We start from the raw sequence: 1153433 nt of genomic DNA on the forward strand, positions 1-1153433 counted from the left end.
GTGATGTAAGAGGTGTGCTAATGTGAATGCCCATTGTAAGCATAGCTTGATGACATCACATGCATGTTGCATTGCTTGGGTCCACTTTAGTGGTTGTTTGCCCTATTTGTTTTTTCCTGTGAGGGCATCAGTGAATGCTACTAATAGTGCTGCTGTTGAGGTAAATGAGGACTTTAGTAATTCACTGCCCCTAAAAATTTCCTCAGTTCCTGGTAATTTGAAAAGTTCTGTATGTTCCTGCATGCGGCTGACACCTGCCTAATTTACTAGACAGCCTAGGAAAACAACTTCAGGTTGTTTGAACCAGGCATTTTCTTATTTATTACCATGCCATGGTGTTCATCCAGGAAAGCCAAGAAAACTGGGATGTAATTCTAGATAAGAAAGCCAAAATGGAAACTGGAGTAATAACTTGTCAATAAAATACTGCCAGGTTTTTGCAGCATCTTTCAATTGTGAAGGTGTTTGTGGGCTAATTTTATTTTCATACAAAACTTTGGGTAGTCGTTGTTCCACTGGTTTAGCAAAACACTTTAGCATTTTAGCTGCCTCAAATCCACTGGCAATGTGCAGTGCACTTATGATGTCACTGATCAAATACACGTGCGTGGAGATGCTGCTCAGTAATGTGGAAAATATTGATGTGCCATTTGTAATTCTGCAGCTCTGTAGCCTCACTTTGGCAACTGGAAGCCATATGGCATAAACAAAACTCATAGAGTCAGAATGGTGTGATGACAGCCATTTTGGCAATTTCTTCACTTGCCACAGGAATCTGCAAATATGCTTTCTTGCAGTCTATTAAGCTGAAAATGGTGGGACATGCCAACATGTTGGAAAATTCTTGGGTATTCAGCATTGGATACCTGTCAGGTACTGTCCTTGCATTCAGAGCCTGATAGTCTCCACAAAGTCTGTCCTTTTTTGATACTAAATGTATAGGTGAAGCTCCTGAACTGTCGAATGACTGAATTATTTCCACACTGTGGCTCATCTACCACAGTTTTTGCTGCACACAATTTATCTGGTGCTAGGTGCCATGCTTTAATATGCACCAGTGGCCAACGTGTGGTGTGTGTAGAATGCACAGCACCATATCTGACTCCTCGCTGTAGACTCTGTCGGCATAGCAATTGTTTGATATACGTGTCATATGATGAGGGCACTTGCACACTTTGAATACTGCACTGAGTGACTTAACCATTATATGAGGTCTGTAGCTGTCATGCTCAGTATGGTACTTTTTTTATGCGACAACTGAAGTGGCTGCAGTGATGTATGATGTTGCTGCTGATGCTGAAGTGTGTGCTGCTGTTGCTATTCACAATGTAGTTTTGTGAGCTCTGCTTTCATCTTGTTTAATTCTTCTTCTGCTACCTGTACAAAAGTTTTTAGCACTGAATGCTCCTCTGATAGTTTAATTCTTTCACGCCTGACTGCTTCATAGCTCATGATCACATCCAAAAGTACATAGTTCTGTTTGCCTGTGGGAGGAGACTGGTTCAACATGTCTGCTATTATGAACTGCCACGTGCACTTTGTCACCAGTCCAAGATCTGCCATTAATGTGACAGTTCCTAACTGTTGCACCCATATGTCATTAGTTGCTTTCAGGTGTGTGTGTGTGAAGATCGTGCTGTCAATGATGGTGCTCTGCCTGGGATGACACTGGCTGCTGATCCTACATCCACCAAGAACTGCTTCTTTGACATGCAATGAATGACACGGAGTCAGGTGTCTGGTGTAGCAATAGCCCAACTGGTTTGGCATTTAATCTCGTTGTGTAGGTTCTTGATTTCATTGGGTAGTCCAGTGTGCCTATCATGGGCCACCAGTGGAATTCTACAACATTCAAGGAGCATGTACGGAACCAGCAAAGATGAGGCCATGTCCCCTCATCAGCTGTCACACTGCTGTTATTTACAGTAGGAGGGAGGTTGCGTGTGTCTGTGAGTTGGTGTCCTGCAGTCAGTCATTGTCGGTGGTGCTCATGCTGCTTTAGTGCCCTGTGTCAAAGCGCAGTCATGACTGTCGCAGCAGGGTGGCTGGTTAGAAATCCATGACTCGTGCTTGAAATTTCTTAGTGTTCTCTCTACTGGATTGCGAAAAGTTTGTTTGTGAAATTTAGCTTAATATCTATGATGTCCATATGACCACAAGGTCAGGTTGGAAAAGTGAAAGTTTGGGGATTGGTTCATATCTGAACTGACCTGCCCAGTTATTACATCACTGTTGCATGGGCACAAGTCCAGGCTAACAAAAGCTCATGAAGTGTCACAGTATGGTAGGAGTCACAGTTCACATTTTGTGCCCAACCTGTTGCTCTCCATAATTAACAGCAAATGGCTTAGCATATCCAGTGTCCGGTAATGCATACAAGTGAATGTCATAAGAAACCATGTACACTGCATGAATAAAGCCTTGTTGCTCTTATGTAGCGTGCTGCCAAAGCACTTGCAGAAAAGTGCCAGAGTTGGAGGCACTCATGTAAAGCAGTGAAGCTCACATAATACTAGATACAGAAAGCTGGTTGAAACCTGAAACTGGTAACAGTGAGATTTTTGGGGAAAATTTAACTGTATATCAAGTGAATAGGAAAATGGAGGTGGTGTGTTTGTTGCAGTAGTCAAGAAACTCAAACGTACTGAGATGGAAACTGAAGCTGCATGTGAGATTGTTTGGGCAAGATTCAGTATCAGGGATGGGTATAAAGTAATAATTGGATCCTTCTGTTGCCCACCAGACACATCTCCTGGCGTAGCCAAAAACTTTAGAGAAAACCTCAGTCATTTGTACATAAGTTCACCAATCGTACTGTAATCATAGGTGGAGACTTAAAATCATCCAACAATCAGTTGGGAAAATTACAGTTTTGTTATGGTGGGCATGATGAGACATCATCTGAAACTTTACTAAATGGCTTCTCTGAAAACTACTTAGAACAGTTAATTAGGAACCCCATTCATGATGAAAATGTATTGGATATAATGGCAGCAAATAGACCTGACCTCTTTGAGGATGTCTATATTGAAACTGGTATCAGTGACCATGACATGGCTATGGCAACAAGGACAACTAAAAGAAGCAGAAAGATATGAATGTTTAGTAAACTGTATAAAACTAGCAGAATGTTGTCAAATTATCTTTCACAAAACCCAAAGAAATTCTGGTCATATGTAAAGGCTGTTAGTAGCACTAAAATTAGCATCCAGTTTAATGGCCTCATTTGTTATGCACAACTGGATGATTGTTAATTGTAATAAATGTTCATGGAGTAAGAAATATTGGTCGGGTCTAGTGGTAGTTTTAAAGAAAAAGTACTCATCTTGGTTTTTGAGGGTCTCCTTCCAATAACTGAGCACAACAGAAAAACTTTACATCCCTCCTTCCTTCTTTCCCACCAGAAAACACACGACACCCCACCATTAACATTGTTCCAAAGTACATCACTAAAGATATAGTCATACTAAAATTGAAACATAGAACATGAAATCAAAAATAATTTTCAGAAAATGAAATTCACTCAACAGCGCAATAGAACAATTACAATAATATATATTCACATAAACAAAAATTTTTTTTGTAGTATAGTAATTTTATGAAATTTGTTTTTTATATCACAGTGATTAATTGTGTTAGCTCGACATATACTATGATACAGTTGGAGTTTAAAACATTTCAAATAAGACAAAAAAGGATAATATCATAAATTTGAGAATATACATGGTCTAGACAGCTTGTTGCATGTTACACCAGTCTCTAGTGAATGAGACAGGAACTGAAATTGATGGTAGTGAAGAAAAAGCTGAAATGCTTAACTCTGTTTCCAAATGTTCCTTTACAAAGGAAAACTCAGGAGAATCGACCAATTTAATCTCTACACCACCGAAAAGATGAATGAAATAAGTATACGTGTCAGTGGTGTTGAGAAACAGCTGAAGTCTTTCAAACTGAACAAAGCTCCAGGTCACAATGCAATCCCTGTCGGACTCTATACTGAATTTTCAGCTGAGTTAGCCCCTCTCTAACTATAATCTATCATAGATTGCTTGAATAAAACACTGCCTACTTCTTGGAAAAAGGCGCCCGTGTACAAGAAGAGTATAGAAGTGATCCACAGAACTACCCTCAGATATCCTTGACTGATTTGTTATAGAATCTTAGAACATATTCTGAGCTCAAATATAATGAGGTATCTTGAACAGAATGACCTCTCCAATGCCAACCAACATGGATTTCAAAAACATCAATCATGTGAAATCCAGCTTCCACTTTTCTCACAGAACATACTGAAAGCCTTGGATCAAGGCAACCAGGTAGATGCAGTTTTTTCTTGATTCCCAAAAAGGATTTGACTCAGTACCACAGCTACGCTTACTGTCAAAATAGTGATTATGTGGGGTATTCAGTGAAATTTGTGACTTAATTGTGGACGTTTTGATAGGGAGGACACATAATGTTATCTTGGATGGAGAGTCATCATTAGATGTAGAAGTAACTTCGTGTGTGCCCCAGGCAAATGTGTTGGTACCCTTGCAGTTCATGTTGTATATTTATGACATTGCAGACAATACTAATAGTAAAATCAGGCTTTTTGCAGATGATCCATCCATCAACAATGAATTACTACTTGAAAGAAGCTGCATAAATATTCAGTCAGATCTTGATAAAGTTTCAACATGGTGCAGAAATTGGTAACTTGCTCTAAATGTTAAGAAATGTAAAATTTTGCTCTTCAAAAAACAAAAAAAATGTAATATCCTATGACTATAATATCAATAAGTCACTGTTGCAATCAGCCAACTCATACAAATACCTGGGTGTAACACTTTTTAGGGATATGAACTGGAATAATCACATAGGTTCAGTCGTGGGTAAAGCAGATGGTAGACTTCGGTTTCTTGGTAACTGGGGAAGTGCAATCAGTCTACAAAGGAGATTGCTTACAAATCACTCATGTGACTGGTTCTAGAATATTGCTTAAGTGTGTGGGACCTGTACCATATGGGGCTAACAGGGAATATTGAACATATACAGAGGAGGACAGCATGAATGCAAAGGTTTGTTTAACCCATGGGAGAGTGTCATAGAGATACTTAGGGAACTGAACTGAAAGACTCTTGAAGATAGACATAAACTATCCCATGTAAGTCTTTTAATAAAGTTCCAAGAATTGGCTCTAAAGGATTACTCTAGGCATGCACTACAATCCCCTATGTATTGCTTTCATAGGGATTGTGAGGATAAGATTATAATAATTACTGCATGCACAGATGCATTCAGACAATCATTCTTCCCAAGCTCCAGAGATGAATGGAACATAAAGAAACCCTAATAACTGGTACAATGGGACATAACCTCTGCCATGCACCTCATAATGGTTTGCAGAGTGTAGATGTAGATGTAGATGTAGATTTTATGGCATAAAATCACTGAGTAACTCTTGTTGTTGTTGGTATTGTTCCCATCCACCAACATCATTGACATTGTTGGTCACATGCCACGTCGGATTTGTACTTTCACTTTTTAGTCTTAGATCTGAGTCCATGAAAATGTTTTGCAGATTGCACTGAAGATCGCTATTTTACATGATTTGTACAATGTTCTGTTGTCCTTGTGGTTGCAGCATTTAGGGCATAGGGAAGTATTGTTGTATGCACTTCATAGAAGTAAAAATTAACAAATTTTTTTGTATTCCAGGATCACCATTGCAGTTAGTGCCACAGGAAAGTTAATAGAATTATGTGAACACATAATGATGGTTGACAAAAGATTCAAAAAAATGGCTCTGAGCACTATGTGACTTAACTTCTGAGGTCATCAGTCACCTAGAACTTAGAACTAATTAAATGTAACTAACTTAAGGACATCACACACATCCATGCCCGAGGCAAGATTCGAACCTGCAACCATAGTGGTCGCTCAGTTCCAGACTGTAGCGCCTAGAACCGCACGGCCACTCCGGCCGGTGACAAAAGATTTGTTTTATCTTATAACACTGCACCAGCTAAAAGCACATTTTTACAATTCAACAGTAAGAGCTACCCTGCTGGAAGCAAAGAATGTCTGTGTTAAACCACCTCAGGTGGATGCCAGAGAGGGTAAATTTGTCACAGCATGTACATTTGTAATGTTTTGACTGCTCTGCAGTCTGCAGTCCCCACATGACAAGTTTTCTTGTTTAGCTCCATCAGGACTTCTTTTTCAAGGTTTGCTTTTTGTGTGGGGAATGGGGAATTCTTTACAAAATCCAAACAGAGGGGCAGTTAACAAGTCTTGCTCAGTTACTATGTTAGTATTTTACAATAGTCCCCTTTCTCAAATACTTTTGAAATGACTGGAAGGAGTGAAATAGGTCTGTAATTACACATTGTCAGGAAATATGCCCTGAATTGTCAACTGATTAGAAAGATAGCTTAAGGGTCATCATATCAAGACAAAACAATATTTTAAAATTCTGCTAGAAATGCCATCATAGTCAACAGACTTACTATTTGTTAAGTGATATTATCATTTGCAATCTCCTTAGGTGTTGTATTTTTGGAACTAGTATCTGCATAAATAAATCCAACACATCTGAATTTGGTTACTTATTAGCAGGTTCAGTGTTTTCTGCCACTGTTAAATTTAGCAGCCAATGATTTGAAAGTGGAAAATTTCAGGCAGAGCTATTTTCTGGGTAATTACTTTCATTTTCTTTACTGTTTTTGCCTCATTCTTGGAGCGTTTGATGTGTTCTATATCTTGGGAATTGTGCATAAGAGTCCTTTTTTTTATAACAGACTAAAGGATTTTTTAATAGTAATGGTAATGGAGTTTGAACTCTTGACTATATCTTGTCCCCTGAATTAGATAGAGGTTTCTCTTCCTGGCACACAATACTTTAACCTTGTGAGTTATCCATCCCTCATCCTGTTTGTTTTAGACTGAAAATGCTGTAGTTAAAATTTCCAACTTTAATGCCTTACAAATTTCTTTCTAAACAATGTGATCAAGTGATTTTTCATCATCGTCTGCCACAATACTTTTCTTCTATGATCTGTACCTAATAGTCAATATTGTTTATTTTTGACATTTGACCACCATGGTCATATAAACCATTAATTATTGGTTTCACAGCTAAATCACAGGAGGCTGTTGTGTCTAAAAACAATCAGTGGCTCTTACACTATGTCCTTCAGCCTTCATATAGAATTTTGCTGTTTCAAATGATCTAAAGCTGGATGTTAACAATTCCAGATGTTCTTGATCTGTACAATATGAAAAAAGCAGACATTACAACTTCCAGAAACAATTATTCTTCATTTAATTCTGCGTAACTTTATGAAAACTGAAACTTCCTGGCAGATTAAAACTGTGTGCCCGACCGAGACTCAAACTCGGGACCTTTGCCTTTCGCGGGCAAGTGCTCTACCAACCGAGCTACCGAAGCACGACTCACGCCCGGTACTCACAGCTTTACTTCTGCCAGTACCTCGTCTCCTACCTTCCTTCGGTAGCTCAGTTGGTGAGCACTTGCCCGCGAAAGGCAAAGGTCCCGAGTTCGAGTCTCGGTCGGGCACACAGTTTCAATCTGCCAGGAAGTTTCATATCAGCGCACACTCTGCTGCAGAGTGAAAATCTCATTTATGAAAACTGTCCCTGGCTTCTCATGAAACTTAAGATACTTTCTGCTGGTGGCCTATAAAATGTCAGCACTGAAAACTTATGTTTCCTGATCCAAAATTGTGACACAGCATTCATAACACTGCTCAACATGATACTCATCATCCTGAAGGGCCTGCTACTTAACCCTGTTTTTGCGTGTGTTCCATTACTCTTTCCTCTTAATGGTAACAGAATACTGTCTATAATGCAACTAAACTGAAAAATATTTATTCCACATGTTGTGTAATGTTTACAACTCATTAGCTTGCAAAGTATTTTCACGAGCCTGAGGATTCTTGCACTCATGTACCAATGCATATGTCTTGAATAGTATCTGTGGTTAATAACAACTCTCAACTACAACACAAAGACTAATTTCCTAATGTTCAGAATAGAGTTTTATAATCTGTTGCAAATGCTAGCAGATATTAGGTATGGAACTAAAACCCCTGAAATATTTAAAAAAAGTAAAAAAAATATGTTAGCCATTCCTCCTTCAATTTAAGTGATTCTTTGTATTCTGGGCTGTAAATTCCACACAGTTATAATGTTTGTATTAATTAGACCTTTACTTTGTCAGTATATAGATAGCTGATAAGTAGCCTCTGTGAAGTAAATATTTTATTTTAACTATTACATAAAAACAGCAGCTAAAAACAATAAAAGAAAGAGCAGTGGCTTTTTCTGAAGTTGCTGTTTTCTCCAATTACACATAAATAAAGTAATATGCAAGTGTCTCCCTGATATTCAGTGTGAGTAGATTTACTGTACTTGTAATTTGTTGGTAGTATAATTTACAGACACAACGTACAGTTGCTGCTTCTGCATGTTAATGTGTAACTTGACTTGTTCCACATCCATGAAGGCTGTCCTTCATGATGAGATTGACAGAACATGACAGATGGGTGAGTGAGAAAGTGATCCCCGTATGATGTTCTCACATGCACACTACATCTGCTGATATTCTATACCTGCCCCTTCATATTCTTGTATGACTATTAGAAGTTCTTTCTTAGTGCTGATGAGGCTTCTGATGTTTTGATGGAAGATACTAAATGAATGTTCTTCAGTATCTGTGGCCTTGTCCAAACAGTAGTATTTGCTATTGCTAGTAGTTGTTTCAAATGCAACTAAATTTATTCTGCAGTTCTATCTTTCTGGTGAATTCCTCTTAAAAAAAGGTCTTGGGGAGACATTAGAAATCATTGGAATATGATGGATACTGTTTTAGGGAGACTGGAAATCTGTGTTAATTAACAAGTAGCCTGATTTTTCAATTTTTGATGTGGTTGAGTGAAGGCAATGAGTCAGTCACACGTGTGTGTGAAGCCCCTCTCTTTTCAACTATTTTTGGAGCTCTGAATTAATGTGCATCACAAACTACTTTCTTTAGGGCTTAGCTTAATACTTAAAGATAAACATGATCTTCAAACACATGCCTAATGTAATTCTCAATGAAATAAATGAGTCTGCAGTCCAAGCTTTACGCTGCACCCAATGCTATTTTCACACGATCTTCTTTTACAAGACCCTTCCTCAATGAGCCTAAATCACTATTCACATCAATGAGGCCTGCACTTAGCTTAAAGATACTTGTTAACTGGTGATCATTACCCAAACAGTTCTGTGCCAGTTGAGCTTCCCCTTGTGTGACTACTATCCAGCAATAAGACCTTTAGATCTTCTTTATACTTTCCTCTCTGGCCTCAGCTTGCACATTATGCCCTTACAGGCAGACTGCTTCTGAACTTAGTGGGTTGTATATGCTTTTGTCAATAGTACCCAAATTAATGAAGCTATTGGAGGTATCTAGACTACAGATATCAGACTTGTAGCATTTCCTGGATCCTTAAATTGACTTGGAAACTTGCCTGTAATCCAGTCTTTTGGCATAGCCATAACATAAGTACTGCAAACTGGAGCTCATAACTGTGCTAATTCTTCTTGTGCTGCAGTCAAATTAGATCAAAGTTTCAAGATTAACTGCTCTTTTTGTAACACCATGTACCAATAGTAGCAACCACAACATCTTCAGAAATGGTCACTATCATTTCTTCCATTAATTGTTTTACAAATGAAAATAAAATTGATATTCCTTACACTGGTTTCCACTCCTCATGATTCTCTGTCTAAAAACATTTGCTGGAACATTGACCTACAATGATTTTAAGTACTAAGTTTTTCAATTAAAGACATTTTACCTGATATGCAGTAATTTGTAAGTTCTTTTAATTTAAACTTTTCTTTTTCATATAAAATCTTAATAATAAACTGAGCTTCCTTCAAATTCCCAGGGTCTGTCTGTTATTTGTTTTTTCATTTCTGAGATGTTCTTGTTCTGGTGGAGGTGCTCGTCTCGTGGCAGCAGCTCAATTTCAGTGATGGTGGCCATGAGTGGGTGCGATTGGTAGTACAGCGGGTGGAGTGAGTGATGCAAGGCAGTCGGGTGGAGCGGCTCTGACCGGATGGAAGTGGCAGCAGCAGTTAGTGTGTGACCACCAGAACACACAGGAGATGGCACCATCGATTTTCAGAATGAGAGGTCCATTGGTGTTTGCATCCAGTTGAAGGGGGTCATTTCCTGCCCTGGTCATTATTCTGCTACTTAGTGATCTTCTGGTGGACTGACTGTAGTGTTGTAACCTGGACACCTAGTGGACACCTAGTTGATCCTAGTTGCAAGCTCTGACTTATCGCTTAGCTGTTTTCTTACCTGAATTCCTGAAAGAATGAGCCTGAATAGTGTTGCCTTGCTGGCAGTTGTATTATATTAATCCAATTAATGTGAAGGCCTACCCAGTGTTATATTCTGGATTCTTCCAACATCTTTAGGCCAATGGGTGTGTATCATTAATTCATCCTGTGAAAGGTGCAAGTTTGTGCCCCCTCCGAGTTGACCTTAGCTGGGCAGCTGTTAGCTTTAATCTTTCTGTCTGTCAGCCACCTCTTGTGTTGTTCTGGGTCTCTGTAACATCTCTCTGGTGTTTTGGTTTGGCACAGCAGTGTGGACTTGCAGGCCTTGGTTTCTGCCTGTTGCATTTCGAGTCCCTGTTAGCTCAGCATTTCCATTCTGACTGTGGCTTTACGTAGGCACTATGTTATTTCACACTGGACTTACATTTCTCTCCTGTGTATTTATTGAAACTACTTCTCAACAATTAGTATGGAACCAGGAGTTAACACACACCTTAGTGTGTTCTGGTGTTCTAGTTTTGCCAGGACGAGGGCCACATCTTGTAGATGATGATGCCAGTCTGATGAGGTAGAAGGACACCTGGACCTGTGATGACCAAGGGACAGTGGCTCAGCAGATGGCTCACTGAATCAAGAGTTATATACAGCAATTATACGTAACTGAAATCTTGCCTTGAAGGTGTACCTTGGGAACAGATTTTCAAATGTTTTTCTTCTCTTTTCTTGAATCACTTTAAGAGTTCTCTTGTTGTTCCTTAACTGAAAGAAATTGTAAGATTTTATTAAGTATGGTGGAATCATGTAGAATTTAGTATTTTAAAGCAACCATACATAATATGTAGCTTGCCTTGAAAGTATGTTGGCAGTCTCTCTTAAACGGTTGTTTTCTTGAATAGTTAAAACCTTTTATTAAAAGAAAAAATTGTTGCTTTTAACTGTCAGAAATGTGCAAATTTTGATGGTTAACATTTTTCTTGAGAAATGGGTAATTTTGTACCTTTCTCAAGGGCTTGAGTTCAGCTGTAGGTTATGCTATGTGTTTTTATTTGAATTATATTTCTTAAAGCACTGCTAATTTTTTAGTTGAAGAATCTTGGTTCTTGTTTAAATTACATGTGAAAACTAAAGGGTGAAAGATGTTTCCCTGAACCTTTCCTAGCCACTCCATATTCCCTTGACCTTCTTTCTAAAACTATTATTATGTTTTGTTTAGCCAACTGGGGGATTTTTTTTTTTTGGGGGGGGGGGCATGTTTCACCTTGACTGTTTATTTAGTGATGTAATAGTTAAGGTAAATTATTGCTCCTTATACATTTGTGATTTTCAGGCCACAGTTCACCATGGAGGTGCAGTGTTACCCAGGGCTCAACTTAGTAAAGAAACAGCAGATCACATACAAAGCTAATATTCACTCTCAAGTTGGTGAGGAAAGCATTGCTGATCTTATTGCACAAATGAGGGCGGTGTTGGATAAGCCCCTTGTCATCATCACAGAAACTGTTGGTGAGATATGTGATGCGCTGCCACATTATACTGCTGTGGAGGCCAGTTTAGGGCAGAACATTGTGATTTTGTTAATGGCACTCCTCCCACTCATAATCAACTTCCTCACCTTCACGCACAACTATTGCATTGGGGAAATCAGGTTAGTGATCTTGACCATCTTAAGCCTGATGCTGAACAAGTGAAAGTTATTCAACAACTGCAGGGCCATTTTGATAAATTCCAGGAAATCATATATGAAAGGTAGTATCTGTTCCCGAAAGAACAGATACCATTGATGACCATGCAGCTTCTCTAGAATGAAATGATAATTACATCAACACCCTAGCTGCAAACAGGCATTGATATACATCATTGGGGACATGTTGAAAATATGTGCCCCGACCAGGACTCAAACCCAGGATCTCCTGCTTACATGGCAGATGCTCTATCCATTTGAGCCACCGAGAGCACAGAAGATAGTGCGCCTGCAGGGACTTATCCCTTGCACTCTCCCCATGAGACCCACATTTCAAACATGTCCACACCACTACATTCGTAGTGTGCCTAATAGATGTTTGCCCATCACACTCATAACTCGTGGCAGATTAATCTACCAAGTCCCGTACGAGTTGGGGCATAGCATGTGCATTCGCAGAAGAAGGTCAACGGCCAGGTAGCCATATTTTAACTATATGTGAAAGGTAGTATCTGTTCCCAAAAGAACAGATACCACTGATAACCATGCAGCTTCTACAGAATGAAATGATAATTAAATCGATTCCTGGTTGGGGCACACATTTTCAACATGTCCCCAATGATGTATATCAATGCCTGTTTGCAGCTACAGTGTCGATTTAATTATCGTTTCATTCTAGAGAAGCTGCACGGTCATCAATTGTATCTGTTCTTTTGGGAACAGACACTATCTTTCATATATAGTTAACTTGTACGGAACTTGGCAGATTAATGTGCCACGAGTAATGAGTGTGATGGGCAAACATCTATTAGGTGCACTACGAATGTAGTTGTGTGGACATGTTGGGAATGTGGGGCTCATGGAGAGCATGCAAGGGATAAGTCCTTGCAGGCACACTATCCTCTGTGCCCTCGGTGGCTCAAATGGATATAGTCTCTGCCATGTAAGCAGGAGATCCCGGGTTCTAGTCCCGGTCAGGGCACACATTTTCAGCAAGTCCCCAATGATGTATATCAATGCCTGTTTGCAGCTAGGGTATCAATTTTATTATCATTCCAGGAAATAAGTTTGCTTTAGAGACTGTAGCAAGTTCAAGTGGGGTCAAGGTTTCTATACTCAAACTGGTTTGAATAATCCTGGTCAGGTGCTAACTTCGCCTCAGTGTTTTGCTATGAGTAATTTTAGCAAACTAGCACATTCTATCAGAATTTTATTGAGGGAAATTGTATAAGTTTTCCATTGAGTCCATGAGCAGGGAAAGGTGGTTTTATGGCTTTCTGTTAAATTTGAGCACCATGCTGACTCATTGAATTTGCCTCATGATCAGGTTCTCCAGTTATTGTATGCATTAACTAGTGGGACATTGAGTCAAATATTTGCTGATATTTTGGCGAGGGAAAGGTGTTGAAGGAGTTACGTCACTGGGTGATCAGTTTCAAACTGTCACCAAATATGAACAGTGAGTTGTGGTGTAAGCATTACTGACGGGCGTAATCAAGTAATAAGACACTGAGTAAATATATTGAGCATATCCAAAGCACAGTTTCGGCCTTAGAATTGCAAGTTCCTGAGGGTCAAATTGTCGATAACATATTGGAAGGGAGGATCGATCTCGCATCACCTTTGCTAGTAAAACTTCCACCTTTGATCAACCTGCTTTGGTTTCCAACATTGAGGGGCTTAGTTACGCTGAAAATCAGCAGGTCTTTTAGCTGTTTGGGAGCTAATGGCTATTTGGTACACCCTGAATTTGACAGTGCCCTGCAGCAATGATCCGAAGACTGTTTTTGTTGCCAACAGGTGAGTCATATTGTGTGTCAATGTCCAGTTCCAAAAAGGGGAGATAGATAGCTGATAGCATTAGAAGTCGGGAAAGGAGTTCATGCCTTCCTTTCCTAGGTTTTGTCATTGAATTGGGTGTGTAGTGTATGAGCCTTTACCCTTTATATGTGTTCAGTTGAATCATGAGCCAGTCTGCACCCTTCTCGATTCTGGAGTATCAGTCTTAATGTAAGTTTGCTCCTTTACTAACTTCTTCTCAGGAGCATTGATTTGTCAGTGACCATTAGCTGCTTTCAGTCGATGAGTTTGTGGTTAGATTGAGTATTGCAAAGTTTTCCTGGCCACTTAAGTTGTTAGTGGTTAAGAATTTGTCTGTTAACTTGATCCCAGACTGTGATTTTATATACTGTGTGGGATTAATGTTGGATGGTCAACAATGCACTATTTCTTTTAAATTTTATCTTGGGGAATGAATCAATTTATGCTCGTGTAATATCTCATTGTCAGTGTGTTCTTTTTTGCCTGCTACTGGGTGTTATGAACTGAGTCATTTGAGCCACAGTGAAGGGATTAATTTTCACAAGTGCTCAATAAGTTTCCGGAAGTCCTCACCAACAGGCTTGGCACGACTAACAAAAAAATCAGGTTGACTGATGATGTTCAGATCACCAATTGCTCTACAGCTTATCCAACCCCCCACCCAAGACAAAGAGCCTGCATGCCTTGATGATGGTATGTTGCATGAAGGGGTCATAAGACCTTCTACCTCCCCCTACATGTCACCTATGTTCTTGGTTCCTAACGGTAGTAACAGGGAGTTCCGACAAGTAGTTCATTACAGGTTGGTGAATGGAAAGGTATCTTGGAGTCTGTGCCTTTACCTGATTTTCGTCATTGTTTCACATGGTTCTCTGGAGTAAAGTATTTCAACATCTTGGATCTGAACCGAGCCTATTGGCAAATTCCACTGTCAGATGATTCCAAGCACATTACCACATTCTGTACTGATTGGGATCTCTTCGAATTTAACAGAGTTCCATTTGGTTTGTCGACAGAAGTGGCTGTTTTATCTAGGTTACTGGATCAGGTGCTCGGCGACTTACAATTTACGTATGTATACAACTATTGGGACAATGTTGTTATCCATATTCCCACCTTTGAGGAATATTTGTAGCATTTGGTAGCAGTGTTAGAGAGGTTTAGGGAGGCAGGATTGACTGTGAACCCTTCTAAGGTCACCTAAGCACACCAACAGATTTCCGTTCTAGGCCATTTAATCCTTGTTGAGGTGGTTAGGATAGATAAGGAGCATATGAAAGATCTCCAAAACTTACCCCCTTATGTAAATAAAAAGGGGATTACCAGATTCATCGGATGGCCAACTATTTCCGCAAATATGTGCCTAACTTCAGACAAAATGGCTGCCCCCTCTTAATGAATTATCAAGAAAAGAAGTTAATTTCCACTGAGAACAAAATCACCAGGCATCCTTTGAAGTTGTTAAGCATGCTCTTAGTATCCCCTCTGTCTTGACTATACCAAACTTCGAGTTGGCCTTTTGTGGCCCAAACTGATGCCTCTACTAGTGGGGTAGTGGCAGTCCTCCTCCAAGAGCAGGAAGGAGGATGTACACCAGTGGCCTATGCATCTAGAAGGTTACCTTGGCAGAGCTTAAGTATTCTGTCTACAAATGAGAGGTTCTAGTGGTGCTTTTTACTTTAGAAAAGTTTATGTTTTACCTTGAGCACTGTGAATTCTTGCTTGAAACTCATAATCAAGCCCTCAGTTGAGTGTTGTCGCACCCACATTAGATGGGTCGTATAGCCAGCTGGGCCGTCCGAACTTCAGCTTTCCAATCCAAGGTGAGGCATGTCTGTGGCACTAACAATCAGGTGGCCAATGCCTTGAGTCAGATGTTTGAGGTTGGAGTTCAGCAATCAGAGAAGTATTCCGGTCTGAAGGATTGTGTAGGCGGGATACTACCTGAAGTCTCAGAACTTTTTGGGGATCTCAAAGACAGGACAGTGAACCAGAATTAAGGCCATTAAGAATAAGGTGGATGGAGGGCAACAAGGTGCCCACAAAACTATTCTAATATGAGGCACGATGTGTCTTTTCTTCCTTACACAAGGATGTTTGGCAGACGGTAGGTAAGTGAGTGTGAAGTCTGCGAAAGAGCAAAACCTAATCCTAGCCCCAGTAAACGTCTTCTGCAATCCACTAGGGAAACTTATCCCATGGATAAGTAGTACATTGATTATATTGATCCTTTGCCATGTACTGGCAATGGTAACCAGTATGTGTTTGTGGCAACGGTTGCCTTCTCACACTCCTGTTGCTTAATCCCTAATCACGGGGTTATGGCCCTTACTACTATTTGACATCTCTTGGGGATAATTTCCACTTTTGGACAACTGAGGTGTTTGGTCAGCAATAATGCCCCAGCTTTTAAATATATGGACTTTAAAAGATTTTGTTACAAGCAGGCTCTCCACCACATTGCAACTACCCCCTATTATCCTCAACCATCTTTTATGGAATGTGTTAACTGCAACTTGAAAGGGGCTCTTATGGCCTTCCATAGTAATTGCAGACCAAATGGGACCTCTCCATTGGGTGACTTAATTTTGCCTTTAATACGGCACAAAATATGGCACTGAAGGCTGCCCCTGATTCTCTTGTGTTGGGCTATCAAGTTAACTCACCTCTGGCCAACTTGTGGCCAGTTAATGTTTTGCTCCCTGAGCATAGAGCCACTAAGGTAATGCAGCAGAATTGGAGGAAGGTGCGCCAAAATATTCAGCAGGCCCATCAGAGGTTGGCCGATCATTATACTAAGGGGTGTAGAGCATCTAGGGACAACGCAGTTGATTGAGTTTTTGTATACAACCCCAATGTTAACCAGAGAGGGGGAAGGGTTGTTATAGTAAGCTAGTACTCCAGTTTCTGGGTCCCTTTGAGATTGTCCAAGTATTGGTTCTGGTCAACTTGCTTGTATGCAATCCTGAATCGGGTAAGCTGTCCAGGGTTTATGTCTCTCAGGTTAAGGAGGACTAGTCTCCTCTCTCAACACTCAACACATCAAAAAGGGGACAGCATTTCTGTGGGTTTGGTGGTGGAGGTTAACCCGTGCAGCTTGCTTCCTTCAAATTCCTGGGGTCCATCCGTCCTATGTTTGTTCATTTCTGAGATGTTCTTGTTCTGGCGGAGGCTCTCGCCTTGCAGCAGCAGTTTGGTTTCAGTGACAGTGGTCGTTGGAGTGATCGTTGCAGGGCAGTCGAATGGAGAGGCACCGGCCAGATGGAAGTGGCAGCAGCAGTTAGGATGCAACTGCCAGAACAGACAGGAGATGGCCCCGTTGTTTTTCAGAATGAGTGATCTGCTGGGCTGGCTGTAGTGCTGTGAGCCTAAATACGAACTTTGATCCTAGTTATGAACTCTGATTTATGGCTTAGCTGTTTGCTTAGGTGAATTCTGAAAGAATGAGCATGGATAGTGTTGCCTTGCTGGTGGTTGTGTTATATTTACCCAGTTAATCTGAAGCCCTACCCAGTGCTCTATTTGCGATTCTTCCAACATCTTTGAGGTAATGGCTATGTATCATTAACTCAGCCCATGAATTGAGCAAATTGCTGCCTGCTCTGAGCTGACCTAAGTTGGGCAGCTGTTTGATTTAACATTTGCACCTGAAGGCCATCTCTTGACTTGTTCTGGGTATCCGTAACATCTCTCTGTGGAGTTATGGGCCTTGGTTTCTGCCCATTGCATTTTGAATCCCTGGTAGCTCAGCATTTCCATTTTGACTGTGATGTTATAAAGGCACTGTGTTATTTCATACCAGACTTACATTTCTCTCCCTTGAGTGTTTACTGAAACTACGTCTCGACTAGTGGAATGGAACTGACCATTAACACATGCCTTAGTGTGTTTTAGTTTTGCCATCTGGTCTGATGAGGTGAAAGGACACCCAGATCTGCGATAACCAAGATACAGCGGCTCACTGAATCAAGAGTTACATAAAGCAACCATACACCATTGAAACCTTGCCTTGAAGGTGAGCCTTGTGTGGGGGGCGGGGAGGGGGGGGGAGGTCTCAAATGTTTCTCTCTCTTTTCTCAAATCATTGATACTTTAAGAGTTTTCTTGTTGTTTCTTAAATGAAAGAAATTGCAAGATTTTATTAAGTATTGTGGAATCATGTAGAATTTAGTAATTTAAAGCAGTGTGCGATTTGCAGGGGGGGATGGTGGGGATTCCCCCCCCCCCCTCCCCCTCTGCATCAGACCATCCCCTCCTCTGGTTTAAGTTTATGCATCCCAACCTGGGATGTTTATTTCCCATGCACTGGAGTAAAACTATAATGTAAATTTGTGGAGCCAAACACTGAAAGTTTTTAATAAGTCTTACTATTAACACTATTAATATGTTTCAGTTTTCTATCATCAGAATAAGTACAACCTTTCACAAATGTTCCTCTACTTTTTGAATTCCCCTCGTATATCTGTACCCGTATGTAGATGATTTTGTAAATAAGCTTTACCTATAATGTACTTTTAAAGATGTAACAAGGGATGGCTTTTCTGATAGTGCATACGCGTCAATAGTGAGTTTCGGCATTCACATCTATTTATAAATAGCTGTTTAACCATGCGTAATGCCACGGTCCAAGCTAGTAACATATATAATTCTACTAACCCCCTAAGACATCCCCCCCCCCCCCCCCCCACTGGTAGAAGCACAAATCGCACCCTGATTTAAAAAAATCACACATAATTCAGAGCTTGCCTTAAAAGTATGTTGGTTGTGTCCTTTAAATGGTTGTTTTCTTAAATGGTCAAAATATTTTAACCTGACAGAAAAGTGTAAATTTTGATGGTTAACATTTTTCTTAAGATTTGGTTAACTGAGAACCTTCCTCAAACTCTTGAGTTGGGCTGTGGGTTATGCTACGTGTTTTTATTTACATTAAATTTCTTAAAACACTGGGAATTTTTTTAATTGAAAAATCTTGGGTCTTGTTTAAATAAAGTGTGTATACAAAAGGGTAAAAGATGTTTTCTCTGAACCTTGCCTAGCCATTCCATGTTCCCTTAGGCTTGTTTCTAAAACTGGTGTTACGTTTTGTTTGACCATGTCATAAACAAGGATTAACTGCACTCTAGAAACATAGGACCTGATAAATTTTTGTGTAGAAAGAGACATGAATAATAGTGATCCTTTGGTGCTGTAGTTACTTTTCATTTCCATGCTTGTTAAGAAAAACTGGAAAGAAATTCCATCTTAGGCAAGGCATTGTTTGGTCAGATGTGTTTTATGCAAACGTGTTTCAGCACTTTCTGTGCTATCTTCATCTTTTGTGATGAGGAAAATAAATAAAAACCACTGAAGACATACAGAAAGTGCTAAAACATATTTTGGTAAAATAAATCTAATCAAACTGCATCTTGCATAAGGCACAATGAATTACTCGGAGATCAATGAAATAAGTGTTTATTATACTATATTAGTTACCATAATTATGTAAATATAAACTGCATGAATTCAGTAAATTGTGGTATGTTAGCATAAACACAATCCACCTCAGATTTTATATAGAACCAAGGAACAAGGCAAAGGAGAGTCAAAGATCAGTCATTTGTCGAGTGTAGAAGAAGAAATACAGTATGTAATGCATGTGTTGTGTCTTCAAGAGTTAATAGTATTTGCCACTTAGTGAACTGTAATTTTTATGGCTTGTGATGTTTCCAGGAAGAACTCTGTAAAAACCACATAGCTGCAGATTAATATTTTTGTGTTAACTATAATTGTTTCAGTGTGTTAAGTTTTGGACAATCATCCAGCTATGTGCATTTCACAATTAATAAATGTTAGCTGTCAATAAAAGGCAAAGTTCCTTGAACTGTGACTTTATTATTCATGAAATCCTTTGTCATGAACAGTACATATGAAAAATATTCATATGCCCAGACCCTTAAATAAGAAATAGTTTTAGACGTTTACAACTGTTTGAGTGGTGACATCGTTGTCTTGGGATGTTCAGTCCCCTGCTGGGAACAATTTTTGCATCACTGAATGAAAACAGCTTCCTAAAATCATTTCATATATGATAACACCTAATTTTATATTAGATGTAATCAAAGACTTCAATCAACCACCACAATATTAGCATCACGACTAATGCACAATTGACACCTTACTTCACTGAACACTGCCTCATGTCTTCTCCTTATTTAAACTCTCTATCCAGTGTTAGGAAATAGGATGACAGTTTTTGTATCAGACCAAATTACTAGCTTCCATTCATCAGTCATCCAGAGCTATGCAGACCACTGAACCTCTCCTCTGTACTCCACTCTACATGAAGTTTGGTGACACCTATTTTATACCAAATGTTTTGTTCATTATCTGTTTTCCTTATAATGAGTTCTCAGTACATGAATTGAAATCAGATTTCACTTTCATGGCAGTGGTCTTCTTACAAGAAATAACAATCTTCTTTACTGCATCTCTGACTATCATTGAATTTAGCTGTTCCTCCACAACTGAGTTTTGTTCACACAGTTCTCTCATGTACTCTGCTTGCTGTCACTGCATTGGCTGCAGCAACTTTAGGCATCCTAAGTACATTTCCAGCTGTTATCCTAGACAAGCCAAACATAATGATATTCACAGTTTCCCCTTGCTGAAAGCATATCAGGTCCAACATGACAGCAGTTCAACACCACATGAGAATAATATGAGCAGTTAAAGAGATCACAATGAATGTTTCAATCTGCAATGGAGGGGATGCTATTGGAAAACTTCCGGAGTGATATATAGATTGTGCTGGACTGAGATTCAAATTCAGATAATCATCTTTTGCACACAATGTTCTTACTTAAGAAGCTGCCTAGGAATGAGCCAACACTCACCTTCATTTTTGCCAGTACTTCCCTCCTACTCTCCAAATTTCACAGAAACTCTCCTGCATACCTTGTTGGAGAAGCAACCCTGGAAGAAAAGATATTGTGGAAGAAAGGCTGTTCTGCATCCTAGGGTGCTGTTTTCAGAATGAATATTTCACTTTCAAGTAGCATATGAGTTGTGAAACTTCCTGACAGATTAAAACTGTTTGCCAGAATGAGACCTCCATGTGGAGCCTTGTCTGAACAGTGGAGTCAGGTTGTGAGTCGTGCTTAGATAACTCAGTAGGTACGAGCATTGTTTATGAAATAAAAGGGTCCAGATTTGAGACACAGTCCAGCACAAGGGTTTAGTTTGTAAAGATATTACACTTCCAAGTTGTTATAACATGAGGAAGCTCACAAGGAAATGTCTCTCTGATGTTGTTAGCACAGAAGTGTGTTGTTTACACACATAATTCATATTATTTTGTCACAGCCCTCTGATGTTACAGTTGTTTACAGGTCTAGGTTCATATACGGCAGCAAATTCTCTGTCATCTGTTACAACAAAATACATTTAATCCAATCAAAGTAGTGGAATGAACTTGGTAGTGTGTAAATCTTAAGAATAACATGACACAGAGGGACAAAAGACTTTTATTATAACTATATAAATAATTTACATATATACAAATGTGGCAGGTCACATAAAACTGCTCAGTTTGGAACTTTCAGTGATGCTTAATTTAATGGCAACAGTCATAATTGCACTTCTTGTACTGTCAAAAGCATGTCACAAAGAGTATTGCTTGCTGCTCTTATTTATGAAACTATTCTAGTTCCCTCAAAGCAACTGAAAGAGGCTCAATATCTATTTTTTCTATGGACCCATCTGCTGACTGCTTATCATCCACACACAAAAAGTTTTTGTTTCTTGAGCTTTTGAAAACTGATGTTGAAAAAAAAAAAAAAAAGCACACACACACACACACACACACACACACACACACACACATCACTAGGGTGTGTACAGTCCTGGTGTAGAAAGAATGGAGGATTAGATACAAAGTAAAAGGTGTGGAAATCACCTGGGACTTCTACAACACTGTAGTACAACTGAAGAAGCCACTTGTCTTGCCTTGCTTCTCTGGGCATCTTCTTCAGGGAAAATGTACCTTACTGTAAAAATTTTGAAGAATTCTAAAAGATAATTTCAGTTGCTTGAAATGAAATACAAAATATCTCCACATTCCCTTGTCATCGTGTCTGTCCTGTATAATTGTAGAAGTAAAAGTGCATAGTGTTAAGAGATATTATGGAACCTTAGCAAGCAGCTGTTTAATGGTAGCGAAACGTCATCAGTGTACTCATGCATTAATACTAGACAAACTTGATCACTCGAAAGATACTAACGCCAGAACATTTTTTTCTGGCTCATATTCTGTGGACATACAATGCAATTTCAAATGTCCTCTGTGTAGACTGATGATCTAATCAAGGAGGACAGCCAAACAATATTTACTGAAGCATGACATTTTCTTAGATTGTTTTCCATGTAAACTGTTAAAGATATGTGTGATAAAAGCAGATATTAACAATAATAACAAAAAATTCATTTTCATGTGTAGGTTGCATTATAAAGCAAGTTCTCAACATGACTTTGAACATTAAGGAAGAGTGATAAAATCAGAATGGTGTTTTAGTTATACTTTAACGATACATCCATACTCAAGTAAACAGCATTGTAGGAAAAAATCCCACCTCTCCCTGCGGTAAAACTCAGGGTCTCAAGGGTCTCAATGAAAAGGAGCTATATACATGCATAATACATTAACCTTATTACCAACTCCAACACCCAATCCATTTTCATTCACCCTTGCCTTTCGCCCTCCTCACCAGTGATCTGAGCAACCTGATGATTATCTTCCTGCTCACCACCACCACCAACCAACTCATCTTTCCTCCAGGAGGAACAAACTTGTGATTCTGAATGATTGAGGGAGGGGGGGGGGGGGGGAGCTGTCATTTATTTTTGGGGTTTTTACTGGCTATTGTGGGAGGTGTGCTTGCTGAAGCAAAGCACTTACAAGCATATTTTTATATTTATACACTTAATTAGAAATACATCAGGAAGATGAATTATTATTATTATTATTGTTGTTGTTATTGTTGTTGAATAAAACATTCAATAATCATAAAGCATTACTTGAAAAATTGAACTGTTTCTCTGAATGCATAAACAAGAGAAAATATACAATAATCTAGCCAACTGCACATTTCCACACACTAGGTGTACAAAATAATTTTGCTTGGAGCAAGTAAATATAAGTGTAAAATTTGGTATGCATAAAATTAGTTTACATTGAATAATTTTTTTGTTCCTTGACATATCACTTTGGAATTCATATTTACACAACAATTATTTATTTTTGCTAATAATCTAACACATCTGTAATGATAGAACTCCCCCTTTTAACAGTATCCAAATTTCAAGGATGTTGTGTAGAGGTCCCTACAAGAGGGTACTGAGCTCTTGTTAGGATAAGATGAGGTCTGCCTCCTTGCTTGAATCTCTGTAGGTTCTCTCTCTTAGCCGAAGGTTCTAGAGATGCAGGGCATTCATCTTTCACCAATTCCATTAACTGCTTGACACAGCATTTGAGCAAATATCACATTTCCACTATTTTATGTGATTTAAGTTAAAGCAATAACAAACACATAAGAAGCAAACCTAATGTCTAACAAAAGAAATGCGACATGATAGCAAGAACTACCAGGGAGTAATAGTAAAGAATAAGGCTCAACTGAAATACTATAAGGCAATGCCAATGTTTACACAGTTATCTAGACTACACTCTTGGACACCAAGATAAAAAAACTGATGAGAATGGGATGGCAGGGAGGAAGGGGGGGGGGGGGGGAGACAAAGTAGAAGAAGTTCCTTAGTTTAAGAAGAAGTTGCAATGAAACAAATAAAATTGATAATAAAAACTGCAACAGACAAAATCAAATGGGAATACGTGTTGCAAATTCCAGAGACAACAGCCACATAGTGCATTCTTCATTACCATTCTTCTGTAAGATCTGTGGGGAGAAAAACAAGGATGTAATGTAACTGCCATACTTAGGCTGTTCCAACTTAAGGCTGGCAAATCAGAAGTATCGGCAGAAGTAGTAATAGTAACAGTAGTAGAAGTAGTAGTAGACGAACAAGAAAAACAAGTAGTAAGAGAAGAGAAAGTGTCTAGCATAGAAAACTGAGAAAGAACCTTTGTTTCAGTCTGTATGCTTCTGCCTATTTTGGAGTGTTGGTGGTGATCGCAAAATCATCTCTCTTTTGTTGAGTGGACATATAGAGAGTAATGTAAAAGAAAGTCAACAAGAAATGAATAAGAATGAAAAATGCTGATAAAATATAACCAAAAATTACTAACATAGGACTTTGTTCATCACAAATACAGTAGAAAAATAGAGTTCTGGGCCACTTTTCTGAACACTATCCATTTTTCCTACACCTCACCTGTCCTTTTCCTTCAGTCTCCTTTGTTTCCCTCCATCAGCTCTGCCAGAAGAATGACCCATTGGCTCAGAAAGCTTGCAAACTCTAATACCTTCGTAAGTGTTCTGCTGCCACTGCCTGGTGAGTAGATTTTTTTTATCTATGTAATTACATTTTCAAAAACTGTTTCATTGATATATTAGTCCTAGTAATATGATACTGAATATAAATCATATAACATTCTATTGAAATTGTCATGTGGTGAAATTTCATTGAGGACTACGGTAAATGAACCAAAATGTGTAAACACAGTCAAGAATGTAAGCTCATTTTAAACATTTAGAAAAATGTAAAATGTGAATTTCATAAACAATTGTCATTTGTAAGAATTCATATTGATAATACTTAGGTACCACAGAGTTGCACATTGCCTCTTATACCCTACAATGCACAGTATACAATCAGTTGTAATGTAAATGCCGTGTGGCTAGGGTCTCCTGTCGGGCAGACCATTCGCCTGGTGCGAATCTTTCGAGTTGACGCCACGTCGGCGACTTGCATGTTAATGTGGATGAAATAATGATAAGGACAAGACAACACCCAGTCCCTGAGTTGAGAAAATCTCCAACCCAGCCAGGAATTGAACCTGGGCCATTAGGTATGACATTCCGTCGTGCTGAGCACTCAGCTAATAGGGGCGGACAGTTGTAATGATAAACACATATGTTGATGATTTCTGCCTCTAGCAGTTGATAACAGGGTTTTTAATTACCCTTACAAATTTGAATACTAAACAGGAACTACTAAAAATTAACATTTCTAAGGGGATAAAAACAACTGTTTGATTCTCAAGACAGCCTTCAGTGTATATTGCATCCTGTTTCAGTTGCCATGTGACATCTCACTGGACTGTCCCAAGTCAACAGGCAATAAATAGTGAAGACCGCCTTCAGAAACCAACAGTTTCCTTGTCCTGAAGTGGACAGTTGTAAACTGGTTACAATGTTTGGCTAACGTCCAAATGAGTTTTATTCAGACTGGGCTTAGCTACAGAAGACTTTGCATTTAGGATACTGACATAGTAAATCATTCAAAGTGCAACAAGACAGGCAATGATAAAGGAAATAAACCTGCTTTCTTTTTGGTATCGCAGGGTAGCAAAAAAAAGTCTTACACTGATCCCAAGGTAACAGAAAACAAAGTGTCTTACACTGCTGTCATTCCTCACTGATGATGTCAGTTTCTGCTAAGCCTGTATTATATAACAAATAAACCAATGTACAATCGGCTAGGGTTTATCCAGACACTATCCCTGGTGTGCAAATTGTTGAGTAAGTACACATTTTCCAGAGGATCTATCAGCCAATTGGCATGCTAGGTATGGTATTAAGCTGTAGACTAGTCACTCATTACACTTCTTATAGCTGGGATTCCCCACAGTCATAAAAAATTTTTTGAAGGACATCATCTTTACGCCAGTTACTGTTATAAGTTTTTATTACACTATTGCAATTTTGGCCTTAGGCCATTATCAAGTGACATTATGGCTTTAAGCCATAATATCACTTGATAATGGCCTAAGGCCGAAATTGCAATAGTGCAATAAAAACTTATAACAGTCACTCATTCTTCACCATGTAATACATACTTCATAATTATGTAACTCTATGATAAAGCACTTTCATTTAGGAAGTGCAAATCATTCACTTTCATGGCTGAACCCACCATTTATCGCTTAAATAATAATGCACTTGTTTTGTAAATACTACTGACCTCATCAAGATTACACTTCACAAAGGAAAAAATAAGTGTGTTCAGAAGAGAAAAAAAGCACTGTACAGGGACATGAAATGGAAATTACAACTAACATCAGATTTGATCACTTAATGTCTTCCTCTATCATATAATGCAGATTGTGAACAATGGACTTCCTTTCTTCCCTCAAATCGCATCTACACACACTTTTCTACCTGCCAAAATGGGAGGCATGGAATGAGCCAACGATCTATCTTAGTGTAGACAAGACATCTGAGAGTACTTGGATAATTTTCGAGACATGTGTAGCATGAAACTTTATCTCTAAACAGAAATATTCATTGAGGTCAAAATTCCTCTTAGACTAAGCTGTGTCTTAAAATGAAACTCAAATCTAGATCTTTTGATTTTGCAGCTAATTTTCAATTCCTAATATGTCTCATGGATAAACTATAAGCTTCAACTGGTAGTAGCTTCAAATTCAACAGAAGCCTTCCTCCACATTTTGTGAAGTAGCAGAAAAGATACGAAATGGAGATTTTTATATCCTAATGCTTGTCTACAAAATCAGACTTTCACTCTTTGGTAGGAGGTGCACTAAATGAATGTTGCTCGCACATTGAAATTGTTTACTCAATTTGCCCAACTCCTATTCTCCAGTTGTATTATTAATGGTTTAAAGCCCCAAAATTGACCAATAATTGGTAACCAAATGCACATTTGTCAATAAATACAGCCCAGTTAGATTATGAATATATTTTTCACAAAATTATTGGCTATGTAACCAAAGATGCAAAAACTTATTCTAAACTACATACTTTCTTCCATGAATACCATTCCGTCAATGTATGCAGGAGAGCATCTCAAGTGTTTGATAAAATATTAGAAGGGTACTGATGGTTCAAACCTGAGTCAGATAATGATGAAGCAATCCTCATCAAAGGAAAATATCTGGGTTTCATATGTCTTGGACACAGCTCAAATATTTCTCAAGGGATCAAAAATACGTTAACAGAAAGGGCTATTTTGTAAAATTTTCAAGATACTGATAATAGAAAACAAAAGGACACATACTTGTTATAACTCAACAAGAACTGACACACAGTATGCAGGCCTAACCAAGCAAATCTCAATAGTTCAGAAATTAAAACAGTAATCTCTTTTGTAAATGTAAGAGACTATACCATACTGTTAGCCAGTATTTCTTTTTAACTACTTGTTTCTGCTCTGTTCCCTATCAGTATGTTTTTAGTCACCTGATTTCCATCTTAAAAAAGGAAAAAAACTGAAAAGCTTATTTTTTCAATCATCAGTTTTAAACAACATATCAGTTTATTGGTTTGTACTTTTTGGGTGCTTTCTGGCGACAATATCAGCTGGTTAAAAATGTGTGGAAATCCTGGAATTGGACAGCAGACAGCAGCATGACAGCACCAAGAATGTACCGCACATAGAACTGAACCAACCAACATGGAGCGAGCAATGTATCAAGTAGTTCTACTGACCAAAATCTAGTAAAAATTGTTGCACATGTTTGGAAATAAGAGCATTAAAAATGCTATAGTACAAATGACAGTACAAGTTTCTGTGTATTATATCTTTCATTCCAACACCAACACAAAATTGCTCTCACACATTATGTGCACTTACAACAATTCAAAAACAAAAATATTTCAGTCACGCAACCTCTCATTCAACTTACACTTTACACACTTTCTGTCCATTCAGTACATATGTAAATTGCATAAATTATATATATATGGAACAGTTAATAATGTTTTAGGTGGACATCACTCATGAATAATCTAAAATCTTTTACTGTAGAACAATTGGTTCCACTTTTGAAATAATGGAATTCATGACTTGGAATTGTTTTCCTGCTTACTATTATGCAAATGATACACAGTTCAAAAACAGTTAAGAACGTATGGTCTGCAATAAAAAAATGATATCTTGTAGTATTTGGTCACTCATTTTTTCCCGACAAACTGTAGCAGGATCCTGTCCTTAACTTCTAAAAGGGGCAGTCTAAAAGATTCCATTTCTTATTAAATTTAAAAACACACACACCTTATTACAACAGTTATGCTGTCCTTTACATTACATCCTAAAGTTCATCTTCAAACAAACAGAAAATTCATATTTGGAATCCAGTTACATAAACATTCACTCCTCACATTTCAGTTGAAGTCAACTGCATTACATTCAATGCTGTGCAATGTTTTTCTTCACAGGTGAATTTATAGGATACCAAAAGATAATATAAATGTCACTTTGTACTTTTTACGTTAAAAAGTACCTCTAAGTACCCACAGCATGATATGAGTTCAATGCTTCATTCAGTTTGTATTATGTTGAAAGTGTCACAGTACAGGTGGCCAACACATTTCACAATTAAGTACTTTGATCTTCAAGTTTGTGGCAGCAGGTACAGTTTTGCTATTCTTAATCATTTAATATCTGTTTTTTATAACTAATTGCATTTAAGTCAAATACAAAATTTTGAAGATGTTCACAAAAGCAGCCAAACAATAAGTGCAATTTAAAAAAAAGTAGGAATATGAAAACAATGCCAACAGCATTTTGTGGAACTTCACAATGTTAAATTACAGCAGGCATATAACGGTCATGCAAATACTCAAAGACAGCAATATACTTCAAATTCAAGAATTTACTGTTGCAATCAAAGAAATTAACTTTTTCCACTTTTACACAAAAAGAGAGAAAGAAAGAGAGAGAGAGAGAGAGAGAGAGAGAGAGAGAGAGAGAGAGAGAAACAGACAACAACAGCTCTTGAGCTAAAATTTTTAAAATGCTTAGTTGGCTTTAGAAACTTTTCACAGCCATGTTTGCTCTTACAAAATTATCTATGACAATAATATTTTACTTGACTACTACCACTATCCTATCAAATTCATGTGACTCAAAATGTATGTGTCGCCCTCATCTCTTCCTATCACATCTTTTGTTATATTTAACAATAAATACATTTTTTGTATGCTTCCAAGGAAGAAAATGTTCTGGTAGAACTTATTATTTGCAAAATTAAGCTGCCTGTCAGTATTTAAGTAGTATTTATGAAGTTGCAGTGATGAAATAATTTTTAGGACATCTCACAACTATTACTGAATCTTTCTGGTGCATTGTACTGAAAGATGTTGCACACTATATAATTTTGTGCACAGAAAGAAAACAAAAATAACAAAATTCACAAAAAGCTCACATAAATCTTGCTTAACATTGCTACTTAATACTCCAATCCAGCGAATGCATGTGAAATATGTAAACATGCCAGAAATCCAGAGCAAATTCTAATATTCATTCTAAAATAATATCAAGGGAAACTGCAGTTTACAATATGAAACTGATGGACTGTCCAATTGATTTAAAGACATTAAAAATTCTTTGTCACAGTAAATCAAATGCTAGTTCACTACTTTGTTTTGGGAAGAATTTATGTGGCAAACACCAAGACAACTGTAAAATCCATTTTAAAAAATATACACTCAACACAAACCAATTAAAAAAGTTTTTTGAAGAATAATTTCCACAAGTAACAATAATAATTTGTAACAACTTTTACTGCCCTCCTACCGATATACTACTTGGCCCCTGAAGTTGTATTATATCACAACATTACGGAAAAAACCCAAGCACTAACATCAGTGACAGAAGAGTCCTTCACACTCATATGTAACTGCAGTTAGCTGCATATACAAAATTCATACATGATGGTACTGCCATTTCTAGAAGTGAGAGGGGAAAAAGGAGGTCACAACATGAACAGCAAACACAAAACAAAATTATTCACTTCAGTAAATAGAGTCACTGAAAAATGAACATATGTCAAAATGCACCCAGATTTAAACAGTATGACCAAACTTCACTGACAGAAAATCACTAAATACAAATTACAAAAACTATGTCTGTCATAAAATGAATACTAAGGAGTGCAAGAGGCATAAAACATGTATTGAGGCAGAAGAGGCAGAAAACATGTATAGAAACTTCAAAAATAACAGGTAGGCTAAGATCAAAATGAAGGAATGAGATAAATTAAATATGGGAACTAAATTCACTACCACAATAGGGCAGAAAAAAATGATACACTGTTTTGACAGCTGAAAGTGCAGCCACTATTCTCATTACAACAGGACTTGGAAATATTTGTTGAATATACCAGAATCACCAGAAAACTATGTCAGACATTTCCTACTTGCCACACAGCTGTAAATTACAGAGATATGCATCATTCACATTAACTTCCTGCAGTTTTAAAGGACATAAAAGCCTGATCATCAGCAGCAAAATAAAAAATTAGAAGGATGAATCACTGAGTATACGGAACAGAGTATATTGGTGTAGTTCACCATCTCATACACAGTCTCTAGCATTTAAAGTTAAAGACAAACATAAATATTGTAATTACAGATTTTTCTCCAGGTCCACTGACTGCTCAACCTGTCATGGAAATGTCATGTGTCTACAAAGAAAAGTAATAATTTGTTATAGTACTGGTAGATTAACATAAGGGCCATCAAGAATTAAATATTCCTTAAGTCAGTTGGGGAGAGGTAACATTTATGAGTAAAATAGAAAGTAAGGAATACTTTGTCAGACAATGAATAATTTCATTACTTATACTCCAAAATACTCGGTATCAGAACAAAGTGGTAAACTGTCTAGACCTGTAACGTATTTTTTTTTATAAATTGTATTAACTCCCCCCTCCCACCCCTTTCTCAGCATTGTTTTATGGAATATATTGTTTTAAATAATTTCAATTTAATGCTGCTCTCCGTGACACTTCTTAGACAAGGTATATAAATTCGCATGTTTATTTCTAGATGCCATGCATTACATTTCAAAGCAAAATACCAAGCACAACTGTTTCTGGCATGACGTTTATCAAGCAAAATGTATGTAGCCAGTGGCAACACAAAGAGTGACTTACTTTTAAACTGCAAACTGTTATGCAACGAGACTGTTGCTATGAACACAAAACGCCAAATTACTCAAGCAAAAAAGTTCATTTCCTACTCCCATGAGCACACTTACTCACCTGGTGAGCTGATTCTAATACAAAGTAATATGCAATGAATAGAGGTAATGTCACAATATATGTAGGTGACAATACATAAATACTAATTTTAGTCAGCAAAGAAAATGTGCAAACACTGCAAACAAATTACGTAAAGCCAAAGCACATACACAGCAAATAACACAGACAGGAACACAATAATATGGGGTTTCATGACTCCTTAAGGAACACACTCCCACATTCCACTTAAAGATTCTTTGAATGCTGTAGGTGAAAAGGGAAGGTAAAAGGAAAATGTCAGTAACTGGATAAAATGTCAAAATATTGACTAAACCTTCTCATCTCATCATAGCTTCTCCCCACGTAATTTATAAAGACTTTCAGAACTCAGTGTAAGTTACCAAGAAAGATATTCAGAGATATTACTTAGAACTTTTTATAAATTATTATTAAATATTTAAAAGGGATCATAGCATATGTCCACCAGTGGATGTAATGGATTGGTTTTCATGCAGAACGATGTGTGATAAAATGTTACATAAACAGCATCTGCTAAATTCTGAATATATAGGATTACATATAATGGTAACAGTTTCTACAACATTCATAATCTCTGCAAAAAATTACATTACTCACTTTATATTTACCAAAGCCATCGTGCCTTTCCAAAAGATGGAAGTAGAATGGAAAGAGTAATGATAATACTTTATAATTTAGTTGTTACATGCTTTATACCGACAGAAGATGTCAAAAATCTATCACATCTCATCACCCCAACTCCCTTATTTTGCCTTAATTCACAAAAAAATATAGTGCTCACCATTTGCAATACTGCATAAAATCAGAAGATGCAACCATAACACCACCACCCAATACTTTATGAAGTTGACATACACAAAAGTAAATAATAATATCTACTTCTGTGTGATTGTGTATCCATTCATCAACAACAATTGACACAAGATCTTTTTTATGCCACAGCAACTGAAACACTGACCCAAATTTAAAGGAAATAATCATTATCATGATTACACAAATAGCACATAGGAGAAAGTAGCCACAATAAAAAAGCATCAAAATTTCTTTTTCTTAATTTGTGACATACAGTAGTGCAGGAGGCCTGCAACCATGATGTTAATTGAGTGCACTTGTATACTACTTCTAAATAGGTCACTAGAAATAAAAAGGGCACTTGCTGCCCAAAAAACATACTGATGCATTTTGAGTGCAGTCCATCTTCAGAATGTCTGCTAAACAAAATACAAAATAATCAGCACAAGCACAGCATACAAAAGTCGTTACGAATAACAATACTGAAGGTTTCACAAAACTAAAGTAATCATTCCAAACAAACTGCCTCCACACAAAGTACGGTGTCACACGCATATGTCCTCACCATCAGTGCTTAACTGATGAGGATCACTGTTACAAAATATGCCACCAGATGGCATGGTTTTAAGGCTACAATGGTGTTACTAGCATACACAGACATAAATGAGCAACACGATAACAAAATATTGGAAACTTTAACAAGCATTGAAAGAACCAAAATTCATAAATCACAAAATCATCTTAACTACTCGATCAAATATATACCCATCCCAAGTAAGTAATGGGATAAAGGGAGGTCTTTGCTCAAACTGTGGAGGTTTTGAATAATGTTATGATGGATATAAGTCGTATGTCAAATGCTGGTGATATGGGACCTAAGTGTATGAAATTATAATTTTTTTTTTTTTTTAAAGAACCATGGAAAGCATCTTTAGCACATTGACTGGCACAAGCCCACCGGTGGTGCAGCAGAGTTGCCAGTAGTGCCCACCAGTGGCCACATGACATTCAATGTGTTAAAGCAATCTGCAGGAATATTGATGAAGGAGTGGTGCAATACTGCTAGGGAAAACTTCTGGGAAGAAATCCAGCTGTCACCTCCAAACTACATAGCTGTTTTATAAACTAAGTGAAAATAGAATTTAAACAAAAAATTGATGAACTTATAATTGAAGAAACTAAAACTAAAACATTTCTACAACTTTGGATGCTGGAGGAAGGAGTCTCTGCATAAAGGAAAAGTTGAATGGCAGCCATGCAGTAATTGCTTTAGTGACATAACTTATGATGACTGTTAGATACAATCAGCTGAAACATGAACTAGAGACTCTCAGACAGAAGGAAGAAACAGAGTCACAAAAATGAAGATAAAAGTGGAAGACATATGGAAGCAAAGGGCAACCACATCAGACAAAGTTTCAGGCTTCACTGACAATTCTTCCAGCCGGAGCATCAGATATACTAATAGAAAACATAATTTCTGACTTGTGTCACCATATTTATAACTGGCTTCCTGTGTATACCTGTCTGCATCCCAATAACATCATGTTTAATGATTCTCATAATCATCCCATAGTTCAGTTTCTATCAAGAATTTAACAGTGGTTAATAATTGTGTGCTTTATTTTTCTTATATATCTATTTTATTTTGTGTTGTAAACTGATAGTTTCAGTCTTATTTCTCTAAAATTTTCATATATTATTTTGTTATCAAATTGTTTGTTTATCTCTGCGGATGCAATTAACATCACTGAACCCATACACCCACAATACCTGATGGCATGTTTTGTAATAGCAATACTCCATCATTACTGATGGTGAGGATGTATGCCTGCGATTCCAAATTTTGTATGAAGGCAACTTGTTTGGTATGATTACTTTATTTTGAATTTTTTTAAAAACCTTAGCTATCATTACTGTTAATGACTTTTGTACATTATGCTTGTGCTTATGACTTTATATTTTATTTGGCAGACATTCTCAAAATGTGCTGTACCCAAAACGTGTCACTATAGTTTTCTGAACAGCAAGTGACCTATTCACTTCAAGTGATGCATTTAGCAGTGGTACAGAAATGCTCTTAATTCTTGTTCTTAAACTTGGGCACTAGCTATTTTAATGCAAAGAAGGGAGTGAGATGGTAACTGGTCTTCTCCTTAGAAACACTACCAGCATTTGTGCAATCTGGGTTTTGTGTCAAGAGCATTGATACATAATTAATTCTGCTCCTAAATTTCTTTTGTAGGACTTCCGAAAAAAAAATTCCGCCATAATATTTCACAACTCCTCTTGAAGTGACAATTTAAAACTGCCAGAGCCTTGAAAAGCCAACAATTAAGTAGGAAATGAAACTGTTTTACGTGTTGTCATTTAACCTGCACCTAAACAAAAAACAGGATTAGTAATGCCATACTTATCAGGACTGTAGACTATAGGTATACATCTTCAATCAATCTCAAAGATGAAATGAAAAGAAAGGAGTAACTGGGTTCATCAGGTATTTTTTAAGACTGGCACTGATCGCACAATCCAATATTTAGCAAAACAATGTAGCAATCGAAGTACTAATATAAGGAGAAATACTATTCAGAAGACACCAAAACACAATATTTAGACAATAACTGCTTCAATAAAATTATTCCTCCATACCTACCTTGTTTCAGATAAAGGTGTACTTGAAAAGGTCACTCAAAGAGTCACACAGTTTAATGTATTTATACTGTTTCATGGATAGCAATTAAAAGAGAGAGAAGGCTTTCATAGGTTAGATGTGGGAAGCATGTCAAGACATTCAGTTTTCCTCATAGTGGGCTTTAGTGTTACACCAGTAGTAATAGTGATGCACTGTTTACTTCAGCACTATTTATGCCACCTTCCTATTTTAGTTTCCCCAAGGTTCAAAAACTGTTAATACTCGAATACAGAGTGCGCTGACAAATACTGGAAAGTGGAAAAGTGAGTAGTTCTTGAACTGAAGTTAAATTTATTTTCAGAAATTGTTAATATTTATAAGATATGAGCTTCTATTAGAGTATTGGTCTGAAACAAGTAGCTACTTCAAATTTCCATGAATATCTATTTTAGACCTACTCACCTGATGATCAGAAATTAGAAGCCTAGTGCAAGTGGCTAATTATAAAAGATCAAAGTAAATTAGATGTGAATACAAGAAATGCCTGACAGACTTTCTGCAACTCCAGCTCACTTAACAGCTGAAGGTTAATCAGGGACAAATGTTTGTAAAACGTAACACATACTTTTGAGTCCAAATCTGGACTACAGTACATTTTGAAGTATGACAAATGTTCATCATATACCTTTACATTTAATCCAAAGGTTATCATAATGAACCAGTAATAGAATAAGGCATTTATACGCGTCCCAGTGAAACTATACCAACGTTAATGAAATTAAAGAAACATGTTGAAGTAAAGGAAGAGTATGCTAATGTAATAAGATCAGTTGACACACAAATTTCATCAGATTCAGGGGGATTATTTGTTGAGTGACATGTATATGTCATTAAGAAAGAAAGAACGAATTACTTGGAAGACTCTGTAGAGTCACGGACTTGCCAGTCAAATTACTTCTAATTGTTCCTTAAATGTCTGTTTTGTTTTTGCTTTTTTTGTTTTGTTTTTCAAATTAAGAAGATTCTTGTTACAGTGCAGCTACTTCATAAAATAGTATTTAAAAATTGTAGGCTGCTTCTCAAAATTAAACAAAAAGATATCGAGATCAACTGCATTACTGGTTATGGACTTCGGAAGCAACCGACCATTTTTACCTACATAAATGAGACATCAAAATCAAGTTGTATAAAACGCTATGTGTATAAAATAAGAAATAACACTGTGCTACTTGTATCATTAAGTTGCTGTCTTTATATTTTTTTGCTATCAAAAATTGTACTTCAAAGGCTGTTCTTCTTGTAATGTTGCAGAGTTATCTGCAAGTGGTTGAAGATTTTATAAATACACATTTATAGCACTTCACAAAACAGTCAAGTTTCATTCCATGAATACATTTTTGTACAACACACAAAAATATTAAATTAGGAACTGCAATTATTCCTGAAGTGTCCAATACATAGGTAAACAATATGTATTATTCCAGACAAAAGAAAGTTTCATACTTCATGTGTACAATACAATAAGACAGACAGCTTTGTAAGCATTCTTCTGGCAGAAACCAATGTAGAAGTACTTGCCTCCAAAATATTCAGTGAAGGTAATATCTAATGTCTTACGTTTGTAATTTAAAATACATCAAAAAACATAGAAATTAGATAAGACTATTGTTTCCATTGAATGCACAGCATACATCAAAAAGACATCAAGTATTTCTCTTTCACTTTTTCAGTTTAGAGCACCAGGAAGGAAACAACAACCAACAATGAACAAAAAGAAAAAATTAAAATTGGTTACTGCTGGAACAACAATATCACAGCAGCTGATGCCTCATCCTCAATAATTTTATTTTGGGAAACGGAAATGTATGAACTGTCTGAATCATCCAAGACAGGATAAAACAAATATTTTTTAAAATTCAGTGATTACAAGCAGCTCAGCAGTCACACTATAACAACATTGCCACTCTCTTATTTGTTACACAAAATAATTGTGATAAGATCAGACACACTAATGTAGTTTTGACTTCCCATTTACAAACAGTTAAGGCTGCTACAACTACCATCATCAAACCAATGCTTGGGAACACTTTTCTGTATCACTGAATGTGTATACAGTAATGTGCTGTACCGTGCACTGACAACATGTGGGAAGTAAAACTCACGTTACATAGAAATGAGATGCTACTGAAAAATATCCAACAAATAAGTTTCCTAAATGCTTTTAAATTATGTTTCCAACAGACTGTATAATACTGAAACTGTTGTTAAAAGTATTTTCCATATGCAGCATGGCATTCCACTGACTGCAGCTCCTCAGAAACAAAAGATTGTTAGAACAAACAGCTCAAAATTAAATATACAATTTGAAGCTTAGAAACAATTCTTTGTTACCAGTACAATGATCAACTTCAAAAGGATATAATGATTTTGTAAAAGTGAGGTGCACTAACAGATGATAAAATCCATTCAATGTAGAGATGCAAAACTTTACTTCTTCACAAATATGCTGGTCAAATAATGAATAGATAATCAAAAAGATAAAAAAAATATTTTCAGGAAGAAATATCACAAATTCTTTATGCATCTTGCGGATAATAATGGAGAGAACAAAAGCAGTAATTTAAACTAGTGCTGACTGTGAAAGCAATGCAAGATGTGACTGTAACGAAACTAAATTTATGGATTTCAAAAGAGTTTCATCTTACTTTATTCACACACCTTGGCTTTTAGCACAAAACTGAAATATTTGTAACTATCTTTACATTTCATAAAATATTGAGCAAGCACTAATTTAAACTACATAAATAATGTACAATAATTTAAAATAAATTACAATTTTATGTAACAGGTATGAGAAAGCCTACTCTGTTGAGTATTCGTCCTGTGTAATTAAAACACAATTCATTTATAAATGAATAGCATGAAGAGCTTTTTTTTTTTTTTTTTTTTTTTACTGAATAAGACAACTACAGCTATGTTATTTATTACATATGAAAATCTGAATATCTAAAATCAATGATTTTCAGATTATTCCAATGGTGTTGGAGATCGTGTTCAGAAAACCCTTATCCAATAATGAACACTACCAGAACTGAACACCAACATACCTCTTTCCTTGGAGGAGTCTATTTGCATTGCACAATTTCTCCAAACTAATCTATAATAAAGTAGTGTCAATATTACAATTTCTACATAGTCATGCACAGACTATGAACACCTTGAAATAGAAATTTATCTGAATACTTTATTTTTATGTCCACATTAAAATTTATTTTAAATAATGTGTTGGCCACCTGTCAGAAAGAAACGACACTTCAACAAGAATGCCACACACAGCTTTAGGAGTGCCTCAGTGTCACACGAACACTCTTACTTCGGCCTCGCCTTGCCTCACCTCACCTCACAGTGCGCACTATCACTGACTCACAGCTGGAGATTTCTTGTCCGAGTCCTGGCTGGACGGCGTGTTGCCCTGAGGTGGGACACCGGGTCCCCTATCGGCCACAGGTCCGCCCACTCCAGGCCCACCTACTGGCCCTCCTCCCCCCCACGAATTAGGGCCCCCCGTCATAGGCGAGTCCGAGAAGCCGTGGTTGTCGTGGTCCAGGGAATTGGCCGCATCATACTGTGTGTTCTCCAACCGTGTTATGAGCCTCTCGTCCTCATCCCCGAACTCGCCACCCATCAGTGATGGTTCGCCAACAACCATTACGTCCTGAAATGAAATACAAAAGCATCTCAGTTGAGAGAAAAGGTGGTAACTGCAGAACAAAGTCATTCACATACTCTGTGTTTGTGACAGGCAACCACTTATCTTTCTTATGCACAACAATTTTTCCATGAACAAGATTCAGGTATAAGCAGAGTTCAACACTAGCAAAGGTGGAATGAGATCCAGACTATGGTACATACACAATACATTACATGCAAAAATGTGTGACACACCCTCGTATCATTCTCGACTCTAGCCTTACTATTAACAAAACCTACTTCATCAGGAAAAAAAGCCACTTGTGAGATGCCCAACATCGCAGTGTATATGTATGTTTGCACAGTAACCACTACGTTGGCACTTAAAACAAACAGCTACAAGATGGATTGTGTATGGTGGCAAAATACAGTATCTGGTCCCACAATATGACACCCACTATCTTGTGATGTGATTCAGTATGGATAATGTTTGGATCATTGCCCCAACTTCAGCACCTCGGGCCTTTGTTAGTCAAAACCAGTCATTCGCCTGGCATGAATCTATGTTACTTCATCTGATACTGCCTAAAACATTTTCATCCACCAACTCCCTCCTCCACTAGATCCTGCCATTACCTTCCCATTCTATTATGGTTAGTTAAAAGTTTCCATTTTTGCCTCTTTTGCTACAGTTTGATGCTTTCTGCCCTATTTGCTTCTACTTTCTTTTTTTCTGTCACTGATCCACTCTATCTCATTTATATTTATAGTCCTATATTATATACCTTTCTTTCAGCTTCTTCATTTTAGTATAATTTATTTAGTTATTGTTACAAGCTAGATTAATTTTATTCAGAGAAATTGTTGTCACTGGCTTCCTTAAATGATAAAAATTTGAATGGGGCACTTCTTTATCTGATATTGAGTGAAGCAGACATATTTATAATCACAGAGAATATTTTGCAAACAATAATCATAAACAAACATTTCTAAAACGAAAATAACTATAAAAACTGCAGAGTCCAAAAAAGTCATCTCGGCTAAATTATTCACTAATCATTCATATCCTTCTGTGTTCATAAGAGAGGGGTAGCAATCACCTAGTATTAGCCACACAACATATTTTTAGAAGAAAGTGAAGTTCCAATAAAAGTATGTTATAGCTTTTAGGCTCATAACAAGTCAGTACAGGACAAATTACATAATAATGGAGGTACTCAGGAAACTTGAGTGGGAGTCTTTGGGGGAAAGCCAATGTTGTTCTTATGAAACCTTGTTGGTTAAACTTATAGAACTGGCATTTGATGAACAACTGAAAAATTCTGCTGCATCCATCTCATTTAGAAATCACAAGAATAAGATGAGAGAGATTAGAACATACATGAAGAGACAGTCTGCTGTTTTTTTACAGAAGTTTGAAATATGGCACGTACTTCAATGCGCGATGCTTTTAAAAATTTCCACAACAAAATTCGGTCTCAAAATCTGGCAGAAATTCCAAAGAGATTCTGGTCATACATAAAGCACACCAGTGCCAAGACGCAATCAATACCTTCACTGCGCAATAACAACGGTGAAGTCACAGATGACAGTGCCACAAAAGCAGAGTTATTAAAAATGGTTTTCCGAAACTCCTCCACCAAAGGAGACGAAGTAAATATTCCTGAATTCCAGTCAAGAACAACTGCCAAGATGAGAAACATAGAAGTATATATCATCAGAGTAGCAAAGCAGCTTAAATCGCTTAATAAAGGCAAGCCCTCCGGTCCTGATTGTATACCAGTCAGGTTCCTCTCAGCGTATGCTGATAAAATAGCTCCATATTTAGCAATTATATACAATCATTCGCTCACAGAAAGATCCATACCTAAAGACTGGAAAATTGCTCAAGTCACACCAATACCCAAAAAGGGAGGTAGGAGTAATACGCTGAATTACAGGCCTATATCACTAACTTCGATTTGAAGTAGGGTTTTGCAACATAAACTGTATTTGAACATTATGAAGTACCTCGAAGAAAACGATTTATTGACACATAATCAGCACGGTTTCAGAAAATATTGTTCTTGTGAAACACGACTAGCTCTTTAAACTCATGAAGTAATAAGTGCTATCGACAGGGGATTTCAAACCGATTCCATATTTTTAAATTTCCAGAAGGCTTTCGACATCGCTCCTCAAACGCGACTTCCAACCAAACTGCATGCCTACAGAGTATCGCCTCAGTTGTGAGACTGGATTCGTGATTTCCTGTCAGAAAGGTCACAGTTCGTAGTAATAGACAGAAAGTCATCGAGTAAAACAGAAGTAATATCCAGCGATCCCCAAGAAAGTGCTTTAGGCCCTCTTTTGTTCCTGATCTACACTCCTGGAAATTGAAATAAGAACACCGTGAATTCATTGTCCCGGGAAGGGGAAACTTTATTGACACATTCCTGGGGTCAGATACATCACATGATCACACTGACAGAACCACAGGCACATAGACACAGGCAACAGAGCATGCACAATGTCGGCACTAGTACAGTGTATATCCACCTTTCGCAGCAATGCAGGCTGCTATTCTCCCATGGAGACGATCGTAGAGATGCTGGATGTAGTCCTGTGGAACGGCTTGCCATGCCATTTCCACCTGGCGCCTCAGTTGGACCAGCGTTCGTGCTGGACGTGCAGACCGCGTGAGACGACGCTTCATCCAGTCCCAAACATGCTCAATGGGGGACAGATCCGGAGATCTTGCTGGCCAGGGTAGTTGACTTACACCTTCTAGAGCACGTTGGGTGGCACGGGATACATGCGGACGTGCATTGTCCTGTTGGAACAGCAAGTTCCCTTGCCGGTCTAGGAATGGTAGAACGATGGGTTCGATGACGGTTTGGATGTACCGTGCACTATTCAGTGTCCCCTCGACGATCACCAGTGGTGTACGGCCAGTGTAGGAGATCGCTCCCCACACCATGATGCCGGGTGTTGGCCCTGTGTGCCTCGGTCGTATGCAGTCCTGATTGTGGCGCTCACCTGCACGGCGCCAAACACGCATACGACCATCATTGGCACCAAGGCAGAAGCGACTCTCATCGCTGAACACGACACGTCTCCATTCGTCCCTCCATTCACGCCTGTCGCGACACCACTGGAGGCGGGCTGCACGATGTTGGGGCGTGAGCGGAAGACGGCCTAACGGTGTGCGCGACCGTAGCCCAGCTTCATGGAAACGGTTGCGAATGGTCCTCGCCGATACCCCAGGAGCAACAGTGTCCCTAATTTGCTGGGAAGTGGTGGTGCGGTCCCCTACGGCACTGCGTAGGATCCTACGGTCTTGGCGTGCATCCGTGCGTCGCTGCGGTCCGGTCCCAGGTCGACGGGCATGTGCACCTTCCGCCGACCACTGGCGACAACATCGATGTACTGTGGAGACCTCACGCCCCACGCGTTGAGCAATTCGGCGGTACGTCCACCCGGCCTCCCGCATACCCACTATACGCCCTCGCTCAAAGTCCGCCAACTGCACATACGGTTCACGTCCACGCTGTCGCGGCATGCTACCAGTGTTAAAGACTGCGATGGAGCTCCGTATGCCACGCCAAACTGGCTGACACTGACGGCGGCGGTGCACAAATGCTGCGCAGCTAGCGCCATTCGACGGCCAACACCGCGGTTCCTGGTGTGTCCGCTGTGCCGTGCGTGTGATCATTGCTTGTACAGCCCTCTCGCAGTGTCCGGAGCAAGTATGGTGGGTCTGACACACCGGTGTCAATGTGTTCTTTTTTCCATTTCCAGGAGTGTATGTTAAAGACAAAGGAGACAATCTGAGTAGCTGTCTTAGATTGTTTGCAGATGATGCTGTCATTTACCGTCCTGTAAACTCATCAGATGATCAAAACTACTTGCAAAACGATTTACGTAAGATATCTGTATGGTGCGAAAAGTGGCAATTGACCCTGAATAAGGAAAAGTGTGAAGTTATTCACATGAGTACTAAAAGAAATCAGCTAACATTCGATTACGTGATAAGTCACACAAATTTGAAGGCTGTAAATTCAAATAAATACTTAGGAATTACAATTACAAATAACCTCAATTGTAACAATCACATAGATAATATTGTGGGTAGAGCAAACCAAAGACTGTGATTCATTGGCAGAACACTTTTAAGGTGCAACAGGTCTACTAAAGAGATTGCTTACACCATGCTTGTCCGCCCTATTCTGGAGTATTGCTGTGCAGTGTGGGATCTGCATCAGGTGGGACTGACAGATGACACACAAGCAGACATTTGTCTGTGTATGTGTCTGTGTATGTGCAGATGGATATGTGTGTGTGTGTGCGCGAGTGTATACCTGTCCTTTTCCCCCTAAGATAAGTCTTTCCGCTCCCGGGATTGGAATGACTCCTTACCCTCTCCCTTAAAACCCACATCCTTTCGTCTTTCCCTCTCCTTCCCTCTTTCCTGATGAAGCAACTGTTGGTTGCGAAAACTTGAATTTTATGTGTATGTTTGTGTTTGTTTGTGTATCTATCAACTTGCCAGCACTTTCGTTTGGTAAGTCACATCATCTTTGTTTTTAGATATATTATGTAAATAAGTTATACAGAACTGCAACCAGTCACTTTTTTGAATAATTACATTTTATTCCATGAATCGGTTTTCGAACCTTTTCAGGTTCATCTTCAGATGGTTTCAGGAAGTTACATCATTACTACTAGCATAATGCCGGGTGCTGGCCTGTGACAGCATTATGCTAGCAGTAATGATGTAACTTCCTGAAACCATCTGAAGATGGACCTGAAAAGGTTCGAAAGCCGGTTCATGGAATAAAACATAATTATTCAAAAACGTGACTGGTTGCAGCTCTGTATAACTTATTTACATTCAATATACAGTCACAGTTCTAAAATTTCCGTAATGGATAAGCATAAAATCTTATGATTCATTATATGTTAATTCACATTTGTATTTGTTAACAAATATGGAATTGAAATAAAAACATAAATGTTATTCATAGTGACATCCAAACCATCAACGTTACAATTATGAGACTTATTTTATGTAATGAGGTACCAGAAATTATGGTGATTAGTTATAAATGTTTCTACTTAACAATGCTCACAAATATTTATCTGCAATGGGGTTTTTTATCCTTTTTTGGGGGGGGATGGGGGGGGGATGGGGGGGGGGGGCACATCATACTGCTTTAAGAAACTGATGCCTGAGCATTAACCTTCAAATCCTATATGTATGAAGGAAATTGAAGAGGGCAGAGGAGTCCTTAAGATCCCCTTTAAGCTAGTTTATGTCTCTCTCTTGTTCCCATATAATCCCACCATTCTACCTGCATGCAGACTTCACAGTTCCCCTGTTCTATATCTACATACATACTCCGCAATCCACCATACGGTGCGTGGCAGAGGGTACCTCGTACCACAACTAGCTTCTTCTATCCCTGTTCCACTCCCAAACAGAACAGGGGAAAAATGATTGCCTATATGCCTCTGTATGAGCCCTAATCTCTCTTATCTTATCTTTGTGGTCTTTCTGCGAAATATAAGTTGGCGGCAGTAAAATTGTACTGCAGTCAGCCTCAAATGCTGGTTCTCTAAATTTCCTCAGTAGCGATTCACAAAAAGAACGCCTCCTTTCCTCTAGAGACTCCCACCCGAGTTCCTGAAGCATTTCCGTAACACTCGTGTGATGATCAAACCTACCAGTAACAAATCTAGCAGCCCGCCTCTGAATTGCTTCTATGTCCTCCCTCAATCCGACCTGATAGGGATCCCAAACGCTCGAGCACTACTCAAGAATAGGTCGTATTAGTGTTTTATAAGCGGTGTCCTTTACAGATGAACCACATCTTCCCAAAATTCTACCAATGAACCGAAGACGACTATCTGCCTTCCCCACAACTGCCATTAAGGGTACCACTTCATACCGCACTGCAATGTTACACCCAAATATTTAATCAACGTGAGTGTGTCAAGTGCTACACTACTAATGGAGTATTCAAACATTACGGGATTCTTTTTCCTATTCATCTGCATTAATTTACATTTTTCTATATTTAGAGTTAGCTGCCATTCTTTACACCAATCACAAATCCTGTCCAAGTTATCTTGTATCCTCCTACAGTCACTCAACGATGACACCTTCCCTTACACCACAGCATCATCAGCAAACAGCCGCACATTGCTATCCATCCTATCCAAAAGATCATTTATGTAGATAGAAAACAACAGCGGGCCTACCACACTTCCCTGGAGCACTCCAGATGATACCCTCACCTCCAATGAACACTCACCATCAACGACAACGTACTGGGTTCTATTACTTAAGGAGTTTTCGAGCCACTCACATATTTGGGAACCAATCTCATATGCTCGTACCTTAGTTAGGAGTCTGCAGTGGGGCACCGAGTCAAACGCTTTCCGGAAGTCAAGGAATATGGCATCCGTCTGATACCCTTCATCCATGGTTCACAAGATATCACGTGAAAAAAGGGCGAGTTGCATTTCGCAGGAGAGATGCTTTCTAAAGCCGTGCTGATGCATGGTCAGCAACTTCTCTGTCTCAAGGAAATTCATTACATTCGAACCCGAGAATATGTTCAAGAATCCTGCAACAAACCGTTGTTAAGGATACTGGTCTGTAATTTTGAGGTTCCGTCCTTCTACCCTTCTTATATACAGGCGTCACCTGCACTTTTTTCCAGTCGCTCGGGACTTTACGTTGGGCAAGAGATTCGTGATAAATGCAAGCTAAGTAAGGAGTCAATGCAGTAGAGTACTCTCTTAAAACCGAATTGGAATCCCATCAGGACCTGGCAATTTATTTATTTTCAACCCATTCAGCTGCTTCACAACCCCAAGGATGTCTATCACTATGCCCCCCATATGGGAATCTGTACGAGACTCAAACGGCGGTATGTTTGTACGATCCTCCTGCGTGAAAGATTTCTCAAATGCTAAATTTAAAATTTCAGCCTTCGTTTTGATGTCTTCCGTTGCCAGGCCAGACTCATCAGTGAGTGACTGGATGGAAGCCTTCAACCTGCTTACCGATTTTACGTAAGACCAGAATTCCCTTGGGTTTTCAGCAAAATCTTTTGCTAAGGTATGCTTGTTCCATCCAAGCTCACCCACATTCTCCTTTCTGACCTCCTTCCCTTACCTTGAGTCCTTCATTTTCTGCTTTTAAGCCCACTACCATCTCCCTATCTTCATACGAAGAAGCCACATCTGCACTACCTCTTTTAGCAACCCTGTTCCGTTCTGAGTACCCACATTGGCCCAGATCACCAACTCTCTGTGTTGTTCAACGCATTTTTTAATAATGTCTGTTACTGCTGTTGGAAGGACATTTTCATGGTGCTCTTGCATTGAATAGGCAAAACTTCTACACACACACACACACACACACACAAGTGAAAACAGTAAGTATGAAACAAGTGAAAACAATAAGTATGAAAATTTACAATGTCCATGGGAATATGTGTGGCTTGGCTTACTAACAATCTTTAGTACAATGCATCATTGCGAAAGAAAAAAACATAATGCCGAGTTAAAAATTCAAGATTAAACAAGCATCCATGACCAATCTGAGGAAACTATCACAGGAAAACAAACCAGTCACTTTATGAAAGAGCGTTAGCAAATTGTTCAAGCAGTAATTACTGAAAGGAGTTTTATGAAGGGATAATAATCGTATTCTTATTTCAATTGTCATGTTAATTTTTGGTTTGCTAAAGTGAATAAACTCACATTTCAAGATCAAACCTATGCAACAAAATACAGATAGTTTCAAAAAGAATGTACACATTAAAGAGTATTATGTTGTCAAAACTATCAAACACTGCCCCACAGCTGAGTTATTGGATGAATGAATAAACTGCCAAGTTTATATTCATTGACCGTAGAAGACAGTTGTCTTGATTGTTGTCACATGTTGCAAAATGGCTACTACTCAGCACAAATCATTCTGTGTTCTCGAGTTTTCTCGGGTTGACATACTTGTGGTACCAAACCGATCCTCCAAATGGATGGAACATTCACACATGGTATCAATAGTTTATAGGATGTGAATGTAAAGGAAAGAACCCTTGCCACCCATGTTTCCAACAAAAATATCGCACAAATTCAAATGGCAAGTTCTACAAAATCAATTTGGTGCATTTTAAGATGTCAGTTAGTTATAAAGTTGTAAAACTTATAGCTTTTACACACTCTACATCATAACAACAAACATATGGCCGTCAAGCTTCAGAATGCTACTGACGGTAATAAAAATTTTGCACAATGCATAATTTTCAGTGATCAAGCACCTTCCCACATTAGTGAGAAGTAAACAAACATAGTGTACAGATTTGGGGCCAACAGAACCCACGTGCACACACTCAACATGTACAAGGTTCACCCAAAGTCAATGTGGTTTGCCCAGTACCGCATTCACCTGTTTGCAGCCCGTTCTCCTTTAATGGAAACATGGTTACCACTCACCAGTGTCTTAGTATGTTACAAAATTGGTTGTTAGCAAGGCTGAATGAGGACAATTTCATTTTTCAACAAGATGGGGCACCCCCTCACTGTAGGTACCAATTGCGTGAATATCTGAACGATACTCTACCTAGCAGCTGGATTGGTTGTCAGACAGGCAGTGACTTAGCACTTCTCAGCTGGCCTCCAAGTTCACTAGATTTAATGCCCTCTGACTTCTTCTTGTGGCACTTCACTAAGAACAATGTTGATGCACCAATACTACCACAAAATCTAAAAAAGCTGAAGAACTGGATCCATACTGCCATAACATCAGTGATAATGGACATTCTTGCCCAAGTATGGGACGAATTCGAGTATCAATGTTATATTGATCAAGTCACTGTTGGAGGACATATTAACATCAGTAATCTAACTTTAGGGATCTGTAAATATGAGTCCCAAGTTTCACAGTTGTATGTCTTACAATTTATTAAATATATGCATTCAAAAAATGTATATTCCTTTTGAAACACCCTGTAATATATCATTTTCACATCATCCTAATCTTTTGCTTTTCTAGAATGCTCACCTGTGATGCTAAAGAGAAATTTGGTCCAGGCGAGCGTTTCTTGTTGGGCGCAGGAGGAGCATTGTTGGCAGCACCTCCAGATTGGGAACCTTTCCGTTTCCGCCTCTTGTTTGCTGGTCGTTGTGACTCTGCGTGCAAGGAAAAAGTTAATAAGTATTCAAATTTGAAAATACATATGATAATCATGTATTATATTTTACTTGACAATATGAATGAGGAATGCAATCAGACAGTTCTCATGTAATGGCTGAAGCTGGGTTAAACACTGAAAAAACAGATTAACTCAGAACCATGTTCCGTCAAAAATAACAAGAAACTAGTTGGTTGTTGAATATGAACTGAAATTTAAATCAAACGTATTACGAGATTCTCCATTTGTGAACTAAAGGTTGACACAGTTCAGATCAGATTGTTTTGAGGGAAGACTATTTGTAGTTGGTGCTCTATGCACGGTTGCAGTTCAATGGCTGAAAGACTTCTTTTACTGCTGTGCTTTGATATACTGGAAAAGATAAGGTTGCAGTTTAACATAATATTGACAGAGAGCTAGTTAGAGATGGAGCTGGACAAACAGCAATGCAATTTCCTCTGCCACTCACTCATTACCTTAGATAATCTACAGACATCACAGGAAAGTTGTTTAGATAACCTCTCTCACTCTCTCTCTCTCTCTCTCTCTCTCTCTCTCTCTCTCTCTCTCTCTCTTTTTTAACAGGGGTCACAGATCAGACAAGGAAACAACATTTTTCTTCAGTTCTGTAAAGCCAACTAAACCATTTGAGCACAATGTGACTTAATCTTTCGGGAAACATATCATATCTAAAGCATAAACTCTAGGATTATACATCCATGGAGACAGCAGAGTGAAAATATCACAAAATGAAAGAGAAGGTGGAAAGCTTGAGAGGAACGCAGATTGCATAAAGAAGGCGAGAAATAAAGTAGGGCTGAAATTTACCACTGAACTTTTCTGAGAAGTTTTAACTGTTAAGGGATGTATTGTTAGACCACTGATATCTGGCATTCATAGGTTAGTGGACCATCAACTGAGTTACCTGCCTCAAGAATCGAGATCTGACCTACAAGTGCCTCTATACCCATTTCTCAAAACTCCAGTGAGGCTATCATCCTGAATACATAGAACTAGCACACCTGTGAGCAGGAATATGGCAGTTTTTTACTTTGTAAGTGTGTGCAAGGAAACAAAATGCTCTGGCAAACATAAAATATCTTGCCGGAGTTTGAAAACCCCAATTTCAGTCTTTTGTAAGTGGTGGTGTAACAAATGACAACAATGATGGAAATTCCTGGAGGGTGCAACATGTTAAATAAAGAAAGGCAATAATTCACCTGGTGCAGACTGAAGTGTGGAACACAGAAACACGTAACAGAAAACAGCTTTCCCACTAGCTTTCAAGTAACAGCTATCTTTCTAGCCCAAGTACAAACATTCACACTCACAAACATTCACACACACAACTACGCAGACACCCAAATCCACACGACTTGAATCTTGCCATGCCTAAAGGAATGTCCGTTTGGGTATCTGTGTGGTTGTGTGCGTGAATGAGTGTACTAGGGCTAGAAAAGGAGCTAATGCTAGTGTGAATAGCATAATTACAAATATACAACATTGTGAAATAACAGCCTTAGCACCACTATTGAAAATCAATGAACTGTGCAGATGACAAGTGTGTAAACTAAGTGCAGTGCTGACACATTGATTGGTAATCACTATTTCTTCATGATGCTTCTTACTTGTAGCTACTTAGAAATATCACAGTGACAGCAGTATATGCTAATGAGCACAGGCCAAGGAAAAGATTACTGATAGTTCCAGACTGCTGTTCCCTCCTTCCTCACAAGCAGCTTCTAATCAAATTGCATGCCTAAGGAGTAGTGTCTCTGTTCAACAACTGGATTCATGAATTCCTGCCAGGAATGTCATAGCTCATAGTAACTGGCAAAAAGTCGCTGATTAAAAAAGAAGTGATGTCTGGCATTCCCCAAGGAAGTGTTATAGATCCTCTGATGTTCCTAATCTGTATAAAGGATTTAGGAGACAATCTGAGCATCCCTCTTAGATGGTTTGCAGATGATACTGTCATTTACCATACAGTAAGGTTATCAACAGATTGCAACCAATTGCAAAATGATTTAGCCAAAATATCTGTATGGTGCAAAAAGTGGCAATTGACTCTAAATAAGGAAAAGTGTGAGGTCAAACACATGAGTACTAAAAGGAACCGGTTACATTTCAGTTATGTTTTCAGAAATTACCACAACCAGTAACCTTTCTAAATAGATGTTTTTCAGTAAACCATGGCCAGTTTTGAGCTGCCTAGTAGCTCATCATCAAATGGTGCATATACACATTCAGTGCTTTTTTTATATAGCTTTGTGATGCTTGTTCTGTATCTGTGGCAAGTTAGAAAACAACAGCAAATAAGCACGACAGTGGCACAGTTTCATGAAATATTTACAATATAAGTTCTACTTAAATCCTGCCACAGGCTTATCCTACCCCATCAGAGGCCAGGCCACCTGTGAAAGCAGCCATATTACATACCAGTTATATATATATTCTTTTTTTGTGCATTACAGGAAATATAAATGCCAAATTAACTTAAACTAATACAAACTGAACTACAAATTAATATGTGCAATTTACAAGGTGTATGGCACTAGATATTCTGATGATATTTCTATTACATCTAAGAGTACTGGTGTTGAGATTATTTTTAACATATAGTTTCTTGCTCGATATATTGGCTGAACCAGGCATACGACATCTGAGATGAGCACGTTAGTGGTTAATTTAAAATTAATAAGGAATGTGATCATTTGGTAGGGAGTGTTAAGAGGGGTGAGGGGAATGAGAAGGAAGACGGAAAGAGACTGTTAGAGCGAAAGTGAGATGGGGGTGGGACGAAGAGTGAGAGTGAGAGAGAGAGAGAGAGAGAGAGAGAGAAAGCAGAGAGATAAAATTAAAAGGGGGGTGGAGGGTGGGGGGACGGGGGGGGGGGGGATTGAGAGTAAGCGAACGAGTATGTGTTTCTTGTTTCTGTGTGTGTGTGTGTGTGTGTGTGTGTGTGTGTGTGTGCGTGCGTGCGTGCGTGCGTGCATGCATGTGTGTTTTCTGAATGACAGTTTAGTTCTTCAGGTTTACAGAATCATTAAAATTCTGAAAGAAGGGTTATTTGCTAATTCTGTCTGTTCATTTAAAATAGTCTGGGGTGATTTATGTTTGTGGGTGAAAACCTCTAATTGTTCAAAAAGGTCCATCTTCATTCCCTTGTCTAAAGTGTGTAGGATATGGAGGTTGCTTTTTATGGAGTATTTATTTTCTGCAAGATGGGAGGCAAACGTGGATCTCTTTAAATTGTTTAGGTGGAGTGCATCAGTGTGCTCTTTGTATCGTGTTTCAAAGCTTCTTCCTATTTGCCCTATGTAGCAGCAGAAGCAGCTATCACATAGTAATTTATTTGTGCCAGATTTGCAAAACGATGTGTATTATGGACTATCTTGTTTTGTATTTGTTGTTCATGTGAAAACTTATTTTAACATTATGTGGGTTGAACAGCTTGGCGAGTTTGTACAAGATGTTACCGAGAGAAGGCATACAGATATATTTGGTTTCTTCTGCTTTGATTTGGCATATATATTGTAAGTAAGATATAACCTTCATCAATGTGACTCTTAATCAACAATTTCTTTGTTTCAACACGAAATCTTTGAGCCTACAGTTTAATCACAACATATAAAATGTGAAAATCGGTGTCTGTGGCAAAGTTTGTTAATTGTAGTGTGTGAAAGAAATTCAAAAACGTGAATAATATTTTCCAAAGTGCTGGAAATAATATATATACATATAAACAAAGAAGATGTGACTTACCAAACGAAAGTGCTGGCAAGTTGATAGACACACACAAACAAACACAAACATACACACAAAATTCAAGCTTTCGCAACCAACGGTTGCCACATATTTAAGGGTGATCCTCATTACCAACAAACACTGTCTGCCTGTGTCCATTCATGCGAATGGACAGTTCGTTGGTGGTCATTCCCACATAGAATGCATCACAGTGTAGGCAGGTCAGTTGGTAAATCACGTGGGTGCTTTCACACGTGGCTCTGCCTTTGATCGTGTACACCTTCTGGGTTACAGGACTGGAGTAGGTGGTGGTGGGAGGGTGCATGGGACAGGTTTTACACCGGGAGCAGTTACAAGGATAGGAGCCAGAGGGTAGGGAAGGTGGTTAGGGGATTTCATAGGGATGAACTAACAGGTTACGAAGGTTAGGTGGATAGCGGAAAGACACTCTTGGTGGAGTGGGGAGGATTTCATGAAGAATGGATCTCATTTCAGGGCAGGATTTGAGGAAGTCGTATCCCTGCTGGAGAGCCACATTCAGAGTCTGGTCCAGTCCCGGAATGTATCCTGTCACAAGTGGGGCACTTTTGTGGTTCTTCTGTGGGAGATTCTGGGTTTGAGGGGATGAGGAAGTGGCTCTGGTTATTTGCTTCTGTACCAGGTCGGGAGGGTAGTTGCGGGATGCAAAAGCTGTTGTCAGGTTGTTGGTGTAATGGTTCAGGGATTCCGGACTGGAGCAGATTCATTTGCCACGAAGACCTAGGCTGTAGGGAAGGAACCATTTGATGTGGAATGGGTGGCAGCTGTCATAAAGGAGGTACTGTTGCTTGTTGGTGGGTTTGATGTGGACAAACGTGTGAAGCTGGCCATTGGATAGATGGAGGTCAACGTCAAGGAAAGTGGCGTGGGATTTGGAGTAGGACCAGGTGAATCTGATGGAACCAAAGGAGTTGAGGTTGGAGAGGAAATTCTCGAGTTCTTCTTCACTGTGAGTCCAGATCATGAAGATGTCATCAATAAATCTGTACCAAACTTTGGGTTGGCAGGCCTGGGTAACCAAGAAGGCTTCCTCTAAGCGACCCATGAATAGGTTGGCGTACGAGGGGGGCCATCCTGGTACCCATGGCTGTTCCCTTTAATTGCTGGTATGTCTGGCCTTCAAAAGTGAAGAAGTTTGTCTGGCCTTCAAAAGTGAAGAAGTTGTGGGTCAGGATGAAGGTGGCTAAGGTAATGAGGAAAGAGGTTTTAGGTAGGGTGGCAGGTGATCGGCATGAAAGGAAATGCTCCATCGCAGCGAGGCCCTGGACGTGCGGAATATTTGTGTATAAGGAAGTGGCATCAATGGTTACAATGATGGTTTCCGGGGGTAACAGATTGGGTAAGGATTCCAGGCGTTCGAGAAAGTGGTTGGTGTCTTTGATGAAGGATGGGAGACTGCATGTAATAGGTTGAAGGTGTTGATCTACGTAGGCAGAGATACGTTCTGTGGGGGCTTGGTAACCAGCTACAATGGGGCGGCCGGGATGATTGGGTTTGTGAATTTTAGGAAGAAGGTAGAAGGTAGGGGTGCGGGGTGTCGGTGTGGTCAGGAGGTTGATGGAGTCAGGTGAAAGGTTTTGCAGGGGGCCTAAGGTTCTGGGGATTCCTTGAAGCTCCGCCTGGACATCGGGAATGGGATTACCTTGGCAAACTTTGTATGTGGTGTTGTCTGAAAGCTGACGCAGTCCCTCAGCCACATACTCCTGACGATCAAGTACCACGGTCGTGGAACCCTTGTCCGCCGGAAGAATGACGATGGATCGGTCAGCCTTCAGATCACAAAGATATGGTAAGAGAGATTAGGGCTCGTACAGAGGCATATAGGCAGTCATTTTTCCCTCGTTCTGTTTGGGAGTGGAACAGGGAGAGAAGACGCTAGTTGGGGTACGAGGTACCCTCCGCCACGCACCGTATGGTGGATTGCGGAGTATGGATGTAGATGTAGATGTAAGTGTGAATTGCACAGTAATCATGTAGATACAGACTGCCAATTGAGTTGCTTTATTATAAGTACCTACCTCCTATTGTGTCACCCTACATGGTTCATTTTTCAACTCCATAATGATGGGTTAACATGAGTACAAATTTTATGTGGGCAAGGTAAATGTATCTTTATAACAAAATGTGGAAGTTGAGCAGAGACTGGTATGAAAAATTAACAGAATCTAAAACCACCAAAGAAAGGTGCCACTTTCCCACAAAAGTAGAGAAATGACTGAAAGCCACAAAAATTTCGAAATACATTTTTAAAAAAAGACTTGGGACATAAAATGCAACAAACACACATATGGACAACAATCAACAACAGCTGGAGTGCAACAGATGAGTCTGGACTGTTTGACCTGCTCTTTATTGTCTTTTAGATCTACACTACCTTCTTCCTCAGATCTGGAAAATGAACTGTTGATTCAGAGTGCACAGTATCATTTTTTTTCTACTCTTTACATTATTTATGTAACTAATGAGGCGGTATTGAATAGGATTGGGGAGAAGAGAAATTTGTGGCACAACTTGACTAGAAGAAGGGATCGGTTGGTACGACATGTTTTGAGGCATCAAGGGATCACAAATTTAGCATTGGAGGGCAGCGTTGAGGATAAAAATCGTAGAGGGAGACCAAGGGATGAATACACTAAGCAGATTCAGAAGTATGTAGGTTGCAGTAGGTACTGGGAGATGAAGAAGCTTGCACAGGATAGAGTAGCATGGAGAGCTGCATCAAACCAGTCTCAGGACTGAAGACCACAACAACAACATACATTATTTCCTAAAGAGAGCTTTGAAGTTAATTTAATGAAGTATTTATATCTTTAAATTTTCTAATTCTTAATACAAGTTAATATAGTAACTACATACTGTCTATTGCAAATCAATTAAAAAGAAAAGAAACAAACGAGAATTTCAGCAGGCGAATGTTGTTATCAGATTTGTATCTTCACACAAATAAAACTCTGTGTGTGTGTGTGTGTGTGTGTGTGTGTGTGTGTGTGTGTTAGTTCACAGTCCAGAAACCTGAGTGGTTGATTATAACACAACAAACTTTCATTTAGCTTTATGAGACTTGTTTACTTTTATGCACGACATTGCTCATGAGAAAGATAGATTACATAACAGGTACAGATGAAAATCACAAGGAAAAACTTACTGTTGGCGAAAGTAAGTAATGACAACTAATATCAGATTTTACACACATAGAGCACCCACTTGAAGAGAAAAATGTGAAATAATCACAAAAAACTTCATGCTTACATGTGTCAAGTTCATACAGCACCCTTTGAAAAAGTCACAGAGTACATTGTGAGAGCACAGGCAAGCACTGGAAGTAGGAAATATGAAATATAAAATAATTTTCATTTTTCCCCTGTCTTCATAATGGACCATCAACATATCAAGAAATGAAGTACCAATACTTCACTCTACATAATTTGTATCACAAGAATTATGGAAAGGATGACACGTTCAGTTGCAGACAGGAAAAAAAAAAGATGATGGTACACAAGCCAGCATACCTCACCCACACGCAGAATGTGCCTGCTTGTGTGAATGTGTTTGTGCTTTCTTTTCTGAAGAAGGCTTTGGCCTACAGCTTAGTGTGTAACAGACTTCTTGTTGTGCCTGTCTGCAACTCAGCATGAGTAGCAATCTATCCTTCTCATATTCCAGACTGTACTTTCCATTGTTTAATCTGTATCAGAGGTTTATATTACACACGACTTAAAATAAGTGCCTTGTGACATCCATTGACCAGAAACCACTGTGTTGTTAACTGCACAACACAGCTGATGTTGCACACCCTCAGAGAAACCAGCCAAGATGAATCTACCTCTCTTACCCGGCGGGGCAACCATCCTCTGCCACTTCTGGAAGAGTGTGGTCTTGAGACAGTCTCGCGGACTGAGCGCATAAGCTTTGTGTCGCGACATCAGCTCCTGCATGGGCTCCAAGATCACACATAGCTGTAACACATACAAATTACTGTGTAAATGTGCCTATGGGGCTTTAATCCTTGCACAATTCTATCATTATGTGTTATGATACATAAAATACATTACACAGTTGATATCTAACAAAAAAAAAATGAAGTTCATCATAACAACTGGCCAAGGAACACATTTTGGGCATATTTTGACATTTCCAGAATTAACTTACTTTTGCTTGCTGAGCAAAACAAATCAGAAATGAAGCAGTGTGGCAAAATTCTCTTACAAATTAATTATTTTTCACGCAGTGTTAAACTAATATGAAAATAAGAAAAAGATGCACACAGAGACAGTCTATCCAAAATCTTTTCAACATCTAAGGTTTCAGAAAACTAAACTCAGAACAGTACTACAACTACACAGTTATTATCTTTCCACTCTTGGTTCTTGTTTTCCTTCTTATCCTTCATCTTCTAGAACTTTTAGTAAATGAATTGCAAAACTGCAAGGCAATGTTACCTTCGCTAAATTTTTTGAATTAAATTCACTCTTCGCAAACCTCAGAAACATGCCCTGTGCTTTGTCCACCTAGTCTTTTCTTCTTTTGAATGAGAATGGTGCATTATATTTGGATATTTCCAAGATACCTGCAAGTCTCATCTGGCAACATTACTTCAACAGATACATTATCTCCAAGAATGTAAAGCATCTGTTGTTCACTTTAACGATGCTAAGGGATTATTATTATTATTATTACTACTGTTAAGTAGAGCAAAGATTAATCCACGATAATCAAATTGCTTTATTTATGAAGCAGCAGTGGAACAAATACAATAGGTTATCAGTGTGCCAATGATTACAATCAGACTTGCAAATCAGTATAGATCACCGCAATGTATTTTCATTCTGAATCAAATCGCTGTCATTCTGGAGAATAATATGAAGAGGTTACAAATCTTAAGTAGTTACAGTTACACAGAGACAGAAAACCATTTAAATCCATGCAACCAATAGTATTTATATATTTACCCTGAGGTAGTTGAGCGTTGAATTTGTGATGCCCTGCCGTGTGATGTTCTTCGATAGCTGGTCCAGCATTCCCGGGTCCTGCTGGGAGTGCATTCCAACTACAGTTCGAGGCACCAGTTCACGATGTGTCCGCACAGCGAAATGCCACGACTTGATGCGCATCAAGTCATCAAACGTGAACTCCAGGATGAGTCTGCCTTCCGTGCACACCTGTACAGCAACCGGTGCCTACTCAACAATAAATTACCTGCCATCAATGGAATGCTCCACATCATACTGGCAGCAGAAAGCCTTCAACCAACGTGATTCAACCTGGTACAATTATAGAATTCACCTAGATGTAGTGAATGGCTAGTGGCGAATAGCCAATATGCCCGAAAATCAACTGTCAGGTGAATTCTACAAACAATAACCATGAAAGCCTGCATGATTTAATATGGTGCAGTTTATTTGAATTTAAAAATCCTGATGTACTGTTAATAGTTGTTATGCCCTTGTCTGTAATAAAATACTGTGTGAACTTTAAGACTATCTACAGATATTAGCTCACAGTTTGTTGCAAATGCAGATGTCACATCAAAAAGGTATGTTTCAAGTAAAAAAAAAGTCTGAAGTGCATAACTGAATGCAGATGCTGTTCATTATGGACTGTCTGTTACTGTGACTACAACTGTCTGGTGGCCAACAAAAAAAGCTTAATACTCAGAAACTAAATGAATTGGACAGAATCTTAGTTACAACACTCACCTATTACTCAGTGTTTAGCACACATTATGCCAATGTACTTCTACAACATGAAAAATTGAAATCTACTCCATTTATTTCCTAGCAATATTTATGGGGAGGTGGGAGGGAGGTGTGATGCAGTAAGGCCTTCAGGTTTCTATTACAGTGTCTACATTATCTAGCATGTAGCATCAACTGAAGAGACTAATCATCTGTCTTTACCATTATAACACTATCATCATTATCACTAATTCTACAACATAATTTGTTCATTTATCTTCCATTCTATGCCTTCACACCATATCCATCTGGTTAGAAATTATGTCTTACAGTATATCAGAGCACATGTGCATGCTTTCTGTTTTCTCTTTACTGATTACCTGCCATGAAATCTGTAAAACTAAGTGGTCACTGGCAGTAAAAACATTCTGGCGACAAGCAGTTTTCAGCTGGAGACCTTGCAGCACAGAAACTTGCTACACTGCTGTCCAATAACTGGGAGTTCACAATTCTACAGGTGGTAACTCATCCTTCAATGATTCCCCCCCCCCCCTTACCTACTAAGCCTCTGCCACATCTTCCAATATCCCCCCCCACTGCCCCATACCCTTCACATCTTATGGCTCTTTTTCCCTTGTTTATTTTCATATTTTGGCATGTCTTTTTTCTATTTCTTCTTTTTTAAAATCAATATTCTGCTCTTTTGAATGCATGTAATGAGCCCCTGATTCATTGACTATTTTTTCTCCAATGCCACCTCATGCCCTTCGTATCATGAAAATTATGTCAGTATTGCCTGGTACATTTCAACGAACAATTGTTAAATGCTTCATTTTCCCAAGTTAATTAAGAAAAAAGATTGTGAAACTTGACAAATTATGTGAAAAGACTGGCAGTAATTATGGAATTTTTGACCCATCACAGCATTTTCATTAACACCGATGTAGAGATTGTAGAGTGATGAACTGATACTAAAAGATTATTTTGCAAGTGCAAATAAGGAAGAGCTTCATGATGAGATTACAATTCTTTTGGTGACTGTAGATATGGTGCTGCAATACATAGGGCATGTAGGAGTAGAAATTAAGTGTTAACAAATATTTTTGACACTTCTTAAACCTTCGAGCTCAAAGCTGAAACTTTTAATGGTATACGCAATCAACAAGCAATAATCATCATCGTCGTCTTTTAACCATACCCATATGCCTGAGTGTGAACAGTTCCTTCCGTCTTTGCTTGTCTAGGGCTCTTACACGGTGCTTGTCTCGGGAGACTAATAAAGGCTACGGGTACGAGACCTTACAGAAATGCCTCTGCAGCATTAAGGCTTAGCAACCCAACAGGAGGGTAATTGCATCTGCTTTTGAAAGTAAAAAGACCCTCACAAATCTTAAATGCTATCAACAAATAATTTCATTAAAATATCACAGACTATCTGTTATTACCTAAACCTGAATAACATTTCCATATTTAAAAACAGTTTTCAAAAATTTTCTCATATCATATGCTGTTACACTTGAGTTTCAGCAAATGATTCTCTCTAATATTACAGAAAAAAACAACATAAAATCTTTATTAGCCAGGCATCAAAATCAGTATATATGTATGACATATCTAATAACGTACCTTTGTGAACATTGGTTTCCCATGGTGCGTCACCATAGTGCACTGATCGCAGTCCAGAGTAATACTTGTATTGTGGAAGGACTCCTTAGGATGTTTCAAATTATAATACAGCTCTGTCACACCACCTTCAAAGATACTCCGAAAGTATCTCGGTATAAGTGTCCTACCTATAGCTGAAACACAAAGTTTACTTTCAGTTAGCTATAAGTAACTCATAGGCACCCATGAAAAAAACCTTCAACTCACAGTGTTTAATCTTACTGGCAATGAATAAATACAATGACATCAATAACAACATCTATCAACTTCTTCCTGCATATGCAGTATTTTTCATAGTCATGAAATGATATATGAGAACACAAACAAGTTCTATGTGCTAGTATATTTTTGTACTTTTTTTGACATCCCACAAATCCTACTGTAGATATACTTACTGTATCTCTTGGGCCCATCCTCTAAACAAAATGTTAGTGTGAGCGTGGCATCGTCTTCAAAGAACTCAGTGGCAAAGGCATCCCACCAGAGATTATCACTCTCCTGTTGAGAAGAAGAAAAGACACGACATTAACACCCGTAACTTACATCAAACAATGCAAATGTGGCAGTACTGTGCGCACTCCTATATCAGTTACATAATAACTACAAATCTACATTTAAGTGTGCCAGCCACAAAGGAAATTATTAGAATGGCCTCGGAGGAAGCAAGATACAAGCCAGGAAAGTTTCAGGAATGTTAATATTTCATATAAAAAATACATTAGCATTTTACACCTTTGTAAAGATTTCTTATGCATTCTTCAGTCTAGTTCTTTTCCAGTCAACAAACGAAAATTTTACTAACATAAAATTTCCACGGGACTGAACATCCAACCACATTTAGCACAGTTACCTCTCGAAGGAACCGTTCTTATATTTGTCAGGAATGGTACAAGTGAAAGTAATGCCACTGAGCTTATAACTGGTGTTTTGCACTCCACTGGCGCATCATCTATCACACTGTGGTAAAAACAGTATTTTTTACGTCCATGTGAACAGTAATTACATGATCTTTCTGTCTTTTGTTGAAGGAAGAAGATTACAATTGTAAGAGTCAGGTAACAAAGAAACCTCAACAGGAAAATCAGAGTCATCACACTGCAACTGGTATATGTAAAATTTCTGTTGCACTGCATCACACTTATGACGTGTAAATGACGATACATATTATCCTACTGGTACTTGACAAACCTCCCGGCAGCAGGTTTACATGAAATTGTAGTAACTTCATAATTATATTTTTACATAAAATTAAACAACAGGAAATACGCAGTATCTGTTGACAGCACTCTTGGGAATAACAGTATCTTAAATAATATCCACAAATAGGTAAAAATCAATATACTCTTCATGTTGACAGGATGTTAAATCTTAACTTTTCTTCATTTCAAAAATTTTGCATGCTGGTTCTTACATACACAATGTAACAGCAAGGACAGATTAATAATTTCATAGGTCCCAATTAATTCTGCAATGAAGCCATTGTTTCCAATTGAAGAACTTGTGTGTATATACTCAAAAATATTCAAACCAACTAAATAACAAGTTAAGAACTGGAAGTACCTTTAACACTGTGCAGTCAGTCGGTGTCAGATGTATTTTTGTATGTACAAAAGGCAAAGGATGAGACAGTTATGTAGTTTGCATCCTGTGTCACTTAGGATCTATTGAAGAAATATTAACGTATCACTTCTTGTGTAAAATTATTATAACACTATGTGAAAGCCTTGCTTGGTTCCAACTTCTATGTAGAAACTAATAGTCTTTAGTCAAACTAAGATCTTTTGTCAATTGGTGATCCCTCAGTTTGTTAGTTGTCAAGTCCGGTGCTACGTATCGCCAGCTCCCTAACAACAAAATTCACCCTGCTGGAAGGGAGAACCTTATAAAGATGAGCACTTTCAGCCAGCAGTAAAAACCACAGGAAACCAGGTGCACAGAGCGCACATGAAGCTGGCACATAACGAATGCAGACCCCGGTTCTGAGATGACCCCATCTGCACTATGTTGAGGCTCTTGGCTTGCACTACACTCATACTGGAGTACTTATGTTAGCAAGACAGATTTATCTCCCTGCATCTTATGAGACACTGTGGAAGATGGTTGAGCATTACCTCTACTGCAAAACTCCAGTCAGTGTCACCAACTGTCTTGTGGCACTGTGTAGCTCACAGGCATCACTGTGGATGAATGCTGTGCAGTCTGCCAGAATGATCTGGTCACAGGTCAGAAGGGGTGTCACTGTGTTACAGCATGCATATGTAGGTAACTCTAATATATGCCGAAGTATTGCCTGGCACAGTCTTCAGTCAGCATTGTCACCTCAGCCTCTGTGGCCACTGGGCACTGTTATTTATAATATATCACATTCTCTTCTGTGATAAAACTATGGTTTACACTTAAAGAACAGCAGTCTCTGTCACCTGAGAAAACAAAAACCCTATCACCTCTACCTCACGTTCTTCGAACAACAGCTGCAGAACGTTGCCTTTGTGTTGACAATCAGGCACAGTCTTACATCAACAGCATGGGGATCTTTGCTCCTTCATACAAACAAAATAATGGTGCCATGCACCAAAACAGGTCACGAATTTCAATGTTTTGGAAATACAGTCCCCCCCCCTCCCAACCTTTTCCCGAGAGTTGATCACCTTCTCTATTTTGCAACTCTGATAACTCACTTGTTTTACTTGACAGAGTAGTGAATGAAAGGTATATAGGCAACTCTTCAGTCCTGTCATGGAATAACTTCACCAATGTGTGTCACGTCGCATCAAGAACATAGTTATAGCAAAGTGACTCTACCGTTAACTTAATTTTTCGTGCAGCTTGCTCGAATCTATGAGACAGGATACTCCCAGCATTTCATGACAAACAAGAGTAATTCTTGTCTCAGAACAAAATGCCAAGGTATCAGTTCCAAACATTCATGACAGCTAGTTCTGAAAATGGAACTTGAAAACACTCTTCCTCAAACTTGGGTAATAATTGTGACGAAGTAATTCTGCATGCAGCGAACTCTGTAGTTATTTCCAGAAACATTTGATGGAGTTATGGTCGTGGCTTAAGAGTAGGCTATCCCACCATTTCCATCCTATTTCCTTGCAAAGCTTGGAGAAGTACTTTCAACCAGCCTGAGTCAAAAGTCAATAGAGACATTTTCTTGAAATGTAGGCAAATCACTTCAGTTCCCTGTTACTGTGTTTTCTGGTACTGGTCATATAGTATGACCAACACTGGGCAATGAACTGGGTAGTACCACAAAGTCCCGACGATGATCCACAGCACAGAAATATGGTGAGTTTATTGCATCTCTGAAGTGTTCTTCCAATCATTGCTTTACAGAATGTGTATGAAAGCTAGGTTTGCTGTCTCCCTGCAAGTGCATTCCCACTTCAGGTGGAGTGGGACACTGTCATAGCGCAAATGCAAAGTTACGGTCACAACGAAGATGTATCGTGCGTTCCCTTATGAAGTAGTCCTAACTGCATCATACACAATAACCACTCCCATTGGATCACTTTGTGTGCAGTTAACACAATACACACTTGTCCACAAAGTACAGTATAAGTCATGGTGGGAAGTACTGCATTTGATGTCCAGTTGGAATAGAGAGGACGATCTTCTGCTGCTGACTGTAACTAATATTTCGCTAAGGATGTGCTTTATCTTCTGTATCACTCACTCTTTCGTTATAGTGCAAACTGGCACAATGCATTTTCTCACCACGTTACTACCTCCAAGCGTGTATGAAGCATTTTGTGGGTTAAAACGATTTTCCACTTTCAACAACTTACAATATTTTTAAATGAATATTTCTTTATGTCATCATTCATCACACTAACAGCTGATTTTTTCCCATCATAAAGTTATTCCTAAAGTATCCAAATAACATGCAATAACATTGGTGTACTGGTGATTAAAGAAACGTGCACAAAGTCAACAACACTGTGCCTAAATCAATTAATGCGTTTAAGAGAATGATAAAGTGGTCATCTGTTGATGGCCTAAGAAGCTCAAAACTGGTTCTAAGGTAAATACACAATAGTTGAAGAACATCAAGAAAGTGTTCCTTTTTTCATTATCACTGTTGTTGTTGTCTTCAATCCGAAGACTGGTTTAACAGCAGACCACCTTGCACAAATCTTCTCGCACAAGAGCATTCCGACTGCAGCCTCCATCCATCTGACCCTGCCTGCTGTATTCAAGCACTTTTCGCCCACGAGAAAGTTTATACTCACGCATCCCTTTACCGCCAACTTTCATATTCATTGTGTGACCTTCCCACTTTATTCCTCACCATTCTCCAGCAGAGCCTGAGCCTGAATTCGATCAAACCATGGTCGACAGGGTTACTATCTTTTTTTTTGTGAACTTTGACTTTTCAGTTAAAACGTCATTTTCAGCTTCGTGGGATGCACTAAAATATGCACTGAGTTGATGAACTCAGACGTCCTCTTGCCTGGAGTAGCATAGAAACTCTACATGGCATGGACTCAACAAGTCGCTGGATGTCCCCTATAGACAAAGTGAGCCACGCTGCCTCTACAGCCGTCCAGTCCATAATTGCGGCAGTGTTGCCGGTGCAGGATGTTGTGCATCAACTGACCTCTCAATTATGACCCACAAATGTTCGATGGGATTCATGTCGGGCGATACGGTGGACAAATCATTCGCGCGAAATGTAAAAAATATTCTTGAAAAAAATCGTGGACAATTGTAGCCTGGCGACCTGGCGCATTGTCATCCATAACATTAAGTCCGTGAATGACTGCAAATGATCTCCAAATACCCGAACATAACAACTTCCAGTCAATGGTCGGTTTGGTTGGACCAGAGGACCCTGTCTATTCCATCTAGACACAGCCCACACAATTAGAGCCACCACCAGCTTGCATAGTATCTTCATGACTAGCTTCCATAGCTTCGTGGAGTCGCGCTACACTCGAACCCTACCATCAGACTCATCTGACCAGGCTAAGGTTTTCCAGTCGTCTAGGGTCCAACCAATATGGCCACGCACCCAAGAGTGGCGCTATAGCCGATGTCGTGCAGTTAGCAAAGGCACTCGCGTCGGTCGTTTGTTACCACAGCCCATTAACGCCAAATTTCGCCGCATTGTCTTAACGGATACATTCCTCGTATGTCCACACTGACTTCTACGGTTATTTCACGCAGTGCTTCTAGTCTGTTAGCACTGACAATCTACGCAAACGCCGCTGCTCTCGGTCGTTAAGGGAAGGCCGTCTGCCACTGCGTTGTATATGGTGAGAGGTAATACCTGAAATGTGCCATTCTCCGCACACTTTTGACGCTGTGGGTCTCAGAATGATAAAATCCCTAACGATTTCCGAAATGGAATGTCCCATATATCTAACTCCAACAACCATTCCACGTTCGAAAGTCTGATAAATCCCGTCGTGCGACATGACTCTTCTGAGTACACATGACACTTCCGCCAGTGCACCACCCTTTTACGCCTTGTGTACAGGACACTACCGTAATTGTATACGTTCATATCGCTATCCCATGACTCGTCACCTCACTGAACACGGCACTCAGTACAGTGAGCATTATAACAGTGTAAACCTTTGTTGTTATATTATTCATTATTAAACTTTGTATTGAATTTCAAATTTACCTTCTTTTTCAGCAACGGCACTTGATAAATTTCGCTGTCTGACGATGAATACATGTGTAAGACTGCTTCTGGCTGTCCCTACAAGGCCAATAATATTGAGCAGTATTATTAACGTTCTCCATGGACTGCTCCATAATATTATGCAATAAGCGGAATGTTCGACAGTAAACGTGCTGCCGCCGTAATAATTGCTCTACGCTATTGCAAGCAGAAAGAAAGGCCGATGAAAAACTGGTTCAAGGAAACATGTTAGGAGATTTGAGCTTCAACAAAAAAAACTATCACAACTTTTTATGGGTTGGTAGTCCAACATTTGGTACATTACTGGAAACAGTTCTCCCCTGACGGTGGCGTCCTCATAAACAGGTACTTGCACCCCCCCCCCCCTCCTCCTCCTCCGCCACGGATAAATTTCTGCAGAAACCCATATGCCGGTCAGCAAAAAGCAAAATAATACAATGAGAGACGCACCAAGTCAGCGCTTATCTATTGGCTATATCTTGCTACTGGCAATTCTTTCAAAGACTCTAAATTTATAAGCACAGTTTCACCTTACAGTGTTTGGGTCACAGCTGTCGAAATGTGTCATGCAATAATACGTGCACTAAAGGATTATGTTCGGTTAAATAGTGTATACATAAGGATAAATATTTATGTATACTTATGTTTGTAACTTTTCATTCATCATTTTTTTTTTAATCTTCCTCCGTGACCATTTCCTATATTTTCACCGGCCGCTGTGGCCGAGCAGTTCTAGGCGCTTCAGTCTGGAACCGCGCGACTGCTACGGTCGCAGGTTCGAATCCTGCCTCGGGAAAGGATGTGAATGATGTCCTTAGGTTAGTTAGGTTTAAGTAGTTCTAAGTTCTAGGGGACTGATGACCTCAGATGTTAAGTCCCATAGTGCTCAGAGCCATTTGAACCATTTTGAACCTATATTTTCCGAGCAACAAATCATAGGATTCATTATTCTTAACACTTCTGCTTTTGTACTCATCTACCCTAACATCCCACAGTGCTGGCAATGATCTATTTGTTTTGAACTAATGTTTCGGTAATTTCCAAGAAGCGATGCATGTAGAGGTCGCGACTCTCAAATGTGCAAGTATGGATATCGTTTTCTGCGTTGACAACGGAGCGTCGTATTAACGCTGTTTACGTGTTTATAGCAACGAGTGAAACCGATATAGTATCAAGTTCGAATAGTCTCACGTGGCAAAAGTTAATTCCGCGACTGCGTAGCGCAGACAATTGTTTACAGTTTTGTTGGGAGTATGGGTTGATGGCAAACCAAGATCTGAGGAGCTGCGTCGACTGTCAATGGGGTTCGACTCTCTAAGAAGACCGCCGATGTGGAGTTCCCTTTTCAGTTGCACCGTACAAAATGCAAGAAAAGAACTTCCATCAAGGAAAACACATGGTTTCGTAGTTCCAAATGAACCATCGAGAGGAGTGTCGTTAAAGTGTCGTGCTGGGTAAAAGAATATACGTTGCAAACCACTGGGTCAGAAACTGGAGTCAGTTTGCAACTATTACGTTTTTCTCGTGAGGTATGCTACGATATTGTCACGAATGGCACGGTCCCTATCGGTAAGAAAACTTAGTGACCCTTACAAAACACTTGATTTTTCCGGGCACGAAAGTTATAAATTACGGCTGGAAGCCTTAGAAAACTATGAAAAAAGAAGGCATAGATCAAGAATTTACGAATCATTCCACTGAATACCTCGCTTGCGACAATTCAATGGTCCAAATCAAGAATAGTGAGCGGTTGAGGAACTCTCTGAAATGCTCAGTTAAGAGAGACGGCCAACCGGGAGACAAGACGAACTATATATCCTCCAGTACCTAAACTTTCACGATTTACGGATGTTTGGCAAAACTGTTCCTTGTGACACTCTGCCGAAGTTTCTGAGAGGCATATCAAGAGCGCATCCTGGCCATGGAAGTGAAAGAGGACTGCACCCAGCTGCCTATACCACCCACGAAATTATCCACGCTGAAAATGTGGCTGACGAGTAAAATAAGTTCCTTTCGTAAATAACTTTGTTACAAAACGCTCGTCATTTGTAGTTGCTCATGTCAACGCTGTAAACAGTATTCAGATTTGCCGCCTCTAGAGTCGCACGTTCGATATATAATACTCGGATGCAGACCGCTCCTTCGATATGCAACGCTTCCTGAAATTAACAATTTTCCACACAACTACCGCAGTATAATGAGTACAGCTACGATATTCTCTGGTGTGAAAGTTGTTACCGTTTGACAGCTTGAGCGATATTAGCGCTCCGGGCGGTGAGAAAACAGCCACATGCGTCGTATGAATAATAGTTGGTTGGTTTTGGGGAAGGAGACCAGACAGCGTGGTCATCGGTCTCATCGGATTAGGGAAGGATGGGGAAGGAAGTCGGCCGTGCCCTTTTAGAGGAACCATCCCGGCATTTGCCTGGAGTGATTTAGGGAAATCACGGAAAACCTAAATCAGGATGGCCGGACGCGGGATTGAACCGTCGTCCTCCCGAATTATGAATAATGTTTGTTTTTAATTAGTCTCTATTTAATTAAGGGACTAGATGCTATTTTTGCCTTGCACGCGTTAGTAAATTACTAAGAGCCATGAATTATTGTGTAATACATGTAAAAACAACCGATCACACTGATTCAGTGACATAAGCTACAACTCATTCACGAAGAAATACTTTCGAATATGCCCGCCCGGCTAGCCACGCGGTATAACGTGCTGCTTCCCGAGAGGGAAGGCGATCGGATCTGCGGCAAAAATCCGCCAGGAGGCCCACTGGGGGCCGAACTGCACAATAACCCTGGGATCGGTGTTGGGCGGCGAAGAAGCCTCTCCGTTGTTTCTAGGTTCCCTGTTCAATATACACTTTCGAATATGACTTATTGGCGGCTTATTCCACTGAAAGTAAGAGATTATAAACACATTTCATGCACGAGAAGCATATATTTCTGTTGTTTATGTGTTGTCACCAGAGTCACTTTCCTTGACACACATTTGTTTTTTTATAGAGTTAAATTATTCGCCCTTTCTTACACTTTCTAATACAAGAATGTTTCTTTGAATGTAATTACTTTTGCTTCAAAATCGAACGTGTTGAAGGTTCTTGCCGGGTGTCTCTCAGATACATCAACAATTGTGGAACTGGTTTCCGCTGTGTTGGAAAAGTTTTATTGCTTTCGGCGATTTATTATCATCTCTGTGTGGCTCATTACGTTAAAAAAGAATACATTTGTCTATGTTAAAATTCAATAGCAACTATGACTAAAACGCAGCCTTAACTCACCTTAACATTGGTGTGTAGCCTTGGAATACCGTTGTCAAGATCTCCCTTTCGGAGCCGATCTCCCTCGTCTATTAGCCACGGTCACTAATTAATCTTAGGCTTTTTTTTTAAAAAAAAATCACTAGCTAAGTCGGAAGCCAGTAAGAAGTGTTACACAGACCAGCATTAACGAGTTCTGGAAGTGTACTGCTGTGCTATCGATGGTAAAGGTTCTCGATGATGCAAGAACGTTTTAACGTTCGTTTAACGTGAGGTAAAGCAGAACTCGGAATGGATCGTTATGAGGAATGAAACTAGCTCGTGTCCTTTTGAAAAGAACCATGCCGCTGCTCGCCTTAACAGCTGTAGGCAAACCACGGAAAACTTAAATCTGGATGGCTGGTTGGGGCATTAAGCCTCTCTGTTCCCGAACGAGAGCCCGTTGCCTTAACCAATGCACTGCTTCGCTCAGCAAATTGACATTATACTCCATGCAACAGATAGCATAGGAGGCTACCACTGCCGGCTTGCCAGTCGTACACTTTCATCCATGCCAGTTATCTGATAAGTCTGGTAAAAAAGCAAGGAGACGTGTTTGTTTCGTAAAAACCTCACCTTACTTCTCGAAATAGTGTTTTCCGAGAGGTAAACACTTAGTCCAGTGATCCTCCAGCACTTTCATCCACTCAGAAAAATACCTTCTGTCAAACTCTGCAAAATATTCGTTGACTGCAACTATAACTCTCAATGTCGCAAACTGTGATTCGCCAACAAATACTGGTGTCCTGCCTATGCGGCTCCTTCGTACACAAAAAAATGTTGACGAGCGAGAATGATAATCACCATCACTTGATCTGTACTCCGCCTGGCTACATAGCAGCGACCTTCTGCAACATTCGTCGCGCGTCACGAAATCTTCTGTCAACAGTTACGACAAGAGCGGCACGAATCAACACTCAGCTACCTGTTTCATCAAGTTCGTACTGTGTTGTGAAGACTGTGACTGCTGATTAAAATGAAAAATATACGTCAGGTTACCTCCCATTAGGAAAGTGGGTGCATTCCGCAACAGTGATATGATATATAAATTATAGAGCGCAGCAATCAGTCGTTTGCAGGTTTTATTTGGCATATCCAGATTTCGGCTAGTGCCTCTTCTAAGCAGAAGTGAACACTAGCTGATTATTGAACTGCTTTTAGTAGTGCTATTTATTCTTGTAGTAAGAGCTAGCAAATTTTTCGATCGTTTGTGTTGAGTGAGTTTACTTTGTAGTGTAGTTCAGTTTAGTGGTACTCTAGCTTACTTCTGAGTAGACTAGGGTTTATTAACTTACTCTAAGTTTGATACATGAATGTTAGTGCATATCTTTATGTGAGGTGACATTCTCGGGTAGCTTCCTGTCCGGAAGCGCCACGTCACTTGACGCCATTTAAATCTCGTGTTAGTACACAGCGTATAGTTCAGATCAGTGCTTCGGAGTTAGCGTATTTACACTCCTGGAAATTGAAATAAGAACACCGTGAATTCATTGTCCCAGGAAGGGGAAACTTTATTGACACATTCCTGGGGTCAGATACATCACATGATCACACTGACAGAACCACAGGCACATAGACACAGGCAACAGAGCATGCACAATGTCGGCACTAGTACAGTGTATATGCACCTTTCGCAGCAATGCAGGCTGCTATTCTCCCATGGAGACGATCGTAGAGATGTTGGATGTAGTCCTGTGGAACGGCTTGCCATGCCATTCCCACCTGGCGCCTCAGTTGGACCAGCGTTCGTGCTGGACGTGCAGACCGCGTGAGACGACGCTTCATCCAGTCCCAAACATGCTCAATGGGGGACAGATCCGGAGATCTTGCTGGCCAGGGTAGTTGACTTACACCTTCTAGAGCACGTTGGGTGGCACGGGATACATGCGGACGTGCATTGTCCTGTTGGAACAGCAAGTTCCCTTGCCGGTCTAGGAATGGTAGAACGATGGGTTCGATGACGGTTTGGATGTACCGTGCACTATTCAGTGTCCCCTCGACGATCACCAGTGGTGTACGGCCAGTGTAGGAGATCGCTCCCCACACCATGATACCGGGTGTTGGCCCTGTGTGCCTCGGTCGTATGCAGTCCTGATTGTGGCGCTCACCTGCACGGCGCCAAAGACGCATACGACCATCATTGGCACCAAGGCAGAAGCGACTCTCATCGCTGAAGACGACACGTCTCCATTCGTCCCTCCATTCACGCCTGTCGCGACACCACTGGAGGCGGGCTGCACGATGTCGGGGCGTGAGCGGAAGACGGCCTAACGGTGTGCGGGACCGTAGCCCAGCTTCATGGAGACGGTTGCGAATGGTCCTCGCCGATACCCCAGGAGCAACAGTGTCCCTAATTTGCTGGGAAGTGGCGGTGCGGTCCCCTACGGCACTGCGTAGGATCCTACGGTCTTGGCGTGCATCCGTGCGTCGCTGCGGTCCGGTCCCAGGTCGACGGGCACGTGCACCTTCCGCCGACCACTGGCGACAACATCGATGTACTGTGGAGACCTCGCGCCCCACGTGTTGAGCAATTCGGCGGTACGTCCACCCGGCCTCCCGCATGCCCACTATACGCCCTCGCTCAAAGTCCGTCAACTGCACATACGGTTCACGTCCACGCTGTCGCGGCATGCTACCAGTGTTAAAGACTGCGATGGAGCTCCGTATGCCACGGCAAACTGGCTGACACTGACGGCGGCGGTGCACAAATGCTGCGCAGCTAGCGCCATTCGACGGCCAACACCGCGGTTCCTGGTGTGTCCGCTGTGCCGTGCGTGTGATCATTGCTTGTACAGCCCTCTCGCAGTGTCCGGAGCAAGTATGGTGGGTCTGACACACCGGTGTCAATGTGTTCTTTTTTCCATTTCCAGGAGTGTATTTCCTGCACTAAATTTGGTGTTAACAGAGCGTCTAGTAACTAGCAACTGTTGACACATCCAGTGTCCGTAGGGAAATTTATTTCTGATTTAAGGGCTTGCGGATCTTCCCATCTTAGGCTATAGCGAAAATACTAAAGAGCAGATTTGAGTGGTTGTTTGTTATTCTGTAATCTTACGTACATTGCTGCCTCAGTAGCGCCACACCTAGGTTATTTTCTCTTTTGCGGAGGTCTATACCTACTTTCTCACTTACTCCTAACAGCTTTGATTGTATTTCTGAGACCTTATTCAGTCTTTTTATACAGTTCGACATAGCTTGGGACTGCGCTTGTTCTGAGCGGACAAGGAGAATTGGTTGCAGTGTATAAACTGCTGGAAGCTGCGTTGGCAACAGCTGGCAGGCTTCTGACTACTGCTCAAAGCTGCGTCGACATCGGGGCGCTGGTACCGAGATCTGTGACGCCTTTGGTGCCACTGGGATCCCCTGGTTACCTGGTCGTCGCTTCGTCTTCAAATACGCAACATCTGGCTGGTCCGTCTCCAATCAAGAGTGAATGACAGATAGTGGTGGGTTCAAAATGGTTCAGATGGCTCTGAGCACTGTGGGACTTAACATCTGAGGTCATTAGTCCCCTAGAACTTAGAACTACTTAAACCTAACCAACCTAAGGCCATTACACACATCCATGCCCGAAGCAGGATTCGAACCTGCGACCGTAGCGGTCGCGCGGAGATAGTGGTGGGTTCGCGCATCAATGAAAAGAAAGCGGAAGAGGGAATGGGCGACATGCCCGGCGTCTTTCGCCCTAGCAACAGGTACAAAGTGTTTATAGCACTGAGCCAGTGCGGAACGCCTCTTCTGTTGAGCCAGCGGTCGATTTTCCTGCCCAGTCCTGACAAGTGCAGAGGACGGTATGCTAGTCACTGGGAGCTCCAACGATAGTCGGGTAACGGAGCTCCTCCTGGGAACAGCAGACAGGGCAGGAAACAACACCAATGTACACTCGGCATCTTTGCCGGGGAGGGGGATGAGGAGGGGGTCTTGTCCGAAACGTCGAGGCTGTCCATATCGAGCGCACTTGGTACAACAGGATGCAAATAGTGGCACATGTCGGAACGAACGAAGCCTCCAGCTTGGGTTCTGTGCCCATCCTCAGTTCCTAACGACGGATGGCTGATCTGGTGACGGCAACTACCATCGCACGCAGGGTCACTATTTGTAGGGTCGATCACCGTCTTCTGGTTTGGAGCAGAGTGGAAGTTCTAAACGAGAGGCTCTGACGATTCTGCGACGGTGTCGAATAGGCAGGAAGCAGTAACTATGGTAGTGGAGTACGAGTGGCACACACACGGTTTTTTTTAAGGTTAGAAGAGCCCCCAGCCCACTCTGGATCAGAGACTAATAGCCTGCCAAAATCGAAGATACATCAGCCACAAAGTTCTCCTCGCAGATAAGACACAGAAAAGATTAATATTATACTAGTAAACGGCAGGAGCATCCAAGGAAACGTCCCAGAATTAGTATCGCTTATTGAAAGTTATAATGCCCAGATAGTATTAGGAACAGAAAGTTAGTTGAAACCCCAAGTGAACAGCAATGAAATCCTAAGTTCAGATTGGAATATTTATCGTAGGGATAGGCTAGTTGCCAATGGTGGTGGCGTATTTATTGCAGTATAGAATTCGACAGCAGAGTGGAGCAGAGTGTACATCGGTACAACAACCGAGTTAGAAAACTGCTGCGGAAACAAAGGGAACTTCACAGCAAACATAAACACAGCCAAAGCCTTGCAGACAAGCAAAAATTACGTGAAGCGAAATTTATTGTGAGGAGGGCTATGCGAGAGGCGTTCAATGAATTCGAAAGTAAAGTTCTATGTACTGACTTGGCAGAAAATCCTATGAAATTTTGGTCTTATGTCAAAGCGGTAGGTAGATCAAAACAAAGAGTCCAGACAGTCTGTGACCAAAACGGTACTGAAACAGAGGACGACAGACTAAAGGCCGAAATACTAACTGTCTTTTTCCAAAGCTGTTTCACAGAGAAAGACTGCACTGTAGTTCCTTCTCTATATTGTCACACAGATAACAAAATGGTAGATGTCGAAATAAACGACAGAGGGATAGAGAAACAATTAAAATCGCTCAAAAGAGGAAAGGCCGCTGGACCTGATGGGATACCAGTTCGATTTTACACAGAGTACGCGAAGGAACTTGCCCCCCTTCTTGCAGCGGTATACCGTAGGTCTCTAGAAAAGCGTAGCGTTCCAAAGGATTGGAAAAGGGCACAAGTCATCCCAGTTTTCAAGAAGGGACGTCGAACAGATGTGTAGAACTATAGACCTACATCTCTAACGTCTATCAGTTGTAGAATTTTGGAACACGTATTATGTTCGAGTATAATGACTTTTCTGGAGACTAGAAATCTACTCTGTAGGAATCAGCATGGGTTTCGAAAAAGACGATCGTGTGAAACCCAGCTCGCGCTATTCGTCCACGAGACTCAGAGGGTCATAGACACGGGTTCCCAGGTAGATGCCGTGTTTCTTGACCTCCGCAAGGCGTTCGATACAGTTCCCCACAGTCGTTTAATGAACAAAGTAAGAGCATATGGACTATCAGACCAATTGTGTGATTGGATTGAAGTGTTCCTAGATAACAGGACGCAGCATGTCATTCTCAATGGAGAGAAGTCTTCCGAAGTAAGAGTGATTTCAGGTGTGCCGCAGGGGAGTGTCGTAGGACCGTTGCTATTCACAATATACATAAATGACCTTGTGGATGACATCGGAAGTTCACTGAGGCTTTTTTCGAATGATGCTGTGGTACATCGAGAGGTTGTAACAATGTAAAATTGCACTGAAATGCAGGAGGATCTGCAGCGAATTGACGCATGGTGCATGGAATGACAATTGAATCTCGATGTAGACAAGTGTAATGTGCTGCGAATACATAGGAAGAAAGATCCCTTATCATTTAGCTACAATATAGCAGGTCAGCAACTGGAAGCAGTTAATTCCATAAATTATCTGAGAGTACGCATTAGGAGTGATTTAAAATGGAATGATCATATAAAGTTGATCGCTGGTAAAGCAGATACCAGACTGAGATTCATTGGAAGAATCCTAAGGAAATGCAGTCCGAAAATAAAGGAAGTAGGTTACAGTACGCTTGTTCGCCCACTGCTTGAATACTGCTCAGCAGTGGGGGATCCGTACCAGAGAGGGTTGATAGAAGAGATAGAGAAGATCCAACGGAGAGCAGCGCGCTTCGTTACAGGATCATTTGGTAATCGCGAAAGCGTTAAGGAGATGACAGATAAACTCCAGTGGAAGACTCTGCAGGAGAGACGCTCAGTAGCTCGGTACTGGCTTTTGTTGAAGTTTCGAGAACATACCTTCACCGAGGAGTCAAGCAGTATATTGCTCCCTCCTACGTACATCTCGCGAAGAGACCATGAGGATAAAATGAGAGAGATTAGAGCCCACACAGAGGCATACCGACAATCCTTCTTTCCACGAACAATACGAGACTGGAATAGAAGGGAGAACCGATAGAGGTACTGAAGGTCAGGTGGCTTGCGGAGTATGGATGTATATGTAGATGTAGATGTAGAGACAATGTCTCGCGAGGTCATCGCGGAATCCGAAGGGAAGTTAATCCGGGTGAAGTTAAGCATCAAAGGTAGATCAAATAATGGTAATCGGGTGCTTTTATGGACCAATTGAGTCAGGAGCTGTGGTAGTGGAGAGCTTCAACGAGAACTTGCAGAATATCATTAATAACTTTTCTGATTATGCCGTTGTAATAGGGCGTGAATTCAACTTGCCCGGCATGGACTGGGAAAGTCATACTATCAAAAACAACCTCGGGAAGGTAAAGTCTTGGACCTCCGAGCGACAAACAGACCTGAACGTATCGAATCAGTTAACGTAGAGGAAAGTATCAGTGATCATAATGCTGTGATAGCAGCTATGACTAACGGTATTACATGTAATGTTAAGAAAGAAGGGAAATATTTTTGCTTAGCAAATCTGACAGGATAGAAATTACCGAGTACGTGAGTAGTCAACATCAAATATTCAGTACTGGAGACGAAGATGTGAAGCACAGTTTAAAAAAAATTCAAAACCAGTTTCAATATGCCTTGGACAAGTATGTTCCGGGCAAGGTCTTTAAGGGACGGGAAAGACCCACCGTAGTCTAATAGCCGTGTTAGAAAACTGCTATGTAAACAACTAGAGATTCATCACGGATTCGTGAGAAGACAAACAAAAGCTAAACGAAGCGCAAAAGCGGGTAAGGAGAGCACTGAGAGAAGCGTTCAATGACTTCGAAAGCAAAATTTTGTAAACCGATCTGACAAAAAACCCTAAGAGATTCTAGTATTACGTAAAATCATTGAGCGTTTCGAAATCATCGACTCAGTTACACAGTGATCATACAGGCACCGAAACGGAAGATAACAGAGAGAAGGCCGAAAGACTGAATTCGGTCTTTCGAGATTGTTTCACCACGGAAGATTGTAACGTCGAAATGAGAGATGCTGAGATAACCGATTACGGAATAGGAAGCAACTAAGTCGCTTAATAGTGGGATGGCACCAGGAAAGATAATGCCAAAGAACTTGTTCCCCTTATAGCGGAAGTTTATCGTAGGTCGCTGAACCAACGAAGGGTACTTAACGACTGGAGAAAAGCGCAAGTTTTTCCTCTTTTCAAGAAGGGTCGTAGGACAGATGCACATAATATCGTTGACGTCAATTTGTTGTAGAATAACAGAACATGTTTCATGTTCAAGAATTATGACGTCTTCGACAGCTAAACTCTACTCTGCAAAAATCAACATGATTCCGCACACAGAGATCTTGCGAACTCGGCTCGCTCTGTACCTCCGTGAGATCCACAGCGCTGTAGACGACGGCGATCAGGTTGGTGCCGTGTTCGTTGCCTTCAGGAATCATCTCACACCGTGCTGCACTACCATTTTGCGAAAAAAAAAACCAATAGGAGCTTTGCTAGTATCGGGCCAGATTTGCGACTGGATTCAAGTTTTCCTTGCAGACAAAACTCAACTCGTCGCTCTTAAGGGAACAAAATCGACAGATGTAAATGCAAGTACCACAGAACCCTAATGAAGCGTGGTAGGACCGTTGCTGTTTACACTGTATGTAGATTATCTAGTAGATGGCGTCGGAAGCTCTTTAAGGCTGTTCGCAGATGCGGCGGTTGTCTATAAGAAAGTAGCAACGCCAGAGGATAGTATCGATTTGCAGAATGACCTGCTGAGAATTGATGAATGGTGCAGGCTCCCGCAGTTGACCCTGGACGTAAATAAATATAACATATTGCGCATACATAGGAAAAGAAATCCACTGCCGGTACCGTACAACTGTACTGTCGGTGACAAATTGCTGGAAACATTATCTATCGCGAAACATCTAAGAATAACAATCCAGAGCGACCTTAAATGATATGGTTCAAAGCAGCCAGCTCACACGTCCAGGTCAATGGAAGGACGGTAGGACCAGTACCCGTTAAGAGGTCTCTACGACAGGGTTGTCCCCCTGACACTAACGATTTAATATAATCCATTATGGAGTCGAGGTAGCAGTTGTCGTTATACTGGTTATCACTGTTAGCATTCAACCGCGATTCTTATATATCTTCTTGTATAAGAATCGTGGTTGAATAATAACAGTGATAACTAGGGTTGTCCCCTTTCTACCTACCTTTATGCAATCGCACTCGAGCCACTCCTAGGGGGGCATAACCACCGCCTATCTGGCATCACGCTGCGGGACGTGACCTTTCGCTATAGGACATACGCTGAAGACCTGCTACTGCTGGTTCGTTCCAATGACGAAGTTCAAAGCGTACTAACCTGGACCGAGCGATACGGACAGGCCGCAGGCAGTTTTCTGAACATCAACAAGTCGGAGGCGTTGGATATTGGGCGTGGTCTCGGGCCGGAAGCCCTCGCTCCCCTACCACCAGTTTCTGATCTGCGATATTTGGGAATCACGTTCAAGAAAGACGTAAGTAAAACAGCTACCGACGGTTATTACAGATCATACGTGCAATGGTGCGACGGAACCTGCTCCGCGACTTGAATCAGCTCCAACGTGTTGAATACCTGAACCTCTACGTGGCATCAAAACTCAACCACGTGGCACAGGTCCTCCCACTACCGCTGCAGATAGGTCGCCGGCTTCAGGCGGCCTTCAGTTACTACGTTTCCGCAGGTCATATATTTAAAGTACGATACGACAATCTTACCCTCCCAGTGCACAAAGGGGGGCTGGGATTGGTCAACGTCAGGGCGAGGGCAGCTGCCCTTTACATGAGCAACATGAGGAAACGATGGAAAAGTCAACATACCTCTCTCACGGGTCGTTTACTACAGGTTCTGATGCCAGTCTCTAACGCCCCGCCGGTGTCGGTTGCGCACGTCGCACCACAGCTCTCCCATGTGTCGACCTTCATTCTTGATTACAGCTATGTCAGCTCGAACCTCTCCGCCACACGTCCACCAAAGTCGAAAGATTTTTATACCAACCTTCTGCGGGCTGTTTCCCATAACGTGGTGGAAAACAAGTACCCTACGGTTCACTGGCCAAGAGTGTGGAAAACGATACACCATAACTTTCTGTCATCCACGGTGCGTTCGAAGTGGTATCAGATCGCCGACAAAAAATATGCCACACGACAGCGACTTCACACTATTGGACTGGCAGACTCACCTAATTGCCCAGATTGTCACCTCTTGGATACCGACAAATATCGTTTTACTTGCGCATCATCGTCCGGAGTTTGGCGACTAACACAGAAGATATTGGCTTGTTACCTGCGGGTCACACCTGATATGATTGACCCTCAGACCCTACTCTGTCCGGATGAAACTTACTTTCCGGCCGCAAAATATCATGCGCTTACATGGTTCAAAGGACTTACCGTCGCCTATATCTTTAGCGACGGAGAGAAAGAGCAACTTGATTACTGGTGGTTCCTACAAAATGCCCACAATGCCCTCCAACGCACACCGAAATACCGTACGCTCTTCGCAAATTATTTACGCAGTGTTTTCGTTAAACCCCCACTCAGCTGGGGAGTGCCAAGCTGCGGTTAATGTTCTGTGCCGCATCACACTAACGGCTGACCGTTCTGCCTTGTCAGCCACGAGCGAAGGAAGAGACAGGCTGCTGCAAGGATGCTGTTTTCCTTGAGGCACTAGCGAAGCAGAATGCCTCCGTTGCCGATGCCCTTCAAAGGCGCTGTTGGAGATATCAGATAACGATGGCGAAGCACCAAGTGGAACTAGTTACATTTATTGAAGAACCTTTTAGTTGGAATTGCATCAGTGATTTACATTTTATTTTTTTGATTACTCTTTTATGCCACCTTTGTTGTTGTAACACTTACTTGTAACACTTAGTTACTAGAATTCTCATTTGTACACGTTTCCTAAATGTAATCATGTAAAAAAAATACAAAAAGGTAAAAAAGGATGTATAGAGAGAAAAAAGCGCTAATGCGCTTTAAAAAAAAGGTGGTCAGCGCGACGCCCTGTCAATCCTCAGGGCCCGGGTTCGATTACCGGCTGGGTCGTTAAAAAAAAAAAAGCCTCCGAGCACTATGGGAGTTAACATCTGAGGTCATCAGTCCCCTAGAACTTAGAACTACTTAAACCTAACTAACCTAAGGACATCACACACACCCATGCCCGAGGAGCCGGCCGCGGTGGCATTGCGGTTCTAGGCGCTGCAGTCCGGAACCGCGGGACTGCTACAGCCGCAGGTTCGAATCCTGTCTCGGGCATGGATGTGTGTGTTGTCCTTAGGTTAGTTAGTTTTAAGTAGTTCTAAGTTCTAGGGGACTAATGACCTCAGCAGTTAAGTCCCATAGTGCTCAGAGCCATTTGAACCTTGCACATCTCGCGAAATGACCACGACTAGAAAATTCCAGAAATTAGAGCTAATACAGGCGCTTACGACTATCACTCTTTCCACGCGCCATTCGCGAGTGGAACAGGGAAGAGACGATCAGTTCGTGATATCACAAATACCCTTCGCCACACACCGTCAGGTGGCTTACGCAGTATTGATATAGATGTAGAAAGTGGATTGAGATGAGAATTAAGATCGCCATGCCTGTAATTTGCTAAACAGACGACGATGCAATGAAGACGACGAAGAAAAGTAAGGAATGAGACAAAAGAAGCCAGGGGAAGATGTACTAATGAAATCATCCTCGTCACTAAACGAGAAATATAAGAATTTTGAAAGACAATAATAGTCAAAATTTGTGTGATGAATGAACAAACATAGCTTCTGATGACCAACAGACATGACAGAAACAATGAGTAGATCAAATCGCTGCTGGCCGTTGTGGTCGAGCGGTTCTAGGCGCTACAGTCTGGAACCGCGCGACCGCTACGGTCGCAGGTTCGAATCCTGTCTAGGGCATGGATGTGTGTGGTGTCCTTAGGTTAGTTAGGTTTAAGTAGTTCTAAGTTCTAGGGGACTGATGACCTCAGAAGTTAAGTCCCATAGTGCTCAGAGCCATTTGAACCATCAAATCGCAGGACGACAGGAAGCGAGTTACGATACGAGATAATAACTTCCACGGCACTAGAGGGAGTTGCTGAGGGTACATATTGTAAGAGAGGACTGAGACTGGAATGTACACGATACGCTATTGACGACGTTCGGTGCAAGTGCTACTGTGTTACGAATATGTCGGCATAGGGCGAGCAGCATTAGACCCGACAGAAGGCTGATGACTCAAAATTACTTTTGGCATCCTCGAGGACGTTTTGCCGACCGAATGACATGTATCAATCGCAGGCACTACACTCAGCCGAACTAATCTCGCAATTTTCCTGGGTTTTGAATGTAGGAAACGGCAGTGTATGTGAGCGCCCTGCAGGATTTGCACATACTGTCATACAGGAGCCTCTCAGGGCGTCGCCGAAATTGGACTTTCCAGCATCAAATGTGGCCAAATGTAGGGAGCCGAGACTGTCCCTACGGCCTATGAAGGTCTATCACGGCATGATGGCTATTGTCCATCATTATGTCGAGCCTGCGTCGTTAACATATCATCAGACACTCCAAATTTGAGGTCGGGAAAGGTATTGACAAGAGAAGGGGACGGGTGACGGGACAACAGAACTAATCGATAGACTGAAACAGAACCCAGAGGCGTTGCCGGGGTGGCGGACCGTGGGACGGGAAGGGAAGACCAGGGGGCGGAGGCGGAAGCGGACGGGAAGGAAGGAGGGCCGAATAACGGAACCGGCAGAGAGAGAGAGAGAGAGAGAGAGAGGCGAGCGAAGAGCAGGGCGAGAGGACGCCGCGCCGCGCCGCGCAAGGAAGAGGATGCGAGGCGCAGCAGCCGAGAGGCGGGCGCGCGCCGCGTGCAAAGGGTGTATCGATTACACCTGGCTTACCTCTTTATTCCAAAATGGAAATATACCGCGTATTACACGCGCACTTACCAACCCACACGCCGTCACTTTGGCGCGAGTAATATCTTGCCCGCTCGTTGCGGCTTCAGGAAGCTGAGTTGGGATTCGACTCGCAGAGATCCTCACGACGACACAGTTCAGACTCGAACTCTACAACGAGCGCAGTGGTGAGACACTGAACTTGTATCCGAAAAGACTGCGGTTCTGATCTCCATCCAGATTTAGGTTTCTTGAGGCTTCACTAAACAACTTCGGGCCAATGCTCAACTGGTTCCCTTCACAAAGACACGGTCTTATCCCTTTGTCCATTTTTCCTCAATCCGAAATTGAGTGGTATCTATAATGACCTGTCGAGTAGTGAACTACTCCACGGAAGTGTTGCACGACCGTTTGCTGTTCGTCGTATATGACAATGGTCTACTACATAACGCTGGAGACTCCGTGAGGCTACTCGCGGACGAAGTTGTTGTCTATAATAAGTTTGTGACGCCAGAAGACTGCGGCGAAATGCAGGAAGACGATTGGTGCAGGTATTGCCAATTGATTCTGAACGTAAATAGTTGAAAAGATCCACTTCTGTTCGGTTAAGATGTTGGCGATAAATAAGTGCGCACTAACAAACGTAAAATATCTCTGAGTAACCATATGGAGCGACTTAAAGTGGAATGAACACACAAAACTGTAGTATCTTTGCCACAGATACTACTACAACGCCGCGCCAACGCAAGGTTGGCAGCCCGTCGTCTGCACTCTAGCGGGCTGTGCAGCTCGACGGAACTGGAGTGTGCCTCGTTCACTTCATAGCTAGATTTCAACCTAGGCAGACGCACTTTCATAATCGGCCCTCAGCCAGTTCTGTAATGTTTGCATTGATTCTCTGAGGAGGGCCCATCAGGCTTAGTCCCTGAGAATATGTTGTATTAGCTCGTGGTATGCCATGTTTCGAGCTGCAGTCCTACCAACTACTGAAGATAAGTAATTTTCATTGTATTACGTGTTTCTTGAATAATATTATTGCAACCTGGACTCCTTCAGCTCGTATCAACTCGGCCTCCTACTTATTTTCATTTAGTAACGAGCTGAAAACACCCACGCCTTTTGTGCCTCTAAACAGTGAGGCACAATAAAAACAGTACTAAGAAAGCAGAGGCCATGTTCAGATTTATTGGGAGAATTTTACGGAAATGTAATCAACCAAGAAAAATATGGCTTACAAAACACTTGTTCGACCGATTCTTGAGTTTTGTTGATCAGCCTGAGAGCCCATTCAATGAACAGCGAATAGCCGTTCCCACATACAAATGTAGACAGCGGCAACGCAGTATATAGACACGCTATACTTTTTATTTATTTATTTCGAGACAAAAACACGGTGGCACGCAAAAACTTCCTGATTCGGCGACATGCATAAATCGCAATATCCAGTATTATGCAAGAAGCAGTAATGAGATTTTCACTCTGCAGCGGAGTGTGCGCTGATATGAAACTTCCTGGCAGATTAAAACTGTGTGCCCGACCGAGACTCGAACTCGGGACCTTTGCCTTTCGCGGGCAAGTGCTCTACCATCTGAGCTACCGAAGCACGACTCACGCCCGGTACTCACAGCTTTACTTCTGCCAGGTTCGCAGAAGAGCTTCTGTAAAGTTTGGAAGGTAGGAGACGAGATACTGGCAGAAGTAAAGCTGTGAGTACCGGGCGTGAGTCGTGCTTCGGTAGCTCAGATGGTAGAGCACTTGCCCGCGAAAGGCAAAGGTCCCGAGTTCGAGTCTCGGTCGGGCACACAGTTTTAATCTGCCAGGAAGATTCAAGAAGCAGTAAGACTAACTGAGAGAGCTCAATCGTTTTAATAACGAAAACAAGATGCTATGGTTCTAATGGTAAAAAAAAAAAACATTAATATACTACTTGATATGTGGACATCGCCTGACCTTTTCAATATGCATTTCCAGAAACTGTGTGTACGAGACAAGAGTTTTCTGTTTCAATGAGACCTCTCTTGTCACTCATCGTCTGTACTCGAAGCCGTATTATAACATGCAATATCTTCATTCTATCCACAAATAAAAATCTCGGCAATCGAGTCGACGGGGCGGTCTCCTGTCGTCGCGTTGCTTCGCTTGACAGGTACGACGTGAAGTCTTTAAACTGGCCGTGGCCGTGAAGGTCGGCTGCAGGATGAGCGACACGCGCGACTCCAGAAACGTGACTGCGAGTGGATCGCGGGAGTCTGAAATGCGGGGCACTCCATCTTTTAAAGTCGCGCCAGCACCGGGTATGCCACGTGCCCCTGTTTGATGCTGCGTCATGAGGTCCCAGATTCGGAAAAAACCGGAGCTCCTGGAGTACAGCAACAACATGATAACGAAAGGTATCGCAGTCGAGCATCGCAGATAAACAGGTAACGCTTAAGGAAATAATACGGCAATAAGTCACAGCTGCAAAATACTAACGCGAATTCTTTACAGACGAATGGAAAAACTGGTAGAAGCGGACCTCGGAAATGGTTCAAATGGCTCTGAGCACTATGGGACTCAACTGCTGTGGTCATCAGTCCCCTAGAAATTAGAACTACTTAAACCTAACTAACCTAAGGACATCACACACATCCATGCCCGAGGCAGGATTCGAACCTGCGACCGTAGCAGTCGCATGGTTCCGGACTGCGTGCCTAGAACCGCGAGACCACCGCGGCCGGCTGCGGACCTCGGGGAAGATCAGTTTGGATTCCGTAGAAATGTTGGAACACGTGAGGCAATACTAACCTTACGACTTATCTTAGAAGAAACATTAAGAAAAGGCAAACCTACGTTTCTAGCATTTGTAGACTTAGAGAAAGCTTTTGACAACGTTAACTGGAATACTCTCAAATTCTGAAGGTGGCAGGGGTAAAATACAGGGAGCGAAAGGCTATTTACAATTTGTACAGAAACCAGATGGCAGTTATAAGAGTGGAGGGGCATGAAAGGGAAGCAGTGGTTGGGAAAGGAGTGAGACAGCGTTGTAGCCTCTCCACGATGTTATTCAATCTGTATATTGAGCAAGCAGTAAAGGAAACAAAAGAAAAATTCGGAGTAGGTATTAAAATTCATGGAGAAGAAGTAAAAACTTTGAGGTTCGCCGATGACATTGTAATTCTGTCAGAGACAGCAAAGGACTTGGAAGAGCAGTTGAACGGAATGGACAGTGTCTTGAGAGGAGGATATAAGATGAACATCAACAAAAGCAAAACGAGGATAATGGAATGTAGTCAAATTAAATCGGGTGATGCTGAGGGGATTAGATTAGGAAATGAGACACTCAAAGTAGTAAAGGAGTTTTGCTATTTAGGGAGTAAAATAACTGATGATGGTCGAAGTAGAGAGGATATAAAATGTAGACTGGCAATGGCAAGGAAATCGTTTCTGAAGAAGCGAAATTTGTTAACATCGAGTATAGATTTAAGTGTCAGGAAGTCGTTTCTGAAAGTATTTGTATGGAGTGTTGCCATGTATGGAAGTGAAACATGGACGATAAATAGTTTGGACAAGAAGAGAATAGAAGCTTTCGAAATGTGGTGCTACAGAAGAATGCTGAAGATAAGGTGGGGAGATCACGTAACTAGTGAGGAGGTATTGAATAGGATTGGGGAGAAGAGAAGTTTGTGGCACAACTTGACTAGAAGAACGGATCGGTTGGTAGGACATGTTTTGAGGCATCAAGGGATCACAAATTTAGCATTGGAGGGCAGCGTGGAGGGTAAAAATCGTAGAGGGAGACCAAGAGATCAATACACTAAGCAGATTCAGAATGATGTAGGTTGCAGTAGGTACTGGGAGATGAAGAAGCTTGCACAGGATAGAGTAGAATGGAGAGCTGCATCAAACCAGTCTCAGGACTGAAGACCACAACAACAACAACAACAACAACAACATCCTTTGTCAATATGGTACCATCCAGTCAGGCAGGTGGTGGAGGCATTCTCGCACGGAAGATATGAATAGGTCATTATAACATCGTCTCTCACCGGCTAACGATGTCCAATAATGTGCATCCGTTTCATCTCCTAAGGCACAGTGCAGGTGAATCTTTACCTTCATCAAGACAACGCATCATCCTACTGCTTCCGATCTGATTGGTCTGACGCACGTCTTCCAATATGCCGGAAAGGCCATCCAGGCCACCCGTCCTCAGTCCTGTTGACCACATACGGAACGCCATCATTCGCCTTGAATGCAGCTCTGAGAAATGGGAGCTCCGATTAAGCGGACACTTCTCACTATGGCTTGTGAACGTTTCCAGCGTCTCGTGCACGATGCGACGCTGAAGTCATGAGGGCAAAACAATTGTCGCGGACTTGGGTTTTAGCTCCCTCAGAATAAGGAATGAGGCACTTAACCACGTACTTATCTCGTGAGCAGTTACCCGCGGCCGTCAGTTAACCTAAGGGAGGGAAGTCGTGTGAGCCATTTGTCTGCAAATCGTGAAAAGTTTGTTCTCAAAAATGGTTCAAATGGCTATGAGCACTATGGGACTTAACATCTGAGGTCATCAGTTCCCTAGAACTTAGAATTACTTAAAGCTAACTAACCTAAGGACATCACACACATCCATGCCCGAGACAGGATTCGAACCTGCGACCGTGGCTGTCGCGCGGTTCCAGACTGAAGCGCCTAGAATCGCTCGGCCACACCGGCCGGCAACTTTGTTCTCCTTGTAGTCATATTTTAACTATTTAATTATCTTATATTCTGACGCGAAGACTGCGACCAACACAGCGTCAAAGACCAGCTAAAAACCGCACCCAAGTTCATCGGTGTAACAGATCAACGATTGTTAATCCGCCGCTTGGATTCGATCCGGGTCTTGCTGATCTCCCTGTCTCGCAAACTAGCACCCTGCGTGTAAAGCAATACGAGCAGGTCAGAGGTGACATTACCGAAGTTAATACACTGACAGCCAGTGCGCAGAAAACAGCAGCAGGACACAATCAAAGACAGAGTGAGAAACAATGTCTACACACGTCCAGCATCACACAGGCAAATAACCTTTCAAGGAATCATCATCTTATACGCCTCCAGTAATTTGAATTGACGAAATAAATCCTTAACAACCATTGCTGAGGTAGTATTCTAGCCATGAAACTTCGGAATGAAAGTTGACAGGAGGCACATATTCCGTAAATTGCATAAGGAAGCAGAATAAGATCAGTGAATTTGCCTCCATAACAACTGCAAAAGCATCCCTGAGCAAGGACTAGAAATACGGAGAAAGCAACTCATAATGCCATACGAGGAGATGAGAGATGGGGCACTGAAGATAATTTGGTAATTTGTGGTAAGGACTATGGGACCAAATTGCTGATGTCATCGGACCCTAGGGTTACACACTACTTAATCTAACTTGAACTAACTTACGCCAAGGACAACACACACACCTATGCCCGAGGGAGGACTCGAACCTCCGACGGGGGTAGCCACACGAACAATGACGAGGCACCTTAGACCGCGTGGCTACCCCAGCGTGGCACTGAAGACCAGTGTATAACTATGTGATACACAGGTCAAAACTTCAGAATTACCTCTTCCGCAACGAAGAGCACTGCTATTGCGGAACTAAAAACAAGTCTTTGTTACAGTCTTCGGTCAGAAAACTTGGTTGCAGCACCACTCCACGCTAGTCTACCCTGTATAACCCTCAAGTTAAACATAAACGTTCGCGTGCTATACATTGTACAAAGGACGCCGCGAATATTGGAGAAATAATTTGAACATTTTAAAAGACAACAAAGACTCAAAGCTAAGAACTCTTTGTCAACAAAATGATTTTTATCACTCGCTTCTGAAAAGACGAAATGTAGTACGCTGTTGGTGACTTGATATGAGACTCATTTTCGTCCGCGCGTGAACGGTCTACATGCAAATATTTCAATACTGACAAGGGAACCTCCCCATCGCACCCCACTCAGATTTAGTTATAAATTGACACAGTGGATAGGCCTTGAAAAACTGAACACAGATCAATCGAGAAAACATGAAGAAGTTGTGTGGAACTATGAAAAAATAAGCAAAATATACAAACTGAGTAGTCCATGTGCAAGATAGGCAACATAAAGGAGAATGTTAGCCGATGAGCGCCATGGTCTCGTGGTTAGAGTGAGCAACTGCGGAACGAAAGGTCCTTGGTTCGAGTCCTCCCTCGAGTGAAAATTTTACTTTCTTTCTTTTCGCAAAGTTACGATCTGTCCGTTCATTCATTGACGTCTCTGTTCACTGTAATAAGTTTAGTGTCTGTGTTTTGCGACCGCACCGCAAAACCGTGCGATTAGTAGACGAAAGGACGTGCCTCTCCAATAGGAACCGAAACCATTTGATCGCAACGTCATAGGTCAACCGATTCCTCCACAGGAAAACACGTCTGATATATTCTATACGACACTGGTGACGGCATGTGCGTCACATGACAGGAATATGTTGTCGACCCACCTAACTTGCACACTTGGCGAATGGGTAAAAAGATTCTTCTACCTTGCCCGATTTAGGTTTTCTTGTGGATGTGATAATCACTCCAAAAAAAGTGATGAAAACATAAGAGTTTGTCACATAAACTGCATCAAATGAATGCAACAGTTTCAGAGTCGCACAGTTTTCACTGTGCTCTGTCAAAACATATGTTTTTTACGTTTTCAAATGTTTCCGTTCGTAGACCGTCAAATTCTGTATATATCCAAGCAAATCTGAACATGTCCTGGAATTTTGGAGAGCGGAGTTGATTATGTGTGAGTGGCTGAACTTTGATAATTATCTGAAAATAAAAAATTAAAATTTTCACCCGAGAGAAGATTTGAACCAAGGACCTGTCGTTTCACAGCTGCTCACGCTAACCACGGGACCACGGCGCTCGTAAGCCAACACTCTCCTTGATGTTGCCTACCTTACGCATGGACTACTCAGTTTGTATATTTTGCTTATTTTTTTCATAGTTCCACACAACTTCTTCCTGTTTTCTCGATTGATCTCTGTTCAGTTTTTCAAGGCCTATCCCTGTGCCAACTTATAACTAAATCTGAGGGGGGGTGCGATGGGGAGGTTCCCTTGTAAGCGTAAAGAAAGCCTTCCGAACTTCTTAAGCGCCCGTGCCGCGTTCCCAGTGTAACTGTCTGTTATGGTACAACCGAATTTGGTGTGCCTAGTCCAAACTTTATCATATAAGTATACGTGGCGGCCGATCGAACTGTTACGTCTCACACAACAACGCCCACCCAGACCGCATCAAAGTGAAAAATTCAAATGGCTCTGAGCACTATGGGAATTAACATCTGAGGTCATCAGTCCCCTAGAACTTAGAACTACTTAAACCTAACTAACCTAAGGACATCACGCACATCCATGCCCGAGGCAGGATTCGAACCTTCGACTGAAGCGTCTAGAACCGCTCAGCCACAGCCGCCGGTTATGAAAGTGAAGACGATGTCTCTATACAGTGAGAAGGTGCTACGACGCACACAGTTTAACTTAATTCTCGATACGGGGACAATTGTCTGCATCTATACATAGCGACATCACACCCGATCACCTCTTCTAACTTCTTGTTTGTGAACACGGAAGACGCTAGTACTATGTGCGTCGTCCTGAAGTTAATATACAGTTAAAGAAAGTAATACGGGAAGGTGACGACATCATTCCGCCCGCTTTTACCTGTAAAGCTCCAGGAAATTTCCGTGAAATACTCGATCAGTTTGACGTCAGCAGTGGTCACCACAAGAGCGAGTCGTTATTTAAAATGACAGAGTACAGCGTTATTTAAAATGAGGGAGTGCCGTGTTTCACGACTAACATCGATCGGTCCACGAAGTCTGACGTCGCATGTCTGAATCTTTTAAAATGCGTTCGGAACCCTCTCCGTTCGTCATCTAGTACACAAGACACACTCATGGAAAGCACCTATCTAGATCTGCAATTATTAAAGATTGCGTGACAAGTACAATTTTAAGCTTCCACCACACTGCGTCTTGTGTTTAATGGTCGCCAGCGGTCGCAAATTTAATAAAGGCAGTCGGAAAATACTTTAGCTTCGGGGGAGGGGGTTGTCTAGAACTCATGCACAAGTTAACACGGGAATGTTACGTGCTTAGTGCGAATCACACGCCGCTGTGCGATTTTAAAAAGAGATTGACTATTATTCGTTTCAATTCAATGGACAATAGTAAGCGCATGGTCTACATTCAATGAATAAGAACCATCAAAATGCGTAAATAGAGCCATTGTTTATTTGACAATTATTTGAAGCCTAAGTGTCTCAGTTCGCATCCGCACGCGCCACTACTGTTACGATTCCATTTTCATTACAGTCATTGTCTTTCTGGAATGTTCCCCATGACAACCACGAAAATTGTGACAATTACTCCTTGTCATTTTAACCTCGAACGATACTTCCTTAGCAACCCCTCATACCCATTTTTCCTCTGTATTCGAAGATAATATTCTTCTCTTTATCACGTTTCCCTACTTACTTATCCTGTACGTTTGTCTCACAATTTACATTCATTAATATTCTAAGTAAAACCGTTGTTTAAAATACTGACAATCTCCACCACACTCCAGGGACCCTCACAATACATGCAAACGCACATGCCCTCGAATCAAAAGCTTAGTCCTGAATAACGACCAATCCTCAGGGGGTGGACAAAAATATTGAAACAGCAAAAACACGACACATTCTCATACCTAATACGGTGTAGGAAAACATTTGGCACTCATAACATCTACCATTCGTCTCGGAATCGATAAACACAGGTGCAGTATGGTTTTCAAGATAAACTTTGACCACTGTTCTTGCAAAATAGTGGCAAGTTGAAGTAACGGTGACGCACTTGGACAGTGATCCTGCACCCTTCTGTCAGGAGCAGAACATAAAGGCTCAATGATACTATCTGGAGACTGTGGTGGCAATGGGACGCGACAGTTCATCCTTGCGCTCTCGCTACCAGTGCTGGACGATGCGAGCTGTGTGGACAGCGGCTCTATCGTCTTGGAACACATCATCACCACCGTTCCATGGGACGGATCTGATCAGACAAAATGGCCACATAATCCTTTTCAGTGATTCGATCTTGATCTCGCAGCTAAACCATATGTTCACAGAATACCACGATATGGCTCACGAAAGTATCACTCAACCCCCGCCCTATTTCACATTTGGCGAGAAGTTGGAAACGGTGTGAAGCAAGACCCATCCGAACAAATGATTATCTTCCAATGTTCCACAGTCCATATTCTATGCCTTCGGTACCACGTGTTCCTATTACGGGCATTTGCAGTAACGATGGGTGGTTTTGAATTCCAGCTCGCCCTGAAATTCCCCCCTTATGGAGCTCCCTTCGTGTTTTTTTGGTGCGCACAATGGACACATGCTTTCGTCCGCGTTGTGACTTAGCGGATTCTTTTTTTCCGCGTTCCTTGTATGCAATGCAATGGTTCAAATGGCTCTGAACACTATGCGACTTAACTTCTGAGGTCATCAGTCGCCTAGAACTTAGAACTAATTAAACCTAACTAACCTAAGGACATCACACACATCCATGCCCGAGGCAGGATTCGAACCTGCGACCGTAGCTGTCGCTCGGTTCCAGACTGTAGCGCCTAGAACCGCACGGCCACTCAGGCCGGCTTGTATGCAATGCAAATCTTCTATACTGTACCTCCTGAAACACCAAAATCTTCGGCTACCTTGGTTACGGTATCATCCACCGCAGAAGCTACAACAATTTGCCCATGTTCAGATTCACTTAGCTCCGACACAACTACACAGATCACTGCTCCGACCACGGCCGACACTTGCAACGTATTGATGACACTACACAGTAGCCATTCGTGGTCAAATACAACAGCGCATCCTTTAGGTTCGGTTTCCATATTTTTGGCCAGCCTCTGTATGTCTGTCTGACAAAGAGTTTGGCGCCGGCAGATACGGTACGTTTAGACGTTCCACCCCAAAGCCGAACTAGACAGTCCTCAAGAAACAAAGAGTGAGTGCTAAGTGCGCAACTGGGAAATTACGAAATCATGCGGCTGTTATCGCGCGCGTTGTATAACTGATAGATGACGGAAACTCTTGCAACTAAAGCACGCGTACTTTCCCACGGCAGTTGTGTTGCTCACTGAGGACATGGCAACGTGGCTGCTACAGTTCACGGTCAAAATTAATCACTTATCAGGCACCGTAAACAGCACCCCTCGTTTGTTACCACACGGCGGGAGGATTAACTGTCTCAGAGGCTTATGTTGTTAGGATTGTGGCTTGAGAGAAAAGAAATTTATGGAACAACTCGAATAAAAGAATTCCTTGGTTGATAGGATACATCGCGAGACATCATCAAAGAACAGTCAGTCTAGTACTGTAGTGAGGTTTGTTTGTGTGTGTGTGTGTGTAAAAGAGAGAGAGAGAAGGGGGGGGGGGGGGGAGACAAATTGTAGGAGGAGACCAAAACATAACTACCGCTGCAGCTGTATGGAGGTTGCAATTTATGCGGAGGTGAAAAGGCCTTTTTTTACAATACAGACCAGCAGGGAGAGCTCTATCAAACCAGCCCATAACACCAAGACCACCACCACCACCACCACCACCACCACCACCACCACCACCAACAACAACAACAACACTGACCATTAAGAACTGTGTTGTTATCACTGAACCTCAACTGATCGTGACCTATCCTTAAACTTGACGCAAGGTCCCTATACCTGCAACAGTAATAAGGAGAATTAACTGACCGGCTGCGCCAACATATTAATGATCGAGGCGACGGGGAGATGTACATGCAAAGACACGCAAACATCGCAGCTTTCTCGTGAACTTCCCACCGGGAACTACAGCTGATCTGCTCGAAGAGGCCTGGATAAGTATTTGTACTACCACAACGAGGTGAAATCCTCGCCAGAAGGGGTGTCGATACACTCGTACATAAGCAATATGACAGCAGGATGACAGCTAGCGGCCACGCGGTGGCTTCCTTGTACATGTACGAGAGCTGAGTAGACGCACATCCGACAGCGAGCGGTTTGGAAACAGGTACATTTCTTGGAGAAAGGGTGACTTGCTTCACCCTGAAACATGAGCTGTCATTTGTTGAGATGGGAAAAACGTTGCCGTTGAAAACGATGCGGACTGTGGCGACACTCCGACAGACGGTAAACATGGCGTAGTGGCATTCTGCTACGCTGTTCACATTAGTCGTGGTGTTCCACAAAGGAATAAAGATACCCAACAGGATTCACTGGTTATCAGGCCTCTCTAACACGACCAGCGTTTCCACAGATACAGCTAATCAAAAAACCTATTTCACTACCATACTTTAAAATTACTGGTTATAACATTCATACGTTACTCAGCGAGTCGTCAACAGACAGATCGCTTCTCAAGGAACATATCCACGTATGTTGCTCACAAGTTTGCTTCACTGGTGGAGGCCCGTCACCAATTATCATATTACCCCGATACCTGAATGGTCAGCGTGACCGACTGTCGTCCTGAATAATTATGTTAGTACTGGGATGTCATTTAAGATCAGATATGACACGTTAACCCTACGGTTCCGGAACGGTGGCCTCAACTTCACAAACGTGCGAAACAAAGCTTTGGCGCTTTACACGCGAGCGACGATACGAAATCGGCAACAACGAAAGCATACTATAACATCATCTCTGATAGAAGTACTTGTTCCGCCTTCGTACGAACCCCCGATAGCGGTGGGCAACATTTCGCCTTCTCTTGCACAAATTGCCTCATTTCTTGTTGATTATATATATGTTCGTCTCAAAGCACCTTCGACGAGAATACCCACGACTCGGGAGATCTATCGGTGATGACGGATCACCATGGCCGCAACATAATGGAATTCAAATACCCAACGAGAACTTGGAAGCACATTTGGTGTTACTGTCAACAGCAGCGAGATCGATGTGGTATATTCTTATAAACCGTAGACTTGTGACCAGGAGTCGATTACATACAATTCATATGGTCGATTCTACTCTTTGCACGAACTGTGGACTGTTAGCAACGGAAGAACATGACTTAGTGTGTGGCGCAGCGAGGGACGTCTGGATGCTGACGCGTCAAATACTGGCCTTCCTTCGGCGCACTTACTACACAGAAATCACATCGGATGTACTTTTTCTACCGGACAAGACTTTTTTCCCAAACAAAAGACGTATGCGGTCAATTGGATCGCTGGACATGCGACGAAATATTTGTTTTCGTACAATGCTAAGTCCGTGATGGATTATTGGATGTATTTACAAAAACAACACGAGCTCATACGGAGTCATACGAAATACAGGACTTGCTTTTGCAGTTTTTTAGGAAGTGTTTTTCACAACCCGCCCGCCAGCTGGGGTGTCCCAGAAATGAGAAGACTCCTGCAGCAGAACGACTAGAGACAGTACTGCACGGTTCAAATATATTGGCATATTGCGCTCTGAGAAGACAACTGGCCCCCACCTGTTGGCGCCACTTATGAATGGATTATGTTAACGTGATAAAAAAAGGACGATGGTAAACACCGAAACCGCCTCAGATAATGGTTCTTCGAATGGTCGACGCAGAAGAAATGCATGCCGCCCACAATGACAGATATGGTGAAGATTATATGACTGGATGCCAGATTCATAATGCGACACCGCTTGCTACAGAGACTGTCATGCAGATGATGACTTCGTTTTCACTCCCGCCCGTGATTAGGATTGTCATTTACTTTATTCATGTAAAAAAATTAAAAAATTGGTCAGCGTGACGGACTGCCGCCCTAAGGGACTCGGGTTCGATTCCCGGCTGGGTCGGGGATTTTCTCCCCTCAGGGACTGGGTGTTGCGTTGTCTTCATCATCATTTCATCCCCACCCGGTGCGCAGGTCGGCCACTGTGGCGTCGAATGTAATGAGACCTGCACCAAGGCGGCCGCACCTGCCCCGTAAGGGGCCAAACGCTCATTTCCACTTTTCCATATTACATTACTTTTAAGAAGTACCATGCACCAGTAGCCTACTACGACCTAGGTGTTAGGATAAATATTAATGTCTATGCTATTTCGTACAGTAGGATCAAAACTAAATGACACTAAATGCATATTATTAATATTGTCAAGACATACGAGAAGCAAAAGCGTTACGTTAATTCTCTCCTTAATCGGTAAGAGGGAAACTTTTCCATAGGGAAGACGCCAAGATAAAGATGTGTTTTGACTGATCAAAGATTGGCAGTTTACGTAAATGCTACAAATCGCAATAATTCACAGAATATTTAAATTAAACATATAGTATTTTGTTCCAAAACGTTCAGAACTAATGCATGTATGTACAAGCACAATAATTTTCTAAATATCATGAGTTTTTCAAAAGGTATTGATTTTTTTGAGCCTGGTGAATAACGGCAGTGATGAATGGAGGCCCACAGAAGGGGTAACGGGTATAAATTCTGAGACGTAAATGTAAGGGGGCAGGGGAAGGAGGGAGGGGTCACACGTGCACGAGATGCGTTTGTGCGGGGCACCTGTGGCGGTTTGGGCGACAGTTTAGCCGCGTTGTTAAGTAATTTATCGTGATGAGTGTTAAATTCACGGCTCGGACGGAAAAAGATCACAACACCAAAAAATTTTAGAGCAGAGTAACGAAATTTCGGGAATACATTTATCTCGGTAACACAACACAGGGACGGTTAATGGTGGTTGTGGATACTTTACGAACTGAACTCCTTCAGCGAAAAGATATTCTATGCGGAGAAACGGTAACGTAAATAATTAGTGAGCCAAGGCAAAGGAAGTGGGTCGAAACACTGGAAAAAATGGATACTACCCACACTTGTAAGGCGGCCTGGAACTTAGACAAAGAACTTAATTATGATTTTAGGATGGTCAAACAATTCCCTACAGTTACAACCAATCATATTGCCCTTTCTAACTCTCACTACATGGAAAATCCAACACGAAATGTCTGAAAATAAAAATTACCAGAAGCTAGAGCCAAGGATCAAACATATTCGAAACACCATTTACTACACAATGACTTAATCATGGACTGAACTCAATAAAAATGGGAAAGCAGCTAGAGTCGATGATACATACGCGGAACTCGGCTCTAGTACCGAATAATGTATTCTATAACACTTTAACTACTGTCTAAAAACGTGCAAGACCCAAAAGATGTGAAGGCAATCAAAGATTGGATAGTAAATACCGCATATCAAAAGGTCATTCCCAACAGGCTGAAATCAGACCCGGAAAATCGTGCACCAGTTAAATCTGTCCCATATAGAAAACACACGGGAATTTATAAACATCCCCCTTCTGACATGTAATGGAACAGCAGCTACTATGTTATGTGCAGTGGTGATAATACCTTCAGCTATACGTATTAGCTTTTATTTATTTACGAGAGTTTACATCTGTACGATTCATCGTCTTCAGGCCCTCTATAGCGAACGACGATCTCGCTTTCAATGGGAGAACACCATTATACTTTTACCAAAGCACCAGCATCATTAAAGTCTTTCGTCTGTGGTGTATCAGGCTGAACCACTTCAGACTAACAATTAAGTTGATATGGTATAGTCGTATACATCACAAGCGAATGAAGCAGATGAGTCTGGGTACAGAAGTATAACGAATGAAAACGTGATCACCATACGTTATAGAGGTGGCTGAAGTTGGTGCATCGTACCACCGAAACCGGTTATTCAGAAATATAAACTGATTCATGCAGCCCGAAGTATTATCACTATCGCCCGCCGGGTTAACCGTGCGGTCTAACGCACTGCTTTCCGGGCGGGAATGCGTGCCGGTCACCGGCACGCATCTGCCCGGCGGATAAGTGTCGAGGTCCGGTGTGCCGGCCAGTCTGTGGATGGTTCGGTGATTGCTGCGCAAACCCTTTCTCAACGTACGCCTACACCACAATTATTCTACGACGCAAACGTTGGGGTTACACTCGTCTGGTGCGAGACGTTCCCGGGAGGGTCCACTGGGGGCAGAACCGCACAATAACCCTGGGTTCGGTGTGGGGCGCCAGTGGGGTGGGTGGACTGCTGTAGCCTGTTGTGGGGTTGTGAACCACTGAGGGCTACAGCGGGGACGAAGCCTCTCCATCGTTTCTAGGTCCACAGTTCCATACAATACAATACAATACAATACAATTATCATTATCGCAGATAACATAAAAGAATGGTTCGAAAACAAATAACAGGTTTAGCTCTGGTGTACTTACGTTATGCATATGACACTGTCAACCATACAATGCTCATGGAAAAATTACTGAATGTGTATCAGAAAAACAGACAGTTTTATGTAACAGTGGACGATAGGCAAATTCAGTGGCATCCACAAAAGAACGGTTTGGCCCAGGATAATGTCCTGGCCACTCTTTTATTTAACCTACACATAAATGATCAGTAAACACTTGACCATACTGTGGCTATTACCGTATAAGGGGCCGGCCGTGGTGGCCGAGCGGTTCTAGGCGCTGCAGTCCGGAACCGCGCTGCTGCTACGGTCGCGGGTTCGAATCCTACCTCGGGCATGGATGTGTGTGACGTCCTTAGGTTAGTTAGGTTCAAGTAGTTCTAAGATCTAGGGGACTGATGACCTCAGCAGTTAAGTGCCATAGTGCTCAGAGCCATTTGAACCATTTGAACCATAATGACTTTTCTGGAGACTAGAAATCTAATCTGTAGGAATCAGCATGGGTTTTGAAAAAGACGATAGTGTGAAACCCAGCTCGCGCTATTCGTCCACGAGACTAGAGGGTCATAGACACGGGTTCCCAGGTAGATGCCGTGTTTCTTGACTTCCGCAAGGCGTTCGATAAAGTTCCCCACAGTCGTTTCATGAACAAAGTAATCGCCAAAGCGTGCGCGAGTAATGAGTGAATGGCCAAATGTTTATAAGGTACATTACATATGTAGAATTGTGGACAGTTGGGAATGTGAGTCTCACGGGAAGCGTGCAAGGGATAAGTCCCTGCAGTCGCGCTATACATCTGTGTCCTCGGTGGCTGAGATGGATAGAGCGTCTGCCATGTAAGCAGGAGATCCCGGGTTCGAGTCCCGGTCGGGGCACACATTTTCAGCTGTCCACATCGAGGTATATCAACAACACCTGTCGGCAGCTGAGGGTTACAGTTAGTCATCATTTATTGCGCTTGATATGTCCATTGTCGGGTAACGGGCGAGTTGTGGCGTCCTGAAAATACCGGGTGATCAAAAAGTCAGTATAAATTTGAAAACTTAATAAACCACGGAATAATGTAGATGGAGGGATAAAAATTGACACACATGCTTGGAATGACATGGGGTTTTATTAGAACAAAACAAAAAGTTCACAAAATGTCCGACAGATGCGCGTCGTTCGGTGATGATCGTGTGCTCAGCCGCCACTTTCGTCATGCTTGGCCTCCCAGGCTCCCAGACCTCAGTCCGTGCGATTATTGGCTTTGGGGTTACCTGAAGTCGCAAGTGTATCGTGATCGACCGACATCTCTAGGGATGCTGAAAGACAACATCCGACGCCAATGCCTCACCACAACTCCGGACATGCTTTACAGTGCTGTTCACAACATTATTCCTCGACTACAGCTATTGTTGAGGAATGATGGTGGACATATTGAGCATTTCCTGTAAAGAACATCATATTGCTTTGTGTTACTTTGTTATGCTAATTATTGCTACTCTGATCAGATGAATCGCAATCTGTCGGACATCGTTTGGACTTTTGTATATTTTTGGTTCTAATAAAACCCCATGTCATTCCAAGCATGTGTGTCAATTTGTACCTCTATATCTACATTATTCCGTGATTTATTCAGTTTTCAAATTTACACTGACTTTGTGATCACCCGGTATTCTATGTTCGGAGTTGGCGTGGTCGCGCTAGGGCCTCTCGGCGGGCCGCGGGTCGTCGGCGGTCACGTGTTGCCGAACGCTATACACCCGGCGTCCAGGTACCGCGTGGCTGGGAATTCCAGGGTGACGCTGTGTCGACGAAGGAGACACGCCGGGAGTGCCAAAGATGGCGGACTTCGTGAAACCTTAATGGCAGACATTTCACAGTTCGTATAGAAATTAATAGGAGCCAGGTGAATCATGATACCTCAAAAAGAAACATGTATATTACTATTATTTGCACGACGATTCTGATGGTGTAGTCAGATTTTCAATATCTTTAGTAGTTTAAAGTTTAGTATCTGACTGTAAATTATACAAGTAACACCCAGCAACGAATTTCCAAAATCTAAATGGCTCATCCGATTTTGTCAATCGATATGTCTCTAGAAAGCTATTAATGTAAACCTAAATTAGTATAAATTACAGGCATGTGACTTGAACAGTACATGAGTTATTGGACCAAAGTGGCCGATTACTATCGATCGCGTCAGGCCATAAGTATTCCACTTACACGAAAAAACGGTAGCAGCATGCTTATAAATATATTTATTCGTCTAAGTCTTTATATCTGATATATACTATATAAAATATAAAAATACATATATAAAATGTAGACTGGCAATGGCAAGGAAATCGTTTCTGAAGAAGAGAAATTTGTTAACATCGAGTATTGATTTAAGTGTTAGGAAGTCGTTTCTGAAAGTATTTGCATGGAGTGTAGCCATGTATGGAAGTGAAACGTGGACGATAAATAGTTTAGACAAGAAGAGAATAGAAGCTTTCGAAATGTGGTGCTACAGAAGAATGCTGAAGATTAGATGGGTAGATCACATAACTAATGAGGAAGTATAGAATAGAATTGGGGAGAAGAGGAGTTTGTGGCACAACTTGACTAGAAGAACGGATCGGTTGGTACGACATGTTCTGAGGCATCAAGGGATCACCAATTTAGTACTGTAGGGCAGCGTGGAGAGTAAAAATCGTAGAGGCAGACCAAGAGATGAATACACTAAGCAGATTCAGAAGGATGTGGGCTGCAGTAGGTACTGGGAGATGAAGAAGCTTGCACAGGGTAGAGTAGCATGGAGAGCTGCATCAAACCAGTCTCAGGACTGAAGACCACAGCAACAACAAAATATACTATTCATGAAGAAATTGGTCAAATATTTACTGTGTCTTAGAAAGCACAGGGACATTAGGATACTGGCCTACTTTCGCTTGCTATTCCTTTGATATATATTTACTTTATTTGTTTATGTATTTAATAAAGTGTGTTAGAGCGTGTTTATGGTCCAGCTGTGGGAATATTTATTTAATTTCAAGTTATTGGAATGTAAGTCCAGTAATTCGTATCTGTTTCAAAATGTTTGTAAGTGTGCGTTGGCTTGGAGACAAGACGGGAGCGCTATCGCCAGTCAAAGCGCTCGTTACTAAGGGAGGCGACTACCGAAGTGAATGGAGGGGGAGTTGTGAACAGTACGGGACAGGAGGGCACGGAGAGGTGCTGGACGCGACGGTGGGACGGACGCAGGGTCGCGAGAGAGATTTGGACAGTGTGGAGCGGTTTGCGCGAGGTCGCGGCAGATAAAAAAAAATGGTTCAAATGTCTCTAAGCACTATGGGAATTAACTTCTGAGGTCATCAGTCCCCTAGAAGGTAGAACTACTTAAACCTAACTAACCTAAGGACATCACACACATCCATGCCCGAGGCAGGATTCGAACCTGCGACCGTAGCGGTCGCGCGGTTCCAGACTGTAGCGCCTAGAACCGCTCGGCCACGTCGGCCGGCCGCGGCAGATAGAAATACTTAGGAGTGCCGACTTGTGCACTTGTGAGATTTCCGTGGCTTCTACAGTGAAGACGTAGTGTGCGTTTACAAGTGAATATCTCGCAAGCCATGTTGTTGCTCATAGCTACTTAAGTGCAGTAGGAATCTATTGTTTCCCCGTTATTCAACTTATATTTTATTTAATTGCTGGACCATCGACACCAATAAGTGTTTTGCAGAAATATACTGCATTCTCAAAAGTACTTGTACTATCGTAGTCATCATTTAAAGTCGTTAAGATAGTACCTGCAGATTTTACTCAACTGCATTATTTTATTTAACTGCATTATGAACTACTATGTTGCATTAAAAATTCGCAATTGCCGAGTGATAGGAACATTCGACCATTCGATTCATATGTATAGTCATATTGTATACTGTAGACTCAGCAGTATTCGGCTTGTAATGCAGCAACTACGTATCCCAGCCCCTAGACAACGAAATCAGCCAAGACTTTTAATACTTCAACTTTGAGTCCGAGGGTACGTAGTTGAGGGCCACCACATTCACCTCAATTTCATTTTTTAATTTGAAAGCCCGCACCATTCTGCACATTTCACGATAATCAACAAGCAAGCAAAATTATGTTCCGGTGGGTATATGCGTGACCTTCCTATAACGCGCATAGTTACACGCCAGCTATCAGCTGATTAACAAAAACGAAAATTTTAAATTTTGTTAGGTATTCCCTTTCTGCATCTTGCAGTTTATTTATTTTTTTAACTAATCCTTATTTGGTTTCCTAAAAAATTTCATTGTCAGCCAAGGTGTACGTGAAAATGTGTCCTCTTTCTGTCTTTCCTATATCTCAGCCCTCCGTTTTCGTTACTAACTCAATTTGTGAGTGCAACAGAGGTTTAAACGAGCCCTAGAAGTTCAGCAAACTTTCTCAAACATCGCAAAGAGATACGACCAACCGAAAGAAAATAGTAAAAAGTTGCTGAAGTAAGAGTATGTGTCAGTTTTCCGTGTCACTGCATACACAGGTGTAACTGGGTTACTGAATGCTTTCTCAGCATATATCGACTATCCACAAGGACGAGAAGAAAACCGTCTTGTACCAGATGCTCGCTTTCGCGGAACCTCAACCTCTGGGTGTATGCGTGTATCGCTTATGCGTGTGTGAACGTGTGTTGAGACACAGTGGAGATACAGTGGAGATACATCGTCCAGTCACGTTAATGGGACCACCGCCTATATTCGATGACAACGTGTAATAACCACTCATTCATGGTATGTGGCAGCACTAGCAGAGCAAGGTATATAAAGCGTGTCCGGCGGAGGGGGACGACGACAACACACGCCCAACAGCCAACGGTGCAGTCCCTATGCGGGGGAAACAGAGCGAGCCACGAGCCCGCATCTCGTGGTCGTGCGGTAGCGTTCTCGCTTCCCACGCTCGGGTTCCCGGGTTCGATTCCCGGCGGGGTCAGGGATTTTCTCTGCCTCGTGATGGCTGGGTGTTGTGTGATGTCCTTAGGTTAGTTAGGTTTAAGTAGTTCTAAGTTCTAGCGGACTGATGACCATAGATGTTAAGTCCCATAGTGCTCAGAGCGACAGAGCGAGCCACGTGACGTAGAAAATGGCATGATCATTAGTTTTCGGGGCACCAGCAGCCCCTGTTGCATTCCACAATGGTGGTTTTCGACAGACACGCTGCCCCGTACACATTCTTCATTCTCCGATGGATGTCTATAGGTGCTTGTCCGTCGCCAAGCCAAGGAATGAGCAACAGTACACTGGTCCTCTTTCAATGTATTTGGTAGCACCTCGCCATAGTTCACGATTCCACATTTACCGCACGCACTTCGAAAAACACACGCGCCTCTTACATTCTTTTTGTGGCTAATGCTTCTAAATGACACCAATCTGGTCTCCAAAAAAGACTTATCGTTTTTCAAAGGCAGCGCTCTGTAATAGGTCATGCGCAAGAAACGGTTTGTTGCGCCCTTATGAGCGCGCATTAACCTTCGGATGAAGTTGGTCCTTTGATAGCTTAAGTTGTAATTTCTCTGAACTGTTCGAGAGAACAGTATTGACAATACAGTTGTTCGTAATATTGTGCATCGAAAATAAAATGGCCGGGAAACGCAACCACGGTGCTCTCACACCGCGAAGAATCTTTTTCGTTTTTATTTTATTTTTTAAAATTATTTCATGGTCGGTTTCCGACTATGCAATGCCGTGCATTTGGTAACTGCGCTAGATAGGGCGATATCAGATTCTGTTACTACAGAATGAAGAGTGCAATATTGGATAAGCAGACAACGACCAATCGCGGCGGACAATGGGCAGCAATGTCCACTATTTCTGAAATGCTCTGTTTCTAAAGTCAGTTTCTCGTTTGGGGAAACACGTATTTCACTGAGCGGCTTGACGAAAGGAGTCGAAGCCTTTGGAATTTGGAGATATCGTTTTGGGAGAAAGGCTGTGCAATGTTAAAATAACGCCTCGTTTTTAGCATTTGGGAACATTTTCTTCAGGGTCTCAATGCAATAACCGCAAAGTATCTCACCTCTCTGAAATCCTCCTGGATAGGTCGTCTTCCTGATTAAACTCTTTGCAAAATTATACAAACATTCGTTCCATTTACGATGTACCCAGTCAGTCCTAATTGTCTACCATGTACATCAACATTCCTCAAGCCAGCTGACGGTGTGCGGAGGAAGGTACTTTTCGTACCACTAACTGATCCTCCCCCCCCCCCCTTTCCCTGTTCCGTTCGTGAATGATGCTTGGGAAAAATGACTGTCGGTAAGCCCCTTCATTAGCTCTAATTTCTCGAATCTTCTCGTTGCGGTCGTTTCGCGTGACGTATGCAGGAGAAAGTAATATGTTGTCCTAGCTTTCCCAGAAAGTACTCAAATGATTCAAATGGCTCTAAGCACTATGGGACTTGACACCTGAGGTCATCAGTCCCCTAGACTTATAACTACTGAAACCTAACTAACCTAAGGGCATCACACACATCCATGCCCGAGGCAGGATTCGAACCTGCGACCGAAGCAGCAGCGCTATTCCGGACCGAAGCGCCTAGAACCGCTTGGCCATAACGGCCGGCAGGAAGTACTCTCTCGAAATTTCAACAGCAAATCTTCCTGTGATGCAAAGCGTCTGCCGCTGGAGTTTGGTGAGTATCTGGGTAACGGTTTCGCTTTGACTGAACGATCTAGTGAAGAAACGGCGCCGCTCTTCATTGGATCTTCTCTATCTCTTCTATCAGTCCTATCTCTTAAGAGTCCCGGTTTGGTGAACGACACTCAAGAATACGGTCGAACATGCGCCTTGTAAGCCACTTCTTGTGTGGATGAAGCTTTCCCCTAACATTCTTCCTATATATGTCGGTCCCGTATCTACTTTTCGTATTAATTGTTTTATGGGGTCATTCCAGTTAAGGTCGCTAAAGATAAATACTCCTAGATATCTTACAGTAGTTACACTTTTCCAGCAATTTTCATCTATTGTGCAGTTGTAAGCCAGTAGATTTCTTTTCCCATGCATGCGCACGATTTTACATTAATTTACGTTCAGGACTAACTGTCTGTCCCTGAATAAAACGTTCTCGGTTTTCAGGCCGCGTCAATTCCAATAAAATCCTCGAGCTTTCGATGACCATGTCTGTCCCTGACCCAACATCAGTCATTCTGGAAATCGTTACTGTCTTCTGGCGTTGCGACCTTCTTACAGACGATTCCATCATCTGCGAACAGCATGAAAGTGCTTCTCACGCTCTCTACTACATTATTTACATACACAGTAAACAGTAACAGTACTATCACACTTATGTGGGGTTCTCCCGATATTACCTTTACTTCTCTCGATTTTGTGGCGTTAAGAGCGACGTACTGAGAGCTGAGTTTCGCAAGATGCCTGTTTGTCAAACGCACGGTGATTTTTCTAGACGAGATTTTCGTGCTTCAAAAACGCCATGATATATGAGAACAAAACATTTTAAATAATTCTACAACAGATCGACGTCAAGATATTGGCCTATAATTATGTGCATATGCCCTACGACCCTGAGCTTTTGTCCAGTCGCTTGGAGACTAGTACAGGGCTATTACAAATGATTGAAGCGATTTCATAAATTCACTGTAGCTCCATTCATTGGCATATGGTCACGACACACTACAGATATGTAGAAAAACTCACAAAGTTTTGTTCGGCTGAAGCCGCACTTCAGGTTTCTGTTGTCAGAGCGCTCGAGAGCGCAGTGAGGCAAAATGGCGACAGGAGCCGAGAAAGCGTATGTCGTGCTTGAAATGCACTCACATCAGTCAGTCATAACAGTGCAACGACACTTCAGGCCGAAGTTCAACAAAGATCCACCAACTGCTAACTCCATTCGGCGATGGTATGCGCAGTTTAAAGCTTCTGGATGCCTCTGTAAGGGGAAATCAACGGGTCGGCCTGCAGTGAGCGAAGAAACGGTTGAACGCGTGCGGGCAAGTTTCACGCGTAGCCCGCGGAAGTCGACGAATAAAGCAAGCAGGGAGCTAAACGTACCACAGCCGACGGTTTGGAAAATCTTACGGAAAAGGCTAAAGCAGAAGCCTTACCGTTTACAATTGCTACAAGCCCTGACACCCGATGACAAAGTCAAACTCTTTGAATTTTCGGCGCGGTTGCAACAGCTCATGGAAGAGGATGCGTTCAGTGCGAAACTTGTTTTCAGTGATGAAGCAACATTTTTTTCTTAACGGTGAAGTGAATAGACACAATGTGCGAATCTGGGCGGTAGAGAATCCTCACGCATTCGTGCAGCAAATTCGCAATTCACCAAAAGTTAACGTGTTTTGTGCAATCTCACGGTTTAAAGTTTACGGCCCCTTTTTCTTCTGCGAAAAAAACGTTACAGGACACGTGTATCTGGACATGCTCGAAAATTGGCTCATGCCACAACTGGAGACCGACAGCGCCGACTTCATCTTTCAACAGGATGGTGCTCCACCGCACTTCCATCATGATGTTCGGCATTTCTTAAACAGGAGATTGGAAAACCGATGGATCGGTCGTGGTGGAGATCATGATCAGCAATTCATGTCATGGCCTCCACGCTCTCCCGACTTAACCCCATGCGATTTCTTTCTGTGGGGTTATGTGAAAGATTCAGTGTTTAAACCTCCTGTACCAAGAAACGTGCCAGAACTGCGAGCTCGCATCAACGATGCTTTCGAACTCATTGATGGGGACATGCTGCGCCGAGTGTGGGAGGAACTTGATTATCGGCTTGATGTCGGCCGAATCACTAAAGGGGCACATATCGAACATTTGTGAATGCCTAAAAAAACTTTGAGTTTTTGTATGTGTGTGCAAAGCATTGTGAAAATATCTCAAATAATAAAGTTATTGTAGAGCTGTGAAATCGCATCAATTATTTGTAATAACCCTGTATAATAAAAAATAGAGGAAAGTTAAGATGCTAGTTTCAACGCTTACGGTGTTCCACATAGTCTCTCCCCCCTGGAGTACAACGCACAGAACGTCCCTCTTAGACATGCTATTCAACTTGCGCAGCACATTCGTACCTTCTTCGGGCTTGATGAAACATCAGACACCCGTTCTGCATTTTGCCGTTTTGTTATAGGTTCGTACTGATAGCACCAAGTCAAGTCACCCGTGACCATTTTTTTTTTTTTTCCAGAAAAGAATTGTTCGGGATTTTCATTTCAAGCACGTTGCGGCAGGCGTTCACGAGGCGTTTGTTTTGAAATCAAGATGTGCGGAAAAAAGTTTTCACACACTTTTCTCTTCTTCTTCAAAACGTTTTGGAGAGCGCGTTAAACACTTGATTCAGCGATTTTGCTGAACTGCGATTTGTGGCACAACAACGTTGATACACTACGGCCGCACGCACACTATTTAATACTGCCTGCTCCCACCTGACTGGCCGAATGCACACCTGTTATTTACAGTCGTTAACTCAAGCTGCCACCGTTGTTCCTGCGCTGACGTCGCTCATACGCCAGGAATAAAATCAGTCTCGGAACTTTTTGGACAGAATACATACGTATATGATAAATCTGTGTCTCTGTAAGGGTGTTGGCAGACTACGCATTTTTACACAGGGATGTGATCAGTAACTACAATATCATCATATCTTTTAAGTATCTACGTGCAGCGATTTTTTAAGCTAAAACGACTAGCTGTGGGGAAGGTATACCTTATAGAGCTAGATTTATTCGAAGAATTCTAATGAGGTCTAATTCACGAACGAAGTACACCACTTACAGGACCCTCGTACGACTAATTCCTAGAGTTTTGTTCGTCATTCTGGGACCAACCTGGAGTAACGAAATAGACTGAAAAAATTGAAAGAAGGCTACAAAATTAGAAACTGGTTTGTTACGGAAATGCTCGACAAAATGCAGTGGGGCGACCTGATATGAGAGGCGACGTGCGTCGCGGGAAGCCTTAGTGTATTCCTAATATTCTGGGAGTTCACATTCCAAAATGGTTGAAGATACGTGCTACCTCCGTGATGGCAACGATGCTACAATTAGAGGAATTTGGGCCCATACAGAATACCGGCAGCCTATTTCTTTAAAATGGTTCAAATGGCTCTGAGCACTATGGGACTTAACATCTGAGGTCATCAGTCCCCTAGAACTTAGAACTACTTAAACCTAACTAACCTAAGGACATCACACACATCCATGCCTGAGGCAGGATTCGAACCTGCGACCGTAGCGGTCGCGCGGTTCCAGACTAAAGCGCCTAGAACCGCTCGGCCACACTGGCCGGCTCTATTTCTTCGGCTTCCATTCTTGAACGGCATCATTTCCATATAACGCCTTACAGCAAAGGTGTAAGGCTGCTAATTGGTACACAACTTAAGTTAAACAATACAAAATTCCTTATTATTCCTCGACTTAGACAGCCGCCTATGAATGAAGTTTTTATTCACCATACGAGGTTAATTAACTGGTAATTGCCCTGTAACCGAATCTTTCTAATACATCAACGAAGCCTGAAAAGGAAGCGTGGCTCATACCTATTACTTCAGAAGTATTTCTTTCACTGACAAAACAATAACACTGTTCGACAAGGGTTCTATTTCTGATATTAAAGTGTGCGCTTCTAAACCAGTTTACCATGGAACATTCAAATATGTAGACAAATTATTGTTGTCAGGGATATATAACACCTATTTGTCTGGTTTTTCTATTGGTGTTTGTGAATGTGATCTGAGAGCGTTTCTTGTTGTTCATGCTATGTTTAATTCTTGTCTCTTTGTATATTTGCTATTCTCTGCGTCGATTTGTGTCTGTAGAGCATACCATTTCTTTTTGTTTGTCATGTCATTAGTGTTTCTGTTCTTTCCCTTATTTTGTCTATGAGACGTATTGTTTTTAATTCTTAGTTTGTAATACTCAGTTTTTTCTGCTGAGTACGACTTTATTCAGTTTGTATATCATGTGTTAGTGAGCTGCTAGTTTCTGGGTTTGTGCGTGGTTTGATGTGACATGTATAATACAGTTTGTTGGTGTTGGCTTTCCGTAAAAGTCAGATTTGCCCTTATTGCTGTCTCTCTTTATTGTTATACCCAAGAAGTGTATTTGATTTTGTGCTTCTTTTTCTATGTGATTGGATATTTTTATGTGTACTGTTAATGTTCTGCACGAAGTTTATTTATTTTCTCTGTTGGTTCACCTATCACACAAAGGTCCACAAATCTGTACCAGTAAACAATTCTGTGTCCTTCTGTGTGATTATTGTATCAAAAATTTAATTTTTGGTGTGGTTGATGAGTATCGTGAGATCCCATACGAAGGCGGTAATACACATCAACACAACTACACACATAATAAACACACAAACATTAAACTACATACACACATAATACACATACAAAATACCAACGAAGAACACACAGCGACAGTTGGCAACACTGTATACAGTAAGCGCACAGAACCAACTACACAGTGAAAGTTGAGTGTTCAACTGAAATGTCTTCGAAAACGCCGAAAGGCGGACATCCTGCTGTACGCAGGTCAACTAAGTACAACTGCAGGACGACACATATGGAATAATCAGATCACAAAATCGTAAGCAGAACTGAATAGTACTTTAATCTTACGAAACTAGCGCTGCAGAGAATTGTTCCTTCTATTGAAAATAAAATAACAACACAAACCTGCAACTACCTGTAATCTTTATGCAGGGCGATTCAAAAGTAACTGTACACACATAGTGGGTGCAAAGTATTCATCAAAATAAGAGTAAAATGTCAAATAAGTTTTGCCTGAAATTGCTTATTTCTGAGTTACAATGCGTATCGTTTGTGACAGGCATTACATCACGGGCCAGTACAGGCTTTTGGTCTCTCGCGTTCGCCTGCGTATCGAATGATGTTGCTTTGTGCATCCCTCTACACTACTCAGTTGATTCTGGCAAGAAATGTATGTTTACTTGACTTCGGTGTGGTCCGTTATACTTTATGGCGTTGTTGTAGTGTAGAAGCACCAGATGTACCAACGTACGTTCATTCTGTCGGTAGTTACAGACTGCAGTCGTTGTGTACGGACGATGGCGTGCTCAACCGGTAAATACGCGGATATATACCTATACGGCGCAGTAGAAGGCAATGCACGAGCAGCAAGACGACGATATATGGAAATGTTTCCAAACAGAAAAGTACCAAACCATGTAGATGTAGATGTAAATATCCTCGGGTTAGTGAAGCAACTTAAATCACTTAATAAAAGCAAGTCTTCTGGTCCAGACTGTATACCAATTAGGTTTCATTCGGAATATGCTGATGCATTAGCTCCATACTTAACAATCATATACAACCGTTCGCTCGACGAAAGATCCGTACCCAAAGACTGCAAAGTTGCACAGGTAACACCAAGAAAAGTAGTAGAAGTAATCCACTAAATTACAGGCCCATATCGTTAACGTCGATATGCAGCAGAATTTTGGAACATATATTGTGTTCGAACATTATGAATTACCTCGAAGAAAACGGTCTATTGACACACAGCCAACATGGGTTTAGAAAACATCGTTCCTGTGAAACACAACTAGCTCTTTATTCACATGAAGTGTTGAGTGCTATTGACAAGGGAATTCAGATCTATTCCGTATTTCTGGATTTCCGGAAGGCTTTTGACACTGTACCACACAAGCGGCTCGTAGTGAAGTAGCGTGCTTACGGAATATCGTCTCAGTTATGTGACTGGATTTGTGATTTCCTGTCAGAGAGATCACAGTTCGTAGTAATTGACGGAAAGTCATCGAGTAAAATAGAAGTGATTTCTGGCCTTCCCCAAGGGAGTGTTATAGGCCCTTTGCTGTTCCTTACCAATATAAACGATTTGGGAGACAATCTGAGAAGCCGTCTTAGGTTGTTTGCAGATGACACTGTCGTTTATCGACTAATAAAGCCACCAGAAGATCAATCTGAATGGTGCGAAAAGTGGCAGTTGACCATAAATAACGAAAAGTCTGACTGTCATCCACATGAGTGCTAAAAGGAACTCAAACTTCGGTTACACGATAAATCAGTCTAATCTAAAAGCCGTAAATTCAACTAAATACCTAGGTATTACAATTACGAACAACTTAAATTGGAAGTAACACATAGAAAATGTTGTGGGGAAGGCTAACCAAAGACTGCGTTTTATTGGCAGGACACTTAGAAAATGTAACAGACCTACTAAGGAGACTGCCTACACTACGCTTGTCCGTCCTCTTTTAGAATACTGCTGCGCGGTGTGGGATCCTTACCAGATAGGACTGACTGAGTACATCGAAAAAGTTCAAAGAAGGTCAGCACTTTTGTATTATCGCGAAATATGGGACAGAGTGACACAGAAATGATACAGGATTTGGGCTGGACATCATTAAAAGAAAGGCGTTTTTCGTTGCGACGGAATCTTCTCACGAAGTTCCAATCACCAATTTTCTCCTCCGAATTCGAAAATACTTTGTTGACACCGACCTACATAAGGAGGAACGATCACCACGAGAAAATATCGGAAATCAGTGCTCGTACGAAAAGATATAGGTGTTCATGCTTTCCGCGCTATACGAGATTGGAATAATAGAGAATTGTGAAGGTGGTTCGATGAACCCTCTGCCAGGCACTTAAAAGTGATTTGCACAGTATCCATGTAGATGTAGATTTAGATCAGACTTCCACATCTGTGGGCAGACGTTTAAGAGAATATGACATTCCTGGTGCGTCACGGTTAGGTCGGCCTCAACTGGATGGTGTGGGTGTTGAGAACTTCCTGGAAATGGTAAATGAGGATTCGACTGTAAGTACCACCGTAGGGGTTCCTTAATCAAGTCTACGGCTCATACTTCAGAGACAGCAGTTCCACACACTTCGCTGGCAGATGGTACAGGGGCTGACACCTGTACACCACCCTAGATGTCAGTGGTTACTCGGGCGCCATGCTGCTGATGCATCTCCGCCGCTGGGAGATACCATGGAAATCCCATTGCCAGTCCCAAATCTGGATAAAGGAGGAGGGTTGCGCGTGGGGCAAACAACCCTATCCCGGAAAAAAAAGAGGTCGTTACGGAACCAAAGGACAAAGGAAGCCGGACGGATCTAACGGATAAAAGGCCTTGGCAACGGAAACGGCGTATGAATTGGTATTTAGCGACATGGAATGTGAGAACATTGAACAAGACTGGAGGACTATAGAATCTCAAAAAAGGAAATAAAGAAATATAATGTGATGGTGGCGGCAATACAAGAGGTGAAATAGAAGGGAAGGGGAATATTAGCATCTGAGAAACACACATTGTTCTACAGGTGTGGGGGCAGAGGATACGGAGACACGGATTTTTCTGTTCGAGAATGCTCGTAATGCTGCCATATTGAGTTTTAAGCCTGCTGGCGAAAGAATCTGTGCATTACGAATGAAAGCCGTCTTCTTCAACATATCCTTCATGTGTACGCATGCTCCAACAGAAGATGGAAAAAGATATATTGTATGAGCAACTGGAACAGGAAATAGCAAGAATGGTAAAACATGATGCTAACGTCGTTATGGAGGACTTCAATGCTAAGGTAGGAAGAGAAATTGCATACAGGAAAGCATCTGGCAAGGAAGAGTCTGCATGAATTTTCTAATGATAATGGTCGACTAACTTATTTTGCCACGGGCAATAACATGAGCATTAAAAGCACATGGATGCAAAGGAAAGACATTATGAAAGTTACATAGTGCTCCCCAGACGGGATCACGAAAAATCAGATTGATCACTTACTCACAGATAGATGACATGCTTCAGATATGTTAGAAGCCAATTACAGACAGACCAAGAAAACTACTCTACCAAGGTTTGATAATGCCAAGTTAAGAAATGATGAAAACACAGTACAATAGTATAAAATTATTTTGACAAACAGACTTCATTAAGCCAAAGATCGTGCAGGAGAGGGTACTGAAGAAAGATGGGAAACGGTATAAGGTATAATATAGGAGACAGCTAAAACTGTACTGGGTAGAAAGAAGCAATCGAGAACGTAGGTCTCATTTGATGGAGATTGTCGGATGAAGATAGAAGTAAGGAAAGTGCCAAGAAAAAGAATGTTGCACAGGAGAACAGAAGAAGAATTACTATAAAAGAATACCTGAAGAGAAAGGAAGTAGATAAGGAATGTAGGATGAAAAAGAGAGAATTTAAAAAAACGGTGGACTGATGAATCAGAAGAGAGAAAGATTGCTCAGGAAACAAGGAAATTCTATATGAGCGTGAAATATATAAAGAAAGGATTTCAACACACAGCAGTTTTCTGTAAAGATAAGGAGAGAAATCTGATTGGAGGAAAGGATCAGATTTTAGACAATAGGGGTGGAGTATTTTAGTGATCTATTGAATACACAATCGGAAAACTAAGGTGAAGTTGATGCTCCTATGGTAGAGGTGGAGGAAGTAAACAGAGAAGAGTGCCCCTATCCGTCGAGGAACCTACACCGGAAGAAGTTAAAACTACTATCAAGGCTTTTAAAGACAATAAAGCTGCGGGAGAAGACAATAGTACAACAGAAATGATAAAACATGGCGGAGAAAAACTAATAAGTGGTTTGCATGAGATTATAGTGGAAAATTGCAATACAGCAATACTCTACCCTATACATAAGAAACATGACAAAGCCGATTGTGCGAATTATAGAGGAATTGCACTAATCTATATAGTATATAAAGTATTAGGAAAAAATCATGACTGGGCAACTCAGAACATATGTAAAAGAGTATCTAGGAGACTACCAATGTGCTTTCAGGACTAACAGATTCACTACTGATCCTTGAAAAATGTTATGAGTATAACATCAACGTCAACCTGCTGTTCATTGATATCAAACAAGCTTATGATAGCATCAAAAGGGATCAACTCTGGAGGGCAACGCAAGAGGCAGGAGTACCCAACAAACTGATAAGACTGGTTCAAATGACTTTGAGAAGAACAGTATGCAAAGTAAAGGTTGAGGGCGCTTTATCAAAGGCATTTTAAGTTAACCAAGGATTCCGACAGGGTGATGTGCTCTCCACTACTCTGTTTAATGTCGCCTTGGAGAGAGTAAAGCGAAAGACACAAAGTGACAACCCTGGGGAACACTGTTTAATAGTAACGCAGGATCTTGCACATACAGATGATATTGATATGTTATCCAGGAGGAAAATGGAGCTGGAAGAAAAGCTCGAAACATTAGAAAGATGTGGAGCGGAGATGGGGTTGACAACTAATCAGTCAAAGAGCAAGTAAATGTTAATATCTAGGATAAGGTATAGTGAAGAAGAAAAGCATGACTTTGAATGGGAAAGAATATGAGCGCTGTGAGAGCTTTGAATATCTTGGGTCACTGGTAACTGAGAATAATGATATGAGTGAAGAAATACATACAAGGATTACAGCTGGTAACCGGACTTACTTTGCACTGATTAACGTATTTAAAGCAAGAAGCCTTAGTAAGAATGTGAAGCTGACTGTGAACGTACAGTAGTGAGACTTAGACAGACGTAAAATGGTGAGGAGTTGTTGCAGAGAAGGGAAAGGAGCACACTTAGCAAAATCTTAGGGCCAGTAAATGATAGAGGGTTTTGGCAAATCAGAAATAATAAGGAGATCAGAGAGTTGTATAACAAACCAGTTAGCGTGGCAGAAATAAAAGACTAATAGATACCCTTAGAAAGAATATATGAATATAAAGTTGGTATCTGTTCTTTCGGATATGCATCTCTCGAAGAATGAAATAACAATGAAATCCAGACCTTTAGCTGCTTACAGACGTTGATAAATATCAACGGGGACAGTTGTAAATGTATGCCCTGACCGGGAGTCGAACCCGGGATGTCCTGCTTACATGGCAGACGCTCTATCCGTCTCGGCCACCGAGATCACAGAGGATAGTGCGACTGCAGGGACTTATCTATGGCACGCTCCCCGTAAGACCCCAAATTCCTAACTTACTGTCCACACACTACATTTGTAGTGCCCCTGCCCCACTATACTTATTACTCGCGGCAGTCAATCTACCGATTCCCGTAAGAGTTCGGGCAATGTGAGTGCATCCGCAGTGAAAAAGATCATCGGCCGGTAAGCCTTATCTGTATGAAGATGGTATCTGTTCTTTCGGATTAGTGTCTAGGTCCGGTGTGCCGGCCAGCCTGTGGATGATTTTTAAGGGGACTTTCCATCTGCCTCGGCGAATGCGGGCTGGTTCCCCTTATTCCGCCTCAGCTACATTATGTCGGCGATTGCTGCGCGAACACTTGTCTCCACGTACGCGTACACCACAGTTACTCTACCACGCCAACATTGGGGTTAAACTCGTCTCGTTAGAGACGTTCCCGGGAATCCACTGGGGGCCGAACCGCACAGTAACCCTGGGTTCGGTGTGGGGCGGCGGTGGGGTGGGTGGACTGCTGTAGCCTGTTGTGGGGTTGTGTACTTCTGAGGGCTACGGCGGGGACGAAGCCTCTCCGTCGTTTCTAGGTCCACAGTTCAATACATACATACATTACTTTGACGCACACATTACACCTACGAAATGTACCCTGTATAACGCGCAGTCTACCACTCAACCCTGATTCTTTAAAAAAATCGAACTCCCACGTACGGAACAGCTTCAAACGTCTGGGTTACGTTTTATTATTTAACGTATGGCTAATACAGACATATCATGAAATTACATATACATATGTACATATTGACACACAAGAAACTTAAGTTTGTCTTTACAACTGAATATCCAGTCCTTCAATCCAGCGCACTGCATCTGAAGTTGCTAGCAGGAAGTCCTCTTTGGCGCCGTGATAGGCTCGAATCCTGCATTCACTGACAATGTGGTGAACAGTCTGGTATGGAGCCCCGCAGTCACAAGCTGGATCAGGCAGCTTCTTCCACTTAAAGACAGCATCCCTGCATCGCCCATGGCTGGTACGGATTCTGTTGAGAGTAGACCACATCTTGCGTGGTAAGTCGAATCCACTTGGAAGTTTAGCACCTGAGAAGATGTTAAGCAGGTGCACATCTGTCACTGCTTCCCACCGACCTTTCCATTCTTCAAGAGGTTTGAAATTCTTAGCAACCATGTCAGCAGCATCGCACAGAGTTAGATGACGTGATTTCAGTCTCTTGCGATTTAAAAGTGGCAGGTCGCTATGCACGGGTAGGTTACAATTCCTGGAGATCTTGTGGAATTCTCTCATAAGAGCAGTACATCTGCGTAGATCAGGAGGCATTATACCGGTTAACAGTGGAAGCCAATAAACTGGAGTAGATCTGATTGCGCCAGATATTATGAGCATTGTCGTATTCAGCTGGGTATCAACAAGCCTTGTATGATGACTATTCATCCAAACAGGTGCACAATACTCAGCACTTGAGTATACCAAGCCCAGAGCTGAAGTTCGCAGGGTGGTTGCTGAAGATCCCCAGGTAGTTCCGCATAGCTTATGGAGGATGTTGTTTCGAGTCCTCAGCTTTTGAGCTAAGTTAAGAAGGTGTTGTTTAAAGCATAGTGTACGATCCAGGATGACACCAAGATATTTTGGGTTCCAGTTGTGACGAAGAATTCTGCCTCTGAAACTTACCTCCAGTTTTACGTTCGCCAACTGGTTATTTAGATGGAAGCAACAGACTTCTGTTTTACTCACACTGGGTTGCAGTCTCCAGATTTTGAAGTAATTGTCTAATGCAGACAGGACATTGGCTAAAATCTCTTCTGTTGTCTTCATTTCCTGGTGTTAGGTCATCGGCATAGCAGTATTTTCTGGACGAAGTGTCAGGTAGATCAGATAGATATAGGTTGAACAGTAAGGGTGAGAGAACTGATCCTTGAGGCAATCCGATGTTCAGCTTCCTCTCCTTACTTATGTTGCTTCCAGTGATTACCTGGAACTTCCGATCACTTAGCATGCTGTTAATCAGTCGAGCCATTGTTCTGCAGGGTACGATGCGGAGAAATTTGTAGATAAGGCCTTCCCTCCACACAGTGTCGAAGGCGGCAGTTAGATCAACAAATGCAACAGATGTTTTCTGCTTCATTTGGTATCCTGACTCTATGAAGGATGTGAGAGACAATACTTGGTCGCAGCAGCTACGCCCTGGTCTGAAGCCTGCCTGATCAACTGGAACGTTCTCTAAGATAGCGCTACTTATTCTGTTATATATTAGCCTTTCAAAAAGCTTGTAGCAGCAGCTGAGTAGGGAAATGGGGCGATAGTTTTCTACCCTGTTGCTGGGTTTGCCAGGTTTCAGAACAGATATTATCTTCACCTTTTTAAACTCAGATGGAAGTTGACCAGTCAGCAGGATGTCAGTGAAGAATTCTGCCAGCCATTTCTTAGCTTTTCCTCCCATATGGATCAGGAATTCTGGGTGGATACCATCGAATCCAGGTGCCTTAAGAGGTTTGAGGTCCTTCAGTCCAGAGTCAATGTCCGAAACTGTGAAGGGATGGGTATACTCAGATGAGGGAGATGCCTTCTTTTTAAGGTCACGAAGCTGTCGTCTGATATGTCTTGTATGTTTCTTGTCAGGAGGTACTCTTGATGTGGTAACGATGTGGGAAGCAATTTGGTCTGGTGTTACTTCGGAATTTTTTCTGCATGCTGGTGCACTTCCTCCCAGTTTTCTCAGAAGACTCCATGCTTTCCTGCTCGAGTGGGTAAAGTCCATAGTTTTGACTGTTTCTGCCCATTTCTGCCTCCGAGACATGTCCAAGCTGGACAATAGTTCCGTAGCTATCTCTGGGCCACCACTTTGCTGGAAGTATTGGTACAGTGTTTCACTTTCCTCATTCCATCCTGGAACATATTCTTTTCGGTATCCTCTTGGCATACACTTTTTAGCTGTTGCTGTTACTGCACCAATGAAGCGTTGATAGTTATTATGTGATGGAGGTATCCATCGAATGGTCTTATCCAGTTCCGTTGAAAACATCATCCAGTCGGCTTTCTGGAAATTCCATCGAGCATGCGGAGTTGATCGTATGACAGGAACAGTGCAGCCAATTTGTATTATTACAGGTCTGTGTTGGCTGTGAGAAAAGGCATCTATCACTTTCCTTGTGGTGTTGATGGGAAAGCCAGTTTCGTTGCAGCTAACAAAGCATAAGTCAGGATTTGAATCCTTGTCCCAAGCAGCTGACCTGAAAGTGCCTTGATCTTTGGCATCAAACACTAGATGAAGATTATTCTCTTCGATCCATTCTGCAAGCATGCTCCCATTTTCATCAGTTTGAGGGTACTTCCAAAGTTCATGGTGACTATTGAAGTCTCCTATGTAAATTGCAGGATGTTCTGCTGTGTGTAGGACAAAATCGGGCCATGTTGTTTTGGGTGGTTTGTAAACATTTGTAATAGTAATGCCGTGCAATTGTATGACAACTGTATGTATATCTGCTCCACACTTACAGAAATCAGCGAAGCTTCGTTTATGTAGTTACGGACATACGTAGCAATTCCATACACCTCGTGGTAAGTTACACCAAATGCAGAATATCCAGGAATTCGACCTCGGCTTCGGAATATTTCTTCGCTGGAAACACGAGTTTCTTCAATGGCGACGACATCGATATTGTTGTCCAGCAAAAATTTTGACAGGTAGTCACACTTTGCCCTGCTAATGCTTTCGATATTCAGTTGAAGGAGTCTGATAGTTGGTCCAATGTTTCTTGTTAATGGGTTACGTTACAAAGAGGTAACGCGTTAAATATCTGACATTAAGCATATTAGCGCGAAAAGAGTTTGGGAAAGGTTTGGAATTACGCTTCAAGTTTGTTGTGTGTCGCTAAGTGTTCTCATTATGAAACATCGGACGAATTAGTGCGGATAATTTGTGCCGTCATATCACTTGAACTTTGTGTCGAACAGTGATATAATTCCATAGTACATTCCGTATTAAATTCTACCTGCAAAGTGCGTAGCGAATATTGTTAGTGGTAAAGAAGTAATAAATTATTGATACAGCCAAGCGACGTGTTCTCAGCAAAGCCTACCTTCACTACACAGTAGTCTTGAAAGAACTGTGACAGAAGTCCGAACAACAGGAGACTGACGTGCTAGAACATGCATTGATACTATGGAATGGTGCATTGATAATGGCTAGGCACTAGCCGAAATCTAGATTTTCCGAATAAAACCTGCAAGAAAAGGAAGACAGATTGCTGAGGTCTATCATCTGAAAGTCATTTCACAGTCGTTGAGTGCACCCACGTTCCTAATGGAAGGTAACCTAATAAATTATGAAGTCTGTGGTTCAAGTTTTACTGCGCGCTGTTTTAAGCAGGAGCTAGTTTTTCACGCGTCTACACGTCTATGACGTGTTATCTCCTGAACTATGTATCGTACAATGATATACACTCCCGGAAATGGAAAAAAGAACACATTGACACCGGTGTGTCAGACCCACCATACTTGCTCCGGACACTGCGAGAGGGCTGTACAAGCAATGATCACACGCACGGCACAGCGGACACACCAGGAACCGCGGTGTTGGCCGTCGAATGGCGCTAGCTGCGCAGCATTTGTGCACCGCCGCCGTCAGTGTCAGCCAGTTTGCCGTGGCATACGGAGCTCCATCGCAGTCTGTAACACTGGTAGCATGCCGCGACAGCGTGGACGTGAACCGTATGTGCAGTTGACGGACTTTGAGCGAGGGCGTATAGTGGGCATGCGGGAGGCCGGGTGGACGTACCGCCGAATTGCTCAACACGTGGGGCGTGAGGTCTCCACAGTACACCGATGTTGTCGCCAGTGGTCGGCGGAAGGTGCACGTGCCCGTCGACCTGGGACCGGACCGCAGCGACGCACGGATGCACGCCAAGACCGTAGGATCCTACGCAGTGCCGTAGGGGACCGCACCGCCACTTCCCAGCAAATTAGGGACACTGTTGCTCCTGGGGTATCGGCGAGGACCATTCGCAACCGTCTCCATGAAGCTGGGCTACGGTCCCGCACACCGTTAGGCCGTCTTCCGCTCACGCCCCAACATCGTGCAGCCCGCCTCCAGTGGTGTCGCGACAGGCGTGAATGGAGGGACGAATGGAGACGTGTCGTCTTCAGCGATGAGAGTCGCTTCTGCCTTGGTGCCAATGATGGTCGTATGCGTGTTTGGCGCCGTGCAGGTGAGCGCCACAATCAGGACTGCATACGACCGAGGCACACAGGGCCAACACCCGGCATCATGGTGTGGGGAGCGATCTCCTACACTGGCCGTACACCACTGGTGATCGTCGAGGGGACACTGAATAGTGCACGGTACATCCAAACCGTCATCGAACCCATCGTTCTACCATTCCTAGACCGGCAAGGGAACTTGCTGTTCCAACAGGACAATGCACGTCCGTATGTATCCCGTGCCACCCAACGTGCTCTAGAAGGTGTAAGTCAACTACCCTGGCCAGCAAGATCTCCGGATCTGTCCCCCATTGAGCATGTTTGGGACTGGATCAAGCGTCGTCTCACGCGGTCTGCACGTCCAGCACGAACGCTGGTCCAACTGAGGCTCCAGGTGGAAATGGCATGGCAAGCCGTTCCACAGGACTACATCCAGCATCTCTACGATCGTCTCCATGGGAGAATAGCAGCCTGCATTGCTGCGAAAGGTGGATATACACTGTACTAGTGCCGACATTGTGCATGCTCTGTTGCCTGTGTCTATGTGCCTGTGGTTCTGTCAGTGTGATCATGTGATGTATCTGACCCCAGGAATGTGTCAATAAAGTTTCCCCTTCCTGGGACAATGAATTCACGGTGTTCTTATTTCAATTTCCAGGAGTGTAATTTTGTAGGTACGTTCAGTGGTATATGTGGATACTGTATGCGAAACTGTGTTGCATATAGAGTCGGCAGTTAAGAAGTAATGAATTAAAACGTAATGTCTGATGCTGGAGTTTTACTGCATAAAAACGAAAATGTAGTAAGCGATAAACTTTTTTTCCTGCATCATTTTGTGGGAGTGTCAGCAAGACGGCTGGTACCGGCGGAGGTTAGAGTCCTCCCTCAGGCATGGGTGTGTGTGTTTGTCGTTAGGATAATTTAGGTTAAGTAGTGTGTAAGCTTAGGGACTGATGACCTTAGCAGTTAAGTCCCATACGATTTCACACACATTTGAACTTTCTTTTTTTGTCAGCAAGAAAAAGTTTCGTAAAGGTTTGAAATTGTGTTTAAAGATTGTTGGAAGTTGCTCAGCACTTTGATAGTCAAATAATACTGGACGAGTCAAGTGCGGATATTTGGGCGCCGTTAGTTATGCTGCCTCAAGTCAATCACACAGTTTCTAGCTGTAATACTTGTATTACTGCGTTAAACTTTTAACATAAGAGTGTATCTCTTAATGAGAACCCTATGACAGTACATTAAATTTCTACAGTCGGTCAGTAATTACGCGAAATATTGAAAATCAAGTTTTTGTTGCTCCTGGAAGTCGTTGGATAGGCAAACTACAACTGGTGCCGGGTTCCGGGTTAGTCGCTTAGTAATACCGTAAAGATATGCACGAAACAAATAGACTTTCATTTAGTTGCATATATGGACCACATATCTAAGGAACGAATTAAGTACATTGTTAGAATTACGGAAGTGAACATAGTCTGTGACAGAATTCAGTGTCGTACAGCGTCACTACAGGAGATGAAGTGGGAAACGTCCTGACAGACTTGGTTTTGCCAGCGGCACAGTTCATGTGGCTGTTGCAGTCTGAGGTGATTGTGGTTTCTGGACAATGGGGCCCAACGCTACCGCAGGCGTGTCGTTTAAATTCGCCGGCAGGCGCCTAATCCCCGTGGCAGACAGGTCCCGCGCGAGATGCAGTGCTCCATCGTCCGTCCACACTGTGGAGGTAGCTGTGATGTCACTTATGCCACGATGCCCGATTTTTCCTTAGCCACAGGGCGTGTTACTACGTACGAATCTCTGCTACCAACTGGCTACTGAGGCAGCAGCAAGAACACCTGCTTAGGAACGGTGTATGATGCAGGTTCAAAAATGGCTCTGAGCACTATGGGACTCAACATCTTACGTCATAAGTCCCCTAGAACTTAGAACTACCTAAACCTAACTAACCTAAGGACATCACACACACCCATGCCCGAGGCAGGATTCGAACCTCCGACCGTAGCGGTCCCGCGGTTCCGGACTGCAGCGCCAGAACCGCACGGCCACTATGATGCAGGGACTGTCAGCTGACCCTGAGCGTAAATACATGTAACATACTGCGCGTAAATACACAAAGAGATACATTGCTGTTGGATTACACTACTCGTGATCAATCACTAGAAACAGAACAACCGTAAAATATCTAGCAGCAGCCATCAAATGCGACATAAAGAGCTATTATCACGCAAAACTGTACGAAAAGCAGACCCGGCTTCGATTCCCGGCGGGGTCAGGGATTTTCTCTGCGTCGTGATGACTGGGTGTTGTGTGGTGTCCTTAGGTTAGTTAGGTTTAAGTAGTTCTAAGTTCTAGGGGACTGATGACCATAGCTGTTAAGTCCCATAGTGGTCAGAGCCATTTTGCAAAGCAGACGTGAGGTTGAGATTCAGTGGAAGAACCTTAACGAAATTTAATTCATTCACCGAAGAAGTGGCTTACGAAACACTTGTTACGTCGATTTTTTTATTATTCTTCATCAGTCTGGAACCTTTACGAAGCAGGATTAACAGAAGAGGTAGGGAAGATCCAACGAAGAGCGGTATCTTTTATTAAGGAGGTTCTTTGGAGAGCGCGTGTGTGCTCAAAAAACTACCGTGGTAGTCGCTACAAGAGTTTCGTTGTGATCACGAACAGACTGCTGAAACTCCGAGAGCAGACACCCGAAGATGGCTTTCTTCCACACACGTTCCGCGGAATGATCACGACGAGAATATTAGAGAATTTGGTGCTCGTACGGAAGCTTAAAGCTGTCGTTCGTCCCACGCAACACGAGAATGAGACGGGGAAGGAGGAAACTAATAGTGGTAGCTGTTGTACCCAACGTCACATAGCGTAAGATGTAGATTAGAGATGAGACTTAAAGTTCTTTGACAGTATACCGTGCGCTGGTTGGTTTCCTTCTCTAGCAATTTGCATTTCGCGCCGTTGCGGTTATGCCACAGTTCCTCCGTGTTCTACGGAGTGTCGGTTGTGCCTAGATGATTAGCGTGGAGCAGTGCAAGCTAAGCCGGGAGCTCAGTTCTCGACTGCCGCTGTTTATGGCCGCAGCGTTGCATAGGGGCACCGCACCGACGAGGCACAGTTGTGTTGGCCGAGACCACGCCTATCGATAGCAGGTGTCCGTTGGCGTTAAGCTCTGGAAAAGTGTTGAAATACGTCTGTGGTGGTTTAGTTCTGCACTACTGGCCATTAAAATTGCTACATCACGAAGATGACGTGCTATAGACGCGAAATTTAACCGACGGGAAGAAGATGCTGTGATATGCAAATGATTAGCCTTTCAGAGCATTCACCAAGGCTGGCGCCGGTGGCGACACCTACAACGTGCTGACACGAGGAAAGTTTCCAACCGATTTCTCATACACAAACAGCAGTTGACCGGCGTTGCCTCGTGAAACGTTGTTGTGATGCCTCGTGTAAGGAGGAGAAATGCGTAACATCACTGTTTCCGATTTTGATAAAGGTCGGATTGTAGACTATCGCGATTGCGGTTTATCGTATCGCGACACTGCTGCTCGCATTGGTCGAGATCCAATGCCTGTTAGCAGAATATGGAATCGCTGAGTTCAGGAGGGTAATACGGAACGCCATGCTGGATCCCAACGGTCTCGTATCACTAGCAATCGAGATGACAGGCATCTTATCCGCATGGCTGTAACGGATCGTGCAGCCACGTCTCGATCCCTGAGTCAACAGATGGTGTCGTTGCAAGACAATAACGATCTGCACGAACAGTTCGACGACGTCTGCAGCAGCATGGACTATCAGCTCTGAGATCATGGCTGCGGTTACCCTTGACGCTGCATCACAGACAGGAGCGCTTGCGATGGTGAACTCAACGACGAGTTCGGGTGCACCAGTGGCAAAACGTCATTCTTTCGGATGAATCCAGTTCCTCTTTACAGCATGATGATGGTCGCATGCGTGTTTGGCGACATCGCGGTGAACGCACATTGGAAGCGTGTATTCGTCATCGCCATACTGGAGTATCACCCGGCGTGATGGTATGGTGTGCCATTAGTTACACGTCTCGGTCACCTCTTGTTCGCATTGACGGCACTTTGAACAGTGGACGTTACATTTCAGATGTGTTACGACCCGTGGCTCTACCCTTCATTCGATCCCTGCGAAACCCTACATTTCAGGAGGATAATGCACCACCGCATGTTGCAGGTCCTGTACGGGCCATTCTGGACACAGAAAATGTTCGACTGCTGCCCTGGCCAGCACATTCTCCAGATCTCTCACCAACTGAAAACGTCTGGTCAATGGTGGCTGAGCAACTGGCTCGTCACAATGCACCAGTCACTACTCTTGATGAACTGTGGTATCATGTTGAAGCTGCATGGGCAGCTATATCTGTACACGACATCCAAGCTCTATTTGACTCAATGCCCAGGCGTATCGAGGCCGTTATTACGGCCAGAGGTGGTTGTTCCGGGTACTGATTTCTCAGGATCTATGCAGCCAAATTCCGTGAAAATGTAATCACATGTCAGTTCTAGTACAATATATTTGTCCAATGAATACCCGTTTATCATCTGCATTTCTTCTTGGTGTAGCAATTTTAATGGCCAGTAGTGTACTTTGCTGTTCATCGTTTTGGTTATTAGTTGGATTCCGTCAGGATACTGGACAGAGTAATTCGTAGCCAAGATTTGTGGTTAGGCTCGGCTGATCGTTTCTGTTGTAACGTTTCTTTTTTACCTTAAGACGACAACGCCCATAGACCGCGCCGCCGATAAGAAGCTATGTGGTGTTGCCACGGTGGTTGACTACGAGATCTGGCTAAGACAGTTACGTCGGTTCATTAGCTTCTTGCTGGTGTTTTCTATCGTGTTAACGTGCCGGCCACGACTGTGGATTGTTAGCGTTATTCTACAACTGTGTGCGACGTGTTGATATCATTGTTTCATGCTCCGGCCGCTGTCAGTCATTTGCAACGTTCAAATGGCTCTAAGCACTATGGGACTTAACATCTGAGGTCACTAGTCCCCTAGAACTTAGAACTACTTAAACCTAACTAACCTAAGGACATCACACACATCTATGCCAGAGGCAGAATTCGAACCTGCGACCGTAGCGGTCGCGCGGTTCCAGACCGAAGCGCCTAGAACCGCTCGACCACAACTGCCGGCTACCAGTCATTCCACCAGGAAGGAGGTTCACGGCTCATGTTGTCTGTAGTTCAACAATGCCCAGACGGATCGATCGCGTCCGCATTGTTACTTTGTGCCACGAATGGCTCTCAACAAGGGAAGTGTCCAAGCGTCTCGGAGTGAACCAAAGCGATGTCGTTCGGACATAAAGAGATGTAGAGAGACAGGAACTGTCGATGACATGCCTCGCTCAGGCCGCCCACTGTAGTGGATGACCGCTACCTACGGATTATGGCTCGGAGGAACCCTGACAGCATCGTCACCATATTGGAGAATGCTTTTCGTGCAGCCACAGGACGTCTTGTTACGACTCAAACTGTGCGCAATGGGCTCTATGATGAGCAAATTCACTCCCGACGTCCAAGGCGAGGTCCATCTTTGCAACCACGACACCATGCAGCGCGGTACAGATGGGCCCAACAACATGCCGAATGGACCGCTCAGGTTTGGCATCACGTTCTCTTCACCGATGAGTGTCGCATATGCCTTCAACCAGACAATAGTCGGGGACGTGTTTGGCGGAAACCTGGTTAGGCTGAACGCTTTAGACACACTGTCCAGCGAGTGCAGCAAGGTGGAGGCTCTCCCTGCTGTTTTGGGGTGGCATTATATGGGGCAGACGTACGCCGCTGATTGTCATGGAAGACGCCGTAACGGCTGTACCATACGCGAATGCCATCCTCCGACGGACAGTGCAACCATATCGGCAGCATATTGGCGAGGCATTCGTCTTCATGGACGACAATTCGCGCCCCCATCGTGTACATCTTGTGAATGACTTCCTTCAGGATAACGACTTCGCTCGACGAGAGTGGACAGCATGTTCTCCAGACATGAACCCTACCGAACATGCCTGGGATAGATTGAAAAGGGCTGTTTATGAACGACGTGACCCACTAACCACTCTGAGGGATTTACGCCGAATCGCCGTTGAGGAGTGGGAACTTGTAGATGGTATGCTGCGACGAATACAGGCATGCATCAGTGCAAGAGGACGTGCTACTGCATATTAGAGGTACTGGTGTGTACAGCGATCTGGACCATCAGCTCTGAAAGTCTCGCTGTATGTTGGGGCAAGATGCAACGTGTGGTTTTCATGAGCAATAAAAAGAGCGGAAATGATGTTTACGTTGATCTCTATTCCATTTTTCTTTATAGGTTCCAGAACACTCGGAACCGAGGTGATGGAAAACTTTTTTTGATGTGTGTACAATGTCTTTACCTTCAAATACGGATACATGTCCGAATGAACAGACACTGCTGACTATTCACAGCTGTATTAAATATTACGAAAATGATTCGCAAATTTCGGATTCACTTTGACGCCAACTGTACTATTTATTTGTGTCACATGAAAATTTGTGCCGGACTGGGGCGCGAACACGGATTTTCCACTTATCGTCAGCGGTCGCGATACGCAGGAAATCCGGGTTCGAGTCCCGGACCGGCGCCGATTTCATGTGACACTAATAAACAGTATAGTTGTCATGAAACTGAATTCTCTATTTGCAAAAAAATTTTTTGAATCGTAGTTACAACAATCCATTTAGATTAACAGAAAATATGTAATCCATTTAAAATTGATTATCGAACATTTAAATATTTTTTTGAATAACAGGTACTTCGGCAATGAAAACAACGCATCCAGATAAATTGAGAACAAGTAACTAAGGTACGCTGCCATAGTTACGCCGTCTTTGGCGATCCCCGTACAAGTACGCGTTCACCTCTGGCAGAAAACAATTTACTATGCCAGAATAGTTTGAAAGCAAATTTCTTTAAGATGTAAACGACACCAAAGCCAAAAAAATCAAAAGAAACATTTCAGGTACACTCACTGTTTTCTGTAACTTCTGGTACATGGACCTGTATGCATAACAATGTCAGCTTTTTGAGTTTCATACATCATTGGCAGTCTCCTGAAGTTGGAACACGTAGTTTTTGCTGTGAAGCCTTTTCTACGTTCTCTCACTGGAGTAAATATGCAATGGAGTGTAATACTATCACAGACAACGGGGATATAGACCGAAGCAAAATACTATTTACTCACTCACGACACCAACACTAATACAGGGTGCGATTCAAAACGAGTTAGCCAGTGGCGGAGCGGTTCTAGGCGCTTCAGTCTGGAACCGCGCGACCGCTACGGTCGCAGGTTCGAATCCTGCCTCGGGCACGGATGTGTGTGATGTCCTTAGGTTAGTTAGGTTTAAGTAGTTCTAAGTTCTAGGGGACTGATGACCTCACATGTTACATCCCATAGTGCTCAGAGCCATTTGAACCAAAACGAGTTAAATTTACCGGAGCATAAGGTGGTGCAAAGTATCAGCACGAGATGGAATTCCACCTTTTGTGTGGGTTATATGGCTGATCACCATACCCGTAGCAATTTGAAGTCTCGTCAGTGGTGTTTTATGGAGGAATACGTTATGTCCTTGGAGCCCTTTGAAGAAATAACAAAAATAAGTTTTGGTCTCTCCTGCGCGTACATGTTGTGGCACTGTATAAATATGTAAATAAGGATGATATAGCACAATAACTTACAATACAGGAGAACCATATTGAAAGCTAAATTATAAAGACGTTTCAGCTCCTTAAATGAAGATCCAAATTAGTCGATTGCAACCCTTCTAGATCCAAGATTCAAGACATATTATTAGGGGGCTGTTGATGCTAAAAGAGATCGATACAAGATCCTATTGGAATTTTTCGAAAATTCTTCCACCAGTAGCAGTTCATCTCCAAGTATAAAACACAAGAGTGGATCAACTGCGACTCGTAAAACTCAAGACACGTTTTGGAACTGCTTTTAGCGAGAGGGTGCGTGAAAATAACAACAGTGTGACGGTGAAGAAACAAATGCAATTTGAATCGAGACTATTATTTTAAGACAGTTCGAAATGTCGCGACGCTTATATTTGGTGGTACGGGAATTTGACGCAGTACACGATGCGACAAAGTTTGCCATAATTCGTCTTTTAGCGCCTTGTATGGCCTTGTTTACCAAGACAAGCGAAATCGGTAATTACCTCTTATGTTATGCTATGTTAAATGGCTCTGAGCACTATGGGACTCAACATCTTAGGTCATAAGTCCCCTAGAACTTAGAACTACTTAAACCTAACTAACCTAAGGACATCACACACACCCATGCCCGAGGCAGGATTCGAACCTGCGACCGTAGCAGTCCCGCGGTTCCGGACTGCAGCGCCAGAACCGCTAGACCACCGCGGCCGGCTGCTATGTTAACCGGGCACCTAGAAACGACGAAGAGACTCCGTCCCCGCTCCAGCCGCAGTGGTCCGCAACCCCACGACGACTATCGCAGTCCACTTCACCCTCCGCCGCCCCACACCGAACCCAGGGTAATTTTGCGGTTCGGCCCCCGGTGGACCCCCCACGGAACGTCTCACACCAGACGAGTGTAACCCCTATGTTTCCGTGGTAGAGTAACTGTGGTGTACGCGTACGTGGAGACAAGTGTTCGCGCAGCAATCGCCGACATAATGTAGCTGAGGCGGAATAAGGGGAACCAGCCCGCATTCGCCGAGGCAGATGGAAAACCGCCTAAAAACCATCCACAGGCTGGCCGGCATACCGGACCTCGACACAAATCCGCGGGGCGAGGACCAGGCGCTCCTTCCCATCCGGAAAGCCGTGCGTTATACCGCACGGCCAACCGGGAAGGCTATTACCTGTTAATACAGAGAAATTACTGCTCGTTCACCACAATTTGTCCTTAGTTCAGTACAAGTACTAATTAATTTTTTGTTCGAATGAATAATAAATGGTGTTCAAAAATCGCCCATACAAGTGTTACGCAAGCTTCTATTTTCGTGAATAACTTACACTTCCTGAACATTCTCCCAATGAATCTCAGCCTGGTTTCCGACTTCCCGGCAACTAATTTTATGTACTAATTATACTTAAGGTCGCTAGGGAGGATTATTGCTACCCATTTTATTGTTGATACTGTTTATCGATCGCCAATAGGGCAGTAGGGTAATCGAAAGGCAGTAAACCTCCTCGCGTGAACTCCCAAGTATCTGTACCAAGCTTCGATACTACGCAGGTGTTTCTGCATTTCGCTAGTCTTCTGGTCTACAATCTTTCAAGAGCATCTTATGCGAATAGCCTTACTGGGCTTCCGATTTGTCCACTAGATCGTTTACATATACTGTGAAAGTAAAGGTCATATAAGACTAGTGCTCTACTTCGGAAGTTACATCTGGAGTCTGTGTCCCGTTAAAGGGCTCCGGAAAGGCTCAAAATCACGAAAAGTTCAATTTTTACTTTTTTGCGTTTTCTGAATCTGCAAACTATTACCTTTTAATAGATATATAATTTATTCAATTCCGAAGACTACAACTATTTTTAAATTTTTTTTTGAAATGTGTTCTACATGGGCGTGACCCACTGTGGCGCTGTTAAACTGCTGTCAAATGGTGTTATTATTAACGTCCGTGTTCACGAGGTACGTTTTAGTGATGTGACATAAAGTATGTGTTGTGGCTAACCTGTGATGGTTCAATATATATCGCTGGTGTGATTGTCGATTGTTTCATGTTTATTTACTCTGTCGTTATGTCGAAAATATTCGTAATTAATTCTGTTTCTTGAGTCTCTGTTTTGTTGAAGTATAATAATGAGTAAAAGTAAAGTTATTAGAAATCCTCTGAAGGCTTTTAAGAAAAGGAGAAATGTTGGAAAGCCAAAGGTATGTGTTATTACTGTAAACAATAAAGACGATGAAAATCCCCAACATAGCTTGTGTCCCAAAGAAGAAGACAGTTGGTGTATATATAACAAAGGATTGCTAACTGGTGAAGTGTACACTCATAAGGATAGTCTGCCTCATGCAATAATGGAGGTGATAAAACCTATTTTCAGAGACTTAGCAGCACCTGAACTGTTGAAAAAGTGTATTCACGGAAAAACTCAAAACCCCAATGAAAGTGTAAATAGTGTTATATGGTCGAGAATCCCCAAGACTGTATTTGTTGGAATAGAAACACTTCACATTGGTGTGTATGATGCTGTTGCGACTTTCAATGATGGCAACATTGTAAGGTGCAAGGTATTTAGAAATATGGGAATGAAGATAGGTTCTAACATGGTACGAGCGATGCTTGCTTTAGACAAGGAACGCCTTCGGGCTGCAGACAGGGCTGTAAAGAGTCTAGAAATACAAGCAAGAGTAAACAGGAGGAGGAACAAGAGGAAGCTGGAGGAGGAGTTTGCAGAGGATGAAGATAATCCATCCTATGGACCTGGAATGCACTAAAAAGTTAATCCAATCTTTGTCGCCCGATTCCCAAAACTTTTATTTTCTCATACTAATTACATGTTTTCTAAGGATCTTCCAAACACATTTGTTTCAAACTTTCAGTAAATGTTACACAGTACCTTCTGCATAATTTAACACAGCCTTTTTCCAAAATACTGTATATTTTTGAATATATAAATAAAAAATTGCAAAAAAATGTTGTGAATTTTCATTACAATTGAAAAAAAATCATCTTTAATAACTGAACTAAAATTTTGTAAAATCCCTGTGTTAAGTTGTAGCCCATATTCCAATAAATAATCTGTAAAAAGTTCAACTTCCTACCTCAAATACTTTGTGAGGAAAGATGTAATTTATAAGCGTTATTTTAACATTGCAAGTATAGGGCGTTCCGGAGCCCCTTAAGGACGGCGTGTTGAGTTCTATGCGTGACCAATCTGGTCAAGCAACAACATAGGAATGACGCACCACGAAGGAATTATCCGAATGGGACGGAAATCGGTATACGTGATGTGGATGCGCAGACAAACAAATCAGTATAACTTCAGAAAAAATGGATAATTTATTCACGAAAAAGCGCTCTACAAATTGGGCGAGTCAGCAGCGGGATGGTCCAGCTCTGGTCGCTATGGAAGCAGACATGCGGCTTGTCACTGACTGATAATTGTTGGATGTCCTCTGAGGGATACGGTGCAAACTTTCGACCCACTGGCGCGTTAGATCATCATCGTCCCGAGCCGGTTGGAGGGCCCTGCCCGCAGTGCTACAAATGTTCTCAACTGGGGATAAATCCGGCGACCCTGGTGGCCAACGTAGCGTTCGGCACACACGAAGACGAGCAGCACGCAGAAACTCTCGCAGCGTGCGGGCGGGCATTACCTTGCAGAAATGTACGCCGAGGGTGGCTCGCCACGAACGGCAACAAACTGGGCGTACAATAACGTCGACGTTGCGCTGTGCTGTAAGACTGCCGCGGGTGACAACCAAAGAGGTGCTGGTATGAAATAAAATGACGCCGTAGTCCATTACCCCTGGTTGTCGATCTGTGTGGCAGTCAGGCTGGTATCCCACCACTGTCCGGGGCGTCTCCAGACACCTCTTCCGCCTTCTGTCTCCATGACTGGATTAGAACTGTCTCCAGGTAACCCGCCAGTGTCTGGACACGCCCCAGGCCGCAGTGGGATACCAACCTGATCGTCGTTCGCCACACAGCCCGACGAAATGGAGCAATGGCTTGAAATTTTTAATCTTTACCGAAATGAGTTTGATCGTCAGCCGGCCGGGGTGGCCGAGCGGTTCTAGGCGCTACAGTCTGGAACCGCGCGACGGCTACGGTCGCAGGTTCGAATTCTGCCTCTGGCATACATGTGTGTGATGTCCTTATGTTAGTTAGGTTTAAGTAGTTCTAAGTTCTAGTGGACTGATGACGTCAGATGTTGAGTCCCATAGTACTCAGATCCATTTGAACAATTTTTTTGATCGTCATTTTTATTCAGTTAACTGGTCTACGTGTATTTTTTTATTTATATACCCTCGTTACGTCATTTTAATCAGCGTATTAACTGTTCCAGTTGTTCTCATTTTTTCTTCCTATCGTTCATTTTGCACTTGGAATCTTTGTGCATGTGTTATTTATTGATTCCGATTTAGTTTCTTCCGTTTTATCACCTTATATTTTCGTCCATGTTCTTGCATGCACTCTTTTTATTCCTAGTTCTGATGAAATTGCTTTTTACTTATACTCCTTTATTTCGTTGAGATCTTCATCTGCGTTATTTTGTGCATAGTGTAATAAGAATATTAAATGTTTCTATGACGATTGCCACCCAAAAATCTGTACATCTTGTATCGAAAAATACATTTGTGACACCACTGCACAGTCCATATCAACAGATTATTTCGTCTTTTGTTTTTAAGCGATAAACAGGCATTTTCCAGTGCTTTTATATTGCTATAGATAAATAAAAATAATGTAATTCACTCGGACATTAAGATTCCAAATGGAAAGAGAATCATAGGAAGAAGAAATGGGAACAACTGGAGCAGTCAACACGCTGATGAATATGACATAAGAAGGAATGTTGCTGTTGTTGTGGTCTTCAGTCCTGAGACTGGTTTGATGCAGCTCTCCGTGCTACTCTATCCTGTGCAAGCTTCTTCATCTCCCAGTACCTACTGCAACCTACATCCTTCTGAATCTGCTTAGTGTATTCACCTCTTGGTCTCCATCGACGATTTTTACCCTCCACGCTGCCCTCCAGTACTAAATTGGTTGATCCCTCGATGCCTTAGAACATGTCCTACCAACCGATTCCTTCTTCTAGTCAATTTATGCACAAACTCCTCTTCTCCCCAATTCTGTTCAATACCTCCTTATTAGTTATATGATCCACCCATCTAATCTTCAGCATTCTTCTGTAGCACCACATTTCGAAAGCTTCCATTCTCTTCTTGTCCAAACTATTTATCGTCCATGTTTCATTTCCATACAAGGCTACACTCCATACAAATACTTTCCGAAACGACTTCCTGACACTTAAATCTATACTAGATGTTAACAAATTTCTCTTCTTCAGAAACGATTTCCTTGCCATTGCCAGTCTACATTTTATATCCTCTCTAATTCGACCATCATCAGTTATTTTGCTCCCCAAATAGCAAAACTCCTTTACTACTTTAAGTGTCTCATTTCCTAATCTAATTCCCTCAGCATCATCCGACTTAATTCGACTACATTCCATTATCGTCGTTTTGCTTTTGTTGATGTTCATCTTATATCTTCCTTTCAAGACACTGTCCATTCCATTCAACTGCTCTTCCAAGTCCTTTGCTGTCTCTGACAGAATTACAATGTCATCGGCGAACCTCAAAGTTTTTATTTCTTCTCCATGGATTTTAATACCTACTCCGAATTTTTCTTTTGTTTCCTTTACTGCTTGCTCAATGTACAGAATGAATAATATCGGGGAGAGGCTACAACCCTGTCTCACTCCCTTCCCAATCACTGCTTCCCTTTCATGGCCCTCGACTCTTATAACTGCCATCTGGTTTCTGTACAAATTGTAAATATAATTTTTAAAAATTTCATTTGAACCAGTTACTCGAATAAATACAATCAAAGGCATTGCGATAAAAATTTTTAAAATAGTTGACAAGATTCAAATCCGCATCCTTTAGAGTGCGCGGACTGCACGATAACCGATACGCACCGGGAAAAATTACAATGTTTTAAAGTTGCAGAGCATCAGGCGAAATTCCAAATTTTTTTTTCGTCAATGACTCGCAATAGAGGGTCCACCAAATTGAATGGCTGTAGGGTGTGATACCTTGGACCGTAACCTACGTCACCGTATATATGGTTTCAAAAAAATGGTTCAAATGGCTCTGAGCACTATGGGACTCAACTGCTGTGGTCATCAGTCCCCTAGAACTTAGAACTACTTAAACCTAACTAACCTAAGGACATCACACACAGCCATGCCCGAGGCAGGATTCGAACCTGCGACCGTAGCAGTCGCACGGTTCCGGACTGCGCGCCTAGAACCGCGAGGCCACCGCGGCCGGCTATATGGTTTCAAAAAGTCGACCCCACCGCCGGGAACATCTCCTTGTTAAGAGTGTATTTTGTTCACTAAATGTGTGTGATGAGGCGTGTGACGAGGGCCTCCCCTCGGGTAGACCGTTTGTTGGGTGCAAGTCTTTCGATTTGACGCCACTTCGGCGACTTGCGCGTCGATGGGAATGAAATAATGATGATTAGGACAACGCAACACCCAATCCCTGAGCGAAGAAAATCTCCGACCCAGCCGGGAATCGAACCAATTGACAGCCTGTCGCGCTGACCACTCAGCTACCGGGGGCTACTAAATGGCAGTGCGGAACTGCATCGCATGTTTAACCTGTCGGAAGTTCGTCTAAGTCCCATAGTGCTCAGAGCCAGCCATTTGAAGTTCGTCAACTAAACGTATACTCTTTCCGGTGAAGGTTACTGCTTCCGAGAGTGGTTCGAGCGCCGCCACGTAGAAAGCACGGTGTGGGTGCGTGCTGCGGACCTGGTTCTGGCGTGGCTTTCTGGCAGCGCAGGCCGCGCATCTGGCAGGCGCTGCGCCCGCGGCCGCGCACAGCTCGCGGAGGGGGCAGACCGTGTCGCCTGGACTCGAGTCGCCTGCGCCGTCTCCAGCCACACTAGAATCCTCATATAATAGGCTGAATCGTCCGCCACGTTTTCCCAAACTCCGGCGATTCGGCAGTCTTTACCTACGGGGTGGTTAACCTATTCACGCAGCTTTTTGCAATATCTCTTATAACATATTTGATATTGCTGTTTATACAGAGTGAAAAGTATTTAAACCGACAAACTCTGGGAGGTTGTAGGGGACATCAAGACAAATATTTTTCCCTAATGTCATTTTTTCCTATGAGGATTATCTAAACCGGTGGAGGTCGTATTACGCTCTTCAGTTGTTAGAGGGCGTATTATGCTCTTCAGTTGTAGGCAACTGCTGTCCACCAGTGTAGTAGTGCATTGTCTCTGTTTACTAATGTAGCGATACACCTGGAGTGAGTACACTGATATGGTTGGTGCGTACTACGTAGCGCACCACAACGGACGAGCTGCACGGCGGGTTTATCAACAACAATACCCTCTTAGGCGTATCCCGCATCATACGACCTTTGCTGCTGTGTACCAAAGTCTGCGTGAGACCGGGTCATTTTGCAGATTACCTGGAAAGGGACACCGTCGCACGGTAAGAACGCTGCAATTTGAGGAAGCTGTCTTGCAGCATATGGAGTGGGATCCTTGAATCAGCACTTGTCCAATTGCACGTAACATGGGGACGAATCAGATGAATGTCAGAACAGTCCTTCGAGAAAAATTTCCCGTCCATTTCACTTACAGCGTGTCCACAACGTGGACCTGGAACCAGTTGATTATCCACCCAGAGCACAGTTTTCGCAGAGGTACCTGGAACAGTGTGAAATGCATCCTATATTTCCATCCTCTGTGTTGTTTACCGATGAAGCAACGTTCGGGCGTGATGGACTCTTCAACATGCGCAATTCGCATGTTTGGAGTGAGGATAACCCATATGCCATAGTTACTAGTGCTCATCAAGTGCGGTTTTTCGTTAATGTGTGGGTCAGTGTTGTTGGGGACTGTTTAATTGGGCCGTATCTACTACCTAGGCCATTAAATGGCAGGCACTATTACAATTTTCTCGCCAGAGCATTACGAGAATTGCGGGAAGACGTCCCGCTCACTACAAGAAAACGCATGTGGTTCCAACATGACGGGGCGCCGGCACATTTCAGTCGTCGTAAGCGTCGATTCCTGGACCGACGGTTCCCAGAAACGTGGATTGGCAGAGGTGGTCTGTACCATGGCCTGTTCGATCCCCAGACATGTCCCCTCTGGACTTTTTGTATGGGGACAGATGCGCAACCTTGTTTACGCAACTCCTGTTGCATCAGAAGAGGATCTGGTTGCCTGGATAGTAGCAGCAGCAGGAACATTTCAGGGTACTCCTGGGGTTTTTGCCCGTGTCAGGCATAACATGATCCGATGGTGTAACCTTTGTTTACGTGTCAATGGAGGCATTTTTGAAAATCTACTGTAATTGAAATTGGGTTGTGTTAATGTGTTGTCTCTTGGACATAAAAAAAATGGAAAAGTGTTTGTTGGTTTCATTAATTTGCGGCCAAAGATATCTTCCTCTACCGATTTAAATACTCCTCATAGGGAAAAATGACATTAAGGAAAAATATTTGTTTTGATGTCCCCTACAACCTCCCAGAGTTTGTCGGTTTAAATATTTTTCACCCTGTAGATATATTTAGAATCCCTTTTCATATACACTGCAGCGCCAAAGAAACGGCTACAGGCATGCGTATTCAAATACACTCCTGGAAATTGAAATAAGAACACCGTGAATTCATTGTCCCAGGAAGGGGAAACTTTATTGACACATTCCTGGGGTCAGATACATCACATGATCACACTGACAGAACCACAGGCACATAGACACAGGCAACAGAGCATGCACAATGTCGGCACTAGTACAGTGTATATCCGCCTTTCGCAGCAATGCAGGCTGCTATTCTCCCATGGAGACGATCGTAGAGATGCTGGATGTAGTGCTGTGGAACGGCTTGCCATGCCATTTCCACCTGGCGCCTCAGTTGGACCAGCGTTCGTGCTGGACGTGCAGACCGCGTGAGACGACGCTTCAACCAGTCCCAAACATGCTCAATGGGGGACAGATCCGGAGATCTTGCTGGCCAGGGTAGTTGACTTACACCTTCTAGAGCACGTTGGGTGGCACGGGATACATGCGGACGTGCATTGTCCTGTTGGAACAGCAAGTTCCCTTGCCGGTCTAGGAATGGTAGAACGATGGGTTCGATGACGGTTTGGATGTACCGTGCACTATTCAGTGTCCCCTCGACGATCACCAGTGGTGTACGGCCAGTGTAGGAGATCGCTCCCCACACCATGATGCCGGGTGTTGGCCCTGTGTGCCTCGGTCGTATGCAGTCCTGATTGTGGCGCTCACCTGCACGGCGCCAAACACGCATACGACCATCATTGGCACCAAGGCAGAAGCGACTCTCATCGCTGAAGACGACACGTCTCCATTCGTCCCTCCATTCACGCCTGTCGCGACACCACTGGAAGCGGGCTGCACGATGTTGGGGCGTGAGCGGAAGACGGCCTAACGGTGTGCGGGACCGTAGCCCAGCTTCATGGAGACGGTTGCGAATGGTCCTCGCCGATACCCCAGGAGCAACAGTGTCCCTAATTTGCTGGTAAGTGGCGGTGCGGTCCCCTACGGCACTGCGTAGGATCCTACGGTCTTGGCGTGCATCCGTGCGTCGCTGCGGTCCGGTCCCAGGTCGACGGGCACGTGCACCTTCCGCCGACCACTGGCGACAACATCGATGTACTGTGGAGACCTCACGCCCCACGTGTTGAGCAATTCGGCGGTACGTCCACCCGGCCTCCCGCATGCCCACTATACGCCCTCGCTCAAAGTCCGTCAACTGCACATACGGTTCACGTCCACGCTGTCGCGGCATGCTACCAGTGTTAAAGACTACGATGGAGCTCCGTATGCCACGGCAAACTGGCTGACACTGACGGCGGCGGTGCACAAATGCTGCGCAGCTAGCGCCATTCGACGGCCAACACCGCGGTTCCTGGTGTGTCCGCTGTGCCGTGCGTGTGATCATTGCTTGTACAGCCCTCTCGCAGTGTCAGGAGCAAGTATGGTGTGTCTGACACACCGGTGTCAATGTGTTCTTTTTTCCATTTCCAGGAGTGTATGTCTATATAAGACAGGTGTCTGGCGCAGTTGTTAGATCGTTTACTGTTGCTACAATGCCGGGTTATTCGGATTTAAGTGAGTTTGAACGAGGTGTTATTGTCGGTGCACGTGCTATGGGACATAGCATCTCCGAGGTAGCAACGAAGTAGGAATTTTCCCGTACGCCCATTTCACGAGAGGACCGTGAATATCAGGAATCCGGTAGAACATCAAACCTCCGACATCGCTGAAGCCGGAAAAAGATCCTGCAAGAACGGGACCAACGACGACTGAAGAGAATTGTTCAACGTGACACAAGTGCAACCCTTCCGCAAATTTCTGCAGATTTCAAGGGCCATCAACAGGTGTCAGCGCGCGAACCATTCAACGAAACATCATCGATAAGTGCTGTCGCAGCCCTCTCTTATGGCTCAAATGGCTCTGAGCTCTATGGAACTTAACATCTGAGGTCATCAGCCGCCTTGAACTTAAAACTACACTCCTGGAAATGGAAAAAAGAACACATTGACACCGGTGTGTCAGACACACCATACTTGCTCCGGACACTGCGAGAGGGCTGTACAAGCAATGATCACACGCACGGCACAGCGGACACACCAGGAACCGCGGTGTTGGCCGTCGAATGGCGTTAGCTGCGCAGCATTTGTGCACCGCCGCCGTCATTGTCAGCCAGTTTGCCGTGGCATACGGAGCTCCATCGTAGTCTTTAACACTGGTAGCATGCCGCGACAGCGTGGACGTGAACCGTATGTGCAGTTGACGGACTTTGAGCGAGGGCGTATAGTGGGCATGCGGGAGGCCGGGTGGACGTACCGCCGAATTGCTCAACACGTGGGGCGTGAGGTCTCCACAGTACATCGATGTTGTCGCCAGTGGTCGGCGGAAGGTGCACGTGCCCGTCGACCTGGGACCGGACCGCAGCGACGCACGGATGCACGCCAAGACCGTAGGATCCTACGCAGTGCCGTAGGGGACCGCACCGCCACTTACCAGCAAATTAGGGACACTGTTGCTCCTGGGGTATCGGCGAGGACCATTCGCAACCGTCTCCATGAAGCTGGGCTACGGTCCCGCACACCGTTAGGCCGTCTTCCGCTCACGCCCCAACATCGTGCAGCCCGCCTCCAGTGGTGTCGCGACAGGCGTGAATGGAGGGACGAATGGAGACGTGTCGTCTTCAGCGATGAGAGTCGCTTCTGCCTTGGTGCCAATGATTGTCGTATGCGTTTTTGGCGCCGTGCAGGTGAGCGCCACAATCAGGACTGCATACGACCGAGGCACACAGGGCCAACACCCGGCATCATGGTGTGGGGAGCGATCTCCTACACTGGCCGTACACCACTGGTGATCGTCGAGGGGACACTGAATAGTGCACGGTACATCCAAACCGTCATCGAACCCATCGTTCTACCATTCCTAGACCGGCAAGGGAACTTGCTGTTCCAACAGGACAATGCACGTCCGCATGTATCCCGTGCCACCCAACGTGCTCTAGAAGGTGTAAGTCAACTACCCTGGCCAGCAAGATCTCCGGATCTGTCCCCCATTGAGCATGTTTGGGACTGGATGAAGCGTCGTCTCACGCGGTCTGCACGTCCAGCACGAACGCTGGTCCAACTGAGGCGCCAGGTGGAAATGGCATGGCAAGCCGTTCCACAGGACTTCATCCAGCATCTCTACGATCGTCTCCATGGGAGAATAGCAGCCTGCATTGCTGCGAAAGGTGGATATACACTGTACTAGTGCCGACATTGTGCATGCTCTGTTGCCTGTGTCTATGTGCCTGTGGTTCTGTCAGTGTGATCATGTGATGTATCTGACCCCAGGAATGTGTCAATAAAGTTTCCCCTTCCTGGGACAATGAATTCACGGTGTTCTTATTTCAATTTCCAGGAGTGTACTTAAACCTAACCAACCTAAGGATTCTAACCTGCGACCGTAGCGGTCGAGCGGTTACAGACTGGCCGACCGTGTTAGCCGAGCGGTTCTAGGCGCTTCATTCCGGAATCGCACGGCTGCTACGGTCGCAGGTTCGAATCCTGCCTCGGGCTTGGATGTGTGTTATGTCCTTAGTTAGGTTTAAGTAGTGCTAAGTTCTAGGGGACCGATGACCTCAGATATGAAGCCCCATAGTGCTCAGAGCCATTTGAACCATTTTTGTTCCAGACTGAAGCGCCTAGAACAGCTCGGCCACTGGGCCGGCGGCCCTCTCGTATACCCTTGATGACTACACGACACAAAGCTTTAAGCCTCGCCCCGGTTCGTCAACACCGACACTGGACTATTGACGACTGCAAACATGTTGTCTGGTCGGACGAGTTTCGTTTCAAACTGTATCGAGCGGCTGGACGTGTACGGGTATGGAGAAAACCTCGTGAATCCATGCACCCTGCATGTCAGCAAGAGACTGTTCATGCTGATGGAGGCTCTGTAATGGTGTCGGGGGTGTGCAGTTGGAATGATGTGGGACCCCTGATACGTCTAGATACGAGTCTGACAGGTGGCACGTACGTAAGCGTCCTGTCTGATCACCTGCATCCACTCATATTCATTGTGAATTCCGACGGACTTGGGCAATTCCAGCAGGACAATGCAACACTCCACTCGTCCAGAATTGCTACAGAGTGGCTCCAGGTTCACTCTTCTGAGTTTAAACACTTCTGCTGGCCACTGAACTCTCCAGACATGAATATTATTGAGCATATCTCGGAAGCCTTGCAACGTGCTGTTCAGAAGAGATCTCCACCCCGTCGTACTCTCACGGATTTATGGTCAGCCCTACAGGGTTCATGGCGTCAATTTCCTCCAGCACTACTTCATATACGAGGCCTGTTCAGAAAGTAAGCCCCGATTGATTGCCAAATTGAAACCACAGTGAACATCAGAAATGTTTTACTTGTAACAATTAGCTACACCTTTCAGCTACTTCTCTACGTAGTCGCCGTTCTGACTTAGACTTTTGTCATAGCGTTGTACCAACTTTTCAATAGCCTCATCATAGAAGGCAGCCGCCAGTGCTTTCCGCCAATTCTCCACGCTGGCCTACACCTCGTTGTCTGTGTCAAAATGTTGTCTTCAAAGACAGCGGTTCATGTGACCAGAGATGAAACTCAGGGGGAGACAATTGCGGACTGTATTGTGGGTAATCTCACATTTACATTTGAAAACGATGCAGGAGCATCTTCACTGCCCCTGCAGAATGCGGCTGAGAATTGTCTTGAAGAAGAAACAGCACGACAGTTATGTAATGTTAGCTGCATAGCTTCAGGCGAAATTTCTCACCAGGCCCTCGTACTTGGCGGCAGACACTATTTTCTAGACATCTTTACGCACTCACTGCGAGCTCAGAAATGAGAAGAGCGACGTGATGCTAACTGGGGTTATACTAGAGACACTACCCAACACATCTGTGCAAAGCTTTATCGGATTTTCATAGTCGTTTCCATTTCGCGACCGATCGGAGCTTACTTTCTGAACGCCCCTAGTATTAGTGGAGTCCATGCCACGTCGTGTTGCGGCACTTATGCATCCTCGCGGCATCCCTAGAAGATATTAGGCAGGTGTGTCAGTTTCTTTGGCTCTTCATTGTAATAGAAAAACTGAAATGTAATATTAGATGGCCATAGAAACTTACGAGGTAATTCGTATGTAATGAGTTAAGGACTCGGCACCAATGTCTTCAAAGACAGGTATTAGGCACTAACCTGTCTGTCTCTATCTGTCTGCAATTCTAAAAGTGGTGTTTTTGTAATCATCAGTAAGTACTTTAAGGATTTGGCATTTTTATTGTGCAGAGGAAGGAAACGAACAGTTTAATGTTACAGTGAACCGAATTTTTATTAACGGTTTCATCTATCACTTAACCAGTATTCGTTTTGTATAATTCATGATAGGTTTATTGCTTGTTGAGTTGTTGTAAAAACTTTTATTCTTTGAAGGTTCTGTTACTTGTGCAGGTTCCCTCACAATGACCAATTCGCTAAGACAATAGCTCAATTATGATTCCTCCTACCGTACCTATACAAGAAATGGGGCCAAGTATTATTCAGTTTGTGTATGTATGTATATGATGTACAAATACATTACAAATATCCCTCTCCACTTCGCCCACAGCGAAAATATCTCGAGAATCGAAAAAAAAAAAATTGAGACGAACTGTTTCAGTACAGTTTTCGACTGGGGGAAAAACGCAATTGTATGCAACTGGTTTCATGTTTATAACTACTTGTATTAACGTATATTTACAGTACACAATTCAGTGCCAATTCCTGCTTCCTAGTTGTGTCTCCGGCATTCTGTGGCCTATCTTTTTCTTCGTTCGGGGTCACTCGGAAACCTAAACACGCGAAAACCATTTTTGCAATATTTAGAGCAGTTCAAAGCTGAGTGGCCACCCGTATTTAGGACGAATTCTTCAATACATTTAACTAGAAATTTACACTTGCATCGTGACTCGCATGTAAACAAGTATGAATATCCTACACCTTAGGGGAAACAAGGCGGACAGTTCAGCTCAGGTTATAGGAGTCTTTAACTACACGCTTCTGTCATTTACTGCGCCTCAATGCGTGTTCAGAAATGTAATTTCCAGACAACATTCGAAGCACTTCCTCGCCAAACAAAAAACGACCACATGCAATTTCGTTCGGTACACATTTTCGGCAGAAAATGGACAAAGAAGAAAGGCAATTTGTCAACAGTGTAATCAAATGCGCGGAAAGTGCCTTTATTCAATATAGGTGTTCTACCCCCTGCCAAATTAATGCAAATAGGTAGACCCTTGCGATAGAATACAAGGGTTAGAAAATGTTTGTTACTTCTTTTATTTCATAACTTTGATCTGTCCACTGTTTCTTAAACGACACATACCGTACAACTACAGTTTTTTAACAATGAACATAACAATTACTCAGTTATTGGTAACGTAGGCCACAAACGTTCGTGAATAGTAATAACCATTTAAAAATAAATTAGCTGTCACAGGACAGAAACAAGTACAAAACTCATCAATGTGGCGACGTTAAACATACGAGTACATTCTGCATTAAGTAACAGCGGCCAGCTGTAACATTTTGAATACACTCTCAGTGACAGAATGTCTTTCATGAAACTTACGCAGTCCTCAGATAAGTTGCTGAAAAGCGACCACCCCGCATCTCAAAACAGTTAGCAATACGCTGGATCATATTTTTCTGAACTCTTCGGAGCATAGCTGCATCCACAGCTACAAGAACGACGTGGAAGTGCGCAACCAGTTCTTCCTGATCCATCGGCAAGGTACAACACAAAAAATGGTTCAAATGGCTCTGAGCACTATGGGACTCAACTGCTGTGGTCATAAGTCCCCTAGAACGTAGAACTACTTAAACCTAACTAACCTAAGGACAGCACACAACACCCAGCCATCACGAGGCAGAGAAAATCCCTGACCCCGCCGGGAATCGAACCCGGGAACCCGGGCGTGGGAAGCGAGAACGCTACCGCACGACCACGAGATGCGGGCGGTACAACACACGCATCAAAGTCCAGTAGTTACCTGTGAAGCGGGTTGGCAGACCTCTGGTGACGTAATGTCCTAAAGGAATCTAACGAACATAAAACATGAGAGTTGGCACTAATCGACTACGTTATGGAACGAGTCTACACAGAGAACGGAATTCGAACAAACTTGATCAAATAGTGTGAAACAATACAGACGATGTCGCTACGCGGCTTGCATGGCTGCAGGGGAACTATCTAGGATAAATGATCCAGTAACAGACCAAGACGGAGAGGACTGAAGTAGCCTGCTTTTGATTTTTGGGCGAGGGCTACAACTAAAGAAAAGAGAAGCAATGTTGACAATGGGGCGGAAGGCATGGAGGGGTGTAGTACATGGAACAGAGTAAACATTTAAAGATAAAACGCATGTTTAAATGTGGAATAATGTAAACGACTGTACTCTCATTTGTATGTTAGCGTTAAATAATTGCACATGTTTTACATAACACCTACTGTAATCGTTGTATACGATTAAAACGCCAGATTAAACGTCACGCAATCTACAATTAGAACACAACCACACAACTGGGTACGGTATCGAACGCCCCGACTCGAGTATTTCGAACTCTCCCAGTTGCACTAATTAGACAGCACAGCTCTACAGTAGTAAGATACTTCTCGTACATGTTACTACAGCGCTTCCAAATTGCCTTTCTTTGACATTCATTTTCTGTCGAATACTGCAATGTCAACATGCAAGGAAGCGCACTGTGACGTCTTAGTGCGCGGACTTTGGTTCACCCTGTACTTAAATGACCAGCAGGATTAAGTCTGTAGCCCTATGAGGCTATTCACGGAAGACGAAGTTTTAGCTTTAGAAACTTGTATACGATATGCGGAGAGACTTGCAGATGATCAATGAATGGTACAAAGATTGGAAAAAGATCCTAAACATAGACAAACATATCGTAAGACACGCAAATACACGAAAATATCCGATATCGTTTTAAAACACGACCGGCAATCAATGACTAGAATCTATCACTACATTCACATACAACGTAAAAGTTTCTACCCGAACTGATTTAAGGTGAAACAACCACATAATGTTAGCCAAGGCGAAGGTAGATGTCAGATTTATTGGTAGAGTCCCCAACAAAATTAATTCACGCACGAAAGAGATCGCTTACAAAACAAATTTTCGGACAATTCCGGAGTATTGTTCGGTGGTCTGGGAACCTTATCAATTTAGATTAGCGGAAGAAACAGAAAAATTCTAAGAAGGGTTAACGTCGCGTCATAGACTTGTTAGGTAGCGTTAGCGTTCTACAGCGTCTCTCAACGAACTACAGCAGGAGACGCCACAAGGGAGAGTATGTCCATCAACCAGCGCCTTACTTACAAAATTACGGGAGCCATTTCAAAAGTAGATAAGAAATGCATTACTCCCTCCGACATGTACCAACCGTAATGATCACTACGCGTCGGCTAGAGAAATTCGGGCTCATGCAGAAGTATATTTCTCCCCAATATACCATCCGCGAATGGATTTGAAACGGGGAGACGATAATCCTGTGCAGTATAGTACACTACGTAGGTACTCTCTGCCAAGCACCATACTACGGCTTGCGGATTACAGATGGTGATGTACTTGTATAAGCCAACATATGCTTATCTGTTATCGATTTTTGGTGCTGAAAAACATTTGTTGCTGACAGTCAAGTCTTTCATTTATTTTCATAAACTTCTGCATGCCATTATTAAAAAATTTCAGTACTTTCAACATTGCAGCCCAGTCAGCAATCGTGATACTCTAATACGTAAGAAACTATCAGCCTCGATAGGGCCTCAATACCGCAATCGAGGTTGATAGTTTCTTACATGTTATTAGAAAATATTTCCCATTCTCAACAGCATTTGTATGATTTACTGCCGTTTTCAGTTTCTGAGCAAAAATTGATGCAACGCCGGACAGATCAATTTGTGGTCTGTTACCTGTCTACTGGGTCACAGATATCCTATCGTCATATCGAGACACCAAGACCGCTCAACATCACAGAGGTAGTATGGTAGGCCTTTTTTAAGAAAATTATTCTGGAACAAAAGACCTGTTTAGCAACTATGAATAGACCAAACTACTTTAAAGTTCTCTAAACAGTTTACAACAACTGAGTGCAGTGATTTTACTGTAACATGTGAAATACGTCTCAAGAATAATGGTCGGCACAATCATTCGCGTGAGTTAACGTAAACATCTTGGAAAACCAACGGGAACCTTTTGTAATAATCGCTTGTTCCCAACAAGAGATGAATGGTTATTCACTACCAACTAGTTCTGCTTTGTAAACAAACATGTCACTGTTTGCAAAAATTATATTGATAAATAAAACTGTTTTCCTGTTGATTAAGTTCTTTATATAAAGAAGTACAACGCATTATTTGTGATCTGTCTGGAGACACTGAAAGAAAGGCAATGAGTAATGCTTTTCTTTCCATGAAACATAAGACAGGAACCAAACTGTGCGAATATTGTAGATGGAAAAAGTCTGAGCCACGATAATCGTCACAGATGCTTTCAAAAGATAACAATGCTATTATTACAGTTGCTTTCCATTATTTCTAGTACCAATTTTGAAAGCTAGTCTTTTAATGAATATGTCACCTTCAGCAAACAGAGGAAATTAACTGTACTTCCCTATTCTTGTTTGTAAATGTTCTGGAATAATGGGTCAATCCTACACGCACATCCCTGGTACACTACCTGATCAAAAATATCCGGACAACCTAATGTAATGGAAAATTGACCACTACATGTCACGAGAGGAAGAGCCGCCCTTATAAAAGGAGCGGGGAGTATTGTGTAGTCAGTAGAGAAGCGAAACAGGTAGGAGAGCTCACATCCGAACTTCTAGATGTCAGACATTCAGATCGGTAACAAACGTTGTATGTCGATAGAGTATCAACCAAAACATCTATTTAGTTCGTGCTATGTACTGTCGTCCAGTAGAACATGCGTAAACGGTAATTAAAATTAACACCAGAACGACGGAGGACAGAAAAAGGGTATCTGTGAAGGTTTGATTTGTAGATATCGCGTGGTTGAGTTGGACCGGCACGGTAGCTCACCGTGTTCAGTCACAGGATTAGCTGCCGTCTATAATAATAATAATAATAATAATAAAAACTGAACGAATGGATCAACTATGTCACGAGACGTCCACCCCAAGCAACGGCAAGGAACAAAATGAGATATATTGTTCTGGAAGCCACAATGGATCAAGACAAGCATGAATCAATTTTTGGAGACAATGTCCACTTCTACATGCAGTTCTGATTTCACCCGGTGTGACAGCATCTACCAGGAGGACAATGCAACGTGCCACACAGCTCGCAGAGTGCCTGAGTCGTTCGCAGAGCAAGAGGATGAGTGCAATGTACTCGCCTGGTCTCCAAACTCCCCGGGTTTATAGAAAAGTATTTTTATTTGCCATCAGCAGAATAAATTTATTCGTGAGCGATATGACCGAAACCGGTCAACAATAAATTTAATGCATACAGCTGACAGCAAATAAAAATGCTTTTCCTTAAATATCTCAGAGGTATAGCTAGTTACCTAGACAAATTTTTAATACCAGAATTTAAACCTAATAGATAATTTGTGGGACCAGCTCGAGCGGGTTGCTCGCGGCACTGGTCCTCAACCAAGCGGCGCTAACCATGGCACTGCAGTCGGCATGGCTGCACAGGCCTGCCGGTACCTTCCGGAACATCTCTTCCTGCACGTCTAGCAGCGGTCTTCGCTGTAAAATGTGGTTAATCACGCTTTTTGCAGATGGTCACGTTAATGTGACTACAGTTTTCTTGGTACGGATGTCATCAATACTTGGCACAATGCTTCTTATATTTAGCTCTCAATAACTTTTCAGAAACACTAATCCACTGGCTGACTTGCTCTTTTATTCAGATGTGTGCCAAGTTTTGTAAAGTGCTTTCTTTCAAGGTGACTTACACTGAAAAAGCATCTGGAAAGGACTATTGCACGACATGCAGTTTACAAACGTAAAATGCTCGTAATTTACCTCAGTATCAATACGCGTCGGAATTTTTGTGCTACAGTGCTTTCATACCCATTCATTTGCATCTGTGACAGTTCACTTCCGCCACGTCACCGAGCCATCTGAACACTGTCCGAACGCCTCTGGCGTGCCCTGCACGTGCCAATGGATAAGCGTACACCGTGCTACTGAGGGGGCGCTCCGAGCACGATCTTCTCTGTCGAGCGATCGGCCAGAAAACATCGTCTGTCATGACACAGGTGGCCCATGGGTTGAGCGTGGGTCATGTCTCGACCTGCCGATTAGCTGCACTTACCAACAAGATCTGCCGCCTGCATATTACCTTGGGTCGGTGTAAACTCAGTTTTGCTTACGTGAAAATGAGCTCATATGGATTGTACTTTTGGCTCTCTGGCGACTTTGGTATGGGAGTCCTATAAACTTCGCTGCTGACAAGCTTGAAGGTGATTGTGTTCTTTAATTGTACAAATGTTTTCTTTCATTACTCATATTATGACAGTTGCATATTAACTTACATTGCCATTTGATGACAGTGGTTGAGATTTTTTTCGAAGCCCGTCTGTTATAAATGGAAGCCATCCTTATTCCTAATGTATTACATTTTGGGTGACCTTAGTTTGATTATACTGTACTTCTTAAAATCTCTGCTGATAATTGTTTGAGAAAGATTTTTTTTTTTTGGGGGGGGGGGGGAAGGAGGAGGAGGGAGGGGGGAGGAAGGATCTAACTGTTTTTGAAATAATAACGCACCTTATGTACATGGGACCATGGCTCTGATATTTTCTATAGATTTTAATTGTGGCATTGGCAACTGGCTAGTGCGAGAATTCAATCAGATAGGTTTCCGTATAACTAATTCTCTTCTGTTCTTCCTTTTAATGTCCGTATTTTGAGGTCACTATAAGAAGTATTTTGTATTGTATGGTTAAATGTGAGGGGAGGGAGGGGGGGATTGCGCGTCTCTTGATTTTGATTTGTCAGTTAAAACTTTTCTGATTAATAAAAATGACTCCTGAATATTGTTGCACGCCTCTCAGTCCAGCACCACCACTCCTATCTACCACCACATTACCAGAATTTTCAATAGATGCTACACGTGTTCCAATTCTAAATGTTGAAACAGTTTATGAAAATTTAGCTGCTGATGTTTTGCGATACCAGTACTGATATCAATGAACATCTTGAAGTTGAACAGAACTGAAACCCCCTCCCCCACCTCCCCCCGAAAAACGAATTATCTAAGCCCCTGATAGGGATCGTCGAGCAGTGCGGAAGGGCTGGTTCTAAAAGATCGCATGAAATCAGCGGAACAAATCACTCAAAGTGCTATCTCCGGTCAGCTAGCAGAACAACCGTGCGCAGGGAGTTAAAACGAATGAGGCGCAACAGTCGAACGGCTCCTAGTACTCCAATATTTCTGCAGTCGGTGCTAAGCGACGCTTGAGGTGGTGCAAGCATCGACGCCACCGGACAGTCTGCTACTGGAAACGGGTGATCTGGATCGATCAGTCACGCCACACCCTGTGGCAGTCCGGTGGAAGGGCTCGAGTTTGACCAATTCTCGGAAAACAGTACCTGCAGCCATGTGTAATGCCAACAGTAACACACGAAGGAAGTGGTGTTACGGTATGGGCTGTTTTTCGTGGTTAGGGTGTGGTCCCCTTATTGCGCTTAAAAAAGTTATATGAGGGAAGAAATTATTAAACTTTGTGAACTGCGTGCCGTAGAGTAACAGTCTGGAGACGGTTAATGCATATGTCAGCATGACAACACACTCTTCCAGAAAGCAGAATCTGTGAGGCAATAGTATGTGCGTAGTAACATTACTGAAATGAACTGGTCTGCCTGGAGGCCAGATCTGAAACCAACGGAGCATCTTTGGGATGAGTTAGAACGTATACACGCTCCAGGTCACTAGGTCCACAATATTCTCTGGTTTCAAGTTCTGAGGAACAATGGACTGTCATTCCTCCACACGCATTCAGACACATCATTGAAATTGTCCCCACCAGAGCCCAAGCCGTCATAAAGGCGAAGACTGGATACATACCACATTAACGTCCACTAATACTTGTCTAGATATTTTTGATAAAATAGTGTATTAATTGAGAAACATTGTGCAACCTCTTTTAGGCGGCTAAGCACGCAACAATACGTTTTATCGCTTCTTAACTGCACCGTTAACTCCGACCGTCTTCGACGGCCGCTGTGGCCGAACGGTTCTAGGCGCTTCAGTTCGGAGCCGCGCTGCTACTACGGTCGCAGGTTCGAATCCTGCCTCGGGTATGCATGTGTGTAATGTCCTCAGGTTAGTTAGTTTTTTAAGTAGTTCTAAGTGTAGGGGACTGATGACCTTAGATGTTAAGTGCCATAGTGCTCAGAGCCATTTGAACTGACCGTCTTCGAAAAGAACGGGATCGCTCGTAAGTAATACAAACAATAAATTCCACGGGAAAGAGCAAATTACACAGCCACATAAATATTTGACCTCTTCTGAAGCAAGGAATGATCTGACAGGCTACTGGAGCTAAACTGAATTAATTGCTGATTTACAACAGTTCTGTGTGTGTGTGTGTGTGTGTGTGTGTGTGTGTGTGTGTGTGTGTGTGTGTGTGTGTGTTTTAAACGTAATCTTCGAATATGTTTCTTTTAAGCGTAAAATATACGCAGAAAACCTGTATCTATAAGGTCATTAAGTAATTAAGCGAACAACAATAATACGTTTCAATTTCCAACGTTTTATGTATTTATATGATGAACCCTCATATGCGGCCTTGGCCTTTACCCGACAAGATTAAAGCCTTCATGCCCTCTCCTACACCTAACCAGGAGTCCTTCGAGAGAGTGTTTACACTTAACATTGCAATTTCCATATTACAAGACTTGGACGTACAACAACAACAACAATCATAATAATAATAATAATAACAAATGTTACAGTAATGAGTACAGGTATTATGGTAATTTCAGTCTTATTAAGTTTTGCTGTCTGCCCTAGTAGCTGAGTGTTCAGCTCGACGGAATGTCATGCTAAGGGGCCCGGTTCGATTCCCGGCTGGGTCGGAGATTTTCTCCGCTCAGGGACTGGGTATTGTGTTATCATCTCATCTCCATCGACACGCAAGTCGCCGAAGTGGCATCAACTCAAAAGACTTGCGCCAGGCGAATGGTCTACCCGTCGGGAGGCCCTAGCCACACGACATTTCATCAAATGCGGAAGCTCTTCCTGTGACTGCAAAGCAACAGAATATTGCTTTGAATTCGTTTGCAGGTCGCAAGTACTGAACATCTAAAGTCTAGTGAAACTTTGTGTCCGGCTGGAGCCCGATTTTCAGCTTTTCGCGAGTAGTCTCCATAACCACTATGCTACCTGATTTCGCTTCCAGGCTTGACTGAGATTTTCATTTTCAGTTATTTTTCCTTCAATTACTTCTGAACATCACGAAGAGAGATTCTCCTACAGCTTGCGTGGCAAACAACAGGGGCATCGCACATTCAGAATTTCTGACTTGTTACCGGTGGTATCATTTCATGTTATTGCATCTTCGCTGTTTTCTACTCAACGATCCATTCATTTCATTTCAGTGAATCTGAAACACTTCACAACATGTACTCACACAACTAATTCCTGTTCTGTTTTCATATTTCGCCGCGGAAGTAAGTACATAAAATACATAGCGGTATCTCAGCGTGAGAACGAGCTGGTCACACAGACTTCTTCCCGAACACTACTTCCCATTATTCTGAGGCCTCGGAATTAGAGAATCCCAGCGGATGGGTCAACAGTGCAATGTTAAAAATGTTCTTAGTACTGGCTCCACTTACAAAGACGCCTAATGGCATGGCGATGCGTCATAAGAAACTAATTCTTAGAGGAAACTTGTCCAAAATACTTTTTTTGGTGTGCAAACAGTGCCAAGGTCAGTCAGGCCCTGGAGGAAAAAATGGTGAATATTCTGAAAGCTCGAGTTTCAGACAGGGCACGACTTGAGCATCGAGAAATTTTTTTATAAATTGATGCAGCTGCGAGAATCTCATGTCATGTCAGCCGTTTCATTAGTCTATATGAGACGTCCTGTTTACAACAATAAAGCAACAAATAAGGTGTAGGTAGAACTTCAGTGGCACACCTTTACTAATTATACGTTTATAGACAACATTGCACCAATACAGCGGATGCCCACACACGAACGCCTGGGCAGTCACGCACTTGGCGCAGCGTAAAAAAGCCTTTGTGTACTCACCTCTGTCCTCTGCTGAAGCCTCTTGTTAAGCTCGTAAATACGATAGTCAGGCTGGCCGAAGTACGGCGTATGACGCCTGGGAACAGGAAGAGATCTACCAAATAAGTTGAAAAACACGGAATTAACACAGAGGACGGCACAGGACAACATATATGGCGCTTGCACCAGGGTGCGATCCGTCCATCACCACGGTACGTAGTTCTCATGTCAATCACCATCGAGCAAAGATAAGAGCCAGAGGACAGTACGACTCTGTTTATATCTCGAAAAATAACTCCAGAGTGGCGACGTCAGCTACGCACACTGGTGCAAGGCGACATACAAACATATAAATAATATCATAATTTATAAATGTTCAAACTATATTACTCCTTCAGTCGTAAATTATTTGACATACAGATTACATTTATGATTCTCTGCATCCATCATATACTGCACTACTTTCCTATTGCTGTAGCTAAACAGTTGACTCATACTAAATTTCTGAATGCCTCATGCCAACACGTCAAGTATAAGGTGACTGAATTTCTAAGTTCGCATTGCCCTAAGAAAATTATTTGCCTCTGAGGACCTATTCGAGAAACAAGTCTTAATAACTTTAATTATCGATCATTTCCCATTTAGTCTATTGATGATTTTACTGTTTCACTGAACAATAATAAGTCCATCAACAGCACTGTATTAGTACCAGTTTCCCTCTCTCAAAAAGAGGGAGAAAGGGGGGCGGGAGCAGGCATTCACATTAAAAAAGCAAATAGCAAAACCACAAGCAGAAGCGTTCTTTAGAAAACATGCGAACTATAGAGACAACTCAAAAGCAAATACTGCATGTAAAAACGAAGACCAGTATATGATGAGAGCGACAGAGAAAGCATACATGCATCACACAGATAATTATAAACAATATTACACTGAAGGCTTCAATTATTTTCATAAAAAGATAACAAAATATTACGTTAACGTACAACAAACACAACTAAACGTTTCTATACTTACAAAACCCAAAATTTCGTTATGAATTAAGTACTGATGAAGATTCGCAACGATGTTTTGTCATTCGATCACGGTGTAAGAAAAGTAAGATGTACTTCTAATTGCAGAGGTTCTTGCCGGATATCTATTTCGTTTAATTCATATGTATGCGAATATCTACTTATGACGGTCAGTATTCCGAATAATTGTGCAGAACATACGAGGATTTTTTTTTCATTTTTGATAAGTTTAGCATCACATCCACGCGAGACTCCAGCGTTTTACTCGATACAGTTATCCAAAAATTGAGTCTACACGAAAACCTTCAACATCTCAATAATTCTACGCTCAACTATGCTCTGTTTCTGTGGAAAAGTGTTTGTATACAAACTACGAGTCAGAAACACTTCGGAAACAAAAACAAACCAACCTACTCAGTTACTCAACAATATGGCACAAACTTGGGTCGCCCCAATTGGGGCTGTCGGTGATGTCACTTGCAATATCTTTGAAATTACGTCATCCGTTTCTAGCAAAGTGACAATACTGCATTTCTTTTCTACATCTTCATTAGCATCAAATTTATACAGAAATTACGGATTCATTTGGTAATGACACATCCCGCCACCTAGTGAAAAGATCATTTACTATACTCATATTTTTTTAGTCACAGTAAACTGAATCATAACTATGAAGACAAAACAAATTTGCTGTATGAAACCACTGCTTCAAACCAAACATTGCAGCTTGCTTCACCCCATACATTCATAACAATAATGCGTTTGACAGAGCAGGCTGAATGTCAGACACAGCCTAATTATAATTCCTGGATTTTTTTTTTTATTCAGTAGCTGACAATCGGTGACGTCTCCAAGTCCAAAGTAAACTTTTCGCTACGAGCTCTTTAACTGCACATGTTCAGCTGTGATTATAACAAGACTTAAGGCGAGTTAACATCGTGATTTAACAGTCGGGTCTGTTTTGTCAGCACTTAAATTTGGCACCACTGACTTAACACTACGTTTCAGGATCACGCACTTTTTCACGTGGCAAGCTCTTTGATGTAAGGAGCCTAACTGTATCCAAGGAGCATACAACGCCAGGAGGAACGGAGTAGACAAACTTTATGCATCCATGCATCAGACATTATACAGAATCCCATTACATTGTCTGTGCTGTCTTTTGATAGTCCCCCGTTTTAGTCACCGTGTCCCAATGATGTAGTCATCAGCACGAAATGTTTGCACACTCGAGAAATAAAATAGTGTCACAGTTGTACACCTCGGCGCCGATGTGAAACTACATTGTCCAGTCACATTAATGTGAGCACCTCTAAAAAATCTGAGTAGCCACCTTCTGCAGCGCGGACTGCTGTGGGGGGGGGGGGGGGGGGGGGGTGCAGGAAGGCAGTCAGTGAGGTTGTGGAAGGTACCGACAGGTCTGTGGAGCCGTGCCGACTCCAGGGCCGTGGCTGGAGCTGCGCTAGGTTTCGCGGTTGAGTATCCGAACTGCATGAACGGATGGACATGGTCCCCAAGGACAGACGCATACTTGTGTTGATCCACTGTGTCTTCCAGAATGATGAGATCACCCAGGGAATATCAAGCAAAAAGTCATCAGCCCATGAAGGGTGTTCTCAGCCCATAAAGGGTCCCTCCTTGTTTGTTTTCAGACGGTTCACGTCGTACACGCCAACGGCCATCTGTCCAATGGAGCACAAAACACGATTCATCTGAAAAGGCCACCTGTCTCCATTCAGTGCATGTCCAGTTGCGACATGGGCGTGCGAATTCCAGCCTATGCCACCGATGAACACCAGTCAGCAAGGGTGCGTGGACCAGGAGCCAGCTGCAGAAACCCATGTGTAGCAACGTTTGCTGAACGGTCGTTGTGGAGGCACTGTTGGTAGCCCCTTGGTCTATTTAGATGGTCATCTGCTCAACAGTTGCGCATCTGCTCGCCGTATGCATCTCAGCAGCCGTCGCTCACCCCTCCTCTGTGGCCCGTGGTACCCCACAGTCGGACTGGCGTCGGTTATGGATAGCGCCGTTTTGCCATGCACAGTATACTTCAACCGCGGCGGCATGCGAACAGTTTACAAACTTAGTGGTTTCAATGTTTCCACCCTCGGCTCGAAAGCCAATGATAATGCCCTTTTGGACGTCACATAAATCGCCCACCTTCCGCGTAACATGGACTGCTCGGTTATCTGAGCCTCCTCGACATGGTTCAGATCTCCTCCACTGGTAGTAATGCCACCTACCGTCTGACAGTGGTTATTGTACGCTGACGTCGAACACAGGGGGTGGTGACGTTAATGTCACTGGACCGTGTATTTTTTTTTCTCTTGTGGTTAGGGTAATCTGCAGGCTACTGCGACAGAGCGCTTAAATTTCAACGGGGTATCAACGCTCATACCTCGATCAAGGAAGGGAGATTACTATGTCTGTTTGAAAGGCCATCTTCCGCAGCAATAGTTATAATAACTGATGGAAAACTAAGATTTAACACCACGTCAAAGTCGATTCTATTAGAGACGGATTTCTAACTTAGATAGATAATGGTATGCAAGAAAATAATGGGACAAAGATATGGCTCCGGCTTATACAAACCATGGAGAACTCGAATCTGGATATGGTAATGGAGTTTTGAATTATCGTTCCTTCTGGAAACAAGTTTAGTATTAGCCATTACCAATATGTCGCATATTTTATGTCACGTTAACAATAAAAAACAACTTTCTGACAAACTACCAACCAACTAGAGAATGTGTACGCTACAATTAGAAGAATCGTGTAGTTCGTGCACAATGGAACTCTTCAAATCACTTTGTTCGAGAGGCACAGACCGATATCAATAAGACGCATGATTAGATGGGAAATAATTTCTGTGATCTTCACGTCCGCCTGATCTCAGTATTTTAGAGGATCATCTAAAAGAACGTTATAATGGCAACGAATATTCGTAATGTACAGAAGGCTTCACGGACGCATCACGCAAACCCGTGAAAGACAGAGAGGCCATTTAGCGGACCATAAAATGGTGCAACAGTCCACGATTAAACACGAACATACATGTAGCTAGGTGCATGTTGCTAATTTTTTTATGAAATTGTATGTGTTGATGGTATTATTCATAACTTGTTACGAGATAATATTTGGAGATAGGTAATGCCCCATACAATAATATGCTTACATTATGTAGTCAGAAACTAACACTTTCGGACATTTTTACATAAATTTTTCCTCGTTTTGAGAAGATAATCAGCTCCCATTGGTAGACGAAGCACTTCTGATACGCTTTACGTCAAAAGCACAGTGTCTCCGTGAATTACATTAACTTCCAGACAAAAGCAACGTGACTAATAATTAAAACTTCAATTGATAATATTTTTCGAATTGTGTAAATGATATAGAAATAAAATTATGTAAATGATGTAGAAATAACACAGTGCATCAATTACCTGAAACTGAATCACGACTTTAAATAAGCAAAAACCATGAACATGGTTTGATATCAAGAGTAATTAGTTATCAGGCCACAGTACTACTACAAAGTGTTTTACTATTTCGTGAAGAATTTTGATCTGGAAATTGAACAAGCGGTATAAACCCGTCTACTGCAAAATACGATGTCCCAGCTTACCCGCATCCAAACTGCTTCTTACGGTAAATACTTAGACACACTCCTCGCGCACCTTGTACGGCGACAACAGGTTTAAATATAACCGGTTACAATCCTCTCGTTGAAAAAAAAAATTCGTCGCCAGCAAGGGAAGCGTAACGTTCCTAATTCCACCTATGACTGGCTAGATAGTATTTTCATACGGGAGGATAAAGGAAAACGCATACCACATCCAACAGCAATATGGCTAGTAAAACTCTGCGCTTTTCAAACCCAGTTGAGAACAGTTTTGCTTCAAGCACACTCCGCCACGTCATACATATATTTAGGAATAACAGTTTCTAGCCGGCCGGAGTGGCCGATCGTTTCTAGGCACTACAGTCTGGAACCGCGCGACCGCTACGGTCGCAGGTTCGAATCCTGCCTCGGGCATGGATCTGTGTGATGTCCTTAGGTTAGTTAGGTTTAAGTAGTTCTAAGTTCTAGGGGACTGATGACCTCAGCAGTTGAGTCCCATAGTGCTCAGAGCCATTTGAACCATTTGAACAGTTTCTACAGTTACGAATTGAAACGATAATATAAGCAAAGTTTTGTGTAATCAAATGGCAGGAACTTACAGGATACAGGGGAATTGTGTTTTATGTAAAAGGTAGACTGCTTACAAAACACTTGTAGGGGACATATTTTAATACTGTTTACGTACGAAGGACCATACTAAGTCGGACTAAAGGGAGATAGAATGTATACAAAATAAAGGTGGTGCGAATGGTCAAAGGCTTGTTTGACTGAAGAGAAAATATAACAGAAATGTTGAAGGATATCAAGTGCCTAACACTGGCTGTACATTTCGCGAGATCCATCTTAGAGAACTTTAAGAGTCCTCTTTCATTATTCACCTTCCTATGCATCTGTCCCACAGAGATCGTCCGATAAAATTGGCCAGAAACAGTTGCGATTTCATATAGGGCAATTTCACATTCGTAACCAATTAACGAGTCAATTTCGACGCCACGTCGTGTAAGCCTACCTCAAAATCATTTTAATGTTGAGGGTACCGTACTTGGGGACGAGGTTGACACGATATATTGTTATTAATCTGAAACGATGTGATGACTGGACATCACCTATATGAAATCGCAACTGTGACCGAAACAAATAGTCAGCTACAGCTGCATCAATGCACAGGTATTATGAAACTTCCTGGCAGATTAAAACTGTGTGCCCGACCGAGACTCGAACTGAGGACCTTTGCCTTTCGCGGGCAAGTGCTCTACCATCTGAGCTACCGAAGCACGACTCACGCCCGGTACTCACAGCTTTACTTCTGCCAGTATCTCGTCTCCTACCTTCCAAACTTTACAGAAGCTCTTCTGCGAACCATGCAGAACTAGCACTCCTGAAAGAAAGGATATAGCGGAGACATGGCTTAGCCACAGACTGGGGGATGTTTCCAGAATGAGATTTTCACTCTGCAGCGGAGTGTGCGCTGATATGAAACTTCCTGGCAGATTAAAACTGTGTGCCCGACCGAGACTCGAACTCGGGACCTTTGCCTTTCGCGGGCAAGTGCTCTACCATCTGAGCTACCGAAGCACGACTTTCAGGAGTGCTAGTTCTGCAAGGTTCGCAGGAGAGCTTCTGTAAAGTTTGGAAGGTAGGAGACGAGATACTGGCAGAAGTAAAGCTGTGAGTACCGGGCGTGAGTCGTGCGTCGGTAGCTCATTTGGTAGAGCACTTGCCCGCGAAAGGCAAAGGTCCCGAGTTCGAGTCTCGGTCGGGCACACAGTTTTAATCTGCCAGGAAGTTTCATATCAGCGCACACTCCGCTGCAGAGTGAAAATCTCATTCTGGCACAGGTATTATGTTTGGCTATATAATAAAATCAGACAAATAACAACTGCCTGGCTATCACTTTCTTCCTTGTACTATGCGTGAGTGCATACGTGGCAAACTCTAATTCAATAAAAAGTGCCTTCCACCACGCACTTACTAGTTAACTCTAATTCAATAAAAAGTGCCTTCCACGACGCACTTACTAGTTATACACAAACGTTAGATGTGAAATACAGGCTTATAACAGGCCTAAAAGTGCATTACAGTTAATAGGATACATTTGCTAGGTTGAGATCGCTATTTAAAGACGCCTAATGAGGAAGATCGACAACGTGCGATATGTTATCGAAGTCCCAGGATACTTCCTGCGGAGTGTGCTACAGAAACAATCTTATGCTCCTTCGCAGTGTGCCGCCACAGCTGTTAATACTTTAACGTAAATGTGAAACAGCGCTTCAGCTGGTGTTAAGGAATGCTTTAATTTCCGCTAAGTGTTACGTTCATTGAACGGTTTCAGGTGACCTAATGTAACAGAGACATACATTAGTAAAAGCTGCTCTCGTAATAAGATAAGAACGTTTAAGAAATTCTTACATTAAAATATTCACAGGTGTAAGCGTCTAGCACCTCGCCGAGTGTTTTGTTACACATGGCAAGAACTTCTGCAGCATGTGATTTTATGCCACGCATATGTTTGTATCGGCTGATTTCAAATCAAATGGCTCTGAGCACTATGGGACTTAACATCTGAGGTCATCAGTTCCTTGACGTAGAACTACTTAAACCTAACTAACCTAGGGACATGACACACATCCATGCCCGAGGCAGGATTCGAACCTGCGACCGTAGCGGTCGCGCGGCTTCAGACTGAAGCGCCTAGAAACGCTCGGCCACAACGGCCGGCTCGGCTGATTTGTTTTCATATATTCTGGCATGTATAACGTAGTCCCTTTCAAGCTTGCCAGTAACTTGCTGCAACAACTCTACTTAGTTACCTTTAGTATGAAACATTTCGATGTTTCTTAATGCTAACGACGCTGTCTTTATTACATTCATTAATTCATTTGTGAATTATCTCCTTACATACTGTTCATAATTTCAGCAGTATCAAGCAGATTAGAAGAGCTGGCATATCGATAGGCTGCATTTGACAGTGAGACATGAGACAAGTAATAGGCATTTATACTGTTTGTTTTCTTGCTGAATAACACAGCTCAGTCTTCTGCTACGTACACGTCACTTGGCGGTGGACCTACGATGTGTAACTTCCTTGCAGATTAAAACTGTGTGCCGGACCGAGACTCGAACTCGGGACCTTTGCCTTTCACGGGCAAGTGCTCTACCAACTCAGCTACCAAAGTACGACTCACGCCCCGTCCTCACAGCTCTGCTTCCGCCAGGACCTCGTCTCCTACTTTCCAAACTTCACAGAAGCTCTCCCAGGCTGTGGCTAGGCCATGTCTCCGCAATATCCTTTCTTCCAGGAGTGCTAGTTCTGCAAGGTTCGCACGAGAGCTTCTGTGAAGTTTGGAAAGTAGGAGACGAAGTACTGGCAGAAGTAAAGCTGTGAGGAGGGGGCGTGAGTCGTGTTTGGGTAGCTCAGTTGCTAGAGCACTTGCCCGCGAAAGGCAAAGGTCCCGAGTTCGAATGTCGGTCCGACACACAGTTTTAATCTGCCAGGAAGTTTCATACAAGCGCACACTCCGCTGCAGAGTGGAAATCTCATTCTGGCTACGATGTGTAGTTTTAGCTCACCTCGGCTTTGCTCTGCATCATTAGATTACAATGGCATTTGTACCCGTACGTATGAGGCTTGGCGGCAAACCGTATGCTTCTAAAATTATTGTTACCGTGTGCGCCAAAGCACTAGGCAAAGTCCTTGACAACTGAGTGTCGTTACGTAAGGTTTTGTTTAATGTTCTTATGTTATAGCGATAGCTGCTTACGTACGTCTTCGTTGAGCTACAACGCTGTTCATTCCAAAGTGTTCAGCGAAAGTAACTGGCAAGGGAAATTAAAATTTGTTGACAGCAGCTGAGGTGGTGTTTTACAGATACGTTAAAGTAACGTGCTACAGAAATGAACTTCCGCTCAGCCGAACAGCGTGGCCAGCACGCGCCACCTGCATCGATGGTGACAGTGAAAGCGCCCGGCCGAGCGGTGTCAGTGGAGCGCCGGCCGGCGATAATTCGGGCTGTGCTTACGCACGCCGGGCGCGTATCTGCGAGTGGCGGCTCGGGGCCACGCCGGAGCGGAGAGGCGCACCTGGCCGGCAGTCTGCAGGAGCCTCGCCTCGGCCGCAAGTTCAAGGCCGCTAGTCAACAACCCGGACGCAGGCGCAGCCGCCAGGGCGCACCGCTCCCAGCTGGACACGTACATAAAAAACCAGTGGAGTTCTCCGCACCACGACGTAAATGAAATTACAGCTATCATCAGCTGAACACCACAGTGCTTTGCTAAGCACGGTCCTATTGGAGGCGCTACACCGTAGCCTTCGCCACACTGCGCCACATATGGCTCTGAGCACTATGGGACTTAACATCTATGGTCATCAGTCCCCTAGAACTTGTTGTTGTTGTTGTGGTCTTCAGTCCTGAGACTGGTTTGATGCAGCTCTCCATGCTACTCTATCCTGTGCAAGCTTCTTCATCTCCCAGTACCTACTGCAACCTACATCCTTCTGAATCTGCTTAGTGTATTCATCTCTTGGTCTCCCTCTACGATTTTTACCCTCCACGCTGCCCTCCAATGCTAAATTTGTGATCCCTTGATGCCTCAAAACATGTCCTATCAACCGATCCCTTCTTCTAGTCAAGTTATGCCACAAACTTCTCTTCTCCCCAATCCTATTCGATACCTCCTCATTAGTTACGTGATCTACCCACCTTATCTTCAGCATTCTTCTGTAGCACCACACTTCGAAAGCTTCTATTCTCTTCTTGTCCAAACTGGTCATCGTCCATGTTTCACTTCCATACATGGCTACACTCCATACAAATACTTTCAGAAACGACTTCCAGAACTACTTAAACCTAACTAACCTAAGGACATCACACAACACCCAGTCATCATGAGGCAGAGAAAATCCCTGACCCCGCCGGGAATCGAACCCGGGAACCCGAGCGTGGGAAGCGACACCGCTACCGCACGACCACGAGCTGCGGACTACCTGGTTTCCACGAGTGTGTTTGTCGATGATAAACTGCTTAGAATGGAATGGCAAGAGGGTTGCTTCAATATGGCGAGATAAACCACATTTACACGCTCAAACGATATACCCGGTAATCGGTAGCTGAAGCTTTTAACACGATCTACAGCATTACAGCACGCATAACGCTATGACTTCTTAAGTAATAGAACCCAGTACGTTGTCCTCGACGGTGAGTGTTCATCGGAGGTGAGGGTATCATCTGGAGTGTCCCAGGGAAGTGTGATAGGTCCGCTATTGTTTTCTATCTACATAAATGATCTTTTGTATTGGGTCGATAGCAATGTGCAGCTGTTTGCTGATGATGCTGTGGTGTACGGGAAGGTGACGTCGTTGAGTGACTGTAGGAGGATACAAGATGACTTGGACAGGATTTGTGATTGGTGTAAAGAATGGCAACTAACTCTAAATATAGATAAATGTAAATTAATGCAGATGAATAGGAAAAAGAATCCCGTAATGTTTGAATACTCCATTAGTAATGTAGCGCTTGACACAGTCACGTCGATTAAATATTTGGGCGTAACATTGCAGAGCGATATGAAGTGGGACAAGCATGTAATGGCAGTTGTGGGGAAAGCGGATAGTCGTCTTCGGTTCATTGGTAGAATTTTGGGAAAATGTGGTTCATCTGTAAAGGAGACCGCTTATAAAACACTAATACGACCTATTCTTGAGTACTGCTCGAGCGTTTGGGATCCCTATCAGGTCGGATTGAGGGAGGACATAGAAGCAATTCGGAGGCTGGCCCCTAGATTTGTTACAGGTAGGTTTGATCATCACGCGAGTGTTACGGGAATGCTTCGGGAACTAGGGTGAGAGTCTCTAGAGGAAAGGAGGCGTTCTTTTCGTGAATCGCTACTGAGGAAATTTAGAGAACCAGCATTTGAGGCTGACTGCAGTACAATTTTACTGCCGCCAACTTACATTTCGCGCAAAGACCACAAAGATAAGATAAGAGAGATTAGGGCTCGTACACAGGCATATAGGCAGTCATTTTTCCCTCGTTCTGTTTGGGAGTGGAACAAGGAGAGAAGATGCTAGTTGTGGTAGGAGGTACCCTCCGCCACGCACCGTATGGTGGATTGCGGAGTATGTAGATGTAGATGTATTTGACAAAAGACCAAGGCAACTTTCCTAATACATTATTTCACAACAGATTTAAGAAAACGCAATTTCTGTACGGCTGTGTATTACACGTGGGAGCAAGTGAAACAGTTTGCCGTGAGGAAGAGTCCGTGTCCGATTAGCTGCAGGCTAGCTGAATAATTGCTCGCACAATTCGATTATAAGGTAACAACGAGGAGAGCACAGAAAAAAAGTTTTATTTGTTTTGTTTCAGAGAGAGAAAGACGATTTAAGTTTTTCCTGCTTGGATGTTCTTCGTTGAAGGCAGTAGTCCCCTAGACTTGAAAATCTCCGTATAATGTATGGTCTATGTACCACTGTGGCTCTATCAACTTCTTGTTGCAGTGAAGTGCTCCCGAGTAGCTAAAAATCTTGACGAAATTCTGTGTTACGTGCATGCATCGCCAAAATCAATACAAGCAACGGAAATATATGAGTAAAAAATTTAACAAAATTCGTTGTTATATCAGTAACAAATTTAACAAAAATCTAAGAAACTGCGAAAGGAGATCTGATAAACCATTATTCTGCAACGTAGCTTTAATTTTCTACGTGCTGCAGTGTGTTCTGTAGCAAACAAGAAAAGATGTTAGCAATCTGTAGGTTACTAGTATTTCAGTATGACGAATGTTTGGCAAATTTATTACTCATATTGTTCTCCTGTTACAATTATAAAAATTATACACTGCAACACCAAAATCTTTTATAACAATATATATCGCGAAATATTATCATTTCCGACTGATCAAGAATGCTCAATAACCGATAGAACAAGCGTCATATAAGCCACTTCTTGTGTGGATGAATTGCACTAACTTAAGATTATTCCTAAGAATGTCCGTCTAGCATCTCGTTTTCCTACTATTTGTTTTATATGGACATTTCACGTAAGATCGCGCTGGATAGTTACTCCTAGATAGTTTACATTAGATACTGTTTCGAGCATTTTGTTATCAATAGTGTAGTTGTACAAGAGTGGGTTTCTTTTCCTATGCACATGCAAAATTTTACATTTATTTACTTTCGGGGCATCTACCAGAGCCTGCACCATTCATCACCCCTCTGCATGTCAGCCTGCAAGTCGATACTGTCTTCTGGAATTGCTACTTTCAGATAGTCAACCATATCACCTGCGAACAGCCTTGAAGAGCTTCCGACGCACTGTACTAGATCATTTACATACACGGTAAACAGCAATGATCCTATCACACTTCCTAAGGTACTCCGGAAATTACATCTTTTGTGCTGGACATCTTCATCCTCAGCATTGTGTATTTGATGCAGATTACTAAGATATCTGCAATTTGTACACTGTAAATCCTACCAAGCAAAAATATTTTCCTACTTTTCTTAACATTCCTTCTAAAACCCGTGGGGCCGGCCGCGGTGGTCTCGCGGTTCTAGGCGCGCAGTCCGGAACCGTGCGACTGCTACGGTCACAGGTTCGAATCCTGCCTCGGGCATGGCTGTGTGTGATGTCCTTAGGTTAGTTAGGTTTAAGTAGTTCTAAGTTCTAGGGGACTGATGACCACAGCAGTTGAGTCCCATAGTGTTCAGGGCCATTTGAACCATTTTTTGAAAACCCGTGGTCGTAATTGGTATCTACCATTGTCCAATGTTTCAAACTGCATTTGTTAGAAACACTAGCCTCTTCCAGTCATTTTCACTTATGTTTTTACAGATAACAATGGAAGAACCTTGCATTGTTCACAATTATGTAAGTCATAGCAGTTAATATCACCGAAACACCTGACCTTAAAGGTTAACCTACAAGGAAACCTAATTAGCAAATTAGCGCCAGAGGCACGTCTTACTACACGAGTATTTAGCGAGAAAAACATACGATACGTCCATAGAGAAAAAATATACCACAATAAAGCACGCGCACCACTAGCAGGAGAAACCAAAAGACTGGTAAAAGCATGGCGTCCTAAGCTCTCAACCAATTATTGACGATATCAATATTGGCAACACACTGTCTATACGGTGTCGACGAGAACTCTACCGACAAACTTTCACGTATGGCCCAAAATAAATGCCCAGAACACATGGGTTCTAAAACGCGTACCTTAAGAAATATGAGCACTTGTTCGGAAGAAGGGATGTTTTTTACAGTAGCTAAGATGTAAAAGTGCTCATAACGCATAAAACCTAAGCCTATGTTTATTGGACTTCTTTGTTTTCGACCTTGCCGTCATCTCAGAAAGCTTGTCGGTGGAGTTCTGGTTCACCCTCTTACAGCACGCTGTCACTCACGGATAGTATCAATGCTCCGCGAGAGCACGGGACACCAGTCATCGTTCTATTCTCCCTAAAGATTAGTATTGACAGACTGTAAAGGAAAAGTCATAGTATCATTGTACGAGGGCAGTTCAATAAGTAATGCAACACATTTTTTTCTGAAACAGGGGTTGTTTTATTCAGCATTGAAATACACCAGGTTATTCCCCAATCTTTTAGCTACACAACACTATTTTTCAACGTAATCTCCATTCAATCTTACGGCCTTACGCCACCTTGAAATGAGGGCCTGTATGCCTGCACGGTACCATTCCACTGGTCGATGTCGGAGCCAACGTCGTACTGCATCAATAACTTCTTCATCATCCGCGTAGTGCCTCCCACGGATTGCGTCCTTCATTGGGCCAAACATATGGAAATCCGACGGTGCGAGATCGGGGCTGTAGGGTGCATGAGGAAGAACAGTCCACTGAAGTTTTGTGAGCTCCTCTCGGGTGCGAAGACTTGTGTGAGGGCTTGCGTTGTCATGAAGGAGAAGTTCGTTCAGATTTTTCTGCCTACGAACATGCTGAAGTCGTTTCTTCAATTTCTGAAGAGTAGCACAATACACTTCAGAGTTGATCGTTTGACCACGGGGAAGGACATCGAACAGAATAACCCCTTCAGCGTCCCAGAAGACTGTAACCATGACTTTACCGGCTGAGGGTATGGCTTTAAACTTTTTCTTGGTAGGGGAGTGGGTGTGGCGCCACTCCATTGATTGCCGTTTTGTTTCAGGTTCGAAGTGATGAACCCATGTTTCATCGCCTGTAACAATCTTTGACAAGAAATTGTCACCCTCAGCCACATGACGAGCAAGCAATTCCGCACAGATGGTTCTCCTTTGCTCTTTATGGTGTTCGGTTAGACAACGAGGGACCCAGCGGGAACAAACCTTTGAATATCCCAACTGGTGAACAATTGTGACAGCACTACCAACAGAGATGTCAAGTTGAGCACTGAGTTGTTTGATGGCGATCCGTCGATCATCTCGAACGAGTATGTTCGCACGCTCCGCCATTGCAGGAGTCACAGCTGTGCACGGCCGGCCCGCACGCGGGAGATCAGTCAGTCTTGCTTGACCTTGCGGCGATGATGACACACGCTTTGCCCAACGACTCACCGTGCTTTTGTCCACTGCCAGATCACCGTAGACATTCTGCAAGCGCCTATGAATATCTGAGATGCCCTGGTTTTCCGCCAAAAGAAACTCGATCACTGCCCGTTGTTTGCAACGCACATCCGTTACAGACGCCATTTTAACAGCTCCGTACAGCGCTGTCACCTGTTGGAAGTCAATGAAACTATACGAGACGAAGCGGGAATGTTTGAAAATATTCCACAAGAAATTTCCGGTTTTTTAACCAAAATTGGCCGAGAAAAAAAATGTGTTGCATTACTTATTGAACTGTCCTCGTAGCACACACTATACACCAGCAAGTCGTATTATTATGTCAGTCCAATAAATGTGAGCCGAAAACCGCAAATCTCTGAATGTAATGTGGCGTACACTGACGAGAATGATGTACAGTGCGTCTCAAACATTTTGTGTTCGATTTATATAGACATCAGGGTATCCTCAGTTAGGTTGTAATGGTCCGCAAATAATATAATTTTTCATTCATTTGAACAATACTACTGAACTTTGCCTGCATTCTTCCAACAAATCTAAATCTTCCTTTCGCCTTCTCTAACAATGATTTTACGTTATCGTCCCACTTGATAGCTTCTAATAACGCGACATGGGAGTGTAGTTCAGAGTATTAAACGTTTCATTAGTTTCTAGCATTACGAACTACGCCGAGGATAAGAAACGTAACAGCGCAGATATAGTGTGTGTGTGGTCTCTCAGACTGGTTGAAGGTGAGCAGGCGAGTCGGCCTCGCTTCGCATCGCATCACATCTAGCGGCGCTGGCGGCAGCCATGCGGCAATTTGCACCGTCTGCTGAGCGTTACGCTCCGACTGCACACCACCGATGTCTGCGCCTCCGTCTGGCGCACGTGGCTGTCGCGCTCATATAGGGCACACACAAAATAAAGAGTACGGCGATACAATCGCCTCATTTACGGAGCTAGTTCCACTCTTACCCACTGCACAGCTACAACACTTAAAAAACATTACGATCTGCTAGTACCTCTGTGCTACTACTTAAGGCGCCGGAATCGACAGGAAATATGCTAAATCTACATTTGCCAGGGCATTCCCGTATCCGACAGTTCTTTTATGTACTCGGAGAACAACAGCTATCGTATCACACTTCTTTGAGGCACAAGTGACAAAAGTAGTGCTGCATGGTGTGGCGTTACCTGTCGCTGGACGTCAAACATTAATAACACTCTGAGCCCCCATAAATTAAATAACGCCACGAATTCCATGTGAAACGGATTTCATCGATTACAACGATGAATAATGGTAGCTGAAGACCATTCCAGGAGAATTCACAACAATAAAACGTCGGCCATGTATTTTCAAAGTTCTCAACTTAATTTTAACAGACAATCTTAAAAATACACAAACTGAAACTCACACGATTTACCGCAGTGACATCTCACTATGAACCGCCTTCGGCGCCTTTCAAAAAGGTACATATAGTCATGCCTCTCCTTATCATATTAGGGAATGTGAGGTCGTGAAGACAAAGTATATATACAGGGTGTTTCAAAAATGACCGGTATATTTGAAACGGCAATAAAAACTAAACGAGCAGCGATAGAAATACACCGTTTGTTGCAATATGCTTGGGACAACAGTACATTTTCAGGGAGACAAACTTTCGAAATTACAGTAGTTACAATTTTCAAACAACAGATGGCGCTGCAAGTGATGTGAAAGATATAGAAGACAACGCAGTCTGTGGGTGCGCCATTCTGTACGTCGTCTTTCTGCTGTACGCGTGTGCTGTTCACAACGTGCAAGTGTGCTGTAGACAACATGGTTTATTCCTTAGAACAGAGGATTTTTCTGGTGTTGGAATTCCACCGCCTAGAACACAGTGTTGTTGCAACAAGACGAAGTTTTCAACGGAGGTTTAATGTAACCAAAGGACCGAAAAGCGATACAATAAAGGATCTGTTTGAAAAATTTCAACGGACTGGGAACGTGACGGATGAACGTGCTGGAAAGGTAGGGCGACCGCGTACGGCAACCACAGAGGGCAACGCGCAGCTAGTGCAGCAGGTGATCCAACAGCGGCCTCGGGTTTCCGTTCGCCGTGTTGCAGCTGCGGTCCAAATGACGCCAACGTCCACGTATCGTCTCATGCGCCAGAGTTTACACCTCTATCCATACAAAAGTCACACGCGGCAACCCCTCAGCGCCGCTACCACTGCTGCACGAGAGACATTCGCTAACGATATAGTGCACAGGATTGATGACGGCGATATGCATGTGGGCAGCATTTGGTTTACTGACGAAGCTTATTTTTACCTGGACGGCTTCGTCAATAAACAGAACTGGCGCATATGGGGAACCGAAAAGCCCCATGTTGCAGTCCCATCGTCCCTGCATCCTCAAACAGTACTGGTCTGGGCCGCCATTTCTTCCAAAGGAATCATTGGCCCATTTTTCAGATCCGAAACGATTACTGCATCACGCTATCTGGACATTCTTCGTGAATTTGTGGCGGTACAAACTGCCTTAGACGACACTGCGAACACCTCGTGGTTTATGCAAGATGGTGCCCGGCCACATCGCACGGCCGACGTCTTTAATTTCCTGAATGAATATTTCGATGATCGTGTGATTGATTTGGGCTATCCGAAACATACAGGAGGCGGTGTGGATTGGCCTCCCTATTCGCCAGACATGAACCCCTGTGACTTCTTTCTGTGGGGACACTTGAAAGACCAGGTGTACCGCCAGAATCCAGAAACAATTGAACAGCAGAAGCAGTACATCTCATCTGCATGTGAAGCCATTCCGCCAGACACGTTGTCAAAGGTTTCGGGTAATTTCATTCAGAGACTACGCCATATTATTGCTACGCATGGTGGATATGTGGAAAATATCGTACTATAGAGTTTCCCAGAACGCAGCGCCATCTGTTGTTGAAAATTGTAACTACTGTAATTTCGAAAGTTTGTCTGGCTGAAAATGTTCTGTTGTCCCAAGCATATTGCAACAAACGGTGTATTTCTATCGCTGCTCGTTTAGTTTTTATTGCCGTTTCAAATATACCGGTCATTTTCGAAAAACCCCGTACATGTACTTCATGGTAGAAGTAAGATGCCTGGTGACAAGATATATTTTAATTTATAATACACAGTGGTTACAATGGAACTTTCGCTACTTCAGCCAGTGTAGCCTGAAAACTACGTTCTGTATGGATACCCACAACTTCATAGGAATGAAGTTCAGTCTGTGCGCTGCATGATTTTGGCTGTTAGTTGTGTTCGTTTCATGACTCGCCGTTGAACGCCAGTACCGGTACAGCGAAGCAGTGTTAAAGCACAGGCATCACTGTTCAGACAGGCGACATGGCTCTAGAAAAGGTGAGCATGGCTTCACTCGTGAAGCTGTTGCTCTTCGCGGGTATCGATGCATTAAAGGAATTTGGAGAGGTCCTCTTTCCGCACCCGAGTTGAAGAACATGATTCGGAAGATCGAATTAACTGGCGATTTGGGAAGTGGTCCTTGGAGAGGCGGACGGCCAATTACGCCACAAATTGTTGAAGTAGTCATGACTAAGAATACTGGACGCGACGTGCGACCTTTAAGCAATGCACGGGCTGTATCACGACAGCTGAACATTCCACGGTCCACCGTTCAAAACGTGCTGCGAGCACTTGTCAAATGGTCTCACTGGTGTGACTTCAGACTGTCGTGGATGCAGATGGTCGTCACGCTGAGCAACGTTTGTAACCTGGAACGTGAACATGGTACGTAGTAAACAAATGATACCCTCCCATGTGGAATGTGTGCCCTACAATGGTTTATTCGTTATTTCTCTTCCGCAAGTCCTTACAAATGTTTCCGCAAAGTTTAGTTGTCCTACGATCACTTGTTTTTATGGCGGCCTTCTTATGCGTTAACACTAAAAACACTGGCACTTGCAAATTAAATCAGCTGGAAAGTATACAACAATATATGATTCATCTAGCCCACACACAAATTGTTCTGTCATCTTAGAGAGATAAAATAACTATAATTCTTACGAAATTTAAAATGGCTAAAATGCTGCGTAAAATGTTTCATCTTAAAGCATTCGTTGTGCTGGTCCCAAAACTGGTCTTGCATTCGCGTGACAGCGATAATTCCCAAGTTATGGATACCAAAATATTGAGATTAACATGTTAAATATTTTGTTAATATTAATTCGTTTGATATGTCTGAGATCCAGCTGTACGTGTAAAGCATTATCTTTTGTCCTCTAACATTAGCTGAATGACCTATACATTTGAAAACATCCTTTATTTTGATTTTGACATTGTACAGGGGATTCCTTTGTCCATACGTGATACAGTTTTGTAATTAACCATAAAAGTAGGTCCCCATGAAACAATTATCACGGTGTTTAGTTGTTGTAGATCCTCAGTTTACGTTGTAAAATGCTGTGATAGGGATTTGTGTGGTTTCAAGATTCGAAACATGGTTTTCTCACAAGGACGTAAAAATTTATTTCGGAAGCTTTGTATGGTAGCTGTGGAATCAGCAAGCAGTCTGAAATGTCGTGTTGACGCTAGAAACGTATCATGTGCATAAAAAAAATATAATTTACTTAATGCCAAGTTAGGTTAGAATCAAAGATTCTGTTGCACGATATTGCGATCAATTTTGCTCCTATAATCGATAATAGATTACGTAAATTGTATCTCAGTGGCTGATGTTCACCAGAGACACAGGTACCGCCAGGAGTTCTGCAGAAAAGTGTGACTGGATTGGTTCTGTCCCCCATGTACGTAAACGATCTTTCAGATATACTAGATAGCAAACTGAGACATTTCGGAGATGACGCTGTTGTGTACCAGGAAATGTCCTCGCTTAGAGACTGATGGGGGCAATCAGAATGACTTATCTATATTGGCAGAAGTGTATGTTAATGGCGATATTCCTGTAATGTTTGAATACAGTATTAATTATATGCTACGTGAATCAGATACGCCGATTAAGTAATTTTGCGAAAGGACATGAAACGGAAAAAGCACTTGTAGGGAAAGCGAACGCCCGACTGCAGCTTATTGGGAGAATTGTGGCAGAGTGTAGTGCACTTATAAAGAAGGCGGCGAACAGAACGGTTATGCGGTGCATTCTTGAGTACTGCTACAGCGTTTGGGATCCCCATAAGGTCGGTTTAAAGTAAGACAACGAAGCAGTTCAGAGGCATGTTACTAGCCGTTTTGACAGTAAGTGACTAATAACAGAAAAGTTCTGTGACGACGGATGGGAACTCTTGGAGAGAAAAATGTGAATTTTTCGCTAAATTCTGTTGAGGAACTAAAGAGAACCAGTATTCGTAGCAAACGACACAACAAATTCAATGTCCACTTTCATTTCGCGTAAGGACAAAACAAAGGAGGCCAGGCTCGCTTGGAGGCTTACAAGTAACAATTTTTCCTCGCTTCGAGAGGAAGAAAAGTGATTTTGGTAATATCACAAAGGAAGTTCGACAACGGATTCCACAGTAGCGGGTGGAATATGTACGGCCGGTGGACAAAAAAATAATTACCCTACTAAGAGACATAACGCCAATACCGTGTAAGACTATCCATGTACTTTTGAAAATTTCCTCAGGCCAGCGACTCCAGAAGTTTCTTCGGGTAACTCAAGGTGCGCACTGACGTTTAAATACAGCACAGCTACCAAACTGCGGGGATACTAAGTGGTATGTTTCACGCACCGTTGCAAATAGTCCCAGACATTTCCTATGCGACTACGATCGGATGCCGTGGGCCAGACAAGGTGCGATAAGGTGCCCAAGTGTTTGCGTAAAAAAAAACTGTTCAAAGATGTGTGAGTTCTTAAGGGACCAAACTGCAGAGGTCATTGGTCCCTAGGCTTACACACTACGTAAACTAACTTAAACTAACCTATGCTAAGAACAACACACAAACCCAAGCCCGAAGGAGGACCGCGCAGTCAGTGACATGTGTTTGCGTCAAACGAGGAACGTTTACATGCAGCCGTACGAACAAGTTTGTCGTCATCTTGGAAGACGAAATATCCACATCATCCTCACCATAAAGATGTAGATCACTGGACAACACAGGGTCACCCAGAATGTCGAAATAAATATCATTTCCCTTCGTCAAATTAGCTCCGAAACTGGTTGAGATAGATCTCCGTTCACTGACAGCAGCAGTTCCCGCCAGGTGTGAAACCGATTGTCATCGAAATGACACGACACTCGCGTCCGGTGTCTGTCCGCCAGTATCTTTTTAGACCACTGTCCTTACCCAGTGTTCGGTTGCTGAGAGTATTACAGCACACCTTGCAGGCACATTGGACAGCCCGCGTTGATACATCAACATACTGGACAACTTCATTCACGGCGTGCCATTCCAGTCACGTCTACACATAGACCCACCTTACTGCGCTGAGTGGCGCAGATACACGACTTACGTCAGCAGCAGTCACATCACGACCTAGTATCAATATTATACCATTTACAGCGCTCCAAGCCGTCCAGTGCGATTTCGGTTGAAAAAAATACAGAATTTGTTGTGAGACATCATGGAATATTCACGATTCAGCACCTACAGCTTCATGAAGTTCTAATACGTGGCGGCGCTATATGTAGCCTTCAAAATAGCATCTGTATCAGAGGTGCGTTCCAAGCAGACAGCTGTCACTGAGTTTCTTTTGGCGGAAAACCAGAGCATCACAGATAATCGTAGGCCTTCCAGAATGTCTACGGAGACCTGGCAGCCAACAAAAGCACGGTGAGTTGTTGAGCGACGCGCCTCTGTTCACTGGTCTATTCTTCCTCATCCACCATACAGTCCGGATCTCGCACCTTCCGACTTCCATCCGTTTGGCCAAATGAAGGATGCACTCCGCAGGAAACAGTACGTGGATGATGGGGAGGTTATTGCCGCAGCAAGACGTCGGCCCCGAGGTCGACCAGTAGAGTGGTACAACGCGGACATACAGATCCTCTCAGTAAGGTGGCGTAAGGCTGAAAAAATAGGGTTTAGCACCCAAAAGAGTGGGGAATAATACGGTGTATTGGAATCCCAAATAATAACAACCTGCTTTTAGCAAAAAAGTGTTGCATTACTCATTGAACGCCATTCGTAGCTACGGAAACTCGACAGTTTCCGACGGCTGTAGCATCCACGGCACGGCGAACTGCGCGTATCGTGGGGTGGGAACGTTATTGAATGGAGAGCCGTGCGGCGGCTGATCAGTTTAGAGGGCCGGCTAGTGGACAGCTGCAGCAGTCGGCAAACAAAAAGCGCTCGTGGCCGCGCTGTGTGTGGCGCTAATCTTATCAGCCGCCGCGGCTCTTCCCAGAAGGCGAGGCTCCAGCAATACGAGCGACCGACGCCCCAGCACTAAGCCTCTCAAGCGGGAGTCGAGACAACGGCAGACCATCTCCGTCCCTACTCCATATTCCGCAGACAGCGACTTCCGAATTACGCTTGCACTATAATTGCCAAGAGGTGTTGCGTAATTCCATACAACTAAACAATTTCTTTTGTTATCGTAGCTGTTGTTGGCCAGAGAAAGCAAATGTGTCGATACTTGAGTAAACGAGAGTATTATGGACTTCGCTACTAAAATTTAATATACAAGAACGAATATCTGTTTGTTCGTCTTCTATGCGCTTCTACAACGATCAGGCACAACATTGTGACCACCTACCTAACCGCCGGTATGCCCATCTTTGGCACGGATAACAGTGGCGACGCGTAGTGGCATGGAAGCAGTGAGGCCTTGGTAGGTCGCTGGAAGAAGCTGGAACCACATCTGCACACACAAGTCACCTAATTCCCGTTAAGTCCGGCCATGGAAGGGATGAGCTCTGACGCCACGTTCAATCACATCCCAGATGTGTTCGATTGGGTTCAGATCTGGCGAATTCGGAGGAACGGGGGGAGGGGGCGGGGGGGGGGGGGGGGAACTCGCCACTGTGTTCCTCGAACCATTCCATCACACTCCTGGCCTTGTGACAAGGCGCATTATCTTGCTGAAAAATGCCACTGCCATCACGATTGTCATGAAGGGGTTTACATGGTCTGCAACCAGTAAAATTACCGTACTATTACGAACGATAGTTACCATTATAAAGAAGCAATAATTTTGGCTATGAGGTCTCATTCTAAAAACATACCTTCACAACTGTGCATCACAGTTACATTTTATTCTGAAAATTATAAGCCAGTAAAAATTATACTTTCTTCATCTCCAAAATGAAATTTCGGGCACATTGCAAAATTAAAATGGTTAATTAGATTTCACAATATTTACGAGGCGCTGGTATATTTTGTGACAAATAATCTGGTATTCAGATGTAACGGAACTAAATACCTCCTAGCAGACAGAACTCAGCACGTCGTCCTTTATGTAAAGGCAAAGTTAGAAGCGATACTAGCATCTGGCGTACCTCAAGCTAGTACGATAGGGCCGCTGCTCATCTCAATTATATAAAGGACCTGGCGAATAAAATCTGTAGCTCATGCGGTTATTCACAAGACGACGCTGTGGGGTGCAGCGAGATAACATTGTTAGACGCATTCGGAAGGACGACGGTTCAATCCCGCGTCCGGCCATCCTGATTTAGGTTTTCCGTGATTTCCCTAAATCACTCCAGGCAAATGCCGGGATGGTTCCTCTGAAAGGGCACGGCCGACATCCTTCCCCATCCTTCCCTAATCCGATGAGACCGATGACCACGCTGTCTGGTCTCCTTCCCCAAACCAACCAACCAACATTGTTAGAAAATTGATACAAGATGCAGAGAAACTTGCATATTATCAGCGTTGTAGCAGAGGTCGCTAACGCACGCCTGTGCGGTAAACGTCTAGTCGGAGGACAGCTGGTTGGAATCCTGGTCGTGGATCAAATTTTCACTGTCAGTATTTGGCCGGCAATGGGGGGTTCCTGATCACCAATCTCTTGCACCAGTGTCACGAATTAAATACGAAACCTCTCCTTAGTATCTCTTCAACTGAAGGCAATGTGACACCATTGATGGTCATCCGTCCGTCAGATGGGGACATTAAGGTCAGCGACCCCCTAAGTTCTCCCGCCGGCGGAAGTGACCAGCGAGGGCGTTGTGGCGCTGTTTTCCGGTCTACACAGTCCGTCGTCTGCTGCTAAAGATGGAGGCGAGATAGGAGCAGGCTATGAGCTCGTGCCAGGTTTCACGCTTTGACTTCCCGTCATCCCTCACAATACAAACCCGAGACCACACTGTGCAGGCACTCATCAGAACCTGCCACAGTCACAGATACACACTTGACATTTGATAATAAGGTCGGAGGAAGGCAACGGCAGTCCACATCCACTAGGGCCTCGCCTAGAATGGAGATGCAGAATTCCTGCCTCTGACCCCTTATCCTTATTTCCTGAATATGGGACTACTTTTTGACACGAAAAGATCCGAAAGTACTTCACTACACGATCGTTGGTCACTCATAGCACGATCTGTCCAAAGTGAGTTACAGAGGAACAAAAATGTGTTCAAATGTGTGTGAAATCTTATGGGACTTACCTGCTAAGGTCATCAGTCCCTAAGCTTACACACTACTTAACCAAAATTATCCTAAGGACAAACACACACACCCATGCTCGAGGGAGGGCTCGAACCTCCGCTGGGACCAACCGCACAGTCCACGACCGCAGCGCCTCAGACCGCTCAGGTAATCCCGCGCGGCTACAGAGGAACGATCACATACATACATACATACATACATACATACATCTAGTCATGGATCATGCAGATGGTATACCAAGATCTATACGAAGACTACTGAGGAAGTATATAACTCATGCACAAAAGAAGTCGCTTACATGCCTCTCGTTCGACTAATTCTTGAATATTGTTCATCCGTATGGGACCCGTAGCATGTTAATCAATGGAAGACATACGAAACTTGAAAGAACTGCTCTACCATTCAAGACGGATGAAAATATCGCGGTATGTTCAAAAAACTGCGGCGAGACACGGAACAAAAAAGGCGATGTGCACAAAAATAAGTCGAGAAACACATTACGACCTCCACCATACATAGCGCACAGTGACCAACGACGCTAAAAATAGAGAAATACGGACGGCAGCACACCTGGCTTCTCGAGTACCATCCGTAGAGGACAGGAAGGGGGAAAACATTGTGTATTCCCGTACAGATGTACGTGTAGAGTTACGTTCCTTTCTAATCTATTCTTGTTTTGTCTGTCGCTAGTATCTTGCCGAAGACGTCTAATTTGCCAGCCTTATTAAGCACAACGGACAGCACTACACGACGCACCTTAGTATGGCGACTGGAGTGAGGGAAGCGGCCGGCGATAGGTGGTGTTGGTGGGGCCTAGCCGTGGCCAGTAAACAGACGCCTACTGTTAGGCCGGGGACCCTCGGCGTTAACATAAAACTAAGAATAGAGACGCAAGCGCAGCGCGGCGTGGCGTGGCGCGGCGCCCGGCGCACATCCGACCCAGCCCTGGACATCCTGCCGTCCACAGGCGCGACAGCCGCCGCCATCCAGACAGGGCCGCTCTTCCTGGCTCTGCTGCCAGCAAGCTGAGGGGGCGCTAAGACTCACGACGTAATGCAGTAGCAAACCTTATTCCATTTGAAGAAACGGAAAACTTACAATCAATTCTAAATTAAAAAGGATTCTGAATTTGGTAGATTTCTATCAAGCTAGCTCAACAAGACCAAAAAACGTGATTACGAGACACTAATACATAGTTTCAAGAGACACCTTTTGAATCGACAGAAGCTATTCTTACTATAGTTGTCAGAAAAATCGTACAACGATATCAAATGCGTTATGTGCATACACCAGGCGTCTCGAGACGATAATTACACCACAGGCCGTTAAAATTGCTACACCAAGAAGATGACGTGCTACAGACGCGAAATTTAACCGAGAAAAAGAAGATTCTGTGATATGCAAATGATTAGCTTTTCAGAGCATTCACACAAGGTTGCAGCCGGTGGCGACACCTACAACGTGCTGACATAGGAAAGTTTCCAACCGATTTCTCATACACAAACAGCAGTTGACCGGCGTCGCCTAGTGAAACGTTGTTGTGATGCCTCGTGTAAGGAGGAGAAATGCGTACCATCACGTTTTCGACTTTGATAAAGATCGGATTGTAGTCTATCGCGATTGCGGTTTATCGTATCGCGACATTGCTGCTCGCGTTGGTCGAGATGCAATGACTGTTAGCAGAATATGGAATCCGTGGCCTCAGGAGGGTAATATGGAACGCCGTGCTAAATGCCAACGGCCTCGTATCACTAGCAGTCGAGATGACAGGCATCTTACCCGCATGGCTGTAACGGTTCGTGCAGCCACGTCTCGATCCCTGACTCAACAGATGGGGACGTTTGCAAGACAACAACTATCTGCACGAACAGTTCGACTACGTTTGCAGCAGCATGGACTATCAGCTCGGAGACCGTGGCTGCGGTTACCCTTGACACTGCATCACAGACAGGAGCGCCTGCGATGGTGGCCTCAACGACGAACCTGGGTGCACGAATGGCAAAACGTCATTTTTTCGGATGAATCCAGGTTCTGTTTACAGCATCATGACGGTCGCATCCGTGTTTGGCGACATCGCGGTGAACGCACATTGGAAGCGCGTATTCGTCATTGCCATACAGGAGTATCACCAGGCGTGATGGTATGGTGTGCCATTGGTTACACGTCTCTGTCACCTGTTGTTCGCACTGACGGGACTTTGAACAGTGGACGTTACATTTCAGACGTGTTACGACCCGTGACTCTACCCTTCATTCGATCCCTGCGAAACCCTACATTTCAGCAGGATAATGCACCACCGCATGTTGCAGGTCCTGTACGGGCCTTTCTGGATACAGAAAATGTTCGACTGCTGCCCTGGCCAGCACATTCTCCAGATCTCTCACCAATCGAAAATGTCTGGTCAATGGTGGCCGAGCAACTGGCTCGTCACAATACGCCAGTCACTACTCTTGATGAACTGTGGTATCGTGTTGAAGGTGCATGGGCAGCTGTACATGTACACGCCATCCAAGCTCTGTTTGACTCAATGCCCAGCCGTATCAAGGCCGTTATTACGGCCAGAGGTGGTTGTTCTGGGTACTGATTTCTCAGGCTCTAAGCACCCAAATTGCGTGAAAATGTAATCACATGTCAGCTCTAGTATAATATATTTGTCCAATGAATACCCGTTAATCATTTGCATTTCTTTTTGGGGTAGCAATTTTAATGGCCAGTGGTGTAAGTGTAAGCCAGATGAAAATTGTGAGCCTCCAGATGCGATGGCTATTAACTGATACCGCTAAAACGTATCCTGTTGTTGTGTTGATTATGGGAAACGGCGACCAGTATCTTTATTGAGACTTACTTGCTTTTAATTTCAATACACGAGCAACCACCGTCGATTAACTGTACCGGCGTTTCTTATAGTGACTTATTTCTCAGTTCGTACAAGTTTCACGGCTTGTTCAAAGGACGCGTATGCACCTAAACTCGAATAGCCGTTGGAATAGCGTTCCTCCCGCATGCAAGTCCAGTCCACTAACCACTGTGTCACTTCGCTTGCCGACAGAGTGATTTGCAGGTGGATCACACAATAGACGAGGAGAATTTGATACATCCACCGACACACGCCAACACTGTATCGGTAGTTGCTGTGTTACCTTATATTCAGGGTCTCCCACAAAAGGCGAAGGTCACTATATCTACACTCCTGGAAATGGAAAAAAGAACACATTGACACCGGTGTGTCAGACCCACCATACTTGCTCCGGACACTGCGAGAGGGCTGTACAAGCAATGATCACACGCACGGCACAGCGGATACACCAGGAACCGCGGTGTTGGCCGTCGAATGGCGCTAGCTGCGCAGCATTTGTGCACCGCCGCCGTCAGTGTCAGCCAGTTTGCCGTGGCATACGGAGCTCCATCGCAGTCTTTAACACTGGTAGCATGCCGCGACAGCGTGGACGTGAACCGTATGTGCAGTTGACGGACTTTGAGCGAGGGCGTATAGTGGGCATGCGGGAGGCCGGGTGGACATACCGCCGAATTGCTCAACACGTGGGGCGTGAGGTCTCCACAGTACATCGATGTTGTCGCCAGTGGTCGGCGGAAGGTGCACGTGCCCGTCGACCTGGGACCGGACCGCAGCGTCGCACGGATGCACGCCAAGACCGTAGGATCCTACGCAGTGCCGTAGGGGACCGCACCGCCACTTCCCAGCAAATTAGGGACACTGTTGCTCCTGGGGTATCGGCGAGGACTATTCGCAACCGTCTCCATGAAGCTGGGCTACGGTCCCGCACACCGTTAGGCCGTCTTCTGCTCACGCCCCAACATCGTGCAGCCCGCCTCCAGTGGTGTCGCGACAGGCGTGAATGGAGGGACGAATGGAGACGTGTCGTCTTCAGCGATGAGAGTCGCTTCTGCCTCGGTGCCAATGATGGTCGTATGCGTGTTTGGCGCCGTGCAGGTGAGCGCCACAATCAGGACTGCATACGACCGAGGCACACAGGGCCAACACCCGGCATCATGGTGTGGGGAGCGATCTCCTACACTGGCCGTACACCACTGGTGATCGTCGAGGGGACACTGAATAGTGCACGGTACATCCAAACCGTCATCGAACCCATCGTTCTACAATTCCTAGACGGGCAAGGGAACTTGCTGTTCCAACAGGACAATTCACGTCCGCATGTATCCCGTGCCACCCAACGTGCTCTACAAGGTGTAAGTCAACTACCCTGGCCAGCAAGATCTCCGGATCTGTCCCCCATTGAGCATGTTTGGGACTGGATGAAGCGTCGTCTCACGCGGTCTGCACGTCCAGCACGAACGCTGGTCCAACTGAGGCGCCAGGTGGAAATGGCATGGCAAGCCGTTCCACAGGACTACATCCAGCATCTCTACGATCGTCTCCATGGGAGAATAGCAGCCTGCATTGCTGCGAAAGGTGGATATACACTGTACTAGTGCCGACATTGTGCATGCTCTGTTGCCTGTGTCTATGTGCCTGTGGTTCTGTCAGTGTGATCATGTGATGTATCTGACCCCAGGAATGTGTCAATAAAGTTTCCCCTTCCTAGGACAATGAATTCACGGTGTTCTTATTTCAATTTCCAGGAGTGTATAAGGATCGACACATCGAAACAAGATTTGAAACATTGAATAAAATGTTCTGGGGTTTCCAACCGCGTCAATTGCCTAAAACTACACGAGCTTTCGGCCAAGCACTCCTTGGCCATTGTCAAGTGATCACTTGACAATGGCCAAGGAGTGCTTGGTCGAAAGCTCGTGTAGTGTTAGGCAATTGACGCGGTTGGAAACCCGAGAACATTTTATTCAATGTTATCGCCGCGAGACTCTGCATTGATACAAGATTTGAAACAAAAGTACAATTAATGTACATAATACAAGTAGCTTCGGTCATTTTACAGAACTTTGTCAACATTTTAACGCTCTTCGAGAGCCTTCGTATCAAAGCTAGTGGATTGCTTTGTTACAGTTCGTATTTAAGATAGTCCCAAAAAAGAGAGAAAAAAACTAAATTGGAAGGACAAGATTGATTGTACCTTACATAATACGTGCCGTTTCTTTATATTCATACGGTTAAACCTGTAAAACAGTGCTTGGTCTTCATACATAGCACACTTCCAATCTCTGCGACAGTTTTGGCATATGCGATCAAGACCGTCGTGAAACTAACATCGTTCCATTACGAACGATTTAGACGCTTCAAAATTTATCACCTGCCGAAGTGACAGGTACTAACTGCAAGCGAAAATACCGATAAAGCATACTCTCGATAAGTCTATTTTCAGCAGGTTGAACAGTTAATAAAATATTAAAGGTGTCCGTACTAACAATAGATATTATGTTTAAGAAACATGTCTTGTGATAAACATACCCAGTCGTCATTCCTCATAAATTGAGAGACAAATGACGTGAAGATCGGGCACGTGACTTGAGAATATTCTGAATGTATTAAAGCAAATGATAATATCAGATCAGGAGCACCAGCACATTGATCGCTGAACACCGCAGTATCTATAAGGCAGTACTGTCGTGGACTATGGTAAGGTAGTGCAGGAAGACTTGGAAAAAATTTCCACGCGGCGTAATGAATGAAAGGTCTCTTTAAATGAGTGCACGATATTGACCATAAGAAAGAGAAAGAATCTCTAATGAAAGCGGTACGAGATAGCACAAACACGTTAAACAAATAGAGGGAAAGGAGAACATAGGAATCGATTTGCTGGAAGGGATCTGGAAGAATGCAGTGTCAGTCTGGAACCGCTCGACCGCTACGGTCGCAGGTTCGAATCCTGCCACGGGCATGGATGTGTGTGATGTCCTTAGGTTAGTTAGGTTTAAGTAGTTCTAAGTTCTAGGGGACCGATGACCTCAGATGTTAAGTCCCATAGTGCTCAGAGCCATTTGAACCATTTTTGAAGAATGCAGTGCATCTGTAAAAGAAATGCCAGTGCGCCGTAGTGTTGAATACTGCTCCAACGTCCGGCGCCCTTATCATGAAGGCACGGCAACAAAATCGAATGCAAAGAAGGAAACAGCAACCAATACTATTAATACAGCTATTTATTAAAAAAAAAAGCGCCACTACTGGTTTCGAACCGCCAGGTTCATCTTCAGACGGCTGTTCACGCTTAGATTCCATTTGTTGTTGTTTACATTAGCTGTCTGCTAGTTTTTCCGCTTTGTGTTTCTTGGGGAGGTGGTGTCCTACAGCAGCAAAACGATGACAGAAATGGTCTATGTAACTGAAACTGTACCTTCTAACGAATGAAAACAATGAGAACAAATCTGTGAGACAACTTTTTTAGTTTACTTACGCCGAAATTCCCGCGTCATCATGTTGCGTGCACGCAATACTAAAAAAATACGTAAAGCACTTCCTATGCATAAATGTGCGCATAGTGAACGTCATCACACACCAGATTGTTTTTGCCACATTGGAGGACTCTATATAAAATGGTGATATTAGAGATTAAACAAAGCCAAAGAATTTCTCTCTCACGGATGTTTCGGTATGTACAATGACGTGACAGCTACGGAAACTTTAAAGACATTTCTGAAAGAGAGGCGACGTCGTTCTTGCAAACCTGTTGGCTAAATTTAGAGAACAGACAGTGCAACAATGCTGTTGCCTCCGTTGTACCTACATCGCTCGGTGGGAACCAGCTACGCACATCTCTGCTAGCCACTGTAAAGTGCTTGCCAGGAAATATTTTGTACCACAACTATTCTTTTTTTCCCCTCTACGCCTCTCAGTAGCCCTAATCCCCCTTATATTTGTCCTTACGTGAGCCCAACTTTGGAGTTGGAGTAATGTTTCCAATCGAACGAGTGAGATCGCGAAGCGTTTCCGTAACCAATCCTACTGATCCGTAACAAATCTAGCAGCATTTCTCGATGGCTTCAACCTGCTGTAGACACCAGCATACACTCGTGCAGTGCTCGAGATCGATCTGTGTACGGTCTCCTTTATAAGTGCGCTAAATTTACCCAGAACTCTACAAATAAACCGATGTCGGCCATTCACTTTCCACATCTCGCCTTACCTGCTCAGTCCATTTTAATTTAGTTTCGCAATGTTACGACTAGATTGTTATTTGACTTGACTCATCAAGAATAAAAAAAATTGCTCCAAGCACTATGGGACTTAACATCTGAGGTCATGCCGAGACTTAGAACTACTTAAACCTAACTAACCTACGGACATCACACACATCCATGCCCGAGGCAGGATTCGAACCTGCGACCGTAGCAGCAACGCGGTTCCAGACTGAAGCGCCTAGAACTGCTCGGTCACAACGGCCGGCGCATCAAGCATTGTACCACAAATTTTTGGAATATTACATAACATTTCCCCTATCAGTAATGCGTACGTCAACGAGCCTCGTACACTGATTGCAGACGATGTACACCCATTCATGACGATCGTGTTTCCCGACGGCAGTGGTTTTGTTTAAAAAGATCATGCGCCATGTCACGAGGTCAGGAGTGTGCTGGAGTGGTTCGAGGAACACAGTCGCGAGTTCCAATTGATGTGCTGACTCCCCAACTCGTGAGATCTGAACCCGATCGAACATACGGGAATTGATTGAACATGGCGTCAATAAGGTGACTTGTGTGTTGCAGTTGTGGTGTCTGCTCCCTTCAGCGATCTAGCAAGGCCTCATTGCTTCCATGCCAGGAGCGTTGCCGCTGTTATCCGTGCCAAAGGTGGACGTGTCGGCTATTAGTTAGGTGCTCACAATGTTGTGGCTGATCAGTGCATGTCTAATGAATGAGACTGGATGTACCGGGTGATCAAAAAGTCAGTATAAATTTGAAAACTGAATAAATCACGGAATAGTGTAGATAGAGAGGTACAAATCGACACACATGCTTGGAATGACATGGGGTTTTATTAGAACCTAAAAAATACAAACGTTCGAAAAATGTCCGACAGATGGCGCTTCATCTGATCAGAATAGCAACAATTGGAAAAACGAAGTAAGACAAAGCAAGGATGATGTTCTTTACAGGAAATGCTCAATATGTCCACCATCATTCCTCAACAATAGCTGTAGTGGAGAAATAATGTTGTGAACAGCACTGTAAAGCATGTCCGGAGTTATGGTGAGACATTGGCGTCGGATGTTGTCTTTCAGCATCCCTAGAGATGTCGATCGATCACGATACACTTGCGACTTCCGGTAACCCCAAAGCCAATAATCGCACGGACTGAGGTCTCGGGAAGTGGGAGGCCAAGCATGATGAAAGTGGCGGCTGAGCACACGATCATCACCAAACGACGTGCGCAAGAGACCTTTCACGCGTCTAGCAATATGGGGTGGAGAGGCATACTGCATAGTCATCGTACGATCCAGCAGGTGTTTATCAGCCAAGCTGGGGATGATGCGATTCTGTAACATATCGGCGTACCTCTCATCCGTCGCCGGACGTTGTGGCCGAGCGGTTCTAGTCGCTTCAGTGTGGAATCGCGCGACCGCTACGGTCGCAGGTTCGAATCCTGCCTCGGGCATGGATGTGTGAGATGTCCGTTAGTTAGGTTTAAGTAGTTCTAAGTTCTAGGGGACTGATGACCTCAGATGTTGAGTCGCATAGTGCTCAGAGCCATTTGAACCATCTCACCCGTCACGGTAGCAGTTTTGCTATCCAGCGCCATCTGTCGGAAATTTTGTGACCTTTATTTTCTTCTTTTTCTTTTTTTTTCTTTTTTGGCCTAATAAAACCCCATGTCATTCCAAGCATGTGCCAATTTTTACCTCTCTATCTATATTATTCCGTGGTTTATTAATTTTTCAAAATTATACTGACCTTTTGACCACCTGGTACCTTTTAGATTGTAACATACCATGTATAGGAGGCTCGCTGAGTGGATAGTGTGCAACGGGCACAATAAAAAAAGTATTAGACCCAATCATACGTTTGAGAAACTATTCCGTACACACGGACCTTTGTTAATTCCACAGTGTGGTACGGTGCATAACGCTTTCCCGAAATGTGCCCGTTGGCCTACATCCGTGGTTCGCAAGAAGTCGTGTGAGATAGGAGGGAGCAGTGTGTTTGGCGCGCACTCCCTGACGCCCATTATGCAGGGGGCTGTAGACGACTTCGCGCAACCGGCGCCCGGCTGTCAGACTGCGACCGCGGCGTGCAAATCGCGCCCGCCGGCCAGCGGTGAGCGGCGCGCATCGATTCCGCGAGACGCCGCGCACTGCAGGCAGGGAGAGAGAGAGAGAGAGAGAGAGAGAGCACCGTGCATTATTTGGGCGCCACGGCGCTGACCTAGGTCGCGCGACGCCCCGCCACGCGCCTGCGGTTTGCAGTCGTCTGCAAGCGCTCTGCCCGGCTCTGTGCGCGTTCTTAATGGAGTGTGTTGCGTCTGGCGCGGAGCGCGGCTGCCGCTCGTGATATAAATAACGATAGCGCGGATGAAGCTTACAACCTTATGAGGGTCTTCACTGATGCCGTTGTGGGCAGAAAGTGAAACCATCAGAAACTACACTACTGGCCATTAAAATTGCTACACCACGAAGATGACGTGCTACAGACGCGAAATTTAACCGACAGGAAGAAGATGCTGTGATATGCAAATCATTAGATTTTCAGTGCATTCATACAAGGTTGGCGCCGGTAGCGACACCTACAACGAGCTGACATGAGGAAAGTTTCCAACCGATTTCTCATACACAAACAGCAGTTGACCGCCGTTGCCTGGTGAAACGTTGTTGTGATGCGTCGTGTAAGGAGGAGAAATGCGTACCATCACGTTTCCGAATTTGATAAAGGTCGGATTGTAGCCTATCGCGATTGCGGTTTATCGTATCGCGACATTACTGCTCGCATTGGTCGAGATCCAATGACTGTTAGCAGAATATGGAATCGGTGGGTTCAGGAGGGTAATACGGAATGCCGTGCTGGATCCCAAAGGCCTTGTATCACTAGCAGTCGAGATGACAGGCATCTTATCCGCATGGCTGTAGCGGATCGTGCAGCCACGTCTCGATCCCTGAGTCAACAGATAGGGACGTTTACAAGACAACAACCATCTGCACGAACAGTTCGACTACGTTTGCAGCAGCACGGACTATCAGCTCGGAGACCGTGGCTGCGATTACCCTTGACGCTGCATCACAGACAGGAGCGCCTGCGATGGTGTACTCAACGACGAACCTGGGTGCACGAATGGCAAAACGTCATTTCTTCGGATGAATCTAGGTTCTGTTTACAGCATTACAATGGTCGCATCCGTGTTTGGCGACATCGCGATGAACGCACATTGGAAGCGTGCATTCGTCATCGCCATACTGGCGCATCACCCGGCGTGATGGTATGGAGTGCCATTGGTTACACGTCTCGGTCACCTCTTGTTCGCATTGACGGCACTTTCAACAGTGGACGTTACATTTCAGATGTGTTACGACCCGTGGCTCTACCCTTCATTCGATCCCTGCAAAACTCTACATTTCAGCAGGATAATGCACCACCGCATATAGCAGGTCCTGTAAGAGCCTTTCTGGATACAGAAAATGTTCGACTGCTGCCTTGGTGAGCACATTCTCCAGATCTCTCACCAACTGAAAACGTCTGGTCAATGATGGCCGAGCAACTGGCTCGTCACAATACGCCAGTCACTACTCTTGATGAACTGTGGCATCGTGTAGAAGTTGCATGGGCAGCTGTACCTGTACACGCCATCCGAGCTCTTTTTGACTCAATGCCCTGGCGTATCAAGGCCGTTATTACGGCCAGAGGTGGTTGTTCTGGGTACTGATGTCTCAGGATCTATGCACCCAAATTGCGTGAAAATGTAATCAAATGTCAGTTCTAGTATAATATATTTGTCCAATGAAGACCCGTTTATCATCTGCATTTCCTCTTGCTGTAGCAATTGTAATGGCCAGGAGTGTAATAACGAATTGTGGAGATACTGTCATTGTGTTTTTGGACACTGAAAAAGCCTTTGATCGTCCCCCTCGAAACAAGATCTGCGAATGCCTCGAAACTCTCAAGCTGCCAAAGTATTTAGCTGGAAAAGTAAAAATGTGTCCAAAAAAGGTGTGTAACGAGGAAGTGCCCTCTCTCGCTTCAAGTCTGTAATAGTAATGGACAAGATTACAAAACCCATCACGGAAATTGACACTGAAACCAGTGCCTCAGTATTCAGCGTCGTGTTCTGCTACGGAGAGAATTATAAAATCACGTGCAGAAAAGCTGACTTAATTGAACAATATATTTAAAAATTGTACACCGAGACGGAAGAAGTGACATCAGCAACGATGAATCAAGCTCGAACTTATATTTGGAGCAATTAAACTAGAATCAGTTTCCCATTTCAAATGTCGCAGAAGCACATAACAAAACAAAACAAAAAAAAGACCATGAACCACACATACGTTGTGCCATTTCTCGCTTATGGCTAAGACACATGTATACATTTGAGTAGATGGGTGGGAATTCGTGGCAGCCGCAGAGGGCGTAGTGGTAAAACAAAGGCGAAAGTTTGAAAATTGTTGCCGGACCGGGACTCGAACCTCGACTTAGCGCTTCTCATGACCGGCTGCCTTAACCTCTGCGGTCATCCGGACACAGACCCAGACTGACTCAAGTTTCCAACTTACCGCACGCTGCAGTGCAGCGTCCCACCTCCATCAACCCCCTACGCCCAAATTATTGACTCCCGATGATATCAGGGCATCCACAATGAAACAGACGTCAAGGAGCCGTCGCACTCTTACAGAAATGTATACATCTCCGTGGTGTCTGTGCTGTCGGACAGAACAGACACAACTCAAATGTTAAGTCAAACGCTCATGAGAAGCGGTAAATCCGGGTTCGAGTCCCCGGCCGGCACAAATTTTCAACTTTCGCCATTCTCTTACCACTAAGACTTGTGCGGCTGAACGTTAGGAATTCCTACCCATCCCTTCCCCATCTTTTCCCATTCTTTATTTCATACAAGACATAAGTACCTCGTGAAAAAAAAAAAGAGTACAGCAGAATTCAGGCGACAGAAATGAAATTCCTAACAAGGGAACATCCCCATCGCACCCCCCTCAGATTTAGTTATAAGTTGGCACAGTGGATAGGCCTTGAAAAACTGAACACAGATCAATCGAGAAAACAGGAAGAAGTTGTGTGGAACTATGAAAAAATAAGGAAAATATACAAACTGGGTCGTCCATGCGTAAGATAGGCAATATTAAGGGCAATGTGAGACGAGGAGCGCCGTGGTCACGTGGTTAGCGTGAACAGCTGAAGAACGAGAGGTCTTTAGTTCAAATCTGCCCTCGACTGAAAATTTTGCTTCCTTTATTTTCGCAAAGTTATGATCTGTCCGTTCGTTCATTGACGTCTCTGTTCACTGTAATAAGTTTAGTGTCTGTGTTTTGCGACCGCACCACAAAACCGTGCGATTAGTTGACGAAAGGACGTGGCTCTCCAATGGGAACCGAAAACATTTGATCGCAAGGTCATAGTTCAACCGATTCCTCCACAGGAAAACACGTCTGATATATTCTATACGAGACTGGTGACAGCATGTGCGTCACATGACAGGAATATGTTGTCGACCCACCTAACTAGTACACTTGGGGAATGGGTAAAAAGATTCTTCTACCTTGCCCGATTTACGTTTTCTTGTGGATGTAATAATCACTCCAAAAAAAGTGATGAAAACATAAGAGTTTGTCACATAAACTGAAAATAGAAAGTTAATATTTTCGGTCGAGGGAAGATTTGAACTAAAGACCTCTCGTTCCGCAGCTGTTCACGCTAACCACTGGACCAAGGCGCTCCTGGTCACACACTGCCCTTAATATTGCCTATATTACACATGGACGACCCAGTTTGTATATTTTGCTTATTTTTTCATAGTTCCACACAACTTCTTCCTGTTTTCTCGATCGATCTGTGTTCAGTTTTTCAAGGCCTATCCACTGTGCCAACTTATAACTAAATCTGAGGGGGGTGCGATGGGGATGTTCCCTTGTAAGAACTAAGACCCAAACTATGATTCATAAATATGAACCAAACTAAAATAAAACACAAGACTAAAAATGAGCTGAACAGAACAGAAATGTAACTGGCATCAAAGAGTCTATTACTACTGTACCAAAGATACGCAGACTACATTGGTATGGGCACATTATCGGAATGGACGAGAAAGGACCAGCTACAAAATTTTGAAATAAATATCCAAGACAAAAGACCACGCGGTAGACCCAGGAAACGCTGAATGGATACACTGAAATCGGATGTGGTGACGAGAGGATTCCAGTGGAAAGATGTACAAGAACAAAAGAGCTATGAGGACAGGAGGAGATGGCGTGTGCTTTTGCGCCACATCCGCGAAACTGGTGTTGCGGAGTGATGAAGACTCGAGATGATACGGCTTCTTGTACAGATGAACATTAATAAATGTATTGAGCCTTAATAGAGAAAACGATGGTCGTTTGACTATGTGACCAGTGGTCACTGAAATTCGTTGCAATGTTTAACTGTCTACTATTTCCGTGTGGAGTGATTTAAGGTGGAATGACCACATAAATCTAGGCATGGGGAAGCAAGATCCATTCTCATACTGGAAGAATCCTGAGAGAACGTAGCTCATGCAGGAATGAGGTCGTTTACATAATTCTTATACAGCCAATTCCTCAATACAGTAAGTGCGACTGGCACTCCGTATCAAGTCTGATAAATGAAAGAGGGAGAAAAGGTTCAAAACAAGGGCTGCACGATTAGTCTGGAGCTTGTGCAATCAGCGTGATTGCGTCAGAGGACTGCTAAACGAAATGCAATCGGAGAGGATACAAAAAAGATTCTGCGCATCGGGGAGAGCCTTGAAAAAATACTGAAAGCCCACTTCCGCAATAACTCAAGGAGTAGAGTGCTTCCTCCAACACATATTTCCTAAAGTGACCACGATGATTAAATTGTGGAAAATCCGGTTCAAACAATGTTCGTTCTCGCTTACGATCCACGAATGGAACAACAAAAGGGGCGATGATACTCGTCACCCATACACACACCGAACGCTGGCTTGTCGAGTACAGATGCGGAGTTGGTTGCAAATCAGTAATGCAGACCTCCGGGTTTCGACTTCCGTTTCCTTATATGGTTAACTTTCTCACCTCGACACTTAAAACGAAATTCACAACGCTCGGTGTGCGTGTTAAACTGCAGGATCCCTACACCTAGCTGCCTGAGTTCATTCACTCGTAATCAGTCGGTATCCAATTACAGCCTCGCTGATGAATAACATTTGTTACGTGTAACGAAGTTCTGTGGACGCTGCGCAAACGGCAGAACAAATTAATGCTGTTGATTATTCATGGTGACGCTCACGTAACAAAACGATACCGACGCTCACTGGTTTATACTGACGGATTACAGGTAGAACGTCTCGCAGAGTTATTTGTTCTTCAGTGATTGCGACTGATTGGCACGATCGCCAGCTGCTATGATTGTGATGCTCTGTTGCCTGGCTGGACAACGGTTCCGGACATGGGCTTCCATCCGCCGTCTATTATTCCCCTGCAACCCTCTAAAATCTCCAGTGTTTTTCTGTATACAGGAGAAAAATAAACTACAGATGGAAACCAGGGTCCGAAACCGCCGTCCACCAAAACAACAAAGCATGGCATTCATGAGAGACAAGGTCTGTCTACGCAGCAGCTAGCTCCATCTTCTCCACTGACGCGAGTGGCAATCAGTTGCGACCACTCAATAACAAACAACGTTTTGCGACACGTTCCGCCTACACTCCGTTGGCGTACAACGTTACGTTTGCTGCCGAAAGGATGGCCTAGCGGCGTTCTGTACCGCCGTCGAATGACTTCCGGACAGAGATTCCTATCCTCAATTTTTTCCTCACAACACCCTCTACGACCACTCTAAGTTTGTCGGTACAGTTTTGTGACGCCCTATATAGTGTGTGTGTGTGTGTGTGTGTGTGTGTGTGTGTGTGTGTGTGCGTGCGTGGGTGTGTGTGCGTGCGTGGGTGTGTGTGCGTGCGTGGGTGTGTGGGAAATGGGGGAGGGGGACGAGCAGCATCATTGTTGCATAAGCGGAATGCTTGGAAACTGAAAGCACCAGTAAGTCTCTTCAGTCTTTGGCGTAAGTGCCGGAGACGATATACACCTGACGTCGGTCCTAATTTTTATTTTATGTGTAAGGCACAGCACTTCACATTTCTTTCTCAATTACCGGGTGTGTAATCTTCATCTTGGACAAACATCATCCCAGCTTGCTGACTGATCAGCAAACGTTGTCTCCTTCCGTGTAATTTTCTCAAATGCATTCGTAAACCGCATCCATTCAGGGTGAGTCAAAATGGACTTTAAAACTTCGGAATGATATAGAACTTTATTAAGATAACTTACAGAATTTGCATATGTGAAATTTGGTAGCAAACAGCCTCAAGTTTCACATAAAAGTGTCACGTGCCATTTTGGTTCGATACGACTACCATTTGTGATGCGGCAAACATCCTTCCGGCAATCAATTTCTTCACACGCGCGTTGCAGTAAATCGGGCGTAATTTTTGCAACGGCAGCGTGGATTTCATTTTTCAGATCGGCTAAACTGTTCGACAGGGGAGGAACATACACCTGGTCTTTAGTGAAACCACGGAGGAAGAAATCCAGTGGTGTCAAGTCTGTGGAGCGAGGTCGCCATGCGACTGGCCATTCACGGCCAATCCACCGACCTGGGAAGTGATTATTGAGGAAACCTCGAACTTCCGCGAGGAAATGAGGTGGTGCACCGTCTTGCTGGTAGTAAACAATCCCAACTCGGTACTTGTCATCTATCTATGGAATTAAAAAGCTTTCAAGCATATCCAGAATACACAATACCAGTGATAGTTTTTTTCCAGGAAGAAGAAAGGGCCGTACACTTTCAGTTAGCTGAGGCCACAAAACACGTTAACTTTGGGGCTGTCACAAAGGTATTCCAGAGTTGCATGCGGACTTTCGCTGGCCCATGCGGAATTTCGCTGGCCCGTATTCTGCAGTTGTGGGCATTCACCATGCCACTCAAATGAACGCATCGCTGAAGATTACTGCGTCCAGAAACGTCTCGCCGTTCTGCACAGAATTCTCCAAGAGAAACCTTATCTGCGGCGGCCGTAGTGGCCAAGCGGTTCTAGGCGCTACAGTCTGGAAAAGCGCGACAACTACGGTCGCAGGTTTGAATCCTGAATCTGGCATGGATGTGCGTGATGTCCTTAGGTTAGTTAGGTTTAAGTAGTTCTAAGTTCTAGGGGACTGATGACCTCAGATGTTAAGTCCCATAGTGCTCAGAGCCATTTGAACAAAACCTTATCTGCAAAACTATCGTGCTGTACCATTGTGAATCTGTGTAGTTTCAATTGTACAGGCCTACGAAGCACGAGCCAGACCGTTTTCTGCGGAATGCCAGTCTCGCGAGACGCAATTTCGTGGACTGCAGGCGTTAGACGTAGTCATCAACAAGCGGGCGACATAGTGATTTGTCAACACGTCTGAATAAGGTTCTTGCGCCAAGAGTAAATTGTAAGCCTGCTTGGAGGTTCTTCAGCTTATTCGGTGCGAAATTTACGCACAACAGTTGTTGCAGTGTTCATGAAACAAAAACACACTACTGGCTCGCTCCGCGCCAGTGAAAGCAGCCATTTGAACCGTGCACAACGCTGGCGCTCCTGAGGTACTGATGCAATACGAGAATCAAAGTCGAGGCTGTCTGCTACAAAATGACACATTTGCCTATTCTGTAAGTTATCTCAATAAATTTCTAGATCGTTCCAAAGTTGTACAGTCCTTTTTGACTTACCCCGTATGGTTGTTATTGCCGGTGGCTACTAATACTGTCATCCCACGTCAAGTTCGCAGTAAGCGCAGGATTTTCTGCTGAGGAGGAGCGTTGTGGCGAGAATACACACAGCCTCACCAGCACAAATGAGAAACTTCTCGAATAAATATACGACGACACTGACACGTGGCGGCGTGCGAGGAGGGGCGTACATTCGAGTAAGCCACACGCCGTTCATTTGTTTCATGTGTTGCTGGTTCTCACGCCCAAGGAAGAAAACCGCATAGATTCATCAACACAACAAGACTTAATAAGCAAATCAGACTCAACGCTAATTTCCTCTCTTTACACGTTATTTTATCCCACTTCAGCACCATTCATTTATTTTCTTCGACAAACAGTTCGAACCGCAGGGGAGAAAGACTGCGTCCTGTGGGCAGTCTTCGTCAAATGTTATGGAAGGATATCTCCGCTACTGGCCATTAAAATTGCTACACCACGAAGATGACGTACTACAAACGCGAAATTTAACCGACAGGAAGAAGATGCTGTGATATGCAAATGATTAGCTTTTCATAGCATTCAGACAAGTTTGGCCCGGTGGCGACACCTACAACGTGCTGACACGAGGAAAGTTTCCAACCGATTTCTCATACACAAACAGCAGTTGACCGGCGTTGCCTGGTGAAACGTTGTTGTGATGCCTCGTGTAAAGAGGAGAAATGCGTACCATCACGTTTCCGACTTTGATAAAGGTCGAATAGTAGCCTATCGCCATTGCGGTTTATCGTATCGCGATATTGCTGCTCGCGTTGGTCCACATCCAATGACTGTTACCAGAATATGGAATCGGTGGGTTCAGGAGGGTAATACGGAACGCCGCGCTGGATCCCAATGGCCTCTTATCACTAGCAATCGAGGTGACAGGCACCGTATCCGCATGGCTGTAACGGATCGTGCAGCCACGTCTCGATCCCTGAGTCAACAGATGCGGACGTTTGCAAGACAACAACCATCTGCACGAGCAGTTCGACGACGTTTGCAGCAGCACGGACTATCAGCTCGGAGACCATGGCTGTGGTTACCCTTGACGCTGCATCACAGACAGGAGCGCCTGCGATGGTGTACTCAACGACGAACCTGGGTGCACAAATGGCAAAACGTCATTTTTTCGGATGAATCCAAGTTCTGTGTACAGCATCATGATGGTCACATCCGTGTTTGGCGACATCGCGGTGAACGCACATTGGAAGCGTGTATTCGTCATCGCCATACTGGCGTATCACCCGGCGTGACGGTATGGGGCGCCATTGGTTACACGTCTCGTTCACCTCTTGTTCGCATTGACGGCACTTTGAACAGTGGACGTTACATTTGCGACCGCATGTTGCAGGTCCTGTACGGGCCTTTCTGGATACAGGAAATGTTCGACTGCTGCCCTGGCCAGCACATTCTCCAGATCTCTCACCAATCGAAAATGTCTGGTCAATGGTGGCCGTGCAACTGGTTCGTCACAATACGCCAGTCACTACTCTTGATGAACTGTGGTATCGTGTTGAAGCTGCATGGGCAGCTGTACCTGTACACGCCATCCGAGCTCTTTTTGACTCAATGCCCAGGCGTATCAAGGCCGTTATTACGGCCAGAGGTGGTTGTTCTGGGTACTGATGTCTCAGGATCTATGCACCCAAATTGCGTGAAAATGTAATCACATGTCAGTTCTAGTATAATATATTTGTCCAATGAATACCCGTTTATCACCTGCATTTCTTCTTGGTGTAGCAATTTTAATGGCCAGTAGTGTAGTTACGGGACACAGACATATAGCGATCGTGTGCGTTCATCGTGTACAGAATAGGAGGAAGGCGGCAGTACGGCAGACGGCTTGGGAGGCCGCAGCAGGAAGCGTGCCTGGCTGGACAGCCGGCGTCTGCGTCACGCGTGCTGGACACGGCGGGCCCCAGATAACGGAGGCGAGCCACGCGGCTCACTGCAAGGTGGAAGCGGGCACCGTCCAATCACGGCTGCTTCCAGCACTGTTCCGATTTGCGACTGGCAGAGGACAGTGTTGGAGTCTTTCATTCAGACGTCGTTTACTTTTTTCGAACTGTGCACGTGTCACAACACATAGACAAAACGAACATTCAGCGAATGGACACGTAAAATTCCGCTTTAAAAAAGATTTGCCTTGTAACGGAAAACAAACCGACGTTTTCCGTTCACGCTGGGCATCGTACGAAAAACGCGATGAGCAATAATTGTTTCGGTTGACTCTAGTGCACACTGCAAAAACGAAATTGCAAAGATGTACCGAAACACCCCGTATATATTAGGAGAAAATTTCTGAGAATGTACGTTTGTGTGTTTGGAGCACAGGATTGGACGGCATTGATTCATGGACTGTGTAAACACCGGAAAAGAATAAAATCGAAGTATTTCAAATTTTGTGCTACAGAACTGTACTGACAATTGGATAGACTGATAAGATAAGGCATAAGGAAGTTGTGCGAAGAATCGACGAAAAAAAGAACATACGGAAACCATTGACAAGAAAAAGTGACAAGATTATACGACATGTATTAAGACGTCGGGAAATAATGGTGCTGGAGGGAGCAGTAGAGGGTAAAAACTGTAGGGATAGACAGTGATTGGAATACATCCGATAAATAACTGAGCACATATCAGTCACAAGACCGACGACTAAATAAAAAATTCGTATATACTGATCAGGCAGAACATTTTGACCACCGAACTATTATCGATATACTCGTAAACCAGTCCAGGAGATTGTAGCGTGATCTGGCGAGGAACTGCTAGTCAGACTCAGGAACGGTGCGTGTAATAACAAAGAGAGTGCTGTGCATGTGTAATATGTGGAACCCGCGCGATCTATCTGAGTTCGACCGCGGGCAGATTGTGATGGCCCGAAGGTTCGTTACGGACATTTCGGGAACTGCGAGACTTGCCGATGTTCGGAGAGAGCTGTAATGAGTGTGTTCAACACGTGGCGAAATCAGGTGAAACCACGTCCACAAGTCAGGGTTGGGAGGCCATCCCTTTTTACAAATGTCGGACGTCGTAGCTTCGACAGACTGGGAAAAGAAGACAGGAGACGAATTGTGGTGGAACTAACATCAAACTCTGATGGTGTTGAGACAGCAACCAGCCACAAATTTATTTTCAGTTCCTTTATTCAGAGCGTACCGTTACCGGTTTCGAATCATTGCTATTCATCTTCAGACTCTTTTCATGGATTCATTGCAATGTGTGGTGCGTTTTTACAGATTAATTGTCCTAAAATATAAATAATACATAATTATAAGCACGTCACACAGATGGTTGTGTTACAGATTTTCATTGGATGTGAGTTACGTGAAATATCGGTTCCGATTGTTTGTTTTTATAACATTCGTCCAACGGATGTGAATACAGGGCGTTTCAAAAAGAAAGAGCAGATTTCAAACATTTATTTCTCAAAAACTACAAATGATAGAAACACAATTCCAACGGTCCTTCACTCAATATGAGTACCAAATGTTACACAACAAATATCAAAACTGTACCTCAATATGAGCACCATTTGTTACACGACAAATATCAAACCGGTATCTCATTTCTTGCCACACACGACGCAACTGGTCTTTAGTTACCGAATTCACGGCCGCAACAATTCGATGTCGTACCTCTTGAAGAGTAGCGGGCATAGGTGGGACATAAACACAGTCCTTTATGTACCCCCACAAATAAAAATCGCAGGGTGTAAGGTCTGGTGACCTGGGAGGCCACAGACGATGACATTGATCTTGTGCTCCTGCTCTTCCAATCCACCGTCCTGGAATGGTGTTATTTAGGTACCGTCGTACAGGTTCAGAGAAGTGTGGTGGGGCGCCATCTTGCATGAAGATGAAGTGATTTGAATCTTCCTGAAGTTGAGGAAATAGCCAGTTTTCTAACATGTCCAGGTAAATGGTTCCTGTGATAGTTTTCTCCATGAAAAAGAAAGGTCCATAAACTTTGTTTACCGAAATTGTACAAAAGACGTTAACCTTTGGTGAGTCTCTTTCATGTTGAATAACGTCCCTCGGAGTTTCACTCGCCCAAATTCGTACGTTATGCCGATTAACTTTACCAGAAATGTGAAACGTTGATTCATCTGAAAAAATTAATCGTTCGGCAAAATTGTCCTCTTCCATGTCCTGTAGAATTGCAGTTGAAAATTCGAACCTTTTGTTGTGGTCGTCAGGACGCAATGCTTGCAATAACTGCAGTTTGTACGGCTTCATGTGCAGACGGTTACTCAGAACGCGCCATACCGTTGTTTTAGACATGTTTAGTTCGTGACTTGCCCGTGCCGTGGATTTTCTAGGGCTCCTTTCGTAAGCTGCACGGACACGCTCGACATTTTCATCCGATGTGCGTGGACGACCCGTGCTTTTTCGCTTGCAGATGCAACCATCTTCTACGAATCTGTGATGCCACTCATAAATTTGCTTATGACGAGGCGGCTGTTTGTTGAATTGACGGCGGAATGCACGTTGCACACCAACAATGGACTCTAACTTTGCAAATTGCAGCACACAAAATGATCGTTCCTGTGGTGTCGTCGCCATTTTCCTACAAACAAACGCCAGCGCCACTGCGGATTTGCATGGAACTTCTGCGCGGACCATTGAAAAACTTTGAACCTTTCTCTGACAAGAAACGTTTGAATTGTGTTTCTATCATTTGTAGTTTTTGAGAAATAAATGTTTGAAATCTGCTCTTTCTTTTTGAAACGCCCTGTATATTCCCACTGCATCCTTATTGTTGCACACGTAAATTTTTCTCACTGAACACTTTAGATTTGTCACAGAATAGATTTCTAATACGCGCCACATGTTTTGATACATACAAAGTGCTTACAAACATATGACTGTCAAAGATGCTATCATATTATGAAGATGTACCAAGTTTCGAAAAAGATCTTATATTCACTTATGCAACTGAAACCCCTTTTACACTAGTACAGAGAGACATTGGTTTTGTGAGTTTTAGAGCGAATACTGTTATATTAATTATAAAAAAAAATGGTTCAAAATGGCTCTGAGCACTATGGGACTTAACTGCTGAGGCCATCAGTCCCCTAGATCTTAGAACTACTTAAACCTAATTAACCTAAGGACATCACACACATCCATGCCCGAGGCAGGATTCAAACCTGCGACCGTAGCGGTTCCAGATTGTAGCGCCTAGAACCGCTCGGCCACTCCGTCCGGCACGTTAATTATGAAGCTTTTTCTTTTTTTCTTTTTTAGTACTGTATAGGTAAGACAGTACATTATTTATTTACCCTTTGAATAAAGGAACTGAAAATAAATTTGTGGCTGGTTGCTGTCTCAACACAACGAACATTTGTCTCAAATAACAGCCACGGTCTGCAACCATGTCATCATATGACAAAATTGCAATAAGATCAAACTTTAAGCTGGACAGGGTACGAGTGCACAGAACACTCGTAACGATGGGCCTCCGTAGCCGACGACCCACGCATGCGTCAATGTTAACACTACGAGATCGGTACTACGAGTGAAATAGGCACGTGACCATCAGCACTGGACATTGGCGCAGTGTGAATCCCGAGACCTTCTTTGTGACGCCGATGCGACGGCGCGAATCCGCCGTCTTCCAGGGGAACAGCTTCTTGGCACCTGTATTGCGGGACGAAAACAAGCTGGCGGCGGCTCCATTATGCTCCGGAAAACATTCTCGTGGGCATCCATGAGTCCAGTGGAGCTGCTGAAGGCACCACGACGGCCAAGGAGTATCTTTCGCTGGCTGCAGACCACGTACACCCCTTCATGACGACCATGTTCCCGACAGCAGTGGCTATTTTCAACACGATCATGCGCATGTCACAAGCCCCCCCGCCGCAGTTTACGGGAATTAGGTGACTCGTGTGTGCAGCGACCTAGTAAAGCCTCACTGTAATTCGTTCCAAAGGTGGACGTACCGGCTGTTAAGTAGGTGCTTACAATGTTCTGCCTGATCAGTGTACCGAGTGAGTCAGGAGCAAAGGTGCAGGCTTTTACGCAGTGGTGGACATTCTGAACAAACAGCATCATATGGACATATGCCCTATTTCGATGCTTTCCATGACAGAACACATTTAATGTGTACTGTTATTTATTTCCTGTACGATTCAAACATTTTCAATGTTTACAACGCACACAGTAATGCAGAGGAAGTGAAAAAGAGCAATTTGATACAGGACACTTTTAATACACTCCTGGAAATTGAAATAAGAACACCGTGAATTCATTGTCCCAGGAAGGGGAAACTTTATTGACACATTCCTGGGGTCAGATACATCACATGATCACACTGACAGAACCACAGGCACATAGACACAGGCAACAGAGCATGCACAATGTCGGCACTAGTACAGTGTATATCCACCTTTCGCAGCAATGCAGGCTGCTATTCTCCCATGGAGACGATCGTAGAGATGCTGGATGTAGTCCTGTGGAACGGCTTGCCATGCCATTTCCACCTGGCGCCTCCGTTGGACCAGCGTTCGTGCCGGACGTGCAGACCGCGTGAGACGACGCTTCATCCAGTCCCAAACATGCTCAATGGGGGACAGATCCGGAGATCTTGCTGGCCAGGGTAGTTGACTTACACCTTCTAGAGCACGTTGGGTGGCACGGGATACATGCGGACGTGCATTGTCCTGTTGGAACAGCAAGTTCCCTTGCCGGTCTAGGAATGGTAGAACGATGGGTTCGATGACGGTTTGGATGTACCGTGCACTATTCAGTGTCCCCTCGACGATCACCAGTGGTGTACGGCCAGTGTAGGAGATCGCTCCCCACACCATGATGCCGGGTGTTGGCCCTGTGTGCCTCGGTCGTATGCAGTCCTGATTGTGGCGCTCACCTTCACGGCGCCAAACACGCATACGACCATCACTGGCACCAAGGCAGAAGCGACTCTCATCGCTGAAGACGACACGTCTCCATTCGCCTGTCGCGACACCACTGGAGGCGGGCTGCACGATGTTGGGGCGTGAGCGGAAGACGGCCTAACGGTGTGCGGGACCGTAGCCCAGCTTCATGGAGACGGTTGCGAATGGTCCTCGCCGATACCCCAGGAGCAACAGTGTCCCTAATTTGCTGGGAAGTGGCGGTGCGGTCCCCTACGGCACTGCGTAGGATCCTACGGTCTTGGCGTGCATCCGTGCGTCGCTGCGGTCCGGTCCCAGGTCGACGGGCACGTGCACCTTCCGCCGACCACTGGCGACAACATCGATGTACTGTGGAGACCTCACGCCCCACGTGTTGAGCAATTCGGGGGTACGTCCACCCGGCCTCCCGCATGCCCACTATACGCCCTCGCTCAAAGTCCGTCAACTGCACATACGGTTCACGTCCACGCTGTCGCGGCATGCTACCAGTGTTAAAGACTGCGATGGAGCTCCGTATGCCACGGCAAACTGGCTGACACTGACGGCGGCGGTGCACAAATGCTGCGCAGCTAGCGCCATTCGACGGCCAACACCGCGGTTCCTGGTGTGTCGGCTGTGCCGTGCGTGTGATCATTGCTTGTACAGCCCTCTCGCAGTGTCCGGAGCAAGTATGGTGGGTCTGACACACCGGTGTCAATGTGTTCTTTTTTCCATTTCCAGGAGTGTATATCAAGTTGCGAAACTACCTCAAATTGGCCTACAAAAACAACCCAAGTCACAGCGCATGCGCGTCGAGCGAGATTTTCAATATTCTCGCGCTATATTCGAGCAAACTATCAGTCCTAGAGAAAAAATGAATAGGACGTTTTTTTGGAGGAAATTTAATGTTTAATTTTGTACTGTGATACGTTTACGATGGAGGGTGCGGTTTTATGAGCTGTTCGCGAAAAATGTACAAACATTATATTACATTTGTTCGATGTCGGAAACCATTCAAATAGGGCATACGTCCATATGACTCACTCTGTTTTCACTAGTCGACAATGTTTAACTGTATGAAGTACCTTGCCGCGCAGGATTAGCCGAGCGGTCTTAGGTGCTGCGGTCAAGGACTGTACGGCTCGTCCCGGTGGAGGTTCGAGTCCTCCCTCGGGCATGGGTGTGTGTGTGTGTGTGTGTGTGTGTGTGTGTGTGTTTGTCCTTAGGATACTTAAGGTTAAGTAGTGTGTAAGCTTAGGGACCGATGACCTTCGCAGTTAAGTCCCGTAAGATTTCACACAAAAAAAAATTGGTTCAAATGGCTCTGAGCACTATGGGACTCAACTGCTGAGGTCATTAGTCCCCTAGAACTTAGAACTAGTTAAACCTAACTAACCTAAGGACATCACAAACATCCATGCCCGAGGCAGGATTCGAACCTGCGACCGTAGCGGTCTTGCGGTTCCAGACTGCAGCGCCTTTAACCGCACGGCCACTTCGGCCGGCTAAGATTTCACACACATTTGAACATTTTTTATGAAGTACCTTCCAGGAGTCAACAATCTCTACAGTGCATCATGTCTTAAGGACAGATTCTAAGGGTTCGATTCTTCATACATGGGGTTGGGTGGACACCCCGTACTGTGACAGTGCTGACGTTCCACAAACAATGAAGCATATAGCAGTGTACTGCCCCCTCCGTGGCTTCCCTGGAAATCGAGTGGATTCGAACCTGGTTACTTCTTAAGTGGTCGATTGGATCAATGGCTTAGCTATAAAGATCTAAACTGTATTTTAATGTGTGTGTGATACTGTAATTTATGTGTTATTGTGATTGTTATGTATCATACGCTAAATAAATAAAATACAGGGTAGGTATTTTCTAAATTGTTTCACTTCCTTATTTTACCACTAAGAAAGCTGTAATGACGATTGTAGAATTGGTTTATTCAAAGAAACGATTCCTCAGCGCAACCACGAGAGGACAAAGGTAGTGTCTGTGAACAAAGGTAGGCACTCGACATTCGTGCATCTAGTACAGGCAGGCTGTTGCAGTGAAGTCAGCAGTTAACGTGTGGAATCGTGGGCGTCCCTCCGCGCGTCCGCGATAGCCAGAAACGAACGACAACGACGAGCAGCGGCGCGGAGGAGAGCGAGCGAACGGACTGCAGCGCGCCGTGCCGTGCGGTGCGCTGCCGCGCTCTGACGTGACCTTATTTTGAGCGGCAGTCGGCGGGGGCGGAGGGCGCAGCGTGAGCGCTCTGGCGCAGCGAACAGCGGGAGCAAGGCGGACGGCGATAAACGGGGCGAAAGGGGGCGGCCGAGAGCGGCTCCAGCCCCGCTGCCCGGCACACGCACGGCGCGGGGGCGGCTCCTGTTTTAGCTTAGCGGGGTGGCGGCGTGGGCGGCGGCGGCGGCAGCGGCGGTCGTTTAATAAAGGCGCCGCGACGCCGGTGACGACCGCCGTCTCTGGTCCGGTCCGGCCGCCCGCGTTACGCTGCGCGGCGCGACGAGACACGGATCCACACGCAAGGTCGCAGCATCCAGCTGGAAGCTACCGGCGGCATACATGCATGTAGCACGTACAGCTACGACCTGGTAGATGAGGTACAGGAACGAACAAAACACGAAACATACACTGCCTGAACAGTACACCGAGGCCAATCACACCAAATATTACACCCCCTCACGATACTAGACAAATAGGATGAGCACAGGTGGGTGTTAAGTCATTGTGAACACACAGTTCCATTCCCAAATGAGATCCCCCAGGCTGTGGCTAAGCCATGTCTCCGCAATATCCTTTTATTTCAGGAGTGCTCGTTCTGCGAGGTTCGCAGGACAGCTTCTGTAAAGCTTGGAAGGTAGGAGACGAGGTACTGGCAGAAGTAAAGCTGTGAGGACGGGGCGTGAGTCGTGCTTGGGTAGCTCAGTTGGTAGAGCACTTGCGCGCGAAAGGCAAAGATACCGAGTTCGAGTCTCGGTCCGGCACACAGTTTTAATCTGCCAGGAAGTTTCACACGGTTCCATTAGTTATATTTTATTGCAATCAATTTCTACTGTAATATTATCTACATCGTATCTGCTTATCGCATGGCTTTTTGGTTTCTGATACTTTGTAGCTGATGTTCTAGTCCACCTCTGCTAAAGTCTCTATACTGTGACGCTTAATGATTGTTACGAGTATGCGCCGGAATCGCAGAGAGGCCATGCAAATTTATGTTTTAAGTGATTTTCCTAAACCGCTTGACGCAAATGGTGGGAAGGTCCTTCTGAAAAGTACAGGGCCGAATTCAGTCCCCATCCTTCCTCAATCCGAACAGGCGACCCGTCTGTAATAACCTCCTTCTCATCAAATCTTCTTTTGCTCCTTCCTTTTTTCCTCCCTTCCTTTTTACAAAAGGCTTATCCCTCCTATCTCCTCCTTCCTTAAGACATTACGGTATATTGATAATTTTTACTTATGGACCGTCTGAAAGCAACTGAATAAAACACTATTTTAGTTCCATACGCGTTTCGCCTTTATTTTTTGCAAGGCATCATCAGTGGCAGGTAGTGTGGACAATTTTTTACATATTAAGCTCCTGTTGCATTTTTGGTGTTGTTCTTCTTCTTATGAATGCCAATTTGCGGTTTTTTCCCCACATTCCACAGAATTATGAACTGAACGCTTGTTTCAATCCGTATGGCACTAAAATTGTGTTTTATTCAGTTCCTGTCAGACGGTCCATAAGTAAAAATTATCAATACACCGTAATATTACACGCAACTGAGGAAGACAGGACTACAAAAGTTGAAGATGTTCCTTAAGGCAGTTGGGATCTTAGCAACCCCTAACTTTTACCATTCCTTACAAGTCCTACAACGATATGCAATCCTCCTACGTCTACCAGTTGATTGTACTTCTCCCTCAAATCAAATTTCTCGAACACGTCCGCAAACCGTACGAATCCAATAAACTTGATAAACAGAACTGTGTTGTCCCTACAATCCTCTCCATGCCCTGTCTGCCGCCCGCTGGTACCTACATGCACTACCCCTTTCTTCTCCCTCCCTGCCACCACTAGTCATACCTATCTCCAAAGAAACTTCAGCGGGCTCCCTCTTTCCTAACACAGAACTTACTGCCAAATTTACTCATCTTCTTAGATTAAGGCTGCAATGGCCTTTCACTTTCCTGACTACTATAATCTACCTTCGCTCTTCACTTACCGTGTCAATAGCTGCTAGACAAAGCGATCCATCCGTATTTAGCACCACACACACTATTTTCATCTGTGCTTTTATACGAGGGCAGTTCAATAAGTAATGCAACACATTTTTTTTTTCTGAAACAGGGGTTGTTTTATTCAGCATTGAAATACACCAGGTTATTCCCCAATCTTTTAGCTACACAACACTATTTTTCAACGTAATCTCCATTCAATGCTACGGCCTTACACCACCTTGAAATGAGGGCCTGTATGCCTGCACGGTACCATTCCACTGGTCGATGTCGGAGCCAACGTCGTACTGCATCAATAACTTCTTCATCATCCGCGTAGTGCGTCCCACGGATTGCGTCCTTCATCGGGCCAAACATATGGAAATCCGACGGTGCGAGATCGGGGCTGTAGGGTGCATGAGGAAGAATAGTCCACTGAAGTTTTGTGAGCTCCTCTCGGGTGCGAAGACTGTGAGGTCTTGCGTTGTCATGAAGAAGGAGAAGTTCGTTCTGATTTTTGTGCCTACGAACACGCTGAAGTCGTTTCTTCAATTTCTGAAGAGTAGCACAATACACTTCAGAGTTGATCGTTTGACCATGGGGAAGGACATCGAACAGAATAACCCCTTCAGCGTCCCAGAAGACTGTAACCATGACTTTACCGGCTGAGGGTATGGCTTTAAACTTTTTCTTGGTAGGGTAGAGGGTGTGGCGCCACTCCATTGATTGCCGTTTTGTTTCAGGTTCGAAGTGATGAACCCACGTTTCATCGCCTGTAACAATCTTTGACAAGAAATTGTCACCCTCAGCCACATGACGAGCAAGCAATTCCGCACAGATGGTTCTCCTTTGCTCTTTATGGTGTTCGGTTAGACAACGAGGGACCCAGCGGGAACAAACCTTTGAATATCCCAACTGGCGAACAATTGTGACAGCACTACCAACAGAGATGTCAAGTTGAGCACTGAGTTGTTTGATGGTGATCCGTCGATCATCTCGAACGAGTGTCTTCGCACGCTCCGCCATTGCAGGAGTCACAGCTGTGCACGGCCGGCCCGCACGCGGGAGATCAGACAGTCTTGCTTCACCTTGCGGCGATGATGACACACGCTTTGCCCAACGACTCACCGTGCTTTTGTCCACTGCGAGATCACCGTAGACATTCTGCAAGCGCCTATGAATATCTGAGATGCCCTGGTTTTCCGCCAAAAGAAACTCGATCACTGCCCGTTGTTTGCAACGCACATCCGTTACAGACGCCATTTTAACAGCTCCGTACAGCGCTGCCACCTGTCGGAAGTCAATGAAACTATACGAGACGAAGCGGGAATGTTTGAAAATATTCCACAAGAAATTTCCGGTTTTTTCAACCAAAATTGGCCGAGAAAAAAAAATGTGTTGCATTACTTATTGAACTGCCCTCGTAATAATACGTTCAAGATGAATCGCATCTTATGAAACTTTCACCAGCTGCGACATAGTCGCCAATACAAACAGTGATCCAGGTACTGCCAATTTTTTTTTTTTTTTTTAATTCCAGGCTTTGATCACAATATAAAGTCTTTCGACGATAACCGTTTTCAGTCAGTAATGACCATCTTCAGATCTGTTCTACACCATTACGGCTTTATCACATTATCACATTACTGACTGAAACTGGTCATCGTCGAAGCACTTTATATTGTGATCAGAGACTGGAATAAAAAAACCATTATGTTACTTTAATACCATCATTTTACCTATTTTTATTGTAAAAAATTGTGCACCTATTTTCTTAAGTATCATTTAGACGAAGACCAATAATATCGCTGCACATGAAGTATGTGCCTGGATCTGACATCAACATCAATATGAATAGGGACTTCCGTATGGTACGATTCTGCACAAAATATGGCAATATATTCAGTGCCGATGATTACTTTCTTCTTGAAATTGATGATGGCAGTCTGCGAAACGCGAATTCGAAAAAAAGTCCTACCTAGACAAGTGGTTCTCATCCTAGGGGGGTAAAATATAATTTTATGAGAGATAAAAATAAGACGATTCAATTGTGTTTCGATCACGAGACTAAATTTTTAAAAGATTGTTACTATTATCACTATTTTGTAAGACAAATTGATTGCATAAGTCACCAATAATCAGATTTTTTCAACGGCTCTGAGCACTATGGGACTCAACATCTTAGGTCATAAGTCCCCTAGAACCTAGAACTACTTAAACCTAACTAACCTAAGGACATCACACACACACATGCCCGAGGCAGGATTCGAACCTGCGACCGTAGCAGCCCTTTTTTCAACGCATTGTGTTCGAAGTTACTGCGCATGAAACGTATGTGCGAACAGCTTCCCCAAATAGTCCGCCCACTTTACACAGTGCACTACATCCATCTATAATAGTGAAAGATGAGACGTACATATCTCATATGCTTAAACATCTCATTAAAATGCTTTCTTCGAGGTGTAGGTAGTTTCCTCAATACAGTAGAAACTGCTTCATTATTCACTCTGCAACAATAAACGAACTAATTAAGAGCGGAATAGAACAGTAACGATGTGTTTCTTACTTTAGGGCCTACACAATACTATTATTATTATTATTGTTATTATTATTGGTAGTGGTCATTTATTTCAGTTTAGAAGTAAGGAGTCCAACAGTCAAGTGATTTACACGTAGCAGGCCGCTAGGGAGATGAGTGGTGCAGGAAAAGCATGTTTTGTAACAAGTGTCTTTTAGCCTTCTTTTCTGAGGAGTTGTAGGTAGCACTCGCGATGCACTGAAAATTACTTCAAATTTCTATAAACAAAAAAATTTTTAGAGCCAAGGACTACCACTTGTCTCATTGACTCATTATGTCATGGTTTAATAAAACACCTGGTGACTTCTCATATCACTGAGAGGCGAAGGCCAGGTTAAAACGCAGACTGAAAACCGCACGGTCCGACTGGGTTTCGATCCCGCGATCTCGAGATTTCGAGTCATGCGCTTTATTGCTAGACCTCCAGACCCGACTAGTTATTCCAGAAATGAAAGTCTTCAAAGAAAATTATTTTTCATTCTAAAGCTCAGTTTGGCGATAACACTGATGGTTGTGGGAGAGGATGGGGTGATATCTAATATCTGACTCTAGTCCAGGGGTTATGGTTTCCGAATGGCCAGGAATCACTGATCACGACCAGTGGGTTCCCAAGCTTTACCTCTGACAGACACTTCGATAATCCTTATGCTCTGATGGAAAACCTTTTCTTTTATTTTGAAAGTTAGTAAAATTTCAAAATATGAAAACATTTCAATTTAATTAAAAGTAATTAGTATATCGAAAATATCTAAAAAAAAGTCGGCATGTTATTAATAGTTTATTCACACGAGTGCTCCGCGGGACACAGTTTGGGAAAGTGTAATCTAGACAGATCACTGATCTTTTTTTCTAGACTTTCTACCTTACGTAATCATATAGAGTGTACTTAGACCTTAGTGAAAGGACACGAGTAGCGGGTTCTCGGTGGCTGGCAGCCACGGAGGAGAGAGCGATCGATGTGGTCGCTGGCGACCGCCCAGTGGAGAACACGTGCGCCGAAACCTCGTGCGCTAGCCACGTGCCCGTCTGCCTATCCGGGGTTTCCCGTGTAGCTCACAGTCGTTCGCTCGCTTCAATAGCTGTGCGCTCCGCTCAGAGAACTGGTGAGCCTAAATGAGACGTCGTGACAAAATGAGTAGTTACGCAATATACGACGAGTTACGCACTTTTTGGCGAAACAAAACATGGTACCTCGAGCTCAAAGAGATGGCGACGTCAGATGCGAAATTAGCATTTTCATATCTACACTTGCGTTCCGCAAATCACAATCATTTCCCATCGCCCTTTTTCAGTCAGTCAGCGGATGGTTCGCGGAAAAGTAGACTCTCGATAGCCCATGCATGACACCGAATTTCTGATTTCGATGTTACAATCGTCAAGTGAGATACAGCTAGAAGGAGACAGTGTTGTTCTTTACTCAGTTTGGTACGTAGGCTTTCGAAAAGTTGTGACCGATATGCAAATGCTTTGACACCTCCGACTGCAGTGCGTTGTACATCTCTGCGACACGCCACAATGATTCAACGAAATATTGCCAAATCATACAGCTCTTGTGGAAATTAATATTTTACCGGCGAATTAAATGTTCGAAGAGATTTCGGGATTGCAGCCTGTCGTCGTAAACTTCACTCCAAGATATTTCGACTGGACATCTGCCAGCCACCTTCAGCTGACCCATCGAAGACTGACGGAGACGCTCTCCGCTCCGCCATATAAAGCACTTTTGAGAGTATCGCCGCGCGTGCGTCAGAGTTACGGTGACAACGCCCGGCAGCAGCTCCCTCGCTGGTGGAACTGCAGGGATCCGCTGTCTTCGGTGTTGCCGCTCTCCGCAGCCATCGGAGTACTCTGAAGTCTTCGTCTGGAGCAAATCTCGGACATGATGGGTTTCCACGCATTATCCAGTTGGTCACGTCCCATTAGATTTTCCGCGATGCGTATTTCAACGGATTCTTTTATAATGGAGTCCCAAAGAGTACATTGAAAGTTCGTTGGAGATACGATGTTCCGCAATTCCAGACTTGCTGGGTTGGAGAAGGCGACTGCAACGTTAATGTTCCGTGCAATGTTCTTCCACTGCGGGTGTTGTTTGTCCTGTATGGGTCACATCACACTGACATTGTATTTTCTTAATTCCCGCCTTCCTCAATAGCAAATTATTCTTCACCGATCCCGGTAAGTCCGAAATCTTAGATGGTGGGCGGAAAATTGTAAGAATTCTCGCTATTTTGAACGAAATATTTCCAACAAAGTGAACAAAAGGTAGGGACTTTGCTGGCGCGTTCTCGTCTTTATCCACTTCCCGGTTCTTGGTCTTAGCTGAGAATGCCCTGTTTTTCAGGTGAATGTGATTCGCAGTTTGGCCCCTCCCCCAAATTAACCAACCAACCAACTAACTTAACACAAGGCTTCCGGTCTAGTTTTTTGTAGCACTCAAGTTGCTTTCAGAGTAGGATGATACTATAGCTCCATACTTAATGTACAACAGCTCGTTCGTGGGAAAATCCGTAACCTAAGATTGGAAAGTTCCACAAGTCACGCCAATACGCAGGAAAGGAAATCGAAGTAACCCATTGAATTACACACCCATATCACTAACGTCGATTTGCAATAGGATTTTGGGACAGACACTGTGCTCGACTGCAGTCATGGACTGTGCGGCTGGTCCCGGCGGAGGTTCGAGTCCTCCCTCGGGCATGGCTGTGTGTGTTTGTCCTTAGGATAATTTAGGTTTAGTAGTGTGTAAGCTTAGGGACTGATGACCTTAGCAGTTAAGGCCCATAAGATTTCACACACATTTGAACATTTTTTGAACTGTGCTCGAGCGTAATGAATCACCTCGAAGAAAACAATTCATTGACAAATACCAACACGGCTACAGAAAACATCGTTCTCGTGAAACACAACTAGCTCTTCATTCTCACGAAGTAATAAGTGCTGTCGACAAGGTCGTGAAACTGGTTCCATATTTTTAGATTTCCAGAAGGTTTTTGACACCGTTTTTCACAAGCGACTTTTAATTAAATTGCGTGCCTATGGAATATCGTCACAGATGTGTGACTGGATTCGTGATTATTGTCAGACAAGTCTCAGCAGAGACTGAGAACCATTTACTATGATAAAGAGGAGCATTTGAGACAATGCACAATAATTCTTACTGCTTCTACTCAGTATGAATTTATGAGAATCACAACCCGATGCCCAAACCATCACACGGAAGCATTATCGAATGACTTAGGGTGAATGATATATACATGTGTGTGTGTGTGTGTGTGTGTGTGTGTGTTTATTTGAGAAAGATCTAAGGATATGCGCCTGTTTATTTGAGAAAGATCTAAGGATATGCGCGTTGTCTGTATCTCTGTTTGACTGTGTAAGTTAGTAATGATCAGCGACTTACATGACTTGGTTCAAATGGCTCTGAGCACTATGGGACTTAACAGCGGAGGTCATCAGTCCGACTTACATGACACTGTTCATGTATACCTCTACGATCTCTGCACTGTTTTTGCTTTTATTTTGTATTCCTGTGTGATATCTGATGATACAAACGTATGTATACAAGAACTTGCAATGTGCTTTTTGCTGATACATCTTGCAGTTTTGACGTGTCTTTTATGACAACAGAAAGACGATGCATTTAGGACACAACGCGTAAAACGAAAAATGCCGATTCACAGCCGATAACTGAAGGCAAAATTGAAGGAACAAAAGAAACTGGAAGAAATACGACGTATTTGCTACTAAACATTTTGCAGTGGACGGGACTATAATATACTGATACATGGCATAAAAAAACAACGAAGCAAACATCGATTTGTGGATAAGCATTAGAATAAACGTTGAATGCTGTACGGCAGAAGTGCTCGAAACGTGCATGTAGGTCCCCGTAGCATAGGTGTGCATTCTTGGGCGAGCTTTAGCGCCCGAAATTGGATTGTCAGCAGAGCTTAAACGCCGCGAAGAGCAGAGTAAGTAGCGAGACGAGGATGTAACAGGTGCGGCAATAACCACTCTGCGGCGGCGTCCACGCACCGGGATGCTTTGTAATCGCGCCTAATTGACGGGAATAAAGAATTGAAGCCCGCGGGGTTCAATTTCAAATAAACGGCCCGTTTAGGCGGGCACAAAGCGGCGTCGGCCCTCATTGTGACGAGCGCTTAATCACTTCCAACTGCTTCGCTCGCCGCTTCTTTCTCTTTTTTTCCGCCGCACGCCTACCTGTTGATCAAAGAACGCAGCTAACACAAACAGAATGCCTGGAAACAGCGCAGCACGCATTCCCGCGGACCGCGCTAAACGACCGCCTGCGTCATGGTGTAGTGGCGCCAGTCACTCGCGGAGGCGACCAGGCCCAAAGGACCCACCCGCAGCCACACATCGAAGCGTAACACTTTTCTCAAATTCTGGAACCACTGACTGTGGGCTAAGTCACAACTGGCCCGTACAGAAGGATTTGAAAGGAGGCAGTAGTTCAGAAAATAATGTAACAATGTTGTAGCCTATGCAACGTGTAATTCAACCCGTACATTGAACAAGCAGTAAAGGAAACTAAGGGGAATGTTCGAATGGTTCGAATGGCTCTGAGCACTATGGGACTTAACATCTATGGTCATCAGTCCCCTAGAACTTAGAACTACTTAAACCTAACTAACCTAAGGACATCACACAACACCCAGTCATCACGAGGCAGAGAAAATCCCTGACCCCGCCGGGAATCGAACCCGGGAACCCGGGCGTGGGAAGCGAGAACGCTACCGCACGACCACGAGCTGCGGAATGTTCGAAAGTGAATTAAATTTCAGGTAGAATAAGTAAAAAAATTGGCTGTTTTCCGATGTCATCATAATTCTATCGGTTATTTCAAAGATCTTGGACGACCAGTTGAACGGAATGGACTGTGTATCGGAAAAAAAAGTTATAACATCAATAAAGATAAAACATGTTATGACGAAGAAATTAAATTAGGAAATGAGACGGTAATAGTAGCTGACGAAATTTGCCATTTTCACAGAAAAATAAACGATGGCAGAAGTTTTAAATTAAAAGGAAGGTCAGCGTTGGCCGTAATACTGATGTTTTATTGATAGCAGAATCGATTTTCCATCACATAGTGATCATCTTCAGTGCTGTGGTGTACAAATTAAACTCAGACACTGGTATCAAGTTATCAATAACCAAAACACAATGATCGCTTCTCAGTTTTGGTTATTGATAACTTGATACCAGTGTACAAGTTAAACTCAGACACTGGTATCAAGTTATCAATAACCAAAACTGAGAAGCGATCGTTGTGTTTTGGTTACTGATAACTTGATACCAGTGTACAAGTTAAACTCAGACACTGGTATCAAGTTATCAATAACCAAAACGGAGAAGCGATCGTTGTGTTTTGGTTACTGATAACTTGATACCAGTGTACAAGTTAAACTCAGACACTGGTATCAAGTTATCAATAACCAAAACTGAGAAGCGATCATTGTGTTTTGGTTACTGATAACTTGATACCAGTGTCTGAGTTTAACTTGTACACCACAGCACTGAAGATGATCACTATGTGATCGAAAATCGATTCTGCTGTCAATAAAACATCAATATTACGGCCAACGCTGACCTTCCTTTTAATGTAACATATATGATCGTTGTGCGCATAGCACTTCATGGAGTCGCCAGACAAGTAAAGGGAATGTTAGATGTAGACTGGCAATAGATAAAAGAAGCTTTCGTGTAAAAGGGAATCACGGAAGTCTTCTGTGAAAGTAGTGTAGCCTTATATGGACGTGAAACGAGTACGATAAGCAGTACAGACAAGAGCGAAACATGCTTTTTAAATGCTACGCGTGGGTGGGTGTGTTTTTGGAACTTATGGGCGCTCAACGGGCTCATCAGCGCCCTTACACTTACCAAAAGAAACGAAATAAATGTTACCTGAAAAAGTCGAAGATTTCACGTAGAGGTCGGATAATTAATGAAGAGGATCGTCTTCAGTGAGGGTACCGCAGCAATATATTTACCTGAATGAATGTGACACTTTTATCCACTCAGGTTGTTAATATAATTATACTTTTCTTTCGTTTCACCACTAGTTTCGTCTTTTCAAGTCACTGTCTAGTAATTAACCCAGAAAAGCTGCCACATGAATGGCAGCATCTTTACATTTTGTGTTTCCGTTCGTTTTGGTTTACAAAAATGTAACAGCAGATTGCCAACAAAACATATGTATGGCCTGTATTGGAATACTAACGAAGTGGCGTGGTGGTTACCACAATGGACTCGAATTACAGAGGACAGCAATTCAACTTCCTGTCCAGGAATCACTATTTACGTTTTCCTCGCTTTTCCTAAATCACTTAAGCCAAATGTCTGGATGCTGTCTCTAATGAGAACGTTAAACCCTAACTTACTTCCGCTATTTTGTATAATGGAATACTGCTGAGGTGTAGATTGATCAGCTAGAACGTTCTGACCACGGACCTACTATGAATACAAGTCCGTCCAGGCGACAGGTGTGCTATCCCCTTGCACGCACTCACCTCGCTGTTGAGCTCACGGGTCATGCGTCGGTGGGAGGATGAGTGGCTGGAAGTGACTGACAATAAGCTCCGTATAGTCAAGCCCACAACGCGTGTGTGGTGTACGTCCTTTGAGCCCCATCGACGGGACGAGGTTCTCCTCACTCGGCTTCGAATAGGCCACAGCCATACGACGCACGGCTTCCTGCTCCGGCGAGAGGACCCTCCAATTTGTGGTGCTTGCGGCGTCCAGGTCACTGTGCGCCACGTTTTATTGGATTGCGTTTTATTTTCTGACCAGCGGGTCGCGGCTGACTTGCCAGCGGGCCTGCCATCTCTTTTAGGCAACACTCGGACGTTTGTGGTTAAAGTTTTAAAGTTCTGTGCCCTGTCAAATGTTTTTACAAAGATTTTAGGGAGAGGATTTTAATTTGCTCACTGTGTGACAAGCTCGCCCATATTTTATGTAAGTGGCCAGCCAATAACAATTTCCTGTGACATTCTTGTTGCTATGTTTCCCCTTTCCTTAGGTTTTACTTTCTTATGTAGCATTTTCCTTCTTTTCCTGCTTTCTTTGAGTGTATGCTTTAGTTTTCTTAGGTCTGTCCACATTCGTTCCTTTTAATGTGTGTCAGAGCGCTGATGACCTCGATGTTGAGCGCCCATAAGCCCCAACACACCACCACCACCACAGCAGCGTCCCATGGCGAGGAATGACTGCTAGTCAGACAAACTCACGGTGAATGTAGTATCAGAGAGCGTGCCGCCCGTGTGTAGAACGAGAAAGGAGCGCGATCTGACCTAGGGCAGACTGTGATGGTCCGGAGGCTCGGCACGAGCATTTAGGAAACTGCAAGACTTGCCGAGTGTTCGACAGGAGCTGTGGTGAGTGTCTTCATCGCGTGGCGAAACCAAGGTGAAACCACGTCCACACGTCGTGGGACTGGACAGCCACCCCTCATTACAGATGTCGGACGTTATAGGCTGAGCAGACTGGGAAAACAGAACAGGCGGCGAATTGTTGCGGCACTAACATCAAAAATTTATGCTGGGCAAAATACAGGTGTGTCTGAACAAGCAGTGCACAGAACAGTCCTAACGATGGGGTTCCGCTGACGACGACACATGCATATACCAATGTTAACACCACGACATCGGCAACTACGACTTAAACGGGCACGTGACCATCGGCACTGGATGCTGGCGCCGCGTCTGAGCGTTGCACGGTCTGGTGAATCCCGATACTTTCTTCATTATGCCGATGGGAGGGTGCGAATCTGTCGTCTTCCTGGGGAACAGCTCTTTGACACGTATACCGCGGGACGGAGACAAGCTGGCGGCTGCTCCATTATGCTCTGGGGAACATTTACGTGGGCATCCGTTGGTCCAGTGGAGGTAGTGCAAGGCACCATGACGGCCAAGGAGTATCCTACAGCGGTTGCAGACCACGTGCACCCCTTCCTGACTATCATGTTTCCCGACAGCAGCGCCATTTTTCAGCAAGAACATCCGCCATGTCACAAGGCCAGGGGTGTGGTGGAGTGGTTCGAGGAACACAGTGGCGGGTTCCAATTGATGTGCTGGCCCCCCAACTCGACAGATCTGAACCCCATCGAACACATCTGGGGTGTGAGTGAACGTGGCGTCCTCTCCCCGGAATTCACGGGAATTAGGTGACTCGCGCGCGTGCAGATGTGGTACCAGTTTCCTCCAGCGACCTACGAAGGCCTCACTGCTTCCATATCACGACCGAGGCCTCATTGCTTCGATGCCACGACGCGTGACCGCTGTTACCCGTGCCAAAGGTGGACATACTCACTATTAGGTAGGTGGTCATAATGTTCTGGCTGATCAGCGTATGTGACCGACAGCAGATCCAGGTGGCAAAGGCGAGCATACGCAGTGGAGGGCGGCGAGATGCCCGCAGCGAGAGTACCACAAACATAACGTAAATTTCGGATGGCAAACACTTGAAGAAAGACACCTAATATCCAGTGAGACCTATTTACAAAATGCCCCTCACCGCTTTCCGCGAGGGAACCTGCCTATATTTTGTCCCCTAAATATCTTTCCCCGGGAGCAGTATTTTCTCGTCTTGCTTTCTCCGTCGATAGGCGTATTTCTAGTCCCACCAACAAAGAGCTACAAGCAAAGATCCCTCCCGTTCCTTCTTATACGGTGTTACTTCTATGGCGTTGGCCTCTCAGTGAAAAATGTTTGCTCGAATATAGGTACAAAAGATTATTGAAGATCATTCAGTGCGAAATCCCTGGAATAATTATACTTAACATTCCAACTTCTAACAAGTGTGCTCATTTACAGTAGTCAACATCAGCAACGTAGAGGGCAAAACAAATCAGCATTCTGTTATGAAATGATAAACAAGGTATCAAAAATAACTATTTCTGTCTGTGAAACTCTGACATTTCCTCTTCCGAGTTTGGGAAGAATTTCATCGTATAAGAGAATTCCGCTAACACACAACTGCGGCTACCGTGGTTTTCTATGAAAATGGCGGTTCTCTAGAGCTTCTTCAGATAATACCGCTGATTTCCGCCATACTCTCCGGCGACACCGGGCACAGAGAAACAGCGCCTGCACTCCTCACACAGATGCTGCTTTATAAAACTCGGCATCAAAATTTTATTTCATTCAATTATTCAACTTACGAAGGTAAACAAAATTCAGTTTGTTTAACAAACCAAACACCGAATAACGTCTGAGGTGTCAAATCCAATGCAATCATAAATGGCCGTACCTTATGTCGCTGTTTTCTCATTAAACGGTCATCGTGTTTTTCTCGGAATTATTAAGCGAGGAGTTACAAAGTAGAACGTCAGTTAAATACAACTGTCGTCATTTTCATCATCATCATATTTATCATTATCAGCCAACTGACATCGACTGTTAGACAAGTATCTCTTTCACATTACGGTCTTACAGTCTCCAGTTACAGGCACGTATTTCGACCAACACTGTTATGTGTCGGACTTCATGCAAGAGCAGAAGTGTTTTCTGCACCTGCCTCCGCACCTGATAATGCTAACTTTCGCTTGTTCCACTCCTGGCTGCGAAAACGCTTTCATCCCCAGCAGTTCGCCGGCAAGAGGACGTGAGGTAGCAGTGTGCTGTTCGTTACCAGTAGACTCTGTGCCAACGTCCTGGACATACAGTAACTGCAAGCGATCCTACCGCGTTTCATGGAGTGAAGACATTGTTATGTGACCCGCGCCTCACACGCACACACACGCAGTACTACTACTACTACTACTACTACTACTGCTTCTACTTCGAAAAGAAATCTGACGCGTTCTGGTTTTTCCATATACAGCCATACACACCAATATAAATAACATTAACAAGCACTCGATATAGTACAGCTCAGGATGCCCATGATTTGAGTGACACGAATGGCACCATAGAAACAACAGAAAGGGTGTCCAGAGAGACAGATATATATATATATATATATGAGATATGAGCTCACGGTTGGCACAGACGCGCAGCGCGCACGCTGGAACTTCCTCGGCTGGCAGGTTCGGCCAGGCAACTTCCCGTTGGCGGCGTCCACAGCTCGGCTGCCGCCAAGTAGGCCGCGCCGCACATGCCGACGCCCGTGGCATTGCCCTCTGGCGCAGCCACCTCCCATTTTACTTTGAATAGGAAAAGATTCAGCAACAGCCACGCATAGCGATGGATGCGGTTCCCACGTTACCACATATCTCCTTGGTGGGTATGGAACTTGCCATGTTTCTTCAAGCCTTTTCTAACGTTATAAGGAGGTTTTCGTATTTGAAAAAGTGCTGTTAATACCGTACACAATTAATCTGGTGGATAACACCTGCAGCCCTATGAGGCAATTCGTAGACGATGCAGTTGTGAAGTGACGTCGTTAGAATCTTGTAGATGACTTTCCATCAAGATAACCGCGCGGGATTAGCCAAGCGGTCTGGGCGCTGCAGTCATGGACTGTGCGGCTGGTCCCGGCGGAGGTTCGAGCCGTCCCTCGGGCACGGGTGTGGGTGTGTTTGTCCTTAGGATAATTTAGGTTAAGTAGTGTGTACGTTTAGGGACTGATGACGTTACCAGTTGAGTCCCATAAGATTTCACAGACATTTGAACATTTTTCCATCAAGATAAATAATGCGCGTAAACATACGAAAGCGTCCAACTTCGTTTGACTACGCAATCGGCGATCAGTCACAGAGATCAATCACAACCTTCTAGTTTCTTTTCGATGATATTTAAGGTGAACGGTCACATAAATGCCGTAGAGAAGACGCAAGACTCAGATTTATTGGAAAAATCCTACGCAATTGGAATTCACGCGTAATAATTCTTCTTCGACCAGTTTGTTCCTCGGTCTCCGACTCTTGCTACGTTGGATTAACAGAAAGAGAGAAATGCAAAACATTCAAAGATAGCCTTGTCAGCTAACAATCACAGCGGAACAGAAGTCGTGCATCACAGAGAGCCTTGCTCACAAAATTCAGAGCGCCTGCGTCCCAAACGACTCAGGAAACGTACTACTTAACGCGCAGTTTGAACGACTCTTAACGTAGACAGATCGGTTCATACCAAGTGACGCCGACTTTCTTCCTGCGCACCACAGAATGGAACAGAAGAGGAAAAAATTACTGCTACTGTATATACCCTATGCCGCACATCCACTCTGCCGCACACTGTATGGTTACTTGCCGAGTATAGATGTAGACACTTGGACAACTACGGATTAACAGATAATTTCCTTTTGTCGAGTCAGTTCCCTCTCTCCCGCACCCCACTCTGGTTTGCAGAGAATGGATGTAGATTACACTTCTTATCGTTCACCAAGCCTTGCTGGCAACGCTTCAATTACTCGTACAAAATGCGGAGTATACAAGCGGTTCTGAAATGAGCACAATTTTTATCAGACATGAGCAACCTCGAGTTGTCTTCCGCGATCATTTCATAACGAGCGGAAAATCTCTGACGCGTTTTATGCGCGAGTTAAACCGCAAATAAGACGAAGGATATCGATGAAAGCAGACTGCGATCCTTCCCTTTAGTTGCTACTCAGGCCATAACATACAGAGCAAACTTCAGGCCTCTATTATTACTGTAATAATTATCTTGACTTTCATACAACACTTCCGTGCGTTTGAACACTCTGAAAACTACGCCAGTGAATGTTTCACTTTTAGAACTACCGTATGTAAATGCACGTAGCTTGCGACTCAGAAACAACAATTATATATACCTAAATCTAAATCTGTACTAAGACAGCCACTGTATGTTGCGTCGCGGGAGGTGTAATTTTCCCCTTTTCCCATTCCATTTGCGGATGATACGAGGGAATGTGGGTATCTTTGTACACCAACCTAGGTTTAAAATCTTTGCATCGAAATCTTTACATATGGATTAGCGACGGCAAGAGTGAAGCGACACAGCAAAAACCTGAGACATGCTTGTGAGACATCTAGAAGCACGCACCGTAAAATTACAGTAGCTTATTAGCAATCCAGTCGGTAATGCAATTATTAGGAGACTAGTGTTTCTTTCAACTACATTGTTGATTTTACTTATATGTGACACTCACTCAGTATCAATCAATTTTAATGTACCAAATATATTGGCAAAGATGACGAAGTACTGTCGTACCGAACTGTCACAAACAATGTGTAAGACATGCGGGATTCTGCATATATTTTAAGTGCTGATTTTTCACGTAAGATTTTCCAGAGATTACGACTAACAAAACATGCTAGTGGCCACCTGCAGAAGTGCTTCGCGAAAGCAGCCGCAAGGCTCAACTCGGTGTAGCGTCCCGGCGAGTTACAGCTTCCTGTTTGTCGACCACGCTAACGAATAGTTCTAAGCCTGATGCTACTGAACTATGTACATATCACATAGCTGCTTGTAACAAGTAAGGCACGAAGCAGGAAAGTACACCATGTCGCCGGCACCGAGAGCAAATGCCAAACGCAACGCAGTTATGAGTCTTTGTAAGATCCACATAGAACCCTCAGAAACTTGTCTCAAAAGTGTGCCGATCAAAAGAGAGCACTATAGTTCAGTTTGATGCTGTGCATGTTATTGTTAATGTTAGTAAAAAGACAGAACAGGAGACTCCGAAAGGTAAAGGAATAATTAATGAACAGAAAATGCCTATGGTAATGGTTCTCCAGTTGGACAGGGAAGGGGTGTACAGCAGATACGTCTATACCGCAAACGGGATGAGATGAACATCCACGGCGCCTATTAGTTCATTGTTATTCAGGAAAGGGGTTGCCAGTTTCGTATTTGCGCGAACAGAGGCCATGGAACAACCAGCGACGGCGACAACGACAGACAAACTGGGTTAGTATGCGGTAGCCGAACGAGTCGGCTTGCTTACATCTCCAGTCTCCCTGCCGTCCCGGGGGAGGTTCTGATCGAGCCACAGCGCTTAGCGAAGTGGTTGTTACGCTGTAACACCTCTATTGCCACTGCGTAGCTTTTCCTGTCTTTGTTAAGTCAAAAGTTTATAGTTCATGGCTTTACGTTTACACTGTCCTTATTCGTCAACCTTGTTCATTGAAACTATGTGTACTGCCACAGATGAATGGTGATGTTTCTTACATAGGCTATGCTTCAAGAGCGAAAAATTCGGTCACATCGCGGTCTTACTCAAAACTTCACTCTCCAAGAAAGTCTCTGTAGAGTGTGGAATAACAGGACATGTGGTAGCAGACAGAGACCCTGACACGTGCTAGTTAGAGCTTTGTCCGTTTCGGGCGAAGGTGCGGGTTCGAATCCCAACCCCATACAGTTGTGATTGGTCACAAAGGTCATCACTATCGACACTCAGTGCGAGACTCGAAATTCCTCTTTTGTTACTTGGTACACGTTACCTGCGCCGTGGTTGTTTCTTATTCATCTTCTATAAAAGGTTCGATAAGAAACTACGAGATGCAGGCGCTGGCCTAGAACGACGTGGCAACACAAAGTATCACAAAATTGACCTGCCAACTACTCTCCTATTTTCGACGAGCAGTACGTAGCTATAGTGTTTTACGATGTCCATTGCGGGAATATTCAGTTACCAATCTCCGCCACCTGACGTTTGCAGGGCAATGTCAAAAATGGTTCAAATGGCTCTGAGCACTATGGGACTCAACTGCTGTGGTCATAAGTCCCCTAGAACTTAGAACTACTTAAACCTAACTAACCTAAGGACATCACACACAAATCCATGCCCCAGGCAGGATTCGAACCTGCGACCGTAGTGGTAGTTCGGTTCCAGACTGTAGCGCCCAGAACCGCACGGCCACTCCGACCGGCTCGTAGTATACCGTCAGCAGCTCCAGTCCTCGTATAAATTTCAACTACAAATATTTCTACCCGTTCTGGTACAGATTAACGTCCTCTCTACGACGAATAGTTTACAGTTGCCATGCCGACTCGAATTTAGAGAGAGTTAATGAACTGGTGTTGGCGTTTGCGCAAACCATCGAAAATCATATGAGAAGCTCCGAAGTAGGTGGTGCAATGATGAAGACAACAGACTACCATTCATGAAGAGCAGAACCAAACTCCTCGACCGCTCACCCAGATTCAGAGTGTCTATGGCTTTCCTAAATCCCGTAAGGTCGAGATGGTTACATCGTAAAGGACGCGGCTGCGGACAGCCCCATTCTGACCACTCCGAGCCTGAGCTACGTCTCTGATCTCGTCCGATGGAAAGCTAACCTCTACAAACTTTTGTTACTACACGAGCGTAGCTGGACCGATAATATACGCCGCGAGTCCAACAGTATCTTTGTTGTGTCCATCTGACCAGAGCGTCGAAAGGAAGCGCGTTCTCTTGTTTACTGGCACTGAGTAGTGGCGTAGCTATGACAAGTTGCGAATGTGGGCAGTGCTACTGGACCAAACGCAGGTGGCGGACATGTATGGTAAGGAAACACATTGGCTTTTATATTTTGTAAAGGTGAAGTATTTGATGGAGCATCCTCTTGTTGCCAAGAATGACCAAATAAACGGGCGTGGGACTGGACAACAGACAACAACGGCCAGGTAGAAATGCTTGTATATTCAGCAGCTAGCAAGTGAGTACTGCGGTACATGCATATTTGAAGATCCGGCCCCTTTTGATGCCCATGTTAAGCACAAAAGCACAGAGGAGGATAATTTCGAAAATTGGTTCAGATATTTGTCCTTACGACACACGATCTGCCGACCCTTTACACCATACATAAATAGCATCATCTTGATCCACTTTACGACGAGTACGATTCCTCTCATTGCAGTAGAAACAGGAAGTACCAATATCTTGAAACATCCTGGCAGATTGAAACTGTGTGCAAAGGTCCCGAGTTCGAGGCTAGGTCAGGCGCACAGTTTTAATCTGCCACGAAGTTTCATATCAGCGCACACTTCGCTGCAGAGTGAAAATCTCACTATAGTAGCAACATCTTTATTAAAAACCTCACCAACTATAAAAGTACGTTTGTTGAACCTTTCAACCTAACCCTGTTACAACTTGTTAGCCACCAACAATCGATGTGCTCTTATCCAGAGCCGTGCCACTGTTCATGTGGAGGATACCTATCACATTTACTCGCTGTTTAAGATATTCTTTGACATTTACCGTCGTTTAGGTTCTATACCTTTCAAAATTCTTGTGAAGATTTCAGTTTTCGAAATACCGCATGTATAATCAAGGTAGTAATCATCGCATCTGTTCTAATCTAATGTTATTAACTCTAGGATGCCTAAGGCGGGGGAGGGGGGGGGGGTTCGTTGAACCCACAATTTTTTATGTCCCCTGCTTTTGCCCAAGTAACTTTCATACTACATATACCCTTTCAGTTATTATTTGTTGGCTATTCCGTGAAACGTTAATGTCAGTATATTTATAGAAAATTTCTGCTTTGAAAGAAAAAATAAATATTACGGGTCCAACAACCCCCCCCCTCCCCCCTTAGGCTTCCGTGCTATAGAAAATTTCCCTTAGTAGCATTTCGTATTTCTCATTTCCACAACAATGCAAGTTAGTTTCTTGTTGGTTGGTATTCTTGATATTCACAACAATCAGTTTACTTTCAGAGGAAGTGATTGTTGATGTCAGTCAGGTGTTATTTATCTTGTAAACTTGCAGTGAGTTTACGGTATATTGATAATTTTTACTTATATACAGTAATATTACACGCAACTGAGAAAGACAGGACTACAAAAGTTGAAGATGTCAATTGCAGTGAGTTAGTGCAGTTCCCAACACGTAGGCCTTCAGTAACTTCGGTGTCCTACACAGCAAAAATGAAAGCAAGTAAGAACTTACTGATGTTGTCAGCAATGCACCAAGATAAAGGCACTGTTGGAAAAGAGAAGAATAAAACCGAGATAAATGCATATTATAATTCCACTAAAGGTTGAATTGATGCCATTGATCAAATGGCGCATATGTACACTTACAAGAGGGGAACAAAGAGATGGCTTCTGTCTGTATTTTACTCTCTCATCAAAGATGGAATGAAGAGAAAAACAACAAACGGAAACTTTATCTTCTGCAGGCTGGGTTGGAACTAGTGAAATTGCAGGTAGAAGAAAGAAGTGCCAATGCAAGAGGGTTAGCTAACCAAATTGTTCAATCAATGGAGACTAGTCTACAAAAGAAAATCAAAGAAGTGACAACAGAAGCACGTCAGCCTCCTGCAGGGAAAGGTCGGTGCCATGTTTGTGTAAGAAAAGCTAAAACAAAGAAGCAGAAGTACAACAATCTAAGTAAACCAAAACAGTATTGTGGACAGTGTCATAAACATGTGTGTAACACACAATCAGAAAAAATTGTGAAGTGTGTCTCTTGCCTTGAAGTTGAGGACTCAGAGCAGTCTATTGTATATGAACACATCCGTATTTTGTATTGTAATATGTCAATTTTTATTCACTCAATCCAATATTTATAACAATTAACAACATTTATAAAGCGATGCCTTAGTTAAAATACATAAACCATTTTGAAAGTTGTAATTTTTTGTCAGTAAACTTATTTAATATCTGTGGGCTCGCCGAAGCCCCCCCCCCCTCCCCTTAGGCATCAAAAAATGGTTCAAATGGCTCTGAGCACTTTGGGACTCAACTGCTGTGGTCATTAGTCCCCTAGAACTTAGAACTACTTAAACCCAACTAACCTAAGGACATCACACACATCCATGCCCGAGGCAGGATTCGAACCTGCGACCGTAGCAGTCGCACGGTTCCGGACTGCGCGCCTAGAACCGCGAGACCACCGCGGCCGGCCCTTAGGCATCCAAGTTAGAAAAAAAGGCTTGGGTGTCCTAGTGTTAATGTCTCGCTTTATGTGGTTTGAATCTAGGGATAGTAAAAATTTAGCGCCCCACTGATGTCAAGGCCACTAGAGACGGAGTGCAATTGGACAATGATGGGGAAGAAATTCGTTCGAGACATTTTTATTCGTCTTAAATGATTTAGAGGGAAACCACAGAAGACAGATCCCCTGCCTTAAACACGAGTACACTGGTTAAGGCAGGGCTCGAGCGCGCTGGGTTTCTACTGTGCGGCGTCCCGTGCATTGAGTACTGCAGCTACGCACGGCATAGGCCGCCCGCGGAAGTTGGTAGCGTCGGCCGAAGTGGCCGAGCGGTTCTAGGCGCTGCAGTCTGGAACCGCGCGACCGCTACGGTCGCAGGTTCGAATCCTGCCTCGGGCATGGATGTGCGTGATGTCCTTAGGTTAGTTAGGTTTAAGTAGTTCTAAATTCTAGGGGCCTGATGACCTCAGAAGTTAAGTTCCATAGTGCTCAAAGCCATTTTTTGAAGTTCGTAGCCAGTCGAGAACGTCTACCAGACCCAAGGAGTCCCGTCTGCTACCGTCCTAGACAATTTCCTACTTCCGACGTGAGACCGTGGGCACGGAGTTGGTGAGAGCGTGGGCCCCATGTTGGACGCTTCAGCCGACAGACACCTCGCAGCATTTCCGCTGGCTGGGGAAGCCGGCACGGTGTCGGGGGATCGATGCGGCTGCAGTCCCGCGAGCGCTAATCAATGCTCGAGGCCCGCCTTACTGGATCACAGTTTGTTCCACGGCAAGCACAAGCAGCGGCCTCGCCCCCGATTAATTCTACAACGCGCCCACTTTATGAGGAGTCCCGGCGAAATGACTTGTGGTGGTAGCTGAATCGATTAATACGCTGGCTGGCACTGAATGTTTTCCAGTCGCTAACGTGCGCAAAACATGTTAAAAAAATAACATCGTTTCAAACACAATGTCACTCAACGTCTCAGCGAACGTTAACTCCACGTTTCGCTTCTACCACTGCAGTCGCAGACGCACCAATCATAATGTTGTCTGCGGACTAATGTTAGCAGTGACCCGAAAGTTATGAGTATCGATCGATGTTGATTTCTGCCGCTGCATCTACAGCGCCGGATGCCTTCTGAGAGTGCGCGTACAGTAAGTTAGGTTGTGGCCAGACACAGGTCGTGCGTGTCGCCTTATTCGGGGAGTTTGCCCTTTCGCTTCTCACACAGCGAGGCAGTGTCGTGGTGGTGGTGATAATTTCCTAAAGGACCCAACTGCTGAGGTCATCGGTCCCCAGACTTAGAAACTGCTTAACCTAACTTAAAATCACTTACGCTAAGGACAACACACACACCCATGTCCGAGGGAGGACTAGAACCTCCGACGGGAGAAGCCGTGCGAACCGTGGCAAGGCGCTGAAGACCACGCGGCCATGTCGGGCGGTAGGCTGTGTCGTGATGAGGCCGATGTATTCGAGTTTAGGACAGGCAATCAGACGTCCGTTCTGTCTTTTTGATTATTCTGTCATTTCCCTAAAATACTGTAAGTGAATACCAGAATGACTCCTCCAACGATGCCACAGGTCACTTCCTAATCATTGTCCAACCAAAAAAAAAAAAAAAAAAAAAAAAAAATGGTTCAAATGGCTCTGAGCACTATGGGACTTAACATCTGAGGTCATCAGTCCCCTAGAACTTAGAACTACTTAAACCTAACTAACCTAAGGGCATCACACACATCCATGCCCGAGGCAGGATTCGAACCTGCGACCGTAGCGGTCCCAGACTGAAGCGCCTAGAACCGCATGGCTACTGCGGCCGGCTCCAACTAAAAGCCCCGATATGTCTCTAATGATGTCAACATCAGTGGGACGAAAATTCTTAAAATACCTGCTTCAGCGCAACATAATGTGAGATATTGGTAACAACAGATTAAAAATGATACATTAATGACGACCTTCGGTTATACATCAATAAAGAAGTTTCGATAACTGAAGTCTGGAGAGGTTTAGGTTGAATTTCCATATGATGTGTGGAAGGTAAAGCAGTCTAAATGGAGGTTAACGTAGAAAAAGCCTTAAAGAGGAGAATAATCCGACAGTCCTCGCTCACATTACCAAATAAAATCTCTGCCGGCCGGAGTGGCCGTGCGGTTCTAGGCGCTACAGTCTGGAGCCGAGCGACCGCTACGGTCGCAGGTTCGAATCCTGCCTCGGGCACGAATGTGTCTGACGTCCTTACGTTAGTTAGGTTTAATTAGTTCTAAGTTCTAGGCGACTGATGACCTCAGAAGTTAAGTCGCATAGTGCTCAGAGCCATTTGAACCAATAACATCTCTAGATAAAAAAAAGGAAGGAATGTTTGTGTTTTACGTTCAGTCGAGGATGAGAACATTAGAATCTGTATAAACCTGGCTCAGCTATCAAGGGACGATGACTGCCGGCTCGCAAAAAGGACGCAGGAGGGTAACACCCGGCGGCCGGGCTGCATCTCTCATACCCAGCGAAGAGGCAGGCTTCGCAGAGCGGTAGCGTGCTTTTATCACGGTCCAAAGCACCGATGTTAGCAACGACATGTCTCCGATCCATTAAGATACTCGTAACCTGGACGTCTGCAAGGAAGTATCCAAATGGTCGGCGCGCCGTGGAAAGCAATTACGAGTACGGCTCTGTCATCGCGAGAGAAGCGGCTGCTTGAGCAGCGTGGCGACCTTCATTCGGGGGCAGAGCAGAGCAGAGTGTGGGGAAGCCGAATTCCAGCGGGAGGAAGGGGTGGGGTGGGGTGGGGTGGGGTGAGGTGGGGTGGGGTAGGGTAGGGTAGGGTGGGGTGAAGTGGAGAGGGGTGGGGTAGGGTGGAGTGGGGTGGGAGGGGGGAAGGAGGGAAGAGTGGGGGGAGCAATCGATTGCGAGCGGGCGCGATTCCCCGCGGGGCCGGCGTTTATTTATGCGTGCCGCCACGCACTCGCCGAATCTAAGGCTGGCTGGCTCCCTCTTCTACCGCTGAGGAAGCTCACCAATCTATTCTAAATACCCTACATAGTACGCTCATATCTCGACGAGACTAGATTTCCAAATACAAACACTCCCCAACAAGTTTCCTGTGTATTTCAGGCAAACGGCAGAGCTGGAGGAGAATCTGCAAAAAGTTGCAGCAATAAAATCAGCAACATCTTAAGGAAGGCTGGAATTTAATTCCACGTTAAAATCAAAGCTAGTAAATCTAGAGGGTTACATGAGTTATTTACTTATTTTTCTGGTTCCTTATGAGTCAAATAAAAAGACAGCGAAATTAAAAATATACAATATGCATCTCCACTGATGTTTGTGAAGATTTCGACACTAAAAACTAAAAAAACACATTCTTATATGATCTCCAAAAATTGGATGTATGAAGCCCGCCCCCCCAACCCGTCACCAACGCCTTTAAACCCAAAAGACAGTCTGGATACGTGTTTGAGGAATTAAACGAGTAAACGAAAGTACTGCTTGCTGCAAACCTATCAGGAAAGGCCGCCCACTAGCCGTATCCCAAACATGTAGGATGGGCGGCGTGTCAGCCCTGCGGACTGGTTTGATGTAGATCACTTCTATTTCCTCTTATGTGCTACTCTCGAGATCTGAGCATCACGTGCATCGAACGGCCCAAGCCCTTACTTATTTGTCGTATATACTCTACACTCTGTCTTCTCAACAGTTTCACCATGTAAGACTCCCTCTAGTGCCTTAACATAATCATTATCCTGTTCCGTCTTCTAATTACCGATTGCAATTTGCAGAGTATCTTGTATTAGCAGTAAACTTAATTTTCAACATCCTTGTGTAACACCGCTTTTCTAGGGCTTCGAGTCCCGTCTTACCGCTTTCCGTGACTCAATTCCAAAGAGTGTTTGGAAACTTCTTTCTTAGTTAATACCTAAGTTTGATACTAGTAGACTTCTTTTCGCTATACCTACGAAAGAGAGAACATGCGATTTAGTGGGAAAAGAGGAACTGAACAGTATTGAGTATATCATATACTAAAGTAAGTGAATATACAGGCTGTATCATAATCAAGGGCGTAAACGCATACAACAGAAACTACGCGATACTAGAACCGAAAGAGTCTAGTAAACATGGGCCCCAAAGTGCATACCTTGTGAAATATGAGCACTTTTTTATTACAAGAGATGTGTTTCACAGTAGCTACGACGAACAAGTGCTCATAGCTCTTAGGACATGCACTTTACAACCCATGTTTACTACACACTTTTGCTTCTAGTATCACGTACTTTCAACTTGATACGTTTACACCATTAATGATGATACACCGTGTATGCTCGGATAGCACTGTTTGAATTCCTGGATTCTTGAACAGTACCCTACACGGAATGATACCGCGAATAGACCCGATACTCCTTTCCTACAATAAGAATATCATCTGATATCGCCTTTACTCCAGAATGTGATGCCATACGCGTGTCAAGGGCAGTAGATATACACAAAATGTGTCTTGAGCTGTCGGCTGCGGTGGCCGAGCGGTTCTAGGTGCTTCAGTCCGGAACCACACGGCTGCTACGGTCGCAGGTTCGAGTCCTACCTCGGGCATGGATGTGTGTGATGTCCTTAGGTTAGTTAGGTTTAAGTAGTTCTAAGTCTAAGGGACTGATGACCTCAGATGTTAAGTCCCATAGTGATTAGAGCCATTTGAACCATTTTTGTCTTGAGCAGAATTCAGTTTCTGCATAAAATCCTGAGCGTCAAAGGTTTAAAAAATTTTAAAAAACATATATTCTGCCTAGAAATTTAAAACGTTCAAAATCACTGATTATGAATAAGTCCTGCCACTGTTGAAGAAAACATCGAGTGAGATGGAGCAGTACTAAGACAATGGACGAACTCGCATTTCGGAAGATTGGGGCATCATTAGCCGTGGAAGTTAGTTTTTTGTGGTAAATCTAAATTTCTCGCATCAAATTACCGGACTGTCCCTTTGAAAACAATACGGTCGTTTTCATTTTCTATCGTTCACAATTCGAGTTTGTGCTCCACCTGTAATAATCGTCAACGGAACGCTAAACCCTCATCCTCCTTTTTTTCTTTTTGTTGAGACCATACTGGTATTCGCAAGAGTCAATTAGGGAAAATAAGGGCGACGTAATTTAGATAGCCATACGGAGTTTTGAAACGGCCTTTCTACACTATGAGTCCCGTGTCTGAAGTGCGTCGACAACTCACTTGGAAAGAAGTATAAAACGCTGCAGAACATGAATTTAGAGTCCGACTGCAAATAGACGCGCACGCACGAATAACTTGAGCAGTCCATCAAGACTATGGGCAACCACTTGCGGTATATGTCTGTCAGTATTCATGTACTATCTTACTGTCTTCGTAATCTGTGGGTTTTTCACTTCGTCTACCCTTGTTAGGAGGAAAGATAGAACGACATCCGATGTATACAGGGTGATTTAGTTGCTCCTACCGCTGTCACTTTATGCAGCGTGATATTTTCATTTTCTCTCGCTCGCTATGCGCAAATTATAGCTCCCACAGAAAAAATGAGAGGGGGCGTTTTGTAGGAAATTTAATGTAGTTCAATTTATAACTGGCATACGTTTTCGATGGAGGCCACGGTTTTCGAGATATTCAAGAAAAAACGTAAAAAAGTACCCTTCAAATGGACCTCAACCCCCACAAATCCCTCACGAGTCACGATTTACAGTATGTTGTTTGCGACACTCCCTCCTATCACTGCACAAAAATTTCACACTATACGAACTAATCCCGACATTCGACCTTTTCTGATCTCTACTGAATGGGCTGTTACCCCACCAGCATAGCCGCCTACCACTTTCATGACGGTAACGAACGAAAAACGACTTTTCTAAACGTTATGCTAAAAGTAATTACTTTGACAATTCGATCCAAACTTAAACCACAGCAGTTTCGTAGTCAGAAAGCCTTACGAATACAATGGCGTAATTGTTTATTTTACGTTGTTAAAATTCACGGAATTGTTAGGCAAAATTTACATAAACGTCGGTATTACACTCTTTAAGTTCTCGACTAAGCCGGTGGCGAGAAAAGCCTGTCAACAAAGATAAAAAAAAGATCTAATGTGCAACATAATTTGTGCAGTCGCATATATTTGTACAGTGCTAAGAGACAGTGCCATGAACGTACTAGAAATCTGACAGTTGGGGGCTGAATGTGGGGGTGGGGATGCGTTTGAAGGTGACTTTTGAACATTTTTGTTGAGTATCTCGACAACAGCGGCCTCTAGCGCAAACGTATCCGAGTACAAAATTTAACTAAAATCGATATCCTATAACGTCCCGCTTATTTTTTTTTCTGCAGGGTCAATAGTTTGCACGTAGCGAGCGAGAGACTATGAAAATACTGCGGTTGCTTTACGAAGGCCAGCTGTAACATCGCAGATTGCATAAAACGACAATGGTAGGGGCAGTTGCATCATCTTGTATATAACCAGCAAGAAATAAACCAAAGGCTGTATTTTCATCTTCAATTTATTCCAGAGGCAACCAGTCTCGGAATTCCATTATGCTGTAATCAGGACCTGTGCCCTAACATAGCGGCTGAGCTTATATAGCCAGACGAAATATCATGCAAAAACTAAACAGTATCCGCACCAGCGTATGTAACACTGCTAAACAGTGTGAGCGCTCAGATTGTGTTTGAATGTATAGCCGTGTTAAATACGATGGTGTGGATACCGGTTGGCTTTTGCATATTTTGTCTGGCAATATAAGCTCAGCCATTACGTTATGATCCAAGACCCGATGATGGCATAATGGAATTAGAAACCAGTTGCCTCTGAAATAAATAACATATGCTGTTGGTTTACTTATTGCTGGTAATGTTTGCATTTTGGTGGAGGGTCCAGGAAGGAATAATCAATAGCAAACATGATGCGAGCTCACATCGAATAGTAACACGAGAAGCTTTCATCGACGACATCCCGACTGCGGTAACAAAATGACTCACTTGCTACACTACTGGGCCATTAAAATTGCTACACCAAGAAGAAATGCAGATGATAAACGGGTATTCATTGGACAAATTATACTAGAACTGACAAGTGATCACATTTTCACGCAATTTGGATGCCTAGATCCTAAGAAATCCGTAGCCAGAACAACCACCTCTGGCCGTAATAAGGGCCTTGATACGCCTGGGCATTGAGTCAAACAGAGCTTGGATGGCGTGTACAGGTACAGCTGCCCATGCAGATTCAACACGATACCACAGTTCATCAAGAGTAGTGACTGGCGTATTGTGACGAGCCAGTTGCTCGGCCACCATTGACCAGACGTTTTCAGTTGGTGAGAAATCTGGAGAATGTGCTGGCCAGGACAGCAGTCGAGCACTTTCTGTATCCAGAAAAGCCCGTACAGGACCTGCACCATGTGGTCGTGCATTATCCTGCTGAAATGTAGGGTTTGCAGGGATTGAATGAAGGGTAGAGCCACGGGTCGTAACATATCTGAAATGTAACATGCACTGTTCAAAGTGCGGTCAATGCGAACAAGAGGTGACCGAGACGTGTAACTAATGGCACCCTATACGATCGCGCCGTGTGATACGACAGTATGGCGATGACGAATACACGCTTCCAATGTGCGTTCGCCGCGATGTCGCCAAACACGGATGCGACCATCATGATGCTGTAAGCAGAACCTGGATTCATTCGAAAAAGTGACGTTTTGCCATTCGTGCACCCAGGTTCGTCGTTGAGTGTTGCAAACGTCCCCATCTGTTGACTCAGGGACCGAGACGTGGCTGCACGATCCGTTACAGCCATGTGGATAAGATGCCTGTCATCTCGACTACTAGTGATACGAGGCCGTTGGGATCCAGCACGGCATTCCGTATTTCCCTCCTGAACCCACCGATTCCATATTCTGCTATTGGATCTCGACCAACGCGAGCAGCAATGTCGCGATAGGCTACAATGCGACCTTTATCAAAGTCGGAAACGTGATGGTATGCATTTCTCGTCCTTACACGAGGCATCACAACAACGTTTCACCAGACAACGCCGGTCAACTGCTGTTTGTGTATGAGAAATCGGATGGAAACTCTCCTCATGTCAGCACGTTGTAGGTGTCAACACCGACGCCAACCTTGTGTGAATGCTCTGAAAAGCTAATCATTTGCATATCACAGCATCTTCTTCCTGTCGGTTAAATTTCGCGTCTGTAGCACGTCATCGTCGTGGTGTAGCAATTTTAATGGCCAGTAGTGTAATTGTCGCTCATTACCGCATCGTCTGTGGGAGTGGCGACAGCCAAGCCGCTGGTGTGCAAGCCTGCAATGCAGGCGACACCTGCCGGCAGCCGGACGGGTCCGCCGCTGCAGCGCCAAACACAGAGGGCCACAAGAAGTGGAAGGCGCACGCGCGGCCGCGGCCTTTTTGCCGCCGACATCGGGATGCGGGGCACGGGCCGGTCGACACCCCGTTCTTTCTGCTCACGCTGCTCCGTAGGTGACAGCTTGCTCTGCGCCTTCATTTCTGCGTTGCAGAATGAATACCAACAAAGCCGAGGCGCAGCTGCGTGTATTGGGGGACTGTACACGTCTAATGAATTGATTGTTGAGTGGTATTTAGTCCCAACTTTACACGCTTTGCCAGTCTCTTCCTGACTACTGCAACTTACATCCATCTGCACGTATCTACTGTAGTGAAGTCTTAGTCTCCCACTGCTATTTTGATATCGCCTGCCCCCCCCCCCCCCCCCAGACACATATACACAATCACATGGTCGTGGATTAAAACTGAGGTCCAGGAAGTGATCTGTTAATTACCGCAGTTCTTTTGGTCTCTAGACTACACTTTTCGATCAGCAGTGACGATCTTCAGACCAATTTTTATAATATGTCTTATTAACCCATAGTGGCATCGTCACCAAATATACACAAAATTAGCTGAGCGCCGTCGCCCACAATTTGTGTACGTTTTGTGCCGGTGCCACTGCAGCTTTATTATTTTACGACACGTTATAGAAACAGGCCTGAAACCGGTAGGCTAAGGACCAAAAGTTTTGTCATCACTGACGGAAATAAAAAGAATTATTCTCTGTATAATTGTGCTATTCTGTGACCTCTCAGGATGTGTCGTTACAGCCCATCCCTTCTTTTAGTCATTTTCTGCCACAAATTCCTTTTTTTCCTCAATGGGATCCAGTATGTGTTCTGGATAAAATAACTCTGTGTATTCTGTGTATTGCTGCGGTCCTCTTCAGGGTCGTTCACTAAAGTAGACTGGTCAATGTCTACCTTTGTATACTGTCATCTGGTGGCTACCGATGTCACATATCTGAGATGTCATTGGACAATTTGAATAGACTGTTATGGAGAAGTGACTGTACGGTACGCTATAGCCTGACTACCCTGGTCGCTGATTGGAAGGCAACTCTAGTAGATGATTGTTAGCTGTGTGTTGCCTGTGTCACTCAGGTACGTTCAAATGGCTCTGAGCACTATGGGACTTAACTGCTGAGGTCATCAGTCCCCTAGATCTTAGAACTACTTAAACCTAACTAACCTAAGGACATCACACACATCCATGCCCGACGCAGGATTCGAACCTCCGACCGTAGCGTCTCAGGTAACTGATTGGTACGCAATAGTAAAACTCTCGTTGGTCATTCGAAGACCATAGCAAATTAGCAGCTTGTATCCAACAACATCTTTTAACTGTCAAATGGCAGGTATGTCAGTCTATGATCACAAAAAGTTATCGTCGGAGAATGTCGATTTCGGTCCGTAACGATCATCTTCAGACTTGATTAAAGCAGACGAAGTCTTCTATTATCAGAATATGATCAGTGGCAGACGTATTTATGATCTTCATTGTTTTTTGATGAGTAAATGCGTACAACCTCATGTCCCACACAACACGCACTGCGTTCACAGTTCCACAGTGAAATGGATATTCTCGTAAATGGATTTGAAGCGTTGGAAAAATTGTTTCCTTTGCCTTGGAGAGAGACGAAAATTATCCTCCTCGTATTTTCAAGAAAATTGTTGTTCTCAACACAACACAATCTAATATATTCTCCTCGAAGTCTACCATACACATATCATGAAATAGGTGCAAAAGGAAGCGGACTTAGAATATATCTGGAATGTATTCAGTCGATACACCAATGTAGATTAACTACAACGGAAATCATATCAGTTCATAAACACAGTCGTAAACCTGAAACGTGACAAAAGAATTTTCGTCAGCTTTAATTGATCAACACGCAATTTAAAAGCTGCAATTTCGACTACGACAATTGCATTTACGAATTAAATAAAGGAAGGAGAATTAGGGTTTAACGTTAATTCGACGGTGAATGACAGGACAGCTACTAAAATTCGTGGTAAGCGGCAGTCTGGAGTCTATGTCCCGTACCACAGAATGCAAGGAAGAAACGGTGTTTCAGAAACATAGTAATATGATAATTACGTACATGTGAATTCCATCTTCCTAGAATTCCGAAAGGTTCGACATCGTTACCACATTGCCAACTACTAAACAAACATACGATCATATGGAGCTTATTCACAACTGAACGTCTGGCACGACGAATATTTGACCGACAGAACCAAGAACGTTATATTGAATGGCGGATGATTGAGAGAAACGCAACTAACGTTGTGCCCAAGAAGGCGCAGTAGGATCTACATAAACTATCTATCAGATAGGATAAGCAGCATTGTAACATTTTTCCCTTACGATGTTCTCTACCGGAAACTGTCGTCGTTTGATCAAAAGCAAATGCAGAAAGACCTGGGAAAAAATTCCACATGGTGTAACGAATAGCAGCTCTCTTTAAACGTGGATATACGTAAGAATATCTATAAACGAGGAAAAGAATCCAATAGTAACTGATTACCGGAAGAGTAGTCAACTCTTCACGACAAATCGTGTAAGTAAAAAATGGTTCAAATGGCTCTGAGCACTATGGGACTTAACATCCGTGGTCATCAGTCCCCTAGAACTTAGAACTACTTAAACCTAAATAAACTAAGGACACCACACACATCCGTGCGCGAGGCAGGATTCGAACCTGCGACCGTAGCGGTCACGCGGTTCCAAACTGAAGCGCCTACAACCGCACGGCCACACCGGCCGGCACGTGTAAGTATTTAGGTGCAATACTGAGAAGCGATATGAATCTAAAATTAGTATGAAGAGAGGCGTATGGAAGACTTAAAATTTATGGAGGGCTTCTGGAAAAATGCGATGCATCTGCACAAGACGCTAATGCGACTTCTAGAGTATACGTCCAGTGATGCAGCCCTTACTGGAAAAATGCGATGCATCTGTACAAGACGCTAATGCGACTTCTAGAGTATACGTCCAGTGATGCAGCCCTTACCAAACAGATGTGATAACAAAGGTTGAGCGAATTAAAAGATCTGTTTGGCCTATATGAAAGTACAACAGGAATGCTCGAGGAGCTTAATGGGTATTCGTGGCAGAAAGGCAATGATGATGATGCTGGTGATGATGTTTCGTTTGGGGGGCGCTCAACTGCACCGTCGTCAGCGACCGTAAAAAGTCCCAATTTTTACACAGTCCAATCTAGCCACAGTCGCAAATGATGATGATGAAATGATGAGGAGAGCACGAACACCCACAGTCCCCGAGCAGAGAAAATCCCCAACCCGACCGGGAATCGAACCCGGGATCCCGAGGTAGCAACGCTAGCCACATTTCTACTTTTTTTTTCCTTTTACATTTTTGTTCGTTGGTGATCGTAGTGTTTGGTCGTTGCGGACGTCACATGACATCCGTTCAAGTTCGTTGTTGGTCCTTTCACTCAGTTTTTTTTTATTGCAGAGACCAACCAGCTCTCTGACCGAACACGCTGAGCTACCGTGCCGCCAGCCACTAGAGGACCTGCATGCGAAGAGGACTGTGCAATGATCGTGGTACTGCAACCATTTATCTCACGTAGTGGTCTTAAAAATAAGATGAGGGCAACATAGACGGTCATTACCACTTCAATATAGGAATGGAATAGGAAAAGAAATTGATAATACTGGTACGAATTATCCTCCACCATGCACTGGAGTATATTTGGGACGGTGGAGTGGTAAAAAGCCTACGAAGTTCGTCGGATGTAGGTGGACGGGTTGAAGAAGGAACACTCGGAAGCTGGACAAGTACGGAATGGCGCCGAGGAGGGCTGCGGAGCGGCGACCTACTTCGTATTTCTGGTGTCATTATTTCAACAATCGCAATTAAACGGGGGCGCGGGCGCGGCTGGTGTTGACAATGGCGGCAGATCTCCGCCGCGCCGCGCCACGCCGGCGGCCAAGTTGGCCAGTTAGGAAGTTTGCGCGCGGCGTGGCGTAGCACGGCGCAACTTGCGGGCAACTTGGTGCCGCCTCCCAACCCGGCCACCGGCGCACGCACATACAGCGGCGATAGAGATGCAGACGAGCCCATGCACACTTACAGGCACGCCGAATCGGAGACACGCGTCCCACAGCCGGCTCGCGTCCAAAGTAAAGTCACGGTCCCCGTGGTGACCGACGGAACTACAGATTCTGATCTCTAACCCTTGATTGCCAATTACAAACATCCTCAGCACAAGGCTTATATCGTACAATAAACAAAAAAAAAAAAAAAAATAAGAATATGAAAGGTTATATATTATCTGAGCTGAAAGATTTCACGAGTTTGACCCGCCGGTTAACACGCTGCTCTCTGGATTCGGACACGCACGCTGACCCCGGATCGAATCCACCCGTCGGGTTGGCGAAGAGCGACAATGTGCCGGCCAGCCTGAGTTTGGTTTCCCGCATTCGGCTAGGTGAATACCGGGCTGGCACCCATGTCCCTCCTCAGTTACACAATTTAAAAACGTTTACAAAACGTTCGCACGCTTTCCCACATATAATACTATACGCAGACAGTTGGGGCACACATATTTCTTCCCATGGGGTAAAGAGGTGGCGTCAGGAATGGCACCCGGTCACCCCTTAAATTAACCATACCAAATACGTTCGTAACCATGCCTACCCTGCGCAGATGTCGGACAAAGGAAAAGAAAAAGAAGAAGACAGATTTCACAGGTTTAACATCGCTAGCCCATATGCTCTTCAATACTCTGTTGCAAGTAATTTGACGATCACAGTTTTTCAGATGTGTGACAACATACAACTCACCTGGCCATTTGTAAAGTAACTATCCTTTACTTTGTACTTGATAATAACCAAGAAGGCCATAGCCGGTTGTGCGTCAGTGAAATGAAGCACATGGTGTTTTCCTAAAATGTCTTTCACTAAATTCATTAGTCTTAAGTCTAGTCGCTAGCGAAGCCATTAATTTTTTTCCGTTTACGCTTCCCCACCAATTTCGGTTACACCAACCTACTTGCAAACGTAGCACCGTACCCCTCAGTTCGCTATGCCTGCTTGGCAGAGACTCCAGACACTGGAACAATACAAAACAACTGGTCGCACTAACCCCTCGTACGCGATATCCAAGTGGACAGCACTTTCCCAGAACCCTGCCAACATACCTAAGTCTTCCACTCGCCTTCACTTATACTGATTTTATGTGATGGTCCCATTTCGTATCCCCGCAAATGCTCAACACAATGTGCCGCTCACTTCTAATCGTTGTTAGCGGGTTTTCTCTTTCTCTCTCTTTGTTATAGTTGTTAAATTACGCCGGCCGGAGTGGCCGAGCGGTTAAAGGCGCTACAGTGTGGAACCGCACGACCGCTACGGTCGCAGGTTCGAATCCTGCCTCGGGCATGGATGTGAGTGATGTCCTTAGGTTAGTTAGGTTTAAGTAGTTCTAAGTTCTAGGGGACTTATGACCACAGCAGTTGAGTACCATAGTGCTCAGAGCCATTTGAACCATTTGTTAAATTACATTTATCCACGTATAAACAGAGCTACCATTCAATATACCATGTCGAAATTTTTTTAGAGTTTCTCTGTATTTTCTTCGGGTAGTGCGACAACGATACTTTTCTGTAGACAACAGCATCGCCAGCGAAAATTATGATAGCGGTCCTCATCATATATGGTAAATGCTTTATATATTTTGGAGAAACCGAGCAAATGAAAGATGCGAATGAACGTTCTCGAGATTATTGCATCTTACACTATTGTAGCCACGGACCATCAATTAGAAACACGATTCTACAGCATTTGTTTAGAATGATCGCATTATTCCCGTGAATTTGTACAGAAGTCAGTTTGTATGTAATACTCGCATCATTTGATATTGTTGGTAACATATACTCAACAGTAAGTTTTATTAAGAAATTCATCGATGGCTTACAAGGATTTCGCCACAAATAAATACTTTAGGATCCTCTTGAACTCAACTTTATTAAAAGTTAAACATTTTATGGTTGCTGACAACCAAGTGACTAAATCGTCAAGTATCCACTCGCAATGAAGACGAAAATGTGCATACAATGAGCATCCGTTGAAGATAAGGATGAATATATTATCTGCAATTTCTGCGATGTATGAGGAATACAAATGAATACCAACTTTGAAAACATCGCAGCTTTTGTTAAATAGAGCTGAACCGAAACGCTAGCGAAGAAACAGTGAGAAGAATTACCGTATCTACGAGAATTGCTTTCGAAGGTGCCAGAATAAGCGATTCGGTATGTGTGCGAACGATACGGTACATTTTATTTTAAAGGTTCGTCTTTATCACACCAACTTTTAAACCTCAGTATTATCGGTTCCGGGTCCTGCCACCTTCAGATATGTTAAAAAAAATAAACAACAACAACAGTTGTGTAACCAATTAAATTGAATTAGTTGAAGCTAAATCTATAACAGGCCTGGCAATACATAATAAAAACAAAAGTATTTGCATGATTAACAGCCATGCATACCAGCCACATACCATAATATATTCTGGTCTAGGTTTCAAAGTCAAATTATACATTAAGTACATAGTAAGTGCTGGTGATGATCTTAATGTGTCTGGTATTTATTATACGAGTAAGTGAGGTCAGCAGAGGACACTATAGCTAGGCTATATGAGAAACCAGTATCGCAAATTTAACAGTTAAAATGCACTATGCGTAGTCACTAATTAAAATGTCTTCACACGGCAAAATGGGCGTCTGACAATAAAACACGTACTGACATACAATGCGTGGAATTTGATCCATAATTAAAATCCACATAAAAGGTGCAGATAGTAATAATGGGAAGCTCTTAACCTGGCAAAGTAAAACACACAATTGTGTAAAAGTCAGTATAAAAAGTTTAAAAATAAAATCAAACCACGTCTATAAATCGAAACCTTCCAGCATGATATAACAACTAAACCATAACCGTAAGTGTAAGGTAACAAATGAAACAGCAACTATTAATCAGAAAGTCAACAGTCGTCAATACATCCGGAGTGGGATCTGATTGCCGCCGCCTCGTGTCTTCTCTGTATGAAGTAGTTGTTGTTTTCCTGTGGCAGAACTTGTGGGAGAAGGCCCAGGCTCCACGCCGGCGCACTCCAAGCTGCTGCGGCGCTCGGCGCTCCTCACACAAGTAGGTCACATCAGTAGAAGCATTCAGGTTAAACTCATTCTGTTCATTCAGCGGTAATTCCGGTTGCCGTTTTCTGTGTACATAAATCTCCATTTCCTCGAGCAGGTTCAGAAACTGCCCCTTTCGATCCTATGCAACTGTTTCGTATTATCCTGTACTTTTCCTGCTGCATGTTTATCTTTATCCAAATGTGTACTGAAAGCGCTCTTATTTTGGCCATACGTATGTCTCTAAAATTACTCTCAAAATTCCTTCGCGTCTGACAGACATAAAACTTGTCTCAGTCTTGGCAGCTGATCTTATAGTCACGAGATTCTAAATTTTTGTTGCTGTTGTTAGCAACTTTGAGGCGTAGCCTAGCACCACTTGTACCTTTCGTTTGTAACGCAATCTTCACTTTTGTTTTTTTTTTAAAGCTTTTGCAACTCTGTCGGAAAACGCACCATTGCATGACATAGCAACAAACTTCTTGCTCGCTGGATCTATTGTCTCCTTGTGTCACATGGCTGCTTCTCTAATGACATTTAATTCTTCCACTTCGTCGTTAACTATTTGAGGGAATGGAGATTTGCGTACACAGAAAACGGCAATCGGAATTAAAGCCGAATGAACAGAATCAGCTTGACCTGAATGCTTATTTTGATGTATTCAGAAACCTAGCGCCGAGCGCCGCAGCAGCTTGGAGTGCGGTCGTGTGCGCCGCACACCAGCGGCGTGCAGACTGGGCCTGCTCCCGCACGTTCTGCCACAGGAAAACAACAACAACTTCATAGGGAGAAGACACGAGGCGGCGACATTGAGATCCCACTCCGGATGTATTAACGACTGATGAGTTTTTAATTAGCAGTCACTGTTTCATTTATTATCCTACACTTAAGGTTATGGTTTAATTGTTTTGTCATGCTGGAACGTTTCGATTTATAGACGTGATTTTATTTTTAAACTTTTTATACCGGCTTTTACACAACAGCATGTTTTACTTTGTAAGGTTAAGAGCTTCCCATTATTACTATTTGCACCTTTTAAGTGTATTTTAATTATGGATCAAATTCCACGCATTTTATGTCAGTACATGTTTTATTGTCAGACGCCCATTTTGCCATGTGAAGTCATTTTAATTACTGGGTACGCATAGTGCATTAGTGCCCTCTGATGGTCTGTTATTTACATAAATACGGGACGCATCCAGGTCATCACCAGCACTTACCATATACCTACATGTATAATTTGATGTTGATACCCAGATCAGAATAGTTTATGGTATGTACAGCTGGTATGCATGGGTGTTAATCATGTAAATACTTTTTATTTTTCATATGTATCGCCAGGCTTGTTATAGATTTAGCTTCAACTAATTGAACTTAATTGGTTACACAACTCTCTTTGTTTGAAACAGATGTGAAGGTGGCCGTACCCGGAGCCTATAATACTTAAGTCTGAAAGTTTGTGTGATCAAGACGGGCATTCAGAATAAAGTGCCACAGTATGATCACGGACTCTTTCAGACTTTACGTCTTCAATCGATACCATATATTATAGTTGCAAAAAAAGGCAGGTACGTTCAATTTTTACGAAAGAATGTTCATATTAACGCGGGTAGTGGTTTATTCAGATGAAAGTTGGATTCGTACGTATAACACTGTGAATTAATGCACTCAACGCTTGAGAGCAGGGCTGTCAAACGACAAACGAAAGAGCTACTTATAAGGGAAACTCCCCAACGCCCCCCCCCCCCCCCCACACACACAGATTTAGTGGTAGGATGGCTAGTGGAACTCACATACCAGTCGTACAAATTAGGTGTATCCATAAGAGATTCGTATCATATGACACATGTACTGGCGCTAATGCCGTGTATCACAACAGACGTTGTTTCCCGGTGGAGGACGGTTGACTTCTCGCCTTCTCAATCAAACGTTTGCGGTTCCCCTTCGAAAGGCACTTCCTCCCGGCTGCTAATAGAGTAGTTTTGCAGAATCAACTGTCATAATAGACTACTGCCCATTAAAAATGCTAGCCGCGCGGGATTAGCCGAGCGGTCTTAGGTGCTGCAGTCATAGACTGTGCGGCTGGTCCCGGCAGAGGTTCGAGTCCTCCCTCGGGCATGGGTGTGTGTTTGACCTTAGGATAATTTAGGTTAACTAGTGTGTAAGTTTAGGGACTGATGACCTTAGCAGTTAAGTCCCGTAAGATTAAAAAAAAAAAAGAAATTAAATTGCTACACCAAGACGAAATGCAGATGATAAACGGGTATTCATTGGACAAATATATTATACCAGAACTGACATGTGATTACACTTTCACGCAATTTGGGTGCATATATACTGAGAAATCAGTACCCAGAACAACCATCTCTGGCCATAATAAGGGCCTTGATACGCCTGGGCATTGAGTCAAACAGAGTTTGGATGGCTTGTACGGGTACAGTTACCCATGCAGCTTCAACACGATACCACAGTTCATCAAGAGTAGTGACTGGCGTATTGTGACGAGCCAGTTGCTCGCCCACCATTCACCAGACGTTTTCAATTGGTGAGAGATCTGGAGAATGTGCTGGCCAGGGCAGCAGTCGAACATTTTCTGTATCCAGAAAGGCCCGTACAGGACCTGCAACATGCGGTCGAGCATTATCCTGCTGAAATGTAGGTTTTCGCAGGCATCGAATGAAGGATAGAGCCACGGGTCGTAACTCATCTGAAATGTAACGTCCACTGTTCAAAGTGCCGTCAATGCGAACAAGAGGTGACCGAGACGTGTAAACAATGGCAACCCATACCGTCACGCCGGGTGATACGCCAGTATGGCGATGACGAATACACGCTTCCAATGTGCGTTCACCGCGATGTCGCCAAACACGGATGCGACCATCATGATGCTGTAAACAGAACCGGGATTCATCCGAAAAAATGGCGTTTTGCCATTCGTGCACCCAGGTTCGTCGTGGAGTACACCATCGCAGGCGCTCCTGTCTGTGATGCAGCGTCAAGGGTAGCCGCAGCCATTGTCTCAGAGCTGATAGTCCATGCTGCTGCAAACGTCGTCGAACTGTTCGTGCAGATGGTTGTTGTCTTGCAAACGTCCCCATCTGTTGAGTCAGGGATCGAGACGTGGCTGCAAGATCCGTTACAGCCATGCGGGTAAGATGCCTGTCATCTCGACTGCTAGTGATACGAGGCCGTTGGGATCAAGCACGGTGTTCCGTATCGCCTTCCTGAACCCACCGATTCCATATTCTGCTAACAGTCATTGGATCTCGACCAACGTGAGCAGCAATGTCGCGATACGTTAAACCGTAATCGCGATAGGCTACAATCCGACCTTTATCAAAGTCGGAAACGTTATGGTACGCATTTCTCCTCCTTACACGAGGCATCGCAACGACGTTTCACCAGGCAACGCCGGTCAACTGCTGTTTGTGTATGAGAAATCAGTTGGAAACTTTCCTCGTGTCAGCACGTTGTAGGTGTCGCCACCGGCGCCAACCTTGTGTGAATGCTCTGAAAAGCTAATCATTTGCATATCACAGCATCTTCTTCCTGTCTTAAGTTAAATTTCGCGTCTGTAGCACGTCATCTTCGTGGTGTAGCAATTTTAATGGCCAGTAGTGTAGGTCCCTACCTTACAAGTCGCTGTTGCAAAGGTCGTTACATCACCACACAGACAAATTCGAATAAACCGAACAGCGAAAAAAAAAAGTGAGTTTTGCACAATGCTCGCCCGCTTGGCAGTCCAGCAGCATACCAGTTAACCAAGACCCCATTTTCCTTCCCGCCTGCTGTACATTGTACTTCTTATTCTTGGACTGTTCATCTGAGGGGGGTGCGATGGGAAGTTCTCATCAGTGGTTTAACTGTTGTGCTCTGCGGGTCAACGGCGAGTAGACGCGTAGGGTGCGACAGCGCCGATCTTCTGATTGGTTTGGCTGGTAACAGAGCCCGAATTATTGGACAACTAACGCACTGCGGTTACGACCGATACAGACGTTCTCGATGACGGGATGAGCTAGTGCGCTGCTGAGATCCCCGTCTGCTCGGGCTGTTGTGCAGCGGCGCGACGCCGGACAACAGGTGGCGTGGCAGCGGCAGGGGCAGCGCGATGCGCGGCGTGGGCCGGCGCGTCACTTAAACCTGTTCCCGCCGCCAGCGATGCCCGGCCTTACGTAAGCCGACGCCAACACTAGCTACTCGCTACCGCCGTGGAAACACTTTGCAGCCTATGGCCACAAGGGACGTTACGTGGACGAGACCCGAAGCTACTCGCTGTTGTGCCGACAAATGTCACAGCGGTTTCTAAGATTCTCCCAAGCGTATGACCACGAATGTCACCGAATTAAGGTTGTTTTACAATAGACGTCAATACATTCCACAATGCAATTCAAATGGCGCCATCCACACGGACCGCGAGCCGAACGGAACGAAACGTCAATGTCGAGGATTCTCGGCAACCAAGTTTTCATGTTAGCGTCGGCGGAGAGAGTGGGGCGTTTTCTGCCACGGGACATTAACCTATCGTCGCCGCTCTCAATCATGTTACAGCAGTTGATTCTGCGCTTTTATGTCTTATTAATCTTTATTTCATTGTCTGCTTTGTTTTCGTTACAATCTACGAAGTTCCCTCGATGACTTCGATATTTGTCCTCTAAATGTTCTTCCACAAAAAAAATAAACATATCAAAGTCAAAAATCCCTATACTAAGCGTAATTAAGAATGTAACACTGAGAAAGTGAGCCCTATTGAAGGGGACAATCGGAACGTTTTGAAGTTGTTTCCGTGATGACTGGGTGTTGTGTGATGTCCTTAGGTTAGTTAGGTTTAAGTAGTTATAAGTTCTAGGGGACTGATGACCATAGATGTTAAGTCCCACAGTGCTCAGAGCCATTTGAACCACTTGAAGTTGTTTCGTACTAAGAAAACTATTAAAATACATTGGACAACTCAAAAAGTCTCTTTTTATTGCCTTTTAAATGTCCGTTGATGACAGTATGTCTAATATGAAGGGCTTATTTCAATAGTGGTACAAGTCCATTTTTGTTCACAACGAGATACAGAGTCGTAAAGTTACATGAGCGCTGAAAAATCTGCAGTTGAGATACCAGAACTATTCAAGCATATGGCTTCTTGCTTGAGATGACCCTTTCTTTCTGTTTGTTTGGCTAATTAATTTCAGAAGCATTATAGACAGAAAAGTGGAGGTAATGGACTTGTACCACTATTGAAATAAGTCCTTCATATACATGTCGGTCTTTTATTTGAACGGCATTTCTGCTATTATTTTACTTCTCAGTAATGTTGAAACTTTATCATAGAACATTTGACAAGAATATACCTACTGAATTTTGCTCTGTACATTAAAAAGCTCAGTTGGTGCTCGTTTCTTAATTGCGATTCTATATTCCAATTTCATTGGAAGACGGACGGTCCTTACTTTCACCGTTCAGTACGTGAGCGGCGTGACGTTATTTTGACATTCCGTCCAGTGTCAACACACATGCATTTGGCGTTGAAGTTACCGTCAGTTCCGTTCCGCTGACGTTCAGTATGAATCGTCTTTCGACGCGTTCCTACTAGGATGTTGCATACGCTTTTGGTGAGACGGCCACAAAGCTGCAAGCCTCCTTTTCATTAGGTACTTGGAGTGGTGGGGAGCCACACTGATTTACATGTTTGCTACACCTCATGGAAAATGGTTCGAACACCAGCCAATGAGCATTCCTTTGCGACTAGGTTGCGAACTGTAATGCTATAAGTTTCATTCCATAGGTACAGTCCGAGATGGAATATTTACATACGCCACAGGTTGCTTACATTTTTTCACACGTGTTTACCCAAGAAATTTTTCCACCTGCAAATGGCCCTACATGTTAAACTGCAGTCTCTGCGACTGTCAATCAAGGTGACAGCTGGAAAAAGTTACACGACAGCAGAACATGTTTAAGAGTAAAAATAAATTAACAGTTTAGACAAGAATTTAATACCGCATTCATTGCTAAAGTGTTCTACAGGACACGGTCCCACTGGAAGTGACCATTGTTGGCTTTTCGCAAATCTTGAGAGTTACGGGGAACCCCTAACTTTATGTCGCATCCGAAATATGGTGAGACACAAATTTTTTACGCTCATGAAAGGTAACAGACCATTAAGAGCCAAAGCAAAATCCCAGGTTTCACCATAAATTAAAAGCCGGTAATTACCCTTAACACCTCGCACAATCAACCTAGCTATATAAACACAGACGTACTGTGCCGATCGGCGCGATGGGGCGATGAAATCTGGGACAGTAATTAACTACTTGTTACGAAAACTTTCTGGTAGTTGTACGAGAGAAACTTACGCTCGTGTCGTACGCGAAGCTCACAGTTGATTAGGCTGCTTTTTTCCCCTCTCTCACGCTTCTCCACCGCCGAAATATACACACAACACTGGCAAAGATGCTTTGAAGTTCAAAAGCTGAAAAAGCAACACTACGAAGGAACAACGGAGATGACTGGCTCGTGAAAAATTAGTAAACATTTCTTAGGGTACCGCACACAGAACAACGAATCACAGCAACTGGAAATGATGGAGCGCAAATGCAGATAAGTACCACAAGTGATTCCGTTTTACAGCTAAAAGCGGATAAGTTAGATTCACTTCTAGCAACATCCTGCTCGGCCTTAAATTCATTCAAGAGCACTTCCCTTCCTTGCTTTCCATTTCCTTGCAAAACAAATTAGCGAGCATAAGTTTCCTCGATAGCCGAACTCGTTGCTCTTTCGGAAAGAGACACCAATTAGATTTTCCGCTTTGCAAGTAAGGCGTAAGACCAGACGGTTGAATTCACAACTGCAAACTGAACTCAATCGCCCAATTATAACCGTACACAACGGCTTGTAGCTAGCAAGTTTTAGAACACCATTTGCGTGCTTCCGAATTCTCAGCCTTTTCGGTAACGCAAAATACCGTTATCGTTGCCGAATGATGTGGGCATTTAAATACTTTGCTGCCAATAATCGTAAACATTGTGTGTCTGAGACGCGTGCCAGACCATTTTTATCGAACGAGCTAACCAAGCCCCACTATAGATCTGTCTCACAGCCCCAGTCGTGCCGGTACCTTTCTCCTGCTTAGCGAACTTCACAAAAGTTCCCCTGCATACCTCGTCGGATCAGCACTCCTGTAGTCACGGTTTCGGGTTCGAGTTCCGGTCCGGCATACAATTTTAAGTTGTCACTTGGTTCCAAAACAGCAAACCAAAGCTAAATAAACCGGAAAATTAGAATTTATGTCTTGCGATATGGGGGGGGGGGGGGGGTCATAGGGAAATTCTTAGTAGTTGTTTTACAGGAAAAGTCTCATAATAAGCGCCTTTCTTATAACATGGTTAGATCAACATATTCTATAAGATACGATTTTGCCTTGTGTATGATTTTTGCCTTCTATTGCTCACAATTTCCATTTATGCATTTCTTTCCTAAAATCATCAAACGCTGAAATCTTGGTCTAAAGATAGCGAATAGCGTAACTTGAACGCAAAATAATCTGTATACTCACAGGATTTTGATTCATCTTGATCTAAGAACTGAACAACAAATTCTTACATTTATGACTGAAATACAACAAAAGTACAAAATCTTGCGCTTCTTAACAACTGTTACTCACATATTTTCTGTTTTCGAAAGTAAAACTTGAAAGGAATAATTTGACGCGAAGATATCCTAAAAAAAAAGAAGTATTTTCATTTCACATCCATTCCGGAGATTAAACATTTTTTAAAGCTGACTGATTCCCTACCAGTACGTGACTGAAACTTCCTGGCAGATTAAAACTGTGTGCCGGACCGAGACTCGAACTCGGGACCTTTGCCTTTCGCGGGCAAGTGCTCTCTTGGTAGAGCACTTGCCCGCGAAAGGGAAAGGTCCCGAGTTCGAGTCTCGGTATGGCACACAGTTTTAATCTGCCAGGAAGTTTCATATCAGCGCACACTCCGCTGTAGAGTGAAAATTTCATTCTAGTACGTGACTGTTACATTTCAGCGTTAGAGGATCACTGGCACGGCACTTAATGAAGGCAATGGACTACCTGAAGAGCAACGAATCCTTGTTCACGGCATATTTGTCGCTAATTATTACCACAGTGTTTATCAGTATCTTCAAAACAGAAATGACTTGAGCATGGAAAGAACTTTAACGTTCGATAAACCTCGTTCATCGGGCAACTGGAGCTGCTAGTTTTGACTTGAGCAAAATCATTATGCTACGGTTTGCAATCTTTGTACTTACAAGGGAACCTCCCCATCGCACCCCCCTCAGATTTAGATATATGTTGGCACAGTGGATAGGCCTTGATAAACTGAACACAGATCAATTGAGAAAACAGGAAGAAGTTGTGTGGAACTGTGAAAAAATAAGCAAAATATACAAACTGAGTAGTCCACGGGTCGTATAAGCAACCTCATGGACAAAGTGAGCTCAGGAGCGTCGTGGTCCCGTGGTAGCGTGAGCAGCTGCTGAACGAGAGGTCCTTGATTCAAGTCTTCCCTCGAGTGAAAATTTTATTTTCTTTATTTTTGCATAGTTATTATCTGTCCGTTCGTTCATTGACATCTCTGTTCACTGTAACAAGTTTAGTGTCTGTGTTTTGCGACCGCATCGCAAAACCGTGCGATTAGTAGACGAAAGGACGTGCCTGTCCAATGGGAACCGAAAACATTTGATCATAGGTCAATCGAATCCTCCACAGGAAAACACATCTGATATATTCTATACGACACTGGTGACGGCATGTGCGTCACATGACAGGAATATGTTGTCGACCCACCTAACATGTACACTTGGCGAAGGGGTAAAAAGATTCTTCTACCTTGCCCGATTTAGATATTCTTGTGGATGTGATAATCACTCCCAAAAAAGTGATGAAAACATAAGAGTTTGTCACATAAACTGAAAATAAAAAATTAGACTTTTCACTCGATGGAAGATTTGAACCAAGGAGCTTTCGTTCGGCAGCTGCTCACGTTACCACGAGACCACGGCGCTCCTACGTTCACAGTGTCCTTGACGTTGCCTATCTTCCCACGAACTACTCAGTTTGTATATTTTGCTTATTTTTTCATAGTTCCACACAACTTCTTCCTGTTTTCTCGACTGATCTGTGTTCAGTTTTTAAAGGCCTATCCACTGTACCAACTTATAACTAAATCTGAGGGGGGTGCGATGGGGAGGTTCCCTTGTTAGTAATGATAACGCATGACGTACAGACACAAGGTTTCTGCTGAAGAGTATTGTAAACACAGTGAGCGTTTTCTTACGTACAGTTCCTTGTAAAGTACGTGTTAGAAATGCTTCCCTGTCGGACAGAAGGGCCTCACGACAGAGTGGCACCGCAGATACGGCAGAGGCCTCTACAGTGCGCCGAGCCGGACAGACTCCAGCCGGTCACGGGCAGAGTCGCCTCCTGCTCCGCCAAACCTGTTCCCTCACACACGCCGTACATGCGCAAAAAGAGCACGGCGGCAGCAGGAATTTTTCTTTCCCTCCTTTATTTCGCAAAGAGAAGAAAAGGCCGCCACACTGAGATACAGGTATTAATGAGCCTCCTGTCCCCGCTGTCTGGGCAGACGCCACAAACTCCGCCAGCACTCCGTTGCCGATTTTTCACCGCTAAACTCGTTATTCCAACAATAAAAGAATAGGAACATTATTTTGTCTTAAGCATTTATGGTAAGAAAGATACCAGACGCTTTTCGCTTTTATTGATGAAGTATTACCATTGGTGGTTCTGTAATAATATTGCATTTGTAATACGTTTCTTGAATTTGATTCAGATAGATTAACAACAGTTTTTGCTTATGAATATGCTGTACAATTTATTTAAGGCTTTTACTGCCCCGTCCTACATATTATGAACTCACCGCGATTTTCCCTCATTGCTAGCAGAGATTGCAGTAGAAAAAGTTCGTGTTCTCTCTCAACATCCGTGTTTTTCCAGCTTTAGGAAACTGCTTTTCCTCTTGCTCCATTTGCTTTCTCTGCACTTCACTTTAAAAAATCGCACTAGTTTCCTTAAGAGAAGTTTTACTGTGTTTCGCTTATTTTGCACTCAGCAAAATCAATGTGTATTCATGTGTCATTCGCGTCTGTTTTGAAAACTGCTATTTACACGGACAATTTTTGCTGAATACTTACACAAAAACACAACCACAAAATTGCTACAAGAGCACAGACACGGAAACTATAACGATACGTTAGAAGAAACATCTTCTCAAGTTATACAATTAAACAACCCATACACAAAGCCACACAAGACAACGAACAGCTCATAAATGGTACGATCAACCTGGAAACCAATGGCCCCACAATCCCATAAGTAGGCTACTATAAGAAGCGGATAACTTGAAAGCCGCCTCGCCGGCCTTTGTGGGGGTAAACTAACGCGCCTTTGGTTACAACAAATCTTTCTTTGAATTATTTCACCAATATAATGTCTCGTTTAAGTTTATGGGCAAACGGCTAGTCACTGTTTACCTGTTTCTTTCTTTTTTTCTTTTTTTTTACGTACTACAAGAAATTTGCCATAACTTAGTGACAACTAAATGCAGCTTATTACGCTAGTATGAGCGCGAATTGTAGCATTTTGTTGGTTGAGGCTCCAAATTTTTGAAGTCAAATGAAATTAGTATTTAGCGTCTCGTGATTTTTCCATTATCTGCTACACTTCATTATTATCGTTTCGGGCCATATGCAGGTGAACCCTGATACCTGGCTGTGTGGTATTCACCAACATCTGACATATTATACGTCGCTAGAAAATGGAAGTTTGAAACCCTCACGGCCAGTAGTACTGTCAAAAATAGCAGATGCCTTCAAAAGAAGGATGTAAAGTCAGTCGTGAATTCCTTCTGAAATTGTCATTGCTATTACTGAAAGTCTTAATACAAAACAGGTAAACATGTTACCGTACCTATGAATGATATTATTGGTTCCTTTTTCCGAATTTATTCCTGCGATTAAACACAGTGCAACTCTTCGCCAGTTTTCTTTATGTACACTGGAATATGTACAGAGTGCAGTTAGGACTAACAAATTCTGTACAAAGAGGGTGTCCCAAAAAAACACCGACAAACTTTAGGGACATGTTCCTTACGCCAAAACAAGGCAGAGATGTCTAGAAAACATGGGCTTCAAAATGCATTCCTTAAGAGTGATGAACATTTGATCATCTTCGATACAACGAAACTCATCTGTTCTACTGCGTGGACATTGTTTTCCATGTTTCGGGAGGAGGTAGTATGGACGAATGCAAGAAAGAAAAAAAAAATTCCCAGTAAACATGGGGTCTAAAATGTATTCTTTAAGATCTTTGAGCACTTGACCATCTTCGCTAGTGTGAACACATCTGTTCTACAGAAAAAGTGCTCATACCCCCTAAGGTACGCGTTTTAGAGCCCATGTTTACTGGACATTTTTTTCTTGTTTTGGTCCATAATACCTCCTTCCAAAACATGGAAAGCAAAGAGTTTGAATTAGGAGAGATGTACCGGTATTTCATAGTATCGAAGATGAACGAATTGCTATCCATTTTAGGGCGCATGTTTACTACACAATTTTTTCTTATTTTAGTGTAAGGCTCGTCGGTATTTTTTCGGGACACGCTGTATATCAACAATAGTTATATAACTCGATCTGTGTCCTTACACGCCACAATACGCTTCAACATACAAGACACTTACCGCCTCAACGGCGCCCCGCCAAGTGTTCTAAATAACCGCGCATGCAGCGCCCTACGGAAATCTAGTTATTTTTACAATTAATAGAACACACAGTATAACATCAAATATGGACATATGTTCCCAAGTATTCCCTCTCACATCTCACCACCCCTGACACGGTTCCCGCTGTACAATTACCCTACAACCATTACTCCGCCCCTTCCAAAATAACAACAAACATAAAGAACAACAATCTCCACCAATGACGTGCCCCCCCCCCCCCCCCCGTCCAATTTTCGAGTTATCCCCGTGTTTATATAGTTAATGGAAAAAAGGACAAAGAGCGTAACATTTTTCTAATACCTTTCCTGTTGGGGTTTCTCGCGATTATTCCCGGATAACCACCGCATATACAAATATTTCTGTTTATGGACTGACACTTGACTGCAATTATAGTATAATAAATGAACTGACAGTGCCCTTCTATATTACAGAAAATTAGGTTTGCAGTTTTAAATTCTTCAGAGATATAGGAGTACATTTCCTTTATTGCAAAATTAAGCAAAAATGGTTCAAATGGCTCTGAGCACTATGGGACTCAACATCTTAGGTCATAAGTCCCCTAGAACTTAGAACTACTTAAACCTAACTAACCTAAGGACATCACACACACCCATGCCCGAGGCAGGATTCGAACCTGCGACCGTAGCAGTCCCGCGGTTCCGGACTGCAGCGCCAGAACCGCTAGACCACCGCGGCCGGCGCAAAATTAAGCAAATTTGACATGTTATCATGATTAATACATAACACTTTGCCAAAAAAGAAACTTCTAAGTAGCCACATCTCTTCACTAAGGACTCCAGAGATTTGTGAAATAAGTGTGACGATGGAGATACGGACACGCATTCACACGCCAAACGAAGCTGTGGTCAACTTGGTGCAAATGGCTCTGAGCACTATGGGACTTAACATCTGAGGTCATCAGTCCCCTAGACCTTAGAACTACTTAAACTTAACTAACCTAAGGACATCACACACATCCATGCCCGAGGCAGGATTCGAACCTGCGACCGTAGCGGTCGCGCAGTTCCAGACTGAAACGCCTAGAACCGCTCGACCACACCGGCCGGCTGTGGTCAACTTCTGAGAGCTAATGATTTATTTCCACATAATACATTACATTAATAATAGCTTGTACAGGTGCGTCAGCTTCGCTAAGACATGAAGCACGGTATCACCACACCACGACGACAAGCACAGTGGTAAGGTGCACAAATAATCCGTGACGTGTAGAAACCGGGCAGGAACAGGACGGCGACGGATATGCAACTTCGGCTCGTCATTTAATCGGAGATAGTGAACAGTATAGGAAATCAGGGTTGTAAGTGGCACTTAATCTGTATTCCTTTGCCGCGCGAGAGAAAAAGGAAGGAAGGAAGATTGGGTTTAACGTTCCGTCATTAGAGACGGAGCACAAGCTCGGATTGTTTCACGGATGGGAAAGGGAGTCGGCCGTGCCCTTTCCCGGCACCGCGCGATATGTTACGCACACGGTTAACCTCAGGAAGTTAACGTTTGCCACCAGTCCCGGCGTGAAGTGGACAGGCGCACCCTACACCTCGCCAGACAGCCCACTTTCGGTGTACGCGCCTTGCTAATTTACAGTCACCTAATTGAGTTAGCTCTGCCAAACAGCGTGCCATCTCCTTTAAGGCGGAATTAACATATTCTTAATTAAAGCAGTTAGGGAAGAGATTGCCGGTTCCCAGAAGCTATTACCTAACGATCCCGAATTAACTCGCGAATAGCGGCTAATTTTAAAGCTTTCGCTCTCCTCTTTTTAATTGAGCGCTGCTCGCGCCGATCGCCACTGCCCCAGCCGCGATGCAATCAATCAGGGGCTGCGCGCGCGCCACGCCACGCGATGCGATGCGATGCGATGCGACGCGACGGGGGAACAAGCCCCGACAAACAGCGCCGGCACTCAATAATTACCCGCCGTCCGCGCTGCCACAAAAAATTGAAATCCAATGATTCACTTCCGCTGGCACTATTGATACCCAACAAAGAACGAACAGGCAAATCAGAAATTACATGCACTGCAATTCCGACCGGCTCTTTGAACTTTGGTTGGTGCCCACGTGGACCAACTTGTCGGCTATGCCGTCCGACTACACCGTAAGAAGAGAAACACTGTCGGTATACGTCAGTCCCTGTTCACCAAAGCGTTAAATTCAATACTATGCCAACAAGAAAAATAACAAGAAAAGGCTCAACGTTATTTTCTGCTGAGCAGTTTCGCAAACAGAAATTAACTTTGTATAAGACACTAAGCAAATTGGAACAACTATTTCCCGACAAATATCACCATTATCCGAACATAATAAAAAAGAACTTAGAGAATCGTCGTGAACTTATTAAAGATCTCCGCATATAAGTGACTGTCCATTTCACGCGTGGAACTATCTGTCAGGCGATTTTGACGTATTATGTATTGCTTAACCTTTACCTTTAAGCAGTAAAGGAAACAAAAGAAAAATTCGGAGTAGGTATTAAAATCCATGGAGAAGAAATAAAAACTTTGAGGTTCGCCGATGACATTGTAATTCTGTCAGAGACAGCAAAGGACTTGGAAGAGCAGTTGAACGGAATGGATGGTGTCTTGAAGGGAGGATATAAGATGAACATCAACAAAAGCAAAACGAGGATAATGGAATGCAGTCGAATTACATCGGGTGATGTTGAGGGTATTAGATTAGGAAATGAGACACTTAAAGTAGTAAAGTAGTTTTGCTATTTAGGGAGTAAAATAACTGATGATGGTCGAAGTAGAGAGGATATAAAATGTAGACTGGCAATGGCAAGGAAATCGTTTCTGAAGAAGAGAAATTTGTTAACATCGAGCATAGATTTAAGTGTCAGGAAGTCATTTCTGAAAGTATTTGTATGGAGTGTAGCCATGTATGGAAGTGAAACATGGACGGTTAATAGTTTGGACAGGAAGAGAATAGAAGCTTTCGAAATGTGGTGCTACAGAAGAATGCTGAAGATTAGATGGGTAGATCACATAACTAATGAGGAAGTATTGAATAGGATTGGGGAGAAGAGAAGTTTGTGGCACAACTTGACCAGAAGAAGGGATCGGTTGGTAGGACATGTTCTGAGGCATCAAGGGATCACCAATTTAGTATTGGAGGGCAGCGTGGAGGGTAAAAATCGTAGGGGGAGACCAAGAGATGAATACACTAAGCAGATTCAGAAGGATGTAGGTTGCAGTAGGTACTGGGAGATGAAGAAGCTCGCACAGGATAGAGTAGCATGGAGAGCTGCATCAAACCAGTCTCGGGACTGAAGACTACAACAACAACAACAACCTTTACCTTTTCGAAACTATAGTATAACCAGTATGTCACGTCACAATATTAGTTCATTCATAATTAATTCAGAACAAATTAGTCTATATGAACTTTTTTTGCTGTTTTGCTCCTTCAATAACCTGAAAGAACTGTATTAGTATCCTGCTGACGCGGTGTATTGCCAAGATCATTTTATCAATTGCAAGCCTCTGCACGCATTTAAATTCTTTTTAATCGCTATACATGAGGCTTGCCGTGTGGTATGTACATCAAAAGCCAATAGATAAATAAAAATAAACTTAACAGTCATTGCATTATGAAAACCTCACCAACGAATAAAATATGCGATAAGAAAGTGTGCGACAAACTATCGCAAAACTGCTTAAAAGGCAGGCTAGTGACCATAGCCCACAAATTTGGATAAAATTTAGCACATATGCACTTAACTCTAAAAATAATGTATCTCGGTTCCTACTTCAGTTGTTAGGTAGCCTCTTCGTGATTTGTTTGAGAATAATAACATAGCAGTTGTCGCTCGAGTCCCGCTGACTACAGCCAGATGGCGAATTGCTCCAGCGGGCAAATGGTGAAAACATCGTGCACCGGGTTTAAGAGAACGGCTTCGGGTTCTCATTCCCATTTTTCACGAAACTTTTTTGCTGTGCAAAATATTTTTAACAAAAATCAGCATCTCAATATTGTAGCTATGTCTCATGTGTTATTGGAATTTTTGTGACAGCAGAGCATCTCATTGGCCGGGCTCTACCGGTCCTCACTAGCGGAGGCTTGGCGCGTGTCACAGCTCAAAACCGAAAACTGGGTTCTCAATAGCGTTTTCCAAGCACGGTACTGCGCAAGAACTATCAAATTTGGTCAATGTTATTTACCTGTGACACCTGGTACAGAAGGGCCTCAACTTGGCACAGTTTCTAAAATTTCACGCGAACGTTTCTGGAGCGCATTTCGTATAAGCTTAAATTGGATTAATTTTAGGGAATGACGCTATTTAAGTTTATTGTCATACCAAATTTTTGGCTTATTAAAGTAACTATCAAATAATCTGTAACCGCTAATAAAATTCAAATGTGTATTTCTTTAATATTCACAATTTCTTGCACATCAAATGAAGGAAATTACGTATAACATTGAATTACTGATTATTTTGCAAAAAACAAATCGTTAAAACTGGATGGCGAACTTTAATCTAAATGCGCTTGAAAATGACAACGCAGAGTGAAGTGCAGATGTGCGGTGCTCAAAGTGTGAATCAGACAGCTGATGGATATTAACCAGTTAAGGAACCTGTGGGTGTTCTCAAATGTAAAACTTTTCCGTCGCGTAATTGTTCCATGAAATTTTGAGCGAAATGACGGATGTCAGTAACTTACACAGCGGCTTTCTCGCCTCTTACAAGCCAGCAAAACTTCGCTATCGCAGAACACTGTCTTTCCACAGGGCATTCGATGAAATACAACCAAACAAAACTTGTTGCTCATACGGCAACATTTTGAAACACTGTTAATAGTGAATCGGTGGCAATAGGACTGTCTGAGGCCCTTATCGATTGGTACGGCGATTTCTAGTTAGGTAACGCATGGAATCCTCTCATAGATAAAAATTTCGTACTCTGCGTTACTTGCATCATTCTGCCATTTTGCCACATGTAGGAGATCGATCTAATATCGAAGATCGAGCTTCCACCACGGAGGGCGCTCACAACTTCCGGTAAACGCTTGCGTACACTGGGTGCCGAGGGTCTTAAACAACACGGGAGAGCTCAGTGTACTTTCGCCACACTAAGCCTGAAGATAGAAGACTCGTGGCTGCAAGTTGTTGACACCAGGCAGTTCGCGTGTCTGTTCATTTCAGTGGTGACAAGACTGTCCCGAAGTTTTATTCAGCACAAAATTAGTTAACAGAGCTTTTTAGTGCTGTAAAAGTGCTCCTTAAAGATATATATTTTATCGTGCATTAATACGAAACTAAAACATTAAATGAAGAGAGCGAATATATTAATTTCATGAGAAATAGTCTATACTCCGATCAGATTGCTTTGTGCTCGGCGTTTCAGTGAGTCGAGTGGTAGCTGTCAGGCATCAGCCAATCACATCTATTTCTCGCGCTGCACGTGCTCGCCGTGTTGCCTGATCTGAGGGCGTAAGCCTTGCATGTCAGGTGACGCGGTCGTCCGTGGGTTGGGGGGTTTGGGGGGGGGGGGGTTTGGCAGCATACCAGCACAGGCCGCAAGGGGCGGGAGGGAAGGGAAAACAGAGCCCAATACACTGAGACTTTTTCGTTGCGCCACAATAAAAATATTTTATGCAAACAAGACAGCAGAATATATGCTGCTGAAGTTAGTCTTTGTAAACGTTTTAGCTTCTGCACAAAGATACTGAAAAAAAAGGCAGATTCACGATCTTAATCACCCGATAATATACAAACTATTTGGTTAAAAACTTCGATTCTTTCTCATCTTATCACATCATCGTATCATACCTAGACCGGTCATAGTTTGTTTCAGCTAAAGGCATACACAATTGCAATCTGTGAATCGTTCTGTAGCTCTTGTTGATATTAAAGAGCCATCAAAAACTTGAGCAAATCATGGTCTTATGGAGAACGCCTCGTAAGTTCAACTGTCCATGATAAGGCACCTACAATAACTTCTGGAAATCAAGACAATATCGACTGGCTATAACAAAAAACATTCTCACACCAGACGATGATATAAAGAGTGAATTACCGTATCTCGGGGCGCACGATGAACCACCTTTACCTCTATGTGTTGTAGATGAACTGGCACAAGAAAGAGGAAAAAATCCTCAGATGGGCACCATATCACTCATATTGTCTCAAGTTGCGGCGTAAGTGGCAAGGAACAACACAAAATGTGCGCTGGCAGAAGTGGAAGATTGACAAAATGTTGGCTGGTTGGTCGATTCGGGAGAGGGAATCAAACAGCGAGGTCATCAGTCCCATCGGATTAGGAACGATGGGGAAGGAAATCGGGGTGCCCTTTCACAGGAACCATCCCAGCATTTACGTGAAGCGGTTTGGAGAAATCACGGAAAACCTAAATCAGGATGACCGGACGCGGATTTAAACCGTCGTCCCCCTAAAGCGAGTCCAGTGTGCTAACCACTGCGCTTCCTCACTCGGTAACAAAATGATATCAGACACAAAAAGGAAGTAATACTGAAAGCACTGCAGGATAAATGTCTAGTGGAAAGTAGCATTTTTTTAAAATTTTGTCAGAAGTTATAATGACTAGACAGGTGATATTCAAAGTGACTCAGATACAATTGGCGTACACCCGTTCGTGGCATAGCGTGTTACCAAAAATTCAGTTTGTGTTCACTCCTTACAAATTTCTCCGCTTATTTAGATTATTTATTAGGTTGCGGCATGTCTGTGGCTCAATCCTAGTCGTACTGTACTGCTGTTATTCGCCAATAATGTGTGATTACAGTACCTTACGCACGGCCATACATACAGCAGCAGCGGCTGCCATCATTACCCTCCAACTACCTACAAAGACATTAAAAAATGGTTCAAATGGCTCTGAACACTGTGGAACTTAACATCTGAGGTCATCAGTCCCCTAGAACTTAGAACTACTTAAACCTAACTAACCTAAGGGCATCACACACATCCATGCCAGAGGCAGGATTCGAACCTGCAACCGCAGCGGTCCCGCGGTTCCAGGTTCTAGCGCCTAGAACCGCTCGGTCACATCGGCCGGCGCAGCGCTAATCGCTAGTCCCTAATAGGCTGACAATGAAGAGAAGCACCAGCTACGTTGCCCGTGGAGAGTGGAGTTTCCAAGCAAGCGATTTTCGTCTCCGGAATAACATTAAGTGACGCGGCTTCGAAAACAGTATCGCTGTACAAAAACGACACCCAAATCCTAGCCGGCCGGAGTGGTCGTGCGGTTCTAGGCGCTGCAGTCTGGAGCCGAGCGATCGCTACGGTCGCAGGTTCGAATCCTGCCTCGGGCATGGATGTGTGTGATGTCCTTAGGTTAGTTAGGTTTAATTAGTTCTAAGTTCTAGGGGACTGATGACCACAGAAGTTAAGTCGCACAGTGCTCAGAGCCAGCCCAAATCCTATTATGAGCCAACTGCTTGAAGGAAGGTTTTAGAATTAGGGCATATCTGAGACGAGACTCCCTGCTCCAAATCTGTCTGTAAGTGGCAACTTCGGCGCACGTTGCTGCGATTTAAGTGTTTTCAATAGGCAGAGCGTAGAATGGGAACAAAATTGGCGCGAGCGCAATGACCCGGTGGTGAGGTAAGGAGGGGAGAGGATAGCGAAGCGCTGGACACGTGGGTGGCGGCGTGGAACTAGCCGGCGGCGGCTATCGGCGTGGGAGAAGAAGGGAAGAGGGCACGGGCCGCTGTGGGACAAAGAACATTCCTGGGCACCGCGGCCCAGCTGCGGCACTGGCCGGACAAGGCTCGCTCTGTCACACACCCACACCTCCACACGGCGTGGCGCGGGACCACAGTCCACCTCACCTACTATACCAACTCCGTGACTGTTCTTCTTCTTCTTCTTCTTCTTCTTCTGCTTCAAGTACCCTGTCCTCCAAGAACACTGGCAAACAGTAGCATAATTCGTTGTGTGTCCAAGACTTTTGTCAACAGCGATTCTGTGCTCAATCCGAACCACTGGCTATGTTCCTTAGCCAGAGTCATCTTCTACGTCCTGCATCACGTCCGCCATCACACTTCCGTCGCAGTATAACAAGCAGCAGGTTGTATTTGTTGTTGACATTACATGGCAAAAGTATTCGTGTTTTCTTGTCTTGATAGTACCGGTACTGAAAACTTCTAAATCTTTCTTCATACGCCGCAGTACTGCTACATTTGCGACTATGATTGACTTCGACACCCTCGAATTTCAAATGCCTGCAATTTCTTAACGAAAACAACCGTAAGGGCCCATGATTCAACACGATAGAGTAGGATAATGAACGCGTAGCATCGAAGTAATCGAGTAGCCTACATCTACATACATACTCCGCAATCCACCATACGGTGCGTAGCGGAGGGTACCTCGTACCACAACTAGCATCTTCTCTCCCTGTTCCACTCCCAAACAAAACGAGGGAAAAATGACTGCCTATATGCCTCTGTACGAGCCCTAATCTCTCTTATCTTTGTGGTCTTTGCGCGAAATGTAAGTTGGCGGCAGTAAAATTGTACTGCAGTCAGTCTCAAATGCTGGTTCTCTAAATTTCCTCAGTAGCGATTCACGAAAAGAACGCGTCCTTTCCTCTAGAGACTCCCACCCGAGTTCCTGAAGCATTTCCGTAACACTCGCGCGATGATCAAACCTACCAGTAACAAATCTAGCAGCCCGCCTCTGAATTGCGTCTATGTCCTCCCTCAATCCGACCTGATAGGGATCCCAAACGCTCGAGCAGTACTCAAGAATAGGTCGTATTAGGGTTTTATAAGCGGTCTCCTTTACAGATGAACGGCATCCTCCCAAAATTCTACCAATGAACCGAAGACGACTATCCGCCTTCCCCACAACTGCCATTACATGCTTGTCCCACTTCATATCGCTCTGCAATGTTACGCCCAAATATTTAATCGACGTGACTGTGTCATGTGCTACACTACTAATGGAGTATTCAAACATTACGGGATTCTTTTTCCTATTCATCTGCATTAATTTACATTCATCTATATTTAGAGTTAGCTGTCATTCTTTACACCAATCACAAATCCTGTCCAAGTCATCCTGTATCCTCCTACAGTCACTCAACGACGACACCTTTCCGTACACCACAGCATCATCAGCAAACACCCGCACATTGCTATCCACCCTATCCAAAAGATCATTTATGTAGATAGAAAACAACAGCGGACCTACCACACTTCCCTGGGGCACTCCAGACAATACTCTCGCCTTCGATGAACACTCACCATCGAGGACAACGTACTGGGTTCTATTACTTAAGAAGTCTTCGAGCCACTCACATACTTGGGAGCCAATCCCACATGCTCGTACCTTAGTTAGGAGTCTGCAGTGGGTTGGCTCGGAACACTATGGGACTTAACATCTGAGGTCATCAGTCCCCTAGAACTTAGAACTACTTAAACCTAACTAACCTAAGGACACCACACACATCCATGCCCGAGGCAGGATTCGAACCTGCTACAGCAGTGGTCGCGCGGTTCCAGACTGTAGCGCCTAGAACCGCTCGGCCACTCCGACCGGCAGTCTGCAGTGGGGCACCGAGTCAAACGCTTTCCGGAAGTCAAAGAATATGGCATCCCTCCGATACCCTTCATCCATGGTTCACAAGATATCATGTGAAAAATGGGAGAGTTGCCTCATTTTCTGGAAATAACTTCTGGGATGTTCAATTTTGCAGCGAATATCTTGAGACAAGTCCCAGTTATCGTTGATTTGACACCCCAAATATTTATGTGATGGAACCCATTCGATCCCATCATTACCGACTACAAGCGTGCTCTGAATTTTATCTCGGTTTCTGTTGACAACCATTCATTTTGTCTTTTTGATATTTAAGGTAACCCCGTGGCACCGCTCTCGTTTAGAGGTTCTTGCAGATCTTCCACCCTGGTAGCAAGTAAGAAAGTGATATCAGAATGTCTGATGTTATTGATAATAACTCCATTAACCACCACTCCTTGTTACTTTCCACGAAGAGCATCTCGAAAAATATTTTTAGAACAGGCGTTAAAAAGGAATGGTGACAGAACGCAGAACTGGCGAACACCTTTCGTAATCGATATTTTTGCTGACAGCTCACAGTATACCCAGACACACCGACTTTGATTGCAGTACAGATTTCCAATCAATTGCATGACAGTTCATCTGATACATGCGTTAATTTGTCACGCTGAGTTGGGTCACAAGCTATTTCATAACTTCACAAACTATTCTACAGGTGGCGCAACCACAGCTAAAATAATATAGGATTGATGGAACTGAAATTCATAATCGATGAAACAAAGAAACAATAACGTAAACATAACGACATCCTGCGAAGTAGGTGAACTACTTGTAATTTCAAAAGCAGTCGCCATAGCTGTTGACACGTCTATCCCACTGCCTTCATGACTGTAGCCGGGCGTCCACCTCTCCGACGGCCACGAATGCCTTTCTTCAGGGCTCCAAAAATATGGAAATCGCAAGGGGAGGGATCGGGACTGTATGGGGGACTTGTACAACTTCCCAGCAGCAACCCTTGTAACATAATGCGCAACAGAATTATGCCATCCTCCAGTATTGCAGGCCGTTTTCACCTTATGGTGTGATTCAAATTCGGCGACGTGTCCATGTAGCGGTGTGCGTCAACTGTGGCGTCGTGTTCCACACAAGCAATCAGCAGCTGCCCTTGAACTCAAAGAAAAAGGTCATCGTGACATTGCCGGAACAGCTGCGCCTTTTCTCGAACTACGCTGCACAAGTTTCGCTAGGAAGCCCTCACACATCCTCCATACAGTCCCCATTCGATTTCCATGTTGTTGGAGCCCTGAAGAAAGACACTGGTGACCGTCGGTTTGCTTCGGATGTCTGTGTACAATCCATGCTCCGTTGGCAACCGCAAACATTTTTCCATGAAGGTACTGACTGTCTTGTCTCACATGTAGATGATGTGTTAACAGTTATGGCGATTACTTCTGAACTAATAAATGGATTACTTATTTTTCCATTTGTCTCGTTTTCATTTGATTGCGCATTATACTTAATTGGCGTCTACGCTTCCGTTACGACAACAGTACAAAATCTCTCTCCCCAGGACTGACTACTCCACACGTGTTTCAGAGCTTACAGTGCAACATAAAGACGTCATACGAGACTGTTCACTGTCTGATTAGACCATCCTTTGTCGTGTCAACCGGGACACAGAGAATATTACGACAGCGTAATCAATCCCACGAGCAATTGAAATTATAGGCTATTATACTGAAATAGAATTCAGAATGATTCAGCTGCGCTTACCTATCTCGTTCTGCGCGACCCGTAATTTTACACATAGCCTTCAAAAACCACTGGCGTGGTTTTCATATACTCTCGCTCGCTACGCTCAAACTATTTGTCCTGCAGAAAAAATGTGTAGGATCTTTTTTGTAGGAAATTGCATGTAATCGTATTTTGTGTTGGGAAATGTTTCGCTAGAGACCGTAGTTTTTGGAATTATTCAAGAAAAATGTACAAAAGTTACCTCGAAATGCACCCCTGCCCCACACCCAACGTCCACCAGTCAGGTTGTTCAAGGCACTCCTTCCTACCACTCTACAAAAGTTTGCTACTGCGCAAACTATTTCCTACATGCAACTGCTTATGGTCTCAATTGACCGACTAGCCTTATTACGTCACAGGCTCAGTCGAGCACTTACAAACTGTAAAACTGGTGTTTGTGTAAATGTTACTAAACAGTTTCCTGAATTTTAACAGCCTAAAAATCACAATGACATAATTGTATTCGTCAGACACTCGGTCTACGAAACTACTGTTGGTTAAGTTTGGATCGGATTGTCAACGTAATTACTTTGAGCGTAATGTTTAGAAAAGTCAGTTTTCTTTCATTAATCTCACGGGCACGTTTAAATGAATATAATGTTCACGAAATAGCCGACTATGGTGGCGGCGTAACAGCCCCATCAATAGAGACAAAAAAAGAAGTCCGAATATCGGAAAAATTCGTCTAGTCGGCAATTTTCGTACATTGGTAGGAGGGAGCAGGAGTGCCACGAACAATATATTAGAAATTTTGACTGGTGAGGGACGAGTATGGCAGTGTAGGTGCATTGGAAGATCGCTTCTGTACGTTTTTCTTGAGTAACTCCAAAATCGTGGCCTCCAGCAAAAACGTAACCCAGTACAAAATTTAACTACATTAAATTTTCTACAAAAAGGTTCCGCCCATTTTTTCTGTAGCACTAATAGTTTGTGCGTAGCGAGCGAGATAATATGAAAATCTCGCGCCATGGTGTTTGAAGTCACGCTATAACGCTGGGGGTTGCATAAAACGACATCGGTAGGGGCAGATGAATCATGTGTATACGAGAAATCTTCAACGAAACGCGTACTACACGTAAACGATATATAAGTCTGAAATTCACATTTCTCTTGTGTAGTTAAGAAGTGAGTGGCATGTTCTAATAGCAAAGATATGAGCTTTACGGTTCAGAAATACGAAACAACTTACCCAGACTAGCGCAGGAACAACATTCTAGCACAGGTTAAGGGTCTTCTACACACACAATTTACAAGTAAAACATTCAGCAGCAGAAACCACAACGAAATCACGGGCAAGTGGCACTGAGAGGAATACCTGGTACAGCACGTACTTACTACTTGTCGCATGCAGCCATAACAGTGAACATATCATTTCTTGCGTATCACAATAACTGCTACAGATCGCTTGATGTTACTATGCTATAAATATATAACGTCGCAGGAGTCACCGGCCCAAAATTGATAATGAAAAAAAAAAAAAAAAAAAAAAAAAAAAACAAATATTTCAGCTTCTTCACACTGATGGTCGACCTCTTTTCCCTGCGTAACATCGAACGGACCAAACGTTCCATTCGGCGCACACTTTGTACGCGTCAAGGCTACAGGAGAAAAGTAACAAAAATAGCGCCGCTGCAAAACTGACTTAAGCAGTTCTCCTTGCAGCGTCTCGTTAAGATGTGGAAGTGGAAATATAAAATCACCGCGAGTGAGTCGGTATACAGCGCGCGTCTGAGGCCGGGCGAGCAGTTATTAACGACCGCCTGTGAAAGGCATCAGCAATGGAAGTAGAAACGCAATTCGTTTTACCGTTTGCTAGCCTAAGGTAAGTTCGAACGATTGACAAGAAAGACACATAAGCGCTGCGCATGTTGTGATTGGTACGAAAATTTTCGGAAGGAGATTTCGGAAGCAGTGGATTTGTCAACGACCATATGCTCTCATATTCTCACAGACAGCGTCGTACTCAGTGCTGTCTTTCATATTAAGAGCATGGCATTAACCGAATAGAGTCTTTAATTTCACAAAAAGTAATAACTTTTTAAGTCTTTATGTAACTGAGTACCACATTGCTGCCGGCCGGAGTGGCCGAGCGGTTCTAGGCGCTACAGTCTGGAACCGCGCGACCGCTACGGTCGCACGTTCGAATCCTGCCTCGGGCATGGAAGTGCGTGATGTCCTTAGGTTAGTTAGGTTTAAGTAGTTCTAAGTTCTAGGGCACTGATGAACTCAGAAGTTAAGTCCCATAGTGCTCAGAGCCAATGAACCATTTGAACCATATTGCTCGGACGAAGGCAGTCAGTTTCAGTCAATTAATATAAAATGTCACGTCGATCTGCTGCACGCGTCAGTCAACACTCCCTGAAACTTATCTCGGCCGTCAATGCAACGTCGAATCCTAATGAAAGCGCTGCTGCTTTCTTCACGGCTGTGCTTCGTGGTGACCACACAATGCCGCGGGCGTACGCTAGGACAGAAGCGTCTACAGTGTGAAGGTACAAGGGCCAACGATGAAGAAAATAGTATGTCGGTCACAAGTTACGTTTGTTTAGCGTTTAGCTGACATCGAGTGCTAATGAAGGGTAGGAAATTGGTGGCTGGCTTAGCATAGGAGCAGTCCAGGCATTCTTAAGGGGGAGCGTCGGAAACGCAGAAACGGGTGACCGCACGGGCATCTGAAACTAGTTCCTGCCGTACGGGAAAAAAAAAAGAAACAGGAAGTGACACAACACACAATTGTTTAGAACAGTCTCCTTCGAGAACAACGAGTACAAATAAGTTTTTTTCTGCGATTGCAGGCTTTCTCGGCGTATTTCAGCTATGAAATCTTCAAGGGTTATCAGCCGAGTGGCGTCGTCTTCTTGTCGCAACGTTTCAATGGATTGCGTATCCATAATCTTCAGGCGAAGTCTTTTCTCTTTTTTATCACTGACAAAATGTGAGGCAAAAACACACTGTTTACGCGAGTGAAAATCGTGTCTTCTTAAACTCGAATTTTTTATGGCTACCGTCGGGCTTCCAGGCAAGTCGAGCGCGAGGTCCATCACCGCGGCCAGGAAGCAAGCAGACTCCAGTTTGGTGTTCCTGCGCTAGAAGCAGTCAGCCGTGACCTTTAGCGAGTAACTGTTTCGCACCGGGGCAGAGAAACATCGCGGAATCTAGACTGCGCTGGCTCCCACGCGTCCTGGCGCTACCACAGCTGAGCAAGGACGGTGAGCGTTCAGGTATCGTAAGAAACAGCCCGCGAGACGGCACAGGCCGGACAAGCTGCCACGTAAAGACACTGTGCTATGGGTGCAGTAAACAGCAGCTTGCTGCAAACAGCGCTGTGGCGGGAGGTGACGCGCGCGTCAGCTACGATGTGATGGAGACGACCACCGGCGTGCCCTGAGGGACGAGTCCCTTCACTAGAACGTGTTGCTTGTCCAATAATGAGACAGCGCGCAGAACATTTGCACCAGTTAATTTAGTGAACAGGGCTGACGGCTTGTTAATCCCGAATGGGCCTCTCTCTTGCAGGCCACAGGATACTGTGACAGGCAAAGTTTTGCGCGTACGTTGAAAGGTGGCTACACTGAGCCACAGCGCCAGAGATCGCGCTAGAGGGTATTGTTCCGCCGCCTCCACTGGCAGTGATTATTGAGATGTCGTAGTGGGCAGTGCTTGGGGAGAGCTCGTGGTAGTCAGTGCTTGTTAAGAACTCGTAGCAGAGAGTGTTTGTTGAGATGTGCTAGTAGGGAGTGCTTGCTGAGATGTGATACTGAAAAGTTCTTGTTGAGATGTGGTAATAGCGAGTCGGTGTGGAGATATATTGTAATGATTAGAGTGATTTTGGTCAATATATGAAGGTAACGAAACTTGATTTATTTTTCATTGTTTAATGTCGTAAGTAATGCTTCATTACAGGTTCAGTCAACAAAGCATCTGGCTTGTGTTCTTGGATTAGAGTGTAATTCTGGTTCTCTTGAGTAATTATGGTATTTTTATTTTCTTTAATTAATTCAGTATAAATGATATTTAAAATTTCTTGTGTTATTGAAGAAGAACCGTGCCAGATGCGTACGTTGAATCACACTTCCACACACAGAACAGTTATACTTGTGCTTTGGTTTCGTAGGTTTTATAGTTGCTGGGGACTTAATTAATTAATTGTGTTAATGAAAATTTCCATTTCATTCTTTGTTGTTGTTCTAAGCAGTCAGATAGCGTAACAATACTAGTCAGGGCCAACCGTTTACGAGACTTCGTAATCGGACAAACAGCTACTGAAGCAAAAAAATTAAAATTATTTGCATTTCATAATAATTAAGCCCCCCATGCAACGTTTCATTCTTAAAAAAAGAGTGCATGCATTATTTCTCACAGGTTACTCCATGTGTCAAAAAATCGTGGAAACACTGTTCACGCAGGCAGAAGAAAGATTAGGATTTTAACGTACCGTCGTCGACGAGGTCATTAGGAAACGACTGAACGAGAGTACATATAGGTCGCGTCAGGTTAGTATGCTTGGCAATCGTACATGAATTTAGGGTCTGTCCGCCTACTGCTCATTTTACACGTCAAGTTAACTATCCTGATGGGGTTCAAATCTTTGATTAGCAGGCCCAGGCACAATTGGACGGTGTTATTAAGGGAACGATCTATATTTCAGAAAAAAGCCACGATTTCTCCAAGAAGATCTTTATTAATCTTAAAAAGGGAGAAGTTGACGCCGATTCGTAACTCGCAACAAGAAAAAGTGTCTGGCTGTACTCGGGATGGAGCCAGTGTCACAGAGTCACAAAGACTGTTCCTTATGATACTAAGTTACTATCGGGCGAGGAGGCACTGTGGTTACCACACTGGACTCGCATTTGGGAGGATGACGGTTCAAATCCCCGTACGGCTATCCAGTTTTAGGTTTTCCTTGACATCCCTAAGTCGCTCCAGAGAAATGCAGCGATTGTTCCTTTGGAAAGGGTATCGGCGATTTCCTTCAAATGGTTCAAATGGCTCTGAGCATTATCGGACGTAACATCTATGGTCATCAGTCCCCTAGAACTTAGAACTACTCAAACCTAACTAACCTAAGGACATCACACAACACCCAGTCATCACGAGGCAGACGGCGATTTCCTTCCCCACCCTTTCGTTATCCGATCTTGCGCTCCGTATCTCAAGAGCGCGCTATCGACGGGACGTCGAGCTCTCGTGTTCTTTCCTTTCTACTAAGTTACTAAGCTATACAATATTAATATAGCTTTCTATAAATGTGTCTAATACGAAAATCCCGATTACCGACGGACTGTGTATTCTTCAATCTATTCCCGTTGGGAAAAAGGAAATACTTAAAAAAAAAGTTATGAATATACTTTTGTCAAAAAATGGTTCAAATGGCTCTGAGCACTATGGGACTCAACTGCTGAGGTCATTAGTCCCCTAGAACTTAGAACTAGTTAAACCTAACTAACCTAAGGACATCACAAACATCCATGCCCGAGGCAGGATTCGAACCTGCGGCCGTAGCGGTCCTGCGGTTCCAGACTGCAGCGCCTTTAACCGCACGGCCACTTCGGCCGGCTATACTTTTGTCGCTGACTTTCGAGTAGACTTATGGGGTCGTATCCCCAGTCCAAGAAGACCACTTGTTTCAACGAATCACCATATTCAAATGGTACTGCGAGTGCAGCAGCAGAATTAGAACACTGCAGCAGCATTCTCTGCAGTAACCCAAATAGGAGATCAACATGAGCGGCAGAGATCATTTAGAATAAGGACCCATTCGACAATTTCTAAATGGCAAATTGACGAAATAGCAAACTGAAGTAACCAGCTCTCCCCCAAGAAAGCATTGTGTAGTACTGCCTAAAGATGCCTGTGCTAGCCTGAGAAACCTTTCCCAACGACCACTTCTTCTTCTGAAACGTCTCTCGATATGCTCTGTCCGACAGATACAGCAAAGGTGGCAACACGAATCTGAGCTGGTAGATGCGAAGCGTCTGCGGAAAGGGCAGTTTGACTTGTCCAGACGGATAAACTTGCCACTGCACAAGAAATGGCAGGCTGCAGCCAATATTCCACAATTGCCAGCGGTAGCTTCCGCAGAGAGCGGCATTTCGACGCGGCCGGTGTTAATATTAGCCGACCTCGGCAGTTCTCACGCAAGGTCGGCCCTGGCGACTCCGCGGCGACTGCACCCGCCACTTGCTCAGCTGACCTCGCGTCCCGAGCGCGGTTCTTGCGAGCCGACAGCAACAAATGTGGCCAAACCGACAGTCACCAGCGTGAAAGCGCGTATTTTCGGCGCGTCTACCCTGCGAAGACCACAAATGCGACGGACAGCGCTCTCTTGCGGAAGCAAGCTTGATGCCTGACGTCCAGACGAGTAAGATTTCATTGGGAAGAATATAAGCTCATCCCAGACAAGAAAATTTAAAGAAATCGGTCGTGGTTACTTTAAATTAACCATCCCGGCATTCGCTTTGACCGAGCTCAAAAAATCTGGATGGCCATACAGGATCTGACACGCGCTCCACGTGAATGAAAGTGTTGTGTTGCGCTAACCGGTCACAGTCCGCGCTTCGTGTTTTCTATTTCGGAAGTACACGTTGCAGTACAGCAAAAAACATAAATCACGACAATCCCTTGTGATTTCTTTTGCAGTCTTTTGGGTTCTACAGCCACTGTCCAGGTAAAATGCAAATGTATTGGTGATATTTGCGCGACTGCATGGACCTAGCTTAACGTCAGTTTTACGAATGGTGGGGATACGGATGGGGAAGAGGGGAGAACATCTACATACATACTCCGCAAACCACAGTACGGCGCGTAGCGGAGGGTACGTTGTCCTCTTCCATTCGCAAACAGATGGAGGGGAAAACGACTATCTATATGCTCTGTATGAGCGCTAAATTCTCTTAGCTTATGTTCGTGCTCCGTACGCAAAATATACTTGGCAGCAGTAGGATCGTTCTGCACTCGACTCCAAAAGCCGGTTCTTTATTTTATCAAGAGCGTTCATCGAAAAGAACGTCTCCTTCCCTCGCAGGGATTCCCATTTGAATTCCCGAAGCATCTCCGTAATACTTGCGCGTGGACTGAACATACCGGTGAGCAACCCAGCACCCCGCATCTGAACTGATTTCATGTTTCCCTCTTTAGACCGAGCAGTACTCAAGAATGGGTCGCACTAGCGTTCTACATGCGGTCTCCTTTACAGATGAACCACACTCTCCTAAAATTCTCCCAGTAAACCGAAGTCGACAATTTGTCTTCCCGTCTACAGCCCTGATACGGTATTTCTATGTCATATTGTTTTCTACTTCACATCAGTTAAAAAAATAGCTCTAAACTACGTTCAGATATATGGGAACAATTACTGTGTTAACATTTTTAACAGTTTCTGTTATCGGCTGATAACACGAGAAAAAAAAAAACACCAAGAAGTGAAGGTACAACATTACTGGAAACTTTAAGCGCTGGAATTATCAAATTATCAGTTGCAAGGAGAACAGCGGCGAACGGTGTAGTAGTCTTGAGATTTCACAACTAACAGCTTTGGCTGCTTGAAAAAAAAAATCACATTTCAGCACCAGCAGAGCTACTGATAAATAAATCTTTATTATCCACCTGATTCGATCATCTTGAGGCATTATAAAATACGGGGTGACCAAAAAGTCAGTATAAATTTGAAAACTTGATAAACCACGGAACAATGTACATAGCTCCGTCTTTAGGCCACAAGTGGCCCTTCCGGGACCGTCCGGCCGCCGTGTCATCTTCCAAGGAGGATGCGGATAAGGAGGGGCGTGTGGTCAGCACACCGCACTCCCGACCGTTAGGACGGTATTCTTTGACCGAAGCCGCTACTAATCGGTCGAGTAGCTCCTCAATTGGCATCACGAGGCTGAGTGCACCCCGAAAAATGGCAACAGCACGTGGCGGCGGGATGGTGACCCATCCAAGCGCCGGCCACGCCCGACAGCGCTTAACTTCGGTGATCTCACGGGAACCGGTGTAGCCACTGCGGCAAGGCCGTTGCCTGAACAATGTACATAGAGAGGTAAAAATTGACACACATGCCTGGAATGACATGGGGTTTTATTAGAACCAAAAAAACACCCCATATTGCTAGACGCGTGAAAGATCTCTTGCGCGCGTCGTTTGGTGATGATCGTGTGCTCAGCCGCCACTTTCGTCATGCTTGGCCTCCCAGGTCCACAGACCTCAGTCCGTGCGATTATTGGCTTTGGGCTTACTTGAAGTCGCAAGTGTATCGTGATCGACCGACATCTCTAGGGATGCTGAAAGACAACATCCGACGCCAATGCCTCACCATAACTCCGGACATGCTTTACAGTGCTGTTCACAACATTATTCCTCGACTACAGCTATTGTTGAGGAATGATGGTGGACATATTGAGCATTTCCTGCAAAGAACATCATCTTTGCTTTGTCTTACTTTGTTATGCTAATTATTGCTATTCTGATCAGATGAAGCGCCATCTGTCGGACATTTTTTGAAATTTTGTATATTTTTGGTTCTAATAAAACTCCATGTCATTCCAAGCATGTGTGTCAATTTCTACCTCTCTATCTACATTATTCCGTGATTTATTCAGTTTTCAAATTTATACCGACTTTTTGATCACCCGGCAGTTTACAAGAACCGTTGTGACAGTGGTGTCATCAGAGCGTGGAAAGAGCACTCCACACAGAAGGATTAAACCTGATCATGACTGTGTTAAGAAGATGAATTACCTGTTACAGTACATTTTCTGTTGACTATATAAGCATATTATGACTAACGGCACTGAAGCAGAATCGTTTTTATTTTATTTAATGCCACAGTAAGAATGTTACCATAAAGGCTGTTGTGAGCAATTTTATAATACTTGAAGATGCGCAGACGATCGAAACCGGTAGTTCATAAATACTTATTTATCAGCAATCCTTTACGTTTCTGAACCGCAGTTATTTTTTTCTTTCAAAGACTTACACGGGCTGCACAAGATATACTGGCTATGGGTGCACTTGCTACTGTCGCATTCGGGAGGACGACGGTTCAATCCCGTCTCCAGCCATCCTGATTTAGGTTTTCCGTGATTTCCCTAAATCGTTTCAGGCAAATGCCGGGATGGTTCCGTTGAAAGGGCACGGCCGATTTCCTTCCCAATCCTTCCCTAACCCGAGCTTGCGCTCCGTCTCTAATGACCTCGTTGTCGACGGGACGTTAAACACTAACAACCACCACCACTTGCTACTGGTCAGTGACCATAACGTGTTCTGGCTTCCTTCAAACAAATGCTGTTTTGAATCGCGAGTACGCGCACCGGGCAGGATTCGTGTTCTTTTTCCCCTGCCCCTGCCCCTGGGTACTCCCTTGCACACAAGCCACGGAGTGGACCAGCTGTCAGCTTCCCGACCACGCGTCATCAGACTGGTTCCTCTGGCCGTAGGTAATTTACATATTATTACGACACAGTGACTAGGGGGAATGAAGAGGCGCCGCTTGCAGGAACCGCCACTATACGAGTAGGGCGAACTTCCCGCGTGCTGGTCGTGACGTGTCGGGACCACGCCGCGTCCCAGAGGCCACGCCGTCCGTGTTTATTGATCGCCCTCTTGTTACGTAATAGCTCTCATTAGCATCAAATTCGCGTGCCTGCTCGCTTTTCCAGCTACACTCTCAATATTTAGCGCTCTGACAGCCCCGTAATTTCTTGTTTCAGGAACGACTTCTACCTGTTTTTATTTATGTGCCGTTACTGGCCTCCTGACTGTATTACTCGTAATAACCACGTATATGCCCCGTATCTGACGCACGTCACACCACGTCTTCTCTCAATACATGTTCCGGAGGAGACACGAATAAAGCAACCGCGGCTTTAGCGAACTCGTTTTGAGTATTATATTCCGGATGAGTTGTAGGTTTCTCGTGAGTTACGTATCTACACCAATGGTCGCTATGGTACGGTGTGTGGCAGACGGTACACGGTGTTCCAGTAACAAATCTTTCCTAACTTGCACACAATAAGATTCAAAATGCCTCTGAGCACTTTGGGACTTAACATCTGAGGTCATCAGTCCCCTAGAGTTGGAACTAATTAAACGTAACTAACCTAAGGACATCACACACGTCCATGCCCGAGGCAGGATTCGAACCTGCGACCGTAGCGGTAGCGCGGTTCCAGACTGTAGCGCCTAGAACCGCTCGGCCACCAACGGCCGGTCGCACACGGTAAGAACGACGTTCTGTAAGCGTCTGTATGGACTCTATTATTCTATTTAGATTAAAGTTCAGTCTTGATCACGTTATGTCTGTTTTAATGAGTAACCGGTTTCGGTTTTTTCTATAAAACCATCATCAGACCCATTGGCTCCTTTGGGTTGGTAGGTGGAGCTCTCCTTGCTGCTGTGCAGTCAACTGATCATTCCCTGTAATTTTGACATATTGGTTCTTACGCGGCAAATATCAATATGTAAGAAGAAGTGCTGTGTTCCTAGTCACACCTCTTCAAAAATAAAGGAGAGTTATTTTAGCGATGCTCGATTGCTCTGCTTCAGCTTGCTGTCCGCGTTTGTAGCACTCCAGTTCTAACAGTCTTGTTATCAGCTTTTCTTCGCAACATAATCGGTCTACGATGACAACGCTATTTGATGATGATCGGAAACGGGGGAGTGGAAACCTTCAGCAGAACCATCACATATCCCTTCACAAACCTCGTTCAGCTAAACCGGTGTTCCGTACTGAGGAATGCGCTGTCTGCGAGAATGCGCGACCCGCCCCTGCTTTGCACGGGTAGCACTGAGCATCTATGGCTGCACGATTTGTCTGGCGTAGTGATAATGAATTGTCCACACAAACCTTCCTTGTGAAATACTCTATTTGTTAGTGGAGACCGTATCAAATGGTTTAAATGGCTCTGAGCACTATGCGACTTGAGGTCATCAGTCACCTAGAACTTAGAACTACTTAAACCTAAGGACATCAAATACATCCATGCCCGAGGCAGGATTCGAACCTGCGACCGTAGCGGTCGCGCGGTTCCAGACTGTAGCGCCTAGAACCGCTCGGCCACTCAGGCCGGCGAGACCGTATCAAAATAATTACACTAGTTCCCGAAATTAGCCTGAAGACAGCAAAACGCTGCAGGGGCTTGATTTTATGTAGTAATAATAATCAAAACGCGAGACTTCGAGTTATTTACACGCCCTCGCAGCCGCGCACTCTAAATGATGATGAGTTCGCGTTGGCTGGTGCAGGAGTAGTCCGCCACCAGCATCGTTTATTTGGTGAAGGGCTTACAGTCCTTAATAAGTGTAAAACAATGTGTTAGGGGATAGGAATGTGTGGTACTGTTCTTGTCACTCCGATCGTCGGATACGGACGTTAAATCCTTTCGTTCCATACTCACCCACAACAACACAATGACAACACAAGCTCTCACTAGATTGTGTTGCATCCATGACGCTGGATAATGGAGACTTACGCTGCAAACTGTTTCGTACTGATCTTCCACTCAACTATGTTTGTTATTTACTTTATTTCAATGAACCGGATAATCTTAATTTTTCAGCATTAGAGGACGCTGTGGTTGTTGTTGTTGTTGTTGTGGTCTTCAGTCCTGAGACTGGTTTGACGCAGCTCTCCATGCTACTCTATCCTGTGCAAGCTTCTTCATCTCCCAGTACCTACTGCAACCTACATCCTTCTGAATCTGCTTAGTGTATTGATCTCTTGGTCTCCCTCTACGATTTTTACCCTCCACGATGCCCTCCAATGCTAAATTTGTGATCCCTTGATGCCTCAAAACATGTCCTACCAACCGATCCCTTCTTCTAGTCAAGTTGTGCCACAAACTTCTCTTCTCCCCAATCCGATTCAATACCTCCTCATTAGTTACGTGATCTACTCACCTTATCTTCAGCATTCTTCTGTAGCACCACATTTCGAAAGCTTCTATTCTCTTCTTGTCCAAACTGGTTATCGTCCATGTTTCACTTCCATACATGGCTACACTCCATACAAATACTTTCAGAAATGACTTCCTGACACTTAAATCTATACTCGATGTTAACAAATTTCTCTTCTTCAGAAACGATTTCCTTGCCATTGCCAGTCTACATTTTATATCCTCTCTACTTCGACCATCATCAATTAATTTGCTCCCCAAATAGCAAAACTCCTTGACTACTTTAAGCGTCTCATTTCCTAATCTAATACCCTCAGCATCACCCGACTTAATTCGACTACATTCCATTATCCTTGTTTTGCTTTTGTTGATGTTCATCTTATATCCTCCTTTCAAGACACTGTCCATTCCGTTCAACTGCTCTTCCAAGTCCTTTGCTGTCTCTGACAGAATTACAATGTCATCGCCGAACCTCAAAGTTTTTACTTCTTCTCCATGAATTTTAATACCTACTCCGAATTTTTCTTTTGTTTCCTGCTGTGGTAGGCAGCAAAATATACCTGTGAGTGTATTTCATTTCGGTAAGTGCCTAAGACGAAGCCGTGAACGCCTTGATTCGATTGCAAATCACTAGTACTGTTCCCAGATTACAGCTGCACACCTCACACAGTATCATCCACGAGATAAAGATAAACAATTGCAAACCAACTTCGTTGGCCGGCCGAAGTGGCCGTGCGGTTCTAGGCACTGCAGTCTAGAACCGCGAGACCGGCTACGGTCGCAGGTTCGAATCCTGCCTCGGGCATGGATGTGTGTGATGTCCTTAGTTCTAAGTTCTAGGGGACTAATGACCTCAGAAGTTGAGTCCCATAGTGCTCAGAGCCATTTTTGAGACACCAGAGTGAGCCACTCTTCAGTCCATCTGTGTTTTCTCCAAGCCACAACAACAGAGAGTGCTAAGTTCGGTCGAGCGAGATATGCATTCGCAGGCGACGGAATGGTATAAACAATGGAAGGCGGCTGTCTCCGTTTACTTCCGCACTGCGAATACCGTCACCAACGCGGAACGGGCCGCTATCAGCCTTCCTCCAGAGGTTAGTCGACCAAGCAGCGCGTTGGCGGCTCGTGGTGGCGCTGTTGCTGTCTTGGTGGCGGATATCCGCTTCATTATTGCGGCGACTGCCCGCATCCGGCGCCGCGTACGTCCTCTGAGGTCACAGTATTTCGCACAGCCCGGAACTGGCTGGTCTGCAGCGTACCATCAGGAATAAACTACCTGACTACCACTGTCGGGACGCAACCTGAGAGTAGTAACTGTAGAAAGGCGCGGAACGTACCCGCACTAACAGCGACTGACAGCAGAACGCGCCGTTCCTCAGGACTTTTAAGATGATGTTACCAGTTATAACATGTCAGCGCGGAAGCTTTCAGCTCCCTGCAAATACATGCTGGTTAAAATTTGCCTACAGCTAACTGAAAATGTAATGTAAAGTCCAGAACAACGATGTCATAATGTCAATATCTGTCCGCTAAAGGCGTTCAAAACGGAAGAAGAGTTTTGAGAAGACAGAATCATCCATCGCCGTTTCATTTCCATAGCAGAGCTACGACTACAGGCCTGACGTAACGACAGTAAATATTCTTCAGCACCGTACACGGCCGAAGTGGGATCCCGCTGCCCCATGGTGCTTTTGGACGATACTTTCTCGTAATATGGAATAGCGCATGATGTTTCAGTGGAAGGCCACTGCCTAACGAGCAGCATTCGGCGGTGTGATAGAATGTAGGGTACCTTCCGTCAGCTCAATCATTAAATCATTGTACCTTGTCGTTTCTTTAAGTTGCCGGTCGACAGTAACGCAGCAGATACCCCTACATCCCTGTTGTTCTTCCCACTTTCTCTCTCAGTCTTGTTGCTAAACCGACTCGAAAATGACTGTCCAAGGCCAGTCAACTTGATATGTCTGCAGAGATTCAGTCATAACCACTACTGGGTATACTGACGAATGACTACCTCTTGGCCCCAAGAGTTCGTCTTCCATACGGGCATTCAAATCACCATCTTTATACTTTAGAACGCCCCGACATTATTTTCTTATGAGCACAATTTTTTATTGAGCGATTTCAGTAGCTTTCTGTTTAGCTTAGAAGTGATGAAATCATATACAATGATCCGTCATAACACTACAGTCGTTGTGTAGAAATCAGGAGCAACTGCAAGTGTAATGAGAAATTCGTTCAAACATTGTAAAATTTTGCTTACATAAAATGAATAGCAGACTGAATTTAATTATTAATTATGGAAAGTGCGTCTAATGACTACCTAATTAAATAATATCCGATTCCGAAAGCCTCATCTAACTGTTTTTCTCATCTGAATTTACCGTCCAGAAATTAATCACAACGTTAGTCCATAAATGAGTAGACAGAGTATGAACCAGACTGTTCTCAGATCAGAGTCCGCTTATGGACGTCGGAAGCCCCACATTCTTCTAGAGCCCCTCCTATCATGAGTCACAGAAGCCGCACTCCGTGCACTTGCGAGTACAGCCTCTCCATTGTGTATCCTAAATTGGAAACTCACAGAAAGTTGTAGCGACAGTTTTCCAAGAAATTGTTACTGTAGCTGTAGCATCTTAGTAAAACACTCAATTTACAAGCATTTTCTAACAGAACTACACGGCCAACAAGTTTCAGTTCTGCGCACGGACTACGCAAACACAAAACGCACATAAGATGATCTGCCCATGTGTGAAGCCTTTTTCCATACACATCATAATGTCTTTACGATCATACCTCTCCCGTATTACTCTCAAACTCGGTTCTTTATCATTGTCCTATGTTGTACATCGTCTTCAGTGTGAAGCATTCAGTAAATCTCAAAAACGGAAACTGTGTCACGAAAAGTGTTCAGATCCTGTTTCACTTATTGTTTGAGAGGAATCAAGACGTGAATATGACAGAACAACAAATATTCCTATTATTTGACGAGACAATATAGCACAAAATGGTCAGTACGAACAGGGACAGATAGTGGATCATGCGGTCTGAACACAATTTTTATCGCGGCAAGTATAGAGTAGCTACAAAGCCCAGATCCTATCTATGACACAACGTCAATATATGACAGAACACAAAGACAAATTTCGTCACCATTAAGTTTTGTGTGAGAACTCTGACACCTCAGCTTTCAAGTGAACAACCTTTTGACTGTCTGAACAGTAGAAATATTTCAACGGTAACATTATAGTCAGAGGGAGGGTAAAAAGTACGAAACAGTATTTGAGATGATACACCGTCGACCATCGTCTTTGGCACTAAGGGTCAAATTAGGATTAGTTCTCTGATCCTCCTCCTACACTGTACTATGCTACATGCATATAAGAAATATCAATATAGCGTGGATGTAAATTGTGGTGACAACTAAATAATAATACCAAAAAGGATACTTTACTCACTAGAAGAGTTCGATTGTCAAACATTCAGCTGTAAAACCAACCGTCATTCCCTTCACCTGATCGATATGCCCTTGGGTATTATGTTTGTTAGGGTCTATCAGAATTTTAGTTGTGCTGACTTCTTTGTAGTCAAGAGGCAGATAACATTTGTCTTAGGCTTTAAACGAAATAATTCCTCAGCGCTGAAGACGAGTTTTTCATGTGCTGAACTCACTGTCTAATGGTCCGCAGCTCGTGGTCTTGCGGTAGCGTTCACGCTTCCCGCACACGGGGTCACGGGTTCGATTTCCGGCGGGGTCAGGGATATTCTCTGCCTCGAGATGACTGGGTGTTGTGTGTCTTTCATCATCATTGACTCGCAAGTCGCCGAAGTGGCGTCAGCTAAAAAGGACTTGCAATTTTGGCGGCCGAACACCCCGCATGGGGTCTCCCGGCCAACAATGCTGGACGATCATTTCATTTCACTGTCTAATGCTTTCGCCGCTACACGAGTTTCCGTGGAGGAAAATATTGAGCTGTTCAAGACGGCACACAATTGTTTTTCCGTCTATGGTTCTATTTTATTACTTTTCCTGTTATTATAATTCCATTTTGTAATTTGCTTTCTGGTTTACGCATGCAGTTGGTTAGAATAATTTTACTTGACTTCAGTAAATTAAGAGGTAGGGGCTCTAAAACTGACTATAAAACAGGCAACTCGCAGCCAGTTCCAGTCTCATTGACATAAGAGTACGTACTTTTGAAATGTTAATACGTTTCCTCGGGGCCGTAAGAGTATGTACCGCAACTTCTATTTCAAATTAACGTCCAGTTGCCGGCCGCGGTGGTCTCGCGGTTCTAGGCGCTCAGTCCGGAACCGCGTGACTGCGACGGTCGCAGGTTCGAATCCTGCCTCGGGCCTGGATGTGTGTGATGTCCTTAGGTTAGTTAGGTTTAAGTAGTTCTAAGTTCTAGGGGACTGATGACCACAGATGTTAAGTCCCATAGTGCTCAGAGCCATTTGAACCATTTTTAACGTCCAGTTGAAATTTGCAAGTACAGAAGTGAATCGATAACGTTTCTATAATGATGTAGAAGTTCAGTTGAGGACTGCAAGGATTGCTGTCGTGGGAATCTTAACATTTCTAAGGAGTGAAAATTTTGTATCACGTTTCTCGGTGGCTCAGCAGGTAGTTGTCTGATTACACATCTAGACTATCAGGGATTCTATGCCCAGAGATCAGAGTTCACATTTAACTGGGAGTTAGACTGTCAAATGTTGGATAAATCAGTTCAGTGTCGGAGGAGGGCACTGGCGTATTACCTGGAACAGGATCGGGCCCATAGCCTTCAGAGCAACCTCAGGACTACTTTTCTTCTTCTTTACGGTTTTTCCAACTTTATCATTTCAGTGCAAAACAGACTAGCGAAACAATGTGATACTGTTTCCGCCACATGTTACATTATTATTATTATTATTATTATTATTATTATTAATTAAGGTATGTCTTTCTTAGCTGCTACATTTTCTACATTGGAGTGTAAATCTTAAGTGTGAAAGTCTAAGGTGTTCACGCACATATCACAGCCCTATCATAACGAAGAAACGGACGAGAAAGCCCTACCACTGGTAGTGTTTCAACTGAACAAACAGAACGTATATCGTGATGAAAAAGGCATTTCAGTTGTAGCACAACGATATTAGTATTAATGAACAATTTATACGGCTGCTACTAGTACCATGTAGACACAAACGAAAAATGTCACCGATATTATTCTGGAAGTAGCGGTACTCCGAAGACGTGAGACGATTTAAGAGACAAGGTTTCTCACAACTCCCATTACAGGCTTCTAGAGATTGTAAAGGGACCTTAGTAGATAAAGTTTTCATAACGAACTAATGTCCAGAAACGTACCGTTTTAATGTAAAGATCGGATCACATTCAAAACTCCCGTAGCACGGCACGCACAATGCGGAGACAATAGGCAAGTGCCCATGGCATGGGCAGTGTTTCGATTAGTCGTTGAGCTCGATTCTACGCGACAAATGGCGTCCCTTCAAAGTTGAGAGTGCGGCGCGTCCGTGGAACACCATAGTGAATCCTCCTAGTTGCAAACGTGACAGCTTCTCGTAGCCGTTGTTGTAGTCGGATAAATGGCACTTGATGTCGTTATCACAACAGCGACTGACTGCGGCGTCCTCTATTAACAAGGGAACCTCCCCATCGCACCCCCCTCAGATTTAGTTATAAGTTGGCACAGTGGATAGGCCTTGAAAAACTGAACACAGATCAATCGAGAAAACAGTAAGAAGTTGTGTGGAACTATGAAAAAAATGGCAAAATATACAAACTGAGTAGTCCATGCGCAAGATACGCAACATCAAGGATAGTGTGAGCTCAGGAGCGCCGTGGTCCCGTAGGTAGAACTAGAAGTCCTTGGTTCAAGTCTTCCCTCGAGTGAAAAGCTTACTTCCTTTATTTTCGCAAAGCTATGATCTGTCCGTTCGTTCATTGACGTCTCTGTTCACTGTAATAAGTTTATTGTCTGTGTTTTGCGACCCATGCCGCAAAACCGTGCGATTAGTAGACGAAAGGCCGTGCCTCTCCAATGGGAACCGGAAAAATTTGATCGCAAGGTCATACGTCAACCGATTCCTCCATAGAAAAACACATCTGATATATTCTATACGACACTGGTGACGGCATGTGCGCTGTAGTCGACTGACGTCGCGTGTTTCGATGTTTGTTTAGGTGTAGCGTCCCCATACTACGGCGCAGTTACCTCGCATCGGACGGACGGACTGACAGATAACAATTGTCTGAAAATAAAAAATTAAACTTTTCACTCAAAGGAAGACTTGAACCAAGGACCTCTCGTTCTGCAGCTGCTCACGCTACCCACGGGACCACGGCGCTCCTGAGCTCACGCTATCCTTGATGTTGCCTATCTTGCGCATCGACTACTCAGTTTGTATATTTTGCTATTTTTTTTTCATAGTTCCACACAACTTCTTCCTGTTTTCTCGATTGATCTGTGTTCAGTTTTTCAAGGCCTATCCACTGTGCCAACTTATAACTAAATCTGAGGGGAGTGCGATGGGGAGGGTCCCTTGTAAGTTTGTTCGCGTATTGTGAAGCGGGAGATAAGAGAGTGATACGGTCTTCTAATTTATTTTATACCCAAACGGTACACATCTGTAAATGACTTTCTTATAAAAAGTTCGTCCGCCCTTGAATCCTGCAATAGGAAGTGTGAAACATCCTTTATTTACGTCTCTTTGAACCTCATCAAGTCAGTCACCGGTACCGTGCGGCATTGGCGATGTTTTTCGAATGGCACGCCCTGTTGCAGGTAGGAAAGCACACCGGACATGGTGCCGCATTCTTGGCGCTCGCATTCCTCTCAGCGCCCTGACGTTGCCCCGAGCCGCAGGGAGGTGCAGTTATCCGGGGCCCGGCAGCGCTGCGAGCAGCAAACAGAGCGCGGACGATGCGGCCGCAGACGCAGCGCGGGTGATCGCCCTCCGCGGACGCTCTCTTCCGGGAGCGCCGCTGCTTGCGCCACTGTCTACATTTACATACATACTCCCCACGCCACCTCGTGGTGTAGGGCTCAGCATCCCACGTGCAACTACAAGTCCTTTCTTATTCGTAAATGGAGCGATGGAAAAACGATTACATGACTCTGTACGAGCGCAAGAGTTCTCTCGTCTTGTCCTCGCGGTCGCGAAATGTACGTCGGCGGCAGTCGAGTCGTTCTGCAGTCAACTGCAAATGCTTCTTCTCTAAACTTTCTCAACAATGTTCGCGAAACGAACGTCGCCTTCGCTCCGTGAATTCTCATTTGAGTTCAGGATGCATCTCTGTAGCACTTATGCGTTGTTCGAAACTACGGGTAACAAATCTAGCAGCACACCTCTGAATTGCTTCGATGTGTTCCTTTATTCTGACTCGGTGGCGATCCCAAACACTCGAGCGGAACTCAAAAATGGGTCGCAAACGCGTTTTCTACGCGGCCTCCTTCGCAGATGAGCTGCACTTTCCTAGAATTCTCCCTACAAACCAGAGTCGAACATTAGCCTTCCCTACTACCGATATTACGTCCTCGATCCATTTCATACCGATCTGAAACGTTACGCTTAGATATTTAATCGAAGTGACTGTGCCAAGCACCAGTCCGTTAATACGGTGTTCAAACATTACAGGATTGTTCTTCCTACTCCTCTGCATTAACTAACATTTTTCTACATTTAGAGCAAGCTGTCGTTCATCACATAACTATAAACATTGACCTCCCACAGTCACTTAACGACGACACTTTCCAGTGCACTACAGCGTCATCAGCTAACAGTTGCAGGTTGCTGTTCACGCTATCCGTCAGGATATTCAAGTATACAGGGAAGAGGAGCAGTCCTATCATACTTCCTTGGGGTTCTCCTGACGATGAGCATTCGCCGTCGAGAATAAAGTATTGGTTTCTACCACATACGAAGTCGCAGAGCCACTCTGGGAATCTATTCCGTATGTTCTAACCTCCTTTAACAGACTGCAGGGGGGGGGGGGGCACCAATGTCAAACCGTTTCCAGAGATCTAGCAATATGGACTATGCCTGTGCCCTTTCGCTATGGTTCGCAGCGTATCGTGCGATAAAGGGGAAAGCTAAATTTCGCACGCACGATGCTTTCTTAAGCTGTGCTGACGTATGGACGGAAGCTTGTCTCAAGGAAATTTATGATATTCGAACTTAGCATATGTTCAAGAATACTGCTGCATACCGATGTCAAGAATACAAGTCTGTAATTTTGCGGGTACAGTGATTTATCCCACGATTTATTGCAGTACACCAGGCGCTTCAATCTACTCACCCAGCTTATTACACACCCTCGCTTTTGTCAGCGTCTAGTATGAGTGTCGATTTATGTGATCTGCCAGGCTCGCTGAACGATAGGGACCGATGCACATGGTTCATTGCTGCCTAACTACTGAAAAATGCTACGCTTTCATACATTCTGAGTTGCGCGGCATTTCCTACAAAAAAGTATCCGGAGAATCCACGGAATTTTTACTTTTCCAGTAGTTAACTTGCTCATGCCGAGTAATAAGGGCACTCTATACTAACGATGATCGAAACTTAGCCTTTGGAGGACAAATACACCTACATCTATACTGTTCAAATATCTTTTAACGTGTGGCGAAGAGTACTTCCAGTACTACTATCATTTCGCTCCTTTCCTGTTTTGTTTGCGAATGTTGCGCATGAAGAACGACTGTCGGTATCCGTCTATTTGAGCTGAAATTTCTCTGATCTTCTCATCGTGGTCAATGCACAAGATATAAGCGGGAGAAAGTAATAGGTTGCCTGGCTGTTTCTCGAACGTACAGTCTCGGAAATGTGAAAGCAAACTTCTACGTGAAGCACAATGCCCCTTTTTGTATCATGAGAATCTCCGAGAGACGAAGCATCCCCTTCCCCGACAGATCTCCTCCATCTCTTCCTTCCTGGGGAAAGGTTCCTAAAAATACTAACAACACTAAAAAATCTGTCGAACTAGGTTACATACAGTAAGCTACCGTGTTTATCAATGAATTGTATTTTCCAAGGATTTCACCAGTTGTGAGTCTGGCGCCAGCATTTTCTAAGAAATGGCTCTGAGAACTATGGGACTTAACATCTGAGGTCATCAGTCCCCTAGAACTTAGAACTAGTTAAACCTAACTAACTGCCAGAGGCAGGATTCGAACCTGCGACCGCAGCGGTCCCGCGGTTCCAGACTGTAGCGCCTAGAACCGCTCGGCCACACCGGCCGGCGAGCAGCATTTTCTACATCTAGTTTTATTTGGTCGATCGAGTTTAGGTCATTTCGGATTTATGCGCCTCTAGATAATGGACGATTGTTATTGTTTCTGGTGACTCTTCGTCAATCGCTTAATACAATAATTATGGGTCTTTACGCTTATTTATGAGCAAAATATTACAGCTGTTCATGCTGAAAGTCTCCCGTCAATCACTGCGAGTCTTTCTGCAATTCGCGGCTATCAAAAATGGCTCTGAGCACTATGCGACTTAACTTCTGAGGTCATCAGTCGCCTAGAACTTAGAACTAATTAAACCTAACTAACCTAAGGACATCACAAACATCCATGCCCGAGGCAGGATACTAACCTGCGACCGTAACGCTTGCTCGGTTCCAGACTATAGCGCCTAGAACCGCACGGCCACTCCGGCCGGCTCGCCGGGATCTTCTGGCGTTGCAGCGTTCCTACGTACAACACCATGAACGGCTAACAACTTCACAGAAAAAAAATGGTTCAAATGGCTCTGAGCACTATGGGACTCAACTTCTGAGGTCATTAGTCCCCTAGGACTTAGAACTAGTTAAACCTAACCAACCTAAGGACATCACAAACATCCATGCCCGAGGCAGGATTCGAACCTGCGACCGTAGCGGTCTTGCGGTTCCAGACTGCAGCGCCTTTAACCGCACGGCCACTTCGGCCGGCCAACTTCACAGAACTTCAAATTTGCCTACCAGATCATTTAATAGTCATCGTATGATACTCCTATGCGGAACGTCTTAAATTACTTCTTCATTTGACGATATCAAAAATGTTCAAAAATGTGTGAATTCCTAATGGACCAAACTGCTGAGGGCAAACGTCCCTAGACTTACACACTATACCCATGTCCGAGGGAGGACTCGAACCTCCAGCGGGAGGGGCCGCGCAATCCGTGACATAGCGCCTCTAACCACGCGGACACACGGCGCGGCCGACGACATCGCCCCTCTATCAACGACAGGAGCAAATCCTGGATCCAGTCACAAAACTGGGTATATTTTACGAACCTCTTCCTGTGTTCGCTATGCGCCCGTGCGAAATTGTGTCGACTGCCTGCCGGAACTTACAGAAGACTGCACCGACCTGGTCGTCGCTATCTCCTGCCATGTGGATCTCAGGGGCAAAAGCAGACTGAACAGACTTTCAAAGGGGCGCTGTTCACCGAATCCACGTTGCTTCCTACAACCGACTGAAATTGGCGAACACGTGGAGAGCGCGGTACCTGCAAGGTGACATTCGGCAGGCGAGCGAGACGGGAGCGCGGCGTGCAGGCCACGTGGGGGTCGCGGCAGGATACACAAGCTGGGCTGCGCGTGCGCCGTGAAGCGCGAGGCGGCGGTAAGGGGAGGGGGGAGACGCGGTTCTGCGCCGCGGGCCGCAACCAACGGAGGAGATGGGCTCGTACTGTCCAGCGGCTGATCAAAGCTGTGAACTGATAAGGCCACGTAGCTGACCCTTTGCCACAGAAACACGAATGTACCGGCGACCGTTCACTCGTTGTCTGGCTTACACTAACTGCGTTCGCGCTAGAAAGATAGGGTGGGATGAGACACACAACCGATCTTACAATTAATACAGATGTCACTACAACACGTGAACTGGCAAAGAAGGAGCATGAAGTTGTCCATGACCCGTTAAGGTGAACCATACCAGCATTCGTCTCTAGTCATTCAGGGAAAGGCGGAATGCCAAATCTGGATGGCTAACATACGATTTGAACTCTTTTTCACCCACAACACGAAGTGAGCGTCTTAAACGTTAGTCGTTTTACTTGGGCAAGGGTACTAGAAGGAAAGAAGGGATGTCGATTACAGTTTAATGTCTCATCGACGACGTCATTAAAGACGGAGCACAGGCTCGACGTGAGGAAGGATTGGGAAGGAAATTTTCCTTGTCCTATCCTAGGGAACCCTCCCAGCATTTGTCTTAGGTGATTTACTGAAATGATGGACCACCAAAATATGGATTTTCGGACGAGAATTCCAAGCGCCATTCTTCCGAACACGAGTTAACTGTCTTAAACACTGAGTCATCTCGCTCAGCCGGCCTCTGTGACCGAGCTGTTCTAGGTGCTTCAGTGTGGAACAACGCTGCTGCTACGGTCGCAGGTTCGAATCCTGCCTCAGGTATAGATGTCTGTGATGTCCTTAGGTTAGTTAGGTTTAAGTTCTAAGTTTAGGGGACTGATGAGCTCAGATAATGTCCAATCTTGCTCAAAGCCATTTGACCGATTTTTGAAACATCTCGCTCACTACAGGTCTTATAGAGTGAGCGAAAGCGCGGATGCAACAGTAGGAGGGTGGCAATTGGTGCTGGTCTTCTCACGGACCATTCCGACATCCCTAAGAAGTTTTCAATGGCAGGACGTATGACATCTAAATCGCATCATAAATCGATCAGTCTTATTACCTCACGCTCGGACTATGTCATACTTCTCTTTCTGTGTAACACGACCACTTCAGAATGCACACAGAGGCCGAAATCTGCTGATTCTGATACACTGATAAACACAGACTATTTAAGGAAAAACGTCATTTAATAAATCGATCACAATTTGCCGTGTTTCAGGCTGCTTACTGACCAATTTTAGCACGACACGTTTTAATAGCAGCTTGCCTGTTCTTGGAGCACGTCGATGCTTCACACATTTCGATTATGTTGCTGAATCTTTAACTTTTCGCGCCCATCGGAGAGGTGCACAACTGCAGGAAAGGTGTTTGTTTATAATCGCTCTCAAAGTACTAAAATTCGAGATGATGACTACTATCAGCGACATAGTACGTAATTACGCTTAAATCATTGATTCTCAGAAGTCGATATGCATACTACTGAATATCAACAATATTTCATTATATTCTTGATAAATTCAGGAGGAACTCCTGATGGTGAGTGTTCATCAGAGGTGAGCGTATCATCTGGAGTGCCTCACGGAAGTGTGGTAGGTCCGCTGTTGTTTTCTATCTACATAAATGATCTTTTGGATAGGGTGTATAGCAATGTGCGGCTGTTTGCTGATGATGCCGTGGTGTACGGGAAGGTGTCGTTGGTGAGTGACAGTAGGAGGATACAAGATGACTTGGACAGGATTTGTGATTGGTTTTAAAGAATGACAGCTAACTCTAAATATAGATAAATGTAAATTAATGCAGATGAATAGGAAAAAGAATCCCGTAATATTTGAATACTCCATTAGTAGTGTAGCGCTTGACAAATTCATGTCGATTAATTATTTGGGCGTAACATTGCAGAGCGATATGAAGTGGGACAAGCATGTAATGGCAGTTGTGGGGAAGGCGGATAGTCGTCTTCGGTTCATTGGTAGAATTTTGGGAAGATGTGGTTCATCTGTAAAGGAGACCGCTTATAAAACACTAATACGACCTATTCCTGAGTACTGCTCGAGCGTTTGGGATCCCTATCAGGTCGGATTGAGGGAGGACATAGAAGCAATTCAGAGGCGGGCTGCTAGATTTGTTACTGGTAGGTTTGATCATCACGCGAGTGTTACGGAAATGCTTCAGGAACTCGGGTGGGAGTCTCTAGAGGAAAGGAGGCGTTCTTTTCGTGAATCGCTACTGAGGAAATTTAGAGAACCAGCATTTGAGACTGACTGCAGTACAATTATACTGCCGCCAACTTACATTTTGCGGAAAGACCACAAAGACAAGGTAAGAGAGATTAGGGCTCGTACACAGGCATATAGGCATTCATTTTTCCCTCGTTCTGTTTGGGAGTGGAACAGGGAGAGAAGATGCTAGTTGTGGTACGAGGTGCCCTCCGCCGCGCACCGTACGGTGGATTGCGGAGTATGTATGTAGATGTAGATGAACTCAAAAGGGTTGGATGCACCTGTTGTCCGGTTATTTTATGGACGCCCTGGAAAATGGATTATAGAAACGTGGTAGCACGATCCCTAGTCGTTTATTCTCGCGATGCTACGTTGACGGTGGTTGCCGCGCGCCGGCAGCCATGCGGCAGAGTCCGGGCCCTGCCACCTAGGCTGCGGAGTGGCTGGAAATGCGGCGGGCAGACACAAAGGGACGCCGCTGACCGCCCCGAGCGTGGGCGGGGTGGAGAGCGCGCGCATCGATCGACCCGCCGGCTCTGGCCGGGGTTCGAACCGAGTCCCACTTTGTCAGACTGTTCCACGCCGCGCACAGCGAGCTGTCTGTCCATAGCGTTAGCGACGGCGCATCTGCGTCGTGCAAATCTCCGTTCCGAGATTTCGCCGTTCGCACGGAGGTGACCAGGTTCACGGCGAGGCTGCTCACTACAATAGTAGCCAATATTCACAACATTATTGTCACGGAAAGCCACATAGTCACCGAATATAGAGGACGTTTTCAAAAGTAAAACTGTCGATTGTTCGCTTGTCGTTTATTTTGCTAGCAGCGGCGAACGTCTTCAGTGTGGTGTATCACACAGCTTACTGCGCGGTACTAAAGAGAAGAGACGTGAGACCACCTTCTATACCGTAACGCACAGACGCGTTAGCTTTCGACACTGGGAGGTGAAGCAGGGTTATCAACGTGGCACACAGTGGGCGGACTCCCTTCAAAACGTGGACATAGTAGAAAAATGGATATAAAATCCAACTTGTTGTATTTAGATTTTTCAGACAGTTGATTAGGAATACGATGTCGGAATTACAAAATTCAAAATAGCGGATACGATTTAGCGTATCAAAAATTACAAATTTAGCAAAAAATGGTTCAAATGGCTCTGAGCACTATGGGACTTAACTTCTTAGGTCATCAGTCCCCTAGAACTTAGAACTACTTAAACGTAACTAACCTAAGGACATCACACACATCCATGCCCGAGGCAGGATTCGAACCTGCGACCGTAGCAGTCGCGTGGTTCCGGATTGCGCGCCTAGAACCGCGAGACCACAGCGGCCGGCCGCGCGGTTTCAGACTGGAGCGCCTAGAACCGCATGGCCACTCCGGCCAGCTATAAATTTAGCAGATTCGAGTAAAACTTCGGGTATAGTGTACTGTGAGGTCGCTGATAACGAATCAAAGTCGAATATCCGTACTGAAATGATTTATTTGGTACTCTAATCGATAGAAATCAGTCAATTTCTTCGCTTCTGTCGTTATTGTTGCTTGCAGAAGGATCGCTGTCATGTTGTTCACTGAGAGATGGCTCTAGAAGCGTATCTTTTACCTCACGTAGCATCAGTTTACCTTCTTCGGTTCTCGTTCTATGGGCTCTCGACACGGACCGATTCGAAGATGACAGAATCCGATGGAATGCGACGTGCATCGTTATCTCAAAGCAATATTTGCTGTAAAATGTTCTCGGTAACGGCGGGTCTCATTATACCAAGCTCCGAGCGTCCTGCGCATCTTCAGATACCCGACCAATCGGCAACGGGGCAGCTCCGACTATCGGATGTCCGTGCATCAAAAATATTTGGACTGATGTCGGCATCGGGCATTATCTTAGACTACTGAGAGTCCGGCGAAGTTGGCGCCTGACTATTGAGGAATACACGTTTTTTTCTAGAGTTTTTGTTAGATATGTTTTAGTCTAGGATTCTCTACATAAAATTTGAATACTTTTGTAGTATTCCACGAAAAGAAATATTCGGGGAAATTTTAATTTTGAAGAAAAAAAGAAAACATTATTTGCCAGTTAGCGACAAATATTGTGGTCACAATTCCAAGTAGCTCCCCAAGAATTCTACAGGAAACACCAATGACATTTTTTGCGCAGACAATAGTTTACGAGATGAGCGCAATAATGAGGGACGCATTTTTACCGTGCGGTAGTTGTTGTTGTTGTTGTGGTTGCACCTACGGTACGGCCATCTGTATCGCTGAGGCACGCAAGCCTCCCCACCAACGGCAAGGTCCATGGTTCATGGGGGGGGGGGGGGGGGGTGTACCGTGCGGTATTGCCGCAAATTGTAAACATGAAAGGCGTCAAAATATGCGCTCGCAAATACATTTGAACTCGTTAACTGTATTATTAAGGTAATAGGAGAGCCATGTTTCACTTCCATACATGGCTACACTCCATACAAATACTTTCAGAAACGACTTCCTGACACTTAAATCTATACTCGATGTTAACAAATTTCTCTTCTTCAGAAACGTTTTTCCTTGCCATTGCCAGTCTACATTTTATATCCTCTCTACTTCGACCATCGTCAATTATTTTGCTCCCCAAATAGCAAAATTCATTTACTACTTTAAGTGTCTCATTTCCTAATCTAGTTCCCTCAGCATCACCCGACTTAATTCGACTACATTCCATTATCCTCGTTTTGCTTTTGTTGATTTTCGTCTTATACCCTCCTTTCTAGACATTATCCATTCCATTCAACTGCTCTTCCAAGTCCTTTGCTGTCTCTGACAGAATTACAACGTCATCGGCGAACCTCAAAGTTTTTATTTCTTCTTCATGGATTTTAATACCTACTCCGAACTTTTCTTTTGTTTCCTTTACTGCTTGCTCAATATACAGATTGAATAGCATCGGGGAGAGGCTACAACCCTGTCACACTCCCTTCCCAACCACTGCTTCCCTTTCATGTCCCTCGACTCTTATAACTGCCATCTGGTTTCTGTACAAATTGCAAATAGCCTTTCGCTCCCTGTATTTTACCCCTGCCACCTTCAAAATTTGTACATACATATCATTTGTACATACACATCATTACCGATTTTCGTTCCATTCAGATACTTTCTACGTGATCCGTCCTCTTTTTGTCTTAGACTGAAGGCTCCATAAGTTTGATGAGTATTTAAATGCGGGTGGTACATGCCACCGCTTTCGCAGACAAGCTACAGTTTCCCAGTATGCTAGCGACGGACTGTAACCTGATATTTGGTTTACTTACAGCCGTGGCCAGTCACGACATTGTGCACAAACCAGGCAGGGTTTCGGGTGGTATCGCTGACGCCGTACCCACTCCCGGGCAGGTGGGCGGCTCGGCCGCGGTAGAGCGGAGCCACGACTACTGGTAGCTAGGGCTGGCTGGTAGCTAGGGATGGCTGGTAGCTAGGGCTGGCTGGTAGCTAGGGCTGGCTGGTAGCTAGGTCTGGCTGGTAGCTAGGGCTGGCTGGTAGCTAGGGCTGGCTGGTAGTTAGGGCTGGCTGGTAGCTAGGGCTGGCTGGTAGCTAGGGCTGGCTGCTAGCTAGGGCTGGCTGGTAGCTAGCGCTGGCTGGTAGCTAGGGCTGGCTGGTAGCAAGGGCTGGCTAGTAGCTAGCGCTGGCTGGTAGCTAGGGCTGGCTGGTAGCTAGGGCTGGCTGGCTGGCGGCGCCGCTCCGGTCGATCCGCGGCTCGGCACCGTTCCAAGCCGCGGCGCTCCCAGACGCCGCCCGCAAACCGACGCCTCGCCTCGCCTCGCCTCGCCTGCTCTAACAACGCGCGTCCCTCTTACGCACCACTGCGTCGGCCCCACCACTGCCCACCTACACGGCAATATTGCCAGCTTGCGGAACCGCCTCGCTGCGAGTGTCCTGGAGTAATCTTCACTCACGGTAACAGGACTCGCCAGTCGATGAAAAATATCACTGCAGGTGGGAGCGTCATCACATAATCTGATTTGTCTCACTGTCTCGGATCGACTTAACATATTTTATCACAATTTACAGCCTTCGCGCTCTCCATTGTTTCGTTTCTTCATTTTTATGCTCTTTCCGATTAATGCAATTTTGTCATATGATGACATGATGGAGACCGTGGCTGTTGTTTGAAGACAAATTTTGATGGTGTTAGGACGGCAACCAGCCACAAATTTACTTTCAGTTCCTTTATTCAAAGGGTACCGTTACCGGTTTCGAATCGTTGTGATTCATCCTCAGACGGTTTACACGCTTTCTTTACGACATGTGGTGTGTTTTTTACAGATTAATTGTCCTAAAATATAAATAATACATAATTATAAACACGCCACACACAGATTGTTGCGTTACAGATTTTCGTTGCATGTGACTTACGTGAAAACTCGGTATGGAGTGTTTGTTTTCATAACATTCGTCCAACAGATGTAAATACATTCCCACTGCATTCTTATTGTTGCAAACGTAAATTTTTCTCACTGAACACTTTAGATTTGTCACTGAGAAGATTTCTACCACGCAACCACATTTTTTTGATACATACAAAGAGCTTACAAACATATGAGTATCACAGATGCTATGATATACCCTAACATTTGACGATGATGTCCTATGCTTGGAAAGGATCATATATTCATTTACGCAACCGTAATGCCTTTTACACTAGTACAGAGACATTGAATTTTTGAGTTGATATTGTTAAATTTTATATATATATATATATATATATATATATATATATATATATATATATATATATATATATATATATATATATAAATCAGCGTTGTGGGTAAAATCTTCTCAGGTATTGTTGAAAGGAAAGTGCGAGTATTAGTTGAGGACCAATTGGATGAAAATCAGTGTGGGTTTAGGCCTCTTAGAGGGTGGCAGGACCAGATCTTTAGCTTACGGCAAATAATGGAGAAGTGTTATGAGTGAAACAGGGAACTGTATCTATGCTTTATAGATCTAGAAAAGGCATATGACCGGGTTCCTAGGAGGAAGTTATTGTCTGTTCTACGAGATTATGGAATAGGAGGCAAAGTTTTGCAAGCAATTAAAGGTCTTTACATGGATAGTCAGGCAGCAGTTAAGAGTTGACGGTAAATTGAGTTCATGGTTCAGAGTAGTTTCAGGGGTAAGACAAGGCTGCAACCTGTCTCCACTGTTGTTCATATTATTTATGGATCATATGTTGAAAACAATAGACTGGCTGGGTGAGATTAAGATATGTGAACACAAAATAAGCAGTTTTGCATATGCGGATGACTTAGTTGTGATGGCAGATTCGATTGAAAGTTTGCAGAGTACTATTTCAGAGCTAGATCAGAAATGTAAGGACTATGGCATGAAGATTAGCATCTCCAAAACGAAAGTAATGTCAGTGGGAAAGAGATATAAACGGATTGAGTGCCAAATAGGAGGAACAAAGTTAGAACAGGTGGACGGTTTCAAATACTTAGGATGCATATTCTCACAGGATGGCAACATAGTGAAAGAACTGGAAGCGAGGTGTAGCAAAGCTAATGCAGTGAGCGCTCAGCTACGATCTACTCTCTTCTGCAAGAAGGAAGTCAGTACCAAGACTAAGTTATCTGTGCACCGTTTAATCTTTCGACCAACTTTGTTGTATGGGAGCGAAAGCTGGGTGGATTCAGGTTACCTTATCAATAAGGTTGAGGTTACGGATATGAAAATAGCAAGGATGATTGCAGGTACTAGTAGATGGGAACAATGGCAGGAGGGTGTCCACAATGAAGAAATCAAAGAAAAACTGGGAATGAACTCTATAGATGTAGCAGTCAGGGCGAACAGGCTTAGATGGTGGGGTCATGTTACACGCATGGGAGAAGCAAGGTTACCCAAGAGACTCATGGGTTCAGCAGTATAGGGTAGGAGGAGTCGGGGCAGACCAAGGAGAAGGTACCTGGATTCGGTTAAGAATGATTTTGAAGTAATAGGTTTAACATCAGAGGAGGCACCAATGTTAGCACTGAATAGGGGATCACGGAGGAATTTTATAAGGGGGCTATGCTCCAGACTGAACGCTGAAAGGCATAATCAGTCTTAAATGATGATTATATATATAGTACTGTACAGGTAAAATAGTATATTATTTAATTACATTTAGCACCATGAGAATTATAGTAAAACATAAATTTGCAACTTGATCTGCAGATAGGTGTACTAATATTATTTGCTTTGGAGGTTGGAAATTAATTTTTGGAAATTTCTCAGGAAAGGGGTGTTAGCTAACTCTGTTTGTTCGTTAAGGATATAGTCTGGGATGCTGTTTTTGTGTGTGTGTATTTCTAATTCTTGTAATATATTCATAGTGGCTCCTTTTCCTGCTCGATGCAAAATTTTTAAGCTGTCCTCAATGTTTCCCACTGAATGGTTTTCTTTTTACTTTCATGTAGCCTATTTCTACGCAGCTGTCCGGAGTACGTTTTGTTCACGACGTACTGCTGGTCATGATAATGGTAGCACTCTCCTCGTTTTCTTCCGCGGCAGTTAAATTTTAATATTTCTGTCAGGTACGAAGATTCCACAATTTTGCAACGCCTATATGTGACGTAAGTTTCTTGCAAGCTTTAACAGAGTTATAACTCTTGACATCACAAACTTCAACAAGTGTAACAACTTGTTACTGCTCGGTTTTCTTACACCATACAGAAAGTATTCTCGTATTCTTTTCGTATCCATAGTTACAATCTCTTTTGGGAAAATCAGGACCATTTGGGCCACGGTATACCGTTCAACTTATTGACGACAGGTTGTACTTTTACTTCATATTAATTTTGCATTACTAGTCTGTTTCGACCAACAGCCACTTTCAAATTCTAATGCTGATCGATCGTGTTATCACACTTATGCACAAGGAAATTCGTTATCTGTGTGGGAAGAAGTTTCCGTTCCCACACAATACTAGTTATTTTTAACACCCGTAAATCGCTAGTTCAAAAAATCAAATGTGTGTGAAATCTTATGGGACTTAACTGCTAAGGTCATCAGTCCCTAAGCTTACACACTACTTAACCTAAATTATCCTAAGGACAAACACAGATACCCATGCCCGAGGGAGGACTCGAACCTCCGCCGGGACCAGCCGCACAGTCCTTGACTGCAGCGCCCCAAACCGTTCGGCTAATCCCGCGCGGCCCAACGCTAGTTAAGGCTTCAGTGTTGTCTAGTAGCACCTTATTTATTGGCTCTCCATGCGTCTTCACCCGTGGGCCTGAACAACTAGCCTGCTGGAAAGCAAATCACGACTGCACATCTGCATTTGAAAGTATCCTGCACATCTGCATCTGAAAGTATCCACAGGCCGAAAGCGGCTAGTAAAGCAAAATATATATTGAGGAGCTACATTAACCTGTACTAATAGAATAAGCAGCGCATACGGTGGACATAATGGTTCTGACTTTGAGAAAACTCTGCAGGAAACGGTAAATCCCAGCTCCATTGGAAGACTTGGAATCTTTGACAGGCGGATCTACCGAAAAATGCTTCTGACATCGTGAACCCGAATGGACAAGAATGACTTTATGTCTTCAACTGATAAGAACTGAAGTTTCGGACAAACAGAATCAGGGCCGTGAAATTTCATCTTTAACTGAATGAAAAAATCGCGTACTTCGTGCTGTGCTTCGTTTAAATTACAAGTAGGCAAACAGCTTAGCAACAACAAGAACCAGCGGTGTCTCTGCCAGTGGTGTCCCTCCGACATATTCAATTTCCCCCACACTGGCCTTTGGTGCGGAAACCTGTAGGTTTTCCTATAACCCTTAAACATTCTTCATATTCAATAAATTATTTGTAAGTTTCAAATTTCCAGTAAATATAATTTATATTTTATAGCTGGTTTCAATAGCAAGAGAAAAAGCCGCGTATCTCTGTTTTCATATCCTATTATTCTATTACTTTGTTACAAAATACTAACATTTTTTATTTAACGCCCTCCGTTTCATTTATGTATTTCAATTTTCTTCTTAACTCATTATTACTGGTTTCATTTTTTATTGCTGAAAATAATAAAATGTAAAACAGTTTTTAAAATATTAGGCCTTAAATATGCAATACATGAAATCGAAAAAAATGTCCGTTCCTTCTCACAAAGTGCCAGGCTGCAGCTAATACTGAGGGCAATAAACGGTGTCGTACGCAACAGAAGATAATACAAAAGCGTTACATCGCCGACCGAATCACTGTTCTTGTACATCTACGTCCACATGGTTACTCTGCAATTCACACTTAAGTGCCTGGCAGAGGGTTCATCGAACCATTTTCATACTACTTCTCTACCATTCCACTCTTGAATGGCGCGTGGGAAAAGGAACACCTAAATCTTTCCGTTCGAGTTCTAATTTCTCTTATTTTATTATAATGATCATTTCTCCCTACGTAGGTGGGTGTCAATAAAATATTTTCGCATTCGGAAGAGAAAGTTGGTGATTGAAATTTCGTAAACTCGTAGATCTCTCCGCAAAGGAAACCGCCTTTGTTTCAGTGACTGCCACCCCAAATCGCGTGCGATTTATCGTATACCCAAAATTTATCGAATTTCTTTTAGTGCCCATGTGAATGACCTCGCACTTTTCTTTGTTTAGTGCCAATTGTTACTTTTCGCACCATACAGAAATTCTCTCTAGATCATTCTGTAATTGGAATTGATCGTTTGATGATTTTACTAGCGTCACCTGCAAACAATCTAAGGGGACAGCTCAGATTATCACCTAGATCATTTATATAAATCAGGAACAGCAGAGGGCCTATGACACTACCTTTCGGAAAGCCAGATATCACTTGTGTTCTACTCAATGATTTATCGTCTATCACTACGAACTGTGACCTCTCAGAAAGGAAATCACTAAAGCACGCTATTTGATAAATAGTCGCTTGTGAGGAACGGTATCAAAAGCCTTCTGGAAATCTAGGAATATGGAATCGATCCGAGATCCCTTATGGACAGCACTCATTACTTCATGGGAATGAAAAGCTAGCTGTGTTGCACAAGAACGATATTTTCTGAATCCGTGTTGATTATGTATTAATAAGACATTTTCTTCAAGATGATTCATAATGTTCGAGTACAGTATATGCTCCAAAATCCTACTGCAAATTAAGGTCAGTGATATGGGTCTGTAATTCAATGGGTTACTCCTATTTCCATTCTTGAATATTGGTGTGACCTGTGCTATTTTCAAGTCTTTAGGAACAGACCTTTCTTCAAGGGAGCGGTTGTATATGATTGCTAAGAAAGGCGCTATTGTGTCTGCATACTCTGAAAGGAACCTGATTGGTATACCATCTGGACCGGTGATTTGAGTTTTTTGGCAACACCTAAGATATCTACTTTTATGTCACTCGTGCTAACAGCTGTTGTTTCGAATTCTGCAATATTTACTTCGTCTTCTTTCGTGAAGGAATTATGAAAAACTGCATTTAGTAACTCCGCTTTAGTGGCACCAAGGATCGCCAATGTTCGGGATGGACTTTTCATGGCACACGAAGAAAAATGTTGCCCAGGCTTCAGATTACCACATAACATATATTTTAATATGATGCTTTGCGCAAACCTTGCAATTGTGTAAGACAGCGAGACTTCGCTACAAAGATCCATCGATAGACTGAAAAAAAAAAAATTCCAAAGAATATTAAAACATCCATGACAGAAACAAAACTGATTGCTTTCAAAAGCAAAAAACTACTGAGAACTAAGGTCACGATAGGAAACAAAAGCACTGAACAAGTTGGTCCAGTTGCCTTGGAAATATTATAAGGTACCAGAATGAACTCGACATTGACAACAAACTGCAGAAACATCAAACGATATGCGAAAAAATCAACAGAACACAGAGAAATGAGGTGCGAAATGACACAAAAATCAAGTTTTATACGTAAATGTCCACCCCCATACCGTTATCTGCGAGTGAAATTTTGACAACTATTAAAAACCAAGAAAGTAGAATCCAAACGGCAGATACGAAATTTGAAGGAAGAGTTAAGGGTTGTCCAAGATTAGATAGACGTAGAAACGAAGACATAAGAACAGAGCTTAGGATATATGCTATAAACAAGATGATCAAGTCTAATCGACAAGGGTGGCTCCAACATCTCCAAAGAATACCAGATTCAAGACTACCAAAACAAACCTTCGGGTACAAGATTCGTAAGAAGACCAAGAAAAAGATGGCTGGATACTTTAAAACGGAACAGGTCTATGATCTAGACCGTGATAGAAGAAGAAGAAGAAGAAGAATAAGAACTACAAATAGTAGTTAGTATTGGATCAGAGCATCCGCTCAACAGCCGGCCGCGGTGGTCTCGCGGTTCTAGGCGCTCAGTCCGGAACCGCGCGACTGCTACGATCGCAGGTTCGAATCCTGCCTCGGGCATGGATGTGTGTGATGTCATTAGGTTGGTTAGGTTTAAGTAGTTCTAAGTTCTAGGGGACTGATGACCACAGATGTTAAGTCCCATAGTGCTCCGAGCCATTTGAACCATCCGCTCAACACTCATCTCTAGAATGATTTTAATCAGTAGTCCTCTACAGTCACTCCACACTCAACACTGATTGCTAGCTGGCAGTACTTAACAATCGACCACAAAATATTCTTGTACGCAGATTGTCAGTTAGACTTCGTAGACATTTCCTCCGGCAGAAGGTATCGTTAGGACTAACAACATTACCAAGTCTGATGGTCTAGATTTTTTTCAGGCACATTTTTTTTTCAGATGATGTTGTTGTTGTTGTGGTCCTCAGTCCTGAGACTGGTTTGATGCAGCTCTCCATGCTACTCTATCCTGCTTCATGATCTCCCAGTACTTACTGCAACCTACATCATTCTCCTCCACGCTGCCCTCCAATGCTAAATTTGTGATCTCCTGATGCCTCAGAACATGTCCTACCAACCGATCCCTTCTTCTAGTCAAGTTGTGCCACAAACTCCTCTTCTCCCCAATTGTATTCAATTCCTCCTCATTAGTTATGTGATCTACCCATCTAGTCTTCAACATTCTTCTGCAACACCACATTTCGAAAGCTTCTATTCTCTTCTTGTCTAAACTATTTATCGTCCATGTTTCACTTCCATACATGGCTACACTCCATACAAATACTTTCAGAAACGACTTCCTGACACTTAAATCTATATTCGATGTTAACAAATTTCTCTTTTTCAGAAACGCTTTCCTTGCCATTGCCAGTCTACTGTTTATATCCTCTCTACTTCGACCATCATCAGTTATTTTGCTCCCCAAATAGCAAAACTCCTTTACTACTTTAAGTGTCTCATTTCCTAATATAATTCCCTGAGCATCACCCGACTTAATTCGACTACATTCCATTATCCTCGTTTTGCTTTTGTTGATGTTCATCTTATACCCTCCTTTCGAGACACTATCCATTCCATTCAACTGCTCTTCCAAGTCCTTCGCTGTCTCTTGACAGAATTACAATGTCATCGGCGAACCTCAAAGTTTTTATTTCTTCTTCATGGATATTAATACCTACTCCGAATTTTTCTTTTGCTTCCTTTACTGCTTGCTCAATATACAGATTGAATAATTTCAGATGATACTCAAAACTTAATAACTATTCCCCGCAGATAACAAGGCCTGCACCCTTATGGTTTTCGTGCGCTCTCGATCGCGCCTTGCGCAGGTTTCCTTACGAATGCCGGCCGCTAGGACGCGCGCGCGCGTGTGTGTGTGGATGCGGCCAGGTGATGGCGAAGCCGCGCGAGCTGCGTGGCCGTGCGTGGTGCGTGCGGCCGCGGCAGCGCCGGTTTATTTATACGGGAAAGCCGGCCGGCGGAGGGCGGGGGCGGGCCACTTATACGTATTCATAAATGCAAATGGCGGCGCCGGGGTGCATATTTCAGGGGCGGGGGGTGAGGGCGGCGAGGCAGTAATAGCGGCGGCTGGGCTGCCGGCGCAATACCCGGGCTGCAGGCTGGTCCGCGACGCCGCCGCGCGGGCCGCGCAACCCGGATTTAAATAACTTACACGCACGCCGCTTCCTGCCAAATTAGTGTCTTCCGTCGCGACAACACCCTCCGAATCGTACCGCATCCGGAAAAACTGACGCGAGAGTGTCCGCATGTCAAGTCTTGTCGAAGGGTAACTTTGCGCGTCTCTTAGTCACAAGCAGAAACTGGACGACAACTAGACTTTACAGCTACGAATATTTGTCTGGTTCCTGTACTGTCTGCAACGTGGGTCAGTCGACGGTTGCAAGACACAGACGTGTGGGATTCCATCCCCAGCGCATCTTGGGATTTTGTTTTTGTCACATACTTTCCATCAGCACCGAAAATTATTTGTGCACTTGAAAATGCTGGTTCCCCAGTAACAGCCACGTATGTCAGTGCGAAGGTCGGAGAAAGGCAACGGCCTACCAGCATCAATAGGACCACGCCTATTGAAGCACTGTGACATCCAAACCAAACCACGGGTTCCGGACACTTTTACCTTACACTAATTATCGTAACAATGGGCTGATACCGAAGGCATCATTTAACCCTTTATGCATTCACGTTTAAACGTTCGAACTTTCACCGAAAAACTATTACATCTTTAATATATACAGCTATATGACTAACGTTCACTTAGAGTTCTGCCCAAATCCCTTGTTGTACCTTCGAGTAACACATGTCTCTGGGTTACCGCTGTCTTTCTCGTCCTCATAAATCAATATGTACTTCACAACGACTCTCGTAATTTATAGTTATATGATGTTTAGAGCAGTGCCACTGAGAACAACAGCCGGAGACTACAGACTACTGGCAAATACTTAAGTAAATAAGCAATACGAGCAACTGGCGAGACTCGTTCACAGACAGCCAACATATGGTTCAAATGGCTCTGAGCACTATGGGACTTAACATCTATGGTCATCAGTCCCCTAGAACTTAGAACTACTTAAACCTAACTAACCTAAGGACACCACACAACACCCAGTCATCACGAGGCAGAGAAAAATCCCTGACCCCGCCGGGAATCGAACCCGGGAACCCGGGCGTGGGAAGCGAGAACGCTACCGCACGACCACGAGCTGCGGACACAGCCAACAGACCTTGACCGAGAATAATATAAGTAGATTGCAAAAGTTTTTATTCTGTATTTTGTTCAGGCAGCCGCCCTTTTTGTTTTATTTAATGTGTCTATTACTGTAAATAATATTAAGTAACGACAGCTAAAATACAACAACTATTCGAATCGAGATCGTTTACAAGGGGGAAAGCAAAATCTCAGATGGACAAAGATGAAGCGAAACTGGCATATTCACGGGAACCACGTCGTCATTTTCCTGAAGTGATACGACGATATCCTCAAGTACCCTAAGTCGGGAAGGCCGAACCGTTACTTTAATCCCACACTGACCAAATGCGGGAACAATGCCACAAACACTGTGTCACCTAGCTGTGTTTAAATAACATTAAAGCTGTAAATGAATTCAAAGCAGCGAACCACTTGCAACAAAATGTAATGTACACAATGACGTTCGCTGTTTTTTTTACTTCACGGCAAAACGCACCGGAAATTGCCCGTCGAACGGAACATCCAACTGCTACCACATACGGAAGCCGGACGCCTCCACCGAGGATTCTGCGACTTACTGCCGCCACCACGGCCAACTTTTCGGCCGTGCGTCCCTCTTTCAATACTTCACGGGCACACTGCATCCATCTCGCACAGACCTCCCTTCCAAGAGGCACAAATCAACCGAATGGAAGCGGCTGCCTTACCTGCTCGCAACCAGTCGCAGTTTGTGGTGTGTCGTCGCAGGAGCCCTTCTCTCACAATGTGTAACATCAGAAGGGCCGCCATCCTTGAGCACCAACGTCTCGACCAGCTTGTGCACAACACGCCAGGCGTGTAACATTGCACGCCGTGGTGCAACGCTCGCTTGCTACCGGGCAGCAGGTTCTGCGCTCTCTAACACACTACTTTTAATTAGGTCATTGTTTTGACAACTGGCGAACCCGGCAATGTTTCACAACTGCTAAATATGTATGGGAATTGGATATACTTCCTAATCTTGGGTATCCCTGAGAACTGTGTCAGGACACGAATTTCGGTTTCTCGCAGCGACGTCGAGCACTTTGAAGGCGAAAAAGTAAAGAAGCGATCCATACGGAGACTGTTTTGAACACCACAGTGCTGTACTAGGCATGGTGCTGTTGTAGGTGGTATGCTGTTGTCTTCTATCTATCTTTGGGGACCTACAGCTCAACGTGGGTTCCGAACCATGGCGCAACTCTGCATTTTTAATATAAGTAAACATTGCCAAAGGTGTAAGAAGATATAAATGGCAGATAAAAATCTTATCATTGGCCAGGGATCGAACCCGAGACCTTTCTGGTACTTTAGCACCAAGCCACGAAGCCACATTCTCAAGGTGTGGAAATCGAGATTACAGTAAATCTTATAATATATGAATGAAAATGTCTCCTTATTTTTCGTTTTTAGTTTTCATTGCTTTTTTAAAATTTTCTGTAGACATTTACAAAACTTCAGAATATAAAGTTTTCGCTTTTTGGATACTGAGTTGTAGAGTATGAATTCGTTTTCTGAACCAACGCACAGTGAAGGAGCAACATGGTAAACACACATTGATCGTAATCAGTTCCATCGTATTTGAATGTCCGATCTAAAGCCTTCTTTATTCTTACTGCAAGCGAAACCTTGATACGCTTAAAATGATCGGATAAACCTGTTGCCGTCATTGGTATACGGGCTAAGAGAGAGAGAGACACCTCTAGCTGCTTGTTGTGGAGACTGTAGCTTTGATAATATTATTACGCGTTGTTTTAATTTACAAATGGGTACTGTTACGAAGCTTCGGGTGAGTAGTAGTAGTAGTAGTAGTAGTAGTAGTAGTAGTAGTAGTAGTAGTAGTCTAATTATAAGCTAATAAGCCATCGGCTTATGAAGATTTTCTGTTAAAACCGACTGCGAGGATGAAAACAAAATAGAACTTTGTTGTGAAAATTAAGTTTTGTTTAAAATTATATGCACAGAGAAACAATATAATCATATGGGAGAAACACTCTAGATAGAGATTTAAATGCTCTGCTATCGTAGCGACTGAAAAAAGGAAAAGGAAACACCACTTTTTCACATCACAGCAAAGCGTGACTTTTTCTTTCTCGCGTTCAGTTTTGACAATAAACCTTTACACTGTTGTTTATAAAAGTTTATGTTTTTTCGAGAATCGATTACAAATCTGAAATAAATCGATCACGAACTTTTCGACATTTTGGCTAGTAATATTGTTACCCCTCTGCTTATTAGTGTACATGACGGTTTTGGTTTGTTTCATATAGCTTAGTTTTTCGTTCCCTGCTCTCCTCGAATGCAAACCCACACACGACCGCTGATACGCTAACGGCACAAAACTTTTTCTGGGCACTGCAGTTATATCGACAAGAAACAGAGCAGCGAGACGAACAACACGTCGAGCACGGATCGATTCGGCGCGTGGCTGATTCGATTCCGCCGGCCGGCCGCTGGCTCCTGCAGCGGGGGCGGCGGCGGCGGCCAGTTAAACAATTGAGGCGTGTCGCGCCGTAATAGGCTCATCAAGCATTGATGAAATAATGGAGCCTTATTATGCCGTCTTCGGCGGAATTAGATTCGTCGATGAAGACGTCGCAGGGCAGCTTAGTGGCCACGAGCTACGCATCCGAACCTTGCTTTTGTCGACTATCCGGACAGAGTACATGCGTAGGATCAGAAGAGGTTGTCGCGAAAATATGAAATATATATTTCAGATAGAATTCTTCCACACTCTTGACAGCCGGAAACATTCTCGCGCAGTCGGAAACAGTACTGCTCTTCTGAATATCTGTCATTTTATATAATAATTAAGATCACCCAGAGATAGAGACAATCAACAGACTACCAACAGTTAACAAGGTACAAGATCTGGGTCTGAAAGTATGATGATGATGATGATGATGTTTGGTTTGTGGGGCGCTCAACTGCGCGGTCATCAGCGCCCGTAGAAAATCCCAATTTCATCGCAGTCCAATTTTTTTAAGACTCCAATCTAGCCGCAGTTACGAATGATGATGATGAAATGATGAGGACAACACAAACACCCAGTCCCCGGGCGGAGAAAATCCCTAACCCGGCCGGGAATCGAACCCGGAACCCCATGATCCAGAGGCAGCAACGCTAGCCACACTTCCACGAGCTGCGGACTGAAATTATCGTAATTTGTGAAACGGCAATATGATCCTGGTAAAGAGGAGGGGGTACTTAACTGGCTGAAACCACACTTCGATCACCTTGACTTTGGGTCTTACGGACGAATACATGAGTGCAAGATGGTTTCCTCCTCAGGTCTGCACAAAACGCAAGGACTAGTCCGGGATTTGAACACGGGACTTCCTGCACACTGAACAGGAATCAGGAATCATAACCCCTAGACCAACGAGCTCGCTGCCAACGGCAAGGCAACAAATTCCAACGCACTCCACCTTTCAAAAACGCAAATTTCACTTACATCAGCAACAAACGCGCTTTCCGCAGGCAGTACTGACCACAGACGGGACGTGTAACGACACGGAAATATTGCAGGCAAACGTCGATGTGAGAATGCGCAGTGGCGTGCGACCGGCGACCTGTCGAGGCTACTGGTATCTCCAAGTAGAGTTACCGCTAAGGGGCGAGGATATTCAATTGGCTGAAACCACCCTTAGATCACCTTGCCTTCCCGACGGATACACATTTTCTCTCCTCAGAGCCGTGTTTGTTCTGAGGAGAACTCACACGGCGTAATACTGAAGAAGGAATCGGTCGTGATATTCTGCATTAAACCATTTAGGGGCAGAAAAGCCACCTAATTCCTAAGAAGATGTGCGCATGGCATTTTCGGCCGGAAGGCCCCTTCTGGAGAGTTTGGACGCCTGTTGCAAATCTCTTCATTTAAAACCATTTCGGCGACTTGCACGTCGATGACGATGGTAACAAAGACTACATACACAGAGCGGAGAAAATTCCCGGCCCGCCCGTGATCGAGAGTCAGCAAACGCTTAAAACATGACTACGAGCTAAGTAAATCGTGAATCACTATAGTTGGAGGTACACTTCTCCCTAATTCACGTCACGTCCAGTGCCTAACCCACTGCGCCCTCTCGTTCAATGTGAACTATGATGGGGTTAGCACATGCAGATCGGTTGCGAACAAGAAATTACAAGGAATTACTCATCTGAATGCCAACATTAAGACACATACTGGTAGCACGAAAAATCAGATCGATCAATGTGACTCAGTGGCTCGTTACTGGTCTCAAAATCAGATCCACATTCGGACTACTAGACTGAGGTTTTTCAGTAAACGAACGCTATGATGATCGCTCCAACAAGGTCACAGAGAGTTAGTTCCGGCCGGCCGCGGTGGCCGAGCGGTTCTAGGCGCTTCAGTCCGGAACCGCGCGACTGCTACGGTCGCAAGTTCGAATCCTGCCTCGGGCATGGATGTGTGTGATGTCCTTAGGTTAGTTAGGTTTAAGTAGTTCTAAGTTCTAGGGGACTGATGACCTCAGAAGTTAAGTCCCATAGTGCTCAGAGCCATTTGAACCAACCAAAAGTGCCAAAGTCAGATTAATATGACGACCCCGTGAAGATACGGGATAAGGCCAAGAGAAAAAATAAGAAGAATGGTGCTGTTGAGGGAAAGAAATAGAGCTGACTGTAGTCTCGTAGTTAACTTCAAACTGGTAACGTCTTGATTATTTACGCTTATCGTAGCACATCGAGATTGCTTAACCGGATATTGTTATTTACTGGATGAATAATCTGACTACAAAAGGCCTGCCTAAAGTGCTCGGCCGTCAGTCTCAGATCTTTCTTGACGATGGCCTGACTACTCCCGACCACTTAATGACGACGATCCAACTTCAGTCCCGAAAATTTGTCGAATACTCGTTATCTCGTCACACACGAGCTCGTCAGTCACGTCTCTGAAAAGATGATCATCTTTTTGCCAGAGCATTCAATGCTGGCAGTCGGGACACGGGAGAACTAGAATATTTTCTGCACTTTTAGTTGAGGGTATGACCACAGTGTTGTTGGGGCGACGATTGATTCAGACGGGGCACAGAAAATATACGGGGCGTTACAAAAAGGTACGGCCAAACTTTCAGGAAACACTCCTCACACACAAAGAAAGAAAAGATGTTATGTGGACATGTGTCCGGAAACGCTTAATTTCCATATTAGAGCTCATTGTAGTTTCGTCGGTATGTACTGTACTTCCTCGATTCACAATCAACATGAGTGGGCTGACGAGAATCCGCACGCAATTGTGCAATCACGTCATCAACACAGATTTTCTGTGAACGTTTGCGCAGGCATTGTTGGTGATGTCTCGATTGGGCCCCATGTTCTTTTACCTACGCTCAATGGAGCACGTTATCATGATTTCATACGGCATACTCTACCTGTGCTGCTAGAACATCTGCCTTTACAAGTACGACACAACATGTGGTTCATGCACGATGGAGCTACTACACATTTCAGTCGAAGTGTTGATACGCTTCTCAACAACAGATTCGGTGACCGATGGATTGGTAGAGGCGGACCAATTCCATGTCCTCCACGCTCTCCTGACCTCAACCCTCTTGACTTTCATTTATGGGGGCATTTGAAAGCTCTTGTCTACGCATCCCCGGTACCAAATGTAGAGACTCTTCGTGCTCGTATTGTGGACGGCTGTGATACAATACGCCATTCTCCAGGGCTGCATCAGCGCATCAGGGATTCCATGCGACGGAGGGTGGATGCATGTATCCTCGCTAACGGAGGACATTTTGAACATTTCCTGTAACAAAGTGGTTGAAGTCACGCTGGTACGTTCTGTTGCTGTGTGTCTCCATTACACGATTAATGTGATCTGAAGAGAAGTAATAAAATGAGCTCTAACATGGAAAGTAAGCGTTTCCGGACACATGTCCACATAACATCTTTTCTTTCATTGTGTGTGAGGAATGTTTCCTGAAAGTTTGGCCGTACCTTTTTGTAACACCCTGTGTAGCAGGACGGTCAGAGAGGGACGTGAGACCGGCTCTTCCCAGCTTGCTAACAGGTGCGTCGTGTTGCTCACTAACGGGGACTGCAGATGAACTGCTAGGGCGAGCCGTTGCTCTCGATACGGTTTTCTAGCGCTCCCTGTTCGCTGGCAGCTGCTACCTGTTTGCCGCGGCGTCTTCCAGCGTAACTAGGAGAGCACGGTGCCTGTACTTCTTGCGTGGGACGATCCTGACGTCGGGCAGACAGTCGTTGATGCTGCGACCGCCTACGCAGTGCTGCTGCACCGGCAGCGCATGAAGAGGCGCGTGGGAGGGAGGGAGGGAGGGGGGCCGTGGGAAAGCGGCCTCGCGCCGCCCTGGCCACGCTAGCAGCCGCTGCTGCCGAGACACGCACTTCCCGTGTAGTACACGTTACACTACTGATCTTGTACCCAGACGACGGTGACACCCAGTCGGAGGACACGATGCGCGAGTTTGAGTGGCAAACGTTCAAGCAAAGGCGTTTCTCGTTGCGGCACGATCTATTCGCGAAATTTCAGTCGCCAACTTCCTCCCCCGGATGGACGCCATGCAATAACAACAACGGGCTTCCTCAACAGGAAATGGAGAGGAACGCAGTAAACTGGCTAAAAGGTCACACTGTCTATTAAGGTTTGCAAATGAAGAAAAGAGTGAACAGGACTTTTGGGCGTACCTCGCCACAGAGCACCTCATATTACAACGGATGAGGAGCTCTAAAGAATTTGTCAAATCTTTACTCCATGTCTCAAGGAAAAGTATTAATTAATAAAATGTTAAAGACAAAGATCATTTATATTAAATAGTAATTATTTAAGTTATACCCAGTAGTAAATAGAACTGTGTAATCTTGGGTATTAATAAACCGCTTCTCGAATCCTGCCTCGGGCATGGATGTGTGTGATGTCCTTAGGTTAGTTAGGTTTAAGTAGTTCTAAGTTCTAGGGGACTGATGACCACAGTAGTTAAGTCCCATAGTGCTCAGAGCCATTTGAACCAATAAACCGCTTCAGCTGTACAGTATTTAGTTCTTTATTTTTAGATCAATACCGTTTTCATGGCACTAGGAGCCACATCTTCAGGTGGACATATAACTAAAGCATTATAGCTGAGTTCTGAACTTCGTACCCAACGTTCGTCGTCCGTCAAAGCCAAACACTGCTAAAACGCTTAGCTTTAATGTTTTAGTCATATGATCACCTGAAGCTGTGGCTCCTTGAGCCATGAAATAGGTAGTGTTCTATAAACAGAGGACTAAAGACAGCTGAAGCAGTTTATTAACACCCAAGATGTTTACTAACAGCTGTAGTTATCCTATCTAGCGTTGCTGCCTCTGGATCACGGGGACGGGTTCGATTCCCGGCCGGGTTGCGGATTTTCTCTGAACGGGGTCTGGGTGTTTGTGTTGTCCTCATCATTTCATCATCATCATTCGTGACAGTGGCTCGATTGGACTGTGGAAAAAAAAAATTGGACTATGAAAAAAATGGGACTGTGTACGAGCGCTGATGACCGCGCAGTTGTGCGCCCCACAAACCAATCATCATCATCATCTACAAGGTACTCTGCAAAAATTGTGTTAAAAAAGGCGAAAATATTTTGTTGGCTCCCACCTACAGAGAGAGAAATGATCATCGCTATAAAATAACAGAAATCACAGTTCGCACGGAAACATGTAAGTGCTCGTTTTTCCTGGCGCTATTCGAGAGTGGAACGGAAGAGAAAGAGTCTGATGGTGTTTCAAAGAACTTTCTCCCAGGCTTAATTGTGAAATGCAGAGTAATCATGTAGATGTAGAGGTTGTGTACTTTAGCCTTCCTTCGATCGGTGAATTCACCTGATTATGTACTTTTATGACGACCTACAGTTTAACGAGAAACTAGAACACAGTGCTACGCGGCTTTCTCTTCGCGCAAAAGTGCAAGAAACAATAAACCCTGCAACCGGTTATGAATCGAATCCGAACCTTTGGATGTGCAGTCAGATACTAACAAGGGAACCTCCGCATCGCACCCCCCTCAGATTTAGTTATAAGTTGGTACAGTGGATAGGCCTTGAAAAACCGAACACAGATCAATCGAGAAAACAGGAAGAAGTTATGTGGAACTATAAAAAAATAAGCAAAATATACAAACTGAGTAGTCCACGCGAAGATAGGCAACGTCATGGACATTACGAGATAAGGGGCACCGTGGTCCCGTGGTTAGCGTGAGCAGCTGCGGAACTAGAGGTCCTTGGTTCAAGTCGTCCTTCGAGCAAAAAGTTTAATTTTTTTATTTTCAGACAATTATCAAAGTTCAAGCACTCACACAATCAACTCCGCTCTCCAAAATCCCAGGACATGTTCAGATTTGCTTGGACATATGCAGGATTTCACGGTCTACACACGGAAAAATTTGAAAACGTAAGAAACATATGTTTTGACAGAGCACAGGGAAAAGTGTGCGAGTGTGAAACTTTTGGATTCATTTGTTGCAGTTTATGTGACAAACTCTTATGTTTTCATCACTTTTTTGGGAGTAATTATCACATCCACAAGAGAACCTAAATCGGGCAACGTAGAAGAATCTTTTTACCCATTCTCCAAGTGTACAAGTTAGGTGGGTCGACAACATATTCCTGTCATGTGACGCACATGCCGTCACCAGTGTCGTATAGAATATATCAGACGTGTTTTCCTGTGGAGGAATCGGTTGACCTATGACCTTGCGATCAAAAGTTTTCGGTTCCCATTGGAGAGGCACGTCCTTTCGTCTACTAATCGCACGGTTTTGCGGTGCGGCCGCAAAACACAGACACTAAACTTATTACAGTGAACAGAGACGTCAATGAACGAATGGATAGATCATAACTTTGCTAAAATAAAGAAAAATTTTTCGCGTGAGGGGAGACTTGAACCAATGACCTCTCGTTCCGCAGCTGCTCACGCTAACCACGGGACCACGGCGCCCCTTATCTCGTAATGTCCATGACGTTGCCTATCTTCGCGTGGACTACTCAGTTTGTATATTTTGCTTATTTTTTTATAGTTCCACATAACTTCTTCCTGTTTTCTCGATTGATCTGTGTTCGGTTTTTCAAGGCCTATCCACTGTACCAACTTATAACTAAATCTGAGGGGGGTACGATGGGGCCGTTCCCTTGTAAGCCACTGAGTAACATCGTAATATACAGTACAACGACCTTAATGCCATTCCTCACTGAAGACTATGCAGCAAAAGTCCCTGTAATCCTCATAGCACACGCTGTGTTCGGCATTTCGATATTAGGCGATGTAAATGAAGAGAGACACAAAATATCAACGGAGGGAATTGAGGATGTCCGAAGTTGGAGTTGTCAAACATTTGGGTATTGCTCCATGTCATAATAATGTAGAAACACTACAGGTGAACTAAACGTGACAGGCTTAGAAATAGGCGAACACGGACCGGCGATTGCTACAGCATAACATTGGAACTAACCATATTTTTGTTCGAAGGCATATTAAACGCATGTGAGTGCGGAAACATTACCGGCAATGACATTCTTCTCACACGATGGAAGCGGTTTGGTTCTGGCCCTTTTTGTAGAAGCGTGCTTCTGCTCACTAAGCAATAACCACTGCGTCGCACTTCGCCCCTCTCCCCCATCCCAGTTAGCCACACTCTAGGAATATCTTGTCGATGCCCTGAAACATCTTTCGTAGAACAGTGGCTCAGAAAAAAGTGACTGGTCGTGCTCAAGTGTATCAGAACATTGAACGAGCGGCAATGTTTCTCCCGACACCTTTGGCCACAAATTGTGGAGCTCACTTTTGTTCACTTATGGCACTTCCACCTCACTCGATATACTACAATTTGTAAACAGGTGCACGGTTCATTTGATAAACTCATTCTTATCGAGCACAACACTGTAAAGCCAATAAGAGCATTAGATCAAGCAATTCCGTAAAATTAAAAAACTATGAAAAACAGACGGTCGTTTAATACTTCTGTCGGTTGACTTGCGGTCCTCTTCGCGGAGAAGCAGTGATTCTGTAGTCGCGAAGAGTATTGCAACTAGCAGGTTGAAACGTCACCTTTGGTTATGCATGCTATATAGAATAACGCGCCCTCATACCCAAGACGATTTGATGCATGTTGATACTAGACCGCGAAAACCAATGGATTTACTTCACCGTGACTTCGTTCAGCGAATCGCTGCAGCGGAAACGTAACGTTACTGTAAAATTTCCGATTTGCTACTTCCCTATAGGATATTTTTGAAGAGAGGAGAAGAAGAAGAAATATTTCTTGATGTGCAAATAATCCATAGGACACCATTTCTACGACCTGTGTGTTAGCAAAAACTGTGATGTCAATCATTACACAAATAATTAATCATTCAGAAAATATGACTGTCATTAAATTGTTGTCTGTCCTCATAATATTGCTTACGTATAACAGAGTCACGTATACATGAACAGGTACAGTATTTAGCACGAAACGAAGATTGTACACGTCTTTCATTCTGAAAGTACGATGTTTGCACGTAACGTCATCATCAGCAGCCAGGCTAAGCACCCTCTCACACACTATTTGGCCTAGTAAATACTGGCAGAGCTTCAATGGAGCTGGCAGTTACGCGCCAATCCAGCAGGCGTACTGGCGATCATGACGTGCGGCCGGCATCGTTAAACTGCGAACAAGCACAGTCCTCGCAGCGACGCGATCATCCAGCTCGCATAAACACGCTAACCAGCTGCGACGCGAATGCCGGGATTATCTGCCGTGTACTCGAGGCACAATGACTGTCGAATCACACGAACGGCTGACACCAAACTGCCGAACGGCTAACGACACTGCACCCAATCTGTTAACTGAACGCCGGCCGGAGTGGCCGAGCGGTTAAAGGCGCTACAGTCTGGAACCGCACGACCGTTACGGTCGCAGGTTCGAATCCTGCCTCGGGCATGGATTTGTGTGATGTCCTTAGGTTAGTTAGGTTTAAGTAGTTCTAAGTTCTAGGGGACTTATGACCACAGCAGTTGAGTCCCATAGTGCTCAGAGCCATTTGTTAACTGAACGGCAGAAATTGTCGCAAACGTTTCTCGATTATTAACTGTAATTACTCCCTATTTCAGTTCTAAGGCAATGGATAGCAACGCAATAGGAAATAATCCAAGTCACAACCATACTGGAAACAGAAGGTACAATTGCTCGCTAATAATGAGTAACTGAGGTAGAATCGCAAACGTGCAGAAAATACTAAAACTTCAATTGCATCCCCACTAGAAACGCACTCACAGTTTATCTCCGTCTTACTTTGCATACGAGTATCAAGCTTAAGACAAGAGCCTCATATTCAGGAGGCGCAGGGATCAGAAGCAGTTCCGTATTTGAGTTTCCCTTGATTTTTCTACATAAATTCAGGGGTGTGTTGGTATGCTCTCTTCGACGACGCCGTGACACATTTCCTCTTTGGTGCTTGTCCGAATGTCCTGGATACCTCTCTAATGACACCACTATTGTCAAGAGGCTCAAGGATTAAACTACTCCTCACATAAATATTACAGATTCATTTGGTCGCCAAATCCACATATTTTTAGCTTGGAAATATTTTTCCCCAACCAAACCCTGTTTTCTATCTACATTTTCAATAGAAGTTTAAATTAGTGGTTCAAAAATTCAGAATGTAGTGTTTCTGGCGTTTGAAATTCAAAGACTGGTGTAAACGGCAGCGTGCCGCTTGTGAAACCGGGCAGAAATGCATTCCGTCCCTAACGACTTGGGCGTCTGACGCCGTAAAAGCCATAAATCCGCCCCAACCGGTCGGGTCCCACTCCGACCGAAAAACGACGAAAACACCAGCGGCCTGTTGCCTGTTGCATGTGTCATGTTCCTCCACGCAGTATAAACAAAAGACAACGCGCCGCCTCCTTTCTGAGCGTTACAGAAAAATCGTTTGTGGTTCGACTGCTTTCCCTCTGCCTGTACGGTTTAGAGGAGAAGAACCACGAACGAACGCTGTATATTTGCTCATTTCGAGTATCTTTTTACCGATAGAGGGGGAACCGAATTTATACGAAGATCATACACACGCGACCATTTGCTGCCGTTCTGAAGTTTGACATGTCTGCTGTGTAATGGCGTGTTTTACGATAGTAGGCTAATTGGTAAGAAATGCTTCTGTAAGAATAAACATATTTCTTGAAAACATGCTTTGGATGTCCTATAACATCAGTTTGGTTAAAACCAGAATTGACAAACTATTTAAAAGGACTTCTTGTCGCTATATGAAAACAAATCGGAGTATTGGATCCTAAATGGCATAGCGTATGATTTAAATAAAGTCATTTTGTGATTGAAGGCTGTTATACATGCATTGATCTGAACTAGTTATTATCTGAAAACGCCCTTGAAAAGACAACGTCTATACGAAACACACATGAACAAAAGCGCAACATTCTGTGTTCTATTTTCCCATTTTTACTTCTGCAACAACTCATGAAAAAAATGGTGCAAATGGCTTTGAGCACTATGGGATTTAACTTCTAAGCTCATCAGTCCCCTAGGATTCGAACCTGCGACCGTAGCGATGCCACGACGAATGCGAAACCAATAACTGTCTTTTCTATTCAAATGAGCTGATTAGTCTAACGTTCTGCAAAAATATCCATTACATTCTTCCTTTCCCATTTTATATTCTGTTCCCAAATATACTTCGTAACACTAAATTCCAAATCATTATTCACGCTACTTAACATTTTATGTTGATTATTGCTAGGTGTAAATTTTATGACAAGTTAAAACCGGGTAGGCCAAGAGGGACCCTAATGCCATATCCTTTATTCGTGAGCAGTGTTCTACTAGTATACTGGGTGAACTAGAACACTGATAAACTTTCAGATACTGTTCAGCGTTTCTGAGTATTTTGGTATAAGCGACCCACGTCTCCGGCGGCTCCTTACAGGCTTATTGGATCTCGTTTGGTTTCTTGTCCCAATTAGCTTTGTATGTGTGCTGCACTGAAAATAGTGCGTATTAATGCATATGTCGACGATATAAGCTGTGCGTCATGTTTCCATTCGCTCACGGTACCTGTTCTATATCTAAATCTACATGGATATTCCGCAAATCACATTTAAGTGCCTGGCAGAGGGTTCATCGAACCACAATTCTCTATTATTCCAATCTCGTAAAGCACGCAGAGAGGACGAACACCTGTATCTTTCAGTGTGAGCTCTGATTTCCCTTATTTTATCATGGTGATCGTTTCTTCCTATGTAGGTCGGCGTCAACAAAATATTTTCGCATTCGGAGGAGAAAGTTGGTGATTGGAATTTTGTGAGAAGATTCCGTCGCAACGAAAAACGCCTTTATTTTAATGATGTCCAGCCCAAATCCTGTATCATTTCTGTGACACTCTCTCCCATATTTCGCGATAATACGAAACGTGCCGCCCTTCTTTGAACTTTTTCGATGTACTCAGTCAATCCTATCTGGTAAGGATCCCACACCGCGCAACAGTATTCTAAAAGAGAACGGACAAGTGTAGTGTAAGCAGTCTCCTTAGTAGGTCTGTTACATTTTCTAAGTGTCCTGCTAATAAAACGCAGTCTTTGGTTAGCCTTCCCCGCAACATTTTCTGTGTGTTCCTTCCAATTTAAATTGTTCGTAATTGTAATACCTAGGTATTTAGTTGAATTTACGGCTTTCAGATTAGATTGATTTATCCTGTAACCGAAGTTTAACGCGTTCCTTTTAGCACTCATGTGGATGACCTCACTCTTTTCGTTATTTAAGGTCAACTGTCACTTTTCGCACCATTCCGATATTTCTCCTAAATCGTTTTGCAGTTTGTTTTGATCTTCTGATGACTTAATAAGTTGATAAACGACAGCGTCATCTGCAGACAACCTAAGACGGCTGCTCATATTGTCTCCCAATTCGTTTATAGAGATAAAGAACAGCAAAGGGCCTATAAAACTACCTTGGGGAAAGCCAGAAATCACTTCTGTTTCTGACAACATTAACGCCCTCTTCAACTAATTGGCCACAAGTTTACATTTAGTATCGCTCGGTTCTGTCTAGCGTCTTTCTTCCCGGTAGTGTTAAGAACAGTAGTGTACCACGGATGGGTCTGCTGACGTGGATTTGGCAGCTAAGCCGCCCTCCTGTGGGTTCACTGAATGCAGTGGAAGGGCGGCCCGGCGACGCTGTGCTGACTTCTTCCCCCACCGGCGCGACGGTAACCACGCGTCACAGTACGTCTGCATCTGTCTGAGGGTTGCTGCACTGCACTGTGTTTTGCGATTTACGTTTCCGTGATTGCATAATAAAAGGGTTTTTTTACCGCTGTGGAGGTATTTTCACGCACACAAGGGTGACTGTGATAACAAACCACATAATCATAATTACAGAATTATTCTGCTACGTGCCGCCAGATCCCATATGCCTAAATACTCAGAAGGTATCCCCGAGCGACCTCTGAAAGTTTGTCGGTCAAGTTCTGGTTCACTTTGTATAAGATCAACGTGTATCACTGTCCAACAACAGCAAAAGAAATGCATTTCACGGAGGTGTTTAAATTCATGTAGACAAGTTTCAAAGCGTAATTACCCGAAATAGATAGGTGCACTTGGAACTCGTCATGAAGTGCATACTATGACGAACCATCAACTAAAGTATTTCGTCTGGGCAAAATGTAATTACACTGTCAAGTTCATTCAATGTAGAACTTTCTAGTTATGCCCCCCAGAGAGTTATTCGATGATATAATATCCCACAAATGTTTCACCTCACCCGGAATAATCTCATACAGTTAATACTACGAATCCGTAAGAATAAAAACAAAATTTGTAGGAAACAATTAATTTTTAAATGCAGCTAGTTAACATGTAAAAATGTAAAAATTTAAATCCCGCCAGATACAATTACAGAAAATGTTACGTTAAATGACGTATGGAGTCGTGTAACTACATTGTTCGAGCCTTTGTGGTAGATAAGAACTGCGTTGAAATTCCTGTCCAGTCATTCATAGTTAGGTTTTCCATTGTTTTTCTGAGTAGCTTATGGTGAATGCCAGGTTGGTTCACTCAAGACATTGCCGATTTCTTTTCCTATCCTTGTTGAGTCAAAGTCTCTGTCCTCAGTCTCCAGTGAGAACGCCGTTCACAGGATGTTAAAGCCTATCTTCCAGCGCTCCCTCCTTTCTTCCTTCCTCCCTTCGTGCCGTCTTGTGATTACATGGCTGGGCTCTATAGCTGGAAGTTATCTTGTCCAACTTACTTGATTTTGTATTAGTTATAAGTTTTTCTAATTCTGCACAAAAAAAAATATCAAATGGATCTAAACAAATAGAGCCCGCCTACACGTGGCGGGACACGGGCAACGGTGTGAGTTGGGGACGGGAGCCGGGGTGGTGTTACTTTGTCACTCCGGACCCCGGACCCAGTCACAGCGGCTAAGTGGCAACATACGACCCGCCATAAGAGATCAGACGGTGGGTCATAAAATATAAGGAGCTAGTGAAAAAAAAAGTGTCCGGTACTGCTAATGAATATCAATTTTGCTAGAGGACTGGACCGTGATCCACACTCAAGCTCGTTACTGAGACTGCTATAGCCTGAGCTGAACTGTCCAACATGTTTCCCCCTAAATATAGGCTCAAATAGCTCTGAGCACTATGGGACTTAACTTCTGAGATCATCAGTCCACTAGAACTTAGAACTACTTAAACCTAACTAGCCTAAGGACATCACACACACCCATGCCCGAGGCAGGAATCGAACCTGCGACCGTAGCGGTCGCGCAGTTCCAGACTGTAGCGCCTAGAACCGCTCGGCCAACCAGGCCGGCTTTATGGATTTAAGTTGGCATCACTAGGATGAGCCTTCATCAGTTGATGTATGAACACTGTCTTGTTTATAGCCTCAAAAATACATTTCAAGGTGGCGTTCCGCTTGAAACATCCACTTCAGTAGAACAACGTTCTGTTATTCGTTTTTCACTTGCTGAAGGCGTGAAACCAGTGAATATATACTGTATATAATGGCTAAAGTTTATGGTGAAGGTTTTATAAATCGTGCAAATTTTTACAAGTCGGTAGAGCAGTTCAAACACCGTTCTCGCCGTCCAGTTGCAGTTTCAACTCCCTCACTTGAAAGTCGAATTGACTACATTAATCGTGCCGACCGCGGAGTGACAGTGGGAATGCTACTTGATAAGGTTCAGGTTATTACTGGTACAGCTCATAACATCATCTGTAACAAGCTGGAGTACCGTAAAACATGCGAAAGATGGGTCCCAAAGGAGGTGACGCGGCTATACAAGTAAACAAGGCTGAGAGTGTGCGCAGGGCTAAAGGAACGTTATGTAAGAGAAGGTGAGCATTTCCTCAACAAAGTTTTAACTTGGGATGAAACTTAGGTTCACTATTACGAACCAGAATCAAAAAGACAAACCATGGAGTGGAAGCACACCAGCTCACCTGTCAAGAAAAAATCAGTAGGAAAAATCATGTTGACGATGTTTTGGCATGCTGAAGGTCCAGTTTTTTTAGTGATTATCTCTAAGAGCAGCGTAAAATGAACAGACAATACTACTCGGATTTGGTTTTAAACAAGGTGAAGCAGCCATGAGAGAGAGACGTCGTGGATCTTAATGGAGAGGTGTGATTCTCCAGCAAGACAACGCACGTTGTCATATTGCTCAACTAAGCCGTGAAACCATCGACAAAATGGGCTTGGAAGTACTGCCTCATCCCCCTTACATTCCTGATTTCGCACCCAGTGATGTCTATTTGTTTGGTGCAACCAGGACGTGAAAAAGTTGTGGGAAATTGGTTGAAACATCAAGATAAAGAGTTCTTTGCAGCCGGAATAAAAAAGCTTGTAGCCCGTTGGAACAAGTGCATAAATGTTTAATGGGATTATGTCGAAAAGTAGAAAAAGCACTGTTTTGTAAAAATAAACGCTTTTTTCTCCAGACTAATTTGTCTCTCTAATTACTGAATGACCCTCGTAAATAGCCGATTGTCTCGAGACTGGGTCTGGGGCCCTTACCACTACGCCACCTCGCTCCCCCTACAGCAAGACACGCATACTCAAAATGGTTCAAATGGCTCAGAGCACTATGGGACTTAACATCTATGGTCATCATTCCCCTAGAACTTAGAACTACTTAAACCTAACTAACCTAAGGACAGCACACAACACCCAGCCATCACGAGGCACGCATACTCAACATCGCTCATAGCAAGGTCTCATCGTGCGGCTCCGTCCTCAAGATAAACTTACTGCTGGTTCTTGGACTCCTTCAAAAAAATGTTCAAATGTGTGTGAAATCTTATGGGACTTAACTGCTAAGGTCATCAGTCCCTAAGCTTACACACTACTTAACCTAAATTATCCTAAGGACAAACACACACACCCATGCCCGAGGGAGGACTCGAACCTCCGCCGGGATCAGCCGCACAGTCCATGACTGCAGCGCCCCTGACCGCTCGGCTAATCCCGCGTGGCTTGGGCTCCTTCGATCGGCGCCAGAGTCACCACACTTGATCTGTGCTATTTAACCAAAACTACGACGAAATTATTATTTACTTAAGGAGCTAAGTTACAAACAAAGATCAGATCAGTAGCACGAAATATGCAAGGTTAGCAAAATAAAAACATTCTGAAAAGTGTGTGCGCTATTTCGTGTCAACTTAATACGAACAGCAATGAGGTCATTTTGGCACGAGTACAATTCAAGAAAACATTGCACAAGTGAAAGATAGCCTGACTGAAATCTCGACAAATCAGCAACATTGGTTAACAGATCAAGTGAGGAATAAAGATCGTCGTCTTGGAATATTACCAGAAATGTCTCGCATGTTTACCCATAAAAATTTTTCTGTTACGAATGAGTTACAGGCTACCTCTGCATGTTCGGTTTCGACGTTTTCTTTTTTTCTTCGTGGATATTGAAAAGATGTGTTATGGGACCATTCGGAACCTTGGCTTTTCATTTGCTCAGGTACGGCTTAATCGCTTACGTGAACTCATACCAACACTCATCATCGGTACGTGAAACAGCCTTTGCATGATGTTAATATTAGTGTTCGTTCGTAACTTCCGTGGCACTTTTATTTTGTGCACTGTATTCTAACCACTGATAACATTGCTCCGTTTTCAGTTTTATAGTGATGTTTACTGGTATATACAGAAAGAATATAGATCTTGCTTACATTTGGCGTTACTTTCTTGCTGTCTGCGTAGTATCGCAACATTTCTTGCCTGGCACAGTTGTCACCAGAAAAGACTATACACGCCACCGAACGCTCTGTGCTCGGTGGCGATGCAACGGAGGTATAGAACGCCGAGAGTGAGGAGGGTACAGGAGAGAGAGCACAAGAAAGAGGAGGAGGAGGAGGAGACAAGAGAGGAGAGGAGGATGAGCAGGGGGGAGGGCAATAACGCCGGCGGCGGGAACCGGGCCGCGCCGGCTAGAGGCGAGGGTAAGAAAACGAAATTAAAGGAGAACTGCCGAGGGCGCGGCTTTTTGTCTCTTCTTTGCTCTCCTCCCCCCACGACAGCAGAGCCGCTAAATTCCGCGTGCCACACTCTCTCCAGTGACTCGCCACGGGCGCAATCACGCGCGCACACACAGTACAGGTGTTGTGTTTCGAGACGTGGACTCGCTGAAACTCGTTGTCAACGGCGGCCACGCGGCACTGGACCCGTCTGCACGGAAGAATATCGTATGCATCAGTCATTACATTCGGTTACAAGTAAAATTTACTGATCCCTTTGTCTGAGGGGATGGTGGTCCTCCTTATCGCAAACTATGTGTGATTGGATTGAAGAGTTCCTAGATAACAGAATTCAGGTGTGCCGCAGGGGAGTGTCGTAGGACCGTTGTTATTCACAATATACATAAATGACCTTGTGGATGACATCGGAAGTTCACTGAGGCTTTTTGCGGATGATGCTGTGGTATATCGAGAGGTTGTAACAATGGAAAATTGTACTGAAATGCAGGAGGATCTGCAGCGAATTGACGCATGGCGCAGGGAATGGCAACTGAATCTCAATGTAGACAAGTGTAATGTGCTGCGAATATATAGAAAGAAAGATCCCTTATCATTTAGCTACAATATAGCAGGTCAGCAACTGGAAGCAGTTAATTCCATAAATTATCTGGGAGTACGCATTAGGAGTAATTTAAAATGGAATGATCATATAAAGTTGATCGCCGGTAAAGCAGATGCCAGACTGAGATTCATTGGAAGAATCCTAAGGAAATGCAATCCGAAAACAAAGGAAGTAGGCTACAGTACGCTTGTTCGCCCACTGCTTGAATACTATTCAGCAGTGTGGGATCCGTACCAGATAGGATTGATAGAAGAGATAGAGAAGATCCAACGGAGAGCAGCGCGCTTCGTTACATTATCATTTAGTAATCGCGAAAGAGTTACGGAGATGACAGATAAACTGCAGTGGAAGACTCTGCAGGAGAGACGCTCAGTAGCTCGGTACGGGCTTTTGTTGAAGTTTCGAGAACGTACCTTCACCGACGAGTCAAGCAGTATATTGCTCCCGCCTACGTATATCTCGCGAAGAGACCATGAGGATAAAATCAGAGAGATTAGAGCCCACACAGAGGCATACCGACAATCCTTCTTTCCACGAACAATACGAGACTGGAATAGAAGGGAGAACCGATAGAGGTACTCAAGGTACCCTCCGCCACACACCGTCAGGTGGCTTGCGGAATATGGATGTAGATGTAGATGTATCCTACAAGGTGTGTCAGCCAGTAAATCACATTCGCTTCTGTTGTCTTTATAAAGTCCAGTGACGGAGTAATCTGAAACGTTAATGTTATTTTAGGAAATAAATACCCGCCAGGATCTCATCCCGCGATCTAGTTTGATATGCTGTTCGCCAATAGATTCTTGTCATTTGGTGCCCCGATCACACATCATACATCACGGCCTCTTCGTCCAAAACTCATCTGCTAAACGTAGGCAGCACATTATGCCTCGCCCGTTGTTGATGTCGCTACGCGAGTGATCCTGACTCCAACAGTAAATACATGAAACGTGTTACGGGAGTCATTCTCAGCTATCTGCCACAGTTTTCTTAGATCAGCCCTGAATGGATGTCAAAAGCTGCGTTGATCAGATGTTGAAAAATGTTTTGCGCATCTACTAAACCATAGACACTGTTTTCGCTAAGAATATGCATTCGTATTTAATTGTCAGCTGTGTACGATTTTAGCAAAATAGGTAAATCACGGAATACGTAAATACTGATGATCTGAGGGTGATGGTTAGCTGCTGCATCCCTTTCGAATACGGGTCTAGAACCTTGACGCTTACACCCAAACCTCCAGCTGTCAGACAGTCAGATCGGTACCAAATGTTGTATATCGGCAGAATATCAACCAAAGCTCCGATATAAGCCGTCGTCCAAGAGAACGTGCGTAACGGTAAGTAATAAGTAACACACGACCTACAGAGCACAGGAAAAGCGTAACTGTGAGTGTCTGTCGTGTAGAGTTCCCGTGGGGAACAGCATGTTGTCCCAAATAACAGTTTAACACGTACTACAGTACGCGAATTACCGAACAGTTTACGCACTTTCTTGTGGATGACAGCGCATAGAACAAACTGTATCGGCGTTTTGGTTAATATTCTGTCCATATACAACGTTTAGTACAAATCTGATAGTCTGACATCTGGAAGTCTGGGTGTTAGCCAACTCGCTCGTCCAAAATGGATTATCACGATAAATACCTTCGCACACTTTCACATCGGATGACACTAGACGCTGGCAGTTGTGATGCACAAATTCCGTCCTGGGTGGAAAGGGGAGGAGACATGATGGGCATCCTCTCCTAGTAACATTGCCAAACACAGATTAACATGCCGACAACGTGAAGATACGGGATAAAGGCAACCCAAATGAAAGATATTGACAAAATATTAGCGTGAGGTACAGACTTACACCTGAGACATACGTTATAAAAAGGGACAGTTTTGGATTTCTGGCTACGTTAAAGCCTAGTATCCTCTTACTACAAGAGTGAAGAATCACAACTAGACTTAGTCACGTCCAACAAATATTTGGGTGTCACAATGCATAGAACCATGAAGTAGAAGTAGCAGAAAGCGAATCACATGTTTCTACTCATCGGTATGATACTAGGAAACTGCAATTGGTGTATAAAAGATACTGCACACAAAACACTAGTGTGCTCCCCGTGAGAACGCTTCTCTAGTGAATGGGACCAGTATCAGGCTTCACTAACAAGGGAACCTCCCCATCGCACCCCCCTCAGATTTAGTTATAAGTTGGTACAGTGGATAGGCCTTGAAAAACTGAACACAGATCAATCGAGAAAACAGGAAGAAGTTGTGTGGAACTATGGAAAAAATAAGCACAATATACAAACTGAGTAGTCCATGTACCAGATAGGCAACATCAAGGATAACTGGAGCTCAGGAGCGCCGTGGTCCCACGGTTAGCGTGAGCAGTTTCGGAACGAGAGGTCCTTGGTTCAAGTCTTCCCTCGAGTGAAAAATTAATTTTTTTATTTTCAGACAATTATTATCTGTCCGTCCGTCCGCTCGATGCGAGGTAACTGTGCCGTAGTATGGGGACGCTACACCTAAACAAACATCGAAACACACTTGTTTGGAAGTGATTATCACATCCACAAGAAAACCTAAATCGGGCAAGGTAGAAGAATCTTTTTACCCATTCGCCAAGTGTACAAGTTAAGTGGGCCAGCCGGCACGGCAGCTCAGCGTGTTCGGTCAGAGGGTTAGGTGCCCTCTGTAATAAAAAATACTGAGTTAATCGATCAACAACGAACCTCAATAAACGTCTTACGACGTCCGCCCCGAGCAGATGAAAAAAAAAAATTCCATCAAATGTTTTTGGTTCCCATTGGAGAGGCACGTTCTTTCGTCTACTAATCGCACGGTTTTGCGGTGCGGCCGCAAAACACAGACATTTAACTTGTTACAGTGAACAGAGACGTCAATGAACGAACGGACATATCATAACTTTGCGAAAATAAATAAAGTAAACTGTTCGCTCAAGGGAAGACTTGAACCAAGGACCTCTCGTTCCACAGCTGCTCACGCTAAGCACGGGACCACGGCGTTCCTGAGATCACACACTCCTTGATGTTGCCTATATCGCGCATGGACTACACAGTTTGTATATTTTGCTTATTTTTTCATAGTTCCACACAACTTCTTCCTGTTTTCTCGATTGATCTGTGTTCAGTTTTTCAAGGCCTATCCACTGTGCCAACTTATAACTAAATCTGAGGGGGGTGCGATGGGGAGGTTCCCTTGTAAGAAAGGATATCGAATGTATACAAAGAAGGGCGGCGCGAATGGTCGCCGGCTCGCTTGAATGGCGGGACACACTGACAGAATCGTTCAAATATCTTGAATGGCTGTTGCTCCAACAAAGACCCTGTACATCTCGCGTGAATCTGCTCAGAAAACTTTCCAAATCATTTCCATGGCTGAAACACCGAATATCCTTCAGCTACCAATGATAAATATATCACGTAGAGATCGCACTGATGAAACTAGGAAAAATAACAGCTCGCACAGAGGCGTAGTAGCAGTTATTTTTCCCCACGCCTCGCCACTGGATGGAACCCGAAATAATCTTAATAACAAAGCATAAGGTACAATAAAAATTACGGGCTTGACAGCGATTGGTAGACAACAGGTACAGATCTAAAAAGTACCGACGTTGACTTGAATTCAGAAACTTGCTCTACATGGTTACGACGTTATACACACCGCCGAAAAAAAATTAGTCCGCCCTTTCACAGATTTCCAATTCAAACAAGATCTATTGTTGCAACAGTGCACATGGGGTACATGGAATGATTACATTTACAGATCAACAGCACAAGCGATTCTGAGGTGGTAGGTATCGACGTATGCTGAAACACCCACGTTAGTATGCGGTGTAGCCTCCACGGTTGGCAATACAGGCGCTGACATTGGCATCCTGAGATGCGTTATACCACGCCTGCTCGATCTGTTCACGTAGAGAGTTGTTGGTTGGCGAGTCGGACGGGTCACTTTTCGTCAGATTATATCCCACACGTGCTCGATTCGAGACAAATCGGAGATAATGTTGGCCAGGGAAGTTGCTGCACTTCTTGAATACCACGTTGAGTTTCACGGGCAGCGCGCGGGCGAGCGTTATTCTGCTGACACAACACATGACTTTCCTGTCGCAAGTAGTGCAAGAGAAAGGGTCTAACGACATTCTGCACGTACCGAGCGCTGGTAAGCGTCGTCTCTAGAAACACCAAAGGTAAACGAGAACTGTAGCTTGTCAAACATTAGGTCTGAGGTGGGGCCAAGTGTGTCTTGGACGGATGCACTCTACGAGACAGTGCTCACCTGGTCAAATCGTATGCGCAAAAGACCATCACTTCCTTGCAGACAGAATCTGCTTTCATAGCTGAAGACCAGGGCGTGCCATTCCAATTTTGCAAGTAATCCTCTGCTGGCATCGGTCGAGCAGTGCATGTCAATGCCGCAGCGAGAGTAGGAGGGGGACAAGAGGTCAGCGTGGCCGTAGTACCACTACTAATAACAGGTTCGCAACGGTGGTGTTGACACGTCTGGCTCACAACCCCTCTTATCTGTGCTGTGTTAGCTTTACGATCTGTCATTGGTGCCCTTACAATACGACGATCTTGGCGAGCGTTTATGCTGCGTAGACGTCGACAACATCGTCTACAGGTGTATGTTCACGTGACCACTGATAGCAGCATCATTGCAAAGTTGACGCAGCACGTCCGACCTGTGTCGCAGTTCTCGGAAAGTCACAATTTGCCCCGTTTCAAACTCGCTCAGCTGACTAGGAAGCACGAGTGCGTCTCCCTGGCATGGTTTCCTGCTTGCTTCACACGTTTGCACCACACTGAACCATCTGGCTGTGAGCATTCCCCATTAAAGGGTAGACACAAATGGCTCAAAAATGGTTCAAATGGCTCTGAGCACTATGGGACTTCACATCTGAGGTCATCCGTCCCCTAGAGCTTAGAACTACTTAAACCTAACTAACCTAAGGACATCACACACATCCATGCCCCAGGCAGGATTCGAACCTGCGACCGTAGCGGTCACGCGGTTCCGGACTGAAGCGCCTAGAACCGCACGGCCACACCGGCCGGTCACAAATGGCAATCTGGTAGCTATGCAACTATGCTATCTCTTGGTGGACGACGCTGAAACCATCATCAATATAATATACTATCCCCCAGGTGCCGTATGCCGCCATCATATCAAATCGACGTCGTCTTTCCACTTGAAATGATTTTTTTTCCCTCGGCACTGTATTTGCAGAGGTTGTCACAATTGCACCATTATTAGCACGACCATGTGTCTTTACATGACGTTATGACAGGACAGTGGGTGTTTCCTGATGACCGTCATAAAGGGATAACACACACACACCCCGAGTAACTGGAAGGGCCGGAACAACTAACTGCCCCGCAGCTATTACCTCTAGATATACACTCCGCAAGTCACTGTACAGTGCGTGGCGGAGAATACTTCCTACCAAAATTAGCAATTTCCTGCTGAAGTCCAGTCGCGTATCGAGCGTAAAAAACGACTGCCTATATGTCTCCGTACGCACGATAATCTTTAATCCATGATCTCTACGTGATACATACGATGGTGCCATCAGAATTTTCGCACAGTAATCCTAGAGTGTCCGCAGCTCGTGGTCTAGCGGTAGCGTTCTCACTTCACGAGCGCGGGGTCCCGGGTTCGATTCCCGGCGGGGCCAGGGATTTTTCACCTGCCAGTCGAGATGACTGCGTGTTGTTGTGTCGTCTTCATCATCATCATTCATCCCCATTACGGTCGTGGGAAGGCAACGGCAAACCACCTCCACTAGGACTTATTACGGCGGTGCGGGTTTCTCGCATCGTTCCCCTACGCTCTGTCAAGAAACATGGGATGTCATTTCCATTCCAGTCCTAGAGTAACGGTTCTCTAAATTTACTTAAAACGGTTTCCAGATTGCGGGAATCTAGGAAAACGATACCATGTTCCGAGAAACAGCAGAATGAATTTCAGTCACATTTTCCTTGCCAGATTCGTTGCGCTTGCGGGCCGTATGGAGTGTTCATGCTTGCTGTATAAGCAGCGACCCCTCGCGGAGACGTGCTGGAGAGGAAGAACACAGGAAACCTCCATCAAGCCCGCCCCACGAATGACAGGCGCGGCTGTTGCCCTGTGCTGACACACCCAGAGCAGGAGTGTCGCGGCTTTTCTGCTCGAGTACTCTGCACCACACCACTGAACCGCCTATCCGCATTGCGGCACACAATTTACGACATATTTTATCTTATATCGTTCTACTTATTTACAATTGCAGTATTGTTACTATTACTAGACTATCACTAAGAAAACCACCACTGATGACAGTGTACATTTCGCAATGATAAAAGTAGTCACTCCGGATACAGAGGTCGCCAGATCGCATCTGTTTATTTTTTGTCAGATTTGCGATTCGTATGTATGAGGAAAAATTAAATTCCTTAATAAAACCGAAAAATACATCCTGCATATGGCTCCAGGAGTTATCAAGACCGTAATGAAACAAATGTAATTTGATATACTAGTTAAACAACTGAACAAATAGCTTTACGGAAGTATTACAACAAATCAGACATCTTAATAAACCAGATGACACTGAACATAACCTATGCATCGACTGCAGAACTAAATTCCGATAACTGATTCTAGCTCTAATGCTTACGCATCCAAATAAATTTGCATTTCAGACTTTGGTATTACAGTTTTAAGCTGTTTCACGTAGGTACAACACAGATTCAAGTTAGCATTCTGGGGCGCAGCGACCGCAGTGTCGGAAACTAGAGCCCTCCTGTAATGCGTGTTTGTAACATGGACCTCGTAAACAACGTCACTTTACCCACAAGGTGGTGTTTCAAATACAACCTGCTACGAGGACAGCCGAGTCCTGGGAGGAAATAAAAAAGGCGATTTCGTGATTGTGTTGCAACCTTTAAGAGATGATGGAGAAGGATAAATGTATGAATCTGAGGCAAGGGACCCTAGTGCGGCAACGACCGAGTCGAAAGTTATAAGCGAAAATCCTGGTATCTGTCGTAGGAATACACGTACCCGTATTGCTATCACTAAGATTGCAGAGTAAGCAACGTTCAGAGATGGTAGTATGCACCAAAGCAAGGAAAATTGTCTACGAAACATGGGCTCTAAAACGCATACCTTAAGAACTATGAGCACTTGCTCACCTTCGATACTGTTAAACACGCCTCTTCTGTTGCAAGCTCCCTGCAAGCTTGTAACATCATCACGGAATCGCGCTATATAGTTCCTAAGGATTCGAAAATATGCCAACTCGAGTATCAACCGACAGGATTCAATGTGATCTCCTGCAAATATCGCAGCCACATACAAAAACGAAACAGGTCTCCACTTTCGTCTATAGCTCGATCAAGACGAAGTATTATCTGGCGATGTTCTGTTTCGGTGGAAACTATGTGGAACGATTCGTGTCTTGAAGGCATATAAACCAGGAAGCATAATGTATAGCTTTCTTTTCTTCTAGAGTAAGAGTCTAGATGACTAAGAAACAACAACAACCTGGGCGTACGGATCCGTTGCTCCAAAATGAATCCTTGCCCTTCAGAAAATACTTCGATCGTCTTCGTTATACTTTTGTGGTATGCGGATGTGTGGCATACAGAGTAATGTAAGGTGTGTCTCGATCCATTTTAACGGAAATCGGTAACTGTTGGTCTATGGTAAAAAATTCGCACCTGGATCCCTCGAGTATGAAGTTGGAGAGTCACAAGCTGGGGAGAAAAATACTGAGTCAACCGGACGTAATGAAGCTTGAATGGTATGATACTGGCAAAAATTCACAATCTATCGTCTTGGTGACAATGTTTCCTCATTTTCATTACGCTAAGCGAGATATACGATGGTGAGAGCGGAAGTGACGTACAGCTTTCCTCGAATAGCGGTTCTCTTAATTTACCCAACAGTTCTATGCAGGAACAATGTCGCCATTCTTCCAAAGATTGCCATTAAGTTCCCCAAGCACCTCTGTTACACTTCCGTATAGGTTACAGCGATATGTTATCAAATGAATTCAGATACACCCTGTTAGGACGATGTCTGCTGTGACGTCTACGTGATACAGAGTTCTTCCTTCTCTACGACTCGAACCACATTCATACCCTCTTACTACCCGCCTCATATACGGGTCTTACTCATGTTGCCGATCACTCCAGCCTCGAATTACTCTACAGCATAGTTTCCCTGTTACTCTGAAACTTCGGGAATATTTACATTGAACTCGTATCCTCTGCAACTCGACTCCGTATATATTATTTGTGTGTCTAACACTCGTCTAGTTAACTTTGATTTAGAGGTTACACATACATGGAAAAATTTTGCGATAATGATCATAAGTGAGTTCCCCGCCCCCCCCCCCTCTCTCTCTCTCTTTCTCTCTCTCTCTGTGTGTGTGTGTGTGTGTGTGTGTGTGTGTGTTGTTTGAACGAACGACAATGCTTTTTGTGACATCGGCATCAGTATAACAGAAATCTTTGTTTGTGAAAACTTGAGATAATGTCAAGTGGAGACAAAAGGGCGAAAACTAAATTGTTGTTATAATATTTTTTACTACAGCCTATTGTCACATTTGTCTTTACAATGATAACAGGATTTGTTCAAATTCTGGACATCTTTGAATACACTGTAGTTGCAGAGCAGTTGGCCAGTGTTATGTACTGTGTACAGCCTCCATAAGTCTCTCACAACACATATTGCTGTTATAGAAAGGGGTTGAAATTATGTGATGAGATGAGAAGATGTTAGGGAGAACAGACACAGAAAGAAGTTTATGTACGGAAAATTCGGAACAGAAGGACTGACAAGTCTTTGCAAATATGAAAAACCGCACTAGAATATTTAATCTGACAATGTAGTAAATAAAAAATGGAGTACGTAATACAGAGATCAAAGGGGCAGGAATTTTAAACTTGTCTAAAGAAAATTAGACCCAAAAACAGCACCGAAAAAAGTTATATAATAAGAAGGAAGCTGAGCCATTACTGCATTTCTGAGAACTTCCGCCGAGCGGGGTTAGCCGAGCGGTCTTGGGCGCTGCAGTCATGGACTGTGCGGCTGATCCCGGCGGAGGTTCGTGTCCTCCCTCGGGCACGGGTGTGTGTGTTTGTCCTTAGGATAATTTAGGTTATGTAGTGTGTACGCTTAGCAGTAAGTCCATAAGATTTCACACACATTTATTTTTTTATTTTTTTTTTTTTAGAACTTCCTCTGTTCATAATTTCGACGTCTACCGCAATATTTTGGGCGGTCATCTGGAAAATCGGGAAGCTTAAGCTAATTTCTGGCTTCTGGCGACTCACGTTAGCAATCTCAAATCGTTTAGATGGTCAAGGCAGGAACGAGCGTAACACAGAGCGCCTTGACTCATGGAAGAAGATTAAGGTTTTTATGTGCCGTCGACGACGCGAAAAAACTAAACCTGATCGGGTATATGAACCGACTCCCCCCCGGATTCTAGTCCAGTGTGTTTACCACTGTGCCTCGCTCGTTCCCTGACCTGTGATCTTCAGGCTCTGCCACTAAATAGCGGCGTGATAGCGCGCACGTTCCCAGCGGTCCGCTTTATGAGGCCATTGTTCCCCCTTTACGTCCAGCACATTATGTAGCTTCGCATGTACAGCATCGCCCATATCGCATCCAGACTATCGGCTCCGACTCAAACACCCAACAACAAACAGCCATTGCTAGCAGTCACCAACAGCGCTAGATCACCGGGCTAAACAAGGAACTTTCACAGCATGATGTCAATGTCGTAGCGCCTGTCGGATGAGTATATATGGGTACAAACAACACAGAAAGCACGAATTTACGCAGAAGTAAGATACGCGCGTTCTCGACCTTAACAAATGGTTCAAATGGCTCTGAGCACAATACGACTTAACTTCTGAGGTCATCAGTCGCTAGAACTTAGAACTACTTAAACCTAACTAACCTAAGGACATCACACACATCCATGCCCCAGGCAGGATTCGAACCTGCGACCGTAGCAGCAGCGCGGTTCCCGACTGAAGCGCCTAGAACCGCTAGGCCACAACGGCCGGTCCGACCTTAACACTCGGTATCGCTAAAATGCAGAAACAAGTTACTTTTTTATCGATATAGTGATCCGTAATGACTGACAAAGATATTAGCACAGTACGGAATGCGTATAGAATTTGTAACTGCGTTCAAGCGCGCAGAATTTTGACCACGGTTTCTGCTGGAGGTATTGTTTGATGGAAGATGCAGACTTCGCGAGGTTTAATTAGTGCTAAAATGCTGCACTTGTTTCTGTGGAAACAATAAATGTTTTAATTTTGGTGTAACGCAAGAACTATATACTATTATTGAACTAAATTAAATAAAATCATCGTAACTTCTAAACGCTTTGCGTTAGGTCGGCTGGCCGCAGGGCATGATAGGAATTAGTACGGGCATTTTTGTTTGGTTTAGCGACGAAGCCCATTTTCATTTGGATGGGTTCGTCAATAAGCAAAACTGGCGCATTTGGGGAACTGAGAACCCGCCTTCGCGATCGAGAAGTCTCTTCACTTTCAACGGATGACTGTGTGGTGTGCAATGTCCAGTCACGGAATAATCGGTGTGATATTCCCTGATGGCACGGTGACTACCGAACGCTACGTTATCCAAAGTGACCCTGTTTTTGACAAGATGTGGTTCATGCAAGATGTAGATCGACCTCATCGAAGCAGGATAGTGGTTGGTGTCCTGGAGGAGCACTTTTGGGGACCGCATTCTGGCCCCGGGGTACCCAGAGGCCACTGGGATGAATCACGATCGGCCGCTATTTTCTCCGGATCTGAATACATGCGATTCCTTTTTGTGGAGCTATATTAAAGACAAGGTATACAGCAATAACCCCAAAACCATTGCTGAGCTGAAAACAGCCACTCAGGAGGTCATCGACAGCATCGATGTTCCGACACTTCAGCGGGTCATGCAGGATTGCGCCACATCATCATCAATGATGGCAGCATATCACACATGTCATAACCTAAATCCGAATATCTACAGGGTGTTACAAAAAGGTACGGCCAAACTTTCAGGAAACATTCCTCACACACAAAGAAAGAAAATATGTTACTTGGACATGTGTCTGGAAACGCTTACTTTCCATGTTAGAGCTCATTTTATTACTTCTCTTCAAATCACATTAATCATGGAATGGAAACACACAGCAACAGAACGTACCACCGTGACTTCAAACACTCTGTTACAGGAAATGTTCAAAATGTCCTCCGTTACCGAGGATACATGCATCCACCCTCCGTCGCATGGAATCCTTGATGCGCTGATGCAGCCCTGGAGAATGGCGTGTTGTATCACAGCCGTCCACAATACGAGCACGAAGAGTCTCCACATTTGGTACCGGGGTTGCGTACACAAGTGCTTTCAAATGCCCCCATAAATGAAAGTCAAGAGGGTTGAGGTCAGGAGAGCGTGGAGGACATGGAATTGGTCCGCCTCTACCAATCCATCGGTCACCGAATCTGTTGTTGAGAAGCGTACGAAACACTTCGACTGAAATGTGCATGAGCTCCATCGTGCATGAACCACATGTTGTGTCGTACTTGTAAAGGCACATGTTCTAGCAGCACCGGTAGAGTATCCCGTATGAAATCATGGCGGTGAATCGAGGAAGTACAGTACATACTGACGAAACTAAAATGAGCTTTAACATGGAAATTAAGCGTTTCCGGACACATGTCCACATAATATCTTTTCTCTCTTTGTGTGTGAGGAATGTTTCCTGAAAGTTTGGCCGTACCTTTTTGTAACACCCTGTATAGTGACATGTTGAACAAAGTGTGTGCACGCCGTAGTTTGAAACTAAGTTTTTTCATATACTTCAAAAACTGTCAACCTGTATCTTTGAAATGTTAACTGTTTTGTCACCATGTTGAATCAGTGAAAGCTCCAAGAAACCAGCTGGAAGCGCTTTACATATCGTTAGAGAAGTACGTTCTCTGGTCCAATGGCCGAATGTCGGAATCTTTCTGAATGCATTTATATTGCTACAGGGCATTTATCATTGGTATTGGATTTGTGACAGTTTAGACACTGTCTCGCCGGTCAAAGCGAGTCTGTCGGCCCATGCTAGGACTGTTTTACAAGCGTAACAGTGCCAGACTAGGTGTGGGTCTGCCGATAAACGTTTTCTTGCTAATCGGTGGTGCAGTACATTCCCTGATTTAGCTCACGCGAGGCGCTCCGCTAGAGGTAGTTGGATTCTGCCGCGGATGTGTGACAGACTTCGGTGGATGCCACATCATCTCGGAGGACGAAGCGAAGAAAAGCTTCATATGTTTACACAAGTGCCACATGTTCGTGTTTCACTGATACGACGAGGGCAACAATTCAATGTAGAGCAGAGAAATGTGCATGTCGAGGAAAGATATGTACAGTAGTTTATTATGTCACACGAAAAGTCAACGCTGTGGAATAGATGAATGGAAGAACCAATGATTAAATGGAATCTTCAAATTTTCTACAATATTCTGAGTCGCTGCTCAACAGAGTGAATTGCCGCAAAATAAACACCCGCTGGATCCGAAGTTCGCTAAACGACTACATAAAGCAGCGAATGTGGGGCTGCATTAACGTTTCTAACACAGCGTATGGGAGAAGAGTGGTGACAATCTGTTTGGGGGCGACACATAGGTTTTGCAAGAGACTTTGGAAACATGTCTGTCGAACGGATGCAGACGCACGTCTTTGCCTTGTAATACCAAAGCCATACCGATCATTGGCACTCAGTAACTCCTGAATACCTTCCGTCACATGAAGTGTATAGCTCATTGACCTGATGTCTATCTCCTATAGCAGTGGTTCGCAAACCGGCGTCTCGCAATCCACACGCGACTCTTCGGCTGAAACTACGACGTTTGTGCGCAATAGTGTGCGATTTAAACTTCGTGCTCCATATGCAGAATCGGTTTTCGGCCTGGCCGAGTCTACTTTGAAGAAGTGGCATTGGACGGGGGTGTAGGTATGATTGCATTCTCTCTCGGAACGCAGACCACGTGCATCCGCCGCTACCCGCACTATTTTTGCTGCTTGACAATGCCTTCGAAAGTAGGGAGCGGATAATGCTTCGAACTCACGCTTGTGAGCTAATTTTTAACGTTTCGCTTCTTTATTAACCGCAATTAAAGTTTTTATCCTTGAGAAGGGGTTCGTACACATAGACGAGTGCAGATGGAAGCGTCGGAAGAGGTATTTACCAAAGGCCAGCTTAGAACTACCCTAAATGAGTGAACAACTATGCACCTACCTACATAGTTTAACTTTTAAAAAAAATTTGCTCCCAAAGAATTTTCAATCGTTGTACTGTTGATACTCTGCCCTGTTGACTGATGAGATTGTCGAACACTCTCCTACAGTATCCAAAAGATCCCAGAGTGTCGACTCTGCTAAAAAACTGTTACCACTAGTCTATCATTATAACCGAAAATGTACTTCTGACATGCAAAATAATGCGTATCGTTATGACGGCGCCAAAATGCGGTGTGTGTGTGTTTAAATAGGAAGTTGTGTAGCAGTATCGGAAAGGAGAGCAAGAAGAGAGCTCGGCGAGCGGCAGAACTAGCCTACGAATGTAGAGCAGGAGAGAAAGTGCGCGCCTAGGCCGGCTACGGACTACTTGCCCTGTACCGGTTCTCCCAGAAAACGACAGCTGTCCAGCCGGCCTGCGGGTAGCCGCCTATACGCACAGCTGCGGATCACGTCAATCAGTGGCGCTGGCGTCTTAGATCGCGAAGACATCGATGTTACTGTGTCGCATGGGACAACTCGGAAAAGAAACCAACCGTAGCTGTTAAATCAACCGTTCTGCATCTACGCATTTACACCTCACACCTAGTACGGCAGAGTTTACTGCATAACGAAATTGGTCATTACCTACGTATACGGCGAGGGAAAATTACTGTACTACGTCTGTCTCCAAAACCCTGCATATATTCCTTATTTTATTCCCTGAAATTGTTGTTGTTGTTGTGGTCTTCAGTCCTGAGACTGGTTTGATGCAGCTCTCCATGCTACTCTATCCTGTGCAAGCTTCTGCATCTCCCAGTACCTACTGCAACCTACATCCTTCTGAATCTGCTCAGTGTATTCATCTCTTGGCCTTCCTCTACGATTTTTACCCTCCACGCTGCCCTCCAATACTAAATTGGTGATCCCTTGATGCCCCAAAACATGTCCTACCAACCGATCCCTTCTTCTAGTCAAGTTGTGCCACAAACTTCTCTTCTCCCCAATCCTATTCAATACCTAATTAGTTATGTGATCTACCCATCTAATCTTCAGCATTCTTCTGTAGCACCACATTTCGAAAGCTTCTGTTGTCTTCTTGTCCAAACTAGTTATCGTCCATGTTTCACTTCCATACATGGCTACACTCCATACAAATACTTTCAGAAATGACTTCCTGACACTTAAGTCTATACTCGACGTTAACAAATTTCTCTTCTTCACAAACGATTTCCTTGCCATTGCCAGTCTACATTTTATATCCTCTCTACTTCGACCATCATCAGTTATTTTACCCCCTAAATAGCAAAACTCCTTTACTACTTTAAGTGTCTCATTTCCTAATCTAATTCCCTCAGCATCACCCGATTTAATTTGACTACATTCCATTATCCTCGTTTTGCTTTTGTTGATGTTCATCTTATATCCTCTTTTCAATACACTGTCCATTCCGTTCAACTGCTCTTCCAAGTCCTTTGCTGTCTCTGACAGAATTACAATGTCATCGGCGAACCTCAAAGTTTTTACTTCTTCTCCATGAATTTTAATACCTACTCCGAATTTTTCTTTTGCTTCCTTTACTGCTTGCTCAATATACAGATTGAATAACATCGGGGAGAGGCTACAACCCTGTCTCACTCCCTTTTCAACCACTGCTTCTCTTTCATATCCCTTGACTCTTATAACTGCCATCTGGTTTCTGTACAAATTGTAAGTAGCCTTTCGCTCCCTGTATTTTACCCCTACCACCTTCAGAATTTGAAAGAGAGTATTCCAGTCAACATTGTCAAAAGCTTTCTCTAAGTCTACAAATGCTAGAAACGTAGGTTTGCCTTTTCTTAATCTTTCTTCTAAGATAAGTCGTAAGGTTAGTATTGCCTCACGTGTTCCAACATTTCTACGGAATCCAAACTGATCTTCCCCGAGGTCCGCTTCTACCAATTTTTCCATTCGTCTGTAAAGAATTCGCGTTAGTATTTTGCAGCTGTGACTTATTAAACGGTTAGACACTGGACTCGCATTCGGGAGGACGACGGTTCAATCCCGCGTCCGCCCATCCTGATTTAGGTTTTCCGTGATTTCCCTAAATCACTCCAGGCAAATGCCGGGATGGTTCCTCTGAAAGGGCACGGCCGACTTCCTTCCCCATCCTTCCCTAATCCGATGAGACCGATGACCACGCTGTCTGGTCTCCTTCCCCAAAACCAACCAACTTATTAAACTGATAGTTCGGTAATTTTCACATCTGTCAACACCTGCTTTCTTTGGGATTGGAATTATTATATTCTTCTTGAAGTCTGAGGCTATTTCGCCTGTCTCATACATCTTGCTCACCAGATGGTAGAGTTTTGTCATGACTGGCTCTCCCAAGGCCGTCAGAAATTAACCAACACATTTTCACAAAAAGAGTATGGCTTATACTTAATAATAATACGCCAATTTAAGTTCATTTACAGGTACGATTCCCTTTCATATGGGTTGTACTGAGCTGTTACGATTCTAACAAAGCATCTCTCAATTTCGTCGACATGCTGTCTTATCTACCTGATAAGACTAAAACATTGTCAACAAGCGTTTCGTATGCTATTTCCTTTCGACCCACGCATTATCAGCCGTTCCACAGAAGCCTCCTAACAAATCGAAGTCTTCTATCTCCCCTGCCTACAACATGATTTCATACCTTCATCACACATCACGTCTTTTTGAACCATTAGCCACGATGTGACAGACACCAGAAGTTTATCACTTATCTTTATTTATTTAAATTAATTATCTCGATTTCATCCACCATTAAAGTGAACTGTAGTTGTTTAGAACGAGCAGAAATGCTGTTCCGAGTGTTCTGAATTTCTTACAATCATTCAGTGGTAACACTTTCTTACAGACAACATTATCGTCTTCAATAAAACTTTTCCGCGTACGTCACTGCGTCTCTCGTGGATATGGTTAATATGTCTCTCGTCAATCTCATGTGTATAAAGGCCGCCAGTAATAATTGCCGAAGCGTTTGTTATGAGGACTCGCCCACATACCCGGAAATGTTCTATTGAAGATCTCAGCAGCAGCGAAAGCCTACCCTTGCAGAACATTACCGTCAGTGGCAAATATCATTGTGGTGCTGCGTATGTTTGATAATTCGTTAATGTGATAAGATTAAAAGCAGCCGACCAGTTGCAAAGGATAAAGTACTCTTTACCTAGGTTTCGATAGATTTAAATCTATCTTCTTCAGAAGACGGCCTGAGGACAATGAACATCGTAATTTATATTAAAGGTATGAAACATGAGTCAAGAATAAAGTTTAACATATATTAGGAGAATCTTATATTACAAAATGTGAGAAGGATTCCTGGTACTTACAGTATTACATTAACATGGAGTGGTATGTCCTTGTCGTTTTTACAAACATCTACATAACTCCATTAGTCAAATAAAATATAGCCCTGAGAACAGGGTTTGTCAGACAAATAAAAATAAGAACATGGAAGTTGGAGAGCGCATAGGCGACTGAGTAAAATCGGCCAGCGTAGTAGCGGCCAGGGCAGGTGGCGCTCAGGTCGCGAACTATGTGCCGATTGGCGTACTGAAGTAACATGTAAAATATCAATATTAAATGCGTCCTTAGATAGAATGACAATAAATAAATGGAAAGCATTTATCACTCCCGTTATGACATTGTGGGACCTATAGGAACAATAACGTAGATACATACATCAAAAAGGCAGGTGGCGCTTACGCCGTGAGTAACATGCAGTGGCATATACAGCCAGAATATAAAAGTTATATTACCATAATAGTGAAGCACATAGAACGTATATAAGTCAAAACTTTAAGAAAAATCAATAATGGCTCTTAAGACATAATTACGAAATCTGGTCCACAATCCAGTTAATACACATTTTAGAAAAAGAGAAAATTACATGAGTGCCGATGTGGTGGCAGCCATACATCGTGAGAAAAACACATTATATAACAGGTAGTGAGCTGCAAGATTTGAAAGTGCATTATAGCTTCCTGAGGAAATAGACTACTGAGGTTACTCGCATTAATGTTATATATTAAACAGTACGGGTTTTAACATTCGTTAATGTATGTTGTCAGCATTAGCTGCCCTATTACAGAGTTATGTTGACACATTGCACATCTGCATTTGAGATTCGCCTTCGTAATCGAGGTAGCTAACGCACACCTGTGCGGTGGGGCTCGACTCTGAAGTAAGCTGGTTCGAATCCTGGTGGTGGAAAATGTTCACTGTCGGTATTTGGCCGGGAAAGGTAGGAAACATGGTGGCGTAACGCTCCTGACCACCAGTCGTCGTGCTACTGTCGTGGATTTAATTCCAAACGTCTGCGTACTAAATCATGAAATTACAGTGTGGCACCGTTGAAGATGATCCGTCTGGTGGATGTGGACGTTAACCTCCGCGGTTGCCTTGGTTCTGTTAGAGAGGAATGGGCTATGTTCCGGCACCGGGTTTTAATCTCTCCGTTCTCTCGTCATCATCATCATCATCATCATCAACAAGAATAACAACAACGACATATAACATAATCATAACAGTACAACTGTACATGCAGCCATTACACTCATCTACATTCCACACATACGCATACGACACATATGAATATGTTATTCACAAGGAAAGGGGCTATTCAGCGAACAGGAAGAACACCATTTCCGGGCTGAATCTGCCCAGTGCGATATCCATACCACATTTACCTCAATTTTAATCTGCATTTGAAAGTTAGCAAATAATGCAACCAGCGGATCCGTTCGAAATTTTCGCGCTCTTATAGTTTTAAATAATAACAGTATTTGGAAATGGCTCAAATGGCTCTGAGCACTATGGGACTCAACTTCTGAGGTCATTAGTCCCCTAGAACTTAGAACTAGTTAAACCTAACTAACCTAAGGACATCACAAACATCCATGCCCGAGGCAGGATTCGAACCTGCGACCGTAGCGGTCTTGCGGTTCCAGACTGCAGCGCCTTCAACCGCACGGCTACTTCGGCCGGCAGTATTTGGAACAAGTTAGTCGTTGGAATAAGTGTACTCGTTGGGATAAGCGTTGTTGTGGGAATGAAGACAAAATATCTTTAAAAAATGAACTGAACGACGTGAAATAATAATCACGAATTTATGGTACATCATTGAATACACATTTCCACACTCGTAATTTTGAACAAAATTCTTTACACAGCATTACAGTGGGTCGGTGTAAAAGATATTTGACATAAGAATATAGTCCTCGTGTACTTTTTGTTTTTCATTTTCTTTAAGGGATACAAAAACGTTAGTTAATTTAGTAACCCTTGAAAAGGCTACATGTAATTGTCCGTGAGTAAAGACGGGATTTGGTAAACACAATCCTGCCCTCTGAAGTGATTGTCCCAGCGACTGGTTTACTGTGAAAGCAGAAAGCAAATGCAATTTTAATAGGCAACTGTCTCCTTGGTAACTGAAAGGGTTATACAACAGTCTTCCCGATGTTAATCAGCTAAGCATTAATCGTAAATTCATTCAGTTTTGGTACAGCCATGCGTGATCCACTGACTGAAGCCTTTTTAGTGTTCTGGTTTCTTGTCAATATGACAATAGTGTTTTTGTTTAGTGTAAGTTTATGTACGGTAATCTTGACGGATCTAATGAATGTAAGAATTCTACATGATGCTTGTCGTTTCGGAAAATATATTCGTTTAAAAAGTACGACAAGCAGAGATAACAGACTACCGCAATGGTCCTGACAATGCTGTACACAAAGCCGGCCGCGGTGGTCTCGCGGTTCTAGGCGCGCAGTCCGGAACCGTGCGACTGCTGCGGTCGCAGGTTCGAATCCTGCCTCGGGCATGGATGTGTGTGATGTCCTTAGGTTAGTTAGGTTTAAGTAGTTCTTAGTTCTAGGGGACTGATGACCACAGCAGTTGAGTCCCATAGTGCTCAGAGCCATTTGAACCATTTTTTTTTTTTTTTTTTTTTTTGCTGTACACAAACTATCCCTTTAATAAAAGTACTTTAAAACAAATAAAATGGTTTTGTAACAATATGAAAAGGGAGCGATACGTCATTCATCCCTGTACGATTAGTATGTGTTATAGAAAAGTGATGTTGACTTGTGAAATAATTAATATGATAAATGTTGAAGCAACAGCCCAACTTACTCCTATAAATGGCTTTGAACTTCTGAAAACACATCAAGTGTTCATATTATTGTCTGGAACTTATTGTCCCGGGAGTAAATTAAATACAAATGGTGGTGTTGCAAATCCCAGCCGGCCGAAGTGGCCGAGCGGTTCTAGGCGCTACAGTCTTGAATCGCGCGACCGCTACGGTCGCAGGTTCGAATCCTGCCTCGGGTATGAATGTGTGTGACGTCCTTAGGTTAGTTAGGTTTAAGTAGTTCTAAGTTCTAGGGGACTGATGACCGCAGAAGTTAAGTCCCATAGTGCTCAGAGCCATTTGAACCATTGCAAATCCCTTGCCCAATATTTCGTCCTGTGAATCCGTCAGCTGCACTCCCAGCTGGTGGGGATTTTGCTAAGTCGTACCGAGCTCTACGGTGAGGCAGATGTCAAACTTTCAGAAGGAGTGAAAAGAAAAAATTGACGAGAGCGTACCCATAATACATTGTTTGGCGGGGGCCTCATATTACTCACATCAGTTTCGTAGGTGATTGGCGAAACAGTTTTCGATATTTCACGACAGATGGCTCTGGCGTCACTTGCTATTAGTCTATATCCACTGCATGTTCTGACTCCCTTTAAAGTGGTACTGTGGTGTGCGCACTGTAAGACCTTCCGTACACACACCATCAGATTATTTGACTTGTCGCTCTAACGAAGTAGGCGAGTGTCAGCAATATGTGTCGTAGTCTTATTGTGGCGTGTTTATCCTCTGCCGTTAGGTCAGACGATAGAAATGCCACTTGCACGCTTAGAGTAGCAGATTGACGGTGACCAACTTTAAACAGAACTTGATTAATTTTCACACACATTTATTAAAATAATAACAAGCATAAAAATTACTTAACTTGGGTTCTGGATGCTATTTACAATTGACAATCTGAAGTTCCTTTGGTCTTGGTACGTTAATCTTATTCTCACATATATCTCTAATACTTGACAAAGTGTCTATTCATTTATCTTAATGGCTATGTACAGGAATATGGTAATCTTATTAGGCGCAGACTGAAGCTTGACTATAGACTGGTACAGACAAATGTAGACTGACTAATCGGAGGTCTGTACACTCGTTATACTACCTCGCGCGTTCAGGTATCACTGCGCGAGTGTGATCCGCGAGGAGAAAAGGTTCTACGTTAGCAGCAATCTCATTGGCTGCGTTACATATTAATACGCGGATCGGCGGAAGCAGAATTTGGTCCGTCTCTAAGGCAGCGCCATCTCGTAGTGCAGAGACGGACGAGCGCTGCGCGTGCGCTGTTGTGCTTACAAGGGGAGGCCGCCAATTGTGAAATTCAGATTCGATTCATACTGCGCATAATAAAAGCTCATGGCCAGAGGTGCAATGTGGCAAAGCACCAAGATGCACTTCTCAGCCGTTGTCGAGAAAATCGACAGTTAAAAGAAACCGTTGCGGTGAAATACTCTCTACGATTAATAAACTTCTCCAGCGCCGTGGCGCAGCGGTAAGCGCTCGGGTTCGTAGTCCAAAGGTCGCCGGATCGAATCTCGCACCATGCAATTTTTTTTTATAATTAGTTTTTTGTAATTGATATTATTAATGAATTGCTTATGCATGTTGGTGAAGGCGGATCGCTCTCCAATTGTACCGCCTCCTTTTTTCCGTTTGTTTAACAGGGTGTACCAAAGCTCTCCCGTCCGCACTGATTTTCGACGATGTTATAAGTTGCGCTAGGGACCGCATCAACCTTCTTTCGAAGTTATCAGGCAACTACGCTGTTATGTGGCGGCTCGTTTCGGCCCATTCAACATCTGTCCTTCAAGTGTAACGAGCGAGTAACGGAGTTCATATTTCATACCTGCCGCAGCGAATTTGTGTTCGTGGGGTCTCTATTCTAAATCGAACGTTTGACTTACGCTATACGTATTCGTTTCGGAATATCGTTTCTACGTCTTCCGTTAACTATACGTGGTTAACACTATGAAGACAATTAATAACATTTGTGAAATACAACTTTGTGTACGGAAAACATAACGATGTTCGAAGTCGCCAGTTTTTCCACGACAAACGACTTTCAACAACTTATTATATGCATAATTGTTGCAACTGATTGCCGGGAATATATATATATATATATATATATATATATTTGAATTACAAAAAACAAATATAAAAAAAAAGGTTGCATGACGCGAGATTCGATACGGCGACCTTCGGATTACGAACCCGAGCGCTTACCGCTGCGCCACGACGCTGTAGAAAGTTATTAATTATAGAGAGTATTTTACCACAACGGTTTCTTTTAACTGTCGATTTTCTCGAGAACGGCTGAGAAGTGCATCTTGGTGCTTTGCCACATTACACCTCCGGCCATGAGCTTTTATTTTGCGCAGTATGAATCGAATCTGAATTTCACAATTGGCGGCCTCCCCTTGTTAGCGGGGCACGCTCTAGTGGGAAAGTTGTGTACGCGCTGACTAAAGGAACTATGTACACAACAGATACTGAATTGAAACGTCCGTCTGTGCGCTGAGGCACGATGCGACTTCTGTTTGCGAAGACGTTTTTCCTGCCGTCCGCTGCACCTAGCTGGGCACGCACTCGAAAAGTGACTCGGGGGGGTTGCCGAGCTGTAGCGCCGGTTTGTGCCAGTTGTGTCGCCAACAGTCACGACTGTGCCAGTCCGTCTCACTTGAGGTCCAGCAACACCGCTCGCGGTAGGGAAGGCCGGTCTAGTAGCGAGAAAGGCTTTCGCGCTGGCGTCGGCGTCTGCGGCGGGCCGGTCTAAAATTACCGGTCGCAGCTCGGCGCTGCGCGGGGTAGCGTGGCGTCTGGAATGCAGGCAGGTTTTTGTTTACCTGGCAGCGCCCGTGCCGTCCCGGTAAGTTTGGCAACGGAGCCCCGCCTGGGGGACGGGGACGAGGACGATCGCTGCCGCCGCCGCCGCCGCAGCCGTCCGCCTTCCTTTCAACAAACTCTCTCCCCAATTGGCACCGAGCCGCGCGGCCACGCAGCGGGCCAGCACGATGCTCTTTCCCCGTCGTCACTAACACGCGCTCGCACTCCGGCAGTTCGTAATATTTCGTTTTTCGGCAATAGCAACACGTGGGCCCTTGCAGGTCTTCTATATTCCTCAAATTTTATGAAGGTATCCCGAAACTCTCCGATCAAAATTATACAGATAGGACATGATCTTCAACTAATGGCGATCTGAAGCTACGATCGTAAGCAAACATTCAGTCTATCACATTACTGCGCCAGCTGAAACTCGTAACAACTGTTCAAAGCGAGTACCTCGAGTCCGAATGCTGCAATATACCGGGTGATCAAAAAGTCAGTATAAATTTGAAAACTTAATAAACCACGGAATAATGTAGACAGAGAGGTAAAAATTGACACACATGCTTGGAATGACATGGGGTTTTATTAGAACTAAAAAAAAAAAAAAAAGTATTGCTAGACGCGTGAAAGATCTCTTGCGCGCGTCGTTTGGTGATGATCGTGTGTTCAACCGCCACTTTCGTCATGCTTGGCCTCCCAGGTCCCCAGACCTCAGTCCGTGCGATTATTGGCTTTGGGGTTACCTGAAGTGGTAAGTGTATCGTGATCGACCGACATCTCTAGGAATGCTGAAAGACAACTTCCGACGCCAGTGCCTCACCATAATTCCGGACATGCTTTACAGTGCTGTTCACAACATTATTCCTCGACTACAGCTATTGTTGAGGAATGATGGTGGACATATTGAGCATTTCCTGTGAAGAACATCATCTTTGCTTTGCCTTACTTTGTTATGCTAATTATTGCTATTCTGATCAGATGAAGCGCCATCTGTCGGACATTTTTTGCAGTTTTGTATTTTTTTGGTTCTAATAAAACCCCATGTCATTCCAAGCATGTGTGTCAATTTGTACCTCTCTATCTACATTATTCCCTGATTTATTCAATTTTCAAATTTATACTGACTTTTTGATCACCCGGTAATACACACTGGCAGAAGTTAATTTTGCGGTGAACACCACTTAGCCTTGAAACTTCCTGGCAGATTAAAACTGTGTGCCGGACCGAGACTCGAAGTCGGGACCTTTGCCTTTCGCGAGCAAGTGCTCTACCAATAGCTCAGTTGGTAGAGCACTTGCCCGCGAAAGGCAAAGGTACCTTAATTTCTGCTGTGCGCACAATCCGTTGTGAAAAAACTTTGTCCAACTTTCTGTGGCTTGAACGATCGCCTTTCTCGTACGTTTCTACTGACGAAGATATATGACAACCAGTCATGATGACCCCTGTTGCGAAATTTCTCTCTTTACACTCGTTCGGCTTTTCGTGCACAACATCTTGCTGCACAGTAGCAAGTTCCACTGTGGTTAAATCACTGACGGTTGTGTAATGCTTTTCAAGGCAGCGTCACCGTCGTAGATGCACCAATACAAACACGTACATGCATCACTCACTTAAAACCTCGTATTGCTTGAAATATTAATTTCCAGCGACTATTTTCTTCTCATAATGTACAGTTCAGGGTCCTCTGTAAGCTTCCACCATTTTTATGCTACACCTTTTGGAGTCCTTGTATATTCCGGCCGGGGTGGCCGAGCGGTTCTAGGCGCTTCAGACTCGAACCGCGCGACCGCTACGGTCGCAGGTTCGAATCTTGCCTTGGGCATGGATGTGTGTGATGTCCTTAGGTTAGTCAGGTTTAAGTAGTTCTAAGATCTAGGGGACTGATTACCCCAGAAGTTAAGTCCAATAGTGCTCAGAGCCAGTCCTTGTATACAAATAACTCTTAATTCAGTACTTGTTAATCTGACGACTTTCTTGAATAGCCTGGCTTAAAATCCGGTTCGTCATATAGGCCTAAATAATAAAATACACATTATGGAAACCTAACACTTAATCAAATTTCTATAGCTTGTGTCCGCGTTTATACTTTATAAACAGTGTAACCAGTCACTAACACTTATGTTAATTACGACTGTTTCGGAGATTTATCTCCAACTTCAGGTGGCATCCTGGAACTTATTGGCAAATTAAGATCATACGTGGAAACTAAATCTTTTACTGAATTATTATGGTGACAACATTTTATGCTCCACAAGAAAAATTAAATTAATTTAAGTAGTAATGCTTTTACGGAATTGCTTTTAATTCTTGCAGTTATGTGCTGTATGTAGTCAGTTCATAAAACCAAACTTCCAGTTCTTAAATAGGAAAATTTCAGATAGATTTCCGAGCAAAACTTCCTCTCAAACAAATATGCAGAAAAAAATAAGACAACCGTTCGGAAATCAAGGTAGTTATTCGAAATAAATCGTGCTTAATAAATGTAGAGTAACTAGTTATAGTGAGTTTTGGTATATATGAAGTTACTGGCACCGCGCACTATATTAACAGTTAAAATCTTGTCGTAAAGAACAGTTCTTCATTATCGGTCTACAGACAGTTACAACAGTGCCTCCTGTCACAGATGTTACTGGCACCGCGTTACTAGATTATACATAGTGACGAGAAGAAATAGTATCTGGAATTTTTCGGGTCTAAGCCAACCAGTGATCACAGCGGAGCGAATATAATTTCAGTAATGTACACAGTTTGTGTCACTTGCCATTATATTATGTACCAAAGATAGCGCAAAACAGACGCGTCTTGGATTCTTAGAGCGATTTACGAGTATCTTCGTTCTCTATCACTGGAAATTTTTGCCATGCCTTGTAACTGCAGCATAATATTCACCCTACGTTACTATTACGTGGAACTTCCTGGCAGATAAAACTGTGTGCCCGACCGGGACTCGAACACGGAACCTTGGCCTTTCACTCGCAAATACTCTACCGAATATGGTATCGAGGCGCGAGTTACAGCCCGCCCCCACAGCTTTACTTCTGCCAGTATCTCTCCGGGTTCGAGTCTCAGTTCGGCACTGAATTTAATTTGCCAAACTGACACATTCCGCTGTAGAAAGCGGTTCTAGGCGCTTCAGTCTGGATGTGATGTCCTTAGGTTAGTTAGGTTTAAGTAGTTCTAAGTTCTAGGGGACTGACGACCTCAGATGTTAAGTCCCATAGTGCTCAGAGCCATTTGAACCATTTGAACTGCTGCAGAGGGTAGCTTCAGTCTGGTAAGTAGTGTTTGTTCAGAACTTGGAGATGGCCAGTCTCCCATGTCTGTTAATAAGTGGTCTTTTACGATAACCACATGGGATTTTTTCCAACTGTCGTCGTATAACTGGTGTTAAGTTCTAAAGCCTTACTGAGCCTCACGGCTGCGACTAGCGAAACATATTCCGAGACCAGCTCGCGTGTTTACGTTCGCCCGCCTTGCGCCTAGTTGACGAGTCGGCGAGTTGTGCAGAGCGAGCTCCTTTCGGGAGGGCCTGCGTTTTTTGCCGGCGTGGCCGCCAAGGTCCCAGGTCGGCGGGGCTCGCTAGGTTTGAGCCTCGGCGCTGCAGCAGAACAGGTCGCCACCCCCCCCCCCCCCCCGCCCCCACCCACACTACCCATTCCCCCACCGGGCCGACACAAAAAGAACGCCACACCGCACACCATGCTCTGTTCCCACACTCGCCTACGCATTCACTCCGCAACGTGCACAGGAGAAAACTCACGCTTCCACCTACACTCACCTGTCTGTCTTAGTTGCACTCTATTTGGAGGTCTTGTTCCGCGGAAAATTTATTTTGCCATAATCTTTGTAACAGTTCTCGAACTGAATTTAAATGAAAGTGTATTAAAACAGAAGTATTACACGGCAAAAATGTTTACACTTAAAGTTCTGTTGTTATCTTAAATCCGAAAACAGACTTTACGCAGCTCCCCACGCTAGTCTTTCCTGAGCAAGTCCTTTCATCTCTGCGCAACTACTGGCACCTACATCCATGTGTATCTGTTTAATGCAGTCAAGCTACACTCACCTATCTCAGTTACAGAATCAACAATTCCTTTTGGGCCTCGGGGTGTGATTTATCAACCGATATCATCTATTAGTCAAGTTGTGCCACTATACTCTCTTCTACTTTGCAACACCAAATTTCGTAAGTTTATATTCTCTTCTTGCCTGTGATAAAGCTGACAGAAGTAACGCCCCTTTTGCTTTGTGCGTAGCTCAACGTAGCCAAACCAGATTTCCGACTACTTGTAGTATGCGAGGGAGGGAGGGGGAATTAATTCAATTTATTGTTAATATTCGTAGCTCTTGCGTAAACCAAGATACTGAAATAAATTCGGATTTTATTAAATGGAACGGTTTGATTTCTAACGGCATTCTAGAGGTCTTGGAAAAACGAATACAGCGATTCGAAGCTTGTAATGATGGCTTTTAAACGTTTTTCTTACTGTATCTGAGAAATGTGCTAAAACTGAGAACCAAGGCATCCACGACATCAGCTATTGTGCTTCTGCATATAACAGAGCCTGGCAGGGTCGTGTTTACATCACAATAGCAGTTACCGGTCACCCTGTCTCTTAATTTTGACACATTTCTCAAAAACTCTATCGAAAACTTCCAACGCCACCATTAACAAGTGTTATATCATTATACTGACTATGTACTCGCCTACACTCCACCTGTCAGCATCAAATGGTTCAAATGGCTCTGAGCACTATGGGACTCAACTGCTGAGGTCATTAGTCCCCTAGAACTTAGAACTAGTTAAACCGAACTAACCTAAGGACATCACAAACATCCATGCCCGAGGCAGGATTCGAACCTGCGACCGTAGCGGTCTTGCGGTTCCAGACTGCAGCGCCTTTAACCGCACGGCCACTTCGGCCGCCCGTCAGCATCCAACACGATATTGCCGAGTTGCTAAAAACATAGGTTTTGCATCAAAATTCTACGAATTTGGATTATCTGAGGGACTTGACATCTCCATGAACTAACAACCAGTGATGTGGAACATTTTAAAATCCTATCATTAGGAATGTGACTCCTAAGAGAATGCTGCCGCCTAGCCGACCTGTTTGTTACTGCACTTCGTCTCCCGTGGACGTTAAAAGAAACACGCGATGACGTTACAGTAATGAAGTACAGTGGTTACTAAGGAAAGCGCATCGCACTTTGAATTATTTGAAGACAATTGTGCATACACTATCAAGTGGTTCGGCGCATCCTCGTGAAATACAACGATAAAAGCTCATGATAGGCCGACCGAAGCGCCCTCACCCTCATGTTGTGGTCGATTAATAAGGTGTTAAAATATTCCGAACCAATATTCGCTTCTTTCGTTAGGTGGTGACAATTTCACGTTCACCAAAGCTATAAATCCACTTGTGAAAGCAACGTTATCACCGACTGCCTGTGTGTTCACCTCGGTGACAGATGAAATATTTTACATGACATCTAGCTAAGCGAAATTTTATTCTACCAACTCCATCAGCTACTGCTATGCAAGACTAATATTAATATAATTAAAAACTTCCTTATTGCTTAACACACTGATTTGCAATTGTCAATGCCGTCGATAACTACAAGAATGTTTCTGAGGATCTGCGCCACTGTAGGTTTTGTGATATGGTTTCTGGATATTGCAACAAAAATTATGAAGCTAATACAACTGGGCATATTTACGGCTAATTTTATGCCAGTTGCGGATACGTGAAAGGTAACAAACACTACTTACTGTACATGACTGTCAGTATCCACTATTATCAGCTAAACTCAAGTACTACAGTGGAATCAAATGGTTCAAATGGCTCTGAGCACTATGGGACTTAACTGCTGAGGTCATCAGTCCCCTAGAACTTAGAATTACTTAAACCTAACTAACCTAAGGACATCACACACATCCATACCCGAGGCAGGATTCGAACCTGCGACCGTAGCGGTCGCGCGGTTCCAGACTGTAGCGCCTAGAACCGCTCGGCCACCGCGGCCGGCACAGTGGAATCTTTTGACCGACAATATAGTGAAACGATCTTAAGAAGGTTGCAAAATGAATGCAGGACGAGGAACATCATTCATCTGCGTGTTTCGTGGTCCGGTCTATAGACGGTAGAGGAATTGTGTTTTCCCGCGGTGCGCTGCAAATCTATGGAAGGAAGCGCTTATTAATTTGTTGGACGTCATCGACAAAACAGATACACATCCGACTTTGGTGTGACACGTCAGTCCAATTTTCCTGTAGTGTATTCTCACCCACTGAGTTTACTCGCATGCCGCGACGAGTTTACGCGAATTTAAGAGATGGACTTACTTGCACGACGGCTCTGTAAGACGCAGCAAGCTTCAGGTCCGCCTAAAATCGCTGACTTGCAACGCTTTAGAGATACAACAATTGCCTTTTTCCACGGTAAAGCATAAACCCTGGCTACTAAAATTTTGCTAGTCTAGTACAATTTGCTATTCCTCGCACTCTCATTTTACTACCTCGCCTTCCCTATTTTTCTTTTTTTTTTTTTTTTTAATAGCAGCGACCTAAGAACTTTCTCAGCCTGTAGCATTAACCTGACTGACACCGTTACACGAAGAAAATGTAAGCCGACGTAACGCTCCCTGAGCGGCGCGTAAACAAGGTCACACCTTGCAGGCGTGGGCAGTTCTTGGGACTCATCGCCACTCCCCTGCCCGTACTCTATCCTGGGTTAGCGTCAGCGTCAACTGGAGCTTCGTATGAAACACTAGAACAAGCTACTGTAAATTCCAGTTATGTGCGTGCCACTGACTAAAAAATATGCTCGGTCAGGATTTTTAATGAGGAGCAACGAAGGAAAAATGCTGTAGATATCAGTTCATTAGGAAAGCTTGAATCAGCTAGCGGACACCAAAAGCACAAACACATCAGTAATATTTATTTATACAGACAGTAGGTGTCACATAAAAAAAATTGAAGAAAATTACCAGAAATCGATCGAAATTGTATCATGTGTCCTGCTGTAAACCGCATCAACGCATCCAGTCTTCATGACAAACTGGCCCATTTACATATAAGCGTTTACAGGCTATAAAACAGCTAGCGACGTCGCCATCAATCTACAGGAAGCAGGGAATCAAGGAAGGGCGGATAGAGTTCCGCAGAAAACAAGGAATGAAGATTAATGTTTAACGAGCCTTCGACAATGAGGTCATTAGAGACGTAGCGCAAACTCGGATAAGGTAAGGATAGAAAAGGAAATCGGTCGTGCCTTTTCAGACTAACCATTCTGGAATTTGCATTAACTAATTTTGGGAAATCACGGAAAATCTAAATATGGATGGCAGGAGGGGAATTGGAACTGTCGGCCTACCGGATGCGAGTCCATTGCGACACCTCACTCGATACTTCCCGTCGAAAAGTAGAAGACGGAGTAGACACTTGAAATAGGCTGGGGTGGGGATAGGAACAGGCTGCTGGCTTACTGGGCTAACAGTCCCGGAATTCGTTCACAGTAATTTAGGGAAATCGCGAAAAATCCAGATCAGGATGGTTGAATAAGATTGGCAGCCCGCTCCTCCATCATCGAAGCCTATCCCTCACGCGCTTAAGTTCTTGAAGAAAGTATGACAGTGATATACCTACTGGGCGAGCTTTGTTTCTACAAGAAAGAGCCTTCTATCAAAGCTATAGCCAATCATCGGTCAAGGTAATGGATATGTATCAAGGCAAATGAATAAAAATCAGTTTCAAAATACTGTCAAAATAAAGTTAAGAAACGTAAATAGCATATGTAGAAGAGGATGAAACTCAAGAGAAAGGTAGGAAACACATTTTTTTAAACGTCAGAATCTTAACTGGTCTTACTGTCACGAATAATTTCTACTAGTGCAAATAATGTCTTACGAAATAACAATAATGTGGGACATTTGTGTCATATGGGAAACCGCTATGCACTTACGAATGTCTCATCTGCGTTGGTAAAGCAATCATTCAGTAATTATGAAGTATTGCATAACTTCAAATTTCTCGTCAAAATTATTACCACGGGCCCAACCGCTATGAGATGAATCTGGTAGCGCTGATGGAGTACGATTGCCGTCGCAGCTACTTTCGTGATGACGCCCTGCGGAAAATTGGCAGTTGAACCTGTAATACACGACGAGAGTCGTTTGGTACGCCAAAGCACAATGTGATATGTGGAAACTGAGAGATACCTCTGTGGAGAAACATACCTGATTTCGTCTCCGGCAGTGAGGTTCGCAGCATTCAGCTACCAACACACGAAAGGAAGACTTTGGTTTAACGTCCATTCGAAGTCGAGGTTAGTAGACGCAGCGCAGTCCCGGATTGGTGAAGGAAGCAAGTGGGCCGTATACTACTCAAAGGAAACATCCTGTCATTTAGCTCAAGTGATTTAGGGAAACAGTGGACAACCTAGATCTGGACGGGTAGACAGTGATTTGAGCCCCACCATCTTCGCGAATGTGTGCCCAGTATCAGCAACCAGTTCAGTAACACCGCTTGTTTGCAGTACGATGTGAAGGCTGCGATTAAGTTGGCCGCGTTCAAAGGCGAAGCGGAAGTAACCTCACTGAAATGATCCAAGTGGCTTGATGTGACTTATGTAAATGAAACGACCTACAGAAGGACGCTATGAAGTGGATTTAAGAGCACATTTCAGAAGAGGATCACTGACATGCAGGGCAGCGGTTCAAATGGCGAGGATGCCCTGAGAACATGGGTTATAACTGGTACAACAGACCGGCATTAGCAGGTGTAAGTACGTCTGGTAAGACACAGGGCGGAGCCCCATTTGCGAGAGCGATAAGCGCGGCTTATCTCTGAGGTGACTCGGTTGCGCAACGGACTGACGATTTCCACTCAGCCACGCACACATGCCACAACTAGAACAACAGATTGCATCCGAACTGCCAGCAGAACGGAACCCAGCGTATTTTCCAGCACCGTCACAGAGGCCGCTAGGAACTTTACACAAATTTCTCCACGTCTACGCGGCAACCCCTTTTTGTTCTTCCATGTGCCGGCAACACCGACAGCTAGTGTTACACAGAAGCACGAAACACGTCGTCCATAACGTAAGAGTACGATGGGGTTCAGATCTCTTCTGAACAGCATCTTGCAAGGCATCCCAGGTATGCTCAATAATGTTCATATCAGGGGAGTTTGGTGGCTAACGGAAGTGTCTGAACTCAGAGGAGTGTACCTGTAGCCACTCTGCAGCTATTCTGGACGTGTGGGGTGTCGCATTGTCCTGCTGCAATTGCCCAAGTCCGTCGGAATGCACAATGGACATGAATGGATTCAGGTGATCAGACAGGATGCTTACGTGCGTGTCACTAGTCAGAGTATTACCTAGACGTATCAGGGTCCCACATCACTCCAACTACACACGCCCCACACCATTGCAGACCCTCCACCAGCTTTAACAGTCCCCTGCTGACATGCAGGGTCCATGGATTCATGAGGCTGTCTCCATACCCGTACAAGTCCATCAGCTCCATACAATTTGAAACAAGACTCGTCCGACCAGGCGACATATTTCCAGTCATCAATCGTCCAATGTCGGTGTTGATGGACCCAGGCGACGCGTAAAGCATTGTGTCGTGCAGTCATCAAGGGTACCCGAGTGGGCCTTCGGCTCCGAAAGCCCATATCGATAATGTTTCGTTGAACGGTTCCCACGCTGACACTTGTTGATGGATCAGCACTGAAATCTGCAGCAGTTTGCGGGAGGGTTGCACTTGTGTCACGTTGAACGATTCTCTTCAGTCGTCGTTGGTCCCGTTCTTGCAGGATCTTTTTCCGGCCGTCGCGATGTCGGAGATTGGATGTTTCACCTGATTCCTGATATTCACGTGAAATGGTCGTACGGAAAAAAAACCCAACTTCATCGCTACTTCGGAGATGCTGTGTCCCATCGCTCGTGGGCCGACTATAACACCACTTTCAAAGTCACTTAAATCTTTATAACGTGCCGTTGTAGCAGCAGTAACCGATCTAACAACTGCGCCAGAAACTCGTTGTCTTATGCAGGCGTTGCCGACCGCAGCGCCGCATTCTGACTGCTTACATGTCCCTTTACTTGAATACGAATGCCTATACCAGTTTCTTTGGCGCTTCAGTGAATAATGACCTACATCAGCGAAGTAACTGGTGGGCTACGAAAATGACTTGGAGTAATCAAAGGGCGACACTAGTGCAGTCTGAGCGGAAGAACACTACGAAAGGAAAGGTGTACACTCGAAGTGCGAGAAGGGAAGTGTGTGACATCACTACTCGCTCATCGAGCCCCATCACTTGTTGCCAAATCTGCACCCACACCGCACACAGGGTAAGCTGCCTTAAGCGTGTGGCCGCACTTCCACTTGCGGTAGTGCCTATCTCGTTCCACGCACTTCATCCGTGTTACATCCTTCCTGCTTACTACCCCGTTCCATTGGTCATATCTAGAGTACCTGAATAGCGACTCTTCATTTGTGTTCACAGTGGCTGACTGTCTTCAAGGAAGTAAGCGCAGATTCTTATTCCGAACTACTATATATTGATAACGCACCACACCCATCGTATATCAACTTCATTCACTATGTGCAATGTGTCGGTGGACATAGCGAAGTTAACAGACGAGCGTATAGGCTACCGTTGAACAATAGGTGACTGTCGACTGACCTCATTTCCACAATGTGCTGTCTTTACGCGCCGCTTCACCATGCGGCCTGCAAAACAAGAAAGCATTTTGCAGCAGAGAAACGCTATTACATCCGTCAACATCATTTTCCACCTTCGAGCCTTTCCTGTCATCCCTCGATACAGGAAGTCAAATAAATTACATTACAGTTAATAACAATATGTCCGCCCCGGTAGGTGAGTGGTCAGTGCGACAGAATGTCAATCCTAACGGTTCGGGTTCGATTCCCGGCTGGGTCGGAGATTTTCTCTGGTCACGGACTGGGCGTTGTGTTGTCCTAATCATCATCACTTCATCCCCATCGACGTGCAAGTCGCCGAAGTGGCGTCAAATCGAAAGACTTGCACCCGGCGAACCCGTCTACCCGACGGCAGGCCCTAGTCACACTACATTTTATTTTAATAACAATATTTTCTTAAATTAAAAGGAAGGTCAGCGTTGGCCGTAATATTGATGTTTTATTGATAGCAGAATCGATTTTCGATCACATAGTGATATCTTCAGTGCTGTACAAATTAAATGAGTTGACCAGTGTCTGAGTTTAACTTGTACACCACAGCACTGAAGGTGATCACTACGAGGTGCGGCTAGAAAAAAACCGGACTGTTGCTGGAAAAAACATTTATTTACAATTATTTACAATTTCATGTTATCTCCTTCAATGTACTCTCCTCCTCGGTCTCTACACCGCTCCATACGAATTTTCCACTGTTCATAGCAATGCTGCAGATCATTTTCGGTAAGTCCATACATTACTTCCGTCGCTTTTTCTTTTACTGCTTCAACAGTCTCAAATCTAGTTCCTTTCAAAGCTGACTTGACTTTAGGGAAAAGAAAAAAGTCACAGGGGGCCAAATCAGGTGAGTAGGGTGGATGATGTAAGATGGGAATGTTGTGTTTTGCCAAAAACGTCTTCACTGACAACGCACTGTGAGCTAGGGCATTGTCTTGGTGAAGGATCCATGAGTTTTTTCTCCACAAATCGTTCCGTTTTCTCCGTACTCGCCCACGCAGGGTAGCCAGGACGCTAATGTAGTAATGCTGATTCACTGTTTGTCCCTCTGGTACCCAATCAATGTGCACAATCCCTTTGATGTCAAAAAAAAACAATCATCATTGCCTTGAATTTCGATTTTGACATTCGTGCTTTTTTTTGTCGTGGAGAACCAGGAGTTTTCCAATGCATCGATTGGCGTTTAGTTTCGGGATCGTAAGTAAAAAACCACGATTCATCGCAAGTAATAACATTTTGTAAGAAGGTGGGATCACTTTCAATGTTTTCCAGGATGTCAGAACAAATCATTTTTCGGCGTTCCTTCTGTTCAATTGTGAGACACTTTGGAACCATTTTTGAACACACTTTGTTCATGTTGAAACTTTCATGAAGAATCTGCCTAACACTTTCCTTGTCAACTCCTGTTAACTCAGACACTGCTCGGATTGTTAAACGGCGATCTTGTCGAACAAGTTTACCGATTTTTTCAATGTTTGCATCAGTTTTTGCTGGCAATGGTCTGCCAGTGCGAGTGTCATCACTGGTGACTTCGCGGCCATCTTTAAATCGTTTAAACCACTCAAACACTTGTGTTCGCGATAAACAATCATCGCCGTACACTTGTTGTAACATTACAAACGTTTCACTTGCAGATTTTCCTAGTTTGAAACTAAATTTGATGTTAACACGCTGTTCTTTCTGTACACTCAACATTTTCCGACGCACAGACAAAACGTCAACTACTTAAAACAGACGCCACGGGCAGACTGAGTGCAGGAGGCAGATGAAACTAGAGCAGTAGGCGGAGCGAGAGTCACGTGACAGGCCACGCGACTTTCAGCCTTATTGCATTCGTTTTATTGTTTCACCAGTACTAGTCCGGTTTTTTTCTAGCCACACCTCGTATGTGATCGAAAATCGATTCTGCTATCAATAAAACATTAATATTGCGGCCAACGCTGACCTTAAAAAAAAAAAAATGGTTCAAATGGCTCTGAGCACTATGGGACTTAACATCTATGGTCATCAGTCCCCTAGAACTTAGAACTACTTAAACCTAACTAACCGAAGGACATCACACAACACTCAGCCATCACGAGGCAGAGAAAATCCCTGACCCCGCCGGGAATCGAACCCGGGAACCCGGGCGTGGGAAGCGAGAACGCTACCGCACGACCACGAGCTGCGGGCAACGCTGACCTTCCTTTTAATTTAACATATATGGTCGTTGTGCACACAGCACTCCATTGAGTCGCCAATCAACAATATTTTCTACTGGACATTGCATAGTCGCGTTACGCTCACTGTGTACTTCAAGGTCGTAATTTTCACCCACAGAAACAAAGTAAGTACTAATCTTTTTTCAAAGTCCGAACACAGGTCCGCAGAAATTCTTTGCACTGCGAGCTGCTGGTCCGAGCCTGTATCCGGAAGTTTCAGCAACATAGCCATCTAGCCAGGAAATCCTGTCAGCGTATCTATTTTCGGAACGCACATGGAGTGAAAAAAACATTCTTCCAGTGTGGCAAGAGGGGGAGGGTGGAGTACACGTAATGATGTCAAAACGAATCACAAATAACGACTAGCAAGACGAACGGGCAAAGGTCGAGTGCGTACTCGATCTACGACTGATATGCAAAACGCGCCGCTCTATGAGTCCCGTTGAGTGACATCACGCCACCGGTAACAGGTGCTACGCTTTGATAAGAGTGAATCGGCTGCCAGTCACTGCAACAGGAATACACTTGAGCAGCATTCGGTTTATATGGCAGATTAGCTACGCGCACAAGGCGTCCAGCACGTAGGAAGAAACAATCACGTTCCATTAACTGAAACAGTCAGCTGAAGCCGTACCGAATTCACATACACTCAGGTGACAAGAGCGATGTGACACCTCCTAATATCGTGTCGGAGGTCCTTTTGTCTGGCGTCGTGCAGTAACTCTACGTGGCATGGACACTATAATTCGTTGGAAGTGCACTGAAGAAATACCGAGCCATGCTGCTTTTATAGCTGTCTGTAATTGCGAAATTGTTGCCGGTGCATGATTTCGTGCAAGAAATAACTTCTCGATTGTTGTTTGTTGTTGTTGTGGTCTTCAGTCCTGAGACTGGTTTGATGCAGCTTTCCATGCTACTCTATTCTGTGCAAGCTTCATCATCTCCCAGTACCTACTGCAGCCTACATCCTTCTGAATCTGCTTAGTGTATTCATCTCTTGGTCTCCCCCTACGATTTTTACCCTCCACGCTGCCCTCCAATACTAAATTGGTGATCCCTTGATGCCTCAGAACATGTCCTACCAACCGATCCCTTCTTCTGGTCAAGTTGTGCCACAAACTCCTCTTCCCCCCAATCCTCTTCAGTACCTCCTCATTAGTTATGTGATCTACCCATCTAATCTTCAGCATTCTTCTGTAGCACCACATTTCGAAAGCTTCTATTCTCTTCTTGTCCAAACTATTTACCGTCCATGTTTCACTTCCATACATGGCTACACTCCATACAAATACTTTCAGAAATGACTTCCTGACACTTAAATCTATACTCGATGTTAACAAATTTCTCTTCTTCAGAAACGATTTCCTTGCCATTGCCAGTCTACATTTTATATCCTCTCTACTTCGACCATCATCAGTTATTTTGGTCCCTAAATAGCAAAACTCCTTTACTACTTTAAGTGTCTCATTTCGTAATCTAATACCCTCAACATCACCTGACTAAATTCGACTACATTCCATTATCCTCGTTTTGCTTTTGTTGATGTTCATCTTATATCCTCCCTTCAAGACACCATCTATTCCGTTCAACTGCTCTTCCAAGTCCTTTGCTGTCTCTGACAGAATTACAATGTCATCGGCGAACCTCAAAGTTTTTATTTCTTCTCCATGGATTTTAATACCTACTCCGAACTTTTCTTTTGTTTCCTGTACTGCTTGCTCAATATACAGATTGAATAACATCGGGGACAGGTTACAACCCTGTCTCACTCCCTTCCCAACCACTGCTTCCCTTTCATGTCCCTCGACTCTTATAACTGCCATCCGGTTCCTGTACAAATTGCAAATAGCCTTTCGCTCCCTGTATTTTACCCCTGCCACCTTTAGAATTTGAAAGAGAGTATTCCAGTCAAGATTGTCATTCTCGATTATGTCCCATAAATGTTCGGTGGGATTGATGTCGCTCGAACTGTCTACAACGTTCTTCGAACCAATCGCGAACAATCGTGGCCCAGTGACGTGGGCGCATTGTCATTCATAAATATTCCATCGTTGTTTGGGAACATCAAGTTCAAGAACGGCCGTAAATGGTCTCCAAGCAGCAGAAAATAACTGTTTGCGGTCAGGATCAGAGGATACAGTCCACTCCATGTGAACACAGCCCACACCACTACGGAGCAACCAACACTTTGCACAATGCCTTGTTGACAACTTGGGACCGTGGTTTCGTGGTGTCTGCGCCACACTCGAACCCTACCATCAGCTATTACCAGCTGGAATCGGTACTCATCTGACCGGGTCATGGTCAAGAGTCCAGGAGAGGCGCTGCAGGCGACCTCGTGCCGTTAGCAAAGCCACTCGAGCCGGCCGGCCGCTGCCACAGCCCATTAACGCCAAATTTCGTCGCACTGCCCGAACGGATACGTTCGTCCTACACTGACTTCCGCGGTTATCTCAAGCAGTGCCGCTTGTCTGTTAGCACTGACAACTTTACGCAAACGTCGCTCCTCTCAGTCGTTGCGTGGAAGCCTTCGGCCACTGCGTTCTCCGTGGTGTCAGATAATGCCTGAAATTTGCTATTCTACGAGGGCAGTTCAATAAGTAATGCAACACATTTTTTTTCTGAAACAGGGGTTGTTTTATTCAGCATTGAAATACACCAGGTTATTCCCCAATCTTTTAGCTACACAACACTATTTTTCATCGTAATCTCCATTCAATGCTACGGCCTTACGCCACCTTGAAATGAGGGCCTGTATGCCTGCACGGTACCATTCCACTGGTCGATGTCGGAGCCAACGTCGTACTGCATCAATAACTTCTTCATCATCCGCGTAGTGCCTCCCACGGATTGCGTCCTTCATTGGGCCAAACATATGGAAATCCGACGGTGCGAGATCGGGGCTGTAGGGTGCATGAGGAAGAACAGTCCACTGAAGTTTTGTGAGCTCCTCTTGGGTGCGAAGACTTGTGTGAGGTCTTGCGTTGTCATGAAGAAGGAGAAGTTCGTTCAGATTTTTGTGCCTACGAACACCCTGAAGTCGTTTCTTCAATTTCTGAAGAGTAGCACAATACACTTCAGAGTTGATCGTTTGACCACGGGGAAGGACATCGAACAGAATAACCCCTTCAGCGTCTCAAAAGACTGTAACCGTGACTTTACCGGCTGAGGGTATGGCTTTAAACTTTTTCTTGGTAGGGGAGTGGGTGTGGCGCCACTCCATTGACTGCCGTTTTGTTTCAGGTTCGAAGTGATGAACCCATGTTTCATCGCCTGTAACAATCTTTGACAAGAAATTGTCACCCTCAGCCACATGACGAGCAAGCAATTCCGCACAGATGGTTCTCCTTTGCTCTTTATGGTGTTCGGTTAGACAACGAGGGACCCAGTGGGAACAAACCTTTGAATATCCCAACTGGTGAACAATTGTGACAGCACTACCAACAGAGATGTCAAGTTGAGCACTGAGTTGTTTGATGGTGATCCGTCGATCATCTCGAACGAGTGTGTTCGCACGCTCCGCCATTGCAGGAGTCACAGCTGTGCACGGCCGGCCCGCACGCGGGAGATCAGACAGTCTTGCTTGACCTTGCGGCGATGATGACACACGCTTTGCCCAACGACTCACCGTGCTTTTGTCCACTGTCAGATCACCGTAGACATTCTGCAAGCGCCTATGAATATCTGAGATGCCCTGGTTTTCCGCCAAAAGAAACTCGATCACTGCCCGTTGTTTGCAACGCACATCCGTTACAGACGCCATTTTAACAGCTCCGTACAGCGCTGCCACCTGTCGAAAGTCAATGAAACTATACGAGACGAAGCGGGAATGTTTGAAAATATTCCACAAGAAATTTCCGGTTTTTTCAACCAAAATTGGCCGAGAAAAAAAATGTGTTGCATTACTTATTGAACTGCCCTCGTAGGAGCACTCTTAACACTGTCGATCTCGGAATATTGAATTTCCTCACAATTTCCAGGTGTACCATGCTTGTAGCTCCGCGTTCAAAGCCTGTTACTTGCCGTCGTGCGACCCTAATCAAGTCGGAAACCTTTTCGCACGAATGTCCGCCATGCCTTTTTAGACAATGTGTACGCGATGCTACCGCCACCTGTATATGTGCATATCGCTATCCCATGACTTTTTGTCAGTACAGAGGACATCTCATTCTACATCACATTATTCGCAAATCTGCTTTCGCCTCTGGGTTTCGTTACGTATTTTGTGAAATTCGGTCCTCTGAGTGCTGTCAAATGGTTCAAATGGCTCTGAGCACTATGGGACTCAACTGCTGTGGTTATCAGTCCCCTAGAACTTAGAACTACTTAAACCTAACTAACCTAAGGACATCACACACATCCATGCCCGAGGCAGGATTCGAACCTGCGACCGTAGCAGTCGCACGGTTCCGGACTGCGCGCCTAGAACCGCGAGACCACCGCGGCCGGAGTGCTGTCACTGAAAACGTTAATGCTACTGCAGATGTTCTTATATCACATAACAGTAGTAGCCACAATGAAGCTGTACTAATAAGGGGAGGCCGCCAATTGTGAAATTCAGATTCGATTCATACTGCGCATAATAAAAGCTCATGGCCAGAGGTGTAATGTGGCAAAGCACCAAGATGCACTTCTCAGCCGTTGTCGAGAATGTCGACAGTTAAAAGAAACCGTTGCGGTGAAATACTCTATACGATTAATAGTTTTCTACAGCGTCGTGGCGCAGCGGTAAGCGCTCGGGTTCGTAATCCGAAGGTCGCCGGATCGAATCTGGCGTCATGTAATTTTTTTTATTATTAGTTTTTTTGTAATTCATATATATATATATATATATATATATATATATATATATATATATATATATATATACTATTAATGAATTGCTTATGCATGTTGGTGAAGGCAGATCGCTCTCCAATTGTACCGCCTCCATTTTTCCGTTTTTTTAACAGGGTGTAAAAAAATGGTTCAAATGGCTCTGAGCACTATGGGACTCAACTGCTGAGGTCATTAGTCCCCTAGAACTTAGAACTAGTTAAACCTAACTAACCTAAGGACATCACAAACATCCATGCCCGAGGCAGGATTCGAACCTGCGACCGTAGCGGTCTTGCGGTTCCAGACTGCAGCGCCTTTAACCGCACGGCCACTTCGACCGGCTAACAGGGTGTACCAAAGCTCTCCCGTCCATACTGATTTTCGACGATGTTATAAGTCGCGCTAGCGACCGCATCTACATTCTTTCGAAGTTATCAGGCAACTACGCTGTTATGCGGCGGCTCGTTTCGGCCCATTCAACATCTGTCCTTCAAGTGTAACGAGCGAGTAACGGAGTTCATATTTCATACCTGCCGCAGCGAATTTGTGTTCGTGGGGTCTCTATTCTAATTCGAACGCTTGACTTACGCTATACGTATTCGTTTCGGAATATCGTTTCTACGTCTTCCGTTAACTATACGTGGTTAACATTATGAAGACAATTAATAACATTTGTGAAATACAACTTTGTTTGCGGAAAACATACTGATGTTCGAAGTCGCCAGTTTTTCCACGACAAACGACTTTTAACAACTTATTATATGCATAATTGTTGCAACTGATTGCCGGGATATATATATATATATATATATATATATATATATATATATATATATATATATATTTGAATTACAAAAAACAAATACTAAAAAAAAATTTGCAAGGTGCGAGATTCGATCCGGCGACCGTCGGATTACAAACCCGAGCGCTTACCGCTGCGCCACGACGCTGTGTAGAATTGCTAATCGTAGAGAGTATTTCACCACAACGGTTTCTTTTAACTGTCGATTTTCTCGACAACGGCTGAGAAGTGCATCTTGGTGCTTTGCCACATTACACCTCTGGCCATGAGCTTTTATTATGCGCAGTGTGAATCGAATCTGAATTTCACAATTGGCGGCCTCACCTTGTAAGTGGAGTAAAATTCTAAGTTTCGCCGATTACATACACTTTCGAATGAGAAATACAAGGAATTGTCTTTGTATCCCACATGCATAGCGCCAGCTTGAAATCGTGGTCGACAGCATGTATCAGAGCGCACTGTGGCTTGGGGAGTACTGCCCGCCCCCTGCAGTTCTGCCTCTAGCGGCAGTTATTTTCCGTCGCGCGCGGTGACAGCCCCCAGTCAAATCTTCCGCTGTCTCAACAAATACACCTCTCCCGGCATCAAATTTCCTAACCGGCTAGTGACGTGTGCCGTGCTACGTCGTTATCTCTCATTTTACTTCCCGTCTAGCACCGTCATGGTCCACAGTTTGATGTCTATTGTAGTACACACCGGAAATTTTTATGCCGGCACCTGTGAATAAGAAAACTACAGACCACTCTAACGTATAAACAGTAATTACTGCGACGTCTTTTATTTATGAATTCCTCTCAAGTTTAAACCTTCTTATCCCCAGCTTAACATCTACAGGCAGTAGCGAATTGTGTGACAACAAATGAACCTGAGTTTTCCATCTGACATTGGAAGTGACCTAGACGTCGACTACTTGTCACTCCGCACTTTTATGGAGCAAGTCTACGGAGGATACGTCTTCTTGGTGCAGTAGAGAAGTATGGGAAGTAACCCCGAATTTGTCACGATATTAAGAACCGTTCAATATTGAAAGTTTCCCTGTACGTCGAACGGAACGTACAGAATACTAAATCGCACAAGTATCGACTAAAGCAAACTTCACTGTACAACCGACGGCGCGGCTGAGCCGTCCACACTAAGAACGACAGCGCGAAAGATTGGTGTCGTCCGGTGCGCCATTCATATGCTTAATTGTCGCGTATGCAAATCGCTCGGAGTGTACTATTTTTGTCTGGTGATATCCACAAAATACTGAAGTTCGGTTAATTTTGTATGACGGTAGAAACGTTCTTGGCGGTTAACAGTAGAATACCTCCCAACAGACCAATGAATTGCGACGCAAATTTCTAGTGTGTCATCCGGCTAGTGTATACCTTGTCTGTGTAATGTCTAATTCGCCGTAGTTTGTACCTGCAAAGGAACGTTATATAGATCCAGTTATTGGTAAAGCGAATGGCATACTTTGTCTCGTTGATAAGATAACGGTTGATTGGTTTTGCTGCGAAATAAATTAATTGTAAAAAAATCAAGAAATACGCCTCTATTGCTGAATACTGCTCAGATATGTGGGGTCTACATTACACATCAAGAAGATGTAATCAGGTATTTATAAAAGAAGTAAAGCGTGACTGGCAGTTCCGCCCACGCACCGTGACAGTGGTATCACAAATGCCTCCACATCACACCGTAATGCGACTGCACAGCATAGGTGCAGATAAATTCGGTAGTCGAAGGCTATCATGGGGGTTTCTTTTCATACCGAACAGAACTTCCTTTTTGCACCAGGCCGATATCTTCACGAGACCCAATTGGATCGTACAGAAATTATTAAATTTACTGCATTATACTTACACTGATGCGCCGAAGAAACTGGTGTAGACATGCGTATTAAAAAACAGAGACTGTCAGTTAACAGTCAGAATACGGCGCTGAGGTCGGCAAAGCCTGTATATAACAAGTGTCTGGCGCAGTTGTTAGATCGGTTACTGCTGCTACAATGTCAGTTGTCAAGATTTGAGTAAGTTTGAACGTGGTGTTATAGTCGGTGCAAATGGGACACAGCATCTCCGAGGTAGCGATGAATTGTACTGTTAATATCAGGAATCCAGCTATTCTCCGACATCGCTGCGGCCGGAAAAGGATCCTGCAAGAACAGGACCAACGGTGACTGAAGAGAATCGTTCAACGTGGCAGAAATGCAACCCTTCCGCAAACTGCGGCAGATTCCAATGCTAGGCCATCAACAAGTGTCAGCGTGCGAACCATTCGACGAAACATCATCGATATGCGCTTTCGGAGCAGAAGGCCCACTCGCGTAGCCTTGATGACCGGACGACGCAAAGCTTTATGTGTCGCCTGGGCCCGTCAACAACGACATTGGACGGTTGATGACTGGAAACATGTTGTCTGGTCGGACGAGTCTCGTTTCAAATTGTATGGAGCGGATGGACGTGTATGGGTATAGAGACAACCTGATGAATCCGTGCACCCTCCATGTCAGCAGCGGACTGTTCAAGCTGGTAGAGGCTCTGTTATGGTGTGGAGCGTGTGCAGTTGGAGTGATATGGAATCCCTGATAGTCTAAATACGACTCTGACAGGCGACACGTACCTAAGCATTCTGTCTCATCACTTGCATCCATTCATGTCTAACGTGCATTCCGACGGACTTGAGCAATTCCAGCAGGACAATGCGACACATCACACGTCCGGAATTGCTACAGAGTGGTTCCAGAAACAGTCTACTGAGTTTCAACACCTCCGCTGGCCACCAAACTCCCAAACAGGAACATTACTGAGGTATCTGGGATGCCTTGCAACGTGCTGTTCAGAAGAGATCTCCACCCCCTCGCACTTTTACGGATTTATGGACAGCCCTGCAGGACTCATGGGGTCAGATCCCTCCAGCACTACTTCAGACACTAGTCAAGTTCAAGGCACGTCGCGTTGCGGCACTTCTGCGTGCTCGCGGGGGCCTACACGATATTAGTCAGGCGTAGCATTTTTTTTTTTTATTTGGCTCTTCAGTTTACATTTTCTGCGAACAGATGTATATAGGAAACTATTACTTCCGCTAAGTCATTAATGTACAACTTGAAATGCAACGCCCCTTTGATACTTCCTTGGGGCACACCAGATATTACTTTTGCGCCTGTAGGTGACCCTCCATCCAGAAGCAAGCAGTACGCAACACTCTGTCTTCACGTGCCTTCCGTATCAGCGATGACGACAACTTAGAGTCGGAGTTGAATTTTTTAAAGAGGAAATTGAAGGCAAATGGGTATGATAGTTATTTAATCGACAGAGCTTTTAGGCGGAATGTTTATACCGCTAATAAGAATGACGAGGAACCGTCAGGTTACCGTTCGTTTCTGGCGTCACTGACCGCATAAGCAGAATTTTAAGGAAAAATGGTATTCAGACATCTTTCTTTAGTCAAAACAAAATAAAAGACTTTTTCCGACGGAAAACGGATGCACCTGATTACCTCCACAATGCAGGCATCTATCAAGTGTCATGTGGCTGCGGAAAAAGAAGAACGCATTAAGGAACACGAACGGCACACGCGGCTAAATCGAAGTGCATAATCGGCAGTAGCGGCACATCACGAGAAAAGTGGCTCTGACATCGATTTTAATAACGTACGTTGAAACACGTACGTATTCAGTACAGCGATGGCGAGGCATGACAGAATCTCTGACCAGAGAGTTATTTATCGTTGCTAGTCTGCGCTTGACCGCGCGAGAGTTCAGGGCAGTTGCGGTCGAGTTGCGAGAGAGTTCAGTTGTACGTAGCGAGTCGCGAGAGCATGTAGTAGCGCGCGAGAGACAGTCGCAGTTGTGTGTGAGGAGTCGGCGGGCGTCGACATGGGCCTCTGGTCAAGATTCGGGACGAGGTATATTTTTTAAATAAGGTAATGAAGCATCATTGCGCACATCTGAGAATGTAATGTATCTTAACTGTAATTAATTTGTCGAAGAAATGCCCCAATAATAATTTTATTTTCAAAGCATAATTTTTAAGAAAACAATCATTTGAATTGAAAGAAAGTTTCGCATGCATTTCCTTAAAGAAAAGTTTCACTTAAATTCAAAGTTGCACAGGGCCTAAGATCGACATTTCGGTCTATTTGCGTTTTTATTGTCACTGAGATTTCATTATCATTGAATTGTCTTACATTTTTGTGGGCAGCTTACATTTGGCTCAGATTGCTATTTCTCATTTAATTGTCATTGTCAATAAATTATTTTATTTCCTGGGACGTTACACTAGGTTCTATTCTCATTAACATTTAAATATTGTAATAAGAAAATTTGCGGGGTGGTTACAACGTGTACTGGCTAAAGAAACAAACATTTATAGAAGAAAGGTCCGAGAAGCGGTTGAAATTTCTAAGAATTCGTCTAATTTCAATATAGAGGACGGCTCTAGGCTTCCGGCATCGTGGCTCCCCGCCATCAAGGAAGTAAATAAGCGGTCGCGGTGTGTGAGCGGCATAAACAACGCGCTGCAAGTCACCTAGGCGGACAATAATATTTTGGGTAAACATTCCCCCTCTCTTGCTCTGACCGTTTCGAATCTAGCCACTGATGACGACCAACCAATAGCGGTAGCAGGCATTTCACAACCAATAACCCTTCTCCAGCATAAGTGTGGAACAGTGCCTTTCTATCCAATGACGATGACCACCAATGGTATCCACAGGAGATGAGCTACCAACGCCCCTTCTTCTGTATTAGCCTATGACTATGGCCCACCAATGGTAGCCACATGTATTTTAACCAATTCTATCACTTCTCCAGCACGAACGCAAGAAAATTCCCCTTTTATAAGTGGACGCAGTAGCAGTAGTGGATACCAAAAGATCGTGAGGAAGATCCCAGCAGAGGGGTCGAAACGTCGAACATTTTAGAAGAAACATGACGCGGCCTAATAACCCAGAAGATTTTAACTTCAGTTTCCTCCGATATTCAGACTTGCCTTCAGTAGGCGGCGATCAGAAGCTGGTAACGAACACAGCTTGTCTGGTGTCGGTTTGTGCTGGCTCTGGAGGGGGAGGAGTCGGGCGGGCCGCCGCGTCGTGAGCGATTGCGAGGCTGGTAAACAAAGGCACGCCGAGGCTAGGGGGGCGGTCCCCACCCGTAACGGTGCGCCAAGAGACACCGCTAGTCGGGCGGGCAACGGGAACGCCGACAAGCCAGCGAGCTCCACGGCTCAGCCCCTCATCTCGCCCAGCAGCAGCCGCCCACCACCGCCCCACGTCGCGTCTTTCCAGCAGCAGTATCCTACGGTAGGCTCCTTATAGCCACGCAGCAAGGTTCGCCATAAGTTTGCTCCGTGGCGTCCGTAAGCAGGCTGCCTGCCGAAGCTGTCACATAATGGAAAGTCGTCGGCAGAATACTTAGTGATAAAATATGCAAGTTTCTGTTGCAATAACTGCGATTTTTCTCAGCGAATAAGCACGAATCTCCTTACACGCACCTATTAAAACAATAATACTCTCTTTAATCCTCTGTGAAGGTACCCGCGGCAGTTGCAAGCGTGGCTGCGCTGGAAGCGGAGGTTCTAACGTCACTCGTCCAAAGGACTCTTAATTGGCCAGCACAGGTGGTATTCGAAGGATCTTGCAAGGAAAATAACATGGAGCTGTCACCCCAAAACATGACCAGCTCCCTCAAGACAAGCAATCTTAACAGTCAACTGGAGTCCCGAAAGAGCTATCGACTAAAGCCAACGGAGTATGGCTGAGCTAACAGGATCCCAGTTGCAATAAGTCTAACGATAAATTCGGCCACTTGCTTGGTCACAGCGCGTCCGATCTCCTTTATCAGTTGGTGGCGAAGTGGCTGCCTCAACAGTTCTGTGCCGGCCGCGGTGGCCGAGCGGTTCTAGGCGCTCAGTTCGGAACCGCGCGACTGCTACGGTCGCAGGTTCGAATCCTGCCTCGGGCATGGATGTGTGTGATGTCCTTAGGTTAGTTAGGTTTAAGTAGCTCTAAGTTATAGGGGACTGATGACCACAGCTGTTAAGTCCCATAGTGCTCAGAGCCATTTGAACATTTTTGAACAGTTCTGTCCTCCACTGCGGATTTCTCTTCCTTCAGTCATTCGAGCAACCGGACAAACTTTACAAATAAACGAGACGAATGAGAGAACAGATCCACTACTGTTGAACGTAAAACTTAACTGTACCCTTTTTTTAAAGCGTACTTTTATTTTCAATCGGGAAAATTGCGTTATAGAAGAAAAATAGACATTTCATTTTTCATGTGTAACGTAATGGATTTATAAACTCCAGAAACACATCTAGCGTACAGTTAAGAATAAAAACAAATTTACACCAACTGGTTGTTTCAAATTCCCTCCCGTTGTAGAATATCGTCCAAATGGGTCTAAGACAAGAAACAGATCTGAATTCCGTTACTATCACTTTACATCGGTTAAGTCGGCCGGACAAGTCGGTCGCACTCCAACTGCAGGAGTGTTACTGAACATGTCTGAAAACATCGGTCCTCTTTGACCGACTTCGGTCGTCGGCTGAATTGTCAGGGGACGGTGTCGCTGTGACAGCAACCTGAAGGTCAATATTGCAATACGAAAAACGTTTCCTGACGTAACTCCATAAGTATGTCAGTAACCACATCACAGCGCATGTGAGTAATATCGTGTGCGACATACTCAGTTTGCTAAAGGCGCTCTTGGAACGACTGTCCTTGCCCATTCAACTTTCCAGACAGGTATCAAACAGCTACATGTGTAGGCAGGTCGTGCGAGGAGAAAAAAGGGAAAAAAAGAAGCTACGTGAACAATAGCACAGATTTGTACCGAAATAAACTGTCTGCGGTACCACTACGTATCTTTCTTGTGCACATATTACAATGTCGCGGCATTCAGAGAAAAAGTTAAAGACTAAATGGTAGGTGCCTCAAATTCCGCGAGAGGTTTAACAGGGCGACGCAGTGTGTCCACAGACTGTCCTGTTGTGTAACTGGTTGGCTACCAATAATGAAAGATGTAAAGATAAACAAAGCAATGTAAGGTAGCGCCAAATCAGCAATAACTGAAAGATTGGAGTCATGACTTCCCAGACTGAAGTTCGTAGATAGTTAGGGTGTCAGGATACCCCATCACTCTACAGTAGCAACAGAAACAGTCTCTTGAGTAAGATCGCTGGCGTTGCAGTTTTCCCGATATAAAGGGCACCCACTCCTTTTGGATCTAAATTACACATACGGCACAGAATGATAAACTCAGTGCTTTAACCTTCTCCCGCAAGATAGAAACAGTAGGCTTCCTAATTTTACTGGGCTAACTATTTTTTTTTCCTCTGCATATTCCTTCGGCTTTTCGGACACTACAAATGGTTCAAATGGCTCTGAGCACTATGGGGCTTAACATCTATGGTCGTGAGTCCCCTAGAACTTAGAACTACTTAAACCTAACTAACCTAAGGACAGCACACAACACCCAGCCATCATGAGGCAGAGAAAATCGCTGACACCGCCGGGAATCGAACCCGGACACTACAGTTTGCTACTCTATACAGTGAAGCTGCGTCGGCAGATTCCAGTAATGTGGAATGGTCTTGGTAAACAATCACTTCTCTACCGCACACAGTGGTTAACTGAAGCGTGGACACATCGAACACGACTATGTATTTGTTTTTAAAACACAGCCATCGATATCGATGCGGTAGGCAGTGATTTGTTAGTAAACATAGCTAATTAACAAACACATGCCTCACACACACTGCTCACTCGGTATGTCGTGCCACCTGAAATAATGATCTACGACCACTCTTTCCTCATCTCAACATTCAGCTTAAGATTTATCTCCGTCTGTAGAATTGTCACAGTAAATATTTTTGACTACTTATACAGAAAATCTAGTCGAGATCGCGGTAATTTTTAAAGCGCGCTTGTTCAGTGGAAGAATGATGTGCACGCTTAAAGAAATGATTCGGTATGTGTATCAAATTATTTCGAGAAATCTTCAATCAGGATGAGCAGAAGGGGCGGCGGACGGGGGGGGGGGGGGGGGAGAGAGAGAGAGAGAGAGAGAGAGAGAGAGAGAAAGCGGTGCAAATGCGGTTCTGCCGAATAATCGCCCAGTGCATCATTCTGCTCGGTCATACGCTCCGTCAGTACTTAAAAATATAGCACAGTTGTTCGTGAGAACGCTGATAAAAACTCAGTGTGGCGTTTCGGCTTCGCTACGTCAACGCAGGGGCATCGACTGATCCAACATACGGACGCTGGACTAGTACATGCGGGAGGGGGGGGGGGGGGCGATGAGGAAGAGGGGCGGTTCAAATCTTTGGCGGGAGATTCAAGTATTGAAATTCTACACAAATACTGCGTTAGATCCTCTTAGAATATCAAAGCCGTCTCCGTCCGTTTGTCCACGATCTAGTGCTCCGTCTCCAGCTACACCTCTGTCGATAGTCATGAACAATACTGACGGGACAAACAATAGGTACAACTCTGGAAGAAGTGAACACGCTATGTGGGGAAGCTCTATTTCTCGCGGAATACAACGCGGCCACAGTGACTGCACGCTTGGTACGGAGATAAGGAGGTCACGGGGTGAGGTACCCGCTCCGCGAATTATCGCTCCTTTGTCTTCTTACGTCATACGCCTGAGTCGGAACGTCTGAGTGTGGACTGTCCCAAGCTCACATTTTTCTGCCCATAAAATCGTTAGCGAAAAAAAATAGTGTGCTGTCAGCTGCATAAACGTGAACAGTGCTTCTGTGGAACGTTAGAAAGGGCCGCAGATGCAATGCTGCGAAGCGCCTCGCGAGTGTTGTGAAAGCACCTACGTTGGCGGCTGAGCAGTGGTCTCGCACCGCGCAGGATTTGCATCACCTTACACGGAGGAGAAAGTACGCCCAAGAGCTACGGGTTTAGTTTCACGTCCCTGCATTCCTTACGGCAAACTTAGTTTCTCGTCAAATCACTACCCGTAACACAGCTGTTATCCCACTAGTCATTCTATTCTCTCGATAATGAATGACAGACACATATTTATAACCAGATCCCTGCTTCAGTTGCATGAAAATATCGCTGCACAATCACTGTCCATTGTTTAACATCGGGCAGCAACTTGGCGCAATGTTAAGATAATGGACTCGTATTCGCAAGGGCGCGGATTCAGAGCCCCATCAGGTTATCCAGACTTAAAATTTTCCATGATTAATCTAAACTGCTTGAGGCAGACGCCAGAATGGTTCCTCTTCATTTCCTTCCACATCCTTCTTTCCTTCGTAGAAGCGCTATTGTTTTTCTTCCTCGTTTCTAGCGATCCCGTAGTCAATACAGCGTTGAACCTCGATCTTCCTTTTTTACGAATCCAGTCACGACAAGAAGAAGAAAACGTATCATGAGTGTGAGGGCAGTCTACACTTCTTAAAAGTCTTTTAGTTTGTTGGCCTTTTTCGGCAAACATCAATGGCCGCTCAACTAATATTCATGTAAGTGAAGATACATGCATGAAGATAGTGTTCAGCAGATTTAGAGACGATTACGGCTGAAACAATACATTAGTCGTCATTTATTTTACTGAAATAATATCTTCTCTCGAGAGCAATCTTTTGAGCCATTGCAGGTCCACCAGACAGTAGTTGTCCCGAGGAATTATGTTTTGTAAGCCGCGAGCAGTTCGAGGCAGGAGTTGTGGCGCTGACGAAAACAACTGATTTTGGCAGAGCATTACCAAAAACATCTGCAGATGCGCCGCCTGGCAATTAGCTTACAGTGCCTCGAAGGATAGGTCACTGGAGATAAATTTACAAATAAACCAAATAAATTTCTTAAATTAGTCATTCTAACTTTTTCGAAAATATTGTTTAGATAGCTTAATGTATTTTTATACAATTTATTTATAAATTATTGATATGTTTCGGCCGCTGTCATCATCAGATCTTGTAATCAACATCAAAAGTAACATCATAATGAGAAGTCTTACATATACATTTCCAGTATACAGCTGTAAAATATCATCCACCATACTTTGAACTTACGAAAGAAAATTTAATGCCTGTTAGAATAAAATGCACGCAGAAGCAGCCACCTATTCGGATCGAAAGTTTAGAAGCTCAAGTGCTAGCCGGCGCTAGTGGGGAAGACGTTGACTGGTTGCTGTTCTGTCCGATTCATCGTATTTTTAGACAACTTCATAAATTAACAGTTTTTCAGCTTAATGCACTTTTATATTCCAGTATTTATTGGCACGAGGAGTTTCGTCCACATGCTGCCATCATCAGGTCTCAAAACGTTATTTATACACCACGTGTTAATTAACAATGCATACGATCTGATGAGAACATTTTTTTACTGGATATGCCAATGAGGTAACGCTCTGAATGTCGTAGCTTTGAGAATATATCTTCTCATGCACCAGCTGAGGGTTTGTTCCGACGGCATGGGCGCTGTCATCTGGGACATAACCTTACGTGCAACACCCAGCAAAAGAATTTTTTCGGACCTTTACATGCATTGGTAATTAATAATTGATAACTGTTGTCCTGTAATACCAATTAACGTAAGTAATAAAAATGATGGAAGCTCAGAAACTGTTATTTCATAAATTTCGTAATAAAGATGCAAGCTTCAACTAACTCCACGCAATAAGGACAAGTTTAAACTTTCACGTAAGACTATTATTATTTTGTAGTGTCTGTGTTTTATGGTGTAATGCACATGCCTGAACGAACAGACACCGTCACGCTCTACATCTCTATGACATTAGAAGAAATCTATTCGCAATTTCGAATACGATTAGCACAATTTATTGGTGACAAATGAAAAATTGTACTGGACCGAGACTCGAACACGGATTTCACGCTATCTACATTTATACTCCGCAAGCCACCCAACGGTGTGTGGTGGAGGGCACTTTACGTGCCACTGTCATTACCTCCCTTTCCTGTTCCAGTCGTGTATGGTTCGCGGGAAGAACGACTGCCGGAAAGCCTCCGTGCGCGCTCGAATCTCTCTAATTTTACATTCGTGATCTCTTCGGGAGGTATAAGTAGGGGGAAGCAATATATTCGATGCTTCATCTAGAAAAGAAACGCACCCTCTCGAAACCTGGACAGCAAGTTACACCGCGATGCAGAGCGCCTCTCTTGCAGAGTCTGCCACTCCGTAACGCTATCACGCTTACCAAACAACCCTGTGACGAATCGCGCCGCTCTTCTTTGGATCTTCTCTATCTCCTCTGTCAACCCGACCTGGTACGGATCCCACACTGATGAGCAATACTCAAGTATAGGTCGAACGAGCGTTTTGTAAGCCACCTCCTTTGTTGAGGGACTACATTTTCTAAGGATTCTCCCATTGAATCTCAACCTGGCACCCGCCTTACCAAAAATTAATTTTATATGATCACTTCAAATCGTTCCGTATGCACACTCCCAGATATTTTACAGAAGTATCTGCTACCAGTGTTTGTTCCGCTATTATATAATCAAACAATAAAGGATTCTTCTTTCTATGTATTCGCAATACATTACATTTGTCTATGTTAAGGGTCAGCTGCCACTCCCTGAACCAAGTGCCTATCCGCTGCAGATCTTCCTACCTTTCGCTGCAATTTTCTAATGCTGCAACTTCTCTGTATACTACAGCATCATCCGCGAAAAGCCGCATGGAACTTCCGAAACTATCTACTAGGTCATTTATATATATTGTGAAAAGCAATGGTCCCATAACACTCCCCTGTGGCACGCCAGAGGTTACTTTAACGTCTGTAGACGTCTCTACATTTACGCGAGTGGTCGCGTTAACCATTTCGCCTATTCGAGCGCGCCTCCTAAACCGACTCAAGCTGCGTTATATCTGAATGGAAAAATGTACAGTTCTGCGTAGTCGTGAAAAATTTGTGCTAGGTAGGAAGAGGAGTGGCTTGTTTAGAACACAGACTACAGTATCACCTCGCGGTGCTTCTCCGCCATCTTGCACCTTCTGTTTATTGTCGACGTAGTACAAGAGGGAGCCTTCCGCAGAACCGGCCGCCGCGTCGGTAGGTAAACAGCGGAGAGCAGTGTCGCGGTGCTCGTAAAGGTCGCGCCTTGTGGGCCGCACAGAGCGCGTACACAGCTCGCTTATCGGCACCGTGCGTGGGAAGGCGGAGGAAAATATGGAACGGGCCGGGCCCGGGCCCGGCTGGTGATAAAGACGCGCGGCCGCGGCGACGGCGACCGGCGCTCGCCGCTTTAAAGCGCCCCGATAGCCAGCGTAAACACGCGGCAGCGATCGGCCGCGCCAGATAAGCATCTCCCCGACAGCGCCTTGCAGAACACAGCACCGGAATAACGCGAGGGGGGCCGAGATTTGAGGAGGATTTTGAGGCGCCCTGGGATGACTCAATCGCTGCGCGCAGAAGTCGTGGCAATTCGGTGACCTAGGGTAAACAGGACAACGCAGGAAAACAATGACGCATGACACCATACACAACGTAGTGTGCAAAAGATGCACGGAGCATGCTAAACGCACTAGCTGACACCATCTCTGAAACATTACGCATTGGATACTTGCGCAGAATACCTTACGGTGGGCAACAAAACATGCACCACGAAGACAGGTTCCGCAGAGCAGAGGAGTACAACGACTGACGTACGAGCAAGAGCCGAAGATGCATTTAACATAAGAGATTTGTTGATCAGCAAGCAGCAATTTTGTTAAATAAGTATATATAAAGTGGGTATACATAGTGACCAGTTATTTTACCTCAAACGTCTACAAAGGAAAAGAATTTTCTGTATGAGTCCGCTCCACGTCTATCTATGCAATGATCGGTGTCATAAGAAATAAGTAAGCTGTTAAGAGTCTGGGATACGCAACGTTCATAATTGGTAGTATAGGCCGGCCACTGGTGGCCGAGCGGTTCTAGGCGCTTCAGTCTGGAACCGCGCGACCGCCTCGGGCATGGATGTGTGTGGTGTCCTTAGGTTAGTTAGGTTGAAGTAGTTCTAAGTTCTAGGGCACTGATAACCTGAGATGTTAAGTCCCATAGTGCTCAAAGCCATTTGAACCATTTTTTTGGTAGTATAGACCAAAACAAGGAAAACATTTCCAGTAAACATGGGCCCTAAAATACATGTCTGAGGAACTACGAGCACTACCTCATCTTCCCGCTACTGTGACACGCATCTCCTCTAGTGAACGAGTGCTCATAGCTCTTAAGGTATGGATTTCAGAGACGATGTTTACTAAACGTTATTTCTTATATTGATCCTTACTACCACCTCTGAAAGTTGTATATCCTACATTCTTAGCAACAACAATAGCCGTATACGTACGAGGTGTGGCTAGAAAAAAACCGGACTTTCCTTGTCAACTCCTGTTAACTCAGACACTGCTCTGATTGTTAAACGGCGATCTTGTCGAACAAGTTTACCGATTTTTTCAATGTTTGCATCAGTTTTTGCTGACAATGATCTGCCAGTGCGAGTGTCATCACTGGTGTCTTCGCGGCCATCTTTAAATCGTTTAAACCACTCAAACACTTGTGTTCGCGATAAACAATCATCGCCGTACACTTGTTGTAACATTACAAACGCTTCACTTGCAGATTTTCCTAGTTTGAAACAAAATTTGATGTTAACACGCTGTTCTTTCTGTACACTCAACATTTTCCGACGCACAGACAAAACGTCAACTACTTAAAACAGACGCCACGGGCAGACTGAGTGCAGGAGGCAGATGAAACTCGAGCAGTAGGCGGAGCGAGAGTCACGTGACAGGCCACGCGACTTTCAGCCTTATTGCATTCGTTTTATTGTTTCACCAGTACTAGTCCGGTTTTTTTCTAGCCACACCTCGTATTCCACTGTCAGAGATATCAGAAAGATTTTCGCTTGTAACTTTACACTCGTTCGTTTCCGAACCAGGACCCTTACCTCAAATTGACACATTTATCCGCCTCCATTATCGTAGAAAGCTTGTAACATCACCACGGAACCACTCTGCATCATCGCATCTACAAGCGCCGGCGCCCGTAACTCGGACGCTCTGTAGCAGCGCTGGATGACGTTTCCGGACACGGGTTCTTATTCAAAATATTATTTACTCACTCCCCTGTACAAGTCCTGCAAGCTTCTAACGAAAATTTCCGAACACCCGGTGTAACAGATATAGTGACCTGTTACTGTACCAGAGTGTAACCATAAACTTGCATATAGATGTATATATTAGACTCAGATATTGATAATTTAACGTAGTTCACTCAACAGTGTAAATACTAAAATAAAACACACCAACACATTTAAGTTACAACCCTTAGAATAGCAAATTAACCTATGAAAATGAAAGACTATCGGACGTCAAAGGTTCGACCAAACATTCTCAGGGTATCAGCTCCGGACGCCAAAGTGGAAGGACACAAAAATGGTTCAAATGGCTCTGGGCACTATGGGACTTAAAATCTGTGGTCATGAGTCCCCTAGACTTAGAACTACTTAAACCTAACTAACCTAAGGACATCACACACATCCATGCCCGAGGCAGGATTCGAACCTGCGACCGTAGCGGTCACGCGGTTCCAGACTGAAGCGCCTAGAACCGCACGGCCACACCGGCCAGTAGTGGAAGGACAAATTTCTATTATATACTTTGTCCTGTCCTAGCCTCTATTTTTTTCTCTTCATAGAAACAATTATTACAATTTCACAAATTACATAAATTTTTGTAAATCAAAGTATAAATGCTGCAAACAGCGAAAGAGAACGAGAGAGAGAGAGAGAGAGAGAGAGAGAGAGAGAGAGATGATAAATGAAAAAAAAAAGTACAAGAAGCGGTGCCGGCCGCGGTGGTCTCGCGGTTAAAGGCGCTGCAGTCCCGAACCGTGCGACTGCTACGGTCGCAGGTTCGAATCCTGCCTCGGGCATGGATGTGTGTGATGTCCTTAGGTTAGTTAGGTTTAAGTAGTTCTAAGTTCTAGGGGACTGATAACCACAGCAGTTAAGTCCCATAGTGCTTAGAGCCATTTGAACCATTTTTGAACAAGAAGCGGTGGTAAACAGAAGGGTCTTCCGCAGAACAAAATAAATGGTATTAGTAACCTCCTAACATGAACAACACATTCAAAGAAAACTTAAAAGAATGGAAATCGAGTACCAGTAATAAGTGTGATAGCAGCAGAGTGCGATCGGTTTTAAGACAGTGGCGGTATTAGTGATGCTCAAGTACGAATGTAAATACGAAGCGACATCGGAACAGCGGAGCAATTGCGCAATTAGTTACCACAAATCTCAACCGATAATTATATTTTACTCCTGTACTTTGCCAAGCTACGCATAATGTGGAAAGTAATACCACAACAAAAAGGTATATAGTAAGTTACCCGAAGTTTTAGCGAAACCGCAATGATGATTATTATTACTAGGCCTATTTAGTTTCATATGCAAGGCAGTCATTACAAAATTACACACGGCAGTTATAAATATAAAGCAGAGAATTTGAGCAGTCCAAATTCTGCATTTTGCACAGCTGCTTTTATTGGCTTTCAGGGATCTGTGTAGCTTCCTCCACACGAAATGCAGTACGTCTGATACTTCACCACAATCACACAGTACTTCTACGACTGCGAAAATATGGGTCAGCATGGAAAGCCCGGCATGCGCGCGTGCCCGTCCATACAAACGCAAGCGCGAACAGTGTAGAACGCTTATGACAGGATGGAGCACTTTTTGCCCTTCTCGGACTCATATGAGTCGCTGCGGCATTTTGCTGGTGATGTTGGAATACCTTAGTGTTAACAGAAACGCTTTATCCCGTTTTTCTTTCCGTTTGTCTGCATGCACTGGGACGGTCAGATGACGTACGTCTATCTCGTTCGCTAAATATGGTAAACATCTGTACCCTGATAGCATAGTCTTATCAACAAAATGAAATCACATCGTTCGTACAATATCCTATATCAATGTGGATCATGGAAGACAATGTTACTTAGTTATGAGCAACTCTTGATTTCATTTATCATTCTCTACACTTTACGAATGATTCGCAAGAGATCACATAAAATGTCCGAAGTGCTCGCCTTCTGTCGAGTTCGGAAAGCGGTCAAATACGTCTGGAATGGCGCTTACCGTCTCTCAAACTAACGTGGGCTCGTCCAACACGTGGCCGGCCGAAGTGGCCGTGCGGTTAAAGGCGCTGCAGTCTGGAACCGCAAGACCGCTACGGTCGCAGGTTCGAATCCTGCCTCGGGCATGGATGTTTGTGATGTCCTTAGGTTAGTTAGGTTTAACTAGTTCTAAGTTCTAGGGGACTAATGACCTCAGCAGTTGAGTCCCATAGTGCTCAGAGCCATTTCGTCCAACACGTAACGCTATATCATTAACAGCGATTAATAAACCATCGGGCCTTCCACAACCACATATAAAGACGACCACATATTCAAAAGAGGTGCGTGCGGAGGATAAGGAACCGGCTCCACGTGTATCTATGCAATGATCGGTGTTGCGCTCGAGCACCCCAATAGGAATGTGATGCATGACGACGTAATCCGTAATCTTCGCAGAAGAACACGAGCTCTCGTGAAGTAAATTAAACACACTCGCCAATACGATAGTACTCACAGCGAGCGCTTTTCTGTATCTATGCAGATGAGAGCACCTCTTCTTTTTTCTTGGAGAGCGGTAGCGAGGAAGATTACGGTTAGCGTCCTCTCGGCGACATCGTTAGACACGGAGTAAATGCTCGGAATGAGGAAGGACAACTGCCGTGTCCATATCAAAGGAACCATCCCGGAGTTTAGCTTAAGCTATTCAAGGTAATCGCGGAAAGCCCAAATGTCGATGGCTTGACGGGGTTTTCAATTGCAATTCACACAAAGACATGGACACAATACTACCACGGCGCTTGCTCGCTCTTTTTTCTGTGAGGAATTATATACATACGAGGTGCGGGTAGAAAAAAACCGGACTGATGCTGGAAAAAACATTTATTTACAATTATTTACAATTTCATGTTATCTCCTTTAATGTACTCTCCTCCTCGGTCTCTACACCGCTCCATACGAATTGTCCACTGTTCATAGCAATGCTGCAGATCATTTTCGGTAAGTCCATACATTACTTCCGTCGCTTTTTTTTTTACTGCTTCAACAGTCTCAAATCTAGTTACTTTCAAAGCTGACTTGACTTTACGGAAAAGAAAAAAGTCACAGGAGGCCAAATCAGGTGAGTAGGGTGGATGATCTAAGATGGGAGTGTTGTGTTTTGCCAAAAACGTCTTCACTGACAACGCACTGTGAGCTGGGGCATTGTCTTGGTGAAGGATCCATGACTTTTTTCTCCACAAATCGTTCCGTTTTCTCCGTACTCGCTCACGTAGGGTAGCCAGGACGCTAATGTAGTAATGCTGATTCACTGTTTGTCCCTCTGGTACCCAATCAATGTGCACAATCCCTTTGATGTCAAAAAAAAAAACAATCATCATTGCCTTGAATTTCGATTTTGACATTCGTGCTTTTTTTTGTCGTGGAGAACCAGGAGTTTTCCAATGCATCTATTGGCGTTTAGTTTCGGGATCGTAAGTAAAAAACCACGATTCATCGCAAGTAATAACATTTTGTAAGAAGGTGGGATCACTTTCAATGTTTTCCAGGATGTCAGAACAAATCATTCTTCGGCGTTCCTTCTGTTCAATTGTGAGACACTTTGGAACCATTTTTGAACACACTTTGTTCATGTTGAAACTTTCATGAAGAATCTGCCTAACACTTTCCTTGTCAACTCCTGTTAACTCAGACACTGCTCTGATTGTTAAACGGCGATCTTGTCGAACAAGTTTACCGATTTTTTCAATGTTTGCATCAGTTTTTGCTGACAATGGTCTGCCAGTGCGAGTGTCATCACTGGTGTCTTCGCGGACATCTTTAAATCGTTTAAACCACTCAAACACTTGTGTTCGCGATAAACAATCATCGCCGTACACTTGTTGTAACATTACAAACGTTTCACTTGCAGATTTTCCTAGTTTGAAACAAAATTTGATGTTAACACGCTGTTCTTTCTGTACACTCAACATTTTCCGACGCACAGACAAAACGTCAACTACTTAAAACAGGCGCCACGGGCAGACTGAGTGCAGGAGGCAGATGAAACTCGAGCAGTAGGCGGGACGCGAGTCACGTGACAGGCCACGCGACTTTCAGCCTTATTGCATTCCTTTTATTGTTTCACCAGTACTAGTCCGGTTTTTTTCTAGCCACACCTCGTAAGTACTGTTATAAGCTATTTCAGATAAACCCTGTGCAGACTGACGCCGCATGCCTATTAGAAGAGAGACAGGGGGAGGGCTTGAGCGGTCCGAAGCAGATCCCAGTGTTGCACCGTGCCTTCAGTTCCGCCACTGTCCGTCTCGGCAGACACCTGTAGCAGGCGCTTCTCACGGGGCAAAGCCGGCTGTATAGAAACACGTCGCAGGAAGAGGAACGTTACTGAAACGCAAACTACTCGCATGTGCGACAAAGTTACACACCCACGGTGGCCACATCTGCATGCTCAGGGATAATGAAATCGCGGCACCTGCGCAGAAAGGATGCGCACGGGCCGACAGCGAGGGTGAAACAGGCCTACGTGGAGAATCGTACCGTTCTCCGTTCTGCCGGCCGGAGTGGCCGTGCGGTTCTAGGCGCGTCACTTTGGAACCGCGTGACCGCTACGGTCGCAGGTTCGAGTTCTGCCTCGGGCATGGATGTGTGTGATGTCCTTAGGTTAGTTAGGTTTAAGTTCTAGGGGACTGATGACCTCAGATGTTAAGTCCCATAGTGCTCAGAGCCATTTGAACCGTTCTCCGTTCTACATTACAGAAAAAGACCCGTGGTGGAACCAACAGGGAAACGAAAATAATGAAGCGCGAAACTGCCAGTGCACAAAAAACGTAATAACAGAAATCAAGGGATAGCCTCAAAGAGATACAAAGTAATAGGGTATACTAGAAGGACGGATCGTCAGTGAGAAAAGGAATGCTAGAAATGAAGATGGTAAATAAGAGACGACCGACAATACGCACGACAATGCAAATGAGCTTCGCGAGGATAGGACTTCAGATGTTAGCAGATACCTCCAACGAAACTTTCTTGCACAGAATCCTTGCAAGGACACCCCCCGTAGCCCGCTGGGCACAGCAAATGCGCCTCCTGCCAGTGGAGAGGACGGACGTCACGTGACGCCCAAGGGCCGATAGCGGCCTCGTATCGGAAGCGAGCACTCCACGCCACGTCCGATACGGTGGCTGCTTACTTGTTAGTCGTACTACTGCTGTCCTACTGTCACGAAATCTTTAACGCACTTTTAAATTCTGCACGACACTCGCCACCTGCGTCTGCGAACTTCCCTGACGTTATCTACAGAGTCTTCTGCTACCACAATTGTTCTACGTCAATTCGCTCGTCTCAGACTCCCTCACACCGGCATGTTTACTTGAAAAGCTTTGTGTACAGGCAATTAGTCTGGAAACAAATGCAGCGACAAGTTCCAAAAAAGTAAACACTTTCACTTTTCTGCAGATAAAAACTACGACAAAAGTATCGGTCCTGGTGGCCTAATGGCAGAGCATTGCCTGGAACAGTAAGGTCGCGAGATCGAATCCCTCATTCGGACCACGGAATATTAAAGTGTACTTTTAATCTACCTTTACCTCCAAACTATGTGAAAATTCGCTAGGAACGACATGGTGTTCGGATTCCACGTTAAACGGTAATTACCCTCTTTCCACAGTAGGTTCTGGAAAGGTAAGTCGCCGAATGGAGTCCAGTAGAAAGAATTGCATCAAATTGTTGATCAACACGGAAATATTATGACAAAAGTAACGGTAAATTACAAAATTAAAGGTAAAGTATACAAGGACTTATAGCTGTTGTCGAGATTTTATTGAATTCTATGAACTTTGAAATCAAGATTAACACGTTCCGCCTCACACTGGTGTGATGTGAAGCCAAACTGCCGGAACAGTCACTTACCGAGTGATCTAAAAGTCAGTATAAATTTGAAAACTTAATAAACCACGGAATAATGTAGACAGAGAGGTAAAAATTGACACACATGCTTGGAATGACATGGGGTTTTATTAGAACACAAAAAAAGTATTGCTAGACACGTGAAAGATCTCTTGCGCGCGTCGTTTCGTGATGATCGTGTGCTCAGCTGCCACTTTCGCCATGCTTGGCCTCCCAGGACCCCAGACCTCAGTCCGTGCGATCATTGACTTTGGGGTTACCTGAAGTCGCAAGTGTATCGTGATCGACCGACATCTCTAGGGATGCTGAAAGACAACATCCGACGCCAATGCCTCACCATAACTCCGGACATGCTTTACAGTGCTGTTCACAACATTATTCCTCGACTACAGCTATTGTTGAGGAATGATGGTGGACATATTGAGCATTTCCTGTAAAGAACATCATATTTGCTTTGTCTTACTTTCTTATGCTAATTATTGGTATTCTGATCAGATGAAGCGCCGGACATTTTTTGAACTTTTGTATATTTTTGGTTCTAATAAAACCCCATGTCATTCCAAGCATGTGTGTCAATTTGTACCTCTATATCTACATTATTCCGTGATTTGTTCAGTTTTCAAATTTATACTGACTTTTTGATCACTCGGTATATCTGTAGCTTTGTTGATGGCGTTGTAACTGTCCGTACTATTTAATTCCTTCAAGAATGAAATAGTACGAACAATTACAACGCTTACTATTCAATCACTACTACTGGTAGTATTTTTAAGTTTCTCGGGATTTACCCGGCGCGTTGTTTCAAGAGTAACTCATCCCGCCCAGCGTAGCGGCCTGTACCGCACTCGGCTGGTTAGCACTCGCTAAAGCGGCATCACGATTTCTAATCACGCAGACGAATCAGCGCTGCGTGGAATGCTACACATTATGTAACGTCCACGCCCGCAAGAGGTCTCTCGCATCAGCTTCGCCCCGTCCTTATACTTGACGCCGAGAACTTGACCCTTTCAAAATCAGGAAATTACAAATACTTTTTACTATTCAACGCAAGTCAGTAATTGTGTTCAATAGGAAGCTGTCACTTTAGAGACATTATACGTCGAAATAAATCGCGCGATGCTGAGGGAAATTAGATTCTGTGTATATTCTGCTATTTGCACTGCAAGACAACAGGCAATGGTCGAAGTAGATAGCATAAAAAAAGCACACTGGACACACCGAGAAAAGGGCTTCCGAGACAGAAAGTTTACTGACAATGAATATGAATTTAAGTATCAGGAAGTCGTTATTGTAAATACTTGTCTGGAGTGTAGCCGTATGAGGAGTGAAACGTAGATGATTAAACATTTCAAACAAGAAAATCTGTAGAAAGGTGGTGCTGCGAAGAATGCAGAAGATTAGATGGGTAGATCGAATAACTAATTAAGAGGTATTAAATGCAATTGGGGAAAAAAGAGCAGCATAACACAACTTGACTAAAAGAAAGAATCTGCTGAAGGCACACATCTTGAGGTATCGAGGATTTTGTCGATTTAATAATGGAGAGAAAGATGGGTGGAAGGGGAAACAACATACGAAGTTCATAGGTAATATGGACAACGTGAATAATCTGGGTGAACATTGTCCATGCCAACATTTTCACTCGTTGAAATTATGCATTTTAAACGGTTAATGCGAAATTAAAATGGAACTGGTAGTTTAGCATTTAACCTTTACAGTGATTAATCATTAATATTCTAAACCTGGGAAACTAGAATTTTTTGAACCGTGGCTAGACAGTACGATTCCACACTGGAAAGATCCAACATCTGTCACATATCTTTGGTATGGAGGCAACACAAACGCGTACGCAAGCACTGCCACGATCCCGCAACATGCGTAGTGGATGCGGCAGCAATGAAGAAAGAAAAAGGCTGTTGGAATATGTACAAAGGCAGCCTCAGCTCGTTGCAAGCGGCTGATGGATTTAGGGGCTGACACGCCCACTTTTCTCTCGTCTTCGGCGACGCTCGATTTACAGCCTCACAACCGATGCACCTGCCAGAGAACGCTTATATGGAGTTTCTTAGTGCCTCCAGTGAAATCAGATACTGCACTACGCAGTGGACAGCACAGAAATGGCCCTTTGCAGGAAATAACCAATGCACGTATTTAATGTCACAGTGGTGTTGAAACATAAACCTTGCCTTGCTCTATCCAGAGATCTGTGCTGCACGGGCGGTGGAGACGCTTCAGGACATTGAAAGTGGATAGGTATTTCATGTTCTTGTTCGTACGGTTCAAACGCAGCCTCTGAGAATTTCGAGTTGCTTTAGCAAAAGCATCCGTTCTCCATAACAATACCTGCAATGATCTAAGGTGAGTAGTGTTCGGAAATTGCTGGTTAATAACAGTGTATCTCATGGAATAAACGTCGGAACGGTAAAGTGAGAATCTTGGCATGTCAGCTCTTTTATTTTTATAAAAAAAACGACTGTGATGGAAAGACAAGAAGCGACAGCTGTGCGAACTCGTGTGAATGATGCAAATAAGAACCCAGAATATTGTGAAACCAAGGAAAGAATAACTACTAACGAAGGGGGTCTTCAAAACGCATGCTTCAGCACAAGGCACAGTAAATTGCTACGAGGCAGAAGGGAAAAAAAGAACCAGCATAAGCTGTAGACAGGAAGTGAAGCATCAGTATTTTCACAAGAATGCACGTTCATCAGTTTATGACACATGGCATGGAGTAAGGAAGAAGGCGGTTTCAAACACAGTCTTGTTTTTTCCAGGTCCGCTGGTACATCTACATGTAGACAACAGTTAAGAATTTTCAGCTACGTTCATTTGGCGCAGAATGTTCGACAATCAAGATTAGATGTGGAAATAAATGAGTACTTCATACTCCCCCCCCTCCCCACGGCAGCCAGCGTACTAGCTACTTCTTGTGACAATGGGGCAGCGAAGGTGAATTTGCGCGGGTCATTGCGCCCTGCAGTTCTTGTTCGGAACAGGCGCTATCTAAACAGGTCAGAGCGTGTTACAATCGTATCAGCGCAGATAAGAGCAATAGCTTTCCAGCAAGAGGCACTGCTTTCGCATGGCTTACGTCCTTTCGTTATAAACCTGATTCCAAGTCCTAAGTACGCACATCAGGACGAAGGAACTGTTATACCCAGGGGAACGCAAGGTAACAGGACAGAACAGTGCGGTGTCAGATTAGTGCATTAGCCGTGTTGTTTCGCCAGAGTCACTGTTTAACGTGTGCTGATCCGAATTTGTTCTGCATTGTCTGTGCAATATCTAAGACTCCACAATAGCTACAAGCAGGTAATACGTGAGTGAAGTAACATGAGTTGCATAGTCTTACGATGTAAGTTACATTAATTCCTCGAAAATTAAATTTGTATGTATTTCTGACTGCATAATAACGACCGCATATAACGTACAATGCTAATTTTCAAGAACTAGACACCGAGAAACCTTTCAAATATTTGTCTAGAACGTCATATACAACTAACACGTTTAACTTATTACGCAATTACATTAGCTTTGCAGGTTTTCTCCCAGGAATTTAACATATATATATATATATATATATATATATATATATATATATATATATATTCTGTGGCTGTTCAGGAATATAAAAAAGGGGGAAAATTATAACCACAAATTTGGATGAAAAAGTAAAGCAATTTCCTATCAATAGTTTCGATCCTGACTCCATTTTCAGTGTATTTCTTGTGAAAAGTTTGGATTTTGTGGCAAATAATGTTTTCTAAATGAAATAGCACAGAAAAAACGATAAGTGTGACCGACTCTAGGGGATGTCACGAGGAATAAAGCAGACAGCCCGCATCATTCAAGCCCCGTCAACACTCTTCTGCTCGTTGACTGCCACTGAGGGGACCGGTTTTAATCCAAATTGTAGTTCCTCGCGATGGGGTATGTCTCTTTCTTTTTCTGCCGTGCAATACGTGGAGGCTCACGTCACTTGAAGCGATACAACGAATAGATACTCACAAGTCTAACGAAAAAGATCATTTACATCGTATTTCGAGAAGGAAGCTATGACACAAAATTTGTAAAGGAACAATAGTGAGACAGCAAGATGACTCCCGAATGATTACACTCGAACAGCTGTCAGTGCTACCTAAAATACGCGATTGCTCTCCAATTCAGGCTCTCCCGGCGTACCAGTCCAATACCTGGCTCCGCAGCCGTACCTCGTTATGGAAATTCCTCTGCTTTGGGATCTACAAGATTCTCCGTTCTTGACCAACGCTCGCCACTGACAATGTACTGTTGTGTACAACGGTGCCGTATGTGATCGAGACATGCGAAACAAACCATTCAGCGCTGACCTAGTCTAAAGGACACATGACAAGTGCAGTTACAGATGTTTCTAGCCGCGAAAAACGTATAAAGCTTTATACTCATAATCAGAAAAAGATATAAGAGTTTGAGGGCGAAACAAATGGGCACCTGTGACTTGTAATGCATTAAAATATTAAAAACTGCGTTAATTCCCCCTCAACTATTTCATTGCCACTTTGGAGTACAACCAACCTCTAAACAAACGAATTTATAATAAAAAGAATATTGCTAGCTGTTTCCAACACTCGTAAGAAGACGTACTGTGGCTATTTCCTCTGACAGATCCATCACGAGATGGACACACAGGGCACGGAATGCGTCTCGTTAGTATAATACTATCTATGTGGGAACAATATGTAAGACGCAGCGGAAAAGTTTTTTAATTTACTGTTACGGGCAGTGATGACGTCTTGCTTAGAATGTTCGCCGAATCAGATTCTTAGCATTTCTGTGACCCACATAATCATACTGCTTTTTTTATATGCTACATGTCGCTTGTCGATCCATTATGGTAGAGAATTCATATATAAGTAAAGTAATCCAGCACAGTTCGTACTGACATTGCATGTAGATTCTGTTCGGTGTTGAGACACTGGACTCATATTCAGGAGGATGGGGGTTAAAATTCCCGTCCGGCCTCCTATCAGAGTTTGTACTCCGTTTCTAATGACGTTGTCTTCGACAACATATCAAACCCCTTCCTCCCTTTTTGCTGTAGCTATTTGCGATAACGCATAAAATGACGCTGACCTTGGCGTCCAGGCACGATCACATAAAATGAAACTGCAGTAAATTACTTTATAAAATACCGAAAAAGAATATTAATCTGTGTCTCATTAAAATTGTACGAACGAATAGTACAGCAATTGTTACGGAAAAAGAAAAAAGAAGTCGTGCTCGGCTGGTAGAAATCGTAAGGTAGTGGCTGCTAGTTACTGCTGTTAAGTAGCAAATACTGGTGTCCACACCTGACAATGCCGAGCAAATGCTCGACGAAATACTGAAGGAGTCGGAAAACGCGACCCGGCGGCGATACAAAATCTTCGTCTCGGAGACAGAGACGGTTCGTGACAAGTGGCAGTGTATAACTAACCTGTAGTAGGGGCTGCCGAAGGGCGAGCAGTAGAAGGGGTCGCCGTGCATGTGCGGCAGCATGGGGCAGAGCGCGGGCCCCCCCGGGCCGGGTGCCGGACCGGGCCCGGCGCCGGCCATGTGCACGTGCGGGGGCGGCGGCGCGGGCCCGCCGTGCTCCGCCCCCGGGCCGGGGCCGGGCCCCTGCGGCCGGCTGCGCACCGGCATGGCGCCCGCCGCCCCCGGGGGCAGCGCCGCGGCGCCCTTCCAGGGGCCGAGCGCCGGCCCGCCGGGCCCCGGCCCCGCGCCCAGCACCGCCGTCGGATCGGCGCCCGCCTCCAGGGCGTCAGGGCCCGCCTCCGCGCCGCCGCCGCACCATGCCCCGCCGACGCCGCCCCCTGCCGCCGCCGCTGCCGCCGCAGCAGCAGCCGCCGCCGCCGCCGCCCCCGCGCCGCGCCGCCCCCGCCGGCACCCCGCGGCCGCCGCGTACTCCGGCGTCAACGCAGCCGCCGCCGCCGCCGGGCGGAACGTCGCCGCAGCTGCCGACGCCGCCGGCCGCCCCCGCCGCCGCCGCAGCGGAGCTCCTCCGCCCACGTGGGTGCCTCCGCCCCCGCGCTTCCGACGCCCTCTGGGCGACCGTTCCGGCTAGTCGCTAATGTCGTACTTTGCGTGTCCAGCTTCGCCGACTAATTTCTTCCGTAAAAAACTGTCGCGAAATATCGCCTCTTCCAAATAGCGAAAACAAAGTATCTGTATTCAGAAGTCAAAACAGTTCTTCAGACGCAATATATCATCAACCGGAGACAATAGCAGAGCGAATGAACTATAATGGACTTTCAAACGGAGGTACACGCGCACACACGCACAGCACTATTTCGAAGCGTGGCCCTGTAGATACTCACAGGTAATTCAACACAGTAGATGCATTACTTCTGGTCCAGCAATGCACTATTTTAAAACAGAGAACACACCACTTGAGAAAAAAAAAAACACGAGATATACCGCGCGTCCTTCCAGGTACGTGTTTTTTTCTCGGGTCGACGCGGGGAGCGACAAAGGATATCACACGCAGCTGAGCTGTTTGAATTAACACAAGATCACCACATCAGTCATCAACGGGTTGCAGATTTAATACAATCAATTTTGAAATACGTGTGTCTTCGTATATCAACCACTGGTCTGTATTAAGTCTTCACACAAACGCCGCAGATTGTCAGTCAACATAAGACGCGTGATCTTCCTGCGTAATTCTGAAGTCGTATCACAACACAGTGACGATACAATCCCGGAAAGCACAGTGCAAGAAGAAGCAAATGATACTCGACACCACTTTTATTTTAGTTTCACTGTAGTCACTCGCAGTTTTGTGGATGCGTCGCGTCGCGGCAGCAGGATCACTGCACGGTAGGGGACGGAACTGAATGCGAGGCGACGGCCAGGCGCACGCCGGCGAGAAAAACGCTTCGCGCTGCACTGTCACGTGGCGAGCGACAACAAAGACGCGGGCTACTTGCTGCTCGACCGCTCGCGATGCGGCCGCGTCACCGACTGAGTGCCGAGTAGCGGGCAGCCGGCCGCGGCGCGGCGCGGCGTGGCGTGGCAGGGGAACGCCGGGCTGGCCTACGCTACGCTGCGTGCCACGTGAGCCTGCGACGCGACGCGCCAAGCACGGGCCGGCAGCAGAGTACAGCGCGGAACACGGCCAGCGGAGCCAACAGCCGAGCACAACACGGCAGCGAGCTTACCGCTCAGCGGGGAGGGCCGCGGCCCGGGAGGGGGCGATCCGGAGGGGAGGCAACTGCATGCTGTGGCCGCGCGCAGGGCTGCCAACCGCTGCGCCGCTCGGCCGCGGCCCGCGCGCGCGCTTTCCTAGCGCCACCGCTCTCGACTACGTTTCTAACAGAACGTATTGGTAAAATCCGTCTACAACAGGGTTTTTACTTCGCCATTGTGCATTTCGAAGCGTAGCTTCATCATCAGGGCTCCCGTTGCCATCAAAACACTCCCACTGCGACGTCAACACGCCAGAAATCCTCATCTGTGATTTTTCTGATTTCTGTCACGTATGGCATCGCAATGTAGCCATTTCGACATAATGAATTAACAAAACACAGTGTCTGGATTACTTTTTCTTTTTTTATAGTTACCAGTTCCTATATGTCCAGCAGATCTTCTTCAGATCTGACGTCGCAAGTTGCAATTTGTCGACCATAGCAAAATGACATTAAACTTAAAACAAAATCAATCAATCGAAAATCCAGGTAGGAGTATCAACAACGCAGGAAAAGATTGATTACCGTAGCTGCCGGAGTTGTTAGTCATCTGTGCATGAGGTGTGCTTGGTTGTGTGAATGAATGGTGTATGTGTTTCCCTTCTTCTGACGTAGGCTGTGGCCGAAAGCTTATGTGTAAATATTTTGAACTGCGCCTGTCTGCAACTTAACGTTTCATCTTTACGATAACTGGTAACTATCTTTTCCTACACTGTTCACAAATCTCAAGATCTGAAGATGATCTGGGCAGATTGAAATTGCTAACCATTTTTTTCTTAAAAAAGTTATCCAGGCGGCGTTTTGTTACTTCATTATAACAACTAAGATCACAGTTCCTGAGACATAGCGTATTTATGTTCCACATATTGTTTATGCTATTATCTGAAAATACACATCGCGTATACCAACTGAAGCCCTGCTTCGTAATGTGCATTGGCGAAGTAAGAACGGTATTTGAAGAGACAGTACGCGGATTTCCTTACCTCTTTAGAGTTTTCCAAGAATAGTTTACTACAGCTACCGTGAAAATTGTTGCACAATATATTCATGAATTTGATCTTCCTAGTTATTTGTCCATTTCTAACAGAAAAAGCGTTCTAAGGACCTTCTAAAACATATTAAACTTGATTCTTCATGTGTCTGCCAACTGCGATCTTTGTTCGCTGGCAATGGTGTTGTCTTCAGAAACCTATCATTGGACGACTGTACAAATATTCGAAAATATTTGCACCAAATTTTCAAATGGTGTAATGAATGGCAGCTCACTTCAGATGTGGATAGACGCAAGATAATTTCCATGACAAAGAGAAAACCCCAACAGTATCCGATAAGAGCATTACTGATCTCAATGTCTCGAGCATACCACATTATTAAAATATTTAATGCCAATAAGGAGCGTTATAAAAGGGAACGAACACGTCAAATCAGTACTAGTGAAATTAAAGACTCAGATCTGTTGGAAAGGTTCTGGGAAATGGGTAGAAACAAGAAACTAATGCAATCAATTCTATAAAATTTTTACGATGTATGGAGTGCGTATCAAGTAGGCTTAGCAGCAGACGCGAAAGTACAGAGACGCGATGCTAGGAGCCAAAATGGTCGGTACAATTCAAAGAACAACATAACAAAGATCTACGTGGGATTGGATTTAAGTAGAAATCCTTGGAAACAAGGCGGCGTTGTTTCCGTGAAACCTTGTAGGATAAGTTTAGACAACCGGAAAGTGAGGAAGAATGTCGAACAGTTACACTGCCATCACATATCACGCGTGGGCGTAGTGCGAATAAGGTACGAGAGATCAAGGCGCGCACGCACTCGCACACACACACACACACACACACACACACACACACACAGAGTCGTTTTTCGTCGCCCAGTACGAGAATCGAACATTACAGAAAAGCGCTAATGCTTGCCTTTCGTAAGCAACCTCTTTCCGGACAAAATGCAGTTTCCGTATTCAGGACAAGATTTGAGAAAAACAATGTCCGAATTCATGACGGCTGCCGTGGAGAACGCCGTTCTCTTGCAGACGTATCACTGCGTTACGGCTCAAGAGTTCGTTTTACAATGCCAGAATGGTACAGAACCGCACACTATTTGAAATACGGCAGAAGTCCTGTTGGGCCCTGCGACATAACTGAGTGTCTGTGATTTCAAATGAATTTCAACATCACACATCGAACACCAACCAATAGCCTTTTACGAGACCCCGCAATCATAAACAAACGTTGTTTTCGGTAAGACATATTGATCAGTTAATATAGAATTAAATTTGTCCTGGATGACAACTGTTCTGTTTTGTCTGTGCACTTTATAGTATTACATGTGTTACGTGTGTATTTTTTCGCAAAAAGGTTTGTCTGTATGCAAATGGAATGTATTTGCCGTAACATAAAACGAAAGGCTTTGGGATCTACAAGATTCTCCGTTCTTGACCAACGTTTGTCACTGACAATGTACTGTTGCGTACAACGGTGCCGTATGTGATCAAGGCATGCGAAACAAACCATTCAGCGCTGACCTCGTCTAAAGTAGAAAAGTTAACAATCATTGGGACACATGACAAGTGCAGCTGTAGATGTTTCTAGCCGCGAAAAATATGTAAAGCTTTATACTCATAATCAGAAGAAGATATAAGAGTTTGGGGGCGGATCAAATGGGCTCTTGTGAACTGTAATGCATTAAAATATTAAGATCTGTGTTAAGTCTAATTCTTCCTCAACAGCTGTTTCCAACACTCGTAAGAAGACGTACTGTGGCTATTTCCTCTGACAGATCCATCACGAGATGGACACACAGGGCACGGAATGCGTCTCGTTAGTATAATACTATCTATGTGGGAACAATATGTAAGACGCGGGCGGAAAACGTTTTTTAATTTACTGTTACGGGCAGTGATGACGCCTTGCTAACAATGTTCCCCGAATCAGATTCTTAGCATTTCTGTGACCCACATAATCATACTGTTTTTTTTATATGCTACATGTCGCTTGTCGATCCATTATGGTAGGGAATTCATATATAAGTAAAGTAATCCAGCACAGTTCGTACTGACATTGCATGTAGATTCTGATCGGTGTTGAGACACTGGACTCATATTCAGGAGGATGGGGGTTAAAATTCCCGTCCGGCCTCCTATCAGAGTTTGTACTCCGTTTCTAATGACGTTGTCTTCGACAAGATATCAAACCCCTTCCTCCCTTTTTGCTGTAGCTATTTGCGATAACGCATAAAATGACGCTGACCTTGGCGTCCAGGCACGATCACATAAAATGAAACTGCAGTAAATTAGTTTAAAAAATACCAAAAAAGAATATTAATCTGTGTCTAATTAAAATTGTACGAACAAATAGTACAGCACATGTTACAGAAAAAGAAACAAGAAGTCGTGCTCGGCTGGTAAAAATCGTTACTGGACAATGCAACACTGTAAGATATAAAATTTAAGAATGCAATGAAAATTCACACATAAACTTATTTGTCTGCCATATTTGGTGGCATAAACTAACAAATTAATTAAATTATGAAACAAAAGTAATGTCCAATCCCAAGGCGAACGACGAAATGCCCTTTTATCAAAAAATAGTCCTATTCTAGCCAAGCGTGGAGTGCTATTTCTAAGAAACCTGTCCCTTCCTTTTCCCAAAGCCGAACCAGCCCTGTCTTCTGAGAATCCATCAAAGCTGTTTGTCCAGCAGCAAACAGTAGTTGTGGGGCATCGGTCGGCTTTGTTCTCGTGAGCAGGTATGCAGTGAGGGGCAGCCAAATCCGACTTTCACTGGGAACTAGGCTGGACGCACAATGCTCGTGGTGTTATGTTGGGGGGGGGGGGGGGGGGGGAGGAGGAGAGAGCCTGCACCTTGTCTAACGGCGTGTCACCACACTCCACCTTTCCCTGGAATGTCCACTTCTCGCTGCAACGTTCGCCTGCAGTTTCCATAACAATGACGACTGAAGACACCCAACACAAGTGTATTTTAAATACATTATCTCGATACATCTACCAATTCATTATGCACATTATGGAAAATATTAGTAATTATTGCTCCATTCATGACTGTGGAACAAGAGCCAGATTTAAGTTCTACGCCTAGAGAAAAATTAAAAGAAAACTTAAAACAGTGTTTAATACTAGGAAATAAAACTATAATAAACTGCTCAAGGTAATGAAAGGCTACCCAAAACCAATTTGTTTAAGAACGCAGTGTAACCATTCCTCCCATATAAATACGGTGTCCTTAACACTTATTTCTAGTTAATGTAGAAGGTAGAGAACATCAAAACAAATTTATTTTATTACAGTGCATATGGTGTGTTAGATAAGGAAATGAGACACTTAAAATAGTAAATGAATTTTGCTATTTTGGGAACAAAACAACTGATGACGGTCGAAGTAGAGAGGATATAAAATGTAGACTGGCTACGGCAAGGGAAGCGTTTCTGAAAAAGAGAAGTTTGTTAACATCGAGTATAGATTTAAGTGTCAGGAAGTCTTTTCTGAAAGTGTTTGAATGGAATGCAGCCATGTACGGAAGTGAAACATGGACGATAAACACTGTAGACAAGAAGAGAATAGAAGCTTTCGAAATGTGTTACAGAAGAATACTGAGGCTTAGATTGGTATAGCACGCAACTAATGAGGAGGTACTGAACAGAATTGAGGAGAAGAGGAATTTGTGGCACAACTTGACTAGAAGAAGGGATCGGTTGGTAGGACACGTTCTGAGGCATCAATAGATCACCAATTGACTATTGGAGGGAAGCTTAGGAGTAAAAATCATACAGGGAGACCAAGAGATGAATACACTAAGCAGATTCGGAAGGATGTAGGTTGCAGTAGTTATTCGGAGATGAAGAGGCTTGCCGAGGATAGAGTCTCTGGACTGAAGACCACAACAACAACATGGTCTACGACGGCAGTCTCTGATGCGAAGGACGATTTACACAGAAAGTGATTTAGCGTGCTAGTTACTGCAATGGCCGTCGCTGGAACTGCTTTATGCGTGACCATTATCCTGCACACAAGAAGTACATCGTCGGAGAGTGACTGTCGTGTCCGTTAGAAGATTTCTGGCATGTCCGCAATGAACACCAGCAGCAACGGCAATCCTAGCGACGACGTCTCCTGTTTCCACAACGGTCTCATAGACCAGCTGCTTCATATGTGCCCTCAGAGGAAGAAATCCAGACACGTGACGTCAGTTGACATGGGTGCCAGGACAAGGGCCACCTCGCCAACTTTTCCTCAAGTTGGCTCTCAGACGATTCCTCACAGCAGTTGTGTAATGGACTCACGCTCCATCGCGCTGGAAGCTCAATAATTGTCTAGCATTCACACGTACATCCTCCAGCAGTTCTCATCCTCCAGCAGTTCTGGCAACACATCCTCCACGAAGATGTGACATCTACGACCGTTGATGCGGAACGGAAGAATGTATGGTCCAATCAACGGATCACAGTCGTTTAATGAACAAAGTAAGAGCATATGGACTATCAGACCAATTGTGTGATTGGATTGAAGAGTTCCTAGATTACAGAACGCAGCATGTCATTCTCAATGGAGAGAAGTCATCCGAAGTAAGAGTGATTTCAGGTGTGCCGCAGGGGAGTGTCGCAGGACCGTTGCTATTCACAATAAGTATAAATGACCTGGTGGATGACATCGGAAGTTCACTCAGGCTTTTTGCAGATGATGCTGTGGTGTATCGAGAGGTTGTAACAATGGAAAATTGTACTGAAATGCAGGAGGATCTGCAGCGAATTGACGCATGGGGCAGGGAATGGCAATTGAATCTCAATGTAGACAAGTGTAATGTGCTGCGAATACACAGAAAGATAGATCCTTTATCATTTAGCTACAAAATAGCAGGTCAGCAACTGGAAGCAGTTAATTCCATAAATTATCTGGGAGTACGCATTAGGAGTAATTTAAAATGGAATGATCATATAAAGTTGATCGTCGGTAAAGCAGATGCCAGACTGAGATTCATTGGAAGAATCCTAAGGAAATGCAATCCGAAAACAAAGGAAGTATGTTACAGTACGCTTGTTCGCCCACTGATTGTATACTGCTCAGCATTGTGGGATCCGTACCAGATAGGGTTGATAGAAGAGATAGAGAAGATCCAACGGAGAGCAGCGTGCTTCGTTACAGCATTATTTAGTAATCGCGAAAGCGTTACGGAGATGACAGATAAACTGCAGTGGAAGACTCTGCAGGAGAGACGCTCAGTAGCTCGGTACGGGCTTTTGTTAAAGTTAAGAGAACATACCTTCACCGAGGAGTCAAGCAGTATATTGCTTCCTCCTACGTATATCTCGCGAAGAGACCATGAGGATAAAATCAGAGAGATTAGACCCCACACAGAGGCATACCGACAACCCTTCTTTCCTCGAACAATACGAGACTGGAGTAGAAGGGCGAACCGATAGAGGTACTCAAGGTACCCTCCGCCACACACCGTCAGGTGGCTTGCGGAATATGGATGTAGATGTAGACCGAGGATACAGTCTACACATTAACACCGAATCGCTGTTTATGAGCACGTGGTCGAGTACCTTGTGGATTCTTCACACATGCGAATTGTGGATACTGAAACAGTATTCACGACTAAACAAAGCCTTGTCGGTACACAGGGTCTCGGGCGGAAATAAGGGGTGTAGGGCATTATTTTAGAAAGAAAACATTGCGTGAAATGCACGCACTGGGGAAAATGTTAAGGTGCTACTGCTGCCACTCGCTGAAGATGGAAAGAATGAATCTGCTGGTAATGTAACACATTCCATGCAAGGTTAAGTCTGATGCCAAGGATGGTGATTGGTTGGTTGATTCTGGGAATGGGAACAAACAGCGATATCATCGGTTCCATCGCTGCACTTGTAGTGTAGTTGTAGATGGAGTGTCTTCAACATGCCGTAGTATCTCGTCTTCCATTTCGGGAGTTCGCACTGTTCGATGCAGACCTGTATCACGCACATTCATACGGAAAGTTCCTGTTTCACGTAACAGGCCATGCAGACGTTCGGCTGTTTGGTGTTGCGGAACCTGTCGGTTGGGAAAACGCTGTCGATACCCTCTCACTACAGCACGTTCATTTCTTTTCACAGACCCGTATACTAAATGCATGTCAGCCACTTCAGTATACGTAAACCGCTCCATGTTCACTGTTGTTACGAGGCGGTAGTGATTGCGAATGAAACGGTGTGTTTACCAGCAGGAAGCAGAGTCTTCCATCCGTACACAAAGCAGTTTTGAATGTCAGTATACATTCCCAGCCAGCGACATCGAGGCAACAGTTTACGTCAGCACTACTAACAAATTGTTCCCTAACATTACAAGTCGATTTCAGCGACCATATGATCCTTATCGAAATATATTTGGCTTGACGTTCTCTATCTAATGCATTAATTTGAAAGAATAGGTTCGAAACACCACGTATACACCACACAGTAAAGGTTTACTTAAACAAGACAAGATACAACTGCGTAAAAATGGTAGAGTTTGGTAAAAACTAAATAATTAAACGTTTGTATTGTTGCACAATGCACTTCCACAGTATGATACATGTTTAACAAAAACAAATGTGTGTGAAATCTTATGGGACTTAACTGCTAAGGTCATCAGTCCCTAAGCTTACACACTACTTAACCTAAATTATCCTAAGGACAAACACACACACCCATGCCCGAGGGAGGACTCGAACCTCCGCCGGGACCAGCCGCACAGTCCGTGACTGCAGCGCCTAAGACCGCTCGGCTAATCCCGCGCGGCTATGATACATGTTACTGGTAAGTTGTATGGCCTAGATCTGTGATGAAAACTGGTAACATCTTCCCGAGCTAAAGGTCTCCTTCATTTGTGGGATACTAATTCAGTTTCTCAGGCACACACATGTGAGTGTGCACAGAATGCAACGGAAGAGGGAAGGATTTCATCATGGTCCTGATGTTTACCAAAAGGACGTGTGTGCGGTCAGAGTAAAATGTGCAAATGACTCGTGATGTGATGTGAATGAATAATAATCTAACGTTAACTGAGCTGCTGAAACACTACTGAGAAACGATCAGATAAAGGAATGAACACATGGAAAAAACGAAGAAGCTTGCTGGATGCAGGGTAAATCAGCTGCCCCTACGTGTCAGCTTCGTGCAACCCGCAACGCCTTCAAATACCACGCGTCTGAATTTCGTGTACTTTCGCTCGCTGCGCGCAAATTATTAGTCTTACAGAAAAATGAACAGCGCCATTTTGTAGAAAATTTAATGCAGTCAAATTCTGTAGCGGGATACGATTTCGCTAGAGACTGTAGTTCTCGAATTATTGAAGACATTTTCCTTGAAGCGTTTTTCTTGAGTAACTCGAAAACCGTGGTCTCCAGCGAAAACGTAATCTCTCTCTCTCTGCTTCTCTCTCTCTCTCTCTCTCTCTCTCTCTCTGCTTCTCTCTCTCTCTCTCTCTCTCTCTCAGAATGCATCAACGTCCTCTAACTACTCCTAGAGTCACAGATATACTTCATTCGGATTTTCGACACCGTGTACTGTAGTTATTATCAGAACTTGGAAGTTATCAAAGATGTACGACGGGATGCATTAAAAAATAACAATGCCCATAACTCATCAAACTATTTTCGCATATAATTTGAGAATCAGAACACGGGTTTTGCTGGGGCCTTCAGTAGTGTAAAACATAGTTGCTGCTGAAGTGTTTTAAGCTATATTTCTTACAACCGGATCAACAGCAATCGAGGTATAGAGTTAGCGACAGAATGCGTTTGAAATATCTCTCACAGCTATCTGAGCATTCTTCTACAAGTTCGATAAGAAATTGCTTGCCTCTACAGCAGTTGTGGCGTTATGTGGAAAAAGGCGACTTCCCCCACAACACGAGAATTGTTTACGCGGATACGAACTGGACCGCAGTTCGGAAGGCCGCCAAGGCGGGCGCCGGTGGTCGCGGCCGCAGTGTTGGCAGCCCTGGAGGGGCGCCCATTGGCCTGCACTGCGCAGGCGCGGTCACGTGGCGGCCGTCTCGTCAGCGGCGGCCGGCGCGAAAAGTTTTTCGGGCCGGGACGGCGTGGCGCAGCGGCCGTGAAGAAAGGATTCCACGCGTTGTTTACACTTGTCAGCGCGCCGTCCCGCTATTTTAAACTAGACTATTTAAGGGCGCGCCTCCGCCCGCCGCCTCATTCCAACTCAACTCACCTCAACACACCACTTGCCGCGCTCCCACGGCTGTCGCTTGAAAACTATCGGCTCCGTGTATGGAGCACCAACATCTTACACTACTGGCCATTAAAATTGCTACACCACGAAGATGACGTGCTATAGACGCGAAGAAGACAGGAAGAAGATGCTGTGATATGCAAATGATTAGGTTTCCAGAGCATTCACACAAGGTTGGCGCCGGTGGCAACACCTACAACGTGCTGACATCAGGAAAGTTTCCAACCGATTTCTCATACGCAAACAGCAGTTGACCGGTGTTGCCTGGTGAAACGTTGATGTGATGCCTCGTGTAAGGAGGAGAAATGCGTACCATCACGTTTCCGACTTTGATAATGGTCGGATTGTAGCTAATCGCAGTTGCTGTTTAGCGTATCGCGACATTGCTGCTCGCGTTGGTCGAGACCCAGTGATGTTAGCAGCATGTGGAATCAGTGGGTGCAGGAGGGTAATACCGAACGCCGTGCTGGATCCCAACGGCCTCGTATCACTAGCAGTCGAGATGACAGGCATCTTATCCGCATGGATGTAACGGATCATGCAGCGACGTCTCGATCCCTGAGTCAACAGATGGGGACGTTTGCAAGACAACAACCGTCTGCACGAACAGTTAGACGACGTTTGCAGCAGCATGGACTATCAGCTCGGAGACCATGGCTGCGGTTACCCTTGACGCTGCATCACAGACAGGAGCGCCTGCGATGGTGTACTCAACGACGAACATGGGTGCACGAATGGCAAAACGTCATTTTTTCGGACGAATCCAGGTTCTGTTTACAGCATCATGATGGTCGCATCCGTGTTTGGCGACATTGCAGTGAACACACATTGGAAGCGTGTATTTGTCATCGCCACACTGGCGATATCCATGCTGCTGCAAACGTCGTCGAAATGTTCGTGCAGATGGTTGTTGTCTTGCAAACGTCCCCATCTGTTGACTCAGGGATCGAGACGTGGCTGCACGATCCGTTACAGACATGCGGATAAGACGCCTGTCATCTCGACTGCTAGTGATACGAGGCCGATGGGATCCAGCACGGCGTTCCGTATTACCCTCCTGAACTGTTTTTGAAGAATGCCGATGTGAAGAAGTAGCATACCAGATGCGTTAAAATTTTAATTTTTGACGCAACTGGTGTGTTATTTCTTCACATCGAAAATATTGTTATTCAGTCACACTGCCATCCCCCTCACTGCAATCTGACTACCACTTTTGTGTCACTTTTATTTGACTCACACAGTCGAAGAGAAAGATTGAACGTCATGCAAGCTCACAAAGTAGTAAGACTCCTTCACAAAGTGAAAGTAAATTTAGGTTCTACTACAATTTCAAGCGAACAGTTTCAAATGAACAATTTCAAATATTTACCGTAAATTTCGAAAAAAATATACTGCAAAATAAAAACATCGGCACTCTATACTGCCATTTTGATATCGACATATACATATATTGGGGAATATAATACCGTTGATAAATATCGATATTTTATGGAGGATATATCGATATTTCATCAACAGTCCTAGTTCTGACCCAGAAGTCCTTACACCCGATTACATAAACATTTTGTATAAATAACATAACATCAAGATAACGAACAAAAACATTTACCATGGAGATAACAAAATGTTCCACAACATGTCAAAGTACAGTTGAATAGATAAACTTGGATCTGACGATAATTAAACTGTAAGTAATGGTAAATTTACAAGGATACTTGTACATAATTATTGGGCCTTACACATCATTGTCATAAAAAGGAACAAACCATTATTACAATGTACAATATTAGAATTTTAGCTTCCAATAATACAAAACATTATTTACAATCAAATTACATCAGAAACATAAATTAACGTGTGAGCACGATGGGTATGGCGTTGCACGTTGTATATCAACTTAGTGTGCTAGTGTGATATAAAACGTGGACAACTGACGTGGAAATGAGTGTAAACTATTGTGTGTGGGCACCTAAGCCAAAACAAGTTTCCTCTCATTTTCACCCTCCTTTCACCTTGCGAAGTTTCGACTGTGTCAGAGAGAATTTGTTTCCTCTCTTAAGCGCTGCTGTGTTAAGCTCCTTTTGCATGGTCGACTTTCTTGTCGCAACTGACTAATCGAAACAAGTGAGTACTGCAGCGCCCCTGGCGTTTGATTCCTGTACTAAGTCCCGTCTATTTCGAGTGGTCATTTCCGTTTACACGTCATCACGAAGACTGCGTGTGTTGTGAGATCTATCTGCTGCACAGTTTGGCATCTGAACGGTGAAATTGACGTTATGAGGGGGTACCCTTTTTTTCCCGAAAATATCGAAATGTAGTAACAAATTGTAGGAAAAAGCCATGAGAATATAGTTTATTAATAGCCAAAGAACAATTCACAGTGGAAATTCTTGTCAATGGTCGCGTTGTGAATTCTTTACACTTCTGAGAAATGAAATAATAGGAAAAGTGTCACCCAGACATTTCAAAACATACACACTATTTTAGAACATACACACTTATCTGCTCGAGAAAACATATACTTACAAACTCATCAAACAATATCTAGAACGTAGCACCTCTTTACGTTATCCTTTGTATGTTGTTTTCTTGGTAAGAGCCAAATAACATCGCAAATTATGTTTTAGCCATATAATTTTGACTTTTTCACTGTTAAAATAGTTACCATTAAAACACATTTGTCTATTTACGTTCTTATTTATGTACAGTGCAGGCATTTTCTCTGTAAAACGTAAATACCTTTTTGCTTTGAGGTATTTCGTCTCTCTTGTAGTAGAACACTAGTAGGAAAAAATACCAAGGCCTTTCATAACTTTTCAATGTGTCACGAAAAGAAAACATACAACATAACAAAGACTAAGAAGACACGAAAGCAGAAAATCCATTTATATAACAGGAGTAAGCTTTGCCAGAGTAGGTTAACTCCCATTGTTAACAAACGCCATTATAGACAAGCGTTTCTCCACATTCGGCACAATCTATGGATGACACGTCATAGTCACACTTGCGTCGCGGTTGGTTGCTGAAGTACACCCAGGGACGAAAGGCGCACGCAGTTCGAGTAATACGTTTTGACTAAAAAGTCGCTCGTGTAAAACGGGATTTAGGCTTACACCCAAACCTCCAGATGTCAGACACTCAGATCGGTACCAAACGTTGCATGTCGATAAAGTATCAACCAAAACACCGATTTAGTTCGTGCTGTGTGCTGTCGTCCAGTGGAACATGCGTAAACTGTAATTAAAAGTATCACCAGAACTACAGAGCTCAAGAAAAGCGTATCTGTGATTGATTGTGTTGTACTGCACGCGTTCAAACACCACTGGTGACAATTTACTGTTTACGCGTGAAACTATCATACGGAAGAACACTTTCCTGACATGCACAAAGACTTTCTGAAGTTTGTAGTAATGTTCTTTCGGCAGTCTGCTTTTGCTTCGTTAATTGAACGTTATGTACCAGTTATAGATTTTATTATTTTGTTTATTATTAATTATTACTATTACTTCCGCACGTGGCAACGGCCTTGCCACAGTGTATTCAGCGGTTCCCGTGAGATCACCGAAGTTAAGCGCTGTCGGCGTGGTCGGCACTTGGATGGGTGACCATCCTGGCCGCCATGCGCTGTTGCCATTTTTCGGGGTGCACTCAGCCTCGCGATGCCAATTGAGGAGCTACTCGACCGAATAGTGACGGCTTCGATCAAGAATACCATCATAGCGACCAGGAGAGCGGTGTGCTGACCCCACGCCCCACCTATCTGCATCCTCCACTGAGGATGACACGGCGGTCGGATGGTCCCGATGGGCCACTTGTGGCCTGTAGACGGACTGGTTTTTCATTACTTCCGCACGTGGGATGCAATTGTGTATTTTTGTGCTCTGATTCTATATTCTGTGCAACTATAAATATGCTCTATAGGTTTACTACTTTCAAAGAAATAAGCGAAAGCATACTGCCACTAGAATATTTCTGTAAACTCCAAACAGCCCTTTTACATGTCAGAAAAACATTGTCCCTTATAACACTTTCACGCATCATACAGTAAAGAAATATTGTTGTCCTTCAGGTTTGAACCCGGGGCCCTTGGTACGAGGATTTAACGCTCTGTACTAACTTCCCCGCGGAAGCAATATGTGTAACGCTCTCACAGTTACGCTTCAGATATGCTCCGTAGTTCTGGTGTTACTTAAACGTTTCCGCCCGTTCTGCTGGACGACAGCACACAGTACGAACTAAATCGGAGTTTTGGATGACACACTATCGACGTACAGTATAATGGTTGGTTCCCATCTGAAAGTTTGAAATCTGGAGTTTTAGGTGCGGGAAGTTCTCTCGTAAGAGCCTCGCGTAAATGCCGCCACCTCGCATGTCCCGAATCAGCCACCGATAAGGATAATTCACGGGCCACTGAAAGTGAGTAAACAGTCGAAACAGTTTAATCGTAAAGGAAATTATGTGAGAACTTGACGGAAATAAACTTGATTTTTAAATGTAATGTGCTCGTTGATGCTCTCTGCCAATAAGGTGGCAAATGTGGACGAGTCTGACGGAAGCGAAGAGTGAAGGCCGTGGAGAGGCGACGGCGGGCGCAGGCGGCGTGAGTACCTTTCTCCGCGGAAGACAATATCAACAGGCGAGCCCAGGAGCGAGAGCTTTCTCCTCGGCGCCCACGGACACCAATCTCTTCTCTTCTCCTCACCTGCTCAGCTGTTCTCGCACTTACGTTTCAGAAAGTGAGCTGCGGCGAAGGCAAGAAGTCTGATGCGTACAGTGTTTCACAATAATAACATAAAGATTGGCTAGCGCCGAACTGCTATCTGATATTTACATCAGTTATCGTCAGTCTTAAGTGTGATCTAAAGCGGCTCGACATGATTTCCTCTCCTCTGTCAAACTCTTCATCTCGTAGTAAAATATCAAATTTCTTTTCTTATTTGCTGGTACACATAGTCTTCCGCTACATTTTCGCCCTCTGCGGCTCGCTCTAATACGCTGAAACTTATTCCCTGATATCACACGTCCAGTCATCCTGTCTCTTCTTCAAGTCACATACTCCTTTTCTGTTCAATTCGGCAGAGAACCTCCTCATTTATTACGGTTCCGTAACTCTACCGGTAAAAAAAGAAGGCCTAAGATCACTTTGTCTGTCTGTCCGACTGTCCAAAACCCTTTTTCTCAGGAAAGAGTACATGTGTCAAGTTGAAATTTATGTCACATATTAAGGTCTACAGTCCCTTGGCGATGTAAAAAAAAAAAAAAAAAAAAAAAAAAAAAAAAAAAAAAAAACTTCTATGTCAATGCGATCAAAAGATAGGCCATTTATGTCACAAATTTCGATAATGGCAAACTCGGTCATCAAATCCAATACAGTACTTCCCGTTGACCTAGAATTATGAAATTTGGCAAGAAGTAAGGCTTCACACTCAAACCAACGGAAAAAATCCGGAAATTGTTAATTTGTAATTATATCACAAGAAAAAAAATTTTTGTCATTTGTGTCTGTCCGTCCATCTGTTAAGATCTCTTTTTCTCAGGAACGTGTAGATGTATCAAGTTGAAATTTATTCACTTACTAAGATCTACAGTCCTCTGGTGGTGTAAAAATGTTATGCAATCAAAAGATGCGGTCCTTTACGTCACATATTTTGGTTCTCGCAAACTCACTTATTTAAACCTATAGGGTACTTCCTCCTGACGTAGCATGCAATTTGGCAAGAAGAAAGGTTTCATAGTACAAGTAAAGGAAAACAAAATCATAAAATTGTTACTTCGTAATAATTTCGAAGAAACACTATTTTTTTGTCATCTGTTATCCGACTTCAAACTTGAAGTATCATTCTCGGAAGTCTTGGAATTCCTGGAACCGATATTCTTTTTCAGCAGCAATGTCGATAACAGGCAAAAAATTGTCCTGATCCTTGATTTCTTGAATGTATGTACTGTCTATATACATAATTCTGTGCGGAACCCCGGGTGTGCGAGTCCTGTTCGCACCTGGCCAATGTTTACCTTATCAGTTCAATTAGCAGACAGCATTCTACTGTAACACCACATCTCAATCGCTACGATTCGGTTCTTTACCTGTTGTCAAAGGCCGGCCGCGGTGGTCTCGCGGTTCTAGGCGCGCAGTCCGGAACCGTGCGACTGCTACGGTCGCAGGTTCGAACCCTGCCTCGGGCATGGATGTGTGTGACGTCCTTAGGTTAGTTAGGTTTAAGTAGTTCTACGTTCTAGGGGACTGATGACCACAGCAGTTGAGTCCCATAGTGCTCAGAGCCATTTGAACCATTTTTTTTGTTGTCGAAGACAATACCCAGCTTTAACACAGCATCATCCAATGAGACAGCTAAGGACAGGACCTGAATAAGTTTACAAAACCGTCAAATTTACTGCTGGAAACGAAACACAAACGTCCCGTAATATCTAACATATCATTTTCTCCGTGGACAGAATGCTTCCGTGCGTGACTATGAATGACAGTATGGTGTTGCATAGAATATGCCTTCGCTCAGAAAATGTTTATTACTGAACAATGCATTTCAAACCATACGGATTCATCTCAAGTTGCTTTTTCCAATTCTTTCATTAGTTTTCCCATAATTTACTTAACAGGTAGATGAAAGAAGAAAACGCACTGACAGGTGACGCACAGTGTATGAAATGCACTGGCTAGTAATAAACATTCAACACCATAGTTGCAATAATCTGAAACACCATTTTAATTTAACTGGAAATGTACCAAACATGCTGCAATTTTTTAAATCTTTTATTTGCTGTTCAAAAATATGGTGTGTCACCTCACTCTGACACGTGCAAGAGCTATGTTAATTTTGATGTGACTAGAAAATAGTGCAGACAAAGGTTGTTTGATTTCAATAGTCCTATCTGCTAACGCTACCGAAAATCACTTGAATGACACTGCAATGCTGTATTTATCCGCCGACACCGGGCGAGCTACTTTCGCTCAAAATGTATCCCCCGTACCACACATACTCGATGTACGAGTACAGATTGTAAACACATTGTTGACGACATATGGAAGTTAGGTCTGGTCGTGTGTTGTGCTCGGATAGCGTCGTGTTAAGCCGACCGCTCCCGATAAGTGGGAAATCCGGGTTCGAGTCCTGGTCCGAATTAATTTTCATTGTCGTCATTCCGTTATACAGCTGATGGTTGTCCATATTCCCGACTGAGACTGCATTTCGTAACGACATTTTTTTTTAAAAAAAAAAAAAAGAATGAGTAACACAACGGTCACTAAAATTTTCAAAATTAGACTACAGTATTTTTTGCTCCAGAATAGCAGATCTGTTGGAGACAAATTTAGCAGTACAATTATTTTGAAGATCTGAAAGGAAATTACGGAATAAAAACACGCCGAATACTGGGACTTCGCGCGGCCGAAGCAAGTGACACGCGATGTTTACGCCGATCTCGGTGGAGAAAAGTCGAAAGTCCAATGATTAATTTGTGGCGATGCTTGTGGCCTTCTATTTAATTTTCATAAGATCTCTCTCACGTAAATGAAAGGAGGACTACATATATCCATATGAACCGAAAAAAGTAGCGATAGACTGCAAAAAGCGAAGACTACAAGGACCTTCCACAAAGTAGAAAATTGATCATGAACACATCCGTCCACAATAATGGTGATTGGCTCCGTGGTGATCGATTAATTTACTACAAGAAATATCGCAACCACTGACTATTTCGCAAGGACGGCTTTTAGGTTTTCACTCACCTTCTGTTGGCCTTATAAAGTCTCCTTCTGACATATTACTACCTCCTGAAACGAACTGGTAATCGACAATCCAATTATCGAGAGGAAAGCTTTAATCCTTTTTCATCACGCGACAGTGGTCACAATGAATTAATTATGGAGCGTCATTATTTGAAAAGTGTAAAGAATCAACTCAACAGCGATTTACGATTGGGAGACAGAGAGAGAACATAAACACTCAAGTTCATTTCACATTATGGTTGTTTGTACATACTCAAGGGAGTGGGAGGGAGGGAGGGAGGGAGGGAGGGAGAGATAGATAGATAGATAGATAGAGAGAGAGAGAGAGAGAGAGAGAGAGAGAAACCTGGTTTAAATCTGTTCTTACAAGGTTTCAGATGCAATACTGATGATAGTGTATCAAAGAAATTTCGCGCGACCGACCGTCATAAATTTCACTTACTAACGAACACGAAAAGTTTAGCATCTTGTGTTATACAGACCTTACGTGCACTATGTTACTCCTTGCTACGAGTAAAAGACCAGATTGCTAGTGTCATACGCCGTTTCCCGTGGTCACACGAGGTTGAAAAGCTAAGAAGACAAACTAAAAGATACTGTCAACGAGCAAACAACGCCCTAAAAGACAACCAAGACTGGATATATATACAGAGAAATGAGAAACATATAAAGAACAGTCATTATCCAGACAAAGAAAAGACATTGGAACAACTTCAAACAAATACAATTACTGGAAAACATTTACGAATCACCTTACAAAACTGCAACGGAAAAAATCAAAACCTAACTGGTCTTGTCAACCCAGCGGCAAGATGACGATACGGGAACTTACGAGGCACAGCAGTATACTTACTACAGAAACTCCTGCATGAAAACGATCAAAATATAGATGTACACATACACGCCAACCTACAGCGTGACTGTTATTGAACTAAATAATTATGAAACAAAATCGTCATAACTTCTGAACGGTTTCCGTTAGTTCGTTCAAACTGCACGGTTCGCCGCGGGGCACGACGGGAATTAGTGTGCGCACGCGCACGTGCCTACTTGTTGTCGGCCACTTTCATTTGGATGGGTTCGTCAATAAACAAAATTGACGCTTTTAGGGGACTGAGAATCCGCATTTCGCGATCGAGAAGTCTCTCCACCCTCAACGGCTGACTGTGTGGTGTGCAATATTCCATGACGGCACGGGGACTACCGAAAGGTACGTGAAGGTTGTGGAAGATGATTTCATACCCATCACACAAAGTGACCCTGATTTCTACAAAATGTGGTTCATGCAAAGCGGATCTCGACCTCATCGACGCAAGAGAGTGTTTGATGTCCTGTAGGAGCGCTTTGGGGACCGCATTCTGGCTCTGGGGTATCCAGAGGCCACTGGCATGGGACTGGATTGGTCGCCACATTCTCCAGATCTTAACGCATGCGACACCTTTTCGTGCGGCTATATTAAAGACAAGGTATACAGCAATAACCCCAAAATCATTGCTGAGCTGAAAACAGGCATTCAGGAGGTCATCGACAGCATCGATGTACCGACACTTCAGCGGGTCATGCAGAATTTTGCAATTCGTCTCCTCCACGTCATCACCATGATGGCAGGTATATCGAACATGTCATAACCTAAATCCGAATATCTGTAGTAACGTTTACGTGTTGAATAAAGTGTGTGCACGCCGTAGTTTGTAACTAATTTATATAAATATTTTTTTATTGTAGTTCCATAACAGTCACCCTGAACGAACAGAACTACAATCTGACTACAGAACTGAAACTGTCCTTGTCTTTTTACGCGAGTGGAATTCGCGCGAGCGATAACAGATTAAAGAGGAAAAATAAGCCCTGCACCGAATGGCATCCACGCGGAACTCCTATAACAGATCGCACCTCTTATTACCCCCTTTCTAAACGAGACCATGTGGCTGGGAAGAATATCCGCAGCGTGGCAAACAGCAAACACTGAATCCTCAAGAAAGCGGAGGATACAAACCCAACAGATCTAAAATCATACGAAACAACCTGGTTACTGAACACACTTGCTAAGGTCCAGATTGCCTTCTGTGTGACAGAGTACAATCACAAAGGGATCTAATAGGACTTGCCAGCATTAATATGGATTTCGAAAAAACAAATCAGTTGACAACGCGATAAACCAAGCCTTCAGCGTAGCAGAAAACACAGATCGGAAATATGTAATTGTCATAATGACAGAGGCCCGTTTGACAACCTCGGGTGGCATGCGATTGCGTGTCTTGGCGACCTGCGGGACAAGCCACTCTGTAGTGGCCAAAAGACTCACTATAAACGGGTGCCCACAGCGTCGCGGCGTATACTGGTGATCTGCTGGTAGTATTGTCGGCGGAGTCCCAGCTTGAAAAGCCAGTGGTAGATTACAACAAACGAACAACTGGTGTACACAAAGTAAATTGACGAGTGGTCCGAACAGAACATTCTACCTGATACTTAAAGGAAAAGTCATTAAAATCCCATCGCTGACACTTCGAAACAGAATCATAGTGCGAAAACAGACGACGAGATATCTGGGAATTAGATTGAGGAAGGACTCTCCTTCAAAACAAACATACAAACTACGTCAAACAAGGGCGAAAACCTGCTACAAAAATTGGCAAGAATAAACGCTACAAATTACAGACTTCCACTAACACTCATGAGCATATACCAGAGTGCAATATTTGAATCCATTACATGTTTTGCGACTAGCAAATGGACACTCAACTCCGTCCGGCGACAAACATAACTGCCGTTAAATGCAGAGAGGTGTATTCCTGCGGGTATTAGGCGCCTTTAAAAGTACATCTCTGGAAGCCCCGTATGTAGTCTTGGGCGTCTTTCCAATCGACATTACCATTAGATACCGCGCTGCTACGTACCAGACGGAGATGGGCTTCGGGGACAAAATTAGTCAAATCACAGAAGAAGACATCACCGATAAACGCCCCAAAAAAGATGGCAGTAAAATACATGGCAACAAGAGTGAAACATCTACATCTACATATTTGGCAGAGGGTACCATGTACCACTACTAGTAATTTCCTGTTCCATCCGCAAATAGAGCGAGGGAAAAACGACTGTCTAATCCTCCGTACGAGGCTAATTTCTCTCGGCTTATTTTCGTGGTTCTTGCGCGAAATTGGCGGCAGTAGAATCGTTCCGCAATCGGCCTCAAAAACCGGTTCTCTAAATTTCCGGAATAGTGCCTCACGAAAAGAGCGTCCTCTTCTCTCCAAGGGCTCCCTCTTCAGCTCATCGAAGCATACCCGCTAATTCAAATGGAAAAAGGGCCAGAGGGTCCATAAGCTCTTCCCGAGCACAAGGGAAAGATTAGGAACAAAACACACTGCTCCAAGCCGTGGAATACATTTCCAAACCGGATGCGGTCATTACACAATACACAACGGACGAAAATCCGTCGGAGCCAAGAATCTGCATGTGGGGAAACAGGCTCCCTCAACAAGTGATACTACACTGCACCGCGTGTGCACAGGCGAGACGACAAAGGATCCACACAACAACATACACCACTTCCTCAGGAATCCAACCAATAGGCAGACATAGAACAGTGGACAATATTTCAAGAGTAGTACAAGAAAAATGGTAAAAGAAGAATACGCAAGATAGAGGCCCAGAACAAACATAACCACCACACTTAATAACAGCAGTGACGATAGCGAAAATGAAACATCATACCGTCATACAGGAACAGAAAATGAAGCACGCACACACTAAGCAAGGTAATAAACATAGTTACAAAACCATATAAACAAGTACGATAAAATTAGAGAGAAAAATACATGCGAACACTGATACACAGCCGGCCGCTGTGGCCGAGCGGTTCTAGGCGCTTCAGTCCCGAACCGCGCTGCTGCTACGGTCGCAGGTTCGAATCCTGCCTCGGGCATGGATGTGTGCGATGTCCTTAGGCTAGTTAGGTTTAAGTAGTTCTAAGTTCTAGAGGACTCATGACCTCAGACGTTAAGTCCCATAGTGCTCAGAGCCATTTGAACCAACTGATACACAGAAACATACAAATAAACAAAATGTAGGTTGGAAATGCATAACTCGATGACCCCATTCCATGATCTGTCTTTCTGAAAAGCCCCATAAAGTACTGACAGTAATAACTAGAGTAATAATTGTCTTTGAAGTATATTTTATAAAAGTCTATGAACAGTGACCGGCTGTTGTCGCCTAAGGGTCATTTAAAAGAGTAATAATCAGGAAAGTAGCCCTTAGTGTACAGTCAAGTTATACATGAAACTTGGCCATGTCAGAGTGAAACAAAATGGCTCGATGCAATTCCGAGGCTTTCCCTTCCGAACATTGACAGCGGTGGGCAACCATCCTATCTATGGTTCTCTATCTTTTTTTTAATTCTCTGCTATATTACTAACATTTTTCCTTTGCCAACGGCCTTGCCGCAGTGGTAACACCCGTGCCGTCAGTTCACCAAAGTAAGGCGCTGTCTGGCGGGCTAGCACTTGGATGGTTGAACTGAGGAGCTAGTCGATTGAGAAGTAGCGGCTCCGGTCTCGTAAACTGACATACGGCTGGAAGAGCGGTGTGCTGACCACACGCCCCTCCATATCCATATCCAGTGGCGCCTGTGGGCTGAGGATGACACGGCGGCCGGTCAGTACCGTTTGGGCCTTCATGGCCTGTTCGGGCGAAGTATAGTTTTTCTTTACTTTCCTTTAACGAATCTACAGTTTCTATGTTGTTTGATTTTCTTTTCAACTCATTACTATTACTTTGATTTTAAGTACTTAAACCTAACTATCCTAAGGACATCACACACATCCATGCCCGAGGCAGGATTCGAACCTGCGACAGTAGCAGCAGCGCGGTTCCGGACTGAAGCGCCTAGAATCGCTCGGCCATCGCGGCCGGCTGCAGAGGTCAGTGTGGTCGCGACCCTAGCTGGCCAACCAGGTCATCTGATGTGTCAGTGTGCGATTAATTTGGTTGGGGAGCCCTCAAGTTTAAGATGTGTCGAAACAACCCCAAGAGACTTCAAGAACTGGAGCGTAACATTTCGGATGAGCTTGCAGCAATTCCAGCTTCGATCCGCCTTCAGCAACTTGCTGAGCAGCGCTCAAAAGAGCGAAGAGACGAATGGTGGTCACTTCCAGCATCTGCTACAGTCAACTGTACTGTATTTCCTTTCCTCTGCTGCGTTTCTTTGTAACCTGGAACTCTGTCCTCTAGACCACTTTTATTTGCCCCACCCCGTATAATGGAAAAATTCATGTTATTAAACGATGAAAACTGTAAAATTTGCGAGCTGTTTTAAAATACTAGGCAGTAGTTCTTTACATAAGTCATAAATGCAACTAAATACGATATGAAACCTTCTTTCAATTACAATGTCAACGCCAAGTGTCGCTTCCTCTTTGGATGGTTTTGGAGAGCTGACCTTCAAGATATAATCTTGCATTCCATAAACTGCATGCATTTATGTCATGTAGTCTTTGGTAAACCGTCGCACACGAGGCCTACAAGTGTTGGAGGAAAGGAAGTAAACGTCGCCTCTGCTGGGACATATGGAGCGATCGACGACCCGCTGCAGCCAGATGGTGTGAGGCAGGGATCTCCACCGTGACTGTACGGTAAGTCTCAGCAGCAGCAGCCGACGACCGGCTGGCGCCACACAACCTTCCCTATGCCCTCTCCTAATGGAGCCATCAGATCTGTTAACCAGGGATTTTGTTGAGCCTTGCGTATGTTACAGAGGGACCAGTCTTGAGTACTTGGCTAGTAGCTTTTCCTGCGACGGCTGCTGTTTCCGAGAAAACTGACGATGAACTTCTACGTCTACCTCCTATACCCGTAACGTTAACTCATATTTGTACCAAACAAGCGTAGCACAGCGACAGAGGTTCACGGCTAACACGATGATGGAACACGCGCAAAACTCTTTTTATTTACTTATTTTTTTTTAATTTCATCGTACTACAGAATATCATTACATAGTGTATCCGTTGCAAAATTACTCGAAAACACTCATTTTCGCAGTAGTAATTTCGTTAATAAATCAATCATTACAACAAACTTTCTTCTTATTTGTATACCGTTTGTTACACAACAGATTACAGAGTCGTCTTAGTCGCTATCACTTGCATTGCTTGCTATACTACACATTTCCGGATTATTTTTGTCGTAGAACCAACCGAAACAGAAATTCATGAAGCAGCACGCGTATTTAAAGAAAGCTATTGCTTCGCAGGCACACAGATTTTTCAGAACAGATATCAGTAGAAGTCGAAACGCCTGTTATCTTTTCGATCAACTTCGATGGGAACCACGTGTATTTTATCATTCATGCGAAAGCAGGGGCACCAAATTGATGCCGCATTAAAGAAAGCAATTTTATCGAATTTTCCCTGAAAGCGATTTCTCTACTAGTGTTTAGCAAATCTGTACCATTTATAATTCTTTTCGCGAAAATTTCAACCTGCCTGTAAAAATAAACCTCACGTGGTTGGCAAAGTGGAGTACATTTGCATGGGATAATTTTCACGGTGAAGGTGCATGGTTTTCTTTCGTCCACAAAGATTTGAGCGTAACGCGTCTTATCAGTCTGCCCTCCCCACGAATCAGTAATCTAAAGAAATAGACTTCTGCCACGTACAGCAGAACGGCAGACTTTAAAACTCTTCGTACAACACTTTCGTGAACTTTCCTGATTTAGTGCAGGTCACAATTACATTTATTAATTTATAATTCAACTCGTCCCACTCCTTTTTTTTAAAAAAATCTGATCAGTTTTCCGGTGGTTCGTGACTATATAACGAAACGTAAGAGATTATTTTTCCTGACGCAGTTATAGTATGCTGCCCTGTGAAGCAAAGACTAATACTGTTCAAATCGGTTTTCGCTTCTTGTTCCGTAACAGAAACATTGTACGTCTATTAGTACTGGTTCGATCGGTATTAACTGCATATCGAGGTCAAAATTAGTGACCAATGCCGTCGTCTGTATCTGGAATGCTTCCATAGCTGTTAAAATTCCGTAATGGATAAGTAAAACAGCTGCATGTAAGTAACAGATAATATTAAAGAGCAGACAAGTAACCTCCACATCGGCCCACATCCACGTGGTGCTGCAGGAGCAACATTGGCTGCGTCGTCAGAGCGGAGTGTACTGGCTCAGAGGTCTGTGTGGAGCATTATGGCCAGCACGAAGTAACAAGGTGGCGTGACCTGGTAGTCACAATGCTGCTAATTACTAGGGCGAAAATGGCTGTTTTTGAATAGCTCCGGGTGACATAAGCAGTTTTATGGTATTATGTGCTATGATTTTGAAAAAGAAAGAAAGCAAGTACAAGAGAAGCATCTGAATCAGTACCGCCAACGTGGTAGCCATGAACCTTTACCATTCAGCTAGGCTCGCTTTGCCGAAAACTGAGAAACGTTACGGATGGATATCGAGTAGGCACACAACTTTGACTTCGATTTCCTCGTAAAGTAGGGGCCACCCCATGAAAAGCTGCTAGCTAGGTACTCAGGACAGCTTCCTCTGCAACACATCTAAGACTCATCAAAATCCGTGATTAACCCTAGAACACTAAAGTGGGAAACATATTACACTGTTACTAAGCCATTATAAATTTTACTACACCGTATTGTATTCAAAGGACATCATAATTTGTAATTTACGGACTAGTTAGGTACGAGGGCAGTTTAATAAGTAATGCAACACATTTTTTTTCTCGGCCAATTTTGGTTGAAAAAACCGGAAATTTCTTGTGGAATATTTTCAAACATTCCCGCTTCGTCTCGTATAGTTTCATTGACTTCCGACAGGTGGCAGCGCTGTACGGAGCTGTTAAAATGGCGTCTGTAACGGATGTGCGTTGCAAACAACGGGCAGTGATCGAGTTTCTTTTGGCGGAAAACCAGGGCATCTCAAATATTCATAGGCGCTTGCAGAATGTCTACGGTGATCTGGCAGTGGACAAAAGCACGGTGAGTCGTTGGGCAAAGCGTGTGTCATCATCCCCGCAAGGTCAAGCAAGACTGTCTGATCTCCCGCGTGCGGGCCGGCCGTGCACAGCTGTGACTCCTGCAATGGCGGAGCGTGCGAACACACTCGTTCGAGATGATCGACGGATCACCATCAAACAACTCAGTGCTCAACTTGACATCTCTGTTGGTAGTGCTGTCACAATTGTTCACCAGTTGGGATATTCAAAGGTTTGTTCCCGCTGGGTCCCTCGTTGTCTAACCGAACACCATAAAGAGCAAAGGAGAACCATCTGTGCGGAATTGCTTGCTCGTCATGTGGCTGAGGGTGACAATTTCTTGTCAAAGATTGTTACAGGCGATGAAACATGGGTTCATCACTTCGAACCTGAAACAAAACGGCAATCAATGGAGTGGCGCCACACCCACTCCCCTACCAAGAGAAAGTTTAAAGCCATACCCTCAGCCGGTAAAGTCATGGTTACAGTCTTCTGGGACGCTGAAGGGGTTATTCTGTTCGATGTCCTTCCCCATGGTCAAACGATCAACTCTGAAGTGTATTGTGCTACTCTTCAGAAATTGAAGAAACGACTTCAGCGTGTTCGTAGGCACAAAAATCTGAACGAACTTCTCCTTCTTCATGACAACGCAAGACCTCACACAAGTCTTCACACCCGAGAGGAGCTCACAAAACTTCAGTGGACTGTTCTCCCTCATGCACCCTACAGCCCCGATCTCGCACCGTCGGATTTCCATATGTTTGGCCCAATGAAGGACACAATCCGTGGGAGGCACTACGCGGATGATGAAGAAGTTATTGATGCAGTACGACGTTGGCTCCGACATCGACCAGTGGAATGGTACCGTGCAGGCATACAGGCCCTCATTTCAAGGTGGCGTAAGGCCGTAGCATTGAATGGAGATTACGTTGAAAAATAGTGTTGTGTAGCTAAAAGATTGGGGAATAACCTGGTGTATTTCAATGCTGAATAAAACAACCCCTGTTTCAGAAAAAAAAGTGTTGCATTACTTATTGAACTGCCCTCGTACAATTACAAGGTCAGCAATGGTACGTCAAAGACAAAATAAGTACAAAATAAGTAATAATTGGTACCAACTGCAATCGCGAATTTACTGGGGGTTTAGTAACCTTGGTTAACATATCTGTGCATGAAGCTGAACTGTATACGTAGTGAAATCCGTTTGGAGGAAGGGGGAGTGTGATTTTTAATGTTCTGACGATGAAGAATTCATGGAATATCTCCTAATATCGTATCGGACCTTCTCTTGACAGCGCAAAGTCCCTGTAGAAATACTGAGCCATGCTGCCTCAATAACCGTCCATAATTGCGTACGTGCTGCCGCTGCAGGATCTTGTGCACGAACTGACCCCTCGATTATGTCTCGTGAATGTTCGATGGGATTCATGTCGGGCGATCTGGATGGCCAAATCATTGCTCGAATTGTCCAGAATGTTCTTCAAACCAACAGCGAACAGTTATGGTCCAGTGACATGGAGCACTCTTATCCACAGAAGATCCATCGTTGCTTGGGAACATTAAATTTGTCTCCGAGTAGGCGAACATAACCATTTCCAATCAATGATCGGTTCAATTGCACCAGAGGACCAGTTCATTCCACGTAAATAAAGCGTACATCCTTATGGCCACCACAAGCTTGCACAGTGCCTCGTTGACTACTTGGGTCCTTGGCTTCGAGGGGTCTGTGCCATACACCAACTCTCCCATCAGCTCTTACCAACTGCAATTTGGACTCATCTGGCCAGGCCACAGTTTTCCAGTAGTCTAGGGTCCAATCGACGTGGTCACGAGCCCACAAGAGGCACTGCTAGCGATGTCGTTACGTTAGCAAAGGTACTCGCGTCGGTCGTCTGCCGCCGAAGCCTATTAACACCGAATTTCGACGCTCGGCCCGCATCTCGTGGTCGTGCGGTAGCGTTCTCGCTTCCCACGCCCGGGTTCCCGGGTTCGATTCCCGGCGGGGTCAGGGATTTTCTCTGCCTCGTGATGGCTGGGTGTTGTGTGCTGTCCTTAGGTTAGTTAGGTTTAAGTAGTTCTAAGTTATAGGGGACTTATGACCACAGCAGTTGAGTCCCATAGTGCTCAGAGCCATTTTTTTTCGACGCTCTGTCCTAACGGTACGTTCGTCGTACGACTCACATTGCTTTCTGCGGTTATTTCACGCAGCGCTGCTTGTCTGTCAGCACTGACAACTCTACACAAACGCCGCTGCTCTCGGTCGTTAAGTGAAGGCCGTCGGCCACTGCGTTGTCGTGATGAGAGGTAATGCTCGAAATTCGGTATTCTCGACACACTCTTGACACTGCGGATCTCGGAATACTGAATGCCCTACCGATTACTGAAATGTAATGACCCATGCGTCCAGCTTCAACCACCAATCTGCGTTAATTTCCGTCGTGTTTTCACAATCACGTCAGTCACTTTTTCACATGAATGACCTGAGTACAAATGAGAGCTCCGCCAATGCACTGCTCTTTTATACATACTGTATGGGATATACGATAGTTACAGCCGACAATCTACCTCCTTGAGTAGCTCCACTTGAATTAAAAGCCACACGTTATTACATACTGGACAACCATAGGCAAAAACTAGACAGTCTCCACAGTTATGACAAGTAACACAAAACAGTAGCCGCACTTCGCTCCAGATCCGTAAGGAAGAAAAAAGTGGCATCCGTGGATGTCTAAAATAAATTCCCCTTAATGTTTGCTAGGCAAGTCGGTTAGTTGAAGTCTGTGAGGAGGAAGGATGAAATCCGTCCAGGCTTCGTAGGAACATGCCAGTGTTTGCCCGAAATGAATTCATTTAATCCCGGGATATCTATCACAGCTGAAGGGTAACCATTCAACCTACGTATGTATGTATGTATGAATGTGTGTGTGTGTGTGTGTGTGTGTGTGTGTGTGTGTGTGTGTGTGTCGTGTGTCGCCTAACGGTAGAATCGTTACCGCTCTCACTAAAATATTCTACGACGGAACTCAACACGCTCCGTTCGTCCATGAAATAAAGAGCGCCGCAGACAACGTTGTCCATATTTATTCCGTGATAACTCAGGGAGGCATCCAATTCAGTTCAGCAGTGTCGTTCAGTGAACAGAATAGAGCTTGCAGTATACCGAACTAGATCTATCACTGGAGTAAGAGGTTCACTGCAGACAGAATTTTACATGATGTTCTTAACGGAACAATCGTACTCCACGGAAGTGTTATGTGGACGTTATTGTTTACAATACGTATAAATGATCACGTGGATAACTTCGGGAACTCCACGACGTAATTCGCAAGCTATGCTATTGTATATACGAAGCTAGCAACACCGAAATACTGTAGCGAACTGCAGGAAGGCCAGCAGCCTGCCGGGGTGGGGTGGCCGAGCGGTTCTAGGCGCTACAGTCTGGAACCGCGCGACCGCTACGGTCGCAGGTTCGAATCCTGCCGCGGGCATGGATGTGTATGATGTCCTTAGGTTAGTTAGGTTTACGTAGTTCTAAGTTCTAGGGGACTGATGACCTTAGAAGTTAACTCCCATAGCGCTCAGAGCCACTTGAACCATTTTTGAAGGCCAGCAGGATCGATGATTGGTGCAGTGACTGGCAGTTGACTCTCAACATAATTACACATAATGTATTGCATATAAACGGATAAAGATATGCACTAATGGTCGATCTTTCTTGGGAAATGGCAGCCCATTGTTCATGGAGTGCTGCACTGAGAAAAGGTATCGATGTCGATCGGCGAGGCCTGGCACGAAGTAGGCTTTCCAAAACATCCCAAAGATGTTCTATAGAATTCAGGTCAGGACTTCGTGTACGCCAATCCATTACAGGGATGTTATTGTCGTGTACCATCTCCGCTCTTCAACAGTGCTTAAAACATCAATGTAGGCTGTGCTGTGATCGTGGCACGCAAAAGAACAAGGGGCGCAAGCAGCCTCCATCAAAAAGTTGCACGCAAAAGAACAAGGGGCGCAAGCAGCCTCCATCAAAAACACGACCGCACCACAACACCACAGCCTCTGAATTTTACTGTTGGCACTACACACGCTGGCAGATGACGTTCATCGGGCATTCGCCATACCCACACCCTGCCATCGGATCGCCACACTGTGAACCGTGATTCGTCAATCCAGACAACGTTTTTCCACTGTTCAATCGTCCAATTTTTATGCTCCTTACACTAAGCGAGGCGTCGTTCGGCATTTACCGGCGTGATGTGTGTCTTATCAGCAGCCGCTCGACCATGAAATCCAAGTTTTCTCACTTCCCGCCTAACTGTCATAGTACTTGCAGTGGATTCTGATGCAGTTTGGAATTCCTGTGTGATGGTCTGAATAGATGTCTGCGTATTACGCATTACGACCTCTTCAACTGTCGGCGGTCTCTGTCAGTCAACAGACGAGGTCAGCCTGTACGCTTTTTTGCTGTTCGTGTCCCTTCACGTTTACCGAGCGAGGTGGCGCAGTGGTTAGCACACTGGACTCGCATTCGGGAGGACGACGGTTCAATCCCACGTCCGGCCATCCTGATTTAGGTTTTCCGTGATTTCCCCAAATCGCTGCAGGCTAATGCTGTCCTTTGAAAGGACATGGCCGACATCCTTCCCCATCCTTCCCTAATCCGATGAGACCGATGACCTCGCTGTCTGGTCTCCTCCCCCAGACAACCAACCAACCTTCACGTTTCTACTTGACTTCCACATCGGAAACAGTGGACCTAGGGAAGTTTAAGACTGTGGAAATCTTGCGTACTGACATATGACACACGTGACACCCAATCACCTGACCATGTTCGACGGCAGGCCGAGCGGTTATAGGCTCTACAGTCTGAAACCGCGCGACCGCTACGGTCGGTTCTAGGCGCTACAGTCTGGAACCGCGCGACCGCTACGGTCGCAGGTTCGAATGCTGCCTCGGGCATGGGTGTGTATGATGACCTTAGGTTAGTTAGGTTTAAGTAGTTCTAAGTTCTAGGGGACTGATGACCTCAGAAGTTAAGTCCCATAGTGCTCAGAGCCATTTGAAGCACCACGTTCGACGTCCGTGATTTCCGCGGAGTTCCCCATTCTGCTCTCTCACGCTGTCTAATGACTACTGCGGTCGCTGATGTGGAGTACCTAGCAGTAGGTGGCAGCACAATGCACCCAATATGAAAAACGTATGTTTTTGGGGGCGTCCGGATACTTTTGATCACACAGTGTATTACTTCCTCCTACATACGTCTCGCAAAATGGCCAGACGGCAGAGATAAGAGAAAGATGTTTACCGACAATCATTCTTCCCGCGCGCCTTTCGTGAATGGAACAAACAGGAAAGAGGGGAACAGATACTGATACCAGAAGCACCCCGCGCCACACACCGAAAGGTGGTAACGGAGTACGGTTGTAGATGAAGGCGTAGAATCGAAATCCATGTTCAGAGCCCTCATTGCAGGATAGTTGGTGAGACACGGTGTTTACAAAAGCGTGGATTAAAGTCGCTGGGTGCGAGCTATATTTGTCGGTTCCGCAATTATTTTTCCTTTGTGGCAGCGGAGGCCCGCTGCAAGCGCTACGGAGATTCAAGTGCGGAGCGCATTGCTGGCGCGGAGCGGCGTCGCGGGAGCAGAGGAAGGAAGCAGGCAGCTGACTGAGGCGGCGGGTGCGAGCCAATGAGGGGCGGGCTGCCCCTCCCCTCCCCGTCCCTCCCCCTTCGCCGGAGCTTCCCCACCCACGCCCACCTGCCGAGCAGCAGAGTTCGTCGAACGGCCGCCGCCTACCTGCGCGACTGAGCGCGGCGCGGCCGGAAGAATGCGTGACGGACAGCCAGCCGGAGCGCCTTGGGTCACTGGCTGAGCGCGCGCCGCGGTTCACGCACACGCCGACGACGCGCTCACCCAGAACAATAATAAATGACGGCACAACGCTCCTGGCGTCGTCTTCCGTGCAAAATGTAACGGACGTAGTTTACAACTTCTTTTTATTTATGGGTCAGGAAATTCAAATGGCTCTAAGCACTATGGGACTTAACATCTCAGGTAATCAGTCCCCTAGACTTAGAACTACTTAAACCTAACTAACCTAAGGACATCACACACATCCATGCCCGAGGCAGGATTCAAACCTGCGACCGTAGCAGCAGCGCGGTTCCGGACTAGAGTGCCTAGAACCGCTTGGCCACAGCGGCCGGCGGTCAGGAAATATTTGCGTTGACAAAATATTATGGATACTTTCAGTACGCCTTGGTCAGCTCGTAAATAAAATGTTGTAGTAGGACCTGAAACTTTCCGAAGTATCAAGCAGCAATAATGCCAAGTGTTTGGGAAACATACAGCGGTCTTCAGAGCACAGTTGCTAGCAAGTCTAACAAGAAAAAGTCTATCAGTGTTGACCCATGGCTCAGAGACGTGAATACTGAATTACTTAACGAAACGAAAACTCACAATTAGGAAAATGCTAGGCTTACAAAATTAAAAACAATTAAAAAAGACCGGAATGAGGGAAGTGTTACTGAGGACACTGACATCCTCGAACGGGCAACTTAACTGCATTTGCAGTGACATGGTCACGTGACCAAAAGACAGGACAAGCCTTGGTCCTACAGGGAAAAGTTAGGGCGGCCAGATCTATCGGACAAAGACATCCGGAAAAGTCGTTGTAATATATTACAAAGAACAGCTCCAGATCGCACTACCGGGAGACAACTGCTAAAGCGTACCTCCAAGCGTGCCTCATCGTTTTCTCCTGAACTGCCTGATGAAGGCTGAAACACATTAACAAGAACACATTACAGTATTACACGCGAATTTTAGAAGAAACGGACAACGTTACGACGAGCAAGCGCGCGTCATTCTGAAGGGGGAAAAATTGCAAACACAAATGTTATAATCTATTTTCTTTAACAAATACAGCTGTTCTAAACTGACTGTATTTACTTTATTGGTCACTTGATACCCCCATCACTTGTGCAGAGATGAAAACTGTAGCATTGGGGTTTCAATTAAGAAATCAGACTGAAGATTAGCTGAAACCCAGGAACAGTTTTCGACATTTCACAACACGACTCTAAGGAATTCGGCAGCAAGCCACCAGGAACTATCGATTCGACAACTTCCCAAGCACCCGGAATGTGTAGACCACGAAGTGAGGAAGTTTTCTTGTGATGAAGACCCCCAGTTACTATGGGAATTCTTTATCATCATGTACTAACAGTCATTGGATGATCCAATGATCTAATCGTAATTAAAGTACACGATGACCAAAATACGGAAGGAAGGTTAAGGATTAAAAAATACGGAAGGAAGATTGGAGATTAATGTCCGATCTACGACAAAGTCATTAGAAACAGAGCTCGGATGTGTTAAGGATGAGGAAATATGTCGGCTATGAAAAATCTAAATCTGAATTGCTGGTCAGAGGTTTAATCCGCCGTCCTTCCGAATGTGGGTTCAGTGTCGAAATTACGTCACAATGCCCAGTGGAAAAGAACCTGTTACTTCGTGACAACGTAACCTAAATAGCAATAGGATGCTGTAAATGCTAGTATGCATAGTACAGAATAATGTGCACACCAGTTCTGATTGACGACATTCGAGGTGCAAAGTGCACTGAAGTTTACAGTTGCAGTTTTGAACTAGATTTGAAGAGAAAAACTGAGAACAACACACAAGATGACATCTTTTGCCGCCAATAATTTTCTGACTGTGCGCATATTTCAAGTGCTTTATGTTTGTCATTTGTACAGCAATGTATTGTGGTGTAGTACCACTTTGTTACTTAAGCGATTGGAAATAATGGCTAGTGCCGGCGCATCTTCTGGAAAATTAAAAGTATAGATCCTTTAATTATCACCTCAGAGGTTCTCGTACTCAAAGAGTCCCACACTGCTCTAACTATTATGCATTAGATGCATATTATTCTTCCACTAATATTGTTACCGTTACATTATATATACAGCGCCCGACAAAAAAAAAAGTGAAGCAGTCACAAGACATGGTCTCAGTTTAACATCGTACCGGTTTACCGGCGGATATGTAAATGATTAGAGTTGCAGTTCCTTGTGACAGGTGGAACGGCCGCCAAATGCATTAGCCTTGTCCATGTTTAGGGTTGTCACCAGTCCTGGCATAAGTGACGTCCACAGTGTCAAGTGTGGCACAGTTTACCACTACCTGGCAGAGTTTGGACGGAGCATCACTGTTGGTCTCCATTTGGCCAGATGGTCGAATAGGACAGTATCCAGATTTGTGGACCATTCGGATGTGACGGTGGTCCGATGTTGCACTAGATGGGAATGTGAGACAGGCCTACTAGACGTAAAGATTCTGTTAGACAACGTCTGACAGCCATAACGAAACACTGCTGCATTGTGCACCGAGCACATCGCAATCCCTTCACATCTGCGCCTGGCATCCGAGAACAAGTAATGAACTCTTAATTGATTCCTTGCAACATTCTGCGTCATTTCGCACTATTTCTCGGAGCCTAGCAGCAGCTGGACAAGAGAATTACCGTTCCACGTGATGGCTGCCGTTACATCACGACAAAATCGGCTGCGGTTGGAGTGGTGGTGTGACTCGGAAGTATGGACTACTGATGAATAACGTCACGTTACGTTCAGCCATGAATCGCGGCACGACACTACTCCGGTTGACCATCGTCGGTGAGTATGGCTGCGATGTTGAAAGAGCTCCCATTCTTCCAATATTTCTGGAGAATCACAGCAGTGACGTCATGGTGTGGTAAGCCGTTGGGTATAATTTTAGGGTTCCCACGTGTTATCTGTCATGCGACATTATCATGGTGTCATTTTTCAACAGGACAATGCTCATAAATACTGGGCACGTGTCTCTATGAAATGTCTGCGTGAAACTGCACAGATCTGCCCCTGATACGTGTGGGGGGACCAGCTCGAATTTCGACAATGTCCCAGTGCCGGTATCCGGGGTTTCAATAGTCGTCGGTCAGCTTGCAACGTAAGAGGTTACAACGGCTGTATGACACACCGAATCAGCGCCTGCGTCCAGGCCAGAGGGCCAGACGGGGTGGGTAGTCCAACGTCATACTGATGAATGGACTCTCACTGTCAAGTTATTCGTAAATGTGACTCGATTGTGTGATCATTGAAATAACGCCACGAACACACTCAACCTATGAAATTTCATTTCGTTTACTCCTTCCCTTCTGATTTATTCACCTTTTTTGTCACGAAAAATATATTACCACTACTTAATCATTACTACTACTACTACTACTACTACTACTACTAGGCCGGCCGCGGTGGTCTCGCGGTTAAGGCGCTCAGTCCGGAACCGCGCGACCGCTACGGTCGCAGGTTCGAATCCTGCCTCGGGCATGGATGTGTGTGATGTCCTTAGGTTAGTTAGGTTTAAGTAGTTCTAAGTTCTAGGGGAGTGATGACCACAGATGTTAAGTCCCATAGTGCTCAGAGCCATTTGAACCATTTGAACTACTACAAGCAGTAGTAGTAAATATCATGACTATCACTACTAGTATTAGTCGTAGTAGTCATGACATCATCATCACACCAATCCCCTTAGATCCCAATCCTCTTTAGAACCATCTCTGTATCTGAGTAATAGGTATGCTTAGAGACAATCTTATCACAAATTAAAACTTGTAAGAATTTCAGAGTATGTTAAAAACACGACCTATTACACAAAAGAGAGGGTAGGTCATAAGTGGATTAGCGTCTAAGAGGATCAGTGATCATGATATCATAGCGACTATGGTTACAAAGGTTAATAAACCGGTTAAGAAGATTAGAATAGTGCTTCTGCTAGAAACAGCACATAAGTAGTTGTTAGCATCTCACTTCGACATGTGGACTGATATCATTTAGTTCCGGTATGATAGACGGAGAGGAGTTATGGGCAACGTTTAAACAGTGTGTAAATCGTGCTCTAGAGAAATGTGTGCCTAGTAAGTGGATTAACGACGGAAAATACCCACCGTGGTTTAACAATGATGTACGGAAAATATTGGGGACGGTTCTTGGCGCTTCAGTCCGGAACCGCGCGACTGCTACGGTCGCAGGTTCGAATCCTGCCTCGGGCATGGATGTGTGTGATGACCTTAGGTTGGTTAGGTTTGGTTTAAGTAGTTCTAGGGGACTGATGACCTCAGATGTTAAGTCCTATAGATCTAAGTGCAAAGCATACAACCACCTCCACCGTCATACCTTAGCAAAAGATCTAGCCGAGAACCGATGAAAATTCTGGTCCTACGCAAAATCGCTAAGTGGGTCTCAGACTTCCGTACAGTCACTCGTTGACCGGTATGGTGTGGCAATAGAAAAAAAGCAGAGCCGAAGTTTTAAATTTCGAATTTCAGGAATCGTTCACCCAGGTGGAACGTACAAACATACTGTCGTTTAACAACCGCACAGATTTACTATGGACGACATAGTGATAAGCATCCCTGGCGTAGAGAAACAACTGAAAGAGTTGAAAACAAATAAGTCGCCAAGTCCACTAAGGCACTGGCAACTTACTTACATAGCATTTATCGCCAATCTCTAGCACAGCGCGAAGTCCCAAGCGACTGCAAAAGAGCGCTTCGTATAAGAATGGTAAAAGAACGGACACGCAGAATTCTTGTTGTTGTTGTGGTCTTCAGTCCTGAGACCGGTTTGATGCAGCTCTCCATGCTACTCTATCCTGTGCAAGCTTCTTCATCTCCCAGTACCTACTGCAACCTACATCCTTCTGAATCTGCTTAGTGTATTGATCTCTTGGTCTCCCTCTACGATTTTTACCATCCACGCTGCCCTCCAATGCTAAATTTGTGATCCCTTGATGCCTCAAAACATGTCCTACCAACCGATCCCTTCTTCTAGTCAAGTTGTGCCACAAACTTCTCTTCTCCCCAATCCTATTCAATACCTCCTCATTAGTTACGTGATCTACCCACCTTATCTTCAGCATTCTTCTGTAGCACCACATTTCAAAATTACAGACCAATATCGTTAACATCGGTTTGCTGCAGAATTCTTGAACAAGTTCTGAGTTCGAATATCAAAATTTTTTCTTGAGATCGAAAAGCTTCTGTCCAAAAATTAGCACGGTTTTAGAAAGCATCACTAGTGCGAAACTCAGCTTGCGCTTTTCACAGCCCGCGGCTCGTGGTCGTTACATCGCTTCCCACGCCCGGGTTCCCGGGTTCGATTCCCGGCGGGGTCAGGGATTTTCTCTGCCTCGTGATGGCTGGGTGTTGTGTGATGTCCTTAGGTTAGTTAGGTTTAAGTAGTTCTAAGTTCTAGGGGACTGATGACCATAGCTGTTAAGTCCCATAGTGCTCAGAGCCATTTGAACCATTTGAACCCTTTTCACACATGATATACTGCGAACTATGGATGACAGGCAGATTCCTACTTCTACATTTCCGAGAATGCATTTGACACTGTGTCCCATGCAGTCTGTTAACGAAGGTACGAGCAGACGCAATAAGTTCTAAGATACGTAAGTTGCTTGACGATTTTTAAGAAATACACTTCTGGAAATTGAAATAAGAACACCGTGAATTCATTGTCCCAGGAAGGGGAAACTTTATTGACACATTCCTGGGGTCAGATACATCACATGATCACACTGACAGAACCACAGGCACATAGACACAGGCAACAGAGCATGCACAATGTCGGCACTAGTACAGTGTATATCCACCTTTCGCAGCAATGCAGGCTGCTATTCTCCCATGGAGACGATCGTAGAGATGCTGGATGTAGTCCTGTGGAACGGCTTGCCATGCCATTTCCACCTGGCGCCTCAGTTGGACCAGCGTTCGTGCTGGACGTGCAGACCGCGTGAGACGACGCTTCATCCAGTCCCAAACATGCTCAATGGGGGACAGATCCGGAGATCTTGCTGGCCAGGGTAGTTGACTTACACCTTCTAGAGCACGTTGGGTGGCACGGGATACATGCGGACGTGCACTGTCCTGTTGGAACAGCAAGTTCCCTTGCCGGTCTAGGAATGGTAGAACGATGGGTTCGATGACGGTTTGGATGTACCGTGCACTATTCAGTGTCCCCTCGACGATCACCAGTGGTGTACGGCCAGTGTAGGAGATCGCTCCCCACACCATGATGCCGGGTGTTGGCCCTGTGTGCCTCGGTCGTATGCAGTCCTGATTGTGGCGCTCACCTGCACGGCGCCAAACACGCATACGACCGTCATTGGCACCAAGGCAGAAGCGACTCTCATCGCTGAAGACGACACGTCTCCATTCGTCCCTCCATTCACGCCTGTCGCGACACCACTGGAGGCGGGCTGCACGATGTTGGGGCGTGAGCGGAAGACGGCCTAACGGTGTGCGGGACCGTAGCCCAGCTTCATGGAGACGGTTGCGAATGGTCCTCGCCGATACCCCAGGAGCAACAGTGTCCCTAATTTGCTGGGAAGTGGCGGTGCGGTCCCCTACGGCACTGCGTAGGATCCTACGGTCTTGGCGTGCATCCGTGCGTCGCTGCGGTCCGGTCCCAGGTCGACGGGCACGTGCACCTTCCGCCGACCACTGGCGACAACATCGATGTACTGTGGAGACCTCACGCCCCACGTGTTGAGCAATTCGGCGGTACGTCCACCCGGCCTCCCGCATGCCCACTATACGCCCTCGCTCAAAGTCCGTCAACTGCACATACGGTTCACGTCCACGCTGTCGCGGCATGCTACCAGTGTTAAAGACTGCGATGGAGCTCCGTATGCCACGGCAAACTGGCTGACACTGACGGCGGCGGTGCACAAATGCTGCGCAGCTAGCGCCATTCGACGGCCAACACCGCGGTTACTGGTGTGTCCGCTGTGCCGTGCGTGTGATCATTGCTTGTACAGCCCTCTCGCAGTGTCCGGAGCAAGTATGGTGGGTCTGACACACCGGTGTCAATGTGTTCTTTTTTCCATTTCCAGGAGTGTAGAACGCAGTACGTTGTCTCGACGGGCAGTGTTCATCGCAGACAAGGGTATCGTCAGAAGTGCCGTAGTGAAGTGTGTTGGTCCGCTATTATTCTCTATATACATAAACGATTTGGCGGACAGGGTGGGCAGCAATCCGTGTTTGTTTGCTGATGATGCTGTGGTGTACGAGATGATGTCGAAGCTGAATGATTGTAAGAGAATAAAATATGACTTAGACCAAATTTCTAATAATACGTGAAATGTATTGGTAATTGCAAATACTGATAACAATCAGGTGTATAAGGAAATGACGATTATGAACATTTGTGCTGGACCGGGACTCGAACCTAAATTTCCTGCCTCGTTTTGCGGGGGCGCTCGCCTCAACCGCCGTTTTCTTCTGATCTCATTTTGTTCATTATTGTTGTTGCATTTGTTCGGGGCGTACGTCCCACGACACCTGTTCAAGTTCATCGTTGATCCGTTCACTCAGTTTTTTTTATTACAGAGGGCAGCTAACCCTCTGACCGAACACGCTGAGCTACCTTGCCGGCTAATCCGCTTTGGCTATACGTGAACGACACCCGGCCAGACCCAAAGTTCAATATGACGTCGTACACATATTACGTAATTCCCCTACGGACGGCCGCGCGGGGTAGCCGCGTGGTCTTAGGCTTCTTGTCACGGTCCGCGCGGCTCCCTCCGTCGAAAGTTCGAGTCCTCCCTGGAGCATGGGTGTGTGTGTTGTCCATAGCTTAAGTTAGTTTAAGTTAGATTAAGTAGTGTGTAAGCTTAGGAACCGATGTCCTCAGCAGTTTGGTACCATAGAACTTACCACAAATTTCCAATTTCCTCTACAGAGGAGGGCCTTTTAATTCAAAGTCGCTGCCCGGTATCGATGGATAAATACTATATTGCAGTGCCTGTATTGTTAAGAAGAACGATGCAATGTTCATTCGGATTTGCATGCATTCATGTGTTAAAGCAAACTGAAAAATAGTACTTCATTGCGAATGTGAATAAAGTTACTGTGCCGGCCAGTGTGGCCGAGCGGTTCTAGGCGCTTCAGTCCGGAACCACGCTGCTGCTACGGTAGCAGGTTAGAATCCTGCCTCGGGCATGGATGTGTGTGATGTCCTTCGGTTAGTTAGGTTTAGGTAGTTCTAAGTCTAGGGGACTGATGACCTCAGATGTTGAGTCCCATAGTGCTCAGAGCGATTTGCACCATTTTGAAAGTTACTGTACGACAACCGACAATAACTATCGCCCTGATACACTATCGCGAAGAAAAAGGATATATTGTATGGTTATTATAGGAAAAAGGGAGAATTTGTTTTCTGGGAAGTGCTGTTAGAGTGTCAACGTGTGGAGAAAAAGCATTTCAAATAAACCGCCAGAGAGTTCTGTCACTTCCGAAGCCTACGAGCGGTACAGCCAAGCCAAGAGATGTAATACATATACGACAGCGCACGGTCGAAACTTATCTAGAGATCCTTATCTACAGATCCATACATGAGGTGCCAAGTAATGAAGTTCAGAGCCAGTCTCGCCACGCACTACACAGGCACAATGGCGAATTCTTCGTTGCTCTCCTTGCCTAGGCTGCAGCAAGACGCCTGCGCGTCGTCATTTCGTTACGCCAGATGACAAAATATATGGAGTGTTTAATAAGAGATTGCAACGAGAGTACTACTAGAGCACTTTTTCTCTGCCTTTTGGTCAGTAGTCCTTACACATAAATATTTAATACTGTAGCCCAGCAGCAGACACATTGCGCTTTCAGAACGTTCTTCGCTCTCCACGGTGTTCTTCCAGGACTATGTGACGCCGTTCCTGGCGTATCGCTCGCGCCCCCCACGACTGCTCTTGGAAGAAGCAGTTTCGGCTTCGATGGGATGGAGCGTTTAAATGTTCGTTAGCTCCGCACGTCAGGTTTAGCCTTGTCGGGTGCTCAGACCTTAGCACAAAATACGGGTCCCATTTCTCTCGGTGACAGCACTACACAGGGGAGGTGGGGCTGAACGCCTCTGTACCGCGCATCTCTATCCTGCGTGGTGGAGCTTGTTTTCCGTCTTCCTGGTGCTACACCCTTCAGAAAATGGCGAGGGACAAGAGTGTGGATAACAATGAATGAAAAGGAGACCATGTACCAGACGCCTGCAAGGTTTCGTGGCCTTGTTACTTGCGACACTTCTTTCTTAAGTACTAAATTTTTTTCGGATATCAAGAAAAGTGTGCGAATTAAACTCAAAAGCAGGCCGGGGTGGCCGAGCGGTTCTAGGCGCTACAATCTGGAACCGCGCGACCGCTACGGTCGCAGGTTCGAATCCTGCCTCGGGCATGGATGTGCGTGATGTCCTTAGGTTAGTTAGGTTTAAGTAGTTCTAAGTTCTAGGGGACTGATGACCTCAGATGTTAAGTCCCATAGTGCTCAGAGCCATTTGAACTCTAAAAGTCAGCGTACATTCCGGAGTACCGAAGGCGGCATAGACATCGGTTTCGTCTTGGCAGCGAAATTCCGCCAATGCAAACACTTATGTTATTCGAATCAGCCACGTTTGGGTCTAAAACAACGTCATATCGCGTGTAGCGACTCTGATAGGAATATCCGCACAGAAGTAAAACCATTCTTATTAATAAAGCGTTAGTGTAAATTGTTTACAATTGCACTCGACGTTCATTTGGAAGATACGTGAAGACAATAATTGTACAATGCAGAAAAATGTAATTGGTTTTGGAAGTCTAACGCCAATATGCTGTTCTTATGGATGAGTGTGACATGACGGAAGAGGACTAGGGCAGGGCCTCCCAACCTTTTCAGCTGGCGGACCCCTTCTTCAGTCGAAAATCCATGGCGGACCACTAGTCAGTCAAGAGCACAGTAACTTTAAATTTCAGAGCAAAACCCATGGGAACTGAAAGCTTCTTAATGCAAGCACCATGTTCCCAATGACCCTCCTTCCCCCCCCCCCCCCTCCCGCCACCATCTCGAAGTATCAATAGTCTTTCTTTGGTTTAGAGATGAATGAAAACAACTTGAAATTAACGATCCAATTTGAATTCCCACTGTATCCAGACACTTACTAGTGGATGTATGTAAAGTCTATGGGACTTAACTGCTGAGGTCATCAGTCCCTAGTCTCATACACTATTAACCTATGTTTAACTTCCGCTAAGGACAACACACACACAGACACACACACACACACACACACACACACACACACACACACACACACACACACACGCCCGAGGGAGGAGTCGAACCTCCGACAGCGGGAGCCGCACCAATGTTTTGGTTTGTGTTGCCGACTGTCAAATATTATTGCCAAAGATCGAATGTTATTACCAACTTTCGAGTGCTATACATATATTTTTCAAAGAAAAAAAATAGTGATGAATTTGATTTTAACATTTTTATTCAATAATTTTACTCATTATTTTACACGATTTGGTGAAAGGTGGCCGCGGACCCCCTAGAAAGAGCCGGCGGACCCCTAAGGCGTCCGCGGACCACACGTTGGGAAGCCCTGGACTAGGGGTTAAGCGCTCCGTCGACAACAATGTCATTCATGAAAACTTCTTACCGGAAGTAGCACGTTTCGAGTGCAGGGTTTAAACACACAGACGGAACAAAGATCACAACACCAAGAAGGAGTTGTGCAACATAAACCTAAGCTGGCTGGCGTGCTGCTACATCTGAAAGATGATGTCTATTAGAATTCCGTACCAGTGGCATAAGACAGGCGCTAGTGCCGCCACTATAAGGATGCAAATCACGTTTGCTTTAAATACGCGCTGTAACTGTCGCGAGCGTCAGTTACGTTTGAGGTTGGACGTGATGAAATGATGTTAGTCAAGAATGCCTTTAAGGCGACAAAGACGCCATTATCAGCATCTCAATGAGTTGGAACGAGGCCGCGTAATAGGACTACGAGAATCAGGATGTCCCGTCTCCGATATTGCAGACAGACTTGGCAGGAACGCAGCCGCTGTACATGATTGCTGGCAGTGGTGGTCACAGGAACGCAGGTCTCAAGGAGGCTAGGCTCCGGACGGCCACATGACACTATCAAGAGGGACACCATGGTGTTCGGTGTGTAACTTTGTCGCATCATACTGCGTCTGCAGTTGGCACGACAACGACACAACGAACTGTTAGAAATCGGTTAATTCAAGGGCAACTGAGAACCAGACGCCCAGTAGAGCGCATTCCACTGCCCCCAAACCAGCGCCATTTTCTGATGGAAGGTGGTTCTGCCAGTGTTGGTTAGGAGGCCAGCTGAGCGCCTGCAACCGAACCGTCTGCCTGCTACACACGCTGGACCTACAGCTGCAGTTAGATCTGACGTGTGTTTTCGTATGATAGGATGAGCACTTTCGCGGTTATTCCACTCACCCTCACTGCTAATTTGTACGTCAGTCTGGTTATTCGACCCGCTGTCCTGCTATTCGTGTGAAATCGTGGCACATTAATAACGCTCATCCGCACACCACTGTTGTAACCCAACATACTCTACAGTGTGTCGACGTGTCACCTTGGCCCGATCGGTAACCAGATTCGTCTCTAATCGAGGACATATGGGACATCACCGGACGACAAATCCACTGTCATCCACAAGTGCAACATGCATGGAATTCCATCCCATAAACTGACATCCGGCATCTGTACAAACAGTGTACGCACTTTTCCATGCTCGTATTCAACGTTCTGGCTGTTACTACGGTTATTAATGTACTACGATTTCACATTTGCGACAGCTTATCTCGAGCTTACATTAATCCTTGATCTTGCGAAGTTAATGTGTTATACTTATTACCTAAACAAATGTATTCCCGAAATTTTATTACTCTACATTAATTATTTTTTGGTGTTTCAGTTTTTTCCGTCAGTGTATATCTGTCAAAAAACCAGTGATTTTTTGGTTATGTGAATAATGACTGAACAGAACAGAACACCGCGCGTGTCTGTTTATTAACATACATTGAGTATGCTACTGGGATGGAGCAGATGGTTACCGATCCACGAGAAGGTGCTCGTTTAAGTAGTGCGGACTGCGCTGAGAGGTGCGCTCTTCCCGTGTATCCGCGCGGCTTGGAGTGGCGCACAGTTCGGGGTCAGCGCACCGCACCGGCAATTTGCGGTCAGGGACCTCGTGCTGGGGAGTAAAACTACAGTTCGCCCTCCGCGGTCGCTTCCGCCGGAGACGCGTCGGCGGCATGCGCTTCTTCTATTCTGGCGTGCCTAACCGCTGTAGCAGGCTAGTATAGATAGACAGGAATGCGGACGGCTATAAGCGTAGCTGCTTAGCGTGAGTATACAGGGTGATTCAAAAAGAATACCACAACTTTAAAAATGTGTATTTAATGAAAGAAACATAATATAACCTTCTGTTATACATCAGTACAAAGAGTATTTAAAAAGGTTTTTTTTCACTCAAAACAAGTTCAGAGATGTTCAATATGGCCCCCTCCAGACACTCGAGCAATATCAACCAGATACTCCATCTCGTTCCACACTCTCTGTAGCATATCAGGCGTAACAGTTTGGATAGCTGCTGTTATTTCTCGTTTCAAATCATCAATGGTGGCTGGGAGAGGTGGCCGAAACACCATATCCTTAACATACCCCCATAAGAAAAAATCGCAGGGGGTAGGATCAGGGCTTCTTGGAGGCCAGTGATGAAGTGCTCTGTCACGGGCTGCCTGGCGGCCGATCCATCGCCTCGGGTAGTTGACGTTCAGGTAGTTACGGACAGATAAGTGCCAATGTGGTGGCGCTCCATCCTGCTGAAATATGAATTGTTGTGCTTCTTGTTCGAGCTGAGGGAGCAGCCAATTCTCTAACATCTCCAGATACTGTAGTCCAGTTACAGTAGCACCTTCGAAGAAAAAGGGACCAATAACTTTATTGGCTGAAATGGCACAGAAAACGTTCACCTTAGGCGAGTCACGTTCATACTGAGTTGTTTCCCGCGGATTCTCAGTGCCCCATATACAGACATTGTGACGGTTGACTTTCCCGTTAGTGTCGAAAGTTGCTTCATCACTAAACACAATCTTTGAAACGAAAGATTCATCTGTTTCCATTTGAGCAAGGATAAAATCACAGAAATCGATTCTTTTAATCTTATCTGCTGCAGACAGTGCTTGAACCAATTTCAGACGATAAGGTTTCATAACTAACCTTTTTCGTAGGACTCTCCATACAGTTGATTGTGGAATTTGCAGCTCTCTGCTAGCTCTGCGAGTCGATTTTCCTGGGCTGGAATAAATGCTTGCTGGATGCGTGCTACATTTTCATCACTCGTTCTCGGCCGTCCAGAACTTTTCCCTTTGCACAAACACCCATTCTCTGTAAACTGTTTATACCAACGTTTAATACACCACCTATCACGAGCTTTAACACCATACTTCGTTCGAAATGCACGCTGAACAACTGTCGTCGATTCACTTCTGCCGTACTCAATAACACAAAAAGCTTTCTGTTGAGCGGTCGCCATCTTAGCATCAACTGACGCTGACGCCTAGTCAACAGCGCCTCAAGCGAACAAATGTACAACTAAATGAAACTTTATAGCTCCCTTAATTCGCCGACAGATAGTGCTTAGCTCTGCCTTTTGTCGTTTGCAGAGTTTTAAATTCCTAAAGTTGTGGTATTCTTTTTGAATCACCCTGTATTATCACGCGCAAAACGGAATAGGACAGAAAAGTGCCATACTGCCTCCAGAGCTGTAATGCAGTTTGCACAAAGCCGTAAGAGACAAACAATATGTTAATACACGGTACAACGCACCGAAGTTACTACGAAAGAAATCACCTCAAATACAGTGAACGACATCAACTGCACTCGAGGTAGGCAGTGAGATGCACCTGCAAACATGTACAGGGTGTCCGGGCTACAGGTATGCACAAACAGATCCTTATAATGAAAGAACAACTCTGACATTTTATGCTGTTGGTAAAATACGTAATCGATAGAAGACACTCTCCAAGATGTTATCCTCGCCACTTCCTGAACAGCGCTCGGTCGCTTGACGCACGAGCGCCAGTGACAGGGCACACCTATCTCGACATGTAGGCGAACTATGCAGCTCCACAGATGCCTCCCAACGTCATTTTTCTCAGCACGATGGTGCCGCTTTCCCCCTGCCCCTCCCCCCTCCCCAAATCATGTGTATGTTACCACATTCCAGGTGGGGGCGGGGGGTGGGGAGAGTGTGTCCTATTTATTGCCTGGCACCCTCGGTGCCACGATCTGATTCCGCTGGATTTCAGTGCCTGACAGTTTGTTAAGCAGTTTATTTACAGCAGAACAAGGGTTCGAAATCTTGTAGATTTGCGACAACGTATGTACGCCGCAGTAGAGGCCATAACACCTATCATGCTTATGAACATGTGACGAGAAGTGGGGTATTGTTTCAATATCTGTCGAGCTACAAACTGTGCCCACACTGAACTGTGCCACCGTGCATAAAAATGTTTGAGCTCCTGTGTACAACGTTGGACAGATAAAGTTACAAACATTAACAGGTACTGATATATAAACAAATGTTTTCGTATACCTCAAGCCCGCACACTCTGTATTTTTTTTAGGAACAGAAATTCCAGTGTTATACCTTCTTCTTTCTCTTTTATTTATTTATATTTAATTTCTTGGTCACTCGCCTCGGAATCGCAACCACATTCTCGAGCGCTCACGTACGCTGCCTCCCAAACTGTCAACGTGCTACTTGGTGTCAAGTGCTGACTAGTATTCAGACAGAGGTTGCACAGATCGTGCCAGATTGGGAATCATGAGAGATTGAGAATAGAGCTGCGACCCCTCAACCAGTCGCAAATAAATTATATATAGGGCGAGTCGGAAGGAAAGGTATGAGCTTTGAGGGGTGATAATATTAGTGATTCTGAACAAAAAACTTCATATGGACGTATGCCCTTTTCCGAATGGTTTTCGAGATAGAACACATTTAATATCACTTTTATACGTTTTTCTTGACTAACTCAAAAACAGCACCCTCCAGCAAAAACGTGTCGCAGTACAAAAAAATGGTTCAAATGGCTCTGAGCACTATGGGACTTAACTGCTGTGGTCATCAGTCCCCTAGAACTTAGAACTACTTAAACCTAACTAACCTAAGGACATCACACATCCATGCCCGAGGCAAGATTCGAACCTGCGACCGTAGCGGTCGCGCGGTTCCAGACTGTAGCGCCTAGAACCGCTCGGCTACTCCGGCCGGCGTCGCAGTACAAAATTAAACTATATTAAATTTCCTACAAAAAAGTTCCTATTCGTTTTTTTTTCTCTAGAACTAATGGTTTGTGCGAAAAGAACGCGAGAATGTTGAAAAACTCCCTCGATGCGCATACGCTCTAGCTTACGTAATTTTTGTAGGTCAATTTGAGGTAGCAAGTTGAGACGAACAGTTTGACATGGGAGACTTGTGGTCTATGAAGTCGGGAAACTACGCCAAATTGGCCTAAAAAAAACTACATAAACTACAGTGCATGCGCGTCGAGCGAGTTTTTCAACATTCTCGTGTTCTTTTCGCACAAACCATTAGTTCTAGAGAAAAAAATGAATAGGGCCTTTTTTTGTACGAAATTTAATATAGTTTAATTTTGTACTGCGACACGTTTTCGTTGGAGGGTGCGGTTTTCGAGTTATACGCGAGAAACGCATAAAAGTGATAATAAATGTGTTGTTCTATCTCGGAAACCATTCGGAATAGGGCATACACCGATATGAAATTTTTTGTTCAGAATCGCTAATACTATCACGCCTCAAAGCATGTACCTTTCCTCCATACTCACCCTATAAAAACAATTTTATCTGCGAATCTTCGTTTTCCAAAACAAATACTTCATTAGTTGTAGGTGTTTCTTTAAGTTCGCATGGCCTGTCATTAGTCCTACTATGACTCCAGCCTGTCTTCTGTTCAAGCTCAGGATTACAGAACTTGTCTTAAAACTTGGCTTTGGCATCATTGGCTCGCCAATCTCGGTGTATCAAAACGAAGAGAAATTGGTACGAACCACTCGAAAACAGGAGCACTAAAAACAGTAATAACAGAAAAGCGTAAGATGGCCAACCAAGAACGACCAGCCAGCGTCCCAATGAAATAAGCGGTGAAAACACGGAAGTGGCCAATCCAGTCCGCTAGTTCATGAACATTACCGACGTCTGGTAAATAGTATTTTCCTTTTTCAGACCTACGTTGCACGTTTCACAGGAAGAGGGGAAGCGCTAAGTTTAGTGTCTGTCGACGATAATATCATTACACACGGAGCACAAGCTAAGACTGAGTAACGAAGGGAGGAGAAAATAACTCGTTTCGTTTTCACAGGAACCACCCGGCAGAATAATACACGTTTAGTTATCGCAGTGGCCTGCCTTACAACATATGCGAGATCACTTTATTTGTGGAAATACGCTTGGAAGGATTCCTCGAGGGGAAGGACTCCGATGCAGATGTCACCAGTGAGACTATCCCAGTTCTGAAATCCCTGGATCGGACTTGTAGTACTTGTGACCTAAACCATCATCAGGCTATTCGGCATAAATCTGGGTATTGTACTGTGGGAGAGGGCGATATATCCATACCGTCTTATGGTACGAGGTGCCGTAGTGATAGCACAATGGACTCGTTTTAAGGCTGTTGTTGTTCCACACACGACCATCTGGATTTAGATTTTTCACAGTTTTCCTAATGCCGGATTAGTTATTTTGGAAAGTATGGTGCCCGTTTCCTTTCCCTGCGTCTGTAAACGACCACGTCGTCGACAGATTCAGATCATGATCTCCCTTCCCTCCTACATTACTCTCGTTCAAATGGCATCTAGAATCTGCGAACTGATATGTCTAGTTTCAGTACATGAAGATACAACGCATCGGAACAAATGGACACATCCCACAGTGGCAGCCTTTGGTAAACTGTGAGGGAACACAATCTCTTCAGCAACCTACCTACCTACCTACACACACACACACACACACACACACACACACACACACAAGCGCGCTCGCGTGCTTCGCTTCAATGTGGTAACCTTGTGCCCTGTTTGGTCTGCAATTTCATCACTTGACATATCATTCACGAACCCCTGCCATCTGTCCCGTTAAAGTTCGTCAACGAGGAACATTAACCTTTGGCGTCAACGAGGCATATAGACTATTTACCGCTGGCTAACAACGATGCAAAACGTCCAACGGTCCTCTACAACCGCGTGTAAACACAACTGATATGGACGTTCACAGGGCGTTACTGAGTCCATGTAAGCATGCGCTCTCTCTCTCTCTCTCTCTCTCTCTCTCTAGCTCCAATAATTTTTATGCCATTATGTCATATCTTCCACAGAATGCCCTATACGTTTCATCTAATTTATGATCTACATCGTTTTCAATAACAGCAGTGTATAAAACAGAAATTTCTAGGTACAGTCGTGGACAAAACGGGCGAGACCCCTCGCCTTTTCGTTATGCTGATCCGCACAGCTTTAAAGTCGGCTACACAGCATAACTGGCAAGGCGACGAAGTGCTACCAACATACTATGCAAGTTCGCTCAGCTGATGTCTGAGATAGCTAGCACTGGAGAAACTCGCGCTTCGAAGACGCCACAGCATCGTCTGCCACCACTTCGTGGGAAACGAAATACCTCAAGTATAAGGCAATGTGTTGTACTGGCATATCTGTGACTATGACTTGAATCTAAAGTTTGGTCATGGATAGTACGTATGTCCAGATTGCAAATCTAACATCATGAATAGAGACAAGGGGAAATGAATTAGGCGTCCTTCCTCTTCCGTAACATCAAATATATTTTAGTTATTCTTTCTTAAATGGACTGCGCAGAAATTCATTCGCCAGAAGTGAATAACTTTTAGTAACACCAGATGATATTAACAGCTTGCCGGCGCGGGTTAGTCGTGCCTTCAACGGCGCCACATCGCGGACCGCGCGGCTCCTTGCGCCGTCAGTTCGAATCCTTCCCCGTGCATGGATGTGTGTTAGGTTAGGTAGGTTGAACTAGTTCTAGATCTAGGGGACTGATGACCTACGCAGTTTGGTGGCAAAGTTCTTAGAACCATTTTTTTAACCTTTCAGAAAATGGTTCAAATGGCTCTGAGCACTATGGGACTCAACTGCTGAGGTCATTAGTCCCCTAGAACTTAGAACTAGTTAAACCTAACTAACCTAAGGACATCACACACATCCATGCCCGAGGCAGGATTCGAACCTGCGACCGTAGCGGTCTCGCGGTTCCAGACTGCAGCGCCAGAACCGCGCGGCCACTTCGGCCGGCCTTTAACCTTTCGCGTAAATTTTCTTTACATAAACGGCCGTATCTTTAGATTGCGTTGACGTAGCTCACTTTTTTACACCACAAAGGGACCGTATACCGCAGGAAGTGCGATACATTTCCGCTTATTATGTCCACCCGAACTCGAGGTAAACGGGTTTTAAGGGTTTTGTAGACAGATAGACGGTCAAGAAAGTGAGACTAGTAGGGCTCCATTTTTACCGATTTACGTGACGAAATCCTAACAACGAAAATAGCTACCACAGTTACTGAAGACGAGGGCCGCATAATAATGTCCCCTACTCTTTATTCGAAATGTTCCAGTTGAAGTCGATACATCAGGATATTAATCGTAGCTACGCTTTCGATCCAAATCACGTTTACCGGAATGCAAATAAAATTCATTTGCCTATACACGTGGTAATTGAGATCCCACTATTAATGCCATCTCGTTTTAGATGTGCGAGCATTCCCATTGTTAGCTACCTTAAGGAACACTTCGGCTAATGTTTTCTGGCTGTGGCACGTCTAATGGAGAATTCGAAACATTGTAGAATACCTTTGGCAGCTACGTCGCCGTTTATTTCCAGGGGTGGTGCAGAATTATCCTACTAAATTTGCTCGCTAATAACAGTTTTTTTGTTATTTCGATAAACATCCCGAATGATTGTCACATAAGCGGTGACATAAAGGTAGACAATTCACGTTTTTGAGTCCAGAAAGCTCTATGCAATAGAAACTGCAGATCATTTTGCCATTTTCATTGCGAAATTACCGGCTTATTCATGTCTGTGGTAATAATAGAGGTCTGTTCACCTGGGTTGTCTGCTAGCGTAGTGAAAGGTGTTTGCTACTGCAAGGGAGGTCTGGTTTGTTTTCGGTTCTAATCTCGGTACAGGCAGACTATCAGTAAAGGAATTTTAAGAAATTCTCGCGCCCCCAATACGTTTTATTGCTACCTTTATTCTGTACCGGCGCCCTGTGGATGTCGCTATGAAACTCTTGTAGAATTTCATACTTGTTACTGCCTACTTTTTCCGCTGCTCTCAATAATTGAATTGACGTAAGTGTGGCACTGAATGATTTTTAACTGAATTTCGTTACGAATCTTCACGCATTGCTAAATTTGCACACTTTCATGGTAGGTCAGCAACGGTAACGAAGTGTGGCTAGTCTGAACGTTGACACAGGCCATTTCGCGGCCGAATCCGCATAATATTTTGGTAATTCGTAACGATCTGGGGTACCTTGTCTTACTTAAACAGTTATGTTATCTCGGTAAGCTGTAATTCATTTTTATTATTACAGTTCATACAGGGTGTTTCAAAAATGACCGGTATATTTGAAACGGCAATACAAACTAAACGAGCAGCGATAGAAATACACCGTTTGTTGCAATATGCTTGGGACAACAGTACATTTTCAGGCAGACAAACTTTCGAAATTACAGTAGTTACAATTTTAACAACAGATGGCGCTGCGGTCTGGGAAAATCTATAGTACGATATTTTCCACATATCCACCATACGTAGCAATAATATGGCGTAGGCTCTGAATGAAATTACCCGAAACCTTTGACAACGTGTCTGGCGGAATGGCTTCACATGCAGATGAGATGTACTGCTTCAGCTGTTCAATTGTTTCTGGATTCTGGCGGTACACCTGGTCTTTCAAGTGTCCCCACAGAAAGAAGTCACAGGGGTTCATGTCTGGCGAATAGGGAGGCCAATCCACGCTGCCTCCTGTGTGTTTCGGATAGCCCAAAGCAATCACACGATCATCGAAATATTCATTCAGGAAATTAAAGACGTCGGCCGTGCGATGTGGCCGGGCACCATCTTGCATAAACCGCGAGGTGTTCGCAGTGTCGTCTAAGGCAGTTTGTACCGCCACAAATTCACGAAGAATGTCCAGATAGCGTGATGCAGTAATCGTTTCGGATCTGAAAAATGGGCCAATGATTCCTTTGGAAGAAATGGCGGCCCAGACCAGTACTGTTTGAGGATGCAGGGACGATGGGACTGCAACATGGGGCTTTTCGGTTCCCCATATGCACCAGTTCTGTTTATTGACGAAGCCGTCCAGGTAAAAATAAGCTTCGTCAGTAAACCAAATGCTGCCCACATGCATATCGCCGTCATCAATCCTGTGCACTATATCGTTAGCGAATGTCTCTCGTGCAGCAATGGTAGCGGCGCTGAGGGGTTGCCGCGTTTGAATTTTGTATGGATAGAGGTGTAAACTCTGGCGCATGAGACGATACGTGGACGTTGGCGTCATTTGGACCGCAGCTGCAACACGGCGAACGGAAACCCGAGGCCGCTGTCGGATCACCTGCTGCACTAGCTGCGCGTTGTCCTCTGTGGTTGCCGTACGCGGTCGCCCTACCTTTCCAGCACGTTCATCCGTCGCGTTCCCAGTCCGTTGAAATTTTTCAAACAGATCCTTTATTGTATCGCTTTTCGGTCCTTTGGTTACATTAAACCTCCGTTGAAAACTTCGTCTTGTTGCAACAACACTGTGTTCTAGGCGGTGGAATTCCAACACCAGAAAAATCCTCTGTTCTAAGGAATAAACCATGTTGTCTACAGCACACTTGCACGTTGTGAACAGCACACGCGTACAGCAGAAAGACGACGTACAAAATGGCGCACCCACACACTGCGTTGTCGTCTATATCTTTCACATCACTTGCAGCGCCATCTGTTGTTGAAAATTGTAACTACTGTAATTTCGAAAGTTTGTCTGCCTGAAAATGTACTGTTGTCCCAAGCATATTGCAACAAACGGTGTACTTCTATCGCTGGTCGTTTAGTTTTTATTGCCGTTTCAAATATACCGGTCATTTTTGAAACACCCTGTACTAATTAGCGTTTCTTCTTTTATTTATATCTTAAATTTAGGTGTTGTTGTTAACACACTAATCAGCATTAATGTAGTCTTACACATGATTGAAAACAGTCTGACAAATTTCGGATAGTTTTTCAATTTCACGCCTGTGCATAGTATGTTGGTAGCACTTCGTCGCCTTGCCTGTTATGCTGTGTAGCAGACTTTAAAGCTGTGTGGATCAGTATAACGAATAGGCGAGGGGTCTCGCTCGTTTTGACCACGACTGTACCTGATGTGTTTGCTGAGACTCAGTTTACGACCGAGAAAACGAATGAAAGGATAACAGAATACTCTGAAAATGGTGAAATGGTGAACTATAGCATATGTGGTAGAAGAGAGGCAAATGTGCAGCCGTTGTTTATTTATTGAAAAAAATCACAAAAAAACGCACGTCCCTCATCCAGTATCACAGATGACAGAGAACCAATCGTTTGCAGCGCTTGCCATTGACGGTTCTTTATGTTTGCTTTGTAAGGAAACTAGCTGTTTTAAGTTAGAAGTATTTTCGAAGGTATTAACAGTCTGGAGACGTAGGCAGGTATCGTCGCTTTAAAATTTATAAGCCGGAACATTTTGGCGGGTTAAGGTTGCTGTGAAAACTGCTGAGTAGAGGAACACACAGTTTTAAGGTCTCGTCTGTGTCGCTCTTTGTTCATTATACAGATGTTTCGAAATGCTTCTTTGCGAATGTCGAGAGGCTTGTCTCTACGACGTCAAAGCCACATAGTGCTGGCGTGGTGTTGATGTTGCGCTCTGGCGAGCATGCCCGGTGTTACGTAGCCAATATCAACTGTTCGCAGCAGTACATATTTTACGATTTCTACATTCTGTTGTCGATTGTTCTGTGTGTGCGTGCGTGCGTGTGTGTGTGTGTGTGTGTGTGTGTGTGTGTGTGTGTGTGTGTGTGTGTGTGTGTGTTTGTGTGTGTGTGTGTGTGTGTGTGTGTGTGTGTGTGTGAGTGGGAGTGGAATGTTCATATCTTAAGGTAGGGGAAGGAGTTTCCAACGTCTTTACTTTGTGCAGAGCATCAACGTTCTGCACAATTTTGACTACTGTTACAAGAAACTGCAATTACACAGCCTCATTTCACAATCGACAATTAACTGTAGAAGTATTAGGCGTGTAGTGCAATCAGAAATTAATACCTCACGGCGTTTATTTCAATTACAACTTCCGAGATGAGAGGCCGTGATCGATGTATAAAGCACAATTCACTAATGTTTAGTTGCAGTTGAGTTTACCTCTGCGGATGTCTCTCGCAGTTGACGACGAAACGTTAGTGAATAGTTTTATACGTCGGATACGGTTCTGAGTCCATGGGTTTTCACTGAAGACGACGACGGATTCGTTTTGTTACAAGGAACTAGAGTGGCTGACTGGTGGTTTGATTTCAGTAAGAAATTACCTGTCCTGGCACACAGCCACGGTCTCAGTGTTTGACGTGACAGTGTGACATGGTTTACAGCTCGCCATGCGCCTAGCGGGGCTTGGGAGAGAGGAGAGCGGGCGCCGTGCGCACGCCGGGACAGCCGGCGCGCGACTGGCTCCGCGCTACGGGAGAGGAGACCGCTCCGCTCGGCTCGGCGCTCAGCGGCAACGGCAGATATTGATCAGGGCGCGGCGCGCCGGGGCCCGCCACGAGGCTAGCGTGACCCGTCCGTCCGGCGGCGCGCACAGCACAGCGCCGCGCAGCGCAGAGCTCTCTGCCGCGGTCAGCCACAGCGCGCAGCTGACGCGCCGGCGCGGGGCTCGAACCTCGGACTGCCGCCAGTCGGCCCCGCGGCTCCACCGCTGTCTGGCCTTCCGGAGTAGTCGGTAAGAGCTGACAGAACAGAGTCAACGTGCAGCGGAAACGAAAGTAAAGTCGGGTATTCCCCAAGAAGAACCACTAATAGTCTCATTATAAGCACACCGGACCAAAAAATTAGTTACTCCCGACAGATACCAAGTTATTACAGTGTAACCCGTCTCTCGCCTCGATAATGGCCTCAGATCGGTGATGGTCCACAAGTTTCTTCAGGTATTCCACATCGAGCTGAAGTCAGTCACTGATAATTGTAACTCGTAGAAACTTCGTGGGTATGGATCGTGCCGGCCGGTGTGGCCGACCGGCTCTAGGCGCTTCAGTCTGGAACCGAGCGACCGCTCCGGTCGCAGGTTCGAATCCTGCATCGGGGCCGGCCGGAGTGGCCGTGCGGTTCTAGGCGCTACAGTCTGGAACCGAACGACCGCTCCGGTCTCCGGTTCGAATCCTGCCTCGGGCATGGATGTGTGTGATGTCCTTAGGTTCGTTAGGTTTAATTAGTTCTAAGTTCTAGGCGACTGATGACCACAGATGTTAAGTCCCATAGTGCTCAGAGCCATTTGAACCATTTTAGCCTGCCTCGGGCATGGATATGTGTGATGTCCTTAGGTTAGTCAGGTTTAAGTAGCTCCAAGTTCTAGGGGACTGTTGACCTCAGATGTTAAGTCCCATACTGCTCAGAGCCATTTGAACCATTTGTGATACGGATTGTAATGTTTTACCCTCTGTTACAAATAGTCTCAGTCATTTTCTGTGCGATAAAGATCGGGTGAGTTAGTGGGCCAGTCGAAGTACGATAAGGTGCCTAACTGTTCGTCAATCCGGGAGAGTATGCATGCAGCCCTGAGAACACGGTTGCTACCATCTTCACCAGAATAATTATCGCGAAATTCAGAAAAAAGGGTCATATTTGGTTGAAAAACATCATGGTCCGTACTCACGGTAAGAGTGGATCCAAGGCATGATACGAAAACTGTTGTGTTGGCAGAAGAGCCAACACTGTGTTACTAGAGGAGGCCGAAATGCAAGCGTTTTAGCTCATGCAGGCTGGCGTGAGGAGGGAAGAACTATACTGACGTGAGGTCTGGAACATGACAAGGAATTAGAATTCAGAAAGCGGACGAAATTAGTTGATACTTAACTTTAATCCATTAATGATGAACGTCGCTCTTGACGGTACCTGATTCACAATATTATCTGTTCAGATTATAGTAACTGAATATGGCGCCTTGCTAGGTCGTAGCAAATGACGCAGCTAAAGGCTATGCTAAACTGTAGTCTCTTCAAATGAGAGCGTATGCAGTCTGTGAACCATCGCTAGCAAAGTCGGCTGTACAACTGGGGCGAGTGCTAGAGAGTCTCTCTAGACTAGACCTGCCGTGTGGTGGCGCTCGGTCTGCAATCACTGATAGTGGCGACACGCGGGTCCGACGTATACTAACGGACCGCGGCCAATTTAAAGGCTACCACCTAGCAACTGTGGTGTCTGGCGGTCACACCATAAAATCCACGCCCAAAACATCACAGAATCACCTTCGACCTAAACTACGCCCTCTGACGTTATAGGTTTAGCGCCTAGTTGGGCCTTTGAAGACTCGAAGCTTTGCTTTTCTTGAAAAGAGAAAACATCGTCACGCGTCGAAATATCAGACCAGCTGTGTGGCTGGATTGAAGAGTTTTTAGCAAACAGAACACAGCATGTTGTTATCAATGGAGAGACGTCTACAGACGTTAAAGTAACCTCTGTCGTGCCACAGGGGAGTGTTATGGGACCACTGCTTTTCACAATATATATAAATGACCTAGTAGATAGTGTCGGAAGTTAAGTGCGGCTTTTCGCGGATGATGCTGTAGTATACAGAGAAGTTGCAGCATTAGAAAATTGTAGCGAAATGCAGGAAGATCTGCAACGGATAGGCACTTGGTGCAGGGAGTGGCAACTGACCCTTAACATAGATAAATGTAATGTATTGCGAATACATAGAAAGAAGGATCCTTTATTGTATGATTATATGATAGCGGAACAAACACTGGTAGCAGTTACTTCTGTAAAATATCTGGGAGTATGCGTGCGGAACGATTTGAAGTGGAATGATCACATAAAATTAATTGTTGGTAAGACGGGTACCAGGTTGAGATTAATTGGGAGAGTCCTTAGAAAATGTAGTCCATCAACAAAGGAGGTGGCTTACAAAACACTAGTTCGACCTATACTTGAATATTGCTCATCAGTGTGGGATCTGTACCAGATCGGGTTTACGGGGGAGATACAGAAGATCCAAAGAAGAGCGGCGCGTTTCGTCACAGGGTTATTTGGTAACCGTGATAGGGTTACGGAGATGTTTAGCAAACTCAAGTGGCAGACTCTGCAAGAGAGGCGCTCTGCATCGCGGTCTAGCTTGATCGCCAGGTTTCGAGAGGGTGCGTTTCTGGATGAGGTATCGAATATATTGCTTCCCCCTACTTATACCTCCCGAGGAGACCACGAAAGTAAAATTAGAGAGATTCGAGCGCGCACGGAGGCTTTCAGACAGTCGTTCTTCCCGCGAACCATACGCGACTGGAACAGAAAAGGGAGGTAATGAGAGTGGCACGTAAAGTGCCCTCCGCCACACACCGTTGGGTGGCTTGCGGAGTATAAATGTAGATGTAGATGCCTCCAGTTACTTATTGTCCAGTTTCTGTATTGTCTGGCCTTTCGCGAGGTACCCGACTCCAAATGTCCATTATATGCAGTTCTCTTCGTGATGTGCGTTCAGAAATTGTTTGGGATGGATCTCCATCGCTGATAACAAAATTCCTGCCGCGCCGGAAACTGAACGTCATCGACAAGGCTATGGGTTAGCATATTTTTGCGACCACCGCTCTTACGCCGCGTTAGAGATCTGCGAGTGTACAGCATTCCTTATAGACGCGATAAATACACAAATAAATAAGCCAATTTGATTCACGGTGTGGACATGGGCACGTCCAAATGCAATAGCTCTTTGGGGAAGTTCAATAACTAGGGATGTCCATTAACTATGAGAGGGTTTCTCGTTTTACTTTTGGACACTTTGTAATGGTTCTTTAGTTACGTGACCATTACGGCACTCCAACCCCAGTTCTCGATACCAGTAATATCGTACTACTTTTCTACGAAGTAACAGACATATTTTTGTGACAATATTCACATTTGGTTTTATTAATGTATAGGTACTCCGATGTATCGATATATTACGGTGATATGGTTCTTGTGTGTATTCATTTCTGTGAGACTGTCATAATCTTTGACTTACTTGTAACCGTTTTGGCGCCAATGCGCACAGAGCAGACTTTGTTTCACTTTGCAAAGTTGAGTTGTTATTTCGCTTTTTAAAAGAACAGTCAAGTCTTGTATTTGGTTGAAGCGGAAGTTAAATATATGAAGATTAATACAAAACTGTTTCCTTGATGATGTGACAATTAAGAAGAAGTATATGTGAATTTACAAGAAGTTTAATAAAAATGTGTATCGTGAACACTAAGTCAATAATTATTTCTACCATACCATTGTTCTGATCTGGGATTGTTTGATCATTAAGGATCTCCTGAAAAACGCATTTGTTAGGTCTTCAAATATTGCTAAAATACAGATCTGGACCTTCTAGCAGTCAAAGTGGAATCACCCTAGAATCAACAAGATGAGCCATAACAACTTCGACGAAATCTACATGGGAATCCATTCAAGATAAGTGCCAAAATTAATGACTTTTTTACAGTGACTTCATTATTTCCATTCTGACGAAACCATCTACAATCAATAACTTTGTTGTTGCCCGATAAAGCGAACATATACTGCGTGAGCAACATTATTAATCTGATTTCTAACCTACTTTGCAAGTGGTGGTATTGTTAGAACCTCCCCCCCCCCCTCCCCCTGACGTGTCGTTTACCCCGCTATCGCGTATAAATCCAATTCTTTTGATTTAAATATTGATTAAAACACTTCACTAGAACCATGTTTTATTTAGGAACTGTATTAAACTGTATTTTTAACATGTGATTGAAAATATTTTACTTTATTCACGCCAACCCTGCCTAATATTCGGACGGGCAAACAGACAGACAGACGGACAACAAGGCTCCACGAAAATGGTATTAACCGTTTGGGAAGATGCCTGAAAAATTGATCTTTTATTGGTATATTACACGAGTCAAATGTCATTGAATCTTTACTTACTTTGCAGATGAAAGACAGATGAAACACATCAATGTTTGTGCCTTTCTTTGAACTATACGATTTAAGTAGCTTTGCACTCTCTTGATTTACATGGTTACTAACGGGCGGGTGGGTGGTAGGGAGTATGGGATGAGTCGTTCCTGTCATGGTCAGCCGGTAAGAATATTGCCAGCGAAAGGTAAAGCACTGGGTTTGACTCCCGGCGTAGCACACAATTTTAATCTATCACGAAGTTCCAAACCAGTGCACACTTCGCAAGATCTCATTCTGAACTGCAGTTCTTTCCCTTTTGTTACGACGGTCTCCGTCAGCGGGAAAGATGCTGTTAAGGCAGTGGCAGCAATGCAACACACAAGGAAAATCGCAGAAGGCAACAGATGTATGATGACAACAAGCGACGGTAACTAATATTCTAGACGTACAGCACTCTACATCCTAGAAGGTCGTTACCAGCGACAATGTAACACAACGAGCAAATACTGGCAGAGTGGTATATGTTGATAATACGGATTACAGATGTAGCTTACCGTTTGCAACAATGCTACGTGCCACATGCGTAATTAACAATGAAACACACTGAAGCAAGCCTCCTAATCAGAAGGCTTTTTGTGTGTAATCTATAAGTTCAGATAGCGCAAAGGACCATAGACAGAATGCCAGCTAAAAACTTACGCTTTGTCGTGAAAGAAGTCTGAACTACTGATGACCTACATACTTGTCGAGAAGAAACAATAACAAATTCTAAAAATTCAAGCAGATTCGAATCGAACCGCAACATTGCATTGCGATCTGACGACCCCTGCACAGTACGTGGGAACGTTCCAATACAAACTGCGCTACGGCATTTGATATCGGTACAAATATGCGATATTATATCATTCACAATTTTGGAGCGAAGGTATCGGTGGTGGCAGAACAGCAAGGAACTCACTGCTCATTTTCAAAATTTTCTTTAACACAAAAGGACTTATTTACAATACAAGACGAAATATACAAGTTATACAATATTTTCGTGAACCAACGTCAGTAGAAAATCAAATACAATTACAAGCAGTTGTTGCTGTTGTGGTCTTCAGTCCTGAGACTGGTTTGATGCAGCTCTCCATGCTACACTATCCTGTGCAAGCTTCTTCATCCCCCAGTACCTACTGCAACCTACATCCTTCTGAATCTGCTTAGTGTATTCATCTCTTGGTCTCCCTCTACGATTTTTACCCTCCATGCTGCCCTCCAATGCTAAATTTGTGATGCCTTGACGCCTCAGATCATATCCTACTAACCGGTCCCTTCTTCTTGTCAAGTTGTGCCACAAACTCCTCTTCTCCCCAATTCTATTCAATACTTCATCATTAGTTACGTGATCAACTCATCTAATCTTCAGCATTCTTCTGTAGCACCACATTTCGAAAGCTTCTATTCTCTTCCTGTCCAAACTATTTATCGTCCATGTTTCACGTCCATACATGGCTACACACCATACAAATACTTTCAGAAACGACTTCCGGACACTTAAAGCTATACTCGATGTTAACAAATTCCTCTTCTTCAGAAACGCTTTCCTTGCCATTGCCAGTCTACATTTTATATCCTCTCTACTTCGACCATCATCAATTAATTTGCTCCGCATTATATCCTCCTTTCAAGACACTGTCCATTCCGTTCAACTGCTCTTCCAAGTCCTTTGCTGTCTCTGATAGAATTACAATGTCATCGGCGAACCTCAAAGTTTTGAAGCTGCATGCCCTCGGGAAAAATTACGGCCGTAGTTTCCCCTTGCTTTCAGCCGTTCGCAGTACCAGCACAGCAAGGCCGTTTTGGTCAATGTTGCAAGGCCAGGTCAGTCAATCATCCAGACTGTTGCCCCTGCAACTACTGAAAAGGCTGCTGCCCCTCTTCAGGAACCACATGTTTGTCTGGCCTCTCAACAGATACCCCTCCGTTGTGGTTGCACCTACGGTACGGCCATCTGTATCGCTGAGGCACGCAAGCCTCCCCACCAACGGCAAGGTCCAAAGAACAAATATTGTAGCCGCAAACAAAATGCAGCCTCTTTAAAAAAACAAGTGCCACGTATTCCTACTCAGTATCATTGGTCAAAACTAGAAGAAAGCTTTCTATACTGATACGTTCGGAAACCAGTAGCTATTGAGATACGGTCAAGTCTGTCCTTCCATTCCTATCTGTCTGTTTCGTTGAAGCAGACACTAAGGGCAGTGTGGCATGTGGTTACCAGCATCCAGGTACATCTTTTAGCCCTTCTTCGCAGTGGATCAAGCACTCTCAAATACATCTGCGTCACATGTCTGCACATTGTCGATGACTTTAAATGTCCTCATAGCCAGAAATCAAGTGGACTGAGGTCTGGTGATCTGGGAGGCCATAATACCGGACCTCCTCGAGCAATCCATTATTGCAGCGAGGTGCCGTCGCACGATGCGTACAAACTGGGGTGGTGCTCCGTCGTTCGTATTCATCGCGCAGAAATCAGTTATACACGGCACCCGTTAATCTGTTTGTTAAAGTGTATGTCGCCATGAGTCTGTCACCACCAATCCCTCGATACTAATGCCGCAACTCCTTGATTACTCGACGATTTACATCTGCCCATACATGCGTATTGTGGTAATTTACTATGCTATCTCTTGTGAATCATGCCTAATCTGGAAATAAAATCCACTTTACTCGTGACTAATAGGATGGCCCATATCTCAAAAGGCACTGATCATTGAACTTATAATAAAAAATTTTTTTCGGTTTTGACCAATATATTTTAGTGGTAATATGTGAAACTTTATTTTTAACAACTTATACTGTCCTTGACACGGATTTTATGCTACCTATATCCGCCGTTATTAAATACATTTAGCTTTTTTAAATAGGAAATAACTGTTTACAATAAGCTTTAAACAAAAACGATCATTAGAATACTTGCCAAAATACGGGAATTATGCTACGCTTGCATGACTTGCGCATAAAATCAATATTCGATCCAGTTTTCCAAGGTTGACTGTTGCTGGTGACTGTTGCTGAAATTCTATTCTATCTATCGCTTGAGCCTTGTCCCGCAGTTACGCAGGGTCAGCCATCGTTAATCGGATCTGGCATGCTAATGTTTAAGGGGTGGCCGCATGCCCTTCCTGCCGCCACCCCGTATCGGGACGGGATGGAATTAGTGTACCCCAACTGTCTGCGTCGAGTGTAATACATGGAATAGTGCGAATGTGTTCATATGTCTGCGAGCCGTGTAACTGAGGCGGACCAGCCCGGTATTCACCTAGCGAGATGTGGAAAACCGCCTAAAAACTACATCCAGGCTCGCCAGCACACCGGCCCTCGTCGTTAATCCGCCGTGCGCATTCGATCCGTTGCCGGCGCGCTTACCCGAGTCCAGGAAGCAAAGCATTAGCGTTCTCGGCTACCCTCGCGGGTTGGTGACTGTTGCTGAAATGATATGTTTAGCACATAAAGTGTCTCTCCTAAGATTCGGCAGTCGCATTTTCTATCGTGCTTCGGCAGATTTCTGCAAATTCGTGTCTGCAACGTGTAGGAGGGGTCAGCCCAAACAAATATTACTTACCACGTCTCTCATACGACGCACAGTGTCGATGGAAAGCGTCGATTTGTTTCCCATCACACACAAAATGATATTTAAATTAGATCTTTACGTGTCTGCTTGACAGAGCAGTTCTGAATAAGTCCAGCGCGATATTTGTTTTATCGATATAAACGAACATGGACGGTAAAACACGGAGACTGCCCAGTCCTCCGTCAGCGACTGAGCTCCGCTCCTGCGCGCTGGTAGCAGTGACCACGGACCACGACGGTGCTATCGATGCTGAAACACTGATTATCCTTCGTGATTTACTGTCCCTCTTCGTACATGTCGATACAACAAATATCGCATTAGGCCAGTTCGGGACCGCTCTATAGAATGGGCACGTGAAATTTACCTATAAAAATCATTTTGTTTGTAACGGGAAACAAACCGAAGCTTTCCGTAGACAGTGGGCGTCGCATTTGTTTGGGCCGACTCTAACTGTACAGTGCTAAAGCGAAATTACAAATATCTCTCGAATCACCAGAGAAAAAGCGTCCGACGACTCTTGAAAGAGACAAGACACAGGAAAGGAGCTCTATAAAAACAGTGAGTATTATTTTTTTTTATCTACCCACTTTATTTGCCGTTTACTAGCATTTATATAGGTATGTAGGAACATGATATATAATCAAATTATTATCGTAAATACAAAAATATATAATATCTTGATTTATGTTTCCTTGTACATAGTTTTGAAATCAAATACATAAGTTCAACGAAGATCAATTGCGATTATTTAAGCATTACAAATATGGTAGTCAACAACATTAGTAACCCCCAGTCTATCACAGAGAAGCTGGCGGAGTATCATGGCAAGATAATGCTATAAATTATCGTAACTGATCTTCGTTGAACTTACGAAGTTGATTTGAACACTATCTATATATAAATATAAATAAGATACGTATATACGCTACTGGCCATTAAAATTACTACACCAAGAAGAAATGCAGATGATAAGCGGGTATTCATTAGACAAATATATTATACTAGAACTGACATGTGATTACATTTTCTCGCAATTTGGGTGCATAGATCCTGAGAAATCAGTACCCGGAACAACCACCTCTGGCCGTAATAACGGCCTTGATACGCCTGGGCATTGAGTCAAACAGAGCTTGGATGGCGTGTACAGGTACAGCTGCCCATGCAACTTCAACACGATACCACAGTTCACCAAGAGTAGTGACTGGCGTATTGTGACGAGCCAGTTGCTCGGTCACCATTGACCAGACGTTTTCAATTGGTGAGAGATCTGGAGAATGTGCTGGCCAGGGCAGCAGTCGAACATTTTCTGCATCCGGAAAGGTTCATACAGGACCTGCAACATGCGGTCGTGTATGATCCTGCTGAAATGTAGGGTTTCGCGGGGATCGAATGAAGGGTAGAGCCACGGGTCGTAACACATCTGAAATGTAACATCCACTGTTCAAAGTGCCGTCAATGCGAACAAGAGGTGACCCAGACGTGTAACCAATGGCACCCCATACCATCACGCCGGGTGATACGCCAGTATGGTGATGACGAATACACGCTACCAATGTGCGTTCACCGCGCTGTCGCCAACACGGATGCGACCACCGTGATGCTCTAAACAGAACCTGGATTCATCCGAAAAAATGACGTTTTGCCATTCGTGCACCCAGGTTCGTCGTCGAGTACACCATCGCAGGCGCTCCTGTCTGTGATGCAGCGTCAAGCGTAACCGCAGCCATGTCTCCGAGCTGATAGTCCATGCTGCTGCAAACGTCGTCGAACTGTTCGCGCAGATGGTTGTTGTCTTGCAAACGTCCCCTTCTGTTGACTCAGGGATCGAGACGTGGCTGCACGATCCGTTACAGCCGTGCGGATAAGATGCCTGTCATCTCGACTGCTAGTGATACGAGGCCGTTGGGATCCAGCACGGCGTTCCGTATTACCCTCCTGAACCCACCGATTCCATATTCTGCTAACAGTCATTGGATCTCGACCAACGCGAGCAGCAATGTCGCGAGACGACAAACCGCAATCGCGATAGGCTACAATCCGACCTTTATCAAAGTCGGAAACGTGATGGTACGCATTACTCCTCCTTGCACGAGGCATCACAACAACGTTTCACCAGGCAACGCCGGTCAACAGCTGTTTCTGTGTGAGAAATCGGTTGGAAACTTCCCTCATGTCAGCACGTTGTAGGTGTCGCCACCGGCGCCAACCTTGTGTGAATGCTCTGAAAAGCTAATCATTTGCATATCACAGCATCTTCTTCCTGTCGGTTAAATTTCGCGTCTGTAGCACGTCATCTTCGTGGTGTAACAATTTTAATGGCCAGTAGTGTGTATAATATCTTTATTTATGTTTACTTGTAGATAGTATTCAAATCAAATACATAAGTTCAACGAAGATCAATTGCGATTATTTATAGCATTACGTATATGAAAGTCAACAACATTAGTAAACCCCAGTCTATCACAGAGAAGCTGGCGGAGTATCATTACAAGATAATGCGACAAATAATCGTAACTGATCTTCGTTGAACTTACGTAGTTGATTTGAACACTATCTATATATAAATATAAATAAGATACGTATGTATTTTTGCATTTACGAAAATAATCTGATTGTATATCATGCTTCTACTTCCTTTCTTTCGCTTACGCCATAGCCCCGCAGCGATCGCGGGGTCGGCGTGATTACAACGGATTTGGCAGTGTTAGTGTTTGGCAGTGTTAGGGATGGCCGGATGCCCTTCCTGCCGCCACCCCGTACCCCCCCCCCCTCAGGACGGAATCAGCGTACCCCAACTGTCTGCGTCTAGTGGAAATCATGAAATAGTGCGGAAGTGTTTCAAATGTCTGCGACGCGTGTAACTGAGGCGGAACGCGGGGACCAGCCCGGTATTCACCTAGCAGGATGTGGAAAACCGCCTGAAAACCACATCCAGGCTGGCCGGCACTCCGGCCCTCGGCGTTAATCTGCCGGGCGGATTCGATCCGGGGCCGGCGCGCCTACCCGGGTCCAGGAAGCAGCGCGTTAGCGCACTCGGCTACCCTGGGGGGTTGTATATCATGCTTCTACATACCTATATAAATGCGAGTAAACGGCAAATAAAGTGGATAGATAAAAAAATAATATTTTATAGAGCTCCTTCCCTATATCTTTCCATATACTGTCCTTTGCAAGGGTATTTTTTCATGCAATTTGACGCCATGTAGCTGGGGGTGACACAGACCAAATTGATCAATTTTTCTTCTTCTACGAGCGTAAAATCCATATTTACGCTCGACGACACGCGACACTACTGGTTTGGGAGCAGCAGGTACAGACATGACACGCAGCGCGCCGCTTGTCGTGCCCTGCGTACGATCTCGCGTACAAAATAATATAAACATGTAGTGCCGCTGCCGCCGAGAGACACCTGTCTCTGTCACCTGTCGCTGCCGCTGCGTTCGGAATGCCACCTTTAACAGGTACTGCGCAACACGTTTAACCAGCTACACTACCTCGATTGAACAGTTACGTGAAAAAATAGTCGCAGCCTATCCAACTAAACCTTCCCGCAAACATAGCCAGGAGAGGTTTACGAAAATCAGACACTGGGTGCAGGTTAGGACCGCTGACCTCTAACCCACAGTTTAACGTGCATTCTAATGAAAGGTGGCACTTCGAATTTTTGACATTGACAATGTCACAGAAGGAAATCAATGTAAGTCCTAGATATACCGCTTAATAAATTGTACAACAATTCAGGCCCTGGATTCGGAATCATTTAATTACTAATTGGTTATTTGGTTGATTTGGGGGAGGGGACCAAACAGCGAGGTCCTCGGTCCCATCGGATTACGGAAGGATGGCGAAGGAAGTCGGTCGTGCCCTTTCAATGGAAACATCCCAGCATTTGTCTGAAGCGATTTAGGGAAAACACGGAAAACCTAAATCAGGAACGCCGGACGTGGGTTTGAATCGTCGTCCTCCCGAACGCGAGTTCAGTGTGATAACCACCGCGCCACTCGCTCGGATTACTAATATTCCAACTGAAACGTCTCATCCCTTAGAAATGTCGACGTACGAACTAATCATTCGATTTTATAGCTACCTTGTGACAAGAATTACCAGATCTGTCTGCAATTTGCAACAGATACGTATATGGACACTCGTGTGTCAGTGAAAGAGAGCGAAGGAAAAAATATTTAAGTTCAAGTCATTACAAACCGAGCAAAACTTGGAACTGACAAGGAAGTAGGCAAAATCAGCTGTGGTATTTTCAAAGGACTATCCCGGAATTTTTCAGGCGATACCCTGGTAAACTGCAGAAAATGTAAAACTAAATGGTCGGATAGCGTTCTGCACTTCGCTCCTTGCGGGTAAGAGTACAGCGTCTTAACAACAAAGGAGACGAATTGGAAGATATCCAAATAAGGAGTAGATCACCTACGTGTTACGTTAAGCACGACATGCTACTTCAACAGTTGTATTTGTAACACGCAGTGTATGAACCTGAATTACGACTACGCTGTATGACATTTAATCGCATTCAGTAAATATTTACTTTTTAATATCCATCACCAGTTCCAAGATTTATGACTCGTGTCAGACAATTTAGCGAACGACTCTGTGCCTTCTGTGAGGCTACCTTACCAAACAAATACTTGTTTCTCGGTTTATATACCTAGGTCGGAACTTAAATAGTGGCAACACTGCTGTGGAGACACTATGCAATGGAATCTACTATTGTCGCTGATAGCACACGTTGTTGACATACCTACTTTACCTCCGAGCAAATAGACTGGCGCGTCCCACGTCACCGGCGTGCACACAATCGACGGAAACAGTCACTTTTGAGCGAGCGGTCTAACGTAACGACGTCAGTATGTTTTCCAAACAGGAACAACGGAGATGGATCAACATTGAATGTTCAAGAGGTCGTACAACAACACAGTGTCATCAAGGTCTTCAAGAGGCGTGCAGGGAATCGGCATTGCGTTCAGAACAGTGGCACGTTGGGTAAAAGGTCGGCAAAGTGTGGCAGTCATGCATCGGGCAGGTCATCCTAGCGTCTTTGAAGAAGAAATGCATGCTATTGCCGCGTTACTGGACTGTGATCGACGCCATACTATTCGTGAGCTTGCCCACGAAAGGATTAGCGCATACGACTGTGCTTCGCATCATGAAGGAACGCCTGGGCATGCGAAAAAATGCATCACAGTGGGTTCCGCATGACTTGACGGAAATGCAGAAAGGGATGCGTTAACGACGCTGCTCAGACGCACTTGGAGCGCTATGAGCGCGAAGGAGCGGCGTTCTTACGCCGTATCGTAGCACTAGATGAGACATGGGCCACATCGCACGAGCCAAAACCGAAACACCAATCCAACGAATGGCGTCATTATTGGTCGCCGCGAAAGTCGAAAGTGCGTCAGAACCCCAGTATTGTGAAAGTTATGGTGATTCTCGTGTACGACTGTCATGGTGTTATCCTTAAAAAAACAACGTTCAAATGGCTCTAAGCACTATGGGACTTAACATCTAAGGTCATCAGACCCCTTGACTTAGAACTACTTAAACCTAACTAACCTACAGACATCACACACAGCCATGCCCGAGGCAGGATTCGAACCTGCGACTGTAGCAGCAGCGCGGTTCCGGACTGAAGCGCCTAGAACCGCTCGGCCATCCTAACGCATTACGTTCCTCCACGGCAGACCGTCAATGTACAGTATTAGTGTTCGTTTTTGGAGCATCACCTGCGACCAGCTTTGGGAAAGAAACGGCGACACTTTCTGCGCAACCCACCCATCATTTTGCACGACATTGCGCGGGCGCGTATAGCGCAAGCTGTGGCTGCCCTGTTAGGTCGATGGTACTGGGAAGTAGTGCTCCATCCACCATACTCTAGGACTTTGATTTGATTCCGAAGATGAAGGAACCACTTCGTGGCATTCGCTTCAGAACTGTTCCAGAGATTACACAGGCAGTAGGCCGCTTCATTCGCACCATCAACAGAAAAGGCTCTGCTAACGGTATACTACGCCTTCCACATCGCTGGCAACGGGTTCTACACAACGCTGGTGACTACTCTGAAGGACAGTAACAGGTGCAAACAGGCAACTCTTTTGTATCGGTTGTGAATAATTAGTTGCCAGTATTTAAGTTACAAGCCTCGTATAATAGTGTCACGTTTCAAAAATTCTTAATTACCTTTTTGTTATTTTCTTCTTACGATATGACGGCGTGTGAAACTGCAACAGGTTCAAAGTGGTTCAAATGGCTCTGAGCACTATGCGACTTAACTTCTGAGGTCATCAGTCGCCTAGAACTTAGAACTAATTAAACCTAACTAACCTAAGGACATCACACACATCCATGCCCGAGGCAGGATTGGAACCTGCGACCGGAGCGGTCGCTCGGTTCCAGACTGCAGCGCCTAGAACCGCACGGCCACTCCGGTCGGCTGCAACAGGTTATGTAAGCCAGCAAAACAATATAAAATAAAAGTGACAAAAACAGCGAATCTACTATTTATTGAAATATCAAGGTCACTTGTCTCCTCCATGGAAGACGGAAGAAAGCGACCTCATTCATGAAAACGGTCAGTGCGGATCCCCTGCCGACTCTGTAATTTAGACAATGAAGGTTTAGGACACACAGAGTATAATTACAGCAGATAAAGGCCGCGGAGCAAGATTTGTATGTAATAAAAACGAACGCCGTCAGTGACCGGTGGCACCCATTTGACTGTTCGAGCCAATGGTTTGTACATCAGCGCCGTAGTTCACTCGCTAACCTTGCCCGTCCCTAATGACACGCCGTGCGAGGTGGAGCGACCAGGAATGAAAGAAATCGTAACTGCCGAGCGCCCCATCAGAAGAGGGCCTCGCGGGCTCGAGCACGCTCGCGCGCGACCTGCAGTAATTAAGAAGCGGGGCAGCACGTGGGCGGCGTGGCGTGGCGTGGCGTGGCGTGGCGAGGAGCGCGCGGGTCCGGAATCGATACCCGGCTGCGCTGGGTGGGACGCGGGCGCAGCCGGTTGCGCTGTTAAAGGCGAACGCCGACGCCGAGGCCGGCGGCGCCAGGGGCTGAGTGGGGCAGCGGCGGCACGCGCCGACGTACCGGCGCTCCGCCAGTCCTTCCACGGGACGGGCAGCGCGCGGCGCGCACCCGTTACGGCCCACAATCTAGGACAACACTTTCCGTAAAAAAATAAAAAAAAATCTTTGTCCACGTTCACTCATACTGCTGTTGTGCGGCTACATCTACGACACAATTAATTCCACGAGCCAACCAACAGGAACAAAAATAACTGTCTATACAGGGTGTTACAAAAAGGTACGGCCAAACTTTCAGGAAACATTCCTCACACACAAAGAAAGAAAATATGTTACTTGGACATGTGTCTGGAAACGCTTACTTTCCATGTTAGAGCTCATTTTATTACTTCTCTTCAAATCACATTAATCGTGGAATGGAAACACACAGCAACAGAACGTACCAGCGTGACTTCAAACACTTTGTTACAGGAAATGTTCAAAATCTCCTCCGTTAGCGAGGATACATGCATCCACCCTCCGTCCATGGAATCCTTGATGCGCTGATGCAGCCCTGGAGAATGGCGTATTGTATCACAGCCGTCCACAATACGAGCACGAAGAGTCTCTACATTTGGTACCGGGGTTGCGTAGACAAGAGCTTTCAAATGCCCCCATAAATGAAAGTCAAGAGGGTTGAGGTCAGGAGAGCGTGGAGGCCATGGAATTGGTCCGCCTCTACCAATCCATCGGTCACCGAATCTGTTGAGAACCGTACGAACACTTCGACTGAAATGTGCAGGAGCTCCATCGTGCACGAACCACATGTGGTGTCGTACTTGTAAAGGCACATGTTCCAGCAGCACAGGTAGAGTATCCCGTATGAAATCATGATAACGTGCTCCATTGAGCGTAGGTGGAATAACATGGGGCCCAATCAAGACATCACCATCAATGCCTGCCCAAACGTTCACAGAAAATCTGTGTTGATGACGTGATTTCACAATTGCGTGCGGATTCTCGTCAGCCCACACATGTTGATTGTGAAAATTTACAATTTGATCACGTTGGAATGAAGCCTCATCCGTAAAGAGAACATTTGCACTGAAATGAGGATTGACACATTGTTGGATGAACCACTCGCAGAAGTGTACCCGTGGAGGCCAATCAGCTGCTGATAGTGCCTGCACACGCTGTACATGGTACGGAAACAACTGGTTCTCCCGTAGCACTCTCCATACAGTGACGTGGTCAACGTTACCTTGTACAGCAGCAACTTCTCTGACGCTGACTTTAGGGTTATCGTCAACTGCACGAAGAATTGCCTCGTCCATTGCAGGTGTCCTCGTCGTTCTAGGTCTTCCCCAGTCGCGAGTCATAGGCTGGAATGTTCCGTGCTCCCTAAGACGCCGATCAATTGCTTCGAACGTCTTCCTGTCGGGACACCTTCGTTCTGGAAATCTGTCTCGATACAAACGTACCGCGCCACGGCTATTGCCCCGTGCTAATCCATACATCAAATGGGCATCTGCCAACTCCGCATTTGTAAACATTGCACTGACTGCAAAACCACGTTCGTAATGAACACTAACTTGTTGATGCTACGTACTGATGTGCTTGATGCTAGTACTGTAGAGCAATGAGTTGCATGTCAACACAAGCACCGAAGTCAACATTACCTTCCTTCAATTGGGCCAACTGGCGGTGAATCGAGGAAGTACAGTACATACTGACGAAACTAAAATGAGCTCTAACATGGAAATTAAGCGTTTCCGGACACATGTCCAAATAACATCGTTTCTTTATTTGTGTGTGAGGAATGTTTCCTGAAAGTTTGGCCGTACCTTTTTGTAACACCCTGTATACCTCTGAAAGGGCCCTTATCTCTTTTGCCTTATTCTCGAGGTCCCTACGCGAAACGTACGACGGCGGAAACAGAGCTGTAGCACAGTTTTCCTCTAACACCGAGTCTCGGTTTCGCGAAAACAAGGCCGCCTTTCTTCCAAATATTCCATTTATTATTCCAGTACATGTGTTACTCTTTGGTGATCTCGAAATCCACCTACAATTTCGGAAGTCGCTCAGTGACATTTTCTGAATATATCAGTTCAAGGGCCGCTGAATAAAGTCCGAAAATTCGTTAGTAGAGTTCAGGTTCACTCTGTATATCGAACCTTGAAGTGCGTCTTTTGAGTTCGTTCGATGTCTGCTGCAAAGCATACTTGGTATTGACAATAAATACTAGCACAGAAGTCTGGAGTTAGTCCTAATGGCGTTTTGTTTGCGATTGCTTTTGGGATGACTTTCCCAGAAACTTTTCAACAAATCCAAGCATTCCCTTCGCTTTCTGAAGCACTAATTTCACGAGGTCGTTCTATTACACGCCGCTTCTAAGTATTCCCCTCGTTCGTCCTCTAGATGTTCGCCACTATTCTTGTAACTGTGTGTGAAATCTTATGGGACTTAACTGGTAAGGTCACGAGTCCCTAAGCTTACAAACCACTTAACCTAAATTATCCTAAGGACAAACACACACACCCATGCCCGAGGGAGGACTCGAACCTCAGCCGTGGCCAGCCGCACAGCCCGTTAATGTAAACCGCTCGGCTAATCCCGCGTGGCCCTTGTAACTGTATACTAGTAAATTACTTTTTGTAAGAGACACCACCTTGGCGTTCATTCATATTTAATAGCGCTGCCACTGACTACACCAAACGGTATTGACCAGGTCTTCTGACATTGCCTAATCATTTGCAAACGAAGACATTATGGTTTTGATAACTGTTACTCGTTTCTTCTCAACGTAGTCACTGCGCTCGTACAGGTACTTGCTTTCTTCGCTATAAAAATGGACCAGTGTCTGCGTGCTAGCGTGGCTTTATTTATGGAAACCAGCAACAATCACTTGGCTTCCCGACAATACGGATGATTACCGCAAACGTACGTTTCGATAGTTGGGTGGTTTGAAGGATGAAATCGCTTCCACGAGGCTCTTATTTTATGAGAGTATTTTATTACGAACTAGTAGCTAGTTTCGAGCGTGTGCTCATTCTTAAGTGCACAAAGGATGCGGATACACCATCCTCGCAAGTAGCGTAAAAAAGAAATGACATATCATGTATGGCGTGGTTTTCAATGTGTAAGTCTTCGGTAAAGATATATACAACCAAACATAGCGAGGTGATTATATATACACACATGTGATGAAACTGCAAACAGCTCTGTATGCATGGTTTGTGGATACCTAATCTGAGGTCATGTACACTGAAGAACATGCCATCCGTAACAGAGCATAGCTCGTGTTTTCTTTTCATTCTGCACTTTGAGAATGAACGTTTGATAGAATTCAGCTGGTTGTTGTGGTTGTGTTCTTCAGATCGAAGACTGGTTTGTGCAGCTCCCCATGCTGATCCATTCCTGCAAGCCTCTACGTCTCTGTACAAGAACTACAACAAACATTCACTTGAACCTGTTCACTGTATTCAAGCCTTGGCCTCCCTCTACAATTTTTCATCCGTTCTTTTAGCCAAGTTGTGCCATAAACTGACTTTTTTCTGCATTTAGATTCAATACTTCCTCAATAGTTGTTCGATCTGCCCATCTAATCTTCAACATTCTTCTTTAGCTCCACGTTTCAAAAGTTTCTATTGTTCACTTCCTTGCAAGGCTCACTCTAGACAAATATCTTTAGAAAAAGACTTCCTAACACTTAAATTGATATTTAGTTTCACAAATTTCTCTTTTTTCTGTTGCCATACGGCATTTTCTTCGGCCATCTTCAGTTACTTTACTGTCAAAATAGCAAAACTCAAGTACCATTTTTATTGTCCCATTTCCTGATCACATTTCCTCAGCATCACCTGATTTAATTCGACTACATTCCATTACCCTTGTTTCACTTTTGTTTTCATCTTATAACCTCTTTTCAAGACGCTATCCAGTCCTTTCAATTGTTTTTCGTAGTCCTTTATCAATCTCTAACGTAATTACAATATCCGCGGCAAAAGTTGGAAGTTTTTGTTTCTCTCCCTGAACTTTAATTCCCTTTCCAAATTTTTCCTTGGTTTGCTTCAATGCTTGCTCAGTATACTGGTGTAACACCTGGGGTAGATTGCAATGTCTCATATTGTTCTTCGACTCTCATAACTGCACTCTGTTTTTGTGCAATCTGTAGATATCCTTTTGCTCCCGGTATTTTATCCTTGCTAATTACAGAATTTCACAAAAGTGTATTCCAGACAAAATTGTGATAAGATTGGTCTAAATCTAACTTATGCTAAGAACAACACACACACACATGCCCGAGAGAGGACTCGAACCTCCGGCGGGAGGGACCTCGCAGTCCGTGACACGGCGCCTCTAACCGCGCGGTCACTCCGCGCTGCGGTCTACATCTAAAAATGCTATAAAAGTAGGTTTGGCTTTCTTCAGTGTCTCTTCTAAGGTAAGTCATAGCGTCACGATTGCCTCTCGTGTTTCTGCTTTTCACCGGAACCCAAACTGATCTTTCTCTAGCTTGCATTCTGCCAGTTTCTCTTCTTCTGTACATAATTCGTGTTAATATTTTTCAACCATGACTTATTAAACTGATAGTTCGATATTATTGACACCAGTCAGCACATGCCTTCATTGAATTTGGAATTATTACATTTTAATACCTAGTTGTGATGCATAAAGTACTCATTTAACACAGCAACTATGTCGTTCTTTATATTTATCGAGGCTGTGGTACCTACGCAGAAACAGTCAGTTGAGCTGGATAGGTGGCTAAGCGGTCGGGGCAAAACGAATTGCTGGCTTCCGACAGGCAACCTCAGTCAAGTATTCACAACGCCCGACCCTACTTAGTCTGGAGGTGGACATTGCCTGAGGTCCTACTTTCGGACTGCAGCGTTCGCACGGTACGCTCCGTAACTATCGTGTCATTGGTAACTTGTTATCATGTTGACGAATGTTAATTGCGCAAACACCGCAAAATGAGGCGTTCCTGTGCACATTTGGAAGGGGCAGTAGGTGTCACGTGGATTTCCACAGTTACTACTTGTGTCGCTTATGGACATGTAGGTGGTGCTGCTTCGTTTCCGATGCTTTCAATTCACAGTTCTGTACTTGGAACTACGCTGGCGATGTCCAAGAAGAAAACAGTTACCTATTCCATCGCGGAAAATATAGAAACTAGTGATTATCTGACTAGGGAACACATGTAGGCGAGTGAATAACGACGTATGGAAATGTATGGCCCTTGTTTACGATTGTACGTGTATGGTTCGTGAGGTGTTTCAGATGCTTGCAAATATATTCCTCTACTATAATGAGATTTTAACTCTGCAGCGGAGTGTGCGATGATGTGAAACTTCCTGGCGGATTAAAACTGTGTGCCGGACCGAGACTCGAACTAGAGCACTTGCCCGCGAAAGGCAAAGGTCCCGAGTTCGAGTCTCGGTCCGGCACACAGTTTTAATCTGCCAGGAAGTTTCATATCCCTCTACTGCTTCATGCGGTATAAACATTTGGTCTGGAACAGACAACGAAGTCGTGGCACGTTCAGTAGTAGCAATAGTACAATGCAAGACAATATCTCTTTGCGTCTTCAAGAAATACATCCGTCTGCTAAGTTAACAATTTTACAATTTTTTGCGGTAGCTGCTTTTTTTCTGACTTATACAGGATGTCTCTCCTAAGATTCATCAGGCGCATTTCCTCTGAGGTTTCAGCAGATAGTTGTAATTGCTTTTTCGCATTGTGCAATTGGAGTAAGCCCAAAAAAATATTGACGGAAAGCGTCGGTTTGTTTCCCGTTGCAGACAAAATGATTTTTAAAGCGGAATTGTATCTACCTATTTGATAGTGCGGTCCCAGGTTAGTCTAGTGCGATATCTGTTTTGGACTGTAAAACTCGAATAAAAGCTAATACTCCAGCTGTGAGAGCAATGTCCTGGCTCGCGCTCACTGCCACGTCAGGCATGAAGCGCTAAGAGGTCCCCTCTGGATCGCTGTATATTCTTCGTGCTTTTCCGTACTAGTTAATACACATCGATAAAACGAATAAAAGACTAGACTAATATGGTCGCGATCCGTCGAATGGAAATGTAAAATGCCGATTTAAAAATTATTTTGTTTGTAATGGGCTGACTCCTGCTATACAATGCAAAAACGAAACTGCAAATATCTTTCGAAGCACCAAAGACAATGCGCCTGACGGCTCTGAGGAGAGAGACCCGGTAGTCTTCTATAATACCACTCGAAGCGAAACTAGCAATAAACCTGCAATCACTCGAAGAACTTAGGGGAAAAGGACAGATAAACGCGCTGCACGTTGCAGTTCATGTTGGCGCTTCTTCCGCAACTGGGGTCTGCGAAACAAAGAGCTATCCCTTCTACGACAGTGTTTGAATAGTACTAAGGTGCCCCGAAAATAACTGGAACCGTTGAGTGCCTGAGCACTGAGGCCTGAACACCAGGAAGCGCCGAGAAGACTGCGTCGGGCCGGCACTGTGCAGCGCCCTGTTGTCCGGGCTCGCACTATGGAGTATCTGAAGCATTGCGGTTCAGGGCGACAGAGGCAGTGACGGAGGAGTGATGGTAGTATGGGTGCCAATGTAATGCACTTTTGGAATAAATCTGTGTTGTGTACATAGTTCCGCGTAGTCAGCGTGTACACAACTTTCCCACTAGAGCGCGCCCCGCTAAGCACAACAGCGCAGGCGCAGCGCTCGTCCGTCTCCGCACTACGAGATGGCGCTGCCTTAGAGACTGACCAAATTCTGCTTCCGCCGATCCGCGTATTAATATGTAACGCAGCCAATGACATTGTTGCTAACGTAGGACCTTTTCTCCTCGCGGATCACACTCGCGCAGTGATACCTGAACGCGCGAGGTATTATAACGAGTGTACAGACCTCCGATTCGTCAGTCTGCATTTGTCTGCAACAGTCTGTACGAGTTCTACATTTGTCTGTACCAGTCTATAGTCAAGCTTCAGTCTGCGCCCAATAAGATTACCATATTCCTGTACATAGCCATGAAGATAAATGTATAGACACTTTTGTCAAGTATCAGAGATATATGTGAGAATAAGATTAACGTACCAATACCAAAGGAAGTTCAGATTGTCAATTGTAAATAGCATCCAGAACCAAGTTAAGTAATTTTTATGCTTGTTATTATTTTAATAAATGTGTGTGAAAATTAATCAAGTTCTGTTTAAAGTTGGTCACCGTCAATCTGCTACTCTAAGCGTGCAAATGGCATTTCTATCGTCTGACCTAACGGCAGAAGATAAACACGCCACGATAAGACCGCGAGACAATTTGCTGACACTCGCCTACTTCGTTAGAGCGACAAGTCAAATAATCTGATGGTGTGTGTACTGAAGGTCTTACAGTACGACACCACAATCTGTGAACAAAACTTGCACGGTACTTGCGTATTTTTGTACTGTACTACGATGTAACGCCAGCCCTCGGATAATTACCAAGGAAAAAGTTTTCTTCAGCTATGCCACGGACATGCCGGCGCTTTATATCGGTCGTGAACCGCATACTACCCACATGCTTCAGCAGTGGTCCGAGGACAAACCCCTGTGTATCAGGTTGGGTCTATAGGAAGCACGATGCCTCTCCCTAGCCCCTTGTGGAGAAAAGGCATCTGGGCTGTGGGTGATCCACAAAAGAAACGGATGACGTGTCACCCGTCCTGAACCGGCTGAAAGGGCAGTACGGAAGGAAGAACCGTTAGGCTTTAACGGCCTGTCACCGACGAGGTCGTTAGCGACGGTAAGGTATTTACACAGGCAGTAGCAAATCACTCCCGAGCCTGTAGAAACGAGTGTTTGGAGCAGTAATTGTCCAATTTGCATTTTAAGTTAGGCAGTGTTTTATTTCATTTGAGTGACCCCACATAAGACTCTGCCATCTGGTCGCAGCCGGCAGCGACGCAAGAGCTGGAGCCTGGAGCAATTTTCGTGATACTTTTAAATCCGCAAAAGATAAGAAGCGGATGGATTGGTTCCCTAAAACACGTGAATTGGGTTGTAGGAGAGATCCACAATCATTGTACCCTTCGGAACCTGTCCTAATTGAATCTTGTCTACAGACTTTCTCCCCAAACTAGCTTCACAAAAACTCTGCCATCAGCAGTGGAATTTTACTCCAAGACACATGAAATACAGAAATTTGCAAAGTAGGGCGATCAATACCAAGGTTTTTGGTTTTCTTATTTCAAAATTTATGGCTGTGTGGCTCAAAATTAATATATTATTTTGATGATGGAGTGTTGCTACATTAGTTGGCAATGAGTGATGAGATCTGGTTAACTGTTGTACGAAATCAGCTTACTGGATTGCAAACAGTTTACTTTCGAAAAAAAAAGTGACTTATCTCTTCTACTATCATTATATTGCACGCCCGGTTGGCCGTGAGGTCTAACGCAGGCTTTCCGGGCGGGAAGGAGCGCCGGTCCCCGGCACGATTCCCCCCGGCGGATTTGTGTCGAGGTCCGGTGAGCCGGCCAGTCTGTGGATGGTTTTTAGGCGGTTTTCCATCTGCCTCGGCAAATGCGGGCTGGTTCCCCTTATTCCGCCTCAGCTACACTATGTCGGCGATTGCTGCACGACCAAGTTCTCCACGAACGCGTACACCACCATTACTCTACCACTCAAACATAGGGTCTACACTCGTCTGGTGTGAGACGTTCCCTGGGGGGGGGTCCACCGGGGGCCGAACCGCACAATAATCCTCGGCTCGGTGTGGGGCGGCGGAGGGGTGAAGTGGACTGCGGTAGTCGTCGTGGGGCAGCGGACCACTGCGGCTGCAGCGGGGACGGAGCCTCTCCGTCGTTTCTAGGTCCCCGGGTAACATAACATAACATCATTATATTACATTCACAATAAGAATTATCTCTAACGTGTATTCCGTGAAGATGGCTATGGAATGATCTATGGCTACGGAATGATCTATGGCTAAGTCTCATGCGATGTGTGGAACTTACAAGCTTTCATTCCCCTTAATTGTGTGGAATCAGGACTTCCAGGGAATGTTCGGCTGTATTTATTCATAATATTTCCATTTAAAGCGGATCGATGAGTGGTATTTGTCTTGCAACTGGCGCCTTGTTCTTGTATATACTGTAGTCTTCAGCTCTGATGGTGGTGATAAGGCTTTTGCTGTAACACTGTACGTTTTACTTTTCATACTCCTCACATGCCACTACATGATGGTGGTGATAAGGCTTTTGCTGTAACACTGTACGTTTTACTTTTCATACTCCTCACATGCCACTACTCCTCACATGCCACTACTCCTCACATGCTTTTGCTGTTACACTGTATGTTTTACTTTTCATACTCCTCACATGGCACAACATGATGGTGGTGATAAGGCTTTTGCTGTAACACTGTACGTTTTACTTTTCATACTCCTCACATGCCACTACTCCTCACATGCTTTTGCTGTAACACTGTACGTTTTACTTTTCATACTCCTCACATGCCACTACATGATGGTGGTGATAAGGCTTTTGCTGTAACACTGTACGTTTTACTTTTCATACTCCTCACATGCCATACTCCTCACACAGCCCGTCGTCCGCAACGTGAGAGGCTGTTGTATATAAAATTTTCTTTGACTTAACATACCATCTACGTTCTGAAACTGTTTCACAAAAAATTTTGTTACTGGAGGGAATCTGCAAACATTTGAGGAATAGAAAACTGGTGACGTGTAGAGAGGAAAAAAAAAGAGAATCGAAGCGTTGGAGATGTCATGCTACAAAAGTACACTGAATATTAAGTAATGATATAATGTCGCAGAAGAAGCCGAGTAGCACAGTCGCCATAATGTAGTGGTTATGATACTAGATTGTTGCATGGAGGGTCGTGAGTTCAAAACTTACCTGAACTGAAACAAAACCGGCCGTGAAAGCCTACATTGTATGGTGAAACATTTTAATTTCTATATTCGGTTCGAGTACATTCTAGAAGTATCCACAAATGGCAAGATCATTGTACTGGAATGTTCTGCAGCTGTGTATATACCGTATGTGTTCAGGCCGGAGGCAGTTCGCTCCGCGCTCTTGTATGTGCAAGTGCTGAATAAACCTTCGTCAAGGGAAGTTACTGTTCGTCATTCATCTACTTACACCTTCCTCTACGTGACAATAATAATAAATCAGGAGTACCTCTGCAGAATTCGAAAAGAAATGAATACACCAAGAAAGGACACGAAGACAGGACTAGTGTTAATATATCAATGAATAATTTCCATCGTACCAGAGGGATCCATACAGTGCAGAATTTGAAGAGAAGTCACAACGTGGAATATATCGTAAAAAACAATTTAGGCCATAGCGCATGTGCAAGGAGGTGGACAAAAACATCGAAACACCAAAAACGCAACACACTGCCGCGCCTAATACGGTGTAGGAAAACAATTGGAATACAAAACAGTTTCCTGTTGTCTCGTAATGGATAAATACAGGTCCTGCATTGTTTTCAGAGGAAACTTATACCGTTTTAGATTCAAAATAGTGGCAAGCTCAGGTAACGATGATGGAGGTGGATAAAGATCACGAACCCTTCTTTACAAAGCAGACCACAAGAGCTCAATAATATTGAGAACTAGTGACTCTGGTGGCCAGGAGAGATGCGACACTTCATCCTCGTGCTCTCAAAACCAGTCCTGGACAATGCGAGATGTGTCAACAGAAGCTCTGTATTCTTGGAACACAGGGTCACCATTGGAGAACAAACGAAAATGGTTCAAATGGCTCTGAGCACTATGGGACTTAACATCTGAGGTCATCAGTCCCCAAGAACTCAGAACTACTTAAACCTAACTAACCTAAGGACATCACACAGAGGCAGGACTCGAACCTGCAACCGTAGCGGTCGCGCGGTTCCAGACTCAAGCGCCTAGAACCGCTCGGCCAGTCCGGCCGGCGAGAACAAACACTGTACAATGGGATGGACCTGATCGGCCAGAGGGGTCACATAATCCTTGGCAGTAACGTTACCTTGCAGAGTAACCATGGGGCTCAAGGAACACCACAATATGGCTTCCCAAATCATCGCCGAACTGCCGCCACATTTCATTCTAGGGACGTAAACTACGCCAGATGTTGGAAACAGTATAATACAAGGATCATCCGACCAAATGGCATTCTTCCATTGCTCCATAGTCCGTAATCCAGGTTTGTGAGTGGTTTTGGGATTCCAGCTTGCACTGATAGTCCCTGGTAACGGAATCACCCTCGTGTTGGTTTGGTGCCGACAGTGTTCGTAAGTGTTTGATGTTTCTCCGTTTTCCCTGTATGCAGAATAAATCTTCGGTACGGTGCCTCTTGAAACGTCAAACACTCTGGCTATCTCGGTTACGAGAGCACCCACCATACGACCACCAACTATTTGCCCACGTTCGAATTCACCTATTTCCTACGTAATGCACTCACAGCTAGAGAGAACTCTCTTGACCACGACTGAAGAAACATACTAAGGACATTGTAGAGGTTCCGTTAGTGGTCAAATACAGCATCGCCATCACCAGCCCTGACTAGTACTGTATTTATAATCGAACATGGTTTTCTCGTGATGCTTATATATACAGGGTGTTTCAAAAATGACCGGTATATTTGAAACGGCAATACAAACTAAACGAGCAGCGATAGAAATACACCGTTTGTTGCAATATGCTTGGGACAACAGTACATTTTCAGGCAGACAAACTTTCGAAATTACAGTAGTTACAATTTTCAACAACAGATGGCGCTGCGGTCTGGGAAACTCTATAGTACGATATTTTCCACATATCCACCATGCGTAGCAATAATATGGCGTAGTCTCTGAATGAAATTACCCGAAACCTTTGACAACGTGTCTGGCGGAATGGCTTCATATGCAGATGAGATATACTGCTTTAGCTGTTCAATTGTTTCTGGATTCTGGCGGTACACCTGGTCTTTCAAGTGTCCCCACAGAAAGAAGTCACAGGGGTTCATGTCTGGCGAATAGGGAGGCCAATCCACGCCGCCTCCTGTATGTTTCGGATAGCCCAAAGCAATCACACGATCATCGAAATATTCATTCAGGAAATTAAAGACGTCGGCCGTGCGATGTGGCCGGGCACCATCTTGCATAAACCACGAGGTGTTCGCAGTGTCGTCTAAGGCAGTTTGTACCGCCACAAATTCACGAAGAATGTCCAGATAGCGTGATGCAGTAATCGTTTCGGATCTGAAAAATGGGCCAATGATTCCTTTGGAAGAAATGGCGGCCCAGACCAGTACTTTTTGAGGATGCAGGGACGATGGGACTGCAACATGGGGCTTTTCGGTTCCCCATATGCGCCAGTTCTGTTTATTGACGAAGCCGTCCAGGTAAAAATAAGCTTCGTCAGTAAACGAAATGCTGCCCACATGCATATCGCCGTCATCAATCCTGTGCACTATATCGTTAGCGAATGTCTCTCGTGCAGCAATGGTAGCGGCGCTGAGGGGTTGCCGCGTTTGAATTTTGTATGGATAGAGGTGTAAACTCTGTCGCATGAGACGATACGTGGACGTTGGTGTCATTTGGACCGCAGCTGCAACACGGCGAACGGAATCCCGAGGCCGCTGTCGGATCACCTGCTGCACTAGCTGCGCGTTGCCCTCTGTGGTTGCCGTACGCGGTCGCCCTACCGTTCCAGCACGTTCATCCGTCACGTTCCCAGTCCGTTGAAATTTTTCAAACAGGTCCTTTATTGTATCGCTTTTCGGTCCTTTGGTTACATTAAACCTCCGTTGAAAACTTCGTCTTGTTGCAACAACACTGTGCTCTAGGCGGTGGAATTCCAACACCAGAAAAATCCTCTGTTCTAAGGAATAAACCATGTTGTCTACAGCACACTTGCACGTTGTGAACAGCACACGCGTACAGCAGAAAGACGACGTACAGAATGGCGCACCCACAGACTGCGTTGTCTTCTATATCTTTCACATCACTTGCAGCGCCATCTGTTGTTGAAAATTGTAACTACTGTAATTTCGAAAGTTTGTCTGCCTGAAAATGTACTGTTGTCCCAAGCATATTGCAACAAACGGTGTATTTCTATCGCTGCTCGTTTAGTTTTTATTGCCGTTTCAAATATACCGGTCATTTTTGAAACACCCTGTAGAAACTGGCACAGGAAACGAAATTGTGGTGGTTGCCACCAGTCAAAACAGTGCCAAAAGCATTCTCATCGTATTCGTACCGAACTTCTTTCGGTCAGTAATACCCCAATGTACACTTCACCTGCAACAAATTAGGTTTTGGAAATTGCTGTTGTTTAGGAAATAGTCGAGGAATTATGACTCACAAATGAACTCAATCGAAGCAACCACGGAAGCGTGGCATCGCCAGTCGCCAGGAAACGCTTTCCCGTGGAGACGGCAAATAGAAGCTGCTCTGATGCTTACGACACGGTGAGGCAGCAAAGAACAGAGCGCAGTGTCTCGGCTAATTACAGGTGTGAGCGATAACGTAACGGCGCGGCGTGTTTGCGCGTGGCCGCTGCCCGCCGGCTGCCGGCTCGCTTTGTTTACAGCACGCGTCGTGCGGCAACCATATTGACCCCGAGGCGCGCCGAGCGCACCTGCCCCCAGCACGCGACGGCATACGTACGGTGGTCTGCAACCTGCATGTGCTACGGCTGCTCTCGTCAATGTCATCGTTCCTTGTGGAGGGAAAGTGAAATAAAAAATATCACCATCTATCACTCCGATACTACAGTACTCTAAGGAGACCTTCAGGCAATCTACCTCAGAATGCGTGAGAAGAATCAGAATCAGAAGGGGGCAACTCAGGAAACTATAACTAAAGAACAGAAGGATACTGAAAAAAAAAGTCGTGGGTCTCATCACAGGCAGCGTATACAGGGTCAAACACAACATGGAACATCTACACTATATTACAACAACAATGGGAAGGAGGGGCCTAATTTCTACTACCACGTAATCGCGATGAGCAAATAGAGACTCAATTTAAGAATGGTTCAAATGGCTCTGAGCACTTTGGGACTTAACATCTGAGGTCGTCAGTCCCCTCGAACTTAGAACTACTTAAACCTAACTAACCTAAGGACATCACACACATCCATGCCCGAGGCAGGATTCCAACCTGCGACCGTAGCAATCAAGCGGTTCCAGACTGTACCGCCTAGAACCGCTCGGCCACTCCGGCCGGCAATTTAAGAATCTTCAGCAATGTCGTAGTCGCCAAGTGGAAAAGACTAGTAGTTAGCAAAGACCTTCAGCAGGCACCTTAGAAATTGACGCAACGACATTCACGATAGAAATCAGTAGAGAATGATATCAGAACATTAGATTCTCTCCTCCCACATACACCAGTAAAAATGCGTCCAGAAAGTGGAGTGAAATAAACCCAGGGCCCGTAAAACACACACAGCGCCAGGCTGAGAGTGTACTGGGCTACGAGGAAATGGCTGGTTCAAAAATGGCTCTGAGCACTATGGGACGTAACATCTGAGGTCATCAGTCCCCTCGAACTTAGAACTACTTAAACCTAACTAACCTAAGGACATCACACACATCCATGCCCGAGGCAGGATTCCAACCTGCGACCGTAGCAGTCGCGCGGTTCCAGACTGTAGCGCCTAGAACCGCTCGGCCACCCCGACGGCGCTACGAGGAAACCTCGCCACAAATAAGAACTACGCAGTCCAGAACAAGTCTAGAGGAAATATAGTAATCTCATGTCCACGACCTCTGAATTCCAAAAACAGAACGATGATGATAAGAGACCGTTAAGGCGCTCCTAATCGGAATCTTTAGGGTCCATATTAAAGTATTACAAGAAGAGTGTTGCGAAAATCCTTTAAACCGTTCGGTCCTATGAAGAGTGTCTCACATAGGAGTACTTAGGTTCAAAATCATGGAGATGGTAAGGGATCCTAAACTGAGTGTTATAATGTGAGGAACTAATGGCCTCTATTCAATACTTTTTTTAGCAGCTTAAATTTGCAGCAAGAATTTACGTTGCTTAAGATGCCCGCCAATCTTCCTGCACGCGTTACAGTGACACCTAAAATACTGCCCGTCTCTAAAATACGTACGCTTGCTGTCCAGTGCTTAATGATAACAACAGTTATACCAATCGGTTCCTATTGTCTACTGGGATATGTACGGCAGTGAATTCATTTAAAACCCTACAAGAAGTCCACTGCGATTACATCATGGACGACTGTTATTATTTTAGGCAGCACCACAAATGCTGATACAGAAATATAATCACTTGTACAAACATTTACCTCACACGTATTGTCCGTTCCAAACCTTGAACCGCCTGATATAGTCATTTGCGACCAATGGTTCCTTATCCTAAAACAGTTTCGTATCTTCAACATTCTGGGGGCCGAACCGCACAATATCCCAGGGTTCGGTGTGGGGCGGCAGTGGGGTGAGTGGACAGCTGTAGCCTGTTGTGGGGCGTAGTGTATCACTGAAGGTTACGGCGGGGATGACCGAAGCCTCTCCGTCGTTTCTAGGTCCCACGTTCGATACATACATACATATAGGAACATTATATTTCGGACCATGTGAATTTAGACGCTAGAGTCGAGATAAATGCACTGGTTTGTGGTATCCATGACAAATTCATTCCAGTAATGTACATGTATATTCTGAAAGACATCTGAAGGTGTGTGGTGAAGAGTACATCTGGTGCCGGCCGCGGTGGTCTCGCGGTTCTAGGCGCGCAGTCCGGAACCGTGCGACTGCTACGGTCGCAGGTTCGAATCCTGCCTCGGGCATGGATGTGTGTGATGTCTTTAGGTTAGTTAGGTTTAAGTAGTTCTAAGTTCTAGGGGACTGATGACCACAGCAGTTGAGTCCCATAGTGCTCAGAGCCAGTACATCTGGTACTATCCCCCTTCCCTGTTCCATTCACAAAAGGCGTGCGGAAAGATATACTGTCGGTAAACGCCCATATTAGCTCTAATTTCTCGGGTTTCCTCGATGTGGTCATTTCGTGAGACGTATGTGAGAGGAAATAATGTTTCCCAAGTCTTCCCAAAACGTAATCTCCAAAGAAAACCTCTCCTTGATCCACAACGTCTCTCTCGTAGCATCTGCCACTACATGAGCATTTCTGTATAGCTTTCGGGTCAAATAAACGAGCCCGTGACGAAACGAGTCGTTCTTCGCTACTCTTCTGTTAATCCAACCCCGTAAAGGCCCTACACTGATGAGCAATAATCAAGAATCGGACGAAGAAGGTTTTCGTAACCATCTTCCTTCGTGGATGAATTAAATTTCCTTAAAATTAAAATCTCAGCCTGAAGTCTGCTTTTTCTGTATTTATTTTATGTGGTCATTCCACTTTGGGTCGTTCTCGTTGGTTACTTTTCGGTGTTTTACGGTAATTAATGTTTCTAGCGATTCAGTAGTGTAATTGCTCAGTAGTGGATACCTACACTGTACACGAGCAATATGTTTCATTTACTTAAGTTGGTGGTCAACTGCCACTCCCTGTACCATGCATCAATACTCTGCACGTATAACTGTAATCTGCAACCCTCTTCTGGTGTTGCAGCCTTCTTACAGACAAACGGCTTCACAGAGCTTCCGTCGCTATACACTACATCATTTATACGGTTCTATCACACTTTCCTGGGACATTCCAGAAATTACTTTTACATCTGTCGATTTTGTTCCGCGTTGAGTTTATCTGCAAGGAAGTCTTGAATCCAGTCACAAATCTGGTCCGACACTTGCTAATATATATTCTCGTAACAACTCCATCGGATGATGAGCCTGCTCTGGCTCGAAAACTAGTTAATGGTAGAATAATTCGAATCAAATTCAAAAATCAACTGGGTGCATATTATATCTAAATAAATTGCCGATTTAAATCACAGCTGCAGTTCGTCATCCACAACGGATGTAAAGAGTCCTTGTAGCTGCCGATCGACTCACTATATGCGTACATCACTATATACATTAAGTCTAACAACGTAAACTCCCAATTGCACTTTCTCAGATTTAGTGGTTAAATGGCTCAGTGGATAGCCTGTCAAAAGCTGACCACAGATCAAGCATGAAACCAGGAAGAAGCTGTACCGAACTGTGAGAAAAAGAAGCCACATGGAAAGAGTAGACAGTCCAAGCGGACGGACGGTTCATAATTTTGTGAAAAAAAAAAATACTATGGGGCACGAGGGAGATTTGAACACGGATCTCCCACCTTCGCAGTCCAATACCGTGACCAAACAGCCACGACGCCGTTGCGATTCAGTCACTCGATGTTGCACATCTTCAGCTAGACTGTTCACTCTTTCATTTTGCTTCATTTTTCACAGTTTAGTGCACCTTCTCCCTTCTTTATGGTTGATCTGTCTTGAGTTTTTCTTACCACTAAATCTGACGGGGATGCGATGGGGAGTTTCCTTTGTAAGAATGGCACAAGATCCTTTTAAGTTCTCCATCATCCAGCACACTGTTTCAGAAAGTCTGACTCCTGTCTAAATACAAGAAAGATGCATCTGACTGATATTTTCTATATAAAAACCAGATATCCAGTATCTTTACACTTAACTATAGACATCGGAACATGAAACGCCATCGTCGATGACCATTCAAAACGAAAAAATCTCTTGTAATTAAAGATGGATGAAAAATACCCACAGCTAATTAACTTAATTGGCCGCTGTGGCCGAGCGGTTCTAGGCGCTTCAGTCCGGAACCGCGCTGCTGCTACGGTCGCAGGTTCGAATCCTGCCTAGGGCATGGATGTGTGTGATGTCCTTAGGTTGGTAAGGTTTAAGTAGTTCTAAGTCTAGGGGATTGATAACCTCAGATGTTAAGTCTCACAGTGCTTAGAGTCATTAATTGCCTTTCACTCCGTACTGAAGAGTCTGTTTCAGCATTCATTGTCGGATACAATTCAATGCCTGCATGGAAAAAATTAGTACATCGCAAAAAAATCAACTAATATTTATCCGTCTTTTATCAATTTCTCGTCTGTAGTGATAAGAGTAAAGCTTAAAAATATGACAAGCAGCCTCCAGAGACTTCTTCCTAGCATACAACGCGTCTCTGCTGCAAATACATGCAGCTCTGACGCGCTACAAGGCACCGAAAGAGCCGAAATTGTAACTAAATCTGATATACAGACGCAACTTCATACGTTCCCTTAAAGTATAGACGCGTGAAATAATTTTTTCTCTGAGTTGTTAGTCAACTGATGCTAACCTTACGTCTGCCGTTTAGGCTGCAAGAGTTCACGGGATGCACAGCGCACTGCCAGAGATTTCCCAAGGGCGAGGCGTCTGTAGACACACTGTCCCACCAGAAACGGCAGGCAAGATATTTTTGGACAGAAATTGGGATCTGTCCAGGACGAATCATGCCTCAGTCATTCGGATGCAATATGAAACAAGGGAGCGGCTGTGCTTTTGAGCGAAATTCCATAATATCTATTTCGAAAGATTTCCGTCATTGTGTACAACCGCACTTCGTGCGGATTCGTGTGTGTTGAATTAGCTGAGATGCGAACTTGAAAATTATTTTCTGCTGCTAACATGGTCTTCTTGTCAGTTTAGAGCCGTTAATGAGTCTGTAGATTTAAGGAGCTCTTCAGCTAACTATGCTGATCATGCAAGTGGAAACTATTCAACTATACCTATGCAGAATCTTCCCAAGTACTAAGGATGTGTAAACGACAATCAAGAAAATGGCTGCACAACTTGTCGTACACCGTATTGCACACACTTAACAAAATACGCGTACACCCGCCTGACATCTGAAACGTTGTGGTTCTTGCACACATATACCTTCCACTGGAACATGGCACTCAAAATACTATTTGTTCCTGTTCTCAAGGGGCAACGTCGAGCCTTCCTAATTTTCTTTTTTGATTGATGTCTTAATAATTACTGTATTCTATACCAAAACTAATTGTTTGCTGCTACTCATAATAATACTATGATGAATATCTGGGAATATATTACGCTGACTTAAAATGACAACACTACTAACAAGGGAACCTCCCCATCGCACCTCCCTCAGATTTAGTTATAAGTTGGCACAGTGGATAGGCCTTGAAAAACCGAACACAGATCAATTGAGAAAACAGGAAGAACTTGTGTGGAACTGTGAAAAAATAAGCAAATATACAAACTGAGTAGTTCATCGGAAGATATGCAATATCAAGGACACAGAGACCACAGGAGCGCCGTGGTCTCGTGGTAACGTGAGCAGTTGCGGAGCGAAAGGTCCTTGGTTCAAATCTTACATCGAGTGAAAACTTTAATTTTTTATCTTCAGTTTATGTGACAAACTCTTATGTTTTCATCACTTTTTTGGGAGTGATTATCACATCCACAAGAAAACCTAAATCTGGCAAGGTAGAAGAATCTTTTTACCCATTCGCCAAGTGTACAAGTTAGGTGGGTCGACAACATATTCCTGTCATATGACGCACATGCCGTCACCAGTGTCGTATAGAATATATCAGATGTGTTTTCCTGTGGAGGAATCGGTTGACCTATGACCTTGCGATCAAATGTTTTCGGTTCCGATTGGAGAGGCACGTCCTTTCGTCTACTAATCGCACGGTTTTGCGATGCGGTCGCAAAACACAGACACTAAACTTATTACAGTGAACAGAGACGTCAATGAACGAACGGACAGATAATAACTATGCAAAAATAAAAAAAGTAAAATTTTCACTCGTGGGAAGACTTGAACCAAGGACCTCTCTTTCTGCAGCTGCTCACGCTACCACGGGACCATGGCACTGCTAAGCTCACGTCCTCCTTGATGCTGCCTATGTGTCCCATGGACTACTCAGTTTGTATATTTTGCTTATTTTTTCACAGTTCCACACAACTTCTTCCTGTTTTCTCAATTGATCTGTGTTCAGTTTATCAAGGCCTATCCACTGTGCCAAGTTATAATTAAATCTGAGGGGGGTGCGATGGGGAGGTTCCCTTGTAAGAAGTTTGCAATAACTCCCATCTAATAGACGTCCTAAACATATATATTCAACTTCAGTACGGTTGAAACCACAGTATGAGCAACAGTACATTTTTCGCTTTAAAAACTTTTCACCTATTGTGAAAAAGAGTACACTAAACAAAAACAACACACCAGCTAATCACAAGCATGTGCATGCAGCACACAAGGAACTGTAAAAAAGCGTAAAGCTGTTACCGACCCGAAGACTAGTCTGAACACCACCGTTTTTTACTAGACATGTCCCTATTGGAGGTAGCATCCATTGCCTTCCCCCGGACTTCGAACTGGCTTACCACGTCAGTTCAGTTTATCGGTACCGGGGTGGTGGTGGTGGTGGTGGCGGCTTACAAGTTAACGTGAACTATGAAACAAGTTGCAAGCACGTTAAAAAAGACTCCCAGCAGTAGAATAAGTGAAAATATACAGAGAAAGTTCGTAGGACCAGTTTAGGGATCGAATCGAAACCTTTCGAACGGTATTCTGACCCTGGACCAATGAACCACACGGGATATTCACGAAAACCGCGCTTATCTAAGCAAACTATAATTTCTTGTTATTTTTTCCTTATATTCCAAGATATTCACTGGAACACAGCAAAGCCAATTTGCCACTTCTGGCAAACTGAATTAAAAACTTAGTGGAGATAAACACCTCTGAATATGTGTTTAAAGTTATGCACAGTGCAACAGTACAGCATCATGATTCTAATGAATAAAAACAGTGTAAGTTCTGAAGAAATACACTGAAGAAAAAAAATCGCTACATCACGGAGCAGTTGTGTGATATAAATAAAAGTTGGTACGCCTGTTTCTACATCTGAAAGATGATGTCTACTGAAATTTCGGGCTAGTCGCGTAAGAGTGGCACCAGTGGTGCCACTATAGGATGCAAATCAGGTTTGCTTTAAATACACAGTGTAACGGTCGTGAGCGTTGGTTACTTTGAGATTGGATGTGGTGCGTTGACATTAGTCAAGAATGTCTTAAAGACGATAAAGACGTCATTGTGAACACCTCACTGAGTTTGAACGAGGTCATGTGTAGTGTTGTGGAATAGTAAAGAGTTGGAAACGTGGAATATTGTCAAAGTTTCGTTGCCTATGCCGAGAGCCCGAGGCAGTAGATTAGCCAAGAGGTAAGAGGATTGCACATGTATCGGAATGTGTCGTCACACAGGGGCCTGGTTACACACAACAGGCGAGAGAGAATTGCTTAGCACGCGGGTTTGTGTTAGACGGTGACTTTCGTAGAGTGTAAGACAGAGGTATAGCGTCAGCTGTACTGCATTTCACAACTTCGCGTAAGTCTGCCGTAACAATACGTAAATCTGTTGCAAGAACACCTAAGGGGCGAGTATGACAGATAAATCAGCAGTATAAGTGCAACGAATGCGTTCATTACAAACGAGCATGACGTCAGGATGTCGCTCGTGCTTCCTTTAAATACGCCAGCTTTGATAGCAACAAGGCACTTGCAGTTAGCTGTGTACTGGGTCGCTGCGTAGCGCTCAGCTCTGTGATCGACATGTTAATCTTTATTAAGGAGATGTTGCAGCAAGGGCGGCACATCCAGCAGCAGACGTGAGGGGACAGTACCAGCTCTGCTCCTTTCTGCTGCCGCTGTCAATCATCGACCCAGGATTGGCAGACATCGCGGCAGACTCGCTCGCCGCCAATGCTGACCACATCAGTGAGCCGTCGTCGAGATCGTGCGGGGCCTAGGCCCTGTGCATCCGCCGTCACAACCGGGTGAGCCGGCGACGCCGGGGGACTGCAGCCCGTTCCGCCCGTCCACCGCGGCCGAGCCACCAGGAGTAGCAGGGAAGAAGACGGGGTGGGATAGAGTACGCTCCGCACTACGAGAACGCTTCTCGTGCCGACAGCGCCGGGACTCCAACCCGGAGCCTCCTTCGCGCAGCGGCTTGCTGTCCGCCGCCGAGTCGGCCGGCCAGCCGGACGCCGCCATCCACGCGCGGCCGAAGTAAGGGCATTCCTCCGCTACGTCACAGCACGCGGCGCTGCGCTACCAAGACTGCGCGGCCCGGATCTGGTGTCATCGCTACGAGTCAGCGAGGACTCGGGGAAGGTCGTCGATATCACCAAGCCACATTATACTCGGCAGGAATAAAGGTGTCATGAATTAATAATGTTTCTTTGGCGTTTCTGACGCGTCCACAGTCATTTCCTAGCATCCTGACAACTGGAGAGGTCACCGCTCGGCTTCCAGTCCACCGTAGGCGACCGGGACCACCGGGGCGCCCACACATGTAAAAGGGCTACTCTGCGACGCTGCAGAACGACTTGGCACGAATGTAGCCACCGTACGTGATGGCTGGCAGCGGTGGTCACGAGAATGTACGGTCGCAAGAAGACCGGGCTCCGGACGGATGCGCGGCAGTGTCGAGAAAGGAAACCATGGTATTCGGCGTATGCTCTGGCGCATCGTACTGCAGCTGCAGCAGCAATATGAGCAGCAGTGGGAACCATAGTGACACAACGAACTGTTATAAACCAGTTACTTCAAGGACAGCTCCGAGCCAGACGCCCTGGAGCTGCATTTCACTGACTCCAAACCATCGCCATTAGCGACTTCGGTGGTGTCAAGCGAGAATCACTGGAGGGCAGAGTAGAGGTGTGTCCTGTTTTCTGATGAAAGCTGATTCTGGTTCGGTGCCAGTGATAGCCAGCTGAAGGCCTGCAGCCAGTCTGTTTGCGTGCTAGATACACTGGACCTAAACCTAAGAGTTATGGTCTGCGGTCTATTTCGTATGACAGCAAGAGCACTCTCGTGGTTATTCGGCGCATCATCACTGCAAATTTGCACTAGAGATTCAGAACCTGGCGATTTGACCTGCTGTGCAGCCATCCATGATCAGCATTCCAGGGGGTGTTTTCCAACAGGATAACGCTTGCCCACAAACCGCTGCTGTAATCCAACATGCTGTAAAGAGTGTCGACATGTTGCCTCGGCCACCAGATCTGCCTCCAATCGAACACATGTCGGACACCATCTGACGACAACTCCAGCGTCATCCACAAACAGCATTAACCGCCCGTGTATTGATCGACCGAGTGCAACATGCTTGGAACTACACCTCACAAACTAACATCTGGCAACGGTACAACACAATGCACGCACATTTGCATTAAACATTTTGGCGGTTACAGCGGTTATTAAGTTAGCAGCATTTCACATTTGCAATGGATTATCTCGCACTTACATTAACCCGTAATCCTGCAGTGTTAAATCACTTAAATATGTTTCCTAGAAAATTTATTCGCCAAATTTCATTACTGTACATTAATCATATTTTTTGTTTCGTTTTTTCCATCACTGTAAACCCAATTTTTATGTTAGTGAGGTAAGAGTTATTAATGGATCTCCAAGGTATTTTGCACTAGAGATTCAGAACCTGGCGATTTGACCTGCTGTGCAGCTATTCATGATCAGCATTCCAGGGGGTGTTTTCCAACAGGATAACGCTTGCCCACAAACCGCTGCTGTAATCCAACATGCTGCAAAGAGTGTCGACATGTTGCCTCGGCCACCAGATCTGCCTCCAATCGAACACATGTCGGACACCATCTGACGACAACTCCAGCGTCATCCACAAACAGCATTAACCGCCCATGTATTGACCGACCGAGTGCAACATGCTTGGAACTACACCTCACAAACTAACATCTGGCAACTGTACAACACAATGCACGCACATTTGCATTAAACATTTTGGCGGTTACAGCGGTTATTAAGTTAGCAGCATTTCACATTTGCAATGGATTATCTCGCACTTACATTAACCCGTAATCTTGCAATGTTAAATCACTTAAATATGCTTCCTAGAAAATTTATTCGCGAAATTTCATTACTGTACATTAATCATATTTTTTGTTTCGTTTTTTCCATCACTGTAAACCCAATTTTTATGTTAGTGGGGTAAGAGTTATTAATGGATCTCCAAGGTATTTTCAGTAGTTTAAGTACACTCATGGGGGACTTATCCATTGCCTAATAAACGTTTTTTGAATTTATCTTGCTTCAACTTTGGTTTTCATAATTAAAAGTAACTATGGCGAATTGTGTTACATATGGCGTAGGTTACATATTTATCTGTTACTACAACCTATACATATCGCAGTCGTTGGCTTCGCTAACTCACAATCAAACTGCCATCTTGTGACTTAAACTAGACCTCGGGCTGCACCACAGATCAATCTGCAGCACAGTCAAGATTTCTGAGGAAGGGAGGGGATCAACATCACTCTAGCCATTAAATGTTTTTCAGGCTGCAGTGGAAACACATATCTGAAAATGTTGCGTGAATACTAGTTACAAATTCAGCACTTTAGTCGGGTAGGCACGTACAACCACATGCAGAAAGCATTTGTGGCTAGCGCAAAATCTGGATGGCCGACCAAAGAAAAGATTTTAAATTTACATCCTTACTTGCCATAACATCACATCATCCAAACTGTCTTCTTCCAGCCACGAAATTAGAAGAAACTTTAATAATGGCTCAACGGGCACATTGTGATTTGCAGTATGTACTAAAGTTACAATGAAAGGAAAATTAAATGATATTTTCTATGGTGGTATTTTCTATGATGGGACCTTTTCCTTCCAAGGTACTGCATCTCTCAATATGGCAATGCTCACGCTCACAAGGCAGGATGTGTCCAGGGTGGGACTGTTGATTATGAGAGCGAAATAAAACTTACACGATTGTTGGATTTAAATTCAGTGGTCTGCGTTCGAGAGAACTTAAGAGTCCACACAGCACTTACGCATACGTCAAAGATCTGCAGGTTTCTCTGGGAGGAATGACATAAAATTCCATTGACCTCCATTCAGGATGAATGTAAGTTGTCCACAAGAGGATTCAAGGTGTATTGGATGCCAAGAGGAGGCTGTACAGCATACCGTGCAGGTGGTTATACTGAATTATTTTGTTGAACACCTGGAGGTGCTACAGAAAGCTTGCTGGAAGGTGTTACGAGTAGAATAACAAAATGTTCAAAAATGTTCAAATGTGTGTGAATTCCAAACTGCTGAGGTCTTCGGTCTCTTAACTTACGCACTACTTAAGCTAACTTATGCTAAGAGCAACACATGCACCCATGCCCAAGGGAGGACTCGAAACTCCGGCGGGAGGGGCCGCGCAATCCGTGACATGGCGCCTCAAACCGCGCAGCCGACTGGAATAACGAAACAGGCTGGCATTAAGTACGAGTAACATGCTTCTTTGCCTGCCCGGTTAGCCGTGCGATCTAACGCATTGCTTTCCAGGCGGGAAGACGTCCCGGTCCCCGGCACGAATCCGCCCGGAGGATTAGTGTCGAGATCCGGTGTGCCGGCCAGTCTGTGGATGGTTTTTAGGGCGGTTTTCCATCTGCCTCGGCGAATGCGGGCTGGTTCCCCTTATTCCGCCTCAGTTACACTATGTCGGCGATTGCTGCGCAAACACTTTCTCCACATACGCGTACACCGTAATTACTCTACCACGCAAACATTGGGGTTAGACTCGACTTTTAAAGAGCGCATACGGCTGTAACAGACGAAAACCGTGCGTTATAGGCTAGGCGCAAATTGAGAAGCGTACAGCACGTGTCACGTGACAAGACACTACAGCGCGACACGCACGTGCCACACGGGTCGCGCGGGTCCAGCGCATATTGCGACGCGTACACCATACTTCGCACGCGCCGACTGGCGATGCTCTGCGCTGAATGAACCGACGCGCGCGCAAGCTCTTATCTTTCTCAAACGATTTTACAGAAACTATTCTCTGAAAATATATGAATTTTGACTTACTTGTAGCGTTATATGTCAGCTTCGTGACGAAGTGCCCATCACCTCGCTAATGACCATTCTTATTGTGATGTACACATTTTAGTAAGACACTACGCAAAACTCAAAAAGTTTGCAACGAAAATTAGGGGTCGCTATGATTTTGCGTTTGGTGCGTGTTACACCATATGTTGCTGCGTATGAAATTCAGCTAACATGCTGAATTTTTGTTTAGACGTGGGAGGAGATCTCTATCTGCCTCCGATCTCGAGAAAATGGATCCCATGTAGCGCGCTCACTTCCGATCTCACGCCCGCGAGAATGAAATACTAGCAACATCTCTCGTATCTCTTAAACCGCTCGAGACATCGAAACGAAAGTTTGGCGGATGATAGCACACAAGGAGGAGAGTGTTTTGCCAATTATTAAACACGCGGAACTTTCTTATCTATGGCGATATATCACTACTTATACTTCTTTTTTTATTTATTTCACTCCAGTGACTGTAATTTTTTAAGAGTTATCGACAGCTAGCGAAACAAGAGCTTCCTTATATGAAAATAAACATGAAATTTCTTCTTTTATGTTACTGCAAACCGATACTATGAGGTTTTTCGTAAGCTATTGAACTCATGATTGCCAATTACTTGTTTAATGAGGCCCTCCGTTTCGGAATTCTGCCTCAATAGCTGCTGTGAGATGAGTTTGGCAAATTACATTGTGACAAAGGAAGTACAATTAAACCAGTCACCAAGAGAAATGTGGCCTTTACTCATAAATGATGATGCTTCTTCGAATGAGAAAAGGTTAACAACTCACACAAAAACAGATTGGCAATTCTGTTGGAATTTTGGTGGAATCCCCGTAACCCATCGTATGTTTAACACTGAGCGACTGGAATGGAAATTTACCGAAGAATTTTATTCCTTCTCTGGATCTGAGCAGTATTAAAATAATGACGAGCGTTCCTTCAGGCGGACTGATAGGCACATGCCAGATACTGTTCACTCACCTAGGGCTTGCCAAACTGACGCGTGATCGCGAATAAAATAGTTGTTATTGAGAAAAATAAATAATTGGTCTGTCGCACAACACAATGGTCAGTGTATTGTCAGCAGCGAAGGATAATGCGCGCGACAGGAATGCACAAGCTAGCCATGTGTGCCTTGTGAGATGGAGTTCGAAAAACATTGTCATGAAAGTAGATCTGCCTTTGTCAGCAGCACATTTCAACAAATTAAATATATCTAATCATAACACTCTTTTAGGATATTCCTACTTTCGTAATAATACCGACCATTTTCTTCATTTGTGTAGCCTGTTGTTGTATAATTAGTTTATTAATGCTGATAATGTCCATGCAACAATTGAAATGCTTTTTCTCATCAAGCCGAACCAATTAAAACATCGTTATTTGTGACTGCTTTTCGACTGTTTCTAGCTTGCAGTGGAAATATGTTGTTCACATGCATGTAGTACAGTGTGGCGTATTACATTATTACATCCATATCAGATTAATCACAGTGAAACTTCTATACTTCAGATCTTGCACGGTTTTTACCACAAGCACAAAGGGATCACACCTGTGGAGATTATCCCTTTCTAAGTTTTTGTAACAGATCGTACAGATACGCTAGCTTACTAGGCAGCGAGAATATAACCTTGCCTTACTTCCCTGCCTTGCTTCTTAATCACATGATTTTATAATATTCCTTGCTTCCTTATTCACTACCCTCTGTCCGTTCTTGCGATCTGAAAACATCGCGGAGGCATAATGTGATACAATTCCAGCGGCCAATGGCTCATCAGTTACTGAAGTTAACATTTTTCTTGACAGAAGAAAAACAAAACAAAACTATGCAGATATAAATAATAGAAAAGTATAACGTGCTAACGAAGAAAGCTGGAGCGTTTAAATGGTGAAAAACGAAACACTACCAAAAGGCAATAAAATTCAGTACACAGTAAGGCAAAATTTATCGTATTGGCAATACTACCACTGCTGATATGCGCCGTTCCGATGTGAGCATATTGCCGGGCTACTTTTCCGCTCCCCGCCTCAAATTTCCCACGGTGCTAGCGAGGCAAGCGCGACGCGCGGCGCGAGAAACCGTGCCTCAACCACAACGCCGCGCGACCTGGCGCAGGCGCGTGTCGCGTCCTAGTCGCGTCGCGTCGCAATTTGCGCGGTCCCATTTGAACCTGTGATGTTACAAAAACACGCGCTGCGCTGCGTCGCGCCACACGCGCGATACGCGTCTCAATTTGCGCCTAGCCTTAGTAACGAAACGCGTGTGTCTTCATCCCTTCCAGAGGTATCCTGCTAATTAATAACAAAGATTTCCAGGAAATCTGCCACTGGATTTCAAAAATCGCATTAGGTCAACGATGCACAACCTCAAAATACGTAGGTTGTTAATACTTCTGATTATTTTCCGCGGTCACTAGTGCAGAGTGGTTCATTCTGAACACGTTACAAACACTGAATTTCTTTCATTTGCCTCAAAAAGCATTCTCACACTAAGGGAAGAACAATTCACACAGAAAACTGCAAAGAAAAAAGAACAACATCGTCCGTCCATAAAGTTCACAGTTCATGAAGCGACGTCCGCGTTTAACTATGGTGGCAGCTTGAATTAACAACTGTACACAACAGATATGCAATCGATCAGTCATCTGTGAACAGGCAGTGTTCCGTAGTTGACGTGCGGCCATACTGTGTCACCGTTTCTGTGTCACAAATCTCAATGGAGCAATATCTCTGAATCAAGTGCTCATGACATTCTTCAGAATGCTTTGAAGAAATAAACTTGAGTGCAAAGTTCGTCTCGCACACCTTGACTCCCGGACAAGAAGAGTCACAAATCTTAATGGAGCAATATCTCTGAATCAAGTGCTCATGACATTCTTCAGAATGCTTTGAAGAAATAAACTTGTGTGCAAAGTTCGTCCCGCACATCTTGACTCCCGAACAAGAAGACGCGAAGACACCTGCCCGCGACTTGATGGAAATGCAAAAACAGACAATTGTTTTCTAGAAAGAGATCATAACGAGTGAAGAGACTTGCTGATATCAGTACGAACCCAGCACAGCGATGCAGTGCAGAATGGGCCTCCGACGGTTCGCCAAGTCAGAAGAAGGTGGTATATGACTCTTGAGTTGAATAGCATCCCAAAGAAGAACTTTTCTGACAGTTTCACGTGGTTGTATGAAAGTTGGTTGGTTGGTTGGTTGTGGGGAAGGAGACCAGACAGCGTGGTCATCGGTCTCATCGGATTAGGGAAGGATGGGGAAGGAAGTCGGCCGTGCCCTTTCAGAGGAACCATCCCGGCATTTGCCTGGAGTGATTTAGGGAAATCACGGAAAACCTAAATCAGGATGGCCGGACGCGGGATTGAACCGTCGTCCTCCCGAATGCGAGTCCAGTGTCTAACCACTGCGCCACCTCGCTCGGTGTATGAAAGTTCTGAGCATTATACGCTAATGTGGAGGTAGGGGTGTGATAAGGGCTGTGTGTGTGTGTGTGTGTGTGTGTGTGTGTGTGTGTGTGTGTGTGAGAGAGAGAGAGAGAGAGAGAGAGAGAGAGAGAGAGGGGGGGGGGAGGAGGTCAATGTGGAAAACCTGCATTAAATCACCATTTTAAGTTTTCTGTATCATTTAACGCAGTTTCAAAAGTTTTTGGACAAACGGGTAAATATGGTCAATGACCAAAAGATCGCCAAAAGAAAAATCACATTTCTACTGATACCAAACTTCACATAACGAGCAATCGAAGGAGGAGTAATATAAAGTGAAATAAAAAAGGAATCAACAGAACCCATACGAATACAGACAAGAGGCCAACAGAGATGGCCAAATCTTAACATCTCAGCTACCTCTAACATTAAATTCCACCTTTTATCACTACAGATCGACCAGCGTGCGTAGCTCAACTCGCAGCGGTTAGCGCGCTATAAAATACAGCTTAACGTCCGAGTCCACGAGGCATATTAACGACCCTCGACCTCGTACACCGGGCAACCGGTGTGTCGTTTATTAGGCTTCTTGAATTCTTATCCGCCTCAGAAAGCACAATAACATACGTAAAATACATAGAGATGCAGAGACAGGAGGTACACATGACTACCTTCCCTTTGATTGAGTGACCACTGCGGCGGCAGGAAGGGCATTGGCCACACATTTAAAAAGAAGAAACAACTGTTAGTTCATAAATTAAAAAACTCCGCAACTACGTGATAATTACATCACTGGCGGAAGGGGATGAAGCCGGGACAAGAAGACTTCCCACCATATGCGTAACTCTCAGTACACCGTAGCTACCCTTGAAGGGTGACGGGAAGCGAAGTATTTCATCTGTAACCTTCAAAGACAAGAAAAACTACAAATCTCGGACTCAAAACAAAAAGAAATAAAATAAAATAATACCAGTTAGAAACCAATAACAACCATTATTTCTGTAGTAAACTAACCAGAAGACCTCAGACAAATAAACGAAATGTGTTTGGTCGAGAAGAAGAATGGAATGTAGTTGCGAAAGACGCTATTTTCATCTACAAAAAAAAATTAAATAATGTTACACTTGCCCCGTAAGGTTCGACGGATTAAAAGACTGCGTAGTTGTTCCTTCCAAATTACACAAACGCCTCTTGCTTTTTATCAGTCACGGGTATGTAGTGTTAGGAGTCGTTGATGTGTTTCAGCCCTTCGCTTACATAGAGACATTTGTTGTAATCAAACAACGTATGTGCGAAATGGTTTGCAGTTACAACGCGAATAAATACACTCTCGCGAAAAACGCAACCAAAAAATAATTAATGTAGAGTAATGAAATTTCGGGAATACATTTGTCTAGGTAATATAGTTAAGTGACTAATATTGCAAGATTACAGATTAATATAAGCGAGATGTAAGCCACTGGAAATATGAAATGCTGGTACATTAATACCCGTTGTAACCGCCAAAATGTTGAATGTAAGGATGCAGAAGTGCATGCATTATGTTGCACAGGTACCAGATGTTAGTTTATGGGACGGACTTTCATGCGTGTTGGACTTGGTCGGATCAGTATAGGGATGCATAATGCTGTTTGTGGATGACGCTGTCGTCCGATGGGGTCCCGTATGAGTTCGATTGGAGACAGAGCAGGCCAAGGCAGCATGTCGGGTTACAACAGCACTATGTGGACGAGCGTCATCTTGTTGGAACCCCCCCCCCCCCCCCCAGACCACAACTCCTGGAGTTTGGGTCCAATGAGTTTGGGTCCAATGAGTTTGGGTCCAATGAGTTTGGGTCCAATGTGTCTAACATTGAACGCATATCCTCAACTGACCTCCTCCTGACCCACGGCCTTCACTGGCACCGAGGAAGAATCAACTTTCATCAGAGAGCACAACAGACCACCACTGTGCCCTCCAATGCGCTCTCGCTGGACACGAGTGAAGTCGCACATGGCGGTGCTTCGCGGTGAGTGGCCAGGCGCTGTCCTTTAAGTAACCGATTTGTAATAGTTCGTTGTGTCATTGTGATGCCTAATCCTGAATCCTGGTCCCTGCCACAATCAACCACGCTCTTGTCACTGTCGTGCCACCTTCTGCTCAAATTACTGCCGCAGACGCAGTACGATGCGCCAAAGCCACATGCCTTACATCACAGGCTTCCCTCTCGGTAGTACAACGTGGCCTTCCAGAAACACGGTCTGTCAAGTCTTGTTGCAATGTCGCAGAGATGACATGACGTCGTTAAAGTCAGTGAGATATTGATAATGGCGTCTTTATCGCCTTAAAGATATTCTTGAATAACATCAACTCACCATGTCGAATCTCAAAAGGGAACTAACGCTCACGACAATTAGTTACACTGTGTATTAAACAAGAGATTTACACCCTCACAGTGGCGCTACTAGCGTCACTCGCTTGCGACTGGCACGAAACTTGAATAAACATCATCTTTCAAATGTAGACAAACATCTACAAAGTTACGTTTATGTCTCACAACTACACTAATGCCCACTGAAATTCCTACACCACGAAGATGGATGCTACTGATGCTAAATTTAATCGACAGGAAGAAGATGCTGTGATATGCAAATGATTAGCTTTTCAGAGCATTCACACAAGGTTGGCGTCGGTGGCGACACCTACAACGTGCTGACATGAGGAAAGTTTCCATCCGATTTCTCATACACAAACAGCAGTTGACCGGCGTTGCCTGGTGAAACGTTGTTGTGATGGCTCGTGTAAGGAGGAGAAATGCGTACCATCACGTTTTCGACTTTGATAAAGGTCGGACTGCAGCCTATCGCGATTGCGGTTTATCGTACCGCAACATTGCTGCTAGGGTTGGTCGAGATCCAATGACTGTTGGCAGAATATGGAATCAGTGGGTTCAGGAGGGTAATACGGAATGCCGTGCTGGATCCCAACGGCCTCGTGTCACTAGCAGTCGAGATGACAGGCATCTTATCCCCATGGCTGTAACGGGTCGTGAAGCCACGTCTCGATCCGTGAGTCAACATACGGGGACATTTGCAAGACAACAACCATCTGCACGAACAATTCGACGACATATGCAGCAGCATGGTCTATCAGCTCGGAGACCGTGGCTGCGGTTACCCTTGACGCTGCATCACAGACAGGAGCGCATGCGATGGTGTACTCGACGACGAACCTGGGTGTACGAATGGCAAAACGTCATTTTTTCGGATGAATGCGGGTTCTGTTTACAGCATCATGAAGGTCGCCTCCCTGTTTGGCGACATCGCGGTGAACGCACATTGGAAGCGAGTACTCGTCATCGCCATACTGGCATATCACCCGGCCTGATGGTATGGGGTGCCATTGGTTACACGTCTCGGTCACCTCTTGTTCGCATTGACGGCACTTTGAACAGTGGACGTTACATTTCACATATGTTAAGACCCGTGGCTCTACCCTTCATTCGATCCCTGCGAAACCCTACATTTCAGCAGGATAATGCACGACCGCATGTTGCAGGTCCTGTACGGGCCTTTCTGGATACAGAAAATGTTCGACTGCTGCCCTGGCCAGCACATCCTCCAAATCTCTCACCAGTTGAAAACGTCTGGTCAATGGTGACCGAGCAACTGGCTCGTCACAATAGGCCAGTCACTGCTCTTGATGAACTATGGTATCGTGATGAAGCTGCATGGGCAGCTGTACCTGTACACGCCATCCAAGCTCTGTTTGACTCAATGCCCAGGCGTATCAAAAATCAAATGGTTCAAATGGCTATGAGCACTACGCGACTTAACTTCTTAGTCATTAGTCGCCTAGAACTTAGAACTAATTAAACCTAACTAACCTAAGGACATCACACACATCCATGCCCGAGGCAGGATTCGAACCTCGGTCGCTCGGTTCCAGACTGTAGCGCCTAGAACCGCACGGCCACTCCGGCCGGCCCAGGTGTATCAAGGCCGTTGTTACGGCGAGAGGTGGTTGTTCTGAGTACTGATTTCTCAGGATCTATGCACCCTAATTGCGTGAAAATGTAATCACACGTCAATTCTAGTATAATACACTCCTGGAAATGGAAAAAAGAACACATTGACACCGGTGTGTCAGACCCACCATACTTGCTCCGGACACTGCGAGAGGGCTGTACAAGCAATGATCACACGCACGGCACAGCGGACACACCAGGAACCGCGGTGTTGGCCGTCGAATGGCGCTAGCTGCGCAGCATTTGTGCACCGCCGCCGTCAGTGTCAGCCAGTTTGCCGTGGCATACGGAGCTCCATCGCAGTCTTTAACACTGGTAGCATGCCGCGACAGCGTGGACGTGAACCGTATGTGCAGTTGACGGACTTTGAGCGAGGGCGTATAGTGGGCATGCGGGAGGCCGGGTGGACGTACCGCCGAATTGCTCAACACGTGGGGCGTGAGGTCTCCACAGTACATCGATGTTGTCGCCAGTGGTCGGCGGAAGGTGTACGTGCCCGTCGACCTGGGACCGGACCGCAGCGACGCACGGATGCACGCCAAGACCGTAGGATCCTACGCAGTGCCGTAGGGGACCGCACCGCCACTTCCCAGCAAATTAGGGACACTGTTGCTCCTGGGGTATCGGCGAGGACCATTCGTAACCGTCTCCCTGAAGCTGGGCTACGGTCCCGCACACCGTTAGGCCGTCTTCCGCTCACGCCCCAACATCGTGCAGCCCGCCTCCAGTGGTGTCGCGACAGGCGTGAATGGAGGGACGAATGGAGACGTGTCGTCTTCAGCGATGAGAGTCGCTTCTGCCTTGGTGCCAATGATGGTCGTATGCGTGTTTGGCGCCGTGCAGGTGAGCGCCACAATCAGGACTGCATACGACCGAGGCACACAGGGCCAACACCCGGCATCATGGTGTGGGGAGCGATCTCCTACACTGGTCGTACACCACTGGTGATCGTCGAGGGGACATTGAATAGTGCACGGTACAGCCAAACCGTCATCGAACCCATCGTTCTACCATTCCTAGACCGGCAAGGGAACTTGCTGTTCCAACAGGACAATGAACGTCCGCATGTATCCCGTGCCCCCCAACGTGCTCTAGAAGGTGTAAGTCAACTACCCTGGCCAGCAAGATCTCCGGATCTGACCCCCATTGAGCATGTTTGGGACTGGATGAAGCGTCGTCTCACGCGGTCTGCACGTCCAGCACGAACGCTGGTCCAACTGAGGCGCCAGGTGGAAATGGCATGGCAAGCCGTTCCACAGGACTACATCCAGCATCCCTACGATCGTCTCCATGGGAGAATAGCAGCCTGCATTGCTGCGAAAGGTGGATATACACTGTAATAGTGCCGACATTGTGCATGCTCTGTTGCCTGTGTCTATGTGCCTGTGGTTCTGTCGGTGTGATCATGTGATGTATCTGACCCCAGGAATGTGTCAATAAAGTTTCCCCTTCCTGGGACAATGAATTCACGGTGTTCTTATTTCAATTTCCAGGAGTGTATATTTGGCCAATGAATACCCTTTTATCATCTGCATTTCTTCTTGGTGTAGCAAAGTTAATGGCCAGTAGTGTACTTTTTGGCGTTGAGGTTTTTTTCCGCCAGTGTAGATGATCTCAAGGAGAAAATGTATACAGACATATTAGCTATATGAACAGGTCTGCATTGTAAATCGCACAGAGGTGAGAAGCTTGACGAAAGTTTAATTAACATCACGGACGCCTTCAGACGGAAGTGGCCAGTAGGAGGTTGCAGTTCCGGCCAACAGATTTGGGGATTCGGCGCGGCGGCCGCGGCTAGGTGGTCCCAGAATAGCCACGGCCTAATTTATGGCCCCGAGGTGTGTCCGGCGCCGCGGGGCAGCCTTGTGCTCGCCGTGCCCGCGGGCCCGGCAGCCGCCGCAATGGTCAGGCGTCTCGCCTCGACCGGTGACAAGCTCACGGCCGCAGCATTTGGTGCCCTCTGCCTGTTACTACAACGAGGGGCTGCGTGTACGATGCTACTCTCAACGACTGTCGTCACCTCGCAGCCTACAGCTACGTAAATTCATACTCTGCAATTCAATATAAAGTGCATGGCAGAGAGTACTTCATGCCACAGGATGACGACATTACCATCAAAGCCAACGGAAACTTAACAAACAACAAGCCGGAAGTCGAAAACATTTTGAATAATCGTTTTTTAAATGTTGTACAGAAAATAGGATCTAAATGTTCATTAGAAGAAGCAAGGCAGCTAATGGAAGAGGCCTTACCCAAACAATTTGATACAATTGAAATTCCACCCACCTCCCCATCTGAAATTAGGAAGATAATAAACTCTCTCAAGAAGAAAAGCAGGATAATAAAAGCTTGTTCCCAAGAGATAAGTGGGATTCTTAGCCACATATGTAATAGCTCTCTGAAGCAGGGCATTTTCCGAGATAGACTGAAGTATGCCATTGTTAAACCACTGCATAAAAAAGGGGATACGTCTGATGTCAACAACTACCCCCCAATCTCTCTTCTGACAGCCTTATCCAAAATTCTTGAAAATGTAATGTATTGTACAGTAGCTTCACACCTTTGTAAAAATAATGTTTTAACAAAATGTCAATTTGGTTTCCAGAAGGGTTTTTCAACGGAAAATGCTATATATACTTTCACTAATGAAATATTAAATGCTCTGAGTAACCGGAAGTCACCCGTTGTGATTTTTTGTGATCTCTCAAAGGCTTTTGATTGTGTAAATCATGGAATACTTCTAGATAAGCTCAAGTACTATGGTATGAATGGGACGGTGCTCAAATGGTTTAAATGATACCTAACTGGAAGAGTGCAGAAAGTTGAAATAAGCAGTTCACATAATATCCAAAAACTGGTGATTTCTCAAACTGGAGAACAATCACGAATGGGGTGCCGCAAGGTTCGGTCTTGGGTCTTCTGCTGTTCTTAATATATATTAATGACTTGCCATTCTATATTCACGAAGCTGGTACTTTTTGCCGATGTTACAAGTATAGCTATCACACCCAACAGACAAGAATTAACTGATGAAATTGTAAACAAAGTTTTTCATAAAATCATTAAGTGGTTCTCTGCAAATGGGCTCTCATTAAACTTTGACGAAACACAGCATATACATTTCCACACAGTAAATGGAATGACACCATTAATAAATATAGACTTCGATCAGAAATCGGTATCTAAGGTAGAATATTCAAAAGTTCTAGGTGTATGCATAGATGAGGGGTTGAACGGAAAAAAAAAACACACTGAAGATCTGCTGAAACGTTTGAGTTCAGCTACTTATGCTATTAGGGTCATTGCAAATTTTGGCGATATACATCTCAGTAAATTAGCTTACCACGCCTATTTTCATTCTCTGCTTTCGTATGGCACCATATTCTGGGGTAACTCATCATTGAGTAAAAGAGTGTTCATTGCACAAAAGCGTGTAATCCGATCAATTGCTGGAGCTCATCCAAGATCATCCTGCAGACACTTATTTTAAGAGCTAGGGATCTCCACTGTAGCCTCACAATATATATAATCACTTATGAAATTTGTTATTAACAATCCGAACGAATTCAAAAGTAATAGCAGTGTACATGGATACAACACTAGGAGAAAGGATGATCTTCGCTACTCAAGATTAAATCTAACTTTGGCTCAGAAGGGGGTAAATTATATTGTCACCAAAGTCTTTGGTCATTTACCTAGTAGCATCAAAAGTCTGACAGATAGCCATATAGCATTTAAAAGGAAATTAAAATAATTTCTGAATGGCAACTCCTTCTACTAATTAGAAGAATTTTTGGATATAGTAAGTGGGTAATTTCCCCCAACCCTCACAATTTTTATTTTAAGTATTAAGTGTCGTGTAATATTTTGTGTAATTTAATGTCTTGTATGGACACCTTTTATTAACCTGACACGTTCCACATCATTACGAAGTATGTCGTATTCATGATCTATGGAACAAGTACTAATCTAATATAATCTAACCACTGCTATTCATTCCCTTTCTGTTACACTCACGTATGTGGTGACGGCGTTCGTGCTGTTAAAAAAAATGTTCATTTAGCATCTCACCTGTAAGCACTTATACCTACTCGTTAGTATCCAGCATGAATAGTTAATTGCTTTGTCCGCATAATAATATCCTTTCCCAGTAACGTTATTACTGTAGTTTAGTGCACTGAGCTCCTCGTGCAGCAAATACGACAGTACACATGTTTCCCTTGCGTTCAGCATATCTTTGCTCTGAGCCTTAATCTATTTTATTTTGTTCTTAAGCGAGATGGACGTTGGAGCCAGCGAAATCGGTTTGCAGCCTACCGCAAGTATTGGTTCGCTAAACCGCATTCACAGAGTCCCCCGTCCAAGGATTCACGTCTCTACTGCAGCAGGCCTTCCCCACTGCATGTACCAAGTATGTCCAAATTTGCGCACAAAAGTGCCTGAAATTACAACAGTCATTTAGTCTAACGTGCGTTATCTATGTCCTCTTCTAGCTTTGCAAACGTGCGCTGGATCATGGTGCCCTCCTCTTAATATCTCTCCTTCGTATACTTCACAAATGGTGTTCTACGCATAAACTTACACACTACGAAAGCCCATGTACAGTACATGGCGGAGAGAACTTTGTGCCCTTGCTGGTCATTCCCTTCCCTGTTCACTCGCAAATGGAGTGAAGGGAAAATGGTTGTCTTTACACATCTATACAAGCCGTCCTCTCTATTACCATGACCTCACGGGAGAGAGAGCTGACCTGCAGCCTGTCGCAAATGCCAAGTCGGAATTTCCAAATTTTCCGCGAAACGACTTTATTATCTCAGGTCTTCCTTTAAGTCGACCAGGTAGGGCCCCAAACACTACAGCAATATTCGAGAATGGGTCTCTCAATAGTTCTGAGCGCAGTCTCCTTCATAGGTACGTTAGGCTCCTAAAATTCTACTGAATAAAAAAAAAAAAAACACTGCGCTTCCCCTAAATCTCAATTTATGTGCTTGTTCCATTTCATGTCGTTTCGCAACGTTAATGGACGTGACTGAGCCAACCAGTAAACTATTAATACTGTATTCGAATGTTTTTCCTATCCCATCTGAAACATGATCTATGTATGCACAGAACAGGAGCGGTCGTATCAAATTACCCTGCGACACACTGAATGTTACCTTTGTCTGTCAGGAACATTCACCGTCACGGGCAACGTAAACGGAGTTATCACTGTACAAGCCTTCGCGCCACCTCTGATTAACACACTACTTCACACATAAAAGCTGCAAGACAGTATGCAAAGCGAATGCGGAGTTAATACACTCCTGGAAATGGAAAAAAGAACACATTGACACCGGTGTGTCAGACCCACCATACTTGCTCCGGACACTGCAAGAGGGCTGTGCAAGCAATGATCACACGCACGGCACAGCGGACACACCAGGACCCGCGGTGTTGGCCGTCGAATGGCGCTAGCTGCGCAGCATTTGTGCACCGCCGCCGTCAGTGTGAGCCAGTTTGCCGTGGCATACGGAGCTCCATCGCAGTCTTTAACACTGGTAGCATGCCGCGACAGCGTGGACGTGAACCGTATGTGCAGTTGACGGACTTTGAGCGAGGGCGTATAGTGGGCATGCGGGAGGCCGGGTGGACGTACCGCCGAATTGCTCAACACGTGGGGCGTGAGGTCTCCACAGTACATCGATGTTGTCGCCAGTGGTCGGCGGAAGGTGCACGTGCCCGTCGACCTGGGACCGGACCGCAGCGACGCACGGATGCACGCCAAGACCGTAGGATCCTACGCAGTGCCGTAGGGGACCGCACCGCCACTTCCCAGCAAATTAGGGACACTGTTGCTCCTGGGGTATCGGCGAGGACCATTCGCAACCGTCTCCATGAAGCTGGGCTACGGTCCCGCACACCGTTAGGCCGTCTTCCGCTCACGCCCCAACATCGTGCAGCCCGCCTCCAGTGGTGTCGCGACAGGCGTGAATGGAGGGACGAATGGAGACGTGTCGTCTTCAGCGATGAGAGTCGCTTCTGCCTTGGTGCCAATGACGGTCGTATGCGTGTTTGGCGCCGTGCAGGTGAGCGCCACAATCAGGACTGCATACGACCGAGGCACACAGGGCCAACACCCGGCATCATGGTGTGGGGAGCGATCTCCTACACTGGCCGTACACCACTGGTGATCGTCGAGGGGACACTGAATAGTGCACGGTACATCCAAACCGTCATCGAACCCATCGTTCTACCATTCCTAGACCGGCAAGGGAACTTGCTGTTCCAACAGGACAATGCACGTCCGCATGTATCCCGTGCCACCCAACGTGCTCTAGAAGGTGTAAGTCAACTACCCTGGCCAGCAAGATCTCCGGATCTGTCCCCCATTGAGCATGTTTGGGACTGGATGAAGCGTCGTCTCACGCGGTCTGCACGTCCAGCACGAACGCTGGTCCAACTGAGGCGCCAGGTGGAAATGGCATGGCAAGCCGTTCCACAGGACTACATCCAGCATCTCTACGATCGTCTCCATGGGAGAATAGCAGCCTGCATTGCTGCGAAAGGTGGATATACACTGTACTAGTGCCGACATTGTGCATGCTCTGTTGCCTGTGTCTATGTGCCTGTGGTTCTGTCAGTGAGATCATGTGATGTATCTCACCCCAGGAATGTGTCAATAAAGTTTCCCCTTCCTGGGACAATGAATTCACGGTGTTCTTATTTCAATTTCCAGGAGTGTATCATAGGTCTACCTGTTCTAGTTCCCAGCCGGCAGAACCATCTTACTATACGCCACTAGTGATTAGATTGAATCAGGAACGCTCTGTTCTCGATTCGGACTTTCACACCGCTCCTCAGAAACACAGGTTTAGTACCGAGAACTTCGCTAGTCCCGTTGTGGGTGAAGCAAACAGATAAGATGTTCTGGAATTACTCGCGGTGTACAACTAGAAGCGAGCCAGTAAGGCTATACGTAATACTGCACTGTGTTTTCTGTCTGTCCTTCGGTTTTATAACTGCTATGCTTTCCTCCGGAATGTTACCACGAACAACAACCTATTGTTATCATCTTACCTAATTAATCAATGAACAGTCTTCATAGAGGTTCTATTTCTGATTACTCGCGTAGAAACAGCCCCTTTTAGTTTTTCAACTGACAGAACGAAGATTAGTATTTTACTTCCAGTTGACTACGAGATCGCCGACCGGTGTGGCCAAGCGGTTCTGGGCGCGTCAGTCTGGAACCGCGCGACCGCTACGGTCGCAGGTTCGAATCCTGCCTCGGGCATGAATGTGTGTGATGTCCTGAGGTTAGTTAGGTTTAAATAGTTCTAAGTTCTAGGGCACTAATGACCTTAGATGTTAAGTCCCATAGCGTTAAGACCATTTTTGACTACGAGATCATTGGAGAGGAGACACAAGCCCGGATTGCGGAAGGATAGGAGAAGAAACAGTCGTGTCCTTCTGACGGAACAACCTGGCATTTGCCTAAGTGACGTAGGGAAAACAGATAAAGCAAATGTGACTGGCTAAAAGAAGATTTCAACCGCAGACCTCCCGAATGCGAGTCCACAGTCTTACCACTGCTCCATCTCTCTTTATTTTCGGTTCACTTGCATTTCGAGAAAAGACATTATAGCCACGAAGGAGGACACTTTTATCAAAGCCTATGAAGGCACTTTCAAACTACATCACTTTCTTCCTTACTGAAATCTGCTGCGTTAACTACAAAGTCAAACTTGTTACTTCTTCATTATCAGTATCAGTGTTCTTCTTTATGTACCATAAAATACGCAAGATCAAACATCCAATAAACGTCGTAGGGTGGCTTTCGAGGTACAGATACAGGTGCAGAAGTCTCGGAAATGTACACGGCTATAGCAGCTTAAAAAACTCTCACAAGGGGAGGCCGCCAATTATGAAATTCAGATTCGATTCATACTGCGCATAATAAAAGCTCATGGCCAGAGGTGTAATGTGGCAAAGCACCAAGATGCACTTCTCAGCCGTTGTCGAGAAAATCGACAGTTAAAATAAACCGTTGCGGTGAAATACTCTCTACGATTAATAATTTTCTACAGCGTCGTGGCGCAGCGGTAAGCGCTCGGGTTCGTAATCCGAAGGTCTCCGGATCGAATCTCGCGCCATGCAACATTTTTTATTATTAGTTTTTTGTAATTCAAATATATATATATATATATATATATATATATATATATATATATATATATATATATATATATATAAAAACTATTAATGAATTGTTTATGCATGTTGGTGAAGGCGGATCGCTCTCCAATTGTACCGCCTCCATTTTTCCGTTTGTTTAACAGGGTGTACCAAAGCTCTCACGTCCGCACTGATTTTCGACGATGTTATAAGTTGCGCTAGGGACCGCATCTACCTTCTTTCGAAGTTAGCAGGCAACTTACGCTGTTATGCGGCGGCTCGTTTCGGCCCATTCAACAACTGTCCTTCAAGTGTAACGAGCGAGTAACGGAGTTTATATTTCATACCTGCCACAGCAAATTTGTGTTCGTGGGGTCTCTATTCTAATTCGAACGCTTGACTTACGCTATACGTATTCGTTTCGGAATACCGTTTCTACGTCTTCCGTTAACTATACGTGGTTAACATTATGAAGACAATTAATAACATTTGTGAAATACAACTTTGTTTGCGGAAAACATAATGATGTTCGAAGTCGCCAGTTTTTCCACGACAAACGACTTTCGACAACTTATTATATGCATAATTGTTGCAACTGATTGCCGGGAATTATATATATATATATATATATATATATATATATATATATATATATATATATATATATATATATATATGTGTGTGTGTGTGTGTGTGTTTATACACACATTTGAATTACAAAAAACAAATACTAAAAAAAAAAGTTGCATGGCGCGAGATTCGATCCGGAGACCTTCGGATTACGAACCCGAGCGCTTACCGCAGCGCCACGACGCTGTAGAGAATTATTAATCGCAGAGAGTATTTCACCCGAACGGTTTCTTTTAACTGTCGATTTTCTCGACAACGGCTGAGAAGTGCATCTTGGTGCTTTGCCACATTACACCTCTGGCCATGAGCTTTTATTATGCGCAGTATGAATCGAATCTGAATTTCACAATTGGCGGCCTCCCCTTGTCAGTGAATAATCAAGCGGATAGCCTACCACATAGGTGTATTATGGCAGAAAACGTTCACCACACAACCGTGACCGACATCTGCTTGCTGTTCAGTATCAGTCAACGGTGTTTTATCCGGCCTCGCGAAGTGCTTTTGGTTTTAGACTCAACCGCTCCATGACTGTAGTCTATTCGAATATTGTGAGCTACTAGCCAGCGCAAAACTGCTTATGCACTTGCCAGCCGAACGGTTTACAAGTCGCTCTCAAGTAAGTTGCTCAAAAATGTATGGGTTGCTCTTGAGCGGCTCGTGAGACATCTGCTATCGGTTTTTCTGGCGAGAAGGGGTGGTCAGGCTCCACGGGGACTTCACTGTTACTTGCTGCTAAGTTTCTATGCGGTCTCGGGTACTGTAGTACTCAGAACGCTCAGGTGAAGCTCTATGCATCAGTTTTCCCCCTAGCGGCTCATGAGAATATAATTCTGAAGTGTAGGTACCTTAGCTGGGACACGCGCATTAAGGCTTATCATTTTCAGACTTGGACATCTCCAGCGAATGCACCACGACTTCGTGGACCTTCCGGTCAATGCAGTACACGTCGTCAGTTTCCAGTTTACATACCTTCTGCCGTATCAATTTAACAGTATTGTTGTAACAGAGTCCACAGTATCCACAAACTGTCTGGATGATAGCTTTCTGCCGCAATGAAAGCTACACGAATGTCCAAGCTGATTTTGATAAACATGGGCAACATGCTTTAAACGTTCACGGCAGTAAAATATTGCACTTCATAAAATGAAAAAAAGTAGTCATCACGTACTACTGTTTGCATGAATCACACCTGTAACCAGTTACCTCATACAAAAACCTGAATTATCACGTGATCGTAGGTGAAGCAGGCGGCAGATTTCAATTTACTGGTAGGACACTACGAACGTCGCATAACGGGAGGCCCTCTCATGGTGGTTTTTAGAGTATGACTGTAGATTTGGACACTGGCTGCTATTGAACAGGTTAAAGATTGCTTTCATTACTATGTTGTTATGGCGGAGAAGACCTTCTCAAATGTTTGCTTCGTACTATCCATGGCAACTGTGACTTTTGGGTTAGAGTTCAGGCACTTATCAAATGATACAATGGTAGAAACGAAGGGGTTGCCCGAATTTTGCAGTTAAAGACATGACAACAAATGTATCAAGGACAGCAGCGATGTAGCATACTACACAGAAGTCAGCTCCTACAAGTACCGTAAAGGATAACTTGCCTATTGTGTCGTAAAGCAGTATAGAATAAACTAAGACTTTTTACAGTGTTTCAGATTTTAGTTTCTTAACCTACGCAGACGTCCAAAGTCATCATTCATTACAAGCCAAACTCGAGTGCACAGTGACAGGCGCTCTCTGCAATGGCTTTGTTAACAGATTCACCTCTATAGTAACCTCGAACGATTTACGGACGATAATGAAAAATCCAAGTCGAGAAAGCAGACAGCGAATTTGAGGTCTACTCTTCCCGAATGCGAAATAATGCCCTCAGCCACCACAGTCCATCGCTCTGCCTTGGATCCCCATGCAGTCATGCGTCACAACTAAATTAACTCCAGTCGAGGACGAAGCAATCACTGGAAAATTAATTAACTTCCTACACATATCATGAAGTATGGAATGTAACTCACAGAAGTCCGAAGATCACTGTATGGATTCCTAATCCAACAGAAATCTGGTGATGGTGACTACAGACAATAAAAAGTGATTTCTTAGAATCGTATGAATATCTATTTAAGTCTGCTTCATTTGTATATATGCGTCAAGAGAAATATGAGCACTAAACAAAGTCTATATATTAATGAGTAGAAACATGAATCAGTCAATTCGTACAAGTACCATGATGTAACAATTTGCAGACATATGAAATGGAATCACCATGTAGATTCAACCGAATGCTCATCAGGTGATAGACTTCGGTTCACTAGTTAGGATACTGGAGAGATGTAGCCAGTCAACGAAGGAGATTGTTTACAAATTATTAGTGCGACCCATACTAAATAGTGCTCGATTGAGGCCCATACCAAACCTGACGGATAACGAGATATTGAGCGAATATAAAGAACGGCAGCACGTATGGTCACAAGTTTGTTTGGCCCCCGGGATAGTGTTATGGGTATGTTGAAAAACCGAAATGATACATTCTTGAGGATACAAGTCAACAATCTCGTCGAAAGCCTTATGACAGAGGTTCTAGAACCAGTATTAAGTGAAGAATCTACGTATACACGTTGCCCCCCTCCCCCCCCCCCCCCCCATGTATATTGCTCTCGTAGGGACCATGAAGACTAGATTAGAGTGACTACCACGCGCACAGAGGTGCTTAGACAGTCATTCGTCTTGCACTCCATACGGGCATGCAAAGGGAAGGAAGCTTTATAAATGGTACACTGGAAAGAAGGCGACGTCTTGCAATTATCAGCGGTTTTCAGGTAATGGATGCAGACATATGTGTACATTTTTGGCAGAGGGCCAGTTTTTCGGGTTCCCTCATAATGGATTGAGCCAAGCCAGCGCTAACCGCAGGCCAACCCGTACACTGTGAGTACTGAAAGCTTAAGGGGCTCCAGAAAGGCTCAAAATCATGAAAAATTCAATTTTTACTTTTTTGCGTTTTCTGAATCTGCAGACTATTACCTTTTAATAGATATATAATTTATTCAATTCCGAAGACTACAACTATTTTTAATTTTTTTTTGAAATGTTTTCTACATGGGCGTGACCCACTGTGGCGCTGTTAAACTGCTGTCAAATGGTGTTATTATTAACGTCCGTGTTCATCAGGTACATTTTAGTGATGTGACATAAAGTATGTGTTGTGGCTAACCTGTGATGGTTCAATATATATCGCTGGTGTGATTGTCGACTGTTTCATGTTTATTTACTCTGTCGTTATCTCGAAAATATTCGTAATTAATTCTGTTTCTTGAGTCTCTGTTTTGTTGAAGTATAATAATGAGTAAAAGTAAAGTTATTAGAAATCCTCTGAAGGCTTTTAAGAAAAGGAGAAACGTTGGAAAGCCAAAGGTATGTGTTATTACTGTAAACAATAAAGACGATGAAAATCCCCAACATAGCTTGTGTCCCAAAGAAGAAGACAGTTGGTGTAAATATAACAAAGGATTGCTAACTGGTGAAGTGTACACTCATAAGCATAGTCTGCCTCATGCCATAATGGAGGTGATAAAACCTATTTTCAGAGACTTAGCAGCACCTGAACTGTTGAAAAAGTGTATTCACGGAAAAACTCAAAACCCCAATGAAAGTGTAAATAGTGTTATGTGGTCGAGAATCCCCAAGACTGTATTTGTTGGAATAGAAACACTTCACTTTGGTGTGTATGATGCTGTTGCGACTTTCAATGATGGCAACATTGTAAGGTGCAAGGTATTTAGAAATATGGGAATGAAGATAGGTTCTAACATGGTACGAGCGATGCTTGCTTTAGACAAGGAACGCCTTCGGGCTGCAGACAGGGCTGTAAAGAGTCTAGAAATACAAGCAAGAGTAAACAGGAGGAGGAACAAGAGGAAGCTGGAGGAGGAGTTTGCAGAGGATGAAGATAATCCATCCTATGGACCTGGAATGCACTAAAAAGTTAATCCAATCTTTGTCGCTCGATTCCCAAAACTTTTATTTTCTCATACTAATTACATGTTTTCTAAGGATCTTCCAAACATATTTGTTTCAAACTTTCAGTAAATGTTACACAGTACCTTCTGCATAATTTAACACAGCCTTTTTCCAAAAAACTGTATATTTTTGAATATATAAATAAAAAATTGCAAAAAAATGTTGTGAATTTTCATTACAATTGAAAAAAAATCATCTTTAATAACTGAACAAAAATTTTGTAAAATCCCTGTGTTAAGTTGTAGCCCATATTCCAATAAATAATCTGTAAAAAGTTCAACTTTCTACCTCAAATACTTTGTGAGGAAAGATGTAATTTATAAGCGTTATTTTAACATTGCAAGTATAGGGCGTTCCGGAGCCCCTTAAATGACGAACAGGTTCCTGTTAGGATTGCGACCCTTCTGGTAATGAGCGTGCATCACTACGTTCGTGTATAGGTAAAGGGGCACCACGAAAGTAACTACGAGCGCTTTGAGGGAGACCACAACATACAAAGGCTTATCTAATTTGTCTCGTCCATAAACAATCGTAAAAAGTTAATTTATTAGTCACTGTTCATGAGGTATAGACTTGCTGATAGCGTATCAATATCTTTCTGTGAAAAGCAGTGGACTCCGCGGTAAGAACGAAGCAGTGCCGGATGTTTACTATGCTACAGGGCAACTCTTTCTCCCTGCTGGTGTGACCTCTCCGACTGTTTATGCCGACTGCTGCGACTGAAATGTACATTACGGAGAAAACTAGTAGGAACTTGCCGGTCTGGTTAATAAGTAGTCCGAAACGACGCTGAAATGAGAACGGATCAAGCGGCGGCGCAGAGCGGAGCGGGTCCCGCGGCAAAGCAAAGTGTGGGGAGGCGAGGGTGGCCGGCCAAGTTCTGGGAAGACGCTCGGCAAACTTCGGTCGCAGTCGCGCCGGCGCTTCCCCCACCCCACCCCGCCCAACCCCACCCTGGGCGCCGAAGTTTCGGTCAACAGATTACAAGCCGCGCGGCGCGGCGCGGTGCGGTGCACAAAAGTACTGCGCGGGCCGAGGGCCTAACACAGTTTAGTGGCCGTAATCCCTCGTCTGGACATCCACACCTCTCCTCTGCCGTCACCTACAACTGCCGCTACTGTGCAACAGCCCTGCTCTCGCAACACTGCCAATACACACCTGTAGCTACTTGACGAGGCAACTGTCTGTGGGGCGAGGGGTGGGAGATGGAAGGAAGAGGGAGAAAGGGTCCGTATTTCCTCGAATCACATGTCTGGCCAAACGAACTTCTTGGTCAACTACTTTTCTGGGCAGCCTAAATAAGACTGGGAGGTTAAAGGCTGTGTTGGACAATCCGAGATAGGAGAAGTTCTCTAGTCCAAGTCTGGAACAGACGTCGAGTGTCAGAACACAGCACCCGAGAACAAGACCTCTCATTTCACGAGGCGGATCGGCTCAGGCTGGCAGCACTCAATATCAGAACGAGAATAGTTGCTGGTTGTTCTCTAACGTAAGTCATCGGTTCTCGGAGGTATATTCCTTTCCGTTAATTTCGAACTCCTTCTTACTAAGGAAATAAAGGCAACGAGTTTCACTTCGCATACAAAAAAGAATGTTGCTATGAAAGATGTATTAAAAAGTATTATATCATGAATATTTTACATTTACATTAACGTAACGCCCAAGAACTCCGCTAAGCATCGTTCCATTAATTCCATTACGACACGGACCATAATGATTAGATAACCAGTACACTATCAACCCAAAATAATAATTTTTTTGTCCTACGGTTTCCTTAAGTCCGCACGTTGAATACTGCATATTAATGAGAATGACTCGACTTACTTCTTTTACATAAAACTGTTTTATTTTGATACGCAGCAGATGACATGAGATCCAAATATATAGGCGAAAAACACTCCAGGTAGGCATCCGAGAACTCGCCCATCTTTAGTTAAAGGTACTGTCATCTCCAAAGACACCACATGTGTAATTAGCTACCAGCAGTGCACTCATTGGCCAAGCCTTTCTCAAATTACGACCCCAGTATTCGCTTCATATGACTTGGAAGAGTTAAAAAAAAGACTCAATGAGCTTTAAACACTGCTCTTGCGCGTCCAGTGTCTGGAACTACGTACAATAAGCCTGTGAGGTATAAACAGTATAAAACATTTTCTAGCCGGCCGGGGTGGCCGAGAGGTTCTAGGCGCTACAGTCTGGAACCGCGCGACCGCAACGGTCGCAGGTTCGAATCCTGCCTCAGGCATGGGTGCGTATGATGTCCTTAGGTTAGTTAGGTTTAAGTAGTTCTAAGTTCTCGGGGACTGATGACCTCAGAAGTTAAGTCCCATAGTGCTCAGAGCCATTTGAACCAAAACATTTTCTGCATGATATTTATGAAAGTGAGTGACTATTATCTCCCAGCATACAACTTTGGAAAAGTTTGTAGTGTCCGCAATACGTCGTAAGTTTCTAGCGTAAAATGAATAACAATATTTTTCACACAGTTAAATGTCATGTGTACAGATTCTTCGTCTGTTACATCGAAAAACTGAAATGCGCCTTAAGACGTAACCAGTATCAAGCTCAAAGATGGTCTATTACTGCTGCACAAAGTGAAGTGTGGGGTTGACAATAAAGGCACCACTACTCCGTGTAGTGCTTCAGGGAGAATTATACAGAATTACTCTCGCACTTACAGCAAACGAAAAGTTGCATATTGAATATAACATTCAAAATTCCGCATTCTTATCATCTAAGGGCAAGTAACACAACTCCCTTGGCACACTGAATTTTAGTTAATTACCAAATACACAATTATCAGGTGAATCCGGGGTCAAAGTTTCTTGTTCGGCCACCAACATACAGTCTGCGTTGTTTCCTTATATCTGTTAGGGCAAACAGGATGATTCTTCTCAAAAGATCACGACGGTACGTTAAACGGTGATCTTCCTTCCTTCCTAAGAACACAGTTCAATGCACGATACAGAAATAGGTATTTGATCTTTGGTGTTATCTTCTTATACACACCAGCGTCGTCATAAAATTCTTTGTGTGTGTGGTATTTAAGTTGTTCACCCTTCTCACTAACACTTAGCACGAGACGACCTTAAAACCGATCGAGGTGGCGCAGTGGTTAGCACGCTGGATTCGTATTCGGGGGAACGACGTTTCAAACTCGCGTCCGGCCATCCTAATTTAGGCTTTCCGTAATTTCCCTAAATCGCTTCAGGCAAATGCCGGGATGGTTCCCTCGCGAGGGCACGGCCGACTTCCTTCCCCATCCTTCCCTAATCCAATGGGACCGATGACTTCTCTGTTTGGTACCCTCCCCCAAATCAACCAACCAACGTCCTTGAAACTACGTTTCAACACATGCCGATACTGCCAAATTCTAGAGGTAAACGATGTTATTTTACAATATTTATTTCGCCTGTACCTGTCCATTGTTATTCGACTGCTTTCATTTGCGCTGAACACGACAGCCGAGCCAATTTTTATGCTTATCCTCTTCCTCGTATGGAGAAGCATCTAGGACTTCAACGCCACAAGTACATACTGAAGCTGTTACTCTTTTACCTTATCACTGCCTTTAGATTATCAACAACATACATAATACATACAGCCGTTGAACAACAGCCTACATAATATACATCGTCGTTTAAGAGACAATACTGCTTCAATGACTGTTTTAAATTCTAGCGCAAATGCATAAGTGAGAGCAGCAGCAGCAAATTGTTATAGCTTGCTACTTATCTCTCAAAAATGGAAAGCAGTTGTTGAATCAAGGCTTCAGTTGGTCGATACGGACGGCGTTTCCCTAAATGTTCTCTTGACCGAGAAAGAAATCGCTGCTAGCTTGAACGTTGGGTACAAAAGCGGAGATTTGTTTATGAGAGTGACTGACCTGTGTCAGCCATTACATCAATCATCGATCCTCTGGGGGTAGTACTGGAGTTTGGTGAATTTTTTTGGTGCTGTAATCTCGCAACAGACCATAGCACGGTCTGTGGACTGTCTCGCTGAAGTCCCGACGCTCCAGTTACGCGATATTTCTTTCTTTTACAGTTATACGGAATTTATATCTTTTCTAACTCACGCGGCATTCTTTAAGCTTCAGTCTGATTGCAAAGAACTGAAAATTGTTCGCTGCTACAGTAACAACAGGTGCGCTCAGTCAAATATTCTAACTGACCGAAAAGCTGAAAATTTGAAGAGTTAATTACACAGTATTGTTTCTTCAAACAGCGATAAGCTACCTGTATTTTCCTTGTAAATAAAAAAAAATCAGAATGGTAAACCACGTGAAGATTGTACATGAATGTGTCCTTCAAAAAAAAATGGTTCAAATGGCTCTGAGCACTATGGGACTTAACATCTTAGGTCATCAGTCCCCTAGAACTTAGAACTACTTAAACCTAACTAACCTAAGGACATCACACACATCCATGCCCGTGGCAGGATTCGAACCTGCGACCGTAGCAGTCCCGCGGTTCCGGACTGAAGCGCCTAGAACCGCATGGCCACCGCAGCCGGCAATGTGTCCTTCGTATAGTAGCACATTTTGTGATTATTGGTAGGTCTTATATATCTACAGTTAATTTCTTTATGTCATACAGTTGTACCACATCATATTTAGTACATTTTAACATATTAGACACATAACGACACTTATGAGCACTCGAAATAGCATTTTCTGCGCAAGGTCATGACGATAGAATATGTTTAATTGCTAATACCTCTAATTTTCCAAGACCTTGATTCTTGCAAACTAGAACGTTTTCCTGGATGGTAGTCTCAGTTGATACGAGGCGATGGCACAATAATCCGGAAAGTAATACAGTCCAGGGATGTATTTCTGACTGTTCACGTATAGGTTTCCGGAAGGTTCAATCTTAGGTCCATCACTGTTCCTCATATATGTAAGCGAGCTTCCGTCTAAAACGCAATTAGCAGAATTAGTTCTTTTTGCAGATGACACTAGTATTGTACTCAACCCAAGCATGCGTACAGAAACAGAAGAAACGGTAAACAAAGTTATTAAAAGTAGCCCTGACTGGCTTTCTGCGAATGGCCTAACATTCATTTCTGAAAAGACACAACACATTCTGTTCTGCACATCTAGCGGTACTACACCAGTGATAAGTGTAATACATGGCCAGGAAATAATGAATAGGATGGAAACTTTAAAATTCTTAGGATTCCGTACTGATGAGAATTTCAATCGGAAAAAACACATTTTGGAACTCGTAAAACAACTTATTCAGACACATTTGCGTTTAGAATCGTTGCAAATCATGGGCAGAGAGAAATCAGTAACTTGACATGTTTTGCATATTTTCATTCATTAATGTCGTATGGAATAATGTTCTGGGATAACTCATATTTAAGGAAGAAAGTCTTCATTGTGCAAAAAAGTGCTGTAAGGATAATACGCGGTGCTCATCCACAATAATCTTGTAAACATCTGTTTAAGGAGTTGGGCATTCTGACTACTACTTCAAAATATACTTATTCCCTCATGAAATTTGTTGTAAATAATCCACTACAGTTCAAAACTAACATTGATGTAAGCTAATTACAATACTAGAAGGAAAAATGACATTCATTACTCCACATAAAGGCTGTCTTTAGCACAAAAAGGGGTGCACAATGCTGCTACAAAAATTTTTGATAACATATCCAGTGATATAAAATGTCTCAAAGAAAGCAAAGTAAAATTTTGAAAACAAACTGAGAAATTTTCTCCCTGACAACTCCTCCTATTCCGTAGCAGAATTTCTGTTACTGGAATGTTTAGCTGGTGGTGCGTAGAAACTACTAACTCACATCTGTACATCTTCTTCCGTTTCGTAGTACAAAAATAAAATAGTAAGAAATGTTCAGAATGTAACCGTATGTACAAATTCATTTGCGATTTGTATCTAAAGTGACTTGTTCCACATCATTACGATCTATCGTATAAAATGATCCATAGAACATGTAACTAACTAAACAGGGGCAAGCAAATATCAGTAGAACAAAGCGCAAACAGTTTTCGCCTGGAAAAAAAAAACCAAGCATATGTTTTGTACGGTATTCCATCTTTGAATGATGTGTACTGCCACTTCTTGGTATACACCGTCCAACAAAAAAATTTTGAGACACGTTGGCGTATAAGCGACGTCAGCGAAGTAGCTGCGGTGGCAGCTTGAGTGAACAACTTTAAACAACAGACGTGCATTCGACCAGTCAGTTGTGAGCAGGCAGCGTCAAGTAGAGGACGTGCGACCGTACGGTGTCAACGTTGTTGCGTCACAAGGTAGTCATGAACTCACTCGCTCGCTCGCTCAGCTCAGCAGACAGAATGCGTTTCTAAACCTGCTAACTCGCAGCTGGGCGAGTAAGTACTAAAGAGAATTGCATCTTCCACTGGAATCTGCTATTATGAAGTCTTACTGATTAACAGCAACGGCTTGTTATACCATTTAGTGTCTTCTGCTTAACAGTACTCGTTACACGCTGGAAGTGGTGCCTTACGCGACTGATAATGATTTTAGCATGATTTTATTTTATTGTACGCCAGTACAGCGGTAACAAATTATAAGTAGGCCCATGGACTTCCCATCATTGTAGGACTAAGAACAGTAAGATTCCATAATAGCGGATTCCAGTTGAAGATTCAGTTTTCGTTTGCACGGAGACGCCCAGTTACGAGTCAACAGGCGTAGAAACTGTCTACTGATTTGAGCGACCGAGCGAAGAACTACCTTCGTGACGTACGCGCCGCGGCATGTCTTTCTCGTAGGCCTCGTCGCGGTGGAGCAGCGACATCTCTAACTCAAATGTTCAACACATTCTGCAGAATGTTTTCAAGACGAGAAAAAACAACGACCGTTTACGCGTGCCGGCAGGTGTGGCCAAGCGGTTCTAGGCGCTTCAGTCTGGAACCGCGCGACCGTTACGGTCGCAGGTTCGAATCCTGCCTCGGGCATGGATGTGTGTGATGTTCTTAGGTTAATTAGGTTTAAGTAGTTCTAAGTTCTAGGGGACTGATGACCTCAGATGTTAAGTCCAATAGTGCTCAGAGCCATTTTGTTTCCGCTTATCGACACTTGACTGTGTACTCTCTGTACAACATCTGAAGCATTAAAATCAGCAACTTAAATTTTTTTCTTTATTAATAAAGTTCCGAAACTTCTCTGACTAACGAGGTACTTTCGATTCTTCGCGAAATAGTTCACGCGTCGCCTTACACCGGACGTACGAGCTCGTAGCAGCAGTTATACGCGAGATAGTAGGAAGTGGCAGGCGCACAGGGATCGTGGCGTTTGGCGAGTGTCGCCGCAGTGCTGTAGGCTGCAGGTACGGCCGTACCGGTGCCGCGTTGCGAGTGCAGCGCCTGCTGGCCACAGATCATCGCAGCCACGCCGGGAAGAATATACATATTAATATTCGGGCGGGCAGACTCTGCGCAGAAAGTCTGCCATTAATAAAGCAGCTCCCAGCAGCCATGTAATTATGCCGGCTTCGCGTTTCGCAGAATTTCCACATCGCGCACGCACGTACCCTTCCCTATCCCTCTCTCTCTCTCTTTTCCGCACAAAAGGTTACAGCGAAATTAAAAATTTAGCTTCGATAATGCGGAACGGCAGAGCCGCGGTTAGGAGACCAAGACCAATAAATATATTTATTTTTTCGGCCACAAATAAAAATACAGTACCACGTATAATTAAATACATGTGGTTTTATTATTGTAGTGCAAAAAAATAATAATAATGAGGGTTCCGGTCCGGTGGTCGGTAAGGCGAGCTCTGCCGCGCGCGCTCGCTGCCAACACACGCGGCCGAATGAACGAGCGAGCGAGCGAGTGGTGGTGGTGGTGGTGGTGGTGGTGGTGGTGGTGGTGGGCGAACCGGGGGAGATGGCAAGAGCAGCAGCGGCAGCGGCAGCAGCGGGCCGCTAGGGAGTCTGAGGGGGTGGGGGAGCAGAGCGCGTAGCGTGGTGTGAGGAGAGGAGAGAGCTGCGCGGGGCAGAGGCAGGGGGAGAGAGCCCCGGGCTGTGCCAGAGAGAGGCAGAGACGGGAGGAGGAGGAGGAGGAGAGGAGAGGCGGCTCAACATTTATCAATAACACGGCATAGCGCTGTGCGGCGCGGCGCGGCGCGGGGAGACGGGAGGGGCCGCTTTAAAACCTGCGACGGCCGGGCCAGCGTCGGTCCGGCGCCGCCCAACACGGCAGGCAGCGGCAGGGCGACGATTGTCTCCAGGGGTCACCGCCGCCAGCTTTACTGCCGCTGCCGCCCGCTGTATTACTTTGACCCGGTTCTCGCAGGCGCGCACGCCGGAAAAGTCGCGCGCGGACACCGGCCAACGGCGGAAAAGTACCCGCTTCCCCGCTTGCGCCTTCTGCTGCAAACGTAATTAACCATTCTCCCCCACGTACTCGAAACAGAAAAGGTGGGACGCTGCACGAATCCTTCTGAGATACGTCTTACCTCACTTCCGTGGTAATGACAAGATCTCTAAACCCGAACTAGTTGCATTCTTAAAACTAATATATAATATATATACATCGCTCTTAACGGAACGAAATCGACAGATGTAATGGTAATTTCCAGTGTACCCAAAGGAAGCGTGATAGGCCCGTTATTGTTTACAATATACATAAATCTAGTAGAAAGCGTCGAATGCTGAGGGGGTGGAGATAAGGCTGTTCGCAGACGATGTGATGTCTATAACAAAGTAGCAACGCCAGAAGACAGCAAAGATTTGCAGAATGACCTGCGGGAAAAAATGCAACACTCATCAAGAACAATGTCATTTTACTATAAAGTTAGGTAACAGGTAGTTCATCATGGTAGGAGCACAATGATAAATTCAGACCAAATGAAACAAACAAGTCACGTAAAACGGAGCCCAAACACTGTCATCAATACACACAGCTCTGATGGTGAGGCAGGTGTCTATTCCCGCATCCTGCGATAGATTGTCCCAAGCATCTTGCTCCTTTTGCTGCCTTATGACCCTGGAGAACGACTAAGTTCCCATTTCATCATGTCCTATACGTGTTCATCTTGCGACAGATCTGGTGATATTGCGAAGAACACGTAGCGTCGCAGTAGCCGTATGTGGACGTGCACTGTCCTGCTGGAAAAGCTCATCGTCTTCTCCTCCAAGAAAGTAACCCGAGAATACCAGTCAGTGCAGCCTGCAGAAATATCAAACGTGATCGCGGGTTGTAACTGATGATGCCCTGCAGCATGTAGCCAGCGATGGGATCATTGTGCCGTGGGCGAATGACCTCTGGAATAGGCAGCTCACCGAGTATACGAGGTGTGGCTAGAAAAAAACCGGACTAGTACTGGTGAAACAATAAAACGAATGCAATAAGGCTGAAAGTCGCGTGGCCTGTCACGTGACTCTCGCTCCGCCTACTGCTCGAGTTTCATCTGCCTCCTGCACTCAGTCTGCCCGTGGCGTCTGTTTTAAGAAGTTGACGTTTCGTCTGTGCGTCGGAAAATGTTGAGTGTACAGAAAGAACAGCGTGTTAACATCAAATTTTGTTTCAAACTAGGAAAATCTGCAAGTGAAACGTTTGTAATGTTACAACAAGTGTACGACGATGATTGTTTATCACGAACACAAGTGTTAGAGTGGTTTAAACGATTTAAAGATGGCCGCGAAGACACCAGTGATGACATTCGCACTGGCAGACCATTGTCAGCAAAAACTGATGCAAACATTGAAAAAATCGGTAAACTTGTTCGACACTTTCCTTGTCAACTCCTGTTAACTCAGACACTGCTCTGATTGTTAAACGGCGATCTTGTCGAACAAGTTTACCGATTTTTTCAATGTTTGCATCAGTTTTTGCTGACAATGGTCTGCCAGTGCGAGTGTCATCACTGGTGTCTTCGCGGCCATCTTTAAATCGTTTAAACCACTCAAACACTTGTGTTCGCGATAAACAATCATCGCCGTACACTTGTTGTAACATTACAAACGTTTCACTTGCAGATTTTCCTAGTTTGAAACAAAATTTGATGTTAACACGCTGTTCTTTCTGTACACTCAACATTTTCCGACGCACAGACAAAACGTCAACTACATAAAACAGACGCCACGGGCAGAGTGAGTGCAGGAGGCAGATGAAACTCGAGCAGTAGGCGGAGCGAGAGTCACGTGACAGGCCACGCGACTTTCAGCCTTATTGCATTCGTTTTATTGTTTCACCAGTACTAGTCCGGTTTTTTTCTAGCCACACCTCGTATGTCACACCCGTGCAGTCCATCACTCGCATACAGACAGCACCTACTGATATCACTGTGAACAACACAGTGCTATTCCACTCTGCTGTCCACTCTTTAACGATGCGTGGCGGTGTTGTGGTGTCACTGGTAGCTTGGACAGAGCCGCAAGCAGGCGGCACGCAGCGGCCCCTCGTGACACAGTAGGTACAATACGTGGCGGGATTTCGGCCCTGGATGGTGATCGGTCGGCCACCACTGCCGCCACAATGCATCGATGCTGACGCGCGTCTGTATTACGCGGACGTCCAGAACCTATCATACACCTCTGGGAGACCACTGCTGAAAGCAGCTACACACCACCGATGCACTGTGCTCAACATGTGCAGCAATCCGTCGGTACGACCATCCACCTTCCCGTAGGTCAACAATGCGACGCGGTTCAAACGTCTATAGTTGCTCGAGAGGAGTACATACTCTTCTTAGAGGCATGGTTTTACCCCAGAATGAATACTGCGGACACTGTTCACTTCTGAACCCAGCAGAGTTACTGTCTGCAGAATCAAAACAGAGGCCGCACAGCCAGGCCTCCAGAGCGCCATCTGATCGCCGATGACTGCCAGAAATCAATCACTAAAACTACAACCCGTCGGTATGTACACATTATAGCTTTGTGCCATTGAACAAAGTCCTTGAGGGTGCTCCTTTTTTTCCGGCAGTGTAGAAACAAATATATTTCAGTAAACATGGAGCCGCAAACAAGCCCTTTGCGATATATACTAAAGAGCCAAAGAAACTGATACACCTACCTAATATCGTGTAGGGCCTCCGAGAGCACGCGGACGTGCTGCAACACGACGTGGCATGGAATCGACTAATGTCTGAGGTAGTGCTGGATACCATGAATCCTGCTGGGCTGTCCACAAGCCCGTAAGAGTACGAAGGGGTGGAAACCACTTCTGAATAGCACGTTGCAAGGCATTCCAGATATGCTCAATAATGTCATATTTCGGGAGTTTGATGGCCAGCGGAAGTGTTTAAACTCAGAAGACTGTACCTGGAGCCACTCTGTAGCAATTCTGGACATGTGAGTTGTCGCAATGTCCTGCTGGAACTGCCCAAGTCCGTCGAAATGCACAATGGACACGAATGGATGCAGGTGATCAGGCAGGATCCTTACGTACGTGTCACCTGTCAGAGTCGTATCTAGACGTATCATGTGTCCCACATCACTTCAACTGCACACGCCCCACACCATTACAGTGCCTCCACCAGCTTGAACAGTCCCCTGCCGAATGCAGGGTCCATGGATTCATGAGGTTCTCACGTTCATCCGCTCAACACAATTTTAAACGAGACTCGTTCGACCAGAAAACATGTTTCCAATCATCAATAGTCCAATGAAGGGTCCAGGCGAGGAGTAAAGCATTGTCTCGTGCAGTCATCAAGGGTACACGAGTGGGCCTTCGGCTCCGAAAGCCCATATCGATCATGTTTCATTGAATGGTTCGCACACAGACACTTGTTGATGGCCCAGCACTGAAATCTGCAGCAATTTGCGGAAGGGTTGCACTTCTGTCACGACGAACGATTCTCTTCAGTCGTCGTTGATCCCGTTCTTGCAGGCTCTTTTCCCAGCCGCAGCGATGTCGGAGATTTGATGCTTTCCTGCTATTCACAGCACACTCGTAAAATGATCGTACGGGAAAATCACCATTTCATCGCTCACTCGGTGATGCTCTGTCGCATCGCTCGTGCGCCGACTATAACACCACGTTCAAACTCATTTAAATCTTGATAAATTGTCATTGTAGTAGCAGTAACCATTCTAACATCTGTGCCAGACACTTGTTGTCTTTTACACGGGTTGCCGACCGCAGCACCGTATTCTGCTTGTTTCCATATCTCTGTATCTGAATACGCATGCCTATACCAGTTTCGTTGGCACTTCAGTGTAATTTCGTATGTGTGGTTACGAGCTACCACTGACTTCAGTATAAAATACTGTCCTACACAGTACAAATGTGTCCAAAATGTGAACTTATCGATGAAATACTCAACTAATTATGTTGAAATTTAGTCTACAGCCTACGCCTGAAAAATATCGTACGTGCGTAACGTGGCACCGTCACATTTTGCTGTTGACGGAAAGCTAGATGTAACCCATGTTTACTGTAACGTAACGTTTTGCTTCCATCGACAATTTTCCATACTAATTGTGATACACCCTATATAACGGATTTCTATCCTAAGAGCCTTCAGGTGAATTTCCTCCGGTGTTTTGGAAGGTATCTGCAGTTTCGTTTTTTCATTGTACAGCTGGAGTCTGCCCTAACATTTACGGTTCGTAACGCCTTTCATGCGACGCGCAACAGAAAACGTCGGTTTGTTTCCCGTTAACAAACAGAAATATTTTTAAATCAGAATTTGACGCGCCCAGTCGACAGAGTGACCCTGAATTAGTCTAGATCGATATTTGATTTATCGATAAATATTAACTGGGACAGGAAAACACGAAGGATAACCAGTGCTCCAGCCGCGTCTCAGTAGCACCGCATGCTTGGCGGCAGCAGCCAGCAGAGGCCAGGGCACTGCAGTCACTGCTGGGGTACGGGCTTTTATTCGAGTTTTACTGTCCCTGATAATATATATCGATAAAACAAACATCGAATAAGGATAATTTGGAAGCGCTCTATCGAGTGGGCACGTGAAAGTCCCCATTAAAAATAATTTTGTTTGTAATTGGAAACAAACCGACGCTTTCTGTTGACAATGGGCGTCGAATAAAGACATGATGAGCACTATTTTTCTGGGCTGACTCCAGCCGCACAATGCAAAAACAAAAATACAGATATCTGCTGAAACGTGAGAGAAAATGCGCGTGACAACTCTTAGGAGGGAGACGCTGTATGTATTTATGAACGTATTAAACCGGGGACCTAGAAACGATGGAGAGGCTTCGTCCCCGCCGTAGCCCTCAGTGGTTCACAACCCTACAACAGGCTACAGCAGTCCACCTACCCCAAAGCCGCCCAACACCGAACCCAGGGTTATTGTGCGGTTCTGCCCCCAGTGGACCCCCCCCCCCCTCCTCCTCTGGGAACGTCTGATACCAGACGAGTGTAACCCCCACATGTTTGCGTGGTAGAGTAATTATGGTGTACGCGTACGTGGAAACGGTGTTTGCGCAGCAATCGCCGATATAGTTTAACTGTGGCGGAATAAGGGGAACCAGCCCGCATTCGCCGATGTAGATGGAAAACCGCCTTAAAAACCATCCACAGGCTGGCCGGCATACCGGACTTCGGCACTAATCCGCCCGGGCGGATTGGTGCCGGGGACCGGCACACCTTCCCGTTCGGGAAGCAGCGCGTTTGACCGCGCGGCTTACCGGGCGGGCAGACCCTGTATACCGTGGATAACGTCGAAAGCTTCGTGAAGCTTTTCACGGACGATTCTGTTGACAACAAGAAGCTTGCAACATCGGAAGACGCCATACGATCAACGACTGGCGCAATGACTGGCAACTGACTTACAATGTAAATAAATGAACAACAACACCGCGCATAAATAGACGAGTGATTCCGTACTGTACACTTACACTCTTGGCAACAAATCACTGGAAAGTGTCTTGCTTGTTGCCGCTCGTTACGGGATCATCGACCGATAGCCGTCCGACGATGCTGAAACGAGTGCCAAAAGACTACACGCCAAGTTGTGGCCCCGAATGTATCAACAATTTTATCATCTTTGCGTAATTGTCCGGAGTGATATAAAGCGGAATGATGAACTGAAACGAACTGTAAGAAAAACACATAAAGGGCCAACAGTCATTAGAAAAATCCTAGAGAGGTGTTATTGAGGCACGAAACAAGTGGCCCAAAAAACTATCCCCAATTTGAGGCCCGTAGTAGCTATGATAAACAGTAGAGAGAGAAGAAGATCTGCGCGTTTCGTCACGGGTTCGTTTAGTAATATCAACAGCGTTACGAAGATACTCGCCGACCGAAGTGGCCGAGCGGTTCTAGGCGCTACAGTCTGGAACCGCGCGACCGCTAGGGTCGCAGGTTCGAATCCTGCCTCGGGCATGGATGTGTGTGATGTCCTTAGTTTAGCTAGGTTTAAGTAGATCTAAGTTCTAGGGGACTGATGACCCGAGAAGTTAAGTCCCATAGTGCTCAGAGCCATTTGAACCATTTTTTTTTTTTTTTTTTTTTTGAAGATACTCGTCAAACTCTAGCAGAAGACGCTACAATAGAGGCGTCACTTACCACAGAGATGTTAACTGTTCAAAATTATGAAAGCGTACATGTGGTGTCACCGCCAGACACCACACTTGCTAGGTGGTAGCTTAAATCGGCCGCGGTCCATTAGTACATGTCGGACCCGCGTGTCGCCACTGTCAGGATCGCAGACCGAGCGCCACCACAAGGCAGGTCTCGAGAGACTGACTAGCACTCGCCCCAGTTGTACGGACGACATTGCTAGCGACTACACGTACGAAGCCTTTCTCTCATTTGCCGAGAGACAGTTAGAATAGCCTTCAGCTAAGTTAATGGCTACGACCTAGCAAGGCGCCATTAACCATTTGTAACGTTGCATGTACCTCAAGATAGAGTCTCACTTGTATCATCCCGAATGCTGTATACCAAAGGACAATATAAAAGTTAAGTGTTCTAGTAGCTACGTTCTTTTCTTTATCACATTCATTACGAATCCTGTTCCAGACTTCGCGCCAGTCGGCGTGTGTGTACGTGTGCCCTTTCGGCTACCCGTCTCTGTGGACTGGCTGCCTTAACAGTCCACTACAGTACATTCTAAGCAGAGTCGGGCAAGATGCTGCTTTCTCCCACATACAATGACGAAAAAGTCAAAGCAATTACGGCTGTTAGGAAGGCTTACCAACAGTTGTTATTTCCAAGCACCGTTCGAGAATGGGTCAGGAGAGTGGGTAAATGATTGTGTTACCAGAAGTGTTCATCATCAACTGCTGTTACATGTAGTTCAAATTCAAATGGTTCAAATGGCTCTGAGCACTATGGGACTTAACTTCTCGGGTCTTCAGTCCCCTAGAACTTAGAACTACTTAAACGTAACTAACCTAAGGACGTCACACACATCCATGCCCGAGGCAGGATTCGAACCTGCGACCGTAGCGGTAGCGCGGTTCCAAACTGAAGCGCCTAGAACCGCTCGGCCACCACGGCCGGCTACATGTAGTTCGATACAGCAATGGTGCGTTGGCGTAGCATGAGTCTCACTTCTACATGGTTTTCGGAATAGCTTTATAGAGTGTTTATACTTGCGGTTCGCGTACAACGACAAAATTCTTACTTTCGGCTAGTTACAAGCGTGCGGTGTCGACAGAAGACGATCCCATTAGACCAAATACAGCAGTTCAGTGTGGCCAACATAAAACTAATATATTTAATTATACCATATATCAGAGCTTATACGGAGGCTAATCAACTATTATTCTTCCCACACACTATTCGCGAATGGAACAGGTACTGGGGAACAGGGAAGGTGTACCAGAAGTACCCTTCCCCACACACTGTTATCGTGACTTGATGTAAACATATCAATAAGGACTTACTGAGTTTTGGCCAGCCTGCACCGCGCGCGCTGTCGTGAGGTCGTGTGTACGAACAGACACGACCCTGGACAGGGACGCACAGTACGTTTAGCTACGTAGAATGCGGGCTGCGCTCGCGATTAATAATGGGACGGAGCGGCCGTGGAACGGAGCCAGCAAAGCAGGGAAGCGGCGCGGGCGCGCTATTACACTGAGTGGTCAGCCCGTGTCAACAGGCGTGCGCCGGCGAGGGGGCGCACCCGCAAGGGGGCTACTCTCGCCCACGCTCTCCGCACCGACACTGTCATCAGTTTCCTTTATGTGCTGACTGTGAGACGTGAAATAAATGAACAGTCAGCTCAAATTATCATTTTCCGCGGGCTGTTTCATACGACGGGACTTATCACTAACACAATACGTTCAAACTATAGTTTTACCTGCGTATTTGATAGAGAGGTCTCAGGTTCGCCTGGCAACTCACTCAGTGCGCGACTGAGACAGTGAAAGAAGCATGGCGTGGCACAAGCCGAACTCAGTGGATACAGAGAATGAGGATTAGATTGTTCCTGGTGTTTCCTGTCATCCTTAAATCAAATTGCGTCACGTAAACTGGAATCCATCTGCGGGTTTTTTTTTACATATCATACGTCAAATATAGCTTCGTTTGTAACTGCTTATAACAAGCAGCGTGCTAGATTGATAGACAAATCCGGATCGAGTCCGTGAGTGGAATTCACAATCGTTGGCGTTAGTTTTTTCATATGTGGGTCCACAGTCTTGCCGTAATTTCTGAATGTTTGCCGGCCGGGGTGTCCGAGCGGTTCTAGGCGCTACAGTCTGGAACCGCACGACCGCTACGGTCGCAGGTTCGATTCCTGCCTCGGGCATGGATGTGTGTAATGTCCTTGGGTTAGTTAGGTTTAAGTAGTTCTATGTTCTAGGGGACTGATGACCTCACAAGTTACGTCCGATAGTGCTCAGAGCCATTTGAACCATTTGAATCTCAATGCTACAACCATTTTAAGTGGCCATCGTAGGTTGTCAACCTTTATTTTATACTGATCTACTGAGTTTATAAATGTGACACATATTACAACAACGCAGTTGCATTTCAAAATGGCCACGCGCCGAAAGTGGCAAGTAATGTAGTACATGATGCAATAAAGTTAATTTGTATTTAAAAAATTGACAGCATAGTGTGGACGTTTAAAACGGTTTGACCATTCAGAAATCGTTGATCTGGTACAACGGTCATCAGCCTGAGCGTGGTTTTGGGCTGTTTTCCACACTTCTTTAGGCAAATGCCAGGGTCAGCCTCGGAAAATAAGATCACATACAGTTATGATACGATAACATAGACAACAAAGTTTACAGGACTTACAGACAGATGGCGCTCACGACTTCCTCCCTAAGGTTAACTGGCGACTGTGGCGCCACGAAAGGACAGACGGCCGGAAACTTAAAACAAACATAAATTTGCCAAATCATGAAAACAGTGCAAGATCTGTTCGCATGGAAGATCTATTTTAGACATCTCATTACGTTTGAGCTCATAATTTGTTCTACGCGTCTACAAGAAATGGATATCAGGTATGTTGGACGGTAGATTTGCGGATGATTTCACCTATCTTTCTTGTACGGCGGTGTGGGCTGTCCTTTCCAACCAGTTCGCACAGTCTTTTGTTCTAGGTATCTACGGTGTACTATGACTGAAAAAAAGAACTAAGTCAACTGCATATTCAGTATAGAATTCGCTAGGCATTCGATAGAGCCCTGGAGCTTTATTAAATGGCTCAAAAAATGGTTCAAATGGCTCTGAGCACTATGGGACTTAACATCTTAGGTTATCAGTCCCCTAGAACTTAGAACTACTTAAACCTAACTAACCTAAGGACATCACACACATCCATGCCCGAGGCAGGATTCGAACCTGCGACCGTAGCAGTCGCGCGGTTCCGGACTGCGCGCCTAGAACCGCGAGACCACCGCGGCCGGCCCCTTTATTAAATTTTAGCTATTCCAGCTGCTTTCGAACACCATTAACTCTAATACCTATTTCACTCATTTTTGGAGTGATGTGAGAATTAAGTTGGGACAATACTCTTAGATTTTATTTTGTAAAGGACTACCTGAAATTTAAAAAATTCCGAACACTACTTCTATCGTAATGTGGCCGTGATGGTGTAGTGGGTAAAGCATTTGACTCGGGGCCTGGAGGTCCGGGTTCTATCCGTCATAGGGACGCGGATTTTTCGTCGTTCCACACCGTATAGGGCCGGCCGGAGTGGCCGAGCGGTTCTAGGCGCTTCAGTCTGGAACCGCGCGACCGCTAGGGTCGCAGGTTCGAATCCTGCCTCGGGCATGGCTGTGTGTGATGTCCTTAGGTTAGTTAGGTTTAAGTAGTTCTATGTTCTAGGGGACTGATGACCTCAGAAGTCCCATAGTGCTCAGAGCCTTTTGAACACCGTATAGGACGACCGGATCTTTTCCGGGGCGAGGGACCCGCCACTGCTCGCCCTCCTAGTGCCGCGGCGAACAGAAAGATTGTGCGGTAGCTGTAGTCAGATCGACAGTCCGTTCGCGGGCTTGCACCACAGGCTTTACATTTATAATCTTTTTTTATTTTCCTTTTTTTAACTGCAGTCGTGACATGAAGTGCTACTTTTTTCCTAGTTAAGAGCACTGTTCAGCTGTATGTTCTTCTGTAGTTGTGGAGAGGGGGGGTTGTCAGAATGTACAATAAGCACTGCAAACAAAGATCACTTGAAATACGGTCAGTTAGCGGCACGCACCCTGTCCGAGCGACCCAGGTCGGTGAACGCGGCCGCCAGTTGCTCAACAGCGGCGAGAGGGAAAGAAAGCATCAAGCGGGCAGCCAGCAAATGCTAAGGCCGGAGCCAGCGGGGCAGGCGCCGCCGGCGTTGGCCAACCGCAGGTCGCGCGGGTCACTGCGGCAGCCCGGCAGCGAGGCGCGCGCCTACCGCCACGGCCTCGCCGCACTGCACTGCACGGCCCAGGTCGAAGGCTGACAGCGGTGTTATTCTCTCTCTCTCTCTCTCTCTCTCACACACACACACACACACACACACACACACACACACACACACACACACACGCCCGCGGGCGGTGGGCAAGATAACAGCTGACTAGCTGACTAAACGCCTGTTTATGGACATCGGTATTTCGTTCTACCCTTCTCATCATTACGCGATACGGCTAGGACCAATATTTTCCGTGGTTTTCCTCCAAATATAGGCCTCTCTGTCGGAACTTGCTATGAGCAATATTTTTCCTGATAACAGCATCTTCGTTTGCGTGTGTCCCACTGGAGTTACTGTTATGATATTCTCATTTAACCCTTTGTTGCCTGACGGTACTTAAAAGTACCAGTAAGTTTTGACTCTCATTATTTTCTCGTGGTGCAGTTTCGTGATCTGAGAGCCTGTCGGTACGTAACAGTAACTCTGCTCTATTGTTTCATAGATGTTATTGTGCAATACATAGACCTCTGGCGGTCAGAGCTTGAAATTGTTTTTCGCGCGCTGCTGTGAAAACACAAGATTGTATGTGCTTGTTTCCACGGTGTTGCCTGAATTTGTGCGCAATTTATTGAAACTTCCGTTGAGTTTTCCATTGTACGTACTTACCTTCTTTGTTTTTTTATAATAGTTTGAAGCATTACGTTACAAGTGAACGAGATAAAGTGGAAAATATAAGGCGGACTTATTAGTACCGTCAGGTTGTGCGAACACTTCATTGTAGCAACAATGCGTTACCTCTCACTAGTTGTTCTGTCCACTTTTTCTCACACAGAAATCCGTAAATACATTTGCCTGTGGAACAATTAGAACAAACAGGAAAGGTTTGCCAGGGAATTTACCTAAAGAAAAATGTCTAAATCAAATCACAGAGAGTCATCTTTAGACCTAACAGTATTTCAATGGAGGGAAAATAAAGTAGTGTATTTTGCGTCAAACTTCCATGGCACTGAACAGAGCGTAGTGACAAGAAAACAGAAAGATGGAACTAGTATGACTATACGATGTCCAGTTATTGTATGTGATTACAATAAAAACATGGGTGGTGTGGATCATGCAGACAGATTACGTTCAACTTATGGTCTTGACAAGCGATCAAAGAAATGGTGGCACCGTCTCTTCTGGGGAGCAATAGAAACTGCTTTTGTCAATGCTTACGTCATTTTCAGTGATTTACATGGGGCACTGCCACTGCTGGAATTCAGGCGTGCTGTAGCACTAGGGCTAATGAATGAACAGCAAGTGCCAAATCTCAAAAAGAGAAAATCTGGTAAAGATGAAATAACTCCCCCAAAGAGAAGGAAGGATAACTTTTCTCTTCCGAAGGATGTACGTCTTGGCAACCGAGGAAACCATTTTGTAGTGTTCAGTTGTAAAAGAGGACGATGCGAAATGTGTGCGAAAAATAAAATTCAGTCGAGACCACATTCACAATGTAGTACGTGTAAAGTGTATTTGTGCTGCAATAAGAAAAAGAACTGTTTCCTACAATTTCATGAGGTATCACTAAATATGTGATATGTATATACTGTCAAAAATGTATAGCTAAGTTACTATGTATTGTGAAGTTGCTCTAGAATAAATGTATGCGAAATTTAAAAGAAATTCAGAAACATCATATTTCTGTAAATTAATTTTCAAATGTAAAAATATTTAATATTTATGTGGAATAAAGTACAAGTTATAAAAATTGGAGCATTTTTCTGCGAATGTTGTGATTCTGTCCATGGAGTCTGACGGTACTTCTGAGTACCAGGTGAGAAAAAAGTTGTGAAAAATAAAATAAAATTTTACAAAAAATCCTACCGTCATTTGAGGCCACAATAGCATAAATTCTGCAAAGAAAATGTTAAAAAGTAAATTTTTTCTTATGTCAGGAAACAAAGGGTTAACTCGCACGTAGTTATTTGGTCATACAGTGGAAACCCGAAGTCTACCGACAAAATTTCGATGATTGTTCAGCCATACTTACTGATTTTTTTTTTTGTATAAGGGGCAGGTGGACTCTGCTGGCTTGTCGCAGAATAGTAACTTAATGATGATCCATTCGGTTTTTTACCCAAATCGCTACTGTTTCTGTGAAAAAACTCCAAAACAATGAAAAAGTCTGTAATAGGCAGTGGAGCTTCGGTTCACAGTGTGTACTACATGGCAGTCCATGAACACTCTCGGTGAGGTCGTTTATCGGAGAGTAGGTGAATGAAAAGAAATCGAATGCCGTTGACCGGTATACATTCCTTTACGGTAGCCCAACGTTAGCCAGCACCACCACTGTCTAACTGTCCTATTAGTCAATAAATAAGATTACATGTAACATTGCTGCGATCGCTGACTCCAGTTTCCACTTCTGATTTCGTAGCCGTAAACCTACAAAACATAATGTTTTCGTCTAGCTCAAGTGGGCAGTCACTACAAATCAGCCAACGCTGGTCGTCAACACTTGGTTTCTTCCCAAGTTTCTCCCGTCCACCACTCTGATGAGAGTCTTCTTACAGAGCGCGTCTAGGAGGCAAAACAGAAGCGATATTTGGAGTTCCCCATGAAGTGTTATAAACCTTCTGCTGTTTCTAGTGTACTCCTAAACACACGATTAAGGAGACAATCTGTGCAGCACTCTTACAAGGGACCCGTCGAGTGCGAAATAGCAAAAGTACAATCATGTTTACGGCATTCGACGCCCCACATATTGTCACCACGCAACCACAATATTGGATGCTAGTGGCAACATGTGGCGGGATTGGAGGTATCCAAAGGTGAGCACACCTTGAGGCTACGTAGAGTAGTTGAATGGCTTAGTCGACGAGGACGAGTAACTCGCTACAGTGCTAGTGATGCTGTTACAAAGCAAAGCAATGGCAATGATAAACAAAGCAAACATTGCATTATATCTACAACAACACTTGCCGAAGTTGATATTTCGTCTTAAAGAAACCCAAAGAATTTCGCAGGATCAGAAAGAAGTGGCCAATGAAACATTAACAATCTTGCAAAATGAGTCAGTGGAATTTGTGGTGCCGTATACGCTCGTCTGTGCGGACAGTGTACATATCGAGTGCAATGACCACGATACGTGCTTAACAATTGAAAGTGATATTGAAACAGGCGTCGAGCCATGTAGTTCACCATCCTTGGCGGACAGCGAGCCACAAATCCCGTCTCCAGCGGAACGTATTAAAGGGCAAACGTGTAACAAGCGGGTACGGACCATAATTACGTACATGGAAGCTCATCTGCAGCATAGTAAATAAATAAATAAATAAACTATGAACAGATTTCTAATAACTCTGCAGCAGTATGAACTAATAGTGCATATGAATAACTACAGGTATTCAAGGAAGGGTAAGGCGCATTTGATACAAAATGTGGTGTCTCCGCATTTGAAGGACGCTCGATACAACTTACAGGAATGCACGATAGTGACCTACTCCGTTATGCAGATCAAAAGGCGCGCGACATTGGTTACAGCGATCTCAAGAGAGCAGTGGACGGTTATATAACTTCAAAGAGTGCAACGGAATTGGAAGACGTAAGATAAGGAAATTTCAAACAAAGCGTCAACTTGAAGATGCACAGCAAACTGCGGAATCGGTCAGAAAATTTGTAGACGTGATAAACAAACTTATCCCATCGTTCAGTAAGGAATTTGTTTTCAGCTCCGACAAATCAGGATTTGAAGAGGAAATGTATATGAAAGGAACCCTGGAAATCAGAGGTACCAAGAGAGTTGCATAAAGATCAACTAACATCAAGCCGGCCGAAGTGGCCGCGCGGTTCTGGCGCTGCAGTCTGGAGCCGCGAGACCGCTACGGTCGCAGGTTCGAATCCTGCCTCGGGCATGGATGTGTGTGATGTCCTTAGGTTAGTTAGGTTTAAGTAGTTCTAAGTTCTAGGGGACTAATGACCTCAGCAGTTGAGTCCCATAGTGCTCAGAGCCATTTGAACCATTTGAACTAACACCAATACCTCTCGTATTCGTATACAATTACGTCGAATGTTAATCTGGATGGTACATTCGCTGGAAAGTTATTTATTGTGCTGCGAGAAGCTAGAGGACCTTTGCCCCCTAAGATTCTTTTTCGTGTGCGCGATCTTGCAAGGGCAGCAGGTAATATTTACGTCATAGCAGGCAAGAGTGAGAAGATGTGATTAAGAGAACTAAAACTATGGTATGAGCACTGCTTTTAGCCAATACCTCGTCAAAATAACTTGCTTTTGCTTAATTCCTGGTCTGCGTATAAAAACCAAGCTCCTTTAGAGCAAATTATCCTTCCCGAAAAGTGTGTGATCGTTGCAGTTCATACCATCTGTGACCGCTGGACAAATTCAGCCTCTGAAAGCTATTTTTTTTTTTTCGCGCCAATTACACATATCATCGCACCGTCTGCAGCTGCGCCTTAAAGGTTAGCTAGTTTCACGACACACCGTTTCGCATTCAGTTGCACAGTATCACATTCCATCAGTTCTCATCATCCCTTCACACCAATATTATTCGATATGCATTCTTTAAGAGAGGATACCCAGCTGAACGTCCTGCACGCTTTGAACTCCCAAGGAGTCTGCCTTCGCTCTTGATGGTGCGAATTTTTTTGATCCCTGTGGCGCGCCGTTTTTCAATCAGTTTTGATGGTGCAAGTTAATGGTTGTTTTGCACATTTCTTAAATGTCGACGATGTCCATTTTGTGAAGTGTAATACATAATGCCATAGAAGATTGACCTCTGCACCTCCAGGACACTCATTTTCTGTCACACTCCAGATGCACATGGTGAGTCATTAGCAGCTAATATTTTTTCTGTCATAACTGTTAACGCAACACTTCGAAATGAGCCTACTAAGGATTACACTTGCGACATACACTCATGGGGTTCCTTGTCAGATTTTTTGCAACTGACGCTGTCATTTACCATCTCTAAAATCATAAGAAGATCAAAATCAATTACTAAATGACTTACACAATATCTGTATGTTGCCAAAATTGGCAACTGACTCTAAATAAGGAAAAGTGTGTTGCCAACCACATGAGTACGAAAAGGAATCTGCTAAATTTCAGTTACACGGCAAATCACACAAATCTAAAGGCTATCAATTCAACTAAATACATATAAGAATTACAATTACAAAAAACTTAGATTGGAACAATCGTACAGATAATGTTCTGGGGAAGGCAAACCAAAGACTGTGTTTTATTGCCAGAACACATAGAAGAACCAACAGGTCTACTAAAGAGACAGCCTGCACTGTGCTTGTCCGTCCTCTGCTAGAGTACTGCTGAGCGGTATGGGATCCTTACTAGATAGGACTGACGGCAGATATCGAAAAAGTCCGAAGAGCAGTAGCTCGTTTTGTATTATCGCGAAATAGGGGAGAGGGTGTTCCGGACATGATCTGCTAGTTGGGGCGGCAAAAATAATTAAAACAAATGCGTTTTCGGTCGCGCTTGGATCTTTTCACGAAATTTCTATCACCAAATTTCTCCTCTGAATGAGAAAAATATTTTACTGACGCCAACCTACAAAGGAAGAAATGATCATCATAAAAAATAAGGGAAATCAGAGCTCCTGCGAAAAGATGTAAATGTTCATTTTTTCCCAGTTGCAGTTCGATAGAGGAAACATAGAGAAATAGTCGGAAGATGGTCCATAGGACCACTTTCAGACTATTTCTCCACCTTTCCACCGCCAAGCACTTGGGTATGAATTGCAGAGTAGTTATGTAGATGGAGATGTAGCTGGTAAATTATTCTCGGCGCGCGCATCTTGTATGCATTGATTTCAGAGGTTCGTGTTACAATTACAGCTAAGATTATCACAAGTTCATAAGTGGTTCCTTTACCACTGTTTCCTGCTATTTGCGCCATTCAGTAAATAAGGCCACTTTCAAAAACCACAGCCACGTATGAAGACTTACTCGAACCGGTACACTTCGCATAAAGCCTCGGACGCAGATGCCGACTGCAGTTTGGAGAGCCTTTCATCTACCATCCCCAATTACCGCAACGTGGCGAACAGCGAAACTCTTCTTTGAATACTTATTTAACCTTTTTTGCTACGGGCGCCAAACACAGTAGCAGTACAACAGAATGAGTCGGACAGCACTTTCCTCAACAATTTCCTCCTTAATTCAGTTACACCGGCTAATAATTCTTGGAGTGAGTCATATGCTTTTTCGTTTCATCGAATTCCGTCCTGACGATAGCGACTATAAATCTGTCACTACCCCGAATCACTTACTGCATAATATGCAGTCAATGAACACAGGCTCATACATCTATTTCCGAATATGACATTAGATTTTCCTACATGCAGATTCGGAAAGCAGTGTTTGGCCAAGGACAAATTATCTGCAATTTCTCGTGTATTTTGCAATAATAGTATACCAATTACTTCTCTGTTTATAATTATAAGGGTGGGCAAAACGTTTCCGTTTTCGCACGTTGCTGCAGCGTATATAAAACTCCGATGCGAGTTTATGAGCACCGACATGCAGACATGGGATTAGCGTGGCAACATTGTCTATCCGACGTGCTTGCGATAAATACGGAAACATAAGCTATGGCGATTTTCTTACCGAATGCGTCCAACGTCGTGTTATTCTTTTATTGGCTGCCGAAGGACACACACCGGTAGACACCACCCAAGAATGACGAATGTGTCTGGGGCAGCACGTCTGTCGAAAACAACGTCCGTGAAAACTGCGACAAGGGGTAAGCTGCTCAATACACGTCCCCACATAGCACATGTCGTACCGCAGAAGTTACGACAACTCAAGTGCGAGGCAGTCGAGCTTCCGCCCTATATCCTGATTTCTCCCCATGCAATTATCACGACCTCGGCCCCTTAAAAAAGGCCTTGAAGTGTTGACGAATCCTGTCTGACGAGGAGATGCAGCAGCAGTTGCGGACTTCTTCACGCAGCAGGACAAGGAGTTTTACCAAACATGTATCTGCAACCTGGGGTCGGTGGGATGATTGTCTCGATGCTCACGGCGATTTTGCCTGAACGACATACAGATTCTGGACTGTACAGCCTTCGAACGAAAATTTTCCTTCGCCCCCAATATTTCGTCGGCAAACAGTCATAGGCAGTTGCCGATACTAGCTACGTGCATGATTATCTACACGGAATGTTTCGGAAATACTTTAACCGAAATTTTGAGACTGAGTGAATAGATGGTAAAAGGTCCACGAAAACCTATGTCCGAAAACCCTTCGGAGTTAATTAGTGACGAAATATTTTACAACGTTCTCAGGGAAACACATCCTCAGCTTGCTTAGTCAGGCGCACGGATAATGGACATTCCCTACTGCTTAGCTCAATGGTAGCGTGCTTGCCTACCATACACAGCGGGCCCGGTTCGATTCCCGGCCGGGCTGGAGATTTTCACCGCCCGTGGAATGGGTGTTGCGTTATCCTCATCGTCACCAAACTGCGAGTCGCCCAATGTGACGTCATCTAAATTAGGACTTGCACTCGGCGGCCGAAATTCCCCGGCCAACAATGCACACGATCATTTCATTTTTTCAGAGGCCCTCACATCCTTCAAAACGCTTCCGGATAGTAAAGTACGCTTTCCTGATACGTTGATCAAGTGTTTCTGCCTTAACAATGCCTACTTCAGTAACCATTCATTTTAGTCGGTCCCCGCAGATAATAATTTTTTGGGTCACTGATTTCATTCCCAGCTATATATAGGTGACCCTTGTGAGCCTTTTTCCTTAGGGGTGCTATTCTATTACGACGTTCCCGCGAGAGAAACTGCTGCAATAGCGTTCGGAAATTGCAAGGGTAAATTTGCTATTCTGTGTCTTCCAAATACTGTTCCACTTGTACACAAAAGTACGAACTGAGCAGGAGGTTGTACACCAGACCATGGCCGGTGACCTTTTGGCGAAAGACATGTTGAAGATGATACGGCTACATGAAATGTCCATTCACCTCCATGTGGTACGATGAGATGTTTCGCACGCTACCGCGACGTATCGTGTGTTGATAGCTTGAAGTTTGTTGATTGCACGAGTGAAACGCAGATTCATTCGTGTCGATAACAACACTCGATCACCTAACTAAATGAATTTTAATTATTAGTTACAAACTTCTGTTGTTGGATTTCACACTGAAACACGTTCAAAGATTACTTTCAGCAGCAGCTCAAAAACGAAGTTCAATTTTCGGACGTACGTTTGCATGGTCTGTTTTGTTGTTTTGGTTCGACAAGTCCACTTCGAAAATTTGCAAAAGTATTTCACATACTCGCTGAATACAGGGCACCCCACCACCATTATTTAAAACGCGAAAGCTTCATTGGTGAGTAAGAGACAATAAAGACCTTAACTCTTCCACTTACCGAGTCGATGAAAGAACTGTTCATTTTTATTTTTATTTAGGGTACACTTCTCTCAATAGCATTCAGGTGCTCTTAAAAGTGTGTGTCCAATGTTACAGAGTCTCTCTATGCTTTCAATTAAAGTAGTCGATTAAGTGCCGAAGATGAAAGCAAAGATTGTCTGGAAAAGGTCGTTTCCGTGTTAGTTGACGTTGTTCCGACTAGGCAGTGAGGAGTGCTTTGCGATGGCAGCTTTCAGCGTGTCATTCACCTCAGTTCCCATCTGCTTTTGCGAAATAATCAACTTCAAACATTAACAAACGTTACATCACTACGTTCATCTTTTTCGAAGCTATCGAACTGTGCCGTGAAACTTGTTTTGGTTAGTTAAAAGACTGTTGCTTCCCTATCTCGGGAGGTACAATTATCAAAGGATGTATGTTGGAGTAGGTACTGGGAGATGAAGAAGCTTGCACAGGAGAGAGTAGCATGGAGAGCTGCATCAAACCAGTCTCTGGACTCAAGACCACAACAGCAACAACCCACACAGCAGTACAATAGTCCCTCTGCTTACGATCATTTTGTCGAAAACTTTGTTACAACATTGTGGGTCGATTATGGAACATTTCGGATTTCACGTTCCGTGAGACTTATCATGAATTAGTTTCATCACATCTTCTTGGGGTATGAGGAACCTAACGTAAGCCAAGAAGCGCTAGAGGTGCAAAAATTGGTTTCTGTATAGGTTCAGAGTAACACCTATTCTTCTTTGGAGTTATTTTCAAATTGGCAGGGCTCAAATCACATGCTCATCTCTTATTTTCTTTCTTTGACTGACATTAACCCGTGGTTAATATGAGAGATATGAAATAAAAACGTATACCCTTTAAGTTGCATAGGTAAATATGGGCTATATACCCCTGGGTAAACTACTGGAAATACCATGTATAACTGTTTGTCTCCTGATTCACTGGTAAGAACGTTTACTGGCTGGCTCTGAGCACTATCGGACTTAACATCTGAGGTCATCAGTCCCCTAGACTTAGAGCTACTTAAACCTAACTAACCTAAGGACATCACACACATCCATGCCCGAGGCAGGATTCGAACCTGCGACCGAAGCGGTCGCACGGTTCCAGACTGAAGTGCCTAGAACCGCTCGGCCACAGCGGCCGGCCGAACGTTTACTATCCCATATATTATGATAGACGTAAAATGCATATTAACCTAAGCAGATTTATTCACTGCTATTCCCAAAGAGCACATACTGACATGTATTCCACCGTTATGATGGAAAAAGCTTCTGGAACTTAGTGGAAATTGTAGAACTTTTAAACAGGTTACTATCGCGTGTCGCATAACGCTAAACGTTTACGGGATGCTGTGTCAGTTGTTCTACGTTCTAGAGAGATCATTACCTATCCTGCACCACACACATTCCTCAACTTATAACAAATACAGAGAGCTGAGTTTGCTTTCTTAGAAAACTAAAAATATTTTGACGAAGACTTCCTACAGCCTGTTATCAATTTCAGATTCAACAGAATCATGATGTGAAATTATCTGAAACTAAATGCAACATAGTGGCAGTTTGTTCTTTGCCAGATGGGGAAGAGTCTACCACATGACGCAATGCACTGTGCGGTAATTTATTAAAACGGAACTCTTACTCAACACATGGTTAACTTCATGTTTCTGTGCAGTGCCTACAATAATTCGTAGTTCATTTAAAGTTTTTTAGCTTACTGTATTAATTATTTTATGTTATCTTAGGAACATCGACTTCGCACAGGAATCGCTCCTCACTAAAACAGATACTTTCAGTAACAAAACTGATTGGCTGCATTTTTGCTGACATCATTCTGGATATGTATGCTGTGTATTCTTTGTATCTGGAAGACAGCGTCGTGGCTTTGATTCAGACATTTCTCGTGAAAGCAATTAGCAGTCTGCAACATTTGACCACGCAGTAAGTGGAGACGAACATATTTTCGTTAATATGCCCGAACTCAACATCCCACTGGAACTACGATTCTTTTGTTATTTTTTTTTTTTTAAAAAAAAAAAAAGACCGGCTTCCGACTACCCAGCCAGTCAACCAGATCATCTTGTCCTATACACTTGTTACTATCAATAGTCAAGCACGTTATTCATCTGTTCCCTTCAAATACATGTAGCTTAACGGTATTGTTATATGGTGTTATTTATTACGTAAGGACCGATTTCTCTAAGGGGCAAAACTGAAATAAAACTACTCCCACATATTTAGAGTCAAGAAATATATTAGCCGCTTTGTTACCAGTACACCTGTTGATGAATAATGCATGCAGTTAACAAATTCGTATGGAGTAAATTATGCATGTATATTCTGCTAAGCATTTATTTGACGGGACTGCAACAGTTATTAGAATGTTCATCCGGATTTATAAGCCGTTCGATCGAAAATTAGATGATAAATGCGCAAATGCGAAAAGGGGTCCACTGTGTTCCCGTTACGAGTTTACGTTACATTTCGGCGTAACTGTCCGGAAACAAAATCACTTGTAAACATATGGCATAACGTATAATCTGTCGATATGGAATTTTGATTAAAAAAAACTGAAATGTGAAAACTGATACTCGTTGTGCAGTAACAGAGAGATGTGACGCTGAAATGGCATAATTCGAAAAATTATCGATCCACTGCGCAAAACAAAAAACGAGTTAATTGACAGCAGCGAGCCCCTTCGTGGACGTTTTGCGGACGAACAGCGCGCCGGTGTAACGACTACATCGTTTTCTGCCCTCCTTCCACATAGACGAGCAAGTTCGTATATACTTGTGCACCGTCCTTCGACAACGGATGGGCACAGACCGCCTCACAGAACGATTATCCCAGTTTGACTAGGGAGATGCAGCTGAGTTCAGACTTGCTGTCTTCCTTTGTCTTTTCTGTGTAAAGGGTGATGTGCCGACACGATACTCGAGGTTCGCATGAGGCTATCAACATATACGTCTCAAATCTGACGCAAATTAATTTGTACCAGTAATGTGATATAAAAGTGCGTAGCTATTAGTTCATGCTGTCAAAGAAACAACGATACTCTACTTATTTCTTGTTTAAGCGAGGAAGAGAAGTTATTAATATTACGAAAGTAATGATTTTCGTGTAACCAACGTCTTTGCCGCAGTGGCAACACGGGTTCCCGTCAGATCACCAAAGTTAAGCGCTGCCGGGCTGGGTTAGCACTTGGATGGGTGACCATCCGGTCTGCCCAACGCTGTTGCAAGCGGAGTGCACTCAGTACTTGTGAGGCCAACAGAGGCGCTACTTGATCGGGAAGTAGCGGCTCCGGTCTCGTAAACTGTCATACGGCCGGGAGAGCGATGTGCCGACAACATGCCCCTCCTTATCCGCATCCGGTGACGCCTACGGCCTGAGGGTGGCGTGGCGGTCGGTCGGTCGGTGCCGTTGGGCCTTCATGGCCTACTGGGGCAGACTTTAGTTTTTTTCGTGTAACCAGATTGTCATAAACGAAGATGGTCCTGCAGGCCGAAATCAATTCCATATAAACAGAGCAGAATATCAAAACCTTGTGGTTTCTTTCTTAAATAAAACTGTTCAAGCATAGAATGGTGGATGAACAAGTTCAGAGATTTCTCATTTTGAGACAAACTAGTGAAATGTGTGATTTCTTCTCATTTTGAGGCAAATTAGTGATATGTGTGATTTCTTATTTCCTGTTATTCAAAAACCCTTTAAGATTTCACACGGTTAGCTTCGGAGTTACCCTACACTGGGTGAGCTTACTACAGATGCAGAATTACGATTCAAATGTGGCGAAACAATGTGGCATGTTTACAGTTGTGTTCCATCTGTTATGTCTTTGAATATGATGGACGTAAGGGGACATAAAGCAGTGCTTGGGTGGCCGTTATATTAACAAAGACGTGAAAGACTCATCCGATTTACGTACGCATCTATCGTCTGCAAAACTTCCGTATGGTGTGTGGTAGATGAAATGTGATATGCTAGTATCACTTTTCCTCCCTCCACACGGGCATGGTGAACGGGGACAATTAGTGCAACTCCGCCGCCTCCCCTATGTAACGCAGAATTGGTATAATTTAACCACCGTGGCCATTACAAGAGATAGGTACGTTCAAATGGTTCAAATGGCTCTGAGCACTATGGGACTTAACTTCTAAGGTCATCAGTCCCCTAGCACTTAGAACTGCTTAAACCTAACTAACCTAAGGACATCACACACATCCGTGCCCGAGGCTAGATTTGAACCGGCGACCGTAGCGGTCGCGCGGCTCCAGACTGTAGCCCCTAGAACCGCTCGGCCACTCCGGCCGGCAGGTAGCCGTCATCCACTGCAGTAGTAGCCCTTGGGCGGCCTGAGCGAGGCATGTCATCGGCAGTTCCTGTCTCTCTGTATCTCCTCCATGTCCGAACAACATCGCTTTGGTTCACTCCGAGACGCCTGGACACATCCCTTGTTGAGACACCTTCCTGGCATAAAGTAATGGTTCAAATGGCTCTGAGCACTTTGCGACTTAACTTCTGAGGTCATCAGTCGCCTAGAGCTTAAAACTAATTAAACCTAACTAACCTAAGGACATCACACACATCCATGCCCGAGGCAGGATTCGAACCTGCGACCGTAGCGGTCGCTCGGTTGCAGACTGTAGCGCCCAAGCGCCCAGAACCGCACGACCACTCCGGCCGGCCACAAAGTAATCTGTGGTACAATATTCACAGTCAACGTCTATTTTCAGAAGTTCTGGGAACCGGGGTGATGTAAAACGTTTTTAATGTGTGTATAATCGATCAGTTCGCCTCCGACTCCAGACATCACGACGAACGACGTCCCTCTACGCACTCGTCGACGTTACTCTAATTATAATCGTATTGTTAAAAGTTGGCATTTTACAGCGATCGGGTTGGACTACTGCCGCAAACAACATACGAACGGGAGCTTCAGTTGCTTTGATACCCTCGTTTACAAGTTTTGTTGACGTAATGTATAAATAAAGAGCCAAAAACCATATTATTCTCAATACCATCAATGTACATGTGTAGCTTGTCAGTTACTATCTCTCTCTCTCTCTCTATTCGTTTAGTCGGTTCCGACTCTTCGTGACCCCATGAACCAAATCACGCCACTTTTTCCTGTCTTGCCCTTTCTCCCGTAGACCTTCCAAGTTGGAACACACTGCTTCTGTGATGCCATCAAATGGTTCAAATGGTTCTGAGCACTATGGGACTCAACTGCTGAGGTCATTAGTCCCCTAGAACTTAGAACTAGTTAAACCTAACTAACCTAATGACATCACAAACATCCATGCCCGAGGCAGGATTCGAACCTGCGACCGTAGCGGTATCGCGGTTCCAGGCTGCAGCGCCTTTAACCGCACGGCCACTTCGGCCGGCCCTGTGTTGCCATCGATCCATCTCATCCTCTGACGTGCTCTTCTTCTAGCTCCTTCAATCTTCCCCAGCATTAATGTTTTTTCCAGCGAGGCATGCCTTCGCATTGTGTGTCCAAAGTAGGTCAGCTTTTGTTTTAACATTAGACCTTCCAGGGAGAAAATCTGGTTTAATTTTCTCCAATATTGATCTGTTGGTTCTCTTTGCAGTCCATGGAACTCTAAGAAGTTTCCTCCAACACCACAATTCGAAGGAGTCAATTCTTCGCCGTTCAGCCTTTCTAATGGTCCAGGTCTCACATCCATACATCACAACTGGAAAGACCATAGCCCTCACAATACGGAGCTTTGTTGCTAGCGTTATATCTCTGGACCTTATAACCTTGTCAAGGTTTGACATCGCCTGTCTACCGAGCAACAGGCGTCTCCGGATTTCATGGCTGCAGTCGCCGTCAGCAGAGATCTGGGAACCGAGATAACTGAATGTGGTCACTACCTCCATGGTTTCTCCTGCTATATCCCACGAATTGATAGGTGTAGTTGCCATAATTTTCGTTTTCTTCACATTCAGCATAAGACCGGCCTTTTCACTTTCGTCTTTCACCTTCAGTAAGAGTGTTCTCAATTCTTCTTCACTTTCTGCCAACAGGATCGTATCATCCGCGTACCTGAGGTTGTTTACATTTATTCCAGCTATTTTAATTCCTGTTTCTCCTTCATCTATCCTCGCATTCCTCATGACATGTTCTGCATACAGATTGAATAAGTACGGTGACAGTATGCAGCCTTGTCGGACCCCTTTCTGAATCTTTATCCATTTCGTTGTTCCATACATAGTTCTCACCGTGGCTTCTTGGTCAAGGTATAAACTCCGTATCAGATGAATGAGGTGATCTGGTACACCCATGTTTTTCAGTACGTTCCATAATTTGCTGTGATCGACGCAGTCAAAGGCTTTGGCGTAGTCAATAAAGCAGAGGTACACATCTTTCTGGAATTCTCTCGCTTTTTCCATAATCCACCGAATGTTAGCAATTTGATCTCTAGTTCCTCTTCCTTTCCTAAATCCAGCTTGTTCTTCTGGTAGCTCTCGATCTAGATGTTGGCGAAGTCTGTTTTGTACGATTTTCAACATAACTTTGCTAGCATGTGAAATAAGTGCGATTGTTCGGTAATCTGAGCATTCTTTAGAACTTTTCTTCTTTGGAATGGGGATGAATACTGATCTTTTCCATTCTTCTGGCCACTGCTGCGTGATCCATATATACTATACGCTTTTGTAATTTATATACGAGTTGATATTCATGTGAAAGCCGTCAATATGTCTCACGACTTGGGGAAGTCAAAAGATTTGGTGGGTCATGCACAATATACACAGTCCAGTCAGATTACTGTGATCATCGCCTATGTTACACGACAACGTCGACAATCTCTCACAGAAGGCAGCTGGCAGACTAACAGTGGAAGGGGTATAAAGCGTGTCTGGAGGCATGACAAACAGTGCAATCGTTGTAATGCTGAAACGAGCGAATTATCTGATGTCCAATAGGGCATGATCATTGGCTTTCGAGGCATGGTGGAGGCATTTTCGAAAATGCTAATTTGGAACTGTTTATGTGCCGACGCGGTTAAAGTACACCGTGCATGGCAAAATGGCGCCATCCAAAACCGGTGCCGAGGCAACTATGATACAGCATGGGCCATAGATAACAGCGGCGACCTACGGCTGCGGAGATGTGTACGGGCGAATAGATGTGCAACAGTTGAGCAACTGGCCGTCCAGATGAACCAATGGGCTACGAATAGCGTCTCCTCAAGGAAAGTTCTCCACACCGGGCACCTAGTTCATACGCCCTCGATGACTGCTGTTAATCGGCGACGAAGGCTAGAATTTGCACGCCAATGCCGCACCTGTAAACACTGTGTGACGAAAGGTGGCCTTTTCAGATGTCAGATGCCCACTGGTGTGTACGGTGTAAACGTCTGAAAGCAAACACCCTGCAGCAACTATCGGAAGAGTCCACCAAGCCGGGGGAAGGAGCACTGCGGTCTGGGAAATATTTTCGTAGCATTTCCTATGCGACCTCGTCAGTCTGGAAGCCACAATGGATCAATACAAGTACGCATCTATCCTTGGGGCTATGTCCACCACTACATAGTCTGTTTTTTCTCGGCACGATGGCGTTTTCCAGCAGGACAATGCAACGTGTCACATAGCTGCCAGTGCACGTGCGTGGTTCGAAGAGCGCTGGGATGAGTTTACCGTATTCCCATGGCCGCCACACTCTCCAGATTTAAATTCAATCGAGAATCAATGGGGCCGGCCGCTGGTGGCCGAGCCGTTCTGGCGCTACAGTCTGGAACCGCGCGACCGCTACGGTCGCAGGTTCGAATCCTGCCTCGGGCATGGATGTGTGTGTTGTCCTTAGGTTGGTTAGGTTTAAGTAGTTCTAAGTTCTAGGGGACTTATGACCTCAGCAGTCGAGTCCCATAGTGCTCAGAGCCATTTGAACCATTTTTTGAGAATCAATGGGACCACCTCGATTGGGCTGTTCGCGCCAAGGATCCGCAACCGAGAAATCTAGCGCAGCTGGACACGGCACTGGCTCCGAATGGATCCACATTCGTCGCTGTGCTTTACAGAATCGGTCCGCTCTGCGAAAGGTGGTTATTCAGGCTTCTGGCAAGTGATCACATTAATGTGAATGGAGGAGTATTAAAGGCGTTTATACTGTTGTGCAGGCAGTTTCACGGAAACAAAGCTAACTGGCACAAAGAAACGAACAAATCGTAAGTACATTCTCTGTAGTGAACCGCCAGACACCAAGAGTCTCTGCTGCTGAGATACTCATAAAATATCATTGAACAGCATCCGAAATGTCGTCAATACAGTTCGGTTTCACCCCGTTTAATAAGGTTGCTTTTCGTTATATTGACGAGTATATACCTTACTGCGAACAGGTGATGATGAGATTACAAGCATTGTAATCCATCTCGGTATGATAAAATGAAGATCATTCCACTGCAGTCAGACGCAATTTGCTTTTTTCTAAGTAACTCCGGTTCTAACAGAAATATTGACAAGATTTTTGACGTGCTTAGAGACACTACAGAGATCTATACCGTAGGTAAATTTCTCATTTTATACAGGATCTCTGTAGGAGGCATGGGATTTAAAGTGAGGAAAGCAGCGATAGTGCTTGCTTGATATTGCAACGTCGCAGCTTCGGGCCTTAAACGTCAGATGCCAACTAATTCAAATTAAGACTATATATACGAAACCCATTCCCTCCGCTCTGGGGCGATGCAATAAATCGCCTTGCTCTTCTCTATTCTGCTTGATTCTAAATGGCACGGATTCCAGAGCAACGAACGACACTCGAGAATTGGACGAACGAGACATCAGCATTCCACTTCGTTCATAGAACAATTACACTTGCAGACAAACAAAAATTACACGAAGCGAAATGTTGTGTAAGGAGGGGTATGCGAGCGGCGTTCAATGAATTCGGAAGTAAAGTTCTATGTACTGACTTGGCAGAAAATCCTAAGAAATTTTGGTCTTATGTCAAAGCGGTAGGTGGATCAAAACAAAATGTTCAGACACTCTGTGACCAAAATGGTACTGAAACAGAGGATGACAGACTAAAGGCCGAAATACTAATTGTCTTTTTTCAAAGCTGTTTCACAGAGGAAGACTGCACTGTAGTTCCTTCTCTAGATTGTCGCGCAGATGACAAAATGATATATATCGAAATAGATGACAGAGGAATAGAAAAACAATTAAAATCGCTCAAAAGAGGAAAGGCCGCTGGACCTGATGGGATACCAGTTCGATTTTTACACAGCGTACGCGAAGGAACTTGCCCCCTTCTTGCAGCGGTGTACCGCAGGTCTCTAGAAGAGCGTAGCGTTCCAAAGGATTGGAAAAGGGCACAGGTCATCCCCGTTTTCAAGATGGGACGTCGAACAGATGAGCAGAACTATAGACCTATATCTCTAACGTCGATCAGTTGTAGAATTTTGGAACACGTATTATGTTCGAGTATAATGACTTTCCTGGAGACTAGAAATCTACTCTGTACGAATCAGCATGGGTTTCGAAAAAGACGGTCGTGTGAAACCCAGCTCGCGCTATTCGTCCACGAGACTCAGAGGGCCATTGACACGGGTTCACAGGTAGATGCCGTGTTCCTTCACTTCCGCAATGCGTTCGATACAGTTCCCCACAGTCGTTAATGAACAAAGTTAGAGCTTATGGACTATCAGACCAATTGTGTGATTGGATTGAAGAGTTGCTACATAACAGAACGCAGCATGTCATTCTCAATGGAGAGAAGTCTTTCGAAGTAAGAGTGATTTCAGGTGTGCCGCAAAGGAGTGTCGTAGTGCCGTTGCTATTCACAATGTACATAAATGACCTTGTGGATGACATCGGAAGTCCACTGAGGCTTTTTGCGGATGATGCTGTAGTATATTGAGAGGTTGTAACAATGGAAAATTGTACTGAAATGCAGGAGGATCTGAAACGAATTGACGCATGGTGCAGGGAATGGCAATTGAATCTCATTGTAGACACGTGTAATGTGCTGCGAATAACAGAAAGAAAGATCCTTATCATTTTGCTACAATATAGCAGGTCAGCAACTGGAAGCAGTTAATTCCATAAATTATCTGGGAGTACGCATTAGGAGTGATTTAAAATGGAATGATCATATAAAGTTGATCGTCGGTAAAGCAGATGCCAGACTGAGATTCATTGGAAGAATCCTAAGGAAATGCAATCCGAAAACAAAGGAAGTAGGTTACAGTGCACTTGTTCGCCCACTGCTTGAATACTGCTCACCGGTGTGGGATCCGTACCAGATAGGGTAGATGGAAGAGATAGAGAAGATCCAACGGAGAGCGGCCCGCTTCGTTACAGGATCGTTTAGTAATCGCGAAAGCGTTACGGAGATGATAGATAAACTCCAGTGGAACACTCTGCAAGAGAGACGCTCAGTAGCTCGGTACGGGCTTTTGCTGAAGTTTCGAGAACATACCTTCACCGAGGAGTCAAGCAGTGTATTGCTCCCTCCTACGTATATCTCGCGAAGAGACCATGAGGGTAAAATCAGAGAGATTAGAGCCCACACAGAGGCATACCGACAATATTTCTTTCCACGAACAAAAACAGACTGGAATAGAAGGGAGAACCGATAGAGGTTCTCAAAGTACCCTCCGCCACACACCGTCAGGTGGCTTGCGGACTATGGATGTAGATGTAGACACTTTCTTACGAGAGTTGCAAGAAATCAGTCGTCCCGGACGATTACATTTATGTGGTCGTTCTATCAGTTGATCCACTCGCTGGGCGGCAGAAACGAACAACGCAGGAGGGGAGCCGGCTAATTGCACTGTGGGCTGCGGCCGTATTCCGCGCGCGTGCCGGCTATTGGCGGGGATTCGTTCCGGCCGTGGGGATGTGGAGGTGACACGACGGCGCTGTTTGCCCGGCCCGCACGCGCGCCGCTGCCTCCAGACGTCACGCGCTGTCGCAAGCTGGGCTGCCGTTTTGTAACAGGTGGTCGCGAGGCGACGGAACTCTGCCGTGACGGCCGGCTGCCGACACCTCTCCACGTCTTGCCCGTTTCGCTCTTCTTATGTGGCGCGCAAACATTCTCAAGACTACCTCTACATCCTTAATTCACATTCACACTAAATAGGCAAAGCGAAATACAAAGAAACAGTGAAATTTCTCGGAAGAAAATGGCTACAAGAGTATCCGGCTCACAGCAACACCGAGGCAGAAATGTCACTATTTCAGCATTTCTCAGCTCATCGTAGTTCCGTCTCCACCACTAAATACCAAGCTAGCCACTGCACAGTACGTGGCGAGGTCATTTCGTAACACTATTAGCGCATTTCTGACCTTATTAAGCGAGGGAAAATGAGCGTATGTACTCGCCGTAATCTCTCTCATCTTGATTTCGTGGTCCATAAACGAGACGCGCTGTCACGCCAGCATAAATGTCACAGTCTTCCTGTAATGTTGTTCTCTAAATATACCCTCTAGGATTTCTCGAGAACAACGTCACCTCTCTTCATACAAGATGCATACGGTAAAACTTTGTTAAGGGCTGAAATATTCAAACAGTGTGAAATTCTGACAAAAGGATAGTATTATTTTATAGTTTTAATTCTTGACACTTTTTTATCAGTCGATTTATGGAAGTACATTTTAGAAAATGGAATGTTGTACTTTCATAACGGATTTCGATCATTCTTGAAGAGAATAGCACAGTTGTACGATACATGTTTGTGCCTGACTACCCATACGTTCTTAATATATAGTCACACCAAACAGGCGAAATAAAATAAAATAAAATAAAATTTCTCGTAAGAACATTGCGGACAGAGGATGCTTCTAAAAAACAGGCTGGCAGCATGCGATTAGTGATTTCTAAGCCCACTGATACCGATGCGCTAAGTTTCGATGTACTACGTTTATCTGGCTTGAGAGATGAAGCCGCGGTTTGCCCTGTAGTCTCGGTCTTATCTGTTCCCACTTAGTCGGGGCTATTTTTGACGAAAGTACTGTTGTGAAGTGTATTTATCTGAAGACATTGAAATATCTCGAAAACAACACACTGGACCCAAAAAAATTATAATTAAAATTTTGCTCCTCTCGGATGGGGACATTCAATGATACCGATCTCAACACCCCCTTTCCACGCCTTGTGTGTATGGACGTGGACGCAACTTTGAAATATTAAATGGAAACTTCCATTTTTTATTGGAGATTCGGAATCTATGGAAAAAATACATAACTTTTGTCTGGAACATTTTTTTTCGTTACGCGACAGACGGCGCTGTAATCGTAAAAATCAAAATGGGTAGAAAAAGGTATGTTTCAAAATTCTATCCAATGACTCTTGAATTCACCCCCCACCTCCAAGGCGCGAGCATAGGAGATGCAATTATTTGATAACTTTTAATGGAACTGCACTGCCTGTTATAATACTGTAAGTCGTAGTTCACTACACGGCGACAGTGGCGCATCAAACGGACAACTTTTAGTTTTGTCGGAAGAATACAACGCTGAGAATGTGGTTTCCCATCAAAAGTTACGAAATAATTGCCTTTCCTACCCTTGCAGCGTGGAGGTGGGCGTTTAGTTCAAGTGTCATTCGACAGCATTTTGAAACATAGATTTTCTAACTATTTTGATGTTTCCGATTACAGCACCAACTGTTGCAAAATGAAAATAATGTTTCAGAAAAAAACTTTTGTATTTTCGGCTTACCCGAATCTGCAATAAAAAATATCATTTAAATTTAAAATTGCCCCCCCCCCCCCCCCCCCCGTTCCCCGTCGCCGCACACGGGTCGAGTTTGGTATCATTGGACGTCCCCCAACGCGACGAACAAATTTTCAAATTTTAACTATAAATTGTTTGGATCAGATGCGTAATTTTCAGGATATTTCAGTGCCTTCACATAAATGGAACATCCTGTAAATTATAGTCCGCCGGCCGCTGTGACCGAGCGGTTCTAGGCGCTTCAGTCCGGAACCGCGCTGCTGCTACGGTCGCAGGTTGGAATACTGTCTCGGGCGTGGATGTGTGTGATGTCGTTAGGTTAGTTAGGTTTAAGCAGTTCCAAGTCTAGGGGACTGATGACCTCAGATGTTAAGTCCCATAGTGCGTAGAACCATTAGTTTAAAATTTAAAGAACAGTGCCAATATTATCGTATAACACTGATCAGTGATGATGATAATAATAATGCCATGCCCGAGGGCCGGCCGGAATGGCCGAGTGGTTCTAGGCGCTACAGTCAGGAGACGCGCGACCGCTACGGTCGCAGGTTCGAATCCTGCCTCGGGCATGGATGTGTGTGATGTCCTTGGGTTAGTTAGGTTTAAGTGGTTCTAAGTTCTAGGGGACTGATGACCTCAGCAGTTAACTGCTATAGTGCTGAGAGCCATTTGAACCATGTCCGAGGTAGGATTCGACCGGACTGAAGCGCCTAGAACCGCTCGGCCACAGCGGCCGGCAACTTTTTAACACGAAGTCTCGCTTCCCACGCCCGGGTTCCCGGGTTCGATTCCCGGCGGGGTCAGGGATTTTCTCTGCCTCGTGATGACTGGGTGTTGTGTGATGTCCTTAGGTTAGTTAGATTTGAGTGGTTCTAAGTTCTAGGGGACTGATGACCATAGATGTTAAGTCCCATAGTGCTCAGAGCCATTTGAACCATTTAACACGAAGTAATTATTACTACCGATATCCGCAGATATACCTGCGAATAACCTTATAGGAACAAGCCTATAAGTAGTTATTGCTGCTGATTTCCGCATTCGCACAGTTTATGGAGTAGTATGACTTCAGTGAAACCTCGTTTTCTTGAAGCATATGTAAAAGAAGTTTCAACGTTACAAAGGATGCATTTTTCTAGCTTCTAGCAAAAGCATTTCTTTCTTTCAAATCGGGTATATGTGACTGTGTTCTTATTTTAAATCATTTCACGTCTTCGGTAGTGAAAAGTTGCACAAAACGACACAGAGTTTGTTAACTCGAGCCGCACTGTTGCGCAGCAGATGTCAATGCGCCGCGGCGCCTTTGCTTGTAGGAACCGCACGGATTTCCCATTTTGAATGGGTGACTGCGACCGGTGTAAGCCCAGTGGAGTGGTCTGCAGGGCGAGAGGGTAGCAAGGGAGTGAGAGGGAGCGAGCAGCCAGCAGCCCTCGTGGTGACGTGGGCCGGAGTGGGGGAGGCGAGGGGAAGGGAGGGGATGAAGAAAGCAGAAAGAAAAAGAGAAATCCTTGCTGCTGCGCTGCCGGGCTAATAATTCTAATTACAATGGCAGGGCCCGGGCGGTCGGTCAGCCGGGCTGCGCTGCGCTGTGCTGTGCTGGCGACCTGCCGGCCGGCCGTTCTCTCGCCGCTGCCGGCTGTGCTGTGCTGCGCTGTGCTGCGCTGCGGCAGCGCAAGAGGCGAGCCGAGGCCCGGTACAGTCGCGGCCGCTGCCGCCGGACACCTCGCCTCATACCGCGCGCACCGCCGCCCACCCATCTCGCCGCCTCCACAGTACGCAGATGTACAGTTCCCAGGTACTGCCACCATCACCTCTACATCGACATATACGGGGTGAACATTAATAAAACAGACGAACTGAGGGATGGATTTCTGACTGAAAATGGAGGGAAAAAGGTCCTATGAACACGTGACCGGAAATACACTCCTGGAAATGGAAAAAAGAACACATTGACACCGGTGTGTCAGACCCACCATACTTGCTCCGGACACTGCGAGAGGGCTGTACAAGCAATGATCACACGCACGGCACAGCGGACACACCAGGAACCGCGGTGTTGGCCGTCGAATGGCGCTAGCTGCGCAGCATTTGTGCACCGCCGCCGTCAGTGTCAGCCAGTTTGCCGTGGCATACGGAGCTCCATCGCAGTCTTTAACACTGGTAGCATGCCGCGACAGCGTGGACGTGAACCGTATGTGCAGTTGACGGACTTTGAGCGAGGGCGTATAGTGGGCATGCGGGAGGCCGGGTGGACGTACCGCCGAATTGCTCAACACGTGGGGCGTGAGGTCTCCACAGTACATCGGTGTTGTCGCCAGTGGTCGGCGGAAGGTGCACGTGCCCGTCGACCTGGGACCGGACCGCAGCGACGCACGGATGCACGCCAAGACCGTAGGATCCTACGCAGTGCCGTAGGGGACCGCACCGCCACTTCCCAGCAAATTAGGGACACTGTTGCTCCTGGGGTATCGGCGAGGACCATTCGCAACCGTCTCCATGAAGCTGGGCTACGGTCCCGCACACCGTTAGGCCGTCTTCCGCTCACGCCCCAACATCGTGCAGCCCGCCTCCAGTGGTGTCGCGACAGGCGTGAATGGAGGGACGAATGGAGACGTGTCGTCTTCAGCGATGAGAGTCGCTTCTGCCTTGGTGCCAATGATGGTCGTATGCGTGTTTGGCGCCGTGCAGGTGAGCGCCACAATCAGGACTGAATACGACCGAGGCACACAGGGCCAACACCCGGCATCATGGTGTGGGGAGCGATCTCCTACACTGGCCGTACACCACTGGTGATCGTCGAGGGGACACTGAATAGTGCACGGTACATCCAAACCGTCATCGAACCCATCGTTCTACCATTCCTAGACCGGCAAGGGAACTTGCTGTTCCAACAGGACAATGCACGTCCGCATGTATCCCGTGCCACCCAACGTGCTCTAGAAGGTGTAAGTCAACTACCCTGGCCAGCAAGATCTCCGGATCTGTCCCCCATTGAGCATGTTTGGGACTGGATGAAGCGTCGTCTCACGCGGTCTGCACGTCCAGCACGAACGCTGGTCCAACTGAGGCGCCAGGTGGAAATGGCATGGCAAGCCGTTCCACAGGACTACATCCAGCATCTCTACGATCGTCTCCATGGGAGAATAGCAGCCTGCATTGCTGCGAAAGGTGGATATACACTGTACTAGTGCCGACATTGTGCATGCTCTGTTGCCTGTGTCTATGTGCCTGTGGTTCTGTCAGTGTGATCATGTGATGTATCTGACCCCAGGAATGTGTCAATAAAGTTTCCCCTTCCTGGGACAATGAATTCACGGTGTTCTTATTTCAATTTCCAGGAGTGTACTTCGTTGCCACGATAGACGGCACTGACGAGGGGAAGTTCCTCTGACCACGTGCCGTGTGTTCCTTGCGTGTTGCTGGTGTGTGGTTCATGCCAGGGGAGTTGGGTGGCCAGCGGAAGTGTTTAAACTGAGAAGAGCGTTCCTGGAGCCACTGTAGCAACTCTGGGCGTTTGGGGTGACGCATTGTCCTGCTGGAATTGCCCATGTCCGTCGGAATGCACAATGAACACGAATAGATGCACGTGATCAGACAGGAGGCTTACGTACTTGTCACCTGTCGGAATCGTACCTCGACATATCAGGGGTCCCATATCACTCAAACTTCACACACCCCACACCATTAAAGACCCTCCATCAGCTTGAACAGCCCCTGCTGACATGTAGGGTCCATAGGTTCATGAGGTTGTCTCTATATTCGTACACGCCCATCCGCTCGATACAATTTGAAACGAGACTCGTCCGACCAGGCAACACGTTTCCAGTCATCGACAGTCCAATGTCGATGTCGATGGACCCAGGCGAGACGTAAAGCTTTTTGTCGTGCAGTCTTCAAGGGTACATAAATGGGCCTTCGGCTCCGAAAGCCCATATCAATGATGTTTCGCTGAATGGTTCGCACGCTGACATTTTTTGATATCCCAGCATTCAACTCTGCAGCAATTTGCGGAAGGGTTGCACTTAAGTCACGTTGAACGATTCCGGTAAGTCATCATTGGTCCCGTTCTTGCAGGATCTTTTTCCGGTCGCAATGATGCCTGAGATTTAATGTTTTACCAAAGTCCTGATCTTCACGGTGCACTCATGAAATGGGCGTAGGGGAATATCCCCGCTTCGTCGCTACCTCGGAGATGCCGTGTCCTATCGCTCGTACGCCGACTGTAACACCACGTTCAGACTCACTTAAATCTTGATAATCTGCCACTGCAGCAGTCGTAACCGTTTTAACAGCTGCGCCAAACACTTGTCTTATATAGGCGTTGCCGGTCGCAGCGCCACATTCTGCATGTTTACATACCTCTGTCTTTGAATATGCATTCCTATACCATTTTTTGGAGCTTCAGTGTGTTTTGGTACAACATACGCCAGATCACACGTTGCACATTACCCTCACACACGGCATTCTGACATTTTCCCTTCACTCCTGAACTTTGACCACATCTGCAGTATACAACAGACCAGCAGAAAAATGCACCTGTTGAAGCACAAAAAAACCCGAGTATGCCCCTGTTTTGACTCTTGACTGAAAAGGGGTACCAGCTGCCTCGTTCAACCTTCCTCAACACCTTAAAAAATTGTTTCCAAAAATTTTGGTATGCGAAAATACTCGCGGTTTTCATGCGATTCACCTCTGACTCCCAAAACCTGCTCTATATATAGTACGGGATGCCATTGGTTACACGTCTCGGTCTCCTCTTGTTCGCACTGACGGTACTTTGAACAGTGGACGTTACATTTCACATATGTTAAGACCCGTGGCTCTACCCTTCATTCGATCCCTGCGAAGCCCTACATTTCAGCAGGATAATGCACGACCGCATGTTGCAGGTCCTGTACGGGCCTTTCTGGATACAGAAAATGTTCGACTGCTGCCCTGGCCAGCACATTCTCCAGATCTCTCACCAATTGAAAACGTCTGGTCAATGGTGACCGAGCAACTGGCTCGTCACAATACGCCAGTCACTACTCTTGATGAACTGTGGTATCGCGTTGAAGCTGATGGGCAGCTGTACCTGTACACGCCATCCAAGCTCTGTTTGATTCAATGCCCAGGCGTATGAAGGCCGTTATTACGGCCAGAGGTGGTTGTTCTGGGTACTGATTTCTCAGGATCTATGCACCCAAATTGCGTGAAAATGTCATCACATGTTAGTTCTAGTATAATATATTTGTCCAATGAATACCCGTTTATCATCTGCATTTCTTCTTGGTGGCGCAATTTTAATGGCCAGTAGTGTAGTAAGATAGAATGAGGCAGCTGGTACCTCAGTTTTCAGATAGAGTCTTTTAATCAGGACCATATTCGCCTTTTTTGTGCTCCGATAGAAATATTTTTTCGCTGGTTCCCTTCTTTTTCCAGCTGGAGCAGGGCCTGTCATCCATATGAAAAAAAATTGATATTTTACTTATGTGAAATTGAAATAACGCAAAACTAATCTTACACTTCAGACCGGATTTTACGCGCCCAAAAATTTTTTATGTGCTTCAGTACTAGAACCTGGAGTTCCGAGAGCCCTCTGATGATAACAGTGGCATTTAACAGCATGTTTCTCCGTGCAACATCACTTCCTAAACAACGTTTTCGACTGACGTCGGATTTTACCCGTGTGTTTTCGTGTACAACTATGGTACTTTTGAACCATTGTATCTAGGAAACGTATAAATATATCAAAAAAATTTTCAAGGTTATTCGAGATCTGGATCTCAGGAACATACTGTAAGTCACAGCCATTTGCCGTCATGGAATCCGCGGTTCGGTTCTCGTACTCAACCATGTTTGGGGGTATTTCTTCATAATGGATAAAGATTTTTGAAAACCGTTAGGCGGAACTTCTAGATCAATGCCTAGAGAATATACCATTAAAATTTGAACTATTAGCTGCGGTTAGTTATTTAAATATCAGCTACGGACGAAGAAAAACTGGTGAGAAACGCTGTTTTCAGGTTTTCTCAGGTACCACCCATGGCTCCATAAGCCTCTCAAGGCACACCCGTGGGCCACTTCTAATGCAAAAAGAACGAATCGATTTACTCAATTTGCCTACGCTGGAGGAAGTGCGTAATATTAAAAAATTGATCCTGTACTGTAGTAAGACGTCCCTTCTGTTGGGTATACAAATAGCCCCTAGACCAAGGGCTATCCGAAACGCATGTCTCTATCTTCCTATCACCAGCAGTACCCGAGGTATGAGCCCCGGAGAAATCCTGGTTTTGTTCAAATGGTTCAAATGGCTCTGAGCACTATGGGACTTAACTGCTGTGGTCATCAGTCCCCTAGAACTCAGAACTACTTAAACCTAACTAACCTAAGGACATCACACACATCCATGCCCGAGGCAGGATTCGAACCTGCGACCGTAGCGGTCACGCGGTTCGTGGTTTTGTGTGCGGCGGTTTGGAGCATACCGGTCGCCAGCGTACCGATACTAACAAGGGAACCTCCCCATCGCACCCCCCTCAGATTTAGTTCAAAATGGTTCAAATGGCTCTGAGCACTATGGGACTCAACTGCTGTGGTCGTAAGTCCCCTAGAACTTAGAACTACTTAAACCTAACTAACCTAAGGACAGCTCACAACACCCAGCCATCACGAGGCAGAGAAAATCCCTGACCCCGCCGGGAATCGAACCCGGGAACCCGGGCGTGGGAAGCGAGAACGCTACCGCACGACCACGAGATGCGGGCTTTTAGTTATAAGTTGTATGGAACTATGAACAAAATTAGTAAAATATACATAGTTGTCTATGCGCAATATAGACGACATCAAGGAGAATGGGATACAAGGTGCGCCGTGGTCCCGTGGTTAGCGTGAATAGCTGCGGAACGAGAGGTCCTTGGTTCAAGTCTTCCACCGACTGAAAATTTTACTTTCTTTATTTTCGCAAAGTTATGATATGTCCGTTCGTTCATTGACGTCTCTGTTCACTGTAATAAGTTTAGTGTCTGTGTTGTGCGACCGCACCGCAATACCGTGCGATTAGTAGACGAAAGGACGTGCCTCTCCAATGGGAACCGAAAACATTTGATCGCAAGGTCATAGGTCAACCGATTCCTCCACAGGAAAACACGTCTGATATATTGTACACAACACTGGTGACGGCATGTGCGTCACATGACAGGATTATGTTGTTGACCCACCTAACTTGTACACTTGGCGAATGGGTAAAACGATTCTTCTACCTTGCCCGATTTAGGTTTTCTTGTGGATGTGATAATCACTCCCAAAGAAGTGATGAAAACATAAGCGTTTGTCACATAAACTGAAAATGAAAAGTTAAACTTTTCATCCCAGGGAAGGCTTGAACCAAGTACCTCTCGTTCCGCAGCTGCTCACGCTAACCACGGGACCACGGCATTCCTGAGCTTGCTCTTTCCTTGTTGTTGCCTATCATGCACATGGACTACTCAGTTTGTATATTTTGCTTATTTTTTCATAGTTCCACACAACTTCTTCCTGTTTTCTCGATTGATCTGTATTCAGTTTTTCAAGCCCTATCCACTGTGCCAACTTACAACTAAATCTGAGGGGGGTGCGATGGGGAGGTTCCCTTGTAAGATCAACTAAAACACAAACTGAGATAACGAGGCCGGCCGTGGTGGCCGAGCGGTTAAAGGCGCTACAGTCTGGAACCGCGTGACCGCTACGGTCGCAGGTTCGAATCCTGCCTCGGGCATGGATGTGTGTGATGTCCTTAGGTTAGGTTAGGTTTAAGTTGTTCTAAGTTCTAGGGGACTGATGACCTTAGAAGTTAAGTCCCATAGTGCTCAGAGCCATTTGAACCATTTTTGAGATAACGAGACACTAGAGCAATGAACTCAGATTGGATGAGAATGGGGAAGGCAAGCAGCTCTGTTCTTTCCAAAGGAACTGTGGCAGCATTCAGGGTTAAGCGTCCTTTTTCTTATGTGTGGGGAGGTGTCTCATAACGCCGCCTCTCCCCAACGTGAACCCGAGCCTTTAGGTCAGATCACGAAATTGCTGAGTCTATCAAAATCAATTAGTGGCATCGCAGCAGACTGGCTTAAGCAATTAGGCAAAACACAAAGACGTGTATGTGAATGACCGGACTGCAATTTTAACTCCGCGCTTACAGAATCAGGATTCAGTATCTTAAGCAGCGTCTCGCTTCGCTCGGTAAAACAGAAAAGGGCGACAGAGTTATGGTACAAACCTACGCTGTCCATCCAAAAATTCGGAGACTGATTTTATTGCTCGCGTATCAGCAGTAACTACGGCGGCAGCTTCAACTAACAGCTTGTAAACAGAGGTGCATTCGCCTTCGCGGCTGTAGTGTCTTAACGTTGACAAATCGCAGTGAAGCACCATTTCTAAATCAAGTGTTTCAGACATTCTCCAAAATGTTTTGAAGAAGTGGAAAGTGTGTGCAAAGTTTGTCTCGCACACATTGACTCCCAAACAAAAACAACGAGCCGACACCTGCCGAAACTTGATTAAAATGCAAGATGCGGACAATTCTCTTCTGGAAAGAATCATCGCAGTTGATAAGCCGTGGTGTTATCAATACGAACCTACCACAAAAAGACAAAGAGAAAAAATTCCAATGAACGTAGCCGATATTCAAGCCAATAGGGCGCGCGAGTTGAACAACATCCTAAACAAGTACTTTTGTGGGTACGAAAGCTCTGTGCGTTGTACTCTAGAGAGGGGAAACTCTGTAGAACACGTGTAGCATTAAAACCATCTCCACTTTTCTCTATATATTATGAATCCAGCCTCGAAACTTTTTGTATTAATAGGATATGCGCTGTAGAGTGGATTGTGGAGAATTTCTGCAGGTACAAGTACTAACTGTGTACCCTCAGACTACACAGATCAACGTCCAGATAAGAGGTGTCTATTATAATTGAATTCTTCTGGAGCGGACGATCCGCAAAAAAGTGCTACACAACCGACTTCAAGGTTACAGTGAAAGTCATCGACTAAATCAAGATACGCATAGTAAGTACTCAATCACAGTATCAGTAAAAACAACTTTACCAGCTTGCATGCATAACATCTCATCAGTTATTAATAGCATTTTCTTGCGGATCGTCCGTCCCCCGAAGAATTCAGTTATCATAGACAGCTTTCATCTGTATATTAATCCGAATTAATCTCAGGTTACACAGTCAGCACCCGCACGTACAGAAATTCTCGACGGTATCTTTTCTGCTCTCCCTTTCGAGGTAACACACTGTTTAAGGTAAGATACTGAACTTTGATTACGTACGTGTGGCGTTCAAATCGCAGTCCGGCCATCCAGATTTACGTTTTGATTGGTTTTCCTAACTGCTTAAGGCAGACCTTTGTGGTGCCACTGTCTGGTTAAAAAGACTCAACAACGGGGCAAAGCGTTTAGAGTCCGTCATCACATTAGCATGGAGCGGCGTTGCGAGACGCCGAATCACAGCCCACACTACAACTTCTTTGGAAAGCACACAGTCTCCCAGCTTATTGCTCTGCTTATTGTTGACAAATTGTTTCACATTGATCTTCCTCTCTTCTTTCCTACTCCACTTAATTACTTTGCCAGTTTTAGTTGTTTGTATGTTCCGCGGATCATAAATGCCATCTATCGTTATGATGTGGAAAAATTCAGTTTACAATTACAATACACTTCCGCAGTAAAAAAAATATGGCAACATGCCAGTCGTTTACATGATTTTCTTTTATATTCATCTTTTCTACTTTTTTTGGGAACAATGTTTTATATCTAATCTGTGTTCTATTATTACTACTACTACTACTACTACTACTACTACTACCACACACACACACACACACACACACACACACACACACAGCAACTCTTATCATCGAAAGCTTGGGATTTTATTTGAATTTGATGCAGTACGTTACCTGAGAACTTTTTACACAGGTATGATTTCAATTTATGCTTTTAATTGATCTTAGTACCTATTACATGCTGGATGAGAGGTTGGTGCTTACTGGTCACCTACTCAATTAATCAACGACTACTCCTTTTGTATAGAAGTTGGTATATGGTATTAAAAGTTAACGAAAAAACACATGCGCCTCGGATATTTAATCTCATAGGTGTAAATATTGTGTGCCTAAGGTGATGCCAGTGCGCCATTCTAACGAATGTAGTGAAGCCTTTAATCTAAATACTTCGTAAGTTCGAGTTGTTACCAAGAATCACGTCATCAAACGGTAAAAGAAGGGGCTTCGCTTCCAAACAAAATTATTAATTTTTACGTAGTTCATAATGATAACAAATAAATCAGCGTATAAACCAGATGTTTTGTTTCCAGTTATGAGTTTTCTACTGCATTCGACTATTTTGAACTTCTATGTTGCGACCGACAAGCAGTAAACTTTTGACTTCTTATGTTCGGGCTATAATACTCACAATGCCCCCCCCCCCCCCTTAAATAAGGGTAAGACGGAAAAGTAAATATTAATAAAGTACTACAAAAAAGTAAAAATAGCATCGAAACGCTGTTCATAAAGCAATTTGTTAAAATCAAAACGACAGGTCTATCGTAAGACGGCTGTTCACGTTTACAGTTAAAAGTATGTAAAGATCCATAAAATCGAAATGTTCAAAGATGAGTATAGTGCTATTCATTGCCATCTTCAAAGTTCGAAGAAGAGTTTAATTTTGGTTGCTATTCAACGAAGTATGAACTTCAGAATCAGTATTCCCGGCGGGGTCAGGGATTTTCTCTGCCTCGTGATGACTGGGTGTTGTGTGATGTCCTTAGGTTAGTTAGGTTTAAGTAGTTCTAAGTTCTAGGGGACTGATGACCATAGATGTTAAGTCCCATAGTGCTCAGAGCCATTTGAACCATTTTTGAATCAGAATCAGTGAACAGTGCTCTAAAATGACGCAGGATTATCAGTTACCACTACGATAAACAGCAAATATCCCATGTACATCATAACCTCATGAAATTTTAATCGTGAACTGCTGACTCAGACGCTGTCTTTGTCTTTAGTAAATAGCTTCATTGACCGTGGCTGTTGCTGTGTTCACTTTTTCTCTAAAAATTAATCCGTACTTTTACAAAGCCACGGTCCCACCATGTCAAGGCCAGCCGCTGTGGACGAGCGGTTACAGGCGCTTCAGTCCGGAACCGCGCCTCTACTACGGTCGCAGGTTCGAATCCTGCCTCGGGCATGGTTGTGATGTCCTTAGGTTAGTTAGGTTTAAGTAGTTCTAAGTTCTAGGGGACTGATGACCTCAGATGTCAAGTCCCATAGCGCTCAGAGCCATTTGAACCGCCATGTCGCCGGCCGGTGTGGCCGAGCGGTTCTAGGCGCTACAGTCTGGAACCGCGCGACCACTACGGTCGTAGGTTCGAATCCTGCCTCGAGCATGGATGTGTGTGATGTCCTTAGGTTAGTTATGTTTAAGTAGTTCTAAGTTCTAGGAGACTGATGACCTCAGAAGTTAAGTCCCGTAGTGCTCAGAGCCATTTGAACCAAGCCAACCGCCATGTCAAGTTTCGACGAAACAGCATCATGACGGAAAAGCGAATCGGCTCCTTCGCCTATCATGTCTCGATCTTCACACACAAAGAACAAGTCTCACATTTTGCAATTCTACTGGTTAAAACGTCTGAAAACTGTTAAGATGTTAACAAATCGAGGTCACGGCGCAGTACTAAATAATATATTCACGCTTCTAATCGAAGTGGAAATAAGGCAAAACTCCTCACGAAAGAATTAAACTTTTTGATAGCGAAAATGATTAAAAAGTTACGGAAATGACCGCATCCTGCAGAGGTGGCTGGAGAGAAGAGAGCTGGTGCCTGCCGCTGTTTACAGGTGTTTTAGAGCGCTCAGTTCCGCTCGCAGAACCTGACATTGCCCACCGAACTTGGGGGCACCGCGGAATCCGCCGCGTAATGGCAGTTCTGCTTTAAGCGAACGGCCGCGCAAATATCGCGGCCGGCCTGCAGACGCTGACAGCGGATTCGGAGAATCGTTAGCGTGTCTCCTCAGTTAAAACACGAGAACAAGCGTTTCGTCTCGCTCACTCAGCTCTTTTCTGGCACTCTCAAAGGAAAACAAAATTTCGTATTTCTCTAGGCGACCTTCTCACACACGCACAAGATACCTGCAAATACACTTCTATATCGACATTACATTTATCAGTACAAAGCAAAGGTCTAACAAGAGATAACTTTCAGAAATCTACATTAGATACGTATATTACGTCACAAGCATTAAACCAAACTGTCGAATATTCACAGGAAAACGGAAACAACCTAACAAATTATAACACACATCCTAGTAATGAACACTCAGATCTGAAAAAAATACTGCTATATGTGAGCCTTTCGGCTGGCAAAGAAACGAAAAGATAACACTGAGAGACAAAGCCGAACGTTGGTTGCATTTTACGGTTGTTAACCTGTCCCACAGTGTTGCTCTCTTTCTGTCACTGTTTTTCAACGCTGTCGAAATTGTTTCTACACGCAAGAAGGACCGTGACCATTCCACAGTTCACCACTACCTCGTCAACACTGTGCAACTACGGCAAACTCTGCATTGACAATTTCTGTTAGATGCACCCTCCGACTTTTGGCTCTCTATCACGAATTACAGCCAACGGCCTTGTCAAGTTGCAAGTTGGCTACACCAGTTCTTGGCCGATCACCGAAGTTCAGCGACGATGGGGGAGGGGGGAGGGGTAGCATTTGGATGATTGGCCGCCTAGGAACACAGGGTACCGTTGGTTCAAGGGCGTTCTAGTCGCCGAGGTGGAGTCCAACTCGAAAAGATTTGCACCAGACCACTGAGCCATGCGACATTATTACTATCAAGCAAGTTCCTTGTTTTTAGAACCACCTACCATTTCATAAGTTTACCAGTCGTACAAAGTTTCAGATAATATTACTCAACATCAGAGGTTCTACATGTGATGGGTTATCAACAGTTCCCGCCAATTGTTAAAGAACTGAAATCGACATATTAAAAATGCATATACTGTAAAACGGCGTATATCGCGCATATTTGTTGTGACTAACCACGAATAATCATTTCAGAAATGTATGTATTGTATTTATTTTGTACGAAAGTCAACAATTCTTACCGCCTCTGCTATTTACAATTTCTCTATTTCGATTTGCAGCTAACAGCTAATAATCACTTCCACACACCGTAACTGGTATCGAAACGAAATACGTAAATCCGTAACAGCAGCTGCAGTGTGTTTTTGAAAAATTACTTTTCGTGCTTTAGGAGTAAACATAATGAAATGCTGTTCATTGTTCACATAGCATTTGTTCACAAATAACTCAAAGTTCAGCAAGCTCCGAAAGGCCGAAGTTATTGCGTAATTTAAGGTGTCCCATCCAACACCGACACCTATTATATTCAGTAAAGAATATCGAAACAAAGTTTTCTGGAAGCGATAGACTGCAAAAGGGCAAGGCATTTTCTGTACTAGCGTGACTCGTTTGCCTACTGTATTATTGTTGTAAAGAATTTTTTTTTTTTTAAATTGAACCAAATACCATAACAACAGCTTTTAAATTGAACCAAATACTACCATAACAACAGCCCACAACTAATGTAATGGGAAGTACAATCACATAAAAAACATCAATGGTCAAACTAAAATTTAGCAAAGAAAGCTACTTGCCTGCTACAGCTTTTTCTTTTTTACTTCTATTGTCATGTAACACAACACAAGTGGGGTGTGTAGTGCTGGCTGAGTCGGGATTCGTCGAGCTCGTGTTTACCACATATTTTCATAAACGTTCCGAATAGTTTACGGAAAAACATCTGTGCACACCGAGATGTGTTTTAAGCTCGCAACGCAAAACACGCCAAAGTATACAGATTAGTATCGTAATTATAATCTGTGCGGCAATCTTTGTGCTTCGCGTTCGCACGTGAATCCCTAAAAGTAGTGCCCCTCCGTAGACCAAGTTTCTGTTCCTTCTATTAGAGACAATAATGTTCAATTCCCAACAATCGACCGGAAACATTACATACTGTTATCAGAAATCGGAACACCCGTAGTGCCGTGGTCAGTGATAACGGAGGCAGACTTTAAAATATCTGTGGATTAATAGGATTTGTTCAGCAAAAGAACGAGAGGGCTTGGTATACGTATTCCGATAGATGGGGTGCACCAAGGCCCTGAGATACAGAATAAAGTTCTCCCGAGAGTTAGCCTCTCGCTTATCTATAATCTCTATAAGAACAGATGTACACAGCAACAGAATGCAGTCATCGTATTTATATGTGGACAAATGCAACGAATGTTCATAACAAAGACGAAGAATCATAGCGTGTAGGCTTTCACGGCCGGCGTCTTCAGTAATTAAAACTTCCGGGCTAAGAGGCCGTGGTCCAATAGTAGAAATACTTCTCCCTGACGTTTCGTTGCCAGCTGCGGGCAACATCATCTGAGGTGAGTCTACGACTGGCTGCTAGGCCGTGGAGGTCCTGTTTATATAGAGCGCGTAGAGGGCGCCACCACTCGTCACGTGTTGTCAACAGTTAACTGTTGACAACACGTGACGAGTGGTGGCGCCCTCTACGCGCACGTGTTGTCAACAGTTAACTGTTGACAACACGTGACGAGTGGTGGCGCCCTCTACGCGCTCTATATAAACAGGACCTCCACGGCCTAGCAGCCAGTCGTAGACTCACCTCAGATGATGTTGCCCGCAGCTGGCAACGAAACGTCAGGGAGAAGTATTTCTACTATTGGACCACGGCCTCTTAGCCCGGAAGTTTTAATTACTAAAGACGAAGAACTCAATAACACCATAGAACAAGACTGGTGAACACTTGGAACACATGAAATCCTTTAAATTACGGGTATTACTAACAGGTTATATAAAGTGGCACGAACATGTTTGAAATCTGTAGGAGAGAAGGATAATGGAAGACCTATAATAGTTGGAAGCGTTCTGGAAAAATGCCTCTACGTGTAACGGACTTCGTGTATGGGACGAGCGCGACCAGTTCTGCTCTAGCATTTGGAGGTCCTAATCAAGCAGGCACGACAGCAAAGACCAAACGAATTCAGAGAAGTGCTGTTTAGATCGTAACAGGTCGGTATATCCCATAAGGAAGTTAACAGAAACGCTCGGCGAACATAAAATGGGATTCCTAGGAGGAAATGTTCTCGCGAAACCCTGTTGGCTAAATTTAGGGCACAAGTATTCGACGAAGACTGCAACGATTCTACTGCCATCATAGTAAATCTCGCGTAAGCAGAATGAGAGTAAAATATAGAAAGGTTAAGGCCCGTAATGAGACATAAACAGTCATTCGTACTTCGCTGAGTAGAACAGAAAAACGGTAAGACTGGTACTAAAGTATCCTCCGTCACTCAGTGCGTGGTGGCTTACTGGGTGTATATATAAACATAACTAAACCACACCTACATATCTCGAAGAAATAGTTAAAATATGCGTGAAAAGAGGAAGCTTACCCAACTAGGCGACTAAACCTAAACGTCGGAGACTAGCTGCATCAAGTGCCACCTAACTTCATATTTTACTTCGGGAAATTCCGCTTGTGGTAGCGGCGCTAACAGTCGACGCGGAGTCGGGTTCGATTCCCTGTGACTACATTGGATTTGGAATGATATTCTTTTAAGCCTCGTGAGACCAAATGAGAAGCTTTTGTGTAAACAAACAGGAAAAAAGAAGCGTCGCCCAGTGGTATGAAAGCAAAAGCTTCCATCCTCGGAACAGCAGAATACGTCTATTTTCTCAAAATAGTAGTCGATTCTTAATCACAATATAATTTGGCGAAATAATTGCAGCATTAACCATTATGCTGCCTGATCCAGTGTCTTTGCTATAGACCAACATACAATTCAGCACTAATCAACAGCATAATACAGTACATTTACCATTTATTATAATCATTCTTGCTTAGGGAATCAAACTAAAAATATTACGTCAGAGGAACCCTTACTAGACATTGACGACCGGGTACCACAACGCAGCCTCGATACAGTACGCAAGGCGAACGACGTAATTGTAGCTCTGTGTTTCCAATCCGTTCTGCGCCACAGCAACAACAGTTCAACACTACGATTGGATAAAACCCTGTAAATGAAATAATTTATGTTTCCAAATTCAAGTATTCCCCTTTATTTGATCTCAATCACATTAAAACTGAACGGATCGGATACAGCACTTCGACGTCTGTACTACGATTAAGAGGAAACACATGCGGTTCTGCTCCCTATTTGACGATTGTAACAAATTTTCAGATTTCTTTCCTACATCTATGGCAAATCTCTTCAGATCACCGTAAAATTCTTCGAAGATGACCTTTTCAATTTGATTTATGCACGCATCCATTCACAAATGGAATGTAGCGAGAAAAAATGCTTACAGCATCGGTATCACGGCATGCTGATACCACTCTACCGGCAAACCCTCAATTCTTTGAAGAATCGAATTCCATACACGAAACAGTTTCAAATGTCCAACTGATTTACAAATGAGTTTATCTTTTAAATATCTGACGTCAAGCATTTAAACGAGGAGGTTTGGAAAACAATTAAAATAGGCTTCAAGTTTGTTGGAAAACGTTATGTGCTGTCATTATGAAACACTGGATGGATGTACAGTAGTATGGGTAACTGCGCTCCGTTTTAAGCATAATCTAGTTTTTCATGCATCTCAGTGTTAATGACTTCATATCTCGTGAGTTGTTGTGCACTCTAACAGATCTAATTTTAGTACATGTGGATATTGTCTGCTAACTGTGTTGCGAATAAAGTTAGGAGTAAAGAAGTAATAAACTACAATGTCGAGTTTGATGCTGAAGTTTGACTGCATGAACAGTGAAGATGCAGTAGGCGATGCACGTTTTATCTGTTATCATATTGTGGGGGCGTCAACAAGAAAAAGTTTCTGCTTTTACCATTTTGTGGGGGTGTCAGCGAGGAAAAGTTTAGGAAAAGTTTGAAATTTTCTGTAAAGTTTGCTGGAATTCGCTAAGTGGTCTCATTCTCAAATACTGGACGAATAAAGTCAGGGTACTTGCGCGCCGTCAATTACGCTGCCTCGAGACAAAGATATACACTCCTGGAAATGGAAAAAAGAACACATTGACACCGGTGTGTCAGACCCACCATACTTGCTCCGGACACTGCGAGAGGGCTGTACAAGCAATGATCACACGCACGGCACAGCGGACACACCAGGAACCGCGGTGTTGGCCGTCGAATGGCGCTAGCTGCGCAGCATTTGTACACCGCCGCCGTCTGTGTCAGCCAGTTTGCCGTGGCATACGGAGCTCCATCGCAGTCTTTAACACTGGTAGCATGCCGCGACAGCGTGGACGTGAACCGTATGTGCAGTTGACGGACTTTGAGCGAGGGCGTATAGTGGGCATGCGGGAGGCCGGGTGGACGTACCGCCGAATTGCTCAACACGTGGGGCGTGAGGTCTCCACAGTACATCGATGTTGTCGCCAGTGGTCGGCGGAAGGTGCACGTGCCCGTCGACCTGGGACCGGACCGCAGCGACGCACGGATGCACGCCAAGACCGTAGGATCCTACGCAGTGCCGTAGGGGACCGCACCGCCACTTCCCAGCAAATTAGGGACACTGTTGCTCCTGGGGTATCGGCGAGGACCATTCGCAACCGTCTCCATGAAGCTGGGCTACGGTCCCGCACACCGTTAGGCCGTCTTCCGCTCACGCCCCAACATCGTGCAGCCCGCCTCCAGTGGTGTCGCGACAGGCGTGAATGGAGGGACGAATGGAGACGTGTCGTCTTCAGCGATGAGAGTAGCTTCTGCCTTGGTGCCAATGATGGTCGTATGCGTGTTTGGCGCCGTGCAGGTGAGCGCCACAATCAGGACTGCATACGACCGAGGCACACAGGGCCAACACCCGGCATCATGGTGTGGGGAGCGATCTCCTACACTGGCCGTACACCACTGGTGATCGTCGAGGGGACACTGAATAGTGCACGGTACATCCAAACCGTCATCGAAGCCATCGTTCTACCATTCCTAGACCGGCAAGGGAACTTGCTGTTCCAACAGGACAATGCACGTCCGCATGTATCCCGTGCCACTCAACGTGCTCTAGAAGGTGTAAGTCAACTACCCTGGCCAGCAAGATCTCCGGATCTGTCCCCCATTGAGCATGTTTGGGACTGGATGAAGCGTCGTCTCACGCGGTCTGCACGTCCAGCACGAACGCTGGTCCAACTGAGGCGCCAGGTGGAAATGGCATGGCAAGCCGTTCCACAGGACTACATCCAGCATCTCTACGATCGTCTCCATGGGAGAATAGCAGCCTGCATTGCTGCGAAAGGTGGATATACACTGTACTAGTGCCGACATTGTGCATGCTCTGTTGCCTGTGTCTATGTGCCTGTGGTTCTGTCAGTGTGATCATGTGATGTATCTGACCCCAGGAATGTGTCAATAAAGTTTCCCCTTCCTGGGACAATGAATTCACGGTGTTCTTATTTCAATTTCCAGGAGTGTAGTTTCTAACCGTGACACTAGCCATTACTGTGATAAACTTTCGACATAAAATTATACCTCTTAATGAGTAGACGATGCCACCATCATAATTTTTTTTAATTCGGTCTGTAATTTACGCGAAATAACTGAACATCAACATTTTTGTTGTCCTTGGAACCCGTGAAACAGGCAACCTGCAATTAGTACCGTGTTAGTCGCTTCGTGATACTGAACTTTTATTTGCGCTTTCTCGGGGCGATATTACATCTACATCTACATCTATACTCCGCGAGCCACCTTACGGTGTGTGGCGGAGGGTACTTATTGTACCACTATCTGATCCCCCCTTCCCTGTTCCATTCACGAATTGTGCGTGGGAAGAACGACTGCTTGTAAGTCTCCGTATTTGCTCTAATTTCTCGGATCTTTTCGTTGTGATCATTACGCGAGATATATGTGGGCGGTAGTAATATGTTGCCCATCTCTTCCCGGAATGTGCTCTCTCGTAATTTCGATAATAAACCTCTCCGTATTGCGTAACGCCTTTCTTGAAGTGTCTGCCACTGGAGCTTGTTCAGCATCTCCGTAACGCTCTCGCGCTGACTAAATGTCCCCATGACGAATCGCGCTGCTTTTCGCTGGATCATGTCTATCTCTTCTATTAATCCAACCTGGTAAGGGTCCCATACTGATGAGCAATACTCAAGAATCGGACGAACAAGCGTTTTGTAAGCTACTTCTTTCGTCGATGAGTCACATTTTCTTAGAATTCTTCCTATGAATCTCAACCTGGCGCCTGCTTTTCCCACTATTTGTTTTATGTGATCATTCCACTTCAGATCGCTCCGGATAGTAACTCCTAAGTATTTTACGGTCGTTACCGCTTCCAATGATTTACCACCTATGGCATAATCGTACTGGAATGGATTTCTGCCCCTATGTATGCGCATTATATTACATTTATCTACATTTAGGGAAAGCTGCCAGCTGTCGCACCATTCATTAATCCTCTGCAGGTCTTCCTGGAGTACGTACGAGTCTTCTGATGTTGCTACTTTCTTGTAGACAACCGTGTCATCTGCAAATAGCCTCACGGAGCTACCGATGTTGTCAACTAAGTCATTTATGTATATTGTAAACAATAAAGGTCCTATCACGCTTCCTTGCGGTACTCCCGAAATTACCTCTACATCTGCAGATTTTGAACCGTTAAGAATGACATGTTGTGTTCTTTCTTCTAGGAAATCCTGAATCCAATCACAAACCTGGTCCGATATTCCGTAAGCACGTATTTTTTTCACTAAACGTAAGTGCGGAACCGTATCAAATGCCTTCCTGAAGTCCAGGAATACGGCATCAATCTGCTCGCCAGTGTCTACGGCACTGTGAATTTCTTGGGCAAATAGGGCGAGCTGGGTTTCACATGATCTCTGTTTGCGGAATCCATGTTGGTTATGATGAAGGAGATTTGTATTATCTAAGAACGTCATAATACGAGAACACAAAACATGTTCCATTATTCTACAACAGATTGACGTAAGTGAAATAGGCCTATAATTATTCGCATCTGATTTATGACCCTTCTTGAAAATGGGAACGACCTGTGCTTTCTTCCAGTCGCTAGGTACTTTACGTTCTTCCAGAGATCTACGATAAATTGCTGATAGAAAGGGGGCAAGTTCTTTAGCATAATCACTGTAGAATCTTAAGGGTATCTCGTCTGGTCCGGATGCTTTTCCGCTACTAAGTGATAGCAGTTGTTTTTCAATTCCGATATCGTTTATTTCAATATTTTCCATTTTGGCGTCCGTGCGACGGCTGAAGTCAGGGACCGTGTTACGATTTTCCGCAGTGAAACAGTTTCGGAACACTGAATTCAGTATTTCTGCCTTTCTTCGGTCGTCCTCTGTTTCGGTGCCATCGTGGTCAACGAGTGACTGAATAGGGGATTTAGATCCGCTTACCGATTTTACATATGACCAAAACTTTTTAGGGTTCTTGTTTAGATTGTTTGCCAATGTTTTATGTTCGAATTCGTTGAATGCTTCTCTCATTGCTCTCTTTACGCTCTTTTTCGCTTCGTTCAGCTTTTCCTTATCAGCTATGATTCGACTACTCTTAAACCTATGGTGAAGCTTTCTTTGTTTCCGTAGTACCTTTCGTACATGATTGTTATACCACGGTGGATCTTTCCCCTCGCTTTGGACCTTAGTCGGTACGAACTTATCTAAGGCGTACTGGACGATGTTTCTGAATTTTTTCCATTTTTGTTCCACATCCTCTTCCTCAGAAATGAACGTTTGATGGTGGTCACTCAGATATTCTGCGATTTGTGCCCTATCACTCTTGTTAAGCAAATAGATTTTCCTTCCTTTCTTGGCATTTCTTATTACACTTGTAGTCATTGATGCAACCACTGACTTATGATCACTGATACCCTCTTCTACATTCACGGAGTCGAAAAGTTCCGGTCTATTTGTTGCTATGAGGTCTAAAACGTTAGCTTCACGAGTTGGTTCTCTAACTATCTGCTCGAAGTAATTCTCGGACAAGGCAGTCAGGATAATGTCACAAGAGTCTCTGTCCCTGGCTCCAGTTCTGATTGTGTGACTATCCCATTCTATACCTGGTAGATTGAAGTCTCCCCCTATTACAATAGTATGATCACGAAACTTCTTCACGACGTTCTGCAGGTTCTCTCTGAGGCGCTCAACTACTACGGTTGCTGATGCAGGTGGCCTATAGAAGCATCCGACTATCATATCTGACCCACCTTTGATACTTAACTTAACCCAGATTATTTCACATTCGCATTCGCTAATAACTTCACTGGATATTATTGAATTCTTTACTGCTATAAATACTCCTCCACCATTGGCGTTTATCCTATCCTTGCGGTATATATTCCATTCTGTGTCTAGGATTTCGTTACTGTTCACTTCCGGTTTTAACCAACTTTCCGTTCCTAATACTATATGCGCACTATTTCCTTCAATAAGAGATACTAATTCAGGAACCTTGCCCTGGATACTCCTGCAGTTTACCAATATTACGTTAACTTTTCCTGTTTTTGGTCTCTGAGGACGGACGTTCTTTATCAACGATGATAATGTTCTCTCTGGTAAGCCGTCAGGTATTTTATCGTTTCGCCCAAGGGGGGGTCCCTCTAACCTAAAAAACCCCCGTGTGCACGCCACACGTACTCTGCTACCCTAGTAGCTGCTTCCGGTGTGTAGTGCACGCCTGACCTGTCTAGGGGGGCCCTACAGTTCTCCACCCAATAACGGAGGTCGATGAATTTGCAACCATTATAGTCGCAGAGTCGTCTGAGCCTCTGGTTTAGACCCTCCACACGGCTCCAAACCAGAGGACCGCGATCGACTCTGGGCACTATGCTGCAGATATTAAGCTCAGCTTGCACTCCGCGTGCGATGCTGGTTGTCTTCACCAAATCAGCCAGCCGCCGGAAGGAACCAAGGATGGCCTCAGAACCCAAGCGGCAGGCGTCATTCGTTCCGACATGTGCTACTATCCGCAGCCGGTCACACCCAGTGCGTTCAATAGCTGCCGGAAGGGCCTCCTCCACATTACGGACGAGACCCCCCGGCAAGCACACCGAGTGCACACTGGCATTCTTCCCCGACCTACCCGCTATTTTCCTGAGGGGCTCCATAACCCGCCTAACGTTGGAGCTCCCTATAACTAATAGGCCCGCCCTCTGTGACTGTCGGGACCTTGCCGGAGAATCGGCCACTGGCCCAACAGGCGAGGCATCCTGTGGTGGCTCGGAAACGATGTCATCACCACTAGGAAGCACCCCGTACCTGTTGGAAAGGGGTAAGGCAGCTGCCACGCGGCCAGATCCCACCTTCGCCTTTCGGCCAGGCACGCGCGAGCCCACCACTGTCCGCCATTCACCCTGGAGTGATGGCTGACCGGTAAGATGCTCACTGCCGGAAGACGCAGCGACATCAGGGGTTCCATGTGATTCCAAGGCCACCGAAGTAGGCATAGGTCTCACCACAGTTGCCCCAACGCCACTACGAGCCGACGCCTGCGCCTCGAGCTCGATGAGCCTAACAGACAAAGCCTCCACCTGCCCCCGAAGAGTGGCCAATTCTCCTTGCGTCCGCTCACAACAACCACAGTCCCTACACATGACTATGTTTACCCTACTCTATACGGTGACAAATTCCCAAGATAATCTTCTGATGAGCTACTCTGATAATCAAGAAACACTCACTGAAATACGAGACGCGAAAACTACGCTAGGTTTTCCCAGAAAAACTATTTAAAAGCTAAGCGCAGCAAATAAGTACAAAAACACTGTTATTGAAATAAAAGGTTCTACCTAGTAAGCACTCGAACACGCAAGAAATTACAAAAATAAACTAGTAATTACACAGATAACTGAAAATAAGTCGCTGCTGTTTGTAAAATATGTAAGAAGCAAACGGTGTACTCGCCTTAGTAGTAGCAGGAGCTAGCGATGCGCTCTCGCTGACGGTCTAACTGACACTATTTGCAGATTTTTCACTGAGCAATAATTCCTGGAATGTCATGAATGCTTTCTCGAGACAGACTGGCTGCGGATGAGCTTGTCACTTCTGTCAAGTATCTGAGCGGCGATCCTTATCTTCTTTCAATTTTTTTATAATCAGAGCAGAGATTATTCACTTACTAGTTTTCAACTAAGCTGGTTTCTTGCTTTTTTCTGTGTGTTTTGAAGCAACTACGGCTTACCTTCAGGTAATTTAGAACATTGATCAAAGTGATATACCAGTTCAGGTGTATCCTGTTAATGTTCCCCAGCACCCTTTAGTATGGTAAGTGTAAGACAGTCTAATAGTTCTCACAGCAGTGAATAACATTCGTTCTCCATACCCAAAGTATCTCGTTGATGACTTCCCCGAATTCCATTACCGCAAAATCCCCATTTTTCAATGTTGGTGTGAATGGGCGTTGATGAATGCGATTTTCAGCGTCCCAAACAACCAAATAACCTTCAAAATAACTAGGTAATGGCGCAAATCACTTGTAATAATCTGTGGAGCGAGCTCGACGGGGAAGTATGGAGGAATCCCAAGGACAATACCACGACGCACAGCAGGGACAGACTGTTATTCACATACAGTCAGTCGCAAAAGTATTCGGACAGCACGTAACGGAGCACAATTTTGCAGTTTTCCGCATGAACAAATACAGAAATTGCACTTTGTAATGTATTTGGGACTCTGGGTACGATGTCGCAACGTGAAAGACGCGTCAAATACGAAGAATTGTTGTTGGACATGTGTCTGTAACGTAATATTTCCTGAAAACGGCATGGGAAGGTGCGACAAAAGTATTCGGACAAAGGCGGACAACGTGAGAGAATAGTTCATTCCGAGACGCACAGAGGGTGAAGCGACTGCAATGTGTCCGACATTTCCGCGAGACGATAGCGATGATCAGTAAACACGTATCGCGAGCCTGTGCAGGTCGACGATGGGACGCAGAGGGAAGTGTTCTACGTTCGAGCAAAGGCAACTTGTCGTTTATCATCACGCGAAGGGGAAAACCTGCAGGGATTTTGCCGCAATGGTGAACACGAAGAAAAGTACAGTTCACGACATTATTAAACGGTTCGAGAAAGAAGACCGATTGGAATTCCGTTGCAGTACAGGACGGCCACGAACATTTTCACAGAGAGATGAACGTGTGATTGTGCGAAAGGTACAACAGAATACGAAAATATCTGCCACACGAATTGCAAGTGAGGTGGAGGGAGACCTTGGTATAAAAGTTCATCCCGACACCGTGCGGAGAGTTCTACCACGATCGCAGTACCATGGTCGAGTGGCACGGTGAAAGCCATTCATAAATGCGGTGAACCAGAAGAAACGTATGCAGTTTGCGAGGGAATACGCCGAATACGATCAGGCTTGGTGGAATCGGGTGATATTTTGCGACGAATGTAAATTTACATTATGGCAAAGCGACGGAAAGGCAAACGTGTGGCGAAAGACCAGTGAAGAGCTGAATCCCAGGAACCTCAAACCAACAGTAAAGTTTGGAGGTGGGAGCATCATGGTGTGGGGATGCATGTCCGGCAATGGTGTGGGTGATTTAGTGTTCATTGATGACACGATGAACAAGGAAGCGTATTTGAATATACTGCGAGGACATTTGAAGCAGAGTGCACGACATCTAGGTATTGCGAACAACTTTCATTTTTATCAGGATAATGATCCCAAGCATACCGCGCAAATTGTACAAATGTGGTTGCTCTTCAATTGCCCGAAAGTATTGCACCCCCTCCCCAATCACCAGAACTTACCCCAATCGAACATTTGTGAGATAAATTGAAACGGACCCTCCGCGCTGACATCATCTATACGAAGGAGACCTTGAAAGAGAAACTGCACCAAGAATGGGCAAATATAGGCCCAGATTTCACGAAAAAACTCGTGGAAAGTATGCCTAGTAGATTGGAGGAGGTACTGAAAATGAAAGGTGGACCCACTAGGTATTGACATTTTCGTCGTACAACTTCTGAACATTTATTGGACAGTGTCCGAATACTTTTGTAGCAGCAGGGTGTGCAGGATGTTTCATTTTTGTTGTTAATTTTTCTGTTATTTATGTTTTGAAAACGAAATAATACAATAATTCTTTTATAATTGATGTTGTTACGCATATATATTGCTAATAAATATGTTTGGGTTTCATAGTCAGTGTTTCTCGAGTACTCATTGTGAAACTTCCCACTGTCCGAATACTTTTGCGAATGAGTGTATATTTGTGAGTATCGCCTAGTGCAGTGCATTCGCAATGGGCTGTCGTTCGGCACGTGCCGGCAGCCGCCAGAAGGCGACCTCGCGCAGAGGCGAGCGAAGCCCGGCACGGCGCGGGTTATTTTGACCCGCCGCGAGCGTACTTGCGTTGCCATGGCGACCACGAGCACAGCAGATCCCCCTCCTCCGTGCCGCATCCGACCGCCCTGCCCCATCCCACGACCGCTACCCACTCACCCCGGTCCCTTTCCCCACCCCCGGCGCCGGCGCTGGCTCCGCTGCTCTCAAACCGGCCGCGCGGCGGCGAGCGTTCGCCAACGCTGGCGAGCGCGCGTTGCCGCCGCCGCCGCCGCCGCCGCCGCTGCTGCAGCCCGGGAAACAACGGGCGGACGGAAGAGGGACAGAGAGAGAGAGGAGAAAGGCGAGGCGCAGAGGGAGCGCCGAGAACTGAACTAGGCTGCGGTGCGCTGTGCCGGCGAACGGCGTGCGCAGAGGAGCACACAAATATAGGCGGCCGCACTCGCTCCAGCGCCGGCTCCGGCGTCATAACCCGAGTACGGCGGCGGCGGCGGCGGCGGCGGCGGCGGCCACAGCGACGCGCACGTGTGCGAGCGGCGAGCGTGTGCACGCGCGCGCGAGCTCGTGGGCGTGCCCGCCACCGTGTATATAAATTACTGCGGCTGCTGACCACTACATACCGAAGCAAAATCATCCGCGACATCGCACCTGACTTTTTTTATTTTTGGTACAAGCACTGTCGATCTCCCATCAGTCAAGCCTACGACAAATTACCGCTAGCTTCCCTCACTAATAGATCGAATTGGTAACAAGAGAAATAAGTGCGGATAATGTTGCATAATGTGACCGTCTAACTCGACGATGGATTGAAAGCTCGGAGAACAGCTCTCTCCTCTGCGTTTAAAAGTGGAATTTCTTTTACGCTCTTCGTATTATTGGCTTTGGTTCAAATGGCTCTGAGCACTAGGCGACTCCCCTAGAACTTAGAACTACTTAAGGGGCTCCGGAACGCCCTATACTTGCAATGTTAAAATAACGCTTATAAATTACATCTTTCCTCACAAAGTATTTGAGGTAGGAAGTTGAACGTTTTACAGATTATTTATTGGAATATGGGCTACAACTTAACACAGGGATTTTACAAAATTTTAGTTCAGTTATTAAAGATGATTTTTTTTCAATTGTAATGAAAATTCACAACATTTTTTTGCAGTTTTTTATTTATATATTCAGAAATATACAGTTTTTTGGAAAAAGGCTGTGTTAAATTATGCAGAAGGTACTGTGTAACATTTACTGAAAGTTTGAAACAAATATGTTTGGAAGATCCTTAGAAAACATGTAATTAGTATGAGAAAATAAAAGTTTTGGGAATCGAGCGACAAACATTGGATTAACTTTTTAGTGCATTCCAGGTCCATAGGATGGATTATCTTCATCCTCTGCAAACTCCTCCTCCAGCTTCCTCTTGTTCCTCCTCCTGTTTACTCTTGCTTGTATTTCTAGACTCTTTACAGCCCTGTCTGCAGCCCGAAGGCGTTCCTTGTCTAAAGCAAGCATCGCTCGTACCGTGTTAGAACCTATCTTCATTCCCATATTTCTAAATACCTTGCACCTTACAATGTTGCCATCATTGAAAGTCGCAACAGCATCATACACACCAAAGTGAAGTGTTTCTATTCCAACAAATACAGTCTTGGGGATTCTCGACCATATAACACTATTTACACTTTCATTGGGGTTTTGAGTTTTTCCGTGAATACACTTCTTCAACAGTTCAGGTGCTGCTAAGTCTCTGAAAATAGGTTTTATCACCTCCATTATTGCATGAGGCAGACTATGCTTATGAGTGTACACTTCACCAGTTAGCAATCCTTTGTTATATTTACACCAACTGTCTTCTTCTTTGGGACACAAGCTATGTTGGGGATTTTCATCGGTTGAAGAAGTGTGAAAAAAAAAGAGCCCAAACAGCCTTCTTCATGTCGTCGACACTTTGTGTATTTTGCCTAATAGCCATTCCATAATAGTTCTGTATTTTGTCAATTACACTGTCAGTTAACCTTCCCTTCCCATCCAACCCTTTACCATCACTGAGTTTTTGTTTTTTGTACGAAGCTTTCAGTCGCCGAAGTCTTGTTCCCATTCGCTTCTGTACGTGTCCAATACACTCAAATTTCTGCACTACAACATCATCACCATAGGGCTTCAGTCCTTGAACATGTTTGAAACTTTTAGAATCACCGTCACCAAGGTAATTAACATATCGCACTTTATCACACGCCTCAGAACGCTGGAATATACTGGCAACACCAGCCACTTCCATTCCTCCACTACTGCCACTATAGTTAGCTTTGCAATTATTTTCATGTGTACCTTTATATTTTTGTGGACATCTACAATACTTTGATATTACTGCTACATCTAAAACTTTCCCTGTATACATACTGGTGGCAGATACTACACCATGAAGAGATGTGTGTCCCCGTTTATGCCAGGTACCATCGAACGCTGCAGTCAAATCTCTGTTACCATTATTTTCCATTACTGCCTCTTCCACAGCGTTCTTCATAGATTCTATACAGACATCTTCTACTTTAGACCCTATTAATTTATTATAGGTCGTAAACTTGGTTGGGGGATTTGGAAGATTCATGATGCCACAGAAAATTGCACCTGCAGTAGCACCCTTACCAACTGAACGCAAGGAATAAACAAATCTAATGTTGTGTTCGTAGATTTTGCTACCATTTTCTTCAGTTGCAGTTACTGCAACACTGTTCCAAAAGGTGGTCATGTATGAACACTTATCACATTTCAGTTGTATTTCACTAGCAAGTCCTACGTGCTTTATTATGGAGAGTTCCAGACCAACTTCACTACAATGAATACATCTTACACAGTTTGAAAAAATTCCTTTGAGAACCGACATATCAAATATTTCATTCACATCCGATTCGACCATAAAACATTCATAGTTTTCACTCATTGAACCAAGCTTCTTCTGTGAAGTATTTTCTTTCCCACTTTGACTGCTATGGGCAGGTGTACTTGAGAGGTTAGGTTCACTCACTTGGTTATCGTCTTTATTGTTTACAGTAATAACACATACCTTTGGCTTTCCAACATTTCTCCTTTTTTTAAAAGCCTTCAGAGGATTTCTAATAACTTTACTTTTACTCATTATTATACTTCAACAAAACAGAGACTCAAGAAACAGAATTAATTACGAATATTTTCGAGATAACGACAGAGTAAATAAACATGAAACAATCGACAATCACACCAGCGATATATATTGAACCATCACAGGTTAGCCACAACATATACTTTATCTCACATCACTAAAATGTACCTGATGAACACGGACGTTAATAATAACACCATTTGACAGCAGTTTAACAGCGCCACAGTGGGTCACGCCCATGTAGAACAAGGTAATAGTCTGCAGATTCAGAAAACGCAAAAAAGTAAAAATTGAACTTTTCATGATTTTGAGCCTTTCCGGAGCCCCTTAAACCTAACTAACCTAAGGACATCACACACATCCATGCTCGAGGCAGGATTCGAACCTGCGACCGTAGCGCCTAGAACCGCTTAGCCACTCTGGACGGCTATCGGCTTGTCTTTGTGAAATTACCCCAAAGTTATTTTCGCTGTCCTGTATGCTCAATCATCCCGAAGACCATTTTTTTCGATTTCTTTGCCTTTTTCCTGCTGTCACTATCTTATAACTTCCCTCTATTTTGTGCTTCAAACAGCAAAACTTGCGAGACGAGTCTCGGAAGTAAGGATCACAATAAATGCAGACTGAAAAATTTAAGGAATTTCCACACACTGTTCCTGCACTGTTCAGTCATCGTTTCCCCACTAGCACATTTTGCACCTTGGAACTAAACCTTATGTATGGAATATTTCCGGCCTGTGTTTCGGCCGTAACGAAACTCAGATTTTAGTGCTCTACTATCTGCCGAACGTAGGATGTACGCAGAGAGGTTAGTCAATGTGCGCTAGTAACAGGTGAACTTCAAAAGTTCTCACTTATAGTCCTTAACTGTCTTGAGTGCGTGGGCGGTAGTGTGTAGGCATATTGTGAATGAATGTCTCGGCGGCGCTACTTTTCGTGGAGAATGGCGTTAACGCTTGGACGTCGCGTCATTCAAATGGCCTCGACAACTGCGTACAAATGCTCATACTTGATGTATTTTTACTCCCTAATTTCTTGTAACACCTTCAAAGAACTATATGCCTACATTCGTCATTCACACATCTACTACTCAAGCGCAAAAAATACCGTAGTTGCACTGATAGCGTAAACGGTGTGCCAAACCGGGACCCGGACCCGGAAGATTTCCGCGCGCGAGCAGATCTCTTACTGACTGGAGTAACTAGGTACGACGCCCGACTCACCCTCACAGCTAGATTTCTGCCGGTCCCTCCCCTTCTTCAGCAAGTGTTAGTCCCGCAAGATACCCATGACACCTCTGTCATGTCAGGAAAGTAAGAGAGAGGTACTGGCGGAAGTAAAGCTGAGAGGACATCGTACCTAGATAACTCAACGGCAAGGTTCCAGGTTCAAGTCCTGGTCCGACATACAATTTGAATCAGCCATACGTTTCAACGAAACGTACACTCCATTGCAGAGCGAAAGATTCAGTCGCAATGCTCTTTGTTTCATGAAGGCCGAGTTACCATTTGTGTAGGTGAAAAACGATTACACACATCTTTAACGAGTCAAAAGTATTCTATGATGAAAAAGTTAAACGTCTCACTCTCAATATTTTTACGTGAGCCTATCACTTCTCGTGAAATTCGGTTAATTTATTCATCGCCCTAGTCCACTCCCCGAAATTCTCATTAAACGAAAGCGATCCTTAACTCTTGAGTTTGCGCACCAGAATGATTTACTAGGCACAGCGCCGAAGAAGGCAGACTATCTGGTCACTAAAATATGGTGACCCGTATGTAATGCGGAACTGACCACTACATACCACGAGAGACGGCCAGCCGGACACTGCGGGCACGTGGCGTGGTAACGAAAGCATATAAGCAGAGCAGACACGGATGGGGGATCACGCTAGCGAAGATACGGGCTGCAAATGCGGAAATCCACTGAAATAAGCCATGTTGGCACAAGGCGTATCATCACTACGCAGGGCCTGTGAACGAGTATCTCGAAAACGGCGGAGTTGGTCGAATGATCATGTGCTACTGTCGTGAGCATCTACTGAAAGAGGCAGGACAGTGACACAATCATTAGGCGCTGAATGGATGGACGTCCTCGATTCTTAACAAAACGCGGGGTTTGGAGGCTTGTCTGGTCTGTAAAGTAGGCATCTCTGCCGAAAGACCACAATGCTGGCGCCAGCAAAAGTGTTCGGAGCTCTCCGTTCATAGTATATCGTTGAGCATGGACTCCGCAGCAGACCACCCCAGCGTGTTCACATGCTGACCCAACGACATCGTCAGTTACGATTGCATCGGGATTCGACAGTCGATCAATAGAAGTGTGTCGGCTCTTTGGTTGAATCACATTTTTGCTACGCTAGGTCGAGGGTCGTCTCAACAAACGCCGTCATCGATGTGAAACGGCGGCTCGAAACGTGCAGCGCGCCACGGACTCAGACTGGTGGGAACATTATTATGCTATGGGGACATTCTCCTGCGATTGCGTGAGACCTTTGGTAGTAATCGAAGGCACGCTGACAGCTGCGAACCAACTGTATCCCTTCATGCTTGATGTTTTACCCGACGGCGGTGTCATCTATCAGCAGCATAATTGTCCATGTCTCGGAGCCAGAACTATGGTTCAAATGGCTCTGAGCACTATGGGACTTAACATCTGTGGTCATCAGTCCCCTAGAACTTACAAGGGAACCTCCCCATCGCATCCCCCTCAGATTTAGTTATAAGTTGGCACAGGGATAGGCCATGAAAAACTAAACACAGATCAATCGAGAAAACAGGAATAAGTTGTATGGAACTATGAAAAAAATAAGCGAAATATACAAACTGAGTAGTCCGTGTGCAAGATATGTCACATTAAGGTACCTGTTCACTGAGGAGCACCGTGGTCCCGTGGTTACCGTGAGCAGCTACGGAACGGAAGGTCCCTGGTTCAACCCTCCCTCGAGTGAAAAGTTTTAATTTTTTATTTTCAGACAATTATCAAAGTTCATGCACTCAGACATGATCAACTTTGCTCTCCAAAATTCCAGGACATGTTCAGATTTGCTTGGACACATGCAGGATTTGACGGTCTACACACGGAAAAACTTGAAAACGTTAAAAACGTTTGTTTGACAGAGCACAGGGAAAAATGTGCGACTGTGAAACTGTTGCATTCATTTGTTGCCGTTTATGCGACAAACTCAATGTTTTCATCACTTTTTTGGGAGTGATTTTCACATCCACAAGAACACCTAAATCGGGCAAGGTAGAAGAATCTTTTTACCCATTCGCCAAGTGTGCAAGTTAGGTGGGTCGACAACATATTCCTGTAATGTGACGCACATGCCGTCACCAGTGTCGTATAGAATATTTCAGGCGTGTTTTCCTGTGGAGGAATCGGTTGACCTATGAATTTGCGATCAAATGTTTTCGATTCCTATTGGAGAGGTACGTCCTTTCGTCTACTAATCGCACGGTTTTGTGGTGCGGTCGCAAAACACAAACATTAAACTTATTACAGTGAACAGAGACGTCAATGAATGAACGGTCAGATCGTAACTTTGCGAAAATAAAGTAAGTAAAATTTTTGCTCGAGGGAGGACTCGAACCAAGGACCCCTCGTTTCGCAGTTGCTCACTCTAACCACGGGACCACGGCGCTCTTAGTGTTATATAGTCCTAGATGTTGGATATGTTACACTTGGACTACTCAGTTTGTATATTTTGTTTATTTTTTCATAGTTCCACACAACTTCTTCCTGTTTTCTCGATTGATCTGTGTTCAGTTTTTCAAGGCCTATCCACTGTGTCAATTTATAACTAAATCTGAGGGGGGTGCGATGGGGAGGTTCCCTTGTTAGAACAACTCAAACCTAACTAACCTAAGGACATCACACATACCCATGCCCGAGGGAGGATTTGAACCTGCGACGATAGCGGCAACGCGGTTCTGGACTGAAGCCCCTAGAACCGCTCGGCCACGGCGGCCGGCGGCTCATCAGTGACTATAGGTAAGGACTTTGCATGATTCAATGGCCTGGTGCAAGTCTTTCTACTGTACGCCACTTCGGTGACGTGCGTGTCCCTGATCTACCCCAGTCATCCAACCGGAAAAAGGCGACTTAGTGTTCCATGTGGAATCCGAACCACGGGTTTCTGGTGGCTCCTCACATCGTTCAGAGGCTAGGTTAAAACGAAGACTTAAAAATCCGTAGTGCGTCAGGCATTCGATCCCGCGACCTCTCGGTTTCCAGAGGTGTGCTTTACCAGTACACCACCAGACCCGACTGTATACAGATGGTTCATCTATAGGTTTCGGTGAGTGTGTTTGCGAGTATGAAAATATGTGACCGTATCTTTTGACTTAAATTATTTACACCGCCAATGGACCGTAGACCTTAGTATTTGACATAAATTTCAAATTGATATCTCGACCCGTTCCTGAGAAATAAGGGTCTTAACAATCGGACAATAAAGTGAACCTACAAAGGTTCCGTTTTTACCGACTGAAGTACGGAAGCTATAATGATGAAATCTGCGAAATATGCATTTACACGCCAGATGGCATAAGCATGCTCGCATCAAGCATTTGCGTGGAAATCCGGGCTCTAATGATGATTTATGAGGAGGCTTCAAGAGGATTATAAAAGAAGAGTACTGTTTCGGCCAAGCACGCATAAGAAATATTTGCAACAGGAAAATGAGACATCTTTATTCTAATTGTTGTCGCCAAGTTAACATGTCGCGCCAGCGCTTCGTAGACAGTAAGATAGAACATTTCAGACATCCAGTTATGTGGAAGACTTATTAGTGTCTTAGAGAATAAAACTCGTGTGAACTTTAAGCAGAATTTTTTAGTGGTCATGAACCCAAGACATGGTCGACATAAACAGGGTCCATATCATATTATCCTATTTTCCGAGAGTCACATCATAAATGAAGGAATATAGCAAAAGAAGATATTTTTCAAGACAGTGTAGTGACATTTCCACTTAAAGTTCACTTTCTGTTAACTAATCAAAGGCATTACTTGTGAACTACAATTATCATAATTAATTTTTTGAATCTACTGAAAACAAGTGAATCTGACAAATCATACAGAATTTTACCTTTTTCTCAACTACACTGATTACTTTATGTGTTTTGATAAATTTATATATCGATGTCTTGTCTGCAGTATTTAATGGTTACCGTGGTACTTCGTTGCTATTTCGACGTCAAACATTTCATTGCTTTATTCTAAAGAGCGAGTTATATTTGGAAGACTTGTTAATAAAATTCAATAAGAGTAAAGATCGCCGCGAGTTTATGCTACGTAATTATTATCGCTTCGCATAATGCGATAATTCAGTCAGTTTTAATTTTTCTGTAGGTTCTTCAAGTAACTCAAAAGTTTTGAATTTATGCTTGGATTTGACTGACTGATTTTGTGATTACTTGCCTACACAAATTAGCTCCCGCGTGAATAATGACCATTGTCGGCCATAAGCGTATTACTAACCTTCAGGGTGAGCTTAAATTCAATCGTCTCCAACTGGTTCCAGGAAGACATTGCACATTTAGGAATGGCGAACGTCTTACTCCTTTATATAAGTAAAATTGTACTAAACTTCAGCTCCTTTCATTAGCGACAAAGTCGACTAACTATGCAAAAGTCATCTTAATAATTACGTATGTGTGCACTAATTCGTTATTGGGACAGTACATTCTCTACTCTTATTAACGATTAGCGATTAGTTGCACACTTTTACGATAACTTATGTACTCGTTATCACGGAAAATAACAGCGTATATCGGAGGTTGTGGGTAGTGATACCATGACTCCTCGAAACAAAATTAACAACGAAACTTCCTGGCAGATTAAAACTGTGTGCCCGACCGAGACTCGAACTCGGGACCTTTGCCTTTCGCGGGCAAGTGCTCTACCAACTGAGCTACCGAAGCACGACTCACGCCCGGTACCCACAGCTTTACTTCTGCCAGTATCTCGTCTCCTACCTTCCAAACTTTACAGAAGTTCTCCTGCGAACTTTGCAGAACTAGCACTCCTGAAAGAAAGGATATAGCGGAGACATGGCTTAGCCACAGCCTGGGGGATGTTTCCAGGGAGACGAGATACTGGCAGAAGTAAAGCTGTGGGTACCGGGCGTGAGTCGTGCTTCGGTAGCTCAGTTGGTAGAGCACTTGCCCGCGAAAGGCAAAGGTCCCGAGTTCGAGTCTCGGTCGGGCACACAGTTTTAATCTGCCAGGAAGTTTCATATCAGCGCACACTCCGCTGCAGAGTGAAAATCTCATTCTGAAAATTAACAACGTTGGGTAGATCTTGACCTTAACGAAGATTTGAAATGATATTTTATGACGTGAAAATAGTAACAAAACAATAAACTTAAGCAGACTAGGCATACACCCTTAGGGAAACACAGCGATCATCTTTGAAACGTTTTATTATTTATTTTTATTACGTATTCCAGCCTCGGATTACTCAAATTATATCATTAATTATATCACGTTTTAGCATCTTAAGATGAACTGAACAGACTCTGAGAGGCGCTCATAACGCAAACGTATCTGTGCTGTGACTGCTGAAAGCATCGCCTCACGTCTTTTGTTCAGCTGACGAGTTACCATGCAACGTGTTCAGCTCATTTGGAAATAAGTCGAAACCGGTAATTATAACATTTGAGTGACCTGAGGTTAAATACATAACAGAACAACAATAAACGCCAAATACAGGTTAAGATTTGTATATCGGCTTTCCAACAAATCGCGTAACGCCCTGTATAGTTACTGTACTTGCCGAGTTTCTCTACTGACTGTCAGCGACAGCCAACTTAATGTCATCGTGAGGGCATAGCTCGGAGAAAACTGAAAGTATGCCGGCACTGGCGTTCTATCAGCTCGGCTGCACCTTCACTCACAGTCTCGTAAGGTATGTAGGTCAGGTCACGTCACTAGGCGATTACGTAAACAAGTGATATGGAATTTTACGACCCACGTGATACGCACGTGTTACGAGCTGTATGGGAACAAAACCCCGTTTGCACTGCACCGGACGCAGAACAGCTTCGAAAAATACAAGCAGTTATGGGACTGTAGTGCCGATATTATGTCATTAAAGGAGAGTGCCCCACATCAAGTCAAGAGCGAGTTCACTCCACTGTCTTGTTCAGCGCATCATTCAATATCTATCACATGGTTCCTTTAGGTCAATTATTACTGTTACCCCTAATGACATCATATACTAGTAATACGTCCCTCCCCTTCCCGTCCTAGACACACGCATACACAAAGGTTTAGCAACTAATTAAATAATTTTCTGAAAAATCAGCATTCCTACTTTTAAAGTGACCACAATTATCGTTAACATTCATTCAAACAAAGAACTTCACGACATTGCACACATTCTATTGCTAAACCAGCTGATAATGAGTCAATGATACGGCTTATTTACAACGTCGCATTTTTATGTTCAGTTTCGCGTCGACCAACGGATATTGGAAATCTTGTTCCGACTTCATACGGTTCCTCGTTTTTTGTAAATGAATAAGCACTGAACAGCTGCAAGTTTCGTTGAAAGGAATTGGTATTATTCAGGCTACTTCCGACAAAAATCGGTAGTCGTCACCAACATTTCGCCAAAATCGTTGCCGGTTCTGTTTTATGAGAGCCATTCAAAAATTGGGAGTTATTAATTGAAAAACGGAGACATGGTTGATGGAAATTATCGACAGAAAAAACAAACGGATTACGGAACAAACTAAGAGTGGAAGATGTAATTAACACTTTAATCAAAATTAAATGGAAGTGGGCGTGAAATGTACTCAAGTGAATGGACATTAGATGGACCAAGGAATGCCTTTGTTGGAATCAGAAAGAGCAGAGCGAGACAACGGCCTAAAGGAAGGTGGGTAGGTGACATTAGAAAATGTTTACTAGCAACGTGGATTTTGCTGGGCACTCCTGAAGTTATTTCTACATATGTTGATGGTTCTTATTCCAAGATAATCTGCGTCTTCCCCACAAAGATTCATTCAATCCAGTGATAAATTTCGTTTGTTAACGCATGCGATCGTACTTTCATTAATGAGCGTTGGTGTGGTGTTCAGTCAAATGCTTTTTGGAAATCAAGAAATACTCTTTTTACCCGAGTACCTTGATGTAAGGCTTTGAGGGTGTCATGTGAGAAGAGCGCGAGTCGAGTTTCGCATGTCCAATGTTTTCGGAATCCATGTTGTTTGGGATCCTTGTTGACATGACTTGGCAGACAATATTAATTGTAACCTCAGTATTTTTGCAAATTATGCAGTTATTTATAATGAAATACTGTCTGAAGAAAGCTGGACAAATATTCAGTCAGGTCTTGCAACGATTTCAAAAGTGTGGCAAAGAATGGCAACTAGCTTCAACTGTACACTTGAAAAAAAAAAAAAAAAAAAAAAAAAAAAAAAAAAAAAACATAGTAGCATATGACGACAATGGGAATCAGTAAACTCACACAAAAATCTGAGTATGATATGCGTAGGAATATGAAATGGAATGATCACATAGTTCCGCTGTAGATAGAGCAGGTGACACACTTGCATTCATTGGTAGGAAACTGGGAAAATTCAGTTAATCTACAAAGGAGATTACTGAGTAAACACTAATGCCACCTTCCCCTAGTGTATTGTTCAAGTACGTGGTACACATGCCAAATTGGACTAGCGGGGGATACTGACGTATATAGTACAGAACAGCACTAGGTATAGTGAGACGTTGGTTCGACATAACGGAGAGCGCCACGAATATGCTGAAAAACCTTAACTAGGAGATAACAGAGTATCGAAAGCAACTATCACGAGGAAGCCTACTTTTAAAGATTCAAAAATCACACGAGGACTCTACGAGGGCGTGCTTAAAAGTAATGCCTCCGAATTTTTATTCTGTCCTCAATGTCGGTTGAGGTGTTACACGCCATGCGCATTACTCGGTCGACTACCCCGCTTCGCTGAGGCAAGTTGCAACTCGCGGCCACCAGAAGCCTCCCAATTTTACCGTGTTACATGACAGTCTGTGACGTAACAACGTCGCTGCATGAGAAACAGCGCTCAACAATCGCGTTTCCAATAGCAGAAAACGTGCCTCCAATGGAATCGGCGAGTTAGAAAGGGAGTCAGTCCCAGACAGTAAATCTTTCAGGAGGCACAAATAATGTTTTACTACACAATCGGGTTTAAGCAAATTGTTCACATGTAGCAGTTGGCCACAGGGTGAAACACTTTACGCAAATATACTGTACCCATCGACTATGGACAGTAATCGAGTTTGAATGTACTGGAGAGACCATTTTCAAACCTGATAATACTCAAGAGACAACTAGCGTTCTGTTTGCAACGGAAGGATTGTGTTATGCAGGTTTATGTTATTTATTTCATTACAGCAATGAAAGAGTGTGTGACGAGTATACAGGTTTATTCATGATGTACCCAAAATACAACCTCAAGCGAAGTACAGCAAAGCGACAATGGTGGGAATGCTTCATCTTTATCTTGTCCATCCCGCGTTTTTCACTGGCAGATACTGTTATAAAATTATTTCTGCTCGTCAGGTATTATTATAGAATTTTCTTTAGATCGCCTAATTTCTTCTTCTTTACTGGGAAAGGTGCACTATACCTTGCTTATGGGGGCACTGCCCTGTCTCTGACTCAACACCCTTCTGACGAGCACTTCTGTCGGTGGGACATCGACCGCTATTATAAGCAACGATCCGTAGAGGTATAAATATGTTATCTCCGGTGTACAGAATTTGAAAAAAGAGCACACGTGATCCCTTTTCCGACGCATCGATTCAATTGAAATCCATAGAAGAATGAAAACTGTGTACTGTCGTCGTTTTATAATGTGCGACGTTCGGTCGTTGTGCTCGAAATGAAGGTAACGGTGGTTTGATGATGTTTGGTTTTGTGGATCGCTCAACTGCGCGGTCATCAGCGCCCGTACAAAGTCCCAATTTTTTCACAGTGTAATTTTTTTACACAGTCCAATCGAGCCACTGTCACGAATGATGATCATGATGATGAGGATGAAATGATGAGGACAACACAAAAACCCAGTCCCCGGGCAGGGAAAATCCCCGACCCGGCCGGGAATCGAACCCGGGACCCCCTGATCCAGAGGCAGCAACGCTAGCCACTAGAACCACGAGCTGCGGACGGAGACGGTGGTGCTGACCTCAACGTGTGTGACAGGGCTCTGAGCGCTTCCAGAATTTAAAGAAAACCTTCGAGATTTCAATTTGAGAAGGGTGGAGCGGTACAAGCACACGTGAGGTTGTGGCGCCGTCAACAAAGTCAAACATTCTACAGTGTCGTTACTAACAAACTGATGTCTTGTTGGGAGGAACGTGTTCGTCGTCAGGATGACGATGTTAAGAAATAAATATGCAGACATGAAGAATTAAGATGTAGAATATTATCAGAATTTCTTTTACTTAGAAATCTGTAAGAGTTCTTGTATTTAAAAATGCGGAGGGTTCATTCTTGCCCTCGTAGGAATATGCAACAACCGCACATCAATCGATCAATTACGGCGAAGACAAGATCAAACTAGATACAGCACAGAGCCGTTGTTCCCGTGCTCAATACGCGAAAGGATGCGAAAAGGACCTTGTAAATGATACAACGAAGTACGGTCCGCCGTGTCTCACACACTTGTCCTGCAGAAGTAGATGTCGCTCCGTATGGCTGAAAACCACAACGATGGAAAGTCGCGACAAGGTCTTTATCACCATAAATGGCGAACCCCTGATGACGATGTTGATCTAACAAACGTTAGTCTACCGAAATAGTAATAATATTAACTATTTCTACTGATCAAGAATCCTCACAACTCATAATCAAATCCCCTTTGCTTGTATCCTCACAAAATTTTGTTTTAACCCCTCCAGTTTGGGAACCAATGTTTTAAGTCCACCACAGCCCACGAAAGAGCTTGTTATGACTAGAATAAAGAGCCTGGTTCAAAGGGAACGACCGAGCGAGGTGGCGCAGTGGTTAGACACTGGACTCGCATTCGGGAGGACGACGGTTCAATCCCGCGTCCGACCATCCTGATTTAGGTTTTCCGTGATTTCCCTAAATCACTCCAGGCAAATGCCGGGATGGTTCCTCTGAAAGGGCACGGCCGACTTCTTTCCCAATCCTTCCCTACTCCGATGAGACCGATGACCACGCTGTCTGGTCTCCTTCCCCAAAACAACCAACCAACCAACCAACCAACCATCAAAGGGAACGCCACAGGAGTAATGATTTTGTTTTTAGCACCCTTCCGCATAATAGCCACTATCAGCATCGAATATAGCCTAATGTTGAAGCTGGAGACACGGCGCGGTGTGGTTATTCGGCAAAAGGTCAGACGTCGCGGGCGCTGAGGCAGAGCCAGAGGCTGGCGCGGCTGCACGCGCATCGATCCCCACCCCCGCCGCCGCCGCCGCTTCCACCCCCGCCTCCGACCACTGCGCTTTAAATGCTGCCGCCCTGCCGGCGGTGATCCACGCTCAGCCGTGGAGGATGGGATAGGGGGCCGCGAGCTCTCCAGCCAAGTCCTGCCGGCTCAGCGGTGCCGTATCCACACTGAATCTGCCACTCTGCCTTGGCGGTATCGCAGTTTCACCGTATTCTGAAGCTAACCAAGTGGCTTGGATTCAGATGTGTAATGGTTACTTCAATGTAGGCTCGAATGCATCAGAAAGCCGATGAGATTCTGTCAGTTCCAAGCAAAGAAAAATAAGCTCAAGCCACAGATATTTCCACGAGGAGAGTTTCGAGCAATTCAGCAACCAGCGCTTAAAGAGAGCGGCAACAGATGCCGTACGTGCAGACGACACGAGCAGGGGACGTGGGGACAGGTGTACGTATTTTATAACTACAGTCGCTGTTGCTCCCTTTAATCTCGGGGTTAAATTTCGAGTGTGTTGCCGCATAAATTCCACTTTTCTTCCAAATTTCGGTGGCCACCGTTCGGCCATCTTCTGAGTGTACCGAAAGACTGACCCTTCTCGCTCGCTCTCTCTCCCTTCGACAGACTGATCTTAGCACCGTTGTTGGATAGTCTTAGCACGTGGGTTCTGCTCCTGCCACGGCTAGTTTCGTTATTGTTGTTCCTGGCATTCGGTGGTTGTCGTGACGGTTCGGGCTACAGCACTCGCCCCGTGCTTTTAAACTCGTCAATGCGCATGCGGCCACAGATACACAGACGACAGAGGCGTCTATCGGCAGCAAAGTACTACACACACGCAAGAATTAAATCTGTGGCTAATGGGTCCATCCACGCTCGGAACTCTGCAGTGTGGCGACGTCTTTCCACGTTTGTTAAGGGGATACGGAATCACCTATCCCCGCAATGTTAATATATGCCTACTATAGGGAACATTTTCTCACAAACTACTGGAGACAGAGAGGTAAAAATTTTACTGTATGTGCATTCATATGTTACAACAATACTGAAACAACAGTTTATTGTCAAAGTATTTTCTTACAGAGATATTGTACATTTATTTTTAAGTAAATTTTTTCCATCGCTTTTTACTAGACTATCACCCCTAAGTCTTTTGTAAATCAAGTAATTAAAAAATCGTTGTTTCAGTATGTAATAGGGACCTATGTCACTACGTCATAAAAATTTCAGACTTCTAGGTTGACCAGTACCTGAGATAATGTTCCTAGATGAAGTAAAAAGTAAACTTACGGGAAACGGAGAAAGAAGATTAAAACATTCCTGATCCGTAGCTAATACCCCCTTCACAGTCTTCATAATCATCTTCAAGTCTTCTTTTGGCACCCCTCTGCACCTGTCTTGCTTTTTTCACTAATGTCTTGATTATATTATCAGCATGCCTTAGTCTGTGCTGATCTAAAAAGAACATAGCACGTACCGTACGGGAACCAACACACATACCCAACTTTTGAAGGACCTGGCATTTAGTTATATTTCCAAGATTGAAGGTTGCCACAGCATCATACACACCAAAATGTAGTGTATTAATTCCGACAAACACTGTTTTTGGGAGACGATGCCATATCACACTATTCAAGCACTCGTTGGGGTTCTGCGTTTTTCCGTGAAGACATTTCATCAGAAGACTTCTGTCAGCCAGATCTCTGAAAATGGGCTTTATTTCTGCCATGATGGCTGATGGTAGACTGTGGTGGTGAATGTATTTCTCTCCTGTTGTTAGTCCCCTATTGTATTTACACCAGCTGTTTTCACCTTTGGGGCACAAACCATGTTGTGGATGCTCATCCGTGGATGCGGTGTGGAAATATAAAGCCCATATAGCTCTCCTCATTTCTTCAAGATTGCCTGTATTTTGCCTGATTGCAAGGCCATAGCAGTTCTGAATGTGGTCTATTATGGAATCAGTCAATCTTCCTCTGCCATCCAAGGTTTTCCCATCATCTAGTTTTTTCCCTTTCATAACTGATTTTAACCTTCTCAGCCTGGCACCCATTCTCTTCTGCACATGTCCTATACATTCAAGTTTGCTTATATTTACACTGTTCCCATATGGTTTGCTTTCCAAAACTTCTTTGAATGCTTTAGAGTCACCATCTCCCAGATATTTGACATAGCGAACATTATACCACTGTGAAGAGCGCAATACCCGATCTCACAAATATATAAAAATAAAATAGTTATAATTGTAGTAGAGCTATGTATGATACGTCATTTTAAAGAGGAAACATGGCAGAATATAATACGCCAATAAAAAAAAATTCGATTTTTTAACCCAAAATCCGATTCCGTATCCCCTTAAAGAAAGAGCTGGATTCCACGATTTATTCACGCTGAAACCGCACTCTGTATTTATTAAATTCGTCGCCAAACGAATTACAACCGCTTCTTTCACTACCGAGTCCCAAAATGATGCAGTCGAGGTTCGAATTTCGACGTTTTCGCACAGGATAAAGAAACCAGTATCAACACACTGTCTCTGCCACAGCCGATTTATTACGCTGTAAGAGCCGAGTGTACCTACGGTGTTCCGTGAATCATCACGGGTTGTACGTGTCGTCTGTCCAATTTATGAAGGTACCGTATAAACCTCAGTCTTCCCGAGCATCAGATCATCTTTTAACGGAATTCAACGGTGCTGTTGTCTCCGGTGAAGGGCGAAAAATCACCTTTAGTTTGTGCTTGCTCGTGATCCGCCCTATTTAAAAGGACAGATCGAGTGCTGTAGCGTCAGTCATTGGGCTCACTCTGAAGATGGCTGAATGATGTACGGCCAAAATATTAGAAGAAGTGAAATTTACGAGGCTGCACGACCGTAATTTAATGGAGCAATCACTGCGCCGAGAAAATATGAAGATGCACGCTGCAGCTGTTGTCCGCTTAACATAAAAGTGTCTGCTGCCGTGTTACATGTCTGAGTGCCGAGCAAGGATTCGCCTGGTGAGAACTCAGGATTCATACGTTATTTCGACACCATCGCACAGCGCCTTTATTAGTTACTTGAAGTAGTATTTACGTCATGACACCTGTTGATAACAGCATCGGGCGATACCTAAGTACTGACCGACGCCAGTGATCTCATCTAGATGAATACGTTGAAACAGTTCCCACTGCTGTGACGTGTTACAAGCTACATTACGAAGGAGTCTCAGTCGTTAACAAATCGATCACAATTACCATGGATTTTCAATGCGATGTGTGGGATAATGCAGTAAATTTTATATAAACACTAGCTGAGTACCCGCCATTTCCCCCATATCCATTTATTCCACTAGTGTATTAGTCCAACTTGTTCTCCCTCTCTCTGTCCATCTCCTCCACTCCCCATTTCCTGTCTCTGTTTCTTTCCCCTATCTCTGACCATCTGCTCCGCCCCCTCTCTCTGTCCACTTGCTACTCCCACTCCCCCCTCTCTCAATCTCCATCTCCACCTCCTCCTCCCCCCTCTCTGTCCATATGTTCTTTCCCCGCTCTCCATCTCATCTTCCCCCTCTATCTCCTCCTCACCCTAAGTTCATCTACTTCTCCCTGTCTCCCCAGCCACTTCCTCTTCCGCCTCTTGTCTGTCCATTTTCTTCTGCCCTGTCTCTCTGTCCACCTCCTCCTCCTCCCTTTCCGTATCCATCTCCTCCTCACCCCTCTCTTTGTCCACCTCCTCCAAACTCACTGTCTGTGCATCTCCCACTTGCCCCTCTCTGTCTCTCCATCACTTCCTCCCACTTCTCTCTCTACATTATCAACCCCACCCCAATAGGAGGTTGCTGGTTCTTACTACCACCGTATTTATTATGTATATCAAGTTTGGTTGAAATCGATAAATCGAAAAAATGTTTCAAATGGCTCTGAGCACTATGGGACTTAACTGCTGAGGTCATCAGTCCCCCAGAACTTAGAACTACTTAAACCTAAGGGCATCACACACATCCATGCCCGAGGCAAGATTCGAACCTGCGACCGTAGCGGTCGCGCGGATCCAGACTGTAGCGCCTAAAACCGCTCGGCCACACCGGCTGGCTCGATAAACCGATCCATTGGTTTAGGAAGAGATGTGGAATATACATACATGCAAACATTCACTTTTATAATATGAATGGATTAACTACATAATGTTGCAAGATCAGATGCAAAGTCCTCACTATTGCGGAAATTGTGCTGCGTAACCCACAGAATGTCAAAAAGTGACGAACGTTAACAGGTGAGAATCCTCAGCTTTTTTTCAGACGCTACGCGTATTATATAAATCCAAATACACTTAAGATAACGGAGTAAGTTACAGACAATGTCGTTAAACGTCTCATTGAGTGATGTTCTGTGAACGATGTATTAACTTAAGAAAAAAATGAACGTTATATGATCAATAATACACGTAGTGCACGATACTGAGTGATCTTCAGAGGCCAACAAACGGAGGCCAATTTAAGCAGACAGAAAAAAAAAATTCTTATATTTGATGGTCAGCAAAGTAACATAATTTGCGCAGTAGATTTCATTCTGTAATGTATTACGATATTATTGATGTTATATTCTGGGGTAATTCATATTTTCCAATCTTTAACTATAAAAGAGTGCGCAGGGAGAATAATATGCTGTGGTCGTACACGATAGTCGTGAAGGCAACAGTTTGCAAACAGAAGGTTACCGGGAAAAAAGAAAACTGCATACCACACATAAAGCGGAGGTCTCGGAAGAAGTACACTATGTGATCAAAAGTAACCGGACACCTATTCGTGAACATTAACACGGGGTGTGTCCACCCTTCTCCTTGTGACAGCCTGAACTCTGCTGGGGGCGCTTTCAATGACGTTTCCGAACGTCTGTGGAGGAATGGTAGGCAGTTCATTCTTCCTCAAGACTCGACACCAGAGAAGATAGTGAAGTTGGGCGCTGGAATCTGGAGCGAAGTTGACGTTTCAACTCATCGAATGGTATTACGCTGGATTCGGGTCAGGACTCTGGGCATGTCAGTCCATTTCAGGAATGTTACTGTCCACAGATCATGGCACCACAGATGCTCCTTTATGCAGCGTGCATTGCCATGCTGATATGAACACAATCATCGTCTCCCAGCTGTTTCTGCATTACGCGCAGTAATCAATGCTGTACATAAGTGCAATACGGGGGGCTCACTCCAACCTCGAAAACCACCTGCATACTATTACAGCACCTCCCCTGCATTTCCATCGGATTGCCACGGGGAACAATGTGATACATTACTTCAAATCATTCGTTTCCAGTCACCCACTGTCCAGTGGCATTGCTCTTTACACCACCTCAAGCATCGCTTAGCACTCACTTAAGAAGTTTGCGGCTTATGAGGACCTGCTCGATCACTGTGCCCCATTTCGCGCCCTAAATCAACAAACGGCTGCTCTGTCGCTGTGGAGAAGCCGAAAGTTAAATGATGTAATGCGGATCGACCGCCAGCGACTGCAGTGATCTCATACGACATCCAGCGTGTCGATGAAATCATCCGCGACGATCGCCGGGTAGTAACCGAAGAATTGTGTCTCCTGTTACCCATCTGCAAAGGCGGTGTGATGGCCACTATCGAAAAACTAGGCTACTCTAAGGTTTGTGCACACTGCATACCGAAAATGTCAACCGGCCAGAAAAAAGAGGCAAGAAAACAATTGCATCCAATTAGACTTACAGCTGTTCAGCCCACTCAAAGGAGCTGATCCCGAGCATCACTTTGAAGATGCACAGAATCTGAAAAATTCTTTGCGCCAGTGGCCGAGGCAGCGAGACCATGATATATGATGACACAGGTATAGATGCTCTTGTTTCAAGATGGAAAAAAACTGGAGGCAAAAATGATTACATCGAAAAGTGACAAATTAATCGTGAATGTTGTACCTATTATCCTATGTATATGGCATTAACTTTTCTTGCGAAATAAAAATAAAAACGAATAGAGAACACTGCTTTCTGAATGATCCTCGTACAATTCAAAGCACGAAACAACAGAGTAGCTTTTTTGGAGCAATATAGCGATTCGTGTTTCATTGTCGATAAATGCAAAACGGTCCTAAACAAAACAAGGAACGCAAAATATACTCTTAACGCTTTCGTTGCGTTGAGTCACTGAGCGTAACCAATGTTCCCACCTTGTAGCCGACAACAAGAAGGGGTCACTATACCACGAGACGTACATCTTGTGGAACTTGTTTGACACAGTTAAATCCAAATGTTTTCGTAAGTCTCCGTTCACACATCTCTGCCAGTTTTCCAATTTAGTCCTCTCCTATCCATTCACATCATGTTTTTTTCCCATCCACTTCCATATTTTTCGCTAGTCAGAAAGGTGCTCCCAGGGTTCGCGCCCTGGCTGGCATACCCTAGTTATGCCCCTGAGCACCACAATCGAAGAAGCCGGTAAGCAGCTGCTTACGCAAAACTGGTGGGAAAAGCAAGTAACAAGTGTACAAGTCTACTACTGCCAACGTCTTTTCTTCGGTAAATGGTAAATAATTAAGTTTAAAGTCTCTCATGTATACCGTACAGTCTGCGTGCGTCACACCTGTTTGAGTTAACCTGAACAGGCACGTCTAACAATAAGATGCAATCGGAAAGACGTGCGGGGTCCTCCGCAATATTCTTATTCTTCAAGGATTGCCAGTCCAACAAGATATGCAAGAGAGTACAAAAGGTAAGGGTCTGTTGCTGTGGGGCTGACCGTGTAACGCATATGGATAAATTAATGGGCAACGGCGGCAACGTTCAGACTGAGTCATGGACCAACACACAAATTTAATCAGAATAGTGGTTCGGAATCAAATATTCCTTCTGAACAGAAACATTTTTAAGTATTACAGGACAGAGAGAGAGAAAGGAGCACGAACAGCTTTTATCAACTAAGACGGCAAGTCTGTCACCGCCGACCTCTGTTGGAGGTACTCGGTTTCTCCGAACATTAGAATAGCGTCGCAGCATTTCGCACCTTAACCTCAATATATCGTCTCTCCAAGCGATACGTAAGAACGCCGAGGGTCGCAAAGTTTCACGGTTACTGTTCGCTGACGCTGTTGTTGAATACGGAAAAGTATCGTCGTTGGACGACCGTTTGTCGACGAAACGCCGAAAGACTTGCGACAAAATTTTCACTTGGTGTAACGAATGACAATTCTCTGTAAACTTAAATAAAAGCATGATAATGTGTACAATATGGCACCCGCCAGGTTAGCCGAGAGCGCTAACGCGCTGCTTCCTGGACTCGGGTAGGCGCGCCGGCCCCAGATCGAATTAACGAGAACCGCTGAGCCGGCCAGCCCGGATGTGGTTTTCAGGCGGTTTTCCACATCCCACTAGGTGCATACCGGGCTGGTCCCCATGTTCCGCCTCAGTTACACGACTCGCAGACATTTGAAGACGTTCGCACTATTTCATGGCTTACACTAGACGCAGACAGCTGGGGTACTCTAATTGTGTCCCGGGATAGGGGGTGGCGACGGGAACGGCATCCGGTCACCCTCCGACACTAACATTGCCAAATCCATAGTAACAAGGCCGACCCCGCGTTGAAGTGGGACAAAGCCCCACGGAAATGATGAATGTGTATAATATGGATTAAGAACTCTACAGTACCCGGTTATGACATTAGTGGTGAGGCTGATTAACATGTCACATCGTTTAAGCATTAAGAGGCTCCGGAAAGGCTCAAAATCATGAAAAGTTCAATTTTTACTTTTTTGCGTTTTCTGAATCTCCAGACTATTACCTTTTAATAGATATATAATTTATTCAATTCCGAAGACTACAACTATTTTTAAATTTTTTTGAAATGTGTTCTACATGGGTGTGACCCACTGTGGCGCTGTTAAACTGCTGTCAAATGGTGTTATTATTAACGTCCGTGTTCATCAGGTACATTTTAGTGATGTGAGATAAAGTATGTGTTGTGGCTAACCTGTGATGGTTCAATATATATCGCTGGTGTGATTCTCGATTGTTTCATGTTTATTTACTCTGTCGTTATCTCGAAAATATTCGTAATTAATTCTGTTTCTTGAGTCTCTGTTTTGTTAAAGTATAATAATGAGTAAAAATAAAGTTATTAGAAATCCTCTGAAGGCTTTTAAGAAAAGGAGAAATGTTGGAAAGCCAAAGGTATTTAGAAATATGGGAATGAAGATAGGTTCTAACATGGTACGAGCGATGCTTGCTTTAGACAAGGAACGCCTTCGGGCTGCAGACAGGGCTGTAAAGAGTCTAGAAATACAAGCAAGAGTAAACAGGAGGAGGAACAAGAGGAAGCTGGAGGAGGAGTTTGCAGAGGATGAAGATAATCCATCCTATGGACCTGGAATGCACTAAAAAGTTAATCCAATCTTTGTCGCTCGATTCCCAAAACTTTTATTTTCTCATACTAATTACATGTTTTCTAAGGATCTTCCAAACATATTTGTTTCAAACTTTCAGTAAATGTTACACAGTACCTTCTGCATAATTTAACACAGGCTTTTTCCAAAAAACTGCATATTTTTGAATATATAAATAAAAAATTGCAAAAAAATTTGTGAATTTTCATTACAATTGAAAAAAAAAATCATCTTTAATAACTGAACTAAAATTTTATAAAATCCCTGTGTTAAGTTGTAGCCCATATTCCAATAAATAATCTGTAAAAAGTTCAACTTCCTACCTCAAATACTTTGTGAGGAAAGATGTAATTTATAAGCGTTATTTTAACATTGCAAGTATAGGGCGTTCCGGAGCCCCTTAAACTGTTGTACTAAGAAGCGAGATGAACTGGGATAAACATGTAAAATATATGTCGAAAAGCAAAGTTGAAATCGAACTGTTTCGGCAGTCCAGACCGAAATAAATGGTTCAAATGGCTCTGAGCACTATGGGACTTAACATCTATGGTCATCAGTCCCCTAGAACTTAGAACTACTTAAACCTAACTAACCTAAGGACAGCACACAACACCCAGCCATCACGAGGCAGAGAAAATCCCTGACCCCGCCGGGAATCGAACCCGGGAACCCGGGCGTGGGAAGCGAGAACGCTACCGCACGACCACGAGATCAGACCGAAATAATACCATCATATTTTTCTCGTGCACGATTACAGTTCTACATAACAGGGGCGTTAAACAAGTCTTGTGATAAATTTAACATCTGTGGTATCTGTGTGCTATGTGTCACAGTCTTGATGTGAGTCTCAATACCGACAAAAATTATTCGAACCACAGCTACACATGCGAAGATCATAACAGAAAGAAGCGAGATGAACCGTCTAAGCGGCGCTGTGATATAACTGCTGTCGACTGTATCATTTATAATTATCACTATTCATATATTATTCTCACTGGTACCATAAATTGTATATTGCAACTGTTATTCACTCACGATATATTTCAAATAGCAGTTTCGGGTAAACGGGTGTTTTCTGTCTTTCTATTCTTACAAAGGACGTTTCCGCTGTACATTATTCCTGGTTGTTGACCGAGATACGATGATAAGGTGTACATGCAAAAATATATTACTGTTTCGATTATTTTGTTGGCTAGTAGAACCCAGTCCCTCATATCTGGCGGTGTTTTCATAATATGACTGTGGAGACACCAAGAGACATGTAATACGAAGCCGGCCAGAGTGGCCGAGCGGTTGTAGGCGCTTCAGTGCGGAACCGCGCGACCGCTACGGTCGCAGGTTCGAATCCTGCCTCGGGCATGGGTGTGTGTGATGTCCTTAGGTTAGTTAGGTTTACGTAGTTCTAAGTTGTAGGGGACTGATGACCGCAGATGTTAAGTCCCATAGTGCTCAGAGCCATTTGAATTTTGAATTGGCTCTTCTCTGGAAGCATGCTGACACACAACTCTTCTAACTGATCCTTGATGGGGACAGATCTCGGAATCTTGCTGCTTACTGGTTTACCTGAAAAAGTTGCAGGCAGTTCATAGAGGCACCTCCAGTGTTTGGATTAGCATTATCCTCTTAAAAATGGCACCAGAATGCAGTCGGCCGGCCTGGGTGGCCGAGCGGTTCTAGGCGCTACAGTCTGGAACCGCGCGACCGCTACGGTCGCAGGTTCGAATCCTGCCTCGGGCATGGGTTTGTGTGATGTCCTTAGGTTAGTTAGGTTTACGTAGTTCTAAGTTGTAGGGGACTGATGACCGCAGATGTTAAGTCCCATAGTGCTCAGAGCCATTTGAATTTTGAATTGGCTCTTCTCTGGAAGCATGCTGACACACAACTCTTCTAACTGATCCTTGATGGGGACAGATCTCGGAATCTTGCTGCTTACTGGTTTACCTGAAAAAGTTGCAGGCAGTTCATAGAGGCACCTCCAGTGTTTGGATTAGCATTATCCTCTTAAAAATGGCACCAGAATGCAGTGGGCCGGCCTGGGTGGCCGAGCGGTTCTAGGCGCTACAGTCTGGAACCGCGCGACCGCTACGGTCGCAGGTTCGAATCCTGCCTCGGGCATGGGTGTGTGTGATGTCCTTAGGTTAGTTAGGTTTACGTAGTTCTAAGTTGTAGGGACTGATGACCGCAGGTGTTAAGTCCCATAGTGCTCAGAGCCATTTTGAATCAATGATGGAGATCAAAAGGCACCACGACAATCACTCTGAACAGCTGCTGGGTGAGCAGACTGACTAAAATTTCTCTCCACTCACTGATACTGCCAAACCCGACTGAGTAGGCAATACTATACTGTTCCACTGATCACCCGTTATATATCTTAAAAGGTAGCGTTATATGAATGTGAATGTATTCTTTTGTATAATTAGTAATAGTATTTAATTTGTTTGACAGTTGTAAATTTTTTGAAGTTCATCTTTGTAATATTTGCAGATCATCAGTGTTAAGTTTGCTTGACAAATGACTATTAAACCATAACCTAGGTCGCAAAAATAAATATTTACCGAAATAATTGGCAAAAACAGCACGTTTTCCCCATATAAAAATTATACAGCGACTGGTCCGGATTTATTCGCGTATTCCACACACGGAAACTAACAATCGCAGAGACGCACCCTGGAAAATGTAAATACAGGGCGAGTCAAAAGTCCTTGGACACCTTCATAAGTTGGAAGAGTGTAAGTAGGCTGTTTAGGTTTTCTTATTGGTAACGCCACGTAGCGCTCTGTATGAAAATCACTGGCTGTGCTGTGTGCAGTCTGTGGTTAGTTTGCATTGTTGTCTGCCATTGTAGTGTTGGGCAGCTGGATGTGAACAGCGCGTAGCGTTGCGCAGTTGGAGGTGAGCCGCCAGCAGTGGTGGATGTGGGGAGAGAAATGGCGGAGTTTCGATATTTGCAAGAATGGATGTTATGAACTCCTATATATATTATGACTATTAAGGTAAATACGTTGTTTGTTCTCTATTAAAATCTTTCATTTGCTAACTATGCCTGTCAGTAGTTAGTGCCTTCCGTAGTTTGAATCTTTTATTTAGCTGGCAGTAGTGGCGCTCGCTGTATTGCAGTAGTTCGAGTAACGAAGATTTTTGGTGAGGTAAGTGATTTGTGAAAGGTATAGGTTAATGTTAGTCAGGGCCATTCTTTTGTAGGGATTTTTGAAAGTCAGATTGCGTTGCGCTAAAAATATTGTGTGTCAGTTTAAGCACAGTCATGTATAATTGTTCAAAAGGGGACGTTTCAAGAGTACAGGGAAAATTGAAATGTGATGATGGGAAAATAGGTTTGATATGGGGCCGCAACTTTTGGAGTGAATGTCATTCATAGCCGCATTCTTGAAATCCGCCCTTTTAGATTCAAGTCATTTTTTTTTAAATGGGAAGGGGGGCTGTATGACACATCAGATAACACTCGCTTGAGCTCTGGAATTGAGTGGTGTAATTTGTTTTTGTCTATCTTGTACCGTTTAGAGGTTATTCATGTGGAATTTGGGAAATTACCTTCATACCGACTGCAACAACACATGTTCTACGTGTTGTCCATCCCGAGAGATGAGTCGGTATCAAGGTAACTTTGAACATTAATAACTTCTAAACTGTACAAGATAGACAACAACAAATTACACCACTCATTTCCAGAGCTCAAGCGAGTGTTATCTGATGTGTCATACACCCCCCTTCACATAAAAAAAAATGACTTGAATCAAAAATGGCGGATTTCAAGATGGCGGCCATGAATGACATTCACTCCAAAAGTTGCGACCCCACGTCGAACCTACGTTGCCACCATCATATTTCAATTTTCCCTTTAATCTTCCAACTTATGAAGGTGTCCAAAGACTTTTGACTCGCCCTGTATAAGCTTCGTGCCGAATGTGGTAAATTTCTGAGAACAGACAAACGATTTGCCTTCCAGAGGAGGCCCAGGTGGTCCAGGTGGCACGTGCTCACTGCACGGGAGGTAGTGCGCGAAGCCCGCTGACCTGTGAGCGCAGGACGCGCGGCGTCGCGTGCGTGAGCGTGTGCGTGTGTGCGTGCCGGCGTCCTGGCCGCGGGCCGGCGCTGGCCGCGTCGCGTCGCGTCGATACCAGCCACAGCCGCCGCGGCAAATGTCAGCCGTGACGTGACGCGACGAGCGGCCACCACCACTGACGCGGCGCGACGCGACGCAAAAACGCGACGGCTGCTGCCTCGGGCGACGCGGCCACATAACCTCTGTCACCTCTGTGCCTTATCGTATGCCCCAATCCACAGGGTTTAGCGATCGACGCAAGGTAAGGTGTACATCTGCAGCTGTACTCTGCAAACCAATGTCAAGTGCACGCCAGAGGGCACTTCACAATATATACTGCTTAATAGGCTTCTTCCTGTTCCATTGGCACACAGAGCGCGCGAAGAATGATTGCTTAAATGCCTCTGTGCCTATTGTAATTACTCTGTTCCCGTCTTCGCGGCCGCTACGCGAGTGATACGACCTGAAATATTTTATAATTATAAATCCTGAGAATTATAACTCTAAAAAGATACTCTGATAACGGAAGGAGGGCCGGCCGGTGTGGCCGAGCGGTTCTAGGCGCTGCAGTCTGGAACCGTGGGACCGCTACGTTCGCAGGTTCTAAGTTCTAGGGGACTGATGACCTTAGAAGTTAAGTCCCATAGTGCTCAGAGCCATTTTGAACGGAAGGAGGCTGAAGCATACATGCTAACACACAAAAAAATACATCGCACCACGAAATTATCTGAATGGGTCAGAAATCGGTACGTGCGATGTACATGTCCAGACAAACAAACGGCTACAACTGCAGGAAAATTGGATGATTTATTGAAGAGAAAGAGCTTCACAAATTGAGGAAGTAAATGACATGTTGGTCCACCCCTGCTCCTTACGCAAGAAGTTATTCGCCTTGGCATTGTTGACAGAGTTGTTGGATCTCCTCCTGAGGATTATCGCGCCAAATTAAGTCCAACTGCCGGGTTAATGGTTCAAATGGCTCTGAGCACTATGTGACTTAACTTCTGAGGTCGTCAGTCCCCGAGACTTGAACTACCTAAACATAACTAACCTAAGGACATCACAAACATCCATGCCCGAGGCGGGATTCGAAGCTGCGACCGTAGCGGTCTCGCGGTTCCAGACTGTAGCGCCTAGAACCGCTGGGTCACAAGGTCGGCCAACTGCCGGGTTAGATTGTCAAAAGCCCGACCTCGTTGGAGTGCCCTGCCCGTAATGCTCCAAACGTTCTCCACAAACGTTCTCCACTGGGGAAATGCGGCGACCTTGCTGACCAAGGTAGAGTCTCGCAAGCATGAAGACAAGCCGTAGAAACTCTCCTGCTAAAATGTAAGCCCAGGATGGCTTGCCATTGTTGTTGTTGTGGTCTTCAGTCCTGAGACTGGTTTGATGCAGCTCTCCATGCTACCCTATCCTGTGCAAGCTTCTTCATCTCCCAGTACCTACTGCAACCTACATCCTTCTGAATCTGCTTAGTGTATTCATCTCTTGGTCTCCATCTACGATTTTTACCCTCCACGCTGCCCTCCAATGCTACATTTGTGATCCCTTGATGTCTCAAAACATGTCCTACCAACCGATCCCTTCTTCTAGTCAAGTTGTGCCACAAACTTCTCTTCTCCCCAATCCTATTCAATACCTCCTCATTAGTTACGTGATCGACCCATCTAATCTTCAGCATTCTTCTGTAGCACCACATTTCGAAAGCTTCTATTCTCTTCTTGTCCAAACTGGTTATCGTCCATGTTTCACTTCCATACATGGCTACACTCCATACAAATACTTTCAGAAACGACCTAAAATGGCTCTGAGCACTATGGGACTCAACTGCTGAGGTCATTAGTCCCCTAGAACTTAGAACTAGTTAAACCTAACTAACCTAAGGACATCACAAACATCCATGCCCGAGGCAGGATTCGAACCTGCGACCGTAGCGGTCTTGCGGTTCCAGACTGCAGCGCCTTTAACCGCACGGCCACTTCGGCCGGCCTCAGAAACGACCTCCTGACCCTTAAATCTATACTCGATGTTAACAAATTTCTCTTCTTCAGAAACGATTTCCTTGCCATTGCCAGTCTACATTTTATATCCTCTCTACTTCGACCATCATCAGTTATTTTGCTCCCCAAATAGCAAAACTCCTTTACTACTTTAAGTGTCTCATTTCCTAATCTAATCCCCTCAGCATCACCCGACTTCATTAGACTACATTCCATTATCCTTATTTTGCTTTTGTTGATGTTCATCTTATATCCTCCTTTCAAGACACTGTCCATTCTGTTCAACTGCTCTTCCAAGTCCTTTGCTGTCTCTGACAGAATTACAATGTCATCGGCGAACCTCAAAGTTTTAGGAAAAGGAATTTTGAAGGGAACAAAACGGGGCGCATACAGTCGTGGACGTACCGCTGTGTTGTAAGGATGTCGTGGATGACAACCAAAGGGGTCCTGCTACGGAAAGAAATGCCACTCCGGGGAATCACTCCCGGTTGTCGGGCCGTATGGCGAGCGACAGTCTGGCTGGTTATCCCACAGCTGTCGGGGACGTCTCCACACACGTCTTCCCTGGTTCAAAAATGTTCAAATGTGTGTGAAATCTTACGGGACTTAACTGCTAACGTCATCAGTCCCTAAGCTTACACACTACTTAACCTAAACTATCCTAAGGACAAACACACACACCCATGCCCGAGGGAGGACTCGAACCTCCGCCGGGACCAGCCGCACAGTCCTGGACTGCAGCGCCTTAGACCGCTCGGCTAAGCCTCAGCATCAGTTTGTTTCGATCTTGCTGAGCAAATCGCTTTTTTACAACAGCTTGGAATGTCCGTTTCTGTAGGAAAGAAAACAGAAAGGAAGCAAGAAGTAGAAAGATTAAGCTGTACGCTCCCACCTGACATCATCAGGGACGGAATACAATACCGGAATGGCCAAGGATTGGGAAAAAAATAGTCCACCGGTCTTCTTTAACTAACCATTCTGTTGTTTGAATCAAATAATTTAAAGAGATTTTGCAAAACTTGAAGTCTGGAGAGGTATAGTAAATGTCGCTCGTCTAGAATGCGAGACGCTTCTCTTAACCGCTGCGCCACCTCGATCGGTAAGCCGCTTCTGTAATACATTTGGCATCTGAGGTGATGAAATTCACGACAACGTAATTCAACTGGTACTTTTCATAGATACAATAACTGTAGTACAGATGTGATACACAGCAAAGTTTACATCAGTACGACGAGCTACGAGAAACATTTATCAGGCCGTCGAAGTGTGATGGCACGGCGTTATTTTACTCCGTCATATCAAACAATTTGTACAGATGTATTTCAAACACTACGAAACAACAATAGCAGCACTCAGAAAGAACAACTGAATTATTGTTCAAATGTTCAAATGTGTGTGAATTCATATGGGACCAAACTGCTGATGTCATCGGTCCCTAGCCGGCCGCGGTGGTCTCGCGGTTCTAGGCGCGCAGTCCGGAACCGTGGGACTGCTACGGTCGCAGGTTCGAATCCTGCCTCGGGCATGGATGTGTGTGATGTCCTTAGGTTAGTTAGGTTTAAGTAGTTCTAAGTTCTAGGGGACTGATAACCACAGCAGTTGAGTCCCATAGTGCTCAGAGCCATTTGAACCATCGGTCCCTACACAGACACACTAGCCGGCCGCTGGTGGCCGAGCGGTTCTGGCGCTACAGTCTGGAACCGCGCGACCGCTACGGTCGCAGGTTCGAATCCTGCCTCGGGCATGGATGTGTGTGCTGTCCTTAGGTTAGTTAGGTTTAAGTAGTTCTAAGTTCTAGGGGACTTATGACCTCAGCAGTTGAGGCCCATAGTGCTCAGAGCCATTTGAACCAGCCACAGACACACTACTTAAACTAACTTATGCTACGAACAACACACACACACACACACACACACACACACACACACACACACACACACATGCCCGAGAGAGGACTCGAACCTCCGGCGGGAGGGGCCGCGCAATCCGTGACATGGCGCCTCTAACCACGCGGCCACTCCGCGCGTTACTGAATTATTAACGTACCTATAAACAGAGGAGTACTAAGTCAGCTTTGGCACCTGACACGTAACGCAAATTATACGGAAGTAGTATGATTGTGCCTATACGAACTGGCCCAGAGAATCTAGTTTTTTGAGAACACCAGCTTAACACCGAGCTGGCGAACGTCTCTGGATAAATTTAAACGACAGCAGTATTTAAGCGATGTTCGGCAGTTTCATGCGCGGCTCGACGCGAGGCAATGAATTACAGGTCAGCTGAAACGTAAAGTGATTCGGAGGGTTGGCGGTGTTACCGACGCTGCTACGGCTTTATGGATCCCGCCGACATCAAAGTACTACGGGCAGCAATTTATTCACTTTGATCAAAGGAGCGCTAACAATTATTGGACACGGCCTTTATTAAGTGCCCTCCGCTGGCTGCCCCCAAAAACTACGACAATATAAAGACACGCGTCACACGACCTGAGGAAACTTCTGACGCTTGAACACGTTGCACGTACAGTAAAGTGTAACAGTCAATTTAATGAGCCCACGTGGAGCTGGCGAGACGAAAACAACCGGCGAGGTACACAACAACAACAGTAACAATGATCATGTTAATGTTCATTCACACTGACCTCGCATCCTGTAAAAATGGGCAGACCGAAAGTAATTCTTGTGCGTATCACTATGAGGAAGAGCCCTTGGAAATTACCTTACGTGATTCTTAGTTTTTCCGTTATTCATACGCGTGACTTTGCGAAAGAAATTGACAACCACGTTGTTAGTAATTGGTAATCACTTAACACGTGTCCTACGAATTCTTTCGATCTTCAATTCATCTCACTAAAAAGTGAAAATGTACAAGGAAAAGCCGGCCGTGGTGGCCAAACGGTTAAAGGCGCTACGGTCTGGAACCGCGCGACTGCTAGGGTCGCAGGTTCGAATCCTGCCTCGGGCATGGATGTTTGTGATGTCCTTAGGTTAGTTAGGTTTAAGTAGTTCTAAGTTCTAGGGGACTGATGACGATAGATGTTAAGTCCCATAGTGCTCAGAGCCATTTGAACCATTTTTTGTCCAAGGAAAACTTTCTTTTTCAGCACACTGTTTCTACTTCTTAGCTGGGAATTAGTTGCCTTTACCGACAAGTTAAAAAATAAAAAAAACAGACCTGCAAATTTCTGGGCGATGCGACCATTAACCGCTCATAAAACAACACTGACATTCCAGTGTAACAATTTTCTCCATTTGCGAAAGTAAGCAAGTCGTAAACCAGCGGTAGCTACATCCTTCTCAATGAGCCCTTACAATGTTTCGCACATTTGACCTATATCACCAAGCATTTTGTTTCATTTCGTTTTTACCGCCTCTTTCACTAATTCTTCTTTTTGTAATTATTTCTGCACCTGCATTACAAAAAATATCAAAACTATGCTGAACTTTCATTTATTGCCATCTGTTATGTCCTAACTATGTAGGCTTCTCATGAAAAATGAAAGACTGCAGATGTCATATGTGCGTCCATAATTTGGCCTGTGCAAATAATCAGACAAATGCATTAATAAATAATTAACACAGTCGTCTTAAGAGTACGAATCGCTTTAGACGCGAGATCTGTAATACGTTTAGTGAAACATGAGCACTTATCCCTGTAAAAGCTTCTTTACGACTCAGTAAGATAATCGCCAAGTACCCAGTAATAATTTTTAGTCCGCAGCTCGTGGTCGTGCGGTAGCGTTCTCGCTTCCCACGCCCGGGTTCCCGGGTTCGATTCCCGGCGGGGTCAGGGATTTACTCTGCCTCGTGATGACTGGGTGTTGTGTGCTGTCCTTAGGTTAGTTAGGTTTAGGTAGTTCTAGGGGACTGATGACCATAGATGTTAAGTCCCATAGTGCTCAGAGCCATTAATAATTTTTATTGCTTACTAATTTTTGATATAACTCTGTGGACCTCAAATGTGAAAATGGTTTGCGACATTAAAATGAATCTGCAGTTTACATTATTACGACTTGTCACTTTTATTACTAGGCCTCGTTAACATCTGAAGACAATGTAAAATGCCCCGTCAATCCCTCTTACCGCATCACAGTTAGTTACTTAACGTGGTGAAATTTTCAAAATTCAGTCGCACCAACAATTACTATTAACTAAATATCACATGGCTAGACAGTGAACGAAACTACAGTACAACAGCCCTGTGGTTTACATCCGTGTTAAATTACTTATGAAATGAAAATTTCCAATAGCGTGATGCATAGCACCATGTGTGTCGGTCTGGCGACTGTGAGCCCACTTCTCCTTGTGTCTGTGGTTGATGTTCATATCTGAGCAAGAAGCATGTGACCGCGAATTTCGAATTTGACATGTGGTTAGAGAGTGCCAGACATTTAATACTGAAGAATTATGACCATATCGGTTGGACTCTTGACGACTGGAAAACCGTGACCTGGTCAGATGAGTCCCGATTTCAGTTGGTAAGAGATGAGGTAGGGTTCAAGTGTGGCGCAGACCCCCGAAGCCATGGACTCAAGTTGCCAACAAGGCACTATGTAAGCTGGTGCTGGTTCCATAATGGTGTGGGCTGCGTTTGCAAGGAATGGACTGGGTTCTCGGCTATGTTCGGCTACTTGGAGACCAACTGTACGCGTTCATGGACTTCATGCCGCCAAACAAAGATGGAATTTTTGTAGATGACTATGTGCCACGTTACTGAGCCACAGATATTCGCTGCTGGTCTGAGGAACATTCTGGACAGATCGAGCAAATGATGTGCCCACCCAGATCGCCCGACATGAATCCCATCTAACCTTTTTTGGGACATACTCGAGTAGACAGTTCGTGCTCGAAATCCTGCACCTGCAACACTTTCACAATTATGAACGGCTTCACATGCAAAACGGCACAATATTTCTGCGGGGGGGGGGGGGGGGCTTACAACGACTTGTTGAGTCGAGTTGCTGCACTATGTAGGGCAAAAGAAGGTCTAGCACGATTATCAGGAGGCAGTGTTGTACATTATATTTATTTGCATTTAGGGTTGGCTGCCAATGCTTCAGACAGTCGTAGATCCCCTGCAGGTCTTCCTACATTTCGTTAGTCACCCGGCGTTGCAACCTGTCTATAGACAACAACGCTGTCTGCAACAGCGCCAAAAAGCTTCTGACGTAATACGCTAGATCTTGTGAACATACTGAACACGGCAGCGGCCCTACTATACTCCCTTGGGTACTTTCCGATGCAACTTTCACACATGTCTATTTCTTCCCTTTAAGAATGACGAGTTCTATCTACAAGGAAGTTCTGAATCTAATCGCTAAGCTGGCCCGATAATTGGTAAGCTGTTACTCCGCTCACCACACACATCTAGACAAGTAGTGCCTCACTCTTCAACTGCGGCTGTGACAGTCCGCCACAAACCGGCACATCACGACGCGGCGACTGGCTACCAGCACCGCGTCCACATCTAAGGAAGTAAGCGATCTTGGCGACAGATTTCCAAACTGGGTCAATGTTCCGTCGTGCTGAGCCACGCGTTGCTTCCCATGTCAAACCAATTTATCTTCATTAGATAATAATTAGCCGCGCGCCGGCGGCGGCTCCATCCGTTTCTATTTATTATCGCAAATTAATAGCGCTATCGGAAAACGATGAAATAATTTGGAAACCGAGGGCAGAGGGCGGAGGCCGGGATTCGGCTTTGATTAAATGGCGCCTAATAACAGGGTCACACACTGGCGCCACAGCCCGCAGTGGCCTAGGTCCGACAGGCGGGAACACGCGACATTGCTAGAAGCTAGGCAGCTGCCAACGGCAGCAAAAACTCAGTAACTGCCCTGCTTCGGCTTTCTAGCCGACTCCTGTTCCCTTATCTTTAACAGCTCCTCCGTATAAGATCATAATTTTCCAGTTATATATATTCTATACTACATCACTTATACTTAAAACGGACTTTATGAAAAACACTGCTGCAGTAGGCTTGTAAATGGAAATCTACCACAAGGATGGTACAAAAGTTCATTTACATGAAACAACTGAAGCCCTCGCCAGATTGCTTTTTCAAACTTTCACGCTGTGCCGTCGCATCACTTAATTGGTGCTGCGGTCTATGCTCCTGGACGCATTCGTCAAATGTGACACTTATCATCGATTTAAGAAGCATTATTCGAAGTTGTAAGGTATGTGAGACTTATCATCGGTTTAACAAGCATATTTGAAGTTTTAGGGCACCACACGCTACGAACAAAATTGACAAAGCATGACTCAGCTTTAGATTATTCTTTCTATCCATGTGAAGATAGGCGACATTTCTTGAATGTTGATCATAATGTGCAATGTCCTAAATTAATGGTGCTTATTAGACCGATGATTAGCGCATTGTGTAATACATACACAGTACATGCGCAACACAGTATAATTCGGAAAGGCACAGTAAAAATAATCGACGAATGTATCGCTGAGGAACATATACCACAACGCCAAACAATTAACGACCACAAAGTGAAGCCTCAGCATCAAATCTTGTAACAGCCATTTAAAAAAAATCCGAAACAGGTAACAGTTAAATGTAAATAAACTTTTCAAACCATACTTGTGGACGGTTGCTGAATTCAAGTTGTAGTCCTTATAATGACTTACATCTATTTGTAGCAGAATGAACTAGCCCAAAGGTTATTATCCATCAGGAGAAATTTAATCCTCTCCGTGGAAATGACCCTCTCCGTGGAAATGAACATTGGTTCAAAAAACAAAGGCCGGCCGTTGAGACCCAGCGGTTGTAGGCGCTTCAGTCTGGAACCGCGCTGCTGCTACCGTCGCAAGTTCGAATCTTGCCTCGGGCATGGTTCTGTGTGATGTCCTTAGGTTAGTTAGATTTAAGTAGTTCTAAATCTAGGAGACTGGTGACCTCCTCGGAGACTGGTGACCTCCTCAGATCTTAAGTCCCATTGTGCTTAGGGTCATTTGAACCATTTTCAGAAAACAAAGATCATTCGGAACTTGCGCTGGTTACACATATATCCTAACTGCTATGGGCGAACGAAACCATGATAACTCGGTATTTTATAACTTCAGAAAATTTTTGGTTTTAGTACTTAGACGCTTTCTAAAGAAAATATGTTCCAGTGGCGTAACTGACAAGATTTGCGGCTGGATCAAAAACCTCCCAACATTATCCACGATAGAGAGTTGTCTGCAGACACTGAAGTGATATTTGGTGTGCATCAGGAGAGTGTAACGGGACCGTGTCGTTACTGTTATAAATGAATGGCTTATCATCTCACGTTTTTCGCGGACGACGCAGTTACCTATGAAGAGTTCCTACTCAGTAGAAACTGCAGTTAGTCTGATCTTAATGAAATATTAAACTAGCTACTTGTTGTTAATGTGGAGAAATGTAAAGCTGCACACTTCACATACCGTTAAAGCGTAGTAAATTCTTCTGTTGGATAAGTAAGTCGACGTACATGGCACGAAGTAATGTGCTGCCTCATCGTTCTTGAAAAACGTTCTCGTAAGATTAACGTTAAACTTTCTCGCAATGCACAACGCCTCTAATCGGAACGTCTGCTGCTGTAGTTTGATCAGTGATTCCATTACTATCTCGTGCTTACTGAATAGACGGTGACGAAATGAGGCCCTCCCTTTTTTAAAATTTTCTCTTTGCTTTCTATTAAAAATAAGAATTGGCAGTAGCGAAGGCTATCACTGATACACGGACATAGGATTCCGGGAAAGAAAGAATGCAATTGGTCATTTTCAACAAGTTGATACGTTCACTGTATTTGTATTTTTCGGTTCGTTAGGGTAAAGATCGATTCTGAAATGCATTTTGCACGACTATCTTTGCTGCCGCGCAACTTAGACGTAACACATTTCTAAACTTTCCTCCCCCGTCATTTGCTGTTTGCCGAAGATCTCGCGGCAGTTAGGTCAGAACGCTCAGATCAACCGGCATGTTGACAGAACACACGAAAGCTTCACTACAGATGGTCTTATCGGGGGTGGAATGCATTTGCTCTTATCCACAGTGAGAAACAATTCCCACAGCCAGTTATTCGGATGAACGGTTTCTCCGAGAAGCTAATGCACTGTGCACTATGTAGGAAACAGTGTAGTGGAACATCGACACGTGTCATACTGAAAACGGCCTATCGTATGCCATCGAAACACAACACATACGAAATGAATCTTGCAGTCTTCTACGGAGTCTGGGCAGTTGTGAAAGTTGCTGACAGATATTAAAAAGTGTACGCCGGCTAGGGGTACAAAGCTGGACCTCGCCTTCTGCAGGCAACGCTCAGAAGCCAGCGAAAGGCAAGCAATGCCCGCATCTCGTGGTCGTGCGGTAGCGTTCTCGCTTCCCACGCCCGGGTTCCCGGGTTCGATTCCCGGCGGGGTCAGGGATTTTCTCTGCCTCGTGATGGCTGGGTGTTGTGTGCTGTCCTTAGCTTAGTTAGGTTTAAGTAGTTCTAAGTTCTAGGGGACTTATGACCACAGCAGTTGAGTCCCATAGTGCTCAGAGCCGTTTGAACCATTTTTTTGGCAAGCAAACGTCCGCGTTCGATTCCAGGCACGGCATACACACACAGATTTGTCCGCAAGTTTTGCAACGGCGCATACTCCACTGAAGAGTGATAGACTCAATCTGGAAACGATACCTAGGGTTCGTCTACGCCTATTCTCTGGGTACGCCTAGTCCCTAAAATTCGAGTCCAGCGAGGTACTCAGGAGAACTTCTGTGAAATTTGGAAACTCGCGGACTGGTGCTAAAAGGTCTCAAACCGTTAGGACGAGTCGTGAGTCGTGCCTGGATACGTCAACTGGAAAGAGCATTGCACGCGAAAGGTAAGGTTTCCAGGTTCCAGTCCCCGTCTGGAACACAGTGTTAATCCGTCAGTAAATTTCATAGTACGAGCGTTGACTGAAAAGTAATGCCTCCACCTTCGTAACTCTTCAACAGTTGGCAGCATTGGTTTGGGGCAGGTACTGGCTTGTTCGGTAGCCTCTTCTCTGCAGTTCCAGTTGGCGGGAAGCCTTAGAAATTGAATGGTTGTGTTGTTACAGCGTATATAACCCTGCTCAGACGGTCGGTCAATGCAATTTAAGCAACGTGCAGTCATTGAATTCTTGACAGCAGAAGGTGTCACCCCAAAGGAGATTCATCAGAGAATGAAAGCAGTTTATGGTGATTGTGTTGATGTGAGTACTGTGCGTCGTTGGCGAGTAAGTTTAGAGATGTTGGGGCGGGACCACCTGACCTGCGTGACAAACAAGGAGTTGGACGTCCTGTGGCGGCAACCACCGAGTTTCACAAGTAAAATGTTGATAGATTGATTCAGGACGATCGTCGTATCACTTAGAGAGAAACTGCAAGCACAATCAGCATTTCACAAGAACGTGTGGGTCACATTATTGCTTTGCTTGGCTGTCGGAAGACCTGTGCACGATGGGTACCCCGGATGCTGACTCCTGAATGAAAGCGCACAGACTCGAAATTTGTCAGGAACTCCTCTCGCGTTACGAGAATGAAGGTGACGCCTTTCTCCATTCAATTGTGACAGCAGACGAAACGTGGGTACACCATCACGACCCGGAGACGAAACGTCAGTCTATGGAATATCGACACAAAGACTCGCCCCAGAAAAAGAAATTCAAGACGCAGCCCTCAGCTGGAAAAATCATGGCCACTGTGTTCTGGGACGCAGATGGTGTTATCCACGTTGATTTCTTTGATCGTGGAAAAACAATAAATTCAGAACGTTACATCAAAACGCTGCGAACTCTGAAACGACGGCTAACAAGGGTCCGAAAGGAAAAGGGAAATGTTTTCCTGCAGCATGATAATGCCAAACCACACACTTCACGTGCCACCACAGCAGAACTTCAGAGACTTAATCTCACCATCGTACGGCACCCTCCATACAGTCCAGATTTAGCACCGTCTGACTTCCATTTGTTCCCGACAATGAAGACGATCTGCGGGGACATCTTTATGCTTCTGATGAAGACGTTGATAGAACTGTGACACTGTGGTTGCGGAAACAGTGTGTCGACTTCTTCCGTGACGGGGGGTTGGGTTGGGTTGTTTGGGGAAGGAGACCAGACAGCGAGGTCATCGGTCTCATCGGATTAGGGAAGGAAGTCGGCCGTGCCCTTTCAAAGGAACCATCCCGGCATTTGCCTGGAGCGATTTAGGGAAATCACGGAAAACCTAAATCAGGATGGCCGGACGCGGGATTGAACCGTCGTCCTCCCGAATGCGAGTCCAGTGTCTAACCACTGCGCCACCTCGCTCGGTACACCATTACGACCCGGAGACGAAACGTCAGTCTATGGAATATCGACACAAAGACTCGCCCCAGAAAAAGAAATTCAAGACGCAGCCCTCAGCTGGAAAAATCATGGCCACTGTGTTCTGGGACGCAGATGGTGTTATCCACGTTGATTTCTTTGATCGTGGAAAAACAATAAATTCAGAACGTTACATCAAAACGCTGCGAACTCTGAAACGACGGCTAACAAGGGTCCGAAAGGAAAAGGGAAATGTTTTCCTGCAGCATGATAATGCCAAACCACACACTTCACGTGCCACCACAGCAGAACTTCAGAGACTTAATCTCACCATCGTACGGCACCCTCCATACAGTCCAGATTTAGCGCCGTCTGACTTCCATTTGTTCCCGACAATGAAGACGATCTGCGGGGACATCTTTATGCTTCTGATGAAGACGTTGATAGAACTGTGACACTGTGGTTGCGGAAACAGTGTGTCGACTTCTCCCGTGACGGGGGGTTGGGTTGGGTTCAGACAGCGAGGTCATCGGTCTCATCGGATTAGGGAAGGAAGTCGGCCGTGCCCTTTCAAAGGAACCATCCCGGCATTTGCCTGGAGCGACTTAGGGAAATCACGAAAACCTAAATCAGGATGGCCGGACGCGGGATTGAACCGCCGTCCTCGCGAATGCGAGTCCAGTGTGTAACCACTGCGCCACCTCGCTCGGTCTTCCGTGACGGCTTCAGAAAATTTGTTCATCATTTGCAGAAATGTACCCAATTGGCTGGAGATTATGTGGAAAAGTGAATTTTGGTAATTAAAGATCACAGTCTAAGGATTATTTCTGCGTTTGATTTATTAAAATATTCCCATTCAAATCCAATTAACGAAGATGGAGGCATTACTTTTCATTCAACCCTCGTACATACAGTTGCTGACACATTAGCCACGTACAAGAGTAAATTGTTATCACACGATAATCAAATCATTATTGATGTCGAACTTTCTAAATTTTTAGGACTGGATATACGAATAGTAATGAAAGGATACCAACAAAATTTGAAGGATTTTAGGGGGTGCCTTTAGAAACCAATTGAGGATAGGGATCCATGTGACCGGAGACTTTATCCATCGCCGCTACTTTGCCCCGTGATTAGCGTGTCTGTCTTGCATGCGGAGGACGCGGGTTCTGTTCCCGATACTGTCAAAGAATTTTCCTTGGTAGGAGGACTGGAACAGGGTGGACCCGGCCTCGTGAAGCCAACTGAGCAGCTACTGGGTGAGAAGTAGTGGCTCCAAGGTCTAGCAAGCCCACAACGGCCAGGTGAGTGGCGCGCTGAATCCACGCTCCTCCTTACCGCAGCCAAATTCGCAACTGGCCGATGATGAGACGACGGTTGCTCGGTCCCGATTAGCCGGTCTGGGTCAGAACGCGGAACTTTGCCTTGCTTTTTACTACAGAACGTTGAAGTTACAGGAAACTACGCCTGCCGCTAGGCCGCACCTTTCGCAGCAAACCTATGTAGTAATATGGTGCAAGTGGAACTTTTCCCATTGGGCCTGAGAGCATTCAGGACACGAGATCGCGTCGAGCACGTCCACACCTGTCACTACACTGCAGAGTTGAGCGTACAAATAGATTTGCTGCCGAAAGGACGTTACAACTGCAGGCGCCAATACAAGACCTTTCCGCTGCTCTCCCTCGAGGTTTGACGGTTCTGCTTTGTTACACCCCGTACACTGAGCTCCTTCGCCCGAATATCTTTCTGAGAACTTTATGCAGAAACTTTGAGCTGCTATCTCCACTATCGGAATAATTTCCATTGCCACTGTTTGCGATGTGAAGCGATAGTATTTAATGTCCTTTCATATTATATTTTTGGGTACGCACGCATTCACAAAGGAAATTCTTAGTTCTGGAAAGCTCTTATTGCCGTGCCAGTTGTGAAAGTCATGTAGGGACTGTCGACATGCCTAGGAATTTCTACACTACACCCCATTTCATTATGGAACTTGTTAACAATATGGTCGCGTTTAAACACGATTGGCAGCATTAGTTCAGGGAACGGTAATGGGACTCCGTCAGTGAATCGCTACTTGGACAGTTAATTAATTTAGCTATTTTGCAACCTCCCGGCGCCCTCATAATAGCTGCTTAGAGGGATTAATCGACCTGTGATACAGTACCGTTAATGCAAGACAACACCAAAACTCTTAAAACCTTATTAGTGTGCCGACGTAACTTTTCAATGTGTTTGCTACATTAATAGTGTGTGCCACACTCCTTCACTTCTTAAAAAGTAATATTACTAAACAGAAAAATAATTATATAAAAATCTAGTGGCCCTTATAATTTTTATTTAGGATCGTTTCACGAACTGTAAGAATTTCAATTCTTTTCAGTCAGCTTTTAGCAACGGCTCACATTTTGAAATCTGTTTAACACAGCAGAGCGAGCAGTGAATTCTGGCATTTGTCCTATGTTTCATGCTGCAGATCACGCACACTTTCACGAGCTGAATTAAGTTTGTTAATTATTATCGAGGCAGGTATCAGTATTTTATCTAATAACACACCCCAAGTAGATGAAAAGTTTATACCTCTGTTTTTTATATATCTCGTACGGACTTTCACTGTGTATTCCTTTAAAATAAATTGGACAGTCCTCTTTGTATAAGTCGTCACCTCGTTATGAGCAAAAATCGTGACTCGAGGAAAGCAATATGCGCCGTTATTTGCTCTCCATCAAACAGATATCTATCTGCATACGACCCAACATTTCAAACCCCTTTATTAATTAACTGAATTTCAGAAGTTACACCTGCTTCCAGCTAAAAGATCGAGCTTAATGCTAAGGATGGATAGGCAGTATGAGAATGAAATATTCCATAAGAACACATGGCAGCTTTTCACCTACCTTTAGGGAAAAAAAGCGATTATAAAATATTTTATTCTAAGTTGAATAAGCTACGGTCGGCTGATGTATTCTGTGCTTCACGTTTAAACTTTGACTAATGTACATGTTACGTATGGACTGCAAGCTTGTGAATGATTGTTGTACGAACTCATTAAGGCAGCACTTACAGTTTTACATATTCTACAATACAACGGTGTCTACTACTTATGAAATTCTATGTATTCATTAATATATTGTATACCATGTCGATTTGATAATCGTCTCTATAAGCTTATGGTGACCCGACATGAAATTACTTGAAAAATTTATGGATTACATCTTTAAACGCTGAGATTGTACTGTTCTTTATGGACAGAGCTTGTGCCTTTGAAACGGGCAATTGCAGTCGCACGAAAGACTACCGCACAGTGTAACGAAGAGCAGCTAAATGGTACTGCTACTGTGCCCACGCAGGAAACAAACAAATCGGTTGTATCTCGATCACGACCCGTTACAACAAACGTGCCAAAGTCATTACAAAATCGAGGTAGTTGTGATTATGGATAAATTCAGGGAAAGAATCTGTAAGCCACTAAGCACTAACGGGAGAATTGCAGCGAGTGGTGGAAGGAGGAGACAGAGGCATGGAAAGAGAGAAGGAAGAATTGAAGAGGTGAGACTATTTTTATGGACAGATTCGAAATGATTACGTCGAAGCCACAAACGTGATCTGCCCACACGACATCTGCAAGTCCACGTGCGTTTAACAGTATCCAGCCACAGTCCTTCACTATCAACAGCGAATCTTCGGCACTTTCTTCCATATCCAAGCGACTTTAGCATGCTTCCCTATCACCAAATAAAAACAAGCCCCGTTCCGAGGCAAACAGAGTGATCTGACTTGTCTTCCGACGAGCATACGAGTGTCAGTAACATGTAAACCACCACCAAAGTCTTCCCTCTGTTGACAGTCTGCAGATCCAGTGCTCCACTATTAGCATACGTGGCACCAGGTCAGGGACCTCGTAAGCCACGCTGTCTACATTAAGTGCGACTATCGTCTGTCTTTTAAAAACTAAAGAGTATAAAGCTAAGGGCAGTGAGAGGTAAGACTAAGTGATTAATTGTACTGCTCTACGGTATGATTAATGGTTAGGTGTGTTCGCGCTCCCTAGCACACTGAAGAGTAATGAGAGCATACTTGCTGCGATACCAGTATGTTTGCGTCAGCGAGTCGCAGTGAAGACAAGGCGAAACCCCGGCCTGGGCGATAGCTCCGGGCACAGCCGCAGAAACCTCGCCCACATTTACGCGAGACGCCAGGCTGAAAAGAAACCCGTATTGGACTAATTGGCAAAGCACTCAGTCTCGGCGTAGCAGCGTGGTGGACTGCTCTCCAGCTTTCTGGCTGTCAACAAATGGAAATGCTCCCGTCGCTCTGTGCGTATCAGCTTCCCCTTGTTAAGTGTCACACTTCACATGGAACAAGGTTCTATCTGCAGCTCATCCGGCATCCGTTGTCTTTAAAACGAGGATACCGGTCCCTACCGAAGATCATAGTCTGAACTTAATCTGGGTTAGGCACAAAAAGTAACTTTACAGCAATGCTGAGGCAGCAGAACTAAGCGGCTGTTGACAGCCTCTCTCATAGGCGTGCATTCGATTCCCGGTCAAGTATACTGTTTTCACTAACCTGTAGTAATTCATCGGAATTTAGCTGAGTTTAACGATTTGACGAAGAACGTCTACAAGCCGAACCATGCTGAAAATAAAGAGTAAAATGATCCTCTGCTGCCCGTTCTTTCTCCCCAAGGCGAAGCAATTTATGTATTCAACAACGACAAATGATGTGTCCGGCTGCGAAAATCAGTCTCAAGTTACTTAAAAAACGTAGTAGAGCCTCCAACAAAACATTCAGCATCAGAAACTGGACATCTGTCATGTCGAATATAAGTTCAGGTATGACGTGTACACGTTTCGATCGATGGAAAGATAATGCATTCGAAGAAGTTACGCGTTTTGGAAGGAGTAGGGACAGCCATCAAAAGGCCGCAGGAGAAAGGCAGTCTGTACTCTAAGAAGTAGCGATGCTTGTTATGAGCAACTGCAAAAAATTCAGTTAAATTTAACAAGTCGGTTTCATTCCATGTCGCATTTACTACCATCTGTCACAGTAAGTGTTACTAAGGGAATCTGTCAACCAAAAATTATTGATGAGGAGAAGAATAACTATTTAAGTCAGACCCAGCATATACAAAAGGAGGAGCTCGATGTTCATTTGTATACGAAACAAAAAATCTTGAGCTTTTAGGAGGTATTTTCTATGAGCTATATAAATCGAAAACAGTATGGCTGGACCGGGAATCGAGTCACAGCCCTCCTGCGATTACCAACTAGTGACATCTCGATTGGCAAACATAAACAACAGAATAAATTAATCGCAAAAAAATGGATTAATACAAAATAAATTAACAACAAAACATATGCGTACAAATTAAATACATAGTGTAACATCAAAAATATATGCTTTGCACACATCGCACGTGTGGGAAACATCAACAAGAGTAGTTTAGAATTCTTGTATCTTTCTCGACATTGGTTAAGTTCAGCGAATGTGATTCACTCGGCCGGCTTGTAACATTAAATGCAACATGTGGTCAAAAGCGTACTTCGATAGGTCACTTCTGATTACTAACCGTTTCGCAACGTTTTCACAACACTACACCAACAACAGTTGGCATCGTAAGGTTTCAAAAAATGGCTCTGGGCACTATGGGACTTGACTTTTGAGGACATCACATACACCCATCCCCGAGGCAGGATTCGAACCTACGACCGTAGCGGTCGCGCGGTTCCAGACTGTAGCGCCTAGAACCGCTCGGCCACCCCGGCCGGCTCGTAAGTTTGCTGTCACTAATTACAGCAGTGGTAATCAATCACTTCATCATTCCAGAGATCGATAATTTTGATCCATTGCGCAAGCTGCGGCTGCGGGCTATGAACTTCTACACAACAGGGAAGATTGGGGCTTAGCGACCTGCCGACGACGAAGACATTAGTGACGCAGGACGCAGAACAAGCTCCGCAAGGGCAAATATAGGGAAGGAAATTAGCAGTGTCCTTTTACAAACGAACCATCTCGGCATTTCCCTTTAGTAATCAACCGTAAACCGAAAAAATTCTAAACTGGGACGCCGTGTGGGGGTTTGAACCCAGGTCCTTCTAGAGTCAGTTTCTAATCCACTTTGCTCGGAGCTATCTGTACAACATATCTCTGTACTACGTCCCACTACTTTAGTTCATATACTTCGATAATGTACGATCGGAGCCGGCCGAAGTGGCCGAGCGGTTCTAGGCGCTACAGTCTGGAACCGAGCGACCGCTACGGTCGCAGGTTCGAATCCTGCCTCGGGCATGGATGTGTGTGATGTCCTTAAGTTAGTTAGGTTTAAGTAGTTCTAAGTTCTAGGGGACTGATGACCTCAGAAGGTAAGTCCCATAATGCTCAGAGTCATTTGTACCATGGGAACCCACATCTACAGGACTGCACTTATATACAGTAGCTGCAGAGCAGTAGCGTAATTACCTAGATTGTTGTTTTCGATATCTGGACTAGATCTGACTTGAGAAATACGGCGAAATATCACTGACTCTGGACAAGACCTTTGCAATTGTGAATTACGCAATCTTTATTGCAGTCTGCGACCCACTCAAAGGCGTCGTGCATAATACTAACGCGATATAAATACTCTTTAGCACATATGTTAAAGATGAACTACATTCTACATACCAGTTGTGTCTGTACGCCGCGAAAAATGGCATTATACAAGTGTAGTTGAAATATGAACAATTCACATCAATGGAGCCATAAAGTCAGATTCAACAGCGTACTTATTGCGAGAACTCAGCTATTAACCGAATCCCACCAATCAGTGCCATTACACACATTTATTTAATTATTTCGCTGTGCTAAGCCAATTTTAAGGATACAGATGTACCATTAGGCACAATGCACGAATGTGTACTTCTTTGTGCTCATAATTACCTATTTCAAAAAAAAAAAATTACTTTCTAGCATGGACTTCGGAAAAACAGGTGTAGCAAAACCCAACTGACGCGTATCAAACATGATAGTCTACACCAGTGGACTGATTTGATGAGATAATTCGATAAATAAGAATTCTGGAAGCTTACTATTCAAAATTACTTCGTTATTTATCAAACAGAATACATTCGCACGGGGATTTTTCGCAGACGAAAATCAGTTCATTAGCCTACCTCGTCACCCATAAATATTCAAGTCGTTTCAGGTGGCTGCATATACTGTGTTGGGACCATCACTATTCGTAGTGTACATTAATAATTTGCAATCTCAGATTTTTTTGGAGATGACATGACTATTTATGAGTAAGTGCTACCAATTGAAACTGTAGAGCATCCATTCGGCCCTGGACAAAATATCAACCTAGTGCAAAGACTACCAACTAACCTTTAATTTAGAGATATTTTAAATAATACACATCACGCACATAAAAAAAACCACTGAAAATCTGCTGAAGTAGGGTTAAAATAAATATGCACTACCAGAGGATATCGAGCGAACAGGAGGAAAGTAATTGAAAACGATCGCAAGACTTTACGCATGCCGGAGACTAACAAGACCTCAGCAAAATCTCAGAAAACAGAACTACTAAGAAGCACGGCAAACATCTCGCAAAATCCTACTTAGAAATTCCATGGAGCGAATCCACGAATATTTCTCAGCCTCCTATATATCGTTGTCATAGTAGGCATAAAGATAAAATTTGGCAAATCACAGCTCGCATATTAACAAGGAACATTTTTGTCACATAATCCGTCCACGAAGGAAACGAAAAGAAATTTTAATGTGTGGTCTAGTAGAAAGTTCATCTGCCGCGCTCTTTATACGTGGCAGACGCAGAGAAATAGCTACTGTGTCTTAAAAGCCCCACTGCTCACATACGACGGCCGACGTGTGGCGGCTGCCTCCAAGATAACAAGTGAGTGCATTCCGCGGGCATCTACCTGCCGACAGCCCCACGCTGCCCTAACGGGACCTCTTCCCTCTTCTCAACCCAGTTTCGCTAACTGTTATTTCAGAGGCTGCGGAAGACCAACAATTCTATACTGAGCTCTCTATCTACTGCGGTGCTGTTACGCAGAAACAGTATTGTACGTACACACAGATAACAAAGTCCATGAAGTTGATGACCGGGCAGTCATTCCTCGGTTTTACACACGAAAATTCGTTAAAATCAATCACAATGTTAAACAACGAATGGGGTACGATCTACTGGTGATCATGACAGATGCGGCTTGAACAAGCCTGCAAGCTCTGTTGGCTGTCCACACTTTCTTTTATTGATTTTAATTCCAGTACATTCATTCATTAGCTACAGTGTGCTGCACGTACTTTTTTTTCTGATGAGGTGAAAGATATATCACCTTTAAACTCATGTTATGTTGTTTGGTCCTTAGTTCAAAGACTGGTTTGATAGATTTTGCACTTTCTGTCGATCTCATTTTTGAGACGTTTGTATTCCCTTTTGCCTGCTTCATTTACTGCATTTTTATATTTTCTCCTTTCATCAATTAAATTCAATATTTCTTCTGTTACCCAAGGATTTCTATTAGCCCTCGTCTTTTTGCCTACTTGATCCTCTGCTGCCTTCACTACTTCATCCCTCAAAGCTACCCATTCTTCTTCTACTGTATTTCTTTCCCCCATTCCTGTCAATTGTTCCCTTATGCTCTCCCTGAAACTCTCTACAACCTTTGGTTCTTTCAGTTTATCCAGGTCCCATCTCCTTAAATTCCCACCTTTTTGCAGTTTCTTCAGTTTCAATCTGCAGTTCATAACCAATAGATTGTGGTCAGAATCCACATCTGCCCCTGGAAATGTCTTACAATTTAAAACCTGGTTCCTAAATCTCTGTCTTACCATTATATAATCTATCTGATACCTCTCCAGGATTCTTCCAGGTATAAACCTTCTTTTATGATTCTTGAACCAAGTGTTAGCTATGATTAAGTTATGCTCGGTGCAAAATTCTACAAGGCGGCTTCCTCTTTCATTTCTTCCCCCCAATCCATATTCACCTACTATGTTTCCTTCTCTCCCTTTTCCTACTGACGAATTCCAGTCACCCATGACTATTAAATTTTCGTCTCCCTTCACTACCTGAATAATTTCTTTTATCTCGTCATACATTTCATCAATTTCTTCATCATCTGCAGAGCTAGTTGGTATATAAACTTGTACTACTGTAGTAGGCATGGGCTTTGTGTCTATCTTGGCCACAATAATGCGTTCACTATGCTGTTTGTAGTAGCTAACCCGCACTCCTATTTTTTTATTCATTATTAAACCTACTCCAGCATTATCCCTATTTGATTTTGTATTTATAACCCTGTAATCACCTGACCAAAAGTCTTGTTCCTCCTGCCACCGAACTTCACTAATTCCCACTATATCTAACTTTAACCTATCCATTTCCCTTTTTAAATTTTCTAACCTACCTGCCCGATTAAGGGATCTGACATTCCACGCTCCGATCCGTAGAACGCCAGTTTTCTTTCTCCTGATAACGACGTCCTCTAGAGTAGTCCCCGCCCGGAGATCCGAATGGGGGACTATTTTACCTCCGGAATATTTTACCCAAGGGGACGCCATCATCATTTAACCATAGAGTAAAGCTGCATGTCCTCGGGAAAAATTACGGCTGTAGCTTCCCCTTGCTTTCAGCCGTTCGCAGTACCAGCACAGCAAGGCCGTTTTGGTTAATGTTACAAGGCCAGATCAGTCAATCATCCAGACTGTTGCCCCTGCAACTACTGAAAAGGCTGCTGCCCCTCTTCAGGAACCACACGTTTGTCTGGCCTCTCAACAGATACCCCTCCGTTGTGGTTGCACCTACGGTACGGCCATCTGTATCGCTGAGGCACGCAAGCCTCCCCACCAACGGCAAGGTCCATGGTTCATGTTCGAGGTTGATAGAACTATCCAAGCTAGTATCTCCTGTGCAAGCCTCTTCGTCTCTGCATAATTACTGCAACCTACATCCACTTGAACCTACGTCTCATCTACAAATCCTTCCATCCCCCTCCCCCGTCATCACTTCCTTCCATTACCAAAATGACTATTCCTTCAAGTCTCATAACGCGTCCTGTCAGAATTCCTGAAGACAGACATTGACTGTGGAAATTGTATCACAGGCACAGTCCCTCTGACTGTTCAGAGATGTCACTAAACCCGCCCAAAGATGTAACCTAAAAATGTTCGCATTTAAAGATGTAAACAACCACGCATGAGCAGCGCCTATTAGACGGAGGAGGTCCGACAGCCGATCGGTTCCAGTCATTCCACCTGGAAGGAGGTACAGGGCTCGTGTTGTCTGTAGTTCAGCCATGCCTAGACGGTCAATACCGCGGATCGATAGCGTCAGCATTGTTACTTTGTGCCAGGAAGGGCTCCCAACAAGGGAAGTGTCCAGGCGCCTCGGAGTGAATCAAAGTGATGTTGTTCGAACATGGAGGAGACACACAGAGACAGGAACTATCTATGAAATGCCTCGCTCAGGCCGCCCAAAGGCTGCTACTGCAGAGGATGACCGCTACCTACGGATTATGACTCGGAGGGACCCTGACAGCAACGCCACCATGTTGGAGATTGCTTTTCGTGCAGCCACAGGACGTCGTGTTAAGACTCAAACTGTGCGCAATACGCTGCATGATGCGCAACTTCAGTCCCGACGTCCATGGCGAGGTCCATCTTTGCATCCACGACACCATGCAACGCGGTACAGATGGGCCCAACAACATGCCGAATGGACCGCTCAGGATTGGCATCACGTTCTCTTCACCGATGAGTGTCGCATATGCCTTCAACCACATAATCGTCAGAGACGTCTTTGGAGGCAACCCGGTGAGGCTGAACGCCTTAGACACACTGTCCAGCGAGCGCAGCAAGGCGGAGGTTCCCTGCTGTTTTGGGGTGGCATTATGTGGGACCGACGTATGCCGCTGGTGGTCATGGAAGGCGCCGTAACGGCTGTACGATACGTGAATGCCATCCTCCGACCGATAGTGCAACCTTATCGGCAGCATATTGACGAGGCATTCGTCCGTGGACGACAATTCGCGCCCCCATTGTGCACATCTTGTGAATGACTTCCTTCAGGATAACATCGCTCAACTACAGTGGCCAGCATGTTCTCCAGACATGAACCCTATCGAACATGCCTGGGACAGACTGAAAAGGGCTGTTTACGGACGACGTGACTCACCAACCACTTTGAGGGATCTACGCCGAATCGCCGTTGAGAAGTGGGAAAATCAGGAACAACAGTGTCATGATGAACTTGTGGATAGTATACCACGACGAAAAGAGGTATGCATCAATGCAAGAGGACTTGCTACGGGGTATTAGAGCTACCGTTGTGTATAGCAATCTGGACCACCACCTCTGAAGGTCTCGCTGTATGGTGGTAAGCCGGCCGTGGTGGTCTCGCGGTTCTAGGCGCGCAGTCCGGAACCGCGCGACTGCTACGGTCGCAGGTTCGAATCCTGCCTCGGGCATGGATGTGTGTTATGTCCTTAGGTTAGTTAGGTTTAACTAGTTCTAAGTTCTAGGGGACTGATGACCTAAGATGTTAAGTCCCATAGTGCTCAGAGCCATTTTGTTTGGTGGTACAACATTCAATGTGTGGTTTTCATGAGCAATAAAAAGGGCGGAAATGATGTTTATATAGATCTCTATTCCAGTTTTCTGTACAGGTTCCGGAACCCTCGGAACCGAGGTAATGCAAACCGTTTTTGATGTATGTATGTATGTTTCTCGCCAATTCGATGCAGAACATCATCATCTTCATTATCATCACATTTCAAAACCATCTACTTTATTGGCCACGTTTTACTTCCGTTCAAAGCTACACTCAAGACGAATACTATCAGCAGATTTTCTTAACATTAAAATTAATATTATATGTTAAGATATTTTTCTTTTCTATCGAAAGCCTGAATGTAACGTCTCTTATACTTCTTCCACCATCAGCAGTTATTTTCTACCTGAACAGCAAAAGTAGTCTACTAGCTTCAGTGTCTCATATCCCAAGTACCCGCCCCCCCCCCCTCCCCACCATCACCTGATTTAATTCGCCTACATCATTCCGTACTAACGGCGGTAAAATATCACGAGATGCCTTGTTAACAGCAGTGATTCGCCGTACCATGGTCCAGAGTTCCTGCATGTGATCCATGACATTTGGTGCGTTTTTCCAGGCGGGTGCGGAGGATTCCCATTTGTTTTAATTCCAGGGACTGGGTTCCCTGAACGTCCCGCATCTCTGTCACAGCTTCGGGCACCACACTATAAGACAGAGTTGGCATTGCATCTCTCATGGTTCAAATGTCAGGTAAGTAGCAAAACCCTGTTGGCCAGTGCACTATGCAGCTGTTCTCAGATGCCAGGTACATGTCAATTCGACCAAAGTACAAAGGAATACCGCCACAAGCCGTATGAGCCTCCTCCAACTTGTGCACAGCCGGAAGATTTCCTGGGGTTTACCACGATAACGATACATCACTTCATTTACATACAGGCAAAAACGTGTATCGTTTTCAGTCCTCCTCCATAGTTTACTGCTGTCGCATATGGGCCCACAGTGTAATATGGTAGTAATGCCATTAACATCTATACATACAAACCGTAAGCTACTTCAAAATGCGTGGCGGAGGGTACTCTGTACCAATATCAGCAAATTTTCTGTCATAGTCGATTTTGGTATTGAGAGAGGATAGAAATTACTGTATGAGAATTGACATGCGCCTAATCGCCCTAATACGCATGTGAGACGTACTCCGGTGGTAGAAAAATTGTCGCACGGTAGTCAACGAACATCAGATGTGAAAACGAGTGTGTCGAGGTCAATGTCAATTTCCTTCCTCAGACTCCTACTCAACACCCCAGAATCTATACTATATTCTATATGTGCTGTAACGACCTGATGCGATGCTAGCTGTCACGGTTAACTGATAAGGACTTCATGCGCTGGAGCAACAATCTAGAACTGGTCGCACTAGAGTCTTGTAAGCGATTTTCTTTGCAGATGTATTGCGTTTTAATAGAACTCATACAAAATATCTGTATTCCATTTCTTTTATCCACAAAACATTTTGTGTGTTCGACACATTTCATGTAGCTAATTAATGTTAACTCTCAATACGAGTGTTTAAGCGATGTGAAGGGCTCCAAAATTTGACCGTTAATCTTAAAATCCGATACTATCGAGTTCTCCTTCTCGTTTTGGCCAATATCTCACACTTACTTACATTTAGACGGAGCTGCCATTCATTAAACTAAGCTGAAATTTTGTCACACACTTCCTGCATCTACTTACAATAGTCTAAACCGTGAACTGCTTCGTTAGCGAGCAATCTGATAGCGCTGCTACGAGTACGGATCTCTTGCATGGAATGATGACTCAAATTTCCAAGCTACGAAAGTTCCTCCGGAGTGTAACTGATTGAAAATGACCGGTGTTGATATCTGCATCGTCCGTGAATCGTTGCACAGTGATTTTTAGCCACGAGTCCAGATGCACTCTCGGGAGGCGACGACAGTCTGAGTTCTGACGTAAATTCCTCGTACACAGGATCACTGTAGCTTTCAGTACAGCGACTCATCTGTGTAATCTGTGTCACTTGCTTACAGCTAAGCCTTTGATATACCTAATGTCACTTCGACAGCGTCCTTTAGCAGCTTCTTGGACACTTGTGTGTACATTCCCCACTGAGGGAAGTAGCACTGTGGTTAGTGCACTGGGCTTTTATCCCACAGTAGTGAGCGGCAATCTCCGTTCGGCCATCCCGATTAGTTTTCTGTGGTTATTCTAAATCAATTAAAGCAAATTTAGCGCTGGTTCATTTCAAAAGTACGGTACCGATCCCCTTCCACACTCTTGCAGTCCACCTCTAATGGCCTCATAGTCGACTGCACATTAAACCCTAATTTCCCGCCCTTCCTTTTTTAAGTGACTATTTTTACTTTAAATAAAATTATGGCGTTTCAGTCTTTGATCGCTATTCTTTATTTTCAATTACCGGTTTCGGGCCAGCTGCCCATCTTCAGATCATATATTGTAGTTACAGAGTAACATGTCTGTACTGACAAGTTACTCTGTAACTACAATATGTGATCTGAAGATAGGCAGCTAGCCCGAAACCGGTAATTGAAAATAAAGAATAGCGACCAAAGACTGAAACGCCATATTTTTATTTAATGAACGATCGCGCAATTCCCATTAACACAATCATGTCTATTTTTGATATTTTTGCTTTATTAGTATGTGTTGGAATGTCATTTACAGTAAGAAGAAAAGGAGCGGTCCCATCGTTGAATCTCGTGAAACACCCCTCGCTCTCTACGAGTTAAAGTGAACCGAAGTGAACCGAATGGGGCTGTGAAACCTGCTGCTTCAAAATACGAGACTTGCGCCTTTTTAATTCTAACTTTGGTGTCTTCTGCTAGGACTGCGAACTCATTATGTACCTAATATCTCAGCATTAGATTTGAATTCGTGCACTCGACCACGGAGCCACTGTTCGATTCAGTTTCACATTCAAAAAACTTAAAAAGCTCTGAAAATGCAACCACCATCAAAAGTTTTACAGCCATCACAAAGTGCGTATCACCGCACGTATTTCCTCATGAGCTCCCCGCCACCGCTGCCTGGAGCTGGACCTCGGCAGCGGTGTATTAGGGCGGGGGAGGCGGCGCAGCTCGCATTCCGCGTGGTTTCTTCACCGCAGCGGCGGCTGCAGCCTCGTCTGCATTCCTCCAGATATGACGTCAGGCTCGTATCTTCAGCGAGGCCCATCGCGCGCCACAAACCAGTTTCCCTAGCGTGAGCTCCCGCGCCTGGCCGCTGCTCTATGCCTCCCATCTTTCCACTCCCGTACACAGTACGCCAGGGCCTCTTACGAAAACTATGGAGGGAAGTGAAAAATGCATTTTTACGGAAAACAGCTCTCCTAAAGACAGACTCAAGACTAGGAAGGGCTTCGCTGTCGGTGAAAGAAAATGATTTATATATTAACAGCGATAATACTGACAAAAATAAATATAATATTCACTTTTTCCACAACTATCTGCCGACTCCAATACTGAAATTACTAAGGCTTAAAACTGAGCACTCAGTACTAGCTTTTGTGAGAGCATGCCACCACCCAACATGTGAACGACTGGAAACAACTGAAGAGTGGAAGTGGAAGGCGTTCTAAGTGCCAAATCTGAAATTTGTGAGAAGAACGAAAAAGAAGGTTCTCTTACACATATTGGTAACAAAATAAATTAAGAAGCTACCGCAGAACTATACTGCTCATTGTATCACAGCAAGAAATAAGTCAAATTAGAAAACAGATGCTTTATTAAGAACGATCTAAGTGCCATACAAGGAAATCGACTGGTCTCAAGCGCCAATAAGCAAGGTTTTGCAAGCAGATTCTTGCAACGAGGAAAAAAAGAAAAAGCATGAACCAGGCATTCTTAACGACGCTATTTATTTAGGCAGTCAGCGCTGTTGCTTGTTTCGAACCGACGGATTCATCTCCTGACGGCTGTTCACATACATATGATGTTGTTTACATTAACTGTTGGCTGTTTTTTTTTCAGATGTTAATGTAAATAACAACATATGTAATATACAAGTGAACAGCCTTCGGAAGATTAACCTGTCCGTTCGAAACCGGTATCAGTAATATTTCTCTGAATAAATAGAATTAATTATTAACAATAGCTAGTTGCTTTTCTTCTTCGCAAGAATCAACTTGTTTTTGTACGAGTACACCATCTTGATCTCGAAAATGTCAGTTCTCGACAAAACAGCAAGAAGAAAGGTTCTGTTACACGTGCCATTGACACTGAGGCATTACATTTTATTTATGATAACACAAGTACAAAAATACAGCATTAACTTTTTAACTAGTAGAACTGTATTCAAACAACAAACAGCCCGGTAATCTTTACAGCGGTCGCTACTAATGCGTGTCTGATCTTAAAGACTTCCTCCACGGTTTGGCATCTGGGTCAAGTCTAGGGACATGCACCAGGGCACCGAGAACACAATAGCACCGAAAACACGATTTTTGATAAAACTGCACTCAGAATTTTTTCCTTTCATTTCCTATCTTCGGCTGGTTGCAACACACGAGGACAGCTACTATACACCGAATAGTTCTTCGGCAGAGTACAGCATGAGTGTAGAAATTTTCCACCGTTATATGTAATGCCAAAAGGAAACCAGGTAGCGCTTATTGATTCAAGTAACACTTTCGTAAATGCATAATCACATCCTTCAGAATTTATATTCAGGATCGCCTTTAATGCACTCTTATTCCAAGAAAAACAAATTTCGCACCAGCTGATGCATTTGCATGCTATGGAAGATAAACAAGAAACTTAAAAATGATTGTCTGTCCCACTCTCGATAATATCTTCACTAATTCTGTGTATGTCGATCGCAAAACTAGAACGTTGTTCGTCTCTAGAGAACTGCCTCTCCCAAAGGCCTATCTTAGGTAGGAGTGAAATAGCTTCACAAACTCCAAAAATGTTATAGGCAGTCACTTCGTTCTCTACAAGAATTACATACACTCTTGAACTCCATAATCGTCCGAACATCAACTACATCTGTATGGAAATTAAGATGCAATCTGAGACAATTACTCCGCGATCAGTCTTTCGAAAGTAAAAATTAAGCAGTTATGCCTTCTGCCGGAAGACAGCCCACTAATCGGCTATTTCTTCCTGACGATAGAGACCTGCTTGGGAGCTACTTGCAGAAATACCTCGGCTCCAAATGAGACAAACTTATGCGGAAATGCCACATTATAGAAGCATGCAACCGGATTTCCACCACAGAGGGAGAACGCCAACAACATGAAGCTTTTAAGCTGGGAAGTGGTTGTCTTTCCTGAGCTAATATGGTTGCTGAGTTTGAAATGCGGAGGCTGACATTCGCATGGTGAGATTGAAAGACTCACAGGATGGACCATACGTCATAGATGGCACTGGTTTGTGTACACTGAAGGGATTTAGAAATTACTATAACACTTCATCCGACGGCACACCCAGTAATGGTAAGACAAAGATGTGACGTTCCGCAGCCACAAAAATATCGTCACAAGGTTCGGATGCCAAAGACACAGATTATGAACACCCTGTCGTTGCAAGGATGAACATTCCGGCTTGCAAAGCGTGTTTAAACTACTGTCAAAATGCAAAATTTTTGAGGCTTTCACACCATCAGAATCCTTATAGCCTCTAATGATGTCTTCACCATTAGGAGATGAAACTTCAGGCACAGAAATATGCTCACGAATTAAGCCTAATGCCCATGTGGAAAATTAACCCCAAATATGCAGATACCGGCCTTGAAACCATCAAGTTACCTTCCATTACGAATGTGGGTGCACTCAACAACTCTGATATTACTTTCAAAAGATAGAGCACAGCAATCAGTCGTCCTTTTCTTTCAGGTTTTATTAGGCAAATCTAGATTTCGGCTAGTGCCTAGCCATTATCATTGCGCTATTTCATAGTATCACTGCATGTCCTAGTACGTCACTCCCCTGTTGTTCGGACTTCTTGTCACAGTTCGTTCAAGACTATTAAGGAAACGAGTAGTCTTGAACGAACTGTGACAGAAGTCCGAACAACAGGGGACTGACGTACTAGGACATGCAGTGATACTATGAAATAGCGCAATGACTATTAAGGAAACGAGTAGTCTTGAACGAACTGTGACAGAAGTCCGAACAACAGGGGACTGACGTACTAGGACATGCAGTGATACTATGAAATAGCGCAATGATAATGGCTAGGCACTAGCCGAAATCTAGATTTGCCTAATAAAACCTGAAAGAAAAGGACGACTGATTGCTGTGCTCTATCTTTTGAAACCGGCCTTGAAAGCCTACCTAGGTGCCAAACATACACAAATTTGAATTTTTCTCGATTCATATCGGCACATCTGACGTGTTCATGGGAGTCCTGTTTGGTGTTGTAGTTGTGGTCTTGAGTGCGAAGACTGATTTGATGCAGCTCTCCGCTCTAGTCTACCCTGTGCAAGCCTCTTGCTCTGTGGCTGACTACTGCAACCTACATTCACTTGAACCTGCTTACGATGGTCAATCCTTAAACCACCTCAACGATTTTTACGCCCCCGCCCAAGTACTTCCTTCCACTGCCAAACGGACTATTCCTTGATGCCTCAGGATGTGTGTTAGCGACCGATCTCTTCTTAACTCAAACTGTGCCACAATTTTTTTCTGCTTACAATGTTTTAGCACCTTTGCGTTAATTATCTGATCTACTTATCGAATACTCGGGGTTCTTTGATCGCCGTTATGAGTGAGAAATGTTAAATTGCTACGAAATATGATTGTAAAGCCTTATTTTATACGTGGGCAATCAGAATCCTACCGGAGTTTCTTCTGAAATATTTTATAAATATTTTGGTATAATGATGTCTGGTGGATCATCACAGAGTAATAAAGTAATTGTGAATGAATTTTTGCTCTGCAGCGAGGTGTGTGTTCCTGTGGACCTTTCTGGTAGATCAAAATTATTTGCCGGTCCTGGACTCAAACCTGGAACCTTTGCCTTTCGAGGGTAAATGTTCTACAGAGTGAGCAATCCTGGGCGACTTTTACACACCGCCCTCTTGGCTGTTTCTGGCAGGGCTTCTCTAAACGTCACACAATTTCTCCAGCATACCTTCCACGACTACCATTCGTGGAAGAACGGATACTACGGAGAAATAGCTTAGCCACAGTCTGCGGGATTATTTCCCGAAGGTACACTACTGGCCATTAAAATTGCTACACCAAGAAGAAATGCAGATGGTAAAAGGGTATTCATTGGACAAATATATTATACTAGAACTGACATGTGATTACATTTTCACGCAATTTGGGTGCATAGATCCTGAGAAATCAGGACCCAGAACAACCACCTCTGGCCGTAATAACGGCCTTCATACGCCTGGGCATTGAGTCAAACAGAGCTTAGATGGCGTGTACGCTACGGTCGCAGGTTCGAATCCTGCCTCGGGCATGGATGTGTGTGATGTCCTTAGGTTAGTTAGGTTTAAGTAGTTCTAAGTTCTAGGGGACTGATGACCTTATAAGTTAAGTCCCATAGTGCTCAGAGCCATTTGAACCATTTTTGATGGCGTGTACAGGTACAGCTGCCCATGCAGCTTCAACACGATACCACAGTTCAACAAGAGTAGTGACTGGCGTATTGTGGGGAGCCAGTTGCTCGGCCACCATTGACCAGACGTTTTCAGTTGGTGAGAGATCTGGAGAATGTGCTGGCCAGGGCAGCAGTCGAACATTTTCTGTATCCAGAAAGGGCCGTACAGGAAGTGCCACATGCGGTCGTGCATTATCCTGCTGAAATGTAGGGTTTCGCAGGGATTGAATGAAGAGTAGAGCCAAGGGTCGTAACACATCTGAAATATGACGTCCATTGTTCAAAGTGCCGTCAATGCGAACAAGAGGTGACCGAGACGTGTAACCAATGGCACCCCATACCATCACGCCGGGTGATGCGCCAGTATGGCGATGACGCATACACGCTTCCAATGTGCGTTCACTGCGATGTCGCCAAACACGGGTGCGACCATCATGATGCTGTAAACAGAACCTGGATTCATTCGAAAAAATGACGTTTTGCCATTCGTGCACCCAGGTTCGTCGTTGAGTACACCATCGCAGGCGCTCCTGTCTGTGATGCAGCGTCAAGGGTAACCGCAGCCATGGTCTCGGAGGCGATAGTCCAAGCTGCTGCAAACTTCGTCGAACTGTTCGTGCAGATGGTTGTTGCCTTGTAAACGTCCCCGTCTGTTGACTCAGGGATCGAGACGTGGCTGCACGATCCGTTACAGCCGTGCGGATAAGATGCCTGTCATCTAGACTGCTAGTGATACAAGGCCGTTGGGATCCAGCACGGCGTTCCGTATTACCCTCCTGAACCCACCGATTCCATATTCTGCTAACAGTCATTGGATCTCGACCAACGCCAGCAGCAATGTCGCGATACGATAAACCGCAATCGCGATAGGCTACAATCCCACCTTTATCAAAGTCGGAAACGTGATGGTACGCATTACTCCTCCTTACACAGGGCATCACAACAACGTTTCACCAGGCAACGCCGGTCAACTGGTGTTTGTGTAAGAGAAATCGGTTGCAAACTTTCCTTATGTCAGCACGTTGTAGGTGTCGCCAACGGCGCCAACTTTGTGTGAATGCCCTGAAAAGCTAATCGTTTGCATATCACAGCATCTTCTTCCTGCCGGTTAAATTTCGCGTCTGTAGTACGTCATCTTCGTGGTGCAGCAATTTTAATGGCCAGTAGTGTAGTATGATATTATTCTAAGATTGTGTTGTTGATGTAGCGTAATGAGTAGCATTACTGTTCTGGATGCTGAGCGTGCATCTGAGCGTTGACCAATGAACATTCACGTTTTTATTAGGTTCTCATACTTTATTGTTAGTTTAATATAAGTATACAGGGTGAGTCACCTAACATTACCGTTGGATATATTTCGTAAACCACATCAAATACTGACGAATCGATTCCACAGACCGAACGTGAGGAGAGGGGCTAGTGTAATTGCTTAAAACAAACCATAAAAAAATGCACGGAAGTATGTTTTTTAACACAAACCTACGTTTTTTTTAATGGAACCCCGTTAGTTTTGTTAGCACATCTGAACATATTAACAAATACGTAATCAGTGCCGTTTGTTGCATTGTAAAATGTTAACTACATCCGGAGATATTGTAACCTAAAGTTGACGCTTGAGTACCACTCCTCCGCTGTTCGATCGTGTGTATCGGAGAGCACCGAATTACGTAGGAATCCAAAGGGAACGGTGATGGAACTTAGGTACAGAAGAGACTGGAATAGCACATTACGTCTACATGCTAACACCTTTTTATTGGTCTTTCTCACTGACGCACATGTACATTACCATGAGGGGTGAGGTACACGTACACACGTGGTTTCCGTTTTCAATTACGGAGTGGAATAGAGTGTGTCCCGACATGTCAGGCCAATAGATGTTCAATGTGGTGGCCATCATTTGCTGCACACAATTGCAATCTCTGGCGTAATGAATGTCGTACACGCCGCAGTACATCTGGTATAATGTCGCCGCAGGCTGCCACAATACGTTGTTTCATATCCTCTGGGGTTGTAGGCACATCATGGTACACATTCTCCTTTAACGTACCCCACAGAAAGAAGTCCAGAGGTGTAAGATCAGGAGAGCGGGCTGGCCAATTTATGCGTCCCGCACGTCCTATGAAACGCCCGTCGAACAATCTGTCAAGGGTCAGCCTAGTGTTAATTGCGGAATGTGCAGGTGCACCATCATGCTGATACCACATACGTCGACGCGTTTCCAGTGGGACATTTTCAAGCAACGTTGGCAGATCATTCTGTAGAAACGCGATGTATGTTGCAGCTGTTTGGGCCCCTGCAATGAAGTGAGGACCAATGAGGTGGTCGCCAGTGATTCCGCACCATACATTTACAGTCCACGGTCGCTGTCGCTCTGCCTGTCTGAGCCAGCGAGGATTGTCCACGGACCAGTAATGCATGTTCCGTAGATTCACTGCCCCGTGGTTTGTGAAACCCGCTTCATCGGTAAACAGGTAGAACTGCAACGCATTCTCTGTTAATGCCCATTGACAGAATTGCACTCGATGATTAAAGTCATCACCACGTAATTGCTGATGTAGCGACACATGAAACGGGTGAAGCGGTGACGATGCAGTATGCGCATGACTCAGTCCACCGGCTCTCGCAATGTCCCGTGTACTCATGTGTGGGTTCATGGCAACAGCAGCTAACACACCAACTGCACCCACTTCTCCTGTGACGGGCCTGTTACGGACCCGTTTGCGTGCTACGACCATACCTGTTGCATACAGCTGGCGGTAGATGTTTTGCAATGTGCGGCACGTTGGATCTGTCCGGGTACCGTTCTGCATACACCTTGCAGGCTTCAGCTGCATTTCGTCGACACTCGCCATAGATGAGTATAATCTCCGCCTTTTCAGAGTTCGAATACACCATGGTCACAGTTCCTACAACACTACATTATCACAGACGTCTGGTAACACGGTGTACTACAGTTGGTCTGCGTGCGGAGACGAATGCAGGATAACAATAGCAGCAATCGCTACATGCGGACACTGCGACAGCTAGACCAAACCACAACAGTGCAGTAGAGCCACACTCGTAAACACGGTCGTCATCGTAAACATGTCCCTGCAGATGCTGCTCGCCGACCGTGGCCCGTGTTTGTTACAACACGCAACTGAACGTCGGGGGTTTCAAGCGCCAAATTTAGGTTACAATATCTCCGGATGTAAATAACATTTTACAATGCAACAAACGGCACTGATTACGTATTTGTTTATATGTTCAGGTGTGCTTACAAAACTAACGTGGTTCCATTTAAAAAAACGTAGATTTGTGTTAAAAAACATACTTCCGTGCATTTTTGTATGGTTTGTATTAAACAATTACACTAGCCCCTCTACTCACGTTCGGTCTGTGGAATCGGTTCGTCAGTATTTGATGTGGTTTACGAAATATATCCAGCGGTAACGTTAGGTGACTCACCCTGTATACTATAATATTTGATGTTATGTAAATATAACTTCACCTTTTTTTGAGGGGTGACTTTGTTCGATTGGCTTAATCTACTAGACAGCTTGTGTATAAAGATATTTTGCTCCTTTTTCTTTTACGCTTCGTAATTCACGTGTTGCAAAGATTATGCTACTGGGTAGGAACAGTGATCAAGTAAGACTGACCTTGGGGTTTTACTAAAATGTGGGAATGAAGAAATAATAAATATTATTTATAATTCTTATGCGGAGAAGTATTCCTAATTTGTACGGCACTGTTTGTGTCCTTATTGATTGGACATGGTACTTTCCCTTTCGTGGACGATGGAGGAAATGTGCGTTGTAAAAGAGCTAACGTGGAAATTTTACGCGCGCCCGTTGTGTAAACTGTGTGATTTCCGAACTAGAAACATCCCTCAACTGCCGCTGGAGTGCGTTGCGAGCGCTTATACAACGTTGGGGCCCACGTACCGTGTGCAAAAGTCGCATCGTTCCTGAGCGTTCAGCAGCACGTTGAACTTGGCACGCTCAACGTTCGACAGCACGGTCCGTGTGCCGACGGCTTTAGCCACAGTCTGCGGGATTGTTTCGAGAAGGTATTTTTACTGTGCAGTTGAGTGTGCGCTGATCTGAAATACCCTAGGTCATCAACCACCACCAAAATGTTGTCGTCGGAGTTCGGGTTAGGGGGCTGTCTCCCGGCGAGACGGCTTCTTGCAGAGCGGCAGTCGCTGCTTCGCTTCACTCGTGCCTGCCCCGGGGTACCCGAGCCTCTCCCCGACAGCAGAATAACCCCGGCAGGCGCTGACCGCGCCTCGGCCGGCTACGGCGGCCCGGGGTGCACGTGCCAGTCTCAATTAGGCCGCCGGCGCCTGAAGCCGCAAATGGAGCCGCGCTGTTTATTTGATAACCGCGGGCCGCGCTGCGCTCCTCTCTGCCCTGCCCTGCACGTGCCGGCTGTCACGTGGACTCAAAAATACCTTCGCAGGGAAAGGGGTCGCCCCTTGTCACGAGGGCTGCACGGCCGGCTGTCACAAATGCAGTGCCCACACACATTACCAACCACATAAATCCATTTTCACGCATGTGCGAGTATCTTGCATTCAAGCTATTAAAAGTGGCGAGCCCATACATTGAACAAGAGTCTTTACTGCAGGGAGCACAACTGAAGGAATAAGATCCTGGATATCTTTTCCTGAGAAATGGACTAACAGGCTGGTACACAAATCCTTATGGAAATATTATCTAGACCGATCTAGTGTTGGAGACATACTGTAAGAAAGTGGGGACCGATGAAATCGTCTCAAGGCATATTTCATTAACAGAACACAATACATTGTGTTGGACGGAGAATGTTCAACACAAGCAAAATTTATGCCTTGTGTGCCCTGAGGAAGTGAAACAGGACCTCTGATGTTCTCAATATACATAAACGACTTAGCTTATCTGACAGAATATGCAACCCAATAAGATTGTTCGCTGACGACGCTGTTGTGTACGGGAAAGTGTCGCCGTTGGTCGATCGTAATGAATTGCAGAAGACTTGCACCAATATTTCACTCGGTGCACTGAATAACAGATCTGTTTAAATGTGGAAAAATGTAAGCTAATGCCTACAGCGAAGAGAAAGATCGCCGGTAGCATGCGATTACAAGATTTGAGACCATCAGAAGCGCCATGAAATTAGACGAGCACGTAAAATAAGTATTAAGGCAAGCCAACAGAACATTCCGATAAGTGCACTGTATCTGCAAAGTAAATCGCATACAAGGCAATAGTGCGACCAATTCCAGAGCACTGTTCCAGTGTTTGTAATCGTTATCGAATAGGCATGACAACAGACATCGAAACAATTCAGAAACGCGCCGCTACGATCTTAAAAAGTAGGTTTATTGGGTCTAGCCCATGCGAAAGTGTAAAGAAAAGTTCTTGCGTAAATGAAATGGAAATTTGTGGGAAGTTCTATGGAACCAAACTGCTGAGGCCATCGGTCCCTTGGCTTACACACTACTTACTCTAACTTTAACTTACGCTAAGGACAACACACACACACTCATGCCCGAGGGAGGACTCGAACTTCCGACAAGCGAGCCGCGCGAACCGCGGGAAGACGCCTCAGTCCGCGCGGCTACCCCGCGCGGCAAATGAAATAGATATCCTCGGAAGATAAGTGACAGCGTTCTGTGGAAATCTTATTGTGTCAATTTAGATAACCTGTATCTGAGAAACACAGTGCGACCAGTCTGTCACCGACATCATATATCTGCCGTGGCTACCGTGAAAAGTGCTTATAGGGGCACGTAGATAGTATTTTTTTTCCCCTCGCTCAGTAGGTCAATGGAATAGCACTCCGTCTTCAGGCCACGAGTGGCCTTCCGGGACCATCCGACCGCCGTGTCATCCTCAAAGGAGGATGCGGATAGGAGGGCCGTGGGGTCAGCACACCGCTCTCCCGGTCGTTATGATGGTATTCTTGACCGAAGCCGCTACTATTCGGTCGAGTAGCTCCTCAATTGGCATCACGAGGCTGAGTGCACCCCGAAAAATGGCAACAGCCCATGGCGGCCTGGATGGTCACCCATCCAAGAACCGACCACGCCCGACAGCGCTTAACTTCGGTGATCTCACGGCAACCGGTGTATCCACTGCGGCAAGGCTGTTGCCCCTAAGATTTGTCCTCCGACTCCCACAGTGGCTTATAGAGAATATAGGTAGATGTAGAACCAGTTACCATTAAACTGCACCAAGTCGTACCCCATCTCTTGAGACCCATTACGATCTTCAATCTCTCCTCAGCACAGTGCACAGGTGCATTTACTTCCGTCGAATTAATAACTGCGATATGCGGTAGTGCAGCAGTGTTTTATCTGAGTTGGTGGATGAGTAAAAGTAGGTGAAATCGTTCGAAAATTGTAACAAAATGATAATTACCTGAAAGACTGGTAGATGACTTTCAACATGAACCAATGTAATTTAACAATTTCATTCAGCCTTAGGTTCACTACTAATTTAAGTTACGCCCGTCCAAGCTTCAGTTTATTAGGAAAGCGTTGTAGGTAGTGTCTGGCGTTTATTCAGTGCCGCTACTAGGATGTGGAACGCAGCTGAAGCGCATATCCTGGGTGCCGTTTCCGGTGGTTAAGTTTTGTGAATGAGGATAGGCAGAGAAAAATGGGAAGAGTGAAGTCAATGTAGGAATACGAATATAGGGTGGGGATGGGGAAGAAGAAGAAGGAAATGGATTGGAGGGCACTAAAACGAGAAGGATACAGGCATGCACGAAAGGGAAATTTGAGGTGATTCGGAAAGGACTGCCTTGAGAAACAGTTCCATAAAACCTACCACTATCATTATGCCATGAGAGCTAACCCAGCGAAAGTTTAGAGTACAATAATTTACGCTTGTTGTTTAGTTTACTACGGCTTTGCATTGAACGGCAATGAACCAATGGAAAATCAGTCGCGTTATTGTTGCAACCAATATGACTTCGGACTGTGTGGTATTCCGTGTTTGAATTGTATCATATAAAAAGAATTATTCAAATGTGCACCCTTTACTTCACTGTAAGTCGTACTGATCACAAAATACAAATGAATAGGTTAAGTAGACACAAAGATTCGACAACAAACGGGGAAATGTCGACTAAGTGGAGGAATGATTTGGTGCGCAAAGTCGAAGTTTGCCCTGGGCGCCAGTTACCCCGGTTACCTGTTTTTTGCCACTTTTTACAGGCGTTGAGGACAACAGGTATTTCCTCTCGTTGCTAACAGAAGTCGTAGTCGAAAAGCGCTTGAGTTCACTTTCACTATTCGCTTTTTTCGGCTTTTTGTTGTCCACTGTTCCTTGAACTGTATTTAGGTTTTCTGCACTTCACTTTAATTGTGTAAAACCACGTACGTCGACTGCATGTAAATTCTGCTGTAGCTGCTGCGTTCGTTTCGTCTCGATATTGTGTGGTAGGTTGCAAAATACTTCGATCGGCTGCTGCCTATCACTGATTTGGTCGTGTTACAAAGAACAGATTTAACAGAGGTTTTATGTTTTTTTCGTACAAGAAAATAAATATGAAAACAAGCAATTAAGAACGGGAACCGGTAGTACCAACGCGGTCAGCGAGTTTCAGAGTTAAGCCGCGTTTATACTGTCAGCCACAGGACAATGTGGATATATCAGTATTGCCGTGATCTAAACAGTGACACCACTCCAAAAGCTAGCCCGGATCTTTATTCCGCGTTAGTCACAAATCACAGGCGGTTCGACACGTAGGAATCTTAAAAAAGCGTATATTCTTCGGGTAGCAGTGCCTTTCCGCCAACAGCTCTTTAGCAATCGGAAACACTTGGAGAGTTTTAATTATTATTATTATTATTGTTGTTGTTGTTGTTGTTAAGTCGTTACGATGAGCAGTGATTACATTAGTATAGATGGTTGAAGTTCCAATATTCGTTTCAGTTTGTGCCAAACAATGTATTTCAAAAAATGGTTCAAATGGCTCTGAGCACTATGGGACTCAACTGCTGAGGTCATTAGTCCCCTAGAACTTAGAACTAGTTAAACCTAACTAACCCAAGGACATCACAAACATCCATGCCCGAGGCAGGATTCGAACCTGCGACCGTAGCGGTCTTGCGGTTCCAGACTGCAGCGCCTTTAACCGCACGGCCACTCCGGCCGGCTCAATGTATTTCATTTTTAATTAATTCCTAACACTGTTACAACGAATATAAAAAAAATGTGTTTGAATTTCAACTTATTCTTCATTCAACACCTTTACAATATTAAACTGGAAACACGTACGGGCCACAAGATAATCAAGTTTTATATATGCGGCCCGAGGACATTAAAATGTTGCCGATGCCTCCTGTAGTGTTTGCGGCGTATGGAGACTGGGACGAAGACGTGTTGAATTAAATAAATTCTGCAATGCAAGTGAGAGTGTCTACAACGTTATCAGGAAGTGTATTTGGTTATTTTGGAAAGGAGAGACAGTTATGTCACCGATTCGAATTTAGTACGTCGCTTCTGACGAATAAAAGATATATGGTTTTATTACGCTGCAATTAACTAACTGAATTTTAATAACTTTCTAATAGAGTACTGTTTGAGAAGATACAAAGAAAATTAAATGAATATCGAGACGGAGAATTAATACTATATCGGGAGAGTGCGATCACATCTTCTTGTAGAAAGTAAGCAGACAGACAAAACAGCAGAAACTTTCCACTATACCCCACAAATCGACCGGGGCACACGAGGCGTTTCTCAAATAAATCAAATGAACTGGTTCAGATAATTTCAACGGATCCATCAATCGAGCACGTACTACATATGAATACTAGATAGAAATACCATTTGACATATCATCAGAAGTATGATTACACCATTCCCCGAAGTCACCAAGTGATTTACAGTAAAAAAATGTGAAACTTGTACTTGGCTGACTATATTGCTTACATGTTGCGTTGATAATAATACGGGCAGTTAATGATCCACGGTTTGGGCCTACATGAAAGCTACTTTTGAAGAGACGACTGATGCTTGAAATACTTACGAAATTAATATACCACTAGGAATAAAGGCCATCGCGTTTCGTTTGCGTAAGGTAGAACAGTTTTGGAGAAAAAAACAGCAACTGCAAAATTTTCAAACGAAAGTATAAAAATGAATCAAGCAGACTGTGGGGTAGCTGTGCGGTTTGAGGCGTCTTGTCACGGTCCGCGCGGCTACCCCCGTCGGAGGTTCGAGTCCTCCCTCGGGCATGTGTGTGTGTGTGTGTGTGTGTGTGTGTGTGTGTGTGTGTGTGTGTGTGTGTGTGTGTGTGTGTGTGTGTGTGTGTGTTGTCCATATCGTAAGTTCGTTTAGGTTAGATTAAGTAGTGTGTAAGCTTAGGGACCGATGACCTAAGCGGTTTGGTCCCATAAGATCTTACCACAAATTTACGGTGAATAATTTAACATTACGACGTTGGTTGCTGGCTTCCACGTAACAGCAAGTCATATTAGCTCCGTTAGACCACAAGTCCCAAACGTCATGAGCATGTGCCGGGAAACCGTACGTGCAGTGTATCAAACTAGGCACTGGCTGTTGGTAACATTCAGAACGAGTCCAAACATTTGCTCTAACTACCTCCAACTCCAAGTTAAGTCAGCCCATACGCACTGCAGATTATTGTACAGTTGTACAGTTCTCCCGTCAAATTAAGACAGAACAGACTCGGGTGAATGGCAACTTTCAAATGAATTAAAATACATTTACAGGCACGATAGATGTAACTAACAGCATTTGTTACGCAGACGTTCGTTTCGCTTTCTGATTGTATTACCTCGTTACCAAAAGGTCAATCTTTCTTTTTAAGGATTAAGGTGATATTTTTATTGGTTTACAAGATAAATTTGGCTTCTGTAAAACTCCTACGAACGTGCTTCCGTCTATAAATACCATAACTCGGTTACTGAAATTATTCTTTTCCGTTGAAGCTATCAGTTTATTTGCAACAAAATGTTTTATTCAGGGAATAATATGTGCATATTGTTGGACTGCAATGGTAGTGATTCATTTGTCACGGTCATCGACAGTCAGATAGTGCTTAGGAGGCTTATCTGTGCACCCTCTGTTTTGAGTCTGTAGGCAGTGCCTGTACTGAGTTTAGAGGCGAAATGTATTTGCAACATTCACTATGCTCCACCGACGAGCACGTGCTCCTGTCGAACTGTTTCAACCATTTGAGCAGGGTCGCACTTTAGACCTGAGGCAGGCTGGATGGACTGCTGGACACAGTACATCGGTGGTGTGTCGCTGCTTTCACCCACGGCCTGTGGAACATTCCCACAGCCGTAGACCAGGTTCTGGATGCAGTACAGACTCACGTCAAGATCGATGCATAGTGCGAGCAATGGTGGCCGACCGAACATCATCCGGGGACGATACCCAGACACATATTCCACCTTCTGGGCCATCAGGGGCCATTGGGAACCATCTGCTTGCCTGCCCAGACTACCACCAACATCAGGACACCGTCAAATATGGCCACTCTGGTATCGTGAATGAGTTGGCTGGACAGCGGAATGGCGCTCTGTTGTCTTCAGCGGTAGCAGTAGGTTCTGTCTGTATGCGAGTGGATGGTCTTACGTGTGAATGGTTTTACCCTGGTAAGCTGCCTATTGCAGAATGCATTCGTCCGCGACTCAAAGGTCCACTCCCAGGCCATCAGTGTCAACTCGCGATCCCATCTGGAGTTTCTGCAGGCTAAAGCAACCGTCGTTCGCTACATTGCACAGGCTGTTATCTTCATACTACTGCCATTCCTTCGGTAGGAAAGTGATGCGCTTTTTCAGCAGGACACTCGGCCGCTGCTCTTCACAGTGTACAGCAGACGCCTGGCCACAAGATCGAAAGATCCCTCTCCAGTTTAACACGTGTGGGACACGGTGACGGGGGAGGGTACTCATTCTCCACGGCCTACAACAACCACTGCCGTACTGCAACAAAACGCGCAAGATGCTTTGGACAATCTATTGAAAAATGCTATTCGGCACTTTGACGATCATTTGCACGCGAAAAGTGTTACCGCCGGAGTTGGGAACACTGTGTGTTGATGCGACTGTTCGGCCATCCTTTACAGTCACACGTGTGTTTCATTTCGTCTAAAACACAAGTGAAGTGTCACTTCACTTGTCAATAAAAGCCGGCCGCGGTTGCCGAGCGGTTCTAGCCGCTTCGGTCCTGAGCCGCGCGACTGCTACGGTCGCAGGTTCGAATCCTGCCTCGGGCATGGATGTGTATGATGTCCTTAGGTTAGTTAGGTTTTAGCAGTTGTAAGTTCTAGGGGACTGATGACCTAAGATGTTAAGTCCTATAGTTCTGAGAGCCATTTTTTTGTCAATAAAATGAACTTGTGCTTGTTGGGACAGCTTTTTTTTCCGGCAGTGTACACTAGTGGTCCACTTCGGATGTTCGAATACTTTCAAGTATACATGAATTGTTCATACTTATAACAGAAGCAGACCGTGCATTATGTAATAAAAAGAATCAGACTAGAGCGATTGCTCCAGGAACATACAGGATGTGTTAGGAGGAAAGGTACTGCTGGTGATTCTGAACAAAGAACCTCAAGTGAACATAAGTCTTTTTTTTTAGTGCATCCGACATACAGCTGTCTGAAAATTACAGGCGTCAGTCCTATGTCCTCTTCCACCAACACACACACACAATACAGCCAAAGCGATCATTTGGCTACATAATGTTGTCTCTACTGATCGTTTCAAAGCGCACATCACTTGCGCATCGTGGACCGACGAATCGTGCAGTTGTTTTAGATAGCCGTCTTAATAAGAGTTCGGTATCTTGATTTACTTCAAAATTTATCACCAGAATACTTGGAAGGCATTCTTTTGGCAACAAAACATTGTATGTACTTTCAGAACGACGGAGGTCCTGCACATTTTGTGACATAGAACCTCAATGAGACGTATTCGCGGCGTTGAATAGGTCCCGTGGAATCATTTCTTGATCACCGTGGTACCCGACTGTCTGTGGGTTGGCTTAAGTGCGAAAGCTACACGCGGAGAATGGACACAATGGAGGAACTTCTTGCTTATATTGTACAAGCGTGCGCCCAAGTAAAGGACCGTACGAATGAAGCTCTGATCAGCAACACGGCAGCTGTCTGCTACAGTTGCAAACTGTATCGCAGCTGACTGCAGACTTTAACATATTTCTCTGTATGGCCATCTTTTTGGAAATGGTTGCGGAACTCGGCTGTTATTTGGCAACCAGTTTCAGCGTTTTACTGCGCGCCACGTTCAGACCCCTGACCGACGTGTAAGAAAAATCCTGTCGGCAGATGACAGCTGAAGCGATCACTGTAGCAAGTATCTGCTAATACCAGTACTGCTGGCCCCTGTTTCGATCACAACCGAGGTAGATTCTGCCTACACGTCGCTCAGGGGCCTGAAGGTAGCGTTGTCAAACACTGAAACTGGTTGCCAAATAAAATAGGGTTAGAAATTTGCCGGCTGAAACGCGTTTAATTTGATATCCTTTAACATATTTTGTGAAAAAATGTACAAATTAAACAACACATTACATCACAATGTTTTATTTACTATAATCCGCGTTTGTTCTTTTCCCTATTGTTTACATTAGTTTCCTCGGAAGCTGTTAACAACAGGACATATCATATGACTGTTTTGTTCAGAATCACCATCATCCCTAAAAGCACGTATCTTTCCTCCTGGCTCAGCCTGTATATAACCATACGTAATTACGTCAAATACTGATTGATACATATCTGAGTTAACCTAACACATGTCATGTCATATATCATAACGTACCTATAGCGTACAAGACGATGGACATATCATTTGGAAAAAGTTATTTGAAGAAAAATTACAGAAATAATGTTAAAGAGAACACCTATGCTGATGCTACTCTGGTTTCTAAAGCTTCGTTCCTTTCATATGTTTTTTCTTTAAGCATAATGTACCTTAGTGTTGTATGTGTGCAAGCGTAGTGAGAGCGTCGTACTGCAGTAAAAAATAACTTTATCTGAAATTTTCAATAATGATAATCGCTCTTACATCTATAAGCTGCGTTTCTCGACATTATATTACAAGTTTAAACAAAACGACGCGCTTTTAATCGTCCTTCTAACCGTAACAGTTTCTTAGCTCGCAACGTGTTATACAAAAAACACCAAACGTGGCACTTCGGGTTCAGAGCAGCGCAACCCAACATTGCATCGACAACCAGTGTTATAAACTTACTGTTATGCATACGGTTATATTATAAGTAAAATTCTCCACGTATAGCCGGCCGGAGTGGCCGTGCGGTTCTAGGCGCTGCAGTCTGGAGCCGAGCGACCGCTACGGTCGCAGGTTCGAATCCTGCCTCGGGCGTGGATGTGTGTGATGTCCTTAGGTTAGTTAGGTTTAATTAGTTCTAAGTTCTAGGCGACTGATGACCTCAGAAGTTAAGTCGCATAGTGCTAAGAGCCATTTTGTCTCCACGTATATGCCGATAGAGTCCAGTTAAATTTGCTGGAAGTGGATCGCAATATCCGCGAGACAAACGTGATGTAACTTAAGGACTTAGCTTTACATGGCGGAGATTAGCTTCACAATATGGGTAAAGAACAGAAAAACAATAAAAATGCAGAGTGCGCTAAAGTAACAGAGGTACATAACTGTGGTATGGCAATATGACTATATGAGCGACCAAAGATACGATGAGATCCCACGTTAAATTTCGATTTCATTCATATCGACTGCTGCATTTAAGCAAAATTGTAATATGGTAATGTATAACTGTTTGTCATATTTATTGATGAGACTCGTGAAAGCAGTACCGCCAGTCTGCTCCGGTGGAAACAGCTGTGAGGTAAAACAGGTCGAAGACTGACGCGTCGCCTGAACGCTGATAATGACGGTGCTCCGCTCGCAGGAATAGCATATTTTCCCGATGGGCAGAGGGAGGGAGACCGGTGCCGCGCTCCTCTCCTGTCCGGTCGGTACGGTCGTCTTTTTTTCTCCTCTCCTTTCCCCGTCTCTCTCTCTCTCTCCTCTTTTTTGTTTTTGCTTTTACGCGGCGCGGGCGCGGACAAGGCCTTGGGGTTAGCGCCGCGCCGCCAGACCAGCCAGCCCGTCTGCCGGCAGGTAGAGCGCGCGCTGCAGCGGGCGGGGGCGGTGGGGCCGGCAGGGGGATGCTTACGTCACCGCGTAGTCATGGCAACCGGAGGGAATGCAGAGTTGCCAAATCCACCCCTTGTCAACAGCGGCGGCCAGCGCGGCCCGGATCCCTGGCGCGCGGCGCTATAATCCCGGCGGCCGCACCGAGCGGAGTCGAGCGCAGCGGACACGCGCGTGCTCGCGGCCACGCGCGAGCGCACGCACACGCACGCGCGCGCACGCACGGGCCGGACGGCGTGCGCGGCCGAGCCGAGCCGCACATCGGCGCGCGGCGCCGAGTCGCCCGCCGGAGGCTGCCGTCGCTGAACATCTCGCGTGTCGCGCCGGTTTAACGAAAGGCTTCCGCATCGTCTCCGCGTATAGAGGTCAAGTCAGCCTCGGTCCCAAGCACCCGTAAACTAGCTCCACGACCACCAATATACAAATAACGGAAATCCAAATGATAATTTATGTTACGCTGTTAACCTAAAACACAACATGGAAGACGCTTTTGCGGAGGGTTTTTGGGAAAATGGTTCAAATGGCTCTGAGCACTATGGGACTTAACATCTGTGGTCATCAGTCCCCTAGAACGTAGAACTAAAGTACCTAACTAACCTAAGGACATGACACACATCCATGCCCGAGGCAGGATTCGAACCTGCGACCGTAGCGGTCACGCGGTTCCAGACTGAAGCGCCTAGAACCGCACGGCCACACCGGCCGGCGGTTTTTGGGAGTACAAAAGTAATTTTGCTAATCCTGTCCTTTATAAGGTAAGCCGAAAATTGAAGTCATATCAACGCTGATGAGATTATTAGGGAATTGCGGGAGGGAGAGGGCAGGGGCAGGGAGGCAAGGAGTGGTAGAGGCAGGGGTCTTACATATGAAAAAGAGAAAAACAAAAAGAAAAAAAAAGAAAGTGCTACTACCTCGGGGTTCACCCACTGTAGACGTTTTTGTTCCCTGTACGTATGTAATCGAAGCTAAATCTCGAACCACATACATTTTCTCACCCGAAATGTTAGACGAGATTTCTGGGGAAACAACGTACATACCGTCGCTGTCTTGGATTGGTGCCTTAAAAACGAGAACAAATGTGTGTTTAAATAAGTTAAGTATCGTATTATATGAAGTCACTGAAAAAGGTCTACATAAGCAATCTTTGCAAAACAATACGTGAGTTGTTTACAGAATAGAATGTAGTAAACGTTATGTTGAACTCGGAAGATCTTGTCAGTGGCTTTTTACACGTTAGCGAATCGTATATTGTTACTCTCGGGAAGTTAATACAAATCAACTACATATAGAGCAAGAAAAGCATCCTGCTTCCAACTACTTTAAAAATTAAGTACGGAACAACAGGCTATCAAAAGATGGTTCGATGGTTTTGCAGAATTCAAAGTGAAGCCCACAGTGGATGTCACATAGGTTTCTAAGCATATATGTACGAATAAATCATAAAATAAAAAGGAAGGCGTAGTACTTTAATAACCACAATCGTAGTATGAAGTTTAACACCATTTCGCGACGATCAAGCCCTTGTTTACGCTGTAACGTATCGTACTACACATGTCACCATTTGAGGCAACGAACCCACCGAAGCTTCAAACATACTCATAATTACCTGAAGATAAATTTAACGATAGAAAAGCTATTACAGGTCCTTCTCGAACTACGCTCAAAAAAGAGTTTATAAAAATACACTAGCTCACATGCATCGCACACACATTTTAGATTTCACCCTTACGAAACCTTTCTGATGCACGGTCCAATGCATTAATGTGACCACCGGCTACGTTCGACTCTAACAAGGGAACCTCCCCATCGCACCCCCCTCAGATTTAGTTATAAGTTGGCACAGTGGATAGGCCTTGAAAAACTGAACACAGATCAATCGAGAAAACAGGAAGAAGTTGTATGGAACTATGAACAAAATTAGTAAAATATACAAACATAGTAGTCTATGCGCTACATAGACGACATCAAGGAGAATGGGATACAAGGTGCGCCGTGGTCCCGTGGTTAGCGTGAATAGCTGCAGAACGAGAGGTCCTTGGTTCAAGTCTTCCATCGACTGAAAATTTTACTTTCTTTATTTTCGCAAAGTTATGATCTGTCCGTTCGTTCATTGACGTATCTGTTCACTGTAATAAGTTTAGTGTCTGTGCTGTGCGACCGCACCGCAAAATCGTGCGATTAGTAGACGAAAGGACGTGCCTCTCCAATGGCAACCGAAAACATTTGATCGCAAGGTCATAGGTCAACCGATTCCTCCACAGGAAAACACGTCTGATATATTCTACACGACACTGGCGACGGCATGTGCGTCACATGACAGGATTATGTTGTTGACCCACCTAACTTGTACACTTGGCGAATGGGTAAAAAGATTCTTCTACCTTGCCCGATTTAGGTTTTCTTGTGGATGTGATAATCACTCCCAAAGAAGTGACGAAAACATAAGCGTTTGTCACATAAACTGAAAATGAAAAGTTAAACTTTTCACCACAGGGAAGGCTTGAACCAAGTACCTCTCGTTCCGCAGCTGCTCACGCTAACCACGGGACCACGTCATTCCTGAGCTCGCTCTTTCCTTGTTGTTGCCTATCATGCACATGGACTACTCAGTTTGTATATTTTGCTTATTTTTTCATAGTTCCACACAACTTCTTCCTGTTTTCTCGATTGATCTGTATTCAGTTTTTCAAGGCCTATCCACTGTGCCAACTTATAACTAAATCTGAGGGGGGTGCGATGGGGAGGTTCCCTTGTAAGTGCAATAAGCACTCACAGAATTTGACTGATGTCCAAACGGACAGGATCAATGGCTTTCTGGCCAAGGATGAGCATTTCTGAAACGGCCAAGGTTGTAAACTGTTCGCCTGCCGCCGTGGTTAAATTATACCAAGCATAGCTCAATGGCGCCATCCGCAACCGGCGCCGATGCAACTGTGGTGCAAAACGGGCCATAGATGACAGCAATGAACGACGGCTGAGGAGATGCCTATGCGCGAACAGACGGGCAACTGCTGAGCAACAGACCCAGGTGCTGCCAACAGCATCTCCTCAACGATCGTTCAACGAACGCTCCTGCGTATGGGCCTTCGCACCGGTAGCCTGGTTCACGCACCAGGATGACAGAGTAGATTCTGGGTTTCCAGAAACAACATGATACGCGAGGAAAAAACATGTTCTAAAATTCTACAACAGATCGACGTCAGAGATATAGGTCTATAGTTTTGCGCATCTGCTCGACGACCCTTCTTGAAGACTGGGACTATCTGTGCTCTTTTCCAATCATTTGGAACCCTCCGTTCCTCTAGAGACTTGCGGTACACGGCTGTTAGAAGGGGGGCAAGTTCTTTCGCGTACTCTGTGTAGAATCGAATTGGCATCCCGTCAGGTCCAGTGGACTTTCCTCTGTTGAGTGATTTCAGTTGCTTTTCTATTCCTTGGACACTTATTTCGATGTCAGCCATTTTTTCGTTTGTGCGAGGATTTAGAGAAGGAACTGCAGTGCGGTCTTCCTCTGTGAAACAGCTTTCGAAAAAGGTGTTTAGTATTTTACCTTTACGCGTGTCATCCTCTGTTTCAATGCCATAATCATCCCGGAGTGTCTGGGTATGCTGCTTCGAACCACTTACTGATTTAACGTAAGACCAGAACTTCCTAGGATTTTCTGTCAAGTCGGTACACAGAATCTACTCTGTAGGAATTAACATGGATTCCGGAAACAGCGATCGTGTGAGACCCAACTCGCTTTATTTGTTCACGAGACCCAGAAAATATTAGATACAGGCTCCCAGGTAGATGCTATTTTCCTTGACTTCCGGAAGGCGTTCGATACAGTTCCGCACTGTCGCCTGATAAACAAAGTAAGAGCCTAGGGAGTATCAGACCAGCTGTGTGGCTCAATTGAAGAGTTTTTAGCAAACAGAACACAGCATGTTGTTCTCAATGGAGAGGCGTCTACAGACGTTAAAGGAACCTCTGGCGTGCCACAGGGGAGTGTTATGGGACCATTGCTTTTCACAATATATATAAATGACCTAGTAGATAGTGTCGGAAGTTCCGTGCGGCTTTTCGCGGATGATGCTGTAGTATACGGAGAAGTTGCATCATTAGAAAATTGTAGCGAAATGCAGGAGGATCTGTAGCGGATAGGCACTTGGTGCAGGGAGTGGCAACTGACGCTTAACATAGATAAATGTAATGTATTGCGAATACATAGAAAGAAGGATCCTTTATTGTATGATTATATGGTGGCGGAACAAACACTGGTAGCAGTTACTTCTGTAAAATATCTGGGAGTATGCGTGCGGAACGATTTGAAGTGGAATTATCATATAAAATTAATTGTTGGTAAGGCGGGTGCCAGGTTGAGATTCATTGGGAGAGTCCTTAGAAAATGTCCATCAACAAAGGAGGTGGCTTACAAAACACTCGTTCGACCTATTCTTGAGTATTGCTCATCAGTGTGGGATCCGTACCAGGTCGGGTTGACAGAGGAGATAGAGAAGATCCAAAGAAGAGCGGCACGTTACGTCACAGGGTTACTTGGTAAGCGTGATAGCGTTACGCAGATGTTTAGCAAACTCAAGTGCCAGGCTCTGCAAGAGAGGCGCTCTCGATCGCGGTGTAGCTTGCTGTCCAGGTTTCGAGAGGGTGCGTTTCTGGATGAGGTATCGAATATATTGCTTCCCCCTACTTATACCTCCCGAGGAGATCACGAATGCAAATCACTGGAACAGGAAAGGGAGGTAATGACAGTGGCACGTAAAGTGCCCTCCGCCACACACCGTTGGGTGGTTTGCGGAGTATAAATGTAGATGTAGACTGCTGTTGATCGGTGACGAAGGCTGAAACTTACACGCCACTAGCGCAACTGCACGCCCACTGAGTGGCAACCTCAGACGAGAAACTTGGCGCAGCTGGCCACGGCAAAGGAGTCTGCATGGCTCCACATCTCTGGAGGTACCTTCCAGAACCTGAGTTACAGGTGGTCACATTACAGCGACTGGACCGTGTAGATGCATCACTTTCTTTGATTCGTTGCATAAAAATGGTTCAAATGGCTCTGAGCACTATGGGACTCAACTGCTGTGGTCATTAGTCCCCTAGAACTTAGAACTACTTAAACCTAACTAACCTAAGGACATCACACACATCCATGCCCGAGGCAGGATTCGAACCTGCGACCGTAGCAGTAGCACGGTTCCGGACTGCGCTCCTAGAACCGCGAGACCACCGCGGCCGGCCGATTCGTTGCATAGTCTGTCTCGAATACTATTTCTCTAAATTCATCTAACAGGGTTTCGCAAGTACACAGTCGCCTTTCACACACAAATCAATACTTAATTTCCCCGAGCAGCTGTGTTACAGTTTTGTATGGACGGTTACGATCCTAGCAGCGCGTCTCTGAATTCGTTCGGTGTTTGTTCACATGCCTACTTGATAAGGCGTTAAAACGCTGGAACAATAATGAAGTATAGGTTGCACCAGCGTCTTGCACGCGATTTCCTATGCAGATGCAGTGCCCTTTCACAGAATACTTCCAACAAGTCTAAATCTTGCACTCACCTTCCTTATTAGGCTAATGGCTTTACGTGTTCGTCCCAATTCGATCCGTTGTAGACTGCAAGCTGAACGAAGGATTTATACCACGTGGCCGTAGCCCATGTTAGCGAGATCTTTCCTCCTCAAGCATATCTGCAACAGATCGAAATCACTAATTCTGCAACTTCTGGGCATCTATTAAGCTGCGGTCGTGATATGTATATGTACTAACAAAATTTCCTTTTTTCGGTGTTGTATAATAGTAACACTTAGTCCGAAACGGATTCTGACGTCTGACCTTAAAAAAGGTATGATTCAATGAAGGAAGACGAGCTGTGATGGTGTTATTGCTCACGTCATTTCTGTTACACCTCCTCTTCACTGATTTTCTGAGCTGAATTTGGCTCGTACCTAACTTCGTACCCGCAACCGAAGTCCCTCTGACTGCAGTTTGCAATCATTTAATTCAAGAGCGCTGTGAAAATTTTTCCCCAGAACCGAATTGTCGGGAACGACATACTTGTGAAAGCTGTATAGAAGAGTAGTACAGATTAACGTGGCGTAATTACGAGTACCTCTACGTCAATGGTCAAGACTGGGAGTAAACGATGAATTTCAAGAAGTCAAAAGCAGGCACACTATAGTATCGACGCTGAAGAAGGGGGTTAAAAATGGAGCAGAATCGACACGCGCGTTCACGACTGTACTTCTCTGAAGTGGGCTGAAATTTAGGATGATATATTTCATTTATTTGCATATTCCGTATTCTCGTAGATCACACATGGAGGTACAAGACACTGTAGAATTCAATGGAGAGGAAATTTATGTACCAAAATGAAAGTGTTGTCTATTTGATGAAACAGAAATGACATGAAGACTAAAATTATCGCAGCTCTTAATCCTCCGCTGAAAATATTTCGTTTAAAATACAGCGTAAATCGATTCCCTCGTTATCACAGGTTCAATGGATTACTTGATGCAGAATTACGCAAACGTTTCATCCCTGAAGATAGCTAAGTTGTGTAGCTATTGGAACACTTTTCTTTTACGTGCGTACTCTTAATGATAGGAGAATGCCTGCCCTTGCCCGCAGTAGTATCTGCAGCGCCCCCTGTCCGAGTTTGGCGACTACTACAGTGTCTGACAAAAAAAGTGAAGCACCCAGAAGCGGAGGAGGAAACTAAATGAAACTACGTGTGTTGTGAGAATATGTGATGTTATTTCAATGAATACAAAATCGAGTCACACTTGCAAAGAACTTCGCTGTACAAGCTCACTTATTTGTGTGACTTTGGACTCCTCATGGCCTGAATCGGGGACTGATTCGCTTGGGAAGGTTTCCATAAAGCCGTGTATCCTTTCGTGAGGCAAGCTGGTCCATAAACGTTACAAATGGTCCTTGATATCTTTGAAACCGGCTCTGGGACGGAGCAGAGGTCTAAAGTTTTATAGGCGACAGATCTGGAGATCTTGCTGGCCAAGGGAGTACCTCAACATCACGCGGACTGTCCTTAGAGACACGTGACATTTGTGGACGAGCACTATCCTACTGAGAAATGGCACCACGAGACTGCCGCATAACACTCAGTACACGGAACGCAGGGCGAAGCGCTTGCTACGCAACATGACGATCCTCTTTTGTGGTGGTCCGACTTGGTCGACCAGAAACTTGAGAAAATATGCCAGCCCTCATGTTCCCATGCAGTCCAACGTCGGGCCACAGTCACATCCAAATGACCCACAAATATTGCATGATTCAACCATCGGGCTAAATAGAAACAAAAATGGGACACCCTTTCAAGCTGATAACGCTATCTCACACCGCTACGCAGCATCTGCGTATCCTTCACACCGATCATTCAGCATCTAATACCGCTCACATTCTTGCATGTCGCAATTCTTGTCATTTACATGCCTGCCAGTCGTGCGTATGTGTCGAAGTTACAATAACACTCGGCCATGTCTTCCGGATGCTTCACTTTTTTTGGTCATGCACTTAGTTATTCACTGCGGGTTCCAAAAAAGTTTCTTTAAACGAGCAAATTACATATTTCCTTAAAAATTACAACAGTACAGTGCACACGTTATATTAAATCTCCATTAAATTTTCACAAGCGTGGCGTCTCACGATGCCCCCAATGATATACTCCGATCATCATAAGAATAAACCTCTCGTAAACATTGCACTATGTATTCTTCCGCTTTTGCTGGAACCTCTTTCGATTACGTCTGACGTGGAGCTGAAGCCAAGCTGTGTCGAGTATAGTCAAGTATGATAATAAGGAAACATTTTATCCTGTGCGTTACACGTACATCAGCTCAGCGATGATACGGGGCAACAGCCTTACCGGCGCTTTATATTTGGACAGGACTGGCCAGGCAAGTGATCCAACTAACCTGCAGTGATGTTTACAGTTGCAGTAAAGACGAAAAAAAGAGTCGAGCAGAGAACAAATATAGCTCTGAATGCCACTTTATTTTTAAACAGAAGGAAATAACTGGCACTCCCAGTAATACATTTTAGTACCGCTACGTTGATAACGAGGCGATCAGCAACAGAATCCCAAGCCACCAAAAAATCCACATGTCCTCTTCTTTTATGACAGGCTGTTCTGCATTTCGCCTTCGTTCGTTAGTGACGTGTCACAAAGCTTCGTGCGTTAATCCAGTACCTTTGGCAGCTTAAATGTCTTATCATTTCTCGCGCCAAACCCCTTAACTTGACTCTTAGATCAATTGGATTTTAGTGGTAAGGTGACAACAGTGAAAATGCGGCATTTGTACAGTGGGCTCGATGCCGTAAGAATGATTGTTTTCCATGTTTCTACGACGTTTATCACTCTAGCTCGTGTGAGACTACATTTATCCTACAAAACAGTGGGGAATATTCAAATAAAGAGTATGTGATTTATCATTTTTCTCCAAAAAAATTAACTGTGTAATGTTTTCTTAACTTCAACAATCTTTTATAAAATATCGATAATTAAGAACTCATATTTTCAATGAAAACCAGAATTTTGAGTGCGATATGTAATTAGAAACTAGAAGATGTGCATTTATCTTGAAAAAATCATTGTTAAGCATGAGTTAATTAACACATATTTGATGATATTTAAATGATTTACGTATTCAAACCGAACAAAAATAATTAGAGAGTAGAATGATATTCGAACCGCCGCCCCAGAATTTACGCTCTTACGTACCGTTCTACGACGCTGCCAATTATGTTACACAAGATGATTTTTCTCTCTAATCTTGTGAAAAACATTAACAACAACTTGTTTATCGCCATTCAGGTGTTCCATACGCGTGTTCCACTATGAAGCAGTGTCATCCATTTTTACATACGTTATTAACAAAAAAATGGTTCAATGGCTCTGAGCACTACGGGACTTAACTTCTGAGGTCATCAGTCACCTAGAACTTAGAACTACTTAAACCTAACTAACCTAAGGACATTACACACATCCATACCCGAGGCAGGATTCGAACCTGCGATCGTAGCGGTCGCGCGGTTCCAGACTGTAGCGCCTAGAACCGCTCGGCCACTCTGGCCGGACCGTTATTAACAGCGAGGCAACCAAAGCCCAAGTGGCGTTTACAGAGACAGTGGCTGTACATGATTTTTGAAATAAAAATTACGTTGCTAAAGTATGATTAAGAAAAACTTTGATGGCTGTTGATGCATCAGAATGTCTTAAAGTTTGATCTACAATGACATAATAATAAGATGTCTAATACACAGTTGGACCTACTTACAAGAATGGAACAATTCACGAGTGTACGAGAGCTATGGTTGCTGACTAGTCATCGCGTTTCTGTTTGTTTACATCAGGTTTACTCTTATGATGGACGAAGTATAGGAGCCATTAGTTTCACTGTGCTCGGTGGAAGGCAGGCTACAAGCAGGTGGGTCGCCCCTGCACGAAGCAGGATAGACAACTGTCTAAGCATACATCGCATGACCGCGCCGTTCTCGGGCAATACAGCCATGCTGTGTGGCTGATGCACTAAGCGCCCCTTCACTGTCTTCCGTCACCGATGCAGCAGACATCTGCTGAGTGTTTACGTTTATTGAAGTTACAGTAACAACAGCCCACCCAGGCTCTGTTTATCAATTACCAAACATACTGAGTGTTTGAGGGTGGTAAATACTATTCTGCTGCCGGCCGCTGTGGCCGAGCGGTTCTAGGCGCTTCAGTCCGGAACCGCGCGACTGCTACGGCCGCAGCTTCGAATCCTGCCTCGGGCATGGATGTGTGTGATGTCCTTAGGATAATTAGGTTTAAGTAGTTCTAACTTCTTGGGGACCGATGACCTCAGATGTTAAGTCCCACAGTGCTCAGAGCCATTTGAACCATTCTGCTGTCACGCCGGTTGGGTACAGATATACACGAATACTTTATACTTTGACATTTTTAATAGTTGCTCAAGCTGGTGACACGATAAAAAAACGCCATTTTTGGTCCCCTTAAAAAGGCTCTGAGGTGCAAACGATTCACCTCGGACGACCGACGTCCAGCTGTACGTGCGGTACTGGTTAACATCGCACACCCGGGAATTTTATGAGACACCCATTCACCGCCTTGTGTCACAGTGGGACAAGTGTCTCAACAGCAAGGGTCCATACTTCTAACATACAGGTACTGGTTTCTGTAATTATGCCTCCGGCTCGTTTCTTTTTGAACGCCCCTTATACATATTTGCGTGTTAAGTTACATGTTTAACGTGCGTTTAATCTGCAAGATATAAGAGTCCAAAATTTACATTTTTTTCATGCCGCAATTTTCTTGCCCAGCTTAGATTCAAATTATTTACCAATGTTAGCCTGCGTTGGATAATCAAATAATCTTTTTAGGCGGCTAAAACTATGGTTTTTCTAATTAGCCCAGTTTTAAAATTTTTATCGGACACTTTTATTGCAAAATAGTGTCGAAAATACTGCATTTTTGACGTTTTCATAAAATCTTCAACTTTGCACTTAATTTATTCAGTATTGGACAGTGGTTCATTAAAGAAACTTTATATATATTTGAGAACCTTGTGTTGTTATATTACAACGTGCCAAATTTCACGTTCGTCATACATTCAGTTGTCGATAGCGAGCCAAACTTAAGAATTTTTTTCGGTTGGTATTTTTGTCTGTCGACTTCATTTAAAATTTTCTAGCTGAATACGGCTCGTAAAATTCTTTTCATTGTTATTCTTAAGACAACACGTAAATCTGGACAAGTTGGCAAAATTTCATTTCTCTCAACAAACAGGTCAAAATGGCCAGAAACTTACGACCGCTCTGCACAAGGTAGCGCATGAAATCAAGTAAGTGACTATTCTCGGCCAGTATTGCTTCGACGAACGTTAAACTTTAGCAATGTTCGTCGGGGACATGTGAGAATGTTCACATCTAATTTCATCAAATTGTTTTAGAAACTCGAGTACAGTGATACAACGCTTATTAATGTTGGCGCTGAAACATTTTACAAAAGTATCAACTGGAAAGGCGGCCGAAATCTGCTACGCCGATCTGAACACTACTAATTTTCTGGCTGACTTTAATGAAGGCGCCCGCCACGTGCGCCTTATATCGCGACCTTTACAACACAACAGCTACCTTGCCACTCAATTTCAGCACATTTCTCTTATTATTTTGCGGAAAGTTTCAGAAACGACAATAACAAGCGTTGTAGCACTGTATTCTTCTTTTTAAGGCCTTTCGAACGTCGATATACACTCCTGGAAATTGAAATAAGAACACCGTGAATTCATTGTCCCAGGAAGGGGAAACTTTATTGACACATTCCTGGGGTCAGATACATCACATGATCACACTGACAGAACCACAGGCACATAGACACAGGCAACAGAGCATGCACAATGTCGGCACTAGTACAGTGTATATCCACCTTTCGCAGCAATGCAGGCTGCTATTCTCCCATGGAGACGATCGTAGAGATGCTGGATGTAGTCCTGTGGAACGGCTTGCCATGCCATTTCCACCTGGCGCCTCAGTTGGACCAGCGTTCGTGCTGGACGTGCAGACCGCGTGAGACGACGCTTCATCCAGTCCCAAACATGCTCAATGGGGGACAGATCCGGAGATCTTGCTGGCCAGGGTAGTTGACTTACACCTTCTAGAGCACGTTGGGTGGCACGGGATACATGCGGACGTGCATTGTCCTGTTGGAACAGCAAGTTCCCTTGCCGGTCTAGGAATGGTAGAACGATGGGTTCGATGACGGTTTGGATGTACCGTGCACTATTCAGTGTCCCCTCGACGATCACCAGTGGTGTACGGCCAGTGTAGGAGATCGCTCCCCACACCATGATGCCGGGTGTTGGCCCTGTGTGCCTCGGTTGTATGCAGTCCTGATTGTGGCGCTCACCTGCACGGCGCCAAACACGCATACGACCATCATTGGCACCAAGGCAGAAGCGACTCTCATCGCTGAAGAAGACACGTCTCCATTCGTCCCTCCATTCACGCCTGTCGCGACACCACTGGAGGCGGGCTGCACGATGTTCGGGCGTGAGCGGAAGACGGCCTAACGGTGTGCGGGACCGTAGCCCAGCTTCATGGAGACGGTTGCGAATGGTCCTCGCCGATACCCCAGGAGCAACAGTGTCCCTAATTTGCTGGGAAGTGGCGGTGCGGTCCCCTACGGCACTGCGTAGGATCCTACGGTCTTGGCGTGCATCCGTGCGTCGCTGCGGTCCGGTCCCAGGTCGACGGGCACGTGCACCTTCCGCGGAAGACGGCCTAACGGTGTGCGGGACCGTAGCCCAGCTTCATGGAGACGGTTGCGAATGGTCCTCGCCGATACCCCAGGAGCAACAGTGTCCCTAATTTGCTGGGAAGTGGCGGTGCGGTCCCCTACGGCACTGCGTAGGATCCTACGGTCTTGGCGTGCATCCGTGCGTCGCTGCGGTCCGGTCCCAGGTCGACGGGCACGTGCACCTTCCGCCGACCACTGGCGACAACATCGATGTACTGTGGAGACCTCACGCCCCACGTGTTGAGCAATTCGGCGGTACGTCCACCCGGCCTCCCGCATGCCCACTATACGCCCTCGCTCAAAGTCCGTCAACTGCACATACGGTTCACGTCCACGCTGTCGCGGCATGCTACCAGTGTTAAAGACTGCGATGGAGCTCCGTATGCCACGGCAAACTGGCTGACACTGACGGCGGCGGTGCACAAATGCTGCGCAGCTAGCGCCATTCGACGGCCAACACCGCGGGTCCTGGTGTGTCCGCTGTGCCGTGCGTGTGATCATTGCTTGTACAGCCCTCTCGCAGTGTCCGGAGCAAGTATGGTGGGTCTGACACACCGGTGTCAATGTGTTCTTTTTTCCATTTCCAGGAGTGTAAATTTGTACCGTTCTATGAAAAAACTTACTTCAATATCTCGGTTGATACATGTTATCTACGTATCATAATCTTGTGGCTCTTCTGCGTACAATCATTTGCCGAAATGCTTGTTTCAATACCTTCAACCGTTCACGAAATAAAATGGTTGTTACGTCTTGCGTTAACACTCCTTACATGTTTTTGGCGTTTGCATTAAAGACTATAGCTGTAAATATACATTTACAGATACGTTCACAAAACCATAGGAAACTACAGGGCTATTACAAATGATTGAAGCGATTTCATAAATTCACTGTAGCTCCATTCATTGACATATGGTCACGACACACTGCAGACACGTAGAAAAACTCATAAAGTTTTGTTCGGCTGAAGCCGCACTTCAGGTTTCTGCTGCCAGAGCGCTCGAGAGCGCAGTGAGACAAAATGGCGACAGGAGCCGAGAAAGCGTATGTCGTGCCTGAAATGCCATCACATCAGTCATAACAGTGCAACGACACTTCAGGACGAAGTTCAACAAAGATCCATAAACTGCTAACTCCATTCGGTGACGGTATGCGCAGTTCAAAGCTTCTGTAAGGGGAAATCAACGGGTCGGCCTGCAGTGAGCGAAGAAACGGTTGAACGCGTGCGGGCAAGTTTCACGCGTAGCCCGCGGAAGTCGACGAATAAAGCAAGCAGGGAGCTAAACGTACCACAGCCGACGGTTTGGAAAATCTTACGGAAAAGGCTAAAGCAGAAGCCTTATCGTTTACAATTGCTACAAGCCCTGACACCCGATGACAAAGTCAAACACTTTGAATTTTCGACGCGGTTGCAACAGCTCATGGAAGAGGATGCGTTCAGTGCGAAACTTGTTTTCAGTGATGAAGTAACATTTTTTCTTAATGGTGAAGTGAACAGACACAATGTGCGAATCTGGGCGGTAGAGAATCCTCACGCATTCGTGCAGCAAATTCGCAATTCACCAAAAGTTAACGTGTTTTGTGCAATCTCACGGTTTAAAGTTTACGGCCCCTTTTCTTCTGCGAAAAAAACGTTACAGGACACGTGTATCTGGACATGCTGGAAAATTGGCTCATGCCACAACTGGAGACTGACAGCGCCGACTTCATCTTTCAACAGGATGGTGCTCCACCGCACTTCCATCATGATGTTCGGCATTTCTTAAACAGGAGATTGGAAAACCGATGGGTCGGTCGTGGTGGAGATCATGATCAGCAATTCATGTCATGGCCTCCACGCTTTCCCGACTTAACCCCATGCGGTTTCTTTCTGTGGGGTTATGTGAAAGATTCAGTGTTTAAACCTCCTCTACCAAGAAACGTGCCAGAACTGCGAGCTCGCATCAACGATGCTTTCGGACTCATTGATGGGGACATGCTGCGCCGAGTGTGGATTATCGGCTTGATGTGTGCCGAATCACTAAAGGGGCACATATCGAACATCTGTGAATGCCTAAAAAAACTTTTTGAGTTTTTGTATGTGTGTGCAAAGCATTGTGAAAATATCTCAAATAATAAAGTTAATGTAGAGCTGTGAAATGGCTTCAATGATTTGTAATAACCCTGTACATGATATCACCACGCTGAGACAAAGTGTGAAATTCGACTTAAATTAGTACGGGACGTTAATCTCTAACATTTCATACACAGGTACATATAACACGATATTTCTCGTATACTTCAATCGTAAGTTAAAACTAAAGAACTTTTTTTTACAAAAACCGGCTGTCCAATACGCTGCTCGATTCCGTAATTGTGATTCGAACCAAAACAGGCCAATCAATCCGACACTGCGCCGTATGTATCCTACTAAGATACGATGGGGCAGGCTATGCGCGATCTGGATTCGTGTGGCCACTGAATGTCCGTGACACCTGTTGCGTCTTTTACAACTGCAATAGTCACACGAAAACCGGCAATGGCTGTGAAGATGAGCTTCAGATATGCAGGTCTGTCAGTACTTATTACACAATGTTGACTCAGAAATTCTACCTGTCCTCTTTATTCACGTGTGAGGTAGATAGTAGATAAGCACAAATTCATCACTGAAACATGGTGAGTACTACACAACTATAGAATTTTCTTGACTAAGTGTCCAAGGTTCAGTTTTTCTTTTTTGCAGTCAGACAATGGCGTCGGTTGCAAGGAAATATTCCAGTGCGACAAGTGTACCTCGACAAAAACAAATTATACGTCTCATGCTACAATTAAACCATTAAACGAGAAATGCGACCATACAGACAACGAAGAACGTGAAACCAAACTCCACAATAAGCAGGGAGCAGGACACTTACCACGACACAGACGACTCGGAAGACACTGCAACCAGTAACGGTGATCCCAGAACGAACTAATACAAGCCTGCCAAATAGTGCTTTCTAACGAATGGCGTATGCTAAGCAACCACTAGAAAAGCTCAGAATAAACCATGTCATGCTATTGCCCCAAATAAAGCATACAATATCTACGAGCAACAGAATGTAGACTGTTCATCAAGTATCTTTATGTTTAAGAGTCTTCCGGCTGGTTGGTGCGACCAGTCATAGTTTCCTCTACAGTGGCAGCCTCTTAATCTCACAGTAGCACTTGAAACTACGTTCTTAGTTATTTGTTGAAAATATATATATACACCAAGTAGAAAGGAAAATAAAGAGGAGTTAGGAAAGGGAATTAATTTTCAAAGAAACGAAATAAGAACTTAAAGGTTTGCCGATTACACTGTATTTCTGTCAGACACGGTAAATGACGTAAACTGTCAGCTGTACTGTGTTGATAATGTCGTGGACAGAAGTTATAACACGAACATCAACAAAAGTTAAACAAGATAATCAGTAAAATCAGCTGATGCTGACGGCATCAGAGTACGAAATAGGATGTAAAAACAGCTGATGAGTTTTGCTACTTGAGCTGCAGAATAACTGACGATGATAAAAATAAAAAGAACATGAAATGTACACCGGCAACACCAAAAGCTTTCTTGAAAAAGAGAAATGTTTTAACGTCGAAAACTAATTAAAAATTATGGAGACTTTTATCTGGAGTGTAGCCTTGTACGGAAGAGAAACATTGACGATAAACAATTCAGACAAAGAGGGAATAGATTTTGAAACGTGGTACTAGAGAAGAATCATGATTACTACTCGTAATAAGGAGTGAATCGAACTGGGAGAAAAGACATTTATGGCAGAACTGTACTAAAAGAAAGGATCAATTTCCAGAATGAATTTTCACAGTGCAGCGGAGTGTGCGCTGATTTGAAACTTCCTAGTAGATTAAAAGAATGTCCTAGGCATCGACTTGAACTTCGGAATGTGGCCTTTCTCTAGAACACTCCCTACCGAAGAACTACCCACCCACGACACGCGATCTGCACTCACAGCATTACTTTCGACAGTACCTTTTCTCCTGGCTTCCACACTTCACAGAATTTTTACGTACCAACGGGACTACCACTCGTGGAAAACAAGAGTGTATGGAGAAATGTTTTAGTTACAGCCTAGGTGGCTGTTTTCAGAATGAATTTTCACTGTGCCATGGAGTGTGCTGTTCCCCGATATCTAACATGTCTCTTCTTCTAATTAGTCTTTTCCATATATACCTTTCCTCGGCAATTCTGTGGAGAATCTCCCAATTTCTTAGCTTAGCGAATATCCAGATAATGCTACATGTACACCATGTCCGTCAGCTGTGATACTTGGGCGAGTAATACACTCCTGGAAATTGAAATAAGAACACCGTGAATTCATTGTCCCAGGAAGGGGAAACTTTATTGACACATTCCTGGGGTCAGATACATCACATGATCACACTGACAGAACCACAGGCACATGGACACAGGCAACAGAGCATGCACAATGTCGGCACTAGTACAGTGTATATCCACCTTTCGCAGCAATGCAGGCTGCTATTCTCCCATGGAGACGATCGTAGAGATGCTGGATGTAGTCCTGTGGAACGGCTTGCCATGCCATTTCCACCTGGCGCCTCAGTTGGACCAGCGTTCGTGCTGGACGTGCAGACCGCGTGAGACGACGCTTCATCCAGTCCCAAACATGCTCAATGGGGGACAGATCCGGAGATCTTGCTGGCCAGGGTAGTTGACGTACACCTTCTAGAGCACGTTGGGTGGCACGGGATACATGCGGACGTGCATTGTCCTGTTGGAGCAGCAAGTTCCCTTGCCGGTCTAGGAATGGTAGAACGATGGGTTCGATGACGGTTTGGATGTACCGTGCGCTATTCAGTGTCCCCTCGACGATCACCAGTGGTGTACGGCCAGTGTAGGAGATCGCTCCCCACACCATGATGCCGGGTGTTGGCCCTGTGTGCCTCGGTCGTATGCAGTCCTGACTGTGGCGCTCACCTGCACGGCGCCAAACACGCATACGACCATCATTGGCACCAAGGCAGAAGCGACTCTCATCGCTGAAGACGACACGTCTCCATTCGTCCCTCCATTCACGCCTGTCGCGACACCACTGGAGGCGGGCTGCACGATGTTGGGGCGCGAGCGGAAGACGGCCTAACGGTGTGCGGGACCGTAGCCCAGCTTCATGGAGACGGTTGCGAATGGTCCTCGCCGATACCCCAGGAGCAACAGTGTCCCTAATTTGCTGGGAAGTGGCGGTGCGGTCCCCTACGGCACTGCGTAGGATCCTACGGTCTTGGCGTGCATCCGTGCGTCGCTGCGGTCCGGTCCCAGGTCGACGGGCACGTGCACCTTCCGCCGACCACTGGCGACAACATCGATGTACTGTGGAGACCTCACGCCCCACGTGTTGAGCAATTCGGCGGTACGTCCACCCGGCCTCCCGCATGCCCACTATACGCCCTAGGTCAAAGTCCGTCAACTGCACATACGGTTCACGTCCACGCTGTCGCGGCATGCTACCAGTGTTAAAGACTGCGATGGAGCTCCGTATGCCACGGCAAACTGGCTGACACTGACGGCGGCGGTGCACAAATGCTGCGCAGCTAGCGCCATTCGACGGCCAACACCGCGGTTCCTGGTGTGTCCGCTGTGCCGTGCGTGTGATCATTGCTTGTACAGCCCTCTCGCAGTGTCCGGAGCAAGTATGGTGGGTCTGACACACCGGTGTCAATGTGTTCTTTTTTCCATTTCCAGGAGTGTACTTATACATAAAACACAGCAAGAAATACACTTTATAGTATGTATCAGGGTTATATTTTTTTTCAGTCTCCGGTTATTCGTGAAATTAAACTCACAGTGAAAATCCGATGAATCTTGGCCCAAATGCTTTGTTCAGTGTCTCTGGTATATCCGTCAATCGCGTGACGTATCACTTTTCAGTTCTGAGCGAACAGTGAGCACGTAAAGATACTTAAAACAACGGGAGTCTTCCGCCAAGTGCGACGAGCCTGTCGAGGAGTTTCGAGGCCGATTTCATGCAGCCCACATAACTGTCATGCATTTCTTTCTTCATGACAATGGTCGGCCTCACAATGCAGGTGCAACAATGACGCTCGTGCAGCGTTTTGGATCGGAAGTGGTTGATCACCCATCATACAGTCTTGGTCCCCTCTGATTTTTATCTCTTCGCTCACATCAGCCACTGACTGTAATGACATCAGCCACTGGCTGTAATGACAGAAGTTTGACACAGACAGCGAGCTGCAGACCATCGTGCGGAATGTGCCGAAAGCGCAGCTGTCTCCTTCTGTCTCGAAGGTCATAGCAAAGGTGGTACCAAGGAACGACAGATGTCAAAGTCGGAGGTTAAGTATTACTTACATCAGGTGAAGTGACTTTCCGAGATACTCACTACATGAGCTGCGTCCGTAGCGCCGTCTATTCCCTTCTTCATTCATCTTACCATTTCCCCACAGAAGCTAATAACGACATTTTCTATTTTCTTCTTCTCATTCTTCTTCACTTGAAGCAGCAGGAATTTCGCTCGTTTCACTCTCTCAGTTATTCTTGTAATTCATAATTATTAAGCAGACCGGAGTGGCCGAGCGGTTCTAGGCGCTACAGTCCGGAACCGCGCGACCGCTACGGTCGCAGGTTCGAATCCTGCCTCGGGCATGGATGTGTGTGATGTCCTTAGGTTAGTTAGGTTTAAGTAGTTCTAGGTTCTAGGGGACTGATGACCTCAGAAGTTAGGTCCCATAGTGCTTAGGACCATTTGAACTATAATTATTACTTTAATTTTTTTAATATCTCTGCTATAAGAGCATATGTAACAGCTCTTAAAATTGTGACAATAAATTAAATGGAAAAAAGGTTAAAACTAGAACCAAAGAAGGAAAGTTAGGATTTAGCGTCCTACTACAGATGATGTAGTTAGATGCTGAACACAGTCTGTTTAAGCTGGAAATCGATTGCAGCCCTGTGAAACGAAAAATCCTGACATTCCGCTTTCCAGGGTTCGGTGTTTTAACCGCTGAACTTCCATCTCGGCGGCGTTTACGAATTGGTGTAATAGCTCTCGAGCGTACAAGCGATATTTACGAGTTCTTGAATTGCTACCTCTGGTCGTGGAGTGCGGGAGGCAGGGCAGGGCAGCAGGTGGGTGCCGGCTAAGCTAGGCGCACGACACTTCTGGGAAGCCCGTCTGGTTTTAGCGTTCGCGGAACGGCCCTCCCCAGCCAGCCACACTGGGTGACCGCTCGCTTCGCGCCCCGACGCATCCTCCCACACCAGACCTTCCACCAGCAGGTCTTCTCACAGGCTGCTGGACACACCTGTACGTTCAGACGGGCACGCCATTCCACCCCACCAACAAACTAATGACTTTCATTTTATCCATGATGGTTTGAGAGCACCGCGACTGCTTTCGTACGTATCTTCTTTTTTATGGCTTTATTTTCATGGACACAGCCTTTTTAATCTCTGTCTGGCACTGTTAGTAGCAGAGAGTGACCGGATGCTTTCTGTCTCGCCCCCCCCCCCCCCCCCCCCCCCGCCAACAACCTTTTGGCACCGGAGCGTCCAGGGTATCCTACGTAAAAGTGTGAGAACGTTTCTCAAATGTAGCTGAGGTGGGACAAGGATACCAGCCCTTTATTCACCTAATCGGATGTGGGTAGACGCCTGAAAACCACATCGCGGCTGGCCGGCACACCAGGTCTCGTCGTTAATCAACTGGCCGGATATGCGATCCGCAACCAGTGAGCCTCCCCGAGACCGCAGGCGACGTGCTAATGCACGCGGTTACCCAGGCGGGTACTGTTTTCCTAAACATCACTAAAGAAATAACAGGAGCCAGCCACACTTTTTTAAATAAATTATTTATTTCACCATGACTAGTTTTGCACCTAGGCCGATCGCCATTTGTCTACCGTCTCGAGCCCGCATCTCGTGGTCGTGCGGTAGCGTTCTCGCTTCCCACGCCCGGGTTCGATTCCCGGCGGGGTCAGGGATTTTCTCTGCCTCGTGATGGCTGGGTGTTGTGTGCTGTCCTTAGGTTAGTTAGGTTTAAGTAGTTCTAAGTTCTATGGGACTGATGACCTTAGCTGTTAAGTCCCATAGTGCTCAGAGCCATTTGAATCTACCGTCTCGTCTTTGCACTAGGTTATGATTTACCATACATCAATGAAAGCAAACCTATATATTGTAATGTATGAAACAAAAATTTTCAAGTAAAAGTTATACACGTTGCAAAGGTAAATCTGTCATCACCCCGAAGCTTGGTTTGAGCACCAGATTGCTTTACTGAACATGGTCCTGTTGGCGGTGGTATGTCCCCTCCTTTCTCCGACCTCTGAAATGACTTACCCATCCAGGTACTGCTTCAAACCGAAAAACACTGCCAGAGATAAAAGAAGTGATAAGTGATGTATAGAAATCATACAACCAATTGCGGATCGAACTTGAGATCTCTAGATCCGCATTCTGACACTATATCACTGAGTCACAGAGATATACATATAATGTAAAAGCGCCTGTAAAGCACAAAATCATAGTTATTCTATTATAGGGCCAAATTCTCGTTGTCGTCCGATGATGGGCAAAGACCCTAAACTAGTTGCACTGAAATAAATCATTCATTCAAAAAGTGTGGCTTTTTCCTCATTGATGAACATACGAGAGCCCGTCGCCGTTGTCAAATTCGTCTTTTCATCGTCTACATCAACATGATTGCTCTGCAATTCACACTTATATAAGCGGATTAAAACGGCGTCCCGAACCGAGGCTCGATTTCCAACCTAACCATTCGTGCGCAATGCCCTTCCCAGCTGAGCTATCCAGGTACAGACGACGATCAGCCATCTCAGCTTCACTTCTTCAGTCTTCCCTTCTCAGGAAGGGTAGATACCCTCGGAGTAGTGAAACAACTTAAATCACTTAACAAAAGCAAGTCTTCCGGTCCAGATTGTATACCAGTTAGTTTCCTTTCAGAGTACGCTGATACAATACCTCTGCTGATACTTAACAGTCATATACGACCGTTCGCTCGACGAAATATCCGTACGCAAAGACTGGAAAGCTGTACAGGTCACACCAATATTCAAGAAAGGTATTGGAAGTAATCCACTAAATTAAAGGGATTTCAAATTGATTCTGTATTTCCAGATTTGCAGAATACTTTTGACACTGTACCAGAAAAGCGGCTTGTAGTGATATTGCGTGCTTATGGAATATTGTCTCAGTTATGTGAGTCCCTGATTTCCTGCCCGAGAGGTCACGATTCGTAGTAATTGATGGAAAGTCATCGAGTAAAACAGAAGTGATTTCTTGCGTTCCCCAAGGTCGTTTTATAGGCCCTTCGCTGTTCCTTATCTATATAAACGATTTAGGAGGCAATCTGAGCAGCCATCTTAGGTTGTTTGCAGATCATGCTGCTGTTCATCGACTAGTAAAGTCATCAGAAGATCAAAACAAATTGCAAAACGATTTACAAAAGATATCTGTATGGTGCAAAATAACAAAAAGTGTGAAGTCATCCTTTAAACTTCGGTTACGCGATAAATCAGTCAAATCTAAAGGCCATAAATTCAGCTAAATACCTAGGGATTACAATTACGAACAACTTAAATTGGAAGGAACACCCAGATACTGTTGTGGGGAAGGCAAACCAAAGACTGCGTTTTACTGGCAGGACACTCAGAAAATGTAACAGGTCTGCTAAGGAGACTGCCTACACTACGCCTGTCCGTCCCCTTTTAGAATACTGCTGCGTGGTGTGGAATCCTTACAAGATATTTCAGTCACCAACTTTCTCCTCCGAATGCCGATCTACATAGGGAGAAACGATCATCATAGTAAAATTAAGGAAATCAGAGCTCGCACGGAAAGATATAGGTGTTCTTTTTTTCCGCGCGCTTTACGAGACTGGAATAATAGAGAATTATTGTGAAGCTGGTTCGATGAACCCTCTGCCAGCACTAAAATGTGATTAGCAGAGTATTCCTGTAGATGTAGATTTACAGAAATTCTCCGGGCTACCTTGTGGGACTAGCACTTACGAAAGATAGGATATTCAGTAGAACCGATTTAGCCGTACAGTCTGTGAACTTTGGAAGAAAGGAGAGAGCTACTAGGAACAATAAAGCTATCAGCGTTTGTCTTGTGTCACCCCTGGAAGATTCATTCGGTAAGACCACTGGCTGCGAAAGGCAAAGGTACCACGTTCAAGTCTCGATCCGGCACACAGATATAATTTCCTAGGAAGTTTCAAAACAGCATACACTCCGCTTCAGACAGGAAGTTTCATTCTAGCACACTTAGTTGCTTGGCTGAGGTTGTAAAAAATCACTTCCAAACTATATATCTGCCCTTCCACTCTCGAACAGTGTGAGACAAAAATGAACACCTACCTCTTTCTGTAAGAGATCTAATTTCTGTTACTTTATCGCGACGGTCATTCACTCCTCCCCATGTAAGCGGCAAGCAACAAAATTTTTTGGTACTCCGGTGAGAAAGTTTTTAATTGAAATTTCGTGGCGAGAAAAGCTTTTGTTTTTAATTAATACTATTCCAACACGTTCATTGCGTCCGCGACATTGTCTCCATTATTTCGCAATCACAAAAAACAAGCAGATTCGAACGTTCTCTAAATATTTTGTCACATCTATCTGTTACGGGTCAAACACTGTACAGAAATACTTTCTAAGAGGACAGACAACCGTAGCATTAACAGTTTCTTAGCGGATTTACAGCGTTTTCTATGCATCTCTAAGAACAGTCTCTGCTTCGCATTCGCTACAGCAGTTTCAATAGGATCGTTTCAATTCAAGTCCTTCTTAACAGAAAACTCCACATATTAAGCTGAAGAAAAACCTCTAAATGTTTAGTGTCATTTATGATATAACAGAAATTTAATACATTCTCTTTATTGTTCAGGGTCATTTCCCACTTATGTAACCGTTCACATACCTCCTGTAAAATTAATTAAGTAATATCGTTTTAAATCCACTGTTGACTTCGCTAGACGGTAAACGACGGCATAACCACAAAAAATCTAACAGGAACATCAGACATTACTTCGAGTTCACAAGATGACTTCCGTCAGTTTCTAGATAATGTGCCACCTTTTCGACGTGGAACTGTGAACCCAGTAGCGTAGACTGAGACGATATTCCAAAGGCTCGCAATTCGATCATAAGCGTGCTATTTATTTGTCAACAGATACGCTATGTATGCAGAAGTATCCGGACACCCACAAAAACATACGTTTTTCATATTAGGTGCATTGTACTGCGACCTACTGCCAGGTACTCCATATCAGCGACCTCAGTAGTCATTAGACATCGTGAGAGAGCAGAATGGGGCGCTCCGTGGAACTCACGTACTTCGATGATCGAGTGATTGGGTGTCACTTGTGTCATACGTCTGTACGCGAGATTTCCACACTCCTAAACATCTCTGAGTCCACTGTTTCCGATGTGATAGGGAAGTGGAAACGTGAAGGCACACGTACAGCACAAAAGCGTACAGACCGTCCTCGCCTGTTGACTGACAGAGACCGCCGACAGTTAAAGAGGGTTGTAATGTGTAATAGGCAGACATCTATCCAGACCATCACACAGGAATACCAAACTGCATCAGGATCCACTGCAAGTACTAAGACAGCTAGGCGGGAGGTGAGAAAACTTGGATTTCATGGTCGAGAGGCTGCTCATAAGCCACACATCACGCCGGTAAATGCTAAACAACGCCTCGCTTGGTGTAAGGAGCGTAGACTTGGACGATTGAACGGTGGAAAAACGTTGCGTGGAGTGACAAACCACGGTACACAATGTGGCGATCCGATGGCAGGGCGTGGGTATGGCGAATGCCCGGTGAACGTCATCTGCCAGAATTCGGAGGCGGTGGTGTTATGGTGTGGTGATGTTTTTGATGGAGGGGGCTTGCACCCCTTGTTGTTTTGCGTGGCACTATCACAGCACAGGTCTACATTGATGTTTTAAGGACCTTCTTGCTTCCCACTTTTGAAGAGCAATTCGGGAATTGCGTTTGCATGTTTCAACACGAGCGAGCACCTGTTCATAATGCTCGGCCTGTAGGGGAGTGGTTACAGGACAATAACATCTCTGTAATGGACTAGCCTGCACAGAGTCCTAACCTGATTCCTATAGAACGCCTTTGGGATGTTTTGGAACGCCGACTTCGTACCAGGCCTCACCGACCGACGTCGATACCTCTCCTCAGTGCATCACTCCGTGAAGAATGGACTGCCATTCCCCAAGAAACTTTCCAGGACCTGATTGAACGTATGCCTGTAATGGACTAGCCTGCACAGAGTCCTAACCTGATTCCTATAGAACGCCTTTGAGATGTTTTGGAACGCCGACTTCGTACCAGGCCTCACCGACCGACGTCATACCTCTCCTCAGTGCATCACTCCGTGAAGAATGGACTGCCATTCCCCAAGAAACTTTCCAGGACCTGATTGAACGTATGCCTGCGAGAGTGGAAGCTGTCATCAAGGCTAAGGGTAGGCCAACGCCGTATTGAATTCCAGCATTACCGATGGAGGGCTCCACGAACTTTTAAGTCATTTTCAGCCAGGTGTCCGGATACTTTTGATCACATAGTGTAGCTCATAAAGTATGAACACGCGTGCTTTTTGACTATCATAATGTAAAAGTCGGCACTCGGACCAGCAGATTACTACGGGAAAACGGTTCATTAACTCAAATCCACCAGCAAATCCGCAACTTTCAAAATCGAACCCTATTAATTTCGTGCTTTGTACTGCTTCTCCGTTCAGTTGTTACAATCATTACAGTTACAGTAATTGCAACATAATTCTCCAGAAATAACTCATACATGCGAACGACGGTAACAAACAGAGAAGTTTCGTATCAGCGCACACACTGCTGCAGAGTGAAAATCTCATTCTGGAAACAAACAGAGAACCAAAACTAAAAGAAAGCTACACAACCTTTTTCTTTCTTTTTTCCCCCCGAGAAATCGGTCCCAGCTATGAACAAGCTAATGTAAACAAATAACACGAATCTTTTGAAAATTAAATATAACTCTACATTTTCCTTTTTACCAGTTATCATCCCAGCATCATCAACAGATTGACCATTAACTTAGACGGACAACTAGGAGGGCAAAGAATCAGACGTCATTCTGTCAAGGGCTTAACGTGACAACGTTCAGCTGAAGTAATTCAGGGAGATCTCGAATAATCTAAACCTGGACATGCAAACCAGAATTCGAACAACGCTCTTCATAGGTGTGCCAGAGTAACTATAAACTGTTAATAAAATAGTTATTTACAATCTCTAAATACGTGGATAAATTTGTCGCTTAAAGAAAAAAACTGTTTTGGATTACTATATTACTATATTTCAAGCAAAATTAACCTCTCGTTTGGTTAGCCAAGTAACTGTACTAAAATTGATAAAAACAGATAAAAAGTTAAACTACCACATAAATGTGAACTGGCACTTTTTCGCCACAAGAAAAACGAACTCAGTAGGTAATAGTACCATTTCTAGTGAAATAATTATCGCACAATCAGTTTAACAGCTCATGCATCCAAGATGCTGACAACAATAATATACAGAAGAATGGAAAAGGAAATTGGAAATGTGTTTGACAACGATCAGTTTGGATTTTGGGAAGGCAAAGGCACCGGAGAGGTAGTTCTGACGTTGCAGTTGATAATGCGAGCAAGACAAAAGAAAGATCAAGACACGTTGCTAGGATCTGTCGAGCTCAAATGGTGTAAGGTTTTTGAAATTCTAAGCAAAATAGGGAACGCTATAGGGATAGACGGGTAAAATATAATATGTGTAAGAGCCAGACGAGAATAATAAGACCGGAAGAGCAAGAACGAAGTGCTCTAGTTAAGAAGGGTGTACGACAGAGATGTAGTATTTGACTCCTATTGTTCAACCTGTACAGGCGAAAATAAAAGGGAGGTTCAAGAGTGGAATCAGCATTCAAGGTGAAAAGATATCAATGATAAGATTCGCTGATGATATTGCTATATTCCGCAAAAGCGAAGAAGAATTACAGTATGCTGAATGGAATGAACAGTCTAACGAATACAGAATGTGGACTGAAAGCACATCGAACAAAAACGAAAGTAATGAGAAGTAGCAGAAATGAGAACAGCGAGAGACTTAACACCAGAACTGACGGTCACGAAGTAGATGAAGTTAAGGAATTCTACTTCCTAGCAGCAAAATAACCAATGACGGACGGAGCAAGGAGAACATCAAAAGCAAACTAGCACTGGAAAAAAGAGCATTCCTGGCCAAGAGAAGTCTAATAATGTCAAGAAATTACATGGATTGTGGGAAAACCGAAACGGAAGAGGGGGGGGGGGGTGTCTGGGGGAAGAGACCAAACAGCGAGGTCATCGGTCTCATCGGATTAGAGAAGGACGGGGAAGGAAGTCGGCCATGCCCTTTCAAAAGAACCATCCCGGCATTTACCTGGAGCGATTTAGGGAAATCACGGAAAACCTAAATCACGATGGCCGGACGCGGGATTGAACCGTCGTCCTCCCGAATGCGAGTCCAGTGTGCTAACCACTGCGCCACCTCGCTCGGTTGAAACGGAAGAGAATCGAAGCATTTCAGATGTGTGGCTACAGGCGAACGTTGAAAATTAGGTGGACTGATAAGCTAAAGAATGAGAAAGTTCTCCGCAGAACCGGCGAGGAAAGGAATACATGAAAAACACTGACAAGAAGAAGGGAAATGATGATAGGGTATCTGTTAAGAAATCTGGGAATAATTTTCGTGGTACTAGAGGCAGCTGTTGAGACTGAAATACTTCCAACAGGTTGTAAGTGTTACTCTGAGATGAAAATGTTGCCACAGAAGATGAGTGACTGATGACTCAAAAATAAATAAAATATGAAATAAAAAATACGACAATGTCCAGAATCAAGTCTCATTTGGGAACAGAAATTTTATCTTTCTTTGTATTTCGGGACGGCGTACACAATTTAGCAAAGTGAAGGGCTTTAAAGCCGACAACAGCGGAAGTAGCAATTTTTTTAAGAAGTCGCTACTCGTGATGTACCTGCGAAATTAAAACAAACCATTCTAGACGGATAAGAGGCGGAAATTTTCACGTAACTCAGTATTCCTCATTGAACCAACTACCAATAAAAAAGTCTATTCAAGTAATGAAGTACAAGAGGTACTCAAGCAATGAAGTACAGGAGGGAGAACACTCGTTTTTGGGACTATTTAAAGATCACAATCTTAATTGGAAATCCAACGCTCTAGAATAAATAAAATGCCTTAATTCAGTCGATTATTGAGTCGGAGGATTCAAAAATATATTGATTTATTCTGCAGAATATAGAAGCGCCTTGCAAAAAAAAATTGTATCTGGTACTAGTTCTAGAACATCTTGCAGAGACTGACGAGCCAAACGTTATGCCCACCCGCTTACTGGCGCGCTGGTCCGCCTCTGATACGCAACACAGAAGCGACTCAGCCTGCGATTCATTCCACGAGGTTTCCGGAGGTATGTGACACCAGTGTCCATGCACAAGGCGCACAGTTCCAAATACCCGTGGTTTCTGGGTACGGGGGTGGTACTCGTTAGCGTCGCATGTATGTCCCATTCGGTTCCGATCAGGGTAATCTGGTGGCCAAACCATCAATGTGAGTTCACTATCACGAACCTCAAACTACTGCAGCAAGAATTTGGCGTTGTGACATGGACATTATCTTGCTAGAAAATGCCAGTGTCGTCAGGGAAGACATCGAGCATAAAGGGATGCAAGTGCATAAGCACAGACGAAAATGTCTATCAAACTGATTCTTCAGTATTTCAGTGACTACGAAATGTGATGAGTTAAATACCACCATCATTGGGCGAACTTATTTCCTGTACAAAAAAGCGATTTCCGCAGATGAAGACTGGTGTGGAGTGCGACGCTTGTATTAAGAGTGGTGATGAGTTGGATTCAAGGCGGTTCAGAATATTTACATCACGAGAAGACCATAGGATTTTCATATTGTCTCTGACGAATCGGCGGAGGACGGCAGCACAAAATCAGGCAGAGGTTAAAGGCAGGGTGTCACCACGAACCGTCGTGACCACATACTGCTGACACCGTTCTACATACGACAGAGACATGCATGGTGTGGAGCCAGAACTAATTGGGACACTGAGCCACAGTCTGTGGTTTTCAGTATTAACTCTTGCTTCTGGTTGTGACAGTCAGATCGACGCCAATGTTACCGTAGACGACCTGGCGAAGACCTCAGGAAGCATCTGTCAAAATGGTTCAAATGGCTCTGAGCACTATGGGACTCAACTGCTGAGGTCATAAGTCCCCTAGAACTTAGAACTACTTAAACCTAACTAACCTAAGGACATCACACACATCCATGCCCGAGGCAGGATTCGAACCTGCGACCGTATCGGTCGCGCGGTTCCGGACTGTAGCGCCTAGAACCGCTCGGCCACTCAGGCCGGCAACCATCTGTCCCTAGATCTTAAAGTGCCACTATAAGTGATTCAACTCGTTTGTCAAATTTGGAGTTTGCTACGCTCGGGCACGCAGACTTACCAACCAATTTTGTCAAATTTAACCTCACTTGTGAAACGGCTGTGACGCTATCTGTAGTGTGTCGCAAAGTACACTGTGCAAAAGAACGAAATTGTTACTAGAATGAGATTTTCACTCTGCAGCGGAGTGTGCGCTGATATGAAACTTCTGTGTGCCGGACCGAAACTCGAACTCGGGATCTTTGCCTTTCGCGGGCAAGTGCTCTACCAACTGAGCTACCCAAGCACGACTCACGCACCGTCCTCACAGCTTTACTTCTGACAGTATCTCGTCTCCTACCTTCCAAACTTTACAGAAGCTCTCCTGCGAACCTTGCAGAACTAGCACTCCTGAAAGAAAGGATATTGCGGAGACATGGCTTAGCCACAGCCTGGGGGATGTTTCCAGAATGAGATTTTCACTCTGCAGTGGAGTGTGCGCTGATATGAAACTTCCTGGCAGATTAAAACTGTGTGCCCGACCGAGACTCGAACTCAGGACCTTTGGCCTTTCGCGGGCAAGTGCTCTGCCAACTGAGATACCGAAGCACGACTCACGCCCGGTACTCACAGCTTTACTTCTGCCAGTACCTCGTCTCCTACCTTCCAAACTTTACAGAAGCTCTCCTGCGAACCTTGCAGAACTAGCACTCCTGAAAGAAAGGATATTGCGGAGACATGGCTAAGCCAAGCCTGGGGGATGTTTCCAGAATGAGATTTTCACTCTGCAGCGGAGTGTGCGCTGATATGAAACTTCCTGGCAGATTAAAACTGTGTGCCGGACCGAGACTCGAACTCTGGACCTTTGCCTTTCGCGGGCAAGTGCTCTACCAACTGAGCCACCCAAGCACGACTCACGCCCCGTCCTCACAGCTTTACTTCTGCCAGTATCTCGTCTCCTACCTTCCAAACTTTACAGAAGCTCTCCTGCGGGGGCGTGAGTCGTGCTTGGGTAGCTCAGTTGGAAGAGCACTTGCCCGCGAAAGGCAAAGGTCCCGAGTTCGAGTATCGGTCCGGCACACAGTTTTAATCTGCCAGGAAGTTTCGAAATTGTTACTATTTTGAAAAAGCACCATTTTCCTCCATTGAGACGCAGAGATCTAACATTTGGCTGAAAGGTGCCTACAACCTTCCTCTCTGAAGAGACGAAAGCGTGGTGCCCTGCGAAGTCAACCACACCCTCGGCGAGGCTTCTGACAGCTAGGTATCACACACCCGAAAAAAAGATCAGGGCTCAAAACTTCAGGTAACGTGTAGCTTGGGTTGATGATTTCAGCTTGGCACCATATTTCTCCCAATTTATGCCCTTCGCCACCGTGGACGTCTCACACGACGGGAAAGTCACCACAGCCTCCCTTACCCACATTTCACGCCTCTGCAATGGAATCAGAAGAGCGACGCCCGTTTAAATTATACAGTTTTGTTATGGGTCACCGAGGAATACGTCTCAGACACACTACCGCTCTAAAGCGACACGAAAAGGCCTCAGAAGGTAGCATAAGGGGCGTCAGTGAAATCGCCTCTTCAGGAGCGTTGATTCCCGCACATATCGCGATCGAAAATGATAGTTTGCAGTCCGGTCAGCAACAAGACAACGTTCTCGAGAAGCTTTGACAATACTGCCACACTCTGGACGGTTGAACCCTTCTCTAAGAACATCGAGGTACGACAACCCCACCGAACATGATCAGACTCCTGTGGAGTGGTGCGCAACCACAATTTTTGCGCTGGAATACAGGATGGAACTACTAGGGACCGTTCAAAACCATTCAACAGAATCTGAACATGATCCGAAGGAGCAAAGTGTGTTTATACTTTCCAGACCTCCTGTGGCGTGATCGCGGAGGGGTGAGGATGGGGCACATGTGACACTGACACTTGCATCACTAAGACGGCAAAGGGACTCTCTATGACCGCCCAGTTCGATAATGCCCTAGGTGCCACCCGCTCACCTTTGTTGAGCAGTTTAAAAATGTACCTGTATAGACACAACTATTTAGCGATTCCTAGGTACCTGCGGGACTGGCAACCCCTTCAACACCCTCCAGCTGAGCGGCGCTATGTTGCGCCTCTAGCGCCTGCTTGCAAGCATGCGGTATCTGAGAGCTGTCGAAGGGGTAGCCTGCCTACGGGCGTCTAGGAATCGGTCAAGGCCTGTTGAAGCATGAACAGCCTTTACTGCTTCGGATCACGTTTAAAATTCGTTGAATGGTTTTGAACGGTCCTGAGTGGTTCTGACCTGTATCCCAGAATGAGAACTGTGGCCACGCTACACTCAAGAGGGGTCACATCATGTTCAATGGGGTTGCAGCCCCCACGATCTCCAAGAGCTGAAGCCTCTACGGGCTGCCAGCATGACAACGGTTGTCAATAACGTAACTGTGTTGCACATTACATTGCAAACTGTCGTTTTTGAACGTGAAATGTGTGTAAACGAATGTCCAAAGAGAAAGCTGCTGATTTATTGACTACCTTTACGCCACCTCCTGAATTCTTTGGGTGTTTGTCTTGTCCATAGCGTAAGTTACTTTAAGTTAGATAAGTAGTGTGTAGGCTTAGGGACCGATGACCTCAGCAGTTTGGTCCCATAAGACCTTACCACACATTCCAAATTCCTGAAGTCTTTTGGTGTGGATTCAGAGCGACAGTGTGTCTGGAATACTTTCCTCGTGGTTTTTGCGCATTTCTACGCTGGGTGTCGCTGTTCTGCCTCCATCACAGACGCATCAAGGAATGGTATGAGATGTGGGAAAGAGGGCTGTGACGATTATCTGGTCGTGTGACAAGTCCACGGTTGCACTGATCCAACTGTGGTGGAATTTGGTGCAAATGTGACATCATTAACCACCTAACAGCTCTCATGAACTTCTTAGCTCCGGCCTTTTTTTTCCGTATGTGCCGACACCTTGCTGTTTAAAGCGTCGACGAGCACGAGGATGGCGTTGCGGGGCATCATTACGGGGGACGGTTTTAGGCACCTTTGAACTAAATTTTAAACTTTTGCGTCGGTAAGGGAGACAATTACGGGGTTTCCAAAAAGTGAACGTTTAACTGTGTTGCGCAGTAGATTTCCACAAAAGTCTAAAATGTGCGAAGTGTTATGAGGGATGAACTTTAAAATTTCTATGTCTATGTGCAGTTGCTAGTTATGTCAAGGTTATAGATAATTGTCCGGCAAGCAGTTGACTATTGTCTGACAAACGCACGCGTTAATAATTTAACTTGTTTTTCAAATTGATCTTGAGTCAAAATTTCTCTCAAACACATTAAACTCGATCTACGTATTTTGACAAACAGGTCAAACAAAACACGACACTGCCAAGTAATTTGACAAACATGTGCTGTTTGACACTGTCTGTCGTTTATAGGGGCCTTCACCTCTCCAACTCTTGCGATAAAGATGTGGTGAGATATTGGATATGTGAACAAAACTAATTTACACTGAAGAGCCAAAGAAACTAATACACCTGCCTAATATCGTGTAGGACCCCCGCGAGCACGCAGAAGTGCCACAGTGGACTGGACTAATGTCTGAAGTAGTGTTGGAGGGAACTGACACCATGAATCAGGCATGTCTATGAATCAGTAAGAGTACGAGGGGGTGGAGATGTCTTCCCAACAGCTCGTTGCAAGGCATCCCAGATATGCTCAATAACGTACACATCTGGGAAGTTTATAGCCAGCGGACGTGTTTAAACTCAGAAAGCTGTTCCTGGAGCTACTCTGTGGCAATTTTGGATGGCCTGAGGTGTCGCACTGTCCGGCTGGGATTGCCCAAGTCCGTCGGAATGCCCAATGGACATGAATGGTTGCAGGTGATCAGACAGGATGCTTAAGCACGTGTCACCTGTCAGAGTTGTATCTACAAGTATCAGGGGTCCCGTATCACTTCAGCTGCACACGCTACACATCATTACAGAGCCTCCAGCAGCTTGGACAGTCCCCTGCTAACATGCACGGCCCATGGATTAATGAGGTTGTTAATAGCTGTATACATCCATCCGCTAGATAGAATTTGAAACGACAGTCGTCTGACCAGGCAACATGTTTCCAGTCATCAACAGTCCAACGTCGGTGTTGACGGGCCCAAGTGAAGCGTAAAGCTTTGTGTCGTGCAATCACAAGGGTACACGATTGGGCCGTCGGCTCCGAAAGCCCATATCGATGATGTTTCGTTGAATGGTTCTCACGCTGACACGTGTTGGTGGTCCAGCACTGAGATCTGGAGCAATTTGCGGTAGGGTTGCACTTCTGTCACGTTGAACGAATCACTTCAGTAGTCCTTGGTCCCGTTCTTTCAGGATCTTTTACCGGCCGCAGCGATGGCGGAGATTTGCTGTTTTGCCGAAATCCTGATATTCACCGTACACACGTGCAGTAGTCGTATGGGATTATCCCTACTTCAGCGCTACCTCGGAGATACTGTGTCCCATCGCTCGATCGACGACTACCCGACAGGGTAGCCGCGAGCGCTAACGCGCTGCTTCCTGGACTTGGGTAGGCGCGCTGGCCCCGGATCGAATCCGCTCGGCGGATTACCGTCGAGGGCCGATATTCCGGCCAACCTGGATGTGGTTTTTAGGCGGTTTTCCACATCCCGCTAGGTGAATACCAGGCTGGTCCCCATGTTCCGCCTCAGTTACACGGCTCGCAGACATCTGAACACATTCGAACTATTCCATGGATTACACTGGACGCAGACAGTTGGGGTACACTAATTCCGCCCGAGGGGGGGGGGGATACGGGGTGGCGGCAGGAAGGGCATCCGGCCACCCCTTAAACATTAACATGCCAAATCCGATTAACGATGGCTGACCCTGCGTAACGGCGGGACAAGGCTCAAGCGACAGATAGATAGATCGCTCGTGCGCCGACTGTAACACCACGTGCAAATCTTGCTAACCTACCACTGTAGCAGCAGTAAGCGATCTAACAACTGCGCCACACACTTGTCTTTAACAGGCGTTGCCCACTGCAGAGTGGTATTCTGCGAGTTTACTTATCTCTGTATTTCAATACGCATGTCTATACCAGATTCTTCGGCGCTTCAGTGTAGTAACCAGAGAGAGAGAGAATGTCTCGAGAAAAATTGTGTAATAAATTAAAAACTCGCCACGTTGTTTGGGTTCGGCTCGCCAGCAGCAATCCTGCACTGATCTAGTTCAGATTTTAATAAAAACAAACGACGAGATGATGATGAAGATATACATGAAAAGAAATTCATAATTACGCTGAAAAGCAGCGTTCGCAAGTGAGTGCACTTTGATACTATTATCGACGCGTAGCGCTGCCCCACAGGTTGTGGACGCAACGCAGCGAAGTTCGCAATGCCGCTCAGCGGCGCGGTCTCAATCGCGTGTCTCGCCAGACAGGCGTATCGGCGTGGGCGACTTGAAGCGTTGCTCAATGTTTGACGAGATAATTAGCGCAGCAGCGGCCCGCGCCACTGGCAGGGCGGGAGGGAGGCGGCAGTCAATGGCAGTCGCAGTCGCAGCAATTAGCGCGCCGCTGAATAATGCCGCCTCACCCCACCCCACGCGGGCTCGCAGCTCCCTCCCCTTGGCCGTGACAGTAATCCGGCCTCCTTAACAATTGACAAAAATCGGCTGCGAGCGCGCGCGTGCTGCGCCGGCCGTCCTAATGACCCGGAAACGAGCAGCCTGGCAGCATGCAGCGCACTAGCGCCGACGCCGAGCATTTAACGGCTGCGGTTGCTGATCGTTAACACTGCTAATGGAAGCGTTACTCAACAAAGCAGTCCGCTGTTATCAGCCTCGCTGGCATCTTCCCTGACGGCTTTAACATTGCACCTAGGCGACAGACGCTACGTCTGCTCTCGCATCGTGCCTGCTCCCTGTAAGCACATTTATAAAAAAACTCCTACTGCTGCAGGTTTAACAGCGCCCGACGTGATTCATAAACAAACCATTCCGCGACAGCTGGTAGTTTTCGTTGTCAGTGTGACCGCATCGTCGTGTCGTATTATACGAGGGTAAGTCAATTATCCGCAAAGTAGTTACAAAATTTTATTGCAATCAATTAGGAAACTTACAAGAACATTTTTCGACATTGTCTCCTTGCGTTTCAACGCACTTGATCCATCGTTGTACAAGCTTCCTGATGCCCTCATAAAAGAAAGTTCTCGGTTGAGCTGCGAGCCAGGAATGCACCGCTTCTTTCACTGCTTCGTCCGATGCAAACCGATGGCCCTTTAATGCCTGTTTGAGTGGACCAAACAAGTGATAGTCAGAAGGGCCAAGATCGGGACTATATGGAGGATGAGCCAGTATTTCAACTTTGAGTTTCTGGAGCGTTTCGGCAGTGTGGGCAGCAGTATGCGGACGGGCATTGTCGTGCAACAATACAACACCTTTTGACAGCAATCCTCGGCGTTAGCTTCGAATTGCAGGCTTTAGCTCTCACTGTACCGCACACTGTTTATTGCTGTGCCCCTTTCCCCGTAATGCTCCAGTACTGGACCTTGTGCGTCCCAAAAAAAACCGTTGTTGTTGTTGTGATCTTCAGTCCTGAGACTAGTTTGGTGCAGCTCTCCATGCTACTCTATCCTATGCAAGCTTCTTCATCTCCCAGTACGTCACAGCAAGGCCGTTTTGGTTAGTGTTACAAGGCCAGATCAGTTAATCATCCAGACTGTTGCCCCTGCAACTACTGAAAAGGCTGCTGCCCCTCTTCAGGAACCACACGTTTGTCTGGCCTCTCAACAGATACCCCTCCGTTGTGGTTGCACCTACGGTACGGCCATCTGTATCGCTGAGGCACGCAAGCCTCCCCACCAACGGCAAGGTCCATGAGCATCAGTTTTCCTGCGTCGGTTGTGTCTTGAACTTTTTCTTGCGCGGTGAATTGGATGTTTCCATTCCATGCTCTGCCGTTTACTCTCCGGCTCGTAATGATGGATCCATGTTTCGTCACCAGTAATGATTCTGTCTAAGAATCTGTTCCCTTCGTTACCATAGCAATCCCAATGTTTTTTGCAGATGTCCAAGCGCGTTTGTTTATGCAACTGTGTGAGTTGTTTTGGGACCCATCTTGCACAAACTTTATGAAACCCAAGTCTGTTGAGGATGATTTCGAAGGTAGAACCGTGACTAATTTGTAGACGATGTGCCACTTCGTCAATAGTTAATCGTCTGTCTAAGAGACTCATTTCACGTCAACGCTCGATGGTTTCTTCATTTTTGGCGGTAAACGTTCGTACGGCTCCTTCATCGTGCGTAACACTTGTGCGGCGCGGTCTATTGCCCGACGGATTTGTAGCAGTTCTGAAGCGAATGCCGTGAAGTGTTTCCTTCAGTTTAGAAAGCGAGTTCAAGTTACGACGGCTTAAGGCAGGGGAGTGCAGTAGGTGGTATAGCACTTAGCAGACCCATCAGTCAAACAAATCAGTAACAGCTTGCACTGTACGTGCTTGAGCATTGCCCTTCAAAATGATGGTCAGGTCCTGCAGAAAGTGTCATCACTTCTGTCTCTAAGCTGATCGTAGGTTGTGGTCCAAAAATGAACAGCATAGAGACAGAAGTGACGACACTTTCTACAGGACCAGGCCATCATTTTGAAGGCAATGCTCAAGCAATCAGCTGTTACTGATTTGTTTGACTGATGGGGCTGCTAAGTGCTGTACCACCTACTGCACTCCCCTGATTTAAGCCCTCGTAAGTTCATCTCGATTTCTAAACTGGAGGAAACACTTCACGGCGTTCGCTTCAGAACTTCTACAAATGCGTCGGGCAATAGATCGCGCCGCTCGAACTTTCAACACAACTGGCACTGCTAAGAGTATCCTACGACTTTCACATCGCTGGCAACGGGTTATACACAATGCTGGTCAGTAAAACTTTGAAACACGTATCTATTTTGTACGACCTGTAAATAAATAGTTGCCAGTATTAAAGGTCCAACTCTCGTAAATAGCTTTCCGCTGCCTTTATGTTACTCCCGCTACCTTCAGAATTTCAAAGAGAGTGTTCCAGTCAACATCATGAAAAGCTTTCTCTAAGTCTACAAATGCCATAAACATAGAGATAAAAGTTTTCTGGGGGTCTAAAAATCATAGGGGGAGACCAAAAAATGAATGCAGCACCCAATTTCAAAAAGATGTAGGTTTCAGCAGATATTCGAGATGAAGAGACTTTCACAGGATGCAGTAGCGTGGAGAGCTACATCAAACCATCTCGGGACTGAAGACGACCACAACAGCAACAGTTTATGTACCAAAACAAACAGTATTCGACTTCTCCTGAAAAGAAGAATACACTGATGTTAATGGTTTCAACGCTACCGTTGGCCCATTTCACCAAATCACACGGGTGAAATGCCGAATGTTAGCCGGCCGGTGTGGCCTTGCGGTTCTAGGCGCTTCAGTCTGGAACCGCGTGACCACTACGGTCGCAAGTTCGAATCCTGCCTCGGGCATGGATGTGTGTGATGTCCTTCGGTTAGTTAGGTTTAAGTAGTTCTAAGTTCTAGGGGACTGATGACCACAGATGTTAAGTCCCATAATCTGAAATGACGCGCTGGTCCATGGAGGGTCTAAAAGCTTAGCTTTTAACATTACCTCACATCAATAAGAAGAATTTTTGTATAAAGATAATTCCTTTCGTGCTAAATAATTCAAATTGAGTGCAGGAAAATGTTTCATATCTCTAGAACGTATTCGAGGAGTACGTGGAAATCAGGTGAAGAGCAGTGTCGGAATTTGACAAATTTAATTCGCAATTAGTGTCCAGTGAATCACATTCATGAGATAATCCCATGTTGCATTAAAATCTGTATTACGAAAGCGACTAACCCGGAACAAGGTATCGTAACTCACAGCTTTGAGGGCAACAAAAATTTCATTTTCAATATTTCGTATAATTAACTGACAGAATTTATTAAATTAAAATGCTACGATAATGTGTAATTAAAAGGGATAGCCCTAGGTTACAGATTTACTACAATATGGCAAGTACATGTCTTGAGGCAGCATAACTCACGGTGCGCAAATACCCGGACTATATTCAAGTCTTGCGAATTAACTGAGGACTTAACGGACGATACGCGACTGAAATATCAGCGGAAGAAATTTTATTTGCGCGGCTGCATGCTCAAAATTTAATGGACATTATTCAATCAGTATTTGAAAATGAGAGCATTTAGCGACTGACAAGTTCATAATTTACACAGGTTCAAACCTTTACAAAGCTTTTTCTCGATGATACTCCCCAGAAAATGATTAAAGGAAAAAAAGTTTACCGCTTGACTATTACATTTTCGCTGTTCATGCACTCTAGCTTCGGCATCAGGCATGACGCTTTAATTTTTTGCTTCTTTATTACCCACTCTATTCGCAACGATTTTTACCGACAGTTCATAAACACTGAGATGCATGAAAAACTAAGTTTTTTTTTTTTTTTTTTAATGCAGCTCAAATTACGCAGACTGCACACATCCACTGTCTGATAATGGGAGCACTAAGTGACTTCCAACGAACTTTAAACATAATCCGAAACCTTTTCTACGCTTAGCTCATTTGTGAAGTAATTAAAAAGTCTGAAGGTGTTTTGTACATCGGAGCGCGATTCCTTAAAGAATCTGGCATTTATTGCTATAAACTAACCGAATAACTAGCATTTCCTAGTGATAGAGAGTGTCTCACTCCTAGCGATCAATGGGCAAATTACTTGCCTATGTCTCTAAATCTAGCATTGGTTGTCATGCTCCCGGAGAGTAAAGGTAAACAGAAAACAACAATTATATCAACGTCCAATCTGTCAACGAGCGTTACAACTAACACTGGCAATCCTATACCAATATTTTGTCTTTGTGAAAGACACGTGTTGCCAAAATCCAACATTTGACGAAGCATGGCATCAACAATGTAGTAACAAAGTCAACAGATATCATACAGAGCCATCTGCGTTTAAAAACGGAAAATTTTGTCACTCTCTGCGCATGTTTAAAATTACACTGATGTCCGGGTAACAACCGCTAATTAATTTATTCTGAAACTCCTTCAACATACAGGTACACAAATATTACAAGAATGTGTTGTTATTTCTGTCGGAACTAATTGTACATGATATCTTTTGACAAAATTAAAAATATACCTGCGTGCGTTGTTTTTATCTTGGCACCTTAGATCTGAATAAGTTCATACTGGAAGGCTTCGGGCAAACAGCATGTTTGCCACCTTCTACGATACTAGTGCCGTAGCAGTAAAACGTCTTTGCTGAACGTCGTCTGGCGTTTGTTCTGTCGCATCGCGAATATTTTGGAAGAAACGACAGATGAAACAGTTCCTTGAGAGCCCGCATTCCAAACTAGGATAAGTTAATTCAACACTGTTTATGCAGTATGTTTGAAGGAGTATTGTTTGACTTAAAAATAGCTATATCTATCTATAAACAAAACAAAATATAATGCAAGTTCGGGAGGTAAGAAACATTCATCTGGCTGAGATTTAGTGGTTTCACTTACGTTATCGGCCAACGCTGTTTTGGAAGTAACGTGGATCACCCCTGAACACAGAAGTCACACTATTCTTTTACCACTGTCCCGTATGTCTGTCCGAAGTCCCGGGTATAAAACTAGTTGCGTGCACAATAATCGTTCTTATATTGTTTGTTCCAGAGATCTTACATTTTTGTCAAAGGTTACGTTCAATGCTGATCGCATGTCTCACAAAAAGCAAAAGCTTATTTCTACTCCTTTGTCATTTCTGTTATAAAACGTTTGATGAAATTCTGAAAAATGGTACAGATCTGCTTTTACAATTTGAAATCTAAGGCTGTTTCCCTGGAAAAGCAGATCAAATTAGAATTATCCATATATATTCATCATTGTCCTTTAAATTTGTGCGCAACCCTAAATTCTGTATTTATGACTATGAATTGATTTGCTGTCGCTACTGTATGTTTTGCGCAGAACATATGGCATTGTGTGTTCTACATGACAGGAAGCTGTTAGTTTCCACGTGTCTCAACCTTAGTAGAACCCAAATTTCACATTGAGCTACGTCATTTGGTGTGAAACACTTCCTATGTAAAGATGCGAGCTACTGACGCAGAAAGAGTTTTATTTGCTTTGTAGTTTCTGTGTGGTTCATGGTGTGGGTTCCTGTAGTCATGCCCTAGTTCATGAACCACGGGCAACGTATGAGTGGCCAAGTAAGTGGTCCCGACAGTCGGGATACCAGTTACTTTGGAATAAGGCTGGGCATCTCGGACATATTCTGCGTCGTGGTCACCTTTGTGCTCATACCAAATCCACCGGTTAGTCCCTCAGCCGTTAGGGGTAAAACCCAATGGGACTCGGGGCAAGTAAGGCTAGCAACCTGCTTCCCTGGTACTTTAAATATGATGATGGCAACAATCAGAGCAAAATGCCTCGGACCTTTGGAGGTGACCGAGTCCCACCTCTAACTGACAAACCAGGGACTCCTAAGATACGACTCGGCAAACAAATGGAAATGAGATGGGGAGCTATTAATATCAATGGGGGCTACTCTGGGAAGAAGGTAGAGCTGGCAGAGGCTGCAAGTAAGATGGGGCTGGACGTTTTAGCTGTTAGTGACATTCGGGTAAGGGGTGAGAAAGAAGAGGAAGTGGGAGAATACAAGGTCTACTTGTCAGGAGTCAAAGCAGGAATAGCACAATGGGGTGTAGGGCTTTACATCAGGAAAGAAATGGAACCCAGCGTAGTTGCAATGAGGTATGTAAACGAACGACTGATGTGGATAGATTTGACAGGGTCTAGCAAGAAAATTAGAATTGTGTCAGTATATTCGCATTGTGAAGGGACAGATCAAGATAAGATGGATAGTTTTTATGAGGCACTCAGTGATGTAGTTGTTAGAATAAAGGACAAGGACAGTGTTCTGCTCATGGGTGATTTTAACGCCAGGATTGGAAATCGAACAGAAGGGTATGAAAAGGTTATGGGTAAATTTGGAGAGGATATGGAGGCCAACAGGAACGGGAAGCAACTCTTGGATTTCTGTGCCAGTATGGGCTTAGTAATCACAAACTCCTTTTTTAAACATAAGAACATTCACCGGTATACTTGGGAAAGCAGGGGAACCAGATCTGTCATTGACTATATAATAACAGATCAGGGATTCAGGAAGGCTGTGAGGGACACACGTGTATTCAGGGGATTCTTTGATGACACTGATCATTATTTAATCTGCAGTGAAATTGGGATTGCGACGCCGAAAGTGCAGGAGGTCAGGTCCATATGTAGGAGGATAAGAGTGGAGAAACTTCAGGATAAGGAAATCAGGCACAAGTACATAACAGCGATCTCAGAAAGGTACCAGTTAGTTGAATGTAGTCAATTACAGTCATTGGAAAAGGAATGGACAAGGTACAGGGACACAGTACTAGAAGTGGCTAAAGAATGTCTTGGAACAGTAGTGTGTAAAAGTAGGAGGAAGCAAACAGCTTGGTGGAAGCCTGTAAAAGGAAAAAGAAAGCGTATAAAAAATGGCTACATACTAGAACTCAGGCAGACAGAGAAAGTTATGTTGAAGAAAGAAACAAAGCCAAACAGATAATTGCAGCATCCAAGAAGAAATCTTGGGAAGACTTTGGAAACAGGTTGGAGACATTGGGTCAAGCTGCTGGAAAACCATTCTGGAGTGTAATTAGCAGTCTTCGAAAGGGAGGTAAGAAGGAAATGACAAGTATTTTGGAGAGGTCAGGAAAACTGCTGGTGAATCCTGTGGATGCCTTGGGCAGATGGAGGGAATATTTTGAAGAGTTGCTCAATGTAGGTGAAAATACGATCAGTAATGTTTCAGATTTCGAGGTAGAATGGGATAGGAATGATGATGGAAATAGCATCACGTTTGAGGAAGTTGAGAAAATGGTCAATAGATTGTAGTGCAATAAAGCAGCTGGGGTGGATGAAATTAAGTCGGAACTCATCAAATACAGTGGAATGTCAGGTCTTAAATGGCTGCACAGGATAATTGAAATGGCCTGGGAGTCGGGACAGGTTCCATCAGACTGGACAAAAGCAATAATCACACCAATCTTTAAACATGGAAACAGAAAAGATTGTAACAACTACAGAGGTATCTCTTTAATCAGCGTTGTGGGTAAAATCTTCTCAGGTATTGTTGAAAGGAAAGTGTGAGTATTAGTTGAGGAGCAATTGGATGAAAATCAGTGTGAGTTTAGGCCTCTTAGAGGTTGTCAGGACCAGATCTTTAGCCTACGACAAATAATGGAGAAGTGTTATGAGTGGAACAGGGAATTGTATCTATGCTTTATAGATCTAGAAAAGGCATATGACCGGGATCCTAGGAGGAAGTTATTGTCTGTTCTACGAGATTATGGAATAGGAGGCAAACTTTTGCAAGCAATTAAAGGTCTTTACATGGATAGTCAGGCAGCAGTTAGAGTTGACGGTAAATTGAGTTCATGGTTCAGAGTAGTTTCAACGGTAAGACAAGGTTGCAACCTGTCTCCACTGTTGTTCATATTATTTATGGATCATATGTTGAAAACAATAGACTGGCTGGGTGAGATTAAGATATGTGAACACAAAATAAGGAGTCTTGCATATGCGGATGACTTAGTTGTGATGGCAGATTCGATTGAAAGTTTGCAGAGTAATATTTTAGAGCTAGATCAGAAATGTAAGGACTATGGCATGAAGATTAGCATCTCCAAAACGAAAGTAATGTCAGTGGGAAAGAGATATAAACGGATTGAGTGCCAAATAGGAGGAACAAAGTTAGAACAGGTGGACGGTTTCAAGTACTTAGGATGCATATTCTCACAGGATGGCAACATAGTGAAAGAACTGGAAGCGAGGTGTAGCAAAGCTAATGCAGTGAGCGCTCAGCTACGATCTACCCTCTTCTGCAAGAAGGAAGTCAGTACCAAGACTAAGTTATCTGTGCACCGTTCAATCTTTCGACCAACTTTGTTGTATGGGAGCGAAAGCTGGGTGGATTCAGGTTACCTTATTAACAAGGTTGAGGTTACGGATATGAAAGTAGCTAGGATGATTGCAGGTACTAGTAGATGGGAACAATGGCAGGAGGGTGTCCACAATGAGGAAATCAAAGAAAAACTTGGAATGAACTCTATAGATGTAGTAGTCAGGGCGAACAGGCTTAGATGGTGGGGTCATGTTACACGCATGGGAGAAGCAAGGTTACCCAAGAGACTCATGGGTTCAGCAGTATAGGGTAGGAGGAGTCGGGGCAGACCAAGGAGAAGGTACCTGGATTCGGTTAAGAATGATTTTGAAGTAATAGGCTTAACATCAGAAGAGGCACCAATGTTAGCACTGAACAGGGGATCATGGAGGAATTTTATAAGGGGGAATATGCTCCAGACTGAACGCTGAAAGGCACAATCAGTCTTAAATGATGATGATGATGATGATGATGATGTAGTTTCTGTAATTTTTAGGGATGGCACGTTATTATTATCAGATAACAAAAAACAAAACGTCAATTACATTTTATGAGGAAATCGGACTGACTTCCCTGTTCAGAAAATAAATCAATAAATTTCTTGTAGCTGCATCTAACTGTTGTGACTGTCATGAATTATAAACATTTGGAGGTTCGAGGACCACTGCCTTAACTGTCCCGGCAACATTGTGTCAATCAAATGCTAGCAACAAGTAGCTTAATTATTGTTTTTAATAATGGTGCATCACACATGACACACACACACAGTAGTGACTGAACTTACTCGTGGGATAAAATGCCTCATTATTAAAACAATACCTTCCGAAAATAATTACGAAATTGAAACACACAAGACACACAAAGTAATACAATCAACCATTAATCCAGGCAGTAAAAACAGCACACCAGACCGGAAAACCTTTTAATCCACTACCTTCCATATTGTGCTTACGGAACAGTACGTAGACAGTAGCAAGTGTGTTTCAGACAACACGGTACAGAAATAAAATGCTCAACCTCGACGTAAAAAAAAAGAGTACATAAGAAAACACAAACTGCATCATAAGAAGGGAAAACTGTGAGCGAATATTAAATAATTTATGTTTAATAATTAAAGAAAAGTTAATTTCATAACGTCCCACCCAAACTATCTACAAAAAGAGGTATATCTCCGAACATACACGAAGCTGAAACATTACAATTCCATTATTAATACAGAGTAGGTAAGCCTGAGAAACACTAATTCTTAACTGGAGAATGTAACCGAAAATAATGAAAACAGAGATTACTAAAGTCGTCCATCTAGTCACATATTCCAGGACTACAGCTCGACCAATCTGCCGATGGAACACTTAGTATAATCTTTCACTCTCTGTACTAAGCTTCTCTTCGGAGGGAAAATACAAACCAAGAAGGAGCAGAGAGACACTCTGCATACTGCAACTCAACAGCTCCAAAACCGGGAGCAGGCCTAGCCGAACACAGAACTTTGTCTACCTACAGGCTGCGGACAACTACTGCTTCATTATATAGTTTGCATATTGACCCATTACGACAAAAAGATACAGCTGTTCTCAATACACTCAAATCACAGTCTGAAACAGCATAAATTACACCATATAAAATAAGTTCAGCCCAACTGCAGTGGAAGAAGGCAAAAATGCAGATTATGATTAAAGTCGATGACGACAGCATTAGAGACAGAGCAGAAGCTCTGATTCGGGAAGCGTGGAGAAGAAAATCGCCCGACTGTTTTCCAAAGGAACCATCCACGCACTTTCTTCAGTCTGGAACCGCGCTACCGCTACGGTCGCAGGTTCGAATCCTGCCTCGGGCATGGATGTGTGTGATGTCCTTAGGTTAGTTAGGTTTAAGTGGTTCTAAGTTCTAGGGGACTGATGACCTCAGATGTTAAGTCCCATAGCGCTTAGAGCCATTTGAACCATCCACGCACTTTAATCGATTTAGGGAAGCCACCGAAAACCTAAATCTGAGTGGCCAGAGGGGAATTTGAACCACCGTTCTCCCAAATCACATCCACCGTACAATACAGACCTGGCTCTAAAGCCTCGTTTACGCTGGGGCGACGTCTTGCAACATTGTGGCATGCTACGGAAATGTAGCGTGCGTCGTCTTGTAGTATGCTACAACAGGCAACATATTGCGGCGTATGTTGCATGCGGCAGATTAATTTATACCAAAGCAACAGAATTTGTGCCACACGTGTGTCGGTCTTGCAGTATAAAGGATAATAAAGTATCGCAGCGGCGGCCTACTCGGTACTTGCACATGCAGCTAACAACGGAAATGAAAACCAAAGGAAAAGAAAACTGGAAGAGAAGAGTATTTAAAGAAGGTCCACGAAATAGTATCCTAGGAACTAGAAGCAGATGATGCTGCGTTATTTAGTAATGTGTGCTTTCGTCCCAGGCGCGTTAGTCCGCGCCATACCGTTGCCAAAAGGTGGCCTAACGGTAAATGTTCGCACAGGTACCGGGCCGGTCACCACCCTGTCTCAGGGCCCGGGGTGGGAATTTCAGCCCCCAGCTCACTCAACTCTGCGGTACGACTGCTGCGCTATGACTGCCACAGTACTTCCCTCGCAAGTAAACGGATGACGCACCTTAGACGAAAGCAACAATAACAACATGAGAATGATGATTTAGTTCTAAATGTTTTGAAATGCTTAACTACTATGTAACACTTTTTCAAAATTAATAAGCAAACATATTAATAGTAAGACTGTATTAAAAACTTTTAGTGTTCGGCTCCACAAATTTAAATTATATGTAAAGTTTACTCCAGTGCGTGGGAAATAAACATCCCATGTTGGGATGCATAAACTAAAGCCAGAGGAGGGGATGGTCTGATGCAGAGGGGGGGGAAATCCCCCCCCCCCCATCCCCCCCTGCAAATCGCACACTGTAGGCAGATTAAAACTGTGTACCGGACCGAAACTCGAACTCGGGACCTTAGCTTTTCGCGGGCACATGCTCTACCAGCCTTTTTTTTTCATTTTGTTCGTTGTTGATCGTTGTGTTTGGTCGTTGCGGACGTCACCTGACATCAGTTCAAGTTCCTTTGTTGATCCTTCCACTCAGTTTTTTTATTACAGGGGCCAACCAGCTCTCTGACCCAACACGCCGGCAGGAAATGAGCTACCCAAGCATGACTCAAGCCCAGTCCTCTCAGCGTTAATTCCGCCAGCAACCCGACTCCTACCTTCCAAACTTCACAGAAGCTCTCCTGCGAAACTTGCAGAACTAGCACTCCTGGAAGAAAGGATATTGCGGAGACATGGCTTTGCCATAGCCAAATGCCGTGAGGACGGGGCGTGGGTCGTGCTTGGGTGACTCAGTTGGTTGAGCACTTGCCCGCGAAAGGCAAAGGTCTCGAGTTCGAGTCTCGATCCGGCACACAGGTTTAATCAGCCAGGAAGTTTCATATCAGCGCACACTCCGCTGCAGAGTGAAGATTTGACTCTGCATCTACTTCAGTCATGGGCACGCTGGTTACTCGCGGGACCGGGGTCCGGTTCGTCACGTGACCCGACAGCAGCGCTTCTAACGCATGAAGCCAGAACTATAGCGTCCGCGACGTTAATGTTTGTCAGGTAGCGCACCGGTACGAATGGCTCCCCTTTCCCGGCACTCAACGCCAACATATTACGTCTCAAAACACGCGTTCTTCAGCGTTCATTCAATTGATGTTCACCTCGTCTCCAGATATTTACATTTACTTGCGTGTGGTGAACATCGTTTCTTTACTAAAGGCGTTTTTCAATAGCTGTCTTAAAAACTTTCGGTTGTCGGTAGCCCGTGCGTGATCTACAGTTTGGCAACAGCAATAAATATCGAAGTATCCATAAACATCGCTACACTGCTGTTGAAAAATTAGAAATACGATACATAAGGTTTCTCGTGCTGTATTGAGAACGCGGATTCTCAACGTGAGATAGCAATTGTCGCCTCGACAGCAGTGCGATTAAAAGGCGTCGCGCGTGTTGTCTTACGTAATGCGCTGCCACTACTGCGCTATGCAGAAACCACATTCACCTGAGACGACCGCACCGCGACGTTGTGGCACAACCGATAAACAGAGAGAAGGGTGTCTGCTGTGACTCAAAGAAGCCACGGGTTCCAACGCTGCTGTCACTGTATTTTTTTCTAAAAGCAGTCTCGTACTCAACAAAACTGGAAGTTAACGCAGGAATCTTTCGTCGTCGTCCTGCATAGTCAACTCGTGATAAGTTTTTCACAATCTTTATCCCCACTGTCTATTTTAAGGCGTACTGCGCGTTGCATATTACGTTGTTTACGCAATTTGATGGATCTCTGTGGACGCAGGGGTGTGGATTGGGTGGGGGGAGGGGGAGGGGGAGGTGGCGTTAGCTCTGGACACGAGTTGACACAGACGACAAACTGTCTGTGAGTTACTTTTAGCAGGACGATGTGTACAGTACTCAATAACACAACTCGCGTCATCTAAAAGGGGCGGAAGGACTACTTGAACCACCATTATTTCCCTCCTTTCTAGTTCCTATCCGCAATGGTGAGCCATTGGAACAATGGTCGGTACGGTATAAAAAACAAAAGCATCTCTTTTTCTACTTTTTTTCCACTCACCGTGTTTATTCTTCCACTGAGTCTGTTTTTTCTTCTAATTTATTTGCTAGTTTCGGAGAAACTACGGCCTAGTCTTCGGCCACTACAAACACTGTGATCGACGAGGTGTACCGCCGGAAGTATATCCTCTATTTGTACCCCACCTGTTTCGATAATTGTAGGAAAGTCTCACAGTTACGACACAAGAGGATAACGGAGCGTTTCAGCTGGTCTACTTTGTGACGTTACAGGATTTGCTGCCAACAATAGCAACTAGTTCACAGTGATCAAAACCATCCACTCAGTGAAGCTGTAGTGTATTCACAACCAGTATTCTAATTATGGGTTATCTAGCGCTGTAAAGAAAGACGTGTTATTCTATAGCTTCTACATTTTGAAATGAAATTAAAAATGTGAACGATAAAACGTGAAAAGCGAAATCTAATCCTGAAACAGTCTTCACAGCAGTTGGGTTCGTTTCATTACAATGCATGTCCGAACAATACCGCCTTCATTAAAACTAAAGTTCTTACTTCGTAATTTTTAAGAACTGACAAGTACGGGTCACGTGAAGATCTGTTTGCTAGCCCATAGTTGTGTACCTGATCCTAATACCTGTCTGACTAGCACGCAGTCTTTTAGTATGCATGCTCGTATCAGAGATTGTACGCCCTCGCCTTCCCCTGGCATGAGAACTAGCTCACAGAGCCCTGTACGTGGGAAGTTCCAGTTTCGAAAAAAATATAAGCCTTGCTACTCCCTGTTTTTTTCACATGCACACATAGCACTGACAGGGCAGGTACTGTAAGCTTAAGATTTAATCATTCTACAACCATCTATCCCGAAGAAAGAAAATACTTTAGACTCTCAATTTTTGTTACTTGATTTTGACGCCTTGGAAATAAGACAGTGTTCGCCAACACCGCCCATTTGCCGATTTACATTCTAAGGGTGGAAACTCCTGGCAGCCGGCCAGAGTGGCCGAGCGGTTCTAGGCGCTTCAGTCCGGAACCGCGCTGCTGCCACGGTCGCCGGTTCGAATCCTGCCTCGGGCGTGGATGTGTGTAATGTCCTTGGGTTAGTTAGGTTTAAGTAGTTGTAAGTTCTAGGGGACTGATGACCTCAGCAGTTAAGTCCCATAGTGCTCAGAGCCAACTCCTGGAATCTGCTTTATAAATTAGTTAGGCCAGGTGTAATCTCGAATTCCGCAATTCATAATATTACGGCCAGGTTTAATCTTGTATTCCGCAAGTCATAATACAGGGTGATTCAAAAAGAATACCACAACTTTAGGAATTTAAAACTCTGCAACGACAAAAGGAAGAGCTAAGCACTATCTGTCGGCGAATTAAGGGAGCTATAAAGTTTCATTTAGTTGTACATTTGTTCGCTTGAGGCGCTGTTGACTAGGCGTCAGCGTCAGTTGATGCTAAGATGGCGACCGCTCAACAGAAAGCTTTTTGTGTTATTGAGTACGGCAGAAGTGAATCGACGACAGTTGTTCAGCGTGCATTTCGAACGAAGTATGGTATTAAACCTCCTGATAGGTGGTGTATTAAACGTTGGTATAAACAGTTTACAGAGGATGGATGTTTGTGCAAAGGGAAAAGTTCTGGACGGCCGAGAACGAGTGATGAAAATGTAGCACGCATCCAGCAAGCATTTGTTGGCTGTTCCCTCAGCTCGAACAAGAAGCACAACAATTCATATTTCAGCAGGATGGAGCGCCACCACATTGGCACTTATCTGTCCGTAACTACCTGAACGTCAACTACCCGAGGCGATGGATCGGCCGCCAGGCAGCCCGTGACAGAGCACTTCATCACTGGCCTCCAAGAAGCCCTGATCTTACCCCTGCGATTTTTTCTTATGGGGGTATGTTAAGGATATGGTGTTTCGGCTACCTCTCCCAGCCACCATTGATGATTTGAAACGAGAAATAACAGCAGCTATCCAAACTGTTACGCCTGATATGCTACAGAGAGTGTGGAACGAGTTGGAGTATCGGGTTGATATTGCTCGAGTGTCTGGAGGGGGCCATATTGAACATCTCTGAACTTGTTTTTGAGTGAAAAAAAACCTTTTTAAATACTCTTTGTAATGATGTATAACAGAAGGTTATATTATGTTTCTTTCATTAAATACACATTTTTAAAGTTGTGGTATTCGTTTTGAATCACCCTGTATTATAAGCTGACGCTGGTAAACTTGTGGTTTTTGTTCGTCTCAAATGGTTCAAATGGCTCTGAGCACTATGGATCTTAACATCGGAGGTCATCAGTCCCCTAGAACTTAGAACTACTTAAATCTAACTAACCTAAGAACATCACACACATCCATGCCCGAGGCAGGATTCGAACCTGCGACCGTAGCGGCCAGACTCAAGCACCTAGAACCGCTCGTCCACAACGGCCGGCTTTCGTTGGTCTCTCCGCAGCTATGCAGCGCGACAGCATATCGCCAGACAGAAGCGAATAGCGACAGCCGACGCGCAGTAGGACGCTGTCCGTCAACCAAGAGGGGGAGAGGGGGGGGGGGAGGGGGGCCCTCACAGGGTGGCCATTTTGTGGTTAACGTCTTAATAAGGCGGTGAGTGACGTCATCAACTACCGTTAACATTGAATCTTTTATTATCCATTAGTAAAGTTGATAGCTGATTATGAGACTACATCTGTACATAGTATACATTACATGTTAATAATTGAATTAAAGGAAATCTGATGCATTCCTGATCATTATAGAATGATGAAACGTTTGTTCTGTGCTGACGTCAGTTCCCTTCGTCTAAAATGGAATGATGCAACATGAAAATAGAGCACTGGGCCCGTTACTCAATACATGCTTACAGAATAATCTCGATAGAAACGCAAACATCACCTGGAAATTAAGGTTACATGCCATGTAGCTTTGGCATGGAATGTCCGTGGGGGAAGTTGATACCATAGCCGTGTAGCGGGAAGCCAGTGGAAGGAAAGATCGTTCCCCAAAAATCAGTAGCTCGTCGATTGGTGCTGTGGTGACTGTTAGAAATGAGTGTTCTCATTCCGGCTCCCGCCAAGTGCGAAGTGCTTCGCTACCTAAACGCTAAGAGCATGAACACCGCTGCGATTCATCGCGAAATTATAACAGTTTATGGCGAGGACGTAATGTCAAGGCAGCATGTGACGAAACGGGTACGGAATTTCAATTTTGGAAGGACGGAAATTCACGATGAAGACAGACGCGGAAGGCCGTCTGTTGTGACTGATGACGTGGTGCAAAAAACTGAAGATCATCGTCTCTCTGATCACCGTTCGGCAATGGACGACCTGCATGCTGTTTGTCCAAACATTTCACCAACTGTCGTTCACGAAATCGTAAGAGATCGACTAAATTCTCGCAAGTTGTGTGCGCGATGGGTGCCCAAGATGCTTACCGAAGCAAACGAACATAGTCCGTTCCGCGCTCGAATTTCTTGACCGTTTTGAGACTGAAGGCGAGGCTTTTCTCAACTCTTTAGTGACAGGAGATGAAATTTGGGCTTATTACCATACTCCACAGAGCAAACGACAATCAATGCAGTAACGCCATACTCATTCTCCTTCAGCCAAAACATTCAAAACTCAGCGAACAGCGAGGAAAAACACGGTGTCAGTGTTTTTGGAGAGAAAAGGGGTTCTGCTCGTTGATTTTTTCGGAAAGAGGTGGAAGAATAAATGCTGCAAGATATTGTGGGACCGTGAAGAAACTTCGCAGAGCCATACAAAACAAACGTCGCGGGATGGTGACAACGTGAGTCAATCTCCACGACAACGCGCTCCCGCACACGGCTCATGCAACACAAAAGTTGTTGACTTCGTTTGGTTGGAATGTTTTAAGCCACCGCTCTCACAGCCCTGTCACGCACCTAGTGGCTATCATCTGTACACGAAAGTGAAGAAACACCTTCGTGGAAAACACTTTTTCGACGACAACATGGTGAAAATCGAAGTGGAGAGGTGCTTGAAATTAGCGGCGGGAAACGTCTGTGATATTAGAAAAAAGAAACTCGTCCCACTGATGACAAAATGTATTGAGGTAAATGGCGATTATGTGGAACAATAATGCAAGACCTATACTAGAACACATATAAACGTTATTAAAATAAATTCATTTTTGTACTTCAAAAAATTCTTGTAACCTTATTTTCCGGATTGGCCTCGTATTTTAATGAGATCAACGGGAAGGAGAAGCGCTGATCGCTCCCAACATTTAGGTCGTTTATATCCTGGGCACAAAACAAGTCGTATTACAGTATTATTCAAGTAATCATAACGCGTCGGCATATGTGTAACTAATCATTTTCTGCCGTGCGTTAACTCCTACGACAAACAAAGAAAACTGAGCGATTTAGAACTCGCAAGGAGAAGGTTACGAATATTACACGTAAAATGATTTGTCTGCACATTATGTCGCTCATTTAAGTAATGTGAAGGGATGGTGCAGAAGAGCTGGAAGGCTACGGGCACACGCGCCAGTGTAGAACGGAAACTGGACTTGCGTGCGTTCGATACTCAGTTTTTAAACGAAGACTGGTAACTATTGTACATGTTTACGACAGTAGGTCGATTATTGAACCGAGTCGACGAATTGCGCACGTTGCCGCGGAAACGGTATCGGGAGAAATGTCCAAACGTGACTTACCGAACGGCAGCCGTAGCAACAGCTTGGCAACGTGACGTAAAACAGGAAGCCGGCAACAGCTGGGCAACTCAGAGAACCGAAGAATACGATCGCCAGACGTCTTCAGTGGCAAGTCGACAGGGTTTGGAATGCCACTGGTTTATGATCCAGTTCGTCTGGTATTTTATCTGTCTCTTCTCGTGATAATGATAACGGAGCGTTGTAAAAGGTCCATGATTAAAGAATTTGTTGCTAGCGCACTCGAGCACATGTAATTTCGAGGATTGCTCACGCGCTGCTTGCGTATTGTAAGCTATAAGAGAATCTCAGACCAAGAGAGCAGCGTTGTCAGCAGTAGGAACTGTGTAGCAGATGTAGTAGTAGTAGTAGTAGTAGTAGTATAGTAGTAGTAGTTAGCAGTCTGGTGTATGGAGTTGGCTGGGGCGGTCGTGGGGGAGCGATGGCGGTGCCTGAGCGTTGTAGCATAAGGTAAAAGCAGCCTCGCGCATATGTAGTATTGTTATATCAAGTCCCATGTAAATGCTGTTAAAAAGAAATCTCTTAGTAATAATCTTTCTTATAAAAATTAACCTTTGACAATTATTCAACTCAATTTAAAGATTTTACTAATTTCTCCAATCCATGGTCATCCTGATTATTGCAAAGAAAAATCAGTTGTTTCTATTTATACATGACAAATCTATCGGCCAGCATTGTACTGGGCTGTGCCAGAAAAATTTCTTATAGGAGCAGATATATGCGTTATCCGGCGACCTTACTGAGGTAAGAATTTTCAATTTATTCAGTATGATCTTTCAGGGCCATGACGCAGCGCTGCCGACGTCCAAAATTCACCAGTTTAAATTCACAGTCATTATTGAAAGGTTATAAGTGAGCCACAATTTTATTGAGAAGTTAGTCGCATTGTATTATTGGGAGGTTACGAAATTTTACTCTTCATCTACATCTACATTTATACTCCGCAAGCCACCCAACGGTGTGTGGCGGAGGGCACTTTACGTGCCACTGTCATTACCTCCCTTTCCTGTTCCAGTCGCGTATGGTTCGCGGGCAGAACGACTGTGTGAAAACCTCCGTGCGCGCTCTAATCTCTCTAATTTTACATTCGTGATCTCCTCGGGAGGTATAATTAGGGGGAAGCAATATATTCGATACCTCATCCAGAAACGCACCCTCTCGAAACCTGGCGAGCAAGCTACACCGCGATGCAGAGCGCCTCTCTTGCAGCGTCTGCCACTTGAGTTTGCTAAACATCACCGTAACGCTATCACGGTTACCAAATAACCCTGTGACGAAACGCGCCGCTCTTCTTTGGATCTTCTCTATCTCCTCCGCCAACCCGATCTAGTACGGATCCCACACTGATGAGCAATACTCAAGTATAGGTGTTTTGTAAGCCACGTCCTTTGTTGATGGACTACATTTTCTAAGGACTCTCCCAATGAATCTCAACCTGTTGAAGGTTTTGGAGTGTATCTGTTGGAAGGTTACGCTGAATGTGAATTATATACTTATAATTTTTTACTGTTGGGAGGTTATTAGACATATTATTTATCTGTGGGGAGGTTACAATGTATCTTTCTTCGTCACATTAACGAAGGATAAAGTTTTCTGTACGCTGCAGCATCCTTGCACAATCGCCGTGTTAGTTTTCACCCTTACGTTCAAAACTGCCAGCTTTTACAAGTTACTTGAGGAAACCGTTCTGGCCGGCCGGGGTGGCCGAGCGGTTCTAGGCGCTTCAGTCTGGAACCGCGCGACGGCTACGGTCGCAGGTTCGCACATGGATGTGTGTGATGTTCTTAGGTTATTTAGGTTTAAGTAGTTCTAAGTTCTAGGGGACTGATGACCTAAGATGTTAAGTCCCATAGTGCTCAGAGCCATTTGAACCATTTTGAGACCATTCTGCATCTGAACATATCTGGTTTTCTCATTTTTGTTGCTGGATTTAGTGACTGAGATTGTCAATGTAACGAATGAGAAACGTTGAAGTGTCGTATTTCCAGACATGAATATAGTTCAAAAAATTAAAATATCCAGTATAAAATTCGCAAGCCAGCAAATTGGTGCTATTTAAAAACCAGTTGGAATCGTTTCTTTTGTATCACGGAGCTACACAAAGGTGGAAGATCCAGAAAAGACGTTTCTTATAGGGTGCTCGATAGAGAGCGAAAAAGCGAGAGCGTTAGGTCGGGTGAGTAGGGTGGTTGCAGTGTGACTTCCCAACCCAGCTCCTGTAAAGTGTTTTTTGTCAGTCAAGCAGAATGCGGGCGGGCGTTATGGTGGAGCAGCATCACTTCATGCAGTCAGCAGTGATGGTTATACCCCGGCGAAGCAACTAGTAGTACTCCACACCGTCGCTGTTGCACCAGCTGCATCTTTTTGGATGCGCGCACGTCTTTGTACGGGCAGTTGCTGCTACTGTTCGCTGTTCCTTTCTTTTCCTAATGTTAGCATAAAGACAACCACTTCTCGTCACCAGTAACGATACGGTATAGGAACGGCCAGTGTTCACGAGCCACGTAATTTTTGTGATTGATCCCAAAGTAAGCAGGTGTTGACAGATGTGAAAATTACCAAACTATCAGTTTAATAAGCCAGTGCTGCAAAACACTAACACGAATTCTTTGCAGACGAATGGAAAAACTGGTAGAAGCCGACCTCGGGGAAGAGCAGATTGGATTCCGTAGAAATGTTGGAACACGTGAGGCAATACTGACCTTACGACTTATCTTAGAAGAAAGATTAAGGAAAGGCAAACCTACGTTTCTAGTATTTGTAGACTTAGAGAAAGCTTTTGACAATGTTGACTGGAATACTCTCTTTCAAATTCTGAAGGTGGCAGGGGTAAAATACAGGGAGCGAAAGGCTATTTACAATTTGTACAGAAACCAGATGGCAGTTATAAGAGTCGAGGGGCATGAAAGGGAAGCAGTGGTTGGGAAAGGAGTGAGACAGGGTTGTAGCCTCTCCCCGATGTTATTCAATCTGTATATTGAGCAAGCAATAAAGGAAACAAAAGAAAAGTTCGGAGTAGGCATTAAAATCCATGGAGAAGAAATAAAAACTTTGAGGTTCGCCGATGACATTGTAATTCTGTCAGAGACAGCAAAGGACTTGGAAGAGCAGCTGAACGGAATGGACAGTGTCTTCAAAGGAGGGTATAAGATGAACATCAACAAAAGCAAAACGAGGATAATGGAATGTAGTCGAATTAAATCGGGTGATGCTGAGGGAATTAGATTAGGAAATGAGACACTTAAAGTAGTAAAGGAGTTTTGCTATTTAGGGAGTAAAATAACTGATGATGGTCGAAGTAGAGAGGATATAAAATGTAGACTGGCAATGGCAAGGAAAGCGTTTCTGAAGAAGAGAAATTTGTTAACATCGAGTATAGATTTAAGTGTCAGGAAGTCGTTTCTGAAAGTATTTGTATGGAGTGTAGCCATGTATGGAAGTGAAACATGGACGATAAATAGTTTGGACAAGAAGAGAATAGAAGCTTTCGAAATGTGGTGCTACAGAAGAATGCTGAAGATTAGATGGGTAGATCACATAACTAATGAGGAGGTATTGAATAAAATTGGGGAGAAGAGGAATTTGTGGCACAACTTGACGAGAAGAAGGGACCGGTTGGTAGGACATGTTCTGAGGCATCAAGGGATCACAAATTTAGCATTGGAGGGCAGCGTGGAGGGTAAAAATCGTAGAGGGAGACCAAGAGATGAATACACTAAGCAGATTCAGAAGGATGTAGGCTGCAGTAGGTACTGGAAGATGAAGAAGCTTGCACAGGATAGAGTAGCATGGAGAGCTGCATCAAACCAGTCTCAGGACTGAAGACCACAACAACAGCAACAACAACAACAGCGTACAGAATGTGCAACCCACACACCTGCTCTTTGAACCTTCCCCACTGCATGGAAATATCGCACGACGGTGAAGTGAGCACAGTTCACCCCATTTGCCAGTTCTGCAGCACACCAACGCGGTTCATTGTGGATTAATGCGTTTAAACGATCTTCTCGAAACTGCGAAGGTCTTCCTGAACGTGGAGAACCGTTAATGTCTAAACGATCCTCCTTTTTCTTGCGGCGCTCTGTCCAATGGCGTTACCTGCACAAGCAGCGCAAATGTTTCTGGCTGACCCCGCTTGTGTCACCCCTCTACTGAACTCAAACACAAGAATATGTCGGAAATGTTCCGATTTCTCCACTATACATTTCATTTTCTAACGTTCACGACTACATTCACCATCTCCCACAGACAAAATCACAATACGTAAACACAAGTAGCAACAGTGAGCGCCAAAATAAAAAAAAAGGCAATCGATAAATAAACCAACAGCAGCTGGACTTCGAAGATGCAAGACAAAAACGCTACGAACTTACGCACCAACCTAATATTAGTGAACTACCGGAGAATCTAACAATGTGAGAGCAACTAAAATGTAAATAATTGTAATTTGAAAAAATACTGGTTGTAATGGGAACTCTGTTTTCATGCAAACATACGAGATAGACATTAGCCCTTTGTTACACGATAAAACAACACGGTGTGCTTTGCTCAGCTCGATGCTGACTCGAACACTGCAGTGTTTTGCATTTTGTTGAAGATTGTATATCTTTGCCTTCATGCAACGTTTGCGTACGTGTAGGGGGACCAACAGTTTAACGTAGACTCCAAACCACCTCGGTGACCATGTACGTGAGTATCAAGCTGTACATCCACAGGCCTTAGTCAGTCGTAAGACTTTCATCGCTGTTTGTATCTATGGCAAATGTTTTGTCTATTTGACCAGTGTTCAGCTGCACCGTTGTCGGACTGCAGGTCTCCGTATAACTGACGGGGTTCGTCATTTCAGCGGTCGGAGGAAGGCAGGGGAGTAACACTACATTATGACTATACTTAGTAAAGCGCTGCGGTTCTCAAATCAACTTAGGACTGAGGAGAGCTTAACCATTAATGAAGGCAGCTGTTGAGAGATTAGTAACTTCATACTCCTGAGTTCCACTGCAAATACATTTTTAATCCGCAAGTCATTGTATGCATCCCATCCTCCCCCCTCCCTCCCCCCCCCCCAAATCACTCCTCTTTGACAGATGGAACCCGTGACGATTTGGTCATGCGGTAGCGTTCTCGCTTCCCACGCCCGGGTTCCCGGGTTCAATTCCCGGCGGGGTCAGGGATTTTCTCTGCCTCGTGATGACTGGGTGTTGTCTGATGTCTTTAGGCTAGTTAGGTTTAAGTAGTTCAAAGTTCTAGGGGACTGACGACCATAGATATTAAGTCCCATAGTGCTCAGAGCCATTTGAACCATTTGAACCGCGACGATTACCTGTCAGTTATACACTACTGGCCATTAAAACTGCTACACCACAAAGATGACGTGCTACAGACGCGAAATTTAACCGACAGGAAGAAGATGCTGTGATATGCAAATGATTAGCTTCTCAGAGCATTCACACAATGTTGGCGCCGGTGGTGACACCTACAACGTGCTGACACGAGGAAAGTTTCCAACCGATTTCTCATACACAAACAGCAGTTGACCGGCGTTGTCTGGTGAAACGTTGTTGTGATGCCTCGTGTAAGGAGGAGAAATGCGTCCCATCACGTTTCAGACTTTGATAAAGGTCGGATTGTAGCCTAACGCGATTGTGATTTATCGTATCGCCACATTGCTGCTCGCGTTGGTCGAGATCCAATCACTGTTAGCACAATATGGAATCGGTGGGTTCAAGAGGGTAATACGGAACGCCGTGCTGTATCCCAACGGCCTCGTATCACCAGCAGTCGAGATGACAGGCATCTTATCCGCATGGCTGTAACGGATCGTGCAGCCACGTCTCGATCCCTGAGTCAACAGATGGGGACGTTTGCAAGACAACAACCATCTGCACGAACAGTTCGACGACGTTTGCAGCAGCATGGACTATGAGCTCGGAGATCATTGACGCTGCATCACAGACAGGAGCGCCTGCGATGGTGTACTCAACGACGAACCTGGGTGCACGAATGGCAAAACGTCATTTTTTCGGATGAATCCATGTTCTGTTTACAGCATCATGATGGTCGCATCCGTGTTTCGTGACATCGCAGTGAACGCACATTGGAAACGTGTATTCGTCATCGCCATACTGGCGTATCACCCGGCGTGATGGTATGGGGTGCCATTGGTTACACGTCTCGGTCACCTCTTGTTCGCACTGACAGCACTTTGAACAGTAGACGTTACATTTCAGATGTGTTATGAACTGTGGCTCTACCCTTCATTCGATCCCTGCGAAACCCTACATTTCAGGAGGATAATGCACGACCGCATGTAGCAGGCCCTGTACGGGCCTTTCTGGATACAGAAAATGTTCGACTGCTGCCCTGGCCAGCACATTCTCCAGATCTCTCACCAATTGAAAACGTCTGGTCAATGGTGACCGAGCAACTGGCTCGTCACAATACGCCAGTCACTACTCTTGATGAACTGTGGTATCGTGTTGAAGCTGCATGGGCAGCTGTACCTGTACACGCCATCCAAGCTCTGTTTGACTCAATGCCCAGGCGTATCAAGGCCGTTATTACGGCCGGAGGTGGTTGTTCTGGGTACTGATTTCTCAGGATCTATGTACCCAAATTGCGTGAAAATGTAATCACATGTCAGTTCTAGTATAATATATTTGTCCAATGAATACCCGTTTATCATCTGCATTTCTTCTTGGTGTTGCAAATTTTAATAGCCAGTAGTGTAGCTATTTGGACAGTCTATCGGATACTTCAACACTGGTCGTATGTAGGAACTGGAACACTTTTTGCCGTATACATATAAGGTTCTTCACTTGAAAGTTGCACACTCATTTGTTGGCGTATAATAAACTTAGATAAAGAAATAAACACGAGGATGGTATCTGTGACATTCACATTACCTTATATAATTTTATAATATCGATATTATATGAAGCCTTGTGTAAGAAACCGAATAGCCACCTAAACTATTACAGAGTACAAACTGATACTTAGACTGACGAAATACTTAGATATGAAATCGTTAACTTTCGAGAATTTGTAGCTTACTACGAGGGGCGTTCAATAAGTAAAGCAACGCTCTTCTTCTTGGCGAATTTCGGTTTGAAAAATGCGGAATCTGTTGTGGAACATCGTGGAATTATCCCGCTTCAGCCAATATAGTTTCACGAAGTTATGATTGGTGAAGCGCTATTTGTAGCCTTAAAAAGGCGTCCGTAACGAAAATGTATTCCAAGCAGAGAGTTGTCATTGAGTTTCTTTTGGCGGAAAACCGGTGTACCGCAGATATTTGTAGGCGCTTGCAGGATGTCTACGGAGACCCGGCATTGAACAAAAGTACGGTGAGTCGTTGGGCGAGGCGTCTGTCATCATCGCAACAAAGTCGCCCAAATCTGTCCGATATTCCACGTGCTGGGCAGCCGCACGCAGCTGTGACTCCTGTAATGTTGGAACGTGCGGACACTCTCATTCGAGATGATCGACTGATCACAATGAAAGACCTCGCTGCTCAACTGAACGTCTCTGTTGATACCACTGACACACTTGTTCAGCAGTCGGGGTGCTCAAAGATGTGCGCTCGCTGGGTTGCTCGCCGCCTAACAGAAGACCATGAAGGGCAACGATTTTTACGGAACTGCTAGCGCGTTACGCGGCTGATGATGATTGTTTCTTGACGAACATCGTCACAGGCGATGAAACACTGCTTCATCACTTCGAACGGGAAACACAACAGCACTCTATGGTGTGGCGCCACATCACCTCTCCTCCGAAGAAAGAGTTCAAAGCCGCACCCTCGGCCGATAAAGTCACGGCAACATTCTTCTGGGACTCTGAAGGGGCTACTCTGTTTGATGCCCTTACTAATACGAGGACAGTTCAATAAGTAATGCAACACATTTTTTTCTCGGCCAATTTTGGTTGAAAAAACCGGAAATTTCTTGTGGAATATTTTCAAACAATCCCGCTTCGTCTCGTATAGTTTCATTGACTTCCGACAGGTGGCAGCACTGTACGGAGCTGTTAAAATGGCGTCTGTAACGGATGTGCGTTGCAAACAACGGGCAGTGATCGAGTTTCTTTTGGCGGAAAACCGGGGCATCTCAGATATTCATAGGCGCTTGCAGAATGTCTAGGGTGATCTGACAGTGGACAAAAGCACGGTGAGTCGTTGGGCAAAGCGTGTGTCATCATCGCCGCAAGGTCAAGCAAGACTGTCTGATCTCCCGCGTGCGGGCCGGCCGTGCACAGCTGTGACTCCTGCAATGGCGGAGCGTGCGAACACACTCGTTCGAGATGATCGACGGATCACCATCAAACAGCTCAGTGCTCAACTTGACATCTCTGTTGGTAGTGCTGTCACAATTGTTCACCAGTTGGGATATTCAAAGGTTTGTTCCCGCTGGGTCCGTCGTTGTCTAACCGAACACCATAAAGAGCAAAGGAGAACCATCTGTGCGGAATTGCTTGCTCGTCATGTGGCTGAGGGTGACAATTTCTTGTCAAAGATTGTTACAGGCGATGAAACATGGGTTCATCACTTCGAACCTGAAACAAAACGGCAATCAATGGAGTGTCTCCACACCCACTCCCCTACCAAGAAAAAGTTTAAAGCCATACCCTCAGCCGGTAAAGTCATGGTTACAGTCTTCTGGGACGCTGAAGGGGTTATTCTGTTCGATGTCCTTCCCCATGGTCAAACGATCAACTCTGAAGTGTATTGTGCTACTCTTCAGAAATTGAAGAAACGACTTCAGCGTGTTCGTAGGCACAAAAATCAGAACGAACTTCTCCTTCTTCATGACAACGCAAGACCTCACACAAGTCTTCGCATCCGAGAGGAGCTCACAAAACTTCAGTAGACTGTTCTTCCTCATGCACCCTACAGCCCCGATCTCGCACCGTCGGATTTCCGTATGTTTGGCCCAATGAAGGACGCAATCCGTGGGAGGCACTACGCGGATGATGAAGAAGTTATTGATGCAGTACGACGTTGGCTCCGACATCGACCAGTGGAATGGTACCGTGCAGGCATACAGGCCCTCATTTCAAGGTGGCGTAAGGCCGTAGCATTGAATGGAGATTACGTTGAAAAATAGTGTTGTGTAGCTAAAAGATTGGGGAATAACCTGGTGTATTTCAATGCTGAATAAAACAACCCCTGTTTCAGAAAAAAAAAAAGTGTTTCATTACTTATTGAACTGCCCTCGTAGTACAACGATCAACTATTAAGTGTATTGTGCTACTCCCACGAAACTGAAGAAATGACTTCAGCGTGTTCGTCGCCACCAAAAAGGCAAACGAACTTCTCCTTCTCCATGACAAAACTCTGCACACCCAAGAGGAGCTCACGAAACTCCACCGGACTCTTCTTCCTCATATACCCAGAGGCCCGGATCTCGCACCTTCCGGCTTCACTCTGTCTGGCCCAAAGAAGGATGCACTCCGCGGGAACCTGTCTCTGGATAACGGGGAGGTTACTGGTGCAGCAAGACGTCGGCTTCAACGCCGGCCAGTAGAGTGGTAACATGTGGGCGTACGGGCGCTCCTGATACGGTGGCGTAAGGCCCTCGCACTGAACGGAGATTTTGTTGAAAAATACGGTTTTGTAGCCAAAAGAGTGGGGAATAATGTGGTTTCTTGGAATCCTGAATAAAACCACCTTGCTTTCAGAAAGAAAAGTGTTACGTTGCTTACTGAACGCCACTTGTAGAAAGCATAGACGACGGGCTATTCACAGTGCACTTTAAATTACGTCAAACTTTTTGTGTTGGATTACAACCCAAGTATTAAATACGTGAATTGCGTCTCCCATCGGGATCTTCTAAAGCATACCTAATACAGACAATAACTGATATTATCATCCTGTTCTGAATTTTGTAATACCAGAGCACAATGTAACACCTGTAAATTCATTTTTAGAGAAAAGTGTACACGAAATTCTGAGTTTGGTTTGAGAGTAGCAAAGCAACTGCCGATATTAAACAAACCCAACATTCTGCGCATACACAGGAAAAGACGTCCACTACCATACAACTACACTACTGATGAGAAATTACTGCCAACAGCATCTACCGAAATATCTAGCAATAACTATCCAGAGCGACCTTCAGTGGAATGACTAAATAGACAGTAGGAAAAGAAGATGCGAGACAAAGATTCAGTGGAAGATTCTTACGGAAATGTAACTCATATACGACAGGAGTGGATTACAAGGCGCTTGTTCGACCGATTCTTGATTACTATTCATCCATCTGTGACCCTTACCAGGTAGGACTGATAGAAGAGATGGAGAAGATCCAACGAAGACCGGCGCGTTTCTTCGCGGGATCGTTTGGTCAGACCCACCATACTTGCTCCGGACACTGCGAGAGGGCTGTACAAGCAATGATCACACGCACGGCACAGCGGACACACCAGGAACCGCGGTGTTGGCCGTCGAATGGCGCTAGCTGCGCAGCATTTGTGCACCGCCGCTGTCAGTGTCAGCCAGTTTGCCGTGGCATACGGAGCTCCATCGCAGTCTTTAACACTGGTAGCATGCCGCGACAGCGTGGACGTGAACCGTATGTGCAGTTGACGGACTTTGAGCGAGGGCGTATAGTGGGCATGCGGGAGGCCGGGTGGACGTACCGCCGAATTGCTCAACACGTGGGGCGTGAGGTCTCCACAGTACATCGATGTTGTCGCCAGTGGTCGGCGGAAGTGCACGTGCCCGTCGACCTGGGACCGGACCGCAGCGACGCACGGATGCACGCCAAGACCGTAGGATCCTACGCAGTGCCGTAGGCGACCGCACCGCCACTTCCCAGCAAATTAGGGACACTGTTGCTCCTGGGGTATCGGCGAGGACCATTCGCAACCGTCTCCATGAAGCTGGGCTACGGTCCCACACACCGTTACGCCGTCTTCCGCTCACGCCCCAACATCGTGCAGCCCGCCTCCAGTGGTGTCGCGACAGGCGTGAATGGAGGGACGAATGGAGACGTGTCGTCTTCAGCGATGAGAGTCGCTTCTGCCTTGGTGACAATGATGGTCGTATGCGTGTTTGGCGCCGTGCAGGTGAGCGCCACAATCAGGACTGCATACGACCGAGGCACACAGGGCCAACACCCGGCATCATGGTGTGGGGAGCGATCTCCTACACTGGCCGTACACCACTGGTGATCGTCGAGGGGACACTGAATAGTCCACGGTACATCCAAACCGTCATCGAACCCATCGTTCTACCATTCCTAGACCGGCAAGGGAACTTGCTGTTCCAACAGGACAATGCACGTCCGCATGTATCCCGTGCCACCCAACGTGCTCTAGAAGGTGTAAGTCAACTACCCTGGCCAGCAAGATCTCCGGATCTGTCCCCCATTGAGCATGTTTGGGACTGGATGAAGCGTCGTCTCACGCGGTCTGCACGTCCAGCACGAACGCTGGTCCAACTGAGGCGCCAGGTGGAAATGGCATGGCAAGCCGTTCCACAGGACTACATCCAGCATCTCTACGATCGTCTCCATGGGAGAATAGCAGCCTGCATTGCTGCGAAAGGTGGATATACACTGTACTAGTGCCGACATTGTGCATGCTCTGTTGCCTGTGTCTATGTGCCTGTGGTTCTGTCAGTGTGATCATGTGATGTATCTGACCCCAGGAATGTGTCAATAAAGTTTCCCCTTCCTGGGACAATGAATTCACGGTGTTCTTATTTCAATTTCCAGGAGTGTAGTTACACGAAACAGCCAGTAGCTGTATTATTGATTTTTCACTTCTGGTAGTAGCCGATCATTCGGCAGAAGCACTGCCTCAGACAGGAACAGGTGTGCACATCCAACAACGCAGCGGGGGTCAACAACGTGAAACCAGAGGGAGCACATTTCGCATGACTTGGAACACGCATTACATCACTGCATCGCGTGAGAGGCTAAAATACATTTTCTGTCCACGTTGCTAGATGTGACACGGAATGAGGCATGCCGACTGTACACGACATGTTACAGAAGGGTGAATACATGCAGATATAGCGCTTAATGAGGTTACTCTTCGAGTGAGAGATACATGAATCTGAACCGAATTAAAATTACCGTCAGCATCAGAGATAAATAAGCGGTGCATGCGCAGATCATAACATTAACTCAGTAGCTATAGCACAGAGATGCTGCAGTGCCTAACACTAAAAAATGTAGGTACTCGAACGCCAGAAGAGAAATGAAAGAAAAGAAAATCAGGCATTTAAGGTCTCGTCACCTATGAAATTAGAGACGGAGCGCTAGTTTGGATTGGATAAGGTAAACGATCGTGCTCTTTTACTGGAACTATCATGACGTTTGCCTTAAGCCATTTAGAGAAACTCATGGAAAATGTAAAACTGTATAGCTGGACGGAGGTATGTTCCGGTGTCTTCCCGAATACAATCCCGTATCTTCCCTTTCAGCTTCATCGCTCGGCCGAATGTTCTAACTTCCTCATAAACGTAAACAGCTGTGGGATCCGAAAGGTAGGCCCTTCGTTTAATTCTAATATGACATTACGGTCACCTTTTGTCAGTATGAAATTATAGCTTATACGGAGCTTACCACTCGCCATTTGTGAACGGAACAATAACGGGCGAAAAGATAGTGCTACCACAAGTACCCTCCACCACATACCGTAACGTGGTCTGGAGTATAGATGTATATACAGGAGTGTTGAATAAAATCAATCTCTTGTTCAACAGCGTCGCTTAAAACAGTGCCTCTTACTTTACGCCATAAGGCACCTCCATTTACGTGCTAGTTACTCCTCACCTTCTTGGGACCTCACACCATGACCAAGTGAGAGACTTGACTAGGTAAGAGAGTTGCCCGTGAAAGACATACGCCACCTCAGTATAGAAAGGTCCAGATGGCTGGCTAAGATTTATTGGGAGAAGCTTATGAAAGTACAAGTAGTGTACAGTGGTCGCTACAAAACCCTCGTTCAACCAATTTTCGAGTACTGTGCGTCATTCTGGGACAATTACCAAGCTGGATTGACAGAAGAGATAAGATACAAAGAACAGCAGCACGGTTCGTCAATGGTTTGTTTTGTCCGTACGAGGGTCACATAGATGCTCGACAGTATAGGATGCTACAAGAATGGTGTCGTGCGCCACATAGAGCCTTACTCAGAAAATTCGAGAGCCCAAGTTCTGACCTTTTGCTAAACATAGCATCTGCTGCAACATACGCAGTGGCGTAGCGAAGAGGGGGGAGAGGCCAAGAGGGTACCTCATGTCGGGTGCCACTTGCAGAGGAGCGCCAAATGGTCTCCAAGCCAAACAAAATTTTTCTGGAGGGGGCGGGGGGGTGGGTGGGAGAGGGAGGAGCGGAGACGACAATCAAGTGTTATGCCTCGGGCGCCACCTATATTCGCTACGGAACTGAACATACCTCTCACCTAATGACAACGACGCTAAAACGAGAGAAATTCGGGCCTATTCAGAGGGGTTCCGACAAATTTTCTCCCCGCTTACCACCCACGAATGGAACAGGAAGTTGGGAAAATGATGCCGGTACAGGATGCACCCTCCACCCCTCGAACAGTCCAGGAAAGATGTATGGGGCACTGCAAGCACACCCGGCTATTACAACCCAATCAGTCCGCTACGGTAGAGCAATACATCGTCGCCGATCACTCCAAGAGATATTAAAATGTCGGAATTCTAATGACAACTTCACATTTTTGAGATTCTGTGGTGAAACAAGCAGATGAAAGTCGTCTCCCGAAGAATTTGATTAACAGAGAGGGCAATTTCTGCCAGGACAAATCTCGTAATCCGGAGCTTTCTTTGTTGTGTATATTCTTAACGTTTCTGACACTTGTGTACCTGTGCTTTAAATGACGGAATAAGTACAGCAGCGTTTCTGGAGACGAGAAATTTGTTAACATCGAGTATAGATTTAAATGTCAGGAAAACGTTTCTGAAAGTATTTGTATGGAGTGTAACCATGTATGGAAGTGAAACGTGGACGATAAATAGTTTGGACCAGAAGAGAATAGAAGCTTTCGAAACGTGGTGCTACAGAAGAATGCTGAAGATTAGATGGCTAGATCACATACCTAATGAGGAGGTATTGAATAGAATTGGGGAGAAGAGGACCTTGTGGCACCACTTGACAAGAAGAAGAGACCGGTTGGTAGGACATGTTCTGAGGCATCAGGGGATCACAAATTTAGCATTGGAGGGCAGCGTGGAGGGTAAAAATCGCAGAGGGAGACCAAGAGATGACTACACTAAACAGATTCAGAAGGACGTAGGTTGCAGTAGGTACTGGGAGATGAAGAAGCTTGTACAGGATAGAGTAGCATGGAGAGCTGCATCAAAGCAGTCTCTGGACTGAAGACCATCACAACAACAACAACAACAACCACAACAATAGCAAGTACTGTAACTTCAGTCTGTCGGTTCATTCTGAAGAGGGCCGAAAACTATATGGCCGAAATATTTATAAGAAGAAACAGAATTTATGCCGCCCCACTCGTGAAATTTAACAGAGAAAATATTTCATTCTCTACTGTGTATTTGGATCTGCCTTATATGAACTTGTAGTGAAGCAAATGAAATCAACAAAAATGAACAAATAAAATTTTCGGCGATCGGTTTTCAAATACGGGTGGTGCACCTCTCATTCCAGAACTATACTAAAGGCTAACAAATTATTCCAAAACACCGAATCAGTGGGCTAGTCGCCGTCGGCAATTATTGCCTAATTAGTTGGGATCTGACGTTTGATGTCCCAGGTTGCGAGGTTGTAGTAATTACTCCCCGCGGGCTGCCACTACAGCGGCCCGCTCCCCGTGGCATAAAACATCATTTACTTAATAAAAATATTTTAATGTAAAAAAAGCTTTTAATGCCCTGACCGCTATTTTCATGATACAATTAAAGCACGACGTTTTCTACAACCATCTTTAGATTCTAGCTTACAAATGAGTGGTCCAACATGGCGTATAAAATAGTCATAAAATGTGCAAAAGTTGAAAATTAAAGCTAAAATCCCTCATGCGCAATCAGCCCTCAACACACGTCAAAGCTACGCGTTTGTTCGATCACTGCTTTCTAAGCAAGGATCTGAAGATGGCTGTAGAAAGCAACCGAAACTGTGATGTCAGGGCTCAAACCAGTCCAACTGGCAGTTGATGTTTGGAGTGCTGACGTCATCACAGTTACAGTTCTGTATATAGTTTGTGTAAACCAGTTATATTGGCCACTGATGCTCCGTATATATGGGTCGTGATAACCGCTTCAGGGTCGCAGGTTCGAATCCTGCCTCGGGCATGGACGTTTGTGATGTCCTTAGGTTAATTAGGTTTAAATTGTTCTAATTCTAGGGGACTGATGATCTCAGATGTTAAGTCCCATAGTGCTTATAGCCCGTTTTTTTTTATAACCGCTTCAGCATAACTAAGGCCTGAAGATGGCGCACTGAAGCGCCGAAACTGGTTGCTACACAATAAATAAGATCTTAATGACAGCTGCAAGAGTTTCATTTTCTTGCACAGAGCTCTATAATGTCTCTAAGATGCTACACATTTTTAATTAGGGCCGTAATTGCGCTTTTTCTTGAAATAGCGAAAATTTTCGTGTTCGGAAACAGTTTATTACTTAAGAAGTGGCAAGCAAAATGCTTTGCGCAGCGGAAGTGTCGACACGGTGGGAGTCGACAATGGCAGTTTGCCACGGGTCTACCGCTGGCGGGACCAGCTCGCTGTCAAACTCAAACTGATTTCCATACAACTGCAGGATTCTGAACGTGTGTACCAGGCTGCGAGGGAAGTAGGGAATATGAGAGCATGCACAGAGCGGCTATTGGTTTCTGTTGGTGTGTGTCGGCTGATTCATTCGTACGGAGGCCACGGGCGAGGGATTCGCGCGATACGCTATCAGCGCGCGGCTCGAGATAGCGCGGGCCGATAGCGCGCCGCGCGCTGAGCAAACCAGATACGGCGAGTAAACAGAGCAAACAAGGAACCGGCGCCGCGCAGCAACCTGGCAATGTTTCGTCGAGTGTGCCGACCTGCTGGCCGAGACACCCACGATCCGCCTCTTGTTACCGTCCCGAGCGGAGGGATGGAATGCACTATTTGCTCCAAAGTATTCACAGTAGGCAAAGCGTCTTGGAGCACTTCACACACATCTACTTTGATAACATCGTAATGCGGAAAGTCGGCGGATTACGCCTACTGGAGAAATTAGGACAATTGAAGTAGGCCTGTATCGAGTTCCGAAAAGGAGGACACACTGAAGGAATGAATGTTTCACCACACGGCGGACTTGCACAGATAACACAATTGGCAAATTATTGTTCCCAAATTGCAGTTCCCTGTGTTACAAAATGGCTCTGAGCACTATAGGACTTAACATCTATGGTCATCAGTCCCCTAGAACTTAGAACTACTTAAACCTAACTAACCTAAGGACATCACACAACACCCAGCCATCACGAGGCAGAGAAAATCCCTGACCCCGCCGGGAATCGAACCCGGGAACCCGGGCCCTGTGTTACAGTCGTGGACAGCCTGTGACATGTTTAATTTCGCTAAAATTAAACACAGTAAGATAAGATGGATTTTTATAAAAGAAACCATTTTCATTGTGGATCAATGTCGCGTCGACAGCATAGTAATTTGAGAGGAAACGAATCATTTGTCTCGTTCGTATTTAGCCTACACGTGTAGCGGGTTATTCTCTGCACGTCTTTGACCATAGTCCGTCAATTTCTTTACGTCATTTCTTCACTTCAGTCAACGTCCACTGATTTCTGAATGCCGACATCATGTTAACATTTGCACTGTTGAACGTCGCTGACTGAATGTGTTAGTGCAATGGATTGAAACACACTGGATAAATAATCGTTCTATGTGACAATGTTGATATTATTTCTCTCAGATATCATACTACATGAAACACTGTCTCACTACATACATAAGACACTAAAGAACTACATCTGTTGCATTTATTGTCAGTATATTTCCAATTTATTAGAGATACAAGAACAGGTTAATGCACACGTATCTCAAAATGTTACGATGTCACGCGGCTCAAATGCCTCTGAGCCCTATGGGACTTAACATGTAGAACTTAAAACTACTTAAACCTAACTAACCTAAGGACATCACGCACATACATGTCCGAGGCAGGATTCGAACCTGCGGCCGTAGCGGTCGCGCGGTTCCAGGCTTAAGCGCCTACAACCGCTCGGCCACACCGGCCGGCGATGTCAAGGGGTAACCTGGACGTTCTCCAGAAGGTAAGGACATAATTTCACTGTCATTCGTCCACCTGCCTTAAAAAATCCGTACAACCTGTTGACACATTATTCTCTATCAGACAAGGACTTTCTCTGTTAATGATGACACGAAATTCTGGAATAGCAGATTTTTTTTTAAAGTTAGACGGGTTAACAGTTGCTAGAAAACTGTTCAGCCGCTGGTGTTCTCAAATTTGCATTAAGTCCTGATTTTTATCCATGGTCCAAACTGGTTACCGGAGCAGAAATTAAACTATACCAACGACAAAATACAGGGCGGTCCATTGATGGTGACCGGGCCAAATATCTCACGAAATAAGCATCAAACGAAAAAACTACAAAGAACGAAACTCATCTAGCTTGAAGGGGGAAACCAGATGCCGCTATGGCTGGCCCGCTAGATGGCGCTATATCAACTGCGTTTTTCTTTTAAAATAGGAACCCCCATTTTTATTACAAATTGGTGTAGTACGTAAAGAAATTTGAATCTTTTACTTGGACCACTTTTTTCGCTTTGTGATGGCGCTGTAATAGTCACAAACGTATAAGTACGTGGTATCACGTAACATTCCACCAGTGCGGACGGTATTTGCTTCGTGATACATTACCCGTATTAAAATGGACCGTTTACCAATTGCGGAAAAGGTCGATATCGTGTTTATGTATGGCTATTGTGATCAAAATGCCCAACGGGCGTGTGCTATGTATGCTGCTCGGTATCCTGGACGACATCATCCAAGTGTCCGGACCGTTCGCCGGATAGCTACGTTATTTAAGGAAACAGGAAGTGCTCAGCCACATGTGAAACGTCAACCACGACCGGCAACAAATGATGATGCCCAAGTAGGTGCTTTAGCTGCTGTCGCGGCTAATCCGCACATCAGTAGCAGACAAATTGCGCGAGAATCGGGAATCTCAAAAACGTCTCTGTTGAAAATGCTACAACAACATCGATGGCACCCGTACCATATTTCTATGCACCAGGAATTTCATGGCGACGGCTTTGAACGTCGTGTTCAGTTCTGCCACTGGGCACAAGAGAAATTCGGGACGATGACAGATTTTTTCACGCTTTCTATTTAGCGACGAACCGTCATTCACCAACAGCGGTAACGTAAACCGGCATAATATGCAGTATTGGGCAACGGAAAATCCATGATGGCTGCGACAAGTGGAACATCAGCGACCTTGGCGGGTTAATGTATGGTGCGGCATTATGGGAGGAAGGATAATTGGCCCCCATTTTACCGATGGCAATCTAAATGGTGCCATGTATGCTGATTTCCTACGTAATGTTTTACCGATTTTACTACAAGATGTTTCACTGCTTGACAGAATGGCGATGTAATTCCACATGATGGATGTCCGGCACATAGCTCGCGTACGATTGAAGCGGTATTGAATAGCATATTTCACGACAGGTGGATTGGTCATCGAAGCGCTATACCATGGCCCGCAAGTTCACCGGATCTGACGTCACCGGATTTCTTTCTGTGGGGAAAGTTGAAGGATATTTGCTATCGTGATCCACCGACAACGCCTGACAACATGCGTCAGCTCATTGTCAATGCATGTGCGAACATTACGGAAGGCGAACTACTCGCTGTTGAGAGGAATGTCGTTACACGTATTGCCAAATGCACTGAAGTTGCAGGACATCGTTTTGACCATTTATTGCATTAATGTGGTATTTACAGGTAATCACGCTGTAACAGCATGCGTTCTCAGAAATGATAAGTTTACATGGAACATCCGAAATAAAATGTTCAAACGTACCTACGTTCTGTATTTTAATTTAAAAAACCTACCTGTTAGCAACTGTTGGTCTAAAATTGTGAGCCATATGTTTGTGACTATTACAGCGCCATCTATCACAAAGCGAAAAAAGTGGTCCAACTAAAACATTCATATTTCTTTACGTACTACACGAATATGTAATAAAAATGGGGGTTCCTATTTCAAAAAACGCAGTTGATATCCGTTTGACCTATGGCCAGCGCCATCTAGCAGACCAATCATAGCGCCATCTGGTTTCGCCCTTCAAACTAGACGAGTTTCGTTCTTTGTAGTTTTTTCGTTTGACGATTATTTCGTGAGACATTCGCCCGGTCCCGATCAATGGACCACCATGTATATACGATATTGCACGGCCTGTGTTGTTAAGAAGTACATTGCAATGTTTCTTCGGACATGCACGGATCTGACCGTGAGTCATGCAGCGATGGCCAAAGCGGTTGAGGCTAACGCTCGCGTAGAGCGGGAAATCCGGTTTCGAATCCCGGTCCGGCGCAAATTTTCATTGTCGTCACGCCGCTATACAGATGACAGCTGTCCGTATTCGCAACTGCGAATACATGTCATGAACTACATAATATTTGTACTTCGAGAGCAAGTGTGCCGATATTACTCTCTTACGCCCCCCCCCCCCCTCCCCGTCCCTCGCCACTTTACCTTACACTAGTTCATATACGTTTCGTACGCCGGAAGAAATCTACGATATCTGATTAAAAGTATCCGGCCACCTTTCTGCCATGTGGAATTGGCCTCTAGATGTTACGAAAGTCAGAGCTGCCATTATAAAAAGAGGTGAGGAGTAGTCTACTATTTTGTCAGGAGAGAAACGGCAGAATAGGTCGACCAGGAGAGCTCAGAGACTTCAAACCTGGACTACACACTCGATGTCACCTGCAACAAAGCCATCAGGGACATTTCAACAATTCTGAAGCTGGCCAAATCGACTGTGGGTGATGTGATTGTTGATTGCAAACGCGAAGGAACGACCACTAAGAACAGGCAGACCTCATGCACTTACGGACAGTGAGTATTGCCGAGGATGGTTGTAAAACAAAATCGCATGAAATCGGCAGAAGGAATCACTCATGAGTTCCAAAGTGCTGCAAGCAGTCCAGCTACAAGAGTGAGCGTAAGGTGTTACAAAGAACTGTGTACAACGGCTGAGCAGCTCCCCATACGCCACTCGTTTCTGAATTCTACGCGTAAAGTTTGAGGTAGTGTAAACAGCGGCGGCACTGGTCAGTGGATGACTGGAAACTAGTGATTTGGACCGAGGAATCACGCTATATCCTCTGCAGTCCGATGGTAGGGTTTGTGTTTGACGAACGCCTGGAGAAAATTCCCTGCCATCATTCGTAGTGCCAAGAGTGAAGCGTTGAGGAGGGGGTGGAGCGGTATAGAGGTGTCCGGTGTTTCTCGCTGTGAAGGTGTAGTCCCCTTATTGAGCTTAAGAAAACGTTAAATGCGCCAATATATGAACACATTATACAATATTGCGTAATGCATACAGTACAGGGAAATAAGGGGGGGTAATGACTGTATCAGCATGCAGCATGATAATGCACCCTGCTATAAAGGAACATCTGTGAGGTAATGAGCCCGCATCTCGTGGTCGTGCGGTAGCGTTCTCGCTTCCCGCGCCCGGGTTCCCGGGTTCGATTCCCGGCGGGGTCAGGGATTTCTCTGCCTCGTGATGGCTGGGTGTTGTGTGATGTCCTTAGGTTAGTTAGGTTTAAGTAGTTCTAAGTTCTAGGGGCCTGATGACCATAGATGTTAAGTCCCATAGTGCTCAGAGCCATTTGATTTGTGAGGTAATGAGTTTTGTGGACCTTCTCTGGTTTCGGACCTTGAGAAATAATGGAGAGCCATTTCTCACAGACAAACAATTGAAAGTGTCCACAGGAAAGTGCGAGCCGTCATAATGGCGAAGAGCGTACATAGCGTCCACTAATAAGTGTCCGGATGCTTTTGACCACATAGTGTAGTTGGACACCTCTTTCTACCACCTGGAATGTATCTGGTTATAACATCGTGGTCACTACGGGAGCTCTGAGCACGAGGAAGTTTCTTCCCTACCACGTCCCAAACCTTCAACAATACTCACGAAATGGCCGAACAATAATAATCATTATGTAAGCGGCCCCTAGCGTACGCTAATTCTTCGAATAAATCCGAGCCTGCCTTTTGACTATTTATTTATGTTGAGAGTTAGCTGCCAAACTTTGCACGAGGTGCAGATTATCTTCAAGACTTGCTACATTTCACAACAATTTCCTGACGATATCACAAGTACACACGTATCGTCTGCAAACAGCCTGAAAGATACACATGTTATCTGCCGTATCATTTATTTACCAACAGACTTCAGAAAGTAAGTTAAACATTATTGTATCTGGCCAAGCAACTTTTACTGAACGCTGCACTACAGTCCTAAGTGACACAGATGCATTACACAATTTTTTAACTTGGTCACCAAATATCTGTAAACAACAGTTGGTACATTCTACCAGTCTTTCAGTTCGTCGACGATAGAAATCCGCTCCGTAGTCACGGAGCCATTCGGAAACTGCTGTGTGAACATCATTCGAACATCTCTTTCCCCTCACATCTTCTTCCTACTTGCCAAAAATATAGGAGTCGCATGGCGCAATATCTGGACTTCCATACCAGCATCACCATCGTCTATGCGGCCTTGATCAAATTGATAGCAACATTTCAATATACCTTGACAATGCAGTTACGGTATCCTTCCATTCCCACACTGTGAAGCACGCGTTGTCCGTAGCGCAGCAGGACTATATCTGAAGGAAATTCGAAAAACGTACACTCTTCCGACACGGCGCAACTCCAGATGTGCAATGGTCTCAGCACGGGACGGCAAGTGTAATTAACTTTCCGAAGTCCCTACGTATAAGGTACTAGTTGCAAAAAATAGTTAATTCGAGATTCTATCGTCAGCAATTGCTGGCTCCACATTTTAAAAGAAACGCCCGGTATCGGCTCGTCATTAACGAAACAATAATCAGCTGTTGACGACCTTTTGATTGGGTCTTGAACACCACCATTCAGTCACTGAATTCAGAGAAGAAAAAAAAAAATAGTCAAGTTAGTTATTCCCGTTCAGGTAGCTAAATCTGCAGCCGTGGTTAACAATACAAAGCATATGACGTAACGAGGGGAAAATTTTCACTGAATATGGTACATTAGACGTTGAAATTTTTTGTGATTTTTATCTGTACTAACTTGCGCGTAGCATCAAGGCGGACGACTCCGTCAAGGAAACAGAACTACGTAGCTTTATCTGGTATAGTTAGGAGCCAAATATGAATAGGCCTTGATACAGAGTGGAGGACACTACGCCGGTACTGGATTAGTGTTACAACACCTCTGGATGGCCTCTGGTCAGTGTGTAACGAGCAAGCCGACGCACGAACCGCGTCGCGTAGCCGTATGATCGAGCACCTTGAACAATACTACGACCACCCGAGGCCTAGCAGCTAACTAGGGGCTGGCCGCGGTGGCCGAGCGGTTCTAGGCGCTTCAGTCCGGAACCGCGCGACTGCTACGGTCGCAAGTTCGAATCCTGCCTCGGGCGTGGATGTGTATGATGTCCTTAGGTTAGTTAGGTTTAAGGGGCTCCGGAACGCCCTATACTTGCAATGTTAAAATAACGCTTATAAATTACATCTTTCCTCACAAAGTATTTGAGGTAGGAAGTTGAACTTTTTACAGATTATTTATTGGAATATGGGCTACAACTTAACACATGGATTTTACAAAATTTTAGTTCAGTTATTAAAGATGATTTTTTCTCAGTTGTAATGAAAATTCACAACATTTTTTGCAATTTTTTATTTATATATTCAAAAATATACAGTTTTTTGGAAAAAGGCTGTGTTAAATTATGCAGAAGGTACTGTGTAACATTTACTGAAAGTTTGAAACAAATATGTTTGGAAGATCCTTAGAAAACATGTAATTAGTATGAGAAAATAAAAGTTTTGGGGATCGAGCGACAAAGATTGGATTAACTTTTTAGTGCATTCCAGGTCCATAGGATGGATTATCTTCATCCTCTGCAAACTCCTCCTCCAGCTTCCTCTTGTTCCTCCTCCTCTTTACTCTTGCTTGTATTTCTAGACTCTTCACAGCCCTGTCTGCAGCCCGAAGGCGTTCCTTGTCTAAAGCAAGCATCGCTCGTACCATGTTAGAACCTATCTTCATTCCCATATTTCTAAATACCTTGCACCTTACGATGTTGCCATCGTTGAAAGTCGCAACAGCATCATACACACCAAAGTGAAGTGTTTCTATTCCAACAAATACAGTCTTGGGGATTCTCGACCATATAACACTATTTACACTTTCATTGGGGTTTTGAGTTTTTCCGTGAATACACTTTTTCAACAGTTCAGGTGCTGCTAAGTCTCTGAAAATAGGTTTTATACTTTATCTCACATCACTAAAATGTACCTGATGAACACGGACGTTAATAATAACACCATTTGACAGCAGTTTAACAGCGCCACAGTGGATCACGCCCATGTAGAACACATTTCAAAAAAAATTTAAAAATAGTTGTAGTCTTCGGAATTGAATAAATTATATATCTATTAAAAGGTAATAGTCTGCAGATTCAGAAAGCGCAAAAAAGTAAAAAATTGAACTTTTCATGATTTTGAGCCTTTCCGGAGCCTCTTAAGTAGTTCTAAGTTCTAGGGGACTGATGACCTCAGATGTTAAGTCCCATAGTGCTCAGAGCCATTTGAACCATTTAGCTAACTAGGCGGGTCGGGGCCCTGGGCTGCCTGATCGGAAACAAGCATTTCCGTGGCAATAGGAACCCCTACTGGCGGTTAAGCGCATTCGTTAACCTCGGACGTGAATGCAGTCCCGACCCGACCCGACTCTGGAATGAGATCAGATCGTGACGCAAAATAATTACAGCACCGAGCTCGTACTGCGACCCGTCTTTCTTTTTCCTTTTTTTCTTCCTTTTTTTTTTGCTTCAGCGGTAAAAAAAAAAAGAAGAAAGGAAGGTCGCAGCGGCGGCAGGGCAGGAAGACCCGGGCCGAGTATAGTGCTAGAGGCGACGGACGGTGAGCGCTAGGCGGCGGCGGCGGCGGCGTATGCAAAATGAAGATGTGAACCGGAGGAGAAGAAATTGAGAATCCGCCGGCGCGGGCGGCGAAGAATGGGAGGAGGGGAGGGCGAGGAACGAGGGACTCTACACTCGGGAAAAACGCTGCGCCCGTGCTGCTGCCGCCGCCGCTGCGTTAGGGGTAGGACGAGCGGCGAAGCGAAGGGAAGAGAGACAAAGGATAGGGAGAGAGACAGGCAGAGAGGCGCCGGCCCGGCTGGCTGGCTGTCTGTTCGGTTGCTCTGAAGGGGGAAGGGGGGGGGGGGGCATGGGAAGAACGGGCGTGGCGTGGCGTAGTGGTGGTGTGGTGCGGTGCGGTGCGGTGGGGAGTGGTGGTGTGGGATGGTGCGGGGTTGGTGCCTGCTCTGCACGGGCACACTGTGCGGGCGGCGGCTGTAGCGCCGGCCTCGGCCGGGGATCGAGCTAGGCGCCTCACACACTGCGCCCTACCCTCGAGTACTGGCGGTAGCCCAGCTCACAGGGGGGAAAAAAAAGAGCGATTAAGTACAGACTCCACGGCGCCCTCTGCCGCCACACTTGCAAGCTAATTCTCTGACTTTTCTCGGCGATGGCGGCAAAAGCGTTTTGTTGCTTACTGTAATCTAAACATCGCAAATTATACGGTAAAAAAAAGCAGTAAAAAGGGATCACCACACATAAGTGTCAAAACAGTCACATTACTATATCTTGAAAATGTTATGAATTCCATGACCGCACACAAGAACATGTTTTCGAACATTTATAAGATTCAAATACTGCAAAAGAAACGACGTTGATCACGAAAGATCTCTAACTCTCGATTCCGAAACAATAACCATTTCGAAACACAAACGTCGCCCAAGAGGGCACACGACATGCCTCGTACTCTAATGAGGGTTACCGCCCGACTTCTCGGTTTCGCGTGCTCCAAACATTTAGCCCTTCCACTCAGCCAGCCCCAGGAACAGAAACAGGCATTTCAATTGGCCATTCCCTGGTCCCACTTATCGCACTATTCCGTACAGTGTTGTTTGTGGTTGGCAGATGCGATCCTAGGAAAGTCTCAAGCATTTAAACAAGGTTTATAGCCCTTCACCACAACCATTTAGTACATAGGAGGGCCTCCTGAAAGAATAGTAACGCACCCGACGCTATTGTCATTGTTTTTGTATAACTGGGCCTGCAGCATGAAACACGTCATAATATGAAATTTTGAACTGAATCTTTCACGCTAGCTGCTAACAGTTTTATTATACATCGTACAGTAGGCCTATTTCGGTGGAAATGCAATTGAAAGTACACATGCTGATGTTGTCGTTTGTAAATTTCATTTACTTCTGCGACATTTTCATATGTATATCCAGGCATATACAAAATAACATGTGACAATTGTAACAAATTTTGCACTGGACAAACAGGACGACATTTTAACACCAGATTTACAGAAAACAGTACAGGTACTGATAGCAGACAATAGAGTCTCTTCGTGAATTCAAAAAAACTAAACTCATACAGTCAACAAAACCGAAACTACACTTTAAGTCTTACACATAATACCAAAAGCATGCGCCATGGACATACTGGAATAACTGCAGACATATTAAACCAACAGACCGACTTCAAACATAATTATTAATTAGAAAATTTTGTTGACGTTTTCTAACATGACACACAAAAGATAAACAACCAAAGATTACACAAACAAGTAAGTTATCTGTAACTAAGACATCACCGCTGACTAAGGTATAACCACTTTGTAAATGCATAGCATTTTGTGGAGATTAAAAAGTTTGTAAGCTAGAAGTCAATAAAAATTAAAGAAATGCCTAGTATCATTGGGAATTGCCAACCAGCTGTCAAATTACTACATGACTTTCTTCTGCCATCATAAGAACAGCGACAACTTATAACAGGATTCATCAGTACTGCGATGTGTACGTCTCGCCCAGCTAGACGTAAGTGCACTTGTACAGTTATCTCCACATACAAATATCGGAAAAGCAAATAAATTTACAAACAATGATATTCGCAGACGTACTTGACAATGGCAGTACCGCCGGAATACGCCTATTGTACAAAATACAGTAAAACTATTGGCATCTAACTTGGAAGATTGAATTCAAAATGTCATATGATCCCTTCAAATTATTTGGTGTGTTCTCAATATCGGTTGAGGAATTACGTATCATAGATATTACTTGACTTCCCAGCTTCGCTGACTCAAGTTGCAACCGTCTGCCGCTAGAGGGCTCCGAGTTGTAACGTGTAACATGCCGGTGTGAAATGTATGTAACTCTGTCTGTGTGTGAGAAACAGTACGCTGTAATCGAGTTTCGTACTACAGGAGAATTCGCCTACACATGGAGCACGCTTTCCTTCAGCATGACAATGTCAGAACACACACGAGCGCTGCGACACCTGCAACAATCCGACGCCTTACGTTCACGGTCGGCGGTCATCCTCCGCACATTCCCGACTTGGCACCATCCGGTTTTCATCTGCTTCCAAAACTTAAAGAACACCTTCGAGGACTTCACTTTGATAGTGATGAAGCGGTGCAAGCAGAGGTGAGGTTGTGGATCCATCAACAAAATCAGACATTGTACAGTGACGTATCAATAAACTGGTCTCTCGTTGGAAGAAATCTGTTCCGTCACCAGGGGGAGTATGTTGAGCAATCATTATGTAGACATGAACAATAAAGATGCAGAATGCCAATAACGTTTGATCTAAGCTTTAAGAATTTTCACATAAAAAAATTCGGAGGCACTACTTTTTAGCACGCCCTCGTATAGAGAACACAGGCACAATATCTCCTGGTCGAACAAACGCCTCCGTCCCTCGGATACCAGCTCGAGTGTCCACAATACGGAACAGGACGAGCAGACAGGCGCGGCCAGGAAATACGTTACACGCTGTGCCTGAGTGATATTTTCGGAATTATGCGATCGTAAGGCCATGTACTGCACAATGCGAGTAAAATGTCTCTTCAACCATTTATCTTATGTTAGTGTTTTTCTTTTCTTAAAAGGCCAACATACTAACTTGTACTTGTAAATTATCAATAGCTTTAAAAGCCTATGTGCTTTGGTCTTAAAACTACTCTTAAAAACATTTACTAAGTTTCATTTCAAACGAATTTCTAACAATGTTACTACCGAAACAAAACTGTTGTTGAAATTTAAATTATTTTGTTATGGATCACTTTTACAATACTGAGTAGACAATACTGAGGCATATTCAGGTTTTGAGAATTCGGCCCGTGAATACTAAAAGGTTGCTAACTCTTTCTACAGACAGTGCAACTGTCAAACGCCATTTTGAAAACATTCGCACTTATAAATAACACAAACGCAAAGCGGAGTTCTTCCTGTAGTGGTTTATTGCACTTACACTCGATAGCACTGATTTATTTACTTACCACATTGAATACATCACAAAAATCCGAACATTGACGATACAACATTGCAAACATGTATGACATTAAAACACGGTCTAAAACATGAGAAACGTAATTCACAGCGAACAGTAATAGAGAAAATATAAAAAAAATAATTACTCTGGGTGTCACTCATTTGCATGTCCTCCAGTACGATCTCAGGTTGTAGCTCCGCGTGATACGACGGACCGTTTTGGGCTACAGTCGCACGCGTGAAGCACATGTACACTACGTGATCAAAAGTATCCGGACACTTGGTTGAAAATGACTTACAAGTTCGTGGCGCTCCCCATCGGTGATGCTGGAATTCAATACGGTGTTGGCCCACCCTTAGCCTTGATGACAACTTCCACTCTCACAGGCATGCATTCAATCAGGTGCTGGAAGGTTTCTTGGGGAACGGCAGCCCATTCTTCACGGAGTGCTGCACTGAGGCGGAGTGTCGATGTCGGTCGGTGAGGCCTGGCACGAAGTCGGCGTTCCAAAACATCCCAAAGGTGTTCTGTAGGATCCAGGTCAGGACTCTGTGCAGGCCTATCCATTACAGGGGTGTTATTGTCGTGCAACCACTCCGCCACAGACCGTGCATTATCAACAGGTGCTCAATCGTGTTGGAAGATGCAATCGCCATCCCCGAATTGCTCTTCAACAGTGGGCAGCAATAAGGTACTTAAAACATCAATGTAGGCCTGTGCTGGGATAGTGCCACGCAATTCAACAACGGGTGCAAGTCCCCTCCATGAAAACACGACCACATCGTAACACCACCGCGTCCGAACTTTACTGTTGGCACTACACACGCTGGCATCTGACGTTCATCGTGCATTCGCCATACCCACACCCTGCCATCGGATCGCCACATTGTGTACCGTGATCCGTCATTCCACACAACGTTTTTCCACTGTTCAATCGTCCCATGTTTTGGCTGCTTACACCACGCGGGGCGTCGTTTGGCATTTACCAGCGTGATGCGTGGCTTATGAGCAGCTGCTCAACCATGAGAACCAAGTTTTCTCACCTCCCGCCTAACTGTCATAGCACTTGCAGTGGATCCTGATGCAGTTTAGAATTTCTGTGTAATGGCCTGGATAGATGTCTGCCTATTACACATTACGACTCTCTTCAATTGTCGGCGGTCTCTGTCAGCCAACAGACGAGGTCGGCGCGTACGCTTTTGTGCTGTACGTGTCCCTTCACGTTTCCACTTCACTATCACATCGGAAACTGTGGACCTAGGGACGTATAGGAGTGGGAAATCGCGCGTACAGTCGTATGACACAAGTGACACCCAATCACCTGACCACATTCTAAGTCCGTGAGTTCCGCGGTGCGCCCCATCATTCTGCTCTGTCACGACGTGCAATGACTACTGAGGTCGCTGATATGGACTACCTGTCAGTAGGTGGCAGCACATTGCAGCTAATATGAAAAACATATATTTTTGGGGGTGTCCGGATACTTTCGATCAGATAGTGAAGGTACACGGTAGATCAGGTTGCTCAGGAACGGGTTAATAGTTGACCACATCTCAAGAAGTGTTTCAAAGTCGGCTGGGCTATCTCTAATGCGCGGCGTGTTGCGAAGTTCCTTTTGGGATAGTTTGGTGCATTTCCGCCTTCCGGCTTCAATCATTATTTAGTGGGTTGAAATCAGTGGTTGTCAGCTTTTCAGCTGCTGTTATGCGGAGCATTGCTGAGTGCAAAATATTCGTTTCTATGTCACTGAAATCCACTTTTATTAGTAGCAGTTCTGGATAGTCAGCAACCTTGTTGAGCTGTCTGATAAGTTTAATACATGTCCGAAAAAGGGAGGTAGACTGGAGTTTAACATCACATCTTCAGCGCGGTCATTAAGAGACTGAGCCAAACTCGGAGTGCAAAAGGATGGAGAAGGGAATCGGCCGTGCATTTGCGTGGAGCGATTTACGGAAACCAATAGAAAACCTAAATATGTATGGCTGGCCTGGTATTTCAGTCGTCTTCCTCGCGAATGCGAGTCCAGTGTGAAAACCACTGCACCCCCTCGCTCGGTGTACCGCAGGTCGTGGGATACGGATCGGAGCTAGTCCGATAGGGGCTTTGTGTACATCTGATTGTGGCGGCAATTAAGGGCACCGTGTGGTTCATTTTATACACCACGCGAGACACAACTCTGTCCTCTAAATTACACGTAACAAATATTGGCACAAAACTGACAATGAGAAACGGCATCATACGACGGTTGGAACTTTAATAGTGTCAACTATTTATTTACAGCTCGTACAAAATAGATACGTGTTTCGAAGTTTTACTGGCCTTCAAAGTAGTTACCAGCATTGTGTATAACCCGTTGCCAGCGATGTGGAAGTCGTAGGATATTCTTAGCAGTGCCAGTTGTGTTGACAGTTCGAGCGGCGCGGTCTATTGCCCGACGAATTTGTAGTAGTTCCGAAGCGAATGCCGTGAAATGTTTCCGGGAGTGCATAGGGGGCACAGCACTTAACAGCCCCATCAGTCAAACAAATCAGTAATCGCGCGACCGCTACGGTCGCAGGTTCTAATCCTGCCTCGGGCATGGATGTGTGTGATGTCCTTAGGTTAGTTAGGTTTAAGTATTCAGAATGAAATTTTCACTCTGCAGCGGAGTGTGCGCTGATATGAAACTTCCTGGCAGATTAAAACTGTGTGCGTCGACCGAGACTCGAACTCGGGACCTTTGCCTTTCGCGGGCAAGTGCTCTACCATCTGAGCTACCGAAGCACGACTCACGCCCGGCCCTCACAGCTTTACTTCTGCCAGTATCTCGTCTCCTACCTTCCAAACTTTACAGAAGCTCTCCTGCGAACCTTGCAGAACTAGCACTCCTGAAAGAAAGGATACTGCAGAGACATGGCTTAGCCACAGACTGGGGGATGTTTCCAGAATGAAATTTTCACTCTGCAGCAGCGGAGTGTGCGCTGATATGAAACCTCCTGGCAGATTAAAGCAGATAGCGCACTTGCCCGCGAAAGGCAAAGGTCCAGAGTTCGAGTCTCGGTCGGCGCACACAGTTTTAATCTGCCAGGAAGTTTCATAGTAGGTTTAAGTAGTTCTACGTTCTAGGGGACTGATGACCTCAGAAGTTAAGTCGCATAGTGCTCAGAGCCATTTGAACCATTTGAACCTTAACCACTGCGCCACCCGGGCACAGTGTTTATCGCAACTGCGCGGAGTACTCCGGCACGCCTCTCGGACGGCCCACATTCCCACCCTGCGGCAACTGTCCGCAGCCGTTGCCAATGTCCTCCGTGCCCGCTACTCACGAGATTCTCACATGACGTAAGACGTAATTGTGCATCTGCGCTGAAGAACCTGGATTCGTTGCCTATCGAGGGGAATTAATTATATGTCCGAAAGAACAGACAGCACGCATTCATATAAAAAGCACGTGGGGCGACAACACTAGACACATCGTCGTCTTTCCGGCAAAGTCCCGGGTCGGTGTGCAACATCACGATGGACGTATCCGTGTGTGGAGACTTCGGCAGAACGAACTTTGTCACAAAGCACTCATCGTCACTATACAGCTCCTGCATCTGGTGTGACGGGATGGAGTGCTATTGGGTAGTATACGAGACGACCATATCTGGTTCACATAGTTGGTGATCTCGGCAGCGGCCTTCACACTTCTGACGTGATAAAGCCTTGTGTGTCTCTGTCTTAGAGGTCTTCGTGATGATACCTTTCAACAAGGCAACACAATATGGCAAGTCGCCCATGCTGTCCCAAGCTACATTCGTATAGAGATTGGTCGAGTGTTAGTCCAGTCACCATTTTCCCAGATTCCTCATGCGTTGCGTTGCCGAGAGATAGCCGGCCGATGTGGCCGAGCGGTTCTAGGCGCTACAGTCTGGAACCGCGCGACCGCTACGGTCGCAGGTTCGAATCCTGCCTTGGGCATGGATGTGTGTGATGTCCTTAGGTTAATTAGGTTTAAGTAGAGATTGGTACGCTATCATTCGTCAGCCATGTAATGACGTATCGCTATACCGTCATCCAAGCTCAGCCTACCGATGCTCCACCGGGTTAGAGTCGTTGTGACGGCACAGGTTGTCGCTCTGTACACTAAATTTCGCACCCTTTATAACCCCCAACTGAAAATGGGTACACGAGTGGGCCTTCGGCTCCAAAAGCCCATATCGATGATGTTTCGTTGAATGGTTCGCATGCTGACACTTGTTGACGGCGCAGCATTGAAATCTGCAGACATTTTCGGAAGATACATAAACGACGCCGCCCTTCATGGAGCTCTTCTTCTTGCACACTCCAGTGTTCTGCTTTAGGTGTGGTTCACTTAGGGTAAAATATTGTGCTCTGGTCTGTCAGAATACCTGACACGTAAAATTGGTAGACGTACAACTAGCCGTGATACACGCAACCCCAGGACGCCTGCCCACCCGGACCGCACAGGCAGCAGCAATGGGTACCCGTCGGCTGCCCTGCGGTGTGTGTGGAGACGGTCGCAGCGGTTCCACTCGCCACGCCAGCAGCCCTGAGGCCACGCACCACAGTCCCGGTCTATTTCCGAACGAGTAAACGGACCGACGGACGCTTCCCTGCAGCGACTCCACATGTGTTCCACAGCCCGCGGCCGGTAACAATAAAACTGACGCCCCGTCTTCCTAGCTCAGTACGGAACCAACAAGTGCCCAGCGTTCTCCCGAGCACAGCGCGTCAGTGTGTGACCTGGCTGGCCGTTTCCTTTTCACCTGTAAGAACGGTTCATTCGATCTTCTCGGATCACTTGGAAGACGTTAATATACCGAGTGATCAAAAATTCAGTATAAATTTGAAAATTTAATAAACCACGGAATAATGTAGATAGAGAGGTAAAAATTGACACACATGCTTGGAATGACATGGGATGGGGTTTTATTAAAAAAAAAAAAGTATTGCTAGAAGCGCGAAAGATCTCTTGCGCGCGTCGTTTGGTGATGATCGTGTGTTCAGCCGCCACTTTCGTCATGCTTGGTCTCTCAGGTCCACAGACCTCGGTCCGTGCGATTATTGGCTTTGGGGTTACCTGAAGTCGCAAGTGTATCGTGATCGACCGACATCTCTAGGGATGCTGAAAGACAACATCCGACGCCAATGCCTCACCATAACTCCGGAGGACACGCTTTACAGTGCTGTTCACCACATTATACCTCGACTACAGCTATTGTTGAGGAATGATGGTGGACATATTGAGCATTTCCTGTAAAGAACATCGTCTTTGCTTTGTCTTATTTTGTTATGCTTATTATTGCTATTCTGATCAGATAAAGTGCCATCTGTCGGACATTTTTTGAACGTTTGTATTTTTTTTGGTTCTAATAAAACCCCGTGTCATTCCAAGCATGTGTGTCAATTTGTACCTCTCTGTCTACATTATTCCGTGATTTATTCAGTTTTCAAATTTATACTGACTTTTTGATCACCCGGTATGTCAGGAAACAACATATATTTTTATGCTTTCAGGTTTTCTCGGTGTGACTGATTAGTGTAATCCTTTCTGTTGCTCAGTCTCGTTGTGGATACTATTTTTCTGCACGACATTTCGACAATCGACCCACTTGTCTTCACATTCTGGTTGGAGTGCAGGCAGAGTGTACGCATTACACAGTTCGCGGCCACTGCAAATGATGAGTAGCTCGGTAGTGGAAATAACGTGCAGAGAAATGAGATCAACAACACCCGAAAGCACAATATTAAGAAATATTTTGTTGGCATACGGCACAGCCACATAAAAAGAGATTATCAACGCCCGGCCGATTTTAGCACCCAATCAACCAACTCTACAACTAGCATCGGTTCGGCCAGCTGCTTTACAAATGCGCAACCACTTTGATGTCTCAAAAATGGCTCTGAGCACTATGGGACTTAACTGCTGAGGTCATCAGTCCCCTAGAACTTAGAACTACTTAAACTTAACTACCCTAAGGACATCACACACATCCATGCCCGAGGCAGGATTCGAACCTGTGACGGGAGCGGTCGCGCGGCTCCAGACTGTAGCGCCTAGAACCGCTCGGCCACTCCGGCCGGCGCAACCACTTTGATGCCAGACTCTATGGCCTAGCGGGTGGAGCCGTTCACTACTCGTTTAGAGGACCACTGCTCGGTTAAATGACCAGCTAAGATGGAAATACGCGGAATGGTGTCCGTTCGGCCCCATAAAGAAAAATATGGAGTGACGGTGGTAAATAAAGCCGTAAAGCGACATCATATTTAGAGACTGGGCTTATATTTCAGCAAGATAATGCCCGTCCGCAAACGGCGAGAGTTTCTACTGCTTGTTTAAAGGCGCTGCAGTCTGGAACCGCAAGACCGCTACGGTCGCAGGTTCGAATCCTGCCTCGGGCATGGATGTTTGTGATGTCCTTAGGTTAGTTAGGTTTAACTAGTTCTAAGTTCTAGGGGACTAATGACCTCAGCAGTTGAGTCCCATAGTGCTCAGAGCCATTCTACTGCTTGTCTTGGCGCTTGCCAAAATAAATATTGGACGGGCATGTCCCTGCAAACAGCTCGGGATTTTGACGACCTGAGCACCATTTGGACAGAATTCGGCACCATATCCCTCTGGGCGACATCCAACAACTCTGTCAACTCACTGCCCGGGCGAATCACAGCTTGCACGAGGGCCACAGGTGGACCAACGAGTTATTGATTTGCTCAATTTCTGAAACTCTTTCTCCCGAATAAATCATTCTCTTTTTTTAAATGTACTCATTTGTGTGTACATGTACATCGCATCTACCGATTTCCATACCAGTCGGCTAATTCCTTCGGGGGGCATCGTCTTTCTATTTGTCTTAGAGTGCATTTGGCAAATAAGTTACCGTGGCTATCAGAAGCTGGGATGCAAGGTGGTGCTTTTCGTCAGCTCGAACGTTAGGAAAATAACGCATGACGAAACGGTTGAAGATACAATGAAAGAAATTTAGATACCCACCTTGGATATTCAAAATGGTTCAAATGGCTCTGAGCACTATGGGACTTAACATCTGTGGTCATCAGTCCCCTAGAACTCAGAACTACTTAAACCTAACTAACCTAATGACATCACACAACACCCAGTCATCACGAGACAGAGAAAATCCCTGACCCCGCCGGGAATCGAACCCGGGAACCCGGGCGTGGGAAGAGAGAACGCTACCGCACGAGCACGAGCTGCGGACTTGGATATTCGTTAAACAAGATGTCAAGAACTTTCTTGGCAACTGCGAATAACCACATTACAAGAATATAGTAAGAAACATGCTCAATAACTTCAAGCACTGAATGTCAGTTATCATTAAGCTGCACTTCCTGGATTCCAGCACCATCTATTTTCTGGGTAATCTAGGTGCTGTGAGCGAGGGACAGTGAGAAAGGAATTTTCATCATATGAAACAAATGGAACGGGAGTACCAGGACCGATGGAATGTCAACATGAATACTGACTAGTACCGATGCTGTACACGGAGTGTCCTCAGTCAGTGTACAGAAGAAAGCGCAGTGGAGATGTGCGGGAAAAATGAAGAGAGGTTATGATTTATGCCTTTGTCTTAGTCCCGAACAACATACCACAGTACCTCATTATGATGTCAGGAATGCCATTCATCATTATTTAATGAAAAAAACCTTATGTGATACAGAGAAACCCTTAGCATTTCAAAAAACATTGGAATCACCTAAAACGATTGAGGAAAACACTACTAAGTACCAATTCATAGATCTGTGTTATGTACCACGCTATGGAGTTCCCATACTACAAAGTGGCCCAGCGCTTAAATTGCCTGAACCATGGTTCGCAAATTAGATGACTGATCTACACCTGGTACTCCACAAATCACATTTCTGGTTCCACTATCACTTTCTCTCTTTTCTGTTCCATTCGCGAACAGCGGGTGGAAGGAACGACTGTCAGCAAGCCTCCGTGTGAGCTCGAATTTTTCTAATTTTCCCGTCCCAGTCATTTCTTGGGTCATGCGTAGAAGGAAGTGATATATTGCTCGACTCTTTTCTGAACATCTGCGCTCGAATTTGTAGCACAAAATCTCACCGTATGTAAATCATTTACGTCGTAGCGTCTGCCGATGGAGTTCTTTGAGCATCCCCATAAGGCTCTTAAAAGAGCCTGTGGCAGATCCGTGTCGTTAATCCGTTGGATTGTCTCCGACTCCTCTCTTAATCTTGCCTCGATGGGTTCCACACTGTTCTGTAATTCTATTCAATTGCAGAAGAGTTACGCTTCCTTAGAACTCTTCCAATGAATCTTAATCTCGTACTTCGTTTTGCTACGGGTCATATTACTAGTTCTAAAGCAACCAGATGGCTGTTGTAAGATTCGAGGGGCGTGAAAGGGAAGGGGGGTGGTTGAGATGGGAATGAGACAGGTTTGTAGCCTATCCCCGACGTTATTCAATCTGTACACTGAGCAACCAGTACAGGAAACCAAAGAAAAATTTGGAGTGGGAATTTAAGTCCATGGAGAAGAAAAACAAATTTGAGGTTTGCCGATGACTTTGTAATTCTGTCAGAGGAGGCGAAAGACTTGGATGAACAGTTGAACGGAATGGACTTAGCCTTTAAAGGAGAATATCATGATCATCAACAAAAGCAAAACAAGGAGGATAACGGAACGTAGTCGAATTAAATCAGGCGATGTTGAGGGAATTAGATTAGGAAACAAAAACTTAAAGTAGGAGATGAGTTCCACTATTTGGGTACTAAAATAACTGATGATAGCCGAAGTAGAAAGAATATATAATGTAGACTCGTAATGGCAACAAAAGGGTTTCTGAAGAAGAGAAATTTGTTAACATCGGATATAGATTTAAGTAATGACTAACTGACAACCTCAGCTGCCGACAGGTGTTGTTGTCATACCTCGATTCAGCAGTAACTGTTCTTTCGAGAACAAGTTACTGTCTTCAAATATATAGTTAAAGGATACCCAGGCATTGACCTTCCTCTGTGCGAATGCGCACAGGTTGCCCAAACTCTTACGGGAATCGCCAAAGCGTGCGCGAGTAATGAGTGGGTGGGCAAATGTCTATAAGGTACAATACATATGTAGAATTGTGGACAGTTGTGAATGTGAGTCTCACGGGAAGCGTGCAAGGGATAAGTCCCTGCAGTCGCGCTATTCATCTGTGTCCTCGGTGGCTCAGATGGATAGAGCGTCTGCCATGTAAGCAGGAGGTCCCGGGTTCGAGTCCCGGTCGGGGCACACATTTTCAGCTGTCCACATCGAGGTATGACAACAACACCTGTCGGCAGCTGATGTTGTCAGTTAGTCATCATTTATTCCAGGGAAAAGCTGCACGGTCTTCAGCAGTAACTGTTCTTTCGAGAACAAGTTACTGTCTTCAAATATAAGGCTTCTGACGGCGCTACGCCCTGCTTCACTAAGAGCGCCGGTGCCACTACAGGACATCCCAGCGCCCCTCTTTTATATAGGACGTTTCTATTTAGAACAAAGTTATTGCAGTGTCGCGCTCACGACACCACAAATGGCCACAACTCGACGCCTATATCATGACATGCTGCAACGCCGCCCCCTAAATGTGGTCGAACTAAAATATCCTGACGTACGGTGGCGCGTGGTGTGGAAGACTGTACACGATGCCATGCTTGATTCCGATGTTGTTTCTCAATGGTACGTCGTCGTTAATGGGAAGCTCGTGACGCAAGAACGTCTCTACAATATTAACATGGCAGAATCTCCCAATTGTGTGGGTTGTAATACAGTAGATTCTGACGAGCACCGCCTCAGCTGTGGAGAGGCGGAAACGGTTTGGCACCTAGTGCGGCAGATGCTGGCTTATCTCTTGCGAGTTAGGCCGGAGCATATATCTGCACGCACGTTATTGTTTCCGGATGAGATATTTTACCCCAAGACTCGAACCAACTCTGTCACCTGGATACGTGGACATGCAGTCCATTACCTCTGTCGTGACGGACACAAGGATTTCCTTGACTTCTGGCTCTATTTGCAAGAAAGACATCATGCTATTTCCGGGCGTACCAGATATCGACAGTGCTTCGCAAACTACCTATGGAGTGCCTTTCACAGCCCGCCGTGTAGCTGGAATGTTCCAGGCAGTGGCAGATGAGGTCAGAACGAACTGCAAATGACCATATATTGAACAATCTTATCAGTGGGCGCAGACGCTGGGAAGCCTCACTACGACGTGGTAGCTTTCTTTTCATGCTATTTATGTTTCATAGCTTCGATGGCGTCTTCATTCTGTTTTAGTTTTCCAGGCTTGGTTAACTGTGACTGTTCGCAGACCTGCGTTCGAATCCAAATATATACACAAGACCAAAAAAACGAACAAAATGAACAACAAATAAAATTTAATAAAGTATTATACCTTTCCTTTCTCCTTTTATTTTATTTTTTTTATACAAAGTTCAGAGGCATCTTTAATTTTTGTTCGTTGGCGGAACCTGAGGTGGCGGCGAACGGCCGTCCTAGTTAGCTTTAGGATGAAAGTGGCGGTGGCACTAGCTTTGTTTTTGTTTATAGGCTAGATAGGTTTTTGGGGGCAGTATGGGTGATAGGGGCCAACGCCTGAAGTGGAAGAGGTAATTTTCTTTCTTTATTAAACAGAAAAAAAATAAAAAAAATTAAAAAAATAATAAAAAAAAGAAAATATATATATATAGATTTAAGTGTTACGAAGTTTTTCTGAAAGTATTTGAAGCGAGGTATGGAAGTGAAACATGGACGATAAGCAGTTTAGACAAGAGAATAGAAGCTTTTGAGATGATGTGCTACAGATGAATGTTGAAAGTCAGATCGGTAGATCATGCAGGTAATGAGAAGATAATGAATAGAACTGCGGAGAAAAGAAAGTTGTTGCACAACCTGACTCGAAGAATGGTTCGGTTGATAGGACACGTTCTGAGACATCAACGGATCACCAATTTTGTACTGGAGGGAATTGTAAGCCGCATCAAACAGCCGCATCAAACAAGTCTTCGGATTGAAGACGACGACGACGACGACGACAAGAAACACCTCTTACTTCGTTCCTTGTAGTTACCCCTAGATAATTAACGGCTGTAACCCTTTCCAGGGTCTGTAACCAACAACGTAATCGAACAGCGCTGCGATCTTCCACCTAGTTACGCGTAATACGATACACTTATTAGCAACCCGTTCCAGTACGGATTAGGTGCTCATCGCGATCAGACACCTAAAAGGTAAGGCTATCTGAACACTCCTTCACACCTGACCCCAGCTGTCTCTGTCAGTAATATTTCACACGTGCCCCGAGGGGAAAACTCTGGTGGCACTACTCGGAAAGCACACACGAAACGTCACTGACAATGATAGCTTGAGTCAGATTTGGAGGTGTGCTCGGAAAATCCGGGCTGGAGTTTCACAAATTTTCATTACTCTCGATAAATTCACAACACAGGAGGTTCAGAAGTTCTGACCGGCTTCTGCTGACATCATTTCATGTCGTTGTACCTTCACTGGTTTCAATCCCTTCAATCATTCATTTCATTTAGCGAATCTGGATAAATTTATGGAGATCTCAATCTTGTTAACTTACTGAAATCTCTATTCCTCGAACAACAGAGAAATAGTGGTACATTTCCTGACTGAAGCAAACCAAATCTTTTACACTGACCTGACAAAATATGTTCGCCGGCCGGAGTGGCGGGGCGGTTCTAGGCGCTACAGTCTGGAACCGCGCGACCGCTATGGTCGCAAGTTCGAATCCTGCCTCGGGCATGGATGTGTGTGATGTCCTTAGGTTAGTTAGGTTTAAGTAGTTTTAAGTTCTAGGGGACTGATGACCTCAGCAGTTAAGTCCCATAGTGCTCAGAGCTATACAGTTGTAGTTTGATTTCATTATAACAAAGCTTAGTTACTATATAATTATGGAAATGTAGTGGCACCTTGAGAAAAAGGGAAAGTTATTTTTTTTAACACCCAAACATGTTTCGGCGATGTTTTGCGATCCTCATTCCGTTTATTTCTTTTTTTGCATGATAATATATATATATATATATATATATATATATATATATATATATATATATATATATATATATATGGGTTTGAGATGATGGTATTTACATTCGTAACATTAGTACGAGTCCAGTATGAGTGTAACATGTGGAAGTTTGATTGTTTGACATGAGCAGTGAGACTTCCCATTTTGCTTGTGTTTTTCACCTGCAATTAATCCGGATTTCTAAGTATTATGTTACATATTCTTACCTAAATGTTAAGCCTAAAATGGAACTGTTTTTCCGCTTTGTTAATATTAAAGTATTGTCATTATCTTATATTCTACTGCAGATAGTGATTTATTTGTTATTTTATTCTTTAATAGTGAAAGTAATAGTCTTCGAAATTAATGCAGATGAATAGGAAAAAGAATCCTGTAATGTCTGAATACTCCATTAGTAGTGTAGCGCTTGACACAGTCACGTCGATTAAATATTTGGGCGTAACACTGCAGAGCGATATGAAGTGGGACAAGCATGTAATGGCAGTTGTGGGGAAGGCGGATAGTCGTCTTCGGTTCATTGGTAGAATTTTGGGAAGATGTGGTTCATCTGTAAAGGAGACCGCTTATAGAATACTAATACGACCTATTCTTGAGTACTGCTCGAGCGCTTGGGATCCCTATCAGGTCGGATAGAGGGAGGACATAGAAGCAATTCAGAGGCGGGCTGCCAGATTTGTTACTGGTAGGTTTGATCATCACGCGAGTGTTACGGAAATGCTTCAGGAACTCGGGTGGGAGTCTCAAGAGGAAAGGAGGCGTTCTTTTCGTGAATCGATACTGAGGAAATTTAGAGAACCAGCATTTGAGGCTGACTGCAGTACAGTTATACTGCCGCCAACTTACATTTTGCGGAAAGACCACAAAGATAAGATAAGAGAGATTAGGGCTCGTACACAGGCATATAGGCAGTCATTTTTCCCTCGTTCTGTTTGGGAGTGGAACAGGGACAGAAGATGCTAGTTGTGGTACGAGGTACCCTCCGCCACGCACCGTATGGTGGATTGCGGAGTATGTATGTAGATGTAGATGTTTGGTGGATTTGTTATTCGTGAAACGGGCTTTGTAAATTAGTGAATGGGTGGACGGAGGTGTGCAGGGGGACTGGGTAAGAAAATACAAATTATGTACACAGTTCTCCTCCCCCTCCCCCTCGACACTCACCAGTTTACAAAGTCCATTTCACAAATAGCAAATCTCCAAACATTTCGAAAACTATTACTTTAACTTAAAAGACGGCTATTAAAGAATAAAATAACATATCAGTGTTGACAGCAGACTATAAGAAAATGACAGTACTATAACATTAGGAATGCGGAGGAACAATTGTAGCAATAGTTTTCATTTTCGGCCTAAAATTTAGGTAAATATATGTAATATAATACTGGCAAATCGCCAACTGCCTTGCCGCAGTAGTAACACTGGTTTGCGTCAGATCACCGAAGTTAAGCGCTGTCGTGGTGCGCTAGCAAACGGATGGGTGACCATCCGGTCTGCCGAGCGCTGTTGGCAGGCGCAGTGCACACAGCCCTTCTGAGGCGAACTGTGGAGCTACTTGATTGAGAAGTAGTGGCTCACGTCTCGTTAACTGGCATATGGCCGGGAGAGCGGTGTGCTGACCACATGGTCTCCATATCTGCAAAAAGTTTGGCCTGTGGGCTCAGGATGAACGGTGGCCCGTCGGTACTGTTGCGCCTTCATGGCTTTGTAAGGTAACAGGGGATAATATGGAACTCTTTCAAGTAATTTAAAATTTAAACACGGCAGCAGAGATAATATGCTGGGCAAAATAGACCGGAAAATACTTGTTTGTGTTTTGATGGACGTTGTAGTTCCGTTGGATAGTGTTTTGGTTTTCTTTTAATTGCAACGAATTATATAAGTGTGGTGATAATTTGTAAAATTATATAATCTATTTAGATTTAAGTATTTAAATATTATAAAATATTGTAAACGAATTGTGGCCATGTTTAGCAATTATTTTGACTACTGTGGTGTCATGTGACCCGACTCAGGACTGTGGATGTGAGCGGGAAAATCGTGGTCTTTTGTCGTTGGCCGTTGTGGTGGTGAGTTGGGAGCGGCAAAGTGCCGCGAGTGCAACCATGGACGGCAGGGTATGCGAAGGAACGAAGTGAAAGTGTGTGGGTGTGAGACAAACAGTGTACGAATTGCACCGATTATTATTTGTGAACTTAAAAATGCATGGCCACAACGTTAAAGTGTTTCTTTTGAATAAATAAGTTTCAATCTGAACGTGTATAGTTCAATTCACTGCTCTTCAAAAGCCAGCCAATATCAGACTCAATAATAGGGGCGCAAATGCAACAGTTTACTACCAACCCCCTTTACAGATGAGCCACGTGAAAAATAGGTAGTAAACGAGCCCGAGTTCAGTTGCAATTGGGGGCTCGTCCGGGATAGGACTTTCTTCCATATTCCATAGTATTTCGGAATCGAATGTCCGTCTGACGTTAGGCTTTTGAACAGTCAGTGTGGGGGCTCTGAGCTAAATCGGTGCATTAGTAGTACCGGAGTGTTTGTGCTGCCCGCATCTCGTGGTCGTGCGGTAGCGTTCTCGCTTCCCACGCCCGGGTTCCCGGGTTCGATTCCCGGCGGGGTCAGGGATTTTCTCTGCCTCGTGATGGCTGGGTGTTGTGTGCTGTCCTTAGGTTAGTTAGGTTTAAGTAGTTCTAAGTTCTAGGGGACTTATGACCACAGCAGTTGAGTCCCATAGTGCTCAGAGCCATTTGTTTGTGCTGGACAAGATACGCGCTGCCCCGTGGTTACGCCGATATAAGGCCACCACGATTGTGAAGCAGTCAGTTACACAGTCTGATGAGTCGACCACGTGTTGCCGCGGGTACCGCCGTGCTTGCCGTGTCCACGTGTTGCCGCGGGTAAAACAGTCGTCCGTGCCGCGACACGTGCTGCCGCGAGAAGAAACCGTCGTCCGTGCCACGTCCATGTGTTGCTACGGGTAGAGCAGTCGAAGCTGTATCCACGTGCTGCCGACGATCAACGCCGTCGTCCGTGCCACCGACCAACACGACTACATGCTGCCAGGGGCCTACGCAACGTGTTCTCGCTCCTGGTTGAGTTTGCTGTGTGTCCACGCCGCCGATTACGATTCATTGCATAGCTGTGCTGCGGAGCTCACTGCAGACGTCGCGTCACACGAGGATATAAAAGATAAGTACAGCCAGCAGCTACATTGCAAAATTGTGTCCTTTCATTAGCCATGGCCGATGAGACGCGTGAATCTCAAAGTGAAGGCGAATCAGTGGATGTTAGGAGCACCTGTAGTAGCCCTAGCATGCTACTAAAAGAAACAGGCTGGATATCAGGAAGTGACCTCAGCACATTTTTTGTAAAACTTACTAGTAAATCAGGAGAAATAGACTCAATAATAGGGGCGCAAATGCAACCGTTTACTACCAACCCCCTTTACAGATGAGCCACGTGAAAAATAGGTAGTAAACGAGCCCGAGTTCAGTTGCAGCTTGCTTGGGCGGAGTTTAGTTTTTGATATTGAGAAATCATGTTTCACTGCAGGTGACAAATTGGAGCAAAGTATCATCAGTACTGAAAATGTCAGACTATAGGTTTTATGTTAACAATGTTATTAATGTAAATAGCATAATCTCAAAAGTATACATACACAAAATTTCTTTACATATTATTTTACAGAAAATAAGTGAACCGACTGACGATAGTGAAACTCTATCGAAACATGTTTGGAACAAGAAGAATTTGCATTTTATAAATGCAGAACTATACTTTATGGTAGGTGACCAGCGCCGTTGTGAGATGAAACCACAAGGTAAATAACTGTGTAGCAACTGTTCCGGCAACTTAGCTAGGGCCTAACATACAGCACGCAGTTGGTTTCTCGAAGATCAGTTGCTTTCTTCCACAGTACGCGTCGAACGCGCAATGGCCGCGTCATCGCCAACAACCCGATTCTACGATAGACTAGACTCGTCTAGCCTAGTCGGCGTCCTTGCCGCCCGGAAGTTATCTGCGCCTCCCGATAGCGGCCAGTGTTTGCGCAAGCGTCGCGTTCTGCCGTCAGAGGACGCCACCTCAATGTCAGCCGCGAGGCGCGTAGCTCCCTGGCGGCATTTCCAGCACAATCCTTACCTGCAATTTACTGCAGGCACTAACAGCCTAGCAAGACAATCTGCCCTCATAATATACCCATAAAAATAATAATAATAATAATAATAATAATAATTTGTATCGAATATTCAGCATACTTTACGGTACCTGTGAGACGAACGGGCCTTTCATCTTCGTAATTTTTGTATTTGACATAATGACACACGATACCAGCGGAATTACTTGAGTCATAACATGAATGGAACATGTTCTGCGCTCTGAGGTCCACTGTCCCAGGGTACAACTAAAGCACAAAATATCTACACTCCTGGAAATTGAAATAAGAACACCGTGAATTCATTGTCCCAGGAAGGGGAAACTTTATTGACACATTCCTGGGGTCAGATACATCACATGATCACACTGACAGAACCACAGGCACATAGACACAGGCAACAGAGCATGCACAATGTCGGCACTAGTACAGTGTATATCCACCTTTCGCAGCAATGCAGGCTGCTATTCTCCCATGGAGACGATCGTAGAGATGCTGGATGTAGTCCTGTGGAACGGCTTGCCATGCCATTTCCACCTGGCGCCTCAGTTGGACCAGCGTTCGTGCTGGACGTGCAGACCGCGTGAGACGACGCTTCATCCAGTCCCAAACATGCTCAATGGGGGACAGATCCGGAGATCTTGCTGGCCAGGGTAGTTGACTTACACCTACTAGAGCACGTTGGGTGGTACGGGATACATGCAGACGTGCATTGTCCTGTTGGAACAGCAAGTTCCCTTGCCGGTCTAGGAATGGTAGAACGATGGGTTCGATGACGGTTTGGATGTACCGTGCACTATTCAGTGTCCCTTCGACGATCACCAGTGGTGTACCGCCAGTGTAGGAGATCGCTCCCCACACCATGATGCCGGGTGTTGGCCTTGTGTGCCTCGGTCGTATGCAGTCCTGATTGTGGCGCTCACCTGCACGGCGCCAAACACGCATACGACCATCATTGGCACCAAGGCAGAAGCGACTCTCATCGCTGAAGACGACACGTCTCCATTCGTCCCTCCATTCACGCCTGTCGCGACACCACTGGAGGCGGGCTGCACGATGTTGGGGCGTGAGCGGAAGACGGCCTAACGGTGTGCGGGACCGTAGCCCAGCTCCATGGAGACGGTTGCGAATGGTCCTCGCCGATACCCCAGGAGCAACAGTGTCCCTAATTTGCTGGGAAGTGGCGGTGCGGTCCCCTACGGCACTGCGTAGGATCCTACGGTCTTGGCGTGCATCCGTGCGTCGCTGCGGTCCGGTCCCAGGTCGACGGGCACGTGCACCTTCCGCCGACCACTGGCGACAACATCGATGTACTGTGGAGACCTCACGCCCCACGTGTTGAGCAATTCGGCGGTACGTCCACCCGGCCTCCCGCATGCCCACTATACGCCCTCGCTCAAAGTCCGTCAACTGCACATACGGTTCACGTCCACGCTGTCGCGGCATGCTACCAGTGTTAAAGACTGCGATGGAGCTCCGTATGCCACGGCAAACTGGCTGACACTGACGGCGGCGGTGCACAAATGCTGCGCAGCTAGCGCCATTCGACGGCCAACACCGCGGTTCCTGGTGTGTCCGCTGTGCCGTGCGTGTGATCATTGCTTGTACAGCCCTCTCGCAGTGTCCGGAGCAAGTAAGGTGGGTCTGACACACCGGTGTCAATGTGTTCTTTTTTCCATTTCCAGGAGTGTATTACTGTCTTCTACCTTTTCGTATTTACTGTACTGAAATGCTTTGATTACAGCCCCCAAACAAAAGTTACCATACTCGTAGTAAGCGTCTCCTAGTTGATGCGGTAGAGATGGAAAGGGTGCTTATAGTGATTAAGCGTCGGGTGGTCGAGCGCAGTGATAAAAGAGAGAAAAAAAAAGCATTCCGTCTTCAGGCCACGAGTGGCCTACCGGGACCATCCGACCGCCGTGTTATCCTCAATGGAGGATGCGGATAGGAGGGGCGTGGGGTCAGCACACCGCTCTCCCGGTCGTTATTGATGGTATTCTTGACCGAAGCCTTTACTATTCGGTCGAGTAGCTCCTCAATTGGCATCACGACGCTGAGTGCACCCCAAAAAATGGCAACAGTGCATGGCGGCTGGGTGGTCACCCATCCAAGTGCCGGCCACGCCCAACAGCGCTTAACTTCGGTGATCTCACGGGGACCGGTGTACCCACTGCGCAGTGATGAAACTTCTAATTCCTCTGAGTTTCTGGAACCAAGGCTGGCTCTGCATATGAGGGCGTAATTGCTACCTTTTAGAATGTTCGTAGAGTTACAGTCTGATTGACAAATTTCAATTGTCTTTTTTTAAAGGAGATTCCCATTCCAAATGGAGTGAGTCCTTCTGTGAAGTTCTCTGATTCGGAGAAGTATTCATATTAAAATGGATGGGTATCACATCCCAGCTTGCATGTCCGCCAAATCGAATGATTTCGTAATTATGACGGCTTCTCCTGCGTACCGAATGACAATTATTGAACTATATGAAAGAAAATCATCGTAACTTCTGAACGGTTTCCGTTAGGACGTTCAAACTGCACGGTTGGTCGCGAGGCATGGTGGGAATTATTATGCGCGTGCATGGTTTGATTTAGCGACGGGGCTCACTTTACTTTGGATGGGTTCGTCAGTAAGCCAAATTGGTGCATTTTGGGGGGGGGGGGGGGGACTGAGAATCCGCATTTCGCGATTGAGAAGTCTCTTCACTTTCAACGGATGACTGTGTGGTGTGCAGTGTCCAGTCACGCAATAATCGGTGTTATATTACTTGACGGCACGGTGACTACCCAACGGTACGTGAAGGTTTTAGAAGATGATTTCATCCCCATTATACAACAAAGTGACGCTGATTTCGACAAGATGTGGTTCATGCAAGACAGAGCTCGACCCCATGGAAGCAGGAGAGTGTTTGATGTCCTGGAGGAGCACTCTGAGGACCGCATTCTGGCTCTGAGGTACCCACAAGCCACTGGCATGGGCCTCGATTGGCCGCCACATTCTCCGGATCTGAACAAGTGAGACTTTCTGTGGGCCTATATGAAAGACAAGGTGTACAGCAATAACCTCAAAACCACTGAAAGGAGCTGAAAACAGCTGTTCTGGAGGTCGTCGACAGCATCGATGTTCCGACATTTCAGCGGGTCATGCAGAATTTCGCTATTCGTCTGCGCCACATCATTGCCAAGGATGGAAGGCATATCGAACATATCATAACCTAAATCCGAATAGTTGTAGTGACGTTTACATGTGGAATCGTCCGGGCCGCCATGCGCTGTTGCCATTTTTCGGGGTGCACTCAGCCTCGTGATGCCAATTGAGGAGCTACTCGACCGAATAGTAGCGGCTCCTGTCACAGAAAACCATCATAACGACCGGGACAGCGGTGTGCTGACCACACGCCCCTTCTATCCGCATACTCATCTGAGGATGATACGGCGGTCGGATGGTCCCGATGGGTCACTTGTGGCCTTAAGACGGAGTGCTTTACATGTTGAATACAGGGTGTGCACGCCGTAATTTGTAACTAATTTACGTTTTTTTATATAGTTCAATAATTGTCACCCTCTATATGGAAATCATTTTTGGCAAAATCGTACTGTCCCATATTACCTGTCCTTTTCAGACTTCCTGGAACCGCCCATGGACATCTGCAGTTCCCAGCAGTTCTTAGAAATTCTAAAATCTCGTTGGATCCCCTTTCTCTGCGGTTGGCATCATATAGGTATAGTTCATCCAATGTTCGTACGGAGATCTTTTTATTTTAAACGAAAATTCTCAATACATTACAAACACTGTGGTGAAAGCTAGCCTGACAACATGAGGCTTGAGGGAAGGGGAATGCGACCAGATGTGAGATACAAGAGAAAGGGCAGTAATTTTAGAATCCGAGATGTGTTGAACTGACACAGTTGCAAGTACAAAGTACAATCATAATGGGATGATCAGTAAAGTGGCGTGGCTCGAACAAAATGATCTAGCGAAGATCTGCACTTCATTCGCTGAACGAAGAATTGTCGTGCCGTCGCATAGATTGCTGCTCTATTATGCACATCTGTATGGCGTGGTGTTTAACAACTTTAGGAACCTACAAAGTACTTGAAAAGAAAGCAACTAATAGAAAATTCCAAACACTTTTAGCTAGTGCAAACAGTAATAAAAACTATGCAATAAAAACATTAAAGTTACAGTGACAAGACCCTATATGACCCTGCTCCGTATCAAGCTACGGCGATAAGCTATCTCAGTAACTAGTTTGCTCTGCACCATCTGGAAATCAGGTATAGGATACAAAAATTGTTAATGTAATCTTATTGCATGACAATACCGATTATCGTTAAAAATAATGCGATTTCTGTAGCTTACTGATCGAGCAACTAAGTTCTTTTCACTTATGTATCAAAGCTTGTCTCATTTTATGCGCAGTATTTTCCTCTTCTGTTACTTCGCTGGTACTGCTTCCTTACTTTTCACATTTTAATGTATTTACTGCATGTTATTTTAATAACATTTAAATTTTAATATTACGAATATTATTTCTCGACACACAGTATTTGCCTGACACGTACGACGTGAACGTTCCGTCTGTCAGTGACTGGGAAAAACAAACGCGAAATCTAGTGTCTGTTGCACGCACGCAGCTGTCTGCTTCCGCGTCAAGTTCGACCGCGGCTGCAGGGCAAAAACTTGTCGCTAACGTCATCCGTGGGCACGTGTCGCGGTTAGTTCTGTGCGATTGCCGGCACCTCTGCCGTCCGTCTCTCGCCGACTAAACACAAGCTGAGTGCGGGAATTCTCCACCAGGCTAGTTCTCATTTCCAATTGCTATAGGAGCAGCTCTCGATGACTGAAAGACACTAAAACAATCATAATGGGATCATGACTAAAGCGGCGTGGCTCGAACAAAATGATCTAGCGAAGATCTGCACTTCATTCGCTGAACGAAGAATTGTCGTGCCGTCGCATAGATTGCTGCGTCTATTATGCACATCTGTATGGCGTGTTGTTTAACAACTTTAGCCTGCGCAAGCCGAGGTCGCCACCGCACGCCCATGTGATGGCGCTCGATTCGCACGTAAAAGCAATCCTGCACTCCACACGAAGCTTGGTTTCAGCATCATACGACTTTATCAGTCTTGGCATTATTGGAGGAAACTTCTTCCGACCTACCAACAGACTTACCCCGCCACTTACAGCGGAACCTACAGTTTAACGTGGACCCCGTAAAACTTGGTGTCTTTCACATATTCGAGTATAACTGTTTACCACAGGCATTAAAATCTCCTGGCCGCCCATGCGTGCTATACCTGTTCGCAACTGAAGCCGCCTAGGCCAGTTACCGCTAGGGGGGAGAAAGGGGTTTGTATTCGATCTGAACACGATGGGTCGGTATTCCCCTAACCCTCCTATTCAGGGTGAGTCACCTAACATTACCACTGGAAACACCTCCCGAACCACGACAAACACTGAATAACCAACTCCGCAGACCGAAACTGAGGGAGGGGCTGTTGTAAATGGTTAATACAGACCATTGAGAAATGCACGGAAGTCTGATTTTCAACACATACTTATCTTTTTTTTAAAAAAATGAAAACCTGTTATTATTTTAACAAAACTGAAAATAGAAACAAAGGCTTAAACAATGCCGTTTGTTACATTGTAAAATGTTAAGTACATCGAGAGTAATTTGTAACGTAAAGTTGACGCTTGAAATCTCAGACGTTCAGTCGGGTGTTGTAACAAACAAGATCTGTAGGGGTATGTTTGTAAAGACTACGATGTTTACGAGTTTGGCTGTCTCCGTATTTGCATGTAGCGCTTGCTGAGTTAGTCCTTGTACTCAGAATAACTGTAGCACAGTGTGTCACCGGACGTCTGTGATACTGTGCTGTACACAAGTAAGAACAGGAGTACGCACAGTACGAACGTCAGAAGGTCTCAAGTATAATACGAGGGGCGTTTGAAAAGTCCGTGAGAAAGTAAAAACTACTTACGTGTTTGGGGTAAACCTTTTTTATTTTTCGACATAGTCTACTTTCAGGGTTATACACTGAGTCCAACGCTGTTCTAATTTGTTGATCTCTTCCGAAGAACAGGAATTCTCCAAGTCTGCAAAATAGCTATTCAAATGGCTCTGAGCACTATGGGACTTAACATCTATCGTGATCAGTCCCCTAGAACTTACAACTACTTAAACCTAACTAACCTAACCATATCACACACATCCATGCCCGAGGCAGGATTCGAACCTGCGACCGTAGCGGTCACGCGGTTCCAGACTGAAGCGCCTAGAACCGCACGGCCACAAAATAGCTATTAATTGCTGCAATCACCTCCTCGTTTGAATAAAATCTTTGTCCCGGCAGCCATTTCTTAAAATTGGGCAACAAATAGTACTCCGATGGAGCCAAGTCAGGAGAATAGGGGGGAAGTGGAACGAGCTGGAATCCTATTTCCATTAATTTTGCGACCACAACTGCTGAGGTGTGTGCTGGTGTATTGTCGTGATGAAAAGGACTTTTATGCGGTCCAATCGCCGGCGTTTTTCTTGCAGCTCTGTTTTCAAACGGTCCAATAACGATGAATAATATGCACCTGTAATAGTTTTACCCTTTTCCAGATAGTCGATGAGGATTATCCATCGCGGATCCCAAAAGACAGTCGCTATAACCTTCCCGGCCGAAGATACGGTCTTCGCCTTTTTTGGTGCAGATTCTCCCTTCGTAACCCATTGTTTAGATTGTTCTCTGATCTCAGGAGTATAGTAATGTATCCATGTTTCATCCACAGTGACGAAACGACGCTTAAAGTCCTGTGGATCCTTTCTGAACAGTTGCAAACCATCCTTGCAACACCTCACACGATTCCGTTTTTGGTCAAGCGTGAGCAATCGCGGAACCCATCTTGCGGATAGCTTTTTAATGTCCAAATGTTTATGCAAAATATTATGTACCCGTTCATTCGAGACGCCCACAGCACTAGTAATCGCACTCGCCTTAACTCTTCATTCATCCATCACCATATCAGGGCTTTTATCAATGATTTCTGGAGTTGTAAACTCCACAGGGCGTCCAGAACGTTCAGCATCACTTGTGCCCATACGGCCAGTCCGAAAAGTTTGAAACCACTTATAAACTGTTCTAATCCGAAGGAGCAGAGTTAGTGTAATGTTTATCAAGCTTCTCTTTAGTCTCCTGAGCTGTTTTGCCTTTTATAAAGTAATGTTTAATCACCACACGAAATTCTTTTTCGTCCATTTGTGACAATCACTCGACTTCCTTGATTGACACGAATGCCAAACACAAAGAAATAGACCAATATGGCCGAAACTTGGTGTGCGTTCTTTCCAAACATGCTACTAACTAAACATGACCTCGATACACGCCGGTGGTGCCACCTCTCGGACTTTTCCACGGACTTTTCAAACGCCCCTCGTTACGTGTACAGTGTTGTTTCCGTTGCGAAGATTATCAGCGGAACTTACAATCTCCCAGTCGAAGGTGAGGTATTCAACCGTGAACTGTGAACGTCTTGCAGCCCAATGGACGAGTCTCACAATCATACTGAAAGGGGTGGGGTCGCTACAGTACTTTTAATTTGACTTTGGAGCGATGAAAAGTTCAACCCCGTCTCGCCCCGCAAAGTGAAACTGGCGATCATTATTTAGAGTCATTTTTCCCGTGCACACTGCAGAAAATTAATCCGGATCCGCCAATAAACGCTTCCGATTAAATCCGTTTCCTTGGAAACCTGAGATGTTTTATGTGGACAGCGAGGTTGACCCCGACTGCTCAGCAGCTAGGTAATCTTCCTCGCAGATTAAAACTGTGTGCCGGACCGGGACATGGAATCGGAACCTTTCCCCTTCAAAAACAATGCTCTTGCCAATAGCTACCAGTAGCACAAATTCTCATACGCAGAATCTTCACAGTGTGGCGTACTAGCACGCAGTGCTGATCTCCCGTTTCCTTCTCAACCATCTGACGATAAATAACATATTATCAAGAACACAGTTTGGATTTCTGAAGGGTTCTCATATCGAAAAGGTTATTTACACCTGCAGTGAAAACGTACTTAATTCATTAAATAACAAGTTACAAGCAGCAGGTATTTTCTGTGATTTGTCAAAGGCATTCGATTGTGTGAACCACAACATCCTTTTAAATACACTCCTGGAAATAGAAAAAAGAACACATTGACACCGGTGTGTCAGACCCACCATACTTGCTCCGGACACTGCGAGAGGGCTGTACAAGCAATTATCACACGCACGGCACAGCGGACACACCAGGAACCGCGGTGTTGGCCGTCGAACGGCGCTAGCTGCGCAGCATTTGTGCACCGCCGCCGTCAGTGTCAGCCAGTTTGCCGTGGCATACGGAGCTCCATCGCAGTCTTTAACACTGGTAGCATGCCGCGACAGCGTGGACGTGAACCGTATGTGCAGTTGACGGACTTTGAGCGAGGGCGTATAGTGGGCATGCGGGAGGCCGGGTGGACGTACCGCCGAATTGCTCAACACGTGGGGCGTGAGGTCTCCACAGTACATCGATGTTGTCGCCAGTGGTCGGCGGAAGGTGCACGTGCCCGTCGACCTGGGACCGGACCGCAGCGACGCACGGATGCACGCCAAGACCGTAGGATCCTACGCAGTGCCGTAGGGGACCGCACCGCCACTTCCCAGCAAATTAGGGACACTTGCTCCTGGGGTATCGGCGAGGACCATTCGCAACCGTCTCCATGAAGCTGGGCTACGGTCCCGCACACCGTTAGGCCGTCTTCCGCTCACGCCCCAACATCGTGCAGCCCGCCTCCAGTGGTGTCGCGACAGGCGTGAATGGGAGGGACGAATGGAGACGTGTCGTCTTCAGCGATGAGAGTCGCTTCTGCCTTGGTGCCAATGATGGTCGTATGCGTGTTTGGCGCCGTGCAGGTGAGCGCCACAATCAGGACTGCATACGACCGAGGCACACAGGGCCAACACCCGGCATCATGGTGTGGGGAGCGATCTCCTACACTGGCCGTACACCACTGGTGATCGTCGAGGGGACACTGAATAGTGCACGGTACATCCAAACAGTCATCGAACCCATCGTTCTACCATTCCTAGACCGGCAAGGGAACTTGCTGTTCCAACAGGACAATGCACGTCCGCATGTATCCCGTACCACCCAACGTGCTCTAGAAGGTGTAAGTCAACTACCCTGGCCAGCAAGATCTCCGGATCTGTCCCCCATTGAGCATGTTTGGGACTGGATGAAGCGTCGTCTCACGCGGTCTGCACGTCCAGCACGAACGCTGGTCCAACTGAGGCGCCAGGTGGAAACGGCATGGCAAGCCGTTCCACAGGACTACATCCAGCATCTCTACGATCGTCTCCATGGGAGAATAGCAGCCTGCATTGCTGCGAAAGGTGGATATACACTGTACTAGTACCGACATTGTGCATGGTCTGTTGCCTGTGTCTATGTGCCTGTGGTTCTGTCAATGTGATCATGTGATGTATCTGACCCCACGAATGTGTCAATAAAGTTTCCCCTTCCTGGGACAATGAATTCACGGTGTTCTTATTTCATTTTCCAGGAGTGTAAATTAGAATTCTATGGTATCACGGGCAGTGCTGCAAAATGGTTCAAGTCATATCTCGCTAACAGGAAACAAAGGGTGTCAGTGTAAGGGACGAGTGAATTAAGTCATCAGTCATCATCAGAATGGAAAGAAATTACATGTGGTGTCCTACAAGGATCCATCTTAGGGCCATTGCTTTTTCTTGTGTACATTAATGATCTCTCATCAGTTACACTGCCAGAAGCAGAGTTCGTTTTGTTAGCAGATGACACAAGTATTGCAATAAATAGTATGTCGAGTGTAGTTCTAGAAAGATCTGCTAATGATATTTTCATGGATATTAATAAATGGTTTAAAGCCAACTCACTGACATTAAATTTCGAAAAGACTCACTATATGCAATTCAGAACCTGTAAGAGGTTTCCACCCAGCATATGCATAAAATACGAAGAAGAGCAGATAGAAGAGGTTGACAGTCTTAAATTCCTGGGATTACAACTTGATAATAAATTCAGTTGGGAAGAGCACACCACAGAACTGCAGAAACGCCTTAACAAATCTGTATTTGCAATTCGAGTGTTAGCAGATATAGGCGACATAAAAATGAAAAAGCTTGCATACTTTGCCTACTTTCATTCCATAATGTCATATGGTATAATATTTTGGGGTAACTCTTCAAGTCAAACAAAAGTTTTCAGAGTCCAAAAGCGTGTAATACGTATTATTTGTGGAGTAATTTCACGGACGTCCTGTAGAAACCTCTTCAAAGAACTGGGTATACTAACTACTGCCTCTCAGTATATTTACTCCTTGATGAAATTTGTCCTAAATAATATATCTCTTTTTTCCAACAAACAGCTCAGTTCATACATACATTACCAGGAACAAAAATGATCTGCACAAGGAGTTAAAAGCACTTACTTTAGTTCAAAAAGGGGTCCACTACTCAGGAACACTCATCTTCAATAATTTGCCAGCAAATATAAAAAAATTAATTACAGATAAAGATCAGTTTAAAAGGAGCCTGAAAGACTTACTAGTGGCCAACTCCTTCTACTCCATTGACGAATTTTTTAATAGAAACAAGTGATGTACTGTATATATTCATACTATTAGTATTGTTATTTCAGCTTAAAAATGTATTGTGTATATTCATACTACTAGCATTGTTATTTCAGCATAAAAAACTTGACATGTTCCACATCCACGAGGATCTCCTCAACACGGATCTATGGAACGAAACACTAATCTGATCTAATCTCTGGTTCACCGCTTGTCGGGTTGTTATGTATTCGATGCTGGCAGCGAGGCTGTCCGCGCTCCAGCGGCCGGGAGCGTGTCCGGCGTGGGCCGCGCTGGAAGCGTCTCTGCTGACCCGTCTACTGAGCAGTCGCGTCAGCCTCGCTGCCCGTATCAAAACACTTCAGGTTTCCAAAGAAACAAAGCACTCCACTACATTCACTTAACCCTCACCAATTCCATCCCTTGCACCAAACACTGCCTTCAGCTAGCTACTTGCTCCACAATCTAACAGAAGGTCTTTGTCCACTGAACACGTGCGCACTCACTGACCCGCAACATTCGCCTACAGAAACCGGAAAAAATACTGATACGAACTTCTTGCCCGCACACGCGATACGCAATTACTGATCGTTTTAGTTTTCCGTGCTATAAGAATATCATTATTGACCACTGTCCATCGCTTGCTCAAGAGTTCAAAAATATGGAACTTTTAAATGTACGAGGTCTGTCTAAAAAGTATCCAACCTTTGAACATCCCGCACAAAATAGAGCCGATAACGCGGCGCCACTACAAACAGTAAAGGAAGAGACCTTTATGCCCATGCGTGAATTTTGTGCCCGCCTTCCAGCGCGTCAGTCGCTGCCAGTCGGTCGCTGGGTGAGGCGCTACGCAACGTGTTCGTCAGATTACCGATTCTCTCAAGATCACTGAACGTGTTGAGCAAAGGTACTGCCGGCCGGTGTGGCCTTGCGGTTCTAGGCGCTTCAGTCTGGAACCGCGTGACCGCTACGGTCGCAGGTTCGAATCGTGCCTCGGGCATTGATGTGTGTGATGTCCTTAGGTTAGTTAGGTTTAAGTAGTTCTAAGTTCTAAGGGACTGATGACCACAGATGCTAAGTCCCATAGTGCTCAGAGCCATTTGAACCATTTTTTAATTTGAGCAAAGGTACTGCATCAAATTTTGTCAAAAGCTTGGTGATTCTCAAAGCGAAACAGTTCGTAAGATGCAGCAGGTGTTTGGAGAAGATGCGATGGGTGAAACACAAATTAAGGAGTGGTTCAACGGATTAAAAAGTGGCCGCACATCAGCGGAGAGTGACCAGCGTTCTGGCAAGTCCCAAACTGCTCGGAGTGCAGTTGTTGTTGAATTTAGCATCACAAATAAGCACCGGAAGGACATACAGTGAGAAAGGAGTACTATCAAGATGTTCTCCGGCGACTCCGCGACGCAGTTCGGCATAGAAGACCAGACATGTGGACGGCGAAAAAGTGACAACTGCAGCACGACAACGCCCCCGCACTTGATCCAAAATTTCGTGGCCAAACATGGAATTACAGCCGTTCGCCACTCTCCCTACTCTCCAGACATGGCTCCTTGCGACTTCTGATTGCTTCCAAAATTGTACACGCCACCGAAGGGAAAACGTTTTGAGATTAGAGAAGAGATAATACGGAACACGACGACGGAGCTGAACACAATTCCAAAAGAAGACTTCCAGAGGTGTTTCCAGCGGTGGAAGGATCGGTGGCCTAGGTGTGTGCAAGCTCAAGGGGCCTACTTTGAAGGTGATTAGGGTCCCAACCCCGTCAGGTATTCGAAATATTTTTTTCTCGCCAAAGGTCGCATATTTTTTAGACAGGCCTCGTATATTCATTATCCGTCACAGTCGAAGGTGGGAACGCAGCCACATATACGTAGTAATAATAATAAATAAATAAAATAGTCTGAGGCCGCAGTTATGGCTGTACAAATTTTATTCCTTGATCGATTTCGAGGCTTCGCATGTACCTTACACAAATTTAATCGACGTCAGGTATTAATTTTCCAGATCACAGCAGGTCGTCAACCGAAAGGCAGGTCAACATATCCTACGTACTCAACAATGCAAGGCGGCACTGCACCGGTGGGCAACAGTCTGTAGGGCTGTCCACCTGTCTTTCGGTTGACGACCTGCTATGAAATTAATATGTAGTGTCGATTAGATGAACACTAAGGCAAATCCGAAGATGAGAAGTGACGTCTCGAAATCAATCATGGAATTAAAGATGTAAAACCGTAACTGCAGTCTGAGACTATTTAATGTACTATTATTATTTTAATATCACCTCCGCCCCAGAGGATTCACAACTTCAAGTTACTCCCGTGAGGATTTCCGGTCGACTGCCAGACGGGAGCTACGAGCGGTTTCGAAACTTGCTTACACATTCAGGTGTTTCAGCCAATTAGCTTCCGGTGCACAACGCGAACATTCGCACTGGTCCTCCTCTTCTCCCAATAACCCTCCGAAAGTACTGCCTCCTGCCACGTCTCCGCGCTATTTTGTTAATAGTGTTGGGAGAAGACCTATAGCTTGGTAAGCTCCGACCACGACATTCACTATGTAACGTGGATCTTCCCTTCAACACCCTTTACTATGATTAGGCAAAGCCATCCCATCATGTTCACGTTTCCAGGCGAAAGACAAACGGGAACCTATGTCGTACACCGGCTCTTGTGTCGCTATTAGAGAAGATACTACATTCTTGGCGTGGCCGCCTATGGCGTTAGAATAAAAACGAAATGAAGTTCCTGTCCAGTTTAAAAATCCGAATCTGGTAGTTGTTACTACTAATGCCTGTCTCAACAAGCTCAGGAAGGATATGTTCCAGCTGTCCCACGAGCGAATGTGGTAGTGGAAAGAATGGCTAAACAGAAACTCCACGTGTCAGACCGCCATCAGATTTCCAGTACTTGCATAACCCGGTAATCTGACACGGAAATTTCTCTATTACGCTGACGAGCCTTCTCTGTGATACCTCGGGACACCGGGTTGTACCAGACAAACATCACTCGCAGAATAAGAGGCGACCACGCCCAAACCGGATCGAGTCCGCGAATCGGATTAGCAGTCTCGGCAGTGCTTGGCGCTCCAGCCGTCGTGGATGGGGGTGCGTCTCTCTGCTGGTCTTCCGCAGTCGTTTCGCTCATTACAGAATTCGGTTCGTGCGCAAAGGTTGTAATTAGTACACGCGAGTTACTTACAGAATTTCAGGAAAAGTACTACGTCCATTGTGTTCCTGTAAAACCAGTTCCGACTGCAGTACAAAAAGAAGTACCGGATGTCGGTTTTGACCAGTGACTGAATGTGCCGTGGCTTGTGACGTCATGCGTGGGAAATTAGGGAGAATATAAGACTGACGATATTTATTTTTCCTCAAGTTTTGAAAATTAGATTGCAGGGAGGGATTGTTCGGTAACGTCGCTCGAGGTCTACGTTAGGTTGAAAGGTGACAGACTGCTTGTGCTTTGGTAAGGCCAACAAATGTGATGTCATAAAAATAATTGTAATTATCGTTATGACAAGTGTTTTTCGCATATTAGATTTCGATGAGTGGTTTATATCCTGCGTGTTGATGTCTTCATGGGTCGAAGTAAACGGGCGGTATCGGCATGTTCAATAGTTCCACAAAAGGAGTGATTGTTGGGAAAAGGTTGACGGAACTGCTGGCGACACTGGAAGGAAATTAGAGATGGAGCACAAGCTCGGATTACAGGATGGGTAAGGAAATTGGCGGTGCCCTTTCCACAGAAGCCATCAAGGCATTTGTCTTAAGCGATTTAGGGAAATCATCGGAAACCTAAATCTATGTGAACGGACAGGTATTTTAACTCTCGTCCTCCCGAATACGAGTCCAGTGGACTGACCACTGCGCCACCTCGACACCGTGAGCGCGGAACACTACCCTTGACTGTAGCCTGTAGAATTACTATTGCACCAACAATGTGGGCATTTGTGTCTTTTGCAAGTGCATCCTTAAGATACACACAGTGCTCTGCACGTATATGTCGCTGATGCTGGTGTATGTATTGGAGGCACAGTCTCAGATTTTGCATACACATCCATCAGGAATCGTTGCAATAATTGGCGGTAGTTTCATAGGTGCTTGAAGACGTCAGTGCGAACCATTACGCCGGCCTGAGTGGCCAAGCGGTTCTAGGCGCTACAGTCTGGAACCGCGCGACCGCTACGGTCGCAGATTCGAATCCTGCCTCGGGCATGGATGTGTGTGATGTCCTTAGGTTGGTTGGGTTTAAGTATTTCTAAGTTCTAGGGCAGGGCTTCACAACATACGTGCTCGCGGAGCAAGCTGTGAGCAGCAAGGCGCGAGCACGGAGCAGCGCGAGCACGCTACCCCCACTACCAGACCAGAGCGGAGAGTGGGGAGAGTCACGTGGGGCACACAACAGCTGCCGCCAGTCAATGTAAATCCGCGGCCACCTGCAGGGATATCACTCACGAATTATTACTGCGACAAATGAAACAAATAAAGGAGAATGTACACGTGCCACATAATTTTATTAGCTTAGTGTATGCCTCTACATTCGCATTAATTTGTGAACTGTTACACAATAAAAGGTGTCACTGAAGTGTGGTATTCTCGGTTATCTTGTACTTTTTGCCCTTTACAATTGCGTCTATGTTCGGAGTAATTGTTCTTGTGCATTTTAGGCGCAGCGTGCAGTTTAAATTTCGATCAGACAACGCGTTTCTCAGGCGCGTCTTGTTACATTTCATTGCAGAGAACAGTTGTTCACAAACATACGTGGAACCGAACATTGATATTATTGTAGCCGCCAGTTTGTGCAAACGAGGAAATCTATCCTGAGGGAAGTGTCTGTTGAATTCCAAAATGTTTTTCTCGTTCTGAAATTTGTCTCTGTATTCTCTGTCACACTGCAGGTCAATAATTTCTTGCTGCAGCTCAGGACGAATCTCTTAAATATTCGCTGAATATGGAGAGAACAGATCAAAATCACTGTCTAGTGCTGTCAGATCTTGAAAGCGCTGATCAACTAAACTATGTGAATAACGTTCACAGTCTTTGTGAACATCTTGCATGGATGATAATTTAGGAAAATGAGCTAGGTTTCCTGTTTCCAGCTGACTCACCCAAAGTGTCAATTTCATTTTAAAATCTCGTATTCGATCTATGAAATGAGTAATTATCAGATCTTTACCTTGTAGTAAAATGTTCAAAGCATTCAGATGGCTAGTTAAATCTACTATGAACGCGAGATCACATTCAAACGTGCGCGCGCATTTCCCCTCCCTCCCCTCCCTCCCTACTCCGCGACCTTGCTCCTGCTCGCGAGCACGTGCGTGAGCAGACGCGAGTACTCCCGCTCAAAACCGGCCAGTTGTTAAGCCCTGTTCTAGGGGACTAATGACCTCAGAAGTTAAGTCCCATAGTGCTCAGAACCATTTGAACCATAACGTGGAATGCACAGAATTCCACTGCGGTCACCTTCTTCGGCCTGGTCTCACCAGACAACAGGTAAACAAACAGGAGGCCAGGATGGTAATCATCGTCTCTGTGGTGGCATATGGGGTTGGGGGGTACTGCACAGTGTCATGTAATTGGTGCGATTCAGATACAAATGTAACCCTGTGCTGCACCAATGTCGAATGATGTCCTATGACGTCAGTACCATCTGTGCATCTGACCACTGCAGTCCCGGGGACTGGGGCAGATTGAAACGGCGTTTGTGCTATCTTGGCGGTCGTTTATTGCATCGTATAACTAATTTGTACTCATCAATCTGAATATATTCTACTGCTGTTTTAAATTATGCAATTAGTCTGTGTGTGCGTACCATTTTCTATAATGTAATCACAATTTAGCACTGTGTCTGGGGTTGCATTCACCTCATCTGTAGCGTTCCAAAGGATTGGAAAAGGGCACAGGTCATCCCCGTTTTCAAGAAGGCATGTCGAACAGATGTGCAAAACTGTAGACCTATATCTCTAACGTCGATCAGTTATAGAATTCTGGAACACGTATTATGTTCGAGTATAATGACTATTCTGGAGACTAGAAATCTACTCTGTAGGAATCAGCATGGGTTTCGAAAAAGACGGTCGTGTGAAACACAGCTCGCGCTATTCGTCCACGAGACTCAGAGGGTCATAGACACGGGTTCCCAGGTAGATGCCGTGTTTCTTGACCTCCGCAAGGCGTTCGATACAGTTCCCCACAGTCGTTTAATGAACAAAGTAAGAGCATACGGGCTATCAGACCAATTGTATGATTCGATTGAAGAGTTCCTAGATAACAGAACGCAGCATGTCGTTCTCAATGGAGAGAAGTCTTTCGAAGTAAGAGTGATTTCAGGTGTGCCGCAAAGGAGTGTAGTAGTGCCGTTGCTATTCACAATATACATAAATGACCTTGTGGATGACATCGGAAGTTCACTGAGGCTTTTTGCAGATGATGCTGTGGTGTATCGAGAGGTTGTAACAATGGAAAATTGTACTGAAATGCAGGAGGATCTGCAGCGAATTGACGCATGGTGCAGGGAATGGCAATTGAATCTCAATGTAGACAAGTGTAATGTGCTGCGAATATATAGAAAGATAGATCCCTTATCATTTAGCTACAAAATAGCAGGTCAGCAACTGGAAGCAGTTAATTCCATAAATTATCTGGGAGTACGCATTAGGAGTGATTTAAAATGGAATGATCATATGAAGTTGATCGTCGGTAAAGCAGATGCCAGACTGAGATTCATTGGAAGAATCCTAAGGAAATGCAATCCGAAAACAAAAGAAGTAGGTTACAGTTCGCTTGTTCGCCCACTGCTTGAATACTGCTCAGCAGTGTGGGATCCGTACCAGATAGGGTTGATATAAGAGATAGAGAATATCCAACGGAGAGCAGCGCGCTTCGTTACACGATCATTTAATAATCGCGAAAGCGTTACGGAGATGATAGATAAACTCCAGTGGAAGACTCTGCAGGATAGACGCTCAGTAGCTCGGTACGGGCTTTTGTTAAAGTTTCGAGAACATACCTTCACCGAAGAGTCAAGCAGTATATTGCTCCCTCCTACGTATATCTCGCAAAGAGACCATGAGGATAAAATCAGAGAGATTAGAGCCCACACAGAAGGATAGCGACAATCCTTCTTTCCACCAACAATACGAGACTGGAATAGAAGGGAGAACCGATAGAGGTACTCAGGGCACCCTCCGCCACACACCGTCAGGTGGCTTGCGGACTATGGATGTAGATGTAGATGTAGATCTGTCTGCCTCAAGGACCTTGCCTAGTCACTTAGGAAACAGATTCTCATCTGTATACGTGCATACCGGTATCCCATGACTTTTGTCACCTCAGTGTGTGGTGTCACGTACATCAATGAACAAGCACCATGTTGTGTGATCTGAGGCTTTCCCGGCGAATGTGCTGTATCCAAGGTTCTCGGGTGTCCAGCCGGATCCGATCGCGAAGTTCCACGATATTTCGGCGGATAACCGTTCCGCCATCATCAGGTGGTGCATCGTGGAACTTCGACGATCGGATCCGGCTGGACACCCGAGAACCTTGAATAAAGCACCATGTTGTTGTTGTGGTCTTCAGTCCTGAGACTGGTTTGATGCAGGTCTACATGCTGCTCTATCCGGTGCAAGCTCCTTCATCTCCCAGTACCTACTGCAACATACATCCTTCTGAATCTGGTTACTGTATTTAACTCTTGGTCTCCCTGTATGATATTTACCCTCAACGCTGCCCTCCAATACTAAATTGTTGATCCCTTTGATGCCTCAGAACATATCCTACCAACCGATCCCTTCTTCTAGTCAAGTTGTGCCACAAATTTCTCTTCTCCCCAATTCTATTCAATATCTCCTCATTAGTTATGTGATCTACCCATCTAATCTTCAGCATTCTTCTGTAGCACCATATTTCGAAAGCTTCTATTCTCTTCTTGTCCAAACTATTTATCATCCATGTTTCACTTCCATACATGGCTACACTCCATACAAATACTTTAAGAAACGACTTCCTGACACTTAAATCTATACTCGATGTCAACAAATTTATCTTCTTCAGAAACGCTTTCCTTGCCATTGCCAGTCTACATTTTATATGCTCTGAACTTCGACCATCATCAGTTATTTTGGTCCCCAAATAGCAAAACTCCTTTACTACTTTAAGTGTCTCATTTCCTAATCTAATTCCCTCAGCATCACCCGACTTAATTCGACTACATTCCATTATCCTCGTTTTGCTTTTGTTGATGTTCATCTTATATCCTTCTTTCAAGGCACTGTCCATTCCGTTCAGCTGCTCTTCCAGGTCCTTTGCTGTCTCTGAGAGATTTCAATGTCATCGGCAAATCGCGAAGTTTTTGTTTCTTCACCACGGATTTCAATTCCTACTCCGAATTTTTCTTTTGTTCCCTTTACTGCTTGCTCAATATATAGACTGATTCTGTACAAATTGTAAATAGCCGTTCGCTCGCTGTATTTGACCCCTGGGCCGGCCGGGGTGGCCGAGTGGTTCTAGGCGCGTCAGTCTGGAACCGCGAGACCGCTATGGTCGCAGGTTCGAATCCTGCCTCGGGCATGGTTGTGTGTGATGTCCTTAGGTTAGTTAGGTTTAAGTAGTTCTAAGTTCTAGGGGACTGATGACCTCAGATGTTAAGTCCCATAGAGCTCAGAGCCATTTGACCCCTGTCTCCTTCAGAATTTGAAAGAGAGTATTTCAGTCACAGACCACACCACACTAAATTAGATTTTCAGTTATGTGCTGATCGAGAATGGTGCTACCGACGAGATACTAAGCAATACAGGTCAGTTCCGCTGCAACCCGTTTATAGATTTTAACAAATAGCCACAACAGAGAATACTGCTATGGATTGCAAGTAATACTTGAAATACTGTTCGCAGTCACAGTTCATGTAATTCGGGTAGAGGTCTGAGGTCTTGAGTTCCCGAGGAAGCCTGTCATTTTTTTGCAGGCGAGGCCGCGGCGTTGCCGGACAAAGACCTGTGCAGCGCGAGCACGCGTGGGTGGGAGAAAGAGAGAGAGAGAGAGAGAGAGAGAGAGAGAGAGAGACGCGGAGAAAGAGGTGCACGGAGAAAGGGTGAGGGCGCTGTCGCAGATTACGCAAGAGCTCGCGCCCAGGGCGAATTCCCACGGGAAATGCTGCGGGACGGGGCGCGGCGCGTCGGGGGCGTATTAAGCCTGGAGGCGGCGGCGGCGGCGGCGGCCTGGCCGGCGGCTGGTTCAGTGGCTGCGGCGGCGGCTGGGAGCAGCGCGGCGAGAGAGCCACGGGCAGAGGCGTCGGCAGCGGCGGCGGCTGGAGTCGGCGACCACCCGGCCTTGGCCGGCTCGCCGCTCACGGCCGCCAGCTGCGGGTCGGCGGCGGCGGAGGAGGAGGAGGAGGAGGCGGTGCGCAGGGAACACACCGAGGCCTGGCCGGCACGCCACAGCACAGTCTACAGTAGCACACCACACCACGGCAAAGCACAGGTGGCTATCTCCTCCCATCCCAACACACTCTCACCTACTGACGCCGGTCAGCCACGGCGTCTCTTCTCGCCTGGTCCGTCCGCGCAGGAGCGAAACAGAGACCACGTGTAACGGCATCCGCAAACTTTACAACTAACTAGGAGTGGCCACATCCTGCCAACTACCGATTTCAGAGCCGGCATACCAGTCGGAATTTGGAGTGTGCGATGTTGGCACATCAGCGAGGCTCATTTACATCTCACACTACTGGCCATTAAAATTGCTACACCACGAAGATGACGTGCTAACAGACGCGAAATTTAACCGACAGGAACACGATGCAGTAATATTCAAATGATTAGCTTTTCAGAGCATTCACACAAGGTTGGCGCCGGTGGCGACACCTACAACGTGCTGACATGAGGAAAGTTTCCAACCGATTTCTCATACAGAAACAGCAGTTGACCGGCGTTGCCTGGTAAAACGTTGTCGTGATGCCTCGTGTAAGGAGGGGAAATGCGTACCATCACGTTTTCGACTTTGATAAAGCTCGGATTGTAGCCTATCGCGATTGCGGTTTATCGTATCGCGACATTGCTGCTCGCGTTGGTCGAGATCCAATGACTGTTAGCAGAATATGGAATCGGTGGGTTCAGGAGGGTAATACGGAACGCCGTGCTGGATCCCAACGGTCTCGTGTCACTAGCAGTCGAGATGACAGGCATCTTATCCGCATGGCTGTAACAGCTCGTGCAGCCACGTCTCGATCCCTGAGTCAACAGATGGGGACGTTTGCAAGACGACAAACATCTGCACGAACAGTTCGACGACGTTTGCAACCGCATGGACTATCAGCTCGGAGACCGTGGCTGCGGTTACCCTTGACGCTGCATCACAGACAGGAGCGCCTGCGATGGTGTACTCAACGACAAACCAGGGTGCACGAATGGCAAAACGTTATTTTTTCGGATGAATCCAGGTTCTGTTTACAGCATCATGATGGTTGCATCCGTGTTTGGCGACATCGCAGTGAACGCACATTGGAAGCGCGTATTCGTCATCGCCATACTGGCGTGTCACCCGGCGTGATCGTATGGGGTGCCATTGGTTACACGTCTCGGTTACCTCTTGTTCGCGTTGACGGCACTCTGAACAGTGGACGTTACATTTCAGATGTGTTACGACCCGTGGCTCTACCCTTCAATCGATCCCTGCGAAACCCTACATTTCATTTCAGCAGGATAATGCGCGACAGCATGTTGCAGGTCCTGTACGGGCCTTTCTGGATACAGAAAATGTTCGACTGCTGCCTCTGCTGCCTTGGCCAGCACATTCTTCAGAACTCTCACCAATCGAAAACGTCTAGTCAATGGTGGCCGAGCAACTGGCTCGTCACAACACGCCAGTCACTACTCTTGATGAACCGTGGTATCGTGCTCAAGCTGCATGGGCAGCTATACCTGTACACGCCATCCAAGCTCTGTTTGACTCAATGCCCGGGCGTATCAATGCCGTTATTACGGCCAGAGGTGGTTGTTCTGTGTACTGGTTTCTCAGGATCTATGCACCCAAATTGCGTGAAAATGTAATCACATGTCAATTCTAGTATAACATATTTGTCCAATGAATACCCGTTTATCATCTGCATTTCTTGTGTAGCAATTTTAATGGGCAGTAGTGTACTATCGACATCTAAACATCGATGGCCGGTAATAATCGATCTCAGAAACATCGACGTTTTTAACAACGACGCTAAATGATAAATTTATAGAAATGCGTAAAAACCAACATACGACGACTATTCCGAAAGTAAGGTCCGATCCAGGGCGAGATGATAACCAAAATCAAATTCCAACGAAGCACTGCTCAGACGTCATGGGCAGTGTCTCTGGTATGTCCATAGATCGCGTCACGTCGCTCTTTCCAGTTCTCAGCTCAGCAGATAATTACATGAGGAGCTTTTATTAAAATTTGGACCCCCTCACCCGTTGGTGAGAACTGGTGAGATGTGGTGGGGAACACACTCTCCCTCACGTGATTAAAATACATCAATAAAACCGTGTTTTACTGAGAAACTGTACTAAACAGTGATTACGAAGTCTATCGCGACGGGGTCCTTGTATAAAAAGTTCTCGGTCAGTTTTACCCCTGACGAAGATGACGGAGGTAGTCATCGAAAGCTCAGGATTTTATCCACATTTGACGCGGCAAGTAAGCCGAGAACTTTTTATACATGTACTAAACAATGTTTGAACACTATTTTAATCATGCCGACCCTGAGTAGTATTAGGGTGGCGGACCGGTAGACAGATAAACAGACAGATGGGAAAAAAATTTCCCCAGAAATAGTATTAACTGTTTTGATGGATCCCCAAAAAACTGACCTTTTATTGTTATATTAAATACATTAAATGACGTCGAATCTTTACTTACTTTTCAGATGAAAGAAAACACCGCTTGTACCTTCCTTTGGTCCGTATGATTACGTACCTTTTCAGTCTTTTGATTTATATGATCACGAAGAGGATCCTGTCCTTTACCTTAGCTTCCATCCACTAACGTTTAAGTTCTTACTGCCACGTTTGTTTCGACGCGTAGCTTAACATAGGCATTGTAAAAGTTTCGATATAACTTCATGTTGAACACAATTACATTGGCTTTAAATGCATTGCAGAATATCTCGACTGACTCACTGACTGACACGCAGTGATTTCCACAGCCGCCAGAGAGAACTCCCCGAATGAAACGCGACACTTACGCGGCACTTGTTTCAAATTAGGGAATTACAGGTGTGGACACGTGTGAAGCGTCCAGTTCAAAGATTGATGGGCATTTTAATATCGTCAGCTATAAGGACGTACCTTGTCTGAATTAAAACTTTGACGTGAGATTTTGCTGGACCGCTCCCCCCATATTTTGAGCTCACGTAGTTAATTGACGTTCCTTAAAGATGCCCAGAAAATAGTGTCTTCCGCCGAGTATGTAGGTACGGTGAGACAGTTCGCCTGATGCCATGCAGCCCGCATAACGTAACTGTCGTGTTTCCTTCTTCAGGACCATTATTATTCTCCGCCGCACTCTGCAGCGGCAATGAGGATCTTCCTGCATGGTTTTCGATGGGAAGTGTTTGATCACCCACAATACAGCCCGTAACTGGCTCCGCCTGAATTTCATCTCTGTTTATATGAACCGCTGGCCATGAAGACAAATTTTTGGCACAGACTCCGAGGTGTATGGCAGAGCAGAGAATTGGCGGAAAGCACAGGCGGCTGCCTTCTATCAAAAGCGTATTGGAAAGTTGGTACCAAGCTGTGAAACATGTCTTAACGTCGGAGCGGCGACTGCACAGGGAAGTAGCTGGAAGGTGTAGCTAACTGTCGCTAATAAAACATTTTTGATTTTCACAGTGGTTTCCGTTTCGCCACCGATCGGACCTTATTTTCCGAATAGCCCTCGTACAAATGTAAGGGACAGCCAAATGAAAACTAGACAGATGCGAAAAAAGTAAGTATGGGACCACGAATGTCTTTCTTCAGGGCTCCAAAACCATGGAAATCGCATCGGCAGAGATCGGGACTGTGTGGAAGATGTATAAAGGCTTCCTAGCGAAATTTCGGCAGCGCAGTCGAAACAACCTTGGCAACATGTGCGGCCACCGCAGAAGTTGCGCTGGGACGCACTCATACGTCCTCCATACATTCCCAATCTATCCCCACGCCACTTAAAACATTTTTGGAGCCCTGATGGAGGACATTCGTGGCCGTCGATTTGCTCCGGACGATGAAGTGAGCGCCCGAGTACAATCATGGTTCCGTAGGCAAGCGCAAACATTTTTCTATGAAGGCACTGACCGTCTTATCGCACAGTAGGACAAATAGATTAAGGGAGGTAGGACGTCAAACGGGCTGACTTGGAGCAGGAGAGGCACTACAGGACATTTTATTTTCTACTGTCTATACTTTTACAAATAAATTCATGAAACTTTGTCAGCATGACCAGGAAGGATTCAGGATTCACACTCATAGGAGTGGAAGTGCAAAAACTAACAAAATAATTTTTTTTTTAGATATGAAATTTCATCATTTTTTCACTTACTGTTGGCTGCATTTGTTGCTATAGGTGCATTTTTCTTCACAAGTAAGAGAGATTCTTTGATGAATTTTGTACAGCATACAAACCGTGCTTACAGGTCTATGACACTCTAGAATTTTCCAAATCTACTAAAAACTGTGGTAAAAATTGAGACAATTAACTACAACATTTGATTTTTTTTTCTAAACGTAAAGGTTAAAACGTAACAGCTCATTCATTTTTCATAAATTAAATAGATTCTAGACTTTCAGACACCTGTAAGTATTGTTTGTATGCTGTGCAAAATTCATCGAACAGTCTCTCTTACTTATGAAGAAAAGTGTACCTATAGCAACAACTGCAGCCAATAGCAAGTGAAAAAATGATGAAATTTCACATGTAAAAAAAATTATTTTGCTATGTTCTTGAACTTCCGCTGCTACGAGTGTGAATCCTGAATCCTTCCTAGTCAAGTTTTATGAATTTACTTGTAGAAGTATAGACAGTGGAAATTAAAATGTCCTGTGGTGCCTCTCCTGCTCCAAGTCGGCCCGTTTGACGTCCTACCCCCCTTAACAGAAAAGGCGACTACTGCTGAAGTAATAAACAATTTACTTACCTTTTGTCCATCTGTCTCGTTTTCATTTGACTGCTCTTTCTAAATCTAACATCACATTTATTAATCAATAAATACAGCAATAATTAACATTACGTATTACATATCCCGCAACTTTGTGTCTACAGACAGTAAAACTAACTTTTTTTTTTTTGAACTTTCCCCTTCCATTATTGCGCTTTTGACAGAGAGAATATCTCGCTTTTGAGAAAAAAGCTGGCGACTTTGCTATACAGCTAAATTATTTACGTGCATTTTTTTGTAGATTTTGTAATTTTAGAAAGGCAGAACCGATGAATGTGATAACATACTATTAGTGAATCTTGCCTAAGATGTGACGGCCGACCGGTGTGGCCCAGCGGTTCTAGGCACTTCAGTCTGGAACCGAGAGACCGCTACGGTCGCAGGTTCGAATCCTGCCTCGGGCATGGATGTGTGTGATGTCCTTAGGTTAGTTAGGTTTAAGTAGTACTAAGTTCTAGTCGACTGATGACCTCAGATGTTAAGTCCCGTAGTGCTCAGAGCCATCTGAACCGTTTTTTTGTAGAAGACGATTTTTCAGAAAATAACTGAGCTGTGGCGGTATGTCCATTTCCGTTTCAGTTTGCAAATTATTCTTTTTATATGCTGTTTCATAATGCTCACTCGATAAATGAAATTTGGTTTCTCTCTTTTCCCGTAACGTATCAACGTGTTGCCCACACTACTTGACACCACGTAAGTCGTAACCAGACAACGTCCCTCGTCGCAGCCCACTAGAAGGTTGCTCTACGAAAGGTAGCTACGTACCGGTTTCGAAAAAATTAAGATCTTCTGCAGGATCCACTTGGTGTCAGCTAGAATCGTTATATCACTTCAAGTTCGGAAATTTTATTAATTAGTGTTAGGTCTCCAAACTTACAGCTTCCAAGAAATCGAGATCTGTTGCAAATATGGTACGTGATATCTATGACAGGTCACACAAAATATATCAGAATAAGTAAGTAACTACACCGAAGTGTGGTTTTCGCTAAGTTACAGTGGATAATGTGACGAACTTTCTAACATACACAGAGAGTTTTTAATATTTATAGCTAACAAATTATTACACAGACTTTGTTGTTGCTGTTTTCTTTGTTTACTGAAGTATTTTTTTCTGTGGTATTGGAAAATACCTACGAATATGACTTCAGTAAGATAATATGTATGGAATTCGACCAACTAGTAGTAAGAAAACAGGCGCAAAACACAGTTCGGTCGTCAAGAGAAGAGTTCCCACAAACGTCTGCTCTGCTGTACCAACGGTGATCACGTCTTTATGTCTTCACTGATTTCATCCTCATCGATCCATCTATTCCCTTTTCAGTGAAAAAAATACTATCATCCCTGTAGAAATAAAGATATATCCCGAAAATAATGACCATGTGAAACCTCACTATCCCTCTTCGTCCATGGGATCCAGAAAACAGTAAATACCAATGCCTAGGTTGATGCTGTATTCCTTAACTTCCAGAAGGCGTTCGACACAATTTCGCACTGCTGCCTAATGAACACAATACGACCTTAAGGTATATCGAACAAGCTATGTGATTGCGTTGAAGAGTTCGTAGCAAACAGAATACAGCAGGTAATTCTTAACAGAGAAAAACATTCAGACACAAAACTGGATTTGAGGTTACCCCAAGACAGTGTTACCGGACCATTAGTTTCCACAATACATTTAAACTAGACACCCGCCCTGCCTTTGCAAGGGCAGAATTGAGTATCTACGACCGGATGACTTCTCTGACGTAGCAGTAATTTTGTTGACGGGCCACTTCATAGTTAAGATAAAAATTCAAAGAACAACGTTATGTAACTGAACAACGTCACTTTCATGTAACTTGAACGCTTTAAGCAGCGTACGCCAGGAAAATTCTCACAAGGCACGAATGTTATCTATTCCATATTTATTTGGCTTCTGGAGTAAAATCTCATGGCCATGATGGGAAACGCGAGCTACAGCGGTGCCCGACCCTACCAACAGCGGCGCTGGATCGTCGCGAGCAGCAATCACTCGCCAGCCAACCGAATGCAGCGCCAGTTCGCGGCGGTCCACCCAACCGTAGCAGACGTGTCGGCCGCCCGACTCCATCTCCCGTCCGACCGCGAGCTACATTTTCTGTGTCACCTCCCCCTGCCGTTCTCAACATGACATCCCAACGAAGCACCATCTCACGCAACATTGGAAGAATGCACCCTCGGCTGCGAGAAACTTGTAATTAGCACTTCGCAATGCAACACAGGTACAAAGCATTCTCTGTGTCGTAACACTGCTGCGAAGCATACACTGCCGTAACACTGGTATGAAGCACCCTCTGCCACGTAACATTAGTAGGAAGCACCCTCTGCCAGGCAACAATGGTAGGATGCACCCTCTACCCCAACACAGTTAAGGAGCACCCTCTGCCATGCACCATCGCTAGAGGCAGCCTCTGCTATCCAGTTTCGGTACAGATCACCCTTTTTACACGACACTGGTATGAAATTCCCTCTGTCCCGTGACATCGGTGCAAAGCACCCTCTGCCACCAACAATGGTGCGAAGCAGTCTCTGCCACGCAACAACGATACAAAACACCCTCCGCCACATAACATGGGTGCGGCACACAACATCGGCACGCACCACCCTCTGCCACGCAACAGCGCCAGGCCACCAAGTTACCGCGATTTCAAGTAGTTCTGCCATTCACCGCTAGACGGCAATGAAACAGTTTTCCCGACGCCAGGCACTTTGTCTGAAATATTTGTAAATTATATAAGCAATGTTTCCTCTTAAACTGAAGCGCCGGAGAAACTGGTATAGGCAAGCGTATTCAAATACAGAGATAGGCAAGCAGGCAGAATACGGCGCTGCGGTCGGCAACGCCTATATAAGACAACAAGTGTCTGGCGCAGTTGTTGGATCGCTTACTGCTGCTTCAACGGCAGATTATCAAAGTTTAATTGAGTTTGAAAGTGGTGGTGTAGTTGGCGCACGAGGCGTGGAAGAGAGCATCTACGAGGTAGCGATGAAGTGGGGATTTTTCCGTACGGCCATTTCACTAGTGTACCGTAAATATCACAAATTCGGTAAAACATCCAATCTCCGACATCGCTGCGGCCAGAAAAAGATCCTCCAAGAACGGAATCAACGACGTCCGAAGAGAATCGTTCAACGTGACAGAAGAGGAAACCTTCCGCAAATCGCTGCAGATTTGAATGCTGGGCTATCAACAAATGTCAACGTGCGAACTACTCAACGAAATATCATCGATATGGGATTTCGGAGCCGAAGGCCCACTCGTGTACCCTTGATAACTGCACGACAGATAGCCTCACGCCTCGCCTGGGCCCGTCAACACTGCCATTGGACTGTTGATGACTGGAAACATATTGCCTGGTCGGACGAGTCTCGTTTCAAATTGTATCGAGCAGATGGACATGTACGAGTTTGGGACAACTTCATGAATCCATGGACCCTGCATGTTAGCAGGGGATTGTTCAAGCTGGCGGAGGCTCTGTTAATGGTGTGGGGCGAGTGCAGATAGAGTGATATGGGACCTCTGATACGCCTAGATACGACTCTGACAGGTGACACGTACGTAAGCATCCTGTCTGATCACCTGCATCTATTCATGTCCATAGTGCATTCCGACGGTCTTGAGCAATTCCAGGAGGACAATGCGATATCCTACGCATCCAGAACTGCTACAGAGTGGCTCCAGGAATACTCTTCTGACTTCAAACACTTCCACTTGCCACCAAACTCGCCAGACATGAACATAATTGAGCATACCTGGGATGCCTTGCACCGTGCTGTTCCGAAAAGATCTTCACCCCCCCCCCCCCCGTACTCTTACGGATTTTTGGACAGCCCTGCAGGATTCATGGTGTCAGTTCCCTACAGCACTACTTCACACATTAGTGGAGTCCATGCCGTCGTGTTGCGGCACTTCCGCGTGCTCGCGGGGGCCTACACGATATTTGGCAGGTGTACCAGTTTCTTCTTCCCCCATGAACCATGGACCTTGCCGTTGGTGGGGAGGCTTGCGTGCCTCAGCGATACAGATGGCCGTACCGTAGGTGCAACCACAACGGAGGGGTATCTGTTGAGAGGCCAGACAAACATGTGGTTCCTGAAGAGGGGCAGCAGCCTTTTCAGTAGTTGCAGGGGCAACAGTCTGGATGATTGACTGATCTGGCCTTGTAACATTAACCAAAACGGCCTTGCTGTGCTGGTACTGCGAACGGCTGAAAGCAAGGGGAAACTACAGCCGTAATTTTTCCCGAGGACATGCAGCTTTACTGTATGATTAAATGATGATGGCGTCCTCTTGGGTAAAATATTCCGGAGGTAAAATAGTCCCCCATTCGGATCTCCGGGCGGGGACTACTCAAGAGGACGTCGTTATCAGGAGAAAGAAAACTGGCATTCTACGGATCGGAGCGTGGAATGTCAGATCCCTTAATCGGGCAGGTAGGTTAGAAAATTTAAAAAGGGAAATGGATAGGTTAAAGTTAGATATAGTGGGAATTAGTGAAGTTCGGTGGCAGGAGGAACAAGACTTTTGGTCAGGTGATTACAGGGTTATAAATACAAAATCGAATAGGGGTAATGCAGGAGTAGGTTTAATAATGAATAAAAAAATAGGAGTGCGGGTTAGCTACTACAAACAGCATAGTGAACGCATTATTGTGGCCAAGATAGACACAAAGCCCATGCCTACTACAGTAGTACAAGTTTATATGCCAACTAGCTCTGCAGACGATGAAGAAATTGATGAAATGTATGATGAGATAAAAGAAATTATTCAGGTAGTGAAGGGAGACGAAAATTTAATAGTCATGGGTGACTGGAATTCGTCAGTAGGAAAAGGGAGAGAAGGAAACATAGTAGGTGAATATGGATTGGGGGGAAGAAATGAAAGAGGAAGCCGCCTTGTAGAATTTTGCACAGAGCATAACTTAATCATAGCTAACACTTGGTTCAAGAATCATAAAAGAAGGTTGTATACCTGGAAGAATCCTGGAGATACTAATAGGTATCAGATAGATTATATAATGGTAAGACAGAGATTTAGGAACCAGGTTTTAAATTGTAAGACATTTCCAGGGGCAGATGTGGATTCTGACCACAATCTATTGGTTATGAACTGCAGATTGAAACTGAAGAAACTGCAAAAAGGTGGGAATTTAAGGAGATGGGACCTGGATAAACTGAAAGAACCAGAGGTTGTAGAGAGTTTCAGGGAGAGCATAAAGGAACAATTGACAGGAATGGGGGAAAGAAATACAGTAGAAGAAAAGTGGGTAGCTCTGAGGGATGAAGTAGTGAAGGCAGCAGACGATCAAGTAGGTAAAAAGACAAGGGCTAATAGAAATCCTTGGGTAACAGAAGAAATATTGAATTTAATTGATGAAAGAAGAAAATATAAAAATGCAGTAAATGAAGCAGGCAAAAGGGAATACAAACGTCTCAAAAATGAGATCGACAGAAAGTGCAAAATGGCTAAGCAGGGATGGCTAGAGGACAAATATAAGGATGTAGAGGCTTGTCTCACTAGGGGTAAGATAGATACTGCCTACAGGAAAATTAAAGAGACCTTTGGAGAGAAGAGAACCACTTGTATGAATATCAAGAGCTCAGATGGCAACCCAGTTCCAAGCAAAGAAGGGAAGGCAGAAAGGTGGAAGGAGTATATAGAGGGTTTGTACAAGGGCGATGTACTTGAGGACAGTATTATGGAAATGGAAGAGGATGTAGATGAAGATGAAATGGGAGATAAGATACTGCGTGAAGAGTTTGACAGAGCACTGAAAGACCTGAGTCGAAACAAGGCCCCGGGAGTAGACAACATTCCATTAGAACTACTGATGGCCTTGGGAGAGCCAATCCTGACAAAACTGTACCATCTGGTGAGCAAGATGTATGAGACAGGCGAAATACCCACAGACTTCAAGAAGAATATAATAATTCCAATACCAAAGAAAGCAGGTGTTGACAGATGTGAAAATTACCGAACTATCAGTTTAATAAGTCACAGCTGCAAAATACTAACGCGAATTCTTTACAGACGAATGGAAAAACTGGTAGAAGCGGACCTCGGGGAGGATCAGTTTGGATTCCGTAGAAATGTTGGAACATGTGAGGCAATACTAACCTTACGACTTATCTTAGAAGAAAGATTAAGAAAAGGCAAACCTACGTTTCTAGCATTTGTAGACTTAGAGAAAGCTTTTGACAATGTTGACTGGAATACTCTCTTTCAAATTCTGAAGGTGGCAGGGGTAAAATACAGGGAGCGAAAGGCTATTTACAATTTGTACAGAAACCAGATGGCAGTTATAAGAGTCGAGGGGCATGAAAGGGAAGCAGTGGTTGGGAAGGGAGTAAGACAGGGTTGTAGCCTCTCCCCGATGTTATTCAATCTGTATATTGAGCAAGCAGTAAAGGAAACAAAGGAAAAATTCGGAGTAGGTATTAAAATTCATGGAGAAGAAGTAAAAACTTTGAGGTTCGCCGATGACATTGTAATTCTGTCAGAGACAGCAAAGGACTTGGAAGAGCAGTTGAACGGAATGGACAGTGTCTTGAAAGGAGGATATAAGATGAACATCAACAAAAACAAAACGAGGATAATGGAATGTAGTCAAATTAAATCGGGTGATGCTGAGGGGATTAGATTAGGAAATGAGACACTTAAAGTAGTAAAGGAGTTTTGCTATTTAGGGAGTAAAATAACTGATGATGGACGAAGTAGAGAGGATATAAAATGTAGACTGGCAATGGCAAGGAAAGCGTTTCTGAAGAAGAGAAATTTGTTAACATCGAGTATAGATTTAAGTGTCAGGAAGTCGTTTCTGAAAGTATTTGTATGGAGTGTAGCCATGTATGGAAGTGAAACATGGACGATAACCAGTTTGGACAAGAAGAGAATAGAAGCTTTCGAAATGTGGTGCTACAGAAGAATGCTGAAGATAAGGTGGGTAGATCACGTAACTAATGAGGAGGTATTGAATAGGATTGGGGAGAAGAGAAGTTTGTGGCACAACTTGACTAGAAGAAGGGATTGGTTGGTAGGACATGTTTTGAGGCATCAAGGGATCACAAATTTAGCATTGGAGGGCAGCGTGGAGGGTAAAAATCGTAGAGGGAGACCAAGAGATCAATACACAAAGCAGATTCAGAAGGATGTAGGTTGCAGTAGGTACTGGGAGATGAAGAAGCTTGCACAGGATAGAGTAGCATGGAGAGCTGCATCAAACCAGTCTCAGGACTGAAGACCACAACAACAACAACAACCAGTTTCTTTGGCTCTTCAGTGTAAATCACTCTATGTGTTAGTGTTCTCACCTCTCGCCATCTGAGGGTGCATAATGCATCCAGGGTCATTGCCGAACATGATCGTTTTGGTGGTCCAGGTGTTATGGTGCAGGGAGGCATAACGCTGAATGGTCGTATTGACCTCCAAATCTTTGGACACCACACACTCACCGATCGATGTTATTGTGACACTGTACTCCTTATCCACGTGCGTCTTTCCAGGGGTGCATTCGGCCAGGATTCACTTTTATGCATGACAATGTGCGGCTGCATCGAACTGCGCAGGTGGAGCGAGAGGATATTCTGCAAATGGACTGGCCTGCCCGTTCTCCCGAATTAAACTCCATCGAGCAGGTGTGGGCTGCGTCGGAGAGGCGTATCGCGGCTCGTCCACATGTACTACGACTAGCCAGCACTTGTCCAGCGCGATGGTGCACGAGTGGAACGCCCTGCCACAAGAACTCCTCACCAACCTCGTGGTCAGCACGGGAGCACGTTGTAGAGCATGCACCCTGTTAAGAACCACGTCCAGCATTTTATTAAGTCCAGGGGCCATCGTAAATCGCGGTGACTTCAGCGAAATTACTGTCTTTGAATAAAAGTGTCATTTCTGTTCGTTTCATATAACATTTGCTTCAGGTGCCTTCTATATTATACTGCAGCAGTTTTTTTCTATCTATGGTCCAGGTTTAATCGAACCAGTGCTTTTTTCTAATGAAAAGTTTGAGGGTACTCCGACATTGGATATAATGCAGCGAAAATTACTTATAACTGAAACATGGGATACCGCCCATCTGCTTTTAGCCATGACGTTATCAACATCATCATGGTAGCGGGACCGCAGAGACATCTATCGGTATTTCAATTACAAACACGAAAAAATGAAATAAAAAATTTACGTCCGTGAAATAAATCTTTGGCACTCTTCCAAGTTCTCAATTTCGTAAAAAAATTACTTTGTCGACGAGAAAGTTTAGGGGTACGCATCCCCCAGCGTTCCCCCAGAAAAACAGCACTGCATCGAACTATGTTGTTTGATAGTGACACGTCATGAGAAAGTTACTCTGGTCCTCAAGTTCCGCGCGCCAGTGTCTAATAAGACGGTGCAGGGCATGGTCGGCCACACATGGGTTGCGTGCGCCTGCGGCCGCGCCGGGCCGCCTGTGGCGAGGGGCAGCCAGCCTCCGTTGAGCCTCAGCCGGCGTCTATCGACCACCGCCGCCGCCGCCGCACACCCAAGGTTGACCGCCGGACAGCACGCCGCAGACTCCGCTCCCACCGTCCCCGCCCCTCAGTGGTGCTGTATCTGCTCCCACAGGTACCACCTTCCGCGCTTCCCATTCGTCAGTTCACGTTCATCGTAACCACCCGTATAATCACACCAGCCGCCCGGAGTGGCCGAGCGGTTCTAGGCGCTACAGTCTGGAACCGCGCGACCGCTACGGTCGCAGGTTCGAATCCTGCCTCGGGCATGGATGTGTCTGATGTCCTTAAGTTAGTTAGGTTTAAGTAGTTCTAAGTTCTAGGGGACTGATGACCTCAGAAGTTAAGTCCCATAGTGCTCAGAGCCATTTGAACCAATCACACCATCCACGCCTTTCGATCGCCTTCGATTTGGGAAACAGAGTAACGAGTTTCATTTAATTATTTTTGAATACATTATGGGAGTGACAGTGATCAATGTATTACAAATACACTGCTGGCCACCGTAAATACAACACCCTGAAGGATGCATACGAATCAAGTGACATTTACACCATGGGTTTGCAGCGATGAGATATGCAACTGATTAGAATTTCAGCGCAGACGCACATCACGCGCGCCTGTGGCGCCACCTCATAACGCCATTTAAGGCTTGGCGATTTCGACGAATGTACGTTCGGCACGTGTGTTTACCTTGTGGTTGTTTCACAAGACGATCAGGTATGCCTCGTAGATAACAGCGAACATCGTTTGATCAAGTATTCGAGTTCGACAGAGGAAGGATAGTGGCTTACCGAGATTGTGGATTATCATACAGAGAAATCGCTAGTCGTGTTGGACGAAACCAAACAACTGTAATGCGGATATGTGACCGTTGGATGCAGGAGGGTACGACGGACCGACGTGGTCGATCGCATTCACCTCGGTGCACCACTGCACGTGCTGATAGGCAAATTGTGCGCATGGCAGTGACGGATCGCTCAGTGACATCCCGAACCATAGCAAAGCACATTGCGTCTGTAACGCACCATCCAGTGTCTGCGCGTACCATTCGACGCCGTTTACAGCAGAGTGGTCTGTCAGCAAGACGTCCATTGCTTCGTCTACCATTGACGCAGAACCACAGACGTCTCCGTCGCCAATGGTGTGATGACAGACGGATGTGGACGGCAGAATGGAATGACATTGTCTTTACTGAAGAGGCACGCTTCTGTCTGCAGCACCACGATGGTCGGATTCGAGTGTGGAGACACCGTGGAGAGAGCATGATGGACAGCTGCATTATGCACCGCCACACTGGTCTTGCACCGGGTATTATGGTATGGGGCGGTACTTTAAATAGCCGGCGCTACATATCCGAGGTGCTGGAGCCAGTTGTCCTTCCTTACCTTCAGGGCTCGGCCACAGCCATATTTCAACAGGATAATGCGCGACCACACGTGGCACGCGTTGTCCAAAGGTTCTTCGTCAATAACCAGATTGGTCCATGGTTGCTCAACGAGTGACCCAGATTACATCCCCAGCTGCCACACCAGATGATCTTTGGCAACGTGTGGAAGCTGCTTGGGCTGCTGTACCCCAGGAACACATCCAACGTCTCTTTGGCTCAATGCCGAGACGTGTGGCAGCGGTGATCTCCAACAATGGCGGCTACTCTGGCTACTGATTCTGGCAGGAACCACATGTCACAGACGTCTGTAAACGTAATCAGTTGATACTTGCTCAACATGTTATCTACAAAAAAAATTTTGTTGTGCTACCTCTTGTCTTTCTTGGTGTTGCATTTACGGTGGCCAGCAGTGTATTTACTATTAAAAACAGTCTTGATCACGATTTATTGATTAAGGTGACCGGTTTCGACCACTGCTGTGGTCATCTTCAGACCACTGAGTAGGAACCTCTTTCTGTTTGAGAGTCACTACTGCCGAAGCAGTGGTCGAAACCGGTCACCTTAATAAATAAATCGTGATCAAGACTGTTTTTAATAGTAAATAAAGAGTTTCATTTAGGTCGGTTCTTACTCTCGCGGAAGTCTCCTTACCTCCTCCTCCTCCTCCTCCTCCTCCTCCAGTACCAAAGGACCAATACGAAATAAAGTTTTCTTTGACAGTCACTTGTTTATTGTACTACTACCTCATTCTCCATGAGTCACCCCATCATCTGCAGATGGAGAATTACGTAGTTACATTCTCGGTCTTTGTGCAGTGCACGGACGCCTTTTCACAGCAGCAGGTCAAGACGTCTATGCTCGCACTAATACCAAAAATGTAACAATGTCGTTCTTCGTCTGCAAATGAAGGTGTGAACCACGGAAATGCGTTGCGGTAGAGCAAACAATAGACTGACGAAGAACACCGTTTCACGTACATGTTATTAGCAGCCGCAGTAATCACGATGTCGTTCTTTACGGACAAAATAATTACCAATGGACCAAGTTCTAGCTGTCCTCTCTGTTCAGCCGGTGAAGACGCTGCCGAACGCAAGCCAACTCGTACTTGTTCTGCCTTCGTCTACGTGTGTAATCCACCGGTCGCTGCACAATCTGTGGCAAACATAATCTACCTGTATCACTTGCCCCCCTCCTATTCCATTAGATGACGGTACGTGGGAGAAAAGACCCGGGTATCCTGCTGTAGCGGTCGAACTGCTGTAATTCTGTCGTCGAGGTTATTACGCTAAACATTTGTACGAGGAACTAATACGTTTGTAGACTCATTTTGGGACGATGGCATCAAGGTATGGAGAGGTATGGTACTTAATTAGAAATCTTTCTTATTGATCATTGACGATACAATTATTGTCGCTTGTTCTTTCGAGATGTTTCAGGTGGATAGTGCCTGTGCTGACAGAGTGGTCAGATTTAGACAAGTCGTCCGAGATGTTTCAGTTTTACAGTTCCCTGCAACATTCACTAACCTTACCACTATAGAAAGTGTGTGTGGGGTATAACAGTAGAAAACTGCAAAGTTCCCATTGGCCGCTCTGCTGGAGAACTGCCAACTAGAAGCAGTGACCGCGATTTTCCAAGAAGCTAAATAGGTCCTTCGTAATCGACGCTCCGCAGAATTCATCCTCATACTACAGCAGGACATGGTTGCTCCTCGTGCCAAGTTTACATACAGAAGTACCTGCAAGTACTATCATCAAATCGCTGCCGAAAACATGCTCCGCATGTCCACTTACAGCTCTACAAGCACAGTAATTCAAATTAGTTTGAACTGATTTCCTTTATGGTATTTCACAAAGACACCGTACACTGCATGGCGGAGGGTACGTAGTAGAACTGCTGGTCATTCGGATTCCCAATGTAGTCACAAATGCAGCAATAGTTCTGCACGAGCCGTAATCTGCCGTATTTTTGTGGCTACGCAAGATGGGTCATTGGAGGCAGTACACTCGTACTGCAGTCTGTTGCATATACTGGCGGACAGAGCAAGTCGGTATGAGCTACCCCACAGGTGCGCCTATTACACGACTTACGCGCATCCACGAACCACTTTGCCACCCCTGCTCGCCGGCGTGAGGCGAAGGCAGTAAGATCGCGTACCCTACAGCCCTGCTGCCTCAGTGTCCGCGCCTCCTCAGCTGTTTGCCCACCGCTGCCCGTGGGCCGGCACTCGACCTGGAATAGCCATTCCCATCTAAGTCCCGCGTAAAACGCACTAATCTGACCGACGGGCAACAAACCTAGCAGCACGCCTCTGAATTCCTTCCATGTCTTTCTTCTATTCGATCGGATGAGGAATCCAGTCAAGCACTACTCAAGAAACACTACTCGCACAAACAGTATGTGGCCTCCCGCTATGGTACACTCCCCCAGAACTCTCCTAAAATCCTCAGTCGCCCACTTCGCCTCTCTACAACTAACCTTACCCGATCATTCCATTGCATGTTGTTTCGCAACGTTACGCCTACGTAAGTCAAGCACTATACCATTGATACTGTATTCGAACACCAAAGGGACATTTCTTCTCCCACCCACGTTAACTTTCAATAACAATATTTATAAAGCAAGGTGTCGATCGTCGACAGCTCGAAATTCTGACCAACTCATTCTGAAACCCCCTAAAGTCATTCGGCGACGTTAGTTTCCTGTGCTTAGTATCGTTATCAGCAAAGAGTCTCAGACTGGTAAACTCACTGGAAAAAACAGAGGGTAATTCAAAATGAATACAGCAATAAAGACAGCTATAATTATTTAATGCACAGTGATACATGGATAAGAACTCCAAAGAATGTAAACGAAACTTCAAATAAAAAAAAAAAAAAACTTAACAAGCGTCCTATACGACTCCCCTCAGTCGTACGAAGAACATCTACACGATAATCCATTTCATGCCATACACCGTGAAGCATATGTGAAACGACCGCATTTGAAATGCACACTTTGAGTTGAGGAAATGTTTCTGGAAAAGGAGGCACAGACACAAGGCGTTCCGCATAATCCCATGACGAAATCCAACGGTGACAGAAGAAGAGATGTAGGTGGTTAAGGACACAACACGGAGTTATCACGTCCATTACGACCGATAAAACGGATTGCAAAAAATATGATTTAAAAGTGACCGAACCTTCGCAGTCCAATGCGAGGGTGGCCGGTTCCGCTGAAAGATGCAATCCGTGGTATCATTATCAAGCCGTGACATCACCCATTGCTGAAGCATGTCCCGCTTAATAATTGTTGAAACGATTGTGCTGATATACGCGATCTGATGATACATTTTCTATTGCACAACCACCCTGTTGCGTCAAACTCCCAATGGCATCCGGGAATGTTGTCATTTGGAAGTGCTTGACTGTATCATTGATGAAATCATCTTTGCACTGAGATGACAGAGTCGTAGTTCTTCAATTATAACGCCAGTATCCGACAATATCATTTATGTCACGGAACTTCTCACTTAGGCATCACTGTGCATGCACCGGGTTTCCGTAGCACTGTGCTTGTGCAACGAAAGTTTGCGCTTTTTAGGATTCTCTGTAATCCTTATCCACGTGTCACTACGGAACACATAATTAACCCGGTATCATTCTGATTCTTAATCCTTTGACTACTAACGAGACATACATGTCGTACGATAGGTTAGCAGTGAATCATCTGGAATTTGTTGCATGTTATTGCTAAGTGACCCACTGGTAAAGGGTACGAATGGGTGCCACAATCCTTATAATTACAGAATGCAACTGTAAGTTGAGCTGTCCCCAAGTTTCATTTTTAACCCTCGTCACCGTATTATCACATCGAATTAGGTCGCGCCTGCAGATAGGCAACGGGTAGGCAACCCAATTACCAGATTCGCAAAGCGGACCGCCTTGGCGTCTTCCCCGACACATCGTTTTAACGACCTGCACCCGGCAATTGATGCTTGCCACATCACAAACGAATCCCATATTGAGCACCTGTAGCGTGAGTTGCAAAGTTTGACAGACGCTCTGTCCACTGATGTGTGTGAGTTTTAAGTACGTCTTGTGGGTTTCGCGCAGTCGACTTCAGAAACCCTGCAGGTACACATGAACAATCACGTATGTCCTAACCCCCCTCCCCACGAACTACCGTACTTGGAAAACGAAACGGAGCGAAATATTCTTTTCGTATTGTTACTTCTAAGACATTATTTTAAAACTGACATACGTTAATGTTTTTGAAATAAAATGGTAGTCAAAGAGTTAATGGACTTAACTGGTCGCTTTCGTGCACATAATCCTCCATCGCTGACGTAAGTCATGGCAAAATGGAAATGTGTGGCTAGGGCCTCCCGTCGGGTAGACCGTTCGCCTGGTGCAAGTCTTTCGAGTTGACGCCACTTCGGCGACTTGCATGTCGATGGGGATGAAATGATGATGAAAGACACACAACACCCAGTCATCACGAGGCAGAGAAAATCCCTGGGCCCGCCGGGAATCGAACCCGGGACCCCGTGCGCGGGAAGCGAGAACGCTACCGCAAGACCACGAGCTGCGGACGGTCATCGCATGGAGGGTACAGAGGACCGGCAGTTGCCCCCTCCCGGAATCTGGAAGTTCATTACCACAGTCTGCCACATGTAAATTCGCACGCATTTATAGCAATGAATGTCTGTGACTCTACTAAACAATAGACCTGACATTGCCTAGCGCGACTGGAAATGACTGTGATTTTAGCATACATATACATTTCACGTTCTTCATGGGAATTTGTGCCGATTACATGGTGCAGCTGAGGGTTCAAAAATGGTTCCAATGGCTCTGAGCACTATGGGACACAACTGCTGTGGTCATCAGTCCCCTAGAACTTAGAACTACTTAAACCTAACTAACCTAAGGACATCACACACATCCATGCCCGAGGCAGGATTCGAACCCGCGACCGTAGCAGTCGCACGGTTCCGGACTGCGCGCCTAGAACCGCGAGACCACCGCGGCCGGCAGCTGAGGGTTCCGTGTTGTTCTGCAGTCGAGGTGGATGACAGAACAGTGTCGAAGCAGGAGTCCACAATCACTGTTATGTCGCTCCACTCCATACAGAGTTGCACAAAGAGACCTGCCCAACACCCCCGCGCTAAGATTCCCAGCACAACGTAAACATAGCACCTGTATACGTGACGTCATCCGACACAGTTTGCAAATGACGCCTCTCGCTTTGCTACACAACACAATGATGACAGTAATTAATCGCTTGTCCGTGGACTCGCGTTGGTTTGCTGTTTAATGGCTCTGAGCACTATGGGACTCAACTGCTGAGGTTATTAGTCCCCTAGAACTTAGAACTAGTTAAACCTAACTAACCTAAGGACATCACAAACATCCATGCCCGAGGCAGGATTCGAACCTGCGACCGTAGCGGTCTTGCGGTTCCAGACTGCAGCGCCTTTAACCGCACGGCCACTTCGGCCGGCTGCTGTTTAATACATTTTGTTTTACAGCCGGCCGAAGTGGCCGTGCGGTTAAAGGCGTTGCAGTCTGGAAACGCAAGACCGCTACGGTCGCAGGTTCGAATCCTGCCTCGGGTATGGATGTTTGTGATGTCCTTAGGTTAGTTAGGTTTAACTAGTTCTAAGTTCTAGGGGACTAATGACCTCAGCAGTTGAGTCCCATAGTGCTCAGAGCCATTTCTTTGTTTTACACGGCAGAGCAACTGCAGTAGACTCTGAACAAGGTCGTCACGTTATCCTAAATCTGGAAGGTTCAAATGGCTCTGAGTACTATGGGACTTAACATCTGAGGTAATCAGTCCCCTAGAACTTAGAACTACTTAAACCTAACTAACCTACGGACATCACGCACATCCATGCCCAAGGCAGGATTCGAACCTGCGACCGTATAGTCGCGCGGTTCCGGACTGAAGCGCCTAGAACCGATCGGCCACCGCGGCCGGCTAAATCTGAAAGGCCAAATACATCAGACGTAAAATGAAAATATCATTTGCTGTGCTATAAGAAATTTTAAAAAAGTGTGAAATTCAAGACAGAAAAGGTCCCCTCTTCACGAGCTTGGGTCTTCTCATACATTAAAGAGTGCAACAAAGCGGAACACGCAGCCGCAGAGCTACGAATACTGCAGTCCAGATGTGCTGCCATGGCTGCAGGATAATGTGACTCAAGAAAGAGACGAGGAGTGCCCTGGTTCAGTCCCAGAGTGTTGAAAGCGAATTGCACCGGCAAATTTTACAGTAGCCTCCCGCGATTTTGCACCTTCATTTGTCCGTGTAGGCGCCCCGGGTTACACTTTATGTAGCTTTCAAAAGGCATTTTGTTGAATATTAGCTATGCCACTCAACACTATGTAAAGCCGCAGATTCATTAGCATTGTCGCACATGAACTTAATCAGGTAAATAAACTGTTCGCATCAAAGCTGAATAACCGGGTTTTAAAGATTATTCCCTGTTTCCTTCGAGGAGTATTAATGTGACAAATGTCGCTGTTTTCTGTGTTTTTCTTTTGTAAATACTCAACAGAATTTTTCACAATTGTCTTACTTTTTTCTGTGTCATATTTTCTAATTTTCAACCTAGCATTACTGGAATACGAGTAAATTTCTTTTGTGAATATGTTTTGGCTTTCTACCTTTATTTCACAGTTCGATAGATGAATTTAATAATATGAGAAAGTAATTTTAAATCGTTGAATTAAAAATACAGCATCGATAGTAATGTTAATAACATAGCGCCGGCCGGAGTGACCGAGCGGTTCTAGGCGCTACAGTCTGGAGCCGCGCGACCGCTACGGTCGCAGGTTCGAATCCTGCCTCGGGCATGGATGTGTGTGGTGTCCTTAGGTTAGTTAGGTTTAAGTAGTTGTAAGTTCTAGGGGACTGATGACCACAGCAGTTGAGTCCCATAGTGCTCAGAGCCATTTGAACCATTTAATAACGTAAAAAGGTCTACTTTGGCTATACCATTCATATTTGTATAACTTTTAAGTATCGGAGTAACACACTGTAAAAATATTTAAGTGATATATATCAATCAACTGGGGTACAATACGTCTAACGAACTTGATGTCGAACTGAGTTCGTGCAACACGACACATAGTGCAGACTCGCTGAATCAGTTAAATAAAGAACTGCGATTTATTGCCTTGCTCTCACTTGGATAAATCTCTGCGGACGTCCATGGCTACAACAAAAACAAAACGAATTTAATTCGAAATACATTCGCTGACAGAGTATGTTGGCACCAGTTGTGTTAGGTACAGACATGCTACCTATTAGCGACATTTGTAAATTTGTGTTCGACCGGGACTCGAACCTGGATTTTCCTCTTAACGCGAACGGTCGCCTTAATCACGTAGGCTATTCGTCGCGCCTCCTGGACCGACCTAAGACCATAATATCATGGGTCTCGATTGCTCAGAGTCTCTTTGTCGCTCGTGGTGGTACTACAGAGCAAAAGTGCGAGCATTAAGTGACACGCAGGGGCTTGTAGACAGTGTGACGTATACAAGTTTGGATCGGTTCCGGAGGCGTGCACGGATATCCGAAGTGTTTAAGGGGGGTAGGACGTCAAACGGGCCGACTTGGAGCAGGAGAGGCCTCACAGAACATTTTAATTTCCAGTGTCTATACTCTTACAAATAAATTCATAAAACTTTGTCAGCATCACCAGGAAGCATTCAGGATTCACACCCATTGCAGTGGAAGTTCGAAAACATAACAAAATAAATTTTTTTACGTGCGAAATTTAATCATTTTTTCACTTACTAATGGCTGCATTAGTTGCTATAGGTACACTTTTCTTCATACGTTAGAGAGATTCTTCGATGTATTTTGCACACATACATACCATACTTACAGGTGTAAGAAACTCTAGAATTTATTTAGTTTATGAAAGAACGAATGAGCTGTTGTATTTTAAACTTCATGTTTAGAAAAAGCACAAATTTTGTAGTTAATTACCTCAATTTTTACCACAGTTTTTTATAGATTTCAAAAATTCTAGAGTTTCATACACCTTTAAGCATGGTTTGTATGCTGTGCAAAATTCATCGAACCATCTCTCTTAGTTATGAAGAAAAGTGTACCTATAGCAACAAATGCAGCTATTAGTAAGTGAAAAAATTGATGAAATTTCACATGTAAAAAAAATTATTTCGTTATGTTCTGAATCCTTCCTGGTCATGCTGACAAAGTTTTATAAATTTATTTGTTAAAGTATAGACAGTGGAAACTGTAATGTACTGTGGTGCCTCTCCTGCTCCAAGTCGGACCGTTTGACGTCCTACCCCCCTTAAGGCGAAAGAGAGGGAGGGAGGGAGAGAGAGAGAGAGAGAGAGAGAGAGAGAGAGAGAGAGAGATGATCGTGTGGCATTGTTGGCCAGGAGGCCCCATGCAGGGGAGTTCGGCCGCCGTATTGCAAGTCCTCTTTAGTTGACGCCACATCGGCGACTATCGAGTCAATGATGATGATAATGATGACGAAGGTCTCACAACATCCAGTCCCCTGCCGGGAATCGAACCCGGGCCCCCTGCGCGGTAGGCGGTAACGCTACCGCTACGCTACGAAGGCGGACTGTTTAAGGCGGGAGCTCGCGATGTGCGGGAAATCTGGATTTCAAGTCCTTGTCCGGCACAAATTTTCAGATGTCACTAACAGGTAGTGTGTCTATACCTAACACGACTGACGTTACGATATTTGCAGTCAGCTAATTCATTTCGAATTAATTTCGGACGGCTGTCAATCGTCATTAATGCCTCTTCAACCAAGCACGCAAGTAAGAAAAAAAAGGGTTCACTATTAATGGATAAATACCCGTCGCGTACGAATGTACCCCTTGAATTGCTATAATAATAATTATAAAAGGTAGCAATTTTATTTACGCACTGTCTTTTAAATAGATATGATGGTATCTGATACTCAAGTACTAACGCAAGGAAACGTAATGATGCTAAAATGCTTTAAATTCTTGCTATGATTTAATCTTTAAAATTAAATAATTCTCTTCCTGTTAATATTTAATTAATTAACTTACGTCGTTCAGATTTCGTAACGCTGACGGCGTTAAAATTTCAAGTTATTCAGTCCCTGTTTTGTTTTCTTTCAATTGTTGCGAGCCAGCGATGGTGCAATGCAGTTCGCTTTCAAGTCTACACATTTATAAAAATCAGGTCCAGGAAACACTTTTGTGATCACGGTTGCGATTTAGACGGTATTCGCGTAATTGTACTGATTAAGAGATATCGTTTCCGAAAGATGCAGGTTCGATTGAAGCTGTGTGCACTTTTGCGCGTATAATGAAAATATTCCTAACACGTCGCGTAACAAAAAGTAACACGCGAATCACAACCGTGGTCAAACGAAGAAAATATATGATGACATGTGTGGTGTCACCGCTAGACACCACACTTGCTAGGTGGTAACTTAAATCGGCCGCGGTCCTGTAGTACATGTCGGACCCGCGTGTCGCCACTGTGTACTCGCAATCCTAGCGCCACCACATGGCAGGTCACAAGACACGGACTTCACCTCGCCCCAGTTGTACGGACGACATAGCTTGCGACTAGACCTACCAAGTATTCCTCTCATTTGCCGAGAGACAGATTAAATAGCCTTCAGCTAGTCCATCGCTACTACCTAGCAAGGCGCCATGTGTATCATTGCTAATTGCTTACTACTATGCAAGAGATGTATTTCAACAAGAACAAGACTACATTAAAGTTAAGTATATTAAAATCTCTCTTCTTTTCTTTATAGTTTTCATCCAGTCTCCTGTTTCAGAATTTACGCCGTCTGCGTTAGTTTCGCGTGCACCTAGCCACTCATTGTGTCGAGACCATAGGGAATCGACACAACAACATGAATGTCCTTCGCTGTTATTCAGGACAGGTTTAGATTAAACACCGCAATTTTTAGTCTTCTAAATCACAAGACCATACACTTTAGAGATATTTGTTTTGAATAACTTGTACTTGAGGACAATATTATGGAAATGGAAGAGGATGTAGATGAAGATGAAATGGCAGATATGATACTGCGTGAAGAGTTTGACAGAGCACTGAAAGACATGAGTCGAAACAAGGCCCCGGGAGTAGACAACATTCCATTAGAACTACTGATGGCCTTGGGAGAGCCAGTCCTGACAAAACTCTACCATCTGGTGAGCAAGATGTATGAGACAGGCGAAATACCCTCAGACTTCAAGAAGAATATAATAATTCCAATCCCAAAGAAAGCAGGTGTTGACAGATGTGAAAATTACCGAACTATCAGTTTAATAAGTCACAGCTGCAAAATACTAACGCGAATTCTTTACAGACGAATGGAAAAACTGGTAGAAGCCGACCTCGGGGAAGATCAGTTTGGATTCCGTAGAAATATTGGAACACGTGAGACAATACTGACCTTACGACTTATCTTCGAAGAAAGATTAAGGAAAGACAAACCTACGTTTCTAGCATTTGTAGACTTAGAGAAAGCTTTTGACAATGTTGACTGGAGTACTACCTTTCACATTCTAAAGGTGGCAGGAGTAAAATACAGGGAGCGAAAGGCTATTTACAATTTGTACAGAAACCAGATGGCAGTTATAAGAGTCGAGGGGCATGAAAGGGAAGCAGTGGTTGGGAAAGGAGTGAGACAGGGTTGTAGCCTCTCCCCGACGTTATTCAATCTGTATATTGAGCAAGCAGTAAAGGAAACAAAAGAAAAATTCGGAGTAGGTATTAAAATCCATGGAGAAGAAATAAAAACTTTGAGGTTCGCCGATGACATTGTAATTCTGTCAGAGACAGCAAAGGACTTGGAAGAGCAGTTGAACGGAATGGACATTGTCTTGAAAGGAAGATATATGATGAACATCAAAAAAAGCAAAACGAGGATAATGGAATGTAGTCGAATTAAGTGATGCAGAGGGAATTAGAATAGGAGACGAGACGCTTAAAGTAGTAAAGGAGTTTTGCTATTTGGGGAGCAAAATAGTTGATGATGGTCGAAATAGAGAGGATATAAAATCTCGACTGGCAATGGCAAGGAAAGCGTTTCTGAAGAAGAGAAATTTGTTAACATCGAGTAGAGATTTAAATCTCAGGAAGTCGTTTCTGAAAGTTCAAATGGTTCAAATGGCTCTGAGCACTAAGGGACTCAACTGCTGAGGTCGTAAGCCCCCTAGAACTTAGAACTACTTAAACCTAACTAACCTAAGGACATCACACACATCCATGCCCGAGGCAGGATTCGAACCTGCGACTGTAGCGGTCGCGCGGTTCCAGACTGTAGCGCCTAGAACCGCTCGGCCACTTCGGCCGGCTTTCTGAAAGTATTTGTATGGATTGTAGCCATGTATGGAAGTGAAACGTGGATGATAAATAGTATAGACAAGAAGAGAATAGAAGCTTTCGAAATGTGGTGGTACAGAAGAATGCTGAAGATTTGATGGGTAGATGACATAACTAATGAGGAGGTATTCAAATGGCTCTGAGCACTATGGGACTTAACAGCTATGGTCATCAGTCCCCTAGAACTTAGAACTACTTAAACCTAACTAACCTAAGGACAGCACACAACACCCAACCATCACGAGGCAGAGAAAATCCCTGACCCCGCCGGGAATCGAACCCGGGAACCCGGGCGTGGGAAGCGAGAACGCTACCGCACGACCACGAGATGCGGGCAATGAGGAGGTATTGAATAGAATTGGAGAGAAGAGAAATTTGTGGCACAACTTGACTAGAGGAAGGGATCGGTTGGTAGGGCATGTTGTGAGGCATCAAGGGATCACCAATTTAGTATTGGAGTGCAGAGTGGAGGGTAAAAATCGTAGAGGGAGACCAAGAGATGAATACACTAAAAAGATTCAGAAGGATGTAGGGTGCAGTAGGTACTGGGAGATGAAAAAGCTTGCACAGGGTAGTGTAGCATGGAGAGCTGTATCAAACCAGTCTCAGGGCTGAAGACCACAACAACGACAACAACTTGTATTTACCTTCTCTTATACAATGTGGTGACTGTACGCAAGGATTATCTCTCTCTCTCCTTTTTATAGCCTTTATACATTCACATTACATACATCGTTTAAGGGACTTTTCTTTCTCTACCGACCAGAACGAGAACAAAATCCGCCCAGAGAAAATGTCTTACATAGAATCAGTTCTCGCTTAGCAATCATATGTAGTTTCGTAGTACAAACGATGCTAGTTTATTCCGTGCACTAGAAGGTCTTTGATTCACTAAGCACAAACATTAAAATAATAAAATTATAATTACATTTTTAATATCGTCAATTCTTCTTCGCGCAGTGGTTAGACACTGGAATCGCATTTGGGAGGACGACGGTTCAATCCCGCGTCCGGCCATCCTGATTTAGGTTTTCCATGATTTCCCTAAATCTCTCCAGGCAAATGCCGGGATGGTTCCTTTCAAAAGGCACGGCCGACTTCCTTCCCCGTCCTGCCCTAATCCGATGAGACCGATGACCTCGCTGTCTGGTCTCCTTCCCCGAAACAACCAACCAACCAATTCTTCTTTGTATCATGAAAATAAGGTTTGACACCGTCGTAATATTATTTTTCATCGTTGTAGCACTATACCCGTCGCTCTCGCCCCCGCCCCCGGGCCACCACGCACGGGCCGGGGACGCCTCTAGCCCGCTCGCCGCCCGCAGGTGCTGCGACGCGCCACGGAGGCGCTCGCTGTCAAGGTCGCCGGGCGGGGCAGTCACTCGCGCGGCCTAACGGCCTTCCGAAGCGGTTACGCGGGGAATTTAATCTGGCTATGCAAATGCGCCGGCATTAATGCGCCGCCGTGCTGCACCGACCGGCGCCAACTCAGCCGCCTCCGACGCCGACGCCGCCCCCGGCGCGGACGCCCGAAGAAATGTCGATACGGTACGGTGCCGTGCGGCCACTCCGCTCTCACACCGGGCCCTGACGGCTGCTCCAGCATTTCCCTGCTCACGGTGGACTTCGAGCAGGCGTCCCAGGGCCAAGCTGAAGGATAGGAATTTGGCACCACGCGTTTTGTAGGTCAACACAGGACCCGCTCCAGAAAACCTTCCTACACAACAGACATACCACCTGGCGCCACCCATCCACACATAAACGATGTGTCATTTGGTGCCCCCCCTTCCTCCCACCTTTCTCTCTTCCTCTCACATACATTCGTTGTCATTTCTTGAGATCTTGGCAAGACTTTTAACAACAAATCCGAGTCTAATCAGCATCCAAACAGATTTTTTTCGCTACTATTTGTGGGACACTTGTGTGCAATTCATATGTGTGGTGACTGTCCTTTCGGAAATTTCCGAAAGAACAGACACCATTTTTGATCCAGCTGCCACTATTAATTAAGTTGTTGTTGTCTTCAGTCGAGAGACTGGTTTGATGCAGCTCTCCATGCTACTCTATCCTGTGCAAGCTTCTTCATCTCCCAGTACCTACTGCAGCCTACATCCTTCTGAATCTGCTTAGTGTATTCATCTCTTGGTCTCCCTTTACGATTTTTACCCTCCACGCTGCCCTCCAATACTAAATTGGTGATCCCTTGATGCCTCAGAACATGTCCCACCAACCGATCCCTTCTTCTAGTCAAGTTGTGCCATAAACTTCTCTTCTCCCCAATCCTATTCAATAGTTCCTCATTAGTTATGTGACCTACCCATCTAATCTTCAGCATTCTTGTGTAGCACCACATTTCGAAAGCTTCTATTCTCTTCTTGTCCAAACTATTTATCGTCCACGTTTCACTTCCATACATGGCTACACTCCATACAAATACTTTCAGAAATGACTTCCTGACACTTAAATCTATACTCGATGTTAACAAATTTCTCTTCTTCAGAAACGCTTTCCTTCCCATTGCCAGTCTACATTTTATATCCTCTCTACTTCGACCATCATCAGTTATTTTGCTCCCCAAATAGCAAAACTCCTTTACTACTTTGAGTATCTCATTTCCTAATCTAATTCCCCCAGCATCACCCGAGTTAACTCGATTACATTCCATTATCCTCGTTTTGCTTTTGTTGATGCTCATCTTATATCCTCCTTTCAAGACACTGACCATCCCGTTCAACTGCTCTTCCAAGTCCTTTGCTGTCTTTGACAAAATTACATTGTCATCGGCGAACCTCAGAGTTTTCATTTCTTATCCATGGATTTTAATACCTATTCCGAATTTTTCTTTTGTTTCCTTGAATTAAGACACCACGGAATTACAGACATTGGCTGCGAGTGTGCACTAACGTTAATCAATGGGGAAAGTTGAAAATTTGTGCAGGACACGGATTCGAACCCGGGTCCACTGCGTCCGGATGGCATACTGGTCAGAGCATCTGCCTAGTAAGCACGAGACCCACATTGGAATACCAGTCCAGCACAAATTTTCAACTTGCCCCAAATCAATGCCCCTCGCAGCCAATGTCTATAAATGTTTGTATCTTAAATTGTGTACAAATTACGGACTAAGGGGGCATCTAGTAATGATAGGAACAACCGAATAAAGAAAGCGATTCAGTCAGTTGTTGTAGTTTTACGTATCGGGTGAACTGCTCATTTATTGTTGAAACGTTCAACCGTGTGCTGTGCCCGCATCTCGTGGTCGTGCGGTAGCGTTCTCGCTTCCCACGCCCGGGTTCCCGGGTTCGATTCCCGGCGGGGTCAGGGATTTTCTCTGCCTCGTGATGGCTGGGTGTTGTGTGCTGTCCTTAGGTTAGTTAGGTTTAAGTAGTTCTAAGTTCTAGGGGACTTATGACCACAGCAGTTGAGTCCCATAGTGCTCAGAGCCATTTGAACCATTTTTTTCAACCGTGTGTGACTTCCTAACCAACCAAACTGCTGACGTCATCGCTCCCTAGACGTACACACTACTTAAACTAACTCTCTCTTATGCTAAGAACAACACACACACCCATGGCCGAGGGAGGACTCGACCCTCCAGCGGGAGAGTCCGCGCAATCCGTGACATGGCGCCTCTAACCGCGCGGCTACTCCGCGCGGCTGTTCATTTATTCTTTTGAGTGAAACCAGTCTATGGGAGCACCCGAATGAAAACAGTCGGCGCAGTCTGGCGCATTCAGGTCTGAGCAGAAACATTCGATTGTCCTGCCATTGTTAAATCCTTATCTTTGACTCAAGTGTTACGCCCTATTTTATTGCCGTGCCAATATTTTCTTTTTATTGAGTGCCAACCAACAGCTGTTCGTGTTTATAAATATTCTTTTTCTTAATACTGAACTTCCTCTCTCGAACAGAATGTGGCGAAAAAATTAAATGAAATGATCGTACGGCATTGTTGACTCGAAAGTCGCCGAAGTGGCGCCAGCTAAAGAGGACTTGGCCGGCCGAAGTGGCCGTGCGGTTAAAGGCGCTGCAGTCTGGAACCGCAAGACCGCTACGGTCGCAGGTTCGAATCCTGCCTCGGGCATGGATGTTTGTGATGTCCTTAGGTTGGTTAGGTTTAACTAGTTCTAAGTTCTAGGGGACTAATGACCTCAGCAGTTGAGTCCCATAGTGCTCAGAGCCATTTGAACCATTTTTTAAAGAGGACTTGCACTTTCGGCGGCCGAACACCCCGCATGGGTCTCCCGGCCAACAATGCCGTACGATCATTTTTGCAATGTGGCGCAGAAATGAAAGAAGTCATAACTGGATAAACAGTCTTCGAGATAAATTGATTCTAATATACATTATATGCAAGGATGATCCATATTATCAAACTCATTAATCGAAGAAATTTAAAGAAAATTTTGCAATGATGACAAATGTTTCCGACAAACAAAACTTCCGACGAGTGATGTCATATGCTTATAAAGCAAACTGTCACTAACAATTAAAAAAATTGTGTTTTATATACTTTGTGCTCACTTCACTTCAGCATTCACCGAAATAGAATTATCGCTCACGGTTTCAAACCAACGGGTTCAAATGGTTCAAATGGCTCTGAGCACTATGGGACTTAACATCTGAGGTCAGCAGTCCCCTAGAACTTAGAACTACTTAAACCTAAATATTAACCTGAGGACATCACACACATCCATGCCCGAGGCAGGATTCGAACCTGCGACCGAAGCGGTCGCGCGGTTCCAGACTGAAGTACCTAGAACCGCTCGGCCACAACGGCCGGCTAAACCAGCGGGAACAAGGAGATAAAGCTCCAATAAATTTAAATAAAACAATTGTTTTTACTGTATTTAAATATAAATTTATAATGTAGCAACAGTTACTTACTTTTTAAAACCGACTATACATACATATTTAGTGCCAAAAGTACGAAAAATATCTATTTAAGTAAATAAACACATCAATTTTGAAAATACTTCAAATTCAGGAATAATCTATTTTTCCGCACTCCTTGAGGTAAGATACGGTATTAATCTCTAACAAAGTTGGCAATCCTACTCAAGGTTCGTGTATACCCGAAAGGCTGAGAAAAAGTATGTAAGTCAAGTCACTCGATCCTAACAGACTGAGTGGATAACATTAGCATAGCTGACGCGTCTGCAAAGACTAGTTTCATTCGACTGATAAAACTGACTAACCGAAAAAACCATGGGCTGGCTAATTTGTTACTGAAACCACTCGGTTGTCGCATTACTAGCGTCTGACGACCACATGTTTCACTTCTGTTTTAAACCGACCCTGGGCAAGCAATGAACATCTACATTTCGGTCCCTTTTCTTTGCCAACTTTCTCGTAGTGCTATGCTTCAAGTCAACGAAGTGACAAGAGCGTCAGGTTTGAAACTTGATGTGTCGTCGTCGTTATCAAAGACAATTGCTATTACTTTTCAACGCCAACAGTTCGAGGCGTTTTTCTGCGATGATTTCCCTACACGCACTACGCTATCGCACTACGACAAGGCAGGCCACGAAATGGTGACTGGAGACAGTGACGAAGCAATTTCCATGCGCGGCAAGAATTTGAAAGTTACAGATATATTGACAAGGCAGTAAACTGCAGCTGAACTTCGAATAATACGTAAAGTAAGAGGTTGTGACTCAAAAAATTTTATCTGTGGTCATAAAAACCAGTAAAGTAAAACCGCCACAATTTAATCCTGCAAAAATCTGGGAATCTCTGGGAAATCTTTTGATGACAGCAAATCGTCATGCAGAAATTGCTATTATTTTAACTTGTTAAAAGGTGGTAGCTATCAATTAGTAACTCACGTCTGTTCAGAGTGATTCTTATTAACGTTTAAGAACCCCGAAACGATGTAGATGACAATGAGACAAGTTATTTAATATAAGGTACGTGGGACTGCATATGTCGGGAAATACCCCAAAAATGAATGACATGTCTTGAACATGTGACGTCACATAATGACTTACCTCGATACACGGGCAGCCTATCGGTCTGTCACACCTGATCGTCCCACCATGTCCGGTATTCACGTCTGTGTGGCTCCGGCCCTATGTGCGCGACTTTATTATTTGTTTTTTTTCTTTTTTTGCACTCGGTTTCACAATTATGTGTTTACTTTGAGGTCAAATTTATTATTTTATTTACTAGTCTCGCGGTCTCCACGACGACAGTAATGCACTCTGGTGGCCGTAATACTAGCATTGCAACCGCAGTCATTTAATTCCGCTGATGATATTCGCGTTTGTGAAACTGCTTCTTTACCGGACGCCTCCTCTCAAGTGGCTGTCTGAGTAGACTGCCTGAAAAGAGCGTCCTCGGCCACACAGCACGGACAGGTGGAAACAGTGCCACGCAGAGCTACAGCTGTTTTGTATCTCACAGTCAAAGGGCGACAACGGCGTTGTCACGGAGCTCCGGACGCACGACCGGCACACGTGTACGTGACGTGCTGCCCGTCTTGCGCGCCCGCCTGCCGATCTCTGAGGAGGCAGCGACCCGAGGAGCGTGCCCCGCATTAATTTTACCAGCAATTGGCCTTTTTTCCGGCAGTCCGCTCGTTTCCCACCGTTTCTTTCTTCCCCCATCCCCCCGCTCTCACTCTTTTTTTTTTTTTTCAGCTTCTCTCCGCTGCCATCTGTTTCCCAGTGACGTATCGTCCGCCGGCGGTGCGGCTGAATAACTTGATCGAAATTAAAAATCTGCATTCGGTCGCTGCCGGAGCAGGGCCGGCTCGGCTCTGCACCCACTCGGCCGGCAGCCAGTTTTGATTTCTCGTCAATTATGCAGTGCTCTCTGAATATTTATTTTTCTGTTTTTGTTTCGCTGCGCACCAGTGGAGAGAGAGAGAGAGAGAGAGAGAGAGAGAGAGAGAGAGAGAGAGAGAGTAGTAGTAGTCCGAAATTCACTGCGAGCGTTCCCCCCCCCCCCCCCCCCCACACCCACTCACCCACACACCCACCGGCTGCGCGGCACTTCTGTAATCAATACTGTTTCGTTCCGGGTTCCGCGTTGTTTATTAACGCCGATGCGAATAACATGTACTTTCGCGCAAAAAGTTTCCACTCTTCCTTTTTTTGTAAAGTCAAAGCGTGATTGCGCGAGTCCGTACTTTTTTATTGCCCCTGTTTCCACATCAATACGTGTCGAAATAAAGCAGCTGGTACCACGAAGTGTCATATTCTTAATTAAGTACGGGATGTGTGCCGTCTTCCCACTTAAAGCAGTAGCGCGCCACCTGCAGCTTAATGCCGTCGTGGGCGTAAATTCGAAGTCTGCCATGTTCCGGCTAATCCTCTCTTCGTAGTTGATGGGCATCACGAGTAAGAAGGGAGTTATTTCTCCACTGGCTAATATTGCGGCCGGCCTAAATTTTAAAATTAAACATGCAGTGGGAAAAAGAATTATACTGTATTGCTGCCAGAGAACTACAGATTACGAGAGGTCGCCGACTGCGTTTGCTTTCTCCGCAGAATGTCGATAGTGATTAATGCGAGGTGACAGATAAACAGCGGAAGCGAGAGGTGCTAAATGAAAAAGAGTAATGAGTTGGAGACTAGACCTTCTAAAGTAAAAACAAAACTACTCTGAAATATCTAAATGCTTACAGGACCAACTAGTTTAATTATGAGAATCGACAATCGGATGACAGAAAAACGATGGAAATGTGAAGGGTAAATCATTAGCAGCTGGTGATATAAGACAACAAAGGACTAGCAAACGAAGAGATAAGGCAATTAAATGGAACATGACTTTAGAATGATCCAAAAAATACTGATTAAAAGCGAATACTATATGGAACACTCTTTGGTTGACAATTTGCAGAGGTTGAAATGTTTTTATTTTAGTTCAGTATCATTTCCAAGCAAGAAATTATATCAAGTCTTAAAATCTCAAATCAAGAAGTGCAAGTCCACGCTTTGTGGAAACTTTGTGGCACTAGGTGGCTCAAGATTCCTCCTAAAGCCTTATTTGAGAGTCTGGAAATCAGGCAGAATGTTAAGTAGTTCTTTTTCTCACTCAGTGTAACCCAGACTATGTTACAGTCCAACAGTCCCACCCTCACCAACGTGCACATTTTTCTAAGTGTTGCATATTTCAAACAACGTGTAAACTTCATGCTGGTCCTCATGTGGAATGGAGAACAGGTGCAGTTCCTCGAGCATTAATTCTGCAATTTGAAGACAGCAAATGTCACCGTACAAGTCAAGTGATTCTTGCAGATTATCTAGAGGTGGTCTGTTGCCTCCGTAGATAGGAGCTCTGTTCGTGGAGGCTGATGTTCAGCGAAAGAAGATTCAGACCCAATACATCAAAAACTGATTTGTTGTAATATTTTGCATCAACTGGGAAAGAAAGACTTGGCTGGGTGCAAGTAGTCTTAAATAAGGCTACTACAGACCACAACTTTCGTGGTACTTTGACAACCTCATGTCCCAACGGTGACCACGAAAAATGTGTCATACGGCATAACTGGCAATGTCGAGTTGCTTAACTTAGCTATGTGTGTTTCGAGCTGGTGTTTTCCTGGAGCATGGCATATTCACCCATTATCATCACTCTGACGGGACATTAAATGCGATTCGCGTGAAAGACAGTGCAAATGTACTAGAGGTAAACGTCCTAGTTCGCAGAAGTCTTATGTGGGCTAAGTGAAATAGAAACATTTGTAGAACGGAGTCGTCTGCCGGGTCAAGTGATCGCTGAGGTGTCTGGCGGTGTACCAGATTTGAAACACAACGGTCTCCGACTCTGGACATGCTTTCTTTAGTTCTCGTACAGATTCAGTACTAACTCAAACTGTTGGACCACTGTATTATGTGTACGGAACAGGCTACTATTTCAAGATATACATGTATTATCGCAAAAATGTGGACAAAATCTAGAGACATTGCTGTCTTGAAACCAGGAAAATATCCCGATGCAATTAATAGCTACAGGTCAACATTTCTGCAAGGCCATCTATGTAAATTATATGAGACATTAATACTAGAAAACTCACATAACCACAACTTACACGTCGCCAAGCAGGTTCCAGACCTGGAAAGAACGGCACAAATCAAGTTCTAAGCCTTAAAAAGCACACTGAGGAGGGATATAAAAAAAAATTAATCATAGGAGTCGCTCTGATAGATACGTCTGTTGCTTACGGCACGATAAGTCACAGACTCTTACTCGACTAACTGTACATAAATTTCAAAGATTTTTCGTTTGTTTAAAATTACTCAATCAATTATTGAGAACAGAAGGTTCTGAGTATATTCTGATAAAGAAAAAAGTGCGTGGCGAAGTCAATGTAATGGTGTGTCAAAGGGAAGTGCACAGGCGCCAATTTTATTCAATTTGTACGCAAATAACCAAGCACTTCTCAGAACATGAATCATTTTCTCTACGTGGATGTTCTTGGTCTTGCTGCACAGGGTAAAAATTTTGAAGCCACTAACAGGATCATATCTACTACGTCAGCGTATTACAAACAAAATGCGTTCAGACCATAGACTTTAAAAACATAAAAAACACAAAAACTCAAAATACATTGGGTGGGCCAGTAGCTGGAATACATGGGCACTCATAAATATGTAGGAGTGCTCCTTGACAGGTCTTTGTGTTATAAAAAACACTGCATTCAAACTGCTAAGAAGGTAACAACGAGAAAAAACCTTTTGAAGTAACTGCTGTCCTGGGAACAACTGCTAAGGCCCTGTACTTTTCCACTGCGGAGTACGCCTGTTCAGTCTGGACTAGAGCTGCCCATACGAGAAAAGTTGAGGTCATCCTGAATGAAACATGGCGATTAACAACTGATTGTATGAACGCTACAACTCTTGACAAACTGTACTGTGTGTATAATCCTTCAAGTATTCAACGATCATCAATTAAATACACGGAAAAGTTGAAAGAGAGCATGATGAAAAATACGTAGTGTACCGTGAGAGCCGGCCGGTGTGGCCGAGCGGTTCTAGGCGCTTCAGTTTGGAACTGCGATACCGCTACGGTCGCAGGTTCGAATCCTGCTTCGGGCATGGATGTGTGTGATGTCCTTGGGTTAGTTAGGTTTAAGTAGTTCTAAGTTCTAGAGGACTGATGACCTTAGAAGTTAAGTCCCATAGTGCACAGAGCCGTTTGAACCACGATCCTCGGATTGTCGTTCTGTTCTCTTTCCGCTGCGCCATTCGGTATGTGGAAACTACGCTATCATGAAAAGCTCGTGTCTCGCCAGATCCGTGCCAAAAGGGACCGGTAAATTTGTTAAACGCTTAGAGATCTGGAGCTCCCCGCTCTGTCACTTTCATTTCTGGCCATGCCCTGCGTATACTATACATTTGGACGAAAGCGACGAAGACAAGTAGGAGCGGCGGCTCCCTTGTCAGTGCGTCTAAAAATTCGTAAGGCGAAACTGAAATAATTGAAACAATACGAAGTGTACATGATTGTAATCAGAGTGCGTCGTCAAGACGGGAACGATATAGCTACAACAACGTCAGTATAGTAGAGCATAATACTGAAAGCTAAGGTTTGTAGCTGCCGGAAATTAGTATTTCGTTTCGAAGTCAGTCTTCTGAATTCTTTCGAAACAGCTACTGCCCTCATACCGTACAGTGCCGCGAGTCTCGTTAAAGTGAACAAGTAATGCCGCTGTTAAGGTGTCAACACGGCCGGCTAGGGATGTGTGTGACGCACGCCGTGCCTTTCCTCCGTCGACAATTAAACGGCAGCCTCCGAGACGCGCTCGGGTTGACAGGTGTGGACCCAGAGCCGGCGGTACGCCTCCGTCTGACAGCCGGCCTTATTGATGGCCCAAAAACCGCGACGCAGGCTGGCGAGCCGCGCTTCTTGCCGCCCGCCTGTCTCATTCATCTCGCGCTGTAAACACCCGGCCTGCTGCCGCTGCTGCTGCTGTCTCCTCCTCCCTCCCCCACCCCCTGCCCCTCGTCGCGTACACACCTCACTCACTCACTCACTTCACGTCTACTCTGCGCTGCCACCTGGCTGATGACTTCTGCTTGTGCAACGATGGGCTACCTAGCGAAAAAGCATCCACTCATTGTCAGTAAGATACCAGACCGGCTCTACGATGACAGAGAGGCACTTAACTACGCCTTTCAGAACACGAATGGTACAGGCTCGGCGGATAAAACATTAGACAAACTCTTAAAGGAGAACACTGGTCGCTTTGGAGCGCTGAGATGGTGTAGAACCGGCGCGAGGCTTCCATGTGATCCTCCACTGCTGACGTAAAACGAGGCAGTGAAGTGGTGTGTACGAGGGAGTCGGCTGAACGTAATCAGCGCAATAGGAAGTGTGGAGACGTGATATAACGACTTACCCATGATCACACTGTAAATGGAGTTGCCTGATGCGTTGGTGTACGAACGCGCACTGTGGAACTTCTCTACAAGGAATGGAGTACCAATCGCAGTAATTTAACACGACGTAAGAACACTGGTGTTTAAACAGTCCAATCCGACAGGGACTCGAAACATGTGTCACGCCCTGTCAATCACAATTTGTGCCAAACGGGACAGTAACTGCCGGCCGATATGGCCGAGCGCTTCTAGGCGCTTCAGGCTGGAACCCCGCGACCGCTACGGTAGCAGGTTCGAATCCTGCCTCGGACATGGATGTGTGTGATGTCCTTAGGTTACTTAGGTTTAAGTAGTTCTAAGTTCTAGGGGACTGATAACCTCAGATGTTAAGTCCCTTAGTGCTCAGAGCAATTTGAACCATTTTTTTGGGACAGTAATTGCTGCCACAGTGAATGCACGTTCCGAAGCGCTTGACACGGCGCCCTACTGCAGACTGTTGGAATAGGTTGCCAGATATGCGAGTGGCTCGAAGATTTCTTAAGTAACAGAAGCCAGTATGAAATGAACACACCCCACACGCCACGATCGCAGACACTTTTATTGCTCCAAGACAACTGGTTTATGCTGTCGTCATCTAATCTTCAGGAAATTGCTGTACAACTCCCATGTTACACTACATGATACGGCAATTTTACAGCAAGTTCTCGAAGATCAGATGTTTGAAACCAGTCATCTTGGAGCAATAAAAGTGTGTACACCGCTATCGCGGCGTATGAAGTGCGTCCATTTTCAACCACACCAATCGCCCCACGGCACAGCACGTGCACCTTAGAGAACCCAGTTATGCTCTGCTGGACGGCGAGTGTTTATCAGAGGTAAGTGTATTGTCAGCAGTGCCACAGGGAACTGTGACAGGATCGCTATTACTTTCTATATACATAAATGATATGGCAGACAGGGTGGAGCAATCTGCGTTTAGTGTCTGATGATTCTGTGGTGTATGAGACGATGTCGACGTAGAATGACTGTAGCAGCATACAAGATGACTTGGACACAACTTCTTGTTCGTGCCATGAATGGCAGCTACACAGGTCTCCAAAATTAAAGTAACAAACGGTCATTTTTAACGGTTGCGTTTATTTTGCCCCTAAACAGTATAAACAGCTGACAGTACAGTAGAAGCAATGTAAAGAACACAGACCGTAAGCAACTGCAACATGCATAACGGCAGACAAAAATGTTGTTCGTTTTTTCTAACTTAACAGATTTGCACACACATTCCAACAACTGGTTAACGTGCTCAGTATGGGGTGACACCACCTCTGGCAGCAATAAAGGCCTGACAACGATGGTGCATGATGTGAATGATGTCGTCAGTCTCCAGTTGAGCAGGCAAGGTTGGCCGAGCGGTTCTAGGCGCTACAGTCCGGAACCGGGCGACCGCTACGATCGCAGGTTCGAATCCTGCCTCGGGCATGGATGTGTGGGATGTCCTTAGGTTAGTTAGGTTTAAGTAGTTCTAAGTTGTAAGGGACTGATGACCTCAGAAGTTAAGTCCCATAGTGCTCAGAGCCATTTGAACCATTTCTCAAGTTGAGGCAATAACGCCCATTCTTACCGCAGAGCCGCCCCCAAGTTTGGGAGAGTGGTTGGTGGATTCTGACGCGATGCAACCCGCCTCCCTAGTGTTTCTCACACATGCTCTATGGGATTCAAATCTGGAGAGCGAGCAGGTCTCGACGTGTGTGCAATATCTTCCGTTTCCAAGAAAACATCAACAACTCGTGCTGTATGAGATCGAGCATTGTCGTCCACCAGTACGAAGTGTGGGCCCACAGCGTCTCGTAAAAACCGCACATGATGTCGAAAGATCTTGTCGCGATACCTGATACCAGATAAACATTGCCTATTCACCCGTAGGTTTTCAGGAAGAGCTGTTCGAGCGGTCAACGTAATTCTTGCCCATGCCATTAGGGATCCATCTCGATATCAGTCTTTTTGCACAATGTTTGTGTCCCGAAATCGTGTTCCACCGATCATGCAGTTGCGAATACGTCGAGAATCGATCTCCAGACCAAATCGAGACTCATCTGTGAAAAGAACATTGGCCCACTGTCCGACCGTACAGGTGGGATGTTGACGACTCTACTGTACACGTTCCCTTCTGCGAAGAAACGTCAGACGTACACATACGGCAGATCTCCGACAGTAAAGGTCACTCTATCGAAGCCTTCTGTGCACCGTCTGCCTCGATACAACGCGTTGGGAGGCTGCTGGTAGGTCAGGAGCCAGTTGCCGCGCAGTACTAAGGCGGTACCGTAGTGCCCGTACAGCCAAATAACGGTCCTTCCTTTCTGATGCCCTGCCCTCGTCTTCGTGATACAGTTTCGGCCCCTCTAAACTGTCGTCACATCCGAGATACAACAGAACGATTCTCATTAAGCCATCGGGCCACATCAGCTTGCGACTGTCCCGGTTCCATTCTTCCTATGGCCCTCCACCCTTTGTCCATACTGCGCCGTCTGTGACCGTGTATATAGCGACTGTGGATGTGGGACTATCGGGCAAACACTACCCCGCTTGATGGGAGCCCTGACGTCATCGTTGGCGTGGGTTGACCGTTGACCGGAATGCAATCTTCCGTGCAGAACACGATCGTACGGACATCTGTTGACAGTTTGTATGATTACAACTGTATTGCAAATAGCGGTTTGTTGCTTTAATTTTGGACACCGGTGTAGTTCTAAATATAGAAAAATGCACGTTAATGCGGATGAGGAGAAAAAACAAATCCGCAATGTCCAGATATAGTATTAGTAATGTCCCGCTTGACACAGACACGATGTTTAAATATCTGGACGTAACACTGCAAACCGATATGAACTGGAAGAGCAATTGAGGACTGATTAGGAAAGGCGAATGGTCGACTTAGATTTATTAGAAAATTTTTTGGGTAAGTGTGGCACCGCACTTAAGACGCTAGTGTGATTTATTCTTGAGTACTGCTCGAGTGTTTGGGAAGCGTTCCAGGTACGATTATAGGAAGACATCGAAGCAATTCAGAGGCACGTTGCTAGATTTGTTACCGGTAGGTTCCAACAATCTACATAAATCCTTCGGGAACAGAAATGGGAATCCCTGTTCCTTTCGAACAATACTATTCAGAAAATTCAGAGAACCGGAATTTGGATCGAAATACCTTCAAGGAACTTGCCTTCCGGACGAACATGCGCTCCGAACATGGCTTGACGAGTTCTTCGCCTCAAAACCACGAACATTCTACAGTCGCAGATTAGGAAAGCTACCACAGTGTTGGCAGACTGTTGTAAATAGTGAACGGGAATATATTCTTGGTGACATAGTTGGCTAATGGCTCTGAGCACTATGGGACTTAACATCTATGGTCATCAGTCCCCTAGAACTTAGAACTACTTAAACCTAACTAACCTAAGGACAGCACACAACACCCAGTCATCACGAGGCAGAGAAAATCCCTTACCCCGCCGGGAATCGAACCCGGGAACCCGGGCGTGGGAAGCGAGAACGCTACCGCACGACCACGAGATGCGGACGGTGACATAGTTCAAATGGCTCTGAGCACTATGGGACTTAACTTCTGAGGTCATTAGTCGCCCAGAACTTAGAACTCATTAAACCTAACTAACCTAAGGACATCACACACATCCATGCCCGAGGCAGGATTCGAACCTGCGACCGTAGCGGTCGCTCGGCTCCAGACTGTAGCGCCTAGAACCGCACGGCCACTCCAGCCGGCGGGCTTTTTAGGCCATCGTTAGATAAACTTAATACTAAATAGATAATCCGCACAACTTCAGCGAGAGTTTGTAGCTGTGCAAAGATGGTTGTACAAAGACCTGTGACGGTTGTACAAAGACCTGTGACATCTTCCGACTATATCGATACAAAACACAAGCATAATGTAATACCCGAAGAAACTCTGAACAAATGAATCTTATAACTCATATATTCAGATATTAAAACAAATATCGCTTACACATTCACATAGTTTTAATATTTGAGTATACTGTAATATACGAGGTGTGGCTAGAAAAAAACCGGACTAGTACTGGTGAAACAATAAAACGAATGCAATAAGGCTGAAAGTCGCGTGGCCTGCCACGTCACTTTCGCTCCGCCTACTGCTCGAGTTTCATCTGCCTCCTGCACTCAGTCTGCCCGTGGCGTCTGTTTTAAGTAGTTGACGTTTTGTCTGTGCGTCGGAAAATGTTGAGTGTACAGAAAGAACAGCGTGTTAACATCAAATTTTGTTTCAAACTAGGAAAATCTGCAAGTGAAACGTTTGTAATGTTACAACAAGTGTACGGCGATGATTGTTTATCGCGAACACAAGTGTTTGAGTGGTTTAAACGATTTAAAGATGGCCGCGAAGACACCAGTGATGACACTCGCACTGTCAGACCATTGTCAGCAAAAACTGATGCAAACATTGAAAAAATCGGTAAACTTGTTCGACAAGATCGCCGTTTAACAATCAGAGCAGTGTCTGAGTTAACAGCAGTTGACAAGGAAAGTGTTAGGCAGATTCTTCATGAAAGTTTCAACATGAACAAAGTGTGTTCAAAAATGGTTCCAAAGTGTCTCACAATTGAACAGAAGGAACGCCGAAGAATGATTTGTTCTGACATCCTGGAAAACATTGAAAGTGATCCCACCTTCTTACAAAATGTTATTACTTGCGATGAATCGTGGTTTTTTACTTACGATCCCGAAACTAAACGCCAATCGATGCATTGGAAAACTCCTGGTTCTCCACGACAAAAAAAAGCACGAATGTCAAAATCGAAATTCAAGGCAATGATGATTGTTTTTTTTTTTTTGACATCAAAGGGATTGTGCACATTGATTGGGTACCAGAGGGACAAACAGTGAATCAGCATTACTACATTAGCGTCCTGGCTACCCTACGTGAGCGAGTACGGAGAAAACGGAACGATTTGTGGAGAAAAAAGTCATGGATCCTTCACCAAGACAATGCCCCAGCTCACAGTGCGTTGTCAGTGAAGACGTTTTTGGCAAAACACAACATTCCCATCTTAGATCATCCACCCTACTCACCTGATTTGGCCCCCTGTGACTTTTTTCTTTTCCCTAAAGTCAAGTCAGCTTTGAAAGGAACTAGATTTGAGACTGTTGAAGCAGTAAAAGAAAAAGCGACGGAAGTAATGTATGGACTTACCGAAAATGATCTGCAGCATTGCTATGAACAGTGGAAAATTCGTATGGAGCGGTGTAGAGACCGAGGAGGAGAGTACATTGAATGAGATAACATGAAATTGTAAATAATTGTAAATAAATGTTTTTTCCAGCATCAGTCCGGTTTTTTTCTAGCCGCACCTCGTAAGATTTGTTTGTTCAGAGTCCGCCTGCTTAGCTGCGTGCTAACGTGCTTGCCTCCCGTGCAGGGGGGCCCGGGTTCGATTCCCGGCCGGGTTGGAGCTTTTTTCCGCTCGTGGGCTGGGTGTTGTGTTGCCCTCATCATCATTTCATCCTCATCGTCGACACGCAAGTCGCTCAATGTGGCGTCGACTGCAGCAAGACTCGCACTCGGCCGCCGAACTTCCCCGGATGCGGCCTTCCGGCCAACAATGCCATACGCTCATTTCATTTCATTTGTTCACAGTCTCTTTGGGTATTACATTACGCTTGTGTTTTGTATCGAGATAGCCATAAAATGTCACATATCTTTCTAAAACGATCTCTGTACAGCTACGAACTCTCGCTGAACTTTGGTGGACTATCTGTTTAGTATTAAGTTACCTGACGATGGCCTAAGAAGGCGCTAGCCGGTTCATAAGGAACTACAAAATAAATATTATTGTGTAACATTAATAGTGTGTATTCAAGTTTTTAATAACGGTAGATACTGTCAAAAGTTCGGATTTTCATAGATAACTGTCGCAACAAGTTTACCGAGAAGACCTAATACAACAAATCAGTCGCGGGAGAATTCGTAGTTATATTTCATATGCTTGAACTGACACTGTGCTGGGGTGTGCACAAAAGTTAAGCAACCTTAAGTTTTTTTTAATGTGCCAACACATTAAAATTACCTCGTACAAAGACGGAATTTCTTGTCATTAGTCTACCTTAAGTTAATTTCATTGTCGGATACTTTATAAGAAAAAAAGATGCTGACGCTTTCAATAGTGTGCTGTCCTAAGGTTAAGGAATCTCGTGACACATTATTAAACCTTTTTCGTAAGTTGAGCCGCTACTGTGCGAGACATGGTCAGGACAGGGAACGTTGTGTTACGGAACTGCAACCACTGCTCTAAGGAAAACAGTGGGGCCCTCCACTCCCCGGAGAGGTCAGAAAATTTCTGCAGGTTCCGCTGACGTCGCGCAAGCAGGCCGGTAAAACACAGCCTGGGGAACATAAAGAAATAGTGCGTCCCGCGGGTCGGCATTCACAGCGGACTGGGCCGCGCCGAGGAGAGGCGCATTAGGAGCATTAGCATGTAATTAAAGGCGACGCGGCTAATAAAGGAGGCCAGATTAATGGGCGGCGGGAGCGGAGCGGGGCGAACGCCAGCCGCCGCCCTCCACACAGCGGCAGGTGGCCCGCGTGCACGGCATTAAGGGCGGACACCGCGTTCCCACCAAAACAACACCCTCAGAGCAGACCAGGTGCTGAGAAAACGTCAAGTGAGAAACAGAATCCTGACGTTCACAGTTTTGTAGCTTAGCTGGAACCAAGTCTTATTCCACGTAGAGTGCCCAGGTTCGATACTCGGCATCTACATCTACATCTACACTCCTGGAAATGGAAAAAAGAACATATTGACACCGGTGTGTCAGACCCACCATACTTGCTCCGGACACTGCGAGAGGGCTGTACAAGCAATGATCACACGCACGGCACAGCGGACACACCAGGAACCGCGGTGTTGGCCGTCGAATGGCGCTAGCTGCGCAGCATTTGTGCACCGCCGCCGTCAGTGTCAGCCAGTTTGCCGTGGCATACGGAGCTCCATCGCAGTCTTTAACACTGGTAGCATGCCGCGACAGCGTGGACGTGAACCGTATGTGCAGTTGACGGACTTTGAGCGAGGGCGTATAGTGGGCATGCGGGAGGCCGGGTGGACGTACCGCCGAATTGCTCAACACGTGGGGCGTGAGGTCTCCACAGTACATCGATGTTGTCGCCAGTGGTCGGCGGAAGGTGCACGTGCCCGTCGACCTGGGACCGGACCGCAGCGACGCACGGATGCACGCCAAGACCGTAGAATCCTACGCAATGCCGTAGAGGACCGCACCGCCACTTCCCAGCAAATTAGGGACACTGTTGCTCCTGGGGTATCGGCGAGGACCATTCGCAACCGTCTCCATGAAGCTGGGCTACGGTCCCGCACACCGTTAGGCCGTCTTCCGCTCACGCCCCAACATCGTGCAGCCCGCCTCCAGTGGTGTCGCGACAGGCGTGAATGGAGGGACGAATGGAGACGTGTCGTCTTCAGCGATGAGTGTCGCTTCTGCCTTGGTGCCAATGATGGTCGTATGCGTGTTTGGCGCCGTGCAGGTGAGCGCCACAATCAGCACTGCATACGACCGAGGCACACAGGGCCAACACCCGGCATCATGGTGTGGGGAGCGATCTCCTACACTGGCCGTACACCACTGGTGATCGTCGAGGGGACACTGAATAGTACACGGTACATCCAAACCGTCATCGAACCCATCGTTCTACCATTCCTAGACCGGCAAGGGAACTTGCTGTTCCAACAGGACAATGCACGTCCGCATGTATCCCGTGCCACCCAACGTGCTCTAGAAGGTGTACGTCAACTACCCTGGCCAGCAAGATCTCCGGATCTGTCCCTCATTGAGCATGTTTGGGACTGAATGAAGCGTCGTCTCACGCGGTCTGCACGTCCAGCAAGAACGTTGGTCCAACTGAGGCGCCAGGTGGAAATGGCATGGCAAGCCGTTCCACAGGACTACATCCAGCATCTCTACGATCGTCTCCATGGGAGAATAGCAGCCTGCATTGCTGCGAAAGGTGGATATACACTGTACTAGTGCCGACATTGTGCATACTCTGTTGCCTGTGCCTATGTGCCTGTGGTTCTGTCAGTGTGATCATGTGATGTATCTGACCCCAGGAATGTGTCAATAAAGTTTCCCCTTCCTGGGACAATGAATTCACGGTGTTCTTATTTCAATTTCCAGGAGTGTATATATTACATGGATACTCTGCAAATCACATTTAAGTGCCTGCCAGAGGGTTCATCGAACCACCTTCACAATTCTCTATTATTCCAATCTCGTATAGCGCGCGGAAAGAATGAACACCTATATCTTTCCGTACGAGCTCTGCTATCCCTTATTTTATTATCGTGATGATCGTTCCGCCCCATGTAGGTCGGTGTCAACAAAATATTTTCGCATTCTGAGAAGAAAGTTGGTGATTGTAATTTCGTGAGAAGATTCCGTCGCAACGAAAAACGCCTTTCTTTTAATGATCTCCAGCCCAAATCGTGTATCATTTCTGTGACACTCTCTCCCATTTTCCGCGATAATACAAAACGTGCTGCCCTTCTTTGAACTTCTTCGATGTACTCCGTCAGTCCTACCTGGTAAGGATCCCACACCGCGCAGCCGTATTCTAAAAGAGGACGGACAAGCGCAGTGTAGGCAGTCTCCTTAGTAGATCTGTTACATTTTCTAAGTGTCCTGCCAATAAAACGCAGCCTTTGGTTAGCCTTCCTCACAACATTTTCTATATGTTCTTTCCAATTTAAGTTCTTCGTAATTGTAATATCTAGGTATTTAGTTGAATTTACGGCTTTTAGATTAGACTGATTTATCGTGTAACCGAAGTTTAACGACTTCCTTTTAGTACTCATGTGGATGACCTCACACTTTTCGTTATTTAGGGTCAACTGCCACTTTTCGCACCATTCAGATATTTTTTCTAAATCGTACTGCAGTTTGTTTTGATCTTCTTATGACTTTATTTGTCGATAAACGATAGCGTCATCTGCAAACAACCGAACACGGCTGCTCAGATTGTCTCCCAAATCGTTTATATAGACAAGGAACAGCAAAGTGCCTATAACACTACCTTGGGGAACGCCTGAAATCACTTCTGTTGTTTTACTCGATGACTTTCCATCAATTACTACGAACTGTGACCTCTCTGACAGGAAATCACAAATCCAGACACGTAACTGAGAAAATATTCCATAAGCATGTAATCTGTACGAATTTTTCCTGTACAGGATTACTGTGACGCGATCTACACTTGTGAGAGGACACCCGAAGACTGCTTAATGGAGAAGTAGCGGCTACAGTTTCCACAGCCGACAGCAACAGCCGCTGATAACACTTTCCACTGTTATCTCGTTTGCGCACGTCGTTGTGTCTCAGTACAGAGTTGCGTTGTGTTCGTGGCGTTAGACGTCAGTTCCGACATGTTTTCATGTTGGAGAATACCCGGAAAACGCCTCCAGTACCACCATGCCGACCGATGACCTCGCTGTCTGGTCCCCTTCCTCAAAACCAACCAACCAACCACCATGCCCACCCACATGTTAATAAAAATATTAATCTTTTGCCAGCCGCGGTGGCCGAGCGGTTCTAGGCGCTCAGTCCGGAACCGCGCGACTGCTACGGTCGCAGGTTCGAATCCTGCCTCGGGCATGGATGTGTGTGATGTCCTTACGTTAGTTAGGTTAAGTAGTTCTAAGTTCTAAGGGACTGATGACCACAGATGTTAAGTCCCATAGTGCTCAGAGCCATTTGAACCATTTTGAACTAATCGTTTCTCCGTCACCGTTATTCATGGTTCCAAATCCTCACATTCACTCTTTCTAGAAATACTAGATTACAATAGGTTACAAACACACACACACACACACACACACACACACACACACACACACACACACACACACACGCACACAGAGAGAGAGAGAGAGAGAGAGAGAGAGAGAGAAGGAGGGGGGGGGGCAGTTCGACTGCTTTGGAGTCATAAATTCTATTTATTTGATTGGATTCTGTTTGTACTAAGACAAAATGATTTTTAGTAATGTAAACACTAGGTTTCACCTGAAACTTAAAACTGAAAAAAATAATTTTCTGAATCATACATGTTTTTTTTTCATGTTTGTAAGCACTGTTCCCAACATTAAAAACTTCTTGTGCTGAATGTGAAGTAATTAATTTTTTTGATGTGACAGTGCAGCCTTTTACTGGCATACGAGAGCCTGTAAAGAACAAGGTTGTCACCCTGCGTTGACTGCAATAGAGAACCCATTCTCACACATGATGCAACGGAAATGGTGCAATATGAGGGGTTTTCAAGTCCATTCTTAGCGGCAGTGTATCTGAAATGTTTTTCTCGGCCACTCGCTAGAGAACTACGTTATTTCAACTCCGGGTTTCGCAGTTCCGACCTCCATCACAGACGCGTCAAAATAAGGGGTGGAATATGGGTAAGAGGGGGTGTGACGACCGTATCATAGTGCGACACGTCCCCGATGGCGTTGGGCAGAATTGTGGTGAAATTTGATGCCAATGTGACATCATTAACCCACCTTTCACCTCAAGTGAATTTCTGAGCTTACGCCTTTTTTTTTTTTTAAAAAAAAAAAGCATGTGAAGACCACATTCGTGTTCGAAGCGTCAAAGAGCCAGAGGGTGACTTGGCAGGGCGCCACACTTTTGCACCATCAATGAGGAAAGTTGTCGGCACCTTTGAGACAAATTTCAAACTTATGGGTCGTTGTTGTTGTGGTCTTCAGTCCTGAGACTGGTTTGATGCAGCTCTCCATGCTACTCTATCCTGCGCAAGCTTCATCATCTCCCAGTACCTACTGCAACCTACATCCTTCTGAATCTCTTGGTCTCCCTCTACGATTTTTACCCGCCACGCTGCCCTCCAATGCTAAATTTGTGATCCCTTGATGCCTCAAAACATGTCCTACCAACAGATCCCTTCTTCTAGTCAAGTTGTGCTACAAACTTCTCTTCTCCCCAATCCTATTCAATACCTCCTCATTAGTTACGTGATCTACCCACCTTGTCTTCAGCATTCTTCTGTAGCACCACATTTCGAAAGCTTCAATTCTCTTCTTGTCCAAACTGGTTATCGTCCATGTTTCACTTCCATACATGGCTACACTCCATACAAATACTTTCAGAAACGACTTCCTGACACTTAAATCTATACTCGATGTTAACAAATTTCTCTTCTTCAGAAACGATTTCCTTGCCATTGCCAGTCTACATTTTATATCCTCTCTACTTCGACCATCATCAGTTATTTTGCTCCCTAAATAGAAAAACTCCTTTACTACTTTAAGTGTCTCATTTCCTAATCTAATCCCCTCAGCATCACCCGATTTAATTTGACTACATTCCACTATCCTCGTTTTGCTTTTGTTGATGTTCATCTTATATCCTCCTTTCAGGACACTGTCCATTCCGTTCAACTGCTCTTCCAAGTCCTTTGCTGTCTCTGACAGAATTACAATGTCATCGGCGAACCTCAAAGTTTTTACTTCTTCTCCACGAATTTTAATACCTACTCCGATTTTTCTTTTGTTTCCTTTACTGCTTGCTCAATATACAGATTGAATAACATCGGGGAGAGGCTACAACCCTGTCTCACTCCTTTCCCAACCACTGCTTCCCTTTCATGCCCCTCGACTCTTATAACTGCCATCTGGTTTCTGTACAAATTGTAAATAGCCTTTCGCTCCCTGTATTTTACCCCTGCCACCTTCAGAATTTGAAAGAGAGTATTCCAGTTAACGTTGTCAAAAGCTTTCTCTAAGTCTACAAATGCTAGAAACGTAGGTTTGCCTTTTCTTAATCTTTCTTCTAAGATAAGTCGTAAGGTTAGTATTGCCTCACGTGTTCCAATATTTCTACGGAATCCAAACTGATCTTCCCCGAGGTCGGCTTCTACCAGTTTTTCCATTCGTCTGTAAAGAATTCGCGTTAGTATTTTGCAGCTGTGACTTATTAAACTGATAGTTCGGTAATTTTCACATCTGTCAACACCTGCTTTCTTTGGGATTGGAATTATTATATTCTTCTTGAAGTCTGTGGGTATTTCGCCTGTCTCATACATCTTGCTCACCAGATGGTAGAGTTTTGTCATGACTGGCTCTCCCAAGGCCATCAGTATGGGTCGTAATGGGAGATAATTACGGGGTATCGAAAAAGTGATATATTTTTTGCCTAGTGTATAAGTAATCGAATGCCCAACAGCGATGTCCATCCATCCACGCTAATCTTCAGTAACCAGTACTCAGGGGGGATTTTCGATACTATAGCTACACACCAGTAGTTGTTTGCCAGCAATGAAATTACAATTTATTTACCGCCCCTTAGTACTTCTCCTCTGTTACAATCTATCAAAGTCAACGGTAGTCCCTCCCTTTAACATCTTGTTGCTCACAGAAGTTGATTTTGGCGGGGCTGGTTCAAGCAGATTCACGAAACTCACAGCACACGCTTCAGAGGGTCACTCGAGAAAAGCGCAACAGCTGTAAGACCTTGGACATGAGGTGTCTTATGGACTGAGCACCCGTCATCATGTCGTAATCAAATTTGCTGATATGGCGCGTCTTTCCTATTTTGCACTCAACTGTCACGCCGATGGCGAAGAGGAGCTGATAATATCCCAGTCACGTGATACATAGAACTATTCGGTCCACCGTGATGACACGAGCATTCTCTCTCTTACACAACAGCTAATTACGATGCTAATACAGAAGAGCGTCCAACAGGTGTACGACATTTTTAGCAGGCTGACACTCAGGACATGAAACTCATTAGAGACTGATTAGAACTAAGTCGCACAAGGATGGGAGATTTAACAGGTATCGCTCTTAAACAATCTTCTGGCATTTACGTGAAGTCGTTTATGAAAGCATCGGCTTAAAAACGGAATAGTCTCATCATACGAAAATTAGTACATACGTAGGACATGTATATAATTAAATCAGACGATAATGCTCAACAACAAATTTGTTGTGTCCTAAATGTTAGCCCGCATCTCGTGGTCGTGCGGTAGCGTTCTCGCTTCCCACGCCCAGGTTCCCGGGTTCGATTCCCGGCGGGGTCAGGGATTTTCTCTGCCTCGTGATGGCTGGGTGTTGTGTGCTGTCCTTAGGTTAGTTAGATTTAAGTAGTTCTAAGTTCTAGGGGACTTATGACCACAGCAGTTGAGTCCCATAGTGCTCAGAGCCATTTGAACCATTTTGAACCTAAATGTTAAGTGGTAGTATTATTATTCTTCGAATGGTTAGCCGACAGATTTGTATCATTCACGTAAGCAGGAATCCAATGACAGTTGTCACTTCAGACTCAAATCTACGCTTTTCCGAAAATAAGAGCCCAGAGCAACGAGTCCATCAGAGAACTGACGACATTCAAATAAAACGAACTTGCACACATTTCGAGAACAGCGTTTTGAAAAAATAAAAAAATACGCTGCTAGTACCGTATTTCCTCGATCCGTAAAGTAAATACTGAGTCTCAGCAGTGCCAATAATATCTGAGGACGAGAAACCAGTGAATAATAAACACCGAGTCCTAAGAAAGACAGTTGCATGCTTACGTACTGCCCTTGCCCGTTATAGAAACACTGCGCACTTCATGCTTGTATTGTGACTTCTGTGGAGTTTTTGTCGGCTGCTGCAACCCAATGCAAACTTTGCTTTCCGTCAACTGAATCAACAACGCTTTTCACCTTTGCCCTTTCTTATTTACCCGAACTCACAACCTCGCGTCTCTGCAAATACTTCCCTAGACAGTTTACGTTTTAGTTGGCCACTTGCACCCGATATCAACGTCGTTTCGTGAAACCCAGCCTCTCATTCCACACGTGAAACGTATGTTAGTAGAGGGATTATTGACTCGAGCTTTGTGGAACAGCATTAACACAAATGGGTGGAGCAACGTATCTATTTGTTAATGTTGTGAAAAACGAAGTATGCGGGCGACGAAGCGCAAGTTCGGATAGTACAGAAAACGGTTCAGATATTCGGCAGCGTTCTTTCCAGAACAGTCATTCAGGGAGCCTTAATCGACCGCGAGATATCACGGAAATTTTAAACCCGGATGATCGGACACGAATTTGAACCCACTCTGCCCAAAGTCTACATATCAGGCAATGACTTAATGACTTCTCTAAAATGACGGGACCGTAAGAAATCTAACAACTACTGTCAAAAAATCAGGATGGAAGCGAAATGGTCCCTTAGTGGCATCAGCTTTTGGCCGCTTGTAGTGCAATCAAAATGGAGGATGAAACTTCCTGGCAAAGGTCCCGAGTTCTAGTCTCGGTCGGGCACACAGTTTTAATCTGCCAGGAAGTTTCATATCAGCGCACACTCCGCTGCAGAGTGAAAATCTCATTCTGAAAATGGAGGATATTACTGACTTTCAAAATGGTTCAAATGGCTCTGAGCACTATGGGACTCAACTGCTGTGGTCATAAGTCCCCTAGAACTTAGAACTACTTAAACCTAACTAACCTAAGGACAGCACACAACACCCAGCCATCACGAGGCAGAGAAAATCCCTGACCCCGCCGGGAATCGAACCCGGGAACCCGGGCGTGGGAAGCGAGAACGCTACCGCACGACCACGAGATGCGGGCTACTGACTTTCAACAAAGGCGCTTTGTTGGTAACGGGACAACTGGGGAAACCGAAAGAAAAACTGCACATATTTGAAACGTTCAGATACGAATGGTGACGTCATAGGCGCGTCGTGCCAAGATGTCTCAATTAAGGTTACCAATATTGCGTACGCAAATTAGTAAGATTATGGAACACCAGTGTGGGTTTGGGAGTAGAAGCAACAGTGCATATTTCCTCCTCCATCATTTGAGACGAAACTCAACAACGCATTCGGCGACCAACGGAATAAAACTCTTCTGGAAAAATTCATGACCTGCCAACTGCATAGAAGGCTAAAGAGAAAAACATTAACTAAAGAGAAGGGTGGTTTCAACACCGCACTACTTAACCTGGCATTGATTCATTGGAAGTGGATTGCCCGTACTTTCCTCTGACCATGGAAGTGAGTAAGCCAGTTACGGGGCATAGGGGTCCGCATGGGGGGAAGGCGGGATACTTGAACCCACACTCTACCTCGGAAACGGGAGTACAGAGTTTTTATTCATGTACTGAGCGCATGACTATCTATTCTCTGAGATATAAAAAGTTTTTTGTGTCACCTATAAAACTGAGATTTCGTGGTATGACATGTCTCGAAACTCAATTTTAGAATCTTGCCCCCACCCGCCCACCCCTTCACCATGGGAAAATTTCTGCGGACGCCTTGTATATGAAGAGTACCGTTTCACGCTGCTAGAAGTGCAAGAAGCGATATTTAGTTGCTACTGTGCGGTATTAATATTGTTAGTTAAAGTATTCTCATTATTTTCGCCGCGCGGGGTAGCCGCGTGGTCTGGCGTCTTCACACGGTCCGCGCGGCTCCCACCGCCGAAGGTTCGAGTCCTCCCTTGGGCATGGGTGTGTGTGTTGCCCTTATCGTAAGTTATTTTAAGTTAGATTAAGTAGTGTGTAAGCGTAGGGATGGACGACTTCAGCAGCTTGGTCCCATAAGACCTTATCACAAATTTCCAATTTTCATTATTCTCGGAAACTACATGGGGTATTCGGGAAGTACGGTGCGATCGATCACGAAATGAGAACTACAATGAAAATCTGATGAAGCCCTGCACAGATGCGTTGGGCAGTGTCTCTAGTACGCCCGTAGATAGGGTTACGTCGCGCTTGTTAGTTCTAAGCGCACAGTGAGAGCGTAAAGATGCCTACAAAATAGTGTCACCCGCCAAGTAAGGATGCCTCCAGGAGATTTCGCCTGATTTCATGCAACCCCTGCCCGTCATACAGTTCCTTCTTGCCGACCCGTGTGGCCGTGCGGTTCTAGGCGCTTCAGTCTGGAACCGCGTGATCGCTCCGGTCGCAGGTTCGAATCCTACCTCGGGCATGGATGTGTGTGGTGTCCTTAGGTTAGTTAGGTTTAAGTAGTTCTAAGTTCTAGGGGACTGATGACCACAGATGTTAAGTCCCATAGTGCTCAGAGCCATTTTTTGAAGTTCCTTCTTCATGACAATTTTCGGACGCACATTGCAGGTGCAATGACGAGGCTCCCGCAGCGTTTTCGGTGGGAAGTGTTTGGTCACACCTCTCGCAGGCCGGACCTGGCTCCCTCTGTTTTTCACCTCTGTTCAAATGAACGGCTGTGTATGACACATACAACGAGCGGCAGTCCAGCGCAGAAAATTGTCCGAAAGCTCAGAAGGCTACCTTCTGTGTAGAGAAGTAGCTGGGAGGTGCAGCTAACTGTTGCAAATAAAACAAGTTTTGATTTTCACTGTGGTTTCCATTTCGCGACTGTCGTTCCTTACTTTCCGAATAGCCACATATTGACTACAGAACAGATGTATATTTGGTTTCTTGCCTGGCAAATATCACACTGGATACAAACATCACAAGAGGCCTCCTTGTGCGTTATTTTCTGGAACGATGTAGAGTGAGAAACATTTTCCGCAAAACAGACCTGGCGTGTTATCAGCTGGGCAGCTGGCGGATTGCGCTGCTGCCGGCTCTGCTATCTTATCGCCACATGGCGCAAAATGACGTCATGCGCTAAGCTGCCTACCTGCCGACTTGTTACTCGCAGCGCGCCAAGAAAACACAGCGCGCCAAGAAAACACGGGCCGGGGCGAAAGAGGTCGTGTTACGGATTCAGCTGTACAGTGCGCAGGAGGAAAGAAAAAGGAAAAGAAAGGAAGGGCAAGAAAAGGAGCGCGGAGGAACAGCGGAAAAGGACACGCCAGACTGTACAAATACTTATTTATCGTTGCAAAATTTGCGCTACCTGTAAGAAGCACACTCTCTGACTATACAAATCTCACCAGCGTCGTAGCAGAACTAATGCACTAAAATGACAGAAGAGGCGTGCAGAGAGAGAGAGAGAGAGAGAGAGAGAGCAGTGTCCTCGAAGCAGCTGATGCAACAAGCGCTGAGGTAGTCAAATGGTTCAAATAGCTCTGAGCACTATAGGACTTAACATCTGAGGTCATCAGTCCCCTAGAACTTAGAACTACTTAAACCTAACTAACCTAAGGACATCACACACATCCATGCACGAGGCAGGAATCGAACCTGCGACCGTAGCGGTCGCGCGGTTCCAGACTGAAGCGCCTAGAACCGCTCGGCCACTTCGGCCGGCGCTCAGGTATTCTTCATCAAAACATCAACTACGATGCTGACTCATAAGGCACTTGGAAGTTTCTGGCACCAATATAGACAGTCACAGCTTAAAGAACACCACATAAGGGGAGGGCCGCAAAAACGGTTTCACGAATAAAAGCTTCAAAACATCTGCTGGGAGGCGAACTGACCAGAGAGGTGACGGCTTATTCGTGCAGCCGCAGCGCACGTCGAATCTCTATACGTTGAACACACGTAGCAGACGCGCGGCGAGCTGGAAACGCACGAATGGCGCATGAGAATCCCCAGCTACTGACTACGGAATTTGCGTGTACCCATTATGGAAGATTATGTGGCACAACACTGACCTGAATACACAAATTCCGTAAGCCGCTATACAGTGCATAGCGGAGGGTACTTTCTACCATTGCTAGCCATTTCCTTGCTTATTCTATTCACAACGAGAACGAGAGCAAAATAGTTGCCTGTATGCCACTGCACTAGTCCTAATCTCTTTCTGCAAACTGACAGGAGGGCAGCAAGGGTTTCTCCGAGCGGTAGCTCCTCTTGAACTGCAGACGGTGTTACCGCAGTAGCGATCCCTAACATATACAAAATTCACCTGAAGTTTTCTTTCGTCCCTGTTTGGATGTTTATTGAAAATCTGCAGCCTTTTATAAGACAAGACAAAGTACAACAGTTACCTGCTTCAATTAGCATCCTTATTAACATGTGCGACGCGTTTGCAATACTATTTGACTTACAAGCCACTGTTTGTCTACATTTGTAAAATCTCTAGGCGATTCCTAAGGTGAATACTGTGTATTACCGCTTCATTAAGCCACAGGACTGTTTTACGTTTTATTTTGATGTACAATAACTACATGTCACTTGCTATTTAGTAAATGCTATTTTCTCCTAAGTTCAAAAATGGCTCTGAGCACTATCGGACCTAGAACTTAGAGCTACTTAAACCTAACTAACCTAAGGACATCACACACATCCATGCCCGAGGCAGGATTCGAACCTGCGACCGTAGCGGTCACGCGGTTCCAGACTGTAGCGCCTAGAACCGCTCGGCCACCCCGGCCGGCTTACTCCTAAGTCATAAACAACAAAAATACAAGTTGCACAATGTTAGTCTTTATCATTGTACTTCTCAAAGCGTAAAGAAATTGTTTCATTTATTGAAATAATATTTAGATTTATATAAAAAACTATGTTTACGCAAGAGTTGTACACACACGTAAACATCTATGTACATATCAACTGTATCTTAAATTTGTTATGTAATGTTGGTAATGCTCCCTGACATGTTATTTGTGTCTTTGAACAGTTTGCAATACTATGACTTACAATGCACTGTCTATGCATATCAATAAAACCTCTAGATGCTTTTTGTTTTTGTGTACAATGTGTGCCAATGTCTTACAGTAGGCAATTACTAGAATAACCTGAGTAATTTTCTTACAAACGGTAACATTTTGTGTATGGTAAGTGACATATAATTATTGTGTTCCGAAATAAAAGGCAAGGTAGGTGAACTGCAGCAACAAGCCGCTGTGTGAGCCACCGTATCCACTTGAGGGGGAGTGTGCAAATGGTCTAAACGCATCGTGAATTTTAATTAAAAATGTAACTGACGCAAGCAACTGTTTTAATTTGTCTTGTATCACCTGAAGTTGAAGAGAGCATGTTAGCAAAAAATATGCGGTAAAACGACCAACTGAATGCAGAAAAAGGCAAATTTCGCCAACAGATCTCAATCTGTCAAAAAATGTTACCATGAGTTTCAACAGCAAGTGGAAAGACATCAGCTCGAGTGAGTATTCGAGTGGAATTCGATACGCAAGGCAAAACCCTTTCTACACGAAAAGCGCTATGGAATTTAAAACAAATATTAATTTAATACCATATTTTTATTTTAAACCGTGCTCTTCCTGCATTCGAGTCTGATAACTTGAAAACTGTACGTCGAGGAGGACGAGTAACAGATTCGGAACAAAGCCAATGTTCTGTTTTAATGGAACTGAATAGAAGGCATTCTTTTGCGATTTTTATTTGGGTTTTCAATTATCGCCCTGCATGGGTGTAGTCACACGCTATGGTCTTTCACAAGTTATTGACAACACCATCCCTATTCATACTAACTCTACTCTTTCTTCTTCGTAAAGTACCACAACATGGATGAGACACTGAACGCGAAATTATCACGGATCGCCTTGGAATTTGTGTCCACTGTTTTGCTAAAATATAGAACCCGTCACTCATACAGAAGACCATTGCTAGAATTATCGAATTACCTTTACAGTGGACGAAACAGTCATCCTCCAGCGTATGACGAAATGATTTTACCGAAGCTCTCAAGAAGATGGTTGGTAACAACTCACTGGAGCATTGTTGGAAATGAAACAGCAGACAAGATAGCCAAAATAGGCAATTACGACGGAGAGTGGCAAAATATAGGAGTACGAGTTGCTGAGATTTACACGTCTTGAAACTAGTAATCTAAGAGAAGTGGAACGCAGGATGGCAAGAGCCTCCAAGCACAAAGGCCAAAATTACGCCACCTCCTACAAGAAACAACTACATCACACTGGCCTGCAGGCACTCCCATTACGCATCTGCCATAAGATGAAGGTGACAACCACATGTTCTTTTGCTAGCTGTACAGCTACAGGCGCACTCCAAAAGAAATGCACTTTTTTTCAAAAATTGAAGTTTTGTGCTACATCTCTGCTTTTAACGGAGGTCACTGGAACATTCTACTCGCTTGTATTAAGTTTTAATTCAGCATGTTTCCGCAAGTCGCACTTCACAGCACTGGTCAACATGTCTGCTGCACTTGATGTTCGTCTGCGGCAACTTGCTGTTACAGAGTTCCCATGCTGAGAAAACCAGACAGTGACAAATATTCGCAAGAGATTGAAGACGTTGTATGAGGACGACACTGTTGATCGCAGTTAGTCGTTGGGCAAGCAGATTATCTGGTGAAAGTGGAGACGCCAGTTCTCGCGACTTCCGGCGTTGCGGCAGACCGACCACTGCACAAACTCCTGACAATGTGCAGCGTATTCGCAGTCTGATTTTGGCTGACAAACGCGTACAGAGAACGAAATGGCAATCCGAGTGGGAGTAGCAGAAGGGATACTGAGACTGTTGAAGTTGAAAAAGATTTGAGCCTGGTGGGTTCCGAGAATTTTGTTGGATGCCCACAAAGAAACACGGAAGAAACTGTGGAGCGAACTTTCGGAACCGTACGAGAATTCTTGAGATGACTTCCTTGACATGGTATCATTCGAGCTTTCAGCAGGATAAGTGATGGCTACTGTGTGCGTTGATTCGGGACTGTTGCATGTGTATATCACGGCCACACGAAATAACTTTCAGTTCACTGGTCTGAGGCAACCTTCAAAAGAAGCTCGTGCTTGAATGTGTCGCAAAAACATGGTGTTTTGCTGTTGCATGATAACGCTACACCACACATTAGTGAGAAAACCGTTACCGACACCAAAAAGCTTATGTCGACAACACTGAAATATTCAGCCTACAGCCCCGATCAGACACCGTCTGACGATCACCTCTTCGGTAAACTGGCGGAATCCCTTTGTGGAACGAGATTTGAAGATTACGACTCCCTCGTGAAGACTGCTAAACAGTGGCTCAATAGTCCTGGTGCTGTCTTCTACTATGCAGGTATACAGTTTCGCGGTGGCGTAACGCAGCTGACATTTGTGGAAAATAAGTAGTAGTGTCGAAAGAAACACTGAGCATATCTTCTGGAGTGACACCCGTACAATAGTACAAATAAATTACAACAGCATCTGATAAACATTGGAGGTTTTTCTCTCAACCCTATTACATTCATTTTTAATTAAAGTATAGGTCACTTTTTAATGTGATGGTGATATGTTTTGTACCTTATGTTGAAACTGATTAATGTAATATCAAAAATGTTGGTGTGTGTGTGTGTGTGTGTGTGTGTGTGTGTGTGTGTTGGGCTCGTACTCCGAAATCTTACATCAAACAATGCCCCCCCCCCCCCAGGTTGATGTTTATATTTTACCGCACAATACAGGGTGATTCAAAAAGAATACCACAACTTTAGGAATTTAAAACTCTGCAACGACAAAAGGCAGAGCTAAGCACTATCTGTCGGCGAATTAAGGGAGCTATAAAGTTTCATTTAGTTGTACATTTGTTCGCTTGAGGCGCTGTTGACTAGGCGTCAGCGTCAGTTGATGCTAAGATGGCGACCGCTCAACAGAAAGCTTTTTGTGTTATTGAGTACGGCAGAAGTGAATCGACGACAGTTGTTCAGCGTGCATTTCGAACGAAGTATGGTCTCAAACCTCGTGATAGGTGGTGTATTAAACGTTGGTATAAACAGTTTACAGAGAATGGGTGTTTGTGCAAAGGGAAAAGTTCTGGACGGCCGAGAACGAGTGATGAAAATGTAGCACGCATCCAGCAAGCATTTGTTCGCAGCCCAGGAAAATCGACTCTCAGAGCTAGCAGAGAGCTGCAAATTCCACAATCAACTGTATGGAGAGTCCTACGAAAAAGGTTAGTTATGAAACCTGAACGTCAACTACCCGAGGCGATGGATCGGCCGCCAGGCAGCCCGTGACAGAGCACTTCATCACTGGCCTCCAAGAAGCCCTGATCTTACCCCCTGCGATTTTTTCTTATGGGGGTATGTGAAGGATATGGTGTTCCGGCCACCTCTCCCAGCCACAATTGATGATTTGAAACGAGAAATAACAGCAGCTATCCAAACTGTTACGCCTGATATGCTACAGAGAGTGTGGAACGAGTTGGAGTATCGGGTTGATATTGCTCGTGTGTCTGGAGGGGGCCATATTGAACATCTCTGAACTTGTTTTTGAGTGAAAAAAAAACCTTTTTAAATACTCTTTGTAATGATGTATAACAGAAGGTTATATTATGTTTCTTTCATTAAATACACATTTTTAAAGTTGTGGTATTCTTTTTGAATCACCCTGTATTTCTAGACGCAACCCTGTCGTTTTCGATAGGTGCCAAGGGTGATGGTTTTACACGAACTGCGTCCGGGATCAACCATTCGTGCGGCGGTTCTTAGCCGTATTTTACATCAATATGCGTCCAGCAACTAACGGACGAATCCCGAAACGTTAACTAACGCTAAGAGCTCGTTAAGGGTGTGGTTTTGATTCAATTATAAACAAAAATACTATCAGAGACAGAAATATTTTAAGATGTGCTTCCTTTTAATTGCCGTTGGTGAATTAGGCGCCGGCCGGAGTGACCGAGGGGTTCTAGCCACTACAGTCTGGAACCGCGCGACCGCTACGGTCGCAGGTTCGAATCCTGCCTCGGGCATGGATGTGTGTGATGTCCTTAGGTTAGTTAGGTTTAAGTAGTTCTAAGTTCTAGGGGACTGATGACCTCAGAAGTTAAGTCCCATAGTGCTCAGAGCCATTTGAACCAATTTTGAATAAGGCAGTGAGCTGAGAAAAGTTTGGCCAGTTCCCTCAGCGACAGAGGGGTAAGTAAAGGGGCCACTTCGGGGTTAGATGGTGTGAGTGTGGGAGTGTTTTATTGTTTGTCTTCCAGTGCAGACAACTCATGGGTGTGGGTGTTACCGATCACATGTTGTGGTGTAAATGTCAGACGAAAGGAAGATGGATTCGTGAATGTGGATTATAGACACAGTCATTTTCATATGCAGTGCATATTGGTAGCAAACAATATGAGGTCAAATTAAGCCTGTTATCAAATTAAGCCCGTTGTAATAGAACGCAATGAGTAGAAGAAAACGACTATCAAAACATTTTGCAAACATTTGTGATCGTGTCTCTTATTGCGTAATGCTTTTAAGTATGAGTACAGTTATTATTACTAAACAATTAACCATCCTCTCACACAGACAACACACCACCACCTCGTAGGGCAATTACAGTGTTACAAGCTGCGGACAGCAGCAATCTGAAACACAGACAATCATCATGAAGTTTTCCGAATGGTGTCGACTTTCAACAATTAGTAGTTGGGGGGATGGCGATTAATTTATGCCTCCCATACTATAGCAAGTGTACTGGGCGCTCGTAACTTACTAATTTTTACAGCTTACAACTTAATAATATGATCGGCACACAGACCTATGCGGCACGAGATGCCGCTCCACAATGTCAACATTAGGTCTTGAGCAAGAAAAAGAAATCACGGCCACTGACCTCGATAGTGTCGACACAGTGAATGTGTGTAAAGCTACCGCCTGACACATGGGACTGCCCACCATATGGAGACACACCTCCTGCCAGCCGTATAGCGAACTTGAGAAACTGCGTAAGACATTTGCATGGAAGCGCCAGGTTTAGAACAACGTCCTTGCAGGTTTGTGAGTGGTACCTCATCGGAGTACTGCTACTTTTTTTTTTTCTTTCTCTTGCGCCTTTGTCCCCATCTGCGCAGGTTCAGCAAGGTTATTAACTGATTTGACATGATTACTTTAAGGGGTCGTCGGTACCCCAGCAGTCTGCGCGTAATGTGAACGTGAGCGAATGTTTTCTAAATGTTAGAAAATCGCGTAACTGAGGCGGGATTGGGGTAACAACCCGGTATTCACCTTGCAGGATGTGGGAAACCGCCTGAAACGTACATCCTGGCTGGCCAGCTCATCGACCCTCGCCGTTAATTCGCCCTCATCGGACTCCTTCAGATGACAAAAGGAACTTCTTGTGGATAAGAAATTACGCTGAGTTATGTGACTCGGTGGCTGAATTGGTAAATGTCAGACTACAAGATTAATGCTCTGGAATTAAATCCCCAATCGTGCCAAGAATTTTTTCGCTGACTTGCAACTTCGTGTACTTTTGGCAATGTTTTGCACAAGTGAAAAATGCCAAGTCGCACTATGTGTAGGGGCCTAGCTATAGATACCCGTCTAAATGTCCAGGGAATGCAGGTCAAAGGTCAGAGGAAGGCAAGGGCGCGCACCCTACAACTGGATCGCGCCTAGTACAAAGTACAGGCTGTTTTACCCCCTGCAGTGCCATACCTCGCACTCCACACTTCCGTATACGTGGATGCTGCGCGAACGGCTGAGAGCGAAATGTGTCGCGTGTTTGGCAGGTAGCAGAGAAAAGCTAAGGAACCGAGCGCATAAAAACTGGGAGGTGCCAACGAACGGTGCCAGGTACCGGGGAGCAGTTGATAACTCGCTCATCGCGGTCCATCCGGCTGCAGTGAATAAAAGATGGCCGCGACTGCAAACAAAGAAGCGGGCGTCATCAGGAGCGGAGCGGGCCACGCCACGCCGCCATGCATTATTCCATGGCTCCGCTAGCGGGCGTATCCGCGCAGTGCCGGTGCCATGGCAGCGACCCCGTCCCTGTGTGTGTGTGTGTGTGTGTGACCCACTGCGCAGAAGCTGCAGTCTCAATGTGGCAGCGGGCGTCCGATAACAGTTTATAAGCCGGGACGAAACAGTGTCACACAACAATGCACGAGGGGTGAGGGTGGGTTATTTCGTATGGACTGGCGGCGTTCTTCGATCCTATTTATACTTACAGAACTTGAACGTCAATCTCCTCAAACTGCAGATGGCCACCACAATCACTAGACTTAACTCCTTTGGATTTTTTTTAATGAGGTTATGTGAATGACGAAGTGTTTGTCATCGTCTCGAGGTTTGCTGTGTGACACGAAGAGCACATCTCGAGTCCCTACAATCCGAAAAAAAAGAATAACAGAAATTCTCCACTAATACAATAAGACTGAAAGGAATACTTTGTACTGTTTCATACGTATGAATTTTTGAAAGTGTCAAGTTCCTTTGCGCCCAACCTGTATGCTACACTGATAGTCCAAAATATTATGACCACTGTCCACCACGACGTTGGATGCCGCTTGGTGGCGTTGCGACCACGTGACGCGGCATCAAAAGTATGTAAGTGGAGCTGATATTGAAGGAGGATCACCATAGCGAAGATATGGGCTGCAATTGGGGGAAATCCATTGAGATAAGCGACGTTGACGAAGGTCAGTTTATTACACTACTGGCCATTAAAATTGCTACACAACAAAGATGACATGCTACAGACGCGAAATTTAACCGACAGGAAGAAGATGCTGTGCTATGTAAAGCATTTTCAGAGCATTCACACAAGGTTGGCGTCGGTGGCGACACCTACAAAGTGCTGACATGAGGAAAGTTTACAACCGATTTCTCATACACAAACAGCAGTTGACCGGCGTTGCCTGGTGAAACGTTGTTGTGATGCCTCGTGTAAGGAGGAGAAAAGCGTACCATCACGTTTCCGAATTTGATAAAGCTCTGATTCTAGCCTATCGCGATTGCGGTTTATCGTATCGCGACATTGGTGCTCGCGTTGGTCGAGATCCAATGACTGTTAGCAGAATATGGAATCGGTGGGTTCAGGAGGGTAATACGGAACGCCGTGCTGTATCCCAACGGCCTCGTATCACTAGCAGTCGAGATGACAGGCATCTTATCCGCATGGTTGTAACGAATCGTGCAGCCACGTCTCGATCCCTGAGTCAACAGATGTGGACGTTTGCAAGACGACAACCATCTGCACGAACAGTTCGACGACATTTGCAGCAGCATGGACTATCAGCTCGGAGACCGTGGCTGCGGTTACCCTTGACGCTGCATCACAGACAGGAGCGCCTGCGATGGTGTACTCCACGACGAACCTGGGTGCACGAATGGCAAAACGCCATTTTTTCGGATGAATCCAGGTTCTGTTTACAGCATCATGATGGTCGCATCCGTGTTTGGCGACATCGCGGTGAACGCACATTGGAAGCGTGTATTCGTCATCGCCATACTGGCGTATCACCCGGCGTGACGGTATGGGGTGCCATTGTTTACACGTCTCGGTCACCTCTTGTTCGCACTGACGGCACTTTGAACAGTGGACGTTACATTTCAGATGTGTTACGACCCGTGGCTCTATCCCTCATTCGATGCCTGCGAAAACCTACATTTCAGCAGGATAATGCACGACCGCATGTTGCAGGTCCTGTACGGGCCTTTCTGGATACAGAAAATATTCTACTGCTGCCCTGGCCAGCACATTCTCCAGATCTGTCACCAATTGAAAACGTCTGGTGAATGGTGGTCGAGCAACTGGCTCGTCACAATACGCCAGTCACTACTCTTGATGAACTGTGGTATCGTGTTGAAGCTGCATGGGTGACTGTACGTGTACAAGCCATCCAAGCTCTATTTGACTCAATGACCAGGCGTATGAAGGCCGTTATTACGTCCAGAGGTGGTTATTCTGGGTACTGATTTCTTAGGATATGTGCACCCAAACTGCGTGAAAATGTAATCACATGTCAGTTCTAGTATAATATATTTGTCCAATGAATACCCGTTTATCATCTCCATTTCTTCTTAGTGCAGCAATTTTAATGGCCAGTAGTGTATTATTGCGCAGTCCCTGTGAACGAGTATCTCGAAAACGGTGATGCTGGTCGAATGTTCACGTGCTGCTTTCGTGAGCTTCTACTGAAAGACGTAGGGCAGTGAAACTACCACTAGGCGCAAAATGGTTGGACGTCCACGACTCCTCATAGAACGTGAGGTCCAGACGCTTGTCTGCTCTGTAAAGTAGGACACATGGTGATCTGTGCCGTCTCTGCCGAAAGAGCACAATGCTGGTGCACGCGCAAATGTTTTGGAGCACACCATTCATCGTACGTTGTTGAACGTGGAGCTCCGCACCAGACTACCCCTACGTGTTGTATGTCGACCCAACGACATCGTCAATTACGATTGCAGTGGGCACAGGATCATCGGCGTTCGACCGTCGATCAATGGAAACGTGTCGGCTGTTCAGGTGAATCACATTTTTGCTACACTGCGTCGATGGTCATCTCCACAAACGCTGTCATCGAGGTGAACGGTGACTCCAAAAGTGCAGCGTGCCATGGATGCAGGCTGATGGGAGCAGTGTTACGCTATGGGAGACATTCTCCTGCCCTTGCATGGGAACTGTGGTAGTAATCGAAGACACAATGACACCTGCGAACCATCTACATCCTTTCATGCTTACCGTCCGTCCTTCCCGACGGCGATGTCACCTTTCACCAGTATAACTGTCCGTGTCTCGCTGCCAGAACCGTGCTACAGTGGCTTCAGGAGCATTACAGTGAACTCACATTTACGTCTCGGCGACCAAATTCGCCTGATGTAAATCCTATGGAACCCATATGGGTCGCTATCGGGCGCCATCACCGCGTACGGAAATCAGCGGCCCTTTCTTTACGCTAATTACATAACCTGTACATAGACATCTAATGCCACGTACCTTCGCAAACCTACCAACAAACTGTTTGATCACTGATACGCAGAATCAGTGGTGTACACTATATGATCAAAAGCAATCGGACACCCCAAAAACATACGTTTTTCATATCAGGTGCATTGTGCTGACACATACGGCTAGTTACTCCATATCAACGACCTCAACAGTCATCAAACATCGTGAGAGAGCAGAATGGGGCGCTCCGCGGAACTCACGGACTTCGAAAGTGATCGGGTCATTGTGTCACACGTCTGTACGCGAGATTTCCAAATTCCTAAACATCCCTAGGTCCACTGTTTCCGCTGTGATAGCGAAGTGGAAATGTGAAGGAACACGTACAGCACTAAAGTGTACAGGCCGACCTCGTCTGTTGACTGACAGACACCGCCGACAGTTAAAGAGGGTCGTAATGTGTAATAGGCAGACATCTATTCAGACCATCACACAAAAAGTCCAAACTGTGTCAGGATCCACTCCAAGTACTACGACAGTTAGGCGGGAGGTGACAAAACTTGGATTTCATGGTCGAGTGGCTGCTCATAAGCCACACATCACGCTGGTAAATGCCAAACGGCGCCTCGCTTGGTGTAAGAAGCGTTAACACTGGACGACTGAACAGTGGAAAAACGTTGTGTGGAGTGAAGAATTGTGGTGCACAATGTGGCGATACGATGGCGGAGTGTGGGTATGGCGAATGCCCGGTGAACGTCATCTGGCAGCATGTGTAGTGCCAACAGTAAAATTCGGAGGCGGTGGTGTTGTGGTGTGGTCGTCTTTTTCATGGAGGGGGCTTGCACCCCTTATTGTATTACGTGGCACTATCACAGCACAGGCCTACATTGATGTTTTAAGCACCTTCTTGCTTCCCACTGTTCAAGAGCAATTCGGGGATGGCGATTGCATCTTTCAACATGATCGAGCACCTATTCATAATGCACGCCCTGTGGCGGAGTGGTTACGCGACAATAACATCCCTGCAATGGACTGGCCTGCACAGAGTCCTAACCTGAATGCTATAGATCACCGTTGGGATGTTTTGGAAGGCCGATTTCGTGCCAGGCCTCACCGACCGACATCGATGCCTCTCCTCAGTGCAGCACCCCGTGAAGAATGGGCTGCCATTCCCAAAGAAACCTTCCACCACCTGACTGAACATATGCCTGCGAGAGTGGAAGCTGTCATCCTGGCTAAGGGCGGGCCAACACCATACTGAAGTCCAGCATTACCGATGCAGGGCGCCACGAACTTTTAAGTCATTTTCAGCCAGGGGTCCGGACACTTTTGATCACATAGTGTATTTCGTTCCAAAGACGGACAAACAAAATATCAATCAGGTGGTCATAATGTTTTGGCTGATCAGTGTATGCTTATTGTCAAATGAGAATGTTAAATACCGAATACTAAAACATAATTAAAAAAAAACATCCTTTTATTTGTAATTACTATACACACAAACAAATACATCGATACTATTGTTCAGTGTACAGAGATAAAAAGGTATTCTATTACGTTTTTGATGTTTCGCATTTCTGTACCTAATTTTAATTTACAGAGAACATTCGTACTTTCACGCAATTAGTAATTAAAAATAAATAGATGTTACTTTCACTCTACAAAATATGATTCAATACTTTTTTTTTATTTTTCAATTTAACAGTAAATGCAGCATTGCAATAAACTAAACAAAAATGATACTACCGAGAATCGAACGAAGGACTTCACGTTTACAAAGGCTGATACGCTACACAGTCAGCTACCGGGGAATCATATTGCTGGATTATGTTTCGCACGTAACTCCACTCGTAAATCTTCTAACCTTACAAGGTGACTTTTTCTAACCTTTTTTTTTGCGATCGCGTCGTACTGGATTAGTACACTGTAGTCCGGCCACTACCCTTCACAATCTATACGTATGAAGAAAATCGAAGAGTCCCTTAGGGCCCCTAGTTAAACATTTAGAACTAGGTTGGTCTGACGTTCATTTGGTTGCTCTCGGCATCTGATTCGAATCCCGGTGGCGGAAGAAACGTTCACCGCCGCTATTGCGCGGACAGTGTGGGAGGGCAGTTCCTCATCTCCAGGCCGATCCCGAGTAAATCATAAAAGCCTCTCCGCAATTATCGCACGGAGTGTGAAGTGTGCCACTGGTCGTTGTGGTCCGCCCGATCGGACAGGCGAGCTCTAGGCGCCAGCCAACAGCTGGACGTCATGTGACGGCTCCGGAAGTCACCTTCTCTTTGAACTGTGTCATCGTTGTCAGCAAGAAGCACAACATTACACACAACTTGTCGTCAGCCGTCACACAGTCTCTTACATTTTATTCATTATTGCTATTTCATCGAGACCTGCCTTCTCCAGTCCCTGTCGCTGGATATTTAACACACAACATGGCACCACGTCACAATCCGTCATTGTACAAACGGCTATCGTCATAAAGCTGTTATAGTAAAACAAAATGTGGAACACAACGTAATGTGTGCGATAAAAAAATGAAATTGGTATATATACTTTAACATTTAATGAAAGGGAAATAAATTAATGTACTAAAAATTTACTTTTGTTCTATGGACGTGTTTGACCGGGAAATATTTTGAGAGCCTTGCTAACCACTTGTGCATCCTAACGAGAGAAACCCACACACCGGTGAAGCACGCACAACAATGCGTCGACAATGTGGCGAAATTGTAGAAGGCAGATGGCGTGAACAGAACTACGTGTCGGCAGTAACTACCAAGTTAGTTGCATTTGGAGACATTAATAGAGCTGTTGCAAAACGTCGGAAGTACAGAAACAATGCCGGCCGAAGTGGCCGTGCGGTTAAAGGCGCTGCAGTCTGGAACCGCAAGACCGCTACGGTCGCAGGTTCGAATCCTGCCTCGGGCATGGATGTTTGTGATGTCCTTAGGTTAGTTAGGTTTAACTAGTTCTAAGTTCTAGGGGACTAATGACCTCAGCAGTTGAGTCCCATAGTGCTCAGAGCCATTTGAACCATTTTTTTTTACAGAAACAATGTTCACGGGACTTAAATAAATGTAAACATCTGAAGCTGGGGTCAACATAAACTGAATGTGCTCACAAAAACGAGAGTTTTGAAGCATAATTTGTCGCCGCGGCGTTTCAGGAGAGGGATGCCATTCATATTGGTGCGTTATCCCATAAACATTAACGTTACGGGCACTACAGTTTTGACTTTACGAGCTAGGAGCGCTGCTGTCTTTTCAAGTTACGACCCGGCCCGCGAGTTTAATTAGTATGTGAATCAGGCCCGCGGGTCTCCAATGGTTGCCCATGCCTCTTCTAAACAGTGCTCTTCATTTAACATCCCGTGTATCGTCTGAATTATTCCAAGCAAACATTGAGGTGTTACCAAAACTCCCGAGTTCTCAAGGAAAACCTATTCAACTTGTAACAATGAGCTCGACCGCAAGTGACGTAAGGACCAGTACGACGCTGAAAGTCGTCGACAAAAAGACCGGTACAAAAACGCGGCCCGCCGAGCTGTCCGTCACGGTGTGACGCAAACTGGAACGGCGCCCAGCGGCCAGTGAATACGGTGGCGGAGGTGACGCGACACGTGACGCCGCATTGTTTCGGCGCGTGCGACGCCTCGGTGGCAGGCAGCAGCTGCCAGGGCCGGCTACTGACAACCGCCGATACGGTGCGGCGTCTCACAGGCCGAAAGCACGCCTGCCTGCCGCGAGACGGGGAAATTCTCGTCTCGAAAGTCAGTTGTAAGAACACTCAAATACTGCCTAATGAACACACAGCGGAAACTGACAATGAAATCGTAGATCATATTGACTTCTTTTTGTATTCACAGCATTTGGCGCCAATGTGTGTGTGTGTGTGTGTGTGTGTGTGTGAAATAAATCGTATGGGACTTAACTGCTAATGTCATCAGTCCCTAAGCTTACACACTACTTAACCTAAATTATCCTAAGGACAAACACACACACTCATGCCCGAGGGAGGACTCGAACCTCCGCCGGGTCCAGCCGCACAGTCCATGACTGCAGCGCCTGAGACCGCTCGGCTAATTCCGCGCGGCTGGCGTCAATGATTGGGTGGACAGCTACAGAAATAAAAATACTGTTCGTCTTGGAAACCTATGCGAGGTGGCGCATGGTAAGACACTGCACTCGTATTTGGGAGGATGATGGGTCAAATTCCCATCTGATCATCCAGATTCAGGTTATCCATTTTTTCCTTAAACTGCTTAAAGTGAATGACGTGACGTTTCCTTTCAAAAGGGCGCGGCCTATTTACTTTCCTTTGCGAACTTGAATTCCGAGCCTGCCGGAGTGGCCGAGCGGTTCTAGGCGCTACAGTCTGGAGCCGCGCGACCGCTACGGTCGCAGGTTCGAATCCTGCCTCGGGCATGGATGTGTGTGATGTCCTTAGGTTGGTTAGGTTTAAGTAGCTTTAAGTTCTAGGGGACTGATGACCACAGATGTTAAGTCCCATAGTGCTCTGAGCCATTAACACAGTGCACTCGAATTTGGGAGGATGATGGGTCAAATTCCTATCTGATCATCCGGATTCAGGTTTTCCCTTTTTCCTTAACGGGGGTAGGACGTCAAACGGGCCGACTTGGAGCAGGAGAGGCACCACAGGACATTTTAATTTCCACTGTCTATACTTCTACAAGTAAAGTCACAAAACTTTGTCAGCATGACCAGGAAGCATTCAGGATTCACACTTGTAGCTTACTACTGGCTGCAGGAACTATAGGTACACTTTTCTTCATAAGTAAGAGAGACTGTTCGATGAATTTTGTATAGCATACAAACCATACTCACAGGTGTCTTAAAGTCTAAAATCTATTTAATTTATGAAAAAATGAATAAGCTGTTACGTTTCAAACTTTATGTTTAGAAAAAAAAATCACATTTTGTAGTTAATTATCTCAATTTTTACCACGGTTTTTAATAGATTTGGAAAATTCTAGAGTTTCATACAACTGTAAGTATGATTTCTATGCTGTGCTAAATTCATCAAAGAATCTCTCTTACTTGTGAAGGAAAATGTACCTACGAGGTGTGGCTAGAAAAAAACCGGACTAGTACTGGTGAAACAATAAAACGAATGCAATAAGGCTGAAAGTCGCGTGGCCTGTCACGTGACTCTCGCTCCGCCTACTGCTCGAGTTTCATCTGCCTCCTGCACTCAGTCTGCCCGTGGCGTCTGTTTTAAGTAGTTGACGTTTTGTCTGTGAGTCGGAAAATGTTGAGTGTACAGAAAGAACAGCGTGTTAACATCAAATTTTGTTTCAAACTAGGAAAATCTGCAAGTGAAACGTTTGTAACGTTACAACAAGTGTACGGCGATGATTGTTTATCGCGAACACAAGTGTTTGAGTGGTTTAAACGATTTAAAGATGGCCGCGAAGACACCAGTGATGACACTCGCACTGGCAGACCATTGTCAGCAAAAACTGATGCAAACATTGAAAAAATCGGTAAACTTGTTCGACACTTTCCTTGTCAACTCCTGTTAACTCAGACACTGTTCTGATTGTTAAACGGCGATCTTGTCGAACAAGTTTACCGATTTTTTCAATGTTTGCATCAGTTTTTGCTGACAATGGTCTGCCAGTGCGAGTGTCATCACTGGTGTCTTCGCGGCCATCTTTAAATCGTTTAAACCACTCAAACACTTGTGTTCGCGATAAACAATCATCGCCGTACACTTGTTGTAACATTGCAAACTCAACATTTTCCGACGCACAGACAAAACGTCAACTACTTAAAACAGACGCCACGGGCAGACTGAGTGCAGGAGGCAGATGAAACTCGAGCAGTAGGCGGAGCGAGAGTGACGTGACAGGCCACGCGACTTTCAGCCTTATTGTTTCGTTTTATTGTTTCACCAGTACTAGTCCGGTTTTTTTCTAGCCACACCTCGTATATACTCGACACAGCTTGGCTTCCACTCCACGTCACACGAAATCCAACGAGGTTCCAACAAACGCGGAAGAATACACTGTCTACTGTTTACATCAGGTTTATTCTCACGATGAACGTGCTATAATGCAACTGCCTCGAAAACAGTAGCCCTTACAGGTCGTGGCCTGCATGTACAGCACTAGGCTGCAGCGGAAAAGATGGGAGTCACTTAACGCCGATTCACGCCGCAGCTGCACAAACGGCGGCGGCGGCGCTAAGCACGGAACACGGGAAATATCGGTTTTCAGTCGGGTCCCCGACGCGGGCATAAATCCCTAAACGAAGTACTTCATTAGCGCTGATTGTGCTAATCCGCGAGCGGGCGCGTAAACAAGTGCGAAACACTTTGCGTAAACGGCCGCCTGCAATAACCGTAACGGCGCCGCTAATTTTATGCCCCTGGCGCGCGGACACCGCCGTTTTAAAACAATCTTTAATGAGAGACCGCGCGCGTTCCCCCGCTCGTCCTCGTCCTCTACTTTGCGCTAGTTCCGCCCGAGGCAGTACATTAGCGGGGCGCATATTTAGAATTACTACCACTTGTTGGCAGGGAAGATTAGTTCTGGCTCCCCTGTGAGATGGCGGCCACGCGTTCAATTAAGGCGGTCGGCCCGCTGCGTTTAGCGCGCGGCGGATTAACAAACGGCGCGCGTCCCTTTGTGGTGCTGAGGCGGCTGCGACGGCAATACGGCAATAACCCGCGCGATACGACAGGTAAGTGGCAATCACTCCGCCCCCTGCGCAGGCCGCAGGCAGTCATATCGTGTATAGCGAAAAAAAAAAAAAAAAAAAAAAAAAGGTTCAAATGGCTCTGAGGACTATGGGACTTAACTTCTGAGGTCATCAGTCCCCTAGAACTTAGAACTACTTAAACCTGACTAACCTAAAGACATCACACACATCCATGCCCGAGGCAGGATTCGAACCTGCGACCGTAGCGGTCGCGCGGTTCCAGACTGAAGAGCCTAGAACCGCTCGGCCACACCGCCCGGTCGAAAAGTACAGGCAGGGTCACTAACTTCAAATCTACTTCTACACACAAACTCCCCAAGCCACTAAAGGGAGCATGGCGGAGGGTACTTCGTAACACTGCTAGTCATCCATTCCTGTTCGACTCGCAAAAGGAGCAAAGGAAAAATTACACACTCATTTTGCTTATTTAGTCCTCTCACGGCCTTTATGCGAGATGAACGACGGAGGCAGCAGAATCGTTCCAAATTCTGTCGCAGATGTTGGTTATCTCAACTTTCACAATCGCGTTTCTACGTTTACATCTATATTCCGCAAACCACTTTATGGTGAGAGGCGGAGGGTAATTTGTGTAACACTGTCACTCCCCCCCCCTCCCCCCAACCCCACACCCGCTGTACTGTACTGGTCGCAAATGGTGCTCGGAAAACGAGTGCTGATAGGTCTCCGTCTGAGTTCGAGTATCTGTAATTTTATCTTCATCACCTTCACGCGACATATATGTAGGATGAAGCAATATATCAGATCATTCTTCTAGGAATGTACGCTCTAGGAATTTTGACAGTAAACAGCAACATGATGCCAAACACCTCTCTTGCAGTGTCTGCCACTGGAGTTTCTGAGCATCTCCGTTATGTTTTGTGCTCCCTAAACGTACCTGTGACGAAATGCGCTGCTGTTCTTTGGATCGTCTCTATTTCCTCTGTCAGTTATGTATGGTAAGGATTCCTGACTGCCACCTGCCTGACCGTCTCTCCACACGCATACTCCTAGATATTGTATGGATGTTAGTGCTTCCAGTGATTGTTCTGCAATCATCGTCATCCGCAAACTGCCTCGTCGAACTTCTGACATCAGCCACCTGATCATTCCCTTGTGGTACGCCCGTCGTTAATTCACGTCTGGAGACTTCTCTCCATTGAAAATGACATACTGTGTTCTGTTTGCTTGAAATTCTTCAGACCAGTCACACAGATAGTCTGATATTCCTACGCTAGTTTGTTTGTTTGTTTTTTCACTAGGTGGCAGTGTGAAAAAGTGTCCAGTGCCTTCCGGAAGTCAAGGAACACAGCATCGCTTGCATTCATTGACGTACACGACACCATACACTGCGACGAAAGTCATAGGATAGCGAAGGGAAGTACAATGGCGAAGTTATCATTTGTACTCCGGTGATTAGTGTCAGAAGATTTCCAACGTAATTATAGCCGAACGACGGGAATCAACAGACTTCGAAACCAGAATGGTAACTGCGGCTAGACGCATGGAACATTCCATTTCGGAAACCATTAGGGAATCCAATATTCCGAGGTCCACAGTGTCACAAGTGGGAGGAGAATATCAAATTTCAGACATAACGTCTCAAATGGTTCAAATGGCTCTAAGCACTATGGGACTTAACTTCTAAGGTCATCAGTCCCCTAGAACTTAGAACTACTTAAACCTAACTAACCTAAGGACATCACACACATCCATGCCCGAGGCAGGATTCGAACCTGCGACCGTAGCGGCCACGCGGTTCCAGACTGTAGCGCCTTTAACCGCTTGGCCACCCCGACCGGCATAACGTCTCACCACGGAGAATGCAGTGGCCGACGGCCTTCATTTAAAGGCCGAGAGCAGCGGCGTTTGCGTAGAGTTGTCAGTGTTAACAGACAAGCACCACTGCGTGAAATAACCACACGAGTCATTGTGGGACGCACGGCGAATGTATCCATTAGGACAGAGCGGCGAAATTTGGTGTTAATCCGTTATGGCAGCAGACGACCGACGCCAGTGCCTTCGCTGACAGCACGACACCGCCTGCATTGCCTCTCCTGGGCTCGTCACCATATCGGTTGTACTCTTAGACTGGAAGGCCGTGGCCTGGTCAGATAGGTCCCGATTTCAGTTGGTAAGAGCTGATGGTAGGGTTCGAGTGTGGCGCAGAACCTGCGAAGCTACGCACCCAAGTTGTCAACAAGGCACTGTGCAAGCCGGTGGAGGCTCCATAGCGGCGTGGGCTGTGTTTACGTGGAATGGACTGGCTCCTCTGGTGCAACTGAACCGGTCTTAACTGGAAATGGTTGTGTACGGCAGCTCGGAGACCACTTGGAGCCATTCATGGACTTCATGTTCTCGAACAGCGATGGAATTTTTATGGATGACAATGTGCTACGTCACTGGTGCACAACTGTTCGCAACTGGTTCGAAGAACATTCTGGGTAATTAGAGCGACTGATATGGCCGCCAACGAACATTTATGGGCTATAATCGAGAGGTCAGTTCGTGTGCACAGAATCCTGCACCGGCAACACTTTCGCAATTATGGACGCCTATAGAGGCAGTATGGCTCAATACTGTTGCATGGGACTTACGAGGGCAGTTCAATAAGTAATGCAACACATTTTTTTTCTCGGTCAATTTTGGTTGAAAAAACCTAAAATTTCTTGTGGAATATTTTCAAACATTCCCGCTTCGTCTCGTATAGTTTCATTGACTTCCGACACGTGGCAGCGCTGTACGGAGCTGTTAAAATGGCGTCTGTAACGGATGTGCGTTGCAAACAACGGGCAGTGATCGAGTTTCTTTTGGCGGAAAACCAGGGCATCTCAGATATTCATACGCGCTTGCAGAATGTCTACGGTGATCTGGCAGTGGACAAAAGCACGGTGAGTCGTTGGGCAAAGCGTGTGTCATCATCGCCGCAAGGTCAAGCAAGACTGTCTGATCTCCCGCGTGCGGGCCGGCCGTGCACAGCTGTGACTCCTGCAATGGCGGAGCGTGCGAACACACTCGTTCGAGATGATCGACGGATCACCATCAAACAACTCAGTGCTCAACTTGACATCTCTGTTGGCAGTGCTGCCACAATTGTTCACCAGTTGGGATATTCAAAGGTTTGTTCCCGCTGGGTCCCTCGTTGTCTAACCGAACACCATAAAGAGCAAAGGAGAACCATCTGTGCGGAATTGCTTGCTCGTCATGTGGCTGAGGGTGACAATTTCTTGTCAAAGATTGTTACAGGCGATGAAACATGGGTTCATCACTTCGAACCTGAAACAAAACGGCAATCAATGGAGTGGCGCCACACCCACTCCCCTACCAAGAAAAAGTTTAAAGCCATACCCTCAGCCGGTAAAGTCATGGTTACAGCCTTCTGGGACGCTGAAGGGGTTATTCTGTTCGATGTCCTTCCCCGTGGTCAAACGATCAACTCTGAAGTGTATTGTGCTACTCTTCAGAAATTGAAGAAACGACTTCAGCGTGTTCGTAGGCACAAAAATCTGAACGAACTTCTCCTTCTTCATGACAACGCAAGACCTCACACAAGTCTTCGCACCCGAGAGGAGCTCACAAAACTTCAGTGGACTGTTCTTCCTCATGCACCCTACAGCCCCGATCTCGCACCGTCGGATTTCCATATGTTTGGCCCAATGAAGGACGCAATCCGTGGGAGGCACTACGCGGATGATGAAGAAGTTATTGATGCAGTACGACGTTGGATCCGACATCGACCAGTGGAATGGTACCGTGCAGGCATACAGGCCCTCATTTCAAGGTGGCGTAAGGCCGTAGCATTGAATGGAGATTACGTTGAAAAATAGTGTTGTGTAGCTAAAAGATTGGGGAATAACCTGGTGTATTTCAATGCTGAATAAAACAACCCCTGTTTCAGAAAAAAGTGTGTTGCATTACTTATTGAACTGCCCTCGTACAAAGACTTGTTGAGTCCATGCCACGTCGACTTGCTGTGCTATGCCGGGCAAAAGCAGGTCCGACACGATATAGCGCTCGGTCGTTAACTACCGCCCCATGTCCAGCTTTGTATCGCTCTCCTGTTCTGTTTTAGGAATCAAAACGAAGAAAGCGGGCCGCTTGAATTTGCGCGGGCAACGGCCTGATTGGCTAACTCGGAAACAGTGCATCGTATCGAATTTCGTTCTTAAGAATTATTTCTCAGCACAGTTTTACTCCGCAACGCCCTCACTAGCTTGTCAGAGTGTTTCTGAACACCCTGTATAAGTCTGCAGGCTTTGATGGCAGCTGTCTTTGATGATAAAACCTTCTGAGTCATTTTGCATGTCTCATGCGCTACCGTCCACACTACGACAACTACTGATACTACTTGTAGCTGGCGGGTCGCTTGAATTTGAGCTCGTAACGGTCTGGTTGGCTAACTTCAATGCTAGTTAACTCGCAAACGGCACAACGTATCAAACTGTTTTCTTAACAACAATTCCGTAGCACGACCTACCCTGCAACACCCTTACAAGCTTTTCAGACAGTTTCCGACCACCCTGTGCAGATCAATCTCTGCCAAGCACCTCGCAGTGAGTCATGAACGGCAACTGTGGGATCACCCTGACATTCATCTTAGACTATTTAGAAACACAACAGTGCACATACAGCACGCAGTTGATTTGGCCGCTCCTGCCGAAAACGGAGAAAGACTTTGAGAAGAAGGTGCCGGACCCATCAGTTCTTGGACAATCTGAATTTATTTCACTTAAACATCCAGTTTGCTCTGCAGCTGGAAAAGCGCGGATGGCTCCCTTCCTTGGATGTTCTGGCACATCGTAAAACTGACGGCACCCTGGGTCCGATTCATACAGATCTGTACCTGTGAGGGGACAGCTGTCATCATGCTGCGAAGACCAGTGGTGTTATGAATACACGTGTACACAAGGCACGTGTAACTGGTAGCGAGGGCCATCTGCAGAAAGAACTCGAACACCTCAAAAAAAGTTTTTGAAAGTAATTGCTATCCTCCAAGGAAGATAAGTTAGGCTTTGCAATTCACCTCGAAAAGCTAAAGAGGAAATTTTCTGGTGCATGGCCTTCTTACCGTTCGTAGAGAATCTTTCTTCTAAAATAGGTCGTGTACTCTCCAAATATAAAGTCAAAGTTATTTTTCTGCTAGCAACAAATATAGTTCTGGTCGTCGCTTTTGTGGCGGATGAACTGATTCCACGAAAAGCAGCCGTGTATGACATTCGCTGTCACTGTGGTGTGTCGTATATCGGACGTTATTTAACCACAGTTCAATGACTTTGCACGGAACAGCGACGCTATACCAGTCTACCAGTCTGCCGTGGTCGAGCACTGTACACAGACAAGCCACGCTATAGACTGCGAGAGCGTTCAGATTTTAAATGGTTGAAATGGCTCTGAGCACCATGGGACTCAACATCTTAGGTCATAAGTCCCCTAGAACTTAGAACTACTTAAACCTAACTAACCTAAGGACATCACACACACCCATGCCCGAGGAAGGATTCGAACCTGCGACCGCAGCAGTCCCGCGTTTCAGATTTTAACATGTGTTTCATCCTACTGGGGTTCAGTGTTCAGGGAACCTATTGATATGTGTTTGCCCATAGATTTAATTAATTGTGATGATACGACTGGTTCTGAACTCCTCCAGTCAACCAGAATTTGCGAAACAACATCCTTCACATATCGGTCAATAGCAAGCCTCTCTGCGGCCCGTGCGGTACGGTATTTCTTGCACTCTGTGTCGCCGTACACTCATACACACTCGGCTGCTTGTCGGACGGGAGCGCTTTGCCACAGTCTTTGCTGTGAGCTCTGAAGGTAACTAAACGGTTTACAGCCGAAATATTAGCAGCAAACAAAGTTTCGTTACGTCAGAATTCCCGCAATTTTATGGATCACGAAGGAAGGAAGATTACAGTTTGAAGTCCCGCCGACGACATCATTAAACATTGAGCATACACTATGGTATGGCAAGCATGGAGTAGAAAAAAAAACACGGTTTGACATTTGCGATACGGAAATTCTTAATCTGGATGGCCATATTGGGATTCGAGCCCCCCACCCCATTGCGAGTCTTACCACTGTTCCAGCCTAGTCTACCCCACATGATTCTGTGAGAGTGTAAGTTTCACGGTAAAACACGCAAAAGCAGTTTCTCTCCAGCCGTCTCCCGGAGCAGCAGCCGTGCACGGGAACGCGCTCGCCCACTCATACCAGCCTGCAATGCGCGAACGCCCTGATACATGCGTCAATTGTCCGCGCGTAGCTACACCGCACGGGCGATTCCAAACTCTGCCGGGCAGTCCATTGTCAATACTGCGGCGACACACGGCCCCGGACCCAGCTGCGACGGAACCATGTCGCTCGCTACTTGGAACAATACCTGCCTCACTGTGTCTGTCCAGTCAATTTGCGCCATGTGCGCAGCTGCAGGCACCTTCAACTCGCGTAACGCAATCGCGGAAGGGAAGCACCTGTATTAATCAGTGGAACTGGAAAACGCTTACGAGAAGAGACTGAAGTTTTACGTCTTAGCATCGAAGATTACATTGGTAGATCACATAACTAATGAGGAGGTATCGAATAGAATTGGGGAGAAGAGGAGTTTGTGGCGAAACTTGACAAGAAGAAGGGATCGGATGGTAGGACATGTTCTGAGGCATCAAGCGATCACCAATTTAGTACTGGAGGGCAGCGTGGAGGGTAAAAATCGTAGAGGGAGACCAAGAGATGAATGCACTAAGCAGATTCAGGAGGATGTAGGCTGCAGTACGTACTGGGAGATGAAGCAGCTTGCACCGGATAGAGTAACATGGAGATTTGCATCAAACCAGTGTCAGGACTGAAGACCACAACAACAACAACAACATCGACACAGACTCTCCCCCCCCCCCCCCCCTTCTCTCTTCATATCCCCTTGGTCTTCCCTCGGTCCAAATTGAGCCATGATTTTTGTCCTACTGTCAACACTGTTCCTGCTTTCTTCAACACCAGCTATTTCTGTTTTCTTTCCTCCATCTCATCTGCTGAATTACCCTATTGAATCTTGGCCTGTTCACTACTCGACTTCTTCTCTAGATTTGATTCCTTCGATGCTAGTACCCTAAGTTTGTTAGACTTCGCTACTCTCATTCGGAAAAAAAAGAAAAAAAAATACATAGGTATGCGATAATGTTAACGAGACTTAGATTGTGAAATACTATATACTCATTACAGAAGAATGCTGAAGATTAGATGCGTAGATCACATAACTAATGAGGAGGTATTGAATAGAACTGGGGAGGAGTTTGTGGCACAACTTGACTAGAAGAAGGGATCGGTTGGTAGGACATGTTCTGAGGCATCAAGGGATCACCAATTTAGTACTGGAGGGCAGCATGGAGGGTAAAAATCGTAGAGGGAGACCAAGAGATGAATACACTAAGCAGATTCAGAAGGATGTAGGCTGCAGTAGGTACTGGGAGATGAAGAGGCTTGCACAGGATAGAGTAGCATGGAGAGCTGCATCAAACCAGTCTCAGGACTGAAGAGCACAACAACAACAACATCCGTTATTATTATTATTATTATTATTATTATTATTATTATTATTATTATTATTATTATTTACTGCTTATGTACTACACATCTAGAAATGCTGAATTCGCTAAGAATATCCACTCGGGCAGTCGTGCGTGTTACAGTGCCGCTTCCGCGACAGGGAGGAGCGCCCGCTGCGGATCGAATCCGCCCGGCTGATTAACGGGGGTCGGTATGCCGGCCAAGGTGGATGTGCTATTTAGGCGGTTTACCACATCTGACTGGGTGAATACTGGACTCGTATCCAACTCTCGCCTCAGTTACACGACTCGCAAACTACGACTTAACGCAATAATAGGAGGAAAGAGTGTTAGACGAGAAAACTTTTTTCGGGTGCAATTTCGCAAAATCAGGCACGGCTTGGGTAATCGTTCCAGATGTACTTCCGGATAGTTTCTGAGTAGATCTTGCGTTACAGAATCGTAAAACCATAACCGTTAAGGAAAATGCAAGTACGAGTGGATCACTGGTCCACGATTTGCGTGTTTCTTGAAGCTATCTCCTTGCGACCATATTTCTGTAACAACGAAGCGTTCTTAAATCACTGCTCCGAGTAAAATACAGTTTAATGTCTGCAGCCTTGATCCAGACACGCTCCACAATTCTTGCAGCCAATCGGCAGAATTCTTTCTCTATCGCGAAAGATGGGATGCGTCTAAATTATCAACAGATAAACAACTCCGTCTTCAGGCCACGTGTGGCCTACCGGGACCATCCGACCGCCGTGTCATCCTCAGTGGAGGATGCGGATAGGAGGGGCGTGAGGTCAGCACACCGCTCTCCCCGTCGTTAGGATGGTATTCTTGACCGAAGCCGCTACTAATCGGTCGAGTAGCTCCTCAATTGGCATCACGAGGCTGAGTGCACCCCGAAAAATGGCAACAGCGCACGGCGGCCTGGAGGGTCACCCATCCAAGTGCCGATCACGTCCGACAGCGCTTAACTTCAGTGATCTCACCGGAATCGGTGTAGCCACTGCGGCAAGGCCGTAAACTATCAACAGGTAACGAAGTAAATTATTGTTTTTCCTACCTTTTTTTAATTTGTGAAACTTTTATGTAGTTACTTTCAACGAAACACTCAAAGATGGCTAGATGTCAGGAAATAAAACAACTATCTTTTATGCAACGTGGATACCTCAAAGTACAGCAGCTTTAATTGAATACTAGTCATATGAAATACAATAAGAAAGATGCAGGGAAGATTAGTGTTTAACGTGCAATGGGCTGCGAGGTCACTAGAGACGGAGCAAAATCTCGGGTTAGGGAAGGGCGAGGAAGGAAACCGAACGTGCCCTTCCAAAGGAACGTCCGGCATTTGCCTTAAGCGACTCAGTGAAATCACGGAAAACACAAATGTTCATGGTCGAATGGAGACGTGAACTATCGTCCTCCCGAAAGTGAGTCCAGTAAGCTAAACACTGCGGCACATAGCTCGATATGAGATGCAGTAAATATGCATCAGTTAGAAGACACTGGCAGATGAATGAAGGGATGAGACTTTTAATTTTCTCGTTCACGTCCTTCTCATTACCCAGATAACTATACAATGAGGAGACAAAACTAATGACATACGGCGTAAAATCGTATAGGAGCTCCTTTTTCCGGCGTGGTGCGACAACTCGACGTGGCGTGAAGTCGTTGGAAGTCCCCTGCAGAAATATTGAGCCATGTTGCCTCTATAGCCATCCGTTCAAATGGTTCAAATGGCTCTGAGCACTATGGGACTTAACTTCTGAGGTCATCAGTCCCCTAGAACTTAGAACTACTTAAACCTAACTAACCTAAGGACATCACACACATCCATACCCGAGGCAGGATTCGAACCTGCGACCGTAGCGGTCGCGCTGTTCCAGACTGTAGCGCCTAGAACCGCTCGGCCACCCCGGCCGGCCTACAGCCGTCCGTAACTTCGGAAAGTGTTGCCGGCGCCGGATTTTGTGCACGAAAAAAACTTTCGATTATGTCCTGTAAATGTTCGATGGGATTCATGGCAGGCGATTAGAGTGGCCAAATCATTCGCTTGAACTGTCCAGAATGTTCTTCAAACCAATCGAGAAGAATTGTGGTCCAGTGACATGGCGCAAAGTCATCCTTTAAATGAATGACTGCAAATGATCTTCAAGTTGCCGAAAATCCAGAGTACACACTCCATTCCATGTAAGCACTGTCCACGCTACTATGGAACCATCATCAGGTTGCACAGTGCCTTGTTGATAACTTGGGTCCATGGCTTCGTGCGGTCTGCGCCACACTCTTACTAACTGACATCGGGGCTCATCTGATCGGGCCACGGTTTTCCAGTCGTCAAGGGCCGAACCGATACGAGTAGGAGGCCACGAGAGGCGCTGCAGGCGACGTCGTGCTCTTAGCAAAGACACTCGTGTCGGCCGTCTGCTGGCACAGCTTATTAACTCCAGATTTCGCCGCTCTGCCCTAACGGACACGTTCGTCGTGCGTCCCACAATGACTTGTATGGTTATTTCACTCAGTGTTGCTTGTCTGTTAGCACTGACAACTCTTCGCAAACGCCGCTGCTCTCGGTCGTTACGTGAAGGCTGTCAGCCACTGCGTTGTCCGTGGTGAGAGGTAACGCCTGAAATTGGGTATTCTCAGCACACTCTTACACTGTGGATCTCGTAATATTGAATTCCCTAACGATTTACGAAATGGACTGTTCCGTGCGATTAGTTGCAACCACCATTCCGCGTTCAAAGTCTGTTAATTCCCAATGTGCGGGCATAATAACGTCGGGAACCTTCTCACATGAATGAGCTGAGTTCAAATGACAGATCCGCCAATGCGCTGCTCTTTCACACTTTGTGCACGCGATATTGCCGCCATTTGTAAGTGTACATACAGCTATCGCACGACTTCTGTCAAATGTATGAACATTGTATAAAATCAGAAAAACAGTGTCGGTGAAAAATCTCGCGTCATCTCCATGACTCTTGTTTTCGTGTTCAATTAAAGCAGCTTTAGAAAATTCAGCGCTATCACCAGGCACCAGGAAACAATCGCTGCGCCTATGGAGTGTCTCCCAGCAGTGACGGCTATTTAAATTGTTCCTCGCCTTATACCGGATGAGGCGCCTACCTGCGTCAACTCGAGTATCTCTTTCCATCGGGGCAAATAGTGACCATTCAATAAGGAGCAATGCGTTTTGGCAACTTCATTAACAACCGTAATACAGGCATTATTACAAAAATGCAACAGCAGTATTTTTTGCTCCAGAATGGCAGATCTGTATGAGGGACATTCAAACTCTTTCCTGTGGATCTGCTACAAGATATTACGGAGCAAAAACAGGTTGAATATTGTGATTTTTGTGCTGTTGCTGCTTTAGTCCGAATGGATGCCCGCTAATTTACGCAAATTTACGCGAAAACTTACACAGCCGAAATGATGTGCAAAACATGCCTAAGCATTAGACCTTAAAATGACTGAAAACACTTGGTACGAAAGATAATATTATATTGCTGAAAATCATTCAGCTTGATTTACTGCTTCGTGAACCATCTCTTCTCGGTGGTTTTCCTCGAGAGTTTCATCGCGTATCGCTCGGCTCCGCCTCGTTAGTTTCCGTAAACACTCGACTGAAGAATCAGATGGCGCACCATTCAAAGTACCTCAAACGCACCACGCGAGTCCGTCAATTAAAATGTATTTTTACTCTGTAATTTGCTGTCAGACTTACGAAAGATAAATATCGCTGCGTTTGCCTAATACAGATATTGCTCTACATGAAAACTAGATTAAAAATATAATTAACCGAGTCAAAAGTTATTTGGGTGAAAAGTTAATATGTATTATGTGGTTCTTCAACTTCTGCCGGCGTATTTTAAGGCAAAATAACATCCACAGGTGTAATGCCGTCTGCTGGAGCCTACACAGAGTGTAACATTTCGACGACTGATTCTGTCGCCATCACCATCCACCTGATGAGGGCGACACGATCGACTGCCGAAATATTGTGCCCTTCGGACGGCCAACAGTCGTCGTTACGTCCGCGTATTAATTTGTATGCACGTGGGTTACACTTCAGGCACGCGGCTACAACAAGGGCAATATCTACCGGCAACGTGAATTTATAAGCCAAACAGCCCCCAAACGCACGCAGAAACGAGAGGAAACAAGCACCATCCCCCATTTACGCGTTTCCAAAGCCACAGTCGAGAGTTATGAGTTCACAAACTTACTGATAAGTGAAATACTGTAAATGGTGAGCGCACACTTCGATTTTACATCGTGTACATTATGATGATGTCAACGTTGTGAAGCTTTTTAGGACTCCCTGCCTCAAGCGGCAAAAATATTAAAGCATCGGTTTGCTATCCGTCGGACTGTGCGCCTGTCCGACTGTTAGAAACCCTTTTTGTCACGAACCCGCAACCTTACTCATCATCAAAACTTACAGCGTACTTCTCGTTGGCAGAGAACCATGAAATTTGGGAAAATGACGGTTTCACAGTACAAGCAAAGAAAAAAATCCGAATACTGTAAATTCCTATCTACATCACATGAAAAAATTTTCATCTCTTAACTAACTTTCTCTGCCTTTGGCCGTCTGTTAAGACCCGTTTTTCTTAAGAGCAAGTAGAGGTATCAAGTTGAAATTTATGCCACACACTGAGTCAATGCAACGAAGAGCTACGGCCAATTATATCGCACATTTTGACACTAGCTAACTCACTCATCAAAGCCTATAGGTTACTTCCCCTTGGCCGACAGTCATGATTTTGGCAAGAAGTTAGGTTTCACAATACACCCACAGGAAAAAAATCTGAAAACTGTAAATTTTTAATTACATCACACGAAAAAGTATTTCCTTTTTCATTTGTTATTCGACGTCAGAGTTGATATTAAAAGCAAAAGTACTTCTCCATTCACGCTGACTGGATCGCAATGGTAAAAACCAAACATCAGGCAAGGAATAACTTTATTGCTCATACGACGCGTTTCGGAATTCGTCCATCAACAGATATCCAGGAGCCGTTATTTGGTTGTAGACATGGCCTTCCAAGTTGTCTGCGGGTGTTTCACATACAACTTCAAACACCACATCTACATTCAATAATCGCTCCTGGATGTATGGTAATGGATACATTCTGAAACGCGTCATACGCGCAATAAAGTTATTCCTTGCCTGATGCTAGAATTTTACCATTGCGACCCAGTCAGCCCGAATGGAGAAGTACTGATTATCATAACAATGGTCGCCACCTGCATGACTTTATTTCACATTTATATTACTGAAATTAAAACATCCTCGAAAATCTTCGAATCTCCATGACCGATATCATGCCAGTAACAGGGTTGACAACATGTAAAAATGAACGAAATTCTCTGTTTCCGGAATGGGTCAAATGTATATTTACGTAGTTAAATTTGTACGGAACGCTCAGTTCGCGAGTCCTGCTCGCACCTGGTCAATTTTTTGCTATTACGATTGATAAATTAAGTGTAGGATGCACATATGCAATGATGTATTCCCCCGACTTACAGTCTCCTTAAAGTTACGCTATAGCAGTTTAGTAAGCACTGACGAAATCAAATTATTAATTTTTATTGTTATTACTATTACAATACTTGCCATTAAAATTGCTACACCACGAAGATGACGTGCTACAGACGCGAAATTTAACCGACAGGAAAAAGATGCTGTGATATGCAAATGATTAGCTTTTCAGAGCATTCACACAAGGTTGGCGCCGGTGGCGACACCAACAACGTGCTGACATGAGGAAAGTTTCCAACCGATTTCTCATACACAAACGTCAGTTGACCGGCGTTTCCTGGTGAAACTTTGCTGTGATGCCTCGTGTAAGGAGGAGAAATGCGTACCATCACGTTCCCGACTTTGATAAAGGTCGGATTGTAGCCTATCGCGATTGCGGTTTATCGTATCGCGACATTGCTGCTGCTGGCGTTGGTCGAGATCGAATGGCTGTTAGCAGAATATGGAATCGGTGGGTTCAGGAGGGTAATACGGAACGTCGTGCTGGATCCCAACGGCCTCGTATCACTAGCAGTCGAGATGACAGACATCTTATCCGCATGGCTGTAACCGGTCGTGCAGCCACGTCTCGATCCCTGAGTCAACAGATGGGGACGTTTGCAAGACAGCAACCATCTGCACGAACAGTTCGACGACGTTTGCAACCGCATGGACTATCAGCTCGGAGACCGTGGCTGCGGTTACCCTTGACGCTGCATCACAGACAGGAGCGCCTGCGATGGTGGACTCAACAACGAACCTGGGTGGACGAATGGCAAAACGTCTTTTTTTCGGATGAATCCAGGTTCTGTTTACAGCATCATGATGGTCGCATCCGTGTTTGGCGACATCGCGGTGAACGCACATTGGAAGCGTGTATTCGTCATCGCCATACTGGCGTATCACGCGGCGAGATAGTATGGGGTGCCATTGGTTAAACGGCTCGGTCACCTCTTGCTCGTATTGATGGCACTTTGAACAGTGGACGTTACATTTCAGATGTGTTACGACCCGTGGCTCTACCCTTCAATCGATCCCTGCGAAACCCTAAATTTCAGCAGGATAATGCACGACCGCATGTTGCAGGTCCTGTACGGGCCTTTCTGGATACAGAAAATGTTCGACGCTGCCCTGTCCAGCACAGTCTCCAGATCTCTCACCAATTGGAAACGTCTGGTCAATGGTGGCCGAGCAACTGGCTCGTCACAATACGCCAGCCACTACTCTTGATGAACTGTGGTATCGTGCTGAAGCTGCATGGGCAGCTGTACCTGTACACGCCATCCAAGCTCTGACTCAATGCCCAGGCGTATCAAGATCGTTATTACGGCCAGAGGTGGTTGTTCTGGGTACTGATTTCTCAGAATGTATGCACCCAAATTGCGTGAAAATGTCAGTTCTAGTATAATATATTTGTCCAATGAATACCCGTTTATCATCTGCATTTCTTCTTAGTGTAGCAATTTTAATGGCCAGTAGTGTATTATAGTAAAGTATTTATAGATTTATTGCTATTAAAATCCTTGGTATCTGTAGCATGTTAAAATTGACGGTGTTGCGAGAGAGGGTCAATAATCTGCAGTGAAAGTCACCTGCAAACTGATCGACAACAAAAACGCTCCAGAAGGGGTGGTGTTGGCGTTACTATCATTCCCCCTCCTCCTGAACTACGAACACGTTGTGACCTACCGAAGGAAAGAACCGCGAATGAATGGTTCAAATGGCTCTGAGCACTATGGGACTCAACTTCTGAGGTCATCAGTCCCCTAGAACTTAGAACTACTTAAACCTAACTAACCTAAGGACATCTCACACATCCATGCCCGAGGCAGGATTCGAACCTGCGACCGTAGCGGTCTCGCGGTTCCAGACTGTAGGGCCTAGAACCGCTCGGCCACCCCGGCCGGTCGCGTGTGAATCACACACAGAATGATCGCTGCTACTGCGAGCGTATTTTGCGTGGATGGAACCGATAAGACGTCCAGCTGTCGCCGTCAAGGTCAGGCTCCGCAGGACAGAAGGGAACAGGTGTCTGCCAGCCGGTAGCCGGATGACCGCACCGCAGCCCGCACGTCCAACATATGCCGCGGGGGCGGTCCTGCCGCGTCTCCTCCACTCAGACAGCCCCCTACAAAGGAGTCCACAAATTGCCGCAGCAAAGCCGGACACTCTTATTCCAGTCTCTGTGTTGTTGTTCACTTCGACAGCGTAAGTGTCTAAAGCAGTTTACCAATACAATACAGCGTCTGACGCACTACCTTCTAAAAGGTATTTGTCACACGATGATTCTTTGTCGCCGGCCGGAATGGCCGTGCGTTTCTAGGCGCTACAGACCGGAACCGCGCGACCGCTACGGTCGCAGGTTCGAATGGTGCCTCGGGCATGTATGTGTGTGATGTTCTTAGGTTAGTTAGGTTTAAGTAGTTCTAAGTTCGAGGGGACTGATGACCTCAGAAGTTAAGTCCCATAGAGCTCAGAGCCATTTCAACCAATTTTTGATTCTTTGTCACGCCCCCCCCCCCCCCCCCCCCCCGCTAACGATTCGGTGGTGGTTCCAGGGGACTGCGAATTACAGATGAACACTGAAAAATATACGAATGTTTATTTCGACGCTATAAACCGTGTTTCACTTATCTTGACCAACCAAAATGAAGTTTCGTCCAGGACGAAAAAGAAAAGTATCAAGCAAATGTTGCTGAGATACCAGAGGGGCATTAACCGCCATGACAGCCTTTCTTTTAACTTTGATCGTTACGAACATACGGACAGCAATTTGTCTTTTTTAAATCGTGTATTTTTTCTGTAGTCCACGTCCTCTACTCAAGACCTGTTTACAAACGTATCACAGAATACCATTCACGTAAGTACGACGTCATTAAAAGCGGAACACACAGCTGACTGACTCCCCTGTAACAGCATGTAGTACGGGTACACTGGGTACTTAATCGGGCATTTACTGGAGTTGGCAGCGAACTAATGAAAAATCAAGCTAAATGCACGCATTCAATGAACCGTCTTCAGTTGAAGGTAGAAATGCTACTCATTTACGGAGAATGTGATAACGTTTCCTAATTTACAATACGTACACATGTAGTACAGCACAGCAGTATTTTTAAACGATCTAGCATTTCTACCTTCTCTTCGTTGGTGAACACTGTACTCACACAAACCTTTAACTAAACACATTTTATTGAATTACCGGTGTGCAGTTTTCTTGTCTTTCTGTTTGTTTGCCGGCAACTCCTGGGAGTGGGTGAGTTACGTACCCCAGGTACATACACTGCTGGCCACCGTAAATGCAACACCAAGAAAGACAAGAGGCAGCACAACAAAATTTATTTTGTAGATAACATGTTGACCAAGTATCAAATGATTACGTTTACAGACGTCTGCGACATGTGGTCCTGCCAGAATCAGTAGCCACAATAGCCGCCATTGTTGGAGATCACCGCTGCCACACGTCTCGGCATTGAGTCAAAGAGACGTTGGATGTGTTACTGGGGTACAGCAGCCCAAGCAGCTTCCACACGTTGCCAAAGATCATCTGGTGTGGCAGCTGGGGATGTAATCTGGGTCACTCGTTGAGCAACCATGGACCACATGTTTTCTATCGGCGAAAGATCCGGAGAGCGAGCCGGCCAGGGAAGCAATTCAATCTGGTTATTGACGAAGAACCTTTGGACAATGCGTGCCACGTGTGGTCGCGCATTATCCTGTTGAAATATGGCTGTGGCCGAGCCCTGAAGGTAAGGAAGGACAACTGGCTCCAGCACCTCGGATATGTAGCACCGGCTATTTAAAGTACCGGCAATGCGTACTAGAGGCGTGCGAGAGTAATATCCAATACCACCCCATACCACAATACCCGGTGCAAGACCAGTGTGGCGGTGTATAATGCAGCTGTCCATCATCCTCTCTCCACGGTGTCTCCACACTCGAATCCGACCATCGTGGTGCTGCAGATAGAAGCGTGCCTCGTCAGTAAAGACAACGTCATTCCATTCTGCCGTCCACATCCGTCTGTCATCACACCATTGGCGACGGAGACGTCTGTGGTTCTGCGTCAATGGTAGACGAAGCAATGGACGTCTTGCGGACAGAGCACTCTGCTGTAAACGGCGTCGAATGGTACGCGCAGACACTGGATGATGCATTACAGACGCAATGTGCTGTGCTATGGTTCGGGATGTCACTGAGCGATCCGTCACTGCCATGCGCACAATTTGCCTATCGGCACGTGCAGTGGTGCACCGAGGTGAATGCGATCGACCACGTCGGTCCGTCGTACCCTCCTGCATCCAACGGTCACATATCCGCATTACAGTTGTTTGGTTTCGTCCAACACGACTAGCGATTTCTCTGTATGATAATCCACAATCTCGGTAAGCCACTATCCTTCCTCTGTCGAACTCGGATACTTGATCAAAAGATGTTCGCTGTTGTCTACGAGGCATAACTGATCGTCTTGTGAAACAACCACAAGGTAAACACACGTGCCGAACGTACACTCGTCGAAATTGCCAAGCCTTAAATGGCGCTATGAGGTGGCGCCACAGGCGCGCGTGATGTGCGTCTGCGCTGAAATTCTAATCAGTTGCATATCTCATCGCTGCAAACTCATGGTGTAAATTTCACTCGATTCGGATGCTTCCTTCAGGGTGTTGCATTTACGGTGGCCAGCAGTGTACATTGTGTGTGAATAGCGGAGAGTCAAAATCAGTGGGGGGGGGGGGGGGGGTATGTAAAAGATTTGCAATGGCAAGAGCAGTTGCATATTCTACGGGGCCCACCGTTCTGGTAATCTCATTTAGACCAATTTTCTGTAACCTTTTCGCGACATATTCACCAACGACAGCTGACGTAATTTTGAAAGCGTGCAGCGGACATTGCATATAATTTTGTTACTTACGCAATAATTCTTTGGAAAGAATGAAAAGTCTTGAAGATAAAGTGAGTACACTTATTTTATTTCAATATTTCTCGGTACCACCAAATGGGCATCGGTACTGAATACCCAGTGATCATCTTCAGAATGTCAACAATCATACAAAGAATCTTTTTATAATCTAATCTGCCTAGTAATTCTCTACGTAATGATAAAAATTATTTTACCTTGTTTATAATTATATCGATAACTACTTTGGCGATATTATAGATTATACAATTATTCTTTCTCTCTTCTCAGTGTGAAGAATAACCAGTGGCTGCCCGAAAATAGCGTAATACTCTTGTGGTTGGCCCGCATCTCGTGGTCGTGCGGTAGCGTTCTCGCTTCCCACGCCCGGGTTCGATTCCCGGCGGGGTCAGGGATTTTCTCTGCCTCGTGATGGCTGGGTGTTGTGTGATGTCCTTAGGTTAGTTAGGTTTAAGTAGTTCTAAGTTCTAGGGGACTGATGACCATAGCTGTTAAGTCCCATAGTGCTCAGAGCCATTCGAACCATTTTTTGAACTCTTGTGGTTGTGTTGAAAAACATAAAAATAAAATTGATTGCTTTGGTAACTGCCTACGAAGATTGCAATAATTGGAGGGCAGATATCGCAATGGATGTTTCTGGTCCATTGGGCGGTGTAGGTGCATTGGTGCGAGAAAACAATATCATTTACAATATCTAAACTCGTTGCGCCATACAACAGGAAGTCTGTCCCTATGCGAGTGCTACATTTCGTATCCCTAAAAACTGGTATGCACAGGTAATTTGTTTGAGCTGACCAACTGACTAATACAGTTCCCATACGATTCTACATGTTTTCGTTTTGTGAACTGCACAGTTTTACATTTCCAAACATTTAAAGGAATTTTGAACCTAAGCACCACATTGCGCTATTAGCAACAAGCGAGTGAATATTTGTGCAGCTCCTTTTGGACAATACTGTGTTATAGATCACCGCCGCCGTATAGCGAAAGCACAATGACCAAAGATATTCCCGTGTTAGCCAGCCGGAGTGGCCGAGCGGTTCTAGGCGCTACAGTCTGGAACCGAGCGACCGCTACGGTCGCAGGTTCGAATCCTGCCTCGGGCGTGGATGTGTGTGATGTCCTTAGGTTAGTTAGGTTTAATTAGTTCTAAGTTCTAGGCGACTGATGACCTCAGAAGTTAAGTCGCATAGTGCTCAGAGCCATTTGAACCATATTCTCGTGTTGACTTGCGCATAAGTAATGTGATTACAAAATGTAAGTGGAAATGGTTCAAATGGCTCTGAGCACTATGGGACTTAACTTCTGAGGTCATCAGTCCCCTAGAACTTAGAACTACTTAAACCTAACTAACCTAAGCACATCACACACATCCATGCCCGAGGCAGGATTCGAACCTGCGACCGTAGCGGTCGCTCCGTTCCAGACTGTAGCGCCTAGAACCGCTCGGCCACCGCGGCCGGCAAAATGTGAATAACCCAATGTATGAGATAATTATATATCTCCATATATACTGTGGAAGTCACTTTAAGATGTGTGGCGGTGAGCACTTCGTATACCAATGACTTGTCACCCCTGCCTTGCTCAAAGCGCAGCCGTAATAACTGCGTAGGAAATCGTCAATCGTGGTACTAAATACGATTCTCCACGCACTGTACAACCGCTTGCGGAGTATATACGTCAGCGGCTCGCTAAATTCGTTCGTCTGCCACACCCTGAGTAACCTCCGGTATCGCCTGCCATAAATTTCGCGCGGTAATACAGTGGCAATCGACGGCGTGAACTTGTCTGGCGGGCGGAAGGACGGAAACTGGTTTACAACAGTCGGGAGTGTTTCGCCAGGGGCTGTACCAGAAAACCTGTTGACGGCCGTCCCCGAGGGGATAAAAAGAAGTACACGAGGCGCGCAAACAATAGCGCGTGGCGTGCAAACGAGCGGCAGGGGACAGGGGACAAGGGACAGACAGCTGGTGGAGTACCGTGTGCCGCAGCGTACTAAAAAGGCGGACGCGGTCAGGCCCGGCGTCGCTGCGCCGCGCCGTATTGGTACATCACAATTAAGCGGCGCCAGGCCGGGGTGGGGGATGCCTCACATCGTGTGTGGCTGGGGGGGGGGGGGGGCAGAGGGGTGGGCGAGGAGGCGGTGTGGAGGTGGGCTGCTGTGGGGTGGGGTGGGACCGGCAAGCAGCACGGCACATATCGACCCAGGCGGCGGCGGCGGCGCTCTACACCTCCGCGCTGTCCCTGCCGCAAAAACAACACACACACACGCACACAGGGCCCAACTCACACTCCCTTCCCCCCGTGCCGTCCACACTGCCCAATATGCGTAATATTTATGTCATCAAAGGCTTGTACAGCAATAGTTAACCGAATCAACAGTTTCGTATTCGCTCAGCGAGCTCAGAGTATTTATCATTCAAAACTCGTCGGTCGTATTTCTTGCAAGAAAAACATTGCCCTTCGTCTGAGGGGAGTGAAGTGAAGTCACTCACAAGGGGAGGCCACGACGTTTGCAAAGCGGATTTACTACAAACTTTGCACACTCGTAGTACTCCGTGAGGACAACAAAATGTGTAAGCAGTAGAGCGTACTTCTCAAGCGTTATTGAGAAAATCGCTTAGATAATTTCGGTCGTCAAATATATATCTGTGCGTGGCCATTTTAACCATGAAGCGGCTGCTGTCGAGTGGTGCCGGCACGGCAGGTCAGCGTGTTCGGTCAGAGGGCTGCTCGCCCTCTGTAATAAAAAACTGAGTAAAGGAATCAACGATCAGCTTGAACGGAAGTCTTGTGACATCCGCCCAGACCAAACGCAACGAACAATAACGAACAAATCCTCTCAAGACCAACGCACAAAGACGTCCGGCCCCGGTAGCTGAATGGTAGCCGGCACGGTAACTCAGCGTGTTCGGTCAGAGAGTTAGCTGCCCTTTGTAATAATAAAAAAAAAACTGAGTTAATCGATCAATAACGAACTGAAACGGGTGTCTTGCGACGTCCGCACCGAGCAGGTGAAACGAACGAAAACGAACAAAATGAGATTACACACACAAAAAAAGTAGCAGCGCGACAGAATGTCAAACCTAAGGGCCCGGGTTCGATTCCCGGCTGGGCCTGAGATTTTCTCCGCTCAGGGACTCGGTGTTGTGTTGTCCCAATCATCATCGTTTCATCCACATCGACGCGCAAGGCGCAGGCGAACGGTCTACCCTACGGGAGGCCGTAGTCACACGACATTTATTTATGCCGGAACGGTAAGTCAGCGTGTTCGGTCAGCGGGTTAGCTACCCTCTGTAGTATGTTGAGTGGTAAATTCGAGGGCGAATTTCTCCGAAGGGTGGAGGAATTCTGAGTGGTACTTAAGTAAATAAATTAGTGAAATCAAAGTGAAGTAGAAATTAGAATATAAATGAAAAACTTGGTTTAGTTTAGAAGAATTACACACTGGCAAACAGCGGGCAGAACAGCAGAGCAGAAGAGACAATGACCGTGAAGTCAGCAAGTTCCACATAAGCGGACGCTGTCGATTCAGCCGTCAGGGCATCGCCCGACCGGCTCACGTGTTTCTCAGTTGTCACATGTGATCAAAGAAGACTCTTCGAGAAGCTTTTCAACGTCGCAGAAGAGGCAATGACCGGCTCACGTGTTTCTCAGTTGTCACATGTGATCAAAGGCCCTCGCCTACATTCCAAGAGCCAATGACCAACGTTAAGAAGATTCTTCGAGAAGCTTTTCAACGTGACAGAAGAGGCAATGACCGTGAAGTCGTTCACCTCCAGTGAGCTAAAGTGAATAAATACGCGAGACGCAGTGGGCACGACAAGGAAGTTTTCAGTCAGTTTTGGTGCTGAAGACCGTCATGCAAGAAGAGACTACATCATACACAGACGCACCAAGTCCGCCGCTGTAATGGAATAGCAAGCAGCAGCCTCGGCGCCAGAAGACAGAAGTTAAAACGTATTTGAAGTCTGATTTTTACGTACCCGGGTGCCTCGTGAGGACGGGAAGGAGACGGCCTCACATCAGCAGTCACCTGTGAGCTGGGATGAAGATCTGACAGCCGAAGACTGGCCTTCCCCCGCCGCGCCGCTCCGCTGCCGACGCACAAATGACACACGCGGCCGCTTAGAGAAGAGAAACACTGGGACGCCACATCCAAGGTATCACAATCCGATGCACGACTTCGCTCGCAATAATTAAACGGGCCACCTCGCGTTGCGCGTCTCTAGTCAGCTGGGCGAGACGGCGACACGAGGTACACACTGCCACGCGTAATCAGACGCCGCCGCTGCCGCAGCAGAAGGCTTCGCAACCGACACAGCTGCCACTCCCCGAGCCAGAACATCGAGTAAGGAAACAGTTGTACAAATCTTCAATAAAAGTTATCTTATGTAAAAATGCTGTTTCATTCTACCTCATACCCGAGCCAAGGAAGAACCCACCCTGCCCACATGTTGTTAAGAGAGAAATATTAATTTATTTAGTATTTTCACCCTGACATAATGCTTTAGAATGCTCATCCTGACAACTGACTAGCATCAAAAGAGAAAATCCAGTTACATTTAGTGACAGAACGTTAATTGATCAACGACGAACTGAAACGTGTGTCTCGCGACGTCCGCCCCAAGCAGATACAACGAACGAAAGCGAACAAAATGAGATTTAAAAAAAGTGGTTAGCGTTCGAGCCCCGTAATCACTGGATCGATGGATCGAGTCCCGCTCGTCAGTTTTTTTTTTTAATTTCTAACACAGTAATTTTCTTTACTATTAATATTGCAATTGATATAATGGGAAAAATACGTGTAATCGGATGAACTTTTATTAAATTTACAACTTTATTTGGCAGTCTACAAATTTTTATTATCACAGATAATATAATATTCATAACTATCGACTAGTAAACGACCAAACGCATGAAGTGATACTGAAAATGTATGCTTGTCCGTGATTTGAGAAATAAATCCCTTATACCTGCAAGGAGCCCTAAACGACTTGTTACCTCCAAGATTTAACCGGCACAGACTGCTTTCGAAAGATGTACAGGGTGTCCGAAAAGACTTTCCCTGATTACATAAATTGATAACTCAGGCAAGAAGTAAGATACAAATATATAACTTGTGTCGAATTGTTTACAACTATCAAAGTTTTTTTTCTGTTTTAGGTTCGCAGTACGTAAGTAGTGGATGAGGTGCAGTGCCCAAGAAGTCATGTTAACCAATCAGGAGAAGGCACAGTGTGTCCTGTGGTACCATGAGACACGATAACCAACCACAGTGCAGAGACACTTTCAGACAACATTTGGAACGAATCCACCTGATGTCAAGAGCATTAAAGCCTGGTATGAGAAGTTCAAGAACACAGGATCGGTTGCTGACCTTCCGAGGTCTGGTCGACCAAGCAGACTCAGCAGACAGGCTGGAAGCTGTAAGGCAGTCTTTTCTGCGAAGTCCGATGAAATCGGTGCGCAGGGCCTCACGTGAATTACAGATGCCAAAAAGCTCTCTCCAGGACATTTTATAGAAACGTTTATTGTTTCGTGCATACAAAGTGCAAATCGTTCAGGCCTTGTTGCCCCATGACAGTAAACGTCAATATGACTTTGCGGTCGAAATGCTATCACGTATTGAGGACGATGATGGTTATCTCAGAAGAATTGCCTTTTCCGAAGAAGCGACCTTCTTTGTGAGTGGAGTAGTGAATCGCTATAATGTGCGCATTTGGGGTTCACAAACCCCTGGCGAGGTCATGGAGTGCACCAGAGGCAGTCCAAAGTGAATGTTTGGTGTGCGCTATTGCACGATCGAATTATCGGGCCATTCTTCTTCGCTGAGGCTACCATCACATCTGCAGTGTATCTGGACATGTTGCAACTGTATGCAGTTCCTCAGCAGCTTCAGTATCACCCCGATGTCTTGTTTCAGCAAGACAGTGCACCGCCCCATTGGGGTTTGGGCGCCCGTGCCTATCTCGATATGACGTTTCCTGGGCGATGGATTGGTCGTGATGGGCCAACGGTTTGGCCTCCACGCTCTCCTGACATAACACCATTAGACTTCTTTTTATGGGGTTATGTCAAGGACGAGGTCTACCGAACACGTGTACCAGATCTTCAAACACTGCGGCAACGGATAACCACAGTCGCTGAATCGATCCCTCCAGTGATGTTGGCTAATGTGTGGACGGAAGTTGAATATCGCCTAGATGTGCTACGTGCTACCAAGGGTGCTCATATGGAAGTTTACTGATGTGTGAAAAAAAATTTGATAGTTTGTAAACAATTAGACACCAGTTTCATATTTGTATCTTACTTCTAGCCTGAGTTATCAATTTATGTAATCAGGGAAAGACTTTTCGGACACTCTGAACAATTAATCGTCGCTTCCGACATTACGAGTACAAGTTGCAGGATGGTATTTTTCGTAAAAACATGGAAAACATTAAGTTAAACGGCACCAGCTGCATCGAATAAATTCTATGTTTCCGCATTCGCACGGTCTTTTGAGGTTTTCCATATAAAAATAAACCTCATTAACATTTTCATAAACCTCTCTTTCAGACGATTATTTGGAAGCAAACCATGCATAACGCAGCACTTCCTTAAATATCGGCGTTGATAATTGGTCATGCAGTATCGACTGTATTTTAATAGCGTCTTCACGAGAAGCAATTTCTCGTTCTCTTTTCATTAAATACGAACAATTCTGAAGACACGGACAAGCATACATTTTCAGTATCACTTTATGCGTTTGGTCGTTTACTAGCGGATAGTTATGAATATTATAGTATTTGTGATAATAAAAATTTGTTGACTGCCAAATAACACTGTAAATTTAATAAAAGTTTGTCTGATTATTCATATTTTTCCCATTATACCAATTGTAATATAAATAGTAAAGAAAATTACTGTGTTAGAAATAAAAAAAAACTGGTGAACGAGACTCGATCCATCGATTACGGGGTTCGAACGCTAACCACTTTTTTTTTCTTTTAAATCTCATTTTGTTCGTTTTGGTTCGTGTATCTGCTCGGGGCGGACGTCGCAAGACACCCATTTCAGTTCGTCGTTGTTCCATTAACTCAGTCTTTTTTTTTTTATTACAGAGGGCAGCTAACCCTCTGACCGAACGCGCTGAGTTACCGTACCGGCAAATCACTCGGCTGCCGCCGCTTCATTGTAAAAATGGCCACGCACAGGTATATATTTGACGACCGAAACTATCTAAGCGATTTTCTCAATAACGCTTGGGAAGTACGCGCTACTGCGTACACATTTTGTTGTCCTCATGGAGTACTACGAGTATATGAAGTTTGCAGTAAATCCGCTTTTCCAAACGTCGTGGTCTCCCCTCGTGAAAGCGATGACTGGCATTTAGAGAGGGTGTCTCGGTTAAATGACTAATACAGCAGGGTCCGTGTCATACGGAGTGTCCCAGGAGGAATGGCCAATATTTCCTATGGCAGGAACGATCATTCTAAGCAAGTGAGTCTAGCAAATGTGGCCTCTAAACTGCATACCTTTTGTTCAGTAGAAGAGATGTGCTTCACACTATCGAAGGCGAACGACTACTCACAACTCTTCAGGTATGAATTTAGAGACCCTGTTTACTAGACGTCTTTGCTTCGGATGATCGTCCTGTCATATCCTTGAATACCGACCGTTCCTCCTGGAACACCCTGTACAAATGAGCTGGTAGTTACAGTCTGTACCCGACCTGATCATGTAGCTCAACGCGCAACAAGCTAGCTTACTATTGCCAGGGATGTGATACGAGATCCGCGCGCCAGCTTGGCGACCGTCTGTCTGCTATAACCACCAGCTTCTGGTATATAGGCGGTTTTCCACGCATGTTTAGGCGAATGTTGGGTTGGTATCCAATCTCCGCGTCGAAAAATACGATAACAAATGCAGAATACGTCTTTTGGATGTTGTAGTTCTTCTTACTTTCCATGTTTCCTAAGAAAAAATGGAGATGAATTCCGCCAAATGCAAGACATCATCTGATTAGTTTTCTTTTACCCAAACCTGTTTGAGAACTATAAAGTAAGAAGATGGGACGATACTTAACGAAGGCCATATACTAGTATCCCATACTAACTCTCGATGTATACGTGGGCTTACGTAACTTAATGACCATACATTGCAACGATAACTGTTGACAGAATAAATGAAACTGAGGGATATGCAACTAAATAATAATGGAATACAGCAAAATTATGATGAAACATTGTTTCCACCCGAACTGTGTGTAACAAATGTTAAAACTAGTACGAGGGTAATCCCAAAAGTAAGATCTCCCATTTTTTTATAAGTACACAGACCTGTTTATTTCTGCAATGGTTTACCTCAGTTTACAACTTGAACATTTAGCTATTTTTCGACATAGTCACCATTTCTGTCCATGCATTTTTGTAGACGCTGTCGCAGTTTTTTTTGTATGCCCATATTATACCAGCTCGTCGCCATGCTGTTCAGAAAGTTATGAACCCCTTCTTTCACCTCGTCGTCGGAACTGAATTGCTTTCCGGCCAAACGTTCTTTTAACCTAGGGAACAGGTCATAGTCACTAGGCGCCAGGTTAGGACTGTAAGGTGGGTGGGTGATTATTTTCCACTGAAACTGTTGCAGGAGAGGAGCAACGGTTTGCCGAGCGATGTGTGGGCGAGCATTGTTATGGAGAATGTGTACGCCCTTGCTCAACATTCCTCTTCGCCGATTCTGAATTGTCCGCTTGAGTTTTTTCAGAGTCTCACAGTACCTGTCAGCGTTAATTGTGGTCCCAGCGATTCAGCTCCGACGACGAGGTGAAAGAAGAGATTCATAACTTTCTGAACAGCATGGCGGCGAGCTGGTATGATATGGATATACAAAAACTGCCACAGCGTCTACAAAAATGTATCGATGGAAATGGTGATTATGTCGAAAAATAGCTAAATGTTCAAGCTGTAAACTGATATAAACCACTGTAGAAATAAATAGGTCCATGCAATTATAAAAAAATAGGAAACCTTACTTTGGGATTACCCTCGTATTTACAAAATTTGTACGCAAAATTGACATTTTAATAATAGTTCAGATATATATAAAGATCAAGGACTCATGTTAGAATCAAAATCAAACCTGTATTTAAAAAATATTGACATTTATAAATCATATATTCTTATAAAAATGTATCTGAACGTATTTCGGCAATGACGGCTGTCGTATTTCGTTATGTTATGTTTATTATTCTGAAATCATTATAACTAGTTATAAATCCAAATTCTGTAACTTTTTTTCAAACATCATTGAACTTTTAGCTGTAAACTTCAAAACTAGTGTTCTGAACAGTGTGTGAATTTATATTTGGATCGTTAAAACATATAAAAGGACCAGTGGCAGCAGCGTTGGCATGGCTAGTATTGTCTTCACGTTCTGCTGGGTCAATGTCATTCCATCTTTCTAGTCACAATAAACACTTTATTAAGTATGTTTTCGTATCGACCACATCACTCAGTAGCATTGATTAAACAAGACAAGCAGTTCCGACATTGCGGAGAGCCCAAGACTTTCTTTTGAATGAAGAAATTGGCAGTGAAGAGATACACACCGGAATTGCGACCATTAAGAAACAGCAAGCGAAGTATCAATTTCTAGTGAGCACAAGCGGTGGTTACGTTTTAGCAATTCATTTCCTATCTTCGGTGGGTTTTATTTATTATTCTTCCTGCAAATTATCATGACACGATAACATGTAAAGGAAGTAAACTGACGCAAAATTTAACGCCCGTTATCGCTTCACTCTAAGTGCAAATAGCTTCAATATAATTTCATATGACGTCCTTAAGATGTAATCAAGTCAAAATAATCTCCAGAGAGAATAGTAAGTACAACATCACAGAAGATGCTACAACATGTTTGGATAAAATGAAACAAACCGAACAGTGTGTTGCATAAGACAGAGTTTCTCTCCAGTTTCTCCAAATTAGTATATGGTAACATGAACAGCAAAGTTTAGGCGATTCACAGACAGATGGCGTAGAACGTAGACACTTCCTTAAGTTAACTGAATGAGTGTAGCAACAGGAAGTAAATCCGACCAAGAAGCTGTAATAATAATAAAAAATTCCGAAATCAATAGCAGCTGAAACCGCAGGATACTACAAACGCTAGGAAAGAAGTTGACGTCTGTAGCATACAAGGATGATCGCAGAAGACGCACTTGTGCACAGCGAGATGACATCGCTAGAAAACTGATATGAAATGCGCAGTTGCGTGTGATCAATGAGTGCTTCAAACACTGGCAGCTGACTAAATATAAAGAAATGTAATCTAATGCATAGACGAAAAGATACGATATCATTTGACTACGAGGGGCCGGCCGCGGTGGTCTCGCGGTTCTAGGCGCGCAGTCCGGAACCGTGCGACTGGTACGGTTGCAGGTTCGAATCCTGCCTCGGGCATGGATGTGTGTGATGTCCTTAGGTTAGTTAGGTTTAAGTAGTTCTAAGTTCTAGGGGACTGATGACCACAGCAGTTGAGTCCCATAGTGCTCGGAGCCATTTGAACCATTTTTTTGACTACGAGGTACGCTATCATTCACTGGAATCAGTCACAACCTTCAAGTTTCTACGAGTATGTGGCCGGATCGATTTCTCCATATATATTCCGCAAGCCAACTTACGGTGTGTGGTGGAGGGGTACTTTTGGTACCCCTAGTTTCTTCTCCCTTCCCTGTTCCATTCATGAATTGCGCGAGGGTGAACCTTCGTAATAGCTCAAATTTGTCTGATTTTCTTACTGTGGTCATTTCGCGAAAGGTGTGTGGGAGAAAGTAATACATAAGACGAGTCTTCCCGGGGAGTGCTCTCCCAAAACTTTTTTTCTTTTTTTTTTCTTTTAAAAAGACCTTCCCACGATGTGCAACGTCTCTCTCATACCGATTACCACTAGAATTTGTTGAGCAACTCCCGGACGATCTCGCGCCGGCAGAGCTGTCCCGTTGGACTGTCTCCCATCTCTTCCATTAATCGAACCCGGTAAAGGCGCCACACGAACAAGCATTACTCAGGAATCGGCCGAATAAGCGTTTTGTAAGCCACTCCTTCCGTAGATGAATTACGTTTGCTCCAGATTCTCCCAATCAATGTCCCTCTGGCATCTACTTTTCTTACATTGTGGTTTTATGTGATCACTCCATTTGCGCTCGCTCCGACCTCTTTCACGGTAGTTACTATTACTAGCGATTTGTGCTGATAGTGTGGTCGAATTAATGTAGTACGACAATATAAAAGTGGGTTACTTTATTGGAAGAGTCTGAGGAAGTGTAGTTCACTCACGAAAGAAGTGGTTTACAAGACCGTTGTCCTTGAGTACCGTTCGTCAGTCTGGCAACCACACCAAGTTTAATTACTGGAAGAAATAGAAAAGATACAAAGAAGAGCTGCACGATACGTCCGGGGCTTGTGTGGTCACCGTGATTATGTCACGGAAACTTTCAACAAACTGCAATAGGAGACGCAAAAAAAAAAAAAAAAAAAAAAAAAAAAAAAAAAAAAAAAAAAAAAAAAACAAAAAAAAAAAAACACCGTTTATGAAGGCTCAAGTTCCAAAATGAGCCAATTATCACGACGCTAAAGCTAGACGAATTTGGGATCATATGGAGCCGTACCCACACCTTTTATCCCGCGTACCATCAGTGATGGAATAGGAAGACAATACACTACGTATTCCCTGCGAAATACAGATGTGGATGTAAGAGTACGCAGTGTAAGCTGATTGTAGCGAAGCAGACGTTGTCGTGTTGGATGAACTCACAGAAGTTGAGCATATCTAAATTGAGCAGGGACTGTTCTGTGGTTATATCGCTGCTACTGAAACTATACCAAGAATTCGGTACGTCTCGGTTGTCGTCAGAGATGGCGGTGGCAAAGGTAGTGGTGCTGGTGGTGATTGTTGTGGTGTTTGCATGAGACACAATTTGTGAAACACTAAAATCGGATATTGTAAACCCATTTTCACTATCGTGTTTACAAGTTGCACCTAAATAATTTTTGCTAGTCCGACGGGATATTGGCTTTTCGAGCTAAATTGTTTTAACGATGATATCGGTAAATCAACTGTTGTGATTTCGTCAACGCGGTGTAGTCAGTTTACCAATGGCTTTGTATTGTTTGTAAAACGGTTTCCTTGCGACCGTCGGTGGAGTTGTGAGGAGGAAGAGCTGTCCTGATTGCTGAAAGTCCCTGGTATGAGATTCACATCTCGTGGAAGTTTATAGCACCCCTCTAAATGCTAAGTGACGAGTCTTTAACATAAGAAATGTCTTAGCGGAGTAGAGTAAAACTTGTAAAAAGTAACTCGGGGTCTAACTCTAAACACAGTTTATTCTATAAGCACTTATAATTCGGCCCTGGCATTCGATATAGCCTTGTCTAATCAGAAGTAATTGCGCTGCTTCCGAGGCCCCGTAAGACGACTGTTCTGACGTATCAAGCCACATTCGCAGCGCGAGTTGTATCTGTAGGCTTACTGATAACAAATTACTCCAATCATCACAAGCTGGGATGGAGATAAGATCAACGAATCACTACAAAAGTATCTGTGTAGAATGGTTAATACCAATTGAAACTGCCTGGTAAATTAACAATGTGTAGCATACAGAGATCGAAACCCGGAAAAACGCCTTTCGCGCGTAATGCTCTCATGGACAGAGCTATGCAGGCACGACCCACAAACTGTGCTCACCAGCTCCACTTCTAACAGCACGTGTCTGCCACCCTCCAAACTTCGCAGACCCTCTCCTGAATATCTTAGGGAAGCAGCATTCCTGGAAGGATACCGTGGAGAAATGGCTCAGCCACAGACTACGGGTTGTTTCCAGAATAAATATTTTACCTTGTAGCGGAGTGTGGACTGTTGTGAAAGTCCCTACTAGATTAAAAATGTGTGTCGGACTGTCACACTGTTTCAATCCATCAAGAAGTTTCAAAACAGCATGCACTACACTGCCGGGCAAAAGATTCCTTCTTCAAGGTCCTAACTGTTATTTACAATGGAGACGGAAACCTGACTTGCCCTTGTTTATTTTTTGACAGATTAGAAAAGTCTTTCCACAGAACTAATTATAGGATAAAGGGAGTGCATGAGAATATTCTTCACTGAAATGAATCGCACTGTTTCAGCTGCAGCGACGTGAAGTGTACCTCTATTCAATTTACTCGCATTCTGAGTATGTCGGCCTCGAACGGTCAGCCAGCTTGCAAAGTTAACACACTTTCATTGTTCTTGTACGAGAAGCAATTGCTTCAGTTTAATATTCAACACTGCAGTGTTTATGGGGACAACACAATTTCAGTTCAATTGTGCAATTATCCGTCCACGTTAAAATCAGAACTGAAGGTGTACAGAATATACTCAGTTTTTCACTCAATTCCGTACTCACTACTGGCGTTCCGCGCAATGTTAAGAGACGGCGGGTGACAGAAACGGAGAGCCGCAGTTTGTTGTATTGTCGTATCAGTTCCCAAACATACGGGACGCGCGGAACATGTAGGGCGTCACTGCCTATCTCATCTCAAAAAAGCGGATCGAAGAGTGCTTAATTTCTTTACTAAATTGCTACGAATCGCGTCAGGCCCTAAAGTTGTACCTTTTTTTATAATTTTTTTTACACGAAATGTGGATGGAGCACAATCTATATCCGAAAGTTCAGGAAGAAAAATGGTTCAAATGGTTCTGACAAGGGAACCTCCCCATCGCACCCCCCTCAGATTTAGTTATAACTTGGCACAGTGGATAGGCCTTGATAAACTGAACACAGATCAATTGAGAAAACAGGAAGAAGTTGTGTGGAACTGTGAAAAAATAAGCAAAATATACAAACTGAGTAGTCCATGGGCTACATAGGCAACATCAAGGAGAACGTGAGCTCAGAAGCGCCGTGGTCCCGTGGTAGCGTGAGCAGCTGCAGAAGGAGAGGTCCTTGGTTCAAGTCTTCCCACGAGTGAAAATTTTACTTTCTTTATTTTTGCTTAGTTATTATCTGTCCGTTCGTTCATTGACGTCTCTGTTCACTGTAATAAGTTTAGTGTCTGTGTTTTGCGACCGCATCGAAAAACCGTGCGATTAGTAGACGAAATGACGTCCCTCTCCAATCGGAACCGAAACCATTTGATCGCAAGGTCATAGGTCAACCGATTCCTCCACAGGAAAACACATCTGATATATTCAATATGACACTGGTGACGGCATGTGCGTCACATGACAGGAATATGTTGTCGACCCACCTAACTTGTACACTTGGCGAATGGGTAAAAAGATTCTTCTACCTTGCCCGATTTATGTTTTCTTGTGGATGTGATAATCACTCTCAAAAAAGTGATGAAAACATAAGAGTTTGTCACATAAACTGAAAATAAAAAATTAAAGTTTTTACTCGACGGAAGATTTGAACGAAGGACCTTTCGTTCCGCAGCTGCTCACGTTACCACGAGACCACGGCGCTCCTGCGTTCCCAGTGTCCTTGATGTTGCTTATCTTCCCATGAAATACTCAGTTTGTATATTTTGCTTATTTTTTCACAGTTCCACACAACTTCTTCCTGTTTTCTCAATTGATCTGTGTTCAGTTTTTCAAGGCCTATCCACTGTGCCAACTTATAACTAAATCTGAGGGGGGTGCGATGGGGAGGTTCCCTTGTGAGCACCATGGGACTTAACATCTGAGGTCATCAGTCTCCCAGAACTTAGAGCCACTTAAACCTAACTAACCTAAGGACAGTACACACATCCATGTCCGAGGCAGGATTCGAACCTGCGACCGTAGCGGTCGCGCGGTTCCAGACTGCAGCGCCTAGAACCGCTCGGCCACACAAGCCGGCGTTAAGGAAGACTGTAACTGCTTTCAATATAAGCCATGCCCTTCAATGACGTCATGATGGTATCGGGTTGGGTCTCTGGTAACAGGCAACGATAAGAACACTCAAATTATGCGATTAGCGGAGGAAACTCCACAGTTTATCGTCGGAAAAGGCAAGTCTCTCGCAAAGCCTCACGAACTTCCTGATCTGCGGTAATCGTACAGTTCAACGCTCAAACAAAACGTCACTCATGATTTAAACTGAAGGTGTGTAGGCCACGTTACGTTTGTACGTGGGAACGATATACACAGTGTGTCTGTAAAGTACGCTGAATGGTCTCATAAAATCGTCAAGGCAACAAACAATATACTTTTACTAGTCTTTAAAGTGACTTCTAACATCGGTTGTAAAGCCGTTGAAAACTGTCAGCAAGCGCTACTTGTGAAGTCGCTCGAAGCACCGTCGTCGTGTGTTGACGCATATCCACGACGTTATACGAAATGAGACGTGGTGCTACCAGCACGAAGTGGACACCAAGCGAGAGTTACTGGAATCGTATTCACCGTCTTCCCCGCGTCCCAAAGAACGTCGGCTCACAAAAACCCTCATTAAGATGATGATGGCTGCCCTTTTCGACAACAAGGGCTTGACCCATCATCGACTTGTTCTCGAGGAAGGTAGGAAAGACGATGAAGAACATGCCACTGACTGTCGCTTCGGCTGTGGATCGTATTGGTAGCACCCAGGCCTCATCTCTTGTTGCTCTTGCCTCTTTTATTTTCTGAGACAATTCACTGAATTTTCCAGACGCATCTCGTACAATGGGCACGCCGGCCTTAAACAGCTGGGATAGAATGCAGTGTGAAGTAACGTAATATCTAAAGTGGGTAAACGGGCTGTTCTGTCGGGAACGACGAACCCGTGGACCACGCTCGGCGCAGAATGATGTCACGCACAGAATGCTCTAAGAGCGAGTAAAGTACGAACGCGGAGTCCTTCACCGCCATGAAGATGAAATTTTTATCTTACTTAGAAGCTAAATTACGTTGGGTTCGGCCGTATATTATGGGTAATTCCTTAGAGGACAATGGACGTAGCCTCACCGCGATCTGAGAGCAGTGAAATATATCGATCGCCCGCGTTTAGGAAATCCCACTGACTGTCCTCTACCGGGAAAATTTTCCTATCAGTCATTAGCAAGTGTTCTTAGGGCATCAACCTTTGCAGTAATTTCGAGAAACCAACCTTTACTGTTATGAATGCCTTTATGATAGCTATAGTGCCAACTCTTCGCAAAACTGCGACAATTAAATGAAATGATTCCTTAATAGTAGGGCGCGTCTACAGTATTTTCATTATCCTATTTTATTCCGCAATGTACAGTGCGAAGCACTGCTTCAGCTTCATGTCTTGCTTTGCCGTCAGAATGCCGATGCTCGGGTAGACAACTGGAATCCTGAAGGGTAAGCTACGTTTTGAAATAGAAAATGGCGAATAAACTACGTTACCGAATAAAATACGCCATTGCAACAGAAATTAGATGGACTTTGTTATTACGTTATCTACCAATGTTTTCAACGATATCAATTTGTGTCTGGCTGTTTTATGTCCGTAGCTTGAATAAGTCATGAACGAAGGCTCTGAGCACTATGGGACTTAACTTCTGAGATCATCAGTCCCCTAGAACTTAGAACTACTTAAACCTAACTAACCTAAGGGCATTACACACATCCATGCCCGAGGCAGGATTCGAACCTGCGACTGTAGCGGTCGCGCGGTTCCAGACTGTAGGGCCTAGAACCGCTCGTCCACTCCGGCCGGCCATGAGCGAAGGAGACGACGCTGTAAACAAACTGTTTCTCATTGTGATGCAGAACGTAGTTTGGAGTCCTGGGTTACTCGACGGTCCATGAAAACTTTGTGGAATTGATGAACATCTATTAATATCTCACTTTACTTGCCCAAGTTGCCGAAAACTTTCAATGCCCGACTGGCTGTCACTCGTACAAGCGCAGAACAAACTGCAGTCGCAACTTTTGAAGTCTTAATGGAGAAAATTACTCGTTTGGCTGGACACGCATTACGCGGCGAGGTCCACGTCGTCCATTATATTACCTATACTAATCAAACGTAAAAGAAAGAGATCTCCAATTTCGGATTTATCGCCTTACTTCTCCCTCAGGAAGTAAACACAGGCCAAAATTCAAGTTTCTCTGCTAGCTTCACGGTTTCAGACGTTAGCGCAAAGAAACGAACTGAGAAAAACTCTAGAAATGGTACTAGCAATGACTTGTCCGGCAGCGGATGGTGCACTAAGTTACTAAACAACTGCCCTAAAGCTTCAAATGCGAGCTTTTTACGTTAGATTCTACAGTGACCTTTACACATAGATGTCAACTGAAACTATACGTTTACTGTTGAAATGTTCCTTTCGTCCGTGCCTCGCAGCTACCGTGGGGTTGCGCGGAGTCGATTTGCGGCGCGCGAGAGAAATTACGCGACATGCTGCTGCACAGATTTAATCGGAAACGTTTTTTGGAGGTCAGATGATAACACTCTGCGCTCCTGCACATGTAGAAATAGTCTAAATAAGGGTCGCCAGCCTCTTTCAAGCCATGAGACACGATCAACACTAGACTGGCCCGATTTGCTCTCGGTTAGTGGTCCATGACCAACAGACGTCATATCTCAAGAACCATGCGTCGTTCAAGAACATAATTTTGCAGGTACATTCAGTGGTATATGTGGATATTGTCTGCAAAATGTGCTCCGAATAGAGATAGTACAAAGAAGCAATAAACTGAAGCATTATGCCTCGAGACTCGGGCTTGCTCTCGAAAGTGTGAAACTTCTCACCACGTCAAAGTCAATACCAATAATTCAAGCCATGCAAGAAAGCCACTACCTCCTCAAAGATCCAGAAAATGAAAACGAACCTTAATATACGGAGTGAAACTCAACTCCACTGACAACATTTCGGATACTTTTGAGTGATATTTCCTGTGTATTTCTGAGTATGGGGCTCTTGGTCTCTGGCTACTAAGAGTGTAATTATGATTTGTTCGGTTACGTATGATTTCTTGCAACTAAATGTCACAGCAGTGAAAAGGCCCGTAACATGCAAGCACCCAAGCTTACGACAGGAAATACTGAATAACACACACACTCAAGACGAAAGACATACGAGTACACTCCTAACACAGCGTCGTGCTGCTCCTCCATTGTTTTCAGTGAACCCACACACAAGGCGCGTAACAGCCAACTTCACCTCTGTCAACCTATCCGCATTGCTGCATGTTACTGTTAACATATAACTAACGCTGTTTGTAAAAACATGCAAGCTAAAGGATGCATTACTATTGTCAACAAGTACCAAGCGTGAAAAAAACAACTTTTGTTACGAAGTACGAGGTCTGTTCAAAAACTTCCGAAACATTTCGCGCCAATCGTGCGCTGGAGCGAAATGCGGTTGTCATCCCTGCACACGCCTGTGTGTCATGTGAAATTGCTGAAAGTTTTATTGTTGTATGTCTGTTAGTTACTGTTCAGTGTCGCATAGTTTGCGAATTTCGAGATGGCAGAGTTAGAGGAGCAACGCGCCTGCATTAAATTTCGCGTGAAACTCAAGAAAACCTTTACAGAGACACACCAAATGATGCAGGCAGCCGACGGTGATGAGTGCTCAAGCCGTACTCGGTGTTACGAATGGTTTATACGGTTTAAAATGGCAGCACGGAAGTTGAAGGCGACCCTCGGTCAGGACGCCCTTAGACGTCCACCGACGACGCTCTTATCACGAACGTCAACGGAACTGAGCATGCCAGTCGAAGACTGACTGTCCGAGAATTGGAGAGGAATGTAACATTTTAGTTGGATCAAGTCATGTATCCTAAAACAGCATCTTGGAACGCCAAGTTCGTCCCACGGCTCATAAGTGAAGACCAGAAACACCGTCACCTCGCAATCTGTGAAGAGCTTTTGGATAGCGCAAATGAAATCGAGATGTTCCTTAAGAGGCTCCGCAAAGGCTCAAAATCATGAAAAGTTCAATTTTTACTTTTTTGCGTTTTCTGAATCTGCAGACTATTACCTTTTAATATATATGTAATTTATTCAATTCCGAAGACTACAACTATTTTTAAATTTTTTTTGGAATGTGTTCTACATGGGCGTGACCCACTGTGGCGCTGTTAAACTGCTGTCAAATGGTGTTATTATTAACGTCCGTGTTCATCAGGTACATTTTAGTGATGTGAGATAAAGTATGTGTTGTGGCTAACCTGTGATGGTTCAATATATATCGCTGGTGTGATTGTCGATTGTTTCATGTTTATTTACTCTGTCGTTATCTCGAAAATATTCGTAATTAATTCTGTTTCTTGAGTCTCTGTTTTGTTGAAGTATAATAATGAGTAAAAGTAAAGTTATTAGAAATCCTCTGAAGGCTTTTAAGAAAAGGAGAAATGTTGGAAAGCCAAAGGTATTTAGAAATATGGGAATGAAGATAGGTTCTAACATGGTACGAGCGATGCTTGCTTTAGACAAGGAACGCCTTCGGGCTGCAGACAGGGCTGTAAAGAGTCTAGAAATACAAGCAAGAGTAAACAGGAGGAGGAACAAGAGGAAGCTGGAGGAGGAGTTTGCAGAGGATGAAGATAATCCATCCTATGGACCTGGAATGCACTAAAAAGTTAATGCAATCTTTGTCGCTCGATTCCCAAAACTTTTATTTTCTCATACTAATTACATGTTTTCTAAGGATCTTCCAAACATATTTGTTTCAAACTTTCAGTAAATGTTACATAGTATCTTCTGCATAATTTAACACAGCCTTTTTCCAAAAAACCTGTATATTTCTGAATATATAAATAAAAAATTGCAAAAAAATGTTGTGAATTTTCATTACAACTGAGAAAAAATCATCTTTAATAACTGAACTAAAATTTTGTAAAATCCCTGTGTTAAGTTGTAGCCCATATTCCAATATCTGTAAAAAGTTCAACTTCCTACCTCAAATACTTTGTGAGGAAAGATGTAATTTATAAGCGTTATTTTAACATTGCAAGTATAGGGCGTTCCGGAGCCCCTTAATTCGAGCGTACGCTCTCGCTATTTCAACAGCAAACCTATCTGTGACGCATTACGCCTCTCCTGTAGCGCCTGCCATTGCAGTTTCTTCGGCATCTGTGTAACGATCTAGCGCTTATTAATCGAATCCGAGGAGCTTTATTCTCTCTTCTATTAGTCCTAACCGTTAAGAGATACTCAAGAATCGGCCAAACTGGTATTCTTTGAGCCAATTTTTTGAAGGATCAGTTAAATTTCCTTGGGATTGTTCGAATGAATATTAGCCAGGTATCTGCTTTTCCTAGAACTAGTTTCATGTGGTCGTTCCTCTTTAGATCGCTCTGAAGTTTAATCGTAGGTATTTTACGCTTTTACACTTTCCAGTGATTTACCGCCTACAGTGTAATGCACCTCTCCTCCATCTGTGCTCAGTATACTGCATTTACTGTGGGATGTGGGCCAACTGCTAGTTCCTGCACCAGCTGCAGGTGCTCTGCTGTTCTTCCCGTCTTCACAACGATGTCACCCCGCAGGACAAGGCTCGAACTACAGCGATAAACACAGAAATTATCGCCCGCAGAAGCCAGCCGAGGTCACGTGGGACTGCTGCAAAAGTCTCGTTCAGTCTTTTGTTTTTATTCCGCGCCTGACCTTCGTTCTCGCCAAAACGAGAACTATCCTCGCCGAGGCGAGATTATACCCAGCGGCGCAGCGGTGCCCACGGGGCGACTTTACGCGTGTAAACTTGGATATTATACCTGTTTGCTGCGTAAACAACATTAAACTTGATGGCTGCAAAGTAACTGAAACGCAAGTTGAACTCCCTCTCCCTCTCCGCGGCGGCGGCGGCAGCAGCAGCGCCCCTGGCGGCCGACCCACGCACCAGAGCGCACAGGGGCCGGTAATTAAGACACAGTGTCCCGCCGGCGAGGTTGGCACGACTGCTCGCGGCGACGGACGTGTTTTTCGTGATTGATTCCCCGGCGCGCCGCTAAACTATGTTGCACCGGATTATTGATTTTGGGAGAGGGACGGAGCGGGAGAGACAGCGAAGGGACGGCCGAGGGAGAGAGAAGAGGACGCAGCCGGCTGGGGAGGGGAGGAGGATGTGAGGGACCCTTGATACGCCGGAGGGAGGAGGCCATTACACAGGCAGCGCCTTCCCCCAGCCCAGCGAAGCCCCGGCGAGCGCCGGGCTGTGTGTGCGTCGCGGCGCGCGGCGCCGCCGCCACCGCTTAGCGGCAATCATCTCGGCCGAAAATTAAAGCGCGACCGATCGCTCTCGACTTCCTGCACTGGACAGACGGTAGGTGGCGCCGAAACCACATGGGCCGATGCCCGAAGTATCGACTGTGTTTACAAATGGGACTGCGACGTGACTACAGCGCGCCTTCGTGGTAATCTCCTAAAAGACATACGTACGCCTCGAGAGATAAACATGTCGATGCGAACACCTGAAGCATGTTTCTGTACCGTATAACAGCTCACGCTGAATATGCTGTCCCCACGACGTCTGAACACCCGTTATCAGACTCAGTCCTAAGGTCATCGACCATCCACTTGCGGCATTTGTTCGCAACGCTGGATGGGCAGTAACGGAAACAAAAAGAGTAGCGTATTCAAAATACTGAGCGAGGCAGCGCAGTGGACAGCGGTTCAAATCTCCATCGAGATTTAGGCTCTTACAAGGAGAGAACGCCAACTCGTCGTCGCCGAATTCGTCCAAATTCATGGTACATGTAGGACGTGGTGAGTCATGAAAGTGCCCCGAGTGGGAAATTCAGATGGCCAAGCGTTTAGGAAATAAAAGGAGTTTTGATACGGATCTATCAGCATGTGAACCTTATCAATTGTCCCTGTGGCAACGAGTTTCGGAAGCGGTGTTTGGCTCAGCGGTAAGGAAAGAGCTTCGTATTGGAAGGGTGACGGGTCCGACTCCTCCCAGCGGCAAATATTATTGTGCTCCTAGGCATACTTCAAAGTTTTTATTTATTTTTTTTTCTCTCTGATCTCTCTTTCCGTTTCCAAATTCCTCTTTGATTTCCTTTACTATTTGCACAAAGTACAGATTAATTAACGCCGGAGAGCTTCGTAATGCCTCTGCGTTTAAGAAATCGTTCAAGCAGGAGAATCGTACAAACATACTCTCATTTGACCATCGCACAAGAGTACCGTATGGACGACGTAGTAGTAAGCATCCCTGGCGCAGAGGAACAACTGAGAGAGTTAAAAAAAAAAAAAATCGACAGTTCCGGATGGAATCTCAATTCGCTTTTACAAAGAGGACTATACGGCACTGGCCTCTTACTTAGATTGCATTTATTGCAAATGTCTCGCGCAGCGCAAAGTCCCATGTGACTAGCAGGAAGCGCAGGTGAGTCCTGTATATATGAAGGGCAAAAAATGGACTCGCAATATTACAAAATGGTTTAAATGGCTCTGAGCACTATGGGACTTAACATCTGTGGTCATCAGTCTCCTAGAACTTAGAACTAATTAAACCTAACTAACCTAAGGACATCACACACATCCATGCCCGAGGCAGGATTCGAACATGCGACCGTAGCGGTCGCGCGGTTCCAGACTGAAGCGCCGAGAACCGCATGGGCACTGCGGCCGGCGCAATATAACAGATCAATATCCTTTACACCGGTCTGCTGCAGAATCCTTAGGAATATTCTCAGTTCGAATATAATAAATGTTCTTGAGACCGAGAAGCTTGTGTCGACGAATCAGCATTGCTGCTGCGAAACTCAGCTTGCCCTTTTCTCATGTACGATCCTGTCTGAAAGGCAAAAGGCGGATTCAATATTCCTAGATTTCCGTAAGGCATTTGACACGGTACGCCATTGCTGACTGTTGACAAACGTACGAGCCGTACGGAATAGATTCGCAGGTGAGTGAGTGGCTCGAAGCCGGCCGCTGTGACCGAGTGGTTCTAGGCGCTTCAGTCTGGAACCGCGCTACTGCTACGGTCGCAGGTTCGAATCCTGCCTCGGGCATGGACGTGTGTGATGTCCTTAGGGTAGTTAGGTTTAAGTAGTTCTGTGTCTAGGGGACTGATGACCTCAGATGTTAAGTCCCATAGTGCTTAGAGCCATCTGAACCATTTTGAGTGGCTCGAAGTTTTATTAAGTAATAGAACTCAATGCGTTGTCCTCGGCGGCGAGTGTTAATCAGAGACAAGGGTAGAGCCAGCAGTGGCGCAGGAAAGTGTGACAGAACCACTATTAGTTTCCGGATACATAAATGGTGGACAGGGTGGGCAGCAATTTGGTGTTGTTTACTGATACTGCTGTGGAGTACGGGAAGATGTCGAAGACGAGTGACTGCAGGATGGTACAAGATGACTTCCGACAATATTGTTACCTGGTGTGGTGAATGGCAGCTAGCTCTAATTGTAGAAAAATGTGAGTTAATGCGAACAAGTACGAAAAACAAATCCGTAATGTTCGGATGCAGATTAGTAGTGCCCTGCTTGACACAGTCATGTCGTTTAAATATCTGGGCGTAATGTTGCAGAGCAATATGAAATAGAACGAGTATGTGAGGATTGTGGCAGAAAAGGCGAATGGGCGAGTTCGGTTTATTGGGAGAATTCTAGGAAAGTGTGGTTCACCTGCAAAGGAGACCGCATATAGGATGCTTGTACGACCCACTGTTGAGTACTGCTCGAGTGTTTGGGATCCGCACCAGGTAGGATCAAAGGAGTACAAAGACGGAATTCAGAGGCGGGCAGTTATATTTGTTACCGGTAGGTTCGACCCGGCCGTTGTGGCCGAGCGGTTCTAGGCGCTTCAGTCCGGAACCGCGCTGCTGCTACGGTCGCAGGTTCGAATCCTGCCTCGGGCATGGATGTGTGTGATGTCGTTAGGTTAGTTAGGTTTAAGTAGTTCTAAGTCTAGGGGACTGATGAACTCAGAAGTTAAGTCCCATAGTGCTTACAAGGGAACCTCCCCATCGCACCCCCCTCAGATTTAGTTATAAGTTGGCACAGTGGATAGGCCTTGAAAAACTGAACACAGATCAATCGAGAAAACAGGAAGAAGTTGTGTGGAACTATGAAACAATAAGCAAAATATACAAACTGAGTAGTCTATGTACAAGATACTCAACTTTAAGAAGAGTGTGGGATCAGGAGCGCCGTGGTCCTGTGGTTAGCGTGAGCAGCTATGGAACGAGAGGTCCTTGGTTCAAGTCCTCCCTCGAGTGAAAAGTTTAATTTCTTTATTTTCGCAGTTATGATCTGTCCGTTCATTGACGTCTGTGTTCACTGTAATAAGTTTAGTGTCTGTGTTTTGCGACCGCACCGCAAAACCGTGCGATTAGTAGACGAAAGGATGTGCCTCTCCAATGGGAACCGAAAACATTTGATCGCAAGGTCGGAGGTCAACCGATTCCTCCACAGGAAAACACGTCTGATATATTCTATACGACACTGGTGACGGCATGTGCGTCACATGACAGGAATATGTTGTCGACCCACCTAACTTGTACACTTGGCGAATGGGTAAAAAGATTCTTCTACCTTGCCCGATTTAGGTTTTCTTGTGGGTGTGATAATCACTCCCAAAAAAGTGAAACAGTTTCACAGTCGCACAGTTTTCTCTGTGCTCTGTCAAAACATATATTTTTAACGTTTTCATTTCTTCGTGTGTAGACCGTCAAATCCTGCATATGTCCAAGTAAATCTGAACATGCCCTGAAATATTATGTGTGAGTGCCTGAACTTTGATAATTGTCTGAAAATAAAAAATTAAAATTTTCACTCACGGGAACACTTGAACCAAGCACCTCTCGTTCCACAGCTGCTCACGCTAACCACAGGACCACGGCGCTACTGAGCTAGTATTCTCCCTAATGTTGCCTATCTTGAACATGGACTACTCAGTTTGTATATTTTGCTAATTTTTTTCATAGTTCCACACAACTTCTTCCTGTTCTCTCGATTGATCTGTGTTCAGTTTTCAAGGCCTATCCACTGTGCCAACTTATAACTAAATCTGAGGGGGGTGCGATGGGGAGGTTCCCTTGTTAGAGCCATCTGAACCATATGGTAGGCGAACAGCACGTCAGTGTTACGGAGATGCTCCGGGAATTCAAATGGGAATCCCGGGACGGAAGGCGACGTTCTTTGCGAGGAAAAGCATTGAGAAAATTTTGAGAACCAGCATCTGAAGCTGACTGCAGAACGATCCCACTGCCGCTAACATACATTTTGCGTAAGGACCACGAAGATAAGATACGAGAAATCAGGGCTCGTACAGATGCATATGGACAGTCGTTTTTCCCTCGCTCTGTCTGCGAGTGGAACGGTAAAGGACATGCTTAGTTGTACTATAGGATACCCTCCGCAATACACCGTACGGTGGTTTTTTGGAATATGTATGTATATTGGAAGAGCAGTTGAACGGAATGGACAGTGTCTTGAAAGGAGGGAATAAGATGAACATCAAAAAAAGCAAAACGAGGATAATGGAATATAGTCGAATCAAGTCGGGTGATGCTGAGGGAATTAGATTAGGAAATGAGACACTTAAAGTAGTAAAGGAGTTTTGCTATTTGGGGAGCAAAATAACTGATGATGGTCGAAGTAGAGAGGATATAAAATGTAGACTGGCAATGCCAAGGAAAGCGTTTCTGAACAAGAGAAATTTGCTAACATCGAGTATAGATTTAAGTATCAGGAAGTCGTTTCTGAAAGTATTTGTATGGAGTGTAGCCATGTATGGAAGTGAAACATGGACGATAAATTGTTTGGACAAGAAGAGAATAGAACCTTTCGAAATGTGGTGCTACGGAAGAATGCTGAAGATTAGATGGGTAGATCGCATAACTAATGATGAAGTATTGGCTAAAAAATGGCTCTGAGCACTATGGGACTTAACATCTGTGGTCATCAGTCCCCTAGAACTTAGAACTACTTAAACCTAACTAACCTAAGCACATCACACACATCCATGCCCGAGGCAGGATTGGAACCTGAGACCGTAGCAGTCACGCGGTTCCGGACTGAAGCTCCTAGAACCGCACAGCCACCACGACCGGCGATGAAGTATTGAATAGAATTGGGGAGAAGAGGAGTTTGTGGCACAACTTGACCAGATGCAGGGATCGGTTGGTAGGACACGCTCTGAGGCATCGAGGGATCACTAATTTAGTATTGGAGAGCAGCGTGGAGGGTAAAAATCGTAGAGTGAGACCAAGAGATGAATACACCCCCCCTCCGATTTAGTTATAAGTTGGCACAGTGGATAGGCCTTAAAAAACTGAACACACATCAATCCAGAAATAGGAAGAAGTTGTGTGGAACTATGAAAAAAATAGGCAAAATATACAAACTGAGTAGTCCATGCGCAAGGTAGGCAACATCAAGGAGCGTGTTAGATTACGAGTGCCGTGGTCCCGTGGTTAGCGTGAGCAGCTGCGGAACGACAGGTGCTGGGTTCAAATCCTCCCTCGAGTGAAAAGTTTAATTTTTTATTTTCAGACAATTATCAAAGTTCAGGCACTCACACATAATCAACTTCGCTCTCCAAAATTCCAGGAGATGTTCAGATTTGCTTGGACATATGCAGAATTTGACGGTCTACGCACGGAAAAATTTGAAAACGTTAAAAACACATGTTTTGGCAGAACACAGGGAAAACTGTGCGACAGTGAAACTGTTGCATTCATTTGTTGCAGTTTATGTGACAAACTCTTATGTTTTTATCACTTTTTTGGGAGTGATTATCACATCCACAAGGAAACCTAAATCGGGCAAGGTAGAAGAATGTTTTTACCCATTCGCCAAGTGTACAAGTTAGGTGGGTCGACAACATATTCCTGTTATGTGACTCACATGCCGTCACCAGTGTCGTATAGAATATATCAGACGTGTTTTCCCGTGGATGAATTGGTTGACCTATGACCTTGCGATCAAATGTTTTCGGTTCCCATTGGAGAGGCACATCCTTTCGTCTACTAATCGCACGGTTTTGGGGTGCGGTCGCAAAACACAGACACTAAACTTATTACAGTGAACAGAGACATCAATGAACGAACGGACAGATCATAGCTTTGCGAAAATAAAGGAACAAAGAATTTTTCGCTCAAGGGAAGACTTGAACCAAAGACCTCTCGTACCGCAGTTGCTCATGCTATCCACGGGAGCACGGCGCTCCTGAGTTTACACTATCCTTGATGTTGCCTATCTTGCACATGGACTACTCAGTTTGTATATTTTGCTTATTTTTTTCATAGTTCCACACAACTTCTTCCTGTTTTCTCGATTGATGTGTGTTCAGTTTTTCAAGGCCTATCCACTGTGCCAACTTATAACTAAATCTGAGGGGGGTGCGATGGGGAGGTTCCCTTGTAAGCAGATTCAGGAGGATGTAGGCTGCATTAGGTACTGGGAGATGAAGAAGCTTGCACAGGATAGAGTAGCATGGAGAGCTGCATCAAACCAGTCTCAGGACTGAAGACCACAACAACAATAACAACACAATGTATATGCAGAATGTTATGATAGAATCACAGCTAGTTTACGTAGATGGTGGTAACCGTGCGCAGCAGCAGGTTAAGTGGCGTGTAACGTGCGGTTTTGGAAGTCCCGCCGAGCTGGCTGGCAGGGAAAGTGAACAAAGGGCCAGAGCGGTGTGTGGCAGCTGAGAGGCCAGGCGGCCGGCCGCCGCCCGAACAGGTTTTCCGCCGGCTGACCTTCCGCGGCGTCTCAAGGCGACGGCCGGCCGGGCACGGGCGGTGGTGGTAGAGTTAGCGGCAGAGGCAGGGCGCGGCGTGGCGTGGCAGCGCCGTGCCATCCCGACACGTGACCCGGGCCGGCAGGCGGCCGACGCGGCGCGGCAGGGGCGACACTCGACAGGGGGCTCCAGTGGCACGGGGAAAATGTCACCAGAGACTTCTGCGCCTGCTCACACACTCTGAGATTCTGCGCACACTGTTGACGGAATTCTGGAATGTTGTTCTTACTTACAAGGGGAGGCCACGACGTTTGGAACGCGGATTTACTGCAGACTTCGTACAATCGTAGTACTCCGTGAGGACAACAAAATGTGTAAGCAGTAGCGCGTACTTCTCAAGCGTTACTGAGAAAATCGCAAGATAATTTCGGTCGTCGAATATACCGGGTGATCAAAAAGTCAGTATAAATTTGAAAACTTCATAAACCACGGAATAATGTAGATAGAGAGGTAAAAATTGACACATACGCTTCGAATGACGTGGGGTTTTATTAGAACAACAACAACAAAAATAAAACAAAGTTTATAATATGTCCGACAGATGGCGCTGGAGAGCAAAACGTCAGTGACTGCACATGACAATCGTGTGTAAAAGGAGCTGTAATGAGAGAGAGAATCAGATGAGCCAGCAGTCACAACACGTTGACGTTCCCTGAAAAGGCACTTTTAGTGAAGCTGTATTATCAGAATGGGGAATGTGCTAGTTCAGCGTTACGATCGTATCGCCATAGGAAGGGGATTCGAACGGGTAAAGGTCCGTTGACAAATACAGCTGTGGCGAGAATGATTTCGAACTTCGAAGCCACGGGTTGTTTAGACGATAGACCCCGTAGTGGCCGACCGAGCACAGGGAGTAATACTGCTGAGAAAGTTCAGGAAGAAATGGAGACTGTAGCGGGTTGTTCTGTGCACGGGGAAGTCAGCGCTCGTGCAGTCGCACGTCGCATCGGCATTCCATACACTACTGTTTGGTTGGCACTGAGGCGTACCCTCCGATGCTATCCGTACAAAATCCATCCGCATCATGAACTCTTAACTGGCGATTTAGTGAAGCGGAGGGCATTTGCGGTGTGGGCGTTTCAAAACATGGCGGAAGATGACGATTAGTTGCGTAACGTGTTGTGGTCCGACGAAGATTATTTCACACTCCGAGGGTCTACCAACGCCCACAACTGCAGAATTTGGGCTACCGAAAATTCTAGAACTGTCGTGGAAACTCCATTGCACGACGAGAAAGTCACGGTATGTGTTGGATTTACCACATCTACCGTTATCGGGCCTTTTTTCTTCGAGGAAATGCGTGATTCTGGTTTTGTAACTGCTACCGTGACGGGTGAGAGGTACGCCGATATGTTACATAACCGCATCATCCCTAGCCTGGCTGATAAACACCTGCTGGAACGTACGATCTTTACGCAGGATGGCGCTCCACCCCATATTGCTAGACGCGTGAAAGATCTCTTGCGCGCGTCGTTTGTTGATGATCGTGTGCTCAGCCGCCACTTTCGTCATGCTTGGCCTCTCAGGTCCACAGACCTCAGTCCGTGCGATTATTGGCTTTGGGGTTACCTGAAGTCGCAAGGGTATCGTGATCGACCGACATCTCTAAGGATGCTGGAAGACAACATCCGACGCAAATGCCTCACCGTAACTCCGGACATGCTTTACAGTGCTTCAAATTGGTTCAAATGGCTCTGAGCACTATGGGACATTTGTGGTCATCAGTCCCCTAGAACTCAGAACTACTTAAACCTAACTAACCTAAGGACATCACACAACACCCAGTCATCACGAGGCTGAGAAAATCCCTGACCTCGCCGGGAATCGAACCCGGGAGCCCGGGCGTGGGAAGTGAAAACGCTACCGCACGACCACGAGCTGCGGACTCTGTCGGACATTTTTTGAACTTCTGTATATTTTTGGTTCTAATAAAACCCCAAGTCACTCCAAGCATGTGTGTCAATTTGTACCTCTCTATCTATATTATTCCGTGATTTTTCAGTTTTTAAATTTATACTGACTTTTTGATCACCCGGTATATCTGTGCGTGGCCATTTTAACCATGAAGCCGCTGCAGTCGAATGGTGCCGGCACGGTAGCTCAGGGTGTTCGGTCAGAGCGTTAGTTACCCTTTATAATAAAATAACCGACCGAAAATACATTTTGTTCTATATTGCTCGTTGAATTTGTTCAGGGCGGAGTCCGATGACACCCGTTCAGTCTGTTCGTTCATCCGTTCGCTCAGTTTCTTTATTAGAAAGGGAAGCTAAAGTCGTCGGCACACGGACCGTGCATCCGAACGTTGAGCGTTGAGCGTGCCGAGTTTCTCACGTCACCGCGTGGAATAGCACGCTCGGGAGACTTTCCGAACGTGCAGAGCGATATTCTGGCGTGTCAGATATTCTGAGCGTGCGTCTGAGCGTTGACCACTGGGATGGCACAACGCCACCTACGTCACACGCACGCCGTCTCCCTCCAGTACAGAGCTGTGAGGCGCCATATTGGCATTCATTCCATGACTACACGTATATATGCCGTTCCGAGCAGCAGCAAATTGAGAATCACTGCAAAACCCGTTGTTAACTGTGTGATTCGTTCCAGTAAAATAATGAGAAACATCATATTCGTGGCAAAATAATTATTGTAAATTGCGTATAATGAGAGTAGGCTATTTGAAGGCCAGCGACACACTGAAGATCCACCCAAAACGCATTGTTCTTGGTACAATATGTTATTATTACATTTCAGTTAGTAAAATATCTACGATTAAAATTTTTAGCAAGAGGTAAAATGGTTCAAATGGCTCTGAGCACTATGGGACTCAACTGCTGAGGTCATTAGTCCCCTTGAACTTAGAACTAGTTAAACCTAACTAACCTAAGGACATCAAACACATCCATGCCCGAGGCAGGATTCGAACCTGCGACCGTAGCGGTCTCGCGGTTCCAGACTGCAGCGCCAGAACCGCGCGGCCACTTCGGCCGGCTACAAGAGGTAAGATACTATAATTAGATACAGAAGACGTGATGTTGGCTTAGCGTAATGAATAGCGTCATTGTATAATAATGAGGTTTTTTTGTTGGGGGAGTGGTTCGCGTCCTGACACAACATTTTTTTTCCTAACATTCGCGTTTTTATTATGTTCTGATACTTTATTATTCGTTTAATATAAGTATAGACCATAATGTTTGATTTTATGTAACACAAGTTCACCTTTTTTTGAGGGATGACTTTGTTCGATTGGCTTAATCTAAAGGACAGCTTACGCTACTTGTAGCAAGATATTTTGTTCCTTCTTCTATCGCGCTTCGTAACTCACATGTTGCGAAGATTCTGCTACTGGGTAGGAACAGTGATCAAGTAAAACTGACCTTGGGGTTTTACTAAAATGTGGGAATGATGAAATAATGTTTATCTTACGCGGAGACGTATTCCAAATTTGTACCGCACTGTTTGTACTGGAAGTTTTATAAGCCTGTGTCCTTATCGATTGGACATGGTACTTTCCTTTTCGTGGACGATGGAGGAATGTGCGTTTTAATACAGCTAGAGCTAGCGTGGGAATTGTATGCGCGCCCGTTAGGTAAACAGTGTGATTAACGAACTAGAAACATCCCTCAAACTGCCGCTGGAGAGCGTTGCGATCACGTATACCACGTTGGGGCCCACGTACCGTATGCACGAGTCGCATCGTGCCTGAGCGTTCAGCAGCATGTTGAACTTGGCACGCTCACCGTTAACGTTCGGCAGCACGGCCCGTGTGCCGACGGCTTAACGCTCTGACCGAACACGCTCAGCTACCGTGCCGGCACCACTCGACAGCAGCCGCTTCATGGTTAAAATGGCCACACACAGATATATATTCGACGACCGGAATTATCTTCAGATTTTCTCAGTAACACTTGAGAAGTACGCGCTACTGCTTACACATCTTGTTGTCCTCGTGGAGTACTACGACTGTACGAAGTTTACAGTAAATCCGCGTTCCAAACGTCGTGGCCTCCCCTTGTTAGTAAGTACTGTCCTTACTGACACATGTAATGGATCGCTGACACACGGAATTTTTTCAGACATTTTAAACCGTGCCGCTGCTAAACCTCTTCATACGAAAGGCGACATAAACAGACTTAAATAATTATCCTTCGGTTTTCTTACTGACGTCTTTTCCAGAATATTGGAGAAGTACTCACAGGTACTCTCACATTTAATTCGAAATCACGGGCCTTTACTTGGCACATCACAGTTCGTATTCCAGAACGGTTGAACAACCGAGACTGCACGCATTTTCCTGTAGTTGTAACGACGGAACGAAATGCCCTCAGGAACGGTAAAGCAACTGCCGGCTGCTGGTGGCCGAGTCCTTCTAGGCGCTTCAGTCTGGAACCGCGCGACCGCTACGGTCGCAGGTTCGAATCCTGCCTCGGGCATGGATGTGTGTGATGGTCTTAGGTTGGTTAGGTTTAAGTAGTTCTAAGTTCTAGGGGACTGATGACCTGAGATGTTAAGTCCCATCGTGCTCAGAGCCATTTGGTAAAGCAACTACGGACTATATAGCCACACAAGTTTCCCAGTTTGCCTTTACTGCCAGCTTAAGAATAGGTCAAATGGCTCTGAGCACTATGGGACTTAACTTCCGAGGTCATCAGTCCCCTAGAACTTGGAACTACTTAAACATAACTAACCTAAGGACATCAAACATATTCATGCCCGAGGCAGGATTCGACCAGACTGTAGCGCCAAGAACCGCTCGGCTACTCCGGCCGGCCCAGTTTAAGAAGATTCATTTTAATCTCTACAAAACTGTTAGACCATCACATTTAATAACCAGTGTAAACGTAACGATCTTAAGCCAAAATACACAGATGTAAAGATCGAAAACAGTTCGTGGAGGAGGAGGAGGATATTGGTGTTTAACGTCCCGTCGACAACGAGGTCATTAGAGACGGAGCACAAGCTCGGATTAGGGAAGGATGGGAAAGGAAGTCGGCCGTGCCCTTTCAAAGGAACCATCCCGGCATTTGCCTGGTGTGATCTAGGGAAATCACGGAAAACCTAAATCAGGATGGCCGGACGCGGGATTGAACCGTCGTCCCCCCGAATGCGAGTCCAGTGTGCTAACCACTGCGCCACCTCGCTCGGTACAAAAACAGTTCGGAAGCAGCAAAAGTTGCCACACGGGCTGCTAACAATACCTGGCTGCAACTCGAAGTTACGTCGCTATTTACGAGAAAACCACACAGTAAGCATAGAATTAAAAAAAACAACCGCCTTCAGCCACAAATCGTGATTTTATTAAAATGTCGTTTTCAATGTGGATGCATGAAACTCACTCGTTTCACATCTTGTCGACAAAAAATCGTTCTAATGATCAATAGAACATGTAACTAACGAATTAATTAACTGACGAGAAAGAAGCTGCGCCCCCTTCTACCAGCAGATCATCGTAGGTTGCTGTAGCAACGAAGTGAACCAAGCGATTGACATTAAGCGCAAAATCATTCCCTTTTTAACCCTAGCAATGCCAGCGTATTTTCCATAACGCGTACTTCCAGAGGGGGGGGGGGGGGGCTTGGACTCCACCACAAAAGATTAAAAAAGCAAATCTCGTTAATTGTTGTTAATTTTTAATACGATAATCTTTTTAAATAGATACTGATGCGTAAGTATTGTACTGAACCTGAAAATATCTTCTCGCACAATCTTGGAAATACCAACTCATTTTCCGTAATGCGTACACAGAGAGGAAAGGTACTTCATAAGCACAACAAAAAATTAAAAAAAATACAAATTTCGTTAATTGTTGTTGAGTTTTATTCACAATATACTTTTTAAAGATATACTGGTGTCTTTAAAGATAGACAGAGGTGTAAGAAGGGTTCTCAACTTGGAAATACGAATATGACGTTTGTTGCGAAAAGCCAAATTCAGTACTAGGACTTACGTTTTAGGATTACGTTTACCGAAAATTTTTTTTAAAAAATTACTGCGGAATCTAGTATACGAAACTTTTAAAATATAAACTACATAGCTATATTAAATTATTTTCAAAAGGTGGGCATAAAGTACCGCAAACCCCCCTCCTCCCCCCCCCCCCACCCCCCGCTCCCCTGGTGTTGTGAGAGTTAAATGTCACAGTTATCTACCCACATCGCTGAGCTCACTTGTTGTAGAATTATGAACACATTTTTTTCCTCACGCAATATGACAATTTTGGAGAACGAATATCTCGCCCGAAAATAACACGTGGACTAAGCAAGCTGAATTTTGGCTCGCTCTATTCCTCCATGAGATCTAGTGTACCACATACAACGGCGCTCAGGTTAATGTCGTGTTCCTTGGTTTTGAGAGACACTGGATACAGTCGTTTAGTAACAAAATTCGGAATTCCCAAGTATCGGACCAAATTTGAATTTGGGACCTATGTAACACGCCGTCCTTAACGCAATGAAGTCGACAGATGTAAAAGTAATTTCGAGAGTATGCGGAGGCAGTGTTAATGGGCTGTTAAGGGGTCACAGTGTACACAAATGATCCAGTGCCGGGGTTCCCAACAAAATTTTCTCAAGGACCCCCTCATCGAGCATGATTGGCACCTTGTCATATCACAGTATCAAGTACCTAAAAAGGCCAAATTAAGAGTCTTTTACAAGTTTTCTATTTTTGGCACTTAGAAAAAACACTGACATATTTAAAACAAAAAATGTGTTATACGAAATATATTTAATATATTTTTTATTCTAATAGCATCTTGCGGACCCCCCTGGTATAGCTCGCGGACCCCTAGGGGCACGCGGACCACCTACTGGGAACCACTGATCTAGTGGGTAACGTAGGAATCTCCGAAAGTCTGATCAAAGACGATGCTCTTGTCTCTAGGTAAAGCGCAAGGGCAGAAGAGTGCAGCGAAATGGGTGAAGACCTGCAGACGGTCGATGGCTGAACGTAAATAAAAGTAAAATGATGTACCTGAACAGGCAGTGAGATTCGTTCCTATTCGACTATGCCGATACATAACTGGAAACAGCAATAACTATAAATGATCCAGGATTAACCGTCCGGAGCGCCCTAAAGTAGAACGACCATATAAAAGAAATCACAGGAAAAGCACATGCCAGGCGGAGATACATCGGAAGAACATAAAGGAAATGTAATTGATCCAGGATGGAAGTAGCTGACGAAACACTCGTTTGACCGGTTATTGAGTACTGTTCGTCAGTTTCGTGCCCGTAACTGACTGTATTAATAAAAAAGGTCGAGAAGATTCAACGATGAGCGGCGCGTTTCGTCATGAGCTCGTTTTATGAAAGTGACAGCGTTACGGAGATGCTCAACAAACTCCACTCGCAGGCGTTACAAGAGAGGTCTTGAGTACCACGGAAATATTTACTGCTGACTTTCCGAGTGCGTCCGTCCCTTGAAGAGTCAGTCAACATACTACACCGACGGAAAAAAAATATTACAGCACCAAAAAGTAGTTGAACGATCTAAACGACAGCCGGCTAGCGTCGTTCTACATCTGAAAGATTATATCTACTCAAATTTCACGCCAGTCGCATAAGTGTGGCGCTAGTAGCGCCACTATGAGGATGAAAATCAGGTTTGCTTTAAACACACGTTGTAATGATCGCGGGCGTTAGTTACCTTGTAGTGATTTGATGTCAATCAAGAATGTCTTTAAGGCGACAAGGACACAATTATCAACGCCTCGCTGGGTTTGAATGAGGTCGTGTAATAGGGCTACCGGAAGCTGTACGTTTCTACTGCGGTAATACAGGAATGTAGCCACCGCAAATGACTGCTGTCAGCGGTGGTCGCTAGAATCTTCGGTCGCAGGAAGACCGGGTTCCGCATAGTCACCTGGCATTATCGACAGGGAACATCATCGTCTTCGGCGTATCGCTCTGGCACATCGTACTGCAGCAGCAGCAATTTATGCAGCAGTTGCTACCACAGTGACACAACGAACTGTTACAAATCGGTTACATCAAGAACAACCCCGAGCCAAATGATCTTTAGCATGTGTTCCGCTGACCGCAAACTTCAGTGGTGTCAAGCGAAAGCTCACTGGAAGGCCGGGTGGAGGTCTGTTGTGTTTCCTGATGAATGTTGGTTCTGCCTCGGTGCCAGTGATGGCCGTGTGTGTTGGTTAGAAGGTGGTCAGTTGAGGGCAGACACCACCCTGTCTGCGTGCCAGACACACTGGCCGTACACGTGGAGCTGTGGTCTGGGGTGCGACTTCGTATGACAGCTGGAGCTCTCGCGTGGTTATCCCACGCACCCTCACTTCAAATCTGAACGTCAGTCTGGTGGTTTGACCTGTCGAGCTGCCATTCGTGAACTGCATTCCAGAGGGTGTTTTCCAACGGGATAACGCTCGCCCACACATGCTCTACAGAGTGTCGACATGTTGCCCTGGCCTGCTCGATCACCAGCACATATCGAGCACATATGGGACATCATCAGACGACAACTCCAGCGTCTGCAGTCGTGGACTGTGCGGCTGGTCCCGGCGGAGGTTCGAGTCCATCCTCGGGCATGGGTGTTGTAATGACACATTCCGACGCAGAGACATACAATACCTTAAAGGCTGCGCCAAAGATTAAATTGAGAGGCATGTAGGTTATAATCTTTGTAATGTTCACATTGGATTCTCTTTTGTTTCATACTCCAAGAAGGAGCTAAGGGACACTTTTCGATTGTTGCCTCGTGGAGGATGGACGTATTTTTTGGACTGTGCGGAAAGGCAGCCATATAGTTAGTAATTATGGTTTGTGCGACGAGCAGAGCAAGTTTTATTGTCTTGTGAATAAAAAATTAGTGAGAAGTATCGAAGTGTTACGAAATTTATTTAAAGCAACGTAGCATTGTATTCCTTGGTTTCCACCGTCTTCGTGAAATGAACCGATGCCGACTTAGGAAGATACACACGGTCAACAAAGAGAAGAACTTCGATGGCGACTGATGAATTAATATTGTGGCAGAAGGACTAATTCTACGTCTAAGGTGAGAACTCTGATTAAATCAACAATGACGTAGAATTCAAAATGTAATTAATCGGAATGGTAAATTATATTACAGGCATATTTCACGCAGCACTGTATTTGTCCGCATTCAAGCCGGTCAATACAATCCGTAAAAAAGCCTTTCAAAAATTCTAAAGTTAAAAAACACAATAAAATCAAAATGTTTTTTTTATTTATTTCGCCACAGTGTGTGTGTTTGTCCTTAGGATAATTTAAATTAAGTAGTGTGTAAGCTTAGCGACTGATGACCTTAGCGGTTAACTCCAGCGTCATTCACAAACAGTATTATCCCTCCCAGTATTGGCCTATCACAGAATTCCAAAACACAAACTGACATCCGGCAACTGTACAAGAGAATGCAAGCTCGTTTGCATTCTTGTATTCAACATTCTGGCAGTTACAACGGTTATTAATGTACCAGCACTTCACATTTGCAATGGCTTTTCTCGCGCTTACATTAACCTATCATCGTGCAATGTTAATTACTTACGCATGTTACCTAGGTAGATGTGTTCACGAAATTTTATTACCCTATATGAAAGAATTCTTGCTGTTGGGATTTTTTTCCGTCAGTGTATATTCTAGTAAATACACTACTGCCATTAAAATTGCTACGAAGATGACGTGCTAGAGACGCGAAATTTAACCGACACGAAGAAGATGTTGTGATATGCAAATTATTAGCTTTTCAGAGCATTCACACAAAGTTGGCGCCGGTGGCGACACCTACAACGTGCTGACATGAGGAAAGTTTCCTACCGATTTCTCATACACAAGCAGCAGTTGACCGGCGCTGCCTGGTGAAACGTTGTGTGATGCCTCGTGTAAGGAGAAGAAATACGTACCATCACGTTTCCGACTTTGATAAAGGTCAGATTGCAGCCTATCGCGATTGCGGTTTATCGTATCGCGACATTGCTGCTCGCGTTGGACGAGATCCAATGACTGTTTGCAGAATATGGAAAAGCTGGGTTCAGGAGGGTAATACGCAACGCCGTGCTGGATCCCAACGGCCTTGTACCACTAGCAGTCGAGATGACAGGCATCTTATCCACATGGCTGTAACGGATCGTGTAGCCACGTCTCGATTCCTGAGTCATCAGATGGGGACCTATGCAAAACAACAACCATCTCCGCCAACAGTTCGACGACGTTTACAGCAACATGAACTATCAGCTCGGAGACCATGGCTGCGGTTACCCTTGACGCTGCATCACAGACAGGAGCGCCTGCGGTGGTGTACTCAACGACGAACCTGGGTGCACGAATTGCAAAACGTCATTTTTTCGCATGAATCCAGGTTCTGTTTACAGCATCATGATGGTCGCATCCATGTTTGGCGACATTGCGGTAAACGCACATTGGAAGCGTGTATTCGTCATCGCCATACTGGCGTATCACCCGGCGTGATGTTATGGGGTGCCATCCGTTACACCTCTCGGTCACCTCTTGTTCGCAATGACGGCACTGTGAACAGTGGACGTTACATTTCAGATGTGTTACGACCCGTGGCTCTACCCTTCATTCGATCCCTGCGAAAGCCTACATTTCAGCAGCATAATGCACGACCGCACGTTGCAGGTCCTGTACGGGCCTTTCTGGATACAGAAAGTGTTCGACTGCTGTCCTGGCCAGCACATTCTCCAGTTTTCTCACCAACTGAAAACGTCTGGTCAATGGTGGCCGAGCAACTGGCTCGTCACAATACACCAGTCACTACTGTTGATGAACTGTGGTATCGTGTTGAAGCTGCATGGGCAGCTGTACCTGTACACGCCATCCAAGCTCTGTTTGACTCCATGCCCAGGCGTATCAAGGCCGTTATTGCGGTCAGGGGTGGTTGGTCTGGGTACCGATTTCTCAGGATCTATGCACCCAAATTGCATGAAAATGTTATCACATGTCAGTTCTAGTACAATAAATGTTATCACATGTCAGTTCTAGTACAATATATTCGTCCAATGAATACCCGTTTATCATCTGCATTTCTTCTTGGTGTAGCAATTTTAATGGCCAGTAGAGTACGTCTCACGAAATGATCACGACGAGAAATCAGAGTTTATACAAATTTATATTGAAATTCGATCTTCGCAAGCACCATTTGCGAATGGAGTGCAGAAGATGGCGAATAGGGGCGCCAGAAGTACGCTCACCGCACGCCGTATGGCGGGTTGCGGAGTGTAGCCGTGGACTCAGCCCTGGCACGAGACGCGGCCCTGCAGCAGCGGCGTGAGCGGACGACCACCTCCCAGGACGCGCACTTTGCCTCGGCGCTGCTCCGTCGCGTGAGTAGCGTTTGCTACGCAGCCGGTGCGCCGTTTAAAAGTCTGCAGCGAGCTGTGGTCGCAAAAACAGCGCCTGTGGGCCGCATTCCCGTCACCAGAGCGACGCCGCGCCCGAGGCTTCCGTCCACTGCGGGTCTCCGCCGCCGCCGAGTTCATCAAGTACAGAGCACGGGCTCTGGCAGAGAAAGGCTGGGGCAGGAAAACTGCGGCGCCCGTTTCGTCGGAAACATCCCGGCCTCTACCTTCACAGATAACTAGAAAGCACGCGATACATAAAACTGAGTGACTGGACCGGAATTTGAACCCAGCTTCTCCCGAATATAAAATAGTCATCGGTTGTGTTCCAAAAATGAACAGCGTAGAGGCAGAAGTGATGACACTTTCTGCAGGACCTGACCATCATTTTGCAGGACAATGCTCAAGCACGTACAGTGCAAGCTGTTGCTGATTTGTTTGACTGATGCAGCTGCTAAATGCTATAGGACCTACTGCACTCCCCTGACTTAAGTCCTCGTGAGTTCAACTCGCTTTCTAAACTGAAGGGAACACTTCACGGCATTCGCTTCAGAACTGCTACAAATTCGTCGGGCAATAGGCCGCGCCGCTCGAACTGTCAACACAACTGGCATTGCTATCAGTATCCTACGACTTCCGCATCGCTGGCAACGGGTTATACTCAATGCCGGTGACTACTTCGAAGGTCAGTAAAACTTTGAAACACGTATCTATTTTGTACGATCTGTAAATAAATAGTTGCCACTATTAAAGTTCCACCGCTCGTATATACGCGTGTGTGTGTGTGTGTGTGTGTGTGTGTGTGTGTGTGTGTGTGTGTGTGATATTTTCAGGAATTATAATGTTTTTAAATTCTCATATTCTTATATTCCATTCTTGTAATATAATTTCAACAGAAACACTTTCAAATAATTTTCTCATTCACTTCCCTTTTTTTTTTTAATTCATTCGTGAGATATAAAATTAGTAGACGAAAACATTGGTGTAGTAATCTTTTGCCTGCATGGGTGGCTAAACAAAAACAATAATGAAAATAATAATCGGGTTTCGAAGACAGGGAGCAAAAGTGTGAACGCGCGATGATAGCCACTGTGACTCCCTTCAACTGAACTATTTACGCGCTAAAAGGCACATAAAGTACCTCGAAAACTTTGACCGCCGTTTTCTCGGAAACGGTCGAGTATCTACGGATAAGCCGAGACACGTACTCGCTTATTTTGGGCGCTCCTCCACTGAGCGAAGTTTCTTGGAAATCAGGTTATGGCACTTGCCGTGTTGTCCTCGAAGTCATCGCAGTCAAGTGGTATGTAAGTTTTAGTCGGTAGAACGGAATCTGCACAGAAAGACGGGTCGACATGGAGACGTGATAGCAGCAGAAAGAAGTTCTCACGTTCGGCAGTGCCCACGATCACGCCGCGAATGAAGCCGACTGACATGGTGTGTGAACGCGGACTGTCAATGTGTCTACAACGATTGCTGTACTACTCGCAACAATGTAACACATATACGAAGAGTGGTCTAAAAAGATTCCAACCGCCGGAAATTGGATACTAGTGTGACACTTTGTCAGTGACAATCGCCGGTTCGCCTCTTTACAAATGACGCGAGAGTGCACCCGCTGCCCAATGACGCATTCAGCCCGGTATGTGCGTGTGTAGGTGTGTGAGTAGAGGGGGAGGCGGCATGGGTGAGGGGGTATTAGTTCAGGTCGGAGGTAATTCTGCGATGTTTTGGGTTTTTCTCTTACCGTAGCTTCAGCCCACTCATTTAGGCTACGATGAACATGATCTAGTAAGTGTATTTCGACATTCTGGTCACTGCCGTCTTTCGATGAGACAACAGCCGTGTTGACAACGCTGCACACATCGTTCCTACACTACTGGCCGTTAAAATTGTTACACCAAGAAGAAATGCAGATGATAAACGGGTATTCACTGGACAAATATATTATACTAGAACTGACATGTGATTACATTTTCACGCGAAGAAATCAGTAGCCAGAACAACCACCTCTGGCCGCAATAACGGCCTTGATACGCCTGGGCATTGAGTCAAACAGAGCTCGGATGGCGTGTACAGGTACAGCTGCCCATGCAGCTTCAACACGATACCACAGTTAATCAAGATTACTGACTGGCGTATTGTGACGAGCCAGTTACTCGGACACCATCAACCAGACGCTATCAATTGGTGAGAGATCTGGAGAATGTGCTGGCCAGGGCAGCAGTCTAACATTTTCTGTATCCAGAAAGGTCCGTAGTGGACGTGCAACGTGCGGTCGTGCATTATCCTGCTGAAATGTAGGGTTTCGCAGGGCTCGAATGAAGGGTAGAGCCACGGGACGTAACACCTCTGAAATGTAACGCCCACTGTTCAAAGTGCCGTCAATGCGAACAAGAGGTGACCGATACGTGTAACCAATGGCACCCTATACCGTCACGCCTGATGATACGCCAGTATGGCGATGACGAATACACGCTTCCAATGTGCGTTCACCGCGATGTCGCCAAACACGGATGCGACCATCATGATGCTGTAAACAGAAACTGTATTCATCCGAAAAAAATGACAATCTGCCATTCGTGCACCTAGGTTCGTCGTTGAGTATACCATCGTAGGCGCTCCTGTCTGTGATGCAGCGTCAAGGGTAACCGCAGCCACGGTCTCCGAGCTGATAGTCCATGCTGATGGTTGTTGTCTTGCAAACGTCCCCATCTGTTGACTCAGGGATCGAGACGTGTCTTCACGATCCGTTACAGCCGTGCGGGTAAGATGCCTGTCATCTCGACTGCTAGTGATACGAGGCCGTTGGGATCCAGCACGGCGTTCCGTATTACCCTTCTGAACCCACCGATTCCATATTCTGCTAACAGCCATTCGATCTCGACCAACGCCAGCAGCAGCAATGTCGCGATACGATAAACCGCAATCGCGATAGGCTACAATCCGACCTTTATCAAAGTCGGAAACGTGATGGTACGCATTTCTCCTCTTTACACGAGGCATCACAACAACGTTTCACCAGGCAACGCCGGTCAACTGCTGCTTGTGTATGAGAAATCGGTAGGAAACTTTGCTCATGACAGCACGTTGTAGGTGTCGCCACCGGCACCAACCTCGTGCGAATGCTCTGAAAAGCTAGTCATTTGCTTATCACAGCATCATCTTCCTGTCGGTTAAATTTCGCGTCTGTAGCACGTCATCCTCGTGGTGTCGCAATTTTAATGGGCAGCAGTGTAGTTTGACGAAAACTACGGCGCACTATCGCACCTCGACTGGCTCGCTATATCACCCGATCTTAATCCCGCACAAATTTCTGGAACTGCTCGTAACAGTGGCTGCAACAGTACAATTAACAGCCCCGTAGTCTGGTGGATCTATGGGATCTAGTCGTTAATTACTGGCTCTAGCTGGATAAGCCAGACCCGAAAAAGAGACCATTAGCGGGACTAGAAGCTACACGGTATCAGCGTGGTATCACTTGGAGGGGGGTCGAGTTTTTTTTTGACCGCGGCGCTCGTTTGAATTGCGTTACCGAGGTTTATTGGACGCCGAGGACCCAGTGTCGTCGGACGCCTGTGACGTAAGCTCCGGACGGGATCGCCGCAGCTGCGGTGCAGTACCTGCCCACGCGGCGCCCAAGGAGAACGCCTTCCGGTGGGGCCGCGGCACGCGCGAGTCCGGGCAGGCCGACGAGGCCTGCCTCCGCGTCTGCGGCAGAAGACGACCACGCGGCCGCCTCAGGCCTGCTGGTGATGGGCACAACTGAGAATTCCAAGGAGTCTAAAACCAGCAACAGTACAGAGGTACACGGACTAGAGATGGGCAAAACTGTTCTTTTCAGAGATTGGATCAGAACTGTTCACTCCCTGAAATGAATTAGCTCTTTTTCATGACTCACCACTCATTTACAATAGAAAATAAATGGAAGGCACATTGCCCTTTAAACTTGGTTTATTCCAGTACTACACCTGTATTTTGATCTTATTTGATCCTATTTTGAAGTAACACAGATAATGAGTAAGAATTTTGTATTGTTTATTGAAATTTCCACGATATGACAAAGTTTTTGATTATTGATTTATTTTGCACTATCGTGGTTTTTTGGGTGATCGGAAAATGTTGTAACTTGAGTTTTACATTAACAATATATTTGGCTATAATGTATTAAAATTTCATTAACCTCATACAAATACATCACAAGCCATATATTTTTAAAGTGAACGTTTCCTTCCGAAGACGCCTAAAATCGCAAAATCCGTAGCAGAATAAGAAAAAAATATATAAATTTGACTGTAAAACGAAAGTGCTGCATATAGCCTTACGCAGAATAAAACAAGGAAAATATTGGTGTATCACATTTTGCGATACGTTTATCGGTTCGCTCGTAATTAAAGCGTAAATTCGAGTGTCCATAATAAAAATCCTATGGTAAGAGGAGTCATCAGCAACCTAATCTAATCAGTTTAAACAAATAAAAATAAAATAAAAACGATTGATGTATACATAACATAATAATGTAATATACATAGCGGTATTACTACGAAGAACAATATCCAGTGGGGACGAATTCCGATGCAGAGGCGCTGAGTCGAGCAGGTCGAGCCGCGAGCTGTATTGCTGCATGAGCTGAGACCGCAGAGACCAGAGTGACACCTGAGTCGCTTTGCTCAACGCTCTGGCTAGAGTCGAGACGGTGGGGTGAGCGTTGAGAGCGGGCGAGTTCCGAGGGTGGGGGGAGCTCACCCGCTCGGAGCCAAATCGTCCGTTCCATTGCGAGCAGGTTTTTGCAAGTAGTTCCTATGTTATCCGCTAGGTGGCTCTCTGTCCTGTTGCTCGCATCAACTGCCCAGAGGGCAGGACGTGCGACTGAAACGATCGCCGACAGAGTGCGATGCGAAGTTAAGCTGCGCCAGACACTGCACGCGGCAGACGACGCACAGAGACGGCACGGCATATGTGAAACACAAAATCCAATGGGGCACTGCACAATGCAGGCAGCCAAGGTAGAAGCAGGGCAGAGGCCGGCGCTGGCTGTGTTGTGTGGCGTGCAGTGTGCTCTGACCAGCAGACGCGCTGCTGATATGCTCGCTCTCTCTCTCTCTCTCTCTCTCTCTCTCTCTCTCTCTCTCTCTCTCTCTCTCTCTGCCGTGGGAAACGTTTGGAGCTACCGTTCTTTTTTTCTGAATCACTGATTGTTCAATCCTTTGAAAGATTCAACTCTATGAATTAGTTCAAGAGCGGATCCCCCATCTCTAACACGGACACTGACTGGTGAGTGTACCGCTTTCAAATATGTGGATGCCAGGACATCCAAGGAACGTTATGCCTCCCCACAACACCTGGACCATCAAACTGATCATTTTCAACAGTGTTGGGCGTACCCTCAAGTGGCGAGAGGTGGACACACACAGCGTACCCAGGAGGATTGTCGAACGTGATCGGTTCGGCGGTCCAGGTGTTATGGTGCGAGGATGCATAATTTTGCATGGACATATTGACGTCCTAAAGTTTTAACAAGGTACACTCACCGGCCAACGTCAATGTGAGACTGTATTCCTTCTCCGTGTGTGTCTTTTCACGGGTGCGTTCGGCCCTGACTTCATTTCTGTGAGCGGCAAAGCGCGACCGCATAGATCAGAAAGCAAGGGCGCAAATGGAGGAGCTCTCGGAATGAGAGAACATTCGGCGAATGCACAGTCCTGCCCGATCACTCAACTTAAATCGCATCGAGCAGCTGTGTGATGCGGTGGGGACACGTATTGCAGCACGTGCACGTGCACATGCACGTGCACCAACGACCCTCCAGCATTGCCGACCGCGTTGGCGGACGGATGGAACGCCCTACCACAATAACTCGCTACCACCCTCGCGGCCACCGTGGAAGCACGTTGCAGAGCACGCATTACATTTCCTCGTGATCATACGCCTTATTAGGAACTATGTCCCGCCTTTTGTAATGCCCGGTAGACCATCATAAATAGCGGTGTCTCCAGTGTAATTATTGTCCTTCAATAGAACAGTCATTTCTCTTCGTCCCATTGCATATTTCTTCCAGCTAACTTGAGTAATATACTATACTGCAGTAGTTCTTTCTACGTACGGTCCAAGTTTCAACGAGCTACTTTGCTTGGCGGTGACACAGCATGAAAAAGTTAATTTCCTCCTTAAATTTTGCACACCAGTACGCAGGGGCCCTTAGTTTTTCGAATACGCGGAAATATGGGAGAGAGTGTCGCAGAAATCATACAGGATTTGGGCTGGAGATCGTTAAAAGAAAGGCGTTTTTCGTTGCGACGAAATCTTCTCACGAAATTCCAATGACCAACTTTCTCCTCCGAATGCGAAAATATTTTGTTGACACCGACCTACATAGGGAGGAACGATCACCACCATAAAATAAGGGAAATCAGAGCTCGTACGGAAAGATACAGGTGTTCATTTTTTCCGCGCGCTATACGAGATTGGAATAATAGAGAATTGTGAAGGTGGTTCGATGAACCCTCTGCCAGCTCCTTAAATGTGATTTGTGGAGTATCCATGTACATGTAGATGTAGAAATATTTTACTGGATAACAGCTTAAGCTCTGTGAGGAGGTTTACATATTATGCTATTGTCTATAGGAGTGTGCGACGCAGGAAGACTGTACCGAAATGCAGTAACATTTGCAGAGGACAAATGATTGGTGCAGGGAGTGACACGTGGTACTCAACGTATATAAATGTAACATATTGAGCTTAAAAATGAAAAAAAATTACCCTAAAGGCGATAAATCCCTGCGAGCTGTAACAAAAGTAAAATACTTACTCCCGTCCTAATAGGCCACGGAAGGCCCAACGACACCCACCGAGGGCCGCGTCATCCTCAACTGACAGGCGTCACTGGATGCGGATACGGAGGGGCATACGGTCAACACACCGCTCTCCCAACCGTTGTCAGTTTTCGTGACCGGAGCCGCTACTTCTCAGTCAAGTAACTCCTCAGTCGGTCTTACAAGGGCCGAGTGTACCCCGCTTTCCAACAGCGCACGCCAGACTCGGGCGGTGACCCATCCAGGTGCTAGCCAAGTCCGACGGCGCTTAACTTCGGCCATCTGACAAGAAACGGTTTTACCACTGCGGCAATGCCGGTGGCAATAAAATACTTAGGGGTAAGGGAAATGATCACATACAACTGGTTCTAGGCGCTTCAGTCTGGAACCGCGCGACCGCTACGGCCGCAGGTTCGAATCCTGCCTCGGGCATGGATGTGTGTGATGTCCTTAGGTTAGTTAGGTTTAAGTAGTTCTAAGTTCTAGGGGACTGATGACCTCAGCAGTTAAGTCCCATAGTGCTGCGAGCCATTTGAACATACAACTGGTTACAAAACAGTACTTACCAGGCTGAGAATCAATGGAAGAATCTCGAGGAAACGTAATTCATCCACGAAGCTGTCGCTCACAAAGGACTCGGTCGAACGATTCTCGAGTACTAACGAAGAGCGGCCTGCTGCGTATAGTAAGCCAAAGAGATTTATGGAGACGACTGACGAACTGCAGCGGCAGCCGCTCCGTGAGAGGGGTTCTGTGCCACGGGGAGAAGCACAATTGAAATTCCCAGAGCGGTTCGTTCCAAGAAGTCGGGCAACATATTACGTTCTCCGTCATACGTCTTGGGCAACGAGCGCGACGAGAACATCGGAGAAATTAAAGCTCATGCGGAGGCTTCTCCACAGTCGTTCTTCCCACGCATCATTCGTCAACGGATCAGAGTACACGGGAAACTGATAATAGTATCTGGTGTACCATCCGCCATCCACCGCGCGGTAGCTTGCACAGTTTAGAGACTTAGGTGATGAAATGTTCCTCCCAGAATGCTGTTACTGATTTCGAACTCAGTCATTATTCATTACCATCTTGCAATCTGCTTCCAGTGACTCGTCGGCAATACGGCTTTTTGGCGCAACCAACCAGCTGATTTTTAGCGGAAATTTGTGATAAGTTCCTAAGGGACCAAACTGTTGAGGTCATCGGTCTCTATGCTTGCACCCTAATTACTCTATTTAAACTAACTTACGCTAAGGACAACGCAAACACACCCATGCCCGAGGGAGGACTCGAACCTCCGAGGGCGGCAGCCGCGCGGACCATGGCAAGAAGCCCTAGACCGCGCTGCTTTTTAGCGGACACTGAAAACCTTTCTCATCACAAATAAGCATCCTACTCAACTCTCTAGTGACCGAAGTATCGGGTGATCAAAAAGTCAGTATAAATTTGAAAACTGAACAAATCATGGAATAGTGTAGATAGAGAGGTACAAATTGACACACATGCTTGGAATGACATGGGGTTTTATTAGAACCAAAAAAAATACAAACGTTCAAAAAATGTCCCACAGATGGCGCTTCATCTGATCAGAATAGCAATAATTAGCATAACAAAGTATGACAAACCAAAGATGATGTTCTTTACAGGAAATGCTCAATATGTCCACCATCATTCCTCAACTATAGCTGTAGTCGAGGAATAAAGTCGTGAACAGCACTGTAAAACATGTCCGGAGTTATGGTGATGCATTGGCGTCGGATGTTGTCTTCCGGCATCCCTAGAGATGTCGGTCGATCACTATACACTTGCGACTTCAGGTAACCCCAAAGCCAATAATCGCACGGACTGAAGTCTGGGGACGTGGGAGGCCAAGCATGACGAAAAGTGGCGGCTGAGCACACGATCACCACCAAACGACGCGCGCAAGAGATCTTTCACGCGTCTAGCAATACTTTGCTTTTTTTTGTTCTAATAAAACCCCATGTCATTCCAAGCATGTGTGTCAATTTTTACCTCTCTATCTACATTATTCCGTGGTATATTAAGTTTTCAAATTTATACTGACTTTTTGATCACCCGGTACATACAAAGGTAAGTATTGGATGAGCCGTTTTCGAGAAATACTGTATTTTCCACGTTAGACAGAGGATTATTCGATAAAGGTGTACCGACTTCGAGATTCGCACAGCTATCTGCTACTTCGTATTTATTCCCTACTCGGTTGCGTGGAAGTTGGGCCGATGTTGCAGTTACGCAAAATACGTCCGTTAGCAGCTGCTCCAGTAACACATCGCCAATAGTTGTTCATCAGGTCCGAGTCCAGTAATGCAGACGGACAACGAAAGTGACACGCCGGCACCTGTGCGTGGCAGACGACGCGTTCATCACATCCGCTGAATCGTCATTCGCTGTCAATAACAGTCACCTGATTGAAACTGGAGTAGTGCAACAAAAAGGCAAGGACAGAAATTCCGAAATGCGATCAATAAGCCTAACAGGACGTTTTAATTTTGCTAATTTGCAAGTAATTACGATCTACTAAAACTTTTCAGTCACCTTAATATAAACGATTGTTGAAAATAAGAGTAAAATTTGAACATATGAGTACATGATAACAGAAGTGAAACTGGGGGGGGGGGGGGGGGGGACGCTGTGGCCGAGCGGATCTAGGCGCGTCAGTCTGGAACCGCGAGACCGCTACGGTCGCAGGTTCGAATCTTGCCTCGGGCATGTATGTGTGTGATGTCCTTAGGTTAGTTAGGTTTAAGTAGTTCTAAGTTCTTGGGGACTGATGACCTCAGATGTTAAGTCCCATAGTGCTCTGAGCCATTTGAAACTTCGGGGAGGGGGGGGGGAGGCGGTGGGGGGGGGGGGGTAGCAACGACGGAAGAAACTACCTCAGACGTAAGCTGCAATGCTAACTCATCCTTATAGGAGGCAAAACAATTGGATTATGATCACATACCAAACTGTCTGCTTTTGTAAACTACATCTACATCATAATGTGCAAGCCACCTAACGGTGTGAGGCGGAGGGTACTTTCTGTACCACTAACTGAGCCCTCCAACCCTGTTCCACTTATGAGTAGCACGTGGGAAGAAAGTTTGTCGGTAAACTTCTGTACTGGCTCTAATTTCTCGAATTTCCTCCTCATGTTCATGTCGCGAGACGTGGGGAGGGTGGGGAAGTAATATGTTGTCCGGCACTTCCCAGCAAGTGCTTTCTCGAAATTTCAATATTAAATCTGTCCGTGATGCACAACACCTCTCTTGTAACGTCTGACAATGGAGTTTGTTTAGCATCTCCGTAACGCTCTCGTTCCGACCTAATGATCCAGGGGCCAAACGAGCCGCTCTTAGTCGGAACTTCTCTATCTCTTCTATCAGTGCTATCTGGTAGGGATCACAGACAGATTAACAGTACTCAAAAATCTGTCGAACAAGCGCCTTATAAGCCACTTCCTTCGCGGATGAGATACATTTCCTTAAGATTCTTCCTACGAATCTAGGTCTGGCATCTGCTTCACGCACTATGTTTTATGTGGTCATTACACTTAATGTCGGTCTGGATAGTTACTCCTTGATATTTTATGGCAGATAATGTTTCCAGCAGCTTGTCATCAATAGTATAGCTATACAGTTGTGGATTTCTTTTCCTATGTATGCGCAATATGTTACATTTATTTACGTTCGGGGTCAACCGCCAGAGCCTGCACCATTCATCAATTCTCTGGAGATCATGCTGCAAAAGTTACTATCTTCTGGCGTTGCTACTTTGTTATAGACAAACGCATCGTCTGTGGACAGCCTCAGAGAGCATCCGACGCTTTCTACTAGATCATTTATATACGTTCTAAACAGTAACGGTCCGATCACATTCCCTTGTGGTACTGCGGAAATGACCTTTACGTCTGTCCGTTAAAGAGCGACGTGTTGAGTTCTGCCTGCGAGGAAGTCTTGAATCCAGTCCCAAATCTGCTCAGATACTCGAAATGCTCGTATTTTTTCACTAAACGGCACTGCGGGACGGTGTCAGGTGCCTCCCTGAAGTCAAGGAACATGGCATCAACCTAAGGCGCTGTGGATCTCACGGAGTATTGCTGATAAGAACGTTTTCACGACGAAATGTTACTAATTTATGAGCGAATTTCGTTCTTAACGCCGCTAGATATATTTCGACGAGATGCTTTCGTCGCGTTTTTTTACAGAGATCGAGTTCTTGAGCGGAACGTCCGTCGTTGAAGCTTTGATACTACGACAGTGCTAAAACAAACGGTCCTAGGCGCATCTCAGCTGACATTCGCCCTATATTGCGGGGGATACGCAATCGCGATCTTACGTACGCCGAGCCGAGTAGCAACAGTGAGCTGGCGGAAGCTACTATAAGAGAGTCAGTCACTGTCTCCCTACAAAACGTATTTTTTCCATCGTGATTTAGATTAGTTTACAATAATGGAGGTAACAGTACTTGTCTTACGTCAGAACATCTCGAGTGACTGCGTCATGTAATCACAAATGAGAGTAGAATTTTGCCTGGTAGTGTCCTAACATGCACTTTACGGAAAGGTGAGTTGAATCTTCTAAATGGTTTTATGTTTTATATGCTGTCTGCTCTCTTACATAAATTTTACATACAAGCAGAATATTTCAATGCGCTTCGGAGAATATAGTTAGTCCACTGGTGATGAACCACTTCTTTTTACGGTTTTGATTTCATTTACATCCCTTTGGTAAGTCTTGAGCATATAGAATTGTAGATATATCACTCATTTTAAATGCTACTGCATTCATAGCAAAAATAACAGCGGCTTTAATATTTTTTTACTGTCGTAAATTTATTTACTACAACAGTAACATACGCCTACAGTAACACACTGCACTCGCGCTCTTTTTGCATATCGCATTTTCCTAATCACATAATTGAATTTTCAATAATACGCGAGTTTCTATAACTTTTCTGCTAACAATGTCTGTCATGCAGACCTCTTACCTTGCAATTCTCAGGAAGCGACCCTCCACGGTCCGCGGAGTTTCTGTCTGTGGGGTATTTCTGATATTTAATAGGCAAGTAATAAAACAAAACAAAAATACCAAGAAAATTAAATATGTAAAGTGAAGAAACTGACAAAAAGGAACTGGTACATCTACTACCGCTGCGCTAATGACCTGCATGTCACGCATCCTTAAAGAGAACCACACGTTTGCGTTTTCGGCCACAACCAATAAGACCCGCTGTCTCTCCATGGGCAGTCAGGTTTTTTTTTGTTTTGTTTTGTTTTGGTATTCATAGAAACATGACGCGTCGTCATGCCAGATGGAATGGCGGGACGCGTCAGTACCGAGTGGCTCAGAAGCCGCGCCGGCGCGGCGGAGCCGAGGGCGACGACGACAAAGGGCGGACGGCGGCGCCGAGCGCGCGACTTGCTGGTGCCCCTGTACCGTACCGATCGCAGCGGCGGCGGCGGCGGCGGCGGCGGCGGCGGCGGCGCTGACTGGCGAGCGCGTCGCCATGGCAACTCGATGTAATTATTAGAAAAACCTTGGCTTTGCGCGAGCGCCCGGCACAGCCCGAGGCGCACCAGCTAGGGCAGAGCCGGGAGCCGGCCGGGTGCAAAGAGGACGAGGACAATGAAGGGGGGAAAAGGCAGAATGGCCGATAACTGGGCGAGAGGAGGAGGAGAGGAGAGGAGAGCAGCAGAGTAGGAGAGCGGAGAGAGGCTGCTCGCTCGCTAGCGCGTCGAGAGAGGCACGAACGGCTGACCACCGCCGCGGCCGCCGGCGCCCCATTCAACCCGCGGCGCCACCACCGACGCAAAACCTTTGCCGGTGTTTACCGCAGAAGGAACTCGGCTATCAAAAACTGACACGTCACTCACAACCTGAGCGCACTAACCGCTGACGTCATCAGCCACCCCCCCCCCCCCCCCGCCCACTTATATTGCGCAAAAGTAAAACCAAACTGAACAGAATAGCATAATTACAGGTAAACGTCAATTCGTTACTTAAAATAATAAATTTCTGCAACTGAGACTCACGAATGTAATTCCCTTCACCGTCAGGTCATTTTCAACTAAGGCACATAAATTACAACAGAAAATCCGAAAGCAACGTTTCGTAGCAAAGTTTTAGTATAAACCAACTGTGAATCACTTAAATCATTTAAATATTCGTACACTATGATATTTTACCCTTGTAGCATGATAACTTCATTCGTAACAAAAGAAACAAAAGACATAACCGAGTATTATATTCCATGATGTGTCTTGCAAATAATAGCATAAACTTTATTAAGATAACGTACATAAGTTCTTTTATAATACTATTTAAATACAACTCGGTCCTATATTCACGTTACTTTAATACTCGGACACTTTGCAGAACTAATCATTTCAAGGCAAGATTTTGTGCAACATTAAATGTTTCAGTATCTTGTCGGGTGGCCATTCTGTTTTATCACTTCTTTCTTTCAAACGCTGCGGCACACTGCAAATGATCTTTTTTTTAAGTAGTCCGCATGTAGACTATCCCATTCTTATTTTAATCGACGCTTCAGAGTTTCCTTGGACGATACTGGTGTTTTTCTAGTAAGTCGCACCAGTTCTCCACACACATTCTCAATGGGGGTGAGATCCGGTGACTGAGGCGGTGGTTGTACGACTTTGGGGCAATTGTAGAACAAATATTCCTGCACAATGCGAGCCATCTGTTTCGGGTCACTGTCCTGGTAAAACTTGAACGCGTTTGACATCCCCCATGCTTTCAGCACTTTTCCGTAAATTGCTCTTTAACATGCTCAAATAGACATATTTGTCCCTAATACAGGGTTATTACAAATGATTGAAGCGATTTCACAGCTCTACAATAACTTTATTATTTGAGATATTTTCACAATGCTTTGCACACACATACAAAAACTCAAAAAGTTTTTTTAGGCATTCACAAATGTTCGATATGTGCCCCTTTAGTGATTCGGCAGACATCAAGCCGATAATCAAGTTCCTCCCACACTCGGCGCAGCATGTCACCATCAATGAGTTCGAAAGCATCGTTGATGCGAGCTCGCAGTTCTGGCACGTTTCTTGGTAGAGGAGGTTTAAACACTGAATCTTTCACATAACCCCACAGAAAGAAATCGCATGGGGTTAAGATGGGAGAGCGTGGAGGCCATGACATGAATTGCTGATCATGATCTCCACCACGACCGATCCATCGGTTTTCCAATCTCCTGTTTAAGAAATGCCGAACATCATGATGGAAGTGCGGTGGAGCACCATCCTGTAGAAAGATGAAGTCGGCGCTGTCGGTCTCCAGTTGTGCCATGAGCCAATTTTCCAGCATGTCCAGATACACGTGTCCTGTAACGTTTTTTTCGCAGAAGAAAAAGGGGCCGTAAACTTTAAACCGTGAGATTGCACAAAACACGTTAACTTTTGGTGAATTGCGAATTTGCTGCACGAATGCGTGAGGATTCTCTACCGCCCAGATTCGCACATTGTGTCTGTTCACTTCACCTTTAAGAAAAAATGTTGCTTCATCACTGAAAACAAATTTCGCACTGAACGCATCCTCTTCCATGAGCTGTTGCAACCGCGCCGAAAATTCAAAGCGTTTGACTTTGACATCGGGTGTCAGGGCTTGTAGCAATTGTAAACGGTAAGGCTTCTGCTTTAGCCTTTTCCGTAAGATTTTCCAAACCGTCGGCTGTGGTACGTTTAGCTCCCTGCTTGCTTTATTCGTCGACTTCCGCGGGCTACGCGTGAAACTTGCCCGCACGCGTTCAACCGTTTCTTCGCTCACTGCAGGCCGACCCGTTGATTTCCCCTTACAGAGGCATCCAGAAGCTTTAAACTGCGCATACCATCGCCGAATGGAGTTAGTAGTTGGTGGATCTTTGTTGAACTTCGTCCTGAAGTGTCGCTGCACTGTTATGACTGACTGATGTGAGTGCATTTCAAGCACGACATACGCTTTCTCGGCTCCTGTCGCCATTTTGTCTCACTGCGCTCTCGAGCGCTCTGGCGGCAGAAACCTGAAGTGCGGCTTCAGCCGAACAAAACTTTATGAGTTTTTCTACGTATCTGTAGTGTGTCGTGACCATATGTCAATGAAAGGAGCTACAGTGAATTTATGAAATCGCTTCAATCATTTGTAATAGCCCTGTACTAGCGATTAACACCAATTCGTCCGCCGGCCGGTGTGGCCGTGCGGTTAAAGGCGCTTCAGTCTGGAACCGCGTGACCGCTACGGTCGCAGGTTCGAATCCTGCCTGGGGCATGGATGTGTGTGCTGTCCTTAGGTTAGTTAGGTTTAAGTAGTTCTAAGTTCTAGGCGACTGATGACCTCAGAAGTTGAGTCGCATAGTGCTCAGAGCCATTTGAACCATTTGAACCAATTCGTCCGGTCCAAGTATCGATATACAGCCCCAGACAAGAACGCTGCCACCTCCATGCTTTGCAGTCGGTTTAATATGTGTGACTGTAAATTCTTCGGTCTTCTTCCGCCACACCATGTTTCGTCCATCCGATCCAGAAACGCTAAATTTACTTTCGTCGGCAAAAGTGTCGTCGTACCACCATATTTCACCATTTGTAATAAACTTCCTGGCAACGTACACTTTCTGCTTTCAATTCTGTTCATTCAGACACGGTTTCTTCCTGGCCACTCTTCCATTGCAGCCACTTCCATTCAATGGTCTGCGAATCGTTTGAGGATGCACCTTGTTGCCACTCTCGTTTAGCATCTCACGTGCTAATCTGGGTGCACTGAGTGTAGGATCCTGCTTTATTTTGCGTATTAGCTGCCTCTTGTCACGTGCATCCATCTTCGGTGGCTGGCCCTTTTGCAGTATAGAGTCGATACGGTCCTCACTTCTGAATCGTTTGACTATATCTGCCACAGTACTCTTATGTTGAGCGTGGCAGCTCTTTGCCTACATGATTTACCTTTCGCGTTGTGAAAAAATCACAAGCTGTCGTATCTCAAAAACCAGTATTAGCTTTGCGTGGCATCGTACCGCCTGGACTATCGACCGCGCTTGTAAACACACACTTGCCTTCTGACTCGAAGTATTTAGTCCGGTGTGAACGGTGAAAACCAGTGCGGCACTGCCATCTGTCCGGATATTAAAGTAACGTGACCATCGAAGAGTGCTTTATTTCAATCGTATTATTTAGCAAGTGGAATACGTTGTGTAAACATCATTCATACTGTTATTTACTAGGCATCTACCTTCATATAATACGTGGATACATTATATTCTTCTCTTATTCGGAATACAGTTCTGAAGCATGCAAAGTACAAATCTCTTAGTGTCCGAATATTAAGGTTATTCACTGTGTATGGTCTTACTGCGTCCACTAGATAGCTGAAGGTCCGAAAAGCGCAGTTTCTAATCCGAGATAGTGTCAGAGAAGAGAATACTAGTTGCAGTTTTCCAAGTAATTGATATGCGTAGTTTACTTGTCAGGTAGTGAAACTTGTGCGATGATCAACGTCTTACCGACATCGGCATAAGACGGACACAGCTTACAGCATATACTTATTAAATAGAAAGCACGTGTATAGCGCGTGCTGGGACGGTAGTCAAAGAAAACTATCAAAGAGCACCGACAAGCCGGTGCTTCGCTACTCAAATACTTCCTACGGCGCTGTCAAAGAATAATTTAATGAATTGCCCTTTATCCTCGAGAAAATTCTATGGAAAGATCCTTCGGCGTCACTCTAATAATGTGGATAGTTATTTATGCTAGCAGCTTCGCAACAGCTAAACGCCGCTGAGTCTACACCGTTCCACACACTCCTGCTACGCGTCAGTAACCTGCGGGACGAACAGCTGGTCCACCAACGCGTGGAGTGTAATCGTTAGACAAGATGCATAAGTACGGAAATTACTGTGCAATGACGGATGTAGCAGGGCCGGTAACCGAATGAGAAATATTCAGACTTCTGTGTGACACACAAAAGAAATAAAAGAAATAGCGTTACATCTAAGGGCCAGCAAAGATCGTTCTCTATCCATTTCCATCTTATTACTGTCCGTGAGCAGACAGTCTTTTTAACATTTCCAATATTTCCAAGTGGTCAACTCGACGTGGACGAGTACAATATGAAATATAAATCATGTAGTCTATCTACAAGCGTAATGAAGTGCTTTTTAGTCATGTATGCAGAGTAACGTACTGCTATAAGCATGCGCTCTTGCTTGACAGTGAAAATCACAACCATTCAGTGTTCACCATTGTTAAGTATTTTATACAGAGCAGTTGTTCCATATATTCCGCTGACAAATGCCTTCTAACAGTGTATGTACCGATGGTAAGACCGTAACTTATTTTCCACTCTGCCCAATACACGCCATTTAGTTGTAAAAATGCTGTCTGCTGTCGAGCTACTGTCTGACGCCTGATATTGTGTTTGAGAATAATATATTAAGTTTTCCCATGTGAGAGACAAAAGGAGTTCGTGTGGAAATCATAACAGTGGTTTACATTTTGGTCTAGTGCGTATTTTCACGAAAAATCGCACAGCAGCAAGAGCTCTGCAAGTCGAGATCTGGAAGATTGGAAGAAGGTAGGTTTTAGAGTTTAATGCCCCGCCGACGTAGTAGATATTAAGAGACGCAGCAAAGGGTCGAATAGAAAGGGAAACAACGGGGAGCTAAATCTTAATGGCTGCACGGCGATATGAACCCCGATACTCCAGAACGCAAGTCCAATTCCTTAACGAATATGCCACCTCGCTCGGAAAGCGGAGGACACACATACTGACCACACCATTAACTATTCTCACCTTCCAACAGCTCCTCCCACACATTCTAAGCCATTTCAGCCATTCTTAAACATCGATAACGACTACACGATTATCTCCCTCCATGCACAAGAGCAGAAGGCGTGTTCCTAAAGCCACGCATCGTGCCCTCTTCTAAACGACACACCAAGACTGCCAGCTGAAGACGGAAACACGTGCCCGAAACCGGCCATTTCTGAAACCCTATTCAAATTTTATAAAACAGTTATGTTTGGCGCTTCATTTAGTCGGGCGACGAGGCTCTCCATTCCACTCGCCGGCTGAAAAACCAGCAGGAGTAATTCGTTTCGTGGATAATCAGCGTCAGAACAGCGTTGGCACAACCTCGTTACGCCTGACAAATGTCGCTCATCAGCGACGTTGTAATTGGATGCTAATCAGCTATAGTTCGATGATCAGTACCTGTGTCGAAACTTGAGGGACCAGCATTATGATCCCCTGCCGCCCTAAAGGTAAAATATGTTGTCTGAAAACCAACAGACAGCTGCTATGTGATTCTTTTTACTGTGGCATCAGTTTCGATCAATAGCACCGTTATACAGTCACAAAACACCCCCTTAGCATAGTGATACAGAACCTGGAGGTAATTACCCCCCCCCCCCCTGAGGGATAAAATGTACGTTTCTGTGGGGTAAAAACAATAGGGCTGTATCGTGTTTCGTTCATGACACTAAATTATTCTTAAAATCAATATTATCACTATTTTGTTAAACTGTAGTACTGAATACATAAGTTGCCAATAACCGCATTTTTCTTTTCAAACAATGGCATTAATGTGTGAGACAATGTGGTATACACTACAGTTTGTGAAGCAAAAGTATGAACATCATCTTCCTTATACAGCCCACTCACTACATACATACTTTGTGCGTTGCGTCTATGACAGTAAAATTGAGACGTACAGGTCACATATGCTTAGATAGCAAATGAAAACACCTTGTCCGAATTATAGTTAGTTCCCACAATAGACCATAAATTGCTTCTTTATTCCCTTCGTATAAATAAACGAACCAATAGAGAGCACAAAGCAACATCAACTACGTAATGGCTAATGAGCTGTTGTAGGACCTGCACTGTAATAATAATATCAGTGGCAATTGTGAAGTAGAAAGCTTGGCAGCTTGATGTCTTCGAATTTCTGCCACTTCGGAAGTAAGGAGTCCAGCAGCAATCAAACAGCAAGCCTAAGTATAGTGCACACATTTCGTTTTGGTTGATTTTACATAAGAGTGCAGAGAATGGGTCAAGCAAGTGTCACTAGGAAGCATGTTTTTTAACAAGTGTCATTCCCCAATGTGGATATTTAGCTTTCTTTTCAGAGAAGCAGTTACAGGTAACGCTCGAGATGCAATGAATATCGCTTCATCACTCTTCAATAAACGATCTTGTACGTAAACAACAACAACTGTCTCACTAAATCATTAATTCTTTGTTTAATAAAGGACCTATAGGAACTAAATATAATTTATTTTCTGTCGTTTCAACAATGAAAGTGTTCAACGAAAATTCTTTTTCATTCTAAAGTTAGGAGGTAATATTGAGAATGGTGGGAGGAGTGGGGTCGGGTGGGGGGATTACTAGCTAATATCTGGTTGCACTCGGGGTTAAATGGTCTCAGAAAGATTGGAAACCACTGACTTCAGAGTATGTAGGTAGGGAGTCAAACAGTTATCATCATCACCCCCAAAACATAAAGTTACGTGCAAGTTTTTGTTTCTTTGCAGATACATGTCTACAGTTCTGTTATACATTGAATTCCTCGCGCCACAGTCCCGTAGCACGCTACCCCATGAGACAAAGCAAAATGACACAGCCCACTGATAAAGTAGAGAATCGTGCGCCATTTATTTTCTGCATTTGAAGAGGAACAACGCTGCAACACTCCGTGTTGAGTTGGTGGTAGTGATACGGCAACAATGCACCACCAAATGTCACGATAACCAGGTGCCGCAGCCTCTTCTATCATGGGCAACAAGCCTCAGTGATTAACAACAAAACGGCAGACCATTTCTCCGTGACGGAACGGGAATCACCAGAGAAATTGACGTCCTAGGAGAGCTCGAAGGCCGGCCTTTGAGAATCAATGAGATAGATGATAAGGTGAAAATCGGTCTTGGGTCAGTCCCCCAACAACTTGTACAACAGTTTAAACACCAAAAAGGTCGGCGCCAGTAGCGTTCCACGACTGCTAACAACCATTCAAAAAGCTCGCCGAACCGAAGGAGCAGCGAAAGTGTTGGAGGAGTGCTGGCTGTATTATTATGACCCCGAGACGAAGGAAGAAAGCTAGCAGTAGAAACACTGGATCCGCCTTCGTTGAAAAAGGTCAAAACACAACAGCCACTGGGCAAGGAGATGCTGAGTGTTTCTTGGGGCTCCTATGGGGTGGTTCCAACGGATCACGCTCGTTAAGGGGTAGTCCGTCTCAGAAGCATACAACCGAGATCTCCTGACGGTGTTATTGGAAGCTGTCAAGAAGAAGCGTCTCGAGAAGCTGCCCATAACGACCGACCACATAAAACAAAGAGTAGGGAAAACCACGTTCCACACTGAGAGCATAGGAAGAATCTCACGGAAATGTAACTGATCCACGACAGAAGTTGCTTACAAAAGACTTGTTCGCCCCATACTTGAGATTGTTCATCAGTCGGAGACCCTTACCAGGTAGAATTGATAAAGATTCAACGGACAGAGTTTTTTCTCGGGATCGTTTAATCGGCGCGAGACCGTTATGGAGAGGCAGACCCTACAAACCAGGCGTTGTGCAGCACGGAGAGGTTTACTTGGTTCAAATGGTTCTGAGCACTGACTTAACTGCTGAGGTCATCAGTCCCCTAGAAATCAGAACTACTTAAACCTAACTAACCTACGGACATCACACACATCCATGCCCGAGGCAGGATTCGAACCTGCGACCGTAGCGGTCGCGCGGTTCCAGACTGTAGCGCCTAGAACCGCTCGGCCACCTTGGCCGGCGGAGGGGTTTACTACTTAAATTCCGAGAGAGTACGTTCCTCCGAAATACGTCTCGCGAAATGAGCACGGAAATCCGACAAATTACAGCTAATACGAATGTCTATCGACAATCATTCTTCCCATGCGCCGTTTGGGAATTGAATATAGGAGGCGGAACAGACAGTGGTACCAAAAGTACCCTCTTCCACACACCGTAATGTGGCCTGCGGAGCATTAATGTAGAAGGGGGTGTTTTTGCTCCACCACGACATTCCAGCTCATTCTGTACAGATCATAGCCACACATGCTACTTCTTTGGGTATCAAGTTTTGCCTCACCCTTTCGTCCCGTATTCTACCTCTTTCCGCGGATGAAGAGACCATTTCGTGGTTAGCAATTTCAAAAGGATGGCGACGTGATTTTCGTTATTTTACGTTTCCTTAACAGCCAAAATGCAGACTCTTACAATCAAGATCTCCGCCATATCACCAATCGTCGAAAAAATGGGTCGCAGTGAAGAGTGAACATGTAGATAGAGTCTAGCATCCTGTTACATGGTCGGAGCTTAATTTTTTTCTAGATGACAATTAATCCGTTGTCTGCCTCTCCGTGGACAGTGTAGCTGACTGTCATGGGAGGACGCGGTTTCGATTCCTTGTATTGTCAGGGATTTTTCTGTGGTGGGAGGATTCTCAGTCTCGCGAGGCCAACTGAGAATCCAACCGATCGAGTAGTAGCGGTTACAAGGTCAAGAAACCCTACATCAACCGGGAGAGCGCTGTGCTGATCCCATGACAGTCCGCACCGCATTAATGACGTCACTGGCTGAGTCCAGAATGTGAAAAATTAATACTTTATGAATACCTCTCGTATGTATAATCATCATTTTTCCGATAATGATCGTTCTGTCTAAAGTTTAACAGCACTAAGTCGTGCCGCAAGCCCGTGCTCCGGCGATCAGAACCGGCCAGGTAGTAGCAATAAGGAAACATCTGCTGGGATAGCAACCTGTCGGACGCGCGTGTGGCAGGGACCGCGTAACAACGAACGGGTCTGGTGCATTCTGAACCCGCGTCAGCCGCTCGCGACCGGACCGCGTTCTACTGCTAGGCGTCTCCTTGACCGCTGGGTCAGTTAGCAGAGCGGCGAGTCTGCACGACCTCGGAACAATGCCCAGGGCGAGGGAAATACCGTTACAAGTAAGCAAGTTCAAAAGGATTAAATGTAATCGGGGCAGAAAACTTATCTCTACTTATACTTAACGCTATGTTATTGTTGTTGTCGTGGTCTTCAGCTCGAAAGCTAATTCGATACTGCTTTCCACAATAGTCTATCCTGTGCAACTATCTTCATCTCAGCGTAACTACTTCAACCTGCATGTATTTAAACCTGCTTACTGTATTCAGGCGTTGGACTCCCTCTACAATTTTACCCCCCCCCCCCCCCCCACCTTTCCTTCGATTACCAAACAAGACGATTACTTGTTGCCTCAGAATGTGTCCCACCAACAGATCCCTTCTTTTCGTTACTTTCTGGCGTAAATTCCTCTTTTCTCCAATTTGATTCAGTACCTCTTCATTAGTTACTCGATCTACCCACATGATATTCAGAATTCTTCTACTAATCCACATTTCACGAACCTCTATTCTCTTCTGTCTGATCTGTTTATCATTTACGTTTCTTTCTGTACAAGGCTACATTCCAAATACTTACAGAAAAGACATCCTAACACTTAAATTTATATTACGAGAGCGCGCTGAAAAGTAATGCCTCCGAAAAACTCTTAAAACTTTTTAAACAAAACAAAAATTATTTACATTCTACATCTTTACTGTTCATGTCTACATAATTTTTCTCAATAGAGTCATCCTGGCGACGAACACATTTCTCCCAACGAGATATCAGTTTGTTGATACCCTCACCGTAGAATCTTTGACTTTGTTGACGGAGCTACAACCTCACCTCTGCTTGCACCGCTTCATCACTATCAAAGAGAAGCCTTCGAAAGTGTTCTGGAAGTTTTGAAAACACATGAAAATCGCATGGTGCCAAATCGGGACTGTATGGAGGATGATTGATGACTGTGAGCCCAGCGCGTCGGATTGTTGGAAATGTCACAACGCTCGTGTGTTGTCCGGCATTGTCATGCTGAAGGAGAGAGTGCTTTATGTGTGGACCAAATTATTCTATGGTTAGAAACTCGATTACAGTACGTTGTTTCCCACGTACCGACATACTTACGTTACACACAGCCATGTTAAACGCTACAATTCAGAGCCCTCTAACGGCAGAGGGCCGCAAATAGGTAGACATGAAGAACACAGACGTAGAAAAGTAATCATGTTAGTAATGTCTGAAACTTCCTGGCAGATTAAAACTGTGTGCCGGACCGAGACTCGAACTCGGGACCTTTGCCTTTCGCGGGAAAGTGCTCTACTGGCGGAATTGAAGCCGTGAGGACGGGTCGTCAATCGTGTTTTGGTAGCTATGTCGGCATCGCACTTGCCCGCCAAAGGCAAAGGTCCCGAGTTCGAGTCTCGGTCCGGCACACAGTTTTAATCTGCCAGCAAGTTTCATATCGGCTCACACTCCGTTGCGGAGTGAAAATTTCATTCTTAATAACGTTTGTTTTATTTTAAAAGCTTTAAGAGGTTTCACATAAAAAATTTGCACGCCTTACTTTTTAGCACGCCTCCGTAATGTTAACAAAGCCCTCTTTTTCGGAAAATTTTTTCTTGCTGTTGTCAATCACTATTTTATATCCCCTACATTGGCCACTGCCACTTACTTTTCTGCCCAAATAACAAAACCCATCTACTCCTTTTGGTGCGAAATTTCGTAATGCAATTCCCTCAACATTGCCTGATTTAATTAGACAATATTCCTTACGCTTGCTTTACTTATGTTGGTACTTACTTTCAAATATATTTTCAATACATTATCCACTGCGTTCAGCTAATCTTCCAAGACCTTTGCCTCCTGTGACAGAATAACGTCATCGGAAAACCTTAAAGTTTTTATTTAATCTCCTTGAATTTTAGTTCCTTTTCCAAATTTATTTTTGTTTTCCTTTACCGCTTCCTCTATTCGCATACAGAATCATATAGTGTGTATGCTATAACCCTACCTTACTCCGTTCGCGATAACTGCATTCCTTTCATGTTTTTTCGACTCTCAGAATACTGTCTGATTTCTGTACAAGTTAGACAAAAGCTATTTTAAGCTTTAACATGGACGAAATTGCGACAATTACGGACAATGTCACTTGGCAGAATAATGAAACGGGTCACGTGTTGTGCTACACGAACAACTGATCTTGCGAAATGTACTATTTTAAATCGGAGAAATCTTCTGAGATCATCCGACTACATCTCAGTACACAGAACAAAACGTAACGCTGCTCATGTTCATTGCGAACGACTCTACACCTGACAGATAGAGGTGCCCTCTGATGTCCCGTTTATATTGAACGATCGCAGAATTTCAAACTAAGGTGAAAAAATTTCATTACGACATTATAAATGGTTTTCTTTTGTTGTCAAAAACGTGCGCCAATTACTAATAAAGTTGTATTTCTTTTCAGATTTTTCCAGGTTTATGTTTACAACCACTAAACCCAAAACGTAAACGGCTTATCAACCAAAGACAGATGGCAACATGTATGTATACAACCAATTAGATAGCAAACGTAATGCACACTAATTAACCTATAACATTTATTTTTAATCAATATATTAGGACCTCATCACGATCAACGTAAGTAACATGGTCATTACTATGTGTCGTTCTATTTCCAAAACATACAAGAAGAACAAATTACAATTCTTTAAATGACGTCATGTACAGTTTTAATTATAACTGTGAAATGACAGTTACAGCTAAAAGCAACATGATGTGATTTTAAATATATATATATATATATATATATATATATATATATATATATAAGTTGTGAACCCACATTACAAGAAATTAATAAATTATAATTGAATATAAATACTTTTAATTTTTTGACGATTGATACACTAGACCTTGAAACAATTGGGGAACCATGCTGATCCACGTTCGCTCTACCGCTGCACACCACATCACTGAAGTCAGTCGAAACTGAATCAAGGCAGTAATCTCGCTCAAAAGTGTCCTAGGTATCACATGCGCTCAACGGTATTGTGGACTGGTGGCCAGAGTGAGGGGAAGGTTGGGAGGGGTGGGGAATTGCTATATGAGCACAATTACTTCCTTGCAGTGTTTCCCATACTATTCGGAAACTGATTTAATTCGAAATTGAAGGGAGCCGCGTTATCTCGATGAAGGTAAAAATCACCTGCGGACTGTTCTACGAATACAAACGGATGCAGTATGTAGGACAGTTGATTTCTGTGTTCTTTGCCGAGGAGAGATGGCTGCCGTATCAGAGGCATCGTTTGATACCATGTAGACCCCGTAACATGAATACCTCCACCTTCTGTTTGAATGTTACTATCCAGTCCAGATGACTTTTTTCCGTACTTAGAAGTCCAATGGAGGGCTTCATGGTCACATGCTTATCTGTGTCTTGTGGAGAGGAGAGGTACGTGTGTGGTGCTGATTTCTTATAGCATGACTAATCACTAGCTGTTGTCGTCCATCAATTAACTGACGAATTATTACGTTAACTTTTACCTAGCTACCAGGTGTTACATACAATCTGCTATAGTCGACGGCGGCGCATGTCGTTACCATGTCCAAATATTATCATTCCAGAGCCCGTGGTAGGCTATTCCGCGAATCAGGGTATCCACGGCACAGCCTGGAACGGTGACACGTCAAAAGCCAGTTGCCTGCGGGCATCCTTGATCAAATCGCAGTAGCGTGTACTGATGCGCGTCTTGTCCATCCCGTACACCGACGGCCAATGAAAGGCCTGACCACGTCACTGTCACGCGATACGGCGAACTATTCCATTCGCTGTGGAAACAGTAGCGCGTCCTCTCTCCAACATAGCAGCTATCTCGAATGCAATATCTGTGAAGTGACAAAGCAAGACTACAAGAATTATCAAGCTTGTGGGATAGCTATGCGAAATCTACGAAAGAGGCCATATGACGTCAATATCTTCAGTGTGAAACTCCTAACGTCACCTTGTTTCTTGTACGATGCGCTACTTACGGGATCCTAGGCTAAGCTTTAGTTTGTTAGTAATACATTTTTTGTGTGGGTGATAGTAATTTGAACTCTCTATTTATGACCTCGTTTTAATTTTATTATTATTGTTAGTATCACCAATCGATATTGCCGACGTAATTAACGTGGGCAGTATATACGTCACACTCCAGGAGAGAACGAGAATCAAAGCCATTCGCAATGCAGGTGCCTTAAACGACTGCACCGAAACCATTCCAAGGCGCGATTTTATTTGCAGGCAGTGATGTCGTCACGTGTTGCAGCTCGTGGCGTTTGCTAGTCGACTCTTACCTTGACGTTCCGAAATAGTTTTACGACTGTTTGGCTGACGGCGCCTGCGCACCAGGCTACGCGCAATACACCGCTGTTCTGCGGACTGCTAACCGAGCGACAGTCAGGCGTTCCGTTGCACCCAATGCTCGGAAAATCAAGTGAAAACCTTAGTGTAAGTCATGGGTAAACGGGATGAAAACTATCAGATGAACAGTTTTCGACACAAGAATGCCACTAAGGGTGAACTTAGTTGTCTGTCATGAACACTGCCGTTGAAATGAAATGTCATGGGGCTAGGGCCTCCCGTCGGGTAGACCAGTTTGCTGGTGCAATTCTTTTTATTTGACGCCACTTCGGCGACTTGCGTGTCAAAGAAGACGATTTGATGATGATGACAACACAACACTTAGTAGTAGAGCGGAGAAAATCTTCGAACGCGGGCCCCTCACATGCCATTCCGCTGCGCTGACCACTCAGCTACGGAGGGGGACAACACCGCCGTTTATACTCGCATATAGCGACCACTACTGCGGCTGTAGCGGTGTAAACAAAGCCGAGCGAGGCCATCGTATCATGCTCCGTTGTTACACTTCGTAGCCGCGCGGGATTAGCCGAGCGGTCTCATGCGCTGCAGTCGTGGACTGTGCGGCTGATCCCGGCGGAGGTTCGAGTCCTCCCTCAGGCATGGGTGTGTGTGTTGGTCCTTAGGATAATTTAGGTTAAGTAGTGTATAAGCTTAGGGACTGATGACCTTAGCAGTTAAGTCCCATAAGATTTCACACACATTTGAACATTTTTGTTACACTTCGTAAGGAGGCAGGCTTTCAATACTGACATAAAACGAATTTCCTCTGTGTGCTACTTTACACGGGACAAGTACAGGGTCAGCTTCTAGTTATCCTAAGCCCTTTTGATGGAAGTTCACACACACTTCCATTTACAATAATTAGAGCTGTGCCTGTGTCTATGTCGTGTATAGTAGGGCCAAGAGGACAAGGGGAGTTAATCTACAGGCCTTCTTTGATTTGCTTCATGCTAACACGATATGAGGGTTAGTGCCTTGACATTTTATTTCCTAAAACATTATGACGCAATTCTCAAAAGAATTTGAAAATGAAAGCATTTACAAGCGTTGTTATGTACAGTACATTTGTAGGTCGTTAATGTAGTCGCTGTTAGCTGAGAGCATAGCGTAGAAATCTTGTAAAAAAGTCGATAACAAATACAGAATCATAATTTTTAATACAAGTTAATCTTTCATTTTTAATTTCTAATTTTACACTAATAAAATTTCACGCAGACTTGTGAAAAGTCTAATGGTTAACTAAAAAAAATATATGCATCAGTAATACTGTTCAATCTCTAGATATGAAGAAGTACGTTATTGTCTATTTAATGCTTCGTATTTTTTTAACCAAATTTTAAGCTACTGTGAATACCCGCATTTTTACACGATCAGTAATTAAAAGTTAAAGATGTTATTCTTATTAAAACGTTATAATTCTATATTTCCATTTGATAAGAAAAGGATTTTAAATAAAAATGACAGGAACTGCTTACAGCGGGATACAAAACAGCGACATTATGTTACGCTCTCAGCTACCAGCAACTACTTTAATGGGTTACAAATGTTTTAATCTTAACAGCACTTGGAAATCTTGAAATTTTCAAATGTGAGACAGTAACGCCCGGGCATTGAGCTACAAAACCGAGGAGTAGGAAGTAAATCGAACAGGCCCAAACAGTACCGGGATGTAACGACGAAGACTGGCTTGGGACACCCGCATGGCCGTGCTTACGCCACAACAGTAGATTCTGGCCGCCTTGCCTTTCAATTTAGTCGACTACAATATTATTGCATCTGGGAGTCAGAGTCTTTCGGTCGGCTTCTCGTTAGTTTTTATATTAATATTTCATGAGGGCAAGCTGAACCATTTGATAGTATATGCACAACTGAAATGAAATGTCGTGTGGCATGGTGCAAGTCTTTCGATTTGACGCCACTTCGGCGACTTGCGCGTCGACGGGGATGAAATGAGGATGATTAGGACAACACAAGACCCAGTCCCTGAGCGGAGAAAATCTCCGACCTAGCCGGGAATCGAACCCGGGCACTTAGGATTGACATTCCGTGGCGCTGATCACTCAGCTACCGGGGGCGGACTATGCACAACTGTGTTTATATCATTCACAATGCGATGCTTTTTTTTTGTCACCACTGTATTTGTTTACTGTACCGCGTATTTCCGATAACGACCACGGTAGGTCAAGTGTAATAATATCGTTGTTGGGTAGCACATTTCTTCCATATATGGTGACGTCAGAACAGGTGGCATGTAATTATCATTTGCGCAAACTTAACGGTGGGACAATGAAGGGGTGCTGAAAAGTATAGTCCAGTACAGGCATGTTACCTTTAAATGTTATTCGAGTGCGGTATTCAACGAAAGGTGACCAATCTTCACGCGCGGAAACAGCCTCGTTGAGCACAGAATTTAACGAGAAATCCAGGGTAGTTTGCGTTGCGATGTAACTACCAGCGCGCAAAACCGACTCGTGGCTGCAAATTGGTCGATTGCATGACTTACACAGTTTCAAGATAATAAGTCTGCAGCTGCTGCTCTCGCAAAAGCCTCAACAAACTTTGGCGATTCGCGTTCATTGTACGAGCGAGTTCACATGTTACGCAGCGAAGCGTTCCCTAAAACCAGTGCCGTCACGCCGTTGAACTGCACACCGGTGGATTAATCCCTCGCTGTGAATGCTCCGATCTCGTGCATCCACAGACGAGAACACCCGGTAACCTGGACGGACTTCGTTTGAAGAGGCCTGTTCATATAGATCTTGCGGTGCTCCTGCCCAACCACACACGGTACACATGTCTGCTTTTCCAGAGAAGGTGAAAATTTCTATGTTGTGAACCAACAGTGCATTACCACCACCCTGTCACCCACGCTGTAACATTTCTTTTCCGTGTGTGTAGGAACGAGTGTTTGTAACAGTAATTATTTGATCCCCATTTTTATTGGGGTAGAACTGTTACGTTAAGTCTGACCTGGAAGGCGGTAGTACCTTACGGTGGATGGTAGCTGTCAAGGATGCAAGGACCAACGTTTATTTGATTGTTTCGGTCGCCTATTCCTAGATACTTACTGGACGTTTGTTTTCAGTTTTTAACTGCCAATCATGTTAACAAGAACATTAATCGATCATAACGCCTATTTATGCGAAATACGTTTTTTTGTGTTGAGAGTCGACGGCCAGTCCCTGGACCAAACTTCGATCTTCAGCAAGCTGTCCAGCATTTCGGAACAATTCTGCGGCTTTTCCAGTCCTACATACAATGGCGTCTTACATGTTATCCAGGAAGTTATTTGTAGATATTGTAAACAGTAACGGCCCTGCAACACATCCTTGTGGTAAGCCGTAAATTACTTGTACATTTGACGATTTCGGCCCATTAATAACTCATCACTTTAGTCAGTACTATGATCCAGAACGGAGATGTTGCAACAGCAGATATACCGACGCACGTACTTTTCGTTCGGCGTTTAAGGAGAATTGTTATATAAACGGTAATGTAGAAGACCAAGAGAGGGAGGCTGTAGATACATTACGAGGGTGTGAGACACGTAAAGTAGAACAATTTTGGAGATAGTACATTTGAGAGTGGAAAGCTTCGGACAGTTGCCAAAACACAATATGAATGTGCAGCTTAACTGAACATGTTCTACGGAATGTCTCCAAATAATCCACTATAGGTTACGGTAGTTAATTCTGTTGTGGGCATCGAAGTTAACGTGAGCACAAGTATAACACGTTGCTTCACAATTACTGGCCTCTGTTATGATCGTAATTATTTTAGTCGTACTTCTTGACTTCCGGAACGAGCAAGGTAACAAACATAATGCTAAAGTGTTCAACTAATGCTAGCGAACAAATTGGTACGGCAATATATCGCCAGCTCCTTACTTAATGCTCAATCTCGCAATGGCGAACGGTCAGAAATAACATTCGGGAGACGCTGTTTTCAAATTCACACCCAATGATCCCAATTTAGGTCTCCATTAGGTTAGATAAACGGCCTCGGCCGATTTAATGCAGCACACTGGTGGAGCCTGTGTTCGCACTTTAACTACGTTAACGCTATGGCAAACCTACGTTGACAGTGGATGTCAAGTTGCGGCACTGTCGTCGAAATTCCAGTCTTCGTCGCCGACGAACAGCAGTCAGTATGGGTGCTGTGCTGTGCAGGCCCATACGCAACAGCGTTCGCCGAACGGGCGTTGAGGAGACACTATTGGCAGCCCCTTGGTTAATCTGAGCGGTCAGTTACTCAACAGTTTCACGTGTATTCGCCCGTACGTATCTCCGCAGCCATCATTCACCTCTGTCATCCATGGCCTCTGGTGCAGCAGTTTCCTCGTCGGCACCTATTGGGGATAGCACCATTTTGCCACGCAGGGTTTACTTTAACGACGCAAACAGTTCGCAAAATTAGCCGTTTCGGAACAGATTCCAACCATAGCCCAAAAACCAATGACCATGCCCTTTTGGAAGACACATAAATCGCGCCGTTTCCACATCACAAGAACGACTGCAGTATTTCCGCACCCTCCGACACCCTTTATATACCTTCCACTGCTTGTGCTGCCACCTACCATCTATGAATGATTATTGCACGTTGACGCCGAACGTAGGCGGTGGCCACTTTAATGGAACTGGATCGTGTACTTGTGACGTAGCTTCACACTCCAGCTGGTAACAATGAATTCTATGGGAGTGCTGATTCCCAATTCGAATAAGCAGTATACAACGGTACATATAGGGGATGTAAGGTTCGAATGTAATCAATCACTCAAAGCAGCTATGTGTCACATCCATTAAACATCTTGGAGCAGTTTAAAGTGATACGACCATATATGAAACATTTTGGAAAAGGCAGATGCCACACTGAGATTCTTTAGACTTGGTGGTCCAGTGGTAGAGAACATACAGCGAAAGTGAAAGGTCATGGGGTCGAATCCCAAACAGACTTTTGAAATTTTTCATTCTGTCTTTAACCTAGCATTCATCTCTCAATGATGTGAAGATACCCCATGAAGGGTTCTGATTCCACGTTAAACTGTTCGTCCCCCTTCCCCAGCAGGATTACGGGTTGGGTTCACGCAAGTCTAGTAATGGGAACAACTGAATGAAAACAATCGATCCTTTCGATTGCCGGATAAATAGTCGACTCATTCGGTTGTAATTACATGTATCGGTTGAATTATTCATTCATTCTTTTGAGTGGAACTAGTCTGCGGGAGCAACCGAATGAATGCAATCAATTCATTCGGTTCGACTACTCATTCATTCTTTTGAATGAAACAATTCTGTAAAAACAGCCAAATGAAAACAGTCGTGTCAGTCGATTGTAGTTTTACCTGCCTGTTGGATTATTATTCATTTACTTTTTTCGAGTGACAGCAGTCAGTGATAGCAATCGAATGAAAAGATTCGACACCATTGTAGCTTTGCATATTGACTGAATTATTCATTCTTTCTTTTCAAGCGAAAACAATCAGTAATTTTTCTTTCGTTTGAACCACGTGTTCATTCTTTCAGCTGAAACTGACCGAGCTATCCATTCAGTTTTCTGAGTGAAACCAGTCTGCAATGATTTCATTAGTTCAACTAAAGCAGTGCTACATTATACTGAGCGGGGATGGCCCTCAGTGAAGACTTATCTCAGCGGTATGCCAAAGTCAAAACAAGCTGTATACATGTTCATTTAATTACGTAGTGAATGGAGTAATCTTTTCATCATTTAAAACTGACTGATATATTGTTGTGTCTTAAATTGTTCCAGGTGCCATTAACGGGTAACTAATTAACCTAACGTATAGCACGGATAGGGCTGTCGTCATTTTAATTGCTAACCCCAGACAGAAACTACGGGAACCCCGGACGTCTGGGTCAAATCGGATTATTTTCCCGACACGAACAGTCTGTAGACGATACAAATGAACTACACCTGAGAGTGACAAGGATTTGTGAAAGCCCACTGTAGAGACGTTCATGTTCAGACATAATACTAATTTGCAGTAAGGAATATGAATGTAATTGAAATCAGTTTTATACAGCTCAATGAGTAGAAGACAAATGACATTTAAGATATTCAGTTCTCTGGCATGCGGGGCGGCGTCGCGGTGTTTGAGATCGCCCATTGCCGGCGGCATTCGTCGTGTCGATAAAGAAGTATGGAAAATACAGGGTGCTCCAAAACTGTCTTTACAACTTTGATCACAAATTTTTCAGAAATGCGGATAGATCGAAAAGAGCAGTTTGCGGCATAATGTTCATACATACCTAAGGTTCTAATAGCCTCTTAACAGAGATCAGTGTGCCAAGGCGCCCAGATTTTCTAGAGCCAAATTCGGGACACATTAAAAAAAATCTGATATTTCAAAAAAGGTCCTAACTGAATGTAATAAATGTAAACTGCCACTTTAATTTGTTACAAAAAGTACATCAATTTACATTTTATTAGAACCTCCTAAGATGATGTAGTGCGAGCAGACACACAGTATTCATCAGTGCTTTAAACTTTCTTCAGCATGTTACATTCTTCAAGATTATGGAAACATTCAACTCAAGTTTCATCATAATTCACTATAGTCACTAAATCTGCTTTCGTAGTTTCTACGACAAATTGTCACTGTTCCATACATAACTCATTTGTGAAAATATCCTCTCAGTAATAGCAGAACGATACAGGTCAAATGAACATATAATTGGGGTTAAATCGTTTCATAATTGTTAAATCCAGGACAAATATGTGTCCCGAATTACCTTCGAAGAAATTTGGGACAGAGCTAGGAAAATCGTGACTGTCACGCAAAATGGGTGGACGGATGGTCAACTCAAATGTGTGCGCCTTCTGTACCACACAGGTTATCTATTGTATTACATGTTTATTACCTTATAAATAAATAAAAAACTTTTTTATTTTAAATTCAGTGCATTAGTATTTGTAAAATGACTCTTTCATACAGAGTTCATCATAAAATGACGATCATTCCACTTGGGACTTGTGGAATGGTACATTAGCTTATTTGTTTTCGTTGTAAATATTTGTCATGTATTGTTGTTTTTCTGACATGTTCCACATCCTGGAGGACCTCCTCACTACGGATCAATTGGAATGAACGTAAATCTAATCTAATGTAAGCGATATTCCACATCTATGTCCGGTCTAGGACGTCCTCATTGAAGTGTGCTATTGCTGCTCTGATGCGAGCTTACAGTTCGTGCAAGTCCCGCCCGAAGAAAAGAATGTAATGTGGTTGCGGAGAACCTTGGTGTTAGATCTGGTCTGTACCAACCATTCCACACATTGTGTCAACTGCTGGAGTGTGGCCAGTCAATAACTAACATGGGAAAAATCAGCATTTGCTGTGTGTGAACATTATGCCGTAAACCGCGGGTTTCTACCTATTCCCATTTCTAAAATATACATGATCAAAGTTGTAAAGATCATTTAAGAACATACTGTATGCGTATAGAAGAGCGTCTAAGCGTGCTTGCCGCTGCATTAAAAAACTGTCTTTGGTTCGGTCTTCTTTTAATGAATTTTAGCTAAGGTTTATTACGATGTATTTCCAATCAACCGAATTTCCAAAACACAAAAAAGGTCCAGGTTTAACCTGGACAGTTGTATAAAAATCCCTTCAGCAGGCCTCTAGATGCCCTCAAAATATGGACTAATCCGGGGAAATTCGGACGTATTGCAGCCTCAATTGGGGATGAAAAGATGAGCGCAATGGCTTTCTTAATGATATGTGAAGAAGAAAGGACTCTTGCCTCGTTTCACCGACAGTTTGCATTTCGTTCTGTACGCAATGTGTAATGATGTCGTGATGGTGCCCACAAAAGCAAACTCATTTGAATATTCAGTCCATTATTTATTTGGAAGGTATATATTTTGTACAGAAAATTACGTCACCTGCTACATACGTGGCGCCGATGTTTTCAGTTTTACAGGTAGTGTCATAGCCATTAAAAATTAATAGGCACAAATTTTCAGAACTATCTGTTATGACGTTAGGACTCTGTATGGGGCTGGGAGGGATTATTTAATATTTATCAGTCCGTTTCAAAAGCTTTTTATATCAAAAAGTTTCTCTATTTAAATAATTATTTTCTTCTTTTTAGTCTTTGTGTGTGAAATTTTTCAACTGATTTACAACATTCTCACAGAGGCATATTGTAAACTTCAGGATTATTTCAGTTTCTCTTCAACTGAGTCATATCGCCTCCTCATGGGCATACCTCGCGAAACGACGGCGAATGTACAAATAATAGAGAATCGAGCTCACAGGGAAGCTTAGCAGCAATCGTTCTTAGGTGCGAAACATTCACGATTGGAACAAGGAAACAGGGTAACAGCAGCGGTACACCAAGCAGCTACTCTTCGCCATACACCAGAAGAGAAGACGAGTTAATATTGCATTGTCATTCACTTTTGAGCTAAGCTGAAAGTATCAGGAAGCTAGTTTACGATCAATTGCAAAACATGTACCGAAAAAAGGGCAAGAAACCGACCTAATGAAAAGTGTAAAAAAAGTGATTGTTCATTTATATATATACATAAATCCACAGCGCAGCACCAGATATTAAACTTTTAAAAGCAAAAAAAAAAAAAAAAAAAAAAAAAAAAAAAAAATTGATATTTAATGCCGCAAGTACGAAAATACGTATTTCAGTAAGTAAATACATACATTTCAATGTACTTTTGTTTAGAAATAGACTTTTCATTCAATTCCCCTTTAAATACGATACTTGGTCTCAACAAACGTTGTCCACCCTAGTCGTGGTTCAAGTATAACCGAAAAGGCTGAAAATCACTCAGACCCGGTGAGTGAGCGAAAACATTAATATAGCTGACATGGCCGCAGAGATTAGTTTCATCGGTTGTTTTATTCGACTGAAAAAAACCGACTGGACGAAAAAACAATCGATTGTTCAAAACAGTCGATTATCCCGTCACTTCGCAAGTCGCCGAAGTGGCTACCAACTAAAAAAGACTTGCACCAGGTGGCTGAACGTCCGCTTTGAGGAATTCCTAGCCAATTACGACATAGGACTTTATTTTAATAGGAAGAATTTTTAGTAAATGTAGTCTACCCATAAATGGGGCAGCATTTCTCATTCAGTCTGGGACTCTTGACAGATTGGATTGACAGAGGAAGTAGAGAAGATTCTAAGACGGGCAGCACTCTTCGTCACAGATTCGTTTAGTAAACACATAAACGTTACGTAGACATTCACCTAAAACAGCGGCTAAAGCTACAAGAAGTGTTGTGCATGACGATGTGGTTTTGCCGTTAATATTGTGTGAGTGTACGTAGCCACAAGAGTCATCAACGGGTTGCTTCCTACTGTACACATGGCGAACCAGAACTCCACCGACAAAATTTCAGACATTGTTCAGGGATACCTTGTGGGTATTATGGTATAAGGGACCATGGTCTCCGGTCGTTCGTAACAGAGTAATAATGTAGGTATTATTTATTCGGTTTGTTACTGCAGTCAACCCTGATTCTGTGGAAATAACTTCACAACAGAGCAGAAGCCTGTAACATGCAATGACCAAAAACGTGCAATACACAACACAGCGTAATGCAACAGCCCTCACACGAAACACGTACATTGTTCTCTCGGTGTGTTCACTCTGTTCCGTTAGAGTTCCGTACAGCGCGAAACACACGCAAAACTATTCCTTTACAGGTGCTGTTCAAAATGTCGACCATCATGAATACAGCAGTGTGTACAATGATGCAGTATCAACTGTGTTATACGCTCCAGAATTCCAGGAGTTTGTCGGACTACTTCCGCGGCTGCGATAATCTTTGCAACCACGTTCATGTGAGTATCGGCCGGAGTCTCGTGAACTAGGCTCTTCACGTGCCCCTAGGAGAAGAAGTCACGTGGTGTCACGTATGGTAACTGACCTGGCCACGGAATAGGACCGCCGCGACCAATCCATTGTCGTCCAAACTGTACTTCAGTGTGGTTCCTAACATCAAGTGCAGTGTGTGCCGGCGCCCCGTCGTGTTGCAAACACATAAAGTGACGAATCCCAGGAACTGTGGGACGAGACGCTGAAGGAACGTTTCGTACACGACTCCGGTCAGTTACCAGGAAGTAGTTAACATCCAGTCACAAAATCGTGGTCAATACGAGTCCATACATTCACAGCAAACTTCTGTTTATAGGATCGAGACACCAGTGCGTGTGGATTTTCATACATGGCTATTCCTAATGTTGTCCTCTCTTGTAAACATGGCCCCTCTGAAAACAATACGGACGCAGGAAAACTGGAGTTTTCTATGCAGTGCTGTAGGATCCAGTATGCGAAAGCCACTCGAAAAGGGGAAGTCCGCTAGCTGCAATCACTGCGCCTTCAGTGGATTATATGTGGTGCAATTGTTCTTCATGAAAGATTCTCAAATCTATTTATTGGCTTGTATTCAGAGAATGTGCCGACTACCAGCGGCAGGAATTTCACATATCGCGTGCAACGCATTCTCCTCCAGATCAGTCAGCTCGCATTTTCTATTCTAACAAGAGGAATGCAGTTTCTCGTAGGCGCCTATGTACAGAGGCAAAAGTACTGTGACGTGGTTACCGTCGGTGAGGGAACGGCTCGGTATAGCGTCGATGTGCTGTTCTTCCATTGCATAGAAGAGGTGCATATGGCCGCGGTACTGCTGCGTATCCACTGTTAACGCACACTGAAACTGGGCAGCACCGAGCAGCATTAAATGCAAACTTGAGGACAACTAGGTAAGGAGGACATTACTAATATGAACAGCAGATACCGTGAGCGAACAAAACAGGGCACACAGCGTATAGCGTTGATATTTGCACTGTAGTGCCCTATTTTCAGTGCAATACAAAGCTAACTGAGGCATTAAACGGAACGAAATGCAGTAACTCTGTGAAGAGCCGCCAGACGCCGTGGGTTCCTCAAACCAAAATACTCAGACCACATCCCTAAACAACCACTAAAATTTGTCGGTGGAGTTCTGGTTCTTCCTGCCCATTTCTCGGAAAGGCTAGACGGTAAAATCAGTTTCAAGCTCACACCAACGTTTACCAACAATCGTTCTTTCCGCGTAACATTCGTAACTGGAACGGAAAAGTGGGGAAAGTGCCAATGGTATACAAAGTACCCACCGTAGGCGACAAATTTCCTGGGATAGTTCCTAATATCGTGTCGGACCTCATCTTGCCGGGTGTTCTGGAGCATCTCGACGTGGCATGGGCTAACAAGTCATTGGAAGTTCAAATAGCTCTGAGCACTATGGGACTTAACATCTGAGGTCATCAGTCTCCTAGAACTTAGAACTACTTAAACGTAACTAGCCTAAGGACACCACACACATCCAACCCGAGGCAGGATTCGAACCTGCGACCGCAGCGGTGGCGCGGTTCCAGACTGAAGAGCCTAGAACCGCTCGGCCACTTCGGCCGGCCATTGGAAGTCTCCTGCAGAAATACTGAGCCGTGCTGCACATACAGCCGTTCATAATTGCAACATAAATGTTCGACGGGATTCATGTCGGGAAATCTGGGCGGCCAAATCATTCGTTCGAACTGCCCAGAATGTTTTTCAAACGAATGGCGAACAGCTGTAGCTCCATGACATGATAACTTTGCTTGGGAACATGAACTCCATGAATGGTCTCCAAGTAGCCGAACATAACCATTTCCAGTCAATAATCGGTTCAGTTGGACCAAAGAGCACAGTCCATTCCATGTAAACACAGCCCACACTGTTATGCAGCCACCACCAGCTTGTACAATACCTTACGACAAGTCGGGTCCATGGCTTCGTGGGGTATGCGCCACACTCGAAGCCTACCATCAGTTCTTACCAAATGAAATACGAAATCATCTGACCCGGCCATGGTTTAGCACTCGTCTAGAGCTCAACCGATATGGTCACGAACCCAGGATTGGCACTGCAGGCGCTGTCGTGCTGTTAGCAAAGGCACTCGCGTAGGTCGTCTGCTGTCATAGCCCATTAATGACAAGATTTCGGCTCTCTGTCCCAACGAATATGTTCTTCGTGCGTCCCACATTGATTTGTGTGGTTATTTCACGCAGTGTTGCTCGTCTGTCAACACTGACAACTCTACGCAAAGACCGCTGCTCTCGGCCGTCAAGATCGTCGGCCACTGCTTTGTCCATGATGAGAGATAATGCCTGAAATTTGGTATTCTTTGCACTATATTGAATTCCCTAACGATTTCCGAAATGGAACAGCCCATGCGTTTTGTTTCATCTACCATTCCGGGTTCAAAGTCTGTGAATTCCCGTGGTGCGGATATAATCATGTCAGATACCTTTTCACATTAATCATCTGAATACAAATGACAGCTCCACCAATGCACTTCCCTTTTATATGTTGTGTACGCTATACTGCCGCCATCTGCATATGTCCATATCGTTATACCATGACTTTTGTCACCTCAGTGCACTTCCCAACAGAACTATGTCAGCTCCAGGGAGAGAATTGCCCCGAGTAGGATTGTAACACCTCGAAGTCGGAATTGCAAATTAATATACGAAAATGATGTACATATTTCACAAGATTCAACGGCGTGCCGTGTACTACACAGTGAACGTGAATACTTAATGATTATAATGCCTAGTGACTCGAGAATGTGACACGAGAGAAGTTTTACGGCGCGGCGCGGCAGACGCTGAAGTGCGATACATCGACACGCAGAATCGACAGACGAGCGAGAGCAGCGTGCGAGCCGGCGCCGGATGGCGGCCGGCGCGTTTCGAGTATCGATGTGGGGCGCCACACGCCGCTGCCACGCGACAACGGCCTCCTCCCATTGGCCGACTGGCGCCAGTGGGCGGAGCAGAGAGCGCTGCGCGACACGTGCGAGGAGAGCGCAGCCGGCACTTGCTGTGCGCCGCTAAGCACTTTCCCAGCACGCGCAAACTCTACACGCCTATCCTGTAGAATTACTCTACCACTCACTTGCCTTTACTTCCTGTAACACAATTTGTTTCTACATCGGCATAGTTACTCCGCACGCCACTACCTGGCGGAGGAAGCTTTGCAGAAATGCTTCTACCGTATCTTTTCATTCCAAGAACGTTAAGAAAATGTAATTCATTTACGAAAGATGTGTCTTACAAAATTCTCGTTGGACAGATTCTTAACTATTGCCGTCAGCCTGGTGTCTTTACCAGATAATATTAATAGAAGAAAAGGAGGTGATCTGTCAAGGGATCGCTCAGTAAGACCAACAAAATTACAGTGTCGAACGCTACAAGAGATGCGATGCATATCACTGAGAGTTATATGGTTGAAATTTCGAACGTGTACATATTACTTCCATGCCTTGCGAAATGACCACGACGAGAAAATCAGAAGTTTGAGCTCATACGCCATACGCAGGTTTATGCTCCATTCGCCGAAAGGAGGCTTGCCGCTTATAGACGTAGATAGACGCCACGCATCCTCTGTGACGTGACGGCAGGCCTGTTATTTTACTTGTGTAATATCCACTGCTTCTGTCTGCAAACTAAGTGGCTCAATGGACATGAAACTGGTCCCGCCCATCGGGAGGAGGTTTCGAATCCCTGTCCGCCTATCGAGAAATTCTCGCTGACTGTGCTTCGGGAGGATACCAGGGGGATTTCTTTCAACAGATTACAGTCGATTTCGGCCCACTTCCCAGTACAATCCGAGCTTGAGTTCCATCTGAAATGTCACTACCGTCGTCGGGAAGTTAAACCCTTTTAAGTACGCTGACCATATCATGCGATCAAAACTGAAACAAAATAAGCAAGACAGACAGTAAAATTAATTCCCCCATCCTCCTCCTCCTCCGGAGATATCACGCCGATAGCCTGAATTCTGCGAGGAAAAGAGTCTACTAGTTTCGTCAGGTATGCTATATCCAACTGAAGCCATTCATTGACGATCAAATCCCGTAGATATGACAACATGAGGGGTTGTTGATTACTACATTTCACACGCTGTTTCAAATTAGTCCCAGACATTTTCTGTGGGATAAAGACCGGGCGTTTTCGTGCGTCAAAGGGCGATAAACTGCCTGAGTGTTCGTCAAACCAGGAACGGAACGTATGCGCACAGGCCTGTAAAAATGGCTGTCATCCTGGAAACTGGAACTTTCGATAGCACATTCACCATGAAAATGTAGAAGAACGAGCAAAACTTGGTCACCGAGAATGTTGAAATAAAACATCCTGGCTCACATTCACAATACCCTGAATGAGCGAACCCGGGTTAACATCCCCGAAACATTGTTTGGCCCATTGAAGACGTGCAAGTTTTATGACCCGCTGTGGAAATGGTCTTTTGCGAAGTAGTTTACTACAATTAATGCCCGTTGCACGAAGATCCCTTGCCATGTTCCCTCGGAAGCTGGTTCAGATACACCGTACTTAGCTGACAAGAATGAAACTGACTGTTATTGACAAGGTGAGACAATAGTATCCGTTCACTGTAGGTTTGGATATTTTTACGACCACTGTTCTTACGCCGTGTCACAGGGCTGCGCGTGTGCTACCTTTTCCTGTGCACGCGTTCGACAATCCAGGTCTATACACCAATTTGGCACTTTCGTGATGCGGTCACAGCCACGTCGAAAGACTATAGCTCCTTTTGCCATTCTGTGCCGTCTCCACTTCGGCCCGTCTTGCAGCGCTGATTCCATACAACCGTCGGGCACAAACAAATCGCGTCACTGGCATGACTTACTTCAACAGTGAAGGGTCACATGGTCACCAACTATCAGTTTTAAACCATCTACAGAGTTCCACAGCAACCAGCGTACTCTTTGTAACGGGGTGAGTAATATTTTGTCCAGTAAGTTTAGCAATATTATTAATAATGCAATTTAATAATTATGTCCAAAAATGTTATTGACCGATTAGCAAATGGTTAGTCACATTCGTAATTCTCAACGTCCAGAACTCCCTATTTCCCTGGAAAAGAAGATAAATGAGCTTCTGCGATAGATCAAAGCTGTGTGTTGGACCCGGGCCTTTACTAAAGAAAGACTGTGTTCTTCGGAAAGTAGCAGAGAGGCACTGACAGAATGAAGATCTCCGATAGATTACGAGTTGTGTCTGGATAATTCAGTGGTTACGACCATCGCCCTTAAACACTATGGTAAATTTCAACTCTAACGATTTTTCATCGCAGCGTTGCGGAATGAGAAACTTATTTTTATTCTGAAGAATAAATTAAGTTGCTCGACAAGGCACAGAAAAATTTGAGGAAAAATATTACGAGTCAGTGCACAAAGAAGTGATAATCAAAGGCATGTGAGTATGATTCTTAAAATTACTAACAATACAGCATGGATTACCTGTAGTAAATGAGGAAAAAAACATTGTAAGTTGGCGCCCTTGGATAAAAATTAGTATAGCGTCCATAAGTGTTTCCTCAGTTGCATCTGAATCGGATAGCTGTAACTATTACATGATAATACCACGAAGGTACGTCTACGTGTAGGACAGAATAACGATCAACATTATTCAGTTCGAACCGCGAACAGTTACGTTATAAGCGATAACGTAATGATGGATGATAAAGAGAATTGTTCAGGTACTTAAAAAGGAGAACAGTGGAGAGGGCGGACGAACAAACAAGTCTATGACATCACGCGTGGACATCGGATAAACATCGCAGGCGGATTAGATTTCTTGAAATAAATAATTTTCCTGCGTGAGGCTGTTTTTATATCTGATAGGAATACTCTTACTTTATTTTATGGGTGGTTAGTTAATTTCGCCCCCTTGCGCATTAACAAGAGGCATCGCACAATGAATTACGTCATGTGTTTCAATTTGTAAACATAATCCATCCAGCAGCGTGGAATGTATCAACATGTAACGTCGTCCGATGTTCCTGTCGAATGGCGTAATATCATACCATCACACAAGTAGGATTCTGTATCTAGGACGAAAAAAAGTCCAACCTAAATGAGGACTTAGTTACCTTACTAGAACATGCGGTACATTAAATTCAAATAGGTCACCATATAGCTTGAAATGAAAACGTATATGATGCGGTAAATATCTTCAAATCAAAGACGTTTTCATTTCAAGGCATGCCGACCATTTTAATTGTGTGTGTGTGTGTGTGTGTGTGTGTGTGTGTGTGTGTGTGTGCAAGCGCTGTTACGGTGACAATACCGGCATGTGTTAACATCTTTTTTTTCGTTCTAGATATCAATGATCACATATCGTATCTACAACGAGAAAACGATGGCCGAAATACTGGGCTACAGCAAACCATGACACAACGAGATCTCGTTTTCGTATGAAGTACCTCAAGAAAGCATTCCTACGATGCATGCGTAGTCGGTGCGAAAACATACCCAGAGAAAGTTCTCTCTTTTTTAGCACTGAGCACCATACAGATTAGAAAGCAGAAGCAGCATGCCTCACACGTCGTGTTAGCAGACTGTCCCAGACAGTCCACGTTGCAGTCTATCTCGCATGGGATTTTCAGATTCTGAATGTTTAAGGAGACCAAACAGCTAAGGTCATCCGTCTCCTACACACTCCCGAGGACGGAAGCAGTGTACACAATCTGTCTGCGTATTGAGTAAATTCTGGTTCAAGTGTGAGAAAGTGTTCTAATTGTATGCGTAGCGTGTATCCGAGGCGTAAAATGGGAACCAGCCAGATATTCACTAGTGGGATGTGAGAAACTGCCTAAAAAACACTTCCAGGCTGGCACACCTTTTCGCCCGGGGGAGGTCGCGTTAACACGCGCGGCTAACGGGGCGGGTCGCATGGGATGTATAATGGGTGTTGAGAAGTAGGAAGTAAAACCAGAGCCATTCTACGAGAAACTTCAAAAGGTTTTCGCTCTTCCCCTTGCAAAAGAAAGAGCGAGATGGCCCTGGTTAGTAAGGTTGTACCTTCAATTACCCAGGTTACTTTCCAGTTGTTAGTCACATAAAAATCCACTACAACGCGAGTACAGACGGTATTCGCATGTATTTGAAAGTTCCCGCATCACAGCAAAACAATATGCACAAATCTGATACACACTACTATATCTCAATTAAGAATTGCAGGTAAAGATAGAGCTCTCCGCAATCCGAAGATTGGTTTGAACACAACAATGCTTTGTTAGGTATGGTCCCTTTGGAATTGGTGTGATTTTGCATTCCGTTGCTCTTTAAATTGGCTTACCTAGCCAGTTACGAGGTCGTTCTGAAAGCTAATATCTGCGATTTTTTTAATGTGAAAGCTCTTAAAACTCTTTAAATAAAGCAAACCTTATTAACATTCTAGATTTTTATCCTTCATGTCCACATATTTATTTCTCAATATAGTCACACACTGACAACGGACACATTCCTCCCGACGAGAGACCAGTTCGTTGAAAACGTCACTGTGGAACGTTTCACGATGTCGACGGAGCCACAGCCTCGCCTCTGCTTGCAGCGCCTCATCACTATCAAAAAGTCGTCGAAGATGTTCCTTACGTTTTGGGACAGATTAAAATCGGATGGTGGCAAGTTGGGATTGCACGGAGGATGGTCGATGACATTGAATCCAAGGCGTCGAATTGCTGCAGATGTGGCGGCGCTCCTGTGTGGCATGGAATTGCCACGCTGAGGAAGAGGGTGCTCTCCATGTGTGGACGAAGTTTTCTGTGTTAGGAACTTTTATTACAGCACGCTGTTTCTCACGCACCGACGTACTTACAGTACACACCGCCACGTTACACGCTACAATTCGGGGCCCTCTAGCGGCAGAGGACTGCAGATGTGTAACCATGAATAATAAAATGTAGAGCGTTATTTAAAAAGCTTTGAGAGTTTTCACATAAATATTCGAAGGAATCACTTCTCAGCACGTCGACGTACAAGAAGATCTACAGTTTAACGTGAATTCCGAACTATGAAACTCGGCACTTTTCTCACTAGCAAACATGGCCAGAAGTGACAGATAAAAATTCTAGGTCTCACTTGGGGTTTAACCCGGCAGTTTGGATACGTAGACTAGCCACTGTAACACCAAGTCACTTATTATACCTATTACGAAATGGTGGCAATCATTTCTTCTTACAACCTTGTTTATTCTTCACAGAAGCCATCTGTTTCTTTGTCGTTTTACATCTCTCTGTCCAAGTGGTTTACAATGTTTACTTATTTAACTAAGCTGTCTTCCCCGTTCTGTTTATATTAATATCTCTCGTGTTTAAAGAATTGTGCCGACAAACTACCGTAATAAGCACATTCGTACTATGATGTTCAGGTCTGTTTATTTCCGTTACGCAATCAGTGTTTTTGAGTTTTCATTCCTATTTGGGCTAATATGAAGTGAGAGTTTTTGAACACTATATACCGAAAGGAAGTATGTAGGCCCGAGAGAAGACATTAGAGCGTGTACGTGGCTCCAGCACTTAACAAAGGCAGCGGGTCTGTAGCAGCTGCTGCAGCTGGGGGATGTTGGGTGCAGCTGCTGCAGCGCCTGCGCAGCTAACACCCTCTCCCACCCCACACCTCACCCCTCCTTACCTACCGACACGTGCCGACCAGTCACCCCGAGGAGACAGGATACTCAACCTTGCTTACACTTCGGCTATTAGGCAGCTCGTGGCTTTACCTCCTGCGTCTTTTAAGTTTCTTACGGTCGATTCACACTTGACGGAACGGAACGTCAAAACATTCCTCAATGAATTTCAAATGGGGGCGTTCATACAGCCGGCAACGGCACGAAACGAGTCAATGTCTACGTTTCTCGGGAATAAAGTTTTGAAACTGGCGGCAGTGGTGGTGAGGGAGGGCAGGGTGGCGGCGTTGACAATAGGGTGTCTTCTTACTGTTCATTTTTCGAGACATATTGCAAAGGGGCCACGAGAACCCGGATAGTTTTTCTATGAGCGTTCTTCCCCAAAAGAAGTCAGGTAACTCAATGCGAAAACTAATTTGGGTTTTAAAATACCTGAGAAAACAAAAAGCCTTCACAAAAAGCCTGCTATTTGACAAATCAAGAAAAACTGATGAAAGAATTTTCATTAAACAATCTTCTTTAAAAGTGAAAAAATAAACACTATTGCCAGAGCAAAATACAGTAGTTTTTGATGTTATCTGCTAGTTAGGAACTGAACAAAACACAATGGATATATTGAAAATGTTCTATGTATTGCCATATATTTTTTTTGTTAAGTGTTTGTATGTAAATATTTTCTCCAGCAAATAAATATCTACAAATTGAAATATTCAGATGATTTATCAGCAATTTATCACACAAACTTTGTCAAGAAAATTAATCATGAATGTTGCATCAGCTGTTAATATATCGTGTCATTCCTAGTTCTTTAATTCTTAAACTATTTTCCAACTTTATACTTTACTGATGATACCTCATAAAGTCAGTTTTATCATTTGGTACCAGGATAAGTGAAGTTATACTGTGCTGATATTCCGTCGAGAGTGAACACACCTCCATTTCACAGTGTCTTTGTCTTCTGTTCCCTTCACATCCAGTATGAGTCAACCTTCAATCAGTGGAATTGTCACAGTGATCGTTATTGACCTTTTAATATGTAATGTACATGGATCGTATTCTTCAAAAAACTGTATGTTGAAGACAGACTCACACTGAGCAACAAACCATTTGAGAGCAACTCATCTGCCACAGAACGAATGCAGTGTGGTTTGTGTACAATATTCCACCCCCCCCCCCCCTCATCTCATATCTCGGTGGTGGGGACAGAGAGACTTGTAGAGCATCCTGAAATCTAATTTAGGTTGGGTGAGGCCAATCTGGTTGTGAGTTGGTGAAGCAAATGAATGTGAAAATCAAATAAACGATGTGGTAACAGACTGATCTGTAGTGTAGCCTTTGGTCTATGTTCACCGTTAGCAACATTTACTCCATGTATAGGCAAGTCATTGTGGTGACATATGAACACTGATTTGTGATCGATTCAGTCATTTCTAATTTTGCGGTATGAAGCCATTGTAGCTAACTTTCGTTCCGTATTTAACACACTTCTCTAATTAAAACTTCAAGGTAAATTAAGAACTCCTTTGTTACATAAGAGAGATATCGCTGATGAGAAATTTGATGCATATTAAGTACACGTAACTCTGACCTTTAGTTGCCTCATTATGAAATAAATAAGTTTCTATAAATTATTTTCTACATAGAAGCTTGAAACACATTATTTTCTCTCCGAGTCCCCACAATTTTTCTCTTCCTCACACCTAGCCAATACTACTCAGATTCCTGCTATTTCATGTAGAGATACAACAATTACTTCTATAAATGTGCCATAAGGAGCTGAAACACAGTAGTGCGTTATATGCAGTATCAATCCTGCATAAATGTATACAGGTACAAAATTGCATACAATTTTTAGCAAGTTTATTTTGTGCCATTACATGTGAACATTTATGATCCCTATTTGGCGACTAAGAGGACAATTGCCCAGCCACAAATCCACATTTGCTCCTAGGATCTTTGTCTGTTGTTCATTGACTCTTTTACCTCAAGTAGTAACTTGTGAATGTAAAAATTCCAAGTTGCATTGTGGTTCGGAGTCGTTGTTAAACTGTAGTTCCCCCCTACAACTGGCTGTGTAATATGGCTCAAAGATTGGAGAAACAAACATCCAATAGGCCATGCCTAATAATGTTCTAAGGCATTTAAACCAATCTTCAGCTTGTGGAGAGCTTTACCTTACCAACAGTCTCTGATGAGTACAAAACACCACACACATATCGTTCAGTATTTTTTTCTTCATTTAGACTTGATTTGTAATTATTATAAAAATGTTCACATGGTTGATTTCAGCAAATCATTACCATCATCAGGAGTGTTAGGAATATTTGCAAGAAGTTCTGTCCACAGCTAAAGAAAACAGAACTGATGATGATGAACACAAGTTTAGCAAAATACAGGAACATTTTACTGCACAATGTGACTAAATTTAGTTATTGCTTACATATCTGCACCCTACGAACGTAAATATCTTTCTTGTCCTTTGAGTACCAAACACTAAAATTTTACACCAGAGAAATTACCCCACAAAGACTCATTTCTATAAAAAAATTAAAAACATAGAATGGACTCATGTCTAATCATCGATCTCTCATGAATATAAATGTTTCTTTTGAAAATATTGAGAACATGCTGACTGCCCTACGATCGCCAACGGCCACAGCAGAACCACGTGCCTGACATCGTGTGGCCACAGCAGAGCCTAATGTCTAACGTCACATGCCTGGTGTAAAACATCCACCAATAAGCATGTTACAGTCAATGTGTTACTGCCTATACCCTCCAAATCTCCTGATAAAAATTATATTCTGAGAATATTATCAAACAGAAACCTACATTAAATTTTTCCACTTCAGTACGGGGTGGTAAGTTTGTGGCTACGGTGAAACTGGGGGATGGATTGAGAGGAGCATCTGACTTCTCAAAACCTTTCATCATGGGTCTCTTGAAAGAGATCTATTGACTACATTATACTTCTGGAGATTGCTCCAAATCTACAGCATATCTCATTTAATTGTGTTGTACAGTTGCTGGAGTTCCACGGTATGCTCCTCACCCGATACTGGATACATCATGATGTTTACCTACAATTTAGTTCATTCCAATAATTTTGATTGTAACTGAAATTTTGTTAATATGTCCTTCGTTTGTTCTGTATAACATATTTTGAAAGCCAGTAGCCAAGGTACACAACTTCTAGCTTTTTAAGTAGACAGCATCTCCCTACTGCCACGTTTAATGGTATATTAAAAAAATGATCACAAAAATGGAAAATTTAACTGAACTTGAATGACTACGAAGTCTTTCGCGACGGAGTCCTTGCATAAAAAGTTCTCGGTTTACCTTGCAAGGTTCGCAGGAGAGCTTCTGTAAAGTTTGGAAGGTAGGAGACGAGGTACTGGCAGAAGTAAAGCTGTGAGTACTGGGCGTGAGTCGTGCTTCGGTAGCTCAGTTGGTAGAGCACTTGCCCGCGAAAGGCAAAGGTCCCGAGTTCGAGTCTCGGTCGGGCACACAGTTTTAATCTGCCAGGAAGTTTCTTAACTGAACTTATACAGAAAAATATCCAGTTAGCAAATAGTTGTCAAACAAACAAATAACTTATGTCAGTTGCCTTTTGCTAGTGTCTCTTACACATCCTTTGTATCAAATTCTGTTTCAGCATGAAGGAATTTACAATCTGCAATACATCCCCTATTTTGTAGCTACGTCTGTATTTCACCGAGGTGGTGCTTTGCAAATAATCTTCCTTATAGATCATTAAGCCATTACAACTTTGTCTTGTGTGGTTTCCTTGATGCTAGTATTTTCTATTGCCTATCTGGTCCCACTTCAACCAATCCCCTACTGATCTACTGACTTTTCCACTGTTCTTTCCTAGCACTTCTAATGTCTCAGGTCTCCATATCCTTTTGGCAGCATTTCATAGTTAATTTCCTCCACTGACTGGGAGCCCAGGATGACTCATCTTATGTAATCCCTGTTTATTCTCATTCCCTCTACTCCTTCTTGCTCTCTTGGCAGATGAAGATACCTTCGGTTTCCAATTCTTGCATTTTCTTCTGGTTATTTACATTTGCCATTTGCAGCCTGTCTGCCTGTATTTTTGTTACCTGTGAATAGCATTGATAATGTTTTAACAAAACTAAACTGAAGCTAATGCACTGGAACAGAGTGAAAGAGTAATTACGGAAAGGATACCTAGGCTATACCTAAACCTTTTTTCAACACATCCTCATCCACAGGAGCCCAGTGCAGCAATGTGTGCAGAAGGGCCTATGTGTAATTTGAAAGTCTGAGAGATGTAAAAATAGTCTGAAACATTGGGACTGGCCTGTTAGGAATGCCTAGATTGTCCAGTTAGTATGAGTATTGCCCAGAAACACAATTGTCTGGATTCAAATTGGTAGAATTTAAATTTCCCACGAAGGTCAATAAACATCCTTTCATGCAAATAATAATAATAATAATAATAATAATAATAATAATTGCTGTCATGGAACATACAGTCTACCTACTACAGATTGTTAAGTACGAAATTCAGTTATGTTTGCATTATCTGAACTGCCTCCTCATACGTCAGTCACGTGCAAGCTAAACTACTGATGAACGCTACAAAGAGGATTTGGATTTGACCATTGTAACTGTAGTAGTCACTGCACCAGCAGTGTCACCAGTAACATAAGCTATAACAAAGATCAAGCCTAATTCTCTTCTTCGAAAGCAAGCAAATATCAGCATTCGATCACTTAACATTGTTTCTGCTCTTAAAAACCTATTAAACAATTTCAGCCTCACTTATGAATGGTACCCATTGCCTACAAAGTATCAACCAGAAAGTCAAATTAAATTTTATGTGAGAGGACTGAACACACCCTGCAACATCTGAAAGCTGCAAACACAGGCGCAGTACTTTCTTGTGCCAGACTAATGGGGTAGAACAACTAATATGAGGACTTGAGCATTGTTGATACATAGTTACAGCAATTCTTCCTGCATAGTAATGCAGTTCATAAACGGCACTCTCAGCTCAGGCAGAAGAGATATCGCAAAGAATTATATGCCTCATTCTCCAACAAAACTTTAAACAGTGATGGAGAGAGAGAGAGAGAGAGAGAGAGAGAGAGAGAGAGAGAGAGGGAGAGCAGTACTGATGATCTCCCTCTTTTTTTAAAAAAATAGTAATAACGCAATGCATGGATATTACCATTCTAACTGAGTTATTATGTTTCTATGCTTTAAGTATGATTTGCCAAGCAGTTTTTCAACCCCCTGTTCTCTTACAAAAAATAAACTTGGGCTCAAACTGAGAAAAACAAGATAGTTCACAGCTGATTACAAAATTTAAATCCCATAAGATACTTTAATGGAGTAGATGATAACAAACCAAAGAAATATGTAAATATTCATTTTATACATTGAAATGCCTTGTAAAAACGAAAAAGTTCCTGAATTTATAACACATTTATGTACTTGCTGCAGGAATTGGTGGCACCTACAAACACGTAACTGTGTGTTTATTTTCTCCGTAACACAAATGTTAAGACTAGTAAGTCATGAAAGGTCAAACGATAGACTCTTTAATATTTTCTGTATAACACTAAGCCACTAAACAAGGGAAAGTGCAGTATCGAACTGAGTTAGCTACATTCATCAATGCGTATCACACTTTAAGTGATTTTTGTAACCTTAACGTAGCTTCAGTTTTTTGTGAGAGCTGTCCTTTGACACACTGACTCATAATTTCGGTGAAGAATTTGTGATAGTGAAATATGGAACACTACTTAGGTGCTGAACTGACAATGAGTAAGTGTGTGACCCACATTCACTTAAGAGTTGTTTTGCACATTTCCTGTAAATCAGAACAGTATATGAAAAATAAAAAATATTTCCCAGGTTCCACAATGATATACTTACATGACAAGATTAAAACTTCTTGTTAACTCTCTGTGTAAACTGAGAGGTAATTGAGAACTGTGTACTTGCATATGATTGCTTTACACAGGATGCTGCAACAATTTTTCTAAACAGTGTTAACATTCTCGAACTCTGACATTACCTCAAGCTGCATCCACACTGTATGCAACATGCACAGGCTCACAATGGAGGAGGAGGAGGAGGAGATTAGTGTTTAACATCCCGTGGACAATGTGGTCATTAGAGGTGGAATACAAGCTCGGATTAGGGAAGGATGGAGAAGGAAATCGGCCGTTTTCTTTCAAAGGAGCCATTTTCCTGAAACAATTTAAGGAAATCACGGAAAACCTAAATCAGGATGGCTGGACACGGGTTTGAACTGTTGTCCTCCCGAATGCGAGCCCAATGTGCTAACCACTGCACCACCTCACTCAGTACTTGCGATGTAAAGCAGTGCAGTATGGCACAGTGTGTTCACAGGCGTGCAGCAAAGTTCCAGTGTGTACATGAGTTTCAATAAGAATGGAAAACAAAAAACGCATCCCAAACAATGCTGGGCATGAATGAACCATTTCCTTTGATGTACCAACATTACAAGGAGCTTATTTGTTGTTGTGGAGAGCAGCGCTGTTTGATATCCATACCGGACACGCCTGTCATGCCATACATCTTTTCTTGGTTTTGTTGGGCATGGCGCAGCTGAGGTTTAAAGAAACCCAAACAGCTTGTGCTGAACAATATAGTGTCCTTGAACTCCACTACATGGTTGTCAAACTATGTTCTAGTGCTCCTAGCAGTTTCAGTAACAAGAAAACCGGTAAAACTAATAAAGTCTGTATGATGAAATTTTGCCTCATAATCAATATTTTTCTGTGACATGCACTGTTGACAACTAACTGATGATTAGTGTATATTTTGAGTGTGAACTGTGGCCAATCACTTTATAGAGCCTTAAAATATTTTATAGACAGCTTCCAAGCCAGTACAGACCTACATCAGAATGTTTATATTTACATCAATTTTATACTGTGTTCCATATCCAGCTACAGTCAAGACAGCTTATGGAGAACTCTACCAGTTCGTAGCGCTGTTGTCAGCTTTCAATTGCAAAGCGCTAACAGCTGCTGGCGAAAACAGCAGCCGTCTACAGAGCTGTGACAACACTGAGACGTTTCCACAGAAAAGTTTACAAAATTGCGTAACATTACTGGATGAGATAGACCTGCAAAGCTGCTGCACCCAGCCCACTGCAATTGTCAGGGATCAACTTACGATGACTCACCTATATTTGCCGAGATTGTGGAACAGTCATTAAAGTCTAGAAGTTTTGAGTATAAGGATACATTATACTGATAGCTAAATAGTATTAAAAATGTGCCCATTTGCCACTCAGTGCCACTTCTATATGATGAATAGCAATCTATTCCTTTTCATATGTTTGTATATTAAACAATGTACATCTAAGTGCTGTGGTTTTCACACTAGAGTATAATACAGCATTTTAAAGAGCAATATTCACAAGTTCCGGGATAAAACATAGCACCATAATCTCACGGCCAGCTACACATGGTACATAACACGTAGTTACAAATATGTACCAACCCATGAGAGGTCAGCTATGGGTCTAAAGCTGGTTAACACCACAGTAAAAAGTTTAAAAACACCGAAGAGATATGCACCACAGTCACCACACAAATAATTCATTACTTAAGCACCATCACAGTGTTCAGTGCCTAGAATGGATAATATAAATACATGTATAATTCTTCATGAAGTAGTATCCACCTGGCATCTTCGTGAATAAAGTGATGATACTCGGTCACTTGGAAAACCGCTAGTGCTCTGTTTTTGGTAACACCTAAATCCTTTCCGCTGTACGTTAAGTGTCTAAAACAAATATTTTTATGTACTCTCAAATGAATTAGTAGCATTCCTGTGAAAATACATTAGAAACTCTTGCACGACTAGCACCTCACTGCTTGTGATTTACACGTTCAAGCCCGATTTGTCCTTTACACCAAACATTAAATGTTTGGACTTATCAAATGGTGTAAGTCTACACAGCACAAAGCCTAGTTTATCTGTCCAAACTTGTATTTTTCAGATCACACAAATCATCCTGGCAAGTATTAGTATGTTCACCCGTGCAGGTGCATGTTGGATTCCCTTACAGACTATAGTCGGGCAGGTACAGGCAACCTATTCTATTTGATATTCTCTATTACTTGTCCCTGAAACAAATATCAGTCTGATTTTCAAACATTTTAAGTATTCCTATGCACTATTCACTGTTCATCTGCAAGTGGGTGGGTGCTGCTTGTTTTCAATACTTGTTTGTCATTTCTTTCACAGGATTTCCACCATCGTAAAACACTAATTTTACCAAGAGACAGTCATTTTGCATTTGGCCAAAAGGAAAGAAGCAAGTAAAAATTTAGTTTAATGTCCTGCTGCTGAAGAGGTTATTAGACTTGGAGCACAAGCTCAAACTGGGGAAGAAAACCAACTGTATCCTTTACAAACCGAACATTCTGACATTTACCTAACACAATTTACAGAAACCATGGAAAATACTATGAAATACATATTTGCTTAGTTATCGGTTTTAGAATACTACACAAATGGGCACATGAAATTGTCTCTTAATCAGAATCAGTAAAGTATTGTGTGCTATGATGAGCACTGAGCACTTTGCAGCAGAACACCTTCTTTGTTTCTTCCTCGCAATATCATAGCTAAACTGTACATTTATTTTTCTTCAGGTCAGAGTAAGGGCTCATTTCACTAAATATGTTTGAACAATGTCTTCAAGATAAACAAGCTGTGTTTCACTTTCGATTCTAGAATAAATTTTCCACTTTAATACTTTTTCATTATTAGCAGTCTTATTCTACTGAACTTTTTTTGTCAACCTATTTATAGTAAACCACTAAGCAGTTCTCCTAACTCCTCTATCAAAAATTAAACAATGGAAAATCCAAGATGGAATGTAACAATATTATGAAAAGGAAAGTTGTCACTCACCTTAGAGCAGAGATGCTGAGTCGCAGATAGGCACAACAAAAAGAATCTCACAAATAAAGCTTTCGGCCAGTAAGGCCTTCGTGAACAATACACACACACACACACACACACACACACAAACTGAAAGCTTTATTTGTGACATTCTTTTTGTCGTGCCTATCTGCGACTCAGCATCTCTGCTATATGGTTAGTGGCAACTTTCCTTTTCATAATACTGTTACTATACAACAATTATGCATATGATAATAATCAAATTTTGCCATTAAAGTACACTACAACATGAAGGCTGGTTTGAAAATGATACGCCTTTATTCAGAATGAATCTTTCACTCTGCAGCAGAGTGTGTGCCAATATGGAATTTCCTGGCAAATTAAAACTGTGTGCCAGACTGAAGACTCAAACTTAGGAACTTTGCCTTTCACAGGTAACTGCATTAATGACTGAGACACCCGAGCATGTCTCACAACCTGTCCTCATAGAGAAGTTGCCCGCAAAAGGCCTGGCAACAGTTTTAATATACCATGAAGTTTTTATACCCTTTCATTTCATTAACTTCTGAACCAGCTTACTCTGCTACTCAATAAAAACATGCAGGTTTTTATCAGAGTCATCAAATCAGGAACTTTGATTGACGTCAACATGTGTAAAAAAGAAATTGTGTTATTCAAAATAGACACTTTCCATTTATCCCAGTGGCGAAGTAGTGTTATGAACAGGCATATACATATACATAAATAAAGAGAATTAAAACCATGACATGTGTATTGATTTGTCTTATATATAACTGTAAACACGCTTTCATAACCGTATTTATGAATTCCTAGTGACCATTAAAGTCTAAGGTATATCAGAAAATTTCAATGCGTGACTCATAAGCAAACTTAGCAACATTGTATAGTATAGTTTGCCCATGTGGTACTTTGTAACTGTTAGCATTAAACACCGTCGATGAAGATTGAAACTGACTGACTGACTATAGCTTATAAATGGCATTCCACCAGATTTCTCATACAGTACATATGTTTTTGAGATACTTGGGAAAAACTAATGCTTATTCATTCACTGACGGGGAGAGAGAGAGAGGGAGAGAGAGAGTTTGTGCAGTAGGTGTAGGGATCGTGGGGGAGAGGTGGAGGTAGGTGAAGAGCTGGCAGAAGTAATCACTGGTAGTTAAAAATACACATTCCAAACCTATATATGTATGGTTTTTTGACGGAAATATGTGACACTATATAAAAACTCTTGTAAGTATTCGCCAGATCAAACAAGAAGAAACAAACTTTTACTATCCAGGATGTCAATGGTAGTAATGATACCATACTGTGTTTTGAAACAATCAAAGACAGAAATAAATACTACACAGGACCTACATAAAAAATGAAAGGCATCAAAAACTTAATAATCTTTTAATTTCCGTAAACCATTTAGATGAAATAACTTCCATGCATTTAATAATGTCAAAAATAACAAAATGTCAACAAAATATTTCTCACAGCAAGAAGTCACACAGAACAACACAAAAGTATAAAGAACATAAAGGTATAAAAAAACATATTATAAACTGAAGGAAAAAAATCTCACAAACAGAATGTTGATCAAAGTCCAATATTTCATGCATATTCCCAATCATACAACTATCTTAATGAAAATATATTGAAACTTCTCTCACATCACAAGTGATAAAGTAGTCCGTCCTGAACTGAAAAATTTTTTATTAACAAATTTCATTAAAAGACATGAAATTTCGTAACAAACAGCCCTACTATGTCTCTTGCACATGAACAGAGAAGTACACTAGCAAAGGCTCATCTCATCTTCACAGTAATACGACAGAAACAGCAAAATATGAGGCACCATTCTCTCACAATTTGGGAGAGTTTAGGGCTATATCAAACAGCACATCTGTAAGTATTTCATGTATGCTATGGCACACTGAGTTTTCACATCAAATAAAATGCTAGGAACAGCACAAGACAAGTGAAAGGAGTAGCTCTATTGCATATAACAAACTGTATCAGTAGGAGAAATTCAGCAGTAACCAGCAGTTGACTATACTTCCACGAATTCGAGACAGAATTTTTATTGATTAATGGACAATAACATGTCTAACTGCAAACATCAAAGTCACATAACAAAATATTTTGTTTATAAACTCAAATGCACAACTATATTATTTCAAACACTGTTTGCGTGTTATTGAATTCTGTGAAGGTAACGCGTGTCAAGACATCACTAAGTGATATGAAAAATCCTTTTGCTTCTTCCGTTGACTGCTTAACAGACAAAACTACAGTGCCCATAAGCATTGGACTGCACAAATCAAGCTGCTATGTTTGATTGAAGTAGTGTAAGAAAATGCTTGTTTACCAAGTTATCCTTCAAAGCAAGTATGCACAGCCTTAAATCACACGGTCAAGTTTATTATCCTCTTATCTGAATATGTAATATCAAACAGCTTTCAATTAAGGAGCCTATTCAATTATAGATGAAGCAATGAAAAACAACCAATATCAAGAACAATGAATTTAAATGTATCAAATAAGTTAAAATGGTGCACACCAGCAAACATGTTTACATCACTTTAAACCAAGGAAAAGATTAAGGAACTTGTACATTTTTTTTCTTCAAAATAGTTCATTGTGAGTGAACATGTTTGAAGGAGTGTTATACACAGATTTAACACTTACCCCTGATCTATCCTGTCGACGGGATTGGGTCCTGGTATCTGCCCCGGCATCATGCCGTGTGCTGGAATAGGTCCTGGAATTGGGTGTCCGGGGCCGTGTCCAAATGGTGAACCAGGAGGAATACCAAACTGAGGGCCTCCAAATGGCTGTCCCGGTGAGGCAAAGTGAGGGTTCCCTGCACCCGGAGGTCCGCCCACAAACGGTGGTCCTGAGGATCCAGGCCGTCCAACAAACTGAGGTCCAGGTCCGGGACCAGGAGCACCGGCAGACGGCGATCCGAATGGCCCGGGGCCGGGACCGGGTCCGTTGTAAGGTGGACCATTGTTCGGAGGTGGAGGGAATCCGGCCGACTGAGGTGGTCCCGGTCCTGGCGTAGATGAACCAGATGGAGCAGGTGAAGCAGTGTACTGAGGTGTTCCTGAACCAGGTGGTGGTCCTCCTGAGTAAGGGGGAGCACCCGCAGGTGAGCCGGCACCGGCCGGCGGGCCCTGGAAGGGCGATGGCCCCTGGAAGCCCGCCGGCGGTCCGGAGAAGTTCTGATTAGAGTTCTGAGAAAAGTTCTGGGGCTCCGAACCGGGTGGCGGTCCCTTCCAGGTGGCAGCAGGGTCCTCCAGTGTTGCTGGCAGCGTGATTGGTGGTGCACCACGACCTCTACAGCCTGAAAGAATGCAGTAACCTTTATCTCTTCAGCACAGGCAGTTTGCTATTATATAGTTTTTGCTCTAAGCTAAAAGCTAAGTTTACCCTTTCCTCAATACTCAAGAAAGAAACATGTAACTTTGATAGATTAAGGTTATCTTAGTACTTCTGTGTGTACACACAACATTTAATGAAGAGAAAATACTTCTACAAAAAAATGGTTTATTTTCTGTTTATATTTCATTCACTTCACTGTCAGTATGCCTTTAGGGGAACGAATAATAATTATAAAAAAAAGCGTTTCACTGGCTGTAACTACGCACAAATACGTATTCCGTTCCTAATAGAATAATCAATTCCGCGTAGCCATTCCTATAAGGTTTCAGTAAGCTTTTCTGTCACACACATACAAAATGAAAACAACAAACAAAATCTAGGTTCACTATGAGTATTTTGACACTTCTATTTTCGATATTAAGTAAAGAATATGTATACGAAAACAAAATAATGTTTATCTGAAGAACTTTCTGAGTTGGCAGCTTTATGTTTACTTCAACTCCTAATATAAATAAAGAATAATTCTGTTAAACCTTGGGCTACAGACCAGTAAAAATTAAATATTAATTTACATTTCTTGTTCCGCTGTCCTCCGCGCCCTTGTCTCATTCTGTCAGTGTCGAAATTAACAAACTTTGTATGTTTTTATGCTCTGCCTTAGTAGACGCATAGCACCAAGACCACTCGAAGTTCATACTTCTGCGAACGCACACCTTCAGAAAATATCGTGTACTACATATCACGAATCGACCAAACTCGACGCACGGGAGCATTTCCATGTTTAGTCTAAATTTCTCCTTCATTTTGCCAAACATCAGTTCTGTCTGTCAGATTTTCGTCTTTTCTAATAACTTCTCAAGAAACGCAGCAAGTAAACACCATCAAGGTCAAGCTTATGTTTATCTTCTTATGCCACTCGTAGAAAATATCACTTATTTTTTCACATACGTATACTTCGAAATAACTGTAATATATTTAAGCATTTTATTTCAGTCCTTATTCACAATCTTGTGCGTATTTACGTATAAACTGACCACTGTGAACGCAGATTTTTAATCAACATAGAGTATACATTAATACACGAAATAATGGACAAACGCATGTCAGACGTCACTTCCACGGTACTGTTGCACTATTTCTACCTATAGATTTAAATACAGATCACAGCATATGAAATTACGAAGGTTTTCAAGCCGAAAACTGGCGCGAGATAATTACACTCCGCTAAAACGCATGGCAGTACTTCCGATATAATTCACCATTTTTCTTTTCCAAACTCACATAAATAGATAGCGTAACATTTCAAATATAAAGCAAACGCCCACCTTTCTTGCCTCTTCCGAGGGCCGTTTGTGTTGGGGAAGTCGTGGCAGCGGTGTCAACTAATTTTCTTCTTGGGCCGTCTGCAAAAATTATCCTGCGAGAAGCCACTGAATGCTGCCATTTTTACAGCGCGACGCGACCGGCTGAGGGAGGCAGCGGTGGGCATGTTGTCGTGCCACACATCCTCGGAGATAGTCAGCCACTCTGCAGACGATGACCGGCGTCACCAAATGAAACTTAATTTCTGTGACTTGACAGCTGTTACTTTGCGTTTTTGTTGAGCTTTCTTTACATCCACCTGACAAATTTTTTCGTTCGCATGTCTTCCATCGTGAACTCACAGTCACCGGCGGTTGACAGTGTCACCCTAAAAATCAATAAAGTTCTCCCCCCTGGCCCTTCCCGCCTCCCCCTATTCCGCAACACTACACGACTATCATTACTAGGCACAATGCAATTGAAGAGTGACGCTTTTGGAAATAGCAGCAAACCACGACTTGTAGCGGGCACCGAACTTTACTTTTTTTTATATATAATTGACGGAACTTTTCTTGTGTAGCAGACAGAAGATTCTCACATCTTAAAGAGAGGCAGACTGTCTAAGGGCGATAGCCGGCTGCGTTGTTTGTAATCGAATGTTGAGACGAGGTGTTAATGCCATTTAACCTCAGGCTAAACGTACAGCCCACGCATCTTCGGACTGCTAAGAGACGCTACCGGCTTCCTGTATAACAAGAATCTTGAAGAAGTAATCTTCTTCCTTTAATGAATGTAGCGACATTATTTGTATTGAAGATACCTGAAACATCGTCACAATTAACTTGCTTAAAATCTGCGTACGCAGGACACAAAACGCTCATAGTACTTAAGGAATGATTCTTCTCACCTAGATAAACACCGCATGGATTTTCTGTTTATCATGCCTGATAGTAGCTTGGCTCTTACATTAGCAAATAAACTCTTGACAGAGTAATCTTACTCATTAAATTTACCTTAAATAAACAGTATAAAATTTTATGCTCCATGACTCTTCATTAATTCTAAGTGTAGTTCACCTCTTTCAAACTGACAGATACCATAAGCCACTTTTGTTATAACTTATTATATTAAAATTTCCTGTATATAGTGGATACTATTGCCGGTAGACTCTTTACACACCCCTGTTAGGAGATTTGGAGCTTAATGACCAAAAATTAAGCAGACGAAAAGAACTGTCGTTTTTAAAGAATTTGCAAATTGCAAACGAAGGTTGCTTGCATGCATTAAAGCTATTCATTCATTGTGAAGTGACAAGTTCTTCGTCACACCAACAGATATCGTAGAACTACAGAACGTTTGTTTTTCTTGTTTCGGAGCTTTCTAATAGTCTGTATTTTACATATGATGCAGCTCCTCTCACGGCCGCGGGGGAGTTGTAAATACCGCAGTCTCCCAGGTTGTCATCTCATCAGCCGAGTAGACAACGTTGCCAAATATGACGGCCCGCTGTTGCTTTGTATGTGGATTGTGGTTGTAGGGTATGGCGGTGAGAAACGGTGAATGTTAACAGAAAGCAGTCATTCTTAAAAAAAATGTATACAATATGCGATGGAAAGTTCCTCGCGGGTATCCAATTTTCACCACCTCTTTTAAGTGAACATCTAACGACAAATGGTCACTCAAATTCACTGAAAGAATAATACAGCTTAAAATAAAGCATCTAACAAACATTAGAAAGCTCTTTGGAAAGGTAGGAAAGCAAGCGTTAGTTCGTAAATAAAGCGTCACAGGATCCCCCTTTATTGAAGGAGATCTTGCAAGTGTATGCCAGATTGGTACGGAGCATCGATTGTTTCGTTTGCGTATAAGTGGGGACATCTACGGCGCTGTAGAGTGGCTGTTAAGCTCGGAGGTCATTAGGCGGGATAGTATGTGTATATGCAACGTATCGTGCTATAGTTTCTTAAAGTTAGCTTACTAGCGGATCTGTTTAATGCGTGCGAAAGGAAATGATTTTCCGATGCGACACAGTTAAACAAGACAACATAGACATCTGAAACCTAGGCTGTACGTAGTAGTTTTGGGTTAGACCGGCAGAATTTTATCAACAAATAGCACTGGAGAGTCGTGTGAAGTTGTAATTTGCATGCATTTGGTAAATAGCTATTACTGAAAATGTATACCTTTGAGAGCTGTTTCGGAAGATATTTCACGTAAGAAAATACGTAGTGCTGCTGCAGTATTGAATTAGAATAATACCTCGAGTAAATGAAATGTGGACAGTCGTTTTGAAACTTGTGATATCGCCATCGAAATGGAGTGTTTTGGTGATAAAAGAAGTCTCATGTCTATCTAGTACTACAGCTTGCTCGCTTACAGTCTTGTGTAGACAGCAATTATAGTTTAGTCGTACGACTTAGTACTTTATGTACACATTAATAATAGTACATTAAACAGGCATCAGTTTTCGTAACGGAAATAAAAATAATGGCCATAGGTCAAATAAATTTCTCCTTGCATTACTCAGAATTGTCTAGTTTGAAACCAGGTTTACAGCGACTGAAAACTGAAATTAAAGTGGGGTTAGAATGCAGTTTATTTACATTATTTCTTGTATGGTAGACATCAAGCTGATGTCATTTGCAAATGCCATACTTAGGTTGATTAATAAGTATAAATTATACGTATGTTAGTGGTGCATGTATTCGTGTTGATAGTTTTAGTGTGTTACAGCAGTGGCATAGAATTCACTGAGTGAACAAAGACACTAATAAAGTTTTGAAATTCATGTGGAACAGCTTTGGCTCCGAAGTTTTCAAAATATGAGACACCGTGTGTGAACATTAATATAAGGACCATTGTCAGTTATTTTTAATTTTGTGCTGTACCTCACCTTATGCCTTCATATGTATCACTGATTTGCTTACTTTGTTTTGACCATGCATTAAATTATAAGAAGTTTATACAACTAAAAGGAATATATTATCGGTATTTATGTTGGATAAAGGATTCACAACATGACTAGGGTTTCTGTTAGCAATGTGTTAACCGAATTGCCATTTCCTGTAAAATCAGTATTTAATTCAGTTGTGGATGTGCCTCACAATCCTACAGTTCAATACCATAATAACAAAGTGGATAAATTGTTAGATAGTACACAATTTCTAAGCTTCGGTTTGGAACTACTTTTGTTATCTGGCGTATGAGATACAGGCCACTGCTGATTTTCTCACAATCAGAATTAGTTCAGTGGTGTAATAACTCATATATACTTCATTATAAACTGATGGGAATGGACTTTATTAAATGTCAGTAGATGGGGTGTATTGCTGTTGGTGTTTAGGCCTTTATGTAAAAAATGTGGTAAATTAGACTACACTTTTAGTTGCAACTGACTATAATGCCTCAAATACTAAATGTGAGTCGAAAGGATGTCATGCCATGGGCACAAAATCAAGAATTGACCCCTGTGACACCCCATAAATTACTGTATCTGTAGAATACTAAAATTCTGTGACCTATTTATTTGCACTGCTTGCGATTTTTGAAGTGTGTGGACAGTAATTGTATGGATGAATCTTTGAGTGTTTATCTTCAGTTTCTTAATAAGTAGCCTGTGTGTGTCAAAAGCATTAGAAAGATCTAAGAATATACCTGTTGTCCTTATGGCTACCTCTAGTAGGGTATACAATAATGGAGAAATTTGATAACTGTAGTAGTTGTACTGCAATCTTTCTTACAGCCATGCTGTGTTTCTATTGGGTCATTCCATGTCAGTTCAACCAGGGGCTCCAGCTCATAGTCTCAGATTTGACAGAAATTCAGTACACTAATTCTGCCAGGTGTGGAACACTCGTGTACAAAGTATTAGTTTCCCCTGCCAATTAGTTCCAGAATTATGACTTGTGAAAGGAGGTGGCATCACCCGGAAATTGCAACCCGCATCTGGCAATCTTTCTACAGACCCAACTTCAGGTCTTCATAACTTTGGAACTATTCCACAGTCCAGTGAAATTTTTACAACCCAGTAACATCCATTTAGAGAACACACTCCATGAATCAAAACACCAACATTATATTTCTGAGGGAAAATAAAAAATTCCAAAATGTGATTAAAAAAATGTAATACGTTAAAAGGTACATATTGTAGGTGCCCTCTATGCCAAATATAATTCACTCACAAAGGGTATAAATTTTTTTGTGGTAAACTTAATGTGGCCTAAACACACACAGAACTCATCATGCCCATATCAGTCACAAAAACTGACTTACATGCACACAAAAATTTGAAAAATTACCTGAAAAAACGTGGAATTTCTAAGTATGACAGCACAAAAGGGACATATGGTATCCGAGCCAAATTTCACACACTGCATAAGCAGACCATAATGATATATATCTCAAAATTTCAGCATGTTATTGCAAGACATTTGTGTACAATGGAAGCTGACAGATGTATTTGGTGATGTGGCCATTGTTCCACAACACAATTTTGTAAAAACATATCGTAAACTGTTCTGCCTCTTTTTATCCTCTCTCACAACTGTTTAATCACCAAGCAACAACATATAGACAGATTAACACAACATATCATTAATGTTTACTGCACCTTAACTGCTAAAAACCTGTCGATTGTGCTTCGAACAGAAGTTCTTCCACACTTTAGCTACTGTACTCTGTACATTGAGTGGCAAATTGTACTGTCTTCCTGACACTGTGGTAGGAACTGGAACTGTCATAAGAATATGTTAAAAAGGAATCCAACATCTGTCTGCCAAACGTGGCCAATGAAATTATCTTGCTGGTCCTGCTGGTGCCATGAAGTTCACAAATACATCACCTTCTGCTTCACTGCACTCTGCAACACATCCTAAATACCATTTGTCATCATAAACAGCAATAACATAGCAACCTGGTTGTATGTTACTGCTTTTGCTTCTGAATCCTGACACACACACACACACACACACACACACACACACACACACACACACACACACACACACACACACACTCACTGTGAAGACACATGTTGTGCATGAACCTATAGTTATAACCGGACAGTCTGCTTATCTGCACATTGTCAGAGTCCGCTGGAGAGAAGTGGTGATGGCTCCTTGTGCCTGCAACAATTTTAACGTGTTCTAGTCTGCTTTTTAGCAACTCTTCAAATAATTGTTTGCCAGAGATGTTTTTCTGTACCCAGGTAAAAATTGAAGAGGTGTTAGAATGTGACCTTCTGTAGGATGCTGCAGATTATCTTGTGATGCCATGCACTTAATGGTAGCACCAATACCATCACATACATTTTTACCATGACTTGTTGCAAAAAAATTCCATTCTGCATGAATCTGAAAATCATGGTAGTGCATGCATAATTTTTTTAGATTTTTACAGTTTTTGTACTGACTAGCTGCCCCATCACTGAAGTATTTCGCAAAATGTATGTGAGGCAGCTTGTGTTTCACATATGCCATGACAGTGCGAATGTGGGCATGAACTGCAATGGTATCATGAATTAAACAGTCACTAAAAACGCACAGGTTCATTTCAGACACATCACCTGATTCACCTCTATAGTAAATCGCAAATGGCTGGAGAGTTGCTTGACGGTTGTCCCAATGATATCCTTGGATGGCATCTTGAAGTATAAATGCATAATTTTCAGAAAAGTCAAGTATTACTATAATTTCATCTGGTTTCAAATTATCCCTACAAAGCTGTAGATAAGCCGATTGTGCTGTTGCTGTGAAGCTGTGTGTGGTCAGTTTGTCTGTTTTTTGACAACACATTTGAACAAAATCTTCCACTGTACTTTGCTTTGTTTCAAGACTTGTGCGATCCATGTGTGTCCATTGTTTATAAGCAACAAGTTCATCGTCATCCATAAGGAGTTCACCATACAGTTTGTTATTCATGTGTTCTGCAAGATTTGCCTTACCAGGACACTTTTCACACCTGTGTATCATGCACTGGTAGGAACTGATGTCACACACTAGCAGCTTCATTGCACCTTTGTAATCCAGACCAGAATCCCTTATAGCAGCAGACATCAGCTTAGCATTTTGATGGGTCTCTCATACACAAACAGTGTGTGTGCCCCTTGCACTTACAGGCACAACCTATTTTGGCCGAAGATTGAAAAAAAGATGATAAACCTACTTCGGTATTGGGATACTTTTCCTTAAATTCTACATATAGTTCTGATATGTTGCGTAGCAACAGTCTTTTTTGCATCTGTACACGTACATTTCCCTTTTTCACCGTTACATAGTCTTTTTTTTTTTTCCAGGCATTATTCGGCTGAAGTCATTATTTTCATAAAACTCCGACACTAGCACCTTTATTTCTGAACTCAATTGCTTATCCTGAGCCTGCTGAAGTTGTGGAAGCACTCCTTGGGTTGCTTTTATTTTCCTAGCTTGCTTTACCATATATGTAGAAACATTGAATTCCTTTGCAGTGTAGTCAGTAGACCAGTTGGAAGGTGCAAGGGTAAAAATATCTACTTTTTTCTGGCACATTTTTCTTTCAAATTGTGCACAATTTTAACCAAATCAGAGCATTTCTGGCATGATTTCTGTTCCTTTGGAGCAGGTAGTTCTTCCTCTTCCACCATTAGTGTGTCAGCTATTTTGTGTTTTAATTCCATGTGAGCTTCTTGTAGTTTTCCTCTACCATAGCTGGGCCTGTCCTTTCCCCAACTTTGTGTGTCTTCATGGGAGACAAACCAAGAGCAGTCACTGAAGTATTTAATTGCTCATCCGCTGTGGTTGTAGGTGGCTGATACTTTTCATCTCTGTCATGTAAATTATCAGAATATGCGTCATTTTTTAGCAGTGGAACACACCTGGAACATAACTTTTGTCCTGGTTTCATGTTAAGTCCCCTGCACTGATTCACTTTCAATACTGATTTTATATCAATTTTTCTGAGGCTACACTTCAATGTCTTCTTATGAATCTGAAATGGATCAAAACAACTTCTTTGTAGGAAAGAATACTTATTCAGAAACACTTTCATATGATGATAACTAACACTAAAGTTTCCTGGAACTGTACCTCTTGTGCCCACAGGGTGTATCCCTGATCTCCATAGCAACAAATCTTGGTCCGATTCAGCCAGATGATACAGTAAAAAGCGAATGCCACATTTTGTTCCATATCTTGTTTTATGACATTCAGATGCTTGTGCTCTACCAGTAATGCAACTTGTTTGAACAAGAGCACCACTAGTACACTCTTCTGCCTCCATACTGACTTTCCACAACAGTACTGACCAGTCTGAACTAGAAGCTTAAAAACATGAGTAACCTGTAATTGTTGCTTGTTTCCTTTGTTGTTCCTGCCTAACAATGACTCATTCTGTCCCTGAAAACTACCATTGTTTAACTTTCTGTTGCCTAATGGTTCCCAACAATTGCTGCAGCTTTATCTGAAACAAGCTCTCTGCATCATCACTATTCCTTGCTAAATCGTGTTAAAAGAAATGCAACCAAATACATTTCTGTCAACTTTTATTTTACACAAATTCCTTGCAATAACAAGTTGAAATTTTGCCACATATTATATTATGGTCTACTTACGCAGTGTTTGAAATTTGGCTTGGATATCACTCGTCCCTTTTGTGCTACCACACTTAGAAAATCCATGTTTTTCAGGTAATTTTTCAAACTTGTGTATTTTTGTGTGCATGTAACTCTGTTTGTGTGACTGATATGGGCAAGATGAGTTCTGTGTGTGTTTAGGCCACATTAAGCTTAAAAAAAAAAAAAAAAAAAAAAAAAAAAAAAAAAAAAAAAAAAAAAACAAACTCTTTTTGAGTGAATTATATTTGGCATAGAGGGCCCCTATGATATATACCTTTTAACGTATTACATTTTTTAAATCACATTTTGGAATTTTTTATTGTCCCTCAGAAATATGTTGTTGGTGTTTTGATTCATAGTGTGTGTTCTCTAAGTGGATGTTACTGGGTTGTAAAAATTTCATTGGACTGTGCGGAATAGTTCCAAAGTTATTAAGACCTGAAACTGGATCTGAAGATAGATTGCCAGATGCGGGTTGCAATTTCCGGGTCACGCCACCTCCTTTCACAAGCCATAATTCTGGAACTAATTGGCAGGGGAACTTAAAATTTTGTATATGAATGTTCCACACTTGGCAGCACTGGTGTGCTAAATTTCAGCCAAATCTGAGACTATCAGCTGGAACATTTTCTCAAATTGGTCGAATTGACATGGAATGACCCGTTTAGTTTTTTTTAAGTGAGCAGAGAACTGAGAAAATGTAACTTTTCAGAAATCTTACTAAACTTAGGGATCAATGTTTTTGGGCTGTAGTTTGAAACATCTTTTGTACTTTCCTTCTTATGCACTAGTCTAACAGTGCTTATTTTCTGAGATCCTTGGATAAGTGTTTTCTCTAGCAGTGCAGTTTATGAAGTAAGTTAGTTGTTTAACTATGTCTATTAGCTTATGCATTTTTTTAAGTACAGCACGTCACGTGACATTTCGTACCATCTAGCTGAGTATTCAGTCTACAATGTGATGATTATCTTGCTTGTTTTGTTTTGATTAACCTTTTTAAATTCGTCATCTGCTGTTTGAGTGATGTGATTTGATGTAGCTTGGTGCATGCCTCTGTGATGGGTTTCCTGTTGGTGATATGAAATGTTAATTAAAACAGTTACTGGTTTCAGTTTTTTTAATGATGTTATTATCTGATATAAAGCACAATGTTGCACTATCTATAGTTGTGATTTTTTGATACTTATTAACAAGTTTCCAGGAGATTTCACTTACATTGTTGGACTGATATTTCAGTACTGTGAACCTGTTTTTCAAGGTTTGAAATACCTGACATAAGATTTTTTAGCTGTGTTACATTTCTGTTTGAAAATATGCAGTCTTGTTTACTTGTACAAGACATTAAGGACTACCTAAAATTAACAGGGTTTCCTGGAAGTCGATTTTGTTATTTCTTCCAACATTCCACATGGGAAAAATATATCTAAAAACAAAGATGATGTAACTTACCAAACGAAAGCGTTGGTATTTTGGTAGACCGACAAACACACACACACACAAAATTCAAGCTTTCGCAACCCATGGTTGCTTCGTCAGGAAAGAGGGAAGGAGAGGAAAAGACGAAAGGATGTGGGTTTTAAGGGAGAGGGTAAGGAGTCATTCCAATCTCAGGAGTGGAAAGACTTACCTTTGGGGGAAAATAGGACAGGGATGTACTAGTGCGTGCGTGCGTGCGTGCGTGCGTGCGCGCACACACACACACACACACACACACACACATCCATCTGCACATGATGTCAGTCGAGGCGGACGTACAGAGGCAAAGATGTTGTTGAATGACAGGTGAGGTATGAGTGGCGGCAACTTGAAATTAGTGGAGGTTGAGGCCTGGTGGGTAATGGGAAGAGAGGATATACTGAAGGGCAAGTTCCCATCTCCGGAGTTTTGATAGGTTGGTGTTTGTGGGAAGTATCCAGATAACCCGGACGGTGTAACACTGTGCCAAGATGTGCTGGCCGTGCACCAAGGCATGTTTAGCCACAGGGTGATCCTCATTACCAACAAACAGTGTCTGCCTGTGTCCATTCATGTGAATGGACAGTTTGTTGCTGGTCATTCCCACATAGAAAGCTTCACAGTGTAGGCAGGTCAGTTGGTAAATCACGTGGGTGCTTTCACACGTGGCTCTGCCTCTGATTGTGTACACCTTCCGGGTTACAGGACTGGAGTAGGTGGTGGTGGGAGGGTGCATGGGACAGGTTTTACACTGGGAGCGGTTACAAGGGTAATAGCCAGAGGGTAGGGAAGGTGGTTTGGGGATTTCATAGGGATGAACCAAGAGGTTACGAAGGTTAGGTGGACGGCGGAAAGACACTCTTGGTGGAGTGGGGAGGATTTTATGAAGGATGGATCTCATTTCAGGGCGGGATTTGAGGAAGTCGTATCCCTGCTGGAGAGCCACATTCAGAGTCTGATCCACTCCCGGAAAGTATCCTGTCACAAGTGTGGCACTTTTGTGGTTCTTCTGTGGGAGGTTCTGGGTTTGAGGGGATGAGGAAGTGGCTCTGGTTATTTGCTTCTGTACCAGGTCGGGAGGATAGTTGCGGGGTGCGAAAGCTGTTTTCAGGTTGTTGGTGTAATGGTTCATGGATTCCGGACTGGAGCAGATTCGTTTGCCACGAAGACCTAGGCTGTAGGGAAGGGACCATTTGATATGGAATGGGTGGCAGCTGTCATAATGGGAAGTACTGTTGCTTGTTGGTGGGTTTGATGTGGACGGATGTGTGAAGCTGGCCGTTGGACAGATGGAAGTCAACGTCAAGGAAATTGGCATGGGATTTGGAGTAGGACCAGGTGAATCTGATGGATCCAAAGGAGAGAGGGAAACATTCCACATGGGAAAAAAATATCTAAAAACAAAGATGATGTAACTTACCAAACGAAAGTGTTGGTATGTTGAGAGAGAGAGAGAGAGAGAGAGAGAGAGAGAGAGAGAGAGACACACAAAAGCTTTCGCAACCCACAGTTGCTTCATCAGGAAAGAGGGAAAGACGAAAGGATGTGGGTTTTAAGGGAGAGGGTAAGGAGTCATTCCAATCCCGGGAGCGGAAAGACTTACCTTAGGGGAAAAAATGGCCAGGTATACACTCGCGCGTACACGTACACGTACACACACACACACACACACACACACACACACACACACACATATATATATATATATATATATATATATATATATATATATATAAAGAAAGATGATGAGACTTACCAAACAAAAGCGCTGGCAGGTCGATAGACACACAAACAAACACAAATACACACAAAATTCAAGCTTTCGCAACAAACTGTTGCCTCATCAGGAAAGAGGGAAGGAGAGGGAAAGACGAAAGGATGTGGGTTTTAAGGGAGAGGGTAAGGAGTCATTCCAATCCCGGGAGCGGAAAGACTTACCTTAGGGGGAAAAAAGGACAGGTATACACTCGCACACACACACACATATCCATCCACACATACAGACACAAGCAGACATATTTGACATGACATGAAATATGTCTGCTTGTGTCTGTATGTGTGGATGGATATGTGTGTGTGTGTGCGAGTGTATACCTGTCCTTTTTTCCCCCTAAGGTAAGTCTTTCCGCTCCCGGGATTGGAATGACTCCTTACCCTCTCCCTTAAAACCCACATCCTTTCGTCTTTCCCTCTCCTTCCCTCTTTCCTGATGAGGCAACAGTTTGTTGCGAAAGCTTGAATTTTGTGTGTATTTGTGTTTGTTTGTGTGTCTATCGACCTGCCAGCGCTTTTGTTTGGTAAGTCTCATCATCTTTCTTTTTAGATATATTTTTTCCACGTGGAATGTTTCCCTCTGTTATATATATATATATATATATATATATATATATATATATATATACACACAAGCAGACATGATGTAAAACTCATCCTATTTATTACCGGACCTTTCCACATGTTAGATTATATCTCATCTCTCCTCAACAAGTTTAGTTCCAAGAGAGTTGATACTACAGTTCTTCAAAGCTTCTTTTATTTTCAAAAGTTTATTTTCCTTTTTGAGGAACTGATTATCTTAATTCTGTCTGTTGTTCAAGATGGCATGGGTAATGAAAGTCTGTTAATATACTGTAAATGTCTTCAGTAATTTTGTTAATTATAGCATAATTGATCTTCATAGAAATAGAAGCCAAGACCCTGGTATCTGAGAAAACTGTATTTCTAAGTATGTATGAACCTAATTTGCAAGATACTCATATGAATTCCATATAGAACAATGGAAAAACTGGTAGATGACTACCTCGGGGAAGATCAGTTTGAACTCCGGAGGAATGTAGGAACACATGAGGCAATACTGACTCTACGACTTCTAATCGAAGATAGGTTAAGGAAAGGCAAACCTGACTTACAGAAAGCTTTTGAGTGTTGAAAGGGAAACTCTCTTTCAAATTTTAAAGGTGGCAGGGGTAAATATAGGGAAGGAAAGACTATTTACAAGTTGTACAGAAACCAGATGGCAGTTGTAAGTCGAGAGGCATGATAGGGAAGGAGCAGTTGAGAAGGGAGTGAGACATGGTTGTAGCCTAGCCCAAAATGTTATTCAGTCTGTATATTGAGCAAGCAGTAAAGGAAACAAAAGAAAAATTTGGAATAGGAGTTAAAGTCCAGGGAGAAGGAATATAAACTTAGAGGTTTTCCAATGACATTGTAATTCTGTCGGAGACAGCAAATGACTTGGAAGAACAGTTGAATGGAATGGACAGTGTCTTGAAAGGAAGCATCAACAAAAGCAAAATGAGGATAGTGGAATGTGGTCAAATTAAATCAGGTGATGCTTAGGGAATTAGGTTAGGAAATGAGACACTTACAGTTGTAGATGAGTCCTGTTATTTGGGCAGCAAAGTAACATGATGCTAGAAGTAAAGGAGATTCAAAATGTAGAATGGCAATGGCAAGAAAAGTGTTTCTGAACAAGAGAAATTTGTTGACACTGAATATAGATTTAAGTGTCGGAAAGTCTTTCCTGGAAGTACTTGTATGGAGTGTAGCAATGTATGGATAAATATTTTAGACAAAAAGACACTTTCAAAACATGGTGCTATTGAGGAATGTTAAAGATGAGATGGGTAGATCATGTAACTAATGAGGAGGTACTGAATAGAATTAGGGAGAAGAGAAATTTGTGGCACAACCTGACTAGAACAAGGGAGTCATTGGCAGGACACATTCTTAAGCATCAAGGGGTCACCATTTCAGTACCAGAGAGAAGTTTGGGAGGTAAAACTGATGAATACAGTAAGCAGATTCAGAGGGATGTATAAGGGGCATTCAAAAAGAAATGAGCCGGAGGCATAATTACAGAAACCAGTACCTGTATGTTAGAAGTACTGACCCTGGCTGTTAAGACACTTGTCCCACTGTGACATAAGGCAGTGAATGGCTGTCTCATAAAATTCCCGGGGCTGTGATGTTAACCAGTTCTGCATGTACAGCTGGATGTCACCATCCGCATGAGTGCAGGAACAAGATGCCCCTTTCTGATTCACTTACTGTAGCACGGGACAACAGTGAATTCCCAGCGTTAGTCGCAAACCGTGACCACCCTTCCCCAAGCGATCAAATCAAAACGACAAGGCAATCTCACCCATGGGGTAATTCTGCTCCACGACAATGCGGAGCCTCATATGGCCAACACAGTCGCGGCACTCCTGCAGAAATTCAAATGGGAGGTTCTCAGCCACCCTCCATACAGTCTGGATCTCTCTCCGTATGATTACACCATTTTTGGTCCCCGTAAAAAGGCTGTGAGGGGCAAATGGTTAACCTCGGACGACAATGTCCAGCTGTACGTGCGGAACTGGTTAACATCACAGTCCCGGGAATTTTATGGACAGCCTTTCACTGCCTTGTGTCACAGTGGGACAAGTGCCTCAACAGCCAGGGTCAGTACTGCTAATGTATGTACAGGCACTGGTTTCTGTAATTATGCCTCCTGCTCATTTCTTTTTGAATTCCCCTTATATATAGCAGTAGTTACTCAGAGAAAAAGAGGCTTGCACAGGATAGAGTAGCATGGAGAGCTGCACCAGTCTTCAGACCAAAGACCACAACAGCAACGAACCTTCATGTTGGCGATGTTTTAGAAATTTGCATCAGTGTTAAGGGCTTATTCTATAGTAAGATCATTGAGACCAGTCTCCCTAATTATGATATTTGAACTGTTGGAAACTGGATTACATCTGCACTGTGTAGTCTATATATTCCTATTACTTTTACTACATTAACTTCATGTTCCTTTAACTGAACTGAAATACCGCTCACTTCTAATGTTCCTTTTTTTCAATATATTGCTCAAAAAGTGCAATTTTCTTAAACTAAATATATTCACTGATAAAGATGGCCACAGCACCACCCTTATGCTGCTTTCTACAGTAACTGTTTACCAATCCATAACCATCTAGTTTATAGTACCAAATTTCATTGCATTTTAGACCAGGTTCAGTTGGTATTAATAAATGTGGCAAGTACTCATTCACAAATGCCTGTAGTATATTGATTTTATTTCTCAAGAGTGTGTGTGTGTGTGTGTGTGTGTGTGTGTGTGTGTGTGTGTGTGTGTGTGTGTGTATATCTATCTATCTATCTATCTATCTCTTCCTCCCTCTCTCTCCCACCTGTAATATGCAAACCATTGTGAAGTACATGGCAGAGGGTACGTCCCATTGTACTAGTTATTATTGTTTCTTCTCATTTCATTTACGTATGGAGCGTGGGAAGAATGATTGTTTGGATGCCTCTGCACGTGCTGTAATTACTCTAATCTTATCCTCATGATCCCCATGTGTGTGATATGTAGTAGGTTGTTGTATATTCCTAGAGTCATAAGTTGAAGCTGATTCTTGGAAGTTTATTAAAAGACTTTCTTGGTATAGTTTATGTCTGTCCTTAAGAGTCTGCCAGGTCAGTTCCTTCAGTATCTTGTGACATTCTCCCATGGATGAAACAGACCTGTGACCATTCATGCTGCCCTTATCTGTATAGATTCAATATCCCATGTTACTCCTATTTGGTAGGGTCCTACATACTTGAGTAATAGTCTAGAATCGGCCACATGAGTGCTTTGTAAGCAATCTCCTTTGTAGACTGATTGCAATTCCCCAGTATTGTGCCTTTAAACCAGAGTCTACCACCTGATCTACCCACAACTGAGCCTATGTGATCATTCTATTTCATATCTCTACAAAGCATTACTTCAAGGTATTTGAAGCCGCGCGGAGTAGCCGAGCGGTCTTTTTCATTTTATGAAGTGCACAATTTTACATTTTTGAACATTTAAACCATGTTGCCAATCTCTGCACCACATTGATATCTTATCAAGACCTGACAGAATATATATGCGGCTTCTTTCAGGCAGTACTTCATTGTAGATAATTGCTTCATCTGCAAAATGTCTGAGGTTACTATTAATATTGTCTGCAAGGTGATTAATCTACTATGTGAACAGTGCGTGTCCCAAAACACTTCCCTGGGGCACACCTGAAGTTACTTCTACATCTGACGATGATTCTCCATCCAAGATAGTATATACGAGGGTGAGTCAAATGAAAACCTTAAATATTTTTTAAAATATTATTTATTGTGCAGAAATGATACAAAGCTGTAACACTTTTCAACATAATCTCCCCCATACTCAGTGCAAGTCCTCCATTGCTTACAAAGTGCATAAATTCCTTCAGAAAAAAATTCTTTTGGTAGTCCGCACAACCACTTATGCGCTACGTGGCGTACCTCTTCATCAGAACGGAACTTCTTTCCTCCCATTGCGTCTTTGAGTGAGTGGTCCAAACATATGGAAATCACTTGGGGGCAAGGTTTGGTGAGTATGGTGGATGAGGAAGACACTTAAAATGCAGGTCTGTGATTGTTGCAACTGTTGTACGGGCAGTGTGGGGCCTTGCATTGTCATGTTGCAGGAGGACACCCGCTTCAGCAATCCATGTCACTTTGATTTTATTTCGGGCCGCAGATGATTTTTTAGGAGATCTGTGTATGATGCACTGGTGACAGTGGTCCCTCTAGGCATGTAATGCTCCAAAATGATACCTTTTTCATGATGAGGAATGGTGCAATTGCTGCTGTGACAAACATGCATCACTGTACTGAACCTTCATTCGTCGATGAATTTCAATAGGTTTCACACCTTCACTATGCAAAAACCGAATAACAGAATGCTGTTCTTCCCTGGTGCAAGTTGCAAGTGGGGGGGCCGTCTTTATACTGATGCTGTGACGGTATTTGTGCATCTGCAGTATGCTGCCGCCTACAGGCCATTCTGCATGCTGTTTGTAGCATGCTTACCAACTTACAGGATAATGGCGTGAAATTTTGATTTGTTATTACAAATTTAAGGTTTTCATTTGACTCATCCTCGTAACATCCTCCCTATTAAAAAGTCCTCAATCCAGTCACAAATTTCACTTGATATCCCATGTGATCAAAATTTTAACAATAGGTGCAGGTGTTGTACTGAGTCAGATGCTTTTCAGAAATCAGGAAATACTGCATCTGCCTGACTGCCTGGGGACAAAGCTTTCAGTACTTCATGTGGGAAAAGTCCAAATTGAGTTTCACATCGACGATGTTTTCAGAATTCATGCTGGTTGGCACTGAGGTGGTCATTCTGTTCAAGATGCATCATTATGTTCGAGCTCAGAATATGTTCTAAGATTCTATGACAAATCAGTGTTAAGGATATTGTATGGTAGTTTTGTGGATTCCATCTACTACCAGGTTGTAACCTGTGTGTGTGTGTGTGTGTGTGTGTGTGTGTGTGTGTGTGTGTGTGTTTTTTTTTCGTGAACTAGGTATAGTGTTTTTGTTCGAGGGATCTATGATACATTACTGTTAGAAGAGGGGCTAGCTCAGTTCTAAATTCGGGATAGAACCTTTAAGGGGTTCCATTGGCCCCTGGAACTGTGTTCAATTGTAATGTTTTCAGTCATTTTTCAACACCACTGATACTAATACGTATTTTTTCAATGGTACAAGGATTAAATTGAGGCAATTCTCCTTGCTTTTCCTTTGTAAAGGTACATTTGAAAATGGAGTTAAGAATATCAGCTTTCAGTTCCTGTCTCATTCACTAATGGACAATCAACTGTGGGGCCACTAACAACCTTTAAATATGACCAGAATTTCTTTGGTTTTTGTGAAAGATCATTTGACAATATTCTACTATGGTAGTCATTGAAGGCTTCATGCGTTACTCCCATGACAGCCAAATGCGTTTCATTTAGCATCTATCTATCGCCCTATGCTGAGTTTTACACATATTACACAGCAATCTCTGTTTCTTTAGCAGTTTCTTTTCAGACTATATACCATGGAGGGTCCCTCTCATTGTGAATTGTTCTACAGGGTACATATCTATCCAGTGCATGGCAGATTATTCTTTTAAACGTGAATCATAATTCCTCTACATGCTCCTGTGCTGAGCTAAAAGGTTCTAGTTCCCCACTGAAATACGGCACTACTGCTTCTTTGTCTAGTACCGAGCGAGGTGGTGCAGTGGTTAGCACACTGGACTCGATTCGGGAGGACGACGGTTCAATCCCGCGTCCGACCATCCTGATTTAGGTTTTCCGTGATTTCCCTAAATTGCTTCAGGCAAATGCCGGGACGGTTCCTTAGAAAGGGCACGGCCGATTTCCTTCCCCATCCTTCCCTAATCCGAGCTTGTGCTTCATCTCTAATGACCTTGTGTGTGTGTGTGTGTGTGTGTGTGTGTGTGTGTGTGTGTGGGTGTGTGGGTGTGTGCGTGTGTGCGCGCGCGCGCGCGCGCAAGTGTATACCTGTCCTTTTTTCCCCCTAAAATAAGTCTTTCCGCTCCCGGGATTGGAATGACTTCTCACCCTCTCCCTTAAAACCCACATCCTTTCGTCTTTCCCTCTCCTTCCCTCTTTCCTGATGAAGCAACCGTTGGTTGCGAAAGCTTGAATTTTGTGTGTATGTTTGTGTTTGTTTGTGTGTCTATCGACCTGCCAGCACTTTCGTTTGGTAAGTCACATCATCTTTGTTTTTAGATATACCTGCACGGTACATCCAAACCGTCATCGAACCCATCGTGCTACCATTCCTAGACCGGCAAGGGAACTTGCTGTTCCAACAGGACAATGCACGTCCGGATGTATCCCGTGCCACCCAACGTGCTCTAGAAGGTGTAAGTCAACTACCCTGGCCAGCAAGATCTCCGGATCTGTTCCCCATTGAGCATGTTTGGGACTGGATGAAGCGTCGTCTCACGCGGTCTGCACGTCCAGCACGAACGCTGGTCCAACTGAGGCGCCAGGTGGAAATGGCATGGCAAGCCGTTCCACAGGACTACATCCAGCATCTCTACGATCGTCTCCATGGGAGAATAGCAGCCTGCATTGCTGCGAAAGGTGGATATACACTGTACTAGTGCCGACATTGTGCATGCTCTGTTGCCTGTGTCTATGTGCCTGTGGTTCTGTCAGTGTGATCATGTGATGTATCTGACCCCAGGAATGTGTCAATAAAGTTTCCCCTTCCTGGGACAATGAATTCACGGTGTTCTTATTTCAATTTCCAGTATTTTGTTTCAGTTGTCCTTTGTACTTTGGTAATGACTGTTGCCACTACCATGTCACTGAGCAAGGTGGTGCATTGGTTAGCACACTGGACTTGGATTCAAGAGGACAGGGGGTTCAAACACACATCCGGCCATCCTGATTTAGGTTTCCCGTGAGTTCCCTAAATCGCTTCAGAATAATGCTGGGATGGTTCCTTTGAAAGGGCATGGCCGACTTCCTTCCCCAACCTTCCCCAATCCAATGGAACCGATGACCTTATGGTATGGTCCTCTCCCCCAAATCAACCAACCAACAACTGTGTTGCGGTCACTGATACCAGTTTCAATGTGGACATCCTCAAAGAGGTCAGGTTTATTTGTTGCCATTAGATCCAATATATTTCCATCATGAGTGGGATTCCTTACTATCTGTTCTAGGTAGTTACCACAGAAGTCTTTTAGTAAAGTTTCACCGGATGTCTTATCACACACAACACTAACAAAACTGTAATTTTACCAGTTGATTGTTGGATGATTTAAAGTCTTCTCTAATTATTATAGTATGATTGGGGAACTTACATATAAGTGAACAGAGGTTTTTCCTATAAAGTTTTCGGTTATATCAGATGGAGTGTGGTGGGCGATAGAAGGACCAAATTATCATTTTGTATCTACTCATAATACTTAGTTGTGACCAAACAGTCTCACATGCACCAGCTTCAATTTCTATCTCAGTGGATTTGAGTGTCTTGCCTGCTGCAATAAATACACCACCTCTATGTCCCATTTGCCTATCCTTTTGATATAAGCATAAATTTTCTCCAAGAATCCCACTGCTATAAATTTCAGGTTTCAACCAGCTTTCTGTACCTAGTATTATTTGAGCTTTGCTGCTTTTCAAGAGTGCTTCAAACTCTGGCACTTCGTTGTGAATGCTTTGGCAGATAAGCATTAGGATTTTAATACCTTCACCTGTAGGAGAAGTTTCTTTCAATCTTACACAAATACTTCTAGGTTTCCTACAGCTATCATTATCTGGATTAGATGAAGAGTGGCCTAATCTGAAAAACCCTAGTATGCACTCCACACACAGTTTGCTACCTTAGGAACAACCTCTGACGTGTAGTGCAGACCTAACTCATTTAGGGGGACCATACAGTTCTCCCACAATGGCAAAAGTCCAGGAAATTGCAACCTAGCCTGTCATGGAGCCTTCAAAGTCTCTGGTTCAGAAGGGCCACAATCAGTTCTGGGGACAATGCTGCAAATTGTGAGCTGCATTGAAACTCCATGTACATAGCTGATCTTCCAACCTTCTCAGCCGATTGCTAGAATGATCCAAGTATGGACTCAGAGCACAGACGACAAGCATCTTTGCTCCAGCATGTACCACAATGTGCAATTGGTTGTCCCTGTTCCATCAATGGCTGGTGGAATAACCTTTTCAACATGTTGAATGAGGCCCATAGGTATACACACTGAGTGAGTGCCGCTGCTGTCCTGTCCTGTCCTGTCCTGTCCTGTCCTGTCCTGTCCTGTCCTGTCCCTTGTTGCTGTTTCCCCAGGGGGTACCATCATTCGCCGTACGTTTGAAATGCCTATGATTAGTAGACCACCTACCCTTGTGCATTTGCCTCCTCTTGACAATGAAGGAAACTGGTTTCCCTAAAACAGGTGAAGTGAGTCCCACTGGTTTAGTTTGAGTGAAAGACAGCACCTCAGACTTGCTGGTTATGGGGATCGTTAAAACACTGTGAGTGCTCCGTGGTTGCAGTCTACCCTTTACAGATACCGAGACCTAGGATTGACATGCCACTTGCAGTCAAGTGGACAAATAGTGACAGATACTGTACTTTCTGCAGAGGTGACAGGATTTGCAGGAGAGGTTAATCATAGTTGTTAGCAAACTTGAAGACAGATTTAATTTATGATGTTGTTGTTGTTGTTGTTGTTGTTGTTGTGGTCTTCAGTCCTGAGACTGGTTTGATGCAGCTCTCCATGCTACTCTATCCTGTGCAAGCTTCTTCATCTCCCAGTACCTACTGCAACCCACATCCTTCGGAATCTGCTTAGTGTATTCATCTCTTGGTCTCCCCCTACGATTTTTACCCTCCACGCTGCCCTCCAATACTAAATTGGTGATCCCTTGATGCCTCAGAACATGTCCTACCAACCGATCCCTTCTGGTCAAGTTGTGCCACAAACTCCTCTTCTCCCCAATCCTATTCAGTACCTCCTCATTAGTTATGTTATCTACCCATCTAATCTTCAGCATTCTTCTGTAGCACCACATTTCAAAAGCTTCTATTCTCTTCTTGTCCAAACTATTTACCATCCATGTTTCACTTCCATACATGGCTACACTCCATACAAATACTTTCAGAAATGACTTCCTGACACTTGAATCTATACTCGATGTTAACAAATTTCTCTTCTTCAGAAACGCTTTCCTTGCCATTGCCAGTCTACATTTTATATCCTCTCTACTTCGACCATCATCAGTTATTTTACTCCCCAAATAGCAAAACTCCTTTACTACTTTAAGTGTCTCATTTCCTAATCTAATACCCTCAACATCACCCGACTTAATTCGACTACATTCCATTATCCTCGTTTTGCTTTTGTTGATGTTCATCTTATATCCTCCCTTTAAGACACCATCCATTCCGTTCAACTGCTCTTCCAAGTCCTTTGCTGTCTCTGACAGAATTACAATGTCATCAGCGAACCTCAAAGTTTTTATTTCTTCTCCATGGATTTTAATACCTACTCCAAATTTTTCTTTTGTTTCCTTTACTGCTTGCTCAGTATACAGATTGAATAACATTGGGGAGAGGCTACAACCCTGTCTCACTCCCTTCCCAACCGCTGCTTCCCTTTCATGTCCCTCGACTCTTATAACTGCCATCTGGTTTCTGTACAAATTGTAAATAGCCTTTCACTCCCTGTATTTTACCCCTGCCACCTTTAGAATTAGAAAGAGAGTATTCCAGTCAACATTGTCAAAAGCTTTCTCTAAGTCTACAAATGCTAGAAACGTAGGTTTGCCTTTCCTTAATCTTTCTTCTAAGATAAGCCGTAAGGTCAGTATTGCCTCACGAGTTCCAGTATTTCTACGGAATCCAAACTGATCTTCCCCGAGGTCGGCTTCTACTAGTTTTTCCATTCGTCTGTAAAGAATTCGCGTTAGTATTTATTAAACTGATTTATTAAACTGATAGTTCGGTAATTTTCACATCTGTCAACACCTGCTTTCTTTGGGATTGGAATTATTATATTCTTCTTGAAGTCTGAGGGTATTTCGCCTGTTTCATACATCTTGCTCACCAGATGGTAGAGTTTTGTCAGGACTGGCTCTCCCAAGGCCGTCAGTAGTTCCGATGGAATGTTGTTTACTCCCGGGGCCTTGTTTTGACTCAGGTCTTTCAGTGCTCTGTCAAACTCTTCACGCAGTATCGTATCTCCCATTTCATCTTCATCTACATCCTCTTCCATTTCCATAATATTGTCCTTAAGTACATCGCCCTTGTATAGACCCTCTATATACTCCTTCCACCTTTCTGCTTTCCCTTCTTTGCTTAGAACTGGGTTGCCATCTGAGCTCTTGATGTTCATACAAGTGGTTCTCTTATCTCCAAAGGTCTCTTTAATGTTCCTGTAGGCAGTATCTATCTTACCCCTAGTGAGATAAGCCTCTACATCCTTACATTTGTCCTCTAGTCATCCCTGCTTAGCCATTTTGCACTTCCTGTCGATCTCATTTTTGAGACGTTTGTATTCCTTTTTGCCTGCTTCATTTACTGCATTTTCTCCTTTCATCAATTAAATTCAGTAACTCTTCTGTTACCCAAAAATTTCTACTAACTATCGTCTTTTTACCTACTTGATCCTCTGCTGCCTTCGTTATTTCGTTCCTCAAAGGTACCCCTTCTTCTTCTACTGTATTTCTTTCCCCCATTCCTGTCACTTGTTCCCTTATGCTCTCCCTGAAACTCTGTACAACCTCTGGTTCTTTCAGTTTATCCAGGTCCCATCTCCTTAAATTCCCACCTTTTTGCAGTTTCTTCAGTTTTAATCTACAGGTCATAACCAATAGATTGTGGTCAGAGTCCACATCTGCCCCTGGAAATGTCTTACAATTTAAAACCTGGTTCCTAAATCTCTGTCTTACCATTATATAATCTATCTGATACCTTTTAGTATCTCCAGGGTTCTTGCATGTATACAACCTTCTATCATGATTCTTAAACCAAGTGTTAGATATGATTAAGTTGTGCTCTGTGCAAAATTCTACCAGGCGGCTTCCTCTTTTTATTTCTTAGCCCCAATCCATATTCACCCACTAAGTTTCCTTCTCTCCCTTTTCCTACACTCGAATTCCAGTCACCCATGACTATTAAATTTTCGTCTCCCTTCACTATCTGAATAATTTCTTTTATTTCGTCATACATTTCTTCAATTTCTTCGTCATCTGCAGAGCTAGTTGGCATATAAACTTGTACTACTGTAGTAGGTGTGGGCTTCGTATCTATCTTGGCCACAATAATGCGTTCACTATGCTGTTTGTAGTAGCTTACCCGCATTCCTATTTTCCTATTCATTATTAAACCTACTCTTGCATTACCCCTATTTGACTTTGTGTTTATAACCCTGTAGTCACCTGGCCAGAAGTCTTGTTCCTCCTGCCACCGAACTTCACTAATTCCCACTATATCTAACATTAACCTATCCATTTCCCTTTTCAAATTTTCTAACCTACCTGCCCGATTAAGGGATCTGACATTCCACGCTCCGATCCGTAGAACGCCAGTTTTCTTTCTCCTGATAACGACATCCTCTTGAGTAGTCCCCGCCCGGAGATCCGAATGGGGGACTATTTTACCTCCGGAATATTTTACCCAAGAGGACGCCATCATCATTTAATCATACAGTAAAGCTGCATGCCCTCGGGAAAAATTACGGCCGTAGTTTCCCCTTGCTTTCAGCCGTTCGCAGTACCAGCACAGCAAGGCCGTTTTGGTTATTGTTACAAGGCCAGATCAGTCAATCATCCAGACTGTTGCCCTTGCAACTACTGAAAAGGCTGCTGCCCCTCTTCAGGAACCACATGTTTGTCTGGCCTCTCAACAGATACCCCTCCGTTGTGGTTGTACCTACGGTAGGGCTATCTGTATCGCTGAGGCACGCAAGCCTCCCCACCAATGGCAAGGTCCATGGTTCATGGGGGATGATTTATGATAAATGTTTATAATATATAGGGCTGCTAATGTGTAAGGGAAAACCAGATGTAACACAATATGTTTGTCAGAATATCTGCTACAGCAACTAAATCATAAACACTTATTTACTAGAAGTTACTCATATATTATGCAGAGGACAATTGTAACTTCCAAAAATTCTCAAATATCTGTGGTAGTTCCATTGTTCTGAGAGTGTAGCCAAGATCATCTTCGCTATTGTACTTATCTTCTATCTATGTGATTCAGTTAATTGCACAGGGTTCACACTCAATTTGTTTGCCTTGTCGATAACTACTGTCATGTTTCTTATCTCTCTACCAGAAAATAGATTTCCACTTTCACTCATACAACATTAGATCCAATACCATGAATAATGCAGAAATGATATGGCAAGAAACAAACAAAATTTGATAAATGAGGTTGAGCTTCCAAACAATATTTGTAACAGAAATAATTACACATTGGTATCGTAGGCCATAAATTGCAGTCCTGGCAGAGCTAAACATGAAATAAATAATCTGTTGGAGTTTTCTGTAATTCACCGGAGCTTTTGATTTCATGGACCATAATTATGTTATACAACAGTAGTGGTTTTTTCTTGCATGTGTGATATCTTACCATCATAATCAACAGCAGAGTGTCACAGAAAAAAAAGAAAAAAAAAAAAAGCCTTGGAATAGGGGACATAAAATGTGGTGTTCCACAAGCTTTGGATTTTGTTCAATTCTTGTTCCTTGTCAACAGAAGTGACCTATCAATGAATTTACATGACTGTCCAAAAACTATCATTTTCGTCAATGGCACAAGCATTGGTCAAGGACGCAAACTTCACTTTGCTAAACAATGTGAACACATCTGACGAAATGTACAGCATTTTCACGGTTGACAATTTAAATTGGCCAACAGTGTTAAGTCTTGATATCACGAAGACTCGCATTAAGCAATGCCAAACAGCTAAAATTACCTGCTGGTACTTGAAAGACACACACTACTTGAAACAACATGTAAATTCTTGTGATGTTCAGCTAGCTAACAAACTTAACAGTACTGTAGATAAATAAGTGAAGTACAGCTACCATACATTTCTTTGCTTAAAAATCCCTCCTCCTTATCACCTTATCATTACTCTTCTATTGCAATTGCTCTTAAATGGTATGAAAGTAAATTTCAGAGTAACTGTGATGTGTCCCAGTGTAGTACTAGATGTTGTTGTTATGGTCTTCAGTCCTGAGACTGGTTTGATGCAGCTCTCCATGCTACTCTATCCTGTGCAAGCTTCTTCATTTCCCAGTACCTACTGCAACCTACATCCTTCTGAATCTGCTTGGTGTATTCATCTCTTGGTCTCCCTCTACGATTTTTACCCTCCACGCTGCCCTCCAATATTAAATTGGTGATCACTTCATGCCTCAGAACATGTCATACCAATCGATCCTTTCTTCTAGTCAAGTTGTGCTACAAACTTCTCTTCTCCCCAATCTTGTTCAATACCTCCTCATTAGTTATGTGATCTACCCACCTAATCTTCAGCATTCTTCTGTAGCACCACATTTCGAAAGCTTCTATTCTCTTCTTGTCCAAACTATTTATCGTCCATGTTTCACTTCCATACATGGCTACACTCCATACAAATACTTTCAGAAACGAATTTCTGACACTTAAATCTATACTCGGTGTTAACAAATTTCTCTTCTTCAGAAACGCTTTCCTTGCCATTGCCAGTCTACATTTTATATCCTCTCTACTTCGACCATCATCAGTTATTTTGCTCCCCAAATGGCAAAACTCCTTTACTACTTTAAGTATCTCATTTCCTAATCTAATACCCTCAGCATCACCCGACTTAGTTCGACTACATTCCATTATCCTCATTTTGTTTTTGTTGATGTTCGTCCTATATCCTCCTTTCAAGACACTATCCATTCCGTTCAACTGCTCTTGCAAGTCCTTTGCTGTCTCTGACAGAATTACAATGTCAGTAGATATCATACTAGATAACAAAAACAATTTGCAAGCAGACTTTTCTCGTATGTGTAGGATTTAGAGCGGAACAGTATATTTTAATGCAAAGGAGGCCGTTAACAAGATAAAAGCAGATATAAAATGAGATTATGTAGATTTGAGGATTTAAGGCTCCGGTGTGCAGACTGGGGAATAGCAGTGCTTACTATAAGCAAACCTATATCCTTGCAACAACTGACATTCTTTCACAGTTTTTAAGTGGAGTCATGTACATGGTAAGTAAATAGCAATAGATAAACAGCGTAATATAATTCAGACAGCAGAAGATACTTCCAAAGTACCTGATTCCAAGCTAAATGGTGATTTGGAGGCATCAACTGTACATGCTGATACTCAGTGTCAACTCTGCCCCATAATGCAAGGTGTACAACTTTGCTTCCGCCGTTTTTTCCCCAACATTTGGGGCTTTAATGAAAAAATGAAACAAATTGGTTACACATGTATCATTTAAAGTATTTTCCACCGCTGGCCACTCCTTTACCCGCCTTTCGGGCAGTGTACAAATCCCGTGTCTCCCCCCCGCCCCCCCCCCCCCCTCCACACACACACACACACATATACATAAAACCATAGAGTGGGGGGATCTATGACAAAATACTTTTATTATGCTTTTATTATGGATAGAAATTATATTGGACAGAGTATTTTGAATTTGAATTTTATGAACAACCTGAGCTGTTGAAAAATTGTTCATCTTTTGAAGCAATCCATGAATCGATCCAATTAATGACTTCTTCATGAGATCGGAAGTGTTGGTCATCCAGGCCATGCATCATTGATCTAAACACGTGATAGTCAGAGGGAGCAATGTCTGGAGAATATGGCGGGTGGAGTAGGACCTCCTATTTTAACGTTTCCAAGTACATTTAGACCTCTTTTACAACATGGGGTCGAGCGTTGTCGTGCTGCAAAATCACTATATCGTGCCTCTTGCTGTATTGTGGACATTTGTCTTTTAATGCTCTTCTCAAATGCATTAATTGCGTTCGATAACGAGCACCTGTGAGTGTTTCACATGGTTTTAACACCTCATAGTATACGACGCCGAGCTGGTCCCACCAAATGCAGAGCATGATCTTGGAGCTGTGAGTAATTTGTTTCGTCGTCGATGTGGAAGCATGGCCGGTATATCCCAATGATTTTTTGCATTTAGGGTTATTATAACGAACCCATTTTTTGTCCCCGGTCACAATGCAATGCAGAAATCCCTTCCGTTTTTGCCTCTGAAGCAACTATTCACAAACACACAAATGCCATTCAACGTCTCTTGGTTTCAGCTCACACGGGACCAAAGTTCCTTCTTTCTGAATCATGCCCATAGCCTTGAGACGTTTTGAAATGGCTTGCTGTGGCACTCCCATTAATCATGCCATTTCTTCTTGAGTTTGACGCGAGTCTTCATTCAGCAATGTCTCCAATTCTGCATCTTTGAAAATACTCTCTCTTCCACCACTAAGCCTGTCTATGAAGTTTAAACCACCGTTCTTGAAGTGTTGAAACCACTCAAGACACATTCTTTCACTAATAGTGTCCTCACCTTATGGACTTGAAAGCATTCACTGAGAATCAGCAGCTGTTTTCTTCATATTGAAACAAAACAGTAACACCTGCCGTGAATGACTAGAATTAGGCTCGTAAACTGAAATTTTCAATCAAGAACAACTTATGATGCAGAGACAAATCGGCTAATGTTTGAATGAGGTTATGTTGACCGAGGTCCTAGCTAACTGCCTGACGTCTGCAATCTGTTTCTTTCGACCGCTACTTACCGTTGTCACCACCTATCGGCAAACAGCGGAAGCAAAGTTGTACACCTTGTATGATGATGTGGGGTGTGACGTGGTATTTGTGCAGACAGAGAACAGACTGCTGACAATATTTCTCATGTGTTTGTATTACTTTTTTTGAATGTGGGTTGTGGTGACAGACCAGGCTGTAGCATAGGATGAGCTCTAAATTAGATTGGAGGGTGACATTTTGATTGTAAATGGGCAAAATGGTATTGAAAGGTTCTGTTAATCCATTAGAGGGTATAATAATAATAATAATAATAGCAGCAGATGACTCCCCAGGTTTAAGTTGGATAGTCTGTTTCATTAACATTCCCTAGTCCTTGTCGTTATTATAAATTTTATAACCTGAAAGGTGGTTGTGTGGGGAAACCTTGTCTCCTTCACTTACAGGACATTGAAACTGTTTTAGAAGACAGAATTTATTATTTCAGTCTTCTCCATGTTAGTCCTCCATTTCAGTGCAAGGATGGCCAATGGGTGATTGTGAAGATGACTGACCTGTTTATTTACACACATGGGCCAAATCATATTAGAATATTTTGTCAGTTCACTAGTTAGAACTATTACTTCTGAAATCACTGTAGTTCTTTTATTGTCTCCCCTCCACCTACACACACACACACACACACACACACACACACACACACACACACATATAAAACTATAGAGTGGGGGGAACTATAACATAATACTTTTATTATGGATAGAAATTATATTGGACAGAGTATTTTGAATTTGAATCTTATGAACAACCTGAGCTGTTGAAATATTTTTTGAAGTGTGATGTTATATGTAATATAGACTGCATCTACAATGTTTTTGTTTGTATGTTTCAGTCATAGATGTTCTTTATGTGTTTGTTAACATGTCATTTAATTCTTGTGAGTGTAGACATTTAGTGATTGAAGACTGCTAGTGGAAATCCTTAGTGTATTGAAGAATGCCCTCTACTTTGACCTGTGGTGTCACCATTGCTGTTTTTTAAATTGAAGTTGTGACAGACTGAACTGCAAACATAGGCCAATGCCTCACCAGAAGCGTATACTACCACCCTCTAATGGACAGTTCTGTAACAGCATTTGGAACGTCTACGTCAATAATATGCAGTCTACCTTACGGGGTGTGGTGGAGAATAGTTCTTTAGCTTTATTTCTGTTGCAAGACATATGCTTGGAAGAAACATATGTTGGGCAACTCTTTCCAAATTGTACTCTCTGATGATTTCAGTAGCAGACCTGTCCGTGAGGCACACCACCATGGACCTCTTTTTTTTTTAGCATCTGCCACTGTAGTTTGTTGAGCATCTCAATAGTGTTCTAGTGAAAGGTAAACAAGTTCTTGACGAAACGTGCTGCTCTTCATTGGATCTTCTCTTTCCCTTCTGTTAATTCACTGTGGTAAGGGACCTGGACTGATGAGCAATACTGAAGAATTGCTCAAACAAGGCTCTGTTAGCCACTTCATTTGTGGATGAGTCCCATTCCTTTAGGTTCTTACTAATGAATCCCTGAGTGGCTTATACTTACTGGTGAAATTTGTTTTATGTAGTCATTCCATTTTAGGTTGCTCTGGGTGATTACTCCCAGGTATTTTATAGTGGTTATGTTTCCAGTGATTTGTTGCCAACAGCATAATCAACCACGGTGGGTTTCTTTGCCTATTTGTGCACACTATGCTACATTTATTTATGTTTAGGGTCAATTGCCAGTCCCCGCACCAACTGTCAATCCTCCGCAGATCTTCTGCAATTCAATAGTCTTCTGGCATTGCTACCTTCTCGTGGATAACTGAATTGTCTGCAAACTGTGTCATGGAACTTTGGACATTATCCTCTAGATAATTTTGCTGTGTAAGGATCAGAAGAATTTAACTCCATTTTAGCAGTTTTACAAGAGAGGTGAAAGAAGGTATTTTAACACACAAATTTCATGTTTCAGTGATGTAATGCATACTTTATTGAAAAATCTCTAAACCACTAACGAATACACTTAAAAAGCCATCAGATATTAATATATATTTAAAAATAGTCCTTAATGGTTCACTGTTGTTCATTGTTTGATGTAGTGCTAAGGAGATATGTCATTATGATTCTAAGTCAATTCACTGATCCCAGGGGAAAGTCCAAATGTACAACTTTTCAGGAAACAAAAATTTCTTTAAAATCCAAATTGTTATTTCAAAGGTGTGAGAGGTTAGTTTACTGATCAGGGCGGAATGATCTCAAGGCTAATAGATTTTGTTGTGACAAATGAGGAAAGCTTGTAAAATTGTGGAATTCATAGACAGCTGAGTTGTGTTCATTTTGCTATTTGTCATTTGGTGTAGGCTTTACAATTGAATGCTTGATTAAATGTTACTGCTTAGAGTCTTGTGATATTTCATGGGGTAAATACAGGGTATACATAAAGTCCGGAAACACTTTCAATTATTTATTGCACAACAACTAAGCATTGTACAGTTGTCATATATATATTGCATATTGAAGAGAAACTCTGAAAGTTTTTTTAAAAACATTCGATATACGAACCATGAGTGACCTGGCATACATAATATGTTAATCGAATTCTTGCCATACCCATCCCAGCATGTCTCTCGTATGCACTCTGCATTCACTTCACTCACACTGGGATGTCCGCTTCTCTTTGCTGGGCACAAGCAACCTGTTGTAACGAATTTGTTGAGCCAATGGTAAATGGCTTTCCTTGTTGGTGACTTCTTATCGTACTTATTTCTAAACATCCGTTGAACAGCTGTAGCTCACTTGGTTTTTGTTGAACTCCAACTCAAAGAAAGCTCGCTCTGCAACTGAACTTGCCTTGTTGGCGACTAGTGCTGACTATCAGCAAATTACCGAACTACACTGTGGCGGTATACAAGGGGGGGTGGGGGGCAAAAAAAAGAAAAAAAACCAACTTCCAGGTTTTCTCTTCAAAATGACATATGTATGATATCTGTACGATGTTTGGTTCTTGTGCAATAAATAATTGAAAGTGTTCGCGGACTTTATGTACACTCTGTATTATCAGTTAGCTAAAGTACATTGTAGTCAAAAACTGAAGTTTGCCAAGCAATAATTGCTTCAAAGATTACTTAAGTCAAACCATTTCTTCACCCTCTTCAGTGGTATTAGGAAGAAAGTCTCTCATATGTTCATCACAATTTAAATGTCTATACTATCAATGAAACACAGATGGTATTAGTGGCAATAAATCCAAGCGATCTTTTGTCTTTTCTCTGCTAATACACAATGGACCTCAGTTTGATAATCCTGGCAGAGGATTATCACATTACCGTGACAAGTGCAAGACACTTTCATAAATTCAGGTGTTTCATCCAGGTTATTCTTGTAGAAGATAATGTCTTCTTTTTTAGTGAAAAGGAGCCATTATATGTCCCTCCAGATGATTTTGCCTCCTACATCAACATTTTTTATCTGCAAAGACTTTATGAGCACAACAGAATATTGAAAGCAGTCATGTTGGGTCATCTCTCTTACCTTGAAAGGTTTGCATTTTCGTGTTTGTTGTATCAGTTGCCTCCAAAATATGCTCTTCTTTTTCTTTTCTACTAAAGAGTGATCGGTGTCTGACTCCTTGTGAGTATGCCCACTTAAAAGGAATTTGTGATCAATTTTTTCCAAGTTGACGGTATTTTTCATAACAGATCTGCACATAACAGCCATGTGGCTATTCTTATTCTCCCCACCACATGTATCCGAATACATAGTGACATGTTTCAGTGAGGAGGAAGGCTAAGTAGATATTCAGCAACACAAGATGCAACTTGATTTGTTCCCCAGCCTCCAATACCCTAAAACCACATGTCACAGTATGCCTGAGAATCACTGCTGTCATTTATAGTAAAATTGTATGTCTATAGAAGCCATTTGTAAATTGCGACGGAAGTGTCAATTTTTGGAATGGGCAAACTGTGCTGCATGTCGAAAATCTGTCACTTTGCTGTTTGTGTTGTCCATTATGGAAACATTCTTATTGTCAGATTTCATGAAGAAGTAACTCTTGCTCAAGTTTCTCCTTATCTTCCTCCTTTGCGTTGTTGTTGTTGTTGTTGTTGTTGTTGTGGTCTTCAGTCCTGAGACTGATTTGATGCAGCTCTCCATGCTACCCTATCCTGTGCAAGTTTCTTCATCTCCCAGTACCTACTGCAACCTACATCCTTCTGAATCTGCTTAGTGTATTCATCTCTTGGTCTCCCTCTACAACTTTTACCCTCCACACTGCCCTCCAATGCTAAATTTGTGATCCCTTGATGCCTCAGAACATGTCCTACCAACTGGTCCCTTCTTCTCGTCAAGTTGTGCCACAAATTCCTCTTCTCCCCAGTTTTATTCAATACCTCCTCATTAGTTATGTGATCTACCCATCTAATCTTCAGCATTCTTCTGTAGCACCACATTTCGAAAGCTTCTATTCTCTTCTTGTCCAAACTATTTATCGTCCATGTTTCACTTCCATACATGGCTACACTCCATACAAATACTTTCAGAAATGACTTCCTGACACTTGAATCTATACTCGATGTTAACAAATTTCTACTCTTCAGAAACGCTTTCCTTGCCATTGCCAGTCTACGTTTTATATCTTCTCTACTTCGACCATCATCAGTTATTTTGCTCCCCAAATAGCAAAAATCCTTTACTACTTTAAGTGTCTCATTTCCTAATTTAATTCCCTCAGCATCACCCGATTTAATTCGACTACATTCCATTATACTCGTTTTGCTTTTGTTGATGTTCATCTTATATATCTTATATATCTTCATATATATGTTCATATATATGTTCATCTTATATATCTTATATATCATCTTATATATCGCTTCCCCCATGAACCATGGACCTTGCCGTTGGTGGGGAGGCTTGCGTGCCTCAGCGATACAGATGGCCGTACCGTAGGTGCAACCACAACGGAGGGGTATCTGTTGAGAGGCCAGACAAACATGTGGTTCCTGAAGAGGGGCAGCAGCCTTTTCAGTAGTTGCAGGGGCAACAGTCTGGATGATTGACTGATCTGGCCTTGTAACATTAACCAAAACGGCCTTGCTGTGCTGGTACTGCGAACGGCTGAAAGCAAGGGGAAACTACAGCCGTAATTTTTCCCGAGGACATGCAGCTTTACTGTATGATTAAATGATGATGGCGTCCTCTTGGGTAAAATATTCCGGAGGTAAAATAGCCCCCCATTCGGATCTCCGGGCGGGGACTACTCAAGAGGACGTCGTTATCAGGAGAAAGAAAACTGGCATTCTACGGATCGGAGCGTGGAATGTCAGATCCCTTAATCGGGCAGGTAGGTTAGAAAATTTAAAAAGGGAAATGGATAGGTTAAAGTTAGATATAGTGGGAATTAGTGAAGTTCGGTGGCAGGAGGAACAAGACTTTTGGTCAGGTGATTACAGGGTTATAAATACAAAATCAAATAGGGGTAATGCAGGAGTAGGTTTAATAATGAATAAGAAAATAGGAGTGTGGGTTAGCTACTACAAACAGCATAGTGAACGCATTATTGTGGCCAAGATAGACACAAAGCCCATGCCTACTACAGTAGTACAAGTTTATATGCCAACTAGCTCTGCAGATGATGAAGAAATTGATGAAATGTATGACGAGATAAAAGAAATTATTCAGGTAGTGAAGGGAGACGAAAATTTAATAGTCATGGGTGACTGGAATTCGAGTGTAGGAAAAGGGAGAGAAGGAAACATAGTAGGTGAATATGGATTGGGGGGAAGAAATGAAAGAGGAAGCCGCCTTGTAGAATTTTGCACAGAGCATAACTTAATCATAGCTAACACTTGGTTCAAGAATCATAAAATACAGACAGACACACACACAGCACAAAAATATATATTACCCCAAAACATGCACACACACATACATAGGACAAAAACAAAAATAAATACAATAAAATTAAATTAAATTAAATTAATACGACACCAAAAAACACTCACACACACACACACACACACACACACACACATACACGAACAGACCACAGATACTTCAATAGTTACACTCATAAGTTTGGCAGTAATATTCGATCTTTGGCAAAAACATTTGACAGTCGGCATTAAAACAAGCGCTCAGTGCATAGTGCTGTGGAATGCGGAAAAAACAGCAAATTTGCGCTCATAGGAAGAAGAACAACACCAAAAATGCAACAGGAGCGTAATATGTAAGAAACTGTCTACACAACCTGTAAGTACACTTCAAAACATTACTACTTAATAGGAAATACAAACCACACAGAACTGTTTATAACCTATAGGCACAGTGACAAAAATGTAAATAAAATAGCTAACATATGTACATATTCCAGGCCACTGATGATGCCTTGCAGAAAATAAAGGCGAAACGCGTATGGCACTAAAATTGTGTTTTATTCAGTTGCTGTCAGACGGTCCATAAGTGAAAATTATCAATATACCATAGTATTACGCGCAACTGAGGAGGACAGGACCACAAAACGTTGAAGAAATCATAAAAGAAGGTTGTATACCTGGAAGAATCCTGGAGATACTAATAGGTATCAGATAGATTATATAATGGTAAGACAGAGATTTAGGAACCAGGTTTTAAATTGTAAGACATTTCCAGGGGCAGATGTGGATTCTGACCACAATCTATTGGTTATGAACTGCAGATTGAAACTGAAGAAACTGCAAAAAGGTGGGAATTTAAGGAGATGGGACCTGGATAAACTGAAAGAACCAGAGGTTGTAGAGAGTTTCAGGGAGAGCATAAGGGAACAATTGACAGGAATGGCGGAAAGAAATACAGTAGAAGAAGAATGGGTAGCTCTGAGGGATGAAGTAGTGAAGGCAGCAGAGGATCAAGTAGGTAAAAAGACGAGGGCTAATAGAAATCCTTGGGTAACAGAAGAAATATTGAATTTAATTGATGAAAGGAGAAAATATAGAAATGCAGTAAATGAAGCAGGCAAAAAGGAATACAAACGTCTCAAAAATGAGATCGACAGGAAGTGCAAAATGGCTAAGCAGGGATGGCTAGAGGACAAATGTAAGGATGTAGAGGCTTGTCTCACTAGGGGTAAGATAGATACTGCCTACAGGAAAATTAAAGAGACCTTTGGAGAGAAGAGAACCACTTGTATGAATATCAAGAGCTCAGATGGCAACCCAGTTCTAAGCAAAGAAGGGAAGGCAGAAAGGTGGAAGGAGTATATAGAGGGTTTATACAAGGGCGATGTACTTGAGGACAATATTATGGAAATGGAAGAGGATGTAGATGAAGATGAAATGGGAGATAAGATACTGCGTGAAGAGTTTGACAGAGCACTGAAAGACCTGAGTCGAAACAAGGCCCCGGGAGTAGACAACATTCCATTAGAACTACTGATGGCCTTGGGAGAGCCAGTCATGACAAAACTCTACCATCTGGTGAGCAAGATGTATGAGACAGGTGAAATACCCACAGACTTCAAGAAGAATATAATAATTCCAATCCCAAAGAAAGCAGGTGTTGACAGATGCGAAAATTACCGAACTATCAGTTTAATAAGTCACAGCTGCAAAATACTAACGCGAATTCTTTACAGACGAATGGAAAAACTGGTAGAAGCGGACCTCGGGGAAGATCAGTTTGGATTCCGTAGAAATGTTAGAACACGTGAGGCAATACTAACCTTACGACTTATTTTAGAAGAAAGATTAAGAAAAGGCAAACCTACGTTTCTAGCATTTGTAGACTTAGAGAAAGCTTTTGACAACGTTAACTGGAATACTCTCTTTCAAATTCTAAAGGTGGCAGGGGTAAAATACAGGGAGCGAAAGGCTATTTACAATTTGTACAGAAACAGATGGCAGTTATAAGAGTCGAGGGGCATGAAAGGGAAGCATTGGTTGGGAAAGGACTGAGACAGAGTTGTAGCCTCTTCCCGATATTATTCAATCTGTATATTGAGCAAGCAGTAAAGGAAACAAAAGAAAAATTCGGAGTAGGTATTAAAATTCATGGAGAAGAAGTAAAAGCTTTGAGGTTCGCCGATGACATTGTAATTCTGTCAGAGACAGCAAAGGTCTTGGAAGAGCAGTTGAACGGAATGAACAGTGTCTTGAATGGAGGATATAAGATGAACATCAACAAAAGCAAAACGAGGATAATGGAATGTAGTCAAATTAAATCGGGTGATGCTGAGGGGATTAGATTAGGAAATGAGACACTTAAAGTAGTAAAGGAGTTTTGCTATTTAGGGAGTAAAATAACTGATGATGGTCGAAGTAGAGAGGATATAAAATGTAGACTGGCAATGGCAAGGAAATCGTTTCTGAAGAAGAGAAATTTGTTAACATCGAGTATAGATTTAAGTGTCAGGAAGTCGTTTCTGAAAGTATTTGTATGGAGTGTAGCCATGTATGGAAGTGAAACATGGACGATAACCAGTTTGGACAAGAAGAGAATAGAAGCTTTCGAAATGTGGTGCTACAGAAGAATGCTGAAGATAAGGTGGGTAGATCACGTAAGTAATGAGGAGGTATTGAATAGGATTGGGGAGAAGAGAAGTTTGTGGCACAACTTGACTAGAAGAAGGGATCGGTTGGTAGGACATGTTTTGAGGCATCAAGGGATCACAAATTTAGCATTGGAGGGCAGCGTGGAGGGCAAAAATCGTAGAGGGAGACCAAGAGATCAATACACTAAGCAGATTCAGAAGGATGTAGGTTGCAGTAGGTACTGGGAGATGAAGAAGCTTGCACAGGATAGAGTAGCATGGAGAGCTGCATCAAACCACTCTCAGGACTGAAGACCACAACAACATCTTATATCCTCCTTTCAAGACACTGCCTGTTCCATTCAACTGCCCTTCCAAGTCCTTTGCTGTCTCTGAAAGAATTACAATGTCATCGGCGAACCTCAAAGTTTTTATTTCTTCTCCATGGATTTTAATACCTACTCCGAATTTTTCTTTTGTTTCCTTTACTGCTTGCTCAGTATACAGATTGAATAACATTGGGGAGAGGCTACAACCCTGTCTCACTCCCTTCCGAACCACTGCTTCCCTTTCATGTCCCTCGACTCTTATAACTGCCATCTGGTTTCTGTACAAATTGTAAATAGCCTTTCGCTCCCTGTATTTTACCCCTGCCACCTTCAGAATTTGGAAGAGTGTATTCCAGTCAACATTGTCAAAAGCTTTCTCTAAGTCTACAAATGCTAGAAACGTAGGTTTGCCTTTTCTTAATCTTTCTTCTAAGATAAGTCGTAAGGTCAGTATTGCCTCACGTGTTCCAATATTTCTACGGAATCCAAACTGATCTTCCCCGAGGTCGGCTTCTACCAGTTTTTCCATTCGTCTGTAAAGAATTCGTGTTAGTATTTTGCAGCTGTGACTTATTAAACTGATAGTTCGGTAATTTTCACATCTGTCAACACCTGCTTTCTTTGGGATTGGAATTATTATATTCTTCTTGAAGTCTGAGGGTATTTCGCCTGTCTCATACATCTTGTTCACCAGATGGTAGAGTTTTGTCAGGACTGGCTCTCCCAAGGCCGTCAGTAGTTCTAATGGAATGTTGTCTACTCCCGTTTGTCTACTTTGCGTTAGAGATAATAATTTTCAACCTGTCGCAAGTGTGACAAATGCCCTTTTTTGGTGCTCTTATAGCAAGATTCAGTTTGTGAAAGTAAGCTTCATAAGCTGTCTTACTTTCCAGTTGTTACTTAAATCCTTGCAAAAATGTTTATACTCTTCTTATAGCTGTGAAAGAGTGTAGTATGATGGAAGATACTTTTTTTGAAGAATTGTGCCTTGCATAGTGGCTCTCATAGGCTGGGATAGAATTTGTGTGTTGGCTTGCTGTGTCCTCATGCTACAGCTGTATTCTGTTTGTTGGTTCATGATGACCTCTGTTATCTTCACTTGTTATGCCTGAAATCGAAATTTGAGATTCACAGACAATTAGAGTAATAAACTTATTAGTTTCATCTAAGTTTTTCAAAAATGTGCTTTTCAACTGAGACCAATTCATCTGATATTCATAAATGATATCTGTGGGTTAAAGAACCGTATCTTCTGTTTGTTAGGATTAGCAACAGATTTTCTCACACTTGCCGTCTCAGTACCTGTAATAAGACTGGTGATGTAGGCAACTCTTCTGTTATAGTCTCCCAGATTCCAATATTCTTTCAAGACATTTTCATGCTGTTTATCAGAATACAGTCCCTGCACTTCATTCTATACACATCTAGTTTCTTACACGATCCTCCTTTGACAAGTTTGTATCTCTTTGAAACATACTCCTTTGCATGGTTCCTGTTACCTTCTTCTACAACCTTATGGCTCATACTCCACCTTTGAAACTCTTTCTTATGAGTTCAAAATCGTATTACATTTCCAGTATATTGCTCAGCCTCAGATGTATCCTCTGCTGCCTCTATGATATGAAAGTTTTGCAGATTAGCATTGGACCCTGGAAAACAAAACATTTGAGATAATGATTGTCTACTTTGTCACTGATTTCTAACAGATAAAAAATATTTAATCATATTTCTTTGATTTCTAATACATGCAGCTGTCTTACAATTTGATTACGTAACTGGCTGTCTGAACCAGACGATTGAATTTCAGCTTCTGGAACATGAGCTTTCTCAAAATCAGTCAACAACAGATGAATGGCATCTGAGATTGATGGGACAGGACTTGGACTTGGACCTGGACATGCAGAAAAATACAAAAATAGCATAAGACTAATATTACAACTCTCACCGTGTGAAATAAATAAAAAGTCTATATATGAGTTTTGCTCTCTTACTATTTATCAGTAATTACTGATAGTACTTACTTCATGAATCATCCATTTCTGAATATGTTTTGCACATTGCAACCATTCTTCGAGCTCATTCACTACACATCATGTCCACCCCCAGTAGCTGAGTGGTCAGCGCGACGGACTGTCAATCCTAAGGGCCCGGGTTCGATTCCCGGCTGAGTCGGAGATTTTCTCCGCTCAGGGACTGGGTGTTGTGTAGTCCTAATCATCATCATTTCATCCCCATCGACGCGCAAGTCACCGAAGTGGCGTCAAATCAAAAAACTTGCACCAGGCGAGCAGTCTACCCGACAGGAGGCCCTCGTCACACGCCATTATTATTATTATTATTATTATTATTATTATTATTATTACACATCATAAACATATTGATAGGTAATGTTTCTGTTTCACAAGCAAGTTATAAAATGATGAAAATAAAAGGTGCTAAGGACACTGGTAGTTTCTGAAGGTGTGGCACTCGATGCTTGCAGATAGAGGTCTGTATGAGTGGGTTTACGGAAGATGGAAGGCCCTAATGACCCATTCACTTTCCTACTAACCAAAACATCCAAAACCGATAAGCAACCATCCTTCTCTATTTCCATTGTAGGTTGGATGTTCTTGTGGATTGAATTCAGATGTTCCAAGAAACATGACAGTTCTTCTTCACCATGGGACCACAATGCCAAAGTGTCACCTGCAGATCACCAGAAGACTTTCAGTGTAAGTTCTGGTGAATCGAGTGCCCTGTTCTCAATGTCTTCCATAAAGAAGTTTGGTACCAGAGGAGAGAGAGGACTCCCCATGGTAACAGTGTCAGTTTGCTCAAAATATTCACTGTTACATAAAAAGTAGGTTGAGGAAAGGACATGATGGAAAAAATGCTGTTATATCAGCCATGAACTTACTGCTGATGAGTGACAGAGTCCAAAAAAGGAACTGTACTGAAAACGGAGATGTCAGAGGTTTGTATCTATGTACAAAAATGAAGACGATGATCGATTACATAAAACAATACAATACAATACATGAAGATCATTAAACTTCTACTGTCTAAATGACAAACCCACCAGGCTCAGAGCATGCGTGGGTAATGTAATCTGCAACTTTCAGCTAAATAAAACTGAATTTGCTACTGTAAACCTTGGAATCAGCACCATCTAAACAACAAAACAGTTCTTCAACTAAACTGAGAAAGTTAATCATATCAATTGATGAACATAAAATGAATAAGTTAAAAACGAATTTAAACCACATAAATTGGGATATAGTACGCATTAGTGACATTTATACCAATGAATCAACATAGAAATTTTTAAAATTATTAATAGACAACCTTGACTCATGTTATCCCAAATATCACAAAAAATATAAAAAGCGGAACTGATGTAATCAACCTCAAGAGCTGAGGTACGGGTACACTCAAGTCCAGAGAAAATTTAGGGAGGAAGTGAGGGGTGTAATATGAAGGAATGCATCAGAATCAAGTCAGTTACACAGCAATGAAAAGGATGTACATGTCAGATTAAAGAAGCTTTAATCTGACATGTACATCCTTTTCATTACTGTGTAACTGACTTGACTCAACATGACAAACAAATATGAAGCAGTATGGAAAGGTATCAAGACAGAAGTAAGCTCTGAGAATGAACACACCACCACTCTAGTCCAATAAAACACCTTAAATGCACATTTTACCAGTTCTGGCTCAAACAAAAATCTCGCTGGAGATGTAAACAAAGCTGAAGTTACGCTTCGAGCTCTAGATGATAAACCACCTGACATGATCTGCTGGTCTTCTGTATCTTACAGACAAGTTAGTGAAGGGATTGCAAACTTAGCAACTCAAAAGCAGAAGATTTCTATGGACTCTCAAATTAAGTATAACGAAATATATAATGAAAGAAATTTTACTGCCACTAATGGAAATCAACTGAATACCACATGAAGAAATCTTTCCAGGTTGCCTAAAAATTTCTTTATTACCCTTATCCATAAGATCTCTTGATAGCTATCATATGATTTCACTTATACCAAGAATATAAAAAATAAAAGAATACTGTATGAACCAACATATGAACCAGCATTTCAAGCAAAATAACCGACTAAGCTCTTCTTAATATGATTTCAGGCTTCACCCTTCCTTTTGAAAATAAGAAAACAATCTGTGCACATATTCTAAATTTGAAAAAAAGCTTTTGATACTCTCTGCCATAGTAACCTTACCAAAAAGCTGTAATAGCAGTACAGAGTTAAGAGAGAATGCTTTTCTTGTTATTCAGTCATACGTAAACAAAGAACATAGTATCTATAAACAAAGATCAGACTGTTTACCTGTCACAGAAGGTTAGGTACTTGGTCATTTCCTTTTCACTGTTTATACTCTACCATCATTCTGGGAACGTGAAGCAGTACTGTAGGCAGTTGATGGAACTTTAATTACACAAGTAGATGATCTAGAGGAGCTGTGACACAATGTATCTATCTACATCCATACTCCGCAAGCCACCTGACGGTGTGTGGCGGAGGGTACCCTGAGTACCTCTATCGGTTCTCCCTTCTATTCCAGTCTCGTATCGTTCGTGGAAAGAAGGATTGTCGGTATGCTTCTGTGTGGGCTCTAATCTCTCTGATTTTATCCTCATGGTCTCTTCGCGAGATATACGTAGGAGGGAGCAGTATACTGCTTGACTCTTCGGTGAAGGTATGTTCTCGAAACTTTTAACAAAAGCCCGTACCGAGCTACTGAGCGTCTCTCCCACAGAGTCTTCCACTGGAGTTTATCTATCATCTCCGTAACGCTTTCGCGATTACTAAATGATCCTGTAACGAAGCGCGCTGCTCTCCGTTGGATCTTCTCTATCTCTTCTATCAACCCTATCTGGTACGGATCCCACAATGCTGAGCAGTATTCAAGCAGTGGTCGAACAAGCGTACTGTAACCTACTTCCTTTGTTTTCGGATTGCATTTCCTTAGGATTCTTCCAATGAATCTCAGTCTGGCATCTGCTTTACCGACGATAAACTTTATATGATCATTCCATTTTAAATCACTCCTAATGCGTACTCCCAGATAATTTATGGAATTAACTGCTTCCAGTTGCTGACCTGCTATTTTGTAGCTAAATGATAAGGGATCTATCTTTCTATGTATTCGCAGCACATTACACTTGTCTACATTGAGATTCAATTGCCATTCCCTGCACCATGCGTCAATTCGCTGCAGATCCTCCTGCATTTCAGTACAATTTTCCATTGTTACAACCTCTCGATACACCACAGCATCATCCGCAAAAAGCCTCAGTGAACTTCCGATGTCATCCACAAGGTCATTTATGTATATTGTGAATAGCAACGGTCCTATGACACTACCCTGCGGCACACCTGAAATCACTCTTACTTCGGAAGACTTCTCTCCATTGAGAATGACATGCTGCGTTCTGTTATCTAGGAACTCTTCAATCCAATCACACAATTGATCTGATAGTCCATATGCTCTTACTTTGTTCATTAAACGACTGTGGGGAACTGTATCGAACGCCTTGCGGAAGTGAAGAAACACAGCATCTACCTGTGAACCCGTGTCAATGGCCCTCTGAGTCTCGTGGACGAATAGCGCGAGCTGGGTTTCAGACGACCATCTTTTTCGAAACCCATGCTGATTCCTACAGAGTAGATTTCTAGTCTCCAGAAAAGTCATTATACTCGAACATAATGGACTGATGTACTATTTTGTTCCAGCCAAACTGTTTACAGATTAATGAAAATGAAACTGGAGGCATTGTTTTCAGTTTGTCACCAGTGATGATTTCAAAATAATTAAGCTATTAGGTTTCTACATATATAAGAAACTCAGCTGGTCGAGTTATAAAGAAAAATTGTGTTCCACGCTATGTCAAGAAGTTTATCTGCTGCACAAATTGAGAAATAATGTATGCAATGTTCTGTTAGTGTATGCATATTTTGCAGTTTCCTCTTGCACCTTATGTATGGAATTCTTCTGTGGGGTAACTGCCCTGGCTCAAAAGCTCTTTTAGAGAGGGAGAAAAAAAGTTTCAGTTTATAGGAGCACTTACTTCCAGAGAATCGTCAAAAGATCATCTCAAAGAGCTTAACATTATGATGGTCCCTAGCCTCTATATGCATAGCTGCTTCCTGAATATTAAGGAGAATTTTAATCATTTTAACCTTACATTGTCAGTACAAGAACACAACACAATAATTGGACAGCATTGATCTGTCCTACAGTATGCTAGCTAAGGTTCATAAAATCACAAATAGCTCGGCCTCAGATTTTCCACAGTTTTCCAGAAACTGTCCATTCTGTTGTTTTAGGAGTGTGGTTTATGAAGAGAACATAGTATTCAGTAAGAGTGTATGAGGAATCAAGTTTAAGTGGAAAGTGTCTAATTACTGTCCATTAAGTTGTAACACTAAATAATACTAGTAAATACTATAATCTATGTCAGATAGTCTGTTAAAAGGTCTCAGCATATGTAATTCTGAGATTATATGTAACATTACATCATTAATGTATATACCATGAAACTTCTTGTACTCCTTTTCTTAGTTTGATATGTAAGTATTTACAACAGTAACATGTAAAGTGTTGGAAGGTGCATAAATAAATAGTTATATTTCAAAGAACGCTACATTACCAGTTGCCCTGTAGCTTCACAAGTGTCACTCCTACTTGTTGGGCAAATAACAGGAATTATCAGTCCTTGAATCTAGATAATCAGATAATTTGTAGAACAACTGGCTAAAAGGGATGTTTTTAATTTTCTTTAGAATTTTCAAATAATCTAAACTTGACAATATATGAATTCTGTTGGCTTGTCACAGACATTTGTAGAAGAGTACATAACTTCACTATGAACTCTAGACAAGGGGACAAGGTCATATGAGAACTGCAATTGTTTTTATCATCAGCAACTATCATCTAGGAGTAAATGCTTTTTTATTTCATTTACCATTATAACCAATTTTGCACTACCGTTGACAATATTGCCAAACCATCTGCAATTATTTGAAATTTTTCTCTACAAAACGCCAATTTGGCATTAATAAATCTGTGTGTGTTTGCACTTGTGGTCTTGACCAGAAACACAAAGAAGAATTGTTTACAAAAATATACAACAGTTAAAAAAAAATTAAACTGCCTTAAATGCCGTCCTTTACTGTAGATATGGGTAAAAGTGCACTTTTTGTGTCCATGGCTTTTCTGTTGTCGGCTACTATTGGTAACAAGAAGTGACCATGAAGAATCATTTTTCGGATGCGCGTAGTAATTCACATTGTTTGTTCATCATTTCATATGCTTTGTAAATAAAATACATGGGTAATTTGTTTCACTCATGGCATTTTAAGCTGAGCTATCGGGTCTCACCCTAACCACCGCTTTGAAAATTGTGATATATTGTGGAAAACCAGCTAAACATTTGTAAAAACAGCTAATCACATGGTAAGCTTGTAATTTCCTACATTCCCAAATGAAGTTAGTGGGTAATTTGTTTCACCTGCAGCAGTTCCCTCTAGAGTCCATTCTTAACCACCACCTCAGAAATCGTTATATATTTCCAAATAACAGCCAAATATCTATGGCAAACAAGATTGTAAATGTCACTAGTTTCACTCACAGTAAATTAAACTTGCTATTAGGTTCCATGCTAACCAAAACCTCGGGAATCATGACATATTTGGGGGGGGGGGGGGGGACTGTGAATCCAATAAATGTACAAGATGGTTCAGCATCACACACAGTGCAAATATTGATGGCTGGTGTATGCCTGTCATTCGGGGAACATGTAATTTTGGGAAATTGTGACATTCAGTGGCCTCCCAGACTCTCAATCTGTCAGCTTGTGATTTCTTTTTGTGGGGACACCTTAAAAACAAAATGTTTCTTTGTTGACCTGTCAAACCATGAACAATGTAATGAAGAGACTGCATGAAAGTTTAAGCAGAGAAGGAGCTCATTGCAAAATGTCAGCTTCGAAAAATAAATTGTACTGTATGTATTCTAAAATGACATTATGTTTGCTATTAAATGACATAAACAAAGATTTAAAAAATTATTTTCATGAAATTATTTAATTTTCAAAATTCTCCATTTTGTTGAATCATCCTGTAAAAACTAGCTTCATAATCCTTTTATTTGTTTGCCAATTCAAATGAAGTATGTCAACCCAAAGAAAACTAGTCATGGAAAAAAGTATTGACACAAGATTGTTCATGTATAATAACATTATTATCCACGTTAAGGAGAGAGCTAAAAAAACAAACCATTTTCACAGCTTTTTTTTCTGTCTCTTTCCTTTTCCTTCCCAAAAACCACCCATATATTTATTGTGTATCTTCTTCCTCACTTCTGTCCACTTCTTTGCTGTCTTCTTTTCTTTGGGTGTTTGCTGAAATTTCTGTTCTGATTTTTTTCTCTGTATTTTTCCCTGCCTGTCATGTCTTCTGTGGAGATGTTCAGTTTCTTAAGGTGTTACATGGTTTCTTGTACCCAGTTGGTTTTCAATGTATTAGTTGACACTATGTTGAAGACCTGCATTTTGGATGTAATGTTTTCATGGTCTTATTTCCAGATTTCTGGACTCACTCCATCGTCTCCAGGTGCTCTGGCATTTTTTTTAATGATTTTATTGTGTATTTTCACAAGTTCCTCATGTGTTGGAGGTTTGCATTCTACCAACAGACACCCAGATAAATAGAAATGAAAGTCTACAATAAACACAAGGGTATAGATGTACTTAGCATGAAGATAGGTTCGCTGAAGCAAAAAATACATGATCTCCTGGTGGAAAAATGCTACTACTCAGTTGAGGAATTTATGAATGACAAGATTATCATTTGAACAGTGTGACTATTTAACATCAAAATGTTCTGAATAATATTCTACACACCTGGAAATGGAAAAAAGAACACATTGACACCGGTGTGTCAGACTCACCATACTTGCTCCGGACACTGCGAGAGGGCTGTAGAAGCAATGATCACACGCACGGCACAGCGGACACACCAGGAACCGCGGTGTTGGCCGTCGAATGGCGCTAGCTGCGCAGCATTTGTGCACCGCCGCCGTCAGTGTCAGCCAGTTTGCCGTGGCATACGGAGCTCCATCGCAGTCTTTAACACTGGTAGCATGCCGCGACAGCGTGGACGTGAACCGTATGTGCAGTTGACGGACTTTGAGCGAGGGCATATAGTGGGCATGCGGGAGGCCGGGTGGACGTACCGCCGAATTGCTCAACACGTGGGGCGCGAGGTCTCCACAGTACATTGATGTTGTCGCCAGTGGTCGGCGGAAGGTGCACGTGCCCGTCGACCTGGGACCGGACCGCAGCGACGCACGGATGCACGCCAAGACCGTACGATCCTACGCAGTGCCGTAGGGGACCGCACCGCCACTTCCCAGCAAATTAGGGACACTGTTGCTCCTGGGGTATCGGTGAGGACCATTCGCAACCATCTCCATGAAGCTGGGCTACGGTCCCGCACACCATTAGGCCGTCTTCCGCTCACGCCCCAACATCGTGCAGCCCGCCTCCAGTGGTGTCGCGACAGGCGTGAATGGAGGGACGAATGGAGACGTGTCGTCTTCAGCGATGAGAGTTGCTTCTGCCTTGGTGCCAATGATGGTCGTATGCGTGTTTGGCACCGTGCAGGTGAGCGCCACAATCAGGACTGCATACGACCGAGGCACACAGGGCCAACACCCGGCATCATGGTGTGGGGAGCAATCTCCTACACTGGCCGTACACCACTGGTGATTGTCGAGGGGACACTGAATAGTGCACGGTACATCCAAACCGTCATCGAACCCATCGTTCTACCATTCCTAGACCGGCAAGGGAACTTGCTGTTCCAACAGGACAATGCATGTCCGCATGTATCCCGTGCCACCCAACGTGCTCTAGAAGGTGTAAGTCAACTACCCTGGCCAGCAAGATCTCCGGATCTGTCCCCCATTGAGCATGTTTGGGACTGGATGAAGCGTCGTCTCACGCGGTCTGCACGTCCAGCACGAACGCTGGTCCAACTGAGGCGCCAGGTGGAAATGGCATGGCAAGCCGTTCCACAGGACTACATCCAGCATCTCTACGATCGTCTCCATGGGAGAATAGCAGCCTGCATTGCTGCGAAAGGTGGATATACACTGTACTAGTGCCGACATTGTGCATGCTCTGTTGCCTGTGTCTATGTGCCTGTGGTTCTGTCAGTGTGATCATGTGATGTATCTGACCCCAGGAATGTGTCAATAAAGTTTCCCCTTCCTGGGACAATGAATTCACGGTGTTCTTATTTAAATTGCCAGGAGTGTATGTATAAAATAATGTCTGGAAAATATAGATACTAAGTACTTGTCCAGGATGAGAAAAAATTTAATAATAATATTGTGTTCAATATAAAGCTGTGCTGGTAAAATTTGGCCTAGAAAATTATGTAACTATGTATATTGAGTTTCCTGTACAATATTATCAGTATAAAATGTATGTTATGAGACAAATAAAATACAAAAGGTTCTGGCTTCTAGAATTGTAGACCCTGCATCCGTTTGTCACAGTTTAGTAGAGTGTTGAAGTATTGCACTAATATTTCACAGCTCTTTTGGGGCTTTGTCTCCAGTGTTTCGTCTTGTCTTTTGAAGCATATGCTCGTTGCTCAGTATCCTGTAGTATTTTCTCTGAATTATCTCTAAAACTTTTGTGTGCTGTTTTTGTTGAAGTCCTCTACTGTCTCTTTCAATCTGTTGTTTCTGTAACTCCTTTTTCCTCTACAGATTGTTTTCAAAGCAGTTTTCTCTGTCCTGTTGAATCCTTCCCAGTTTTTGGATGTTGTGTGACTGTTCATCTTTTTTCCAGGCTTGTATTCTGTCTTCTGTGGCTCTGTCACATTTTATGTTCCACCATCTGTGTTTCATTATTCTCAGTGGTTGTCCCAATTTCATCGGTTCCTTAATTTTTTCTGACACTGTTGTCCAGTTTTTACTGTCGATTTTCTTAATTTTTTCTGTTATTTTTGGTTCTCTGGGTCTGTTCCGAAAGTTCTATTGGTTCTCTTGACTTGCCTGTTGGGTATAAACTTTGCTGTGATTTGGAGCTGGCAATGATTGGATTTGAAAAATCTTTTCCTTATTTTTATATTCATGATGTCTAGTGGTGCTCTTTGTCGATATCACAATGTGGTCTATCTCAAATCCTTCTAGAATAATTTTATTACAACTAAAGGTCACAGCTGAAAATGTTATTAGGCAAATACTTTTTTCCTCACTGTGTGAAGCAAGCTGATATACACTCCTGGAAATGGAAAAAAGAACACATTGACACCGGTGTGTCAGACCCACCATACTTGCTCCGGACACTGCGAGAGGGCTGTAGAAGCAATGATCACACGCATGGCACAGCGGACACACCAGGAACCGCGGTGTTGGCCGTCGAATGGCGCTAGCTGCGCAGCATTTGTGCACCGCCGCCGTCAGTGTCAGCCAGTTTGCCGTGGCATACGGAGCTCCATCGCAGTCTTTAACACTGGTAGCATGCCGCGACAGCGTGGACGTGAACCGTATGTGCAGTTGACGGACTTTGAGCGAGGGCGTATAGCGGGCATGCGGGAGGCCGGGTGGACGTACCGCCGAATTGCTCAACACGTGGGGCGTGAGGTCTCCACAGTACATCGATGTTGTCGCCAGTGGTCGGCGGAAGGTGCACGTGCCCGTCGACCTGGGACCGGACCGCAGCGACGCACGGATGCACGCCAAGACCGTACGATCCTACGCAGTGCCGTAGGGGACCGCACCGCCACTTCCCAGCAAATTAGGGACACTGTTGCTCCTCGGGTATCGGCAAGGACCATTCGCAACCATCTCCATGAAGCTGGGCTACGGTCCCGCACACCGTTAGGCCATCTTCCGCTCACGCCCCAACATCGTGCAGCCCGCCTCCAGTGGTGTCGCGACAGGCGTGAATGGAGGGACGAATGGAGACGTGTCGTCTTCAGCGATGAGAGTCGCTTCTGCCTTGGTGCCAATGATGGTCGTATGCGTGTTTGGCGCCGTGCAGGTGAGCGCCACAATCAGGACTGCATACGACCGAGGCACACAGGGCCAACACCCGGCATCATGGTGTGGGGAGCGATCTCCTACACTGGCCGTACACCACTGGTGATCGTCGAGGGGACACTGAATAGTGCACGGTACATCCAAACCATCATCGAACCCATCGTTCTACCATTCCTAGACCGGCAAGGGAACTTGCTGTTCCAACAGGACAATGCACATCCGCATGTATCACGTGCCACCCAACGTGCTCTAGAAGGTGTAAGTCAACTACCCTGGCCAGCAAGATCTCCGGATCTGTCCCCCATTGAGCATGTTTGGGACTGGATGAAGCGTCGTCTCACGCGGTCTGCACGTCCAGCACGAACGCTGGTCCAACTGAGGCGCCAGGTGGAAATGGCATGGCAAGCCGTTCCACAGGACTACATCCAGCATCTCTACGATCGTCTCCATGGGAGAATAGCAGCCTGCATTGCTGCGAAAGGTGGATATATACTGTAGTAGTGCCGACATTGTGCATGCTCTGTTGCCTGTGTCTATGTGCCTGTGGTTCTGTCAGTGTGATCATGTGATGTATCTGACCCCAGGAATGTGTCAATAAAGTTTCCCCTTCCTGGGACAATGAATTCACGGTGTTCTTATTTCAATTTCCAGGAGTGTAGAATTTTTATTTATTTTTTTGCAGAAGGCTAATTTAGTTAGTTCTTTTATTTGCACAGATTAGGAAGGAAACCCCATACTGTTAGTTTACCAAGTAACATCTCTGATCTAGTCTACAAGATCAATGATGAATAAACATTTTTTTCCATGACTGGACATTTAAATAACTGCACATGGTGGTGATGTAAAACCTCTGTTTTTCAGATTGTACTTTTTAAAATCTTTTTTAAATTTTTGGCCTCTAGCAGGACACGATTTAGCCACTAAAGTTTAAATAAAATGACAATTACGGCACTGCAACGTATAACTGTGATCAGAAAAACTGTAGAGAAGAGAGATTTGTAAATGTGAGTTCAAAATATAATGGTGATACACAATCAATGAGATTACTGCATCCAAGTAACAGTTAATTATTTGTTGCTATGAAAGCTGGTAATTCAGTCCCTTCAGTAAGTTCAACGAACATTACCCCTCCTAGAGTTTTGTATCGTCTTCAGCTATAAACTTGAATAAGGTATCATATGTATTCGTGGATGGATCTCCAGGAACTGGGGTAGTACAGTGACCAAGTCCCAGACTGTCCTGTAAAAAGCCAAACAAAGAGTACAAAATGGACAAATGGGCTATCAAACTTTTCTTTAAGGGTTTAATTTTTTGAACGTAATCAGGGTAATGAAATTATTATCGGAATTTTCAAGCCACGTAGGTAAAATGGTGTATCAAATTGACCAGCATGAGATACAGGTTTGGGGGCAAAGAGTTTGGAAGTAATCACGGTGACAATGAGAAACTTAATTGGCAATTTGAGGAAGAACTGAAATACTTCACGAACACCTGCTGCTAGCTGTGGGATGTAGGCCTTTATGAAATTTTAAGAAATTCATCCCTTCAAGGCCCAGTTACATCATTGTAGTAATTGTGGGAGTCTTTCTTTCATGTTGAAAAAATAAAATAAATATAAAATTACAACATTTACTACTTCTAAACTTTGTAATTATCAGGAACATAACAATTTCTATTGTTTCTACAAAAGAAATTGATAACTTGGTTCCTGTGTTGTTCCAGCTAGGACATTTCTGGTCCACATTTCGTTTAAAATTAAATTCAGACGACAGCCAACATTCAAATCCCTAACTCTCTTTTTGACACATTATAAATGACAGTTTTTCAAACAATTAGTTCATTGGGCGCTGATGACCCCGCTGTTTAGCGCCCGTAAACCTCAAAAACACACACAATTAGTTCATGAATTATAGTGACATACCACTATATTCTCCTTCAATGTACCAAACACTCCAACTGTTAGAGAATGAATATTTTGTATTATTAACTCTGCTATATATTTTACAATGGAAAATATATATTTTTGTAAATGGTCAGCATGTAGCCATATTTACATTAATCTCAAGAATGTTTGATTACATATTAATATGTAATGGATGATCTATACCACATCAGTACAATTAATCATACAAATGATCCATGGCACATGAAACTAACTAATCAATCAATCGCATTGTGGGCTTCCCTTGTTTGTGCTTAATACATATTACGTAAATTATAGAATATTCTTTAAAAATTTAAGTAATAAAATTTGTTCCCATGGTTTACATTCCACTGAAATACTATTGGACTGCTGCTAGTACAATGGTACCAAATCCTCTCAATTTCCACTGTGAATTCCAATTGTTGTCAACATTAGTGACATCAGAGTCCTTTGCTCCAGAATTTATTCGGCTACAGACAGATTACTTACCAATCATAGAAACAAATTTTACATATATGAGAGTCTAGTCTTCTCACATTCATTTCATATGACAAAAGTCAGTGAATCATAAACCAATAATGCTGTTTTTTCTGTTTTTCCTTTTTAATATTCTTTCTGTAGGCCATAGAGCTGTAGCTTGCTTAAGAATGTTATCTTCTTCTGCAACACTGCAAGGAAATGCAGAAGTGTGAGGAAAAAATACTAGTATCTCATAAGTCTTTGTGGGATTAAGACTTGCTATTTAGCTTAGAATAATTCAGATATCTCCTGGTCTCAGTTTGGAAAAGTCACGTCTACAACACTCAGCTTTAAACATATTTTGCAACTTTGTTTGCATCTTGTAATCTATCCCTCCCTCCTTGTTATTGCTACTACCCACAATAGTGAAGTCTTTTCAGAGGATTCGAGAGGAGCAAGATTATTATAAACTTTTTACTTATTTTTTCTCGTGCAGTTGGCTCCAGTTCTTCATGTCTAGGTGTCTGATTCTTGAAGCTGAAATTCTTAGTTCTCATGGTTCAATTGGCCTAAATAATTTTGAAGAATGTCTTTGCAAAATTTTTGTTTTTGCAATAATTTATTGTCTCACAGTTTACTATATCACACTGTCTTTTGAATTTTCACATTAACAAAGCCAAAATTACATTATTTGTCCAAAATACAAAAATACATCCGATCACATCAGAAGCATGCTTACTACTACGAGGGTTGGAACTTAAATAGTGGCAACTATTATTCACAACCGATACAAAAGCATTACATATTTGCTCCTGTTACTGTACTTCAGAGTAGTCACCAGTGTTGTGTAGAATGCGTTGCCAGCGATGTGGAAGGTGTAGTATACCATTAACAGAACCTGTTCTGTTGATGGTGCAAATGGAATGGTCTACTGCCTGTCGAATCTCTGGAACAGTTCTGAAGCGAATGCCACGAAGTGGTTCCTTCATCTTTGGAATCAAATCAAAGTCACAAGGACATACGTCTGGGGAGTATGGTGTATTGTACAGTACTTCCCTGTCCCATCGACCGAACAGAGGAGCCACAGCTTGCACTGTATGCGCCTGTGCATAGTCTTGCAAAATGATGGGTGGGTTGCGCAGAAAGTGCCACCGCTACTTTTGCAAAGCTAGTTGCAGGTGATGCTGCAAAAATGAACAATAATACAACTTAAGTTCTTATGACTTTGATTTTATTCCGAAGATGTTGTCACTTATATTAGCTGCTGTGACTGCAGAGAACATTTCGAATTTGCCTAAAGATAACTGCAAATGCAATTTGCCTAAAGATAACTGCAAATGCAAACTTAGGGAAAGTTATCTTTACAAATTTTGATTTCTATGCGAGGGAAGGATTGTATATGAGTAAAAGTAAGAGATATCATCTATAAATATGACAATATATAGCTCATTAATTTGTTCAGAAAAGATATGAATGCTTTTTATTCTGCTTGTACTGATAACATTAGCAAATAGATAACGTAGTATGTTGAATTAACTTTGTTCAATTGATTAACTCTTAGCAGAGAACTTGAATGGGAAAACATTGAAACTGCTTGGGAAATAGAAATTTTCTTGTTGATGACAGTTAATTATTTGATGAAAAAATAGCCTAAAAATGTTTCCAAGTGAACAGTTCAAATCAGAAACCATATTGTAGGTGTATAATAATTATGTGTTATTTATGGTTGTTCAAAGCAGAGATCTGGCAGAAAAATACGTAAAGACTTATTATAGGTTTAGTGAACATTTTAGAGACTTTGACATGTAAGCCACAATATTCAGAAGCGGCGGCAGCAGCCAAACAATGAGGTCGATGACCAGTGGAGTTTGCACAGAGCAGTCAGCACTTTGACAGATCAATGACCGAGCACAGGGGAAATGCTTCCAAGGAGAATAATGGCCAGCAGAATTTGCACATCAGCGGTCAATGCTCCAGGAATTGTCATCATACTGAACTCGTGTGTGACGTATCTGGCAATGTGGAAGAGGATGACAGGGCAATGCCAAACCATGCCAGAATGGAGGTAAAACAAAGGAAAGTTGGCATGTATGTCAACATTGGTCACATTTGTGCCCGAGGTGAGAAGCATAGACCAATGGCCGAAGAGTCAGTCATTGCCCTAGAAACTTCGCAACATTGGCGAAAACACCAAATAAATACCTCCAGCAAATGGACATATGGTGGTCCTTTGAGGGGAGAAAGAAGAGATGAAACATTGCCTGGATGGACGTCATACTTTGCTACAACGACTTAGCCGCTATCCTGTTCGACAGATGATGATGTCAGTACCGCGCCAGTAGTTCAGTGCAGAAGATGTTGGATTTTACCAGAAAAAAGTTCATTTAGTACTTACCCAGGTGGCTGGTGAGGACGAAGGGACTGTGGCCTTACCAAGTGGGTCACCAGTGAACCTAGAGGTTGATGAACTCCGCCAGAAGCTGCCGAACCTGAGGGTCACTGGTTCAATTCCAGGATGGAGTACACCGCGCCATGTGATAACCACTTGTTAATAATGCAACAAGTCAATTCATTAGGAGAAGACTGTGTTGCCACCGCATGGAAGAATATGCCACCTGGCATTCTGCTGCAACAAGAGCCGTCCTTGCATCTCCAGTCACTGGAATCTGCTCACTGTGACTCCGCACCGCACCGCTGCCATGAGGACTTGAGCAAGTTAAAACACAATGTATTACTCTGTTTTTTTAAAGATTGTTATGTATCAATAAATAACTGGCATTGGAACCACCAATGTTTCACTCACACTTCACCCACTGAGCCAAGAAAAGAACCCATTCCACCACCCACAAAATGTTGCTTTCCCCTCCCACCATCCTTGACAAATTAATGACCTTCGCTCCCCTCTGTCACTAACACTCAATATCTAGTGTCACATAACCTCGATCTGCTACATTTGGTGGTCAGATAACCTTGGCTCTGTTTTGATGTGTACATGGTAGGGAATTTGTGCTACAAGGAATTCATGGCCAGTGATGGGCCACAGACAGCAGACGACAACCTGCAGCCAATTTCAGAACTTTGATGAGTGCAAATTGGTCCCAGATGTTTTTCCTTTCAAGTAACCCTTTCGCGGAGTAAAAAAATAAACTATGTAAAACTCTCAATCTTTCAAAGAAAATTTCTTTTTGGATGATGTTCATGCTCTTGTTATTTCAATTGGAATTGTAATCACATTTATAATGTTACTTGTTATATAGCGGAGTCTATGTTTTTATGGATATAGGAAGTATATATGTGGGAATAACCACTTGTTTAACAGGAAAGCATTATAATGACACACAGTAAGACACAAGGAGTTTCCACTCGTGGCTATTTAGGACCTACTTAATCAGGTAGCCCAATAATGAATTGTTGAATTGATTATCCGAGTATAGGCTGACATCTAGTGCAACCCCTTCCATAATAGATTCATCATCAGCCACCCTTGTGACTCCCTTCTCCGGCAAGCCAAGCTTGGATATAGAAACATTTTTTGCTGATTTGTTAGCAGTCACTAAACTTCCTTCCTGGTCAGATGAATGGATGTTGCAAATGACAAAGTTACGCTTGACAAGGGAAGCTAAGGTGCACATACTATGTCACAAGGAGTTACGAAATGCATTAACTTTTGAAGGATTGAAACAAGGTTTGCTCAAAAGGTTTAAAAAGCAGAACAGTTGCTGTTTTTATAGGGAGCAGTTGAACACTATTTTCCAAAGACACAACAAAGCAACAGAAAGCTTTGTGGATAGAACATGAAAAGTTAGTAGTGATACTCACCAATTGTCAGCTAGTAATGAAGCCAATAAGTACATTCAACAAGAAGCAAAGAATAGGGCCTTAGATACTTTTTTGCGAGGATTGATACCCGTAACATTGCGTCATGGTAGGGTAGAATTTCCAAGGAATTTAACTGATGCAGTCAGCATTGCTACAACATTAGAGGAAATAGATGCGTGACAAGGTACGAGGAAAGAAAAAAATGTATTTTCCATAGCGGTTCATTGTTTCAGATGTAATTGGCAGGTACACATCATGAAAAACTGTCGCCAGCCGCAGCCCACAAATTGTCAAAGGTAAACTGTACGTACCATGAGTGCAGCAGTACAGGGAACTTTGCAAACAGGAGTCCATTAAACAGGAACAGGAACTGCTGCCAGGCATTCCCATTAAAATTCTATGGTATTAGAGTGCATGCAAACTTATCGCGGTATAAGGTAATTAAAAGTCTCATGCTAGCCCACAATATTTAAAGACACCCCAACCAAAACCATAAAATATATAATTATAAAAATAAAAATACAGAATTATCCCTTGATAAGTGGACCCACACCAGACACTATTAAGGGTAAAACACACAGACTATTAGTCGACACTGGGGCTTATGTGCCAGTCATAAGTAAACAGTGCACTGAGATCAGAAGATATGACACTACAAGATATAAGTTAAGTGGTATAGGAGGAGGTGATGTACGTTCAGTAGGCTGTATGTCACTAACCTTTCACATTGAGGGTGTAAGATTCCAGGAGGTTGTGGAAGTCATATCAAGGGTAAGTGATGAATAAGATGTTAACCTAGGGTTAGATTTGGTGAAGCAGCTGCCAAGGAAGCTCTGCTGCAATATCCCCCTCTCAATAAAGAAGAAACAACTAAACTGCGAGCAGTGTCCTTGAAGGTAGATTAGCAGATAAAATTCCATTTGGTACAGGAAAGCTACTTTGGGTGGAAATTAATGCTGCTTTACATGCAGAACACTATACATAGTGGAACCTGTGATGGTATGTCACATAAATGGATATTTGGTGAAAGGGAAAAGAAATATTTGTTATGAGACGTGTGAACCATAAATTATCTAAAGACTAAGTACATCTGTGCAATGTATAACAAATAGTAAAGAACATAAGTTGTTATTACACAAACACAAATATCGATGTAATTAAAGAAGAACAGTTTTTGTATAATCTCTGTGTAACATAGGCCATGAAGATCAGACACAGTGCTTTGATTGAACTCTCTCTCCTGTTTTTGTCTCATCTAGAGGCAGGCTACCATTGTAGTGCTGGATGATAATTAATGTAAGTTTTCTCTGTATTTTTGAAAAATATAATAGAAATTGTTATTAGGAAGTGTGTATATTGACTTAGGTGCCACCTCTCATGGTCACAACCATTAATTATCATTAACCAAGTTTTTTTTTTTTTCAGAAGTCCGAGTTGCGGGGAGCTCTTCTTCCCTAGCAGCATTTGGTCGGCCATTACACTGACGATTCATGTTATTAAATGTAAAAGGGAGAGACTTCTCAATTTTTGATCTTTCATCAATTTCAAAGTTAGAAAGAGTAGTGATAGATTTCATGTACCAAAATTCACAGCACTGAATGAGTTCAGTTTGTTTTCTTTTTGACCGCCTAACGGCAGATGAGATTCTCTCCAGTTTTGCCTTGCAAATATTGAACAAGAAATATTGAAAATCATTCCATTCAATAAACTCAGCAATATATCAGTTAATCTTTATGTAGTTTGGTACATAAATAACCAGTAGCCCCGGAGATCCATATTAATAATTACAGTTTGTGTAAGAATACGCACATTTTCTTTTCTAAATAGCAGCGCTCACGCAAACTGTTTATTAGAAGGTGGTGAGTCACGCATTGTGTTTAAAAAATATTATATCGTACGTACTTCGTGGCAGCCGATGTCCGTACAAGTGCTATCGTGATATAAGGTAATTAAGTCTCATGCTAGGCCTCAATATTTAAAGACACCCCAACCAAAACCATAAAATATATAATTATAAAAATAAAAGTATAGAATTATCCCTTGATAAGTGCACCCACACACACATATATACTTATACCGTGATAAACCGTTAAAGGAAAATGATGAATTAGACACAGAACATTGTTGTGCACAGGAGTATTGTTCGTTCCACAACAATTGATGGAGTACAGAAGGTACCAGTGCATACAGATAATTTTGGGACAGAAGACAAGCAGTTACGAAAGGGAATGTTAATAGCTAACATAAATGCCTTAAAGGAAGATGATTTTGATTGGTCAGATGTAGACAATAATGACAAACCGGCCACCTGCAAAACTGCATTGTGTCAGAAGATATCACACTTAAAAGGAAATGAACTGGATATGATAGAAGCAGTGTTGGACAAATTTCAGGTTCTGTTTAGTTCACAGGGACCGCCACCAGCAATGGACGTCGCGAAACACAAGATTCCAGAACTAACACTCCAATTCATAGGAGACCGTACAGAGTTCCTCACCAATTACAACTGTTACTTTCTAAATTCATAGATCAGCAATTAAAGGATGGAATAATAGGGTATACGGGTTCGTCACGCAGAGCAAATGTCGTAATTGTCCCGAAGAAATCAGCTGTCATTGCAAAACAATTCTGGATGTTATAATCTCCCGGCGTATTTGAGATTATATGGGTTAATTAATGATTATTATGTTACATTCCTCTTGTTGTAGTTGACCGTGTATATCGAGACTTCGTTCATTGTTAAATGCAATGGTGTGGTACTAACTGATGGAGATGCATTAAGAACTGGTAAGATTTAATTTATTTCCTTTATCACACTGCACAAATATAAACACACTATTATTCAAACTGTGTGCCACTACTATTAAACATAGAGATAAATCCTTCGCTGTGCAACCGCCTTTGGCTCACGCAGCCTACACCTTCCACAGCCTCTCAACAACTGCCTCTGCCTGCAACTCTCTGCGCCACTGGGCATTGTCGCCCTCCAAAGAACAACCACTTACAGATACTACACACCAGTACTCTCACATCCCCACCAAAACAAAACTAGAGTTAGGTTACCCTTTAAGGAGACTCAGAAGTCCTAGCGAAAGTTATACAATAAAAAAATCAAAATTTGAAAATTACACTAATTCGTATTTTATGTCAAAGTAGTTGCAATAAGTATCTGACCCTGAGAACAAATGACTTTCAAAATATAACTAATTTTAATTAACCTTATCTCCACGCACATAAAAGATGATCAATGAATATAGCAATTTGAAAATTATTTAATGACAGCAAGAACTTTACACATAATTTACTAACAGTCTGTTAATCAGCAAGAAAAATGTAAAAAGATAAGATAATATGACTGACACAGTTTCCCTTTTGTTGGAGATTTCAAGCATATTAGTAAAGGTTACTCTTAATTACACACATGAATCACAATAAAGAACATAATTGACACTAAGGAATGGAATCTGAATAAATGAGTCTAATTTTAAATAACCTAAGGCATAAAACATTTTATCAATTGACTATTGAAATTTGTAAATTGGCACACAGCACACAGACTACTTATACAAAAATCAGTACATACCTTTAAAGAAATATTTTCCATTTACAACCAAGTTACATTCAGTGAATCATTTATAAACAAAAGACATTTTGTTGACTTGAGCACTTTTCACGCCATAAGGAAATATTGGGTAGTCTGCGTTGGGGCCCTACCTATAAGCTGAGCAGAACTTCACACAATTTCACTAGGGGGAGTAGCATCGTCGCCACTGAGGACTCACCAACACTATACGTAACATAGCATTTGTTACTCTGCTTTTATTACACTGTCCTGTGTGTTGAGCTGGTCGTCACACGCAGTTACAACGTTTGATACAAGGGAAGAGTGACATCAACGCCACCAGAGACAGGAAGATCTAAGAGCTGTTGTTACGCCCACGAAGAATCACCGCATTCTGCCGTACGGTTCGTCAGCAGCACGTTCCAGTTATGTTGACAATTGCCGGATGCCAGTCAGCAGTTCGTGACGTCAGCCACCTCCTCCTCCCCCAAACCGTAGCGCGCCGGGTGTCGAAGATCATTGGCAGGCAGGCATGAAAACAATAAAATAACATTACGGCAGCGTGAGGTAACAAAAGTTAACACGCTGCGCGCTTAGCTGTGCACTGTTGCCTGCTTCCTGAAAACCAAAACACACGCTACAAGCGTCGCTCCGTTGTCCACTGCTGTGCTTGTCACAGGATATAAGAGGAAGTCACACGATATTAAACACAGAGAATAAAATGCACTCACTGCAGCTACCGACTACAGTCTTCAACATCTCAAAATAGCTACTGACTATTGTCCAAAGGTTTGTCCATCAGTAACGTAGCATATTTATAACTAAACACAGTTCACTAATTGACTCTTCCTTGTGATAGTTCAGGACACTTATACAACTTAACGTTCTCAACATGTTGTAGGCTATGATATTTGCCATATTTCATCACTTCTACCTCCACTGAATTCGGGTGAACCAGCTTTCTAATCTTGAATGGTTCTTTGTAATAATGATTGAACTTTTTTATCTCCTCATTCACACTAGATTACTTCGTGCATGTCCGAATTAGGATCAGATCTCCAACCTTGTACGTGATAGGTTTCACTATTTTATCGCGGGCTTGCTTCCTTTTTTTTTTTTTTTTTTTTTTTTTTTTTTTTTTTTTTTTTTTTTTTTGCCATCGTTTTGACCGTCAATTTGATCCTTTCTTCCGGTGTTAGCTCATCCTGCTGTGGAAATTTGATATATGCATCCAAAATGCTGTTAGGTTTTTTACCCAACAGAACAGTGCATGGTAGTAATCCTGTCGAATCATGACTCAAACTATTTATGACTGTTTCAAAGTCTGCTAATCGTTCGATCCATTTCTTATGCGCTTTCCCACAATGTGCACGGAATAATCGTCCTAATTCACACATGATGCGTTCAGAAGGGTTTGACACAGGTCTGTATGATGATATTGCTATATGACGTATTCCTTCTTTCTGTAGAAAATCTTTCCAAAGGTTTGCACGAAATTGTGGGCCGTTGTCTGACAAAATGCATTCTGTCTTGACTGTGTTGACAGAGTAATCTTCTTTCAGTTTCTTTATTATAAATTTGCTGTTCGCTTCCTGAAGTGGGAAGAACTGCACAAATTTTGAAAAGGCATCCATTAGAACCAGAATTTGCGTAAAATTTTCTTTTGAGGAGGCAGAGATCTGTATAAATCAAGAGCTGTTATTTCTCCGAGTTTCTTGGGTATTATGCTGCGCATAAATTCTTTATGTTGAACAGTAGGCACTTTCGTCTTCTGGCAAAGATCGCAGGATTGCAAAATTGATCGAACTTTGCGAGCCATGTTATCAAAAATTACACTTTCTTACAACTTCAACATACATTTCCGAGGTCCAAAATGAGCATAACTAACGTGTATATACTTAATAATTTCTTCCACTACGTGTCTAGGAATGCACAACCGCCATTTATCTGAGTTAACATTTGTCCTTCTGTACAATACATTGTCCTGTTTTAAATAATACTGCCATATCTTGTCACCTCCTTCTGCATTCGGGTCATCATATTTTTCTTTAATCATTGCGAGGATCTCATTGTCGTCCTGTTCACTTCTAATATTACGCAGCACTTTTCTGATATAACGTTCACCTTCCACACCTTTCATAAAATGAATTCGAACGTCCTTTTGTTTCGGATGAGCGATATTGACAGATTCATATCCCTCTGACAATCTTGACAGAATGTCTGGCACAATATTCTGCTGTCCATGTACATACTGAATTTCAAAACTATATTCTTGAAGAGCTAATGCCCAACGAGTTAGTCGGTTGTGCATCAGTTTACAATTTAATAAAAATGAAAGAGCCTTGTGATCGGTAATGAGACAGTACGTCTTCCGAACAGGTAAAAGCGTAACTTTTCAAAACTCCATACAATTGCAAGTGCTTCCTTTTTGGTCACTGTATATTTTCTTTCCCAGCTAGTGAGAGCATGACTTCCGAAGGCGACAGTATGATGTTCAATGATTCTGTTAACTTCTACTAACTGATACAATTCTGCACCAAGTGCATAATCACTTGAATCAGTGCCAAGGTAAAATTTTTCACTCAGGTCAGGATGAAGAAGAATCGGTGTTTCACACAGCTGCCATTTAATTAACTGAAAGGCTTCTTGTTGTGTCTTACCCCATTTCCATATTGTATCTTTCTTTAGCAGATCTGTTAAGTGCAGGTGAAGAAAGACTGCTTCCTGGAAGAAACAGACGGTAGAAGTTGCAAAATCCTAAAAAAGATTTCAGTTGTTTTCTGCATCTTGGTACCGGAAAATTCCTTATTGCTTCGATTTTCGACGGATCGGGTTCTATTCCACGAGAAGATAGAATATGGCCAAGAAATTTAATTTGTTGTTTGGCAAATTCTGATTTATCCAAATTTATTGTTACACCAGGTTGTTGAAATGCTTCGAGTACTTGCAGTAGAATTTCTAAATGCTCTTCCCAAGATTCAGTGCTAATCAGAATATCATCTACATATAGCGTGACATGCTTCAACAGTTCTTCTCTGAGTACATCATCCAATGCACGCACAAAAGCTGCCGATGATATCGACAAACTGAAAGGCATTCTTTGAAATTGATATGATCTTCCATTATGTAGAAAAGCTGTATACTTTCGACTGTCTTCATTTAACAATAATTGCCAATAACTACTAGTGAGATCAAGACTACTCAAATATTTCACTCCTTTGAACTTTTGTAAAAGATATTCTAAACTTTCAGGTTGATTATGTTGCGGTAGAATAATGCGGTTCATTGTGCGAGCATCAAGATCAATGCGTACTGTACTGTCCCTTTTTCCTACAGCGTGTATTGGGTTCGAATATTCACTGTCTGATCTTTCAATTATCTCATTAGCCAACATCCTTTTGATTTCCTTGTTCACTGCTTCTCTCTTCGCTAAATGTATTGCATATGATTTGCTGCGAAATGGTTCATGTTCCTTGACTTTAATTTTGCAAACACATCCTTTAATTAATCCAGGTAATTTTGCAAACAGGTCAACTTCGCGTCTCAGCACTTCCATTAATTCCTCTCTTTTTTTCTTCCGTCAACTTCACTGATGTCTGAATCTTGATTCGAATACCAGTCAGAGCATCTTCATCATTATTCTTCTCTCGCATAGCAGGATCTTCGTCAGAATCATCATAAGTCGCCAGTTCCTCTTCTCCTCGGAAACGCATCAGCCTTATCTTCACGCACGCAGCGCCCTTATTTTCTTCATTAATAAATCCTTTAAAAATTATCCTCTTCTCAACATTATTTATTCTCGTCTGCAGACAACCCTTTTCAAATTCAATACTGCACCTCATTTCAGTCAACCAATCAATTCCAAGAACTAATCCGACATTAAGAGATACAACAATTAGTACGCTCTGCTCATACTCGTCTTCATTGATTCTAAACTTCAATAGAGTTTGACCTTTAATGGGTTTGCTTCTATTACCTACAGCACTGACAATACGTATGCCACCAGATTATTTAATTGTGAAAACAGATTTTCTGAAATTGCACTCACTTCGCTCGCTGAGTCCAGTAATGCGTCCACAATAATTCCGCATACCTCCACCTCTACAAAAGGCATTAAGATTTCTTGATCATTATTTTCATCCTCTCGATACAAATCGTCTTTAATATCATCTACTCATTCACACTTGATTGCGTTAATCACTACATCCAACCCATTTCTTGTAACTCGAGTTTCGGAGCAGTTCGTCTTCGAAACTTGACTTAGTTTACAGGTTCACGTTCCTGTGGATTATACTCTGGGCTCCTTTCTTGTTCCGGTGATCGTTGTTGTCTTCTGTTTTCTTCATACTGTGATCGATCTGAGTACTGATGGTAATTAAATTTGTTCGGTGCGTCATACTCATTTCTTGTTTGTTTTCCGTCCACTCTTCTATCAAATCTGCTTGGTCTTCCATTAGTCATAAATTCTTGTCGCGGTGGGCCATTACTACGCGAATGACGATCGTCATTATTTCTCTTGCGCTGTTCGCGTTCATGGTTAAGTGCATCAATTCTATCGATCATTAGGCAGGTCTGCTCAATGTTCAATTTTGGAGTGAGTGCTAACTTTTCACGTACTGCAAAAGGTAGCTTCTGTATCAAAATTAACATCAATTCCTCTTCCTTGACCGGATCATCAAGATAGGCATTGTCATTCCAAAATTTCTGCATATATTCACGCATTGTTCCTTGTCATCTTGAGTAGTTTGGCGGTGTAAGAATCTTTGATTTTACATCCCACAGTTTTTCTCGTGACCAAAATTTACTCAAGAATGCAGATTCAAATTCTTTGTACTGTGAATAATTTTCTGAAACACTGATGCCCCAGATATGTGCTTCGCCTTTCAAGTGGCTAATGCACGTATCAATTTTCGCACGTTCCGTATAATGTCTTGGAAACGTGTGTTTAAACTGCTTAATAAAGGCAACTGCATGGATACTTTGTTTTGGATTGTAATCTTGAGAGTTGTGTACGCTCAATCCATTATCTACAATAACTTGAGGTACGTTAACCATACTGTTATCAACTTCGCATAATGCTGCATTGATTTCCTGACGTATAAGGTCTTTATTGACGTTCATACTATTTTCGGATGACATTACCTTTTGGCGAATTTCACCTACTTCTGTACTCAGTTCAGTACACTGCATCTGTACACCTTGAACTAACTTAACAATTGTTTCTTTGTTACCTTTACATGTACTCTTAATTTTAAAAATTTCATCGTTTTGAGCCTTAAATGTTTCTTGAACTTTGTTAACTAACGTGATCGATTGTTTTTCTTGTTCATTAACTTTTGTGTTAAGATCTTGCATTTTATTTTAAAGTTCTTCATGTTTGGTATCACATTCCTTTTGGAGCTCCTTATGTTTCTGATTAAGTGAATTAGTGAGCTCAGTTCGCAAGTTAACCATTGCATTTGATAAATTCTTTATTTCTTCATTGGCGTTCCTACTTTCCTGTTTGATTTCTTTCAACATCTGCACTATCAAATCGTTAGTGCTAACACTTGTTCCCGTTTGTTGACTACTCACTGGTGTTGAACTAGGCTCCGTTGAATCGAAACTAACTACACCACTATCTTCCATTACGTTAAGTGTGGTATTCTCAAGTCCAAACTCGCATTCTACATTGACTAAAGCATTAACTTGTCCCTCCTCATTAATAACTTCACTGTTGTTTTGCATTGTGTCCGCCATGTTAACAATGTTCACAAAAATCACTGTCTGTTAATAATTAGTTCCAACACTTAATTTAAAAGATCATATTATAAGTATCACAGTCTCTAACGTAGTTCAGAGGTCCTTTCCTAATTTATCCTGTGCAACATGGAAAACAATTAGAAACGAAGCGTCGCAGTCGCAGTTAGCTGCTTCACTCACCGTTTGTTGTGCCATCTTCTGCGACGATCCGAAGATTGCGAAGGAATCGTCGTCTGACTCACGCGTCGCCAAATATAATCTCCCAGCGTCTTTGAGATTATATGGGTTAATTAATGATTATTATGTTACATTCCTCTTGTTGTAGTTGACCGTGTATATCGAGACTTCGTTCATTGTTAAATGCAATGGTGTGGTACTAACTGATGGAGATGCATTAAGAACTGGTAAGATTTAATTTATTTCCTTTATCACACTGCACAAGCATAAACACACTATTGTCCAAACTGTGTGCCACTACTATTAAACATAGAGATAAATCCTTTGCTACGCAACCGCCTTTGGCTCACGCAGCCTACACCTTCCACAGCCTCTCAACAACTGCCTCTGCTTGTGACACTCTGCGCCACTGGGCATTGTCGCCCTCCAAAGAACAACCACTTACAGATGCTACACACCAGTACCCTCAGAATGTGTATCTGTTGCCAAATATCATAGATACCAGGGACCATCTTGGCAATAGTAAATATTTCTCCACAATTGACTTAAGGAGTGGGTACCATCAAATAGAAGTTACATCAGAGGACGGACATAAAACTGCTTTTAACACCCCTTCAGGTCAATGACAATTCTTAAGGATGCCTTTCAGATTAAAAAATGCCCCCGCAACATTCCAAAGATTGCTAGATGGTGTGTTACGTGGGTTGAAACCTTGACAATACATGATATGCCTTGATGACATAATTGTGTTTCCAAAAGACATCAAGGTGTATATGCAATATGCTTACAAGAAGTTTTTCAACATCTCAGGGATGCTAAATTAACATTAAATTTGGAAAAGTATCACTTTGCATTAAAGAAAGTAACATATTTAGGACATGCTAACAGCGAACATGGAATCAAAACCAATTGATGGCTAATAACCACAGTTAAAGATTTTCCAACACCACCATGTACCAAAGAAGTACAGCAATTTCTAGGCCTCTCAAATTATTATAAAAAATTTGTAAAAGACTATGTAGAAATAGCATGACTTCTCATGCAGTTATTGAAAAAAGATACAAAATTTCACTGGACAACAGAATGCGCCACAGCATTTGACACATTGAAATATAAATTAACACGTAGCCCTACATAAATCTATCCAGATTTCAGCAAAGAATTCATCCTATCCTGCAATGCATTTGGACATGCTATCAGAACAGGTTTGGCTCAATACATTAATGGTGCAGAACATCCAGTAGTTGGCATATAGGCAATTAAATATGGCAGAGAAGAATTACTGAACAACAGAAAAGGAGTTACTGAGTGTCATCTGTGGTATAAAATATTTCAGATGCTATCTGTATGGAAATAAACTCAAGGTAATCATGGACCATGGTGCTCTCAAGCGGTTACTTGGGTTAAAAGACCCATCAAGTCATTTGACACATTGCTCCCTACACCTCTCCGAAATGGACTTTGAAGTCATTTGTAAGCCAGGGAAGAAACATTCCAATTCAGACTTTCTTACCAGAAAGGTAATGGTACTAGAAGCATTAGATCGTGATGCAGAAGAATGGTAAAAAGCACAGACTTCAGATGCAGATTGCTAAAGATATGTGGCACAACAACAGTTCTGTCTACAGGATGGGGACCTGTGTCAAACAACTAGATTCAGACTGAGAATTGTAGTTCCCAAACACCTCTGATAGGAAGTCTTTCAAGAGGTCCATGATCACATTCTTTCAGGTCACAGTAGCCCGAGAACTACTGAAAGACACGTTGCTAAACATTTATGGTGGGAGACACGAAAGTGTGATGTAACACAATGCTAGTGCAATTGCATATTGTGTGCTCAGTGAGCAGACTATTACCTTCAATGTATACCATTAAAAAGACTGCCGAAAGCGTCACACCCATTTCAGATAGTAAGAATGAATATTTATGGTCCCTTTAATAAACCACCAGCTGGGAATCTGTATATACTAATGATTAGAGATCATTTTGGAAGATGTCTAACTGTGGTAAGTCTCCCTGATCAACAGGCAAACACCATTGCACAGGCTATGGTCAATAATTGGATTTTAAAATTCAGCAAACCAGTAGCACTTATAACCAACCAAAGAAGTAACTTCATGTCCAACCTCAGGAAACAAGTTTGCTTTTTGCTGAAAGTATGTAAATTACACACCACCCCACTACACCCACAGGGAAACTGGTGGACAGAAAGTGTCCACCGCACTATAGAGAAGATGCTTAGTTTTTTTATCAATGACCAACACAACAATTGGGATTTTGTCACTCAATACTGTATAACACCAAAACACACGAAGGAACGAGCATGTTGCCTTACGAAGTTATTTATGGGAGGAAGATGCCATCACCATTTGATGTTGTTAAGCCCAAAGAAGGAAAGATGGAGAAGCAGTTAAGAAATTCGCTTGAATCATTAAGGATGTGTGAAAAAAAAGTACAGAAAGCATATACCACAGCATAAGAATAGCAAGAGAAATTAGGTAATGTACATGCTAAGTATCCAGATTTAAGGATGTGTGAAAAAAAAGTACAGAAAGCATATACCACAGCATAAGAATAGCAAGAGAAATTAGGTAATGTACATGCTAAGTATCCAGATTTAGCATTAGAATAGCAAGAGAAATTAGGTAATGTACATGCCAAGTATCCAGATTTCAAAATTGGATGGTGCGTTTTTCTATTCCCTACGTTGCTAAAGGAAAGACGAAAAAAAAAAAAAAAAAATTGTGACAACATTACCAGAGTCCTTACCAAGTTGTTGAAATCACATCACCAGTTAACATCAAGTTAGAGTTACCCACAAAAACAACTATTGTTCATGTGAATCAGTTGAAACCTTTTAAGGGAGTAACAGATGTAATGCCACCAATGGTAGTAAATTGTGGTGTCACAGCCAGACACCACACTTGCTAGGTGGTAGCTTAAATCGGCCGCGGTCCATTAGTACATGTCAGACCCGCGTGTCGCCACTGTGTGATCGTAGACCTAGCGCCACCACACGGCAGGTCTCGAGAGACGTACGAGAACTCGCCCCAGTTGTACGACGACGTTGCTAGCGACTGTACGGACGAAGTCTTTGCTCTCATTTGCCGAGAGACAGAATAGCCTTCAGCTAAGTTAATGGCTACGACTTAGCAAGGCGCCATTAGCCTTACATAGTTTGATAGTTATCGTATGAAATGTCTCATCAAGAATGCTGTATTCACAACAAGGAAAAATAAAAGTTAAGTATTAGAGGAGCTGCATACTTTTCTTATTAGAATTCACTACTTATCCTGTTCCAGAATTTACGCCCGTCTGCGTTAGATAGCGTGCATTTTCGGCCTCCTCTATCTACAAGGTGTTGGCACATTCACCAACACATCATTGGCGACGAGGGAAAAGTGTTCTTTCTGATTGCTTACATTTACTTGTGTCATGGCTTCGCCAGATGTACTGTCCGAATTTTATCGCTTGCAGAATCAGCAGACGCAGGCGTTATTGGATGCCCTGGGACAGCTCGTCCAGGGTCAACGTGCGCTGCAAACCGATGCGGCCGCCGCCGCTTCATCGCTACCGCAGCCACAACACGCCGTTGCGCCGTCCTTCCGTAATTTTGATTCAACCCACGAGACCTGGCAAGAATGGTCTCGACAGTTCGGCTTCCATCTAGCCGCCTACAGAATTCAAGGTAATGAGCGGCAGCCGTTTTTGATTTCTTGTGTCGGTGTGTCCACCTACCGTGTGATAGTGAAATTGTTTCCCCGACGCGACATAGCAACTCTGTCCTACGACGAAATTTTGTCTGCTTTAGATGCCTCTTTCAAGGAAACAGTTAATGTAGTTGCAAAAAGGTATACGTTCTTTCGTACCAAACGTACGGCCGGTCAGACTAATAGCGAGTGGGTTGCAACATTGCAAGGACTTACTAGGGATTGTGATTTTGCATGTGAATGTGGACTTCCGTATTCAGATACTATGGTGCGTGATGCAATAGCACAGAACGTTTCTGATGTTCGCATACGGGAACAGATTTTGAAACTAGTTAATCCCTCCCTTCAACAAGTGATAGACATATTAGATAGGCAAGACACACTTGACTTTGCTCAGGAATCTTTTGAAACTTCGCCAGCAGTGTGTCGCATTGACCGGCCCGCCGGGCGCGCAGCACGGGACGCTAAATGGCCCTCGCGCACGTCCATCCCGCCGCAGCCTAGCTTGCACACACGTGTGCCGCGTAAGCATGCCAATGCAGTTCTAAAATCATGCCCGCGGTGTGCAACTAGACATTCGCGTGACAATTGCCCGTCCCGCCAAGCTGTTTGCTTTTACTGTCATAAGAAAGGACATGTTCAAAGTGTTTGCCAGAAAAAGCTAAGATCAGACAATCAAAACGATTCCAGGCCTTTTGTTTCGCGCCGGAATCGAACCAGGGACAATCAGGCTCGTGGACCTTCGCCCATGGACATTCATGTCGTTAATTCCACCCCGTCCAGTGCCGCTTTCTCTAACAGTGACTGTGTTCGTCCCACAAAAAGTGTGCGTCGATGTCGCCGGAACTCCCGTAAAGTCGCAAGTGCTTCTGTACCTGTATCAGTTCAAATTGCACGTGAAAGTCGCTCTTGTCGTCAGCAGGACAATAAACTTTTTGTAGACTTAGACTTTGGAGGCAAAGTGATACCATTCCAGCTCGATACTGGAGCTGCAGTTTCATTGCTCAATCAAGACACGTACAAACAGCTGGGCAAGCCTCCGTTGCGTGCCGCAAATGTTCAGCTCAATAGTTACTCAGGCCAGACAATACCTGTGTTAGGACAGTGCAGCCTTCTTGCCACATACAAGGGACAAACAAAACTTGTGTCATTTTACGTTCTTCGTTCTTCTACGGCAGCGAACTTGTTTGGTTTAGATTTATTTCAGTTGTTTAACATGTCTATCGTAAATCAGGTCCTATTAGTGAACCAGACTGTGCCTTCCGCCAGTGTTTCTCGTCTTTGTGAAGAATTTGCAGACATTTTTGCACCGGGCCTTGGTTGCGCTAAGAACTATGCAGCACATTTGGAACTGAAAGAGAACGCGCAACCGAAATTTTTCAGAGCGCGCAATGTTCCCCATGCATTGCGTGATGAGGTCGCAAGAACATTACACGGTTTAGAATCTCAAGGTGTACTTGAACGTGTGCAGGCTTCTCTCTGGGCCTCACCCTTAGTAATTTTGCCAAAACCTTCCGGAAAATTGAGACTTTGCGTGGACTTCAAGGCAACTGTGAATGCACAACTTGTGACTGCAACTTTTCCTTTGCCCCACCCGGAAGATCTTTTTGATAAACTGTGCCCGGGTAAATACTTTTCGAAATTTGACCTAGCAGATGCGTACTTGCAAATACCAGTGGACGAAGAATCCCAGCGTGTCTTGGTGGTTAACACGCATCTTGGATTGTACCGATTCAAAAGACTGCCATTCGGGTGTGCATCCACCCCTGCATTGTTTCAGCAATATTTACAAACTGTTTTTGCGTCGGTCCCTACTGCTGCGAACTATCTGGACGATATTGTGATCTCCGGACAGACAGAAGCCGAACATTTAGCCAACCTACGAACGTTATTTCAGGTATTGCGACAAAATAGTCTTCGCTTGAGGAAGGACAAATGTGTGTTTTTTGCTCGTGACTTACCATATCTGGGCCATGTCATAAATGCCCAAGGCATACATCCGAGTCCAGAGCACCTCCGTGCCATACAGGAGTTACCTTCGCCACGGAACTTGAAACAGCTACAGAGTGTGTTGGGAAAAATTAATTACTACCATAAATATGTTCCCCATGCCTCTTCCATTTCAGCTCCGCTTCATCGCTTACGCCGTAAAGGTGTTCCGTTCGTCTGGACGACGGACTGCGAACGCGCCTTTCGCCGGTTGAAATCGGCGTTGCTTTCAAATACTTGCCTTACGCCATTCGATCCCCAGAAACCTCTTTTGCTGATGGTCGATGCATCGGAATTTGGGATCGGTGCTGTGCTTGCGCACAAAGATGGATCGCATGATCGTCCTATTGCCTTTGCTTCAAAATTGCTCTCGTCTGCGCAACGCAATTATTCCCAGATAGAGAAAGAAGCTTTAGCTCTCGTGTTTGGTGTTGCTAAGTTCCATGATTTCTTGTATGGTCGTCACTTTACCATCATCACAGACCACAAACCTTTGACATCGCTTTTTCATCCGAACAAGCCTGTCCCTCCACGTACAGCGCAGAAATTCATTCGCTGGTCCCTTTTCCTCTCGCAGTACCGCTACGATATCTTGTATCGGTCCACTGCTCAGCACGGAAACGCTGATGCGTTGTCCCGTTTGCCTGTTGCTGAGGATAAAGCATTCGATTCTTCCGAAGTTGCTTGCATGTCATTGATTCGGAAACCGATGACGTGATCGACTCGTTTCCGATTGATTTTCGTCGTGTAGCTACAGCCACAGCTGCTGACCCTGTCCTTGCTACTGTTTTGCGTTTTGTTGCTACGCAATGGCCCTTGTCAAAGTCACGGATCGAGGATCCGTTGGTTCGCCGATTTTTTGCTCACAAGGAGAGACTTTTTGTACGACGTGGTGTTTTGTTGTTGCGTTCGGATAATGATCAATCCCGAGTCGTGGTCCCACGTTCGTTACAGTCCTCTGTCTTACGGCTTCTTCACCAAGGACATTGGGGTATAGTGCGAACGAAGCAACTTGCTCGTCAGCACTGTACTTGGTTCGGAATCGATGCTGCGATTACGAATGTGTGCTCTTCTTGCGTGGCGTGTGCCGAACAACAATCCGCACCGCCGCGGAAATTCTTTGCATGGCCGACAGCCACTTCCCCTTGGCAACGCTTGCACATCGATTTTGCTGGTCCATTCTGGAATGCTCGATGGTTGGTTGTGGTGGATTCTTTCAGTAATTTTCCTTTTTGTGGTCTGGATGTCTTCCACGACGTCTTCTGCCACAATCCAAGCGTTGTCTGCTATCTTTTGCATTGAAGGTCTTCCGCAGACTATTGTTTCTGACAATGGCCCACAATTCATGTCCGCAGAATTTCAGTCATTCTGCAAGGCCAATGGTATTCAACATCTGACATCTGCGCCATTTTCGCCTCAGTCAAACGGTGCCGCTGAACGGTTGGTCCGGACTTTCAAGTCACAGATGTTGAAGTTGAAAGAGTCGCCTTCTAGGGAGGACGCATTGTTGCTCTTTTTGTCTTCGTATCGCTCTCAGCCCCGCGATGGTTGCTCACTGGCTGAGTTGCTCCATGGTCGTCCTCATCGAACCTTGATGACTTTGCTGCATCCGCCACATCAGGTTCCAGTGCAGAGGCAGACTACTGCTTTTGCTCCTGGCGACGTTGTTTTCTATCGCAACTATCGCGGTTCACGGCGTTGGCTCGCAGGGCGCATTCTTCGCTGCCTCGGCCGCGCGATGTATTTGGTTTTGGGGGCCTCTGGTGAGGTGCGTCAGCATCTCAATCAGCTGCGCCTCTGTCGTCGCCTGGGTTCTGCCGCTCCCCGTCTGCTTTCAGCAACGGTGCCGTCCGGTCAGCGCCCTGGGGACCCATCTACTGGCTCGCCTCATCCCCAGGTGTTACCGACGCTGCCTTCCATTTTGCCTCATGGCGACGCGACGCCGCCGCCGCCTGTTCTCCCGCCGCCGCCGCCCGCAGTGGACGCGTCGCTGCAACCGCCTGGCGCATCCCTGGGTCACGCGCCGCCGCTCGCTTCCCGTGACCGGCTGTCCTCCGCCATGGAACTCTTGCCCGCTCCGGACCAGATGTCGTCATCGCCCGTCGGGTGCCCCGACCACATGGAGGTCGACCCTTCGGCCCCTCCTGTATCTCTACAGGCGCATACACCGCATGTTGACGTGCACCCTGGACTAGGTTTTCAGGCGTTTCCTAGCTCCCCTTGGACCGAATGGCCGGGTGCGGGTGGCACAGCCTCGCCTGTTGTTAGGCTCCCCACCTCATCGCATACGTCAACATGGGGTCCTCCCCACAGCGGGCAGCAGCCTTATAACACGACCGTTCGCCGATTTGCGGGGGAGGAATGTGGTGTCACAGCCAGACACCACACTTGCTAGGTGGTAGCTTAAATCGGCCGCGGTCCATTAGTACATGTCGGACCCGCGTTTCGCCACTGTGTGATCGTAGACCTAGCGCCACCACACGGCAGGTCTCGAGAGACGTACGAGAACTCGCCCCAGTTGTACGACGACGTTGCTAGCGACTGTACGGACGAAGCCTTTGCTCTCATTTGCCGAGAGACAGAATAGCCTTCAGCTAAGTTAATGGCTACGACTTAGCAAGGCGCCATTAGCCTTACATAGTTTGATAGTTATCGTATGAAATGTCTCATCAAGAATGCTGTATTCACAACAAGGAAAAATAAAAGTTAAGTATTAGAGGAGCTGCATACTTTTCTTATTAGAATTCACTACTTATCCTGTTCCAGAATTTATGCCCGTCTGCGTTAGATAGCGTGCATTTTCGGCCTCCTCTATCTACAAGGTGTTGGCACATTCACCAACACATCATAAATACTGTTCTGAAGTGTGCAGGACCTCTGAAATGGAAGACTGCTGATCCACCAACACAGAACATGCAATCAGCCCAATATAACCTTTGGCCACGCACAGTCGATTATGCATCCACAATAGAAAATCTAACACTCTAATGAAAAAATAAATAAGCTTTGTATACTACAGTCTAGAGATAATGTACTAACATGGAATCAGGTACAGAAAAGGGAATTAGCAAAGTACATGAAGGGGAATTCTGGGTTTTAAATAATAGGAAGTACTGACATATGGTTAGACACCATGTGCTTAAATAGGTATATAAGTCATTCAGTAGAATGTATTGATAAGGTTATCTATGTCATACAAAGTGCACAATAATTTTTCTTTTGCCACAAAATCACAATTCTGTAAGATGCACTTAGCAGTACTGCGTTCCATATTACAGCTATCGCCTTCTACCACAGTGGGGTCCTACATCTTTGCAGCACTACTTTTCTTGTTTTCAGTTATGAATAACATGAGATATGGATTACAAGTGCACCAGTTGAGGAGTGGCATCATATTTGTAAGACAGGACATGGTGGTACTAACTGATCGTCAGTGGACAATAGTATTGGAATATAATCTATGGCAGATATGTAATGAACTTAGGAAGTTAGAGCTAGAAACTCGACAGCAAGAAAAGCAGAAATATTTGAGGAGGTAGCAAGTGAATATAAAACTCTGCAGTACTCATATGACCAGTTATGAGGCCATTTACATCAAATAGAAGGATTAGTACCACATACAGTCAAACAATTTAAATGAGAGTGGATGAACACAGGAGGTAAATTATTAAAAACCATTTTCAGCATGGCAGAGGACCACGATATCACACAGTTAAATAATACATTACAGGACATTACAGTTACAGCAGGTGTCAACAAGGCCCCTATTGCCTGGCATGCCTCAAGGTTAAATGACTTAGAACAGGTTAAATGACTTAGAACAAGCAGTACTCAAGAACACGAAGGCCATTAGGAATGTTCGGCAAAAATTGAACAAGTATCTCCAAGCTACCACCATAATGAACTAGATATAGAGGATAAGAAGATCTCAGTAGTGAGGTTACTTACAGATCAGTTAGTGGGTGCATGGCTAACAGCAGAGGATCTCAAGGAAGCCATCCACCGTGCAGTACAGGGATATTTATCACCAATTTTACTATCACCAATAAACTTTATAATCATATTGAGTCAGATCCGTAAATGGCTACCAGAGTCACTACAATTAATCTTCCCTCCAGACAAGGAACACTTGCCACAATACTACCACTTAGCTAAGGTAACAGTGGACACAGATGACGTAAAATCACAAATTCATATTTCACTCCCAGTGACAGGCAAACGACATGTGTTGGGGAAGACCACGCACTCTCCGAGGGGTGAACTATACCCAAGCGTAAAAGTTCATAAATACATTCTTTGGCAGTGGTAAGTTTTTTTGCATTGAGGCATCAGGGGCGACAACGGACAGGCGGTCCCTCAGTTGTGTTAAACCTGTGACAGACGCCCATAGTAATGGCCTTGATTTTGTGAATAGGTGTGGCCGAAATACGTGGAGGGACGCGGGAAGGAGCAACGTTATCGTCGGTGCACAGTAAGTATGAAAGGGAACTAACCTGAAATATGTTATCATTGAACAGTAGTTCAGTGAAAGCTGCAGTGTTGTCTGCGGAGCTGCGTTGTGCGACAGCCGGCGGGGTTCCATTGACTATGGTGTTACTGCACGAAGGAATCGTTGCGTGCGCATGCGCAGCATCACCTGTAACAGCTGTCGCCTGTGTGTTTTGATGAAAGGCGGACGGTGAAGCGCAGGGTGGGGGATTACTGGGCGGGTTGCCGTCTTTGCTGTCCGGGTCGTGGCAGGCACTGCTGTGGCTGCGTATAAACAGCGGTGCGGTATGCAGGTCCTGTGTAGTTCGTGATCTCCTCTCTAAACCCGCGCAATTCATCAGTCAGGACATCACAACGTTGAAGTAGCTTTGCATTGTCTTCAGACAGTTGGTCGATTTCAAGGCGTTGCATAACTAAGTTCACTATGGCAGCTTTGACCTCCTCAGATAGAATAGAAACTGTCTCTTTGTCTTGTTGACAGGACGTATTCAAGCTGCATTCTGTCGGCGTGGATGGGGAAAATCTCACCGAAAATTTTTGTTTAAAATTCACTGAGCAAAGGGCAGGTGTAATTAAGTCCAAAGAAAAGTTATGAGCAGTTAAGAAGTCCAATCTTAATACTGACTCATCGATTTCTACTACCGAAAATGTCCATTCATAATTATGTGTATCATTGAAGTAAATGCGAAGTTGCGTTACACCATAAACCTTTAATGAGGAATTTGTGGCTGCTCTGATTTGGTGAGGTGAATGCGTGATTGTAGAAGTGACCATTGAACGTGGAATGACACTCACATCGGCACCAGTGTCCACTAAAAACCATTTCTGAGTAGCTATATGCTGGATGTACAAACATGCGAGAGAGTAATTTGGAAGTACTAGCCTGTGATCTGTTAGGCGACTTGACGTCACAGTGCAGACCGGTGCGCCTATAGCAGCCCGCCATGCGTGTTTGGGCACATTGCACAGGGTGAGCGGCAATTCCTGGCTGTATTACGGTAAACAGAGTGATACCAGCAGAGAGGATAAACTTGCTGATCCTGTGTTGTTACCAGGTGAAGGACATCACTTGAAGCTGTGGTATGTGATGGTGAAGGACGGTGTGGAATCTGGTGCTCAGCCAGTGTACTCTGTCTGTTGTTTTGGAAAGGTCAGCCTCTGCCACGCAGGGGAGGCGTAATATCGAGGGGGGCACACGTAGATAACTTTCTTCTGTTGATTATCTTATATGCGGCGTCGGCCAGCAGAGGTTCCTGATCGTGTGATAAGAGCTGCAGTTGGATAACTTGCAGCAGCTTTTCAACCCAGAAAGAAAGTAAAGCTTCAGCTGGCATAGTTTTGCTATCGAAGACTGCTCTTATACGCCGCCACAGTTGTGAGGGAGTCGAGTCTTTGAGATGTACATCTTGCAGTATGTATAAAACAGACTCTTGCATAGTCTTAGCTAGACGTTCACAGATCTGTTGTTTTGCCAGTGCATAACGGTTTGCGGGGGCCACCGACAGCACTAAGTCCTGTACCCACTCAGTGTGGTCCTCTAGGACATTAATAAGTGCAATAAATTTATCACTGTCTGAATCAATGTTTAGGGCGGTTAATATAGTCTCTGCCAAAATAAACCACGTATGCGGATTGTCCATCGTGAACCTTGGTAATATAGGAATTTTCTCAGTCTTGTGTTGTGGATGTAACAGATTTGATAGCACAGCGGATGGGAGTGGCAGAGTGTTTATGAAGCTGTCACTCACGGCGTTTGCGGCAGCTGGTTTAAACACTGCTGGCGCGGCAGGTGCGGCAGGCGGGATGACTGTCCAACCAGTAATTGTTGTCACTGAAATTTGTACCCATCTGTTTTTGTAGTGAGTCTTGTAGTGGGTGGGGAGAGAATGTGTCCAAAACCAATTTATCAGCAATATATGGGGAGCTCCAAGTGATCTGTGGGCTCGAAAAGTCTGTGAGTTCATAGTGTTGGGGCACACTACATGTCACAGGAGGTTGTACATACGACACACTGTGAGTCACAAATTTAGGCACAGCACTCGTGATTGGTTTGTTATAGACAAATGTAGAGAAAGATTTCATAGCAGGTGGCATTACTGATGATGTTGAAAGAGTCCACAATGGCATTGCTGATGACGGAGAAAACTCCATGGTGTTGTACTTATCTTCCAATTTTATCCCAGTTGTTGGTGGCATTGTGCGTAGGAAACCATGGAAAGGCAGTGTAGAGGCACCATTAGTATAATGTTGTAGTCCGAAAGGAGCGGAAGGTGAGCAATGTGGAGATGTCGAAGTAAACGGCCACATTGTCGAATCGGATGTATGTTGCGCGTCGGAGGTCACCGGTATGGCGTGTGTTATACTTATAACACAGAAAACACCATTTACTTTCACTAGGTAATATTTTTATTGGCACAAGATAAATCAAAACACAAAGAAATAGTTTTCGACAATCACGGTAACAGTCATGATGAATGTCTCACACCAACTAGTCAACAACCAAAGTAAGTAAAACGAAGTACAAAAAAGCAAAGGTATTAATATTTTCTGGCAGTTCTGCCACAGTATCTTTGTTGTATCATTATGTAATCAATTTTATATCATTTGTTGTCAATTCGAGATATCCAAGTATGCTGTCGTCCTTTGTGGTTATCAAATAGAGTATTTCCAACTACGATGTAATTTTTATTGCGGTATTCCAACAATCTTTGCCCTCTCTCATTTCTTTCTCCCAGTCCAAATTTTCCCAGAGCTCTTCCTTCTGGTCCTTCGCCAGCTACCACATTCCAATCACCCATTATAACAATACATGCATTTCTTTTCTCTCTCTCTCTCTGCCAAGTTTTCTATCGTCTCATAACATTCTTCTACATCTTCATCTGAATGATTACTTGTTGGCATACAGACCTGGATGATAACTAAGTCTTTCTTTTTCCCTTTCAGTCTAATCATCATTATTCTTCCACTAACAATTCACCCTTGATAACCTTGTCCTTCAGTTTTTTACCTATCAAAATTCCAACCCCTTACATTCCATTTCATCTTCACCCGAATAGTACAATCAGACGTTGTCACTTTCTTGTTCTCCACAACCACCCCATCTCACCTCACACATTCCGAGTACATCCAATTTGTTTCTTGTCATTTCATGTTTGGCGTTTTCTAATTTCCCTTCCTGGAGAAGGGTTAAAACATTCCAAGTCCCAATCCTAAATAAGTCTTCCTTCTTCTTCTTCTTCTTCTTCTTCTTCTCCTTGTATAATAATCATTTATAATAATTATATATTGTTTATGGTTGTGTATAATAATTATGTGTTATTCAAGGTTTTCAAAGCAGAGATCTGGCTGAAAAACATGTAAAGACGTATTACAGATTAAGTAAGCATTTTAGAGACTTTGACACATTAAGCCACAATATTCAGAAGCGGCAGCAATTGTACAAGGAGGCTGATGACCAGTGGAATTTGTGGAGAGCAGTCAGCACTTCGATAGATCAATAACCAAGCAGAGGGGCAATGCTTCCAAGGAGAACAATGTTTGATGAAGCAAGCTGGGATAATTTTAATTCCCCTCTTGTTTTGCTATCTGCCTCCTTAAATTCACCGAGCGAGGTGGCGCAGTGGTTAGCACACTGGACTCGCATTCGGAAGGACGACGGTTCAATCCCATCTCCGGCCATCCTGATTTAGGTTTTCCGTGATTTCCCTAAATCGTTACAGGCAAATGCCAGGATGGTTCCTTTAAAAGGGCACGGCCAATTTCCTTCCCCATCTTTTTCTCACCCGAGCTTGCGTTCCGTCTCTAATGACCTCGTTGTCGACGGGACGTTAAACACTAATCTCCTCCTCCTCCTCCTTAAATTCATTTTTTCATGTTTAATGGCCAGTAGCATGCATGAATATAATCAGCATTTTCATAAAAGAGAAAGATTGGCTCTTAGTTTTAAAGAATATAACACCAGATCTAATTTTGTGCTTAGTTTTAGGTATGTAATTGATTTTCTAATTTATTTTGACTATTCCTAGTTAGTATATTTCATTATAGGGTGAAATCAGTAATTGTTTTGTAGCTTAAATTCTGTTGCTGACTTATAAACAAATATAAATCCTGCACTAATTATAAACATTTCAGAGATGAAACAATAGCATTCTTAAAGTAACTATTTGGCTCTATTTGAAAATAAGTTAGTAAAACCAGCCCTTCATTAATTCCAAAACAATTAACAATTTTGTCAAAAGTATTGTTTGTGTAACTATATTTGTTAATTTCATGATTTAAACAAATAATTCGGCCTAACCCTAGTAGTAGAAGAAACTGTTAAAAAGACATAATTTTTTGACGTATTCAGTTAATTTAATGAGTTAAGTTTTAATTTTTATTTCTGTAAATTTAACTTTGAACATTGTAAAGTTTCAGTACCTGTTATTGTGATGATATATAAGGGCCCGGTTTTTGGTCACGAGACAGTCAGTCCACAGCCGAGTTTCAGACAAGTAGCCTGTGCTGGTTAGAACAACAACAATGCTTTGAGTTAACTGTGGAATAAGTGTTAAACAATTAGGCCATGTGTAAAAACAATGACAGTGTCTGCTCCATATGTACCTGATTATTCTTCAAGAACTGTGAACTTTGTGGTTAGGTTTTACTGCTCGTAGATGTTCAACAGGAAACTATTGTAGCAGTATGTGGAGGTTCGCCTGCAAACTATTAATGAGACATATGGTACGAAAAGTTTAAACAGTAGTGCACTAGCCATACATATATAACTGTGTGTTATTGGGGGGTTGTGCAAAGTGAAAGTAAAAGACAGTGAAATGCAACTGAGCATCTGTCGGCTACATTATTTACCGTAGTCAGTGTCCAAGTTACAAACCCCATTTTGCAGCGACTGTAGCACCAAGGACACCAAGGACAACAAATGAATAAATAAAGCAGGTGGAACTGTTACAAATGACCAGCACAGTCTGCACATTAGTGGTCGATGCTCCAGGAACTGTCATCATACTGCATTCATGTGCGTAACATATCTGCCGATGTGGAGGAGAAGGATGACATGGAAATGCCCGACCATGCCAGCAGAGAGGTAAAACAAGAAAAGCTGGCACGTGTGTCGACATTGGTCATGTTTCTGGCCAAGGTGAGAAGCATAGATCAATTACCAAAGAGTCAGTCGCCATCCTAGAATTTTTGTGACAGTGGTGAAAACACCAAATAAATACCTCCGGCAAAAGGGCATCAGGTGGTCCTTTGAAGGGAGAAAGAAGAGATGAAGAAATGTTGCCTGGGTAGACACACTGATGGTTAGTCAGCAGATGTCATTATTTGGTGCAATGACATAATCGCTGTGCTGCTCAATAGTAGAAGATGTCGGTACTGCGCCAATATGTCAGCTTAGAAGATGCCAACCCAGATGTTCAAAAATGGCTCTGAGCACTATGGGACTCAAAACCCAGATGTTACCAGAAAGTAGTTCATGTGGTACTTACCCAAGTATCTGGTGAGGGCGAAGGGACTGTGGCCTCACCAAATGGGTCACTTGTGAATGTTTGATGAACTCCGCCAGAAGGCGACAAACATGAGGGACACTGATTTGAGTTTGGGACAGTGCACTCCACGTCATCCTGTAACCGCTTGTTAATAATGCAACAAGCAAATTCATAAGAGGAGACAGTGCTGCCATTGCAGTGGGTCATGGGTCTGGCACTGAATGGAAGAATATGCTGCCTGGCACTTCGCTGCAACATGAGCTGTCACCGCATCAGTGGTCACTGGAATCTGCGTGCTACGATGCTGCATTGCTACCATGCTACCACAAGGAATTGAGCAAGTTAAAATTCAGTGTATTACTCTGTTTGTTTACAGGGTCTTACGTGTAAATAAATGACTGATATTGGAACCACCAATGTTTCACTCACACCTCACCCACTGAGATGAGGAAAGAACGCATTCCACCACCCACAAATTGCCGCTTTCCCTCCCACCATCCCTGACAAAATAATGACCTTTGCTCCCCTCTGTCACTGATGCACAATATCTAGTATCACAATACCTCAACCTGCTACAATATCAACATTCTTAGAGGAAACTGTATATCATAGATTGTGTGATTTCATACAGAATCATTCTGGAGGTGAATATGTGCGAGAATCTCGCGTAACTTAAAAGGTAAAATACATACTAGCAAAAAACAACCAAACTGTTAAAGTAAACTGAAACCATCTGTTGTTGTGAATAAAAAACATAACTGAGTCATTTAACCACACATACACATCGAAAGCCACAAACAGCGAACATCAAAAATATGTAAAATCCCAACAAGACAGGAAAAGTGCATCTCACCAGCATCAACAGGCAAGAAAACTAACTTCTAGTCAGCCAGACTATATTACATTAGAGCAAGGAGGGGTTTGAAACTGTCTAAAAAACTTTTGCTTCTAAACTGCACCTGTTCATTAAGAATAAAACCATCTTTTTGAGACAGATGCTTGAAAATCTCTAATTCTTTGAGCAGGTCCAGTTTGTAACCCTTACTCACTTCGTGAAGCAATTCTACATCATCCAGTTTATGTGGTGTATGCTGTAAGAGCCATAGATGTTCGGCAAACGTGGAATTATATACGTTTTCCCCATTTTTACCTAGCATGAGTTCTTTATACCTTACTTTAATACGTCTACCTGTCTGTCCAATGTAATGTATTCTTCTTGAAGTCTGAGGGTATTTCACCTGTCTCATACATCTTGCTCACCAGATGGTAGAGTTTTGTTAGGCCTGGCTCTCCCAAGGCTGTCAGTAGTTCTAATGTAATGTTGTCTACTCCCGAGGCCTTGTTTCGACTTAGGTCTTTCTTTCTTCATCGTCCCAGAGTTGGCATTGGCTAAGATTGGTCTGCTGTCTTCTGACAAGGGTGTCATCAAATATCTTGACAATAGCACACCACATGTCCCGGTCGTCCACAATGGAAACATACTGGTTGGTTATCCTGGTTCATCCAGATGTCAGTCTTCCTTGGTGCCCAAATACGTTCCTCATGCGCCATTGTAGGAATGTAAGTCAGCGTGGGTCTCAACTTTTCACTGTTTTAAAGGGAAATAGATGAGAGATTGGGTTCAATGTCTGTTCCACTTCCTCCCTTATGACCTCTTGAAGTGTCTCAGTTTTTTTCTCGCCGTGCAATCCAAGTACCTTCTGAACTTCCTCTCTCACTATCTGACAAAGAACACTTGTGAAATCAGTTGCTTTTCCATCACAGAAATTGATACAACATTTAGAAGCTGCTCAAACCCCTTGCATGTAATTCTTTTTTGATGCATTGTCTCAAAATACTGGCACCATTTAATGAAGTCGTCTGCTGTCGAAACCTCCTTCAGGAGTAGGGCTTGATACATGTCCTCAGCAACACCCTTCATGAGATGTGCAACCTTATCTTCTTCCTTCATTCTAGTATCCACTATTTTACACACTCCAAGACATCTTGAATGTAGGATGCTGTAGTTTCTGCTGGATGCTGTGGCCTGCACTTTAATTTATCTTCAGCCTTGCACTTATGTCATTGTGTGCCGCCGAAATACTTGCGCAGTTCTGCCTGGAATACTTCCCAGTTTGTGAACTTCTCCTTGTTATTCTCATACCATAGCTTGGCAGTGCCCTCCAAGTAGAAAAATACGTTAGCCAAACATACGGTATCATCCCATTTGTTAAATTTGGCTATACGCTCATATACCTTCAGCCATTTGTTTGTATGTTGGCCATCGTCACCAGAGAACCTGGAAGGTTGTCTCATGTGGTGGCACACAGTTGCTGTCATCATAATGGCCTCTTCTTCTTCTGTCTCCAATAGATTGTGATCTGTTGAATATGGTTCGAACTCGGGTTTCTCACCATGTAAACGGCGGCTCTGTCATGGCCTGATGGGAGCCACTGTGTTGTCAATAATGTGCGCTATCACAAGTTCCAATACCCAGCGTCTCCACCAGAATAATGTCACGTAGGAAAAGGTGTTATTAGATGAATGATGATCACTAACTTCACTTAACAAAGGTTTATTCAGCACTTGCATATACAAGAGCATGGAGTGAACTGCCTCTGTCCGGAACACATACAGTATATATATAGCTACAGAACATTCCACTACAATGATTCTTGACATTTGTGGATACTTCTAGAATACACTTGAACCAAATATAGAAATTAAAACTGTGCAGTCCAGGTGAGTTTTGAATTCACGACCCTCCATGCAACACTTTAGTATCATAACCACTACACTATGGTGCTACTCAGCTTATTCTGCAGCAATATTAATAAAATAGCAATAGAATATATCAAATATTTTACTACATTATCATATGTGTGAGCTGGGCCAGTGGTGTATCATGGAGTTTGCACATTTGGGTCAGTTTAAAATATTGTGCCCCCACATAAGGTGTTACAAATCCAAGTTTTAAAACTATTTGTTTTCTTAACCAACAGTTATAATTATAAAATCAAGTTAATTCTCTACAGTCATTAAAGTTTACTTTGAAACTTTAATAGTTTATAGGTACCAATATCAATATAACAAAAGAGAGAAACAGGAAACTTTAAATATTAGACATTTAAGTATACAAATTGCATTCACTTAAAATCTTCTACATTTTATTTTTGCAGATTGTTCAATTTCATGGTTAAAATTTACATTTTTTTTTCAGTTGATAAAATTTCAAGGTTACTTAACATTTCCTGGTTCATAGTTGATCTGTGATAAGTCTTTAGTAGCTTTAACATGGCACTTGACTCAATGACTGTTAAAAAAATTCTTAGCGGCACAACTGTGTTACACTCTGGAGCATCTTCTGCTTTATTATTGAGCTTAATACTTCTAGAGTTGTCCATGCAAAAATGCTGTCTTTTGGATGAACTTCTTTAAATAAAGATATGTGGCATATAATATGTACTGCACCAATCTTAGCTGAAGCATTCAGTTTTGAATATATTTTTACATAAATGCTGAATGTTTCAAACAATGAATTCATCTTTTTCTGCATACAGTAGTATCTGAATTTGAAGGAAGACATATAGCTCATGAAGCTTAGTAATGTGTAATGTATGTTTTATTCATTAAGATGTTAGCTCATCTACTGTCTCAAGCTGTTCCCAACAAGTTTCTGGAATTAAATTTAAGCCAGAGTCGGTAATTTTCTCACCAGACATTCTTTTCTGCCTTCTAATTCTACGTATCATTGAAATATCAGATATAAAGCATATTACAATGGCTCTCTCAGCTACTTTGGTGGCTAGAAAATCGTGCTTTTCCTCACAAAATAGTCAGTGCTTTTTATTTTTGAACACAATGTGAAAGTTCAAGCCCTCTTTCTTGTAGGTACATCTGAGCATCATTAACTTCAATAAGCAATGGGCTCCAAAACTAAAGAAATACTAAGAAAGGACAGGTCATAGTACAAAACAACAAACTGCCTACCTTTCCTTTGGTTTCTATGTTTTCTTCTGATCCGTATCTCAAGAATTCCAAAATTTCTATTATGCTTCCAATGAACTCGGCAAACACATGTACAGATTCATGCACTGAACTCAGCTTGGTCAAACAATCACTTCACATTAATGTTGTTTAAGAACATCTCACTATCTATAGAACATGAGAAAAATGTGTACGTACTTTGCACAGTGCCAAAAAAGTAACAGATTTTGTTCCAACAGTAGCTGAATGTTCTCCAGCAAGACTGAATGACTGTTACATGACACAAACATCGCTATGGGGTTTCTATCCAAAATATTTATTTATTTATTCTCCATGGACAAATACAAGGATTTATTTTGGATAGTTTACATGTTGATCATTACCCCTTATAACATTGTGGGAACCAATTATATACAATAGGCCTACAGATACAAAATTATGTTGCTTTTTTTTGGTACATGTAAATACTATTTATACAAATGAAAGTATTCTACTCCTCTGAGAGGAATTCCTTAATACTATAAAAACACTTATTGTTGAGGAACTCCTTCAAGGCAATTCAAAGCAGCTTCCACTTAAGCTTTTTAATTTTTTTTTTTTTTTTTGGAATTTTGTTATAAAATTTGATCCCCATGTAATAGGGACTCTTGTCTGCACTTTTTGTATTATTTTTTTCCAGGTGATAATCACCATCCCTCCTAGTATTGTACATGTGCACTTCTCTATTTAGATGATTGTACTGCTCGTATTTTAGCATCAGCTGAACCATTTTATAAATATATAGTATGGGAGTGTTAGTAGTTTCTTAATTTTGAAAATTGCTTTGCAAGACTAATTATATCTAAGCTTACACATGATCCTAACTGCCTTTTTTTGTAGGATGAATACCCTATTTACATGCTTGGCAGCAGCATATCCCCATACTTCAATTCCATATGTGAGGTATGGATACACTAAAGCAGAGTAGATTATACTCATTTGCTCATATTTAATAAATTGTGACATTGCCCACATTGCATAAATTGATTTGCTTAGTTTTTGGCATAAGAAATCGATGTGATGCTCCCAAGAAAGACGCTGGTCTAACATTACACCAAGGAAGGAAGTTTTATCTTTCAATTTTATTTCTGAACCATCATCAGACACGACACTCCATTGCATTTCATCTTGTTTGTGGTGTATTTGAAATTCCATTAGATTTGTTTTATTGATGTTTAAGCTTAAGTGGTTGTTTTGGAAGTAATTCTTCAATCCAAATAAGACACCAGAACAGTTTTGGGCAAAATCATTCTCATTGGTTCCCCAGTTAACAATGGTTGTGTCATACGCATAGTTAAGTATCTTGCTGTTGTGTTCTGTGGGCAGATCATTAACACATAGTATGAACAATAAACGACCCAGAACTGACCCTTAGGGCACACCATACTTTACTGTAGCTGGACTGGAGCTGTACTTCTTAATAATGTTGCGCACTTTGTGTGTGACTTGATATCAGTCTTGTAGGTATGACTGTATGAGACTTTTGGCAAGTCCTCTGATACCATAAGTTTCCAGTTCCTCAAGTAGCCGCTCATGAGATACTGTGTTGAATGCATGTGATAAATCTAGGAACAAACATGCCACCCTTTCTTTTTATTTAATTTCATAAGTGTTGTATGTACTACATCACATATGGCAGATGATGTTGAATAGCCTTTCCTAAAACCATGTTGGGTTTCTTGTAACACATTTTCTTTGACAATAAAGTTTCTAACCGTAGTGAAATAATCTTTTCTAGTATTTTGTTTAGGATTGGAATTAAGGTAATGGGTTGGTAGTTTTTGACTGTGTTGGTATTATCTTTTTTGTGCAGTGGCTTGACTATTGTATATTTTAATTCAGATGGAAACACACCTTTATTCAAACTTTCATTAAAGAGGTGGATCAGAACAGGTATGAGTGAATGTTTGCATCATTTTAATATAATGGAGGAGATTTCATCCCATCCCATAGAGAATTTGTTTTGCATTTGATTTATGATTCCCTCTACTTTAGTTGTATCTGTTTCATACATAAACACTGATTTTTGTACCTGGTAAGGAGTTCTGCAGTCATCAGTGTCAGACGTCACACACATGTTACCTGAATTTATAAGGTGGGTATTAAAAACATTTCTGATCATATATGGATCTGAAATATTTACCTTATCAGTCATTAGTTGGATATTGTTGACACTAGGCTTTTGGTTTTCTGCTGATTCTCTCATTTACACAGTTCCATACTGATTTTCCAATGTTATTTGAGGTAGCAATTTTTTGCTATATAATTTCCTTTGTGTATAATTCAGTACTTATTTATAGGCTTTTGGACATGTTTGGTAGTTGTCTCTAGTTGATGTGTCCAGGAACTCTTTATATATTTTCCAAGTAGTAAACATTTTCTCCTTCAGCTGTTTTACTTCTGAAGGAAGTTATGGGTTTAGCGTACTAGGGTTGCCGAATTCAATGATGCACGCTACACCACATGTAATAAACACTGTTTTTATTTTTCGTAAGCACGCATATACAGTTGTTTACATTCTGATTTCTCAGTACACGTCCGTACACTTTCGCGCGCGACCACAGACTAAGCAAAGAGCTTGCCAAAAACAAAGATATTAACCGCGACTTGGTCGATAGTCGCCACATTAGCCCCCCCCCCCCCCCTAGAGTGTGGAGCACAAACATAAATATTGGGGCATACATGTAAAGGGAACACCCAGGGGGGAGGGAGAGGGTGTTTAATCAGAAACCATACCTTACATTACATTACGTTAGTAATTGAAGTCTTCGAGCCAGCGAGGGGGGCGGATGGTCCTGCCTGACCGGGTGAATCCTCGTACAGCAGTTGAGGGATCTGGGGAGGGGATGGTGGGTTGTGAGGGGCCAGGATAGCGGATCTGAATGCCTGTGGCGGTACGTAGGACTTTGACCGTTGATGGGTCAGTACCAACAGGCAAGGGGACAGACTGGAGGAGATGAATGTGAGTTAAGTTGTCCCTGGGGAAGCTGGCTTGTTCGTAGAAGATGTACACATTACCTGGCTGTATAACAAAAAACACATTAGAGCTGCAAATAAGATCAGTGTTGACATTCACTACCACTTCCTGATACGGGTTGACAGAATCTCCACACGAGTCGTCATCGGTGACATCACACGCTCTGGGGCTGGTCCCTGATACATCACTGAATCCTAACAGGGGAGAGGCGAGGGGCTGCCTGTAGGAGGGTAAGTCATCACACGCATCACTCTGCATAGGAATGTCACACGCACCTGTAGCACTGTCACACGACTGGGAGTGGGGAACGTCACACGTGTGGGAATGGGCGTCGCTCATCCATGGACTGTCGGTAGATGCCTCATGCGAGGTGGGTGCAGCAGGGGATGGGGTCTGACTGGGTGGGGTATCGGGCAGTTCTCCCAGAGTCCATGCAGGTTTGAGGCGGCAGACGGATACCGTTTGAGGCGTGCTGTTAATGAGCACTTCGAACGTGTCGGTACGCCATGATATGACTCTGTGCGGGCCTGTATATGGAGGTCTGAGTGCCGGTCAGATGGTGTCATCTCGCACCATGACATGAGTGCACGACGCCAAGTCCTTATGCAGAAATACGGGAGGGGGCGTGTGTGGTCGAGGAGGCGGCACGCGGATGTTAGCAATTAGCTCCTTGACCTGCCCGGCGAATGTCGAGTCGCAGATTTGATCTGGAGGAAGTGAAGGCTCGACTAACTCTGCTGGGAGTGTGAGGGGTTCTCCATACAGTACCTCTGCCAGGGATGCGCCAAGGTCCTCTTTGTACGCGGCCCGAACGCCTAACATTACCCACGGTAAGGCATCGGCCCACTCACCTCCGTGGCACATCAGGGAAGCTTTAAGCGTTTGGTGCCAGCGTTCCACAAGCCCATTGCTCTGGGGCTGGTATGCTGTAGTCCTAAATCGTTTCACCCCACACAGTTCACAAAGCTGTCGGAAGAGGGCAGACTCGAACTGGCGGCCCTGGTCGGTGGTGACAGAGACTGGGCAGCCGAAGCGCGAGATCCACATTAACAGCAGGGCTCGGGCCACTGCATCGGCTGTGATATTAGTGAGAGGAATTACCTCTATCCAGCGGGTAAACCTGTCAATTGCGGACAGTATGTAACGGAAGGGGCCTGAGGGGGGTAAGGGCCCGACGATATCGATGTGTATGTGCTGGAATCTTCTTTTTGCCACATCGAATGTACCCATGGGGGGCTGTGCATGACGTACTACTTTTGCGCGCTGACAAGCCACACATGCTCGTGCCCAACTGCGACACTGTTTTATCACCCCGGGCCAAACAAAACGTTCAGATACCAGACGTGCGGAGGCGCGAATTCCAGGGTGTGCCAAGTCGTGGATACTATTAAATATGTCCCGGCGGAGAGGTGCAGGAATCACCGGGCGTATGCGTCCTGTTGAAATGTCGCACCAGATGGGTGATGAAAACCCAGGAAGTGTCCGTAACTCTAGTTTGAGTCCTGTTTTGATATCGGAACGCAATGCTGCGAGTTCAGTATCCTCTGTCTGCAATTTAGGGAGCTCACTGAGGTCCAGTTGTGAAGATAAAACCGACACCCGAGACAGAAAATCAGCGACGACATTGTCTGCGCCTCTGACGTAACGTATGTCATTCATAAACTGACATATAAGGTCCATATGCCTAAAACGTCTCGGGGATGAGTCCTTACCTGGGTTACGGAAAGCGTAAACCAATGGCTCGTGCTCGGTAAATACCACGAGATGGCGACCTTCGATATCGTCTTGGAAATATTTGATAGCAGCGTAAATAGCAAACAGTTCCCAGTCGAAGGTCGACCATTTACGTTGGGAAGCGGTCAGTTTGTGGGAGAAAAATCTGAGCGGCTGTACAACAGAACCCACGGATTGCTGAAGTACTGCCCCCACTGCTGTATCACTTGCGTCTGTAGTAAGCGAGATGGGAGCATCAGGAATGGGGTGAGCAAGCGTAACAGCTGTCTGTAAGGCTGACTTTAGATTATCGAATGCGCGACGCATATCTGGAGTCCACGTGACCGCCCGAGACCCTGATGTGTTTTTTCCTGCGAGGGCATCCGTCAGTGGGGCTTGTATGTCGGCGGCACGGGGAATATGTTTGCGGTAGTAATTTACCGTTCCAAGGAAGCGGCGGAGGCCCTGAAAATCTTTGGGCAAAGGCACCGTACTAATGGCCTCCACCCGTTCAGTTAGGGGGCGGATGCCATCGCCATAAACTCTGTGGCCCAGAAAAGTGACACTGGTGCGGCGGAGTTGTGACTTAGTATTGTTCACTGCGATACCGTTTGCTTTTAATAGTTGGAGCACTGTATTTAAATGTTGTTCATGTTCCTCGAGGGAGGAAGAAAAAATTAACAAGTCGTCCAGGTACGCATATGCAAAGTCCAGTTTTCCAACCAGCGAGTCGATGAACCGTTGCCACGTCTGTGCAGCATTTTTAAGGCCGAATGGCATAAACAAATACTCGAACAACCCGAACGGGGTGATGATAGCGGTCTTTTCAACGTCCTCAGGTGCCATTGGCAGTTGGTGGTACGCCTTATGACAATCGACTACACTGAAAATTTGTGCCCCATGCAGCTGGGAAGCAAAGTCTTGAATATTTGGGACGGGATAATTATCTAAAATTGTTCTGGCGTTAAGCGCCCGATAGTCACCGCAGAGGCGGAAAGTGTCATCTTTCTTAGGCACCAAATGAATGGGTGACGACCAACAACTAGAAGAAGGGCGGATAGTCTTATTATCTAAAAGTTCCTGAACAATAGCTTTAGCGTGTTTAAGTTTTTCCGGATTTAAACGCCTAGCCTTTGCACGTACCGGTGGGCCTTCTGTGGTATTTATTCTGTGGACAGTACCGTTATTGATCGCGAACACCGATGGGGATGCTGGACCAGCACCCGTTGCACTGTGACTAACCTGTAATGCACACGTGTGTGTGTCCACGGCCGGCAGTTCAGCAGCGGTGGCGGTGATCCACTGGTAGTCCTTGTCGAAGAGCTCGGTGGGGTACCTGGTAGCGTCGCGGGTACAGCTTCCGTCCGGCAGTAGAAATGTCACGCGGCGTCGGCTGCCGGTGCGAGGAAGTGGTGCGGGGGTTGGGGGCGTGGCCGTGTGCGACAGCTGGGCGGTCCGCTTACGCGTGTCCGTGAGCTTGGCTTGCACGGTGGCGATGCGTAAGCGGAGGGCCCCATTGCTGTCCCGAAGTTCGTCGTTGTGTGATCTAAGAGAAAGCACTGCAACAGCAGTTTCCGCTAGCTCACACAGCAGAATGGCGCTTTCGGATGAGAGGGGTAAGATATCTGAACCGGTGGTACGGTCTCTCGAGTTAAAGGTTAGTGTACCTCGTTGTAGGTCGGGTGACAGTGCGTGGGCTAAGAGAAAATCTACCCCAAGCACGGGTTCATCCACATCCGCGATAATGAAAGTCCACTGTAAGGGCGTATTAATGTCCTGCAGTTTAAGGCTTAAATTCGTTATTCCATGAGAGCGGATCAGGGAATTATTGGCGGATCGAAGCGGGGGGCAAGGCTGAAGCTCGAATTTAATACCTGCGGACAAAGGTATCACACTAACCTCGGCCCCCGTGTCGACTAGAAATGAAAGGCAAGACACTGCATCTTTCACGTACAAGCATCCTGGCGCGTGAGGAGAAGAAGTATTTAGTGATAGGCGTCTGTGCGGTTCAACGCGGCCCGTAGCGCCTGAATTGGGTCACGTTATTAGTTTGGGAACGCGCATGGAGAACGACAGTTCTTAGCCGCGTCGCCAAAGCGGGAGTGGAAATAACACCAAGCGGGGCGGCGCGTGGCGTCGCCCGTCGTGCTGGTTGAGGTCGAAGCGGCAGTGGAGGGGGACTTGTTTGTAGTTCCCTCCGATGGCGACGCTGCAGTAGTGCTGGTAGGAGAGGAGTTACTGCGGCGGTTGCCAGGCGGCGTTGGCTCCGCGCGCATGCGTGGAGCGAGTCGTGCGCACTCTGTACTGCAGGATGGGAACTGCCGCGCAGGTGTGCCAACCCCTGAGGCCTGAGGGCACCCTGGGGGGGTATGCGGGGGGGGGGGGGGGGGGCAGAATGTTGTAAACCTGGTCTGCGATCTTCAGTTTGGCATCTAGTGGGGCCGAAGTTACATGTAGAAGGTGAAGTTGAACTTGCTGGGGAAGTTTCAGCAACCAGATGGTCCAAAGCGTAATGTCCGGCATGTGATGCGTGTCAATCATAGCGCGGAGATGACGCCAGAGTTGCGACGGGGACCTGGATCCCAGCGATTCCTGACTGATGAGGCGGATAGCTTCCTCTGGCGATGTGGATAGTCGCTCGAGGATGGTGCATCGGTCGAACGCATATTTGTCCGTAGCGGGGGGCGAAGCCACAATGTCGCAGATCAGATCCAGTTCGTCATGGAGGTGACACAGTAAGCATAGGAACTTCGAATTGTCGTCGGCGACGCCGTGTAGCTGCAGGACGTGGTCGACCAAGGCAAACCATGTGCGTGGGTGATCCTTGCGAAGGGGTGGTAGCTTTGGCCAATGGGTGGGAAAGTCTTGACGTAAATATTTATCAGAAACTGTCTCTCCCTGTCCATAGTTCTGCAACATAATTGTCTCGGGTGCAGTAGCGGTGCACCAGCTTCCGCCACTGTCAGTGGCACGCGGCACGGTAGGCGCGGCTGGCTCGACCTTGGTCGAGAAATCAACGAATCGGGCGGTCGACGGAGTAACGCCGACGGGCGTAGAATGGACCGGCGCGGTAGAATCGACCGTACTCGACCGATGTGCGGCGAACGACGGAATACAGTTTCCGGGCCCCTCCCCTACAGGTGCATTAAAATAGTTAAAATCACCTAATGTTTGTGGAACACACGCGGCAGGAACGGCGTGTGCCGTCGGAAACACTCGTAAAGCGGACGCTGGTGGTGTAGGGGGGGTTGGTGCAAAATCCGGAGTTCCGGCAGAAATATGAACTCTCCAGTCTTGAGCGTCCGGCTCGATTTGTACAGTCACTGATTCGGGTGGAAAATTCACACTTGCACTTGGGAAACCTGTAAACATAGTCACTGGGGTTTGAGCACATTGTGTCGGCTGTTGAGCACTCGGAACACGTGGCTGTGGAATTGTATAAACACTGTCCTGTTGAGTACAGCTAGTATAACTATTGCGGACGCCCGGTGGATAGTTGTAAAACCATGCCGAAGCGTCCGTTGGAACACTTAGTTGGCACGTGGTCGGTGTAGCAGGCGGCAAGCGCTCCATTGTGTACTGTTCGACGGTCTAAGGTTTCGTTGTAGCACTCGCGAACAAAATTCGGGGTCACCAGTATGGGTTTAGCGTACTAGGGTTGCCGAATTCAATGATGCACGCTACACCACATGTAATAAACACTGTTTTTATTTTTCGTAAGCACGCATATACAGTTGTTTACATTCTGAATTCTCGGTACACGTCCGTACACTTTCGCGCGCGACCACAGACTAAGCAAAGAGCTTGCCAAAAACAAAGATATTAACCGCGACTTGGTCGATAGTCGCCACAAAGTCTTATATGGTTTTGAGTATATTTCTTTTTGAAAGTAACCTGATATGTTACATTGAAATGGGCAAAGAAGGTGTTATAAAAGTTATTCCATTTCTCTGCAACATTTTCTGCACAATATATGTCATTCCATGTCTCAGACTGCAATATGGACTCCAACTACTCTAAACATTTTTCATTTGTACATCTTATTTCCATCATCTCATATGTACTTTGTGAATCATACATATTCAGTATTTCCATTGTCTGGAAAAGATGGTCAGAGAGGTGAAGGTTTATTATGTCAACTCTCCAGTTATCTAAGTTCGTGTCTCTGAACACCACTAAAGTCTCCAACCATGGTTGCAGCATTATCATACCCTTGTCCATAGCAGTATTCCAGTTTCAGACCATCTCCTTAGAACTGGTCACAAATTTTTTCTGTAATTTCATTGCTGATTTCCCCTGTAATGTAATGACATCAATAAAGGATTCTTCTGCTATGATTTCTGCTCCTTCATTATATACATAATGAATTACTTGAGATGTTGTCAGCATGCAATATATCTGGTGTAGTATCAAATATGATGGAAAAATAATTAGCCTTAGAAATTTTCTTAAATATCTATATTCTGACACGATCACCAAGTAGTTTGATGAATTCATTTTGGCTTTGTGGAGAAAGATAAAACCCAATATAGCTGTCTGTTTGCTGTACTTTTGATGGTGATTTGTAACTATATCATATTTGGCAAGTTGATTGAAAGTGCCAAGGAAATTTCCACAGTTAAAAATTCCACAAATATCTTCTGAGTGATCAAACAGCAGTTACGATTGTCTACCAAATTCAATACGTAATCAATAATTCTTGTTAACTCTTTGAGTACTAAAATATGAAAAAAAAACTTGTTCACAAAATTAATTTTTATTATCATTGTAAACAATGAATACAAGAATAAATTGGCAAAGGTAACAATAATTTGTTTTAAGGAGGTGATTTCACTTTGGAACCACTGGGACATTCAGTTTTCAACCACCCATCATTTCATGTGATATATTTAAAAGCAATATGTGTTTTTTCTAGACACAGTCACACATCTCAAAACTCCCATGAGCTCATCAAAAATGGTACTAAAAGTTAATAAATTTATATCAATAATGGAGGAAAAGGTAGATTGCTACTTACCATAGACTTTGCTGATGAAGGTTGTGCCCGAAATCTACATGCGAGTGTCTTTTAATCATACCTGTCTGCAACTTGATGTGTCTTCTTTACGATAAGTAGCAATCTATGTTTTCCTACATTGTTCATGTTCCTACCTGGAGTTTCCATTGTTTGAGAAATTTATATCAAAAGTACATACAGTTCCAGTGGTTTCATTTCGAAACCACTTGTTGGATTTGAATAATGAACATGATGTTCATGATGTTTAATGACTGCCAATGTTACCAATTCACACAAAAAATATTTATTCATACACATTATATGAACAGATACAACTTAAACACTCAGTTTCTCAGAACACACTGCCCCAGGTCCATAGATACTGCTTTTTCAGTGATGTTCTTGGGGACAGAAGTCTATAGAGCTTGTGTCCCCACAGGGCTCCCCCCACCCCCACTTCCCCCAAAGGCATGGAGTGTTGAAGTTGTATTGTGGTGTGTGTAGGTCATCTCTGGAGATGCTGTCTAGCTTTTACTCGTCTAGACATCTTGCTCATTGCAGCAGTCTGCCTGTTCGTGACATCGGTACTGCCCTAGTAGGTGGTACTGGAGGTGCCATTGTTAGGTCATCTGTCAGTGGTTGTACATGATCCTGTGGTGGGGGTTTAGGTTGATCCTGTGTCCGGTTTTCTGTGTTGTGGTCTGCTGCTGACACATGTTGGATGCAGTCCCTGGATAGCATAGATAACAGAGCAGCTGTATCGACTAAAGTGGTATTGGTGTGGAGTGGTACAATGACTGCGACACTGTGCTGTTGCCGACCTGTCAGTTTTCATATGTGGCAGATACCATGATTGTCTTGTCATGTAGAGACACTGTGATATCTTCCAGCAGGTAGTGCTTGACTTTGACTGCGACGGAAAAGGGGGTTGTGTCGTGGCATGACGTAACAGGGGCAGTATTGTTCCCTGGTGTCTCTGCCAAAGTCCACGCAGGCTTCAGTCTATTGACAGACACAGTAGCGGGTTTGCTGGCTAGCACGATTTTGAATGTGGTGGGTCCTCATCTTAGTATTTTAAATGGTCCACTGTACGCTGGGTGCAGTGCTGCTTTGATGGCTTCAGTGCGTAGCATTACATGAGTACAAGTCTGTAGGTTTTTGTGCACAAACCCAGTGGGTGTTGTGCAGTGTGACAGCGGTCAGACTCTAATGCTGCGTATCCATTCTCTGACTCATCATACAAGGTCTGGGAGGTCCTTGTTGCCTTCATCTATTGTCTGTGTGACAAATTCTGTCGCAGTGCTAAACGCTTCACTGTAGAGTATCTCCACTAGCGACGCATCGAGGTAATCTTTCTGGGCTGTTCTGATACCCAGCAGCACCCAGGGTAGGGCCTCTGACCGTTCATTATCACAGCACACCAGTGCTGTTTTCAGCATGTGGTGCCACCATTCCACTAGGTCATTTGACTGTGGCCGGTAGGCTGTGGTATAGAATCGGCGGCATCCACAGAGGCAGCACAATTCCATAATCAGGGTTGATTTGAATTGTCTGCCCTGATCGGTTGCTAGTGACTCAGGACACCCAAATCTTGCTATTCATAGGTCAATGAATGATCTCGCCACTGTCTCCTCTGATATGTCACTGAGCGGAGAAACGTCCACCCACCGAGTTGTTCGGTCGATGACCGATAGGATATAATGAAATCCATTAGATTCAGGTAGTGGCCCCAATGAATCTATTTGTGCATGGCAAAAATGGCCCTTTATGACAGGGAAGCTTCCTAATGGCCGCTGATTGTGCCGTCCTGTCTTTATCCTCTGGCATGGAATGCACATTCATGTCCAAGTGGCACAATGCCTCTTCATATTCGGTCATACATAATGCTTCAAACCTAGTTTCATCATGGGGTGCATTCTGGGGTGAGCTAAGTTATGGAGCAAGCCGAATATTGTTCAGCAATAGTTGGCACGAACGAAAGTCATTGCCTCCCTGTTGAAATGCTGCACCAAACTAGTTTGTCAGTTCCAGGCACTGGACATTGTCGTAGTTGTAGTCCTATGTTGCCACCTGACAAGAATAATTCCAGGTCCATATCTGTTGCCTGTGCATCTGCGAGATTATTGAAATCCAGTTGAGTGGTCACAACTGCTAGGCAGGACAGGCAGTCTGCAACCATAATGTCTGCTCCACGCATGTGGCGAACATCTGTTGTGAACTGTGAGATGTGGTCCAAGTGCCTAAACCTCCATGGTGTGGCATTGGCAGACAGATTCTTTACTGCCTAAGCTAATGGTCAGTGGTCTATATAGATAGTAAGTGGTCGCCCTTCAATATTGTTGCAAAAGTAGTGCACCACTTCATACATGACCAGTAGTTTGTAGCCAAAGTGCAACCACTTCCTTTGAGAGTCTGTCAGCTTCCTTCAGAAAAAATGAAGAGGTTTTGTCAACCCTGGCACTTCCTACTGTAATACAGCACCTATAGCTCAATCGCTCACATCTGATGTAATGATAAGATGAGAATCTGGTGTAGCTAGTGTGAGTGTGATGATGTGGGCTGGTTGAACTTTAGTGTTGTCAAATGCAATTTGGATCTCAGCTGTCCATGTTAGCTTTCTCTTCCCTGATGTATTTTTCCTCCATAGAGCTTCTGTGATGGGAAGTAGAGATTCAGCTGCATGGGGTTGGTTTGTTGGTAGAAATTGACAATGCCAAGAAATTTACATAGTTCTTGGTAATTTGTGGGAGGGAACCAGTTAGTAATGTGCTCAATTTTGTCCCTTGTGGGTGTATGCCTGTTGTATTGACTAGGTGGCCGACGAACGTGACTCAAGGCTGACACAGTTAGCATTTGTCCATATTAATTTCCAACCCGAGTTGTGACAGCTTGTTGTATACTCCATGCAGTTGTCATTCGTGTTCCTCTGTGGATTTTGAGAATATAATTAAATCATCTAAATAGTAGTCACAGTGTGGCACATTGAAAAACAACCCATCAATGTATCTTTGTCACGTCTGTGTGGCGTTTTTCAACCCAAAAGGCATACATAAGAATTCACATAAACCCAGTGGAGTAATAACGGCCATTTGGTGAACATTCTCCAGGGCCTTAGGTATTTGGGAGTATGTGCTTTTACAGTCCAGTACACTGAAGATGGTCGCCCCTGCCAACTCGTGTGTGAAATCTTGTATAATCGGGACCGGGTAATCGTTCTGACATTGAGGTACAGATAGTAGTCACAGTGGCACCATGTATCATCTTTCTTTGGCCACATAGTGATAGGTGATGCCAATGAACTGGCCATAGGTCTGATTATATCATCCTGGAGAAATTCTTCAATGGGTGCCTTGGCCGACTTGAGTTTGTGGGTGGCTAGGGGGCATGGGCTGTGGCATACAGGCAGTCCCAGAGTCGTATTTTTGCTGTGGATGGCACCATCCACACCTATACTGTTTTGTTTGGTAGGGGTGGTCCAGGGGGCAGAATCCTGTTGTCTGGTCTGTCTGCAGGGGTGGTAGCCTATTTGGTGGGTAACCCACTAGTGAGAGCAGAAACATTGTCGCTATTCAACCTGCTCGCGAGAGCGCAAACACTGTCCCTGTTCAACCTGCTTGTGAGAGCTGCATCACCAAGTATAATAGGCACTGTACTAACCTACGTATCTGTTCTAGTGGTTCTACAGTTATCCTGTGGCTCTTGGGTGCACCAGGCCATCTGTAGTTGCTGCCGGATTCATTGCAGTTGGCTGTGCACTTTGTGATGGAGGCTGCATAGCTGCTCATTCTCTGAACATTTTTTGTCATTCTTTTTGCAGATGTTCTTTTAGGCCATGATCTTTTTGTGAAGTTTGTCACACAGTGTTGAATACTGTAATGCAAGATCCACTGCGGTATCCATGTCTATCGGTGGTGGGGGAAGGTCTTGGTGGACGGCAGACTGTCACTGCAGACATCCCCTATAGGGTGTAGTCTGTTGCCTGTAATAACAGAGCATTGCTGAGATCTGGAATGATGTGGTAATGATGGAGGAAGTCCGCTCCGAGCACCAGTTTCACTGTTTTGGCCACAGGGAAAGTTCATGTATGTGGTGTATGGTCGTCTAGCCAGAGCATCATGGAGGTTTCCCCATTACTGGTATTATTGAATCATTTGCCATTCGGAGTTGTATGGTTGAGGGCTTTTAACATCCTGTGGAGGTATGTGGGGATAGCACACACCCATATTGACCAGCATGTGCTGGTGTAGCCGGCGGTCGTAAACAAACAGTCGCAAGCTGTCTGCCCGTCTGCCCTTGTGTATGGCATGTTATGTGCTTTGGTATTTCTAGTAGAAAGGCGGCTTGTTGTAGGGAAGTGGGCTGGTGTGCCTAAGCCGGTTTGAGTAGCTACATGGCTGTCAGCAGTGGCATGCATCAACACTGAAACACTCGTGAAACCAGCAGTAGCCACTTGTCGTTTTGTTTTGTCTGGGCTGTGTTGTGGTGGCTCGGGTGTTGGCCATCTCCCTTGTTTGTTTATTTCCTGCAGGAGCTGGGTCCACGCGCCATGATTGTTGTGGTGCGTCAGCGGTCACAGCCTACAAGGTGGCTGGAGTCAAGGTGTGGGGGCAGGAGGTTGCGCGGGGTCTGCGCGCAGTGTTTAGTGCTGTGTCTGCCACTGCTGTTGTCCTTGTCTGTAGTGCACCATATCCATCGCATGGTGGTCTTAGGTAGGTGTCCTGGCACTGATCAGTGTGTGGTGGCAGCAGAGTGCCAGCATCCTATTGGCCAGTTGTAGGCACATTTCCAGTGGTGTGTCCGCATGTACTTATAGTGGTGTCTGTATTTTCTCTGGGAGCTTGAGTAACCATAATGACCATAGGGCCTGGTCTGGTAGCTGGTTGTTATCAATTTTCAGGCACAGTTTGTGCCATAATGCCAATGGTGTGTCATAGCGCAATGTCGTTTCATTTATGGTGAGGTGTAGTTGCTGCTCCAGCGTGTAATATTAGTGACTTCACCATCCCATACCTGTGCACAGTTGGAGGATTTAGCAGTAGATTGCTGATGAGATCCATTCGTTCATTGAGATGGTTGAGAGGTATTAACAGCTTGCTCTGGTCGTCCTCAATCCCTGCTGTCCTCATCATACATTCACATAAAGCAAACCACACTTCTAGTGAGTCTGTGTGAATGGGTGGCAGGTGGAGTTTGATAGACGGTGGGTGGTTCCTGTAACGGTTGTTTTGTGTTTGCCCCACTGAGTTGTTACTGTTCAATAGTTGCCTGTCATTGCTTGGATCGACTGTGGTGGCCTGATGAGGTATGGCCACTGTTTGTTGTACCTGTCAGCGTGGTGTGGTGTGATATTCCGGTTGTAGCGTGGTCCAGTGTGTAGCGTGGTTGGCCAGGTGGTGATGTCATGCCCATGGAGTGGTAAGTGTTGTGGCACAGCTAATATCTCTGTGCCATCACCCGTGTGAGTATAGAGGCATTGGCGGACTGAGGAGAAATACGGTTCTGTTGGATATCACAGTTTTCTCGGGGTGTTTGTCCATGTGGGCGCTGTGCACACAGTTCTGTTAGTCGCATTGTGACCATTGCGGTTGCTGTGTTGGCATCGGTGTAATGAAACCTAACATGCGGCACAGGTGGGCTGACGTTACGGTTGGTCTGAGGCCATCACAGTGTGGGAGGTCCGTATGGTGAGCCCACATGATTGGCGGTGTGTTGTGTAATCATTGTCGGCTGGATAAATTCGTGGCAGATCGTCGGCCCACATAGTATGGGGTTCACTGTACGCATGATGGTAATGTCTGTCTTGAACATGATGTCTTTTGTTGTCAGTGCGATTGGTTTAGCAGTCAGGTTGTAATTCTTATATCCATCTTGTGGTCACAGCACTGTTGAAGTGTCTATTGTGGCATCCTGGTAGCCGTTGATGTGTGGTCATGGTCAAACGGTCATGTCATGTGTCCATACCAGCATGCAATGGGCATCAGCATATCCCGGTACGAGCTGGGGTGGCAGAGATGTTATGTCACACTGGAAGTGTACCGTGTAACGCGGTGCGGCTGCCGTGACGTCACCTGTGTGACGTGTGAGAGTGAAAGTGCTTTGCGTAAATACCCCATTCGGTTCAAGGACTGGCACTATCTGTCCCTGAGACCACCAAATACACTGACCTGCATATTTGTTTGTTGTAACTGATTTTTCGGCATTTGTTACGACACTGTGGCTAGTGTCCATAATCAGGCTGTCAGCGCCTGTCATCTCAGTAATGGTAGAGTCACTCAGTTGATAGGGAGACTTGCGAGTAGCATTAGTTCTGTCTGAATGTATATCAATTGTAATATTGCACTCAAGAATGCTGGGGGCGGCAGGGTAGTGCCATTGTTCATTACCGTCGATTGTTGTTGTCCTTTTGTTATGTAGTCTGTCCACATAAGCACTCATAGCACTATTTTTAGTGTTCCTTAAAGGCACTGTGGTTGATAGAAGTTCAGTATTGTAGTCCTTATGTGTGCACTGATGTGACAATGGTTGCATTCTTGTTTAGGTATTAAACACAGAAGTATTGCAATTTCCATCTTGTAGTGGTGAAAAGTCATTAGATAAACACTCACAATGCTTGCTGTCATTGACTGTGACTGACTGAATGTTGGTGTGTGTAGGACCCATGTTGGCAAGGTGTTGGATTCTCTTGTCAGGTAGAGGTGGAGCATCGTGGCGCGTTTGTCAAAAAACTCAGGGTCACCAATGTAGGATAAGGGTAATGAACACAATGTTCATGATGTATAATGACTGTCAACATTACTGATTGACATACACAATATTTATTTATATGCATTATGCAGACAGATACAACTTAAACTCTTTGTGCCTCAGAACACACTGCCCCAGGTCCAGAGATACTGTTTCTGCAGCGATATTCTTGGGGACGGAAGTCAATAGAGCTTGTGTCCCTACAAACACTTAAAAGTGCACACAAACTCAAATTTATGTTACAATAATTCTTACTGCCAGTATACATGTCACAATCTCCAACAATCATGTAGCACTATCTCTGCTCTGACTATTATGCTGACAGTTGCTTCTAACACTAGAAATGACTGCTACACATTCGTAAAAGACTATAAATGACTGCTACACATTCGTAAAAGCACCTCAGCGTACCACAAGATATCTGTCTTGAAATAGCATTGGTGGTTTAATGCAAAAGGCATTGGTACTTTAAAAAAATTACCATAATGGTGGTCTGAGGCAGAAACAACTGTATTGAAAGGGTTAATACAGCTGAATTTAATCATGTTCTAATTGAACTGCATCATAAATTGTTTCAAATTTCTATAGTCATAGTTAAAGCTCTTATCAGTTATCAAATGCTTCAACATATTAGCTTTTTCATGATCTATACTCTGGCATTAAGCTTTTCCCATGTTTTAAAAATATATGACTGTACAAAAGATATTCTCCCTTTATTTTTTAAATTAGATATAGTGGGAATTAGTAAAGTTCAGTGGCAGGAGGAACAAGACTTCTGGTCAGGTGAACACAGGGTTATAAATACAAAATCAAATAAGGGTAATGCGGGAGTAGGTAAAATAATGAATAAAAAATAGGAGTGTGGGTAAGCTACAACAAACAGCATAGTGAACACATTATTGTAGCCAAGATAGACACGAAACCCAGGCATACCACAGTAATACAAGTTTATATGCCAACTAGCTACGCAGATGACAAAGAGATTGATGAAATGTATGATGAGATACAAGAAATTATTCAGATAGTGAAGGGAGACGAAAATTTAATAGTTATGGGTGTTTGGAATTCGGTAATAGGTAAAGGACGAAAGGGAAACGTAGTAGGTGAATATGGAATGGGGGTAAGAAATGAAAGAGGAAGCTGTCTGGTAGAATTTTGCACAGAGTATAACTTAATCACAGCAAACACTTGGTTCAAGAATTATAAAAGAAGGTTATATACATGGAAGAGGCCTGGAGATACTCGAAGGTTTCAGACAGATTATACACTCCTGGAAATGGAAAAAAGAACACACTGACACCGGTGTGTCAGACCCACCATACTTGCTCCGGACACTGCGAGAGGGCTGTACAAGCAATGATCACACGCACGGCACAGCGGACACACCAGGACCCGCGGTGTTGGCCGTCAAATGGCGCTAGCTGCGCAGCATTTGTGCACCGCCGCCGTCAGTGTCAGCCAGTTTGCCGTGGCATACGGAGCTCCATCGCAGTCTTTAACACTGGTAGCATGCCGCGACAGCGTGGACGTGAACCGTATGTGCAGTTGACGGACTTTGAGCGAGGGCTTATAGTGGGCATGCGGGAGGCCGGGTGGACGTACCGCCGAATTGCTCAACACGTGGGGCGTGAGGTCTCCACAGTACATCGATGTTGTCGCCAGTGGTCGGCGGAAGGTGCACATGCCCGTCGACCTGGGACCGGACCACAGCGACGCACGGATGCACGCCAAGACCGTAGGATCCTACGCAGTGCCGTAGGGGACCGCACCGCCACTTCCCAGCAAATTAGGGACACTGTTGCTCCTGGGGTATCGGCGAGGACCATTCGCAACCGTCTCCATGAAGCTGGGCTACGGTCCCACACACCGTTAGGCCGTCTTCCGCTCACGCCCCAACATCGTGCAGCCCGCCTCCAGTGGTGTCGCGACAGGCATGAATGGAGGGACGAATGGAGACGTGTCGTCTTCAGCGATGAGAGTCGCTTCTGCCTTGGTGCCAATGATGGTCTTATGCGTGTTTGGCGCCGTGCAGGTGAGCGCCACAATCAGGACTGCATACGACCGAGGCACACAGGGCCAACACCTGGCATCATGGTGTGGGGAGCGATCTCCTACACTGGCCGTACACCACTGGTGATCGTCGAGGGGACACTGAATAGTGCACGGTACATCCAAACCGTCATCGAACCCATCGTTCTACCATTCCTAGACCGGCAAGGGAACTTGCTGTTCCAACAGGACAATGCACGTCCGCATGTATCCCATGCCACCCAACGTGCTCTAGAAGGTGTAAGTCAACTACGCTGGCCAGCAAGATCTCCGGATTTGTCCCCCATTGAGCATGTTTGGGACTGGATGAAGCGTCGTCTCACGCGGTCTGCACGTCCAGCACGAACGCTGGTCCAACTGAGGCGCCAGGGGGAAATGGCATGGCAAGCCGTTCCACAGGACTACATCCAGCATCTCTACGATCGTCTCCATGGGAGAATAGCAGCCTGCATTGCTGCGAAAGGTGGATATACACTGTACTAGTGCCGACATTGTGCATGCTCTGTTGCCTGTGTCTATGTGCCTGTGGTTCTGTCAGTGTGATCATGTGATGTATCTGACCCCAGGAATGTGTCAATAAAGTTTCCCCTTCCTGGGACAATGAATTCACGGTGTTCTTATTTCAATTTCCAGGAGTGTATAATGGTAAGACAGAGATTTAGGGACGAGTTTTTAAATTGTAAGACATTTCCAGGGGCAGACGTGGACTCTGACCACAATCTATTGGTTATGAACTGTAGATTAAAACTGAAGAAACTGCAAAAAGGTGGGAATTTAAGGAGATGGGATCTGGATAAACTGACAGAATCAGAGGTTGTAGAGTGATTCAGGGAGAGCATTAGGGAACTATTGAGAGGAATGGGAGAAAGAAATATAGTGGAAGAAGAGTGGGTAGCTTTGAGGCATGAAATAGTGAAGGCAGCAGAGGATCAGAAAGGTAAAAAGACGAGGGCTAGTAGAAATCCTTGAGTAACAGAAGAAATATTGAATTTAACTGATGAAATGAGAAAATATAAAAATGCAGTAAATGAAGCAGGCAAAAAGGAATACAAACATCTCAAAAATGAGATCGACAGGAAGTGCAAAATGGCTAAGCAGGGATGGCTAGAGGACAAATGTAAGGATGTAGAGGCTTATCTCACTAGAGGTAAGATAGATACTGCCTACAGGAAAATTAAAGAGACCTTTGGAGAAAGGAGAACCACTTGCATGAATATCAAGAGCTTTGATGGAAACCCAGTTCTAAGCAAAGAAGGGAAAGCAGAAAGCTGGAATGAATATATAGAAGGTCTATACAAGGGCAATGTACTTGAGGACAATATTATGGAAATGGAAGAGGATGAAGATGAAATGGGAGATATGATACTGCATGAAGAGTTTGACAGAGCACTGAAAGACTTAAGCCGAAACAAGGCCCCGGGAGTAGACAACATTCCAGTAGAACTACTGATAGACCTGGGAGAGCCAGCCCTGACAAAACTCTACCATCTGGTGAGCAAGATGTATGTGACAAGAGAAATACCCTCAGACTTCAAGAAGAATATAATAATTCCAATCACAAAGAAAGCAGGTGTAGACAGATGTGAAAATTACCTAACTATCAGTTTAATAAGCCACGGATGCAAAATACTAACACGAATTCTTTACAGACGAATGGAAAAACTGGTAGAAGCTGACCTCGGGGAAGATCAGTTTGGATTCCATAGAAATGTTGGAACACGTGAGGCAATACTGACCCTACGACGTATCTTAAAAAATAGATTAAGGAAAGGTAAACCTATGTTTCTAGTATTTGTAGACTTAGAGAAAGCTTTTGACAGTGTTGAGTGGAATAATCTCTTTCAAATTCTGAAGGTGGCAAGTGTAAAATACAGGGAGCAAAAGGCTATTTACAATTTGTACAGAAACCAGATGGCAGTTATGAATCGAGGGGCACGAAAGGGAAGCAGTGGCTGGGAAGGGAGTGAAACAGGGTTGTAGCCTATCCCAGATGTTATTCAATCTGTATATTGAGCAAGCAGTAAAGGAAACAAAAGAAAAATTCAGAGTAGGAATTAAAATCCATGGAGAGAAATAAAAACTTTGAGGTTCGCCGATGACATTGTAATTCTGTCAGAGACAGCAAAGGACCTGGAAGAGCCGCTGAATGGAACGGACAGTGTCTTGAACGGAGGATGTAAGATGAACATCAACAAAAGCAAAATGAGGATAATGGAATGTAGTCAAATTAAGTCGGGTGATGCTGAGGGTATTAGATTAGGAAATGAGATGCTTAAAGTAGGAAATGAGTTTTGCTATTTGGGGAGAAAAATAACTGGTGATGGTTGAAGTAGAGAAGATATAAAATGTAGACTGGCAATGGTAAGGATAGCGTTTCTGAAGAAGAGAAATTTGTTAACATCGAGTATAGATTTAAGTGTTAGGAAGTCGTTTCTGAAAGTATTTGTATGGAATGTGGCCATGTATGGAAGTGAAACATGGATGATAAATAGTTTGGACAAGAAGAGAATAGAAGCTTTTGAAATGTGGTGCTACAGAAGAATGCTGGAGATTAGGTGGCTAGATCACATAACTATTGAGGAGGTATTTAATAGAATTAGGGAGATGAGAAATTTGTGGCACGCCTTTACTAGAAGAAGCGATTGGTTGGTAGTGTAATGGAACTGACAAATAGACATCATTTTATTTTATTATACACTAAAGTCTTGTTAAAAAAGCTTTTGCTTAAGATAATACTAAGTTAGGTGTTGCCATCAATAATCGATATTGGAATTGTATGTTCTTTGTAGCTTAGGACCGTGATCTTTGGTCTACAATGGGTTTTCAGCCACTTTAGTGTTGGCCGTGGTTGAGTGTCATTGTGTATCTAGTTTTGGCAATAAATATGTGTTTTTGATACAAAGAAACCGTGGAATACTGCGTCATGATTTCGATAGTCCAGTGATAATTATAAAACCCGCACATTTTTCTTGGACCCAGAGCAGCAAAGGAATCATCGCCTAGACAACGAGAAGCGACATGGACAACGCAGACTCAGCAGCATCAACAAAGGAGACATCATGGCCAGCTCTACTAAAGTACTATACGGCCATTAGCCACACTGTAACAGTGTCCTTATAGAGATAACTTTTCCTGCACAGAAGAGTGGGTACATGACAACTGGGGGCTCTGTGCCGGGATTAAGACATTTATATGTACAGGATCGACGAAATCTGTTTTGCAGAAGTCAAACACCACGTAGTACAAAGAAGTGTTATACATGGAAGTCTAGGGAGACGAAACGAAACAGTAAAGTGGTCTGACCACATGAGTGAGGACCCAGACTGAAAAGATAAGTACATTTGTGTAGTGCTGTTTATTCCTTTTATTATTTTGTGTGTGAAATTTCACGAAAAAGACCATTGTGAAAGAGGAAAGTGGTGCTGAATCCGAGCAGGATTGTGAAAATTTGTTAGTCTTGGCATGCCGATAAAAATGGAAGATGAGTCAGTCAAAGAAGCAGATCAGAGTCTTAATTCATCAGAATGTGAGACATTAAATCACTGTTACAAATGATGGAACAATCGTTAGCTTTAAATCTGACAGTTGCAGCCCACTTACAAGCTAATGAAGAACAATTGCAAAACATGAATCAGACGGTCGCGGACAGTTTTCGGGTTATAAATCAGAAAGTGTCGCGTCTAGAGGGAGCTATGAACAAAAAAATTTATAATGTCTTACTTTGGAGTAATAAACTTCACAACGATATATCAAAGATAGACAAGAAACTTAGCAGGGCTGAAACAAATATTTTCGCGGTAGAATCTAAAATGTGAGAAGTAAAATCTAGTCTGAGTAACAAAATTCAGTCTTTAAAAAATGAACTAGTCACAGACAGAGAGAAAAATGCAAAGTGTTTTGTTAATGTTAATAGTCAAATAGATACAGTTTGTGTAAATGTAAAAGCTATGGCAGTAGATCTTGAAGGTAGAGTAGATTCGAAACCAAATGTTGTGAATGATAAAGTGGAAACAGTCAGTAACACAGTAAAACTCCACGAGACTGATACTAAGACAGGCGTTAGTGAATTAAAAAGTACACTATCAGAGTTAAACCAGAAGTTTGAAATATTTAGCAATGATGTAGCTAGTAAAAATTATCCAGTATTCCAGTTAAAAACTTTTCTAATGAGTGTAGTTTGCATCCTGTTGACTTTCTGCAGAGTTGTAGAGACAATTTTTTGCCCAATATGAGTGAAAGTTTCAAAATTAAGTTTGTTAAAAAATTTTTGGAGGGGGAATCTTTGCTATGGGCCAATCAAAATTTTTCTATGGACATGTCTTATGCAGAATTTGAAATTGAGTTCTTAAACGGTTCTGGTCTGAAACTGTACAAGCCAGGATAAAGAGCGAGTTCCTGAATGGACCAGATTATAGAGAAACACAGGGGACTATGAAACAGTTTTGAAGAAACTTGTACATTTGAGTAAACCCTTTGATGAGCTCACACAGATAGATGCTTTAAAGAGAAGGTTGCCAACAGATGTGGAATGGGACCTAGTGTATAGACCAGATGACAACATTGAACAATTTTCAAACTACATGGGCAAACTTCACAGGATTATAGACAACGTGGGGAAACCAAAAAACTATTTCAATGACACACCAGGAGGTGGGGATCATAGTTGGGGAAACACTAATTTTAACAGGAGGGAAAACAGTAGGCCCAACAACCATAGTTTTCATCATAGGGAACAACATTCAAGGGAAAACTATAATTTTCATTCAAGAGGACAATCTGGGAACAATTGGAACAGAAGTAATTACAGCGTGTCTGAAAACAGGAATTGGCGTGAATATAGTGACACCAGGAGTCAGAATGCTATGGGAAGTCATGAAGTAAAAAAGTAGCATGCGCTCCATTGTCGGTCCACAAGGTAGGGGCGAAAAGCATAGATAATAGATGGACCAATAACAGTGACTACGTTGCACCAAGAGATACGTCTCAAGTAATGAGTAGTTATCTTATGAATGTGTACTACCCTCTAAACACAGTACCTGTTAAGAATGAACACATCGGTTGTAATAAAGATCCAGAGAAAATAATTGACTTAGTTGAATTTTATGAATGGGCAGAAACTTATAGTTTGTCAGAGGACCAGCAAGTTAACGATTTAAATGATTTAGGAATTGATGCACTGATGAAGGAACCAGGTGAGCAAATTGTTGACACTGATTTAACGAGCAAAGAATTAAGTACACTTAGGTGTGAAAGCAACTTTTTAAGTTTTCGGGAGAGAGAGGTTGATGATTGTAGTATTTGGGAAAATGAAGATTTAATGATACATGATGATGGTGAAAAATATTTTGTTTGCTTGAAAGAGGAAATGGAGGCATTAGGTGTTGTGGGAGAAACTGATATGCATGTTGTAGATGTACCCAAGGATGTTATTAACAGTTTAAGTGGTGTTAATGCCAGTGTCACAACCAATAGGCTCTGTAATCCAACATCTTATGAAGGAACCTGGGCAGTTGATGAAGATTCCCTGAACAGTAAAACTGACTGTGCAAGTAGGCTACCGTCTGCAATGAACAAAGGTGAATTATTTCTTTATAATATGTGACTAAATAGTGATGCAATTAAAAATGATAGCAATTTTAGAAAAATGATTCTTAATATGTCTCAAATTTTATATCCTGATTGGTGGCAAAACACTAAACATATTATTGTTGAACAACTGAAGGATAAATACCTTAGTGATGAACAATGTTATATGGGTGAAAATATTTGGATTAATGAAATTATCAATGCAAGCAACAGTGCTAATGATGTGTGTGTTAATGTAATGACCGGAGATAATAAAGGTGACAGTAATATAGGTACTTGTAAGTCAGAAAGTCATTGTTTCAGTGAAATTCAAAATGATTTATTGTATGAATATGTTCAGCCTGAAAAAGGTGATGACATAGGTAGTCTGTTCATTAGAGCAAAAGTTGCTACCTGGGAAGGCAAGTGCCTTATAGACACAAGGAGTCAGGTGTCAGGAATATCTGAAATTCTAAGCAAAAAGCTGAAGTGCGAGAAAGATTACATTGAAATGCCAGTCATTGGGGTGAAAATAAGAGGGGCTACAGGAAAACATAGTAAAACTGTGAAAAGACAAACTTTGTTATCTTTTACAATTGAGGGAGTCACATTTACACATGGATGCCTAATTATACCAGGCCTCAGTGAGGACTGTATTCTCGGGATGTCATGGATTCGGAGTGTAGATGCAAGATTTGACTGGGGAGGACAAAAACTTATAACAACACCAAATGGGGGGTGTATCTCCACCAAGTTTGTCAGATCAAATACAGTTTTGTGTAATGATAAATTTAACACTGTAAATCTTGTAAAGGAGAAAAGATATGTTGACAAACACATAACAGAGCTAGATTTAAGTGAAGTAGATTTCAACACCCTCGTAAACACTAAGATTTCAGAAGCTAGCGGTCTAAATGATGAGCAAAAACAGGAACTAGAGTCTTTGTTATGGGAATACAGTGATGTCTTTAGCAACATTCCAGGGAAAGTTAGGGGTTACGAATGTACTTTGCTAGTAAGACCACATGACCCATTTTTCATAAAACCATATGGTGTGCCCATAGCAAAACGTACAGCAGTTGAGAAAGAATTACATAAGATGGAAGTGTGTGGCATTATTGAAAGGAGTATCAGTGCTTATAATAACTGACTGGTAGTTGTGTCAAAGAGGGATGGGGGAGTGAGAATAGTTCTTGACTCCAGGCCTTTAAACAAGATCTTATACAGGGAAACAGACCACCCTGAAAACATTGATGAGCTGTTGCACAAGTTCAAGGACATAAAATTAATTTCAAGTCTAGACTTAACCTCAGGCTTTCACCAAGTACCCCTGGCACCCAAATCTAGGAAATACACTGCTTTTCTTTACAATGGCCATTGCTATCAGTAATGTGTAGTCCCTTTTGGCTTGAACTCATCAGTAGCAGAATTCATTAGAGCTTTAGACCATGTGCTTGGGCAGGAACTTGTTTCAAAATTAGTGATTTATGTAGATGACATTTTAGTAACTGGACAAGATTGGAATGAGCATGTTGGGCTTTTAAGACAGGCATGTGAGAAACTTAGAAGTGGGGGAATGACACTAAAACTAGAAAAGTGCAAATTTGCAGTACCTGAGTTAAAATTTTTGGGACATGTCATAACAGAAAAAGGAATTTTGGCTGGTCCAGACAAAAGTAAAGCTTTTGCAGAGTTTCCTATACCCCGTAACAGAAAACAACTGAAATCATTTTATGGGCTATGTGGCTTCTACAGAAAATTTGTAAGTAAACAAAGCTTGAACACACCCTGCCTAAGTAACTTGTTAAAGAAGGGCACTGTTTGGATATGGAGTAAAGATTGTCAAGAGGCTTTCAACAGAATAAAAAAGGAACTGAATAACAAGAACCTGTTACACAGACCAGATTTCAATTTACCTTTCTGTTTACATACTGACAGCAGTGATTATGGGCTAGGTGCTGAATTATTTCAAGTAAAAGAAGTCAATGGGGAGACAGTTCTTGCTACAATTGCATTTGCAAGCAGAATGTTACTGAAGCATGAAAAGAACTATACAGTCACGGAAAAAGAGTTATTAGCCATACAGTGGTCATTTTCAAAGTTCAGGACTTATTTACTTGGACATAAGGTAATAGTGTACTCTGATCGTAAAGCCTTAAGCTATATACAGGAATGCAAGCTTTATCATGATAGGCTTACAAGATGGGCATTGTATTTACAACAATTCAACTTTGAAATTAAATATATTAAAGGCACTGACAACATAGTTGCGGATGCTCTATCAAGGCTACCAGTAGGAGGGGAAACAGACATTTTTGATCAGAATCAAGAAAAACAGTTTAAAATGAGGTATATTAAAGGGGTCACAGATGAAAAAGTTGTTAGATCATTGTGTGATAAAATCAGGAGGAGCCAGAACCGTGATGCAAATTGGAAATTAGTAAAGAGCTGTTTAGGGAAAAAGAACTATGAAAAATTAGACAAGTACTATAAGGTGTTTAAAGGTACTCTGTTTAGGAGAACTGACGAAGTCTCGGACAATTGGAAACTATGCTGGCTTGAGGAGGAAGCTGAGAGGTTAATTAGGTATATTCATGAGAGCTATGGTTATTGTGGCATACAGAAGTGTATGCAGAAATTACAAGAAAACATATACTTCTACAATATGGCCAAGAAAGTTAGAAAAGAACTGTCAACTTGTGACAAGTGCCAACGATTCAAAGTAAGTAACAGAAAATGTCAAGGTGAAATGCAAAACATTATTCCTGCACAACCTCTAGACTTAGTCGCTGTTGATTTCTATGGGCCTCTTCCAAGGAGTAAGAGTGGCCACTGCAACATTTTTGTCATGGTGGATGTATTTTCTAAACTAATCAAGTTGTATCCTGTCAGAAAAGCCACAGGTAAAGAGATAGTTACAAACGTTGAAAAAGACTATTTCTTAAATGTTGGGAAACCAAAAGCAATCTTGTCGGATAATGGTTCTCAGTTTTTGTCAAAAGTTTGCAAAGCCTTTGTTGATAAATCGGGAATCAAACATGTTCAAATATCTGTATATAATCCGTCATCAAACCCAGCTGAGAGGTATATGCGCGAGATTGGTCATTTATGTCGTACATATTGCAGTCATAAACATTCTACATGGTACGACCATGTACGAGACTTTGAAGATGTTATGAACAGCTTGCAGCACACGTCCACAGGATTTTCACCTTATGAAATTATGTTTCATCTAAAACCAGACAACATTATCACTGAACTCGTAGAATTTCCACCATGCACAATGATGACTATGCATGAACATGAAGCCATAGTCAAAGAAACCATGATAAAACAGGGGGAAATTAGAAAAAGACGACATGGCAAGATGAAAGCAACCAAGTTTAAAGTAGGAGATTATGTTCTAGTAAAATCACATGAGAAATCAAAAATTCTAACTTCTGTAATAAAGAAATTCTTTGATATATACGTGGAGCCATTCGAGATTGTAGCCACACCTGAATGCATACCGATAGGTGTATCCTAAATCCAGGAAAGTTCTCGGGCTAAGGAATATTGTTTCATTGAAATTGTATAAACAAAAGAGTTAAGACTATTCTGAGAAAGTTAAAAGGTGACTCACCAAAGGTTTTTCACTGGAAATTATGAAATTTTATATATAAAAATTGTCTGATTTTGATACAGTTTTGTGCCCTTTAAAATGTTTATTATCTGTTTAATATGTATTCACTGTATGAAGTGTTTGCAATGAATTTTCTGTGTAATATGCTTGCCATGTTAGTTCTTGATATTTCTGTATGTTTATGCAATTTGATTGATATTTGATAATTTGTGTAATTTTAGCTTGTGTAACTTTCTCACACCATACTTGTTGTGACATCATTTAAAATGCAAGCCAATAACCAGCACTAAATCTCCAGAATGAGATTTTCACTCTGCAGCAGAGTGTGCGCTGATATGAAACTTCCTGGTAGATTAAAACTGTGTGCCCGACCGAGACTTGAACTTGGGACCTTTGCCTTTCACGGGCAAGTGCTCTGCCAACTGAGCTACCGAAGCACGACTCACGCCCGGTACTCACAGCTTTACTTCTGCCAGTACCTCGTCTCCTACCTTCCAAACTTTACAGAAGCTCTCCTGCGAACCTTGCAGAACTAGCACTCCTGAAAGAAAGGATATTGCAGAGACAAGGCTTAGCCACAGCCTGGGGGATGTTTCCAGAATGAGATTTTCACTCTGCAGGGGAGTGTGCGCTGATATGAAACTTCCTGGCAGATTAAAACTGTGTGCCCGACCGAGACTCGAACTCGGGACCTTTGCCTTTCGCGGGCAAGTGCTCTGCCAACTGAGATACCGAAGCATGACTCACGCCCGGTACTCACAGCTTTACTTCTGCCAGTACCTCGTCTCCTACCTTCGAAACTTTACAGAAGCTCTCCTGCGAACCTTGCAGAACTAGCACTCCTGAAAGAAAGGAGGTAGGAGATGAGGTACTGGCAGAAGTAAAGCTGTGAGTACCGGGCGTGAGTCGTGCTTCGGTAGCTCAGTTGGCAGAGCACTTGCCCGCGAAAGGCAAAGGTCCCGAGTTCGAGTCTCGGTCAGGCACACAGTTTTAATCTGCCAGGAACTTTCATGTGAGCGCACACTCCGCTGCAGAGTGAAAATCTCATTCTGGAAACATCCCCCAGGCTGTGGCTAAGCCATGTCTCCGCAATATCCTTTCTTTCAGGAGTGCTAGTTCTGCAAGGTTCGCAGGAGAGCTTCTGTAAAGTTTGGAAGGTAGGAGACGAGGTACTGGCAGAAGTAAAGCTGTGAGTACCGGGCGTGAGTCGTGCTTCGGTATCTCAGTTGGCAGAGCACTTGCCCGCGAAAGGCAAAGGTCCCGAGTTCGAGTCTCGGTCGGGCACACAGTTTAATCTGCCAGGAAGTTTCATGTCAGCGCACACTCCGCTGCAGAGTGAAAATCTCATTCTGGAAACATCCCCCAGGCTGTGGCTAAGCCATGTCTCCGCAATATCCTTTCTTTCAGGAGTGCTAGTTCTGCAAGGTTCGCAGGAGAGCTTCTGTAAAGTTTGGAAGGTAGGAGACGAGGTACTGGCAGAAGTAAAGCTGTGAGTACCGGGCGTGAGTCGTGCTTCGGTAGCTCAGTTGGCAGAGCACTTGCCCGCGAAAGGCAAAGGTCCCGAATTCGAGTCTCGGTCGGGCACACAGTTTTAATCTGCCAGGAAGTGTAATATCAGTGCCCACTCCGCTGCAGAGTGAAAATCTCATTCTGGAAACATCCCCCAGGCTGTGGCTAAGCCATGTCTCCGCAATATCCTTTCTTTCAGGAGTGCTAGTTCTGCAAGTTTCGCAGGAGAGCTTCTGTAAAGTTTGGAAGGTAGGAGACGAGGTACTGGCAGAAGTAAAGCTGTGAGTACCGGGCGTGAGTTGTGCTTTGGTAGCTCAGTTGGCGGAGCACTTGCCCGTGAAAGGCAAAGGTCCCGAGTTCGAGTCTCGGTCGGGCACACAGTTTTAATCTGCCAGGAAGTTTCAGCACTAAATCTGTCTTGCAACAATTAAGTTTTTTTAACTTTTTTAATCTTAAAGGCAGAGTCCTAATTACTACACATTTAAGTGCTTGAGATGTCCAACTCTACTAGGAGACAATCATTTTTAGTAAACCACATGAATTACTGCACATTTCTTTCTCAACCACTGCAAAAGCATAGGCAGTAATATTTTTTAATTTTGATTGATAAATATCATTCCAAAACTTTCATCCATGATTCTACCTTTGCACTTTTAATGTCAATATGAACCCTTGTAACAAACTGCCTGTAACTTTACTTTTGAAAACAATTTAATTTTATTATCCTTGAAGTAAGTGATAAGACATTTTACACCCAATATATTGATGCATTTGTATTTCATGTTTGTTGTATTTATTATTATTTAAAGGATCTTTTTTGGACCAGTTCATACCTGTGTAGTAGTACTCAGACAGATTCTGTAAACTTCTCCCACTAGATAAACATTACCAGAAGGTCAACTATGTATCCTAACCATGTACTTACATATAAACATTATGTAACCAAAAGGTGATCTCTGTATGTGATTTTTAGATAACATGGCACTATAGTCAGTGAAGCAAGACAAACAACTAAGCTTTGGAAACAGACACACTGCAGGACAAGCAGAAATCAGACCTTTTAACGGAAGTCACCTATGTGCAGATGGACAATGTGGGACAGACTGTGAGTAGTGTGAAAAGTGGGCAATAAAAGAAAATAAAACAAGCCTGCAGTTAAAAGTTACAGTCTTTCAATGGTTTCATGTGAAGTGCTACAACATTATGGACTCTTCTAAGTGAAAATTGTGAATCTTCTTTTGTATTTCATTTACTCTAAGGTTAAAAATTGTATGTTTTCCTTTACTTAGTATAACAATTTCAGTGTTAGCATAATTCAAAGGAAACAGTCCTATTAAAAATTTTAATTTATTTAAAATCATATTCTTGGCAGTTCCATTATTCTGGTGTCAGAATTTTGTTCGCGTTTTCATACTTACAAAATTCTTGGGGGGGCTATTGTAATGGAACTGACAAATAGACATAATTTTATTTTATTATACACTAAAGTCGTGTTAAAAAAGCTTTTGCTTAAGATAATACTAATTTAGGTGTTGCCATCAATAATCGATATTGGAATTGTATGTTCTTTGTAGCTTAGGACCGTGATCTTTGGTCTACAATGGGTTTTCAGCCACTTGAGTGTTGGCCGCGGTTGAGTGTCGTTGTGTATCTAGTTTCGGCAATAAATATGTGTTTTTGATACAAAGAAACCGTGGAATACTGCGTCATGATTTCGATAGTCCAGTGATAATTATAAAACTCGCACCTTTTTCTTGGACCCAGAGCAGCAAAGGAGTCATCGCCTAGACAACGAGAAGCGACATGGACAACACAGACTCGGCAGCATCAACAAAGGAGACATCATGCCCAGCTCTACTAAAGTATTACACAGCCAATAGCCACACCGTAACAGTGTCCTTATGGAGATAACTTTTCCTGCACAGTATGTTGCAAATGATGTTGCGAAAAACGAAGCAAATAACTGTCTCACTGAACTAAAGAAATTCCTGGAACGCAGTAAACAAAAAAATACGATAGTTGCAACATTACCACACAGATATGATCTAATGTATCACTCTTGTGTAAATAAAGAAATTCGTAAAACTAACATTAAAATAAAACAGATGTGTTCTTTGTTTGGAAAATGTAGCGTCCTTGATATAGGCAAATTGGACAGATGCCAGCATACCAAACACGGAATGCATCTAAATTATGAAGGAAAAAACTTTGTATGTAAAATGATAAAAGAAATCATTGCGAACAGAAAAATTCCATGTACCGGTATGGGACCAGTATCAGCAAAAGAAAAAGAAGCATCCTCAAAAGCAGCAGAATCGTCAGTGGCGGAACCAACAGCTAAAACAACATATTCAGCGGTAAATATTGCCCGTCCTACACGCAGCAGAAAACAAACGCACCGTTTTTTATGGTGAGTAACACGAGAGATGAGGATTCAATGTTGCGTGAAGCATCTCTCTCGTGTGTTCAATATAAGTTTTCCACACCCCAAGCAATACTATCAACTAATGTACTGAAAAAAGCCACTCCTAGCAAACATCACGCAAATGCAGAGGTGAGAAAAAATCAAACTTTGTCTTTATTCCACCAAAATATATCTAGCCTCAAGAATAAAATAGACCAGTTGCTAATAAATTTAAAAGATGAGTGTGAAAGTGAGCCTGATATACTGTGTTTCTCAGAACATCACGTTATGAATGGGATCCACATGATACAGATTGAGAACTTTAGTTTAGCTACTCATTACTGCAGATCTGTTATGGAAAAAGGTGGTGTTGCAATATTTATAAAAAATTATATAGTGTATAAATCCCTAGATTTAAGCAAATACTGTGATGAACAACATTTTGAGGTGTGTGGCATTGAGTTAACAGCAGATAGTGCAACTATTATTGTTCTGGCTGTTTACAGGGCACCTGCTGGAAATCTAAATGTATTTCTAAGACAAACTGAATCACTTCTGGTCCACCTATGTAGGAAAACTAAATCTATCATTGTTATGAGTGACTTCAATGTGGACCTTTTAACAGAAAATAGAAACAAGACAGATTTTGAACATTTAATGTACTGTTACAATTTAGTACCAGTGGTGGACACTCTAACTAGAGTAACTGCCAGCTCTAGCACTTTAATAGATAATGTATTTGTAGATAAGGATATTTGCAATAATTTAACCATGAAAAATATTATAAATGGGCTCTCTGATCATGAAGGGCAATTCCTCACTCTAAACCAAATGAATGTACAAAGAAAAGAAAATTTCATTTGGAAAACATTTAGGATTATAAACAGACACACCACTGAAACCTTTAATCAGCAATTACGGCTTGTGGACTGGTCTCCTGTATATGCTACAGTTGATGTTAATTCAAAATTTAATATATTTATCAATGAAGTTACAAGCCTTTTTGAAGAAGCATTTCCTAAAAAATCAGTGAGAGGAAACCTGTTCAAATCAGGAAACAAGCCTTGGATTACTAAAGGCATCAAAATCTCTTGTAAAACAAGAAGAGAACTATATGCTGCAGCCAGGAGTTCAAATGATAACAGTAGGATTACACACTATAAAATCTACAATAAAATGCTGAATAAGACAATTCAGGCAGCAAAGAACATGTGCTTGAAGGCAGAAATTGACAACTCGAGCAATAAAGTAAAAACTATCTGGAAATTTGTAAAGAAGGAAATGGGGAAAAATGCAGTTTGTAGTGAAAATATCCAAATCAAAAGTGAGAGTAATATTGTTAGCGATCCAAAAACAGTTGCAGACACATTCAACTACAATTTTTTAACAGTAACAGAAAAAATAGGTTTACAAGGGTCCACGAAGCAAGCAAGCAATCTTTTGAAAGCTGGAGTACCTGGTTTAGTGCAACACATGAAGGTAAAAACAGTCACTGTTCAAGAAATTGAAAGAGTTATTAAATCTCTGAAAAGTAAAAAGTCTGCTGGAATTGACAACATTTCTAACAAATTATTAAAATACTGCTCCAGCCATGTAAGTAAAGTCCTTTGCCACATTTTTGATGCATCACTTAAGCAAGGAATAGTTCCTGAGAGGCTTAAGTATGCAGTTGTAAAACCGCTGTATAAGAAGGGGGATAAGATGGATACTGCTAACTATAGGCCAATATCACTACTGACAAGCTTTTCAAAAGTTTTAGAGAAACTAATGCATTCCAGGATAGTTAAGCATCTCAGTGAACACAATAGCTTCAGCAAAAGTCAGTTTGGATTTCAGAAAGGTTTGTCAACAGAAGATGCAATATTTGCATTTACTGGCAAACTCTTGGAATCTATCAACAAAAAACTGAAAGTGATTGGCATATTTTGTGACCTAACAAAAGCATTTGACTGTGTAAATCACCAAATTCTTTTACAAAAAGCTGCACATCTCGGTATAAGTGGTGCAGCAGGGAAATGGCTCGACTCATATCTGTCAAACAGAAAACAAAAACTTGTAGTAGATAGTCAAGATGGTGTCCCAATATCTTCAGAATGGGGTACCATTACATGTGGAGTGCCGCAGGGCTCAGTTCTGGGCCCCCTACTTTTTATTATATTTATAAATGATCTTCCTCTCTCTACGGAATATTGTAGATTCACCATTTTCACGGATGACACTACACTACTTATTGATAATTTGGAAGATAAGCTTGAGGTAATGGCAAATAAGGTTTTAAATGAAACGGTGAACTGGTTCAACATTAATGCTCTTATTTTAAATTACTGTAAAACAAACTACATTCAGTTCCACAAAACCTCCAAAGATGAGGAAATATTTGTAAAGATAGGTGAGCAGACAATAACCAGGGTAGATTCCTCAAAATACCTAGGCTTGCATATTGATAGCAAACTGAATTGGTCCAACCACATCATGGATCTGTGCAAAAAACTAAGTTCAGCAACATATGCATTGCACATTGTTTCTTCTTATAGAAATATGGAAACCATGAAGTCAGCGTATTATGGTTACTTTCATGCAATTATGGCATTTGGAATTATATTTTGGGGAAATCAGCCACTGGCTAAAAAAGTACTGTGTGTACAAAAAAGAGCCATAAGGATCATGTGTGGAGCCCATCCTAGAGCCACATGCAGGAATCTTTTTAAGAAGCTTGAAATACTTACATCCACTGCGCAATATATATTCTCATTGATGTGCTTCATAAGGAAAGAAAAATCCATCTTTAAGCTGAATAGTCATATCACAGTCACAATACTAGAAGGAAACATGATATCCACTATGAACAGCCAAATCTAAGTATGGTGCAGAAAGGAGTCCATTTCAGTGGCTGTAAGATTTTTAATGCCCTCCCTTCAAGAATTAAGTGTTTGGTAGATGATGATCTCCTGTTTAAAAAAACCTTAAGGCAGTTCCTATTGCAAGGATCATTTTATACATTAGAAGAGTTCATGAACTACAGTGTTTAGCATCTCTTGTATTGTAAGTTGCAAATGTATGCCCAAATTTGTATTTGTAATACCGAATATTTTTATTGTAAACATATATTTTGCAATATTTATTTCTCTTTAACACTTATTATTTGTAATCTTTATGTCTCTCTAAAATGTATTTTTGTAGTGGGACCTAAGTTACTGTTTACTGTTTTTTGTTTCGTAATCTCTATTTCTAAAATGTATTTTTTTTTGTAGTGGGACCTAACTTACTGTTTACTTTTTTTGTTTTGTTTTATGTATTACCATAAATTCTGGCCAAAAGCTTGTAAAAGTGACACGTTCCATATCCTGTGATACTGTCACAACATGGATCACCGGAACAAGAGATAAATAAATAAATAAATAAAAAATAAGAGAGGGTTCATGACAGTAGGACATATTCTGAGGCATCAAGGGATCACCAATTTAGTATTGGAGGGCAGCGTGGAGGGTAAACATCATAGAGGGAGACCAAGAGATGAATACACTAAGCAGATTCAGAAGGATGTAGATTGCAGTAGGTATTGGGAGATGAAGAAGCTTGCATGGGATAGAGTAGCATGGAGAGCTGCATCAGACCAGTCTCTGGACTGAAGACCACAACAACAACAACACTTTTTAAAAAAATCTTGCAAAGAAAGCAGTACATAGCACCAGGCGTGACTCATGGTTTCCATACCAGGGAAGGCTGCAACATTTATCAATCGGAACTAACCTAGATATCAGGCTACACTACTGTTCAGTGTGTCACCACAAACAAGATTTCAGGAGATGGGGGGAGGGGTGATATCACACTCTAGTCAAAAGTTTACATGCCTTCTTTCCGTCTCATAATCAACTACTAAATAACATCAAAAGCTAACTGCAACATAAAATCTATAATAATTTGTCCCCAGTGTCACTGTTCCTGACAGTTTACCACAGCAAATTGTACTAAAAGGAGCATTTTGGTGAGCTCATTAATGCGGTGTATGTTAGTTTCACTGTGTGCTTAATGTTATTGGGATTTTCATTTTTAAACTTCAAAATTTTAGTGTTTTTTGTGCTAAAACTGCGGCATTTATGCATTTGCGTGATGAAATAGTGATGTATCGGTGATGTCACAGATCTTACACTGTGATTGGCTGAAATGAGCAACCCAAGCAACATCCGTGGTAATTACATACTGTATTTGTCATAATTATACTTGTGTATTACAAAAACATGAATTTCAAGTGATAAGGCACACACAACACTCAGGTGTATTGTACACTGCTCTGTTAAAGTTGTGTTTATATCTTTGTCTGGATTTACACAATTTTGTTCTTGATTCATGTTTACATCAGGTCTGGCTGCCACAAGTCCCTTCACTTTCATCTTAACTGCTTGTTCCAAAATTTTACATGAGAAATTGCACACTGAATTCATATTGTGTTGCTTTTGAACTCATTGGTATGCTGCTGTTATTTGCAACAAAGTAAAACTCACAAAAAGAAACTTGTTAATAATGCACGTTACCTGCCATCAGTAATCAAACAAACTAAAGTAATGGGACATATTTCATGCGTGGGAGGTATTTTGCACACTTTTTTCTCCTTTTGTTTGTGAAACTCTCACTAGGTAGTGATACTTACATTATCATACTATGGCGCACTCTGCCGAGACATTCAAAAACTTACTGCAATGCTGGCTAGAATACACAATGTGTGAGGAAGCAATCTGGGATCTTTTTACTTCCTCTCTTATTTTGCCATCTGCCAACTTAACTTAATTTTATTTTCATTTTTGCCTAATTACCATTAACATGCATCAGTATAATCGACATTCCCATGAAAGAGAAAGGTTGTCTCTCAGTATTAAGGAATATAGCACCAGGTCTAATTTTGGGCTTAGTTTTGTGTATGTAATTAATTTCCTAATTTATTTTGACCATTCCTAATTAATACCTTTGTTATAAGGTGAAATCAGTAATTGTTTCATGACTTATATTCTATTGTTGACTTATGAACAAATATAAATTGTGTACTAATTATCAAGATTTGGAAGAAGAACTGCTAGGATTCTTAAAGTATTTATTTGGCTCTATTCAAAAACGTATTAGTAAAGCCAGTCCTTACTTAATTCCAAAATAGTTACTAGGTTTGTCAATAGTATCGTTCGTATAACTATATCTGTTAATTTCATTATTTAAACAAATAATATGGCCTAACCTTTGTGGTAGAAGAAATTGTTAAAAAGACGGAATTTTTTAATGTATTCAGTTAACTGAATGTGTTATGTTTTAATTGTAATTTCTGTAACTTAAACATCAAACAATGTATGAGGGTCGTCCAAAAAGTAAGTTCCATTTATATTTCTATCCGCAGCAGCACTACGGTCGGAGTTCTGAGCATGCGCAGCAGTTATTCTGACTCAAGGAGAAGACATGTACACCAATTTCAGATCGCTGCTACCAACATGTACTTTGTAGTGCTTCTTTATAATGTCAGCTGTAATTGAAAATGCCGCAGCGTGTGAAATCAGATCTGTGATTCGTTTTCTAAATGCAAAAAAAGATAAGCCAAAGGAAATTCATTGTCAAATTTGTGAGGTTTATGGACAAAATGCTATGAGTGATTCGATGGTTAGAAGATGGGTCAGACTGTTCAATGAAGGACGTGATCAAGTGCACAATGGAGAACGAAGTGGACTCCCGTCTGTGGTTACTGATGAACTGGTTCACACAATTGAAGAGAAGATTAAGCACAACCATAAGTTTACTCTTAGTGGCCTTGCTATGGAAGTTCCTAAAATTTCACGACCACTAATTCATGAAATTGTTACTGAAAAACTGAAATTTTGAAAACTTTGTTCACATTCTGTGCCCAAAATTGTTACTGAACAATACAAAAAACAACGGGTGGGCAGTGCACTTAAGTTTTTGAGATGCTACAATGAAGTAGGCGATTGTTTTCATTCTCAGATAGTCACGGGGGATGAAACTTGGGTATCGTATGACACCCCTGAAATAAAACGGCAATCAGTGGAATGGAGGCACACATCATTCCCAACAAAGGTTAAGCCTAAGCAAATGCTGACACCTTGAAAAGTCATGTGCACTGTTTTTTGGGATAGGAAAGGCATTTTGCTGATGGACTTCTTACTACGAGGCCAAACAAACAATTCACATGGTTACTGCGAGACCATTAAGAAACTGTGCTCCACAATACAGAACAAGCGCCGAGGATTACTGTCAAAAGGTGGTATTTTTTTCCACAATAATGCCTGACCTCACACGGCGAATGTGACCAAACAACTATTACGGCAATTTCACTGGGACGCGATTGATCATTCTCCGTACAGCCTGGAACTCACTCCTAGCGACTTTCATCTCTTCTTACACCTAAAATCTGTTCTTGGTGGTCAACACTTCAAACAATGATGATGAGCTGAAAGAACATGTACTGATATGGTTGAATACACAGGCGGAAAACTTCTATGAAGAAGGCATACAAAAACCTGTGCCACACTATGACAAGTGCCTACAAAATTTCAGAAGCTTTGTAGAAAAGTAGTTTAACAGTTGTAGATTTTTGTATAATAAATATTTTTTTCTGTATCAGTACATGTTTGTTTTATATAACCAAATGGAACTTACTTTGTGGACGTACCTCATATATTTGCAGTGTGTATTATTGTGAGGATATATAAAGGAACCCCCCCCCATGAACCATGGACCTTGCCGTTGGTGGGGAGGCTTGCATGCTTCAGTGATACAGATGGCCGTACCGTAGGTGCAACCACAATGGAGGGGTATCTGTAGAGAGGCCAGACAAACGTGTGGTTCCGGAAGAGGGGCAGCAGCCTTCTCAGTAGTTGCAGGGGCAACAGTCTGGATGATTGACTGATCTGTCCTTGTAACACTAACCAAAACGGCCTTGCTGTGCTGGTACTGCGAACGGCTGAAAGCAAGGGGAAACTGCAGCTTTACTGTGATATTAAATGATGATGGCGTCCTCTTGAGTAAAATATTCCGGAGGTAAAATAGTCCCCCATTCGGTTCTCCGGGTGGGGACTACTCAGGAGGACATTGTTATCAGGAGAAAGAAAACTGGTGTCTACGGATTGGAGCATGCGGATCCCTTAATCAGGCAGGTAGGTTAGAAAATTTGAAAAGGGAAATGAATAGGCTAAAGTTAGATATAGTGGGAATTAGTGAAGATCAGTGGCAGGAGGAACAAGACTTCTGGTCAGGTGAATACAGGAGTAGGTTTAATAATGAATAAAACCATAGGAGTGCAGGTAAGCTACTACAAACAGCATAGTGAATGCATTATTGTGGCCAAGATAGACACGAAGCCCACACCTACTACAGTAGTACAAGTTTATATGCCAACTAGCTCTGCAGATGATGAAGAAAATGATGAAATGTATGATGAGATGAAAGAAATTATTCAGGTAGTGAAGGCAGACGAAAATTTAATAGTCATGGGTGACTGGAATTCAACAGCAAGAAAAGGGATGGAAGGAAACATAGTAGGTGAATATGGATTCAGGCTAAGAAATGAAAGAGGAAGCCGCCTGGTAGAATTTAGCACAGAGCATAACTTAATCATAGCTAACACTTGGTTCAAGAATCATGAAAGAAGGTTGTATACATGGAAGAACCCTGGAGATACTAGAAGGCTTCAGATAGATTATATAATGGTAAGACAGAGATTTAGGAACCAGGTTTTAAATTGTAAAACATTTCCAGGGGCAGATGTGGACTCTGACCACAATCTATTGGTTATGACCTGTAGATTAAAACTGAAGAAACTGCAAAAAGGTGGGAATTTAAGGAGATGGGACCTGGATAAACTGAAAGAACCAGAGGTTGTACAGAGTTTCAGGGAGAGCATAAGGGAACAAGTGACAGGATTGGGAGAAAGAAATACAGTAGAAGAAGAATGGGTACCTTTGAGGAACGAAATAATGAAGGCAGCAGAGGATCAAGTAGGTAAAAAGACGATAGCTAGTAGAAATTTTTGGGTAACAGAAGAGTTACTGAATTTAACTGATGAAAGGAGAAAATACAAAAATGCAGTAAATGAAGCAGGCAAAAAGGAATACAAACGTCTCAAAAATGAGATCGACAGGAAGTGCAAAATGGCTAAGCAGGGATGACTAGGGGACAAATGTAAGGATGTAGAGGCTTATCTCATGAGGGGTAAGATAGATACTGCCTACTGGAAAATTAAAGAGACCTTTGGAGAAAAGAGAACCACTTGTATGAATATCAAGCACTCACATGGAAACCCTGTTCTAAGCAAAGAAGGGAAAGCACAAAGGTGGAAGGAGTATATAGAGGGTCTATACAAGGGCGATGTACTTGAGGACAATATTATGGAAATGGAAGAGGATGTAGATGAAGATGAAATGGGAGATACGATACTGCGTGAAGAGTTTGACAGAGCACTGAAAGACCTAAGTCAAAACAAGGCCCCCGGAGTAGACAACATTCCATCGGAACTACTGACGGCCTTGGGAGAGCCAGTCCTGACAAAACTCTACCGTCTGGTGAGCAAGATGTATGAAACAGGCGAAATACCCTCAGACTTCAAGAAGAATATAATAATTCTAATCCCAAAGAAAGCAGGTGTTGACAGATGTGAAAATTACCGAACTATCAGTTTAATAAGTCACAGCTGCAAAATACTAATGCGAATTCTTTACAGACGAATGGAAAAACTGGTAGAAGCCGACCTCAGGGAAGATCATTTTGGATTCCGTAGAAATGTTGGAACACGTGAGGCAAGACTGACCCTACGACTTATTTTAGAAAATAGATTAAGGAAAGGCAAACTTATGTTTCTAGCATTTGTAGACTTAGAGAAAGCTTTTGATAATGTTGACTCGAATACTCTCTTTCAAATTCTGAAGGTGGCAGGGGTAAAATACAGGGATCGAAAGGCTATTTACAATTTGTACAGAAAGCAGATGGCAGTTATATGAGTCAAAGGACATGAAAGGGAAGCAGTGGTTGGGAAGGGAGTGAGACAGGGTTGTAGCCTCTGCCTGATGCTATTCAATCTGTATATTGAGCAAGCAGTAAAGGAAACAAAAGAAAAATTCGGAGTAGGTATTAAATCCATGGAGAAGAAAGAAAAACCTTGAGGTTCGCTGATGACATAGTAATTCTGTCAGAGACAGCAAAGGACTTGGAAGAGCAATTGAATGGAATGGACAGTGTCTTGAAAGGAGGATATAAGATGAACATCAATAAAAGCAAAACGAGGATAATGGAATGTAGTCGAATTAAGTCAGGTGATGCTGAGGGAATTAGATTAGGAAATGAGACACTTAAAGTAGTAAAGGAGTTTTGCTATTTGGGGAGCAAAATAACTGATGATGGTCGAAGTAGAGAAGATATTAAATGTAGACTGGCAATGGCAAGGAAAGCGTTTCTGAAGAAGAGAAATTTGTTAACATCAAGTATAGATTTAAGTGTCAGGAAGGTGTTTCTGAAAGTATTCGTATGGAGTGTAGCCATGTATGGAAGTGAAACATGGACGATAAATAGTTTGGACAGGAAGAAAATAGAAGCTTTCGAAATGTGGTGCTACAGAAGAATGCTGAAGATTAGATGGGTAGATCACATAACTAATGAGGAGGCATTGAATAGAATTGGGGAGAAGAGGAGTTTGTGGCACAACTTGACGAGAAGAAGGGACCGGTTGGTAGGACATGTTCTGAGGCATCAAGGGATCACAAATTTAGCATTGGAGTGCAGTGTGGAGGGTAAAAATCGTAGAGGGAGACCAAGAGATGAATACACTAAGCAAATTCAGAAGGATTTAGGTTGCAGTAGGTACTGGGAGATGAAGAAACTTGCACAGGATAGGGTAGCATGGAGAGCTGCATCAAACCAGTCTCAGGACTGAAGACCACAACAACAACAACATATAAAGGACCGATTTTTGGTCCCGAGACAGTCAGTCCATGGCCAATTTTCAGACGGGAATTATATACTGATGAAATTAACAACAATGCATCAACTTAACAGTGGAATAAGTGTAACACAAATATGCTGTATGTTAAAACAATTAATGACAATGGCTGTTCAGTTTATTTGAGAAACTGTGGCACACATACCATATTCTGCAAGAACTGTGAGCTGTGTGGTTAGGCTTTTACTGCCCATAGATATTCAACAGCAAACTATTGTAACTTATACTGATGTTTGCCTGAGACCTATTTAATGAGGCTTATTGATATTTACCAGTAGTGAACTGGCCATATAATTGTGTAATATTGGGGGTTGTGAACAGTGAAAGTAAAGAACTCTCATACACAACTGTGCAACTGTCGCCTACATCATTTACAGTAGTCAGTTTTGGACTCCCCCCCCCCCCCCCCATTTTTCAGCCAGTATAACAATACAGTACATCAACACCAAGGACTATCAATGAAGAAATAAAGCAGGTAAACACCACAAATGGCAGAAACAAAAAACACTGTCAAAACAATAGTAATAAATGGTGACTAATGACACAGTTAACCAGAATAGAGATATACAGTGACAAGGTATTGATAGTATAGTTTCAGCAGCTGTATTCATCCCCTTTTGATATAAGCAGTGGAATGTGAAAATTGTATGTTGGTTTGTAGGACACCCTTAGGATGAAACATCAAAGTCTTTGGGATGCCCATAAAAGCTGTACTCCAAGGAAGTCATGCCCCCAAACCTCTGCTACATAGAGCTAAGCTGCATTTTAAGATGCAGCCTTATAACTAGCTACTATCTGCTTGAAAAATATTGCTAGATATTACATATCAGCAGTTCAAAAAGGTTGACAACCATTAATTAAATCCTTGTGGGAAATATGCAAAATGTGTTCTGATAATTTAAATTCTATAATACATTACTGAGAAATTTTTTAAATATATGTTTTGGGGCAATTCTAACTCGGAGCATTTAATTATGTGCCAAACCCATATAGCACATTTCGCAGGAGAGTACAACCTGTAACAAGACATCCTCCTCTTGCATTGTTTTTCCTCTAAAGTAGTTGTTGATACCAGTACTATTTTTCGAATTTTGGACAGGTCAGTATTATCTCAGTAGCTTTTCTGAAAACTTTCTTATAATTTTATACACAGTATATTATATTTCAAGCTAAAATTTATGAAAAGGAATTACTTTATAAAATATTTTAGTTTCATTGTTATAATCAATAAGTACTAGTACTGAATGTACAGTTAAAATTATTTGTTTTAGAAACATTTGAAATTACGAATTATTTGCACACTTAATTAATTGCGGAATCCTGTGCTGTTTATTATTTTTATTTCTGGATTCATTTATGAAATATTAATTGAAATTAGTAATGTAACGAAAACTAGTAGGGATTCACTTGTTAAGAAAAAATGTAAACCCTTTGGAATATTGTTAATTCTGCACAGTGTGAGAGTGGTAAGCTTGTCTCTGGTGTGATGGGGCATATTTTTGTATAAGAAGTCTGAACAATGTAATTTTGGCTTTGTTAATGAGAAAAATCAAAATACTATGTGATATAATAAAATGTGAGAAAATCAATGGAAAATATATTTATGTAAAAAATTCTGCAACAACAATCTTACAATTTATTTAGTTCAAACCAACCATGAGAACCTGATGTTAGATTTTCAGCTTCAAGAATCAGACCCCTAGATAAGAAGAACTGGAGCCATTTCAGCATGACAAGCTAAGTAAACTTGAAAGTTTATTGTAATCTTTGTTCCTCTCAAATCTCCATAAAAGACTTTGCATATTAATTACTTGGACTTGGTGTTGTTTAATGTGGACAATAGATGGAAGATTGAATTACAAACTGTGATCTTAAAACTCTCTCACAATTTCCTAACTTCATATAAAACTAATCCTTAGAAAATGAACCACCGGTATTAACTGTGTCTTGAATCTATGGTTCACATGTTCATATCTTAAAAACATTTTTCAAAGTCTCCATTACATTTTCTGATCAGTAACTAACATCAGTGAAAACCTCAAAATCAATCTGCTGTGAGAAAGTGACATTCTGTGTGGACATTGAAGCATCTTTTGGCAATTGTCTCTGTTTCCACAGTGGAGAGTGAACAGCTTACTTACCTTGGATTATATAAACAAGTACTTGCAGAGCTGGTGCTATGGGCAATTTTCACAAATCAGTCAAAACTTCCAGCTAGTTTAGCAAGATGTTCCTATTTTGTTTTTCACCTTTTCCTGCATTGGGCACCAGATTCATTTCTTTAAAACATTGTAGAGTATATAAATTATGAAAAAAATTAAATATTTATAAAAATTTATATAAACAACAAATAAGTGACCATAATAGGTAACTAGTGTAGTTGACAAAGTGATGCTACTGAAGGCAAGAAGGCAACCAAGGATACAATAGGTGGCATTACATATGTACAAAGGAGGATGGGAACAGCAAATAGGACAGGGTGTGCATAACAAGTCCTGTAAGTGGCCAGAAATCATTGTTATGGGGACAAAGTGGGGGTATTCCTTCTCTCATAGCTCCTTTATTTAGATTTCTGCTCCTAGTCTACTATAAATTACAATTTTTAATCTCTTTGAGACATCTAAATGGCCAAATATAAAAAATTGTAGTCCATCATTTCCAAAAACCAGTGAATTATGATCAAAAAAGCTTGCTTGGGATAATTCAGATACCTTCTCAGATATGCAAGGGTTAAGATCAACTTCAGTAGCTACTGATTCATATTTGAATCTTGCTAAAACTATTTTGGGAACAGCAGCCTTTTTATTGTCAGTTAGTGTTAGCAATAAAAAAGCTGCTGTTCCCACAATTCAAAAATAAATGTATGAGTAAACTTTCTTAAGCACAACCATATAATACAGAAATATTATTTACCTGTACATTGTATCTAAAAGTTATCTTTTTCTGATATCTTTCCAATACTGATGTAAGCCACAGGGGTGAACATTTCTGAACAGAAATACATCAGTATGGTTGTGAAGTAACTGAGAGCATTTGTTTTGCATTTGAACCACAAGCAAAAGCAGGCTGCTCCAACCAGTCGGAGATCTCACGACACACTGTTTCGAGGGTGGGGACAACCACCACTTCCATAGGCAAACACTTAAAATAATACTTGTTGAAAAAACATTAACATAGGACATTATGATGTGGACTATATGTGAGCACTAAGATACCATATTTTGTTTTGTGATAAAGCTCACATCTTACAATTTGCCCTACTGCCCCCATTCCCCTCTCTGTGTCATGACACTGGGTTGCACAAAAACATGTAAATACCATGAGAAATGCATGCTTGAAGATAAATGCTGATGCTAGTCAAGCCTGGATGTTGTGCTGTTGTTTTGACCATGGACAGCACCTGTGCAGTGTCATAAATCGTGGGCAAATTGTTGGTGCTCGTATGGTGGATGCTTACATAACGCGGGGAGCTGAAGTGTTCAGTGTTTCAAGGGGCACCCTACTAAAGATTTGCACTGCATATGGGGAAAGTGGAAAAACATCATCCACTAAGTCATCACACTTACAAAAGTGTGTGTTGAGTAATCATGACAGATGTTCACTGAAGAGGATAGTAATACAAAATAAGAAGATGACAGCTCAATTTCACTGTAGAACTGAATGTTGCACTCACGAATCCCGTCAGCACCAAAACAATAGGAAGAGAGCTCCATAATCAGAGAATTGTAGGGTGAGCTGGAATTTCCAAACTACTCATCAGTGATGCCAGTGCCTTTAACAGGAAAACATGGTGCCAAAGCCATAAAACCTGGACTATGAAACAGTGGAAGAAAGTCACTTGGTTGGATGTCTCTTGTTCCACACTGTTTCTAACTTACGGTGTTCAGTGATTTAGGGCAGCCATATCATGGTATTCCCAGGGCCCCATGGTTACTCTGCAGGGATGCATTACTGCCAAGAGTTATGTTACCATTTTAACTGATCAGGTCCATCCCACAGTAAAATGTTTGTTCCCCAGTGCTGATGCTGTGTTCCAAGATGACAGGGCCACTATTCACACACATCCAGGACTGGTTTTGTGAACACAAGAATGAATTGTCACATTTGCCTTGGCCAGTACAGTCAATAGATCTTAATATTTTTTAGCCTTTGTGATTTACTTTGGAGAGAAGCTTCATGATCACTCTCTTCCTCTATCACTGTTACATGAGCTTGACACTATTTTGCAGAAATAATGTTATAATATTCCTCCCCAAACCACACAGGACTGGTATTTATCCATTCTGAGAAGACTGAAAGCAGTTTTGAATAACAGTTGGTTTCCTACATCACATTAGGCATATAAAGTCTTGTGTTTTTGATGTTCCCATATTTTTGTCCAATCCCTGTGCAATTCAGTGGACAGACTCGGCTGTCTTTGCTTAATCTTTTCAAAGCTTGTAGTAGTTGCATCAAGATCAACATCCTTGTGGGTAAGCAATAAAGCAAGACAGTGAGTCATTCTTCTCCCATGGTTGTTCTAAGCTAAGTATTGAGGTGATCAAGGGTTGAGAACACACATTCTACTGTTGCCCGGCTATTCGTGCTTTTGGAAAGGTGAAGTTTACTCTTGCACATCTCAATGATGGCAAGCAGAAACTCCAGAATCTTAAGACCAGCCTCAACATGGTGCTTCCATCTAGCCACCCATAGATTCATCACATCTGGAAAAGCCACTCCTTCAGTTCAAAGATGACTTTCTCTAAAAAGGGAATGTACAAGGTCCTTCAAAAGTATTCTTAAAGGGTCTGAATGATCAGGTGATTATCGGTATATCTGTCAAGTAACCATAAGTAATGCTTACATTTCCACATCCAATTGCTCAGAGACTTCTTGAGTTTCAAAGAACAACTGTTGGAAAGCTGATACAAATCTTGTTTCTTCTGCTCTAGGTTGTTCACACTGTCCTTCAGAGCATCCACTGTTTTTTTATGTCTATAGTCATTGATTGAAGATAACAGCTAAGTGACACAGTTATCCCTATAGTATAAAAAAGAAAACTGTAGAAAATAGCAAAAATAATTTGTGTCCTAACAGGGAAGAAAAGAGAAAGATAAAAAAGATGAGTAGGCTCTGTATTTCACAACTTACATAATACATCATTCATCATTTGGGCAAATAGCCAAGAAAATTAATTCAGGACTGCATAAAGACTGTCAAATACATTTGGCTTCAGACGCCATTGTACTCTTGTGTCACAGTGAAATTTTATAGAGAACATTGCATATCTTCAGCACATTTTTGCTTTGAAACTGCAGATGACCATAATCTCTCTCCACCCAATTCAAGTTTCAGACTCCTTTCATTACTATTCATCACAGCATTTCTTTAAAGACACTATGTCTTTTTTCATAGGTTTTAGCAAACACTACAATCTTCATTGTTGCCAATGTGTTGTGGCACATAGTAACCTTGGAAGAATTTGCAAGAGAATTGTTCAATAATTCATTGCTAGAGGGGCAATTTTTTGTGTGAATAATGTCCTTGTAAGTTCCTGATGGGCATGCTTTGATGCATAAACCATAACTGAATAGCTGTCAGTGCCAATTCCAGCACACATCCTCAGATAAATATTAAATTTCTTACAAAAATTGTTAACAATATGAGAAAGAGTGAGTCCAGTTAGATGATGTTCTTCATTTGCATCTTCTGTATGGATCGTCTTGTAAGCATTACAAGATGTAATAAAATCTCCTCTACATATTCCTTTGTGAAGGGAACTTAGAGATAAACTGAGCTGTCCAATGTGAGAAGTATCGGTAGTTTCATCAAACATACTGAAAAAAACTTGGCTTTCTGTGTATAGATAGAATCTTGTTTCAAATTTCTTCTTTGCATATGTCAGTGAGCTGGATTTAATGGTTTTGCTTCTAGATCTGGCATTCAAAGAGACATTTTCTAAATGATAATGTAGATTTTAATCACCAAATAAACTCTGAAACGAAAGCAGCATTGAAATTCCATCATTTCTAGTCACTTTTTTTTTCACAAGAGGTGGAGCCCTTCCATGCCCACACCAACATGATGGCCAACTCAAAAGGTCTACTGCAATCTCTGCAAAGGGATAGTGTTCACTAAAGTGAAGTGTCACAGGATGTGGGTACTGTGATGTTTGTGTAAGTCTGGTTAAGGTTAACCATTAATACACACTCATCTGGAGATAGATTGGGCTGAAAGTCAAATGAAGGGTAGCAGTTTGAAGGGCAGAGGAAAAAAAAGTGCCAAGGCAAGAGCCAAGGGAAAAAAACCTCTGCAATAGTTAGGTTGGGTGGTAAGAGCAGTAGCAGATGTATTGCTGCCTCTGACAGGTCATGCAAGGGTAGGCTTTGTTAGTAGTGGGTATCAAGCATGTTGATAACTTTGATGTTTTGCGGTGCTCTTACTCAGCGGCTGCCTCTGGGTGCAGGTGTTGATCTCTCGGTCAGCGTCAGCAAACCTGTAACAGTTAGGTTCATCATTGTTTTGTGTCCAATAGGTCATATATCAGATACACAGTGTAGGATGTTGGTGATTTGTTTGTGCACCAGTGGGCGAGCTCGTCAGTTTTTCTGCTGCAGCCTGTTGGTCAGCTTTAGTAGCAACTGGTATTTCCAGTCAATGTTACTGATATGGAGGGGCTTGACGATATTTGTTGCTTGTTGGTGTGTGTTATCTTGCTGTAGGTGGTTATGCCCTAGCTAGCAGTGTCTTTGGCCACTTATGCTTCCACCTATGGTTGTGATCATAGTTTCCCAGAGTAAGGATGAAAGGATTGTTCGAGTGTCTCGAGTTCCTGTATAATCATGTGCCATGTTTTTTGAATACTTCATTGAGGGTTCAAGTCAGTATTCATTGTGAAGATCCACAGTGTGTGTGTAGCGTGGAGTGTTGCTAATGATTCGTAGCACTTCATTCTGTATGATCTGCAGGTGGTGCAGTCATGTAGGAGCTGCAGATCCCCAGATGGGAGCTGCATACATCATCAGAGGTCTTATTAGTGTGATTTATATGGACCTTGACACCCTCCTATTCAGTGTGCTTTCCCTGTTGAGCATTGGGTACAGTTGTTTGAGCCTCATGTGTGCTCTGTTGGCAACATATTCTAAGTGGTCCCCCCATTAAGTTTCTGGTCCAACCAGACACCAAGATATCTGACTTTCTCTCAGAAACGTATTAGGCATGTATGTAGTGTTATCTGTCTACTGTGTTGGTGTTTGTGCAGTAGTTTCAGTCTTCATGTAAACAGAACTGCTTTGCACTTGTCGACATTTACTTTCAGTATGGCATCACTCCAGCCAAGGCTCGGCAGTTCTGAGTGCCATCTGTATTCATGAATTAATGTGCAACAGTTTCAAATCTTGTGCAAGGATGGCTGCATCATCCACATAGATGGCTAACGTCATGTCTTGTGTTGCTGGGAAGTCACTAAAGTACAGGTTGAACAAGATGGGCCCTAGAATGCTTCCTTGGGGTACTCCAGCTTGGATACCATGTTGTGTTGATTGTTTTCCCTCCATGTCAGTGTTGAAACATTTGTTCATGAGATATGAGTGTATGAGATGTACGAGTCCAACCGGGAAACCACCTTTGCTTAGTTTGCGTATAAGGCCATTGTGCCAAAGATGGCCGAAAGCTTTTTTGATGTCCAGGAACACGGCCACTGTGGCTTTGTTCTTGTTGTACCCATGTGTTACATGTTTGACTACATGGAGGAGTTGTTATGTTGTTGAGTGCTGATTCCTAAAGCCAAATTGCTCTGGTCTTAGGGTGTCATTGGCGATGCAGTGCCTAGTGGTGTGTTTTAATATTACCTTCTCAACAATCTTGCTGAGTGAGCGCAGTAGACTTATGGGTTGGTAATTTTGTGGGAGGGAATGGTCTTTCCCTGGCTTGCAGAACATCAGGACCTTGGCCGCCTTCCAAAAGTTAGGGAAGTGTCGGTGTTTTAGGATGGCATTTGTTATGTGTGTGTAAGGTATTCTACAGCTCTATTCGTGAACTCCTGGAGGACACGGTTTTTAATGGCATCAGGCCCAGGGGCTTTCCTAGCATTGGTATGCTTGATAGCCCATGGAATTTCTTTTGTGCACCTGGGCTGGGCTAAAAGCCGTGTAACCTCCTGGTCCATTTCAAGTGTGAATACTGGATCTGAAGGAGCCAGATTCGGCATGAAAGATGCTGCAAGTGTTGTGGTCATAAGCTCTGCTTTCTCCGTTGTGGAGTAAGCTGGGCTGTCTGGTCCTTGTAGAGTCGGAATGTAATGTTTCTCCCTGGTAAAGTGTCTGGCTAGCTTTCACACGACAGGATGTGTGGTATCTAGCACAGCAAGTTTATGTCCCCATTGTTCGTTTCTAAATGTTTGTATTTTGTCCTGTATCATACCCTGGAGTCTGTTGACATGCAGTTTATAGAACGGATGCCTGGTACGCTGCCAGTATCTCCTGAGGCATTCCTCATTGAGATAAGGCCCAGGATGTCCTGGGGCAGTGCCGTCGAGTGTTGTTGTGGTGTTGTATGTGGAGCAGCGTCAGTCATTGCATCCTGGACGGCAGTAGTAAGAGCCCCCACAGCCTCGTCAATTTGTTGCATGTTGTTAATTTCATGGGTGTCAGGAATACAACTATCAAGCGTTTCCTTGAACAGTGTCCAATTTGCGCACTTGTAGTTCAGTATCCTGTGTGGTTCTGTGTCCCGCAGTGTTTCTTCGATGTGCAATATTACAGGCATGTGGTCTGAGTCCAGATCATTTTCAACCATAAGGTTGAGTGTGCATGTGATGCCCTTGATGAGGGCTATGTCTAGCATGTCTGGCCTGTGGTGATGTGGGGACATCTCGCCCAAGTATTACGTAGTTTCCGCCTAGTCCATGTTCATATAGTTTCTTGCTGTTGGAGGTACGTATTTGTGAGTTCCAGTCAGGGTGTTTTGCATTTAGATCTCCATTCCAATCACAACATTTTCTTTCTCGTTATCAGGAGCATCAGCTTTGTGTTAGTACCTCTTTGGTACAAACACCCATCATCTCTGTGGCCATGCAAAGAAATATTTTGACAGTCACAGAAGATTATGTTGCTGATAATTGGGTGCAATCTTTATTGGTTCTCTTTAACTTTAGCATCTTTTGTGAACAAACCTCTTTAGTCATATCAAGCTGAGAATGACAAAAATGAAGGGGAAAGATCTTCCCAGCCTCACCAGTCCCTGTATAATATTTGTGTTCTGCTGATGAGTCAAAAGGGTTCCATTTTCTCCAGCAAATTATCAAAGGTCTTCAAATGTTCTCTGACCAGTGGCTTTGGAGGAGTATTTGTCTGAAAGCCTAGAGGAGTATTCATCTGAAAGCCACCACCAGAGCCTATGGTGAAAAGAGCACAGTATTTGCAGTAAAGCCCTTGATCTTTGTCTAACTGTATGAGCTAGTGGAATTTTTCCTAATGTGATATTGGACCGTATTTTTTGACTTTCTGTTTTTTTGGTAATAAAACATTAAAGCAACTCATAATCAGAAGGTCTTCAGTGTCCCTCTAGCAGCACAGCCTTAGTGAAATCATCTACATCAGATAGAGGCGTGTAACATCAAACATCTGACCTTGGAAGGTAAAACTGATGCGACACATTTTCCATCATTATGCATAGAAACAATGCTAGGTGAGGCATCCTCAGGTTTGGTAGCTCAGCATCAGAACAATAAATATCATAGCGGTGGAGATAGAGCTTGTAATGTAAATGACAAATCTCTCGTGGCCTCTTTTTCTGACTTGATCTAACTGCTAAAAAATTGTCAATTGTCCTAACAGATGTATGGCACCTCAACTATTTCACTTTCACCAAGGAATCATCTGGTGAAAGTAATAATTAATGTAAGAAGAAAATAATATATTATGTTGCTTCATTAATGCGGTGACCAAGTACTGGCAAGTTCAGAGAATTTGTATCAGAGCTCAATTTGTTTGTACTTCCAAGTGCAGTTGGAATAGTTTCATAGAACTTATTTTATATTTTGTAAGTGCTTCTTTATTCAAATATGTTTAACTGTTGTTCAGTTTTGTTTTACTTCTAATGTGTACAGTGATGAAGTTTCTGTGTATTGAAAAAACACCACTCGCAAGTCACAGGTAACAGGTAAATTTATAGTAGAAACTCATGCGCCTACAAAGAGAGCTATGGAAGATACATCTAACAATTTCCATCATCATATCAAATGTAAGCAGAAGACCTTTCTGAGATCTTAGCAAATTCAGTTGCCAGAATGAATTAGGCATTTATCAAAAAACATGGCTCTACTGCTCTACTTTCCCCCAGTCATCAAAGAATCTCACCCTCTCCTTTTATTAAATGAGTTCATTATAGGGGTGTGGGGTGCATCTCCTCCTTTTGACTTATTCACCTTCCAAAACATGTGTATGAGCAATGAAATGCACCAGAAACCATTGCTGCAGTATGACAGTGAATTTTGCTGCAGAGAATGACAATGATGTAATGATAACATTATTCTGCAATTAGGTTAAGAGAACACCACTAACACATACAGGGAAATTCAGCAGCATCATCATAAGGAACTGGCTGAATAGGGTAGGGGAAGTATTTTGTGACAACTTTATGGGAGAACTTGTCACAGTGTCATCATATCAAACAACATCATTCCAGCAGTTACTATTTAGTGAAATTCACCTAACTGTTGCAAGTAAGAATACAATTACAATAAAAAAAAGAAATGCTCTTATGCATCTGAGGTTGTGACACAGTGGCACCAACAACGGTCACCAGTTTCCATCATCAGAAGTTGCCCTATGGCGTTGGCCAACAACTTAGTCACAGTATGTCTGATCTCCATCAGTTTTTGATGAGATCAAGGAGTTTAGGTTAGACACTAGATTTTTACCACATTATATCAGGTGGCTGCCACAGTGCCTCTGTGCTTGGAGATGAGAGCGGCTTTTGCTTTCAAAAAGGTGCTGATGGTATGTGAATGAGTTGCTCTGCACAACTTCAAATAAATTCTGAGAAACAGACATCAGTCAATAAACCTTCAGTGACTGTCTTTCAGCATACATTTCAAGAACCAATATAAATTTTAGAATGAGCCACTATTAATACCTAAATCACCAACCTACTGGCACAAAAATGCAAGTAAGCAGTACTAATTACTTGTAGACAGCTAAACCCCACTGTGATGTAACAGAAATTGGTGGCACCTACATCAGTTATCCAGTGTGTGCAGATGAGAAGATATGATAGCTATTAAGTTATTGGATTCTGAATTTATTATCTTGTTTAGATACATTGCTCTGATAATTTTTGTACATAAATGTTTATTTCATGTCAGGCAGAAGTGGGTGCTGCAACTTTCCAATGGCATCATCTTTGTCATTGCTGCCAGAGATAAAAAGCCGACCACTACCACACACCAAACGATAGCCAGTGCAGAAAAGAACCCGCTGACAACTCTTGCAGTTCTCTGCCGTCAGTGGAATTATTTATGTGAAATGTTGTAATTGAAAAATAAAGAAATATGACAGTGTTACACTACTGGCCATTAAAATTGCTACACCACGAAGATGACATGCTACAGATGCGAAATTTAACCAACAGGAAGAAGATGCTGTGATATGCAAATGATTAGTTTTTCAGAGCATTCACACAAGGTTGACACCTATAATGTGGTGACACCTATAATGTGCTGACATGAGGAAAGTTTCCAAACGATTTCTCATACATAAACAGCAGCTGGCCGGCATTGCCTGGTGAAATGTTGTTGTGATGCCTCGTGTAAAGAGGAGAAATGCGTACCATCACGTTTCCAACTTTGATAAAAGTCGGATTGTAGCCTATTGGGATTGCGGTTTATCGTATCGCGACATTGCTGCTTGCATTGGTCGTGATCCAATGACTGTTAGCAGAATATGGAATCAGTGGGTTCAGGAGGGTAATACGGAATGCCGTGTTGGATCCCAATGGCCTCGTATCACTAGCAGTCGAGATGACAGGTATCTTATCTGCATGGCTGTAACGGATCGTGCAGCCACGTCTCAATCCCTGAGTCAACAGATCGGGGCGTTTGCAAGACAAGAACCATCTGCACAAACAGTCTGACGAAGTTTGCAGCAGCATGGAGTATCAGCTCAGAGACTACGGCTGTGTTTACCCTTGACACTGCATCCCAGACAGGAGCGCCTGCGGTGGTGTACTCAACGATGAACCTGGGTGCACGAATGGCAAAACATCATTTTTTTGGATGAATCCAGGTTCTGTTTACAGCATTATGATGGTCGCACCCATGTTTGGCGACATTGCAGTGAACACACATTGGAAGCGTGTATTCATCATCGCCATACTGGCGTATCACCCGGCATGATGGTATGGGGTGCCATTGGTTACACGTCTCGGTCACCTCTTGTTCGCATTGACAGCACTTTGAACAGTGGATGTTACATTTCAAATGTGTTTCGACCCATGGCTCTATACTTCATTCGATCCCTGAGAAACCCTACATTTCAGCAGGATAATGCATGACCGCATGTTGCAAGTCCTGTACGGGCCTTTTTGGTTACAGAAAATGTTCGACTGCTGCCTTGGCCAGCACATTCTTCAGATCTCTCTCCAAATGAAAACGTCTGGTCAATGGTGGCTGAGCAACTGGCTTGTCTCAATATGCCAGTCACTAATCTTGATGAACTGTGGTACCGTGTTAAAGCTGCATGGGCAGCTGTACCTGTACATGCCATCCAAGCTCTGTTTGACTCAATGCCCAGGCGTATCAAGGCCGTTATTATGGCCAGAGGTGGTTGTTCTGGGTACTGATTTCTCAGGATCTATGCACCCAAATTGCGTGAAAATGTAATTACATAACAGTTCCAGTATAATATATTTGTCCAATGAATATCCATTTATCATCATTTCTTCATGGTGTAGCAGTTTTAATGGCCAGCAGTGTAATTCACTAACATGTAATCAGACTATATATCAATATGCTGTTTGTTGCCTATCAGAACCTGTTATGAACTTGCCTATCAGCAAGAAGTGAAGATTATTTTGTTGGACTTCTCATTTGAGAAGCATACTATAACTATTTATTTTGCAAGAACTTACTGAAAATCATTTTCCTGTCCTAATTAATGTCTGGATACCTAAAAATTGTTTGAAAAATACATCTAAAAACAAAGATGATGTGACTTACCAAATGAAAGTGCTGGCAGGTCGACAGACACACAAACGAACACAAACATACACACAAAATTCAAGCTTTCGCAACAAACTGTTGCCTCATCAGGAAAGAGGGAAGGACAGGGAAAGACGAAAGGATGTGGGTTTTAAGGGAGAAGGTAAGGAGTCATTCCAATCCCGGGAGCGGAAAGACTTACCTTAGGGGGGAAAAAGGACGGGTATACACTCGCGCACACACACATATATCCATCCACACATATACAGACACAAGCAGACATCTCACAAGCAGACATATTTAAAGACAAAGAGTTTGGGCAGTGATGTCAGTTGAGGCAGAAGTGCAGAGGCAAAGATGTTGTTGAATGACAGGTGAGGTATGAGTGGCGGCAACTTGAAATTAGCGGAGATTGAGGCCTGGTGGATAACGAGAAGAGAGGATATATTGAAGAGCAAGTTCCCATCTCCGGAGCTCGGATGGGTTGGTGTTAGTGGGAAGTATCCAGATAACCCGGACGGTGTAACACTGCGCCAAGATGTGCTGGCCGTGCACCAAGGCATGTTTAGCCACAGGGTGATCCTCATTACCAACAAACACTGTCTGCCTGTGTCCATTCATGCAAATGGACAGTTTGTTGCTGGTCATTCCCACATAGAATGCATCACAGTGTAGGCAGGTCAGTTGGTAGATCACGTGGGTGCTTTCACACGTGGCTCTGCCTTTGATCGTGTACACCTTCCGGGTTACAGGACTGGAGTAGGTGGTGGTGGGAGGGTGCATGGGACAGGTTTTACACCGGGGGCGGTTACAAGGGTAGGAGCCAGAGGGTAGGGAAATGTGGTTTGGGGATTTCATAGGGATGAACTAAGAGGTTACGAAGGTTAGGTGGACGGCGGAAAGACACTCTTGGTGGAGTGGGGAGGATTTCATGAAGGATGGATCTCATTTCAGGGCAGGATTTGAGGAAGTCATATCCCTGCTGGAGAGCCACATTCAGAATCTGATCCAGTCCCGGAAAGTATCCTGTCACAAGTGGGGCACTTTGGTGGTTCTTCTGTGGGAGGTTCTGGGTTTGAGAGGATGAGGAAGTGGCTCTGGTTATTTGCTTCTGTACCAGGTCGGGAGGGTAGTTGCGGGATGCGAAAGCTGTTGTCAGGTTGGTGTAATGCTTCAGAGATTCCGGACTGGAGCAGATTCGTTTGCCACGAAGACCTAGGCTGTAGGGAAGGGACCGTTTGATGTGGAATGGGTGGCAGCTGTCGTAATGGAGGTACTGTTGCTTGTTGGTGGGTTTGATGTGGACGGACGTGTGAAGCTGGCCATTGGACAGGTGGAGGTCAACATCAAGGAAAGTGGCATGGGATTTGGAGTAGAACCAGGTGAATCTGATGGAACCAAAGGAGTTGAGGTTGGAGAGGAAATTCTGGAGTTCTTCTTCACTGTGAGTCCAGATCATGAAGATGTCATCAATAAATCTGTACCAAACTTTGGGTTGGCAGCCCTGGGTAACCAAGAAGGCTTCCTCTACGCGACCCATGAATAGGTTGGCGTACGAAGGGGCCATCCTGGTACCCATGGCTGTTCCCTTTAATTGTTGGTATGTCTGGTCTTCAAAAGTGAAGAGGTTGTGGGTCAGGATGAAGCTGGCTAAGGTAATGAGGAAAGAGGTTTTAGGTAGGGTGGCAGGTGATCGGTGTGAAAGGAAGTGCTCCATCGCAGCGAGGCCCTGGACGTGCGGGATATTTGTGTATAAGGAAGTGGCATCAATGGTTACAAGGATGGTTTCTGGGGGTAACGGATTGGGTAAGGATTCCAGGCGTTTGAGAAAGTGGTTGGTGTCTTTGATGAAGGATGGGAGACTGCATGTAATGGGTTGAAGGTGTTGATCTACGTAGGCAGAGATACGTTCTGTGGGGGCTTGGTAACCAGCTACAATGGGGCGGCCGGGATGATTGGGTTTGTGAATTTTAGGAAGAAGGTAGGGGTGCGGGGTGTCGGTGGGGTCAGGAGGTTGATGGAGTCAGGTGAAAGGTTTTGTAGGGGGCCTAAGGTTCTGAGGATTCCTTGAAGCTCCGCCTGGACATCAGGAATGGGATTACCTTGGCAAACTTTGTATGTGGTGTTGTCTGAAAGCTGACGCAGTCCCTCAGCCACATACTCCCGACGATCAAGTACCACAGTCGTGGAACCCTTGTCCGCCGGAAGAATGACGATGGACCGGTCAGCCTTCAGATCACGGATAGCCTGGGCTTCAGCAGTGATGATGTTGGGAGTAGGATTAAGGTTTTTTAAGAAGGATTGAGAGGCAAGGCTGGAAGTCAGAAATTCCTGGAAGGTTTGGAGAGGGTGATTTTGAGGAAGAGGAGGTGGGTCCCGCTGTGACGGAGGACGGAACTGTTCCATTGATGACATCTTCATGATCTGGACTCACACTGAAGAAGAACTCCAGAATTTCCTCTCCAACCTCAACTCCTTTGGTTCCATCAGATTCACCTGGTCCTACTCCAAATCCCATGCCACTTTCCTTGATGTTGACCTCCACCTGTCCAATGGCCAGCTTCACATGTCCGTCCACATCAAACCCACCAACAAGCAACAGTACCTCCATTACGACAGCTGCCACCCATTCCACATTAAACGGTCCCTTCCCTACAGCCTACGTCTTCGTGGCAAACGAATCTGCTCCAGTCCGGAATCCCTGAAGCATTACACCAACAACCTGACAACAGCTTTCGCATCCCGCAACTACCCTCCCGACCTGGTACAGAAGAAAATAACCAGAGTCACTTCCTCATCCTCTCAAACCCAGAACCTCCCACAGAAGAACCACCAAAGTGCCCCACTTGTGACAGGATACTTTCCGGGACTGGATCAGATTCTGAATGTGGCTCTCCAGCAGGGATACGACTTCCTCAAATCCTGCCCTGAAATGAGATCCATCCTTCATGAAATCCTCCCCACTCCACCAAGAGTGTCTTTCCGCCGTCCACCTAACCTTCGTAACCTCTTAGTTCATCCCTATGAAATCCCCAAACCACCTTCCCTACCCTCTGGCTCCTACCCTTGTAACCGCCCCCGGTGTAAAACCTGTCCCATGCACCCTCCCACCACCACCTACTCCAGTCCTGTAACCCGGAAGGTGTACACGATCAAAGGCAGAGCCACGTGTGAAAGCACCCATGTGATTACCAACTGACCTGCCTACACTGTGATGCATTCTATGTGGGAATGACCAGCAACAAACTGTCCATTCGCATGAATGGACACAGGCAGACAGTGTTTGTTGGTAATGAGGATCACCCTGTGGCTAAACATGCCTTGGTGCACGGCCAGCACATCTTGGCGCAGTGTTACACCGTCCGGGTTATCTGGATACTTCCCACTAACACCAACCTATCCGAGCTCCGGAGATGGGAACTTGCTCTTCAATATATCCTCTCTTCTCGTTATCCACCAGGCCTCAATCTCCGCTAATTTCAAGTTGCCGCCACTCATACCTCACCTGTCATTCAACAACATCTTTGCCTCTGCACTTCTGCCTCGACTGACATCTCTGCCCAAACTCTTTGTCTTTAAATATGTCTGCTTGAGAGATGTCTGCTCGTGTCTGTATATGTGTGGATGGATATGTGTGTGTGTGCGAGTGTATACCCGTCCTTTTTTCCCCATAAGGTAAGTCTTTCCGCTCCCGGAATTGGAATGACTCCTTACCTTCTCCCTTAAAACCCACATCCTTTCGTCTTTCCCTGTCCTTCCCTCTTTCCTGATGAGGCAACAGTTTGTTGCGAAAGCTTGAATGTTGTGTGTATGTTTGTGTTCGTTTGTGTGTCTGTCGACCTGCCAGCACTTTCATTTGGTAAGTCACATCATCTTTGTTTTTAGATATATTTTTCCTACGTGGAATGTTTCCCTCTATTATAACCATATCATTAATTTGAACCCAACAATTACGTTTGTTATTGTCGCTGTTGCATTTCGAAATCTTTCCTGTCGTCTTATTTTCTCTTTAATTTCTCTTTCTGTTTTTTCCAGTAATCTCACTTTGTATTCACCTTCCGCTTTTCACCATAATCTACTATACAATTTTATCCCGCCTATATATACTCAATAATACGTAACCCACTTCCAAACCATAACCAAAAAAATTTTATTTTCCGCTTTCAACACTACCGCTGCTATAAAATCCACCGTTTCTAGTTCAATAACAGCTGCTTTCACGTATTAAACAACCATTTCGGCCAGTTCTAATAACTTTCACTTTATTTCCACTTCCGTTTTTCGCACATCACTGACCATTTTAGCCGCTCCCCACAGGTTTTAACGTCATTATTTCTTCGTCAGACAATTTTTAGCCTCATTTTCGTAATCTTTCACCACAACACCACTCCTTTTAATACGTTTTTTCGAAATTTTCCCGAATTTCTCCGTCCTTTAACGTGTTTTAGCGGCAACACAACCACCTAACCTTTATGCACATCGCTGTCTACCAACCCAAGTTCACCACAGGATCAACTCAACCAACACTTTTTCGCCTTTTTTCATACAAAATCTCCAGTTGCTTTCTTGTTCACCTTTATCTCTCCCCATATATTTTTATCTTTCATTTTCATTTCAACCTCATGTTAAACTTTCCACCTTCAATACCATGTCACCCTCACAACACCCCCACAACCACCCCATTAAGTTTTATTTACATTCCCTCCGCAAACATGCCTTCACCCTAGCCAGATTACGCTTGCATATTTTATTTTCCCAGGCTTGTCTGACATTTGGCATAACCCCCAAAGGCCTCACACTTAAAGTTCCCATCTCTGGCTGCAACCCTTCTTTCCATCAGTCCCTATACCAGTTCCAAACACTGAACAATCCATTGCCCTCACCCACCTAATCCTTCACCTACACATCAACTCAGCCAATGAACACACCCGTCAACTCCTATCCTTAATAAAAGTCCTCAATCTTTCCTCTCCCACAACCACACCGGCTATTCAGAGCATCCTCCTACAGGCCAACCGCAAATTAGAGCAGCATGCCACCCTTCACCTCAAAAAACTATCCAATCTCCTGGTTTCCCACCTCCAGAAAGGCAACTCACTCACCCTTCACAACCTTTCCAGCAAACCTCAACCACCTCTCATTGCGCACAAACCCAGTCTCTCCCATCTACTCAATCTCCCACTTCCAGCTCCACTCCCTCCAAAACCTCAAAATTCCAATCAACACAATCTGGCACCACAACACCCTAATTCAGTAGTTAACCTTTCCTCCAAACCTCTCTCCCAATCCGAAACCTCTGTCCTATCCAAAGGCCTCACCTTCAGCCCCACTCCCAGATTCAACCAAACAGCCCTTGTCAAAGATTTACTGTCCTACACTCGTACTCTCTGCTGGAAGTATCACTTTGCCACGAAGAAAAATGATCCTAATCCTACCCCTAATGATCCAACTCCCCAAGACACTATCCAAATTGAACCCTGCCTGGAACAGTTCCGTCCTCCGTTACAGCGGGACCCACCTCCTCTTCCTCAAAATCACCCTCTCCAAACCTTCCAGGAATTTCTGACTTCCAGCCTTGCCTCTCAATCCTTCTTAAAAAACCTTAATCCTACTCCCAACATCACCACTGCTGAAACCCAGGCTATCCGTGATCTGAAGGCTGACCGGTCCATCGTCATTCTTCCGGCGGACAAGGGTTCCACGACTGTGGTACTTGATCATCAGGAGTATGTGGCTGAGGGACTGCGTCAGCTTTCAGACAACACCACATACAAAGTTTGCCAAGGTAATCCCATTCCTGATGTCCAGGCGGAGCTTCAAGGAATCCTCAGAACCTTAGGCCCCCTACAAAACCTTTCACCTGACTCCATCAACCTCCTGACCCCACCGACACCCCGCACCCCTACCTTCTTCCTAAAATTCACAAACCCAATCATCCCGGCCGCCCCATTGTAGCTGGTTACCAAGCCCCCACAGAACGTATCTCTGCCTACGTAGATCAACACCTTCAACCCATTACATGCAGTCTCCCATCCTTCATCAAAGACACCAACCACTTTCTCGAACGCCTGGAATCCTTACCCAATCCGTTACCCCCAGAAACCATCCTTGTAACCATTGATGCCACTTCCTTATACACAAATATCCCGCACGTCCAGGGCCTCGCTGCGATGGAGCACTTCCTTTCACACCGATCACCTGCCACCCTACCTAAAACCTCTTTCCTCATTACCTTAGCCAGCTTCATCCTGACCCACAACTTCTTCACTTTTGAAGACCAGACATACCAACAATTAAAGGGAACAGCCATGGGTACCAGGATGGCCCCTTCGTACGCCAACCTATTCATGGGTCGCGTAGAGGAAGCCTTCTTGGTTACCCAGGGCTGCCAACCCAAAGTTTGGTACAGATTTATTGATGACATCTTCATGATCTGGACTCACAGTGAAGAAGAACTCCAGAATTTCCTCTCCAACCTCAACTCCTTTGGTTCCATCAGATTCACCTGGTCCTACTCCAAATCCCATGCCACTTTCCTTGATGTTGACCTCCACCTGTCCAATGGCCAGCTTCACACGTCCGTCCACATCAAACCCACCAACAAGCAACAGTACCTCCATTACGACAGCTGCCACCCATTCCACATCAAACGGTCCCTTCCCTACAGCCTAGGTCTTCGTGGCAAACGAATCTGCTCCAGTCCGGAATCTCTGAAGCATTACACCAACCTGACAACAGCTTTCGCATCCCGCAACTACCCTCCCGACCTGGTACAGAAGCAAATAACCAGAGCCACTTCCTCATCCTCTCAAACCCAGAACCTCCCACAGAAGAACCACCAAAGTGCCCCACTTGTGACAGGATACTTTCCGGGACTGGATCAGATTCTGAATGTGGCTCTCCAGCAGGGATATGACTTCCTCAAATCCTGCCCTGAAATGAGATCCATCCTTCATGAAATCCTCCCCACTCCACCAAGAGTGTCTTTCCGCCGTCCACCTAACCTTCGTAACCTCTTAGTTCATCCCTATGAAATCCCCAAACCACATTTCCCTACCCTCTGGCTCCTACCCTTGTAACCGCCCCCGGTGTAAAACCTGTCCCATGCACCCTCCCACCACCACCTACTCCAGTCCTGTAACCCGGAAGGTGTACACGATCAAAGGCAGAGCCACGTGTGAAAGCACCTACGTGATCTACCAACTGACCTGCCTACACTGTGATGCATTCTATGTGGGAATGACCAGCAACAAACTGTCCATTTGCATGAATGGACACAGGCAGACAGTGTTTGTTGGTAATGAGGATCACCCTGTGGCTAAACATGCCTTGGTGCACGGCCAGCACATCTTGGCGCAGTGTTACACCGTCCGGGTTATCTGGATACTTCCCACTAACACCAACCTATCCGAGCTCCGGAGATGGGAACTTGCTCTTCAATATATCCTCTCTTCTCGTTATCCACCAGGCCTCAATCTCCGCTAATTTCAAGTTGCCGCCACTCATACCTCACCTGTCATTCAACAACATCTTTGCCTCTGCACTTCTGCCTCGACTGACATCTCTGCCCAAACTCTTTGTCTTTAAATATGTCTGCTTGTGAGATGTCTGCTCGTGTCTGTGTATGTGCGGATGGATATGTGTGTGTGTGCGAGTGTATACCTGTCCTTTTTTCCCCCAAGGTAAGTCTTTCCGCTCCCGGGATTGGAATGACTCCTTACCTTCTCCCTTAAAACCCACATCCTTTCGTCTTTCCCTGTCCTTCCCTCTTTCCTGATGAGGCAACAGTTTGTTGCGAAAGCTTGAATTTTGTGTGTATGTTTGTGTTTGTTTGTGTGTCTGTCGACCTGCCAGCACTTTCATTTGGTAAGTCACATCATCTTTGTTTTTAGATATATTTTTCCTACGTGGAATGTTTGCCTCTATTATAATCAAGTAATTGTTGCTTTATAATTCAGATTAAATGGCCCTGAAACTGTTAGAAATAGTGATGTGTGGCTTCTTCATGAAGTCATCGCAAAATTACCCAAATGTCATCTTTACTTTCAAAATTTCAAACTAAAAGTTATTTCAAATTACTTTAAAAACTCTTTAGATTGAAGTCACCAGAAGCAGCTGCTTACAGTGACGTTTATACTAGTTAATGATTCTTACTACATCATTGAGTTTGAAGTTATTTTGCTAATCTGGGGCATAAATTATATTTAGGTTGATCAGTTTCAACTTTTTACATCTTTTATGTTTAGGTATGGCTAAGATTTTTTTTTACCTGTTACAGGATCATTATACCAGCAGAAGTCAGCGATATTTGCTCTGGTCTGTGTGCTGGGGCCGGAGGGGATTCAGAATAATTAAATTTTAAAATAAAACAATTTTAAACACTTTGAAAAAAAAAAAATTTAAACTTACATGTCTTGATAATTTTTTGACACCATTTCCATTCTGATATTTACTTAATTAATTAGGTTCAATAAATTAAGATTAATAATTATGTAGCTTAAAACAAGCTGTAAATACCAAGCTGTATTCCACGTGTGTAGATACAGCTGGAGCCAAACTTGATAAGTCAAGCTTGAAATATTGCTTGAACTCTGCCAACTTTGATGTTTGTTTCAAGATTGAATCCAACTAACAGGCCTGAATATTCCAGCTTTGATCAAGCTTATATACTTGAACTTTACATCTGGAAACAAGTTTGAAACCGTCTTACTGTGCTATCTGGGCTACCTTTCTCACTTGTACAAATTGTTTTTTGAGGGTGTACTTTACGCCTAAAATTTCCAATAAAGATTTTTGCTTATTTGTGCTTTCCAATAGAGCTATGATTTCATTCCATAGATTGTGAGTTATATACTGATTATGTTTTTTTTCATCCTCAGGATTTCACAAACGTCTTCTTTCGAAAACTAAACTTATCAGTTTCTCACAGTCTGTGTTTTGTGTATGAGAATGTCAGCCAGTTCTACTGAAGAAAACAAACTGATATGAATTTCAGGTTGTCATCTGAAGTCGGTATGTTCATATGATGAGATTGGCTGCATTGTGGCCTCCACGTAATGGCATACTGGTTTGAAATGTTCTGCCACCTTTGACTGATGTCTGTTGTTGTCAGAATTCAATGAAGTGAGTGCCACACTGACTGCAACTTAAGTACAAAAGTAAAGGAATTCAGAACCTCATATGGCAGATCTAGTAAGTGTCTGACCCAGACCCAACTGTTTAGTGCATCTTTGTGTTGAGAGCTGCTGTGACAGTGAAACTTTGTCATCTCCAGTAGGAGGCAATTACTGCAGAATAAAATTTAAGTGAAAAAATGGCACAGCAACCCAAATATTGCTGAAAAATTGGCCTATTTTCTGGCATAGGTCAGTCTTTGACATGGTTTCTAAATCCAGGAACAAGGGAATGCTGTGCATTAAGGTGTGAAGTACCAAGAAGTAGGAAACTTATCAGTAATTTGAGATCACAGTGAGATGTCCTGTTGCATGTGAAAATAAAGCCACTCAGAAATGTCATAAGTGACCTTAGTTATTGCACCTAAGGTTAGGAAATGCATTTTTCCTGAAACAGTGAATAGGAAATGGAGGAATTAACGCTGAGGACCAGGACCATTAGGGGTAATATGACAGTCTTGTAAATATTACATAAATGCTCATAGACTTCAGTCTTTGCCACATTCTATGCAAATAAATAACCAGTATCACGTTTACGCACTGTAGTGCTTCGAGAATTTCTGTATAAATTCTAGAACCACTTGGCCTTCCTCCTTCTTGAATCCACGATATTTTAAATAGAAGGGTGAGAGAGATAAATCCAACCTACTGTGCATTGCATGTTTGTGTGTGCAGGTCTAAAGACAGTCACGAGCAAAATGTGTACGCAGCGGCCAAATGGCAGCCAACAAGTACCTGCCATATGATCCATAGAGTTATGGTGTATGTGTAGAGAAGAGCCTGTGCTATTCTTTGCTGGTTTAGTGACTGTGATGATTGTTAAGGAAAAATGAAGAAATGAGATTAGACTTTTAAGAAAGACATGTTCATAGATTACGAGTGGTTCTTAAACCAACTCGGTTATGAATGTTAATTTAATGCGTTTCTAAAGTTCGAAATACAAGGGAAGTATGAGAAGATGGAGATATTTATATGTGAAATGCGAGAATGTTATTCTGCATAATCCAGTACATAGTTAATTGATGAAAACATAAAGTTTGTATACTTACTCCAAATGTTCTATCGTTTAAAGCATTAGAACGTGGTGACTGGTGAAGAAGGACCCAAAAAAAACGGGAATTAGACACGAAAATGAGAAAAGTGGATGTTGCATGTTGCCATAGCAACCGAGTATAACAAGACGAGAAAACCGTTATGAGAAACTTGACTTAGCCCAGAAAATTTGTCAATGCAGCAAAGGGAAAGACACAAGGAAGTAATAACATTAAAAGAACAGAAAGAAGACCTCAACGTATTACACTAAGAAAAGATACGATGAGAATAATTCAACTAAGATGATCCAGTGTGGGGCGTATACAGCTCTCACACACATCGTAGCGAAGCTGACGCGGAAACCAACAAACGACGACACCCGCACCAGTTTCTGTTCACCGGTGCTGATTCTACATCACACCAATGCCAACATGGAAACCAGCAACCGACGACACTGGTACCAGTTGCTGTTCACCGGTGCTGATTTCACTCTCGATCACTGATACAGCCTAAAACACTACACCGGGTGAATGTAAAACAATAATTGTTTGAGTATAAAGTTGAAGAAACTGTATTTGTGTATTTATTGTGCTTAGAATGATTTTTTTAAAATGCTTACTAGATCTAAAATTGGTAAAACCATGGAAAACATACAGTTACTTAGAGAAACTTCAGAACCAGCCATGGCTATGAGAATCAGTAGAGAAATGCCAGACTGGACTGAGTTAGCAAATTTAATTAAAGCACAAAGTGCAGCTTCAAATGCTCAAATTGCGACTTTAAGTGAAGAACTAGATGCCCAGAGGGCAGATTCAGCAGTTTTAAGAAAGAAATTAAATGAAACTTTAAATTCTAGATTAAATGCTCAGAATGAAACTCTAAGGAAAGAAATAGGTTTGGTACATTCTAGTTTAAATGCTCAAAGTGAAGTTCTAAATGACCAGAGTGAAATCTTAAATAGTCAAGCAGCAAATATAGATTTATTAAAGACTGTATTTGACACTCTAAATAGTAAAGTTGAAAATTTGAAACTAGATTTAAAGAAAGAATTAATGAGTTCTTTAAACCTTCATGTAAAACAACTATTCACTGATTTTAGTCTGAAACAGAATGATCAAATCCAAGATTTAGCAACAAGGTTAGAATTTAATATTAAGGAAAAATGTAATAAGGTAGAAACTGAAATCAATGAAAAATTAGGATCATTTGAAAATGTATGTAATGTTAAGTTTGATGCTGTAAAGCAGATATTACATAATATTAGAGAGAGCATTGATAAGCAAGAGACGTTTATACCAATTTTCCAATCACGAATCACAGGCATGAATACATGAGTAGATTCTGTGGAAAGAAATTTCAGAGAGAAACTTGCGAACTCCAACATTATAAATATAAATAGTTTTGAGGAATAGGTGGGAGAACTTATAGATCGAAAAGTTCTTCAGAAAGTAACATCTGGGGACATATCTCCTATTTTATTTTCTGAACATAGTGATACCAAGAGAGGTATGGATGACCTATGGAGAGAATTCAAAGTTATCCAGGATAACGTAGACAAGAGGATGACTTCTCTTAATGTGGTATTGACTAGTGAAGTGATGACTGATCTACAATTGGGGGGGGGGGGGGGGGCAATTCAGGATTATTCAGGCAATTCCCTAAGTTTAAGCCGGACAGGAATGTATATCCAACACATTTTTTGAAAATATTCAATCAAGCTTTGCCAAAAAACTGGGAAGATTCTAAGAAAATTGAATATGCTGTGGGGTACCTTTTAGGGGAAGCCTCAGAATGGGGTACTGTAAATCCTGAGAATTTTTCTTCTTTGGAAGACTTCCAGAGGAAATTTAATGAGAAGTACTGATCTACACTTGCTCAAGTGAAGTTAATATCAGATCCATGGGATCCAGGTGGAGTCACATATCTTCCAGGGACAATTAACATTCATGTTAATGGGCGGAGTGACGACCATCGGATCCCGAGTTGTTTTTGGTGTTTCTTCTGTAACAATTTTCCTGCACCAAATTCCCCCAAACTCTTAAACTATTCTATTATCTCACACTTAGAGGTACTGGTAAAAACCATACCAGCGATAATTCGTTATTATATCATCCAAAATTGCTACTGGTATGTGACTGCGTCGTCCTCGGTTGTTTTAGGGTTGTGCCCACTAGGAATTTTGACTGCGTCATCCTCAGTTGTTAGAGGGTTGTGCCCACTATGAATTTTGTTCATCCTCAGTTGTTAGATGGTTGTGACAGCTACGAATCTTGATTGCATCTTCCTTGGTTATTCCAGGGGTGCCCGTACCTGTCTTCATGACTCACCCCAGCTCACCCCAACTTATCCTGAATTTACTAGATGGCAACATGAGGTGGGAATTGGTGCACATATTATCCCTGAAATAAGATAGATTAAATCTGCCTAGTCAGCCATTCTCTCCCACGGTTTCGATTGTAATGTTGACAGCAGCCGATGCAGTCTCCACATATAGTTAGGTTTTATTTTTGCCTGAAGTAGTCCTTGCAAGTAATCTCTCCACCAGTTTTCTGTGCAAATCTGTGGGCAGAAGTCTGGGTGAATTCAATGTCATTAAGTTTGTATATTCTATTAATATGAATCGTAATTACAATGATTCAAAAATTGGTTTTTTGGAAGCTGCCTGATACTCCTTTTTTTGTCACATAGTTCTAAGTAAGTAGGGAGAACCATATCTGGCACATAGCTTTCAAAATAATTTCTGAATTTGTGAGAACACCATTCTCACACTGAATGTAAGATAATCGAGTTAAAGTCATTGAAACATATTTTTCTTAGTAAACTGAATGGAATATTATATTTGTGGACTAATTTGTGTGACTAATTAAATGAATGTGATAATGGAATATATAATTTTATACTTGGTACAGAATATTTTATACCTTTTATAAGATGTGTCGTAGATGGGAGGGTTTGTATCGATGTCAAAAGGGGTGGATAGTGTAGGTAAAAACATGATTTACAGTAACAGATAAATAATCACTAACACAAAACACATCACACGCTTCAAACAACCCTCACAAACAAGTGTGCCTGATTCTTCATCATTTGCCATTTCCATAGGGTTGCTAAGATTTTCTTTGGGGGACCTCAAGGGTGAAGGTGGGAATGTCTGTTCTGTAGGAGATGATTCTCATTCAAGTACCGGCAAGGTAAGGATCCTGGGGAAGGGGGCTGGGAAGGGTTTCCTGTCTTTGGGGCTGTCTTCTTTCTCTTCTTTGATCTTAGCAACCACATCTACCTTTTTTCCTTTCTTACTTCTAACTTGAGGACCTATCTATTTTTCCCTCTTTCCATATTCATCTACTTCTATAGCAGAAGTCTTTCCTAGTTTCTGTGGTTTCCAGTAACCTACAACTTTTCTTCAGATAAGAAGACCCAAGAATCAGACTACATGAAAACATGTCAACATATGCACAAAGAAATATGAATACGCAAACAATGAAGTTACAGATTAAAAGGATGTAAGAACATGATCCATTCTGCAAGAAATATGTATGCAGGATCTCAGCTGATACTTAGTGGAATCATAAACAGAAGGTCAGTGAGTGAAAAATGTACTGCCAAAATAAACTGTGCTCTTAAAGAACAATGTGATCATCCTGGGGCAGTTTTTATAGACCCAAACAAAGTCCTATGTGAAAACTCACTAGCAAAGGATGGCTTGCATTTAAATAGACTGAGGTCTGCAACATTCAGCAGAATGTTTGCAGATGTCTGCAAAATCATTAGAAGCAAGGGAAACTAATATGGCCTGAAGGGGGTGAAAAATCATACACTCTAGCTGGAAAAGAAAAATATAAGTGCCATACAAAAAAAGATGATGCTAAAGAAGTTGCCTCAGAATACAGCTCACAACATGTAAACCAACAGAAGAATATCAATATAATAGAGGGAAACATTCCACGTGGGAAAAATATATCTAAAAACAAAGATGATGTGACTTACCGAACGAAAGCGCTGGCAGGTCGATAGACACACAAACAAACACAAACACACACACAAAATTCAAGCTTTCGCAACAAACTGTTGCCTCATCAGGAAAGAGGGAAGGAGAGGGAAAGACGAAAGGATGTGGGTTTTAAGGGAGAGGGTAAGGAGTCATTCCAATCCCGGGAGCGGAAAGACTTACCTTAGGGGGAAAAAAGGACGGGTATACACTCGCACACACACACATATCCATCCACACATATACAGACACAAGCAGACAGCACCGTTTCTAGTAGTCTTTAAATATGTCTGCTTGTGAGATGTCTGCTTGTGTCTGTATATGTGTGGATGGATATGTATGTGTGTGCGAGTGTATACCCGTCCTTTTTTGCCCCTAAGGTAAGTCTTTCCGCTCCCGGGATTGGAATGACTCCTTACTCTCTCCCTTAAAACCCACATCCTTTCGTCTTTCCCTCTCCTTCCCTCTTTCCTGATGAGGCAACAGTTTGTTGCAAAAGCTTGAATTTTGTGTGTGTGTTTGTGTTTGTTTGTGTGTCTGTCGACCTGCCAGCACTTTCATTTGGTAAGTCACATCATCTTTGTTTTTAGATATATTTTTCCTACGTGGAATGTTTCCCTCTATTATAACCTTGCATATACATACATGTATATAGAGGTTTATATATATAAAGAAAGAATGGTAGCAATTTCGTCTTATTATAAAACAGTGATACGCATGGTTGGAGTTAATCATGATAATCATTTAAGAAAAGTCAGGGTAGCAAACACTTTGATGAAGCGACGAGTCATAGAGTAGTGGGACTTGATCATTATGTGTAGACATAGCATCTACTAATAGTTGATTAATGCACGTAGACATAGTATCTACCATGAGTTGAATAATGTGTAGACACAGTATCTACTAAGATTATATAAGTTGAGGAGTGGAAGAGGGCTCTAGGGTATTGAGGAGGTACTAAGAAGAGAGAGTGAAGTGTAAAATAGATTTTAATTTTACCAGGAAATATTTAATTATAGTGTACATAAAGATGTATGATGTATACTAGGGCAATGAACGATGAGGCCTACTCATAAAGGATAAGGGGGACGTACCCGGCATTTGCTAAGGATATAGGGCAGGTGTACCTACATTGAGATAGGATGACCTGTGGTCTGATGAATAGGGATGTTTTATAAAGGGAAATACCTGCAAGAATGGAAGGAGGACGTGCACTCATTGGGTCAACCCACATAATAAGGTATAGGTACTGATCCTAGGGGAAAAAGACAGTATCATGACAGAAGTCACACATTTAACAGGAATTATTCTGGTAAGTTTGAATTGTATATATCACTAGCTTTATTATGTTTTAGGTGAGTTTACAGGTGTCAAAAGGGAACATTTTTATTTTTCCTGGAGTTCCCCCAGACTACAAACTACTATAAATAATGATACTAGTATGTACTAAGGAAAAAATAGTACAAGGAATCAGAGTAAAGAATAAAGTACTCAAGTGTCATGTGGGCACTGAAAACCTGTTCGGTTATGATGCTTTCCAGTTGTTCGGGTTCTCCATTGATGATGATGTGCACCTCATATCTGAGGATATTCCATATCAACAGCTGGATGGATTGTGTTCTGAATTCTCGTCTGTGTTCTCTGCTGGTCTGGGTCGTGCCAAGGATTTTGAAGCCCACATTACTCTTAAACCTACAGCACGCCATAAGTTTTTCCGGGCACGCCCTATTCCGCCGATGGCGTTGCGTGCACCTGTCAAGGCTGAGATAGACAGGTTAACAGCTTCAGGTATTCTCCTTCCTGTTACCTCCAGCGAATGGGCATCGCCAATTGTGGTGGTTTCTAAACCAAATGGTAGTCTGCGATTGTGTGGTGATTTTAAAGCCACTGTCAACGCTCAGAGCCTCATTGACACTTATCCTCTTCCCCGTCCTGAGGAGTTATTTACCAAGCTCGCTGGGGGCCAGTTCTTTTCCAAACTTGACTTATCAGAGGCGTACCATCAGTTGCCGTTGGATGCGTCTTCCAAGGAATTTCTTGTCATCAACACTCCTTGTGGGTTGTATCAGTACCAGCGGTTACCATTTGGCGTCACTAGCGCGCCGGCCATTTTTCAGCGGTTTTTGGAACAGCTCACAGCTTCCGTTCCCGGCTGCGTCAACTATCTGGATGACATTGTTGTCACGGGGGCCTCCACTGAGGAGCACCTTCGCAATTTGCGTTCACTGTTTCGGGTTCTGCATTTGGCTGGGTTGAAGTGCAATCTGGACAAGTCACAGTTCTTCCAACCCTCCATTGTGTATCTTGGTTTCCACTTGTCCCATGAGGGTATACGTCCTCTACGTCAACACATTGCGGCCATTACCGCTCTACCTCGACTGTCTACGGTCAAAGAACTTCAGGTGTTTCTAGGCAAGATTGCTTATTATCATAAATTCATTCCATCCACGGCGGTGGTAGCTCATCCTCTGCATCAGCTGTTACGCAAAAACGTTCCTTTCTGTTGGTCCGCCGAGTGTGAGCAAGCTTTTGTCTGCCTGAAGGCTCATTTGCAGTCGGTGCCTTGTCTTGCCACATTCCATCCAGTCAGCACCTTGTTCTGGCGATTGACGTGTCACAGTATGGCCTAGGGGCTGTTCTCGCCCATCGGTATGAGGATGGGTTGGAACGACCCATCGCCTATGCTTCCAAGACCCTCAACGATGCGCAACGGCGTTACTCTCAAATCGAAAAGGAGGCGCTCGCTATCATTTGTGCTGTAAAAAAGTTCAGCGTTTTTTTGTATGGTTCTAAGTTTCACCTCATCACCAACCACAAGCCGCTGGTCTCTCTGTTCAGCCCATCGGCGTCGCTTCCGGACAAGGCAGCTCACCACCTGCAACGTTGGGCCTTATACTTGTCTCGTTTTCACTATGAGATTCACTATCGCCCCACGGCCCAGCACGCCAATGCGTTTGCCGATGGGCCCTGACCCAGTTTTCGATTGAGATGAACTACTCTGTTTCCACATTGATGAGGAAGAACGTCGTGCGGTCGAGGGTTTTCCACTTACAGGTTCGCAGGTCATGTCGGCTACTGCGCGGGACCCGGTCCTGCGTCAGGTGATCGGTTTTGTTCAACGGGGTTGGCCGAACAGGACCAAGGGCCGGGCATCGGATCCCCTTCGCAACTACCATGCCTTGCGCCTTCGTCTGTCTGTTCGTGAGGATGTTGTTCTTCTGGCCACGGATGGTGCATCTCCACGGGTCGTGGTGCCAGCCTCTCTTCGCAAAGATGTTCTCAAACTGTTGCATGAAGGCCATTGGGGGATTTCTCGGACTAAGTCCCTGGCCCGCAGGCATGTTTATTGGCCCGGTATTGATTCGGACATCGCCCACATGGTCGCTGCGTGTGGTCAGTGTGCTCAACTGGCTGCACCCCGTACAATGCCCTCTCCGTGGCCTGATCCAGCGCAGCCATGGGAACGGGCGCACGCTGACTTTGCCGGCCCCTTCCTCGGCACTTATTGGCTACTGTTGATTGACGCCTTCTCGAAGTTTCCGTTTGTTGTTCGATGTCCGTCGCCCACCACTGCGGCGACGACGCTGGCTTTGTCCAAAATCTTTGCGCTAGAAGGTCTTCCATCCACGATCGTCACGGACAATGGCCCTCAGTTCCCTTCGCAGGCCTTCCGTGATTTTTGTACTGGACAAGGGATTCATTATGTTACAGCACCGCCCTTCCATCCGCAATTAAATGGGGAGGTCGAGCCCCTTGTCCGCACTTTCAAAAGCCAGATGAAAAAATTCCTTAGTGATTTTTCCACAGATGACGCTCTGTTGCAATTTCTGAGTTCTTATCGCTTCACGCCTCTGGGTGATCGCAGCCCTGCTGAACTCTTGCATGGCTGCCAACCGCGCACTCTACTGCACCTGCTTCACCCTTCCTCGGCACTTATTGGCTACTGTTGATTGACGCCTTCTCGAAGTTTCCATTTGTTGTTCGATGTCCGTTGCCCACCACTGCGGCGACGACGCTGGCTTTGTCCAAAATCTTTGCGCTAGAAGGTCTTCCATCCACGATCGTCACGGACAATGGCCCTCAGTTCCCTTCGCAGGCCTTCCGTGATTTTTGTACTGGACAAGGGATTCATTATGTTACAGCACCGCCCTTCCATCCGCAATTAAATGGGGAGGTCAAGCCCCTTGTCCGCACTTTCAAAAGCCAGATGAAAAAATTCCTTAGTGATTTTTCCACAGATGACGCTCTGTTGCAATTTCTGAGTTCTGAGTCCTTGTCCGCACTTTCAAAAGCCAGATGAAAAAATTCCTTAGTGATTTTTCCACAGATGACGCTCTGTTGCAATTTCTGAGTTCTGAGTCCTTGTCCGCACTTTCAAAAGCCAGATGAAAAAATTCCTTAGTGATTTTTCCACAGATGACGCTCTGTTGCAATTTCTGAGTTCTTATCGCTTCACGCCTCTGGGTGATCGCAGCCCTGCTGAACTCTTGCATGGCCGCCAACCGCGCACTCTACTGCACCTGCTTCACCCTGTCAGGCCTTGTTCTGTGTCCCCTGGTGCGGGAAAATACTTGGTGGGCGCCGACATGTGGGCACGAGGGTATGGATCTCGCCCTAAATGGATTCCAGGGGTGGTCAAGGCTCTTCGCGGCCGCCGGCTTTGTGAAATACGTACGGCCAATGGCATGGTTGTTCGCCATTACGACCAGATGCGCCGACGAGTGGTGGTCACGCCGGTGCCACCGCCCCTTCCTTCGCATCCACTAGCCCGAGCAGCCAGTCCTGTCGCTGCTGCCGATCTCCCGTGCGTGTTGCTGCAGCCGCCGTCGCTACCGCTTCTGAGTACGCTGGAACCGGCCCCAGTCACGACGCCGCCTTCTCCAGGACCCATCTCGCTGGAGCACACCCCCAGGTCCATGACACCTATGGATGCTGCTCCGGAGTTTTCACCCATCATCTGGTGCAGGAGGCACGTTCCACGCACGAGCTTCCGTCCTGGACATTTTCGACCATACTCTCGTGTTTCTCCGCGGGATCTTCTCGGGGCCTCCCAAGAGGCCGTGGATGTCTCCGCACTGTCTGTGTCTCCAAGGAAGTGAGTGTTTTTTTTTCAAGGGGGGAAAAGTGTTGTGACAGTGCCACAATATTTAAAAGTGCCGCTATATCAGTACGCAAACACGGCGATAGAGGCGCTCCGCAACTCGGCTGAGTGCGGGAGCGCCACCTAGCTATGAACGGCGCCGGCCGCATGCCATGGCACGGCACGGCAGTCGAATGACAGATACGGAGTTGGTAGCATGTAACCCGCTATTGTTTCCACGTTTGTATATCCACGCAATTTATTAGTGATTAAAGGTTATAACACTAGGTGAACGTGTTTTAAGTGATACAATTCTCGGAATAGTATTGGAAAAGCTATAGAAGGAAAAAAGATCAGTAATATGTTTGGATTATGTTTCATCCGAGGTGACAAAGCACTTGTATGCATAGATCAGGCTGGGTGTTCTAGAAACATAAGGACACAAACTGGTAAACTTTCATGTGGTAACATTAGGTCATGTCAACTAAGAGAATGTGCAAAAAAAGAAATGCAGGAGAGATCTCAATACCCTCTGTGATGATATGCATTTTGAAATATCAGGTCTAGTAATTGAGAGCCTTAAGCTAATGGTAGTAGTAGTGTACAGGCCACCTAGTGGTGACCCCCATATCTTTCTGGAGAAACGTGAGGAACTCTTAATGACATATGTATACCGAAATGGAAAAAATACAATATTGTCATTGGAAGAGATATCAATTCAAGTTTTGATGTCCTGCAGGACAGAAGAACTGTGAGAGAGCTCAAAAATGTGCTTCAACAATTTAACCTGTACTATGTTAACTGAAAACCTACCAAAGCCTCATCCTGTCTAGACAATATATTTACAAATATTAAGAGAACTTGTATGTCCACTGATGTAAGGTTCCCTTTCTCAGACCATGATGCAGTATATCTTAGTCTTAATAACGTAACTTCAGACTGCACCAAACCAGAATCTAAAATTGCGATTGCTAGACCAGTGAGCAGAGAGAGTATGGATAGGTTTAGACATGTCCTCACTTATTTCGGTTGGGACACATGTTTTATGAGGCTTCAACACTGTTCAGCTGATACTGTTTTCACCAAGTTTTTCTCCATATTTTTAAATATATTTGAAAATAACATCCCTCTGAAAAAATGTACAGTGAATATTAGTAGTAATTACAAGAAAAGGAAAATGAAGGAATGGTATACTCCATAGTTAAGGCAACTGAAAAATACTGTTATGCTGTATTCTAGTCTGCAAAAAAACAGTAAATCAGAACTGTATAAAGAACTGCATGCTAAAGCTAAATAAAAGTACAGGAGGGCAATAAATGAAGCAAAGAAACTGCATAACATAGTAAACATTGGAAAATCTAAAAATAAATGCAAAAAGCCAGGAGTGTAATAAATTCCATTGCACACACTAAACACAAAGAGGAAATCAGCACTACCCCAAAAGAATTTAATAAATATTGCATACAGTCCACTGAAGAAATAAACAAACCCCCTGAAAATGCACTTAGTATTATGGACAGCTGCTTTGAAAAGCTTCCCCCAAGCACCTTCACTTTCACAGAAGTGAGCCTAAATAATATCCTAAAAATAGTGAAAAATTTCAAACCTTCAGTTAGCATTGATTACTATGATATGTCATGTAATTTGTTGAAAGATGTTATTGATTGTGTGATTTATCCCTTAACTTTTTGTGTTAACAAATACCTAGTTGCAAGTAAGTTCCCTGACATACTAAAAATTTCTAGAGTTGTGCCCATATATAAAAAAGGGGAAAAGAACTGTCCTGCTAGTTACAGACCTATATCCATAACACCAGTTTTTTCAAAAAATTTAGAAACAATTATGTATGAGCAAGTTAGTGGCTACTTGGGTCAACTAAATGTAATTAGTGATAAGCAGTTTGGATTTAGGAAAGGTAAATGCACAGCAGATGCAATGGACTCCCTCGTAAAATTAGTCCTAGATATGTTCGAGGCTAGGGACTATGCCCAGGCTACATTTTGTGACCTGAGCAGAGCCTTTGACTGTGTAGAAAATGACACTGTGCTGAATAAGCTAATTTACTATGGTTTTGATGACAACGGTATAAATATGTTCAGGTCTTTTCTAGAGAACCGTCAACAAGTTGTGTGCATTGGTAGGGAGAAATCAAATTTGGTTAATGTTAGGAGTGCCTCAAGGGTCGGTGCTTGGACCTTTACTGTTTATACTAATGATTAATGACCTGCCCTTATTCATGAATTCTCACACAATATTGTATGCTGATGACACAACTTTTCTACATAAAAGCTCTGATCTAGGTACACTGAAAACACTGGCCAAAAATACCCTTGCTCAGTCCTCATTATGGTGCAAAGCTAATGGCTTCTTACTAAATGAAAACAAAACCCAGACACTTTACTTTAGCCTCAAAGATATTCCTAACTACCAAGAATTAGAAAGTGTTAAATTTTTAGGTGTTACTATTGACAATAAATTGACATGGGAACCACACGTTAAAAATATATTGGCTAGACTTTCAAGAGTTAATTATCTAATTGGAAATTTAAAAAGACATGTTCCCAATGACTATGTGCTTCTTCCAAAGCATCATCTCTTATGGAATCTTACTGTGGGGTAGTAGCTGTCATGTAAATGACATTTTACTTTTACAGAAGAAAGTAATAAGAATAATAACGGATTCTGATAAAACAGAACACTGTAAACCTCTGTTTATTTAATTGCAGTGTCTTACAGTAGTAAACTTACTCATCTACAATGTTTTATTGTACATTAGAAACAAGGTCTCTAATTTTGTGTTGAGAAGTGATATTCGTAGTCATAATACTAGAAACAGAACCTCTTTAGATGTGCCATATCATAGATTATCAAAACCGCAGAACTCTACCTAGTTCCTGGACTAAGGATGTTTAATAGACTAAGTGCTGACTTTCAAGAACTGCCTGTAAATATTTTTAAAGCTAAATTATACAGGCTACTAGTGAACAATCCGTTTCACACCATTGATGAATTTTTTGGAGATGAAAATACTGTATTCTAACGTGTACCTATTTTATGTAAACCAATTTACATCGATATAGTAGTTTATGTAGAAATATATGCTCCTGACTTTGTCTATTGTTGTAATCAGCTGAATGACAATAAAATTATTATTATTATTATTAATGGCTGTGTCAGTCTCTAGCAATGAGTCACAGTGTTGTTTTATCAGAATAGAGTCTAGCTTTGCACTTGGGGTTAGTTTTAGTGATGAATATTGTGATATCTATTCTAATTTTTGTGATCTTCATACAGCTGACTGCTTATTTGCCACATTTGAACCATTATGAGCCATTGTATTGATGTTAGGTTACTCCACTTGGACTTCAACTACAGAACTATTGCTGGATGTACATCAGTTGATGTATAATCCCATGTTTTTTTTCAGCACACTGTGAAAACTCATGCAACAGAATTCTTTGCCATAATCTGCTCTCTTGGTTTTGATTCACCATTCTTGCTGGTTATCTGCCATTTCTTGAAAGTCTTGAAATTTTTCACAAGTCTCATCCTTTGTCTTTTGGAAGAATTTATACATAAATCCGATTTGGCTGTAATCATATTCCAAAATGAGAAAATTCTTTGCAACACCTAATCACATAACGTCTATTGGTCAACATAGATCTGCATTCATAAATTCAAATGGTTCAGGAGCTCTAATGCCTTCACATGCGAAAGGCTGTCGTATTTGCTTATCTTCATTGCTAACCACACAATCTTGTTTACTACATTTTTCACTCCTTCAACAGCATCATTTTTCATTTTTATAAGATCCTCTGCATTGAAATCGCCCAATTCTTCAGTGCCAATTAGATGTGACAATCATCCCTAAAAAATTACCTCTTCTGAAGTCACTACAGATAAGCCATTTGTGTTCCTTATACTCTATACTTGTTTAAAGTATCCTCATGTTCTCATACATCTCTTTCATTTGAACTGAAATGGTCACAGGAATAGATCCCTAACAATTCTCATTATGCGGTAACATGCCTTTCAGGCTCCTTGTTGATGAGTCTATAAAAATTATCCACTGAACAGGATCATGTTCCGTGCCACAGAATTGCATGAACTCATTTATGTTATTGCAGTAAAACAAAAACTTGTTCAGTGAGAATATAGGAACTAGTTCTTTCTCACTTTGTCTATACCATGAGTAATGTGTTCCTGATTCCAGAAGATTCCTAATTTGTAATTAGGAACCAAGTAGTTCCACAGATTCCATAGGTAAATTCAAATCTCATACGAGATCATTGAGTTCACTCGGGAAGAACAGTTGTGGAACAAAGTTGCAGTCAGGCTGCTGGACATTACTATCATCTTTGGTAATTGCATCAACTTTGTTTTCATCATCATCTTCTGCCACATTCTCTAAAACAGCTGGTGGAAGAGGAGAAATAAGATCTTCTCCATGTGCAACTGACCTAATGGCTGAATGAATGCTTAGAAACACAATTTGTTTCTTATTTTTTAAATTGCACCACTGAACATTAACTAAACAGAAGTAGCAGTCATTAGGAGATTTTTAGGCTCCCTCCACACCACTGGAATGACATGCACACAATAGTGGCAAAACGCCTTTGGTGCCCATCCCTTGCATGGGTCACAAACTTTCATTTTAAAATAAGCATGGTAAGATTTCTTCACAGAGTCTTTTATAGCCATTCTCTGCTTGCATACTGTGTGATTTCTAGGAATGTAACAGAAAAAAATTGAGGTGTTCGCACACTTGCGTGTTGACACCGTAGTAACTACAGACAATAGGTGAACTGTTTTATTTATACTGTCTTAAATGTATTGGATAATCACAATATAGCACTGGTAGTACAAGTTTGAGAGGTAAAAATCTCTTTCAAGGTAACGCAATAACAATTAGCATCATCAGGTGTAACAACCTAAAGGTGTACAGGGCTGTATTCAGAAATTTCCCCCCAACAATAAATACTGGTAACCTATTGGCACAGCTATATATCTTTGAAGTCAAATTGCAGAAAAACTATATATGATAAGAAAAAAACTGAAAACAGATTTGGAATCAGCATAAAAAGTTGAGATAGTATCATAAATTACTTTTAGTCATCTGATACCATGCAGACTAGTGAAATTTTTCCAACTACTGTTGTTAAATGAATTTCTCCAGAACTCAACACTGGGATTTCTGTCTGATTTGCTTTCACAATTCTTTGCATGTTAATTTTGTCCACTATATTTGTCATGCACTTTTTTCTGTGATATGCACACTAGTGCCCAAATCAACATACTAGTCACTCCTATTAAAAGAAACACTTAAAAGCACTGCACTGAAGGCATTTCAGGTTTTGTTTTGTCTGATGTCATTATTCTCACTGTTAAGTTAATGGACAGTCCATTTGCAACCTGCACCATGCAAGTAAGGAGCAGCCCTTAGCGGCTCACCATCACAGTTTTTTTTATCTTAAATATCTTTGTGACTAATGCCCTTCTGGCATATTTATTATTGTATAAACGACATATAAGTACTGCCAGTTTTTCACGATTATTCCATACTTATACTCTGTATCATACATTTTTAGTCGTAATTCTGTGACCATGTTATAGACCATTCTTTGATTTAAATTCCCAGCAGTGTTGAAACCCGGTTAATTCGTTAAAAATTAGTGACTGAAGGCTGTTTTCTTTCAATTGTAACTATTCACGGTGTCTGAATGTGCAACCATGTACAAAATTTTGCTATACATAACTTTTTGAATTTAACAATTGGAGATTCATAGTGTTTCTACTAAATAGCAAACATACAAAAGTGTGGGAGGTATAATAAGAAAGTATTTTCGGATGGGTATGAACAATATTATAAATGTAGGATGCTATTCACTGTAAAGATGACCCATTGTGTTGTAGGCAGTCAAAATGAAAAGACTGTTACACATTATAGCTTTTGGCCATAGCCTTTTCAGCAAAGAAAACACACACACATTCACACAGGCAACCACACATGAGTGCTACCACCAGCAGCTCCAACCAGAAATTCTGGTCAGAGCTGCCAGTGGTAGAAGTCATGTATGCATGAGGTGTGCTTGCTCATGTGAATGTGTTTGTGTGTTTTCTTTGCTGAAGAAGGTTTTGGCCATAAGCTAAAATGTGTAACATTGTTTTTGTTGTGCCTGTCTGCAACTCAATAGGTCATATTTACAGCGAGTAGCAATCTATCGTTTTCCTAATATTGTTGATGATCCAGCCTGGAGTTTTCACTGACTGATAAATGTAAGATTCATATAAAATTTCATTACAAAAGATAAATATTTCCTTTCTCTAGTAAATAGAATTTTAAAATCAGTCTCACATTTTAAGTAACTTGTATAAAAAAATGTCAGAGAAGTTAAATTATTGAAAACCTTTAACACTATAATGTAATTGGATAGATAAATAATCTTGAAGCCAGTGGCTACTTTTTCTGGAAGAAGGGTTGAAGGGGAAGGAAGAGAGATGAGGGAAAGAACAAGAGAGATTTAGGCAAAGGGCTAGTGTCTGGATGAGAAGGAAAGACTCAACTTTTAACAAAACCATGAAATTATGAAAATAAACACTGGAGTGATATAAAGATAAAGAGACATATGCTAAGTCAGTGAGAGTACATATCTGTATCCATGTAAATGGTGCAAAGTACAAATAAAAGAAGTACAGGCTTTTCTAGCAAATATAGAACAAAATTATATGTATTCAATAAGACGTAGCATGAAAGAGTTGTTATATTTATTTACTGGTTATTATTTGGTGTGAAATATGACAACTGCTGATTGAAAACTTCATACATTAAATAAACTGTCAAGTGACTTTGAGAAAACATTAATGAAAATGCCAAACTTTTCTAAGTAAGCTCATAACAAAGTAGCAACAGTAAACTCACTGAATACACATTTTATTTTATTATGAAAAGTTCTATTCTGCCTATTTGTATAAGGTCTATTCAAACAATACTAAACAGTTTTTTTACTCATGTTTCACTCCATGTCCCTTCATCATTCAAGTAAACAATCTTTTTCGTCAGGCATACCCATGGTCTTGCGTGGTTCTTGTTTCCTCCATGTCACCATCTTTCTTGCACTACATTACCTTCCTTATATCTGCAATGCACACATCTGAAATATCATCACTGATGTGACTTACTATATCTACACATAGAAGGATTAATATAGCTTCCACTGCAAGAATATTAAAACATGGCATAACAAAACTAATCTACACAAAATACGTACCTGAAAATACAGCTGCAAAATTGACAATCAACAAAATTTCAAATAATAAACTAAGGATATATTTCTTGCTGTTAATGAAACAAAGGAACTTCATTCACAAATTCATAAAACTGATGGTCTTACTTTCAGCACATGGTTTATGTTCTAAAGTAAAGAAATGATTATGCACTCTACTTTCTATACACAACACTCAAAGATGTTTCACTTTCAAAGATGGGAAAAATAGTACAGCCAACTCCAGTTTTTTAAATAATAGAAATGTGTTTGTACCTGCAGAGACATTTCACTCTGAGGTACTTCACCCTAGATTGTGTTAAGCTAATAATGATGTGTTGAAACTAACATTCATTTCACTCTGCTAGGAAAGGAAAAGAAAAATTTTGCAATAAATTTCCTTTACACAACTTCCAGATGAATTTTGAACTTTGAAGTAAAGAGAATTTATCCAACCTTGTACTCTATAGAGCTATCAAAGGTGTATAGGAACTTGAGTATGGATGCGTGTGATAAGATAAAGCACAAATCCATAGTTAAGAGTTCACTAATTTATTTACATAATGTATGTACACTGTTGTGGAGTGAATGTCCTAACATAACACACGTCGAGTTCAGACTAAACTAGCAGAGAGTACCTACTCAGCACCACTCGATAGTCACAGATGTTCTGCGGGGAAGCTCACTGATCAAGTCCCCCCCTCCCTCCAGTGTGGAATATGGGATGAGGAGAGAAGGGGGATGGAATGTTGGGGTGGACATCTTTGAACAAGTGCATGTGACTGCCCGAATCATGGCTGGGTGTGAGACGGTGTGGGTGGACCATTTCTCACAGGATGAAGGTGCAGATGCATGTGACTGCCCATGCCACAAGTATTGTTGGTGTGAGGCATGGCTAGCATAGTTCTCACAGAGATTGTAGGGTATGAGTCGTCAGGTTCAGAAGTCATAACCATGACAGGGGTGACAGATCATGACCTGCGCTGCAGCTGTCATCTGTTCTGAGAGAGAGTTGTTTGAAACCAGCAAATTGTATGACATGACTTGGTCATGCAGCTGTTGCAGTCATTAAGGAGAGTACAGCTGTTGTGGAGGTGGCTTCTTGTCTGTAAAAAGTTGCTCACTAGATGTTGATGAAACTGTGCCATGCTGCTGGAATGCCATGTTCACTACAGTGTCATTATTCTCCATATGGCGCAAACACTGCACAATGATGTCATTGAGGGTGTTGTCATATCTGGCAGGTGGTGCCTAGGATAGTATATGTCACTGGTCATGCAACACAATGGTAAAGTATGCACGGCCATTGGCACTTGCGTGCAGGTGAGTCACAATGTTGGTGAAACTAGCATAGACAGATGGCACATGGCGGAAGGTCAGCTTACACCAAGCAACAAGTTGCTGTGTCATTTGACAGCTGCTGTAGGAAAGGGTTGTCCCCCGGTGAGGCGGTTTTGTGCCAAGCTGCATCATCTCAGTGTTGTTCGGACAGAGGTGTGACGTTATGTCCAACTTTCATAGTGGGGAAGTGATGCTGGCTTGCTTGGTGGCAATTGAGTGAAGCCATGATGTATTTGAAAGTTGGAAGCAAGAGTATCACAGATCAGTAGCGATTGGCTGAACCCGTGCATGTTCAGATGCTTGCTGTCATGGAGTAAGCCGAAGTTGGAGTGAGTAAGATGGCAGCCACTGTAGACAATGCTGGTTGTACATTGTAAGAAGCCTACTACCTTATTTTTATCTATCACGGCTCTCTAAAACCAGCTATGGTAATATAACCATGGTGATTGGTCCAATGTTGATGCTGCACATCTTTGAGTGGGCATCTTACTCCCAGAGAACATGCACCTGAAGACAAAAATGGGACCATGTGCCTAGCAGTACACGCCCTGTCAAAATCACCACACTTAGCCATTAAAAATCTGCACACTCAGTTAGTTCCAATAGATGTGAAAAGGACTCAAAAGGAGACACTGACTTCATAGAACGGAAAGGTCTATCATCTCTAGAACAAGGCAAGATACACGTTTCTAACATTTCCATGCACACATCCTGACATTCTTTCTTACTTTGGCTTTCTATTACTTTTCTGAGGTAACCATTGCTTCTACCGATCTTTGTTAATGACTTGCTTCTAATACTGATGATTTCTAAAACCTGTCCATGAACACTGCAACATTTAACAGATTTATTGAGCTTCTCACAGCACATAGCCATGTATTGTCCAACCACATGACATCCAGTCACGATTTCATTCCCCACTACTCCTTGCCTTCCATGCTGCCCATAGTGGTTAGTGCTGAATGAAGCTTCTGAATCACTGGGGGTTCCGCTGGTGCAGTGCTGCTGTGCTAGGCCACTGTGTGTGAGGTACAGATATTGATACACAAAGAATAACTATATCTGTGACCTCACATCCCCCAATTTAAATGTTTTCAAAATTTATTTTGAAAAATAGAAAAACTATCTTCTTGGGGGGGACAGAATGGAAGGAAACTCCACCTCCCCAAATTTTGAAGAATTTATTGCAATGGTATCCTCAGGATGGATAGCCCTGCAAACACAAACAAGAATGCACCATTAATACTACAAATCATACCTTCTAGCTCTTGAAGAACATTTTACATTTATACACGAAATGTATCTGTAGAAAAATACAAAATATTCAGTTTTCAATTTCAATAAATTTGAAAATATAATTCATTTCACATAAATCAATACCTGGGGGGAAAAAAGCACATCACAACAGTCCAAAAAGTACACAGTAAAATACATGCACAATTATTACTGTTATAACGTCAAGTTGAACACATATATTTCGAAATGCTACAACACATATAAGTCACTGAGCAAGTTGACAAAGCAAGATGTGAACACTGTAACATTTGAATGAGCACTGAGTCCAAGTCTAGTGGCCACTAGCTGGCTGGCTACTTAGGTGGCACGGCTGCTGCATGGCTGACAGACAGCGCCGCATGTAGACGACGCGCGTAATTGCGCGGCGGCACTTTGAATGATCGGCGAGTCTCAACACTTTTCCCCCCTTTGAAATTTTTGCACTGGTCTTGGTGGAGGTGGCCTGGAGAGTGCTAACGTCCATAGGTGTTGTTTGACTGGCCGTAAAGTCTCGAGGAGGAGGCTTCCCGTACGGACGGAAGTGTCCCCGATGATACTGGGTCGAGATGACAGGAGACGTAGTGGTCAAATCGGCTGAGGCCCCATGCACCAATCTGCCCATTGCGGCAAGTCCAGCTGAAATAACAGGAGACATGAGCGATGTGTCAGCGTCCGTAGGAGAAGGAGGCGAGTAGACCGGCTCCGACAGATGATGGTGATCCAGTTCCTGCATGGGCATGTCTCCCGGTGGCATCCGTTCTTGTACTGCCACCGAGATGACGGCAGGAGGGCTGTGTTGTGAGTAATGAGAGATGCCCAGATCCCGAGTGTCAGGTAAAGCCGAAAGTGGTGTAGCGGCATTCGGAACAGGCGTTGCCGGCACACGAGGACGAAGTTGGTCCGAATGACGCACTGCAACACCCATGTCGGTCTGGATTTCATACAGGCCTCTGCCACGGTGTCGTAAGATGCGGCCCGGACTCCATTTTGGCCACCTGCCATATCCCCGTACCCAGACAAGGTTGTTGGTGGTGAACCGGCCAAGCGAAGGCACCCGCAGCCATGAGGTGGAAGGCCGCAGAAAATGAAGCAGCGTGCGGGGCTGTCGGCCATGTAAGAGCTCAGCTGGGCTGTGGTCGCCCATGGGGGTGAAATGGTAAGAAGCCAAAAACTGGAGAAGCGCATCATCAGCAGCAGAAGTCAGGAGTTTCCGCATCTGAGCCTTAAATGTGCGGACCAGTCGTTCAGCCTCACCGTTTGATTGTGGATGGAACAGAGGGGCCGTGACTAACGCTGTGACGAGCAAAAAAATCCGCAAATTCGGAAGAGGCAAATTGCGGACCATTATCAATAACAAGAGTAGAGGGAAGGCCTTCCAAAGAAAAAATGCGGGTGAGAGCACTTGTGGTTGCCGCGGTGGTAGGCGACGTGCAACGGACAATGAAAGGAAAGTTAGAGTAAGTGTCAATTACGAGGAGCCAATAAGTACCTAAAAAGGTCCCATGAAATCAGCATGAATGCGCTCCCAGGGCATCTCAGGCGAAGGCCACGGTGACAAAGATGACTTTGGGGTGGCGGCCTGTGACTCACAAGGGCCGCAGGCAGCGACCATGTGTGCTATTTCAGAGTCAAAGCCAGGCCAGTACACATGACGGCGCGCCAGTGATTTTGTGCGAGACACACCCCAATGCCCTTGGTGAAGGAGGCGCAAGACTGAAGCATGCAAAGACGCAGGAACCACAACACACGGCGAAGCATTGTCGGTGGAAAGGAGGATAACAACATCCATAGCCGTGAGACGGTAGCACAAAGCATAGTAGTTCCACAACGGATCAGAAGTCTTAGCGGACGGACGATCTGGCCAACCCTTCTGAATACAGTGTAAAACTCAGGAGAGGGTAGGATCAGAACCCGTAGCAGTCGCCAGCCGGTCCCCGGTGATGGGGAATCCATCCACAACCCGCTGCTCGGCAACATCCAGGTGGAAACACAAAAGTTCGTCCCTATCGAATGCCAGATCAGGACCCATGGGAAGACGAGACAGTGCATCAGCATTCGCATGTTGAGCCATCAGCCGGAAATGAATCTCATAATTGAAACGAGACAAGTAAAGAGCCCAACACTGGAGGCGGTGTGCAGCCTTGTCGGGAAGTGACGATGATGGATGAAACAAGGAAACAAGTGGTTTGTAATCTGTAACAAGATGAAATTTGGACCCATAGAGAGAAACACCAAATTTATGAAGAGCATAAATAATGGCCAAAGCTTCTTTGTCAATTTGAGAATACTTTTGTTTGGCATCTGTGAGTGTTTTGGAGGCATAAGCAATGGGTTGTTCAGAGCCGTCAGAAAAACGGTGCGCAAGGACTGCACCGACCCCATATTGAGAGGCGTCCGTGGCAAGAACAAGATGTTGGCCAGGGCGATAAGTAGCCAGGCACGGGGCCTGTTTCAGCATAGTCTTCAATTTCTGGAAAGCCGCATTGCATGACGCGGACCAGTGAAAAGGCGCGTTTTTATGCAACAGGCGATGCAACGGCTGAGCCACCGATGCAGCAGACGGTAAAAACTTGTGATAGTATGCTATTTTTCCCAAGAAGGCCTGCAGTTCCTTAACAGATGTAGGGCGAGGAAGGGCGTCGATTGCAGCGACAGTTTGCTGAAGCAGACGAATACCATCCCGAGAGAGTTGAAACCCCAAGTACGTGATAGATGCCTGAAAAAAATTGTGATTTCTGAAGATTACACTTAAGACCGGCAGTCTGTAAGACATGAAAAAGTGTTCGGAGGTTCTGAAGATGTGCTTCAGTGGTGGAGCCAGTGACAACAATGTCGTCCATGTAATTTATACACCCAGGGACAGGGAGCCATAATTGTTCCAAAAATCGCTGAAAGAGAGCAGGGGCGCTGGCAACCCCGAATGGCAAGCGTTGGTATTGATAGAGGCCGAAAGGCGTGTTAAGGACCAGAAACTGCCGGGAAGCAGCGTCGAGAGGAAGTTGATGATAAGCTTCTGACAGGTCAATTTTAGAAAAATACTGGCCTCCCGCAAGTTTAGTGAACAATTCTTCAGGTCGGGGCATAAGGTAAGTGTCGATGAGGCATTGCGCATTTACAGTGGCTTTAAAATCACCACATAGATGAATATTACCATTGGGCTTAGCAACGACGACAGGAGAGGACCACTCACTGGAAGTGACAGGAAGCAAGACCCCTGAAGTAGTGAGACGATCCAGCTCCCATTTTACCCGATTACGAAGGGCCACAGGAATGGGCTGAGCCCGAAAAAACTTAAGCCAAGCAGTGGGCTTGAGCGTGATATGAGCTTCAAAGTCGTTTGCACAGCCTAACCCAGGAGAAAAAAGGGACGAAAATGTCTTCGACAAGGAATCCAATTGAGCATAAGGAATAGCATCAGAGACGATATTGACAGAGTCATCTATGGAGAACCCAAAAACGCGAAAGGCATTGAAACCAAAAAGATTCTCTGTGGTGCTCTGGTCGACCACAAACGTAGGAACAGTGCGAACGACGGATTTGTAAAATACTTCAGCATTAAATTGTCCCAAGAGAGAAATCTTCTGTTTATTGTACATCCGTAATTGCCAAGTGACAGCTGATAGGAGTGGAGAACCCAACTGAAGATACGTCTGAGAATTAATGATAGTGGCAGCAGAACTGGTATCCACCTGCATGCGAACATCCCGACCAAGGATTTGGACAGTGAGGAATAACTTCCCTGAAACGGGAGAAGTGCAATTGACAGACAACACGGAAGCAGACTCAGCATCACAGTCATGAACATCATGTATGCGGTCGGATTTGCAAACGGCAGACACATAACCCTTCTTTTTGCAATTGACACACGGCCCAACGTTGGGGACAGTTCTCCCGTGAATGTTTCGTAAAACACCGCAGACATGAAGGAAGTTGCCGAGGGTTTTGATGCAGTTTCTTAGAGGGTTGTTTACGGTTAGGCTGTGGCTGCGCTTGGGAACATACTGCAGCCACGTCGGCCAGCGGGAACGCGCCGCACGCGTCGTAAACAGCGCACAGAGTTGTATTTCCCTGACGTCATCCCACGCCTCTATTTGCGCCCCAGCGGCGCGAGAAATTTCAAAAGACTCCGCAATGGAGAGAACTTCATCTAGAGTCGGATTAGCCAACTGAAGGGCACGTTGCTGAACTTCTTTGTCGGACGCTGACCGGATAATAGCATCCTGGACCATGGAATCAGCACAGGATTCTTTGTGAACATCAGTAACAAATTGACACTTTCGACTGAGGCTGTGAAGTTCAGCAGCCCAAGCGCGATAGGATTGATGTGGTTGTTTTTGACAATGATAAAAGGCAACACAAGAGGCTACCACATGCGTTTGCTTTTGAAAATAGACAGACAGAGGTGAGCACATTTCAGCAAAGGACAAAGACGCAAGATCTTTCAAAGGAGCCAATTGTGACAACAACCGATACATTTGAGGTGAAATCGAGGAAATGAACAGAGACTTACATGTTTGTTCATCCATGACATGAAACGCAAAGAAGTGCTGTCGAAGACGTTTTTCATAATCAGACCAGTCTTCTGCCATTTCGTCGTAAGGAGGAAAATGACGTATAGACGACGAGAAAGGCCCCGCATTTGATGCCGTGACGAAATCGCGAATCGCCGATGTTAGAAGCATTTGCTGTTCAATGAGACCTTGCAGTAGTTGCTCGACAGTAGCCATGGAAACCTGTGGGTCAACGATGAAAAGGAAAAATCCACTACCTCATCACCAATTTTTTAACGTCAAGTTGAACACATACATTTCGAAATGATACAATACATATAAGTCACTGAGCAAGTTGACAAGGCAAGACGTTAACACTGTAACATTCAAATGAGCATTGAGTCCAAGTCTAGCGGCCGCTGGCTGGCTGGCCACTTAGGTGGCGCGGCTGCTGCATGGCTGGCAGACAGCGCCGCATGTAGACGACGTGCGTAATCACGCGGCGGCACTTTGAATGATCGACGAGTCACAACAATTACAAACAATGTCCAATAACATGGTAATACAGTAATTCAATAGCGAATAATATAAAATTATTCAAATATATGGATATTATTTACATAAACAAGTGGAAGGAGTTATATGCAAATAGGAATTGTATGCATTAAAACATAATTTTTTTCAGTATTGTAAAATAATTGCCTTACTTTATAGTCACTGCTGCTCATTGTGTGAAAGTTAATGAGACCATGTTATTGTAATTTAATAAAAATCAGAAATGATTTATTCATAAAAATTAGGAACAGTTTATTTCTCAAAAATTGAAGTTTGCCAATAATTTGATTTAGTTTAATATGGCAGTTATTTTTATTTTATTTTATTTACTTATTTTCAATAAATTGAAAATTATTACTTTTTCTTGTAAATAACTGCATTAAACAACTAAGCTAATATGTGCATTGTTTTCCACATCACTATCCATTTTTTTTTCACTTCTCACCATGCACTGGAGTTTAAATGACTCAAGAAGGTCCTGTGCACACCTCACAACATGGTATCCCCTGCACTAACATCGTGCCTCATGCAGGTGACTAATGGTAGTGGCTAGGCGGTTACCAACTGCACTCCACTCAGCTGTCTGGGACATTGGCCACATTATCCCCTCCAGTCTCTGCTGAACACTGATCCTCATCTCTGCTAAAGCTTGTGTAACAATGGCGACTGGATAGCTGTGAGCCAGCACTGCTGGAAGACCTATGAACTTTCCACTGCTGCACTGACTCCAACTTGCTGTCTGTGACTATAGATCTTCCTGATGGCAAATCATGGTACTATGGCCTTGGACCTCTCCGAGCACCTTAGAGTCGTGCCAAATTATCCACTTTGATGCCTCTCATAGTTTGATTGTAATGGGTCACTGCCATTACAGTATCTGCCATGCTGCTGCTCCCTGTGGTGATCAGTTGGACTGCTGGCTGTCACTGATAATAAATGTCCAGTAGCAAATGAGAAGTGCCATGCACTGCATCAATGTTCAGTTGTTTCCTAGCTGTCACAAGTGTCATTGTGAAATTTATTTATTTACATCCTGAATCTTTGAGGTACATATACTATACCCTAGATGTTTGACAAAATGACATTACATTAATATACTGTTACATTGATTGTATACATTACATTTATAAATTGTTACATTGTTTTATTGCTGTATTGTTACATTACATTTTTATATTGTTACAACAGAAATTAACTTATTTTTCAAGATACTGTGTTACTGAGTAAAAACAGTTTTCCAAGAGATATGAAGTTACAGATTTTTTTCAGCTATGGGTTTTGTTTATGGCCTTTAAGTTACTTGGCAGCTTATTAAACAAATGTGAACCTGAGTGATACACACTTTTCTTGCACAGTGTGGTATAACAATGATGTCTGTGTATGTCACTATTTGCCCTTGTATGGTGTTCATGTACAGATTTATTCTGAATAAATACATTTCCATTTAATATATTGCTTTTTTTGCTACATGACAACTTCTAGTATATAGATACATGGTAGGGGTAGAATCTGCAGTTCTTTAAAGAATGGTTTGCATAATTTTTGGCTGTTAGCATTTTTCATTATCCTCACAATCTTTTTTTGTTTACGGAATGTTGTTATGCTATGAGGAGGATTTCCCCAGAATATGATGCCGTATCTCAATAGGGAGTGTATGCAAGCATAATACACCACTCTAACTGTTTCAGGACTTGTGTTGTTCCATATAATCCTTATCACGTAAGTCATTTTCAATAGTTTAGAATTTAATGATGTGATGTGGGAATTCCATTTAAGATTTGTAAGTAGATGCCAAGAAATTTTGTTTCAGTGGCACTGTTAATTCTTTGGTTTTCCATGGACATGTTTGGTTTTAATGGGTTTTTATTTTGTTGTGTATGGAAGTGTAAGATGACTGTTTTTTGTGGGTTTATCAGTAATTTATTCCTCATAAACCACTCTGACATTTTCATTTGTGTCTTTATTATTTAAACTTAGAGCCACATTTTCACCTTCGATTAATATGCTCATGTCATCTGCAAATGGCACTGGTTTGGACTGTGGAACATGTAGGGGGAAGTCGTTTATGAAAATTAAGAAGAGAAAGGGACCTAAAATTGAGCCTAGTGGTACACCGTGGGTTTATGTGGAAGGTTTCGATTGATAAGTTTGGAGTTCGTTTTTTCCCATGTGTTTTACCTCTGTTATCTGAGAGCGATTTTCTAGGTAGGATTTCAGCCACTCATGTGGCAGGCCTCTTACATCATACCACTCTAACTTTCTTAGGAGAATTTCATGGTCTATTAAATCAAATTCTGTGTCTGTGAAACACTACACCACAATTGTAGCTAATACACCACAGTGCTGTTGGACACATTTCACATTTAATTGTCCTAATTGTGCTGGCTACGGGTGTTCAACCTAAACTGTTTAACCCTCACATCTTTGTTGTCAGATAGTTTCGTTGTCAAAATATTGCATAACGTTCTCCACATGTTCACTTCTGTGGAACTTCCCAAAGTTATATTCTTCCAATTCCACTGACCACTTTATATGGACCCTTATATACACAGTGAAAATTCTGTATTTTGTGGTCATTCTTCTTAGATTGAACATGGGTTCATATTAACACAATGCCCCCAACTCGATACACCATCAGATGCACCAATTTATAATAATGTTGCTTCCTTTCTTCAGCTATGTTGAGGAGGGTCTGTTCTACTTTCTCCGATTTTAACTGCCATGTTGCATTTTCAGCTGGCATGTTTTTCAGTACTGCTCTGATCAAACTGTCTGGCATCATGTCCATTAAAATTTCCACTGGAGCATTTCCAGTAGAATTTTGGAGCACATGATTTATTACATCTTCAAAACTGCTTGTACACCATGTCCACTTTTATGTTGGTTATGACAGTATGCCCTACATAGACTGTTAACATCTTTCATAATTCTTTCAGCTGGATTTGAAGCTGCTCTGTATTTGGATATAAATACAGATTCTACATTGTGTTGTTTCAGGGTGTTCAGCCATACTTTACTTGTAAATTGGTTCCCATTGTCACCCACTATGTTTCTTGGCACACATACATTTTTAAAGTAACGTTTCACCATCTTTTCAACTATTTTGGTTCCCTTTGCTTTGCAAGGTGGATATAGCTTCACATAGCAGGAAAAATAGCTCAGTCATTACTATCAAATAAGTTAGACCCCCTACCAACTTCAGCAAAGGGCCTAGCAAATCCACGGTCATGGTTTCTCTAATTTCTTTAGGTAATACTGCATGCGTGCAACCCTTATGCTGCACTGTTGTTTTCTGGCATATGTCACACATCTGAAATGCCCTCCTCATTAATTTGACTATATTGAAGAACTAACAATCTCTTTTTAATTTATCGAGACATCTCTTGGGATCAAAATGTCAGCAGCTTACATATGTGTATTTAATAAGCTCATAAATTCTTTCCTCAGAAATGCATACTCACTATTCTTCCTTATTTCCTCTTGATATGTGGTACCATACACTATCATACATCAAGAAGAATTTCTTCATATGGTCTTCCTCAGTACAATGGCATTTTTCTTAAATTAACTTCAATTTGGGGTATCCATTTTGCTCTCTTCAAATATTCTGTAGCCATGTGTTTATACTTTTTTCCTGTGATACTCTCTTTATTAAGCACACAGCCTTATCTTCTGTCCTCACTTCAGGTACCTCTTTGTAAAATTCTATTGGCAATCTTGAAAGTTGTTATCTACCCTTCCCTCACATCATTTGTTGATTGTCACTGTCTTTGTGGTTAATTTTTTAAGTATGTTTTGAGAGGAGTTAGATTCACAATGAACTTTTTACTTATCTTATTTTCTCATTGTTGGCTCCAGTTCTTTATGTCTAGGGGCTAATTCTTGAAGCTCAAATTTTCATATTTTAGGATCTCATGGTAGCAATTGACATAATTAATTCTGAAGAATTTCCTGTGCTGGTGGTTTTTTTTTTTTTTTTTTTGGCATGATTATTTTATCCTCTTTTGAATTTTCACATTAACAAAGCTGTAATTACAATGTTATTTCAAGTTATAAAAACCCATCCAATCACATCAGAGGCATACCCACAACTATTTCACTCTGCAGTTCTAACAATATACCACAGGGTTTGCAAATTCTCTTGACAAATGAATTTATGTTAATTTATATTATTATTTTATAAATAAATCCAGAAATAAACATAATAAACAGTACTAAATTGCATAATTAATAATAGAAATTTTAAATGTGGCAAATATTCTGTAATTTCAAATGTTTCTAAAAGAAAATAATTTCAACTGTACATTCAGAGCTAGTACATACAAATTGTAATGAAGAAAATAAAGTAATTTTTTTTACAGATTTTATCCTGAAATATAATACATCGTGTACAGAATCATATGAAATTCTTTTAGAAAAACAGCTGAGAATGAGGGTTGAACGAAAAGTAATGCCTCCACCTCCATTAATTGGGTTTGGATGGGAATATTTTAATAAATCAAATGCAGAAATAATCCTTAGAATGTGATCTTTAATTACCAATATTCACTTTTCCACATAATCACAAGCCAATGAGATACATTTCTGCCAACAATGAACAAGTTTTCTGAAGCCATCATGGAAGAAGTCGATACTCTGTTTCCACAACCACAATCTCACAGTTCTCTCAATGCCTTCATCAGAGAAGCATAATGATGTCCCTGCAGATTGTCTTCCATTATAGGGAACAGATGGAAGTCAGACGGTGCTAAATCTGGACTGTATGGAGGATTCCGTACAGTGGTGAGATTCAGCCTCTGAAGTTCTGCTATGGTGGCACATAAAGTGTGTGGTCTGGTATTGTCATGCTGCAGGAAAACATTTCCTTTTTGCCTTTTGGACCTTTCATAGCCATCGTTTCAGAGTTCACAGCATTGTGGTGTAACACCCTGAATTTATTGTTGTTCCTTGATCAAGGAAATCAACATGGATAACACCATCTGTGTCCTAGAACACAGTGGCCATGATTTTTCCAGTTGAGGGCTGCATCTTGAATTTCTTTTTCTGGGGTGAGTCTTTGTGCCGATATTCCACAGACTGATGTTTCGTCTCCGGGTCGTAATGGTGTACCCACATTTTGTCTCCTGTCACAACTGAATTGAGAAAGGTGTCACTTTTATTCTCGTAACATGAGAGTAGTTCCTGGCAAATTTCAAGTCTGTGCACTTTCATTTCAGGAGTCAGCATCCAGGGTGCCCATCGTGCACAGAACTGATAGCCAAGCAAAGCAATAATGTGACCCACACATTCTTGTGAAATGCCGATTGTGCTTGTAGTTTCTCTCTGAGTGATAAGACTATTGTCCTGAATCAATTTGTCAACAATTTGCTTGTGAGACTCGTTGGCTACCATCACAGGATTTACAACTCCTTGTTTGTCATGTAGGTCAGATGTTCCCACCTCAAATCTTTAAATTTACTCCCCAACAACACACAGTACTCACGTCAACACAATCACCATAAACTGCTTTCATTCTCTGACAAATCTTTGGGGTGAAACCTTCTGCTGTCAGGAATTCAATGACTGCACGTTACTTAAATCACACTGACCAACTGTCTGCGCAGGGTTCCATACTTTACACTGTAACAACACAACCATTCAATGCTAAGGCTTCCTGCCAACTGGAGCTGTAGGAAAGAGGCTATGGAATAATCCAGTACCTGCAGCATACCCAATGCTGCCAACTGTTGAAGAGTTATGAAGGTGGAGGCAATACTTTTCAGTCAACCCTCGTAATATTTACCTATTCAAACTTCGAAGACATTTTTGATATAAACTACTTCTGTTGAGAAAAAGTAATGTTAGAGAAGGGTGTCCCTTTTACAATATCCCCCTCACAAAATTTGGAAACTAGGTAGTTACAATATTTTGTGACAGACTATAAGGTTTGCCAAAAGGTATACAAAATGATGCCAAAAGGTAGAATACAGATGTATAGAAGTATCTGATACATATCATATTACAGAAAATATAAGAAAAATATCTATTACACAAGTCATAATTTATGTGTATATCAGGACATGGCATTCAGATTTTCAGATCTGTGGAACATTCTGTCACAACAGAAATGATACAAAGTCAAAACTACAACTTTACAATACTAAACTATGGAAATAAAGGCAGAGACAAGGTAAATTACTATAATTCCACATTTGAAGTTTACATCAATAAAGTCACACCTTCAGAAACCTTCAAAAGAGAAGAGAAAAAAAATTCAGAGCCTAAGTGTACGACGAATGCCCTGACTCGAAAAACTCACAATGACGGGTACGGACCAGAAGAACATCCTCAGTCATGAGTAGGAATATAACACTAAATCAATCAGCCACATAAACCAGAATATGCCAGGATGTATTGACTCATGAAAGAACAAAATAATGAAAAAATATTAGGGCCTCAGCTTACTGACCCATGAATCTAAACCACATGTGGTACACATCAGCAAAAATGTTTCAACACAACAAAATGAATAAAGTTCATAATCATATAAATAAGTTCAATCATATGTAAATAGTAATTATAGGAAACATCTAGTGTCAATCGATAGTTGCACACTCTCCTTGAGTACACACACACAGTCACAATGACCAGGGGTACCCAAAACAGAGTTAAGCATGAGTTTGACCACAACTCAAGTTCCAATGAGATACAGTATTGCAGTAATCAGGATAAATACAGGTAATCAGAGTCATAAATAGCTTTGAATGATGACATAATTGAGTAGCTTAAGGACCAAAAGCAGTGTACGAGATCAGGCATGTATACATCTTGTTATACTGTCTATACTAGTAAATGTCTTCCACACAACATGCAAATTGTTCATACTCACTAACCTATGTACATAGCAGCCTAGAAGATTCATTTACAATTGATAAAAAATACATACTGATTTAAAGCCACATAATGTATTGGGAAGTCAATCATCCTGCTTGAAAAAACATACATTTTTTTTAGGTTAACACTGTCCATAGCAGTGATTGTTTTTCTAAGCAAATTGTTCTGTGAATTCTTTATAGAGGATAATTTTTGCCTAACAATTTACAAACTTCAGTCACAACAATGACGTAGTTGACAGATGCTTGAGTACATTAGCCAGCACCTATGATCTCTTGTAAGTTGAGTGGTCCAGCAGGGTACAGCCATACAGGAGTGTGGGTGTGAATCCACCCACATCTTTCAGCTTCGTCCCTAGATTTCTCATCACACGCTCAAATGGACAGGTTATTCCTGTCTAGCATTCACATCAAATCCAGAAACATTGTTTTGTGTACTAAATATGCTGTTCAATACCTTCCCCACATAACAAGGCATATGCTCTCCCTACTTATACTGCAAAAGCAAGTACATAGGATTTAAGTCAGATAGAAAGAAAAAGGGTTCACATATGAAACTTTAATAAACAGAGGTAAGTGAAATGAAAAAATAAACTAGTAAGGTTATAAAGCACAAATCTATTACAGAATATATATTTATATAGTTGTAAGAACCTCCAAAATAGTATGTCATAGTTTTAAGTTCAGTCATAAGATAAGATCAGAGGAAGGCAATGACAAACCACCTCCCTTAGGACCTTGCCTAATATGGCAGTGTGGGTCTCCCACATTGTTCCCCTATACGCTGTCAAGAAGCATGGGACTTCATTTCCATTTCCAATAGATAAGAACATACTATATGCTGACGATATGACATTAATAAGTACAGGAGAGAACTTACAGAGTGTACTGGACAAAAATAGAGAAATGATGCAAATGGCTAATTAGTGGTGTCAGGCTAACCAGCTGTGCACAAATCAAACAAAAACAGAAGAAATAATATTTAATCTGAAAGTAACTAAAAATGAAAACAAAACAGTGAAATTACTTGGACTAATCATAGACCAAAAGCTCTCATGGGAAGGCCACACCAATTATCTATGTAGAAAACTAGCACAAGTACTTTCCTTATTGTATAAATTAAGAAACAGTGTGAGCAAGCAATTGCTTCTCCACTCATACTAGGTTTTTTTCATTCCCAACTGCAATATGGAATATTGCTTTGGGGTAACTCCCCAGGGGCTGAATGTATTTTCAGATGGCAATCAGGTGCGTGGAAGGGTTAGCACCCAGAGAGTCCTGCAGAAATTATTTTAAATCTCTTGGCGTAATGACAGTGCCAAGCATGTACATATATAACTGTTTACTATATGCCAGAGAAAATCTCAAAAAATTGAACATGAGATGTGATGTGCATGCACACAGAACAAGAAACAGTCACCTGCTGGAATTGCCTTCCACAAGACTTGCTGTAGTCCATAATAACTATAAGTACTTGAGCATAACATTTTTCAATAAGTTACCATGCTCAGCTCGCACAGTACCACTAAATAAATATAAGAATACATTGCAAACCTGGCAAAAAACAACGAATTCTATACAACTGAAGAATTCTTAGAAACTAATCATCAAAATATATGTTTTACCTAAGTTATGAAGAAAATGTTTTGATATTATATAAGCTAGTTATTTGCTGTGATTCTTATGTGTGTATTTAATTACTGTATAAAACATTGTTTTACATAATGCTGAAGAAAAGGTCTCTAGTTCCTTTTCTCCCCTTTCTGTAACTATTTGAATATCGTACTGAAACTAAAACCCTCTGTAAACTTTGACGAAGCCAATTGGAAGACTGCAGAAAGTTGAAATAAGTGGTTCATGTAATGTTAAAACAACAGCTGATTCCTCAAACTGGGGGGCTACCAAGTACGGGATCCCACAGGGTTTGGTCTTAGGTCCTTTACTGTTCTTTATACACATTAATGACTTACCATTCCACATTGATGAAGACGCAAAGTTAGTTCTTTTTGCTGATGATACAAGTATAGTAATAACATCCAAAAACCAAGAACTAAGTGATGTAATTGTAAATGATGTTTTTCACAAAATTATTAAGTGGTGATAAAACACAGTATATACAGTTCCGTACAGTAAATGGCACAACTACAGTAATAAATATAGACTTTGAACAGAAGTCTGTAGCTAAGGTAGAATTTTCAAAATTTTTAGGTGTGTCCATTGATGAGAGGTTAAACTGGAAGCAACACATTGATGGTCTGCTGAAACATCTGAGTTCAGCTACGTATGCTATTAGGGTTATTGTAAATTTTTGTGATAAGAATCTCAGTAAATTAGCTTACTATACCTACTTTCATTCACTGCTTTCGTATGGCATCATATTCTGGGGTAATTCATCGCTGAGTAGAAAAGTATTAATTGCTCAAAAACGTGTAATCAGAATAATTGCTGGAGCCCACCCACGGTCATCCTGCAGACATCTATTTAAGGATCTAGGGATCCTCACAGTAAACTCACAGTATATATATTCACTTATGAAATTTGTTGTTAATAATCCACCACAGTTCAAAAATAATAACAGTGTGCATAGCTATAACACCAGGAGAAAGGATGATCTTCACTATGCAGGGTTAAAACTGACTGGCACAGAAAGGGGTAAATTATGCTGACACAAAAGTCTATGGTAACCTACCAAACAGCATCAAAAGCCTGACAGATAGCCAACTAACATTTAAAAATAAATTAAAAGAATTTCTAGATGACAACTCCTCCTACTCATTGGCTGAATTGTTAGATATAAATTAAGGGGGAAAAAAAGCAACTTAAACATTAGTGTCATGCAATATTTTGTGTAATGTAATATCTTGTACAGACATTTTTTTAACCTGACGCATTCCACATCATTACGAAGTGTCGTATTCATGATCTATCGAACAAGTATTAATCTAATCTAATCTATGAAAAATACTGAAAGGCTAATAAAAAATATTCTATTTTTTAAAAAAAATATTCTATTCTATTCTATTCTAAGACAGAACTTGAGAAATTACATCATCTTACATTCCTGACAAACAAAGCATGATTATATGGTCATATAAATCTGCAAACATAATGTGTATTTTCTTCCAGACTAGGTATCATTATGCATCCCTGTTCAAAGGTCTCGTCTTATACTCAAAGTTAACAGTACTGGACATTTTACCAATTTGTTTTGCTTACCAGCAGCTCCTCTTACATGGGCATTTCCACAAAATTCTTACTATACCTAATCTTCTTTCTGAATTGTTCAGATATACCACAAAGTGGGCTTCCTGCATCAAAGAATTCCCTTCTCACATTAAATGTAGTATCCCAAAACTTTTGATCACAAGATAAATGAGAAATTTGATATTCCTTCTGTTCAATATCAGATACATGTGCCATGTCATTAACACTGTTATTATTGTCTAATTGCAAGTGCAACTTGGAGGTCCTGTGCGTGTTGTGTTTCCTTGCCCCAAAACTGTGTACCTTCACTGAGGCAAACTGCCATTTCCCAAATAGTTACTGCTATGATAGTTTCTTCAATTAAAATTCCCATGGTTATCCCCATTATTCCTATCCTTCTGGTGTTCAGAATTTCTTTCTCTATTGATACTTTGTTCCTGATAGAAGGTATCATTATCTCTGTTCCTGTAATTATTCCTATTGTGTTTTCTATCATTCTCATTATTATGGTACATACTTCTTTCAGCTGCCTATCCAACCTGTCAACATATCTAAAAAATTGTTCAGGACAATTGTCAGGTCTGTGTACTAGATCCCACTGCAACCTTTCTCATAATCTCCTTTTACGTACATCAATCAAGGTCATTTCGTCAAATGGTTTGTTAAGGAGATTTTAGTCTGAACTGGCAATGTTTCTTCCATTCTTTCTGCTACGGCCTTCTGTTAAACTATGATGTCATTAACATTCTTCGATTGTCTTGCCGATTCAACAATCAACTCATTTTCCAAAACAATACATTTATTTTCTAAAACAACAACTTTTTCATTCACACTTTTTATCCGGTCTGAAACCCATTTTTGGCTCTGAATGGCTCTGAGCACTATGTGACTTAACATCTGAGGTCATCAGTCCCCTAGAACTTAGAGCTACTTAAACCTAACTAACCTAAGGACATCACACACATCCATGCCCGAGGCAGGATTCGAACCTGCGACCGTAGTGGTCGCACGGTTCCAGACTGTAGCGCCTAGAACTGCTCGGCCACCCTGGCCGGCTTTTGGCTCTGAAACTTGATTATTAAATTGGTCCAGCTGATCTTTTAACCTGTTCATTTTACTATGTTTTCAGTTCTTATTTCAGTTAACTGATCATTAACTGCACTAAATTTACTATTGTTATCTGTTTTCATTTACTCTAATTTTGCCAAAATTAACTGTAAAATATTAGTTTTTACTGTTTCTATGCCTACTATGATTTCACTCAGCTCAGACATGTCCTGACTGGATCCTACAGCTTTCGCTTCTACTTCGCTCCTACCCTCATCTCTATTCATTTTGTTAACAGGCTCACAAGTCCACAAACAAATTACCTTCACAAATAGTATGTTCTTATCCTTCTTTTTTGATGTCTCTGGTTGTACAAGGAGCATTCAAGTTCTAAGGCCTCCGATTTTTTTTCTACGGACTGGAAAGAGATAGAAACATGTGCATTGTTTTAAAATGAGGCCGCGTTCATTGTCAATACGTCCCAGAGATGGCAGCACCGTACGGCAGATGGAATTTTACCACCAGAGGCGAGAATGAGAACTGTTTTAAATACTTAAAATGGTGACGTTTTCCTTACTTGAACAGCGTGCAATCATTCGTTTTCTGAATTTGCGTGGTGTGAAACCAATTGAAATTCATCGAAAGTTGAAGGAGACATGTGGTGATGGAGTTACGGATGTGTCGAAAGTGCGTTCGTGGGTGCGACAGTTTAATGAAGGCAGAACATCGTGTGACAACAAACCGAAACAACCTCGGGCTCGCACAAGCCGGTCTGACGACATGATCGAGAAAGTGGAGATGAATTTCAATTGGTTTCACACCACGCAAATTCAGAAAACGAATGATTGCACGCTGTTCAAGTAAGGAAAACGTCACCATTTTAAGTATTTAAAACAGTTCTCATTCTCGCCGCTGGTGGTAAAATTCCATCTGCCGTACGGTGCTGCCATCTCGCCGAATGACTGTTGAACAGATCGCCTCCAGAGTTGGCATTTCTGTGGGTTCTGTGCACTCAATCCTGCATGACGACCTGAAAATTCGAAAAATGTCATCCAGGTGGGTGCCACGAATGCTGACGGACGACCACATGGCTGCCCGTGTGGCATGTTGCCAAGCAATGTTGACGCGCAATGACAGCATGAATGGGACTTTCTTTTCATCGGTTGTGACAATGGATGAGACGTGGATGCCATTTTTCAATCCAGAAACAAAGCGCCAGTCAGCTCAATGGAAGCACACAGATTCACCACCACCAAAACAATTTCGGGTAACCGCCAGTGCTGAAAAAATGATGGTGTCCATGTTCTGGGACAGCGAGGGCATAATCCTTACCCATTGCGTTCCAAAGGGCACTACGGTAACAGGTGCATCATACGAAAATGTTTTGAAGAACAAATTCCTTCCTGCACTGCAACAAAAACGTCTGGGAAGGGCTGCGCGTGTGCTGTTTCACCAAGACAACGCACCCGCATATCGAGCTAACGTTACGCAACAGTTTCTTCGTGATAACAACTCTGAAGTGATTCCTCATGCTCCCTACTCACCTGACCTGGCTCCTAGTGACTTTTGGCTTTTTCCAACAATGAAAGACACTCTCCGTGGCCGCACATTCACCAGCCGTGCTGCTATTGCCTCAGCAATTTTCCAGTGGTCAAAACAGACTCCTAAAGAAACCTTCGCCGCTGCCGTGGAATCATGGCGTCAGCGTTGTGAAAAATGTGTACGTCTGCAGGACGATTACGTCAAGAAGTAACGCCAGTTTCATCGATTTCAGGTGAGTAGTTAATTAGAAAAAAAATCGGAGGCCTTAGAACTTGAATGCACCTTGTAGTTCTAAAGTCCTCTTTCATTCGATCTGGTCCATCAGTGTTGGTAGTACATAGTCACTGTTGATATGACTTTGTTGATTGATTGATTGATTTTTATTGTTGTTGAGACCTCAGAGATCTGAGGCATTACAAAAGTCAATATTACACAGTATAAATGTCGCACAAATAATTACAAAAACAAGAAAAATATTACACAATATAAATATTACACAAATAATTATGGTACCTTCACACAAATACAAAACAGAGAAACTTCTGGTACAAATTGATACTGCATAGTAAATTTAGCCAATTACAGACTTACTCATATATAGAAGCATACAAAAACTGATCAAAAAGTGTAGTCATACCATATTCTTTGCCTCCCTTAAAAGTTCATCAGTTTCATAAATGCTGAGCTCAAGAAGAAATTCTTTTACTCTTTTTTTTGAATTGTTGAATTGGAAGATCCCTGATATTTTGGGGTATGGCATTAAAAAAATTTTATGGACTTGTATAAGAAGCACTTTCGTGTTTTTTTTATAGTTACATTGGAAAGAAACTAGGTCCTGCTTGTTTCTTGTGTTATAATTATGTCGCATGTCATACTGTCGATAACTCGGATAGTTTTACTTGGTATGCATTACACACTGTAGTATAAATATTGATGGCAGGGTCATAATCTGTAATTTTTCAAAGCTTGGCCCACAGTGAGCTCTGGGTGCCAAGCTACATATCAGTCTTATTGCCTTCTTTTGCAGTTCGAAGACATCAGCTGCCTTGCTTTGATGTCCCCACAGTATTGTACCATACGAAATGTGACTGTGTATTAACGCAAAATAAACCACTTTAAGTACTGGCACGTATAGGCAAAGATGCAGCTTCTTTAGAGCAAATACTCCTTTGCTAATGCTGCTTCCCACTTTTTCTATATGGTTACCCCAGGATAATTTTGAATCAATTGAGATTCCAAGGAAATTAACAGTATTTGAGATCTGCTCAAGTTCAGTGTTATTATTCCTCAATACATACAGGTCTTGTAATTTTTTTTCGGTCGGCACAAAGGGAATTAGCTTTACACCAATTTTCAACTTCGACAGTGCACTGGTCTACTTCATATTTCACCTTCTGTGCTGTTTCTGCAGTTATACAGACTGCAAGATCATCTTCAAATAAGTAAGTCCTAGTTGACGGCCCAACTATGTTACATGGTAAGTCATTTACATAAATAATAAATATAATTGGGCCAAGTACAGAACCTTGTGGGACACCCATGCCCACAGGTAAGTAATCTGACTCTGCGCCATTAAAAACCACCTTCTGCACTCTATTACTTAGATAAGATTTTATCAATTCCAGAGCACTTCCTGTAAAGCCATAGAATTGCAGTTTGTTCAATAAGATTTCATGAGACACAGTGTCGAAAGCTTTTGATAAATCAAAGAGTTTATTCTGAACCACTAGCTTGCTTTCTAGTTGCTTCACACACTGTGTTAAAAGTGATAAGGCAGATTTAACAGTTCCTAACCCTGATCTGAAGCGAAATTGACTATCAGTGAAGATTTTGTCAAAGTATTTTACTATTTGATTATTTAATATAGCTTCTATCACTTTAGACAAGATTGGCGCAATTGAAACAGGCCTAAAATTATTACAACTTGAGAAGCTGCATTTTTTGTGTATTGGAGTGAATTTAACAAACTTTAGTGCCTTTGGGAACTGAGCCTCCAAAATACATGTATTTACTACATGTGTTATCAATTCTAACAGTTGAACTGAATCACTCTTTAACATGGCTGAACTTAAACCATAAACGTCATTACTAAAACTGTTCTTCATTTTCCTCAGTATATTAGTAACATCCTGTACCTCGACCAGTTTAAAGCTAAATGTACTTTCAGGCTTTGTGGTGTTTCTCAGGTAATATTTACGGTCAGTGGCTACATTGGAAGTGCCAATAACCTTTATTATTTCTTGCACCTTCTCAGTGAAGAATGTATTTAACTGTGCAGCATTCAGATTACTGCTTTCAGCCTGTGAAGTCATTTTCCTGTTGCACTTACTGTTAATGATATTCCACATTGCACGTGTCTTATTTTCAGGTGTTAGTATTATATCTTCATTTTTTTTTTTACGCCTAGCTTCCTTTAAGGCATGTCTTAATCTTTTCTTTTTCACTGTGAGCATGTCTTTAAATACTTGAGAACCTGTACTTCTATACCAGTCATAATATTGATCACACTCCCTCTTGATCTTCAATACGTTTTCATCCTTGACCTTATTTACTCTAAGTGCCTTTTTATTATTTAGTAACTTAATGGGAAAGGACATCTTAGCATATACAGAAAGAGTAGATATGAGTTCTTCCACCTTTCTATCTATTGCATGTTCTCGATAAACCTGCAACCAATTACTTTTATCAATGTGAGACTTAAACATATATAGATTATCATAATTGACCACACATACTTTCTTTCCTGCCATGTGCACTGAGTCAGTGTTACAATTTCTTGTTATATCTGTTCTAAGAAGTAGTGGCCAGTGGTCAGATACCCAGGTCTTAATTACCTCTGACTTGAGATGCATTAACTCATTTGATTCAACTATATTGTCAATACAGGTACCAGTACCTTTATAATGTGGCCTTGTTATTTCAGTGGTTGTAATATAAAGACAAAAAGAATTTAATAAATTATTTACATATGAGTTATAGATAGTGGACAACTGAAAATTCAAATTGAAATCTCCACAGATTAGTATCCTACACTTATACTTACAGACTGTCTCACATAAAGACACTAACTTGTTAACAAAATCATCTGTTGAATTGCCTCCAGTCTTAGTTGAGTACAAAGCTACAACTATTAAATTTAAACTGTTAACCTAACACCAGCAATTTCACATAACATTTCTAGAGATAATGCTTTAACTTTTGCTTTTGGTTCATATTTAATCCCTTCTTTTAGAAATATAACACACCCACCATGATTTTTATTAGTTCTACAATATTTGTCAGCTAGGGTGTAGCCCTCAGGGTAGTATAGATCTATTTCATCATGCTTTAACCAGTGTTCTACGAGACAGACTACATCTAAGTGATAAGTCTCTAGGACATCTTCCACTACTTCCAACTTATTAGATAAACACTGTACATTCCTGTGAAGGACATTAAAATTGTCTGATCTGTGCCTGAGTCTGTCTACCTTGAGATCTTCCTCCCCCTTCGGCCTACCACTAAAAACTCATTTAGACGGAAGGGAAGCACTGTTTTCCGTTTACTCACCCTGTTAGTATTTGGTCTTGCTACTGGGATTAGTGATGATGCTGATTCATCTGCTGCTGGTGGTGGTGGTAGTGGTTCTGCCATGACTGATGGTGGATTGTCAGCTAATGTTGTGACTATGCCTACTGTTGCTGTTGATGAGGATTGTCTTGCTTCAGTCTATTCTAGTTTTTCTGCCACTGGTGAGGGCTGTGCTGAATCAGCTGATGATGGTGGTTTTGTTTCTGATATTGATAGTGGTTTTTTTTGTTGCTGTAGTTTTTGACGGTTTCACTGCTGTAGTTGGTGGTGGTTGCTGTACTATTATTTGTGGCTGGCATGGTAATCTTGGTTCTACTGTTGTCATCAATGTTTCTAAAATTTTAAAGCTGAGAAGTCTCTTTCCCTTTCCGTTTAAGTGCATACCATGTCTTGTAAAACTGTCTCTCTGTAGGTAGTTAACAGGTAGAAATTGAGCGTTTTCATACATTTTGCATATGTTCTCGAACTGTTTGTTGGCTTTCATGCTAACATCAATCTGGTTAATTTACTTGTCAGTAAAAATGGCAGAGCATTGAGGTCATTCATGACAGTTAATTTTTGGCCGGCCAAATAGTATCTAAAGTTTTCAAATCCATGGCTGTTTAACATCCTACTAGCAGAAGCAATGGTCTTTACTATCTCCTCTCCATTTTCTTCTCCTTTCTGATACAACTGGATTCCCTGACCATAATCCAATGCATCACATGATAAATAGAACATTTTACTCAGGTACTGATGAGCCATTATTGGAGCACTACATAGTCCCTCCTTGATTTTTTTGGAATTCTTCAGTGCACAAATTAGACCACAAACAGGCATTTTTCTCCTTCACCTGCTTGTGCAGTACTGCACGGTTCAGTATTTGGTTACATAGAAACCATCTATAAAATTCACACCGTCCAAGGAAATTCCTCAATTGTTTTCTATTGCTTGGTAACACATATTCCTTAATTGCTTTTATATTGTGCAGATTACACTTTATCCCATTAGGTTACATCACATCTGCTAAAAACTGTATTTCTTGTCTTCCGTATTTTGATCTTTTGAAACATTGATCAAGCTCCTGCTGCTGCACACTCTCAGATATTACCCTTAACATTTGTAAATGTTTCTTCTAGTCTTTGCTAGCTATTAGCAAATCATCAACATACACAGTTCTTTCTTCAACATTTCTTCACCCAATATCTCATCTGGTGTCTGTATAATACCAAAACATATATGTTCAACCAAAAAGGTAAAATTGATGTTGGTTACAATGTCCTTCATACAAAAAAAGAAAAAACTGCGAACGGTCTTGATTCATGATGCAGCAACACTTGATGATAGCCTGACGTCAAATGTAGGTTTGTAAAACTTTTCCTCCCTTTAAATATTTGAAGTATTTCTTCCATAGTTACAGGTCAGTCTCTTTCATGTTCAAATATCTTATTCACTTGTCTCATATCTAAAATCAAGTGAACCTTCCCATTCTTTTTAACAACTACCATCAATGGCCTGTTAAACTGACTCCAGGCTCATTCAATTATTCCAGGTGACAACATCCTCTGGTGCTTCTTTTCAATGGCTTCCTTTCTTGCTTGAGGTATTTTATATGGAGGCACAAAATATGATTTGTACAGTTTTATTTTTATCCGATGAGGTGGTCCTTTCATAATCCCCGGTTTCTGACTGAATACCTCTTTATGTCCTCGAGTAAACTTGAACAGTTCTTCTGCTTTTCTGTGTGCCAAAATCATAATGCCATTAATTTTTGAATGCACTTCATCTGAATTAAGTTCACATTGTTTTTCCGGTTTCTCTAAATTTTTAGTTGTTTTGACTTCATAAGTCTCTGACACATCATTTTCATGTCCTTCCATTTCAACTACCTGGTAAATTCACAAAAATTCCCTAGCAACTGCCATCCTTTTCGTAAACTGGATCTCCTCCTTTTGTCATCCCACTCCTTCCATAATCTGTTTCCCGTCCCTACTAGGTGAGCCAGTCTGATCCAATAATAAATTCTTCCTGTGACCCTGGTACCACCATGGCAATCTATTGTAACTTCTAACATGAATTAACAGCTAACTGGTTATCCAGCTTCTGGCACAGGTCCTTTAATCTTAAAACCTGTCCCAGGAAAACTTGGTATTTCTGCATTATCTGCTAAAAATGCATTTTAAACGTTGTTGGCAACTGTACACAGCTGACTCCCACAGTCAATCAGCATTGTTGTTTTTCTACCATAGACTTCTATTTTTATAACTGGTACCATTACTGCCTTATCACTGCCAATAACCTCTCTTCTATCAGTTCTTCTTGGTCATCTCTTAATTGGTCTTTTGTTATTACAAAAACTTGGACAGAGCCATTCATATTCTAATGCTGCGCCCTCCTTTGTCTGTTTCACGTTGAGCCACACCTGAAAGTACAGCCTATTTTCTGTCTGATTACCTGCAAAAGGTTCTACTCTGCTCTCTCTCCCCCAAGTATCACATTTGCTAGCATGTACACTATGCTCATCTTCCTCCCATCCGGATATCACCACTCCCTACAGCCTCTGTATCCATAGCTGCCTCATTCTCTTCATTCTGTTTTGTGCCATCCTTTTGGTGTCACCCAGCCTTGTCGAAATTTTCTCTAAACGGTTCCCCTTATCTTTCTTCTCTCTCCAGTGGGGTGAATATCATTCTGGCAGAATAAAATCTCTGATTGGAGAAAAGGAAGATCGCTGCCCCATGAGGCAAGGACAGTTAGTACGCTCTGTATGCTTCTAACGATTACACGAGTTATGTATATTATGCCAAGTAATAAATAGTATGGAAATCGTATCTCAATGGTGTGCCACTATCCTGCTGTCACACTTCTGATACCCCATCACTCACAGTGGTGATGCCAAATTTCTGCATCATGCTAGCATGATTTTACTGTTAAGTGGAAAATCTGTCATGTCGATTATGCCCTGTCACTACAAATAGTACAATCTCACTGCTTCTTCCAGTAATGTCAACAACATCTGTCAACAACTGCTCCTGTATTCCACAAACATTCAGTGTACAAAATCGCTAAATATCTGCCAAGGCCGAACGAAATAGTGACAATGCCTACATTGTTCACGCCACCTTAACATTTGTCGCCCACCTCTGTAACCAAAGCTTATCTGAGTGCCTTCAACCATTGCACAAGACAAAACATCACGTCTTCCAGTGCTAGTGATTATGAGCATTATGACAATTCCTTCAATGATCTGAACCATACAGACCCCCTCCCACAGTGCTGTTATGGTTGAACAACAATGGCCCATGCCATACCACTCCATCACTCTGTTTCGTCACCCATCTGCCAGCGGACTGCGGGATCAAGGGTTTCATCATCTTTCAGTACCTGAGCATTCCAATTTTCCAAACCCAGTTCCAACTGTTGAGACAAAACGTGAGTTCTGTAAGACAGATTATGACATCGCTCATTTACCAGTCGTGCCAGCTGTGCTGGGCATCACAACCAACACGCTTCCGGTCTAGCACCGAGCTTCACCTGTGCATCACCCACACTGACCACTGACTCTGAGAACGCATTTTTCATGATCTTACCTTGACAAGGTCATATACTACTGCCTCCTGGTTCGATTGACCTCACACACACACCAGCCATGTCTCAAATGACTGCACATCTGCATGAACTCCTTGAGACACTGCCCATTTCACTGTATAATAAATGGCACACATCTTCCTTCGTTACGGTGCCATGACCTCATGTGCACTCTCACATACATTTTCCATTGTCTTAGATGTCTGACATTGGGAAAGTTGCACCTACAGCATCGGCCCTGGAACTTCACTCACACCCACGGCCGTTCTTCAAACAGCACCTGAATTCTACACATATCGAAGCATGGCACCGATGCCACTACATGCATCGCCTCATCACATGCCTCCCTATGTGGATCCACATTTCCTGCTCGTCTAGCACACCGACACTCCCGCCTTGCAGTCAAATCACTGACGGCCATCATACCATCCACCACCATCCGAAACTACCATTGTTCTGCGTGGATTCTCCCGGAAGCGTTTGTTGTCAGCCAGTGGCATCATTGGGGATGACAAGAAGTTTGCCACTTTTCTTCGCCACTTTGGAGACAGTGTAGTCCTTATAAGCGACTAGCTTTTGGACATTCCAGCTTCTCACAAATACCAAACTGCCAAGACACTACTGCTACATGACTAACATGCACTCCTGAACAGTAGCAACACCTTGTCTTTGGTGCAACAGCACATTACCTTCACTCTGGCATCGCCTGCGAGTTATAATTGGTCCAACATTACTGTTGATCATGCGCTAAGGGCACTTTGGCTCCTAAAAGTGCCAGAGAATATGCAGCACTTGAGGAAGCATGTCTGGAGTTTAAACTTCACCTCACTGATAGAATGCATGCACTATCACAATACCACATTCTAATTAACAATCAACAGCGCTATGTTGCAGTCAATGCCCAGTACGCCTGCACCGAAACCGATTTTGTACGATTCTGGCCGAGCTGCCCAGACGTTCTGTGTATCGACCGAATGCCCGACGACAGCTGGACCGATCCAAAACGGGCTGTGCCCCTGACCTCTATCACCACGAGTGCCCTTAGCAGCTCCAGCATACAACAGTCTCCAACCTCTACAGCCGAGGTCACTGTCACCAAAGCTGGCCACCACTCCAAGTCTGTGTATAAACAAAAGTCATGCCGACCAAGTGCATTGCCTGCTTCCACACATAGCATCACTACTGCTGGCTTCATACCAGATTTGGGCAGGATGCACAGCACTGCAAACAACCCTGCGCCTTCCCAAAGTAGAACAGTAACCTGACATAGGTGCACTAGACTGTTCTTCATTAACAACACGCCTCTGCACACCATGACAAAACATTACTGACACATTGTTTCAACGGGAAGATGGTTGCGACTATTCGTCTGTGACAGGCGCCTGCACAATTATTTCCTCGTTAATACCGGAGCTGTTGTGAGCATGCTACTGCCCGGGGCCAAGAGATATACGAGCGCTGCAATGAACTTGTGATGTCACACTAGTCGGCTTGTTTGCCACATTTCGTGAACATTTGGCTCCATGCAGGGCCCATGAGAATATTTAGTTGAAAAGGTACCCACTAAATATCTTAATTCCGTCATGTGCTTTTGAGAACTTGTATGCATTTAAACACTCAGTCAAGAATTATTAAACTCGTATGAAACAGTTATTCATTCCACACTGGAGATGGCTGCTGGCACTTGTAAGACGTGCAGTACCACCCATTGTGATCTATGTGCCATAGGCTGTCTTTCTCACATACCTCAGCTACTATCTGCTCTCACACCTGCTACACTGTCGCTATCGCAGCTGCAACTGCACACAGCCAATGACACTGTAATCACAGTTGCTGGAACTGCATACATCAAGCTCAATCTCGAAACAGATATGCAAAACTTCTTGGACATTCCTAGAGGCAGAGACAGTTGCACGAGTCCTGCAAGCAGATTTCCTCTGGCACTACCAATTACTGCCAGAATCAAATTATGCCCTCTTTCTACAATAGAATGGCCAGCAGCTGATCCATGAAGTGGTCAGCGATACACTACCTGCCAGCACAGTAATGCCTTCAGTCACGCTGCCGTAGCTTGACACGCCATTCGACCCAAAGCTACACAGTGAAGCACCTTTCAGTCAGCTACGCTTAAAGACAACTAAGTTCTCATCATTACATCATGACAACTAGGTCACACACCCCAACGATGAACAGCTACAGAGATGAATCAAAGATGCCACTGCATCACTGCATGGAGCTCAACGGCATTTCAATGACATTTTTCATCTAGATGCCAATCACTACCATGGCACCACTACTAGGGACACTTCTCAGGTTAGTGAAGTGTCACAATCCCCACTAAAGTGCGCTACCATGACAATGGCGTGTGACATTAACAGTGATGGTGAAGCATGTTGCACCCTTCCTCCTGGACTCACTCCACATTCCTCCATTAAACCACATGCAATATGTGCCATGTGGGACGGTACAGCCCATCAATTTACAACCACACCAGATCCCGCTCTCCATTGCCATCCCTATCGTCTAGCGCGCCACAAACAAAGTGACTGTTACAGCTGTGGTGGTTGAAATTTTCCAAGCTAGTATAGTCACGCCATCAGACAATGCTTGAGCCTCCCCAATTAAACTAGTTCCTAAAAAGAACTATGCAGTGACTACCACTGCCTCAATGCCCTTACAGTCACTGACAGCTACCCCAGTCCAAACTTGCACGATTTTTCCCACATGTTGGCTGGGGCAAAAATTTTCGGTGTTGTTAATTGTAAAACAGCATAACTTCAAATTCCAATGGCAGCAGAAGGCTGCCAAAAACTGTGATAAGTCACGCCATTCTACTTCTCTGAGTTCCTCTATGTGCCATTTGGACTAAAAAACGCTGCACAGACATGGCAAAGATTTATTGACAGCGTACCTTTCAGTTTGCCTTTTTGTTATTCCCATCTAGATGACATCATAATGTTTTCGCAAAACGAGTAAGACAATGACAACCACCTGTGTACTGTCCTTGATAATAATAATGTCGTGTGACGACGGCCTCCCGTCGGGTAGACCGTTCACCTGGCGCAAGTCTTTTGATTTCATGCCACTTCGGCGACTTGCACATCGATGGGGATGAAATGATGATGATTAGGACAGCACAACACACAGTCCCTAAGTGGAGAAAATCTCTAACCCAGCCGGGAATCGAACCTGGGCCCTTAGGATTGACAGTCCGTCATGCTGACCACTCAACTACCAGGGGCGGACATTGTCCTTGATAAGCTGGCCTCTCTCAGTCTACTGATAAACAATGATAAGTACCAACTTCAGCAACCCTGTGTGGCCTTCATTGGGCAACCTGACAATTACCAAGAGCTGCGTAGGTTTTTGGGGGTCATAAATTTCTACAGGAACCAGTTGCCATACATCACTGAGACTTTACTACCACTCACACAAGTATTACTCAGCAAGAATACATCTGGTAAATGATGCCTCAATTGAACACCAGAAATGCAGATAGTCTTTGACAAAATAAAAGAACAACTGTTACATGCCACGACCGTCGCCCATCCATTGCCTGACACACATTAAATTATCACATCAAATGCTAGTGATCACATGATCAGGACTGCTTCACAGCAAGAGATTGGTGGAATCACTTAACTGCACAGGTTTTTCTTGCACAAAGTTACTGACACCTTGAAAAAATGGTCCACATTTGATTGAAATCTTCCAGCCATATATGAAGCAGTTCGTCACTTTCAAAATGATGTTGAGGGGAGATCCCTTACCATATATACTGACCATCGTCCGTTAAAAGACGCATTCCGCAACCTGTCGGTGGATTCTGCACCCAGGAGATTTCACCACCTAGATTCCGTAGCACAGTCCAGATGGACTGTGATGGTATTGAAGATGAACAAGTGACAACGCTGATCTCCACAGTTTGTTTAAAAACCAGACACCAGATCCCAATTGCAACAACACACACTACCTGGAGCTACCAAACAAGTTTGGCGTGATGTTTTGAATGGACAGGCCCAACCAATTGTCCCAGAGCTGTATGACAGAGCCATTTTTGACCTCCACAACCTTGCACATCCAGGCATGTGCCCTACCATACACCTCATCACAGAACAGTTTGTCTGGCCTAACATTAAAAAGTATTGTTCCACATGGGCCAGGACTTGCATTCAATGCCAGCAGACAAAAACTGGGCGCCACGAGCAGCCCCCCCTTTGGTAAATTCCCTATTCCAAAGGAGCAGTTTCGGCAAGTTCGAACTGACACCGTAGGGCCACTCTCCGAATCACACGGTTACCATTACATTCTGTCAATGATACATCACTTGACACGATGGGTGCACGCCATACCCATTTTCGACATTTCAGCAGAGACAGTAAGAAAAACTTCAGTCAACAGTTGCATTGCTAGATTTGGCTGCCTGGCCTCCATAACATCGAACCAGGGTTAGTAGTTTGAATCCCAGCTGTGCAATGACTTATGCCAGCTATTCGGATGCCACTGGTTCCACATAACTGCCTACCACCTCCAATACAATGGCCTCACAGAACAGTGGCATCGTACTATGAAAGCTGCACTCATTTGCCACGCGGAATCGTATTTTCTCCTGGGCATTCGCACAGCACATTAAGATGATCTTGACTTCTCACTTGCTGAAACACTATACAGCGAGCCCTTCACCCTGCCTGCTGAATTTGTAATGCACGAAACAGTCCCCACAGACCAGAACTTATGAGAGTTGGTCATGCACATGCGAACACAAATACAAAACAGCCGTCTGTCACCCCCCTTCCATCACATGATGCAACGAATTTTTATTCATTACGATCTGGCCACATGTTCTGATGTGCTGCTACATAAAGACACAGTGAAACCCACCCTAAAACCGCTATTTACAGGACCATACGAGTGCTGAAACGAGATACAAAAACTTTTGATATCGAAATTGTTGGAAAACAAGCCACAGTGGCGTTCAACTGTCTTAAAACGGCGTGGACTTGATCCGACCTGTCACAACAACATTTCCCACTCCATTGCCTCCTAAGCACCCATTAGTCAATTTCCTAGTGCGTGTGAATCTCAACGATTTTCTGCCTGATGACATATTGTCACATTATACGATACCAATTTCGTGATTACCACTACCTACGCGGACAGACGGTTGAATGCAAGCTCCATCACACAGTTTCGTAAACAACACTCCTGTCCCACCAAAAGTTGATACGGCAGGACTCACCTCCCACACTTACACCGCCGTAGGCCCCACAGCACTTCCTGTGGGCGCAAAAATGCAAGGCAACGCCGCCAACAGGCCTTCCTCTTCAAATACCGCCGCTGAGCCAGCAACAATTAAGGATGCCGCAGAGACTATGTTCAATCTACTAACGCTGCTGGCGGCAACCAGTTACCGCACACAGGCAAGGTCACTCTTTGAGCGTGACCTGCATTCCCTGGCGGACCTTACTTACTATAATGTGTGTTCCATCATATCCACCGTTATACAGCCACGTACTTCCCTTCTGACAGACGACGCCCCACTGCAGCCTCTCTTCACGTGCTCCGCACTATTGGGTGAGGGTGCTCTATGGCAGCGTAACATCTCTGACTGGAGGAAAGGAAGATCGCTGCCCTGGGATGCGAGGAGTACTAGTATTCTCTGTATGCTTCTAATGATTACACATTTTATGTATATTGTGTTCATTAATAAATAGTGTGGAAATCATATGGCTATGGTGTGTAACTATTCTGTTATCACACATCTGGTACCTCATCCCCCACATTATCTTTGTTTGATAAATGTTTTGTTTTGTTAGCTCCAACTGGCAGAAGATGTGCTTCGTTGGGGCTGCACATTTTAGCGATTTCGGCTGAGATAAACCCGCGCTGCAGTGTTCTTCTTTGGCATGCCAGTGTAGAAAAGTACACAGAATCAGCTAAGTGAAAAATCCAAGCAATATGCACGTTTATTTATATATAAAACTAACTTCAGGATTTTCCTTTGTGTGAGAATGCGTGTACATGATTTGTGTGCCGATTTGAGGTTTTAGTTTCGCATATTTTACTGTTCATATCGCTTCTACATACTCTTTCACTGGTTGTATCAATACTCATTTGTATTATAATGTATTGAGGAATTTCGAACATTTGCGAGTACTGTGGTAAACTCCTACTGTTATCGTCAATTAAAGGCTTAAATTTAATTGTGCCCTTTTAAAATTTTGAGAACAATAGGTCTATGCTCGTTCAAAACAATAGATCTGTAATTTCATTGTCCACTTACGCGAGAAATACGTTGTTTTCGAGAATTTTCGGACTATTACAGAACTATATTTTCGTAAGTTATCGGTACAAGTATTTCACCGCAAATAAACATGCCTTTTTGAGAATTTTTGGAAGCTACCAAAGATCTTTGCATAATCTTAGAGCAATTTGTAGTAAACTGGCTCTTTTGATTTAGTTACTGTAGCAGATATTCTAACAAACATATTGTGTTAAATCTGGTTTTCCCTTAAAGAGATGTAGCCCTGTATATTACCTGCATTTACCGTAAAGAAACTCTTTTTTCGAGATTGATAACAATTATTATTAACCTCAAAACGTATTAGGAAACTATTCATTTTTACACAGTTTTTTTTGTTGCCTTAACAGAAATCTTGTTTTGTGTATTTGCTTCAATTCTTATAGAGAATTAACAAATTTTTAGCTCAACAGATTAAAAGATAGTCAGCAGACTTAATTTAAAGTTATCTGTGCACTGCCTCTTAATACACTGTACCAGCCAAAATGCAGGAACGCTTTGAATGCTGTTATCGAACAAGGAAATTGCTGCTGTCAAACAGTTGGCAGGTGGTGCAAATAGGTGTGTTGGAAGAGCTCCCGAGAGTCAGGTACCTACAATACTGGTACCAGAGCCATTTCAAGTACTGTCCTCTCCTGTGGATCCTGTCTGCTCTGCAGAAAGTACAGGATTTGCCACTACTTGTTCACTTGACAGCTAGTGACATGTCAGTGGTGGATCTAGCACTGAGTACAGGAAGACCGAGACCAGGGAGGACACAGGGTGTTGTACCGATACCCCTAACCAACAAAGTTGTTGTGCTGTCTTTCTCTGAAACTGAACAAGTGTTTTGGGGAAATCTGTTTTGTACTATGACAATAGAAGGCAAACGCAAAAGAGTAGGGGGTCTATTAATCGTCAGCAGTTCAAATGTGTGGCAAATGATAGTACCTTACGGAAATGGCAGGAAGGTACAGGAAAGGACACCAAGTGCACTCACTGTGTATGTCCGGGGGCCTCATTCAACATGTTGAAGAGGCTATTCCGACTGCCATTAAGGGAACAGGGTGCAACCGACTGCAGATTGTGACACATGTTGGAACAAATGATTCTTGTTGTCTGGGATCTGAGTCATATGTGGGTTATTCCAGCAACTGGCTGGGAGTTTCAATGAAGTTTGCAGTATGCAGTATTGTTGCCAGACCTGATCATGGCCCTTTGGTTCCAAGTCAAGTGGAAGGACTGAATCAGAGACTTCAAAGGTTCTGTGACAAACTAGGCTATGACTTCCTGGACTTGCGCTATAGGGTTGAGAACTGTAAGGTGTGCAACTCATGTCAGAGGCTGCTACACAGGTAGCTGGCTGTGTGTGGAAACTCAAATCCACCAAGATTGAAGCTGCATGTGAGATTGTCTGGGCAAGACTCAGTATCAGGGGCATGCATAAAATGATAATTGGATCCTTCTATTACCCAGCAGACTCATCTCCTGATTGAGAGTATTGACCTCACTGTTTAGTCTCCTCCCCCAGACAACTCAACCCAACCCAACCTCCTCTTCTGACTTAAGTCAAAACTTTAGAGTAAACCTCAGTTCGCTTGTATGTAAGTTCCCCAATCATACTTTAATCATTGGTGGGGACTTTAATCAAACAACAATTAATTAGGAAAGTTACAGTTCTGTACTGGTGGGTATGATAAGACATCCTATGAAACATTACTAAATGCCTTCTCTTACAAGTACCTAGAGCAGATAGCTAGGAATCCCACTCATGGTGGAAATACATATATTGGATCTAATGGCAACAAAAAGACGTGACTTTTTTGAGAGTGTCCACATGTAAACTGATATCAGCGACCACGAGATCGTTGTGGCAATGATGGTTACCAAAGTACAAAGGACAATTAAAACAAGCAGAAAGATGTATATGTTCAGTATACTAGATAAAAAATCAGTAGTGTCACATCTCAATGAGGAACTTGAAACTTTTAGCATAGGGCAAGAGCATGTAGAGGAACCATGGCTCAAGTTTAAAAGAATAGATGTCCATGGCCTGGATAGATACGTACCTAGTAGAAAACTTCATAATGGAAGGGAGCCTCTGTGGCTGTAAAGATACTTCTAAAGAAACTCAGATTACTGCGTAATAGGGGTAAAACCAAGTATAGGACTATAGCTTGAGAGATGCTGAATGAAACAGATTTAGCTGTCAAGAGCACCTGTAATGTTTCAATGATTGCAGTTGCAGAATACTGGCAAATGATCTTTCACAAAACCCAGAGAAATCCTGGTTATATGTAAAGACTATTAGTGGCATCAAAGTTAGTGTCTGGTCCGTAGCAAATGAGACCGGAGCTGAAAGTGAGGGTAGCAAAACAAAAGCTGAAATGCTTAACTCCATCTTCAAATGTTTCTTTACAAAGGAAAACACATGATAATTGCCCCAATTTAATCCTTGTACCACTGAAAAGATGGATGAAATAAGTATTACTGTCAGTGCTATTGAGAAACATCTGAAACTGCTAAAACTGAACACAGCTCCAGAGCCTGATGGAATTCCTGTCAGATTCTCCACTGAAATTGCGGCTGAGTTAGCCACTCTTCTGACTGTAATCTATCACAGATCCTGTGAACAAACAAACGTGTCCAGTTCTTGGAAGAAAGCACGAGTCACACATGTCCACAAGAAGATTAGTGGAAGTGATCCACAAAACTACAGTCCAATGTCCTTGACATCGTTTTGCTGTAGACTCTTAGAACACATTCTGAGCTCAAATATAATGCAGTATCTTGAACAGAATGACCTCCATGCCAACCAGCCTGTATTCCAGAAACATTGATCATGTGAAACCTGACTCACACTTTTCTCACATGACATATCAAAAGCTTTGGATCAATGCAGTCAATTAGATGTAGTGTTTCTTGATCTCTGAAAAGCATTTAATTCAGACCCACACCTAAATTTAGTGTCAAAAGTGTGATCATATCTACATCTTCATCTACATCCATACTCCGCAAGCCACCTGTCGGTATCATATGGGATATCAAGTGGAATTTCTGACTGGATTGAGGACCTTTTGGTAGGGAGGATGCTGCATGTTATCTTCAGTGGACAGTCATCGTCTGACATAGAAGTAACTCCAGGTGTGCCCCAGGAAAGTTTTTTGGGATCCTTACTGTTAACTTTGTATATTAATGACCTAGTGGGCAGCACTTCACAAAACGAAAAATCGTAGTAAATATCGTATGACTACTATATCAGTGAATCACTGTTCAAATCGGCCAACAGCTTCAAATACCTGGTTGTAACACTTTGTAGGGATGTTGAAATGGAATGATCAGATAGACTCAGTCGTGGGTATAGCTGGTGGTAGACTTCGGTTTATTGGTACAATACTGTGGAAGTGCAATTGATCTACAAAGTAGATCACTTACAAATCACTCATGTGACATGTTCTAGAATACTGCTCAAGTGTGTTGGGTCCATATGAAATAGGACTAACGGGGGATATTGATCGTACACAAAAAATTGCAACACAAATGGTCACAGGTTTATTTAATCCATGTGAGACTATCACAGAGATACTGAAGGAACTGGAGTGGAAGACTCTTGAAGATAGATTTAAAGTACCCTGAGAGAGTCTGTTAACAAAGTTTCAATACCCAGCTTTAAATGATGACTCTTGGAATATACTACAATCCCCCACATATAATTCACGTAGGGATCTTGAGAATCAGATTAGAATTTACTGCATGAACAGAGGCATTCAAACGATCATTGTTCGCACGCTCCATACATGAATGGTATGGGCAGGAACCTCAATAACTTTTACAAACCCTAATAACTGTTACCCTAATAACTATTGCACATCACAGTGATTTGTAGAGCATAGATGTAGATTTAGATGTAGAACGGACTCAATGATGGTTCCTACTAAATAGCTGCGCGTGTTTCTCGGTAATCTCTGCACCACCCACCTTACAACTGCTCTTTTATAGTATGTAGTATAGAAGTACTGGTTCCTTTCAAGTTTCTTTTCTAAAAATTCGGGATATGCCCTGTCAGGTCTCCTGTTGTAGGGTTGGTTGCAAATGGTAGTATATAATCCTAGTTGCTTTGCGACCAATGTCTACCAAGTAAAATATTCTCAAATTTCGGGTATGTCATTCCTTCCTTGTATAGCCCCGTACCTGAATTACAGGCTTTGTCTTCTATCTGATTCACCACGTATGCGATTTTTTTTGTCATCCCAACTTGTAGGTAATATGCTCAGAAAATTTCTAACGAAAGCTATGGGGTGCAATTCTCCCTTTAGATGAAATTTGCCGAATTTACAATTGTTAATGAACTCAACGTGTAGGTAATTTTTACCAATCATTAGAAACCAGATGATATGTATTTGCGTATTTGGCTCCTTTTCACCGGTTATTGCATATTTTAACTAAAAACCAGTGATGATACATATTTTCGCTCTATGTCTAAAATATTTTAAAAATTAGAATGGGCGGTCTCTAGCTGGATCTAGTTTTAATGTCTCACAGATTGACCGCGACCTAGAACTGCTGCAATCGCTAACCCAGAGGCCTCTGCCTAGCGAAATCATTACAGAAGGGAAATGGGCAGACAGAGTCAACGCCTCTGCAGTCATATCGTACGCACTGGCAACAATTAAATTAAACTACACAAGCTTTTAGACGTACGTCCATTGTTTCAGTTTAGCTTTCTATTTACTTGCAAACATTTGAATGTGTTGACGACGTGTAATGTGTAACATGTTGTCGCCATGCCGTCCGAAAAAAGGAACGTCGTTTTGTGGATAGCTGATGATCCTGGAACATTTACATATGACGGAATTGTTTTATATTGTCGAGTTTGCGAGAAAAACGTTTCGTGCAAAAAAAAAAGTTTCAAATAGACCAGCATGTCAAGACAAGTCTTCATATCATAGGAATGCAGAAGAAAGGACCACGACAACAACTTCTGACAACAGCAAGTTACAGTAGCAGGGATTTGTCCAAAGGTAACCAAAAAAGTCGGTTTAATATGGATCTATTTGAAGCATTCATTCCAAGCAATATTCCTCTTCACAAACTTACAAACCCTATCCTCAAAACCTTCCTGTGCAAACATTGCTCATCGGCAATTTACATAAATGTTCTGGAAGAGAAACGCAATGTACTCAAGAACAGCATTATCTGGATTTCAGCTGACGAAACTACAGACACTAGGGGCCATTACATTGCAAATTTAATTGTTGGTGCTTCAAAAGAAGAGCCTTCTTCTTCCTATTAGCGGCCTGCCAAGAACTTGAATAAGTAAATCATTCTACTATCGCCAGATTTGTGAATAAGGGTATTAGAAAAATATTTCCAGAATCTTCTGCAGATGAAAGGATGTTTGTGTTTATTTCAGATGCTGCTCCCTATATGATCAAAGCAGGAAAAGCCCTCCGAGTATTTCATCCCAGTTTGATTTATGTGACGTGCTTTGTTCATGGAGTACATCACCTTACTAAAGAAGTATGTCCCAAGTTTGTGAGTGAAAATAAACTGATTTCATCCATAAAGAAAATGTTTCTAAAGGCTCCCGCACGCATCAAGACCTACAAAAAAAACTGCCAACTGTGCCTTTACCTCCCAAACCAGTGATGACTCGTTAGGTTAAGTGGATCCAAGCTCTGTTGTTTTCCAATGAACATTTCGATGCCATTAGAGGTATTAAACGTCTTCTATAGTACAGGGGCTTCGTCAGTTTGCCAGTGCAAGGAAGCTTTTAATGATTCTGGTATTAAAAAAACATTGCTGTGATTAGCACTCATCTTTCCCATGTACCTGCAAGTATTAAAAAGCTTCAAACTCGAGGTTTGGCGTTGAATGAATGTATTCATTTAATGAATAAAATTATTCTAGTGAACTCCTCATTACCAGAGGTATTCCCAAGAAAACTTAAAGGAAAGTTTGAAAATATTTTAAACCATAACCCAGGCTTTGAACCCTTGTGTCAAATTGATAGTTTTATTAATTGGACAGGTGAACTTTTTCCAGAAACACTAAGTACCAACATAGTACCCAAATTCAAATACTGCCCAGTCACCTCCATTGATGTAGAATGGCCCTTTTCCGCTTATAAAAAAGTTTTTCGTGACCAAAGACACAATCTTACCACCGAACATTTGGAATAGTACTTAGTCGTTTATAATTACAATAGAAGAAAAATGTAAAATAAATTGTAAATTAATTAATTAAAAGTTAATGTCATTCAAAAAATTCATGATTCTATATTTTTTTTTTAAATAAAATATTATGGAGCTTTTGAGTGTGCCTCTCTGTGTGCGATATATATCGAAGTTGGTCCTGTGCCTATCAATTGTTTCCTGTGACTCACTCCCATCGCATCCGCTTGTTACCAACAACAATAGCACAGACGGAACAATTCTTGAAACATGGTATGCATCCCCATTTTGCAAATTTTGAGAAAATAATCCCAGAACGGCTTCCTTCCTAACCTCTTCCAGAAAGTATTCAGAAAACGACATTAGCGTTCTAAATGCACTGATTTTCCACATGGCTCTTGCTTGTAACTGATATGCACAAGTTCGACTTTGAGATATTAATGCATGCAGTAACTACCATGTTTTTTATTATTTGAGGTTGCATATTTTGACACTTTTCATGCATTTGTAAGCATTTTTCATACATATTTGCATGCATATTTTAAGATTTTTATGATGTATATAATCCGGTCTCTAACAATCACAGTTTTCTGTCCAGTACAAGCTCCGAATTCCTGATTCAATTTATTTTTCACTGCCAGATCGACCTGCTGCTCTGCAATTGTACCGCTTACACAGCTTAGCTTACCGCTTCTACTTTTTTCTCAACTTCATGAACCCTTTGGACTGTCTTGTCCTGATGTTGGTATGGTATCATTTGCGAGAACTGAAACCCCTACCACTCTACTGTCTGACACTGTTAGCTTTTCATGAATTTCGCCAGTTTCAGCCTTTTGCAATTTCATCTGCTGCGTTAATTCCTCATTCATTGCTGAGTGTTTTCCTTTACCTATTCTGTTTGTTCGTTTATGTCCTTTTCCATTTGATTACTAAGTTGTTTATTGTTTGTTCACACATTTACAAGTTTTTTTAAATCTTTCTTCGATGCCACTGATGACTGCAGATCTTTAAAATTTACCTTCATGAAGTCCATGATTTGCTTGTTAAAAACTTTCTGATCTGCTCTTTTTATTACTGCCTTCTCCCTTTTTGGCTACCATTTCCTTCTCCACCATATTTCCGTTAATGGTATGTTCTGATTTTTTGAACATTTTATCTGCTGCATTCCCATGCTTCCTGTGCTATTCATTCCCGTTCAGTTTCCTACCATCATTCTCATAGAATTTCCTAGCAGACTTTCTACTATTCCCATGGACATATTATCCTTCTGAATTTCATTTTCAGTTAACGATTGATTTGAGATACATCTTCCTCCATAAAACCGAATCTCCTCAACTAATTTTCCCTTTTTAGGTTTATCTAGGGGAGTACATGGTTCCATTTTACGCAATATTCGTTCCAGAAACGTTAAACAACGAAAGACACACTTTGTGGAAATACTGAAAATAGTATGTCCATCGTATGCAATTTCTTCACACGCCTTTCTATTAACTTCATTGCCAAGTGCATTGCACTGCTGTTGGTTCATTTCTCAACGTTTCAAAAACTGTTAGTGGCCTAGACACTTGCGACACTTATTTTTATTCTCTGGTCGTCAGCTGCTGCTTGCTGCGGCTACATGTGGCGCCGTGGCATTTCCTTGACTCGCAGTTCATATCCGTTCTTTTCTCCAGATAACTACGGATTTGAAAAGTCCTATCACGCGTCGCCAACTGTATGATACTACACATGCAAACAAAGTTGCCACTCGGCGAGGTGACTGATGGGCGCGACCATAAAGGCACTTTTCATTTACAGTCGCTCCCATGAGCCACCGCGCCGAGTGTCAATTTCGTTTGTGCAAGCAATACCTACTCCTTTAATCGTATCTAGCATGGACAGTTTTCTCTCTAAAACCAGCTGTGTTGCTATAACCACAGTGATCGGACCTATGTTTCAGAGGCACGGTTTAGAGTGTCATCTCACTCCCTAGGAACATGCACCTGAAAATTTAAAATGGGACCATGCACCGACAGGTACATGCCCTATCAAAATCACCATTCTTGCCATTAAAAATCTTCACACTGTGTTAGTACTAATAGGCAAATAAAGGACTCGAAAGGAGAGACTGACTTCATAGACCTAAAAGATTTATTGTCCCTAGTACAAGGCATGGTACACGTTCCTAACAGTTTTATGTACACATACTGATGTTCACTCTTATTTCAGCTTGTGATTACTTTTCTGAGGTAGCCATTCTTTCTACCGATCTTTGTTAACGAATCGCTTCTAATATTAATGAGTTCTCAGTCTTGTCCACAAAAACTGCATCATTTAATGGGTTTATAGAACTTCTCACGGCATGTGACCATGTGTCGCCCAAAATCGTCTGGCAACCAGCCACGATTCCTTGCCTTCTGTGCCGCCTTTAGCAGTTGGCGCCAAACCGAGCTTCTCAACCACTGGGGTTTCCTCCAGCTGTAGTTTTGTTGCACTAGGCCACTTTGTGTAAGATGTAGATATCAGTTCTGAAAGAGTAACTACAGGGTGGGCGGGAAGTAACTAGGTACTGAGACCTACGTATAACTTTTATCTTTGTGGAGTTATTTATTTGAAATTAATGCAGCATATACGCTATTATATGGGAAATGAATGCATATGTTAAAAGTCCATTTAATTTCGTTGTAGGCTCCTGTGGCGTCGACCAATCTCCTCAAACAACCTACAATGGAATCCACAGATTTCGAGAGGAAGCAATGAAGAATGTTGGTAATAACTTCCCAAATTCATGCTTCCATTTCGTCCTATGCACGATTTTGCGTTCGTTGTCCCTCCCCTTTCCCCGAGTCCCATAAAAGTCACAGGGTGTTAGATCTGAACTTCTTGCAGGCCATTAATGAGGTACACTTTTCCCCAGCCGAGGTCCTGGAAACTTCTCATCCAGACAGTTCTGCGCGACATTTGCAAAGCGAGGTAGTAAGCCATCTTGCATGTGGATAATGCTGTCGGTGTTTTCTCATCCTGGTACTGCGTGCCAAATGAAATTCTGAAAGTGGCATTCCCCATTCATTGTGTCACACAGGTGATATGGCAAATGCCATTTGTAGCCGTTATTCCACACTAGACGGTCACTTCTGGATGAGGATGCATCTTCTCCATCGAAACTCCAGGATCCTTTGCCGCCCAATACTGGCTGATTGCCAAAATCTCCTCTATGGAATACGCCCTCTTTTTTTCCAGAGGATGCTGTGAAACTGTTGAGGCCAATCTCTGTCCAACCCAACATCAACTCCCCATACTCCATTCTGCGACCACAGCCTTCTGGTGGCAGCTGCTGCATATAATGGGGTTTCCATGTTCGAAACTTTAATTCTTTATGCAACACCTGATACATGGCATGCTTTTTGCGTTCGCTCTTACGAGCTGCATGGCATACTTTTTTCCCTGGGCTACAAGTAAACATGTTCTGCAGGATCGCCACATTCTCAGGACACAGAGATGTGGATGTATGACCTGTTTTTGTGGCATTCTTTACCAAATCTGTAGCCATTAGACTAGTGTGACAAATCTTTATTGTCTCTGGAAGAATTGTGGAATTCTTTCCCTTCACCTTATGCCACCATCTCTGCATAAGAATGATCGAATGCCACACCTCATAGAGTGAAGCAATCTGCGCTCGTTCTCTAACTGTAAGGTTATCGGCCATCTTTGTTGAGTGTACCACCTCTTCTGTTACCATCGGTACTACACAGCACAAAAGTCACTATCTTATTGAATGTTCTGTATGTCTGCGCTACTACCAATATTATTCCATGAATATTAAAAACATAGCAGCCATTCAATGATACCTAGTTACTTTCCGCCCACCCTGTATACTGTAACCTTACAACACTGTTGACTGTACAAATCAAGAGGGTTGAAAAACACATCTGAGCACTGATGAATTGGTTGAAAGACACAATTGTGAAAATGTTTACTAGCAGAATGTGGTGTAGTCGAAACAGTAGCATCAATAAGAGCACGCTAATTAGTTGGATAATGTGTCTCTGTCCAGCACTGCAATGACACTTCATATCTCATCTTCAGTCCTGTGGAGAGTCCTGAATGCGCAATCGCAGGGCACCAAACATGTCAGTTATACAATGAAGAGCCAAGGAAATTTATACAGCTGTCTAATATTATGTATGCCCCCACGGGCACACAGAGGTGCCACAATATGATGTGGCATGGACTCGACTAACGTCTGATGTAGTTCTGGAGGGAACTGACACCATGAATTCTGCAGTGCTGTCCATAAATCTATAAGAGTACGAGAGGGTGGAGATCTCTTCTGAACAGCGCGTTGCAAGGTATCCCAAATATGCTCAATAATGTTCATGTCCAGGGAGTCTGGTAGCCAGTGGAAGTGTTTAAAGGTGGAAGAGTGTTCCTGGGACCACTCTGGAGCAATTCTGGACGTGTGGGGTGTCGCATTCTCCTACTGGAATTGTCTGTCGGAATGCACAATGCATATAATGGATGCAGCTGACCAGACAGGATGCTTGCGTATGTGTCACCTGTCAGAGTCGTATCTATATGCACATGGCCCACGCCATAACAGAGCGTCCACCAGCTTGAACAGTTCCCTGCTGACATGCAGGGTCCATGAATTCATCAGGTTGTCCACATACCTGCACACATCCATCAACTCGATACAATTTGAAACTAGACTCGTCCGACCAGGCAACATGTTTCCAGTCATCAACAGTCTAATGTCAGTGTAAACTGGCCCAGGTGAAGCACAAAGCTTTGTGTTGTGCAGTCATCAAGGATAAACGAGTGGGCTCCAAAAGCCCACATAGATGATGTTCCATTGTGTGGTTCGCACACTGACACTTGCTGATGGCCCACCATTGAGATCTGCTGCAATGTGCAGAAAGGTTGCACTTTTGTCACGTTGAACGATTCTCTTCAGTCATTGTTGGTCCCGTTCTTGCAGGATATTTTTCTGGCCACATCGATGTCGGAGACTTGATGTTTTACTGGATTCTTGATATTCAAGGTACCCTCGTGTAAAGGTCAAATGGGAGAATCCCCACTTCATCACTACCTCGGAGATGCTGTGTCCCATCGCTTGTGCGCCAACTATTACACCACGTTCAAACTCACTTAAATATTGATAGCCTGCCATTGTTGCAGCAGTAACCAATCTAACAACTAAGCAAGAAACTTCTTGTCTTATATAGGCGTTGCCGACCGCAGCGCCGTATTCTGCCTGTTTACATATCTCTGTATTTGAATATGCATGCCTATACCAGTTTCTTTGGCCCTTAAGCGCATATTCCATGGCTAAACGAGCAGCATACACTGATGGAGGGCGGAACTCCATTGATGAACTTGGTGATCAGTACACTACACAGCTGTGGCATTGTTTCAGGTTTTAACAAAGTGTAATGCATGGCATATGAATGTTCTATGACATAGTGTACCATGTAAAACAAGGTTGCAGGGAAATCACTGTTACTTCATGTGAAATTCGTAGCGGTGTGGTGCAATAATGACTGCACTGTTGTTGCATGGTAACTGGCTTGGTAGTAAAAAGAGAAAATATGGCGTGACGTGGGTCACCAATGTGGGAACTTGGAAATGGATGGGTATGATATGATATGGATCTATGCCTTAGCATTCACTGATTTATTTACATTAAGTGCGTTTACTGTCAGGGACCAAACATCCTAATGTAACATTGGTCAAGTATAGACAAAACTGGTAGTACCACTCGATAGTCATAGATGTTATGTTCTGGAGTCTCACTGGTCTAGTTCCTACAGGTGTTCCACTCTGAAAGTTAAAAAGAGTTACGTATCCTATTTACTACTTTAATGTTTACACATCTACTAGCCTAACAGTGGTGTCCTGATCATTAGATTAGGCTGATGATTGAATTTCAGAGAATGATAGGTAAAAGTTAGAATTAACAGTTCTGTTAACACTTACATGATTTTACAAACTGTGTAAAAGACTCTACTTAGAAAGTTTCTTTTGACATGGGTCATGACACAGCAAAACAAAATGTTAAGTTTATGTACAATACCAGCTAACTTTTTTGTGGAGATGGTCTCTCCAAAGTTGCACTTCATTCCTACTTTCTAGTCAGCTCTTTCAACCTCAAATATCACAAATAATTTCAAAAAGTATTACACAAAAATATTTAGAACTTAATTTAAAGTGCAGGAATTGACAAAATTATATTACACTTGGATAGTTCAATGACATACATAATAAAGAATATCTACAAACTACATTTGAATAACAAACAATATTTTACATAATCATTCTGGTTTTACAGAAGGATGAGTAGAGCGTAATCCTGACATCTTCTTACAATGCATTGAGTGATAAGGCAATATAAGACAAGAGTGTATCAGGAAATGAAGAATAACTTCATCCACCTGGGGTAGCACTGCTTGCCACATAGTGTCTTCAGTACAGCTAAGTGAACGTCCTACTAACTCCAATCCAGATTAGATCAAAACATCATCAATTATTAAAAATAACCATTTGTGATATTCAGACAATTATATGTAAAAATGAAATTTCTCACATGACTTACACAATTTTAAAGTACATTTCACATAGCAAAATAGAGAAGCACATAAAATATTCCTTCCTTCATTGCTAAGCATTTAAATGGAAATAGAAAATCTCTCAGAGTGCTAACGTATTGCCGGCCAGAGTGGCCGTGCGGTTCTAGGCACTACAGTCTGGAACCGCGTGACCGCTATGGTCGCAGGTTCGAATCCTGCCTCGGGCATGGATGTGTGTGATGTCCTTAGGTTAGTTCGGTTTAAGTAGTTCTAAGTTGTAGGGGACAGATGATCTCAGAAGTTAAGTCCCATAGTGCTCAGAGCCATTTTGCTAAAGTATTGTTCCCTCTCAGAGTAGAAACGAATTATTCCCATATGATAAGCACTGTCTTTTCTGAAATATGTAATGCATCACAAACTTAGGGCGTTTACCAGAAGATTGAAATATGCCACTGTTAAACACCTCTATAAGAAAGATTATAAGATGAGACATCAATAACCACAACCCATTTCACTATGGATATTATTCTCCAGAAATAATGAAAGGTCATGTTTTTTAGAATACTATCCCACCTAAGCAACAATAATATCATAAGTAGGTCACAGTATAGATTTCAGAGACTGAGACCGCCATTTACAAATTTACTCACTAAACTTTACAAGAACTAGATAAGAAAATGCCACTAGCTGGTGTTTTCTGAGACCTATTAATGCATTTGACAGTGTGAATCACAAATATTAAACTATGTAAGGTGCAGATTTGAATATAAACACTGTTATGAAGAGGATGGACACATTGAGTGGTGGACAGACACAACAAAAAGACTGTTATACATTGAGATAGAGTCGCTGGAGGTAGCAGTCATTTGTGCACAAGGTGTACTTGCCTATATGAATGTGTGTGTTTTTCTTTCTGAAGAAGGATTTGGCCGAAAGCTCAATGTATAACAGTCTTTTTGTTGTGCCTGTCAGCAACTCAACATGTCATTTTTACAATGAGTAGCAATAAATCCTTTTCATAATATTACTAAATCATAATATTCTCCTGGATAAAGTGAGATTTTATGGAACTGATGGTACAACAAACTGATGGCTAATGTCCTATATAACTAAAAGAAACCAGAAAGTTATACTTAACAATTCAATCAATTTAAGCTGAGGAGATTCTGCTGGCTGGTGAGAAATCACTTAAAGGTTTCCACAAGGCTCAGTCTTGGGTCCAGTACTGTTTTGATATATGTAAAAGACCTTACATCTAATACATAGAAGCTGAAGTACGTTTTTCAAAGCATTATTTAGTGGTTTTCTGCGAGTAGTCTCACTGTCAATTCCAAAATGATGCAACACATTCAGTTCTGCAGAAATGAGGTACTCCACCAATGATAAGTGTCACAACTAGGGTGCAAACTTCATAAACTTTAATTATCAATATTTATGTGGATTTAAACTGGAGAATAAACATATTGGATGTCCTGAAACAATTTAGTTCAGCTGTATTTCCATTTCAAACCTTTGCAGATTTTGGAGAGAGACAGTAAGCTGACATATTTTGAGTATTCTCATTCAGTACTGCCATACGAAATAATGTTGTAGAGTAACTCAAATATAAGAAATAAAGTGTTCACTGTTAAAAAAATGTGCAATATGGATAATATGTGGTGCTCACCCATGAGCATTACGTGTACATCTGTTTAAGGAATTATGCATTTTGTCTACTGCCTCACAGTATATTTATCCCCTTATGAAGTTTGTTGTAAATAATGTTGCCTCCACAATTTTTGATTAATTATCCAATGATACAAAATGACTGATTGGCAGCAAAGTTAAATTTGAAAACAAGTTAAAATAATTCCTTCTTGATGCCTTCTGTTCAGTAGAAGAATTTCTAACTTCGTAATGTGTAAAAGGAGATGGATGGGTATTATTTAACTCATGACTTCTGAAAATGTATATGATCAACATGCAGCCACAATTTCACATGAATATGAATCTAAAGTGATTCATTCTACATCATTATGATTAATAAGATCATGAAACGAACTCTTATTTATTAAAAATAAGCATATATGATAAACAGTGATCATGAAGTGGCCCTGCATACAGATGCCAATTCCGTACCTTAAGCTACCAATAACCCTTTAAAAAAAGTTTCGAACCCCCACTACCACTACCATTGCATGTCCTCCAAACCCACACAGAAGAACAAACAGATTAATCACCAATGTTGAAAGAAGTAAGCACCAAAGGATCGCCAACTACAACAGTAACCAAACAAGCATAGCCACAGAGTCGAAGAAAACAAGAGCCACCAGTGACAGCTCTGTCAAGGACTGGGAGAGTACCATCAGTAGCAGTAGAAGTATCCACCAGGGTAGGTGTCTGAGATCAAGGAGACCTTCTAAATTGAGTGAGGATTTTTATATCGTTAAGTAAGCAAAAGAAGACATCGGAAAAAAATATTTCAGGAAATAGACAGAGAGGAGCCATCTCATCATGAAGTTGGTCCACAGCAATCAAGATGGAGTGTGCAGACGAATATCGTGACAGTTGACTATGAGACCCACATAAGGGAAATGGGTATCAGAAAGCAGTTAATAAATACAATAAAAAATAAGTTAACTGTACATTTAAATTCTTAAACGTGTAAGGACTTGAAAGTAAATTTGAAATATAGGATCAGTCATTACCACAAAATAAGTATTCTTTTTTCTGGTTATTTGAAAATTGACTCGAGGGAGGACAAATGGGAAACTATGCACCAGAAGGCTATAAATATAGAAACAATTTTTTGTAGATGGCAGTACCATTATTCACATTTTCTACTGACTCTCTTTCCAAAACTACGTAAAGTCCTTTAATGTGTTATCAATTTTTACTAGATTAGTGCATTTAGAAATCATGGAAAGAACAGATATTCAGAATTAAATATTGTCATTAGTATTGACAGAGGCAAACAGTCGTCTCGTTTTTTATTGAAAATGTGGCATTCTCATTTAATTTGGGGATGAATAGGTCCGTAGTTTTTTCACTATCCTATAAAGAAGCTGTTTCTTAATATTTCTTCTTGATTTATTTTCGCAGTTGAACTATCACTAGAGGTCTGCGCGGATAAGAAGAGTGCAATCCGTATCCGCAAGGTCCTAATCCGCAACCGCATCCGCAGCAATTAATCCGCATCCGCAAGTTCCTTATACGCATCCGCATATATTTAAGGTTTGAATGAGTAATTAATAGTAATAGACAGTAGTACTTAGAATTATCGTATGTAATGACATAGTTATTATTAGGGTGCCATTTCTGCGACAACTTAACTACTTTTGACTTCTTAAATCACAGCAAATGCTCTATACCTACTCTAAAGCAGACCATTCCAAACAGGAAAGCATTGGCGCTCCGGAGCACACACAGTAGCGGCTCGGATCTCGTGAGATTGGAAACGTTATTTTAAAAAAATAAAATTCAATGTAATAGTATTAAATGATGAAAATACGTGTATAGAAACAATTATCTTTCGCTGCTCTTGTGCCAAGGTCGCGGTGGCCAAGCGGTTCTAGGCGCTTCAGTCCGGAACCGCGCGGCCGCTACGGTCGCAGGTTCGAATCCTACCTCGAGCATGGACGTGTGTGATGTCCTTAGGTTAGTTAGGTTTAAGTAGTTCCAAGTTCTAGGGGACTGATGACCTCAGATGTTAAGTCCCATAGTGCTCAGAGCCATTTGAACCAAGCCATTCTTGTGCCAAGGCAGCTGAAAATGACGATGGTTTTAAACTGTTACTAGCATATTGCATCATTTACCGACAGTTTTTTTTGCACGTTGTCACTCGGTCACTACAAAGCGCTAACTGAAGGCAGCGGAAAATTGCAACGGGCACTTGTCTGGTAGACAGTGGGCAGGTTTGCCACCCAGAGAGCACTTCACAGGCCACACAAAAGACACGGTCGCAGAAACGGATTAGGCGCAGGTCTCTTGGGTACAGCTACGTCGGTCGCTCTACCCGGGCC

At 43.9% G+C, this 1153433-nt stretch overlaps 1 protein-coding gene and 1 non-coding gene across 7 annotated transcripts; one reads left to right on the forward strand and one right to left on the reverse strand.

Moving 5' to 3' along the window:
• Positions 1-37375: 37375 nt before the first annotated feature.
• On the reverse strand, positions 37376-938072 carry LOC126194689 (LIM domain-binding protein 2). Of its 6 annotated transcripts, none has more exons than XM_049932908.1 (10): positions 937562-938072; positions 936294-936951; positions 606456-606566; positions 148696-148771; positions 58846-58948; positions 58412-58584; positions 56060-56287; positions 54934-55066; positions 47195-47322; positions 37376-38161 (listed from the first exon to the last, which is right to left on the reverse strand). In XM_049932908.1, exons 1-10 carry the CDS (start codon positions 937596-937598, stop codon positions 37862-37864), a joined length of 1947 nt encoding a protein of 648 aa, XP_049788865.1. In that variant the 5' UTR covers positions 937599-938072; the 3' UTR covers positions 37376-37861. The 6 variants fall into 6 exon arrangements, with proteins under 6 accessions (XP_049788865.1, XP_049788863.1, XP_049788859.1 ...); XM_049932906.1 differs by having other exon boundaries at positions 606444-606566; XM_049932902.1 differs by having other exon boundaries at positions 148696-148789; positions 606444-606566; positions 937562-938071.
• Trnat-ugu (transfer RNA threonine (anticodon UGU)) lies at positions 724476-724549 on the forward strand. Its single transcript has one exon. It is a non-coding gene; the product is annotated as a tRNA-Thr (tRNA).
• Positions 938073-1153433: the final 215361 nt, after the last annotated feature.

Source organism: Schistocerca nitens, chromosome 7 (assembly GCF_023898315.1).
Source record: "Schistocerca nitens isolate TAMUIC-IGC-003100 chromosome 7, iqSchNite1.1, whole genome shotgun sequence".
Classification (NCBI taxonomy): Eukaryota; Metazoa; Arthropoda; class Insecta; order Orthoptera; family Acrididae; genus Schistocerca; species Schistocerca nitens.

Excerpts from the sequence above, each read along its gene's own strand:
- LOC126194689 (XM_049932902.1), bottom strand. The coding sequence starts at position 937,598 with ATGAGACAAGGGCGCGGAGGACAGCGGAACAAGAAAT. Across the intron at positions 936,952-937,561 it reads AGGACAGCGGAACAAGAAAT|GCTGTAGAGGTCGTGGTGCA; the intron begins GTAAATTAATAT and ends GCATTCTTTCAG. Across the intron at positions 58,949-148,695 it reads GGCTTCAGCAGAGGACAGAG|GAGAGTGATAATCTCTGGTG; the intron begins GTGAGTACACAA and ends TCTTCTCAACAG.